This window comes from Carcharodon carcharias, chromosome 16, assembly GCF_017639515.1.
Source record: "Carcharodon carcharias isolate sCarCar2 chromosome 16, sCarCar2.pri, whole genome shotgun sequence".
In the NCBI taxonomy this organism is placed as follows: Eukaryota; Metazoa; Chordata; class Chondrichthyes; order Lamniformes; family Lamnidae; genus Carcharodon; species Carcharodon carcharias.
The window spans coordinates 33,000,267-34,010,546 of record NC_054482.1 but is presented as its reverse complement, the minus strand read 5'-3'; the positions used below and the strand labels follow the sequence as shown (position 1 = coordinate 34,010,546).

Below are 1,010,280 nucleotides of genomic sequence, written 5' to 3'. Positions count from 1 at the left end.
CTGATCCCTAATCACAGGATACGCAGTCAGGCACATGAATACTTGCTCCCTAATAGCTGTCATTGGGTCCTTCACATCAACCAACGGTGCCATTACCTCAAGCATCAAGACTGGTGGCTGTTAGACAACCAAGGCTCCACACTGAATATTGAGCTTATGATTCCTTTGAGAGAGCCTCCAACAAGACCTGAAAGGTCTAAATCAAAAACAGAAATACCTGGAAAAACTCAGCAGGTCTGGCAGCATCAGCGGAGAAGAGCACAGTTGACATTTCAAGTCCTCATGACCCTTCAGCAGAACTAAGTAGAAGTAGGAAAGGGGTGAAATATAAGCTGGTTTAGAGGGGGTGGGGGGTGGGAAAGAAAGATGCAACTTCCCTGGTCTCAGTGGAACGGACTGAAGGGAACACTGAAGCAACACCAATGGACTGCCTGACTAGGCTGTAATAACCTGGGATTATTGCAGCTTTGCCCTGCAAATGAGCATTGGGAAGACGAGCTGAAAGAAGAGACCAATCACAAGCAGTGGCAGGAGGTAACTCATGAAGCCAAGGATCCAAAGCAGGTATGTCTGCAACCAACCAGTATCAGAGCAGGCATCTTAAGGGACCCAGTAAAAGATGGCACATTGAGTTAAATGCCTGAAGACCCAATTCATATGGTTATTATATGTATACTACCCCAGCCAAAAATAGCCATCTCCACACAACCCACAAGCTTATATCAGGAACCATAAACATCTCTCGAATACTTAACTGCCTCACCCCAAGTGAATCCAGATTAAATTAACTCCTCCAGTAAGTGATTTCCCCATCACCCCTGCTCATGAATTCCTAACCATAAACTTCCAAATGTTTGCCCACTTAGATTCAGATCATCTTCTGATGAAATCCTCATCTAAGCCTTTGTTACCCCTAGGCTTGACTATTTCAATACTGCCCTGGTCAGCCTCTTAACTATCACCCTCTGCAACCTTGAGCTCAAGCAAAACTCTGCTGCCCATATCCTAACTCGCACCAAGTCCCATTCTCACTTGACCCACTCTGCACACTGACATTGGTTCCTGGTCTGGCAATGCTTCAATTTTAAAATTTGCATCTTTATTTTCAAAGTCCTCCATTTCTCACCCCTCCCAATTTCTGGAATCCCCTCAGCCCCACAACCCTCTAAGATAGCTGCACTCCTCTAACTCTGGCCTTTTGATCGTTCCAGGTTTTAATTGCTCCACCATTGGCAGCCATGCCTTCAGCTGCCTAGGTCATCAGGCCTAAAATTCCATCCCTAAACCGCAACACCTCTCCTCCTTTAATTATCCTGAAAACCTACTTCTTTGGCCAAGCTTTTGTTCACCAGTCCAAATATCTTTTTATGTGACTTGGTGTCAAATTTTTATTAGGCAAGGCTGTCACGGGATTATAGAGCAAAGGTGGGGAAAGTACAGTTAAGACACAAAGCTGCCATGACTGAACTGGCAAACCAGACATAAGATCACACACCGATACTAAGCTACCAAACTGGCAGACACTGAGATCTAATTCCAAGGGCTGTCTAGTTGAATGGATGCCATAAACTGGCTTGTGCCTGAGGTTCCTCCAATCCCACCTGCATCATTTCCCCTCCTCATCCGTGCTCCATGCCAAGATATTGCCCTCGTCCTGAAGAACTATTCCCTCGTAACAACACTCCTGCAATCTATGGCACGCTTGCAGGTAAATCTCTTGATATCACGGTGCTGGCAGGAGCCTGGCTAAGCCTTCAACGCCAGACTACACCCAAATCATAGTGTTGCTTTCATTGCTAAGCCCTCAGGCCTCTATTTGGAGCATCATAATCTCTTCAGCCACTCCCACCTTTAATTCACTTCCCTCCAAAGTCCCACCATGTCTCCCTCACTGAGATCTCCTCTCGCCATTTTCCTCTAGCCTTTGCACTGGACAGTTACTCATCCTCGATTTTAACTCCCTCCTGAATCCCCTTTCTCCCTCTTTGATTTCTCCTCCCTCATGATGATGCCTCCCTTAACCATAACCCTTTCAAAATCTTCTCCACTTGCAGTCACAACTTCTACCTCACCATCTCACATGACTTCATTGTCGCCGAGGTCTCAATCATAGATACCACAATCTCCGACCATTTCCTCACCTCACTCACCCTACCTATAACCTCACTCCCTTCACTCTTTGCACCTGTCTGCTCTGTCCTCTAACCAGTTCACCATTCCATTTCCTGCAGACTCCAGTCATAATGACACTTCTGCTGATCTTGATCCATTGAACCACTTCTATCATTCATAGAATGATAAAGCACAGAAAGAGTCTATTCAGCCCATCATAACAGTGCTGGTTCTCCCCCTCTTCTCCCATCTCCCTGAAAGTTTCTCCAATTCAAGTATTTAACCAATTCTCTTTTGAAAGGTTCAGCTAAATCTGTTTCCACCTGCCTTTCAGCTAATGCACTCCAGATTATAACCACTCGCTGCATCAAAGAAACATTTTATCTCTCCCTGGCTTTTTATGTGCCCCTCAAGTGGATTTTCCAGTGTTTGCAAGATAAGGGATGGCCGTACAGAGTTATGAAATGAAGGCTGTGTCTGATATTTAGGCCTAGTTGCGTGTAGGAGCTCAGCAGCTGTGAGAATGATGCAGGTCAACAAAGGTCAGATCATTTATGCTGAGATTGGCAGTGCAAGAGTGTCAGTCCAGCTGCCGCAGGCTCTCAGTTACAGAAGTGCAGTAAAATATCTCACCTGTGCAGATAGTTTGACCAAAGCAGTGACAAGAAGATTCAGTCATTTTCAAATTGGAAGTTAATCATTTATAAAATAGCAATCACCCCAGTGACCGACAACAGGATTGATCAAACAGTGAATGAATGACAAACAATGAAAGCTCAGTACTAACAGTACAACTAGTAATTCAGTGACATTCTCAATGTACCTCAATCAGGTTGAGTCAGCTACACCAATCTATGCTTCATTGCTTTGCTTCTCACTTTGTTTCTCACCATTCTCTTGAAATCTCTTTTCACCCCCGCTTGTTCTTTCTTATACTCCTCATTTCTCAGCAGCAATTTATATTTATTTACATTAATTTCTTTTTATTGTAAGTGGTTCTCTCTCTTCAGGTGTTGTGCCTCTCTCCTTTAAATCTGTCGTCACCACCCCCCCCCCTCAAAAAACCTAACCTTTACCGCTCTGTCTGTAAACTACCATCCCATCTCCAACCTCCCTTTCCCCTCCAAACTCCTTGAGTTTGTTGTCACCTCCCAAATCCATTCTCATCTTTCCCGGAACTCAAAGTCACAGGTGACATCCCCTGTGACTGTGACAAAGGTAAACTTTCCCTCCTTATGCTTCTTGTCCTGTCTGCAGCCTACGACTACACCATCCTCCTCCAACACCTCTCCACTCTTGTCCAGCTGGGTGGGACTGCTCTCTCCTGGTTCCATTCTTATCGATCTCATCGTAGTTAGAGAATCATTTTCAATGGCTTCTTTTCCTGTCCCTGCAGCGTTACCTCCAGTGTCCCCTAAAGATCGATCCTTGGCCCCTCCTATTTCTCATCTACATGCTGCCCCTCGGACACATCATCCGAAAGCATAGCGTTAGTTTTCACATGTACGCTGAAGACCCCCAGCTCTACCTCACCATCACCTCTCTCAACTCTTCCACTGTTGCTAAATTATCAGACTGCTTATCCCACATCCTGTCCTGGATGAACAGGAATTTCCTACAATTAAATATTGGGAAGACTGAAGCCATTGTTTTCAGTCCCCACTCCAAATTCTGTTCTCTAACTCCTGACTCCATCCCTGTCCCCGGTAACAGTCAGAGATTAAACCCATCTGTTCACAACCTTGGGGTCACATCTGACCCTGAGATGAGCTTCTGACCTCATATTCGTGACATCATTAAGACCGCCTATTTCCACCTCCATAACATCGCTCGACATCACCCCAGTCTCAGCTCATCAGCTGTTGAAGCCCTCACTCATGCCTTCGTTACCTCTGGATGTGACTATTCCAATACATTCCTGGCTGCTCTCCCACATTCTACCCTCCGCAATCGTGGGGTCATACAAAACTCTGCTGTCCATGTCCTAACTCACAGCAAGTCCTGTTCCCCTGTCACCCCTGTGATCACTGACCTACATTGTCTCCTGATCAAGCCACATCCTGATTTTAAAATTCTCATCCTTGTTTTCAAATCTCTCCATGGCCTCACCTCTCCCTATCTCTGGAATCTCCTTCAACCCCACAACCCTCTGAAATACCTGTGCTCCTCTAATTCTGGCCTCTTGTACATTCCTAATCAGAATCGCTCTACCATTAAGAACATAAGAAATAGGAGCAGCAGAAGGCCATTTGACTCCTCAAGCCTGCCCCACCATTCAATAAGATCATGGTTGATCTGTCCCAGGCCTCAACTCCTCTTTCGTGCCAGCTCCTCAGCCCTCAACTTCCCAATATTTCAAAAATCTATCTTCCTCTTTAAATACTTTCAGTGATCTAGCCTCCACAACTGTCTGGGGTAGAGAATTCCAGATATTCACTACCCTCTGAAAGAAGACATTCCTTCGCATCTCAATTTTAAATGAGTGCTCCCTTATTCTGTAACTATGTCCCCTTGTTCGAGATTCCCCCACTAATGGAAACATCTTCTCAACATCTACCCTGTCAAGCCCCCTCAGCATCTTGTACGTTTCAATAAGATCACCCCTCATTCGTCTAAACTCTAATGAATAAAGGCTTAACCTGATTAGCTGCTCTTGATAAATCAACCCATTCATCGCAGGAATCAGCCTAGTGAATCTCTTTTGAACTGCCTCCAATGCCAGTATATCCTTAATTAAATACAGGGAACAAAACTGTTCACAGTACTCCAGGTGCAGCCTCACCAACACCCTGTACAGTTGTAACAAGACTTCCCTATTTTTATACTCCCGCCCCCCAGCAATACAGGCCAAGATTCTATTTGCCTCCTTAATTACTTGCTGCACCAGCATGCTAACGTTTTGTGTTTCATGCATAAGAACATCCAGATCCCTCTGTGATGCACTTTTTTAGAGTCCCTCTATTTAAATAATAGTTTGTTTTTTGATTCTTCCTACCAAAGTGCATGACTTGTCACTTTCCTACATTAAACTCCATCTGCCAAGTTTTTGACACTCACTCAACTATATCCCCTTGCAGATTCCTTATGTCCTCATCACAACATGCCCTCCCACCTATTTTTGTATCATCAGCAAATCTGGATACATTACACTTTGCCCCCTCCTCCAAGTCATTAATATAGATAGTAAATAGGTGAGACCCTAGGACTGATCCTTGTGGCACTCCACTAGTTATGTCTTTCCATCCTGAAAAAGACCCATTAATCCCAAATCTTCTGTGTTAACAAATCTTCAATCCATGCTAATACATTACCCCCAGTGCTGTGTGCTCCTAGCTTGTGCAATAACCTTTTAGGTGACACCTGAATGTGATTCGGTCAGAGAGAAGAGGAAGTATCAGTGGTGAGGATGCAAAGCTTGTGGCAGGATCTGAAAGAATTTCCAACTCATCCAGGACTTGATGTCCTGCTGGAAATGCTCAGCAGGATTTGCAGGATCTGTGGAGAGAGAAATAGGGTTAACGTTTCAGATCGATGATCTTTCATCATAACTGGAAGAAGTTGGAGCTGTAACAGGCTTTAAGCAAGTATGGAGGTAGGGAAATGGGGGAAGGGGGGAGAACAAAAGGGGAAGTCTGTGACAGGATGGGAGGCAGGAGAGATGAGGGCGCAAGGCAAAAAGAGATGGTAATGGGATAAATCAACAAAAGATGGGCCTCGGGATGAAGGGCTTATGAAGAGAGGTAGAATAGGTTGACCCTATACTCATTGGAGTTTAGAAGAATGAGAGGTGATCTATTGAAGCATATAAGACCCTGAGGGGACTGGATAGAGTGGATACTGGGAGAATGTTTTCTTTTGTGGCGGAGACTAGAACTAGAGGCCAAGTTTAAAAAATAAGACAGAGATGACGTGAAATTTTTTCTCTGAGGTGTCGTTAGAGTGTGGAATTCTCTTCCCCAGAAGGCAGTGGAGGCTGGGTCTTTGACATTATTCATGGCTGAATTGGTTAGATTTTTGATAGACACGGGAGTCAGGAAAGTGGAGCTGAGACCACAATCATGATCTTATTGAATGGTGGAGCAGGCTCAAAGGGCTGAGTGGCCTACTCCTGCTCCTGTGTCCTATGTTCCTAGGTAGAGGAGGTGTGAATGACAAAAGCAGAATAATCACCAACTGCTCTCCAGAAAATGGAGGCAGCGGGTATGACCTGAAATCTTTGAACTCAACATTAATTCTGGAAGACAGTAAAGTGTCTGATCGAAAAACAGGGTGCTGTTTCTCAAGTTCCCTCTGAAGTTCAACAGTCAATACCGATAGGCTGATTGTAGGTCAGCTAGATGAAGGGGCTAATGCATTATGATTACAGAATAGAAGATTTCAGTCGTGACTTTGGTTAGGGTTGTTTCTGTGCTGTAGCAGGGGAACTTGAAACATGACAATCACGAGTGAAAAGGGACTGGGAAAACTATCAAAACTTGGCAACACCTTCGGTCTGTCCGCAAGCATGACCCAGACCTCCCTGTCGCTTGCCATTTCAACACACCACCCTGCTCTCATGTCCACATGTCCGTCCTTGGCCTGCTGCAATGTTCCAGTGAAGCTCAACGCAAACTGGAGGAACAGCACCTCATTTTCCGATTAGGTACTTTACAGCCTTCTGGACTGAATATTGAGTTCAACAGCTTTAGATCATGAACTCTCTCCTCCTTCCCCACCCCCTTTCCAATCCCCCTTTTTCCAATAATTTATATATGTTTTTCTTTACCCAACTATTTCCATTATTTTTAAATGTATTTCCATCCACTGTTTTGTCTCTACCTTTTAGCCTATTTCGATTCCCCCCCACCCCACCCCCACTAGGGCTATCTGTCCCTTGCTCGTCCTGCTTTCCACCCTTAACATCCCCATTAGCACATTTCTTAGATAATATCACCACCTTCAATACCTCTTTGTCCTTTTGTCTATGACATTTTTGGCAATCTCCACCTATCACTGGCCCTCTATCCAGCTCTACCTGTCCCACCCTCCCTTAAACCAGCTTATATTTCACTTCTTTTCTATTTTTCCTTAGTTCTGACGAAGCGTCATTCGGACTCAAAAAGTTAACTGTATTTCTTTCCGCAGATGCTGTCAGACCTGCTGAGTTTTTCCAGGTATTTTTGTTTTTGTTTTAGAACTTGACAAGACCCTGGGACCTGATGGCTTTCATTCAGGGGTCTTAAAAGAAATCACCGCAGAGATGGTTGTGATATTCCAAAATTCCCCAAAAGTTCCCAGCAGATTGGAAAATTATTAATGTAACATCTCTATTCAAGAAATGAAAGAGACAGAAAGTAGGAAACTATAGGCCAATTAACCTAATGTATGTCTTTGGGAAAATGTTCAAATCCATTATTAAGGAGGTAATAGCAGGACATTTAGAAAATGATAATAGTGCCAGGATGATCCAAATACATTCAGTGAAAGAGAAATCATTTTTGACTAATTTATTAGAGTTCATTGAGGAAGTAACAAGCAAGATGGATAAAGGGGAACCTGTGAATGTGGTGTACTTGGATTTCCAAAAAGCATTCAATAAGTTGCCACATCTAAGGTTACTACACAAAGCAGAAGCTCATGGTGTAGCGGGTAATATATTAGCATGGATAGAGGATTAGTTAGCTAACAGGAAGCAGAGAGAGGGATAAATGGGTTATTTTCAAGTTGGCAAGCTGTCACTAGTGGAATGCCACAGATATCAGTGTTAGGGCCTATTTACAATTTATATCAATGACTTGGATTAGGGGATCGAATGTCTGGAGCTAAATTCGCTCTAATTTCTCCCTCTTTTTTTTAATCATTCTTTGCTGGCTTCTAAAATCTCCTGACAAACCATGAATCTTCACAGTATCTTGTAAAAGATAAGTCGGAAAGTAAGTTGTTAAGAGGGCATTAAGAGTCTACAAAAGGATTTAATTAAGTTAATTGAGTGGGCAAAAATTGGCAGATGGAGTATAATGTGGGAAAATGTGAATTATCCATTTTGCTAAGAAGAATAGAAAAGCAGCATATTATTTAAACAGAGAGAGATTGCAGAACTTGATGGTACAGAGGGATCTGGGTGTCCAGGTACATGAATCACAAAAAGCTGGTCTACAGGTACAGCAAGTGATTAGGAAAGCAAATGGGAACATTGCCATTTATTGCAAGGGGATCAAGTATGAAAGTAAGGAGGTGTTGCTGCAGTTGTACAAGACCTTCGTCAGATTGCATTTGGAATATTGTGTATAGTTTTGGACTCCTTATTTAAGAAAGATTATAATTGCATTTGAAGCTTCACTCGATTGATTCCTGGGATGAAGGTGTTATCTTATGAGGAAGCGTTGAGCAGGTTGGGCCTGGACCCTTGGAATTTAGAAAATGAGAAGTGATCTTATTCGAAATGCATAAGATCCTGAGGAGACTTGACAGGGTGGATGCTGACAGGATGTTTCCCCTTGTGGGAGAGTCTAGAACTAGGGGCACAGTTTAAAAATTAGGGACTGAGATAAGGAGAAATGTTTTCTTTGAGAAAGTTAGAGGGTTTTAGTCTTTAGAATTTTCTTCCCCAGAGAGCAGTTGAAGCTGGGTCATTTAACATATGGTTGAGTTAGACAGATTCCCGATCGACAAGTTGATGTAGTCTACATGGACTTCAGTAAGGCTTTTGATAAGGTCATGCATGAGAGACTGGTTGAGAAGGTAAGAGCCCATGGGATCCAGGGCAATTTGGCAAATTGGATCCAAAATTGGCTTAGTGGCAGGAGGCAGAGGGTGATGGTCGAAGATTGTTTTTGCGACTGGCGTACTTTAGGGTTTGGTGCTGGGTGCCTTGCTGTTTTGTAGTGTATATTAATGATCTAGACATGAATGTAGAAGGTATGATCAGTAAGTTCACATCATAGTTGTATGCCATAGCATACAAGGCTATGGGCCAAGTGCTAGAAAATGGAATTAGAGTAGATAGGGGCTTGATGACCGGTGTGGACACGATGGGCTGACAGGCCTCTTTAGGCACAATCAGATCAGCAATCATATCTTATCGAATGGCGGAGCAGGCTCAAGGGGCCAAATGGTCTACTCCTGCTCCTAATTCTTGTCGTATTGTTTTCTTGGCGTTGGGGCAGCAGTTGACAAGGAAAGAAGGGCTAACATGTGTTTGCTGGACAGAGGTTCTTAAAGCCAAGACATTTCCCAGAAAGAAAATCTATTCCACTGACAGGAGGGTCAGTAACCAGAAGACACAGACTCAGATAATTGGGAAAAGAACCAAAGGGAGATGAGGAAAAACATTTTAATGCAGTGAGTTATTCTGATCTAGAACACACTGTCTGAAGGGGCGGTGGAAGCAGATTCAACGGTAACTTACAAAAGGGAATTGAATAAAACTTGAGGAAAGATTTGCAGGAATATGGGCATTGTGCAGAGGAGTGGGAAAAATTGAATAGCTCATGGGCTGAATGATCTGCTTCTGTGCCAAAGACATTGGCTAAAATGAAGAAATTATTCGTCTCCAATGAAATACTCTAGTGCAAAAAAAAAGCAAACATTTTATATACATTTAAAATGGTCATTAAATGTGACCAGGTGACAAATGGCAGTTAATCCAACAGTAAAACTTAGCAGCAGGACAAGGAAATAACTATAATTACAAAAGCAAATTACTGCAGATGCTGAAAATCTGAAACGAACACAAAAAATGCTGGAATAGTTTAGCATAGTCTGTGGAGAGGAGCAGAGTTACCTTTCAGGCCAAGAGGACCTTTCATCAGAACTGAAGAAAGATAGAAAAGTGAGAGTTTTTAAGACAATGGAAGGAGGGAGGGGGCAGGAAGAACAAAGGAAAGGTCTGTGATGGGGCTGGAAGGCAGGAGAGCTTAAATAACAATAGATTTCATGATGCAACAGCAGAGATTGGTAAAGGGTAGAATAAAAAACAAAGGTTTTGTCCCAATGAGGCGTGAATGACTACATAACAACCGTCTGAATGTAACATGAAGGGATTAACATAGAAACATTGAAAATAGGAACAGGAGGAGATTATTCAGCCCTTTGAGCCTGTTCCACCATTCAATATGATCATAACTGACCCTTTATCTCAACACCATACTCCCGCGCTCTCCCCATACCTCTTGATACCTTTAGAGTCCAGAAATCAATCTATTTCCTTCTTAAATATATTCAGCGACTTGGCCCCCACAGCCTCTGTGGTGGAGAATTCCACAGGTTCACCAGCCTCTGAGTGAAGATGTTTCTCCTCATCTCAGTCCTAAATGGTCTACCCCGTATTCTGAGATCGTGACCCTTGTTCCAGACACCCCCCCCCCCCAACCAGAGGAAACATCATCCCTGCGTCCAGTCTGTCCAACCCTGTCAGAATTTTATAAGTTTCAATGAAATCCCATCTCATTCTTCTAAACTCCAGTGAATACAGGCCTAGTCGGCCCAATCTCTCCTCATACAACAATCCTGCCATCCCAGGAATCAGTTGAGTGAACCTTCACTGCACTCCCTTCTTGGCAAGTATATCCTTTCTTAGGTAAGGAGACCACTGCATACAATTCTCTGGGTGTGGCCTCACCAAGGCCCTGTACAGCTGCAGTAAGACATCCTTGCCCCTGTACTCAAGTCCTCTCACAACGAAGAACAACATACCATTTGCCTTCTTAACTGCTTGTTGCACCTGCATGCTTGCTTTCAGTGATTGGTGTACAAGAATACCCAGGTCCCTTTGTACATCAATATTTCCCAATCACCATTTAAATAATACTCTGCCATTCTGTTTTTTCCTACCAAAGTGGATAACTTCAACTTATCCACATTATATTGCATCTGCCATGTAACTCTTTCAAGTACAAACACGTTTCTATCTGTTCCTATTCAGATGAAGTTACATTGTTTCATAGTTTGCCATTGTGAGATTTAAACTCTTGATCTTAGGGTTGCAAGCCCAGTACCATAACCACTTGGCTATTTAGGCCAAGCCTGCATCTGCCATGTATTTGTCCGCTCACTCAATCTGTCCAAATTGCCTTGAAGCCTCTTACCCTCCTCAATGCTCACATTCCCACCAAGTTTCATGTCATCAGCAAACTTAGAAATATTGCATTTGGTTCCCTTATCCAAATCATTGATATATATTGTGAATAGCTGGTGCCCAAACACTGATCCCTGCAGCACCTGACTAGTCACTGACTGCTGCTCCAAAAAAGACCCATTTATTTCTACTCTGTTTCCTTTCTGTTAACCAATTCTCAATCCATGCCAATATATTACCCCCAATCCCATGTGCTTTAATTTTACACACTAACCTCTTATGTGGGACTTCAAAAGCTTTCTGAAAATCCAAATACACCACTTCCACTGGGAGATGCTCTATTCTCCTAGTTACATCCTGCAATAGGTTTGTCAAACATGATTTCCTTTTCATAAACCCATGTTGACTTTGTCTAATCCAGTTGATATTTTCTAAGTGCCCTATTATCACACCCTTTATAATAGACTCTAGCATTTTCCCTACTACTGAGGTTAGGCTAACTGGTCTGTAATTCAATGTTTTCTCCCTCCCCACTTTTTTAAATAGTGGGGTTACATTTGCCACCCTCTAATCTGCCAGGACTGTTCCAGAATCTACAGAATTTAGGAAGATGAAAACCAACGCATCCACTATTTCCATAGCCACCTTCTTTAGTACCCTGGGATGTAGATTATCAAACCCTGGGGATTTATCAACTTTCAGTCCCATTAATTTCTCCAGCACTATTGCTTTAGTAATAATGATTTCCTTCAATTCCTCCTTCTCACCAGACCTTTGGATTCCCTAATATTTCTGGAAGGTTTTTTGTGTCTTCCCCATGAAGACAGAACTAAAATACTTGTTTAATTGCTCTGCCATTTCTTTGTTCTCTGTTAGAAATTCTCCCATTTCGGACTGTAAGGGACTTACATTTATCTTCTCTAAAAAGAAACAAGACAAGATAAACCCAACAAAACAAAAAAAAAGAAAAAACTCATCAAACAAGATAAAGGCAGAAGGCATGATCTAAAATTGTTAAACTTCAATCCAGAAGGCTGTCGAGTGCTGAGACGAAAGATGAGGTGCTGTTCCTCCAGCTTGCATTGAGTTTCTTTGGAACATTGCAGCAGGCCAAGGACAAAGAACGGGAGCAAAGCAGAGAATTAAAATGACAGGTGACAGGAAACTCGGGATTATGTTTGCAAATGGAATGGAGGAGTTCCGCAAAGCAGTCATCCAGTCTGCATTAGGTCTCTGCAATGCAGAGGAGACCACGTTGCAAACAGTGAATACAGAATACTAGATTGAAAGAGGTACAGGCATATCGCTGTTTCATTTAGAAGGAGTGTTTGGGGCCATGGACGGTGAGAAGGGAGGAGGTGAAAGGACAGAAATCGCAACTCCTGTGATTGTACAGAAAGGAGCCATATGGAAGGGAGGGTATGTTAAGGGTGATTGAGGAGTGGACTAGAGTGTCACAGGAGAACAGTCCCTTCGGAATTCTGAAAGGGGAGGGGAAGATATGTTTGGTGGCGGCATCACGCTGGAGCTGGTGAAAACGGCGGAGGATGATCCGTTAAGTATGGAGGTTGGTGGGGTGGAAGGGGAGGACAAGGAGAATCCTATCACAGTTCTGGGAGGGAGGGGAAAGGGTGAGAACAGACCTGTGTGAAATGGATCAGATGTGATTGAGGGGCTTTTCAACAATGCTGGGTGGGAATCCTTGGTTGAGGAAGAAGGAAGTTATGGCGGAAAAGCTGGCGTGGAATGTGATGTGATGGAGATACTGGGAGAATGAAATGGAGTCCTTAGAGGAAGCAGGGTATAAGGATGTGTAGTCGAGGGAGCTGTGGGAGTTGATGAATTTTTAGTGAACATTAGTGAGCAGCCTAATGAGGAAGAGAAGTAACTACTGTTAGCAAGGATAAAGAGGAGAAGAAGGAACATTACAGGTAAATGGCAATCCCAATAATATTCATCATTTAGATTTCAGAAAGTTTTTAGTAGAGTTCTCCATGAAAGACTGCTGATTCAAGTAAATGCCATAGGAGAGTGAGACGGTAACACTGGAGAGTGAGATGGTAACACTGGAGAGTGAGACGGTAACACTGGAGAGTGAGACGGTAACTCTGGAGAGTGAGACGGCAACACTGGCGAGTGAGACGGTAACACTGGCGAGTGAGACGGCAACACTGGCGAGTGAGACGGTAACACTGGTGAGTGAGACAATAACACTGGCGAGTGAGACGGTAACACTGGCGAATGAGACGGTAACACTGGCGAGTGAGACGGCAACACTGGCGAGTGAGACGATAACACTGGGGAATAAGACAGTAACACTGGAGAGTGAGACGGTAACACTGGAGAGTGAGACAGTAACACTGGCGAGTGAGACGGTAACACTGGCGAGTGAGACGGTAACACTGGCGAGTGAGACGGCAGTGATTTAAACAATGCTTCAAAACAATTGGACTTGTGAACAACAAATTCGAATGAATTCTGCTGATTAAAATATTGTACATTGGGTGGAAAAGACTTCCAATGTTTTAATCAGGTAGCTGCAGCAGGTCAAAGGATGTGCCCAGATTCCAACGCAGGCTGAGAGTGCAATTCATCACAAAGGCCAGGATTAAGAATGACCGATGGAGCAATAGGGACAGTTTCTGGTCTGCAAATTCCAATCATCTAACATTGGCAAGAATATAAAAGAGGTAAAATAGAAAGATATGGATTTATATAAAACAGGACATCTCCAAGCACTGAACAGCCAATGAAAAGAGTAGTCACGGTCATAATGTAGGAAACATGGCAGATAGTTTTACACACAAGATCCCTGAAAAAGCAGTGTAATAATGACCAGGTAATTGATTTTAGTGCTGTTGGTTGAGGGATAAGAGATCCCCAGCTCTTCAAAATAGTGCCATGTCAGCTTTTACGTCTACCTGAATGGGCAGATAGGTACTCAGTTTAACATCTCATCTCAAACATGGCACGTCCAATGGTGCAGCATTCCCTCAGTGCTGCATTCAAATATCAGCCTGGACTGTGGGCAGCTGTCAAGAGAATAGTACTAGAACCCATAATCTCTGACGGAGAGGCAAGATTGCTACACAGCACACCACAGCTGATGAAGAGGTCCCAAAGAGCAATGAGAATGAGTTATGTGAAACCTTTTCTCCATTTGGAGACGCTCCAGACTTCAGGAAGCATTACGAGAGGTAAGACAGTAACACTGGGGATTGAGACAGTTACACAGAGAGAGCGACAGTAACATTGGAGAGAGGTAGAGATAGTAACACTGGGGAGTGAGACAGTAACACAGAGAGATAGTAACACTGGAGAGAGATAGAGTGAGACAGTGACACGGAGAGTGAGACAGTGACACGGAGAGTGAGACAGTGACGCGGTGAGTGAGATGGTGACGCGGAGAGAGAGACGGTGATGCGGTGTGAGACGGTGACGTGGACACAGTGAGTGAGACGGTGACATGGAGAGTGAGACGGTGACGCGGAGAGTGAGATGGTGACGCGGAGAGAGAGACGGTGACGGTGACGGTGACGCGGTGAGTGAGACGGTGACGTGGTGAGTGAGACGGTGACGCGGAGAGTGAGACGGTGACGCGGAGTGAGAGACGGTGACATGGTTAGTGAAACGGTGACACGGATAGTGAAACGGTGACGCAGAGAGTGAGACAGTGACACGGTGAGTGAGACGATGACGCGGTGAGTGAGACGGTGACGCGGAGAGTGAGATGGTGACGCGGAGAGTGAGACGGTGACGCGGAGAGTGAGACAGTGACGCAGAGAGTGAGGTGGTGACGCGGTGAGTGAGGCGGTGATGCGGACACAGAGAGCGAGAAGATGATGCGGACGCGGAGAGTGAGACGGTAACGCCGAGAGAGCGACGGTGATGCAGAGAGAGCGACGGGGACACCGAGTGTGAGATGATCACACTGGAGAGAGCAACAGGGAGATGAGTCAGTAACACTGGAGAGAGATAGAAAGAGACGGTAACACTGGGGACTGAGACGGTAACACTGGGGACTGAGACGGTAACACTGGGGACTGAGATGGTAACACTGGGGAAAGAGACATCAACACCAGAAAGAGAGACATGAACACTGGCGAGTGAGACGGCAACACTGGCGATTGAGATGGCAACACTGGCGAGTGAGATGGTAACTCAAAAAAAAGTGCAGCACAGAGGGATTTGAAACAGAAAAAATTAGAATGTAGGTGCAGCAAGTAATTAAGGAGGCAAATGGAATTTTGGCCTGTGTTGCCAGGGGTTTGGAGTTTAAACATAGGGAAGTCTTGTTACAACTCTACAGGATGCTGGTGAGACAGTGACACTGGGGAGTGAGACAGTAAGACTGGAGAGTGAGACAGTAACACTGGAGAGTGAGAAGGTAACACTGGAGAGTGAGACGGTAACACTGGCGAGTGAGACAGTAAGACTGGAGAGTGAGACGGTAACACTGGAGAGTGAGACGGTAACACTGGAGAGTGAGACGGTAACACTGGAGAGTGAGACGGTAACACTGGAGAGTGAGACAATAACACTGGGGAGTAAGACGGCAACACTGGCGAGTGAGACGGCAACACTGGCGAGTGAGACGGCAACACTGGCGAGTGAGACGGCAACACTGGCGAGTGAGACAATAACACTGGGGAGTAAGACGGTAACACTGGAGAGTGAGACGGCAACACTGGTGAGTGAGATAGTAACACTCAAAAAAAAGTGCAGCACAGAGGGATCTGGGTGTTATTATGCATGAAACAGAAAAAATTAGCTTGTAGGTGCAGCAAGTAATTAAGGAGGCAAATGGAATTTTGGCCTGTGCTGCCAGGGGTTTGGAGTTTAAAAATAGGGAAGTCTTGTTACAACTGTACAGGATGCTGGTGAGACAGTGACACTGGGGAGTGAGACAACCAGATTAAAGAGGGAGAGACTGTAACACTGGAGAATGAGACAGTGACACTGGGGGGTGAGACAGTAAGACTGGAGAATGAGACAGAAACACTGGAGAGTGAAACGGTAACACCGGAGAGAGAAAAAGAGACAGTAACACTAGAGATTGAGAGTAATTCTAGAGAGTGAGACAGTGCATGAGAGAGAGAGAGACAGTAACACTAGAGAGTGAGACCTTGACATTGGAGCGTGAGACAGTAACGCTGGAGCATGAGAGACTAATACCGGAGAATGAAACAGTAGCACTGGAGAATGAGACGGTAACACTGGAGAGAGAAAAAGAGACAGCAACACTAGGGAGTGACTAATACTGGAGAGAGAGACAGTAACAGAGAGAGAGACAGTAACACTGGGGAATGAGGCGGTAACATTGGAGAGAAATAGTGAGACAATAACACGGGACTGAAACAATAACACTGGAGAGAGTGAGACGGTAAGGCTGGAGAGAGTGAGACGGTAACGCTGGAGAGTGGCAGTAACACTGGATCAATTGAGAGACAGTAACACTAGAAAGTGAAACAGTAGCACTGGACAGTGAGAGACGAACTGGAGAATGAGACAGCAACACTGGAGAGTGAAACAGTAACTTTGGAGAGAGCTGGAATGAGACAGTAACACTGGAGAGTAAGACGGAAACACTGGCGAGTGGGACAGTAATACTGGAGAATGAGATTGACGGTAACACTGGAGACTGGGACAGTAACACTGGAGAATGAGACAGCGAGCAGAATCATCCCAGATTTGCACTAAGTACAGTAGTGGGCGAGAAATAGGATGTTTTACCCACTGGCCACTATGGGAGCATTTCATGCCATATCGTCCCAACCCCTCCTCATTAATTATGCATTTTGACTGTGGCTGGGCTCTCATTTGCCCGCCATGCCATCATCTCACCGCTTCATCACGCCAGGCGCTACATTTAAAGTTCAGCTGTGCGCACACCTCTCAATGCTTCCAGCCCACGACTGCATGAAAACTGCAGCCCCCAGGTTTAATGACGTGTCCCTCGAATGCCTTTTGGACACAGTGGAGGCTCACTGCAATGTCCTCTACCCCCTCTCTGAGTGAAGGCCAGCAAACAATGTCACCAATCCAGAAGGGAGTCAATAGTAGGCTCCAATGCCCTTTAAAAGAGGACAGCCACCTAGTGCCGCAAGAGGATGAATAATCTCCTCTGTTCCACCAGGAAAAGTCACTCTTCTCATCACCCTCAACTCACACATTCACAAACCCATCGCACACCCACAGGGATCTCACATCTCAAGGGACAACATCACTAACTCTCACACACACCCTCATATCTCCATCAAGCCCATACCCTCTGGAGCTCACATCCTCACCCTGTCCTTGGCTCCGCTCAGCACACAAACATTCCACGCAGTGCCATGGGTCTTGCTCACATTCTCTCCATCTGTTTTCATGCCGGAGAAGCTGGATCACATCAGCAGGGAGAGGTCCCAGACCAGAGGTGAAGGAATGGTCCACGTTAGGCTCCTCACTCACTTTGAGGAGCATGCCATCGCGCTGACTGGTGAGGATCTGGGCCGCGCCTACAGCCGGTGAGGTTGGCAGCGAACACCCACGTGAGGATCCTGCACCACATCGTCCCTCTCTCAATGCAACTGTGAGTGCTCTCTCACCTGCTTTTGACTGTGCTGCCATGCACTAATGATCTCAACTTTGGTTCACAGGGAGCTCTGCCAAGTGACTGACACTCTAGCCAGTCCCTCAGCTCCATCCAGGTCCTCATCTCCAGCCAAAAGGACATCTCCTCCATTGAAGAGCTGGAAATAAGCAGCCTGGAAGACCCGTCACAGCGCTTACCCACACCCTCCACCAGCGCAGAGACACACACCTCGGTGGGACCTAGACCTAGAGCAGGCTCGTGTTCACAACCTGGTGGTCACCGCACAGACACACGTCTGCAGCAGGAGGAGGCAGGTTCAGCCGAGCTCCCCGGCACTCAGAGGACTGGTGGGGAAGAGGCATCTGTGAGGCCCAGGTCAGATGACAAGCCTCTGGATTTGGCCTTCCTACTCATCCTGGAGAGTCAGCAGATGGAAGCCCTCAACAGGGTGGCATGTGAGTCAGAGGAGTGCGTCCTCCTGCTCTCTGATGAAGTCGTCCCCACATGTGCATGTATGGAGGGGAAGATGGTGGGACCTGGGGAGTCCTGGGTCTAGCAGAATGTGGGGATGTGTGCAGACCTGCACTCCATTGCAGCAGACATGGGTGACTTCCTGCAGTGGCAACGCGAGAGGGAAATGAGGAACATCAACGTCCCTCCAGGTGCTCCTTCCCCTCAAGGTGTCAGGCCGGGGCCCTCGGGCACCTGAAGGGAGGAGGATTTGCAGCTGGACACCCCTGGGTCACCCAGTCAGGAATCCCAGAGGCTGCCCTCTCCCTCTGAACCCTGTGTGCCCCCTCAACCTCATCCTCTGTCACTGCACAGAGAGAAGCTGGCCCACAGGGGGACAGCCAAAGCAAGCCAGGACCCTCAAGACCTCGTATCTTCAGAAGATGCAAGCTGAAGTCATCAGGGCAACAGAGCCAAGCATTGAACAGGGTGTCCCCACCCCTGCTGCGGATGTCAGGGCAGCACCTAAAAGAAGTGGTAGGCCTGGAAAAGTTAAGAAATTCTGATCACAGTTGGTTGCACAGGAAAGCATAATGTGTAATGGTGTCTTTCAGCTTCAATGACAGGCTGCGTGAGTCCTCCCCCTATATCCTACCCACCCCACTAGCAGTTCAGCTGCACTCAGTCGGCCCATGAGTGTTTCTGGAAGGAAAAGTGTGTGTGGCAGGGCCTTTTGGAGCCTTATGCAAGCATTCTCCCATGCACATGGATCCTTCCCGAATCACACTCACTTCACCGTCCCGAGCATTTTCAATGCTGCCTGCTGGGGTTCGCTTTCAGTTGTCTATCTGAGCTGACCTACATCTCATCCCACCTACTGATCACACTCCCATGCAGATCCTGTTCTCACCCGCCACTGCTTTCGTTTCATTTTTGATCTGGCCAACATGGAGGTGCTACAGTTTTCTTGCACTCCCCCATCCTTTCCCCTCCCCCAGTCACCCATTTCCTTTCTCCCATCACTGTCGACCCCCCACCGGCATCACTTTCCACCTCCCCACAGTGACCTACCAGCCACAACCCTTTTCTTTCGGGGATGGCCAGGTGAAAGTGTACGTTCCCTTCCTTCCTGAAAATTCTTCCCCCATCCATATTAACCTCCCTGACCTCCTTCCATGCCCAGAGTCCATGTCTGTCTCCGAGTCCCCATCAACCAACCTCACTGTCCCTTCTACCAATACTGTTGCACCCTAACCCTCTCACCCTACCGCCTCATCCTGCCCCCAGTCATTCTCACCATTCCCTCCTAACACACCCACCCTCAGGAGACAGTCGAATAAAAAGAGCAAGAGAATAAACTTTGAGGGGAAACTAGCAAGTAATAGAAAAACGGACAGTAAGAGTTTCTTCAAATATATAAAAAGGAAGAGAGAGGCCAAAATGAACATAGGCCCCTTAGAGAATGAGGCTAGGGAAAAAATGATGGGGAACCAGGAATTGGCAGAGGAGTTGAATAAATACTTCAATTCAATCTTCATGGTAGAAGATACTAATAACATTCCAACAGTACTAAATGATCAAGGGGCAAAAGGGGGGTAGGAAATAAATACAATAACTATCACTAGAGAAAAAGTACCAGAGAAACTAATGGGTCTAAAGGCCAATAAGTCCCCTGGACCTGATGGGTTGCATCCTAGGATATTAAAGGAAGTAGCTACAGAGATATTGGATGCACTGGTAGTAATCTTCCTAGAATCCTTAGATTCTGGAAAAGTCCTAGAGGATTGGAAAACTGCCAATATAACACCCCTATTCAAAAAGGGAGGGAGACAAAAAAACAGGTAGGCCAGTTAGTTTAACATCTGTCATTGAGAAAATTAGTTAGAGTCTATTATAAAGGATGTAATAGCAGAGCATTTAGAAATGCATAATATAATCAAGCAGAGTCAGTATGGCTTCATGAAGGGGAAATCATGCCTGACAAACTTGTTAGAATTCTCTGAGGAGATATCAAGCAGGATAGATAAACGGGAATCAGTAGATGTAATATATTTGGATTTCCAAAAGGCGTTCAATAAGGTACTGCACATAAGGCTACATAATAAGATAAGAGCCATGATGTTGGCGAAGGTATATTAGCATGGATAGAGGACTGGCTAACTAATAGAAGACAGAGAGTTGAAATAAGGGGGGCATTTTCAGGAAGGCAGCCTGTAACTAGTGGTGTGCCACAGGGATCAGTGCTGGGGCCACAATTATTCACAATATATATTAATCGCTTAGTTGAGGGAGGTGAATGTACTATAGCCAAGTTTGCGGATGACACAAAAATAGTTGGAATAGAGGGATATAGACAGGTTAAGTGAGTGGGCAAAAACTTGGCAGATGGAATATAATGTGGGAAAATGTGAGGTTATGCACTTTGGCAGGAAGAATAGAGGAGCTGAATATTATTTAAATGCAGAAAAGGTAGGAAAGTGGAGTTGAGGATTATCAGATCAGCCATGATCTCATTGAATAGCGGAGCAGACTCGATGGGCCGATTAGCCTACTTCTGCTCCTACGTCTTATGGCCATGGACTTAACAGAGCCCTACCTTGCACGTTCACCTAGACATCCCTCCCTCCGGACTCCTTCCCCTCTTGGAACACCTTCCCCCGCCCCCACAGGACACCTTCCCTCTCATAGACTCCCACCTTCCACGACCCCGCAACCCCAGATTCTTCCCCCAAGCCCCCTTGGTCCTTGCCACATCCTGACTCCTTCTTCCACCCTAACTTCTTCCTCCACCCTTACTCCTTACCCTCTCCAGACTCCTTCCACACCCCAGATTCCTTCCTCCCCCTGGACTCCTTCCCCTCTCTGGACTCCTTTCCCCCTCCAAACTCCTTCCCTTCCACCTACTTCCCCAGTTGCCATCTTCTCCCCCGCTACTCCTTCCTCCTCCTGTACTCCCTATCCCCCTTCCAACATCATCACCCCCCACCCTTGCCAGCACACCATCCTCTCCCAGTCTATCCTAGACCTTCCTCTCCCACCCCCCGGTACATCTTCATCTCCCAAACACAGCTGGACATTCATCTCCACCCCCTCGACCATCATCCATCGTGAGCAACCACTCAGCGGTAACTTTCCACCTTCTGTGAGCTGCTTCGTGGTGGACCCAAGTCCATGAGAATCCACCCAGTGTGCGATGAATGTTCCTCCAGGGTCCCGTTCTGTCGGGTTCCAGCATCTTCTGCTCCTCAGATGTCTGCATTGTGAGTAAGTCCCGATTTCTGCATGTCACACTTGTCATGATGTGTTCTGCACTGGCGTGTTTTCCCACCAATGTGGGCAGAATGTCCAGCGAGGTGGGGGGTTGATGATTCCAGCCTTAGATTGATATGCAGATGTGTTACAATGAGGTTTCCGATGTCCAGCACCGGGAAATGTGGCCCGCCAATGACGGGCAGAGCAGATGATTGCAAATCGGTTTCACATTGTGTAACCAATTTTTGGCCTTCTCACCATATGCTGAACATGCCCGAAATCAGCAAACATGGAAAATTCTGCCCTATAACACTGGAGAGTGAGACAGACAGAAACACTGGAGAGCGAGACAGACAGAAACACTGGAGAGCGAGACAGACAGAACCACTGGAGAGCGAGACAGACAGAACCACTGGAGAGCGAGACAGACAGAACCACTGGAGAGCGAGACAGACAGAAACACTGGAGAGCGAGACAGAAACACTGGGGAGTGAGACCAACAGAAACACTGATGAATGAGACAGTCTTTCTAGAGAGTGAGACAGTAACACAGGAGACAGACAATATGTCATGTTAAGGCAAGTGGTATTTGTCAGGCAGACCAAATCCACAAGGGAAACTTGGCGATGTTATCACAATGGTTTTATAATTTGTATTTATTATGAGAAAGTTTGTGCATTGAATTCAGAAGTAATGAGTCCACTAACACCTTTAAAGATTTTAAAAATTAAAGTAAACCATTTATTAACAAAAGAAAAGAATAAACACACACACAAGATTACAGCTACTTAATATTGTAACAATTCCCAAAATCCTAATTAACCAGACTCCCAATTACACACCCCCTTTAAGGCAACAGTACAAAATAGATTTTAAATTTATAGAGACAATCAGGCACGGTTACCACAAACACCCACTCGACAGTGGAATTGCAAAGGCTTTTAACACAACTTTGGTTGCAGGAACAACAGATTTCTGCAAAGTGGCTAGAGGCTTTTATCCAAGTCTGTCTCACAAGGGCACACCTCATACAGCCTTCCATCCTTCTTTAAATGTATTTCCTCCTTTTTCATCTTTAAATCCCATTGTTCCCCCATGACTTTGGAATTTATTTTTCCCCATAAAAATCTTTTATGTTGTCATTATGATCTGCACTTCTGGGAAAAATCAACATAATAACCTGTCCCTATTTATCTTGGCAGTTGTAAAAACCTTATCATAGCTCTTTGAAAATCCAACAACTTTTCCCTTTATCTAAAAATGTAAATTTCATTCACACCCTGCCTGCTGACTTTACTCTAGCTCACTCATTAGCATTTCAAATGCCTTTTTTCACCTAACTCTTTTGATAATTTCAACCTTGCAGTCTACCCATCTCCAATTTTATTAAATCAGCCACACAGACAGAACCATCCACACACACACATAAGCCTACTTTACAATATCCCATAACGCTATTATGAAAAATATGATAGTTTCATGACAAGTACCACTGGATAGTGAGACAGTAACATTAGAGAATGAGACAGTAACGCTGGAGAATGAGACAATAACACTGGGGAGTGAAACAGTAACACTGGGGAGTGAGACAGTAACACTGGAGAATGAGACAATAACACTGGGGAGTGAGACAGTAACACTGGGGAGTGAGACAGTAACACTGGGGAGTGAGACAGTAACACTGGGGAGTGAGACAATAACACTGGGGAATGAGACAGAAACAATGGAGAATGAGACAGTAACACAGGGGAATGAGACAGTAACACTGGAGAATGAGACAATAACACTGGGGAGTGAGACAGTAACACTGGGGAGTGAGACAGTAACACTGGAGAATGAGACAATAATGCTGGGGAGTGAGACAGTAACACTGGGGAGTGAGACAGTAACACTGGAGAATGAGACAATAACACTGGGGAGTGAGACAGTAACACTGGGGAGTGAGACAGTAACACTGGGGAGTGAGACAGTAACACTGGAGAATGAGACAATAACGATGGGGAGTGAGGCAGTAACACTGGGGAGTGAGACAGGAACACTGGAGAGTGAGACAGTAACACTGGAGAATGAGACAATAACACTGGAGAATGAGACAATAACACTGGAGGATGAGACAATAACACTGGGGAGTGAGACAGTAACACTGGAGAATGAGATAATAACACTGGGGAGTGAGACAATAACACTGGGGAGTGAGACAGTAACACTGGGGATTAAGACAGTGACATTGGGGAGTGAGACAGTGACACTGGGGAATGAGGCGATAACATTCTCCTGAGCCTCATCCCCTTCCTTGTTACTGAATCTATGACTCTCTCCATCCTCACACAAACAATTAGGGATGGGTAATAAATGCTGGCCTAGCCATTGATGCCCAAATCCCATGAACAAATCAAAATAATAAAGACTGGTCTGGAATTCACTGATACACTGACATTGGGTGAATGGTGCTCATTGTTATTAAGTGAAAGGTGACCAGCGACTTGTGGCGAAGAGCGGGTGCACTGTGAATCAGGAGGAATCAGAAGATGCTGAACTAATTGCTACTGTTCACTATTCAGTTTGAAAATGTACATCTGAACCCTTGACCTCACCGTGAGTTTCATAAATTTGTTGCATTTGCAGAAGAATATTGCCAATTAAACTCACTGCAGAAAGTTACCTCTTGTAACTAAAGCATCAGTACCCTATTAAGATCATGATGATTTTTAATGACTAGCAATGAACCTCTGTGGCCCAGAAAGTGAACAACTTAAACTATTTATTCTCATTCCTTCATGTTGTGAACTGTTGGAAATTTTAAAAATGTCAATTTTAATGTATAATTTTTTTCCTTAATTTTCCTTTCTATCTCTTTCTCTCTCAATCCAATGCTTCTTTCCTTCTCTCTATTTCTCTTTCAGTATATGATTTGACATTGAGTTCACCACGTTTTCATTCACCCTCCCTCTCATTCATTCTGCTGTTTATTCCCAACTCTTAATTCCCATTCCCTGCTGGAATTGTCCAGTTCCCAGATGTCCTGTTGCCCTCTTGGTGACCTTATCATCTCAATTTCCGGAACTTTATGGACAAATCTTTTCGAGCTGAAGTTTGTAGAGTCAGATCTAACTAATAGTAGACACTATGCAGCAAGTTCTGGCCCGTTTTGATGAATTTGCATTACTATCGCCATGTTTCAGGACCTCTGGACATCCCAGTGTCCTTTACAACCGAGGAAGTACATTTTCAAAGTGTGGTCGCTGACTGAATAAATGACCTGTTTGAGGAATAATTATTGGCCAGTGCTCCAGGGAGATCTCCTCTGCTCTTCATCCAATAGTGTCTTGGGATCTGTTACAATCATCTCAGAGGGAGAAGAAAATCTTAGTTTAACATCCAATCAAAACGACATCTTTAATCTTTCATGGGATGTGGGCGTCACTGGCAAGGCCAGTCCATCCCAATTAGGCCCTTGAACTGAGTGGCTTGCTCAGCCATTTCTGAGGATTAAGAGTCAACCACATTGATGTGGGTCTGGAGTCACATGTAGGCTGGTCTGGGTGAGGATGGCAGATTCCCTTCCCTAAAGAGCATTAGTGAACCAGATGTGTTTTTATTACATTCAATAGTGGATTCATGGTCACCATTACTGAGACTAGCTTTATATTTCCAGATTTTAAAAATATAATATCACAGAATCTTTACAGTGTAGAACGAAGCCATTTGGCCCACAAAGTATGCACTGGCTCTCTGAAAGAGAATTCCACCTAGTCCCATTCCCCTGCCTTAAGTGTAGCACTTCCTCAGCACTGACCCTCCAACCGTGCTACACTCCCTCAGTACTGACCCTCTGACAATGCAGCACTCCCTCAGTACTGACCCTCTGACAATGCAGCACTCCCTCAGGGCTGACTCTCTGACAGAGTAGCACTCCCTCAATACTGACTCTGTGATAGTGCAGTACTCCCTCAATAGTGACTCTTATCCCCATAATCTTGCACATTCTCTCTTTTCAGGTAGCAATCCTGAGTTTATTAACTCAGTTTAAATTATATCAGTTGCTGTGGTGGGATTTGAACCTGTGTTCACAAAACATTTACCTGGGTCTCTGGACTACTAGTCCAGTGTTATTATCACTATGCCACTATCTGCCCCAATACTCCCTCAGTGCTACCCCTCTGACAATGCAGCACTCCCTCAATGCTACTCCTTCGACAGTGCAGCACTCCCTCAGTACTGACCCTCAGACAGTGCACTGCTCCCACAGTACTGACCCTCTGACAGTGCAGCACTATCTCAGTACCGACTCTCAGACAGTGCAACTCTCCTTCAGTACTGATGCTTTGACAATGCTACACTCCCTCAGTACTGACTCTCCAACAGTGCAGCACTCCCTCAGTACTGACCCTCAGACAGTGCAACTCTGTTTCAGTACTGACGCTTTGACAGTGCTGCACTCCCTCAGTACTGACTCTCTGACAGTGCAGCACTCCCTCAGTACTGGCTCTCTAACAGTGCAGCACTCCCTCAGTCCTGCATTGCAGTTTCAGCCTTGTTTATGCACTCAAGTATCAGGACAGAATGCTACCTCGTATGTCAGGATTCCTTTTAGCACATTCTTCTGCAGGCTTTCGAAAGCCTCTCCCTCCCCCTATTTGCTATCATTTGGAGGTTGGAGGGACAGGACAGTTCAAAGGAGCAAGGCACAAGGGTTAAGCACAGTTGTGGCTTGTTTGTTATGGACTTTCTGTGAAGCTGCTATTGGGTATTGCTGTTTGCACTGCTTCTGCAACCTCAGCACCCTCACAACCATTGACCTGTCAGCCCGTGTGCTGTTTTGTGGTTATTTTTATTTCTGAGCCGGTTCACTATTTCGTCTGAAACATTAGCAAAGGAGCGAGATTGGAAAGGGCATTCACAGGTACGTGGTTGAATTTCAATTCCAAGATTAAAACAATATTGTAGAGTAAGAGAGGGAGAAATCTCAGGAAAACTGACAGGATCTGGAGGATCATTTTCCAAACTTCCAACGGGACTGCGATGTGGATTGACCGCTCCATGCCCCAAGCTCAGGTTCAAGCCCTGGACCCTACTGAGGGTGGGGGGGATATCAGAATGAGTCTCAGTGCCATTCTCTCCCCCCAGTACCAGCACCCGACCCCCCCACAACCCCCCCCCCCCCCCCCCCCCCCCCCCCCCCCCCCCCCCCCACCTCCCCCCCCCCCACCACCCCCAACCCCCAACCACTACCCAAGTCCTCATGCAGGGAATAAAATCTATCCTGGATCCAGGTTCCAGTAACTCCACTGGAGAGGACCCGCGTGTGAAAGGGATCACAGAGGATGGGATCAAGTGAGGAATGGATCACAGAGGGGATTGAGTGAGGAAGGGAACAGATTACAGAAGAAAGGATTGAGTGAGGAAGGCCTCATGAAGGAAGGGATTGAGCAAGGTGAGTTCCTGGGAGAAGGAATCTAGTGAGGACGGGATCAAGTGAGGAAGGGACTGAGTGAGGAAGAGATCACAGAGGAAGGGATCGAATGAGGAAAGGATCATGGAGGAAAGGATCACAGAGAAAGGAATTGGGTGAGGAAGGGAACGTAGAGGAGGGTTCAAGTGAGGATGTTTTTGGGTGAGGAAGGGATTGATGTCAATGTGATCGAGTGAGAAAGTGATCAGTAAGCAAAGGCCCAATGTGGAAGGTATCATGGAGGAAGGGTTCAATAAAGACATGATCATTGTGAACTGGATTAGTTCCAGATCAGATCACAAGAAGACAAATTGACTTTGACTGTGATGCACTCTCCAGTCGATCCTCCACCCTATTGAGCCTGACACATGAAGAATGGTCCTCTGCACAAAGTGGTTATAGTGTCTGAGAGAAAATGAAGCAATGATCTTCAGTCTACTCTCAATCATCAGTAAAGTAATGGAAGGGGTCATCAACTGTGCTATCAAGCGGTGCTTGCTTAGCAATAACCTGCTCACTGACTCCAAGTTTGGGTTCCGCTCGCTCCTGACCTCATATTACAGCCTTGGTTCAAACATGAACAAAAGAGCTGAACTGGAGAAGTGAGATGAGAGTGACTGTTCTTGACATCAAGGCAGCATTTGACAGTGTGGTATCAAGGAGCCCTGGCAAAACTGAAGTCAATGGGAATCAGGGGTTCCCTGATCATCAGAATGCACTGGTTGGGGGTCATACTAGCACAAAGGAAGATGGTTGTGGTTGTTTGAGGTCAATCATCTCAGTTCCAGGACATCACTGCAGGAGTTCCTCAGGGTAGTGTCCTAGGCCCAACCATCTTCAGCTGCTTCATCAATGACCTACCTTCCATCATAAGTAGGGCTGTTCGCTGGTGATTGCATAATGTTCAGCACCATTCACGACTCCTCAGATACTGAAGCAGTCCATGTCCAAATGCAAGCAAGACCTGGACAATATCCAGGCTTGGGCTGACAAGTGGCAAGTAACGTCCATGCCACATAAGTGCTGGCAATGATCATCTCCAACAAGAGAGAATCTTGATGTTCAATGGCATTACCATCACTGAATCCCCCACTATTAATATCCTGGGGGTTATCATTGACCAGAAACTGAACTGGACTAGCCATATAAATACTGTGACATATAAGAGCAGGTCAGAGGCTAGGAATCGTGCGATGAGTAACCCACCTCCTGACTCCCTAAAGTCTGTCCACCATCTACAAGGCACCAGTCAGGAGTGTGATGGAATACTCCCCACTTGCCTGGATGAGTGCAGCTCCCACAACACTCAAGAAGCTCAACACCATCCAGGACAAAGCAGCCGCTTGATTGGCACCACATCCACAAACATTCATTCCCTCCACCACCGACTCACAGTAGCAGCAGTGTGTACCATCTACAAGATGCACTACAGGAATTCACCAAGGCTCCTTAGACAGCACCTTCCAAACCCACGACCACTACCATCCAGAAGCACAAGGGCAGCAGATAGGTGGGAACACCACCACCTGGAAGTTCCTCTCCAAGCCACTCACCATCCTGACTTGGAAATGTATTGCTGTTCCTTCACTGTTGATGGGTCAAAATCCTGGAACTCCCTCCCTAACAGCACTGTGGGCGTACCTACACTACATGGACTGCAGCGGTTCAAGATGGCAGCTCATCACCACCTTCTCAAGGGCAACTAGGGATGGGCAATAAATGCAGGCCCAGCCAGCAACACCCACATCCTGTAAATGAATAAAAAAATCTTGTTGATCTGTTTCTTGGCACTTACTGCCTTGGGAATGATCTTCTGGAACCAGGTTTGCTACTCATGCTGATAACTGAAGTGGTTCTGAAGACATTTCATGCATAGAGCCGGGTGACATTTCCTTAAGTTTCTCACCTGATCTGTTTATATTTTGTTTGCACATTCACACTTTGGTTAGTATGGGTTGTATATAAAATACTCTGAAAGACGCAAGTTAGTACTGAATTTAAAAATGTCAACCGTAAGGTCTGTATCCGGAGAGTAATACACTGAGGGTGAGATACCTGTCGATGCAATGTGGTTACTCCACGATTTGTGAAAAGGAGGAATGTGACATACCCCCACCCACCTCCCCATATCGACTCCTTCCAGCCCATGTTGGACTGGCTACAATTACTCAGTAGAGTATTTTTACTGCCCTCATGTGGGGTCCTCACTCACTGCAGGTGGAGTTACTATCTGCAATTCCAGACCACAGGCAGGCTTTAATACTCTCCCCCAAGACGGGTTTGGAGGCAGAGGGGGGCATTTAATCAGGCAGAGAGGGATGTCGGGTGAGGATATCCCCCTTCCCGTCTCTACCCTGATTCATTCTGGGGCAAGAAGGCAATTAGTGCCCACTTAAGTGCCTCAACCCACCACTGTGGTATTCAAGCAGCAGTGGACACTGCGGAGCAGAAAAGAAAGCCCTGCTTGAGGGCTCCCAGGGAGGGGTCCCTCGTTCAAAACTAAGGCTGAAGCATTCGCAACAATCTTCAGCCAGAAGTGCCAAGTGGATGATCCATCTCGGCCTCCTCCAGAAGTCCCCAGCATCACAGATGCCAGTCTTCAGCCAATTCGACTCACTCCATGTGATATCAAGAAATAGCTGAAGACATTGGATACAGCGAAGGCTATGGGCCCTAACAATATTCCGGCAATAGTACTGAAGGCTTGTGCTCCAGAACTAGCTACGCCCCTAGCCAAGCTGTTCCAATACAGCTACAACACTGGCATGTACCTGGCTATGAGGAAAATTGCCCAGGTACGTCCTGTGCACAAAAAGCTGGACAAATCCAACCCGGCCAATTACCGCCCCATCAGTCTGCTCTCCATCATCAGTAAAGTAATGGAAGGGGTCATCACTGTGCTATCAAGCAGCACCTGCTCAGCAATAACCTGTTCACTGGCACTCAGTTTGGGTTCTGCCAGGGCCACTCAGCTCCTGATCCTATTACAGCCTTGGTTCAAACATGGACAAAAGAGCTGAGCTCCCGAGGTGAGGTGAGAGTGACTGCCCTTGACATCAAGGCAGTATTTGACTGAGTGTGGCATCAAGGAGCCCGAGCAAAACTGGAATCAATGGGAATCAGGGGGTAAACTCCTCGCTGCTTTGGGTCATACCTAGCACAAAGGAAGATGGTTGCAGGGTGGGGGTGAGGGTGGTGGGCAACTTCTGCTGGGACTACAGCCAGCCCTGACATAAAGGAGTCCGGACTCAGAGGTTAGTCTGTGGCATTGCCAGGGCCATGTTGCCAGGGCACACCAGGGATTGAGGGGAGTGAGGGGGGACTTGGTTTCAGAGGTCGGGGAGAGGGTAAAGAGGGAAGTATCACCTTGGGCAGGGCAGGGTGCGTCCAATGAGCCCAGGGGACACACAAAAGGATGCCCCCCCCCCCCCGCCCCCCAACTTGCCTGTCACCCACCCACGCAGCTAAAGCTGCCGGGCATTCCACCTGGTGTGGGCCTCCCCTGATGTGGGGAAAATACAGGTGGGATGATGCCTTTAATTGGCCACTTAAAGGCCTCAAAAAGCCCAGGAGCTGGTGGGCTGCTCAACACCTCCCCTGCCACCCCTTCCTGGTAAAATTTCAGACAGGTCGAGTAACAGGGAGGCTGCCTTCTGGATTTGACGAGTCCCACTGCCTTCAAACTCAATGGCGGGGGAGCGTAAAATCCAACCCATGAGTTAGAATGCTCCAGGGCAACTTGAGAATTGGAATTCAGTTTGAAAAGAAGAATCTAGAAATAAAGAGCAAAAGTGACCATGAAGCTGTCAAATTGTCGAAAACCTCAACTGGTTCACTGATGCCCTTTTGGGAATGAAACCTGTCATCGCAACCCAGTCTGGCCTATAAGTGACTCCAGTCCCACACCAACATGTTTTAACTCTTAACTGCCCTCTGTCCTAGCTAGACCTTCAGTGGTATCAAACCCAACAGATCAAGAAGGATCATTACCATTTCTCAAGGAAACAAAGGTTGGAGCTAGACCTGGGCATGGTGCAGATTCTGGACCAGAATTTGGGTCTTGGTGTAGTGTGAGGCCTTGTTCTGGGCCTGGGTGTGCTGTGAGGCCTGGGTCCATGTCTGTGTGTGCTGGGAGTTTAAGTTCTGAGTCTGGCTGTGGTGTGAGGCCTTAGTCTGCTCTGGGTGTGGTGTGAGACCTTGCCTTGGTCTGGGAGTGTTCATTGCCTGCTGTACATTATTGCGTTCCACACAGCCTCACTTGTCACTGCACAAGGTCCTTAACCAGAAGTCACATTTGAGATTGATTTATGGGATCTTCCTGTCTGCAGATTTCCCCATAAAACAATGGTGACTATTTCAATTGATTAAAGCGTCATGGGACACCATGATTTTATAAATGGCTCTACTGTTTGCTTACTTGTGAACAAGACCCTTACAATTCATGAGCTTATTGTAAAGTTTATATCGACATCATGGCCTTGATGGAAACCTGGCTAAGGGGTGGTGACACTTTAATAAAGCCTCCCCTTCTGGCTATAGCTTCCTTCACTCATTCCATCAAGACTGTGGCAGTGGCGGTGTGTCACAGTTCACCACATGACACCTTGGTCTGCCCACCCTGCCCCCACTCCCCTCCCATTCCTCTGGCGCCTCCTTCTCCTCCTCCATTGAGCATCTCACCTCATTTAAAATTCTCATTCACTCTTGTCCAATCACCTCAATGCCAATCTTCTCATTCAATGCTTTCCCCCATCAGCCCCTTGAGCAACCTCTCATTCTCAATGATTTCAATCTCCATCTCAACTCATCATTATTTCTCTCCTTTAAGTCCACTGCCCTCTTAGCCTCCCTAAATATTTCCCTCTATGCCAACTCACCAACTCATATTCACAGTTATGCTCTTGACCTTATCATCGCACATGGCCTTAATACTGCCATCATATGAATCACAGTTATGGGGAGATCTCTGACCCCTTCCTTTTATCACTCTCCACCCACACCTGCCTACCCACTGCCACCACCAACTTCCCCCTCCAAAACCCTCCAAAAAGATATTTCCCCTCTGTATCCATCCCTGGAAAACATTCTCTTCTGTGTAAGTTCAAGTTCCCAACTCTCTAGCCCTTTCTGACCCTCCATTCACTGTGACGTTTCAACTCAATTACACCCCTGCCTACATCTTTTTTGCCCTTATCTCACAGACACTATATTTGTCTGATATCCAGTGCTGGATGAGCAGAAATTTCCTCCAATTTAATACTAGGAAGACTGAAGCCATTGTCCCTGCCCAAACTCCATTCCCTAGCTACCAACAATATCCTTCTTCCTGGGCACTTTCTAGGGATCAACCAGACTGTTTGCAGCATTGGTAGCATATTTGAAAAATAAGAAATAGGAGCAGAATTAGACCATTTGGCCTCTCTAGGTCTACTCCATTATTTACCAAGACCATGGCTGATCTTCGACCTCAACTCCACCGTCCTGCACTAACCCCATATCCCTGAATTGCCCTCGTGTCCATAAACTTATTGATCTCTGTCTTGACTACACTCAATGACTGAGAATCCACAGCTGTCTGCGGTAGAGAATTCCAAAGATTCACAACTGATTGAGTAAAGAAATTTCTTCTCATCTCAGCCCTAAATGGCTGACCCTTTATCCTCTAACTGTGACCTATGTTTTAGATTCCCATTCAGGGCAAAAAAGGACTTTGTATGTTTCAATGAGATCACCTCTCATTTTTCTAAATGCAGGCTATATAGACCCAGTCCAATCAATGTGTGCCAATCCCCTCATCCAATGTACCATTTTAGTGAAACTTCATTGAACTCCCCCCAAGGCTAGTATATCCTTCCTTAGGTAAGGAGACCAAAATTGTACACAGTAAACCAGGTGTGGTCACATCAACATCCAATATAATTGCAGTAAGACTTCTTAACTCTTATATTCCAATCCCCTTGTAAATAAAGCCAACGTACAATTTCCTTTCCCAATTGCTTATTCCACCTGCATATAAAGGTGCTGTGATTCGTGTACTATAAGTGTGGTCCAACCAAGGATTCATACAGATTTAACAAAACTTCCCTACTTTACAATTCAATCTCTCCAGAAATGAAGCTGTCTTCTTGGTTTGATTTTGTAAGCACTTGCTAACCTGTGACACAACATTTAGTGATTGATGAATTTGTATTCCAAGGTCCCTTTGTTCCTCTATCCCATCCAGACTCCAGGTGATTTATGTATTTGTATTTCGAGAAACATTTGATCCTCTATCCTAAGACTCCGGGTGATCGATGTATTTGTATTCTGAGATCAATATGTTCCTCTATCCCAGCCAGACTCCGGGTGATTGATGTATTTGTATTCCAAGTTCACTTTGTCCTTCTTTTTGAGACTCTGTGTGATTGATGTATTCGTATTCCGAGATCCCTTTGTTCCTCTATTCCACGAAGACTCTGGGCGATTTATGTATTTATATTCTGAGAAACCTTTGATCCTCTATCCTGAGAGTCTGGGAGATCAATGCATTTGTATTCTGAGATCCCTTTATTCCTCTAACCCTCCCAGTCTCTGTGTCATTGATATATTTGTATCCCGAGTTCCATTTGATCTTCCATCCCTCCCACTCTGGATGATTCATGTATTTGTATTCCGAGATCACTATGTTCCCCTATCCCACCCAGACTCCACATGATTCTTGTATTTGTATTCCGAGATCCCTTTATTCCTCTATCCCACCCAGATTCTGGGTGTGTGAGGTATTTGTACTCCAAGGTCCCTCTGATCCTCTATCCTGAGACTCTGGGTCATTGATGTATGTGTTTCCAGATCTGTTTGTCCTCTATCCCACCCAGAGACTGGGTGATTGATGTATTTGTATTCCGAGTTACATTTGTTCCCCTATCCCTCCCAGACTGTATGATTGACGTATTTGTATTCAGAGATCCCTCTATTCCTCTATCCCTCCCAGATTCTGGGTGATTGATGTACGTATTCCAAGATCCCTTTGTTCCTTTATCCCAAGTCTTTTTGTGTTTGATGTATTTGTATTCTGAGATTCTTTTGTTCAAATATTCTGAGAATCTGGGTGATTGAAGTATTTTTGTTCCAAGATCCCTTTGTTCCTCTATCCCTGCTGGACTCTGGACCTTGGTTTATTTGTATTCCGATTTCCCTTTGTACCCCTATCACACCCAGACCCTGTGTGTTTGATATATTTGTATTCTGAGATCCCTTTGATCCTCTAGTCCACCAAGACTCTGGGTCATTGATGTACTTGTATTCCGAGACCCATTTGTTCCTCTATCCCACCTTGACTCATGATGATTGATATAGTTTTAATCCTAGATCCCTTTGTTCCTTTATCCCAAAACTCTGGGTGATTGATGTACTTGTATCTCGAGATCCCTTTGTTCCCCATCCCACCCAAATTGTATGGTTGATATATTTGTATTCCAAGATCGTTTTTTCCCTCTTTCCTGAAACTCTGGGTAATTTATGTATTTGTATTCTGAGATCACTTTGTTCCTTGATCCCACCCAGACTCTGGGTGATATATGTATTTGTGTTCCGAGATCATTATGTTCCTCAATCACAGAATCACAGTGCAGAAGAGGCTCTTCGGCCAATCGAGTCTACACCGACACGTGAGAAACACCTGACCTACGTTCCTAATCCCATTTATCAGCACGTGGCCCATAGTCTTGAATGTTATGACGTGCCAAGTGCTCATCCAGGTACTTTTTAAAGGATGTGAGGCAACCTGCCTCCACCACCCTCCCAGGCAGTGCATTCCAGACCGTCACCACCCTCTGGATAAAAAAGTTTTTCCTCACATCCCCCCTGAACCTCCTGCCCCTCACCTTGAACTTATGCCCCCTTGTGACTGACCCTTCAACTAAGGGGAACAGCTGCTCCCTATCCACCCTGTCCATGCCCCTCATAATCTTGTACACCTCAATCATGTCACCACTCAGTCTTCTCTGCTCCAGCGGAAACAACCCAAGTCTATCCAACCTTTCTTCATAACTTAAATGTTTCATCCCAGGCAACATCCTGGTGAATCTCCTCTGCACCCTCTCCAGTGCAAGCACATCCTTCCTATAATGTGGTGTCCAGAACTGCACACAGTACTCCAGTTGTGGCCTCACCAAGCTTCTATACAACTCCAACATGACCTCCCTACTTTTGTAATCTATGCCTCGATTGATAAAGGCAAGTGTCCCATATGCCTTTTTCACCACCCCACTAACGTGCCCCTCTGCCTTCAGAGATCTACAGACACACACGCCAAGGTCCCTTTGTTCCTCAGAACTTCCTAGTGCCATGCCATTCATTGAATACTTCCATGTCAAATTACTCCTTCCAAAGTGCATCACCTCACACTTTTCAGGGTTAAATTCCATCTGCCACTTTTCTGCCCATTTGACCATCCTGTCTATATCTTCCTGTAGTCCAAGACACTCAACCTCACTGTTAACCACCCGGCCAATCTTTATGTCATCCGCTAACTTACTAATCCTACCCCCGACATATTCATCTATCTCGTTTATATAAATGACAAATGATAGGGGACCCAGCACAGATCCCTGTGGTTCGCCACTGGACACTGGCTTCCAGTCACTAAAGTATCCTTCTGTCATCACCCTCTGCTTCCTACAACTAAGCTAATTTTGAATCCACCTTATCAAATTACCCTGTATCCCACGTCCATTTGCCTTCTTTATAATTCTGCCATGTGGGACCTTGTCAAAGGCTTTGCTGAAATCCGTATAAACTACATCAACTACACTACCCTCATCTACACACCTGGTCACCTCCTCAAAAAATTCAATCAATTTGTTAGGCATGACCTCCCTCTGACAAAGCCATGCTGACTATCCCTGATCAAACCTTGCCTCTCCAAGTGGAGATAGATTCTCTCTTTAAGAAATTTCTTCAATAGTTTCCCTACCACTGACGTGAGACTCACTGGCCTGTAGTTCCCTGACTTATCTCTACAACCTTTCTTAAATAGCGGAACCACATTAGCCGTTCTCCAGTCCTTGGCACCTCCCCCGCGGCCAGAGAGAATTAAAAATTCGGGTCATAGCCCCTGTGATCTCCTCCCTTGCCTCCCTCAGCAGTCTGGGACACAAATCATCCAGACCTGGAGATTTGTCCACTTTTAAGCCTGCTAACACCTCCAATAACTTGTCACTCCCTTTATCAATTTGCTTAAGAACCTTGCAGTCTCTCTCCCAGAGTTCGATACCTTTATCCTCATTCTCTTGGTTGAAGACAGACGTGAAGTATTCATTCAACACGCTAACGATGTCCTCTGGCTCCACCCATAGATTGCCCCCTTGGTTCCCTACTCTTTCCCTGGTTATCCTCTTCCCATTGATATACTTATAGAATATCTTGGGATTTTCCCTACTTTTACCAGCCAGAGCTTTCTCATATCTTCTCTTTGCTCTCCTAATTGCTTACTTAAGCTCCACCCTGCACTGTCTGTACTCCACTAATGCCTCTGCTGATTTGCTTCCCTTGTACCTGCTAAAAGCTTCTCTTTTCCTTCTCATCGTATCCTGAATATCTCTGCTCATCCATGATTCTCTGGGCTTGTTACTCCTTCCTATCACCCTAGAGGGAACGTGTTGAGCCTGTACCCTCCCTATTTCCTTTTTGAACACCCCCCACTGTTCCTCTGTAGATTTCCCCACAAGTAACTGTTCCCAGTCTACCTTGGCCAGTTCCTGCCTTATTTTACTAAAATCCACTCTCCCCCAATCCAAAACATTTTTTTGCAACTTGTCTATTTCTTTATCCATAACAAACTTAAACTGTACCATGTTGTGGTCGCTATCACTAAAATGCTCCCCCACCACCACCTCAGTCACCTGTCCGGCTTCATTCCCCAGAATTAGGTCCAGCAATGCATTGTCTCTTGTTGGACCCTCTACGTATTCATCTTAAAAAGTTCTCCTGTACACATTTCAAGAAATCCACTCCATCCAAGCCCTTAACACTATGTCTATTCCAATTAATGTTGAGAAAGTTGAAATCACCTGATATAATTACCCTATTATTGTTTTTACACTCCTCCACAAATTGTACATATATTAATTTAATAATCTCAATTTCCCGCTGACTCTCTGGGAGTCTATAATAAACACCTAATAATGTGATTGCCCCTTTTTTATTCCTAAATTCTACCCACAAAGCTTCATTCGACGCCCCCTCCAAGATATCATCTCTCCTTACTGCAGTAACTGACTTTTTAACTAATAATGCAATGCCTCCTTCTCTTTTAACCCCTCCCCTGTCTCGCCCAAAGATTCTATATCCCGGAATGTTGAGCTGCCAATCCTGCCCTTCCCTCAACCACGTCTCAGTGATGGCTACTATATCACAATTCCACGTGTGAATCCTCACCCTTAACTCATCCGTTTTACCTGTAATGCTCCTGGCCTTAAAGTAGAGGCCTTCCAGCCTTGCCTTACTCCCATGCAGCTTATTGTAGCTGTACTCCCTCTGACTTGAGTGCTTTACTGTATTATGATGTGTCTCTATTCTGCTAACATTCTGCGTCTCCTCTCCCTGCCGAATTAGTTTAAACTCCTCCCAACAGCACTAGCAAACCCACCTGCAAGGATGTTATTCCCGTTCTGGTTCAGATGTAGACCGTCCTGCTTGTACAGGTCCCACCTTCCCCAGAAACGGTCCCAGTGATCCAGGAATCTAAAACCCTCCCTCCTGCAGCAACTCTTAAGCTACGTATTCACATGTACTATTCTCCCATTTCTGAGCTCGCTAGCAGTAATCCAGAGATTACAACACAAGAGGTCTTGCTTTTGCAGCCTAACTCCCTGAATTCTTGATGCAACACCTCATCCCTCTTTCTACCTATGTCATTGGTACCAGCATGTACCATGACATCTGCCTTATCACCCTCCGCCTTCGGGAGAGTCCTCATCCCGGGACTCTCGGTCATTGATCTATGTGTTTTCTGAGATCCCTTTATCCCTCTATCCCACACAAATTTTATGTGATTGATGAATTTGTATTCCAAGTTCCATTTGTTCCTCTATCCCACCCAGGCCCCGAGTGATTGATGTATTTCTATTCCAAATATCCCTTTGTTCCTCTCTCCCGAGACTCTGAATAATTGATATATTTGTATTTTGAGATCCTTTTGCTCCTCTATCCCGAGATTCTGGGTGAGTGTTCTATTTTTATTCCGAGATGCCTTTGTTCCTCCATCCCAACCAGACACGCTGGGTGATTCATGTATCTGTATTCCGAGATCCCTTTGTTCCCCTATCCCACCCAGACACTGGGTGTTTGATATAATTCTATTCCAGGATCCATTTTTTACTCTATCCTGAGACTCTGGGTGATTGATGTATTTGTATTCCGAGATCCATTTGTCCCTCTCTCCCTAGACTCTGGGTCGTTGATGTATTTTTACTCCAATTTCCTATTGTTCCACTATCCCATCCAGGCTTGGTGTGATTGATGGATTAGGTCCCTTTGTCCCTCTATCCCAGACTCTGGGTCATTGATGCATTTCTATTCCGAGATCCCCTTGTTTCCTCATCCCAGGACTCTGTGTGATTGATGTACTTGTATTCCGAGATCCCTTTGTTCCTCTATCCTGAGACTCAGTGTGATTGACGTATTTGTATCCCGAGATCCTTTTTTCCCTCTATCCCGATTCTCTGGGTGATTGATTCATTCCTATTCCGAGATCCCTTTGTTCCTCTATCCTAAGTCTCTGAGTGATTCATGTATTTGTATTCTGAGATCTGTTTGTTCCTCTATCCCGAGACCATGGTTCATGGATGTCTTTGTATTCCGTGATTCCTTTGTTCCTCTATCCCGAGAATCTGGATAATTGAAGTATTTGTATTCCAAGATCACATTGTTCCTCTATCCCAAGACTCTAGGTGATTCATTTTTTGTATTCCTAAATCCCTTTTTCAACTATGCCGAGACTTTGGGTGAGTGATGAACACTATTTCGAGATCCCTTTGTTCCTCTATCCTGGGTCTTAGTTTGATTGAAGTATTTGTATTCCATGATCCGTTTGTTCCTCTCTCCCGAGACTGGGTGATTGATGTGTTTGTATCCCAAGATCCCTTTGTTCATCTATCCTGAGACTCTGGGTGAGAGATATACACTATTTTGAGATTCATTTGTTCCGCAATGCCGAGATTCTGGGTGATTCATGTCTTTGTTTTCCTAGATCCCTTTTTTCAACCATTCCAAGGCTCTGGGTGAGAGATATACAGTATTCCAAGATTCTTTTGTTCCTCTATCCCACCCAGATTCTGTGTAATTGGTGTATTTGACTTCTGAGATCCGTTTGTTTTATTATCCCACCCAGACTTGGTGTGATTGATCAATTTGTATTCCAAGTCCATTTGTTCCTCTATCCCGAGATTCTGGGTGACTGATGTATTTGTATTCCGTGTCTGGGAAGAGGCTCCTCTGCAGTCACTGTCGCCATGAAGCAGTCTGGGAAGAGTGTCCTCTGCAGTCACTGATACCGTGAAGCAGTCTGGGAAGAATGTCCTCTGCATTCACTGTCGCCAAGAAGCAGTCTGGGAAGAGTGTCCTCTGCAGTCACCATCGCCGTGAAGCACTCTGGGAAGAATGTCCTCTGCAGCCACCGTTGCCCTGAAGCATTCTGGGAAGAGTGTCCCCAACAGCCACTGTTGCTGTGAAGCAGTCTGGGAAGAGGGTCCTCTGCAGTCTGGGAAGAGTGTCCTCTGCAGCTGCCATCGCTGTGAAGCAGTCTGGGAAGAGTGTCATCTGCAGCCACTGTCACCATGAAGCAGTCTGGGAAGAGTGTCCTCTGCAGCCACTGTCGCCGTGAAGCAGTCTGGGAAGTGTGTCCTCTGCTTTCACTGTCGCCGTGAAGCAATCTAGGAAGTGTCCTCTGCAGTCACCATCACTGTGAAGCAGTCTGGGAAGAGTGTCCTCTGCAGCCACCGTTTCCGTGAAGCAGTCTGGGAAGAGTGTCCTCTGCAGTCTGGTAAGAGTGTCCTCTGCAGCCACCGTCGCTGTGAAACAGTCTGGGAAGAGGGTCCTCTGCAGTCACCGTCTCCAAGTGAAAAAAAACAGAGTGACATCACAGGAAAACCGTAAGTTAATTGGTTGGTAAGTAGTTTGAACTATCTATTCTAAGTTGATTTCAGGTTAAAGGTGACTACTTAGGCCCAGGATTGGAGATCTAACACTTCAGCTTCAACTCAGCAGAGAGAGTGAGTTCCAGCTGATTTTAGAAAGTGTATTTTGAATTTCTATTCTAACTTGCTTTCAGATTAAAGGTAAATAGGAGAAATATTTTACAGATTGATAAACTGAAGACCAGTAGGAAATTTAAAAACAAATTGAAAAACTAATTAAATAGAGATGCAGGGCCAGGTGATGTGTTGTAGCTGCTTGATGTGGGAGCTGGTGGACCCCATTGTGGTTCCGAGTGACCACATCTGTAGCAAATGTTAGTTGCTCGAGAAACTCCAGCTCAGAGTTGATGAGCTGGAGTCTGAGCTTTGGACACTGCAATACATCAGGGAGGGGGAGAGTTACCTGGATGCTGTGTTTCAGGATATAGTCACACTCCTTAGATTAACTACCTTAAATTCGGCCAGTGGTCAAGAACAGGAGGGTGTGACTATGAGTGAGGCAGGTAGAGGGATTCAGGAAGCAGCACTGCAGGAGCCTCAGCACTTGCCCTTATCCAACAGGTTTGAGATTCTTGCTCTCTGTGTGGAAGAGAGCAGGGACTGTAGGGAAAATGAGCAAACTGACCATAGCACCATGGTACAGAGAGCCATTCAAGTGGGGGGAGAAAAGAGAAATGTAGTTGTAATCGGGGATAGTATAGTTAGGGAAATAGATACTGTTCTCTGTAGCCAGGATCGAGAGTCCCGAAGGCTGTGTTGCCTACCTGGTGCCAGGGTTAAGGATGCAGAGGAACTTGGAGTGGGAGGGGAAAGATCCTGTTGTCGTGGTCCACGTACATACCAATGATATAGGTGGAATGAGAAAAGAGGTTCTGCTGAGGGAATACGAGCAGCTAGGGGCTAAATTAAAAAGCAGAACCAAAAATGTAATAATCTTCAGATTACTATCTGAGCCACGAGCTAATTGGCACAGTGTCAATAATATTAAAGAGGTGGATACATGGCTCAAAGCTTGGTGTAGGAGAAATGGGTTCGAATTCATGGGACATTGGCACCAGTATTGGGGAAAGAGGGATCTATTCCGTTTGGAAGGGCTCCACATGAATCATGCTGGGACCAGTTTCCTGGAGAATCGCACAACTAAGGTTGTAGATAGGGCTTTAAACTAAATAGTTTGGGGCGGGGGCGGGGGGGGGGGGGGGGGGGAGCGGTCGTGTGGGGGGACGGGTTCAATTACATGGAAATATAAAAAATCAAAGTTTAAGGAGAGGGTAAGAGTGCAGGTTAGTGACGAGGCTGATTGTTTCCAAAAAGTGAAAGGAAGGGACAGAGTGTTGAACGCCATATTGCACCAAAGAATCATGTAAGAGTAGGGAAAATTGACAATAGGGCAAACTTAGAGGCTTTGCATCTCAATGCACATAGCATTCGGAATGAAACTAATGAGTTAACAGCGCAAATAGATATAAATAGGTATGATTTGGTGGCGATTACTGAGACGTGGTTGCAGGGAGAATAGATTTGGGAGTTGAATATCCAAGGGTACTCAGTGTTTCAGAAGGATAGGCAGGAAGGAAAAGGAGGTGTTGTAGCTTTGTTAGTAAAGGAAGAGATCAGTGCTATAGTGAGAAATGATATAGGCACTGGAGAGCAAGACGTAGAGTCAGTCTGGGTAGAAATAAGAAATAGCAAGGGAAAGAAGTCCCTGGTGGGAGTAATCTACAGGTCCCCAAACAATAATTCAGCAGTAGAGCACAGTATAAATCAGGAAATACTGGGGGCATGTAAGAAAGGCACGACAATAATCATGGGTGATTTTAATATGCATATAGACTGGACGAATCAAATTGGTAAGGGTAGCCTCGAGGGAGAGTTCATAGAGAATATCAGAGATTGTTTCTTGGAGTAATATGTTGTGGAACCAAACAGGGAGCAGGATATTATGGATTTGGTTTTGTATAATGAGATGGGATTAATTAATGATCTCATGTTAAAAAGAAACCACATTTCGAGATCCATTTGTTCTCCTTTCCCGAAACTGTGGGTGATTGATGTATCTGTATTTCGAGATTTCTTTGTCCGTCTATCCCAGACGCTGGGTAATTGATACATTCCTATTCCGAGAACCATTTGTTTCTCCATTCCGAGACTCTGTGTGATTGATGTATTTGTATTCTGAGATCCCAGTTTTCCTCTATCCTGACAGTCTGGATGTTTGATGTAATTGTATTCCGAGATCCATTTGTTCCTCTATCCCGTGTCTCTGGGTCATTGATAACTTTTTACCCCAATTTCCCTTTGTTCCACTATCACATCCAGATTTGGTGTGATTTATGAATTTCTATTCTGAGATCCCTTTGTTCCTCTATCCCACCCAGACACTGGTTCATTGATGTGTTTGCATTCCTAGATCCCTTTTTTCAACTATTCCGAGACTCTGGGTGAGAGGTATACAGTATCCTGAGATCCATTTTTTCCTCTATCCCAAGACTCTGTGTGATTTGTATTCCCAGATCCCTTTATTCCTCTATCCTGAGACGATGGGTCATGGATGTATTTGTACTCCAAGATCCATTTGCTTCTCTACCTCGAGGCTCTGGGTGATTGATGTATTTGTATTCCGGGTTCCCCTTGTTCCTCTATCCCACCCAAACTTCGGGTGATTGATGTATTTGTATTCCGAGTTCACTTTGTTCCTCTATCCCACCCAAACTTCGGGTGATTCATGTATTTGTTCCTCTATCCCACCCAGGCACTGGGTGATTGATGTTTTTGTATTCTTAGATCCTTTGTTCCTCTATCCCGAGACTCTGGGCGATTCATGGATTTGTATTCTGAGATCCCTTTGTTCCCCAATCCCTCACAGACTCTGTGTCATTTATGTATTTGTATTCCAAAATCCCTTTGTTCCTCTATCCCACCCAGACTCTGGATAATTGATGCATTTGTATTTCGAGATCCCTTTGTTCCTTTATCCCAAGGCTCTGGGAGATTGATGTATTTGTATTCCGAGATCCCATTGTTCCTCTATCCCAAGACCATGGGTCGTGGATGTATTTGTGTTCCGAGATCCCTTTGTTCCTCTGTCCTGAGAGTCTTGGTCATCGATGTATTTTTACTCCAATTTCCCTTTGTTCCCCTATCCCGAGACTCTGGACAATTGATGTGTTTGTATCCTGAGATCCCTTTTGTTCCTCTACCTAATTCAGACCCACGTGGCTGATGTATTTGTATTCCGAGACCTCTTTGTTCCTCTACCCCACCCAGATTCTGGATAATTGATATATTTTTATTCAGAGATTCCCTTCTTCCTCTTCAAACCCAGACTCTGTGTGAGTGATGTGTTTGTATTCCAAGATCCCTTTGTTCCTCTATCCCATGACTCTGGGCGATTCATGGATTTATATTCCGAGATCCCTTTGTTCCTCTATCCCACCCAGACACTGGTTCATTGATGTATTTGCATTCCTAGATCCCTTTTTTCAACTATTCTGAGAATCTGGGTGAGAGATATACAGTATTATGAGATCCATTTTTTCCTCTATCCTGAGACTCTGTGTGATTGATGTATTTGTATTCCCAGATCCCTTTGTTCCTCTATCCCGAGACCATGGATCATGGATGTATTTGTATTCTAAGATCCATTTGCTCCTCTACCTCGAGCCTCTGGGTGATTGATGAATTTGTATTCCGAGTTCCCTTTGTTTCTCTATCCCACCCAAACTTCGGGTGATTCATGTATTTGTATTCCGAGAGCCCTTTGTTACTCTATCCCGAGACTCTGGACAATTGATGTGTTTGTATCCTGAGATCCCTTTTGTTCCTCTACCTAATTCAGACCCACGTGGCTGATGTATTTGTATTCCGAGACCTCTTTGTTCCTCTACCCCACCCAGATTCTGGATAGTTGATATATTTTTATTCGTAGATCCCTTTCTTCCTCTATGAAACCCTGACTCTGTGTGTTTGATGTATTCGTATTCCAAGATCCCATTGTTCCTCTTCCCCACCCAGACACTGTGTGATTGTCGTATTTGCATTCCTAGGTCCCTTGATCCTCTATCCCGAGGCTCTGGATAATTGATGTATTTGTATTCCGAGATCCATTTGTTCCTCTGTTCCGATTCTCTGGGTGATTGATGTATTTGTATTTTGAGATCCCATTGTTCCTCTATCCCGCCCAGATACTGGATAATTGATGTATTTTTATTCTGAGATCCCTTTGTTTCTCTATCCCACCCAGTCTCTGGGTGTTTGATGCAATTGTATTCCGGGATCCATTTTTTACTCTATCCTGAGACTGGGTGATTGATATATTTGTATTTCCAGATCCACTTGTCCCTCTCCCCCTGGACTCTATGTGATTGTGTATTTTTATTCCAATTTCCCTTTGTTCCACTATCCTATCCAGACTTGGTGTGAATTATGAATTTTTATTCCGAGATCCATTTGCTCTTCTATCCTGAGGCTCTGGATAATTGATGTATTTGTATTCCGAGATTCCTTCGTTCTCCTATCCCACCCAGACTCTGTGTGACTGATGTATTTGTATTTCGAGATCCTTTTGTTCCTCTATCCAGAGACCATGGGACATGGATATATTTGTATTCCGAGTTTCGTTTGTTTCTCTATCCCACCCAGTCTCTGGGTGTTTGATGTAATTGTATTCCTAGAGCCATTTTTTACTCTATCCTGAGACTGTGAGTGATTGATATATTTGTATTTCCAGATCCATTTGTCCCTCTCCCCCTGGACTCTGTGTGATTGTGAATTTTTACCCCAATTTCCCTTTTTTCCACTATCCCATCCAGACTTGGTGCAAATAATGAATTTTTATTCCGAGATCCATTTGTTCCTCGACCCAACTCAGACCCAGGTGGCTGATATATTTATATTCCGAGACCTCTTGGTTCCTCTACCCCACCCAGATTCTGGATAATTGATATATTTTTATTCCGAGATCCCTTTCTTTCTCAATCCCGAGACTCTTGGTCAGTGATATATTTGTTTTCCAAGATCCCTTTCTTCCTCAATCCTGAGACTCTGGGTCATTGATGTATTTGTATTCGGAGATCCCTTTGTTCCTCTATTCCACCCAGACACTGGGTAATTGAGGTATTTGGATTCCAAGTTCCCTTTGTTCAGATATCCTTCCCAGACTCTGTGTGATTGATGTATTTGTATTCGGAGATCCCTTTATTACTCTATCCCACCCGAACACTGGTTAATTGATGTATTTGCATTCCGAGATCCCTTTTTTCAACTATTCCGAGACTCTGGGTGAGAGATAAACAGTATTCTGAGATCCATTTTGTCCTCTATCCCGAGACTCTGGATAATTGATGTATTTGTATTCCGAGATCATTTTGTTCCTCTATCCTTAGATTGTGGATAATTGATGTATTTGTATTCCAAGATCCCTTTGTTCCCCTATCCTACCCCTACTCTAGGCGGTTGATGTATTTGTATCCCAAGATCCTTTTGTTCCTCTCTCCCACCCAGACTCTGTGTGATTGATGTATTTGCATTCCGAGATCCCATTGTTCAACTCTTTTGAGACTCTGGGTGATTGATTTACTTGTATTCTGAGATGCATTTGTTCCTCTATCCCACCCAAACTCTGGGTGATTCATGTATTTATATTCCGAGATCTCTTTGTTCCTCTATCCCAAGATTCTGGATGATTGATGTATTTGTATTCCTAGATCCCATTGTTCAACTCTCTCAAGGCTCTGGGTCATTGATGTATTTGGATTCCAAGATCCCTTTGTTCCCCTATCCTATCCCGGCTCTAGGTGATTGATGTGTTTGTATTCCGAGATCCATTTGTTCCTCTATCCTGAGACTATGAGTCATGGATGTATTTGTATTCCAAGATCCCTTTGTTCCTCTATCCTGAGACTCTGGGTGATTGATGTATTTGTATTATGAGATCCATTTTTTCCTCTGTCCTGAGACTCTGGATAACTAATGTATTTGTATTCCAAGATCCCTTTGTTCCTCTAACCCGATCACCGGGTGCTTCATATATTTGCATTCCTACATCCCTTTTTTCAACTATTCCGAGACTCTGGGTGAGCGATAAACAGTATCCCGAGATCCCTTTGTTCCTCTATCCCATCCAGTCTCTGGGTGATTGATGTACTGCATTCTGAGATCCCTTTGTTCTTCTATCCCGAGATTCTGGGTGATTCATGGATTTCAATTCCGAGATCCCTTTGTTCCCCTATCCCTCCCAGACTCTGGATAATTGATATATTTGTATTCCGAGATCCCTTTGTTCCTCTATCCCACCCAGACTCTGGATAATTGATGTATTTGTATTCTGAGATCCCTTTGTTCCTCTATCCTGAGAACCTGGGTGATTGATGTGTTTGTATTTTGAGATCCCTTTCTTCCTCTATCCTGAGATCATGTGTCATGGACGTATCTGTATTCTGAGATACCTTTGTTCCTCTATCCCGAGACTCTGGGCGATTGATGTATTTGTATTTTGAGCACATTTTTTCCCTCTATCCCCCCAAGGTTCTTGCTGATTGATGTATTTGTATTCTGAGATATCGTTGTTCCTCTATCCCGAGCCTCTGGGTCATTGATGCATTTGAATTCCGAGTTCCCTTTTTTCCTCTATCTCGAGACTTTGGGTAATTAATGTATTTGCATTCCGAGATCCCTTTTGTTTCTCTATCCCACCCAGACTCTGAGTGATAGATATATTTGTATTCCGAGATACCTTGGTTCCTCCATCCCACCCAGACTTTATGATTGATGTAGTTGTGTTCCGAGATCCCTTTTTTCCTCTATCCCGAGAGTCTTGGTGATTGATGTATTTGCATTCCAAGATCCCTTTGGTCCTCTATCCCACCCGGACTCAGGGTGATTGATCTATTTGTATTCCGAGACCCTTTTATTCCTCTATCCCACCCAGACTCTGGGTGATTGCTGTATTTGTATTCCAAGATTCCTTATTTCCTCTATCCCGAGACTCTGGGTAATTTGTGTATTTGTATTCCGAGATGCCCTTGTTCATTTATCCCACCCAGACTGTATGATTGATGTATTTGTATTCCAAGATCCCTTTGTTCATCTGTCCCGAGACTCTGGGTGAAAGATGTATTTGTATTCCAAGATCACTATGTTCCTTTATCCCAGGACTTTGGGTCACTGACGTATTTGTATTCTGAGTTCCCTTTTGTCCTCTATCCCACCGAGATTCTGGGTGATCGATATTGTGTGCTCCGAGACCCCATTGTTCCTCTACTCCACCCAGACTCTGGGTGATTTATGTATTTGTATTCCAAAATCCCTTTGCTCCTCCATCCTACCTTCCAAATAATAAGTGACCTCACAATCCTCCTGTCAAATGGACTACCTCACATTTATCTGGAATGAACTTCATTCACCAATTATTTCCCCATATTGCAAAGTCATTAATATCCTCCTGTAATTTGTTGCAGTTCTCCTCAGTATTGACTAAGCCCACCCCTCCGAATTTCACATCATCCTCAAATTTAGAAATTGTATCTTTGATTCCAAACTCCAAGTGGGTAATGTAAATTGTGAACAGCAGTGATCCCAGCACTGATCCTTGTGGAACTCCACTTCGCACCTTCTACCACTCTGAATAACAACCCTCTACTCCCAGTCTCCGCCTTCTGTCTTGAAGCCAGTGACCAAACCATTCTGTCACTTGTCCCTGTCTCCATATTCTCTGACCTTATTCATCAATCTATTCTGCGGCACCTTATTGAAGGCCTTTTGAAACTCCAGATAAATTACATCTATTACATTACCTGTGTCTACTCTCTGTTACCTCTTCAAAATATTCAATTAAGTTGTTCGAGCAAGGTATCTCTTTTGAAATCCATGCTGATTCTTCATTACTATATTTCTCATTTCTAGATTATCTTCTATTCTCTCCTTTAGTAAGGAGTCCATTATTTTTCCTGTCACCCATGTTAAGGTGACTGGTCTATAATTCCCTGGACATGTTCTGTTTCCCCTTCTTAAAGATAGGAATTGCATTAGTGATCCACTAGACCTCTGGCAGTACATATTTTTCTCATGTATTATTAAATATGAGTAGTAATACCTCTGCTATCTCTCCCATTGAAGATTTTATCCTCTTTGAGTTGAGTTAGTTTATCCAATAGATATGTTTTTTTTATTTTAAATTCATATCTCATTGCTTATTTCGTCATTCAATGTCATATCTATCTGTTCTAATTCCCTGGTAAATACTGAAGCAAACTAGTTATTAAATATTTCTCCCAACTCTCTGTCATTGCCTGTGGTGTTATCCTGTCTTTCCTTTAATGGTCCAGTTCCCATCACAGCATTCCTTTTTTTTAATTGACCTGCCTATAAAATATTTTTTTATTTTGATTTATGTTCCTTGATAATGTAATTTCATAGTTGCTGTTTACCTTCCTAATTGTTTTTCACTTCTCTTCTAATCTCTTAGTATTACTTACAAATTAGGAGCAGGAGTAGGCCACTCGGCCCCTCGAACCTGCCCCACCCACTCAATAAGACCATGGCTGATCTAATGTTAACCTCACACCTACCCCCTGATAACCTTTCACGCCCTTGTTAATCAAGAATCTGTCTAGCTCTGCCTTAAAAATATTCAAAGACTCTGCTTCCACCAGAAGAGAGTTCCAAAGACTCTGAGTGAAAAAATTTCTCCTCATCTCTGTCTTAAATGAGCCACCCCTTATCTTTAAACAGAGACCCCTAGTTCTAGATTTTTGACAAGAGGAAACATCCTCTCTACATCCACCCTGTCAAGACCCCTCAGGATCTTAAATGTTTCGATCAAGTCGCCTCTTACTCTTCTAAACTCCAGTGGATACAAGCCTAACCTGTCCAGCCTTTCCTCATAAGACAATTGGATCATGTTGAGATCAAAAAAGAGGAGGTGTTAGGCATCGTGAAGAATATTAAGGTGGATAAGTCCCAGGGCCAGATGGGATCTACCCCAGAGTACTGAGGGAGGCAAGGGAGGAGATTGCTGGGGCCTTGACAGAAATCTTTGTATCCTCACTGGCTATAGGTGAGGTCCCAGAGGACTGGAGAATGGCCAATGTTGTTCCACTGTTTGAGAAGGGTAGCAGGGATAATCCAGGAAATTACAGGCCGGTGAACCTTACATCAATGGTAGGGAAATTATTGGAGAAGATTCTTCATGACAGGGTTTACTACCATTTGGAAGCAAATGGGCATATTAGTGAGAGGCAGCATGGTTCTGTGAAGGGGAGGTCGTGTCTCACTAACTTGATCGAGTTTTTCGAGGAAGTGACAAAGATGATCGACGATGGAAGGGCAGTGGATGTTATCTACATGGATTTCAGTAAGGCCTTTGACAAGGTCCCTCATGGCAGACTGGTACAGAAGGTAAAGTCGCATGGGATCAGAGGTGAGCTGGCAGGATGGATACAGAATTGTCTTGGTCATAGAAGACAGAGGGTAGCAGTGGAAGGGTGCTTTTCTGAATGGAGAGCTGTGACTAGTGGTATTCCGCAGGGATCAGTGCTGGGACCTTTGCTGTTTGTAGTATACATAAATGATTTGGAGGAAAATGTAACTGGGCTAATTTGTAAGTTTGCAGATGACACTAAGGTTGGAGGAGTTGCAGATAGTGAAGAGGATTGTCAAAGGATACAACGGGATATAGATTGGTTGGAGACTTGGGCAGAGAAATGGCAGATGGAGTTTAATCCAGACAAATGCGAGGTAATGCATTTTGGAAGGTCTAATACAGGTAGGAATTATACAGTAAATGGCAGAACCCTTAAGTGAATTGACGGGCAGAGGGTTCTGGGTATACAGGTCCACAGGTCACTGAAAGTGGCAACGCAGGTGGATAAGGTAGTCAGGAAGGCATATGGCATGCTTGCCTTCATCAGCAGGGGTATTGAGTATAAAAGCTGGGAAGTCTTGCTGCAGCTGTATAGAACCTTGGTTAGGACACACTTGGAATATTGCGTGCAATTCTGGTCGCCACATTACCAGAAGGATATGGAGGCATTGGAAAGGGTGCAGAGCAGGTTTACCAGGATGCTGTCTGGTCTGGAGATTATTAGCTATGAAGAGAGGTTGGCGAAACTCAGATTGTTCTCACTAGAGCGATGGAGATTGAGGGGCGACTTGATAGAAGTTTACAAAATTCTGAGTGGCATGGACAGAGTAGATAGTCAGAAGCTTTTTCCCAGGGTGGAAGAGTCAATTACTAGGGGACATAGATTTAAGGTGGGAGGAGAAAACTATAAAGGTGATGTGTGGGGCAAGTTTTTTACGAAGAGGGTAGTGAGTGTCTGGAATTCGCTGTCAGAGGAGGTGGTGGAAGCAGGTACGATAGTGGTGTTTAAGAGGCAGCTGGACAAATACATGAATAGGATGGGAAAAGAGGAATACGGACTCCAGAAGTGCAAAATGTTTTAGTTTGACAGGCAACATGATCAGCCCAGGCTTGGAGGGCCGAAGGGCCTGTTCCTGTGCTGTACTTTTCTTTGTTCTTTAACCCACCCATTCCTGTATCCCGCATTCCTTTGCTGTCTATGTACTTAATATCGACCTCTTTCCTAAACCTTAATTCTTCCCCAGTACCTGTATTCATCCATGAAATCTCTCTAGTGTGTAGTTTATCCTTTTAGCAGAATATATTGTCCTGCACTCTGTTAAAAACCTTTCTGTCTATCTCCCAACATCATTCTTTTAGATTAGAACAATTTTAGATCATGAACTCTCTCCTCCATCCCAACCCCCTTTCTGATTCTCCCCCTCCTTTTTGTTTTTTCCAATAATTTATATAGATTTTTCTTTTCCCACCTCCTTCCATTATTTTTAAGTGTACATTGTTTTATCTCTACCTTTTTGCCTATTTCAATTCCTTCCCCCCCACCCCAACCCCACTAGGGCAATCTGTACCTTGCTCATCCTGCTTTCTACCCTTAATTAGCACATTCCTTTAGATAATATCACCACCTTCAACATCTCTTTGTCCTTTTGTCTGTGACATTTTTTGGATATCTCCACCTATTACTGGCCCTCTATCCAGCTCTACTTGTCCCACCCCCTTAAACCAGATTATGTTTCACCTCCCTTCTATTTTTACTTAGTTCTGTTGAAGAGTCATACGGACTTGAAACGTTAACTGTGTTCCTCTCCACAGATGCTACCAGACCTGCTGAGTTTTTCCAGATATTTTTGTTATCGTTCTTTGCCAATATAGTTGCCCATTTTATCTTTTTCAAGTACTATTCTCAGATTTCGGCTTTCCCTCTCTGTAACCAGATTTTTGTTATACTTAAGTTCTTCTCTACCAATATCATAAAGGGGTTATATAATTGCAAGTCTTTCTGTGACTGTACTTGTTCATGAATTGTTTAACCAACCATCCCTTCTTGCACTAACTCGGGCTGTTAATCCCCTTCCAGGATGAAACTCCTCGCCTTGTTACTCTCCGCAGTGTTCGTGGGGGCGATAGTTCCTCCCCCTTCCTCCGAGAATGATCTGTCCCACTGTAACACCAAACTCAAGGACATCCCGGGGCACCCCATGTGTGTCTATCGTACTCCAGAAAAGAAAGTCCAGCCGACAGAGACAGGAGCGGGAGTGACACAGCCAAAAGCCAAGAGGCTTCCTGAGAACACCAACCCTCGAGTCTGGGAGCTGTCCCGGGCCAACAGCAGATTCGCCTTCAATTTTTACAAATACTTAGCCAATTCGAAGTCTGATGAGGAGAATGTCTTCCTGTCACCCCTGAGCATCTCCACCGCTTTCGCCATGACGAAACTGGGAGCATGTGGCGACACCCTGAAACAGCTAATGGAGGTGTGTGCTCTTCAATATTCTCTGTGGTACAAGGAGTCAAGGATATGAAGTAAAACTCAAGGGCGGTGAGGGTGCAAAATAGGGTTTGAGGTTGTCACAGTTACCCCAAGAAAATCAACAACAGAGAAACGGAACATTCCAACAGTCATCAACTGCCCGAGACAGACTATAAACTCAAAAAGAATGTCGATGCAGTACTGAAGGAGTGCTGCATTGTCAGGGGGTCAGTACTGAAGGAGTGCTGCATTGTTAGAGGGTCAGTACTGAGGGAGTGCTGCACTGTCAGAGGGTCAGTACTGAGGGAGAGCTGCACTGTCAGAGGGTCAGTACTGAGGGAGTGCTGCACTGACAGAGGGTCAGTACTGAGGGAGTGCTGCACTGTCAGAGGGTCACTACGGAGGGAGTGCTGCACTGTCAGATGGTCAGTACTGAGGGACTGTTGCACTGTCAGAGGGTGTTGGATTCAGTGCCCTGGTTTGTTGGGGCTAAAGGATCTAGGTTGCACGTTTGTTTCGGGGGTGACTGACTTGGTACCATGGACAGAGAAGATCAGTAGACCGTCCTTATAAGGAACACATTCTGTTTATTTACAAACAGATCTCAGCAGCTACACTTGTGTGCTTACAACTCAGAACTCTGTCTTTACGCTTCAGACTCTAACTCAAGACTACAGACTACAGAGGTAGCCCGCACTACTCTGCTATTGGGCACCGAGATCACGTGATCTTTTATTACAACATTTATCTGAAAGGTACATTACGCATCAGATTACTACATCCCTCCCCTCTCAGAAATACATTTTACAACTTCTCTCAAAATATCAAATTAATCACACAGATAAATAATTTATGAAGTAAGTCTTTCTGGGGGTTTCCTTATGCGTGTACAATGTCTTAACTCTACAACTTCTGATGTTTGATCCAGATCCTCTCTCCCTGTAGTTGTCTGAGCATCTGCTTCTTCAGCAGGTGCCTGCAAATCTGTTTCTTCGACTCTTTCAGGTACAATCGGCCCTTCAGACACATCTCTACTCAGTTGAGTTCTTTCATCAGGGGACGTTGATTCAGCCACGAACGCTCATGGAATTGTTTCTGGGTAGTCTGTTTCTCCTCTTATACGATCCACATGTCTCCGTGTGATTTACATGGTAGGAAAGACGTCCTGTCACTGCGCTTATTTCACTAAACCACCATGTTGGTCCTTCCCTAAAATTCTTCACAAATACTTTCTCTCCTACATTAAACGTCCTGTCACAGCTGTAACAGTCATGTCCAGCTTAGCTACTTTATTGACTGTTAACTTATAGTCCCCACATATTCTAAGGCTGTGCTCAGGTTTGAGAACAGGTACACTTGAGGCTGCACAATCTGAAAACTGCACAGATTGTATCACTTCCAGCTTTTCTAATCTGTCCAGTTCAGCATCTACCTTATCCCACATTCCATCAGGTACTGGTCTTGCCTTCATGAGTCTTGATGTTGCCGCCGGATCTACATGAATTTTTGCTTATAGCCCCTCAATCTTTCCAAGTTTGTCTTTGAAAACTGAGGTATATTTTTGTAGTGACTCTGATAGCCCATTAGTTGGAGGATTTCCGCCCATTCCAATTTAATTTCTTTCAGCCAGTTTTGTCCAAGGGGACTAGGATAATTTCACTGTTCTCCACTGTTCTTCACTGACCTCCATAGTGTATTGTGGTTTTACATGTGCCCTTGACTTGTATGTCTTCTCCCGTGTAAGTTTTGAATTTGTTATCAGTTTCTTCCAAAGTTAGTTTATGTTCCCCATGATGCAGGTGTTTAAAAGTATGCTGATCTATCACCATAGTGACCACCCCTGTAGCCACCTGCATTCTGATCGGCCTCTCATTCACTCTCATGGCTACATAGGTTCTGTTCTACCTACCTTTAAATTATATAACAAATAAATATCTGAATCTATTTCTTCAGGCTTTCCAACACTGTTAATCTCATTGGGTTTTTGCTTTTGTCTGAAAGTTTGTCTGATTCTATCTTTATGTTGTCTCATGAGGTGTCCATTTTGATGACAGAAAAAACATTCAATCTTTTTAAACTATGATTCATTACAAGGTTATCTGCTTCCACGCTGTTGCCATTATGCCATGTTTTTGCTGCTAAGTTATCCCTTAATTTGTTTGCTACTGGTGGCTGCTTCTGAGTAAAGCTTTGCACTTTCGTGGTCTTTTTGGCTGAGGCTCCTGCCCAATGTGGAGGACGATGCTATTTTGCGCTCTCTGTATGGCTTTCGAGTCTCGCGCTGCACCTTCCATTGCCAGAGCAATTCCAATGCCTTCTGAAAATCTAAATTTGATTCAGCCAGTAATCGCTTCTGAATCTCATCTTTATTTACACCACACACCAAACGATCTCCAAGCATATCATTAATAGATGTACCAAACTCGTAATATTCAGTTAATTGTTTCAGACTTGCCACATAACGAGCAGATGTCTCTCCCGCGGCTCTATTCCTTCAGTTAAATTTGAGCCTTGCATTGTCACAGCTTAGGCTGGTAATGATTCTTTCACTAAGTCATCAAAACTTTTCGAATCTGGGGCACTGGGTGCCAACAAATTTCGAACCAATCCATATGTCTTACTCCCACACATGGATAAGAGGAGAGCAGGCTTCTTCACATTCTCATTGTCATTCGCTTGGAAGAAGAACACGAGGCTTTCAACATAATGAGACCAGTGGTCCAAGGTTGGATCAAAAGGCTCCGCTCTTCCGAATTGCAGCAGGCTCTGAGGGGATTGCTCCGACAATCAGGGAGGAAATTTTTCTTTACTTACAACAACCGTGTGAGGTACAGGCCGATTTCAGTTCTTCTGAGTTCCTTTGTTCTTTCTTGCTTTTTACCTCATCCTTTTGTGTCTTTTCTTGATTTTTACTCTCGTTGGCAGTTTGTTGGATTCAGTGCCCTGTTTTGTTGTGGCTAAAGGATCTGGGTTGCACGTATGTTTCGGGGGTGACCAAGTTGGTACCATGGACAGAGAAGATCAGTAGACCATTCTTAGAAGAAACACATTCTGTTTGTTTACAAACAGATCTCAGCAGCTACACTTGTGTGTTTACAACTCAGAACTCTGTCTTTACGCTTCAGACTCTAACTCATAACCATTGACTACAGAGGTAGCTCGCACTACTCTGCTATTGGGCACCGAGATCATGTGATCTTATCTTACAAACTTTGTCTAAAAGGTACATTACACATCACATTACTACAGAGAGGGTTCTCGGGACTGGAGGAGGTTACAGAGATAGGGAGGGGTATAGGGACTGGAGGAGGACACAGATAGGGAGGGTATAGGGACTGGAGGAGGTTACCAGATAGAGGGAGATGTGTAGGGGCTGGAGGAGGTTACAGAGATAGCAAGAGTTGATGAGCCTAGATAAAGTTACAGACATAGGGAGGATTGTAGGATCTGGACGAGGTAACAGAGAGATGGAGGGGGTAAGGCTGGAGGAAGTTAGAGATATGGATGATTGTAGGGCTGGAGGAGGTTACAGAGACAGTGAGTGTTGTGGGCGCTGGAGGAGGTTACACAGATAGGAAGGATTGGAGGGACTGGAGAAGGTTACAAAGATAGGGAGGATATAGGGCTGGAGGAGGTTACTGAGATAGAGAGGGTGTAGGGACTGGAGGGGTTACAGAGATAGGGAGGATTGTATGGGGTGGGGGAAGTCACAGAGATAGAGAGGGTGCAGGAATGGAGGAGGTTAGAGAGTTCTGGAGGGGTGTAGGCTAGAGGATGTTACAGGGATAGTGAGGGTTCAGGACGCTTGAGGTGGTTACAGAGATAGGGAGAATTGTAGGGACTGGAAGAGGTCACAGAGATAGGAAGGGCTGTAGAGGCTGGTGGAGGTTACAGATAGAGGGAGGGTGTAGAGTTTGGAGGAGGTTACAGAGATAGGTAGGGTGTAGAGGCTGGAGGAGGTTACAGAGATAGTTAGGAGTATAAGGCTGGAGGAGTTTACAGAGATAGGGTGGGTGTAGAGGACGGAGGAGTTTACAGAGATACTATGAGTTGTAGAGGCTGGAGGTGCTGACAGAGATAGGGAGGTTTGTAGGGGCTGCAGGAGGTTACAGATATAGGGAGGGTGTAGAGGCTGGAGGTGGTAACAGAGATAGAGAGTGTCTAGAGGCGAGAAGAGGTTACAGGGATAGGGAGGGTGTGTGGTCTGGAGGTGGTAACAGAGATACGGAGGGTGTAGAACCTGGAGGAGGTTAGAGACATAGTGAGGGTTGTAGAGGTTGGAGGAGGTTACAGAGATACGGAGCGGTGGAGGCTGGAGGAGGTTACAGAGATAGTGAGGGTTATTGAGGCTGGAGGAGGTTACAGAGATACTGAGGGAGCAGAGGCTGGAGGAGGTTACTGAGATAGGGAGGATGTAGAGGCTGGAGAACGTTACAGAGATAGTGAAGGTGTAGAGGCTGGAGGAGGTTACAGAGATAGGCAGGGTGTAGAGGCTGGAGGTGGTAACAGAGATGAAAAGTGTCTTGAGGGTAGAAGAGTTTACAGGGATAGGGAGGGTGTGGAGTCTGGAGGTGGTTACAGAGATACAGAGGGTGTAGAGCCTGGAGGAGGTTACAGAGATAGTGAGGGTTGTAGAGGTGGGAGGAGGTTACAGAGATACGGTGCGTGTGGAGGCTGGAGGAGGTTACAGAGATAGTGAGGGTGCAGAGGCTGGAGGTGGTTACAGAGATAGACAGGGTATAGAGGCTAGAAGAGGTTACAGAGATAGGGAGGGTGTAGAGACTTTAGAAGGTTACAGAAATAGGGAAGGTGTAGAGACTGGAGGAAGTTACAGAGATAGGGAGGGGGGATAGGTTGGAGGAGGTTACAGAGATAATGATTGTTGTAGAGGCTGGAGGAGATCACAGAGATAGGGAGGGTTAAGAGGCTGGAGGAGGTTACAGAGATAGGGTGGGTGTAGAGACTGCAGGAGGTTACAGAGATAGTGAGGAGTATAGAGGCTGGAGGATGTTACAGAGATAGGGAGGGTGTAGAGACTTTAGGAGGTTACAGAAATAGGGAAGGTGTAGAGACTGGAGGAAATTACAGAGATAGGGAGGGTGTACATGCTAGAGGTGGTTACAGAGATAGACGGGGTATAGAGGCTAGAAGAGGTTACAGAGATAGTGAGGGTGTGGAGGCTGGAGGAGCAAACGGAAATACTGAGGGTGTAGAGGCTGCATGAGGTTACAGAGATAGGGATGGTGTAGAGACTGGAGTAGGTTACAGAGATAAGGAGGGTGTAGAGCCTGGAGGAGGTTCCAGAGATAGGGAGGGTTTAGAGAATCGAAGAGGTTACAGAGATAGGGAGGGTGTAGAGGATGGAGGAGTTTACAGAGATACTATGAGTTGTAGAGGCTGGAGGAGCTGACAGAGATAGGGAGGTTTGTAGGGGCTGGAGGAGGTTACAGATATAGGGAGGGTGTAGAGGCTGGAGGAGCTTACAGAGATAGGGAGGTGTTGAGGCTGTAGGAGGAAAGAGACAGTGAGGGTGTAGAGGCAGGAGGAGATTGCAGACATAATGAGGTTTGTAGATGCTGGAGGAGGTTACAGAGATAGTGACGGTGTAGATGCTGGAGAACATTACAGAGATAGAGAGTGTGTAGTGGTTTGAGGTTACAGAGATAGGTTGTAGAGGCTGCAGGAGGCTACAGAGATAGGTAGGGTGTACAGGCTGGAGGAGGTTTCACATATAGGGAGGGTGTAGAGATTTGAGGAGGTTACAGAGATAGGGAGGGTTTTAGAGCCTGGAGGATGTAACAGAGATAGAGAGGGTAGTAGAGGCATCAGAAGGTGACAGAGATAGGGAGGTTCTAGAGGCTGGAGGAGTTTACAGAGATAGGGAGGTTGCAGAGGCTGGAGGTGTTTACAGAGATAGGGAGGTTGTAGAGGCTGGAGGAGGAAACAGAGATAGTGAGTGTTGTAGAGGCTGGAGAAGGTCACAAAGATAGAGAGGGTTTGGAGGCTGGAGGAGGTTACAGAAATAGGGTGGGTGAAGAGACTGCAGGAGATTACAGAGATAGTTAGGAGTATAAGGCTGGAGGAGTTTACAGAGATAGGGAGGGTGTAGAGGATGCAGGAGTTTACAGAGATACTATGAGTTGTAGAGGCTGGAGGTGCTGACAGAGATAGGAAGGTTTGTAGGGGCTGCAGGAGGTTACAGATATAGGGAGGGTGTAGAGGCTGCAGGAGGTTACAGAGATAGGCAGGGTGTAGAGGCTGGAGGTGGTAACAGAGATAGAGAGTGTCTAGAGGCGAGAAGAGGTTACAGGGATAGGGAGTGTGTGTGGTCTGGAGGTGGTAACAGAGATACAGAGGGTGTAGAGCCTGGAGGAGGTTAAAGAGATAGTGAGTGTTGTAGAGGTTGGAGGAGGTTACAGAGATACAGAGCATGTGGAGGCTGGAGGAGGTTACATAGATAGTGAGGGTTGTTGAGGCTGGAGGAGGTTACAGAGATACTGAGGGAGCAGAGGCTGGAGGAGGTTACAGAGATAGGGAGGATGTAGAGGCTGGAGAAAGTTACAGAGATAGTGAAGGTGTAGAGGCTGGAGGAGGTTACAGAGATAGGCAGGGTGTAGAGGCTGGAGGTGGTAACAGAGATGAAAAGTGTCTAGAGGGTAGAAGAGTTTACAGGGATAGGGAGGGTGTGGAGTCTGGAGGTGGTTACAGAGATACGGAGGGTGTAGAGCCTGGAGGAGGTTACAGAGATAGTGAGGTTTGTAGAGGTGGGAGGAGGTTACAGAGATACAGAGCATGTGGGGGCTGGAGGAGGTTACAGAGATAGGGAGGATGTAGAGGCTGGAGAACGTTACAGAGATAGTGAAGGTGTAGAGGCTGGAGGAGGTTACAGAGATAGGCAGGGTGTAGAGGCTGGAGGTGGTAACAGAGATGAAAAGTTTCTAGAGGGTAGAAGAGTTTACAGGGATAGGGAGGGTGTGGAGTCTGGAGGTGGTTACAGAGATACGGAGGGTGTAGAGCCTGGAGGAGGTTACAGAGATAATGATTGTTGTAGAGGCTGGAGGAGATCACAGAGATAGGGAGGGTTAAGAGGCTGGAGGTGGTTACAGAGATAGACAGGGTATAAAGGCTAGAAGAGGTTACAGAGATAGGGAGGGTGTAGAGACTTTAGGAGGTTACAGAAATAGGGAAGGTGTAGAGACTGGAGAAAGTTACAGAGATAGGGAGGGGGCATAGTTTGGAGGAGGTTACAGAGATAATGATTGTTGTAGAGGCTGGAGGAGATCACAGAGATAGGGAGGCTTAAGATGCTGGAGGAGGTTACAGAGATAGGGTGGGTGTAGAGACTGCAAGAGGTTACAGAGATAGTGAGGAGTATAAGCGCTGGAGGAGGCTACAGAGATAGGGAGGTTGTAGAGGACGGAGGAGTTTACAGAGATACTATGAGTTGTAGAGGCTGGAGGTGCTGACAGAGATAGGGAGGTTTGTAGGGGCTGGAGGAGGTTACAGACATAGGGAGGGTGTAGAGGCTGGAGGAGGTTACAGAGATAGTGAGGAGTATAGAGGCTGGAGGAGGCTACAGAGATAGGGAGGGTGCAAAGGATGGAGGAGGTTACAGAGATAGGGAGGTGTAGAGGCTGCAGGAGAAAACAGACAGTGAGGGTGTAGAGGCAGGAGGAGACTGCAGATTGCAGACTTAATGAGGTTTGTAGAGGCTGGAGGAGGTTACAGAGTTAGTGAGGGTTTAGAGGCTGGAGGAGATAACAGAGATAGTGAGGGCTGTACATGCCAGTGGAGGAAACACAGATAGGGAGGGTGCAGAGACTGGAGAAGGAAACAGGTATAGTGAGGGTGTAGAGGCTGGAGGATGTTACACAGATAGTGAGGTTTGTAGAGGCTGCATGTGGTTACAGAGATAGGGATGGTGTAGAGACTGGAGGAGGTTACAGAAATAAGTAGGGTTTGGAGCCTGGAGGAGGTTACAGAGATAGTGAGGGTGTTAGAAGCTCAAAGAGGTTACAGAGATAGGGAGGGAATAGAGGCTGGAGGAGGTTACAGAGATAGGGCGGGTGTAGAGAATGCAGGAGGTTACAGAGATAGTGAGGAGTATAGAGGCTGGAGGAGGCTACAGAGATAGGTAGGGTGTACGGGATGGAGGAGGTTACAGAGATAGGCAGGATGGAGAGGCTGGAGGAGGTTACAGAGATAGTGTTGTAGAGGCTGGAGAAGGTCACAGAGATAGGGAGGGTTTAGAGGCTGGAGGAGGTTACAGAGATAGGGTGGGTGTAGAGACTGCAGGAGGTTACAGAGATAGTGCGGGTGTTAGAAGCTCAAAGAGGTTACAGAGATAGGGACGGTGTAAAGGCTGGAGGAGATGACAGAGATCTGCAGGGTGGAGAGGCTGGAGGAGGTTACAGAGAGGAGTGTTGTAGAGACTGCAGAAGGTCACAGAGATAGGGAGGGTTTAGAGGCTGGAGGAGGTTACAGAGATAAGGTGGGTGTAGAGACTGCAGGAGGTTACAGAGATAGTGAAGGTGTAGAGGCTGAAGGAGGTTACAGAGAAAGTGAAGGTGTAGAAGCTGGAGGAGGTTACAGAGATAGACAGGGTGTAGAGGCTGGAGGAGGTAACAGAGATAGAGAGTGTCTAGAGGCAAGAAGAGGTTACCGGGATAGGGAGGGTGTGGGGTCTGGAGGTGGTTACAGAGATACACGGGGTGTAGAACCTGGAGGAGGTTAAAGAGATAGTGAGGCTTGTAGAGGTTGGAGGAGGTTACAGAGATACAGAGCGTGTGAAGGCTGGAGGAGGTTACAGAGATAGTGAGGGTTGTAGAGGCTGGAGGAGGTTACAGAGATAGTGAGGGTGCAGAGGCTGGTGGAGGAAACACAGATAGGGACGCTGCAGAGGCTGAAGAAGGAAACAGGTATAGTGAGGGTGTAGAGGCTGGAGGAGTTTACAGAGATAGGGAGGTTGTAGAAGCTGGAAGAGGAAACAGAGATAGTGAGGGTGTAGAGCTGGAGGAGGTTCCAGAGATTGGACGGTGTAGAGGCTGGAGGAGATTACAGAGATATTGAGGGATGTAGAGGCTGGAGGATGTTGCAGAGATAGGGAGGGAGTAGAGGCTGGAGGAGGTTACAGAAATAGGGAAGGTGTAGAGACTGGAGGAAGTTACAGAGATAGGGAGGGTGTACATGCTGGAGGTGGTTACAGAGATAGACAGGGTATAGAGGCTAGAGGAGATTACAGAAATAGTGAGGGTGTGAAGGCTGCATGAGGTTACACAGATGGTGAGGATTGTAGAGGCTGCATGAGGTTACAGAGATAGGGATGGTGTGGAGACTGGAGGAGGTTACAGAGATAAGCAGGGTTTAGAGACTGGAGGAGGTTCCAGAGATAGGGAGGGTTTAGAGAATCGAAGAGGTTACAGAGATAGGGAGGGTGTAAAGGCTGGAGGAGGTTACAGAGATAGGGATGGTGTAGAGCCTGGAGGAGGTTCCAGAGATAGGGAGGGTTTAGAGAATCAAAGAGGTTACAGAGATAGGGAGGGTGTAAAGGCTGGAGGAGGTTACAGAGATAGTGAGGATTGTAGAGGCTGCATGAGGTTACAGAGATAGGGATGGTGTAGAGACTGGAGGAGGTTACAGAGATAAGGAGGGTGTAGAGCCTGGAGGAGGTTACAGAGATAGTGAGGGTGTTAGAGGCTTGAAGAGGTTACAGAGATAGGGAGGGTGTAAAGGCTGGAGGAGGTTACAAAGATCGGTAGGGGGGGATAGGTTGGAGGAGGTTACAGAGATAGTGATTGTTGTAGAGGCTGGAGGAGGTCACAAAGATAGGGAGGGTTTAGAGACTGCAGGAGGTTACAGAGATATTGAGGAGTATAAACGCTGGAGGAGGCTACAGAGATAGGGAGGTTGTAGAGGACGGAGGAGTTTACAGAGATACTATGAGTTGTAGAGGCTGGAGGTGCTGACAGAGATAGGGAGGTCTGTAGGAGCTGGAGGAGGTTACAGACATAAGGAGGGTGTAGAGGATGGAGGAGGTTACAGAGATAGAGGGAGGTGTAGAGGCTTTAGGAGGAAACAGACAGTGAGGGTGTAGAGGCAGGAGGAGACTGCAGATTGCAGACTTAATGAGGTTTGTAGAGGCTGGAGGAGTTAGTGAGGGTTTAGAGGCTGGAGGAGATAACAGAGATAGTGAGGGCTGTACATGCTGGTGGAGGAAACACAGATAGGGAGGGTGCAGAAGCTGGAGAAGGAAACAGGTATAGTGGGTGTAGAGGCTGGAGGATGTTACACAGATAGTGAGGTTTGTAGAGGCTGCATGTGGTTACAGAGTTAGGGATGGTGTAGAGACTGGAGGAGGTTACAGAAATAAGTAGGGTTTGGAGCCTGGAGGAGGTTACAGAGATAGTGAGGGTGTTAGAAGCTCAAAGAGGTTACAGAGATAGGGAGGTGTAAAGGCTGGAGGAGGTTACAGAGATCAGCAGGGTGGAGAGGCTGGAGGAGGTTACAGAGATAGTGAGTGTTGTAGAGGCTGGAGAAGGTCACAGAGATAGGGAGGGAATAGAGGCTGGAGGAGGTTACAGAGATAGGGTGGGTGTAGAGAATGCAGGAGGTTACAGAGATAGTGAGGAGTATAGAGGCTGGAGGAGGCTACAGAGATAGGGAGGGTTGTACAGGCTGGAAGAGGTGGCAGAGCTAGGGAGGGTTTAGAGGCTGGAGGAGGCTACAGAGATAGGGTGGGTGTAGAGGACAGAGGAGTTTACAGAGATACTATGAGTTGTAGAGGCTGGCGGTGCTGACAGATAGGGAGGTTTGTAGGGGCTGGAGGAGGTTACAGAGATAGGGAGGTGTAGAGGTTGTAGGAGGAAACAGACAGTGAGGGTGTAGAGGCAGGAGGAGATTGCAGACTTAATGAGGTTTGTAGAGGCTGGAGGAGGTTACAGAGTTAGTGAGGGTTGTACAGGCCGGTGGAGGAAACACAGATAGGGAGGGTGCAGAGGCTGGAGAAGGAAACAGGTATAGTGAGGGTGTAGAGGCTGGAGGAGGTTACACAGATAGTGAGGTTTGTAAAGGCTGCATGCGGTTACAGAGATAGGGATGCTGTAGAGACTGGAGGAGGTTACAGAGATAGTGAAGGTGTTAGATCTCAAAGAGCTTACAGAGATAGGGTGGGTGTAAAGGCTGGAGGAGGTTACAGAGTTGGCAGGGTGGAGAGACTGAAGGAGGTTACAGAGATAGTGAGTGTTGTAGAGGCTGGAGAAGGTCACAGAGATAGGGAGGGAATAGAGGCTGGAGGAGGTTACAGAGATAGGGTGGGTGTAGAGAATGCAGGAGGTTACAGAGATAGTGAGGAGTATAGAGGCTGGAGGAGGCTACAGAGATAGGGAGGGTTGTACAGGCTGGAAGAGGTGGCAGAGCTAGGGAGGGTTTAGAGGCTGGAGGAGGCTACAGAGATAGGGTGGGTGTAGAGGACAGAGGAGTTTACAGAGATACTATGAGTTGTAGAGGCTGGAGGTGCTGACAGATAGGGAGGTTTGTAGGGGCTGGAGGAGGTTACAGAGATAGGGAGGTGTAGAGGTTGTAGGAGGAAACAGACAGTGAGGGTGTAGAGGCAGGAGGAGATTGCAGACTTAATGAGGTTTGTAGAGGCTGGAGGAGGTTACAGAGTTAGTGAGGGTTGTACAGGCCGGTGGAGGAAACACAGATAGGGAGGGTGCAGAGGCTGGAGAAGGAAACAGGTATAGTGAGGGTGTAGAGGCTGGAGGAGGTTACACAGATAGTGAGGTTTGTAAAGGCTGCATGCGGTTACAGAGATAGGGATGCTGTAGAGACTGGAGGAGGTTACAGAGATAGTGAAGGTGTTAGATCTCAAAGAGCTTACAGAGATAGGGTGGGTGTAAAGGCTGGAGGAGGTTACAGAGTTGGCAGGGTGGAGAGACTGAAGGAGGTTACAGAGATAGTGAGTGTTGTAGAGGCTGGAGAAGGTCACAGAGATAGGGAGGGTTTAGAGGCTGCAGGAGGTTACAGAGATAGGGTGGATGTAGAGACTGCAGGAGGTTACAGAGATAGTGAGGAGTATAGAGGTTGGAGGAGGCTACAGAGATAGGGAGGGTGTAGAGAATGGAGTAGTTTACAGAGATACTAATAGTTGGAGAGGCTGGAGGTGCTGACAGAGATAGAGAGGTTTGTAGGGGCTGGAGGAGGTTACAGATATAGGGAGCGTGTAGAGGCTGGAGGAGGTTACAGAGATAGGGAGATGTAGAGGCTGTAGGAGGGAACAGAGACAGTGAGGGTGTAGAGGCAGGAGGAGATTGCAGACATAATGAGGTTTGTAGAGGCTGGAGGAGGTTACAGAGTTAGGGAGGGTGTAGAGGCTGGAAGAGGAAACAGAGATAGTGACGGTGTAGAGGCTGGAGGACGTTAAAGAGATAGGGAGTGTGTAGAGGTTTGAGGTTACAGAGATAGGGTGTAGAGGCTGCAGGAGGCTACAGATATAGGTAGGGTGTACAGGCTGGAGGAGGTTTCAGAGATAGGGAGGGTGTAGAGTCTTGAGGAGGTTACAGAGATAGGGAGGGTTTTAGAGGCTGGAGGATGTAACAGAGATAGGGAGGGTAGTAGAGGCATCAGGAGGTGACAGAGATAGCAAGGTTGTAGAGGTTGGAGGAGTTTACAGAGATAGGGAGGTTGCAGAGGCCAGAGGTGTTTACAGAGATAGGGAGGTTGTAGAGGCTGGAGGAAGAAACAGAGATAGTGAAGGTGTAGAGGTTGGAGGACGTTACAGAGATAGAGAGTGTGTAGAGGCTTGACGTTACAGACATAGTTAGGCTATAGAGGCTGGAGGAAGTTACAGAGATAGTGAAGCTGTAGAGGCTGGAGGAGGTTACAGACATAGGGAGGGTGTAGAGGATGGAGGAGGTTACAGAGATAGAGGGAGGTGTAGAGGCTGTAGGAGGAATCAGACAGTGAGGGTGTAGAGGCAGGAGGAGACTGCAGATTGCAGACTTAATGAGGTTTGTAGAGGCTGGAGGAGTTAGTGAGAGTTTAGAGGCTGGAGGAGATAACAGAGATAGTGAGGGCTGTACATGCTGGTGGAGGAAACACAGATAGGGAGGGTGCAGAGGCTGGAGAAGGAAACAGGTATAGTGGGTGTAGAGGCTGGAGGATGTTACACAGATAGTGAGGATTGTAGAGGCTGCATGAGGTTACAGAGATAGGGATGGTGTAGAGACTGGAGGAGGTTACAGAAATAAGTAGGGTTTGGAGCCTGGAGGAGGTTACAGAGATAGTGAGGGTGTTAGAAGCTCAAAGAGGTTACAGAGATAGGGAGGTGTAAAGGCTGGAGGAGGTTACAGAGATCGGCAGGTTGGAGAGGCTGGAGAAGGTCACAGAGATAGGGAGGGTTTAGAAGCTGGAGGAGGTTACAGAGATAAGGTGGGTGTAGAGCCTGGAGGAGGTTACAGAGATAGTGAGGGTGCAGAGGCTGGTGGAGGAAACACAGATAGGGAGGGTGCAGAGGCTGGAGAAGGAAACAGGTATAGTGAGGATGTAGAGGTTGGAGGAGTTTACAGAGATAGGGAGGTTGCAGAGGCTGGAGGTATTTACAGAGATAGAGAGGTTGTACAGGATGGAAGAGAAAACAGAGATAGTGAGGGTGTAGAGGCTGGAGGAGGTTCCAGAGATTGGGAGGGTGTAGAGGCTGGAGGAGGTTACACAAATATTGAGGCTTGTAGAGGCTGGAGGATGTTACAGAGATAGGGAGGGAGTAGAGGCTGCAGGAGGTTACATAGAGAGGGAGGGTGTAGAGGCCGGAGGAGATTACAGAGATGGGGAGGTTATAAAGGCTGGAGTTAGTTACAGAGATAGGGAGGGTGTAGAGGCTGGAGGAGGTTACAGAGATAGTGAGGGTGCAGAGGCTGGAGGAGGTTACAGAGATAGGGAGGATGTAGAGGATGGAGAACATTACAGAGATAGTGAAGGTGTAGAGGCTGGAGGAGGTTTCAGAGATAGAGAGTGTCTAGAGACTAGAAGAGTTTACAGGGTTAGGGAGGATGTGGGGTCTGGAGGTGGTTACAGAGATACAGAGGGTGTGGAGGCTGGAGGAGGTTGCAGAGATAGTGAGGGTTGTAGAGGCTGAAGAAAGTAACAGAGATAGTGAGGGTGCAGAGGCTGGAGGTGGTTACAGAGATAGACAGGGTATAGAGGCTAGAAGAGGTTACAGAGATAGTGAGGGTGTGGAGGCTGGAGGAGGTTAAACAGATAGTGAGGATTGTAGAGGCTGCATGAGGTTACAGAGATAGGGATGGTGTGGAGACTGGTGGAGGTTACAGAAATAAGTAGGGTTTGGAGCCTGGAGGAGGTTACAGAGATAGTGAGGGTGTTAGAGGCTCGAAGAGGTTAAAGAGATAGGGGGGTGTAAAGGCTGGAGGAGGTTACAGAGATTGGCAGGGGGTAGAGGTTGGAGGAGGTTACAGAGATAGTGAGGGTTGTAGAGGCTGGTGGAGGTTACGGAGATGGGGAGGATGTACATGCTGGAGGTGGTTACAGAGATAGACAGGGTATAGAGGCTAGAAGAGGTTACAGAGATAGTGAGGGTGTGGAGGCTGGAGGAGGTTAAACAGATAGTGAGGATTGTAGAGGCTGCATGAGGTTACAGAGATAGGGAGGGTGTAGAGACTGGAGGAGGTTACAGAGATAGGGAGGGTGTAAAGGCTGGAGGAGGTTACAGAGATAGGGAGGTTGTAGAGGATGGAGTGGTGTACAGAGATACTATGAGTTGTAAAGGCTGGAGGAGCCGACAGAGATAGGGAGGTTTGTAGGGGCTGGAGGAGGTTACAGAAATAGAGATGGTGTAGAGGTTGGAGGAGGTTACAGAGATAGGGAGATGTAGAGGCTGCAGAAAGAAACAGAGACAGTGATGGTGTAGAGGCAGGAGGAGATTGCAGACATAATGAGGTTTGTAGAGGCTAGAGGAGGTTACAGAGATAGTGAGGGTGTAGCGGCTGGAGGTCATAACAGAGATAGTGAGGGTTGTACAGGCTGGTGGAGGAAACACAGATGGGGGGGGGGTGCAGAGGCTAGAGAAGGAAACAGGTATAGTGAGGGTGTAGAGGCTGGAGGAGTTAACAGAGATAGGGAGGTTGCAGAGGCTGGAGGTGTTTACAGAGATAGGGAGCTTGTAGAGGCTGGAAGAGGAAACAGAGATAGTGAGGGTGTAGAGGCTGGAGGAGGTTACGGAAGATAGTGAGGGTTGTAGAGGCTGGAGGATGTAACAGAGCTTTGGAGGGTCGTAGAGGCTTCAGGATGTTACAGTGATAGGGAGGTTGTAGAGGCTGGAGGAGATTACAGAGATGGGGAGGGTGTAGAGCCTAGAGGAGGTTACAGAGATAGGGAGGGTGTAGAGGCTGGAGGAGGTTACAGAGATAGAGAGGTTTGTGGAGATTGGAGGAGGTTACAAAGATACGGAGGGTGTAGAGTCTGGAGGAGGTTTAGAGATAGTGAGGGATGTAGAGGCTGGAGGATGTTACAGAGATGGGGAGGGAGTAGAGTCTGGAGGAGGTTACATAGAGAGGGAGGGTGTAGAGGCTGGAGGAGATTACAGAGCTGGGGAGGGTATAGAGTCTGGAGTTGGTTACAGAGATAGAGAGGGTATAGAGGCTAGAAGCATTTACAGGAATAGGGAGTGTGTGGGGACTGGAGGTGGTTACAGAGATAGAGAGGCTGTAGTCCCTGGAGAAGGTTACAGAGATAGCGGAGATTGAAGAGGCTGGAGGAGGTTACAGAGATACGGAGGGTGTAGAGGCTGGAGGAGGTTACAGAAGATAGTGATGGCTGTAGAGGCTGGAGGAGGTTACAGAGTTAGTGAGGGTGCAGAGGCAGGAGGAGGTTACAGAGATAGGGAGGATGTAGAGGCTGGAGGACGTTACAGAGATAAGGAGGGTGTAGTAGCTTGAGGAGGTTACAGAGAGAGGTAGGGTGTAGAGGCTGGATGAGATTACAGAGATTGGGAGGGTGTAGAGTCTGTAGGAGGTTACAGAGATAGAGAGGGTTGTAGAGGCTGGAGGATGTTACAGAGATAGGGAGGGTGTAGAGGCTGGAGGAGGTTACAGAGATAGAGAGGGTTGTAGAGGTTGGAGGAGGTTACAAAGATACGGAGGGTGTAGAGGCTGGAGGAGGTTAAAGAGATAGGGAGCGTGTAGAAGCTGGAGGAGGAAACTGAGATAGTGATGGTGTAGAGGCTGGAGGAAGTTAATGAGATAGGGAGTCTGTAGAGGCTTGAGGAGGTTACAGAGATGGGGTGGGTGTAGAGGGTGGAGGAGGTTACTGAGATAGAGAGGGTGTGGAGCCTGGAGGAGGTTACAAAGAGAGAGTGGGTGTAGAGCTTGGAGGAGGTTACAGAGATGGGGAGAGTGTAGAGGCTGGAGGTCGTTACAGAGATAGGGAGGGTCTAGAGGCTAGAAGCGGTTACAGGGATAGGGAGGGTGCGGGGGCTGGAATTTGTTACTGAGAGAGGGAGAGTGTAGAGCCTCAAGGAGGTTACAGAGGTAGTGACGGTTGTAGAGGCTGGAGGAGGTCACAGAGATAGGGAGGGTGTAGATCCTGGAGGCGGTTACAGAGATAGGGAGGAGTGTAGAGGCAGGAGGCGGTTACAGAGATAGGGAGGAGTGTAGGCCTGGAGGAGCTTACAGGGATAGTGAGGTTTTAGGACGCTTGAGGTGTTTAAAGAGATACGGAGGATTGTAGGGACTGGAAGAGCTCACAAAGATATGGAGGGTTGTAGAGGGTGGAGGAGGTTACATAGATAGGGAGGGTGTAGTGGTTGGAGGAGGTTACAAAGATAGAGTTGTAGGGGCTGGAGGAGGTTACAGAGATAGGGAGGGAATGCAGGTTAGAGGAGGTTACAGAGATAGAGAGGCTGTAGATTTTGTAGGAGGTTACAGAGCTAGGGATGGTGCAGAGGCTGGAGGAATTTACACAGACAGTGAGGGTTGTAGAGCCTGCATCAGGTTACAGAGATAAGGAGGGTGCAGAGACTGGAGGAGGTTACAGAGATAATGAGGGTGTAGTGCCTGGAGGAGTTTACACAGATAGTAAGGGTTATAGAGGCTGGAGGATGTTACAGAGATAGGGAGGCTGTAGAGGCTGGAGGTGGTTACAGAGATAGAGAGGGTATAAGGCAAGGAGAGGTTACAGGGATAGGGAGGGTGTGGTGACTGGAGGTGGTTACAGAGATAGGGAGGGTGTAGACCCTGTACGAGGTTACAGAGATAGCGAGGGTTGTAGAGGCTGGAGGATGTTACAGAGATAGGTATGGTGTAGAGGCTGGAGGATGTTACAGAGATTCAGAGGGTGTAGAGGCTGGAGGAGGTTACAGAGATAGAGGGTGTAGATGCTGGAGATGGTTACAGAGATCGAGAGGGTACAGAGACTAGAAGATGTTACAGGGATAGGGAGGGTGTGGGGACTGGTGGTGGTTACAGAGATAGGGAGGGTGTAGACCTTGGAGGAGGTTACAGAGATAGTGAGGGTTGTAGAGGCAGGAGGAAGTTACACAGATAGGGAGGGTGTGGAGGCTGGAGGAGATAACAGAGATAGTGAGTTTTGTACAGGCTGGAGGAGGAAACAGAGCTGGGTGGATGTAGAGGCTGGAGAAGGAAACAGAGTTAGAAAGGGTATGAAGGTTGGAGGAGGTTACAGAGATAGGGAGGATGTAGAGGGTGGAGGAAGTTATAGAGATAGGGAGGGTGGAGAGGCTGGAGTTGGTTACAGAGATAGGGAGGGTGTAGGGGCCGGAGGTGGTTACAGAGATAGGGAGGGGTGTAGGCCTGGAGGAGGTTACAGGGATAGTAAGGGTTTAGGGCACTTGAGGTGGTTACAGAGATAGGGAGGATTGTAGGGACTGGAACTGGTCACAGAGATATGGAGGGCTGTAGAGGCTGGAAGATTTTACTGAGATAGGGAAGGTGTAGAGGTTGGAGGAGGTTACAAAAATAGGGAGGGTTGTAGGGGCTGGAGGAGGTTACAAAGATAGGGAAGGTGTGGAGTTTGGAGGAGGTTATAGAGATAGGGAGGGTGTAGAGGTTGTAGGAGGTTACAAAGCTAGGGAGGGTGTAGAGGCTGGAGGAGGTTACAGAGAAAGTGAGGGAGTAGAGGCTGGAGGAGATAACAGAGATAGGCATGGTGGAGAGGCTGGAGGAGGTTACAGAGATAGGTAAAGTGTAGAGGCTGGAGGAGGTTACAGAGATTCGGATTGTGTAGAGGCTGGTGGAGATAACAGAGAGAGTGAGATTTGTACAGGCTGGAGGAGGAAACAGAGATAGGGAGGGTGTAGAGCCTGGAGAAGGAAACAGAGATAGTGAGGGTATAGAGGTTGGAGGATGATACAGAGATAGAGAGGGTGTAGAGGCTGAAGGAGGTTACAGATATAATGAGGGTGTAGAGCCTGGAGGAGGTTACAGAGAAAGGGAGGGTTTAGAGGCAGGAGGAGGGTACAGAGATAGGCATGATGGAGAGGCTGGAGGAGGTTACAGAGATAGGTAAAATGTAGAGGCTGGAGGAGGTTACAGAGATTGGGAGTGTGTTGAGGCTGGTGGAGATAACAGAGAGAGTGAGTTTTGTACAGGCTGGAGGAGGAAACAGAGATGGGGTCGGTATAGAGGCTGGAGAAGGAAACAGAGTTAGAAAGGGTATGGAGGTTCGAGGAGGTCACAGAGATAGGGCGGTTGTAGAGGCTGGAGGAGGTTACAGCGATAGTGAGGGTGTGGAGGCTGGAGGAGCAAAGAGAGATAGTGAGGGTGTAGAGGCTGGAGAAGAAAACAGAGTTAGAAAGGGTATAGAAGCTGTAGGAGGTTACACAGATTGTGAGGGTTGTAGAGGCTGCATGAGGTTACAGAGATCAGCAGGGTGGAGAGGCTGGAGGGGGTTACAGAGATAGTGAGTGTTGTAGAGGATTGAGGAGGTCACAGAGATAGGGAGGGTTTAGAGGCTGGAGGAAGTTACAGAGATAGGGTGCGTGCACAGACTGCAGGAGGTTACAGAGATGGTGAGGAGTATAGAGGCTGGAGGAGGATACAGAGATAGGGAGGGTGTAGAGAATGGAGGAGTTTATGGAGATAGTATGAGTTGTAGAGGCTGGAGGAGCTGACAGAGATAGGGAAGTTTGTAGGGTCTGGAGGAGGTTACAGATAAAGGGAGGGTGTAGAGGCTGGAGGAGGTTACAGAGATAGGGAGGTGTAGAGCTGTAGGAGGAAACAGAGACAGTGAGGGTGTAGTGGCAGGAGGAGATTGCAGACATAATGAGGTTTGTAGAGGCTAGAGGAGGTTAAGGAGATAGTGAGGGTGTAGAGGGTGGAGGAAGTTATAGAGATAGGGAGGGTGGAGAGGCTGGAATTGGTTACAGAGATAGGGAGGGTGTAGAGGCCGGAGGTGGTTACAGAGATAGGGAGGGGTGTAGGCCTGGAGGAGGTTACAGGGATAGTGAGGGTTTAGGGCACTTGAGGTGGTTAAAGAGATAGGGAGGATTGTAGGGACTGGAACTGGTCACAGAAATGTGGAGGGCTGTAGAGGCTGGAGGATTTTACTGAGATAGGGAGGGTGTAGAGGTTGGAGGAGGTTACAAAAATAGGGAGGGTTGTAGGGGCTGGAGGAGGTTACAAATATAGGGAGGGTGTGGAGTTTGGAGGAGGTTATAGAGATAGGGAGGGTGTAGAATTTGGAAGAGGTTACAGAGATAGGGATGGTGTAGAGGTTGTAGGAGGTTACAAAGCTAGGGAGGGTGTAGAGGCTGGAGGAGGTTACAGAGAAAGTGAGGGAGTAGAGGCTGGAGGAGATAACAGAGATAGTGAGCTTTGTACAGGCTGGAGGAGGAAACTGAGATAGTGAGGGTATAGAGGTTGGAGGATGTTACAGAGTTAGAGCGGTTGTAGAGGCTGGAGGAGGTTACAGGTATAATGAGGGTGTAGAGCCTGGAGGAGGTTACAGAGAAAGGGAGGGTTTAGAGTCAGGACGAGGGTACATAGATAGGCATGGTGGAGAGGCTGGAGAAGTTTTCAGAGATAGGTAAAGTGTAGAGGCTGGAGGAGGTTACAGAGATTGGGAGTGTGTAGAGCTGGAGGAGATAACAGAGATAGTGAGTTTTGTACAGGCTGGAGGAGGAAACAGAGTTAGAAAGGGTATAGAGGCTGTAGGAGGTTACACAAATTGTGAGGGATGTAGAGGCTGCATGAGGTTACAGAGATCAGCAGGGTGGAGAGGCTGGAGGAGGTTACAGAGATAGTGAGTGTTGTAGAGGCTTGGCGAGGTCACAGAGATAGGGAGGGTTTAGAGGCTGGAGGAGGTTACAGAGATAGGGTGCGTGTAGAGACTGCAGGAGGTTATAGAGATGGTGAGGAGTATAAAGGCTGGAGGAGGCTACAGAGATAGGGAGAGTTTAGAGAATGGAGGAGTTTATGGAGATAGTATGAGTTGTAGAAGCTGGAGGAGCTGACAGAGATAGGGAGGATTGTAGGGTCTGGAGGAGGTTACAGAAATAATGAGGTTTGTAGAGGCTGGAGGAGGTTACAGAGATAGTGAGGGTGTAGAGGCTGGAGGAGATAACAGAGATAGTGAGGGTTGTACAGGCTGGTGGAGGAAACAGGGATAGGGAGGTTGCAGAGGCTGGAGGAGGCTACAGAGATAGGGAGGTTGTAGAGACTGGAGGAGGTTACAGAGAGAGGGAGGGTGTAGAGGCTGGAGGAGGTTACATAGATAGGGAGGGTGTTGAGGCCGGAGGATGTTACAGAGATAGGTAAGGTATAGACGCTGGAGTTGGTTACAGAGATAGAAAGGGTATAGAGGCTAGAAGAGGTTACAGGGATAGGGAGGGTGTAGACCCTGGAGGAGGTTACAGACATATGGAGGGTATAGAGGCTGGAGGAGGTTACAGAGATAGTGAGGGTTGTGGAGGCTGGAGGCGGTTACAGAGATAGTAGGGTGTAGAATCTGGAGGAGGTTACAGAGGTTGGGTGGGGGTAGAGGCTGGAGGAGGTTACAGAGATAGTGAGGGTTGTACAGACTGGTGGAGGAAACAGAGATAGGGAGGTTGTAGAGACTGGAGGAGGTTACAGAGAGAGGGAGGGTGTAGCGGCTGGAGGAGGTTACAGAGAGAGGGAGGGTTTAGAGGCTGGCGGAGGTTACAGAGATAGGGAGGGAGTAGACGCCGGAGGAGGAAACAGAGATAGTCAGGGTGTAGAGGCTGGAGGACATTACAGAGATAAGGAGGGTTGTAGAGGCTGGAGGATGTTACAGAGATAGGGAGGGAGTAGAGACTGGAGGAGGTTACATAGATAGGGAGGGTGTAGAGCCGGAGGATGTTACAGAGATAGGTAAAGTATAGATGCTGGAGTTGGTTACAGAGATAGAGAGGTTATAGAGGCTAGAAGAGGTTACAGGGATAGGGAGTGTGTTGAGACTGGAGGTGGTTACAGAGATAGGGAGGGTGTAGACCCTGGAGGAGGTTACAGAGATAGCAAGGGTTGTAGAGGCTGGAGGAGGTTACAGAGATATGGAGGGTGTAGAGGCTGGAGGAGGTTACAGAGATTCGGAGGGTGTAGAGACTAGAGGAAGTGACAGAGATAGGGAGGGTGTAGATGCCGAAGGTTGTTACAGAGCTAGAGAGGGTATAGAGGTTAGAGGAGGTTACAGGGATAAGGAGAATGTGGGGACTGGATGTGGCTACAGAGATGGGGTGGGTGTAGAGACTGCAGGAGGTTACAGAGGTAGTGAGGGTGTAGAGGTTGGAGGAATTTACAGAGATAGGGAGGTTGTAGAGGCTGGAGGAGTTTACAGAGATAGGGAGGATGTAGAGGCTGGAGAAGGAAACAGAGATAGTGAGGGTGTAGAGACAGGAAGAGATTGCAGACATAGTGAGGGTTGTAGAGGCTGGAGGAGGTTACAGAGATAGGGAGGGTGTGGAGGCTGGAGGAAGTTATAGAGATAGGGAGGGTGGAGAGTCTGGACGAGGTTACAGAGATAGGGAGGGTTTAGGACGCTTGAGGTGGTTACAGAGATAGGGAGGATTGTAGGGACTGGAACTGGTCACAGAGATATGGAGGGCTTTAGAGGCTGGAGGACTTTACTGAGGTAGGGAGGGTGTAGAGGTTGGAGGAGGTTACAAAAATAGGGAGGGTTGTAGGGGCTGGAGGAGATTACAAAGATATGGAGGGTGTGGAGTTTGGAGGAGGTTATAAAGATAGGGAGGGTGTAGTGAATTGTAGGAGGTTACAAAGCTAGGGATGGTGTAGAGGCTCGAGGAGGTTACAGAGATAGAGGGTGTAGAGTCTGGAGGAGGTTACAAAGATAGGGAGGGTATTGAGCCTGGAGGAGGTTACAGAGATGGGGAGGGTCTAGAGGCTAGAAGCGGTTACAGGGATAGGGAGGGTTTAGAGGCTGGAGGAGTAACAGACATAGGGACGTCTGTAGGGGCTGGAGAATGTTACAGAGATAGTGAAGGTGTAGAGACTGGAGGAGGTTTAGAGATTGTGAGGGCTGTAGAGGCTGAAGGAGGTTAAAGAGATAGGGAGCGTGTAGAAGCTGGAGGAGGAAACAGAGATAGTGAGGGTGTAGAGTCTGGTGGAGGAAACAGTGGTAGTGAGCGTTGTAGAGGCTGGAGGAGGTTAGTGAGATAGGGAGGCTGTAGAGGCTTGAGGAGGTTACAGAGTTGGGGTGGGTGTAGAGGCTGGAGGAGGTTACAGAGATAGAGGGTGTAGAGTCTGGAGGAGGTTACAAAGATAGGGAGGGTATTGAGCCTGGAGGAGGTTACAGAGATGGGGAGGGTCTAGAGGCTAGAAGCGGTTACAGGGATAGGGAGGGTCTAGAGGCTAGAAGCGGTTACAGGGATAGGGAGGGTGTGGGGGCTGGAGTTTGTTACTGAGAGAGGGAGAGTGTAGAGCCTCAAGGAGGTTACAGAGGTAATGAGGGTTGTTGAGGTTGGAGCAGATTACAGACATAGGGAGGGTGTAGATCCTGGAGGCGGTTACAGAGATAGGGAGGAGTGTAGGCCTGGAGGAGCTTACAGGGATAGTGAGGTTTTAGGACGCTTGAGGTGGTTAAAGAGACACGGAGGATTGTAGGGACTGGAGGAGGTCACAAAGATATGGAGGATTGTAGAGGGTGGAGGAGGTTACATAGGGAGGGTGTAGTGGCTGGAGGAGGTTACAAAGATAGGGTTGTAGGGGCTGGAGGAGGTTACAGAGATAGGGAGGGAGTGCAGGTTAGAGGAGGTTACAGAGATAGAGATGTTGTAGATTTTGTAGGAGGTTACAGAGATAGGGATGGTGCAGAGGCTGGAGGAGGTTACATAGACAGTGAGGGTTGTAGAACCTGCATCAGGTTACAGAAACAGGGGAGGTGTAGAGACTGGAGGAGCTTACAGAGATAATGAGGGCGTAGTGCCTGGAGGAGTTTACACAGATAGTAAGGGTTATAGAGGCTGATGGAGGTTACAGAGATAGGGAGGCTGTAGAGGCTGGAGGTGGTTACAGAGATGGAGAGGGTATAGAGGCAAGGAGAGGTTACAGGGATAGGGAGAATGTGGTGACTGGAGGTGGTTACAGAGATAGGGAGGGTGTAGACCATGTACGAGGTTACAGAGATAGCGAGGGTTGTAGAGGCTGGAGGACTTTACTGAGATAGGGAGGTTGTAGAGGTTGGAGGAGGTTACAAAAATAGGGTTGTAGGGGCTGGAGGAGATTACAAAGATAGGGAGGGTGTGGAGTTTGGAGGAGGTTATATAGATAGGGATGGTGTGGTGGTTGTAGGAGGTTACAAAGCTAGGGAGGGTGCAGAGGCTGGAGGAGGTTACAGAGATAGGGAGGGTTTAGAGGCTGGAGGAGGTTACAGAGATAGTGAGGGTGCAGAGGCTGGAGGAGGTTACAAAGATAGTGAGGTTTGTAGAGGCTGCATGAGGTTACAGAGATAGGGATGCTGTAGAGACTGGAGGAGGCTACAGAGGTAAGGAGGGTGTAGAGCCTGGAGGAGGTTACAGAGATAGTGAGGGTGTTAGCGGCTGAAAGTGGTTACAGAGATAGGGAGAGTGTAAAGGCTGGAGAAGGTCACAGAGATAGGGAGGGTTTAGAGGCTGGAGGAGGTTACAGCGATAGGCTGTATGTAGAGACTGCACGAGGTTATAGAGATAGTGAGGAGTATAGAGGCTGGAGGAGGCTACAGAGTTAGGGAGGGTGTAGAGGATGGAGGAGTTAACAGAGATAGTATGAGTTGTAGAGGCTGAAGGAGCTGACAGAGATAGGGAGGTTTGTAGGGGCTGGAGGATGTTACAGAGATAGGGAGGGTGTAGAGGCTGTAGAAGGAAACAGGCATAGTGAGGGTGTAGAGGTTAGAGGAGTTTACTGAGATAGGGAGGTTGTAGAGGCTGGAGGAGTTTACAGAGATAGGGAGGTTGTAGAGGTTGGCGGAGGTTACAGAGATAGGGAGGTGTAGAGGCTGGAGGTTGTCACAGAGATAGGGAGGGTGTAGAGGCTGGAAGAGGTTGCAGAGTTAGGGAGGGTGTAGAGGCTGGAGAAGGAAACAGAGGTAGTGAGGGTGTAGAGACAGGAGGAGATTGCAGACATAATGATGGTTGTAGAGGTTGGCGGAGGTTACAGAGATAGGGAGGGTGGAGAGGCTGGAGGTGGTTACAGAGATAGGGAGGGTGTAGAGGCTGGAAGTGGTTACAGAGATAGGGAGGGGTGTAGGCCTGGAGGAGGTTACAGGGATAGTGAGGGTTTAGGGCGCTTGAGGTGGTTACCGAGATAGGGAGGATTGTAGGGACTGGAACTTGTCACAGAGATTTGGAGGGCTATAGAGGCTGGAGGATTTTACTGAGATAGGGAGGGTGTAGAGGTTGGAGGAGATAACAGAGATAATGAGTTTTGTACAGGCTGGAGGAGGAAACAGAGATAGGGTGTGTGTAGAGGCTGGAGAAAGAAACAGAGGTAGTGAGGGTGTAGAAGTTGGAGGAGTTTACAGAGGAAGTGAGGGTGTAGAGGCTGCATGAGGTTACAGAGATCGGCAGGGTGGAGAGGCTGGAGGAGGTTACAGAGATAGTGAGTGTTGTAGAGGCTTGAGGAGGTCACAGAGATAGGGAGTGTTTAGAGGCTGGAGGCGGTTACAGAGATAGGGTGCGTGTAGAGACTGCAGGTGGTTACAGAGATGGTGAGGAGTATAGAGGCTGGAGGAGGCTACAGAGATAGGGAGGGTGTAGAGAATGGAGGGGTTTATGGAGATAGTATGATTTGTAGAGGCTGGAGGAGCTGGCAGAGATAGGGAGGATTGTAGGGCCTGAAGGAGGTTACAGATATAGGGAGGGTGTAGAGGATGGAGGAGGTTACAGAGATAGGGAGGTGTAGAGGCTGTAGGAGGAAACAGAGACAGTGAGGATGTAGAGGCAGGAGGAGATTACAGAGATCGGGAGGGAGTAGAGGCTGGAGGAGGTTACATAGATAGGGAGGGTGTAGAGGCCGGAGGATGTTACAGAGATAGGTAGGGTATAGATGCTGGAGTTGGTTATAGAGATAGAGAGGGTATAGAGGCTAGAAGAGGTTACAGGGATAGGGAGGGTGTTGTGACTGGAGGAGGCTACAGAGAGAGGGAGGGTGTAGAGAATGGAGGAGTTTATGGAGATAGTATGAGTTGTAGAGGCTGGAGGAGCTGGCAGAGATAGGGAGGATTGTAGGGCCTGAAGGAGGTTACAGATATAGGGACGAGATAGAGGCTGGAGGAGGTTACAGAGATAGGGAGGTGTAGAGGCTGTAGGGGGAAACAGAGACAGTGAAGGTGTAGAGGCAGGAGGAGATTACAGAGATAGGGAGGGAGCAGAGGCTGGAGGAGGTTACATAGATAGGGAGGGTGTAGAGGCCGGAGGATGTTACAGAGATAGGTAGGGTATAGATGCTGGAGTTGGTTATAGAGATAGAGAGGGTATAGAGGCTAGAAGTGGTTACAGGGATAGGGAGGGTGTTGGGACTGGAGGTGGTTACAGAGAGGGGGAGGGTGTAGACCTTGGAGGAGGTTACAGAGATAGCAAGGGTTGTAGAGGCTGGAGGAGGTTACATAGATAGGTAGGGTGTAGAGGCCGGAGGATGTTACAGAGATAGGTAGGGTATAGATGCTGGAGTTGGTTATAGAGATAGAGAGGGTATAGAGGCTAGAAGTGGTTACAGGGATAGGGAGGGTGTTGGGACTGGAGGTGGTTACAGAGAGGGGGAGGGTGTAGACCTTGGAGGAGGTTACAGAGATAGCAAGGGTTGTAGAGGCTGGAGGAGGTTACAGAGATATGGAGGGTGTAGAGGCTGGAGGAGGTTACGGAGATAGTGAGGGTTGTGGAGGCTGGAGGAGGTTACAGAGATAAGGTGTAGAGTCTGGAGGAGGTTACAGAGATTCGGAGGGTGTAGAGGCAGGAGGAGGTAACAGAGATAGGAAGGTTGTAGAGACTGGAGGAGTTTACAGAGATAGGGAGGATGTGGCGACTGGAGGTGGCTACAGAGATAGGGTGGGTGTAGGGACTGCAGGAGGTTACAGAGGTAGTGAGGGTGTAGAGGTTGCAGGACTTTACAGAGATAGGGAGGTTGTAGAGGCTGGAGGAGTCTACAGGGATAGGGAGGTTGTAGAGGCTGGAGGAGGTTACAGAGGTAGGGAGGGAGTAGAGGCTAGAGCAGGTTACAGAGATAGGGACGGTGTAGAGGCAGGAGGAGGTTACAGAGATAGGGAGATGTAGAGGCTGTAGGAGGAAACAGAGACATTGAGGGTGTAGAGGCTGGAGGAGATTGCAGACATAGTGAGGTTTGTACAGGCTGGAGGAGGTTACAGAGATAGGGAGGGTGCAGAGGCTAGCGGAGATAACAGAGATAGTGAGGGTTGTACAGGCTGGAGGAGGAAACAGAGATAGGGATGGTGTCGCGGCTGGAGAAGGAAACAGGTATAGTGAGGACGTAGAGGTTAGAGGAGTTTAAAGAGATAGGGAGGTTGTAGAGGCTGGAGTTGTTTACAGAGATAGGGAGGTTGTAGAGGCTGGAAGAGTTTACAAAGATAGGTTGGGTGTGGATCTTGGTGGAGCTTACAGAGATAGGTAGCTTAAAGAGGTTGGAGGAACTTACAAAGATAGGGTCTGGGGATGGTTAAAGAGATAGGGAAGGTGTAGACACTGGAGGAGGTCACAGAGATAGGGAGGTGTAGAGGCTAGAGGTTGTCACAGAGATAGGTAGGGTGTAGAGGCTGGAGGAGGTTTCAGAGAAAGGGAGGGTGCAGAGGCTGGAGAAGAACAAAGAGATAGTGAAGGTGTAGAGACAGGAGGAGATTGCAGACATAGTGAGGGTTGTAGAGGCTGTAGGAGGATACAGAGATAGGGATGGCGTAGAGGCTGTAGAAATTTATAGAGATAGGGAGTGTGGAGAGACTGAAGGTGGTTACAGAGATAGGGAGGGTGTAGAGGCCGGAGGTGGTTACAGATGTGGGGAGGGGTGTAGGGCTGGAGGAGCTTACAGGGATAGTGAGGGTTTCGGGCGCTTCAGGTGGTTAAAGAGATAGCGAGGGTTGTAGGGACTGGAACTGGTCACGGAGACTTGGAGGCTGTAGAGGCTGGAGGATTTTACTGAGATAGGGAGGGTGTAGAAGTTGGAGGACGTTACAGAGATAGGGATGGTGTTGAGGTTGTAGGAGGTTACAAAGCTAGGGAGGGTGTAGAGGCTGGAGGAGGTTACAGAGAAAGTGAGCGTGTACAGGCTGGAGGAGATAATAGAGAAAGTGAGCTTTGTACAGGCTGGAGGAGGAAACAGATAAGGTGGGTGTAGAGGCTGGAGAAGGAAACAGAAATAGTGAGGGTATAGAGGTTGGAGGAGGTTACAGAGATAGGGAGGTTGCAGAGTCTGGAGGAGGTTACAGAGATACTGGGGGTGTAGATGTTGTAGGAGGTTACAGAGATAGAGAGGTTGTAGAGGCTGGAGGAGGTTACAGATATAATGAGGGTGTAGAGCCTGGAGGAGGTTACAGAGAAAGGGAGGGTTTAGAGACAGGAGGAGGGTACAGAGATAGGCATGGTGGAGAGGCTGGAGGAGGTTACAGAGATAGGTAAAGTGTAGAGGCTGGAGGAAGTTACAGAGATTGGGAGTGTGTAGAGGCTGGAGGAGATAACAGAGATAGTGAGTTTTGTACAGGCTGGAGGAGGAAACAGAGATAGGGTGGGTGTAGAGACTGGAGAAGAAAACAGAGTTAGAAAGGGTATAGAGGCTGGAGGAGGTTACACAGATAGTGAGGGTTGTAGAGGCTGCATGAGGTTACAGAGATAGGCATGATGTATAGACTGGAGGAAGTTACAGAGATAAGGATCGTGGAGAGCCTGGAGGAGGTTAAAGAGATAGTGAGGGTGTTAGAGGCTCGAAGAGGTTACAGAGATAGGGAGAGTGTAAAGGCTGGAGGAGGTTACAGAGATCGACAGGGTGGAGAGGCTGGAGGCGGTTACAGAGATAGGGAGGGGTATAGGGACTGGAACTGGTCACAGGGATAAGGAGGGCGGTAGATTCTGGAGAACTTTACTGAGATAGGGAGGGTGTAGAGGTTGGAGGAGGTTACAAAGATAGGGAGGGTGCGGAGTTAGGAGGAGGTTATAGAGATAGGGAAGGTGTAGAGTTTGAAGGAGGTTACAGAGGTAGGGAGGGTGTAGTGGTTGTAGGAGGTTACAAAGCTAGGGAAGGTGTAGAGGCTGGAGGAGGTTACAGAGATAGTGAGTGTTTAGAGGCTGGAGGAGGTTACAGAGATAAGGAGGGTGTAGAGACTGGAGGAGGTTACAGAGATAGTGAAGGTGTAAAGGCTCAAAGAGGTTACTGAGATAGGGAGGGAGTAAAGGCTGGAGGAGCTTACAGAGACAGTGAGTGTTGTAGAGGCTGGAGGAGTTCACAGAGATAGGTTGGGTGTAGAGACTGCAGGAGGTTTCAGAGATAGTGAGGAGTATAGAGGCTGGAGAAGGTTACAGAGTTAGGGAGGGTGTAGAGGCTGGAGGTGGTTACAGAGATAGGGAGGGGTGTAGGCCTGGAGGAGGTTACAGGGATAGTGAGGGTTTAGGGCGCTTGAGGTGGTTACCGAGATAGGGAGGGTTGTAGGGACTGGAACTTGTCACAGATATTTGGAGGGCTATAGAGGCTGGAGGATTTTACTGAGATAGGGAGGGTGTAGAGGTTGGAGGAGATAACAGAGATAATGAGTTTTGTACAGGCTGGAGGAGGAAACAGAGATAGGGTGGGTGTAGAGGCTGGAGAAAGAAACAGAGGTAGTGAGGGTGTAGAAGTTGGAGGAGTTTACAGAGGAAGTGAGGGTGTAGAGGCTGCATGAGGTTACAGAGATCGGCAGGGTGGAGAGGCTGGAGGAGGTTACAGAGATAGTGAGTGTTGTAGAGGCTTGAGGAGGTCACAGAGATAGGGAGTGCTTAGAGGCTGGAGGCGGTTACAGAGATAGGGTGCATGTAGAGACTGCAGGAGGTTACAGAGATGGTAAGGAGTATAGAGGCTGGAGGAGGCTACAGAGATAGGGAGGGTGTAGAGAATGGAGGAGTTTATGGAGATAGTATGAGTTGTAGAGGCTGGAGGAGCTGGCAGAGATAGGGAGGATTGTAGGGCCTGGAGGAGGTTACAGATATAGGGAGGGTGTAGAGGATGGAGGAGGTTACAGAGATAGGGAGGTGTAGAGGATGTAGGAGGCAACAGAGACAGTGAGGGTGTAGAGGCAGGAGGAAATTGCAAACATAATGAGGTTTGTAGAGGCTGGAGGAGGTTACAGAGATAGTGAGGTTGTCGAGGCTGGAGGAGTTTACAGAGATAGGTTGGGTGTGGAGATTGGCAGAGGTTACAGAGATAGGTAGCGTAAAGAAGTTGGAGGAACTTACAAAGGTAGGGAGGGTCATAGGTTCTGGAGGTGGTTAAAGAGATAGGGAGGGTGTAGAGGCTGGAGAAGGTCACAGAGATAGGGAGGGTGTAGAGGCTGGAGAACGAAACAGAGATAGTAAGGGTGCAGAGGCAGGAGGAGATTGCAGACATAGTGAGGGTTCTAGAGGCTGGAGGAGTTTCCAGAGAAAGGGATGGCATAGATGTTGGAGGAATTTATAGAGATAGGGAGGCTGGAGAGGCTGGAGGTGGTTACAGAGATAGGGAGGGTGTAGAGGCCGGAGGTGGGTACAGATGTAGGGAGGGCTGGTGGCCTGGAGGAGGTTACAGGGATAGTGAGGGTTTAGGACGCTTGAGGTGGTTACAGAGATAGGGAGGATTGTAGGGACTGGAACTGGTCACAGAAATATGGAGCGCTGTAGAGGCTGGAGGATTTTACTGAGATAGGGAGGGTGTAGAGGTTGGAGGAGGTTACAAAAATAGGGAGGGTTGTAGGAGCTGGAGGAGGTTACAAAGATAGGGAGGGTGTGGAGTTTGGAGCAGGTTGTAGAGATAGGGAGGGTGTAGAGGTTGTAGGAGGTTACAAAGCTAGGGAGGGTGTAGAGGCTGGAGGAGGTTACAGAGAATGTGAGGGTGTAGAGGCTGAAGGAGATAACAGAGATAGTGAGTTTTGTACAGGCTGGAGGAGGAAACAGATAAGGTGAGTGTAGCGGCTGAAGAAGGAAACAGAAAAAGTGAGAGTATAGAGGTTGGAGGAGGTTACAGAGATAGGGAGGTGCAGAGTCTGGAGGAGGTTACAGAGATACTGAGGGAATAGATGTTGTAGGAGGTTACAGAGATAGACAAGGTGTAGAGGCTGGAGGAGGTTACAGATATAATGAGGGTGTAGAGCCTGGAGGAGGTTACAGAGAAAGGGAGGGTTTAGAGGCAGGAGGAGGGTACAGAGATAGGCATGGTGGAGAGGCTGGAGGAGGTTACAGAGATAGGTAAAGTGCAGAGGCTGCATGAGGTTACAGAGATAGGGATGGTATAGAGACTGGAGGAGGTTACAGAGATAAGGATCGTGTAGAGCCTGGAGGAGGTTACAGAGATAGTAAGGGTGTTAGAGGCTCAAAGAGGTTACAGAGATAGTGGGTGTTGTAGATGCTGGAGGAGGTCACAGAGATCGGCAGGGTGGAGAGACTGGAGGCAGTTACAGAGATAGGGAGGGGTGTAGGCCTGGAGGAGGTTACAGGGCTAGTGAGGGTTTAGGACGCTTGAGGTGGTTACAGAGAGAGGGAGGATTGTAGGGACTGGAACTGGTCACAGAGATATGGAGGGCGGTAAAGTCTGGAGGTATTTAATGAGATAGGGAGGGTGTAGAGGATGGAGGAGGTTACAAAGATAGGGAGGGTGTAGAGTTTGGAGGAAGTTACAGGGTGTAGTGGTTGTAGGAGGTTACAAAGCTAGGGAGGGTGTAGAGGCTGGAGGAGGTTACAGAGATAGGGAGTGTTTAGAGGTTGGAGGAGGTTACAGAGATAGTGAGATTTGTAGAGGCTGCATGAGGATACAGAGATAGGGATGCTGTAGAGACTGGAGGAGATTACAGAGATAAGGAGGGTGTAGAGCCTGGAGGAGGTTACAGAGATAGGGATGGTGTAAAGGCTGGAGGAAGTTATAGAGACAGGGAGCGTGGAGAGGCTGGAGGAGGTTACAGAGATAGGGAGGGTGTAGAGGCTGGAGGCGGTTACAGAGATAGGGAGGGGCGTAGGCCTGGAGGAGGTTACAGGGATAGTGAGAGTTTAGGACGCTTGAGGTGGTTACAGAGATATGGAGGATTGTAGGGACTGGAACTGGTCACAGAGATATGGAGGGCGGTAGATACTGAGATAGGCAGGGTGTAGAGGTTGGAGGAGGTTACAGAAATAGGGAGGGTTCCAGAGGCTGGAGGAGATTACAACGATAGGGAGGGTGTGGAGTTTGGAGGAGGTAATAGAGATAGTGAGGGTGTAGAGTTTGGAGGAGGTTACAGAGATAGAGAGGGTGTAGTGGTTGTAGGAGGTTACAAAGCTAGGGAGGGTGTAGAGGCTGCATGAGGTTACAGAGATAGGGATGCCGTAGAGACTGGAGGAGGTTACAGAGATAAGGAGGGTGTAGAGCCTGGAGGAGGCTACAGAGATAGTGAGGGTGTTAGAGGCTCAAAGAGGTTACAGAGATAGGGAGGGTGTAAAGGCTGGAGGAGGTTACAGAGACCGGCAGGTTGGAGAGGCTGGAGAAGGTCACAGAGATAGGGAGGGTTTAGAAGCTGGAGGAGGTTACAGAGATAAGGTGGGTGTAGAGCCTGGAGGAGGTTACAGAGATAGACACGGTGGAGAGGCTGGAGGAGGTTACAGAGATTGACAGGGTGGAGAGGCTGGAGGAGGTTAAACAGATAGTGAGTACTGCAGAGGCTGGAGGAGGTTACAGAGATAGGGAGGGTTTAGAGGCTGGAGGAGTTACAGAGATAGGGTGGGTGTAGAGACTGCAGGAGGTTACAGAGATAGTGAGGAGTATAGAGGCTGGAGGAGTCTACAGTGTTAGGGAGGGTGTAGAGCATAGAGGAATTAATAGAGATAGTATGAGTTGTAGAGGCTGAAGGAGCTGACAGAGATAGGGAGGTTTGTAGGGGCTGGAGGAGGTTACAGATATAGGGAGGGTGTAGAGGCTGGAGGAGGTCACAGAGATAGGGAGGTTTGTAGGGGCTGGAGAAGGTTACAGAGATAGGGACGGGTGTAGCCCTGGAGGAGGTTACAGGGATAGTGAGGGTTTAGGACACTTGAGGTGGTTACAGAGATAGGGAGGATTGTAGGGACTGGAACTGGTCGCGGAGATATGGAGGGCGGTAGAGGCTGGAGGATTTTACTGAGATAGGGAGGGTGTAGAGGTTGGAGGAGGTTACAAAAATAGGGAGGGTTGTAGGGGCTGGAGGAGGTTACAAAGATATGGAGGGTGTGGAGTTTGGAGGAGGTTATAGAGATAGGGAGGGTGTAGAGTTTGGAAGAGGTTACAGAGATAGGGATGGTGTAGAGGTTGTAGGAGGTTACAAAGCTAGGGAGGGTGTAGAGGCTGGAGGAGGTTACAGAGAAAGTGAGGATGTAGAGGCTGGAGGAGATAACAGAGATAATGAGCTTTGTACAGGCTGGAGGAGGAAACAGATAAGGTGGGTGTAGAGGCTGGAGAAGGAAACAGAAATAGTGAGGCTATAGAGGTTGGAGCCGGCTAAAGAGATAGGGAGGTTGCAGAGTCTGGAGGAGGTTACAGAGATACTGAGGTTGTAGATGTTGTAGGAGGTTACAGAGATAGAGAGGGTATAGAGGCTGGAGGAGTTTACAGATATAATGAGGGTGTAGAGCCTGGAGGAGGTAACAGAGAAAGGGAGGGTTTAGAAGCAGGATGAGGGTACAGAGATAGGCTTGGTGAAGAGGCTGGAGGAGTTACGGAGATAGTGAGGATGTTAGAGGCTCAAAGAGGTTACAGAGATAGGGAGGGTGTAAAGGCTGGAGGAGGTTACAGAGATAGTGAGTGTTGTAGAGGCTGGAGGAGGTCGCAGAGATAGGGAGGGTTTAGAAGCTGGAGGAGGTTACAGAGATAGGGTGGGTGTAGAGACTGCAGGAGGTTACAGAGGTAGTGAGGAATATAGAGGCTGGAGGAGGCTACAGAGTGAGGGAGAGTGTAGAAGATGGAGGAGTTAACAGAGATAGTATGAGTTGTAGAGGCTGAAGAAGCTGACTGAGATAGGGAGTTTTGTAGGGGCTGGAGAAGGTTACAGATATCGGGAGGGTGTAGAGGCTGGAGGAGGTTACAGAGATAGGAAGTATGTAGAGGCTAGAGGAGATAACAGAGATAGTGAGGGTTGTACAGGCTGGTGGAGGAAACAGAGATAGGGAGGGTGTAGAGTCTGGAGAAGGAAATAGGTATAGTGAGGGTATAGAGGTTAGAGGAGTTTACAGAGAGAGGGAGGGTGTAGAGGCTGGAGGAGTTTACAGCGATAGGTTGGGTGTGGCGGTTGGCGGAGGTTACAGAGATAGGGAGGTGTAGAGGCTGGAGGTGGAAACAGAGATGGGTAGGGTGTAGAGGCTGGAGGAGGTTACAGAGATAGGGAGGTGTAGAGGCTGGAGGTTGTCACAGAGATGGGTAGGGTGTAGAGGCTGGAGGAATTTATAGAGATAGGGAGGGTGTAGAGGCTGGAGAAGAAAACAGAGTTAGAAAGGGTATAGAGGCTAGAGGAGGTTACACAGTTAGTGAGGGTTGTAGAGGCTGCATGAGGTTACAGAGATACGGATGGTGTAGAGCCTGGAGGAAGTTATAGAGACAGGGAGGGTGTAGAGGCTGGAGGAGGTTACAGAGATTGACAGGGTGGAGAGGCTGGAGGAGGTTAAACAGATAGTGAGTACTGCAGAGGCTGGAGGAGGTTACAGAAATAGGGAGGGGTGTATTCCTGGCGGAGGTTGCAGGGATAATGAGAATTAGGACGCTTGAGGTGGTTACAGAGATAGGGAGGATTGTAGGGACTGAACTGGTCACAGAAATATGGAGGGCGGTAGAGGCTGGAGGACTTTACTGAGATAGGGAGGGTGTAGAGGTTGGAGGAGGTTACAAAAATATGGAGGGTTGTAGGGGCTGCATGAGGTTACAGAGATAGGGATACTGTAGAGACTGGAGGAGATTACAGGTATGGGGATGGTGTAGAGACTGGAGGAAGTTACAGATATTGGGAGTGTGTCGAAGCTGGAGGAGATAACAGAGATAGTGAGTTTTGTACAGGCTGGAGGAGGAAACAGAGATAGGGTGGGTGTAGTGGCTGGAAAAGATAACAGAGTTAGAAAGGGTATAGAGGCTGGAGGAGGTTACACAGATAGTGAGGTTTGTAGAGGCTGCATGAGGTTAGAGATAGGGATGCTGTAGAGACTGGAGGAGATTACAGATATGGGGATGGTGTAGAGACTGGAGGAAGTTACAGAGCTAGTGAGGGTGTTAGAGGCTCAAAGAGGTAACAGAGATAGGGGGGTGTAAAGGCTGGAGGAGCTTACAGAGATAGGGTGGGTGTAGAGCCTGGAGGAGGTTACAGAGATAGACACGGTGGAGAGTCTGGAGGAGGTTACAGAGATAGTGAGGGTGTTAGAGGCTCAAAGAGGTAACAGAGATAGGGGTGTGTAAAGGCTGGAGGAGATTATAGAGATTGACAGGGTGGAGAGGCTGGAGGAGGTTAAACAGATAGTGAGTGTTGTAGAGGCTGGAGGAGGTCACAGAGATAGGGAGGGTTTAGAAGCTGGAGGACGTTACAGAGATAGGGAGGGTGTAGAGGCTGGAGGCGGTTACAGAGATAAGGAGGGGTGTAGGCCTGGAGGAGGTTACAGGGATAGTGAGGGTTTAGGACGCTTGAGGTGGTTACAGAGATATGGAGGATTGTAGGGACTGGAACTGGTCACAGAGATATGGAGGGCGGTAGATTCTGGAGGACTTTACTGAGATAGGGAGGGTGTAGAAGTTGGAGGAGGTTACAAAAATAGGGAGGGTTGCAGGGGCTGGAGGAGATTACAACGATAGGGAGGGTGTGGAGTTTGGAGGAGGTAATAGAGATAGTGAGGGTGTAGAGTTTGGAGGAGGTTACAGAGATAGAGAGGGTGTAGTGGTTGTAGGAGGTTACAAAGCTAGGGAGGGTGTAGAGGCTGCATGAGGTTACAGAGATAAGGAGGGTGTAGAGCCTGGAGGAGGCTACAGAGATAGTGAGGGTGTTAGAGGCTCAAAGAGGTTACAGAGATAGGGAGGGTGTAAAGGCTGGAGGAGGTTACAGAGATCGGCAGGTTGGAGAGGCTGGAGAAGGTCACAGAGATAGGGAGGGTTTAGAAGCTGGAGGAGGTTACAGAGATAAGGTGGGTGTAGAGCCTGGAGGAGGTTACAGAGATAGACACGGTGGAGAGGCTGGAGGAGGTTACAGAGATTGACAGGGTGGAGAGGCTGGAGGAGGTTAAACAGATAGTGAGTACTGCAGAGGCTGGAGGAGGTTACAGAGATAGGGAGGGTTTAGAGGCTGGAGGAGTTACAGAGATAGGGTGGGTGTAGAGACTGCAGGAGGTTACAGAGATAGTGAGGAGTATAGAGGCTGGAGGAGTCTACAGTGTTAGGGAGGGTGTAGAGCATAGAGGAATTAATAGAGATAGTATGAGTTGTAGAGGCTGAAGGAGCTGACAGAGATAGGGAGGTTTGTAGGGGCTGGAGGAGGTTACAGATATAGGGAGGGTGTAGAGGCTGGAGGAGGTCACAGAGATAGGGAGGTTTGTAGGGGCTGGAGAAGGTTACAGAGATAGGGACGGGTGTAGCCCTGGAGGAGGTTACAGGGATAGTGAGGGTTTAGGACGCTTGAGGTGGTTACAGAGATAGGGAGGATTGTAGGGACTGGAACTGGTCGCGGAGATATGGAGGGCGGTAGAGGCTGGAGGATTTTACTGAGATAGGGAGGGTGTAGAGGTTGGAGGAGGTTACAAAAATAGGGAGGGTTGTAGGGGCTGGAGGAGGTTACAAAGATATGGAGGGTGTGGAGTTTGGAGGAGGTTATAGAGATAGGGAGGGTGTAGAGTTTGGAAGAGGTTACAGAGATAAGGATGGTGTAGAGGTTGTAGGAGGTTACAAAGCTAGGGTGGGTGTAGAGGCTGGAGGAGGTTACAGAGAAAGTGAGGATGTAGAGGCTGGAGGAGATAACAGAGATAATGAGCTTTGTACAGGCTGGAGGAGGAAACAGATAAGGTGGGTGTAGAGGCTGGAGAAGGAAACAGAAATAGTGAGGCTATAGAGGTTGGAGCCGGCTAAAGAGATAGGGAGGTTGCAGAGTCTGGAGGAGGTTACAGAGATACTGAGGTTGTAGATGTTGTAGGAGGTTACAGAGATAGAGAGGGTATAGAGGCTGGAGGAGTTTACAGATATAATGAGGGTGTAGAGCCTGGAGGAGGTAACAGAGAAAGGGAGGGTTTAGAAGCAGGATGAGGGTACAGAGATAGGCTTGGTGAAGAGGCTGGAGGAGTTACGGAGATAGTGAGGATGTTAGAGGCTCAAAGAGGTTACAGAGATACGGATGGTGTAGAGCCTGGAGGAGATTATAGAGACAGGGAGGGTGTAGAGGCTGGAGGAGGTTACAGAGATCGGCAGGGTGGAGAGGCGGGAGGAGGTTACAGAGATAGTGAGTGTTGTTGAGGCTGGAGAAGGTTACTGAGATAGGGAGGGTGTAGAGGCTGGAGGCGGTTACAGAAATAGGGAGGGGTGTAGTCCTGGCGGAGGTTACAGGGATAATGAGAATTTAGGACTCTTGAGGTGGTTACAGAGATAGGGAGGATTTTAGGGACTGAACTGGTCACAGAAATATAGAGGGCGGTAGAGGCTGGAGGACTTTACTGAGATAGGGAGGGTGTAGAGGTTGGAGGAGATTACAAAAATAGGGAGGGTTGTAGGGGCTGGAGGAGGTTACAAAGATAGGGAGGGTGTGGAGTTTGGAGGAGGTTACAGAGATAGTGAGGTTTGTAGAGGCTGCATGAGGTTACAGAGATAGGGATGCTGTAGAGACTGGAGGAGATTACAGATATGGGGATGGCGTAGAGACTGGAGGAAGTTATAGATATTGGGAGTGTGTCGAAGCTGGAGGAGATAACAGAGATCGTGAGTTTTGTACAGGCTGGAGGAGGAAACAGATAAGGTGGGTGTAGAGGCTGGAGAAGGAAACAGAAATAGTGAGGCTATAGAGGTTGGAGCCGGCTAAAGAGATAGGGAGGTTGCAGAGTCTGGAGGAGGTTACAGAGATACTGAGGTTGTAGATGTTGTAGGAGGTTACAGAGATAGAGAGGGTATAGAGGCTGGAGGAGTTTACAGATATAATGAGGGTGTAGAGCCTGGAGGAGGTAACAGAGAAAGGGAGGGTTTAGAAGCAGGATGAGGGTACAGAGATAGGCTTAGTGAAGAGGCTGGAGGAGTTACGGAGATAGTGAGGATGTTAGAGGCTCAAAGAGGTTACAGAGATAGGGAGGGTGTAAAGGCTGGAGGAGGTTACAGAGATCGACAGGGTGGACAGGCTGGAGGAGGTTGCAGAGATAGTGAGTGTTGTAGAGGCTGGAGAAAGTCACAGAGATAGGGAGGGTTTAGAAGCTGGAGGAGGTTACAGAGATAGGGAGGGTGTAGGGACTGCAGGAGGTTACAGAGATAGTGAGGAATATAGAGGCTTGAGGAGGCTACAGAGTGAGGGAGAGTGTAGAAGATGGAGGAGTTAACAGAGATAGTATGAGTTGTAGAGGCTGAAGAAGCTGACTGAGATAGGGAGTTTTGTAGGGGCTGGAGAAGGTTACAGATATCGGGAGGGTGTAGAGGCTGGAGGAGGTTACAGAGATAGGAAGGGTGTAGAGGCTGGAGGAGGTTACAGAGATAGGAAGTGTGTAGAGGCTAGAGGAGATAACAGAGATAGTGAGGTTTGTACAGGCTGGTGGAGGAAACAGAGATAGGGAGGGTGTAGAGTCTGGAGAAGGAAATAGGTATAGTGAGGGTATAGAGGTTAGAGGAGTTTACAGAGAGAGGGAGGGTGTAGAGGCTGGAGGAGTTTACAGCGATAGGTTGGGTGTGGAGGTTGGCGGAGGTTACAGAGATAGGGAGGTGTAGAGGCTGGAGGTGGAAACAGAGATGGGTAGGGTGTAGAGGCTGGAGGAGGTTACAGAGATAGGGAGGTGTAGAGTCTGGAGGTTGTCACAGAGATGGGTAGGGTGTAGAGGCTGGAGGAATTTATAGAGATAGGGAGGGTGTAGAGGCTGGAGAAGAAAACAGAGTTAGAAAGGGTATAGAGGCTGGAGGAAGTTACACAGTTAGTGAGGGTTGTAGAGGCTGCATGAGGTTACAGAGTGACGGATGGTGTAGAGCCTTGAGGACGTTATAGAGACAGGGAGGATGTAGAGGCTGGAGGAGGTTACAGAGATCGGCAGGGTGGAGAGGCGGGAGGAGGTTACAGAGATAGTGAGTGTTGTTGAGGCTGGAGAAGGTTACTGAGATAGGGAGGGTGTAGAGGCTGGAGGCGGTTACAGAAATAGGGAGGGTTGTAGGGGCTGGAGGAGGTTACAAAAATAGGGAGGGTGTGGAGTTTGGAGGAGGTTTTAGAGATAGTGAGGGTGTAGAGGCTGCATGAGGTTACAGAGATAGGGATGCTGTAGAGACTGGAGGAGATTACAGATATGGGGATGGTGTAGAGACTGGAGGAAGTTACAGATATTGGGAGTGTGTCGAAGCTGGTGGAGATAACAGAGATAGTGAGTTTTGTACAGGCTGGAGGAGGAAACAGAGATAGAGTGGGTGTGGTGGCTGGAAAAGAAAACAGAGTTAGAAAGGGTATAGAGGCTGGAGGAGGTTACACAGATAGTGAGGTTTGTAGAGGCTGCATGAGGTTACAGAGATAGGGATGCTGTAGAGACTGGAGGAGATTACAGATATGGGGATGGTGTAGAGACTGGAGGAAGTTACAGATATTGGGAGTGTGTCGAAGCTGGAGGAGATAACAGAGATAGTGACTTTTGTACAGGCTGGAGGAGGAAACAGAGATAGAGTGGGTGTGGTGGCTGGAAAAGAAAACAGAGTTAGAAAGGGTATAGAGGCTGGAGGAGATTACACAGATAGTGAGGTTTGTAGAGGCTGCATGAGGTTACAGAGATAGGGATGCTGTAGAGACTGGAGGAGATTACAGATATGGGGATGGTGTAGAGACTGGAGGAAGTTACAGATATTGGGAGTGTGTCGAAGCTGGAGGAGATAATAGAGATAGTGAGTTTTGTACAGGCTGGAGGAGGAAACAGAGATAGGGTGGGTGTAGTGGCTGGAAAAGAAAACAGAGTTAGAAAGGGTATAGAGGCTGGAGGAGGTTACACAGATAGTGAGGGTTGTAGAGGCTGCATGAGGTTACAGAGATAAGGAGGGTGTAGAGCCTGGAGGAGGTTACAGAGCTAGTGAGGGTGTAAGAGGCTCAAAGAGGTAACAGAGATAGGGGGGTGTAAAGGCTGGAGGAGGTTACAGAGATAGGGTGGGTGTAGAGCCTGGAGGAGGTTACAGAGATAGACACGGTGGAGAGTCTGGAGGAGGTTACAGAGATAGTGAGGGTGTTAGAGGCTCAAAGAGGTAACAGAGATAGGGGGGTGTAAAGGCTGGAGGAGGTTACAGAGATTGACAGGGTGGAGAGGCTGGAGGAGGTTAAACAGATAGTGAGTACTGCAGAGGCTGGAGGAGGTTACAGAGATAGGGAGGGTTTAGAGGCTGGAGGAGTTACAGAGATAGGGTGGGTGTAGAGACTGCAGGAGGTTACAGAGATAGTGAGGAGTATAGAGGCTGGAGGAGTCTACAGTGTTAGGGAGGGTGTAGAGCATAGAGGAATTAATAGAGATAGTATGAGTTGTAGAGGCTGAAGGAGCTGACAGAGATAGGGAGGTTTGTAGGGGCTGGAGGAGGTTACAGATATAGGGAGGGTGTAGAGGCTGGAGGAGGTCACAGAGATAGGGAGGTTTGTAGGGGCTGGAGAAGGTTACAGAGATAGGGACGGGTGTAGTCCTGGAGGAGGTTACAGGGATAGTGAGGGTTTAGGACGCTTGAGGTGGTTACAGAGATAGGGAGGATTGTAGGGACTGGAACTGGTCGCGGAGATATGGAGGGCGGTAGAGGCTGGAGGATTTTACTGAGATAGGGAGGGTGTAGAGGTTGGAGGAGGTTACAAAAATAGGGAGGGTTGTAGGGGCTGGAGGAGGTTACAAAGATATGGAGGGTGTGGAGTTTGGAGGAGGTTTTAGAGATAGGGAGGGTGTAGAGTTTGGAAGAGGTTACAGAGATAGGGATGGTGTAGAGGTTGTAGGAGGTTACAAAGCTAGGGTGGGTGTAGAGGCTGGAGGAGGTTACAGAGAAAGTGAGGATGTAGAGGCTGGAGGAGATAACAGAGATAATGAGCTTTGTACAGGCTGGAGGAGGAAACAGATAAGGTGGGTGTAGAGGCTGGAGAAGGAAACAAAAATAGTGAGGCTATAGAGGTTGGAGCCGGCTAAAGAGATAGGGAGGTTGCAGAGTCTGGAGGAGGTTACAGAGATACTGAGGTTGTAGATGTTGTAGGAGGTTACAGAGATAGAGAGGGTATAGAGGCTGGAGGAGTTTACAGATATAATGAGGGTGTAGAGCCTGGAGGAGGTAACAGAGAAAGGGAGGGTTTAGAAGCAGGATGAGGGTACAGAGATAGGCTTGGTGAAGAGGCTGGAGGAGTTACGGAGATAGTGAGGATGTTAGAGGCTCAAAGAGGTTACAGAGATAGGGAGGGTGTAAAGGCTGGAGGAGTTTACAGAGATCGACAGGGTGGACAGGCTGGAGGTGGTTGCAGAGATAGTGAGTGTTGTAGAGGCTGGAGGAGGTCACAGAGATAGGGAGGGTTTAGAAGCTGGAGGAGGTTACAGAGATAGGGTGGGTGTAGAGACTGTAGGAGGTTACAGAGATAGTGAGGAATATAGAGGCTGGAGGAGGCTACAGAGTGAGGGAGAGTGTAGAGGATGGAGGAGTTAACAGAGATAGTATGAGTTGTAGAGGCTGAAGGAGCTGACAGAGATAGGGAGTTTTGTAGGGGCTGGAGGAGGTTACAGATATCGGGAGGGTGTAGAGGCTGGAGGAGGTTACAGAGATAGGGAGAATTAGAGGCTCTGGAGGAAACAGAGACAGTGAGGGTGTAGACGCAGGAGGAAATTGCCGACATAATGAGGTTTGTAGAGGCTGGAGAAGGTTACAGAGATAGGGAGTTGTAGAGGCTGGAGGAGGTTACAGAGATAGGAAGTGTGTAAAGGATAGAGGAGATAACAGAGATAGTGAGGGTTGTACAGGCTGGTGGAGGAAACAGAGATAGGGAGGGTGTAGAGGCTGGAGAAGGAAACAGGTATAGTGAGGGTATAGAAGTTAGAGGAGTTTACAGAGAGAGGGAGGGTGTAGAGGCTGGAGGAGTTTACAGCAATAGGTTGGGTGTGGAGGTTGGCGGATGTTACAGAGATAGGGAGGTGTAGATGCTGGAGGTTGTCACAGAGATGGGTAGGGTGTAGAGGCTGGAGGAATTTATAGAGATAGGGAGGGTGTAGAGGCTGGAGAAGAAAACAGCGTTAGAAAGGGTATAGAGGCTGGAGGAGGTTACACAGTTAGTGGGGGTTGTAAAGGCTGCATGAGGTTACAAAGATACGGATGGTGTAGAGCCTTGAGGACGTTATAGAGACAGGGAGGATGTAGAGGCTGGAGGAGGTTACAGAGATCGGCAGGGTGGAGAGGCGGGAGGAGGTTACAGAGATAGTAAGTGTTGTTGAGGCTGGAGAAGGTTACTGAGATAGGGAGGGTGTGGAGGCTGGAGGCGGTTACAGAAATAGGGAGGGGTGTAGTCCTGTAGGAGGTTACAGGGATAATGAGAATTTAGGACGCTTGAGGTGGTTACAGAGATAGGGAGGATTGTAGGGACTGAACTGGTCGTGGAGATATGGCGGGCTGTAGAGGCTGGAGGACTTTACTGAGATAGGGAGGGTGTAGAGGTTGGAGGAGGTTACAAAAATAGGGAGGGTTGTAGGGGCTGGAGGAGGTTACAAAGATAGGGAGGGTGTGGAGTTTGGAGGAGGTTTTAGAGATAGTGAGGGTGTAGAGTTTGGAGGAGGTTACAGAGATAGTGAGGTTTGTAGAGGCTGCATGAGGTTACAGAGATAGGGATGCTGTAGAGACTGGAGGAGGTTACAGAGATAGTGAGGGTGTGGAGGCTGGAGGAGGTCACAGAGATAGTGAGGGTGTAGAGGCTGGAGGTTGTCACAGAGATAGGGAGGATGGAGAGGCTGGAGGAGGTCACAGAGATAGTGAGGGTGTAGAGGCTGGAGGAGGTCACAGAGATAGTGAGGGTGCAGAGGCAGGAGGATGTTCCAGAGATTGGGATGGATTAGAGGCTGGAGGAATTTATAGAGATAGGGAAGGTGGAGAGGCTGGAGGTGGTTACAGAGATAGGGAGGGTGTAGAGGTCGGAGGTGGTTACAGATGTAGGGTGGGGTGTAGGCCTGGAGGAGGTTACAGGGATAGTGAGGGTTTAGGGTGCTTCAGGTGGTTACAGTGATAGGGATGATTGAAGGAATTGGAACTGGTCACAGAGATATGGAGGGCTGTAGAGGCTGGAGGATTTTACTGAGATAGGGAGGGTATAGTGGTTGGAGGAGTTTACAAAAATAGGGAGGGTTGTAGGTGCTGGAGGAGGTTACAAAGATAGAGAGGGTGTGGAGTTTGGAGGAGGTTATAGAGATAGGGAGGGTGTAGAGTTTGGAAGAGGTTACAGAGATAGGGATGGTGTAGAGGTTGTAGGAGGTTACAAAGCTAGGGAGGGTGTAGAGGCTGGAGGAGGTTACAGAGAAAGTGAGGGTGTAGAGGCTGGAGGCGATAAAAGAGATAGTGAGCTTCATACAGGCTGGAGGAGGAAACAGATAAGGTGGGTGTAGAGGCTGGAGAAGGAAACGGAAATAGTGAGGGTATAGAGGTTGGAGGAGGTTACAGAGATACTGAGGGTGTAGATGTTGTAGGAGGTTACAGAGATAGAGAGGGGTTAGAGGCTGGAGGAGTTACAGAGCTAGTGAGGGTGTGGAGGCTGGAGGAGCAAACAGAGATAGTGAGGGTGTAGAGGCTGGAGGAGGTTACACAGATAGTGAGGGTTGTAGAGGCTACATGAGGTTACAGAGATAGGGATGATGTAGAGACTGGAGTAGGTTACAGAGATAAGGAGGGTGTAGAGCCTGGAGGAGGTTACAGAGATAGTGAGGGTGTTAGAGGCTCGAAGAGGTTACAGAGATAGGGAGGGTGTAAAGGCTGGATGAGGTTAAAGAGATCGGCAGGGTGGAGAGGTTTTAGGAGGTCACAGAGATAGTGAGTGTTGTAGAGGCTGGAGGAGGTCACAGAGATGGGGAGGGTTTAGAACCTGGAGGAGGTTACATAGATAGGGTGGGAGTAGCGACTGCAGCAGGTTACAGGGATAGTGAGGAGTATAGAAGCTAGAGGAGTCTACAGAGATAGGGAGGGTGTAGAGGATGGAGGAGTTAACCGAGATAGTATGAGTTGTAGAGGCTGGAGGAGCTGACAGAGATAGGGATGGTTGTAGGGGCTGGAGGAGGTTACAGAGATAGGGAAGTGTAGAGGCTGTAGGAGGAAACAGAGATAGTGAGGGTGTAGAGGCAGGAGGAGATTGCAGGCATAATGAGGTTTGTAGAGGCTGGAGGTGGTTACAGATATAGGGAAGTGTAGAGGCTGTAGGAGGAAACAGAGATAGTGAGGGTGTAGAGGCTGGTGGAGGAAATGGGTATAGTGAGGGTGTAGAGTTTGGAGGAGTTTACAGAGATAGGGAGGTTGTAGAGGCTGGAGGTGTTTACAGAGATAGTGAGGTTGTAGAGACTGGAGGACGTTACCATGATAGGGAGGGTGTAGTGGCTTGAGGGGGTCACAGATATAGGTAGGGTGTAGAGGCTGGAGGAGGTTACAGAGATAGGGAGGGTTGTAGAGGCTGGAGGATGTTACAGAGATAGGGAGGCTGTTGAGACTGGAGGAGGTTATAGAGATAGGGAGGGTGTAGATGCTGGAGGTGGTTACAGAGATAGAGAGGGTATAGCGGCTAGAAGAGGTTACAGGGATAGGGCGGATGTGGGGACTGGAGGTGGTTACAGAGATAGGGAGGGTGTAGACCCTGGAGGAGGTTACAGAGATAGTGAGGATTGTAGAGGCTGGAGGACGTTACAGAGATACGGAGGGTGTAGAGGCTGGGGGAGGTTACAGAGATAGTGTGGGTTGTAGAGGCTGGAGGAAGGTACAGAGATAGGGAGGGTGTAGAGACTGGAGGAAGTTACAGAGATAGGGAGGGTGTAGAACCTGGAGGAGGTTACAGCGATAATGAGGGTTGTAGAGGCTGGAGGACAATACAGAGATACGGAGGGTGTAGAGGCTGGAGGAGGTTACAGTTATAGTGTGGGTTGTAGAGTCTGGAGAAGGTTACAAAGATAGTGAGGGTGCAGAGGCTGGAGGAAGTTACAGAGATAGGGAGGTTGTAGAGGCTTGAGGAGGTTACAGAGATAGGTAGGGTGTAGAGGCTGGAGGAGGTTACAGGGATTGGGAGGGTGTAGAGGCTGGAGGAGGTTACAGAGAAAGGGAGTGTGTGGCTGCTGGAGGAGTTTACAGAGATAGTGATGTTGTAGAGGCTGGAGGACGTTACCATGATGGGGAGGGTGTAGAGGCTGGAGGAGTTTACAGAGATAGTGAGGTTGTAGAGGCTGGAGGACGTTATCGTGATAGGGAGGCTGTCGAGACTGGCGGAGGTTACAGAGATAGGGAGGGTGTAGATGCTGGAGGTGGTTACAGAGATAGAGAGGGTATAGTGGCTAGAAGAGGTTACAGGGATAGGGCAGACGTGGGGACTGGAGGTGGTTACAAAGATAGGGAGGGTGTAGACCCTGGAGGAGGTTACAGAGATAGTGAGGATTGTAGAGGCTGGAGGATGTTACAGAGATAGGGAGGGTGTAGAGGCTGGAGGAGGTTACAGAGATTGGGAGGGTTGTAGAGGCTGGAGGATGTTACAGAGATAAGGAGGGTGTAGAACCTGGAGGAGGTTACAGCGATAATGAGGGTTGTAGAGGCTGGAGGACATTACAGAGATACGGAGGGTGTAGAGGTTGGACGAGGTTACAGAGATAGCGAGGTTTGTAGAGGCTGGAGGAGGTTACAGAGATAGGTATGGTGTAGAGGCTGGAGGAGGTTACAGAGATTGGGAGGATGTAGAGGCTGGAGGAGGTTACAGAGATTGGGAGGATGTAGAGGCTGGAGGAGGTTACAGAAATAGTGAGGGTTGTAGAGGTCGGTGGAGGTTACAGAGATAGGGAGGGTGTAGAGACTGGAGGACGTTACCGTGAGAGGCAGGGTGTAGAGGCTTGAGGAGGTTACAGAGATGGGTAGAGTGTAGAGCCTGGAGGATGTTACAGAGATTGGGAGGGTGTAGAGGTTTGAGGGGGTCACAGATATAGGTAGGGTGTAGAGGCTGGAGGAGGTTACAGAGATTGGGATGGTGTAGAGGCTGGAGGAGGTTACAGAGATGGGGAGGGTTGTAGAGGCTGGAGGATGTTACAGAGATAGGGAGGGTGTCGAGACTGGAGGAGGTTACAGAGATAGGGAAGGTGTAGCGATTAGAGGAAGTTACAGAGATAGGGAGGGTGTAGATGCTGGAGGTCGTTACAGAGATAGAGAGGGTATAGTGGCTAGAAGAGGTTACTGGGATAAGGCGGACGTGGGGATTGGAGGTGGTTACAGAGATAGGAAGGGTGTAGAACCTGGAGGAGGTTACAGCGATAATGAGGGTTGTAGAGGCTGGAGGAGGTTACAGAGATAGTGAGGTTGCAGAGGCTGGAGGTGGTTACAGAGATAGGGAGGGTGTAGAGCCTGGAGGAGACAAAGTAAGATAGTAGGGTGTAGAGGCTGGAGGAGGTTACATAGATAGTGAGGGTGTAGAGGCTGGAGGAGGAAACAGAGATAGGGAGGATGTAGAGGCTGGAGGAGGTTAATGAGATACGGAAGGTGTAGAGGCTGGAGGAGGTTACAGAGATAGAGGGTGTAGAGGCTGGAGGTGGTTACAAAGATAGGGAGAGTTGTAGAGGCTGGAGGAGGTCACAGAGAAAGGGATGGCTGTTGAGGCTGGAGGATGTTACAGAGATGGGGAGGGTCTAGAGGCTAGAAGCGGTTACAGGGCTAGGGAGGGTGTGGGGGCTGGAGTTGGTTACAGAGAGAGGGAGGGTGTAGAGTCTCGAGGAGGTTACAGAGATAGGGAGGGTGTAGAGGCTGGAGGAGGTTACAGTGATAGAGAGGGTGTAGATCCTGGAGGCCGTTACAGAGATAGGGAGGAGTTAGGCCTGGAGGCGGTTACAGGGATAGTGAGGGTTTAGGACGCTTGAGGTGGTTAAAGAGATAGGGAGGATTGTAGGGACTGGAAGAGGTCACAAAGATATGGATCTTTGTAGAGGCTGGAGGAGGTTACATAGATAGGGAGGGTGTAGATGTTGTAGGAGGTTACAGAGATAGGGATGGTGTAGAGACTGGAGGTTACACAGATAATGAGGGTTGTAGAGCCTGCAGGAAGTTACAGAGATAAGGAGAGTGTAGAGACTGGATGAGGTTACAGAGATAATGAGGGTGTAGAGCCTGGAGGAGTTTACTGAGATAGTGAGGGTTATAGAGGCTGGGGAAGGTTACAGAGATAGGGAGGCTGTAGAGGCTGGAAGATATTACAGAGATAGGCACGGTGGAGAGGCTGGAGGTGGTTACTGAGATAGTGAGGGTTGTAGAGGCTGCAGGAGGTCACAGAGATAGGGAGGGTGTAGAGGCTGGAGGCGGTTAGAGATAGAGAGGGCTGTAGAGGCTGGAGGAGCTAATAGGGATAGTGAGTGTTTAGGACACTTGACGTGGTTACAGAGAAAGGGAGGATTGTACGGACTGGAAGAGGTCACAGAGATTTGGAGGACTGTAGAGGCTAGAGGAGGTTACAGAGATAGGGAAGGTGTAGAGTTTGGAGGAGATTACAAAGATAGGAAGGTTTGTAGGATCTGGAGGAGTTTACAGAGATAGGCAGGGTGGAGAGGCTAGAGGAGGTTACAGAGATAGTGAGGCTTGTAGAGGATGGGTGAGGTCACAGAGATTGGAAAGGTTTTGCAGCTGGAGGAGGTTGCAGAGATAGGGTGGGTGTAGAGGCTGGAGGAGGTTACAAAGATAGGGAGGGTTTTAGAGGCTGCAGGATGTTACAGAGATAGGGAGGGTGTAGATGCTGGAGGAGGTTACAGATATAGGGAGTGTGTAGAGGCTGGAGGAGGCTACAGAGATAATGAGGGTTGTAGAGGCTGGAGGAGGTCACAGGGATAGGGAGTGTTTAGAGGCTGGAGGAGCTTACAGAGATAGGGAAGGTGTAGAGGCTGGAGGATGTTACAGAGATTGTGAGGGTGTAGAGACTACAAGAGAATACAGAGATAGGGAGGGTAGACGATTGAGGAGGTTGCAGACATAGCGAGGGTACAGAGGCTGAGGAGGCTGCAGAGAGGTTGCAGGCAGTTACAGAGATAGTGTGGGTTGTAGAGTCTGGAGGAGCTGACAGAGATAGGGAGGTTTGTAGGGCTGGAGGAGGTCACAGAGATAGGTAGGGTGTAGAGGCTGGAGGAGGTCAGAGAGATAGGTAGGGTGTAGAGGCTGGAGGAGGTTACAGAGATAGGGAGGGTGTAGAGGCTGTAGGAGGAAACAGCGACAGTGAGGGTGTAGAGGCAGGAGGAGATTGAAGATGTAGTGATGGTTGTTAAGGCTGGAGGTGGTTACAGAGATAGTGAGGGTTGTAGAGGCTGCAGGAGATAACAGAGATATAGAGGTGTAGTAGCTGGTGGAGGAAACAGAGATAGGGAGGGTGCAGAGGCTGGTAAAGGAAACAGAGATAGCGAGGGTGTAGAGACTGGAGGAGGTTACAGAAATAGAGAGGGTCTAGAGGCTAGAAGAGGTTACAGGGATAGTGAGGGTGTGGGGCCTGGAGGTGGTTACAGAGATAGGGAGGGTCTAGAGGCTAGAAGAGGTTACAGAGATAGGGAGGGTGTGCAGGTTAGAGGAGGTTACAGAGATAGGGAGGGTCTAGAGGCTGGAGGAGTTAAGAGAGTTAGTGAGATTTGTACAGGCTGGTGGAGGAGACAGATATAGTGAGGGTGTAGAGGCTGGAGGGGGAAGCAGAGATCGGGAGGTGTCGAGGCTGGAGGAGGTTACAGAGATAGTGACAATGTAGAGGCTGGATGAGGTTACAGAGATGGGGGGGCAGTTGTAGAGGCTGGAGGATGTTACAGAGATAGGGAGGGTTTTAGAGGCTCGAGGAGAAAACAGAGACAGTGACGGTGGAGATGCTGGAGGGGGTTACAGAGTTAGGGAGGATTTAGAGGCTGGTTAAAGTTAAGAGATAAGGAGGATGTAGGGGCTGGAGTTTGTTACAGAGATAGAGAGGGTCTAGAGGCTAGAAGAGGTTACAGGGATAGTGAGGTTGTGGGGGTTGGAGGTGGTTACGAAGATAGGGAGGGTATAGAACCTGGCGGAGGTTACAGAGATAGTGAGGTTTGTAGAGGCTGCAGGATGTTACAGAGAAAGGAGGGTGTGCAGGTTAGAGGAGGTTACAGAGATAGGGAGGGTGAAGAGGTTGTAGGAGGTTACAGAATAGGGAGGATCCAGTGGCTGGAGGAGGTTACAGAGATAGTGAGGGTTGTAGAGGCTGCATGAGGTTACAGATATAGGGAGAGTGTAGAGATTGGAGGAGGTTACAGAGATAAGGAGGGTGTACAGCCTGGAGGAGGTTACAGAGATTGTGAGGGTTGTAGAGGCTGGAGGAGGTCACAGAGATAGGGAGTGTTTAGAGGCTGGAGGAGATTACAGAGATATGGAGCATGTAGAGGCTTGAGGAGGTCACAGATATAGGGAGGGTACAGAGGCTGGCGGAGGTTACAGAGATAAGGAGGCTATAGAGACTGGAGGATGTAACAGAGATAGGGAGGGTGTAGAAGCTGGAGGATATAACAGAGATAGGGAGTGTTGTAGAGGCTGGAGGATGTAACAGTGATAGGGAGGGTTGTAGACGCATGAGGAAGTTACAGAGATAGGGAGGGTGTAGAGACTGGAGGAGTTTACAGATATAGTGTGGGTTGTAGAGCCTGGAGGAGGTTACAGAGATAGGGAGGGTGGAGAGGCTGGAGGAGGCTACAGAGATAGTGAGGGTTGTAGAGGCTGGAGGAGGTCACAGAGATAGGGAGTGTTTAGAGGCTGGAGGAGATTACAGAGATATGGAGCGTGTAGAGGCTTGAGGAGGTTACAGATATAGGGAGGGTACAGAGGCTGGTGGAGGTTACAGAGATAGGGAGGCTATAGAGGCTGGAGGGTGTAACAGAGATAGGGAGGGTGTAGAAGCTGGAGGATGTAACAGAGATAGGGAGTGTTGTAGAGGCTGGAGGATGTAACAGAGATAGGGAGGGTTGTAGACGCATGAGGAGGTTACAGAGATAGGGAGGGTGTAGAGGCTCGAGGAGTTTACAGATATAGTGTGGGTTGTAGAGCCTGGAGGAGGTTACAGAGATAGGGAGGATGTAGCAGTTGGAGGAGGTTACAAAGATAGGCAGGGTTCTAGGGGCTGGAGAAGGTCAAAGAGTTAGTGAGGGTGTGCAGGTTGGAGGGAGTTAAAGAGATAGGGAGGGTGTGGAGGTTGTAGGAGATTACAGAGTTAGGGAGGGTGTAGAGGCTGGAGGAGGTTACAAAGATAAGGAGGGTGATGAGCCTGGAGGAGGTTACAGAGATTTTGAGGGTTGTAGAGGCTGGAGGAGGTTACAGAGATAGGGAGGGTGGAGAGGCTGGAGGAGGCTACAGAGATAGTGAGGGTTGTAGAGGCTGGAGGAGGTCACAGAGATAGGGAGTGTTTAGAGGCTGGAGGAGATTACAGAGATATGGAGCGTGTAGAGGCTTGAGGAGGTTACAGATATAGGGAGGGTACAGAGGCTGGTGGAGGTTACAGAGATAGGGAGGCTATAGAGGCTGGAGGATGTAACAGAGAAAGGGAGGGTGTAGAAGCTGGAGGATGTAACAGAGATAGGGAGTGTTGTAGAGGCTGGAGGATGTAACAGAGATAGGGAGGGTTGTAGACGCATGAGGAGGTTACAGAGATAGGGAGGATGTAGCGGTTGGAGGAGGTTACAAAGATAGGCAGGGTTCTAGGGGCTGGAGAAGGTCAAAGAGTTAGTGAGGGTGTGCAGGTTGGAGGGAGTTAAAGAGATAGGGAGGGTGTAGAGGTTGTAGGAGATTACAGAGTTAGGGAGGGTGTAGAGGCTGGAGGAGGTTACAGAGATAAGGAGAGTGATGAGCCTGGAGGAGGTTACAGAGATTTTGAGGGTTGTAGAGGCTGGAGGAGGTTACAGAGAAAGGGAGGGCGTAGAGGCTTTAGGAGGAAACAGAGACCGTGAGAGTGGAGAGGCAGGAGGAGATTGCAGACATTGTGAGGGTTGTTAAGGCTGGAGGAGGTTACAGAGATAGTGAGGGTGTAGAGGCTGCAGGAGATAACAGAGATAGTGAGTGTTGTACAGGCTGGAGGAGGAAACAGAGATAGGCAGGGTGCAGAGGCTGGAGAAGGTAACAGAGATTGTGAGGGTGTAGAGGTTGGAGGAGGTTACAGAGATAGAGAGGGTGTGGAGACTGGAGGATGTTACAGAGATAGGGATGATGTAGAGGTTGGAGGAGGTTACAGAGATAAGGAGAGTGTAGAGACTGGAGGAGGTTACAGAGATAATGAGGGTGTAGAGCCTGGAGGAGTTTACAGAGATAGTGAGGGTTATACAGGCTGGGGGAGGTTACAGAGATAGGGAGGCTGTAGAGGCTGGAAGATATTACAGAGATAGGCACGGTGGAGAGGCTGGAGGTGGTTACCGAGATAGTGAGGGTTGTAGAGGCTGCAACAGGTCACAGAGATAGGGAGGGTTTAGAGGCTGGAGGCGGTTACAGAGATAGAGATAGCTGTAGAGGCTGGAGGAGGTAATAGGGACAGTGAGTGTTTAGGACACTTGACATGGTTACAGAGATAGGGAGGATTGTACAGACTGGAAGAGGTCACAGAGATTTGGAGGACTGTAGAGGCTAGAGGAGGTTACAGAGATAGGGAAGGTGTAGAGTTTGGAGGAGATTACAAAGATAGGAAGGTTTGTAGGATCTGGAGGAGTTTACAGAGATAGGCAGGGTGGAGAGGCTCGAGGAGGTTACAGAGATAGTGAGGGTTGTAGAGGATGGGGAGGTAACAGAGATTGGGACAGTTTTGCAGCTGGAGGAGGTTGCAGAGATAGGGTGGGTGTAGAGACTGTAGGAGGTTACAGAGATAGTGAGGGTTTTAGAGGCTGCAGGATGTTACAATGACAGGGAAGGCTGTTGAGGCTGGAGGATGTTACAGAGTAACACAGGGTGAAGAGGCTGGAGGAGGCTACAGGGATAATGAGGGTTGTAGAGGCTGGAGGAGGTCACAGAGATAGGGAGTGTTTAGAGGCTGGAGGAGCTTACAGAGATAGGGAGGGTGTAGAGGCTGGAGGATGTTACAGAGATTGTGAGGGTGTAGAGACTGCAAGAGAATACAGAGATAGGGAGGGTAGATGATTGAGGAGGATGCAGACATAGCGAGGGTACAGAGGCTGAGGAGGCTGCAGAGAGAGTGAGCGTGTAGAGGTTGTAGGCAGTTACAGAGATAGTGTGGGTTGTAGAGTCTGGAGGAGCTGACAGAGATAGGGAGGTTTGTAGGGCTGGAGGAGGTTACAGAGATAGGGAGGGTGTAGAGGCTGGAGGAGGTCACAGAGATAGGGAGGTGTAGAGGCTGGAGGAGGTCACAGAGATAGGTAGGTTGTAGAGGCTGGAGGAGGTCAGAGAGATAGGTAGGGTGTAGAGACTGGAGGAGGTTACAGAGATAGGGAGGGTGTAGAGGCTGTAGGAGGAAACAGCGACAGTGAGGGTGTAGAGGCAGGAGGAGATTGCAGACATAGTGATGGTTGTTAAGGCTGGAGGAGGTTACAGAGATAGTGAGGGTTGTAGAGGCTGCAGGAGATAACAGAGATATAGAGGTGTAGTGGCTGGTGGAGGAAACAGAGATAGGGAGGGTGCAGAGGCTAGAGGAAGTCACAGAGATAGGGAGGTGTAGAGGCTGGAGGTGGTCACAGAGATAAGGTCGAGTGTAGAGGCTGGAGGAGGTTACCGAGAAAGGGAGGGCGTAGAGGCTTTAAGAGGAGACAGAGAACGTGAGAGTGTAGAGGCAGGAGGAGATTGCAGACATTGTGAGGTTTGTTAAGGCTGGAGGAGGTTACAGAGATAGTGAGGGTGTAGAGGCTGCAGGAGATAACAGAGATAGTGAGTGTTGTACAGGCTGGAGGAGGAAACAGAGATAGGCAGGGTGCAGAGGCTGGAGAAGGTAACAGAGATTGTGAGGGTGTAGAGGTTGGAGGAGGTTACAGAGATATGGAGGTTGTACAGGCTGGAGCAGTTTACAGAGATAGGGAGGTTGTAGAGGTTGGAGGAGTTTACAGAGAAATTTAGGGTTGTAGAGGTTGGGGGAGGTCACAGAGATTGGGAGGGTTATGAGGCTTGAGGAGGTTGCAGAGATAGGGCGGGTGTAGTGTAGAGACTGTAGGAGATTACAGAGATAGTGAGAGTTGTAGAGGCTGGAGGAGCTGACAGAGGTTGGGAGGTTTGTTGGGCTGGAGGAGGTCACAGAGATATGGAGGTGTAGATGCTGGAGGAGGTCACAGAGATAGGTAGGCTGTAGAGGCTGGAGGAGGTTACAGAGATATGGAGGGTACAGAGGCTGTAGGAGGAAACAAAGACTGTGAGGGTGTAGACGCAGGAGGAAATCGCAGACATCGTGACGGTTGTAGAGGCTGGAGGAGGTTACAGAGATAGTGAGGGTGTAAAGGCTGCAGGAGCTAAGAGATAGTGATTGTTGTACAGGCTGGAGGAGGAAACAGAGATAGGGAGGGTGTAGAGGCTGGAGAAGGAAACAGAGGTAGTGACACTGTAGAGGTTGGAGGAGGTTACAGAGGCAGTGAGGGGGTAGAGGCTGGAGGATGAAACAGAGATAGGGAGGATTTAGAGGCTGCTGAAGGAAACAGAGATAGTGAGGCTTTAGGGGCTGGAGGAGGTTACAGAGAGAGGTAGCGTGTAGAGCCTTGAGGAGGTTAGAGAGATCGGGATGGTGTAGAGGTTGGAGGAGGTTACAGAGATAGGGAGTGTTAGGGGCTGGAGGAGTTTACAGAGATAGCGACAGTGTAGAGGCTGGACGAGGTTACCGAGATAGGGAGGGTTGTAGAGGCTGGAGGATGTTACAGAGATAGGGAGGGATTAGAGGCTGGAGGAGGAAACAGAGATAGTGAGGGTGTAGAAGCTCAAGGAGGTTACATAGATAGGGAGAGTGTAGAGGCTGGAGGTGGTTACAGAAATAGGGTCTAGAGGCTAGAAGAGGTCACAGGTATAGTGAGGGTGTGGGGGCTGGAGGTGGTTACAGAGATAGGGAGGGTGTAGAGCCTGAAGGAGGTTACAGAGATAGTGAGGGTTGTAGAGGCTGGAGGAGGTTACAGAGATAGGGAGGGTTTGGAGGTTAGAAGAGGTTACAGAGCTAGGGAGGGTGAAGAGGTTGTAGGATGTTACAGAGATAGGCAGGGTGTGGAGGTTAGAGGAGGTTACAGAGATTGGGAGGGTTAAGAGGTTGTAGGAGGTTACAGAGATAGGGAGGGTACAGAGGCTGGAAGTGGCTACAGAGATAGTGAGTGTTGTAGAGGCTCGAGGAGGTTACAGAGATAGGGAGGGTTTAGAGGCTGGCGGAGGTTACAGAGATAGGGAGGGTGTAGAGGCTGGAGGATTTTATTGAGATAGAGAGGGTGTAGGGGCTGAAGGAGGTTATAGAGATAGAGAGGGTTGTAGAGGCTAGAAGAGGTTACAGGGATAGGAAGGGTGTGGGTGCTGGAGGTGGTTAAAGAGAGAGGGAGCGTGTAGGCCTGGACGATGTTACGGGGATACTGAGGGTTTAGGACGCTTGAGGTGGTTACAGAGCTAGGGAGGATTTTAGGGACTGGAAGAGGTCACAGAGCTATGGAGGTCTGTAGAGGCTGGAGGAGGTTACAGAGATAGGGAGGGTGTAGCGGTTGGAGGAGGTTACAAAGATAGGCAGGGTTGTAGGTGCTGGAGGACGTTACACAGATAGGGAGGGTGTGGAGTTTGTAGGAGGTTACAGAGATATGGAGGGTGTAGAGGCTGGAGGAGGTTACAGAGATAGGCAGGGTGGAGAGGCTGGATGAGGTTACAGAGATAGTGAGGGTTGTAGAGGATGGATGGGGTCACAGAGATTGAGAGGGTTTTGAGGCTGGAGGAGGTTGCAGAGATAGGGAGAGTGTAGAGACTGTAGGAGGTTACAGAGATAGTGAGGGTTGTAGAGGCTGGAGGAGGCTACAGAGAGGGAGGGTGTAGAGGCTCAAGGAGTTTACAGACATAGTGTGGGTTGTAGAGTCTGGAGGAGCTGACAGAGATGGAAGGTTTGTATGGCTGGAGGAGGCTACAGAGATAGGGAGGGTGGAGAGGCTGGAGGATGTCACAGAGATAGGTAGGGTGTAGAGGCTGGAGGACATCACAGAGATACGGAGGATGTAGAGGCTGTAGGAGGAAACAGAGACAGTGAGGGTGTAGAGGGTTGGAGAGATTGGAGGAGGTCACAGAGATTGGGAGGGTTTTGATGCTGGCAGAGATTGCAGACATAGGGATGGTTGTTAAGGCAGGAGGAGGTTACAGAGTTAGTGAGGGTGTAGAGGCTGCAGGAGATAACAGAGATAGTGAGTGTTGTACAGGCTGGAGGAGGAAACCGAGATAGGGAGGATGGAGAGGCTGGATGAGTTTACAGAGATAGGGAGGGTGTAGAGGCTGGAGGTGGTTACAGAAATAGAGAGGGTCTAGAGGCTGGATGAGGTTACAGAGATAGGGAGGGTGTAGAGGCGGGAGGAGGTTACAGAAATAGAGAGGGTCTAGAGGCTGGATGAGGTTACAGAGATAGGGAGGGTGTAGAGGCAGGAGGAGGTTACAGAGATAGTGAGGTTTGTAGAGGCTGGAGGAGGTTACAGAGATAGGGAGGGATTAGAGGCTGAAGGAGGAAACGGAGATCGTGAGGATTGTAGAGGCTGGAGGAGGCTACAGAGATAGGGAGGATTTAGTGGTTGGAAGAGTTTACAGAAGTAGTGTTGTTTGTAGAGTCTGGAGGAGCTGACAGAGATAGGGAGGTTTGTAACGCTGGAGGAGTTTACAGAGATAGGGAGGGTGTAGAGGCTGGAGGAGGTGTTTACAGAGATAGGGAGTTGTAGAGGCTGGAGGAGGTCACAGAGATAGGGAGGTGTAGAGGCTGGAGGTGGTCACAGAGTTAGGTAGGGTATAGAGGCTGGAGGAGGTTACAGAGATAGTGAGGATGTAGAGGCTGTAGGAGGAAACTGAGATAGTGAGTGTTGTACAGGCTGGAGGAGGAAACACACACAGTGAGGGTGTAGAGGTTGGAGGAGGTTACAGAGATAGGGAGGGTGTAGAGGCTGGAGGAGGTTACAGATATAGGGAGGGATAAGAGGCTGGAGGAGGAAACGGAAATCATGAGGGTGTAGAGGCAGGAGGAGATTGCAGACATAGTGAGGGTTGTTAAGGCTGGAGGAGGTTACAGAGTTAGTGAGGGTGTAGAGGCTGCAGGAGATAACAGATAGTGAGTGTTGTACAGGCTGGAGGAGGAAATAAAGACAGTCAGGGTGTAGAGGTTGGAGGAGGTTACGGAGATAGGGAGGGTGTAGAGGCGGGAGGAGGTTACAGATATAGGGAGGTTGTAGAGGCACGTGGCCGTTACAGATATAGGGAGGTTATGGGGCCTGGAGGAGGATACGGAGATCATGAGGGTCTAGAGGCTGGAGGAGGTTACAGAGATACAGAGCGTGTATAGGGTGGAGGAGGTTACAGAGATAGTGAGGGTTGTAGAGGCTGGAGGAGGTTATAAAGATAGGGAGGGTGTAGCGGTTGGAGGAGGTTACAAAGATAGGGAGGGTATGGAGTTTGTAGGAGGTTACAGAGGGAGGGAGGTTGTAGAGGCTGGAGGAGGTTACAGAGATAAGGAGGGTGTTGAGCCTGGAGGAGGTTACAAAGATTTTGAGGGTTGTAGAGGCTGGAGGAGCTTACAGAGCCAGGGAGGGTGTAGAGGCTGCAGTCGGATACAGAGATAGGCAGGGTGGAGAGGCTGGATGATGTTACAGAGATAGTGGGGGTTGTAGAGGATGGAGGAGTTCACAGAGTTTGGGAGGGTTTTGAAGCTGGAGGAGGATACTGAGATAGGGTGGGTGTAGAGACTGTAGGAGGTTAGAGACATAGTGACAGTTGTAGAGGCTGGAGGAGGCTACAGAGATAGGGAGGGTGTAGAGGCTGGAGGATTTTACAGAGATAGTGTGGGTTGTAGAGGCTGGAGGAGCTGACAGAGATAGGGAGGGTGTATAGGCTGTAGGAGGTCACAGAGACAGTGAGGGTGTAGAGGCTGCAGGAGATAACAGAGATAATGAGAGTTGTACAGGGTGGAGGAGGAAACAGAAATACGGAGGGTGTAGAGGCTGGAGAAGCAAACAGAGACAGGGTGGGTGTAGAGGTTGGAGGAGGTCACAGAGATAGAGAGGGTGTAGAGACTGGAGGAGGTTACAGAGATAATAAGGGTGTAGGGTCTGGAGGAGGCTACAAAGATGGGGAGGGTGTAGAGGCTGGATGAGGTTACAGAGATAAGGAGGGTGTTGAGCCTGGAGGAGGTTACAGAGATTTTGAGGGTTGTAGAGGATAGAGGAGTTCACAGAGTTTGGGAGGGTTTTGAGGCTGGAGGAGATTGCAGAGATAGGGTGGGTGTAGAGACTGTAGGAGGTTACAGAGATAGTGAGGGTTGTAGAGGCTAGAAGAGGTTACAAGGATAGGAAGGGTCTGGGGACCGGAGGTGGTTAAAGAGATAGGGAGGGTGTAGGCCTGGAGGATGTTACAGGGATAGTGAGGGTTTAGGATGCTTGAGGTGGTTACAGAGATAGGGAGGATTTTAGGGACTGGAAGAGGTCACAGAGATATGGAGGGCTGTAGAGGCTGGAGGAGTTTACAGAGATAGGGGGAATGTTGCGGTTGGAGGAGGTTGCAAAGGTAGGTAGGTTTGTAGGGGCTTGAGGGGGTTACAGAGATAGGGAGGGTGTGCAGGTTATAGGAGGTTACAGAGATAGGGAGGGTGTAGAGGCTGGAGGAGGTTACAGTGATAGGGAGGGTGTAGAGGCTGGAGGAGGTTGCAGAGATAGGCAGGGTGGAGAGGCTGAATGAGTTTACAGAGATAGTGAGGGTTGTAGAGGATGGAGAAGTTCACAGAGATTGGGAGGGTTTTGAGGCTGGAGGAGGTTGCAGAGATAGGATGAGTGTAGAGACTGTCGGAGGTTACAGAGATAGTGAGGGTTGTAGAGGCTGAAGGAAGCTACAGAGATAGGGAGGGTTTAGAGGCTGGAAGAGTTTACAGGGATAGTGTTGTTTGTAGAGTCTGGAGGAGCTGACAGAGATAGGGAGGTTTGTAGGTCTGGAGGAGTTTACAGAGATAGGGAGGGTGTAGAGGCTGGAAAAGGATACAGAGATAGTGAGGTATAGAGACTGGAGGAGGTCACAGAGATAGGTAGGATGTAGAGGCTGGAGGAGTTTACAAAGGTAGGGAGGGTGTAGAGGCTGTATGAGGAAACAGAGACAGTGAGGGTTTAGAGGCTGGAGGAGATTGCAGACATAGTGAGGGTTGTTATGGCTGAAGGAGGTTACAGAGTTAGTGAGTGTGTAGAGGCTGCAGGAGATAACAGAGATAGTGAGTGTTGTACAGGTTGGAGGAGGAAACAGAGATGGGAGGGTGTAGAGGCTGGAGAAGGTTACAGAGATAGGGAGGGTGTAGAGGCTGGAGGAGGTTACCAAGATATGGAGGTTGTAGGGGCTGGAGGAGGTTACAGAGATAGCGAGGGTTGTAGAGGCTGGAGGAGGAAATGGAGATAATGAGGGTGTAGAGGCTGGAGGAGGTTACAGTGATAGGGAGGGTGTAGAGGCTGGATGTGCTTACAGAGATAGGGAGGGTGTAGAGGCTGGAGGTGGTTACAGAGATAGAGAGGTTCTAGAGGCTAGAAGAGGTTACAGGGATAGGGTGGGTGTAGAGGCTGGAGGTGGTTACAGAGATAGAGGAGGTGTAGAGCCTGGAGGAGTTTACAGAGATAGTGAGCATTGTAGAGGCTGGAGGAGGTTACAGAGATAGGGACGTTGTAGAGGCTGGAGGAGGTTACAGAGATAGGGCGGGTGTAGAGGCTGTAGGCGGTTACAGAGATAGGGAGGGGTGTAGAGGCTGGAGGAGGTTACAAGGATAGTGAGGGTTTAGGGCAATTGAGGTGTTTACAGAGATACGGAGGATTGTAGGGACTGAAAGAGTTCACAGAGATATGGAGGGCTGTAGAGGCTGGAGGTGTTTACAGAGATAGGGAGGGTGTATAAGGTGGAGGAGGTTACAGAGATAATGAGGGTCATAGAGGCTGCATGAGGTTACAGAGATAGGGAGGGTGTAGAGACTGGAGGAGGTTAAAGAGATAAGGAGAGTTTACAGCCTGGAGGAGGTTACAGAGATAGTGAGGGTTGTAGAGGCTGGGGGAGGTGACAGAGATAGGGAGGGTGTAGTGGTTGGAGGAGGTTACAAAGATAGGGAGGGTGTGGAGTTTGTAGCAGGTTACTGAGATAGGGAGGTTGTAGAGGCTGGTGGAGCTTACAGAGCAAAGGAGTGTGTTGAGCCTGGAGGAGGTTACAGAGATTTTGAGGGTTGTAGAGGTTGGAGGAGGTTACAGAGCTAGGGAGGGTGTAGAGGCTGCACTCGGTTACAGAGATAGGCAGGGTGGAGAGGCTGGATGAGGTTACAGAGATAGTGGGGGTTGTAGAGGACAGATGAGTTCACAGAGTTTGGGAGGGTTTTGAGGCTGGAGGAGGTTGCCAAGATAGGGTGGGTGTAGAGACTGTAGGAGGTTAGAGAGATAGTGAGGGTTGTAGAGGCTGGAGGGGGCTACAGAGATAGGGAGGGTGTAGAGGTTGGAGGATTTTACAGAGATAGTGTGGGTTGTAGAGGCTGGAGGAGCTGACAGAGGTAGGGAGCTTTGTAGGGCTGGAGGAGGTTACAGAGATAGGGAGGGTGTAGAGGCTGGAGGAGGTTACAAAGATACTGAGCGTTTTGGGCGCTTGAGGTGGTTACAGAGATAGCGATGATTGTAGGGACTGGAAGAGGTCAGAGAGATATGGAGGGCTGTAGAGGCTAGAGGAGTTTACAGAGATATGGAGCGTGTATAGGGTGGAGCAGGTTACAGAGATAGTGAGGGTTGTAGAGGCTGCATGAGGTTACAGAGATAAGGAGGGTTTACAGCCTGGAGGAGGTTACATAGATAGTGAGGGTGTAGCAGTTGGAGGAGGTTACAAAGATAGGGAGGATGTGGAGTTTGTAGGAGGTTACAGAGGTAGGGAGGTTGTAGAGACTGGAGGAGGTTACAGAGATGAGGAGGGTGTTGAGCCTGAAGGAGGTTACAAAAATAGGCAAGGTGGAGAGGCTGGATGAGGTGACAGAGATAGTGGGGGTTGTAGAGGATGGAGGAGTTCACAGAGTTTGGGAGGGTTTTGAGGCTGGAGGAGGTTGCCGAGATAGGGTGGGTTTAGAGGCTGGAGGATTTTACAGAGATAATGTGGGTTGTAGAGGCTGGAGGAGCTGACAGAGATAGGGAGGTTTGTAGGGCTGGAGGAGGTTACAGAGATAGTATAGGCTGTAGAAGGTCACAGAGACAGTGAGGCTGTAGAGGCTGGAGGAGGCTACAAAGCTGGGGAGGGTGTAGAGGCTGGAGTAAGTTACAGAGACAGGGAGGGTTGTAGAGGCTGGTGGACGTCACAGAGATAGGGAAGGTGTATAGGCTGGAGGAGGTTAAAGAGATATGGATGGTATGGAGGCTGGAGGAGAAAACAGAGATAGGGAGGGATTTGGAGGCTGGAGGAGGTTACAGAGATAGGGAGGATGTAGAGCCTGGCGGTGGTCACAGAGGTGTAGAGGCTACAGTTTTAATTGTTATTCCATCCTCTCCCCACCCTTCTCCTCCCTCCCTCTCTGCCCCCCTACCCCATTGCCCTCTGCCCCCTAACCCTTCCCCCTCTGCCCCCCTACCCCTTCCCCCTTCCCCCTCCTCCTCTGCCCCGCCCCCTCCCCCTGTCCCCGCTACCCCCTTTCCCTCCCCTCTCCTACCTTTGTGCCACCCTCCTCTCCTTCTCTCTGCCCTCCCTCCTGCCCCTTTCCCCCTCCCCCTTCCCCTCCCCCTCTGCCCCCCTACCCCCTACCCCCTCTCTGTCTGCCCCCCATACCCCTCCCCCACCCCCCCTCCTCCCCGACTTTCTGCAGGTCTTTAAATTTGACAGCATCACAGAGAAGACGTCAGATCAGGTTCACTACTTTTTCGCCAAACTCAATTGCCGCCTGTACCGGAAGGCCAACAAGTCCTCGGAGCTGGTGTCGGCAAACCGTCTCTTTGGTGACAAGTCGTTGAGGTACAACGAAACGTTCCAGAATATCAGCGAGGCGGTGTACAGAGCCAAACTCATCCCTGTCAACTTCAAGGTGAGGGGTGGGCGGATGGTGGGGAGGGGGAATGGAAGAGAGCTGAGAGCGATGAGTGTGAGGAGAAGAGAGAGAGTGAGAGGGGAAACCGAGGGGACTATGGGGAGGGTGAGAGGAGAGAGGGTTGTGAATTGGAGTAGAGTGGAGGGAGGCTAAGGGGAGGGAGAGGGATTCGAATGGAGGGCAGTAGGGGAAAGGGAGGGTGAGGAAAGGGAGGGTGAAGAAAGGGTGAGGTGAGGGGAGGAGGGGAGAAGGCACGAGGGGAGGGTTGGGGTAGTGGGTAAGAAAGGGGAGTGGAAGATCCTTCATCAGCTGCTGTTGAATCAGAATTCCAGAGGCCGCTCAGGTTCGGAAAACCCAGTTCCCTCTCCAGCCCCTCATTAGAAAGACCAGGCCTTATGGGGAAAAGCCTTTTACCCTGATCACCCGTCCCCACCATAACAAATGGACGGGAGCCGTGGAAACCCCAAGGAATTGCCATTCTCTCCACTAATCTTTCCTCAAGCAATTATGAGAATGCCAGACGAAATGCAGCACCAACTCGAGCCTCTTATCTTCCGAGACAGTTTGATGCCAGGATCTTCAGAGGCTCATGGGAGCCCGCTCACCACTGAGTCACAGCTTCAAGATTCCCTTGTTTAAAACATAGTCCTGACTAACTGTAGTGCAGTACTGAGGGAGAGCCGCATTGTCGGAGGGTCAGTACTGAGGGAGTGCCGCATTGTCGGAGGGTCAGTACTGAGGGAGTGCCGCATTGTCAGAGGGTCAGTACTGAGGGAGTGCCGCATTGTCGGAATGTCAGCACTGAGGGAGTGCCGCATTGTCGGAGTGTCAGTACTGAGGGAGAGCCACATTGTCGGAGGGTCAGTACTGAGGGAGAGCCGCATTGTCGGATGGTCAGTACTGAGGGAGTGCCGCATTGTCGGAATGTCAGTACTGAGGGAGTGCCGCATTGTCGGAGTGTCAGTACTGAGGGAGAGCCGCATTGTCGGAGGGTCAGTACTGAGGGAGAGCCGCATTGTCGGAGGGTCAGTACTGAGGGAGAGCCGCATTGTCAGAGGGTCAGTACTGAGGGAATGCCGCATTGTCAGAGGGTCAGTACTGAGGGAGAGCCGCATTGTCGGAGAGTCAGTACTGAGGGAGAGCCGCATTGTCAGAGGGTCAGTACTGAGAGACTGCTGCACTATTATGGGGGAGGTGATGGTGTTGTGGTATTATCGCTGGCCTAGTGATCCAGTAAAACCAGGTAACCCTCTGGGGACCTGGGTTCAAATCCTGCCATGGCAGATGGTAGAATTTGAATTCAATAAAAATCTGGAATTAAAATTCTAATGCTAACCATGAAACCATTGTTGATTGTTGTAAAAACCCATCTGGTTCACTAATTCCCTTTAGGGAAGGAAATCTGTTCTCCTTACCTGGTCTGGCCTATGTGTGACCCACAACAATGTGGTTGACTCTTAAATGCCCTCTGAACAAGGCCCAGCCAGCAACACCCACATCCCATAAACGAATTAAAAAAAAACTATTGGAGGGTCAGTACCGAGGGACCTGCACTGTTAGAGGGTCAGTACTGAGGAAGCGCAGCACCGTCGGAGGGTCAATACTGAGACAATGCGACAACGTTAGAGTCCCTCAGTCCTGACCCTCCGACAGTGCAGCACTCTCTCAGTACTTCACTGCAGTGTCAATCAGGATTACGTGAGGGAGATACAGTCAAGGAGTGCTGCACTGTCAGTACTGAGGGAGTGCTGCACTGACAGAGGGTTGGTACTGAGGCAGCACTGCACGGTTGGAGGGGGAGTGCGTCACTGTCAGAGGGTCAGTACTGATGGAGTGCTGCACTGTCAGATGGTTAGTATTGATGGAGCGCTGCACTGTTGGAGGGTAAATACTGAGGGAGGGTCGGTTCTGAGGGAGTGTTGCACTGACAGAGGTCAATACTGAGGGAGTGCTGCATTGTCGGTGGGTTGGTACTGAGGCAGTGCCGTGCTGCTGGAGGGTCGGTACTGAGGGAGTGCTGCACTGTTGAGGGTCAGTTCTGAGAGAGTGCTGCACTGACAGAGGGTTGGTACTGAGGCAGCACTGCACAGTTGGAGGGGGAGTGCGTCACTGTCAGAGGGTCAGTACTGATGGAATGCTGCACTGTCAGATGGTTAGCATTGATGGAGCGCTGCACTGTTGGAGGGTCAGTACTGAGGGAGTGCTTCACTGTCAGAAGGTCAGTACTGAGGGAGTGCTGCACTGTCAGAGGAGATGTTTCTGGTTTCTTGAGAGGACTTAAAAGATCCCATGGCACCAATGGAAGAGCAGTAGGGGAGTTCTCCCAGTGTCTTGGCCAACATTGATCCCTCAACCAACGACACTGAAAGATTCTGATGATCTAGTTTTGCTGTTTGTGGGATCTCACCGTGCATACACTGGATGTCATGTTTCTAGCAATCTGGCAGTGACTTTACTCCCATAAGAAAGTCACTTCACTCACTGTGACTCTTCGGAATGTTCTGACGTTGTGAATAGCATGATGAAAATGCAAGTTTTCCTTTAACAGGAAAAGTTTAAGACAGCCAGAAAGATCATCAACTCTTGGGTGGCCAACAAGACTGAGGGGCTCATCAGGGATGTCATCCCTCCAGATGCAATAACATCCTTAACCACCCTGGTCCTTGTTAACGCAATCTACTTTAAGGTAAATCCCCCAATAGCCTTGTTTGTTTGCTGCCAGGTATTTAAGAGTTCACAATAAAGAGTTCCAAGCAGAGATGGTGGTGGAGACCCATTGTGCCAGCTCCCCACGCCCATTATGTTACACCTGGGAATATCATGGGCCTTCTCCATGAATGTAGCTTTGACTCAGACTCAGGCTGAGTGTGTAATCCAGGACAGTGATGGGGCAACACCCCCCCTCCCCCTCAGGACGAGGGCTGATGAGAGGTTGACCCAGGTGCTTACCATGTCCACCCCCATCCCCAGAGACCCTTGCCTCAACGGGGGACGGGCGATGTGGAGCTGGTGGCTCCTAAGGGCAGGTCTGTGAGTTTGTAGACGAGACACTAGGGCCTCAAACCTGGTGGTCTTAAGCACAACCGTGGGCCTAATAGACCAGGAGCCATGCTCAAATTTACCCTCAGCCAAGATGCATGGGAGGCTGTGTATGTGATTTCATCTGCATGGTGAATCAACTCTCCCCTTTCCTCTACACCCCGGAATATCCCAAGTCTGTTTCCTGGTCTTTAGCTGGTCTCAATCAGACTGGCAGAATGAGGGGCACTGTGGTTGGCATTAAGCATCCCTGATTTAGGAAGAGAGATTGAGGGTGAAGGAAAGATTTGGCTGAAGTTTTTCACCGGCTGACTCATTCCCCTATGATCTCCTTCAGCCCAACAACCTGCGTTCCTCTAATTCTGGCCTCTTTCCCTGCCCGGTTTTCCACACTCTACCACTGGCGGCCGTGTCTTCAGCTGCTTAGAGCTATGCTCTGGAGTTTCATCCCTAAACTTCTTTATGTCCCTCCCTCCTCCTTTAAGGCGCTCCTACCTCTTTGACTAAGTTTTCAGTTGCCTTGCCTAATGTCACCCTTTGTGGTTCAGTCTCAGGTTTTGTCTGTTTACAGTCCTGTGAAGCACCTCGGGATGTATTTCTGTACCAAAGGCACAATATAAATACAATGCATTTGTGGTTATAAACTTGCCAGAAGGAATTATTAAACATTTAAACCTGTTTGTGCAGGGACTGTGGAAATCCATGTTTGAGAAGGAGCTGACATCTCAAAGGGAATTTGAGAGGCCAGCTAACAACCGCTGCCAAGTCCCAATGATGCAGCAGCAGGGCTCCTTCCGCTTTGGCAAATTCTCCAAGGACGCGGCAAAGGTGATCGAGCTGCCATACAAGGGGGACGACGTGTCCATGGTGCTGATTCTCCCGACAGCCGAGGGGAGCCTGAGGGAGCTCGAGAAGCAGCTGACGCATGAGAAGGTGTTGGGGTGGCTCAGCCAACTGAGAATGACAGACGTTGACCTCTCATTGCCGCGGTTCCGGGTCGAGGATTCTTTCAGTTTGACCAACAAGCTGAAGGCGATGGGGCTGGTCGACCTCTTCAGTCCCGAGAAAGCCAATTTGCCAGGTTTGATAGGACTGTCCTTTGACTTGTATCCCAGGTTGCTCTCCCTCTCCCTCATTCCCTGTCTTTCTCCCTCCCTGTTTTGGACTGTCCTCCCCTCCACATCCTCTCCCCAGCCCTCACCCAACCATTTAGCCCCTTTGTCTCCTCATTCCACACTGTCAACCTGGGATCATTGCCACATCCACCTGCTACACTCCACCAATTGGTTCCAAGGGCATCGGGTTGGGACCCCGACATCAGGGTCAAATGGGGGTCACGACCCTGTACTGTGTGGGAAATAGTCACCTGACAGTGGCTTTCCCCAAAGTGGCAAATCAGAGGTAGGAGGGTGGGCTCGCCATCCAATGAATGACAGTAAGGGAACTCTCAGAAATAGGAGATAAGGCCTGCAGTTCAGGTAAGAGAGACAGAATGCCACCATTTTGAGGCACCATCTCGCCAAATCCTAAAAGTTTGAAATTTTAATATGGCCACAATAGCCAGGCCACCATTGTGGAGGGGGAAAAACCCCTCCACAGGGCAGCTGGTCGCAACAGGCAGATTCGTAGGCCACCACCAGGCAGCTGACCTGTTCCAGTCGGCCTCTGCAATAGGCCTCAATAGGCCATTAAGTATCCTTTATTGGCTACCTATCGCTCGTGGATGGGTAGCCCTTTTGCTGCTGATCCCACCTCCAGGAAAATGGGTCAGGGTTCGGGGCGGGGGTGGTCCCAGCAAACCAGCACAGTGACATCGGCGTGAATTTCCGCACTTGCCCACCTCCGTAATGGTGGGCAGAAATTCAGGCCCAGTTCTCCACAGTCCACAACTCCATGTTATCCAAGCTTTGTCATGAAGTCGATCCCACAGCACATGCTGGCCTGTACGCTGAGAGACATTAAGGCTTAGCGCTCAATCCGACCAACGCCAAGCAGGCTTTGGGAGGTGTTAGGATGTCAACAGTCTCAAACTGCTGACTGCTTCATTCTCCACTTAGCAGATAACTGAGGTTCACTGTGGTGTAATACTGATTTTCTTCACTGTTACAGGACTAGTTGAAGGATTCCACAATAACTTTTATGTCTCAGATGCTTTCCATAAAGCCTTCCTGGAGGTAAGATATAAGCCAAATCATGTCATCTCTGAGTTGCAGAGGGACAGTTGTTATGTGCCTGTTCTCTTTAGCAGGGGAAGGAACAGAAATAACTTTAGGGGCAAAATATATTGAAACCCAGATATCTGACTGCACCATCTGCCAGGGTTGCTCTAGTTCCTTTTCTTTTCACAATATTCCCCAGTCATTCTCCCAACTATAAATTATTACAGTTAACTACAAAACATCCAGTGCACAGGGATCTCTACCCTTTATCTTACCCCATGCTGTACCTGCCCTGGGAGTGTTTGATGGGGACAGTGTAGAGGGAGCTTTACTCTGTATCTAACCCCGTGCTGTAACTGTCCTGGGAGTGTTTGATGGGGACAGTGTAGAGGGAGCTTTACTCTGTATCTAACCGTGTGCTGTACCTGTCCTTGGAGTGTTTGATGGAGACAGTGTAGAGGGAGCTTTACTCTGTATCTAACCCCATGCTGTACCTGAATGTTTGATTGGGTCAGTGTAGAGAGAGATTTACTCTGCTATTATAGATACAGCATGGGATAAATACAGTGTAGAGGGTACTTTACTGTTTATTTAATCAATGCTGTACCTGTTCTGGGAGTGTTTGATGGGGACAGTGTAGAGGGAGCTTTACTCTGTATCTAACCCCGTGCTGTTCCTGTCCTGGGAGTGTTTGATGGGTGAGTGCAGTGGCTTGATTGCTCTGTACAGGGTCACTTTGACATGTGTTGCTCTGTTTACCAGGTGAATGAGGAAGGTAGTGAAGCAGCAGCAGCCTCAGCAGTGATGGTGATGGGCCGGTCACTGCGGCCCAGCCTCGAGATCTTCAATGCCAACCAGCCATTCCTCCTCCTGATTCGAGAAGTTGCCATCAATGCTATCATCTTCATGGGGAGAATATCTGACCCATGTGTCGAATAACAGTGAGGAGTGGAATGAATCAGATCATCACTACAGCAACAATAAAAACTCAGTCAAGTGTTTCTGCAGCTGTTATCTTATTATGAGAAATAAAGAAAGACAGACCTGTATTTTTATTATGTCTTTTATGACCAGAAGTCATTCTATAGCACTTTATAGCCAATGAAGTGATTTAAAGATACACTCACTGTTGTAATGTAGGAAACATGGCAGCCAACATACACACAGCAAGATCCCGCAAACGGAAACGTGGTGACGTCCAGATAATCTGTTTTAGTGATGTTGATCGAGACACACCCTCAAAAATAGTACTATGGGATCTTTTACATCCTGAGGGGCCAAACGGGGCCAGTTTAATATTTCATCCGAAAGACAGCACCTCTGACAGTGCAGCACTCCATCAGTGCTGCACTAGCTGTGTCAGCCTGGATTTAAGCTCCGCCCTCTTTTGAACCCAAAACTCGGTGACTCAGAGGTGAGAGCGCTAACCCCTGAACCACAGCTGACCCCTCAGCGTTGTCAGATACTCTGGTTAATAGGGAATGAGATGCTGTCAGTCTGGAGTCACAAATAAGCCAGATCAGCAAAGGACGGCTGATTCCCCTCTATGGCGGACATTAGTGAACCAGCTGGGTTTTTACAACAACAGCAGGATCAGCTTGTATTTAAATAGCACCTTTAATGTAACAAACCATCCCAAGGAATTTCACTGGTGCATGGCATGGCCATGACACTGGGCCACATAATAGAAACGAAAGCAGATGACTAAAAACTTGTTTTATTCCTTCTCAGGGCTTGGGTGTCACTAAGCATTTATTACCCATCCCTAGTTGCCCTTGAGAAGGTGGTGGCAAGCTGCCTGCTTGAACCGCTGCAGTCCATGTGGTGTAGGTACACCCACAGTGCTGTTAGGAAGGGAATTCCAGGATTTGAACCCAGCGACAGTGAAGGAACGGTGATATATTTCCAAGTCAGAATGATGAATGGCTTGGAGGGGAACTTCCAGGTGGTGGTGTTCCCATCTATCTGCTACCCTTGTCCTTCTAGAAGGTAGTGGTCATGGGTTTGGAAGGTGCTGTCCAAGCAGCCTTAGTGAATTCCTGCAGTGCATCTTGTCAATGGTACACACTGCTGCGACTGTGTAAAGTGGTGGAGTAAGTGTTAAAGAGATAGGTTTTAAGGAGTGCCATAAAGGAGGAAAGAGGGGTAGAACAGCAGAGAGGTTTATGGAGGGAATTCCAAAGCTTAGGGCCTCAGCAGCTGAAGAAACAGTCACCAGTAATGGAGTGATTAAAATCAGGGATGCTCAAGAGGCCAGAATTAGAGGTGCGCAGGTATCTCAGAGGGTTGTGGGGCTGGAGGAGATTCTAGAGGTAGGGAAGGGTGAGGCCATCGAGGGATTTGAAAACAAGGATGAGAAGTTTAAAATCAATGCATTGCTTGACCAGGAGACAGTGTAGGTCAGCGAGCACAGGGCAAAAGATGAATGTGTCTTAACTTGCACCAAGTTCCAGAGTTTTGGATGAGATCAAGTTTACAGAAGGTAGAAGGTTGGAGAGCAGCCAGGAGTGAATTGGAATAGTCGAGTCTAGAGGTAATGAAGGCATGGGTGAAGGCTTCAGCAGAAGAGGAGCTGATCCACAGCCAAGTTGGACAATGATAAGGGGTGGAAATGTCTGTGTTGGCGCCAATATGTCCTTTCAGGGTCAGATGTGACCCCAAAGTTGTGAACAAACGGGTTTAATCTCAAACTGTTACCGGGGAGAGGGATGGGGTTGGTAGTTGAGTGGGGACTGAAAACAATGGCTTCAGTCTTCCAAAAATTTAATTGTAGGAATTCCTGTCCATCCAGCATGGAATGTGGGATGAGCAGTCTGATAATTTAGCAACAGTGGAGGAGTTGAGAGAGGTGGTGGTGAGGTAGAGCTGGGGGTCTTCAGCATACATGTGAAAACTAACACTATGCTTTCGGATGATGTGTCAGAGGGGCAGCGTGTAGATGAGAAATAGGAGGGGCCAAGGAACGATCCTTGGGGGACACCAGAGGGGACTGTGTGGGAGTGGGAAGAGAAGCCATTGAATGTGATTCCCTGGTGATGATTAGATAGGTAAGAATGGAACCAGGAGAGAGCAGTTCCATCCAGTTGGACAAGAGTGGAGAGGTGTTGGAGGAGGATGGTGTGGTCAAACTGTGTCAAAGGCTGCAGACAGGATGAGAAGGACGAGGAGGGAAAGTTTATCTTTGTCACAGTCACAGGGGATGTCATCTGTGACTTTGATAAGAGCCATTGTGGCAGGGCAGAAACCTGATTGGAGGGATTCAAACATGGAGTTCCAGGAAAGATGGGGATGGATTTGGGAGGTGACAACAAACTCAAGGAGTTTGGAGGGGAAAGGGAGGTTGGAGATGGGATGGTAGTTTACAGACAGAGCGGTAAAGGTTAGGTTTTTTGAGGGGGGGGTGGGTGATGACGACAGATTTAAAGGAGAGAGGCACAACACCTGAAGAGAGAGAACCACTTACAATAAAAAGAAATCAATATAAATAAATATAAATTGCTGCTGAGAAATGAGGAGTTTAAGAAAGAACAAGCGGGGGTGAAAAGAGATTTCAAGAGAATGGTGAGAAACAAAGTGAGAAGCAAAGCAATGAAGCATAGATTGGTGTAGCTGACTCAACCTGATTGAGGTACATTGAGGATGTCACTGAATTACTAGTTGTACTGTTAGTACTGAGCTTTCATTGTCATTCACTGTTTGATCAATCCTGTTGTCGGTCACTGGGGTGATTGCTATTTTATAAATAATTAACTTCCAATTTGAAAATGACTGAATCTTCTTGTCACTGCTTTGGTCAAACTATCTGCACAGGTGAGATATTTTACTGCACTTCTGTAACTGAGAGCCTGCGGCAGCTGGACTGACACTCTTGCACTGCCAATCTCAGCATAAATGATCTGACCTTTGTTGACCTGCATCATTCTCACAGCTGCTGAGCTCCTACACGCAACTAGGCCTAAATATCAGACACAGCCTTCATTTCATAACTCTGGACGGCCATCCCTTATCTCGCAAACACTGGAAAATCCACTTGAGGGGCACATAAAAAGCCAGGGGGAGATGTTTCTTTGATGCAGCGAGTGGTTATAATCTGGAGTGCACTAGCTGAAAGGCAGGTGGAAACAAATTTAGCTGAACCTTTCAAAAGAGAATTGGTTAAATACTTGAATCGGAAAAATTTTCAGGGCTATGGGAAAAGAGGGGGAGAACCAGCACTGTCATGATGGGCTGAATAGACTATTTTCTAAATGGGGAGACAATTCAGAAGTCTGGAGTGAAAAGGGACTTGGGAGTCCTAGTCCAGGATTCTCTGAAGGTTAACTTGTAGGTTGAGTCGGTAGTTAGGAAGGCAAATGCAATGTTGGCATTTATTTCGAGAGGACTAGAATATAAGAGCAGGGATGTCCTGCTGAGGCTTTATAAGGCTCTGGTCAGACCACATTTAGAATATTGTGAGCAATTTTGGGCCCCATATCTCAGGAAGGATGTGCTGGCCCTGTAGAGGGTCCAGAGGAGGTTCATGAGATTGATCCCAGGAATGAAAGGCTTAACATATGAGGAACGTTTGAGGACACTGGGTCTCTACTCGATGGAGTTTGGAAGGATGAGGGGGGATCTGATTGAAACTTACAGAATACTGAAAGGCCTGGATAGAGTGGATGTGGGGAAGATGTTTCCATTAGTAGGAGACACTAGGACCTGAGGGCACAGCCTCAGAGTAAAGGGGAGACCTTTTAGAACAGAGATGAGGAGAAACTTCTTTAGCCAGAGAGTGGTGAATCTATGGAATTCATTGCCACAGAAGTTTGTGGAGGCCAGGTCATTGATTGTATTTGATAGGTTCTTGGTTGGGAAGGGGATCAAAGGTTACGGGGAGAAGGTGGGAAAATGAGGTTGAGAAACTTATCAGCCATGACTGAATGGCGGAGCAGATCTGATGGAAATCAGAGAAGAGGGAGCAAGGGGATTCAGGAGGGAGTTAAAATCGAGGATGAGTAACCGTCCAGTGCAAAGGCTAGAGGAAAATGCTAGGATCGGCCAGTCACCAACAGGGGAGTAGTGGGAAATTTTGAGATGCAGGAGCTCTAAGAAAATGTGCTGGCCATATCATTTCTAAACCTACTATTACATTGCTTTCCTCACTCCCACACACACGCTCGCTCTCTCACTCCCCCACACACACACACGCTCGCTCTCACTCCCCCACACACACACACTCGCTCTCTCACTCCCCCACACACACACATGCTCGCTCTCTCACTCCCCCACACACACACATGCTCGCTCTCTCACTCCCCCACACACACACACGCTCGCTCTCACTCCCCCACACACACACACTCGCTCTCTCACTCCCCCACACACACACATGCTCGCTCTCTCACTCCCCCACACACACACATGCTCGCTCTCTCACTCCCCCACACACACACATGCACGCTCTCTCACTCCCCCACACACACACACGCTCGCTCTCACTCCCCCACACACACACACTCGCTCTCTCACTCCCCCACACACACACATGCTCGCTCTCTCACTCCCCCACACACACACATGCTCGCTCTCTCACTCCCCCACACACACACATGCTCGCTCTCTCACTCCCCCACACACACACATGCTCGCTCGCTCTCACTCCCCCACACACACACTCGCTCTCTCACTCCCCCACACACACACATGCTCGCTCTCTCACTCCCCCACACACACACATGCTCGCTTGCTCTCTCACTCCCCCACACACACACACACACGCTCGCTCTCTCACTCCCCCACACACACACACACACGCTCGCTCTCTCACTCCCCCACACACACACACGCTCACTCTCTCACTCCCCCACACACACACACACGCTCGCTCTCTCACTCCCACACACACACACGCTCGCTCTCTCACTCCCCCACACAGACACGCTCACTCTCTCACTCCCCCACACAGAGATGGTCACTCTCTCACTCCCACACACACTCGCACTCTCACTCCCTCACACACACACTCTCTCACTCCCCCACACACACACTCGCTCTCACTCACCCACACACACACGCTCGCTCTCTCACTACCCCCCACACACGTCCACTCTATCACTCTCCCACACATAAGAACTTGGAGCAGGAGTAGGCAATTCATTACGATCATGGCTGATCTCATTTCAGCCTCAACTCCAATTTCCCGCTCTCTCCCCATAACATTTCAACCCATTACTAATTAAAAATCTGTCTATCTCCACCTTAAATGTATTCAGCGTCCAGGCATCCACTACACTCTGAGGTCGTGAATTCCACAGATACACGACCCTTTGAGAAAAGTAATTCCTCCTCATCCCTGATTTAAATCTACCACCCTTTATCCTAAAACTATGGCCTCTCGTTTTAGAATGCCCCACAAGGGGAAACATCTGCTCCACGTCTACTTTGTCTATCCCTTTTAGCATCTCGTACACCTCAATTAGATCTCCTCTCATCCTTCTAAACTCCAGCGAGTATAGGTCTAGCCTGCTCACCCTTTAAACCCAGTAGTTTGTTCAGTACTTCTCTAATGATGGTGATTGTTCTAAATTCCTTTTTCTCTATACTCTCTGCACTACCTGTTACTATTGAGGTGGTACTAGTGTCCTCCACCACAAAATATTGAGTAAGCGTCTCTGCCATTTCTGCATTCCCCAGTCTCATCCTCCAAGAGACCAACATTCACTTCAGCTACTCTCTTTCCTTTTATATACTTGGAGAAGCTTTTGCTATCACTTTTTACATTTTGTGCTAGTTTCTTTCATAGTTTACCTTTGCTCTTTTTATTATTTTTTAGTAACCTGTTGTTGATCTTCAAAAGTTTCCAAATCTTCCAGCTCTCACACTCCCCCACACGCACTCACACCCCCGACTCGCTCACACTATCACCCCCACACTCACACTACCCTCCCTCCCCTCTCCCTCCTCATCCCCTCCCCTCCCTGCCTCTCCTCCCTCCCTCTCCCCCCCTCCTCTCCCTCCCCTTCCCCTCCCTCCTCTCCCCTCCTCACACTATCCCCCCCACACTCACTCACACTACCCTCCTCTCCCTCTCTCCTTCCCCTCCCCTCCTCTCTCCCTCCCCCATCTCCCCCGCCCCTCTCCCCTTCCCCTCCCTCCTCTCCCCTTCCCCTCCCTCCTCTCCCTCTCTCCTTCCCCTCCCCTCCTCTCTCCCTCCCCCATCTCCCCCGCCCCTCTCCCCTTCCCCTCCCCTTCCTCTCCCCCTCCCTCTCCCCCTCCCCTCCCCTCCCCCTCCCCCCTTCCCCTCCCCCTTCCCCTCCCCTCCCCCTCCCCCCTCTCTCCCTCCCCTCCCCCCTTCCCCTGCCCTCCCCCTCCCCCCTCTCTCCCTCCCCTCCCCCATATCCCCCGCCCCTCCTCCTCTCCTCTTCCCCTCCCCTTCCCCGCCCCTCCCTTCCTCTCCCCCTCCCCCCTCTCCCCCTCCCCTCCCTTTCTCCCCCCTCCCCTCCCTTTCTCCCCCCTCCCCTCCCTTTCTCCCCCTCCCTCCTCTCCTCCCTCCTCCTCCCCTCCCTCCTCTCCTCCCTCCTCCTCCCCTCCCTCCTCTCCTCCCTCCTCCTCCCCTCCCTCCTCTCCTCCCGCCTCCTCCCCTCCCTCCTCTCCTCCCTCCTCCTCCCCTCCCTCCTCTCCTCCCTCCTCTCCTCCCTCCTCCTCCCCTCCCTCCTCTCCTCCCCCTCCCTCCTCTCCTCCCTCCTCCTCCCCTCCCTCCTCCTCCCCTCCCTCCTCTCCTCCCCCCCCTCCTCTCCCCTCCAAACATGGGCATTTGAATATAGATTGTTTGTTCCGTGTCCCTCATCTTGGGTCGATACTACGTCAGGTATAAGTGGTGGTATTTTTTATGAATCTGAACAGACGGCCTGGAAACGTTAAATATAAAATAACAATAATAGCGCTGGAAACGTTAACCCTATTTCTCTCTCTCTTCACAGACTCTGTCAGATCGGCTGGGCTTTTCCAGCATTTGCTGTTCTGATTTGAGATTTCCAGCTGAGCCAGTGGCAATGCCCGGGGTGACCTGCTTGCGGCGCTATCCCTGGAGGGCGGGAGGCTGGGTAATGGCCGCTGTGGGCGTACAGGATTCTGGGGGATGTAGTTTTCCCGCTCCCTCCCAGAGGAGCGATCGGAGCCAAAGGATTCGCCGATGAAAACTACAGCTCCCAGGATGCCTTGCAGACAGCGCGCCTCTCGCCTTAAAATTTCCGGCTCCGTTTGTGAGCCGGCCCTCGCTAGAATTAATAGAAAGGGTTGACCGGTTGCAGTGTCTATGATTCCGCACGAAGCACCCTCACCATAGCCACTGCAAGGTGCACGCTGGGAATTGTAGTCCTGTCGAGGGAATTTCCGGTCCCGGCCGGAAGCTACGTGTCTCTGGCCTCGCTCAAGGGCGCATGCGTGGTGCGGGGCGCCAGGGCGACCAGTGTCCGGTCACAGAGCGGAGCCCAGAGGAGGGTGAGTGGTTCAGGGTGGGCCCTGCAACTGGGCTCCCCCGCTTCAGGACCCCAGGGGATCAGGATAACCATTTCCACCCCGAGCCCGGGGCGACGCTGAGCGCCAGAGGGAGAGCCCTGGGGGCAGAGGGTGGTGGGGGGAGGGGAACGGATAGGATAATGGAGGGTCCCTGAGTGCTGGGGATTTGAACGGGGCGTGGCCGAAGCGAGCCCCTCCCTCGGTGGGGGAGGGGAGTGGCCGAGGGGAGCCCCTCCCTCGTCGGGGGGAGTGGCCCAGGGGAGCCCCTCCTTCATTGGGGGAGCACCCAAGGGGTGCACACTCATTTGGGGGGAGGAACCAAGGGGAACCCTTCCCTCGGGGGCGGGGTGGGGGAGGAATGACCGAGGGGAGCTCCTGCCTCACGTGGGGGGAGTGGCTGAGGGGAGCCCCCCCTTGTGGGGGTGGGGGAGGGGGGTGGCCAACGGGAGCCCCTTCCCAGTGGAGGGGGGGTAGTGGCTGGGGGGAGCCCCCTCATTGGGGGGAGGAGCTGAGGAGAGCCTCTCACTTGGAGGGGGCAGGGGCCAGGGTAGCCCCTTCCCCAGGTGTGGTGGGGTCAGGTGTGGTCGATGAGCAGCTCATCCGCCCCCTCCCCTATCTCCATAGTCATGGGCAGGTCACAGCCCCTCTCCCCCATTGTGGCCGTGGTCAAAGAGGCTGCCCCTCCCAGCCAACCTGGGTGCACTTTGTGGATATGATCAAATCCCCTACTCCCCTTGCCCCAGCATCATTCGGTGCAATTATTTGTGGGGGCACATTCTGTGTTGAATTGACAAGTGAATAGGCGTTCCTGAGGAGAGAGATACCGAGTAGCTCAGCTGAGGAATGTAGGAGTGCGCGAGGGAGCAATATGTCGACCATATGCATCTGTTTTTGAAGAATGACTGAAAGCATCAGCTGTCTGCTTGGCTTTAGTGTAAAAGATAAACAGATTGTTGTTTTACGTTAGAGCATTGAAGTACAATGCTGTCCATCATTCTTTGAAGCATGTATCAGACCCTGTATATTGCCATGGGTGTCCACAATCATGCCTACTGGCCATAACCTGAAGCCGGGGCAAATGACTTATATTCGTTTGTTATCCTCTGTTTTGTTCTTTGACTTTTGCTGCCCTGCAAATTTGGAGAAGGGCTTTTCTATAATTCCTTGGTGGATAACTTCTGAACACTGAGATTTGATAGCATCTGTAATTTGGAGTATATGAAAATTCATAGGAACATTGCTTTAAATTTAATATGTAGCCACAATCATAGAAACGTAGGAAATAGGAGCAGGAGTAGGCCATTCGGCCCTTTGAGCCTGCTCCCCATTCAATATGATCATGGCTAATCATCCAATTCAGTAGCCTGATCCCGCTTTCTCCCCCTACCCTTTGATCCCTTTCAGCCCAAGAGAAAATCTAACTCCTTCAAACATACAATGTTTTGGTCTCAACTACTTTCTGTGGTAACGAATTTCACTGGCTCACCACTCTCTGGGTGAAGAAATTTCTACTCGTCTCAGTCCTAAATGGTCGACCCCATATCTTCAGACTGTGTCCCCTGGTTCTGGACTCCCCCACCATCGGGAACATCCTTCCTGCATCTACCCTGTCTAGTCCTGTTAGAATTTTATAGGTTTATATGAGATGCCCCCCATATTCTTCTGAACTCAAGCGAATATAATCCTAACCGACTCAATCTCTCCTCATATGTCAGTCCCGCCATCCCAGGAATCAGTCGGGTAAACCTTCGCTGCACTCCCTCTATAGCAAGTACATCCTCAGATAAGGAGAACAAAACTGCACACAATATTCCAGGTGTGGTCTCACCAAGGCCCTGTATAATTGCAGCAAGACATCCCTGTTCCTGTACTCGAATCCTCTGGCTATGAAGGCCATTTGCCTTCTTTACCGCCTGCTACACCTGCATGCTTACCTTCAGCGACTGGTGTACAAGGACACCCAGGTCTTGTTGCACATTCCATTCTCTCAATTTATAGCCTTTCAGATAATTTAACTTCCTGTTTTTGCTACCAAAGTGGATAACCTCACCTTTATCCACATTATACTGTATCTGCCATGCACTTGCCCACTCACTCAGCTTGTCCAAATCACACTGAAGCATCTCTGCATCCTCCTGAGCTCACCCTCCCACCCAGCTTTATGTCATCTGCAAACTTGGAGATATTACATTTAATTCCCTCATCTAAATCATTAATATCTATTGTGAATAACTGGGGTCCCAGCAACGATCCCTGCGGTACCCCACTAGTCACTGCCTGCCATTCGGAAAAAGACCCGTTTATTCCTATTCTTTGTTTCCTGTCTCCCAACCAGTTTTCTATCCACCTCAATACACTACCCCCAATCCCATGCACTTTAATTTTACACACCAATCTCTTATGTGGGACTTTGTTGAAAGCCTTCTGAAAGTCCAAATAAACCACATCCACTGGCTCCCCCTCATCAACTCTACTAGTTAAATCCTCGAAAAATTCCAGTAGACTTGTCAAGCATGATTTCCCTTTCATAAATCCATGCTGATTCTGTCCAATTCTGCCACTGTTTTCCACGTACCCAGCTATTAAATCTTTTATAAGAATTTTCCCTACTACCGACGTCAGGCTGACTGGTCTATAATTCCCTGTTTTCTCTCTACCTCCCTTTTTAAATAGTGGGGTTACATTAGCCAGCCTCCAATCTGTAGGAACTGTTCCAGAGTCTAAAGAATCTCGGAAGATGACCACCAACGCATCCACTATTTCTAGGGCCACTTCCTTAAGTACTCTGGGTTGTAGATTATCAGGCCCTGGGGATTTATCGACCTTCAATCCCATCAATTTCCCCAACACCATTTCCCTACTAATACTGATTTCTTTCAGTTCCTCCCTATCACTAAACCCTGTGTTCCCCAACATTTCTGGTATGTTATTTGTGTCCTCCTTTGTGAAGGCAGAACCAAAGTATGTATTTAGTTGGTCAGCCATTTCTTTGTTCCCATTATAAATTCCCCTGTTTCTGACTGTAAGGGACCTACATTTGTCTTCACCAATCTTTTTCTCTTCACATACCGATAGAAACTTTTACAGTCAGTCTTTATGTTCCCTGCAAGCTTACTCTTGTACTCTCTTTTCCCCTTCTTAATCAATCCCCTGGTCCTTCTTTGCTGAATTCTAAACGGCACCCAATCCTCAGGTGTGTTTTTTCTGACCAGTTTGTTTGCCTCTTCCTTGCGTCTAACACTATCTCTAATTTCCCTTGTAAGCCATGGTTTGGCCACCTTTCCTATTTTACTTTTGCACCAGACTTTTACTTTTGCGCCAACCTCCGTGGTTGAAATGCTTGTACACTTGATATTATAGTGAAAATACCAATGACAATGTACAAAATACATGAGGAACAGAGCTTTCACATGGGTGAAAATTCTGGGAAGTGAACAGAAATAGTAGAGTTTGAGGTAGCATTATAACAATTACGGTATGACATTCATCAGAGGCTGTATCTGGATAATAAAGTCGGAGTGACACCCTTATCAGTGTGGAAATTTCCCAACAATACAATTGGTGCTAGTTTTGGTCGCGCAAACACATACTTTCAGGATTGAGCCTGATCAACAAGCCTACCCCTTCACAAATGGATTCCAAATTAAATTGCAGCAACATGAATGTGAGCACAGTGTAGTACTGAACACTGCCACAGAAGATCCGCACAGTGGAGCTCTGGACAAGCACACAGGAGATTGACACAGTGTAGTTCTGGACAGTGGCACAAGAATTTGACCCAGTGTAGTTCTGGATGATCACACAGGAGATCTGCATGGTGTAGTTCTGGACAATCACTCGGGATCGGCGCAGTGTAGTCTTGGACAATCGCGTGGGGGATCGGCGTGATGTAGATTTGGACAACTGCACGGGGGATTGGCACAGGGTCGTTCTGGACAAATGCGCGGGGGGGTTACCTTGGAATTCTATGAATATAGGCACAGGAAATTGGCATGGACCATCAATCTGATATTGTGGAAAATCGCCCACTTATATCCTGTCTACAAAGAGCAGGAAAATTCTAATCTGGCCAATTGCTGCACAATCAATCTACTCTCAATTGTGGAAAGGGTCATCAACAGTGCTATCAAGCGGTGCTTACTCAGCAATCACCTGCTCACTGAGGCTCAATTTGGGTTCTGCCAGGTTATTCGACTCCTGACCTCATTACAGCCTTGGTTCAAACATGGAGCAAAGAGCTGAACTCGAGACGTGAGGTGGAAGTAACTGACCTTGACATCAAAGCAGCACTTGACTAAGTGTGGCATCAAGGAGCCCTGGAGGGGGTGCAGCGGTGGTTAACATTGACTAGAAAGTGAACTCGACCACACATGAATACTGTGGCTACAAGAGCAGGCTTAAGGCTGAGAATTCTGAGGAGAGTATCTCACCATCTGACTCCCCAAAGCCTGTTCACCATCTGCTAGGCACAAGTCAGGAGTGTGATGGAATACTCTTCACTTGTCTGGATGACTGCAGCTGCAAAAGAAGCTTGAAACTATCTAGGGCAAAGCAGCCCGCTTAATTATCACCCGATCCACTACCGACGCACAGTGACAGCTGTGTGTATCATCTACAAGATGCATTGCAGCAACTCATCAAGATACCTTTGACAGCACCTTCGAAACCTACAGCCTCTACCACCTCGAAGGGCAAGGGCAGCAGACTCATAGAACACCACCACCCCAAGTTCCCCTCCAAGCCACACACCATCCTGCCTTGGAATTATGTTGCAGTTCCTTCACTCTCGATGGGTCAAAATGCTGGAAGCCCCAGGTGTTACACCACCACCTCAAGGCAGTTCAGGATGGGAAATAAATGCTACCCTTGCCGTCAATGCCCACATACTTTGAACAACATTTCCAGTCAAGGGATAACAGCACAGTTAGACAATTGGCATGGTATAGTTCTGGTTACTGGCATGAGAGATTGGCACGGACTAGTTCTGAATAAGGATTGGCATGGTGTAGCTCTGGATGCTGGCACGGGAGATCACGGTGTAAAATCTGAGTTTGTTGTGTCTTGAAAATACAGTAATTTTTATAATATTGTGATTTGTTGTAAAGGTAGGTTTGGATTAGTTTCTCTGGAGGACTTAATTGAATTGGGGGACAGCTGGTCTGGAGCAAAAAGGATGCTAGGTTTGAAATGCTAAATATGTAAACATGGCTGAAGTTTCAGAATGTGGTGTGAGGAAAATTTGCATTTTTAGATAAACAAGAATACTTTGAATTTCAGAGTGATGGTAAGATGTTACACCTAGCCATAAGAAGCTAGGACAAACAGTGTGTTTATTTTTCCTAAAGGTTACTGATAAACAAGTACAATGAAAGATTTATACAATGAAAAAAGTAAAGTTGCAAAGACATATTGGAACAATGGAATTTACATTAAAAACGGTGAAACATGTATAAAGGAGATGAGGTTATGTGTAAGGGGGAAGCCATTCTAAGATCTAACACAAGTGTGAAAAGCCTCCAGCCTCTATCCATCAATTTGATATCCACAGGAACCGAAGCTAAGAAAACTCACATTGAATGTCATTGTCCAGGGTATTGTGTGCTTTGCCTGGGGCTGTTGAAATCTATTTTTTACGTAGTGTTGCCTTAATGCGGGTGTAACTGAAAGTCAGGTTAATTAGGGGATTTAGGAGTTATTATAGTAGTAATTTGTAAACCTATGTATGTGCTTAAAATCTTTTATTAATAAATGTCTAATTTAGTTTTGTAAAACTTCTCTAAGTGTTGGTGGACTTATTACAACTGAATTTGAGGCACGCATCTCAAAATAAAATACAAATTGTAAAACAGTTGTGGCAGCTGTTTCAAGTTTCCCTCTGCGATTTGAGCAGTTCAGCATTTACCATCCACTGTGCCATAGCAATTGAGAATTCCCTGTGGTTAGGGCACCAGGTCCCAGTCGGGTATGTTTAGTCTCTGCTGCTATGGGGATTCAGTGATGCACTTGATTGCTGTGAAACAACCAGGTAATCCTGGAACCTGCCATTTCTATATTGCAAAACAAAAACCCTGTGATGAATGCAGAGACTTATGGAAAGATAAAGGAATCAAATCCTAATCCTGGGGTTTGAGGGTCTTACAGAGGGTCAACTCTCTGATACAAAAGCAAAATACTGCGGATGCTGGAAACCTAGAACAAAAACAAAAATGCCTGGAAAAACTCAGCAGGTCTGACAGCATCTGCAGAGAGGAACACAGCTGGCGTTTCGAGTCCGTATGACCCTTCATCAGAACTAAGAAAATAGAGAAATGGGGTGAAATATAAGCTGGTAGAGGGGTGTGGGACAGGTAGAGCTGGATAGAGGGCCAGTGATAGGTGGAGATAACCAAAAGATGTCATAAACAAAAGGGCAAAGGTGTTGATGGTGGTGATATTATCTTAAGGAACGTGTTAATGGGGACATTAAAGGTAGCAAGCAACTCTGGTTTGTGTTCAATAAATCACTGAATTTTCTTGTGTTGTGTACATGATGACTTTACAAGTTCATATCTTTTTTTGTAGATTGAGACAACATAATGGCTGTATTCTACAGGAGCACTGTGCTGGAGGGTTGTTGCGTGTTCTGCGATGCAGGATTGCTGTATTGTGGTGCAATCGCCTGGTAATTGGTGAGTTTGGCATGCTGTGAGAAGGTGGGATGGCTGTGTGCGCTTTGTGGGGCGGCAGGAAACTCTCAAGGTTCCTTACTCAGTTTGGTGATCTGTCCTCCAAACTGTCACACACACTGCCCCCTCATTGTGTGGTATAGCAGTGACATAGAGACCAATTGTAGCACCCCCAACTGCCACCCTAGCAGAGTTCACTAGGCTCACTGCAGGCCATGAATTAAAGTTGATCTGTCCTGCCCTGGGGAATGTGCTCACTGAGTTTGTTATACCAAGGCTTTTGTCCGAATATAACAGTAACCGTTAAGCAGCGATTGTTGTAGCAAAAGTGATTATAATATTATTGTAAAATGGAATGCAAGGGCGAGTGATGGTGTTGCAAGTTTGAAGGTATGGTGGCAAGTGGCATTGAGGTCATGAGGACTCGAAACGTCAACTCTTTTCTTCTCCGCCGATGCTGCCAGACCTGCTGAGTTTTTCCAGGTAATTCTGTTTTTGTATTGGGGAAGTTTTACTGGTTCAGAAGGAAGTGGCATTGGAGGTGGATGAGAGTAATGAGAGATATAAGGAAGGTGTCGATGGTGGAAACCATGGGAATAGAGAGGGCACTTTAAATGCTAAGGCCCAGTGGATGGCCACGGGTGGGAGATTGATGGAGGGGCTTGAGCACAAAGGGAGCAAAAAGATAACGATTGGAATTTTTAAAGGTGCAGAGTGCCAGAAATAAAAAAGGGAAGGAGGATGGATAATTCAGCAGTTGGTCTTCAGGCAGGGTGTGGGCGGCAGGATGGTAAACCACGTGGTAAGAAGAGAGAGAGGATAGAAGAAGGTGGGATGCACAAAGTTGACATAGGAGTGGAGGGAGTGAGCAATGTGCGTCTGGGATCAAGTGCCTCATGCATCGCTGAAGCAGTTTGGGCAGGGTGGGTGGTGAAAAGACAATCTCGCTGAGCAAGTGAGAACAAAATGTCACCAAGACCATGATGCCAATATAAGCAGCCTCAGGAAGACTGGGAATGGCAAAGTCCTTGTTCGTGAGTGATCGAATGTCGTGGAAGGTGGTGGTGATTGATTCCCTGGTAAAACCCAACAGTGATAGGTAGCATGAAGAAAGAGAGGATGTCTGAGAGGTTACCTCACGGCAGGTTTCTGAAATGCGTAGGCAGCAACAGAGGACTAGCACCTTCATCTCTGTTCCCCCTGTTCTGCCTCATAAGCTCCTCCTATAGAAATTCACCCATTCATATTTACCCTGATTGCAGGGAGACTGGGACAAGTGCCTCAATGCGCTCTTGAACAAGTCTCTGCCGCGGATTCGATTCCTCAGTCGGCCTCAGCTTCTGGCTCCCTCGATTGGTCTGTTCCTCTGGCCCAGATCCCTTGGTCGGTTTTTCCCTTTGTTCCCCGTCCCTCGGTGGGCTCACCCTCACTCCTCTGTGGGCCTTGCCCCTGGTTTCCCCCCCCCCCCCCCCCCCCACCAAGTCCCTCGGTGGTCCTCGCGCACGCCCCCTCACCCCCGGTCAGGCTTAGCCCTAACTCCCCGTCCCTCCCATCCTTCAGTCAGCCTCGCCTTCTCCCTTGCCTGGCCTTGCCCTCGCCTCCTCCCCCACCCCCTCCCTCGGCCAACTCGATTGGCTGAAAGATATTACAGGATAGCCAGATGATGTGGAGAACTGTTTGCCCAGGATGTCTGAGCTAGTGTGAGTGAATGGCGTTCTCCTTTGGTAATACTGCGCTTCTGTCACCCTGTAGGTGCGAGTGAGCTGTACCAAGAGCCATGGAGAAGGATGGCAGCATCCAGCTGGAGGTGCCGGATTTCAGCAGCTCCGTCCTGGCACAGCTGAACCAACTGCGGATGCAAGGCCGGCTCTGCGACATCGTGGTTGATGTGCAGGGGAAGTCGTTCCGAGCCCACAAGGCAGTGCTGGCTGCCAGTTCGCCCTACTTCCGGGACCACATGTCCCTGGGCGAGATGAGCGCTGTCTCCATCTCCGTTATCAAGAGCCCCGCGGTGTTCGAGCGCCTCCTGGCCTTCTGCTACACGGGCAAGCTGTGCCTGCAGGTGGCCGACATCATCAGCTACCTGACAGCGGCCAGCTTCCTCCAGATGCAGTACATCATCGACAAGTGCACTCAGATCCTTGACGGCATTCACTTCCGTATTGACGTCTCTGAGGTGGAGGCGGGACTGAACCAGGATGGCCTGAAGCGCCCGGCCCAGTCCCGCGGTGGCAGCGTTGCCACCCCCAATACCCGCCGCAGCCGGGTGCCTTCGGGGTTCAGCCGTAGGAGCCCGCTGCCAGACGAGCTGGGGAGCAGCGGCGGCGATGAGAGGCTGGTGAGAATTGACCGGGTGGGCCAGTGGTACGTGGAGACGGGAGTCGGCGGTGATCGCAGCCCGGAGGCCATCCGGCAGATCGGTGGCATGCGGATCAAGACAGAGACTCCGGACGAATGGATAATGTCAGAGAACCAGCCATCCGGGGAGGATGGCAGCAGTGCTGAGGAGGTGACAGCCATGGTGATCGACAGTGCCGGGCACAGCTCCCTAGTCCAGGAGGCCTTTCCCACCACTGCCTCAAGTGGCAAAATCTCGAGGCCCTCCAGCAGCTTCAGCGAGATGGACAGGTACAGAGAGCATATGAAATAAGAGCAGAAGTAGGCCATTCGGGCCCTCGATTCAATAAGATCATAGCTGATTGTTTGTGTTACAATTTCCACATTTCAAATTAACCCCCCACCCCCGATAACCTTTGACTCCCTTGCCTAACTAGAATCTATCCACCTCTGCCTTAAAAATATTCAATGACCCCGTCTTCACTACCTTCTGAGGTAGAGAGTTCCAAAGTCACACAACCCTCAGAGAAAAAATTTCTCCTCTGTCCTAAAAGGGCGACCCCTAATTTTAAACCAGTGCCCTCTAATTCTGGACTCACCCACAGGAGGAAACATCCTTTCCACGTCCACCTTGTCAAGGCCTTTCAGGATCTTGTATACTTCAATCAAATCACCCCTCACTCTTCCAAACTCCAGTGGAAACAAGCCCAGTCTGTCCAACCTTTCTTGATAAGACAACCCACTCATTCCAGGTTTCAATCTAGTAAACCTCCTTTGAACCGCCTCCAATGCATTTACATCATTCCTTAAATAAGGAGACCAAAACTGCACACAGTATTCGAGGTGCAGTCTCACCAAAGCCAAGCAGGAGAGCTCCCTCATAAATGCTGCTTTAATGTGCTGACAGGTGCCGTAGGAGGTGGGTCCGTGCTGACAGGTGCGGGGGGAGCTGGGTCCGTGCTGACAGGCGCGGGGGGAGCTGGGTCCGTGCTGACAGGCGCGGGGGGAGCTGGGTCCGTGCTGACAGGCGCGGGGGGAGCTGGGTCCGTGCTGACAGGCGCGGGGGGAGCTGGGTCCGTGCTGACAGGCGCTGGGGGAGCTGGGTCCGTGTTGACAGGCGCGAGGGGAGCTGGGTCTGTGCTGACTGGCGCGGGGGGAGCTTGGTCTGTGTTGACAGGCACAGGGGGACCTTGGTCTGTGTTGACAGGTGTGGGGGGGAGGTGGGTCCATGTTGACAGTTGCGGGGGGAGTGGGGTCTGTGCTGACAGGCATGGGGAGAGCTGTGTCTGAGCTGACAGGCGCGTGGGGAGGTGGATCTGTGCTGACGGACGTGGGGGGAGGTGGGTCTGTGCTGACTGGCAATGGGGCAGGTGGGTCTGTGCTGGCAGGTGCTGGGGGAGCTGGGTCTGTGCTGGCAGGTGCGGGGGGAGCTGGGTCCGTGCTGACAGGCGCGGGATGAGCTGGGTCCGTGCTGACAGGTTGGGTCTGTGTTGATGGGTCGGTGTTGACAGGCACAGTGGGAGCTGGGTCTGTGCTGACGGGCATGGAGGGAGCTGGGTCGGTGTTGACATGCGCAGGGGGAGGTGGGTCTGTGCTGACGGGCGTGGAGGGAGCTGGGTCGGTGTTGACATGCGCAGGGGGAGGTGGGTCTGTATTGACAGTTGCCGGGGGAGGGGGTCTGTGCTGACAGGCACGGGGTGAGCTGGGTCTGTGTTGACAGGCATGGGGGGAGGTGAGTCTGTGTTGACAGGCGCGGGGGGAGCTGGGTTCATGCTGACAGGCGCGGGGGGAGGTGGGACGGTGTTGACAGTTGCGGGGGAGGGGTGGGTCTGTGCTGACAGGCGCTGGGGGAGGTGGGTCTGTGTTGACAGGTGCAGGGGGAGTGGGGTCTGTGCTGACAGATGTGGGGGGAGCTGTGTCTGTACTGACAGGCGCGTGAGGAGGTGGATCTGTGCTGACAGGTGCTGGGGGAGGTGGGTCTGTACTGACAGGTGCGGGCGGAGGTGGGTCTGTGCTGACAAGCACAGGGGGGAGGTGGGTCTGTGCTGACAAGCACAGGGGGGAGGTGGGTCTGTACTGACGAGAACGGGGAGAGCTGGGTCTGTTCTGACAGGCAGGGCTGGAGCTGGGTCTGTACTGACGAGCACGGGGGCAGCTGGGTCTGTGCTGACAGGTGCGAGGGGAGCTGGGTCAATGTTGACAGGCACGAGAGGAGATGGGACTGTGATGACAGGCACAGAGGGAGCTGGGTCTCTGCTGACAGGCGCGGGGGGAGGTGGGTCTGTGCTGACAGGCGCGGGGGGAGGTGGGTCTGTGCTGACAGGCGCGGGGGGAGGTGGGTCTGTGTTGACAGGCACGAGAGGAGATGGGACTGTGATGACAGGCGCGGGGGGAGGTGGGTTTGTGTTCACAGGTTCGGGGGGAGTTGGGTCTGTGTTGACAGTTGCGGGGAGAGTGGGGTCTGTGCTGACAGACACGTGGTGAGCTGGGTCTGTGCTGACAGGCGCGGGAGGAGGTGGGTCTGTACTGACAGGCAAGGGGGGAGGTCCGTCTGTGCTGATGGGTGGGGGTAGATGGGTCTGTGCTGACGGGCGCGGGAGGAGGTGGATCTGTGTTGACAGGCGCGGGGGAAGCTGTGTCTGTGTTGACAGGCGTGGTGGTAGGTGGGTCTGTGCGTGGTGGTAGGTAGGTGGGTCTGTGTTGACAGACGCGGGGGCAGGTGGATCTGTGTTGACAGTCGCGGGGAGAGATGGTTCTGTGCTGATGGGCACGGAGGGAGGTGGGTCTATGTTGACTTGCGCAGGGTAGGTGGGTCTGTGCTGCCAGGCACGGGAGGAGGCGGATCTGTGCTGATGGGTGGGGGTAGGTTGGTCTGTGCTGACGGGCGCAGGAGGAGGTGGATCTGTGTTGACAGGCGCGGGGGAAGCTGTGTCTGTGTTGACAGGCGTGGTGGTAGGTGGGTCTGTGTTGACAGGCGTGGTGGTAGGTAGGTGGGTCTGTGTTGACAGGCGCGGGGGCAGGTGGGTCTGTGTTGACAGGCGCGGGGAGAGATGGTTCTGTGCTGATGGGCATGGAGGGAGGTGGGTCTATGTTGACTTGCGCAGGGGAGGTGGGTCTGTGCTGCCAGGCAGGGGAGGAGGTGGATCTGTGCTGATGGGTGGGGGTAGGTGGGTCTGTGCTGACGGGCGCAGGAGGAGGTGGATCTGTGTTGACAGGCGCGGGGGGAAGCTGTGTCTGTGTTGACAGGCGTGGTGGTAGGTGGGTCTGTGTTGACAGGCGTGGTGGCAGGTAGGTGGGTCTGTGTTGACAGGCGCGGGGGCAGGTGGGTCTGTGTTGACAGTCGCAGGGAGAGATGGTTCTGTGCTGATGGGCACGGAGGGAGGTGGGTCTATGTTGACTTGCGCAGGGGAGGTGGGTCTGTGCTGCCAGGCACGCGAGGAGGTGGATCTGTGCTGACGGGTGTGGGTAGGTGGGTCTGTGTTGACAGGCACGAGAGGAGATGGGACTGTGATGACAGGCGCAGGGGGAGGTGGGTTTGTGTTCACAGGTTCGGGGGGAGTTGGGTCTGTGTTGACAGTTGCGGGGAGAGTGGGGTCTGTGCTGACAGACACGTGGTGAGCTGGGTCTGTGCTGACAGGCGCGGGGGGAGGTGGGTCTGTACTGACAGGCAAGGGGGGAGGTCCGTCTGTGCTGATGGGTGGGGGTAGATGGGTCTGTGCTGACGGGCGCGGGAGGAGGTGGATCTGTGTTGACAGGCGTGGGGGAAGCTGTGTCTGTGTTGATAGGCGTGGTGGTAGGTGGGTCTGTGCGTGGTGGTAGGTAGGTGGGTCTGTGTTGACAGACGCGGGGGCAGGTGGATCTGTGTTGACAGTCGCGGGGAGAGATGGTTCTGTGCTGATGGGCACGGAGGGAGGTGGGTCTATGTTGACTTGCGCAGGGGAGGTGGGTCTGTGCTGCCAGGCACGGGAGGAGGTGGATCTGTGCTGATGGGTGGGGGTAGGTGGGTCTGTGCTGACGGGCGCAGGAGGAGGTGGATCTGTGTTGACAGGCGCGGGGGAAGCTGTGTCTGTGTTGACAGGCGTGGTGGTAGGTGGGTCTGTGTTGACAGGCATGGTGGTAGGTAGGTGGGTCTGTGTTGACAGGCGCGGGGGCAGGTGGGTCTGTGTTGACAGTCGCGGGGAGAGATGGTTCTGTGCTGATGGGCACGGAGGGAGGTGGGTCTATGTTGACTTGCGCAGGGGAGGTGGGACTGTGCTGCCAGGCACGGGAGGAGGTGGATCTGTGCTGACGGGTGTGGGTAGGTGGGTCTGTGTTGACAGGCACGGTGGGAGGTGGGTCTGTACTGACGGGTGGGGGCAGGTGGGTCTGTGCTGATGGGCGCAGAGGCAGGTGGGTCTGTACCAAAAGCCATGGGGCGGGGTGGGTCTGTGCTGATGGGCGGGGGGTGTTGGGTGTGTACTGACAGGCGCGGGGTGGAGGTGGGTCTTTGCTGATGGGTGCGGTGATGTGGGTCTGTGCTGACAGGCGCGGGGGAGGTGGGTCTGTGCTGACAGGCGCGGGGGAGGTGGGTCTGTGCTGACAGGCATGGGAGGAGGTGGGTCTGTGTTGGCAGGCATAGGAGGAGGTGGGTCTGTGTTGACAGGCGCGCGGGGAGGTGTGTCTGTGATGACAGGCGCGGGGGGAGGTGGGCCTCTGCTGTTGGGTGGGGGGAGGTGAGTCAGTACTGACGGGCATAGGGGGAGCTGGATCTGTGCTGATGGGTGCGGGATGAGGTAGGTTAGTGTTGACACGTGCGGAAGGAGGTGGGTCTGTGTTGACAGGCACAGGGGGAGGTGGGTCTGTGTTGACAGGCACAGGGGGAGCTGGGTCTCGGTTGACAGGCATGCAGTGAGGTGGGCCTCTGCTGTTGGGTGGGGAGAGGTGGGTCTGTACTGACGGGCATAGGGGGAGCTGGGTCTGTGCTGACGGGCGCAGGATGAGGTGGGTCTGTGTTGACAGGTGCGGGGGGAGGTGGGTCTGTGTTGACAGATGCGGGGGGAGGTGGGTCTGTGCTGGTAGACACAGGGGGAGCTGTGTCCGTGCTGACAGGCGCGGGGGGGAGAGGCTCTGTGCTGATGGGTGGTGGGAGTGGTTCTGTACTGACGGGCGCTTGGGGAGCTGGGTCTGTACTGACGGGTGCTTGGGGAGCTGGGTCTGTGCTGACTGGTGCGGGGGGAGCTTGGTCTGTGTTGACAGGCGCGGGGGAAACCTTGGTCTGTGTTGACAGGTGTGGGGGGAAGTGGGTCCGTGTTGACAGTTGCGGGGGGAGCTGTGTCTGTGCTGACAGGCATGGGGTGAGCTGTGTCTGTGCTGACAGGCACGTGGGGAGGTGGATCTGTGCTGACGGACGTGGGGGGAGGTGGGTCTGTGCTGACTGGCAATGGGGCAGGTGGGTCCGTGCTGGCAGGTGCTGGGGGAGCTGGGTCTGTGCTGACAGGTGCTGGGGGAGCTGGGTCCGTGCTGACAGGTGCTGGGGGAGCTGGGTCCGTGCTGACAGGTGCTGGGGGAGCTGGGTCCGTGCTGACAGGTGCTGGGGGAGCTGGGTCCGTGCTGACAGGTGCTGGGGGAGCTGGGTCCGTGCTGACAGGTGCTGGGGGAGCTGGGTCCGTGCTGACAGGCGCGGGGTGAGCTGGGTCCGTGCTGATAGGTTGGGTCTGTGTTGATATGCGCGGGGGGGAGGTGGGTCTGTGTTGACAGGCACAGTGGGAGCTGGGTCGGTGCTGACGGGCGTGGAGGGAGCTGGGTCGGTGTTGACATGCGCAGAGGGAGGTGGGTCTGTGCCGACGGGCGTGGAGGGAGCTGGGTCGGTGTTGACAGGCACATTTGGAGCTGGGTCTGTGCTGACGGACGTGGAGGGAGCTGGGTCGGTGTTGACATGCGCAGGGGGAGGTGGGTCTGTATTGACAGTTGCGGGGGGAGTGGGTCTGTGCTGACAGGCACGGGGTGAGCTGGGTCTGTGTTGACAGGCATGGGGGAGGTGAGTCTGTGTTGACAGGTGCCGGGGGAGCTGGGTTCATGCTGACAGGCGCGGGGGGAGGTGGGACGGTGTTGACAGTTGCGGGGGAGGGGTGTGTGTGCTGACAGGTGGGGAGAGGTGGGTTTGTGCTGACTGGCGCGGGGGGAGGTGGGTCTGTGTTGACAGGCACAGGGGGAGCTGTGTCTGTACTGACAGGCGCGTGGGGAGGTGGATCTGTGCTGACAGGTGCTGGGGGTGGTGGGTCTGTACTGACAGGTGCAGGCGGAGGAGGGTCTGTGCTGACAAGCACGGGGGGGAGGTGGGTCTGTACTGACGAGAACGGGGGGAGCTGGGTCTGTTCTGAAAGGCAGGGCTTGAGCTGGGTCTGTACTGACGAGCGCGGGGGCAGCTGGGTCTGTGCTGACAGGTGCGAGGGGAGCTGGGTCAGTGCAGACAGGCACAGAGGGAGCTGGGTCTCTGCTGACAGGCGCGGGGGGAGGTGGGTCTGTGCTGACAGGCGCGGGGGGAGGTGGGTCTGTGCTGACAGGCGCGGGGGGAGGTGGGTCTGTGCTGACAGGCGCGGGGGGAGGTGGGTCTGTACTGACAGGCGCGTGGGGAGGTGGATCTGTGCTGACAGGTGCTGGGGGTGGTGGGTCTGTACTGACAGGTGCAGGCGGAGGAGGGTCTGCTGACAAGCACGTGGGGGAGGTGGGTCTGTACTGACGAGAACGGGGGGAGCTGGGTCTGTTCTGAAAGGCAGGGCTTGAGCTGGGTCTGTACTGACGAGCGCGGGGGCAGCTGGGTCTGTGCTGACAGGTGCGAGGGGAGCTGGGTCAGTGCAGACAGGCACAGAGGGAGCTGGGTCTCTGCTGACAGGCGCGGGGGGAATGTGGGTCTGTGCTGACAGGCGCGGGGGGAGGTGGGTCTGTGCTGACAGGCACGGGGGGAGGTGGGTCTGTGCTGACAGGCACGGGGGGAGGTGGGTCTGTGCTGACAGGCACGGGGGGAGGTGGGTCTGTGCTGACAGGCACGGGGGGAGATGGGTCTGTGCTGACAGGCGCGGGGGGAATGTGGGTCTGTGCTGACAGGCATGGGGTGAGGTGGGCCTCTGCTGTTGGGCGGGGGGAGGTGGGTCTGTACTGATGGGCGGTGGGAGTTGGGTCTGTACTGACAGGCGCGGGGTGCAGGTAGGTCTGTGCTGATGGGTGGGGGGAGGTGGGTCTGTGCTGACAGGCGTTGGGGGAGGTGGGTCTGTGCTGATGGGTGGTGGGAGTTGGGTCTGTACTGACAGGCGCGGGGTGGAGGTGGGCCTGTGCTGATGGGTGGGGGGAGGTGGGTCTGTGCTGACAGGCCCGGGGGGAGGTGGATCTGTACTGACGGTTGGGGGGAGCTGGATCTGTGCTGATGGGCGCAAGGGGAGGTTGGTCTATATTAAAAGGCACTGAGGGAGGTTGGTCTGTGCTGACAGGCACCGCGGGAGGTGGGTCTGTACTGACTGGCACGGGGGGAGATGGGTCTCTACTGACAGGCACCGGGGGAGATGCACGTCTACTGACAGGCGCAGGGGGTAGCTGGGTCTGTGCGGACAGCCGCGGGGGGAGGTGGGTCTGTGCTGACAGGCGCGAGGGGAGGTGGGTCTGTACTGACAGGCACGGGGGGAGGTGGGTCTGTGCTGACAGGCGAGGGGGGAGGTGGGTCTGTACCAAAAGCCATGGGGCGGGGTGGGTCTGTGCTGATGGGCATGGGGTGTTGGGTGTGTACTGACAGGCGCAGGGTGGAGATGGGTCTTTGCTGATGGGTGCGGCGAGGTGGGTCTGTGCTGACAGGGGCGGGGGGGTGGGTCTAAGCTGACAGGCGCAGGTGTTGCTGGATCTGTGCTGACTGGCGCGGGAAGAAGTGGGTCTGTGATGACAGGCACGGGGGGAGGTGGGTCCGTGTTGACAGGCCCGCGGGGAGGTGGGTCTGTGTTGACAGGCACGGGGGGAGGTGGGACTGTGTTGACAGGCGCGCGGGGAGGTGGGTCTGTGATGACAGGCGCAGGGGGAGGCGGGCCTCTGGTGTTGGGTGGGGAGAGGTGGGTCTGTACTGATGGGCATAGGAGGAGCTGGTCTGTGCTGACGGGCGCGGGGTGAGGTGGGTCTGTGTTGACAGGTGCGGGGAGAGGCAGGTCTTTGTTGACAGTTGCGGAGGGAGGGGGATCTGTGCTGACAGTCGCGGGAGGAGGTGGATCTGTGCTAACAGGCACAGGGGGAGGTGGGTCTGTATTGACAGATGGGGGCAGGTGGGTCCGTGCTGATGGGCGCGGAGGAGGCTGGGTCTGTACTGAAAGCAACGGGGGGTGGTGGGTCTGTGCTGACCGGTGCCCAGTGGAGGTGGGTCTGTACTGACGGGTGGGGGCAGGTGGGTCTGTACTGACGGGTGGGGGCAGGTGGGTCTGTACTGACGGGTGGGGGCAGGTGGGTCTGTACTGACGGGTGGGGGCAGGTGGGTCTGTGCTGATGGGCACGGGGGCAGGTGGGTCTGTACCAAATGCCACGGGGCGGGGTGGGTCTGTACTGATGGGCATGTGGTGTTGGGTATGTACTGACAGGCGCGGGGTGGATGTGGGTCTTTGCTGATGGGTGCTGCGAGGTGGGTCTGTGCTGATGGGCATGGGGCGTTGGGTGTGTACTGACAGGCGCGGGGTGGAGGTGGGTCTTTACTGATGGGTGCTGCGAGGTGGGTCTGTGCTGATGGGCGCCATAGGAGGGGGATCTGTGCTGACTGGTGCGGGGGAGGTGGGTCTGAGCTGACAGGCGCAGGGGTTGGTGGGTCTGTGATGACAGGCACGGGGGGAGGTGGGTCTGTGTTGACAGGCACAGGGGGAGGTGGGTCTGTGTGGACAGGCGCGCGGGGATGTGGGTCTGTGTTGACAGGCACAGGGGGAGTTGGGTCTGTGTTGACAGGCACAGGGCGAGGTGGGTCTGTGTTGACAGGCGCGCGGGGAGGTGGGTCTGTGATGACAGGCGCAGGGGGTGGCGGGCCTCTTGTGTTGGGTGGGGAGAGGTGGGTCTGTACTGATGGGCATAGGAGGAGCTGGTCTGTGCTGACGGGCGCGGGGTGATGCGGGTCTGTGTTGACAGGTGCGGGGGGAGGCAGGACTTTGCTGACAGTTGCGGCGGGAGGGAGTTCTGTGCTGTCAGTCGTGGGAGGAGGTGGATCTGTGCTAACAGGCACAGGGGGAGGTGGGTCTGTATTGACAGATGGGGGCAGGTGAGTCCGTGCTGATGGGCGCGGAGGAGGCTGGGTGTGTACTGAAAGCAACGGGGGGAGGTGGGTCTGTGCTGACGGGTTGGGGCAGGTGGGTCTGTGCTGATGGGCGCGGGGGGAGGTGGGGCTGTACTGAAAGCCATGGGGGGAGGTGGGTCTGTACTGACAGGCGCAGGGGGGAGGTGGATCTGTGCTGTCGGACAGGGGGGAGCTGGATATGTGCTGACAGGCGCAAGGGGATCTGTGCTGATGGGTGCGGGGGGTGGTGGGTCTGTGTTGACAGGCGCGGGGGGAGGTGGGCCCGTGCTGATGGGTGGGGTTGAGTGGGGTCTGTACTGACAGGCACGGGCGGAAGTGGGTCCGTGTTGACAGGCGCGGTGGGTCTGTGTTGACAGGTGCAGGGGGAGGTGGGTCTGTGTTGACAGGCGCCGTGGGAGATTGGTCTGCGTTGACAGTTGTGGGGGAGGTTGGTCTATGTTGGCAGGCACTTGGGGAGGTGGGTCTGTACTGACCGGCGTCCGGTGGAGGTGGGTCTGTGCTGACAGGCACGGTGGGAGGTGGGTCTCTACTGACGGGTTGGGGCAGGTGGGTCTGTGCTGATGGGTGCGGGGGGAGGTGGGTCTGTACTGAAAGCCATGGGGGGAGGTGGGTCTGTGCTGACAGGCGCAGGGGCAGTGGGTCTGTACTGACAGGCGCGGTGGGGAGGTGGATCTATGCTGACAGGCGGGGGGGGGGAGGTGGACCCATGCTGATGGGTGGGGGTGAGTGGGGTCTGTACTGACTGGTGCGGGGCGGAGTTGGGTCTGTGCTGACGGGTGGGGGTAGGTGGGTCTGTGCTGACAGGTGCGGGAGGAGTTAGGTCTGTACTGACAGACGTGGGGTGGAGGTGGGTCTGTGCTGATGGGCACGGCGAGGTGGGTCTGTGCTGACTGGCGTGAGGGGAGATGGGTCTGTGCTGACAGGCGCGGGTGAGATGGGTCTGAGCTGACAGGCGCGGGGGGAGCTGGATCTGTGCTGACAGGCGCAGGAGGAGGTGGGTCTGTGATGACAGGCACGGTGGCATGTGGGTCTGTACTGACAGGCACGGGGGGAGGTGAGTCCGTGTTGACAGGCGCGATGGGCAATGGGTCTGTTTTGACAGGTGCAGGGGGAGGTGGGTCTGCGTTGACAGTTGTTGGGGGAGGTTGGTCTGCGTTGACAGTTGTGGGGGGAGGTTGTTCTGCGTTGACAGTTGTGGGGGGAGGTTGGTCTGCATTGACTCTTGCGGGGGGTTTGGGTCTGTGCTGCTGGGCGCGGCGGGGAGGTTGGTCTGTGCTGCTGGGCGCGGCGGGGAGGTGGGTCTATGTTGACAGGCACGTGGGGAGGTGGGTCTGTGCTGACGGGCGCGGGGGGAGGTGGGTCTATGTTGACAGGCGCGGGAGGGGGTGGATCTGTGCTGATGGGTGTGTGTAGGTGTGTCTGTGCTGATGGGCGAGGGGTGTTGGGTATGTACTGACAGGCGTGGAGTGGAGGTGGGTCTTTGCTGATGGGTGTGGCGAGGTGGGTCTGTGCTGACGGGCGCGAGAGGAGGTGGGTCTGTGCTGACAGGCACGGGGGAGGTGTCTCTGAGCTGACAGGAGCAGGGGTAGCTGGATCTGTGCTGACAGGCGCGGGAGGAGGTGGGTCTGTGTTGACAGGCGCGTGGGGAGGTGGGTCTGTGATGACAAGAGCTGGGGGAGGTGGGCCTCTGCTGTTGTGCGGGGGGAGGTGGGTCTGTACTGATGGGCATATGGGGAGGTGGGTCTTCGTTGACAGTTGCGGGATGAGGTGGGTCTGTGTTGACAGGTGCGGGTGAAGGTGGGTCTGTGTTGACAGGTGCGGGGGGGCGGTTGGTCTGCGTTGACAGTTGTGGGGGGGAGGTTGGTCTGCGTTGACAGTTGTGGGGGGAGGTTGGTCTGCATTGACTCTTGCGGGGGGTTTGGGTCTGTGCTGCTGGGTGCGGTGGGGAGGTTGGTCTGTGCTGGCAGGCGCGGGGGGGAGGTGGGTCTATGTTGACAGGCGCGTGGGGAGGTGGGTCTGTGCTGACGGGCGCGGGGGGAGGTGGGTCTATGTTGACAGGCGCGTGGGGAGGTGGGTCTGTACTGACCGGCGCCCGGGAGAGGTGGGTCTGTGCTGACGGGTGTGGGTAGGTGGGTCTGTGCTGATGGGCGCGGGGGCAGGTGGGTCTATACCAAAAGCCACGGGGCGGGGTGGGTCTGTGCTGATGGGCGAGGGGTGTTGGGTGTGTACTGACAGGCGTGGAGTGGAGGTGGGTCTTTGCTGATGGGTGTGGCGAGGTGGGTCTGTGCTGACGGGCGCGAGAGGAGGTGGGTCTGTGATGACAGGCGCGGGGGGGGTGGGTCTGTGTTGACAGGCATGGGGGGAGGTGGGTCTGTGTTGACAGGCGCGTGGGGAGGTAGGTCTGTGATGACAAGAGCGGGGGGAGGTGGGCCTCTGCTGTTGTGCGGGGGGGAGGTGGGTCTGTACTGACGGGCATATGGGGAGGTGGGTCTTTGTTGACAGTTACGGGATGAGGTGGGTCTGTGTTGACAGGTGCGGGTGGAGGTGGGTCTGTGTTGACAGGTGCGGGGGGCGGTTGGTCTGCGTTGACAGTTGTGGGGGGAGGTTGGTCTGCTTGGACTGTTGCGGGGGGTTTGGGTCTGTGCTGATGGGCGCGGTGGGGAGGTTGGTCTGTGCTGACAGGCGTGGGAGTGAGGTGGATTTGTGCTGACGAGCGGGGGGAGCTGGATATGTGCTGACAGGCGCAAGGAGAGCTGGGTCTGTGCTGATGGGCGCGGGGGGAGGTGTGTCTGTGTTGACAGGTGCGGGGGGAGGTGGATCTGTGTTCACAGGCGCGGTGGGAAGTGGGTCTGTACTGACGGGTGGGGCCAGGTGGGGCTGTGCTGATGGGCGCGGGGGCAGGTGGGTCTGTACTGACAGGCGCGGGAGTGAGGTGGATTTGTGCTGACGGGCGGGGGTGAGGTGTGTCTGTGTTGACAGGCGCGGGGGCAGGTGGGTCTGTACTGACGGGTGGGGGCAGGTGGGGCTGTGCTGATGGGCGCGGGGGCAGGTGGGTCTGTACCAAAAGCCACGGGGCGAGGTTTGTCTGTGATGATGGGTGCGGCAAGGTGGGCCTCTGCTGTTGGGCGGGGGGAGGTGAGTCAGTACTGACAGGCATAAGGGGAGCTGGATCTGTGCTGATGGGCGTGGGATGAGGTGGGTTTGTGTTGACAGGTGCGGAGGGAGTTGGGTCTGTGACAGGCATGGGGGGAGGTGGGCCTCTGCTGTTGGGTGGGGAGAGGTGGGTTTGTGCTGACTGGCATAGGGGGAGCTGGGTCTGTGCTGACGGGCGCGGGATGAGGTGGGTCTGTGTTGACAGGTGCGGGTGGGAGGTGGGTCTGTATTGACAGGCGCGGGTGGGAGGTGGGTCTGTGTTGTCAGGTGAGGAGGGAGGGGTGTCTGTGCTGACAGTCGTGGGAGGAAGTGGATCTGTGCTGACAGGCACAGGGCGAGGTGGATCTGTACTGACAGATGAGGGTAGGTGGGTCCATGCTGATGGGTGCGGGCGGTGTGGGTCTGTACTGACGGGTTGGGGGAGGTGGGTCTGTACTGACAGGCGCGAGGGGAGCTGGGTCTGTGCTGACAGGCGCGGGGGGAGCTGGGTCTGTGCTGACAGGCGCGGGGGGAGGTGGGTCTGTGCTGACATGCGCGGGGGGAGTTGGGTCTGTACTGACAGGCTCGGCGGGAGGTGGGTCCGGGTTGACAGGCGCGGTGGACGTTGGGTCTGTGTTGGCATGTGCGTGGGGAGCTGGGTCTGTGTTGACAGGCGCGGGGGGAGGTTGGTCTGTGTTGACAGTTGCGGGGGGGTTGAGTCTGTGCTGATGTTCACGGCGGGGAGGTTGGACCGTGCTGTAGGGTGGGGGTGAGTGGGGTCTGTACTGACAGTCGCGGGGTGGAGGTGGGTCTGTGCTGACGGGTGGGGGTAGGTGGGTCTGTTCTGACAGGCGAAGGAGGAGTTGGGTCTGTACTGACAGGCGCGGTGTGGAGATTGGTCTGTACTGACAGGCCCGGGGAGAGGTGGGTCTGTGCTGACGGGCGCGGGGGGAGGTGGATCTGTGCTGACAGGCACGGGGGTGAGGTGGATCTGTGCTGACGGGCGGGGGGAGCTGGATATGTGCTGACAGCTGGGTCTGTGTTGACAGGTGCGGGGGGAGGTGGGTCTGTGTTGAGAGGCGCGGTGGGAGGTTGGTCTGCGTTGACAGTTGTGGGGGGAGGTTGGTCTGCATTGACTGTTGCGGGGGGGTTGGGTCTGTGCTGACGGGCGCGGCGGAGAGGTTGGTCTGTGCTGACAGGCGCGGGGGTGAGGTGGATCTGTGCTGACGGGCGGGGGGAGCTGGATATGTGCTGACAGGCGCAAGGGGAGCTGGGTCTGTGTTGACAGGTGCGGGGGGAGGTGGGTCTGTACGGACCGGCACCCAGTGGAGGTGGGTCTGTGCTGACAGGCGTTGGGGAGGTGGCTCTGTGATGACAGGCATCGGGGGAGGTGGGTCTGTGTTGACAGGCATTGGGGGAGGTGGGACTGTGTTGACAGGCATTGGGGGAGGTGGGTCTGTGTTGACAGGCGCGCGGGGAGGTGGGTCTGTGTTGACAGGCACGGGGGGAGGTGGATCTGTGTTGACACGCGTGGGGAGGTGGGTCTGTGATGACAGGCGCGGGGGTGGTGGGTCTGTGTTGACAGGCATGGGGGGAGGTAGGTCTGTATTGACAGGCACGAGGGGAGGTGGATCTGTGTTGACAGACGCGCGGGGAGGTGGGTCTGTGATGACAGGCGTGGAGGGAGGTGGGCCTCTGCTGTTGGGTGGGGTGAGGTGGGTCTGTACTGGCGGGCATAGGGGGAGCTGGGTCTGTGCTGACGGGCGCGGGATGAGGTGGGTCTGTGTTGACAAGTGCGGGGGGAGGTGGGTCTGTGTTGACAGGCGCAGGTGGGACGTGGGTCTGTGTTGACAGGTGCTGGGTGAGGTAGGTCTTCGTTGACAGTTGCCGAGGGAGGGTGTTCTGTGCTGATGGGCACGGGGGAGGCTGGGTCTGTACTGAAAGCAACGGGGGGAGGTGAGTCTGTGCTGACGGGTTGGGGCAGGTGGGTCCATGCTGATGGGTGCGGGGGGATGTGGGACTGTGCTGAAAGCCACGGGGGGAGGTGGGTCTGTGCTGACAGGCGCAGGTGAGGTTGGTCTGTACTGACAGGCGCGGTGGGGAAGTGGATCTGTGCTGACAGGCGGGGTGACCTGGATATGTGCTGACAGGCGCAAGGGGAGCTGGGTCTGTGCTGATGGGTGCGGGGGCAGGTGGATCTGTGTTGACAGACGCGGGGGAAGGTTGGCCCATGCTGATGCGTGGGGCTGAGTGGGGTCTGTACTGACAGGCGCGGGGTGGAGGTGGGTCTGTGCTGATGGGTGTGACGAGGTGGGTCTGTGCTGACGGGTGGGGGTGGTGGGTCTGTGCTGATGGCACAGGGGTAGGTGGGTCTGTGTTGACAGGCGCGGGGAGAGGTTGGCCCCTGCTGATGAGTGGGGTCTGTACTGACAGGCGCGGGGTGGAGGTGGGTCTGTGCTGACGGGTGGGGGTAGGTGGGTCTGTGCTGACAGGCACGGGGGGAGGTGGATCTGTGTTGACAGACGCGCGGGGAGGTGGGTCTGTGATGACAGGCGTGGGGGGAGGTGGGCCTCTGCTGTTGGGTGGGGAGAGGTGGGTCTGTACTGGCGGGCGCGGGATGAGGTGGGTCTGTGTTGACAGGTGCGGGGGGAGGTGGGTCTGTGTTGACAGGCGCGGGTGGGACGTGGGTCTGTGTTGACAGGTGCGGGGGGAGGTAGGTCTTCGTTGACAGTTGCTGCCGGAGGGTGTTCTGTGCTGACAGTCGCGGGAGGTTGTGGATCTGTGCTAACAGGCACAGGGGGAGGTGGGTCTGTACTGCCGGATGGGGGCAGGTGGGTCTGTGCTGATGGGCACGGGGGAGGTGGGTCAGTGTTGACAGGCGCGGGGAGAGGTTGGCCCCTGCTGATTGGGGGTGAGTGGGGTCTGTACTGACAGGCGCGGGGTGGAGGTGGGTCTGTGCTGACAGGCACGGCGGGGGGTGGATCTGTGCTGACAGGCACGGCGGGGGGTGGATCTGTGTTGACAGACGCGCGGGGAGGTGGGTCTGTGATGACAGGCGTGGGGGGAGGTGGGTCTGTACTGACGGGCACGGGGGGAGGTGGGTCTGTGCTGATGGGCGCAGGGGGAGTTAGGTCTGTGCTGAAAGGCACTGGGGGAGGTTGGTCTTTGCTGACAGGCGCGGGGGGAGGTGGGTCTGTACTGACGAGTGGGGGGAGGTGGGTCTGTGCTGATGGGCGCAGGGGGAGTTAGGTCTGTGCTAAAAGGCACTGGGGGAGGTTGGTCTTTGCTGACAGGCGCAGGGGGAGGTGGGTCTGTACAGACGGGCACGGGGGGCGGTGGGTCTGTGCTGATGGGTGCAGGGGGAGGTGGGTCTGTACTGAAAGGCACTGAGGGAGGTTGGTCTGTGCTGACAGGCGTGGGGGGGAGGTGGGTCTGTACTGACGAGTGGGAAGAGGTTGGTCTATGCTGACTGGCGCATGGGGAGGTGGGTCTGTACTGAAAGCCATGGGGAGAGATGGCTCTCTACTGACAGGCATGAGGGGAGGTGGGTCTATACTGAAAGCCACGGGGGGAGGTTGGTCTGTGTTCATAGGCGCGGGGGGAGGTGGGTCTGTGCTGATGGGCGTGGGGGGAGGTGGGTCTGTGTTGACAGGCGCGGGGTCAAGGTGGGTCTCTACTGATGGGTGGGGGGAGGTGGGTCTGTGCTGACAGTCATGGGGGGAGGTGGTTCTCTACTGACTGGACGGGGTAGGTGGGTCTGTACTGACAGGCGTGGGGGGGGGATGGTCTGTGTTGACAGGCGCGGGGTCAAGGTGGGTCTGTGCTGATGGGTGGGGGGAGGTGGGTCTGTGCTGACAGTCACGGGGGAGGTGGGCCCATGCTGATGGGTGGTGGGGGTTGTGTCTGTACTGACAGGCGCGGGGTGGAGGTGGTTCTGTACTGATGGGTCGGGGGGGAGCTGGGTCTGTGCTGACAGGCACGGGGGGAGGTGGATCTATACTGACGGGCACGGGGGGGAGGTGGGTTGTGCTGATGAGCGCAGGGGGAGGTGGGTCTGTACTGAAAGCCATGGGGAGAGATGGCTCTCTACTGACAGGCATGAGGGGAGGTGGGTCTATACTGAAAGCCACGGGGGGAGGTTGGTCTGTGTTCATAGGCGCGGGGGGAGGTGGGTCTGTGCTGATGGGCGTGGGGGGAGGTGGGTCTGTGTTGACAGGCGCGGGGTCAAGGTGGGTCTCTACTGATGGGTGGGGGGAGGTGGGTCTGTGCTGACAGTCATGGGGGGAGGTGGTTCTCTACTGACTGGACGGGGTAGGTGGGTCTGTACTGACAGGCGTTGGGGGGGGATGGTCTGTGTTGACAGGCGCGGGGTCAAGGTGGGTCTGTGCTGATGGGTGGGGGGAGGTGGGTCTGTGCTGACAGTCACGGGGGAGGTGGGCCCATGCTGATGGGTGGTGGGGGTTGTGTCTGTACTGACAGGCGCGGGGTGGAGGTGGTTCTGTACTGATGGGTCGGGGGGGAGCTGGGTCTGTGCTGACAGGCACGGGGGGAGGTGGATCTATACTGACGGGCACGGGGGGGGAGGTGGGTTGTGCTGATGAGCGCAGGGGGAGGTGGGTCTGTACTGAAAGTCACTGGGGGAGGTTGGTATGTGCTGACAGGCGTGGGGGGAGGTGGGTCTGTGCTGACAGGCACATGGGGAGGTTGGTCTGTGCTGATGGGCGCAGGGGGAGGTGGGTCTATACTAAAAGGCACTGGGGGAGGTGGGTCTGTACAGACGGGCACGGGGGGAGGTGGGTCTGTGCTGATGGGCGCAGGGGGAGGTGGCTCTGTACTGAAAGGCACTGGGGGAGGTTGGTCTTTGCTGACAGGCGCTGGGGGATGTGGGTCTGTACTGACGAGCGGGGGAAGGTGGGTCTGTGCTGATGGGTGCATGGGGAGGTGCGTCTATACTAAAAGGCACTGGGGGAGGTTGGTCTGTGCTGACGGGCGCGGGGGGAGGTGGGTCTGTACAGACCGGCGCGGGGGGAGGTGGGTCTGTACTGAAAGGCACTGGGGGATGTGGGTCTGTACTGACGAGTGGGGGGAGGTGGGTCTGTGCTGATGGGCGCAGGGGGAGGTGGGTCTATACTAAAAGGCACTGGGGGAGGTGGGTCTGTACAGACGGGCATGGGGGGAGGTGGGTCTGTGCTGATGGGCGCAGGGGGAGGTGGGTCTGTACTGAAAGGCACTGGGGGAGGTCGGTCTGTGCTGACAGGCACGGGGGGAGGTGGGTCTGTACTGACGAGTGGGTAGAGGTTGGTCTGTGCTGACAGGCGCATGGGGAGGTGGGTCTGTACTGAAAGCCACGGGGGGAGATGGCTCTCCACTGACAGGCATGGGGGGAGGTGGGTCTGTACTGAAAGTCACTGGGGGAGGTGTGTCTGTGTTCACAGGCACGGGGGAGGTGGGTCTGTGCTGATGGGTGGGGGGAGGTGGGTCTGTGCTGATGGGTGGGAGGAGGTGGGTCTGTGTTGACAGGCGCGGGGGGAGGTGGGCTTGTGCTGATGGGCGGTGTGTGTTGGGTCCGTACTGACAGGCACGGGGGGAGGTGAGTCTGTGCTGATGGGTGGGGGGAGGTGGGTCTGTGCTGACGGGGTTGGGGGGAGATGGGTCTGTGCTGACGGGCGTGGGGGGAGGTGGATCTGTGTTGACAGGCGCGAGGGGAGGTGGGCTCGTGCTGATGGGCGGTGTGTGTTGGGTCTGTACTGACAGGCACGGGGTGGAGGTGGGTCTGTGCTGATGGGTGGGGGGAGGTGGGTCTGTGCTGATGGGTGGGGGGAGGTGGGTCTGTGCTGACGGGGTTGGGGGGACGTGGGTCTGTGCTGACGGGCGTGGGGGTAGGTGGGTCTGTGTTGACAGGCGCGGGGTCAAGGTGGGTCTGTGCTGATGGGCGCAGGGGGAGGTGGGTCTGTACTGAAAGGCACTGGGGGAGGTTGGTATGTGCTGACAAGCGTCGGGGGAGGTGGATCTGTGTTGACAGGCGCGGGGGGAGGTGGGTCTGTGCTGACACTGACGGGGGGAGGTGGGTCTGCGCTGACGGTGGAGGGGGGAGATGGGTCTGTGCTGACGGTGGCCGGGGGAGGTGGGTCTGCGCTGACGGTGGCGGGGGGAGATGGGTCTGCGCTGACGGTGGCCGGGGGAGGTGGGTCTGCGCTGACGGGGGAGGTGGGTCTGCACTGACGATGGTGGGGGAGGTGGGTCTGTGCTGACGCTGACGGGGGGAGGTGGGTCTGCGCTGACGGTGGTGGGGGAGGTGGGTCTGCGCTGACGGTGGTGGGGGAGGTGGGTCTGTGCTGACGCTGACGGGGGGAGGTGGGTCTGCGCTGACGGTGGTGGGGGATGTGGGTCTGTGCTGACGCTGACGGGGGGAGGTGGGTCTGCGCTGACGGTGGTGGGGGAGGTGGGTCTGCGCTGACGGTGGCGGGGGGAGATGGGTCTGTGCTGACGGTGGCCGGGGGAGGTGGGTCTGCGCTGACGGTGGCGGGGGGAGGTGGGTCTGCGCTGACGGTGGCCGGGGGAGGTGGGTCTGCGCTGACGGGGGAGGTGGGTCTGCACTGACGATGGTGGGGGAGGTGGGTCTGTGCTGACGCTGACGGGGGGAGGTGGGTCTGCGCTGACGGTGGTGGGGGAGGTGGGTCTGTGCTGACGCTGACGGGGGGAGGTGGGTCTACGCTGACGCTGACGGGGGGAGGTGGGTCTGCGCTGACGGTGGCGGGGGAGCTGGGTTTGTGCTGACGGGCGCAGCAGGGAGGTTGGTCTGTTGCGACGGGCAGTGGGAGCTGGATATGGGCTGACAGGCACAAGGTGAGCTGGGTCTGTGCTGACAGGCGCGGGAGAAGGTGGGTGTTGGTGGCAGGGAGAGCTGGGACTTTGGCAGACAATGGAAAGCTTGGCCTGTGCTGAATGGAAATAGTAAGTCTTGAAATTTTGTGTGGCTTTCAGGACTTCAGTTTTTCCTGAATGCTTCACATCCATTGAAATATTTTGAACATATAAACAGGAAGCAGCCGTTCTACCCCTCAAACCTGTTCTGCATTCCAATTGGATCATGGCTGAACTGCATCTCAACTCCACCCATACTCTCTTGGTTACATATCTCAAAACTCCATATCAAAACTTTTATTGATTTTGAGTTTGGAAATTTTCAGCTGTCCCTGTCCTCAGGTGCTATTTTGAGGGGGAAAGCTCCAGATTTACATCACCATGTGTGTAAAGAAGTGCTGCTGACATCACCCCTGAACAGTCTCGCTTTAATTTTTAGGTTATGCCCTCTTGTTCTACACCTTCCCGCCAGCCAAAATAGTTTTTCTCTATCTACCTTTTAAATTTCTTAAACACCTCGATTAGATCATCCTAAATCGTGTAAACTCGACAGGCTCCAAGCCTAGTCTTTCCACCATTGTGGCCACTGTTGTAAATGTCTGTGCCTTTGAAGCTGCAGTGAGAACTATGGCTGTCCTGGGAGTCTGATTCCCCAGAGTTAACTGCAAGCCCAACCCCTTTCCTGCATTCAAAAACCAACCTGCCTAATTCCATCACAAGTTATGAGATTTGTGTTGCTATTTAATAACCTTTTCCAAACCTCAAATCCTTCCCTTCTTAAGAGGCGGTGGCGCAGTGGTATTGTCGCTGGACTAGGAATCCAAAGACCCAGGGTAATTAGAATCCTGTCACGGCAGGTGGCGAAATTTGCATCCAACAAAGATCTGGAATTAAAAGTCTGATTGCCTGCAACCATTGTCGATTGTTGTAAAAACCCTATCTGGTTCACTAATGCCCTTTAAGGAAGGAAATCTGCTGGCCTTACCTGGTCTGGTCTCCATGTGACTCCAGACCCACAGCAATGTGGTTGATTTTTAAACACCTTCTGAAATGGCCTAGCAAGCCAAGTTGTATCAAACCGCTAAAGAGTGAAAGGAATGAAACTGGACCAATCACCCGGTATTGACCCTAGGTGGCCCTGTAGACCCTGCAAAGTCCTCCTTACTAACATCTGGAAGCTAGTGCCAAAATTCGGAGAACTGTCTCACAGACTAGTCGTACTCACGGAATCATATCTTAGAGACAGCACCCATCCCTGGATATGTCGTGTCCCACCGGCAGGACAGCCTCAGTAGAGGTGGCAGCACAGTGGTATACAGTTGAGAGGGAGTTGCCCTGGGAGTCCTCAACATCAACTGTGGACCCCATGAAGCCACATGGCATCAGGTCAAACATGGGCAAGGAAACCTCCTGCTGATTACCACATACCACCCTCCCTCAGCTGATGAATCAGTGCTCCTCCATGTTGAACACCACTTAGAGGAAGTACTGAGAGTGGCAAGGGTGCAGAATGTACTCTGGGTGGGGGACTTCAATGTCCATCACCAAGAGTGGCTTGGTAGCACCACTGCTGACCGCGCTGGCCGAGTCCTAAAGGACATAGCTGCTAGTGGGTCTGTGGTAGGTGGTAAGGGAACCAACAAGAGGAAGAAACATACTTGACCTCATCCTCACCAACCAGCCTGCAACAGATGCATCTGTCCATGACAGCATCGGTCAGAGTGACCACCGCACAGTCCTTGTGGAGACGAAGTCCCATCTTCACATAGAAAATACCCTCCATCACATTGTGTGGCACTACCACCGTGCTAAATGGGATAGATTTCGAACGACATCTAGCAACTCAAGACTGGGCATCCATGAGGTGCTGTGGGCCATCAGCAGCGGCAGAATTGTATACAACCACAGTCTGTAACCTCATGGCCCAGCATACCCCCCACTCTACCATTACCAACAAGCCAGGGTATCAACCCTGGTTCAGTGAAGAGTGCAGGAGGGCATGCCAGGAGCAGCACCAGGCATCCCTAAAAATGAGGTGTCAACCTGGTGAAGCTACAACACAGGACTATTTGCGTGCCAAACAACATAAGCAGCGAGTAATAGACAGAGCTAAGCAATTCCACAACTAATGGATCAGATCTAAGCTCTGCAGTCCTGCCACATCCAGTCATGAATGGTGATGGACAACTAAACAACTCACTGAAGGAGGATGCTCCACTAACATCCCCATCCTCAATGTTTGGGGAGCCCAGCATGTCAGTGCAAAAGATAGGACTGCAGCATTCACTACAATCTCCAGCCAGAAGTGCCGAGTGGATGATCCATCTCGGCCTCCTCCAGAAGACCTCAGCATCACAGATGCCAGTCTTCAGCCAATTCAATTCATTCCGCGTGATATCAAGAGAAGGCTGAAGGCACTAGATACTGCAAAGGCTATGGGCCCTGACAATATTCCAGTAATAGTATTGAAGACTTGTGTTCCAGAACTTGCTGCACCCCTAGCCAGCCAGTACATCTACAATACTGGCATCTACCCAGCTATGTGGAAAATTGCCCAGATATGTCCTGTGCACAGAAAGCAGGACAAATCTAACCTGGCCAATTACTGCCCCATCAGTCTACTCTCCATCATCAGTAAAGTGATGGAAGGGGTCATTAACAGTGCAATCCAGTGGTACTTGCTTAGCAATAACCTGCTCACTAATGGCCAGTTTAGGTTCCACCACGGCCACTGAACCCCTGACCCCATTACAGCCTTGGTTCAAACATGGACAAAAGAGCTGAACTCTCAAGGTGAGGTGAGAGTGACTACCCTTGACATCAAGGCCGCATTTGACCGAGTGTGGCATCAAGGAGTCCTTGTGAAATTGGAGTCATTGGGAACCAGGCGGGAAAACTCTCCCCCTGTTGGTGTCATACCTAGCACAACGGAAGAAGGTTGTGGTTGTTGTAGGTCAATCATCTTAGCTACCGGGCACCATTACAGGAGTTCCTCAGGCTAGTGTCCTAGGCACAACCATCTTCAGCTGCTTCACCAGTGACCTTCCTTCCATCATAAGGTCAGAAATGGAGATGTTCGCTGATAATTGCACAATGTTCAGCACCATTTGCGATTCAGATACTAAAGCAGTCCAAGTACAAATGCAGCAATACCTGGACAATATCCAGGCTTGGGCTGACAAGTGGCAAGTAACATACGTGCCACACAAGTGCCAGGCAGTGATCATCTCCAACAAGAGAGAATCTAACCAATGCTCCTTGACATTTAATGGCATTACCATCACTGAATCCCCCACTATCAACATCCTGGGGGACCATTAACTAGAAAGTGAACTGGGCCAGCCGTATAAATACTGTGGCTACAAGAGTAGGTCAGAGGCTAGGAATCCTGTGGCGAGTAACTCACTACCTGACTCCCCAAAGCCTGTCCATAGTATACAAGGCACAAGTCAGGAATGTGATGGAATACTCTCCACTTGTCTGAATGATGCAGCTCCAATAACACTGAAGAAGCTGGACACCGTCCAGGACAAAGCAGCCCACTTGATTGGCATCTTATCCACAAACATTCACTCCCTCCACCACCAACGCACAGTAGCAGCAGTGTGTACCATCTACAAGATGCACTGCAGAAACTCACCAATGCTCCTTCGACAGCACCTTCCAAACCCACGAGTACTACCATCTAGAAGGACAAGACAGCAGATAGACACCACCACCTAGAAGTTCCCTTCCAAGTCACTCATCATTCTGACTTGGAAATATATCACCATTCACTGTCGCTGGATCAAAATCCTGGAATTTCCTCCCTAACAGCACTGTGGGTATACTTACACCACATGGACTGCAGCGGTTCAAGAAGGCAGCTAACCACCACCTTCTCAAGGGCAATTAGGGATGGGCAATAAATGCTGGTCCAGCCAGTGAAGCCCACATCCCATAAATGAATAAAAAAAGGTACCTGTGCTCACCAACCTACAATTGTCTGACAATGTCTTGGTTTTAAAATTGACATCCTTCTGCTCAAATTTCTCCCATGTCCTTGCCCCTCAATATCTCTAACCTCCTCCGACCCTCAGATATTTGAGCACCTCCAGTTCTGACCACTTGAGCACCCTGATTTTAAGCAATCCATCATTGGCTGCTGTGCCTTTAGCAGTCAGGACTCTGGCTTTCACTCCCTGAATCCCCCCTCACCTCCAATTTTTGAGTTGCTCCTTAAAACTCAATTCTTTGACCAAGCTATCCTAACATCTTGTGTTTCTCGGTGTCAGATTTTATTAAATAATGCTCCTCATCTTTGGCTGTTTTTCCTCATTAAAATGGTGCTATATAGATACAAACTGCTGCTGTTGTATCTCCACTTCACCCCCCAGTCTTGTATGGCCTGTAAGCATATTCCATTGATCTTTACAGAAAGTTTCAGGTTGTAAATAAATGAGCCTGATAGAGATACTGCACTATTTGGAAGCCTATGATATTCAATGCAATGCAATGAGCATCGTTTACCAAGTGTTTGCATGAGATCTGTGCAAGCATGGGCCACAGAGACTGGGTTTTAGCACGTGACATGGTCTGTACAGGTGCTGTTGCACGGATTAGTGAGCAGACATATTGAACGTTCAGGGTCACCAGTTCCAGGACCAACAGCAAAGTTGTGCTGCTTGGATCTTTAAGGAATCTTTAGAACTGGACTTGTCCGAAATAACAGCAGGGTAGCTTGGAGGCAAATAAGAAGGCAGGCATTGCCTGGAAGAAAATGGAGTCATCAGGGCAAACCAGCTTGGCTTTATGGAGGAACAGTAGTCTTACCCAGAACACACTCCAGACTCTCTGACCTGTAATTTCTGGGACAACCCTTTTGTCTTTTAAAGTTTGACACTATATTCCCTTTCTTCCAATCCTTTGATACGAGTCTGAGTCGAATGGCTCATCAAAACAGGAGTAGGCCATTCGGTCCCTTAAGCCAGTTCTGCCATTCAGATCGTGACTCATCCATACGGCGACTTCCTTTTGGTGATCTTCAAAGGCATTACTCTTGCCTTCGCTCTCTTGTTTCTTCCTGGTGTTTGTGGAGGAAACAGACATTAAAACCAAGGCTTCTCTGTCTTTTCATGAATGTAAAAGATCCCTCAGTGCCATTTGGAAGAAGAGCAGGCAAGATCTCCCTCATGTTCTGGTCAATATTTATCATCACTGAAAACAGATTATCTGGTCATTGATTTAATTGCTGTTTGTGGGATCTTGCTGTGCATAGATTGCCTGCCGATGTTCCTGCATCATTTCAGTAACTATATACTTCAATGTTTAATTAGTTGGAAAGGGCTCAGGGGAATCCTGAGATTGTGAAAAGTGCTATATAGATCTTTTTAAAAATGGTTCTTCCTTTGAAGTTGTTCAAAGCCTTTCACATTCCCTGCAGTCCTCATTGTCTAACCACTAACAGTCCTTGTAATCCTACAATCGGGTGACCTATAGTGGAGAAGTGCCCTCTGTGTTGCCCTGGTTCCTGCCATGTGCTCCTTTGTTTCACAAATAGGTTTCCTCTTATCCCTGTGGCATTGCTGCACCACTGCTGTGTATTGAATTTGTCTCCCTACATGTGAAAGTCAACAATTTCTCTTGCTAACTTTGTCCCTGTAAATAATCAGACCAGAGTCTGCCTTCCAAAAGCCCAAGTGTCTTTGTTGCACTCTCCTTCCCCACAGTGGGTCTGATGCCAAACTCCATTCAGGCCACTGTTCCCAAGTCATGTAATAAACCAGAGTTTATTCAAAACTCCCCTCACGGTGCACTCCTGAACCAGCTTGTCAAAAAGCAGCTCCACAACTGTGTTCATGCAATAAGTCTTCTCCCATCTGATTCCTGGAAGATTAAAGTCCCCCATGACTATATTGTTTCATCCCTAATCAAATGTTAGGCTCATCCTAGCACAACACGTAAAGCTTCTTCCTTTTACTAGCCCCTATCTTCATTCATAGTGTCCTTTTGCCCTACTTTTCATACCGTTTGCATAACAGGCAACAGCCAACCCCCAGCCTATCCTATATACATCTTTATCAAGGCACTGCCCTATAATGTCATAATTTCAATAACAACACTTGAATCTACATAGCCCCTTTAACGTTATAAAACGTCTCAAGGCACTTCGCAGCAGTGTTATCAAACAAAACTTAACCACATATAAGGAGATGTTAGATCAGATAACCAAAAGCTTGTTCAAAGAGGTAGGTCTGAAGGAGCCTCTTAAAAGAGGAAAGCAAGGTAGAGGGGTTAAAAACAAAAAAACTACGGATGCTGGAAATCCAAAACAAAAAAAAAACAAAAGGAATTTCAGACCTCAGGGTCTAGGCAGCTGAAGGCAAAGCTGATGAAAATCTATAACACGCAAGAAGTGGCCAGAACTGGAGGAGCTCACAGATCTTGGAGGCTTGTCAGGCTGGAGGACAGTGATAGGGAGGGGCAAGGCCATGGAGAGATTTGGAAACGAGGATGAGAATTTTAAAATCAAGGTATTGCTGGATCAGGAGCCTGTGTAGGTCAATGTGAATATGGGTGATGGCTGAACATGACTTGGTGCGAGTTAGGATACGGGCAGCAAAATTTTGGATGAGCTCAAGTTTATGGCAAGTGGAAGTTAGAAGAGCGGCCAGGAAAGCATTGGAATAGTAGAGTACAGCTATGTTTGATGCTAAAAATCACAGATGATGATAATGTGTGACTTTGATCCAATACTTAGGTCACCTGGGTATCATACAGTTCCACCAACATCAATGTTTGTGTCTTCTCAAATATCAGAGCAGCACTTTTCTCAGCGATAGCAGCTTGGAAAGGGGGGAAGAAGGGAACCTTTTAGTAAAAACACTCCACTCGTTAATACATTCGCATTTTTGATTCACTTTAATTATGTACAATAATCAAACTAACCATGTTACTTAAGTTGCCCTATTACTGTAATAATATTTGTGTTGCAGTGTGTGAGCAAGCAACTTAGAAAATTGGCTAGCCCAGGAAAACTGGAAGTTCCCTGCACCCTTCTGAAATCTATGTCGTGTGTGCCTCTCTCACTAATGCAGTAGTGGTCCTAACTAAAGGGACGGTTGCAGTCTGGTGTGTGTCGTTGAATGTGGTATCCATTACAGCTCAGTACGTATTAGTTTTTGCAGCCTCCATTAAAGAGAACATGGACAGGACACTGAGACCAAAGACTGATACTTATGATTTACACCAGTGAAAGCATATTGTTAAATATCCAGTGTTCTCACTGGAAAGAAAAAAATCAGTGTTATTGGTGCAATAATTAACCAGTACTGCCCTTGGCATTGTTTAGAGTGAGTTGAGCTGTTTTACATGCTTGTACCATGTCATGGAGCAGCTGGGTTTGACTTCCCATGTACATTAAATAGAACCCTGAATAATAATGGGTGTAGACTGATATCTGTGTGCCATGTTCATTGTGAAGGCTGGACAGTTCAGCTGGTGGAGGATCCGACTTTTAATCTGAGGGTGCTGTTCTCAAACAAAAACTTCTTAAATAAAGGTGGTTTGTAAAAGAACCAGAGGGTGATGAAAATTATTTTTATGCAGCAAGTTGAAATGATCTGGAAAGCATTGCCTCAAAGGGTGGTGCTAACAGATGCAATAATAAATTTGAAAAGGGAATTGCATATATACTTGGAAAGGAAAAATTTGCAGGGCTGTGGAAGAGAGCTCTTTCAAAGAGTCAGCATGCACAGAATGGGCTGAATGGCCACCTCTTGTGCTGTTCCACTCTGTTTTCTGCTGTACGCTGGGGCTGATGTGATGTGTTCATGACCTGCGAATTTTAAATATATCTGCCACCTTGTTATTCATGCAAATTGAAAAGAGTAGCATATACTCCTGGGAACTTTCTTACAATCTTGAGTTATCTGTAACTCCAATGAATAAACTTCGGGTTAAGAGGAGTGAATCTCTCTCCAATTAAACAAGGTCTACCAATCAATACACAACTGATGTGAGTAAAGCACAGCAATTGCAACTTGCAGCCTTAAAGATGCATGGGAAGTCAAACTCAGCTGTCTGATTTTTCCTTTCCAGTGAGAACACTGGATATTTAACAATATGCTTTCATCAGTGTAAATCACAAGTATCAGTCTTAGGACTCAGTGTTCCGTCCATGTACTGTGCCCCCTAGTATTGGCACTGACTAAACTGTCCATTATTGCTGTGTTTGCTCATCAGGTTTAGCCCATCTGGCAGCGTCGTTTGTACAGTGCCTGAGCGCCACAGAGCGAGGAGTGAGTCACCGGGTAAAAATGAGGAGCGGAAACAGCCCAACTCGCAGGTATTCTCCGTCTGTGATGGTGAAACAATTGTGCCTGTCTCAATGTAATTAACTGCCTCCATCCCACTCTACATCTTTTGCTTGGGTTTCCCAAATTGTAGGACAACCCCACTGAGGCCGGGATGTAGGCAATGGGTATCTGACGGAGATGTGGTCCTTTTTGGTGTCAGTACCATGTTGTGCTGCTAGTGTGTTGGTTGCTGATTGCCTCAATGTTTTGTACCCAGCATGTGCTATGTTTTAGGAACTGTTCAATGAGAAAAGGGTCCAGCTAATTTCCCTTCTGCCATCCAGACACCCGCAGATGTTACAATAATGGAGTTGTTGACTAATCACAATAATCCATCTCTCTCTATCAGTCTACAACAAACTCAGCTATTTGCAGAGCTCGAGAACCATGGGTTCACAGTCACCTGTTCCTGTAACCTGCAGGGCTACGGACCAGATGCTACAAAGTGGGATTAGGCTGGGTGGCTCGTTTTTTGGCCGGCGCAGACACCATGGGCCAACTGGCCTCTTTCTGTTCCATAAACTTTCTATGATTCTGTGTCATGTCCCAAGTTATTCAAGTACTGGAGTCCAGAATTTTTCCTGAAAGAAATCTCATAAATATCTGAACGAATCAGCACTAACCACGTTCGCCAAGGACGGCTGTTCCATAGATTGAACATTTGTTCACTGAAGTAATGTGAGTTTTTACAGAGGGATCCCAGTAGCATGCAGGACACCCGGGAGTCTGGCTCTCTGGGTTTTAAATCCACGGCACGCTGATTGCCCACTGGAAAGTCAGCCTCATTGATGGGCTTGCCTTGGAATCAGGCAAGGGGCACTCAGGAGGAGGCCACAGGACCATGTGGGTCTGAAACCTCACCCCATGGTGAAGAAGGGGTCTGATCCTGAAGCGGGTCCAATCTCTGGAGGTGGGGCAGTCTGACCCCAAAGGGTTGGGTGAGTATTAAGATGGTCTAATGGTAGGATAACCTGGGGGGAAGTGGAAACAGGAGGAAGACCTCAACCTTGCCACAATGAAACCTGCAGCTGCACTATATTTAACAAACCATCCCACCTCCTGGGAGCTGGTTGGCTGCTCACTGGAAGTCAGCGGGTTGGGGGCAGCTTCCTGATGGACTCTTTTCATGTTTAACCCCCACCCACCCATACCCAATCCTGTCCTCAGACCCGTGTGAAAATCCCTCCAATGTCTCCACAGATTTGATTTGAGGTTAGCCCTCTTCAAGTGCAAGCTGTGCCCTTTGATTCTGATGTTTGGACAAGGTGAGAGAACTTGTCATGGTCAACTATATCCAGTCCATTTATCTAGTGATGTGATCTAGCAATCATCTCGCCTTTCGACTTCCTCTTTTCCAGTGAGAAAATGCCCAGTTTACATTACCGTTATTGGCCATCCAATTCCCCCTTCCCCTACATTATTCTGGTTGCTATCTGTATCCTTTCAATACCTGCAAGATCCCTCCCGTCATAAGGTGACCAGGAATGTACACAGTATTGTAAGTGCTGACACACCAATGATTTATAACGTGGTATGATTGCCTTAGTGTTTCAACTCGATATCAAGTCTATAATACATCACAGCATCTGTTTTGCTTTCTTCACTGCTGTCAAAGGACTGCTGCAATAGTTTGCCATTTGAAGAACCCTCCACATCTCTCTCAATTTCCATAGAAATTATTTTCTTTCTATTTAAATAATAGTCTCTTCCTGGATTTTGTTTTCTGTGTGATAGGATGAATGGCCTCCTTCTGTGCTGTAAATTTTTCCATGTTTCATGTGAAGCACTTTGAGTTTCTCCCTCTTGATTTTCATCTGACATCCATCTGCCTGATTCTTGAGTATATTTCCAATCCTGCAGTAGATTATCCTATTCAGCTTGAGTCTACCACCTTCATTATCACTGCGTTTATATTACAGCTATCAATATCATATCTGTGCAATGTTTAGACCAGTTTTCATGACATTGAGCAGCAGAGAAAAGCCTGGTTGGCCTGGTCCAAGCTTTTGTTTGGCACCGACAAGAGGAAATAATGCTGAAATCAGGTGTCATGTGACCACACTGACCAATCAGAGTGGAGTGGTTGGACTTGAGCGTGTTCAAGTTTCTCCATGAAGTGACTTGCAAAGCATGCTGCGAGTACGGTGAAACCTGGGAGAAAGTTAAAAGTGCTGTCAATCAGAGAGAAGATGAAGGTGACGGAGCAAGTGAAAAACCATAGTGCGAGGCCGAAAGTGGACATCGTGAAAGAGTGGGAAATTCTGCCATCAAGTTTGTCCACCATTCTGAAAGCCAAGGAGAACTTCTTGGAATAGGTCAACAAAAAGGAGAACAGTTGCTTATCCCAATGTTGAAGAAGCTGTGCTAACATGGCTCAAGGCAGCCTGATCAGAAAACGTGCTAATCTCCAATCCAATCCTCCAGGAAAGGGGAGTCGTCCTGGCAAAGGAGCTGGGATACATGGAGTTCGTCTGCAATGGATGGCTGGACTGATTCAAAACAAGGTACAGCATCATCTTCCACGTGGTAAGCGGTGGTTATGACAACGATAACAGATGATTGGGTCCAGAACAATCTCGTCCGTGTCTTGGACAAGTATGCACAGAGACCTTTTTAGCACGGATGAAACCGGGCTGTTTTACTGTCATTTGCCAGACCATTTTTTTTTTACATGTGTCCTCCTTAAACATTAATGGTGGAAAGCTGGGCAAGGAACACATCACTGCAATGGTGTGCACCAACGTGGATGGCACCAAAAATCTGCCGCTTCTCATGATAGGAAAGTGCAAGAAGCCACAGTGCTTTGCGAAAGTCACAACACTACTTATGCAAATAAAATCACCTGAAAGACCTCCAGCAATTTTGAGACGCGGATCAGGAAAGTGGATAAAACATGCCAAACGTAAAAGAAAAGGAAGATTGTCAACATTACAGGCAACTGCCTCACACACCCCGACATCATTGGCCTGAAGAACATCAAGCTGATGTTCTTGCCTCCCCAACATCACAGCCAAGTGCCAACTAATCAGTCGTGATTACTGATGGGAGCTGATTTCTCAGCTTAACAAGGCCATCGGTAAGAAGCCGGACTACAGTCCCACTGTAAATGAGGCCATGTTGATGCTGACAAAGGTGTGGAAGATGGTGAAGGAACCCACAATCTCAAACTGCTTCAACCGCGCTAGGTTCAAACAGATCACAGATGAGAAAGAGCAGTGTGATGCCAACCAACCCAATGGCGAGGCATACTTCGCTCACCTCGGGAGACTGTTATGGAGATTCCTGACAGAGACAACTGTGGAAACTTGCGCGGAGGCGGATGATGCAGCATAATGCATGATGGAAGTGACAAATGATGCCATCGTAAATACAGTGAGTTCTTCAGCCGTGGAAGCTGATGACCTTGAATATTCTGAAGACCAACAACACCCCCCCCCCCCCGCCCCCCACTGCTTGCCCACTTGTTTACCTGTTTCCCTGGCTGATGCCATGAAAGCTGTAGAGATGCTCTCAAGATTTTCAAACTGCAGCATGAAAACATGGAAAACAGGTTCAATTGCATTGACAACATGGTGGACTCTATTGCACACATCCAAAAAACAACACGCTAATCAAAAAAAACTAGAGTTTTTGTGGTGCTAAATCCCGGCCTCCTTCAAGGCCAAATCCTGGCCTTTTATGAGGGCCTTTATATTGTAAAGTATGAACAGTAGTTCATATCCCAGTGGTCGGTATTGGGACCCTTGCTTTTCTTGTTATATATTAATGATCTAGATCTTGGTGTGCAGGGTACAGTTTCAAAGTTTGCGGATGATACAAAGCTTGGGATTGTTGTGAACTGTGAGGAGGACAGTGTAGAACTTCAAAAGGACACACAAGTTGGTGGAGTGGACAGATAGGTGGCAGATGAAGTTCAATGTGGAGAAAAGTGAGATGATGCATTTTGGTGGGAAGAACATGGACAGGCAATATAAAATAAGGGGTGACATTTTGAAGGGGATGCAGGAGCAGAAAGGCCTGGGTGTATATGTGCATCAGTCATTGAAGGCAGCAGGACAGGTGGAGAGAGCAGTTAATAAAGCACATAGTATTCTGAGCTTTATTAATGGGAGCATAGGGTACAAGGGCAAGGAGGTTATGTTGAAATTATATAAGACACTCGTTAGACCTCAGCTGGAGTATTGTGTACAGTTCTGGGCGCCACATTATTGGAAGGATGTGAACACATTGGAGAGAGTGCAGAAGAGGTTTACAAGAATGGTTCCAGGGATGGAAACTTCAGCTGAGGAAAGATTAGAGAGGTTGGGACTGTTCTCCTTGGCGAGAAGAAGGCTAAGAGGAGGTTGATAGAGATGTTCAAAATCATGAGGGAACTGGACGGAGTAGATAGGGAGAAGCTGTTCCCACTCGTAAAAAAAAACTTTTTCACACAATGAGTGGTTCGAGTCTGGAATGCGCCGCCTGGAAGTGTGGCGGAGGCAGGTTCAATCGAGGCATTCAAGAGGACATTAGATGATTATTTAAATAAAAACAACGTGCCGGGGTACAGAGAAAAGGCAGGGCAATGGCACTAGGTCATAATGCTCATTTGGAGAGCCAGTGCAGACACAATGGGCCGAATGGCCTCCTTCTGTGCCGTTAAAATTCTGTGAAGTGGAATAAAGATTTTTTTAACTCTTACTGGGTTTTTACTCAGGTTTTGAATCTGAAAAACAGAACCTAAAACAGTGTGCGAAGCATTTTTAGGCATAACGATTAACATGGAGGTGCATTCATGTGGCAAAGTGTTGTCTCCCCAGCTATCACAAAGCTCTGTTTACCCTCAATTTGAAGGCGGTTTCCCTGGGATTTGACTCATCGAGAGTTCATTCTGTTTTAACTGAATGGTATAGGAATAAATAAAAACAATGTGCTGGAAAAACTCAGCAGGTCTGGCAGCATCTGTGGAGGGAGAAACAGAGTTAACATTTTGAGTCCATGATATTTCATCAGAACTGCAAAAAGTTAAAGTACAGAAACAGTGGGAGGGAGGAAAGAGCAAAAGGGGAGGTCTGTGACAGGGTGGGAGACAGGAGAGATTAAATGATAAAAGGGATGATGGTGCAAGGCAAAAGGCGATGGTAATGGGATAAGTAAAGAGATTAAAGATGGGTCTAGAGGCGGTGTAAATGAGAAAGGCAGAAGCATTGCCCACAGATGCCATCCAAAAACAAACCAAAAAATGGGAGCTGTCGTTCTGATCTGGGAAATCAATGTTGAGTCCATAAGGTTGTAAAGTGCCTAATCAATAGATGAGATACTGTCGTTAGAGCAGTGTAAAAGGCCGAAGACAGGAAGGCCAGAGTGGGTGTGGGCTGTGAGTTAAAATGACAGGCTCAGGGATCAAGCTTGTTCCTCAAAGCAGTCACCCAATCTTTGTTTGGTCTCCTCAATTTGGAGGAGACCTCTTTGTGAGTAGTGAATACAGTATACTAAACTGAAAGAAATACATAGGAGTTCACTCTTTCCCCTGAAAGGAATGTTTAGCACCTTAGATGGTTGGAGGTGGGGAGGTATAAGGAGCAGGTGTTGTATCTCCTACACTTGCTTGGGAAGTGGAAGGGGTGTTGGGTCGATTGAGAAGTGGACCAGGGGATCGTGGAGGGAATGGTCTCTTTGGAATGCTGAAAGGGGAGGGGAAGATGTGTTTGGTGGCAGTGTCTTGTAGAAAGTGGCGGGAATGGCATTGAATGTGGAGGTGGGTGGCAAGGGGTACCCTTTTGCAGTTCTGGAGGGAGGGGAGGGTGTCAGAGTAGAACCGGGGTTAAATTAATTAACGAGCATTATGATCGAAAAGTGTGCTAAACTCGCCCCAGTTATGCTGGCCACAACGTTGTGCAGCTTGCACATTGTAATGATTTCTGCATGCAACCAGTGCTCCCAGTACTATTCTTGAGTTGCCTGCATTAGCACAGGGCCAACCTACCAGCTCTTAAAACTAACTTTCACCTCTTAAAAGTGAGGAGCATTGTGGCTAGGGTAGGTAATGGATCTCATTTTCCAATTGAATCTGACCTGGAAAAGAGTGTGGAATGGCTGATTGTGCCAGAGAGCAAGCAACCAGGTTTTTAGAAACTGTATTGGCAATCTTGGTGGGACGAGGTAGAAAGGAGAGCAGAGATGTTCTGGGTTCCCAGGGAGGTAGGAGGCCATCCAGACACATGATGAGAAGACAATAGAAACAGTTAGTCCTGGAGACCAGTAGCAGCAGTCTGGCCCTGAAGCTCTAGATGTGGTGCTGTAGGAAGTTGAATGATCTCACACGAGTGGCCATGGTTAGTGAATGCACCTTCAAATGCAACATCTCTCCAACTGCACCACAAGCTTCGACCACTGCTCGGTTCACCACAACTCTATTCACCTAAAACTAATCTCTATCAATCGGGACTCAAACCTAACATTGATATACCTCACCTCACCCAGTTTACATTGTTGCAAGTTTCATGCCCACATTTCACAGTTTGCATACTGGCAACTATTCAACCATGACAGCCACACCTCCCAAGCAGACTGCACAACACTCATTGACACAATTTCCTCTTTCTTGCAGGAAAGCGTGGTACATAACCAGAGGCAGAAAAAGCTAACTGAAGGGGACAGATATGCCTGCATTATCTTGCCTGCATGGAGGAGTCAGAGCTAACCATTGTGGAAAAGATCATCAAAGAGGACATGGCCACCAATGGGGTTGAAATCATTGAGGATATCCATATAACTAATCCTCCTTGCCACATCCCACTTTCCCTTCATCCCTTAATCCCTTCTGATTTACAAACTGCAAATGGTGTAAACATGCATGCACACCTTTCTCCTCTCCCCTCAACACAATCCACCTCTTGTCCCTTTATCATTTTAAATACCCAAGAGCTGCAACCTTAACCCCTACTGTTTAAAAAAAGGAGGGAGAGAAGAAACAGAGAATTACAGGCCAGTTAGCCTAACATCAGGAGTGGGAAAATGCTAGAGTCTATTATAAAAGACATGGTAACAGAATACTTGGAAAGCATTAACAGGCTTAGACAAAGTCAGCATGCAATTATGAAAGGGAAATCAATTTATCTAATCTATTTTTTGAGGATGTAACTAGTAGAATAGTTAAGGGAGAACCAGTGGATGTGGTGTATTTGGATCTCAAGAAGGCTTTTGATAAGTTCCCACATAAGAGGCTAGTGGGCGAAATTAAAGCACATGGGTATGGGGGTAATATTGGTTGGTAGTAATTGGTTGACAGACCGAAAACAGAGAGTGGGAATAAATGGGTCTTTTTCCAGGTAGCCAGGCGGTGACTAGTGGGGTACCGCAGGGATCAATGCTTGGACCCAGCTATTCACAATATATGTAAATTACTTGGATGAGGGAACCAAATGCAATATTTCCAACAAAAACAGAAAATGCTGGAAAAACTCAGCAGGTCTAACAGCATTTGTGGAGAGAAAGACAGAGTTAACATTTCGAGTCTGTATGACTTCTTCAGAGCTAAAGAGAAGTAAAAATGTGATGAAATTTCATCAGGAAGACAATGAAGAAGTCACATCGTCACTGGATTTCAGTTACAGTCACCAGCTCAGATGTTGATACAGTGTGAAAGTTAGAGAGCTTAAATGCTGCATCTGTATATGGTGAGATACTGCGCACAAGTGCATTGCAGTCAAAAGGATGAGGCCATACACTGTAGAGGACTTAGAAAAATGGTCTTCAATATGCCAGGATACAGAAAAGACTGATGGGTGTACACTGTCAAATGCTTGGTGCAGTGGGAAGTCTGCCAGAGTGAATGCATTCACTATCATGGAGCTGAGAGAAATCCAGCACCAACTCGGCACAGGGTTTTACACAGAGCTTGGAACCGCATGCAAAGAGTGGTCAACTCCTTCAACTCATTCGTGCTGTAGCATCTGATGGTTGATGTCTCAGTTTCCATTGCAGCACAAGCACCAACCACCCAGTGGAATTCCTTTTGGTTCACATACATGGCAGAGTTTACATGAGGTGCATACAAAAAAACATGTGTGCACTCATTGGCACCTTGAACCATGGGGAAGTCTACAATCCTTGCAAGTCTTCGTGCTCGCTCCACCAGCTTCTCTCTGGCAGAGTCTCTCTCTCTCTCTCTATAAAGAGTCTCAGTGACTATAACTGACCTCCGTATGCAGCAGTACCCTACCCACAGCGAAGTGTTCCTAATATCTCCAGCAGAGAAGGAACCAGACACATACATTCAGACCCCAAGTCACCTTGGCAATACAGTCCTTGTCCTCCTCTGAGGGTAGAGTCATGGCTATAGCAGTTGTCCTTGAATCCCAGATATCTCAAATGTTGGTTTCGATGAAGTTCAAGTATGAGAATTGCTTCCTGAAGATCTTGAGCAGATATCACCTCTCACCGAGAACCCTTCTCACCCACCCCGCCCCTTCTCTCAATCTCCAAATCAAGCTCGATGCCAAGAGAAAGGCCTAGTGAACCCATATCTGGCAACTAATTTGTACAGGGCGCCCAACAAACCATTTCCTGTGTATTCATGAAACTCTAACCAACTATAGAAAGTACCCAAAACTCATCAAATAGGAGCAACAACCAGAAGAAATTAACCATCAACTAACTTGTAAATAGTTCATAATCCTTTTAAGTAGTGCTGATGGGAGGCATTCATGTCATTCAACAGCACATTCAGCTGTTCAACATGAAGATAGGGAGCAGGTTGGAGCATGAAGCTCCAAAATGGTAATGTTGGCAGCAAATCAGCTTTGCGCACTGCTTGACATCATGATTTGTCTGCTGCTGGCAGACATTAAGCTGTGAACACACTAACCCCTTTATCAATCTAGGATCTGGCACATTTCACCTCAGAAGTGAGTACGTGCTTGCAGATGTTGCTGAGCCCAATTGTTCCCCATTTGCCTCTTTTCTTGCATTGATGCATGCCTTTCTTTCATGACCTCCCAAGACGTCCCTGAGTGTCCTACTGCCAATTAAGTGCTTATTGAACTGCAGTCTCTTGTAAGAAACATGGCAGCCAAATTGCACGTAGCAAACTCCCACCCGAGCAATGAGATAATGGCAGATAATCTGTTTTAATGAAGTTGGTTGAGGGATAAATATCAAATACTGCAGTGGGACCTTTTACATACGGCTGGAAGGGTAGACAGGCCTCAATTTAACATCTCAACTGAAAGACAGTGGCTGCATCAGTGCAGCATTCCCTCAGTAGTGCACTGGGAAAATATGTGCTCAAGTCACGTATAAGGAACTATAAGTCAGTTTAGAAGAAGTGATCTGTTCATTAAAAACTGATGCAATGGTTTAGTTAGTCGGCAGTACACCTAATTCAAATATATTTTGATGCTGGTGTTTCAGATAACTTTAATAACCTAACAGAAGCAGAGTATGAAATGCTATAGACTTTTGCTTCAATTAGTAGAAACGCAATAAGAGTGAAATGAGTAATTTCACGAAGCTGAGAAGTTGCATAGACCTATGGGGGAAAAAAATTCTTTCACAGGATGTGGGCATCACTGGCCAGGCCACTGTTTCTTCCCCATCCTATTTGCCCTTGAGAAGGTGGTGGTGAGCCCCCACCTTGAGACTGCTGCAGGCCATGTGGTGTAGGTACACCCACAGTGCTGTTAGGGAGGGAGTTCCAGGATTTTTATCTAGCGACAGTGAAGGAACGTGATGTAGTTCCAAGTCAGGATGTTGAGTGGCTTGGAGGGGAATTTGCAAGTGGTGGTGTTCCCATGCATCTGCTGCCCTTGTCCTTCTAGGTGGTGCATGTTTGGAAGGTACTGTCGAAAGAGCCTAGGTGAGTTCCTGCAGTGCCTCTTTTAAATGGTACACATTGCTACCATTGTGCATTGGTGGTGGAGGGAGTGACTGTTTAAGATGGTGAATGGGGTGCCGATCTAGCAGGCTGCTTTGTCCTGGATGGTGTCAAGCTTCTTGCTGGAGCTGCACTCATCCAGGCAAGTGGAGAGTATTCCATCACACTCCTGATTTGTGTCTTTTAGATGGTGGACGGGTGGACAGAGTCAAGAGGTCAGTTACTTGCTGGTGAATTCCCAGCCTCTGACCTGCTCATCTATGGCTGGTCCGGTTCAGTTTCTGGTGAATGGTAAACACCCCCGCCCAGGATGTTGATAGTAGGGGATTCCGCTATGGTAGTATTGAACGTCAAGGGGGGATGGTTAGATTCTTTTTTGTTGGAGATGATCAAGGCACTTGTGTGGCCTGAATCTTTTTTTTGCCATATATCAGTCCAAATCTAAATGTTGTCCAGGTCTTGCTGCATATAGCACAGACTGCATCAATATCTGAGGAGTTGCAAACAGTGATGAACAGTCACTCCCTCCACCACCAATGCACAATGGTAGCAATGCATACCATTTAAAAGAGGCACTGCAGGAACTCACCTAGGCTCTTTCGACAGTACCTTCCAAACACGCACCACCTAGAAGGACAAGGGCAGCAGATGCATGGGAACACCACCACTTGCAAATTCCCCTCCAAGCCACTCAACATCCTGACTTGGAACTACATCATGTTCCTTCACTGTCGCTGTAATTATCAGCAAACATCTCCACTTTTGACCTTATGGTGGAAGAAGTATTGATGAAGTAGCGGAAGATGGTTGGGCCTGGATCACTCCACTGAGGAGCTCCTGCAGTGATGTCATGGAGTTTTGAGATGACTGACCACCAGCAACCACAACCATCTTCCTTTGTGCTAGGTGTAACTCCAACAAGCAGAGAGTTTTTCACCAATTCCCATTGACTCCAGTTTTGTTAGGGCACCTTGATGCCACACTCGGTCAAATGCTGCCTTGATGTCAAGGGTAGTCACTTTCGCCTGACCTCGGGAGTTCAGCTTTTGTCCATGTTGGACCAAGCCTGTAATGAGGACAGGAGCTGAGTGGAAGCTGAATTGAAAGCTTTTGATAAGGGACAGGCTCATGATTTTCCACTTATATGGAGTTGTATTAGATAAAGCAAAAAATGTGTGGATTGTCACACAGAATGTGTTAATAAAAAGGTATAAAAAGTTGATTTTGGAACAGATGCTTGGGGTGTGATTTGGGTCTGATCAATTTGTAATACATACCAAGCTCAAAACTGTAATGCGTTTGAATCCTCTGATTAAGCTTGCAAGATTTGGTTGTAAGTACTTTTAAGCGTATGCTTAATTACTGTGTGAAAACTAAAGTACTGCAGATGCTGGAAATCTGAAATTAAAAACAGAACATGCTGGAAATGCTCAGCAGGCCAGGCAGCACCTGGAGAGAAAAACAGAGTTAATGTTTCAGGTCGATGGCTTTTCATCAGAATGTTACTATTTACTGAACAAATCTGTGATATCTGATATTCAAGTGAACTCCAGTAATTTGAGTAGTAAATTATAAGCAGGAACATATACATTTACTCTCTCCTCTAACAGCAGATGGGGAAGTTCATTTAAAATGTCAACACATTCTGTAATTATTTAAAAGTTTATTTTGTCCCTTATTTATGCTGCCTCTTTGTCAAAGAACATATTTGACCAGTGATTCTGCCAGCTTCTTCCATAGGTACTGAACTGACCTGAAAGGAAATGGAAGATTATCTTCATTCCGGAGCGGACAGGCCCACTTCTGTCTTGCTGTCTGGCCATCCCCTTTCCTCCATTCCTCCCCAAAACAGACATGTGATTGCATCTTTCTTACTGGCATCCAGCAAAATATTTGCATCTTCACCTGAACCAAACTATCCGTGTTTACGCATCATTAATAGCACATTACAGTTCATGCTTTCCTACACAACGTTTCTTCTTGTATTCATTGCTAGACTATAGTTTCTGGAAACTCAATATTTATTCACGAGCCTGTACTTTTTAGTACACCGTGTTTAACAACTTTTGATCAGGTTAAATAACTTATTACAGAATATGAGATGCCTACCATCTTCTCATAACCTTTGAAAGTGGAGGATAACCACCATTAGGCCAATGCCTGCAGGCTAAATTACTTGTTAGGATTTATTTATAAAATCATATACAGAAACTAAGGTACAACAAATGCTTAAAGCCCAAAAGTCTTGAATTTCCTTTCAGTAAGTTCTGAAGTTGGAATCTCTGGTGGTAGGTTTTGTGGGAGGAGTTTGTCTTATGCCTTCTCTCTTCATGGGCAATAGTTTCTCCACCTGGAGTTTCCTATTTCCCAAAAAACCCTGGAATGCCATGTGTACACTGTAGTTATTTATTTAGCGTGTGCATAATTTCAGAGCCTTTTCAGTGGCTGGATGGATTTCTTTAAGCCCGCCTTCAAATTTAATCAGCAGACACTCCTCGACAATTTGAGCCATTGTTTGGATTACACCACAGCTGCAAGTGGTTAGTCTTGGTAACCCCACTGATGTCGTGGGTGCTGCACACCACAGTCTTTGGCCAGTCTGGAAATGGTCGCCATGGGAGACCAGAGCCGGGTAGGCGATCAGTGGGGTGCACTGCAGTAATGAACCAGAACTAAATACTGTACATACAAACCAATTTCTCCAAAAGGAGCAAAAAAAATAGGGCTGGCTGAGCAGGTACATGGTAACAAGAACAATAAACACATCATTGCCCACACCAATCAGGCCATAGGGATTACAATGTACTGCATTAAGAGAAACAATGCCATCAGGTTGCATTGATTGAGCACTGTTGCTTTTTACATTAACAAAGGAGTGAGAGTGCCCTGAGGGACTGCATTGGCTGCAGAGCGCTTTGGAACGACTAGAGGTTGTGAAATGTGTTAGAGAAGTATGAACCTGTCTTTCTTTAAAAAAAAAGCTGAAGGTTAATAGCATAGAGAGAGCTCAATAGAATTCTAACACTGGTAGATTCAGGATAGTCTAATTAACTCTTTCCTTACACAGCTTCTAATCTGACATTATGTTCCATTTCAGACTGACGAGGCTCCCCTATTTGGCGTCAGTGGCTATGAAGAATACTTGCGGGACCAAGAGGTGGCTGAGCGCTGGTACCGCTACAACCCCCGGCTGACGTGCCTGTACTGTGGCAAGTCTTTTAACCAGAAGGGAAGCCTGGACCGCCACATGCGGCTGCACATGGGCATAACACCCTTTGTGTGCCGGATCTGCGGGAAAAAGTACACCCGCAAGGACCAGTTGGAGTATCACATCCGCAAGCACACCGGGAACAAGCCCTTCCACTGCCACGTGTGTGGCAAGAGCTTTCCGTTCCAGGCCATTTTAAACCAGCACTTCAAAAAGAACCACCCAGGCTGCACACTGTTGGAGGGCCTGCACAGTATTTCACCGGAGACCACCTCCAAGGGACAGAATGGGGAAGAGTCACCACCTCAGGATGAGGCGAAAGCCATAGGTGAACTGATTCACGCTTCCGTCTCGACTACTGGGCCAGACTGAATGTGCACCGGAGACAGATATCTGTCTGTGGGACCCCAGGGACTGCTTTTATTTTAGTGTGGACTGTTTTATTTGGATTTAGAACTGTTTATATAAAGGGTTTTTTTTTTGCAGGAATGGAAGATTGAGCCTCCCAGTTGTTGCATTTCTCCAAGTCACGTGCAACTGTTGCTCTTTTAACCTCATAACTTTTCCCTGCCTTAGAAAGCTAACACTGCAGGAAGTGATTGGATCCTTGCTGCAGGCAAAGGGTGGATCCTAGGGTGTATGAAGACCAGAGAGCTAATGTTGAACAATAAGAGCCCACAGAAAGCATTTTCCAGGGGTCCCCCCAGGCACATTGCTGTGCGCCTGTCCCTGGGCTCATTTCTTAATCTGCTCTGGAACAGTGCAGGAAACCTGGTCTGCAAGATTCAGGGTCACTTCCCCAAAGCTGTTGAAGGGATTTGTTTGTACTGTCAGCAGTGAAAAGGAACAGAAAGGAAACCTGCCCATCTCCTCCCTGGGAGGTGTGAGCATTTGAAGGAGTAGGAAATGATGGGGAGAAGAAAGGGGTCTAGAGTAGAATTTCTTAAGCAGATTCCTCAGTGGTGGAGTACCTGCGCTGTGAATGGAAAACCCTGTGGTTCTGTACATTTCTGTAAACGACTGACAAAAAGTGTTTTTAACAATAGATAGTATGTAAAAGAAATAGGGATACTCCAAATGAATGTGCGTGACCAGGTTTGACAGTAGATTTATAGTCGAGTGGATTTGTGTGTGTATTGTTTCTGAGTAGTGTGAGTGTGTCTTACAACCTAGGATATCCCTTTAATGAGGACTGAAGGGCAGTTTTCCTAATATACCTCCTATAAACCGTCCAATGAAGCAGTTCTGCGTGGGTTTGTGAAGCTATTTTTATCATAAATGGATTGGGGAAATGTACAGAACACAGAATATTCCATAATTTATAGCATTCCTGGAATAAACTAATGAAGTCACTGACTCTGATTTTAGTGCAAAAACGCTTCTGAAGAATGGGTTATTTCGGGGGAAATGGGGAGTGGCGGATTGAGCCTGAAGCAATTTAGTGACCTGTGGGGCACAGACCACAACTCTCTGACAATGTGCTTTCCACTGGTGCACTGATAAGTAGGACAGCTTCTCTCTTCTTCTCTCTCTCAAACTTGTGTTTCACTCTCACCTGATGCTTACTGTCTCAGAAATGCTTCAAGCTTAATGCATAACACAAACCTAGTGGTGGTGTGAAACACACAGATGATAGTTAAAGGTGTTGGCAAGATAGATAGAGAGAAACCATTTCTTCGGGTGGAGAACCCTGAAAAAGGGTTTAAAATTAGAGCTAGGCTGTTCAGGTGTGATTTCAGGAAGCATTTCTTCACACAAAGGGTGGAAATCTGGAATTCACCAAAAAAGCTATTAAGCCTGCAAGTCAGTTGAAAATTTTCAAAACCAGGGTTGATGGAATTTTGTTAGGTAAGGGTATTAAGGATTAGATGGTGTTAAGATACAAATCAGTCATGATCTAATTCAATAGCAGAATAGGATCAAGGGGCTGAATGGCCTCCTCTTGTTCCTATGGCTACTGACAACCATTGTCTATTTGGTGAGAGGGGGAGATAAGTGCTTCACATCACAAAAAGACTTAAAGCTGTGTAGGTTACAGCTGCTATCAGTCCCATGGTTTAGATAATTAAATCAGTAACTTGGCTTTTTATACACTGTAACCTCTCCAGTCTAGAAATTTGTTCTTCAGAAATACCAGTTATCTGGAAATTATTTGAGCAGACCCAAGCATTCCCTTGATGTCATCGGCATCAGTTTAGTTTTGTACTTTTGGAACAGAAACATGCAAGATACAGTATTTTGAAAAGTAAAACAAAATGTATTACTGCTTTATATTTTATCACTGTTTTATGTTTGTGGTAAATATTTACTTCTATGGTATTTTCCTGTTCACACACTTATGGTTTGCTATTCTAACATCATTCTATAATCCAGAAAATACCGAAATCTTGAAATGACTTGATCCCAAGTATTCCGGACTGGAGACTTTACAGTGTATTTAGGGTATGTTGAACCCGGTCAGGCGAAGCACAAAGAGAAACCCAGGTGCAGGACACCAGGTTTGGAGGAGGAGTGAGATGGATGAATCCAGCAGTGATTGAACGGCATCATGGTGGGAAGGAATTTTATCTTAAGGTCCTCGGAACAAATAGGTCAGAGTTAGTTTACGGAGTCATACATTCCACACACAAGGGGAATAATAGCCAAAGTAATATATGTGGGGAAGAGGAAGATTGGACACAGTGTTTGAAGACGGTGAAGAGAGGGAAGTTAGACAAAAAAGTTACAACATAAAAAACAGGCATTCTGCCCAATTAGTTCGTTAGCAGATACTTCTAATTACATTTACCCTACCTCCGCCTCTTCAATCTGATCTTGAATATCGACATCATTTCTGTCTCAATAACTAACCCTGGCAATGAATTCCACAATCTCATAACTGAGTGAGTGAACAATTTTATCCTGCCCTCTATCTAAATTCCTTACATTTAATCTTTTATTTGTGGCTCCTTGCTCAACTACTTTAAACAGTCTGATTCTGTCTACCATGTCCCCTCCTTTCATAATTTTTAAATACTTATCACTCCATAATCAAATGGTTTTAACAAAAAAAGATTCAATTTTACAAATTTTTATTTCCTCACATTAGGCAAACACCCTAGTGAATCTGCATCTAAAGCCTCAATATCCTTCTTATAATGTACAGCCCAATACTGCACACATTACTCAAACTGAAGTCTTAATGCTTGACCTTTTGGGTTTTATAATCTTTACATCTTGAGATAAAACCTAAAATTCCGTTAACCTGTTTTTTACAACTTTATCTGCTGAGGTGCTGTTCTTGTTCTGTGAACCTGTTCCCTCAAATCCCTCTGCTCTCTATAGCACTAAGCCCACTGCCACTTGGAGGATAATAACTGCTGTTAATTATAGCAAATGCATCACCTTCTACTTCAGTGACTTACATCTGCCACTTCTTAGCCCATTCCCACAATCTTTGCCTTCAGCTTCCTTTGGTCTTCTAAAGAATTAACTATTCCTCCTATTTTGGTATGATCTGCACATTTCAAAACTACTCCCTCTAGGTTGGTATCCAAATCATTGACAGACACAATAAACACAAGTGGCCCCAGAACAGAACCGTATCAGACACCATTACCCTGGGCACAACCCACTTCCATGTGATACCTTCTATGTGATACCTTTCAGAGACTTCCCTGAAATGTGTGTATCTCCTTATCTGCCATTGCTGTTAGCGCCTCAAAAAAAATTGAGGTTTGGCAAACATGATCGTCCCTTCTGAAATCTGTTCTGACTGCTTCCAACTGCTTTATCTTTAACCAGATAGGTAGCAATTTCATAGCTATTTGAAGAGTCTAAGATTTTTCTACGGCAGATGTTAATTGGCCTGTAATTAGCCAGATTAGCACCCACTCCTTTAAAAGTTATTCACAGGCCTCTGCAGTCTCCTCAGGATTTGAGAATTAGGTCCAGCACTTGAGCTTTAATTTATCTAAAAAATTTCACTCTTATCCATCATAAAATCAACTCTGAGTTCAACTCCTCTCCAGTTATCTGTCTCTTTTGTAAAGCCTGATGAAAAGTGTTTATTGAATACCCTTGGCATTTTATTGATCATCTGTAAATTGTCAACTGAACATTGGATCATAATGGGGAGGTTAGACATGGAGTTCGTGGGGCGGAGGACAATGTGATTGAGGATGGGGGAGATGGTCAGGGAGGGCGTGGTTGAGGTTGGGGGGAAAGGGTGGGGAGGAAGTTGTGGTTGAGGTGCGGGTGCAGGAGAGGGAGGGAGGATGTACACCGAGAGAGAGACAGGGGAGCAAGGAAGGTTGGACTGGCTTTATGTATGTATGTACTTAACAATTACTCTAACATATATACATCTCCCCTTTACCTTTTTTTCCTGTTCTCTGTCCTTCCCTCTAACCTATGAGGATTGACCCACATTACACGTTAAAAATTAATTCTACTTAATGAGATTTCCCATTGCTAGTGTGATGATGATAGAGAACGTTGAAACATAAGTCATGTGCAAACAGGATCAGGTTGAGTTGTGACGATTCAGTAACCTAATACTGAAGGACATCAGCTGAAAACTCTCAAGCATGTGAGCCACCCACTATCCCCCATGGACCAAGGCAGAACCATGGGGAAATAAACAGCTTTCGAGAGAATTTTGTGTGTTTTGAGGTGTCTCATTTATTGGACTGCCTTGTTGGAACATTGAATAGCAAGATCTTTCTTCTGCCAGTTAGAGCTCCCTCAGCACTGTCCCATTGAGCACTGTTTCTTACTCCAATACATTCTTCCACAAGACCACAAAAGCAGAACAACTATCATAAAATTACACGGGAACAGATTGTTCGGCCTATGCAGGTGTTTCTCTTCTACATGAGCAGTGCTGTCAGGAAAGTCAAGCGTCAGAGGATGAGCTGGACATAAGTAAATTCAGGATAAGCTTAGCCAAGAGGAGCAGAGCTAAAGCAGATGGGGATAACAAAGCCTAGTGGCAGAGCAGGCGTCACCGGACGATGCAAGAACAGGGCAAAATAACTTAGCACAGACAGATATTGAAAGGGTAAGACCAGAGTAAAGTCAGAATCAGTAGAGTGAGGAAGGAGCAGCAGACCCCAGGGGAACTAAATTTGTGATTGCGGTTAAGTACTGAGGTAAGGATCTAAATTAAGGAACTAAAATAATTAATTTCCAAAAGTGATGGTTTTTGTTAAATCTTAAGTTTTTTTAAAGTCTTAAATTTTATTTTTGCTAAGTTTTGTTAGTAATCCAATAAAGGTGGCATAGTGGTATTGTCACTGGATTGGTATTCCAGGGAGTAGGGCAATGCTTTGGAGACCTGGGTTCGAATCCCACCACAGCAAATGGTGAAATTTGAATTCAATAAAAATCTGGAATTGAAAGTCTGATGAGGACCGTGAAACCATTGCTGATCGTTGTAAAAACCCATCTGGTTCACTAATTGTCCTTTAGGGAAGGAAATCTGCTGTCCTTACCTGGTCTGGCCTACATGTGACTTCAGACCCACAGCAATGTGGTTGACTCTTAAATGTCCTCTGAACAAGGGCAATTGGGGATGGCCTAGTCAGCGATGCCCACATTCCATGGACAAATAAAAAAAGGAATAAAATAAAGGCACTGCACCTCACTCCTGTGGAATGCACATCCTGCTCCATGTGGACATTAAGATACTTCTCAGGATACTGACCAAGCTTCTCCTTAGCTGGAGGAGCTTGAGCTGCAGCTGGCATTACTGGGATACATCTAGAAGGCTGAGTTTCGTGGATAGCATATTTATAGATGTGGTCACCCTGCAGCTTACAAGTATGCAGGCAGAGAGGAAAAGGAAGTTGGGCAGGACAAAACAGATACAGTAGGAGTCCTCTGAATGTATTGCATTTTTCACCCAGTATTCAGTTCCGAATACTGGTGAGAGTGATGGTTCCTCTGGAGAGTGCAGCCATAGCCAAGTCCACAGCTGGCTCAGCTGTACAGCAGACAGGAGGAAGATTGGGAAATCAATAGTGATAGACTTTTATAGCTATAGAACTGACGAGCATTTCTGCAGCCGCAGATTTGATTCTGGAATGGTATGTTGTCTCTCTGGTGCCAAGGTCAAGGATGTAATTGTGCACTCTGAGGAGGGGGACGGAGAATAGCCATAGGTTGAGGTCCCAATCAGTACCAACATCGTTGTAGAAAGAGGGATGAGGTCCTGCAGACAGATTTTGGGGAGCTAGGAAGGTGACCAGCAAGCAGGACCTTAAAGGTTACTCCTGGTGCCATGTGATAGCGAGTACAGAAATAGGAAAGAACAAATGAATGCGTGGCAGGGAGAGATGATGCAGGAGGGGAGGGTTTAGATTCCTGGGTCACTGGGAGTGGTTTTGGGGAAGTAGGTCCCATACAGGCCAGATGGATTTTATCCCCACTGGACTGGGACCAATTTCCTTGTGGGGCAATTTACTAGAGCTGTTGGGAGGGTTTGAACTAACTTTGGGGGGTGGTGGGGGGGATGCTGTGTGCGGGTGGGAATAAGGAAGTAACATTAGAAAGGAGAAACAAGGTGCACCAAGGATTAGGAGAGACAGATAGCACTAGAGAGGGAGATAGTTAGGTAAGAGGTGGGGTAAGAGGGAACTGCCATAAGGTCTAATTTAGGTTTATAGTGCATGTTTGTGAACTTCCCAAGAACAATTAGGGAAGGATAATAAATGCTGGCCTAGCCAGCATTGCCCACGTCCCATGATGAATAAAAAAAAGCATGATAAGTAAGGTTAGTGAGCTGAGGGTGCAGGTAGCCCATGGAGATATGATGTGGTGCGATAACTGAGGCCTGGCTCAAAAAAGGGCAGGATGGTGGTAACGTCAGTGGACTAGTAATCCAGAATCCCAGGCTAATGATCTGGGGACACGTGTTCAAATCCCAACACAGCAGCTGGTGGAAATTAAATTCAATTAATAAAACCTGGAATTAAAAGCTAGTAACGGTAACCAATAAACCATTGTCAATTGTCATAAAAACCTATCTGGTTCACTAATGCCCTTTAGGGAAGGAAACCTACCATCCTTATCTGATCTAGCCTACGTGTGACTCCAGACCCACAGCAATGTGTTTGATTCTTAACTACCCCCTGAAATGGCCTAGTTAGCCCCTCAGGTCAAGGGCAGCTAGGGATGGCCTTGCCAGCAACGCCCACATCCCACGGAAGAATAAAGAAAAAAAAGGACTAGGTACTTAATATTCCTGGATACAAATAAGGTGTTCAAGAAATTGGGGAAGGAAAGAAAGGAGGAGGGGTGCAGTATTGATGTAGGGAGAAATTGGGGAAGGAAAGAAAGGAGGGGTGTAGTATTGATGTAGGGAGAAATTGGGGAAGGAAAGAAAGGAGGGGTGCAGTATTGATGTAGGGAGAATATTACAGTGCTGGAGAGAGAAAGGATTTCTTAGCCGAGTCAATGACAGCATCTACTTGCTTAGAGTTGAGAAACAGTGGAGGCACCATTACAATACTGGTTGTATTTTATAGGCCACCTACTAATTGGAAAGATACAGAGAAACTAATTTGCAAGGAAATTACAGAGATGCAAAAATTATAGAGTAGTGGTGAGTGACTTACTATTTCCAATCTATATTAAGATAATTAATAGTGTAAAGGGCAGAGTGAGGAATGATTTTCTTAGGTACGTTCAGGAGAATTTTCTTGATCAGTGTGTTTCCAGCCCGGTGGGGAAGCAGGTATTGCTGGATCTGGTACTGGGGAATGAGGTGGGTCAAGTGGATCAAGCAGCAGTCGGGGAATATTTGGGGAATAGTGATTAGGGTATTATAAAGTTTAGGTTATTGCTGAAGAAAGAGACATACTATCTAAGCTTTTTGTCTTGCACTGATCAGGACAGCTCGCAAGAAATTACCAAACTGTAACCAGGGAACAACAATTTATACTGCATGAGAAGAGAGTGCTGACTGGTTTGCAAATGGACTGATTGGTCGAGGCATTGCCATGGAGAATGTAGCATAGAACAGGTAGCCATCCAGCTTTGTTCAGGTACAAACCGGGTAGGTCGACTATGATTGTCAAGGCATTGCCCTGGGGAATGAACCAGGGAATGACTTCGCTAAGCTTTTGTTTGGATGAAGAAGGTGCAAAGTGTGGACATGTTCCTCTGTCTGCAAAGGAGTATGTATGAATGTCTGTGGCTTCTAGCATGTGTAAGTGAGCCACACTGCGAACCCAACTTAAACTAATTTTTGGTGTAATCCTTAGCAAAATTAGGATTGTTTAGCAGGTGCTGTCCAATCGCACAACCAAATCTAATGTTGGACATTATGTTTTGAGTTTTGCAAGCATGGGCTGGATAGGTACTATTAGTATTTAGACTTTTGCGAACAACTGTAGCAATGTGCTGTTTGATATGATCCGCCAATCATTGGGATGTATGGCCTATACACCTGGCATCACACCAGCAGAAAATGCCTAACAGTGATCCACAGCAAAAATACTTAATTGGAGGAGGGCCAATTTCAGTGGGGTGAAAATGGAACTGGCTCAGCTAAACTGGAATCAAAGATTCACAGGAAAAACTAATGGAACAATGGGCTGCCTTTAAAGATGAGATACCGGAAGAAAAGAAAGTAAGATGAGCAGAAAAGGGCTGCGTAAGACAGATTGGTTGCTAATACAAGTGGAATGTCAGCATCACTGGCAAGGCCAGCATTTATTGCCCATCCCTAATTGCCCTTGAGGTGTTAGTGGTGAGCCACTGTCTTGACTACGGCATCCATGTGGGGTAGGTATACATACACTGCTTTTAGGAAGCGAGTTCCAGACTTCTGACCCAGCAACAGTGAAGGAACGGCGATACAGTTCCAAGTCAGGATGATGTGTGACTTGGAGGGGAACTTGCAGGTGTTCCCATATATCCGCTGTCCTTGTCCTTGTCCTGTTAGAGGTCATGAGTTTGGAAGGTGCTGTCAAAGGTGGCTTGGTGAGTTGCTGTAGTGCATCTTAGAAATGGTATACACTGCTGCTACGGTGTGCCAGTGGTGGAGGAAGCGAATGTTTAAGGTATTGGATTGGGTGCTGATCAAGCATGCTGATTAGTCCTGAATGAATATAGAAAGTTCAGAGGGGAAAGTGAAAAAGGAAGAACGAGAGGTTGTGAGAAGAGACTGAGCTAACATAAAAGGGAATCCAAAAGTCATAAGATTAAAAGAATCAGGAGCAGGAGTTGGCATTCAGCCCATAAAGCCAGCTCTTACAGTCAATAAGATCATGGCTAATCTGATTGTGGCCTTAACTGCACTTTCCTGCTGGGTCTCCATAACCCTCGACTCCCTTGCCGATCAATAATCTGTCTATCTCAGCCTTGAATCTGAAGATGGTACACTCTCCGATCCCGCAACAATCACAGAGGCCAGTTGAAGAGGAGAAGATATACTTTCCGATCTCCCACAACGACCACAGAGACTCAGGCTTCCTTTTCACTGGTTTTATTCAGCATATGCAAGGGAGGCGCAATCATTCCTAAGAATGTAGACCCAGCTCACAGATTGATTACATTTCACTACTTTTGTACTTTTTCTTATAACATATTTGAGTACATTTGAATACATCCAATGGGTAACCGACATACCGGTCCCATGTTAACTCTATCCTATTGAGTACATAAACAGGTGATTTTGCTAACCAATTATTCTAAAGGATGCATACATAATTATATTATCCAATCAAAATTAAAACACGTAGACAAAGACCTTGGTTCCACAACCTAAGACTGTTTATGTTTCATCAAAGCCCCCTCTTTGTCCGTTGTTCGTCTTCCCATATCTAAGCTAAAACCATCTGCCCCTTCCCTATGTGAGAGGGGAGTACACTTAATCTAATTTATGTCACACTTTTGTCTCTAGAATGACTCTCAAGGCTGTGCATATCTGCCTGGAGATTTTGAGGGTTTTTCAGTAAATTCTTACTGTATTCTCTTTTAGCATTTTTAATTTCCCCCTAACAAATCTATTCAAGGACCCAGACTACACTCCTCTCTGAGGAAGAAATTGTTCATTTTGGCAGGAAGAATAAAAAAGAAGCATTTTATCTAAATGGTGAGAAATTGCAGACCTCTGATGTTTGGAGGGATCTGGGTGCCCTATTGAATCGTCCTATGAATTGCAAAAACTTAGTTTGCAGATACAGCAAATAATTAGGAAAGCATTAGAATGTTATTGTTTATTGTGAGGTGAATTGATTACAAAAGTAGGGAGACTATACTTCAGTTGCACAGGACACTGGCGAGACCACATCTGGAGTGTTATGTACAATATTGGTCTCCTTATTTAAGGAAGGATGTAAATGTATTAGAAGCAGTTCAGAGAAGGTTTTACTACACCAGTACCAGGAATGGGAAAAGTTAGACAGGTTAGGCTTGTATCCACTGCAGTTTAGAAGAGTAAGAGATGACTTGATTGAAACTTTTAAGATCTTGAAAGAGTGGATGTGGAAAGGATGTTTTCTCTTGTGGGAGAATCTAGAACTAGAGATTACGGTTTAAAAATAAGTGGTTGCCCATTTAAGACAGAGTTGAGAAGAATTTTTTTCTCTCAGAGGTTAGTGAACTTTGGAACTCTCTTCCTCAAAAGGCAGTGTAAGCAGACTCTTTGAATGTTTTCATGGCAGAGATAGACAGATTCTTATAAACTAGTGGGTGAAGGGTTACCAGGGGTAGGCGGGAGGCTACAGTCAGATCAGCCATGATTTTATTGAATTGCAGAGCAGGCTTGAAGGGCCGAATGGCCTACTCCTGCTCCATGTTCATATGTTCGTATGAAGAATTCCAATGTCTTCTATATAAATATATATATATAATATATATATAGTAAATATGCATATTAATAGTAAAAAGATAGTAAGAGATGGAGTGGCACCAAAAAAGGAATCTACACTTGGAGGTAGCGGGAATGGCTCAAATACTAAATAAATACTTTGCATTTGTCTTTACCAAGAAAGAAGATGCTGCCAAATTCATCATAAAAGAAGACATGGGCTAAAATCGATGGTATTTGCCTGTTATCAGGCACTGCATCAAACGCCTTTTGGAAGTCCATGTATACTATATTAACCGCATTACCCTCTCTGTCACCTCATCAAAAAACTCAATCAATTAAGTTAATCAAACATAATTTGCTTTTAGTAAATCTCTTCATACTTGTCCAAGTGACTTAGCTTTGTTCCAGTTGATCATTTCTAAAACCTTTCCCACTACCAAGGTTAAACTGGCCTATAGTTGCTGGGTTTTTCCTTACACCCTTTTCTGAACATGGGAGTTACATTTGCAATTCTCCAGTCTCTGGCACCACATATGTATCTAAGAAAGATTGGAGGAATATGGCAAGTGACTTTGCAATTTCCATTCGTACTTACTTCAGTATCCTTTGATTCATTCCATCTGGTTCCCGTGACATATCAATTATAAGTACAGCCAGCCTTTCTGATACTTCAGCCTGCAGAATTAAGTCAAAGTTGCTCCTGCTGTCTCTTGCCACTCATCCCCAGGACCCTCACTCACAGCCTGTGTTCAGGAGGGAAGCGGGAGAGTTCGGCGATGGCAAGCTTTGGCGAGAGGATGAGTCAGGGAGGGACAGAGGCTGCAAGTTGGAGGGTTGGCTTAGGGAGTGGGAGAGGCCACTCCAAAATGGCACCAATCAGGTCGCGCGGCCCCATGTCAGACTAGTGCTAAAACCTTTAAAATGAAACTTACAACACTAAACAAGAATAAAGACCCCATTAACTGACCTGTGTTAAAGCGAAACATGTAAAACGGGGCAACATTAAACTGGGACCTACAGTACAGCAGAATAATCAAGAAGGGATTGAAATCTGAGTGAAACACCACAGACCATGAAAACAAAACCTTGGGACAACCCAACTCTAAAACTGGACCAGCCATATAAACACTATGGCTACAAGAGCAGGTCAGAGGCTGGGAATTCTGCAGAGAGTAACTCACCTCCTGATTCCCCAAAGCTTGTCCACCATCTACAAGGCATAAGTCAGGAGTGTGAATGAATACCCTCCATTTGCCTGGATGAGTGCAGCTCCAACAACACTCAAGAAGCTCCTCCAAGAAGGGCAAAGCAGCACACTTGATTGACACCCCATCCACCACAATAAATATCCACTCCCTCCATCACCACTGCACAGTGGCAGCAGCGTGTACCATCAACAAGATGGACTGCAGCAACTTACAATAGAGTGCCGGAGTTGAGCACTTCAGGGAGTTTAAGCGGAGGAAGGGAAAGAGGTGTTAGGTTGCTTTTGCCTAAACTTTTTCAACCTCCGGGAATTGATTCTAGCTCTGCTACAGAAGAAAGTGGTTAATTGGTGAGTATCTGGTGAGTGATTAAGGTTTATTCTATTCCTAAGGCTCAAAATAGTATATTTTGGTGAGAGGTGGGCGGGAGAGGATAAAAGGTGTGGATCGAGAGGCCTACCATCTGTGAGGCCAGCAGCAGAGTGACGTCAGAATCCACAATGTGACGCAAGTGTAGGGAAAGCAGCTGATTGGTGAGTAAGATTGATGAGTATTTCTAGTCCTTAAAGTGAAAGCAAGGTCTTTGTGTTTAGGTCTCTAGTCTTTATTTCCCTCTTTTTCTTAAAAATAGCTTGTTCAGTATAAGATCAATACAGGTGTAAAAAAAAATTACAATGAAGCATAAACAGCAGGGGATTCTTCAAGTGTAAAGAGCAGGGATATGAGAGTAATTAATTAATACTACGATAGCGATGGCAGGATGGGTGATGTGTTGCTGCTGCAGCATGTGGGAGCTGCTGGACACCAAGGTGATCCAGAGCGAACACATCTGTACCAAGTGTTTGCAGCTTGAGGAACCTTGGATCCGAGTTGAGGAGCTGGAGTCCGAGCTCCAGACATTGCGTCACATCAGGGAGGGGGAAAGATACCTGGAAACTTTGCTCCAGGAGATGGTCACACCCCCCAGATTAGGTAATTCAAATTTGGTCTGCAATCAGGGACAGGTGGGTATGACTACAGATGAGGTAGAAATGGGGACCCAGGGGTAGGGATCAAGGAGCCTCTGCCCCTGCAATTGTCCAACAGTTACGAGATTTTTGCGAGCTGTGTGGACGAGAGGGGGGACTGCAAGAAAGATGAGCGAACTGACGACGGCACCATGGTACAGGGAGCCATTCAAGCGGGGGGAGGAAATAGGAATGTAGCACTGGTAGGGGACAGTATAATTAGGGGGATAGATACTGTTCTCTGCAGCCATGAGCTTGAATCCCGAAGGCTGTGTTGCCTGCCCGGTGCTAGGGTTAAAGACATCTCCTCAGGGCTGGAAAGGAACTTGGAGTGAAAGGAGAGGGATCCAGTTGTCATCGTCCACGTTGGTACCAACAACTTTGATAGAACTGAAAAGGAGGTTTTGCTGAAAGAATTTAAACAGTTAGCAGCTAAATTAAAAACCAGAACCTCCATGGTAATAATCTCGGGATTACTACCTGAGTCACAGGCAAACTGGCATAGGGTAAATAAAGTCAAGGAGTTAAATGCATGGCTTAAAGATTGGTGTGGGAGGAATGGGTTTCAGTTCATGGGGCACTGGCACCAGTACTGGGTTAGAAGAGAACTGTTCCTGTGGGATGGGCTTCACTTGAACCATGCTGGGTCTAGTGTCCTGGCGAATCGAATAACTAGGGTTGTAGAGGGGGCTTAAACTAAATAGACAGGGGGAGCGTTCTGGAGAGGGGATACAAAGGCTTACGGAACAAAAGGACATGGCAGCTATTTGGGTAATGATATCCAGAGTGTGACAGGAAGGGACAGAATGTACAAAGATTAAAAAAAGCAAATAGGGTCAAAGGGGGAAACTGATAAAAAAAGGCAAAATTAATGGCTCTTTACTTAAATGCAGGTAGTATTTGGAACAAAATAAATGAATTAATGGCACAAGTAGAGGTTAATGGGTATGATCTTATAGCCATGACGGAGACATGATTACAAGGAGATCAAAGCTGGAACTAAATGCTCAGGGGTATGTGAATTTTTGAAAGGACAGGCAAGAAGGAAAGGATGGTGGGGTAGCTTTGTTAGTACGAGTTGGAATAAGTGCGATAGCAAGAAATGATCTTGGATCAGAAGATATAGATCCATATGGGTGGAGGTAAGAAATAACAAGGGGAAGAAGACACAAGTGGGAGTAGTTTATAGGCCCCCTAACATGGCTATACTGTAGGATAGAGAATAAATCAGGAGATAATGAGGGCATCTGAAAAAGGTAGTACATTAATCAGGAGTGAATTTAATCTTCATGAAGATTAGGAAAATCAAATTGGCAGAGGTAGCCACAAGCAAGAATTCAGAGTGTATTCGGAACAGTTTCCTAGAACATTAGGTTGTGGATTCAACCAGGGATAAGGCAATTTTGGATCTGATAATGTGGAACGAGGCAGGTTTAATAAATGATCTCAGAGTAAAAGATCACTGAGGAAACAGTGACCATAACATGGTAGAATTTAGCATTCAGTTTGAAACTTGAGTCGAAAACAACTGTGCTAAACTTATTTTTTTTCATTCATGGGATGTGGGTGTAAAATGCTAGGCCAGCATTTATTGCCCATCCCTAATTGCCCTTGTTCAGAGGGCATTTAAGAGTTAACCACATTACTGTGGATCTGGAGTTGCCTGTAGGCTAGATCAAGTAAGGGCAGCAGATTTCCTTCCTTAAATGACATTAGTGAACCAGATGGGTTTTTACAACAATCAGCAATGGTTTCATGGTCATTAAACCTTTAATTCCAGATTTTTATTGAATTCAAATTCCACAATCTGCCATGATGGGATTTGAACCCAGGACCCCAGACCATTACCCTGTGTATTTGGATTACTAGTCCAGAGACAATATCGCCATTGCCTCCCCCTAATTAAAATGGGTAATTACAAATGAATGAGGGCAGAGTTGGTTGGAGCGGACTGGGAAAGGAATTTAGCAGAAAAGATGGCTGATGAACAATGGCAGACATTTAAGAAAATAGTTCATGACTCACAACAAAGATATATCCCAGTGAGGAAGAAAGATTCTAGGAAGGGGATAAACCAACCATGGTTAACTAAGGAAGTTAAGGATAGTATCAAATTAAAAGAAAAAAAACCATACAATGTGCCAAAGATTAGTGGTAAGCCAGAGGATTGGGTAAGTTTTTTTTAAAAACCAATAAAAGATGACCAAAAAAATAATAGAGGGAGAAAATAATCTTTGAGGGTAAACTAACAAGTAATATAAAAACAGACAGTAAGAGCTTCTTTAAATATATAAAAAGGCAGAGATAGACCAAAGTGAACATGGATCCCTTAGAGAATGAGGCTGGGGAAATAATAATGGGGAACCAGGAAATGGCAGAGGAGTTAAATAAATACTTTGCATCAGTCTTCATTGTAGAAGACACTAAAAGCATTCCAAAAATACTAAAGAATCAAGGGGCAAAAGGGGAGTAGGAAATAAATACAATAACTATCACTAGAGAAAAAGTACTAGGGAAACTAACGGGGCTAAAGGCTAATAAGTCCCCTGGACCTGATGAGTTGCATCCTAGGATATTAAAGAAAGTAGCTACAGAGATAGTGGATGTACTGGTAGTAATCTTCCTAGAATCCTTAGATTCTGGAAAAGTCCTAGAGGATTGAAAAACTGCCAATATAACACCCCTATTCAAAAAGGGAGGGAGACAAAAAATAGATAAGATAGGCCAGTTAGCTTAACATCCATCATTGAGAAAATTAGAGTATTATAAAGGATGTAATAGCAGAGCATTTAGAAATACATAATATAATAAAGCAGGGTCAGCATGGCTTCATGAAGGGGAAATCATGCCTGACAAACTTATTAGAATTCCTTTGAGGGGGTATCAAGCAGGATAGATAAACGGGAATCAGTAGATGTAATATATTTGGATTTCCAAAAGGCGTTCGATAAGATACCACACATAAGGCTACATAATAAGATAAGAGCCCATGGTGTTGGGGGTAGTATATTAGCATGGATAGAGGATTGGCTAACTAACAGAATACAGAGAGTTGGGATAAGAGGGCGCATTTTCAGGATGGCAACTGTAACTAGTGGAGTACCACGGGGATCAATATATATTAATGACTTGGATGAGGGAAGTGAATGTGCTTTCACTAAGTTTGCGGATGACACAAAAATAGGTGGGAAGGCAAGTGGTGAGGATGACACAAAGAGTCTACAGAGGGGTATAAACAGTTTAAGTGAGTGAGCAAAAACTTGTCAGATGGAATATAATGTGGGAAAATGTGAGGTTGTGCACTTTGGCAGGAAGAATAGAGGAGCTGAATATTATTTAAATAGAGAAAGACTGCAGAAAGCTGCAGCACAGAGGGATTTGGGGGTCCTTGTGCGTGAATCATGAAAAGCTAACATATAAGTTCAGCAGGTAATAGGGAAGACAAATGTAATGTTGGCTTTTATTTCAAATAAAAATAGGGAAGTCTTGTTAACACTATACAAGGCACTAGTTAGACCACACCTAGAATACTGTGAACAGTTTTGGTCCCCTTATCTAAGGAAAAATATACTGGCATTGGAGGCAGTCCAGAGAAGATTCACTAGGTTGATCCTGGGTATGGAGGAATTTTCTTATGAGGAGAGGTTGAGTAGGTTGGGCCTGTGCTCACTGGAGTTTAGAAGAATGAGTAACGACCTTATTGAAACATATAAGATTCTTAGGGGGCTTGATAGGGTAGATGCTGAGAGGTTGTTTCCCCTTGTGGGAGAGCCGAGGACCAGAGGGCATGATCACAGAGTAAGGGGTCGCCCATTTAAGACAAATGAGGAGGAATTTCTTTTCTCAGAGGGTAGTGAATCTGTGGAATTCTTCACTGTAGAGGGCTGTAGGGGTTGGGTCTTTAAGTATATTCAAGGCTGAGATAGACAGATTTTTAATCAGTAAGGGAATCAAAGGTTATGGGGAAAAGGCAGGAAAGTAGAATTGAGGATTATCAGATCAGCCATGATCTCATTGAATGGCAAACAGGCTTGATGGGCCAAATGGCCTACTTCTGTCCTATGTCTCGTGATCTTATGGTCACCAAGGCTCCTTCAACAGCACCTTCCAAACCCGCAACATCTACCACCTAGAAGGACAAGGGCAGCATATGCTTGAGAACACCACCACCTGCAGGTTCCCCTCCAAGTCACTCACCATCCTGACTTGGAAATATATCACTGTTCCTTCACTATCGCTAGGTCAAAATCCTGGAACTTCCTCCCTAACAGCACTGTGGTGTTCCTCCAAAATATGGACAGCAGCGGTCCAAGAAGGCAGCTCACCACTAGGACAATTCTGGATGGTCAATAAATGCTGGCCTAGCCCCCATCCCACAAATGAATATTTAAAAAAAATGTTGTACCCTTAATTTCACCAGTTCCACAGATTTCCTGTAGCAAAGCACAAGGACAGGGCTGCAGCATAGTTAGCTGTTCAGAGTGGTGTAATGGATGGCAGGGCAAAGGTCTGCCATTAATCCAACTCAGAACCTACACACACCCACATTTTTCACACTTCCCATCATCCCTGTTGTGATTAACTGTGCTCACTAACAGCAATTACTCTTCTTTTGAGAGGACTATGTAGTGTGCATGTTCTGACAGGGCAGCACTGAGGTGTAACTGCATTGTCAGCCATGCCATTTCACAGAAGTGCTATTAAAGAGTCAAATCTGCTGACCTTGTTGGACATTAGAAACAGCTGTCAGTGGCATGCAGAAGATCAACTATTGGTCTGTCAGGTAAGTTATCTGTGTGCTCATTGGTGACACATGAATGGTTTATATGTATATAGTCTCACTGACATAGGAACATAGGACTTAGGAGCAGGAGTAGGCCATTCAGCCCTTCGAGCCTTCTCCGCCATTCAATAAGATCATGACTGATCTGGTTGTGTCTCAACTCCACTTTGCCGTCTGCTCCCCATAACCCTTGACTCTTTCGTCTATCAAAAATCTGTCTCACTCGACCTTGAATAAATCCAATGACACAGCCTCCATTGCTCTCTGGGCAAGGGAATCCATTTACTAACGACCCTTTGAGAGAAAACACTTCTCATATTCATCTTAAACGGTAGGCGTCTTATTCTTAAACTTTGTTCCCTGGTTCTAGTCTCTCTTGGAAGTGGAAACATTTTCCCTATCAACCCCATCTACCCTGTCAGATCCCTTCAGGATTTTATATGTTTTAATAAGATCCTCTCTCATTCTTCTCAACTGCACTGACTGGAGGTCTAACCTGTCCAACCTTTCTTCATGAAATAAGCCCTCCATCTCAGGAGTGAGTCAAGTGAACCTTCTCTAAACTGTTTCAAACGCAATGATTTTTTTTTCAAATAAGGAGACCAGAAGTGTACACGCTACTCCAGATGTGGTCTCACCAATGCCCTGTACAGTTGCAGTAAAACTTCTCTGCATTTATATTCCATTCCAGTCAGTTTTTCTTAACTTTGAACTTAGCCCAGACATTTATAATCACCAAGGTATTGAATGTTGGCCAGGGTCCCTGTTGACAGGTTACAACAGCAACCAGAGTTAGTGTCTTTCATTTCATTCCAACATGTTTTCCACACAGGCCAACAAGTTGCATTAATGACTGACCTTTGCCCTATCATCTATTTCCCCACTCTGAACAGATAACTAGGCTGCTGCCCCGTAAGTGCACTGGTGTACAGCAGAATGGCCCGAGATCTATGCACCAACCCCATACCAGGCTATCGGTGTTACTCAACAGCTCAACAGCCCTGTGCGCAACTAGATGCCCCCGAATGTGAACAATGTGGGGAGCAGAGATGCCTGTCCAAGGCTATCAGAGACTAGACCATTCCCATTCTGGTTGGGATCAATCGCAAATAAGTGAGCAACTGTTCTGAGCCCAATCAATGTTATTCTGAAGAAGAGTCATACGGACTCGAAACATTAACTCTGTTTTTTCTCTCCACAGATGTTGTTCGACCTGCTGAGTTTTTTCAGCATTTTCTGTTTTTGTTCCAGATTTCCAGCATCCGCAGTATTTTGCTTTTATCTTAATGTTGTTCACCAACTCTGACCTCTGCAGCCCTACAACCCTCCAAGATCTCTGCCCTCTTCCAATACTGGCCTCTTGCATATCAAATGATTTCTGCTCCAGCGATGCGCAGACTGATCGACATCTGCAACCAGTTCGAACTGGCCTCGGGAGCCAAGGTAAATCATGGGAAGAGCGAGACCATTTTCTTTGGGAACTGGGCTGACCGATCCTTTGTCCCCCTCACCATCAGGGCTGACGGCCTGAAGGTGCTAGGGATATGATTCGAAGGGGCCGGGGCATGCATTAGAAACTGGAAGGAGCGAGTGTCTATGGTGCAAAGAAAACTGGGCGTGTGGGAGCGACCCTCCCTCTCCATTGCAGGTAAGAACCTGGCCATCAGGCGTGAGGCACTCTCGCTATTGCTGTATGTGGCGCAGGTCTGGCCCATTCCAGACTCCTGCGCGACGGCGATCACCTGAGCCATATTTCGCTTTATCTGGAGATCGAAAATGGATCGTGTCCGCAGGGACGCGATGTACAAGCTTCTAGATAAAGGGGGAAAAAGCGTGCCCAACATCGCCCTCATACTGATGGCCACCTTTGTGTGCGATTGCATCAAGCCTCCTTGTGGATTGTGCCTTTGCAAAGAAGGTCTGGAGAGAGATGCAGTGGTTTCTGTTGAGGTTAATCCCGAGCAGTTCTGTGACACAGGACTCTGCTCTACGGGCTGTTCCCAGGGACACACACCAAGACAAATATCAACTGCAGCTGGAGGATCATCAATTAGGTGAAAGACGCTCTTTGATCTGCCCGAAACTTGTTGGTCTTCCAGCGCAAAGAGTTGTCCCCAACCGAGTGTTGTAGACTGACACATTCCACAGTCCAGGACTATGTGCTGAGGGACGCACTAAAGCTTGGGGCAGCCGCCGCAAAGGCGCAATGGGGAAAGGTCGCAGTCTAAGACCTTTCTGCCACGGAGCACCGAGGGACTGGGAATTCTTTAGAGCCCCTCAGGCTGTACGACGTAAAATGAATGTATGCACTGAATACTAATTGTATTATAATTGTATTGAAGCACCTCACAGTGCAACATGATGAAGGTTGATAACTCCAATACCATAGTCTGATTGTCTGTAATGACCAGGTTGAAATGATTGTAATATTCATTGATTGTATTGATGCACCTTGTGATCCACGTGTAAAAGTTGAATCTGATTGTACTTTTTGTGATGGTGATTTAGAAATGTTTTGTAATGTTCTTCCAGATATTTTATAAAGTATATTTTTAAATAAAAAAAATGAAATGATTTCTGCTGCACAGTGGTGTCTTTAGCAGCCTAGGTCCTAAGCTCAGGAACTTCCTCCCTAAACCTCTCCAGCTCCTTTAAAAACACTTGCCAAAAGCTACCTCAAACCAAGCTCTTGGTCACCTGTCCTAATGTTCCCTTGGATGCATTATGGTTCTGTCAACTAACTTGGGTCTTATCACTCCATTAAAACATTGCTGTATGGATGCAATTAGTTGTTAATGAGCACTCAACCAAGGCACTGCCTGGGGCCACCTCAAGGAGAAGGCATTTGCTCAACTCTGAATGCTGCATTGAATTAAAGCAAAAACAAAAAGTGCTGGAAAAACTCAGCAGGTCCGACAGCATCTGTGGAGAGAGAAACAGAGCCCTGAAGAAGGGTCATACGGACTCGAAACGTTAACTCTGTCTTTCTCTCCACAGATGCTGAGTTTTTCTGGCATTTTTTGTTTCCGTTTCAGATTTCCAGCATCCACAGTATTTTGCCTTTATCTTGAATTAAAACAACTCCGCACATTGGAAACTTGAAATTAAAGTATTTAATTTCTGATAGAAACAAAAACAGATATGCTGGAGAAACTCAGCAGGTCTGACAGCATCTGCAGAGAGGAAGACAGAGTTAACGTTTCGAGTCCGTATGACTCTCCATCAGAACTAAAGAGAAATAGAAATGTTGTGAAATATAAGCTGTTAAAGGGGGGTGGGTGGGACAGGTGGAGTTGAATAGAAGGCCAGTGATAGGTGGAGGCAAGGGAGGGATTGCCAAAGATGTCATAAACAAAAGGTCAAAGGGGTTCTGACGGTGGTGATATTAGCTAAAGGATGTGCTAATGGTGACATAAAGGGTAGAAAGCAGGATGAGCAAGTGACAGATGACCCTAGTGGGGGTGGGGTGGGGTCGGGGGAAGGGATCAAAATAGGCTAAAAGGTGGAGATAAAACAATGGATGGAAATAAATTTTAAAAATAATAATAGAAATAGGTGGGAAAAGAAAAAAATATATATAAAAAAATAATTATTAGAAAAAAGGTGATTAAAAAGGGGGTGAGGATGGAGGAGAGAGTTCATGATCTGAAGTCGTTGAAGCTCAATGGTAAGTCCGGAAGGCTGTAAAGTGCCTAGTCGGGAGATGAGGTGCTGTTCCTCCAGTTTACGTTGAACTTCACTGGAACAATGCAGCAGGCCAAGGATGGACATGTGGGCATGAGAGCAGGGTGGAGTATTGAAATGGCAAGCGATAGGGAGGTCTGGTTCAAGCTTGCGGACAGACCGAAGGTGTTCCACTAAGCAGTCACCCAGTCTGCGTTTGGTCTCTCCAATGTAGAGGAGACCGCACTGGGAGCAGCGAATGCAGTAGACTAAATTGAGGGAAGTACAAGTGAAATGCAGCTTCACTTGAAAGGAGTGTTTGGGCCCTTGGACAGGGAGGAGGGGGGAAGTAAAGGGGCAGGTGTTGCACCTTCTGCGGTTGCATGGAAAGGTGCCGTGGCAGGGGGTAGATGTGTAGGGGGTGATGGAGGAGTGGACCAGGGTGTCCCGGAGGGAACGGTCCCTATGGACCGTTACGTTAACTCAGTCTTCCTCTCCACACACGCTGTCAGACCGGCTAGTTTATCCAACAATTTTTTTGTTTTTGTCTCAGATTTCCAGCATCCGCAGTATGTTGCTTTTATCTTAGGGTCTGGTAGCCCAAAAATGGCAGTAATGGTGGAAGCTGCGTCAATAGCCCTGTGTACATGCCCAACCATTTCCAGGGAACCAGCCCCAGTGAACAGCAGACAGAATCATGCAACGGTCTTAACAGTCATCAAAGTCCTGTTTCACAGGGCTGGATTTTGCAGGATTGGAGCGGTTGTCCTGGGTTGCTTGAGACATCTTATTTCCCGTATTTGCGATGTTTTGAGCTTGGCCCGTGTGCAGCGCTGAAGAGCTGTGGCAGCAGCTTTACCCCTGTCCCCATTATTAGAGGTTTGCAGCAGTGCCAAACTGGCCCTAACTTTAGAGATAAAAACAAGAAACTGCAGATGCTGGAAATCCAGAACAAAAACAGAATTACCTGGAAAAACTCAGCAGGTCTGGCAGCATCGGCGGAGAAGAAAAGAGTTGACGTTTCGAGTCTTCGTGACCCTTCAGCAGAACTAGGTGAACAGGACTCATGAGGACTCGAAACGTCAACTCTTTTCTTCTCCGCCGATGCTGCCAGACCTGCTGAGTTTTTCCAGGTAATTCTGTTTTTGTTTTGTGCCCCTTAACTTTTCCACCAGGATTTGTTAACCCTGGTCTGCCCTGTCAAGCCCCCTTCAGAATCTAGCATGTTTCAATTAGATCACCTCTCATTCTTCTAAACTCCGAAAAATGCAAACCCAATTTAATCAGCCTCACATCCCAAGGAGCAATCTCGCAAACCCCGTAAAATATTTTTTAAAAACTCCCAACACAGGCTCCAATTTACTCTAGAAATTAGCAGGCCTCACCCCTGCCAAACAGCTCCGGAAACCCCAGGCAACAGCTCGCCACATGATCGAGGAGGCCCGAGCAGGGCGGGGTGTGGGTGACGTCAGCCCGCCGCTTGGTCCCACCACCACCACCACCACCCCCCCCCCCCCCCCCCGGGCCCAGCTACCGACCAATGGGGTTGCGAGCTGCCCGGGTGACGGAGTGATGGACGGCGCAATCAGCCAAGAAACTCCGTGAGTTCCGAACCTGGGGGGCGGGGTTCATCGCAATCCCGTCAGCCCGTGCGCGGGGCTGCCTCTATAAAAGGCGGCGGCGGGAGCCGCTCGGTCTCATTCGGCGGTGAAAAGGACAGCAAGTTGGTGCATTGGATTGCATTTTGGGAGTGTGGATAGGTGTGGTGGGCGGGAGTGATATACGCGCCAGGCTGCACAAAGCGGGGGAGTGGAGGGCAGGCCGGAGTGCGAGCAGCATCAGGCCGCATGGTGGCGGCGGGGGTGGGGGGGGGGAATGGATGTGTGTAAATGTTCGGGGCGGGAGGGGAGGAGCGGGAATGTTTCCAGTCTCTTCCTCTGAGCCTTTCCAGCACCTGTTTTATTTCAGATCTACCGTTCTTTGATTTTCACTTGGATAGGGGGTTAGGCCTGACAAGGGCATCCTGAGACCAGGCCAGACAGGAGGGTGGAGTTGTGCCAGAGCCAGGACCACGCTGTGATGAGTCTTATGTTGGTAGGGACATCCGAGCTGCTGTGATGAGATTCCAACATGCTGAGTGCGGATCCTGCAGTCTCTTGAGCTTTTGGGAGGGTGTGTGGGCAGTTGCATGGTTCCTGGGCCTCTCTGACTCTGTCCCTCCCTTTTTTCCAGGTAGTTTGTGTCCAGCTGTCCAACGCCACTGAGGAGAGAGCGGCAAGTGGCTCAGGTACCAGATGTACCCATGTATGTGCTGCTTCAACATCAGGGTTGTTTTCCCCAATGCCCCAGTCTGAGGGCGATTTGGCCCCTCACCTTTTTAATGCAGATCTAAGGGTACTGCTGAGGAAAGGGAGTACCAGTCTGAGCTGTTGTCCATCCTGTGGCACCAGAGCCAGGTTTACACACTCCCCTTGGGGAAGGTGAGTGTGGCAACTGAGTCTGGGTTTTGGCACTGTTGCTTTGTAATTATTCTTTGTTTCATATATTCACTCTTAACTGCCAATGATTAATGAGTAGTGGTCAGAAATGTTTCTGAAAATCTAATAAATGAGGCTTGTGGCTCAATTGTAAGGTTGCCATGTGGAGTTGCATGTGAGTGATGCTGTCCTCTCATTCCAGGTTTGATTCTACCTGGCTGCTCTTACTCCACCAGAAAAGGTAACTGCTGTTGCTTCGCTCCATGGCTCTAGCAAGGGTGTACCATAGCAAGTTGTATCTGCAGTATTTTAAAACTGAGCTGCAACTAATAATCCTACTGAGCTGCAACTAATAATCCTATCGATCTCAGCCTTGGAAATTTACAATTGGCCCAGCATTATCTGTTATTTGATAGGACTGCTTAAACTTCCACTTGAGTGTCCTGGCGCAACCTTTTGCATGCCCTTGAGTCCCAACCAATGTGAATCAGTTGGGTAAAAACATACTCCATGTTCTGTATCTGAATTTTCTCAAATTACCCTTGTATACTCACAACCCTAGCTTGTATAATTATCCATTGTAATTGGCTGGTATTCTGGCAAGTATACACCTTGAAGGCCACTGTATTCCAGCGGTGTCATACATTGTAATGTTCCTGTGCGAATCCCTGTCTCTTTATTTGGATTCTATTTCTGTTACTAGATTTTAGGATCACCAACCAAATGTTAACTAAAAAACAAAATGGGGAACTCTTCTGAGCCCCTGGGAATTGGAAGGGTTGGGGGTGCTGTGTTTGATTCAGTTTCTGATCTGCTGTGGGAAATTGTCCAAAACCTGGTGTCCATGCCTAGGGTTGGCTAGAAAAGGGTATATAACCAGGTAGGTCTGACAGCTCTTACAAGCTGCATCCTCATCTTTGTGCACAGTGATGATGTTTATTTGCTACTCTTGATTCGGGATGATGAATACACAATCCACCTTGGAATCATCTGAGGCACACAGCTGGGGTTTTAAGGATGTCCAGTCTGCCTGCAGTAGCTCAGCATCTAACCTGTCTCTTTTGCAGGTATGGATCGATGCTGCATGTACAAGAATCTGCTGCTAAGGTGAGCATTTATTGGATAACACTTGGAAGTTCATTTAATGGGAGAGACTCAGCAGACCTGAGCTGAGATCTGCACTCCAAGTAAGCTGGATAGAAAAGATATCTGGCTGGCTCTGCAGGGCTTTGGCAGCTCCATATCAATTCTATCTTCAGTGGTTAATACTGTTGTAACACAAACAAATGCTGGAAAAACTCAGCAGTCTTAGCATCTGTGTAGAAAAAGCTGTTAAGAGTCCATATGACTCTTCAGTTAATACTTTCGGTGTCAATTGACCAGAGTCCTGAATATGTTCTGTTTCAAATCCCATGAGATGGAGTGGTGGTTTATTTGTGCTGTTGATGATGTTACGATTGCAATGGGAATCTCTCTGAAAAAGACTGAAAGAGACTTTGTAATTACTGAACCAGTACAGTATAACTTTCACCTAATGGGATGCCAGTCTTAAAGCCAGTATGCCTCTTTGTTCAGGCCCATAATAAATTACCTTCCATTTGCTGCTGTGCCCTAGTTTACACCCTATTGTAACCTTGTTCCAGTCAACATAAACTTTCTGTGCCTCATTTTGTGCCACCTGAAAATTTGGGTCTGCAATGTTCCTAAATCCCCAAAGGATATTTAGGTGGGGTAACCTGAGCCCCCACCCTGCCATTCAAAAGGCATTCCATCTGTCACTCAGCAGCCATCATACATGGGATAATCAATTCTGCTTTTGTCAATCGGGGGGTGGGGCGGCCAGACAAATTTATTGCAGTCTCTAATGGTGGCTTTATTTTCCAGGTTCTTGAATTGTCCAGGAACAAGATTAATGGAATGTAAGTGAATTGGATTTGTTGAACCCTCTGACAATGTTCACTCCTGTGAGATTGAGTCTCAGATGTGCAGTTACACATCCCTTCATCCCCAAAAGATTTTGATTGCTAATCAGGGAGTGTGGCAGGCAAACAACCATGCCATGGTAACATGGCCCCAGTACTGATCAGGGGGTTCCCAATCATAGAATGAGAGCAAAAGGAGGCAGTTTGGTCCATTGTTACCTGTTTAAAATATGGTTGATTGGTCTACTATGCTGTATTCCAGTTATCTATTTGGAAACTCAGCTTTAAAAACTACTATTGAATCTGCTTCCGCTTTCAGATACTGCATTCTGGATAATAGTTTCGATGTGTTTTAAGCTGAAGCTGATTGTCAAACTTGAGCCACATACCAGTTAGCCTTTAGTGTAACTGCTGTCTGTTTCTCTTGGGACATCGCAGGGAGCTACATTGTTTCAGGGTTTCCAGCTTAACAGAGGATTGAATGATGAGTTCATAGTTCAGCAGATAATTGATGAAGATCTGAGCTTTTAGTCTTTCGCTCCTATCTGACATTTCCTCTTTAAACAAATATTAAGCTGTCTGCCAGTGTTTTTTGCCCTGAGTTAATTTGCTGCTTTTTCAGATTCCTGCTTCAGACTTGAGATGAGAAGTTGGCCTGCAGACAAATCTACAGGTGTTAGATGACAACAGACGTGAATGTCATCTCAGGTGAGGAATATTCCACCTTCCTAGCTATGGCATCACACCTGAGTTTGTAGGGGGACAATGAATTCTACACTGGGATGTTTGTACTGCTTGTGTACTAGGCACCAGAGCTTTAAACCTCAATTGAGTTGTGAATCCTGCTGTAAAAGTGGGTTTAGATTCTGCTCAATAGTACAAGCTCATTTGTAGTGTTGAGGCTGATGGGAATCCAGGTGAAAAACTTCAATATATACTGAGCCAGCAGTTAGCTGGTGATGCCTGAATAATTTTTGGGAGGTGGCCCCTGACCAGAGCAAAGTCTTTGTAAGCAGAGCTGTTCCACCCTTCCCCATAACCTGAGGGAGGACCAAAAAATGGGCTATTGAGCCACATTTAGTTGAACTTCCATATGAATTTTGAGCAGGGGTAGGCCATTCAGCCCCTTGAGCCTGCTCTGCCATTCAAAAGATCATGACTGATCTTTTGTTTTGAAACCCACATTCCCGTCTACCCACAATAACTTTAGATTCTTGGAAAAATTCTGGCCTAACAGCATCTGTGGAGAGAAAATTAAAAGATGTTTCGAGTCTGTATGACTTATGTCATACAGACTTAAGCATTAGCCTTGTTTTTTCTCTCCAAAGATGCTGTTAGACCTGAGTTTTTCCAGCATTTTGCTTTGTTTGATTTCCAGCATCTGCAGTTTTTGCTTTTAACCTTCGATTCTTATTGGGCAAGGGAATCAATTTTCAACATGCCCCAGCTCCACAGCTTTTGAATTTTTCTGATTTGTTAACTTTGGTTTCTGGCTTGGTTCTTGCTCAATGCTCCTGTCTACTCAGTTAAGCATGTAAGTTCAAAGAAACATACCAGGGCAAAGGGAGCTGTAGTCATAAATCTGCATTGCAGGTTTTTGATTAGGGGCAGTGTGGCCCTCAGAGTTGAACCACAGGGACTTGGTATCAGTTTGGTTTCAGTCTCATTCCTGACTTCATTGTACAGAATGAGATGTATGTCATCCACTGCACCCTTCTGGTGTACCAGTGCAGTGAATGAAAGTGGCAGCCATTTGCAATCACAAGAAAAATCATTAGGCTGTTGTACCTGTACTAGCTCAAAGAGCTTATCCAATTATCTCACTTTGCACATAACCTTAGGTGTTTTTGTCCTGTGTACCGTAGGTTTTATTGCAGTGTCTAATGGAGGCTTTATTTTCTAGGTGTTTGGATTGTCCATGGACAGGATTAATGGAAGGTGAGTGGATGGGATTGACAGGGAAATTGAATTAGGGAATCCTGTTGCAATGCTCCCTCTAATGAGGGCTCAATAGCTGTGCAGTTACATATCTGAGCACTCCAGCTGGGCTGACTGAGACTTGACATGTGGGAAAGCACCTGAATGTCTTGCTGGATGTGTTCTATGGATAACTTGGAACACTCAGCTACATATCAGTAGCATGTAATGTAAGTGCAGCCTGGAAGCTGGCCTTTGCTTTTGGGACATTACAGGGAGCTGCATTGTTTCAGGGTTTCTAGTCTGGCAGAGGATTGAATGATGAGTTCATAGTTCAGCAGATAACTGATGAAGATTTGAGCTTTTAGTCTTTCGCTCCTATCTGACATTTCCTCTTTACATAAATATCAAGCTGTCTGGCAGTGTTTCCTGCCCTAATTTAATCTTCTGGTTTTTCAGATTCCTGCTTCTGACTCCAGAAGTGAAGTTGGCCTGCAGACCAATCTTATACAGGTGTGTGGAGCTCAGTCAGTGCTCAAGGTTAGACCTGACCAGCAGTATGATCCTGACTTTCTGTGTGATGCATGAATTAGGTCTCTGAAGACATGAGGAGAATTTGTTACTGACAGAAGTTAACTGATTTGTTTTTGAGATGCTGCTCATGAGCCTGTGTAAGGTCTCCTTTGCTCTCTCCCCAGGTGCTGGAGCTGTTGTGTCTGTTGCACAGTAAGTATCTGCTCCATTCTATTTTTATAAAGAGTGCCTGTGATGAGAACTTGAGACCTGAGCTGCCAGTGAAGATTGTCTGATATTAGCTCTAACTGATTGGCCACAAGTAAATCACTAAGTAAGGAGCAGGATTACCAGTGACAACTTAACATTGCCTTTCATTTACAGAATCCCCAGCTGCCGGGAGTGTGATTGCTGCAGCAATGGAGGTGAGATTTTGCTATTGTAGCAGTATAGATTAGGTGTTCCTCTTCAGACCAGTGGGGAGGGGAACTTGCTAGTTGGGCAGTGTTTTGGCCCTGATTTAATGGCAAATGTCCTGTTCTAAGCATGAAACTTAAAGCACACTTAACTTCATATGAAACCTATGATGAAAGATTCTGCCGTATGAACCCCGCTGATTCAATTTATCAGTTCCCTTTAACCTGAGGTTTCACTGCTCTGCATACAGGCTGTCTGGTGATTTGTCTTATTGGTAACTGCATGGTCTCTCTCTACAGGCAAGCTGCACCAAGCTGAAGGATATGGGGACATGGTGAGATTGCAATTTTGTGTTCACTTCCAGGGGTGTTGATGAAATGGTTTCTGAAGGCACTGTAAAGATATTACACTTCAATAAATAGCAACCCCACTTGTCCTTAAATGTAAGATCGGCCCAAGGAGCTTTATAATGGAAAGGTGGCACAAAGCCACGTGACATGTCAAGGCCAGGTAACAAGTTGGGCTGAAGAGTTAATTATAGGAAGCAAGGTAGAGAGGAAATTGAGTTTTGCCCAGAGAACAAAGTAGTCGCAGGGCTAGAGTATAAAATTAGATGCTCAGGAGGCCAGAATCAGATGAGTGCAGATATTGGTTGGGGGCGGAGGTTGGGAAGAGATTTTTGAAGATGGGGTTATGGTGTAATTTGAATACCAGGATGAGCAATTTTAAAATTTCTGCCAATATGGAACCTGGTTAGAGGTTGATGTTTGAAGAGGTAGATGTTCTAGGTCTTACTGTGTACACACATGGCTGCCATGTTTCTCAAGATTGTGGAACATGCCAGTAATGGAGCCCTTGTGACAAAATGTGAGCAGCACATCTTACTTTGAGCTTGCTGTGCATGGAAATGATGAAATACATTCTTGAACTCTCTCACTGACAAGTGATGAGTGGAATGGTCTGATCCTGTGCCAACAACCTAGTGCAAGTGCTCTGACTTTTTAAGACTGAGCTGCTGTTTACTATTGACAGTGGGAGCTGGTGTATTCAGATTACTTATTTCTAAAAAGCTGTTTCCAATCTTCAATTGCTTAATTTTCATCTATTTCATTTTTCTAGGTAAAAGGAAGTTGGTCTCCACCCACTGGGCCAGTTTTGTTTCTGCCTACAAAGTGGTGTGATTGTGTAACTGAGATAACAAATAAAATCTGAATACAAAGATTGTCATCTGTTTATATGCTAGTATTTTTACTGTACAAATGGGCCTTTCAGCCCAGTAGGTTTCATTTTCCAGCCGCCTTGCATCCTGTTTCTATTCCTTTTTCTATTGTACAGGTCTAGTTTCCCCTTAAATACAGCTGTTTTGTATTCTAACGTTCATTCCCATTCCCTGGGACATGAGCTGTTCTCATTCCCTCAACCAGGTACTTTTATGGTAAATGCATAATTTCCAAAGGGGTCTTCAATAGTTGGGAGTGATGTGCCTGGTTCCGTGTGGTGTTGGCAGTGACCAACACTGGCTAGGATAATTACTGGATGGCATGGAGAGGTTGCTGATTCCTGTACTAAAGTGACTTTTTATAATGCCCAAAATAGCAAATAAAAACATTTCTAAACCAACACTAGCAAATGGCAAAGTCACTGGCAGCATACATCTACATATAATGAACAATTGAGATAAACACAATTACATGGTATAGGTGACTCAGACCCTCAAGCCTGTCATTCAATAACGTCATGACTTATGATTGTAACCTCAACTGTACATTCCTACCTATTTTTTCACCCCTTTGCTAATCAAGAATCTATCTAGCTTTGCCTTAAATATTCAAATACTCTGCTTCCACTGCCTTTTGAGGAAGAGTTCCAAAGAGATTCAACCCTCAATTTCTCCCCATCTTATTTATTGCTTCTTTGACTTGAAGCTAATTCTCAGCCACATTTTAATAGCACACGTCCAATGATGTAGCTGTAACCTCTGTTATTCAGAGCACTGTGCTTGTTAATCATTTGAAGCTGAAGTGAAATATAATTAGCCTTTTCAATCCTCAATAGGAAGTTACTTTCTGACTTTTTAGGCTTTTTGTGATAAACTTTTTTGGAGCTGCATGTATCTGGAGCCCCAGGTTGCAGTGTTCACCTGTCTGGTCAGTAATACTCACCTGGGCTGTGGCCCACTATTTAATCAGTTAAAGGTCATCTTTGCTTCTAGCTATCCTGGATTTGGTGTTTGGGACCTTCCCTACTTAAATGGTGTTTAAAGATCTGGGAATTAAGCTTATTTGCACTTAAATAGCTTGGCATTAAAATTTTTCCCCAATTTTTGCCTGCCTAGTTTGACCACTTGGAGTATCCAATTTAATTTTGGCCTCACATAGTGGAGGAGAGTTGTCAAGTGCAGTGCCTGCTCGTCAGTTGTGTCCAAATGCAGGCAATGCTGCCAAATCTTTAGCCTTGGGGTGGAGAATTGCAGCAAGCAAAACAGATGGACTTCAAGCAGGAGTAGGGCATTCGACCTCTCAAGCCTGCTCTTGCCATTAAAGATCTTATTCTGTTGAAGGGTCATTAGTACTTGTCATTCGGACTCGAAACATTAACTGTGCTCCTCTCAGTGGATGCTGAGTTTTTGTTTTGGATTTCCAGCATCTGCAGTTTTTGCTTTTTGCTAAGATGTGAGTGTAGAACTTGAAATGCAAATAGGTCAGCCTTCATATTGAATGGTGGAGCAGGCTCAAGGAGCTGAATGGCCTATTCTACTGTTTTGAATGTCTGTTTCATGGCTGATCTGATTGGCCTCAACTCTTTTTTTTCTTACCCACCCCCCCCTAACCTTTGACTCCCTTGTTAAGAATCTTATCTACCTCTGCCTTAAACATATTCAATGACCCTGTCTCCACTGCTCTCTGGGGGAGAGATCACCAAAGATTTACAATGCTCTGGGGGGGGGAAAAAATTCTTATCTCCTTAAACTAACCATTGTTCTGTCTTCCCACAAAAGGAAACATCCTCTTAGCATCTACCCTGTCAAACTCCTCAGGATCTAATGGTTTAAAAAGACCACCTCATTGGTCCAATGGATATAGGCTCAAGACTGTCTGAGGTGAAGCATTGGAGATTTGCAGTAGCAGGCAGTAAGTAGATGCCTGTATCAAAACGTGCTGTTAAACAAAGGTACCTGCAGCTGAGTATGAGGTCCCAAGAACCGAAAATCAAACCGGCTCATGCATACTCTAGAAGATAAAGCAAGGGGCTAGATCTTAGACTACATCTGGTGTGCTGAGTAGTTTCTGGGCATGAAACCTTATTAACTTTTTCTTTCTCCTTTTGGGTGGTGCTCAAACTGGTATTTGTAGCATTTTGTTTTTTCTTGCTGAGGGAGGATATCGTCCTTGGAAGGCAGTGCAGGATCACCAGGCTGATAGCTGAGATATTGAGATATAAACAGGCTCTAGTGTATGGAATTTAGATGGTTAAGGGGTGATTTGATTGAAGTTTTAGAGATAAGGAATTCGGTGGGGTTAGATAGAACTATGCTGATTGGGAAGCCTAGGGTGGGGATGGTCTAAAATCAGCCAAACCTTTCATGAGTGAAATTAGGAAGCCACACAAAGGGTGGTAGGAATGTGAAACTTCCCATACAACAGTGTTAGATCAGATTTAAATCTGAGATAAATTGATGGTATTGGGCACAGTGCTTTGATGCTAAAGTGGGAAAGAGCCGCTGTTTTTTAATTTTTCTACCTCCAGTGTCTGGGCAAGTGTTTAGTTTTGTCTCAAAGGTAGGAAACTAGCTTATGATTCCTTTACTAAATAACTAATTGAATAAGGGAGGTTAAACAGGCATGGCAGGGCTGGTGGTGTGATGTGACTGCAGCATATGGGAGTTTGGAGAGCTGCAATCCCATATAGCCCGACCTGCAGTGAGTGGCTGCAGCTCAAGCGGCTTTAGCTCAATTGCTGAACGGGAGTCTGGAGCTTCAGACATTGCAACTTGGGGAGAGTTATCCGGATGCTTTGTTCCAGGAGACAGCCGCACCACCCCCCCTTAAGCAGAATTTCAGAGTTGGTCAATTATCAGGCACTGGAGGGTGTGACTGCAAGTAAGGCAGGTAGTGATGGAGGAATTTTAAACCTTTATCCCAACAAGTACAAGAAACTTGCTACCTGTGAATCAGTATAAGGCATGCAGGTTGGATGGGCCACAGCAGGAAGTCATTCAAATTGGGGAGATTGAAAAGGAAACTGGAAATCTTGAACAGTATAGGTGGGAGTAAATAACATTCTCTACAGCCACAACTGGGAGCTCTAAAGGTTGTGTTTCTTGCCTGGTGCCAGTGTTAAAGGCAAATCCTCAGGCTGGAAATGAACAAGAAAGGGAAGAACCTGGTTGTCCAAGTGGGAACGAAGAAAAGAACGAGGATAGATGTTTCCCTGAGAGGTTGAGGCGTCAGGATCCAAATTAAAAACAAACCTTAGTGGTTTGGTTTGTTACATGAGCCACTTGTCAATTGACAGGGTCAAGTAGATTAAACTTTAATCTTTATGTAGATTGCATAAATAAAGTCAGCAAAGTTCGAATAGAAAGTCTGGCTGCAATTGTATAGGGTTTGGTGAAACCACACCTGGAGTACTGTGTGCAGTGTTTGCCTCCACATTTAAAGGCATATTTGTATTGGAGGTAGGACAATGAAGATTCCAAGAGTTGACCTATGATGAGATTGGGCCTTGGGCCTATATGTACTCTGGAGTCTAGGGGAAAGAGATGACCTTATTGAAACATAAAAGATTCTGAAGCGGATTGACAGGCTATCTGCTTACGTGTTTTCCCTGTCTGGTGATCGAGAACGTGGGCACAGCTTCAGGAAATAGGGTCATCGTGTGGGACTAAGATGAGGAAACATTTCTTCACAAGTGATGTGAATCTTTGGAACTGTCTACCCCTGAGGGTTGTGGACGCTCCATCATCGAGTAGATTTAAGACCAGGATAGACAGATTTTTGATCTCAAGGGTTATGGGGAAGGAAAGTGGATTTTGGACAGAAGATCAGTCATGATGGTATTAAACGGCAGAGCAGGTTCGACGAACTGCATGGTCTATTCTGCTATTTCTTATATTTCTGTGCTCTCCAATAGATTTTTGTTAACCTAAGGTGTTAAGGGAAATAGGGAAAGTTGGTAGCAGATCAGCCATGATCTCATTGGCTGTTATAGAATCTGTGGCCTCCTGTTTCAAAGTTCGTTTTTGTTGACTGTAGCTGCATTGGGTCATCCACCCTTCTGCTGAAGTTAGTCATTGCTGGGACATTATGTAGCTAACTTACCCAACCTGGATACAAAGTGCCCTTGGCAAACCAATGTGGCTCCAGAGTTGCTAGATCTTGGTACTAATAGATTGTTATCTGACCATTCGATAGGTCCCCTGGTGAGAGGTAAACACATTTGAGCAACTAAAGGTCCCAAGGTCCTTCATCTCATTTTCTTTTAATTAAATAGTCTAGAGGATCGAGAAATAACAGTAGTTATCACCACACCAAAAGTGTTTCTTTGGACATAACATTAACTAGGTAAACTGATAATTGCTTACATCCCAGATGATTAAAAAGCAATCACTGTAAATACAAGAACCCAGTGGCCGATTATATGAAGATAGAAGAAAGCTGGTAATAGGTGAACCATCACAAAAAGCAAAAGAGGAACTTGAAACATTTTCTAGAAACAGAACTTTCAAAACCTAACAATAATTCAGGTAGTGATAAATTGGCAGGGTGCATTGAGATAATAGACAATGCAGATCAATAAAAGCAACACATGAGGCAGAGACAAAATGTACAAAGCAAAATGCAACGGGTCCAACTTGCACATCCAGGGAAGAACTGTAGGAAGTGAATCAAAGCAATTACATTTTATTATCTAGATCAAAGTTCCCAAACTTTACTTTCTAATTTTAGACCTTGTCCCCAATCCTGGAGTTCCCACTCAGCATAGTTTCTATCTAACTTCATCTAATTCCCTTGATATAAAAACTTCTACCAAATCACCCCTTAACTCCATGTAAAGTGTACCTACTTCCAGATCTGCCTACTTACCCCTACCACCATACAATTTAATATTATTACCCCTTTAATATGTACAAAATATATTTGACATATGCAACTTAAACAATGGCTTAATAGTACTATTTGTCATGAATGTGTTGGATGAGGTTGTTTATTCGAGTACAGGTACACAATGGTTGGAATGAAAGGTGATGGTTTTGAGTTGCAAGTTATTTTCTATACATCAGTTCTCTGTTCCTTTAAGAGTCTTCTCAAAGCCTAACCTTTTGGCTTGGTTTTGGTCATTGCTTAATCATCTCTCCCTCCATGGCTCGCATCCTTTTCCCTGCCAGCTTCCATTTGTGAAATTTCTTGGAATGTTTTTGTTTATTCATTCACGGGACATGGGCTTCACTGGCTGGGCCAGCATTTATTGCCCAAGCCTATTTGTCCTTGAGAAGGTGGTGGTGAGCTGCCTTCTTGAACCACTGCAGTCCATGTGGTGTAGGTACACCCACAGTGCTGTTAGGAAGGAAGTTCCAGGATTTTGACCCAGTGACAGTGAAGGAATGGCGATATATTTCCAAGTCAGGGTGATGAGTGGCTTAGAACTTCCAGGTGGTGGTGTTCCCATCTGTCTGCTGCCCTTGTTCTCTAGATGGTAGTGCTCTTGGGTTTGGAAGGTGCTTCCTAAGGAGCCTTGGTGAGTTCTTTTTGAAAAAGACACTATATAGGGCAAGGTGGGGGAGGACTGTGGCATAATGGTAATGCTATTGGACTATTAGTCATGTGAACCAGGCTAATGCTCTGTGGACATGGGTTCAAATCCCACCACAGCAGCTGGTGGAATTTAAATCCCATTAATAAAGCTGGAGTTAAAAAAGTTAGTCTCAGTAATTATGACCATGAAACCATTGACAATTTTTGTAAAAATCTATCTGGTTCACTAATGTCCTTTAGGGAAGGAAATTTGCCATCCTTATCTGGTCTGGCCTACATGTGACTCCAACCCACAGCAATGTGGTTAACTCTTAACTGCCCTCTGAAATGGTCTAGCAAGCCACTCAGTTCATGGGCAATTAGGGATGAGCAACAAATGCCCACATCCCATGAAGGAATAAATTTTTAAAAATTAAATAAGCGCAAGCTTTTGTTTGAATTTGCTGTTGTGTTGTATCTGCACACATCAATCCCAGCATTTTTTTTCATTAGGAGAACACTTCGCTAAATGTGGTACACATCATGCATACGTTTATGCAAAATGTAACTTGTATTTCAATAATAGAGTGTTGAATGATATGTAGATTTTCTGACTATGATATCAAGAGTTAGATTCTTTTAGAAAAAAAAGAGATCTTTGAATTTCTCACTTAAATCACTGAAGGCTTCAGCAGAGTTTCCTGCACCACATCTTATGGTATCAGGTACAATGAGAGTGGTTGCCCTTGATTAAGGCAGATAAAAACAATCTACATTGGAATCACTCTGGAAAACAAGGAGATTATAAAGAATACCCTGGGTATTTTAAGAAGATGGCCTTCCTACTTAATCAAGGAAAGAAATAGACCATGAAAGGCAAGGAATTGAAATGCATAACCCCAGTGAATGGAGAAAAGGCTCTGAATTGATCAATGGAGAGTTTCTGAAGATAAATGGACAGTGTGACCTCAGAGCGGATACACAGTCGCAAAGAAACAGAAGTCAAACACACACTAAGGATAACGATTCTAAAAACACATGGTACTGAGAATCTATGAGTATTCAATTCTTCCACAGGTATTAGAAAATCACAGCAACAATCACTTGTGTTTGTAGATACCTTTGAAATTACAAAATGACCTTTCACAGGAGCGTTTGAAAGCAAAATTTGGTACTGAGATACATAAGGAGATATTAGGTCAGATGGCTGAAAGCACAAAGAGGTAGGTTTCAAGGAGTATATTAAAGGATGAAAGCGAGGTGGAGGGATGTGGGCAGGGAATTCCAGGGATGGGGCCAAGGCAGTTGAAAGTGCATCCATCAGTGATGGAGTGATTAAAATTGGGGTTGGGCAGGAGGCCAGGATTAGAGGAGTGCAGATATCTCAGAGGGTTGTGGGACTGGAGGAGATTATGGAGATAGGGAGGGCTGAGGTCATGGAGGGATTTGACCAATTAATTCAGGCAGAGAAACAAAAATCAGTTAAGAAAATTCTGCATCTCCCCCAAAATATTTAAGCACCTTGGGATAACCTGCTACATTAAAGATGTTATATAAATCCAAGTTGTTAATATTTTGAACAAAAAGCGTTACTTAAGAAACAGAGACAAGGGCCTGACCCGAACCAAATTAGAAATTCTGGAATAATAAGAAGCCCCAGTGAAGTCAAATAATGTAATAATAAGAGCACCGTGCAACTATAGAGGAGTCAAGGTACATATGGAAGAAATGAAAAGCCCTTAGAGATTTAATGAAATTAATAAGCATTGCTGAAAAAGAGAGACATGCTATTGAAGCTGTTCATCTTGCAGCCGCCATCAGGACAGATTTGAAAGAATGCCAACAGTAAAGAAACAGAAAATAGGAGTAGGTCATTCGGCCCTTCGAGCCTGCTCCGCCATTCAGTATGATCATGGCTGATCTTCTATCTCAACGCCATACTCCTGCTCTTTCCCCATTACTCTTGATACCTTTAGAGTCCAGAAATCTATCTATTTCCTTAAATAAATTCAGTGACTTGGCCTCCACAGCCTCTGTGCTAGAGAATTCCACAGGTTCACCAGCCTCTGAGTGAAGAGGTTTCTCCTCATCTCAGTCCTAAATGACCTACCCCATATCCTGAGATTGTGATTCCCTTGTCCCAGACCCCCCAGCCAGAGGAAACATCATCCCTGTATCCAGTCTGTCCAGCCCTGTCAGAATTTTATATGTTTCAATGAAATCTCCTCTCATTCATCTAAACTCCAGTGTGGTGTTTGATAGTGAGGCATCTGAGTATAGTGTTGGATAGGCAAGTATGTGAGTGTAGTATTGAATGGAGAGGTGAGTGAGTGTAGTGTTGGATGGACAGGTATGTGAGTGTAGTATTGGAAGGAGAGGTGTGTAAGTGTGGCATTGGATGCACAGGTATGTGAGTGTAGTATTGGAAGGAGAGGTGTGTAAGTGTGGTGTTCGATGTACAGTTATGAGTTTAGTGTTGGATGGACAGGTATGTGAGTACAGTGTTGGATGGATAGTTATGTGAGTACAGTGTTGGATGGACAGGTATGTGAGTACAGTGTTGGATGGACAGGTATGAGATTGTATTGTTGGATGGACAGGTATGGGAGTGTAGATTTGCCTGGGCAGATATGGGAGCGTAGTGTTGGATGAACAGGTTGGTGACTACAGTCTTGGATGGACAGGTAAGCGTGTATATTGTTGGGCTGACAGGTATGTGAGTACAGCGTTGGATGGACAGGTATGTGAGTACAGTATTGGATGGACAGGTATGAGATTGTATTGTTGGATGGACAGGTATGGGAGTGTAGATTTGCCTGGGCAGATATGGGAGCGTAGTGTTGGATGAACAGGTTGGTGACTACAGTCTTGGATGGACAGGTAAGCGTGTATATTGTTGGGCTGACAGGTATGTGAGTACAGCGTTGGATGGACAGGTATGTGAGTACAGTGTTGGATAGACATGTATGTGACTGTAGTTTTGTATGGACAGGTATGTGAGTGTAGTATTGGATGGTCAGCTGAGTACAGTGTTTGATGGACAGGCATGTGAGTACAGAGATGAATGTTAAGGTGTGTGAGTACATTGTAGAATGGGCAGGTATGTGAGTACAGTGTTGGGTGTACAGTTATGTGAGTACAGTGTTGGATGGACAGGCATGTGAGTACAGTGTTGGGTGTACAGTTATGTGAGTACAGTGTTGGGTGTACAGTTATGTGAGTACAGTGTTGGATGGACAGGTATGTGAGTGTAGTGTTGGATGGACAGTTATGTGAGTATAGTGTTGGGTACACAGTTATGTGTACAGTGTTGTATGGACAGTTATGTGAGTACAGTGTTGGGTGCACAGTTATGTGAGTACAGTGTTGGATGGCCAGGTATGTGAGTGTAGTGTTGGATGGACGGGTATGTGAGCACAGAGTTTGATGGGCAGGTCTGTGAGTGCAGTGTTGGATCAACAGGTATGTGCGTACAGTGTAGAATGGACAGGAATATCAGTGTAGTGCTGGATGGTCAGGTATATCAGTACAATGTTGGACGGACAGGTATGCAGTACAGAGTTGAGTGGATAGGTATGTGCGTACAGTGTTGGATGGAGAGTTATGTGAGTAGTGTTGGATAGTTAGGTATGTGAATACAGCATTGGATGGACAGTTATGTGCATTTAGTTCTGGGTGGACTGGTAAGTGAGTTCATTGTTGGATGGACAGGTATGTGAGTACAATGTTGGATGGACATGTATGTGAGTACAATGTTAGATAGATGGGTGTGTGAGTGTCATGTTGGATGGACAGGTATGGGAGTACAATGTTAGATGGACAGGTATGTGAGTACAGTGTTGCAAGAACAGCTATGTGAGGGTAGTGTTGGATGGTCAGGTATTTAAGTACAGTGTTGGATTGACAGGCATGTAAGTACAGAGTTGAATGGACAGGTATGTAAGTGTAATGTTGGATGGACAGTTATATGATGTAGTTTTAGATGGACAGGTATCTGAGTGTAGTTTGGATGGACAGATCTTTCATTATGGTGTTGGATGGACAGATATGTAAGTACAGTGTTGGATGGACAAGCATGTGAGCACAGTGTTGGATGCAGAGGTATGTGAGTGTAGTATTGGATGCACAGGTAGGCGAATGTACTGGTGCATGGATATGTATGATATTACAGTGATGGATGGACATGAATGTGAGCCTAGTGTTGGATGGACAGGAACGTGAGTAATGTGATGGATAGATAGGTATCTGAATGTAGTGATGGATAGACAGTCATTTGACTACACTATTGACAAGACAGGCATGTGTGTGTCATGTTGGATGCACAGGTATATGTGTGTAGAGTTGTATGGAGATGTATGTGAGCGTAGTGTTTGGATGACAGATATTTGAGTGCAGTGTTGGATAGGCAGGTATGTGAGTACAGTGTATGATGGACAGGTATGTGAGTACAGTGTTGGATGGACAGCTATGTGAGTACAGTGTTGCATGGACATCTATGTGTGTACAGTGTTGGATAGACAGGTATGTGAGTGTAGTGTTGGATGGACAGCTATGTGAATGTTGTGTTGGATGGACAGGTATGCGATTACAATGTTAGATGGGCAGTTATTTCAGTGTAGTCTTGGATGGACAGGTAGGTGAGTGTATTTTTGGATGATCAATTATGTAAGTGTATCGTTGGCTGTCAGGTATGTGAGTACAGTGTTGGCTGGACAGACATGGGAGTACAGTGCTGGATGGGCAGGCATGTTTATGTAATATTGGATTGACAAGTATGTGAGTACAGTGTTGGATGGACAGGTTTGTGAGTGTAGTGTTGGATGGACATGTGTGCGATTGCAGTGTTGGTTGGACAGATATTTCAGTGCAGTCTTGGATGGACAGCTATGTGAGTGCAGTGTTGGATGGACGGGCTTGTGAGTGTAGTGTTGGATGGACAGGTATGCGATTACAATATTGGGTGGACAGTTATTTCAGTGTTGTCTTGGATGGACAGGTAGGTGAGTGTATTTTTGAATGGGCAATTATGTGAGTGTATTGTTGGCTGTCAGGTATGTGAGTACAGTGTTGGATGGACAGCTATGTGAGTGCAGTTTTGGTTCGACAGTTATGTGAGTGTAGTAGTCTTGGATGGACAGATATATAAGTGTACTGTTGGATGGACAGGAATTTGAGTAGTGTTGGATTGACAGGTATGTGGGTACAGTGTTGGATGGACAGGTATTTGTGTTTAGTGTTGGATGGACAGGTATGTGAGTACAGTGCTGGATGGACAGGTATGTGATATAGTTTTTGATGGACAAGCATCTGAGTGTAGGTTGGATGGACAGACCTGTCACTACAGTACTGGATGGACAGGCACATGAGTATACCTTTGGATGGACAGTTATGTGAGTACTCTTTTGGATGGTGAGGTATGTGAGTATACTGTTGAATGGACAGGTGTATGACTGTGGTGTTAAATGGACAGGTAAGTGAGTGTAGTGTTGGATGGACAGGTATGCGATTACAATATTGGGTGTATAGTTATTTCAGTGTAGTCTTGGATGGGCATGTATGTGAATGTTGTGTTGGATGGACAGGTATGCGATTACAATGTTGGATGGGCAGTTATTTCAGTGTTGTCTTGGATGGGCATGTATGTGAATGTTGTGTTGGATGGACAGGTATGCGATTACAATGTTGGATGGACAGTTATTTCAGTGTTGTCTTGGATGGACAGACATGTGAGTGTATTTTTGGATGGGCAATTACGTGAGTGTATTGTTGGCTGTCAGGTATGTGAGTACAGTGTTAGATGGACAGGTATGTGATATAGTTTTTGATGGACAAGCATCTGAGTGTAGGTTGGATGGACAGACCTGTCACTACAGTGCTGGATGGACAGGCACATGAGTATACCTTTGGATGGATAGTTACGTGAGTACCCTGTTGGATGGAGAGGTATGCGAGTATACTGTTGAATAGACAGGTGTATGACTGTAGTGTTAGATGGACAGGTAAATGAGTGTAGTGTTAGATGGACAAAAATGCGAGCACACTGTTGGATGGACAGTTATGCGAGTACACAGTTGGATGGATAGGTATATGAATGCAGTGTTGGTTGGCAGGTATGTGAGTACAGTGTTGGATGGAGAGATATGAGAGTCCAGAGTTGGATGGGCAGCTATCTGCGTCAAGTATTGGACGGACATTCATATGAGTACTGTCTTGAATGGACAGGTATTTGAGTGTAAAATTGGATTGACTGGTATTTGAGTGTATTATACATACATACAGGGCCTTGGTGAGACCACACCTGGAATATTGTGTGCAGTTTTGGTTGCCTTATCTGAGGAAGGATATTCTTGCTATAGAGGGAGTACAGCGAAGGTTTACCAGACTGATTCCTGGGATGGCGGGACTGACATATAAGGAGAGATTGAGTCAGTAAGGATTATATTCACTGGAGTTCAGAAGAATGAGGGGGGATCTCATAGAAACCTATAAACTTCTAACAGGACTAGACAGGGTAGATGCAGGAAGGATGTTCCCAATGGTGGGGGAATCCAGAACCAGGGGTCACAGTCTGAGGATATGGGGTAGACCATTTAGGACTGAGATGAGGGGAAATTTCTTCACCCAGATAGTGGTGAACCTATGGAATTTGCTGCCACAGAAAGTTGTTGAGGCTGAAACATTGTATATTTTCAAGAAGGAGTTAGACATAGCTCTTGGGGTGAAAGGGATGGGGAGGAAGTGGGAGCAGGCTATTGAATTGGATGATCAGCCATGATCATAATGAATGGTGGAGCAGGCTCGAAGGGCCGAATGGCCTACTCCTGCTCCTAGTTTCTATGCTTCTATGCTACAGGCATGTGATTATATTATTGCGTGGACAGGTATGGGCATGTAGTGTTGATTGGAGAGCTAAGTGAGTTGGATGGACAGGAATGTGAACACTGCTTGCTTGTCCCTACAACCACACCACCCCCCTCCACTTCTCTCCCCCCACACAACCTCCCCCCAACCTTAAACCAGCTTATATTTCACCCCTCTCCTTGAATTCACCCAGTTCTGTTGAAGGGTCATGAGGACTTGAAACGTCAACTCTTTTCTTCTCTGCCGATGCTGCCACACCTGCTGAGATTTTCCAGATAATTCTGTTTTTGTTATGTGAATACAATGTTGGGGGGACAGGTAAGTGACTGTAGTGTTGGAAGGACAGCGAAATGAGTGTAATTTTGGATGGACAGCTGTGTGCCTTTAGTCTTGGTGGACAGGTATGTGAGTTCAGTGTTGGATGGACAGGAATGTCAGTGTAGTGATAGATGGAGAGGTATGTGAGTGCACTGCTGAATGGACAGCTCAGTGAGTACATTGTTTGATAGACAGTTACGTGAGCACACTTTGGATGGACAAGTACATGAGTGCAGTGTTAGATGGACCGGTATGTGAGTACATTGTTGGATGAGCAGCTATGTGCATGAAGTGTTGAATGGGCAGTCATACCAGTACCATCTTGGATGGACAGGTATGTGAGTGTAGTGTTGAATGGACAGCTATGTGAGTACAATATTGTTTGGCAGGTATGTGAGTACAGTTTTGGACAGATGGGCAAGTAGCATAGTGTTGGATGGACAGGTATGTGAGTGTAGTGTCGGAGGGACAAGAATGTGAGTGTAGTGCTTGATGGACAGGTAAGTGAATGTAGTGTTGAATGGACAGGCATGCAAGGGTGGTGTTGGATGGACAGGTATGTGAGTGTAGTGTTGTTTACAGTTATGTGAGTACTTTCTTGGATGAACAGGTTTGTGAGTACACTGTTCAATAGATAGGTATGTGAACGGAGTTTTGGGTACACATGTATGTGAGTGTAGTGTTGTATACAGTTATGTGAGTACTTTCTTGGATGAACAGGTTTGTGAGTACATTGTTCAATAGACAGGTATGTGAGCGGAGTTTTGGGTGTACATGTATGTGAATATAGTGTTGGATGGACAGGCAAGTGACTACCGACTTAGTTGGGCAGATATTTGTCATGGGTGGACAGGCATGTGAGAACACTATGGGAAGCATGGGTATGTGAGCATTCTGTTAGATGGATAGGCATGTGAATGTAGTGTTTGATGGACAGTTATGTGAGTGTACTGTTGAATGAACAGGAATGTGAGTACAATGTTGGGGGATGGACAGCTAAGTGAGTGTAGTTTTGGAAGGACAGCTCTGGGGCTGCAGTATTGGTGGACAGGTACATGAGTGCAGTTTTGAATGGAGAGGTATGTGAGTACAGTGTTGGATGGATGGCTATGTGAGCGTAGTGTCTGATGGACAGTGATTTGTTGGGCGATTGGCTGGTTGTAGGGTGATTGGTTGGGCGATTGGCTGGGTGCAGGATGATTGGTTGGGTTGTTGGCTCGGTGCAGGGTTTATTGGCTGTGTGCAGGGTAATTGGTTGGGTGATTGGCTGGTTGCAGGGTGGTTCGTTGTGTGATTGGCTGGGTGCATGTTGATTGGTTGGGTGATTGGTTGTGATTTTGGCTGGGTGCAGGGTGATTGGTTCGGTGTTTGCCTGGGTTTGATGAGATTGATTTGGTGATTGGCTGGGTTCAGGTTGATTGGATGGGTTATCGGCTGGGTGCAGGTAGATTGGTTGGGTGATTGGTTGGGTGCAAGCTGATTGGTTGGGTAATCGGCTGGGCACAGGGTGAATGGTTTGGTGATTGGCTGTGTGCAGGGTGATTGGTTGGGTGATTGGTTGGGTGCAGTGTGATCCTCTGGCTCCTTGGCTGCATGCAGGGTGATTGGTTGGGTTCTTGACTGCGACCAGGATGATTGGTTGGGTTACTGGCTGGGTGCTGGGTTTATTGGCTGCATGCAGGGTGATTGTTTGGGTGATTGGTTGGTTGCAGGATGATTCGTTGTGTGATTGGCTGGGTGCGGGGTGATTGTTTGGGTGATCGGCTGTGTGCTGGGTGATTGGCTGGGTGCAGGGTGATTGGTTGGGTGATTGGCTGTGTGCAGGGTGATTGGTTGGGTGATTGGCTGGGTGCAATGTGATCCTCTGGCTCATTGGCTGCATGCAGGGTGATTGGTTGGGTTCTTGACTGCGACCAGGATGATTGGTTGGGTTACTGGCTGGGGGCAGGGTTTATTGGCTGCATGCAGGGCGATTGTTTGGGTGATTGGCTGGTTGCAGGATGATTCGTTGTGTGATTGGCTGGGTGCAGTGTAATTGTTTGGGTGATCGGCTGTGTGCTGGGTGATTGGCTGGGTGCAGGGTGATTGGTTGGGTGATTAGCTGGGTGCAGGGTGATTGGTTGTGTGATTGGCTGGGTGCAGGCTGATTGCTTTGGTGTTTGGCTGGGTGCAAGGTGATTGGTTGGGTGATTGGTCGGATGCAGGGTGATTACCTGGGTGCAGTGTGATTGGCTGGGTGCTGGTTGATTGGTTGGCTGTTTGGCTGGGTGCAGGGTGATTGGCTGGGTGCATGGTGTTTGGCTGGGTGCAGGGTGATTGGTTGGGTGATTGTCTGGGCGCAACGTGATTGGTTGGGCGATTGGCTGGGTGCAGGGTGATTGGTTGGGTGATTGCCTGTGTGCAGGCTGATTGGTTGGGCGATTGGCTGGTTGCAGGGTGATGGGTTGGGTGATTGGCTGGGTGCAGGATGATTGGTTGGGTTATTGGCTGGGTGCAGGGTTTATTGGCTGTGTGCAGGATAATTGGTTGGGTGATTGGCTGGTTGCAGGGTGATTCGTTGTATGATTGGCTGGGTGCATGTTGATTGGTTGGGTGATCGGCTGTATGCTGGGTGATTGGTTGGATGATTGGCTGGGTGCATGTTGATTGGTTGGGTGATCGGCTGTATGCTGGGTGATTGGTTGGATGATTGGCTGGGTGCAAGGTGATTGGTAATCAGCTGGGCGCAGTGTGATTGTTTAGGTGATCGGCTGGGTGCAGGGTGTTTGGTTTGGTGATCGGCTGTGTGCAGCGTGATTGGTTGGATGATCGACAGGGTGCTGGGTGATTGGCTGGGTGCAGGGTGATTGGTTCGGTGTTTGCCTGGGTTTGGTGAGATTGATTTGGTGATTGGCTGGGTTCAGGTTGATTGGATGGGTTATTGGCTGGGTGCAGGTTGATTGGCTGGGTGCAAGCTGATTGGTTGGGTAAATGGCTGAGCGCAGGGTGAATGGTTTGGTGATTGGTTGGGTACAGTGTGATGCTCTGGCTCATTGGCTGCAAGCAGGGTGATTGGTTGGGTGTTTGGCTGGGTGATTGGTTGGGTGATTGGCTGGGTGCAGGGTTTATTGGCTGCGTGCAGGGTGATTGTTTGGGTGATTGGCTGGTTGCAGGGTGATTCGTTGTGAGATTGGCTGGGTGCAGGGTGATTGTTCGGGTGATCGGCTGTGTGCTGGGTGATTGGTTGGGTGATTGGCTGGGTGCAGGGTGATTTGTTGGGTGATTGGCTGGATGCAGGGTGATTGGTTGGGTGATTGGCTAGGTGTTTGGTTGGTTGATTAACTGAGTGCAGGGTGATTGGTTTGGTGATTGGCTGGGTGCAGGCTGATTAGTTTGTTGATCGGCTGTGTGCAGGGTAATACGTTGGGAGCTTGGCCTGAATAGCCAAGTGGTTATGGTACTGGGTTTGTAACCCCAAGATCAAGAGTTCAAATCTCACAATGGCAAACTATGAAACAATGTAACTTCATCTGAAACAGATGGAAACAGGTTTACTCAAAAGAGTATCAAGAGTTCAAATCTCACAATGGCAAGCTATGAAACAACGTAATACGTTGGGTGAGTGGCTGGGTGCAGGGCGATTGATCGGGTGATTTTCTGGGAGCAGTGTGATTGGTTGTGTCATTGGCTGAGTGCAGGGTGATTGATTGGGCGATTGGCTGGGTGCAGGGTGATTTGTTGGGTGATTTTCTGGGAGCAGTGTGATTGGTTATGTTATTGGCTGAGTGCAGGGTGATTGATTGGGCGATTGGCTGGGTGCAGGGTGATGGCTGAGTGTTTGGCTGGATGCAGGGTGATTCGTTGGGTGATTGGCTGGGTGCAGGTTGATTGGTTGGGTGATTGATTGACTGATTAGCTGAGTGAAGGGTGATTGGTTTGGTGATTGGCTGGGTGCAGGCTGATTAGTTTGTTGATCAGCTGTGTGCAGGGTGATTGGTTGGGTGAGTGGCTGGGTGCAGGCTGATTGGTCGGGTGATTTTCTGGGAGCAGTGTGATTGGTTGTGTTATTGGCTGGGTGCAGGGTAATTGATTGGGTGATTGGCTGGGTGCAGGGTGATGGCTGAGTGTTTGGCTGGATGCAGGGTAATTGGTTGGGCGGTTGGCTGGGTGCAGGGTGATTCTTTGGGTGATTGGCTGGGTGCAGGTTGATTGGTTGGGTGATCGGCTGGATGCAGGGTGATTGGCTGGGTGCAGGGGGATTGGCTGGGTGCAGGGTGATTGGATGGGTGATTGGCTGGGTGCAGGGTGATTGGCTGGGTGAGTGGCTGGGTGCAGGGTGATTGGCTGTGAGATTAGTTGGTTGCAGGGTGGTTGGTTGTACATACATCAAGAAATTGTTTCCAGGACTGTCACTGACCTCATCTCCTCTGGAGATCTTCCTCCTAAAGCTTCCAACCTGATAGTCGCCCAACCTCGGACGGCCCGCTTCTACCTCCTACCCAAAATCCACAAACAGAACTGTCCCAGTAGACCGATCGTGTCAGCTTGCTCCTGCCCCATGGAACTGATTTCTCGTTATCTTGATTCCCTTCTCTCTCCCTTGTCCAGTCCTTTCCCACCTACATTCGTGATTCCTCTGACACCTTACGTCACATCAACAATTTCCAATTCCCTGGCCCCAACCGCTTCCACTTCACCATGGATGTCCAATCCCTCTACACCTCCATCCCCCATCAGGATGGTCTGAGGGCCCTTAGCTTCTTCCTCGAACAGAGGCCCGAACAATCCCCGTCCACCACTACTCTCCTCCGTCTGGCTGAACTTGTTCTCACACTGAACAATTTCTCCTTCAACTCCTCTCACTTCCTCCAAATAAAAGGTGTGGCTATGGGTACCCACATGGGCCCCAGCTATGCCAATCTCTTTATGGGGTATGTGGAACATTCCTTGTTCCAGTCCTACTCCGGCCCCCTTCCACAACTCTTTCTCCGCTACATCGATGATTACTTCGGTGCCGCTTCATGCTCTCATCGGGACTTGGAAAAATTTATTAATTTTGCTTCCAATCTCCACCCTCCATCATTTTCATGTGGTCCATCTCTGACACTTCCCTTCCCTTCCTTGACCTCTCTGTCTCAATCTCTGGTGATAGACTGTCCACCAATATCCATTACAAGCCTACCGACTCCTACAGCTATCTCGACTACAGTTCCTCACACCCCGCTTCCTGTAAGGACTCCATCCCATTCTCTCAGTTCCTTCGCCTCCCTCGCATCTGTTCTGATGATGCTACCTTCAAAAACAGTTCCTCTGACATGTCCTCCTTCTTCCTTAACCGAGGTTTTCCATCCACGGTCGTTGACAGGGCCCTCAACTGTGTCCGGCCCATCTCCCGCACATCCGGCCTCACGCCTTCTCCTCCCTCCCAGAAACATGATAGGGTCCCCCTTGTCCTCACTTATCACCCCACCAGCCTCTGCATTCAAAGGATCATCCTCCGCCATTTCTGCCAACTCCAGCATGATGCCACCACCAAACACATCTTCCCTTCACCCCCCCCCCCCCCGGCGACATTCCGTAGGGATCGTTCACTCCAGGACACCCTGGTCCACTCCTCCATCACCCCCTACTCCTCAACCCCCCACCTATGGCACCTCCCCATGCCCACGCAAAAGATGCAACACCTGCCCCTTCACTTCCTCTCTCCTCACCGTCCAAGGACCCAAACACTCCTTTCAAGTGAAGCAGCATTTCACTTGCATTTCCCCCAACTTAGTCTACTGCATTCGTTGCTCCCAATGCATTGGACAGACCAAACGTAAACTGGGCGACCGCTTTGCAGAACACCTGCGGTCTGTCCGCAAGAATGACCTTAACCTCCCTGTTGCTTGCCATTTTAACACTCCACCCTGCTCTCTTGCCCACATGTCTGTCCTTGGCTTGTTGCATTGTTCCAGTGAAGCCCAACGCAAACTGGAGGAACAGCACCTCATCTTCCGACTAGGCTCTTTATAGCCTTCCAGACTGAATATTGAATTCAACAACTTTAGGTCTTGAGCTCCCTCCTCCATCCCAACCCCCTTTCTGTTTCTTCCCCTTCCTTTTGTTTTTTTTCCAATAATTTATATAGATTTTTCTTTTCCCACCTATTTCCATTATTTTAAAATCTTTTATGTCCCCCCACCCCCACTAGAGCTATACCTTGAGTGTCCTACCATCCATTCTTAATTAGCACATTTGTTTAGATAATATCACCAACTTCAACACCTCTGTGTTCTTTTGTTCTTTTGTCTGTGACATCTTTTGATGATCTGCTTCTATCTAGCAGACGCTTCCTCCTACCTCTCCCTGGACCATGACCCCACCACTGAACATCAAGCCGCTGTTTCCAGGACTGTCACTGACCTCATCTCCTCTGGGGATCTCCCTCCCACAGCTTCCAACCTGATAGTCGCCCAACCTCGGACGGCCCGCTTCTATCTCCTACCCAAAATCCACAAACAGAACTGCCCCGGTAGACCGATCGTCTCAGCTTGCTCCTGCCCCACAGAACACATTTCTCGTTATCTTGACTCCCTTCTCTCTCCCCTTGTCCAGTCCCTTCCCACCTACATCCGTGATTCCTCTGACACCTTACGTCACATCAACAATTTCTAGTTCCCTGGCCCCTACCGCTTCCTCTTCACCATGGACGTCCAATCCCTCTACACCTCCATCCCCCACCAGGATGGTCTGAGGGCCCTTAGCTTCTTCCTCGAACAGAGGCCCGAACAATCCCCATCCACCACTACTCTCCTCCGTCTGGCTGAACTTGTTCTCACGCTGAACAATTTCTCCTTCAACTCCTCTCACTTCCTCCAAATAAAAGGTGTGGCTATGGGTACCCGCATGGGCCCCAGCTATGCCAATCTCTTTATGGGGTATGTGGAACATTCCTTGTTGCAGTCCTACTCCGGCCCCCTTCCACAACTCTTTCTCCGCTACATCGATGATTACTTCGGTGCCGCTTCATGCTCTCGTCAGGACTTGGAAAAATTTATTAATTTTGCTTCCAATCTCCACCCCTCCATCATTTTCATGTGGTCCATCTCTGACACTTCCCTTCCCTTCCTTGACCTCTCTGTCTCAATCTCTGGTGATAGACTGTCCACCAATATCCATTACAAACCCACCGACTCCCACAGCTATCTCGACTACAGCTCCTCACACCCCGCTTCCTGTAAGGACTCCATCCCATTCTCTCAGTTCCTTCGCCTCCGTCGCATCTGTTCCGATGATGCTACATTCAAAAACAGTTCCTCTGACATGTCCTCCTTCTTCCTTAACCGAGGTTTTCCACCCACGGTCGTTGACAGGGCCCTCAACCGTGTCCGGCCCATCTCCCGCGCATCCGCCCTCATGCCTTCTCCTCCCTCCCAGAAACATGATAGGGTCCCCCTTGTCCTCACTTATCACCCCACCAGCCTCTGCATTCAAAGGATCATCCTCCACCATTTCCGCCAACTCCAGCATGATGCCACCACCAAACACATCTTCCCTTCACCCCCCTTATCGGCATTCCGTAGGGATCGATCCCTCCGGGACACCCTGGTCCACTCCTCCATCACCCCCTACTCCTCAACCCCCTCCTATGGCACAACCCCATGCCCACGCAAAAGGTGCAACACCTGCCCCTTCACTTCCTCTCTCCTCACCGTCCAAGGACCCAAACACTCCTTTCAAGTGAAGCAGCATTTCACTTGCATTTCCCCCAACTTAGTCTACTGCATTCGTTGCTCCCAGCGTGGTCTCCTCTACATTGGAGAGACCAAACGTAAACTGGGCGACCGCTTTGCAGAACACCTGCGGTCTGTCCACAAGAATGACCCAAACCTCCCTGTCGCTTGCCATTTTAACACTCCACCCTGCTCTCTTGCCCACATGTCAGTCCTTGGCTTGCTGCATTGTTCCAGTGAAGCCCAACGCAAACTGGAGGAACAACACCTCATCTTCCGACTAGGGACTTTACAGCCTTCCGGACTGAATATTGAATTCAACAACTTTAGGTCGTGAGCTCCCTCTCCCATCCCCACCCCCTTTCTGTTTCCCCCTTCCTTTTTTTTTCCAATAAATTATAAAGATTTTCCTTTTCCCACCTATTTCCATTATTAAAAAAAACCCACTAGAGCTATACCTTGAGTGCCCTACTATCCATTCTTAATTAGCACATTCGTTTAGATAATATCACCAACTTTAACTTTAACACCATCGGCGGAGAAAAGAGTTGACGTTTCGAGTCCTCATGACCCTTCGACAGTTCTGTCGAAGGGTCATGAGGACTCGAAACGTCAACTCTTTTCTTCTCCGCCGATGCTGCCAGACCTGCTGAGTTTTTCCACGTAATTCTGTTTTTGTTTTGGATTTCCAGCATCCGCAGTTTTTTTGTTTTTAACTTTAACACCTATGTGTTCTATTGTACTATTGTCGTTGACATCTTTTGATGATCTGCTTCTATCACTGCTTGTTTGTCCCTACAACCACACCCCCCCCTCCACCTCTCTCTCTCTCTATCTCTCCGCCCCCCACACACACACCTTAAACCAGCTTATATTTCAGCTCTTTCCTGGACTCGAACTCAAGTTCTGTCGAAGGGTCATGAGGACTCGAAACGTCAACTCTTTTCTTCTCCGCCGAAGCTGCCAGACCTGCTGAGTTTTTCCAGGTAATTCTGTTTTTGTTTTGGATTTCCAGCATCCGCAGTTTTTTGTTTTTATCTGGTTGTGTTATTCGTTGGGTGCCAGGTGATTGGCTGCTCTGCCCACAAATTGCTCTCTTTTGCAAACTGCAGATAACCAACGGGATAAAAGCAAAATGTTCGAAATTTGAAACAAAAAGAGAAAATACTGGAAAAACTCCGCATGTCTGACAGTCTCTGTGGAGAGAAAGAGTTAACGTTTCAAGTCCGTATGACTGAAGAAGAGTCTCTAAAAGAGTCATATGGACTCGAAACGTTAACTCTGTTTCTCTCGCCACAGATGCAATCAGACCTGCTGAGTTTTTGCAGCATTTTCTCTTTTTGTCAGGGAGCGACTGGCAATGAGCATGCGCAGAGCGACAACTTCAGAGCATGCGCAGAGCGAAATCCGCGGTGAGCATGCGCAGCCCGGGAGTCAGCAGTGAGCATGCGTAGAGCCAGGACCCGGGGACGCGGCAGCGGCGATGCCAGAAACCGAAATTGAACAACAACAACTGCAAATCGGTAAGGACAACATGAGGGAGAGGGGGGACTCGGCTCATACAGCACTGATAGAGAGGGAGAGAGAAAGACCCCGATAGGGGGAGAGAGACCCCGTCAGGGAGAGAGAGAGACCCCGTCAGGGGGAGAGAGAGAGACCCCGTCAGGGGGAGAGAGAGAGAAAGAGAGAGAGAGACCCCGTCAGGGGGAGAGAGAGAGAGAGACCCCGTCAGGGGGAGAGAGAGAGAGAGAGAGACCCCGTCAGGGGGAGAGAGAGAGAGAGACCCCGTCAGGGGGAGAGAGAGAGACCCCGTCAGGGGGAGAGAGAGAGAGAGACCCCGTCAGGGGGAGAGAGAAAGAGAGAGAGAGAGACCCCGTCAGGGGGAGAGAGAGAGAGAGACCCCGTCAGGGGGAGAGAGAGAGACCCCGTCAGGGGGAGAGAGAGAGAGAGACCCCGTCAGGGGGAGAGAGAAAGAGAGAGAGAGAGACCCCGTCAGGGGGAGAGAGAGAGAGAGAGACCCCGTCAGGGGGAGAGAGAGAGAGAGAGACCCCGTCAGGGAGAGAGAGAGAGAGAGAGAGAGAGAGAGAGACCCCGTCAGGGGGAGAGAGAGAGAGAGCGAGACCCCGTCAGGGGGAGAGAGAGAGAGAGAGAGACCCCGTCAGGGGGAGAGAGAGAGAGAGAGAGACCCCGTCAGGGGGGGAGAGAGAGAGAGAGAGACCCCGTCAGGGGGAGAGAGAGAGAGAGAGAGACCCCGTCAGGGGGAGAGAGAGAGAGAGAGAGACCCCGTCAGGGAGAGAGAGAGAGAGAGAGAGACCCCGTCAGGGGGAGAGAGAGAGAGAGACCCCGTCAGGGGGAGAGAGAGAGAGAGAGAGAGAGAGAGAGAGAGACTCTGCACCTTCAAGGGGAGGGAGAGAGAGAGAGAGAGAGAGAGAGACCCCGTCAGGGGGAGAGAGAGAGAGAGAGACAGACCCCGTCAGGGGGAGAGAGAGAGAGAGAGAGAGAGAGAGACCCCGTCAGGGGGAGAGAGAAAGAGAGAGAGAGAGACCCCGTCAGGGGGAGAGAGAAAGAGAGAGAGAGAGACCCCGTCAGGGGGAGAGAGAAAGAGAGAGAGAGAGACCCCGTCAGGGGGAGAGAGAGAGAGAGAGACCCCGTCAGGGGGAGAGAGAGAGAGAGAGACCCCGTCAGGGGGAGAGAGAGAGAGAGACCCCGTCAGGGGGAGAGAGAGAGAGAGAGACCCCGTCAGGGGGAGAGAGAGAGAGAGAGACCCCGTCAGGGAGAGAGAGAGAGAGAGAGAGACCCCGTCAGGGGGAGAGAGAGAGAGAGCGAGACCCCGTCAGGGGGAGAGAGAGAGAGAGAGAGAGACCCCGTCAGGGGGAGAGAGAGAGAGAGAGAGACCCCGTCAGGGGGGAGAGAGAGAGAGAGAGACCCCGTCAGGGGGAGAGAGAGAGAGAGAGAGACCCCGTCAGGGGGGGAGAGAGAGAGAGAGAGACCCCGTCAGGGGGAGAGAGAGAGAGAGAGAGACCCCGTCAGGGGGAGAGAGAGAGAGACCCCGTCAGGGAGAGAGAGAGAGAGAGAGAGACCCCGTCAGGGGGAGAGAGAGAGAGAGACCCCGTCAGGGGGAGAGAGAGACAGAGAGAGAGAGACCCCGTCAGGGGGAGAGAGAGAGAGAGAGAGACCCCGTCAGGGGGAGAGAGAAAGAGAGAGAGAGAGACCCCGTCAGGGGGAGAGAGAGAGAGAGAGACCCCGTCAGGGGGAGAGAGAGAGAGAGAGACCCCGTCAGGGAGAGAGAGAGAGAGAGAGACCCCGTCAGGGGGAGAGAGAGAGAGAGCGAGACCCCGTCAGGGGGAGAGAGAGAGAGAGAGAGAGACCCCGTCAGGGGGAGAGAGAGAGAGAGAGAGAGACCCCGTCAGGGGGGGAGAGAGAGAGAGAGAGACCCCGTCAGGGGGAGAGAGAGAGAGAGAGAGAGACCCCGTCAGGGGGAGAGAGAGAGAGAGAGAGACCCCGTCAGGGAGAGAGAGAGAGAGAGAGAGACCCCGTCAGGGAGAGAGAGAGAGAGAGAGAGAGAGACCCCGTCAGGGGGAGAGAGAGAGAGAGAGAGACCCCGTCAGGGGGAGAGAGAGAGAGAGAGAGACCCCGTCAGGGGGAGAGAGAGAGAGAGAGAGAGACCCCGTCAGGGGGAGAGAGAGAGAGAGAGAGACCCCGTCAGGGGGAGAGAGAGAGAGAGAGAGACCCCATCAGGGGGAGAGAGAGAGAGAGAGAGAGAGACCCCGTCAGGGGGAGAGAGAGAGAGAGAGAGACCCCATCAGGGGGAGAGAGAGAGAGAGAGAGAGAGACCCCGTCAGGGGGAGAGAGAGAGAGAGAGACCCCGTCAGGGGGAGAGAGAGAGAGAGAGAGACCCCGTCAGGGGGAGAGAGAGAGAGAGAGAGAGAGACCCCGTCAGGTGGAGAGAGAGAGAGAGAGAGACCCCGTCAGGGGGGGAGAGAGAGAGAGAGAGAGAGACCCCGTCAGGGGGAGAGAGAGAGAGAGAGAGAGAGACCCCGTCAGGGGGAGAGAGAGAGAGAGAGAGAGAGAGACCCCGTCAGGGGGGGAGAGAGAGAGAGAGAGAGAGAGAGAGACCCCGTCAGGGGGAGAGAGAGAGAGAGAGAGACCCCGTCAGGGGGAGAGAGAGAGAGAGAGAGACCCCGTCAGGGAGAGAGAGAGAGAGAGAGAGACCCCGTCAGGGGGAGAGAGAGAGAGAGACCCCGTCAGGGGGAGAGAGAGAGAGAGAGAGACCCCGTCAGGGGGAGAGAGAGAGAGAGAGAGAGAGACCCCGTCAGGGGGAGAGAGAGAGAGAGAGAGAGAGAGACCCCGTCAGGGGGAGAGAGAGAGAGAGAGAGAGACCCCCGTCAGGGGGGAGAGAGAGAGAGAGAGACCCCGTCAGGGGGAGAGAGAGAGAGAGAGAGACCCCCGTCAGGGGGAGAGAGAGAGAGAGAGAGACCCCGTGAGGGGGAGAGAGAGAGAGAGAGAGACCCCGTCAGGGGGAGAGAGAGAGAGAGAGAGACCCCGTCAGGGGGGGAGAGAGAGAGAGAGAGAACCCGTCAGGGGGAGAGAGAGAGAGAGAGAGAGAGACCCCGTCAGGGGGAGAGAGAGAGAGAGAGAGACCCCGTCAGGGGGAGAGAGAGAGAGAGAGAGAGAGACCCCGTCAGGGGGGGAGAGAGAGAGAGAGGGACCCCGTCAGGGGGGGAGAGAGAGAGAGAGAGACCCCGTCAGGGGGGGAGAGAGAGAGAGAGAGACCCCGTCAGGGGGGGAGAGAGAGAGAGAGAGACCCCGTCAGGGGGAGAGAGAGAGAGAGAGAGAGAGAGACCCCGTCAGGGGGAGAGAGAGAGACCCCGTCAGGGGGAGAGAGAGAGACCCCGTCAGGGGGAGAGAGAGAGAGAGAGACCCCGTCAGGGGGAGAAAGAGAGAGAGAGAGACCCCGTCAGGGGGAGGGAGAGAGAGAGAGAGATAGACCCCGTCAGGGGGAGAGAGAGAGAGAGAGAGAGAGAGAGACCCCGTCAGGGGGAGAGAGAGAGAGAGAGAGAGAGACCCCGTCAGGGGGAGAGAGAGAGAGAGAGAGAGAGAGACCCCGTCAGGGGGAGAGAGAGAGAGAGAGACCCCGTCAGGGGGAGAGAGAGAGAGAGAGAGAGAGAGAGAGACCCCGTCAGGGGGAGAGAGAGAGAGAGAGAGAGAGAGACCCCGTCAGGGGGAGAGAGAGAGAGAGAGAGAGAGAGAGAGACCCCGTCAGGGGGAGAGAGAGAGAGAGAGAGAGAGAGAGAGACCCCGTCAGGGGGAGAGAGAGAGAGAGAGAGACCCCGTCAGGGGGAGAGAGAGAGAGAGAGAGAGAGACCCCGTCAGGGGGAGAGAGTGAGAGAGAGAGACCCCGTCAGGGGGGGAGAGAGAGAGAGAGAGACCCCGTCAGGGGGAGAGAGAGAGAGAGAGAGACCCCGTCAGGGGGGGAGAGAGAGAGAGAGAGACCCCGTCAGGGGGAGAGAGAGAGAGAGAGAGACCCCGTCAGGGGGAGAGAGAGAGAGAGAGAGACCCCGTCAGGGGGAGAGAGAGAGAGAGAGAGAGAGAGAGAGACCCCGTCAGGGGGAGAGAGAGAGAGAGAGAGACCCCGTCAGGGGGAGAGAGAGAGAGAGAGAGAGACCCCGTCAGGGGGAGAGAGAGAGAGAGAGAGAGACCCCGTCAGGGGGAGAGAGAGAGAGAGAGACCCCGTCAGGGGGAGAGAGAGAGAGAGACCCCGTCAGGGGGAGAGAGAGAGACCCCGTCAGGGGGAGAGAGAGAGAGAGAGAGAGAGACCCCGTCAGGGGGAGAGAGAGAGAGAGAGAGAGAGAGACCCCGTCAGGGGGAGAGAGAGAGAGACCCCGTCAGGGGGAGAGAGAGAGAGAGAGAGAGAGAGACCCCGTCAGGGGGAGAGAGAGAGAGAGAGAGACCCCGTCAGGGGGAGAGAGAGAGAGAGAGAGACCCCGTCAGGGGGAGAGAGAGAGAGAGACCCCGTCAGGGGGAGAGAGAGAGAGAGAGAGAGAGACCCCGTCAGGGGGGGAGAGAGAGAGAGAGACCCCGTCAGGGGGAGAGAGAGAGAGAGAGAGACCCCGTCAGGGGGAGAGAGAGAGAGAGAGAGACCCCGTCAGGGGGAGAGAGAGAGAGAGAGAGAGAGAGACCCCATCAGGGGGAGAGAGAGAGAGAGAGAGACCCCGTCAGGGGGAGAGAGAGAGAGAGAGAGAGAGAGACCCCGTCAGGGGGAGAGAGAGAGAGAGAGAGACCCCGTCAGGGGGAGAGAGAGAGAGAGAGAGAGAGAGACCCCGTCAGGGGGAGAGAGAGAGAGAGAGAGACCCCGTCAGGGGGAGAGAGAGAGAGAGAGAGACCCCGTCAGGGGGAGAGAGAGAGAGACCCAGTCAGGGGGAGAGAGAGAGAGAGAGAGAGAGAGAGACCCCGTCAGGGGGAGAGGGAGAGAGAGAGAGACCCCGTCAGGGGGAGAGAGAGAGAGAGAGAGAGACCCCGTCGGGGGAGAGAGAGAGAGAGAGAGAGAGAGACCCCGTCAGGGGGAGAGAGCGAGAGAGAGAGAGAGAGAGACCCCTTTAGGGAGAGGGAGAGAGACCCCTTTAGGGAGAGGGAGAGAGTCCCCTTTAGGGAGAGAGAGAGTCCCCTTTAGGGAGAGAGAGAGTCCCCTTTAGGGAGAGAGAGAGTCCCCTTTAGGGAGAGAGAGAGACCCCTTTAGGGAGAGGAGAGAGAGAGAGACCCTTTTAGGGAGACGAGACAGAGAGAGACCCTTTTAGGGAGTGAGAGAGAGCGACCCCTTTAGGGAGAGAGAGAGAGAGACCCCTTTAGAGAGAGAGACCCCTTTAGGGAGAGGGAGAGAGAGAGAGAATCCCCGTCATGGGGAGGGGGAGAGAGAGAGACCCCGACAGGGCGCGAGAGAGAGTCCCTGTCAGGGGGAGGGGGAGAGAGAGAGACCCCGATAGGGGGAGAGAGAGAGGGAGAGAGTCCCCGTCAGGGGGAGAGAGAGAGAGACCCCGTCAGGGGGAGAGAGAGAGAGAGAGAGAGACCCCGTCAGGGGGAGAGAGAGAGAGAGAGAGACCCCGTCAGGGGGAGAGAGAGAGAGAGACCCCATCAGGGGGAGAGAGAGAGAGAGAGAGACCCCGTCAGGGGGGGAGAGAGAGAGAGAGACCCCGTCAGGGGGAGAGAGAGAGAGAGAGAGAGACCCCATCAGGGGGAGAGAGAGAGAGAGAGAGACCCCGTCAGGGGGAGAGAGAGAGAGAGAGAGAGAGAGACCCCGTCAGGGGGAGAGAGAGAGAGAGAGAGACCCCGTCAGGGGGAGAGAGAGAGAGAGAGAGACCCCGTCAGGGGGAGAGAGAGAGAGAGAGAGAGAGACCCCGTCAGGGGGAGAGAGCGAGAGAGAGAGAGAGAGAGAGACCCCTTTAGGGAGAGGGAGAGAGACCCCTTTAGGGAGAGGGAGACAGACCCCTTTAGGGAGAGGGAGAGAGACCCCTTTAGGGAGAGGGAGAGAGACCCCTTTAGGGAGAGAGAGAGTCCCCTTTAGGGAGAGAGAGAGACCCCTTTAGGGAGAGGAGAGGGAGAGAGACCCCTTTAGGGAGAGGGAGAGAGACCCCTTTAGGGAGAGGGAGAGAGACCCCTTTAGGGAGAGGGAGAGAGACCCCTTTAGGGAGAGGGAGAGAGACCCCTTTAGGGAGAGAGAGAGTCCCCTTTAGGGAGAGAGAGAGACCCCTTTAGGGAGAGGAGAGAGAGAGAGACCCTTTTAGGGAGACGAGACAGAGAGAGACCATTTTAGGGAGTGAGAGAGAGAGCGACCCCTTTAGGGAGAGAGAGAGAGAGACCCCTTTAGAGAGAGAGACCCCTTTAGGGAGAGGGAGAGAGAGAGAGAATCCCCGTCAGGGGGAGGGGGAGAGAGAGAGACCCCGACAGGGCGCGAGAGAGAGTCCCTGTCAGGGGGAGGGGGAGAGAGAGAGACCCCGATAGGGGGAGAGAGAGAGGGAGAGAGTCCCCGTCAGGGGGAGAGAGAGAGGGAGAGAGTCCCCGTCAGGGGGAGAGAGAGAGAGAGAGACCCCGTCAGGGGGAGAGAGAGAGAGAGAGAGAGAGACCCCGATAGGGGGAGAGAGAGAGAGACCCCGTCAGGGGGAGAGAGAGAGAGACCCCGTCAGGGGGAGGGAGAGAGAGAGAGAGACCCCGTCAGGGGGAGAGAGAGAGAGAGACCCCGTCAGGGAGAGAGAGAGAGAGAGACCCCGCCAGGGGGAGAGAGAGAGAGAGAGAGAGAGAGACCCCGTCAGGGGGAGAGAGAGAGAGACCCCGTCAGGGAGAGAGAGAGAGAGAGACCCCGTCAGGGGGAGAGAGAGAGAGAGAGAGATCCCGTCAGGGGGAGAGAGAGAGAGAGACCCCGTCAGGGGGAGAGAGAGAGAGAGAGACCCCGTCAGGGGGAGAGAGAGAGAGAGAGACCCCGTCAGGGGGAGAGAGAGAGAGAGAGAGAGACCCCGTCAGGGGGAGAGAGAGAGAGAGAGAGACCCCGTCAGGGGGAGAGAGAGAGAGAGAGAGAGAGAGACCCCGTCAGGGGGAGAGAGAGAGAGAGAGAGAGAGAGACCCCGTCAGGGGGAGAGAGAGAGTGAGAGAGAGAGAGACCCCGTCAGGGGGAGAGAGAGAGAGAGAGAGAGAGACCCCGTCAGGGGGAGAGAGAGAGAGAGAGAGAGACCCCGTCAGGGGGAGAGAGAGGGAGAGAGAGAGACCCCGTCAGGGGGAGAGAGTGAGAGAGAGAGAGAGACCCCGTCAGGGGGAGAGAGAGAGAGAGAGAGAGAGACCCCGTCAGGGGGAGAGAGAGAGAGAGAGAGAGAGAGAGACCCCGTCAGGGGGAGAGAGAGAGAGAGAGAGAGAGACCCCGTCAGGGGGAGAGAGAGAGAGAGAGAGAGACCCCGTCAGGGGGAGAGAGAGAGAGAGAGAGAGAGACCCCGTCAGGGGGAGAGAGAGAGAGAGAGAGACCCCGTCAGGGGGAGAGAGAGAGAGAGAGAGACCCCGTCAGGGGGAGAGAGAGAGAGAGAGAGACCCCGTCAGGGGGAGAGAGAGAGAGAGAGAGACCCCGTCAGGGGGAGAGAGAGAGAGAGAGAGAGAGACCCCGTCAGGGGGAGAGAGAGAGAGAGAGAGACCCCGTCAGGGGGAGAGAGAGAGAGAGAGAGAGACCCCGTCAGGGGGAGAGAGAGAGAGAGAGACCCCGTCAGGGGGAGAGAGAGAGAGAGAGAGACCCCGTCAGGGGGAGAGAGAGAGAGAGAGAGACCCCGTCAGGGAGAGAGAGAGAGAGAGAGAGAGAGACCCCGTCAGGGGGGGAGAGAGAGAGAGAGAGACCCCGTCAGGGGGAGAGAGTGAGAGAGAGAGAGAGAGAGACCCTGTCAGGGGGAGAGAGAGAGAGAGAGAGACCCCGTCAGGGGGAGAGAGAGAGAGAGAGAGAGAGAGAGACCCCGTCAGGGGGGGAGAGAGAGAGAGAGAGACCCCGTCAGGGGGAGAGAGAGAGAGAGAGAGACCCCGTCAGGGGGGGAGAGAGAGAGAGAGAGACCCCGTCAGGGGGAGAGAGAGAGAGAGACCCCGTCAGGGGGAGAGAGAGAGACCCCGTCAGGGGGAGAGAGAGAGAGAGAGAGACCCCGTCAGGGGGGGAGAGAGAGAGAGAGAGACCCCGTCAGGGGGAGGGAGAGAGAGAGAGAGAGATAGACCCCGTCAGCGGGAGAGAGAGAGAGAGAGAGACCCCGTCAGGGGGAGAGAGAGAGAGAGAGAGAGAGAGCCCGTCAGGGGGAGAGAGAGAGAGAGAGAGACCCCGTCAGGGGGAGAGAGAGAGAGAGAGTGAGGGAGACCCCGTCAGGGGGAGAGAGAGAGAGAGAGACCCCGTCAGGGGGAGAGAGAGAGAGAGAGAGAGACCCCGTCAGGGGGAGAGAGAGAGAGAGAGACCCCGTCAGGGGGAGAGAGAGAGAGAGAGAGAGAGACCCCGTCAGGGGGAGAGAGTGAGAGAGAGAGACCCCGTCAGGGGGGGAGAGAGAGAGAGAGACCCCGTCAGGGGGAGAGAGAGAGAGAGAGAGAGAGCCCGTCAGGGGGAGAAAGAGAGAGAGAGACCCCGTCAGGGGGAGAGAGAGAGAGAGAGAGAGACCCCGTCAGGGGGAGAGAGTGAGAGAGAGAGACCCCGTCAGGGGGGGAGAGAGAGAGAGAGAGACCCCGTCAGGGGGAGAGAGAGAGAGAGAGAGAGACCCCGTCAGGGGGGGAGAGAGAGAGAGAGAGACCCCGTCAGGGGGAGAGAGAGAGAGAGAGAGACCCCGTCGGGGGGAGAGAGAGAGAGAGAGAGAGAGACCCCGTCAGGGGGAGAGAGAGAGAGAGAGAGAGAGACCCCGTCAGGGGGAGAGAGAGAGAGAGCGAGACCCCGTCAGGGGGAGAGAGAGAGAGAGAGAGAGAGAGACCCCGTCAGGGAGAGAGAGAGAGAGAGAGAGAGACCCCGTCAGGGGGAGAGAGAGAGAGAGAGAGACCCCGTCAGGGGGAGAGAGAGAGAGACCCCGTCAGGGGGAGAGAGAGAGAGAGAGAGACCCCGTCAGGGGGAGAGAGAGAGAGAGAGAGAGACCCCGTCAGGGGGAGAGAGAGAGAGAGAGAGACCCCGTCAGGGGGAGAGAGAGAGAGAGACCCCGTCAGGGGGAGAGAGAGAGAGAGAGAGAGACCCTGTCAGGGGGGGAGAGAGAGAGAGAGACCCCGTCAGGGGGAGAGAGAGAGAGAGAGAGACCCCGTCAGGGGGAGAGAGAGAGAGAGAGAGAGACCCCGTCAGGGGGAGAGAGAGAGAGAGAGAGAGACCCCGTCAGGGGGAGAGAGAGGGAGAGAGAGAGACCCCGTCAGGGGGAGAGAGAGAGAGAGAGAGACCCCGTCAGGGGGAGAGAGAGAGACCCCATCAGGGGGAGAGAGAGAGAGAGAGAGAGACCCCGTCAGGGGGAGAGAGAGAGAGAGAGAGAGAGACCCCGTCAGGGGGAGAGAGAGAGAGAGAGAGAGACCCCTTTAGAGAGAGAGACCCCTTTAGGGAGAGGGAGAGAGAGAGAGAATCCCCGTCAGGGGGAGGGGGAGAGAGAGAGACCCCGACAGGGCGCGAGAGAGAGTGCCTGTCAGGGGGAGGGGGAGAGAGAGAGACCCCGATAGGGGGAGAGGGAGAGGGAGAGAGTCCCCGTCAGGGGGAGAGAGAGAGGGAGAGAGTCCCCGTCAGGGGGAGAGAGAGAGAGAGAGACCCCGTCAGGGGGAGAGAGAGAGAGAGAGACCCCGATAGGGGGAGAGAGAGAGAGACCCCGTCAGGGGGAGAGAGAGAGAGAGAGAGACCCCGTCAGGGGGAGAGAGAGAGAGAGAGAGACCCCGTCAGGAGGAGAGAGAGAGAGAGACCCCGTCAGGGGGAGAGAGAGAGAGAGAGAGAGACCCCGTCAGGGGGGGAGAGAGAGAGAGAGACCCCGTCAGGGGGAGAGAGAGAGAGAGAGAGACCCCGTCAGGGGGAGAGAGAGAGAGAGAGAGAGACCCCGTCAGGGGGAGAGAGAGAGAGAGAGAGAGACCCCGTCAGGGGGAGAGAGAGAGAGAGAGAGACCCTATCAGGGGTAGAGAGAGAGAGAGAGAGAGACCCCGTCAGGGGGAAAGAGAGAGAGAGAGAGACCCCGTCAGGGGGAAAGAGAGAGAGAGAGAGAGACCCCGTCAGGGGGAGAGAGAGAGAGAGAGAGAGAGACCCCGTCAGGGGGAGAGAGAGAGAGAGAGAGACCCCGTCAGGGGGAGAGAGAGAGAGAGAGAGACCCCGTCAGGGGGAGAGAGAGAGAGAGAGAGACCCAGTCAGGGGGAGAGAGAGAGAGAGAGACCCAGTCAGGGGGAGAGAGAGAGAGAGAGAGAGAGAGACCCCGTCAGGGGGAGAGAGAGAGAGAGAGAGAGACCCCGTCAGGGGGAGAGAGAGAGAGAGAGAGAGACCCCGTCAGGGGGAGGGAGAGAGAGAGAGAGACCCCGTCAGGGGGAGAGAGAGAGAGAGAGAGACCCCGTCAGGGGGAGAGAGCGAGAAATAGAGAGAGAGAGACCCCTTTAGGGAGAGAGAGAGGGACCCCTTTAGGGAGAGAGAGAGAGACCCCTTTAGGGAGAGGGAGAGAGACCCCTTTAGGGAGAGGGAGAGAGACCCCTTTAGGGAGAGGGAGAGAGACCCCTTTAGGGAGAGAGAGAGTCCCCTTTAGGGAGAGAGAGAGACCCCTTTAGGGAGAGGAGAGAGAGAGAGACCCTTTTAGGGAGACGAGACAGAGAGAGACCCTTTTAGGGAGTGAGAGAGAGAGCGACCCCTTTAGGGAGAGAGAGAGAGAGACCCCTTTAGGGAGAGGGAGAGAGAGAGAGAATCCCCGTCAGGGGGAGGGGGAGAGAGAGAGACCCCGACAGGGCGCGAGAGAGAGTCCCTGTCAGGGGGAGGGGGAGAGAGAGAGACCCCGATAGGGGGAGAGAGAGAGGGAGAGAGTCCCCGTCAGGGGGAGAGAGAGAGGGAGAGAGTCCCCGTCAGGGGGAGAGAGAGAGAGAGAGACCCCGTCAGGGGGAGAGAGAGAGATAGAGACCCCGATAGGGGGAGAGAGAGAGAGACCCCGTCAGGGGGAGAGAGAGAGAGACCCCGTCAGGGGGAGGGAGAGAGAGAGAGAGACCCCGTCAGGGGGAGAGAGAGAGAGAGACCCCGTCAGGGAGAGAGAGAGAGAGAGACCCCGCCAGGGGGAGAGAGAGAGAGAGAGACCCCGTCAGGGGGAGAGAGAGAGAGAGACCCCGTCAGGGAGAGAGAGAGAGAGAGATCCCGTCAGGGGGAGAGAGAGAGAGAGACCCCGTCAGGGGGAGAGAGAGAGAGAGAGACCCCGTCAGGGGGAGAGAGAGAGAGAGAGACCCCGTCAGGTGGAGAGAGAGAGAGACCCCGTCAGGGGGGGAGAGAGAGAGAGAGACCCCGTCAGGGGGAGAGAGAGAGAGAGAGAGACACCGTCAGGGGGAGAGAGAGAGAGAGAGAGACCCCGTCAGGGGGAGAGAGAGAGAGAGAGACCCCGTCAGGGGGAGAGAGAGAGAGAGAGACCCCGTCAGGGGGAGAGAGAGAGAGAGAGACCCCGTCAGGGGGAGAGAGAGAGAGAGAGACCCCGTCAGGGGGGAGAGAGAGAGAGAGAGACTCCGTCAGGGGGAGAGAGAGAGACCCCGTCAGGGGGAGAGGGAGAGACCCCGTCAGGGGGAGAGGGAGAGACCCCGTCAGGGGGAGAGGGAGAGACCCCGTCAGGGGGTGAGGGAGAGACCCCGTCAGGGGGAGAGGGAGAGACCCCGTCAGGGGGAGAGGGAGAGACCCCGTCAGGGGGAGAGGGAGAGACCCCGTCAGGGGGAGAGGGAGAGACCCCGTCAGGGGGAGAGGGAGAGACCCCGTCAGGGGGAGAGGGGGCAACCCCGTCAGGGGGAGAGGGAGAGAGAGAGAGACCCCGTCAGGGGGAGAGGGAGAGAGAGAGAGAGACCCCGTCAGGGGGAGAGGGAGAGAGAGAGAGACCCCGTCAGGGGGAGAGGGAGAGAGAGAGAGACCCCGTCAGGGGGAGAGGGAGAGAGAGAGAGACCCCGTCAGGGGGAGAGGGAGAGAGAGAGAGACCCCGTCAGGGGGAGAGGGAGAGAGAGAGACCCCGTCAGGGGGAGAGGGAGAGAGCGAGACCCCGTCAGGGGGAGAGGGAGAGAGAGAGACCCCGTCAGAGGGAGAGAGAGAGACCCCGTCAGGGGAAGAGAGATAGAGAGAGAGAGAGAGACCCCGTCAGGGGAGAGAGAGAGACCCCGTCAGGGGGGAGAGAGAGAGAGAGAGAGAGAGACAGACTCCGATAGGGGGAGAGAGAGAGAGAGAGACCCCGATAGGGGTAGAGAGAGAGAGACCCCGATAGGTGGGGAGAGAGAGAGAGAGAGACCCCGATAGGGGGGGAGAGAGAGAGACCCCGATAGGGGGGGAGAGAGAGAGAGAGAGACCCCGATAGGGGGGGAGAGAGAGAGAGAGAGACCCCGATAGGGGGGGAGAGAGAGAGAGAGAGAGAGACCCCGATAGGGGGAGAGAGAGAGAGAGAGAGACCCCGATAGGGAGAGAGAGAGAGAGAGAGAGAGACCCCGATAGGGGGAGAGAGAGAGACCCCGATAGGGGGAGAGAGAGAGAGAGAGACGCCGATAGGGAGTGAGAGAGAGAGAGAGAGACCCCGATAAGGGGAGAGAGAGAGAGAGAGAGAGACCCCGATAAGGGGAAGAGAGAGAGAGACCCCGATAAGGGGAAGAGAGAGAGAGACCCCGATAGGGATAGAGAGAGAGAGACCCCGATAGGGATAGAGAGAGAGAGACCCCGATACGGGGAGAGAGAGAGAGACCCTGATAGGGGGAGAGAGAGAGAGAGAGAGAGACCCCGATAGGGGGAGAGAGAGAGAGAGAGAGACCCCGATAGGGGGAGAGAGAGAGAGAGAGAGAGACCCCGATAGGGGTAGAGAGAGAGAGACCCTGATAGGGGGAGAGAGAGAGAGAGAGAGACCCCGATAGGGGGAGAGAGGGAGAGAGAGAGAGACCCCGATAGGTCGAGAGAGAGAGAGAGAGAGAGACCCCGATAGGGGGAGAGAGAGAGAGAGAGACCCCGATAGGGGGAGAGAGAGAGAGAGACCCCGATAGGGGGAGAGAGAGAGAGAGAGAGAGAGACTCCGATAAGGGGAAGAGAGAGAGAGACCCCGATAGGGATAGAGAGAGAGAGACCCCGATAGGGATAGAGAGAGAGAGACCCCGATACGGGGAGAGAGAGAGAGACCCTGATAGGGGGAGAGAGAGAGAGAGAGAGAGAGAGAGACCCCGATAGGGGGAGAGAGAGAGAGAGAGACCCCGATAGGGGGAGAGAGAGAGAGAGAGAGAGACCCCGATAGGGGTAGAGAGAGAGAGACCCTGATAGGGGGAGAGAGAGAGAGAGAGAGACCCCGATAGGGGGAGAGAGGGAGAGAGAGAGACCCCGATAGGTCGAGAGAGAGAGAGAGAGAGACCCCGATAGGGGGAGAGAGAGAGAGAGAGAGAGAGACCCCGATAGGGGGAGAGAGAGAGAGAGAGACCCCGATAGGGGGAGAGAGAGAGAGAGAGACCCCGATAGGGGGAGAGAGAGAGAGAGACCCCGATAGGGGGAGAGAGAGAGAGAGAGAGAGAGACCCTGATAGGGGGAGAGAGAGAGAGAGAGAGACCCCGATAGGGGGAGAGAGAGAGCGAGAGAGAGACCCCGATAGGGGGAGAGAGAGAGAGAGAGAGAGAGAGACCCCTTCAGGCAGAGAGAGAGAAAGAGAGAGAGACCCCGTCAGTGGGGGAGAAAGAAAAAAGAGACCCCGACAGGGGGAGGGGGAGAGAGAGACCCCGATAGGGGGAGAGACAGAGAGACCCCGATAGGGGGAGAGAGAGGGAGAGAGACCCCGATAGGGGGAGAGAGAGGGAGAGAGACCCCGATAGGGGGAGAGAGAGGGAGAGAGACCCCGATAGGGGGAGAGAGAGAGAGAGAGTGACCCCGTCAGGAGGAGAGAGAGAGAGAGAGAAAGAGAGAGACCCCGTCAGGAGGAGAGAGAGAGAGAGAAAGAGAGAGATCCCGATAGGGAGAGAGAGAGAGACCCCAATAGGGGGAGCGAGAGAGAGAGAGAGAGAGAGAGACCCCGATAGGGGGAGAGAGAGAGAGACACCGATAGGGGAGAGAGAGAGACCCCGATAGGGGGGGAGAGAGAGAGAGAGAGACCCTTTTAGGGAGACGAGAGAGAGAGACCCTTTTAGGGAGACGAGAGAGAGAGACCCTTTTAGGGAGACGAGAGAGAGAGAGACCCTTTTAGGGAGACGAGAGAGAGAGAGACCCTTTTAGGGAGACGAGAGAGAGAGAGAGAGACCCCTTTAGGGAGAGAGAGAGAGACCCCTTTAGGGAGAGAGAGAGAGACCCCTTTAGGGAGAGAGAGAGAGACCCCTTTAGGGAGAGAGAGAGAGAGACCCCTTTAGGGAGAGAGAGAGAGAGACCCCTTTAGGGAGAGAGAGAGAGACCCCTTTAGGGAGAGAGAGAGAGACGCCTTTAGGGAGAGGGAGAGAGACCCCTTTAGGGAGAGAGAGAGACCCCTTTAGGGAGAGAGAGAGTCCCCTTTAGGGAGAGAGAGAGACCCCTTTAGGGAGAGGAGAGAGAGACCCCTTTAGGGAGAGAGAGAGAGACCCCTTTAGGGAGAGAGAGAGAGACCCCTTTAGGGAGAGAGAGAGAGACCCCTTTAGGGAGAGAGAGAGAGACCCCTTTAGGGAGAGAGAGAGAGACCCCTTTAGTGAGAGAGAGAGAGACCCCTTTAGGGAGAGGGAGAGAGACCCCTTTAGGGAGAGAGAGAGAGAGACCCCTTTAGGGAGAGAGAGAGACCCCTTTAGGGAGAGAGAGAGTCCCCTTTAGGGAGAGAGAGAGTCCCCTTTAGGGAGAGGAGAGAGAGAGAGACCCTTTTAGGGAGACGAGACAGAGAGAGACCCTTTTAGGGAGTGAGAGAGAGAGCGACCCCTTTAGGGAGAGAGAGAGAGAGACCCCTTTAGAGAGAGAGACCCCTTTAGGGAGAGGGAGAGAGAGAGAGAATCCCCGTCAGGGGGAGGGGGAGAGAGAGAGACCCCGACAGGGCGCGAGAGAGAGTCCCTGTCAGGGGGAGGGGGAGAGAGAGAGACCCCGATAGGGGGAGAGAGAGAGGGAGAGAGTCCCCGTCAGGGGGAGAGAGAGAGAGAGAGAGAGACCTCGTCAGGGGGAGAGAGAGAGAGAGAGACCCCGATAGGGGGAGAGAGAGAGAGACCCCGTCAGGGGGAGAGAGAGAGAGAGAGAGACCCCGTCAGGGGGAGGGAGAGAGAGAGAGAGACCCCGTCAGGGGGAGAGAGAGAGAGAGACCCCGTCAGGGAGAGAGAGAGAGAGAGACCCCCCCAGGGGGAGAGAGAGAGAGAGAGAGAGACCCCGTCAGGGGGAGAGAGAGAGAGAGAGACCCCGTCAGGGGGAGAGAGAGAGAGAGAGACCCCGTCAGGGGGAGAGAGAGAGAGAGACCCCGTCAGGGGGAGAGAGAGAGAGAGAGAGAGAGAGACCCCGTCAGGGGGAGAGAGAGAGAGAGAGAGAGATCCCGTCAGGGGGAGAGAGAGAGAGAGAGACCCCGTCAGGGGGAGAGAGAGAGAGAGAGAGAGAGAGACCCCGTCAGGTGGAGAGAGAGAGAGACCCCGTCAGGGGGAGAGAGAGAGAGAGAGAGAGAGACCCCGTCAGGGGGAGAGAGAGAGAGAGAGACCCCGTCAGGGGGAGAGAGAGAGAGAGAGAGACCCCGTCAGGGGGAGAGAGAGAGAGAGAGACCCCGTCAGGGGGAGAGAGAGAGAGAGAGAGACCCCGTCAGGGGGAGAGAGAGAGAGAGAGACACCGTCAGGGGGAGAGAGAGAGAGAGAGACACCGTCAGGGGGAGAGAGAGAGAGAGAGACCCCGTCAGGGGGAGAGAGAGAGAGAGGGACCCCGTCAGGGGGAGAGAGAGAGAGAGAGAGAGACCCCGTCAGGGGGAGAGAGAGAGACCCCGTCAGGAGGAGAGAGAGAGACCCCGTCAGGGGGAGAGAGAGAGACCCCGTCAGGGGGAGAGAGAGAGACCCCGTCAGGGGGAGAGAGAGAGACCCCGTCAGGGGGAGAGAGAGAGACCCCGTCAGGGGGAGAGGGAGAGACCCCGTCAGGGGGAGAGGGAGAGAGAGAGACCCCGTCAGGGGGAGAGGGAGAGAGCGAGACCCCGTCAGGGGGAGAGGGAGAGAGCGAGACCCCGTCAGGGGGAGAGGGAGAGAGAGAGACCCCGTCAGGGGGAGAGGGAGAGAGAGAGACCCCGTCAGGGGGAGAGAGATAGAGAGAGAGAGAGAGACCCCGTCAGGGGAGAGAGAGAGACCCCGTCAGGGGGGAGAGAGAGAGAGAGAGAGAGAGACAGACTCCGATAGGGGGAGAGAGAGAGACCCCGATAGGGGTAGAGAGAGAGAGACCCCGATAGGGGTAGAGAGAGAGAGACCCCGATAGGGGGGTAGAGAGAGAGAGAGAGACCCCGATAGGGGGGGAGAGAGAGAGAGAGAGACCCCGATAGAGGGGGGGAGAGAGAGAGAGAGAGAGAGAGAGACCCCGATAGGGGTAGAGAGAGAGAGACCCCGATAGGGGTAGAGAGAGAGAGACCCCGATAGGGGGGTAGAGAGAGAGAGAGAGACCCCGATAGGGGGGGAGAGAGAGAGAGAGAGACCCCGATAGAGGGGGGGAGAGAGAGAGAGAGAGAGAGAGAGACCCCGATAGGGGGGGAGAGAGAGAGAGAGAGACCCCGATAGAGGGGGGGAGAGAGAGAGAGAGAGAGAGAGACCCCGATAGAGGGGGGGAGAGAGAGAGAGAGAGAGACCCCGATAGGGGGAGAGAGAGAGAGAGACCCCGATAGGGGGAGAGAGAGAGACCCCGATAGGGGGAGAGAGAGAGACCCCGATAGGGGGAGAGAGAGAGACCCCGATAGGGGGAGAGAGAGAGAGAGAGACGCCGATAGGGAGTGAGAGAGAGAGAGAGAGACCCCGATAAGGGGAGAGAGAGAGAGAGAGAGAGACCCCGATAAGGGGAAGAGAGAGAGAGACCCCGATAGGGATAGAGAGAGAGAGACCCCGATAGGGATAGAGAGAGAGAGATCCCGATACGGGGAGAGAGAGAGAGACCCCGATAGGGATAGAGAGAGAGAGACCCCGATAGGGATAGAGAGAGAGAGATCCCGATACGGGGAGAGAGAGAGAGACCCTGATAGGGGGAGAGAGAGAGAGACCCCGATAGGGGGAGAGAGAGAGAGAGAGACCCCGATAGGGGGAGAGAGAGACCCCGATAGAGAGAGAGAGAGACCCCGATAGGGGGAGAGAGAAAGAGAGAGACCCCGATAGGGGGAGAGAGAGAGAGAGAGACCCCGATAGGGGGAGAGAGAGAGAGAGAGAGAGACCCTGATAGGGGGAGAGAGAGAGCGAGAGAGAGACCCCGATAGGGGGAGAGAGAGAGAGAGAGAGAGACCCCTTCAGGCAGAGAGAGAGAAAGAGAGAGAGACCCCGTCAGTGGGGGAGAAAGAAAAAAGAGACCCCGACAGGGGGAGAGAGAGAGTCCCCGTCAGGGGGAGGGGGAGAGAGAGATACCCCGATAGGGGGAGAGACAGAGAGACCCCGATAGGGGGAGAGACAGAGAGACAGACCCCGATATGGGGAGAGAGAGGGAGAGAGACCCCGATAGAGGGGGAGAGAGAGAGAGAGAGAGAGAGAGAGACCCCGATAGGGGGAGAGAGAGGGAGAGAGACCCCGATAGGGGGAGAGAGAGGGAGAGAGACCCCGATAGGGGGAGAGAGAGGGAGAGAGACCCTGATAGGGGGAGAGAGAGAGAGAGAGAGAGAGTGACCCCGTCAGGAGGAGAGAGAGAGAGAGAGAGAGAGAGAGAGAAAGAGAGAGACCCCGTCAGGAGGAGAGAGAGCGAGAGAAAGAGAGAGACCCCGATAGGGAGAGAGAGAGAGACCCCAATAGGGGGAGCGAGAGAGAGAGAGAGAGAGAGACCCCTTTAGGGATAGAGAGAGAGAGAGACCCCTTTAGGGAGAGAGAGAGAGAGAGAGACCCCTTTAGGGAGAGAGAGAGAGAGAGAGACCCCTTTAGGGAGAGAGAGAGAGAGAGAGAGACCCCGTCAGGAGGAGAGAGAGAGAGAGAAAGAGAGAGACCCCGATAGGGAGAGAGAGAGAGACCCCAATAGGGGGAAAGAGAGAGAGACCCCGATAGGGGGAGAGAGAGAGAGACCCCGATAGGGGGAGAGAGAGAGAGACACCGATAGGGGAGAGAGAGAGAGACCCCGATAGTGGGGGGGAGAGAGAGAGAGAGACCCTTTTAGGGAGACTGGAGAGAGAGAGACCCTTTTAGGGAGACGAGAGAGAGAGAGAGACCCTTTTAGGGAGACGAGAGAGAGAGAGAGACCCCTTTAGGGAGAGAGAGAGAGACCCCTTTAGGGAGAGAGAGACCCCTTTAGGGAGAGAGAGAGAGAGACCCCTTTAGGGAGAGAGAGAGAGAGACCCCTTTAGGGAGAGAGAGAGAGAGACCCCTTTAGGGAGAGAGAGAGAGACCCCTTTAGGGAGAGGAGAGAGAGAGAGACCCTTTTAGGGAGACGAGACAGAGAGAGACCCTTTTAGGGAGTGAGAGAGAGAGCGACCCCTTTAGGGAGAGAGAGAGAGAGACCCCTTTAGAGAGAGAGACCCCTTTAGGGAGAGGGAGAGAGAGAGAGAGAGAGAGACCCCTTTAGGGAGAGGGAGAGAGAGAGAGACCCCTTTAGGGAGAGGGAGAGAGAGAGAGACCCCTTTAGGGAGAGGGGGAGAGAGAGAGACCCCTTTAGGGAGAGGGAGAGAGAGAGAGACCCCTTTAGGGAGAGGGAGAGAGAGAGAGACCCCTTTAGGGAGAGGGAGAGAGAGAGAGACCCCTTTAGGGAGAGGGAGAGAGAGAGAGACCCCTTTAGAGAGAGGGAGAGAGAGAGAGACCCCTTTAGGGAGAGGGAGAGAGAGAGAGACCCCTTTAGGGAGAGGGAGAGAGAGAGAGACCCCTTTAGGGAGAGGGAGAGAGAGAGAGACCCCTTTAGGGAGAGGGAGAGAGAGAGAGACCCCTTTAGGGAGAGGGAGAGAGAGAGAGACCCCTTTAGGGAGAGGGAGAGAGAGAGAGACCCCTTTAGGGAGAGGGAGAGAGAGAGAGACCCCTTTAGGGAGAGGGAGAGAGAGAGAGACCCCTTTAGGGAGAGGGAGAGAGAGAGAGACCCCTTTAGGGAGAGGGAGAGAGAGAGAGACCCCTTTAGGGAGAGGGAGAGAGAGAGAGACCCCTTTAGGGAGAGGGAGAGAGAGAGAGACCCCTTTAGGGAGAGGGAGAGAGAGAGAGACCCCTTTAGGGAGAGGGAGAGAGAGAGAGACCCCTTTAGGGAGAGAGAGAGACCCCTTTAGGGAGAGAGAGAGAGAGAGACCCCTTTAGGGAGAGAGAGAGAGAGACCCCTTTAGGGAGAGAGAGAGAGAGAGACCCCTTTAGGGAGAGAGAGAGAGAGAGACCCCTTTAGGGAGAGAGAGAGAGAGACCCCTTTAGGGAGAGAGAGAGAGAGACCCCTTTAGGGAGAGAGAGAGAGAGAGACCCCTTTAGGGAGAGAGAGAGACCCCTTTAGGGAGAGAGAGAGAGAGAGACCCCTTTAGGGAGAGAGAGAGAGAGAGACCCCTTTAGGGAGAGAGAGAGAGAGAGACCCCTTTAGGGAGAGAGAGAGAGAGAGACCCCTTTAGGGAGAGAGAGAGAGAGAGAGAGACCCCTTTAGGGAGAGAGAGAGAGAGAGAGACCCCTTTAGGGAGAGAGAGAGAGAGAGAGACCCCTTTAGGGAGAGAGAGAGAGAGAGACCCCTTTAGGTAGAGAGAGAGAGAGAGAGACCCCTTTAGGGAGAGAGAGAGAGAGAGAGACCCCTTTAGGGAGAGAGAGAGAGAGAAACCCCTTTCGGGAGAGAGAGAGAGAGAGACCCCTTTAGGGAGAGAGAGAGAGAGACCCCTTTAGGGAGAGAGAGAGAGAGACCCTTTTAGGGAGAGAGAGAGAGAGAGACCCCTTTAGGGAGAGAGAGAGAGAGAGAGACCCCTTTAGGGAGAGAGAGAGAGAGAGAGACCCCTTTAGGGAGAGAGAGAGAGAGAGAGACCCCTTTAGGGAGAGAGAGAGAGACCCCTTTAGGGAGAGAGAGAGAGACCCCTTTAGGGAGAGAGAGAGAGAGACCCCGATAGGGGGAGAGAGAGAGCGAGAGAGAGAGACCCCGATAGGGGGAGAGAGAGAGAGAGAGAGAGACCCCGATAGGGGGAGAGAGAGAGAGAGAGAGAGACCCCGATAGGGGGGGAGAGAGAGAGAGAGAGAGAGAGACCCCGATAGGGGGAGAGAGAGAGAGAGACCCCGATAGGGGGAGAGAGAGAGAGAGAGACTCCGATAGGGGGAGAGAGAGAGAGAGAGACCCCGATAGGGGGAGAGAGAGAGAGAGAGACCCCGATAGGGGGAGAGAGAGCGAGAGAGAGAGACCCCGATAGGGGGAGAGAGAGAGAGAGAGAGACCCCGATAGGGGGAGAGAGAGCGAGAGAGAGAGACCCCGATAGGGGGAGAGAGAGACCCCGATAGGGAGAGAGAGAGAGACCCCGATAGGGAGAGAGAGAGAGAGACCCCGATAGGGGGAGAGAGAGAGAGAGAGAGACCCCGATAGGGGGAGAGAGAGAGAGACCCCTTTAGGGAGAGAGAGAGGGAGAGAGAGACCCCTTTAGGGAGAGAGAGAGAGACCCCTTTAGGGAGAGAGAGAGAGAGACCCCTTTAGGGAGAGAGAGAGAGAGACCCCTTTAGGGAGAGAGAGAGAGAGAGAGACCCCTTTAGGGAGAGAGAGAGAGAGCGAGACCCCTTTAGGGAGAGAGAGAGAGAGAGAAACCCCTTTAGGGACAGAGAGAGAGAGACCCCGTCAGGGAGTGAGAGAGTGAGACCCCGTCAGGGAGTGAGAGAGTGAGACCCCGTCAGGGAGTGGGAGAGTGAGATCCCGTCAGGGAGTGGGAGAGTGAGACCCCGCCAGGGCGTGGGAGAGTGGGACCCCGCCAGGGCGTGGGAGAGTGGGACCCCGCCAGGGCGTGGGAGAGTGGGACCCCGCCAGGGCGTGGGAGAGTGGCACCCCGCCAGGGCGTGGGAGAGTGGCACCCCGCCAGGGCGTGGGAGAGTGGCACCCCGCCAGGGCGTGGGAGAGTGGGACCCCGCCAGGGAGAGGGAGAGAGTGGGACCCCGTCAGGGAGAGGGAGAGAGTGGGACCCCGTCAGGAAGAGGGAGAGAGTGGGACCCCGTCAGGGAGAGGGAGAGAGTGGGACCCCGTCAGGGAGAGGGAGAGAGTGGGACCCCGTCAGGGAGAGGGAGAGAGTGTGACCCCGTCAGGGAGAGGGAGAACGTGGGACCCCGTCAGGGAGAGGGAGAGAGTGGGACCCCGTCAGGGAGAGGGAGAGAGTGGGACCCCGTCAGGGAGAGGGAGAGAGTGGGACCCCGTCAGGGAGAGGGAGAGAGTGGGACCCCGTCAGGGAGAGGGAGAGAGTTGGACCCCGTCAGGGAGAGGGAGAGAGTGGGACCCCGTCAGGGAGAAGGAGAGTGTGAGACCCCGTCAGGGAGAGAGTGAGACCCCGTCAGGGAGAGAGTGAGACCCCGTCAGGGAGAGAGTGAGACCCCGTCAGGGAGAGAGTGGGACCCCGTCAGGGAGAGAGTGGGACCCCGTCAGGGAGAGAGTGGGACCCTGTCAGGGAGAGGGAGAGAGTGAGACCCCGTCAACAGCAGGGAGAGGGAGAGAGTGAGACCCCGTCAACAGCAGGGAGAGAGAGAGACGGAGACCCCGTCAACAGCAGGGAGAGAGAGAGACGGAGACCCCGTCAACAGCAGGGAGAGAGAGAGACGGAGACCCCGTCAACAGCAGGGAGAGAGAGAGACGGAGACCCCGTCAACAGCAGGGAGAGAGAGAGACGGAGACCCCGTCAACAGCAGGGAGAGAGAGAGACGGAGACCCCGTCAACAGCAGGGAGAGAGAGAGAGAGACGGAGACCCCGTCAACAGCAGGGAGAGAGAGAGACGGAGACCCCGTCAACAGCAGGGAGAGAGAGAGACGGAGACCCCGTCAACAGCAGGGAGAGAGAGAGACGGAGACCCCGTCAACAGCAGGGAGAGAGAGAGACGGAGACCCCGTCAACAGCAGGGAGAGAGACAGACGGAGACCCCGTCAACAGCAGGGAGAGAGAGAGACGGAGACCCCGTCAACAGCAGGGAGAGAGAGAGACGGAGACCCCGTCAACAGCAGGGAGAGAGAGAGACGGAGACCCCGTCAACAGCAGGGAGAGAGACGGAGACCCCGTCAACAGCAGGGAGAGAGAGAGACGGAGACCCTGTCAACAGCAGGGAGAGAGAGAGAGACGGAGACTCCGTCAACAGCAGGGAGAGAGAGAGACGGAGACCCCGTCAACAGCTGGGAGAGAGAGAGACGGAGACCCCGTCAACAGCAGGGAGAGAGAGAGACGGAGACCCCGTCAACAGCAGGGAGAGAGAGAGACGGAGACCCCGTCAACAGCAGGGAGAGAGAGAGACGGAGACCCCGTCAACAGCAGGGAGAGAGAGAGACGGAGACCCGGTCAACAGCAGGGAGAGAGAGAGACGGAGACCCCGTCAACAGCAGGGAGAGAGAGAGACGGAGACCCGGTCAACAGCAGGGAGAGAGAGAGACGGAGAGACCCCTTTAGGGAGAGAGGGAGAGAGAGAGAGACCCCTTTAGGGAGACAGAGACAGAGAGAAAGAGAGAGAGACCCCTTTAGGGAGAGAGAGAGAGAGAGAGAGACCCCTTTAGGGAGAGAGAGAGAGAGACCCCTTTGGGGAGAAAGGGAGAGAGAGAGACCCCTTTGGGGAGAAAGGGAGAGAGAGAGACCCCTTTAGGGAGCGAGAGAGAGACCCCGTCAGCAGGGAGAGAGAGAGAGACCCCTTTAGGGAGCGAGAGAGGGAGCGGGACCCCGTCAGCAGGGAGAGGGAGAGGGACCCCATCAGCAGGGAGAGAGAGGGACCCCGTCAGCAGGGAGAGGGAGAGGGACCTCGTCAGGGAGAGAGAGAGAGAGAGAGAGAGAGAGACCCCCTCCTGGAGGTGGGGAGAGAGAGTGAGGCCCCCCTCCGGGAGGGGGGGAGAGAGAGAGGGAGATGCCCCCCTCCGGGAGGGGGGGAGAGAGAGAGGGAGAGGCTCCCCTCCTGGAGGGGGGGAGAGAGAGAGGGAGAGGCTCCCCTCCTGGAGGGGGGGAGAGAGAGAGGGAGAGGCTCCCCTCCTGGAGTGGGGGAGAGAGAGAGGGAGAGGCTCCCCTCACGGTGGGCGGGAGAGCGAAAGTCCCCAGCATGGAGGGAGGGAGAGAGAAAGAGAAAGAAAGAGAATGTGAGACAAAGAGAGAGCTTTTCAGACAGAAAGCAGATTGAGGACTGTGTGGCTGCCTTGATGTGTGATTGGAATTAGCTGCTCTGTCAAGACAGGGTGATGGTTAAGGATCCATATTGTGGATGGTGATACTGATAGAGAAATATTTAGTGTACATATGGTGGGGGGAATAAGTTATAAAGAGACCCCATGTTTTGTCAGTTTGCGAGCTTGTCTGTGGTGACTAGAGAGTGATATTGACCTTTATAGTGTGAGAGAGTGGGGAACGATTGTCACTTGAAGTGGAGGTCTGGGGAAGGAAATTGAGGGACCTTTCTCAGCAAGTGGAAGAGGATGGAGTGGCAGACAGTGAGGACAGCTCTGTTCCCAATTACAGCATAAACCAACCAGAGTGATGCAAATCCTACTGCAAATTCTTGGAAGAGAGATTTTCTGCCATTGCACTCTTGAGTTGGGATGAAGCTTTGACTTTGGATTTTTGCGACTGGCTTTATCCCAACATCTAGAGTGAGATGGGGCAGTTCACTAGAATTAGAACAGGTGCTTACTGCAGTGTTCTAAAGGGGAGTTTTAATACAGGGCTAAAGATGATCATCCCCAACTCTCATCTTATGAGATTTTGGTTTCAATCAGTTCAGAATGCAGAGACTGAAATTGTAAAAGATCAGAAGCCTTGTTGAATTTTCTTATCGCCCCTTAGGTATACAGTCTCCCAAGCCACAGTGATGATTTTCCATGTCTTTTGCGCTGTTACGAGACAGCTATTTATTTCAAATGCTTCGAAACCTACTTTTACAGATAAGTGGGGTAACGGTCTATCATCGGCGATTCCGATTCCAAACTGTGTTAACCTGTAAATGTTGGGGTTGGTTGCTACCGACAATTTCCACTGGAGTATTGAGAATCCTTCGACAGTCTGTAACCAAATAGTTTTATTTTCTAGTAACTTGCTGCTTCCAAAGCTTATTAAGGTTACAGATTGCCTTGTTTCTGTTTGTGTTTCATTGTTTTATTGCTGTTTGTCGACACTGTATCCCCACTGTGCTCAGCTTGACTGCTGAACCCATTATTCGTGGGCGCTTCTTGTGAATCAGTACGTTTTTGAACCATGGAGCACATCATTAGCTGAGACGAACCAACCCTCATGGACCTTCCAATCCTGGACTAAAAATCAACTGTAGTGTTCCTATAGCTGACACAATTGGAACTAATTAACTAGGTGGAAAGAACCTTGGGAGCCCCAGAGCATTCTGCAGCCATTTAAGAACTTTTGAAGCATAGTCATAGTTATTTAGGAAAGGGAATCAAATCTGAGATTTCCTGGTAGATCTCACTGCAGTGATCCAGTGGGCCATTGCAGAAACTACAAATAAACATATGTTTTGTGCAAATGGTTCTTTGATAGAAATGGTCATAATGGTGAATTTTTGGGTGGAAATTTGCACCTAGTGCGACATGGTGGTCACCTAACGGGTAAACTATGTATGGCACTTAACGATTTTCCCAAGTTTCTTTCCCCCATATTATTCTGAAGTGGTGTTTGTCACTTGACCAGTGCTACATGTAAGAGCAGAACCATTCACACCAGTGGTAAGAGATTTAATTAATGTGCAAGTGAGCCACAGAGGTCTTGGAGGTCTCATGTTTGGTAGCTGGTGTTTGCTAACTTCATCAAGTTTGCTGCAGTCACTTCAGTGAATGTGAGTCAAGGAAGGAAAACTAAGCTTGGAATCCCATCCTGTTCGCTAAACAGGTGCTACTAGAATATACACGTTAATGTTGGGTGAGGATTGAAATGGACAGTATCCAGGCTTGGGTTGACAAGTGGCAAGTAACCTCACGTCGCACAAGTACCAGGCAATGACCATCTCCAACAAGAGAGAATCTAACCATCGCCCCTTGACATTCAATGGCGTTACTGTCACTGAATCCCCCACCATCACCATCCTTGGGGTTACCATTGACCAAAAACTCAACTGGACTAGCCTTATAAATACTGTGTCTACAGGTCAGGTCAGAGGCTAGGAATCATGCGACGAGTAACTCACCTCCTGACTCCCCAAAGCCTGTCCACCATCCACAAGGCATAGGTCAGGAGTGTGATGGAATACTCCGCACTTGCCTGGCTGAGTGCAACTCTCACAATACTCAAGAAGCTTAACACCATCCAGAACGAAGCAGCCCATTTGATTGGCACCATGCTTACAAACATTCACTCCCTCCACCATTGACACACATTAGCAGCAGTGTGTACCATCTACTAGATGCACTGCTGGAATTCACCAAGGCTGCTTGGACAGCACTTGCCAAACCCACGACCACTACCTTCTAGAAGGGCAAGGGCAGCAATAGATGGGAACACCACCATCTGGAAATTCCCCTCCAAGTCACTCACCATCCTGACTTGGAAATATATCGCCGTTCCTTCACTGTCGCTGGGTCAAAATCCTGGAACTCCCTCCCTAACAACACTGTGGGTGCACAGCACATGGACTGCAGTGGTTCAAGAAGGCTGCTCACCACCACCTTCTCAAGGGCAACTTGGGATGGGCAATAAATGTTGGCCCAGCCAACAAAGCCCACATCCCATGAACGAATAAAAACAGTGCCCAGGAAATCTGCGGATTGGTGGATATGGTGTGGGGTAATCACCATCTCCCTCCTGTAGATAGAGTTGTTTGGGCCACAGTATACGCTGATATTTTCAGCCTTTTCGTTTTGCTGCTGTGACTCTGGTGTGCTTCAGGCTGAGTAACTGTGGGCAAATATTTAATGAAAGCCCATGTAATATTGTGGCAGTGACACTTTCTGCAAACAATATTAAAATTGGAGCAACCATTTTTCATGGTTTTAAGCAGATTGGGGATGGAAAGAGTAGGCTGTGTTCTATTTAAAGTTCTGCCCTTGAATTTCATGTATATTTTGATCCACCAGATGGTGTTGCTCAGAGCTTCCAGCAGTGAAGCTTATTGTAACCAAAGTGGAGTTTCCATGACAAATTTGTCATTTTGCTTGGGAACATAATGCATGTTGTTGTGGGTGTGTATGTTCCCCTCTCTTTCTCCCTCCCCCAATCCCGAAATTTAATTTCCTCCAACCCCCACCTGCCTACTTTGCTCTCCTCCCCAGAAGTGTCCCATTGCTGGAATATAGCAATAATGCATGAAGATTATATAGTGTTAAGGTTGGATGGACCAAATCCCAAAGAAGTTTTTTATGCCCCATTGACAACTGAAAAGCGATTTCTGCAGTTTTTTGTTTTACTCATTCATGGGATGTGGGCTTTGCTGGCTAGGCCAACATTTATTGCCCTTGAGAAGGTGGTGATGAGCTGCCCTCTTGAGCTGTTGCAGTCCCTGTAGTGTAGGTACACCCACGGTGCAATTAGGGAGAGAGTTCCAGGATTTTGACCCAGCGACAGTGAAGGAACGGCGATATATTTCCAAGTCAGGATGGTGAGTGGTTTGGAAGGGAAATTGCAGGCTGTGGCGTTCCCATGTATCTCTGCCCTTGCCCTTCTACATGGTAGTGGTTGTGGGTTTGGAAGGTGCTGTCTAAGGAGCCTTGGTGAGTTCCTGTGGTGCATCTTGTAGATGGTACACACTGTTGCTACTGTGTGTCAGTGGTGGAGGGAGTGAATGTTTGTGGATGTGGTGCCAATCAAGTGGGCTGCTTTGTCCTGGATGGTGTCGAGCTTCTTGAGTGTTGTTGGAGCTGCACTCATCCAGGCAAGTGGAGAGTATTCCACCACACTCCTGACTTGTGTCTTGTAGACTGTGGACAGACTTTGGGGAGTCAGGAGGTGAGTTACTCACCGCAAGATTCCTAGTCCCTGACCTGTTCTTGTAGCCACAATATTTATATGGCTAGCCCAGTTCAGTTTCCGGTCAATGGTAACCTCCAGGATGAGTATACTGGGGGATTGAGCAATGGTATTGAATGTCAAGGGGTGATGGTTAGATTCTTTCTTGTTGGAGATGTTCATTGCCTGGCACTTGTAACTGTTGCAGATTTGGAAAGTGCTGCAGTACGTAATGTAGGTAATCATACTGCTGCCACTGTGTATCGGTGTTGAGGGAGTGAATGTTTAAGGTGCTCATTGAACCAGGGTTGATCCCTTGGCTTGTTGGTAATGGTAGAGTGGGGGATATGCCGGGCCATGAGGTTACAGTTTGTGATTGTATAAAACTCTGCTGCTGCAAACTGGAGCAACAGCACCTCAACTTCTGTTTAGGCACTTTACAGCCTTCCAGACTGAATATTTAGTTCAACAATTTTAGATCATGAACTCTCTCCTCCATCCCCACCCCCTTTCCGATCCCCCTTTTTTCCAATAATTTATGTAAATTTTTCTTTTCCCACCTATTTCCATTATTTTTAAATGTATTTCCATCCATTGTTTTATCTCTACCTTTTAGCCTATTTCGATCCCTTCGCCCCACCCCACCCCCACTAGGGCTATCTGTACCTTGCTCGTCCTGCTTTCTACCCTTAATGTCACCTATTAGCACATTCCTTAGATAATATCACCACCTTCAACACCTTTGTCCTTTTGTCTATGACATCTTTTGGTTATCTCCAACTATCACTGGCCCTCTACCCAGCTCTACTTGTCCCACCCTCTCCCCCCTTTAAACCAGCTTATATTCACCTCTCTTCTATTTTTCCTTAGTTCTGTTGAAGAGTCATACGGACTCGAAAGGTTAACTGTGTTCCTCTCCGCAGATGCTGTCAGACCTCCTGAGTTTTTCCAGGTATTTTTATTTTTGTTTCGGATTTCCAGCATCCGCAGATTTTTGCTTTTATCTGCTGCTGCTGATGGCCCACTATGCCTCATGAATTCCCAGTTTTGAAGTGTTAGGTTTGTTCTGCATCTGTCCCAGTTAGCACGGTAGTAATGTTTCATAATGTACTGGAGGGTATCCTTAGTGTGAAGGTGGGGCTTTGTCTTCACAAGAGCTGTGGGGTGACTCCTACCAATACTGTCAACAACAGATGCATATGCGAAAGGTAGATTAGTGAAGGTGAGATTAAACAGGTTTTTTCCTCTTGTTGGTTCTCTGCCTACTTGCTGCAGGCCTAGTCTGGCAAATTTTTCCTTCAGGTTCAACCAGCTTGGTCAAAATGGTACTATCGAGCCACTCTTGGTGATTAACATTAAGGTCACCCATCCAGAGTACACGCTGCGGCCTTGCTACTCTGTGCTTCTTCCAAGTGGTGTTCAACGTGGAGGGGTACGGATTCATCAGCTGAGGGGTGGTAGGGTTGGGGGCAGTAGGTGATAATTAGCAGAGGTTTCCTTGCCCATATTTGACCTGATGCCATGAGACTTCATGAGGTCTGGAGTCAATGTTGAGAACTCCCAGTGCTACTCCCTCCTGACTACACCATTCTGTCGCTACCTGGTGATGGAGGAGTTTTGTTTTGACTTTTAAAAAAAAACTTAACATAGATTTTTCAGAACCGCAGGACATCCCATAGTACTTCATACTACAAAACACGACAAAGCCGTCACTGTTGCAAAGCAGGAGTGATTAACAACTTGGGGAAAGTGTTGCAAAAGTAATTGTGACACAGGAAGCACGTACTAACCTCAGAACTTTGAATAAGATACTAGTTGATATCATGTGCCATTGCACAAGGTATGAATGACAGAGGCAATGCCACTTTTGCCTGTCTTTAATCTTGCTGATTATCTGTCCTCAACTCTCTTTACCTTTGTTTCTCATGACTTAACTTATGTTCGCTTGCTCTCACTCTCACTCATGCACTCTCTCATATTTTTCCTTCGAGATGTGAGGTGGGTGGTGTGTTGTTGTGTGGTAGGGAAAGGAGCCATCAGCATTTGCATGTGACCTTCAGCGGCTTCCAGTTCATCCCCTGCTCCAGCCTCATGCCCCTTTCCCCAGTGACTGGTGCATGTTATGCAGTTTGACATAGCTAGCAGTGAAAATATAGATCACATTGGTAGGAGTAACTTGTAATTTTATTGAGTGCCAATTACCCAAATTTAATATATGATAGACATGTCTGGGTTTATATTTCTGTATATTTGCTGATTGGTTGTGATATTGCTAGCATATAGTCAGGTCTGGAGTGTGGTTGTGATCTGGGTTACTGCGCAGGTGCACCTTCTGAGGAATTGGGTTGAAAAGTTTTGAGGTCGCCCATAGTTTAGTTGCTGCCTGGTGACCAAAGTTATCAGACTGCCAGATGTTTGAAGACATCCCAATCTGAAAATAAAACTGAATGCCTTTCATTTTCTTTTATTTAATATTTCTGACACTTTGGAAAGCGATGTCTGACGTGATGGTAGCTCTTAAAAGAGAAACTGTCTGTCAATGTTGGCCTTCAGCCCTGGATGCTGTTCCAAATATCTGAACACTTTTCTTTTTCTGGTTGGTCATAATGTCTTCTGTGTTTACCAGAAATTACACTCGTCCAGTTTGATTCTGAAGACTCTTTGCAACACTGAAGCATGATCTAAAAACAAGAAGTGCTGGAAATACTCAGGTCTGTTAGCATCTATGGAGAGAGAAACAGAGTTAATGTTTCGATTGAATACATTTACAATATCTCAAATCCGGCTTCCAAAGATCTGAAGTGTCTGAAAACCAGACTTTGTTTTCGTGGACCATGCAAGAATTTTAAATGCATGATAAAACTTACTGGCTTGTTTGGGGAGTTGTTGCATCAGTGCGGTGGCCTGCCAATAGTTATCTAACTCCCACGCCTGATGTTTTGAATGGCTTAGGGACCCTTGATCCCACCTGAGTCAACTCGGAAAAGTTTGGGGCGTTGCTGCATCAGCATAGATTCTCGCTCCCGTCATTTCCCGCTTGCTGAGTGGTCAGAGCAACGCTTGGCTCCAAACTGCTCTGCAATCGCATCCTTTGGTTTTCATGAGTCGCCTCTTCACTTAATTAAGGGGTTCTGATTTTTTTTTGAAAACTGATAAGGTCTGAAATCTGGCGTGGACTTGGTCCTGAGGTTGCTGGTTTTGAGACACTACCTGCATGATCTTCAGAGCTCAACTAAAACTTTTCAGCCCTGAAGAATGAAAATGATCTTCTGATACCATAATGGGGATCAGATCAGCCGAGAGGGTCATGAAATGACTTGAAAAAGTTACCAGTCAAATTGATTTATCATGCTGTCAATGGCTTTCCCCTTTCAGTTGGATCGACAGGACCTTAGATCAAAGTGGTAGTGTTGATTTATTCAAATGCAAAAGAGATTTCTTTCTGAAAATAATATTTAGGATACACTATAAGTAAATTGAGACACAAGTGAAGTGTTAGGGAAGAACAGGTGACTTTGGACCCATGGTTTCTGTCATATATTGTAATAGCTGAGCATTTTGTTATACTGCCCTCTCTGTTGGGGAGGTGTAAATAAAGTTGTTCAATAATGATTGCCTTGCAGTTGTACATGATAGTTTTACTCAGTGCAATATAAAACTGAAAGATGATGCGAGGCTAGGGTGGAATTCTTATTTACATTTCATTTGAGAAATGAAGGACTGAAGAACATTGTGACACTCCTGGAAACTTCAGAAGTTGGTTTTGAGGAAGTTTATGCGATCTGAAAGATTGCTGCATGTATGCACATCATGTTCAGTCAAATAGTGAGTCAGCACGGCATGTAATTGGAAAAAGATGGCACTGAGGACTTATTTGGGGACACTGTGGGAATTAACTTCTAACAAAAAGAACTGGTGTAATTATGAACAAAGGCTGCATGTTTGGCTGCAGTGACTAGATGCTGAGGATAAATTAAATGTTTTCCAGCAGCATGGTGGGGCCAGATGCTTTTGAGGTGGCATCCAACCAATGTTGACTTTGAAACTCCAGTACTATGGTCTATTCTGAAATTAATGAGGTTCTGGACTCCTGTTATGGCCTGATATTGAGATTGCACTGAGAGTTTCATTCCATGAAAGGACCAGTTGCCAAGTGCAGATTACATTCTCAAACTAAAGAAACTCTTGTGGGTCTGGTGTGAACTTAGTATTCGAACTTAGAGTCACATTCATACGAGGCCTGAAGAACAATAAAATCCAGGCCAAGCTTTTGAGCGAAGACAATAAGCTGACATGGAAGGAGGCCTGCAGTGAGGCCACAACCATGGAAATGGCAGCAAGGGATATTTGCAGATTGCAAGGGAGTTCTTTTCCTGAATGGGCAGGGGAGGTCCACTGGATTTCAATGTGATGCAGGCCAAGTGGTTAAATATACTCCTTGGACAAGCTTAGTTTTTTCCAGGTAATTCTGTTTTTGTCTTAGTTTGCGTAAGCCTGACATCAGTAGCAAAGTGAGAGAAAAGAAAGACAAAGTGAAGATGAGTCATGATACATGAAGCATAAAACTTAGTGCTGGTCAGGAGGCTGTGTTGTAAAACCACTGAGGTGAAGAGAAGTCGTATGTGATCAAAGTTGTTGTAAAGTGACTTGGTGCATTCACATATCTCGTGAAGATTGGAGAGAGACTCCATCAGTGTCATGCAGATCATTTGCTTGAAAGAGATTACCTGACAGAGGGAAAGCATGAGAAACCTCCTATAGACCAAATTCCTTCTACAGCTTAAAGTGCAGGTCAGAAAGAAAATGATAGTCACAAAAAAACTGAAAGTTTGCCAGTATTACTGAATCCACTGGTAGAGCAAAGTTAGCCAGGATCTTTAATTAAGATAAATCAACCAATGTCACAGTCCCAACCATTAAGTTGAGTTAATAGTCAAAGTTCAGATCAGAGATTTTGAGAAAGCAGAGACAAGCTAATGTAGAGGGAGAAACCCAGACAGAAAGAGAAAGATGCCAAATAGGTTCATTGAAATTTTGTAGGAAAGAAGAGTAAGTTTCTTTCATTATTTATTGTCAAATTATATTTTGGCTAAACACATTGGTGTTAAGGAAAAATATCTTTTATATGTAATTACTCTGACACTATGGATCATATGTTTTGGTTGTGATTACAGTTTATCTTACATTTTAACATATAAGTTATTGTTTAAAAGTGGGGAGGGAGTATGATATATTGTCATAGTTGAGCATTTTGTTAGTGTCCTCTCTGCTGCCCTCTCTGTTGGGGAGGTGTACATAAAATTGTTTAATATTGGCTGCCTGCAGTTGAGCAAGTGTTAGTCCCACTCAGTGCAATACACAACAGTTCCCAAAGCTCTCCATTACTGGGGTTTTCCTTGCCTCATATCTGGACCTGTTGTAGACAAAATGAATAGAGGCTGATTATTGTTATATCATGGACATTTATTGTATAACAATTCCGATCTGCCTGAATGCCACAGTTTTTAGGCTCAGCAGATCTTGGAGGGATAAGCTGATTTGGTTTGTACGGAATGTAGACATGGTGCTGTGCCTGCAGCTGCTAGGTATGGTACTAGTAATGGGGCTAGATGTAGTATTACTAATGGGGCAAAATCATTAACTCTTTGGTAACATTAAAGAATTCCTCATCGGTGACAGGCATTGTTTAAAACCTATTGTGTGGGAGGAAATGGGGGATTAGTGGCCACTTTGTACACAGTAGTCTGTAAGCTTTTCCAATAATGGATGACCGACTGACCTATCTCTTTTGGTAATCCAGTTTCAAAGCATTTCAAACTATATAGGGAAGTACTTGCTTTGCAATATGTTTAAGGTTAAAAAAAAATAGTGTAGCAGTCTCTTGAGTGCTGTCAGGCAGATTAACACTGATTATTGTGATAAGGAATGAATGGATATTGAGGAATGAGTTGCAGGATACTATGTGAAAATTAACCGACATTTTAAAGTAGGAAATGTTAACTAAAGTTTCATGTTTCTGAGGCTGTGATTTACACACCATTCATTCTGAGACAGTTGATTCACCTGGTCAAAACCATGTATGCAGCAGTAAATTCAAACAGCCTGTATCTTCATAGACACGGCGGCAACTGTTAAAGTTTAAAACTTGCATACAGTTACCAGATCACATTCAGTCTTGATATGTGAGGAATGGTGTGGTGGGATAGTGATCAGAAAAATCCATACAGATTCCTCCATTCAGGGCATTGCTTTCCATTGTGATGGATGGTGCTGTGCAAAAAAAGAACCTTGTAAGGCAGAGACTGTTGTGAGTTTAATGTAATTTTATGGGAACCCATTTAGGTGTGAATGTTTTAAAAGATGACAGACTATATGGAAGTTCACCTAATTGAGGAGGCTGGGTGACGTGGCAAAACTTGAGCAGTCCTCTGACCTTGAATTTGAGAAAACTCTGAAATCATCCCCTTTGGATCTTCTCACGTCCCAGTGTGGGTCTTTCCTCTTGCTGTGGTGCTGCATTGTGAATTTTTGCTCATTGCTGGGATTGCTATGGCACCAGCTGTCAGTGCATTCCAAATTGAATTTTTTGTGATGTACTTTTACAAATTTTATGAATGAAGTATATTTTTGGGAAAAAATTCCCTGCCTGTGATCTGCCTTAACTTTGAGGCAAGACCTTTGTACCATAATTAATTCCAGGATTATGAAACAATATTGGCACTCATCTAAGCTAGTGGTACAGACTTTTCCTGGTTTTATGAGTATTACGTGCCCGTAAAACAGTAATCTCATTGAGGCATACAGGGTGTGCCTTTATTCCATTTTTTTTAACCAGTGAGGTATGTGGCACAGCTTGTGTTGAAGGGAGTGATGTGCTTACTGTGAATTGGTGAAGGTAGGAAGTAGTTGCTGGAATTGTGTGTATTACCCAGGCATTACTACCATCACATGAATGCTTATTTACAGTTGATCGTACCCAGTCCACTAAGAGCTCTTTGAAGCAGGAGCTGCATGATTCTTGTTAAACAATTAGCTGCCGTTTTAGAAACAATGGCATGCTATAGCAGAGTACTGGATTATGCATCAGCGTGCAACACCAGTCTTGAGTATAAATACTTAACTGGAGGAGGGCCAATTTCAGTGAGTTGAGAACGGACCTGTTCCAGGTAAATTAGAATCAAAGATTGGCAGGCAAAACTGTAATGGAGCAATTTACTGTCTTTAAAGAGGAGATGGTTTGGGTATAGTCGAGGCACATTCCCACGAGGGGGAAGGATAGGACAATCAAAGCTAGAGGTCCATGCATGACAAAAGAGAGTAAGATGAAGCAAAAAAAAAAGGGTCCGTATGACAAGTTGATATTACAAGTGAGAACCAGGCTTAATATGGAAGTGAAAAAGGAAATGAGACACAAAGAGGGAACGTGAGAAGAGTCTGGAAACCGATATGAGGGAATCCAAAAGTCTTCTATAGATATATAAGTATTAAATGAGAAGTAAGGGAGCAGATGGGGTCAATTAGGGACCAAAAGGAGATCTATATGTGGTAAAGTAGAGCATGTTGAGGCACTGAATGAGTACTTTGCATCTGTCTTAACCTAGGAAGAAGATGCTGCCAAAGTCATTGAGTCATTAAGGCACAGGAGGAGACCATTTGGCTCATTGCATCCATTTCGGCTCTTTGCAGAGCAATCCCTTTAACCCTACAAGTTTATTTTCCAAGTCATATTGAAGGAGGCAATTGAGATATTGGATGGGCTAAACATTGATAAAGAAGAGGTAATAGAATGGCTTGTTGTACATAAAGTTGATAAGTCACATGAGGATGCTGAGGAAATGAAGGGTGAAAGCAGCCGAGTGACGGGCTATAATCTTCCAGCTCTCCTCAGATTATGGGGGTGGTGCTTGAGGACTGGTGAATTGCAATGTCACACTCTTGTTCAAAACAGGGTGTAAAGATAAACGCAGCAATTACAGGCCAGGCAGTCTAACCTTGGTGGTGGGAAAACTCTTAAAAACGAGAATCCTGGACAAAATTAATAATCACTTGGACGAGGGTAGATTAATTAGAGAAAGCCAGCATAGATTTGTTAAAGGCAAATCAAGTTTAGCTAACTTGATTGAGTTTTTTGATGAGTTAACAGAGAGGGATGATGAGGGTCATGTGGTTGATGTGGTGTACATGGACTTCCGAGAGGGGTTTGATAAAGTGTCACATAATAGGCTTGTCAGCAAAGTAGAAGCCCATGGAATAGAAGGGACAGTGGCAGCATGGTACAAAGTTGTCTGAGTGATAAGAAACAGAGTGTAGTGGTTAACAATTATTTTCCAGACTGGAGGAAGGTATATAGTGATGTTCCCCAGGGGTTGGTATTAGGACCAATGCTTTTCTTGATAAATATTAATGGCTTAGATTTGCATATGGAGGGCACTATTTCAAAATTTGCATATGATGTAGAACTTGGACATATTGTGAACTGTGAGGAGGATAGTGACAGACTTCAAGAGGATGTAGACTGGCTGGTGGAATTGGCAAACAAGTGGCAGATTAAATTTAATGCAGAGAAGTGTGAAATTATGTATTTTGACAAGAACAGGGAGAGACAATATAAACTAAAGGGTGCAGTTCTAAGGGGGTTGCAGGAACAGAGACACCTGAGTGACACATGCACAAATCATTGAAGATGGCAGAGCAGGTCGAGAAAGTGGTTGAAAGGCGTACAAGATCCTGGGTTGCAAATAGGGACATAGAGTACAAAGCCAAGGTAGTTATGATGAACCTGTATAAAACATTGATTCGGCCTGGAGTATTGAGTCTAACTCTGAACACTGCCCTTCAGGAAGGATGTGAAGGCTTTAGAGAGAGTCCAGAAAAGATTTATGAGAATGGCTTTCAGTTACGAAGATACAGATAACTTTGGACTATGTTGAGCACTTCCCATATCTTGACAGCCACCTCTCTCATTGACAAGGAGATCCAACACCAGATCAGCTGCACCAGCTCAGCCTTCTACAAACTACACCAGCGAGTGTTTGACATCTGCAAGCCATCAGAAGTCCTAGTGTTCAGAGCAGTTGTCGTCACCATATTCCTGTACTGCAGTAAGACCGAGACTCTGTTTCAGTGACATGTAACAGCACTAGAGAAATTCCAGCAATGCCTCTGCCACATCCTCCGGATTTAATGAGAGGACCGTTGGACAAACACTAGTGTTCTTCTTGAAGTCAACTACACAAGCATTAAAGCAAAACTCCTGCAAAATTAACTTCAATGGACTGGACACTGTGCCTGGATGGCCGAAAAGCATCTCCCCAGCCAAGTCCTGTTTCCTCAACTCTCAAATGGCTAGTGTTCCAGGGGAGGATAAAGAAAGCACTTCAAAGTCATTGAAGCTCTCCTTGAAGCACAGCAGCATTGATGTTAATGGCATGAGCTTGTTATCAGCCATTCAAAATGGTGACAACCTGCCCATCAAGCTGCACTCACTCATCTTAATGATGGGGCAGAGAAGGAAAGAAAAGGAAGGAAATCCTGCTCTCTGGATCCCTCCACCTCATAGGACGTCCTGCCCCATGTACTCAAAGACCTATGAATCGAGAATCAGCCTGTTCAGTCATATCAAGACCCATGACAGGAACCCATGATGCTGAGTAGATGTCATCTTCAAATCGAGGGTCAGCTAACGATGGGATCTGAAAAGCTGTGGTTGCTCTTAGAGGAGAGAAGTTTGAGAGGAGATTTGATTGAGGTGTTCAAAATCATGAGTGAAGATAGAGAGAAGCTGTTTGTTTTGGCCAAGAGCTCAAGAATCATTGGACATAGATTTAAGGTGATTGGTAAAAGAACCAAAGACGACATGGAATTCTTTCTATGCATTGAGTGGTTAGGACTGGATTGCACTGCCTGAGAATGTGGTAGAGGCAGATTCAATTGTGGCTTTCAAAAAGGAATTGGATAAGCAGATGAAGGTAAGAAATTTGCTGGGTTACAGGGAAAGGACATGGACTGGGACTAGCCCATGTGGACACGATGGGCCGCACTGTAACCATTCTGTGATTCTATGAATTTACTCTTCGGTAAACGAACTGGTAAATTAATACTGACATCCTTTTTAAAAGTTGGTTTTGAACGATCTTGTGTGTGTGCTGTGCTCAGTTTGGCTTTGGTTTTTATTTTGCAGAAAAACAAACAATTGTTTTGAGCTGTATTGAAAGGATATTTTGAAAGATTTAATTTTTGTTCAGAGAATTACTGTAAAATGTCACCCTTACCCATTATGGCTGGCTGCAGGGTTGATGTTTTCACTCCCTCAGTTCTATTTGCTTTTACAAAGTCAAACTCAAGGACTGTGCCACTTGCAGTTTTGACCCAAAGAGGAGAGTATACTGCAATCTGAGAACAGTACCACGTTTGGTAAAGCTAACCACTTAGTCCCATTCTCCTCTTTCTTCATGGACCTTTTAATATTTTTCCCTTCAAGCATTCGACAAGCATTCAAGCATTTAAAAAAAAAAGCGAAAAGTTGATTAGACCAATGACGACTTAGAACAGAAGTCTTGCTGTAGTCCAGGAAGCATAGTAACTTTTGGAATAGAATTTGGGTAATCAGGAGTCTGGCTTTGGTGCCTCTTGATGTGGAAGTATTTGTTACTAACGTTTAAGCAGCGTTGGAATTCAAGTCCCAGTTCACCTACTGCCCTGTCCAGTGTTTAAACTTGTAAAAGGTGGCAAAGTTGATTCAAAATACGAATGGCATTTTGGCATGTTTGGCTGTGCCATTTGCTGTCCGGTGGTATGCAGAGTGAGTTGGCCCTTGGATGTGAACTTGAGAGTGGGAAAGACACTTGCACAACCCAACTGCACAAGCCAAGTCAACCAAAACAGTGCTTGTGGTGGTATTGGAGGGGAAGTTAGACAAAACCGTTCCGGTATCAAGCTGAGGTGTTATCGGTCAAGGCCACTAATGTGTGATTATTACGCAAATTGAAATAGAAGTTGATTTTATATATGTACTTTGTCACATTCATTTTTGTTGTACTGGAAATCTTCCTCTATTCATTTGCCAAATTAATCAGATCAAATTCTGAGAATTTTCGCTCCACAGGTTTCGGGCATGACCATTGTCACCAGAGCTCCTTGTAGCACTGGTTTGCACTTTATACAGTAAGCATCAACTTGCATGAGCAATACTGAATACAAATATAATCATACACTTCCCATTCAACCCTTACAATATGGGAAAGTATTTGAATCAGCTTTTAAAACCGGTTTAGGATGAACCAGGCTACCCTGGGGGTCAAAACATAGAGATAAAAACAAAAAAACTGTAGATGCTGGAAATCCAAAACAAAAACAGAATTACGTGGAAAAACTCAGCAGGTCTGGCAGTATCGGCGGAGAACCTGAGGGTCCTCCACTTTGCTCCATTGGGCTCGATGGGGGCCTAAGAGATGATAAGCGTTCCTTCCAGGACTGAGTGTAGGCCACATGAGTTACTAGGGTAATGGGTATTGATCTCAGTGGGGGTTGATTATCAAAATGCCTTTTGGTCCCTTAGGAGCTGAACAAACAGAAATAACTGTTCAGCTATTTTGGCCTGGGAAGAGCCCTTTACTAAGAGTTTTCATACTGCTCCTACTTAGAGCAGTGGAATGGATTAACTACGTCCAAAATGCTGTTAGCAAGACTGCGTCACTCTCTTCTTGCTCGTAATTTGGGTTGAGATTCATGACAGGCCCCAAGTGCAGGAGGGAGCTGAGGGCTGCCAAACCTCCAACAGCAGAGCTAGAATCCTGTCATTTCAGGGCCAGGATTTCTATGCTTCGTCCACAGGTTTAGTATGTAGATGTGTATTACTAAGCAATGTAGATGAGGAAGGTTAAATTCCTATTCTAGTTTCGGGGTAGTTTCCACAGTGTGTGTGTTATAGTTGACTTCAGTATCCTGGAATAGGTTGGGGTAAAATAAAAAGCAGTTGTGTTAGGAACAGAGGAACAGGAGAAGGCCATTCAGCCCGTCGAATGCTCTGCCATTCAATACGATCATGGCTGATTGAACGCTTCAATGCCTTTTACCCACACAATCCCCATAACCCTTTACATTATTGTTATTCAGAAATTTATCAATCTCTACCTTAAACATACTCGATGACTGAGCTTCCACAGCCCTCTGGGGTAGAGAATTCTAAAGATTCACAACCCTCTGAGTAAAATAAAATTCTCTTCATCTTGGTCCTAAGTGGCTTCCCCCTTATTTTGAAATTGTGTCCCCTAGTTCTAGAATCCCCAACCAGGGGAAGCATCTTACCTGCATCTACCCTGTCTAATCCTTTAAGTATTTTGTTAGTTTCAATGCAATCACCTCTCATTCTTCAAAACTCTAGAGAATACAGGCCCAGTTTCCCCAATATCTCTTCATAAGACAGTGCCGCCATCCCAGGAACAAGTCTGGTGAACCGCTGCTCCCAATGCGGTCTCCTCTACATTGGAGAGACCAAACGCAGACTGGATGACCGTTTTGCAGAACACCTTTGGTCTGTCAGCAAGCATGACCCACACCTCCTTGTCGCATGCCATTTCAATACACCACGCTGCTCTCATGCCCACATGTCTGTCCTTTGTCTGCTGCAATGTTCCAGTGAAGCTCAACGCAAACTGGAGGAACAGAACTTCATCTTCCGATTAGACGCTTTGCAGCATGCCGGACTTAACATTAAGTTCAACAACTTTAGATCATGAACTCTCTCCTCCATCCCCAACCCCTTTCTGATCCCCCTTTTTCCAATAATTTATATTTTTAAATATATTTTTCTTTTCCCACCTATTTCCATTATTTTTAAATGCATTTCCATCCATTGTTTCATCTCCGCTTTTTAGCCTATTTCGACCCCTTCCCCCTACCCCACCCCCACTAGGGCTATCTGCCCCTTGCTTGTCCTGCTTTCTACCCTTAACGTCACCGCTAGCATATTCCTCAGCTAATATCACCACCGTCAACACCCCTTTGTCTTTTTGTCTATGACAACTTTGGCAATCTCTCCTTTGCCTCCACCCATCAATGGCCCCATATCCAGCTCTACCTGTCCCACCCCCCTCAACCAGCTAATATTTCATCTCATTTCTATATTTCCTCAGTTCTGATGAAGAGTCAAACGGACTTGAAACGTTATCTGTATTCCTCTCCGCAGATGCTGTCAGACCTGCTGAGTTTTTCCAGCTATTTTTATTGTTTCTGGTGAACCTTTGTTGTACTTCCTCTATGGTAATAATATCCTTTCTGAGGTAAGGGGACCAAAACTGCACACAGTACTCCAGGTGTGGTCTAACCAAGCTTCTGGACAATTGAAGCAAGATTTCACTACTCCTGCACTCAAATCCTATTCCGATAAAGGTTAACACTTCATTAGCCTTCCTAATTGCTTGCTGCATCTGCATGTTAGCTTTCAGTGACTTATGGACAAGGACACCCAGGTCCCTTTGTACATCTACACTTTCTAATCTCTTACCATTTAGGAAATACTCCACACATCTGTTCCTCCAGCAAAGTGGATACCCTCACGTTTTCCTCATTACATTGCACCTGCCATGTTCTTGTCCACTCACTAAGTCTGTCCAATTCCTCCTTTACATCGTCCTCACAACTCACATCCTCGCTTAGCTTTGTTTCATTCGTGAACTTGAAAATATTACATTTGATCCCTACAAACACATCATTGATATATATTGTGAACATCTGGGGCCCAAGTACTGACCCTTGAGGTGCCCCACTAGTCACAGCCTGCCAGTGTGAGAATGACCTGTTTATTCCTACTCTCTGTTTTCTGTCTGTTAACCAATCCTTAATCCATGCCAGTATATTGCCTCCTATCCCATTTGCTTTTATTTTGCTAATCAGCCTCCTGTGGGGGACTTTATCAAAATCCTTCTGAAAATCCAAGTATACTACGTCCATCGACTCTCCTTTCTCAATCTTATTAGTAACATCATCAAAAACTCTGACAAGTTCATCAGACATGATTTCCCATTTGCAAATCCATGCTGACTTTGCCCAATGAGATCATGATTATCCAAATATACATTTATCACATCCTTTATAATAGATTCTAGCATTTTCTCTACTACTGATGTAATAATGTAATGTAGTTCCCTGTTTTTTCTCTCTCCCTCACTTCTTAAATAGTGGGGTGACATTTGCTACCTTCCAATCTTCAGCAACCATCCCAGAATCTATAGAATTTTGAAAGATGATCACCAATGCATCCACTATCTCTATAACAAGCTCTTTAAACACTCTGGGATGCAGAATATCAAGTCCCAGGGACTTTGTGACTTCCAGTCCCATTAATTTCTCCAATACAACCTTCTTATACTAATTTCCTTCAACTCCTCATTCTCCATAGTCCCTTGGATCTCTAAATCTGGGAGATTTCCTGTATCTTCCTCAGTGATATAAAGTAATCAGCTTTTCTGCCATTTCTCTATTCCCCATTATGAGTTCTCCTGACTCTGCCTGTAATGGACCCACATTTGTCTTAGCTAAATGTTTCCTTTTTACATACCTAGAGAAGCTTTTATGATCCATTTTTATGTGTTTTGCTAGGTTGCATTCATATTCTCTTCTCCCTTTCTTGACCAGTTTCTTGGTCTTCCTTTGCTGTATTCTAAAAACCTCCCAATCCCCAGGTTTACTACTACTTTGGGCAACTTTATAAGTTTTTTCTTTTAATCTTATGCAATCCTCAACTTGCTTTGTCAGCCACGGTTGACTGACTTTTTTGGGATTTTGCACCTTGAAGGAATGTATAGGTTCTGTAAGCTATGTAATAGTTCTTTGAAGGCTATCCATTGCCTATGTACAGTCATACTTTTTAATGTATTTTCCCAATCCGCCTCAGCCAATTTGTCCCTCATGCCTTCATAATTTCCTTTATTCAACTGAAACACCCTTGCTTCAGAGTGAACCACCTCATTTTCAAACATAATGTAAAATTCTATCATATTATGGTCACTCATCCCTAAAGGTTCTTTTACAACAAAATTATTCATTAGCCCTTTTTCAATACATAATACTAGATCTAAAATAGCCTGTTCTCTAGCTGGCTCCTCAACATACTGCTCTAGAAAACCATCCTTAACATACTCGAGAAGCTTGTCTTCCTCAGCATTAGTGCTCAATTGGTTTTCCCAGTATATATGCAGATTGAAGTCACTCATTACCTGGAAAAACTCAGCAGGTCTGGCAGCATCGGCGGAGAAGAAAAGAGTTGACGTTTCGAGTCCTCATGACCCTTCGACAAGTTCTGTCGAAGGGTCATGAGGACTCAAAAAGTCAACTCTTTTCTTCTCCGCCGATGCTGCCAGACCTGCTGAGTTTTTCCAGGTAATTCTGTTTTTGTTTCGGATTTCCAGCATCCGCAGCTTTTTTGTTTTTATTTTTGTTTTTATTATTATTGAAGTCACTCATGATTACCCATGCTGCACGCTTCTCTCATCTCCTGATTAATAACTTGCCCCACACTACCACTACTGTTTGGTGGCCGATAAACAACTCTGACCAATATCTGCTGCCCTTTGTTGTTTCTTAGCTCCACCCAAACTGATTCCACACATTGTTCTTCCAACCTGAGATCCTCCCTTACTAATGTCTGATCCTATCCCTTATTATCAGTGCAATTCAACCTCCTTTCCCTTCTTGTCTGTCCTTCCTAAACATCAAGTATCCTCGAATATTCAGTTCCCAGTTTTGGTCACCATGTAGCCATGTTTCTGTAATGGCAATTATATCAAATCCATTTACCTCTGTTTATGCCTTTAGATCATCTACCTTATTGCAAATGCTGTGCGCGTTCAGGTAGAGTGCCCTTAACTTTGTCTTTTGACATCATTCTGCATTCGAAGCATACTTGATGCTCTGCTTTGTTTCTCCCGCCTTCTGGTCTCACTACTACTCCCTGTTACCAACTTTATTTTCTTCCAATTTGGGCCACCCCTCAGGTTCCCACCCCCCGACAATCTAGTTTAAACTCACCCCAACAGCAATAGCAAATCTCCCTGCAAGTATATCAGTCCCAGTCCTGTTAATATGTAACCCGTCCAGCTTGTACAGGTCCCATCTGCCCCAGAACCAGTCCCAATACTTCAGAAATTTGATGCCTTCTCTCCTATACCAGTTCTTCAGCCACGTATTTAGTCAATCAATCCTTCTTTTCCTATGCTCACTAGCACGCAGCACTGGGAGTAATCCTGAGATTACTGCTCTTGAGGTCCTGCTTTTTAATTTCCTTCCTAACTCCCTGAAATCTGCTTTCAGGACCTCATCCCTCTTCCTACCTGTGTTGTTGGTACTAATGTGGACCGCGACTTCTGGCTGATCCCCCTCCCACAAAAGGATGTCCTACAGCTGCTCCATGACATCCTTGACACTGGCACCAGGGAGGCAACACACCATCCTGGAGTTACATTTACTGCTGCAGAAATGCCTATCTGACCCCCTGTCTATGGAATCCACTTTCACTATTGCCCTTGCATTCTTCACCCCCCACACACACTCAGCTGAGCCTACCATGGTGCCACAGGCTTGGCTCTGGCTGCACTCCCCAGAGGAACCATCATCCTCATCAGTACCCAAAATGAAAAACCGATTATAAAGCGGGATAGACTCGGGACTCCTGCACTACCTGCCTGGTTCTCTTAGATTGCCTGGTGGTCACGCATTCCCTCTCTGGCTGTATGCTTCCGACCCGCAGTGTGATCACCTCCCTAAACGTGCTATCCACATAGTCCTCTGCCTCGTGGATGCGCAACAACGACTCCAGCCACCGCTCAAGTTCTGAAACCCAGAGTTCAAGCTTATGCAGCTGGTGACACTTCCTGCAGCTGTGTTTGTCAGGGACACATGGTGCGCCCACGCCTTCACACGTACTGCAGGATGTACACTTCACTTGGCCAAGCTGACCTGCCATCCTGAAACTCTAAAATCTATTTATTACACTTAGAGTAAGTAGAATGAGTAGAATAAATTACTAGTAATTTAACTTAACTACAATTACACTAACTATCTTACTTTGGTTTATTTTGTTACTTTATTTCACTTTGACTTGATTTAACTTTACTTCCATAATGCTAGTGTTCCTTACTGAAATCCAAGAAGCTACTTCTTTATAAATGATATGTTTTTCTGTTTTAAGCTATTTAAAAACACTCCCTGACAGCAGCTTCTCACCAACCAATGAGCAGAGTTTTCCTGTGATGTCACTCCTGGATGTTTTTTCAAACTCATCCCATTGCGCGAGGAGAGTTGTCCCACGCAGGTCCGGCTACCTCCACTCCCGGAAGGTGGGTGGAGGCACCGAGCCTCGCCCTCTATTTATCTGCTGTCCAAGTGGAGGTGTACTTCGCAGGTTTGGCCGTCTCTGCTCCTGGAAGGAAAACGTTTCCTTTCTCAGCTGAAATCCTGCTGTATAGTGAGAATATAGTGACATAAAGTGAGGACAGGCTTGGCGTGTTGCACTGCTGATCCCCTCCAGTTGGCACCACATAACAATGCTGCCATGGGCAAATACAAGAGGTCCAGCACCTATGAGTCTCTGCTCCTGTAAGAATTAAGGTCATAAGAAGAGTTAGATGAAAAGAGAAGAGACACCTTCAATTCTTAACCCCCCCCCGCCCCCTGAACCAGTCTGAGGAACAGTGTACCGTGGCCTCATCTCTCCCTTACCCCTGACCCAGTCTGAGTACAGTGTACAGCAGTCTCACTCCTCTGACACAATCTGAGGACTGTGTACAGCAGTCTCACTTCTCCCTTACCCAGTCTTAGGAACAGTGTACAGCAGTGTCGCCTCTTCCTGATCCAGCCTGCGGACAGTGTACAGGGGTGTTGCTCCCCTAACCCAGTCCAAGGACAGTGTTCGGCAGTCCCATCTCTCCCTGACCGAGCCTGAGAACAGTGTACAGTAGCCTCACCTCTTTCTTACCCCCCTGACCCAGCCTGAGAACAGTGTACAGCATCTTGCCTCCTCCTTACCCAATCAGAGGACAGTGTACTGCAGTGTACGTCACCTTGTGGATCCAGTCTGAGAGTAACGCATACAATATCTGCACTGACCCAGACAGGAAGTGTCTGATAGTCCCATTTTTGCTTTACTGAGTAATCTTAAGTGCCATCAAAATCTCTGTTATGACTTTTTAAAAGTGAATCTGTGAGTTGAATGTAATGTTTAAGATAGAATTAATGCAACTGAAATCACCCGATGAATCACATATCTATAGTAGGTTTTAGAGATTTACATATATATTTGGTGAGTTTTTTTCTTGTATATGGACAAGCCTAATTTATTACTGTCCTGCCTTACTCTTATTTTACAGTGATTTAGGCAATCTGCTATGACGCTAAACTGATTTCTCAGCTGTGCTCAGTAGGTGGAGGATAGGCGAAACTTTGCTGGGCGATGCTGACCTGCCTGCAGAGACAGCCTTTCAATGTGAAACCAGAGTAGCATTTTACTGAGATAAAAACTAAAAACTGCAGATGCTGGAAATCCAAAACAAAATCAGAATTACCTGGAAAAACCTAAGGGTCATGAGGACTCAAAGCGTCAACTTTGCTCTTCTCCGCCGATGCTGCCAGACCTGCTGAGTTTTTCCAGGTAATTCTGTTTTTGTTTAGCTTTTACTGAGTAACCTGTAAAGACGTCTAGCTCTCTAGGCCCAGCTCCACATCCAGCTGCAATTTCTTTTCTCCATCCAGCTTGGGCGGTAGAATAACAGCTTACAAGCACTATCGACCGAACACAATACATGGACCTCATTTGGAATATTGTGTTGGAACTCTCGGTGCCCTCTGATATATTCCAGAGAGGTGGGAAGTTGATCTGAATACCCTTTAAAACTAAGGTGGCAAATTGGCAGGGTAAGTAGGGAATGTAGTCGGATGATTAAGAACAAAGGCGCAGAATCTCAACATTAGAACTAAGCTGGTTAAAATATAGTAAAAACATCTCCAAAGTTTCAAGGGAGTGGAAAATGAACTGTCAATGAAAATAGTTTCTCTTTTTTTTCAAAACTCTTGAATTTGAAACTATATTAAATACCTTCTTAACCTTATTTGCTGTTAGAGAGCAACCCCTAGCTTCCCTAGTCTCTCCACATAACTGAAGTCCTTTATACTGGTGTCATTATGTCATGCTGTTATTATTCTGGGAATCTTCTAGAGTATATGGGAATGTAAAAGCAGTGAATTATTCCCAATTCACCTGAGTTTATTTAGACATAACATGAGCATCTTCCAATAGTTGGGAGAGATTGAACACTTTCATATTGTGCACTGGGTTCATGTCATAGACACGGTGCAACTTTTTCTGGGGAAGTTTTCATTATACACTGCGTGTTCTACCACAGGCTGGTATATGCCCGGACACTGTTTCCAAATTTTGTAAGAGTCTGCCCCTTCAACCCACAAAATAAAAAGCATGAAGCTTCTCCCAGTGTTAAACAAGGGAAAGAACATTAAGGTGCTGCATTTTTTTTCTTTATTCCATCTAACCCCATCTATATAATCACTTCCTCCGTTTCCCATGATATAGGTGAAAGTCTGACTCTGAAGAAACAGACCTTCCCTTGGTCTTCCCAAGTGCCAGGAAGACTCTTTGGTTGAGCTCTTCAATGACTGAAATACACAAGTAAAGTGGAGCTTGAAATGCAATCCCCAGGTGATTCTCACCCTTTTATTAAGCCTTTGCTGCAGATTTTCCAGCCTTTAAGGTTCTTTTCTTTCCTTAGCCAACAAGCATTTTCAAGAATGAAAGCAAAATACTGCAGATGCTGGAAATCTGAAACAAAAACAAAAATAGCTGGAAAAACTCAGCTGGTCTGACAGTATCTGTGGAGACGATAATAGTTAATGTTTCGAGTCTGTATGACTCTTCATCAGAACTAAGGAAAAATAGAAATGAGGTGAAATATAAGTTGGTTGAGGGGGGTGGTGGAGTGGGGACAGGTAGAGTTGGATAGAGTGCCTAGGTGGAGGCAAAGAAGAGATTGCCAAAGATGTCATAAACAAAAGGTCAAAGGGGTGTTGACGGTGGTGATATTTGCTAAGAAATGTACCAATGGTGACATTAAGGGCAGAAAGCAGGATGAGCAAGTGACAGATAGCCTTAGTGGGGGTTGGGTGGGGGGAAGGGATTGAAATAGGCTGAAAGATGGAGATAAAACAATGTATGGAATTAAGTTTAAAAATAATAGAAATAGGTGGGAAAAGAAAAATATATTAAAAAAGTATATTGAAAAAAAATTATAAATTATTGGGAAAAGGGGATCGGAAAGGGGATGGGGATGGAGGAGAGAGTTCATGATCTGAAGTTGTTGAACTCAATATTCAGCCCGGAAGGCTGTAAGGTACCTAGTCGGAAGATGAGGTGCTGTTCCTCCAGTTTGCATTGAGTTTCACTGGAACATTGCAGCAGGCCAAGGATGGACATGTGGGCATGAGAGCAGGGTGGTGTGTTGAAATGGCAAGTGACAGGGAGGTCTGGGTCATGCTTGTGGACAGACTGAAGGTGTTCCTTTCAAGAAGCCTTGGTTGGACTGTGCCTGATGGTCAAATTAGTTGAGATTATAATTCTTTTGACTCTGCTGCCTTTCTGTCAAGTATAGGGTCAACAGAAAAGTAACAGAGCAGCTCTCTTGAGAACCCAGCGCAAAGAAAATGAGTCCAAATACTAGATTACTGGAAATAACAGAGGATTTGTGCAAGGAACCTTGCAGACAAGGGATGCCGAAATATACAGGCATTTCACAATCAAAGGCTTTGTATCTGTAACCCATGGATCGATTATTTCAACTTTTTAGAGGGAACTGCTCCACCCTTGTTTAAAGCAGGTCCTCAAGATTTAGGTGACTGGACTGTTGCTTGATTGTAATCTGTTATCATGCATGGCTGTGGATTTAAGCTTTCTCTGTCAACTTCATGTCCAAGATATTGAAGATGACCATTGAGGTCTGTTTTGGGATGAGTGGCAAATCCCTTGGTGATCGGCTTAAAACACCCACCCACAGAACCTCAAAGGTAACCCTGGTTTAAGTTTGAAAGGGCTTCTTGAATTCTTGGCAATGGCCTTAAGTGGCACCATTCAAACAGTGTATCCCAAAATAATTTCCTGGGTTGGTGAATTTGTATATAAAAAGATAATTTCTGTCAATTTATGACCCTCAGAAAGAGGACTTCTGCCTTATCTTTGTGAATTTCAAGATGCATGTCTGTCATGTAGTTCTGTTATCATGTTGCCTGATGAATTTATTACGTAAGTTACATTCTATTTACAGCATAGAAACAGACTCTTTGGCCCATCAAATCCATGTTGGTGATTATGTTCCACGCAAACCTCTTTTCATCCTTTTCCATCTAACCCCGTCTGTTGTAAGGTTGTTTGGTGTTTCACTAAGAATTCTGGGGGCTTGTATGGTTGAACGTAAACTGTTTATTGGTAACCTATAGCTATGTACGTATCCAAGGTACTGCCATGCACGGGTGCTGGCTCCTTCCAGACTGTGTACACAGTTTACCATCATGTGATTCTCTACATCATACTGTGGGTAGTACTGTTTTTCCGTCCATTGCTCTGCTGAACGTCCTTATACTACACCGTCAACATATCCTCTATTCCTTTCTCCCTCATGCGTAACTTCCCCTATAAGTGTATCCATGCTGTTCACCTCAACCACGCCTTGTGGGGAAGATTATGGCTGATCTGATTATAACCTCCACTCCACCTACCTGCATAACCCCAGTAACTTTTCCACATTCTGACTTCTGTCTGGTTAAAGGAGTTTTTCCCAAATTCCTTTTTAGTGACTATCTTGTATTTGTGGCCTCTCAGTCTTGCCCATGAGGGAACATCTCTTCTCTACCCTATCAAACTTTTCATAACTTAACCTCTATCAGGCCACCCATCAGTTTTCTCTTTTCTAGAGAAAAGATCCCCAATCTGTTCAAACTTTGGGTAGGCTTAACCCCTCACTTCTAGTTGGTGTTGTTGGTTTCCCTCCATTATCGAAGATGACTGTTTCTTGCATGTGTGGAGCCAACTGTTGTGCATTCTGTGGCGGCTGATTGCAGTTATGGCTTTCCACAATGTGGGCAAGGATGAATTGTTTGATTTTGTTGGGACTGCCTAGCCTTTCTAGCTTGCCTTTTGTCCTTTGCTGTTGGAAGGAAACAACATCACTACTTGAGATTGCTCCCCAAGGCTGTCTTTATTGCTCGCTTTTCTCCCAGTCTGTGTTGGACATGCCACATTTCTTGAGGCTCACCTTCAAAGAGCCCTTGAGCCTTAACTCCAACCTACCTCGCAGGCAGTGTCCAATTTTGAGTTGTGAATACATGACCACCTTGGGGATTTGATTGTCTGACATACGTACTATATGTTCCAGCCATCTGAACTGGATGATGCTATGAACATGTGAATTTGGAGCAAGAGCAGGCCACTCAGCCCCTCGAGCCTGTTCTGCCATTCAATAAGATTTACAGCTGATCTGATTGTAACCTCCACTCCACATACCTGCCTACCCCGATAACCTTTCATCCTCTTGTTAATCAAGAATCTATCCAGCTCTGCCTTAAAAAAATATTCAAAGGCTCTGCTTCCACTACCTTTTAAGGATGAGAGTTCCAAAGACTTTTGACCCTCTGACAGAAAAAAATTCTCTTCATCTCTAAATGAGCGACCCCTTATTTTTAAATCTTGACCCCTAGTTCTAAATTCTCCCATCAGAGGAAACATCCTCTCCACATCCACCCTGTCAAGACCCCTCAGGATTTTAAATGTTTCAATCAAGTCGCCTCTTACTTTTCGAACCTCCAGTTGTTACAAGCCTAACCTGTCCAGCCTTTCCTCATAAAACAACCTGCCCATTCCTGATATTAGTCTAGTAAGCCTTCTTTGAACTGCTAACGCGTTTACATCCTTCCTTAAAAAAGGAGACTAATACAGGACACAATACTTCAGATGTGGTCTCACCAGCGCCCTGTACAACTGAGGCATAATCTCCTCACTTCTATAATCAATTCCCCTCGCAATAAATGGTAACATTCTATTAGCTTTCCGAATTACCTGCTGTACCTGCACACTGACCTTTTTGAGGTTCATGCACTAGGACACGCTGACCCCTCTGCATCTCAGAGCTCTGCAATCTCTCATCATTTAGATAATATGCTTCTTTTTTATTCTTCCGGTCAAAATGGACAATTTCATATCTGTCCACATTACACTTGCTTTGCCAGATTTCTGCCTACTCACTCAACCTACCTATGTCCCTTTGTAGCCTCCTTACATCCTCTTCACAACTTACTTTCCTACCTATCTTCAATTCTGGACTTTTCTGCTCTTTGAAGTACCAGAGCATTGGGTGCTTGTCCTTTTTGATGCCTCCGATGTTCTGACTGCATCTCATGTGGAACCTGACCAATTGCATAATGAATCTGCAGTAGGTAGTCCGTGCCTCATATATGGGAGAGTAGGTATTACCACACTTTTGAACACAGCTGGTTTTGTTGTAAGTTTGATACCTTGTTTCCTCCACCGTCTCTTGTGCAAATGGGCAAATGCTGAGCTTGCTCTGGCAATTCTATTTGGCACCTCGCTGTCAATGCAGACATTTCAAATTGTCCTTCTGAGATCGGTGAAGTTACTGACAGTCTTCAGGGTTATGTAATTGATAGTTATTGTAGATGGGGTACAGTCAGACTTTGGAGGTGGTTGGTAGAGTATTCCTGTCTTCCTTAAGATGGTTAGCCCATAGTCATCAGTCCCTGGTCCTTTGAAGGCCATGCTTACAGTGAAGGCATAGTCATCGGCAAACAGCAATTCCCATGTCATCTCTGATACTTTGGTTAAGGATTTCAGTCGTCACAGACGATAGAGAGCACTGCCTGTTTTGAATTTGATCAGTTCTGGTATCATTCTAGTAAATCTTTTTTACACCACCTCAGTGCCTCTATATTTTGATAATATGGAAACCAGAACTGTTCGCAGTATTAAGTGTGGTCTAAGCAAGGCTCTATCTATACAAGTTCAATGTAATGTCTCTGTTTCTCAATCCGGTCCTTCCATTCCAGTGCTTTGTTTGCTCTCTTTTAAAGTGGCCTTATTAAACTGTGCTACTAATTTTAATGATCTGTGTCTCCATACTCCCAGATCCTTTTGTTCCTCTACTCCATTTAGACACTTATTTTCAAGAAGTACCCTGTGATCTCCTTAACCTTCCAACCAAAATGTTCTACTTCACACTTAACCTATATTGCACTTCATTTGCCAATTGCACATCTCTTCAAATTTATAAATGTTTTACTGTATTTTGTCACTATTCCCCTCTATTTAATACACACTTCCCCAATTTGTTTTCAAGCAACATGTGACACAATGCACAGTTCTACGGCCTAGTTTGCAGTACCACACAAGGAAGCAACTTGAGAAGTTCTTTGGATCATATTATTTGTAGCTTTTTTACATGAGCTCCTACTTGCTGTATTCACACTGGAGTTAAGCAACTGACATCAAAAGTGAAGTGTGAGAAATATATTAATTTGAGGGCATCAACAGCCAAAGTACTATTGGAAAAATGGGATCTGTGCTCTGTTCATTAAATGCAAAGGAGTTTTGGGGTGGGAGAGTTAATACAGAGGGCAGACTGATGGGCCTTTTCCCAATAGTCATGTAAGACAGTGTATTGACTTTCTAACTATGCTGTAGACTGATAGTACATTGTTTCCTTGACATTCATGGTGCATTCTTAATTCTAGGTAAGATGTCCAGGGGAGGCAAAGTGACTCCTCAAGGAAATTGCTCAGATAGTAAATAAACCTGCAGTGTTTTTGTAGGCCAACTGAAGAGTAATATTTTCAGATGCACAGGGCGTAGACCTATTTAGATGTATTCAGTGATGTGATGTTGGCACAGTTGCATTGAACCTGCCTACATTTCGAAATTCAGTATAATTAGCATATTATGCATGAGTAATGTGTGAGTAATACAGCCTATTGGGTGCTCAACCCCAAGTGGATAAGAAATGATGTAAAACCCAATACTTAGCGTAACTGCTGGGAGCATATACTTCTCAGAACTTTAAGGCTCATCTAAGTGGTGTCTGTGAACTGTGCAAATGATTCAGATATATCATTTAGCTTAATTGTCTCTTCTAATTTTATTTCTTAAACTTCAGTGATGTTGAAAACATAAGCAGGATTTTTCTCTTTTTTTTTCTGTTTTGTTTTTTAGCCAGAAGGAATTTTTTTGAAAATCAGCAATAAACATTGACTTTAAAGGCCCATATGCATATTGTAATCTCTCATTTGCAGGTTGTTGCTGTGCGTTGTACTGATTGAGAAATGGATGATCAAGCTTCTTTGCGCAAGGTGAGTGGTTCATCGGACTCTGTTTCCACATTGAACAGTGAGGAGTTTGTCCTTGTGCCTCAGCAAGCAGAAGATTCTTCCTCAACCAATGGAGAGGAAAAGCCAGCACTAAAGGTAATCAGGAGTTTATTTTTTTGCATATAGTTCTAAGGATGAAGTTTTGGTGCATGCTTAAAACAAGCATGTTTGTTCACCCTCTCTGTAAGCCTCGCCTCTGCTGCTTAATCTGTCATCCATGTCTCTGCCATCTCTGGAATTAATTATTCCAGTTCTTTCTTGACCAGCCACATGCCGTCTAGTCTCCATAAGCTGCATCTTGTCCAAACTTTTGTCCCTTCTATCCTAATTCTCAACAAGCTCTGCAAACCTTTCATTCCCGCCTTCACTGATGGTTCCACAACATCTTAGACTTAAAAGTTCTCATCTTTGCGTTTAACTCCTTCCATAGCTGTGCACATTCCTATTTCTGTATCCTCTTGTAGTGCTAAAACTTCCTGCAACTCTTCTTTCTTCTGACTCGTCCTTGCGTGTGGCCCCCCCCCCCCCCGCCCCCCCAATATGCATCATCGTTGGTGGCCGAGCCTTCCACCACTTTGATTCCAGTCTCTGAAATTTTACCTGTAACATTCAGTAGTGGCTTTTGAAAGAAAATTGGGCAGTTATATGAAGAGGAAAAATTTGCAGTGCTGTGGAGAAAAGACTTAGGAGTGGAACTGGGTGAATTGCTCTTGCGGAGAACTGCCACAGACATGACGGGCCGAATAGTCTCCTCCTGTGCTGTAACCATTCTATGATTCTAATACCCTTCACCTCGCTACCTCCCTTTTCTCCTCTGCAATCTACCTTTATAGTAATGCCAAAGAAAAAAATTCAGTTTGTTTTGAAGTATCTATTTTGGCTCATACCGCCCCTCGATGATGTATGTTCTAAAAATGTACTAAGTGCAATCTGGATTGTACGTGATGCAAATGACATATATGGGCAGTGCTATACTTTTGTATGCAGCTGACTGTCACATATGGCATTCAAATGATTTGTGACCCTAATTATCTCCACCGCTGAAGGTGGGTGGGGATAATGTCTTAATCCCTGTTAGTTGGTTTGTCTGTAAACAATATATCTCTCAAATTAATGGACGGATTCCAATGAAACTTGGTACACAGGTAGAGAATTGCCCAAGGAAGAACTGATTAGTTTTTGGTGAAAATGCAGATCCGGATCCTGGAATTTTTTAAAGCATCCCATTAACTTTGGGAGATAGGGCGAATTGACTCTTTTTAAAAGGACCTTTGGGTCATTTGATTGAGAATGTTGTTTGTTTTAGAATGTTGTGGATTGTCACAGATGTCAAAATGTGTGCAGAGTTTTCAGAGCAGGCTGTTGGACATGGATTAGCCTGAAATATTTATTTTTTTCAGCTTTATAGTTACAGAGCATCAACCAGCAGAGAAAAGCCTCAAGAAAGAGCTGCATAATTGTAATAATGTTGAGTTAATGCAGCATGATGGAGGTATGCACTCTACTTGAGTGCCCTCTTCACTTGTTAATTTGTGTAATCACTCTTGTTTTCCACGCCTGTTAAATGTACCAGGTTTGCTTTAGGCCCTCTGGCAAAAAACTCCAAGTAATTAGATTTTTTCTTCAGTGAATGTCAGGATTCTAAGAAGGAATGAGTGCAATCTGGATTGCAGATTGCAGCTAAGAAGGGATGAGGAAAAGATCAGTTGAAGAAAAAAATCCTCAGATGAACTTTCATTTGAAAGTTTCTTTAATACTTCAAAAAATCAACGCGCTTGAGATTGCAAAATTAATAGGGTCCGCATAAATTGTCTTGTCTTCAGATGCAGTGAGTGAGCTTCTTAGTATGCATCAGTCGTGATCCTAAGGGAATCTTTATTAACCTGAAGTGACTGTGCCAGCTCCTGGAAGATCAAATTCAGCTCCAGGTGTGGGAGTGATCATTGCTTTTATCAGTCCTGCTGACCTTGCACTGGGTGAGGATTTTATGGAATCACAGAAAGATGATGCCCACTGTGCCTGTGCCAGCTCTTTGAAGAGTTAGTCCTACTCTACTTCTCTTTCTCCATATTCGTGCACATATTTCCACTTCAGGAATTAATTCAGTTCCCTTTTGAGAGTTAATAACGAATCTGCTTCCATCACTCTCTTTCAGGCAGTGCACTCCTAATCATTGTAACTTGCTGTAACATTTGCACCATTTCCTCCAATGCTCTGGCATCACACTTATAACCAAGGAGGATGGCCAGAGCCTCCCCAGCTTAGCAACCTAGGATACATCCCATCTGGACTGAGTAACTTTCTACTTTGAGCACTGCTAACATTTTGTGTCTTTTTTTACCTTGGCAAGTTTCTCTATTGCCACTGTTTTTTTCTGTTCCATTAGTGGTCTCCTTGTCTTCATGAAGACAGATGCAAAGTACCCGATTAGTACCTTAGCAGTGCCCTCTCCCGCCTCAAGATGATCTCTTTTTTGTGTTTAATTGGACCTATTCTTCCTTTGGCTACCATTTTTATATTTGTGTGTTTATCAAAGACATTTGTGTTCTCCTTGATGTGGCTGCTGATATATTCTTATACCCCTGCACCGTCTCTGCCATACTTATTTCCTTTTTCAATTCACTGGGTATTTTTTTTGCTCAGCCTAATTATGAATTATGAGCCTGACATTTACCATACATATCCTTTTTCTGTTTCATTTTAATCTCCTTCAGTTTTATTCATCGAGGGAACTCCAATTCCTTTGCTCCTCATGGGAATGTCTCTCTATTTGAACTATCTCCCCATTGCTCAATAACTATTTTACCTGCCAGTCTTTGATTCCACTCCAACACAGTGTCATAATTCAGCCTGAGTTCTTTGTGCGTGCAGGGGAAATAGTGTACGCCTGAAATGCTAGGTTCGCTTGAGTATCTTTGTGCTTGAGGGAAAGTACAAATTGATGTTTTATGGATGTTCAAAAGCATTCCTTATGGAGTTCCCTCTGCTCAAAGTGCTTCATGTCTTTCTTTTACGCTCACTATTGCATAGTGATTGCATGGCTTTCCTTTCCTTCCTGAGTCAAGCCCAACACTAGTGTGATTTCTCTCTAGAACTAAGCTCCTTTTGAAACTATTTTCTTTCCATTGTAAATTACTGTACTGAATTATAACACTTACTAAAAAAAGCCTTTGTATTTTGATCTTGTTGTGAAATGAGTGAGCCTTTCAAGCTGTTTGTAGTAAATTGGAGGAAATGGGCAGTTTTGTTTTATATAGATTGTGTTTGTTCTCGACAAAAATGCTGGGTTGACCTGGGCCACTAGAACTTGGAAGACTGAATTATAGTGTTATCCATGAATAGTAGTTGACGCAGATGTGACTGTTATACTTCAGAAGCCTTAAAGAAATGCTTCTAAACATGACAGTCATGAAGTCTCAAGAATTTAATATACAATCCCCACATGTTAATTCATAGTTATTTGATTTAAATAATTAGCTAGTACAATAGTTTTTAGCAATGAAAAGCCTCCTATATTTTGTTATCTCAGTTGCTTAATTTGAATTGAAAAGCAGAATACTGAGGATGCTGGAAGTCTGAAATAAAAACTGGAAATGCTGGGTCTGAGTGGCCTACTCCTGTTCCTAATTCGTATGTTCGAAATACTCAGCGAGTTATGGCAGCATCTGTGGAGAGAGAAAAACGGTTAACATTTCAGGTCTGCAACCTTTCATCAGAACAAGGAAAAGTTGGAGATATAATGGGTTTTGAGCAAGAGGTGGATGGGACAAGGACAAAAAGGTCTGTGATAGGGTGGAAGACAGGAGAGTTTGACTGACAGAAGAGTTGGTCTTCCGAGACCAAAGGGAATGGAGATGGGGCAAGAAAAGAAACAAAGAAGCTTAAGGTATGGCTAGAGCAAGTGTGCTGCTGACTGAAAGCAAAAAAAATGAAAGAACCAAAACAAACAAAAGGAAACAAAATTGGGCAGAGATTATGGTCTGAAGTTGAACTCAGAGAGTCTGGAAGACTGTGAAGTGCCTCATCAGAGGGGCTGTTCCTCAAGCTTACGTTGAGCTTCTCTAGAACAGTGCAGCACGCCTAGGACAGAGCTTAACTTGAATTACTTGATTCAAAAAAAATTAGCACAAGAAAATGGCTTTGAATTATCAGGACTGGACACCAGAAAATTATCGTAAACTATATCCCATGCATTCAATTAGTTTTTGTTATAGAGTTGATCATCAGACAACTTTTCTTAGTAGAAACCTTTGACTTTATTTACAAGACAGCAATAGCAACTACACCTGTACATCCAACTCCATAACTAATGAAGTACTCTCTTGTAGAGGTTCCCCATGCTGCTAACACATTGGTTTACCAGATTACGTGATCGTACAGCATAGAAACTTTCCTGTGCATTTTTTATTTGCAAGGATATTTATCTCATGACATTATAATATTTACACAGGTCATGAAATTACAAGTTCAGTCTTTCAGGTGGTTTCCTGATCCGTATGGAACAGCTCAGCTCCACGCCTTCGGATTCTTTTGTAGGAAACATTCTCTGGAACCACTTTGATGTCAGGTGCCTCATTACCAGTGTCTTCCACTCTGATAGAGGTACCGGGCATGTCTGCCCTTGGTTGTGCATCTTCAACAGGAACCAGTGGTTACAGCTGGAACAATATCTTGCCGTTGTATCTCTCTTTTTCTTTAATGATCCACATGCTTATGGGTGATCCGGCCCTCCACTTTCACATGGTATGACAATGGTCCGGTTACTGAATTTACTTTACCAGGTAACCACTTTGGTCTCCACTAAACTTCTTTACATATACTGCTTCTCCAACAGTAAATTGTCTCACATGGCTAATCAAGTCATGAGTTGCTTTTTGGTTCATTTGACTTTTCTTCACTTTCCCCTCCAAATTGGAAAGTATTAGGCTCAGTTTTGTCCAAAGATGGCGTCTCATCAATAATTCTGCAGGTGCCGCTCCTGTCATGGGGTTGGTGGGGGGGGGGGACCAACCAAACAAGTTTGGTCTCCAGCGAGTCACCTGTCAACCTTTCACTGTGGAGAGGAACACAGTTAACGTTTCGACTCTGTATGACTCTTCAACAGAACAGTTCTGTTGAAGAGTCATACAGACTTGAAACGTTAACTGTGTTCCTCTCCGCAGATGCTGCCAGACCTGCTGAGTTTTTCCAGGTATTTTTATTTTTCTTTTGGATTTCCAGCATCTGCAGTTTTTTGCGTTAATGTTAACCTTTCACTCCTGCCTTAAAAGTTTGTACTGCCCTTTCAGCCAGTCCATTTGATGACGGATGATATGGTGCAACCTTCATTTCTTAAGGTTGTTGAATCCTTACACACTCATTTTTCACCTTGTTGTGATCCTTGGACTCTCCAGGCTCTTTCTAAATTACCTTGCCTTGTTCCTTTTTCAAGACAGAAACCTTTCCAGCTTCCTTTTGAAATCTCACCGGCCAATAAAGGTTAATTTCCCTTAGCGAATTTCACCCTAGAAGGCTTGGTCCTCTGCCTTTCAGCACCACCACTGGTAGATATCGGCATATCTATAATTAACAATTGCTCTGGTGATACCTTTTACTTGGATTTCTTTGCCTGTGTACGTTTTCGACTGGGCAGATGTTTGTCCCAAATTTAATTGTTGATCATCTTTATTTAAATATCTGAAAGTGTGTTCTCCTGTTACAGTGGTAGAAGCACCCGTGTCTACTTCCATTTTTAATGGTTTACCATTCACTTGCACTGGAACAAATATTGGTTCTGTTGTCCCAAATTTCATGTTGAATAATGAGCAGATGTCAGAATTTGTTGTTTCAGGCCCTTCTACACTACAGACATCATTGTTAGGGATAGTGTCACATTGAAAGAAAAAATATAATGTGGCAAAGATTAGTAGTAAGCCAGAGGATTGGGAAGGTTTTAAAAACCAATGAAAGATGACCAAAAAAATAATGAAAAGCGAGAAAATAAACTTTGAGGTAAACTAGCAAGTAATATAAAAACAACAGTAAGAGCTTCTTTAAATATATAAAAAGCAAGAGAGAGGCCAAAGCGAACATAGGCCCCTTAGAGAATGAGGCTGGGGAAATAATAATGTGGAACCAGGAAATAGTAGAGGAGTTGAATAAATACTTTGCATCAGTCTTCACAGTAGAAGACACTAATAGCATTCCAAAAATAATAAATAATCAAGGGGCAAAGGGGGAGGAAATAAATACAATAACTAACTCTAGAGAAAAAGTATCAGAGAAACTAATGGGGCTAAAGGTCGATAAGTCCCCTTTACCTAATGCATTGCACCCTAGGATATTAAAGGAAATAGCTACAGAGATATTGGATGCACTGGTAGTAATCTTCCAAGAACCCTTAGATTCTGGAAAAGTCCCAGAGGATTGGAAAACTGTCAATGTAACATCCTTATTCAAAAAAGGACAAAGAACAGGTAACTATAGGCCAGTTAGCTTAATATCCGTCATTGGGAAAATGTTAGTCTGTTATAAAGGATTTAATAGAAATATAACCAAACACAGTCTGCATGGCTTCATGAAGGGGAAGTCCTGCCTACAAATTTATTAGAATTCTTTGAGAAGGCAACAAGCAGGATAGATAAAGGGGAACCAGTAGATGTAATATATTTGGATTTTCAAAAGGCATTCACATAAGGCTACTCAATAGATAAGAGCCCATGGTGTTGGGGGTAGTATATCAGCATGGATAGAGGATTGGCTAGCTCATAGAAGACAGAGACTTGGGATAAGGGGGACATTTTTGGAATGGCAACCTGTAACTAGTGGAGTATTTTTTATTCATTCATGGGACGTGGCTTCGCTGGCTGGGCCAACATTTATTGCCCATCCCTAGTTGCCCTTGAGAAGGTGGTGGTGAGCTGTCTTCTTGAGCTGCTGCAGACTACGTTGTATGGGTACACCCACAGTGCTGTTAGGAAGGGAGTTCCAGGATTTTGACCCAGCGACAGTGAAGGAATGGCGATATATTTCCAAGCCAGGATGGTAAGTGACTTGGAGGGGAACTTCTACATGGTAGTTTTCCCATCTGTCTGCTGCCTTGTCCTCCTATATGGTAGTGGTCGTGGGTTTGGAAGGTGCTGTCGAAGGAGCCTTGGTGAATTCCTGCAATACACCTTGTAGATGGTACACACTGCTGCTACTGTGCATCAGTGGTGGAGGGAGTGAATGTTTGTGGATGTGGTGCCAATCAAGCGGGCTGCTTTGTCCTGGATGGTGCCAAGCTTCTTGAGTGCTGTGGGAGCTGCATTCTATCATTCACAATAAGAGATTGTGATGGAAGAATTAATCCCAGGCTGGTCTTTTGGTTCAAGCTGGTTTATTTTCAAGACAACTTGTCAGTGCAACTGGCTTCCACACAAAGTGTCCCAGCTGTATCTTTTTATTCTACTTAGATGGCATAATCAATGCACATCACCTGTTTAACTAGCAATTGTTTTTAACAAGGTGATGGCCACTTTAACACACTCATCCAAGCAAGTGGGGGAGTATTCCATCACACTTCTGACTTGTTCCCTTGTTCCTTGTTGATGGTGGACATGCTTTTGGAGAGTCGGGAAGTGAGTTACTCGTCGCACTAGCCTCTGATCTGCTTTTGTAGCCACAGTATTTATATGGCTAGTCAGGTTCAGTTTCTGGTCAATGGTAACCCCCAGGATGTTGATAGTGGGGGTTTCAGTGATGGTAATGCCATTGAACATCAAGAGGCGATGATTGGATTCTCTCTTGTAGGAGATGGTCATTGCCTGACCCTTGTGTAGTGCAAATGTTACTTGCCACTTGTCAGCCCAAGCCTGGATATTGTCCAGGTCTTGCTGCATTTGGACATGGACTGTTTCAATATCTGAGGAGTCATGAATGATGCTGAACATTGTGCAATCATCAGAGAACATCCCCACTTTTGACTTTATGATGGAAGGAAGGTTATTGATGAAGCAGCTAAAGATGGTTGTGCCAGGGACATGACCCTTTGGAACTCCTGCAGTGATGTCCTGGAGCTGAGGTAACTGACCTCCAACAACCGCAACCGTCTTACTTTGTGCTAGTTATGACTCCAATCATTGGATGCCCAGTCTCGAGTTGCTAGATCTGTTCAAAATCTATCCCACTTAGCATGGTGGTAGTGCCACACAACACGATGGAGGGTACCCTCAATGTGAACCAAGGACTTCATCTCCACAACGACTGTGCGGTATCCACTCCTACCCATACCATCATGGACAGATGCATCTGTGGCAGGTAGTTTGGTGAGGATGAGGTCAAGTATGTTTTTCCCTCTCATTGGTTCCTTGAACACCTGCCGCAAACCCAGTCCTAGCAGCTATGTCCTTTGGGACGCTGCCAGCTTGTTCAGTAGTGGTGCTACCGAGCCACTCTTGGCGGTGGACGTTGAAGTCCCACACCCAGAGTACATCCTGTGCCCTTGCTATGGAGGAGCACTGATTTATAAGTTGAGGGAGGGCGGTACGTGATAATCAGTAGGAGATTCCCTTGCCCATCTTTTATCTGATGCCATGAGAACTCATGGGGTCTGGAGTCGATGTTGAGGGCTCCCAAGGCAACTCCCTCCTGACTGTATGCCACTCTGCCGCCACCTTTGCTAGGTCTGTCCTGCCGGTGGGACGGGACATACCCAGGGATGGTGATGGTGGTGTCTGGGACATTGTCTGTAAGATATGATTCCGTGAGGATGACATTTTCAGGCTGTTGCTTGACGAGTCTGTGAGATAGCTCTCCCAATTTTGGCACTAACTCCCAGATGTTAGTAAGGAGGACTTTGCAGGGTTGACAGGGCTGAGTGTGCCACAGGGATCAATGCTGGGGCCACAATTATTTACAATATATATGGATGAGGGAAGTGAATGTACTATCATCAAGTTTGCGGATGACACAAAAAGGTGGGAAGGCAAGTAGTGAGGATGACACAAAGAGTCTGCAGAGCGATATAAGTTAAATGAGTGGGCAGAAACTAGGCATACGGAATAAAATGTGGGAAAATATGAGGTTATGCACTTTGGCAGGAAGAATAGATGAGCTGAATATTATTTAAATGGAGAAAGCTGCAGCACAGAGGGATTTGGGAGTCCTTGTGCCTGAATCCCAAAAAGCTAACGTACAAATTCAACAGGTAATAGGGAAGGCAAATGGAATATTGACCTTTATTTCAAAGGGAATGGAGTATGAAAATAAGGAAGCCTTGCTTAAACTATTCAAGGCATAGTTAGACCACACCTGGGATACTGTGAGCAGTTTTGGGCCTCTTATCTAAGGATAAATATACTGGCATTGGAGACAGTCCAGAGAAGGTTCACTAGGTTGATCCCGGATATGGGATCATCTTATCTTGTGAGGAGAGGTTGAATAGGTTGGGCCTGTACTCATTGGAGTTTAGAAGATTGAGAGGCGACCTTATTGAAACATATAAGATTCTACTTGACAGAGTTAATGCTGAGAGGTTGTTTCCCCTTGTGGGAGAGTCTAGGACCAGAGGGCATAATCTCAGAGTAAGGGATCGCCCATTTAAGACAGAGATGTGGAGGAATTTCTTCTCTCAGAAGGTAGTGAATCTGTGGAATTCCTTACCACAGAGGGCTGTAGAGGCTGGGTCATTAAGTATATTCAAGGCTTGGATTGACATATTTTTAATCAGAAAGGGAATCGAGGGTTATGGATGAAAAGGCAGGAGAGTGGAATTGAGGATTATCAGATCAACCATGATGTCATTGAATGGTGGAGCAGACTTGATGGGCTGAATGGCCTACTTCTCCTATGTCTTATGGACTTCGTTGGTTGTTTGGAAGCCTGTTTAATCCTTGCTTTTCACTGTCGCATTATGTGTCCACTTCTGTGACAAAAATAACATCCTACTTTTTTATATTACCAGTCGCTAGAAGACTGAATGTTCCCACACCGCTGAAAGTTACTTTTCAGTTCAGTTTCCTCTCATTTTTCGTTTAGCAGTGGCTGTTTCCCGCTTCGCAGTGGAGCCCCGGCCTTTTGCGCCACTTTTGGCTGACTGTTCCTGCCCGATTTGGAGTACGGCACCATTTTGCACCCTTTGAATTGCTTGTGAATTCTTTACAGCGCCTTCCATCACCAGCACTATTTCTAACGTTTTCTTAAAATCAAGCCAGCCAGTTTCAGACAGCAATCTTTGCTGAATGGTGTCTTACTGCATGCCACATATTGAACGATCTCTGAGGATGCCATTCAGGGTTTCACCGAAATCACAATATTCCGTTAATTGCTTTAATTTTGCCACGTAGGTAGCAATTATCTCACATGGGGCTCTACTTCTTGAATTGAGCCTGAACCTCTGCATTGTGACTCAGGGCTTGGGTTGAAGATGTCCCTTAACGAGGTCTACAAATTCACTGAAAGCTTTTGAATCTGGGGCACTGGGGACTGTCAAGCTTCAAATCCAACTGTAGGTTTTGCTCTTATAAGTACTCAGGAGGATTGATCTCCTCTTTTCTTCCCCCATGATTTTGTTTGCTTGAAAGAAGGATGCAAGACGTTTTATATATTGAGACCAATCATCTGTGGCTGGCTCAAAGGGATCGATTCTGCCAAACTCTGGAATTTCGGATGAGTATATCTTCTGTTGTTTTTAACGAACTTAGATACTCTCAATCACTGGTCGAGGTACAGCACCGATTCTGATTTATCCTTGTCGCCTGTTTGGTTTTGAGTTGATCTTCAGACCACTTTTCTTAGTGGAAACATTTGACTTTATTTACAAGACAGCAAATACACGTGTGCATCAAACCTCATAAGTAAAGAAGTACTCCCTTGTAGAGGTTCCCCGTGCTGCTAACACATTGGTTTACCAGATCACATGATCTTATAGCATAGGATTATTCTTCAAGCTATAGTCCAACATTTCCCAAAACTATAATTACTACAGTTTTTTAATCAGTGTGCAGAATTCACAGAATGTTGATTTTAGCACATAGCACTAAAATTTACTTAAGAAGTTCCCTGGAATTTTATCTAGTAAGAGTACTTAAAGCACTACAGTACCAGTAATGATAATTGCCAAATACTGCCAGGTTCACCATTACTTTCGAGATGCAGAGTAATTGTGAAATGAAGCAGCTTGTTGTAAATGTAAATTACGAGATCATGATTTATGCAGGCAAGTGCCAATTTTATTTAAATTTCTAGTCTACAGATCTTTTAATTAAAAGCAAAATCTCAAACTCGAGACTTTCACTGACTGAATAATTGCTTTGAATTGCAATTTGCCAGTGTGTGTCCATGCGTTGAGTATTTTATGGCAGCGTGTAATTTTGTCTTCACTGCCCACAGATAGCTTGCAATGGGAATGAGCAGCAGCTAAAGAAGGCGCTGGAGGAGGGCCAGAAAGATGATATGATGGCTGGAGCAGAAGGTGAGGTGGGATATAAAAGCCTGACGACATGTGAAGCATCGATGAAACAGAAGCCTCTGCATTTAATCTTGGTTTCTTCCACAGTGGAAGGTAATGAAATAGTCATTGACATGCACCTAAAGCAATTATAGCTACACACTTCTGATGCATGGGAACAATTGTACAAACATGCTGATAATACATTAGAAAAAATTTGCTCTGTGCTATTGTCTTTACTGTTCATGTTATCACAGGATATTAGCCTCTGGCACTCATGAGGGCAAGTATGGTATTGTGAAATCAATAAGATATCTAGCACATACTTGATCACTATGAATATTTCTTAATCCTATATCACTCTGGTAAATGGGACTCAGGTGAACATTTAATGTTGCAGCTCCTACTGCCTTTGATTGCGACAGTGGAAATTTTAATTAATTGCTTAATTCATTTTATTTTACTGTCCCTACTCTTTCATGTCTTTAACTGCTGCAAACCATTTCCAGCTTCTTCATTTTGTACATGATATTAGGCATAAACCAGTGTTCAACCCATTTATGACAAAGCACACTACTAAATTAATACGCTAAAGAGGAAATCTATGCCACCCTGACAAGGCTTTGTATCTAACCAGTTAAATCTACTCTAAGCATTTTTACTGCTTTTCTATTTACTCTATGCAACCAAAAGGCCCTTGGATCACATTTTTTGCCATCACGCATGTTCTCAGTGCCTCGCCTGACCTCTTCAGATTTTGCCCCTCAGAAAGATGTCTGCTTATATAATATCACAGATGTGGCTATAAATCTATCTTTTAATTGCATATGATTTGAATAATGAGCATATTTGGCAAATATTTTGACAAATTGTTATTCCATTTTTGGATCAGGTCAGTGACAACATGGTGTCCTTTTATTTATTGTTCGGACATTAGTTTTCACTACAAGATACTGGTTTAGGTGGCTCTGGTCAAAGTTTTTGGCTTTAAGTGAATCTGTTCAGTAGCTGTTGCACAGTTTATTGTGAAACAATCCTGGCTAATGATTCGTACTTTTAAAAAAAAATTGTTTTGGGGATGTGGATAACGCTGATGAGGCTGCATTTATTGTCTGTCCAGTTACCATGAGCTGGTTGTGGTGAACCTTTTTCCTTGAACCTTTGTACTAGTTGTTTTGCTCCTACTTCCACAGTGGCGTTGAATACAGAACCTAGCAACAATGAAGGAACATCAATATATGTTCAAATCAGGATCTTGTGTGACCTGAAAGGGAACTTCAATATGATGGTGTTCCTGCACCATTTCTATTCTTATCCTTCTTGTTGATAGAGGTCGCATGGGTCCAATGAAGGTTGATATGTTACTGCTGTCCCCAAATAGTGAATGTTGAGTCCAGTGTTGGAGCCTCGACTATTCACTCTATTTGTTAACAACTTGGATGACAAAATAGAGAGCCACATATTCAAGCTTGACAATGATACAAAAGTTGGTGGGATTGTAAGCAGTGTAGACAAGCATAAAATGTGAAGAGATAGGCAAAGATTATATGAATGGACAAAACTGTTGCAAGTGCCTTTCAGTATAGACAAGTGTGAGGTCACCACTTTGGACCTGAAAAGGATAGAACAGGTTACTTTTGAAATCAGAATGGTTACAACAATGGTTCAGCCTGTTGGAACTGTGTTGACTGTCTGCAAGAGCATCTCAGTTAGTCCCACTCTCCAGCCCTTTCCCTGTAACATTGAAAATTCTTTCCCTTTAGGTCCTTATCCAATCCCCTTTTGAGGCCATGATTGAACCTGCCTTCACCAAAGTCTCAGGCAGTGCATTCCAGATCCTAATCACTTGCTGTGCAAAAGAAATTTTCCTCATGTCGCCTTGGTCTTTTTTTTTGCCAGTCGCCTTAAATCTGCATTCTCTGGTCCTCGATCCTTCCCTCAAAGGGGACAGTTTTTCTCTCTCCTTACTTTTTCTAGACCCCTCATGATTTGGTGAAGAGTTAAAAACCATGAAAGTACAAAGAGACTTTAGGGGTCTATCTACATAATCATTAAAATGTTTTGAACAGGTACAAAAAATAATCAAGAAGGCTAATGGAAAACTGGACTTCATATCTAGAGTACTGGAATACAAAGTATTAGAAATCATGTTTCAGCTATGCAAAGACCTGGTTAGACCATACCTGGGACAGGATTTTGCCCTTGTCGGGCTGGCTCGACGGCGAGCGGGAATGGTTGGGCCCCGACTGTGATTTCACGCTGGGTGGGCCGCGACTGCAGTTTCATGCTGGGTGGGTGAGTTAAGGCCCGTCCAGTGTGAAATGCATGCTGCAACGCTCAGCACTGCCGGGGTGGGAAGGGCGAGTGGGGAACTTCACAGGAATGCGCAGAAAAAGCTCACTGAGGCACAAAGCTGCCTCGGAGATGAAGATTTAAAAAACTTAAAATAAAAGAAATTTAAAATGTTAAAAAATATACACAGGGACATGTTGTGAATTAAATTTAAACATTTTTATTTAATTTTGATTTGCTGTTGGAAACCTCATCCCGCCCGTAGATGAGGTTTCCTAAAAAACCCGAAGGCTGCTTGGCCTTTTCACTGATTCAATGTAATTATTACTTTAATGGCCTTTTAATTGTTGGCAGGCGCGCTGCTGACTCCTGTGCACGCCCACCGACTGAAATATTGCACGTCCCGATGTCATTGTGTCATTTAACGCTCATTCGGGTCTGGCGCCAGCCCACCTGGTGAGCAAAGATTTCTGGCCCTGGAGTTACTGTGAGCAGTTCAGGCCACAACACCTTAGAGGCAATATAATGACTTTGGAGGGAGTGCAGTATAGATACCTGGACTCCAAGTGTTACATTATGAGGAGAGATTACGCAGACTAGTGTTGTATTCCCTGGAATTTAGAAGTTTGGGTGATTTGTTAAAAGCTTGAAGGGGAATTGATAGGGTAGTTAGAGAGAAACTATTTCCACTAGTTGGGGAGTCTAGGGCTGAGGACATGGTCTAAAAACTAGATGCCAGCCTTTCAGAGACAAGTTAGGTAACACTTCTATGTGCAAAGGATGATGGAAGTTTGGCACGCTCTCTGAAAACTAAGGTTCATTCTGGACCAGTTAATTTTCAATCAGAGATTGATTTCTTTTAACCAAAGATATTAAGGGATATGGGGCAAAGGCAGGTATATAGGGTTAGGTCACAGACCAGTCATGATCTTATTGAATGGTGGAGCATGATTTAGGGGCTAAATGGGCAACAACTGTTCCCATGCACCAATCACTTGTGAGATCTGACTATTACCTGGCACTTGTCAGCCCAGGTCCTCTGTAGGTTATCAGTAGAGTGGTGATTGGAGCCAGGACATCCCTAACAGGGGAGACAGGCTTTGTCTTTACCAGTACTGAATGGGGGTTCCTTCTACCAGTGTTATTGTAGAGAATATGCCTGCTATAGGTAAGTTGGTTAGGACGTGGTCTGTTGAGTAATTGATGAAGGGTCATTTAAGCAACAGTGATTTTATGGACTCAGCTAGCTCAATCAGTGATGGCACTACTGAGTTGCTGTTGGTGGTGCACATTGAGGTCCCCAACCTACACCCCGCTTATTTCCCTTGGAATTTCCTCCAGATGATGTTCAACATAGGGGAGTAGATGGGGTGGTGAGAGCTTGTAGGTAGTGCTCAGCAGGAAATTACCTTGACCTTATTTGACTGATACAGGAGGCTTCTAGCAATGTGGAAAACTCCCAGGGTTGCTTCCACCAAATTTCCATCCGTTTAGAGCTGATTTGAGTTGGCCCAAGTCGAGTGGAGTGCCTGAGGTGGTAGCTGCAGCTAAGGGCGGTGTGTCCCACAAGGCATTGAAGCAGTCACTGACTAAGGTCACCAAGAACCGGAGGAAATCTCGCAAGCAGAGCTTACGTGTACAGGGTGCTGACCCAGGTCCACCCTTCCACTAGGACCTCATCCAAGACCATGATTGTTATGAATTCCTTCATTGTCGACATTTTCGAGCGCATTGCCTGCGAAGCCTTGCACCTCATTCACTACAACAAGTGCCACAACATCTCAGCCAGGGAGATCCAGAGGGCCGTCCGCCTCATGTTGCCAGGGGAATTGCCCAAACATGCCGTCTCCAAAGGCACAAAAGTGGTCACCAAATACACCAACTCCGTTTAGGTTGATCGTTTTAAAGATTATAAGATCACTTCTCAGGCTTTCTTTCCAAGCTGAAAATTCCAAGCTTGTCCAATCTTTTCTCATAATTCAGACTCCTTGTCATAATTTGAAAGCCTATGACCTAGATTACAGTTGGGATGTGGAGAAAGAACTTGCTAGTTCTGGTTAGCTACTGCTCTCTGAAGTGCTGGGGTGACTACATTTCAGATAAGATAAATTGAGCTGAGGAGCATGTGACAATACCTCGGGAAGGAAAGGAATTTACCCAGAAGCAACATGGAAATAGCAGAATGCATTAAACTTACGCGTTTATTTCTTGAGCAGAAAGTAAAGTTTTAGGAGTTTTTGCTGAACCTTTGAAGTGATCTGAAATTTGGACAGAGCAAATTCCTACACCGATTGTTCAATCCCCCTGCACTGATCAAAAAATACCATCGAATAGGGGAAGATGAAGCAACATCTATTGCATGTCAGATTGGAGTGGCTGAAAAAAATCCCCATTTGTTTTCCAACAGATAAGCGATGACCTCCAATACCCAACTATGATGGACATGGATCGCAGCCCTCCTCCCTGATTGGGTTGTTTACAAACTCTGCTTCGAGACCAAGCCTTTTGGAATTTTATATCCTATTATGAAATGTCAAGGCTCTACAAGTTATTGCATGACTCCAGTATTTCACAACTAAGAAAGAGATCATTTCTCTGTAGTTAACAAGGAATGCATTGAGGCAATGCTGTGTATTTTGCCCTGCCTCCCCCCCCCCAGAAAAGATTCCTTATAAAAGACAGCTAACTGAATTTAAAGTTAATTTCACAGTAGTTGAAGGTTATATGAAAAGATTTAATTTGATAATCTTACAATATGTTTCATGACAGAGCCTTGATTCTACCACAGGCCCTTCCTTGCAAAAGAAAAATACTCTGTTTCAGCATAAACACGTGCTGGTCTCTATTGGATTCACATGCCATTTTGTGAGTTATCAAGCACCTTACAGGCTTGAGTTTGTTACATATAGCTCTTAAACATTTGTTGAATTTGATGCAGGACAAGTCAGCGAGTCCCTGGGCAGACAATTTGACAGCCCTCTGCTGTGTCAACAACAGAAGCGGAACTTGTTTTTTGAACCTCTGTCACAGTGCAATGCTGCTAGCTTGAGTATGCCTGAGCCATGGCATGAAATGACCTTTGTAATGGTTACCTGGAAATAGGTACTAGCGCATGCATTGAACTGCATTGTGATCCACCCACACCTGCCTTGTGGTATTTCTCATTGATAGATTTCCTCATACCATTGGACAATCACCAGCTCCCAGCTTTTGTGTAAACCACCTTGAAATCTGAGGTGGTCTTTGTAAGTAAACAATGCGTAAGCATTTCATTCATTTATCCTAGTGCGCAAATTATAGAAAAGCAAATTGTGAAGTTGATTTTGGTAACTCCTCACAGGCTTTGAAAACTTTGGTACTTGGACATCCTGAGCTGTTCCTGTCCAATCTCAGTCTCCCATGGGATAGAGGATTTTCGACTGTTGGTTGAATTACATATTTAGATCTAGACTTCCAGTTAAAGGTCTGATTTTTGAGAAGGGATAATTATTGGAAAGAATTCCACACTCTTAGTTAATATTATCTTGTCTTCCTGAGAATCATCTATTAATTAGACTGTAGTTTCAAGTGGAAGAAACTTCTTGTTAGAGCTTCTCCAAGAGCAATAGCCCTTTCTTCTATGCATAATATCTATCCTCAGATATATGGAAGACCTTGATTTGTGACCAAATCCTAGCTTTCTCTGCTCTTTTTTAATATGCCATCTCAGTCTTTTTTGAATCTTTCATGGGATGCGAGCGTCAGTGGCAAGGCCAACGTTTGTTGCCGATCCCTAATTGCCCTTGTGGTGGCAGTAATGAGCTGCCTTTTTGAACCACAGCAGTTCATCTGATGTAGGTACACCCACAGTGCTTTTAGGAAGGGAGTTCCAGGAAGTTGATCCAGCGACAATGAAGGAACAGTGATATCGTTCCAAGTCAGGGTGGTGTGAGGCTTGGGGGGAGCTTTCATGAGGTGGTGTTCCCATGTGTCTGTTGCACATAACCTTCTAGGTGGAACCTAGGTGAGTTGCTGCAATGCATCTTGTAGATAGTACATACTGCTGCCACTCTGTGGTGGTGGTAGAGGGAGTGAATGTTGGTAGTGGATGGTGTGCCAATCACATGAGCTTCTTAAGTATTGTTGGAGCTGCACTCATCCAGGAAAGTGGAGAGTGTTCCATCACACACTCTGACTTATTCTTTTTAAATGGTGGACTAGCTTTGGGGAGTCAGGAGATGAGTTACTCTCTGCAGAATTCCCAGCGTCTGACCTGCTCTTGTAGCCACAGTATTTATATGGCTAGTCCAGTTCAGTTTCTGGTCAATGGTAGCCCTCAGTATGTTGATAGTGGGGGATTCAGCGATTGGTAATGCTATTGGATGTCAAGATGGTCATAGCTTGGCATTTGTATCATGCGAATGTTACTTGCGACTTATCTGCCCAAGCCTGAATGTTGTCCAGGTCCTGCTGCAAATGGGCATCGACTGCCTCAGTACCTGAGGAGTTATGAATGGTGTTTTTTTTCCAATAAATTATATAGATTTTTCTTTTCCCACCCATTTCCATTATTTTTAAATATCTTAAAATCTTTTATGCTCTCCCCATCCCCACTAGAGCTATACCTTGAGTGCCCTACCATCCATTCTTAATTAGCACATTCGTTTAGATAATATCACCAACTTTAACACCTATGTGTTCTTTTGTTCTATTGTTGTTGACATCTTTTGATGATCTTCTATCACTGCTTGTTTGTCCTGACAACCACACCCCCCCTCCACTTCTCTCTCTCTCCGCCCCCCCCGCCACACACCTTAAACCAGCTTATATTTCAACTCTTTCTTGGACTCGAACTCAAGTTCTGTCGAAGGGTCATGAGGACTCGAAGCGTCAACTCTTTTCTTCTCCGCCGATGCTGCCAGACCTGCTGAGTTTTTCCAGGTAATTCTGTTTTTGTTTTGGATTTCCAGCATCTGCAGTTTTTTTGTTTTTATCTCTGTAAATTGTGCATTCATCAGCGAACATTCCCACTTTTGACCTTATGATGAAGGGAAGGTCATTGATGAGGATGCTGAAGCTGATCGAGCCTAGGACACTAACCTGAGGAACTCCTGCAGTGATACCCTGGAACTGACATGATCGACCTCCAACAACCACACCCATTGTCCTTTGTGTTAGGTATGACTCCACCCAGCAGAGAGTTTTCCCCTGATTCCATTGACTTCAATTTTTTCAGGTCTCCTTGATGCCAAACTTGGTCAAATTCTGCCCTTATGTCAAGGGCAGTTACTCACACCCCACCTCTGGAGTTCAGCTCTTTTGTCCATGTTTGGCCCATGGTTATAATTTCAGGAGCTGAGTGGTCCTGGCGGAACCCAAACTGAGCATCGGTGAGCAAGTTATTGCTATGCAAGTGCTGCTTGATAGCACTGTTGATGATCCCTTCCATCACTACTGATGATTGAGAGTAGACTGATGGGGTGGTAATGGGTCGAGTTGGATTTGTCCTGCTTTTTGTGTACAGGACATACCTGGGCAATTTTCCACATAGCCAGGTAGATGTCAGTGTTGTAGCTGCACTGGGTAGATGCCAATATTGTAGCTGCACTGGATCAGCTTGGCTAGGGACGCGGCAAGTTCTGGAGCATAAGCCTTCCGTAATATAGCTGGGATGTTGCACTATCCAATACCTTCAGCTGAAGACTGGCATCTGTGATGCTGGGAACCTCAGGAGGAGGCCGAGATGGATCATCCAATTGACACTTCTCGCTGAAGATCGTTGCGAATCCTTCAGTGTTGTCTTTTACACTGCTGTGCTGTGTTCCCCCAGCATTGAGGATATTTGTGGGCCCTCCTCCTCCGGTTAGTTGTTTGATTGTCCATCACCATTCACAGTCATACAAGTGGATATAGCAAGACTGCAAAGCTTTGATCTGATCTGTTGGTTGTTGGGGCACCTAGCTCTGCCTGTTGCATGCTGCTTCTGCTGTTTGACATGCAAGCAGTAGTGTGTTATAGCGTCACCAGGTGCAACTCCTGGTATGCCCTTCTGCACTCTTTATTGAACCAGGGTTGATCCATTGGCTTGGTGGTAGAACCATAGAGCCATAGAACACTACAGCACAGAAAACAGGCCATTCGGCCCTTCTAGTCTGCCGAAATACTATTCCGCTAGTCCCACTGACCTGTACCTAGTCCATAACCCTCCAGACCTCTTCCATCCGTGTATCTATCCAATTTATTCTTAAAACTTAAGAGTGAGCCCGTATTTACCATGTCAGATGGTAGCTCGTTCCACACTCTCACCACTCTCTGAATGAAGAAGTTCCCTCTAATGTTCCCCCTAAACCTTTCCCCTTTCACCCTAAAGCCATGTCCTCTCGTGTTTATCTCTCCTAATCTAAGTGGAAAGAGCCTACTTGCATTTACTCTCTCTATAGCCCTCATAATTTTGTAAACTTCTATCAAATCTCCCCTTATTGTTCTACGCTCCAAGGAATAAAGTCCTAACCTGTTTAATCTTTCCCTGTAACTCAACTCCTTAAGACCCGGCAACATCCTAGTAAATCTTCTCTACACTCTCTCAGTCTTACTGATATCCTTCCTGTAGTTACTCCAAAGTTGGCCTCACCAATGTCCTATACAACCTCACCATAACATCCCAACTCCTATACTCAATACTTTGATTTATGAAGGCCAGTATGCCAAAAGCTTTCTTTACAACCTTGTCTACTGTGATGCCACTTTCAGGGAACTATGTATCTGAACTCCCAGATCCCTTTGTTCCTCCGCACTCCTCAGTGCCCTACCATTGACTTTGTATGTCCTACCTTGGTTTGTCCTTCCAAAATGCAACACCTCACACTTTTCCGCATTAAGTTGGTAGATTGAAAGATATGCTGGGCCATGAGTTTACAGATTGTGGTTGAGTACAATTTTGCTGCTGCTGATGGCCCACAGTGCCTCATGGGTGCCCATTTTTGAGCTGCTGGACCTATTCTAAATCTATCCCATTTAGCACAGTGTTAGTGCCAGACATAGCATAAGAAAATGGAATAGGAGAAGGCCATTCGGCCTGCACTGCCATTCCATAAGTTATTGGCTGATCTGATTGTGACCTTAACTCCACGTTCCTGCCTGCAATCCATAAACCTTGACTCCCTTGACGATCAAAAATCTGTCTAACTCAATCTTGAATATATTCAATGACCTAGCCTCCACTGCTCTCTGGAAGAGAGAATTCCAAACACAAATGGCCCTCTGAGGAGAAATACCTCCTCCTCTCTGTCCCTTATTTTAAAACTGTGCCCACTAGATGTAGATTTCTCCAAGAGAGGAAACATCCTCTACCCTGTCAAGCCCCCTCAGGATCTTATATGTTTCAATAAGATCATCTCTCATTCTTCTAAACTCCAGTGAGTTTCGGACCAACCTTCTCAACTTTCCCTCATCCTCGGAATCAGCCTAGTGAAACTCCTCTAAATTGCTTTCAATGCAAATAAGATCCTCCTTAAGTAAGGTAACCAAAACTGTAAATAGTACTCTAGGTGCGGTCTCACCAATGCCATGTACAGCTCTAGCAAGAATTCCCTACTTTTAAACTCCATCCCCCTTGCAACAAAGGCTAATATTTGTTTGTCTTCCTAATTACTTGCTGTACCTGCGTGCTAGCTTTTTGTGATTCATGCACAAGGGCACCCAAATCCCTCTCTACTGCAGCATTTTGCAGTCTCTCTCCATTTAAATAATAATCTGCTTTACTGTCCTTTCTGCCAAAGTGGACAACTTCACATTTACCCATATTGTGTTCTATCAGCCAAATTTTCTCCCACTCACTTAACCTGTTTATATTCCTATGCAGACTCTTCGTATTCTCCTCACTACATACATTCTGTCTGTGACAGGAGGAAAGTATTTGCTTTCTTTCTGCTTGCAATTACGGTTTGTTCGGAAAGAGGTGTGTCTTTTCGTACCCTTGGAGTGTGTATTCCAATTAAATAATTTGGCAGCAAGCTTTCATGAGTTTAAAATATAGAAAGTAATTTATTCTCACACATGCCTCAAATTAATGCAACATTACATGTTCAGGCACACACACACCCACCCACCCCCACACGTGCCCACACACCCATAAACACCCACCCAGACAGACACACACACACAGACACACACAGCCCCCATCCCCCCGACACACACGTATAGTGCACTTTTACAGATCACAGTTAATTCCGTCTCTCATTTACGATTCCAGGTCTCCCATGTGGCAGGCTTGTGTTTTCTTGAATGGGTTTGATTTAAAGTTGAAGTGAGGCCTTGTAAAGCGAAGTGTTTACAGTAGGTTTTGAGGTTTCTTGCAGATGAGTATCTCGGAGGTTGATTTTCAGGTGAACTTTGTAACTGGAAAAGGTTGCACTAATTTGAGTTTGGTTCTCAGACTGGCTGACGACTGGTTCTTAAAAGGCAAAGATGGTACAACATTTCTCTGCAGCTGCTGTCTTGTTGTTGTTCTTCTCCAGTCTTCCCTCGTCTCTTTTGGGGTAATAAAGAGTATCCATATCAGAAGCCAGTTTCAATCATATGGTCAATGGTCACTGTTCATCGAGAATGGTTTAAAGCTAAAAGGCCATTGACATATGATAGGAGGTCGATGGTGGCCTTTCACTTGTGGGAAACATCATTTCACTTGTAGGTAACTTGTCCTGTCTGCTTTCTTTTGTTGAATTGCAAACCTGGAGACATAATGTCTAGGAGTTCATTGACTCTATGTTTTGAGTAAGCTTTGAACAATGGCAAGTGTGAATTCCACAGATAACATTCATCTTGATATGTCCATTCATGGGATAGGCCTCCATCCATGGTTTTTCAAGTTGGAACTTCTGGAAGCTTGATAGTCTGTGTTGAATAAGCAAAGGTCACCTGACCCCCCCCCCCAAGTTTATCAGTGCCATTTTAAACAAATAAAAGTTCCAGAAGCTTTCATTTGAGATACGTCCACGTGTAAAGTTATGGATGTGATATACCTTTATAGGGCATGACATTACCTATCTTCATATCATCAGCAAATTTGGCTACAATACAGTCGGACCCTTCACCCAAGTCATTAAGCTAGATCGAAAATAATTGAAGCCCCAGCACTGATCCCTATGGCACTGTACTAGTTACAGTTTGCTATCCTGAAAATGACCCATTTATCCTGACTTTGTTTCCTGTTAGTTATCCAGTCTAGTTAGCCAGTTCTTCATCCACGTTAATATATCACCCCCAACACCACAACCACTTATCTAGTGTATTAACCTTTTACATGGCACCTTATTGTATGCCTTTTGGAAATCAAGATACACTACATCGTCTGGTTCCCCTTTATCCATCCTGCTAGTTCCATCTTCAAATAACTCTAATAAATTTGTCAAACATGATTGCCCATGCACAAAATCATGTTGGGTCTGCCTGATTACATTATGATTTTCTAAATGTTCTGCTGCTACCTCTTTAATATTGGGTTCGGGTATTTTCCCAAAGACAGACATTACGCTAACTGGCTTATAGTTTGCTGCTTTCTGTCTCCCTCCTTTCTTGACCAGAAGTGTGACACTTGTGTGTTCAACACATGATGGGTATCTCAGTGTGAAGGTGGGACTTTGTCTTCACAAAGACTGTGTGGTGGTCACCCCTATATTGTCATGGACAATTGCATCCGTGACAGGTAAATTGTTGAAGACAAAGCCTCTTCCTTTCTTGTTGGTTCCTTGACTACCTGCTGCAGACCCAATCTGGCAGATATTTCCTTTGGGACTCTGCTGGCTAGGTCAGTAGTAGCACTACCGAGCCATTCTTGGTGATGAACATTGAAGTCCCCCACCCAGGGTGCATTCTACAGCATCGGTGCTTCCTCCAAGTGGTGTTCAATATGGAGGAGGACTGATTTATCAGCTGAGAGGCAATAGGTGGTAATCAGCAGGAGGCTCCCTTACCATGTTTGACCTGATGCCATGAGACTGCATGGGATCCAGAGTCAATGTTGGGGACTCCCGGGGGGCTTCTTCCCGACTGTATGTCACTGTGCCGCCATCCCTGGTGTGTCTGTCCTGATGGTGAGGCAGGATATACCCAGGGATGGGGATGGTGGCCCTGGGACATTGTCTGCAAGGTATGATTTGGTGAGTATCACTCTATAATCACTCTGCTTGACTAGTCTGAGACAGCTCTCCCAATTTTGACACAAGCCTCCGGGTGTTAGTAAGGAAGACTTTGTAGGGTCAACAGGGCTAGGTTTGCTGTTGTTGTTTCTGGTGCTTAAGTTGATGTTGGGTGGTCCGTCTGGTTTTATTCCTTTTTGACTTTACTGTAATAGTTTGGTACAACTGAGTGGCTTGCTAGGCAATTTCAGAGTGCAGTTAAGAGTCAGCCACATTGCTGAGAGTCTAGAGTCACAAGTAGATTAGACCAGATCAGTACAGCAGATATCCTTCCCAGATGTCAATGGTGGACTTTGATCCCCTCCTTCAGATTGATTAGGGGAATATTGTCTGGTGTCTTGATACATGAGGACAGTCTGGAAGTTGAATCCAGATAAACCACCTTTTACATATGAAATCGGAGCACAAGTAGACCATTCGGCCCAGTTCCACGTTCCCATCTACCCCTGATAACATTAGATCCTTGCTAGGCAAGGGAATCAATCTACCCCTGCCTTTAAAATATTAGTGACCCCGCTTCCACTGCCTTCTAAGGCAGAGAGTTCCAAAGTCTCTCAACCCTCTGAGAGAAAAAAATTCTCCTCATCTCTATCCTATAAGCGCAATGCCTAATTTTAAAACAGTGCCCCCTAGTTCTGGACTCACCCACAAGAGGAAACACCTTGCCAAGACTGTTCAGGATCTTATATACTTCAATTAAGTCGCCCCTCACTTTTCTAAACTCTAGTGGACGCAAGCCCAACCTGTCCAACTGAAACTTAATCTGGTTTTGCACTGTTTAATATTCCTGATCTTTATTTAGAAACATTTAGTACCTGTGATCAGAACCATCTCTTGGGAATCATGATTGTTGGCTCTGATATCAAGAGAGAAGTTATATTCAACTTCTGTAGAATGTTGAGTGGACCACACTTAAGAGTACTGTTCCCTTCCCCATATTACAAATAAAATAAACGGAACTGTGCAAAATGCAAAAAATTTACGAGAATGATACTAGAACTCAGGTTATAACTATCATGCTGGGTTCCTTTCTCTAGAAAAGTGAATGTTAATCGTTCTTTAAAATTATAGAGATCTTTAAAATCATGAACAGATTTGATAGGGTAGAGGTAGAGAAGATGTTTTTATTTGTGGGGGAATCCAAAGCAAGGAGTCAAAAACAATGTTCCCTCTAAGATGTGTGTGGCTGCTCAGCGATTTGGAATGTACTACGCATTGAAACAAATAGGCTGCTTACAACTTTCTGTTCATCAGGAGAAACTTCAGCATTATGTAATGCATAACTTAAATGTAAACTGTCCATTTATATCAAAAAAAGTACTGCTCAGTGCAGTTTGAAGCTCGACTAGTACAAAAAAAATTTAGAAGGAACATTGATCATCAAATAAGATGGTCACGAATAAATCCAAGAAGGAATTCAGGGGAAGCTTCTTTACCCGGAATGCTCTTGAGAATGTGGAACCTGCTATGACATGGAATGTTTCAGGTGAATAGCATTGATGCATTTAAGGAGAAGCTAGATATGTCCATTTGGCAGAAAGGAATAGTAATAGGATTTGAGAAAGTAAGTGGGAGAAGGTGCATTTTTATTTGCTGAGCTTTTTTATTTTACAATACACATGCATGTTTTGTAAAGTCACTGTTCAGTTTGTCACATTTCATCTATGAGAATATCTGCATAGTTAAGTTGAGTACTTGTTGGAACCACTTGTTTGGAAGTCGGGATAAAGTGTTGAGTTTTTAATCTATGGGCCATTGGACATCCAGCGCCCTGTCTAGATTTAAAGTATGGCCAAAGCTCTTTATGTGGTGTTGGGAGGGGCTGTTAGGTTGTAGTTCCATGCAGACCTTGGGAGGTGGCCTGAGCCACATGGGTTGCCAGGCAAGAGTTCCAGACATTACCAACTCTGGCCATTATCTCAAATGTTTCAGCTGTATATGGTAGTGAGTGCTGTGCTTCGCTGCAGCGGAGGAATACACCATCTTGCATCTAGCAGTGACAGTTGTGCTAGCCTATACCTATTATTTTGTTATCTTCTCATGAGCAGAAAACCCCCAAAACCAGTGAAAGATCATTCCACTGTTATGCCTTGGGCATCCCTGTTTGTGACCAGCATAGAGTAATTCACATTCTTGAACCAAGCATGTGGCAGCTGTGCCCTGTTAGCTAGAGTTTCTTCCCTTATAAAGACTGCCTGTTACCAGCAGTATGCAATTTGTAGTGTTATGGACATTTGTTTGTTTTAAAGAGTAGCATATTTTTTAAACCCCTCAGTTTTGCTTGGTCCAACTTTACTAATAACCCCACAGCAAGCTTGAGTTAGGATTAACTCAGGTTAATTTATTTTGCATATTCAAAAACTCGCGATAAGGAGTGTTTGCAGCTTCCCACTCCGCATTTACACCATTAAGGGAGGGATAGAGGTTTACAATACAAGCACCACAGTAAAACTGAATATTCATTCTCGTGAGTCCCAGAGTCCAGAATTAGAGTCCATTGAGGAAGTCTTGAACACAGGCCTTCGATGGGTCGGTTGGCTGGAGACCATTGTTGTAAGATTCACTTTTTCAGGTGGCATTGATGCCACAAGATAAAGTAGGCATCAGAGATGGCATCAGTTTTGTAGACGATGATATAAAATCTTCCAGTAGAGTCAGGTTAGATGGGCTGGTGGCCCAATCTGGACAGCGCTTGCTTCTGTGCAGCCTGCCAGTTGGATGTTAAACAGCAGACTGGCTGCACAGCTCAGAAAGGCCAGAGTCTTTGGTCATGTGACCTTCCTTCCCAGCAAAGGATGTTTATCCAGTGTCTGGAATTTGGCTTTGTTTTCAGGACTGATGATGTCTTGGCCATCATGGGTTGAAAAGGGGCACCATTCGTGTTGAGGTCCTGGTGTTTGGGAAGCCACTGTCTCAACAGACCCATGGACTCCACTAGCAAGGTTGGCTTATCAAATACAAGTGGCATTCTGTAGCTCCTTTTGAAATTGGCCTGTACAGCCCCAGGTGATCTGTTAGAAATTCCTTAGACATAATGAGGTGTGACGTTCCCAAAACTGAGCAGAGAATTCTTTTCTGTCTCTCTCTCTCTCTCCGCCCCCCACACACACACCTTAAACCAGCTTGTTTTCAACTCTTTCCTGGACTCGAACTCAAGTTCTGTCGAAGGGTCATGAGGACTCGAAAAGTCAACTCTTTTCTTCTCCGCCGATGCTGCCAGATCTGCTGAGTTTTTCCAGGTAGTACTGTTTTTGTTGTAGAGAATTCTTTTGTTCTGGAGGTCGCTGGGGGATAATTTCCAGATGGAGGGTCAACCATCTTAATTGTCTTTGTTCAGCAGCAAAGTCCAGTTAAAAATAAGCAATAGTAATAAGAATAACATTTTAAATATATACAGTATTGGGTTTCTGTTCTGTGTCGGAGGAACCCAACAATAGGATAAAGAAAGGTTACTTTATATTTAAGGTCTTTGTCCATTTACCGCTAAGCATGTTGCATACACTGTGTTCCCACCCAGCTATCCACTCAGGCCTTGCAGGACGTGGAATTCATTTACATTAGGGATGTATTGATGCTTCAGAGTAAGATGTGCCCTTGTGTATTGCTCAGGGCCAAATTTGACCACATGAAAGATGCCTCTAATATTGTGGCATCATGATGTCACAAAATATCTGAGGGGTCATTGCTCAATGCATATTTTCCCAGAACATGTGTCTCAAGTCCCAGTCCACTCAAACTGTCCTCCTTCAAAGCAAGGCAAACTTATTAGTTAGCTAAGTCCTTTGCAAATATCCACAGTCTAAAGAAGGGTACGCTCCCAAAATGTAATAATCCCTCTGTTCCTGATAGAGATACTGACTGACGTGGGTTGGTGTGTAATTCCAGTGTTTTCCGTTCTTATTTCTGGAAAACACATGCAGGCCAGGAACTTGTGTTGTCTGTATGATGCCATTTGTCCCTATTGCAAGCAGTATTAATCCAGATGTATTTTCAACAGAGCTCCCTGTACCAAAAGCTGCATCACCCAGTGCCGCAGAAGAGGAGAGTGTGCTGTTCAACAAGTTAACCTACCTGGGCTGCACTAAGGTGACCTCTCCACGCAATGAAGCAGAGGCTCTTCGTGCCATGGCCAACCTTCGTGCCAACTGCCAAGTTCCAATTCACGTTACCCTGTATGTGCCTAATGTAGCAGATGGATCTGTAAGGTAGGCTGGCCATTTAGTTCAGTTAAAATTACACAACTGCACTTCAGTGAGATGGTGTTAACGTAAACAATGGGGATAGTTATCATTAGTTTAACAAAAAAAAAATCCCAGGATGCCGTACAAACCTTCATCTTGTACTGAAGCTGAGTGATGTCTACCTTGGGAGATGGCATGTTTTTTGATTTTTGACAGAGTATCAGCATCAATTGTTCCCAGTTAACCACAGCCACATTTCCTTCTGCATACCAGTGACATTTTTCCATTTGATATATCGAAGTATGAGTGTCAGTTATATTGAATTGTGGTCCAGTTTACTGCAGATTCTCGGTGACCAGGCTCAATGGCCTGCTTGTGATCATCTTGGTTTGGATACAGAGCTGGATTTCAGAAATGAATCAAACGCTAAGGTAAAAGCAAAATAGTGCAGATGCTGGAAATCTGAAATAAAACCAGAAAATGCTGGAAAACCTCAGCAGGTCTGACAGCATCTGTGGAGAGAGAAACAGAGTCAATGTTTCGAGTCCATGTGACCCTTCCTCAGAGCTGAAGCAGGGTCATATGGACTTGAAACATTAACTCTGTTCCTCTCTCCACAGATGCTGTCAGACTTGCTGAGTTTTTCCAGCATTTTCTGGTTTTATTTCAGAAGTGAATCTCTAGTTCCAGCACAGCCATAGCCCTGCATCCACCTGATAATGTGGAATATTGCCCAGGTACGTTTAAGCCACACAATAAAGAATAAATCTGATTGCTGCCTTAACAGGTTCAGTTAATCCCAGTCAACAATAAAATGATGGAAAGAGTACTCTCTGAAATGATGGAATCAGTACTCTCACTGCTCCGGCTCACCATCAATATGTTTGTTGATGCTCTGTTTGAATAACACTAGAAACACTCACCCCTGTCTTGATCCAAACATCCATGCAAGAGTTCAATGACAGAGGAGACATGAGAGTTGCTGCCTTTGATATCAAGGTAGCTTTTAACTGAGGATGGCTCCAAGGAACCTACACAAATCTGAGGTCACTGGAGATTAAAGTGAACACACTTCATTGGCTGGAGTCTAACTGATACAAAGGAAGTAATTGTGGCTGTGAATTATAGCAGCCTTTGAACATCACTGTGGGAGTTCCTTAGGGAATCATCTTCAGCTCACCCATCATTAGCTACTTCATCAATGATTCTCCCTCCTTCTTCATAACATCAGAAACAGGGATGTTCACAGATGATTCAACGATCCATCAAAAGGTGAAAGCCCAGCCACCATCTTCTCCCCACATTCATTGCCACCAATACTGCTGAATCCCTCAACCTTGCAGGTAAGCGGTGACCAGAAGCTGAGTTGGACCAACCATAACAAGTGCATGGTGAAAGCTGGTTAATCTGCGTAAATGTCCCACTTCAAACCCATCTCTCAATGTCTGCCATGCCGAGATAAAGAATTTGCTGAGATACTCTTCACTCACCTGGATTGGTCAAGAAGCTCAACATCTAGAACAGGGGAGTTAACTTGCTTTGCTCCTTCCATTAGAAGTATCTAACTCCATCAGCGGTGCGCTGTGACTGCAATATGTATTTTCTATGAATCACTGCAACAACTTGCCAAGCTTACTACCAACCACATCTCTTTCCCTTGTCCTCAGTGGTAGAGGACACAAGATGTCATGGGAACACCATCACCTCCAAGCTCCCCTTGAAGCCACATGCCATCCTGACTTGAACACACATATTGTTCTTTTGTCATTGTTGGGTTAATATCCTAGGATTTTCTACCTTCAGGACAAGGACTAGACTGGTTCAAGAAGAAGGATCACCACCAATTTCTCAGAATAACTGTAGATAGGTAATTAATGTGATCCTGCAAGGATAATTCACCATTTGAGCACAATTGAAAGAAACAGCATGTTAGCCCATTGTGTCAGTGAGTTTCCTAAGTTGATCAGTTTTATTTGTTCACCCAGTGTTCTTCCTTTGGATTCTTTATTTTATAACATTTTAAATTATATTTTGATAAAATCTTGATTTTACATATGATTCCATCTGATTTTCTGTTTTCTTAGTTGCTGTCTTTCTTCTGGTTCTGTTAATAGCTGAGTTAATGATTTTATAGCCCATAGCAACAGGCAACCGCATTACAGAAAACCACCTAAATATGTTTTGGTAGGTGCTGGGTTAGGCTGTTTGAGGATTGCTGAAGAATATCCTGTTTTCTTTTTTGTTGACTGCCCCTTTCTCTCTTCTGTGGTATTTTACTCCCTATTGTTGTGTGCCCAATTTCTTATTGTTGTGAAAAAGTGAACCTTTCAAGGCAACCTTCTTTCAGGATTTTGCAAATACCACTTCATTAACCAGATAAGTGAGAATGTCATGTCCTTGATTTTTATTGTTCCCATTTCCTCACTGCTATCTGGAAGCAGCTAACCATCACTTGTTATTCTTCCCATCGTTACACCTGCGGTTAGAAATGCACCTTATCACTGTTCACTTCAAGTTTGTAGTTTCTCCAGTGCTATCTTGCGTAGAATTACATAGAATTTGCAGCACAGAAGCATTTGGCCCAGCTGGTCTATGCCAGAGTTACTGCTTCATAGGAATCAATTCCCACCTCTCTTCATCCTACCCTATTAGCATATCCTCCTCTTATTCCTTTCTCCCTCATGTACTTACCCTTATAGCATCTATGCTATTTGCCTCAATTACTCTATGTATTAGCAAGTTCCACATTCTAACCACTCTCTTTAGGTAATTCTGTGGTGGATTTATTGGTGGCTATCTTATGGTCCCTAGTTTTGGTCTCCTTAAGAGATTCTTTGAATTACAAATCACCCTATATTAAAATGGTGCTGTTGGAGAAGTTACTACCAGTTACTACCTCTAGTTAAAGACCAGTTTAGTCTATGGAGAACATAAGGTAGTATCATTTGTGATTTCTTCACATAAATTGGTCAGTTTTTCAGACTTTGAAAAAGTGAGCTTTCTATTAAATTGGTCTGTGAAATTATTTGCCCTTCTATTTACTTTTATGATCTCCGTAGGGACCATTAACTGTAAAAAGAAATCTGAGTTCCATGTGGTCAATAAAAAGGAATTGCATGACAAAATTTCATGTTTTAAGACTTTTACTGTAACAAGAAAACTAAAAACAACAATGACTAGTCATTATAACATTATTTTGTAAGAAACTTATACTTTAAACTACAGAAAAGAATTTTCCCCTTTAACTTTTACTGCAACGGAAAATCCTGCACTACAGTTATACTTTATACTGTCCCCTAAGTAGACATTCAGTTCACTCAGAACCAGTCCATAATGATTCTTAACCACCAAGGTTTTGCCTCCATTATTTTCCTTTCCCAGCCTGGTTAACTCTTAACCTCAGAACTAATTTTCACAATGAGGCATGTCTTGGAGATTCCTTCCATTAGCTGAAGTTAGGCAAATCTTCCAGCCTTGTTTAAATCCTCACAAACTTGGTCTTTTCAATCTGAGCGTGAGCTCCCATCTGCGGAGAATCGTAGAGACTACCTCTATTTACCTGCTCTCTCTCTCTCTCCCGGATACTGGCAGGGTGACCTGGCTGGGGAATTCAAGGATATCTTTTGGGTGAGGCTTGTAATTTGATCCTACAACAGTGGCTTCCTATGCACCTTTTTCCCCCCTCAAAGCCCTTACCCATGGCAATATGAGAGTAGGAAAGCTGATCGGTATCCTTTTGATCCCAACTTCATTCTAAGTTGAAATTAAGTTGACGGTTAAAGTATAGCTGTTTACAAATCCTGATGTTCTTAACATCTTCCTGGGACTTTGGAGACCAGCAGTCTATCCACCACTGTCCGCACAGATGCTTCTGCCATTGTCTACAAATACACTTTTGCACACCTTCCTAGAAAAACAACCTTGGTCACCCTTTACTCTTTAACAACCAAGCCACCCAGGCTTGCTGTCAGCAGAAATCAGAACAGGACACATTACCCCTTTCGCTCCTCTATTTTCCCCTAAATTAAAGACCGTTCCAAAACATAACAATCTTACAAAACTTTGCATTTCTAACATCGCTAAAGGTCCATTAGTGAATACACATCCATGCATATTGCTGAAATATCTAAAAGTGTTGCTGATAATTTATATTGAGGCTTCCTTGTGCATTTCTGCTTTTATTTCCAAAATTGCTTCAAAAAAAGAGATGTGGGTATTACAGTGCATTATTCCAGGTAAACCAGGCCTTGTGACCATCAGCTGCACATGCATAAGTGTAAAAATTAGAGCTGAATCCACTAATGGGTGCTCCCTATGATAGCTACTCCTTGCTGGGTGTGCCAAATTGTGCAATCAGTCCTATGTTTCTGCAGCTCCTAAGTGTAGAATATTATCGGTGAGCTGTGCAGTTAGGTGTACTGTGTGAAATGAGACTGGAATAGAAACATTAACAACTCCACTATCAGAAGCGTATATACATTTAGTGAGACTTCCAAGACAGAAGCAGAATTAAATGCTGTGTTAGGTATTTTAGACTTGTATTAATAATACACCTCATGTTGTAACCTCAGTTTGTGCCCTGTCACATCTTTGCTAACTGCTGATTGTACATTTGTGCAGGAAAACATAACTAATATGCTAGAGCTGGCTTGCTCATGGAAATAGAAGTTTGCACCTCCTTCCTGGTCCCATCTGAGATTTAACTTCATGAATACTTGGGATCAGAACAGTTGATTTGTGCACCTGAGTCTGAGCAACTTACACTTTTTGAGTGTTGACATTAGGATAGGACCCTCTGCGTGGTGAGACACCTTACCGTGGTGCAGGGGTTAAGGATTTCTTTTGGAATCTTTCGAAGAGCTCACCTTATTGTTTCTATATTGAGTGGAGATATTATCCTGTGGTGACTAACGCTTGTAGTGTGCACTTAAAATGCACGAGCTTTAGAAATCGATCACATTCTAATCTTGCCAGCACCTCTCCACAGTGAACTCTCAATCCTGTTCTTTACACCGTAGTAGTTCTGCAGAATGTGTCTACATTTCAAATATGTCTAGCTAAATATCCCCTGGTTGCACAAACTGATCAGAGTGTTGTCTTTTTTTTAAAAAAAAGTCGTGTCCTTTGACCATATCAAGAACATTTCTGAGTTCAAAAGGTGGCAGATTTGTTTTAAGTTCCCTGGCACCCAATCTCAAATGTGCCTATCTCTGTTTAAAATAACCACATATGTTTAACTGGTTAAGACTGGATCTGTGACCATAGCATCTGTAACATTGACCCACCTTCAGCAAATGTTTATTTCAGCTGCCTTAGCCTTTTGTCACACTCTCAATAACGTTCATTATGAAAGCCTAAAGTCATTCTACTTACTCTCTCAGCATTGCTGCCTTAAGTCAGCAGCACTGTGCGAATGTTCTGTATGCAGTCTCTTGTTTGGATCTCTGTGAACAGCCCCATTCCAGTATCTGCACTAAAATCTCAAAATCTCTCAGCACAGAAAGAGGCCATTGGCCTCAGCATGCCTCTGCCAGCTTTTGAAAGAGCTATCCAGTCCAGTTCCATCATAATGCAAATTATACTTCTACAAACCCATGTCCAGTTGCCTTTTTCAAAATTTGTATGAGATCTGATTCTACAAAAATTTGAGGTTGTGTTTTCTAGTTTTTAACCCGCTGTGAAAAGATGTTTCCTCATTTCCCCTTTGGCACTTTTGACAATTATTTCAAATCTATGGCCTCTGGTTACTGAATCACTTGCCAGACAAATGAATTTCTCCTGATTTGATCCATCAAAATACTTCTGTTAGGACTCCTGAAAACCTCCTCTGCTCTTAGAGCAATCCCAGCTTCTCCAATCTCTCCACCTAACCAAACTCGCACATCCTGGCTAACCTCCTTTGTACTGTCTTCAGGACCTTGTTATCCTCAGCCATGGCATCCTAATTCCTTGCCCATCTTATTCTGTCACTTTTCTGTGCTGCAGCCAGCCTGAGCTTTGAAAATCTGCATCTTTAGCCACTTTTACATTTATATTGGAATCACACACGGCCTCTGAATGAAATTCCTACATGTTGCTATTCACAAAATGTGTTTACAAGTTTGGCGAACGTTGGCCAATGGGACTGGTTTCTTTGTACTTGACATTTTTAATGTCTAGCAGAAAAGTTTTGTTTCAACCCTCAGATCTCTGTGATCGTCCAACTCCGCTCTCCAATTCCTTCACTTTGCAGCTGTGCCCTCAGCTACCCAGGGGACAATCTCTGGAATTTGCTCCCAAACCTCTCTGCTATCTCTTTCCCTTTCAGTCACAGACTCCCTATCTCTATTGCTCCCCCATTTCCTCCCTCGGCCCCCCTTCTCACCTCCCCCCTTTCTCACAACCCTCCCTCGCCCCCCACCCCCTCCCCCCTCTCTCTCTCTCGCCCCCTCTCTCTCTCTTGCTCTCTCCCCCTCTCTCTCTTGCCCCCCCTCTGTGTGTGTCTCTCTCGCGCTCTCTCTCTCTCTCTCTCTCTTTCTCTCTCTCTCTCTCCCCTCTTTTGATTACCTGTCCTAATAATCAGCTCGAAAGGCGTGGGTTGTCAGATCTTGCCTGATAATGTTCCTGTGAAATGCCTTGTAATGCTTTAAGAGGTTGTGAAAGTGCTACATAAATGCAAGTTGTTGTTGGGGATAATAGACTGCAGGATGGCAGTAGCCCGTGACTAGATTTGGGATCCAATAGTCCAGCATGCTGTATTTCTTTTGCTGTCACACTGTATATCTTATGTAGCCACATTAGTGAGAAATTAGAGGTGTGGGGAGTGAACGTGGGCAGCACAATATAAGCATTCAAAGCTCAAGTTCCCCAGTTTTAAGTTAATAGGAAAGTTTGGTTATTCTTTGAAGCAGTTAAGGAAAGAACTTGCAGTCACAAGACACTTGTAGACATCCTGAAGATACAATATAAGTGATCCACAACCAGGAAGTTTCTTTTGAGATGCAGTCACTGGTAGCCAAATATGGCAGCCAGTGTGCACAGCAAATGGGATAAATGAACAGTCAGCCAGTTAATGTTTGTTGAGGAAGAAGTGTTTCCTAGGACGTTGGGAAAAGTTTCTGTTTCTTTTTGAGTAATTCTAAGAGCTTTAATGTTTACCTGAACCGGTGTAACTTCTCATCTGAAAGACAATGTAACACTCCCTCAGTAGTGTACGCTGAAGTGTTGGCTTTGATTCCGAGCCAAGAGTGTTACTAACATAGCCAAACTGGCATTTAAGGATACAGTCAACATTTACCCAACAAAGAGTAAAACAAATACTGTAACCTGCATTGGTTGGATAATGGCTGCTATCAGGAAAAGTTGTGTGTGAAAGGTTCCACTTACTGACTTAGGTGAATAACTAATTACATTCAGCGATTGGTGCTTCGAATTGTACAGGAATGTTCTGAGAGTTTCAGGAATGTTAGACTATGATTGTTAGCTCAGAATATTTTGTGCATTATTCTGTAAAACTGTGTACAGAAATTTGGCGAGAGACATTGTTTTTACTTGTTGGTGGGTAAATTAGTTGGAAGAATGCTGAGGTGTACCTGCTGCATATTTCCAGTTGTCTTTGTTTCTTATCTTAAAAAATGCAGTTAAAGGGCTAATATTCTGTGCTCCTCTGAATTAAGTATTTGTGATGCTGAGAATTTTTAAGCTCATCATCTGTCACTTCCCTCTCAACTTAAAAGCAGTAACACTGATTGCAAATCCGTCATCCAGGCAGTGTTGTTATTCAAGTAATGGTCAGTAGACTTTGAACAGCCCTTGGCCATAAATGAGCGTTGTTTAGTTTTCTGCACATTAGCCAGCTTGCTCAGTTCTAGAAGTGGCTTTGACTGTCACTAGTTGTGTGGTGTCCCGTTCTCAAGCTCTGGCAGCGTAGTCCAAATCCACGCACTTGCACGTTTCTTTATTTTCATACCCCTATCTGCAAAATAGCATGCCTGAATTCCTTGGAATTGTCTGGCAATGCTAGCTATACAAGTTCGATGAGCAGTTGTGTTTCTTTGTATTGATGAATGGTTATAGAGCCGTTTTGCTTAAGCTTATGGGAGTATGGGTGTAGTGTTATTTTTTTGCAAATGAGATTGCAACCAACAATTTAGTCTGCGACCCCTGTCCACAGAAGCAGAGGGGAAGCCACTTGTCCCAGTGCTTTTTTTAGATTGATGTGTATTTATTAAAACAGCAAAACATATTTAACTGTTGAGGTTGGTTTTTGGAGCTCTTTCCATCTTGAATTGTTTTTAACCATTCCAAGCTCAAGTACTCCCTCACAGTCGGTGCACCACACCTAGCTAAGCTCTGATTAAGTTGACAGTTGAGAGTACATTGCCCATCATCTTTGGTCGTATGCAACATCACTATAGGAAACTTTCCACAATTTGGGTTTTTGGTAAGTAAGAAAGACTCAGCTCTTTGATCTTTGTTACCTTTGATGCTTACTGGTTGATTCTTCTATACCATCTCTCCTCTGCTGTCCATCTTTTGGCTACAGTGCTCACTTGGTTCCATTTCCATCTCTCCCAGTACAGCAACTTTATCTCCTTGAGGGAATTCACAGCTCATGCGTAAATGGATAACTGCCTCAGAAGTCACCTTGTCCCCCTCCTATTTTTCAACTACACCCTACCTCCCTGTCATATTATTCATGTATGTGGGCCAATATTCACATTTCATGGATACAAACCAACTCTGTCTCTCTGCCTCCACATTGACTCCCAGGCCGTAACTATCTTTTTATCCAGCATCAAGGCTTAGGATGAGTCAGTTTCTTCCAGCTCACCCATTATTTTTGGGGCAGCACCAACTTCCCTCAATTGGTCTGCAACATTGCACTATGTCGCGAACCCAAGCTAGTATTTACAGCCTGAGATCTGGTCAGAGCTAAGAATGCATTTTCCCAGTTCAACAATGTTACCTTCATGCACATATGCTTTTCTCCTTCAACTGTCATGTTTTCTTCATGCTGAGAATTGAATTCTTGAACACCTTAACTTCCTTCACAATTTCTAATGAATCCAGAAACTGCAGCTCATGCCCTCTTGTGCAGTAGATTGTACATTCCCATTGTTTCCATTCATTCCTAAGTTCACTGGTTCTCTGTATCCCAGCGTATTGACCTAGAGTTCCTCACTTCATTCTCAAGTCCCTCCTTTGCTTTCTATTTGAGCGATTTCCTGTAACAATGTGTTTTAGTGTGCACCTCTGCAACATGACTGCTTGTCCCTTGCATCTTTTCTTGTACTGTTGTTGGCTAATCCTTCACTCACAACACACCTGCCCTCTCCCTAAACTATATCCTGTTTCTGTCTCTCTTCCTTTAAAGATTGATCTCTTCAGCTGGTAGAAAGACTTGGGCTCATATGGAGCCATTCACATCCTCAGGATGTCCCAAGACACTTATTTTGAATTAAGTACGTTTGACGTCTATTTACTGTTATAATGTAGGAAACCTAGCAGCCAATTTGTGCACAGCAAGCTCCCGCAAACTGAAGTGAGATGAAAAATCAGTTAACTATATCTGTTAGTGATTGTGGGGGATAAGTGGTGACCACCAAACCTGGAGAAATCTCCTGCTGCTCTTCAAATAGCACTATGGGGTCTTTTTTGTACTGAGAAGTTAGATGGGGCCATAAGTCTTATACAACATTGGCAAGTGTCAGTCTAGATAATGTAATCATGTTCTGCAGTGGAGCTTGAATCATCTGGCAGGATTGTTGTCACAAAGCTAAGCCTGGCGCATTGCACCTTCCCCATCTTATTTAACAAATTTCTCTTCCCAATGTTTCATGACCTCTTTTCTGTTCATTGCTAAGTGTCTTGGGAAGGGTTGATGAAATGTCATCAACACGAAGCAATAATTCTCTCTCTACAGATGCTGCCTGCCATGATGAGTATTTCCAGAATTTTCTGTTTTTATTAAAGGCTTGGGTGTGTCTGGGTTGGTGTTTTGGATGGAAAGAGAAGGTCCATCAATTTCTGATTTGCTTGTTGGACTATATGTGTGGATTGCTTTTTTTTTGGGAATGAAGCAAGTAGTAAAACTAGTTCAACTTTCCTCCTTAATTCTGTTTTGGGAGTTATAAGTAGTCATACAACAAAAGCCATTTTTTTTTCAGTTTAGTAAGTTCACCGTTGTATATTTTAGCTCTTGGGGGTTCAAGTCCCTGAAAAACCTAACTAATGCTTCTATTCTGGAAATAATAACATTCAGAGAATCTAAAAGGAATCCATTGGGAATTTGTATTATGAAGGAACAGTTATATAGTTCCAAGTCAGAATGGTGTGTGGCTTAGAGGGGAACTCGCAGGTGGTGGTGTTCCCATGCGCCTGCTGCCCTTGTCCTTCGAGGTGATGGAGGTTGTGGATTTGGAAGGTGCTGTTGAAGGAGTCTTGGTGAGTTACTCAGTGTACCTTGTATGTAGTACACCTCGTATATGGTTAGCTTGCAGTAGATTTTCATAGAATCATACAGCACAGAAGGAGGCATTCAGCCCATTGTACCTGTGTTGAATCTTTGAAAGAGCTGTTCAGTTAGTTCTCAGTTAGCTGCCCTTTCACCATAGCCCTGAAAAATGTTTCCTTTTAGTGTTTATATATTTATACTGATATGTGAACATGTTTGGACAAATGCAGTAATGAGATCTGCAACTGAATGGTCTTGGTGGAACCTAAATTGTGAGCATATTGTTGGTGAGTAAATACCTCTTGGCAACACTTTCCAATACTTTGCTGTTGATTGAGAGTAGACTGAGGTAATTGGCCAGATTGGATTTGTCCTTTTTCTAAGCAGGACATCACCTGGGCAATTTTCCACAATGTTGAGTAAATGTCAGTGTTATAGTCAGAGGCACAACTAGTTCTGTAGCATGTGACTTCACTACAGTTGCGGTGTTGTCAGGGGCTCATAGCCTTTGTTGTATCAAGTGTGCCTATTTCTTAATAACACAAGAGTGAACCAAATTGGCTGAAGTCTCAGATCTGTGATGGTGGAATCCTCAGGAGGAGGTCGAGATAGATTAGACACTAGGTACTTCTGGCTGAAATTAGTCGTGAATGTTTCAGCCTTGTCATTTTACACTTGTGCTGATCTTTGCCAATGTTGAGCATGGGGATCGTGGAATCTCCTCTTCCATTTAGTTTAATTGTTTGTTTTTCAGGCATGAGGGGAAAGAACGCAGGAGTGGCGGCTAACTGGATAACTCTTTTGGAGAGCTGTCAAAGGGAAGATGGGCCAAATGGCCTCCCCCGTGCTCTTTGAAAACCTGCTGCCACAAGTTAACTATTCCTGAATAGGGTGGGGCAGGACTGCAGAGCTATAACCTGATCAGCTGGTTGTGGGATTGCTCAGCTCTGGCTGTAGTATGCTGCTTTCTAAGTTTAGTGTTTATGTTGACCTGTGTTGTAGTGTCATCAGATTGGCACTTCATTTTTAGGTAAGCCAGGTTCTGGTTCTGCTCCTGGCATGCTCTCCTGCATCCTTCATTGAGCCAGGTCACCTGGTTTGATGGTAATGTATCTGAGGACTATGCTGGGCCATGAGGTTACAGGTTATATGGAATATAATTCTGTTTCTGCTGGTACTCATAGCATCCCACAGATGCCCAGTTTTGAGCTGCTGAATCTACCTCATTTAGCACAGTGGTAGTGCCACCTAATACGATGGTGGGCGTCCTCATTGAGACTTGATCTTCACAAGGAGTGCCTGGTGGTCACCCCAACCGATACTTTGTGGGTTGATGCATCCATGCCAAGTAAATTGGTGAGGCCAAAGTGAAGTAAGTCTCGACCTCATGTTGGTTCTCCTACAATTTGCAGCATGCCTGGTGTAAAAGTGATGTCCTTCAGTCTATCCGTGATCATACTACTGAGCCACTCTTGTTGATAGAAATTGAGGACCTCACTCAGAGTACATTCTGTGCCTTTGCTATTCTCAGTGCTTCTTCCAAATAGTGCTCTACATGGAGGAATCATCCCTAGGAGGCCAGTAGATGGTAACCTGGAGTTTTCCTTGTCCATGTTTGACCTGATGTCATGAGACTTCATGGGGTCTGGAGTCAATGTTGAGGACTTCCAGGGTCACTTTCCTACCCCACTCCCTCCCGTCTGTATACCACCGTTCGAGTAAAGGCAGCCCAGAGAGAAGTTTTTGTTTTGGGAGTTAGAGCTAAATTAGTTTAAATGCATTTTGTAAGACCTGAGGGATTGTAAAATCCATTTCTTTCATCAGATCAGTGAAGGAATTTTAAATGTAAAATACTTAACTTAAAGGTCTGTTTGAGGACATCCCACAGCAGGCTATGTCGTCATGAAGATCGATGAAGCTTAGGGGCGTTTTCTTATTTCAGTTTATCTGGATGTTTGCTGAGTGTTATTTGCAGCTCACCAAGAGACAGCTAAAGTAAATGATAGTCAGCTAGGCCTGCTCTGTAAGCAGAGCAAAAACTAACTTCATCATTCATGGAATATGGGTGAGGCTTAAATTTTGTGTCGTAGTTCAGTTGGTTAAAAGTAGTTTGAATTTTGTGGCGTAGTTCAGTTGATTAAAAATAGGTGTTTGAACTTCTCTGTTAATGGTTCCTAACTGGATAGTAACAGAAAGCAAATGGTATGTTGGCCATTTATTATAAGGGGGATGAAGTATGGAAGCAGCAAATTCTTGCTACAGCTGTGCAGGGCATTGGTGAGACCTCATCTAGAGTGCTGTGTGCAGTTTTGGTCAGCTTACTTAAGGACAGAGATACTTACATTGGAGGCATTTCAGAGAGGGTTTACTCAACTGAGTTATAGGATGAAGAGGTTGCCTTATGAGAAAAGGTTGAACAGGTTGGGCCTATACTCATTGGGGTATGGAAGAAAGAGAGGTGATCTCACTGAAACTATAAATTCTTGGGAGGCGGTGCTTGACAGGGCAGATGCTGAGAATTTGTTTCATCCTAGGAGGGAACCCAGAACTAGGGGGCACAATTTCAAATTAAGGGATCTCCCATATAAGGCAGAGGAGAGGAGGAATTTCTTCTCTCAGAGGGTCATTTGTCTGTGGAATTCTCTTCCACAGAGAGCAGTGGAGGCTGGGGCTTTGAATATCTTCATGGCTGAGTTACAGATTTTTTTTTATCTACAAGGGAGTTGTGGGTTGTGGAGAACAGGCAGGAAAGTGGAGTTAAGGCCACAGTCAGATCAGACCTGATCTTATTGAGTGGTACAGCAGGCCTGAGGGGCTGAATGGCCTACTCCTGTTTCTTATGTCAACCATTTAGTTATGGGCCCAGAGGCAAAAATATGCCAGATCAGATAAGGAGGACAGATTTCCTTCCCTAAATGACAGTAGTGAACCGGTTGGGTTTTTGTGACACTCCAATAACTTTGTGGTCACCATTACCGATTCTAGCTTTTCATTCCTGTTCTCTTTATGTACCCAGTTCACTTTTGGAAATTATATTGAATTTGCTTGTGACTCATGCATTATGGTATCATAGTGGTTATGTTACTGGACTAGTAAGCTAGTGACATGAGTTCAAATCACATCATGGCCAAGGGGAATTTTAATTAAATTAATTAAATTAAGCCTGTAATAAAGCAGCTGGTACCAGCTATTATCAGTACAAACAGAGTGTTGTAAAAACTCAGCAGGCCTGGCAGCCTCTGTGGAGAGAGAGCTGCTAAGATTTTCAAGCACTTTGTTTTTATTTCAGATTTCCAGCATCTACAGTATCCTGCTTTTATAAGAGTAATAGCGACAGTGAAACTACAGGTTGTCGTTTAAAAAAAAACTCAAAAATCCTTCAGACAGTGCATTCCAGATCATGGTAACTTGCTGTGTAAAATAAATTCTCATCACCCCTCTGATTCTTTTGCCAATGATCTTTTATCTGTGTCCTCTGGTTGCTTTTCTTATTCATTCATGATATGTGAGCACTGCTGACAAGGCCAGCGTTTTATGCCCATTCCTAATTGCCCTTGTGAAGGTATGTGGTGGTGAACAGCCTGTGTGAAATGCTGCATCCACAGTTCTGTTAGGGAGAGGGTTTCAGGATTTTGGCCCAGCTGCAATCTAGCGACCGGAAACAATTTCTCCTTATTTGTATATATGAAACCTTTCATCATTTTGAACCCCGATTAAATCTCTGTAATGAACAACCCAAGCTACTCTGGTCTCTATGCAACTGAAATCTCTCATCCCTGATATTGTTTGAGTTAGTCTTTTCTAATGTCTCTCCATCCTTCCTAAAGTGTGATGCCCAAAAGCTTTTGTACTCCATCCTCTATTTAGAAGAAGTTTTTTTTTAACGGTCAGATTAACTTGTCAGATAGGAATTGGGTATGTACTGGAAAGGATAAATTTAAGGGCTCTGAGGAAAGAGATGGGGAGTGGGACTAATTTGATAGCTCTTTCAAAGAACTGGCACAGGCATGTTGGGCTGCCTGGTCTTCTCCCATGCTGTAAGATTCTGTGATTCTACAGAGTATGGCGTTTAATTGGGGAGAGTTTGAATGTTTGTAGATCACAAGGATAAATTATTCTTTCTGTAAAGTAGCAAAGTCGATCTTCCTCAATCAGGGCTAATTAATCTCGAGTGTGAAATCTTCACACTTTAAATTTGTTCTGCATAAAAAAAAGGTCTTATGAATTGCTGTTTTCACTGTCTTCAAACTGAGTTCTGCATTCCTGTCTTTTGTTCCCCTCTTCAGGATAATAGACCAGGCTACGACCACAGAGATAGCTGCGTTTCCAATATATACGGTGTTGTTCTGCGTCCGAGGTGTTGATGGGACTTCGGAGAGTAATTGCTTTGCATTTACCGAAAGTTACTGCAGTACAGATGAGTTCCAGCTTCATGTGTTCTGCTGTGAGATCAAAGAAGCTGTAAGTACTATATTTTAATCCTGCGAGTGCTAAAATTATTTTAGCTTTCAAAATAAGCATGCTAATACTTGTTCAAATGCAGTATCAAAAGTAGAAACCATAAATTGTTTTCTTTTACCTAAATCTGCCAGACCTTTTTGTGCAAAAATAATTTAACAACAATTAAAGGAATAGAGGCTTGAATTTATTTAGCTCCCTGTCACTTCTCTGAGTGGTGACAAAGCACAGTCACATACAGTGAATTAATTCAGAGTGTTATGTAGGTCAGTACACCTGAATAAATTCTCTGTCAGACTATGGATTAGGCTATTAACTACTAAACAGATCTATTAACACCAAGTTGATAAGAAGGAAAGATGACAACAGGATTGCAGTATTATATAGAATTTGATTGTTCTTCCCCACATGTTGGAAATATTGGATATAGCCCATGATAAAGATTTCAGTATAATTAACCTGATAAGGTCCCTCGACAAGAACTTTTTGTTGATTTGACGCATGTCTTCCTGATCCACCCGAGCCCCTACCTTCCTCGCCCCACTTTTCAATATACGCAGGAGGATGGAAGAATAGGGAGCAAACCGATGCTGTAAATAAGGCGAAGAGAAAATACTGGTTATGACGGTTCAGGTGCATGGACCATTCATCAGAATTGAACCTGCATCAGGCAACGACTGGTGCAAATCTTCCCTTCTTGAACAAAAGGGAATCAAAGCAGTGTTTGTCAAAACAATAAAAGCTGTCCCTCGCACTAAGATTTTTGACTGACCACTTGGCTAATCTGTGTTTGCTCAACTGGGGTGTCAAGTAGTCAAGCTGCTAGTTCCTGAGGCTGAGATTTAAGAACGTGTACAGATGAATATCGGAGAAGCTGTTTGGACAGAGCAAGGCTTCACAGTTAACAAGCATTAGGATGCTAAAGTAACCATTTATTTAATTACAGTAACCTGCAGACGTATTAACCGTGGATTGTAATTTCTACGGTCCTTGGGGAATTCTTGTAGTAACCAACGTTTAAAGTGACTACCCGTTTCCCGTCTCTGGATATTTATTAAAATATATAGACCAGTGATTAGAATTGTGACTGAGAAACCTCATTTGTTACACTCCCTTGTTGCCGCATCTCTATAAATACCACATCCTTTCAACTACTTCCAGTTCCTTGCTCATATATACTAGCCATGCCTTGCCTTCGATCTCCCACAGGGAAATATTCTCTTTTTTTCCCTGCTACTCTTCAGCTTTGCTATTTTGAAAAGTTTTGTGATTTTGAATTTGTTGTTTTTCTATTGACATCACTTTGGTCTGATGGTAAGCCTTTTGAACATGAATCTTTTAGCAGTGAACTTCATCTGTAGTTAACTTGAAACCTGTTGATTTTGTTATCAGCTTTGAGCAACAGTTGTGGTTATTTTATGCCTTTAAATTTGACATAATTTTGAGGAATGTGAAGACCTGTGTCCATTCAGAAAGGTGTAGTGGATACTTCTCAAATGCTGGAAGACCATGTTTGAGAGAACAGGATGGTTTATTTTAAAATGTTTGGAATTGAGCTTGTGTAGTTGACATCTTAAATGTATTTTTAGAAGGACTCAAGGCCAGTGGGATTTGTTCAGCAAGCTAAGCATTTGCTCTTGCCTACAGAAATGCAAAAGAACACTGGAAAAGCAGAAATAAAAAGTGCTGGAAAAACTCAGCATCTGTGGAGAGAGCTGACATTTCAAGCCAGATGACTTTGGAATTTCTTCGGGGTTCTGAGGAAGAGAGTAATTTGACTCGAAACGTTAACTCTGTTTTTCTCTCTCCAAAGATGCTGCCAGACCTGCTGAGTTTTTTCAGCACTTAGTGTTTTATTTCACAATTCTAGCATTTGCAGAATTTTGCTTTTATTTTAGTGGAAAACCAGAAGACAGAGAGAGATATTAAAAAAGAACTAAAGAATACAAAGTGTTAAGAGCTGCAAAGAGGAATATAAAAACAACTTGCAAGTGATATCTAACAATAATAGTTTTACTGCTGAAAAAGAGACATATCCAAGGTTTTTGCCTTGCACTCATTCATCAGGACATCTTACAAGGATATCAATATAAGGAGAAAACAACAATTTATATTTTGCCCTTATATTGGTATTCTTGCCAGGTGTCCTGATGAGTGCAAGACAAAAAGCTTAGACATGTCTCTTTTTTCAGCAATACACAAATTCTGTACTTCCAAATGGCTAGTTTTTTTAAATATAAGAGAACAAGTAGCAAAGGGAAATGTGGGCCCATTAAAGATAGAGGCTGTAATCGACTGTAAGGAAATAACAGACATGTTAAATGGGTGCTTTGCATCTATTCACATTGAAGGAAGAGAACATAATATCAGTGGTACAAGGGAATCTAAACATAAGTCAAGGAGTGGAACTTATTGTGTTTTAATATAAATGAAAAATGCCACTGAGCAAATGAGACTGAAGATAGACAAATCTCCAGGATCTGGGGGTTTATTCCTCAGGGTGTGAAAACTAGTTGAGAAAATTATTGGTGTGTTTGTATTCTACCAAAACTCTCTTTCAGGAATTAAACCATTGGATCAGAATATTGCAAGTGTCTCCCCAGTGTTTAAGAAGGATGAGAAAGAGAAACCTCTAACTACACAGCTGTCAGTCTAATTGTTAGTTGTGGGTAAATTATTAGAATTTGTCAGGAAAAAGAGTGTGATTTGAGTTCTTTAGAAAAATTTGTGCTGTTCATGCAGAGTTAGGGATTTGTGGCCAACTTAGATGAAATATTTTTTGAGGAGGTCGCTATAATGTTGGATATTATAATGCCCATAGATGTTGTGTATTTGGACCTCGAAAAGGCATTTGAGAAGGTTCGTGAGAAAATATGAGCAAAAATGAAAGTCCACTGAATTTGAAGCAAACTTGTGACATGGGTTAGAAATTGGTCAGAAGGTAGGAGACAATAGGGATATACTCAGATCAGACAAGTGGTTTCCCCTTGGGGTACCTCGGGCTTCAACTTTTCATTATGTTGATTAATGTCTTTCAAAGATTGTAGATGATGCTAGGGATGGGAGGCAGAGTAAGTAGTGCAGCTCGGTACAGGAAGTTGCAGTTGGACACAGTTAAATTAAGAGAGTTGTGCCAAATGATGTTTAATGTAAGGAAAGTGTGTGGTCATCTGCTTTGGATCCAATAAAGATTAATGATTATTTTCGAAATGGTGACAAACTAGAATCTGTGGATGAGCAGAGATTTGTTCAAAGCTAATTGTATAAATTAGAATTAAGCCTTGTTAAGGTAAAGAATACTGATTGGATGATTACTTAAGCACATATAAAGAAACATATTGACACTGGGGTGGGATTAGAGTTAGGAGCTATACACTTGTAATGTTTCACTCTGAATAAATTGAAAACTGGGTAAAGATTTGCTTCTGCGCCCCCCCCCCCCCCCCAGCCCCCACTTCAACTGGCTGTCAGGAGTTTAACGGTCCATGTTCAGAAATCACTGAAGTGGCCAGGTTCAACAATATCAATCAACTCCTGTGTTGTAAAATAAGAGTGTTGAAATTCTGGCTGCTTACTATGAATATTACCCTTATCTTTAATAAAAGTTTCTTCGTGGGATAGATTGGGAGGGCTCATCAGCAGTGTGCCAAACTAATGGCTACTTCATAAAATGGCACTGTAAATCCAGGCAGCCCATTCACTTTCTAGAAAATCAGACTGGAATAGTGGTGGTGTTGCAAAGTTAAGTGCAGTCAGCCATTTTCTCTACCTGATCTTCACCTGAAGCTTCGTTGTGCCAAACATCATGGGTGGATGAAGATGACCTGATTTGAGTGAGAAAAATGTGTGGAGTTGACAGTTGTTCAGGGGATAGACAGGTAAACGATCCTCCCCACTAGCCACTAGTCACTGTCCTTGGTGACAAATATATTAAACATGTCTGCATCCATTTGCTGCCTATAAAAGCTTACTTCTTTCACGTTTTTCTCACCATCACCATCTCGAGCAATTGAGGATGGGCAGTAAATACTGGCCTTTATCAGCGACACTCTCATTCCATGAACAAATTGAAGAAAAACTTGTGTCAAGTTTTCCTTAAATTTTTATATCCATAGTAATGGAAATTACCTATGTAAACATATTGTGTTAGAATCACACCCACCTGCAGTGGAGGTACTGTTAAGACTTCCAGCTCCTCAGTTTATATTGCAGAGCAGAGTTTCCTAAACTTCACTTATTGTGTAATCCTTTCCAGATATACCAGCTACGTGTACCCCTACCAGCATGTAGGTTTAACATTTTAACCACCTTAATGCCCAAGTATTCTACAACGTGTACAAATTATTATACCTGTATTGATCTTAAACAAGTATCGCTCTTGCCATACAAGTTTTAACCATTTCCCCTTGATGTTCAATGGCATTAGTATCGCCATTGATCAGAAACTGAACTGGACCAGCCATATATATATATATATATTGTGGCTACAAGAGCAAGTCAGAGGCTGGGAATTCTGCAGCGAGTAAATCACCTCCTGACTCTCCAAAGCCTGTCCACCATCTACAAGGCACAGGTCAGGAATGTGATGGAATAGTCTCCACTTACCTGGGTGAGTGCAGTTCCATCGACGCTCAAGAAGCCTGATTCGAACTAGGACAAAGCAGTTTGCTTGATTGGCACCCCATCTAATACCTTAAACATTAATTTCTTCCACCATTGTTGCACAGTAGCAGCAGTGTATACCATCTATAAGATGCATTGAAGCAACTTGTCAAGGCTCCTTCGCCACCACCTTCCAAACCCACGACCTCTACATCTAGAAGGACGAGGGCAGCAGTCAATTGGGAACAGTATCACCTGTGAGTTTCCATCCAAGTCACTCATTATCCTGACTTGTAACTATATTCAACAAAAACAAAAATACGTGGAAAAACTCAGGTCTGACAGCATCTGCGGAGAGGAATATAGTTAACGTTTCGAGTCCGAATGACTCTTCATCAGAATTAAGCAAAAATAGAAAAGAAGTGAAATATAAACTGGTTTAAAAGGGGGTGGGACAGGTAGAGCTGGATAGAGGGTCAGTGATAGGTGGAGGTTGCCAAAAGATGTCATAGACAAAAGGACAAAGAGGTGTTGACGGTGGTGATTTTAGCTAAGAAATATGCTAATGGGGACATTAAGGGTGGAAAGCAGGACCCGCAAGGTACAGATAGCCCTAGTGGGGATGGGGTGGGGGGAATCGAAATAGGCTGAAGGGTAGGGATGAAACAATGGATGGAAATATATTTAAAAATAATGAAAATAGATGGGAAAAGAAAAATATATATAACTTATTGGAAAAAGGGGGATCAGAAAGAGCGTGGGGAAGGAGGAGAGAGTTCATGATCTAAAGTTGTTGAACTCAATATTCAGTCCGGAAGGCTGTAAAATACCTAGTCGGAAGATGAGTTGCTGTTCCTCCAATTTGTGTTGAGCTTCACTGGAACATTGCAGCAGGCCAAGGCAGACATGTGGGCATGAGAGCAGGGTGGTATGTTGAAATGGCAAGCGACAGGGAGGTCTGGGTCATGCTTGCGGACAGACCCAAGGTGTTTTAGCCTATTTCGATTCCCACCCCCCACTAGGGCTATCTGTCCCTTGCTGGTCCTGCTTTCCACCCTTAATGTCCCCATTAGCACATTTCTTAGCTAATATTACCACCGTCAACACCTCTTTGTCCTTTTGTCTATGACATCTTTTGGTAATCTCCAACTATCACTGGCCCTCTATCCAGCTCTACCTGTCCCACCTCTCTTAAACCAGCTTATATTTCACATCTTTTCAATTTTTCCTTAGTTCTGACGAAGAGTCATTCAGACTTGAAACATTAACTGTATTCCTCTCCGCAGATGCTGTCAGACCTGCTGAGGTTTTCCAGGTATTTTTGATTTTGTTTTAGATTTCCAGCATCTGCAGTATTTTGCTTTTACCCTGTAACTATATTCCTGTTCATTCACTGTCAATGGGTTAAAATCCTGAAACTCATCCTGCCCTCTCCCTGTGAACAGCACTATTGGTGCACCTACACCACATGGACTGCAGTGGTTCAAGAAGGTGGCTCACCACCACCTTCTCAAGGGCAATTAGGGATGGGCAATAAATGCTGGCATTGCCTGTGATATTCACATTCCTATTGTGCTACTTGCCATTACTGTGCTGGATGAGGTTGCTTGTTCAAGCACAGGTGCATGCTTTCTGGAGGTGATGGTTTGAGTCATAAGTTGTTTTCTACACCAAAGGTGATGACAGCACTTAAATTTCATTCCAGTAAGTGATGAAGATCCACTTACATGTAGTTAAGTTGCAAATGGCAGCAAAGCTCTGCCATCCTTGTCTGACAATTTGGACCTATATCTCAGCCAATTGCTTTCGTTGGAACTCAATCCTGAGTCTCCCAAAGTCGAGATGTCTAGTAGGTTGTCTTGTTGTATTATTGACCAGCCTTGCAGCATGTTTACTTCAAAAACGTTATACATGGTTACTGGATCTAGCTGTTTTCATTTCATTGGGTAGAGAATGGTCAGCTTAACCTAAATCAAGGATGGCAGACCCATCAGTTTATCCTGAGTTTGTTATTAATTAATTGGGATACCACTTTAATTTTGATCACTCCTTTCTGTTTAACATTTCGCAGAAATACTTTCAGTTGTTGCAAAGTTCAAGAATGTGGGGGTTCTTCCCTGCCCCACCAACCCCCCAGAAGCAAACTTAGCCCACACTAAGTAAATGCAATTCTCGGCACTGTGCCACTTGATCTTGTAATCATGGTACCTGCAAAATGCAACACACTCACCCCTTAAACTTTTCTTCGATGCTTTATTTAGATGCATTCTGTTTGATGGATTCTCCAGTCTCCTTAAAGGCACTGGCTTTGCGGCATGCTCGCTTGTCCTTGTCCTTTATGGATCTGACTCTATTTTACTTGAATGTTGAGATTGCTTGATAGCATTTGGATCTGTCCAGGGCTGGTTTTTCCATATAGGGATGACCAATTTACAGGCTCTGAGTTTGGCTTTCAGAATGTCTTTGTACTGGAGTTTGAGACGTCCTATGGTGTGGGTTTCCATACTCAGCTGGTTGTAGAATATTGTCTTTGGTATGTAGGAATATTCCATGCAAACCACATGGTTGACTGAGTGAAACTGATTCTGATGAGCATGCCCTTGATACTAGGTAGACGGCACCTTACAAGAGCTTCAGTGTTAGGAATTTTATCCTGCCATTTGATGTTGTACGTAGATCTTAAGCAGCGAAGGTACAAAAGGAAATGGTTAATAGAATGCTGGCATTTATCTCAGGAGGGTTGGAATGCCTAGGGGTGGAAATTATACTTCACTTATATAAAGTTCGAGTCAGACCACATCTGGAGTACTGTATCCTCTCCAACACCACTACATTAGATTATGAAATCGCCCATCACCTGGTAAAAGCAAGTTTAGCAGCTCTCACTGTCCCAAATTGAACTTCATCAGCAGTTTTGTCCACTCACTTAATCTATCATTGCCCCTTTACAGAAATACTTCCTGTACTCATCGGCACTACAAACTTAGATATGCAGCTCTCTATTCTTTCATCCAAGCCATTAAATATTGCAAAAGCCTGAGACCAGGTTTCTGCAATAGTCTGTCGGTTTGATTAAATAACCATTGTTCATATTATCTCCTATCTCTTAACCAATTCCTTTTCCATCCAAAAGGTTGTCTCCAATTCCATGTGCTCTAATTTTTGCTAATGGTCCCTTCTGTGGAACCTTGTACAATACCTTCTGAAAGTTCATGTAAATAAGATCCTTGATACTCACTTATCTACCACATTAGTGACTTCTCAAAATATTCAATTAACTTTGTTAGACATGATCTACTCTTTACAAATGCATGCTTTCTCTGACCAGTTCATATTTGTCTATGTGGTCATTTACTCCGTAGCTAATAACCTTCTAGTAACCTGACTTTACATGCCTAGAGAGAGGTTTCAGGAAGACATAGGCATGGTCTGTATAAATTGTCTTTCTAATGGCCTTCACAACCACTACTGGAGGGTGTGTAGAATAGCTCGGGCTTGTGACAAAATGATACACTGCAACCTCTTCCATCCAGAAAGCTGTTGTTCAGAAATACCAGATGTCCGGAAATGTTTTGAGCAGTCGCAGGCAACTCATGGCATCATTTTAGTGCAGTATTCTGGGAATAGAAACATGGAAGCTACAGTATTTGGATAAGTAAAACAATTTTTATGATTGCTTTATAATGTTTTATCAATGCTTTATGCTTCAGGTAACTATTTAGATCTATGGTACTTTCTGCTCATACTTGTGGTTAGGCCAGTTGTTTTCAACCTTTGTTTTGGTTAAAGAACTCACTAATACATCTTGAAATCCTATGGAACTCAATCCTCTTCCTTCTCGCCTCCCACTATATAAAGCACAGGTGAAAACAAAGTATAAGACCACTGAGCAAATGAATGGAAATGCAAAAAAATTATTTTTCATTAAATGCATTTTGATCCCTGTAAGTTTTGGGTTTTGTTTGTTGTGCTAGTGCCTTTAATGGGATCTTGTCTCGGCTGACAGCAGCTCCCTTTAATGGACTCGATGGAAGTTGCAGATACGTCACTGAGACTTGGCTGAGCTGGAGCTGGAAAGTTGGTGTGGTGATTTTGGGAAGTTTAAAAACTGGTGCTGTGTTTGGGAAGTTTGAAAGTTGAGTTACAATTGTTGGCCAGATCCCAAGATGTGGAGAGAGATACGGTTAGGGACCAACAATGTTTTGTTTATAGTAGATAAAGGTTGAGATTTAAAGCCCCTGCTTTTGGAATAAAGCCACGAGAGCCCACGGGCTTTGAATAAACAAAAACAAACTTTACAATAGAAGCTCAGAAAGGTAAAGCAGTTTCTGATATGTAACTTATAATCTAACATTCAAGGTAAGTATATGGTACATGTGAATTAACAGAAACTGGTTGGGCACACCACTCTACAGAGAAAATGCAACCAAAACCAGATTCCATGGATTTCTGAGTGAATCACCCAGACATTAGTCCCACTGTGAGTCAACCAATTTCACTGAAACTTCATCTTTCTCATGAGGCTTTCCAATTTCCACCTTTGAAGATCTCTCTTTGGAATTCTCTCCAAACGTCACTCCTACTTTCTTAGCTTTAACAATGGCCCACAGCACAGGGTTTCAATCTTAGGTTCTGAGATTCCTTCTCCCTGGATTCCTCCTTGGGGTCTGTGCTTAAGCCTCTACTTACTGGCATAATTTCAGCTCTTTGCTATATAGCTAGCTTCACAGCTGGCACCACAACTAAGTTCCTCTGAACTCCTGTCTTCTGGCTGTATCCAGCTATATATGACCCCCCGGACTTCTCCTAAATCCTCTTCAATTAACAGAGCTTCTCCGATACCTTTGATTACCAGGGCTTCCCATGAGTCCCTTCCAGTTAGCTCTCTTCGATTACCAGGGCTTCCCATGAGCCTCCTTTGATTACCAGGGCTTCCCCTGAACCCCCTTCGATTATCATAACACCATAAGACTTAGGAGCAGAAGTAGGCCATTTGACGCGTCAAGTCTGCTCCGCAATTCAATGAGATCATGGCTGATCTGATAATCCTCAACTCCACTTTCCTGCCTTTTCTCCACAACTCTAGATTCCCTTACTGATTAAAAATCTGTCTACCTTAGCCTTGAATATATTTAACAGCCCAGCCCCTGCAGCCCTCTGCGGTAAAGAATTCCACAGACTCACTACCCTCTGAGAGAAGAAATTCCTCCTCATCTGTGCTTTAAATGGGCGACCCCTTAATCTGAGATTATGTCCTCTGGTCCTAGACTCTCCCACAGGGGGAAACAACTTCTCAGCATCTATCCCATCAAGCCCCCTAAGAATCTTACATGTTTCCATAAGGTCGTCTCTCGTTCTTCTCAACTCCAATGTGTACAGGCCCAATCGACTCAACCTCTCTGCATAAGAAAATCCCTGCATTCCTGGGATCAACCTAGTGAACATTCTCTGGACTGCCTTTGATGTCTGTATATCATTCCTTAGATAAAGGGACCAAAACTGTTTCTAGTATTCCAGGTGTGGTCTAACTAGTGCCTTGTATTGTTTTGGCGAGACTTCCCTATTTTTATACTCCATTCCCTTTGAAATAAAAGCCAACATTCCATTGCCTTCTCTATTGCCTGATGAACTTATATGCTAGCTTTTTTTAATCCATGCACGAGGACCCCCAAATCCCTCTGTGCTGCCGCTTTCTGCAGTGCTTCTCCATTTAAATAATATTCAGCCCCTCAATTCTTCCTGCCAAAGTGCATAACTCTCATATTTTCCCACATTATATTCCATCTGCCACATTTTTACCCACTCACTTAACCTGTCTATATCCCTCTCTAAACTCGTTGTGTCATCCTCACCACGTGCCCTCCCACCTATTTTTGTGTCATCTGCAAACTTGGCAATAGTACATTCACTTCCCTCATCCAAGTCATTAATATATATTGTAAATAATTGTGGCCCCAACACTGATCTCTGTGGGACACTCCACTAGTTACAGGTTGCTATCCTGAAAATGCCCTCCTTATCCCAACTCTCTGCCTTCTAATTAGTTAGCTAATCATCTATTGATGCTAATGTACTACCCCCAACACCATGGGCTCTTACCATATTAAGTAGCCTTATGTGCGGTACCTTATTGAATGCTTTCTGGAAATCCAAATATATTACATCTACTGGTTCCCCTTTATCTATCATGCTTGTTACCTCCTCCTCAGGCATGATTTCCCCTTCATGAAGCCATGCTGACTTTGCTTGATTTTATTATGCATTCCCAAGTGCTCTGCTATTACATCCTTTATAACAGACTCTAACATTTTCCCAATGATGGATGTTAAACTAAATGGCTTATAGTAGCCTGTTTTTTGTCATCTCCTCTTTTTGGATAAGGATGTACATTTTCAGTTTCCCAATCCTCTGGCACTGTACCAGAATCTAAGAATTCTCGGGAGATTACTACCAGTGCATCCACTATCTCTGTAGCTACTTCCTTTAATATCCTAGGATGCAACCTATCAGGTCCAGGGGACTTATCAGCCTTTAGCCCCATTAGTACTTTTCCCTAATACTTTTTCTCTAGTGATAGTTATTGTATTTATTTCCTCCACCCCTTTTGCCCCTTGATTATTTCGTATTTTTAGAATGCTATTAGTTTCTTCTACCGTGATGCAAAGTATTTATTCAACTCCTCTACCATTTCCTTCCCATTATTTCCCGAGTCTCATTCTCTAAGGGGCCTATGTTCACTTTGGCCTCTCTCTTCCTTTTTATATATTTAAAGAAACTCTTACTGCCTGTTTTTATATTACTTGCTAGCTTACCCTCAAAGTTTATTTTCTCACTCTTTATTTTTTGTCATCTTTTGTTAGTTTTTAAAAGTTTCCTAATCCTCTGGTTTACCACTAATCTTTGCCACGTTGTATGTTTTTTCCTTCAATTTGATACTATCCTTAACTTCCTTGCTTAACCATGGTTAATTTATCCCCTTCCTACAATCCTTCCTCACTGGGATATTTCTTTGTTGTGAGTCATGAACTATTTTCTTAAACATCTGCCATTGTTCATCAACCGTCCTTTCTGCTAAACTCCTTTCCCAGTCCACTCCAGCCAATTCTGCCCTCATTCCTTCATAATTATCCTTATTTAAGTTTAGTACAATTGTTTCTGACTCAAGTTTCTTACCCTCAAACTGAATACTAAATTCTACCAGGTCATGGTCACTGTTTCCTAGGAGATCTTTTACTCTGAGATTGTTTATTAAACCTGACTCATTACACATTACCAGATACAAAATAGTCTAACCCCTGGTTGGATTCACAACATGTTGTTCTAGGAAACTGTCTCGAATACACTTTCTATGGATTCTTGCTCATGGCTACCTCTGCCAATTTGATTTTCCCAATCTCCATGAAGACTAAAGTCTCCCATGATTAATGGTAGGTCTTTTTTACATGCCCTCGTTATCTCCTGATTTATTCTGTATCCTACAGCAGAGCTACAGTTCGGGGACCTATAGACTACTCCCACCAGTGGCTCTTCCCCTTATTTTTTACTTTCACCCATATGGATTCCACATCTTCCGATCCAAGATTATTTCTTGCTATCGTATTAATTCCATCTCTTACTAACAAAGCTACCCCGTCACCCTTTCGAAACCCCTGAATATTTAGTTCCCCGCTTTGATCTCCTTGTAACCATGTCTCTGTAATGGCTATAAGATCAAACTCATTAACCTCTATTTGTGCGGTTAATTCATTTATTTTGTTCTAAATACTACGTGCATTTAAGTAAAGAGCCATTAATTTTGCCTTTTTACCATTTTTTTCCCTCTTTGACTCTATTTGCTGGTGTTTTTTCATGTTTGTCCCTTCCTGTCACACTCTGGGTATCATTACCTAATTGGCTGCCCTGCAATGCTGCCAAATCCTTTTGCTTTGTTAGCCCACGTATCCTCTCTCCAGAACCCTCACCCCACCCCTGTCCCCTATTTAGTTTAAAGCCCCCTCCACAGCCCTAGTTATTCGATTCACCAGGACACTGGTCCCAGCATGATTAAAGTGAGGCCCATCCCACAGGAACAGTTCCCTTCTACCCCAGTACTGGTGCCAGTGCCCCATGAACTGAAACCCATTCCTCCCACACCAATCTTTGAGCCACGCATTTAACTCCTTAACTTTATTTATCCTATGCCAGTTTGCCCGTGGCTCAGGTAGTAATCCCGAGATTATTACCTTCGAGGTTCTGCTTTTTAATTTAGCTCCTAACTGTTCAAATTCTTTCAGCAGAACCTCCTTTTTAGCCCAATCAATGTCATTGTTACCAATGTGGATGACGACTACTGGATCCCTCTCCTCCCGCTCCAAGTTCTTCTCCAGCCCTGAGGAGATGCCCTTAATCCTAGCACCATGCAGGCAACACAGCCTTAAGGACTCACGCTCATGGCTTAAGAGAACAGTGTCTCCCCCTCTAATTATACTTTCTCCTCCACTACTACAATCCCATTTCCTCCCCCCACTTGAACGTCTCTCTGTACCACGGTGCCGTGGTCAGTTGGCTCATCCTCCTTGCAGTCCTGCTCTCATCCACACAGCTTGCAAGAACCTCATAGCTGTTGGACAATTGCAGGGGCTGAGGATCCTCAAACTCTACCCCCTGGGTCCCCATACCTGCCTCACCTGCAGTCACACCTGCCTGTTCCTGATCAGAGACCAAATTAGAATTACCTAATCTGAGGGGTGTGACTGCCTCCTGGAACACAGTGTCCAGGTAACTTTCCCCCTCCCTGATGTGGCGCAATGTCTGCAGCTCAAACTCCAGCTCCTTAACTTGGATCCAGAGTTCCTCGAGCTGCAACATATGTGTTTGCTCTGGATCACCTTGGTGTCCAGCATATCCCACATGCTGCAGCAGCAATACTTCTCCCTTCCTGCTATCGCTATCTTATTTTATTGAATTTATTAATTAATTGCTCTAGCACCCCTGCTGTTGCACTTTATTTTAATTAATTTACTTTACACCGGTATCGATCTTATACTTAACAAGCTATTTTTAAGAAAAAGAGAGAAAAAAAAGACCAGAAACCTAAGCACGAACTAAAAACCTTACCTTTACTTTCAAGAGTAGAAATACTCATCAATCCTACTCACCAATCAGCTGCTTTCCCTGCACTTGCGTCACGTTGTGGTTCGTGACGTCACTCTGCTGCTGGTCTTACTGAAGCCTCCCCCTCTCTTTAAATGAACTCCACCCGCTCTCCCTGCTCTTTTTTAAATGAACTCACCCTGTTCTCCCTGCTCTTTTTAAAATGAACTCGCCCTGCTCTCCCTGCTCTTTTTTAAATGAACTCACCCCGCTCTCCCTGCTCTTTTTTAAATGAACTCACCCCGCTCTCCCTGCTCTTTTTTAAACGAACTCACCCCGCTCTCCCTGCTCTTTTTTAAATGAACTGGCCCTGCTCTCCCTGCTTTTTTCTTAAATGAACTTGCCCCGTTCTACCTGCTTTTTTTTTTAACTGATCTCTCCCCGCTCGCCGCGCTCTTTTTAAATTGAAGTCTCCCTGCTCGCCACCTCTTTTTTTTCAAATGAGGTCTGATCGCTCTGGGCTTCCCCGGAGCACCCGTCCGATTGCCAGGGCTGCCCTGGAGCCCCCGTCCGATTGCCAGGGCTGCCCTGGAGCCCCCGTCCGATTGCCAGGGCTGCCCCGGAGCCCCCGTCCGATTGCCAGGGCTGCCCCGGAGCCCCCGTCCGATTGCCAGGGCTGCCCCGGAGCCCCCGTCCGATTGCCAGGGCTGCCCCGGAGCCCCCATCCGATTGCCAGGGCTGCCCCGGAGCCCCCGTCCGATTGCCAGGGCTGCCCCAGAACCCTCTTCTCAGCTCCTCAGAGCTAACAGCAGCACTTTGGCTGCATGGATTTTCTTCCCCCTGCTCCTGAGTCTCCTGAAACCGACTGATCTGGTGACCTTTCAGAACACTCCCAAACGATGGCAGCCTTGTTACTAGGCAGGAACTAATGTAGCAGCAATTGGAACATCTTGTACCTTAAAAGTTACAATCGCCACAGGGAGATTACAATCGCACTCAGGGACACAATGATCAATGGATTTCATGACAGTTGCTGCAGAGCTTAGGAAGTTTGAAATTTGGTGCAGAGTTTGGGAAGTTTGAAAGTTGGTGCAATAGTGAAGGACGAATGTGTTCAGACTGTCCCATTCACTGGTGATTCTTATCTTATTGGGGAAAATGTGGAAAGCTAAATCGTGCGCTGGTGAGCGAGAGACCTGAAAATTATATGTGGAACCCCTTAGGGATGCTCAGGTAACTCTTGGGTTCTGGGAACGCTGTTTGCAAAACACTGGGTTAGACATTCTAATGCCATTCTATTATCCAAAAAATTCAGAAATCCAGGATTGACTTGGTCCCAAGCATTCCGGACTGGGGAAGTTAGTGCAGTTCAACTGAAAAGTACAATCCAAATTGAACAATTCCCCAGTCACCAGGGTTGTGCTGTTCTCACTGGAACATTAGGAACAGGAGTTAGTCTTTGAACCATTCAATCAAATCATGGCTGATCTGAACTCCACATAGCTGGCTTGGCTCCATATCTCCTAATATCCTCCCCAACGAAAACCTATGGATCTGGGTTCAAAGCTCCAATTGACCCCCAGCACCTGTAGCTTTTTTGGGGGAGAGATTTCTCGATTTCCAATACTGTGTGCATGATATCAGCCTTGACCTGCTGACATTGCATTTTAAGGTTACGCCCCCTTGTTCCAGACTGCCCCACCAGAGAAAATAGTTGCTTTCGATCCATCGCAGCAACACCAAATACCTCAATAGAACATAAGCCTAGGTTTGCAGCCTGACCTCATAATATTACCCTTTTGGCCCTGTAATCATTCTGGTGAATCTGTGCTGTGCTTCCTCGAAGACCAATTCCAGAGGTGCGGCGCCCAGTTCTAAACACTGAATTCCAGGTGGGGTCTAACCATAACTTTATAAAAAGTCAAAATAAAAGCAAAAAACTGTGGATGCTGGAAACCCAAAACAAAAACAAAAATAAAATTACCTGGAAAAACTTAGCAGGTCTGACAGCAACTGCAGAGAGGAACACAGTTAACGTATCGAGTCCGTATGACTCTTCAACAGAACTAAGGAAAATTAGAAGAGAGGTGAAATATAAGTTGGTTTAAGGGGGTGGGGGGAGGGAGAGGGTGGGACAGGTAGAGCTGGATAGAGGGCCAGTGATAGGTGGAGATAACCAAAAGATGTCATAGACAAAAGGGCAAAGAGGTGTTGACGGTGGTGATATTAGCTAAGAAATCTGCTAATAGGTGACATTAAGGGTAGAAAGCAGGATGAGCAAGGTACAGATAGCCTATTTGGGTGGGGTGGGGGGAAGGGATCAAAATAGGCTAAAAGGTAGAGATGAAACAATGGATGGAAATACATTTAAAAATAATGGGAATAGGTGGGAAAAGAAAAATCTATATAAATTATTGGAAAAAAGGGGGATCAGAAAGGGGGTGGGGATGGAGGAGAGAGTTCATGATCTAAAGTTGTTGAACTCAATATTCAGTCCGGAAGGCTATAAACTGCCTAGTGGGAAGATGAGGTGCTGTTCCTCCATTTTCTGTTGAGCTTCACTGGAACAATGCAGCAGGCCAAGGACTGACATGTGGGCATGAGAGCAGGGTGGTGTGTTGAAATGGCAAGCAACAGGGAGGTCTGGGTCATGCTTGTGGACAGACCAAAGGTGTTCTGCAAAGCGGTCACCCAGTCTGCGTTTGGTCTCTCCAATGTAGAGGAAACCACATTGGGAGCAACGAATGCAGTAGACTAAATTGAGGGAAGTGCAAGTGAAATGCTGCTTCACTTGAAAGGAGTGTTTGGGCCCTTGGATGGTGAGGAGGGGGGAAGTAAAGGGGCAGGTGTTGCATGGGAAGGTGCCATGGGAGGGGGTTGAGGTGTAGGGAGTGATGGAGGAGTGGACCAGGGTGTCCCGGAGGGAACGATCCTTGCAGAATGCTGCTGGGGTGGGGTTTCTTTTCCCACCTTTTTCCATTATTTTTAAATGTATTTCCATGCATTGTTTTATCTCTACCTGTTAGCCTATTTCGATACCTTCCCCCCACTCCACCCCACCCCCACTAGGGCTATCTGTACTTTGCTCATCCTGTTTTCTACCCTTAATATCACCTATTAGCACATTTCTTAGCTAATATCACCACCGTCAACATCTCTTTGTCCTTTTGTCTATGACATCTTTTGGCAATCTCCACCTATCACTGGCCCCCTATCCAGCTCTCCCTGTCCCAACCCTCCTTAAACTAGCTTATATTTCACCTCTCTTCTATTTTTCCTTAGTTCTGTTGAAGAGTCATACGGACTCGAAACGTTAACTGTATTCCTCTCCGCAGATGCTGTCAGACCTGCTGAGTTTTTCCAGGTATTTTTATTTGTATTTTCGTTCATAAAATGTCATGTAGGAGACAGCATTGCAATCTAAGCCGAGGGTCTGAACCTGCATGTTTCTGATTCTCTCCAGGTTAGTCGAATCCTGTACAGTTTTTCCACTGCTTTTCGCCGATCTTCCAAACAAACAACAGAAATAAAAGACATGGGCGATGCAAGTCCTGAGAGTGACAGCTACAACTTCACTGTCTCTCTTGAAGTGAAGGAGGATGATGGAAAAGGCAATTTCAGGTGACATGATGAAGTGTATGTGATTTCAAAGTGGGCACCGGAATGATGGTATTTTGGGGATTGGTGCCGAGCCTCTGCCTCTGCCCTTAAAAGTGTGGCACACTGCAGGTTAATGGTAACGTTACACAGCCCCTCTGTCATTAGTCAGTCTTAAAGTAAGAAAAAGACTTGAAATTAGCATTTCTCATGATCTTTATTCAGCACATTTTACCGCCTCTCAAAATGATTTACAGTATAGTCAGTGAAGATTACTGGCAGATCAGAAGATTGGGCAGAATATTAAAAACCAGCAAAGAATGAGAAATTAGAGAATGAGCAAAAGCTAGTTAAAAATATAAAAACAGATAGTAAGAGTTTCTACAGGCATCCAAAAAGGAAAAGATTGACTAAAGGGAGCATTGGCCCTCCAGAGTGTGCACCTGGGGAATTAAGGAAATGCATTGAACAGATATTTTGTGTCTGTCTTCACTGTGGAGGACACAGCTAAGATCCCTAAAATGATTGTAAATCAAGAGGTGAAAGAGATGGAGCAAATTAAAACAATTACAATTACCAAGGAAAGAGTACTGAGAATATTACTGGAGCTAAAGGCAAATGGACATTAACTGCCCAGGTCCTGATGGACTTCATCCTAGGGTCTTAAAAGAAGTGGCCATTGAGGCGTTAGATGCATTGGATTTGATTTTCCTAAATTCCCTAGATTCTGGAAAGGTCCCATCAAGTTGAAAAATGGTGAATGTAACTCCTCTGTTCAAGAAAGGAGGGAGATGGGAAGCAGGAAACTGTAGGCCAGTTAGCTGAACATCTGTCATGGGGACAATATTAGAATGTATTATTAAGGAAATTGTAGCAGGGCACTTAGAAAATCTCAGTGCAATCAGGCAGAGTCAACATGGTTTTGTGAAAGGGAAATAGTGTTTGACTAATTTGTTAGAGTTCATTGAAGAAGTAACAAGCAACATGAATAAACGAGCGCCTATAGATGTGGTGCACTTAGAAAAATCAGGATTTTAAATCCGGTTTTTCCTCCCAGCAACAACAGTTATTCCCTATTTATTCTATCAAAACCCTCATAATTTTGAATGGCTTGATTAAATTTTCTCATAGCCATCCCTGCTCTTAGAACAACTTACATTTATATAGTGCTTTTAATGTAAAAAAATCAAAGTCCAAAGGCATTAAATTAGACACTGAGCTACACAAGGCTATATTAGGGCAGATGGCATAGCGCATGCTCAAAGAGTTAGGTTTTAAGAAATGTTTAAAAAGAAGTTTGAGAGGCAGGGAAGATTAGGGATGAAATTCCAGAGTTTAGGCTAAGGCAGCTGAAGGTACAGCCACCAATGATGGAACAATTAAAACGGGGGATGCACAAGAGGTCAGAAGTAGATGGATGCAGATATCTCAGAGGATTGCAGTGCTGGAGGATATTATACAGAAAGAGAGGGGTGAAGCCATGGAGGAATTTGAAAACAAGGATTGGAATTTTAAAATCAAGATGTTGCCTGGCCAGGAGCCAATGTAGGCTAGCTGGCATGGGTTTATAGGTGAATGGGATTTGGTGCGAGTAAGGACAAGGGTAGCAGAGTTTTGACAGACCTCAAGTTTATGAAGTGTAGAATATGGGAGGCTAGGCTTTAGCTAGAGGCTTTAGAAACATCAGGCCTGGAAGTAACAAAGGCACGTGTAATGGTTTCAGCAGCAAATGGTAGGGTCGAAGTCAGGCAATGTAACGGAGGTGGAAATAAGTGGTCCGAGTGATGGCAGGATACATGTTTGGAAGCTCACCGTGAGGTGAAATATGACAACAATGTTGGAAACTGGTTCAGCCTTAGACAGTTATCAGGGAGAGGGATGGAGCCAGTGCTAAGTGAATGAGGTTTCAAGCGAGGAACCAAATCCAATGGCTTCCCAATATTAAATTGGAAGAAATTTTTCCTCATCCAGTACTGGATGGCGGACAAGCAGCTGATAAATTGCAACAGTGGAGGTGTCAAGAGTGGCGAGTCGAGGGAGAAAATAATCACAGCACCTCCACTCTCTCCATATAAATAAATACCCTTGTTCCTGGTGCCATTCAGTAAATCTGCTGTGCACCCTCTCTTAGACCTTAACATTGTTTCTAAATTATGATGCCTGGAATTGGACACAGTACCTCTGGCTGAGGCCAACCAGTGATTTGGAAAGATTACTTTAACTTCCTGATGTTGCTATAATTCTTTGCAACTTTGGATGTTTTGAGTTCTTTGCTTCGAAATGCACTGAGTAGCATTTTTACATTGTAAAGTATTTATTGACCTTTTATAGTGTTTTCTCTCTGCGGCAATTCTTTATCTGATGGTTGTTATCAGTATTCTTGGTGTTCACATGCGAACCAACATTCACGGCATGTGCACACCTCATATTCCTTGCTTTATATTAAATTTCCCTTTACTCTTGTGTTGTGACAGCCGATGCTGGAAATTGCAATAACTTCTATTGTCTTCACAGTGCTGTGCCGAAGGACAGAGAGAAACTGTATTTTAAGTTGCGACAGGGAATAGAGAAGAAACTGATCATCAACGTGCAGCAAACATCAAACTGTGAACTGGCGGTTGAGCGGTAAGCTTATTCTCATCACCTTTTAAAATAAACTGTGAAATGGTTTCAAATAAGGACTGCAGTGGATTAACAGCTGCAGTTTAGCCTTTTGTCGGTTTCACAATTTCGAGCAGTCTTCTACATGATGTCTTTGTATAAAATCTCATCTCGCACCCCAGTTTCTGACTCATTTTGGGAGTTAACTCTGTGATGCTTGACAGGTTTTCATGCTTCATGGGTGTGTCCACACAGTCAGAGTCAGTCAGTAGGCTATTTGACTGATTTGTCCTTCCTGATATCCACAAACATGCATCAATAGTATAGGTTGCTGGTTAGCTAATGGGTGAGAACTGTGATTTTGTTTCTCTCTCCCACCCCAACAACCCCTTATAAAAACAGAATTACCTGGAAAAACTCAGCAGGTCTGGCAGCATCGGTGGAGAAGAAAAGAATTGACGTTTCAAGTCCTCATGACCCTTCAACAGGACTTCCAGCATCCGCAGTTTTTTGTTTTTATCCCAACAACCCCTTCTCAGCTCTTTGATTCTCAAGGGGTGGCACCTCCACTGGTGGCCTGGCTGTGATCAGACAATTCAATAGCTTCTGGGATTGAACTTGAGATATGCGTTGTTTGTGTGGCGTGACTACTGGCTCTAACTAGGAGAGCCATAAGTATACTGTGTTCAAAATTTTCCAGGTGTGTTTTCCCAATGGCTTAGCTTGCTGAGACTTGCACACCAGGAAGGGTCTTAGATTCAGTTTGCGCTTATTGAATGGATCTCGATCAGGATATCGCAGCTGCCCTCTGTATCCCTGTAGTAGGGAGGGAAACTTTAACTAGTGTACTTGCTCTTGATTGCTATCTAAGTGTCTACTGACGTTGCCTGATATATGTGTGTGTGTGTCTCTCTCCACGTCAGCTGTTACTTGTTAAGTTCTCTGTGGTATAGATGACTTTCATGGCTGGTGATGCATAGATTTGTAATTCTCCAGATGCCATCTTAACAATTAGTGGGACTGTCCTATTTATAATACACACAGCAGCATTGTTCCAATAATGTGGAGCCCAGATAAAGAGTTTTCTATAATCAATTTGATTTACTTTCTGAATTAGTGCAACTATAATCTCAAAATATTTAAAAGCACTCTGTCAAAATGAGATGCAGATAGAAAACCCTTTGAAGCTGATTTTTCCTCCCCTCTGGATTGGAAATTAAATTTATTCAGAATTTCATTATTCACTAACCTAGTTAAATGTTGCCTCCCAAATGGAGCTTAGGAAATGTTAAAAATATATTTTAGATGATGCAGAATGACTACTTATTGTCACAATGCAGTGAACAAATGTGATACAGAAGTGGCATTTATAACTTTACATTTTGTTTTCAGAGGTTTATGTAAAAGCTCTATAGAAAAATATTGGGCCGAAATATGTCTTGAAAATACTGAAGCACCTCAACAGTGAAACACAGAGATATTCCCAGTTAACACTTTTTGACTAGCTTCATAGTTCAAATAATTTTAAATCCAATTGCAACCATTAGCTTTTGTGAGTGTTTACTCTCTTGAGATAGCTTTCATTGCACTGAACATAGTTAAGGCCGCAGTTATTGGGGCTCAGAGACCAGTAGGCAAAGATTGTACCAAATGTATGTGTACTGGAGGAGAGACAGATAAGGTACTTTGAATTATTTATAGCGCCACACCATATTCTCAGGATGACTGAAAGTGCTACGTATCCAATGGAACACTTTTTTGTTAAGTGTAATTACGTCTTTTATGCAAATATGCCAGACAATTGTACAAAGGCCTTAAAAATTAGATAAAAGTTGATCTGTTTTAGTAGTGGTATACAAGAAAGGAATGTTTGCCATGCTGCTTTTCAAATGCCATTAAGATTACGTAGGATATACAGTACTGGAACAAGCAATTCAGCCCAACCAGTCCATGCTGGCATTGATGCTCCACTTGAGCCTCGTCCCATCTTTCCTCAGCTCTGTGTTAAGCCTGTCTCCTGTATTGTGTTAATGCTCTGCAGTGAAACTGGAGTGTCCTGTCCAGGGCACAAAGCTGGATAAAACTTATGGAGACCCCGGGCTGCCCTAAAGCCAAGTTCCCCTCTCGACCTTCCCAGTTGCGTCCATGTTTGGTACCCGCTTGGTTGCAGGAGGTAGCTGGAAAGATGACAAGTTTAGACATCAGGCAGCCTTTGGGCTCTACTCCAGACTTTTTGTCAGGCCTTAGCCTTCAACTCTCCAGAGATACCCACAAGGCAATGGAGCTATTCCCCCTTTAGCTGGGAGTTAGGTTCATGAGTGCAAGGGCGTGCACACTGCGTGTCTGGGGCCTCTGAAGCTTGCAGGTGGGGCCGCGAGGGGTTTCTGTCTGTCACCACGAAGAGGTACAGCTGAGCACTTGCCGATGGAGAGGCCGTGTACTGACAGGGAGAGATTTACACATTTCGCTCTCTTTGCATTACTTCTAGCCAGTGGTGTAGGCTGAAAATGAGAAGCAAATTAGCGCACAAAAAAATCAGAAAGCATGCTAACTCTCTTCACTCACACATTCGGTCTATTGGAAACACATGCTAGCCAATGGTTTTAAAATATATGGAGTCAAGGGATTTGGATGGAGTTAGGATATAGATCAGCAATGATCTCATTGAATGGCAAAACAGCTTCAAATGAGTGCCATGGCTTCACGTGTAACCTGTGTGAAGGAACATTTTGGCAAGGTGGAATTATTTTGGTCATTGTTACCTCTGCTCAGAGAATACATAAAAATATAGAAAAATAGAGTAGGCCATTCAGCCCTTCGAGTCTGCTCCACCATTCAATATGGCCATGGCTGACCCTGTGGTGCGATTTGAACCCATGACCCAGGAGCATTAGTCTGTGTCTCTGGATTACTAACCCAGTGACATTACCACTATGTCACCGTATGTTATTTGATTTGAACTGTGTGGGAAGGATGTGAGACCCAGGGAACCCACTGTAGTTGTCTGAATATGGACTAAAGATGGAGAATTTCTACCCTGTATTTTCAGCTGACTCTGTACTTGGCTGCCTATCATTAGACACCTGCAGTTCTTTCAGACATGACAGTGCTAGTTCCATGGTGTGTTCAAATACCAATCCAGTAATTTGGCAGGTCAGATTGCACCCCCCTGTCACTTATTCAACCTACGTGATTTTCAGTGCATCGAGTGGAAAATAAATCAGGAAGGTTGATTAATACCTAGGCAGTGAAAAGAAAAATCAACCCCTGATTTATCACCTCAACAACTATTAACTGTCAGTATTTGAAATAAGTAGATATTTCCCTCCTAAATGGTCTAGCTCTAATTGTTAGATTGGGATCCCCTTGTCCTGGACTCCCCCTCGAGAGGAAATTGGTTCTTTCTTTCAACTCGATGAAATCTGCTTATCATTTTAAACACCTCAACCAAAATACTTGCGGAAAAACCAGCCTACTTTAGACATCCCTTCAGAATTTAACCCTCAAATCGTGGGCATCTTTTTGAAGAATCTTCATAGCAAACCTGCAAGGCCAGTATATCATTCCTGAGGGGCAGTGCTCAAAACTGAATGCAGTATTCCAGATGTTGTCTGACCATCTGAAGTATAATTGCACCTGCATTTGTGATCTTGGGTAATGCAGAATTCCTAATTATAGGAGTAATATACTCAACTGCTCCTCTCAGGACTTAGAAAGGGAATTGCCTTTATTCCTTGAACTGTCAATAACATGACTTAATTCATCTGAACACAAGGAACTTCCCGTCATCGGACTCTTAAGCTCCCTTCTTAAAATATACTTGACTGGCAGTGTTTGTTCATTAGCGACTTAATAAGCTCCCGACAGGGAAACACAAGGTCAGACCCGGATCACAAGATCTCAGTGCATGTTTCCTCTAAAGCACTGTGGAGTGCCTTGTACTTTAAATACAAGTTGTCTCTGTCACGGAAAATTAAATTGTTGGTTATTGTCTCTGGGTTCAATTGTCAGAGGAGAATAATCCACTGCCTGTAAGTAAGCCTTGAATTCTACGGACAAAAATTGTTCCTCCGTGTCCCATGAACAGAAAATTGGACTGTTTAATATTAATGATGGGACGAGGCGCATTCAGTAGAAGATGGTTCTGTCTGGACTCACTGTATTACTTAATTTCTACCACTAGATGACATCCTGGTCAGAGGTAGTCACAGCAATAAATGTAGCAAGCTTTATTATAAAGCAAAAATAAAAATACCTGGAAAAACTCAGCAGGTCTGGCAGCATCTGCGGAGAGGAACACAGTTAACATTTTGAGTGTGTATGACTCTTTAACAGAACTAAGTAAAAATAGAAAAGAGGTGAAATATAAGTTGGTTGGGGGGGCAGCTTATATTTCACCACTTTTATTTTTACTTAGTTCTGTTAAAGAGTCATACGGACTTGAAACGTTAACTGTGTTCCTCTCTGCAGATGCTGCCAGACCTGCTGAGTTTTTCCAGGTATATTTATTTTTGTTTTGTTTCCCAGCATCCGCAGTTTTTTGCTTTTATTATAAAGCTGTTTCTGATTTGTCAGCTTCACAATATTTTGCTGATAATGTAAGCCACAGTTTGAACTTGTGGATGAAAGTATTAGCTGATATTAAAGTAGGATGTGGTTGTGATTTAATCATTGGAGTGATAGGCAAAGTCGCATTTTATGATCCATAGGTAAGGGATATTCTTCACTATTTTGACATAAATGCAGATTATTTTTGGTCTAATTTGATAGTGCAGAACATTTAAACTTTGAATTTCCTTCTGTGTTTGCAGTGTGTGACATTTGCAGTGTTTTTCCTTTATAGGTGTTTTGGCATGCTCCTGAGTCCAGGGAGAAATGTGCGGAATAGTGACATGCACTTGCTTGATATGGTGAGTTTGGTGGAGTGAGCAAACTTTTTATCTTTAAAATGTGATTAACAGGTGTAAGTGTAAAAAAATGTCACGGAAGTAACCTGCAGCTGGTAGGCAAGGTTTACGCATTGACTGAATGAGCTCCCTATTTCCTCAACATATTGTGAGATATGGTGATATGAACGTCACAGTTGTGGCTTAGCTGGTAGCACCTCTGAGTTAGAAAGTTGTGGGCTCATGTCCCACTCCAGAGACTTGAGCACATAATGTAATCTACTATAGTACAGCACTGAGGGAATTACATATTTGTATTTTACTTGTATACCAAATTGGGGGGCAGATGGCAAAGTGGAGTTGAGACCACAGCCAGATCAGCCATGATCTGATTGAGTGGCAGAGCAGGCTCAAAGGGCTGAATGGCCTACTTCTGCTCCTAAGCCCTATATTCCAATTCTTTCCTATGACCACACCTGGAATACTGTGTGCACTTTTGGTCTCCATATTCAAGAAAGGATATATTTGATAGGAGACAGTACAGTAAAGGTTCAGTAGATTGTTTCCTGGGAAGAGAGGGTTGTCCTATGATAGGCTGAGTTATATTGGTATCAGGAAGATATAATAATTCTCATAATGTTATTGGAGTATATTGTAAAATAGTGGTAAATGTGTGTGTGTGTGTGTGTGTGTGTGTGTGTGTGTGTGAGAGAGAGAGACTTAATTGGATTAAAGGCAACTGGTCTGAAAGCTTTGATATAAACATGGGGGAAGTTTAGAATGTAAGGTGTAAAAGGACATTTGCATTTTGAAATAAGCCAGACTAGATTGTTTTCAAAGGAGGGGTTGAAATGTGTCACCTAGCCAGGTGAAGTTTAGGAACAGTGTTTTTCCGAAAGATTACTGGTAAAACTTAGTGCTATGAGAGATTTTTATTATTAGGAAGGTGGAGTCCAAAGACACAATGAAACAATGAGTATTTGCATTCAAAGGGGAAAACATGTGTAAAGGAGAGAAGGCTGTGTGTAAGGAGTCTAAGATTCAACAAGTGTGAAACACCTTCAGCCTGTATGTACCAAACTGCTGCCTCCAGGGACTGAGATTAAGAGAACTCACTTTGAATTTGACTGTTCAGGGCATCGTTTACTTTGCCTGGGTCTTTTAAAATCTGTGAGCCTTAGTGTTGCCTTAATGTTGCCTTAATGAAAGTGTAACTGGGAGTCAGATTAAGTAGGGGATTTAGAAGTTATAGTAGTAGTAACTTGCAGATCTATGCATGTCTTTAAAGTCATTTCTCTTAATAGATGTTTAATCTAGTTTTGTAAAAGCCTATCAGACTTGGTGGACATATTACTACTGAATTCAAGGCATGCATATCTAAATTTATACAAATTGCAAAACAGATTGTTGCAGTTGTTTCAAGTTTCCCTTTAGAATTTGAACAACTCAACATATACCATCAGCTGTGCCACAAGATAGTTGGGGGCCCTTTGCGGGATATGTTTGAAATTCCTTGATTGGTTTGGAGTTGGTGAATCTTAAGGTTATGAGTACGAGAAGCACTTTGAATTCAGGAGTTGGTGTGAGGTTTTTTTTTAAGTGGTGAAACTGCTATATGGCTTTGGAAATTGCTCAGACTTGTCTGGGAGTTGAATTATAACTTTGGCTGGTTTAAAAAAGGTAACTAAAGTTAAGTTGATGGAATTGGTGGATAATTTACTATTGGGGTTACCTGCAGGGGAAAAGAAAACAGATATAATTGAAGGTATAGCGCAGCATTTAAACTTGGAAGTGATACCCGACACTAGCGACTCACAGCCGGAGGTAGTGAGACTTCGGTTAGAAATGAAGAGTTTGAATTTGAACAAGCAAAGGAACTGAGGCAAATGAAAAGGAAACAGAATTGGAAATGAAAAAGCTGGAACTAAAGAGCAGCAGAAAACGAAGGGATAACGAGATTATTTCAAAAAGAAATGGAAGAGCGAGAACTTGATCTCCATGGAAAAGTTAGCAATGGAAGAGAGAATTAAGGAAAGAGACAGAGTTTCAGCTTAAAAGCTGGATTTTAAAAAGGAGACATCAGATTTGAGGAAAGTTCTGATGAGGAAAAAACTTTTAACCTTAAACCTAGTGGGGAGATGTTTAAATTTCTACAAGCTGTTCCAAAATTTGAGGGAAGGGAAGTGGAAGCATTCTCTATTTTATTTGAGAAGATAGCTAAACAAATGAAATGGCCACAAGAAAACTGGACAGTGTTTTTACAATCCAGGTTGGTGGGTAGAGCATGAGGTTTATGCTTCACTGTCAGAAGAAATGTCAGTGAACTATGATGTGGTTAAAAAAAGACTATTTTGAATGCACAGGACTTGGTTCCTGAGGCATACAGGCAGAAACTTAGGAATATGAGAAAACAGCCTAGGAAACTTTTATGGAGTTTGAAAGAGTAAAAGAAAGTAATTTTGACCGGTGGAGATGGGCATTAAAGATAGACGACATATGCAGCTCTTAGAGAAGTAATTCTTTTGGAAGAATTTGAAGATTCAATTCCTTCAGTAGTGAGAACTCATGTGGAGGAACAAAGGGTTCAAACATTAAGACAAGCAACAGAGATAGCTGGTGATTATGAATTATTTCATAGAGATAAAACTATTCTGACATTGATTTTCCTTTAATCAAATTGGATAATGACGGGGTATTGCGTCAAAGTGATTTGGAAAAGCTATTGCAGCCACACAAAGATATTTGTGGAAATAAACTGGGAAGGCCAAATTTAGCTATACACGATGTACGTGTAGAAGTTTCACCTTTGCTAAGACAGCATCCTTATAATTAAATTGGGCAAAGTTATCACAAGTACAGAAACAAATCAAACTCATACATAAAAATGATATATTTGAGCGTAGTTGCAGGAACTGGAGTTCGCCAGTTGTGCTGGTACTGAAACCAGATGGAACACAAAGACTGTGTGGACTATCGAAAGGTGAATGCAGTGACAAAAGCAGATTCATATCCTATACCATTGTTGGAAGTCAGCATGGTTTCATCAAGGGGAGGTCATGCCTGACAAATCTGTTAGAATTCTTTGAGGAGGTAACGAGTAGGTTAGACAAAGGAGAGCCAATGGATGTTATCTACTTGGACTTCCAGAAGGCCTTTGACAAGGTGCCGCACAGGAGGCTGCTCAGTAAGATAAGAGCCCATGGTGTTAGATGCAAGGTACTAGCATGGATAGAAGATTGGTTGTCTGGCAGGAGACAGAGAGTAGGGATAAGGGGGTCCTTCTCAGGATGGCAGCCTGTGACTAGTGGAGTTCCGCAGGGGTCAGTGTTGGGACCACAACTTTTCACTTTATACATTAATGATCTAGATGAAGGAACTGAGGGCATCCTGGCTAAGTTTGCAGATGATACAAAGATAGGTGGAGGGACAGGTAGTATTGAGGAGGCGGGGGGGGGGGGGGGGGGGTGCTGCAGAAGGATTTGGACAGGTTAGGAGAATGGGCAAAGAAGTGGCAGATGGAATACAACGTGGGGAAGTGTGAGGTCATGCACTTTGGTAGGAAGAATAGAGGCATAGACTATTTTCTAAATGGGGAGAGAATTGAGAAATCTGGAGTGCAAAGGGACTTGGGAGTCCTAGTCCAGGATTCTCTTAAGGTTAACTTGCAGGTTGAGTCGGTAGTTAGGAAGGCAAATGCAATGTTGGTATTTATTTTGAGAGCTTTATATGCTGCTGAGGCTTTATATGGCTCTGTTCAGACCACATTTAGAATATTGTGAGCAATTTTGGGCCCCGTATCTCAGGAAGGATGTGCTGGCCCTGGAGAGGGTTCACGAGAATGATCCCAGGAATGAAAGACTTAACATGTGAGGAATGTTTGAGGATTCTGGGTCTATACTCGATAGAGTTCAGAAGGGTGAGGGGGGATCTGATTGAAACGTACAGAATACTGAAAGGCCTGGATAGAGTAGACGTGGGGAAGATGTTTCCATTAGTAGGAGAGACTAGGACCCGAGGGCACAGCCTCAGAGTAAAGAGAAGACATTTTAGAACAGAGATGAGGAGAAACTTCTTTAGCCAGAGAGTGGTGAAACTATGGAATTCATTGCCACAGAAGGCTGTGGAGGCCAGCTCATTGAGTGTATTTAAGACTGAGATAGATAGGTTCTTGATTGGTAAGGGGATCAAAGGTTACGGGGAGAAGGCAGGAGAATGGGGTTGAGAAACTCATCAGCCATGATTGAATGGTGGAGCAGACCCGACGGGCCGATTGGCCTAATTTCTGCTCCTATGTCTTATGGTCTTATGGGATTTAGAAGTTATCATAGTAGTAACTTGTAGATCTATGTATGTGTTTATTATCATTTCTCCTCTTAATAAGTGTTTAACCTAGTTTTGTAAAAAGCCTATAAGATTTGGTGGACATATTACTACTGAATTCAAGGCACGCATGTCGAAATTTATGCAAATTATAAAACAGATTGTTGCAGTTGTTTCATGTTTCCCTTTGGACAACTCGGCATTTACCATCGGCTGTGCCATAATTATTGGACTTATACTTTCTGGAGTTTAGAAGAATGATAGGTGATCTCATTGAAACGCACAAGATTCTGAAGGGACTTGACGGGATAGACACTGACAGATTGTTTTCCCTGGCTGGGGAGTCAAAAACACAGGGGCACAGTCTCGGCCTAAGGGCCCAATCATTTAAGACTGTGATGAGGAGAAATTTCTTCACTCAAAGGGTTGTGAACCTCTGGAATTCTCTACCCAGATGCGCCGTGGTTGAACATGTTTATGGTTGGGATCGACAAATTTTTGGTGTCTCAAGGAATCAAGGGGAGAAATGGGGGTAGAAATGGAGTTGAGGCAGTAGATTGGAGCAGGCTGGAGTATGAGTATGGTCTACTCGTATTCTTATGTGTGGATGTTCTTAATTCGACAGACAATTTGTCTGCAGCAAAATCTGCTGCAGATCAGCTAACCTGTTTCTGGTGGTGGCAGTGGAGGAATGACTGTTGGATAGGAAAACACCCTTCTTTCTAAAAATGCCATGGGATCTTTTACATCCGTTTCGGAAGACTGGGATCTCAATTTAACATTTCACCTGAAAGGTGGCAACCCTGACAATGTCGCACTAACTCAGTTTATCGTACTGTTGCTCTAACTCAGGTTATGTACTAAGTTCCTGAAATGGGACCTCCTGAGATGAGGATGCCCAGCACTTGAAACCTGGGTGGTTGTCACCTGGCTAATTGAATTATTGGTGTTTTTATCTAAAACTTTGAAGGACTCTTTCAATTGAGAATATTTTCAGGGATTTGGCAAGGTATTTCTTTCCATGCTGTGAGTATTTACCCTCTTATTGTCTGCTCGTTTTGTTTATTCTCTCTCTGTTTTCATTCAGGAATCCATGGGAAAGAGTGCTGACGGCAAGTCCTATGTAATCACAGGAACGTGGAACCCTAATGGTCCTGCCTTTCAGGCGCTGAATGAGGAAACTCCTAAAGGTGTTTCACTGTTTAAAAAGCTGCTTGTTGTAATCCTTTGTCGTTCGCTTTATCTGCTTTATCGTTCGGGGTACTGCATGGGGAATTAATTCTGCTCCATTCATAACCAGATCTTTATATGCGGGGGTGGTGGGGGGGGTGCCTTTGCAAATATTGTCACAGTTCTGGGGGCCCACTGCTCTACTAAAAACCATTCTCAGCAATGCAAAGTGAAAACTCTGCAAGAGCAGACCTTATACTGAGTAACTGAAATCATCATTTTGTAAATCTGCAAGATGTTATATGCAAGTCTAAGCCCAAGTTGGGCAGCTTGATCACAGCAGTGTGGAATAAAAACAAAGTGCTGGGAAAATCTCAGCAGGGTTGACAGCATCTGTGGAGAGAGAAACAGGGTTAATGTTTTGAGTCCAATATGGCTCTTCGGTTCCGAAGAAGACATGTTGAACTCAAAACGTTAACCTTGTTTCTCTCTCCACAGATGCTGCCAGACCTGCTGTGTTTTTCCAGCATTTTCAGTTTTTATTTCGGATCACCAACATCCGCAATATTTTGCTTTTATTTATTGCAGCACTGTGTTGTTAGGTGGTTTGCTTTGAATACTGCAGCAAATTTTCATCAGCCCACAATGTGGTGAACAGTCTGGGTGTGAAAGTGGAGTTGAAGCAGTAGATTGGAGCAGGCTTGAGCATGGTCTACATACCATGTGGCCACAGTCACATTCTGGCCTGTCCCTGAAAAATTCTACTTGTGGAGGAGGTGTAACTCTTTCGAGTACAAACACGCTTCTATCTGTTTCAGATGAAGTTACATTGTTTCATAGTTTGCCATTGTGAGATTTGAACTCTTGATACTCTTTTTGAGTAAACCTGTTTCCATCTGTTTCAGATGAAGTTACATTGTTTCATAGTTTTTTGCCATTGTGAGATTTGAACTCTTGATCTTGGGGTTACAAACCCAGTACCATAACCACTTGGCTATTTAGGCCAAGCTGTGGAGGAGGTGTAATGTCCTTGCATGAAGAGTGTGGATCCTGTTTTGACTCTAGACTGAAATAACTAACACGAAATGTATGCATTTGAGGATTGCCTGTGGATCCACTAGATCTGAGGATTGTAGATTGGAAACATGTGTTCCAGGTTTAAAAATTAATTGAGCAGTCATTGTTTTAACTGAAAACTGCCTCAGGGCAGGGAGCACATCACTGGTACAGTCTCATGTTGGGGGCTCAGAAGATGCTGTTGAATTTTTAAAATTTGTTTCCATATACCAGAGAGCTAATGTAAAACTTGAGCCTCATAATGATCCTGGCTTACTGTTCATACCCCCAAAAACAGTTTTTTTTTGTTTAGTCACATTTACGTTAAGGCTTTTGGTAACATAACAAAAATTAACCTTAAGTAAGGCACAGATAAGGCAACATGTAACCAACAGAAACTGCAGGAAGTAGATGAGGTAGGACAACAATAAAAGATTGAGAAGGCAGCACACTGTATGCTGATGTACTAGGGTAGGTCCACTTCAAACCATCAACACTGCCATTGTTGGGTGGAGGTGAGGTATATATCCTGATGGAGGAAGGATGCAAGCAGAGCAGAGGTGTATCTAGTGACAGGAAGTTGTGATCAAACAAAGATGAATGAGTACTCTGATTGAGGAAGGGGTTGTGTTTGGGTGAGGCTTTTTTAATGGTGAGGAAAAGGCAAAGTGGAGGTGAGGGTGGAGTGAGGTGGATATGGGTGACAGAGCAAGAGGCCCAGTGGACCTGTGGTATTCTCAGGGACCTAAGAAAGGAGGCAAACCGGATTGTGGGAAGTCTGGAAACAGATAGAGAGTGGAGATGAAGAAAGACAGTGATGGAGAAAACAGTGTAAATTGAACTGTTTTCCCACACTGGCATGTTGCAGTGACTTGTTACAGGAGTGTGAGCTTTGGTTGGCCCTTGGTGGCGATCTCTGTCTTGAATGGATAGGTAGCTGAATCAGTTCACGGATGATAAATGCAAAACTTGCAACTTAATAAAGCTGGGTAGTGTAATGACAACTTGACAATAGCCTGCAGAGGAGCAGAGAGATTTGGGATTCATAAAAATGCCTGGAGACTGGTGGACAAATACAAAAGACGATTAAAGGGAGTAATGCAATGTTGCTGCATCTTGATGGAGTTGAAATGCAAAGATGGAACTTATGCTACAGTTACATAAAGCTTGGTTAAATTCTATTTAGAATACTACATTCAGTCCTGGGCACTGTACCTCAGGAAGGATGTTCTGACCTTGGAGGGGTTGCAATGCAGATTCATGGGAATAATACTGGGGTTAAAAGGGTTAAATTATGCAGACAGGCTGTATAGACAGGCTTGGCTTGTATTTCTTAGAGTTTAAAGATTAAGGGTTGATCTAGCTAAGGTGCTTAAGGGATTCGATTGGCTAGATAACAAGATACTATTTCTTATTGTGCAGGAGTATAGAACAATGGGGAATAACTTTAAAATTAACTGCTAGGCTGTTCAGGGATGATTTCAGATAGCACATGTCCATCAGAGGCTAGTGGAAACCTGTAACATTTTCCCCGAGAAAACAGCTGATATTGGGGTCAATTAAAAATTTCAAACTGAGATTGATAGATTTATACAGAAGAAAAATATTGCAGATTAAAAACAGAAAATGCTGTGTTAAAGACAGGGGAGAGATGGTAGGATGGTTCCCCCTTTTCTCCATCTCATCACTAACTGCAGCAAGGTGTGTTTTAATGAAGAAGTATTTTATTCCCTTGAGTGTTGTGACTCACAAGAACACACAAGACAGGTTTTCTCGTAAATTTTAAAAAAGAAAGAATAAATGTTTATTTCTCAACACCTGAATGTAATCGCACTCATGCACATGCTCAAAATATACATACACAAGAAAAGGTCATTACAGAAAAGGTAGCTTGCACTGAGGTTTTTAGAAAAGTCAAAAAAAATCACCATTACTCGATGGAAGCTGGAAGTGTCTGCAGGCCTAATAATTCTCTTCTGTACACTAAAGAAAATGGAGGTTGAACATTTGTGGCGATGAATTCACAGTGACTTACTATTTGCTGCAGTAGGTTTCTCGCTTTGTCCCAGCCAAAGTTGTAGTCGAACTCCTGTAGTAAAGATTTGGCTTGGTTATGCAAATTGGTAGGTAAAGCAATAACCCCACTTCTCTGCCTGTTGGTGGATTCTGGGCAGGATTCTTCCTTTGTTGGGTGGGATTTCTTCCCTCTGCAGTTTTTTTGACTCCCAGACTGACTGACATGAGGCTGCTCTCAAAAATGTTTTAATAAATGTTGCTTATCACAAGCTGGTTTCTGTCAGGTAACCATAGTATCAGCATTCCCATTGTCCACGCACTTGGGTCCCTGGTGATGCGTGCATTGACACACAATGGTGTTTGAAATTCGGCCATTTGCATCTCCTTGTGATAGAATGGGTTTTCTTCACTCATCCTGTGGAACTTCATTCTGCAGCCACTAAGCCTGTGAGGTCATTGTGCATCAGTTTCTGTAGGGGTTGACAAGAGTAGTTGTTTAAATCTACAAAAGAGATCTGTTGCATTTTTAATGTTTTCTACATGGAATGTTCCAATAGGTTGTTTACATTTTAATATCCTGACCAGACAAGCAAGCTAACTTCCAGCCTTAGGCAGTTTCATGTCTATTGACAGACAAGGACAGAGGTCACTTGACCCCTCGACTCCATCTTGTTACAACAAAGATTGTCCATTCTCCATGTGGTTTTAAAAAAAGCGTTTATTTTTCTTGTATGTCCACGGATACCCCTGCGTGGATGTGACAGCTGGAAATACTCAGCAGGTCTGGCAGCATCTGTGGAGAGAGAAGCAGAGTTACCGTTACAGTTCGATGACATTTTGTTAGAACTCTTGACGAAAGATCATTGACCTGAAACATTATCTCTGTTTTTCTTTCTATTGGTAGATTTTTGTTCACAAGGAGGTATTAACACTTATGGAACCATGGTGAGTGGATGGAGTTAAAAGGTACAGATCAGCCATGATCCAGTTGAATTCTAGATGACGTGTCTGTCTTGAATGGAAATGCAAAGAGAAATATCTGTGGAACTTAGTAAAGCTGCAAGCTGCATTGACAGCCTGTCGTATTTAAAGCAAAGGCAGTACCAATTAACTAATTACAGTTTGATTTTTTTTTACTCACAGATAAAAGGGTTTACATGACTGTAGCAGTGGACTTGGTAATTACTGAGGTGGTGGAGCCAGTCCGGTTTCAGTTGGAAACAGTGGTCCGTGTGTACCCTACCAATGAGCGGTTCTGGTACTTCAGCAGAAAAACCTTCTCAGAAGGGTTTTACATGAAGTTGAAACAGGTACGGGTTTTAAGAAGTAAACAAAATGCACCTGACTGTTGTGTGGCTGTTAAAAGGGTGGTGCTTTCTGAAAGGCAACTATATTGATATATAACCACCTCAAGTGTGATTTCAGAGTTATAATTCTGCACAGACTATCGCTGACAATAGAATTTCTAAGCCATAAATTTTCTACCCTGGCACAGAGTAGTACATCCTCTGACTCTGGTGCTGAGGGGTATGCCCCCCCAACCCTGGCGCTGAGGGGTATGCCCCCTGACCCTGGCGCTGAGGAGTATGCCCCCCGACCCTGGCGCTGAGGGGTATGCCTCTCGAACCTGGCGCTGAGGAGTATGCCCCCCCGACCCTGGCGCTGAGGGGTATGCCTCCCGAACCTGGCGCTGAGGAGTATGCCCCCCCAACCCTGGCGCTGAGGGGTATGCCTCCCGAACCTGGCGCTGAGGAGTATGCCCCCCTGACCCTGGCGCTGAGGGGTATGGCTCCCACCCACCCCCCGCCCCCCCCCACGCTGGCGCTGAGGGGTATGCCCTCCCCGACCCTGGCACTGAGGGCTATGTCTCCCACCCACCCCCCGCCCCCCCCACGCTGGCGCTGAGGGGTATGCCCTCCCCGACCCTGGCACTGAGGGCTATGTCTCCCACCCACCCCCCGCCCCCCCCCACGCTGGCGCTGAGGGGTATGCCCTCCCTGACCCTGGCGCTGAAGGCTATGTCTCTCTCCCCCCGCCCCCCATGCTGGCACTGAAGGGTATGTCGCCCCCCCAAGCTGGCACTGAGGGGTATGTCGCCGCCCCCCCCCCCCCCCAAGTTGGCGCTGAGGGGTATGTTGCCTGCCCCTGGCCCTGAGGGGCCCTCCCCCAAGCCCTGGGCCTGAGGACCCTGCCCCCACCCCCAGCCCCAGCCCCGGAGGGGCCCAACCCCTAACCCTAGCCCTGGATCTTTTATGATCAATCCAATTCACTTGGACAGAGATTGAAGCTGCCATGAAAAGATCCAGGTAATTGGGCCATTGTAAGAGCTGAAAGTGTAGAATATAAGACTGTTAGGGGAAGGCAGAGTGGGACTGAGAAATGAGCCTGATAGCTGTTTAATATTTGCTAATCGGTTCTTCTGTAATTGGCTTGTCTTGATTTCCGTAGTGACAATTCAAGTATGAAATGAAGATATTTGTGTTGATGTTATCAGTGTTGCATTCAATTGCAATTAGCAATTTTCAGTTGAATCCCAAGTGTACCGTTACTTGCTTCCATACTCTTGATACTCTCTCTCTTGTCTGATACCTTTCACTCATTAGATGAGATACGAGGCTCTTGGAGCACCAGCATCAAGTCATGAGGGAGGGTGTTAAATAATTTCGGTATGATATAGCTGTGTTGCATTTGTGATTAAATTAGTTCTGTGGCAGAATATTTATTGTGTGTGTCCTAACCCAGGCATTGTGAACAAAGAACAAAGACTGAACCATAACAGCCATACGCTGTAAATAGGGAATTTTCTAGCTTAGTGAAATACAGCACTATGTATGTTACTGGAAGTTTTGAGGCTATTGTTCTACTATTAAGTCATTGGGGATTTCCTACATAACCTCCCCACATATTACAATAAATAAAAAAGATCCAGTCTTCCGCCTCCCACCACCAGCCCTTGATGGGGTACAGTTCCATCTACCTGTGAAACCCCCTGATGAGTCTAATGCCATCCAAACTAATGTTCACACATGCAGACTTTTCTGCAGGGACCATTGGATAGCTATCAGGAGTATAATACTCTCCTCTGTGATGGAGGGGAACTGAAGCCAGTTTTACTTGTTTAGCTGCACCTCAAAGAGTGTTGAACAGTTTGCTTTGATTCCAGTGTTCTCATCCATTCAAATCTCCTCCGACAATGAAGTAATGCATGCCAGCCGACAGCAGAACCAGGATAACATCCAGGTTTGGACTGACAAGGGATGGGTATCATTCCCACCATGATCAAGAGCAGCAATCTTGTGAGAACTTCCAAGTTCCCCTTGAACTTGCACACCATCCTAAATTGGACATTGACTGTTTCTGTTTCATCCATGTTGGGGTTAGTATCCCAAAATTCCCTACTCTGTGCCACCATAGGAGCACCACTGCCACTAGCATTGCAGCTGTTCAAGGAGAAGACCAGCAACTGGAGGTGAGCCGCAAATGTGGTTTGGCCAGCATTGCTTGCATTCTGGGAATAAAAAAAAAACTGCTGTCCCAGTTAGGATCAACTTTTCCAGCAGAGATCTTCCCATATCTGGACTTGCAGAAAGTCCCATTCATCCATCACCCCTTTGTTCGCTGACATCCATAGGCTTCCTGGTTCACTGTGCCTTAAATTTAAAATTCACATCCTTGTTTTCGAATCCCCTCCGTGGCCTTGCCCCTCCCTATCTCTGTAACCTCCTCTAACTCCAAAGCTGTCCAATTCTGCCGCCTTGCGTGTCTGCACTTTTAATCGCTGAACCATTTGCAGTCGTACCTTCAGCTCCCTCAGCCCTAAGCTCTGGTATTCCCTCTGTTTATCTCTCAACCTCTCTTTCGTCTTTTAAGACACCCTATAAAGCCTTCCTCTTTGACCAAGCTTTTGGTAATCTGCTTATGTGCCTCCTTACTTGGCTCAGTGTCAAATTTTGCCTGATAATACTCCTGTGAAGCATTAACATTAATAGGTGCTATAAATCCTTGTGTTACCCTATGGTGTATTTATCCACTATTAGACATATGACCATCTTATTTATATTTTCCCAGCAATGTGATGGAACAGTGTTTTGTGTATTTCTGGCCTCACAAAAAATGAAAATTGCTCTTCTGAAACCATGGAACCATTTTTGTTGGATGAGCTCTCTATATGAGTTCTGATAATTACAGTATGTGAAAGGCATTGGCAAGCTGAGTGCTTTCATTTCTTGATGATTTTTACTACATAATGTATGAATTTGTGATGAATTGTTGAAATTATCAGCCTTGAGAGTTTAGCCATGTATTTTTAGCACATCGTAGCTGAGTTTATTTTAATATTTTTTTTTTAATTTTGTGAGAGTATAATTTATGTTCCTGCTCGATATAAAGCTGTATACAGCAATCATCATAATCCATAATCAGGCAGACAGTACAGTAAACTCTCAAGGCAATCCTCAAATTCATTTATATCTCAAAGCTTTCTACTTTCATTTAGAGACAAGTTCACGCACAATTACAATCTCTATCAAAAACTTGCAATACCTAAAGTATGCATGTTTTGCTGTTAATTTTGAGCTTGTCACAGCGATGGTGAATTAAACCCTTGAGTACCTGAAGTTAAAATGGTACTCTACCCTGACCCTATCAAACATTCCCAGGGCAGATGCAACACGGGGTTAGATACAGAGTAAAACTCTCTTTACACTGTCCCCATCAAACGCTCTGAGGGCAGGTACAGCATAGTTAAATACAGAGTACGTACCTCAGTGGGTAGATTGGAGATGTTAGGACTGTTCTGTTTGGAGAAGAGAAGAGATTTGATAGAGATGTTCAAAATCATGAAGGGCCTGGGCACAGTAGATAGAGAGAAATTGTTCCGATTGGTGGAAGCATCAACAACAAGAGGGCACAGATTTAAGGTAATTGGCAACATGAGGGAAATCTTTTTCACACAGCGAGTTGTTAAGATCCAGAAAGCACCGCCTAAGAGTATGGTGAAGGCAGGTTCAATCAAGACATTCAAGAGGGAATTGGATTATTAACGGAAAGGGAAGAATATGCAGGGCTATGGGGAGAAGGCGTAGGAATATCAATAGTGGGGGCAAGGAATCAAATTTTGGAAAATGTGGTAAACCAAAAAGTAGAGACAAGGCAAGAGAGACAAGTATTAATATGGGAATAAACAGAACATGACAGGAAGGGATAGAGAGTATAAACCTAAGAGTAAAGCAGCAGTCAAAGCTGGTGGTTACAAAAATAATAAAAGGTCAAAATTAAAGGCTCTGTATCTGATTGCACGTAACGTTTGAAATGAAACAGATGAATTGATACAGCAAATCGAAATAAACAAGTACGATCTGATAGCCCTTACAGACATGGCTGGAGGGTGACATAGTTTGGGCCCTGAATATTGAAGGGTATGTGACTTTAAGAAAGGAGAGGAGCATAAGAAAAGGTGGAGGGGTGGCTCTGCTAAGTATTGATGGTATTAGCGCAGTAGAGAGGGATGACCTAAATTCAGGAAACCAGGATGTAGAAGCTGTGTGGTTCGAGATTCGAAATGATAAGGGTAAGAAGACACTTGTGGGTGTGGTGTATAGGCCCCCTAATTATAACTACATGGTTGGACAGAATATAAAGGAAGAGATAATGGGAGCTTGTCAGAAAGGTACGGCGATAATCTTGGGGGATTTTAATCTACATATAGATGGAAAAAATCAGATGGGCAGAGGTAACCTAGATGTGTTCATTGTTTTCAGGATAGTTTCTTAGAACAGCATGTTCTGGAGGCAACTAGAGAGCAGGTTATACCAGAGCTGGTATTGTGCAATGATCTGGATTAATTAATAACCTCTTAGTGAAAGCACCCCTGAGTGGCAGTGATCATAATATGACTGAATTTTACATTCAGTTTGAGGGAGAGAAGAATGGGTCCAAATCTATTATTTTAAACTTATATAAGGACAATTATGTGGGAATGAAACCAGAGGTAGCTAAAGCGAACTGGGAAATGAGGTTAAGGGATAGTAGAGCTGTAGTGGCAGACATTTAAAGGGATATTCAGAATACAAAGAATAGATACATTCTAACGAGAGAGAAAATTTTCAAGAGGAGGACCCACCATCCCTGGTTAACTAAAAAATTAAAGATAGCATCACGTTTAAAGAGCAAACATATAATTGTACAAAGATGGGTGGTAGCTCAGAAGATTGGACAGAATATAAAGAACAGCAAAGAATGACAAAAATATTAATAAACAGGGAAAATTTTGAGTATAAGCGAAAGCTAGCTAGAAATATAAAGACGGATAGTAAGAGTTTCTATGGATACTTAAATAAGAAAAGAGTTAACAAAGTGAGCGTTGGTCTTTTAGAAAGTGAGTCTGGGGAATTAATAATTGAAATTAAGGAGATGGCAAATGAATTGTACAGGTATTTTGCATCGGTCTTCACCAAAGAGTATATAAGTAACATCCCAGAAATAGCTGTAAATCAGGAACTGGAAGGGAGGGAGGAACTCAGGAAAATTACAATCACCAGGGAAGTGGTACTTAGCAAATTGTTGGAGCTGCGGGCTGACAAATCCCTGGGTCCTGATGGACTTCATCCTAGGGTCTTAAAAGAAGTGGTTAGTGAGATAGTTGAATCATTGGATTCAGGGATGGTGCCATTAGATTGGAAAATAGCAAATGTAACTCAAATGTAACATCAAAAAGGGAGGGAGACAGAAAGCAGGAAACCACAGGCCAGTTAGCTTAACATGTGTCATGGGAAAATTGTTGGTAAATGTAGCAGGGCACTTAGAAAATGCCAGGCAATCAGGCCTGGTTTTGTGAAGGGGAAATCATGTTTAACCAATTTATTAGGCTTCTTTGAAGGAGCCAAATGTGCTGTTGGTAAAGGGGAACCAGTGAGATGTACTGTACTTAGACTTCCAGAAGGTTGTGAAGAGGACATAAAGAGGCTACAAGGGGACATAGATGGGCTAAGTGAATGGGCAAAGATCTGGCAAATGGGGTATAATGTGGGAAAATGTGAAATTGTCCATTTTGGCAGGAAGAATGAAAAATGAAACATATCTAAATGGTGAGAGATTGCAGAGCTCAGGTTCAGAGATCTGGGAGTTCTAGTGCATGAATTACAAAAGGTTAGTATGCAGGTACAACAATTAATTAAGAAAACTAATAGAAAGTTACTGTTTATTGTGAGGGGAATTGATTATAAAAGTAGGGATGTTATCCTTCAGTTGGTGAGATCACATCTGGAGCACTGTATACAGTTTTGGGCTCCTTTATTTGAGGAAGGATGTAAATGCATTAGAAGCAGTTCAGAGAAGGTTTACTAAACTAATACCAGGAATGGGCAGATTATCTCATGAGGAAAGATTAGACAGGCTAGGCTTGTATCCACTGGAGTTTAGAAGAGTAAGAGGCGAAACATACAAGATCCTGAGGAATCTTGACACGGTGGATGTGAAGAGGATGTTTCCTCTTGTGGGAGAATCTAGAACAAGGGATCATGGTTTAAAAAGAAGGGGTCCCTCATTTAAGACAGACGAGAAGAATTTTTTTCTCCCAGAGGGCCGTGAGTCTTTGGAACTCCCTTCCTCAAAAGGCAGTGGAAGTAGAATTTGTGAATGTTTTCAAGGCAGAGATAGATAGATAGATTCTTGACAAACAACGAGGTGAATGGTTACTGGGCTAGGCTGGAGGTTATAGTCAAATCAGCCATGATCATATTGAATGGCGGAGCAGGTTTGAAGGGCCCAGTGGCCTACTCCTCCTCGTTTGTACATTCGTATGAATGGAACTAGATAAATTGTTCCTGTGATGACCCAGTGTAGGCTGAATGGCCACCTTCTGTGCTGTAACAATTCTATGATTCTGTCGATCTCCTTATGCAATGCCCCACTGAATGCTGCTCTGGCTGCAAGCGCTGTGTGTTGGGTGGTTGATGAAGTTGGCTTCATGGATGAAGTGCTGAGAAAATCCACTGTTCTTTTACATTCATTCTTGGGATATTGATGTTGCTAGTGTTATGATCCCACCTGAGGTTACCCCTGTAAAAACCTGATCCCAGAATGGAACCCAGCTTGATAGATCCTAACTTTTAATTTGTTTGTTTAGATTATGTGGAAAGGGCCACTGAACAGAGTCACGGGTGTCAGCTAATGAACTTCTAACAAAATATTAAAACATTTATTAAACAAGAAAAGATGAATTATATTACAATACTCCTTCATCCACAACTATACCTTTTACAGATGTATGCAGATTTGTAATGATAACACGAATTACAAATGCTATCTGATACTTTAATGTCCACAATAAGTACACAGTCCATTTAAGTAAATAGGCACCATGTGGTCAGACATGCCACACTCTAAGTGGCAGAAGCCTCCTCAACTCCCTCCAGACACTTGTCACACCGTGAGCCAACCGGTCTCACTTTACTCCGTCTTTCACACGAGGGTTTCTAATTACCACTCTCCAAGAACTCGCCTTGGAATCTTCTCCCAAAGCGATGCTTTCTCTCAGATCCCTTCCACAAGAGCCCACCTCTAGGATTTTGAACTCTCCTTCTGATGTTCCCGTTTCCTGGATCACCACATGCATTCAAGCTGTCTTCTACACACACTCTTCCTCTGACTCAGCTGTCAGTACACAACTGCTTCACATACCCATAGCAAAGAGTTACAGATCTTCAGTTGTGTCTTTGGATTTTCTTGCTGCTTGCAAGCTGTTCTTGCTTTAAATCTGCTTTTTGCAGCTTGAAGCTTTAAACTTGAAGCTTGGAGCCTTTCTCTGCCCCTCACTATTAACATCACTTAACGGGACCTTTTCCAGGTTACTGTCCTTCCTTTGACTGGAAGGTCTGCTTGGGACTTTCTCTTGTTCCATTCCCCTGGATTTTGGGGTCCTTTTAGCTTGGAACTGGTTATCTGTCTCCTTTGCTCTAGTCTCCCCTGGCAGCTACTTTCAAAACCAACTGCAGTCAAACAGCTTGAAAAACAAAACTGCTGTTTCTAGCTTTTCTGTGTATGTCTGTGCGAGGGACCTGCCTCTTTGGAGCCTTGTTGCTGGGCAACAGCCCAATTCTTCCACCCTTGTTTATTTACCTTAGCTTACAGTTGTAAAAAACCTCTTTAGAAATGCAGGCACCTTTTTAAAATGAAACTAAAACTCAATTTGACCTTTCTTAACACATAGGTACAGAAATACAAATCAAATTTAAATTTTAAAGCTAAAACCCATTCCTAACACCCATAAAGCAGGTGGTGGTGGTGAGCCGCCTACAGCTGAATAGCTTGCTCAGCCATTCAGCCATCAGGCAGTTGAGAATCAACCACATTGCTGTGGGCTTGGAGTCATGTAGGGCAGGCCAGATAAGGACAGCAGATTTCCTTCTCTAAAGGACATTAGTGAATCAAATTTTAGGACCACCTGGTAGTATCATAATCATTGTTAATGAGACTAAGATTTTATTTGAGATTTATTAATTAATTGAACTTAAAGTCCCCTAGCTAGGATTTGAACTTGTGTCCATGGAGCATTTGTCCCAGGCTCTGCGTTACCTGTCCAGTAACATTACCACTATGCTACCCTCCCCTGCATAATGTTTCACCTAAACCTTTGAACAACAAATTGTATGATGCACCTATCTCCGTGCACTAGCCACAGTGAGAGGTACAGTTCCATTCTAAAATATTACCCAGCAATGTTCCCTTTAAAAGTTATTTGTCATGTTCAGCCTTTTCCGTTTCAGAGCTTGCTCCCATGAAATTCTTTTTTGCTGCCGTGCACACACATTAGTTCTCACAGAACAGAGGCTGCATGGTACTTTTTAGGCTACTGCACTGCTGCACACCCCTGCGGCTTAGTGGCACATTGCCACCTAGTAATTAGGACATACAGGCTGTCGAGGGTTTTCCATTTTGAGGGTTAGTGAATACTCAACCTGTTTTGGTAATTTGCTAACTGGATTAACAGCCTTTTCAAGGAAAGTACTTAATTTGCAAGGTGCCTTTCACGGCCTCAGGATGTCTCAAAGTGCTTCACAGTCAATGATACGCTTTTGAAGTGTGGTAACTGTTGGAATATAGGAGACGCACCAGCCAATTCGTGCACAGCAAGCTCCCACAAACAGTAATGTTGCAATGACCAGGTAACCTGTTTTAGTGATGTTTGTTGAGAGAAAAATATTGCTGAGGACCTGGGGAGCGCTGCCCTACTCTTTGAAATAGTGGCAGGAAATATTTTATGTCTGACGCCCCTCTTTCAGTGTTATAAAAATTTCACAGATCCCCCCCACTCCCGTAACACACCACAAGTACTTTTCCCGGGTTTCCTTGGTTTTGCAATTAAACATATCGATATTATTCTTATTTTATTTAATGTGATGAGAAGGTTGGTTTTATAATCTCCAGTGCAGTACTGTGGGAACGCTGCATTGAGAAGCTTGGAAACTTGAGATAAGAAGTGAATGATCTGCTTTTATCCTGCCAGCAGGGTGATGATGAAGGTCTCAAAATGCCTTCCTTAGCAAGCATTGTTGGACACGTTGCAGAATTAAGAGATGCTCAGTTTGTTGGATTTCAAAGCACTGTTTCCAATCTGATTAACGTAAGGTAACAGACCATTCTGGAAACCATCTTGCAATAACGCTTCGAGTTCTTTTCGTGAGTGCGGAAGAACTCCACAATGTTTGTGATGCTTAGTATTGTATATTTGAATAAACAAAACTACCTCTCTCACAAAACAAAAACAGAAAATGCTGGAAAAACTTAGGTCTAACAGCATCTGTAGAGGGAAAAACGAGTTAACATTTCAAGTTCGTATGACTCTCCTTCAGAGCGCTCTGAAGAGCAGTCATACGGACTCGAAACGTTAACTCTGTTTTTCCCTCCACAGATGCTGTTAGACCTGCTGAGTTTTTCTAGCATTTTCTGCTTTTGTTTCAGATTTCCGGCATCCGCAGCATTTTGCTCTCGCATATACACTGTAGTAAAGTCTGTTTATTTCACAGGTAATTCATTACACAGTTAACTGTTCCCTGCTGCATTCTCCATGGCAATGCCTCTACCAATCTGTGTCCAGATGTAGAATCAGCCTGGGTGGAGCCTATGAAGCAACAAGCGTTGGAAAACATTAAAGGGAGTTGTACATAGACCTCCAAACAGTAGTGGTAAGGTAGCGGACAGTATTAACCAGGAAATTAAAGATGAATGTAGCAAAGGTGCTACAATAATCATGGGTGACTTTAATCGACATATAGACTGGGCAAACCAAATTAGCAATGATACTGTGGCAAATGATTTCCTGGAGTGTGTATGAAATGATTTTTTAGAACAGTACATCGAGGAACCGACTAGGAAACAGGGTATCCTAGATTTGGTTTTGTGCAATGAGAAGGGGTTAATTAATAATCTTGTTGTGCGGGGTTCTTTAGGGAACAGTGCCCCTAACATGATAGAATTCTTCCTTAGGTTAGAAAGTGAAGTAGTCCAATCTGAAACTAGGGTCCTAAATCTAAACAAAGGAAGCTACAAAGGTATGAGGTGTGAGTTGGCTAAGATAGATTGGGGAAATCATTAAAAAGCATATGGATATACCATGACTAATATTTAAGGAACAAATGTAATTGCAGTCTGCAACTGTTGCGTTGCAAGTGTTATATATTCTTTGGCGCAAAATCACAAAAACACAAAAGCGGCCCAACCACGGCCAACAAAAGAAATTAAGGAAAGTATTAGATCCAAAGAGGAGTCACATAAAGTTGCTGGAAAAAGTAACAAGCCTGAGGATTGGGAGCAATTTAGAATTCAGCAAAGGAGGACCAAGAAATTGATTAAGAGGAGAAAAATAGAGTATGAGTAAACTTGCAAGGAACATAAAAGAGGACTGTAAAAGCTTCTGTAAGTATGTCAGCAGAAAAAGATTAGTGAAGACAAATGTAGGGCTCTTACAGTCACAAACAGGAGGATTTATAATAGAGAACAAGGAAATGGCAGAGCAATTAAACAATGACTTTAGTTCTGCCTTCACAGAGGAAGACCACAAATAACTTCCCAGAAATACTAGGGAACCAAGGGTCTAGAGAGAAGAAGGAATTGAAGGAAATTAGTATTACTGAAAATAAGTGCTGGAGAAATTAACGGGACTGAAAGCTGATAAATCCCCAGGGCTTGATAATTTACATCCCAGAGCATTAAAGGAGATGGTCTTGGAAATAATGGATGCGTTGGTTGTCATCTTCCAAAATTCTGTAGATTCTGGAACAGTCCCAGCAGATTGGAAGGTGGCAAATGTAACCCCACTATAAAAAAGGAGGGACAAAATGGAAATAGACTGGTTAGCCTAACATCAGTGGTAGGGAAAATCCTTATTATAAAGGATGTGATAACAGGCCACTTAGAAAATATCAACCGGATTGGACAAAGTCAACATGAATTTAAGAAAAGGAAATCATGTTTGACAAACCTACTGCAGTTTTTTGAGGATATAACTAGCAGAATAGATAAGGGAGAATCAGTGGTATATTTGGATTTTCAGAAAGTTTTTGATAAAGTCTCTCATAAGAGGCTAGTGTGCAAAATTAAAGCACGTGCGATTTAGGGGTATTGTATTGACTGGATTGAGTGTCGGTTAGCAGACAGGAAACAGAGTAGGAATAAATGGATCTTTTTCAGAATGGCAGGCGGTGACGGCAAGAATCAGTGCTTGGGCCCTAGCTATTCACAATATATATCAATGATTTTGATGAGGGAACCAAATGTAATATTTCCAAGGTTGCTGATGAGACAAAACTAGGTGGGAATGTGAGTGTTAAGGATGTTAAGAGGCTTCCAGGCGATTTAGACAAGTTGAGTGAGTGGGCAAGTACATGGCAGATGCAGCATAAAGTTGATAAACGTGAAGTTATCCACTTTGGTAGGGAAAATAGATTGGCAGAATATTATTTAAATGGTGATAGATTGGGAAATGTTGATGTACAAAGGGACCTGGGTGTCCTTGTGCACCAATCACTGAAAGCAAGTAGTTAAGAAGGCAAATGGTATGTTGGCCTTCATTGCAAGATGACTTGAGTACTGGATTAAGGATGTCTTACTGCAGCAATACAAGGTCTTGGTGAGACCACACCTGGAGTATTGTGTGCAGTTTTGCTCTCCTTACCTAAGAAAATATATATTTGCCATAGAGGGAGTGCAGTGAAGGTTCACCAGACTGATTCCTGGAATGGCAGGATTGTTGCATGAGGAGAGATTGGGCTGACTAGGTCTGTATTCATTGGAGTTTAAAAGAATGAGTGCGGATCTCATTGAAACATAAACAATTCTGACAGGGCTGGACAGACTGGATGCAGGGATGATGTTTCCTGTGGCTGGGGGGGTCTAGAACAAGGGGTCACAATCTCAGGATACGGGGTAGACCATTTAGGACTGAGATGAGGAGAAAATTCTTCACCCAGAGGGTGGTGAACCGTGTAATTTTCTACCATAGATTATATATTTCCTTAAGTACAGATTTCTAGACTCAAAAGGCTTCAAGGGGTATGGGGAGAGAGCGGGAGTGTGTCGTTGAGATAGAGGATCAGCCATGATCAGATTGAATAGCGGAGCAGGCTCAAAGGGCTGAATGACCTACTCCTACTTTTCTATGTTCTATATTTCTATGCTACTAGCCAACCAATCAGCACACTCTTCTCATACAGTATAAATTGTTGTTCCCTTTGCTGTTGCCAATCTTGTGATCTGTCCTGATGAGTGCAAGACGAAAAGCTTAGAATACATGTCTCTTTTTCAACTGGAAATTAGATGCAGTTTTACTTTTCTGCTGCATCAAGTCAAAGACAAACTCACACAAGATCTGACCTGAAGGATGCTTTAAACCCCAGTATTACAGGCGCCAACCAGAGTGAGTGGGTGACTCTATTGCTACATTACTTATTATTCACTGGCTGCTGCTCCTTACTGAATAAATTGAGGAAACCCACTATGTTTTGGATGCTGCTGGTGATAATCTCAGTGTAATCTTGTTGTAGTCCTGGTGTATCTTTCTCTGCACTGGATCATCCTGCACAGCCATGTCGGCAGCATGACCCAACCCTACCTGCCATTGCTGCGCTGATGGGATTCGCATTGCCTGTTAAAAGCGTTAAACGAACAACCAGACCGGCAAGATCTAATGCAGATGTGAGAGTTAGGCAAATATTATTGGTCAGGAGGACGGTGGATTGCAAGATGGATGAAGCGAGAGTTCCATGGGTTATCTTTGGTGCACCTCTTGAAACCTCCTCATGGCTTCTGGATGGAGAACTGCTGGTTTCATGTCTGATCTGAAAGATGTCACATCCGACAGTGAAGTACCCTCAGTAGTGTGCCGGGAGTTCATCTTGGATTATGTGCTCGAGTGAAGCTTCTGATCTTCTGACTCAGAGTGAAAAGTGCTACTAACTGACCCATGACTGATGTTATAAAGAAAGGCCAAAGGAATGCATGCAATGGTGTATAATACAGCAGGCTGATGGCATGATGGAGTGAGAACAGGATTCAAAAGTGCATCAATACCTCTGAGATGTTAATGATCATGAGTGGGCCTGATCGGGCAAAGGTGAAATCCTCAAGGGAAGTGACATTGGATTTATGACATATACACTGCAGTAAAATAAGCAGGAAGAGAGTGAAGGGAGACAAATAAAGATCACAATGAAGAGAAGCAGAACTTCAAGGCTGACATACTGATTAATCATCTTCCCCTTTGTGGGTCCTTGCTGTGTGCAAATTGGTTGCTATTTCTGCCTACAAAAGTAACTCGCTTGATGTGCAACTTTTGGGACGTGCTGAGCGTGTGAATGGCATTTTATAAAAATGTGGTCTTTGACTAGAAGATTTGGGCGTTGAGGCCAGCGGTGAAGATGGAAAGAAAAACTGCAATCTTTGGATGCTACAGCTAAAAGCAAAAGACACTGGAAATACATAGCAGGTCTATCAACATCAGGCAATGAGATGGGGGAAGGTCTTTGTTGAGTCAAGGCACTTAGAGCTAGGTTCTTAATCAAAAATGTTTTTTTCCAGATGCTGACAGACCTGTGGTTTAATAACACAGCTTGCATTTTTTATGGTTGTTTTTGAAGCTAACTTTTACTCTCCCCAATTCAGTAATTTAGAACTGTTTCAACCAACCTGCAATCATAAGCAGCAGCAGATTTGCTGGGAGTTTGATTTGCCATGGGGCTTAGTTCCCCCTGGCACAGATTCATATCCTTAGTTGCACACTTGGTCTAATTGCAATGCTACTCAGTATCGATTCCCTCCATGAAACACACAGTACAGCAGAGAGACCTATGTGTAGATTTGATGATGAAGGACTGTGTGGAATAAGCTGCCAATGTCCCTAAGCCTCTCAAAGTGAAAACTGGGTTACTAATTAAGTTGTTTGTTATCTTTCACTACTGCACACTACAATCGTTGGGATAACTCACTGGAATCCACACACTGCAGTCATAGAATGGTGCAGCACTGAAGAAGGCCATTCAGCCCCTCATGTCTGTGTCGGCTCTCTGCAAGATGACTTAACCTAGTTCCACTCCCCCTCTTCCCCATAGCCCTGCAGGTTTTTTCTCTCCAGATAATTATTCAATTCTCTTTTGAAACCTCGATTGAACCTGCTTCTACCAGACACTCAGTCAGTGCATTCCAGAACATAACATAACCATAGGCTGCCTAAAAAAAGCTTTTCCACATGGTCGCTGTTGTTTCTTTTGCCAATCACCTTAAATCCCTGCCATCTAGCCTTCAACCCTCCTGACAATGGAAACAGCTTCTTCCTATCTACTGTAACCAAGTCCCTCATGAATATCTCTATCAAATCTCCTCTCAACCATCTCTTCTCTAAGGAGAACACTCTTAGTTTCTCCAATTTACCCTCATAACTAAGCCCCTCATCCCTGGATTCATTCCCATAAATCTTTTCTCTAACGCTTTCCTATCCTTCCTAAAGTGTGATACCCAGATCTGGATGCAGTATTCCAGTTGAAGGCAAACCAGTATTTTAGAAAGGTTTAACATAACTTAAATGCTTTTGTACTCTATAGCCCATTTATAAAGCCCAGGTTACTGTATGTTTTCTTAACAGCTCTTTCAACCTACACTGCAACCTGCAATGATTTATGCATATATAATCCCAGGATGGTCTGCTTCTGCATCCTCCTTTAAATTGTAACCTTTATTTTATATTGTCTCTCCACATTCTTCCTACCCAAATGTATCGCTTCACACTTCTCTGCATTAAATTTCATCTGCCATTTTCCTCCCGTTCCACCAGCCTATGTTCTTTTGAAGTTCATAATGATCATCCTCACAGTTCACAATACTTTGAAGTTTTATGTCATCTGCAAATTTTGAAATGGTGCCCTGTACACCCAGGTCTAGATCATTAGATCAGCAGCCCTAACACCAACCTCTGAGGAACCGAAAAATGACAGCTTAGATTTATATAATAAAACGTCCCGAGATGCTTTACATGAGCATTATAAAGTATGACACTGAGCCACAAAATATTAGGTCAACTGATCAACAACTTGGCCAAAGAGGTAGGTTTTAAGCAGGGCCTTAAAGGAGGAAAGTGAGATGGGGAGGCATAGGGAGGGGTTTCCCAAGTTTAGGGCCCAGGCAACTAATGGTGAGACCACCAATAGTGGAGTAATTATGATTAGGAATGCACAAGAGGCCAGAATTACAGAAGCGCAGATATTTCAGAGGGTTGTGGGGCTGGAGGATATTAGAGTTAGGGAGGAGCGAGGCCATGGAAGGATTTGAAAACAGGGATGTGAATTTTAAAATCAAGATGCTGATTAACTAGGTCATTGAGCACAGGGGTGATAGGGTGTGAGTTAAGATGCAGGCAGCAGAGTTTGGATGACCTGAAGACCTCAGGAGTGTATTGGAATAGTTATGTCTAGAGGTAACAAAGGCATGGATGAGGGCTTCAGTAGCAGATGAGCTGAGACAGGGGCGAAGTCAAGCGCTATTATGGAGGTGAAAGTAAGTGGTCTTAGTGATGTCACAAATATGAGGTCAGAAGGTCATCTCAGGGTCAAGTGTGACCCCAAGGTTGTGAACAGATGGGTTTAATCTCAAACTGTTACCGGGGAGAGGGATGGGGTCAGTAGTTAAGAGAACAGAGTTTGGAGTGGGGACTGAAACCAATGGCTTCAGCCTTCCCAATATGTAATTGGAGGATATTTCTGCTCATTCAGTAAAGGATGTGGGATAAGCAGTCGGATAATTTAGCAACAGTAGAGGAGTCGAGAGAGGCGGTGGTGAGGTAGATCTGGTGGTCTTCAGCGTACATGTGAAAACTAACACTATGCTTTTGGATGATGTTGCCGAAGGGCAGCACGTAGATGAGAAATAGGAGGGGCCAAGGATCGATCCTTGGGGGACACCAGAGGCAACGGTGCAGGGACAGGAAATGAAGCCATTGAATGTGATTCCTTGGTGATGATTAGATAGACAAGAGTGGAACCAGGTGAGAGCATCCTGCTGAGCTGGACACTGGAGAGTTGTTGGAGGAGGATGGTGTGGTCGACTGTGTCAAAGGCTGCAGATAGCTCGAGGGGGGAATCTATCCTGTGTAACTGTGTCAAAGGTGGTAATTTGTGACTGTAATAAGAGGCGTTTTGGTAATGTGGCAGGGTAGACACCTCTTTGGAGGGATTCAAACATGGAATACTGGGAAAGATAAGAATGAATTTGGGATATTCAGGTACTTGACGAGGCAAGGGAAGTTGGAGATGGGGCAATTGTTTGCAGGAATGGAAAGGTCAAGGGGGTTTTGAGGAGAGGGACAGATTTAAAGGAGAGAGGAACAACCCCTGAAGAGAGAGAAGCGTTTACAATATGGGCTAACATGGGGACCTGGAGGGGAAGTTGTGGGATCAGCAGTTTGGTGGGAATAGGACCGAAGGAACAGGAGGTGGATCTCATGGACAAGATTAGCTCAGAGAGGACATGAGGGAAGATAGGAGAAAAACTGGAGAAAGATGTGAGTTCAGGGCTCAGGCAGGAGGGAATATTATTGGGAGTTTGGCTAAAGGAAGGGAGGGATGTGGCAGAGGCAGCTGATTGGATTATCTCAATCTTAGTGACAAAGAGGTCCGTGAGCCCCTCACACTTGTTATTGGAGGTGAGGGTAGAGGGGACAGGGAGAGGGGTTTAAGAAGACGATCTGCAGTCGAGATAAGAAGCCGGGGGTTATCTTTACATTCCAGGATGACCCTGGAATAGTCAGCAGTTTTAGCAGATGAGGGGAGGAGCCGGGAGTGTTTGGAACGCTCCAGCCAGATCTGGCAGTGGATGGATGGATAAACCAGTTGTCCACTATATCCTTTCACGGCTGAGTCCCTTGGATTAAGTGAGTGGAGATGAGGGTTGTAGCAGAGGGAAGGGCCAGGGTGAGGGAGAGGAATGGTTTTATTGGGATATGAAAGGTGGAGGTGAGGGTGAGGTTGAGTAAATCAGTAGCTGCAGAAATGTTGTGGTGATCGGAGGGCCAGAGGCGAGATCGTTGGGATTTTGAAAGTGCAGTTGTAAGTGAATTGGGGAATAGGTTTTTCCAGCGATGGATACGAAAGGGTTGGGTTGTAGGTGGGGGGGTGATACAAGGAAGTGATGAGAGATGGTCTTATCTGTGATTGAAACTGTGGAAATGGCGAGACCACGTGAGATGGTAAGGTCAAGGCAGTGACCATGAATATGGGTTGGGCTGTTTAGATGGAGGGAGAGATTTAGGGAGGATAAGAGGGCAGTGAACTCAGAGGCGAGAAAACATGAATTGAGATGGAAGTTAAAATCACCGAGGATGAGAAGTCATTCGGTGCAGAGGCTGAGAGGAAAGCAGTGAAGAAATCTTGGTGCTAAAATTTTTATTGTGCCTTAAGCAATACAAAGTGATTTTAAAAGAGAGGGTGGGAAGATGGAGCAAGTGAGAAGCTCAAAGGAGGAGAAATTGCCAGAGGAGCAGGGGTTCAGGTGAAGGGGAGCTCCAGTGATCAGCGTCAAATCGCCATCACCACAGTCTTGATGGGACAAGTGGCAGAAGATATAGCCAGGTGAGGGTTTTATGATCGTCTGGTAGTTTCATGGTCGCCATTACTGAGACTATTTTTATTTCAGATTTACGACATAATTGAAATTAAATTTGCATCTCTAGAACATTGGTCTCAGCCTCTGGTTACTAGCCCAGTAACATTACCACTACATCACCAACTATCTTTGTGACATTGGCTAATTTGGATGTGGCTTTCTATCCCATCAGCTCAGTCATTCATAAATATGGTGAATACATGAGGTCCCAACACATCCTTGCAGGGCACCACTAGCTACATTCTGTTAATTAGAGGATGCACCCATTATTTCTATACTCTGTTTCCTGCTTGCTCTGCCAATTTCCTAATCAAGTTATTAATTTACTTTTAATTCTATGACTTTCAAGTTTAGCTTACAGTCTCGTTTGAGGGACTTTATCAAATCTCCTCTGGAAGTCCACATAAATAACACCTATAGACAGTTTCTTGACCAGTACTTTTAGTCACCTCTTCAAAATATTCCCTCAGGTTCCTGAGGCCTTTACAAATCCATGTTGGCTCTCCTTGATCCACTGAGATCTCTGCATGTCACTCTATCCTTAGTTTAGACTCTAGTAATTCCCCAACAGATGTTAGCCTAACTGTCGATAATTCCCTAGTTTCTCCTTCTCACTTTTCTTAAATAGTGGATTGACATGCACAATTTTCTAATCTCTTGGATGTGACCTCTTTTGAGAGTTTTGATGAGGGTTGAGAGGTCAGCCAGGATACCAAGGAGAATAGTGTCATAGAATCTTTTACATCCGCCTGAGCGGACCGTTGGGCTTCCATTTAATGTCTCATTTGAAGGACAGCACCTCTGACAGTGCAGCTGTACTATAATGTCACCCTGGGTTGTTTAGTTTCTGGAGTGTTTGAACCCATGACCTTCGGACTCAGACGCGAGCATGCTACCAACTGAGCCAAGGCTGAAATCTGTATATGTTGGCTTTGCATCCTAATGGTTTTCCCTGTTAGTGCAAACATGGGCACTCAGCAGAAGTATGAGATTACATTGTGCTTTTCTTTTGCAGTGAATCTTTGTTTGGTGCTTCAAATTACGCTACAATCGGAGTAGCAAGCAGGCACAGCTTATAAAATAGCCAAGTAAACAGAGTTTTAAATAGCTTGTAAGAAAACAACTCAGTAAAACAGCAGAGTTACAATGGAAATCAAAAAAATTTAGAAAGAAGAATCACTATCTTACCTCTAACTGAATGTCTTTGTGTCTTAATGGTGATTGTTTTTTTCAAAAACTGTGTCTGATAAGTTGCATCTAAATATTGCGGGTGTGTGTCTTGAACTTACCTTGGTCACTCATCATTCCAAATAAATGCATTTACTGTGGCTCCTTAAAAAGGGGCTTAGCAAGTGATTTGTAAAAAAAACCCACCTCAGGAGGGCAGTGCTGCCCAAATTTAATGGGATTTGCAACTCAGCTACAGATTCCTGAATCCAATCGAGGTAAATGTACTTGCATCTTGAGGCACAACCCTGTCCCCACATCCCAGAAAAGACTTGGAGGGACATCAGGGAATAAAAACTACTCATGGTTTTGGCTTTTATAAATGTAGTAACTGGTTTGTGTCTCATTATTCAGTAAAATGTGAATTTTGTGTCTCTTCCTGAAACCATGCCCGTGTTTCCCTTGTACTCTTTTTCTTTCTTTGTGTGTTTCTGATTTTCTCCCCCAACCCCCATCCTTCCGCCCTCTTGCTCACGCACAATTTCAAAGTTGACCCCAGCTGACCTGTTTGTGTCCGCGTCTCTTTCTCTTTTTTCCATTTTTCTGCAAGGCTGTGCCTCAGTCTTCCTGCTCATTCCTTTTTTTTTCCTGCACTGAACCATAAGTTTTTTGTTTTCTATTGTTTGCATAAATCTTTCTGTAAGCTTCTTATTGTCTGTATGCATTTGGATCTGAACATTTTGCACTCTGCTTGCGTTGCTGTATAACTCACACTGTGCATGCAGCACTGTTTTGCACTGCATGCATTTCTGAGTTTCGCACCGTGCGTGCGGTGTGTTTCGCACTGTGTATGCGCAACTGTGGATTTCACAATGTGCTTGTGTTACTGTACCTTTTGCACTGTAAATGTGATGCTGTGCGTTTCATACTGCATGAGTTACTGCGTTGTGTAAATGTTACTGTGCATTTTGCGCTGTGCCTGTGTATCTGTCTCTCACTGCATGTGTTAATGTATGTTTCTCAGCCTCCATGTGTTTCACACTGTAGGTCTGTTCTGTGCGTTGTGTTAGTGTTTTTCACACTGCATGCTTTACTGTGCAATTTTCACTGTGTGTGTGGACTAAACCGTATGTTTAAACAGTGCATGTATTGCGTGCGTTACTGTACGTTCCGCGCTGGGCGCGCGTTACTGTACGTTCCGCGCTGGGCGCGCGTTACTGTACGTTCCGCGCTGGGCGCGCGTTACTGTACGTTCCGCGCTGGGCGCGCGTTACTGTACGTTCCGCGCTGGGCGCGCGTTACTGTACGTTCCGCGCTGGGCGCGCGTTACTGTACGTTCCGCGCTGGGCGCGCGTTACTGTACGTTCCGCGCTGGGCGCGCGTTACTGTACGTTCCGCGCTGGGCGCGCGTTACTGTACGTTCCGCGCTGGGCGCGCGTTACTGTACGTTCCGCGCTGGGCGCGCGTTACTGTACGTTCCGCGCTGGGCGCGCGTTACTGTACGTTTCGCGCTGGGCGCGCGTTACTACGTTTCGTGCTGTGCGTGCGTTACTACGTTTCGTGCTGTGCGTGCTTTACTACGTTTCGTGCTGTTACTGTATGTTTCGCGCTGTTACTGTACGTTTTGTGCTGTGTGTTACTGTACGTTTCGCGCTGGGCGCGCGTTCCTGTACGTTTCGCGCTGGGGGCGCGTTCCTGTACGTTCCGCGCTGGGCGCGCGTTCCTGTACGTTCCGCGCTGGGCGCGCGTTCCTGTACGTTCCGCGCTGGGCGCGCGTTCCTGTACGTTCCGCGCTGGGCGCGCGTTCCTGTACGTTCCGCGCTGGGCGTGCTTTACTACGTTTCGCGCTGTTACTGTATGTTTCGCGCTGTGTTACTGTATGTTTCGCGCTGGGCGCGCGTTCCTGTATGTTTCGCGCTGGGCGCGCGTTCCTGTACGTTTCGCGCTGGGCGCGCGTTCCTGTACGTTTCGCGCTGGGCGCGCGTTCCTGTACGTTCCGCGCTGGGCGCGCGTTCCTGTACGTTCCGCGCTGGGCGCGCGTTACTGTACGTTCCGCGCTGGGCGCGCGTTACTGTTTGTTTTGTGCTGGGCGCGGGTTACTGTTTGTTTCGCGCTGTGCGCGCGTTATTGTTTGTTTTGCGCTGTGCGCATGTTACTGTTTGTTTCGCACTGCACGCGTTACTGTTTGTTTCGCACTGTGCGCGCGTTACTCTACGCTTTGCACTGTAATTATGCAAAAGTTTGTGTATTTGAGTTACTGAATTTGTATCTTTTATGTTGTTTTATATACTAGAGTAAACAGCAAGATGCGAGTCAAATTGATCTAATGGGCAATTCAAAACCCATTCAATTACAACAAAAACATGTACATAAAGATAGAGTTTTTGGCATGCCTTAAGATATTGCTAGTTATTTCTATATAGTTATTTCATAAACATTGAACAAGTCTCCAAAATATCTCAGAGTACAAAAATATTGAAAGATTTCCTTACTGATTGTTTTACTGACTCACTGTTTCTAACTTGTACAAACTGAGGTGAAATAATGAAAGTTGTTAATTGCACAAGACCAGTAATTCTGCTGGTCATGACGAGTAAGCAATAATCTATTGAAAAAAGTTATTGTTGATCCTCTTACTCATGTGGATAATCTTTCATTGTCATCTTGCATTTTTCCATCATTTGTGAAAACCTCAAACATTATCCCAATTCATAAAAAAGACATGTCCTTTCTCAGTAACAATCACCAAATTTCCATACTGTAGAGCTTTTCAAAAATATTAGAATGCATTGTTTACAATAGATTGTATTCCTTTTTGTCATGTCAAAATCAGCTAAACCCAAATCAGTATGGTTTCAGTCAGCATCATTCCACTGGCTTAACACTCGCTGATAGGTTTGACAGGATATCAAACTTGTTAGTGCAAAAAGAACTTGGAGTCTGGGTTTTCATGGATCTTAGTAAGGCCTTTGATACTCTGTATAATTCTATTCTACTTCGACTTACATTACTATGGAGTTAGAGGAATTGCTCTTTCATGGTTCCACCATAACCTTCCAGAAGAAAGCAGTTTACATGTTTTGATTCAACATATTCTTTTATATTGACTATTAAGTGTAGAGTACCACAGGGCTCCAGTCTTGGTCTGCTACTATTTCTTAGCTACATTACTGACATAGTAAATGCTTCTCCTGACCAATGCTAGTTCTCTTCACTGATGACACCAAGATATTCTATTTACATTCCAGTATGGAGGACCTGTTCTTCATTTTAAATTGTGATCTACCAAAATTACCCACATGGTTTCGTAGTTGCAGCTATCCCTAAATTTACAAAAAACAAATTTTATTTGCTTCAAATCAAAAAAAAGCACAATTGAATGAATCTCAAGAAGGAATTAAGATGGATAGAGTTGATATTGAAGAAGAGCACAATGTCCCTAGGTGTTGTGATTGACGAGTTGTTAAATTGGAATGAACAGATAGCAAAAGTGTTACAGAGTGTTTCTTGTTGCATAAGAATAATGAGTAAATTGAGATATCATTTGTCAGTTCAAACATTTACTGTATACAGTTCTACTCTTTTGCCATATATGACCTTCTATAATGATGTCTGGTCATATCGCAAATCAAAAACCCATACTATTCTCCTGTTACAGAAGAAAACTATGAATTTGTGCAGGTGCAGGCTGTTTTGACAACACTAACCCATCATTTATTCACTTAGGACTTTGGAAATTGAAAATGTACATTTTTTTATAAAATGCCCTCCTCATGTTTCAATTTCATTCCAACCAATTGCCATCTTTGTTTGACAAAATGTTTCAATTGAATTCTACTGCCCTACCAGAAATTCCTCCAATGTACATCCAGTCAATCGAAAAACTGCTTTAGAGCATAAAGCAAGAAGTCACACTGGTCCAGCTGTGTAGAATATCCCTGGACACACACACAGACACAGACACAGACACACACACACACACCAGCTCAACAAAACTTTGTCCAATTTTATGGAAGATCTCTACTCAGCCTGCAAGCATAACCCCAAGCTTCTGGTAGCCTGTTATTTTAATTCTCCACCTTGCACTCATGCAGACTTCTTTGTTCTCAGCCTACTGCTCTGTTCCAGTGAGACTGAATGAAAGCTCAGGGAACAGTATATCTTTCCATTAGGTATTTACTCAACAATTTCAGACTACAATCCCTGCTCAAACCCACCCCGCACCACAACCCCACCCCTCACCCATTTTGACTCATTTTCTTTGCAGGTTTCAGTCTTAATTTTGCTTTTCTCACTTCTGATTTTGGATGGCAGCTGTTTAATATTCTGTCATTTATACCTCCTTTAGACCAATCTTTTGCTTCTTTGCTTAATCTATTAACATACCCTTTGACTATTCCCATTAATTTTTTAGTCTTTTAATGTCTCCCGTCTTCTGTCCTATCACAGACCTCCCCTTTGTTTTGGACAGGGACGAGAGAGCACTGAAATCCTTGTATCCTCTCCTTACTGTCCATAATCAGTTTGTTTTTGGAAAGGAAGGTGTATGTTTCTCAACCCCGCAGTGGATGTTCATTTCTTTAATAACCAACAGCAGGCTTTCACGGGTTTAAATTCTGAGGTGAAAAATTTTCTCCTTGCTGGATGCTGTTAGTGATAATATAGCAGCAAATATTTGACCATTGTTCTTTTATCATTCATTTTTTTTATGTTCTAAGGTAATCTCAAGTACTGCTCTTAATACTCTTGTTTTCCTTTTTGAACCAACATTCTCCCATTGTAAACGTGTAAACTCATGAATGGTAATTAACTCATTGTGTAACATGAGGACTCGGCTTTCTGGCTTTTATTCCTATTGATACGTCATGACTTGAGTATCTAAGAACATAAGAAATAGGAGCAGGGATTGGCCCCTCGATCCGGCTCCGCCATTCAATAAGATCATGACTGATCTCCATGTGTTTTGAATTCCACCATGCCCATCTACGCTTGATAACCTTTGATTCCCTTGTCTTAACAATAATCTATTCACCTTTGCCTTAAAAATATTAATTGACCCCGCCTCCACCACCTTCTGAGACAGAGTTCCAAAGTGTCACAACACCCAGAGAAAAAAATTCTTCTCACCTCTGTTCTAAATGGGTGACCCCTAATTTTAAAACAGTGCCCCCTAGTTCTGGACTCATCCACAAGAGGAAACATCTTTTCTATGCCAAGTTTGTCAAGGCCATTCAGGACCTTATGTACTTCAATCAAATCACCCCTCACTCTTCTTAACTTCAATGGAAACAAGCCCAGTCTGTCCAACCTTTCCTCATAAAACAACCCACTCATTCCAGGTATCAATCTAGTAAATGTCCTCTGAAACGCCTCCAACTTATTTCCACCCTTCCTTAAATAAGGAGACCAAAACTGTACACAGTATTCGAGATGCGGTCTCACCAATACCCTGTATAACTGAAGCATAACATCCTTGCTTTTATGTTCATTTCCTCTCATACTAAAGGATAGCATTCCGTTAGCCTCTTTAACTACTTGCTATCCCTGCATACTAACTTTTTAATGACTCATACTAGAACACCTAGATCACTCTGCACCTCACAATTCTGTAGTCATTCTCCATTTAAGTGATGCTCTGCTTTTTTTTTTCATGCCAAAGCAAACTTCACATTTTCTCACATTAAACTCTATTTGCCAGATTTTTTCCCACTCACTCAACCTATCTATATCCACCTGCAATCTTCTTATGTCCTCTTCACAACATACTTTCCTACCTATCTTTGTGTCATCTACAAATTTAGCTACCATGTCTTCACTCCCCTCATCTAATCACTGATGTAAATTGTAGAAGGTTGAGGCCCTAGTACAGACCCCTGTGGGATTCCGCTCATCACATCCTGCCAATCAGAAAAACACCCATTTATGCACACTCTTTGTTTTCTGTCAGCCAGCTAATCTTCTGTTCATGCTAATATGTTACCCCCTACACCATGAGCTTTTATTTTTTGCAATAACCTTTTATGTGACACCTTATAAACTGCCTTCTGGAAATCTAAGTATAGTATGTCTGCAGGCTCCCCTTTATCCACAGCGTATGTTACTCCTTCAAAGCACTCCAATAAATTGGTTAAACATGATTTCCCTTTCACAAAACTGTGCTGATTCTTCCCGATTAGCTTGAGTTTCTCCAAGTGCCCAGCTGTAACCTCCTTAATGATCCCTTGAATGGAGGGGTTATATTTGCTACTTTATAGTTTGATGGAACCTTTCCAGAATTTCTCTTTCGTGAGTTCAACCTTCAAGCAAATGCATATGACCATCTCCCTCCATACAAACATATAACAACAATCAATATGTACTGATGTATTTGAATCTTGTAATTGTCATAATTGCTGTGATTACAATCATTTGTGCTATATTAATGTGTTGGCAATACTCAGCAGGTCTGGCAGCATCTGTGGAGAGAGGGAAACAGAGTTACCGTTTCAGGTCCTGACCTTTCATCAGAATTGGGAAGAGTTAGAGTAATAGGACTTTAGAAGGTGAAATTGAGGAAGGTGGGAAAAAACAGAGATGTCATTGCCCACATTGTGAGCAGTAAATACAGTATATTAAATTGAAAGAAGTACATTTAAATCGCTACTTCGCCTGGAAGGCTTTGGATGCTAAGAAGAGAGGAGGTGAAAGGACATGCATGACATCTGCACTTACATGGAAAGGTGCTGTAGGAAGGGAGTGATAGAGAAGTGGACCAGAGTATTGCGGAGGGAATGGTCTCTTCATAATGCTGGGGAGGGGAGGATGTGTTTGGCGGTGACATCACATGAACTGGCTATTTCCATTATAAATGGATACACAGCCTTTGATTGTATAGTCAGGTGGGCAGTAATGTAAAGCAAATGCCTCCGGATGAGCAAATTGTGCATCTGTTTATAATAGAGTATATATCTTTAACATGAATATTATAATGAGGCTGTGATGTGTCAGATCTGTGGCATCATATGATTAATATGGATTAATTAAATCCTATTTGTCCCTGCTTTCAAGTGTTTAATGCAAATCATAGATTCCCATATGGGTCCAAATCAAAAATCAAATATGTTTGAGGTGTAATCACTGTTGCTATAGAGAGAATATGGCAGTCAAATTACCCATAGTAAGTTCCCACAAATGTGTTAATGACCAGATAATGTTTTCGTGATATTGGTTCTATTGTGATTTAATGGAATATGTCTTTGCTATGAGGATACCTTCCAAACTCACAACTGCTAAAGGACAGCAGATACGTGGGAACACCATCACCTGCAAGTCCCCCTCCAAGCCACTCACCATCCTGACTTGGAAATATATCGCTGTTCCTTCACAGTCGCTGGAACTGGTCAAGATCCTGGAACCTCTTCCCTAACACCATGTGGGTGTACCTACTCCACAGAGACTGCAGCAGTTCGAGAAGGCAGCTCACCACCACCTTCTCAAGGGCAATTAGGGGTGGGCAACAAAAGTGATGCCCACATCCCACGAAAGAGTTTTTAAAAATCATGGCAGCTTGAGTTCTGGTATTTTCAGCATCAAAATATGCTTCCTGCCTTGAATTACTATAATTATTGCATCATTTTCCTGGCCTCAAAAGAGGTTAATTTTGTTCCAAGGGCTGAAGAGTTTTTTTTTTCTTTTGCAGTCGGAAAGCAAAGACCATGCGGGTGTTGGTGATACAATGTATGAAGTGGTGTCTCTGCAGAAGCAGTCTGAGAGAGATGGAACTGCTCCTGCTGCAACTGGCTTTATGCTGTACCATGGGAGGCAGGCCAGCGTAACTCTTTCCCCTCAGGATGATAAGGAAGAAGAAGGTATGTAACAAGGTTTAACAGAATACACTGTTCTTGAATAGAGCTGTGGGTAAAAACAGCATTGTTATACAAGACTTTGAACGTATGCATGTTTGCCATGTATACTTTCATGTGGCTGCCTCCAGAGACTATTGAAAGGAAAGACCCATGCCCTCTTACCCAGAATAAAACTAGCTGAAAAAAAAATCTGAATAGTTTCATTCTGGACATCATCATTTACTGAGAGTAGTGTTGTCCAATATTTTAGCCATTAGTCATGTGGATAATTCCTTTTCTAATCAGTAAATATAAAAATAAGTAATAGACGCTATTGATGCTTGTATGATCTCAATACTTGTATTAGCATGGTATGTGCATGCAAACTTTCACCTTTTTATGCGTTTGTTGGTAAATTGGTGAGATGAAAAGTGGAGCAGTTTTTTTTTGGCTGTTGGGTGCTTTACATCCTTGGTTACTGACTTGTTTCAAATGTTTGTTAAGTAAATATACATGTGTGATGTGCACAGCCTGCATTGTGTGTCAGGCAGTTTCTACTGAAATTGCAAGTGGCTAAAATGCTGCCACCCTAGCCACACCTGTGACTAGTCAGCAATTTCTATTGGATGATAATTTAAAGTTAATGGACATATTCCTTCTCTCACTGGTTAAGCTGTAGGCAAGCGTGACCAAATGTTTGGCAATCCAAACATTTCCATAAATAAGTGCATAAAAATGCACCAAAACACATTTGCACTTGTTTATGATAACTAACTAGTATGACCAAATATATTTGATTACTACATTTGCTTGTATATCGGGTTAAACAATGACTTTGGCTCAATATGGTCAAAGTAGGATGTGTGTGCTGACCACCATTGGTACAAATTCACAGTGCCTCTTTCCCAGCTTTTTCTGTAGCCCTGTTGATTCTAGGGGAACAGTGTGAAGTGCTGCTTGTCTGAATAGGTGATACATTAATATATATTTATGTTGTGTAAAAGCAAAATACTGCGGATGCTGGAAATCTGGAACAAAAACAAAAATAGCTGGAAAAGCTCAGCAGGTCTGACAGCATCTATGGAGAGGAAGACAGAGTTAACGTTTCCAGTCTGTATGACTCTTCATCAGAACTTTTTATATTTTTTTCTTTTCCCACCTATTTCTATTATTTTAAAAATTTATTTCCGTCTATTGTTTTATCTCCACCTTTTAGCCTATTTCGATCCCCTCGCCCTACCCCACCCCTACTGGGGTCATCTGTACCTTGCTCATCCTGCTTTCTACCCTTAATGTCACTATTGGCACATCCTTTAGCTAATATCACCACCGTCAGCACCCCTTTGACCTTTTGTTTATGACATCTTTGGCAATCTCTCCTTTGCCTGCACCTATCACTGGCCCTCTGTCCAGCTCCATCTGTCCCAACCCCCTTAAACAGCTTGTATTTCACCTCATTTGTATTTCTCTTTAGTTCTGATGAAGAGTCATACGAACTCGAAATGTTAACTCTGTCTTCCTCTCTGCAGATGCTGTCGGACCTGCTGAGTTTTTCCAGCAATTATTGTTTTTATTTATCTTGTGTGCTTGATGATTCTAAAAAACGTATGGATGAAATATATATTTCCGCTATTCTTGATCTTTCACATGTATGGTGATCTTAACATGAATGTTCAGAGAATCGTATAGCAAAAGAGGAGGCAGTTTAGCCCTTTGCCGCAGAACCATTTAAAGACCTGGTGCCCAAGATGTAATTAAGTTAAGATGATGTATTTTGATTAGTCTAATTGTTCAGCTTTGTCAATAACCTCATCACACGAGTAAACAATTTAATGTGAACGTGCGCACCCGAATCTTTTTCTTTCTCCACACCTGCTAAGGAGCGCCCTTTGATTGTTTGCAGTGTTGTGAACTCTACTTTGTGTCTAACTGATTTGCCATTTGCCAAACCCACGGGCTGCCTTGTCTAACTTGATGGTCAGCACATGACAATTTTATTTGATTTCTCTCTTGCTTTTATCTTTCGGGCTTGATTTCTGTTGTTTAGTTTGTTCGCAAACCATTTGAATTTTTTTAAATTCATTCATGGGATGTGGGCATCACTGGCTAGGCAAGCATTTATTGCCTTGTTCAGAGGGCATTTAAGAGTCAACCAGAGTCACCAGACCAGGTAAGGGCATTAGTGAACCAGATGGATTTTTACAACAATCGACAACGCTTTCATTTTTTTAATTCCAGATTTTTATTGAATTCAGATCCCATCATCTACCATGGCAGGATTCGAACCTCTGTCCCCAGACCGTTACCCTGGGTCTCTGGATTGCTAGTCCAGCAACAATACCACTATGCCATTGCCTCCCCCTGAATTGGCCAACTCATCCCTGACTTTTAATAGTGTGACCTGCCTACAATAAGAGGCACCAAATGGAGTTGCTTTGGGATTTGGCGGAAGTAACTGGTTCATCTTAATTTAGCATAAGACAGGTGACTGCTAAATCCATCACAATTTGTAAGAAACACTGGGGGCTTAGCCTGTCACACAAACCAGTGCACGAATTGTGATGTGACTGACTTATACTGTACCGTTATGTGCACCATTCCGTTACTTAGTGAGACTTTTGCAATTTGCCAGAACAGTTGAGTAGCTAATTATTGTAGCACTGCGCACCACCACCCCCCACCCCGTTAAATTCAGTGACGATTGAATTTGTGGAATTAACATAATTGTAATCATCACAGTCATTCAGACCATTACAGAGTGGTGCCAGAGGGCTTGGCATCAACAAAGTGTTCAATTGCTCAGCATGTTTTCAGAGGGTAGGACTTCCTCTTGACAAAGTTCAAACCATAATGATGTGTTTTGACAGGCAGGTAGGTTCTGATTTCCTCCGACTGATATTTTTACATTAGTAATTTTTGACTTTGTATGCTAAGCTTGGATTGCAGCTGGTAAAGAAACATAGGTTCATTCGCAGTTCAGGTGACAGCTCTATGCATTCAGGTTCCTTAACACTAATTTATACTTTCTCAGTTTCAACTCATTGTGTGGTGAGGCTTAATTCGATCATTCTTTCAATGCACACATGTGGCTTATCCCCACATTATATGATTGGAACTATTGCTCCTAAGCATGTTCCTGATATTCCCTCCCATTACCTTGGATGGATATCAAATATTGGCTGCGCAGCTCCTGATCCAATGCGTTACTCATTGTGGCATATTCCACTTCTCTTTCCAACAAATTATGGTGTGTATTCACCACTGAAGGATTGGGGAGTAACATTGGTCTAACTTCATCAGCAGTATGGCCAGCGCAGCAGATCCTGGATCTATATTACAAACCATTCCAATCTGTGCGAAACTGGGTAAATGTACTTGTTCCTAATTGCCAAAGTAATCAAAAATGAAAGTAGACACAGAGTTGCCTTGCATTACTTCATATTTGACAGTATCTGTGATAATCACATGATTCAGCTTTGAGGATTACAAGTAGTTCTTGGTATTACTAACAACTTGAAGGCTGTAAGCAGGTACAAAAAGCAATCCAAAAGACAATGGAATATTGGCCTTTATCTCAGGGTGAAATGCAAGGGGAAAAAAATTGTGGTTAGTTCTATAGAACCTTGGTCAGACTATATCTGGAGTGCAATGTTCTGTTTTGGCTTTCTCACCTCAGAATATACTGAATTGGTTTTGGAGCAGGCACAATGCAGATTCACCAGAGTTTAAGGGGTTCAATTTTGAGGACAGATTACTTAAACTTGGCTTGTATTCCCTTGAGTTTAGGGCGATATGACCTAGGAGATTAAAACGATAATAGGATTTGATAGGGTCCAAAAGCTGTTTTCTCTGATGCAGGAATCCAGAATGAGGACCAGAGCCAAGCCATTCAGGGGTGAAATCAGGAGGCACTTTTTCACACACACTTACTAATGAATCTGGAACTCTCCAGCCCAACCCAATTGGATTTGGATGGTGGGGTCAGTCAAGTTTTGAAAACTGACATGGATGAATCTTTTTATTAGCTATGTATATCAATGGATATGGAGCAAAGACTGGTAAATGGCATTGAGGATCCTGTTCCTATAGGAATAGAGTCGAATTGTAAGTCCAAGGTTAACTTTACAATTTGTACTTGCCCTATTATGAGCAGTGTCCAGTATTTGGGCCAAAGCCTGTGATATGAGCATAAACTATACAACCTCTGCCTTTGCAGTAGGTTGGTTGTGGTAATGTCCTACCTTCCTGCAGGATGTTTGGGGATGTCTGTAGTTTGTCACTGTCATCTCCCATCTAGCTTGAATAACTTTCTGTACAGAAGTTATTTCTGTGTATGGTTACATTTGCTACCTTCAGCTGGTGTCATGTAGTTTATAAGCTATACTTTAAATTTTCCAAACCTCCCAACTTCCACTCTCAATAGTTTCATGTTTTTTGAGTCTTTTAAAGAATAAAATCTTTATTACCTTTCGAGGATTATTGATACTATTTGAGAAGGGAACATGGGCGTTCTCCTGGTTTCTTGATCGTTATTTATTCTTCAACCGGTATCACTGAAACAGATTATCAAGTCTTTGTCACATTGGTATTGTGGGCCCTCACTGTGCTAAAATTGGCTGCTGAATTTCCTTATAACAGTGACTACTTTTCTAAAGTGCATCATTGGCTGCAAATTTCTTGGGGTGTCTTGAGATTGTAAAAGGCGTTCTAGAAATATAAGATCCTTCCTTCCTAAACCTTTTCAAAATCTTTTCAGTTGCTGTGGGCACCTTAGTTATTTCAAAATATCACCAAGGAAAAGCCGTTTGAACAGACACATCCATTATTGACCAAGACCAATTTCCTCATGCAGATCATTCTTTAAAATGTCTTTCAGCTAGACAGGCATATTTAAGAAAGTAATATTGTTTAATTTTAATCGGTTTGACATTTCTATTTGCTATTCTGCACTTGAATCACAATGACAGAGACAATCTTCCTTATCTTGGGGCTTCTCGAGGTTCTTTCTAGCCTGTTATTTTTAACGCGTTAATTAAATAGTCATTCTGGTATGAGGCAGTAGTTGGAATCATCCGGTGTTATGATGAGACCTCAGTGCAACAAGGATATCCCAGCATACAAGGATTTCATTGTGCATGCTCTTGTCCCCTGTTCAATTATGCATTGCCTTCGGTTTATCTTGATTAAAATCTGTCTGCCATTCCTTCGCCCATCTGTTGAATTAGTCCACATGTTTTTGAATGCTGATTTAGATTCCTTACCTGGCCAGATTACTTGGTATCATCAGCTCATTATAAAAAAAAAGCATTCCCCTGTGGAATTGTGCTGTATCCTATTCCCTGGGCAGAGCTATTTTTATCTAACATCATGAATCAGCATCGGAATATCTCAATGTAAATAGCTCAACAAGCGGACCTTGCTGGTCAATGTCCTCTTGTTGAGCTATTTACATTAATTTGGAGAAGTGAAGAAAACCCAAGCATTTGGGTGGCAGCCATTTCTAAGGGTGTGACAGGGAAAGCTAATGACAAGTTTAAGGTTAGGTACTGAATCATATATAGTATTAAATGGGTCAGGTAGGTTAAAACCAGAATATTCCTTGAAGGCAAGCCAAGTTAACAGGACAAGAGGAAATAAATTAATAAGTAAATTGAAAAGTTTCTTCATGCGCGCAAATACGTGCTTGGAATAGTCACAAAAGGAGTGGAATCAGGTATACTAGAGCAGTTCCATAGGTATTTGGAAGATGGGTTGATTGAAATAGAGTTACAGAGGAGTGAAATTCAATATTTTTTTTTCTTAGCCTTTTAAGTGTTTTTATAAAGTCTAAGGATTTTGTATGCCCCTCTGATTTTTTGGTTTCTCAAAGGGGTCTAAACCATGCTGAAAATTAAACAATACAATGGCCTTCCTTAGCCGTACCACATTCTGCGACTTCTTAAAAGTTACAACCTGCTGCCTTACTCGTTGTGAGGATCAAATTCATTCTGTTCAGAGATTCCTTGCTAGTGTTGGTCTTGTGATTGCAAAAAGCCTTATTCTTAATCTCGAGAGCATAGTTGTTCGGCAAAGCAATTTACAAACGATTGTAATTTTTCTTGCCATTACTCATCCTCCTTGAAATGCAGTGCACAATCAGTTACATGGAAATTCAAGCAGCAAGAACACGCTGCCTCTGCTGCAGGCTGGAGCGGTTGGAATGTAATCAGTATGCTGTAACCACTGGTGTATAACTACAGCTTCACCTGCAATTCTTCAAAAAGGCAATTGTGTTCAAAACTAGTTTTTCCCACTCTCCACAGCCTTGCACCCTATTCCCCTGCTAATTTGCAGTGCTGTCTTCTCATTATTGTTGATGGGGCAGTTGAATTTTCTTCCTGCAAACCAAGAGCATTGAGAATTCCAGTGACATCAGGCAACACATCTCCAAGTACTATTGTAATCCAGTTTGCTGAAACTTCAACTCCAACCTTTTCTTTAGATATCAACTTTCTTTTAAGGGCTCCACGTGTTCAAGGAGGTTATTTCAATGTTCTTCAGGGCGGCTTCTCACCTTGCACCCACCCTAAATATTGAAGTCATCCGAACACCTCCCTCATCCTAACTCGCACCAACTCCCGTCGCCTCTGTGTTCGCTGACCTACATTAAGGCTCCTGGTCTGGCAGCACCTAATTTAAAAATTCTCTTTGTGTTTAAACCCCTTTATAGCCTTTCCTCTTCCTGTTATCTCCTCTAGACCTCCAACCCTCCCAGATCTCTGCACTCTTCCAATTCTGACCCCCTGCTCTTGTCCGATTTTAATCATTTCACTATTGGTGGTTGTGCCTTCAGCTGCCTAATCTGAAGACGACCCTAAGCTTTGGAATTCCCTCCCTAACCCTCATTGCGTTCATACTCTTTTCTCCTTCAAGATGTTCCTTGAAGCCCACCTTTTTGTGGCTCGTTATCAAATTCTATTTACTTTTCCGTGGAGCACCTTGGGACGTTCTGCTATGTTAAAGCTGCAATAGAAGTCCAACGTTGTTGTTGTTGAAATTGTTATTGTGTTTTCCTTTCAAAGGAAAAAAATACTATCCAAGGTAGAAATTCTCTTTATCTTAAAATATGACGGCCTCTGTTGATTCCCTGCTACGTCCCCAATCTTACAAGTGCAACAGGATTCCCTGCATTTGATCTTTGTCTTTTGTGTTTTACAAAAGTAGCTTTCTCCACCCCCTCTAAATTTTTTCCTTCTCCTCTTCTGAAAACTTTGATTCCTGCTGTTTACAGTCTTGTGGCTTCTAGCAGCATCTTTCAGTTCCTCATGTAAATGGATGCTCTTCATGCATGAACCTAGCCGCAGAATGTCAGGCAACTTGACTGTGTTGGTAGTCCAATTTCAACCTGATCCTGTGGCACGCTATGTAGGCTGTGGTCAGGAGATGGTGATCAGGAAAGGGACTTGAACAAAACTGTCATGCTTAGCTAACAATATCCCAGTAACTATTAACCTCCTACACACAATAAGTTGTGGCAGGAAACTTAGGGCATGCAGAAATGTGATCGAGTGATTCTGTGAGTTACTTATGATTTTGTTGCTGAGGATGCTATATCTTGAAGAGCTGAATTATGTTTTTAGAGTTTTTGTGTCTACCCTATCTGTTGAACTGGAGATGTCAGAAGCCACTCAGAAATAGTGCTGCAGTCTCCAGTCAACTACACTACTGAAACAATTAATGGTTTTATAAGGAAGAGAGAAGTTTGTTTGTTTGAGTTATGGTGCAGCCTGGCCAAACTAGTCAAGTCAGTGAGCTATTCTACAAAAGGGCATTGTATGTCAGAAGTCCAGTCTGAGGTGCACAAAAGCAGCTCCTTGAACTTTAGCAAGTTAACATCTTCCATGAATTGATGAATTCTGAGGAAGTCTCTGTGACCCTGCCCCCAGTGGAAGTGACAGCAGGATAAACCACAGTGACCCAGCCATTGTAGTCCCTTTTACCTTCTACAACTGAACTGAGGATGGGCAAAGTATAGCAGTAGAATTGGTGAAGGCTTGTGCTGCATGTCTGTTGCTGCACTTTTGCTGAAGGTGTTAAATACTGTCTTTTAAAAAAGGTTAGGCAGGTTGGGGGGTGGTAGTGTCGAGTGTTAAAGTTAACACTGTGTGGATTGAGAAATTCTACCAATTACATTGGAAGCTGATAAACGTGAAACCCAGATCCAGTTCTTCTCTCTTGAGCCCATGCTATTTTTTCGCTGGCATTGTTGGAAATGCAGTCTACAGCTCTTCAATGCTCAAAAACCTTTTAAGTTCATTTCAACAGGCATTCAAGTATGCAAGGGAGCTAAAGTGCATGAACTTGACTTTTTTGCCATGCAGTCATCGTGAATTCCAGTGATCACTGGCAGTGACTGAAGTAGCTGGTGCTCATTAACCGCAGCTAATGAATACCCATTGGGGTTTGACGTTCCTTAACCATATTTTCAGCTCAGTCGTGAAGCTACAGGAACAAATGTAAATACTTTGAGGCTCACGTCAACACTGAAGTAAAGAACGTACTTTTTCTTTTGCAGTGGAAGCTTGTGATGGAAAACATGACCCCTGTAATTGATACCATTTTCCATTGGGATCCTGAACATGCTTGCACACATCAGTTTTCCTATACATTTGGGACTGATCCCTGGAGTTCTTGAGCACGTCGTGGAAGGCAGTTTCCAAAGCCTTTGTGCAAAGGCAGTGGACAGGTGGCAACCCCAAGTGATATGGAGCATCCCATCTGTTGACTCTACAAACAGACAAAGTATCCCTATGACGTGCACAGCGCAGGCGATCCATCCCTTCCTGAAAAGCAAATTCTCATCCGTGTGAATTCCTTTTGGATTGCTACTGTTGATGCTGGCACAAGCTGGCAATTTTCTGTGAGGATGGCCTCTGTTTTGTCGTGCAATGTTGGAAGTCTTGGGTTTACTTATTTCCTTGTGACTGGAAGAAAGGAAAGCACATCACTGACTGGAGTTGGCACAATGCAAACTTGCTGATGAGGACTATTGCACTGAAGGTGGACACAATGAACTGCACGAGGTTCTGTCAGTCTATAGCAGCACCTTTGCATTACTATCATATGTCCTTGTGTCATGGAAATGTATGTCATACCTTTAGTGTTCATCTTCTTATCCAGGTGAAAAGTGGGGAAGCAGAAACACAGAAGCATCATTGTATTAAAAATAAATTTATTATTTAGCAAGTTAACGAGTGATTCATTTATAATATTAAAAGTTCTCAGTGGTTCAATGATTTAATTTTGCACAGGCCAATATAATTTTTGTATTTTACACAAAGCTAACAGTGAAAACTATATAATTCCAAATCTCATTATCAGCTTGTAGTTCAGCAGAGAGAAGCAACTTTTAAAACCCTGAAATGATCATTTTTAAACCCAACAAACATAGTCAAAATTGGCCTGAATTTTGCAAATGTGAACACAGAAATGGGCCAATTGGAAATGGAAAATCCTACCCAAAATTTTCATCAAGTAAATGTATCAAGATATACAGCAAAGAAAATACAAAATTGACAGGCAATGAAAGGCCAGCTGACTCATGAAGGCTGCCAGCCCATGATAGCCAGATCATCGTGACAAAATACTTCTTCCGCCTCCCCCCCCTTCTCCCTCACTGTCCCCCTCCTCCCTCACATCCCACTTCTTCAATACGGTACCTCTGCTCCTCCACTCTTGTCATCCCCTCCCCTCACACCCCCTCACTCTGGGAAACCCCACAGCCAAAGAGAGATGTGAAGGGCTGAACCCATTAGGTAAGTGCCTTTGCAGCACTGCTTGTGGGCCAGGAGGAGCATCTCCATCCAGCATCTCAAGTTAATCTTTAAACTGCACTGCCATCTTTTATACTCCCTCCTCCCGTGCGTGTGTATGATTTGTCCATTTGACCCCCCCACCCCTGTGCCAGCTGCCTCAATGACCATCTCCCATTCTCAATGACTGAGTGCTGTCTGTAGCTTGGAGTTGCAAGCCTTGCGATCTGGCAACCTAAATTCTGGCTGGCTGTAACTAGTGGATTAAAAAAAAATTGTGTTTGTCAGCTGTCAAATCCCACTCCTGGTACCTCCCCACCTCCCTATTATTATCAGGGTCATTGTTGATTGAATCTTTGACATTGAGCTCTAACATTGACTGCTGCGGGAAGCTGGAGAAAGATAGATGAAAAACAGATGCACCCAAAAAGACAATTAAGAAAAGGACAGGTGAGACTAGAGTTAGAAGCCATAGACAAATAACATTTAGACATTTTCCTTCCATTAATAAGACAAATGTGGCCCAGTATAAGCATGAGATTGGTCGATAATGCAGCTTTGAAAATTTGAATAAAACTGAACCAAGGCAACACTAAAAGTTGTTGTGTTAAGTTGGAAAGCTGAGATGAAAGCTGATCAGGATAGTGATTTTCACTGGAAGATGAATTGGTTAACAACTGATTTCCTCGCATATTAATGTTAAAAATGGTATTTCCATTGATTTCTTACCAAAAGTCAGTCTTGGACATTTACATTGTATTACATAAGACATACGGCGCAGAAACAGGTCATTCAGCCCAACCAGTCCATGTCGGTGTTTATGCTGCACTTGAGATTCCTCCCCTCCTTCCTTATCTAAACCTATCATCGTAACCCTCTATTCCTTTCTCCCTCATATGCTTGTCAAGCTTTCCCCTAAATACATCTATATTATTCAACCACTCCCTATGGTCACGAGTTCCACATTCTCCCCACTCTCTGAGTAAAGAAGTTTTTTTCTGAATTCTCTTTTGCATTTCTTGACAACTGTCTTATATTGATGGCCTCTAGTTCTGCTCTTCCCCACAAGAAAAAACATTCTCTCTGTATCCACTTGATCAAAACCTTTCATCAGCCTCCTTTTTTCAAAATCAAAAAAGACCCAATCTATCAATACTTTCCTGCTATGTATACCCATGCATTTCTGGGATCATCCTTGTAAATCTTCTCTGCGCCCTCTCAAGTCTCTCTCTATCCTTTTGTTGACTCGTATTGTGGTCTAACGAGGTTTAGCATAATTCCCTACTTTGCAACCTGTCCCTCTAGAAATAGAAAAAAACACTTCATGGTGCAACTTTTAATGATTGGTGTATGTACTCAGAAATCCCCTTGCTCCTCTACCCCACCTAGACTTGCACCTTCCAAATAGTAAGTGACCTCCCTATTCTTCCTATCAAAATGGACTACGACACATTTATCTGGACTGAACTTGATTCACCAATTATTTGCCCATTCTGCAAGTTTATTAATGTTCTCCTATAATTTGTTGTAATCTTCCTCAGTATTGACTAGCCCAGCACCCCCCCCCCCCATTTGGTGTCACCCTCAAATTTAGCAATTGTATTTTTGATTCCAAAGTCCAAATTGTTAATGTAAATTGTGAACAGCAGTGATCCCAGCACTGATTCTTGTGGAACTCCACTTCCCACCTTCTGCCACTCTGAATAACAACCCTTTACTCCCACTCTCTGCTTTCTTGAAGCCAACCAGCAATCTATGCTGTCACTTGTCCCTGACTCCACATTCTCTGACCTTATTTATTAGTCTATTCTGGGGCACCCAATCAAAGGTCTTTTGAAAATCCAGATAAATTACATCTTCTGCATTACCAGTGTCTACTTTCTCTGTTACCTCCTATAAGAAAGTTCAATAAGGTTGTTGAATTTCCCTTTTGAAATATTACTCTGTTCGCCCTGATTTTCTCTGAATTTACTCAGGCTTTTGAGTCTATTTTTTACCCATTGACTTTCTCCCCTTTTTTTTGAAAACTCTAAATTTAAAACCTGAGAAAATACACAAAAGGCCTGGCTGTTTGAATTGCTAATAAAAAACGGTGAATGATTTTTCTATAAGTATTATCTGTACTGCCTTTGAATTGAGAAGCCTCCCTTTCATACATTGAAAACAGGTTTTTGCTGCACTTCGTATTCTTTATCATGATTTCTCCACCAATGGCTGAACAAACAAACGTGTACCTTTCGCACCAAGATGAAAGTGAAATACTGCGAATGCTGGAAATCTGAAATAAAAACAGAAAATGCTGGAAAAATTCAGGTCTGGCAGCATCTGGGGAGAGAGAAGCAGCTTTGTTCAGAAACTCTTCTTTAACATCTGCAGGTTGTCTCAAAGCCAGTAAATTACTTTTGTGTTGATATCACACAGCAGTCAATTTTGCATGCAGCAAGGCCTCACAAACAGCAATGAGCTGAATGGCCAGTTCGCTTGCTTTTAGTGATGTTGGCTGTGAATGAATGTTGGTATTTAGAGAGAACTCATCACCTTCAGATAATGCCTTGGAACATATGCCTACCTGAGAGGCCAGAAGGGACTTGGGTTTAATGTTTCATCTCTGAAGATGGCACCTCTGACAGTGCAGCAGTCCCTCAGTACAGGGAGAGTTAGCCTGGCTTATGTGCTGAACCCCGAAATGGGGCATGAATTTAGGACCTTTTGATTCAGGGCCACTAAGTCAACATTTGCTCCAGATTCCCATTGTTCATTCCTCAGCTGTTATTCTGGAGAAAAGAGCTCCATCCAGTCTGTTCAATCTTTCCTGATAGTTATAACCTTTCAGTTACAAGTAAATAATTTATTGTTGCAGAAATAGATACATTGGCCCAGCTTTTGCCGTCAGTGATGAAGAACTGGCGTTTTCTGTTTACCTTAAAGAAAAAAGCTGCCCACAAAGTTTTAGTGGGCTGCAGAATGCAGACTTCCTTTTCTCCAATGGCAGCTTTAATTCAACACCTTCTGTGGGGGATGTGTGGCATTTGTAAACAAGGCATGCAGCATGGAAGCTGATCAACCGCACATGTTGACGAATCCTCACAGATGGCAAAGAAGGATATATAAGTTATATTTAAATCATTATGCCGAGAGCAAAATGAAGATTGGGGCATGAGCCTGGGGTTAAGGGAGAAACTTTAAACCGAAATGCAAAATTCCTTTTAAATGTGCAACTTTAAAATTTTCTTCTGAGGGAATGAGATTCCATACTTGTAAAATTATTTATTCAGGGCCATGGAGATTATTCTATAATTACGACTCACTATTCTGTTAAAACTCAGTTACTCCTGATTGAATATGTTTTTCATTGGCCTTTAGTGCAATAATAGCAGTTTACGTTTATGCCTTAAGAGTGATTTCTGTGCAGATTCCATTGGTGAAGAAGGCAAGAAAACACCCTGTGAAGGAGCATGGTATCTCTGACAGCAACCTCCAGATTTCCGTGTTGAACTGTGCGCGTCAGAAATGTTTTCAGTTTTACAAATAATGCGAGTATTGACAGCTTTGTCGTTATTTCTCCAGGAAATTCTGGCCCATACTGTACAGCACAAATAGGTTGCAACACATGCATATGAATATATATATTATGAAAGTTTAATGACTCCCAGCTCCTTCTAGCAAATCTTTGACACAGCCCTTGTCATTTCTAAACCCATAGTTTAAAGACACCAATCTATTTGCAAATTATTAAACCAGATTCTGTGCCCACATGAACCAATACCTGGACAACATTGAGGCATGGGCTAATAAGTGGCAAGTAATATTCACACAATGCAAGTGTCAGGCAATGACCACTTCCAACAAGAGAATCTAACCATCTTTCCTTGACATTCCACGGCATTACCATTGTTGAATTTCCACTATCAGCATCTTGGGGGTTACCATTTATCAGAAACTGAACTGGACCATCCATATAAATACAGTAACTACAAGAGTAGGTCAGAGGCTGGGAATTCTGCGGCAAGTAATTAATCTCTTGACTCCCCAAAGCCTGTCCATCATCTATAAGGTGCAAGTCAAGAGTGTGATTAAATACTTTTCACTTGCCTGCATGAGTGCATCCCCAACAACACTGAAGAAGCCAGGCACCATCCAAGACAAAGCAGCCCACTTGATTGGTACCCGATCCACCAACCTAAACATTCACTCCCTTCACCACCAGTGCACAGTGGCAGCAGTGTGTACCATCTACAAGATGCACTGCAGGAATTCACCAAGGCTCCTTTGACAGTACCTTCAAAATCCACGCCCTCTACTATCTAGAACATCAAGGGCAGCAGACACATGGGAACACCACAAGCTAGAAGTTCCCCTCCAAGCCACACAACATTCTGACTTGGAACTATATTGCTATTCCTTCATTGTTACTGGGTCAAAATCCTGGAACTCCCTTCCTAACAGCACTGTGGGTGTAACTATGCCACATGGACTGTGGTGGTTCAAGAAGGCGTCTCACCACCACCTTCTCAAGGGCAATTAGAGATGGGCAGCAAATGCTGGCCCAGCCAGCAATGCCCATGCCCTGTGAAAGAAAGGAAAAATTTGAGATCTGCTGGCTTTTACAGGATCCAAGAATCTGGGTTTTCCAACTGACATTTTAAAGCTAATTTGGCAATGGAGGTTTTCATTTCACACCCCTGATGTATTTATCTGACAAAGTGCATGAACTAATTATGTTAATCAGAAGTATTATTCATAAACTGGATCATCTGGAATAGAGTGCTCAAATCTAATTAACCCTTAAAAGAAAGAAGGATTTGCATTTTACAGCACCTCCAGGATGCTCTAAAGTGCTTTTTTACAGCTATTGAGCTTTTAAAAAAAAATGAGCCAGCATGTATTTTGCAAACTCCTCATCCTGCTATCATACCTTAGGGATGGCTCACTGACTTTTGAATGGCATGATCCTTGCTCCAATGATTTCACTGCTGCAACATTCCCTGAAATTGTGTTGCTCCTGCCTACCCCTTTGGGCAAACTGCCATATGTAGCTTTGCCTGATGGAAATTAGCTGATAGCATTGGGCTAGCTCATTAGCCTGCTGTTTCTGTTCCACCTGCCTGCATGCTGCTCCACAGTCTTTCATGTTGGACCAGTTTATTGAACCTCTACCAGTTCGACTTGGCTCACACTTCCCGATTCCCTTCAACAGCTATCTTCAGGGTGACTTTTTGCAATGAACTTGCTATCTTTCCATATGCTTTTTTTATGTTTGGAGTTACTGCCAGGGTGTTCTGCCTGTGGACATTCTGGCACCTGGACATGATTTAAGTTGGGGAAACCCCTGCGCCAGAAGAACACTCACCAAGGCCCACAGCAGTGGCCAGGTTAGTTGTGTCTTGGCTTGGCTTTACTTTCTATCCCAACCTTTACTCACTTTGTTCTGTATGATTCTATACAGTCAGAGGAGACCAATTGGCCCACCATGCCTGTGCCAGCTCTTTATAAAATTAGTCTCACTCTCTTGCTCTTACACCATAGCACTGCATATATTAATTTTCAAGCTCATTCATCATGCGTCAGACTTAGGTCTGAATTTGTACCTCTTGCTTCTTGTAAAATGAATAATCTATATTTATTTTTCCAATGACACATAATTTGTCACAAAATACCATGAGTCCGAGCATTTTTACCATTTATAAATGAAGACCATGCTCACCTTTTGTAGTATTAACAGACTGCAGTTCATACCATGTAAGCCTTTTACTGGCTACTAGATATAAATGTTGTGCTATAGCTATCATAGCATAAAGTCCAAAATGCTTAAATCTGAGAGACCAAAAATCTGTTTATCCTAGCCTTAAATGTATTTAACAATAGAGTAGCCACAGCCCTCCGGGGTAGAGAATTCCAAAGATACACATCCCTTTAAGTGAAGTAATTTAGGGGGAGATGATGGCAATAGTGGTATTGTTGCTGGACCAGTTATCCAGAGACCCAAAGTAATGCTCTGGGGACCTGGATTGGAATCCTGTAGAGCAGATGGTGCAATTTGAATTCAATAAAAATCTGGAATTAAAAGTTTAATGATGACCAAGAAACCGTTGTCGATTGTCCTAAAAACCCAAGTGTCCTTTAGGGAAGGGAACCTGCCGTCCTTACCTGGTCTGGCCTATAAGTGACTCCTGAAATGGCCTAGCAAGCCACTCAGTTGTATCAAAATTATGCAAAGTCTCAAAATAGGAATGAAACCAGACAGACCACCTGCCGTCGACCTAAGCACCGGAAATGACAACAGCAAACTGCTGACCCTGCAAAGTTCTCCTTACTAAAAGCTGGGGGCAAGTGCCAAAAGTGGGAGAGCTGTCTCACAGACTAGTCAAGCAACAGCCTGACATTGTCATCCTCACTGAATCATACCTTACAGACAATGTCGCAGATACCACCATCACCATCCTGGGCATGTCCTCTGTTCCACTGGCAGGACAGACCCAGCAGAGGTAGCGGCACAGTGGTATACAGTCAAGAGGGAATTGCTGTTGGGAGTCCTCAACATCAATCCCGGACCCTATGAAGTCTCATCAGGTCAAACATGGGCAAAGAAACCTCCTGATTACCACATACCGCCCTCCTTCAGCTGATGAATCAGTGCTCCTCCATGTTGAACACCACTTGAGGAAGCACTGAAGGTGGCAAGGGTGCAGATTGTACTGTGGGTGGGGGACTTCAATGTCCATCACCAAGAGTGGCTCGGTAGAACCATAGAACGCTACAGCACAGAAAACAGGTCATTCGACCCTTCTAGTCTGTACCGAAATATTATTCCACTAGTCCCATTGACCTGCACCTAGTCCATAACCCTCCAGACCTCTCCCATCCATGTATCTATCTAATTTATTCTTAAAACTTAAGAGTGAGCCCGCATTTACCACATCAGATGATAGTTTGTTCCACACTCTCACCACTCTCTGAATGAAGAAGTTCCCCCTAATGTTCCTGCTAAACCTTTCCCCTTTCACCCTAAAGCCATGTCCTCTCGTGTTTATTTCTCCTAATCTAAGTGGAAAGAGCCTACTCATGTTTACTCTCTCTATATCCCTCATAATTTTGTAAACTTCTATCATATCTCCCCTCATTCTTCTACGCTCCAAGGAATAAAGTCCTAACCTGTTTAATCTTTCCCTGTAACTCAACTCCTTAAGACCCGGCAACATCCTAGTAAAACTTCTCTGCACCCTCTCAATTTTACTGATATCCTTCCTGTAGTTAGGCGACCAGAACTGCACACAATACTCCAAAGTTGGCCTCACCAATGTCTTATACAACCTCACCATAACATCCCAACTCCTATACTCAATACTTTGATTTATGAAGGCCAGTATGCCAAAAGCTTTCTTTACAACCTTGTCTACCTGTGACGCCACTTTCAGGGAATTATGTATCTGAACTCCCAAATGCCTTTGTTCCTCTGCACTCCTCAGTGCCTTAACATTTACTGTGTATGTCCTACCTTGGTTTGACCTTCCAAAATGTAACACCTCTCACTTTTCCACATTAAATTCCATCTGCCATTTTCTGGCCCATTTTTCCAGTTGGTCCAGATCTCTCTGCAAGCTTTGAAAGCCTTCCTCGCTGTCCACAACACCTCCAATCTTAGTGTCATCAGCCAACTTGCTGATCCAATTCACCACATTATCATCCAAATCATTGATATAGACAACAAACAACAATGGTCCCAGCACAGATCCCTGAGGTACACCACTAGTCACAGACCTCCAGTCTGAGAAGCAATCATCCACTAGCACTCTGTCTTCTCCCACACAGCCAATTTCGAAACCAGTTTACGCCACTGCTGACTGAACTGGCTGAGTCCTAAAGGACATAGTTGCTAGATTGGGTCTGTGGCAGGTGGTGAGGGAACCAGCAAGAGGGAAAAAAATTACTTGACCTTATCCTCGTCAACCTGCCTGCCGCAGATGCATCTCTCCATGACAGTGTCGGCAGGAGTGACCATTGCACAGTCATTGTGGAGACAAAGTTGTGTTGTTTAGCACTACCACTGTGCTAAGTGGGATAGATTTTGAACAGATCTAGCAACTCTAAGACTGTGCATCCATGAGGCGTTGTGAGCCATCAGCAGCAGCAGAATTGTACTCAAACACAATCTGTAAACTCAAGGCCTGGCATTTCTCCCACTGTACCATCAAGCCATGGGATTAACCCAAGTTCCATGAAGAGTGCAGGAGGGCATGCCAGGAGCAGCACCAGGCATACCTAAAAATGAGATGTCAGCCTGGTGAAGCTTTAACATAGGACTACTTGCGTGCCAAACAGCATAAGCAGCAAGTGATAGAGCTAAGAGATCCCACAGCCAATGGATCAGATCTAAGCTCTGCAGTCCTGCCACATCCAGTTGTGAATGGTGGTGGACAATTAAACAACTCACTGGAGGAGGAGGCTCCACCAATATCCCCATCCTCAGTCTTGGAGGAGCCCAGCACATAAGTGCAAAAGATAAGGCTGAAGCATTTGCTATAACCTTCAGCCACAAATGCCGAGTGGATGATCCATTTTGGCCTCCTCCGGAGGTCTCCAGCATCACAGATGCCAGTCTTCAGCCAATTTGATTCACTTCACATGATATCAAGAAATCGCTTAAGGCACTGGATACTGCAAAGGCTATGGGCCCTTACAATATTCCAGCAATAGTACTGAAGACTTGCGCTCCAGAACTTGCCGCGCCCCTAGCCAAGCTATTCCAGTACAGCTACAACACTGGCATCTACCCGGCTATGTGGAAAATTGACCAGGGTGTCCTGTACGCAAATCCAACCCAGCCAATTACTGCCCCATCAGTCTACCCTCGATCATCTGTAAAGTAATGGAAGGGGCAAGCAACAGTGCTATCAAGCAGCACTTGCTTAACAATAACCTGCTCACTGATGCCCAGTTTGAGTTCCACCAGAGTCACTTAGCTCCTGACATCCTCACTGCCTTCGTTCAAACATGGACAAAAGAGCTGAACTCCCAAGGTGAGTTGAGAGTGACTGCCCTTGCGTTTGACTGAGTGTGGCATCAAGGAGCCCTAGCAAAACAGGAGTAAATGGGGATTGCAGGAAAACTCTGCACTGTTTAAATTCATACCTAGCACAAAGGAAGATAGCTGTGATTGTTGGAGGTCAGTTACCTCAGCTCCAGGACATCACTGCAGGAGTTACTCAGGATAATGTCCTTAGCACAACCATTTTCAGCTGCTTCATCAATGATCTTTCTTCCAAGATAAAGTCAGGAGTGTGGATGTTCACTGATGATTGCACCATTTGCGACTCCTCAGATACTGAAGCAGTCCATGTCCAAATGCAACAAGATCTGGACAGTATCCAGGCTTGAGCTGACAAGTGGCAAGTAACATTCGCACCACACAAGTGTCAGGCAATAACCATCTCCTACAAGAGAGAATCCAACCATCGCCCCTTGATGTTCAATGGCATTACCATCACTGAATCTCCCACTATCAACATCCTGGGGCTTCACATTGACCAGAGACTGAACTGGACTGGCCGTCTAAATACTGTGGCTACAAGAGCAGGTCAGAGGCTAGGAATCGTGTGACGACTAACTCACCACCTGATTCCCCAAAGCCTGTCCACCATCTACAAGGCACAAGTTAGAAGTGTGATGAAATACTCTCCACTTGCCTGGATCAGTGCAGCTCCCACAACACTTGAGAAGCTTGACACTGTCCAGGACAAAACAGCCCGCTTGATTGGCACCACATCCACAAACATTGACGCACAGTAGCAGCAGTGTGTACTATCTACAAAATGCACTGCGGGAATTCACCAAGGCTTCTTCGACAGCACCTTCCAAACCCATGACCACTACCATCTAGGAGGACAAGGGCAGCAGATAAATGGGAACACCACCTCCTGGAAGTTCCTGGCACCTCCTAGTCACTCACCATCCTAACTTGGAAAAATCTAGCCATTCCTTCACTGTTGCTGGGTCCAAGTCCTGGAACTCCCTTCCCAACAGCACCGTATGTGTACCTACACCACATAGACTGCAGCGATTCAAGAAGGCAACTCATCACTACCTTCCCATGGTGGGCAATAAATGCTGGCCCAGGCTGGTCCACATCCTGTGAATGAATAAAAAAATTTCTCCTCATCTCAGTCCTAAATGATTGGTCCTTTATCATGTGCCCCCATGTTTTAGATTCCCAGGCCAGTGGAAACCCTATCAAGCCCCTTTGGAATTTCGTATGTTTGTGAGATCGCCTCTCATTCTTCTAAAATCCTGAGAGTATTCAGCGCCCCATCATCCCAGGGACCAATCTAGTGAATCCTTGCTGTATCGCCTCCAATGCAAGTATATCCTTTCTTAAATGAAGAGACCAGAACTGCACACACTATTCCAGGTGTGGTGTCACCAAAACTCTGTACAACTGTATTCTTGTTTACTGTATATTGCTTGTATACTGCTCAGGGGTGGAATTCAAAATCCTTCTGCAAGTCTGAAATCCCCAAAGGCAGCGAATTTCATGGGTAAATCAAATTTAACTGCTTCACAGAGAAAAACCTTGCAGCCCAAAGCTGTCTTTGATGGTTAGTGTCTTATGCAAGTTTGTGGCAGAGGAAGAACGTTGTTGGTAGATAGACACACTTGCATTTATATAGCACCTTTTACAACCTCAGGTTGTCTCAAAGTGCTTTACTGTCATTGAAGTATGTTTGAAGTGCAGTCAGTAACCGTTGCAATACCGGAAACGTGCCAGCCAATTTGTGCAAAGCAAGATCCCACAAACAACAGTTTGATAATGACCAGTTAAACTCATTTTTAGCGATGTTGGTTGAGAGAATAAATATTGGATGAGCTGCCTTGCTCTTTTTTTGAACAGTACCAGGGAATCTTTTATGCCCACCTGAGATGGCAGAGGGGCTTCACTTTAATGTCTCATCTGAGGACTGCTCTCCTGACAGTGTAGAGCTCCTTCGGTACTGTACTGAAGTGTTGGCCTAAATTATGTGCTGTATTCACCAGATTGGGATTTGGAGCCACAGCATTTGAACTTGGAGGTGAGAGCACTATTCATTGAGCCAAGCCTGGTACCCCTAAACAAGACGAAGCTCCTAAATCATGCACAAAACGCACACAAAGAGCACCAATTTTCCAGTCTGATTCCGAAGCCTGGGGGCAACACTCGGGCTACAGTTTAAACAGGCCGCTAGATGCACTTTAATAAACAGTGCATGTCACTGTGATTTAGAAAGGGTTGAAATTAGTACAGCAACAGAAGATAGCACATCTGATAAGCTGAAAACTGGTTATTCTGGCACCATATGGCAAGCTTGGACAGCTAACTTTTTAACTGGCTGGCTTAATTCTCACTAGTAGCATCCAAACTGTACCCAGTTATACAAACACATCCGGCAGGCAATTGAGCCAACGATTCAGTCTGCACTTAGATGATGTATCATGAAGAAATTCAGATCTTGTGTAATAAACAGATTACTCGGCATTCCTCCAAGTGCTTATTTTATGAGATTTTCATTTTCTGTATCAGACATGGCTCTGAGTCAATTCATTTCGCATACTGTCAAATTCAATCTCAGATGAAAGAATTGCATGATCAGTGGGCTCGTTTCCCAAATACTGATAGCAATCTGCAAAGCAATCACAACTTTGTGCTTGCAAACGAAATCATTTAATAGCATCTTTTCTTCTGCGGGCTGAGAGGGTGCTTGAGATTACAAGGGGGCTCCATTTCCAGCTCTTTAACAAAGGCAGAGGCAGTCAAGCAAGGTCGAACAATGAGTAGCTGGGTAATGTTATCTAACATCTGGACACATTTCAGAGCAGCATCCTGTAAGTAAAATGTAAATATTTCCTTTTATTATTGAGTCTTCAAGAGAAAAAAGGAGATGGCGCTTTGTGAAGAGATGGATTGTGTTGAGGATTATAAACATCAGTCTTTTATTACAAGCTCAATCGGCGAGCATTAACTCCTTATTTTCCTTTCTAAATCATTTTGTCTTTCTCTCTTCCCATGCCACACACCTCCCCCAGCCCTCCACCTACAATACTCTACAACTGGACTCCGGACAATACATAAGAACATAAAGAATAGGAGCAGCACGAGCCATTGGGCTTCTTGCTCTGCTGTTCAGTATTACGGCTGATCTTCTACCTTAGCTAAAGCTTCCTGCACTATCTCCATATCTCTTGGTTACCTGAATATTACAGATCTTGAACAAAAAGAAAGAAGTTCAGTAACCAGTGCAAGTCTTCGCAGATTGATCCGAGATAGGTTGCAGGAAGCATAAATGACAGACATTGTGCTGGCCGCAGTATATGCAAAACTCTTCTTAAGAACAAGAGGAGGCCAGTCAGCCCCTTGAGTCTGCTCTATTATGCACTTAGATAATGGCTGATCTGCACCTCACCTCGATTTACCTGCATGAATTCCATATTCCATGATGCACTTACCTAAAAATATCAAAATTATTTTGACTACTAACCATTGTAGTTGGGCAACAAGGCAAGGAATGCAACTGCACTTCCATTCACCACTGCCTCCCAAGCTCCTGTAACAATCACATTTGACCTCTGGGAATATGACCAGTGTGGATAAGGCAGCCTTAACCAGAGACCGGCTAGGTTTACCAGCGTGTAGATGTTTTTCACCTGCTGAGAGATTTTCATTTCTATAGAACCTTTCCAACTCAGGCCCTCCTATGAAAGTGCTTGAAAGACAATGTAGGAAACGCAGAAGCTAATTTTGCATACAGCAAGCTCCCACAAACAGCAATGTGGTAACGACCAGATAACCTGTTTTGGGTTACCGAAACAGAAAATGCTGAAAATACGCAGCAGATCTGGCAGCAACAGGGGAAAGAGATAGAGTTTCTCTGGTCTGCTGACTTGGTTACAAAGTCTTCTCACTGAAATACTGTATGCTCCTTTCATGTTTCATTGAACCAAAATGGCAATAAGTGAGCACATCCCCCCTGATTACATTAGATCCACAGGCTTCCACAGATAACTCTCTCAGCAATATTGAATGGATCTCCGATGGCAAGGATGATTGCATACAATAGCTGTGACAATTTTAAACAGTTTGGCCTTGACTTACCTGTTGTGCCTGCCTCAGAAATTTGCACCATATCTGGCTTCTAAGATAATGAGAGAATTTTGAGAAAAGCTGCCTGAACTTAGCTGTTCTTCCAGTATTACAAAATAGTTAAAAATTTAACACCGGCAAAAATAGATTTTTTCAATAACTCAGTAGGATACAATATAAAAATGTTGAGTCAGATTTATTTAGTTTGGATTAAATGCAGCTGGGTATTATTCTAAGCACTGTTTTGACTGTGGGCATAGTTAAAACTTGTGCACAGTGTTGGAATTGTCGGAATCTTTTTTGTTTCCCTCAATGATTTTCAAATTTGCTTTTCAGAGTCATATAGCAGAGAGGAGGCCATTTAGCCCATCCAGCCTGTGCCGGCTCTTTGGTGGAGCTATGGAATTAATTCCGTTCTCCTGCCATTTCCTCATACTCTGCAAATTTTCCTTTTCAAGTATTTATCCAATCCAAGTTTCAACTAAGTAAAAGCTTGGGGGACAGCCATTTCATTTCCCATGGTTCATTTTCCATGGCAATGCCTTGACCAATCAGAGTTGACCTGTCTGGTTTGAATTTGAACATTAGCTTTGCAGTTAACTGTTCCCTTCTGCATTCTCCATGGCAATGCCTCTACCAATCAGAGTCCACTTGCCAATCAATCAGCATTCTCTCCTCATGTAATATAAATTGTTGTTTTCTTTACTGTTGGTATTCTCGCAAGCTGTCCTGATGAGCTTTTAATAAAACAATTTCTTTTTTCTGCTTTGTAGTTACAGAACAACAACCAGGCAAGGATAAGCCTCAAGGCTGCGTAATTGTAGTAATTTTGAGTTAACACAGCATGGTGGAGATATGAGCTTTACTAAATGCTCTCTTCACTTCTTCTGAAACTGTGCCTTCTAGTTCTAGATCCCTATGAGGGGAAAACATCCTCTCAGCATCTACCCTGTCAAACCACCTCAGAATCTGATATCTTTCAATAAGATAACCTCTCATTCTTCTCAAGTCCAATGAGTGTAGGTCCAACCTGCTCAACATTTCCTCATATGACAATCCTTTCATTCCAGGAGTCAACCGAGTGAATCTTCTTTGAAATGCCTTAAATGCAAGTATATCCCTCCTTAAATAAGGAGACCAAAATTGTTTGCAGTACTCTAGGTGTGGTCTTACCAACACCATATACAGTTGTAACAAGACTTCCCTTTTATAATCCATCCCCCTTGCAATAAAGGCCAATATTCTGTTTGCCTTCCTAGTTACTTATAGTACTCTTATGCTAACTTTTTGTGATTTATGTACAGCATTATGTAGCCTTTCTCCATTTAAATAATACTTTGATTCTCTATTCTTCCCACCAAAGTGGACAACCTCACATTTTCCTACATTCTACCCCATCTGCCAAATTTTTGCCCACTGACTTAAGCTATCCATATCCCTTTGCAGATTATTTTTGTCCTCCTCACAACTTGCTTTCCTACCTATCATTGTATCGTCAGCAAATTTGGGCAGAATAAACTCTGTTCCAAGTCATTAATGAAGATCCTAAGTAATTGAGGCCCTAGCACTGATCCCTGTTGCGCTCCACTAGTTATAGTTTGCCAACCTGAAAATGACCCATTCAGACCGATTCTCTGTTCCCATTTAGTTAGCCAATCTTTTGCCCACGCTAATATGTCAGCCCCAACACCATGAGCTTTTATCTTGTGCAGGAACTTTTTACATGGCACTTTATCGAATGGCTTTTGGAACTCTAAATACATTGCATCTATTGGTTCTCCTTTATCCACCCTGCCTGTTACATCCTTAAAGAACTCTAATAAATTTGTCAGACATGATTTCCCATTCATAAATCTGGCTGATTGTATTATGAATTTCTAAATGTCCTGCTACTACTTTAATAATGGACTCCAGCATTTTCCTAATGACAGATGTTAGGTTAAAATAACAACAGAAAATATTGGAAAAACTCAGCTCCATCAGCATCTGTGGAGAGAGAAATAGAGTTAATGTTTCGAGTCCTTATGCAGAAGAATCATATGGACTCGAAAAATTAACTGTTTCTCTCTCCACAGTTGCTGCCAGACTTGCTGAGCTCTTCCAGCATTTTCTGTTTTTATTGCAGATTTCCAGTATCTGCTAAATTTTGATTTGATACAGATGTTAGGCTAACTAGCCTATAGTTTCCTGTGTTCAGTCTCCCTCCTTTCTTCAATAGGGGCGTTACGTTTGTGGTTTTCCAGAATCGAGGGCATTTTGGAAGATTACAGTCAGTTTATATTGCCCCTCCAATATTCTCTTACCAAAATTAAGGCTGGTGGCAGGAGGCCACGGTGGCAGTGGAAGCAACAGTCCCCAACACCTGGGTAAGATCTGGAAAGGGAGGGGTGGGGAGCGGTGGTTGGCGCTGCGTAGGCTCAAGCTTATGTTACCTACTCCAAGCATTTCTCCACCTCCTCCTGGACCCATGGGGAAGTTAAAAGCAAAATGTTGAAATTACTCATTTGTGCCTCTGAGGTCTTGACTGGGAAAACTACCTCAGTTTCCTCCCCTCGCCCCACCCCCCTCATCTCTGCTTTATTGCCACCAGTTAAAATAGTGACTAGGCCCTGATTACCTCATCTTGTTGAAAGAAGGAACCTGCTGAATTCAGGCAGGTGTGCTTTCTGTTTGCACAGCTGGTTAGAATTGAACTGGGTGGAGGGCGTGTGAGTTGGACTCTTGGCTGATTTGTGCCAGGCCGGCAGGGTTAAAATTGCCCTGACTGTGCCAGCCAAATCAAGGAAAAGTTTGATGAAAGAAAGTTTGTGTAAATAATTATTGTGTACAGCAACAGCACAAAACAAATGCAGAAGCCATTGAATCTGGTGCTCTCAGCATCCCCCTGTGATCCATAGCCTCCTTGGTTTCAAAATCTAGATCTGCCTATTGATACAGAGCTGAGCATGGCCTCTCTTTTTCTTACAGATAGTGATAACGAACTGTCCAGTGGCACAGGGGATGTTTCCAAGGAGTGCCCTGAGAAAATCCTGGAATCGTGGGGGGAGTTGCTGCACAGATGGTGAGTACCATTCTAAAAGGAAGTGAATCTGCATTCTACTGCAGGACACATTCATTGTATGTTGACAACTCAAGATGTTTCTTTTTGCTGATCTACCATTGCTGGTAAAGCTAATGGTCGGGGGAATAAAATGATGTATTGATTTCCAGTGATGTCACCATCTGGCGTGGCTGCTCCTTGATGAACGCCTGAGTCTCAGCTCTTTTCTCTCTTGTTTGCCCTCTTGTCTCTATAACTCTCTCTCTCTCTCGCGTACACATGCTCCTTCTCTCTTGCTTGTTCTCTTTCTCACACTCTTGCACTTAATAGCGCTCTCTTTCTCACACAACTCTTTGCCCCCTTGTTTATCCTGTCTCACCCACAGCCTCACCCTTGTGATCTTTGTCCCACGCTCTCCTCTGCACACTCCACCCTGTGCACATCCTCTGCAGTTGACCCCTGCAGTAACACTCTATTTCTCCATCTCCTGTGCTCTCTGTGTAATACCATTCTCTCTTCTCTACCCTCCCTTGCGTGCCCTTCCACCCCACCCTCATCCCGTCCCCTCTCTCACCCACCCCCTTTGCTCTCCCCTTCGCTCTGCTGGCCTCCTTGCGCTTTCTGCCTTGCCCTCCTTCACCCGCTTCCTTGCTCTCTCAGCCTCCCTCCCTCCCCTCATGCACCCTTTCTCTCATCCTCTCTCTTCTCCCCTCACATGCTCGCTCTCTCAGCCCCTTTCTCCTGTCCCTTTGCATGCCCTCTCTCGCACCCTCGTTCTCCTTTGCATTTCTTTCTTTCTCTTGTGCGCTATCTTTCTCCTTCATGTTTCATTCACTCTCTCCCTTGTTCTCTGCCTCTCCCTTGCCCGTGCTCCCAGTGCTTTCACTCCCCTTCTCCTCTTCATGCTGTCTCTCTCTCTCTGCTCATCATTTGTGCTCTCTCTCTCTCTCTCTTTTTCTGTCTTTCTCTCTCCTTTGCTCTCACTCCACAGCTGCTTTAAAACCATAGAATGTGAGGTATATCTTTTTCCAAATATAGAATTTGTTTGTTTTCAGAAATGCAGAGCAGTTTTTTTTAAAAAAAGACAATGTCTGCTTTTAGCAAATAGCTCAGCTGCTGCCTGTGACATTCTGTCATTGATCACAGTGCAACAATACCCATTTGGACTGAGATCTTGAGATACCACACGTCGCAGTAATCCTCAAGGAGGTTTACCAAGCAGGAGGAAAATTATTCTCAGCAATATTGGTGATTTCTGGAGGTATCCCGTGACTTGTGTTTCCGGTATGTTGTTTGAAGGGTCATCCAGAAGCTCTTGTGATTTTCTGGGTTGTTCCCTGTGAATTCATCCTGAAGCTAGTTGATAAAGTAGGAAACCAGACATCAACCTTTTACTTAATACTATATTTATTATAGAATGCAACATTACAAATGTTTGCCTCTTCCCTAACCAACACGCAGTGTCCCAAAAGTCTTTCTTTAAACCCTTGAAAACAAACAAATGATCAACCCTTCAGAAAGGGGCACTGTAATATAAGTCTGTCTTTAAATTTGCTCAAGGTACTTAATACCTTAATCTCAATAATACAATTAACTTATCATTAACATTCTCTATGTTGAAAAATGCTGGGTTTTGACCTGTAAAGATACTAAATCAATGTCAGTGATTGTGCTTCACCTCGTCTCCAGATGCTCATTTGAAAACAGATTTGTGGCAGCGCAGCATGCCACTCAGCCCTTCTGACCTCTGCACAATGAGGACTCCTGACAGGAGTTGATTTTACACCATTCCTTCTTTCTGTTTTCTCCCCAAACTAATCTCATCTTGCTGAATACCCCCCTGCTCCCCTCCCTACCTCCCTCCAAATCCAGCTCCGGTAGTGCTCTTGCCTATGGTCAGATAGCCCTGGATTGAAGACCCATTGCAGAAACTTAAGCTGCACTTCAGTGCAGTAGAGAGGGAGTGCTGCACTGTTGGGGATTTTGTTTTATGGAATAGTTGTTAAACTGAGGCCCACCCTGCCCCCTCAGCTGGATGTAAAAAAATCCCACAGTAATATTTGAAGACGGGCAAGAGAGCGCACCCCCCCGCCCCCCCGCCCCCAGTGCCCTGGCCGATGTTTATCCTTTGACCTTGAATGGTGCCAGAGAATTTTTTATGTCCGCATAAAAGAACCTCATTTCTTTGCCTCGGCGGAAGGGTGGCACCTTTAATCACGGCACTCCTTCAGTCCTGCACTGCGATGTGTCAGCTGTATTGGAGTGTGCCTCAAGCTCCCATCTTTACAACATGAAGGCAAGACTGCAACCCATGTAGCCACTGCTAACATCATGTAGCAGAATGTGGTAACAATGTGACATCAGACAGACAGAGGAATGGGGTGGGGAGACATGAATACTCAGGAGTGGCAATTAAAACAGGAAGTATAGGAAGGGGGGCAGAACTTTAATTTAATTTTTCATCTGTGAGCAAGGTCAGTGCCAGATCGATTCATGTATTGATGCTTTATTAGGACTGAGCGATAAAGCAAAGTTTTGTCTAAACGAGTGCCCCTGTTAACAGAGTCTCTTCCCTCAGGCACAGCAATTTGACTGCCAGGCCCAAAGGGCTGCCTATCCTCGTCAGAAATGGTGTTCCAGAAGCACTCCGAGCAGAGGTTTGGCAACTGTTGTCGGGTTGCCACGACAATCAAGCGATGCTGGAAAAGTACAGAAACCTGATCACTAAGGTAGGGCAAAGCTGAGCTTGATGTTGTTGCTGTTGGAGATAACAGACGGCTGTCTCTAGTGATTGAGGTTCCAGAGATCATGGCGCCTTTGCATTGTGTTCACGTGTGCGAAGTCGGTTGTTTTGTGTTGACGTGTGCGAAGTCGGTTGTTTTGTGTTGACGTGTGCGAAGTCGGTTGTTTTGTGTTGACGTGTGCGAAGCCGGTCGTACTGTGTTGACGCATGCGAAGCCGGTCATTCTGTGTTGACGTGTGCAAAGCCAGTCGTACTGTTTTCACGCGTACGAAGCCAGTCATACTGTGTTCACGTGTGCGAAGCCGGTCGTACTGTGTTGACGCGTGCGAAGCCGGTCGTTCTGTGTTGATGTGTGCGAAGCCGGTCGTACTGTGTTCACGCGTGCTAAGCCGGTCGTACTGTGTTGACGTGTGCGAAGCCGGTCGTACTGTGTTGACGTGTGCGAAGCCGGTCGTACTGTGTTGACGTGTGCGAAGCCGGTCGTACTGTGTTGACGTGTGCGAAGCCGGTCGTACTGTGTTGACGTGTGCGAAGCCGGTCGTACTGTGTTGACGTGTGCGAAGCCGGTCGTACTGTGTTGACGTGTGCGAAGCCGGTCGTACTGTGTTGACGTGTGCGAAGCCGGTCGTACTGTGTTGACGTGTACGAAACCGGTCGTACTGTGATCACGTGTGCGAAGCCGGTCGTACTGTGTTCACGTGTGCAAAGCCGGTCGTTCTGTGTTCACGCGTGCGAAGCCGGTCGTTCTGTGTTCACGTGTGCGAAACCGGTTGTTCTGTGTTCATGTGTGCGAAGCCGGTTGTTCTGTGTTGACGCATGTAGGCAGATTTGCTCTGAACTTGATTTGTGATGAAAACAACTTGTATTGGATACCTTTTTCATTTCTGTGCTCTCCAACTTGCCATCTTCCTCTAGTTTACCTTGACAATGGAAAGTGCTGGGTCCAAGAGTTGAAGACCCCAGCCAGACACAGCAGTGCCGAGCAGACAGGGCAGCTGTGGGTTCTATCTTGGGCAGGAAGCAGGCATGAGTGGTTTCGTTGAGAGGTGTGAATTTAGTGTGGAATAGGAGGCTTTTCTCCTCCTTGATTTGGTATGAATGATTCTAAATGTGGAGCTCTTGTCACTGCAGCTGATTACAAGTCTCAATGATTGAATTTGCAGCAATAATAAGAAACATTGCTCTCATCGAGCTGCTGTCCTGCTCTTTGTTGTGTTAATGATCAGTACTGAACCTGCGCAGACTACAAATGTGCACATCGAGACATTTCCCATGTGTGTTGTAATTTTTATACACTGAAGAGAGAAGAATTATTTAAAATGAGTGTCCTTAAAAACAAAGGAGCAGATGATGAGCTGTGCTGACACTTGACTTGTTTAACAGGACAATGTTTGTTCAGAAAAGGGTGACCCTGTTCAAGGGTGGCCACAAACAAGTTTAAACATGCACATTGTTGCAGACACCATTTGACATCATTTGTGTTTAATTAGTAAAGTAGGATCCAAGTGTGAAGAATCGAGTGTGGGACAGCCATTTCTGTAATTGATGGTGTGGTGTACACGCAGGTGGGTTTGTCAGCCATGTTCGGTTTGCTTGCACTGAGGTTGCAACACCAGTGGTATGTGTACGCTCAGGCTGTGTGGCATGCTTTTGTTCTTTGAGGCTGTTTTAGCATTGGCTGGGAGGCTCTGCCCCCTGGCTTGTTGGCACTACTCCTCCCCAGGGGGCAGGTTTGCTCCGCTGTAGTGGTGATATTGAGAGCCCTGCCTCTCTCCCTTTTGCCCTGTTCCTCCCATGTCTGTCATATATCTTGGTTGTAGCACTTCCCAATCTCCTCTCTCTCTGTGTTTTTCTGGCCATTGTTTTGCCATGGCACTGATTATGGGGCACAGCGCGGGAAGGTGGATCTCTGGTGCAGAGTGTAGCAAGAAGTCTTCAGTGTTGCTGGAATGTGGAGGTGATGCAGTTCTTTGTGTTGGGAATCAGTGTGTTTGCTAACTGCTGCAGGGAATAACCTGGCCCGTGTAGATGCACAGTCTTGATTTGCAACCCTTTCCCTTGACAGTTTGATGTGACAGGCTGCAGGTCATTCATATAGTGACTGTGTCCATCCTAATGATTAGCTTGAATGAATTTTAGTTTTTGCTTCCAGTTCATTGCCTGTAATACGTGAGGCGAGTAATGCTTAACATGTTTACAGGGAGAGTGTTCCTGTGTGTATTGGGTTGAACTCACCCTTTGTTAACCCTTGAACTCTTTTCCCCAGAGCTGCTTTTGTTTCATTGCTGCACTCACTGACCGTGAAACTGAAACTAGCAGCAGCCTTCCTGGAATAAAACAGCAGCTTATTTCACTCTGTCAGCAAACACCTTTGCAAACTCCATTATGCACTTACTGTGTCTCTGCCATTCAGAAAATTATTTTTGGAATCATTCATTTATCATTTGTCACTTGGAGCCTCTTCTGATAATTGTCATTGTTATCAGATCTCTTCCCCATTAATTTGCCCTTGGTAAATGCGTATCGTCCACACTGAGCATCTCTTTATTGACCAGCATATCCGTTTTGATAAAGATTGAATTCTTGAACCTATATTCCTGGATGGTCATTTTCACTGTATAACATACACTTTCCATCAATCAGTACTTAAGTGGTGTGGGGACTGATATTGTAATGAGTTTGGATGTTAGTCTGTGTTCATGAGATCTGTTCCAGCTTGCCTTTCTTTCTGTATCTGTGCTTGGCTTTGGGGACTGAGTTGGGTGAGGGTTGCCTTTTGTGTGGTTGCATCAGGTCCAAATGTGCAATGTGTTAACTTCCATAACACGATGGTATTCCAGTTTGAGACTATCATCTCTTCTCAGGCTTGGGGATTTACTCTCAGCTTTTGATGCTGGCCTAGTTATTGAGTTTGAGTATTCTGTTTTGCATTAAAGATCTAAGAATGTAGCTTCTGCAAGTATACAACTGAGCATTAAGCTCCATTGTCTAACGATCTCTGGTTAATTGGAGTTTTAAGTCTTAAATCCGTTTTTGTGAAGATCCCATTGAAGGGTAAGTATCATTAAAATGAACACTGTTCTGTTGCAGTTTTGGAAGGGAGTTAGATTTGCATCAGATTATCTGGTCATTATTACATTGCTGTTTGTGGGACCTTGCTGTGTGCAAAATAGCCACCATGTTTCCTAGATTATACCAGTGATTACACTTCAAAAAGTACTTGATTGGCTGTAAAACGCTTTGAGATGACCTGAGGTTGTGAAAGGTGCTTTCGAAATGCAAGTTATTGTTCTTGAGGGGTAAATATGATTTTTCTTTGCTCAAACCAAGATATTTGCATAACAACTTTGTAGCTGATGTTTCACAGACCGAGAGGACATCAACCCAACGCCAAATGTAACGCAAAAAAGCCATTATTTTGAGAGATATTGTTTGACTGCTGTTCTAAAGTATTTGATGGGTTTCTGTTCAGTATATTCATTCCCTCATCTTCTCAATATCCCTTCGCAGCTTCCTTTGGTCTTCCAAAGAATTAACTATTCCTCATATTTTGATATGACTGCCTTCTCTCGGTTCATATCCAAATCATTAACACACATTGAACAGAAGAGACCCCACAACAGAACCATGTCAGACTATCCACATCCAACTACTCTGTAAAACTGCCCTTAACTCCTCCTCTCTCTTTTCTTCCTTCTAACCAAGTTTTAATTCAGTTTGCTATCATTCTCCTAATTCCATACCCCTTGGTCTCCTTTGGTTGATCTCATGTGTGATATCTTGTCGAATGTTTCCCTGAAGTCTATCTCAATAATTACCTGTATATTAAATGATCACTGCACCTTTTTAAAAAAATGCTAACAACATTTTTTTGTGCAAAATACCTCATACACTACAACTGCCTACCTCTGTTATAAAAATAAAAACAAAAAAACTGCGGATGCTGCCTACCTCTGTTACCTCATCAAAGAATTCAATGATGTTCGTTGAGCATGATCGTCCTTCTTAGAATTTGTGCCGGCGTCTCATGTTGGATAAAAAGAAATAAATGTAATAAACCTGCAGCATGCAGATGTTTTTTTTGTGAACACTTAAATTAGCCTGTAGATTGCAGGTGGTGAATTCTGAGCTGTGCCATTAGGAGGGATAGAGTCCACATATTCACACTGCTTATCTCCCAATTATCTTAATGGATGTGCTGGGCTTAATTTAATTTTCTTTTAATAATCTGACATGTTAAATCAAGTAGTGTACACATCAGTACTTATTTAGGGAAGGTACTTAACCTGAGGGCCAGTGTTGGCACCAGTCCATCACTCTCCACACTGTAGAGAAACTACAGTGCAGCACCTATTGAAACGGTCAGACTTCTTTCCCAATTGACGTTCAAGAGCAGGCATGGACCAACGGTCATACTTCTGTCTCTTCAGTCAAGGTGTTCAGCTGTCCTCTGATGAAATATTAATTAAGATGCCTGTTCTACAGATGGTGAACATTGTTCATTGCTAGCAGGCAGCGTTGCTGGCCTTAGTTGACTTTGACAAGCACTGAAGGTGCAAGCACTGATAAAAACAGACACCTTGTAATCAAATAATTTGGTGCAAGGCCCTTCCTTCGTGTTAAGTTGACTAAATAGCGTTTCTATAAATAGTGTTATCGTTGCCGATGTCTGCACGTAATTTGCTGCTAATAATGTAATGGAGTAAATAACAATAACTAACACTGGTGTAATAATTATTACAAAGGCAACTCTTTAACTGGACTGTAACTAGGACAAGGTGGGTAATTAAACTCTGTGACTGGCAGCGAGCGAGTGTGGCCCTGTGACTCATAATGAGCAGCAGTGCCCTGCTTAATTTTGACATTCACTGGGCTCACAATTAAAGAATGACTTAGGCAAGACCCTGGAAAGTTGTTCAGTGTCCATGGGACTGTGCGAAAGGGGTTTCATGTAATAGAGAAGAATGAAAGTACTTTCATTTCTATAGTGCCTTTCACAACCTCAGTTTGCCCCAAAGCGCTTTACAGTCAATTGAGTATTCTTTGAAATGTAGCCACTGTTGTAATATAGGACTTGTGCACAGTAAGCTCCCACGCACAGCAACCTGATAATCATTGGTGGTGGCTCTTGAGAGATAAATATTGGCCAGGACATCAGAAAGAACTCTCAGGCTCTGCTATAAAATAATAGCACGGGATCTTTTTATATCCATACAAGAGAGCAGATGGGGCCCCTGTTTTTAACATTTTGTCCAAAAGATGTTAATAATTCTTTACTCTGGGGTCTTTGCCCTGTAAATCTATCTTTTTCTATTCCTCTTTTACTGTATGAATGCACAGGGGGCTGTGTAGCTAACCCCTCCCCTCTCCCCCCGTTTGAGTGTGTGCAAGTAAACTAACCGTTTGAGTTCCTTGGAATTTGCTGTGGGGTTATTAATAGAAAATTGGATGGCACCAAAACTGAGGGGCTGGGGAATACGTTGCCCCTTATAAAGGGGGAAGCAAATCAAAACACCTTTCTGTTTACGGACGGGTGGTGAGACCAGAGATCAGAGCTGTTTAAATTAATCCCCCTCTTGTCCGTAACACATCGCAGAGAATTTATTTGTTTGCGTACCATTTCAGGCAGTTCAAACTTTTAATCTATCTGTGATGAAGTTTGAATTTGGAAAGAGAATTAAGATTGCAGGGTGCAAGTATAAAAGGAGTTATATTGTTGGAAGTTTACATGTAGACAGGCTCCAAGTGCCACAGTTCTTTGAGCCGGTGCTTGATTATTATCACTCAGCAAGGCTGCGTTTATGTTACTTTGACAGTTTTATTGTCTGCATTCATCTCTTCCAGGAGGTAAAGGATTGCACCATTCTGTCAGAGGCACTGCTGCATCCTTGATGTGTGAGTTATGAAGGCAGATGGGAATAATAATGAGCATGATATAAACACTGTGATTAATATACTCACAAGTTATGTTTATTAGATTTTACGGCAGCTTTCTGCGGTATATCTTATTAACTTGTATAGCACAGGTGTATCGTAATGCTCAATTCGTCTTTCAACTGTGGATACTGTTTGACAAGAACCTTATCTCTTTCTGTTAGTCAGGTAGACTGAACTTAAGAATTGAATTAAAAAAAAATAAACTATCCTTTAAATTGAGGTTTTGATCATATAAAAAAATAGAGGTTTTTGTTATTTTAAGTAGCCAGTGGCTCTCCCAGTGATGTAGCTCTCAGAGGGTTGGAGGTTATCTGTTATAAACAATGCTGTGATGTGAGAGGCTCAGGCTGGGACACGCACACACACACACGCACTTGTCTGATAGGACTTAGAAGGAAGCTTGTTAGAGGTGCCCCCTCAGTGAAAAGAAACACTCCCATTAAATAGCACATTTCACAATCCCAGGGCATCCGAAAGTGCTTTACAGGCTTTGAAGCACTTTTGTAATTTTTTAATTACTTGTGTAATTTAGGAATGGCAACAACCAATTTCCTTTTGTGATGTTGCTTGAGGGATAAATACCGGCTAGGAGACTGAATAGCTCTCCTGCCATCTAGTGCCATAGGAACTTTTACGTCCACCTGAGGGGGCAAATGGGCCTCAGTTTAACTTCTCCTCTGAGAGGACAGCACCTCTGACAGTGCAACATTCCTTCAGTACTGCAGTCGTAGTGTCAATCTGGATTATGTGCTCAGATCTCTAGAATAGGATTTGAACTTACAAACTTTTGAATCAGAGGCAAGATGGCAGTGTTCTAGTTTATAAAATGATTGTTTGCATCATGACGGTCAGCTCAATGTTAAGCATCGCTTGGTGTGGCTCAGGAATCCCATTCTGGCATGGCAGTTTCTGCTGCATTTGCTTCAGCGGAAGATAGTGGCTGAGAAGGTGCATGATTGCTGGCCTCTGTTTTTTCTGGATCCTCTTCTTGACCAGCTGAGCTTTTTGTGCCTGCACATTTCTTCTAAACAGTCTCCACTATAGTGACTGTCTCCCAATGTCAATGTCTGGCATCTTCGTATCTCGCTTGTAGGTGTTCTTGTAGTGGATAAATGGACACCCAAGAGGTCGTGACCCAGTGGCCGATTTACTGTACAGAAGGCCTTGGGGTACATGGCCGTCATCCATCCATTAAATGTGGCTGAGTCAGCGCAGATGCCTTTGGCTTAGCAATGAGTGTATGCTGATAGAATTAGCATGCTCCAGGACCTCTGATTTGGTGACCTTGTCCTGCCAGTAGATGCCAAGATCATGTCTGAGACAACGAAGGTAGAAACTGTTCTGCCCGTTCTCCTGCCTAGCATATGTTGTCCATGTCTCAGCACTGTAGAGGAGTGTGCTGAGGACGAAGGCTTGGTAGGCTTGGAGTTCTGTGTTCTCAGGTTGCTGTTGTTCCACAGCAACAACAGCAATACTATTTAATAAACTCATCATGTATGCAGGGAACAAGATTTTCACATCGTGTCATCACATTGTTCATGGCTTTATAAAATATATTTCCCTCCTAATTTATAGATAAAATGGCAAATTTGTCCCTTCAATACCACGCCATAAAATAAATCAGAAATGAATGCACGTGACACATGGTAGATTACAAAATAAACAACCCATTGAGCCTATTTAGATTGCTTCTCCAATTACCTCAGATAAAAGTTTAAAAATTCATATTTTCACAAAACCAAACCAGACCAAATCAAAATTCTACAAATAGTTTCCCCTTTGTTGCCGGCATTCCTCACTTCTAATTGTTAGTTAATGGGGCTGGGGTGAGGTTTAAAAAATTCCCAGCACACTTTGGCAATGACCAGTCTCGTCCATTGTCAGTGTTCTGTCGCCCCTCAACATGTGAGTGCAGTGGCAGCCTCCAGACTGGAATCAAGACTTACACTGTTAGACTCAGAATGGAGGCAGGCCTGAGGCTGCATTCTGGGTATTCACACATCCTGGTGCATTGTAGTTTGCTACCTGGTTTAATCTTCTGCATTCAGCTGATCTGAAAGCACAAGCTTTGAGGCTGTCGAAGGATTAAGTCGAGACGTTTAACCTGGTGTTTTTCTGCCTATCATTTTTGTACGTTCGTATGTTAAATAGCCTGCTGGTGCTTTTATCTGTGCCTCCCAGCCTTTTACTGACCTGGGGTCATATTCCCTTCTATCTTTTCACTGATAAAACCAGATATTCCCTGTGAGTCATTCCTGGTTGCTAGGATAGTGGAGTCGGAGAGTTAAAAGAGCATGAGAAGGGGCGAAACTGAGATAAACAAAGTAAATTGTAGTGTAGATAGGAATTATCCTAAATTAGGATAATAATTAAAATAAATTAGTAAATACTGTGGTAAATGCATGAAGTATAAGGTATGTCAGTGCAGCTCAGCCATGTGGAATGTGCACCTTGCAGGATGTGGGAAGTCATGCAGGCACAAAGTGCCCTCAGTGACTATATCTGCAGGAAGTGTCACCAGCTGCAGAAACTTGAGCCCTGAGTTGCGGAGCTTGAGCGGTGGCTATAATGCATCCACAAAGTGGAGGATTATTTGGATAATATGTTTAGAGAGGTGGTCACACTGCAGAGAGGGAATGGGTGACTGCCAGAGTATCTAAGAGAAACAGGCAGGTAGTACAGGAATCCCCTGAGGTTATCTTGCTCTCTAACTGCTTTTCCATTTTGGATACTGCTGAGCGAGATGGCCCCTCAGAGGACTGTAGCAAGAGCCAAGCCTGTGGCACCGCAGGTAGCTCAGCTGCACAGGAGGGGAGGAGGAAGAGTGGAAGTGCTATAGTAGTAGGGAATTCCATAGTTCGGGGAGCAGACAGCGTTTCTGCGACCATAGACATGACTCCAGGATGTTATGTTGCCTCACTGGTGCTGGGGTCAAGGATGTCACAGGCCGACACCAGGACATTCTTTTATAGCTGGCCGAACAACCAGGGGTCATGGTTCACATTGGGACCAATGACATAGGTAGGAAAAGGGATGAGGTCCTGAAAGCAGATTTTAAGGAGCTAGGAAGGGAATTAAAAAGCAGGACCTCAAGAGCAGCAATCTCAGGATTACTCCCAGTGCCATGTGCTAATGAACATAAGAATTGGAAGATTGAGCAATTCAACACGTGGCTGGAGAAATGGAGTAAGAGGGGAGGGCTTTAGATTTCAGAGGCATTGGGATTGGTTCTGGGGCAGATGGGACCTGTACAAGAAGGTCGGGTTACACCTTAACTAGACTGGGACTAATGTCCTGGTGGGGAGGTTTGCTAGTGCTGTTGGGGAGGGTTTAACCTAGTTCAGCAGGGCGATGGGAACCTGGGGGGATATCCAGAGTGCAGTGGAGAAAAATTGGCAGTGGAAACTAGTGAAGTATGAACTGATAATGAGGATATATCAGAAAGTTGCATCAAGGTCGATAGAATACTTGGAGAGTTTGATAGAATTAGAGTGGGCAACAGTAAGTCATTAGAAGGGGTTAGAATAAGCAGGAGAGTAAAAAAGCCTAAATCCGAGCTAATGTGCATGTATGTGAATGCACGGATTGTGATTAATAAGATTGATGAACTGCAGGCACAGGTTGAAAATGGAATTATGATATTATTGCTATAATAGAGACCTGGCTCAAAGAAGGGCAGGACTGGATGTTAAATATTCCTTGGTACAAGGTGTTTAGGAGAGACAGGGAAGGAAGAAAAGAGGGGAAGTGGCAACATTGGCTAAAGGTAGCATTACAGTATTGGAGAGAGAGAATGTTCCAGAGGGGTCAAGGACAGAATCTCTTTGGCCAGAGGCAAGGAGTGAGAAAGGTGCAATAACATTGAATGGTGTAGTATATAGACCACCAACTAGTGGAAGGGATGTGGAAAAACAAATTTGCAAAGAAATTACAGAGCGGTGCAAGAGTTATGGAGTAATCATAATGGGGGACTTAACTTTCTACAGCAGTATATGAAGGCATGCACTTTTGGACCTGGTCCTGAGGAATGACTTGGCCCTAGTGGATCAAATATCAGTGGGGGAACGTCTAGGGGATAGTGACTATCGTATCATAAGGCTTAGGTTATTCATGGAAAAGGGCAGAGAACAATCCAGAACAGGGATCATTAATTGGCTGAAAGCTAACTTCAATGGGATGAGAATGCACCTGAGTCAAGTGAGTTGGAATCAAATGTTGGTAGAAATGACGGCAGCTAAACAACGGGCCACCTCCAAAGATAAAGTATTGCAGGCACTGTCAAGGTACATCCCCTTGAAGGGGGAAGGTCGGACAAATAAATCCAGAATGCCCTGGATGACGAGAGATAGAGATAAAGATGAAAAGGAAGAAGTGTGCATATGACAGATGTCAGGTAGAAAATACAATGGAGAATCAGGCTGAATATAAAAGGACTAGAGGGGAAGTGAAGAAACTAATGAGATAAACGAGGAGAGAGCATGAAAAGAGGCTGGCAGTGAACATAAAAAGGAATCCCAAGGTCTTCTATAAGCATGTAAATAACAAAAGGGCAGTAAAAGAAAGAGTAGGGCCGATTAGGGACAAAAAAGGGGACTTGCATGTTATGGCTGGAGAAATAATGGTGGTGTTGAATGAGTACTTTGCATCTGTCTTTACAAAGGTAGAACTTGCTACCCAGGCCGAGGTGAGAGAGGAGGTAACTGGTACACTAGAAGAACTTACGAGAGGAAGGAGGTATTGGAAAGGCTATCTTTACTTAAAATAGATAAGGCACTAGGAACAGATGAGAAACATCTAAGGGTACTGAGGGAAGTGAGAGTGGAAATTACAGAAGCACTAATGATAATCTTCTAGTCTTCTTTAGACACAGGGGAGGTGCCAGAGGACTGGAGAACTGTGAATGTTATACCCTTGTTCGAAAAGGGGTGCTGGATAAAGCTGGCAACTACAGTTTGATCTCAGTGGTAGTGAAACTTGTGGAAACTATAGTACGGGATAAAATCAGTAATCACTTAGACAGTGCAGGGTAATTAAGGAAAGCCTGCGTAGAGCCATCAAGGGAAAATCATGTTTAACCACCTTGCTGGAGTTTTTTGAGGAGGTAACAGAGAAGGTTGTTAAAGGAAATACTGTTGATGTGTATATGGATTTTCAAAAGGCATTTGATACAGTGTCACACAATAGACTTGTGAGCAAAACTCTAGGTCATGGAATAAAAGAGAAAATAGGCAGTTGGATAAGAAATTGGCTGCATTACAGGACACAGTGAGTAGTGATAATTGGTTGTTTTTCAGATTGCAGGAAGGTTTATAGTGGAGTTCCTCAGAGCCGTGTTGGGACCCTTGCTGCTCCTGATATATATTAATGACCTAGACTGTGGTGTGCAGGGCATGATTTCAAAATTTGCAGATGATATGAAAATTGGAAATGTTGCCAACTGTGATGGGGATAGTCTTGAACTTTAAAAGGTTGGTGGATCAGGCAGACAAATAGCAGATGAAGTTCAATGAAGAGGTGATTTGTTTTGGGCAGGAGAGATATGATAAGACAGTATAAAGTAAAGATTTTTCACCCAGAAGGTGGTTTGATTCTGGAACAAACTTCCTGAAAGGGTGGTGGAGGCAGGTTCGATCGAATTATTCAAAAGGGAGTTGGATTGCTACCTGAAAAGAGAGAATGTGCAAGGTTACAGGTATAAGGCAGGGGAGTGGGACTAGGTGGGATGCTCTTTCAGAGAGCCAGTGCAGACTCGATGGGCTGAATGGCCTCTTTCTGCACTGTAAAGATACTGCGAATGGTCAACTTTTCACCTCATCCCCTCAACAGTCTACATACAAGCTTGGAGTGACAGGTTTTGAGTGACAGCCTACAACCTCCAGGAGTATCCCAATTCTTGATTGGCCTAAATGATAATAGTTTCACACTGAGTGTAAATCCGTAACCAATCTTTCCTGTCCTTTGCAAACCAACGCTCGATTGTGTTTCATGCTTTCTGATCTATTGGCCAGGCAAAGTGCTATATTATTCACATTATTTATGAATAATGTGAATATCTGGGCAGTGAGAAAATATTCACTGGGCTCAACCAGAGCTGTCCCTATATTACCTTGAATTCAATTTTCAAATAATTTACCATTAATTCCATAAATTTTAATCCCTTTCTTAACAAAAGCTTTCCATATGGAACATTATCAAACACCTGAAGGTCCTAATAAATTAATATATGTTAAATTTCCCTTCCTCCCCTAGTTTTGACCCTCCACAGTTGAATGCAATGGATAACCGTCATTAACTTGATTAATTATTCACCCAACTCCCCTTACTAAATTCTCCCAAGCCAGTGAGACATAAGTTGTCTCCTCTTAAATCATGCTCCTTATGGGCTCCATGCTATTTTGACAGCATTCTGTAAAATGTTCTTCGGACTTTTTCCTCATCTCTTCTACAGACAAAATATTGAATATATTTCATCAGGACTCATCCTTTTACTGCGGAAGACAACAGATTTTTAGCAGAATTTTAAAAATAAAATTGAAGTTTGTCTTTAAGAGAGTGAGAGACATTGTTTCTGTATACGTGTATAACCTTGTGAGTTGTTGTGTATCTGTAGATATGCACACGTAACCTTGTGAGGGATTGTGTATCTGTAGATATACCTGCACAACCTTGTGAGGGATTGTGTATCTGTAGATATACCTGCACAACCTAGTGAGGGATTGTGTATCTGTAGATATACCTGCACAACCTTGTGAGGGATTGTGTATCTGTGTGCCAACACACACAAACTGAGGTATTGTGTATCTGTAGATATACCTGCACAACCTTGTGAGGGATTGTGTATCTGTATGCCAGAACACACAACCTTTGAGGGACTGTGTACCTGTAGACCTAAAAAGGTCACCTTGTGAGGGATTGTATATCTGTACAACAAACACAACCTTGTGATAGATTGCATTTTTAAAAATTCATTCACGGTATGTGGGCTTTGTTAGCTAGGCCAGCATTTATTGCCCATCCCCAGTTGCCCTTGAGAAGGTGGTGGTGAGCTGCCTTCTTGAACTGCTGCAGTCCATGTGGTGTAGGTACACCCACAGTGCTGTTAGGAGGGGAGTTCCAGGATTTTGACCCAGTGAAGGAATGGCGATATATTTCCAAGTCAGGATGGTGAGTGGCTTGGAGGTGAACTTCCAGGCGATGGTGTTCCCATGTGTCTGCTGCCCTTATTCTTCTAGATGGCAGTGGTCGTGGGTTTGGAAGACGCTTTCGAAGGAACTTGGTGAATTCCTGCAGTGCACCTTCTAGATGGTACACACTGCTGCTACTCTACGTTGGCGGAGGGAGACAATATTTGTGAGTGTGGTGCCAATCAAACGGGCTGCTTTGTCCTGGATTTTATTAAGCTTCTTGAGTGTTGTGGGAGCTGCACACATCCAGGCAAGTGGGGAGTATTCCATCATACTCCTGAATTGTGCCTTGTAGATGGCGGACAGGCTTTGGGAATCAGGAGGTGGGTTACTTGTCACAGGATTCCCAGCCTCTGACCTGCTTTTGTAGCCACAGTACTTATATGACTAATCCAGTTCAATTTCTGGACAATGGTAACCCCAGGATGTTGATAGTGGGAGATTCAGTGATGGTAATGCCATTGAACATCAAGGGACGATGGTTGGATTCTCTCTTGTTGGAGATGGTCATTGCCTGACACTTGTGTGGCGCAAATGTTACTTGCCACTTGTCAGCCCAAGCTTGGATATTGTCCAGGTCTTGGTGCATATGGGCATGAACTGCTTCAGTATCTGAGGAGTCATGAATGGTGCTGAACATTGTGCAATAATCAGTGAACATCCCCACTTCTGACCTTATGATGGAAGGAAGGTCATTGATGAAGCAGCAGAAGATGGTTGGGCCGAGTACATTACCTTGAGGCACTTCTACAGTGATGTCCTGGAGCTGAGCTGACTGACCTCCAACAATCACAATCTTTGTGCTAGGCATGACTCCAACCAGCAGAGAGTTTCCCCCCCTCCTGCCCGATTTCCATTGACTCCAGTTTTGCTAGGGCTCCTTGATACCACACTCGGTCAAATGTGGCCTTGGTGTCAAGGGCAGTCACTCTCACCTCATCTTGGGAGTTCAGCTCTTTTGCCCATGTTTGAACCAAGGCTGTAATGAGATCAGGAGCTGAGTGTCACTGGTGGAACCCAAACTGGGCATTAGTGAGCACTGTTGATGACCTATTTCATTACTTTACTGATGATGGAGAGTAGACTGATGGGGCAGTAATTGGCCAGGCTGGATTTGTCCTGCTTTTTATGTACAGGACATACTTGGGCAATTTCCCACATAGCTGGGTAGATGCCAGTGTTGTAGCCATATTGGAACAACTTGGCTAGGGTTGCGGCAAGCTCTGGAGTACAAGTCTTCAGTACTATTGCCGGAATATTGTCAGGGCCCATAGTCTGCTGTACCCAATGCCTTCAGTCGTTTCTTGATATCACGTGGGGTGAAGCGAATTGGCTGAAGGCTGGCATCTGTGATGCTGGGGACCTCTGGAGGAGGCCGAGATAGATCATCCACTCGGCACTTCTGGCTGAAGATTGTTGAAAATGCTTCAGTCTTATCGTTTTTACTGCTGTGCTGGACTTCCCGTCCTTGAGGATGGGGATATTTGTGGAACCGCTGCCTCCACAAATATCCACCACCAAGGTGTGGCAGGACTGCAGAGCTTAGATCTGATTCGTTGGCTGTGGAATTGCTTATTTCTGTCTATCACTTGCTGCTTATGCTGTTTGGCACCCAAGTAATCCTGTGTTATAGCTTCACTAGGCTGACACCTCATTTTTAGGTATGCTCCTGGCATGCCCTCATGCACTCTTCATTGAACCAGGGTTGATCCCCTGGCTTGAGGGTAATGGTAGAGTGGGACTTATGCCAGGCCATGAGGTTACAGTTTGTGTTTGAGTACAATTCGGCTGCTGCTGATGGCCCACAGTGCCTCATGGAAGCCCAGTCTTGAGTTGCTAGATCTATTTGAAATCTACCCCATTTAGCATGGTGGTAGTACCACTCAACACGATGGAGGGTATCCTCAATGTGAAGGCAGGACATCATTTTCATATCGACTGTGCGGTGGTCACTCATACTGATACTGTCATGGACAGGTGCATCTGCGGCAGGCAGGTTGGTGAGTCACAGAGTCATAGAGGCCTACAGAACGGAAAAAGGCCCTTCGGCCCATCAAGTCTACGCCGGTCAAATAAAGACCTAACTATTCTAATCCCATCCCAGCACTACGCCCATAGCCTTGTATGCCATGGTATTACAAGTGCACATCCAAATACTTCTTAAATGTTATGAAGGTTTCTGCCTCTACCACCCTTTCAGGCAGTGAGTTCCAGATTCCCACTATCCTCTGGTTGAAAAAATTCTCCCTCACATCACCTCTAAGCCTCCTGCCCCTTACCGTAAGTCTGTGGCCCCTGGTTATTGATCCCTCCACCAAGGGGAAAAGTTCCTTCCTGTTTACCCTATCTATGCCCCACATAATTTTATACACCTCAATCATGTCCCCCCTCAATCTCCTCTGCTCCAGGGAAAATAACCCCAGTCTATTCAATCTCTCCTCATTACTAAAACTCTCCAGCCCAGGCAACATCCTGGTAAATCTCCTCTGCACTCTCTCTAGAGCAATCACATACTTCCTATAATACAAATTCCAGAACTGCATGCAATACTCCAGCTGTGGCTTAACCAGCATTTTATACGAAGGATGAGGATGAGGTCAAGTATGCTTTTCCCTCTTGTTGGTTCCCTGTCGCAGGCTCAGTCTAGCAGCTATGTCCTTTAGGACTCGGCCAGCTCGGTCTGTAGGGGTGCTACCGAGCTGCTCTTGGTGATGGACATTGAATTTCCCTACCCAGAGTATGTTCTGTGTCCTTTCCATCCTTAGTGCTTCCTCCTAGTGATGTTCAACATGGAGGAGCACTGATTCATCAGCTGAGGGAGGGCGGTACCTGGTTAGCAGCAGGAGGTCTCCTTGCCCATGTTTGACCTGACGCCATGAGACTTCATGGGGTCCAGAGTCGATGTTGAGGATTCCCAGGGCAACTCCCTCCTGACTGTATACCACTGTGCCGCCACCTCTGCTGGGTCTGTCCTGCTGTTGGGACAGGACGTACCCAGGGATGGTGATGGTGGAGTCTGGGACAGTATCTGTACGGTATGATTCCGTGAGGATGACTACGTCAGGCTGTTGCTTGACTAGTCTGTGAGACAGCTCTCCCAATTTTGGCACTAGCCCCCAGATGTTAGTAAGGAGGACTTCGCAGGGTTGACAGGGCTGAGATTGCTGTTGTCATTTCCAGTGCCTAGGTCGATGCCGGGTGGTCTGTCCGGTTTCATTCCTCTTTTGTGACTTTGTAGCAGTTTGATACAACTGAGTGGTGGCTGGGCCATTTCAGAGGCATTTAACAGCCAACCACATTGCTGTGGGTCTGGAGTCACATGTAGGCCAGACCAGGTAAGGACGGCAGATTTCCTTCTCTAAAGGACATTAGTGAACCAGATGGGTTTTTACAACAATCGACAAAGGTTTCCTGGTCATCGTTAGACTTTTAATTACAGATTTTTTATTGAATTTAAATTGTGCCATCTGCCGTGGCGGGATTCACACCTAGGTCCCCAGATCATTACCCTGGGTCCCTGGATTACTCATCCTAAACACATAACCTTGTCAGGGATTTTGTATATGTATACCCACACACACAACCTTGTGAGGGATTATGTATCTGTAGATATACATGCATAACCTTGTGAGCGATTGTGTGTCTGTAAACCTGAACACATAACCTTGAGGTATTGTGTATCTAGATCTACACATACAACCTTGTGAGGCATTATGTTGTGTACCTGTAGATATAAATGCTTAACCTTATGAGGGATTGTGTATCTGTAAGCCAACACACATAACCTTGTGAAGGATTGTGCATCTGTATACCCACACACAACCTTGTGAGGGATTGTGCATCTGTATACCCACACACAACCTTGTGAGGGATTGTGCATCTGTATACCCACACACAACCTTGTGAGGGATTGTGCATCTGTGTACCCACACACAACCTTGTGAGGGATTGTGCATCTGTATACCCACACACAACATTGTGAGGGATTGTGTATTTGTATATCAACACACACAACCTTGTGATGGATTGTGTATCTGCAGACCTACACACACAACCTTGCGAGGTATTGTGCGTCTGTAGACCAACACACAATTTTGAGGGATTGTGTATCTGTAGACCTACACACTCAACCTTGTGAGCGATTGTGTCTGTAGACCTACACACATCACTTTGCGAGGTATTGTGCGCCTGTAGACCTACACACACAATCCTGAGGATTGTGTATCTATGGACCTACACACATTTACGCAAATTTTCAGTCTTTGTTCATCCCGTTATCATTCTTTAGATGACCAAAAACAGAGTAGGTTTCCTCAGTCAATAAGACTCCCTCTTTATCTAGAGTTGTGCAATCACATTTAATTGTTTAATAGCTTTAGTGAAATGCTAGGCTGGCTATATATCTCAGCCCCCTTTTAACATGCTGTTCACTAGATAAAATTACTGAAATTATCAAAGAATATCTGTTCTTCTAATTGTAATTAAGCTGAGTTTGTTCTGTTCTTTCTGGATCTCTCTCAAAAGAGATCGACTGGAAGATCACCAATATGTGCACAGAAGGAAGTAATGATTAAAGCTCTTAATAATTTTAACTAGCATTGTCTCGCTGAGTAGCTGTTCTCCTGGGTTAGCAATAATTACGTGTTTAAGCCTCCAAGCTGTCTGCTTCATGCAACTAGGTTGGCCCAATAGGGTCTTAGTTAATTGATGCTAATGAAAAGTAGGTGTTCTGCTCTGCCACCAATGAGGATGTACAAGTTAAATTAATTAAGCTCAAACCCCCCAGACAGCCAATGTTTGATCTGTTCCTTGCTTTCCTTTTGTGCTGTATTAGAAGCTACTTTCCTTCTAGCTCTTACCTAAAGTTACTTTGGGCCATGAAAATGTTATGTGAAGGAAAACAAGGTTGAATATTGTTAGGTTAAGATCAGATGGCTATCCTGGAATCAGGGGAGATTGTGGTGTAGTGGTATTGTCACTGGACTAATAATCCAGAGACCCATGGCTTCAAATCCTACCATGGCAGCTGGTGGAATTTAAATTCAATTATGTAAAAAATAATCTGGAATGTAAAGCTAGCTAGCCTCAGTAATGGTGACCAAGAAACTATCATCGATTGTTGTAAAAACTTATCTGGTTCACTAATGTGCTTCAGGAAAGGAAACCTGCCTTCCTTACCCGGTCTGGCAAACACGTGACTCCAGTTCCACAGCAATGTGGTTGACTCTTAATTATCCTCTGAAATAGTCTAACAACACTCAGTTCAAGGGCAACTAAGGATGGGCAACAAATGCTGGCCTTGCCAGCAATAACCATATCCCATGAAAGAATAAAGGGAAAAAAAATGCTTGATTTCTCTGGTTAAGGCTTTTCTAAGGAGATTGCTTTTCATTCAGAAACATTGCCCAAGGCCAAAAGCAGGAGACTAACAAAGGGATAAGAAAATGATATTTGATGACTCTGAGATATGAACGATTGAAGATTGTCAAATGGAGGCAGTGAGTCTGTTGTTTTGTTGTCCTAGGAGATGAACAAGTTAAAATGGGAGACAGCGCAATGTAATTGGCACAATGAAAATCGGACAAAGGAAGGGTGTGGGAGATAGACTGTTAGCAACTATGAAGGAACAACGATGAAAGTTTAGAGAAACTCTAGCAGCATTGATTGATTAAGAACAAAGCTTGTACCAGATGGACGGTGAAGGTTAAAAATGGGAGAAGGATTACATATTAAGCAGAACATATCTTGTTATCCAATCTGGGAGCGTTAAAAGTCTTCAAATCTTTCATTTGTGTCAGCAGTATTGGAAAGTTGGGGAGAGTTGAAAGTTGAGGGGAAAGAAGCATTGGGATGAAAGAGGAATTAGATGGCAGCTTTAGTAATGGAGGAGTTGTGAGAATTCAATTTAAGATCAGGGAGATAATGAGATTCAGAATGTCAATAGGTGATGAGGAGCTAAATACATTTATTCTCTATTTTGTTAATGCTACAATCATTGCTCCTTTGAACTTCCTTCAAAGGCGAGGAGCAGTATGTTGGTCAGAGTTACAAGAGACATGTACTGACTGTTCTTTGAAGAACTGAAAGAAAGGCTTTCAGTGTCCCATTGAAAGGACTGGAGGGGATTACAATGTACTTATTGTATTGCTAGAGGAATGGAAGTTGTGTGCACTGATGATGTGAGATTTGAAAGAAGCTCTGAACGTAGAACAGAATAATTTGCAAGAGTGGATGTATACAGTTGGATAATGAGTGGAGAAGGTTAATGAAGTGGATGAGGGAGCAGAGAGAGAGAGAGGGCAAGCAATGAAGAGTCAGGATCAGCTGGATGTTGGAGAGCTATGACCATATTGGAGAGCAATGGCCATAGTTGTTTATGATGATTAAAGGATTTGAAAGGGTAGATAGAAAAACGATTTCCACTTGTGAGGGTCCAGAACAATCAGGCATGACCTTAAGATTAGAGTTAGACCATTCAGCGATAATTTTTAAAAATTCATTCACGGGATGTGGGCTTCGTTGGCTGGCCCAGCATTTATTGCCCATCCCTAGTTGCCCTTGAGAAGGTGGTGGTGAGCTGCCTTTTTGAACCGCTGCAGTCCATTGGTATAGGTACGTCCACAGTGCTGTTAGGAAGGGATTTCCAGGATTTTGACCCAGCGACAGCGAATGATCGGCGATATATTTCCAAGTCAGGATGGTGAGTGACTTGGAGGGGAACTTGCAGGTGGTGGTGTTCCCATCTATCTGCTGCCCTTGTCCTTCTAGATGGTAGTGATCGTGGGTTTGGAAGGTGCTGTTTAAGGAGCTTTAGTGAATTCCTGCAGTGTCATGAAACACACCTTTACATGAAGGATAGTGGAAATCTGGTATCCCTAAGATGTTGGACCTGGGGCTTAATTGAAAATTTCAAAACTGTGGTTGATAGATTGATGTTAGACAAGGGTATTTTGGGCTATGGAACCGAAGGAGTTAAGATATAGATCAATGATAATCTGATTGAATGAAGGTATAGGCTTGATGGACTGAATGGCCTCCTCCTGTTCCTATCTTCTTATGTTCCTCTGGTGCTTTATCATATTAAGGCCACTTGCTTCGAAGGCCTGCCAAAGTTTTGGAGATATACAATATAAAAGTGAATCCAAAATTCTATAATTAGTAACAGGTTAGGGCGAGGAGAGAAGGGGACGACTAGAGACCAAAAAGGGAATCTTTGCAAGGGGAAAGAGGGCATAAGCTACTAAATGAGTACTTTGCATCTGTCTTTACCAAGGGAAACGATGCTGCCAAAGTCAGAGTAAAAGAAGAAACTCGATGGGCTAAAAATTGATAAGGGGCAGGTATTAGGCTGGTGTAAAAACAAAAAACTGCGGATGCTGGAAATCCAAAACAAAAACAGAATTACCTGGAAAAACTCAGCAGGTCTGGCAGCATCGGCGGAGAAGAAAAGAGTTGACGTTTCGAGTCCTCATGACCCTGTCGAAGGGTCATGAGGACTCGAAACGTCAACTCTTTTCTTCTCCGCCGATGCTGCCAGACCTGCTGAGTTTTTCCAGGTAATTCTGTTTTTGTTTTAGGCTGGTGTTATGGACGGGGAGAGAGGCAAACTGAACTCCTTTATTTTTCTCGCCATCTGCCTGTAAGCAGAGGTGTTTTAATTTTTGAAATAGACTGTGGCATGTTTCCCTGAACACTCTTTGTGAAGTCAATTTTAAAATGATTTGCAGCAAACTCTCTTTACGTTTAAATCAGAAGTATTGTTTATTCATACATTCAAACCCAGGGGATGGTTGTTGCAACTACATATACACACAACTACATACACAAGCACACAAGAAGGAAATAGAAATAAAAGAGTTTTACAACTAGGAATAACTTTAAACAAAAAAAAAGATAAGGATATTAATTCACACGAATGTTAGAATCCAGAATGCCAGATTCCAGTGAGGGTTCCTTCATGTAGGAGTTAAAGTTCTGGTGGGTTCAGCTAGCTGAAAGCAGGAGTTGCCAAATTCTTTGAAGTTGGCGATGATGCAGCAAGATGACTATACAGAGACTAGGTCCACTCTGCAGGTGATGGGAGGAATCACCTCGAGAACTATGCTGAGAGGAGATTTAGAGTTGAGGCAGACTTTGTGGTCAGCTTGGAATCCTGCTTTGCTGTTGACAGGCTGGATGTTAACAGCTGACTGCCCTTGGAGTCTAGGGATGTAACATTAAACCTTTCTAGAGGCCAAAGGAGCTTAGGTCATGTGTTATTGCCCATTGATAAGTCAGTTTCAGGTTAACAATCAGCTCCTACGTCTCTAGTCAAAATCCATCGTTCACCTTAGGTGAGAGATGGTGCTTATTAGCGGCTCCACAGGTATAATGAGTGTCGGTAGCTCTCCCTGTTATAAGTCCAGGCTGTGGAGATAACCGTCTGCTGTCCCCTTGTTTCATTGATTGTAACTCTTTCGAGTACAAACACTTTCCATCTGTTTATTCAGATGAAGTTACATTGTTTCATAGTTTTCCATTGTGAGATTTGAACCCTTGATCTTGGGGTTACAAACCCAGTACCATAACCACTTGGCTATTTAGGGTGCCCAGAATGAGATTCCACAAGGATGAAGGTTGAGCTTTGTCCTGTAGTTACTGTTGGAAGTTTCCAGAACTGTAGCCAATTTGCAAATCCTGTGATCTATAGCAGCTATGTTTTTGGTCCAGCAAAGTCAATTTTTAAACAAGCAGAAGGTAGGGTTTGAATTACACAGTTTATGATCTCTTTCATGTCTTATGGACATAACATTGGTTGTACTTAAACTTGATAAGTCTCCAGGACCAGATGGAATGCATCTGAGAATGCTGAGGGAGGTAAGGGTGGAAATCGCAGAGATTCTGGTCATAATCTTCTAATCCTCCTTTAATATAGGGGGAGGTGTCAGAAGACTGGAGAATTGCAAATTTCATACCCGAGTTCAAAAAAGGCTGAAACCCAGATACTGCAGGCCTGTTGGTTCCACCTCAATGGTGGAAAAGCTTTGAGAATCAATACTCTGGAACATAATGGACAGTGGCTTGGACAAGTGTGGATCAATCAAGGAAAGGCAGCATGGATTTATGAAAATCAAATTGTTTAACCTATTGGATTGAGTGTTTTGATGAGATAACAAAGAGTTTAATGATGTTGATGTGGTGTACATGGACTTCCAAAGGGCATTTGATAAAGTGCCATATAAGAGACTTGCCAGTAAAGTTGAAGCCCTTGGTATATAAGGGAAAGTGTCAGCCTGGACCATAATTGGCTGAGTGGCAGGAAGAAGGAAGCAGTGGTGCGCGGCTATTTTTTGTCCTGGAGGAAGGTGGGGTTTCCCAGGGGTCAGTACTAGGGCCTGGACTTGGGTGTACAGGGTACAATTTCAAAATTTGCAGATGAGACAACTTGGAAGGATTGTGAACTGTGAGAAGGGTAGTGAAAGACTTCGAGGTCATAGGCTGGTGGAATGGACGGACATGTGGCAGAGGAAATTTAATGCAGAGAAGTGTGAAGCAATATATACTGTATTGAAAAATGGAGAGGAAATAGAACATAAAGGACACAGTTTTAAAGGGTGTGATGGAACAGAGAGACCTGGGGGTATAAATGCACAAATCGTTGAAGGTGGCAGGGCAGGTTGAGAAAAAGGCATAAAGCTTAAGCTTTATAAATAAAAAGCGTAGAGTTAAAAAAGCAAGGAAGTTATGATGAACCTTAACAAAATACTGGTTTAGTATTGTGTCCAATTTTGGGTAAAGCACTTTAGGGTGGATGTGAAGGATATAGAGAGGGTGCAGAAAAGATTTACAGGAATCTTTCCATGGTTAAGGGACTTCAGTGTTTGACTCTTAACTGCCCTCTGAAATGGTCTAGCAAGCCACTGAAACCACTACTGAATAGTTGAATAAATATAAAACTGTACGGACCACCTGGCATTGACCTAGGCACCAGAAATGACAAAGGCACATCCTGCCCAGTCCATCCTGCAAAGTTGTCCTCTCTAACATCTGGGGACTTGTGCCTCAAATTGATTGGCCTTGAGAGTCCCCAACATTGACTCTGGCCCCCATGAAGTCTCATGGCATCAGGTCAAACAGGGGCAAGGAAGCCACCTGCTGATTACCATGTACCGCCCTCCCTCAGCTGATGAATCTCGCTCCTCCATGTTCAACACCATCTGGAAGAAGGACAGAATGTACTCTGGGTGGCGACTTCAATATCCATCACCAAGGGTGGTTCAGTAGCACCTTCGCTGACTAAGCTGGCGGAGTCCTAAAGGGCATATCTGCCAGATGGGACCTGTGGCAGGTGGTGAGAGAACCCACAACATGGAAAACCTACTTGACCTCCATAACAATACAATTAAGAATGACAAGTGCATAGTTTTTGTGGACACACAGTTCCATCTTATATTGAGGAAATTCTCCATCATGTAGTGTAGCATTGCCACCCTGCTAAACGGATGGACTTTTAACAGATCTAGCTACCCAAAACTGGGTATCTATGTGGCGTTCTGGGCCATCAGCAGCAATAGAAATTTGTACAACCACTATCTGTAACCTCATGGCCCGGCATATCTCCCACTCTCCCATTACGACCAAGCCAGGGGATCAACCCTGATTCAATGAAGAGTGCAGGAGCACATGCCAGGAACAACACCTAAAAATGAGGTGTCAACCTGGTGAAACTACATTAGCACAGGTTTACATGTATGCCAAACAGCGGAAGCAGCATGCAATAGACAGGGCTACATAACCTCACAATCTGTGGATAGAATCAAAGTGCTGTAATCCTGCCGTATTCATCAAATGGATTGCAGCAGTTCAAGGAGGCAGCTCAGTGGCAATTAGTGATAGGCAATGAATGCTGGCCTAGCTGGCGATGCTCACACCCCAAGGATTAATAAAAAAAGTTACGTGGATAGATTGGAGAAGTTGGGGCTGTTCTCATTAGAGAAGAGAATGTTGAGCGGACATTTGAAAGAGGTGTTCAAAATCGTGAGGAGCCTGGATAGAGTAGATAGGGAGAAACTGTTCTCATTGGAGGAAGGTCCAAGAACCAGAGGACATCGATTTAAGGTGAATGGCAAAAGAACCAACGGTGGTTATGAAGAAACCTTTTAGGCATCGAGTGATTAGGATCTGGAATGCATTGCCTGAGAGGCAGGTTCAATTGAAGCTTTCAATAGGGAATCGGATAGGCAGATGAAGAGAGATTTTCTCGACCATGGGGAAAGGACAGGGGAGTGGGACTAGCTGAGTTGCTCTTACAGAGAGCTGGCATGGACATGATGGACCAAATGGCCTCCTTCTGTGCTGTAAACATTCTATGATTCTTTGATGTTATAATCTGCTGTCACATGAATCACCAATGTTTCCTGGTGTGGCATTCCAGAGGCCCACCAAGATCAGAAGTGGAAGAGTCCTGGCAAAAATTTCCAAAGATCTTTAGGTTCAAAGATGAATTTTTTGAGGACTGGCAGAATCACAAAGGACCACTGTCAGGGTAGCTTTTGGAAGGGTACGAGGGGACATCACTTGTAAGGCTTAGCATGCAAAGGTCGAGAGAGAAGGAAAGCTGCATCAGTTGTGTAGTAGTTCTGAAGTGCACAGTCACGTGATGCTCTGATGTCATTAATTTATTGGTTTTTTTATGTATATATATGATAGATATATATATATATATATAATGTATATATAAATAAAATCTGTTTGGGATATCCTGAATTTTGCTAATTGCAACCAAGATTGAATTTCTCCTTCTCCTCGAGCATGATACACTAGTATCCATGTCCAAAATGCCCTTTCAGAATTGCACTAACATACTGAGGCTCTGTGATGCACACACGACTGTATGTAAGGCTCATTAGAAAAAAGGCATGCATTGATAGCAGTGCCACTCTTGATCTCAGGATGTCCCAAAGCACTTCACAACCAGTTAAGTACATTTGAAGTGTCGTCAATGTTGAACGAAGGAAACATGTCAGCCAGTTTGTTCACAGCAAGCTCCCACAACAACCCTATCATCTGTAATGCTTGGTACATTAGAATGGTGTGAGCACCCACTTCTCCTGACAATTTCTGACCTTAGCATGTCTTTTACCTGTGAAGGTTTTGCTGTTCTGGGTTAGATTAAGGCTTGTATGACTAACCCCTGCACAGGCATGTGACACGCAGCATTTTGTTTTTGTTTCAGATTTCCAACATCTGCGGCATTTTGTTTTTAATTTAGAATTTATAGTGTGAATAAAAATAATTGGAGTTGCCCGCCTCCCCAGTAATAAGCTAAACATGAAATATTCAAAGTGGTATTGAACTCATTCGTGATACAGCAGAGATGGTTTTATAGATTGGACTGGGGGCCGGGGTTTCCCGTGGCTGGAGTTGTGGCGGGCAGTTCGGAAAATTGGGCTGACCAGTCAGAGGTACGGTAACTTGGGGCGGGAATTCCTGGCCCTGCGGCGGGCGAAACTGGGAAATCCTGGCCAGTGTTTTCTGCATGGTGGTCGACGGATGTAAAACTTACTGACGGAACATTTCATTCCCCCACCCCTCCAGATATTCTCAAGTTTTATGCTGTGTTGTGCTGAGTGATTTCATGTCTGTCAATGTCGACCATGGTGACGGATTTAATCTTTGATTAGCTCTGAGCTGCAATTCCTCTATAAATAGCCAAGGGTTGACAAGAGCACAGCTTAATATTAGTGACAGGTTGGAGAAGGCACAAAGCTCCTGGGGAGCTCTAGTGTGTTTACTGTAAAGCCGGTGAAGCAAACTGAACACCCGGGGTGGGGGGGGGGGGGAACAGCTTTATTCAACAGTCTACCCTTCACTCTAAAATGTGACTCAACTCTGCAGCAGGCCAGAATAGTAGCTAAAAACAATCAACCAGTCTGTCAAAACACACTTGCTCCAGCAGAAAGTTTATTAAAATACTCAATAGGTAATAACCCACATAAATCAATTAGCAGATGCAGTGCTCTTTCAGGTAAATCTCTCAGTAGTTAAGAGCAGTTCAGGACATTTCCTACATGTCTAGAATCTACAATAATGCAGGTGCTGTCATGTTCCTTTTCCTGTGCGCAGTGGCCTGGGATAGTTACTGTAATGTTCTGTCCCATTCGTTACTTGTTGCCTTAAAAGATGCATTTTAAATGGAAAGACCCCCCCGACCCAACCTCGCGCATATCCTGATGCCCGTGGAATTGATCCGAACATGATCTAGAGCAGGGGAGAAACTCTCAATGAATAACATGCCAAAAAAACTTGTGTCTGCTTTAAAAGTATGAAACAAACCATGCAGATTTAATTGGTGAAAGAACCAGTGAGATGATGAGAATTTTTGTAATACAGGGATTTGTTGTGATTTGGAATGAACTGCTTTGAACGGCAGTGGAAGCAGATTCAATCATAACTTACAAAAAGGGAATTGGATAAATAATTGAAGAGAAACTTGCAGGGCTACGAGGAAAGAAGGGGGGATTGGATGAATTGGATAGCTCTTTCAAAGAGCTGACACAGGTATGATGGGCCGAATGGCGAACTCCTATGCCACTGAAACTGCTGAAATTAAAACCCCCATTAATGCTTTTTATTTTGTCAGTTTTTCCTCCTGTAACTCTTGCTTGGGTACAGTTCCAAAGCTGCTCAACAGAGTCACCATTCATCATGCGTGAGACAAAGTAGTGACTGTTGGTTGACTATTCGAACATGAAGGGCATCACCTCTAACCCTCAACCCAAGGATATTGAAGCTAATTGTAGCAGCCCAATTTTTTCCCCATTTGAGATCATCGAACCCAAGCACCGACTGGATTGGAACCTGGGATATTCCTTGCATGCTTATTCCTGTCTTTATCCTCTGAATAATGGTGGGAGGCATGATTAATGCTTCCTGACCATCTTGATTAATGCTATACAGAACATCCATCCCGCATTTAGTGTGATTCAAATACAGTGACACAAACAATCAGAATTTTTTTAACTTCCCTTCCAGTCTGTTCTGATCAATCTCCCACTGTTTGCTTGTCTCTGTGTGAACTGATTGAATGCAAGCCCATTGGAGCAGATAGGAAGGTTTTGGAGCATTTGAAACAAAAACCAGCTGTTTAAACAACATGGGTATGAGGGTCTGCTGTGGATACCACACTCCAAAGCCCATTCATTTACTGACGGAAAGGTCAATAGAGCTGTGATCAGCAGGGACTCCTGGTGCTGATGACTGGCTTGCTACATTACATAAGGCCACGTAGCAACAATCGCTAGATGTTCTCTGTGTTTACTACTGGCCAGAACTGACGCACAGAGAGAGCGATTTCATCTCTTCTGCTTGTTCGAGCCGGTCTAGCCTCTCACCTTGCACCCTCCATAAACCTGAGCTCATCCAAAGTTCTGCTCCTCTTATTCTAACTCATCCGCACGTCACTGCTATACCCACTGAGTTAAATTGGTTCCCGGTCCAGCAACACCTCGATTTTAAAGTTCAAATCCTTGTGTTCACATCCCTCTGTGGCCTGCCACTCCCTATCTCTATAATCTCCTACAATCCTCCAAGATATCCCAACTCCTCCAGTTCTTATTGGACATCTCTGTTTTCTATCACTCCACCTTTGGTGACGGTGCTTTCAGCTGATAAGGCCCTACACCCTGGCATTCCCTTCTTAAACTTCTCTGCCTTTCAATCTCTGTCATTTCGATCCCAAGTCAGTTGGTGAAGTATGAAGCTAATACTTTCTGGATAATGGGTTTGTTTGCTAGATGCAGCATTATATATGTCTGCTAACACAGTATCCCAACAGTCTCTCTTTAAAGGTGCTCCAGGTACTCAATTAAACAAAAACAAAAATACCTGGAAAAACTCAGTAGGTCTGGCAGCATCTGCGGAAAGGAACACAGTTAAGTTTTCGAGTCCGTATGACTTTTCAACAATGCCCTTCACTCATGTATCTTAACAATATAATTAGCATACCATTAACAAGCTCTCCTTCCTTCTTTAATCCATTCCTTTGAAAACTAACTCTTGCTTTTGGTCATCTCCTGATATTTTTTTATGTGGCTCAGTGACAAATATTGTCTGATAATGCTTCTGTGAAGTTTTATTACATAAAGGCACTATATAAATGCTGCTTGTTTTGCATTCTAAGACTGTCTTTATGAGCCATACACACATGTATTATAACCGTATTGCTATGCGTGAATAGGGAGAATCTGGAGCATGTGACTTCTTTACATTCAATGTTAGCTGTTGCTTCAGTCCACTTTCCCTGGTGAATCTTAATGTTTTCTTATCACATTTATCTATGTTAATTTGATAATATATCTAAAGAGTGGTTTATAAGAAACTGGTGCATGAATCAAGCTGAAAGGATTAAAAGACTGTTTCTTACCCTCTTAGTCAGAGAGTCACGGGTTCAAGCCCATGACACATGAGCACGTAATGTTGGCAGATAGTCGTGTATTGAGGGAGTGCTGCACTGTTGGATGAGACTTTAAACTAAGGGTCCCTCTATCTCTCTAAGTGAATGCAAAAGATGCCAAAGCACTATTTTGAAAGAGAACAGAGGAGTTCTTCCAGCCAAAGTTTTCTCCAACCTATATCACCAATAAAATGATTAAGTTATTTGGTTTTGTTGCTGTTTGAGATCTTGCTGTGTGCAAATTGGTCGCCACATTTCCCAACATTACAACAGTGACCACATTTCGAAAAGCACTTAGTTGAATCCAAAGTCCTTTGGGACTTCTTGATACCATGAAAGGCACGATAGAAATGCAAGTTCCTTCTTTCTTAAGAGCCCTGCTTCAGAAACTGAGCCTGTAACCTCAGAGGTGCTTTCCTTTAGATGAGATGTTAAGCCGAGTTCCCTTGTCTGGTGGACATAAAAGATCCCATGATATTATTGAAAGAAGAGCAGGGGCTGTTCTCCCAAGTCTGGATCTACAACCCCCTCTCTGTCTCTGTCAGACACACAGCACCAAAAAAAAGCAATGGCTTAACCACTAAAACAAAAGCAAAGTGCTGCGCTTGCTGGAAATCTGAAATAAAAGCAGAAAATGCTGGAAAAACTCATCGGATCTGATAGCATCTGTGTAGAGAGAAATAGAGTTAACGTTTCGATGATGAGGAGTCATATTAGTCTTGAAATGTTAACTCTGTTTCTCTCTCCACAATGGCTCCACCACTGGGTTATCAGCTTATGTGAAAAATGGCTGCTGCTTTTAGTCCTATTAAATTGATCACTTGTGAAGGCACGGTATAACAGTCTTTTATATATCTGAAAACACTTGTTTCTAAGGATAACTTAGAAGGAAGTATTCTCAGATAAAATAATGTCTAACCTGGGCTGATTTAAGGGCAGTGAGTTGCTTGTATTGGGTTTGAGCTGATGCATTGTGAGAAGCTGACTGTTGTTGACAGAATGTGGCTGATGGGTTACTGTTTCTCACACCTTAGCTCTTCCAATACAGGACTTATTGCACTAAAATAAAACAGTGCAGAACAGTAACTGAACTGCAGATCTCCAGCTGGCTGTAAATCCTGCCAGCGGGAGCAGGTGGAGTCGGGAAGCAGTAATTGGTTTCTATCAAAGGGTCGTGCAGCAAGTGAGTCTGACTATCCATGGGTAACTTGTTGAAGTTATCTTTATTAGATTGTGAAATGAAAGCCTGGTGTTGCTGATTGAGGGTAAAATCTCTGGTGATGGATGGCCTCTGGGACAGAAGATCTTTTTTCATTAGTTAATGCATCTTGGAGGTGAAACTGTTTATCTTTTATTCTAATAACTTTGCCAGGGCTTGTTTTAATGTCAACCTGTTCTCCTTTCTTTCGCTCTTTGCTTGAAGGCACTGATTCTTGCTGGGAAATGATTTCATGGGTGCTGGCAGCTCTCTCCCTTATCTCATTCCAGGGTATGAGCCCAACAGGAGAATTCTACCACTCAGTGCATCCAAGCTGAGCCTGATTTCTCCCTTCACACACATTCTTGCATCTTGCAATTCCGAGCAGCAATTCAGGAGCAGCAACCGTTCTCTGCTCTCGTTCTAATCCAGAAAGCCAGTTGGTGAAAGATAGGACTGAATCTGATAATTACACACTTTAATATTTATTTACATGGTAATACATTATAAGCGTACACCTCCTAACGCAACAACTACAGCGTTAGTCTGTCTCCCTGCATAGGCGCTCACACAAATCTCCAGTTAATGCCTTCCACCTGCATTCAGTTCAACACAATTAATGAATAATCAACTGATTCAAAGAAAGAGAAAGGAATCTAAGTTAAAGTTAATGCGCAAAACCAAAATTTCAGATTTTAAAACAAAAAGCTGTATATTTTATATAAAGCATTACATTGAGAGATGCCCCCCCTTCCCCAGGACACTGAACAATTTTTTTTTATTCTTTCATTGGATGAGGGCATCGCTGGCAATTGCAGCATTTGTTGCCCATCCCTAATTTTCCTTGAGAAGGTGGTGGGTAAGCTGCCTTCTTGAACCACTGCAGTCCATGTGGTGTAGGTACACCCACGGTGCTGTCTGGGAGGGAATTCCAGAATTTTGATCCAGTGACAATGAACGAAAGGTGATATAGTTCCCAGTCAGGGTGGCTTGGGGGGTGGATCTTACAGATGGTTGTGTTGCCATGCATCTGCTGCTCTTGTCCTCTTAGGTGGTAGAGGTCATGGGTTTAGAAGGTGCTGTGGAAATACCCTTGGTGTATTTCTGCAGTGCATCTTGTAGATGGTATACACTGCTGCCACTGTGCGTCAGTGGTAGATAGAGTGTTAGTTGGGGGTAGTGGATGGGGATTTGTCCTGGATGGTGTTGAGCTTCTTCAGTGTTGTTAGAGCCTCACTTATCCAGGCAAGTGAAGAGAAAAATGATTAGAATGTTGATGACCTACATCCACTTGTTTAATTTGAGGTTTCCTTTCTCTCCAGCACTTTTTTCCCCAAGTCAGAAAGGTCAATCCATAATTTTTCTCATTGCACTTTTCATAGAGTGTACATTATCCAGATTAACTACATAACATTCAATGGATATATGATCTTCATTCTGCCCCTTCTACAGAATCATATTTAAAATAGTTGACATATAGAATCCCATATCCAATGCTTCCACTAGAGCAAGTGTTTCAGTGGCTAAAGTGCTTTTATAACAACCAGTTTTATTTTCTTAGTTTCCCAAACTAAAGACCAATATGTCCCATTTGTACCTGTGAGAAATATTATGAAACCAACTGCACTCAAATACTCATCAGGAGATTAGCGTAAGAAGCTTGCAATGTTCATTGCGTCACCAAAGGAGGACGGGAACTAATAAATATGCATTTCTCCATTAAAAAATTGTTTTATTTGCCTTGAAAACATTCTCTGTTTTTGGGAGTTTCATTGTAGTACCTAACTCTAATACATCAAAACTAGCACCTTACCTATTCTGAGTGCACAGCCAGTTCAACTTTGTACTGTTTTGCCTCTTCTTTTGAGATAACATCGTCTGTCTGTGATGACCTATCACAGTTAACTGGGATGGGAGTAACACTTTCTAAATAGGATTGTTGATTTAAAGTTATTCAAGACTTAATATCTAAACTAAAAATTTGAAAGCCCTACAAGCCTGATTCCCAATTTTAAATTCTACCATATGTTTCAAAGTCTACCATACCATTTCATAAGAAATCACCAACATGTATCATGAAGATGCCTGAAAGTTGTCCTGTATGATACCAATAAAACATTGTGGGTTCTGCTTTTACTTGAGTACAATCTCTCTTGACCACTCCCTGAAAAATGCCATCATTCAGGCTATAGATGTATTTGTTCAATGTCTATAGTTTCCAACCTGTACTTGCTGCCTCATTGGCAGGGTGACAAACTCTCAGGGAAAAAGGTTAAGTGACATTTTGGCATTGGGGAACCATATGAGTAGGGGAGGGAGGGCAGGGGGAGCGGGTGCTGCTGAGACTGTGGGAGCTGGAGGGCTGGCAAGCCTGTGGGATTGGGGAGGTGGTGGGGGTTGGTAATATTGTGGGAGCTGGGTGGGGGGGGATTGGCGGTTTGGCTGTTCATATTATAGGAATGGTGGCAGGGGGGATTTGTCCAGACTGTGGGAATGGGATGTCAGTAGCAGAACGCAATTCACATACTCAAGTGCACATCACAGATCTGAAATACGAGACAAAGGCTGTCCAATCAGGAAATGACAAGGGACAACAGCCTTAAATACAGGATGGTCCTGTAAAATCTGGACGGTTGATCATCCTGCTCATTGGACAGTTTCAGAAACACTTTTCTGAAAAACATTGCCCTGCAGATAGGCAGCTTTTATATTGATTCAACTGCACTCCTATGAATTTGTGGCCAAAAGAACTAAAAAGATTGTGTCACAGTGGAATGTCTCATTCCTTCCAAACAGGCTGAAGGAAATTACTTTCCTGAGGATTTTTTTCAAGGGAGCAAGCATCTAATGTAACAGGGCCTCCCTCTCTGAGAACCAAACACCAGTTAGGACCAAGAGTCTGTCCATACTTTGGCACAATCCATCAATTTCAGTGCCACTAACTGATTCAAGGATCCCAAAATTGATTTTCATCAATCTTCGTACAATTTGTTAAAGCCCATGATATGTTCCTTCGTTGAACACCCATCGTTTTACGATGTCAGAGCCTGCAGAGTTTTGATGAGCTCTGGTTTACAGAGGGTGCAAGTGAGAGGGCCAGTGAGGAGAGGGTGTTGAACTACAATAGCCAAAACAGGAGATGACAAATGAGAGGAAGTTATGGCTAAACTGCACCTTGCTCTGGTCATGCTGCAGTTTGAGTAATCTGACTAGAGTTTGTTAGCATGAAAGGAAAATGTTTGAGAGATGACCTTCTCTAGCTATTTAAGATGGTTAAGGGAATGTAAAAAATAAATTGGGAAAATACTTTAAATAAATAGCAAGAGTAGGGCAATGTGTTCATGTTTAATGAAGGGTACATGTTAGCAAAGTTTTCACAAAGAACGATTGAGAAATGGAATAAACTTACAGGAAAGGTAGTGCAATATATTTTAAAGAGGAAATGGGTTGCAGAAATCTCTGGATGTATTGCTGAAAAAAGAGCCTTGTCAAAGCTTTTCATCTTGCCCTTAGGACACTTCGCAAGAATACCAATAAAGAGTAAAACAACAATTTATACTTTGAGAAGAGAGTGCTGATTGGTTGGCAAGTGGACTCTGGTAGAGGCATTGCCATGGAGAATGCATCAGTGATGGTGACTGACAGTTAATTGCCAAGCCTTGTTTGAAATTTAAATAGGTAGTTTGATCTTGATTGGCCAAGGCATTGCCCTGAGGAATGAGTCAGCAAATGGCTGTCATTTATTTTGTTTAGCTGAAACAGGTGCAATGTGTGTACATGACCTTTCTGCCTGCGAAGAATAGGATCCTGTGTATTAATATATGTAGCTTCCAGTACAAGAAATGCATTGCACTGCAAGCCGACTGACCATCTTAAATTGGTTGTCAGAGTAATTCTTAGAATACTGAGGATTATTTAGCAAATGGTAAAAGAAAAATACTACGGATACTGGAAATCTGAAATAAAAACAGGAAATGTTGGAAAAACTCAGCGGGTCTGATAGCGTCTTTGGAGAGAGCAATGTTGACTCTGTTTCTCTCACCAAAGATGCTGTCAGACCCACTGAGTTTTTCCAGCATTTTCTGTTTTTATTTTTATTATTATTATTTAGCAAATGTTGTTCAATCGCAGAATCACATCTAATGTTGGACACTATGCTTTGAGTTTTGCAAGCACGGGCTGGTTGGGTACAATCTGTACCTTGCCTGTTGTGGACAGCTGCTGGGACATGCTGTTTGATACGATCTGTCAGTCTTCAGGAGGTATGGCCTACCTAGCATCACACTGGCACTGAAATTCATACACCACATTACTCATTAGTGTGATAGGCAGAACATCTTTTTGGCTTGACAGCAGCATCCTGTTAGTGGCAAATACCACTCATGTTGCTACTGCATAGTAGAAGTGTGAAACAGCCAGCTTCACCTGTTGCTCATATTTTTGAGATACCTTGATTTTCCAGGGCAATCTGAGGTAGACTGTGCACTTCTCAGGGACAAAAGTGATGGCCTTGGGCCCATTTATGAGTTTGCGTGATATACAGCGCAAATAATCTGATTACCTCGCAGGATTTCTTTGATACGCCCTATTTCAGCATCAAGCTTGCATCGTGAGCACATGGCCTGGGCCCTATTTACAAGGATGCTGATAAGACCAAACTTATATAGTGTGGAACTATAAGAATCCCCATGTGTATATTGACCAGTAAAGGTGGGCTTGCACACATTGCATTCGCCATGGCAACACCTCTACCAATCAGAGTCCACTTGCCAATCAATCAACACTCTCTTCTCATAGAGTATAAGTTGTTGTTTTCCCCTTTACTGGTGTTTTGTGAAGTGTCCTGATGAGAACAAGACAAAAAGCTTCAATGTGTCTTTTTTTCCAGCAATACCCTCTGGATGGATGGATTAAGATGAGCCGAATGCACCTCCTCTTCCGTGTTTATTTTGTTGTATTAATCAAAGGGAGAAAAAAATGTGTGGAATAATTTGCCTGACGGCAGTGGAAGCATATTGACAATGCAGCTAGCCATGCCTCTGACCTGCAGGAAGCAGCAGCCCGGCCAAACAAGGGACAGCTAGATCAGGCACGTGTGGTTGTGACCTAGGTGGGTCAGGCTCGTGAGGTGGTCAGTGAGGAAAAGTGTAGATATGAATAGAGAATTAACTCGCAGCAAACTTGCATTATCTGAACGCAGGCAGTAGAGAGTTGAGAATAAAGAGCAAGCTGAGAAATGAGAGGAGCAACAAAGGAAACAGCTAAAGATAAAGAAAAGGACCAACTCAAAGAGGAGGAATCCTGAGGAAAGAGAAGAAAGTAGAAGCAAAGGCCCAAAAAGAATCAGTGGGAAAGTAAATAGTGAGGCTTTTGTTCTATATTGTTACAATCCCAGCTGATGTTAATACTGGACAAGTCAGATCCCAGAGTGAAACCTGGCTTGATATATCCTAAACTTTTTTTTGGAAACCGCGGAGTAAAGTTACTGAACAAATTCACAGGAGTCTGCTGATGAACTTTTAGCACATAGACTAAAATATTTATTAAACAAAAAAAATTAACCAAATTGCTGCCGACAAGAAGGTTGGAAAGATCTCAAAACAAACATACAAAAAAATTCAAATATTCACTATTCCTTCACCCCAGCTATTTCTTTACAGATACATGCAAATTTGGAAAGATAAAATCATTTACCATATATATAAATATACTCTATATAGGGTAAGCATGCAGTATATGTGAACCAACTGGGGAACTAGGGTCAGACACACCACACTCCAAAGTAAATGACAGATGAAACCAAAGCAGATTCTATGGGTTTCTCAACAACCCACCCAGACGTTTGTTACACTGTGAGCCAATCGGTCTCACTGAAATACTCTTTCTCATGAGGGTTTCCAATCTCCATGTTCAGAGAACTCGCTTTAGAATTCTCTCTAAATGTCGCTCCCACTTTGGTAGTTTCAACAAAGAATCCACCTCTCAGGTTTCAGGCTTGTCCTCTGAGATTCCTTTCCCCGGGATACCCACGCTTCACCTTCCAAGCACACTTTCAGATCTTTGGCTGTGCCACGCAGAACACCACTGCTCCAGAAGGAGCCCTTGTGGCCTGCAGCATGGAGTCCTGCCACCTGGGACACCTTCTCTCGAAAGGCTCTCTGGTTCTAGGTCACCTGACCTGTTTTTCCACGTTGTTTCACTTCTTCCTTCTGCACATGTGCGCAGAGCCGGTTTCTGGCCTAAAGAATCTAAGAAGACTAACTGCGCATGTGCAACCATTTCCTGGCCGGGGCATGTGCAGAATTCCCAAGACCTGCTGGGAATTGGAGTTTCCAGCCTCCAACTTCTGATCTAAAACTAAGTTAAGCTTTTTTATTCCCCTTGAGTTTCATCACAATATTATAGTATTTTTTAAAAAGCTACAAGCATGAATGAAAGCCCAGAGAAGTGATAATAGATTCAGTAATTCCGTGCTGCTTTCCCCAATCCTTGTGTTCATGTTTGTTTTAGTGAGGAAAGAAAATCAGATAAAAACAAAAAACTGCGGATGCTGGAAATCCAAAACAAAAACAGAATTACCTGGAAAAACTCTGCATGTCTGGCAGCATCGGTGGAGAAGAAAAGAGTTGACGTTTCGAGTCTTTGCTCTTTTGTCTGTGACATCTTTTGATTATCTGCTCCTATCACTGCTTGCTTGTCCCTACAACCACACCACCCCCCTCCACTTCTCTCCCCCCCCACCCAACCCAAATCTCTTCCCCCCCCCCCACCTTAAACCAGCTTATATTTCACCCCTCTCCTTGGATTCACCCTATTCTGTTGAAGGGTCATGAGGACTCGAAACATCAACTCTTTTCTTCTCCGCCGATGCTGCCAGACCTGCTGAGTTTTTCCAGGTAATTCTGTTTTTGTTTAGGAAAGAAATCAGACCTGTGAACCAGCATTGTGAACATGGCATTTACATGTTGTAAGAACCTGCAGTTTTAGGTAGTACATTGGCAGTCCCCTAGGTGCAGAGTGAAGTGTCACATAGATGTTTACAGGAAACCGTGAAATGACCCACAAGAGCTGTATATTTAAAATGCATAACTTTGTGCATGTCTTTCTTTACAGATAATGATCTACATTATTTAACAGTACATTGTAGCAGAACAATTTATGTGACACAGAGGAAAAATTCTTTAATTATTACAATTCTCCTCAGTTTTCATGGCTCCATCATTATCAGAGCTTTCTAGGCCCTAAGCACTGGAATTTCCTCCCTAAACCTCTCTGCCTCCCTACTTCTCTCTCCTCTTTTAAAATGCTCCTTAAAACCTGCCTTTGACCAAGCTTTTGATAACCGGCCCTAGTATCTCTTTATCTAATTTGGTGTCAAATTTTGTTAATGACCCTGTGAAGCACCTTAGGACGTTACTGTAAAGGAGCAGTGTAAACGGAAGTTTTTGTTGCTCATTTAATGAGAAACTTGCTTGTTATCCGATTCCAGGTGTCAGAAGTATTTAAAAAAGCAGAGAGAAAGAAAAGCAGACATTTCACTCTGATCCCCCCCAACCTGGAGTTGGAAATTGCCAGGTTACTTCCAAACCCTGTGAAGAAGCAATCAATAGAGCAGAGATTTCTGCATCGTACAACCAAAAGGGGAGACAGTGCCGCAGTGATAATGTCACTGGACTAGTAATCCAGAGACCCAGGCTAATGCTCTGTTGACATGGGTTCAAATCCCACCACAGCAATTGCTGGAGTTTAAATTCCATGAATAAATCTGGAATATAAAGCTAACCTCAGTAATGGTGACCCATAAAAAACAAGAATTGTTGTATCTGGTTCACTAATGTATGGAAGGAAACCTGCCGTCCTTATCTGGTCTGGCCTACATGTGATTCCAGACCCAATGTGGTTGACTTGTGAAATGTCCTAGCAAACCACTCAGCTCAAGGGCAATTAGAGATGCCCACATCCCTGCGAATAAGGGAAAAAATGATCTGCGTGGCAAATAGGTGAAGTTTATGGGTTCCATGGCCTGACTGTATACAGGCATGTCTCATCTCACTGAGACACAGTGGAAGCAGATAAACCCAATTCAAAGGAAAGAATGATTTGCATTTATATAACCATCTCAGGATATACTAAATTGCTTTAGGGCCAATGAAGTTTTTTGTTGTGTGCTGTAATGTTGTATTGCAAGAAACACAGCAAATGCCACAAGGTAATAATGATCAGATAATCTTGTTTAATGAGTGGTTTGATGGATAAATATTGTCCAGGATACCAGGAGAACTCTCCTGCTCGTTGACTTGTGCCTTGGGTTATTTTACACCCATCTGAGAGGGCAGACGGGACCTGGTTTAAAGTCTCATCTCAAAGGCACCCACCTCTGAGAGTGCAGCAGTCCTCAGTACTGCACTTGAGGTGTCAGCTGGTATTTTGTTCTTAATTCTGTGGTGTGAGATTTGAACCCGCGAGCTTTGGATTCAATGACCATGAGTGCTACTGCGTGCGAGATTCACGGCCAAGATATTAGTAAAGGCTGGAGGAACTTAGGACCTACCAGGAGATATTCATATTGATGTGCACAGAGGCATAATATAGTGATAAAGATGTAATACAGTAATTGGTGTAGGAAAATGTGGATCCAAATTAAACTGACAGCAGGAGGAAGGAGGCATCTTCAAATTACCGCAAGTGCAAATTTAGGCCTGACCTTTGTCCAGGAGTCAGCAACCTTTTGTTTCACCTTAAGAGCCTTTTAAAAAAAATGCCTAAAATGGAAAAGTATTGGGAGCTGCAAGATGAAAATTCAGCATTTCTGAAGGCAATACTTGTCAAATTGCCAAGAGTCTCTGGTCGAATGCATAATTTGCTTACCTAATAAATAAAATACATGCACTGAGTTTAGGTTAAAAAAATCACTATCAAGATAGATCCTTTGTTAAATTATTTCATGGGATCTTGGCATTGTTCGCAAGACCAGCATTTGTTGCCCATCCCCTAAATGCCCGTGGGAAAAAAAGTCTATTTTAATTTCATTTTTCAATTGTCTAACTTAATTATTGTGCTTTTTGACATTTTTACTATAATTTTGCCAAGGTCATCATTAAAACAAGCTCTAACTGAAGATGCATCGAATTAAGACAATTTTTTTTGGCTATTCGTTCATGTGATTAAGAACTAGCTTAAATAGAAAAATTTATCATCTCAGCTATATTCCAAACAATAATGGTCGCAACCATAAAACCTGCCCCTCGAACCAAAGACGTTACCTATAACCAAAGTGTAGCTATGCCACTTGAACAGGTTTATTTGGAGCATGATCGGATTTTTTGTTAAAATAATCGTTTGCAACTGTAAAGTGCTGCATAATGATTAACCTTTTATCCCTGCAGTAAAAACACCCTCTTACTGTTTTTTTTGAGTGAATTTTTTTGAGGCTCTTGTTAATGTGATCTGATTGGAAAAGACTGAGCGCTGCAAATGAGATATTAGAGAGCTGCATGTGTCTCCAGAACCACAGGCTGCCGACCCCTATGTTAGGAAATGCTTTGCACAGCACATTGTGATCAACCCACGGATGGATTCTAGATGAGGTTATGGAAGCAAATGGCCCTGGAATCATTTAACAGATCATTGGATTCTGTGATCAGAGTGGAAGGGGGTGGTTCCAGTTAGATCTTCTAGAATGTTGAGCTAGGACGTGTGACTGGCCTTCGGGAACCAGATCTATCTACCTTGTGATCCGCAAACTCCCCTAACAAAGAGCAATTAAACATTTGATAGGATATGTTTACTTAGAATAGCTATACTCGATGGCCTTAAAAGGACAGGCCAAGTTAATGCACTTCCTCTTAGCAGCAAATTAGAATGTTCTGAGTTAGGGGTGCAATACTTTTCTGGCTATAAAGCAGTGTACAAGTTCACTTATTCTGGAGGAACATAACAGGGAATGCATTATTAGATGCAAAATTCTTTGTATTGGAGCAGGGAGGTAAGAGAGGAAGTATATGTGAAATGAGACAATGGTACAGTGTACTGTTCAGGAAGGAAGTGGAGGGTTATTGTGGATAGATCTGTACACACTCAGCACAATGCTTAGTTGCATTAAAAAGGGCATTAGCCAAGGGACAGTGTAAACTGAAAGAGATTGTATTGTTGCTGCTGCATAAGGCACTGGCCAGATTCTATTTGTGGTATTGTGTATAATCTGATTATGTAATCATTGATCATTGAAAGGTTGTTATCGCTATTAATCATTTTGATGCTGCACATTGCTACATCCCTATCCCTCACTGCTGTGTTGTCAGGGTGCAGGGGCACAGCATGTGTTTGACCAGACAGTATTTTATACAACTGCCCTGTGATTGAGTCATTTAATTATGAATGCTAGCATATTCTTGGCCTGTGGAAGCAAAGTCTAAATTGCTAGAATGAGGCCTGATGTGAAAAAATGCATTTGTATAGGAGGCAGTACATCTTGCACTAATATATGAAGTGACAGTTCAGTCCAGTGGTATGTTGGGATAATGTGGGCATGTTAATCTAATGTGGCATTATGCTGTGCTACATTGGGAAAGGGAATGAGCAGTTACAGTTCACATTGTCACCTTATAGTAGCAGCTGGGCTGTCCGAACAACAAATTAAATTTATATAGTGCTTTTAACAGAACGAAAAGGCACTTTACAGGAGCATTATAAAACAAAGTCTGAGGGCCACAACTATAGACAGGAGATAGAGGAAAAATGGTGAACTCGAACGCTGTAATGCTCAGGCCAATGTCCCTCAACCAACATCACTCTCACATTAGCCAGGGCATTGGTCATTCTCACACTGCTGTTTAGGGGAGCTTGCTGTGTGCAAATTGGTTGTCGGGTTTCTTACATCACAATGGTTGTTACACTTCAAAAGTTCTTCATTGCTAAAAAGCACTTAGAGACATTCTGCGTTTGTGAAAGGCACTATATAAATGCAATTCTTTCTTTAGTCTGTAGCAGGGGCAAGTTTTTTAATGCAAAACTAGGTGCTTCTAAGAAAAGAACATAAACCTCAGGGAAGGCAGTCTAAGCTTTTAGAAAAGGGGACTCTGCATGGGTGCACAGCAAAAGATGGGGTCTGCATGGAGAGTGGTGATGTTTTGGATGGTGGGGCAGATACAAAGAGATAAATTTGTAAAATGCTTTGGGGTGCCCTGAGGTCATCAAAGGTGCTATGTACCTACAAGTCTTTCTTTCATAATGTCTAATTTAAGAAACCTTTAAATGTCATAACCTCTCCTTCCTCCCCATCTGAACAGTTAGATTTGTGAACCAAAATCATTTCGAGTGAAGTCTCTCTCCCCCACACCCCCTCCCCCCCCAAGAATGTCCAGGCTGTCAACATCAGGGAACTGTTTTAAAAATAAAATTACCCAGAAGAATGAGTTTGATTGCAAACCCTTTAAACTGTAGGGAGCTGAGCTTATTTTTCCTGACCAACTGTTAGACATTAAAAACCAGTACTGCCTTTAAACCAAAGAGAGTGACTCTCACTCCAAGTGACTGGGACTTGACAGTTCTGAGTCATGATTTGTGATACTGGGGGGGTGGGTAGATGCATGACGAAAAGGTAAAGAGGAGCAAGTTCTTGCTGATTGCGAGTGTTTCAGGGTCTCTGCCCCTGCTGTTTGCTCTGTACTAGCAGCCGCTTTCTGTGAGGATGCTTCCCATGGATTAGTCACACATCAGGAACTTTGTACAATTCAAAGATCAGGGTGATTAGAAATGATGACAACTGTAGGGCAGCACCTTTTGTTGAAAGTACTCGCTCTTTTTTTGTATGCAGGGAAATGATGGCTTTATCTGAAACCGCTTTGTTGCAGTTTTTCTTTAAAAAATGCCAATGTTACCACTGCTACAAGGAGCCTAGACTGAAATCTCACTCCCTGCCTGACTGCTGCAGAGAGGCCAAGCCGAGAGTGTATTCAAGAGCAGCTTCTTCGGTTGGGGAGGTGAGGGGCAGGGGGGTGCGTTACCAATTCAGACCTGCCCAGAAATGGGAATTATTCCAGCCTGCAGCCCCAACTTTGGGCTCTTGTTCCCTCCTTTACTCCCACCATCACTTACTTCCTCATCTCCCTCCCTTCTGTCACTCCCTCCTTCCCTTCGTTTGATCTCTTTCTCCTCTCGTCACTGACTCATCCATTCACCCTCTCTTACTTCCTTCACTCACCCTCCACTCAATCACTCACCCCTCATCCCTCCTTATCCCTCTTGCAGCTGGTAGGTGGCCCTTTACCTGACCTATCTGGAGCCTTCTGTCAGTTCAGCTTTGTGCTCGCCTTATCATTTGGGCAGTACTTGGCGCAGGATACACTTCCTCTACATTTCACCTCACCTAAAAACAATCTCCTTGTATAACACTAGGGGAGAAGCTTGTGCTTTGTGATGGTTATTGCTGACTTCTGTACAACCTTTCTATCAGACCTCCAGAATGTATCATTCTTGTATTTGAGAGCAGCCAGTCTGTAAGACACTTTATGTATGCAGTTATCTTGCCTTGTTGATATAAATGCGAATGTTATTAAGCAGGTTGGAAGCTAAATTTATAATGAGAGGTTTTCTTGGATTCCTTTTTGTGTGATTAATAATGAATGGAGCTTTCCTTTTACTGATTGTATTACAGCTGACATTAGGGTTAGTGCAGTGAAAGTGTGGCTTTGTGTTGCGATTTTCCTTTGTGCAGACTACCTCTCCAAACTCTTTCCTCCTTCACTATTTGTTGTGCTCTGTTTGTACCTGTTTTATGAACCTGTATTAAGGGGGCAGTACGGCTGTAAACTGGTGGGCCCCGTCACGTTATCTCCATTTGTCACGGTCTAGGGCAGCATTACTGTGAGTGGCTGTGAGCCGACATGTACTTGGCAACTGTTACCAAGCGACAAAAAAAAATGAAAAAAAAATCAGCTCCGATGGCCATTGGTGCTGCTGCTGCTGCTTGTTCAGCGGCAGGAAACCAAGGTAGCTGGAATTCTTCCACATCAGTTGTGATGGAGCAAAGGCGAGGGGCTCAGGTGCAGCTGCTGAGAGATGAAGAACGAGTAGTAGCAGCACAGATGTGGCATTGACAGGATTGTTTCTTTAGCACAATGGACGTGCTTGACTCTTCCCGAATTCAGGAGATTGCTGCATTATACAGTTAGCCTCCCTCTTGCAAGACCGAAACATTGATTAATGTTCTTGGCAAGCTGGGGATTTGGAATTATCCGCGAATGCTGCCTACATTGTCTTTTGTCTACTACCTTTTTACTTATTGGTCGATTTTGCGGTGTTTGAAGAGCTCACTGGATTTTTTTGCATAGAAGGCTAAAAGTGTTTCAAGAGACTTTTTGAGAGGAAAGGAATTATACCTTAGTATTGGCATCCAGCGAGGTTTGTGCATTTCTCCCTGGGCTCTTTCTCGCTCACTCTCTCCCTCTCTCTCTCTCTCTCTCCCACTCTGCACACAATGGCTCGCGAAAAACAGCTGGAAGCAGTGCACTGGAGGGAGCTAGTCAGCAGCCTTGCAGTGTCGAGGTGTGTCAGCAGTCCTCTGATGCTGAGGAGGCATGTGCAGCTCTAAAGTGCTGGCTGCGGAGACCAACTGGAGCAGCAGAGTGAGCCGGAGGAGCAGAAAGGAGAAGTGTGCAGGGGGAGGAGGAGGGTGAACCGGAGGAGTGGAGTGAACCAGAGGAGGAGAGTGAACCAAAGCGTGCTGAGGAGTGGAGTGAATCAGCGGAGCAGCAGAGTGAGCTGGAGGAGCTGCAGCAGGAACAGATGCCGTGCTGGCTGCTTCCAGTCACCGTGGTCTCTAGCCCACTCTCGTCTCTGCCATGAACCACTCCACGGCTGAATGGAGAGCCGTGAGTGTGAACAACACCTCGGTCAACCTGTCCAGTCACCACGCTTGTCCACTGGGCTTTGGCTACTACGACGCAGTTGATGTTTGTGTTTTGGAGACCGTGATCATCGCGTTGCTGACAGTTCTGATCATAGTGGGAAATCTGACAGTCATCTTTGTGTTTCACTGTGCCCCACTCCTTCACCATTACACCACCAGCTACTTCATCCAGACTATGGCCTATGCAGACCTGCTTGTTGGGGTAAGCTGCTTGGTTCCTGCACTGTCTCTTCTTCACTATCCCACAGGCATGCAGGAATCTCTGACTTGTCAGGTGTTCGGGTATGTCATTTCAGTCCTGAAGAGTGTGTCCATGGCCTGCCTGGCTTGTATCAGTATCGACCGCTACCTTGCCATAACAAAGCCGCTCTCCTATAGCCAGCTGGTTACCCCGTGCCGTCTTAGGATCTGTATCATTCTCATATGGATATACTCATGTATAGTGTTCTTGCCCTCATTCTTTGGATGGGAGAAGCCGGGCTATCATGGAGACATCTTTGAATGGTGTGCTACCTCCTGGGAAACCAATGCTTACTTCACGGGTTTCATTGTCTGTTTGCTGTATGCTCCAGCTGCCTTCATTGTCTGCTTCACCTATTTCCATATATTTAAAATCTGCCGGCAGCACACCAAAGAAATTAACGAGCGGCGTGCCCGTTTCCCCAGCCAGGATATGGAAGCGGCTGAGGGTGGGCCCAGTCCTGACCGGCGCTACGCAATGGTCCTGTTTCGGATTACAAGCGTCTTCTATGTGCTGTGGCTCCCCTACATTCTTTACTTCCTGCTCGAGAGCTCCCGTGTGCTGGAAAGCCCCTCGCTGTCCTTCGTGACGACGTGGCTGGCCATCAGCAACAGCTTCTGCAACTGTGTCATTTACAACCTCTCCAACAGCGTCTTCAGGCTGGGTCTGAGAAGGCTGTCGCAAACGGCCTGCTCGCTGTGCATGCGCTCGGGAGACAAGGCTACGAGAGACCCCAAACCCAGGAAACGGGCCAATTCCTGTTCCATCTGACAGCCCAAGTGTTTTGAGGACACAAAGCAGGTTGTGGCTATAGCAATCCATACTCTCTCGCACTTTTGTGCAAAGATGTTTAGGAGAACAGAGGAATTGATGACCAAAGGGCTCATTGGAATGGTCTGTTGTGCGGCTAGAGGAAGCCATTCAGCCCCTTGAGTCTGTTCTGCCGTTCAGTTAGATCGTGGCTGATCTGTACCTTAACCCCATCTACCTGCCTTGGGTCTGTAACCCTTATTAACCGCATTTAACACAAATCTTTCAATTTGTTTCAAAACTCTCAATTACCCCCAGCCTCAACAACTGTTTGGGGGAGAGTGTTCCAGATTTCTACTCCCTGGTTTGAGACACCTTAGCATGAAAGCTGGTCTGCGGTGTTCTTATCGTTTGGAACAAGGTGGAACACGTAATGTAATCAGCGTATTAACTACCTAAAACCCTCGGCTCTATTCAAAGAGGAACAAGCTGGTTGGGGCATTCCGTTCACTGCTTTGGAATAATGCACAGAAAGGCTGAGCAGTGGAGAGGCTTTTGTCAAGAGTGCACATTGGGATACTGTGTCGAAACACCATTCTTGTCACTGAGAGCGTGAGGCTGATGTGTGTAGAGCTTTCTACAGGAACATTAACACTTTCATTAGGTGTGCCATCTTCTATTGTAGGCTGCAGCCCTTTACTGCATTTCAGTGTAAGCTTGCACATATTGTACAAAATATTTGGTGGAGTTTATTCCCTGTGTCTGTGCCTGATGTACTAATGCACATTTACCGTTTCCAGCAGTACAGTTAAAGTGGGCAGGAGTTGAATTTATCTTTTCAAAATAATAATTGAAAGCAAAAAAAAAGTTACAGTGCAGTTAATTGATACTTAACCCGAAAGATGCTTCTGGTCATTGCATTTACTGTGACAGTGATTTGTCCTATCTGTGGTTCTGGTACTGATGGGATGAGGTTTGGGATGTAAACTTAATGAAAGCAAGTGCCAACCGGGCTTGACTATTCCAATGGCACCGGGATTATTGATGTATGAGAGTGAAAATAAGTCAAGAGGGGGGAATCTTCAGTATCTGTTCACGCTGTCATGCTACTCAGGAATATGTTGCAAAAAAGGGAAACAGCAGTGAGTATTTGTATTGCCCTCATTGTGAATGCTGCTGATTAACCCTTCGAGCTCTCCAGTTTCTTTGCAGTTGGCATTTTCAGTCGACCAGCACTGACCGGAGTGCAATTTGTGGAACGTTTTTTCCACTTCCAGCAACACATCATGAAACTAGCTCCTCGATTTATCTGCCGAGTGCAAAGATATTGCTGCAGTACTTGAAGGGTTATGTACTGAGAGATATGAAAGAGTTAAGCTGTAAGAATGTAATGTTAAATTATTTTAAAAAATTGATTTATTGTTAACCGTTTTACATTAAAAAAAATTGACTTTTTATATATATATACATATACACATATATCTATATAATACATATTTGAACAGCCTGTATTGATGAGGTTTAATAAATGGATAGCCCTGAATCGAACGAGTGTGATTGTCTCCCAGTGCACTGCAATCCAGCACAGACTTCCATAGCTTTTTGTGAAGATTTGGTCTGGTTTCACCCACTATAATTATTCAGGTTATTGGAGCAGGCTTTTTAAAATAGTCTACTTTCTCTCAATTTTCAACATTGGCACAAGGTGCATTGCGTTCCTTTTTGCATCAGCCACATTGGAGTGCATATTGTTCTGCAGTGTCCTTTTCCCTCTTGCAGCATAGCCCCTCCTTCTGTGCAGCCTCCCTGCGATGTAGCTGCCCTCTAGAATCAACCCCATGCAGCGCTGCCTACTCCCTAAGTTGCCTCCCTACTAGAGGTCAGCTAATCACTGCTCCTTAATTTATCTTGCCTTCTCCCCTATTTTCATTGTTGACGATGCCCTGTCCTCAGTTTCTCAAAGAAAATGTGTGGTCCCTGTACAATGTAGCTCTGATATGTGCAGCTCCTGGTTAGCGCTGACCCCTCCACCTGCCATGTAGCTCTTGTGCAATACAGGCCTTGTATAATGCAACCCTCTGTAATGAAACCCTCATGCAATGTAGTTTCCTCAACAAAAACAACATCCTGTATTTGCATAGTGCTTTAATGTAATAAAACACCCCAAAGTGCTTCCCTGGAGTGTATTTGACACTAAGCCTTGTAAGGAAATATTATGACACAAGCTTGGTCAAAGGCTGGTTTTAAGGAACATCTTAACGGAGGACAGTGAGGTAGAGAGGGTTAGGGAGAGCATTGCAGAGCTTAGGGCATAGGCAGCTGTCAATGTTGGAGCAATTAAAATTTGGACTGCTTAAGAGGCCAAAATTATAGGAGAGCACATATCTCAGAGGGTTACATGCCTGGAAGAGGTTGCAGAGAAAGGGAGGGACGAGGCCATGGACGGATTTGAAAACGAGGATGGGAATTTGAAAATCAAGGTTTTACTTAATTCGAGCATGTGATGGGGTGAGGGGTGAATGGGATTTGGTGTGAGTAGGACATGGGCAGCAGTCTTGGATGTCAGACAAGCAATCTGATGATTGGATGGGCCAAAATGGGTGGTGTCACGGTAGCGTTGGATGTTGTCAGTGTACATGTTGAAGTAACCACTTGCAATGTAACACCATTCTAAATAGGTTGCAGTAAAGCCTTTTGTTTCTATGAGTTCATGTTCTCAACTCGAAGAGATAGGTTTTAGGAAACATATTCAGATTCCTTTCTTTTCCACTCCTGAGGTTGGTTATAAAAGAATTTCAATTTTTAAAATGTTGTGATTTTTCAATGTAAAACTATACGAATAAATAAGCCTGTCAGATCTCTTGAGTTAACAAGTAACCGTTAGTTTAATTGTTAAAAACTCACTCAGGTAAAAGTATAAAATTTACTAAAAATGTAAAAACATGCCCTGAATCCCGCAACGTGTACACAACCGCTAGCATGCGGAACTGAAGAAGTTACAGGGTAGAGGAGATGGAATTGATAAGAGTTAAAGTCAGTAAGAAAAATTGAAATGTACATGCCAAAGTTTCTTCAGTGCTCTTGAAATTCCAGTTGTGTTGCGGCTGATGTAAACTGGTTATTTTTCTGGGGACAGTCTCTTTTAAACTGTAACCAGTCTTCTTTCAAAGTGGATGCTATGACACGTGAAGTTCCTTTTGATTAAAATCCTCTCTCTCTCTGATGTATTCCAAAAATGTAACAGGGTCTTGAACTTGAGAATAGCAGGGGTAGAAAGAGATGATATTACATTCTGCGGTCATCTTCTGGATATAAGTAGTGCCTTCTGTAGACTCCTCTTTCACTGTAACCAACAGACAAGCTTTTCACAAGTGGGGTTCTGTTCATGTGACAGCTGGTTACTGGCACATAATGGAGGGCAATCCATATTAATGAAGGAGCTTCGATCTCCCATTGTCAAAGCTCTCAAGATGCCATCAAAACAGATAGGTCCTTAGCACCCTTCTTGCATAATGAGTTTTGTTAGCACTTCTTTAAATAGTCGTTGGGTAGTACAGAACTTTGGTTTGCTGAAAAAATACATTTTGTCAAAGCTTTTTTTTCATCAGGACAATTTGCAAGAATACAAGTGTCAAGTGTATTAATATATGTAACTTGCAGTACACACAAATGCACCACACTGTGAACCCGACTGACAATCTTAAATTGGTTGTCAGTGTAATTCTTAGCACACTGAGGATTATTTAGCAAATGTTGTCTAATCGTGGAACCACATCTAATGTTGGGCACTGTGTTTGAGTTTTGCAAGCACGGGCTGGTTGGGTACAGTCTGTACTTTGCCCGTTGTGAACAGCGGCTGGGACGTGGTGTTTGATACGATCCACCGGTCTTTGGGTCGCACGGCCTACATACCCAGCATCACACTGGCTCTGAAATTCATGTACCGCATTATTCATTTGTGTGAGAGGCAGAACATCTTTTTGACTTGACAGCAGCAAGACAGCATCCTGTTAGTGGTGAATACCACTTGTGTTGCGACTGTGTAGCAGCAGCGTGAAACAGCTAGATCACGAAACCATTGCCGTTGCTGATTATTGTAAAAACTCATCTGGTTCACTAATGTCCTTTACGGAAGGAAATCTGCCGCCCTTACTTGGTCTGGCCCACACGTGACTCCAGACCCACAGAATATGGTTGACTCTTAAATGCCCTCTGAACAAGGGCAATTAGGGATGGCCTAGCCAGCGATGCCCACATCCCATGAACGAATAAAAAAAGATTCATCCGTTGCTCAGATTTTTCAGATACCTTGCCCTTTCAGGGATTCTTACACTTCCATGCACTATAAAATTGGCCTTATCGGCAACCTTGTAAATAGGGCCGAAGCCATTTGCTCACCATGCAAGTTTGATTCTGGAATAGGGCGCCTCAAAGACATCCTACAGGTTAATGGCTACCCTAATCAGATCATTTCACGCTGTATATCGTGCAAACTCATGAATGGGCCTAAGGCTGTCACTTTTGGCCCTGAGAAGTGCCCAGTCTACCTCAGATTACCCTGGAAGAGCAAGGTATCTCAAAAAATTGAGCAACAGGTGAAGCCAGCTGTTTCACACTGCTACTACGCAATAGCAGCATGAGTTGTATTCACAACTAACAGGATGCTGCTGTCAAGCCAAAAAGACGTTCTGCCTATCACACAAATAAGTAATGTGGTATCTGAATTTTAGTGCCAATGTGATGCTAGGTGTGTAGGCTGTATGACACAATGATTAGCGGATCATATCAAACAGCATGTCCCTTTCGCTGTTCGTAACAGTCAAGGTATAAACCATACTCAACCATTCCGTGCTTGCAAAACTCAAAACACAGTGTTCAACATTAGATGTGATTCTATGATTGGACAACATTTGCTAAATAATCCTTGGGTGTGCTAAAAAATTATGTTGACAACCAATTTAAGATTGTCAGCCAGGCTCGCAATGTGGTGCATTTGCGTATACTGGAAGCAACGTATATAAGTACACAGGCCCCCATTCTTTGCAGACAGAAAGAACATGTACACACATTGTGCCTGTTTCAGCTAAACAAATTAAGTGATAAAAACAAAAAACTGCGGATGCTGGAAATCCAAAACAAAAACAGAATTACCTGGACAAACTCAGCAGGTCTGGCAGCATCGGCGGAGAAGAAAAGAGTTGACGTTTGGAGTCCTCATGACCTTTCAACAGAACAGCCATTCGCTGGTTCATTCCTCAGGGCAATGCCTTGACCAATCAGAGTCAAGCTGCCTGGTTTAAATTTCAAACATTGCCTGGCAGTTAACTGTCAGTCACCATTAACTGGTGCATTCTCTATGGCAACGCCACTACCAATTGGAGCCCACTTGCCAACCAATCAGCACTCTCTTCTCATACAGTATAAGGTCGTCATTTCCCTTGATGCTGGTATTCTTTCAATTGTCCTGATGAGTGCAAGACTAAAAGCTTTGAAAAAAATGTCTCTTTTCAGCAATACTAAAGTTCTGTACTGCCAAACAACTATTTCTATGCTTTTTATTTAAGTTTGATACTATCTCGAACTTTCTTAGTAAACCACGGATGGTGGGTTCTCCCCATGGAATTTTTCTTTCTTGTTGGACTGTATCTGTTCTGTGTATTCTGAAATATCCCCATAAATTAAAAACAAAATGTATTCATTCACGGGGTGTGGGCTTCTCTGGCAAGGCCAGCATTTATTGCCCATCCCTGTTTGCCCTTGGTAGTGAGCTGCCTTCTTGAAATGCTGCGGCCCATGTGGTGTAGGTACACCCACAGTGTTGTTAGGAAGTGAGTTACAGGATTTTGACCCAGCGACAGTGAAGGAACAGTGATATATTTCCAAGTCAGGATGGTGAGTGATTTGGAGGGGAACTTACAGGTGGTGGTGTTCCCATGTATCACCTGTCCTTGTCCTTCTAGATGCTAGCGGTCACGGGTTTGGAAGGTGTTGTCTTACGAGCCTTGCTGAATTCCTACAGTTCATCTCGTAGATGGTACACACGGCTACTACTGTGCATCGGTGGTGGAGGGAGTGAATATTTGTGGATGCGGTACCAATCAAGCAGGCTGCTTTGCCCTGGATGGTGTCAAGCTTCTTGAGTGTTGTGGGAGCTGCACTGGATCTCTATTGACCTATCCCTTAACCTAAATTGTCAGTTCACTTTTGCTAGCTCTGCTTTCATGCCCTCATAATTGCCCATATTTAAGTTTAAAATACTAGTGTTAGACCCACTCTTGTCTCCCTCAAACTGATAGTAAAATTTAATCTTATTACGATCACTGCTACCTAGGGGTGCCTTCACTATGAGGTCATTAATTAATCCTATCTCATTGCACAATACCAGGTCTAGTGTAGCCTGCTCCCAGGTTGGCTCCAGAATGTGCTGTTTTATGAAATTATCCCAAAAACATTCTGTGAATTCATCATATATGCTACCTTTGCCCAACTGATTGTTCCAGTCTTTAGGTAGATTAAATTCCCCCATGATAATCATTGTACCTTTTTGACAGGCTTCCACCATTTATTCTTAGATACCATGTCCTACTGTGTAATTAGAGCTAGGGGGCCTGTACATCACTCCCACAAGCGATTTCTTGCTTTTATCATTCCTCATCTCTACCCAAACTGCTATATCCTGCTTTCCTGAACTTAGGCCATTCCTCTCTACTGTGTTAATGTTGTCTTTAATTAACAGAGCCATCCCTCCACCTTTTCCTAACTTCCTATCCTTCCTAAAAGTCACATACCCTTCAAAGTTCAGGTCCCAATTAATCCCATCCTGTAGTCATGTCTCTGTACTGGCTATTTGATCGTACTTATTTATCTCTATTTGCACTATCGGTTTATCTGTTTTGTTTTGAATGCTATGTTCATTCAGTTACAGAGCCTTAAATTTTGTCCTATTATTATTTTTGTTACCTCTAGTTTTATCTGTTACTGTTAGACTTGTACTGTCTGTCCCTTCCTTTCATGGTCTGTTTATCATTTCCCAAATTAATACCCTCCTTTCTTAAATTGTCTCTATTCTTTGACATACCATATATTCTCTCACGATCCCCTGCCCACATGATTTAATTTAAAATCCTTTTTACTTTCCTAGTTATGCAATTCGTAAGAACACTGGTCCCAGCAGGGTTCAGGTGTAGACCGTCCCAGTGGTACAGCCCTCACTTTCCCCAGTACTGGTGCCAGTGCCCCATGAACCGAAACCCATTCTCCTACACCAATCTTTGAGCCATGCATTCATTTCTCTAATCTGACTTGCCCTATGCCAATGTGCACATGGCTCAGGTAATAATCCAGAGATTATTTACTTTCAGATTCTGCTTCTTAATTTGGCACCCAGCTCCTCATATTGACTATGCAGAACGTCCTTCCTTGTCCTGCCTATGTCATTTGTATCTACATGGACCACAATGACTGGATCCTCCCTTCCCCACTGCAAATTGTTCTCCAGCCCTGAGCAGAAATCCAAATGAGAAAAACTCTGGGTATTTGATTAGGAGGTTTGCTGCAGAGAACAGTGTCAATTCCCCTCATTATACTGTCCCGTACCACCACTACATTCCTGTTTTCTTCCTGTTCAATGGCTTTCTGTACCATGGTGCTATGGCCAGCCTGCTCATCCACCTTGCGGAGCTCACTTTCGTCCATGCAGGTTGTGAGCACTTCAAATCTGTTCGACAATTGCAAAGTCTGAGGTTCCCCCCACTTAGTGTTGGCTCAGTTCCTCTACCTGCCCCACTCATGGTCACATCCTCTTGTCCTTCACTGCTGGCCAAAACAGATGACCATATTCTAAGAGTTGTGACTGTCTTCTGGAACAGTGTCCAGGTATTTCTTCTCCTCTCTTATGTTGCGCAGTGTCTGCAATTCAGCTTCCAGATCAATAATGATAATCCAGAATTCTTCTAGCTGTTTACACTTCCTGCAGATGTGTTTGTCCTGGATCACCTTGTCATCCACAAACTTCCATATTCCACAGCTGCTACACAATACCCGTCCTGCCATTGTTACTTGAGCTATTTAATTAATTTAATTACTTCCTTAATTAACTTAGGGTAATCCCCATGTATACTACAATTTACTGTGCCTATTAAATGCTAGTACCACTGACAAATAAAAGTTATATGTTTCTTTGCTACACAGGTTTGTGTTTTAGGTGTTTATTTTAATTATTTTATTTTGTTTTAATTTTGAAGTTTTAGCTCCATTTTGTTTATAGATCGACCTTAGATCCCATGTCCGAAGCTGGCTATTAACGCACTGTCCCTAAAACAAAGCACTTACGGGCCAGTCAACTTACGATCAACTTATAAAAGTACAGTGCCTATTCTATTGTAAACCTGCGGAATAAACTAAACCTAAATCACTTACTAGGTCTCACCAGATATTCACCAAACAGTTAGCTTCTCCTATCAATCAAATTGCTTCTTTGCTGTGATGTCACTATTTGTTTTCTCGCGCTGTTTTCAATCTCTCGACTGACTCTCCACTCGCGCTGTTTTCAATCATCCGACTGACTCTCCTCTAGCGACGTTTTCAATCTTCTGACTGACTCTACTCTCGCGCTATTTTCAATCTCCCAACTGACTCTCCTCTCGTGCTGTTTTCAATCTCCTGACTGTTTCTCCTCTCGCGCTATTTTCAATCTCCCAACTGACTCTCCTCTCGTGCTGTTTTCAATCTCCTGACTTACTCTCCTCTCACGCTGTTTTCATTATCCAGACTGACTCTCCATTCGCACTGTTTTCAATTTCCCCACTGTCTCTCCTCTTGCACTCTTTTCAATCTCCCGACTGCCTGTCCACTTATGCTGTTTTCAATCTCCCGATCGTCTCACCTCTCGCGCTATTTTCAATCTCCCGACTGTCTCTCCACTTGCACTGTTTTAAATCACCTGACTGACTCTCCTCTAGAGCTGTTTTCATCTCCCGAGTGCCTCTTCTGTCGTGCTATTTTCCATCACCCAACTGACTCTCCTCTCGCGCTGCTCTCAATCTTCCGACTGCCTATCCTCTCGCGCTGTTTTCAATCTCCTGACTGTCTCTCATCTCGCGCTATTTTCAAACACCCGACTGCCTCTCCTCTCTCGCTGTTTTCAATCTCCCAACTGTGTTTCCACTCACGCTGTTTTTAATCTCCTGACCACGTCTCCTCTTGTGTTGTTTTCAATCACCCAACTGACTCTCCTCTCGCGCTGTTTTCAATCACCCAACTGACTCTCCTCTCGCGCTGTTTTTAATCTCTCGACTGACTCTCCTCTCGCGCTGTTTTCAATCACCCAACTGACTCTCCTCTCGCGCTGTTTTCAATCTCCCAACTGACTCTCCTCTCACGCTGTTTTCAATTTCCCGAATGTCTCTCCTCTCGCGCTGTTTTCAATCTCACGACTGACTCTCCTCTCGCGATGTTTTCAATCACCCAGCTGACTCTCCTCTCGCGCTGTTTTCAATCTCCCAACTGACTCTCCTCTCGCGCTGTTTTCAATCTCCCAACTGACTCTCCTCTCGCGCTGTTTTCAATCTCCCAACTGACTCTCCTCTCGCGCTGTTTTCAATCTCCCAACTGACTCTCCTTTCGCGCTGTTTTCAATTTCCCGAATGTCTCTCCTCTCGCGCTGTTTTCAATCTCTCGACTGACTCTCCTCTCGCGCTGTTTTCAATCTCCCCACTGACTCTCCTCTCGCGCTGTTTTCAATCTCCCAACTGACTCTCCTCTCGCGCTGTTTTCAATCACCCAGCTGACGCTCCTCTCGCGCTGTTTTCAATCTCCCAACTGACTCTCCTCTCGCGCTGTTTTCAATCTCCCCACTGACTCTCCTCTCGCGCTGTTTTCAATCTCCCCACTGACTCTCCTCTCGCGCTGTTTTCAATTTCCCGAATGTCTCTCCTCTCGCGCTGTTTTCAATCTCTCGACTGACTCTCCTCTCGCGCTGTTTTCAATCTCTCGACTGACTCTTCTCTCGCGCTGTTTTCAATCACCCAACTGACTCTCCTCTCACGCTGTTTTCAATCACCCAGCTGACTCTCCTCTCGCGCTGTTTTCAATCTCCCCACTGAATCTCCTCTCGCGCTGTTTTCAATCTCCCCACTGACTCTCCTCTCGCGCTGTTTTCAATCACCCAACTGACTCTCCTCTCGCGCTGTTTTCAATCACCCAACTGACTCTCCTCTCACGCTGTTTTCAATCACCCAACTGACTCTCCTCTCGCGCTGTTTTCAATCTCTCGACTGACTCTCCTCTCGCGCTGTTTTCAATCTCTCGACTGACTCTCCTCTCGCACTGTTTTCAATCACCCAGCTGACTCTCCTCGCGCTGTTTTCAATCACCCAACTGACTCTCCTCTCGCGCTGTTTTCAATCACCCAGCTGACTCTCCTCTCGCGCTGTTTTCAATCACCCAACTGACTCTCCTCTCGCGCTGTTTTCAATCACCCAACTGACTCTCCTCTCGCGCTGTTTTCAATCACCCAGCTGACTCTCCTCTCGCGCTGTTTTCAATCACCCAGCTGACTCTCCTCTCGCGCTGTTTTCAATCACCCAACTGACTCTCCTCTCGCGCTGTTTTCAATCCCTCGACTGACTCTCCTCTTGCGCTGTTTTCAATCCCTCGACTGACTCTCCTCTCGCGCTGTTTTCAATCCCTCGACTGACTCTCCTCTCGCGCTGTTTTCAATCCCTCGACTGACTCTCCTCTCGCGCTGTTTTCAATCTCCCCACTGACTCTCCTCTCGCGCTGTTTTCAATCTCCCCACTGACTCTCCTCTCGCGCTGTTTTCAATTTCCCGAATGTCTCTCCTCTCGCGCTGTTTTCAATCTCTCGACTGACTCTCCTCTCGCGCTGTTTTCAATCTCTCGACTGACTCTCCTCTCGCGCTGTTTTCAATCACCCAACTGACTCTCCTCTCACGCTGTTTTCAATCACCCAGCTGACTCTCCTCTCGCGCTGTTTTCAATCTCCCCACTGAATCTCCTCTCGCGCTGTTTTCAATCTCCCCACTGACTCTCCTCTCGCGCTGTTTTCAATCACCCAACTGACTCTCCTCTTGCACTGTTTTCAATCTCTCGACTGACTCTCCTCTCGCGCTGTTTTCAATCACCCAACTGACTCTCCTCTCGCGCTGTTTTCAATCACCCAACTGACTCTCCTCTCGCGCTGTTTTCAATCTCTCGACTGACTCTCCTCTCGCGCTGTTTTCAATCTCTCGACTGACTCTCCTCTCGCACTGTTTTCAATCACCCAACTGACTCTCCTCTCGCGCTGTTTTCAATCTCTCGACTGACTCTCCTCTCGCGCTGTTTTCAATCACCCAACTGACTCTCCTCTCGCGCTGTTTTCATTTCCCAACTGACTCTCCTCTCGCGCTGTTTTCATTTCCCAACTGACTCTCCTCTCGCGCTGTTTTCAATCACCCAACTGACTCTCCTCTCGCGCTGTTTTCAATCTCCCCACTGACTCTCCTCTCGCGCTGTTTTCAATCTCCCAACTGACTCTCCTCTCGCGCTGTTTTCAATCTCTCGACTGACTCTCCTCTCACGCTGTTTTCAATCACCCAACTGACTCTCCTCTCGCGCTGTTTTCAATCACCCAACTGATTCTCCTCTCGCGCTGTTTTCAATCACCCAGCTGACTCTCCTCTCGCGCTGTTTTCATTTCCCAACTGACTCTCCTCTCACACTGATATCAATCTCCCGACTGACTCTCCTCTCGCGCTGTTTTCAATCACCCAACTGACTCTCCTCTCGCGCTGTTTTCAATCACCCAGCTGACTCTCCTCTCGCTCTGTTTTCATTTCCCAACTGACTCTCCTCTCACACTGATATCAATCTCCCGACTGTCTCTCCTCTCGCGCTGTTTTCAATCACCCAACTGACTCTCCTCTCGCGCTGTTTTCAATCTCTCGACTGACTCTCCTCTCGCGCTGTTTTCAATCTCTCGACTGACTCTCCTCTCGCACTGTTTTCAATCACCCAACTGACTCTCCTCTCGCGCTGTTTTCAATCACCCAACTGACTCTCCTCTCGCGCTGTTTTCAATCTCTCGACTGACTCTCCTCTCGCGCTGTTTTCAATCTCTCCACTGACTCTCCTCTCGCACTGTTTTCAATCACCCAACTGACTCTCCTCTCACGCTGTTTTCAATCTCTCGACTGACTCTCTTCTCGTGCTGTTTTCAATCACCCAACTGACTCTCCTCTCGCGCTGTTTTCAATCACCCAACTGACTCTCCTCTCGCGCTGTTTTCAATCACCCAACTGACTCTCCTCTCGCGCTGTTTTCAATCTCTCGACTGACTCTCCTCTCGCGCTGTTTTCAGTCTCTCGACTGACTCTCCTCTCGCGCTGTTTTCAATCACCCAACTGACTCTCCTCTCACGCTATTTTCAATCACCCAGCTGACTCTCCTCTCGCGCTGTTTTCATTTCCCAACTGACTCTCCTCTCGCGCTGTTTTCAATCTCCCCACTGACTCTCCTCTCGCGCTGTTTTCAATCTCCCAACTGACTCTCCTCTCGCGCTGTTTTCAATCTCTCGACTGACTCTCCTCTCGCGCTGTTTTCATTTCCCAACTGACTCTCCTCTCACACTGATATCAATCTCCCGACTGTCTCTCCTCTCGCGCTGTTTTCAATCTCCCGACCTCCTCTTGTCTCGCACTATTTTCAACCTCCCGACTGCCTCTCCTGTCGCGCAATATTCAATCTCCTCACTGCCTTCCCTGTCGCAAGATAAAAGCAAAAAACTGCAGATGCTGGAAATCCAAAACAGGTAGAGCTGGTACTTAATCTTCCAGCTCTACCTGTACCAACCCCCTTAAACCAGCTTATATTTCACCTCTTTTCTATTTTTACTTAGTTCAGTTGAAGAGTCATACGGACTCGAAACGTGAACTGTGCTCCTCTCCGCAGATGCTGCCAGACCTGCGGAGTTTTTACAGGCATTTTTATTTTTGTTTTGTCTGTCCTCTCGCACTGTTTTCAACCTTCCAACTCTTCTCCTCTCGCACTGTTTTCAATCTCCCAGCTGCCTCTCCACTCGTGCTGTTTTCAGTCTCCCGATTGCCTCTCCTCTCACGCTTTCAATCTCCCGACTGCCTCTCCACATATGGAGGCACCGGACAAGGTGAAGAAAAGATTCACCAGGATGGTAACAGAGCTGAGATGTTATAAGGAAAGGCTGAACTGATTGTGGCGATTTTTCTCTGGAAAAGATAAGACTGAGAGACTTTTGAGTCTTGAAAATTTGAAGCGTTTCGATAGCAGAGGTGTAGAGGGGGAAACTTGTGGACAAACCCAAAAGCAAGGGCAATAAATATAAGACTATTAAATCCAATGAACAATTCAGGCAAAACTTCTTCACCCGAAGAGTTATTAAAATGTGGAATTTGCTACGACATAGAGTAGTTGAGTTGAATAGCATAGATGTATTTAAGAAGAAGCTGGATAAATATGTGGGGGAAATAAATAGAAAAATATGTTCATGGATGGAATGAAGAAGATTGGGAAAATGCCCATATGGAGCATAAACTGATATAGACCTAAGATAAAAGTAAAATATTGCAGATGCTGGAAATCTGAAACAAAAACAGAAAAAGATATAGACCCGTTGTGCCAGATAGCTGTGCTCTAAATTCTGCATATGGACCCCGGATTAAAAGTAACATATTTTCCACTCCCTTCTGTTGAAAACTCGTCGAAAACCTTTAGATGTCTTGCATTTTTTCAATAAGGGGAATCTGCCTTTATGGTGACTGAGCTGGACTGATCACCTAAACCATTGCACTAATTGAGTACCAGATGGGTTATGGTTTCAGGCAGGAGATTTTGATCATTCTGAGTGACTGGTCACGACAGTGATCAGTATAACAGGATTCTTCTGTGTCGCCTTAATTGAATCTGTGGTGACTGCTGCATGAAGCTATTAGGGCAGAATATCTGCAATCATCAGTACCACACAAGCGAAGGGAGAAATCTGTCTGAAAGCATTAAATCACTTCAAAGAAAAATGTCAGAAGAAATACCACCTTAATATGGGTGATGCCACTTTCCATACGATCACAGGCCACTTCTCCCAGTTTTTACTCTGTATCCATCTGTTCTTAGCGTTATCTTCATGGCTGTGTGACCATATACAAACATGGAGCAGGAATAGGCTACTTGGCCCATCAAGCCTGCTTCGCCATTCAATAAGATCATGGCTGATCTGATTGTAACCTCCCACCTACCCCCAATAACCTTTCGTCCCTTTGTTAATCAAGAATCTGTCTAGCTCTGCCTTAAAAATATTCAAAGACTCTCTTCCTCAAAAGGCAGTGGAAGTAAAGTTCCAAAGACTCATGACCCCCCTGAGAGAAAAAAATTCACCGCATCTCTATCTTAAATAAGCGAGCCCTTAGTTTTAAACCATGATCCCTAGTTCTAGATTCTCCCACAAGGGGAACCATCCTCTCCACATCCACCCTGTCAAGACCCCTCAGGATCTAATATGTTTTAATCAAGTCACCCCTTACTCTTCTAAACTCCAGTGGATACAAGCCTTTCCTCATAAGAGAACCTTCCCATTCCTGGTATTATTTTTCCCAGTGTTATTCAGTAAACTGTCTCTGAACTGCTCCTAATGCACTTACATCCTCCCTCAAATGAGGTGGCCAAGACTGTACACAGTACTTCAGTTGGACAGGGCACTGGTGAGACCACATTTGGAGCACTGTGACCTCCATACATTTGTATTCAATTTCCCTCGCAATAAACGATAACATTCTATTAGTTTTCCTAATTATTTGCTGTACCTTTATACTAGCCCTTTGTGATTCATATACTAGGATACCCTCATCCCCCTGCATCTCAGAACTCTGCAATCTCTCACCATTTAGATAAACTTATTTTTTTTCTTCCCATCAAAATAGAAAATTTCACATTTTCCCACATTATTCTCCATTTGCCAGATCTTTGCACACTTGCTTAACCTATCTATGTCACTTTGTAGCCTCCTTATGTTTTCTTTACAACCAACTATCCTACCTATCTTTGTATCATCAGCAAATTTAGCAATCATTTTATCTATCCCTTCATCCAAATTATTTATATAAATTGTGAAAGATTGAGGGCCCAGCACTGATCCCTGTGGCACATCGCTCATTACATCCCGCCAACCAGAAAAAGACCCATCTATGGCTATCCTCCATCTCCTGTTAGCTGGCCAACCTTCAATCCAATGCAATATGTTACCCCCTACACCATGAGCTTTTATTTTCTGCAATAACCTTTCATGTGGCACCTTATCAAATGCCTTCAGGAGATCTAAGTACAGTACATCCGCCAGTTCCCCTTTATCCACAGCACATGTGACTCCTTCAAAGAACTCCAATAAATTGGTTAAGTATGATTTCCATTTCACAAAACCATGTTGACTCTGCCAGATTGCCTTAAACTTTTCTAAGTGCCCTGCTATAACATCTTAAATAATAGCTTCTAACATTTCCCTGTGACAGATGTTAAGCTAACTGGCCTGTAGTTTCCTGCTTTCTGTCTCCCTCCCTTTTTGAATAAAGGAGTTACATTTGCTACTTTCCAAGCTACTGGAATCTTTCCCAAGTCTAGGGAATTTTGGAAAAATAAAAACAACACACCAACTAAACCACTAGCCAATTCTTTCAAGACCCTAGGATGAAGTCCATCATGACCTGGGGGCTTGTCAGCCCGCAGCTCCAACAATTTGCTCAATACCACTTCTCTGTGATCACTGTGAGTTTCCTGAGTTCTTCCCTTCCTTCCATTTCCTGATTTACAGCTATTTCCGGGATGTTACTTGTGTCTTCTATTGTGAAACCAAAACAAAATACCTGTTTAATTCATCCGCCATCTCCCTACTTTCCATTAACAATTCCCCAGATGCACTCTCTATGGGACCAAGGCTCACTTTAACTTTTTTCTGTAGAAACTCTTACTATCTGCCTTTATGTTACCAGCTAGCTTTCCCTCGTACTCTAATTTTTCCCTCCTTATTCATCTTTTAGTCATTCTTTGCTGATCTTTATCTTCTGTCCAATCTTCTGATCTGCCACTGATCTTTGCACAATTGTATGCTTTTTCTTTAAGTTTATTACTGGATTTAACTTTTTTAGTTAACCACCAATAGTGGGTTCTCCTCTGGGAGGAAGTTTCTTTCTCATTGGAATGTATATATTCTGCGTATTCTGAAATATTCCCTTAAAAATCTGCCACTACACCTCTATGGACCTATCCCTTAACCTCATTTTCCAGTTCACTCTAGCTAGCCCTGCTTTCATGCCCTCATAATTGTCCTTATTTAAGATTAGATACTTGGCTTGGACCCAGTTTTCTCTCCCTCAAACTAAATGTTCAATTCAAACATATTACAATTGCCTTCACTAGGAGGTTATCAGTTAATTCCATCTTGTTGCACAGTATCAGGTCTAGTATAGCCTGCTCTCCAGGTTTGCTCCAGAACGACCTGTACAAGAAACTATCCCAAAAACATTCCATGCGCTCCTCATCTAGGCTACCTTTGCCCACCTGATTTTTCCAGTCTATCTGTAGATTAAAATTCCCCCATGATTATTGCTGTACCTTTCTGATAGGCTCCCACTATCTCTTCCTATATGTTCTGTCCTACCGTGTAGTTACAATCAGGGGGCCTGTACACCACTCCCACAAGTTACTTTTTGCCTTTATTGTTTCTCATTTCAATCCAAACTAGTTCTACATTCTGGTTTTCTGAACTTAGGCCGTCCCTCTCTAATGTGCTAATACCATCATTACTTAACAGAGCCACCCCTCCATCTTTTCCTAGCTTCCTGTCCTTCCTAAATGTCACGTATCCTTCAATATTCAGGTCCCAATCTATGTCATCCCGTAGCCACGTATCTGTAATGGCTTGTTCTTATTTATTTATATTTGCACTATCAGTTCAGCTGTTTTGTTTGGAATGTTACGTGCATTTAGATACGGAGCCTTTAATTTTGTCCTTTTATTATTTTTGTAATGCCTGGCCTTATCTGCTGAGTTACTCTTGGATTTGTACTCTCAGTCCCTTCCTGTTGCGTTCTGTTTTTCATTTTCCATATTCGCATCTTTCTCTCTTGCCTTGGCTGTACTCTTTGGTTTACCGCATCTTCCCAGATTTGATCCCCGACTATTTAGTTTAAAGCCCTTTTCACTAGCCTAATTATATGGCTTGCTGGAACATCAGTCCCAGCAAAGTTCAGGAGAGATTATCCCAATGGTACAGCCCCCACTTTCCCCAGTACTGGTGCCAGTGCCCCACAAATTGGAATATGCTACCCATTTCACAGTTGAATGAGTGACGTGGTGTTCTAGTATTGAAAGGTAGCTGGTGGATGTCTGTTTTTTAGAAATGGCAGCACGTTGTGCAATATGATATGGATGTTCCGCACATAACTCCCGAAAGATGAGCCCTATGTTTGTGGTGTATCTTTTCTGTTTGAAATTTGAAGGGAGCGATACAGAGCCTCGAGGAAACCCGACCACAGCACCTCTGTTAATTGTAGGTACAGATGTGCCACTTATAGGAATAGCTTTTGCAAATGCAGTTTGCCCACTATAACATGAAAAACAAGGTCCGTCTCTTCAACTGTCTCTCACTTTGTCTCTCCTGACCATCCTCAATGCAATCCAAAACTCAGTTGCCTGCCTTTCTTGCAGCAGTCCAGTGCAGAACTGAGCTTCTGCTGATTCATTCTCCTGCCCTCAAAGTTGAGATCATGAAAAGGCCTTCAGTTCTCTGTTACCTATAATTCGACTAAAATTCTGCCCACTTGCTCAATTTCATGGAAGTATTGATATTCCGGCACAAGAAGTGGGTTATGGATCCCCACCAATGTCTGTGCCAGCTGGGACTCACTCCACAACAGAGCGACCCACTCTGATCCAATTACCCACTTGTGTATATAACACAGGTTTAAAGCAGGATTGTTCTCAGCTCTATAACCCCATCTACCCTCAGCACATCCCCCTTTAATTGAAATAAGATTCCACAATGATCCGAATGAAAAGATATAGTAATTCATTAAATTGCCAGAGACTGATACAACGGTTTCTTCCAAAGTAATCAGGGAATTTAAGATGCTGTAGCCAGTAATTTTGAAATGTACATTAACAGAAGTGGACACTGGTTATTGTATTTTGGTCGATACAGTATAAGTTAGTGCCTGTTACAAATGTGGATGTTTTGACAATGAAGACTGTATTCGCTGATTGATAAAGCAAGTGACTGCGCTGAATGGCTAGGATCTGTCTCCCTCACTCTCTCTGCCCCCATTCTTTTTCATCAGTCCATCTCTCCTCTAGGCTTCTCTCCTCCAGGCTTCTCACCTCTCCTCATCACTCTTCCTCTCTCCCCTCATTGCTCTTCCTCTCTCCCCTCATCGCTCTTCCTCTCTACCCTCACACTCTTCCTGCGTCCCTTCATTGTTCCTGCCTTCCCTTGCTCTCCCTGCCTTCCCTTGTTCTCCCTGCCCCCCCCTCACTCCCCCTGTCCGTCCCCTCACTCCCCCTGTCCGTCCCCTCGCTCCCCCTGTCCGTCCCCTCGCTCCCCCTGTCCGTCCCCTCGCTCTCCCTGCCCCCCCTCGCTCTCCCTGCCCCCCCCAGCTTTCCCTGCGTCCCCTCTCTCTCCCTGCGTCCCCATCTCTCTCCCTCCTTCCCTTTTCTCTTTCCTTCCCCACCTTTCTCTCTCCCTCCCCCAACTCCATCCGATTGGCATATTTCATATGAAAGTGCACCTTGCTTTATTCATGATGTTTCCTTATGTAACCTGTCACCTTTGCACTGAATTAGTATTAATATAACCATGTTCTGTTCTCCTGTTGATCAACAGGGTTTCAGCTATTCTCTAGCAGGGTAGCAGTCCAGCCTCAATTGAACTCTGCCCAGGTTGGATAGCAGTTTTGGATATAGGATGCAGTTCTGTTGACTTAAAGGCCCCACGGCAGAATCCAGAACCCAAAATGGACTGCGAGTGTGTTGTATTGACAGGAGCAAGGAAGGACTGTCAAGGAATACACTTGCATACGTTGTGTGGTTTGCAGGGAGCTCCTGTTTAGTATCTCTATCTCAGAAATGAATTTGTGCAGTGCTCCTGAAAATAGCTCATCCCATGGCTTCAGGAACATCCATAACAAGGTGCAGAGCAATTATACAGAGCTGATGTGCGTGAGGTTGATGGCTCCACAGGTTATCATAAGGCAGGAGCCATTCAAAGGCCAGTTGGGAGAAAATGAGATCTGTGCTAGAGTGCAATTAATTAATTCAGCTTAATTATTTAACAGTGCATGTCGTCCTGCAGGCGATTCTTATAAGCATTGGGTTTAAAAAATTCTCCCAAGAAAAGTATCAGCAACAAAAACAGAATTACCTGGAAAAACTCAGCAGGTCTGGCAGCATCGGCGGAGAAGAAAAGAGTTGACGTTTCGAGTCCTCATGACCCTTCGACAGAACTTGCGTTCGAGTCCAAGAAAGAGTTGAAATATAAGCTGGTTTAAGGTGTGTGTGTGGGGGGCGGAGAGATAGAGAGACAAAGAGGTGGAGGGGGGGGTGGGGGTGTGTGGTTGTAGGGACAAACAAGCAGTGATAGAAGCAGATCATCAAAAGATGTCAACGACAATAGTACAATAGAACACATAGGTGTTAAAATTAAAGTTGGTGATATTATCTAAACGAATGTGCTAATTAAGAATGGATGGTAGGGCACTCAAGGTATAGCTCTAGTGGGTTTTTTTTTATATATAATGGAAATAGGTGGGAAAAGGAAAATCTTTATAATTTATTGGAAAAAAAAAGGGAAGGGGGAAACAGAAAGGGGTGGGGATGGGGGAGGGAGCTTACGACCTAAAGTTGTTGAATTCAATATTCAGTCCAGAAGGCTGTAAAGTCCCTAGTCGGAAGATGAAGTGTTGTTCCTCCAGTTTGCGTTGGGCTTCACTGGAACAATGCAGCAAGCCAAGGACGGACATGTGGGCAAGAGAGCAGGGTGGAGTGTTGAAATGGCAAGCGACAGGGAGGTTTGGGTCATTCTTGCGGACAGACCGCAGGTGTTCTGCAAAGCGGTCGCCCAGTTTACGTTTGGTCTCTCCAATGTAGAGGAGACCACATTGGGAGCAACGGATGCAGTAGACTAAGTTGGGGGAAATGCAAGTGAAATGCTGCTTCACTTGAAAGGAATGTTTGGGTCCTTGGACGGTGAGGAGAGAGGAAGTGAAGGGGCAGGTGTTGCATTTTTTGCGTGGGCATGGGGTGGTGCCATAGGAGGGGGTTGAGGAGTAGGGGGTGATGGAGGAGTGGACCAGGGTGTCCCGGAGGGAGCGATCCCTACGGAATGCCGATAAGGGGGGTGAAGGGAAGATGTGTTTGGTGGTGGCATCATGCTGGAGTTGGCGGAAATGGCAATTCTGTTTTTGTTTTGGATTTCCAGCATCCGCAGTTTTTTTGTTTTTATCAAAAGTATCAGCAGCCTGTTTCAGTACATTATTCTCGGTGATTTTTGAGCAATCTTCTTCAATTCTATTGTACAAAGGTCACTCTAGTACCACAGTTTGTAAATACTGGAACTCTACAGGCTGCATCATAAAGTGAATAACCCTGCCTGTGGCCCTTGAGAAATCTGTCCTGCATCTCTGCCTGCCATCAGTGGTGCTCCTATTGTTCCACTCTAATCCCTGTCAAACAGCAGGGCCAGCTCTGAACACCAGTAATTGTTACAGTTTTACTTGTCACCTTGTCCAAACACCTCTGGACGGAAAGGTTTTCTGTCACCAGTTCAGTCAGCCATCCCATTGGACAGTCACCTGGCCCATGGGTCTAGCTGCAGATATAGTGGTGATGATCTTCCAGAATTCTCTATATTTTTGAAAGGCCCCTGTGGTTTGGAAGGTAGAATGTGTAACTCCGCTGTTCAAGAAAGGAGGGAAAGAGAAAGCAATGAGCTTTAGACCAGTTACAAAAACAGAATTACCTGGAAAAACTCAGCAGGTCTGGCAGCATCGGCGGAGAAGAAAAGAGTTGACGTTTCGAGTCCTCACGACCCTTCGACAGGTAATTCTGTTTTTGTTTTTATAGACCAGTTAGTCTGATTTCGTCTAACATCAGTAAGGAAAATGCTCAAATCTATTATTAAGGATGTAGTAACAGGGCACTTGGAAAATCACAATGTGATTGGGCAGAGTCAACACAGATTTATTTATTTATCGTTTGACAATCTATTAGAGTTTTTGGGGTGTAACCAGCTGGGTAGATAAGGAAGTATGTATTCAATAAGGTACCACTCGAAAGCTTAATACAGAAGATAATGGAGTTGGGAGAATGTATTACATGGGATAGAGCATTGGTTAAGGGACAGAAAACAGTGAAGAGAAATAAACAAAGCATTGACAGATCAGCAGGTAACCAGTGGGGCACACAAAGATCAGTACTTGGGCCTCAGTTATTTGCAATCAATATTAATGAGATAAGGGGGCCAAGTGTAAGATCTCCAAGTTTGCTGGTGATACATAATTAGGTGGGAAAGAAAGCTGCAAGGAGGAAGTACAGACTGCAAAGGGATATAAAGTGATTGGGAGATGTGAAATCATTCACTTTGGTAGGAAGAATGGAAAAGCAAAATATTTTTTCAAAGATAAGAGACTAGTAAAAGTTGATATTCAGTGATTTTTGGGGGCCCTTGTACACTAATCACAGCATGTTAACATGCAAACAATTAGAAAAGTAAATAGTATGTTAGCCTTCATTGCAAGTGATTGGAATGTAAGAGTTCTTAGTCTTACTATAATTATATAGGTCTTTTGTGAGACCATACCTGGAATACTAGGCATAGTTTTAGTTTCCTTACTTGCTTTAGAGGGAGTGCAGCAAAGATTTACCAGATTGATTCCTGAGATGAGAGAGAATGCTGTCCTATCATTAGAGATTGCGTAAAATGGAGTTTAGAAGAATGAGGGGCGATCTCATTGAAACCTCTAATATTCTTCAGGGGCTTGACAGGGTAGATGCTAAGAGGCTGTTTCCCTGGTTGGAAAGTCTGTCAATAATGAATTGTATCCAGTTGTTCCAAGCTGGTTTAAGGTACATGAAGAAATTTACTGAGAACTGTGTTAAAGAAAAAAATGATATGTTGGCTGGTCCATGGGTGTTAGTGACAAGAACATAAGGAACAGGGGTAGGTTATACATCCCTTGAGCCTGCTCAGCCTTGGCTGATCTTCTACCTCAATGACACTTTCCAACCCTATTCCCATGTCCCTCGATTCCCTTGGTGCCCAAAAATCTATCGATCCTAGCCTTGAATATACTGAGTGACATCCAAAGCTCCCTCGGATAGAGAATTCCAAAGATTCATAGCCTTCTGAATGAAGAGATTTCCTCTCATTTGAGTCCTAAGTGGCCGACCCCTTATTCAGAGAATTAGATGGGGCCTTGGTTTAATATCGTATTTGAAAGAAGACACCTCCGACAGTGCCGCACTCCCTCAGTATTACACTAATATGTTAACTCAGTTTTGAGCTCCAGTTTTGAAGTGAGATTTGAATGCACAATTTTCAGACTCAGATGAGAGTACTACGAACTGAACTCTGAATAACACCTTTAAGAGGTGTCACCAAAAATAGGCCCTTGTTGGTTACACCTAGCTTATCCCATTCCCCTCACTCTCAAAGCTCCTTAGACATGTTATTTAGCCATAACAGGGAGTTGAAGCATAAGCTAGTGACTGTTGAACTGTGTATCAGTCACCTGGTTTCACCTCATGCTGTCCTTTCCCTTGCTAAGCCTCCTTCACAACTAGCATACAATGAGGGCTGGTTTCACAGAACAGCCCCTCAGTTGTTTCTTGCATCTGCTCCGTGACAGATGTGGTTTCTGATCTCTCAGTCCGTTGTTATCAGTAATGACTCATTTGTATTCCACACACAGCCCACCCGGTTATAAAAGATGCCATAAATCAGATGTTAAAATTACAGGTTCAAACCAGGTCAGCTGTCGCCTTTTCCGCTAATTTTGAAGATGGCTGCAGCTTTGGGACAGGATGCTCTCAAGTGACCTGTTAATATATATTCATTAAAACCAGATACAAATAAATAAGATGCATTACATAAAAATAAAAAGCAGATCGTATAAGTGGGGAATACTCAGTAAGAAGCTGCAGCTCAGCTAATTCTGTGCTCTGAGCACCTCATTGAGTTCTTTTTGCATGTTTCAGTGCCTTTCACAGCTGGACACCAGCACCTAATGAAAATAGTTTGGGATTCAGTTAGAGACAGGGATTAAATAATGTAACAAAAGCTTAACTATTTTTAGGCTAGGAAAAGGGATGCAGACTCAACGAGGAAAAATATCAAACCTGGCCAACTAACCTCCTTTGTCCATCCATTTAGAATCATAGAGCAGCACAGGAGGAGGCCCAATAGGCCCATCATACCTTTGCTGGCTCTCTGAAAGAGCTGTCCAGTTAGTCCCACTCCCCCTGTGCTTTCTCCATGGCGCTACAAGTGTTTCCCTTTCCAAGTATTTATCCAATTACTTTTATAAAATTACTACTGAATCTGCTTCCACCATCCTTTCATTCTTTGCATTCCATATTGTAATAACTCACTGCATAAAAAAATTCTCATCTCCCCTCTGGGTTTTTTAATTACTTTATAACTATGCCTTCTAGTTATCATCCCTTCTGTCTGGAGAAACAGTTTCTTTATAATTACTTGATCAAAATTCATCATAATTTTGAACAGCTCTATTAAATCTCACCTTACCTTATTCAGCTCTGAGGAGAACAATCCCAGCTTCTCCAGTCTCTCCACATCACTGGAGTCCCTCACTCCTGTTACTGCCCTCGTAAATCTCGTCTGCAAAGAATAGCAAATCCATAAACTGCTCTTGAAATGGTTATAATGGCAATTTGGTCACAATGCATGTTTTGGCACTGTTACTTATCATAGAATCATTTAATGTTACAGCACAGAAACAGATCATTTGTCCCATCAGGTCTGTGCTGATGTTTTTCTCTACATCATCTACCTGGTCTAATGTCTCGTTTATTCTGCAAACCATTTTAATATTGTTCTTTCTGTACTCCCTCGAGCCTAGTTAAACGCTGCTTTATTAAGACATATTCAGGAATTGAGGTACAGACCAGTGAACCTAGCAACTTATTCATCAGAATCAGGGCATTTCATTTCATCATGCGCTCTTCTTCCTCCCTCCACCCCGAGAGTCGTCTTCAGAAGTAGGACAAAGCGAGGATGACATCAAAGAGACTGGATGAATCATTTGTACTGCACTGCAACAGAATGAAGCAGATTGAACAGAGACACTTCAAAGAATGCTCATGTAGGCCATCCAGTCCCAGTAGAGAACGAGAAGACCCCTGAGCAGTCACTTTGCCAGAGATTAAAGATCAGAGCGTTCAGAACTTCTGCCTGTTTTCATCAGCAACAACACACCAGGATTAATATTAGTTGATATTCAGGCATTGCTACTCTTCTAAATTCAGCTGTTTCCCTGAGTGCTGCCTGGATTTCTATCTCTGACTCAGTCATATTTATAAGCTCCTTCGTTTCAAATAATCCCTGCTTTAAGTGTCCTTTCAGTTAACATACTGGTGTGATGCCCATGCCACAACTATCCAGTCCTTCCTTAGTTTTATTTTTATTCTTTCCAGTTGGCTCCCTCTCCCTTTCACTTCTTCACTGATGGTGCTGACTGAGTGGCTAGAGTTCTATGGGACCTCACCCAAATGAGCATTCTTTATGTGTCAGTTTAGTTTGTGGGCGTGTTAGTGCGTTTGTTGGAAGCTTATTCAGCAGTTATCATCACACCTGAAACTGCTCCTGTTCCACCCAAACTTGTCCATTCACACACATACCCTCTATTCAGGGTAATTGGACAATAATCTGGATGAAATAATCTGCTTTATTTTTTCCTGGCCAAGGACTCTGAAGCCATGTCTCCCAATCATCCACAGTAAGGTTGTCGATAGCAAAGGCCTTGTTTGTATGTGAACGGACATTATGGGGGGAATTGGGAGAGAAGGTGTAATTGTTTTTCTGCTGGAGGAGTTCAAAGGTCAGTGGCTGAGCGGGATGGGAAGCTGGAAACTTCAGCCCTTCAACTCTGCTGATGATCTCTTTGACTCCTTGTCCCTCAACACCTCAATTATTGAATCCTCATCTTTGTGTTCAAACTCCTTCGTGGCCTCAGCCCTTCCTATTTAGATAACCACCTGCAGCTCTACAACCCTCCCCTTTGATTTCTCTGTTCCAACAACTCTGGCCTCTTGTGCATCCCCTCCCTCCTTTAACCCTGCCATTGGTGGTTGAAGCTGCAGTCACTTATCCCCAGTCTTCTGGAATCCCCCTCCTGAATCCCTTTGTCTCTCCAGCTCTCTCTCCTCCTTTAGGACCCCCATTAAAGCCCAGCTCTTTAATGGAGTCCTTAATCACTTCTTGTAATATCTCCTTTTCATTAGCGTCCATCTACATATGAACGTGCAAATTAGGGGCAGGAATAGGCCACTTGCCCCCTCGAGCCTCCTCCGCAATTCAATAAGATCATGGCTGATCTGATTGTAACCTCAATGCCACATTCCTGCCTACCCCCGATAACCACCCCCTTGTGAATCAAGAATCTATCGAGCTCTGCCTTAAAAATATTCAAAGACTTGGCTTCCGCTGCCTTTTGAGGAAGAGAGTTCCAAAGACACTCAACCCTTTGGGAGAAGAAAATCCTCCTCATCTCTGTCTTAAATGGGCCACCCCTTATTTTTAAACTGCATCCCCTAGTTCTAGACTCTGCCACAAGTGGAAACATCTTCTCTACATCTACCATGTCAAGATCCTGCGTGATCTTGTAGGTTTCAACGAAGTGCATTCAGACATGTGAGAACTTGAGAATATACAAAATAGGAGCAGGAGTAGACCATACCGCTCCTTGAGCCTGTTGTGCCATTCAGTAAGATCATGGCTGATCTTTGCCTCAACTCTACTTTCCGCCTGCTCCCCATATTTACTGATTCCCTGAGAGACCAAAAATCTGTCTATCTCCGGCTTAAATATATTTGATGATGGCGCATCCACAACCCTGAGGGATAGAGAATTCCACAGTCCTTTTGAGTGAAGAAGTTTCTCCTCATCCCAGCCCCATATCCTTGGACTGTACCCTCATGTTCTAGATTCCCCTGCCAGTTGTCCACGTTGAAAGCAATGTATAAATGGTAGTTGTTCCTGCCATTTTTTGTTCCAAATGTGTCAAGTCTTTGGACAGACATTTCCATACTATTTAGTTGTGTTGATGGAACCTGTGTGCAAGGGGAACATTTAACTGTTTTGTCATGTCAGCTGTGGCTCAGTTAATGCCATTCTCATTTCTGAGTCAAAAGCATGTGCACTCAAGCCCCACTCCTGAAACTTGAGCACATTATACAGGCTGAGACTTCGGAGCAATGCTGGGGGAGTACTGTATTGTAAGAGGTGCCATCTTTTGGATGAAACGTTAAATCAAGCTCCCTCTGCCCTTTGTTTGAATATAAAGGATTGCATAGCTCTATTGGAAGAAGAACAGGGAGGATCTCCCTCGTGTTTTGGCCAATATTCATCCCTAAACCAACACCTAAAATAGATTACCTAGCCATTATCTTATTCCCATATATAGTATACATATTGGTTGCTTGGTTTCCTACATTACAACAGCAATGACACTTCAAAAAAAGAAGTAATCAGTTAGCTGTCTAATTCTTTGGGACATTCACAAAAGGTGCTAAATACATTCAATTTTGTTTTTCTTCCTTCCCCCATAATAGAAGTGCAGAAAAAAGAATCCTTTCTCAGTGATGATTTGCTGCTCAGTTTGCATTTCTGGCGATGCTCTTGTGCCTTGCAGAAGGACAGAGATCATATGGTTCTGTCCAAGGTGCCACTAGATAGGCTGGGTGCTACAGGAAAATTATTATAGCCTTTCTGTCTAATGAGACAAATACCGAGCCTCCCTAGCATGCAGAATACACCTTGAATCATAGAAATGGTAGCTGCTTCGCTGGGACATTGAACATTTACAATTCTGATGGTTTTGGCAGGTTTTGGTTTTAGAAAAAAAAGGTTACAGTGTCCTTAACAACTTCGGGGCCTCTCAAAACATTTTGCATACAAAAGTGCTCCTGAAATGCAGTCACCGTTGTGTTGTAGGAAATTAAGCAGCCAATTTGTGCACAGCAAGATTCCACAAAGAGCAGTGAAATAATTGACCAGATAACCTGTTTTTGTTGTTGGTTGAGGAATAAATATTGGCCAGGACATTGGGAAAAACTCTACTGCTCTTTCTGGAATCAGTGCTGTGGGATCTTTTACACCTAACAAGAGGAAAGAGGGGCTTTGGTTTAATGTCTCAAACAGGTGAAATAAAAAGACAGAAAGGCAATTTCAGCTGCCTAAAGCATTTATGTGAAGAATGCTGACTAATTAGACCTATCATCTTAGAGTTATACATCAATACTTCAGCAATGTTATAATACCTTGTGCCTTAAACAATGTAATCTTTATAAAACTGTGAATCCTTTGACTTCTATGAGCAGTGACATGAGGAAACACTGTTGTATACAACAGTTGCTATGTGGAGTATATTTTGTCCATCACACTTGTCTTTATACACAAATTTCAGCCTCTCACATCAACAGTGTACTACTAAATTCCTCAGAAACAGGAATTATCTTTTTGATGCAGGAGTAAGAATATGCGTAATGTCTGACTGACCTTAGCAATCACTGTTGAAAGAAAGACACAGATAAAGAATGCCAGGCGTTTCATGCTGAATTGTCACCTGCAGGGTGACATTTGTAATCTGTAAACTTCTACCACCAGAGATTCAACTCTAAATTTAACATTTTCTGTTTTGCTTAATAATTAGACTTTGTAGGCTTAAAAGGACGCAGCTTAACCTTAGTAGCAGAACATATGGTATAATATTCCTGTCTTTTATAAAACAGCATATCATTCATAACAATTTAATTTGAGAAATGCCCTAGCAGATGTGCTAATATTTTAAATGTAAGTGACACATGAGTTTCTGGAACTTTGTGATTATACAAAATGAACACAGGGGAAGTTATTTATAGCTTTTCCATGTCATTTATTTCCCTGCATTAATCAAACTGTCAGCCCTTTTGAATGTGGTAACCTCATTCACAAAAGCAATCCCTGAAGGGCTTTTTCTTCCATTAAATTGCACTCTGCCCTGAATTATAGTTTTCCTGTGATGTCTGAGAGCGACTGTCATTCATTCTTGTAAGAAATTAAGATCTGATCTCTCGACCATACAAGGCGTATTCTCACAGGAATTATTTATTTATACATTGCTTTCTCTTCTGTTCTGAACATACTCAATGGATGCTGCAGTCTTTGTCAGGTAATTAGACCAGTGCCACTTGTGCTTCACTCCTTCCTGTCTCTGTAACAACCAGTGGCTGCCGTGTCATACGCTGTCCAGACATCTTAGGAATTCCCTCCTTAAACCCTTTGGCCTCTCCACCTCCTTGCAACCTTCCTTAGAACTCACCTTGTTGACCAAACCTTTGATCATCCCTCCCAATAATTTCTCCTGTGGCTCAGTACCTGCTTTTCCCCCCTTAGAATCATATGTCATAGAAGGAGGCCATTCAGCCCCTGTGATATATTTGTATAGCACATATGTGTTATCCTCTATCAATATTAGTTCTGCTATCTAGTATATACATGACTGCATTTACTACTGCATGATTCCAGCAGTGTTGAGAGGTATTACACTATGGTGCTTTCCCACCATTAAGCATTAAATTGTCACCTCAAGCCTGCACAGGAAAATTGTCAATGTTTCTTAAACATGATCCTGTTGGGAACCTCGATATGAGCAATGCTAGTAATAAGGTGTAGGGGTCTGGAACTCATGGCCTGAAAAGGTCACAGAGACAGGAACCCTCAACCCATTTAAAAGGTGTCTGGATATGAACCTCAAGAGCCTTAACCTGGAGGACTACAGACCAAATGCTGGAAAGTGGGATTCAGCTGGATGGCTCATTCTTCAGCCACATAGGCATGATGGGCCAAGTGACCTCTTTCCGTGTCTTAAATTTTTAATGATTCTTCCTATTCGTCCCTACACCTCTCCATCTCACTTTTCTTCCTTTAAGACACTTCTTAAAACCTACATCTTTACCAAACTTTGGTCAACTGTCCTCATATTTCTTTCTGTAACTCTGTGTCCAATTCTGTAATCGTCTTGTTTCCTTAAAGGAAATCAGTTGCACCCTGTGTCGGGCATCTGTGGTAATGTTCCATTTTGACATTGCACATTCATTCTCTTTATTACCAACAACCTACTGAGCTATCACACTGGACACATGAATTAAGGCAAGTAAAGACAGGAATGAGTGTGTGTGTGTTTGTGAATTGCATGCAAGAGCAACAGTTTGTATCTCAATGGCGCCTTTAATGTAATAAAACACCTCGAGACGCTTTGCAGAGGCATTATAAAACAGAACTGGACACAGTCACAGAAAGAAATACGAGGGCAGTTGACCAAAGTTTGGTAAAGAGGTAGGTTCTAAGAAGTGTCTTAAAGGAAGAAAGTAAGGTGGAGAGGTGTAGGGAGGAATAGAAAGAATCATGAAAAATTTACGACATGGAAAGAGGTCACTCGGCCCATCATGTCTATGCGGCTAAAGAATGAGCCATCCAGCTGAATCCCACTTTCCAGCATTTGGTCTGTAGTCCTCCAGGTTAAGGCTCTTGAGGTTCATATCCAGACACCTTTTAAATGGGTTGAGGGTTTCTGCCTCTCCTACTCTTTCAGGCAGTGAGTTCCAGACCCCCACAACTGTCTGGGTGAAAACATTTTTCCTCATCTCCCCTCTAATCTTTCTACCAATCACTTTAAATTTATGCCCCCTAGTCACTGTCCTCTTTGCTAAAGTAAGGAGACCCGTCCCATCCACTCTATCCAGACCCCTCTCAATTTTGTACATCTCAATCAAATCTCCCCTCAGCCTCCTCTGTTCCAAGGAGAACAACCCCAGCCAATCCAATCTCTCTTCATAGCTGCAATTTTCCTGTCCTGACAACATCCTGGTTAAATTTCCTCTGTACCCTCTCTAATGCAATCACATCCTTCCTGTAATGAGGTGACCAGAACTGTACACAGTACTCAAGCTGTTGGTCTGTCTAATATTTTATCTAATTCCAGCATTACTTCCCTGCTTATGTATCCTATATCTCGGCTAATAAATGAAAGGATTCCGTATGCCTCCATTAACCACCTTATTGACCTGTCCTGCTACCTTCAGGGATCTGTGGACATTCACTCTAAGTCCCTCACTTCCTCTACACTTTTCAGCATCCTCCTATTAATTGTGTATTTCCTTGCCTTGTTTGACCTCCTCAAATGCATCATCTCACACTTCTCTGGGTTGAATTCCATTTGCCACTTTCCTGCCCACCTGACCAGTCCATTGATATCTTCCTGCAGTCTATAGCTATCCTCCTCACTATCTACTGTGCGGGCCATTTCTGTGTCGTCTGCAAACTGCTTGATCATTCCCCCTACATTAATATCCAATGAAAGTTCCAGAACCTAGGGCCCAAGCAGCTGAAGGCATGGCCGTCAATGATGGAGCGATTAAAATCAGGGTGCATGAGGCCAAGATTAGAGGAGTGCAGACATCTTGGAAGTTTGTGCAGCTGGAAACAATTACAGACATATGAAGGGTTACTTCAGTAGATACATGATTTATGTCCTATAAACTGGGGGCGAGTTGGTAATGAGGAAGTTGAGCCAATGCCAAGAAGGGCTATAAATTGTATCCCATAGTACTAATATGGGTCAAGAATAATGGTGTCTCTTTTGCCATCACCATCTGCCTGGGTTGGAGGGTCTGAGCTATGTGGAAAGATTGGATAGGCTGGGGTTGTTTTCCTTGGAACAGTGAAGGTTGAGAAGGGACCTGATAGAGGTGCATAAGATTATGAGGGGCATAGATATGGTGGATAGGAAGGCACTTTTTCCATTATTAGAGGTATCAATAACCAGGGGCATAGATTAAAGTTAAGAGGTAGAAGGATAAGAGGAGAGTTGAGAATTTTTTCCCCTTTTCTTCCATTCTCTGTCTTTGTTTGACTACCATTTTTTCATCTCTCTCTGCATGGCACTCATAGGCCTTTCTCTCCACAATCCTTTACTGCAAGACCTTACAATCGCTATTAAAATAAAACTTGTCAGGAATCTATTTTTTGTAACCCATCTCTTCTTCTTGAGCTCTCTGCCATTTCTTCTGTCACCTCGTCAATCTGTATAACTCATACACATGGCCTCCTTCTGAGTTGTATCATTCTATATTCCTCTATTGGTGTAGTCAATTCCTGTAAAGGCCAAGATATGCACTAAGATAGCAGCCAACATTAACTGGGTCAGAGGTTATTCATCGGGATCAAAGGAGTAAAGGACTCATAGACGTTTACAGCACAAAAGGAGGCCATTCATCCCACCGTGTCTGCGACAGTCAACAAAGATCTGACAACACTAATCCCATTTTCCAGTGCTTGGCTCATAGCCCTGGAGGCCAAAGCAACGCAAGTGAATATCTAAATACTTATTAAATGTTATGAAAGTTTCTGACTCAACCACCCTTTCAAGCAGAGAGTTCCAGACTTCCACCACTCTCTGGATGAAAAAAATTCTCCTAATAATGGGACAACATTAACAGTCCTCCAGTCCTCTGGCACCTCACCTGTGGCCAGAGAGGATTTGAAAATTACTTCCAGGGCCCCTGATATCTCTTAAGAGATAAAAACAAAAAAACTGCGGATGCTGGAAATCCAAAACAAAAACAGAATTACCTGGAAAAACTCAGCAGGTCTGGCAGCATCGGCGGAGAAGAAAAGAGTTGACGTTTCGAGTCCTCATGACCCTTCGACAGAACTTGCGTTCGAGTCCAAGAAAGAGTTGAAATATAAGCTGGTTTAAGGTGTGTGTGTGGGGGGCGGAGAGATAGAGAGACAAAGAGGTGGAGGGGGGGGGTTGGGGGGGTGTGGTTGTAGGGACAAACAAGCAGTGATAGAAGCAGATCATCAAAAGATGTCAACGACAATAGTACAATAGAACACATAGGTGTTAAAATTAAAGTTGGTGATATTATCTAAACGAATGTGCTAATTAAGAATGGATGGTAGGGCACTCAAGGTATAGCTCTAGTGGGTTTTTTTTTATATAATGGAAATAGGTGAAATAGGTGGGAAAAGGAAAATCTTTATAATTTATTGGAAAAAAAAGGGGAAGGGGGAAACAGAAAGGGGGTGGGGATGGGGGAGGGAGCTTACGACCTAAAGTTGTTGAATTCAATATTCAGTCCAGAAGGCTGTAAAGTCCCTAGTCGGAAGATGAAGTGTTGTTCCTCCAGTTTGCGTTGGGCTTCACTGGAACAATGCAGCAAGCCAAGGACAGACATGTGGGCAAGAGAGCAGGGTGGAGTGTTAAAATGGCAAGCGACAGGGAGGTTTGGGTCATTCTTGCGGACAGACCGCAGGTGTTCTGCAAAGCGGTCGCCCAGTTTACGTTTGGTCTCTCCAATGTAGAGGAGACCACATTGGGAGCAACGGATGCAGTAGACTAAGTTGGGGGAAATGCAAGTGAAATGCTGCTTCACTTGAAAGGAATGTTTGGGTCCTTGGACGGTGAGGAGAGAGGAAGTGAAGGGGCAGGTATTGCATTTTTTGCGTGGGCATGGGGTGGTGCCATAGGAGGAGGTTGAGGAGTAGGGGGTGATGGAGGAGTGGACCAGGGTGTCCCGGAGGGAGCGATCCCTACGGAATGCCGATAAGGGGGGTGAAGGGAAGATGTGTTTGGTGGTGGCATCATGCTGGAGTTGGCGGAAATGGCGGAGGATGATCCTTTGAATGCGGAGGCTGGTGGGGTGATAAGTGAGGACAAGGGGGACCCTATCATGTTTCTGGGAGGGAGGAGAAGGCGTGAGGGCGGATGCGCGGGAGATGGGCCGGACACGGTCGAGGGCCCTGTCAACGACCGTGGGTGGAAAACCTCGGTTAAGGAAGAAGGAGGACATGTCAGAGGAACTGTTTTTGAATGTAGCATCATCGGAACAGATGCGACGGAGGCGAAGGAACTGAGAGAATGGGATGGAGTCCTTACAGGAAGCAGGGTGTGAGGAGCTGTAGTCGAGATAGCTGTGGGAGTCGGTGGGTTTGTAATGGATATTGGTGGACAGTCTATCACCAGAGATTGAGACAGAGAGGTCAAGGAAGGGAAGGGAAGTGTCAGAGATGGACCACGTGAAAATGATGGAGGGGTGGAGATTGGAAGCAAAATTAATAAATTTTTCCAAGTCCTGACGAGAGCATGAAGCGGCACCGAAGTAATCATCGATGTACCGGAGAAAGAGTTGTGGAAGGGGGCCGGAGTAGGACTGCAACAAGGAATGTTCCACATACCCCATAAAGAGACAGGCATAGCTGGGGCCCATGCGGGTACCCATAGCCACACCTTTTATTTGGAGGAAGTGAGAGGAGTTGAAGGAGAAATTGTTCAGTGTGAGAACAAGTTCAGCCAGAGGGAGGAGAGTAGTGGTGGATGGGGATTGTTCGGGCCTCTGTTCGAGGAAGAAGCTAAGGGCCCTCAGACCATCCTGGTGGGGGATGGAGGTGTAGAGGGATTGGACGTCCATGGTGAAGAGTAAGCGGTTGGGGCCAGGGAACTGGAAATTGTTGATGTGACGTAAGGACTGCTGTTCCCGTCACATTCTGAAATCCACACTCAGTGCCATGCGCCGCCATATGAACACACTCGACCTCTCCCTCCAGCAGCACCGCCGTACCCTTTTTCAAAGCTGCGCGTGCCCCCAGTTTCATTTTATCCTTCAGCTCATCCGACGCCTCAACAAGAAACTTTTTCTCTTTCTCTCAAGTGCTAAGGAACGCAAGCTACAACAACTCATCGACACCAACACCCATCTAGGACCCCCCACCCCTGCCTGTTCCTCCGTCCCCACCCTTTCTTCCAATCCCAACCCCAGCCGTGTATTCACTATACCCCCTGACCTTCCCCTCTCCGATGCTGAACGTTCAGTGCTCAGCAAAGGACTTAGTTTCATACCCTTACGCCCTCACCTCAATGAATTTTGGGCTCGGCATGATACTGAACTCTTCTTCCGCCGTCTTCGTCTCCGGGCTCACTTCTTTGGGCAGGAGTCCTCTCCCAGTTCAACAGATCCTTTTACCCATCTCCAATATTCTCCCTCCACCTGGACCCCTCCCTCTGGATTCTTACCTTCTCTCGATCTTTTCATTGAGAACTGTCGGCGCGACATTAGTCGTCTCAATTTCTCTGCTCCTCTCACCCATTCTAACCTGTCTCTCTCTGAACTTACTGCACTCCATTCTCTCAGGTCCAACCCTGACATTGTCATCAAACCCGCTGACAAGGGTGGTGCTGTTGTTGTCTGGCGCACTGACCTCTACCTCGCGGAGGCTGAGCGTCAACTCGCAGACACTTCCTCCTACCTCTTCCTGGACCATGACCCCACCGCTGAACATCAAGCAATTGTTTCCAGGACTGTCAGTGACCTCACCTCCTCTGGGGATCTCCCTCCCACAGCTTCCAACCTGATAGTCGCCCAACCTCGGACGGCCCGCTTCTATCTCCTACCCAAAATCCACAAACAGAACTGCCCCGGTAGACCGATCGTCTCAGCTTGCTCCTGCCCCACAGAACTCATTTCTCGTTATCTTGACTCCCTTCTCTCTCCCCTTGTCCAGTCCCTTCCCACCTACATCCGTGATTCCTCTGACACCTTACGTCACATCAACAATTTCCAGTTCCCTGGCCCCAACCGCTTACTCTTCACCATGGACGTCCAATCCCTCTACACCTCCATCCCCCACCAGGATGGTCTGAGGGCCCTTAGCTTCTTCCTCGAACAGAGGCCCGAACAATCCCCATCCACCACTACTCTCCTCCCTCTGGCTGAACTTGTTCTCACACTGAACAATTTCTCCTTCAACTCCTCTCACTTCCTCCAAATAAAAGGTGTGGCTATGGGTACCCGCATGGGCCCCAGCTATGCCTGTCTCTTTATGGGGTATGTGGAACATTCCTTGTTGCAGTCCTACTCCGGCCCCCTTCCACAACTCTTTCTCCGGTACATCGATGATTACTTCGGTGCCGCTTCATGCTCTCGTCAGGACTTGGAAAAATTTATTAATTTTGCTTCCAATCTCCACCCCTCCATCATTTTCACGTGGTCCATCTCTGACACTTCCCTTCCCTTCCTTGACCTCTCTGTCTCAATCTCTGGTGATAGACTGTCCACCAATATCCATTACAAACCCACCGACTCCCACAGCTATCTCGACTACAGCTCCTCACACCCTGCTTCCTGTAAGGACTCCATCCCATTCTCTCAGTTCCTTCGCCTCCGTCGCATCTGTTCCGATGATGCTACATTCAAAAACAGTTCCTCTGACATGTCCTCCTTCTTCCTTAACCGAGGTTTCCCACCCACGGTCGTTGACAGGGCCCTCGACCGTGTCCGGCCCATCTCCCGCGCATCCGCCCTCACGCCTTCTCCTCCCTCCCAGAAACATGATAGGGTCCCCCTTGTCCTCACTTATCACCCCACCAGCCTCCGCATTCAAAGGATCATCCTCCGCCATTTCCGCCAACTCCAGCATGATGCCACCACCAAACACATCTTCCCTTCACCCCCCTTATCGGCATTCCGTAGGGATCGCTCCCTTCGGGACACCCTGGTCCACTCCTCCATCACCCCCTACTCCTCAACCTCCTCCTATGGCACCACCCCATGTCCACGCAAAAAATGCAATACCTGCCCCTTCACTTCCTCTCTCCTCACCGTCCAAGGACCCAAACATTCCTTTCAAGTGAAGCAGCATTTCACTTGCATTTCCCCCAACTTAGTCTACTGCATCCGTTGCTCCCAATGTGGTCTCCTCTACATTGGAGAGACCAAACGTAAACTGGGCGACCGCTTTGCAGAACACCTGCGGTCTGTCCGCAAGAATGACCCAAACCTCCCTGTCGCTTGCCATTTTAACACTCCACCCTGCTCTCTTGCCCACATGTCTGTCCTTGGCTTGCTGCATTGTTCCAGTGAAGCCCAACGCAAACTGGAGGAACAACACTTCATCTTCCGACTAGGGACTTTACAGCCTTCTGGACTGAATATTGAATTCAACAACTTTAGGTCGTAAGCTCCCTCCCCCATCCCCACCCCCTTTCTGTTTCCCCCTTCCCCTTTTTTTTCCAATAAATTATAAAGATTTTCCTTTTCCCACCTATTTCACCTATTTCCATTATATAAAAAAAAAACCCACTAGAGCTATACCTTGAGTGCCCTACCATCCATTCTTAATTAGCACATTCGTTTAGATAATATCACCAACTCTTTAATTTTAACACCTATGTGTTCTATTGTACTATTGACGTTGACATCTTTTGATGATCTGCTTCTATCACTGCTTGTTTGTCCCTACAACCACACCCCCCCAACCCCCCCCCTCCACCTCTTTGTCTCTCTATCTCTCCGCCCCCTACACACACACCTTAAACCAGCTTATATTTCAACTCTTTCTTGGACTCGAACGCAAGTTCTGTCGAAGGGTCATGAGGACTCGAAACGTCAACTCTTTTCTTCTCCGCCGATGCTGCCAGACCTGCTGAGTTTTTCCAGGTAATTCTGTTTTTGTCCCTGATATCTCTTCCCTTGCCTCTTTCAGCAGTCTGGGATACATCTCATCTGGGCATGTGGATTTATCCACTTTTAAGGCCACTTATCCCGTTAGTACCACTTCTCTCTCTATGTCAATTTACTCTAATATTTCACACTCCTCCACCCTGATGTCTATACCTGCGTCGTCCTTTTCCACTGTGAAGACCGACGCAAAATATCCATTGAGGACAATACCCATGTCTTCCGGGCCCACACACACATTACCTCTATGGTCCCTAATTGGCCCTACTCTTTCCCTAGTTACTCTTTTGCTCTTTATATATGTGAAAAACCCCTTTGAGTTTTCCATTATTCTACCCACCAATGCTTCCTCGTGCACCTTAGCTTTCCTAAATTCCTCATTAAGCTCCCCACTTCCATCCCTTTATCTTTATGGGAACATATTTGCCCTGTACTCTTGCTATTTCCTCCTTGAATGCCTCCCATTGTTCTGATTGTTTTATCTTCAAGTAGCTGCTCCTAGTCCACTTCGGCCAAATCATATCTCATCTTAGTAAAATTAGCCTTTCCTCAGTTTATAATTTGTATTCCCGACCCAACTTTACCCTTTTCCATTACTATTCTAAATCTAACTGAGTTATGGTCACTATCTCCAAAATGCTCCCTCATTGATACACCTTCCACCTGCCCAGGCTCATTTCTGAATATTAGGTCCAGAACTGCCCCCTCTCTTGTTGGGCTTTCTACATACTGGCTAAAAAAATTCTCCTGGATGCAACATAAGAATTTTTCTCACTCCCTACCTTGCACACTAAAACTGTCCCAGTTAATATTTGGGTAGTTAAAATCCCCTACTATTACTGCCTTATTATTCTTACACTTCCCTGAAATTTGATTATATCTTTGGTTCTCTATCTCTCCCTGCCTATTGTCCACACCCATCAGTGTGTTTGCCCCTTTTGTATTTTTTACTTCTACCCATATAGCATCATTTGATGATCCTGCCAAGATATCATCCCACCTCACTGCTATAATTGATTCCTTGATCAATATTGCGAACCCCCTCGTCTTCTACCTCCATCTCTATCTCATCTGTATACCCTATAACCAGGAATGTTGAGATGCCAATCCTGCCCTACTTTTAGCCAAGCTTCGGTCATAACTTGGATGCCTGATAATTGGTAAAATGTGTGTGGAGGTTCAGGATGGGAGGGAAATGTGGAACTGGGGTTAGAGCTTAGCTTTATGAATGAGCAGCCTAGAAACATTTGAGAGGATGGGGACAACTTGAGCTGGAGTCTAACAGCCCCATAAAGCTATATTTGGGAGCACCGAGGTTGAAAATCCTATTAGTGGCGAGTGACAGTGATAATGGAAGATGAACTCTGGGTTCTGGGAGCACCTCAGGAGAATAATATGGTAAGCTTGGGATCTTGGAAGATTACAGGAACTATGGGACCATCACACCACCTAGAACTGTTGGTCTGGAGGCAGTGGGCATGCAGGGTCTAGGATATGGATTGTGATTCTGAGCACATTACAAAGGGTCTGTGGGCTGTCAACAATATGGATGGAAGAGTCCTGCAAACATTCTGGGATGGGGCTTTAACTAAGGAAATGGTCACGAGGAGTTTGGGAATACCGTGGCAATTCTGGGACTATTGGGGTATTTTCCCACATCCCATAGACACACCAGACAATGCTAAACATCTAGTTATATCGTGTATACTCACGTAAAAGTCAAGCCTCTAGGACTAAATTTTTAGGTAAAAGTAGGGGGTCGACTTTTTTACCGGTGATAATTTCTAGGGGTTGAAATCTACCCTTTCCCATCATTTCACTATGGCAGAATTGCCAATTTGGAGACTGTCCCCACCAATCCCACCCCCAATAGTAGTGCAAAAGGAGCCAGAAATATTATTATTATTTTAATTTGAATGAGCTATGTATCTGCTGTTCCTTCTTGATACCCTGTTGATGTATTAGAGGGCAGGATTGGCAAGATTGCAGTGCACAGCATTGAGGTGGTAGCCTTGAGATGTCAAGGGAATGATGTGCGCAGACACAAGGAGCTGAACGGCCGTCTTCGATGGTGTGTTATTCTATGACTGTATTGAGTAGGTTTGCACCAGGGTGAGTTTGACTTCAGTGGTGAGTTGATGATAACATTGGAATAAGAGTAGGTCTTTGAGTCTGCTTTGCCATTCAAAAAGGTCATGGCTGATCTGATTGTGGTCTCAACCCCACTTTTCCCACCCCCTTGACTCCTTTGTCTATCAAAAATCTATCTAACTCTGTCTTGAATAATTCAATGACCCAGCCTCTACTGCTTTCTTGGGAAGAGAATTCCACATACTAATGAGCCTCTGAAAGAAAAAAATTCTCTCACCTCCATCTTAAAAGGGAGACCTCCTATTCAACTGTGACCCCTTGTTCTAGTTTCCCCCACAAAATGAATCATCTTCCAGGTATCCATCTTGTCAAGCCCCCTCAGGATCTTATATGTTTCAGTAAATCACCTCTCATTCTTCTCAAAGCCAATGGGTATAGGCCCAACCTGTTCAACCTTTCTTCATTAGATAAACCCCAGAAATGAGTTGACTAAACTTTCTCTGAACTGCTAACACAGTTATATTTTTTTCAAAGAAGGAGACCAAAACTGTACAAAGTATTCCAGATGTGGTCTCACCAATGCCCTGTGCAACTGCAGTAAAGCTTCCCTACTTTTATATTCCATTCCCCTTGCAATAAACAACAACATTTCATTTACCTTCCTAATCACTTGATGTACCTGCAGAGTAATTTTGTCATCCAGTTTTTCTGTATCTCAGAGTTCTATAGTCTCTCTCCATTTAAATAGCTAAGTTCACATTCTCCCATGTTATACCCCATTTGCCAAGTTTTTGCCCAGTCACCTAACCTGTCTATATCCCTTTGCAGACTCTCTATCCCCTCTTCATAAATTGCTTTCTTACCTACCTTGGTGTCATTGGCAAATTTAGCTACCATACATTTGCTCCCTTCGTCCAAGCCATTAATGTGGATTGTAAAGAGTCGAGGCCCCAGCACTGATCCCTGTGGCACTCCACAAGTTGCAACTTGTCAATCTGAAACTGACCCATTTATCCCTACTTTCTGCTTCCTATTAGCTAAGGAAGTCTTTATCCATGCTAATATGTTACCCCTACAGTACAGAGAGTGCAGATAAGAACAGAGAGTTTGGATTTTTTGGTTAAAAGTTGGGGGTCGACTTTTACACGAGATCGACCATTAGTAGTGTATATACAGTATGTCGGGGGAGGTGATGGCGTAGTGGTTTTGTCACTGGACTAGTAACCCAGAGAACCAGGGGACCCGGGTTCAAATCCTGCCACGGCAGATGGTGGAATTTGAATTCAATAAAAATCTGGAATTAAAAGTCTAATGACAACCAATTGTCAGTTATTGTAAAAACCCATCTGGTTCACTAATGTCCTTGGTAGGGAATGAAATCTGTCGTCCTTACCTGGTCTGTCCTACACGTAACTCCAGACCCACAGCAATGTGGTTGACTCTGAAGTAGCCTAGCAAGCCACTCAGTTGTAACAAACCGCAAAAGTCACAAAAAAGGAATGAAACCGGACTGGCCACCTGGCATCAACCGAGGCACCGGAAATGACAGCAGCAATCTCAGCCCTGTCGACCCTGCAAAGTCCTCCTCACATCTGGGGGCTAGTGCCAAAATCGTGAGAGACATCTCACAGACTAGCCAAGCAACTGCCCAACATAGTCATCCTCACAGAATCATGCCTTACAGATAATATCCCAGACTCCACCATCACCATCCCTGGATATGTCCTGTCCCACTGGCAGGACAGACCCTGCAGAGGTGGCGGCATGGTGGTATACAGTTGGGAGGGAGTTATCGACCCTGGACCCCATGAAGTCTCATGGCATCAACTCAATCATGGACAAGGAAACCTCCTGCTGATTACCACGTACAGCCCTCCCACAGTTGATGAACCAGTGCTCCTCCACGTTGAACATCACTTGGAGGAAGCACTGAGGGTGGCAAGAGCTCAGAATGTACTCTGTCCATCACCAAGAGTGCCTCGATAGGTGCTAGGTTGGGCTTGTGGCAGGTGGCGAGGGAACCAACAAGAGGGAAAAACATACTTGACCTCTCACTCACCAGTGTGCCTGCCGCAGATGCATCTGTCCACGACAGTATCGGTAGAGTGACCACCACACAGTCATTGTGGAGATGAAGGCTGCCTTCATATTGAGGATACCCTCGGTTGTGTTGTGTGGTACCATCACCGTGCTAAATGGGATAGATTTCGAATAGATCTAGCAACTCAACACTGGGCATCCATGAGGTGCTGTGGGCCATCACCAGGAGCAGAACAGTACTCGAACACAATCTGTTACCACATGGCCTGGCATATTCCCCACTCTACCATCAAGTCAGGGGATCAACTGTGGTTCCATGAAAAGTGCAGGAGGGCATGCTAGGAACAGCACCAGGCATCCCTAAAATTGAACTGTCAACCTGGTGCAGCTATAACACAGGACCACTTGCATGCCAAACAACATAAGCAGCAAGTGATAGACAGAGCTAAGTGATCCCAAAACCAATGAACCAGATCTAAGTTCTGCAGTCCTGCCACATCCAGTCGTGAATAGTGGTGGACAATTAAAATGGTGGTGGACAATTAAACAATTCACTGGAGGAGGAATCTCCACAAATATCCCCATCCTCAGTGATGGAGGAGTCCAGCATAGCAGGCTGAAGCATTTGCTACAATCTTCAGCCAAAAATGTAGAGTGGATGATCCATCTCGGCCTCCTCTGGAGGTCCTCAGCATCACAGATGCCAGTCTTCAGCCAGCTCAATTCACTCAACGTGATATCCAGAAAAGGCTGAAGTCACTGGATACTGCAAAAGCTGTGGGCTTTGACAATATTGTGACGATAGTACTGAAGACTTGTGTTCCAGAGCTTGCTGTGCCCCTAGCCAAGCTGTTCCAGTACAGTTACAACACTGGCATCTACCGGCTATGTGGAAAATTGCCCAGGTATTTCCTGTACACAAAAAGCAGGACAAATCCAACCTGGCCCATTACCGTCCCATCAGTCTACTCTTGATTATCAGTAAAGGGATGGAAGGGGTCATCAACAGTGCTATCAAGCGTCAGTTGCTTAGCAATAAATTGCTCACTGATGCCAAGTTTGGGTTCTGCCAGGGCCACTCCGCTCCTGACCTCATTACATGGACAAAAGAGCTGAACTCCCGAGGTGCGGTGAAAGTGACTGCCCTTGACATCACGGCCGCATTTGACTGAGCTTGACATCAAGGAGCTCTTGAAAAACTGGAGTCAGTGGCAATCAGGGAGAAAACTCTCCGCTGATTGGAGACATACCTAGCACAAAGGAAAATGGTTGTGGTTGTTGGAGGTCAGTCATCTCAGCTCCAAGATGCCACTGCAGGAGTTCCTCAGGGTAGTGTCCTAGGCCCAACCATCTACAGCTGCTTCATCAATGATCTTCCTTCCATCATAAGTCAGAAGTGGAGATGTTCACTGATGATTGCACAATGTTCAGCACCATTCGCGACTCCTCAGATACTGAAGCAGTCCATGTCCAAATGCAGCAAGACCTGGACAATATCCAGGCTTGGGCTGACAAGTGGCAAGTAACATTTATGCCACACCAGTGTCAGACAATGACCATCTCCTACAAGAGAGAATCCAACCATCGCCCCTTGATGTTCAATGTCATTACCCATCACTGGATCCCCCACTATCACCACCCTGGGGGTTACCATTGACCAGAAACTGAACTGGACAAACCATATAAATACTGTGTCTACAAGAGCAAGTCAGAGGCTAGGAATCGTGCGACGAGTAACCACATCTCCTGACTCCCCAAAGCCTGTCCACCATCTACGAGGCACACGTCAGGAGTGTGATGGAATACTCCTCACTTGCCAGGATGGGTGCAGCTCTCACAGCACTGAAGAAGCTGGACACCGTCCAGGACAAAACAGCCCGCTTGATTGGCACCACATCCACAAACATTCACTTCCCCCACCACCGACGCACAGTAGCAGCATCAGCATCTACAAGATGCACTGCAGAAATTCACCAAGGCTCCTCAGACAGCACCTTCCAAACCCATGACCACCACCACCTAGAAGGACAAGGGCAGCAGATACATGGGAACATCACCACCTGGAAGTTCCCCTCCAAGCCACTCACCACCCTGACTTGGAAATATATTGCCGTACCTTCACTCGCTGAGTCAAAATCCTGGCACTCCCTCCCTAACAGCACTGTGGGTGTACCTACACCACATGGACTGCAGCGGTTCAGGAAGGCAGCTCACCACCACCTTCTCAAGGGCAACTAAGGAAGGGCAACAAACGCTGGCCCAGCCAGCGAAGCCCACATCCCGTGACTGAATAAAAATAATGTTTTTTATTATAATGACACATATTAATACATGGTCCAGTGAATTCTGTGAAGAATGAAAAATACTGAAAGGAAAATACATCAAGTGCTCTGAAATGGAATTAAGTTCTGGAATTACATTGAACATACAGCACAGCGGTAGGCCATTTGGCCCAACAAGTCTATGCTGGTGTTTATGCTCCATGCAAGCCTTACCTCACCCTATCGGCATATTCTTCTAATCCTTTTTCCCTCATGTACTTATCTAGCTCTCTTGAATGCATTTATGCTATTTGTCTCAACTTCTCCCTGTGGTCGTCAGTTCCATCTTCTCACCACTCTGAGTAAAGCTGTTTCTCCTGAATTCCCTGGGTTATTGAATATTAATTATAGTTTTTAATCAGAGACCTTTCTATTGTCCCCTCTCCTGTCTGCCTGGTGACTTTTGCTCTGTTACTTTGCCATGATTCCATATTCAATTCCAGCAATCTCTGCTTGTTTGATGTTTTAAAATAAAATGTTGCCCACAAACGACCAGAAATCAGACAAGGAGCCTTGGGGAAAAAGCAAACCCTCGAACCCCTGTAAAGATAAGAGCCGGTGCCAGCAGCACTGTTATATCCCAGCTCACTCTGCCTTCTCACAGTCATGCCCGTTTGCTGAATCACTTGTGCATCCTTCACAAATATCTGCTGTTGGCTGACTTTCACCATTTTACACCACGACTGAATCTCACATTGGAACTTTACCTCCGGACAGAGGGAAAATACAGACAGAGTTCGAGGGCTCCTTGTCCCATTGTTTGTGAATCAGACTGTATTTGATCAGTAGTGCTTGTGAAGTGTGAATGAGATGGCAGAGTGCTGCTTGGCACAGCAGTGCAAAGGCAGTTTACAGGCTGTGCTATTTTTAGTCAGAGTTAATCTGCTCAGGTTTATTCCATTGTAGTGCTTTTTATCAGGAATGTTTAAAATGATTTAGAACCGTGCAAATTAAAAGTGCTTTGTGAACCTGAGGCCTGAGGGGGAGTGGAAAAAATAGCTGAAGTGCTGAGTATTGTTCAGCTCATGGTAATCTGAGCCCTCACAGCCTTCGCTTCTCTCCAGGACACACTCTCATTGCCTGATCAGCTGCATCTTTATTAAAGTGAACTATTTCCTTTGTTGGCATAATTGAATTTGCGTGTTATATTACTGACAATCTTGAGACATTATGGATATTGACAACTTGTGTTGATTTGACTGGCACCTTCAATACCTCAAGGCACATAAGATCATTAGAAATAGAAGCAGGAGTAGGCCATTTGGTCCTTTGAGCCTTTTTTACCGTTCAATATGATCATGCCTGGTCTGAACGTGGCCCCAACCCCACCTTCCTGCCTGTCTCACATAACCCTTGCCCACCAAAACTCTGTCCAACTCAGCCTTGAATATATTCAATGACCCAGCCTCCACTGCTCTCCGGGGAAGAGAATCCGAAGACTAACAACCCTCTGAGACAAGAAATTCCTCCTTATCTCCGTCATAATGGGAGACCCTTTTTTTGAAACTGTGGCCCCCGTTCTAGATCCCCCCCCCAACAAGAGAAAACATCATCTCAGCATCCACCCTGTCAAGGCCCTTCAGAATCTTGTATGTTTTAATAAGATCACCTCTCATTCTTCTAAATGCTGGTGATAGGCCCAACGAACTGATCTTTTCCTCAGAAGACAACACCTTCACCCTTGGAATCAGCCTTGTGAACTGCGCCCATGCAAGTGTATCTCTCCTTGAGATCAAAACTATACACAGTACTCTAGGTGCAGTCTCACCAATGTGAAGTATAGCTGGAGCAAGACTTCTCTACTTTTATACTCCATCCCCCTTGCAATAAAGGCCAACATTCCATTTTCATTCCTAATTACCTGCTGTTCCTGCATGCTGACTTTTTGTGATTTCTGTGCACTTCATAGAAATGTGAGTTTGTAAAAAAAAAAAATTGTTGTTGAACCAAAGAAAGGCATTAGGAAGACAGATCTCTGCACTGCTCTAATTCTGGCCCGTTGCACAGCACCGATTTTCCTTGCTCTTTCATTGGTGGCCATGCTTCAGCAGCCAAAACCCTAAACTCTGAAATTTCTTCTCCTCCACCTCTTTAATTCTCTCTCCTCCCTTAACACACTCCTTAAAATCTACTCCTTTGACCAAGCCTTTGTCTCCCATCCTAATTAATCCTATGTGGCTCAGTGTCAAATTTTATCTGATAACACCCTGTGAAGTGCCTTGGAGCATTTCACTACAACGTTTTTTTCATATTCGTTCATGGGATGTGGGCGTTGCTGGCTAGGCCAGCATTTATTGCCCATCCCTAATTGCTGTGGGTCTGGAGTCACAAGTAGGCCAGACCAGGTAAGGATGGCAGGTTTCCTTCACTAAAGAATACGAGAATCGGCAATGATTTTGTGGTCATCATCAGACTTTTAATTCCAGATTTTTATTGAATTCAGATATCACCATCTGCATTGGCGGGATTCGAACCCAGGAACCCTGAGTCTCTGGATTGCTAATCCAGTGACAATACGCCACCACCTCCTCTATAGGTACTATCGAAACATAAATTGTTGTTGTATGACCAGAGAGCATGTAAAGAGGTCAGGCATGAATCCAGAGAGAGGAAACTGGGTGACTGAAGACGTGGTTGCCATGACGGAGGGGAGGGAGCAATATCTGAGTGCTGGAGTTTGGTAAAAGATGTGGGTCATGCTCAAGTCACCAAATGCAACTGAATTCAGACTAGGCTCAGTCCCAGGGTTTAAAGAGATCCCTCAGATGGAGATTTGTTTCCATGTGTGGACAGCAAGAGGAAAGTTTATGTTGGGCATGGGGAAAGGATCCTTTGTGTAAGAGGCACGATTTGTCTTGTTTTCACTGAAGCTATTTGGGGAAACACTTGCTCTTTCTCTCTCCTCTTCCTTTCTTTTCACGCTTTCACTCTCTTTCTCCCTCCATTTCTGTCTCTTTCTCTCTCAATTTCTTTCCTTTTCCTTTACCTCTTTCTCTATCTCGCCTCTCTTTCTTTCTCTCTGACCCCCTTACCACTCTTTCTCTCTCCGCTCCCACACTCTCACAGTATCTCCCACTCTCTGTCAGGAGACTCTCACTTTCTTTCTCTTCCTACCTCTATTTCTCTCCCCATCTCTCACTACCCCTATTGCTCACGCTTTTGTTCGGCACCGCTCCCGCTCACTCCCTTCTGTCTGTCTCTCTCTCCCTGTCTGTCTGACTGTCTGTCTCCCTCTTTTTCTCTCTTTCTGTCTCTTACTTCACACTCACTCCCAATCTCTCTGTCTCTCAGCCTCACTATTTCTCTCCACCGTCTATCACTCCCTCACTCTTTCTTTCCCCTTCCTGCTTTCTCTCTGTCCCTTTATGTGTCTCCCTCCCTCTCCTTCCCAGTCTCTTGCTTTCCCTCCCAGTCTCTTGCTTTCCCTCCCAGTCTCATGCTCTTCCTCCCAGTCTCTTGCTCTCCCTCCCAGTCTCTCGTTCTTCCTCCCTGTCTCTCCCTCCCAGTTTCTCTCTCTCCCTCCCTCCAAGTTTCTCTCCCTCCCAGTTTCCCTCTCTCTCCCTCCCAGTTTCTCTCGCTCTCCCTCCCTGTCCCTTGCACTCCCTCCCAGCCCCCCTCCCCTCTCCTCCTCCCTACCCCTCTTTCTCTCTCCCACCCTCCCTGTCTCTCTCTCTCTCTCCCTCCTTGTCTCTCTCTCTCCACCCCTGTTGCACATTCTCCCTCCCTGTCGCGCACACTCCCTCCCTGTCACTCACTCTCCCTCTCTGTTGCACACACTCCCTCCCTGTCATGCACTTTCCCTGTCACACAATCAATAAATTGGCCACTGTCCGTGGGTACACCTGGACATTAGTATTGGCAGTTTATCTGCGGGAGGCATCACAGCCACGATATATTTTGCATGCAACCAATACAATATGTACATTTTCTGGCAGGTGTCAGTGGCTGTTTTACAGCACACACCCTCTCCCGTGCCCCAAACCCTATATTTCATCCCTAGCTTAGAGGCATCCGAAGCTAGTTGTAACACTCTAACTGCTGCCGCAGCTAGTTCAGCACAGATCAGGATGGGACCTGATAACCTTCTGCCTGTTTAAACATCACTTCTAAAGGAGTGTCAGAAGTGCTATCGCTGAGATGAATGAGATGTTAAACTGAGGTTCTGCCTGCCCTCTCAGGTGAATGTAAAAGATCCCGCAGCACTATTTTGAAAAAGAGCAAGGTGGGTCTCTCTGTTGCCCTGGTCAATAATTATCCCTGGATTAACATCACTAAAGCAGATTATCACATTGCTGTTTTTGGGATCTTGCTGTGTACAAATTAGTGGCTGTGTTTCTGACATTACAACCGTGACTTCACCTTAAAGCGTCCCTACTTTTCATTGGCTATGAAGCGCTTTGGGACATCCTGAGGTCAAGAAAGGTGCTAAATTACTGCAAGTCTACCTTTCTTTCCATTGGGTGGCATTTTTCCTACTAAACCATCGAGGGAGCTGAGCCAAATTTCATGAGTGACTTCACCTAATCACACACTGTGCGTGTTCCTAGCACAGTAGATATGATGAGATTCATACATGCAAGCAACTTAACTCTGCCTGTTCTTCACTATATTTTAAACCCAGCTTTGCACTAACGCAGTGCATCAAGCTCCAGATCACCACTGGTTATATACGTTGGGATCTGTCAAACTACTGTACCGGCAGTGGTTTGATTTAGTTTATTTTAGACCAACATATTTCCAGTAGGAGCTTTCTGTGCAGTCATTCTTTTGTGAGGCGCATTGTTCTATCACAGGTTTGTCTGAACTGGTCGTTTGATGAAATATTGATGAGCACTGTGCGAGGGCCATTGTTGGAAATGAATACTTCTAAAGATAGAAGGAAGACTGTGCTGGTAGTGTCACCAGCTCATGTGACCTCTGTAGCCTCCATCCTCTTCAGTTGAGCTGCTGAGCGAAGTGGCAATTAAGGTTTACCAGCTTGGACTGAAAAAAGAAAGCACTGCTACAGACTTTGGATTTTCTAAATTCAGCAATGACACAAAAAACTTTGGATTGAGTCCATTTAACCCATCAAAACGAACTCCTTCCACACCCCATGTACACTCTACCCTATCATAGACTCTACCCACCCATTTAATCCCCTTCCACACCCCATGTACACTCTACCCTATCATAGACTCTACCCACCCATTTAATCCCCTTCCACACCCCATGTACACTCTACCCTATCATAGACTCTACCCACCCATTTAATCCCCTTCCACACCCATTTAATCTCCTTCCACACCCCATGTACACTCTACCCTATCATAGACTCTACCCACCCATTTAATCCTCTTCCACACCCATTTAATCTACTTCCACAATCCATGTACACTTTACCCTATCACAGACTCTACTCACCCATTTAATCCCCTCCTACACTCCACGTACAGTTTAACATGGTTTCTACCCAGTTCTTGTTTTTGACTAGTTTTGACCGAGATTTCTGTGCCACGTATCTACCACCGACTAGTGCGTGGGGAAGATGAAAATGCTTCTACATTTTATCGCACACCATGCACCATCAGAGTAAACCCTAGCTTGATTGATTCTAGCGGGGCACTATGTGCTATGAACCATGTAAATATGTGGCCTGGGGATGGGCAGCATTGAATGACCTTGTGCTACTGTGTCCCATAAAACCAGAGGCAAGTTTGAAATTTTGACTTGTCCACTGCTTCCCTGTGCTTGTCAGGCTGTATAAACCCAGCTTACATAGCGATCTGACTGAGCCTCTGGGTTTCCCCAAGAATCTCCTCAGAATTTCCAGAAAACTGGGTCTTTACCATGAACTCACTTAAATTACAATCACAGCTTCTTTTGCTAATTCTCTTTAGCTAGGGGGTCATGAGTTTTGAATAACATTTTTATTTTATATTTCTATGCCTCAGGCATGGAATCAGGAGCAATTTACCAAATCAGAGTCTCTACTGTATATCAGGCCTCTGTGTGAAAATTCACCAAGTCTCTTGCCAGTAAGTGATACTATACCCAGGCAGTGGTGGCACGCTATCAATTTAAATTACTGTGATGTATTTTTAACAATTCTGAATTTCCCCTAATTAATGCCATGTACTGATTCTGACATTAAATTCAGATTTGCTGTGTAAAGATCCTGAAGAAAAATAACGTGGATTAATATTCATCATAGAATCCTGGAAATGGATAATGATTAAAACACACAAGGAGGCCATTTGGCCCATCATGTCAGTGAAAGACATGAAAGTCAGTGAAAGCAATTCAGCTAACTTCATTTCCCTGCCTATACCCTGTGGCCCTGCATGTCTTTTCTCTTCAGACAATCCAATTCCCTCTTGAATATCTCAATTGAGTGTACTCCCACCACACTCTCAGGCAGTGCATTTCAGATCTTAACCACTCGCTGTGTGAAAAAGTTTTTCCTCATGTCGTCTCTGGTTCATAAAAGAAGTTCATTCCCTTCCCTAAAATCAATCAAAGAAAGACTTGCATTTATTTGCTAACTTTCATTCCCAAAGCACTTTATAGCCAGTGAAATGCTTCTGAAGTGTAATCACTGTTGTACTGCAGGAAGTAGGCAGCCAATTTGTGCACAGCAAGCTCCCACAAACAGCATTATGATAATGGCCAGGTAATCTGATTTTTAGTTATGTTGTTTGAGAGATAAGTATTGGCCAGGACTTGGGGAGAATTCCCCTGCTTTCTTTGAATAGCACATTTGGAGTTTTTAGACTGACCAGAGAGGACAGTTTAGTGTCTCACCTGAAATGTGGCACCTCCAACAGTGGTGCACTTGCTCAGTAGAGCACCGGAATGTCAGCTTAGATTTTATGTCAAGTCCCTGAATGGGGACTTGAACTCACAAGCTTCTGACTCGGAATCAACTCATCGAATAATGAATTATGGGGATTATTTTAGGCCTTCACTATTGTTGTTGCTTCACTTCTAGTGCCCCCTATTCCTGTTTCCCCCCCCCAGCATGGGCCACCTATTCATGCTCCCCCCTTGAATACTTTGCACTTGCCACGTGGCATCAGACATTTGCCTGCTCTAGTGGGAAGCTGCACTATTCTGCCTGCTGCAGAAACTCTTCTCTTGAATTGACACGAGGTACCTCTTTTATCCAGTATCTCCATCTCATGTAGGATTTTTTTTTATCTCTGTTTTTGTTTTTCTTTGGAGATTGTGCTGTCGGGTGACTGGAAAATAAGAAATTTTCTCCAGTTAAATATTGGGAAGACTGAAGCCATTGTTTTTGGCCCCCACAACGAACTCCATTCCTTACCGATCCCATCCCTCTCCCTGGCAATTGTCTGAGATTAAAGCAGTCTGTTCGCAATCGTGGTGTCATATTTGACCCTGAGATGAGCTTTCAATCGTGTATCCGTCGCATCACTATGACTGCCTATTTCCATCTCTGTAACATCACCCAACCTTGTTCTTGTCTCATTCTATCTGGTGCTGAAACCCTCATTCATGCCTTTTGTTATCTCTAGACTCGACTATTCCAATGTAATCCTGGCCGGTCCCCCCATGTTCTACCCTCTGTAAACTTGTCATCCAAAACTCTGCTGCCCATGTCCTAACTCTATGGCCCTATTTTCACTAATCTGCATTGGTCCCGGGTTAAGCAACGCCTCAGTTTTAAAATTCTCAGCCTTGTTTTCAAATCACTCCATAGCCTCGCCCCTCCCTTTCTCTGTAATCTTCTCCATCCCCATAATCATCTGATATACCTGCATTCATCTAATCCTGGCCTCCTGAGCTTCCCTGATTTTAATCACTCCACCATGCTATCAGCTGCCTAGGCCCCAAGCTCTGGAATTCCCTCCTTACTTTTCTCCACCTCTCTACCTCTCTTTCCTCCTTTAAGATGTTACAGAAAACCTCCTCTTGACCAAGCTTTTGGTCACCTGCCCAAATACCTCCTCGGTGTCTTGTTTTTGTTTTATCCTGTTCCTGTGAAGCGCTGTGGGATGTTTTATTAGGTTAAAGGTGCTAGATAAATATAAGTTGTTGTTGTATTGATGAAAAGCTGGGCTTTGATGCCACATTCCTGATTCTGTACCTTAATTGTATCTGAGCAGTAACCTTGAACATGAGGAGATAAAGTACACTTAGTGCTGGAGTTGTGTAGCTGGGTGAGAATTCCAGCTGCCTCTCTGCCATTGCCAGGAGTTGTAGCTTTCCAGCCTGTGTTTTAACCTTGACTCTGAAAATCTGCCTCGCCTTGTGTTGATTGCCACATGTTCTAAAGCAGCTGTGTTTTTATACATTCAGTGGTGGGTCGCACCGGAGGAGCAAGAGCAGTTTCCATGCTTTGGCCAGATGACTGAGTCATTGTGAAGATGCTTCCCCCCCCGGCATCAGGCCAAGACAGCTGGTGGGACTGCTCTGCATCTGAAACTGCGAAACTGGCACTCGCCAGAGGGGAAGGGAGACTTTGCGTCTTGGAGTTCGCTGTATTTGTAGTGACAGGGTCAAGGTAAGCTGGATGTGCAAGTTAGAGTAGATCTGATAAAAACAAAAAACTGTGGATGCTGGAAATCCAAAACAAAAACAGAATTACCTGGAAAAACTCAGCAGGTCTGGCAGCATCGGCGGAGAAGAAAAGAGTTGACGTTTCGAGTCCTCATCACAGGTCTGGCAGCATCGGGTCCTCATGAGGACTCGAAACGTCAAATCTTTTCTTCTCTGCCGATGCTGCCAGACCTGCTGAGTTTTTCCAGGTAATTCTGTTTTTGTTTTAGAGTAGATCTGTCCTGACTGTGAGCCTTCTTTTAACTGTATGCTTTACAATGACTCTGTGGTGAATGCTGCCGATTGCTGCCATGATGGACCATATTGCCGGAATGAATTAGTGTAACTAACTGGTTGATAAAGAATAATGGGGCACAAAATCATTTTCCAATCAGAACTGGCTTTTTTACTATTACATAAGAGAAGCGAAGCCCTTGAGAGCCTTTGAATGTAATGGATAAATGCCAACTTGAGGAAACTAGCAAAGTTGACAACTTCAAAATCACTCTGCATATGAAGTCTGATGTGTGGTTACATGAAAGGAGCAATTTGACATTGGCTTTGCTTCAAGCTGTTGAGTGACAGAATGGTAACAAGCGAAGGGACGGAACAGGGACAGAACGGGGATTGAGGGACAGAATGAGGAGTAATGGATGCAATGGGGAACGGAGGATGGAATGGGGAATGGAGGATGGAATGGGGACTGAGGGACAGCAAGGGGAGTAAGTGATGAAATGGAGAGTGAGCGAAAGGAAGAGAGCGACGAGTGAAGCAGGGTCAGAAAAGGGAGTGGGGACAGAATGGGTACAGAACGTTGAATGAGACAAGGGATAAAACGAGGAGCCAGTGCTGGACGAAGCAGGAACAGAAAAGGGAGTGCAGGGCAGAATAGGGATGGAACTGAGAGGGAGGTATGGAAGGCACATTACTGGATGGAATAGGGAGGAACCAGGGACAGAATATGGACTGTAGAACAGAATGGGGAGTGAGCAAAGGGCCAGATCAAGGATTGAGTGGTGGGATGGAATGGGGAGAAAGCAATGGATTGGAGCAGCGAGTCAGTGGTGAGATGGAACAGTCACAAAACGGGAATTCAGCGACAGGATGGAATGGAGACAGAATTGAGAGTGAACGAGAAGATGGAATGGGGTCAGAATTGAGAGTGAGCGACAGGATGGAATGGGGTCAGAATTGAGAGTGAGCGACAGGATGGAATGGGATAGAATTGAGAGTGAGTGACAGGATGGAATGGGGACAGAATTGCAAGTGAGTGACAGGATGTAATGGGGACAGAATTGATAGTGAGAGACAGGATGGAATGGGGACAGAATTGAGAGTGCAAGACAGAATGGAATGGGGTCAGAATAGAGAGTGAGACACAGGATGGAATGTGGACAGAATTGAGAGTGAGAGACAGGATGGAATGGGGACAGAATTGAGAGTGAATGAGAGGATGCAATGGGGACAGAATTGAGATTGAGAGACAGGATGGAATGGGGACAGAATTGAGAGTGAACGAGAGGATGCAACGAGGACAGAATTGAGAGTGAGCGAGAGGATGGAATGGGGTCAGAATTCAGAGTGAGCGACGGGATGGAATGGAGACAGAATTCAGAGTGAACGATCGGATTGAATGGGATCAGAATTGAAAAGGGACAGAATTGAGAGTGAGTGAAATGATGGAATTGGGACAGAATTGACAGTGAACGCGAGGATGAAATGGGGACAGAATTGAATAGGGACAGAATTGAGAGTGAGTAAAACGATGGAACAGGGACAGAATTGAGAGTGAGCGAGTGGATGGAATGGGGATAGAATTGAGAGTGAGTGACAGGATGGAATGGGGACAGAATTGCAAGTGAGTGACAGGATGTAATGGGGACAGAATTGATAGTGAGAGACAGGATGGAATGGGGACAGAATTGAGAGTGCGAGACAGAATGGAATGGGGTCAGAATAGAGAGTGAGACACAGGATGGAATGTGGACAGAATTGAGAGTGAGTGACCGGATGGAATGGGGACAGAATTGCGAGTGAGAGGATGAAATAGGGACAGGATTGAAAGTGAGAGACAGGATGGAATGGGTTCGGAATTGAGAGTGAGAGACAGGATGGAATGGGGACAGAATTGAGAGTGAACGAGAGGAATAAATGGGGACAGAATTGAGATTGAGCGAGGGGATGGAATGGAGATAGAATTGCGAGTGAGAGATAGGATGGAATGGGGTCAGAATTGAGAGTGAGAGGATGGAATGGGGATGGAATTGAGAGTGAGAGACAGGATGGAATGGGGTCAGAATTGAGAGTGTGACACAGGATGGAATGGGGACAGAATTGCGAATGAGAGGATGGAATGGGGACGGAATTGAGAGTGAGAGACAGGATGGAATGGGGACAGAATTGAGAGTGAGAGACAGGATGGAATGGGGACAGAATTGAGAGTGAGACACAGGATGGAATGGGGACAGAATTGAGAGTGAGAGACAGGATGGAATGGGGACAGAATTGAGAGTGAGAGACAGGATGGAATGGGGACAGAATTGAGAGTGCGAGACAGGATGGAATGGGGATAGAATTGAGAGAGGGAGAAAGGATGGAATGGGAACAGAATTGCGAGTGAGAGGATGGAATGGGGACAGGATTGAGAGTGAGGGACAGGCTAGAATGTGGACAGAATTGGAAGTGAGAGGATGGAATGGGGACAGAATTGAGGGGGAGACAGAAGATGAAATGGGGACAGAATTGAGGGTGAGAGACTGGTTCGAATGGGGACAGAATTGAGAATGAACGAGAGAATCGAATGTGGACAGAATTGAGAGTGTGAGACAGGATCCAATGGGGATAGAATTGCGAGTTAGAGGATGGAATGGGGACAGAATTGCGAGTCAGTGGTTGGAATTGGGACAGAATTGCGAGTGAGAGGTTGGAATGAGGACAGAATTGCGAGTGATAGGATGGACTGGGGAAAGAAGTGCGAGTGAGAGGTTGGAATGAGGACAGAATTGCGAGTGATAGGATGGACTGGGGAAAGAAGTGCGAGTGAGAGGTTGGAATGGGGACAGCATTGCGAGTAAAAGGATTGAATGGGGACAGAATTGAGTGAGAGATACGATGGAATGAGACAGAATTGAGAGTGAGAGACAGGATGGAATGGGGACAGAATTGTGAGTGAGAGACAGGATGGAATGAGGACAGAATTGAGATTGAGAGACAGGATGGAATGGGGTCAGAATTGAGAGTGAGAGACAGGATGGAATGGGGACAGAATTGAGAGTGAGAGGATGGAATGGGGACAGAATTGAAAGTGAGATACAGGATGGAATGGGGACAGAATTGAGAGTGAGCGACAGGATGAAATGGGGACAGAATTGAGTGTGAGAGACAGGATGGAATTGGGACAGAATTGAGAGTAAACGAGAGGAATAAATGGGGACAGAATTGATAGTGAGCGAGAGGATGGAATGGGGATAGAATTGAGAGTGAGCAACAGGATGGAATGGGGACAGAATTGAGAGCAACAGAATGAAATGGGGTCAGAATTGAGAGTCAGAGACCGGATGGAATGGGGACAGATTTGAGAGTGAGAGACAGGATGGAATGGGGTCATTATTGAGAGTGAGTGACCGGATGGAATGGGGACAGAATTGTGAGTGAGAGGATGAAATAGGGACAGGATTGAGAGTGAGGGACAGGCTGGAATGGGGACAGGTTTGAGAGTGAGAGACAGGATGGAATGGGTTCGGAATTGAGAGTGAGAGACAGGATGGAATGGGGACAGAATTGAGAGTTAACGAGAGGAATAAATGGGGACAGAATTGAGAGTGAGCGAGGGGATGGAATGGAGATAGAATTGAGAGTGAGAGATAGGATGGAATGGGGACAGAATTGAGAGTGAGAGGATGGAATGGGGACAGAATTGCGAGTGAGAGACAGGATGGAATGGGGATAGAATTGAGAGAGGGAGAAAGGATGGAATGGGAACAGAATTGCGAGTGAGAGGATGGAATGGGGACAGGATTGAGAGTGAGGGACAGGCTAGAATGGGGACAGAATTGGAAGTGAGAGGATGGAATGGGGACAGAATTGAGGGGGAGACAGAAGATGAAATGGGGACAGAATTGAGGGTGAGAGACAGGATGGAATGGGGACAGAATTGAGAATGAACGAGAGAATCGAATGTGGACAGAATTGAGAGTGTGAGACAGGATCCAATGGGGATAGAATTGCGAGTTAGAGGATGGAATGGGGACAGAATTGCGAGTCAGTGGTTGGAATTGGGACAGAATTGCGAGTGAGAGGTTGGAATGAGGACAGAATTGCGAGTGATAGGATGGACTGGGGAAAGAAGTGCGAGTGAGAGGTTGGAATGGGGACAGCATTGCGAGTAAAAGGATTGAATGGGGACATAATTGTGAGTGAGAGATACGATGGAATGAGACAGAATTGAGAGTGAGAGACAGGATGGAATGGGGACAGAATTGCGAATGAGAGACAGGATGGAATGGGGACAGAATTGAGAGTGAGAGACAGGATGGAATGGGGACAGAATTGTGAGTGAGAGACAGGATGGAATGAGGACAGAATTGAGATTGAGAGACAGGATGGAATGAGGACAGAATTGAGATTGAGAGACAGGATGGAATGGGGTCAGAATTGAGAGTGACAGACAGGATGGAATGGGGACAGAATTGAGAGTGAGAGAGGATGGAATGGGGTCAGAATTGAGAATGAACGAGAGAATCGAATGTGGACAGAATTGAGAGTGTGAGACAGGATCCAATGGGGATAGAATTGCGAGTTAGAGGATGGAATGGGGACAGAATTGCGAGTCAGTGGTTGGAATTGGGACAGAATTGCGAGTGAGAGGTTGGAATGAGGACAGAATTGCGAGTGATAGGATGGACTGGGGAAAGAAGTGCGAGTGAGAGGTTGGAATGGGGACAGCATTGCGAGTAAAAGGATTGAATGGGGACATAATTGTGAGTGAGAGATACGATGGAATGAGACAGAATTGAGAGTGAGAGACAGGATGGAATGGGGACAGAATTGCGAATGAGAGACAGGATGGAATGGGGACAGAATTGAGAGTGAGAGACAGGATGGAATGGGGACAGAATTGTGAGTGAGAGACAGGATGGAATGAGGACAGAATTGAGATTGAGAGACAGGATGGAATGGGGTCAGAATTGAGAGTGAGAGAGGATGGAATGGGGACGGAATTGAGAGTGAGAGACAGGATGGAATGGGGACAGAATTGAAAGTGAGATACAGGATGGAATGGGGACAGAATTGAGAGTGAGCGACAGGATGAAATGGGGACAGAATTGAGTGTGAGAGACAGGATGGAATTGGGACAGAATTGAGAGTAAACGAGAGGAATAAATGGGGACAGAATTGATAGTGAGCGAGAGGATGGAATGGGGATAGAATTGAGAGTGAGCAACAGGATGGAATGGGGACAGAATTGAGAGTCAGAGACCGGATGGAATGGGGACAGATTTGAGAGTGAGAGACAGGATGGAATGGGGTCATTATTGAGAGTGAGTGACCGGATGGAATGGGGACAGAATTGTGAGTGAGAGGATGAAATAGGGACAGGATTGAGAGTGAGGGACAGGCTGGAATGGGGACAGGATTGAGAGTGAGAGACAGGATGGAATGGGTTCGGAATTGAGAGTGAGAGACAGGATGGAATGGGTTCGGAATTGAGAGTGAGAGACAGGATGGAATGGGGACAGAATTGAGAGTTAACGAGAGGAATAAATGGGGACAGAATTGAGAGTGAGCGAGGGGATGGAATGGAGATAGAATTGAGAGTGAGAGATAGGATGGAATGGGGTCAGAATTGAGAGTGAGAGACAGGATGGAATGGGCACAGAATTGAGAGTGAGAGACAGGATGGAATGGAGATAGAATTGAGAGTGAGAGATAGAATGGAATGGGGTCACAATTGAGAGTGAGAGAATGGAATGGGGTCACAATTGAGAGTGAGAGAATGGAATGGGGTCACAATTGAGAGTGAGAGAATGGAATGGGGTCACAATTGAGAGTGAGAGAATGGAATGGGGTCACAATTGAGAGTGAGAGGATGGAATGGGGTCACAATTGAGAGTGAGAGACAGGATGGAATGGGGACAGAATTGAGAGTGAGAGACAGGATGGAATGGGGACAGAATTGAGAGTGAGAGACAGGATGGAATGGGGACAGAATTGAGAGTGAGAGGATGGAATGGGGACAGAATTGAGAGTGAGAGACAGGATGGAATGGGGACAGAATTGAGAGTGAACGAGAGGAATAAATGGGGACAGAATTGAGAGTGAGCGAGGGGATGGAATGGAGATAGAATTGAGAGTGAGAGATAGGATGAAATGGGGTCAGAATTGAGAGTGAACGAGAGGAATAAATGGGGACAGAATTGAGAGTGAGCGAGGGGATGGAATGGAGATAGAATTGAGAGTGAGAGACAGGATGGAACGGGGTCAGAATTGAAAATGAGATACAGGATGGAATGTGGACTGAGTTGAGAGTGAGAGACAGGATGGAATGGGGACAGAACTGAGAGTGAGTGACAGGATGGAATGTGGACAGAATTGAGAGTGTGAGGATGGAATGGGGTCAGAATTAAGAGTGAGAGACAGGATGGAATGAGTTCAGAATTGAGAGTGAGAGGATGGAATGGGGACTGAATTGAGAGTGAGAGACCGGATGGAATGTGGACAGAATTGAGAGTGTGAGGATGGAATGGGGTCAGAATTAAGAGTGAGACACGGGATGGAATGTGGACAGAACTGAGAGTGAGTGACAGGATGGAATGTGGACAGAATTGAGAGTGAGAGACAGGATGGAATGGGGTCAGAATTGAGAATGAACGAGAGAATCGAATGTGGACAGAATTGAGAGTGAGTGGATGGAATGGGGAAAGAATTGCGAGTGAGATGATGGAATGTGGACAGAATTGCGAGTGAGAGACGGGATGGAAGGGGGATAGAATTGAGATTGAGAGACAGAATGGAATGCGGTCAGAATTGAAAGTGAGAGACAGTTTGGAATGAGGACAGAATAGAGTGAGAGGATGGAATGGGGACAGAATTGAGAGTGAGAGACAGGATGGAATGAGGACAGAATTGAGAGTAAGAGACAGGATGGAATGGGGACAGAATTGAGAGTGAGAGACAGGATGGAATGGTTTCAGAATTGAGAGTGAGAGGATGGAATGGGGTCAGAATTGAGTGTGAGAGGATGGAATCGGGACAGAATTGAGAGTGAGAGACAGGATGGAATGAGGATAGAATTGAGAGTGAGATGATGGAATGTGGACAGAATTGCAAGTGAGAGACAAGTTGGATTGGGGACAGAATTGAGAGTGAGTGACAGGATCCAATGGGGTCAGAATTGAAAATGAGAGACAGGATGGAATGTGGACAGAATTGAGAGTGACAGACAGGATGGAATCTGGACAGAATTGAGAGTGAGAGACAGGATGGAATGGGGACAGAATTGAGAGTGAGAGACAGGATGGAATGAGGACAGAATTGAGACTGCGAGGATGGATTGGGGACTGAGTTGAGAGTGAGAGACAGGATGGAATGTGGACAGAATTGAGAGTGAGAGACAGGATGGAATGGGTACAGAATTGAGAGTGAGTGGATGGAATGAGGACAGAATTGAGAGTGAGAGACAGGATGGAATGGGGACAGACTTGCGAGTGAGATGATGCTTTTTGGACAGAATTGCAACTGAGAGACAGGATGGAATGAGGATAGAATTGAGAGTGAGAGACAGGATGGAATGCGGTCAGAATTGAGAATGAACGAAAGAATCGAATGTGGACAGAATTAAGAGTGAGTGGATGGAATGGGGAAAGAATTGAGAGTGAGAGGATGGAGTGGGGACAGAATTGCGAGTTAGAGACAGGATGGAATCAGGACAGAATTGAGAGTGGGCGACAGGATGGAATGAGGACAGAATTGAGAGTAAGAGACAGGATGGAATGCGGACTGAATTGAGAGTGAGAGACAGGATGGAGTGTGGACAGAATTGAGAGTGAGAGACAGGATGGAATGGGGACAGAATTGAGAGTGAGAGGATGGAATGGGGTCAGAATTGAGAGTGACAGACAGAATGGAATGCGGACAGAATTGATAGTGAGAGACAGGATGGAATGGGGACAGAATTGAGAGTGAGTGGATGGAATGAGGACAGAATTGAGAGTGAGATGATGCAATTTGGACAGAATTGCAAGTGAGAGACAGGATGGAATGGGGACAGAATTGAGAGCGAGAGGATGGAATGCGGTCAGAATTCAGAGTGAGATGATGGAATGGGGACAGAATTGAGAGTGAGAGACAGGATGGAATGAGGATAGAATTGAGAGTGAGATGTTGGAATGGGGACAGAATTGCAAGTGAGAGACAGGATGGAATGGGGTCAGAATTGAGTGAGAGGATGGAATGGGGACAGAATTGAGAGTGAGAGACAGGATGGAATGAGGATAGAATTGAGAGTGAGTGACAGGATCCAATGGGGTCAGAATTGAAAATGAGAGACAGGATGGAATGTGGACAGAGTTGAGAGTGACAGACAGGATGGAATCTGGACAGAATTGAGAGTGAGAGACAGGATGGAATGGGGCCAGAATTGAGAGTGAGAGACAGGATGGAATGAGGACAGAATTGAGAGTGAGATGATGGAATGGGGACTGAGTTGAGAGTGAGAGACAGGATGGAATGTGGACAGAATTGAGAGTGAGAGGCAGGATGGAATGGGTACAGAATTGAGAGTGAGTGGATGGAATGAGGACAGAATTGAGAGTGAGAGACAGGATGGAATGGGGACAGACTTGCGAGTGAGATGAAGCTTTTTGGACAGAATTGCAACTGAGAGACACGATGGAATGAGGATAGAATTGAGAGTGAGATGTTGGAATGGGGACAGAATTGCAAGTGAGAGACAGGATGGAATGGGGACGGAATTAAGAGTGAGTGACAGGATCCAATGGGGTCAGAATTGAAAATGAGATACAGGATGGAATGTGGACAGAATTGAGAGTGACAGACAGGATGGAATCTGGACAGAATTGGGAGTGAGAGACAGGATGGAATGGGGACAGAATTGAGAGTGAGAGACAGGATGGAATGAGGAGAGAATTGAGAGTGAGAGGATGGAATGTGGACTGAATTGAGAGAGAGAGACCGGATGGAATGTGGACTGAATTGAGAGTGAGAGGATGGAATGGGGTCAGAATTGAGAGTGAGACACAGGATGGAATCTGGACAGAATTGAGAGTGAGTGACAGGATGGAATGTGGACAGAATTGAGAATGAACGAGAGAATCGAATGTGGACAGAATTGAGAGTGAGTGGATGGAATGAGGAAAGAATTGCAAGTGAGATGATGGGATGGAAGGGGGATAGAATTGAGATTGAGAGACAGAATGGAATGCGGACAGAATTGAAAGTGATGAGAGATGAGAGACAGGATGGAATCAGGACAGAATTGAGAGTGGGAGACAGGATGGAATGTGGTCAGAATTGCGAGTGAGAGACGGGATGGAAGGGGGATAGAATTGAGATTGAGAGACAGAATGGAATGCGGACAGAATTGAAAGTGAGAGACAGGATGGAATGGGGACGGAATTGAGAGTGAGAGACAGGATGGAATGGGGACAGAATAGAGAGTGAGAGACAGGATGGAATAGGGACAGAATTGAGAGTGAGAGACAGGATGGAATGAGGACAGAATTGAGAGTAAGAGACAGGATGGAATGGGGACAGAATTGAGAGTGAGAGACAGGATGGAATGGGTACAGAATTGAGAGTGAGAGGATGGAATGAGGACAGAATTGAGAGTGACAGACAGAATGGAATGCTGACAGAATTGATAGTGAGAGACAGGATAGAATGGGGACAGTATTGAGAGTGAGAGACAGGATGGAATGGGGTCAGAATTGAGAATGAACGAGAGAATCGAATGTGGACAGAATTGAGAGTGAGTGGATGGAATGGGGTCAGAATTGAGAGTGAGACACAGGATGGTTTCTGGACAGAATTGAGAGTGACAGACAGGATGGAATGGGGACAGAATTGAGAGTGAGAGACCGGATGGAATGGGGACAGAAGTGAGAGTGAGAGACAGGATGGAATGGGGTCAGAATTGAGAATGAACGAGAGAATCGAATGTGGACAGAATTGAGAGTGAGAGACAGGATGGAATGGGGACAGATTTCAGAGTGATAGACAGGATGGAATGGGGACAGAATTGAAAGTGAGAGACAGGATGGAATGGGGACAGAATTGAGAGTGAGAGACAGGATGGAATGAGGACAAAATTGAGAGTGAGAGACAAGCTGGAATGGGGACTGAATTGAGAGTGATAGACAGGATGGAATGGGGACAGAATTGAGAGTGAGAGACAGGATGGCATGGGGTCAGAATTGAGACTGAGAGGATGGAATGGGGACTGAGTTGAGAGTGAGAGACAGGATGGAATGTGGACAGAATTGAGAGTGAGAGACATGATGGAATGGGTACAGAATTGAGAGTGAGTGGATGGAATGAGGACAGAATTGAGAGTGAGAGACAGGATGGAATGGGGACAGACTTGCGAGTGAGATGATGCTTTTTGGACAGAATTGCAACTGAGAGACAGGATGGAATGGGGTCAGAACTGAGAGTGAGAGGATGGAATGGGGTCAGAATTGAGTGTGAGAGGATGGAATGGGGACAGAATTGAGAGTGAGAGACAGGATGGAATGAGGATAGAATTGAGAGTGAGATGATGGAATGGGGACAGAATTGCAACTGAGAGACAGGATGGAATGGGGACAGAATTGAGAGTGAGTGACAGGATCCAATTGGGTCAGAATTTAAAATGAGAGACAGCTTGGAATGTGGACAGAATTGAGAGTGACAGACAGTTTGGAATGTGGACAGAACTGAGAGTGAGAGACAGGATGGAATGGGGCCAGAATTTAGAGTGAGAGACAGGATGGAATGAGGACAGAATTGAGAGTGAGATGATGGAATGGGGACTGAGTTGAGAGTGAGAGACAGGATGGAATGTGGACAGAATTGAGAGTGAGTGACAGGATGGAATGAGGACAGCATTGAGAGTGAGAGACAGGATGGAATGAGGACAGAATTGAGAGTGAGAGACAGGATGGAATGTGGACAGAATTGAGAGTGAGAGACAGGATGGAATGGGGTCAGAATTGAGAGTGAGACACAGGATGGAATCAGCAGAATTGAGAGTGAGAGACAGGATGGAATGTGGACAGAATTGAGGGTGAGAGACAGGATGGAATGGGGACAGAATTGCGAGTGAGAGGATGGAATGGGGACAGAATTGCGAATGAGAGGATGGAATGGGGACAGAATTGCGAGTGAGAGACGGGATGGACGGGGGACAGAATTGAGAGTTAGAGATAGGATGGAATGGGGTCAGAATTGAGAGTGAGAGCCAGGATCGAATGTGGACAGAACTGAGAGTGAGAGACAGGATGGAATGGGGACAGAATTGAGAGTGAGAGACAGGATGGAATGGGGTCAGAATTGAGACTGAGAGGATGGAATGGGGACTGAGTTGAGAGTGAGAGACAGGATGGAATGTGGACAGAATTGAGAGTGAGAGACATGATGGAATGGGTACAGAATTGAGAGTGAGTGGATGGAATGAGGACAGAATTGAGAGTGAGAGACAGGATGGAATGGGGACCGACTTGCGAGTGAGATGATGCTTTTTGGACAGAATTGCAACTGAGAGACAGGATGGAATGGGGTCAGAATTGAGAGTGAGAGGATGGAATGGGGTCAGAATTGAGAGTGAGAGGATGGAATGGGGACAGAATTGAGAGTGAGAGACAGGATGGAATGAGGATAGAATTGAGAGTGAGATGATGGAATGGGGACAGAATTGCAAGTGAGAGACAGGATGGAATGGGGACAGAATTGAGAGTGAGTGACAGGATCCAATTGGGTCAGAATTTAAAATGAGAGACAGCTTGGAATGTGGACAGAATTGAGAGTGACAGACAGGTTGGAATCTGGACAGAATTGAGAGTGAGAGACAGGATGGAATGGGGCCAGAATTGAGAGTAAGATGATGGAATGGGGACTGAGTTGAGAGTGAGAGACAGGATGGAATGTGGACAGAATTGAGAGTGAGAGACAGGATGGAATGTGGACAGAATTGAGAGTGAGAGGATCGAATGGGGTCAGAATTGAGAGTGAGACACAGGGTGGAATCAGCAGAATTGAGAGTGAGAGACAGGATGGAATGTGGACAGAATTGAGGGTGAGAGACAGGATGGAATGGGGTCAGAATTGAGACTGAACGAGAGAATCGAATGTGGACAGAAGTGAGAGTGAGTGGATGGAATGGGGACAGAATTGCGAGTGAGAGACGGAATGGAAGGGGGACAGAATTGAGAGTGAGAGGATGGAATGGGTTGAGAATTGAGAGTGAGAGGATGGAATGGGGACAGAATTGCGAGTGAGAGGATGGAATGGGGACAGAATTGCGAATGAGAGGATGGAATGGGGACAGAATTGCGAGTGAGAGACGGGATGGACGGGGGACAGAATTGAGAGTTAGAGATAGGATGGAATGGGGTCAGAATTGAGAGTGAGAGCCAGGATGGAATGTGGACAGAATTGAGAGTGAGAGACAGGATGGAATGGGGACAGAATTGAGAATGAACCAGAGAATTGAATTTTGACAGAATTGAGAGTGAGTGGATGGAATGGGGTCAGAATTAAGAGTGAGACACAGGATGGATTCTGGACAGAATTGAGAGTGACAGACAGGATGGAATGGGGACAGAATTGAGAGTGAGAGAGGATGGAATGGGGTCAGAATTGAGAATGAACGAGAGAATCGAATGTGGACAGAATTGAGAGTGAGAGACAGGATGGAATGGGGACAGAATTGAGAGTGAGAGACAGGATGGAATGGGTACAGAATTGAGAGTGAGAGACAGGATGGAATGAGGACAGAATTGAGTGTGAGAGACAGGATGGAATGGGGACAGAATTGAGAATGAACGAGAGAATCGAATGTGGACAGAATTGAGAGTGAGGGACAGGATGGAATGGGGTCAGAATTGAGAGTGAGAGACAGGATGGAATGGGGACAGAATTGAGAGTGAGAGACAGGATGGAATGGGGACAGATTTGAGAGTGAGAGACAGGATGGAATGGGGACAGAATTGAAAGTGAGAGACAGGATGGAATGGGGACAGAATTGAGAGTGAGAGACAGGATGGAATGAGGACAGAATTGAGAGTGAGAGACAGGCTGGAATGGGCACTGAATTGAGAGTGAGAGACAGGTTGGGATGTGGACAGAATTGAGAGTGAGAGACAGGATGGAATGAGGACATAATTGAGAGTGAGAGGATGGAATGGTAACTGAATTGAGAGTGAGAGACAGGATATAATGAGGACAGAATTGAGAGTGAGAGGCAGGATGGAATGAGGACAGAATTGAGAGTGGGAGGATGGAATGGGGACAGAATTGAGAGTGAGGGGATGGAATGGGGACAGAATTGTGAGTGTGAGGATGGAATGGGGACTGAATTGCGTGTGAGAGGATGGACTGGGGATTGAATTGGGAGTGTGAGACAGGATGGAGTGAGAGACTCGATGGAATGGGGTCAGAATTGAGGGTTAGCAAGAGGATGGAGTCTGGTTAGAATTGAGAGTGAGATATAGAATCGAACCGGGACAGAACTGAGAGTAAGCGAGAGAATGGAATGGGGACAGTCTTGAGAAATATCGGAATCGGGTATGCCATTCAGCCCATCAAGCCTGCTCCGCCATTCAGTCAGAGCATGTCTCACCATCTAACTAAATGCCACTTTCCTGTGCTATCCTCATTTCTCTTGATGTCATTTTTGTACAGAAATCTATCGATTTCAGTCTTGGGCCTGCTCAGTCATTTAGCTTCCACAGACTTCTGGGGTAGAGTTCCAAAGATTCTCCACGCTCTGATTGTACAAACTCCCCTTCATCTCAGTGTCATATGGCCTATCTCTTATTCCGGGACTGTGTACCCTGATTGTCTTTACACCAGCCAGGGAAAACATCTCATCTACATCTACTCTGTCACGACATGTAAGCGTTTTGTAAGTTTCACTGTGATCACCTCTAACCCTTGAGAAACTCTAGAGAACACCAATTCCATCATTCCTTTATTTATCTGATGAACCTCCTTTGCTTTGTTGGAAGTATATACTTCCTTAGATAAGGAGACCAAAACTGCACACAATACTCCAGTTGTGGTCTCACTAAAGCTCTCGAAAATTTTAGCAAGACATCTTTATTCTGTGCTCAAATCTTCTTGCGATGAAGGCCAATGTATATTTACCTTCTTTATTGATTGTTGCACCTGCATGCGAGCTTTTAGTGACTCATGAACGGATATAGCCATGTCCCTTTGTACACCAAAGTTCCCAACCTCTCACCATTTAAGAAGGGGAGCAGATAGTGAATAAGCAGAGAGTGAGCGACAAAACGGAACAATGAACAGGGTAGCTAACGTGGACCAGGGGATAGTATGGAGTGCAACTTGTTCATTCATGTGCTTACACGGACGAATATCTGACTTTTGCCCACAGAAATATTGGATTGTCAACCCTTCAGGTTTGGCCTGGAGTTTCAGGAATTGCTGATTTATCTTCAGGATCCTGCTGCAGGGAACCAGCTGAAATATCATAGGGACAGGAAAGAGATTGGTGTGTGGTTTTCCTTTTCTTTAAACACTTCAGTTGATTAGTTAGAATCATAGATGGTTGCAGCACAGTCAACTCTTTTCTTCTCCGCCAATGCTGCCAGACCTGCTGAGTTTTTCCAGGTAATTCTCTTTTTGTTTTTTTTTCTTTTGTGTCTGTGTTGGCTTCTGAAGGAGCAATTCACCAAGAGCCACTCCCCCACCTTCTCCCTGTAGCCCTGCACATTCTTTTCAGATAAGAATCCAATTCCCTCTAGAATGCCTTGATTGGATCTTCCTTCCATACTCTCAGGCAGTGCGTTCCAGATCCTAAGCGCTCTGCATAACAGAGTTTTCCTCATATTGCCATTGTTTCTTTGACCTTAAATTAGTGCCCTCATCCTTCCACCAATGGGTGGATCTACTCTGTCCAGGACCCTCATGGTTTTGAACACCTTGTTCAAATCTCCTCGCAACAATTAAAAATATTGGAGATGGAATAAAGGCTTTGTTTGATTGACAGTCAATAGTTATCTAATGGCGTAATGTACTATTTCGCTTTCTATTTGGCCGTGATTAGGAGGAGTCACCATAGGGATGGACGTGATGAGTGGCAAGAATGTTGGGGGGTGGGGCAGTTGCAGGCAGCTAGCCACGTGATGAAGCCTCTAGGAGTACATTCAACCAATGCGATTGACTTTTTCCTTCGCTCAAACAGCCCAAGCCATTGAGGAGGAGGTGACTTTCTCAGCACAACTAGGACTGGGCAGTAATTGCCAGTTTTGCCAGCTACACTTATTTCTCAAGTATGAATGAAAAACAATATAAAATTCTATGAGGAAACTAGGGTCTCAATCAGTCATTCAGTTGGGAACTGAGGGTTGCAGATATGTGTCCTACTGCTCTGAGGTGTGGAGTGTTGAAGCATTCCATCGAGCAACCTTTACATATTAAGCCTGTGAGTGAAGAAACATGGATGTACCTTCTGCTGTGCCTGAATTGGGTAGAGCCTGAAACCAAATGTTCAGACTAGAAAAAGCTTTCCTCTTAGATCCCTCTTATAAAATTATTTTTTACAGGATGTGGGTTTTGTTGGCTAGGCCAGCATTTGTTGCCCATGCCTTATTGCCCTTGAGAAGGTGGTAGTGAGGGGAGATGGTGGAATAGTGGTAATGTCACTGGGCTAGTGATCCAGAGGTCCAGGCTAATGCTCTGGGGACACAGGTTCAAATCTCACTGCGACAGCTGGTGGAATTTAAATTCCATTAACAAATCTGGAATTGGTGACCATGAAACCTTCGTCGATTGTCGTGGAAACCCATCTGGTTCACTAATGCCCTTTAGCGAAGGAAATCTGCCATCCTTACATGTGACTCCAGACCTACAGCAATGTGGTTGACTCTTAAATTCCCTCTGAAATGGCCTAGCAAACCACTTAGTTGTATCCCTTACACTGATGGACACAAAAATGCAGCAAAAAAGATTAAACAATATAATCAAAGTATGAAAAAGAACTATGAGTGAGACCTCAGAAGGTCAGGACTCAGGTTGAGATAGCTTTGTTGAGCTGCGTAATTCCCTTGTCTTGTTTTAGTGTTGCTGCGAGCAAGACTCCTTCTGCACAATTTAATTAATTCTTCTTTCGAATTGCCTGAGGCTGCTTGAAGATAATCTCAGGAAGCCATTTCACATGGTGCCCATTGCTGTTCAAAAATAGATGCTGCTATTTGACTGCACTTCTGTGAGGCTTGAACGCAAATCCCTTACCGCCGGACTCCACACAAAAAGGTGGTCTGCAGCATTAAACAGAACTCTGTTGTTGGTGGTGACATTATAGAACTGGATTTGTGCCTAATTAAGTGTCTGGGCATTTAACCTGTTTTCAGGGAGGATGTGACTCCCACATTACAACAGTGACTACACTTCTAAAGTCCTTCATTGGCTGGAGAGCACTTTGGGACATGTTGAAGTCGTGAAAGGCATGATAGAATTTTTTTTTCCCATTTTCCTTACCTTAAAACCTGATGTGAAAGGCTGCATTAAATAAGCTTTGAGGGCACTGGTATTTTCTTTACCGCTTTGGGCTGCTTTTATTGACCTATGTCATCAAGGAGCGTGTAAATCAGCTAATGAAGCAGACACTTGACCATGATCAGAATATGCAAGAGGTGGGCTAGGGTCCAATGTAAGTTAATAACTTGTCCAACTGTTCAGAGGACAGTTGGCTATAGGGACAAGATAAAAGTTATTGACTTTCTCTGCCAGGCTGGGTGAAGGGTGTGTGTGGCCATAGAAGGAATGGGAGGCCCATCTTTTTGTGTTAGATTATGATCTGGATCTATACAAGAACACAGGAGTGGGCCATTTGGCCCTTTCAGCCTGCTCCACCATTCAGTATGATCATGGCTGATCTGGTAGTGATCTCAACTCCACTTTTCTGTCTGCCCCCCCCCATAACCCCCGATTCCCTAGTCTACCAAAAATCTCTCTAACTCAGCCTTCAATATATTCAATGACCCAGCCTCCACTACTTTCTGGGGAAGAGATTTCCACACACCAACGACCATTTGGGAGAAAAAGTTTCTCGTCATCTCTGTTTTAAAAGGAAGACCTCTTATTTTTAACCTGTGTGCCCTAGTTATAGTCTCTCCCACGAAAAGAAACATCTTCTGGCATCCACTCTATTAAGTCCCCTCAGGATCTTCTATGTTTCAATATATTTTTATGCTCAAGGAAAGCATGTGTTTAATAGGATTATAATATGCAAGAAGAGAATATGTGATGATGTTGTATATGGTTATGTGTGATATTGTCATTTACATTGGAAGAGGGTGTGAAATTGTCATATATCAGTTTCAGGGCATCATTGCAGGAGTTCCTCAGAGTAGTGTCCTAGGTCCAACCATCTTCAGCTGCTTCATCAATGACCTTCCTTCCATCGTAAGGTCAGAAGTGGGGACGTTCACTGATGATTTCACAATGTTGAGCACCATTTGCGACCCCTCAGATACTGAAGCATTCCATGTCCAAATGCAGCCAGACCTGGACAATATCTAGGCCTACACTGACAACTGGCAAATAACATTTGCGTCACACAAGTGCCAAGCAATGACCATCTCCAACAAGAGAGAATCTAACCATCATGCCTTGACAATCAATGGTATTACTGTCACTGAATCCCCCACTATCAACATCCTGGGGGTTACCATTGACCAGAAACTGAACTGGACTAGCCATATAAAGACTATGGCTATAAGAGCAGGTCAGAGGCTAGGAATCCTGCAGCGAGTAACTCATCTCCTGATAAAAACAAAAAAACTGCGGATGCTGGAAATCCAAAACAAAAACAGAATTACCTGGAAAAACTCAGCAGGTCTGGCAGCATCGGCGGAGAAGTAAAGAGTTGACGTTTCGAGTCCTCATGACCTGATTCCCTGCCAACCATCTACAAAGCGCAAGTCAGGAGTGTGATGGAATACTCTTCACTTGCCTGGATGAGTGCAGCTCCCACAGCACTCAAGAAGCTCAACACCATTCAGGACAAAGCAGCCCCGCTTGATTGGCACCCCATCCACAAACATTCACTCCCTCCACCGCCAATGTACTGTAGCAGCAGGGTGTATCATCTATAAGATGCACTGCAGGAACTCACCAAGGCTCTTTAGACCTTCCAAACCCACGACCACTACCATTTAGAAGGACAAGGACAGAAGATAGATGGGAACACCACCAACTGGAAGTTCCCCTCCAACTCACTCACCATCCTGACTTGGAAATATATTGCCATTCCTTCACTGTCGCTGGGTCAAAATCCTGGAACTCCCTCCCTAACAGCACATGGACTGCAGCGGTTCAAGAAGGCAGCTCACCCACCGCCTTCTCAAGGGCAACTGGGGATGGGTAATAAATTCTGGCCTCGCCAATGACGCCCACATGCTATGAATTAATTTTTAAAAAATTAGATGGGTATGGTGTAAGGTTTTGCTCTGAACTCAGCGAGAGTATTGACACACATTTAAAGTGTTTGTGTCAGGGAGCTCTGGAACATGAACCTTTCCCTTGCACGAGTGCCCATCAGGCGAGTTCCGTGGCAGGGAAGCACTATCCTGGAGCCAAAAACAACTTAATGAAATGAATTGTCATCAATCTGAAACATTAACTGTTTTTGCCTCCATGCATGCTGCCTGAACTGAGTATTTTCAACGTTTGGAAAAACTCAGCAGGTTTGTATTCTGATGAAGAGTCATAAGGACTCGAAATGTTAACTCTGTCTTCCTCTCCATAGATGCTGTCAGACCTGTTAAGTTTTTCCAGCTATTTTTGTTTTTGTTTCAGATTTCCAGCATCCGCAGTATTTTGCTTTTATATTTTCAACATTTTCTGTTTTAAAAATGAACAGCTAATCTGTTTTGTGTGCTGCGTCTTGGGCAGAATAGTAGGAGTACCTCCCTTGTTCTTGTAGTGTTGTGGCATCATTTACAGCCCCTGAAGAAGCAGATGGGTCCTCTGTTTAATGTCTTAATCTAGCCAACACACCAGCTCCTCCCTCCTGGCCCATTATGGGACTGCTGCAGTGTACTCCTTTACTACTGCAGTGGATTATTTGTCTGGAGTTTGTGTTCCGACGCTGGAATGGGAATAAGATCCTCATCATCTGACTCAGGCAAGAATGCTACCCACTGTGCTAAGCTGACACTGCTGTAGAGGTGAAGAGTCTTATCAGCCTTGTTCAACCACAACAAATAGCGATTTTAACAACACCATTCAATAGGTGGCTTCACTTCCCAAAACAAAAACAGAATTACCTGGAAAAACTCAGCAGGTCTGGCAGCATCGGCGGAGAAGAAAAGAGTTGACGTTTCGAGTCCTCATGACCCTTCGACAGAACTTGAGTGAATCCAAGAAAGTGGTGAAATATAAGCTGGTTTAAGGGGGGGTGTGGGGGTGGGGGGGAACTGGGAGAGAAGTGGAGGGGGTTGGTGTGGTTGTAGGGACAAACAAGCAGTGATAGAAGCAGATCTTCAAAAGATGTCACAGACAACAGAACAAAAGAACACAGAGGTGTTAAAGTTGGTGATATTATCTAAACAAATGTGCTAATTAAGAATGGATGGTAGGGCACTCAAGTTATAGCTGTAGTGGGGGTGGGGGGAGCATAAAAGATTTAAAAATATTTAAAAATAATGGAAATAGGTGGGAAAAGAAAAATCTATATAATTTATTGGAAAAAACAAAAGGAAGGGGGAAGAAACAGAAAGGGGGTGGGGATGGAGGAGGGAGCTCAAGACCTAGAGTTGTTGAATTCAATATTCAGTCTCCGGAAGGCTGTAAAGTGCCTAGTCGGAAGATGAGGTGTTGTTCCTCCAGTTTGCGTTGGGCTTCACTGGAACAATGCAGTGTCCGCAAGAATGACCCAAACCTCCCTGTCGCTTGCCATTTTAACACTCCACCCTGCTCTCTTGCCCACATGTCTGTCCATGGCTTGCTGCATTGTTCCAGTGAAGCCCAACGCAAACTGGAGGAACAACACCTCATCTTCCGACTAGGCACTTTACAGCCTTCTGGACTGAATATTGAATTCAACAACTTTAGGTCTTGAGCTCCCTCCTCCATCCCCACCCCCTTTCTGTTTCTTCCCCCTTCCTTTTGTTTTTTCCAATAAATTATATAAATTTTTCTTTTCCCACCTATTTCCATTATTTTTAAATATTTTTAAATCTTTTATGCTCCCCCCACCCCCACCAGAGCTATACCTTCAGTGCCCTACCATCCATTCTTAATTAGCACATTCGTTTAGATAATATCACCAACTTTAACACCTATGTGTTCTTTTGTTCTGTTGTCTGTGACATCTTTTGATGATCTGCTTCTATCACTGCTTGTTTGTCCGTACAACCACACCAACCCCCTCCACTTCTTCCCCACCACCGCCCCCCCCCCCCCAAACCAGCTTATATTTCACCCCTTTCTTGGATTCACTCAAGTTCTGTCAAAGGGTCATGAGGACTCGAAACGTCAACTCTTTTCTTCTCTGCCGATGCTGCCAGACCTGCTGAGTTTTTCCAGGTAATTCTGTTTTTGTTTTGGATTTCCAGCATCCGCAGTTTTTTTGTTTTGATCTCTAGCTTCACTTCCCATACCCAGTCAGTTACATCTCAGTAAGTGGAGTGCCAAAGCTTGCTTATGAATGTAACTAGCTGTGACAACAAACTTTGTGCTTTTGGACCCACAGTCTGAAAATGGGGACCATCGCACTTGGTATCAACACTTGCATTTGTTATAACATCTGAGGAGTGTCAGACAGGTATGATACTGCCTGCAGCAATTCCATAATGGGCCAGGAGGGAGGAGCTGGTGTGTTGGCTGTTAAAGGGAGGTCAGAATGTCATTACTTGATGGATGGCATGTGTTCTTCGAATGCTGGTGTGGTGATGGATTGCTCAGAGTTAGATTGTTGGCCAGGCTCCACACTCCTGAAGTCACAGTGATCACTCAATGGCCACTCAGCTTGCTGGTTCTCTTACTCTTTATCAGTTTTTGAAAAACTAAACTATCTAATTCTCTTAACCACCCATCTGTCCACATTCCTTCTTCTTATATGTGCTGTTAGCCTCCTCTGTTAACTGCCCACATACTCCTATCTTTCATGTGAAATAGTTTTGCCTGATTTTCCTCAATTCCAATTCTCAGTCAAAATGTGCCCTTGTTATTGAAATCTTCGGCAATGCGAATGATTTATTGATCATTATTAGAATTTTAGAATGATCTTACCACTAAGTCCCCTTTCATCCAGAATCTAACCTGATATCTTTGACTCCTGATAGCTGATATCATACTGTGCCTGATGCTGCACTTTTTAAATTCCAATGCACAGTGGTATTTGGACCGATATTTTCAAGCACAATTTAACCAATACTTTACTCATTCGATTGCCTCTTTTAATTTATCTTTTACCCTTTGCTAATATGACCTGGTGCATTGTCGATGGACTGATGCTTGGGATGTAGTTTACAAATGGTGTGACCTTATCCAGTCGTTATCACATTGCTGTTTATGGAAGCTTGTTGTGTGCAAATTGGCTACTGCATTTCCTATAACATTGATTGAAACACTTGTCTGCAAAGCACTTTGAAATGTTGAGGCCACAAAACGCACTTTCTAAATGTATTATTTATTTCAAAGTTTATGTTAAATCAGAAATTTAGAAGCTAAGTGAAAATTGCTGTATTAAAATAATGCATTGACCTGAGGTTAACCCGTGTTATTTAGAACTACAGAACTAAGTCATTCAATTCTATCCTCAGTTTCTGAAGTGAAGATCCTGAGTTAATTTATTGTGTTATGGAACAACTGTATTTAAGCGAATACATTTTACTGTTGTCCTATACTCTTAGTTCATCATCTCAAAACGTCCTTCTCCTGCTTCATACAGCTGAAAGTGTTCCTTCCAAGCTCAATCCAACATTGCAAAAACAAAATCCATGTGCTTCTTACAATTCTAATAAGCAGGACAAAAAGAAAAATCTCTCACACACATTACCGGTGACAATCCTGCCTTGCAATCGGGACAATATGATTCTGCTCATTCTTGAACAAATTGAACTGTAAATTTCAGTTATAAATTAATTATATTTCACTGCTCTTGTTAAGTTCATGAACCATGAGGGTAATACACATGACGTGGCCTTTGCCCAAACTAGCTGCTGCTGCCTGACCCAGTCACCTCTAATATACTGTCTCTATAACTGCAGAAGGGAAGTCGTTGCTATAAGAAACGAAACACACATTGTCACCCAACACCACCAGCCAATGAAGGTGGTCACCCAATGAGCATTTCAATTACCAGACTTGTTCATACAATCCAGGTTGACATTGCCAGTGCAACGCAGAGGGCGTGTGGCACCATGGAAGGTGCCGTCTTTTGCATGAGATGTGAAACCTAGGCCCCATTTTCCCCTTCAGGTGGGAAAAGACCCCATGAAACTGTTTGAAGAAGAGCAGCGTTGACTCCACATCGATATTTATCCCTCAACCAACATCACTAAGAAGAGCAAGGAAAGTGTTGAATGGAATTATCTTGCCTTTCATGACCTCAGGGTGCCCAAAATCCCTTAACAGCTAACGAAGTGTAGTCACTGTTGTAACTTAGAGAAATGCAGCAGCCAATTTGCTTCCACAAAAGCAATGAGGTAATGAATGGATCATCTGTTGAGTGAGACTGGTTGAGGGTTAAATATTGGCCTGGACATGGGTGAGATCTCTGCTCTTCTTTGAAATAGCGCTGTGGGGTTTTTTACACCCACTTGAGAGAGCTAATGGGGCCTCAGTTAGCATCTCATCCAAAAAATGGCACCTCTGACATGGCAGAACTCCCTCAATACTGAAATAAAAACATAAAGTTCCCGAAAAACTCAGCAGGTCTGGCAGCGTCTGTGGGAAGAGAAACAGAGTTAGTGTTTCAATTCAGATAAGACTCTTCTTTGGAAGACCCTTGGTACAGCACTGGGATTGTCAACCTAGATTCATATCATTAAAGTGTGCCTTGAACCCATGATTTTCTGACTCAGAACAAGAGTGGTACCTGCAAGCAACAGCTGACAGTATGTCAATGAAAAGTATTTCCTTGAACTTCCAACAATTAATTAGATTAAACATTGCATTTTGCACCTCAGTCAGTCCGCTACTTATTGATATTAGTGAATGACTAAGTGCTATTGATTAAACATTAGATTAAACCAGGTTAAGTCTGTAGATGGGACAGAATTTGAGCCATTAAGTCAAAGAATGACAAAAGATCGATTCCTGGAGTGAGAAATTGGGGGTGTTTGTGCCCTTTATTGGGTGCTATTAATGTGCTTAGAGATCTAAAATGTTGTCTGCATTGCAAGTGCGCATCTTTGGGGCAAACCATATTGATGAGGGTGTTAGAGCACCCAGTGAATGACCGCTGGAAGTATGCAGAACTGTCAGGTCATGAGGCTAATCAGCAAGCAACACTAATTTGATCTGGTGCTATTTTGGATCTCAGCACTTCAGCTCATGTCCTCTCTCAATGTTGCAAAACTTAGCTTAAGTTCAGCAACAGGAAAGACCCGCTGTCCTCACCGCCAGTCCCCTGTCCACCACGCCACCAATGCCATTTAGAGGGGTCAGCAACTACTTGCAGATTTGTTGCTGGTTGATTTCTCTGGCTGTCGCTTCAAGTCTGAAAATGTTTGCTGCTTTCTGTAGTAGTTTAAAGTTGAAAATGTTTACTGGGAATGATGTAGTGGGAGCTGGAGGAGTTTTTGCGACTTTGGAACTTCTTTCTGCACAGACGGTTGCTGCCAGACATGGCTGCACTGGTAGCATTCCATAATGAAATACAGCATGACTTTGAGAATCAGAAAAGGTCACACAGAGCAGGACAAGCTGCTGAAAGAGGGAGGAGGAGGGGCAGAAAAGCAGGAGGCTATTCTGCCTAGAATGTTCAGGAAGCAATTCTCGTACCTGAATCTCAGCGAAGAACAATTTGTGAGATGCCTGCGCTTTAGTAAGGATGTTTCCACTGAAACCTGCCACCTGCTGTAGTCACACATGGAGTTGTAGATCTGGACAAGGATGGCATTGTCAGCGGCTGAGAAGATGACAGTAGCAATGAATTTTTATACATCTGTCCCCGTCCAGACTGGAGCTGGGAATATTTGCAACATCCAGTAGCTTGCTGTCCATTGTTCCCTAAGGGAGGTCACTTAGGCTTTCTACTCAATGAGAGCTAACAAAATTTCATCTACTCTTGCCAGAAAGAAGCAGGCAGAGTGAGCACACAGCTTTGCTAGGATGCAAGCTCCATGGTGCAGGGTGCAATGAACTGCATACATTTCGCTTTTCAGGTGCCAGGTGCTAACTCTGCCTGATACTGGAATGAAAAGGGATTCCACTCCCTCATTGTCCAGCTGTTGCTGGCCATAGACAGTGAAACATGTAGGTCAATGCACAGTATTCTGGAAGCAATTATAAAAACTTCATTCTGCAACAGTCCTCAGTGCCAACTACACTTGAGGCACAATGGCAAACCAAAGGGTGGCTGCTGGGTTCAAGAGCTAGCTGCTGACCACAAAACTGGTGACGAAAGTCCGTAACCCATGCACACATATGCGGTGTGCATAGCCTGAAATCACTGCTGCCGCACAAGATGCAATAGAGCAGACGATTAGTGTTCTGAAACAAAGCTTTTGATGTCTGGACCTCTCTGAAGGAGCCCTGCTGAGTACACTCAGCAGGTCTGGCAACATCTGTGGAGAGAGAAACAGATCTTGAAGAAGGGTTCCGAAGAAATGATACAGACTCGAGAAAGTAACTCTATTTCTCTCTCCCCATACTTGCTGAGTCTTTCCAGCATTTTCTGCTTTTGTTTCATATTTCCAGCATCCACATAATTCTGCTTTTACTTTAAATCTAAGCTTCCTGGTTATTGACATTTCTGCTACTGGAAATTGGCCTTTCCTATCCACACTCTCTAGGCCTGTCATAGTTTTATACACCTTAATTCAACCTTCTCTCAGCCTCCTTTGTTCCAAAAGAAAACAACCCCAGCCTATCTATTCTTTCCTCATTGCTAAAATTCTCTATTCCTTGCAACACCCTTGTAAATCTCCTCTGTAGCTTGTCTAGTGTAATTATATCCTTCCTGTAATGTGATGACCAGAACTGTACACAGTACTCTATCTGTGGTCTAACTAGTGTTTTATACAGTTCTAGCAAAAATTCGTTGTTCTTATGCTCTAGCACTCTGCTAATAAAGGTAAGTATCCCATCTGCCTTCTTGACCACCTTATGTACCTCTCCCATTCCCTTCAGGGATCTGTGGACATTTACTCCAAGGTCCCTCACTTTCCCTTCATTTCTCAGAATCCTAGCCTTTATTGTGTATGCCCCTGCTTTGTTTGCCCTCCCCAAATATATTACCTCACACATCTCTGGGTTGAATTTGATTTGCCACTTTTCTGCCCACCTGACAAGTCCATTGATATCTCCCTGCAGTTGACAACTTTTTTCCTCGCTATCAACCACATGCTAACTTTTGTATCATCTGTAAGCTTCTTAATCATGACCCCCACAATTAACTCTAAGTCATTGAAATGTGCCATGGACAGCAAGGGACCCAGTACTAAGCTATATAGAACCCCATGGGAGATCCTTCCAGTCACAGAAACATTCTTCGACTAAAACCCTTTGCTTCCTGCTACTGAGCTAATTTTGGATCCAACTTGCCACTTTCCCTTGGGTCTCATGAGCTTTTAAATTGCTGATCATGTGGGACCTTGTCAACAGTCTTGCTAAAATCCACATAGATTACATTAACCGCACTATCCTTGTCAATCCTTCTTGTTATCTCCTCAAAAAATTCAATCAAGTTAGTCAAATTTGATCTTCCTTTTACAAATCCATGCTTACTGTCCTTGATTAATAAGTGCCTTTCTAATTTATGATTTATACTGTGTCTCAGTACTTTTTCCAATAATTTGTCCACCACTGAGGTTAGACCGACTGGCCTGTAATCACTCAGTCTGTCCCTTCCCTTTTTAAACAACGGAACAACATTTTCCTCCAGTTCTCCAACACCACACCTGTAGCCAGAAAGGATTGGCAAATAATGGTCAAAGCTGCCGCTATTTCTTCCCTTAGCAGCCTGGGATATATTTCATCTAGTCCTGGGGATTTATCCACTTTCAAAGATGCTAAACACTTTAATATCTCCTCTCTCACTGTTTATCCCATCCAACATTTCACACTCCTCCGTCTTAACTACAATATTTGCTTTGTGTCTCTCTTTTCTGAATTCAGACCCAAAGTGTGCAGTAAGAACTATGCCCACATCATCCTCCCCCAAGAATGTTACCTTTTTGATCTTGATCCTACTCTGTACCTAGTTATCCACTTGCTGTTTATGTAATTATAAAACATCTTTAGATTTTTCTTAATTTTAATTTGCTTTGCTTTCCTATTTTCCTTTTTCTAATTTCGTGTCTGTACTTTCTATCTCCTCGAGGCTTTCTGCAGTATCTTGACATAAACTTCCCTGTTTTGCCTTATCCTAGTCTATCTGCTTTTTGACATCTACGGGGTTTAGATTTGGGAGTCCTATCATTTTTCTTTGTGAGAACATATTTGTTCTGAATCCTCTCTATCTTGTTCTTTAATATCCCCCAGTACTCTGACTCTGATTTACTTTTAAATGGCTGTTTCCAATTCACTTTTACCAAATCGCATCTTAGTTGAGCTAGTCTTTCCTCAATTTAAAACTTTTGATCTACCTTTATCCGCTACCCTACATCTGACTGAATTATGATCACCATGAGCTTTTAAATTACTGAAATGTTCTCCCACTGCCCTTCCACCTGCCCAAATTCATTTCCAAAACTAAATCCAGAACTGCTCCTTGTCTTGTTGGGCTTTATACGCACTGGCTAAAAAATTATCCTGAATAAGATCACATTACGATTGGTATAAGATAAATATTAACAAATCTTTGGCTGTTAACTAAATCTGGCTCATTGTTCATTACTAAATCTAATATGACATGCCCCCTTGTTTGTTTCAGGACATTTTGGTGCAGATAACCATCCTGAACACACTCAAGAAATTCACTCCCTTTCTGACATGAACTTGTCTGCTGATCCCAATCTATATAAATATTAAAATGCACATTAAAACTGCACTGCCTTTGCTCTATGCTTGTCAATCTCTGCATTTATATAATCTACCACTTTACAGCTACAATCAGGGGGCTTATATTCAGCTCCCACCACAGTTCTCTATTTATCAATTCTACCCATAAAGTCTCCACGGCTCCCTCACTTCTCGCTATATCGTCTCTTAGCATTGATTTCATCCTTAACCACTGAGGAGGCCCATGTGATGCATAAACAGTGGCATAGATCAGTTGGGCTGAATGGCCAGTTTCTGCTTTGTAAAATTCTGTATAATGTATCTTAAAGGGGCAAGTTTATCAGATAATATTTGTAAAAATCAGATGATTAAAGATCTATATTTTGTATAAACATGTCCATGTTGGGCAGGATGAGGAGGTTGTCCCATGTTCTGGGTAGTTTGTTGCTGGGACAGCCTTTGTCCTGTTTTTTTGATTTTTAATTCTTGAGCATGTGCAGTACGCAGCTCACTAGCCCCCCACCCCCGATCCCACAGTCAGGAATAGCACCCCATCCCTCTGTTCATCCGATTGCCCATGGTAAAGTGTCCGTTTTTCCCCCCGAAAGTTAAGTCACCCTTATGTTGGATGGGTTGTGTTTTGTTTTCATTGGTTGATATCATTTATTTGCTTAGCTGGTCAAATTAAAACAGATCTAAACACATTCAGTGCGAAAAAGGGGACGAGGTTTTCTATTTCTGTACATGGTACTAACATCAGCCAACCAAATGTGAGTATCTCTTAACTCAAATGTGCAGTCTCATCTGCAATGTGTGGGTTTCTCCAAATTATTCAGTGAAAGGGATGTGGGAGGGAGGATGAGTGGCGTTCAGTCTGGGTCTACCTTTCTGCTAATTGCCCATTCCAGCCTCCTTGCTCAGATCTTGTTCATTTAAAGCCCAGGGGGAATTTGAAGTGCAATTTGTGCTAATTCAGCAGAGACGCCTCTCTCGAGTGTGTTTGAAACAGATGAATGGGATTGTGGTTTGAATAACGTGACAGCGATAATCTATCACTTCAACTCATTAATTTGGTAACACATAAAACTGTCACTTGCGTGTAGGTTAATCTCAGTGTGATTGAAGGTAGCTGAGGCCTCTTGCCCATTCCCTGTTTCACTGCAAAGCCTCTTTTTGCAGGTTTTCCCTGCAACTCCTTCGGCTGTACAGGAGCCAAATACTCTCAGGTACCTCATCCAAATAAAGAAAATGGAATTCCTCTTTAGTCCTGATGAAGAGTCATATGGACTCGAAACGTTAACTCTGTCTTCCTCTCCACAGATGCTGTCGGACCTGCTGAGCTTTTCTGGCCATTTTTGTTTTTGTTAAAGAGAAAGGAGGTCTTGTATTTGTATCTCACCTGACATCCCAAATGCCTTACAGTCAATCAAGCACTTTTGTATTTAGTCACTGCTGTAATGTAGGAAACGTGACAGCAAATAGCACACATGAACAGCAATGTAATAATGACCTGATAATCTCTTGTTAGTGCAGGGATCAATACTGGCTAGGACATGTGGGAGAACTCCCCTGTTTAACTTTGAATAGTGTTGTGTGATATTTGAAATCTACCTGGGAGGGCAGGTAGATTTAACGTCCAATCAGAAAGGTGAGCAGTGCTGCACTGAAAAGACAGGCGAGGTTGGAGTGGAGATCAACCCCATGACCCACTGTCTCAGAGGTAAGAATGTTACCCACTGAGCCAGAGCTAATAGGCGTTCTTTAGCTTTGAGCTTGGAGAGTATTATTGAATAGTGTAACTGAGCCTTGGTCTGCCCTCACCCAGCTTTCACGTTTGTGCTCTCCCAGTTTGGATCAGTGGGCAGAGACCAGGAATGAGAACTCTACTTTGTATTGTTTGTTCTTTACCTCTGAGCTGTTTTGACAAATTGAAATGCTTCGTCAATGAGATCAGCTGACTAAACCACAGAAATTCTTGTCTGTGGGATGGTCTACACCTCTGGGGTCTGTCCATTTTTCTGTGCCACATTCCTGGGCCATGGAACCTTCTCCTCTTTGCCACAATTCACATGCTTCCCTCCTCTTTCCTCCACCCCACCCCACCCCAACTCCAACTTTTCTGTTCTGCCATAGCCATTCACGCTCCCCAGAAGACCTATACAAAAGCAAAATACTGCAGATGCTCAATATCTGAAATAGAAAGTGAGAATGCTGGAGTTACTCAGCAGATCAGGCTGCTGCATTGGCATGAAGCAAACTCTGACATCCTGACATCAGACTTCACCAGAATCGCTGTGGGCATCGAGTTTTCAGCAAAAGGATTCCAGTGCCTCTTTTGCAAGATTTGCTGCCAATACCAGTGCCTTCTGATAGCCCTGTGCTGCTCCAGGCCTGTTCTGTTGGACAGCGTATCATCATGAAAACCCAGTAATATGTGTCAGCACCTGACAGCACTCTAAATTTCTTTGCCATCTCTGAGTCAAATGGTTGTGGCTCAAGTTGCACTCCAGAGCACAAAATCTAGACTGACACACCACTCTCCTGAAATGACATTCTAGTAAATTACTCTGCCTAGTCCTTCTTGAAGCATCAGCAGCCTTTGATACGGTTGATCATGTCCTCCTCTGGCAGCTCTCCTCTGTCAGCCGGCTGGGTGGGATGTTGTCAGCTGCATTTGTTCGTATTATCGTGTTGTAGCCAGAGAATCACCTGCAAATTTATCTTTGGCTCTCCTGCTATTTCTCATCAGCAAGCTGACCCTTGGAGACATGATTGGAAAGCAAAGCATCACTTGATTATGTGTATGCTGATGACTCCATTACTATTGTGTTTTGTGCCTTGGAATTATGCAGAGATGACTTTTACTGGGTTCTGCGTGTGAACAGGACTTTCTTACAAGAGCTTTTTAAAAATATCTGCAGCCACACACTTCTTTTTAATTTCTCTTTCTCTGTAACCACACACACAGGTTTGACTAAGAGCACAGAGACCAGCCAACAGAGACACATAATCAATCGCTGAACAATTGAACACATCACTTACCATCAGCTCTCCTGACCACTGCACTCTCTCTGAGTTGTTTGCCAACATGCAATACTGGGTACGCAGGAATTTCCTCCAACAAAATATTGAGCGAGCAGGGCGAAAGCCTTCAGTCTCCATCACAAAGTCCATTCCCTACCACCAACTTCAGGGCACTCCCTAGCAGCTTTCTGAGTCGGAATCAGACTGTTCACATCCTTGGTGTTATATCTGACCCCAAGGTGAGCTTCTGACCAAATAATCACACCATTACTAACTCTGCCTAGTTCAAGCCCCGTAACATCATCTGACTTTGTCCCTGCTTCTGCTGATCCGCTGCTGAAACCCTCATCCTTGCCTTTGCTACCCCTAGACATGTCTATTTCAAATGTTCTTCTGAGATGAACCTCCCATCTTCCATAAATAAGCTCATCCAAAACTCTTGTCTCCATACCTTAACTCACAGAGAGTCCTGTTCCCCTGCGTTCACTGACCTACACTGGCTCTTGGTAAGGAGCACCTCGATTTTATAATTCCTATCCTGCTTTTCAAATCCCTCCATGGCCTCGCCCCGTCCCTATCTCTGTAACCTTCTCCAACCCCACTACTCTCCAGGTAACTGTGCTCCTCCAATTGTGGCCTTTTGAGCATCTCCGCCATTGGTGGTCAAGCCTAAAGATGCCTGGGACCCAAGCTCTGGAACTCCCTACCTACACCTTTCTGCCTCAATGTAGCCGTAGATGTTGAGTTTGCTGTTTCACAGTAAGCTGCCTTACCAATCCACTTAGAATGCTGATTGCAGATTCATTAAATGAGCTTGCCAGAAGCTTTCCCTTCGAGATCCCTGTAGGCTCGACAGGACTGCACAAACATTATGGTAGCTCCATGTAAGTAATCAGTAAATTAATGCACTAATAACATAGAGTTCTCTGCTTGTGCTCATTAAGTGGGATTAAGCTGGACACTCTGAGATTTACAGGATTTTATCCGTACTTTTTGTTCTGGCCTGAAGTTGGCCAAGTTCTCTTGCCTGCCATGGAAGAGGGACAGAATCTTCCTCAAGAGCAGGTGTTGCTCTGATAGAAGATCACAGATCCTGTCTCTCAGACACTACTGACCACTGATCCTTCTTACAGAAGCTGGGACTGCTCACCTCTAACCCTCTTATGGATGCTGCGATCATTAACCCCTCTAATGGACACCACTGAACCCTGACCCCTCTTACAGATACCACTCACCCCTCTTATATACATAACTGACCTCAGACCCCTCTCACAGATACCACTCACCCCTCTTATAGACATAACTGACCTCTGACCCCTCATACAGATACCACTCACCCCTCTTAGAGACATAACTGACCTCTGACCCCTCTTACAGATATGACTGATCATTGACCCCTCGTACAGACACAATTGAATTCCATAACCATGTTCCATTGACCCAGTGAACTTTTCATAGGGAAATGGCTCTCCCTGCCTCACTCTTATCATCACCCTCTTGAAATTTACCTTTCCTGCCGCTTTTGTGCTTCTCAGCCTCTCCTTCTATCCTGATGATTCTTCTGTTGAAAGCAAAATCCATCACAATGCCTGGTTCAATTGTATTAAATGGTGGAGCAAGCTCCTCTTTCTTAGATTGAAGGGCCTAGGACACGACCCTGAGGAACTCTTGCAGTGATGTCCTGGACCTGAGATGACTGACCTCCAACAACCACAACCATCTTCCTTTGTGCTAGGTATGAATCCAACCAGTGGAGAGTACCCCCCCTGATTCCCATTGACTTCAGTTTTGCTCGGGCTCCTTGATGCCACACGGTCAAATACTGCCTTGATGTCAGGGGCAGTAACTCTCACCTTACCTTGGAAGTTCAGCTCTTTTGTCCATATTTGAACCAAGGCTGCAATGGGATCAGGAGCTGAGTGGTCCTGGCGGAACCCAAACTGGGCATCATTGAGCAGGTTATTGTTAAGCAAGCGCCGCTTGATAGCATTGTTGATGACGCCTTCCATTACTTTACTGATGATGGAGAGTAGATGATGGGGCGGTAATTGGCTGGGTTGGATTTGTCTTGCTTTTTGTGTACAGGACGTACCTGGGCAATTTTCCAGGTAGATGCCAGTGTTGTAGCTGTACTGGAACAGCTTGGCTAGGGGCGCAGTAAGTTCTGGAGCACAAGTCTTCAGTACTATTGCTGGAATGTTTGATGGTAATGGTAAAGTGGGGGTTACGCTGGGCCATGAGTTTACAGATTGTGGTTGAGTACAATTCTGCTGCTGCTGATGGCCCACAGTGCCTCATGGATGCCCAGTTTTGAGCTGCCAGGCTTGTTCTTATCTATCCCATTTAGCACGGTGGTGGTGCCACACAACATGATGGATGGTATCCTCAATGTGAAGACGGGACTTTGTCTGCACAAGGACTGTGCGGTGGTCACTCCTAACCAATACTGTTGTGGAAAGATGGATCTGCAACAGGTTGATTAGTAAGGATGAAGTTAGGTAGGTTTTTTCCTCTTGTTGGTTTCCTCCCCACCTGCTACAGACCCAGTCTGGCAGCTATGTCCTTCATGACTCAGCCAACTCAGTCAGTAGTGGTGCTACCGAGCCACACTTTGGTGATGGACATTGAAGTCCCCCACCCAGAGTATATTCTGTGTCCTTGCCACTCTCAGTGCTTCTTCCAAGTGATGTTCAACATGGAGGAGCACGGATTCATCAGCTGAGGGAGGGTGGTATGTGGTATTCAGCATGTTTGACCCAATGCCATGAGACCTCATGGGATCTGGTGTCAGTGTTCAGGGCAACTCCCTCCCGACTGTATACCACTGTGCTGCCACCTCTGCTGGGCCTGTCCTGCTGGTGGGACAGGACATACCCAGGGCTGGTGATGGTGGTGTCTGGGACATTGTCTGTAAGCTATCATTCCGTGAGGATGACTATGTCAGGTTGTTGCTTGCCTAGCCTGTGAGGCAGCTCTCCCGATTTTGTCTCTAGCCCCCAGCTGATGGTAAGAAGGACTTTGCAGGGTTGACTGGGTATGTTGTGCAGTTGTCATTTCCGGTGCCCAGGTCCATCAGATTTCATTCCATTTTGGCTTTTCTGCAGCAGATTGGTCCAACTGAGTGGTGGCTGGGCCATTTCAGAGGCAGTGAAGAGTCAACCACATTGCCGTGGGTCTGGAGTCACATGTAGACCAGACCAGGTAAGGACAGCAGATTTCCTTCCCTAAAGGACATTAGTGAACCAGATGGGTTTTTATGACAATCGATTGGTTCATGGTCATTAATATTGTCAGTGATCTTCCAATTCTAGATTTAGTAAATCTTATTTAATTGATCATCTGCTCTTCTGTTGGTGTTGCCAGTCTTGGATGCTTTTCAATTGTGCTTTGAGATTTGGTGCTACACCATTTCATGTTATTTTATCTTCACTGGGCTGGGTTGTATTAATGTGGGGGCAGAGGGATGACAGTGGGGTTCAAGGGCAGGATGCCAGGCTTGGGATGAGTTTATGATGGTACCAGCATGGGGCAAGGGCCATTGTGACTCCTGGGCCTCTTTTAAATCTCATTGCCCCCCCCCACGTAAAGCTGACAAGGATGATATATATATGAGCTGATCAGACCGGTGTAGGAGTAAGGTTGCTTGTGACGAGGGTTGGTGACAATGGTATCTTGGTACGCGGTGGTTCCAAGGTTTCCTCGAGAGACCGTGGGAATTGCTGCAGCCTCTTCTGGGCTAAAAGCAAATGCTAAACGTGTTAATGTGGATCCTTAGCTGGGCCATTCAGTCCCCAGTCAGGCCAGGCTTTGCTGAGTATCTCTCGTTGAAATGGAACCAGGGTCTGAATGACGTTGGCAGAACCAACATTTCAATATTAAAACAAAAACAGAATTACCTGGAAAAACTCAGCAGGTCTGGCAGCATCGGCGGAGAAGAAAAGAGTTGACGTTTCGAGTCCTCATGACCCTTCGACAGAACTTGAGTTCGAGTCCAGGAAAGAGCTGAAATATAAGCTGGTTTAAGGTGTGTGTGTGGGGGGCGGAGAGATAGAGAGACAGAGAGGTGGAGGGGGTTGGTGTGGTTGTAGCAACAAACAAGCAGTGATAGAAGCAGAATATCAAAAGATGTCAACAACAATAGTACAATAGAACACATAGGTGTTAAAGATAAAGTTGGTGATATTATCTAAACGAATGTGCTAATTAAGAATGGATGGTAGGGCACTCAAGGTATAGCTCTAGTGGGTTTTTTTTTTTTATTTTATATAATGGAAATAGGTGGGAAAAGGAAAATCTTTATAATTTATTGGGAAAAAAAAAAAAGAGAAGGGGGAAACAGAAAGGGGGTGGGGATGGGGGAGGGGACTCACGACCTAAAGTTGTTGAATTCAATATTCAGTCCGGAAGGCTGTAAAGTCCCTAGTCGGAAGATGAGGTGTTGTTCCTCCAGTTTGCGTTGGGCTTCACTGGAACAATGCAGCAAGCCAAGGACAGACATGTGGGCAAGAGAGCAGGGTGGAGTGTTAAAATGGCAAGCGACAGGGAGGTTTGGGTCATTCTTGCGGACAGACCGCAGGTGTTCTGCAAAGCGGTCGCCCAGTTTACGTTTGGTCTCTCCAATGTAGAGGAGACCACATTGGGAGCAACGAATGCAGTAGACTAAGTTGAGGGAAATGCAAGTGAAATGCTGCTTCACTTGAAAGGAGTGTTTGGGTCCTTGGACGGTGAGGAGAGAGGAAGTGAAGGGGCAGGTGTTGCATCTTTTGCGTGGGCAAGGGGTTGTGCCATAGGAGGGGGTTGAGGAGTAGGGGGTGATGGAGGAGTGGACCAGGGTGTCCCGGAGGGAGCGATCCCTACGGAATGCCGATAAGGGGGGTGAAGGGAAGATGTGTTTGGTAGTGGCATCATGCTGGAGTTGGCGGAAATGGCGGAATATTAATTCTGCCCTCGCCACAATCTTACCAGAAGGGCAGCAATTAAAAGAAGCAATGGGCTCAAACGTGTTGGAAATGCAACATATTTCCCTACCCCGAAAATAGGAGCGTTTTAAAAAAAAATAAAGATGGCAAATAAATCCAATCAGGAATTCGAGAACCCCCTTCATCCAGTAGTTAGAATGTGGAATGTGCTGCCACCTAGTGGCTATAGAATGGCATAGACCTGTTGGGTTCAATGGTTTGTTTCTGTTCTGAAAAATTCGATGGAATGCAGGAAGAGTTAAAGTTAGGGCTGAGGTTTTCACTCTGAGTCCTGCAAACCATGCATAATATTTGCTCAGTGTATTGCCCTGTTTACTTTTATTATTTCATTTAAATTCTTGTATTAAATGTGGTAATCTGTATCGATGCAAATATTTAAATTTGAGCTCGGTTTGACCTGCTGTGTAACTATTTACGGTGGGGAACACCGTGTTTAAAACATCCACACCAATCCGTGTTATTTTTCTGGGATGCCAGTTAGCGCTGCAGGAACAGCATGAATATTAGCTGAATTACCTGGAAAAACTCAGCAGGTCTGGCAGCATCGGTGGAGAAGAAAAGAGTTGACGTTTCGAGTCCTCATGACCCTTCAACAGAACTTGAGTTCGAGTCCAAGAAAGAGTTGAAATATAAGCTGGTTTAAGGTGTGTGGGGGCGGGGAGGTGGGTGGGGGGGAGAGAGAGAAAGAGAGAGAGAGAGAAGTGGAGGGGGTTGGTGTGGTTGTAGGGACAAACAAGCAGTGATAGAAGCAGATCATCAAAAGATGTCACAGACAACAGAACAAAAGAACACAGAGGTGTTAAAGTTGGTGATATTATCTAAATGAATGTGCTAATTAAGAATGGATGGTAGGGCACTCAAGGTATAGCTCTAGTGGGGGTGGGGAGAGCATAAAAGATTTAAAAATATTTAAAAATAATGGAAATAGGTGGGAAAAGAAAAATCTATATAAATTTATTGGAAAAAACAAAAGGAAGGGGGAAACAGAAAGGGGGTGGGGATGGAGGAGGGAGCTCAAGACCTAGAGTTGTTGAATTCAATATTCAGTCCGGAAGGCTGTAAAGTGCCTAGTCGGAAGATAGGTGTTGTTCCTCCAGTTTGCATTGGGCTTTACTGGAACAGTGCAGCAAGCCAAGGACAGACATGTGGGCAAGAGTCTCGTCGGGACTTGGAAAAATTTATTAATTTCGCTTCCAATCTCCACCCCTCCATCATTTTCACGTGGCCCATCTCTGACACTTCCCTTCCTTGACCACTCTGTCTCAATCTCTGGTGATAGACTGTCCACCAATATCCATTACAAACTCACCGACTCCCACAGCTACCTCAACTACAGCTCCTCACACCCCGCTTCCTGTAAGGACTCCATCCCATTCTCTCAGTTCCTTCGCCTCCGTCGCATCTGTTCCGATGATGCTACCTTCAAAAACAGTTCCTCTGACATGTCCTCCTTCTTCCTTAACCGAGGTTTTCCACCCACGGTCGTTGACAGGGCCCTCAACCATGTCTGGCCCATCTCCCGCGCATCCGCCCTCATGCCTTCTCCTCCCTCCCAGAAACATGAAAGGGTCCCCCTTGTCCTCACTTATCACCCCACCAGCCTCCGCATTCAAAGGATCATCCTCCGCCATTTCCGCCAACTCCAGCATGAAGCCACCACGAAACACATCTTCCCTTCATCCCCCCTATCGGCATTCCGTAGGGATCGCTCCCTCTGGGACACCCTGGTCCACTCCTCCTCAACCCCCTCCTATGGCACCACCCCATGCCCACGCAAAAGATGTAACACCTGCCCCTTCACTTACTCTCTCCTCACCGTCCAAGGGCCCAAACACTCCTTTCAAGTGAAGCAGCATTTCACTTGCATTTCCCCCAACTTAGTCTACTGCATTCATTGCTCCCAATGTGGTCTCCTCTACATTGGAGAGACCAAACGTAAACTGGGCGACCGCTTTGCAGAACACCTGTGGTCTGTCCGCAAGAATGAGCCAAACCTCCCTGTCGCTTGCCATTTTAACACTCCACACTGCTCTCTTGCCCACATGACTATCCTTGGCTTGTTGCATTGTTCCAGTGAAGCCCAACGCAAACTGGAGGAACAACACCTCATCTTCCGACTGGGCACTTTACAGCCTTCCAGACTGAATATTGAATTCAACAACTTTAGGTCTTGAGCTCCCTCCTCCATCCCCACCCCCTTTCTGTTTCCCCCTTCCTTTTGTTTTTTCCAATAAATTATATAGATTTTTCTTTTCCCACCTATTTCCATTATTTTTAAATATTTTTAAATCTTTTATGCTCTCCCCACCCCCACCAGAGCTATACCTTGAGTGCCCTACCATCCATTCTTAATTAGCACATTCGTTTAGATAATATCACCAACTTTAACACCTCTGTGTTCTTTTGTTCTGTTGTTGTTGACATCTTTTGATGATCTGCTTCTATCACTGCTTGTTTGTCCCTCTGACCAAACCAACGCCCTCCACCTCTCTCTCAGTCTCTCTCTCTCCCTCCCCCCCCAAACACACACCTTAAACCAGCTTATATTTCAACTCTTTCTTGGACTCGAACTCAAGTTCTGTCGAAGGGTCATGAGGACTCGAAATGTCAACTCTTTTCTTCTCCGCCGATGCTGCCAGACCTGCTGAGTTTTTCCAGGTAATTCTGTTTTTGTTTTGGATTTCCAGCATCCGCAGCTTTTTTGTTTTTATGAATATTAGCTGAATGTTAAGTCATTGCCCATGTCAGACCAGCTGCTAATTCATGGAGGCTTCTCATGTGTGGAGCTTTGTCCACTTGTGAGAGAGAATATTCTCATGGTTTAAAGTTTAAATTCAGAAATTATTATCTATTGTTATTTATTTAGATTTTTGTATAAAATGTTTATAAATTCTAAACTAATCAGGCCATGCTACCCCTGTCGGTTTGCAGCCCAAGTTCTCCACCTCTGCTGCTTTCCTCAGTGATTTTAGGCCTGTTCACCTTTCCACAGTGATTGATAAAACTGGAGAGACTGGGGGCAGAGAGAATGATGGGCAGAGAGTGGGAGAGATTGGGGACAGAGCAAATGAGGAATTACGAGCTGGAGATATTAGGGAAGGAGAAGAGGAGGAACAGAGTGGGAGGGATTGGCGACAGGGATTGAGGAACAAGGAGTGGGAGAGATTAGGGACAGAGAACGAGGGATAGAGAGTGGGAGAGATCGGGAAAAGAGGGAATGAGGGACAGAACATGGCGGAGACTGGGGACAGAAAGAATGAGGGACAGAGAGTGGGAGAGTTTGGGGACAGAGAGAATGAGGGAGGGAGAGTGGGAGAGTTTGGGGACAAAGAGAATGAGGGACAGAGAGTGGGAGAGTTTGGAGACAAAGAGAATGAGGGACAGAGAGTGGGAGAGTTTGGGCACAGAGAGAGAGGGACGGAGAGTGGGAGAGTTTGGGGACAGAGAGAAGGAGGGATGGAGAGTGGGAGAATTTGGGGACAGAGAGAATGTGGGACGGAGAGTGGGAGAGTTTGGGGACAGAGAATGAGGGACGGAGAGTGGGAGAGTTTGGGGACAAAGAGAATGAGGGACGGAGAGTGGGAGAGTTTGGGGACAGAGAGAATGAGGGACGGAGAGTGGGAGAGTTTGGGGACAGAGAGAATGAGGGACAGGGAGTGGGAGAGTTTGGGGACAGAGAATGAGGGATGGAGAGTGGGAGAGTTTGGGGACAGAGAGAATGAGGGACGGAGAGTGGGAGAGTTTGGGGACAGAGAGAATGAGGGACGGAGAGTGGGAGAGATTGTGGACAGAGAGAATGAGGGACGGAGAGTGGGAGAGTTTGGAGACAGAGAGAATGAGGGACGGAGAGTGAGAGAGTTTGGGGACAGAGAGAATGAGGGACGGGGAGTGGGAGAGTTTGGGGACAGGGAGAATGAGGGACGGAGAGTGGGAGAGTTTGGGGACAGAGAGAATGAGGGACGGAGAGTGGGAGAGTTTGGAGACAAAGAGAATGAGGGACAGAGAGTGGGAGAGTTTGGGCACAGAGAGAATGAGGGACAGAGAGTGGGAGAGTTTGGGGACAGAGAGAAGGAGGGATGGAGAGTGGGAGAGATTGTGGACAAAGAGAATGAGGGAAGGAGAGTGGGAGAGTTTGGGGACAGAGAGAATGAGGGACGGGGAGTGGGAGGGTTTGGGGACAGAGAGAATGAGGGATGGAGAGTGGGAGAGTTTGAGAATGAGGGACGGAGAGTGGGAGAGTTTTGGGACAGAGAGAATGAGGGAAGGAGAGTGGGAGAGATTGGGGACAGAGAGAATGAGGGACGGAGAGTGGGAGAGATTGGGGACAGAGAGAATGAGGGACAGAGAGTGGGAGAGTTTGGGGACAGAGAGAATGAGGGACAGAGAGTGGGAGAGTTTGGGGACAGAGAGAATGAGGGACGGAGAGTGGGAGAGATTGGGGACAGAGAGAATGAGGGACGGAGAGTGGGAGAGATTGTGGACAGAGAGAATGAGGGACAGAGAGTGGGAGAGTTTGGGGACAGAGAGAATGAGGGACAGAGAGTGGGAGAGTTTGGGGACAGAGAGAATGAGGGACGGAGAGTGGGAGAGTTTGGGGACAGAGAGAATGAGGGACGGAGAGTGGGAGAGATTGGGGAGATTGTTGTAAAGCAGTGCATTCCCCGATTCTCCTTGAACTATGGGTGATGTGCCAGTTTGATGTGTGTTGTGGAAAAGTGTATCAAGGGGGAATACAGATCAACTATAGCTTCTGTGATGACTAATTTATTTATATTCTTCTTGCAGGATTCTGTTCAGGAAAATGTTATTACCCGTGATATTAATCGCACTTTCCCAGCCCACGACTACTTCAAGGACTCTGATGGAGACGGGCAGGATTCATTGTACAAGATCTGTAAGGTAGGATATTCCAGCCTGCTGCTGGTGGAGATCTTCATCTGGAGATATAGCTGCAGGATGGGATTTGTGCTGTCACCCACTTCATATTGTGCTGAACTTCTCGCTGGAATATTGACTTTAATGCTAAATCTAGGTCTAAGTGTTGAGATATTGCTCAGTTAACCATGTGTGCTTTTTTCAACCACCGTTCAGTAGCTCTAATTACTTGGTGCTAAATATGTTTCATCATCTTGTGAAAATATATAATGACAGACTGAAAACCTTTTACCTGCAGTTGGTGAAGTTTTGCTGCTGCTAAAGCATTTGTCAAAACTGTGATGGATATAGCAAAATTCAACTGAGAGATGTGTTTCACTGTGTGTGTTCTGTGTATGGAATCACATTGTTTCTGTGAGTTAAAAACAAAAAAACTGCGGATGCTGGAAATCCAAAACAAAAACAGAATTACCTGGAAAAACTCAGCAGGTCTGGCAGCATCGGCGGAGAAGAAAAGAGTTGACGTTTCGAGTCCTCATGACCCTTCGACAGAACTTGAGTTCGAGTCCAAGAAAGAGTTGAAATATAAGCTGGTTTAAGGTGTGTGTGTGGGGAGCGGAGAGATAGAGAGAGAGAGAGAGGTGGGGGGGTTGGTGTGGTTGTAGGGACAAACAAGCAGTGATAGAAGCAGATCATCAAAAGATGTCAACGACAATAGTACAATAGAACACATAGGTGTTAAAGTTGGTGATATTATCTAAACGAATGTGCTAATTAAGAATGGATGGTAGGGCACTTAAGGTATAGCTCTAGTGGGGTTTTTTTTTTAAATAATGGAAATAGGTGGGAAAAGGAAAATCTTTATAATTTATTGGAAAAAAAAGGAAGGGGGAAACAGAAAGGGGGTGGGGATGGGGGAGGGAGCTCACGACCTAAAGTTGTTGAATTCAATATTCAGTCCGGAAGGCTGTAAAGTGCCTAGTCGGAAAATGAGGTGTTGTTCCTCCAGTTTGCGTTGGGCTTCACTGGAACAATGCAGCGAGCTTGCTGCATTGTTCCAGTGAAGCCCAACGCAAACTGGAGGAACAACACCTCATTTTCCGACTAGGGACTTTACAGCCTTCCGGACTGAATATTGAATTCAACAACTTTAGGTCGTGAGCTCCCACCCCCATCCCCACCCCCTTTCTGTTTCCCCCTTCCCTTATTTTTTTCTTCCAATAAATTATAAAGATTTTCCTTTTCCCACCTATTTCCATTATATAAAATAAAATTTAAAAAAATAAAAAAAACCCCCCACTAGAGCTATACCTTGAGTGCCTTACCATCCATTCTTAATTAGCACATTCGTTTAGATAATATCACCAACTTTAACTTTAACACCTATGTGTTCTATTGTACTATTGTCGTTGACATCTTTTGATGATCTGCTTCTATCACTGCTTGTTTGTCCCTACAACCACACCACCCCTCCCTCCACCTCTCTGTCTCTCTATCTCTCCGGCCCCCACACACACATCTTAAACCAGCTTATATTTCAACTCTTTCTTGGCTCAAACTCAAGTTCTGTCGAAGGGCCATGAGGACTCGAAACGTCAACTCTTTTCTTCTCCGCCGATGCTGCCAAACCTGCTGAGTATTTCCAGGTAATTCTGTTTTTGTTTTGTTTCTGTGAGTGTTTGTTGGTGTGTGTGTGTGTGTGTGTGTGTATACAATCACATTGTTCCTATGAGTGTATGTTGGTGTGTATGTACTGTGTATAGAATCACACTGTGCCTGTGTGTTGTGGGCTAAATTTAGAATCACACTGTTCCTGTGTGTTGTGGGCTATATTTAGAATCACACTGTTCCTGTGTGTTGTGGGCTATATTTAGTATCACACTGTTCCTGTGTGTTGTGGGCTATATTTAGAATCACACTGTTCCTGTGTGTTGTGGGCTGTATTTAGAATCACGCTGTTCCTGTGTGTTGGGGGCTACATTTAGAATCACACTGTTCCTGTGTGTTGGGGGATACATTTAGAATCACACTGTTCCTGTGTGTTGTGGGCTACATTTAGAATCACACTGTCCCTGTGTGTTGTGGGCTACATTTAGAATCACACTGTTCCTGTGTGTTGTGGGCTATATTTAGAATCACACTGTTCCTGTGTGTTGCGGACTATATTTCGAATCACACTGTTCCTGTGTGTTGTGGGCTATATTTAGAATCACACTGTTCCTGTGTGTTGTGGGCTATATTTAGAATCACACTGTTCCTGTGTGTTGTGGGCTATATTTAGAATCACACTATTCCTGTGTGTTGTGGGCTATATTTAGAATCACACTGTTCCTGTGTGTTGTGGGCTATATTTAGAATCACACTGTTCCTGTGTGTTGTGGGCTATCTTTAGAATCACACTATTCCTGTGTGTTGTGGGCTATATTTAGAATCACACTGTTCCTGTGTGTTGTGGGCTATATTTAGAATCACGCTGTTCCTGTGTGTTGGGGGCTACATTTAGAATCACACTGTTCCTGTGTGTTGTGGGCTACATTTAGAATCACACTGTTCCTGTGTGTTGTGGGCTATATTTAGAATCACACTGTTCCTGTGTGTTGTGGGCTACATTTAGAATCACACTGTTCCTGTGTGTTGTGGGCTATATTTAGTATAATGCTGTTCCTGTGTGTTGTGGGCTATATTTAGAATCACGCTGTTCCTGTGTGTTTTGGGCTGTATTTAGAATCACATTGTTCCTGTGTGTTGTGGGTTATATTTAGTATCACACTGTGCCTGTGTGGTTTTGGCTATATTTAGAATCACACTGTTCCTATGTGTTGTGGGCTATATTTAGAATCACACTGTTCCTGTGTGTTGTGGGCTATATTTAGAATCACACTATTCCTGTGTGTTGTGGGCAATATTTAGAATCACACTGTTCCTGTGTGTTGTGGGCTATATTTAGAATCACACTGTTCCTGTGTGTTGTGGGTTATATTTAGTATCACACTGTTCCTGTGTGTTGTTGGCTATATTTAGTATCTCACTGTTCCTGTGTGTTGTGGGCTATATTTAGTATCACACTGTTCCTGTGTGTTGTGGGCTATATTTAGTATCACACTGTTTCTGTGTGTTGTGGGCCATATTTAGAATCAAAATGTGCCTGTGTGTTGTGGGCTATATTTAGTATCATGCTGTTCCTGTGTGTTGTGGGCTATATTTAGAATCACACTGTTCCTATGTGTTGTGGGTATATTTAGTATTACTGTGTTCATGTGTGTTGTGGGCTATATTTAGAAGCACACTGTTCCTGTGTGTTGTGGGCTATATTTAGTATCACACTGTTCCTGTGTGTTGTGGGCTATATTTAGTATCACACTGTTTCTGTGTGTTGTGGGCCATATTTAGAATCAAAATGTGCCTGTGTGTTGTGGGCTATATTTAGTATCATGCTGTTCCTGTGTGTTGTGGGCTATATTTAGAATCACACTGTTCCTGTGTTTTGTGGGTTTTATTTAGAATCACACTGTTCCTGTGTGTTGTGGGCTATATTTAGTATCACACTGTTCCTGTGTGTTGTGGGCTATATTTAGTATCACACTGTTCCTGTGTGTTGTGGGCTATATTTAGAATCACACTGTTCCTGTGTGTTTTGGGCTATATTTAGAATCACACTGTTCCTGTGTGTTGTAGGCTACGTTTAGAATCACACTGTTCCTGTGTGTTGTGGGCTACATTTAGTATCACACTGTTCCTGTGTGTTGTGGGCTATATTTAGAATCACACTGTTCCTGTGTGTTGTGGGCTATATTTAGAATCACACTGTTCCTGTGTGTTGTGGGTTATATTTAGTATCACACTGTGTCTGTGTGTTGTTGGCTATCTTTAGAATCACACTGTTCCTGTGTGTTGTGGGCTATATTTAGAATCACACTGTTCCTGTGTGTTGTGGGCTATATTTAGAATCACACTATTCCTGTGTGTTGTGGGCAATATTTAGAATCACACTGTTCCTGTGCGTTGTGGGCTATATTTACAATCACGCTGTTCCTGTGTGTTGTGGGCTACATTTAGAATCACACTGTTCCTGTGTGTTGTGGGCAATATTTAGAATCACACTGTGCCTATGTGTTGTGGGCAATATTTAGTATTATAGTGTTCCTGTGTGTTGTGGGCTATATTTAGTATCACACTGTGCCTGTTTGTTGTGTCTATATTTAGAATCACATTGTTTCTGTGTGTTGAGGGCTATATTTAGAATCACACTGTTCCTGTGTGTTGTAGGCTACATTTAGAATCACACTGTTCCTGTGTGTTGTGGGCTACATTTAGTATCACACTTTTCCTGTGTGTTGTGGGCTATATTTAGAATCACACTGTTCCTGTGTGTTGTGGGCTACATTTAGAATCACACTGTTCCTGTGTGTTGTGGGCTGCTTTTAGAATCACACTGTTCCTGTGTGTTGTGGGCTATATTTAGAATCACACTGTTCCTGTGTGTTGTGGGCTATATTTAGAATCATGCTGTTCCTGTGTGTTGTTGGCTATATTTAGAATCATGCTGTTCCTGTGTGTTGTGGGCTATATTTAGTATCACACTGTTCCTGTGTTTTGTGGGCTATATTTAGAATCACACTGTTCCTATGTGTTGTGGGCTATATTTAGTATTGCAGTGTTCCTGTGTGTTGTTGGCTATATTTAGAATCGCGCTGTTCCTATGTGTTGTGGGCAATATTTAGTATTACATTGTTCCTGTGTGTTGTGGGCTATATTTAGTATCACACTGTTCCTGTGTGTTGTGGGCTATATTTAGAATCACACTGTTGCTGTGTGTTTTGGGCTGTATTTAGAATCACACTGTTCCTGTGTGTTGTAGGCTACTTTTAGAATCACACTGTTCCTGTGTGTTGTGGGCTACATTTAGTATCACACTGTTCCTGTGTGTTGTGGGCTATATTTAGAATCACACTGTTCCTGTGTGTTGTGGGCTATATTTAGAATCACACTGTTCCTGTGTGTTGTGGGTTATATTTAGTATCACACTGTGCCTGTGTGTTGTTGGCTATATTTAGAATCCCACTGTTCCTATGCGTTGTGGGCTATATTTAGAATCACGCTGTTCCTGTGTGTTGTAGGCTACATTTAGGATCACACTGTTCCTGTGTGTTGTGGGCTACATTTAGTATCACACTGTTCCTGTGTGTTGTTGGCTATATTTAGAATCACACTGTTCCTGTGTGTTGTGGGCTATATTTAGAATCACGCTGTTCCTGTGTGTTGTGGGCTACATTTAGAATCACACTGTTCCTGTGTGTTGTGGGCTGCATTTAGAATCACACTGTTCCTGTGTGTTGTGGGCTATATTTAGAATCACACTGTCCCTGTGTGTTGTGGGCTATATTTAGAATCATGCTGTTCCTGTGTGTTGTGGGCTATATTTAGAATCACACTGTTCCTGTGTGTTGTGGGTTTTATTTAGAATCACACTGTTCCTGTGTGTTGTGGACTATATTTAGTATCACACTGTTCCTGTGTGTTGTGGGCTATATTTAGTATCACACTATTCCTGTGTGTTGTGGGCTATATATAGAATCACACTGTTCCTGTGTGTTTTGGGCTGTATTTAGAATCACACTGTTCCTATGTGTTGTAGGCTACTTTTAGAATCACACTGTTCCTGTGTGTTGTGGGCTACATTTAGTATCACACTGTTCCTGTGTGTTGTGGGTTATATTTAGAATCACACTGTGCCTGTGTGTTGTTGGCTATATTTAGAATCACACTGTTCCTGTGTGTTGTGGGCTATATTTAGAATCACACTGTTCCCGTGTGTTGTGGGCTATATTTAAAATCCCACTGTTCCTGTGTGTTGTGGGCTATATTTAGTATCACGCTGTTCCTGTGTGTTAGCTATATTTAGTATCACACTGTTCCTGTGTGTTGTGCGCTATATTTAGAATCACACTGTTCCTGTGTGTTGTGGGCTATATTTAGTATCATGCTGTTTCTGTGTGTTGTGGGCTATATTTAGAATCACATTGTTCCTGTGTGTTGTGGGCTATATTTAGTACCACACTGTTCCTGTGTGTTGTGGGCTATATTTAGTATCACACTGTTCCTGTGTGTTGTGGACCATATTTAGAATCAAAGTGTTCCTGTGTGTTGTGGGCTATATTTAGTATCATGCTGTTCCTGTGTGTTGTGGGCTATATTTAGAATCACAATTTTCCTGTCTGTTGTGGGTTTTATTAGAATCACACTGTTCCTGTGTGTTGTGGGCTATATTTAGTATCACACTGTTCCTGTGTGTTGTGGGCTATATTTAGTATCACACTGTTCCTGTGTGTTGTAGGCTACATTGAGAATCACACTGTTCCTGTGTGTTGTGGGCTACATTGAGAATCACACTGTTCCTGTGTGTTGTGGGCTTCATTTAGAATCACACTGTTTCTCTGTGTTGTGGGCTATATTTAGTATCACACTGTTCCTGTATGTTGTGGGCTATATTTAGAATCACACTGTCCCTGTGTGTTGTGGGCTATATTTAGAATCATGCTGTTCCAGTGTGTTGTGGGCTATATTTAGAATCACACTGTTCCTGTGTGTTGTGGGCTATATTTAGAATCACACTGTTCCTATGTGTTGTGGGCAATATTTAGTATTATAGTGTTCCTATGTGTTGTGGGCTATATTTAGTATCACACTGTGCCTGTTTGTTGTTGGCTATATTTAGAATCACACTGTTTCTGTGTGTTGAGGGCTATATTTAGAATCACACTGTTCCTGTTTTTTTGTAGGCTACATTTAGAATCACACTGTTCCTGTGTGTTGTGGGCTACATTTAGTATCACACTGTTCCTGTGTGTTGTGGGCTATGTTTAGAATCACACTTTTCCTGTATGTTGTGGGCTATATTTAGAATCACTCTGTTCCTGTGTGTTGTGGGCTACATTTAGAATCACACTGTTCCTGTGTGTTGTGGGCTGCATTTAGAATCACACTGTTCCTGTGTGTTGTGGGCTATATTTAGAATCACACTGTTCCTGTGTGTTGTGGGCTATATTTAGTATCACACTGTGCATGTGTGTTGTGGGCTATATTTAGAATCACACTGTTCCTGTTTGTTGTGGGCTACATTTAGAATCACACTGTTCCTTTGTGTTGTGTGCTACATTTAGAATCACGCTGTTCCAGTGTGTTGTGGGCTATCTTGAGAATCACACTGTTCCTGTGTGTTGTGGGCTTCATTTAGAATCCCACTGTTCCTGTGTGTTGTGGGCTATATTTAGAATCACACTGTTCCTGTGTGTTGTGGGCTATCTTGAGAATCACCCTGTTCCTGTGTGTTGTGGGCTTCATTTAGAATCCCACTGTTCCTGTGTGTTGTGGGCTATATTTAGAATCACACTGTTCCTGTGTGTTGTGGGCTATCTTGAGAATCACACTGTTCCTGTGTGTTGTGGGCTTCATTTAGAATCCCACTGTTCCTGTGTGTTGTGGGCTATATTTAGAATCACACTGTTCCTGTGTGTTGTGGGCTATCTTGAGAATCACACTGTTCCTGTGTGTTGTGGGCTACATTTAGTATCACACTGTTGCTGTGTGTTTTGGGCTGTATTTAGAATCACACTGTTCCTGTGTGTTGTAGGCTACTTTTAGAATCACACTGTTCCTGTGTGTTGTGAGCTACATTTAGTATCACACTGTTCCTGTGTGTTGTGGGCTATATTTAGAATCACACTGTTCCTGTGTGTTGTGGGCTATATTTAGAATCACACTGTTCCTGTGTGTTGTGGGTTATATTTAGTATCACACTGTGCCTGTGTGTTGTTGGCTATATTTAGAATCCCACTGTTCCTGTGTGTTGTGGGCTACATTTAGAATCACATTGTTCCTGTGTGTTGTGGGCTATATTTAGAATCACACTGTTCCTATGTGTTGTGGGCAATATTTAGTATTACAGTGTTCCTGTGTGTTGTGGGCTATATTTAGAATCACACTGTTCCTGTGTGTTGTGGGCTATATTTAGTATCACACTGTGCCTGTTTGTTGTGCGCTATATTTAGAATCACACTGTTTCTGTGTGTTGAGGGCTACATTTAGAATCACACTGTTCCTGTGTGTTGTAGGCTACATTTAGAATCACACTGTTGCTGTGTGTTGTGGGCTACATTTAGTATCATACTGTTCCTGTGTGTTGTGGGCTATGTTTAGAATCACACTGTTCCTGTGTGTTGTGGGCTATATTTAGAATCACACTGTTCCTGTGTGTTGTGGGCTACATTTAGTATCACACTGTTCCTGTGTGTTGTGGGCTATATTTAGAATCACACTGTTCCTGCGTGTTGTGGGCTATATTTAGTATCACGCTGTTCCTGTGTGTTGGCTATATTTAGTATCACACTGTTCCTGTGTGTTGTGCGCTATACTTAGAATCACACTGTTCCTGTGTGTTGTGGGCTATATTTAGTATCATGCTGTTTCTGTGTGTTGTGGGCTATATTTAGAATCACATTGTTCCTGTGTGTTGTGGGCTATATTTAGAATCAGATTGTTCCTGTGTGTTGTGGGCTATATTTAGTATCACACTGTTCCTGTGTGTTGTGGGCCATTTTTAGAATCAAAGTGTTCCTGTGTGTTGTGGGCTATATTTAGTATCATGCTGTTCCTGTGTGTTGTGGGCTACATTGAGAATCACACTGTTCCTGTGTGTTGTGGGCTTCATTTAGAATCACACTGTTTCTCTGTGTTGTGGGCTATATTTAGTATCACACTGTTCCTGTATGTTGTGGGCTATATTTAGAATCACACTGTCCCTGTGTGTTGTGGGCTATATTTAGAATCATGCTGTTCCAGTGTGTTGTGGGCTATATTTAGAATCACACTGTTCCTGTGTGTTGTGGGCTATATTTAGAATCACACTGTTCCTATGTGTTGTGGGCAATATTTAGTATTATAGTGTTCTTGTGTGTTGTGGGCTATATTTAGTATCACACTGTGCCTGTTTGTTGTTGGCTATATTTAGAATCACACTGTTTCTGTGTGTTGAGGGCTATATTTAGAATCACACTGTTCCTGTTTTTTTGTAGGCTACATTTAGAATCACACTGTTCCTGTGTGTTGTGGGCTACATTTAGTATCACACTGTTCCTGTGTGTTGTGGGCTATGTTTAGAATCACACTTTTCCTGTATGTTGTGGGCTATATTTAGAATCACTCTGTTCCTGTGTGTTGTGGGCTACATTTAGAATCACACTGTTCCTGTGTGTTGTGGGCTGCATTTAGAATCACACTGTTCCTGTGTGTTGTGGGCTATATTTAGAATCACACTGTTCCTGTGTGTTGTGGGCTATATTTAGTATCACACTGTGCATGTGTGTTGTGGGCTATATTTAGAATCACACTGTTCCTGTTTGTTGTGGGCTATATTTAGAATCCCACTGTTCCTGTGTGTTGTGGGCTACATTTAGAATCACACTGTTCCTTTGTGTTGTGGGCTGCATTTAGAATCACACTGTTCCTGTGTGTTGTGGGCTATATTTAGTATCACGCTGTTCCTGTGTGTTGGCTATATTTAGTATCACACTGTTCCTGTGTGTTGTGCGCTATACTTAGAATCACACTGTTCCTGTGTGTTGTGGGCTATATTTAGTATCATGCTGTTTCTGTGTGTTGTGGGCTATATTTAGAATCCCACTGTTCCTGTGTGTTGTGGGCTATCTTGAGAATCACACTGTTCCTGTGTGTTGTGGGCTTCATTTAGAATCCCACTGTTCCTGTGTGTTGTGGGCTATATTTAGAATCACACTGTTCCTGTGTGTTGTGGGCTATCTTGAGAATCACACTGTTCCTGTGTGTTGTGGGCTACATTTAGTATCACACTGTTGCTGTGTGTTTTGGGCTGTATTTAGAATCACACTGTTCCTGTGTGTTGTAGGCTACTTTTAGAATCACACTGTTCCTGTGTGTTGTGAGCTACATTTAGTATCACACTGTTCCTGTGTGTTGTGGGCTATATTTAGAATCACACTGTTCCTGTGTGTTGTGGGCTATATTTAGAATCACACTGTTCCTGTGTGTTGTGGGTTATATTTAGTATCACACTGTGCCTGTGTGTTGTTGGCTATATTTAGAATCCCACTGTTCCTGTGTGTTGTGGGCTACATTTAGAATCACATTGTTCCTGTGTGTTGTGGGCTATATTTAGAATCACACTGTTCCTATGTGTTGTGGGCAATATTTAGTATTACAGTGTTCCTGTGTGTTGTGGCTATATTTAGAATCACACTGTTCCTGTGTGTTGTGGGCTATATTTAGTATCACACTGTGCCTGTTTGTTGTGCGCTATATTTAGAATCACACTGTTTCTGTGTGTTGAGGGCTACATTTAGAATCACACTGTTCCTGTGTGTTGTAGGCTACATTTAGAATCACACTGTTGCTGTGTGTTGTGGGCTACATTTAGTATCATACTGTTCCTGTGTGTTGTGGGCTATGTTTAGAATCACACTGTTCCTGTGTGTTGTGGGCTATATTTAGAGTCACACAGTTCCTGTGTGTTGTGGTCTACATTTAGAATCACACTGTTCCTGTGTGTTGTGGGCTACATTTAGTATCACACTGTTCCTGTGTGTTGTGGGCTATATTTAGAATCACACTGTTCCTGCGTGTTGTGGGCTATATTTAGTATCACGCTGTTCCTGTGTGTTGGCTATATTTAGTATCACACTGTTCCTGTGTGTTGTGCGCTATACTTAGAATCACACTGTTCCTGTGTGTTGTGGGCTATATTTAGTATCATGCTGTTTCTGTGTGTTGTGGGCTATATTTAGAATCACATTGTTCCTGTGTGTTGTGGGCTATATTTAGAATCAGATTGTTCCTGTGTGTTGTGGGCTATATTTAGTATCACACTGTTCCTGTGTGTTGTGGGCCATTTTTAGAATCAAAGTGTTCCTGTGTGTTGTGGGCTATATTTAGTATCATGCTGTTCCTGTGTGTTGTGGGCTACATTGAGAATCACACTGTTCCTGTGTGTTGTGGGCTTCATTTAGAATCACACTGTTTCTCTGTGTTGTGGGCTATATTTAGTATCACACTGTTCCTGTATGTTGTGGGCTATATTTAGAATCACACTGTCCCTGTGTGTTGTGGGCTATATTTAGAATCATGCTGTTCCAGTGTGTTGTGGGCTATATTTAGAATCACACTGTTCCTGTGTGTTGTGGGCTATATTTAGAATCACACTGTTCCTATGTGTTGTGGGCAATATTTAGTATTATAGTGTTCTTGTGTGTTGTGGGCTATATTTAGTATCACACTGTGCCTGTTTGTTGTTGGCTATATTTAGAATCACACTGTTTCTGTGTGTTGAGGGCTATATTTAGAATCACACTGTTCCTGTTTTTTTGTAGGCTACATTTAGAATCACACTGTTCCTGTGTGTTGTGGGCTACATTTAGTATCACACTGTTCCTGTGTGTTGTGGGCTATGTTTAGAATCACACTTTTCCTGTATGTTGTGGGCTATATTTAGAATCACTCTGTTCCTGTGTGTTGTGGGCTACATTTAGAATCACACTGTTCCTGTGTGTTGTGGGCTGCATTTAGAATCACACTGTTCCTGTGTGTTGTGGGCTATATTTAGAATCACACTGTTCCTGTGTGTTGTGGGCTATATTTAGTATCACACTGTGCATGTGTGTTGTGGGCTATATTTAGAATCACACTGTTCCTGTGTGTTGTGGGCTATATTTAGAATCCCACTGTTCCTGTGTGTTGTGGGCTACATTTAGAATCACACTGTTCCTTTGTGTTGTGGGCTGCATTTAGAATCACACTGTTCCTGTGTGTTGTGGGCTATATTTAGTATCACGCTGTTCCTGTGTGTTGGCTATATTTAGTATCACACTGTTCCTGTGTGTTGTGCGCTATACTTAGAATCACACTGTTCCTGTGTGTTGTGGGCTATATTTAGTATCATGCTGTTTCTGTGTGTTGTGGGCTATATTTAGAATCACATTGTTCCTGTGTGTTGTGGGCTATATTTAGAATCAGATTGTTCCTGTGTGTTGTGGGCTATATTTAGTATCACACTGTTCCTGTGTGTTGTGGGCCATTTTTAGAATCAAAGTGTTCCTGTGTGTTGTGGGCTATATTTAGTATCATGCTGTTCCTGTGTGTTGTGGGCTACATTGAGAATCACACTGTTCCTGTGTGTTGTGGGCTTCATTTAGAATCACACTGTTTCTCTGTGTTGTGGGCTATATTTAGTATCACACTGTTCCTGTATGTTGTGGGCTATATTTAGAATCACACTGTCCCTGTGTGTTGTGGGCTATATTTAGAATCATGCTGTTCCAGTGTGTTGTGGGCTATATTTAGAATCACACTGTTCCTGTGTGTTGTGGGCTATATTTAGAATCACACTGTTCCTATGTGTTGTGGGCAATATTTAGTATTATAGTGTTCTTGTGTGTTGAGGGCTATATTTAGTATCACACTGTGCCTGTTTGTTGTTGGCTATATTTAGAATCACACTGTTTCTGTGTGTTGAGGGCTATATTTAGAATCACACTGTTCCTGTTTTTTTGTAGGCTACATTTAGAATCACACTGTTCCTGTGTGTTGTGGGCTACATTTAGTATCACACTGTTCCTGTGTGTTGTGGGCTATGTTTAGAATCACACTTTTCCTGTATGTTGTGGGCTATATTTAGAATCACTCTGTTCCTGTGTGTTGTGGGCTACATTTAGAATCACACTGTTCCTGTGTGTTGTGGGCTGCATTTAGAATCACACTGTTCCTGTGTGTTGTGGGCTATATTTAGAATCACACTGTTCCTGTGTGTTGTGGGCTATATTTAGTATCACACTGTGCATGTGTGTTGTGGGCTATATTTAGAATCACACTGTTCCTGTGTGTTGTGGGCTATATTTAGAATCCCACTGTTCCTGTGTGTTGTGGGCTACATTTAGAATCACACTGTTCCTTTGTGTTGTGGGCTGCATTTAGAATCACACTGTTCCTGTGTGTTGTGGGCTATATTTAGAATCACACTGTTCCTGTGTGTTGTGGGCTATATTTAGAATCATGCTGTTCCTGTGTGTTGTTGGCTATATTTAGAATCATGCTGTTCCTGTGTGTTGTGGGCTATATTTAGTATCACACTGTTCCTGTGTTTTGTGGGCTATATTTAGAATCACACTGTTCCTATGTGTTGTGGGCTATATTTAGTATTGCAGTGTTCCTGTGTGTTGTTGGCTATATTTAGAATCGCACTGTTCCTATGTGTTGTGGGCAATATTTAGTATTACATTGTTCCTGTGTGTTGTGGGCTATATTTAGTATCACACTGTTCCTGTGTGTTGTGGGCTATATTTAGAATCACACTGTTGCTGTGTGTTTTGGGCTGTATTTAGAATCACACTGTTCCTGTGTGTTGTAGGCTACTTTTAGAATCACACTGTTCCTGTGTGTTGTGGGCTACATTTAGTATCACACTGTTCCTGTGTGTTGTGGGCTATATTTAGAATCACACTGTTCCTGTGTGTTGTGGGCTATATTTAGAATCACACTGTTCCTGTGTGTTGTGGGTTATATTTAGTATCACACTGTGCCTGTGTGTTGTTGGCTATATTTAGAATCCCACTGTTCCTGTGTGTTGTGGGCTACATTTAGAATCACATTGTTCCTGTGTGTTTTGGGCTATATTTAGAATCACACTGTTCCTATGTGTTGTGGGCAATATTTAGTATTACAGTGTTCCTGTGTGTTGTGGGCTATATTTAGAATCACACTGTTCCTGTGTGTTGTGGGCTATATTTAGTATCACACTGTGCCTGTTTGTTGTGCGCTATATTTAGAATCACACTGTTTCTGTGTGTTGAGGGCTACATTTAGAATCACACTGTTCCTGTGTGTTGTAGGCTACATTTAGAATCACACTGTTGCTGTGTGTTGTGGGCTACATTTAGTATCATACTGTTCCTGTGTGTTGTGGGCTATGTTTAGAATCACACTGTTCCTGTGTGTTGTGGGCTATATTTAGAGTCACACAGTTCCTGTGTGTTGTGGGCTACATTTAGAATCACACTGTTCCTGTGTGTTGTGGGCTATATTTAGTATCACGCTGTTCCTGTGTGTTGGCTATATTTAGTATCACACTGTTCCTGTGTGTTGTGCGCTATACTTAGAATCACACTGTTCCTGTGTGTTGTGGGCTATATTTAGTATCATGCTGTTTTTGTGTGTTGTGGGCTATATTTAGAATCACATTGTTCCTGTGTGTTGTGGGCTATATTTAGAATCAGATTGTTCCTGTGTGTTGTGGGCTATATTTAGTATCACACTGTTCCTGTGTGTTGTGGGCCATTTTTAGAATCAAAGTGTTCCTGTGTGTTGTGGGCTATATTTAGTATCATGCTGTTCCTGTGTGTTGTGGGCTACATTGAGAATCACACTGTTCCTGTGTGTTGTGGGCTACATTGAGAATCACACTGTTCCTGTGTGTTGTGGGCTTCATTTAGAATCACACTGTTTCTCTGTGTTGTGGGCTATATTTAGTATCACACTGTTCCTGTATGTTGTGGGCTATATTTAGAATCACACTGTCCCTGTGTGTTGTGGGCTATATTTAGAATCATGCTGTTCCAGTGTGTTGTGGGCTATATTTAGAATCACACTGTTCCTGTGTGTTGTGGGCTATATTTAGAATCACACTGTTCCTATGTGTTGTGGGCAATATTTAGTATTATAGTGTTCTTGTGTGTTGTGGGCTATATTTAGTATCACACTGTGCCTGTTTGTTGTTGGCTATATTTAGAATCACACTGTTTCTGTGTGTTGAGGGCTATATTTAGAATCACACTGTTCCTGTTTTTTTGTAGGCTACATTTAGAATCACACTGTTCCTGTGTGTTGTGGGCTACATTTAGTATCACACTGTTCCTGTGTGTTGTGGGCTATGTTTAGAATCACACTTTTCCTGTATGTTGTGGGCTATATTTAGAATCACTCTGTTCCTGTGTGTTGTGGGCTACATTTAGAATCACACTGTTCCTGTGTGTTGTGGGCTGCATTTAGAATCACACTGTTCCTGTGTGTTGTGGGCTATATTTAGAATCACACTGTTCCTGTGTGTTGTGGGCTATATTTAGTATCACACTGTGCATGTGTGTTGTGGGCTATATTTAGAATCACACTGTTCCTGTGTGTTGTGGGCTATATTTAGAATCCCACTGTTCCTGTTTGTTGTGGGCTACATTTAGAATCACACTGTTCCTTTGTGTTGTGTGCTACATTTAGAATCATGCTGTTCCAGTGTGTTGTGGGCTATCTTGAGAATCACACTGTTCCTGTGTGTTGTGGGCTTCATTTAGAATCCCACTGTTCCTGTGTGTTGTGGGCTATATTTAGAATCACACTGTTCCTGTGTGTTGTGGGCTATCTTGAGAATCACACTGTTCCTGTGTGTTGTGGGCTTCATTTAGAATCCCACTGTTCCTGTGTGTTGTGGGCTATATTTAGAATCACACTGTTCCTGTGTGTTGTGGGCTATCTTGAGAATCACACTGTTCCTGTGTGTTGTGGGCTTCATTTAGAATCCCACTGTTCCTGTGTGTTGTGGGCTATATTTAGAATCACACTGTTCCTGTGTGTTGTGGGCTATCTTGAGAATCACACTGTTCCTGTGTGTTGTGGGCTACATTTAGTATCACACTGTTCCTGTGTGTTGTGGGCTATATTTATAATCACACTTTTCCTGTGTGTTGTGGGCTATATTTAGAATCACGCTGTTCCTGTGTGTTGTGGGCTACATTTAGAATCACACTGTTCCTGTGTGTTGTGGGCTGCATTTAGAATCACACTGTTCCTGTGTGTTGTGGGCTATATTTAGAATCACACTGTTCCTGTGTGTTGTGGGCTATATTTAGAATCATGCTGTTCCTGTGTGTTGTTGGCTATATTTAGAATCATGCTGTTCCTGTGTGTTGTGGGCTATATTTAGTATCACACTGTTCCTGTGTTTTGTGGGCTATATTTAGAATCACACTGTTCCTATGTGTTGTGGGCTATATTTAGTATTGCCGTGTTCCTGTGTGTTGTTGGCTATATTTAGAATCGCACTGTTCCTATGTGTTGTGGGCAATATTTAGTATTACATTGTTCCTGTGTGTTGTGGGCTATATTTAGTATCACACTGTTCCTGTGTGTTGTGGGCTATATTTAGAATCACACTGTTGCTGTGTGTTTTGGGCTGTATTTAGAATCACACTGTTCCTGTGTGTTGTAGGCTACTTTTAGAATCACACTGTTCCTGTGTGTTGTGAGCTACATTTAGTATCACACTGTTCCTGTGTGTTGTGGGCTATATTTAGAATCACACTGTTCCTGTGTGTTGTGGGCTATATTTAGAATCACACTGTTCCTGTGTGTTGTGGGTTATATTTAGTATCACACTGTGCCTGTGTGTTGTTGGCTATATTTAGAATCCCACTGTTCCTGTGTGTTGTGGGCTACATTTAGAATCACATTGTTCCTGTGTGTTGTGGGCTATATTTAGAATCACACTGTTCCTATGTGTTGTGGGCAATATTTAGTATTACAGTGTTCCTGTGTGTTGTGGGCTATATTTAGAATCACACTGTTCCTGTGTGTTGTGGGCTATATTTAGTATCACACTGTGCCTGTTTGTTGTGCGCTATATTTAGAATCACACTGTTTCTGTGTGTTGAGGGCTACATTTAGAATCACACTGTTCCTGTGTGTTGTAGGCTACATTTAGAATCACACTGTTGCTGTGTGTTGTGGGCTACATTTAGTATCATACTGTTCCTGTGTGTTGTGGGCTATGTTTAGAATCACACTGTTCCTGTGTGTTGTGGGCTATATTTAGAGTCACACAGTTCCTGTGTGTTGTGGGCTACATTTAGAATCACACTGTTCCTGTGTGTTGTGGGCTACATTTAGTATCACACTGTTCCTGTGTGTTGTGGGCTATACTTAGAATCACACTGTTCCTGCGTGTTGTGGGCTATATTTAGAATCACACTGTTCCTGTGTGTTGTGGGCTATATTTAGTATCACGCTGTTCCTGTGTGTTGGCTATATTTAGTATCACACTGTTCCTGTGTGTTGTGCGCTATACTTAGAATCACACTGTTCCTGTGTGTTGTGGGCTATATTTAGTATCATGCTGTTTCTGTGTGTTGTGGGCTATATTTAGAATCACATTGTTCCTGTGTGTTGTGGGCTATATTTAGAATCAGATTGTTCCTGTGTGTTGTGGGCTATATTTAGTATCACACTGTTCCTGTGTGTTGTGGGCCATTTTTAGAATCAAAGTGTTCCTGTGTGTTGTGGGCTATATTTAGTATCATGCTGTTCCTGTGTGTTGTGGGCTACATTGAGAATCACACTGTTCCTGTGTGTTGTGGGCTACATTGAGAATCACACTGTTCCTGTGTGTTGTGGGCTTCATTTAGAATCACACTGTTTCTCTGTGTTGTGGGCTATATTTAGTATCACACTGTTCCTGTATGTTGTGGGCTATATTTAGAATCACACTGTCCCTGTGTGTTGTGGGCTATATTTAGAATCATGCTGTTCCAGTGTGTTGTGGGCTATATTTAGAATCACACTGTTCCTGTGTGTTGTGGGCTATATTTAGAATCACACTGTTCCTATGTGTTGTGGGCAATATTTAGTATTATAGTGTTCTTGTGTGTTGTGGGCTATATTTAGTATCACACTGTGCCTGTTTGTTGTTGGCTATATTTAGAATCACACTGTTTCTGTGTGTTGAGGGCTATATTTAGAATCACACTGTTCCTGTTTTTTTGTAGGCTACATTTAGAATCACACTGTTCCTGTGTGTTGTGGGCTACATTTAGTATCACACTGTTCCTGTGTGTTGTGGGCTATGTTTAGAATCACACTTTTCCTGTATGTTGTGGGCTATATTTAGAATCACTCTGTTCCTGTGTGTTGTGGGCTACATTTAGAATCACACTGTTCCTGTGTGTTGTGGGCTGCATTTAGAATCACACTGTTCCTGTGTGTTGTGGGCTATATTTAGAATCACACTGTTCCTGTGTGTTGTGGGCTATATTTAGTATCACACTGTGCATGTGTGTTGTGGGCTATATTTAGAATCACACTGTTCCTGTGTGTTGTGGGCTATATTTAGAATCCCACTGTTCCTGTTTGTTGTGGGCTACATTTAGAATCACACTGTTCCTTTGTGTTGTGGGCTACATTTAGAATCATGCTGTTCCAGTGTGTTGTGGGCTATCTTGAGAATCACACTGTTCCTGTGTGTTGTGGGCTTCATTTAGAATCCCACTGTTCCTGTGTGTTGAGGGCTATATTTAGAATCACACTGTTCCTGTGTGTTGTGGGCTATCTTGAGAATCACACTGTTCCTGTGTGTTGTGGGCTTCATTTAGAATCCCACTGTTCCTGTGTGTTGTGGGCTATATTTAGAATCACACTGTTCCTGTGTGTTGTGGGCTATCTTGAGAATCACACTGTTCCTGTGTGTTGTGGGCTTCATTTAGAATCCCACTGTTCCTGTGTGTTGTGGGCTATATTTAGAATCACACTGTTCCTGTGTGTTGTGGGCTATCTTGAGAATCACACTGTTCCTGTGTGTTGTGGGCTTCATTTAGAATCCCACTGTTCCTGTGTGTTGTGGGCTATATTTAGAATCCCACTGTTCCTGTGTGTTGTGGGCTATATTTAGAATCCCACTGTTCCTGTGTGTTGTGGGCTCTATTTTGAATCCCACTGTTCATGTGTATTGTGGGCTACATTTAGAATCACACTGTTCCTGTGTGTTGTGGGCTATATTTAGAATCCCACTGTTCCTGTGTGTTGTGGGCTCTATTTTGAATCCCACTGTTCATGTGTATTGTGGGCCACATTTAGAATCACACTGTTCCTGTGTGTTCTGCGCTTTATTTGGAATCCAACTGTTCCTGTGTGTTGTGGGCTATGTTTAGTATCACACTGTTCCTGTGTGTTGTGGGTTATATTTAGAATCACACTGTTGCTATGTGTTGTGGGCAATATTTAGTATTACAGTGTTCCTGTGTGTTGTGGGCTATATTTAGAATCACACTGTTCCTGTGTGTTGTGGGCTATATTTAGTATCACACTGTGCCTGTGTGTTGTGGGCTATATTTAGAATCACACTGCTCCTGTGTGTTGTGGGCTATATTTAGAATCACACTGTTCCTGTGTGTTGTAGGGTACATTTAGAATCACACTGTTCCTGTGTGTTGTGGGCTATATTTAATATCACACTGTGCCTGTGTGTTGTGGGCTATATTTAGAATCACACTGCTCCTGTGTGTTGTGGGCTATATTTAGAATCACACTGTTCCTGTGTGTTGTAGGGTACATTTAGAATCACACTGTTCCTGTGTGTTGTGGGCTACATTTAGTATCACACTGTTCCTGTGTGTTGTGGGCTATATTTAGAATCACAGTGTTCCTGTGTGTTGTGGGCTATATTTAGAATCACACTATTCCTGTGTGTTGTTGGCTATATTTAGAATCACACTGTTCCTGTGTGTTGTGGGCTATATTTAGAATCACGCTGTTCCTGTGTGTTGGGGGCTACATTTAGAATCACACTGTTCCTGTGTGTTGTGGGCTACATTGAGAATCACACTGTCCCTGTGTGTTGTGGGCTACATTTAGAATCACACTGTTCCTGTGTGTTGCGGTCTATATTTAGTATAATGCTGTTCTTGTGTGTTGTGGGCTATATTTAGAATCACGCTGTTCCTGTGTGTTGTGGTCTATATTTAGAATCCCACTGTTCCTGTGTGTTGTGGGCTACATTTAGTATCACACTGTTCCTGTGTGTTGTGGGCTATACTTTGAATCACACTGTTCCCGTGTGTTGTTGGCTATATGTAGAATCATGCTGTTCCTGTGTGTTGTGGGCTATATTTTGAATCACGCAGTTCCTGTGTGTTGTGGGCAATATTTACAATCCCACTGTTCCTTTGTGTTGTGGGCTATATTTAGTATCACGCTGTTTCTGTGTGTTTGCTATATTTAGTATCACACTGTTCCTGTGTGTTGTGGGCTATATTTAGAATCACACTGTTCCTGTGTGTTGTTGGCTATATTTAGTATCACGCTGTTCCTGTGTGTTGTGGGCTATATTTAGAATCACATTGTTCCTGTGTGTTGTGGGCTATATTTAGTATCACACTGTTCCTGTGTGTTGTGGGCTATCTTGAGAATCACACTGTTCCTGTGTGTTGTGGGCTTCATTTAGAATCCCACTGTTCCTGTGTGTTGTGGGCTATATTTAGAATCACACTGTTCCTGTGTGTTGTGGGCTATCTTGAGAATCACACTGTTCCTGTGTGTTGTGGGCTACATTTAGTATCACACTGTTCCTGTGTGTTGTGGGCTATATTTATAATCACACTTTTCCTGTGTGTTGTGGGCTATATTTAGAATCACGCTGTTCCTGTGTGTTGTGGGCTACATTTAGAATCACACTGTTCCTGTGTGTTGTGGGCTGCATTTAGAATCACACTGTTCCTGTGTGTTGTGGGCTATATTTAGAATCACACTGTTCCTGTGTGTTGTGGGCTATATTTAGAATCATGCTGTTCCTGTGTGTTGTTGGCTATATTTAGAATCATGCTGTTCCTGTGTGTTGTGGGCTATATTTAGTATCACACTGTTCCTGTGTTTTGTGGGCTATATTTAGAATCACACTGTTCCTATGTGTTGTGGGCTATATTTAGTATTGCCGTGTTCCTGTGTGTTGTTGGCTATATTTAGAATCGCACTGTTCCTATGTGTTGTGGGCAATATTTAGTATTACATTGTTCCTGTGTGTTGTGGGCTATATTTAGTATCACACTGTTCCTGTGTGTTGTGGGCTATATTTAGAATCACACTGTTGCTGTGTGTTTTGGGCTGTATTTAGAATCACACTGTTCCTGTGTGTTGTAGGCTACTTTTAGAATCACACTGTTCCTGTGTGTTGTGAGCTACATTTAGTATCACACTGTTCCTGTGTGTTGTGGGCTATATTTAGAATCACACTGTTCCTGTGTGTTGTGGGCTATATTTAGAATCACACTGTTCCTGTGTGTTGTGGGTTATATTTAGTATCACACTGTGCCTGTGTGTTGTTGGCTATATTTAGAATCCCACTGTTCCTGTGTGTTGTGGGCTACATTTAGAATCACATTGTTCCTGTGTGTTGTGGGCTATATTTAGAATCACACTGTTCCTATGTGTTGTGGGCAATATTTAGTATTACAGTGTTCCTGTGTGTTGTGGGCTATATTTAGAATCACACTGTTCCTGTGTGTTGTGGGCTATATTTAGTATCACACTGTGCCTGTTTGTTGTGCGCTATATTTAGAATCACACTGTTTCTGTGTGTTGAGGGCTACATTTAGAATCACACTGTTCCTGTGTGTTGTAGGCTACATTTAGAATCACACTGTTGCTGTGTGTTGTGGGCTACATTTAGTATCATACTGTTCCTGTGTGTTGTGGGCTATGTTTAGAATCACACTGTTCCTGTGTGTTGTGGGCTATATTTAGAGTCACACAGTTCCTGTGTGTTGTGGGCTACATTTAGAATCACACTGTTCCTGTGTGTTGTGGGCTACATTTAGTATCACACTGTTCCTGTGTGTTGTGGGCTATATTTAGAATCACACTGTTCCTGCGTGTTGTGGGCTATATTTAGAATCACACTGTTCCTGTGTGTTGTGGGCTATATTTAGTATCACGCTGTTCCTGTGTGTTGGCTATATTTAGTATCACACTGTTCCTGTGTGTTGTGCGCTATACTTAGAATCACACTGTTCCTGTGTGTTGTGGGCTATATTTAGTATCATGCTGTTTCTGTGTGTTGTGGGCTATATTTAGAATCACATTGTTCCTGTGTGTTGTGGGCTATATTTAGAATCAGATTGTTCCTGTGTGTTGTGGGCTATATTTAGTATCACACTGTTCCTGTGTGTTGTGGGCCATTTTTAGAATCAAAGTGTTCCTGTGTGTTGTGGGCTATATTTAGTATCATGCTGTTCCTGTGTGTTGTGGGCTACATTGAGAATCACACTGTTCCTGTGTGTTGTGGGCTACATTGAGAATCACACTGTTCCTGTGTGTTGTGGGCTTCATTTAGAATCACACTGTTTCTCTGTGTTGTGGGCTATATTTAGTATCACACTGTTCCTGTATGTTGTGGGCTATATTTAGAATCACACTGTCCCTGTGTGTTGTGGGCTATATTTAGAATCATGCTGTTCCAGTGTGTTGTGGGCTATATTTAGAATCACACTGTTCCTGTGTGTTGTGGGCTATATTTAGAATCACACTGTTCCTATGTGTTGTGGGCAATATTTAGTATTATAGTGTTCTTGTGTGTTGTGGGCTATATTTAGTATCACACTGTGCCTGTTTGTTGTTGGCTATATTTAGAATCACACTGTTTCTGTGTGTTGAGGGCTATATTTAGAATCACACTGTTCCTGTTTTTTTGTAGGCTACATTTAGAATCACACTGTTCCTGTGTGTTGTGGGCTACATTTAGTATCACACTGTTCCTGTGTGTTGTGGGCTATGTTTAGAATCACACTTTTCCTGTATGTTGTGGGCTATATTTAGAATCACTCTGTTCCTGTGTGTTGTGGGCTACATTTAGAATCACACTGTTCCTGTGTGTTGTGGGCTGCATTTAGAATCACACTGTTCCTGTGTGTTGTGGGCTATATTTAGAATCACACTGTTCCTGTGTGTTGTGGGCTATATTTAGTATCACACTGTGCATGTGTGTTGTGGGCTATATTTAGAATCACACTGTTCCTGTGTGTTGTGGGCTATATTTAGAATCCCACTGTTCCTGTTTGTTGTGGGCTACATTTAGAATCACACTGTTCCTTTGTGTTGTGGGCTACATTTAGAATCATGCTGTTCCAGTGTGTTGTGGGCTATCTTGAGAATCACACTGTTCCTGTGTGTTGTGGGCTTCATTTAGAATCCCACTGTTCCTGTGTGTTGAGGGCTATATTTAGAATCACACTGTTCCTGTGTGTTGTGGGCTATCTTGAGAATCACACTGTTCCTGTGTGTTGTGGGCTTCATTTAGAATCCCACTGTTCCTGTGTGTTGTGGGCTATATTTAGAATCACACTGTTCCTGTGTGTTGTGGGCTATCTTGAGAATCACACTGTTCCTGTGTGTTGTGGGCTTCATTTAGAATCCCACTGTTCCTGTGTGTTGTGGGCTATATTTAGAATCACACTGTTCCTGTGTGTTGTGGGCTATCTTGAGAATCACACTGTTCCTGTGTGTTGTGGGCTTCATTTAGAATCCCACTGTTCCTTTGTGTTGTGGGCTATATTTAGAATCCCACTGTTCCTGTGTGTTGTGGGCTATATTTAGAATCCCACTGTTCCTGTGTGTTGTGGGCTATATTTAGAATCCCACTGTTCCTGTGTGTTGTGGGCTATATTTAGAATCCCACTGTTCCTGTGTGTTGTGGGCTTCATTTAGAATCCCACTGTTCCTTTGTGTTGTGGGCTATATTTAGAATCCCACTGTTCCTGTGTGTTGTGGGCTATATTTAGAATCCCACTGTTCCTGTGTGTTGTGGGCTATATTTAGAATCCCACTGTTCCTTTGTGTTGTGGGCTATATTTAGAATCCCACTGTTCCTGTGTGTTGTGGGCTATATTTAGAATCCCACTGTTCCTGTGTGTTGTGGGCTATATTTAGAATCCCACTGTTCCTGTGTGTTGTGGGCTATATTTAGAATCCCACTGTTCCTGTGTGTTGTGGGCTCTATTTTGAATCCCACTGTTCATGTGTATTGTGGGCTACATTTAGAATCACACTGTTCCTGTGTGTTGTGGGCTATATTTAGAATCCCACTGTTCCTGTGTGTTGTGGGCTCTATTTTGAATCCCACTGTTCATGTGTATTGTGGGCCACATTTAGAATCACACTGTTCCTGTGTGTTCTGCGCTTTATTTGGAATCCAACTGTTCCTGTGTGTTGTGGGCTATGTTTAGTATCACACTGTTCCTGTGTGTTGTGGGTTATATTTAGAATCACACTGTTGCTATGTGTTGTGGGCAATATTTAGTATTACAGTGTTCCTGTGTGTTGTGGGCTATATTTAGAATCACACTGTTCCTGTGTGTTGTGGGCTATATTTAGTATCACACTGTGCCTGTGTGTTGTTGGCTATATTTAGAATCACACTGCTCCTGTGTGTTGTGGGCTATATTTAGAATCACACTGTTCCTGTGTGTTGTAGGGTACATTTAGAATCACACTGTTCCTGTGTGTTGTGGGCTATATTTAATATCACACTGTGCCTGTGTGTTGTGGGCTATATTTAGAATCACACTGCTCCTGTGTGTTGTGGGCTATATTTAGAATCACACTGTTCCTGTGTGTTGTAGGGTACATTTAGAATCACACTGTTCCTGTGTGTTGTGGGCTACATTTAGTATCACACTGTTCCTGTGTGTTGTGGGCTATATTTAGAATCACAGTGTTCCTGTGTGTTGTGGGCTATATTTAGAATCACACTATTCCTGTGTGTTGTTGGCTATATTTAGAATCACACTGTTCCTGTGTGTTGTGGGCTATATTTAGAATCACGCTGTTCCTGTGTGTTGGGGGCTACATTTAGAATCACACTGTTCCTGTGTGTTGTGGGCTACATTGAGAATCACACTGTCCCTGTGTGTTGTGGGCTACATTTAGAATCACACTGTTCCTGTGTGTTGTGGTCTATATTTAGTATAATGCTGTTCTTGTGTGTTGTGGGCTATATTTAGAATCACGCTGTTCCTGTGTGTTGTGGTCTATATTTAGAATCCCACTGTTCCTGTGTGTTGTGGGCTACATTTAGTATCACACTGTTCCTGTGTGTTGTGGGCTATACTTTGAATCACACTGTTCCCGTGTGTTGTTGGCTATATGTAGAATCATGCTGTTCCTGTGTGTTGTGGGCTATATTTTGAATCACGCAGTTCCTGTGTGTTGTGGGCAATATTTACAATCCCACTGTTCCTTTGTGTTGTGGGCTATATTTAGTATCACGCTGTTTCTGTGTGTTTGCTATATTTAGTATCACACTGTTCCTGTGTGTTGTGGGCTATATTTAGAATCACACTGTTCCTGTGTGTTGTTGGCTATATTTAGTATCACGCTGTTCCTGTGTGTTGTGGGCTATATTTAGAATCACATTGTTCCTGTGTGTTGTGGGCTATATTTAGTATCACACTGTTCCTGTGTGTTGTGGGCCATATTTAGAATCAAAGTGTTCCTGTGTGTTGTGGGCTATATTGAGAATCACACTGTTCCTGTGTGTTGTGGGCTACATTGAGAATCACACTGTTCCTGTGTGTTGTGGGCTTCATTTAGAATCACACTGTTCCTGTGTGTTATGGGCTATATTGAGAATCACACTGTTCCTGTGTGTTGTGGGCTATATTGAGAATCACACAGTTCCTGTGTGTTGTGGGCTATATTGAGAATCACACTGTTCCTGTGTGTTGTGGGCTTCTTTTAGAATCACACTGTTCCTGTGTGTTGTGGGCTATATTGAGAATCACACTGTTCCTGTGTGTTGTGGGCTACATTTAGAATCACGCTGTTCCTGTGTGTTGTGGGCTATATTTAGTATCACGCTCTTCCTGTGTGTTGTGGGCTACATTTAGAATCACTCTGTTCCTGTGTGTTGTGGGCTATGTTTAGTATCACACTGTTCCTGTGTGTTGTGGGCTATATTGAGAATCACACTGTTCCTGTGTGTTGTGGGCTTCATTTAGAATCCCACTGTTCCTGTGTGTTGTGGGCTATATTTAGAATCCCACTGTTCCTGTGTGTTGTGGGCTATATTTAGCATCACACTGTTCCTGTGTGTTGTGGGCTTCATTTAGAATCCCACTGTTCCTGTGTGTTGTGGGCTATATTTAGAATCACACTGTTCCTGTGTGTTGTGGGCTATATTTAGAATCCCACTGTTCCTGTGTGTTGTGGGCTATATTTAGAATCACGCTGTTCCTGTGTGTTGTGGGCTACATTTAGAATCACACTTTTCCTGTGTGTTGTGGGCTACATTTAGATTCACACTGTTCCTGTGTGTTGTGGGCTACATTTAGAATCACACTGTTCCTGTGTGTTGTGGGCTACATTTAGAATCACACTGTTCCTGTGTGTTGTGGGCTACATTTAGAATCATGCTGTTCCTGTGTGTTGTGTGTTTTTTGGCTGTTTTTAGAGTTACATTGTTCCTGTTTGTATGCGTATTGCGTGAGTATGTATGAGATGTGTGGCTGTGTATTGAATCACACTGGTTTGTGGGTGTGTTAGTGGCTGTGTATAGAATCATACTGTCCCTCTGTTCCAGTGTGTCTGTCTGAGTGATTATATTATTACCCAGCAGAAGGAGATTGCTGAAAGTGTGTATACGTGTGAGTTGTGTATAGAGTCACTCGGTAAACAAAGTTGTGGTATTGGGAACAGACTGGGAAAGTATCTGGCGATACTGGAGCCATGCAGAGAGAGATGAGGACTGGAAATGGAAAGTAATTATGTAAGATTCCCTGTGAATCTAAAATTTTCTCAACCTGGTAATTTTGCACGCTTTATCTTTCCTGGATGCAAGCTGAGTCTTTTTCTCTTTATCAGTCCATCGAATAGCTGAGTTTGAATAGTGGGTTTGAACAGTCCGTTTGCTGCAGTGGATGTCCTGCAGAACTGGCTGACATTAACACACTTCCTGACACTGTAAGGACTCTATTCCGCTCTCCCAAATCCTCGTCTCCGTCACATCTGTTTCGACGAGACAACCTTCCACACCAGCCTTTCTGAGATGTTTTCCATTTTTTCTCGAGGAACTCTCCTCCTCACCCCCCCCCCCACCCCACACTCCCTCCACTGAGGTTGACAGCGCCCTGTATCATGTCCGTCCCATTTCCCACATCTCTGCTGTCACCCCTCCCCCTCCCTCTCAGAACCGCGATCGGGCTCCCTTTGTCCTCACCTTCCCCCACCAGCCTCTGTATTCAACAGATCATTTTCCACCATTTCTGCCACCTCCAGCATGATGCCACCACCAAACACCTCTCTGTGTCCCTTTCAGCAATCTGAAGGGACCATTCCTCCAGTGATGCCCTGGTCCACTCCTCAATCACCCCTAACCACTTTTCCTTGCAAGCACAGGAGATGTAACACCTGCCGTTTTCCCCCTTCCGTCCTTACTGTCCAAGGCCCCAAGCACTCCTTCCAGGTGAAACAGCGATTTACATGTACTTCTTTCAGTTGAGTATACTCTGCGTTACTCACAATCTCTACATTGGGGAGACCAAAAACAGATTGGGTGATCGCTTTGCAGAACACCTCCGTTCAGTCCACAAACCTAACCCCAAACTTCCGGTAGTCTGTCATTTTAATTCTCCATTCTGCTACAGCACTGACATCTCTGTCCTTGCCCTGCTGCACTGTTCCAGTCCCCACTTGTCTGGATGAGTGCAGCTCCCACAACACTCAAGAAGCTTGACACCGTCCAGGACAAAGCAACCCCTCGATCGGTACCACATCCACAAACATTCACTCCTTCCACCACCGACACACAGTGACAGCAGTGCGTACCATCTACAAGATGCACTGCAGGAACTCACCAAGACTCCTTCGACAGCACCTTCCAAACCTATGACCATTACCATCTAGAAGGACAAGGGCAGCAGATAGATGGGAATACCACCACCTGGAAGTTCCCGTCCAAGTCACTCACCATCCTGACTTGGAAATATATCGCCGTTCCTTCACTATCACTTGGTCAAAATCCTGGAACTCTCTCCCTAACAGCACTGTGGGTGTAACTACACCACATGGACTGCAGCAGTTCAAGAAGGCAGCTCACCACCACCTTCTCAAGGGCAACTGGGGATGGGCAATAAATGTTGGCCGAGCCAGCAAAGCCCACATCCCGTGAATGGGTAAAAAAAAACTCAACGTATGCTTCAGGAACAGCATCTCATCTTTCAATTAGGCACTTGCAGCCTTTCAGACTCAATATTGAGTTCAACAATTTCAGACTGTAAACTCTGCCCCTCCATTTTATTCTGTTTTCTTTGCATGTTTGCGCTTTTCTCTTATTTTCACTTTCAGCCACTGGCACACATTCCCCAGCATATCTCATTTCTTTGGTGTTTTTCTTGCCTCATTGCCATTACTTTCGGCCCTGGAAGACTAACTGTTTTGTTATTTGCTGTAGCGTGAGTGCAGCGAAGGTTTACCCGACTGATTCCTGGGATAGCGGGACTGACATATGAGGAGAGATTGAGTTGATTAGGATTATGTTTGCTGGAGTTCAGAAGAATGAGGGGGGATCTCATAGAAACTTATAAAATTCTAACAGGACTAGACAGGGTAGATGCAGGAAGGATGTTCCCGATGGTGGGGGAGTCCAGAACCAGGGGACATAGTCTGAGGATACGGGGTAGACCATTTAGGACTGAGATGAGGAGAAATTTCTTCACCCAGAGAGTGGTGAGCCTGTGTAATTCATTACCACAGAAAGTAGTTGAGGCCAAAACATTGTATGTTTTCAAGGAGGAGTTAGATATAGCTCTTGGGGTGAAAGGGATCACAGGTTATGGGGAGAAAGCGGGAGCAGGCTATTGAGTTGGATGATCAGCCATGATCATAATGAATGGCGGAGCAGGCTCAAAGGGCCAAAAGGCCTACTTCTGCTCCTAGTTTCTATGTTTCTATGTCACTCAATCCCTCCTGTCTTCCATACTTATCACAGACCGTCCTTTAGACCAAGCCCCACTCACCCCTTGCTCAAAACCTATCATATCTCTAATTTTTCCCAGTTCTGATGAAAGGTCATTGACCTGAAACATTAATTTTGTTTCTCTCTCCACAAATGCTGCCTAATCTGCTGAGTACTTCCAGCATTTTGTGTTTTTATTTCTGATTGTTGCGTTTTATCCTCCCTGCGTTAAGGAACATCACTCGTTGTTCCAGAAGCAGCCAGCCGACTGGGCAGGAGACATCTGTTGGCCTATCACCTTCATATTAACCTGCGTAGTGACATTAGTTGGGAAGAAAAGGAGTGCAAAAATGTGGGAATAGAGGAGCCTGGAAGATTCCTATAACCTTTCAATGAGACTGTTCATCTTCCGAATCACTTCAGGTTGCAACTGAATAAGGCTCCAAGCCACTGAACCCCAATCGGATGCAGCCTGGAAATATGTCATTTCTTGAAGTTTGTGCATCCATGCAACATTTAGAGATTCACTTTTAGTAAGAAAGTATTATGGGATCTGTGATTTCCTGTCTTAAAATCATCAACATGCTTTTGGTGACTAGGTAGCTTATTTAGAATATTAAAATACTGAGATAGGTGGGAATACTTTCTGCTCTCATAAACCAAACTATTAATCTTACCATGAGATTTTATTTATTTTAATGACGAGGAAAGATTTGTCTGTCACTTCAGTTTTCCACTGGGTGAGTTTGTTCAAATATATTTGTTGTTATTAATATTGTCAGTGATTCCCTCTCAGACACTATCCCTCTCCTTGCTGTTACCACTCCCTACCTAAACCCTCCTGTCCTCCCCCCAGTTATGAGCCATCTGCAACTTCCCTTTCCTCGTATTGACTCCTCACATTCTGCCCAAAGCTCCCTAATTGGATCCCTCAAGTGCAACTTCAACCCCTCACTTTGCATTAAATTAACTCTAACCAGAGTTATGAAGGACATCATCTCTGACTATGGGACTTACCCTTCCTTGGACTTACAGACCTTTCTGCAGTGTTCAACAAGATCAATTGTACCATCCTTCACCAATGTCTCTCCTCCATCAATCAGCTCTTAGCAACAGCACTTGCTTGTTTCCACACCTAACCATCTGAACATAGCCAGAGCATCTCCAGCAATGGCTTCTCTTAACTGCACCATCACATCTGGAGTCCCCCAAGGACCCCCTCTTAACCTTATATCTACCTCGCTTTGACAGCATCATCAGCAGACAGTGAGTCCATATGTATGTCAAACACAGCCAGCTCTGCCTCTACGCCAGCCATCAGTCCCTCAACTACTTCTGTGCTTTTCAAAAAAATCATTAGAAGGATGTGGCATCTTTTACCCCCCCATCTTTAGTCACCCTTAAAAAGGTGGTGGTGGCGGGCTACCTTGAACCACTGCAGACTTTATGCTGAAGGCGCTGCCAGAATGCTATTTTGTAGGGAGTTGCAGGATTTTGACCCATTAATGCTACAACTTGCAAGCCATGATAGTATATAACTTGGAGGGGAACTTGAAGATAGTAGTTGTGTTCCAATGTGCTTGTTCCCCTTATTCTTCTGGGCGGTGGAGGTTGTGGGTTTGGGAGGTGCTGCCAAAGAAGCCTTGGTGAATTGCTTCAGTGCATTTTGTAGACGCTGCACACTGCAACCACAATACTAGTGATGGGTGAAGTGTATATCAATCGGATTGCTTTGTCCTGCTTCTAGACTGTTGTTGGAGTTGCATTCATCCAGGCATAAGAACATAAATTAGGAGCAGGAGCAGGCCATTAGGTGCCTCGAGCCACTCTGCCATTCGATAAGATCATGGCTGATCTGACTGTGGTCTCAACTCCACTTTCCTGCCTAACCTCTGATAACCCTCGACTCCCTTGTTAGTCAAGACCTGTCTAATTCAAAAATATTCAATAACCCAGCCTCTACTGCTTCCTGGGGAAGAGAATTCCACAGACTAACTCCTTCTCATCTCCATCTTAAATGGGAAACCCCTTATTTTTAAACCATGTTCCCTTGTTCTAGTCTTTCCCACAAGACAAAGCATTCTTTCAACATCCACCCTGTCAACCCCCCTCTCAGGATCTTATATGTTTCAATAAAATCACCCCTCATTCTTCTAAACTACAATGGATACAGGCCTAACCTGTCCAACCTTTCCTCATAAGACAATCTCTTCATCCCAGCAATCAGCCTAGTGAACCTTCTCTGAACTGTTTTTATGCCCTTTCTTAAATAAGGAAACCAAAACTGTACACAGTATTCCAGCTGTGTTCTCACCAACACCCTGTACAACTGTAGCAAAACTTTCCTACTTTTATATTCCATTCCCCTTGCAATAAATAACATTCCATTTGCCTTCCTAATCACTTGCTGTACCTGGATACTTGGCTTTTGTGATTTGTGTACCAGGACACCTAGATCCCTCTGTACTGCAATCTTTCTCCATATAAATGATATGCTGCTTTTCTATCCTTGCTGCCAAGGACAAGTTCACATTTTCCCACATTATACTCCATCTGCCAGATTTTTGCCCAGTAACTTAACCTATCTGTGCCCCTTTGCAGATTCCTTATGTCCCCTTCAAACGTACTGTCCTACCTAACTTTGTGTTCTCAGCAAATTTAGCAATCATACATTCGATTCTGTCATCCAAGTCATTGATATATATATATTGTAAATAGGCAAATGGAGAGTATTCCATCACCTGACTTTTGCCTTGTAGGTGCTAGAGGGCCTTTGTGGAGTCAGAAGGTGAACGCTCACCAGGGAATATCCAGGCTCTCACTCTACCTGAGCAGTGATGGTATCTATGTGGCTGAACCAGTTCAGTTTCTGGTCAATGGCAACCTCTAGGATGTTGATGGTGGGGCATTCAATGATGGTAATGCTGTTGAATTTCAAAGGAGGTGGTAAGGTTGTCTCTTGTTGGTGTTCGACATTGCCTGGCACATATGTGGTGCAAATGTTACTTGGCACTTACCAGCCCAAGCCTGGGTGTTCAGGTCTTGCTGCATAGGCTACTTCATGAACTGAGAAACTGCAAATGGAGCAATACACTGTGCAATCATCAGTGACCAGCCCCAATTCCAAAATTCTGATGAAGCAGTTGAAGATGTTGGGGCCTCAGGCACTTCTCTGAAGAACTTCTGTAGCAATGTCTTAGCTGAGGTGATTGACTTCCAATAACTACAACCATCTTCCTTTGTGCTAGGTATAACTCCAACCAGTGGACAATGTTCCCCAAATTCCCATTAACTCCAGTTTTACTAGGGTTCCTTGATACCACATTCAGTCAAATGCTGTCTTGATGTCAAGGATAGTCACTCTCACCTCACTTTTGAAATTCATCCTTGGCATAGAGGTACTGTAAGCTTTTGTCAGTATTACAAAATTCACATTCCTAACACTGGCTGTGGTCAGGAAGCTGTGAGATGGCTCCCCAGGATATTTCCTGTACTATCAACTAGAAACTACCCCAGTCGATGAATTTTAAGGGAAAGTTAAAGAAGCATATGGCTGACAAAGGAATAGAAGGATATAGAAATTTATGTTGATGGGATTAGATGAAGGAGGGGCTCATGTGGAGCATTAACATTGGCATGTACCTATTGGGCCGAAAGGTCTATTTCTGTGCTGTGAATACGTTATAATTCTTTATGAAAAGGGCATATGGATCTCAGAAAATCCAGGTTATTGGAACCAAGGTATTTGCCTTTCTGTGTATATTATCAGTCTCAGGGGTTTTTAAATCACAGAACCATAGAACCATAGAAAAGTTACAGCACAGAAGGAGGCCATTCGGCCTATCTTGTGCATGCCAGCCTGAGGACACCAAGGTGCCCTTTCTAATCCCACCTTCCTGCACCCGGTCCATAGCCCTGCAGCTTACAGCATTTAAGGTGCAGATCCAGGTACTTAACTTAGAACTTAAACTACAATTTATATTAGTAATTATGTGCCATGTTGTGCAGTTTGTGGTGGTTAATTCTGTCACTTCTATTCTGAGCATTGAGAATTTTGATTTTTAACGAGGCAGAATGAAGTATACAGCTGAGCAATGTATGGGGGTGGTTTTCATTAGTTTCTTGTGCAGAGTGCCTTTTTAGCTTGAAGGCAGCATCCTGTTAGTGGTGAACACTACTTGTGTTGCTCCTGCATAATAGCAACGTGAAATGACTAGCTTCACCTGGTGCTTAAAATTTTGAGATACCTTAACCTTCCAGGGTAATCTGAGGTAGACTGGGTGCTTTTTGGGACCGAAAGTGGCAGCCTTATGAGTGATGCCTCTACCAATCAGAGTTTACTTGCCAATCAATTGGCGCATTCTTCTCATGCAGTATAAATTGTTGTTCCCTTTACAATTTTTTTTTGTGAACTGTCCTGTTGAGTACAAGATGAAAACCTCCAATAGCATGTCTCTTTTTTTAAGCAAAACTCAAGTTCTGTACTACCAAACGACTATTTTAATGTCTTAAAATTGAAATAAGGCCTAGTTTCACTGCTGAGCTTCTCCAAAAGTCTTGTGCTATTAAACCTTTACCAACTTGTTCTGTGGTGTAGGTAAAAGTTTAAAGACAGCACTCTTTCTGTGCTATCCCCACTGTGAGTCAATGTTGCAGTAGCCTCCTGTTACAGTAATTGGGAGGTTGTAATTTAAAATGCTCAAATAATAACTTACTAGAATCCAGTATTTTAATAAGTGTGGCCACTGGCTTCTCAGTTGCCAGCCTGTTTTTCCTTTAGTATCACTTCTCCAACTTGGCCTTAATTTTATATCTTAGTTTTCTGCTGTGGTTCAGTGGATAGCACTTTCGCTTCTGCATTTAGGCTGTTGGTTTGAGCCCTACTCCAGGGACATGAGCGCATAATCTTAATTTTACCTTACACATTCACTCCCTCCACCACTGATGCACAGTAGCAGCAGTGTGTACCATCTACCGGAGACACTGCAGCAACTCACCAAGGCTGCTTTGACAGTACCTTCCAAGCCCATGACCTCTACCACCTAGAAGGACAAGGACAGCAGACACACGGGAACACCACCACCTGGAAGTTCCCCTCTCAGCCACTCACCATCCCGATTTGGAAATATATCGCCATTCCTTCACTGTCGCTGAGTCAAAATCCTGGAACTCCCTCCCTAACAGTACCTACACCACATGGACTGCAGCGATTCAAGAAGGGATCTCACCACCACCTTCTCAAGGGCAACTAGGGATGGGCAATAAATGCTGGCCTTGCCAGTAAAGTCCACATCCCATGAAAGAATTAAAAAAACTAGGCTGACATTCCAGTGCAGTACTGAGTGAGTGGTGCACTGCCAAAGGTGCAGTTTTTTTAGATGAAATGTTAACCTGAATCCCATCTACCATCTCGGGTCAGACCTCACGTGTTAAGTGAGCTCCTGCTCCATATCAGTGACCCTTCAGTCTTGGCTCTGTGCTCTCCTGTCAAGTTGTTTGCTGACATTGAACATCCATGTTTGCACATAGAGAACAACAGCTGGCACAATGTACCAGAGGACTGCCAGTGTCTGTGGAAATGTGTTCTATATTGCCATTGAGAGAGGAGATAAAGAGAATAAAGAGAACTACCTGGTAGTTAGTATGTTGCATCAGTCTGAGGGAGTGCTGCACTGTCAGAAGTTTCCTGTATTACAACAGTAACGACTAGAGTTACTGAAATGAAGAGAAATTTCTTTACTCAAAGTGTGGCAGAGCTTTGGAATTCTCTGCTACAGAGGACTGTGGATGCCGCTCCATTGAGTATATTCAAGACAAAGATCGATAGTGCACGAGGGTGGAGTTGAGGTAGATGATCAGCCATGATCTTGTTCAATGGCAGAATAGGCTCGAAGGGCCAAATGGCCTACTCTTGCTCCTATTTCTTATGTTCTTACATAAAACAACAGTGGGCTTGTGAGGAAAGCCTCACCTAATATGTGTTCTTAAATATCGTTCACAAGGGAGCTTATCATGCTCATGGCCTTAGAGGAAATGGCCGTGTGCGGGGATAACCCTGTTTTATCACTTTATGAATCTGCATTGAGTAACTCTCCTTCCTCCAGCTTTGCTGCGGCTTCATACTGATGACAGGCCACATCCTCATGACAGGCCATATCCTCCATTGAATTCCGTCTAATTTGCTCCATTTGTTGCCTCAGCTCCTCCTCTCTGCGATGTAACTGGTTTGTCTCTTTCTATCAGCTTTGCTTGAGCCAGAATGTGTATGGTTACATAAGAATTTGCCATGGAAACAGGCCATTCTATTGCACAGAGACCTCCACCCATCCCTCTTCATTAACACCCATCAACATATACTCTATACCTTTCTTCCTTCTATACTTACCCAGCTGCCCTGAAGTGCATTTATATTCTTCACCTCAACTATTCCATGTGGTCATGAGTTCCACATTCTCACCACTTTCAGACTAAAGACATTTCTCCTGAATTCCCTATTGGATTTATTAATGACCATCTTATGTTTATGGCCCCTAGTTCCGGGCTCCCTCACATCTTCTGTCCATCTATCCTATTGAACCCCTTCATATTAAAGCCCTCCATTACATCACCCCTCAGTCCAGGAGAACTAGGCAGGCAGTGCAGGGGTCCCCTGGGGTCCCGCTCACAAATTAGTTTTCCAGTTCGGAAGCCTGGAGGGTGCTGATTCCTTCGAGGCATGCAGTCAGAGCCAAGTTTGTGGCTCCATGACTGGTTTGGCTGTACAGGTGAGGAAGAAGAAAGGAAGAGCAATAGCAATAGGGGTTTCAATATTAGGGGAACAAACAGGTGTTTCGGTGGCTGTAGATGTGACTGCTGGATGGTATGTTGCCTCCCTGGTGCCAGGGTCAAGGACCGAGCGGCTGCGGGACACTCTTCGCGGGGGGTGATCAGCCAGAGGTTGTGGTCCGCATTGGTATCAATGACTTAAGTAGGAAGGGGGATGTGGTGCTGCAATCAGAATTTGGGGAGCTAGGTTGAAAAATAGCAAGCGGGACCTCAAACGTAGTGACCTCCAGATTGCTCCCATTGCCACATGCCAGTGAGGACAGAAATAGGAGGATAAGGCAGATGAATGCATGGTTGGAAAGATGGTGCAGGAAAGAGGGCTTTAGATTCCTGGGACACTGGGACTGGCTCTGGGGGAGGTGGCACCCCTACTAGCCAGATGGGTTGCATCTGTGCAGAGCTGGGACTGAGCTCCTTGCAGGGCCTTTTGCTAGTGCTGTTGGGAGGGCTTTAAACTCACTTGGCAGGGATGTGGGAACCAGGAGAGAATATTAAAGAGGAATACCAGGGTGCACAAATTACTGGGAGAGACATATAGCACTAGTGTAGAGAATAGTAAGTTAATAGGTGGAACAAGAATAAAAATACCTGGAAAAACTCAGCAGGTCTGACAGCATCTGCGGAGAGGAACACAGTTAATGTTTCAAGTCCGTATGACTCTTCGCCAGAACTAAGGAAAAATAGAAAAGAGGTGAAATATAAGCTGGTTTGGGGTGGGGGGGAGGACAGGTAGTGCTGGATAGAGGGCCAGTGATAGGTGGAGATTGCCAAAAGATGTCACAGACAAAAGGACAAAGAAGTGTTGACAGTGGTGATATTAGCTAAGAAATGTGCTAATGGTGACATTAAAGGTAGAAAGCAGGACGAGCAAGGTACAGATAGCCCTAGTGAAGTGTTCTCAAAATTCCCACATTTTTCATATCATCAACAAGGATACGACTTTTGAACTTTTATGGCAGAGGACCCAACTGCTGAGTTAAGTGTAGAACCCTGCAGACAGGAGGCTAAGCCCATGAAGGCCTGGGACTGAACATGCCTGGACTTGTTGAGTGCAGTGTGGGTTATTGCCTGAAACCAGACAACGAGAAGAGACAGAATACGCATTCTTCACTTTAAAACATTCAACCCAGAGAAAGGCTTCATCTTACACGAAACTAAAGCCCATCAAAATCTTGCACAAATAATCGCTACTAACTACTAAGGCAGGAAGGCAGCAATCAATGTAATTATGCGAACCCATCAATACTCCACATATACAATGGCTTTCAGTTCAAGACTAGTTACGGGGATAGGAAGACAACGATAAACATCATGCGAGCCCATTAAAAACGAGACAACAATCACCTGAAGAAGCCCACCATAATCAGACAAAGAACTAACCTTGATTTGGATCCACATAAGAAATTCGAAAAACAGTATAAATAGGCCACCAGTTACGAAGAGGGGGAGCAGTTTTGGAGCGGTTGAAGCAGAGTTTAAGCAGGGAGAGGTAGCTGAGCCTAGCGGAGGAAGGAGACCTGGAGGTTTGCAGGCCCGCAGGCAACATCATGGCGAGGGGCACGGGGTGGCAGGCTCAACTGAAGACAACAAGGCCGCAACCGCAGTCCTCCACGAAGACCGACCACCCACAACCGCACCCTCCACCCAACTGAAGAACCTTCGCAGATTCCACAGACCAGGACCATGTGGGCTCGGCAGGCCCCAGAGGACACAAAGAGCGTACCCCAAAACTGCAGCCTGGTTACCTGGCTGGATTTCGAACTGTCAAGGAACCCTGGTTGGTGAGCATGATCCCTGACCTCTCCTAGTTCAATTTAGTTAGGTTTTGGGGGTGGGACAAGGGTAAGGGGATTATCAGCGTGATTTTCTCTCGTTATGCTGTGTTCCCCATTCTTAACTAAGTGTACTTTGTAGGCCTGTATAATCTCAGTGTAATCCTAATGTTATAAGTTCATTTGTTACTTCAATGAACATAGTTTTTTTTTTCTTGCACCAAAACCAGTTGTCTGCCGCACTTTGTCTCAACCCCCAAATAATTCCAAGGTCTAGAACCCAGGGAGTGGGAGCGATTCGGACCGCTCAGAAGTCAGAGGTGAAGCTGACACACCACCACCACCTCCTACACTAGTGGGGGTGGGGTGGGGGGAAGGGATCAAAATAGGCTAAAAGGTAGAGATAAAACAATAGATGGAAATACCTTTAAAAATAATGGAAAAAGGTGGGAAAAGAAAAATATATATAAATTATTGGAAGAGGGGGCATCGGAAAGGGGTGGGGATTGGGGAGAGAGTTCATGATCTAAAGTTGTTGAACTCAATATTAAGTCTGGAAGGCCGTAAAGTGCCTAGTCGGAAGATGAGGTGCTGTTCCTCCAGTTTGCGTTGGGCTTCACTGGAACAATGCAGCAAGCCAAGGACAGACATGTGGGCATGAGAGCAGGGTGGAGTGTTGAAATGGCAAGCGACAGGGAGGTCTGGGTCATGCTTGCGGACAGACTGAAGGTGTTCTGCAAAGCGGTCACCCAGTCTGCGTTTGGTCTCTCCAATGTAGAGGAAACCGCATTGGGAGCAACGAATGCAGTAGACTAAATTGAGGGAAGTGCAAGTGAAATGCTGCTTCACTTGAAAGGAGTGTTTGGGCCCTTGAATGGTGAGGAGGGGGGATGTAAAGGGGCCGGTGATACACGTTCTGTGGCATGGGAAGGTGCCGTGTGAGGGGGTTGAGGTGTAGGGGGTGATGGAGGAGTGGATCAGGGTGTCCCAGAGGGAACGATCCCTGCAGAATGCCGCTGGGGGGGTGAAAGGAAGATGTGTTTGGCGGTGGCATCATGCTAGAGTTGGCGGAAATGGTGGAGGATGATCCTTTGAATGCGGAGGCTGGTGGGGTGATAAGTGAGGACAAGGGGGATCCTATCATGGTTCTGGGAGGGAGAGGAATGTGTGAGGGTGGATGCGCGGGAGATGGGCCAGACACGGTTGAGGGCCCTGTCAACGACCGAGGATGGAAAACCTCGGTTAAGGAAGAAGGAAGACTTGTCAGAGGAACTGTTTTTGAAAGTGGCATCATCAGAACAGATGCGACGGAGATGAAGGAACTGAGAGAATGGGATGGAATCCTTCCAGGAAGCTGTGTGTGAGGAGCTGTAGTCAAGGTAGCTGTGGGAGTCGATAGGCTTGTAATGAATCTATCACCAGAAATTGAGACTGAGAGGTCAAGGAAGGGAAGGGAAATGTCAGAGGTGAACCATGTGAAAATGATGGAGGGGTGGAAATTGGAAGCAAAATTAATAAATTTCTCCAGGTCCAGATGAGAGCTTGAAGCAGCACCGAAGCAGTCATCAATGTACCGGAGAAAGAGTTGTGGGAGGGGGCCAGAGTAGGACTGGAACAAGGAATGTTCCACATACCCGATAAAGAGACAGGCATAACTGGGGCCCATGCAGGTACCCATAGCCACACTTTTTACTTGGAGGAAGTGAGACAAGTTTAAGGAGAAATTGTTCAGTGAGAGAACAAGTTCAGCCAGACGGTGGAGAGTAGTGGTGGATGGGGATTGTTCTGGCCTCTGTTCGAGGAAGAAGCAGAGAGCCCTCAGACTATCCTGGTGGGGGATGGAGGTGTAGAGGGATTGGGCGTCCATGGTGAAGAGGAGGCAGTTGGGGCCAGGTAACTGGAAATTGTTGATATGATGCGGGGTGTGAGAGCAATCGCGGATGTAGGTGGGAAGAGACTGGACAAGGGGAGAGAGAATGGAGTCAAGATAGCAAGAAATGAGTTCTGTGGGGCAGGAACAGGCTGACACGATCGGTCTGCCGGGACAGTCCTGTTTGTGGATTTTGCTCTCATGCCCACATGTCAGTCCTTGGATTGCTGCAATGTTCCAGTGAAGCTCAACGCAAACTGGAGGAACAGCATCTCATCTTCCGACTAGGCACTTTATAGCCTTCCGGACTGAATATTGAGTTCAACAACTTCAGATCATGAACTCTCTCCTCCATCCTCACCCCCTTTCTGATCCCCCTTTTTCCAATAATTTATATATATTTTTCTTTTCCCACCTATTTCCATTATTTTTAAATGTATTCCCATCCATTGTTTTATTTCTACCTTTTAGCCCATTTTGATCCAGTCCCCCCACCCCACCCCCACTAGGGCTATCTGTACCTTGCTTGTCCTGCATTCTACCCTTAATGTCACCTATTAGCACATTCCTTAGATAATATCACTACCGTTGATACCTCTTTGTCCTTTTGTCTATGACATCTTTTGGTTATCTCCACTTATCACTGGCCCTCTATCCAGCTCCACCTGTTCCCCCCCCACCCCCAAACCAGCTCATATTTCACCTCTCTTCTATTTTTCCTTCGTTCTGCTGAAGAGTCATACGGACTCGAAATGTTAACTGTGCTCCTCTCCGCAGATGCTGCCAGACCTGCTGAGTTTTTCCAGGTATTTTTGTTTTTGTTTCGGATTTCCAGCATCTGCAGTTTTTTGCTTTTAAGTTAATAGGTGGAGTTGGAATAAGGGAGAAAGTCATGTAGTCTAAATCAGGGTTACTGTACATGTATGTGAATGCACAGAGTATAGTAAATAATGTTGGGGAGTTACAAGCGCAGGTTGCCATGTGGAAATATGATGATGTGACGATAACAGAAACCTGGCTCAAGGAAGGGCAGGGCTGAATGTTTAATATTCCTGGGTACAAGGTGTTCAGAAAAGATAGGAAAGGAAGAAAAGGAAGAGTGGAGGTGGTATTGGTTAAGGAGAGCATTGCAGTGCTGGAGAAGGAGGATGTCCCAGAGAAGTCAAGGATAGAATTGATTTGGCTCGAGCTAAGGAACACAAAGGGTAAATTACATTGCTCGGTGTAATCTATAAACCGCCAACTAGTGGGAAGGATATAGAGGACAAAATCTGCAGGGAAATTACAGAGAGATACATTGTTATAGAATAGTTATAATGGGGGACTTTAATTACCCAAATGTAGACCAGGACAGTGATAGTGTAAAGGGTGGAGAGGGGCAAGAATTCCTAAATTGTGTTCAGGAGAATTTTCCACAGCAGTATGTGTCCAATCCAACAAGAAAAGATGCACTGTTGGACCTGGTCCATGGAAACGAGGTGGGTCAAGTAGATCAGGTGTCAGTGGGGGAACATCTAGGAGACAGTGATCATTGTATCATAAGGTTTAGAATAATGGTAGAAAAGGACAATGTGCAATCCAGAGTGAGAATAATTAACTGAGAAAGCCACTTCAATGGGGCAAGAATGGAGCTGGGCCGGATAGACTGGAACCAAAGGTTGGCAGCAAAACCTGTGGCTGAACAATGGGCTACCTTCAAAGGAGAAATGGTTCAGGCACAGTCAAGGTATATTCCATGGAAAGGGAAAAGTAGGGTAAACAAATCTACAGCTCCCTGGATGAAAAAGGAAATAGAAAGTAAGATAAAGAAGAAAAAGTGTGCTAATGACAGGTGTCAGGTAGAAAATACAATTGAGAGCCAAGTGGAATACAGAAGGTTCAGAGGGGAGGTGAAAAAGCATATTAAGTAAGCAAAGAGGGATCATGAGAAAAGATTGGCAGCCAACTTAAAGAGGAATCCCAAAGTCTTCTATCGGCACCCAAATAGTAGAGGGTGGTAAAAGAAGGAGTATGGCTGATTAGGGGGCCAAAAAGGGGATTTTCACATGGAGACAGGGACAAGGCTGAGGTGTTAAATGAATATTTTGCATCCATCTTTACCAAGGAAGCAGATGCTACTGAGGCCACGGTGACAGAAGAGGAAACTCTGTCACTAGAAGGGCTCAAAATTGATAAGGAGGAAGTGTTGGATAAACTGTCGGTACTTAAAGTTAATGAGGCAGCAGAATTGGATGAGATGCATCCAAGGACATTGAAGAAAATGAGAGTGGAAATTGTGGGGGCACTGGCCATAATCTTTCAGCCTTCCCTAGACTCAGGGGAGGTGCCAGAGGACTGGAGAATCGCAAACATTACGCCCTTGTTCAAAGAAGGTTGTAAGGATAAGCCCAGCAATTACAGACCAGTCAGTTTAACTTCAGTGAAGGGGAAGCTTCTTGAAACAATTATTCAGAATAGAATTAATAGTCACATAGAAAAATGTGGGTTGATTAGGAAGAGCCAGCATGGATTTCTAAAGGGGAAGTTGTGTTTAGCTAACTTGCTAGAGTTTTTTGAAGAGGTAACAGAGAGGGTTGATGAGGGTAATGCTGTTGATGTGGTGTACATGGATTTTCAAAAGGCATTCCATACAATGCCACACAACAGACTTGTGAGATAAGTTATAGGTCATGGAATAAAAGGGACAGTAGCAAAGTGGATACAAAATTGGCTGTGTAATAGGAAACGGAGGATGGATATTTTTCGACTGGAGGAACATTTGTAGTGGAGCTCCCCAGGGGTTGATATTGGGACCCTTGCTTTTCCTGCTATATATTAATGATCTAGATCTTGGTGTGCAGAGGACAATTTCAAAGTTTGCGGATGATGCAAAATTTGGAAGCTTTGTAAACTGTGAGGAGGACAGTGTAGAACTTCAAAAGGACATAGACAAGTTGGTGGAGTGGACAGATAGGTGGCAGATGAAGTTCAATACAGAAAAGTGTGAGGTGATGCATTTTGGTAAGAAGCACATGGAGAGACAATGTAAAATAAGGGGCATAATTCTTAAGGGGGTGCAGGAGCAGAGGGACCTGGGTGTATATGCGCATAGATCATTGAAGGTGGCAGGACAGGTGGAGAGAGCAGTTAATAAAGCATGCAGTATCCTGGGCTTTATTAATAGGGGCACAGAGTACAAGAGCAAGGAGATTATGCTGAGGTTATAGTTGGATCTTGGCTGGAGTATTGTGTACAGTTCTGGGCGCCACACTATAGGAAGGCTGTGAACACATTGGAGAGAGTGCAGAAGAGATTTACAAGAATGGTTGCAGGGGATGAGAAACTTCAATTATGAAGATAAATTGGAGAGGTTGGGACTGTTCTCCTTGGCGAGGAGAAGGCTAAGAGGAGATTTGATCGAGATGTTCAAAATCATGAGGGAGCTGGGCCGGGTAAATCAGGAGAAATTGTTCCAGCTTGTAAAAGGACTGAGAATGAGAGGGCACAGATTTAAAGTGATTTGCAAAAGAAGCAAATGTGATGTGAGAAAAAAACTTTTTCACATAGCGAGTAGTTCGAGTCTGGAGTGCGCTGCCTGGAAGTGTGGCGGAGGCAGGTTCAATCGAGGCATTCAGGAGGGCATTGGATGATTATTTGAATAGAAACAATGTGCAGGGGTACGGGGAAAAGGCAGCACAATGGCACCAAGTCATAATGCTCATTCAGAAAGCCGGTGCAGACACAATGGGCCAAATGGCCTCCTTCTGCGCCAGAACATTCTGTGATTCTGTGATTCAGTCTTTTCTAGAGAAAAGACCCCAGTCTGTTCAATCTTTCCTGATATTCAGAACCTCTCAGTTCTGGTATCATCCTTGTAAATATCTTGTAGTACCTTTTATATCCTTATTGTAAATGTGCCCAGATACTCTCTGCATCTCCTTCAAACATTCCCTCCAATATATATTGAATTGGCAAATATTTCTCTGGCAATTTACATCCTGTAATGAAGTGTCAAAAAGAGAAATCACAGCCTTTCTCTGAGGCCATGCTTTCAAGGCAGGGTAGTCCTTCTGCTGTTCTTATTGTTTTATTTGCAATGTCAAGAGTGTGGTGCTCTAGTTCAGAGAAGGGCAATAATCCTCTGACAAACCACTAGACAATAACAAGGTGAGTTTAGTGATCTTGGCAGAGTACCCGTGGTATGAAGCAAACCTTTGGATCTCCAAGTTCTCCCCCTCCTCCAACACCGTCCACATTGACCACTGGGTGACCCCCACTGTCCCCTTTACCACATAATTAACTACAACGCTTGGACTTGGAGCCCCTTCTCCAGCCTCCTTACACCCATGGCATTTGCAGATACTAATTCTGTCTTGGCTCTCACTCTAATTTAAGACGCTTGTCAACTCAATCGATCTCAAAGAGCAGTTACTATTGTGAAGTTTAGCTGTGAGATCCTTTAGACTCGCCCAATTTATCTACTGAGTTATTACACTCCCATTCCTTTCCTCCTAGGACCCTCCTTGAGGAATAGAGCTTTCGTGGTGTACAGTTTCCCTGATGCTAGTGACCCTCTTGTACCTCCCTCCAACTGGGAGTTTAGACATGGAGTGTTGGCAGGTTATCCGAACATGGACGACCTTACAGACCATCATTGCCCTAAATCTACGCTCTACAGCTGAAATTGTTCTTTCTTCCTAGTCTGGAGGCACTGAGGCTAATTGCAGAGCACAAACCACTGCCTCAGTTAAGATCAGCTAACTCAACACAGACTGGGGTTTGAACCCAGGACCTTCTGGACCCCTGTACGAGGATGTGGATACCCTCCAGATGGAATTTTATGGATTGTGAAGAATATTGGAGTATAAATACTGCCATGGTGACTGTGTTTGACACACATGCTGCTTTCCTTCCCCCTCGAATGCCTCTCTTCCATCATTCAGATCTATGGGGATTGCTGCAGCATAATTCCACGCCAAATTCCAAAATAGCCAGTGCGCCTCCAGTAATGGCTTCTCTTCTCTCTCTTATATCATCACATCTGGAGTCCCCCAAGGGTCCTAAGTCTTAGACGCACTTTCATTGCAGACATTAGATCAGCTTCCACATGCTAAGCTTCGCTGCTGTTGGCCTCCCATTTAAATGGATCTATGATCAAAGAGGCTTTTTGAAAACCTCCTCACAAGAATGTGCCATTCTGATGAGAGCTGCATGGGCATAGTGTTGTGGGGTCTGCAAGGAGTAAATGTGGCAAAGTGCTGATACCAGCTAGTAGTCTGATTGACAACAGGTGTAGCTAGCCAGGCCTGAGCTGTAGAAACCAGCAGCAGATCAACAAGACCCAACTAAAACTCTCCCTCCATTGCCGTCACAATTATGAGACTAGCTGATGCCTTTCATGGGCTGTAAAACAGAAAGGAACAAGCATCTTTCACATTCTCAGTGGAGTTACAGAATCATACAATACAGAAAGAGGCCAGTTACCCCCCTATGGCTGTTTCAGCTCTTTGAAAGAATCGTCTAATTAGGCCCACTCTTCTGCTCCTACCCAATAACTCCCCAATTTTTCCCTTTCAAGTATTTACCCAATTCATGTTTGAAATTTACAATTGAAATTGCTTCCACCAGCCTTTCAGGCAGTGTGTTTTTTGAGCAATTATTAGCTTTCACTAGGAAGTTCCAGACAGTTTGAAACTGGCATGCATGCGCTGACTGCTGGTGTTGTCTTACAGCATTATTTAGTATTATTGGGTGCTGGCCTTACCCCGATTCCTTCTTTCCACTCTGGACATCTTTCTGGGCTGTAGATCCACCAGTTATCCTCTGGTGCTTTGCCCAACGATGCAGTCAGGCATACGTACGAATGTATGGAGTAGGAGTAGGACATTCAGTCCACCCCAGCCTACTCTGCCATTTGATAAGATCATGGCTGATCTGATTGTGGCCTCAACCCCACTTCCCTGTCTACCCACTATACCCTTTGACTCCTTTTTTAATCAAGAATCTCTGCAGCTCAGTCTTAAAAATATTCAATTGTTGAGCCTCCACTGCGCTCTGGAAAGAGAATTCCACAGACTAATGACCCTCTGAGATAAAAAAAATCCTCCTCATCTCTGACTTAAATGGGAGCCCCCTTATTTTTAAATTGTGTCCCCTAGTTCTAGTCTCCCTCATAAGGGGAAATATCGTCTCAGTATCCACCCGGTCAAGTTCTCCCAGTATCTTAGATGTTTCAATATGAGCACCTCTCATTCTTCTAAACTCCAGTGGGTACAGACCCAACCTGTCCAACCTTTTCTCAAAATGTAACCCCTTCATCCTAGACATCAGCCGAGTGAACCTTCTCTGAGCTGTTTCTAGCGCATTGATATCCTTTCTCAAGTATGGAGACCAAAACTGTACACAGTGCTCTAGATATGGTCTCACCAACGCCCTGTATAGCTGCAGCAAATATTCAGTACTTTTATATTCTGTTCCCCTTCCAATAAACAACAACATTCCATTTGCCTTTCTAATCACTTGCTGTACCTGCGTACTAACTTTCTGTACCAGGACACCCCAGATCCCTCTGTACCTGAAGAGTTCACCAATGCTTTTTTAATCTTCTTGCTAAAGTGCACAAGTTCACATTTTCCCACATCATACTCTACATGTGCCAAATTTTTACCCATCCACTTAACCTATCTAAATGCCTTTGCAGCCTCCTTATGTGCCTTTCACAACTTTCTCTCTTATTTATCTTTCTGTTATCAGCAAATTTAGCAATCATACATTTGACCCCATTATCCAAGCCATTGATATAGATTGTAAATAATTGAGGCCCCTGCATTGATCCCTGTGGCACCCTACTTGTTATAACCTAAAAATGAGTAATTTATCTCTACTGTCTGCATCCTGTTAGCTAACCAATCCTTTATCCATGCTAATATTTTGCCACCTTCACCATAAGCTCTTATTTTGTGAAGTAATCTTCAATGTGGCTCCTTGTCAAATGATCACATGCCTTTTGGAAACCCAATACATCACACCTGTAGGTTCCCCTTTATCCACGTTGATTGTTACTTCCTCATAGGACTCTAATAAATTAGTCAGATGTAATTTTCCTTTCCCAAAACCATGTTGACTCTGCCTGATCACATTAAGAGTTTCTAAGTGCCCTGCCAAAACCTCGTTAATAATAGCTTCTGGCATTTTTCCTATGACAGACATAAGGCTAACTGCCTTGTACTTCTTGCTTTCTGTCTCCCTCCTTTCTCGAATAGAGTTAAATACACTATTTTCCAATCTGATGGGACATTTTCAGAATCTGGGGAATTTTGAAAAATTACAACAATGCATCTACTATCTCAGCAGCCACAAGACCCTGGGATGAAGTCCATCAGGACCTGGGACTTGTCAGCGTTTAGTTCTGATTGTTTTAAGTTCCTCCCTTCCTTTCACCTCTTGATTTACAATTATTTCTGATCTTAATTGTGTCTTCTACAAGATATCTGTCCTCTCTTTCCACCATTTCCTTTTTTCCCATTATTAATTCCTGGGACTCACTCTCTCTAGAGGGCCACCACTCACTTTATTCACTCTTCCTTTTTAAATACCTATAGAAATTCTTACTATCTGTTTTTATATTTCTAGCTAGCTTTCTCTCATACTCTAATTTCTCCTTCATTTTATTTTTGTCATTCTCTGCTCCTACCACTAAACTTTGCAGAATTGTATACTTTATCTTGCAATTTGATACTATCTTTAGCTTCTTAGTTAGCCATGGATAGTGAGTGCATCCTTACCCTAGAGTCTTTCTCACTGGAGTGTTATCAAATACCTCCTTAAATGTCTGCCATTGTATCTCTGCTGACCTATCCTTAACCTCATTTCCCAGTTCACTTTAGCCAGTTCTGTCTTCATACCCTTGTACTTGCCCTTATTTAAATCCAAAACACTCAGCTTCTCTCTTTAATTTCTCTTTTACACTCTTCTTGAAACTGAATGCACAACCCAATCATGTTATGATCACTGCTACCTAGAGGCACCTTTATTATGAGGGAATCATTAATCTTGTCTCATTGCACATTACCAGGTTGAAAATAGCCAGCTCTCTGATTGGCCCTAGAACACGATGCTTTAAGAAACTGTCCCAGAAATACTCAATTAATTCATCTTCCAGGCTATCTATGCCAATTTAATTTATCCAATCTGTATGTGGATTAAAATCACCCATTGTTATTGCTGCAGCTTTCTTACAAGGGCTCATTATTTCTTCCTATATACCCCATTCTATAGTGTAGCTACTGTTAGGTGGGGGGTCTGTAATCTACTCCCACAAATGACTTCTTATCTTTGTCATTTCTTAGCTCTACCCAAATTCATTCAAATCCTTGATATTTAGAAGTAAGTGCCATCTCTCACTATTGTATTTCATCCTTAACTAACAGAGCTACCCCACCACCTTTTCTTAACTTCCTGTCCTTCCAACATTCCTAAGATCTAAGTTGAGACACTGAGTACTGGCAGCTTGTTTGACCACAGTGGCCATCACAGCTGAGGCCAGACTTGTCACTCAGCCAACATGCTGAGTTTGAAGCTTCAAACTGCTTTCTATGTAATGAATGTTAACACAATGTGCTTTAAAATGGCTGAAGATGTTTTGTCATTCTGTGTATAGCTACTGTATCATTGCATTCCTGACAGTCAGGTACTGAACGTCTCATTGAACTGAAGGGGTGAAACGGTTTTGGCGGGAGGGGGAGGCTCGACGGTCGTGGGGGTGGGGGGTGAGGCTGGGGATTGGAGGCCGGGGAGGATAGAGGGATTCCCATGGGGTTGGCCTGGGTGTTTACAATAGTTACCTAGAAGTTAGAAGAGCTTTTAATTCCTCTAACTTTTTCTGGGTAACCATTTTGCGATTTAAGTCACATTTTTGGATGGTTCCCAGAGTAGGGAAATTACCCAGAGGAAGTTTGCACTTCTGGGCAATTGCCATGCAAACCCTTACCTGGGAACTTCCAAGTGGGATTCCCCATCGCATCTTTGGGGTACCCCCCAGATCCGATGCTGGGAAGCTCAGAAGTTATGGCCCAATGCCTGATTACTTTGGTTTGTCCTTTGTATTCTTGAAGTGGATTTGGGGAGAGGGCATTTTCTGACTGCTCAGATCTGGCTTCTTTAATGCATTGTGGTTTCAAACAGCTGGTGCAGATTACCCTATTTGGGAATTTTTAATTCAGTTGTGCCTGATGGTATAGTAACAAACAATGCATCAGGGAAGGGATGGAGAGCCCATGGAGATGGGGTGGTGGAAAGACAGCTAGTGCTAAATGGAAGATGTGACTGCAGCCTTGGAGTGCAGAGCACGGTGTCAGCGATTGATTGTGAATGCGGCAGCTAATGGAGAACAGTCCTTTACTGTGCAGTCTGGGATCGGAATAGTAGAACTGAAGGCAATTGGATTTATTTTTACACAGAGTATGTTATATCGATACAACTCTTGGAATTGCCCCTTCAGAATAAATCTTTACTGGTATCAATAGAACTACGAGAATTGCAGCATGATGTGATGTATAAAATGGTTTCCAAGCTTACTCAGTAAGGGTGCTGTTTAATTAATAGATTATTGCATAAGTCTGAACACTATTTTACATATCCCATCACTCCGGAGAAATATGCTTAACCTCAGTGAAAGCTGGGAATTCAGTTTAACTGATGTCATCAAGAGTATGCTACGCTTTCTCTGTAACATGACACTTTTACAGCACTCATAATTTTCTTTTTACCTGATGTGTTTCACATCCTATTATTTAACAGAAAATTGACTTCTTAGAAATGGATTACTTGTATTTAGTTTGCGAGCTATACTGGCATTACCAAGGAACTGCCTGGATTGATGTCTGTGAACCTGACAGTGGGAGGTGAGGAAGTGCATTGAATCACTCAGTCACCAGGGCTTAAAGGACATTATTTGAAAATGTCAATCACTTCCATTGTACTTCTTTCACTTTCCAATAATCTGACATCATCTAGTGAAGGCAAAATTAAAAGAAAGAGCAGTGGAAAGGAAATAACCTGATTATTCTTTGAAAGAGCTGGTCTAGACATGATGAACCAGAAGGCCACCTCCTGTGCCGTTCATTCTATTCTAATCTAATTTAATCCAAATACCAAGATAAGTGGAAAATGCTTTATAATCATATTGAACAATACTGACATGGGGATTTCAATTATCCCAATTTAGGCTGGGATAGTAACGGTATAAAGGACAGAGTGAAGGCAAAATTTGTGAAATGTATGAAGAGAACTTCCTTGACCAGTATGTTTTCCAGCCCAATGAAGATGGAAGCACTTTTGGATCTGGATCTGGATCTGGAGAATAAAGTGGAGCATGTTTCAATTGGGGGAGCATTTGGGGAGCAGTGATCATATCAGATTTAGAATACTTATGGGAAAAGGCAAGGAACAATCAAGAGTTAAAATACTTACTGGAGAAGGTTTACCTCCAGTGAGTTGAAAAGGGATCTGCACAGGGGGAATTAGAATCAAAATTTAGTAGGCAAAACCATAATTGAACATTGGAAGGTTTTTAAAGAGGATATGGTTTGTGTACCAGGTCAATATATTTCTATGAGGGAAATGGAAGGGCATCCAAGTTAGAGCTCCCTGGATAACTAAGATACAGAGGTTACAATGAGACCGAGAAAGGAGGTTTATGACAAATATAAGTGCATAATACTGTATAGAATTAGATGTACATTGAAAATACAGAGGAGATCTAAAAAAGAGAATAAGAGGGGCAAAGAGAGAATATGAGAACAGATTAGTAGCTGACGTGAAAGCTAACTTAAAAATCTTTAAAACGCAAATAATAAAAGGGTTTCAAAAATAAAGATAAGGTAAATAAAGAACCAAAAAGGAGATCTTTTCAAGGCAGAGGACATGCCTGGGGTACTAAATGAATACTTTACATCTGTCATCTCTAGAGAAGAGGGTGCTGCCAAAGTAGCAGTTAAGGAGGAGGCAGTAGCAATATTGAATAGGAAAAATAGATAAAAGATAATGTACAGTACTTAAAAGTTTGGCAGTCCTCAAAATAAAAAGGTCGCTCTGTCTAGATGGGATATATCCCAGGTTAATAGGGTGGATATTATGGAGGCTCTGGCTATAATCTTCCAACTCTCCCTGCTTATAGGGGTAGTTTCAGAGGACTGGAGAACTGTAAATGTTACAGAGATAAAAACAAAAAACTGCGGATGCTAGAAATCCAAAACAAAAACAGAATTACCTGGAAAAACTCAGCAGGTCCTCAACCCCCACCTATGGCACCACCCCATGCCCATGCAAAAGATGTAACACCTGCCCCTTCACTTCCTCTCTCCTCACTGTCCAAGGGCCCAAACACTCCTTTCAAGTGAAGCAGCATTTCACTTGCATTTCCCCCAACTTAGTCTATTGTATTCATTGCTCCCAATGCGGTCTCCTCTACATTGGAGAGACCAAACGTAAACTGGGCGACGGCTTTGCAGAACACCTGCAGTCTGTCCGCAAGAATGAGCCAAACCTCCCTGTTGCTTGCCATTTTAACACTCCACCCTGCTCTCTTGCCCACATGTCTGTCCTTGGCTTGCTGCATTGTTCCAGTGAAGCCCAACGCAAACTGGAGGAACAACACCTCATCTTCTGATTAGGCACTTTACAGCCTTCTGGACTGAATATTGAATTCAACAACTTTAGGTCTGGAACTCCCTCCTCCATCCCCACCCCCTTTCTGTTTCTTCCCCCTTCCTTTTGTTTTTTCCAATAATTTATATAGATTTTTCTTTTCCCACCTATTTCCATTATTTTAAAATCTTTTATGCCCCCCCACCCTCACTAGAGCTATACCTTGAGTGACCTACCATCCATTCTTAATTAGCTCATTCATTTAGATAATATCACCAACTTCAACACCTTTGTGTTCTTTTGTTCTTTTGTCTGTGACATCTTTTGATGATCTTATTCTACCACTGCTTGTTTGTCCCTTTGTCCCTACAACCACACCACCCCCCACCACTTCTCTCCACGCTCCCCAGCACCCCCCCCCCCCACTCCCCCCACCCCACCACCACCAACTTAAACCAGCTTATATTTCACCCCTCTCCTTGGATTCACCTAGTTCTATTGAAGGGTCATGAGGACTCGAAACGTCAACTCTTTTCTTCTCCGCCGATGCTGCCAGACCTGCTGAGTTTTTCCAGGTAATTCTGTTTTTGTTTTGTAAATGTTACACCCTCGTTCAAAAAAAGGGCGTAAAGTTAAACACAACAACTGTAGGCCAGTCAGTTTAATCTCAATGGTGAGGTAACCTTTAGAAATGATTATGTTGGGCAAAATTAACACTTGGACAAGAGTGAATTAATTAGTAAAAGCCAGCATGGATTTGTGAAAGGTGAATCGTGTTTAACTTAAAATCACAGAACAGTTACAGCCCAGGAGGTGGCCAATTAGCCCACCGAGTCTGTGTTGGCTCTATGACAGCAGTTCATCGAGTCCCCCTGCCTCACCTTTCCCCTGTAGCCCTGCAATTTTTTTTCCTTCAGGTGCTTATTCAATTCCCTTTTGAAAGCCACGACTGAATCTGCCTCCACCCCACTCTTATGCAATGCATTCCACATCCTAGCCGCTTGCTGCATACAAAACTTGATTGAGTTTTTTTGACGAGGTAACAGAAAGGTTGCTGAGGAAATGTGGCTGATGTGGTGTATGTGGACTTCCAAAAGGTGCTGGTTAAAGTACCACATAACAGACTTGCCAGCAACCTTTAAGCACATGGAATTAAAGGGACAGGAGCAACATGGATACAAAGTTGGCTGAGTGGCAGGAAATAGAGTAACAGTGAACCATTGTTTTTCAGACTGGGGGCTTTGGTGTACAGGACAGAATTTCAAAATTGTGGAATACGCAAAACGTGAAAACATTGTGAAGTGTGAGAAGGATAGTGATAGACCTCAATAGGACGTAGCCAGGCCAGTGGAATGGGTTGACACGTGGCAAGTGGAATTTAATGCAGAGAAATGTGAAGTGAATTATTTTGGTAGGAAGAACGAGGAGAGGCGATATAAAATAAGGGGCGCAATTCCAAAGTGGGTGCATGGGCAGGGGGTCTTGGTGGTATATGTGCACAAATCATTGGCGTTATCGGGATAGTTTGAGGTTAATGAAGCATACGGGATCCTGAGCTTTATAATCCGAGATGTAGGGTAGAAAAGTAAAGAAGTTATGATGAGCCTTTATAAAGCACTGGTTCAGCCTCAGCTGGAGGATTGTGTCCGATTCTGGGCACCATCCTTTAGGAAGAATGTGAAGGGTGCAGAAAAGATTTACGAGAATGGTAACAGGGATGAGGGACTTCCATTAAGTGGATAAACTGGAGAAGCTGGACTTGTTTTCTTTGGAGAAGAGAAGGTTGAGAGGAAATTTGATGGTGGCATTCAAGAGGTGTCCAGCAGAGTAGATAAAAACTGTTCCCATTGATGAAAGGGTCAAGGACCAGAGAGCACTGATTTCAAATGATTGGCAAAAAAAACAATGGCGACATGAGAAAAATCTTTTTTACACAGTGAGTGGTCAGAATCTGGAATGCACTGCCTGAGAGTGTGGTGGAGGCAGGTTCAATCAGGGCTTTCAGAAGGGAATTAATAAATAGTTGTGAAAAGAACATTTGCAGGGTCATGGGGAAGGGACACAGGAATGCGACCAGCTAAATTGCTCTTGAAATGGGCCAGCACAGACACCATGGGCCAGCACAGACACCATGGGCAAAATGACCACCTCCTGTGCTGCAATTGTTCTGTGATTCTTTGATAAAATGTGGTGCCCAGCATCGGACACAGTATTCCAGCCTGTGATTTATAAAGGTTTAACATAACTTTTAACACAAGGGGTTTCTTGCATAAGATGTCTGGCCATTATAATTGAATAGTGGACCGAAGATTTGCTAAATGACAGCTTGATGCGACTGATTGGAATATGCATTCTGGCTCAATTGATGAGGGGCCCCTGTAATTCAGAAGTTGCTATGACAGCGCAGTCATGATATATAACCCGGATCAGCTTTTAATGATGCTTGGTCTTTGGAAAGTGCCTCTACATTACTTACTGATTGTTCTCCGTTCACACGGGCACAAACCAAGCAGTTCTGTTCAATAGTTTCACTGAAGGGAAGGCCCTCCATTCAAAAGATTCTGAACATTGTTTTATTATTTAATTTTTCATGGGATGTGGCCAGTGCTAGCAAGGGCAGCATTTATTGCCCATCTCTAATTGCCTTTGAACTAGGTGGCTGGCTAGGACATTTCAGAGGACATTTAAGAGTCAAGTACATTGCTGTGGGTCTGGAGTCACTGGTAGACCAGACCAGGTAAGGACAGCAGATTTCCTTCCCTAAATGGCATTAGCGAACCAGATGGGTTTTTACAACAATCGACAATGGTTTCATGGTCACCATGACTGAGACTAACTTTACATTCCAGATTTATTAATTAAATTTATAATTCCACCAGTTGCCATGGTGGGATTTGAACCCTGGTGATTTTCATTCGTAATCTGGTTAAACAAAGTATCCTAACAGAGGGTGACTCTGTTCCCCAACTCCCCACCACATCTACCCATTAAAAACCAAAAGAATCCATTTCGCTTACCTGTAAACTCTTGGGCTGAACCTGGTGGGGATACAACCTCAGCTAATCATGGGAGCTGTGACTGAATCTCAATTTTCATTGTGGTTTTTTGCTTCTCCACAGGCATACTCAGTGTACGATGAAGACATTGGCTACTGCCAAGGCCAGTCTTTCCTCGCTGCTGTTCTTCTGCTACATGTGAGTACACAGCCCTGCATATGACAGATAATCTTGCTACAATATGTGATACTTCTGGCTAGATGGTAAGCCAATCAACGAGGAAAAGCCAGGTTGGGTATTGCAATGGTCGTACGGCTAGGCTGAAACTCACCTGCTGTATGTCTTGTGTGATAAGGTGCTCACATTTATCACATTACCTTCCAAGCTGAAATGTACAGGCTGGGGATGCTGAGGGACTACAGAGGTAAAAGTAAAGGAAGACTTGCACTTACACAGCAAACAAAGTACTTTTGCAGCTACTGGAGTTAAGGAGGAAACGCAACAGTCAATTTACTCATACTCAGATTCCATAAACCGCAAACATCATAAAAACAGATTATCGGGTCATTATCACATTGTTGTTTGTGGGAGCTTGCTTATTGACTGTTAACGTTTCCTACAATACGACCATAACTACATTTCAAAAGTACCCCATTGGCTGTAAAGCGCACTGGGACGCCCTGAGGTTGTAAAAATCGTTCAAGAAATGCAAGTCTGTCTTTCTTTGACTGAATCAGATAAGATCCTGAGGGGACAGGGTGGATGTGGAGAGGATGTTTCCTCTTGTGGGAGAATCTAGAGCGAGGTGTCATTGTTTAAAAAAAGGGGTTGGCCATTTAAGACAGAGATGAGAAATTTTTTCTCTCTGAGGGTTGTGAATCTTGGGAACACTCTTCCTCAAAAGACAGTAGAAGCAGAATCTTTGAATATTTTTAAGGCAGAGGTAGATAGTTTCTTGATAAGCAAGGGGATGAAGGGGTTAGGCAGGAATGTGGGGTTGAAGTTGCAATCAGATCAGCCATGATCTTATTGAATGGCGGAGCAGGCTCGAGGGGCCGAGTGGCCTACTCCTCCTAATTTGAAAGTTTGTATGTTTACCGTCAAGCAGTGTTAAGGTGACAGGAGTGCAGGGACTGACTGCTGCACAGCTCACAGATGGGGGATGCCCCAAGCTGCCATTCTGAGTTGTATTAACCTGGCTCTCAAACCCAAGATGGCTCTTTGCTTGCTGGTTTGCCCTGTTTGAATCTCCTGAGCCATGAGGTTTGTACAGGGCTGTGGCTCCATTGGTAGGTCAAACTTTTACAAGAATAATTAAGACCTGTTGGTATCGGCAGTGGTTAATTGTATTTTCACTAGTTTGGGTGCTGAACTGATGGAGCAGATTCCTGCTTGGTATAGAAGCTGCTTGAATTTCAGCTCATTCGCAGTTTACCTCCTAAGCTACAAAGGTGAAATTAACCCCCAACATCATTGTAAATGAGTAGAGACCTGGAATTAAACATAATGTGTCACCCCAAAGCTCTCGTGCGTGAGTCTATGTTGCCTATAAGAGGGATTGAGCAGCCCCGTGTACAGCAGGAGCAGCATTGCTGGTGTTTGTACGTAGGCAAAGGTCTGAGAGACTGTACAGGACCCTCCCAGGACATGGCGTCATGTACTGTGGGAATAGACCCACTGCCTCAGGAACTAAGTGTATATTACTACAGTCACCTGGAGAGATGGCCATGAAGTTGTCCCATGTTGCATGACACTCAAAACAACAGGAGCAATCCACCTAGAGTGCAACTCTGCCTGTGGCTACAGCTCTGAGCTTCCTATGCTCCAAGCTCCTTCCAAGATGCCCCTGGGGGTTTGATTCACACTGTTCTTCACAACTGCCTCCAGGAGCTTACTGAATCTGTTCCAGGGTGCCTGTCAGCACTTCCTCGATTAGAGCAGACAGAAGCGCAGTTTTTTTTTGTGAGGATTGCAAAGAGAAAGAAAGAACTGGCATTTCTATAGCCCCTTTCACAACCTCGGGATGCCTCAAAATGCTTTACAGTCAGTGAAGTACTTGTAAAGTTCAATCACTGTTGTAATATAGGCAACGTGGCAGTCAGTTTGTATACAGCAAGCTCCCACAAATAGCAATAGGATGACCAGGTCATCTGATTTAGTGATGTTGCTTTAGGGTTAAATATTTTCGGGAACAAAACTCCCATTGGGATCTTACACTTCCGCCTGAGAGGACAGACAGTATCTCGGCTTAGTGTCTTGTCCAATGGTCCTGACAGTGTAGCACTCCCTTAGTACTGCACTGTGTGTTTCAGCCTAGGTTATGTGTTCAAGATTCTGGACTGGACTTGAACTCATGACACTGACTCACATGCGAGTGTGATCCACTGAGCCACACCTGACATAGCACCTCATGTACTGCAATCAACAGCCTTAGAGGGATTACATACCTGTGTGCAGCAACCTCTTGTACATCAACCATGGGGAGGCAGTGGCGTGGTGGTATTGTCACTGGACTGGTATTCCAGAGACACAGGGTAATGCTCTGGGGACCCGAGTTCAAATAGTGTGGTTTGAATCCAATAAAAATCTGGAATTAAAAGACTATGAAACCATTGCCGATTGTTGTAAAAACTCATCTGGTTCACTCATGTTGTTTAGAGAAGGAAATTTGCTGTCCTCACCTGGTCTTGTCTACATGTGACTCCAGACCCGTAGAATTGTGGTTCTGAACAAGGGCAATTAAGGATGGGCGATAAATGCTGGCTTAGCTAGTGACGCCCACATCCCAGGAACGAATAAACAAGTCACTGCAAGTGGATCGAGTGTGTCTCTCTCCACATCCTTTAGATGCAGGAGAACTCTTCTCCTGAAGGTAGGAGGCTGATATCCATTTCTTTCTTGCCCAGTGTCTTCCAACTTCACCTCTAAGCATGAAAGATAACGAGCTGGCACTGATACTGTAATGTGTAAAGGTGGGAATGCTGTGAATTGAGGCAACAACAGGTATCTCTGTCTTAGTGCTGTTAACAGTGATAGATGTGCTGATGCCTGAGGAATTTCCAATGGCAGTCCCTGACCTGGAGAACTAGCAACTGAATTGGATAATCACAATCGGTTTTTTTTAAACCAGCGTTTCAGTTTGAATCTTGTATTTGGAACCCTAGTGTGTTTAGAGTGTAGGTAAACTGTCCAGTGTGTACGTGCACTGCCTGACCTCTGCATGCGCTGCCCGATGTATGTACATGCACTGTCCGATCATTGCATGTGCTGCCCGATCATTGCATGTGCTGCCCGATGTGTGTACGTGCACTGCCCAATCATTGCATGTGCTGCCCGATGTGCCTGCGCTGCCCAGCATGTGTACGTGTACTGCCCAATCACTGCATGCGCTGCCTGGTGTGTGTGCACTGCCCGGTGTTTGTGCGTGCCCTGCCCAATCTTTGCATGTGCTGTCTGGTGTGTGCTGCCCAGCGTATGCGTGTATGGCCCAGTGTGTCTGTGCACTGCCCTGTGTGTACGAGGACCGTCCTGTGTGCGCGAGGACTGCCTGTGTGTGGGTGCACTGCCTGCTCTGTTAGTGCGTTGTCCGATGTGTGCAAGTACTGCCTGGTACGCGTGTGCATTGTCCGGCTTATGTTTGCACTGTCCAGTTTGTGCGTGCACTGTCTTGCTTCTGCTTGCACAGTCCGGTGTGTGCTTGCACTACCCAATGTGCGCATGTACTGCCCATTGTGTGCGAGTACTACCTGCTGTGTCCATGCACTGTCCGGTGTATATGAATGCTGCCCAATCTGTCTAGCGTATGTGTGCACTGCCCGGTATGTATGAACTGCCCAGTGTGCACGTGCACTGCCCATTATATCCATACACTGTCTGGTGTGTGCGAGTGCTGTCTGGTGTGTGCTGTTATGGCACAGTGGGTGGTAAATGCTAAGCTGCTCAAATCCCAGAGGGAAACTTGAAACAAATGCCACAACTGTTTTGCAATTTGTAATTTTACTTCAAGATGCGTGCCTTGAATTCAACAGTGATAAGTCCACTGAGTTTTTTTTTTCACATAACAACTTAAAAACATTTATTAATAAAATAAATAATTTTAAGCACATACATAGGTCTACAAATTACAATATGATAATTCCTAGATCCTCTAATAAATGACTCCCAGTTACACCATCGTTAAGGCAGCAGTAAAAACAAAATGGATTTTTACAGACCCAGGCAAAGCACATGATACCCTGGACAGGGATACTCACAGTGAATTCCCTTAGCTTCGGTTCCTATAGGCAGCAGCTTGGTACACAGAGGCTGGAAGCTTTTCAGACTTGTAAGATCTTAGAATACCTATATGTTACACATAACCTCATTTCCTTTCTACATGTTTCTTCTCTATACATGTTTCCCCTTTGAATGCAAATGTCATTGTTTCAATAAGTCTTTGGACTTTACCTTTCTAACAATAAAAATCTTTCATAGCACCAATTTTATCAGTAAGCTTGGGGAACAATAAACACACTGTTTGGCTTCTTCTGGCTAAGTGTAACATTTCACCCAGTCCTTTGAAATTCAAACTATTCTGGCATATCTAAAAATGCAAATTTTCCTTTATACCTCACATTCTAAAACTTAAGCTATGTTTACTTATCTAGCATTTCAAACCTAGCTTCTCTTCTGATACATCAACACCTTCGGACCAGCTGTCTTTAATTCAATTAACAGTGCCCCCACCCTCACACACGCACACTCCAGACTCCACTATTCCTACTTTACAATAAATCTCAATAACATTATGAAAATTATTATATGTCCATGACAGTGCGAGCACCGTCCAGTGTGTGTGAGCACTGCCCTGTGTGTGCATGCACTGTCTGCTTGTGTTAACACCGTCCGCTTGTGCGTGCGCTGCCAATTGTGTGCTAGCATGGCCCGCTGTGTGTTAGCACCGTCTGGTGTGCACATGCACTGCTTGCTGTGTGTGTGCAATGCCTGGTCACTGTAGCAACTCCTAGATTACAACAGTGACTCCATTTCAACAATTCTTCAATGACTGTAAAGCATTTCGAGACATCCTGAAGGATGCAAAAGGAACCAAGAGCTTCATTATAATAGGTTTTACACAGATGCTCTTTCAGATCCACATGAGTTTGAACATACAACAGATGCTCATTTTTGAGTGAGTATCCGTTTGATTGGGGCCTCCCGCTATGTTAAGTGAAATACAGCGATGAGAGGATTGAGGGTCACCCTGACTCTGTGTGATAGAAAACTACATTTGTGTAAATTAATTGGGTTTATTATTGACATCTGCCCCGTCCTGGTCGGGTAGCAGAGTGCTACCATTCAGTTCAGTTACTTTTCTTATCTCCATATCCCTCACTTGATAACATCCAGGGGGCTCCATGGCTAATGCATAAGTTACATGTGGAATGAATATCTTTCCTCAGATGCCAGAGGAGCAGGCGTTCTGTGTCTTGGTGAAGATCATGTACGACTATGGTCTCCGGGAACTCTACAAGAACAATTTTGAGGATCTGCATTGCAAATTTTACCAACTGGAGAGGCTGCTCCAGGTAGGCAGCAGGAATATTTCTAACTATAATGTACCACCACAAACTTATCTATATGGCCCATTTTCCATTCCGCCAGTTTATTAAATGTCATCTTGTATTCTGTGACAGTCTCCCCGAGTATCAAATAACGCATTTCAATGCAGGTTTTTTCATTTGAATCCAGGATGAGTTGGATTTCTCTGCAGTGACACGTGATTTTCAAACTTGCCTCCTGAGTGTAGAGCTGGTGCTGCAGATCTTTTTGAATGCGCTTTACACCGATTAAATACTTTTGAAGTGCAGTGAATGTGGCAATGTGTTTCCCAATGTCGGTTGAGGGGTAAACATTGACCAGGACACCGAGGAGGGATCCCCCAGTCGTCTTCGAAACATCGGCTGTGGGACTTTTAACGGCCGCCTGTGGGTTGATGGAGCCTTGGTTGAATGTTTCTGCTGAAAGACGGCACCTGCAATAGTGCAGCACTCTCTCGGTGCCATGCCTAAATCATGACACAAGTCTTTGGAGTAGGGCTTGAACTCATGACCTTTTGACTCAGAGGCCAGACTGACGACAGGCACCATTTCTAGAAAGCTTCACTAAGAACCAGAGCGCAGGGGTGGAGATACAAATTATTAACTTCCAAAAGGAGTCTGACTGCAGCTGTTGATATGAAATTAAATCTCTGCCTGAATTTGAATTTACATAAATCAATGTGGACCTAGTGAAACAAGTAAAGAGAGCGTTGGAGGGTTACTCACAGGACTGGGAAGGGTACAATTTCCTTTCTTTCTCTATTGATAGACAGCTGTGGAATTTATTGCAATTATTTGAGCTAATAAGGTTTAAAAAACGTCTTCAAATAGAATTAAATTTGGGCCTTTAAACTTTTTATTTCCTTAATTTATTGAAACAGTGATTGCTCCTGGATAAATGGCCCACTCTATTGCTAAAACCATCCAGGTGAGAAGGCCTGGTAAATGAAGCCTTGAAATTATGAAATTGTAAATTAGATAGAGTATCATTCATCCAACTGAAAGCTTCAGCCCATGCCTGTCACACGATCATAGTTACAGATTCTGTCACAACCCTGCAGATTTCTGTGTCATTCTTTTCAGAAGAAAGTGTAAAGAGAGACAGTTGACAAAACCCTTGTGTAGCCATATTTTTAAAACAAATAAATAACGATTAATTTATGGAAGTTAGTTTTGTACAAACGCAGAAGCCAATGTAGTTCCTGCAGATGGAGTAAAATCTCTTCATTGCAGACTAGTGATGGTTAAATTTCCAATGATGAAGCCTCCTGTGTTAATGTTTAATGGGATGGTACTGCATTCCCTTTATCTGTGCTAATTTGATCCATTTACAATAAATGGGTTAATACTTGTGTAACAAAACACAGACAGGAATGTAGTGAAGTGTCCAGCAGCGATCTTCCAGTTCTCTCCCCAGTGTTCCCCACTTCTGTACCCATACAATCATATAATGGTTACAGCACAGAAGGAGGTCATTTAGCCTGTCCAGCCTGTGTCAGCTCTCTGCAAGCGCAACTTAGCTTATCCCACTCCCTCGCCTTTTCCCTGTAGCCCTGCAATTTTTTTTCCCTTTCAGGGGAATTTATTTCCCTCATCCGATTCACTTTAGAAAGCTGTAATTGAATCTACCTCCACCACACTCTCACCACATTCCAGATCCTAACCACTTGCTGTGTGAAAATGTTTTCCCTCATATTTCCTTTGGTTTTTTTGCAAATCACTTGAAATTTGTTTCTTGACCCTTCCACCAATGGGAATAGTTTCTCTCCTTCTGCCCTGCATAAGTCCCTCATGCTTTTAAACGCCCCTATCACACCTCCTCTTAATCTTCTGTTCTCCAAATCCCGGCTTCTCACTTGGATGATCGGCTGATATTTTTCTTTTCACAGTATACCCTTACATACATGCTTGGGGCAGCTGCTGTAGAGGCTCAGTGGGGAAAGGCCACAGTCTAAGGCCTTTCAGCCATAGTGTACCTAGAGGCTGGAAACTGTGTCGAACCCCTCGGACTGTATGCCAGACATTGAATGTGTATTGTAAAACTCAAGAGTATTGCAATTGTATTGAGGCACCTAAGAGACAAATCAAATTTTATTGTACTTTTTGAAATTTTCAAGTTGAAATGTTTTGTACTGCACTTTAACAGATGAAATGTACTTTTCGAAAAATAAACTACCCCTAGCGCCACTTAGTCTGAATGGGAGCTAGGCAAACTCCAATGATGGTGTACCAATGACTGTTTAAAGATTCCCCCCTTTCTCCATTGCAAAAAGCAGGTTCTTTGCTTTGTGCCATAGTAAGTGGTAAAATTGGAAGTCCTGCTTTGTTTGTGTTAAAAGCAGTCAGTGTGGGCTGTTCTGTGCTGTACAATGACTGCCTGTTACTTTGAGAGGTGTGTGTTGGAGTAAAGCCCCTGTTTGTTGGTTTAATGTTTGCAGGAACAGCTGCCCGAACTGTACAATCACTTCTTAGATCTGAACTTGGAGGCGCACATGTATGCTTCACAGTGGTTCCTCACACTCTTCACCGTCAAATTCCCACTCTGCATGGTCTTCCACATCATCGATCTGCTGCTCTCTGAGGTAAGAATATGCGCTCATTCACACACACGCTCACATATGCGCTCACCTCACACACTCACCTCACCTCACTCACACTCACCTCACTCACACACACTCAACTCACACACACTCATCCCACTCACTCACACACACACTCATTCAGATGCACATTATACCCACGCACACAATCATGCACACAAACACACACTGACACTGACTCACTCACTCATACTCATATTCACCCACTCTCACATGCGCACATACCCACCCACACACACACTCATACATAGACACAATCACATGCAAATACTCACACACACAGTCTCACAGACTTATATGCACAGTCTTGCAAAGACACACCCACTTTTACTTATATGTACAAAAAGATACTTATGCTTACACACATATGTGCACACACACACACGACACACTTATACACAGTCACACTCAAACTCCCATACACACCCACACTCACACTTACATACACTTATACACGCAGTGCCACACTCAATTTCACACACACCCTCATACATACACACACTCATGCACAAACACACTCATGCAGCATCAAATACAGACACAGAATCACAGAATTCTTAAAGGGTAGAAGGAGGCCATTCAGCTCATCACGTCTGCACCAGCTCTTCAAATGAGCAACTCACATAATTCCATTCTCCCCCACCCCCCCCACTTCTCCCTGTATCCCTTTTCAGATAACAGTCTGATTCCCTTTTGAATGTTTCAGTTGAACCAGCCTCTACCATGTTGTCAGGCAGTACATTCCAAATCATAACCACTCCCTGCATAAAACAGTTTTTTTCATCTTGCTTTTGCTTCTTTTGCCAATCTGTGCTCTCTCATTCTTGATCCTTTCATGAGTGAGAACAGTTTCTGCCTATCTACTCTGACCAGACCCTCATGATTTTGAATACCTCTATCAAATCTCCACTGAGCCTTCTTGTCTCCAAGGGAAATAGTCCCAACTTCTCCAATTTATCTCATATACACACACACACACACACACACACATACAGACACGTGCGTACACACACATGCGTCCACACACACACGTACACACATGTCCTCAACTGGGGCAGTTGTGGTGCTGCATGTCGCCAGGCCTGAGAAGACTAAAATGAATCTAAGCCTGTGAACCTGACTAGTGGTGGTCCACTGGTATGTGAGGGCATTGGGTAAGAATTGGATGCAGACCAGCATGCCAGCATTCATTATTTAACCTCACGCTTGAAGAGCACTCTTGAAGAAGTCTTGGCTGAAGCACTAAACGTTGCTCACATGCATGAAATTATATCCAAGTGAGAGACAGCATTGTTGAACCTGTATGCTAGTGAGAGTCAGCACCCATGGAATTGTACCCCAGTGAGAGACAGCGATGTGGAACCCATTACTCTAGTGAGAGACAACAACAGAACTCACATTTATAGAATGCCCTTAGTGTACTAAAACGTCTCAAAGCATTTCACAGGATTGTTTTCAGACAAAATTTGACACAGCCACGTAAAGTGACCAAAGAGGAAGGCTTTAAGGAGCATCATAAGGAGGAATGAGAGATAGAGAGGGATAACGATTTAGGGACCCCAGAGTGTAGGGCCCTGGCAGCTGAAGGTACAGCTATCAGTGGTGAAAAGTTTAAAATTGGGCATGCTCAAGAGGCCAGAATCGGAGAAATGAAGATATCTTGGAGGTAATAAAGGCAAGATCCTGCAGATGCTGGAAACCTGAAATAAAAACAAAAAAGTGCTGGAAACACTCAGCAGGTCTGGCAGCATTGATGGAGCGAAAGAGTAACTGTTTCGAGTCAAATTTGACTCTTCTTCAGAAGTGAAGAAAAGTCAAAATGTGATGGGTTTTATGCCGTTGAGAGGGACAAGAGGAAGAAGAACAAAAGGGAAGGTCTAGGATAGAGTAAAGGGTGGGAGAGATTAAATGACAAAGATGTCATGGAACAAAAGGCAAAGGGAGTGGGTAATGGTTGTAATAACGAAACAAAGTATTGGTCCAGAGTGTGTGTGAATAGCAGAATATTGGACAGCTCTGCTTGAAAGTGAAAACATGAAAAACAAGATTCAGACCAGCACATAGCGCAAAAAAGATCAAAATGGGGGCACAGAGTTCATGGTCTGAAGTTGTTGAGCTCAATGTTGAGTCCAGAAGGCTGCAAAATGCCTAATTGGAAGATGAGGTGCTGTTCCTCCAACTTGCGTTGGGCTTCACTGGAGCATTGTGGCAGGCCAAGGACAGAAATGTGGGCATGAGAGCAAGAGTTTGGGGTGTTGGACGATGGGAAGAGAGGAAGTAAAGTGGCAGATATTACATCTCCTGCATGGGAAGGTGCTGTGGGAAGGGGTTGAGGTGTTGAAGGTGATAGAGAAGTGTACCAGGGTGTCACGGAGGGAATGGTCTGTATGGAATGCTGACTGGGGAGGTGAGGGGAAGATGTGTTTGGTGGTGGTATCATACTAAAATAGTAATGTTGGAGGATGAAAAGTTAAATGTGGAGGCTGGTGGGATGGACAGTGAGTACAAGGGGAACTCTATTGTGTCTCTGAGAGGGAGGGGAAAGGGTGAGGGCAGGAAATGGGTTAGACACGGTTGAGGGCCCTGTCAACCACAGTGATGGGGAGTCTTCGGTTGAGAAAAAAGGAAGACTAGTCAGAAGTGCTGTTGTGGAAGGTAGCGTTGTCAGAACAGGAGTGACGGAGAAACTGGGAGAATGGAAGAAGCAGGCTGTGAGATAACTGTGGGGAATCGGTGGGCTTATAATAAATAATAGTAGACAGCCAAACCTCAGAAATAGAGACAGAGATGCTGAGGAAGGGAGGGGAAGTGTTGGAGGTGGACATGTGAAGGTTAGAGAAAGGTGGAAATTAGAAACAAAGTTGAAGAAGTTTTCCACTTTCAAGAAATTGTTGAAATGACCTAGGGTGTCAGAAGAGTCACGGAGGAGACTGGACAATGAGAGAGAAAATTGAGTGAAGATAGGAAGAATCAGTTTAGGAGGGCAAGAATAGGGTGAAACAATGGGTTTACTGGGACAGTCCTGTTTGTGGATTTTGGAAAGGAGAATTTCAGCAGCAGATAAGCTGAGACATAGATGGAGTCAGCACACATGTGATTGTATTCTAGTGAGAGAGACAGGGTCTGGCAGGAAATATTGGACAAATCATTGTATATTAGTCTCTTGCAAAACATTGACTGAGTAGCTGTGAGGCTAGTAGAACATTTTTCTGCAGTTTAAGCAGTTCTCATGGATTTAGAAATCAGCTACAAGAATCAGCTTTTCAATTAGAGACCAACTATTACTCCACCCACCCCCCGAATCCCCTCCCAGCTCCAACATAGGCAGTGATTTGGGAGTCAATAGAAGGAAGATGAGGCAAGTCTCTTCAGTGCAATTTTCTAATCTAAAGAGGTTAGGGAGTTCAATACAGGTAGAAAATAAGGATGGAGTAAGAATACAGAAAAGAGTATGAACTAACCTGTTTCAGAAGTACCCTGTAGCTTATAGCACACACAGTAACCATGCGGCTGGTGTTTGTGTGACCCATGACTAAAGCTATGGTTTGTCTCAGTGTAGCATTGGATAACTAAATGATGAGGACAGTTTACATGAACAAGACTTGCATTCCCTTGGTATAGAAGATTAGGGATGCTTTAACGAGGAGTTTAAGATGATCAAGGATTTTATAGAACAGAGAGAAAATACTTTGTCAGCTTTGTAGAGCCCAGGCTAAGGGTGTAGAGCCTTCAAGTCAGGAAGCACTTCCTCACAAAAAGGGCAGTGGAAATCTGGAACTCTGAGCAAAATGCTGCTGATGCTTATCAATTGAAATGTTAAAAATTAACATAAATAATTTTTTGGGGGTAAGGGTACTAAGAGATATGGAGCTAAATTGGGTTAGTGGTGTTGAGGTACCGATTAGCCAGAATCTAATGGAATGGTGGAGTGGATTTGAGGGACTGAATGGCCTCTTCCTTTTACTGATACGCGATAGACGTAGGAGACCTCACAATATATTCTTCCAAGTGCCTAAGGGTGGAGCGGAGCTCACCCTCCTGCCCACCTGAAAGAAGCTTGGTGTATAAAGCATCAAAAGGTCAGGGAAGAGAGGAAAAAACTAAGAATTTGACCAATCCCACCTCAAGAGGATCAGTTCCTTGAAGAGGTTTTTCAGTAGGAATGGGAACTCAGAGTTTGAACCAGAAATTTTTTAACCAACAGAGAAAGTATCTCGCTTTCTTTCATTGGACTGGGATTGTGTGACCTGTATAGTTGGCCAGTGCTTGAAGATGCAGTAGGGCCTTGAGATTGTTACTAGGTCTGTTCCCTGGTAGGGTGGGTACCTGCTGGAGCCAGCCACTACAAACAGCAGCTAAGATGAGTGGGACTGAAGCTAATCACATAGTTCTGAGACTCTGGCACTGACCAACTTCAAATCGCAAGTTGGATTTGTATTCATTGTCACAGTTCAGTTCATGGGTCTTTGTAAGAAAATCATTAATATTACATTTACCAATCCTGGTATTGCCATTGCCATGCCCTTCATCTCTTGTAACTTGGGCTGTCATTACAGTACAATACTGGGTGAGTCATTTGAGACATTAAGCCAAGACCCCATCTGTGCTCTCAGATGGGTATGGAAGATCTCATGGCACTGTTAGGAAGAAGAGCAGGGGAGCTATTCGTTGTGTATTAACCCATCTTTATCTCTCAATTTTTAATTTTTCTTTATTCTTTCATGGGACATGAGCATCATTGGCAAGGTCAGCGTTTATTGCCCAATACTTAGATGAGGGGAGTGAAGGTATGGTATCTAAATTTGCAGATTGACACAAACACCAGTAGGAAAGTATGTTGTGAAGAGGACATAAGGAGGTTGCAGACAGATATAGATAGGTTGAGTGAGTGGGCAAAAATCAGGCAGATGGAGTATAATGTAGGAAACTGTAAAGTTGTTCACTTTGGCAGGAAGAATAAAAAAGCAGATTATTACTTAAATGGAGAATGGCTGCAGAATTCCGAGGTGCAGAGGGATCTAGGTGTTCTAGTGCATGAGTCACAAAAAGTTAGTATGCAGGTACAGCAAGTAATTAAGGCTAATGGAATGCTGTCCTTTATTACGAGAAGAATTGAACACAAAAGTAAGGATGTTATGCTTTAGTTATACAAGGTATTGGCAACACCAAGTCTCGAATATTGTGTGCAGCTTTGGTCTCTTGATTTAAGGAAGGATGTAAATGCATTGGAGGTGGTTCAAAGGAGGTTTACTAGCTTGATACCTGGAATAAGTGGGTTGTCTTATGAGGAAAGGTTGGACAGATTGGGCTTGTTTCCACTGGAGTTTAGAATAGCGAGGGGTGACTTGACTGAAGTATGTAAGATCCTGAATGGTCTTGATAAGGTGGACATGGAAAGGATGTTTCCTCTTGTAGGTGAGTCCAGAACTAGGGGGCATTGTTTTAAAATTAAGGGTCGCCCTTTTAGGACAGAGATGAGGAGAAATTATTTTCTCTCAGAGGGTTGTGCGGCTTCGGAACTCTCTGCCTCAGAAGGCAGGTTCATTGAATAGGGAATCAGTGGTTTCCAGGGTTAGATGGGAATGTGGAATTCAAACCACAAACAGATCAGCCATGGTCTTATTGAATGGCGGAGCAGGCTTGAGGGGCCAAATGGCCTACTTCTTCTGCTATATCGTATGTACATACTGTCTTTCCATGTGGCTTGGTGTCAAATTTAGCCTGCTGATGTTCCTATGAAGTGTTTTGGTTTACTCTATATTAAAGGTGCTATATAAATATGAGGTCCTTTTTCTCTTTCATGCAAAGTTGAAGCATCATGGCTAAAATTTGTATTAATATGGATAATAATATTTGTAATAATAACAAAGCTGCTGTTAGACTTGCCCTGGCCCATTTAATATCCTTGATATTTTGCACCGCAAGTTGCTATAAGTAGGAGATGGACATGGCACCATACATTCCACAGGGCATCTTGGACTTGTGAAGAGGGAATGCAACTATATGTGCTTAACCAATCAGATTGAAGGATTGGGAAATGAATAGCTCAAGGACTGAAGAGATGTAAGTTAGTAGCAGTGAGTTCAGTGTCAGATCACGTACAGAAAGGAAAGAAAGATCGGATTAAGAGACAGAGAAAAAGAGACAAAAGCAGATGTTTAGTTTACTTTTTTTTAAAGAATCTCCAACAACAATTAACACATGAAAGAAAGAGACTGTACATTTGCAATAGTTAATTTTCAGGGCCTGAGAGGTTGGCTGGTTATAATTAAGAAACATCACATCATTAAGAGGGAACTTGGACATGAAATGGCTTGGCTTAACTTTACATGGTGAGTTTAATTTGTATCTAACATGCAAATGAAAAAACTTCATGCCTTTCAGTGGTTAGGCAGGCAGCAAGATGCTGTTTTTGTGAGGCAAATGGTGGAATGGGCCTCTGCAACATTTAGCTCTCTGATTCCCGTATTTAATCGCACATTTGCCCTCACCTGAATTTGCTGTAGCATTTTTGCATAACTGATGGTAGGATCTATTAGCTTCACCATAATTTTGATGGCAAATTGTGGGCCATCGTGTGTCAGCTGTGACTCAGTTGGTAGTACTCTTGCATCTGAGTCAAAAGGTTGTGGGTTCAAGTCCCACTTCAGGACTTGAGCAGAAAATCACTCTAGTTCGATACTGAAGGAGAGCTACACCGCAAGAGATGCCCTCTTTTAGATGAGCCATTAAACCACGGCCCCATTTGCCACTTCAAGTGGATTTAATAGATCCCATTGCATTACAGAATCACAGTCACAGAATGGTTACAGCACAGAAATCGTGTTTGTGCTGGCTCACCAAACCAGCAATGCACCTAGTGCCACTCCCCCACATTCTCTCTCTGGTTCTGCACTCTCTTCCTTTTCAAACAATAATCTTGAAAGCCTTGATTGAATCTGCCTCCACCACACTCTCAGGAAGCACATTCCAGATCCTAACTACTCGCTGTGTGAAAAAGTTTCTCCCCATGTCGCCATTCTATCTTTTGTCAATTACCTTTGGTCCTTTCCCTCTTGTTCTTGATCCTTCCACCAATGGGAACAGTTTCTCCCTATCTACTCTGTCCAGAACCCACACTATTTTGAATACCACAATGAAATCTCCTCTGAACTTTCTCTTCTCCGTGTCCCAACTTCTCCAGCTATCTGTGTGACTCAGGAACCATTCCTGTGAATCTTTTCTGCACTTTCTCCAATGCCTCCACATATTTCCTAAAGTGTGGTGCCCAGAACGGGACGGAATACTCCAGTTGAGCTTGAACTGGTGTTTTATTTAAGTTTAACATAACCACCTTGCTTTTGTACCCTATGCCTCCATTAATAAAGCCTAGGATACTGTATGCTCTCTCAACCTGTCCTGCCACCTTCAATTATTTTTGTATATATAAACGTAGGTCCCTCTGATTCTGCAACACCTTTAGAATGTACTCTTTATTTTATATTGTCACTCCATGTTTTTCCTACCAAGATTAATCACTTCACACTTTTCTGCATTGAACTGTATCTGCCACGTGTCCACCTATTCCACCAATTTGTCATGTCCTTTTGAAGTTCTACATCAGGCTTGTCCAACCTTTTTACTTTGGGGGGGGGGGCACATTTCCATTTTCTTCTCAGTCAAGGGGCCAGTGAGCAAATTTCAGAGAGATAAGGTTTGGCGCGACATTAAACATGAATTTCAAAATAAGGCTGAGATATAAACAAAAGAAGCAACCTGCTTAGCAAATATGAAGCAATGTCAAAGCAATAAATTGATAATCAAAGAGTAATTAACAAAGGTCATCATTACAGTGTGAGTGGGACAGGGTCTGTTTGTCTGGCTCACTCCCAATCTCTTGATGCTCACTCACACTCACCCACCATGTATGCAGTGCAGTTGTGTGTTGGTGTCTGCAGGTGCGGGTGAAAGTGAGTGATAATCCTGAAACTGTGAGTGAGCCAGACACACACACATATTTCCCATGCTCCCTTAGTCACTTCCCCACAATCACCCCTTTACTCCCTCATACTCCTTCACTCACTCCCCCACACTCCCCCAGTCACTTCCCCACACTCCCTCACTCCCCTTCACACTCCCCCAATTCCCTCACTCACTCCTCAACACTCCCTCACTCTCTACTCCACACTCACTCACTCACGTCCCCATACTCTCTCACTCTCTCCTCCACAATCACTCACTCACTCCCACCAATCACTCATTTCCCCCTCATACACCACCTCACTCACTCCCCTACACTCCCTCACTCGCTCCCCCACACTCCTTCACTCACTCCCCCACACACTCAATCACGTTCTCTCTTCCCCACACCACTGGGCAGTGAGTCTTTTCATCGTCGGAACAGATGCGAAGGATATATTTTTTAATCCTTTTTCCACAAACCCACCCCCATTCAGGGCCATCTGTCACTTGTCTTTATGTTTTGATTTCATAGAGCGCTGACCCTTGTTCTGCTGTTAACACATTCTGCTGTTTTGCCTTTATACCACTATCAGCACCTTCTTTAGTCTTTAACACTGCTGTTAACACTCCCTTTGTCTTGTGTCCATGACATCTTTATCATGTTTCTCCTGAGCTCCCACCCACCCCTGACCTTCTATTTCACTCCACCTGCTCCACCCCCTCTTAAACAGTGTAAAATCCATCACATTTCTGCATTTCTTTAGGTCTGTAGAAGAATCCTATGGACTTGAAACGTTAACTCTGTTTCTCTCTCCACAGATGCTTCCAGACCTGCTGAGTTTTTCCAGCATGTTCTGTTTTTATGTCATAAAATCTGACGATAGTTTCAGATGACGAACCTGTTAGATCTCAACCTTCCAGGGTCCCAATCCTCCCTTATTCCCATGAAAGCCATTTCTTAGATTAGTCCAGTGTCCTGATCTCCATCATCCTTCCTGGTCACCTATCCCAGTTGTGGAGCACCCTCTGCTCAAAATTTCCTGGGGTCTGTCCGGAACTTCCTCTCGCAACCTTGAACCTTATGCTGCCACTTTGATCAAACTGAAAGAATCGGCCTTGGTTTACTTCTTGTATCCTGTAGAGATTAAATTTTGTATAGCTCTGTTAGATCTCCTGTCAAATATTGTTTTTAACTCTGAAAAGCCATATCTATATGGTTCATCAACTGTCTCTGTTAACTCATCAAAAAACTCAAGAAAGTTAGTTAAACATGATTTGCCTTTCGCTATCTTCACAATTAATCCACGTTTGTTTAAGTGACTGTTAATTTTGTCTTGAATTATTGTTTCTAAAAACTCCTCATCACTCTTGTTAAACTGACTGGCCTGTAGTTGCTGGGTTTATCCTTACACCGTTTTTTGAGGTCGTTACATTTGCAATTCTCCAGTTCTCTGGCACCACCCATGTATTGAAGGAGGATTAGAAGATTATGGCCAGTGCCTCCATCCTTACTTTTCTCAGCATCTTTGGGCGCATCTATTTTTCTTTTCTTAAGGGCATTGCTGGCAAGGCTCAGCATTTGTTGTCCATTGCTAATTGCCCCTGAGTGTTTGCTAGGCTATTTCAGAGGGCAGTTAAGAGTCAACCACATTGCTTTAGGTCTGGACTCAAATGTAGGCCACACCAGGTAAGGATGGCAGATTTCCTTCCTTAAATGAGCATTAGTGAACCAGACAGGTTTTTGCAACAATCAATGAAGGTTTCGTGGTCACTGTTAGTGAGACTAGCTTTATAATTCCAGATTTATAATTGAATTTAAATTCCATCAGCTGCCATGGTGAATTTTAACCCTTTCCCCCAAGGCATTTTAGCCTGGGCCTCTGGATTTCTAGCCCAGTGACATTACCACTACATCACCATCTCTTACGATCCTGGTGACTTATCAACTTTAAATACAACCAGCCTTTGTAAACTCCTCATCTTGCAATATAAAGTTCGATTCTACTGTACTGATCAAGGCTCACTGTCACCTCTGATTTAGAGGTTTTTAGTCCAAGTCCCACTCTTGAAGAAATTTGAGCATATAACTTTGGCTGATGCTTCAGTGCAGTACTGAGGAGTGCTGGTTATTGGAGGTTTCTGTTTTTTGGATGAGACATTGGAGTTGAGGTGCCTTCTACCCACTCACATGGATGTAAAAATTCCCACGGCATGATTCAAAAAAAGGGCAGAGGACTCCTCCCTGATGTCCTGAACAATATTTATCTCAACCAACACCTATAACATTGATGTTTGTGGTTTTAAAAAAAATCCATTCATAGGATGTGGGCGTCACTGGCTGGGCCAGCATTTATTGCCCATCCATAGTTGCTTTTGAGAAGGTGGTGGTAAGCTGCCTTCTTGAACTGCTGCAGTCCATGTGGTGTACGTACACCCACACTGCTGTTAGGAAGGGAGTTCCAGGATTTTGACCCAGTGATAGTGAAGGAACGGTGATATATTTCCAAGTCAGGATGGTGAGTGACTTAGAGGGGAACTTCCAGATGGTGGTGTTCCCATGTATCTGCTGCTCTTGTCCTTCTGGATGGTAGTGGTCGTGGGTTGGAAGGTGCAGTCGAAGGAGTCTTTGTGAGTTCCTGCAGTGCATCTTGTAGATAGTACATACTGCTGCTACTGTGTGTCGATGGTGGAGGGAGTGAATGTTTGTGGATGGGTTGCCAACAGGGCTGCTTTGTCCTAGAGGTGCCGAGCTTCTTGAGTGTTGTAGGAGTTACACTCATCCAGGCAAGTGAGGAGTATTCCACCACACTCCTGACTTGTGCCTTGTAGATAGTGGACAGGCTTTGGGGAGTCAGGAGGTGGGTTACTCGTCATACAATTCCTAGCCTCTGACTTGCTCTTGTAGATGCAGTATTTATATGGCTAGCCCAGTTCAGTTTCTGGCCAATAGTAATCCCCAGGATGTTGATAGTGATGGATTTAGTGATGGTAATGCCATTGAATTTCAAGGAGTAATGGTTAGATTCTCTCTTGTTAGAGATGGCCATTGCCTGGCACTTTTGTGGTGCGAATGTTACTTGCCACTTGTCAGCCCAAGCCTGGATATTGTCCATGTCTTGCTGCATATGGACATGGACTGCTTCAGTATTTGAGGATTTGCAAATGGTGCTGAACATTATGCAATCACCAGCGAACATCCCTACTTCTGACCTTATGATGGAAGGAAGGTCATTGATGAAGCAGCTGAAGATGGTTGGGCTGAGGGCACTACCCTGAGGAACTCCTGCAGTGATGTCCTGGAGCTGAGATGACTGACCTCCAACAACCACAACCATCTTCCTTAGTGCTACGTATGACTTCAACCAGCAGAGAGTTTTCCCCTTGATTCACATTGACTCCAGTTTTGCTAGGGCTCCTTGATGCCACACACGGTTAAAAGCTGCCTTGATGTCAGGGGCAGTCACTCTCACCTCACCTCAAGAGTTCAGCACTATTGTCCATGTTTGAACCAAGGCTGTAATGAGGTCAGGAGCTGAGTGTCACTGGTGGAACCCAAACTGGGTGTCAGTGAGCAGGTTATTGCTAAGCAAGTGCTGCTTGATAGCACTGTTGATGACCCCTCCCATTACTTTACTGATGATCGAGAGTAGACTGATGGGGTGGTAAATGGCTGGGTTGGATTTGTCCTGAATTTTGTGTACAGTACATACCTGGGCAATTTTCCACATAGCTGAGTAGATACCAGTGCTGTAGCTGTACTGGAACAGCTTGGCTAGGGCAAGTTCTGGAGCATAAGTCTTCAGTACTATTGCCGGAATATTGTCAGACCCTTTGCAGTATCCAGTGCCTTCAGCTGTTTCTTGATATCAAGTGGAATGAATCGAGTTGGCTGAAGACTGGCACCTGTGATGCTGGAGACCTCCGGAGGAGGCTGCGATGGATCATCCACTTGGCACTTCTGGCTGAGCATTGCCCTGATGTGCTGGGCTCCCCCATCATTGAGGATGGGGATATTTGTGGAGCCTCCTTCTCCAGTGAGTTGTTTAATTTTCCACCACCATTCACGACTGGATGTGGCAGGACTGCAGGGCTTAGATCTGATCCATTGGTTGTGGGATCGCTTAGCTCTGTCTATCACTTGCTGCTTATGCTGTTTGGCATGCAAGTAGTCCTGTGTTATAGCTGCACCAGGTTGGCACCTCATTTTTAGGTATGCCTGGTGCTGCTCCTAGCATGCCCTCCTGCACTCTTCATTGAACCAGGGTTAATCCTCTGGCTTGATGGCAATGATAGAGTGGGTGATATGCCAGGTCATGAGGTTACAGATTGTGTTCGAGTACAATTCTGCTGCTGCTGATGGCCCACAGCACCTCATGGATGTCCAGTCTTGAGTAACTAGATGTGTTCGAAATCTATCCCATTTAGCACAGTGGTAGTGCCACACAACATAATGGAGGGTTTCCTCAATGTGAAGACGGGACTTTGTCTACACAAGGACTGTGCAGTGGTCACTCTTACTGATAATGTCATGGACAGATGCATCTGTGGCAGGCAGATTGGTGAGGATGAGGTCAAGTATGTTTTTCCCTCTTGTTGGTTCCCTCATCACCTGCCACAGACCCAGTCTAGCAGCTATGTCCTTTAGGACTCGGCCAGCTCGGTCAGTAGTGGTGCTACCGAGCCACTCTGGGTGATGGACATTGAAGTCCCCCCATCCAGAGTACATTCTGTGCCCTTGCCACCCTCAATGCTTTCTCCAAGTGGTGTTCAACATGAAGGAGCACTGATTCATCAGCTGAGGGATGGCGGTACATGATAATCAGCAGGAAGTTTACTTGCCCATGTTCGACCTGATGCCATGAGACTTCATGGGGTCCAGAGTCGATGTTGAGGACTCCCAGGGCAACTCCCTCCCGACTGTATACCACTGTGTTACCACCTCTGCTGGGACTGTCCTGCCGGTGGGACAGGACATACACAGGGTGTACGTCTGGCACATTGTCTGTAAGACATGATTCTGTGGGGATAACTATGTCAGGCAGTTGCTTGATTAGTCTGTGAGACAGCTCTCCCACTTTTGGCACTAGCCCCCAAATGTCTTCGCAAGGTCGATGGGGCTGAGTTTGCCTAGGTTGATGCTGGGTGGCCCGTCCAGTTTCATTCCTTATTTGAGATTTTGTAGCAGTTTGATACAACTGAGTGGCTTGCTAGGCCATTTCAGAAGTCATTTAAGAGTCAACCACTTTGCTTCTGGTCTGGATTCACATGTAGGCCAGACCAAGTAAGGACAGCAGATATCTTTCCCTAAAGGACAATGGTGTGAGCTTTCTGTACACAAATTGGCTGTTATGTTTTCTACATTATGACAGTGGCTGTACTTCAGAAGTATTTCATTGGCTGTGAAGTGCTTTAAACTGTACCTGAGGTCATGAAAGATGCTATATAAATGTGTGTCTTTTAGCTATGGGTGAATGATGAGACAATCTTTCGATTTCCCTCTCAGCCAGTTGTATCTCATCCACGAGGGGCTTGTTACTTACAACATCCTTGTATTGAAATAAAAACAAAAAATGCTGGAAAAACTCAGCAAGCCTGGCAGCATCTGTGGAGAGAGAAACAGAGTAAATGGTTTGAGTCCGTATGACTCTTCTTCAGAGCTGCCGAGTTTTTCCAGCATTTTCTGTTTTTCTTTCAGATTTCCAGCATCCGCAATATTCTGCTTTTATCCCTGTATTGAACATCATTTTACTTTGATTATCTCAGGTGCCATCTCGTGACGTTCTTTCCCCCATCAACTCCTTCCAATTCAGGGTATCTTGTGAATATAGCTACCTTGCACAGAGAATGCAAATCCAAATCTTTGAATATCAGAGACAGGAAGAGCTCCAGCACAGAGCCCTGAAACAGCTTGCTCAACACCTCACCAATTGTGATCTAACTCCCTGTTATGCTTCCATTCCTGTGGTTCGTTCGTAATCCATGTCTATGCCCTACCCATTTTATCTTCTGCCCTTAGTTTGTGAAGCAGTTGTTCATGTACTGTGTAAGTAGCCTTCTGAAAGGCTGGGCCTGGTACATCATACAGCTTTATCCCACAAGTTCTGATTGTCACCTCCTCTTAAAGCCCTACACAAATGGCTAGACAAAATCTACCCATTCTGAAACTGCGTTTTTTGTTGAGGATATATTAATTTGAAATTGGGGATGTTTTGTTTCTGAAAATCAATTCCATTTATTTTATGATTCCTGTGATCAGGCAGTTAGATCTAGCAGGTGTGACTCTGCTCATGGACCTGTCGTCCATAGGTTTATTTTGGTTGCAAAGCCTCAACCTTGTCTTTTAGACTGACATGCTGGGCTCCCTCATCGTTGAAGATGGGGGATTTTCATTGTTTAATTCTCTATTCACAGCTGGATTTGGCAGCATTACAGAGCTTTGATTTGATCCTTTGCTTGTTGGTTTGCTTAGTTCTGTCTGTTGCATGCCACTTCCATCGTTTAGTATGTATGTGGTCCAGTATTGTAGCTCCACCAGGTTGGCACCTTGTTCTTAGGTATACCTGCTACATCCATTTGGTGCATCCTACACTCTTCAATTTAATTCTTTCCCAAATGATTGCTAGGTCTAGGACTATATCAGGAAGCCCATTCCATGTAGTTAATCACTCTTCAAGGAAGCAGCATCCAGATATGAGCCTTGAGCTGTGAGAGGCTAGTGCAGTGGGTTATATGACAAATATATACGACACAAAAACTTGAAGAATTGTGAACTATCAGGAGGATAGTGGTAGACTTTGAGGGGTCATCGACTGGTTGGTGGAATGGGCGGACCTGTGGCAGTTGAAATTTAATGCAGAGAATTGTTAAGTGATCCATTTTGGTAGGAGGGGCAAGCAGAGACAATATAAGATAAGGGGTACAAGTTTAAATGGGGTGCAGGAGCCGAAGGACCTGGAGCTATTTGTGCGGAAATTATTGAAGGTGGCAGGGCAGGTTGCGATAGCAGTTAATAACGAGTAGGGGATTCTGGGCGTTATAATTGGAGACATAGAGTACAAATGCATTCGGTGAAACTTTATAAAACACTGGTTCGGCCTCAACTAGAGTATTGTGTCCAATTCTGGGCGTCGTACTTTAGGAAAGGTGTGATGGTTTTCGAGAAGGTACAGAAGTTTTGGGGATGAGAGACTTTAGTTATGAGGGTGGATTGGAGGAGCTGGGGTTGTTCTCCTTGGAGAAGAGAAGGTTGAGGGGAGCTTTGTTAGAGGTGTTCAAAATCCTGAGGATTCTGGACAGATTAGATAGAGAGGAAAGTGTTCCCATTGGTGGAAAGGCCAAGAACCAGAGGACACAGATTTAATGTGATTGACAAAAGAATGAGAGGTGACATGTTTTGACGCAACATGTGTTTAGGATCTGGAATGCACTGCCTGAGAGAGTGGTGATGGCAGATTCAATTGTGGCTTTCAAAAGGTAATTGGATCATTTGGTTCATTTGTCTGGAGATGAAAATATGCAGGGCTATGGGGAAAAGGCAGGGGAGTGGCACTAGCTGAATTGTTCTGACAGAGAGCTGGCTCAGACATGAAAGTCCGAATGTCGTCCTCCTATTTTGTAACCATTGTATGATTCTGCTATGAATTGTATGGAGTTTAGTCTCAGGGGAATAATTAGAACAGAAGCAATGACATTTTCATTTTGCTCCACCTTGTGTTTAAATTCTAGCTGTTCAGTATTAAGAGGTGTTTAAGCTTGTTTAATTGATTCCTTTAACTAAATGCTAGTTTAAACTGGCATTAGGTTAATTGGATAAATAAATGGTGTATGTGGCTTTGCCATAAATAGGAGGTGTGAGTAGCTGCTCTCTGATTGGCAGTGTGTTTCACCCCTCTGACAAACCAACTATTGTGTAAATGAATAAGTATCATTGAGAGCTGAGCAGTGAAGTCCTTGGAGTGTGAAAAGCGAGAAGTGGAATTTACACTCAATGAGAGTTGCAATTGGACATTTTTCTGTAATACCTGTGTGAAGTAAGTAACCTGGGTTTGGTTCTAGTTGGAGTTCAGGGAATCAATGGACTACATTTTGAATTGCAGGGCAGGGAATTCTCATGAAGTGTTAGGTTTTTCTATCTAACTCTGTCATGAATCATTAGTGCATCCACTGTTACACTAAGTATCAGTAAATGGAGTCTCTGGAGGTAAGGATCACTGTTCATCTTCAGAGAAGATGAGAATTTTCTGCAACATGTTCAGAATGTGGTCAGTCAAAGCTACAGTTCAGGGCACAGAATGAAAGTAGGTGATTATTCCTGGGGTGGAGTCAGTACTCTCAGGTGCAAGATACCCAAGTTACTGGAGCTGTCCATTAGACAATTACCATTGGGCAGGAATGACTCGGAAGAGGCTTGTTCTGAAAAACATTGTGGCACTGTGGAGCAAAGATTTGGGAGGCAGGTAGGTTTCAAGAATGGGGAGGGTGATAACAGGGGGAGATTTTATATTCAGGTATGGATCCTGATCTACAAGACTCCGAGAGTGGGAATCATGTGGGACGACAAGGTCAGGGGCATGGATTGTTTCTGACAGTCATGATGTGTAGTGCTGAATTGTATATTGCCTATTTGCTGTTAGGATGAATGGCATCATGGAATAGCTGGAAAAAATTCTGCAATGTGGAAAGCAGAACATCCAAAAGATAGTCATCATTGGGTTTGATAAAGTGGGGAGATGGTGTTTGACAAATGCGTCAGAACCTCAGGCATGAATGGGATAGTGATAACTGTTTAAAAAAATTCCAATGTATGAGAGGAATATATGAATATAAAGTTGGTTAAAACCATTAACAAATATTTGATGTGCCTTGGTGTTGCTTGTAGCCGAAAAGGGTTGGAAATGGTTTATCCCAGAGATCAGTGCTCAGTTCACTTTTGATTCTGCTACATTGAACCTGGAGTACAAGAGCAAATAAATAACACATTGGTACTAACTATTGTATAAGATACCACGGAGTGGTTGAACCAGAGGCCATTGCATCTTTAATGGATACAGAGGTAAATATCTGCAGTAGATGATGATACAGGACTTTGGTGTAGGGGAGGATTAATTTTGGATTTATCCAACAAAGAGCTAGCAGGCATAGTATTCTGTGGATCTCTGACCATTTCCCAGGTGCCTCCATTCCAAGCTGAATTGCTCCCGGTCTTTGCTTGTAACTCAGACTTTTGACACGACCCGTCAGCCTCACAGCTCCCCTATGACTGCACTGCATCTGGTGCCTCAACACAGAGGGCAAGGTGCACTGTGACCACAGCTCTGTACAGTTTGATCAACTCCCTCTTGGCTGTGTGGTTCAATATTCCATTATTGTTGTTTGCTGTCAGTGTTGTTTGGACATGTTCAGCATCAAGCCTAATCAGCCTCGTAGTCTCCCAACTTCATTCTTCAGTGCTATTTGTGGAGGTGGCATGTTACATTCTTTCCCCCCTACTGTTTACGCTACTTTACATTCCTTGTTATGCAAAGGAGGATGATGAAATTTAAGATCTTGCCCAACTCTGCAATTTCTTTGATTCCATTGTCTGCTCTAGTTTGATTTTATCTACCAATTTCTCTAGTTTGCACTGAGCTTTTCAATATTAGGCACGCATGTAAATTAGAGATAGTAATGGTCCCATCTCAATGTTCCTGAGGCGCACTGTCCTGTTCCTCCTCCATTTAATTCATATCAGATTGGTTTGTAATCTTAAACCAATTTCTCATCATTCTCACAATTTACCCTGAAGCTTTGACTTTAATTGCCTTTCAAAAGTTGATTTTTAAAAATTCATTTATGGGATGTGGGCATCGCTGGCTAGGCCGGCATTTATTGCCCATCCCTAATTGCCCTTGAGAAGGTGGTGGTGAGCTGCCTTCTTGAACTGCTGCAGTCCCTATGGTGTAGGTACAGCCACAGTGCTGTTAGGGAAGGGAGTTCCAGGATTTTGACCCAGCAGCAGTGAAGGCGATATATTTCCAAGTCAGGTTGGTGAATGGCTTCCCATGTGTCTGCTGCCCTTGCCTCCAAAATGGTAGCGGTCATGGGTTTGGAAGGTGCTGTCCAAGGAGACTTGGTGAGTTTCTGCAGTGCATCTTGTAGATGGTATACACTGCTGCCACTGTATGTCGATGATGGCGGGAGTGATCGTTTGTGGATGGGGTGCCAATCAAGCGGGCTGCTTTATCCTGGATGGTGTCAAGCCTCTTGAGTGTTGTTGGAGCTGCACTCATCTAGGCAAGTGGGGAGTGTTCCATCACACTCCTGACTTGAGCCTTGTAGGTGGTGGACAGGCTTTGGGGAGTCAGAAGGTGAGTTACTTACTGCAGGATTCCTAGCCTCTGACCTGCTCCTATTACCACAGTATTTATATGGCTGGTCTGGTTCAGTTTCTGGTCAATGGTAACCCCCAGGATGTTGTTACGGGGGGTTTCCACAACCCATTTGTGGGCCACTTCCTGAAAGAAAGGTGTTGACCAGACAGGACTCTTTTCGTCCTGAATTCATGTTGAAGGCTGCTGAACCAGGGACAGATAATCTGTTTTACCCCTGATAAATAATCCCATTACTTTATTTGAATTTGTAGGAGGACTAATGAGCCTTCCTATGCCTGTTGAGTCACCACTTCTTTTTAAACATGGCCACTATGCTAACTTGTTCCCTGCATTTATAGATTACCCCTCAAGTCTTCAACTCAATGCTCCTCCAGTTCTGTCCCCTTGTCCATTCCACAGTCCCTTCACCCCACCATTGGTGACTGTGTCTTCAAGGCCCTAAGTACTGGAGTATCCTTCTGAAGCCTCCTCACCTCTAACTTCTTCTGAAATGTATCTTAAAACCTAACTCTTTGACCAAGCTTTTGATAACCTGTCCTAGTGCCACCTTAGAGCCAGAGTCATTGTAGCATAGAAGGAGGCCGTTCAGCCCATTGAGTGCATGTTGGCACTCTGTAGAGCACTCCGGACAGCCCCATTCCCCTTCTCTATTCCCATAGTCTTGGTTAAGCTCATTTGTATCATTTTAAGGATCTTCACATCTTCCTAAAGCACTGTGACCATAACTGGATGCAATACTATAACGCTCTAGTTAGCTATAAAGATATGTGACTCAGTGCCACATATGTCTGTTAGTGTTCCTGTAAGGAACGGAGTGAGGTCCATGGAACTGTACCCCAGTGGGAGTCAGCACCTTCAGGAGGGGAGGGGAGTGGGGTCCATGGAACTGTACCCTAGTGAGAGTCAGCACTTTCAGGAGGGGAGTGGGGTCCATGGAACTGTACCCCAGTGAGAGTCAGCACCTTCAGGAGGGGAGTGGGGTCCATGGAAATGTACCCCAGTGAGAGTCAGCACCTTCAGGAGGGGAGTGGGGTCCATGGAACTGTACCCCAGTGAGAGTCAGCACCTTCAGGAGCGGAGTGGGGTCCATGGAACTGTACCCCAGTGAGAGTCAGCACCTTCAGGAGGGGAGGGGAGTGGGGTCCATGGAACTGTACCCCAGTGAGAGTCAGCACCTTCACGAGGGGAGTGGGGTCCATGGAACTGTACCCCAGTGAGAGTCAGTGCCTTCAGGAGGGGAGTGGGGTCCATGGAACTGTACCCCAGTGAGAGTCAGCACCTTCAGGAGGGGAGTGGGGTCCATGGAACTGTGTCCCAGTGAGAGTCAGCACCTTCAGGAGGGGAGTGGGGTCCATGGAACTGTACCCCAGTGAGAGTCAGCACCTTCAGGAGGGGAGTGGGGTCCATGGAACTGTGTCCCAGTGAGAGTCAGCACCTTCAGGAGAGGATGGGATTGGGGGTCCATGGAACTGTACCCCAGTGAGAGTCAGCACCTTCAGGAGGGGAGTGGGGTCCATGGAACTGTGTCCCAGTGAGAGTCAGCACCTTCAGGAGAGGATGGGATTGGGGGTCCATGGAACTGTACCCCAGTGAGACTCAGCACCTTCAGGAGGGGAGGGGAGTGAGGTCCATGGAACTGTGTCCCAGTGAGAGTCAGCACCTTCAGGAGAAGAGGGAAGAACACTGTATGTGAAGCTTAGAGAACCTGGTCCTGTACTGCTGACAGTAATAAAATCAATAATGTACCTGATTGTACCAAGCAATATAGTTCTTTTCAGTCTCTTCTTGGATTGTTTGAAAACAGTATGTTAGGTCTGCTACCCCCATCTTGAATCTGGTAATTCTATTCCTGGAAGCAAATTAATCACTGATAGAAGGCACAGGACCTGAAAGACCACTTGCAATACTTCATGGAATTGGGATCGATTGTTTGAAACTATATTCCCTTATACAGCAGTTTCGGAAGGCAGGATTTAGTGAGAATGTTCAATCTATTTACTGGTTATGCAGCAGGTGCATGTCTCCCTCTAGTGGATCTCTTCAAACATCAGGAATTAGATAATCCAAGTACTGACCGGTCCAAAACGTTCTTTTCACCAGTGTTGCTAACGTCTCTCGAACGGGACTTGAACGCTTCTAGTTCTGATTCAGAGGTGGTGGTGCTACCCACTGAGCCACGGCTGACACCTAATAAACCAACCCCATTGCTGCAATCTACCCTGGGCTTCAAATATTCACTGCAGTTCCCAACAGCGGCTTATTGCACTGGACAGAAACCATCTCCATCTGAACAACTGAAATTCAACGTCAGGGTCAGCTGGTGCCACTGCATGACTCAACAAAACCCACTTCTTTTGATTTTTGGAAGTGGAAGGGTGTGTGATCTGTTGGTCATGCTGTTTTAATTTACTGTATTCTAACAGCGATACTGTGTTCCAAAAAAAAATGCCATGAAGTTATCGCCTCCTCAACATCTTTTGAATTTATCAGTTATCTGATCAGTTATCAGAACCAGGAACAAAACTAGCCTTTCACATCATCCTGCATCACCACCTCGGACATAGATGGCAGCCTTAGTGCCAACAGCCTTGGAGCTAAAGCTCAACTGGGGAGCGATGGTGTTTCCATTTGAGAAGTGATGTAACTTTTCAGCTCCCTTTAGTCGCATTTTTGACACACTTTCTTCTACTACCCCTCCCTCCGTCGACGCACCAGCTCTGTAAAAACACTGTCACACATCTCATGGTGCTTAATGGGTATGAAAGGAATAGTTAAACTGGACAAAGCAGAGGCAGATCCAACAATCTTGTTGCACCACCATCCCTAACAGGGACTGGTGTTCCAGTCACTTCCCCTGGAGACCCCACTAGGAGTAAAAGCTGGAGAACAGGAGAACTGTGGCCTGGTGGATATGGTAATGCCTTGGTAATGTTACTGCATGAGCAATCCAGTGGCTGGTCTAATGCTCTGGAGATATGCATATAAATCCAACCATGGCAACTGGAGGAATTTAAATTCAATTATTTAAATAAATGAGGAATTAAATGCTAGTCTTAGTAATGGTGATCATGAAGCTACAGGATTGTCATTAAAAACCCATCTGATTCACTAATGTCCTTTCGGGAAGGACATTACCTGGTCTAGCTTTGTGATTGTGATTCTTAACTGCCCTCTGAAACAACCTAGCAAGCCACTCAGTTGTCATTGACTCTTAACTGCCCTCTGAAACAGCCTAGCAAGCCACTCAGTTGTCTCTGCCCTCTGAAACAGCCTAGCAAGCCACTCAGTTGTCCCAAGCTGCCACAGAAAAACCGAATAAGAATAAAACCGGACACACCATCCAACATCGACCAAAGTACCAGACACAACAAAGGCACCACCCTGCTCAGTTGACCCTGAACAGTTCTCTTCACTAACACATGGGTGCCAAAATTGGGAGAGCTGTTCCACAGAAAGTCAAGCAACAACCTGACATAGGCGATGGTGTAGTGGTATTGTCGCTAGACTAATAATCTAGAGACCCAGTGTTCGAATCCTGCCATGGCAGATCGTAGAATTTGAATTCAATAAAAATCTGGAAATAAAATGTCTAATGGTGACCATGAAACCATTGACGATTGTTGTAAAAACTCATCTGGTTCACTAATGTCCTTTAGGGACAGAAATCCCAACAACATGTTTGACTTTTAACTGCCCTCTGAACAAGGGCAATTAGGGATGGGTAATAAATGCATAGCCAATGACGCCCACATCCCAAGAATAAAAAAAAATACCCCAGACTCCTCCATCACCATCCCTGGGTATTGCTATGCCTGAAACAGTTGGTAAAGCTGAGTTATTTAAAAATCCCAGAGGGAAACTTTAAACAACTGCCATAAGCTATTTTTTATTTTTGTATGTTTGAGATGCAGCTCTAAATTCAGGAATCAGACCACCAGTTCTCGAGATGTTTTATGTCAAAATACTTGAGGCACTTATTAATTTACACAAGTTAAATATATACACATGGCTACGAATTACTACTATCATAACTTTTAACAAATTCTCAAACAAACCTGCATTAAGGCAACAGCAGCCCTTAGACTTTCAGCAAACACCAGACAAAGCATTTTCACCTTACAAATTCAAAAAAGGGGTTACTTTCACTTTGGTTCCTGTGGAGACAGTTGTAGGCTTACAGCTGCTTTGATCTTACATTGCCTCTGCCCTGCACACACACAAAATTGCTGTCTGTTATACCTAGCTCATTGAATGTAAATTCTCATTGTATCACCAGCCTCTTTGAACTCCTTCTAACAATAAAACCTCTTTCATAGTACCAATTTTATTAGTAATATAAACATATTCCTTGGTCTTTGCTAGCCAGGTGCCAGTTTTCACACCCGTTCTTGAATGCTCAATTCAAAAAAATGCAAATGCACTCTACTTCTCTTACATCTCAAAACTAGTACACATCAAAGCACCCAGACTAACTGGCTTTAATCCAATTAAGACACACCCATAGACTAAACCTCTATTTTAAAAGAAGAATATTTTCCAATAATATTATATACAATAGTAGCTTCATGACAGTATGTCCTGTCCCACTGGCAGGATGGCACGTCATTGGTGGTGGTACAGGAGGGAGCTGCCCTGGGAGTCCTCAACATTGACTATGAGCCCCATGAAGTCTCATGGCATCAGGTCAAACTTGGACAAGGAAACCTGCTGATTATTACTAATCATCCAGCTGATGAATCAGTACTCCTCCATGTTGAACACCATTTGAAGAAGCACTGAGTGTAGCAAGGCCACAGAATGTACTCTGGGTAGGGGACTTGATTGTCCTTCATCAAGAGTGACTTGATAGTGCCAATCTGGTGAAGCTACAAAATATGCAGGCTAAACAGTGGAAGCAACATGTGATAGAGCTAAGTGATCCCACAACCAACGGATCAGATCAAAGCTGTGCACTCCTACCACATCCAGTTGTAATGGTGGTACGGTAGACTAACCGTAGGAGGAGACTCCATGAATATCCCCCTTCCAAATGATCCCAACACGTCAGTGCAAAAGATAGTGCTAAAGCATTTGCAATCACTTACTCATCAATACGTGCTCACTGATGCTCAGGTTGCATTTTGCCAGGATCACTGCTCCAGAAAAAGTGTTCGGAAAAGAGAGGGAAAGAAAAAAGGAAGGTAAGGTGGCGGTACTGATTAGGGAAGACATTGTTGGAAAAAGAGGATGCATTTGAGGGGGCATGATGAAATCGATTTAGTTAGAATTGAGAAGCACAAAGTATACCTTGCTACTGAGCGTATTCTATAGGCCTCCAAATAGTGAGAGAGAGAAAAAGCAGCAAATTTGCAGGGAATCACATGTGCAAAAGCTAAATGGTGATGTTAGGAACTTGAGTTACCCAAATGTTGATTGGAATAATGTTAGAGTAAAGGTAGTGAGGGTGTGGAATTTCTGAAATGTGTTCAGGAGAACTTCCTTGTTCAGTATGTTCGCAGTCTAACTAGAAAGGAGGCATTGCTGGATCTGGAACTGGGACTGAGGTAGACCAAATGTCAGCAGGGGAGCATTTGGGTAAGAGTGATCACTGTATCATAAGGTTTAGATTAGTAATGGTGATAAGCAAGGAGCAATCTAAAGTGGTTGGCATTCTTTCATCTGTGGAAGATGATGGGAATGCAGACTCAGAACTTTGAGGTCAGCTGAGATCATCTGCACTTCTGATGGCTAAACAAATTGATTCTGGAACCACAAAGTCTGTCACAGATGTCATACGTGAAGCTGTCCCTAGCCAGTAGTGCGGGATGATCTCTGCTGACACCTTGTTTGCAGGGCTGGCATCTGTTTAGGAGCTTCTGAAACCATGTGGTAGTGGTGACCTCTTGCCCATAACTGGCGTTACCAATTGCAAAGATCATCAGCTAAAGCTTCCCACTTATTGTGGTTGATGCTGAGGGCTTTCATGTCACTTTTGACAGCATTCTTTTTTCGGAGCTTTGGCAACTCAGCTGGTCTTTTGGCATAGGCTACCTCTCCATATATCATATCCTTGGGGATGTGGCCATCTCCCATCCTATGCACATGCCCAAGCCAGCAAAGCCTTCTTTGCTTGATTAGTGCTAGCCTGCATGACACATTTGCCCTAGAAAGGACTGCTTCACTAATGACTTTGTTTCTTCGTGTGACACCAAGCATGCTTCACAGACACCAGAGCTGAAAATTATCGAGCCTTTGTTCTTGGTAGGTGTAAGTTGTCCAGGCTTCACTGCCATCCAGCAACATGCTGTGGATACTGACCTTGTAGATAAGCATCTTGGCCCTACAGATCAGTTTGTTAGTCAGCCAAAGTTGGTGCTGCCTTTCCAATGCATGTACCGACCTCTTTATTAAGAAACAGGTTGTCTGTCACCGTAAATCCAATTTGCTGACTATGTCCAGTGGTCTGTTATTGAGTCTGATCGCAAGTGGAAACACAACACCCTGCCCCATAACTACAGTTTTATTAACACTGATGGTGAGGGAGAACATGACACAAGCATGGGACAGATGATCCATGATTCTCTAGAGCTGGTTGTCTATATGGGCAACTAGTGCAAGGAACAATCTAAGTGGAACGCTAAGTTGGAAGAAGGTTACTTTCATTGGAATGAGAGGGGATTTAGCCAGGATAAAATGTAACTGGAGACTGACAGGAAAAACTGTAATGGAACAATGGGTGATCTTTAAGGAAGAGAGATTTCACTTAAAGGCTGGGGACATTCCATCAAGGGTGAAAGATAGGGGAACCAAAGCCAGGGCTTTTTGGATGACAGTGGAGATGGAGAATATGATGAAACATGAAAGACTGTATGATACATGTCAGATGAATTATTCAGTTGAGAACCAGGTCAAATACAATAGGTAGAAAATAAGACTGGCAAAGAGAGTCTGAGAATAGAATGGCAGTCAGCATAAAAGGGAATCCACAAAGCTTCTACCAGCATGTAAATAGTACACAGGTAGTAAGAATTGGAATGGTCCTATAAGGGGCAAAGAATGTGATTTTGGCTTAGAGGTGCAAGGCAAGGCTAGAATATTTGAGTACTTTGTATTGGTGTTTACTAAGGAAGAGAATGCTGACAAAATATTAGTAGAAGCGAGATGGTAGAGCTAATGGATGAAGATAAAATTGAGAGGCAGGACGTACTGGAAAGGCTGGTTATGTTTAGAGTGGATAAGTCGCCTGGTCTAGATGACTTGCATTTCACGTTGATAAAAGAAATGGGGGTGGAGATAGCGGAAGTGCTTGCCATAATCTTCCAATCTTCCCCTAGATACAGGGAAGGTGCTAGAGGATTGAAGAGTGGCAAATGTGACACCTGTATTCAAGAAGGTTCTTGCAACTGCAGGCCAGAGGAAAAATCAACAGACAATTGGGAAAACCTGAGTTAATTAAGGAGTGCCAGCATGGATTTGTAAAAGACACATTGTATTTGACTAATTTAATTTTTTTGATAAAGTTACAGAGCAGGTTGATGATGGGAATGTGGTGGATGTTGTCTATATGGGTTTTTAAGAAAATGTTTGACAAAGTACCACATAAAAGGCTGTTTAACAAAATTGCGACTTGTGGAGTAGGATGGTCAGTATGGATAAAATTTACTTAAGAACAGAAAAAAATTGGCTTAAGGACAGAAAACATTAAGTTGTGGTGAATGGTAATTTTTCACCACACAAGAAATAGGAGCAGGAGTAGACCACATGGCCATCGAGCCTGCTCTGCCAGTCAATACAATCATGGCTGATCTTGGGCTTCAACTCCATTTTTCCCATCCTTTCCCCATATCACTTAAATTCCTAAGAGACCAAAAATCTGTCTATCCCAGCCTTAAATGTATTCAACGATGGAGCTCTCTAGGGTAGAGAATTCCAAATATTCACAACCCTTTGAGTGAAGTAATTTCTCCTCATCTCTGTCCTAAGTGATCAGCCCCTTATCCTGAGACTGTGCCCCTGTGTTTTAGATTCCCCAACTAGCCGAAACAATCTCTCGACGTCTAGCCTATCAAGCCCCTTCAGAATTTTGTAGGTTTCAATGAGATTGCCTCGCATTCTTCAAAACTCCAGAGAATATAAACCTAATTTATTTAGCCCCTCATCATAGCACAATCCCCCATTCCAGGGACTAATTTAGTGAGCCTTTGCTGGACCGCCTCCAGTGCTAGTATATCATTTCTTAAATTTGGAGACCAAAATTGCGCACACTATTCCAGACGTGGTTTCACCAAAACCCTGTACAATTGCAGCAAGATCCTTATTCCTGTACTCCAACAACACCCCCCACCAACCCCCGCAATAAAGGCCAACATACCATTTGCCTTCCCAATTGGTTGTTGTATCTGCATGCTAACTTTGTGTTCCTTGAACAAGCACACCCAAGTCTCTTTGAACATCAACACTTACAAGTTTCACACCTTTTAAAAAATATTTGCTTTTCCATTCTCATGGCCAAAGTGAATAACTTCACACTTCCCTACGTTATACTCCATCTGCCATCTTGTTGCCCACTAGTGACCTGACTATATCTCTTTGCAGCCTGTGTACTCCCCACAGCTTATCTTTCCACCTATCATCAGCAAACTTTGCTACATATCTCTCTGTCTCTGCCGTTAATATACATTGTAAGTAGCTGAGGCCCCAGCGCTGATCCTTGCGGCACTCCACTATTCGCTACCTGCCAACTTGAAAAAGCCCAGTCTATACCCACCCTCTGCTTTCTACTGTTAACCAATCCTCTATCCATGCTAAGATATTACCTGCAACTCCATGAGTCCTTATCTTGCCTATTAGCCTTTTCTGTGCACCTTATTGAATGCCTTTTGAAAATCCAGGTGTACTACATCATCTGGTTCCCTTTATCTACCTACTAGTTACATCCTTGAACACTAATAAATTTGTCAAAAAGGATTTCCCTTTAGTAAAACAATGTTGGACTTATTCCAATCATAATATGCTTTTCTAAGTGCATTGTTAAGACTGCCTTAATAATAGATTCCAGCATTTTCCCCAACAACTGATATTAGGCTGACTGGTCTGTAGTTCTATATTTTCTCTCCCCCACTTTTTTTGAAAGATGGTGTAATATTTGCCAACTTCCAGTCTAATGGGACCATTCCCAAAATGAAGGAATTTTGGAAAATCATAGCAAGCACATCCAGTGCCTGTGCAGCTATCTCTTTTAGAACCCTAGGGTGTAGGCCATCATGTCCTGGGGATTTGTCAGATTTTAGTCTCTTAAGTTTTGCCAGCACTTTTTCTCTGCTAATGTTAATGTTCCTTAATTTCTTTACTCTTTTTAGCCCCTAGATTACCATCTATTTCTGGTATGAAACTTGTGTCTTCTATCGTGAAGTCAGACACAAAATACTTGTGCAATGCATCTGCTATTTCCTCATTCCCCATGATAATTTCTCCTGCCTTTGTTTCTAAGGGGCTAATGTTTACTTCAGCTACTCTCTTCTTCTTGATATAAAAGCTCTTCCAATCTGTTTTTATGTTCCCGGCTAGTTAACTCTCATATTCAATTTTTTTCCCCTTTTTATGAACTTTTTGGTGGCCCTCTGTTGTTTTCTAAAACACTCCCGATTCTCAGACTTGCCATTTTTTTTTTACAACATTGTAAGCCTTTTCTTTTAATCTAATACTAACCTTAACTTCCACGGATGGGTCTTTCTTGCTGAGTCTTGTTTTTCAATGGAATGCATTTTGGTTGAAGATTTTGAATTGTTTCTTTAAATGTTTCCCACTGTCCATTTACCTCCATACCTTTTAGTCTATTTACCCAATTAGCCAAAGCCAGTTTTCCCCTCATACCAATGTAATTGGATTTGTTTAAGTTTAAGATTCATGTTGCGATTGGAATATGTCAATTTCAATCTTAACATGGAATTCAATGGTATTATGATCACTATTTCCCAATAGATCTTTTGCATTATTAATTAACCCTGCTTCATTACATGACACTAGATCTAAGCTTTATCCCTAGTTGGTTCCACAACATATTGCTCCAAGAAACTGTCACAAACATTCTACAAACTCACCTTCTAGACCACTCTTGCCAATTTGATTGTCTCAGTCTGTATGAAGATTAAAGTCTGCCACAGTTATTACATTGCCTTTATTACAAGCTCCAATAATTTCTTGTTTAATGTTCTGGCCAATGGTATAACTACTATTAGGGGGGGTCTATAAACTACTCACACCAGCATTTTCTGGCTCTAAATTCCATCCATATTGATTCTACTTCATGATCTTTTCAGACTGGAGGATGGTAGACAGTGGTATACCCCAAGGTTCTGTGCTAGGACCATGTTTATTTTGATAATTGGGCATTAGAATGCAGAATAAAATTTCAAAATTTGCCGATGTTACCAAACTTGGAGGTACAGCAAATAGTGAGGATGGTGCCAATCAGCTGCAATCAACTGTAGGCAAGCAGAATGGGGAAACAAGTGGCTGATGGAATGCAATACAGAGAAGTGCGAGGTGATGCATTTTGGCAGAAGGGATAAGAAGAAGTAATATAGACTGAATGGCACAGTTCTAAATAACATGCAGGAACAGAGGGGCCTGGGGGTTCACGTGTATCAATCTTTGAAGGTGATAAGACATAGAGGGTAACTAGCAAAGTATGTGGTTTCTTGAGCTTCATATGTAGCAGTATTGAGTACAAAAGCATGGAAGTAATGCTGAACCATTATAAAGCTCTGGTTAGGCTACATCCAGTTCTGGTTAACACACTTTAGGAAGGATGTAAAAGTTTTGAGAGTGTAGAGGAGAGTGACCAGAATGGTTCCACTATGCGGGAATTTAGCTACAAGGTTGGGTTAGAGAAGCTGGGATCGTTCTCCATGAAGCAAAGGAGATCAAGGGGAGATTTATTAGAGGTGTACAAGATTATGACAGGTTTAGATTGGGTAGAAAAAGAAAAGTGTTCCTATTAGCCGAGGACGTTTAAGGTTTGGAGGAAGTGATGGGGGGGTATAGTGAGTAAATGGTGATGTGGTAATGACCAGGAATTTACTGCTTATAAAGGTGATGGAAGTGGCGATGATCAATTATTTGAAATGTAAATTGGATGGGCACTTCAGGGGAATAAACTTGCAGGACTACAGGGATAGAGCAAGGAATGGAACTGACTGGATTGCTCTACAGAGAGCTGACATGGACTTGATAGGCTGAATGCTGTTCCATCCTGACTTGGAAATATATCACTGTTCTTTCACTGTCGCTGGGTCAAAATCCTGGAACTTCCTTCCTAACAGCACTGTGGGTGTACCTACATCAGGTAGACTGCAGCAGTTCAAGAAGGTGGATCACCACTACCTTTTCAAGGATATGAGGGATGGGCAACAGATACTGGCCTAGCCAGCGATGCCCACATCCCATGAAAGATTAAAAAAAATTAAAGTGTGATCAATCGGAGGAAATCAAAGGATTGCGGATGTTGAGAGCAGGAATCAGCCGATTTCAGAGCTACACAGAGGCTAATATTAGCCATAGCAGAGTTTTAACACTGGGCATCTACCTCCATTTATACAGCACCTCTCATACAGTAGAATCACACAGTGCAGAAGAGGCCCTTCAGCCCATCGAGTCTGCAATGACACATGAGAAACACTTGACCTACCTACCTACCTAATCCCATTTACCAGCCCTTGCCCATAGCCTTGAATGTTATGACGTGCCAAGTGCTCATCCAGGTACTTTTTAAAGGATGTGAGGCAACCCGCCTCCACCACCTTCCCAGGCAGTGCATTCCAGACTGTCACCACCCTCTGGATCAAAAAGTTTTTCCTCATGTCCCCCCTAAACCTCCTGCCCCTCACCTTGAACTTGCGTCCCCTCGTGACTGACCCTTCAACTAAGGGGAACAGCTGCTCCCTATCCACCCTGTCCATGCCCCTCATAATCTTGTACACCTTGATCAGGTCACCCCTCAGTCTTCTCTGCTCCAAGTTATCCAAAGCAAAAATAAAAATACCTGGAAAACTCAGCAGATCTGACAGCATCTGTGGAGAGGAACACATTTAATGTTTCGAGCCCGTATGACTCTTCAACAGAACTATCCAACCTCTCTTCATAATTTAAATGTTTCATCCCAGGCAACATCCTGGTGAATCTCCTCTGCACCCCCTCCAGTGCAATCACATCCTTCCTATAATGCGGCGACCAGAACTGCACACAGTACTCTAGCTGTGGCCTCACCAAGGTTCTATACAACTCCAACATGACCTCCTTACTTTTGTAATCTATGCCTCGATTGACAAAGGCAAGTGTCCCAAATGCCTTTTTCACCACCCCACTAACATGCCCCTCCGCCTTCAGAGATCTATAGACACACACGCCAAGGTCCCTTTGTTCCTCAGAACTTCCTAATGTCATGCCGTTCATTGAGTACTTCCTTGTCAAATTACTCCTTCCAACATGTATCACCTCACACTTTTCAGGGTTAAATTCCATGTTCCATAACACTTCAGAGGAACATGATCATCTAAAACTGGATGCTGAGCCAAGGAAGGAGATATTAGGAGAGGTAACTAAAACTTTTAAGGAATGTTTTAAAGGAAGAGAGAGAGGTGGACAGAAAATTACAGAGTATAGGGTCTAGAGGGTTGCAGGCATAGGAGGGGAGGGTGGTGAAAGAAGTTGGGAATGCACAAGAAACCAGAATTAGAGTAATAGAGAGTTTGTCAGGGTGGAGGAGGTTACAGAGGTAAGGAAGAGTGAGACCACAGTGTTATAAATGCAAGATTAATAGTTATAAGTTGGTGTGTGGGGGAGTTGAAATTTGAAGAAGGAACCATGAAAATAGATGTTGTAACAGGGTGGCCAGACCACAGCTCACGAGCCACAAGCAGTTGTTTTAGACATAGTGTGGGGCTCATTCCTTCTGCTCTTTGGAGGGAGGTAAATAGCCCGGTGCAGCTTGTTCAAATTTGCAAATTGGCTTTTGTACAATGATCCAAACAATGATTAAAAACCCAACTAAGCTATCCACAGTAATGAAATCCGTTCAGCTCTTCAGCCCTGTTTAGAGAAAGTTCCTGGTATTATACTGATCAGTCAACTGTAGCATGAATTGTGCCATTCTAACAATTTAATGAATTACACTATGTGTGTAATTTAAATGACAACAAAGGATGCATTTTTCAGATAGCACATTGAGAGGCAAAATCTCACCTGCTGGAAACACAGATTCTATGTTTGTGCGGCCAGAAATGGACAGGAAATTAGCACGTTTTATTCCTAGCTGCTCAGATCACCCACCACAGTGGTGACCAGAAGGGATTGAGGTAGAACTCCAGCACAAGTTATTCTTGAAATCGCAGAATCACAGAGTGCAGAAGAGGCCCATCAAGTCTGCACCGACACATGAGAAACACCTGACCTACCTACCTAATCCCATTTACCAGCACTTGGCCCATAGCCCGTAAACTTGTAAATTTTTATTCTAGTTGCACGCAATATGAATTGCCCCTCGAGTCCAATCAATTTGACATTGACCAGTTCTGCAGAGATCTTTTTCACATGGTGACAAAATACTTGTTGATGATGGGGTGAAATGAAGAAATGTGGGAGGAGGTTTGTGTGGAATTTTATAAGGTGGAATTTAATTTAAGCAAATTAATTGAAAACAGGTAAAATATAATAATTCTGACTTTGAAGCTGTGCTCCATGTGCTTAATGGTTATTGAAGTTAAGAGATAAATACATTTACTTTTTATACTATTTGCACTTAGATTTTGTTAACTATATTTCCTCGCAAAAGTTTGTGCTATAGTAATAATGATGTGTCTGTAAATGTTATCCGTGTCCTGTGACTCCCGAATGTCTGAAGATTATCGTATGTGGCTCTAAGGCTGAAAAAGTTTGTGCTATAGGAATAGAGATAGTGGAAGAAATGTGTCCTTAGCTGGCTTTGTACAAAAAAAAGGGCTAGGGCTGGAGCTCTCTGTAATTTTTAGAGAATGCAGAGTGATCTCGGAATATTAACACTGGCTCCTCTTTGTTTCCTCAGGGACTCGGCATCATTTTCAATGTGGCATTGGCGCTATTGAAGGTAAGGTGGAGCAATGGAATGAAAGCACCAACTTTGCTTGAAATTATGTTGGATTTCTGATTCTTCATCCAAGCCAACTCTGTAACCTATTCACTTGAAATATCTCCTGTTAGCTGTGATGTGAAGTCTATAACCCGCCTGTTATAAATAGGGATTGTCACACCCTCAGACTACACAAAAGAAATTCCGAGAAGAGAACCTTGTTATTGATACTATTAACATTGTCGGGGTGAAGGCTGATGATTTACCCCAGTTTGATGTTCCTTGACCAAACCTGCTATTTGTGGGCTCAGCGCGATTTTGTTTTTCAACATTTTACCTTTTAATGGGAAATTTTCTTTGTGGCGGTCAACAAATTTAGCTGTTAATCTGTGCCATTTATGACAGAAGAAACATAAGTAACAGGGCTGTCTGTATCTCGGGAGAAGACTCTTCATTTCCCACATTATTGACTGGTTTCATCCAGCAGCTGCATCATTCTTCATTGGTGCTGTCCCTGAGAACACTTGCCATGGCTTTCTTCCTCTCCAGTCTACCAATCCTGGGCTACCAATTGGTTATTCCCTCCCATCTGTATCAGTAATTATCATGAGGTTATTCATCATTGTCACATTACACTCTAATTTCACAAATCAGTTGAATACTTTGTTGCCCAGAGATACTGCTAATAAGTTCTGTCCATTCTGCTTTGCTGCATCACTTTCAGCTTTTTGATTAACTTCTATATTTATTTATTACATACATACTGCTACTTATTGGCACCTTGGTAACAAGGCATCCACATAATTTCCCCATCCAGGCTATTGCAACATGACTATCATAGCCCTTAATGCAACAAAGCTTGTTGGAGACATCAAGCCAAGTGTACTCTGCTGTTTGTCTAAAAGTTTCTAGAACAAAGCAGTCCGCTTGATCAGCACTCCACCTTAATCATTCACTCCCTCCATTACCACCACACAGTAGCAGCAGTGTGTACCATCTACAAGATGCACTGTAGCAACTTGCCAGTGCTCCTTCAACAGCACCTGCCAAACCCTCCACCACCTAGAAGGACAGGGGCAGCAGATACATGGGAACACCACCACCTAGACGTTCCCCTCCCAGCCACTCACCATCCTGGCTTGGAAATATATCGCTGTTCCTTCACTTTCACTGGGTCAAAATTCTGGGACTCCCTTCCTAACAGCACTTTGGGTGTACCTACGCCAGACAGACTGCAGTGGTTCAAGTAGGTTCACCACCACCTTCCTGAGGGCAATTACAGATGGGCCATTGACAAGTCAGCGGGTGCACAGCTGATTTTGCTGCGCCCACGCCAACCGGAAAATTTAAGTGGGGCACGGTGACGTTGGGAGTTCCGCCTGATGTCACCGCGCGTCATTTTATGCGTTGGCGAGCAGGCCCCACCCCCCTTCCACCAACTCGCCGACAGGAAAATCCTGCCCCATGTGTATTCACTTTATACATGCAACATCAAATCTATCTAGTATGGACAAAAAAAAATCATGTCACACTTTTCTCACTGACTCAAATAAGCAACTTATGTTCAGTGTTTGATGGGAGAAATTGGGGTTGCTGTTCTTCGAGCAGATTAGATAGAGCTGTTTAAAATCATGAAGGATTTAGATCATCAAAATAAAGAGAAACTGTTTCCAGTGACTGAAGGGTTGACAATTCGAGGGCCCAGGTTAGGATGATTGGCAAAAGAACTTGAGGCAACATGAGGGAAAACAGGAATGCACTTGCCTGATGGTGTGGTGGATACTGAGTCATTCATAACCTTCAAAAGGGAATTAATAATTGAAGGAGGACGAAATTGCAGGGCTACAGAGAAAGAATTGACAAGGACTTAATGGGTTGGATGGCCTCTTCCTGTGCTGTACAATTTTACCATTCTGTGATCAGAAGAATGGAATTACACTAAGTGGAATGTTAAAGAGAATGGGGAGAGATCAGTAGAGTGGGATTAGACTAAGGTACTACAGGGTTGGGATGGAAGCCAGAGAGTGGAATTAGACTTGATGGGTTAATAAAGGGTCTGGGATGAGCAGGGAAATGGGATTAGACTGGTTGAGCTATTTAAAGGGTATGGGGAATGATTCAGAAAGTGGGATTGGCTAGTTAGGATATTGAAAGTTATTGTGGGTGAGCACGAGAATGGGATTTGAAAGAGCAGCAGTAGAAAAATGGGACAAAACTGAGTGGAATATTAAAAAGCTAGGGAGTGTGCATAAGATTTGAATTAGGTTATGTAGGATATTGAAAGTTATGGGGTAGCAAGAGAATGGGATTGGACTTGGGACGGAGGGAGCATGAGAGTGAGTAATTAAATGTTATGTTCTCACTAGAGCGATGGAGGGGCGACTTGATAAAAGTTTACAAAATTCTGAGTGGCATGGACAGGGTAGATAGCCAGAAGCTTTTTCCCAGGGTAAAAGAGTCAATTACTAGGGGACATAGATTTAAGGTGAGAGGTGAAAACTTTAGAGGAGATGTGCGGGGCAAGTTTTTTACGCAGAGGGTAGTGAGTGTCTGGAATTCACTGCCAGAGGAGGTGGTGGAAGCAGGTACGATACTGGTGTTTAAGAGGCAGCTTGACAAATACATGAATAGGATGGGAATAGAGGGATACGGACCCCGGAAGTGCAAAATGTTTTAGTTTGACATGCAATATGATTGGCGCAGGCTTGGAGGGCCAAAGGGCCTGTTCCTGTGCTGTACTTTTCTTTGTTTGTTATGTTCTTATGTTCTTATGAGGAGTGAGCACGGGAGTGGGATATTAAAGGGAGTGAATGTGAGGATGGGTTTGGGCTTGTGGGATGTTAAAGGGTTATGGAGACTGAACAGGAGTGTGAGATTAGACTAAGTGGGATATTAAAAAATGAGGATAGAGCAGGAGATTATTAGACTGGGTAGGATATTATGTGGAATTGGGCATAAGCAGGGCAAGGGATTAACATGGACAGGGTATTGAGCTTGCTGCATCATTCAATATGATCACGGCTGATCTTCTCCCTCAAACCTACTTGCATTATCCCTGTACCCCTTAATTACCTTAAAGTTCAAAAATATATTGACCTCTGTCTTGAATATCCTCCTGGGCAGAGTATCTACAAGTCTCTGGGGTAGAGAATTTAGAAGTCCACAACCTTTTGAGTGGAAAAAAAAATTCTCCTCATCTCAGTCCTAAGTGGCTGACCCCTTCTACTGAGACATTGCTGCCCTGTTCTAGATTCCCCAGCCAGGGAAACACCTTCCCAGCGTGTACCCGGTCAAGCCCTTTAATGTTATGTTTCAATGAGTCACCTCTCATTTTTCTAAACTCCAGGGAACATGAGCCCATTTATTCGATCTCTTCTCATCGGACAATCCCTTCATCCCAGGAATCAGTCTAATGAACATTAAATGCACTCCCTATAGGGCTGGCATATCCTTCCTTAACTAAGGATACTAAAACAGTGGACATAGACCAGGTGTAGTCTCAGCAAGCCTCTGTGCAATTACAGTTAGACTTCTTTACTCTTAGTCCAATGGCTTTGTAGTAACAGCAAACATACATTTGCTTTCCGAATTGCTTGCTGTGCTTGCATATGAACTTTCTGTGATTCATGTACAAGGACACCCAGGTCCCTCTGAATATTAACATTTCCCAGTCATTCACCATTTAAAAATTGTGCTTTTCTATTTTTCACCCCAGAATGGATAATTTCCCATGTACCCATATGACACTCCATCTGCCCACTCACTCAACCTGTCGATATCCCTTTTCAGCCTCTTTGTATCCTCCTCACAACTTCCTTCCCCGCTTAACTTTTTATATTATCAGCAAACTCAGAGGAGGGGATTGAGTGTAATGTACTAAGTCATTAGTATAAATTATCAGTAGCTGAGGCCCAAGCACTAATCCTTGCATTACCCAGCTAATTACAGCCTGCCATCCTGAAAGTGACCAGTTTAATCCATTAGCTAATTCTCAATCCATGCTAATACGTTATCCCTAATCACCTGAATTTCTTGTGTGGTACCTTTTATCAAATGCTTTATGGAAATCCAAATAAACTACATTCACTGGTTCCCCACTATCTCCCCTACTAATTATAACCTCAAAAAGCTCGTTTGTCAAGCATGATTACACTCTCATAAATTTGTTGACTCTGCCTAGTCACCTTGTGTTTCTCTAAGTGCTCTGTTACCATGTCCCTTAGAGATTCCAGCATTTCCCCTGCTATTGATGTCAGGCTAACTGGCCTCCAGATCCCTATTTACTCTGCCTCTCCTTTCTTGAACAGTGGTTAGTGAACAGGAGAATGGGTTTAGAGTGTTTGGGATATCACAGGGTATAGGGAGTGAGTAGGAGAGTGGGATTAGACTAGGTGGGATATTAAAGGGCATGGGAGGGAGTAGGAGGGAGCGGTGTTGGACTGAATAGAATATTAAAGGGAATGGGGAGAGATCAGGAGAGTGAGGTTGAATTGGGTGGGATAATGCCGGGTATGAGAAGCGATATTTAAAGATATGACAAGTGAGCAGGGAACTGGGTTTAGATTAGATAGGACAAGAAAGGGTATGGAGAGAAATCAAATTACATAGGATATTAAAGGGAATGAGGAGAGATCACAGAAGTGGGAGTAGTTTAAGCGAGATATTAAAAAGAATGGAGAGCGAGCAACAGAGTGGGATTAGACTGGGTCATATATTGAAAGGTTTGGAGTGAGCAGGTAAATGGGATTAGACTGGGTCGAATATTGAAAGTTCTGTCGAAGGGTCATGAGGACTCGAAACGTCAACTCTTTTCTTCTCCGCCGATGCTGCCAGACCTGCTGAGTTTTTCCAGGTAATTCTGTTTTTGTTTCGAATATTGAAAGGTTTGGTGTGAGCAGGTAAATGGGATTAGACTGGATTATTAAAAAATTGAGGTTTGCTAGGTGGGATATTAAAGGGTATGGGGAGTAAGCAGGATTGTGGCATTAGACTAAAGGATATTAAAAGGCTAGGGAGCTAGCAGAAGAGTGGTAATGGACTAGATGGAAAATTAAAGGGAGTGAGCAAGAGAGGCATTGGGCAGTGTGCAGGAGAGAGGGATTAGACTGGGCAGGATATTGAAGGGTCTGTAGTGCACAGGAAAGTAGTGTTAGACCCAGTGGGATATTCAAGGTTATTATAAGAAAGCTGGGCTTTGGTATCATGCCAACATATGCCAAGAACCCAAACAAATCCTTAATTCAATCCTTCTTTCATCAAGGAATTGCTTGAGTTTTTACCTGACAATGTGGGTATAGGGAAGAATGATGTCTGACTTAGTTCCAGAAGCTGCTTTATATTTAATCCAGCTGGAATCAAAGGTAAATTAATTTTATTAACGCTTGGTTAGGTTACCCTCAAGCTCAAAGCTCTTCGAAAATCATCCAGGTAGACGCCAAGCCACAGGTCATACACTAGGTCACGTCTACAAGTTAATGTTGAGTTCATGAGCACCTAGTATTTCTATCTGCATCAGTGTAACCAGAATTATCTAGTGGTTGAGTAACGCATTACTTCAAAAAACGTCTAGCTAAGGTTACACAGACGGTCAGTGCTGAATATTAACTACAGCAGTGACCAGATTTTAAGGCTGCATATTGGGTATCCTAAAAGAAATTTCCTTCATAGCTGACACGTTTACAGTTTTGTATAGCCAGTCTACAAAATAGTTCAAGTCTACATGTGACTGATAATGTTCAAATCTTACATGACCTTGATCCTTACAAGTGGCCTGGTTGAACCCATACCTTCTCCAAGACAGCGGGTGTTATCATCTGGAGTGTTGAATTGATGAGCCATTTTTGCTGCAGAATTATCCATGACTATTTTGGCTTCCAACTGAGTCCACCATACGCACACGCACACACCTGAACTGGCTTCACTCTCACTCACTTCAGATACTTATAAAGTTAAGCAACAGTTTTCAGTGCCAACACTTGACTGGCAAATGTTGTGAGATGGTCCTTCTGCCTTGGACTCTAAGCGTGGGACTTGGTTAGTAGAGAGACTATAGACAGCCTCTGATATCTGCTTACCACTTGTTATTAGTATCACATCTAAATAGGTTACAGAGTAGACACATTGCTCCTAGGCATGGTTCCAATCCCTCTCAAGGGAGAGTCTAACACATGACTGATGTCAGTGTTACTACATCATCTTTGTCATACATCAGCATATCCCATGTGTTAAACCTTTATACTACACTACAGACTGACAAGCTAACTCGGTATTTTATTCATCCAAATACATTGTACCCATAAAGGTTCCTTTCTGCATCTACTAGGTAAAAATTGTTGCAGAAGAAAGATACTAAGTGAACTAACAGAGCCTGCTACTTCCATAAAAACTGAGAGGCACAGCTTATTCTCTTCTGAAAAATATTATTACTGACGATTGATTGTCTGACCAACCTGAGGAGCGTGGAGCCCTCTATTTTTATACCTTAATTTTCAGTGGAGCACTCCCTACATTCACTTAACCGATTATGATGGTATTGGTGCCAGAAGATCTCATTCTCCAATGCCCCATCTTCTGTCAATCCGCCTGATAAGTGTGGGGCCCTATGGCTCTCATTGAATCACTGGGGCATGGCTTTCCCCCTAGTGACCACCTCCATATCCACCTTGAGTTTCTTCCACATAAGTGGAGAAATGTTACATCATGATGTTTCATTAGGAGTGACCAAAGTGGTTGGTGGTAATAGCTTCGCAAGCTAGTAAGGGATGCATGTGATCTACACAGATCTTCCTGATGCAATTAACATAGCAGTTCTATATTTCCTTCAGAAACATAGTAAATGATGTTATGATGCATTAAATCAGGGCAGGATCAGAACACTTGAGGATTTCACTAAAGGGTGGATGTAGAGAGAATATTTCTACTTGTAGCTAAATCCAGAACAAGAGGTTATAATAGGGACAAACAAATGAAATAAATAAAAAGGTAATTACTGTACAGAGTGGTGAGAATCCAGAACTCATTGACATATGAAGTGATTGAAGCAAGTAGCCTTAAGACTGTTGCAATCTCGGCATCATGAACCAAAATAACTAAATTTGCCAAATGACCTCCCCAAATTAAGAAATTTCCTTTTTTATTCATTCACAGGATGTGGGCTTCACTGGCTGGACCAGCATTTATTGCCCATCCCTAGTTGCCCTTGAGAAGGTGCTGGTGAGCTGCCTTCTTGAACCGCTGCAGTCCATGTGGTGTAGGTACATCCACAGTGCTGTTGGGGAGGGAGTGCCAGGATTTTGACCCAATGACAGTGAAGGAATGGCGATATATTTCCAAGTCAGGATTTCACTTTTTGTAACTTCAGCACAAATCAGAACCTACGTGAATTAAACATGAATTAACAGACAAATGACACTTCAAATAAAAAAGTTGATTTCACTTTAAAAGGTCAATATAACAAAGATAGGTCTTACACTACTACGAGCACCTGCATCACCCTTCGCACACGTGGCACCACATGTCGTTCCAAAATTTGACCTCTGATATGTAGGATCTCTCACTTTCCAGCTCAATCGATTCAGTCTCGAGTCGCGTTCACCTGCAGCTGTATTCCATCTGAGGTCCCCGTAAATGACTTACTCCAACGAGGCACACATCTGTGAACCCTCTCTCACTTGGGTCACATCAGTTCTGATGGTTTAGCTTTCCAGAGTTCCTTTTCAACCGACCAACCAAAAACACCCGATTCATGATCAGCTCCTCTGATACAAACTCTCAGCTCTCTCGCATGCCTGAGTTATTCGCACTGCTTTTAGGATTTGGTCTCTTTCAGCTGTTATATCCAGGGTCGCCAGGTCATATAGACCAGTATTTCCTATTATACAAGAAAATTACAATTGATCCCTTTATGATTGATGGAAACTTTTTTCAAACGTTTTTCAAAACAATTGCAGATTCCCTAAATACTTTAAAGTAACTACAAATTTTCCTTACTTTTACTGCTTCTGGGTCAAAGGTCATCACAACTTTCATAGACCAGTTCAGCTGAATGTTCACCAAAATGATACCAGAGCTAAAAGGATTAAATTAAGGACAAGTTACATAAATTCGATTCATATTCCTTGAATATACAAGATTAAAGATGATCTGATTGAGGTGTTTAAGATGATTAAATGATTTAATAGAGTAGATGGAGAGAAACTATTTCCTATGGTGGCAGAGCCCAAAAGAAGGGAGCATAAGCTTAAAATTAGAGCTAGGCTGTTAGCAGGAAGCATTTCTTCACACAAAAGGCAGTGGAAATCTGGTACATGCTCTCCCAATAAACTGTTGAGACTGGGGATCAAATTAAAATTTCAAAACTAAGTGACAGATTTTTGTTGGATAAGGGTAATAAGGGCTACAGAACCAAGATGGAGTTAAGATATAAAACAGCCATGATCTGATAGAATGCTGGAATAGGCTTCGGGGCTGAATGGCCTCTTCCTCTTGTTGTGAATGGCTTGTTTCTGTGCCATAGATTTTGTAATCTCCTTTGCCTTTGAGTATCTCCTTTCTAAAGACTGGAATTTTCACCAAAGCTTTTTTTTTCAGTGTGATTGATCTGTGATTTCTTATTTTTTTTAATTTATTCATGGGATGTGGGCATCTCTGGCTAGGCCAGCATTTATTTCCCATCCTGAATTGCCCTTGTTCAGAGGCAATTAAGATTCAACCACATTGTTGTGAGTCTGGAGTCACATGTAGGCCAGACCAGGAAAGGATGGCGGATTTCCCTCTCTAAAGGGCATTAGTGAACCAGATGGGTTTTTACAACAAACATTTCATGGTCATCATTAGACTTTTAATTCCAGCTTTTTATTGAATTCAAATTCCACCCAAGAATTTGGCAGGATTTGAACCCAGATTCCCAGAACATTACCCTGGGTCTCTGAATTACTAGTCCAGCGACAATACCACTACGCCATCGCCTCCCCAATTATTTGGATAAATGCATCGAGGCTACAGGTTTGAGACGGGCCTGCAACATCTGATCTATTTTCATTCCACTAGGAGATTGGAACCAGTAAATTTACCCAATAAGTTGCGTGGAGAACTGGACAAACACCTTTAAACTACAAAATTCATGGCATGAATGGGTCTTTTTCTGGTTAGCAGGATATGACAAGAGGTGTGCACAGGAATCAGTGCTGGGGACTCAACATTTTTCAGTTTATATAAATGACTTGGATGAAGGGACTGAAGGTATGGTTGCTAAATTTGCTGACGACACAGAGATAGGTGGGAAAGTAAATTGTGAAGAGGACGTAAGGCGGCTAAAATGACATAGATGGGTTAAGTGAGTGGGCAAAGACCTGGCAAATGTGAAATTGTCCATTTTGGCGGGAAGAACAGAAGAGAAGCATATTATCTAAATGGAGAGGGATTGCAGAGCTCTGAGATCCAGAGGGATTTGGGTGTCCTAGTGCATGAATCACAAAAGACTAGTATGTAGTACAGCAAGTAATTATGAAAGCTAATGGAATGTTGTCAATTATTGTGAGGGGAATTGATTACAAAAATAGGGAGGTTATGCTTCTGTTGTACAGGACATTGGTGAGACCACAGCTGGAGTACCGTGTACAGTACTGGCCTCCTTATTTAAGGAAAGATGTAAATGCATTAGAAGCAGTTCAGAGAAGGTTTACTAGACTAATACCAGGAATGGGCATCCAAAACAAAAACAGAATGACCTGGAAAAACTCAGCAGGTCTGGCAGCATCGATGGAGAAGAAAAGAGTTGACGTTTCGAGTCCTCGTGACCCTTCAACAGAACTGATTTTTCTTTACAAGGAGAGGGTTGAAATATAAACTGGTTCAAGGTGGTGGGGTGGGGGGGGGGGGGTGGGGGGGAGAGAAGTGGAGGGGGGGGTGTTGTTGTAAGGACAAGCAAGCAGTGATAGGAGCAGATCATCAAAAGATGTCACAGACAAAAGAACAAAAGAGCACAGAAGTGTTAAAGTTGGTGATATTATCTAAACAAATGTGCTAATTAAGAATGGATGGTAGGGCACTCAAGGTATAGCTCTAGTGGGGGTGGGGGGGCATAAAAGATTTTAAAATAATGGAAATAGGTGGGAAAAGAAAAATCTATATAAATTATTGGAAAAAAAAAACAAAAGGAAGGGGGAAGAAACAGAAAGGGGGTGGGGATGGAGGAGGGTGCTCAGACCTAAAGTTGTTGAATTCAATATTCAGTCCGGAAGGCTGTAAAGTGCCTAGTTGGAAGATGAGGTGCTGTTCCTCCAGTTTGCGTTGGGCTTCACTGGAACAATGCAGCAAGGCCAAGGATAGACATGTGGGCAAGAGAGCAGGGTGGAGTGTTAAACTGGCAAGCGACAGGGAGGTTTGGGTCATTCTTGCGGACAGACCGCAGGTGTTCTGCAAAGCGGTCGCCCAGTTTACGTTTGGTCTCTCCAATGTAGAGGAGACCGCATTGGGAGCAAAGAATACAGTAGACTAAGTTGGGGGAAATGCAAGTGAAATGCTGCTTCACTTGAAAGGAGTGTTTGGGCCCTTGGACGGTGAAGAGAGAGGAAGTGAAGGGGCAGGTGTTACATCTTTTGCGCGGGCATGGGAAGGTGCCATAGGTGGGGGTTGAGGAGTAGGGGGTGATGGAGGAGTAGACCAAGGTGTCCCGGAGGGAACGATCCCTATGGAATGCCGACAGGGGGGGTGAAGGGAAGATGTGTTTGGTGGTGGCATCATGCTGGAGTTGGCGGAAATGGCGGAGGATGACCCTTTGAATGCGGAGGCTGGTGTGGTGATAAGTGAGGACAAGGGGGACCCTATCATGTTTCTGGGAGGGAGGAGAAGGCATGAGGGCAGATGCACAGATGATAGGCCGGACACGGTTGAGGGCCCTGTCAACGACCGTGGGTGGAAAACCTCGGTTAAGGAAGAAGGAGGACATGTCAGAGGAACTGTTTTTGAAGGTAGCATCATTGGAACAGATGCGACGGTGGCGAAGGAACTGAGAGAATGGGATGGAGTCTTTACAGGAAGCGGGGTGTGAGGTGCTGTAGCCGAGGTAGCTGTGGGAGTCGGTGAGTTTGTAATAGATATTGGTGGACAGGCTATCACCAGAGTTTGAGACAGAGGTCAAGGAAGGGAAGGGAAGTGTCAGAGATGGACGACGTGAAAATGATGGAGGGGTGGAGATTGGAAGCAAAATTAATAAATTTTTCCATGTCCCAACGAGAGCACGAAGCAGCACCGAAGTAATCTTCGATGTACCGGAGAAAGAGTTGTGGAAGGGGGCTGGAGTAGGACTGGAACAAGGAATGTTCCACATACCCCATAAAGAGACAGGCATAGCTGGGGCCCATAGCTACCTCGACTACAACTCCTCACACGCCGCTTCCTGTAAGGACTCCGTCCCATTCTCTCAGTTCCTTCGCCTCCGTCGCATCTGTTCTGATGATGCCACCTTCAAAAACAGTTCCTCTGACATGTTCTCCTTCTTCCTTAACCGTGGTTTTCCACCCACAGTTGTTGACAGGGCCGTCAACCGTGTCCGGCCCATCTCCCATGCATCTGCCCTCACGCTTTCTCCTCCTTCCCAGAAACATGATAGGTTCCCCCTTGTCCTCACTTATCACCCCATCAGCCTCCGCATTTAAAGCATCATCCTCCGCCATTTCCGCCAACTCCACCATGATGCCACCACCAAACACATCTTCCCTCCACCCCCCCGTCGGCATTCCGTAGGGATCGTTCCCTCTGGGACACCCTGGTCCAATCCTCCATCACCCCCTACTCCTCAACCCCCACCTATGGCACCTTCCCATGCCCACGCAAAAGATGTAACACCTGCCCCTTCACTTCCTCTCTCCTCACCGTCCAAGGGCCCAAACACTCCTTTCAAGTGAAGCAGCATTTCACTTGCATTTCCCCCAACTTAGTCTACTGTATTCTTTGCTCCCAATGCGGTCTCCTCTACATTGGAGAGACCAAACGTAAACTGGGCGACCGCTTTGCAGAACACCTGCGGACTGTCCGCAAGAATGACCCAAACCTCCCCTTCGCTTGCCATTTTAACACTCCACCCTGCTCTCTTGCCCATATGTCTGTCCTTGGCTTGCTGCATTGTTCCAGTGAAGCCCAACGCAAACTGGAGGAACAACACCTCATCTTCCGACTAGGCTCTTTACAGCCTTCCGGACTGAATATTGAATTCAACAACTTTAGGTCTTGAGCTCCCTCCTCCATCCCCACCCCCTTTCTGTTTCTTCCCCTTCCTTTTGTTTTTTTTTCCAATAATTTATATAGATTTTTCTTTTCCCACCTATTTCCATTATTTTAAAATCTTTTATGCTCCCCCACCCCCACTAGAGCTATACCTTGAGTGTCCTACCATCCATTCTTAATTAGCACATTTGTTTAGATAATATCACCAACTTCAACACCTCTGTGTTCTTTTGTCTGTGACATCTTTTGATGATCTGCTCCTATCACTGCTTGCTTGTGCCTACAACAACACCCCCCCCTCCACTTCTCTCCCCCCCGACCTTAAACCAGCTTATATTTCAACTCTGTCCTTGTAAAGAAAAATCAGTTCTGTTGAAGGGTCATGAGGACTCGAAACGTCAACTCTTTTCTTCTCTGCCGATGCTGCCAGACCTGCTGAGTTTTTCCAGGTAATTCTGTTTTTGTTTTGGATTTCCAGCATCCGCAGTTTTTTGTTTTTATCCCCAGGAATGGGCATGTTACCTTATGAGAAAAGATTGGACAGGTTAGGTTTGTATCCGCTGGAGTTTAGAATAGTAAGAGGCGACTTGATCGAAACCTTAAAGATCTTGAGGGGCCTTGACAGGGTGGATGTGGAGAGGATGTTTCCTCTTGTAGGAGAATCTAGAACTAGGGGTCACTGTTTAAAAACAAGGGGTTGCTCATATAAGACAGATGAGGAGAATTTTTTCTCTGAGGGTCGTGAGTCTTTGGGAACTCTTTTCCTCAAAAGGCGGTGGAAGCAGAGTCTTTGAATCTTTTTAAGGCAGAATTAGACAGATTCTTGATTAATAAGGGGGTGAAAGGTTATCGGGGGTAGGCAGGAATGTGGGGATGAGATTACAATCAGATCAGCCATGATCTTATTGAATGGCGGAGCAGGCTCGAGGGGCCGAGTGGCCTACTCCTGCTTCTCATTTGTATGTTTGTGTAGGAACAGCATTCTCCATACTCTTATCCTTCCACCAGCCTTTCTGCATTTTAGGAGCCTGAGATTTCCTGTTTCTTGTTTCCTGTCACTCCTTAACTTGTGCTGTCTTTAATTGTCTCTTGCCCTTTCAGTGACACGCAATCATAGATGCAGGGTATTGGGTCCATGCTCGGGTGCATAAGGTGGAACTCTTTACATAAACTTGTTTCTTCCCTACCTACCTAATTGACTCCTGATGCATAGCTCCTTTATTCAGTTCCCTGCACCTCTGGTTCCTTGGCCAGTCCCTGCTGCTCCGAATTTACCCTGTCCCTCATTTGGATAGAATGTGCAATCCAGCAGACCCTTAGGTGTCTTAACCTCTGCAACTCTACCTCGTGATATGTCCTTTTATACAGTTCTAGTCAAGCATATCCTTTCATACAAAGAGTTTTTTTTACAAATTTCCAGATGGTTGTCAAGCAAAGTCATTGTATTTTTTCTTGACTCTCTTATCTGTCTCACCATTGTTCCTAAAGTTAGTGGTTTTACTGCTGTTTTCTTGGGACCATTGTTCTGCTATCTTTCTGGAGTCTGACAGACAGATTGTAACTGTCTTGTGGTTTGAGGTGTCTAAGTTCAGTGATTGTGTTAAGCGAGTAATATTCCATTTTAAGTAAAAGCATTCAAGAATGATTCTTGATGTAGGATGGTTAATATGACCAAGCAAGATATCAATTGTATGATCAGCCCCAGTATTCTTACAGGCTCGCCACCTTGAGGGTGAAGAACAATTCCTGATCTCTCCCCTGCGTAATCAATTATGGTAATTTATGTTCATACATTTGGCATTGCCGTGAAATGGCTGTCCCACATGCTTAAGCCAACATATCAAGAAAGTAAAAACAATTCACTCACTGGCACTGTTACAAAGCACCTGGAGGCTATTTGATATAATGGGCGCATTCCCACATTATAGATTATTTCCCACCACTTGATCCCTTAATCTTTCTTGTTGCTAAACTGCCTTGTTGTCCTGCTTCATTTCTGCCAGGCACTGTGTGGATACCTGCATTTGGTTCAGCTTTAGGGACAGTGAAAGAATTGAGTGCCAGCCCACATGGCCTCTGACTGCAGTGAAATGTTGATCTGTTTCTCAGTTACATTGTGGATTTGGACCGGTATAGGATGTGGTCTCGCACCCATGTAATTTTGGTAGGGATCAGGCAGAAGGAAGGACTAATTATTTGGAACAGGTCACACCTCCATGTGCAAAGTTAGGAGCACAGGTGGTAACGTGATATCTACTCTTATTCTGATAAGCCGACTTTGTCCTTCTCCAATGACTGGTCACTCGAAAGGTGCATTCTGGACACTCTTCACCTATCCTGGACCCACACAGTGATACATTCTTTTGAAGCATAGCACAACACCAAATGATTCAATCATCATCCAAAGGATAAATTTAATCCCTTACAGGCACCTTCTCCTATTGCTCTCATTGACTCTGGACTGTAAACACTTCCATAGCTTTTCCATTATTATGTGGTATGGTCAATAGTAGGAGCAGAGCCATCGTTCCCTAGGTGTTATTACAAAATTTCCTAACCATATCCTACATGCTTAAGCTTGTTGTAATTCACTTCAGTCTAGCTATTAGCAGTAAGGGGCACTCAAAGAGACAGGCGACTATGTCGGAATGAGACAGAGACTGAATGAGTAGTGAATTAGGTTCACGTGGTAAGTTCTGGTAAGGGCTTTTCACGTTTTAACTGTAGATTAAGAATAAAGATCTGACATAGTAGTAACCTTCAAGTAAGTTAGCTTAGCTTGGTAAACAGAGAACTGCCTGGAGTGGCAGTTATCTTTGAATCACCTGAAAGCAATTGGTTCAAGTGGTGTTAGTTACCGTAGCAGGAAGCTAAACTAGCTAGAGGGTTTGGCAGGCTTTTCAAACCGCACGATCAGTAAGGGGTGCACGAGGAGACAGGCAGCTATGCGGCAGTGAGACGGAGACAGAGTGAATAGTGAATTAGGTTCACGTGGGAATTTGGTGCACAGGGAAGGAGGTGTTGTATACATAGGAATTATTTTAAGTTAATTAAGTGAGTAATTAAATTAAGTTAGCTAAATAACATAAGTAACAATGGGAGGACAGGTCTTCTGCTGCAGCTGTGGAATATGGGAACTTTTGGCTGCCAAGGCGATCCAGGACAAACATGTCTACAGAAAATGTATGGAGCTGGAGGAATTTCAGATCAGGATTGTTGATCTGGAAGCCGAACTGTAGACACTGTGCAACATAAGGGAGGAGGAGAAATACCTGGACACCTTGCTCCATAAGAGGGTCATGCCTGTTAAAACAGGGTGGCCTGTTTTGGTCAGCAGTGAGGGACAGGAGGATGTGACCATGAGTGAGGCAGGTAAAGGAACTGAGCAGACAGTCATGGAGGCTCCTCAGACTTTGCAATTGTCGAACAGGTTCGAGGCGCTCACAACCTGTGTGGATGAAGATGAGGTCTGCAAGGTGGATGAGCTAGCTGGCCATGGCACCTTGGTACAGGAAGCCATTCATGCAAGGTGAGCAAACAGGAATGTAGTAGTATTAGGGGTTAGTATATTGAACTGGATTGACACTGTTCTCTGCAGCGAAGAGTGAGAGTCCAGGAATAAGTGTTGCCTGCCCGGTGCCAGGATTTGGGACATCTGCTCAGGGCTGGAGAGGAACTTGCAGTGGGAGGGGAAGGATCCAGTTGTCATGGCCCATGTGGGTACCAAGGACATAGGCAGGTCCTGGAAGGAGGTTCTGCATAGCCAATATGAGAAGCTAGGTACCAAATTAAGAAGCAGAACCTGAAAGGTAATTTTCTCTGGATTATTACCTGAGCCACATGCAAATTGGCATAGAGTAAATAAGATTCGAGAGATGATTTGTGTGCCTCAAAGACTGGTGTGGGAGAAGTGAGTTCCAGTTCATGGGGCACTGGCACCAGTAGTGGAGATAGTGGGGTCTGTACCATTGGGCTGGTTTACACCTGAATCGTGCTGGGATGAATGTTCTTGCAAATCGCATAACTAGGGAAGTAGAGAGGACTTTAAACTAAACAAAGAGGTGAGGGATCAAGCTTGGGTAGATATGGCAAATCAAGGGGTAGATTCAATGTGGGAGACCCTAATAGTTATATCTCTGTCCCTTCCTGCTAAACTATAAAACCTAAGAATACACCAATAGTCAATACTAGATGTTACAAAGGTAACAAGACAAAACTAAAGGCTCTGTACCTGAATGCACGTAACATTCATAATAAAGCTAATTAATTGATAGCGCACATTGAATTAAGTAAATACGATCTGATAGCCATTACGGAGATGTGGCTGCAGGGTGACCAGGATTGGGTCCTGATTATTGAGCGGTATATGATATTTGAGAAGAATAGGAAGCTAGGTAAAGGTGGAGGGGTAGAACTGTTGATCAAGGATGGCATTGGTGCAATAGCTAGAGGTGATCTTGATTCAGGAGATCAGTGTGTAGAATCGGTTTGGGTGGAGATGAGGAATAGTAGGGGAAAGAAGTCACTAGTGAGAGTGGTCCACAGGCCCCCTAACAGTAACTACAATGTAGGACAAAGTATACAAGAAGAAATATTGGGTGCTTGTGATAAAGGGACAGCAATAATCATGGGTGATTTTAATCTACATATAAACTAGAAAAATCAAATTGGCAGAAGTAGCCTGGATGATTTTTGAATATCTCTATCAAATCTCGTCTCAGCCTTCTTTTTTGTAAAGAATACAGTCCTAACTTCTCCAATCTGTCTTCATAACTGAAGCTCTTCATCCCTGGAACTGTTCTTGTAAATCTTTTCTGCACTCTCTCCAATGCCTTCACATCCTTCTTAAAGTGTGACACCCAGAACTGGACACACTGCTCCAGCTGAGGCCGAACTAGTGACTTGTAAAGTTCAACACAATTCCCTTGCTCTTGTATTCTATGCCCCTTTATAGCTGTACCCCCTATTTTATACTCTCTGTATATATTCTTTCTACCAAAATGAACCATTTCACATTTCTCTGCATTGAACTTCATCTGCTACCTGTCCGCTCATTCCACCACCTTGTATATTTCCTTCTTGAAGTCCTGCACTGTCTTCCTCAGTTCACAATGCTTCAGAGTTTTGTATCATCTGCAAACTTTGAAATTGTGCCCTGTACACCAAGATCTAGGTCATTAATATATGTCAGATGCATATCAAATCATTTGGTTCTGAGATTTCAGAGTAAATGCCACGTTAGTGAAAGAAGAAAAGAATAATAGGAGCAATCCTGACACTGCAGAATATACTGATGTGCAAGGAAAACCCTGCTAGGTGCAGACACCTATTGCACAGCATAAACTGGTTACCAGATGTTGGGAGATGGCTATATCCCCCGGGATAATCACAATACATGGGGGTTTAAAAAGAAAGTTCTCGTGATAGTGATGAACAAACTTCAAACAGCAGCCACAAAACCAGGAGCTTTGATCATCAGGTTTAGTTCTATGTGCCACATTTACCTAGGGATTGAGAATAAAGGAGAGCACTGAGTGTTGGAGAGGCTGGAACACTGAACAATGGGTGCCTGACTGTTAGCTGTGCTGTGTAGCTTCAGCAGAGATAACAGTCTGCAGGGGTTGGTCAGCATGTCAAAGGAGTGAGCCAGCTGGGAGTTGAGGTGGCTCAGTACAACCCTCTCCATTCCCAGACAGTTCCCGTGAGGCATGGGCTTGCATGCTCATTCACTGGCTTCCTCATTACACATTCACAGCAACGCTGAGAACAGCAGCCGTCACGTTTCCAGCCAGAGGCGATGAGCTCACCGACTACATTAGCAGGAGCAGCTCTGCCTCGGCTCCTCGGCGTGGATCTCAAACGCGCTGTCATTTTTTTCACCAGCGACACAATGCCGATAAGCCTGTGCTCGGTGCTAACTCGGTGGTAGGGGCAAGGCTGCTGAATTAACAAACCCCCCACCCCCCCCTCCCATTGCCCGCACTTTCTCCTGTTCGCTCTGACTCCTGAACCAGCAAACTGGATCCGTCCTGCTTCCTCCTGACAGAAGAGGGGCTTCCCTGTTCCGCCCCTTCCCTCTCGGCCGTGCAGAACCCTCGCTCCAAAGCCCAAGAAACACAGGATGATGGCCACAAGATGGTGAACGAGTATGCCTGCCGGCTGCTGGAGCTGCTAGGGATGGGTCATCGCTTGTTTGTACCTCGGCTGCTGCCGGTGAGCATCTTTTCTCTGAGAGGTTGAGGCTGGGGGTGGGGTGGGGGGAGGTGGGTGGACTGACAGGAAGGCAGAGGCCTGCAGCCTGGAATTAATGACGTTTGCTGAGAGTTATTGAGCTATTGATGGCTGCCTGTGGGTGGCCCTCAATCATTAAAAACAGTCAGGTCCTTAAGGCTGCAAGCACCAGTTTGTGTGCAGTCAAAAGCATTCAGAAATCTTTGCATCTTTCCTTGTCGTGCACATTATGCTGCCTTAATTATTGAGCTGCTGTTTTATTTTAAAAATTGGCACAACTTGTATAACGGTACACTTGTCTCTGCCTGAGCAGGTGCTGGCTCCTTAGCTGATATTCCTGAAGGCTGTGTTGATTCCCTGCTCTCCCATGCAATTCTTAAAGCACAGAAGTTTATCTTTGTACCTTTGTGTTTGCGAGGGTTTTGACAGTGCATGCACTGAGCAAGTAGCCTCGTGCACATATGAGCAACCATATCATTTTGGATTTGCCTTTGCTTTCATTCAGTGTGTTAATTAATGAGGCAATTGCTGTATTGTGGAGTCGTGCGAGGGCACATTGCTCCTGTTTGTGAATGGGGTGTGGTACTGCCACTGGCATTAAAGCTGGCAGGTTGGGGATTCACCTTGTGCTGGACGTGGGTTGTACTTCTAACCTCAGGTGGCACTGGTGGGATACTCGACCCTCCCTGATCTCCATCTTTCTTCTTCAGTAATTTGAGTTATCACTGTTTTTAAAAACTAAAACCTGATTGAAATAGCAGCTAAGCACTCTGCTCTCTGGACCTCCCTCGACCTGCAGTTTGCAGTCCTTTTAGTGCAACAGGCATTGTTAACTCTAAAGCTAATGACATACCTGTCAGAGGCGGGGACATAGAACCACCGAGCACTGACCTGACTCATCCACAGCAAGATATTGGCTATGTGCAGCCCTCCACCCATGTTTTTATAATCTTGATTTCCCAAATCCATGACTAATTACTTTCTGTCAATTGATGCAAATGGGTACTTTACTGCACAATTATTAGACTGGGGTTTAATCCCATCGGCTCAGGGGAGGGGTGGTTAATTGTGAGATCCAGTTGGCTCAGGTAGTGGAGCAATTGTGAAATGTCCTTGGCCCGGGGTGGGGGGGGGGGGGTGGTAATTGTGGAATGTCCATGGCCCAGGGAGGGGAGGTAATTGTGCAATGTCCATGGCCCAGGGAGGGGAGGTAATTGTGGAATGTCCATGGCCCAGGGAGGGGGTAATTGTGGAATGTCCATGGCCCAGGGAGGGAGGGTAATTGTGGAATGTCCGTAGTCCAGGGAGGGGATAATTGTGGAATGTCCATGGCCCAGGAAGGGAGGTTAATTGTGGAATGTCCATGGCCCAGGAAGGGAGGTTAATTGTGGAATGTCCATGGCCCAGGGAGGGAGGGTAATTGTGGAATGTCCGTTGTCCAGGGAGGGGATAATTGTGGACTGTCCGTTGTCCAGGGAGGGGATAATTGTGGACTGTCCATTGTCCAGGGAGGGGATAATTGTGGAATGTCCATGGCCTAGGAAGGGAGGTTAATTGTGGAATGTCCATGGCCCATGTAGGGTGTAATTGTGAAATGTCCATGGCCCAGAGGTGTGGGGGGGGGGTGGTAATTGTGGAATCCTGTCAGCTCAGGGAGGGGTTGTAATTGTGGAATCCTGTCAGCTCAGGGAGGGGTTGTAATTGTGGAATCCTGTCAGCTCAGGGAGGGGCTGTAATTGTGTAACCCTGTCAGCTCAGGGAGTGGGGTAATTGTGGAATCCTGTCAACTCAGGTAGGGGGGTAATTGTGGAATCCTGTCAGCTCAAGGAGGGGTGTAATTGTGTAACCCTGTCAGCTCAGTAGGGGGGTAATTGTGTAACCCTGTCAGCTCAGTAGGGGGGTAATTGTGTAACCCTGTCAGCTCAGGGAGGTGGGTAATTGTGGAATCCTGTCAGCTCAGGGAGGGGGGGTAATTGTGGAATCCTGTCAGCTCAGGGAGGGGGGGTAATTGTGGAATCCTGTCAGCTCAGGGAGGGGGGTAATTGTGGAATCCTGTCAGCTCAAGGAGGGGGGTAATTGTGGAATCCTGTCAGCTCAGGGAGGGGGATAATTGTGGAATCCTGTCAGCTCGGAGGGGGGTAATTGTGGAATCCTGTCAGCTCAGGGAGGGGAGGGGTTAATTGTGGAATCCTGTCAGCTCAGGGAGGGGGATAATTGTGGAATCCTGTCAGCTCAGGGAAGGGGGTAATTGTGTAACCCTGTCAGCTCAGGGAGTGGGGTAATTGTGGAATCCTGTCAGCTCAAGGAGGGGGGTAATTGTGGAATCCTGTCAGCTCAGGGAGGGGAGGGTGTAATTGTGGAATCCTGTCAGCTCAGGGAGGGGAGGGGGTAATTGTGGAATCCTGTCAGCTCAGGGAGGGGGATAATTGTGGAATCCTGTCAGCTCAGGGAGGGGGGTAATTGTGGAATCCTGTCAGCTCGGAGGGGGGTAATTGTGGAATCCTGTCAGCTCAGGGATGGGGGGTAATTGTGGAATCCTGTCAGCTCAGGGATGGGGGGTAATTGTGGAATCCTGTCAGCTCAGGGAGGGGGGGTAATTGTGGAATCCTGTCAGCTCCGGGAGGGGGGTAATTGTGGAATCCTGTCAGCTCAGGGAGGGAGGGTAATTGTGGAATCCTGTCAGCTCAAGGAGGGGAGTAATTGTGGAGCATCCTTGGCTCAGGTATTGGGGTAGTTGTGTGGGCTCAGGGTGGTAGGGGATAGATGTGGGATTCCGTCGGCTTGGGGGGGAGGGTAATTGTGGGGTCCATCTGCCTGGGAAGGGGGTTGGTGGTAATTGTGGGATCCTGTTTGATGAGGGGTTGCTCTGTAGTGGAGCTCTGCCAACTTGTGGATTCAAGTCCCACTTCAGGGACTTGAGCACATAATCCAGACTGAAACTCAACTTTAGCAATGAGGGAGTGTAGCACTATTGAAGGTAACTTGTTATAAGACCATAAGAAATAGGAGCGTGGGGCAAGCTGTTCGGTCCATCAAGCCTGCTCCGCCATTCAATAAGATCATAGCCAATCTGATTGTGGCCTAAATTCCACTTTCCTGCCTCCACAATGCATCCCCCCACCCCCCTTCAAAAAAAACCTTTTTAAAAGCTTCTACATGTCACTTTATTATGCTTTTCAAGAGAGGAGTGAGAGAGAAAACAGTGAACTCCAAGCCAGATGGTCTAAAATTAGTTGTTGGAAAAATGCTGGAATCTATCATTAGGGAAGTCTTTACAATGCACTTAGAGCAATTTATATGATTAGAACATGTCAACATGGTTTTACGAAAATTGACATTTATCAAAGTTTCTTGAGGATGGTATTGGCAGGGTAGATAAAGGGGAACCAGTAGTTGTGGCATACCAGGATTTCCAAAAGGCATAAGGTACCACACAAAAGTCTAATAGGCAAGATAAGGGCTCATGGAGTTGGGGGTAATATATTAGCATGGATAGAGGATTAGTTAATGGATAAGAAGCAGAGGTAGGCATAAACGGGTCTTTGTGAAGTTGGCAGGCAGTGAATAGTGGAGTGCCATAAGCATTAGTGCTGGGGCCTCAACTATTTACAATCTATATGATTGACTTAAATGATAAGACAGAGAGTAATGTATCTAAGTTTGCTAATGATACCAAGCTAGGTGGAAAGGTCAGCTGTGGAAAGGACACAGAGAGGCTGCAAAGAGATATAGATTGGTTAGGTGAGTGAGCAACCCGATGGTAGATAGGGTACAATATAGGCAAGTGTGAATTTATTGACTTTGGCCTTAAGAATAGAAAAGCAGAATATGCTTTAAAAAGTGAGAAACTTGTAAGTGTTGATGTTCAAAGAGACCTGGCTGTGCTTGTACAAGGAACGCAGAAAGTTAGCGTTCAGATGCAGCAAGCAATTAAGAAGGCAAATGACATGTTGGCATTGGGGTACAAGAATAAAGAAGTCTTGTTACAGTTGTACAGGGTTTTGGTGAGACTGCATCTGTGTGCAGTTTTGGTCTCCACATTTAAGAAAGGATATATTGGCATTGGAGGCGGTACAGCAAAGGCTCACTAGATTGGGCCCTGGGATGAGGGGGTTGTCCTATGATGAGAGACTGAGTAAGTTGGGCATTTATTATCTGGAGTTTTGAAGAATGAGAGATGACCTCATGGAAACGTGCAAGATTCTGAAGGGGCTTGATAGGATGAATGCTGAGAGATTATTTCCCCTGATCGGGGAATCTAAAATACAGGGACACAGTCTCAGGGTAAGGGACCAATCATTTAACACTGAAGTAAGGAGAAATGATTTCACTCAAAGGGTTGTGAATATTGGATGTTCTCTACCCAGAGGGTTGTGGATGCTCAACCGTTGAATACTTAAATGTACCTTAAATGGCTGGGATAGACAGATTTTTGGTATCTCAGGTAATTAAGGGATTTGGGGAGCGGGCGGGAAAAATAGAGTTGAAGCCCAAGATCAGCCATGATCGTATTGACTAGCGAAGTATGCTCAATGGGCCATGTGCTCTACCCCTGCTCCTATTTCTTATGTTCTAATGTTCTTGTTCCGTGGCACTATTTTGAAGAAGAGCATGGGAGTTCTCTCAACATCACTAAAACAGATTATCCGGTCATTATCACTACGGTTGTAGGATCTTGCTGTGCACAAATTGGCTGCTGCATTTCCTATGTTAGAACAGTGACTACATTTCAAAAGCACTTCATTGGCTATAAGGCACTTTGGGATATCCTGATGTGGTGAGCAACGCTGTAGAAATGCAACTCTTTTTAAATGGTGGAAAACAGGCTGAGCTGGGGGTCAAATTATCTCAATCCAAACTGTAATTGTGGTATCATTGTATCTGAGCTATCATTGTGAATTCATATTGGATCAGAGCTGGAATTGTGGGATTATGTCAAACCACAGACTTGAGTGCGCCTGGCACACAACTGGTTTAATCACCCATTATTCCAGCACTGTTCGACCGTGCTGTCCTCTTCCAAAATTGCTCAATACTCCTGGATCAGCTTGGTATTCAAAGAAAATAATCAGCTTTTCTATTCTACCAGTCACCTCCTTAACCCTTTCATGTTTGTCTGATTCACCCTCACTTCCAACAAGTGTACTGAACTCCTGAACTTGCCTTTGTACTGCACCACACCATCCCCCTCCAACACCATTTCTCCATTATCAGGTTTATAGGTACTATCCTTGCTTGGTTCCACTCTTGCCAGTCAAATCATAGCCAGAACCATAGCATATCCACTGCTGAAACCCTTATCCACACCCTTGTCTTCAGACTTGGCTATTCCAATGGTCTCCTGGTCAGTCTCCCACTTTCTCTCCTCCATTAACTTCAGCCCCTCTAAAACTTTGCTGCGTGTATCTTACTTTACACCAAGTTCCACTCACCCATCACTCCTGCCCTTGCTTACCTACACGGATTCGCATCTGTCATTTAAGATTCCCATCCTCATGATTAAATGCTTTTGTGGTCTTTCCACTCCTTATCTCTGTAACCTCCTCCAGCCCCTACAACCCTCCCTATATCTGTATCCTCCTCCAGCCCCGACAACCCTCCTCTATATCCTCCCCCAGCCCCTGCAAATATCCCTATCTCTGTAACCTCTTCCAGCCCCTACAATCTTCCCTATCTCTGTATCCTCCCCCAGCCCCTACACTATTGTATTCTTTCTTCACCACTCACTCACCAAACTCTCCATTTCTTTGACTCGTCTGCATTGCTTAACTATTGGTAGCCTTGTCTTCAGCCACCTATGTCCCACATTCTGCAATTCCCTTGCTCCATATCTTCACCACCCTCCTCTCCATTAAGACCCTACATAAAATCTTTGAAGCTTATTTTTAGACCCTCTTTGTACCTCCACCTTTCACTGAGATTTCTTTCTCTTTCTGATTACACTTGTGAAGTACTTTTACATGCTACATTGAATTTTGCAGCACAGAAACAGACCAGTTGGCCCGTGTGGTTGATGCCAGTTTTTATTCTCCATGTGAGCCTCCTCCTACTCCTCTTCATCTCACCTCTATCACCATATCCTTTCTCCATCATGTAATTATCTAGTTTACCCCTAAATCTAGCTGTGCTAGCCCTCTCAATACTCCAGGCATGGGGTCCTCTTCTACATTCGACCCATGCTGAGTAAAGTAGTTCCTACTGAATTCCTAATTGGATTTATTAATTACTATCTTGTATTTATGGCAAAAGCAAAATACTGCAAATGCTGGAAATCTAAAACAAAAATAGAAAATGTTGGAAAAACTCAGACAGTCTAGTAGTATCTTTAGAAAGAGAAACAGAGTTAACGTTTTGAGTCCAGAAGCTCTGAAGAAGGGTCACACGGACTCGAAACGTTAACCTTATATCTATGGCTCCTAGTGTTGGACTGTCACAAGTGGAAACAATATCTGTTTACCCTATCAAATCTCTGCATTATTTTAAAGACCTCTATCAGGTCTCCGTCTTCTCATTTCAATAAAAAAGAGCCTAGCCTGTTCACTCCTTCCTGATAGTTACAACCAGTCAGTTCAGGTCAGGCCCTTGTAAATCTTTTAGCCCTTTCTCCAGTCATTGTTATTGAGATTACTATGGTAAAAGTGCTGTGTAAAGTTGTTCTTGTTGCTAAGATTGCGCATTCTGTCAAAATTAAGGTGAGATTGTGGGATCATGACAGATTTGAGCTGCAATAGTAGAATCTTTTTCCGTCTGAGTTTGTGGAATCCCATCAGTTCTTAGCTATGAATGTGGGATTAAAGCGGATCAAATTTATGAACATGAATGGAGGCGATGCTGTGTTACCAGCAGTCAGCACTGTTCAAGGAATGAAAACTCGCTGGCAAGATCTGAGATCTGCTTTCTAGAACCTAGGCCACCCAGGCTTATTGAACCAAAGGGCCCTACAGCCCACACAGTGCCCACCCTGGTCCCCCAACCCCAGCTTTTCTGGGAGGAAAGAAGCATTGCTTGATTTAGGAAATTTAGTGGGCAAACCGTTAGGCAAAAATGACCACACCATGGTTAGGTTCAAGTTAAGAATACAGGAAGATAATAAAGACTCAAGAGTGATAGGTCAGGCAAAAAAGGCAACTGCATAGAAACAGTAAACAAGATGGAACTGTAACAGGAAACCTTCAAATGCAAGACGGATCGAGGAAAAATAAATGCATTCTTAATGGGAAAAAATGAGTGCAAAGGATAGAGTGACATGGGTTTCAAACTAAACTGATTTAAAAGGGAGGTGTATGATAAAGTTAAAGCTAACAATCCTAAAAATCATGAATAACCTAGAGAGCGTAGCAGCAAAGTGGAAAGGGGTATTGGATGGGTTTGAAGGGAATATGAGAAAAGGCTGGCGGATATTATAAAATGAAACAGTACTGGATCTGACAATATATTTTTATAATAGTCTTACAGCCAGAGAGCTTGTGTAAAGCAGCGGGGCCATTTACAGAGAAAGCGCTTGTGTAAAGCAGCGGGACCATTTACAGAGAAAGCGCTTGTGTAAAGCAGCGGGGCCAATTACAGAGAGAGCGCTTGTGTAAAGCAGTGGGGCCATTTACAGAGAGAGCTCTTGTGTAAAGCAGTGGGGCCATTTACAGAGAGAGAGCTTGTGTAAAGCAGCGGGGCCATTTACAGAGAGAGAGCTTGTGTAAAGCAGCGGGGCCATTTACAGAGAAAGCGCTTGTGTAAAGCAGCGGGGCCATTTACAGAGAGAGAGCTTGTGTAAAGCAGCGGGGCCATTTACAGAGAGAGAGCTTGTGTAAAGCAGCGGGGCCATTTACAGAGAGAGAGCTTGTGTAAAGCAGCGGGACCATTTACAGAGAGAGAGCTTGTGTAAAGCAGCGGGGCCATTTACAGAGAGAGCGCTTGTGTAAAGCAGTGGGGCCACTTATAGTCAGTGTGTGAGAGTAACAGTGGGGTCTTTAATTGTGAGAGAGTGAATGGAGAGTGGCGTTCAACTGAGAGTGAGAGAGGAGTGTGGCCTTTCTTAGTGAGAGAGTGTGAGAGGAGAGTGGTTTTTAACAGTGAGAGGAGCAGCGGGGCCATTAACAGTGAGAGGAGCAGCGGGGCCATTAACAGTGAGAGGAGCAGCGGGGCCATTAACAGTGAGAGGAGCAACGGGGCCATTAACAGTGAGAGGAGCAGCGGGGCCATTAACAGTGAGAGGAGCAGCGGGGCCATTAACAGTGAGAGGAGCAGCGGGGCCATTAACAGTGAGAGGAGCAGCGGGGCCATTAACAGTGAGAGGAGCAGCGGGGCCATTAACAGTGAGAGGAGCAGCGGGGCCATTAACAGTGAGAGGAGCAACGGGGCCATTAACAGTGAGAGGAGCAGCGGGGCCATTAACAGTGAGAGGAGCAGCGGGGCCATTAACAGTGAGAGGAGCAGCGGGGCCATTAACAGTGAGAGGAGCAGCGGGGCCATTAACAGTGAGAGGAGCAGCGGGGCCAATAACAGTGAGAGGAGCAGCGGGGCCATTAACAGCGAGAGGAGCAGCGGGGCCATTAACAGCGAGAGGAGCAGCGGGGCCATTAACAGCGAGAGGAGCAGCGGGGCCATTAACAGTGAGAGGAGCAGCGGGGCGATTAACAGTGAGAGGAGCAGCGGGGCGATTAACAGTGAGAGGAGCAGCGGGGCGATTAACAGTGAGAGGAGCAGCGGGGCGATTAACAGTGAGAGGAGCAGCGGGGCGATTAACAGTGAGAGGAGCAGCGGGGCCATTAACAGTGAGAGGAGCAGCGGGGCCATTAACAGTGAGAGGAGCAGCCGGGCCATTAAGAGTGAGAGGAGCAGCGGGGCCATTAACAGTGAGAGGAGCAGCGGGGCCACTAACAGTGAGAGGAGCAGCGGGGCCACTAACAGTGAGAGGAGTGTTGCCTTTAATAGGGAGAGAGTGAGAAGAGTGTGGCCATTAACAGTGAGACAAGTGTGGCCTTTGACAGTGAGAGAGGATTGTGACCTTTACCAGTGAGAGAGTGCGAGAAGAGTGACATTAAGGAGCGCGAGAGGGTAAAAAAACAGAACAGCTGTTTGGTGAATAGGATTGATGAGTATTTCTGGTCTTTAAAGTAAAACTAATGTCTTTAGTTTGTGTTTAGGCCTCTAGTCTTTTTTCCTCTTTTTCTTATAGTTAGCTTGTTAAGTATAAGATTGATACTGGTGTGTATAAAAAATAATTGCGGATAGAGAATAAATCGGGAGATACTGAGGGCATGAAAAAAGGCAGTACATTAATTATGGGTGACTTTAATCTTCATGTAGATTGTGAAAATCAAGTTGACAGAGGTAGCCACAAGCAAGAATTCATAGATGTCTTGGGGACAGTTTCCTAGAGCAATATGTTGTGGATCCAACCAGGGATAAGGCTAGTTTAGATCTGGTAACGTGTAATGAGGCAGGTTTAATAAATGATCTGAGTGAAGGGTACCCTAGGAAACAATGACCATAACATGGTAGAATTTAGCATTCAGCTTGAGAGTGAGAAACTTGGGTCAGAAACAACTGTACTAAACTTAAATAAGGGTAATTACAAAGGAATGAGGGCAGAGTTGGCTAGAGTGGGCTGGAATAGGATTTTAGCAGCAAAAACGGTTGATGAACAATGGCAAACGTTTAAGAAAATAGTTCGTATCTCACAGCAAAGATGTACCCCAGTGAGGAAGAAGGATTGAAGTGAGGGGATAAACCAACCATGGTTCACCAAGGAAGTTAAGGATGGTATCAGATTAAAAGAAAAGACATACAATGTAGCAAAGATTAGTGCTAAGCCAAAGGATTGGTAAAATTTTAAAAACCAACAAAAGATGACCAAAAAAATAACAAAAAGGAGAAACTAAACTTTGAGGGTAAACTAGCAAGTAATATAAAAACGGACAGTAAGAGCTTCTTTAAATATATAAAAAGGAAGAGAGAGACCAAAGTGAACATGGATCCCTTAGAGAATGAGGCTGGGAAAATAATAATGGGGAACCAGGAAACGGTAGAGGAATTGATTAAATACTTCGATTCAGTCTTCCAATACTTCCAATAGCATTCCAATACTAAATAGTCAAGGGGCAAAAGAGGGGGAGGAAATAATTACAATAACTATCATGAGAGAAAAAGCACTAGGGAAACTAATGGGGCTAAAGGTCGAAATGTTCCCTGGATCTGATGGATTGCATCCTGGGATATTAAAGGAAGTAGATACAAAGATAGTGGATGCACTGGTAGTAATCTTCCAAGAATTCTTAGATTCTGGAAAAGTCTCAGAGGATTGGAAAACTGCCACCCTTATTCAGAAAAGGAGGAAGAGAAGAAACAGGTAAGATAGGCCAGTTAGCTTAACATCTGTCATTGGGAAAATGTTAGAGTCTATTATAAAGGATGTAATGGCAGAACATTTAGAATTCATAATATAATCAAGCAGAGTCAGTATGTCTTCATGAAGGGGAAATCATGCCTGGCAAACGTATTAGAATTCTTTGAGGAGGTAACTAGCAGGATAGATAAAGAGGAAGCAGCAGATGTAATATATTTGGATTTCCAAAAGGCATTCAATAAGGTACCGTACATAAGGCTACTTAATAAGATAAGAGCCCATAGTGCTGAGGGTATTATGTTAGCATGGATAGAGGATTGGCTAACTAATAGAAGACAGAGAGTTGAGATAAGGGGGGCATTTTCAGGATGGCAACTTGTAACTAGGGGAGTGCCACAGGGATCAGTGCTGGGACCTCAATTATTTGCAATATATATTAATGACTTAGATAAGGGAAGTGAATGTACTATTGCCACGTTTGCGGATGATACAAAAATAGGTGGGAAGGCAAGTGATGAGGCTGACACAAGGAGTCTACAGAGAGATATAGACAGGTTAAGTGAGTGGGCAAAAAAGTGGCCGATGGAATATAATGTGGGAAAATGTGAGGTTATGCACTTTGGAAGGAAGAATAGAGGAGCTGAATATTATTTAAATGGAGAAAGTTGCAGCACAGAGGGATTTGGGAGTCCTTGTGCATGAATACCAAAAAGCTAACATACAAGAGATGGCAAATGGAATGTTGGCTTTTATTTCAAAGGGAATGAAGTATAAAAATAGGGAAGTCTTGCTGAAACTATACACGGAACTACTTAGACCACACCTGTTTACAGTTTTGGCCCCTTATCTAAGGAAAGGTATACTAGGATTGGAGGAAGTCCAGAGAATGTTCACTAGGTTGATCCTGGGTATGGAGAGATTTTCTTATGAGGAGAGGTTGAGTAGGTTGGGCCTGTACTCATTGGAGTTTAAAACAATGAGAGGTGACCTTATTGAAACATAAGATTCTTAGGGGGTTTGACAGGGTAGATGCTGAGAGGTTGTTTTCCCTTGTGGGAGAGTCTAGGACCAAAGGGCATAATCTCAGAGTAAGGGGTCGCCCATTTAAAACAGTGATGAAGAGGAATTTTTTCTCAGAGGATACTTAATCTGTAAAATTTTTTATTGAAGAGGGCTGTAGGGGCTGGGTCATTAAGTATATTTAAGGCGAAGATAGACAGATTTTTAATCAGTAAGGGAATCAAGGGCTATAGGGAAAAGGCAGGAAAGTGGAGTTGAGGATTATCACAATCATTATTCATTGAATGGTGGAGCAGACCCGATGGGCTGAATGCTCCTACACCTTATGGTCTTATAAATTAAAGAGCCGTTAAAGGGAAGGCAGGGCTCTCTGGAATGTAAGAGAGTCTTACTGTAGAATGTGATAAATGTTTTGCATTTCTTTGAAAATAAGTGGTGAGACGGTGTAGGTGTTTTGGGGGATAACATGGAACAATTGTTGGAGACCATGGTAGAAATGGAATTGATTCTGAACAAAAAGCAGAATTCAAGGTGGATAAGACATTGAGCCGTGATACCAGGCACCCTGAGCTGTTTGAAAGAAGTTGGAGAGAAGATATCAGAGGCTCTGGCCACAATTTTTCTATCAGTCCTAACTATGCCAATTGTGATATTGGAGTGGAGAGTGGTTGGTGGAATGCTTTAAATCTCAAAGGATAAACCAAACTCTTCTAGTGTCAGATGTGGGCAAACATTTAGAACCTATAATTTAAAATACAATGAATTAGCATTCAGAAATGGAAAGGTTAATCAAGAATATCCAATATGGATTTGTTAAAAACATATTTAAGTGTTTTGAAGAAGTGACCAATGAGTTCATAAATAGAATACAACTGGTGTGGTCTATATGGACTTTCAGAAGGTGTTCACCATAATGTCTCTAAATTCTCTCAGTCATATAAGAAAAAATGTAGCAGCACTGAAGGAAGGTTGGTTGTTGAACAGGAAACCGTTTAGGGTGAAAGGCGTGTGGTGTTCAGATTAGAGTGGGGTTGGCAGGGGCCAATGTTGTCTGCACATTTTTTTCTCAATACAACCACATGGTTTGATTAAAGGTATAAGAAACCGTCTTGGAATTTGCATATTACACAAATGCAAGGAGTTGGCAAACACTGAGGGCTACAGGAAGAAATAGACATGAATGGGGAAAGAGTGAGCACTTCAAAAAGGTGCAAACAAGTTAACAGAATGGCCAAACATGGTCATGATGCAATATAATGTGGATAAGTTGAGCATTAATGCATTTCAGAGGAAAAACCCAGGAATGGGAGTATACAGTGATTGGAATTGGCAATTGACTTTCAATATAGATAAATGTGAGATGTTCCATTTTGATAGGAAAAAGTAGGAGACCACATAACCCTTGGAAAACATGAGTAAATAGGATAGAAGAGCAGAGGGATCTTGGGATACGGCGACACAAATCACTAAAAATAGGGACAGAGTAATAGGACCATTTAAAAAAACAATCAAAGCACTGGGGTTCATTTCTAGAAGGATAGAATTGATAATCAGAGAAATTGTCAAAATTGTATAGACGGTACTTGGAGTACTGCTTAGAATTGTGGCCAGTATATTAACAAAAGGATATAAAAGCACTGGAGAAGGTTCAAAAAGATTTACACCAACTATGAGGTTCTAGTTATTTGGCACAACTAGGCAGGCTGGAACTTTTTTTTTGAAGGATGGAAGGTCACCTAAAAAGGTCTTTTAAGATTATGAAAGGCTTTGATTATGTTGACGTGACGAAAATGTTTCCACTTGTAGGCAGGGAGTCCAAAACCAAGGGTCACCAATATATATGGTAGTCACTAATAAATCCAAAAGAGAATTCAGGGAAAACCTTGTTACCTCGAGAGTGGTGAGAATGGAGTAGTTGAGTGAATAGCATGGACGCATTTAAGGAGAAGCTAATGAACACCATGAGAAAGGAATGGAAGGATATGTTGATGGTGTGAGATGAAGCAGGATGGGAGGAAATTCATTTGGAGCATAAACACAGGCACAGACCACTTGGCCGAATGGCCTGTTTCGGTGCTGTGGCATCTGTATCATATGACAGATATTGAAAAATGCAGATGAACATTGGTACCTGGAGGTTCAAATCATTTCCTGAAAATGTGACTATAGGTAGAGAAAGCTATAAAAAAGCTCAAAAGCTTTTCTGGGTTTTCTAAAAAGTGTCATAGAGCACAAGAGTAAATAAATAATAATGAATCTGCCCAAACCATTGGCTAGGCCACAGCTGAAGTCGTGTGTGTAGGTTTCAGCTCCCCTTTATAGAAAGGGTTTTAAAGCCAGGCCAGGGATTATTGTTATGTGGACAGAATTGAGATATAATGACTGTTTCTATTGGCAGCGAAGACCAAGAGTATAGAATGAATAGAGGTTTGCAAAACTCTGATGCGTATTTATAGAATAAATAGGAAACACTATTTGCTTTGTTTGGGGAGTCGGTGTTAGGGGCCGTCAATTTAAAAATCATCGGGAGGAAATGTTAGACTTTTCTCTACATTCGAGGTTGTTAGAAAATGCATTGCCACTGCGCGTGTTTGAGACAGAGACACTATATCGTACAAGGGGAAAATGATAATGAGACTTTTTTCATAAAATACAGTCAAATTTCTGTTATCCGGCACTCTATCAACCAGAATTCCCTATTAACCAGAATTCAGAGGTCGGGCCTGTCAGGTCTGTTTTTGACAGGAGATGTCGAACTCATGGGTAGTTGCGATTGGCAGCCTACCTTCGCTCTGGTCTCAGCCTCCCATTGTTCCCTCGCCGCCATTCACTAGATTCATCCCACACCTCTTGCGAGACCTCAACACCCACATGATCACCCTGGAGCTTTTTGGTTAGATGAAACTGCGGAACTCACCTTACTTCTTAGTTGACCAATATATTTGATTAACTGGCGCCTCCCATTCAGAGCGTGCTGATTAACAGAAATTTTCCTGTAATATTTTGGAATACAGTGTATGACTAATTTGAGACATGACATGATGAATTTGCAGATGACATAAGGATAGGCAGAAAAATATGTTGTGAGGAGGACATGTGGAGACTGCAGATGGATGTAGATAGGTTGAGTGAGTGGGCAAAGATCTGGCAAATGGAGTTAATGTGGGAAAATGTGAAGTTGGTCACTTTGGCAGGAAGAACAAAAAAGCAGAGTATAACTTAAATGGAGAACGGCTGCATAATTCTGAGGTGCAGAGGGATCTGGGTGTTCTGGTACGAGTCACAGAAAGTTAGTATGCAGGTACAGCAAATAATTAAGAAGACTAATGGAATGCTATCCTTTATTATGAGAGGGATTGAATGTAAAAGTAAGGACGTCATGCTTCGGTTATACAGGGCATTGGTGAGACCACACCTTGAATACTGTGGGCAGTTTTGGTCTCTTTATTTAAGGAAGGATGTAAATGCATTGCAGGCAGTTCAGAGGAAGTTTACTAGCTTGATACCTGGAATGAGTGGGTTGTCTTATGAGGGAAGGTTGGACAGACTGGGCTTGTTTCCACTGGAGTTTAGAAAAGTGAGGGGTGATTTGATTGAAGTATACAAGATCCTGAATGGCCTTGACAAGGTGGACGTTTCCTCTAGTGTGTGAGTACAGAACTAGGGGGCATTGGTTTAAAATTAGGGGTCACCCTTTTAGGACAGCGATGAGGAGAAATTTTTTTCTCAGAGTTTTGCGACTTTGGAACTCTGCCTCAGAAGGTGGTGGAAGTGGTGCAATTAAATATTTTTAAGGCAGAGATAGGTAGATTCTTGTTAGGCAAGGGAATCAAGGCTTATTGGGGTTAGATGGGAATGTGGAAATCAAAACACAAGAAGATCAGCCATGATCTTATTGAATGACAAAGCTGGCTCAAGAGGCTAAATGGCCTACTCCTGACGCTATTTCTTATGCTGTCCCTATTTCTTATGTCCTCTTGTTGTTATGATGCATTTATCATGTTTGGGAGAAACGGGTGACTTTAGAACTATGGTTCCCAAAGCTTTTCCACACTGAGGTTTTCTTGCCTCATGTCTGGTCTATTGTCAACAAATTAGTTGAGATTGATCGCAATAAAAGTCAATAATCCCATTATCATTGTAACTTGTAACTACCAGAACAATAAACAGAGAACTCACTGAGCATTGGTCTTTTCTGACTAGCATTTCTTATGTACCATTGAATCTAGTAAGGGGAAAATGAATATTTATTTGAAGTTTAAATATGTGAATACAGGGCTTCAGGTAGCGAATGAGATATTGGGATTAGTTTTGCATTGATCTAGCTTGGAGCTTGGCTATCTGTGCTGTAAACTGAGATGGCTCTATCATAGCAACAACTGCTGTTGCTCTGTCCAGAAGTTCACTTGAATCCAGAGACTTGCATTTAATCTAGGCTGACACTCCCAATGCAGTACTGAAGTAGTGCTGAGCTGTGGGAACTGCCATCTTTCAGATGAGACGTTAAACTAAGGCCCCCGTCTGCAAGAGACTCCACACTGACATTTTGAAGAGCTGTTGAGTTCTCCCTGTGCCTTAACCAATATGTATCCCTTGACCATACATATGATTTAGGAGCAGGAGTAGCCCCTCACACCTGCTTTGCCATTTGATAAGATTATCTGATTGTGGCCTCAATTCTACTTTCTTGTCCATCTCCTATATCCCTGGACTCCTTTGTTAATCAAGAATCTGTCTAGCTCAGCCTTAACAATGTTCAATGACCTTGCCTCCACTGCTCCCTGGGGAAGAGAGTTTCACAGACAAACGATCCTCTGAGAGAAAAAGTTTCTCCTCATCTCCATCTTAAAGGGGAGACCACTTATTCTTAAACTGTGTCCCCTCGTTCTAGTCTCTCCATAAAAGGAAACATCCTCCCAGTATTCACCCAATCAAGTCACTTCAGGATTTTATATATTTCATTAAATCACCCCTCATTCTTCTAAATTCCAATGGATACAATTAGAATTAATCCATTAAGAAATGTGAGCTTGCCATTTATCTTATTGCTATTTGTGGGAGATTGCTGTGTGTAGATGAGCTGCCTCATTTCTTACATTACAACAGTGACTGTACTTCAAAAATACTTTGGCTGTTAAGCACTTTTGAGTGCCCTGAGGCCATGAAAGAACTATGTAAACTTGCCATTTTAGTATTTTGTACCTCGGTCCTTTGTCCTATCCTTGTGCTTTAATTTATGGTGGTGTTGCAGATCCAACTTTTTTACTCTGTTGTTTATCTTCCACATATCTACAGGGTGTCCTCCCTGTTCCCCTTTTGAAGGGCCATATAATTCTCCAATGCAAGATCAGCGTTGTGGCTTCTATAAACAACCTTTAGGACTAGTGATCCGAACTGGCTGCAGTTTGAGGTGTGGTAACACTACATAATTTAAGCATGACTACCTCTGGTTTATATTTGACTTATTGTTCAGCATTCCACAAGCCTGGTTGATTCCTGCTCCACCGCAATCACTGAAAAATGTTGAGCACTGAGTCTATAGAAACCCTGCAAACCCTTTCAGATTCATCCTTAAGATGTTTCAACAATATTCACTGCGGTTGCCAAATCTTGAACACATTGCTGGAAGTTTTATTATATGGCTCTTCAGGAGATGAGGAACAGGCTGGATCTCTTTATTTCCCTTGGAGGGGCAGTGGGGGAGGGGAAGGAAGGCTGAGGCGTAGCTGTGGAAAACCTTTCATAATTTTAGAGAGTAAACATGGGGAGAATGTTTCCACTTGTGGGGAAGGGCAAAACAAGAGGCCATTATTATAAGATAACCACCAAGAATCCAATAGGGGATTCAGAAGTAACTTTTTCATCCAGAGAGTGGGGAGAATGTGGAACTCGCTACCACAGGAAGTGGTTGAAGTGGATAGTATAGATGTATTCAAGGGGAGGCTAAATAAGCAAGTGAGGGAGAAGGGAATAGAGGGTTACAATAGATTTAGGAGAAAGATAAGAGGAATCTCATATGGATTTGTTTGGATAGAATTGCCTGTTTCTGTGCCATATTTCCCATGTATGTAATCCTACATCTGAATTCCTGCCCTGAACCACTCTATTGGTTCTGACACCCTGTTGGTCCTCATGGAGCATTGCTTCCTTCACCAATCAGATAACGAATAGACTCGTCTGCCCCTCTCACTGCCCCCAGTTGGATGATTCTTGACTTTCAGTCAAATAGCATTTTGCCCCATATCTGATATTTTTAGAACTAAAAAGTGCACAAAGAAATTATTTTAAAAACACAGTTATTCATTGCCCCTGCCATTTTCATCCTGGCTTGCTCACAGCTGTATCCTGGACATTATGTTTTCATTCCTGGAAATTCCAGGGGCAGTCCTGGAGGATTGATAAACCTAACATTAGTAGATTATCTAAGTTGCTGATTTTTTTTGCTTCCTTTATGCAACTTCACACTTATTGTTTCTCAGCCCTCTTTGGCTATAGTCGTCATACTGGAGGACTGCTGTTATTGTACTGTTGTTTAATAAGGGAGAAAGAGGTAGAGACCAAGTAGTGACAGGAGGCAAATCATCATTTAGAAAGACACATTCATCAATCACAGTCAGCATGGATTTGATAAAGGAAGTTTGGGTTTGACAAACTTGATTAAATGTTTTTGAGTTCACAGCGAAAAACTGATGAGGGTAGTGCATTTGATGTAGTCCACGTGGGATTTTAGCAAGGTTTTTGACAAGGCCCCACATGGCAGACTGGCTAGAAATGTAAAATCCCATGGGATCCAAGAGAAAGTAAAATTAAAAATTGTCTTGGTGGCAGGAAGCAGACAGTATGGTTGACGGGCTTTATCAGTGGGAGTTTCACAGTGTTCAGTACTGGTTCTGTTGTTGTTTATGGTATATCTCAGTGACTTAGGCCTGAATTTTACCTTTGGCAGGTTCGCTCGCGCTTGATCGACAGGCCCGGGAGCAGTCGGGAAACGGGCTCCTGACCGCGATCAATTAATGGCCAGATAGCGTGAAACACGCGCTGTAAAGCTCAGCGCTGCCGGGGGAGGGATGGGAAGAAGGCTGTTTCCTTGGGCGTGGGTGAGCGCTGCAAGAAAGCTCCCTGAAGGCAGACAGCTGCTTCGGAGCTGCAAACCTGAAAATGATCTAATAAAGCTGCAGAAAAAATGTCCATGCATCACAATCAAGCACCTGAAAATAAAGCTGATAAAAATGCTGTCCACAGATATATCTTTAAATTTTATTTCATAACGGAAATGTCATCCTGCCCTTGGATGAGGTCTGATGGAAAATGCAAAGGCCGTCTGGCTGATTGGCTTGTCCGCCAATCGTAAGGTTGGATGGGCCACAAAAAATTGGAGAGAAGTGCACCGTTAATGGGCTTAATTGCACTCTTAATTGTCAGTGGGCATGCTTCCAACTTTTGCATGCACCATCGAGTGCACAATGACATTGGGATGCTTGCCCAACATCTTCTCGCGCGATTTTACGCCCGAACAGGTCAGGCGCGGGTTGTAAAATTCTCCCCTTAGAATTAAATGTCGGGCGTAATTAAGAAGTTTGCAGATGAAAGAAAAATTGGCCATGTGGTTGACAGTGAGAAAGAAATCTGTAAACCACAGGAAGATATCAATGGACTGGTCAGGTGGACAGAAAAGTCGCAAGTGGCATTCAAAATCACTACAGGTCTGGATAGAGTTAATGCAGGGTTTTTGTTTGAAAGGATATTTGCAGAATCAATGATTACTTAACTGTCACATGCTGTGATCATAAAATAACCAATTGGACAGGTTTTCGAGTTTAACAAAGCAAGAGGTTAGCTTTATTATACTTCAACCGATCTAAATAAAATACGTACCAACTTTCACAGCCATGCACACACTTGAAGTCCACGCACAAACACAGAAATACAGATTACAGAGTGGTTAAGGATAGGTTGGCCAAATTTGAGTTAATAAAAAATGCTAAGAGTATACGTCTATAATTTGGCTGAATTCGATGATCTCAGTGTTTGCAATTTAAAGATGTAGATGACTGAGTTGGTTGTTCTTCTGGAGATAAAGCTATGGAGTTGAGTTCTTTCTTTAAAATCTCTGTCTGCTACATGTGGAGAGTCATCAATAGCAGACAGGGGCCAAAGCTTGCATGTTTTGTGGAGAGGGAAGAGGGACTTAGCTTCTTGGTTGCTTGTACAATTCTGCTTAAAACACGAAGGTGTCTTGTAATGTGATCTCGCCTCCAACTGCCAATAATATCATGTAACTCGGTTAGCTCATGGTCTGGAAGTTAACTTGTACCAGGGTTCAACTGCCCAAGCAATTAGCCTTTAATGTCTGTTTCCAAAAGTTGAATACCTCAGGTGATTGCCATAGGTACTTTATTAATGAGGCAGGAGATGTGGGGTCTTGTGTTTGTTGGGTTTTACAGACTCGCTATCTTCATTCTAATGGGGTTGGAATGTGGTATCTTTAATAATGCAGATAGGTGGCCATCTTGACTGTGCTTGTCACTTTAGTCTGTGTTTTTAAAAGTCTGATTTTTAAAAATAATTTTTTGGCCCATTCATAACAAAACAAACTTGTTAACAAAATTAAAGGGGCAGTGGCAGTATGCATATGAAATTGACTAGGGGGCAGAATGCAAAAAGTAATGATGAATGTTGTTTTGTAGATTGAAATATACGCTGGTACCAACCCCCACCCCGCCTCCCCTGCTTCCCCAGAGGTTAGAATTAGAGGCCCTGCTCCTTTTGAAATATATTAATGACCTGGACTTGGTATAGAAGGTGAAATTTCCAAGTTTGCAGATGAAACAAATCTTGGAACACTGCTTCCTAGCTGTCAGTCCCATCCTGCTCCCTGACAACTGTTTGAGACTAAACCAGACTGTTTGCAACCTTGAGTGCCTTATTTGACCCTGAGGTGAGTTTCTGACCATGCTTCCACTCCATTACTAAGGCTGCCTATTTCCACCCCTGTAATATCCCTCAACTCTCCCCTGTCTCAGCTCATCTGCTGCTGAAACCCTCATTCATGCCGTTGTTATCGCCAGACCAAGTATTCCAATGCACTCCTGGCTGGCCTCTCACGTTCTACACTTGGTAAACTTGAGATCATCTAAAACTCTGCCCAGGATCCTTGACCCATCACTGCTGAGCTTTATTGGCTCCTGGCTAAGCAATGTTTTAAAATTCTCAAACTTGTTTTCAAAGTCCTCACTATCTGTGTAATCTCCACAACCCTTTGATACCTCTTGAGCATCACCAATTTTAATTGCTCCACCATTGATGGCTGTGCCTTCGGTGCCAGGACCCTAAGCTGTAGTATTTCCTCCCTACATCTCTCCACCTCTCCACTTCTCTTTCCTTCTCTAAGGCACTCCGTAAAATCTACCTCTTTGAGCAAGTTTTTGGGCACCTGCTTTGATATGTCCTTGGGTGGCTCGTGGCACATTTTAAGGAGTGTTTTAAATAAGAAGAGAGGGAGAAAGAGGTGGGGGAGGTGTCGGGAGGAAATCCCAGAACTTCGGGCCTATAGGTAGCTGAAGTCATGGCCAACAATGGTCATGCAATGAAAATTGGGGATTTGGAAGAGACAGAGGTGTTGAAGAGTTGTAGGACTGGAGGAGCTTGCAGATCAGAGGGGTGAGGCACTGGAGGAATGTGAAAACCAGGATGAGAACAGCTTCAACAGGTTGTGCATTCATGAATTGTGAAAGGTCCTTCAGCTTTTGTGGTTATGGCTCACCTAGACTTGCTTGATAGTATTGTTGGTGGTATTTGTGAAGTGAAGAGCTTCGGTGCCCAGTAGTGGTCACTTCTCTCTTTTCAATGAGCGCTGCTAAAGGGAAGCTAAGTTATTGATGAGTTTTGTGATAAGTAAATTGAATAGAAACCCAATGGATTGTATGTTCAAGCTACAGCTCATTTTCAGTTTTCCCTTCCTAGACATCTAAGGAGGATCTGCTGCAGGCTGACTTTGAGGGGGCATTGAAGTTCTTCCGCGTTCAACTGCCAAAACGTTACAGAGCTGAGGAAAATGCCAGGAGATTAATGGAGCAAGCCTGTAATATAAAGGTAAGCAAATGGGTAGATGAGAGTCATGGAGAATACAAAGCGATTTGGATAATATTTGCACTTTGATACAGCCAAGTAAATGACCTAATTCAGTGTGATAACAAATAAAGATTCTGCTTTGACTGGTTTAGTCAGCCAAGTGCAGACGCTATTAATCGGGGAGGAGCTTCAGGTTTATATCCAGAAAATGTCAGAGCTGTTCTAGTATGGTGTAAACACTCAGGAAACAGCCGTGTGTCTGCCTCAGACATCAGTCATCCAGGTCATGCTATATAGGGTAAATGAGGAAGGCCATTTGACCCACCTTGATTTATCTATTTTCAAAAAAAAAAAGCCCGACACACCCTTCTTGTAGCATCCATTTGCCTCTTAAATAGTAAAACAAAAAAGAATTTCTGTGACTGCTGGAAATTGGAAATTATTACAGACACACTCTAAACATACATCTATTTATCGCTGAAGAACAGATGAGTTTGGACCCATGTTTCTCAGAGCTCTTCAGCACTGGGGGCTTTCCTCATCTCTTGTCTAGTTCTACTGGCGATTCATTGATAGAGGCTGATTAGTCACGACTTCGGTAATGTGCCATGGCACTACCCGAGTGCTAGAAGGAGAACCAGGTGCACTTGACCTTTTTTTTGGTCAAGTATTCCTGATTGACTTGTGTACTTTGCAGAATTTTCTATTTTTGTATTTTAAATGACTCCAGTTTCTCTACCAGGAATTCAGCCATAATATCAGTAACTTCCTAGCGTGGGTTGGAAACTTACCCAGTGTCACTGTGAGTCTCTATCCCTTGTCTCAAGACATGCCTAAAGGTAATAATTTGTCCATGCTGCTTAGCAGCACTGACCCCTGTGAGGTGCCCTCTCACTCGACACCTTCCTGAACTGTAGAGCACCTGTTCACTCTTGCCTTCTTACTCCAATGTCCAGGATCAATCCCTTGGTATTTCACTGCACTATCCCTAGGTTCTGAATGGTTTCCTTCTGTCTAAATCACCAAAAACATGACTGAAGGTGCGCCCTGACTGGAGCACCGCACAGTTCAAACATGACCTGTTCTGACCTATAGAAAGACAAAAAAGAAAGAGATTTCCATTTACTTCATGCCTCGCATGACCTAACCAGTTGAAATATCTTTTAAAGCTTAGTTACTGTAGTAATGCAGAAAATGCAACAGCAAATGTACACGCAGTTCACAGATCCCACAAACAGCAATGCAATATTAATCAGATAAATTGGTGCTTTTGTTTAGTGATACTTGTTAACAAAATTGAAGCCCATGGGATTAAAGGGGCAGTGACTGCATGGGATACAAAATTGACAAAGAGACCAAGCAAAGGAGTAGCGGTGAATGGTTTATCAGACTGGAAGGAAGTATACAGATGGGGATCCAGCAACCCTGTAGCCCCATCTACTCTGACTCCTTGCTTAAGCTGCGGTCCCTGGTTATATTCCTCATCCTTAGTGATTTCAATCTCCATCTCAGTTCATCTTGCCGCCTCTTCTTTTGAGTTCACTGCCTTCTTGTCCTCCTTACAGCTCTTGCTTCACATTGACAGCCACCTGTGGACCTTACCATCTGACATGGCCTCAGTAATCTGTGATCTCGATTTGCATTTACAGCTCCAACCACTGCCATGTATCTGGTAGCATGCACACCCTGTAACTCCTTCCTGCATAAAACTCCAATTCCTGTACCTCCTGCCCCTTTGCAAAGCACTCCTTCAACCAATTAGAACAACACATTCACGTCCACTTGTCCCAGTGCCTTAGCAGCCATTGAATTTTGTCCAACCACTCCCTCTCCACTCCCTTTTGAGGCCTTTGTTATCAGAAACACCTTTAATCCCTTCCATCCTGATCATTCCCCTGGTGTAGTCCCCATCTTCATTCACGGAACTCACTGGGTGCAAAGTGAGTGTATTCCCATGCAGCAGGAGCAGACCTGACTTGGATATTGGTTGTCAGCATTGCTAATCCCCACATCCTATTAAAGATCACTATGTTTCGGTAGATATTGGGGCAGAGGAGAGGAGAGGGCAAACGTCCATTCTCTCTGTGCCCTGTCAAGCCTCTTGTGGCCTTGCTGACATGACATATCGAGTCATGAAGCAGTCACACATTCTGCTTAAACTATATGTGCCTTCCCAGTTGATAGTGGTTGTAATCTCCTTCCTGTTCTCCTACACTCCCCTTACCTCTCAATTGACCTCCCTGTTCTGAGTGGGCATTCGTTAACAAGCAGGTGCAGCTACCTTTGCTTCTCATCCTCAAAGCATCCAGCCACCTTAATTTCTTAAATCCTTCCAAATATTACAGGATCTATCTACTTAATCTCTCAGGTGTCCCTAGCATTTAGAAGCTGCACCCACCTCTGTTCCTGCCTATCCTAATTTGCCTGAATACCCCTGGAAACTGAATTTATCTCTCTCCCTAGCAGATCACCCTCATTTTGATATTTCTATTGCTTCCTACTTCACAAGGTTTAAACTGTGCTGACTTATTGAGTGTGTTTCGCATTCACGTAAGTGCACTTTATTATAGAATTACCCTCTCATTTTTGCCTTCAGTGTTTCTGATGGACGGAACCAGTATTTCGGAGATACTCTCTCTTCTTGTCCACTTTCTGGTTTAACATCCACACTCCAGTCGGTCACTTGGGGACCCAATTTCTTTTCACTCACCTCCCCCATTTAGTTCACTGCCTGAGCCCCTCTACTTGCCTGTACACTCTCAAGATGCTCTTTTAAAACCTGCTCTTAAGCCTTTGTTCACCTCCGTATAATATCACCTTATGACGCTCAGTGTCAAACATTGTTTGATAACACTCCTGTAAAAGTGCCATGTGATGTTTCACTAATTTAAAGATGCTAATTAATGCAAGGTGGTCTTCACATAATTTTTAGTACCAGAATCTGGATTACTATAAGTCTCAGCAGCATTCCTGCAGTGTTCAGTTCAAGAGTCTCAGTTCTGCTCTGGGTACCTTAACCTGCATTCACTGATGTGTGATTCCGTTTCTTTCTAGAGTGCGGATTTATATGTTAGGGAGAGGGACAGATTGCAGATCACACTGAATTGTTGTGTTTTATTCCTGGCTTGCTCCTACCCCCGGGAGGTGTGATGGAAATCTTTTGACCTGTTTTGTAAAAGCAATTCTGCCTTTAGGTGTTTTATAGATTGACACCCAAATGTAAAAGACTGGTTGTGTTATAACGCTGCTAAAAGGAAGAGATTTTATATTGCAGAGCAATAGACTGAGTAATAATATACGTGAAAAATGTACTAACACAACTCGAATTTAATCCTCTGGGCAGCTTTGTCTTGTTTTCACTGTTCCTAAGACACCTTCTTGTATCCTGGCAACCAGTAATTGGTCCCTCGTGAAAACCCAATCTGAAGACAGAAGGAACTGAGCACCGAGGAAGTGTAATCACTGTAAATGGAATATCCAAGATTTTAAACATTAAGCTCTTCAACTTGATGCCCTCTGATTTATTTAATAGGCCAAACAATATAGAGAATAATGGCAAAATAAAAGCAAAATACTGCGGATTCTGGAAATCTGAAATAAAAACAGAAAATGCTGGAAAAACTCAGTGGGTCAGGTTAATGTTTTGAGTCTGTATGACTCTTAAGAGCTCTGAAGAAGAGTTATATGGACTCGATATATTAACTCTGTTTCTCTCTCCACAGATGAGGCCAGACCTGCTGAGTTTTTACAGCATTTCCTGTTTTTATTAGAGAATAATGGCACTTGAAGTGCTCCTTGTTTCAAACCTGTCCACATGTCACCAGTTGCAGTTATTTATAATCTGCATCCTCAGGCATTCTGTATTTTCAAGTGTCTACTTGAACAGTTTATGTGGTTCGAGGTTGAGAACATGTTGTTGCAGCAGCATACGTGCTTCACACGTTGAGATTCTGCAGGTGTCACTGTGGTGAAGGTATTTGGTGCCATGTTATATGCATCTACTTTTTGAGTACAAGTCCAGTTGATTATAATAGTGATGTAAACAATGGAGCATGTTAGCAGCAGTCTGTGTTTCCAAGCTTGCCATGTGATACTGTATGAATCCTTAAGGGCCTGTTTTACCTCAGGGAGGGACACGCGGTATGATGCCTGACAGATTTTAACCCACATGCAGCAAGACCTGGACAATATTAAGGCTTGGACTGTAACATTCGAGCCATACATATTGCTATGCAATGACTATCTCCAACAAGAGAGAATCTAACCATCATCTCTTAACATTCAATGGCATTACCATCGCTGAATGCCCCACTATTAACATTCTGGGGGTTACCATTGACTAGAAACTGAACTGGGCTAGCCATATGAATACTGTGATTACAAGAGCAGGTCAGAGGCTGGGAATTTTGCGGTGAGTAACTCACCTCCTGACTCCCCAAAGCCTGTCCACCATCTACAAGGCACAAATCAGGAGTGTGATGGAATACTCTCTACTTGCCTGGATGAGAACAGCTCCAACAACACTGGAGAAGTTTGAGACCATCCAAGACAAAGCAGCCACCTTAATTGATACCCCATTCACCACCTTCAACATTCACACCTCCACCATCACAAGGCAGCAGTCAGTACCACTGATGCACTGCAGCAACACACCAAGGCAACAGCATCTTCCAAACCTGTGACCTCTACCATCTGGAAGGACAAATGCAGCAGATAGATGGGAATGCCACCACCTGCAAGTTCTTTTCCAAGTCACTCACCATCCTGACTTGAAACTATATTGCCATTCCTTCACTGTCACTGGGTCAAAACCCTGGAACTCCCTTCCTAGCATCACTGTGGGTGCTATGCCAGATAGAGTGCAGTAGTTCAAAAAGGCAGTTCACCACCATCTTCTCAAGGGCAGTAAATGCAGACCTTGCCAGTGACACATCCTAAGAACAAATTAAAAGGTCCCCTGAGGGAAGCACTGGGTGCTGGTGCATTTTCAGGAAGCAAGAGGCTGTTGCTGAGGAAATGAAGGAATGGTCCCAGCATGTGAGTAAGCAGTTGAGTGATAATTCTGGAGCTAGAGAGGGTTGCAAGTTCAGGCAGGATGAGGCCCAAGTTTCCTTGTGGAATAGGAGCTATACTGCTAATCCTCCTGGATGAACTGCTCCTATCTGGCCTTTAAGCCCCAGCTGCTCCTGTCCCCAGATTAGTGAAATCAGTTTGACTGCCAGCACTTTACACAGCTTCAGGATGTCCCAAAGCGCTCGACAGGCAATGAAGTGTTTTTGAAGTGCAGTAACTGTTATAATGTAGGAAATACAGCAGCCAATTTACGCATAGCAACTTTCATTTTACAGCACCTTTAATGTAGTAAGATATTCCCAGATGCTGTACAGGAGCATTACAGGGCTTGGAGGGATTTGGAAACAACAGTGAGAATTTTAAAATTGAAGTGTTGCTTGACCGGGAGACAAATGCAGGTCAGCGAGCACAGGAGTGATGGATGAACGGGATTTGGTGTGAGTTAGGACACGGGCCGCAGTGTTTAGGTTGACTTCAAGTTTAGAGGGTAGAATGTGGGACGCCAGCCAGCAGCGGGTTGGAATAGTCAAGAATAGAGGTAACAAAGCATGAATGAGGCAGATGTACTGAGGCAGAGGGTGGAATAGAGTGATGTTACAGAGATGGAGCTATAAGTGATCTTAGTGATAGCTTGGATATGTGGTCAGAATTCACCTTGGTCAAACATGATGACAAGATTGTGAGCATTTTATTCAGCCTTAGACTCTCCCTTGCCAGGGAGAGGGATGGCGTTGGTGGCTAGGACCAAAGACATAGACAATGGCCTTGGCTTTGGTTTTCCCAGTATTTAGTTGGAGAAAATTTCTGCTTATCCACTACTGAATCTCAAACGAACAGTCTGATAATTTAAAGATGTTTGAGGGGTCTGAGGGTTTGATGGTGAGGTAGAGCTGGGTGCCAGCAGCATACGTGAGGAAACTGATGCTTCGTTTTTCAGTGCTGAACCAAAGGGCAGTATGCATATGTGAAATAGGAGGGGGCCAAGCATAGATCTTTGGAGGGCACCAGGGGTAACAGGATTGGGATGAGCAGCCATTCAGTCGATTCACTGGCTATGATTGAATAGATAAGTCTGGAACCAGGTAAGTGTAGCCCCAACTAGCAGGATGGCAGAGGGAAAGGTGCTGGAGGAGGACAATGTGATGAACTGTGTCAAAGGCAGTATACAGATTGAGAAGGGTTGGTTTACCATGGTCAAAGTCACATAAGATGTCTATAATTTTTCTTAAGAACTGTTTTAACAGTGACAGGGCAGAAACCTGAGAGATTCAAACATGGAGATCAAGGAAGGATGGGCACAGACTGAGGATGTGGCAACATGTTCAAAGACTTTGGAGAACTGAAGATTCAAGGGATTTTTTTTGAGACAGTGCTGGCAGCAGATTTGAAAGCGAGTGGACAGTACCTGAAAAGATAGTACGATTAATAAACTAACATGGGGGCAAGGAAGGGAAAGTCAGTGGGCAGTGGTTTAGTGGAAATAGGGCCTGGCACAAGAGGTGGTTCTTGTGGAAAAGACCAGCTTAATGAGGGCATGAGGGAAAACTAGAGAAAGGCTTGAGTTTAGGGCTTGGGCAGGGGAACCTTAGAAGACTTTTAAAGAGTAGGAGCCAATAACAACTGGGCAGGTAAGAAACTGTGGCCTTGAAGTAAGCAATATAAGATTGATTGGCAACAATACTCCAAGTACAAAATCAAAAATTACTGGAAAAACTCAGCAGGTCTGACAGCATCTGTGGAGAGGAAGACAGACCAGTTCTGATGAAGAGTCATACGGACTCGAAACGTTAACTCTGTCTTCCTCTCCACAGATGCTGTCAGACCTGCTGAGTTTTTCCAGCAATTTTTGTTTTTGTTTCAGATTTCTAGCATCCGCAATATTTTGCTTTTATCCTCCAAGTACAGTTTGTACTGAGCGATTGCAGGAAAAATATTTCTTGCTAATAGTCTGTAATTACTGTTGCGGTGGGTTTATCTATTTACTGCCTAAAAAACCTAGTAGTCCAGAGCCTAAGCCATGGTCTGATGAGCATTACATTGAATTATACAGCACAAACAGGCCATTTGACCCAATTGGCCCACGCAAGTGTTTATGCCTCACAGGTGTTCCTCAGGGTAGTATCCTAGCCCAACCATCTTCAGCTGCTTCATCAGTGACCTTCCTTCCATCATAACAATAGTGTAAATGTTTAATTCACCCACAAAACTGGGCAACTGTTACCCTTTGATACTGTTATTTCTAGCATAAAAAGACTCTTACCAGCTTCTTTCAATAGACACAAAAAAATGATGGATTATAAAACAAACTACCTTTTAACAAAAACAAGGGTAATGTATAAGTTGTACTTTAGAAGTGTAACAATTTTCCCCTTTAAAAAAAAAGACAGATGCACTCACGCACAAACACAGAACAAAACAAACACAGTCTCCTGTTGAGGCTGGGAGTCTGGGAACGTTTCTTTTAAAAGGATAAAATCCAGATAAAATTGGCTGGGGGATGTTCGCTGATGATTGCACAATGTTCAGCACCATTTGCGACTCCTCAGATACTGAAGCGGTCCATGTCCAAATGCAGCAAGACCTGGACAATATCCAGACTTGGGCTGACAAGTGGCAAGTTACATTCGTGCCATGCAAGTGCCAGCCAATGACCACCTCCAGCTAGAGACTGGATAGGCTAGGGTTGTTTTCCTTAGCGCAGCCAATTTTATCTGGATTTTATCCTTTTAAAAGAAACGTTCCCAGACTCCCAGCCTCAACAGGAGACTGTGTTTGTTTTGTTCTGTGTTTGTGCGTGAGTGCATCTGTCTTTTTTTTTAAAGGGGAAAATTGTTACACTTCTAAAGTACAACTTATACATTACCCTTGTTTTTGTTAAAAGGTAGTTTGTTTTATAATCCATCATTTTTTTGTGTCTATTGAAAGAAGCTGGTAAGAGTCTTTTTATGCTAGAAATAACAGTATCAAAGGGTAACAGTTGCCCAGTTTTGTGGGTGAATTAAACATTTACACTATTGTTATGATCTGTGGAGAATTGGAGCTAGAATTAACTGCGTACTCTTCCCATCACGGTCTGTAGCAATATCACCTTCCATCTCCGTTTCTCCCCCATGCCCCTCCTCTCTTATTCCCCCTTGTGTTCTCTTCCCCCACACGCGCTTATGGAGTTACGAGTGGAACCTGTTTCCTATTGGAATGATTCTGCAGGAATTATGCGTTACTTGGATTTCTGCATAGAATACAGTGAGAGTAACAAAAAACCTGCAGCTTGCTAGACAATGTTATACACTGCAACACACTCCCTCCCACCCTTCCAACCATAGGCTGGCCTGGAAATGTTGGAACTACAACAGCAACTATGCTGTTGCCTCTCCTCTGTTAAGTGCATACATCATGGTTGAGAGTTGCCTTCTCTTGGAAACTCACACAAGATGCCCAGATGTCAGGCGCAGCCAGAAACCTAGCCAGCTGCCTCTGCAGCCTTGTGGGAGTGTATTGCATTGCAGTCCTGGTGCCATTTTTAAAAAACTTCATTCTTAAGATTGTTGTCATTTACTGCCCAGTCCTAAATGCCCTTCAAGTGGTTATAGATCATTGCGACAGACTGTCTGATGAAGATAAATATATATTTTCCATTTGGAATGGTGTGAGACAGTGATGTGATGGTGTTCAGATGCACCTGCTTATCTTGTCCTTCTGGGTAGTGGAAGTGGTGGATTCAGGAGTTGCTGCCAAAGAAACCTTTGCTGCTGTAGCTGCACTTTGTCCTATGCTGGAAGATTATGGTGCTAGTGCTGCTCCTTCCAATGAGACATTAAACCCAAGGACTCAACTACCATTGTTGTTTTGATCGGCACCTTTCCCTATTGCAACTCTCCTGTTTGTACCGAGTATTGTTCATTTAGCTGTTCTGAGTCTTGGTCCAGTAGAATCCATCATTCACCTGCATGGTAGCACATGATCTATCGTAGTAATCTGTGTGCATTGGCCAGGGTTCACTGTTAACCCTGTGTCTCATTATATAAATACTCATTTCTGGTCTAATCTGAGAAAATTAACTATGAGCCTGCTGTGGAACACTGACTGATGACTAACTAGAATCCCAACTTGTTGACTTCAGGCTGGTGTGGAATACTGTCTCAGGATCTTGTGTGGAATCTTTTTCTGTGGTCCGCTCTGAAACACTGAAGATAGAGAAGAAACTTGCATTTATAATCTTTATCTTAGGCAGCCCCTGGGGATCAAGGGTACTTGCTTCCACTCCGGTTCATTGGGTTCTGAGATGGCTGATAAGTCCATTGTGTGATCTGCAGGCTTTGCCACAGGGAGGGTGGTGCTTGAAGGATCAGATAGATGAATTGTTTGGAGGTTTGTGCACTCCCTCCGATGCCTCAACTTCACCTCCACACATTCCTGATGAAGCCTTTTGATGTGTTCAGTGTCTTCCCGAATGAACCTCCTCCATTTTGGTCAGCCACAAGCCAGGGGGTGTCTCATGAGTTGGCAGGGGTGTCTAACCTCTTCAGGGATGCTTTGAGAACATCCCTAAAATGTTTCCTTTGTTCTCCTGGGAGCCTCCTGCCATGACCGAGTTCCGAGTAGAGAAATTGATTCAGGAGTTTGGTGTCAGGCACACGAACGATGTGTCCTGTCCAGCGGAACTGGTTTTGAGCGATTAGCACCTTGATGCTGGGCAAGTTGGCTTGGGAGAAGGCACTGCTGTCGGGCTGCCTTTCTTGTCACTGGATTTGGAGGATCATGCGAAGGCACTGCTGGTGGTACTTCTCCAGGACTCTGAGGTACTTGCTATAGGTTGTCCAAGTGTCTGAAGCATAAAGGAGTACAGGGGTAACCAATGACCTTAGTCTTGGGTTTGAGATCCTGGTCCTCAAACACTCTTTGGCTCAGTTGGCTGAAGGCTGAGCTGGCACATTGAAGGTGATGATGAATTTTACCATCTATGTCTGTCTTCGTCAAGAGAAGGTCCTCAAAGTATGGAAAATGATCCATATTTTCTAGGATCTCACTGTTGATCTTAATTGACGGGGTGGAGATGTTTTGCTGTGGGAGCTGGTTGGAAGAGGACCTTAGTTTCCTGGATATTGGGAACGGCCCATATTCTTATATGCTTCAGAGAAGGAGTCAACAACCTGGAACTCAATTTCTGAGTGAGCTCGCATACAAGCGACTTTTGCATATGGGAGCTCAATGACTGAAGTTGGAGTGATTTTAGTTTGGATTGAAGGTAGTGTAGGTTGAACATTTACAATAGGGTCTTTTATGGCCACAGAATGTGCCAAAATAACCAATGAAGTACTTTTGAAGTCTAGCATCTGTTGGAATATTTGGAATATTGCCCCTGATCTGATGTGGAATGCTCAAACCATCAGCTTGCCTGGAATACTGACTTGTGAGCTGCCCTTGAGGTTATCATGTACAAGAACAACACGCACTGTGGGGTGACTCAAGTTTCTGCTTGAATGCCTGGATCGGTTTGTAGCCGGGGAAATCCCCCAGCTGCCAAAATTCAGAACCTCATTGTGTAGAGCTTCAGGGGCCAGCCACTCTTGCAATGCAGCTTAGCGCACTGCAGTAACATGCCTCCCACTACATTCACCATCCTGTCATCTCGCATGTGATCAATATTAGAACAGATCACAATGCATTAAATTTTGAGCTACCTGTTTCTCTTAACTCTGATCACATCAGATCCAATCATCAAACTTAATCCACCCTGGCTCAAAGCATATGGGTTGGAATTTCTGAAGGGATTATGAGACAGTATTCCAAGTTGCTTGTTTTACCATTGTTCCTTTATCCTGGATCCAACTTGTTCTACGTCAGGCTTGTGAGTACTTGAGCTAAACATAGAGAGAGCTTTATTCTGTATCTAACCACATGATATATGCTTAATGTCAGCCTCGGTTCAGTGGGTAGCATGCTGCCTCTGAGTCAGAAGGTCATGGGTTCACGCATCACTCGTAAAGATTTGACTGCATGATCCAGGCTGACGCTTCTTTGCAGTACTGAGGAAGTGCTGCATTGTCTGTGTCATCTTCAGGTGGGATGTTAAACCAAGGCCCTGTCTTGCCAGGGTAAACGTGTAAAGTCTAAGCTTTACGTGAAGAGCAGGAGAGATTCTTAGAAAATCTAAAATCCTGATCCTGAATAGAAAGTGAGAAATAGAATCTTCCATTGCAGAAAGAAGCCTTTCAGCCCATCGTATGCAGGTCATGACTACAGTAGATGCAGAAAGTGTGCTGAGGTGGAGATGCTGTTATATATCATAACTCAGGTCCTTTGAGTTACTGACTTTTCCTCTTGGCTCCGTCCCATGATTTCTGTACAATGATACATGGGGGAATGATACATGGCAGAGGAAAAATTTTCATGCGAACATTTTAACACTCATCACGTTTCTCTCTGTTGTATCCTAACAAAGCTGTTGGGTTGAGGATCTGTTAGAAAGAGCAGTCGTGTAGAATACCTGCCGTAGGAGAGGCTGCTGTGCCTTTCTCTCATTCTTTGCCTTTGCTGAGCACATAGCGCTTTCACCTCTGATTCATGTCCCATTCCAGAGACTTTAGCACATAATCTGGGCTGACACTCCTGTGCTGCACTGGCACAGGTGTTGTCCTTCAAAGGAAATTTTAAACCAAACCAAAGAACCAAGTGTGTCTTCTCGGGTGGATGTGGAAGATCCCATAGCACTATGTGAAGAAGAGTGGGAGAGTTATCCCCAGTGTACTGGCTAATACCTATCCCTCAACCAGCATGACTAAAATGTACCATCTGGTAGTTTATCACATTGCTGTTTGTGGGATCTTGCTGTGCACAAACTGAGATGCATTTCCTATATTGCAACAGTGACTACACTTCAAAAGTACTTCACTGGCTGCAGAGCACTTTGGAGTGTCCTGAGGTCGTGAAAGGCACTAAATAAATGCAAGCCTTTCTTTTCTTTCAGCACTTTGAGAATTACTGAACTGTTAAAGAACTGCAGATTATCGAACAAAATTATTTCTTCCCCTGCCTCTCAGATGATCTGTAAAGTGGACTAATCCTCATACAATAATAAGTGTTACCTAATGAATGTCGGTTGCATTTCCCTCTGAGTTTCACTGTATCTAAGTTACATTGACGAGCAGGATTTCTCTTGACCCTGACTGCTCTGGCACTGAGCCATGTAGGGCCACTCCTCTCTTTCTGCAGCTCATTAACCTGCCCTCAGGAGCTGATGGACTGAAAAAAGCCGCTCCTTTAAAAAAAGCACGTGAATTGGTGAGGAATGCAGAGCATCTGAAAGCTGGCTTTTGATTGCTGCTGCTTCCTGGTATCCACATTGGCTGTAAAAACTGCAACCAGCTTCAAGAGAGAGAGAACGAGTAGGAGGAGAGCTGGCTCTTGTTTCCTTTCTTGTCGAACAGGTGGCTCACGTTATGAGCAAATGTTCCAGAACCTCCCAACGCCTTACTTCACCTGAAGAACCTGTTAATCCTCTCCTGCTACAGGACTTGAGAGAGATTGCAAGACCTGGTCAGGTGGATCTGAATGTGAAACCCTCAAGGCTGGAGTGTATAAGACACCTGCGAAGGGAGAGATCGGCACCAGGAAATAGTTAAATCTGCTTCGAGATAGCCCTGGGTAGATTGTCTTGTGGTTGTGCTGCTGTTTTTGTTTTAAAAGTAAAAAGACTGAAGAGCCTCGGAGAGTTTGTGTGTAAGAGTGCGTGTGAATGCATGCTTACTGAAACCTTAGTCTCCACAACTGCTGCCCTCGAAGTCTATTCATATGCAAATTTGCAGGGTGTCCTCTTCGACCGTCTAAGTGCTCTACAAGCCTTGCCCTTCAAGGAAAGGTGCACTGAAAGGAACCATGAGCTAGAACAGGCAAACGGGCAGTGCTTACAAAACCGCTCCCAACCCCGCTTTAAACTCTGGCAGAAAGTGAGCAGGAAGTGGTCAGCAAGCTGCAGTCGAGGATCTCCCTTTCAGCGGGCGGGCGTGCTGAGCTCGAGCGATGAAGCGGTGTTCCATCAACTTCTGTGCCCCATCTCTCAACCTTTTCACTTTCTGAATCCTGAAATGCAACTGGAGAATTGGGCTTCAGCACAAATGTGGAGAGAGAGAAGATAATTATATCAAACTGCGGCTCTTTGACAGTTTGGTTTCTGTTGATGGGGAGACGGTGTGCATTCGGCAGATGATGGAGTCTTTCTGGCGCGTAACCCAAGATTCAAGTTGAAAGGAGGGCAGATCTTAATCAGCTCTTTCGCCGCAACTAGTTTCTGTGCCCAGGGTGGATGCAGTGCAGTCTCTGGACACTTTTCCCTACATTTAGGGAGGATTTCATTATTTATTTAATTTATTTTTATTCAACACTTTTCTGTCAAAATGATGGAAGAAGTTTCAATAACAGTAGCCTACGACGCTCATGTCTTCAGTCAAATGGATGAAGAGGACACTTTGGCCAATATGGTCGCAACCTCGAAGCCCAAGTCAATGGTAGGTCATTGCAAATGCAGTGTTGGTTGATGATGCAGGGTGAGATCCAGATAAAATAGGGGTTACAAGTGCAGTTTTCTAGTGCCATCTTTCAGATGAATTGTTGAACCAAGGTTCTGCCTGCTTCCTCGGGTGGTTGTAAAAGATCCCACGTCACTATTTTGAGGAAAAGCAGGGGAGTTCGCACCAGTGTCCTGACCAATATTTATCTCTCACCTACATCTCTTAACAGATTATCAGGCCGTAATATATCATATTGCTGTGTGTGGGATCTTGCTGTGCCAAAATTGGCTGCTGTGATTCCTACATTCCAACAGTGGCTACACTCGCAAATGACTTCACTGGGAAGGCGATTTGGACTATCCTCTGTTCCCTCCCTAAACCCCTTGGCTCTCTACCTCCCTCTCCAATACCTTTTTTTTTCATATATTATTGGACCTGTGATCCAAAGAATGAGAGTTCAAATCCCCACCCTTGGCAATTTGAGAATTTAAATTCAGCAATAAAAAGCTGATCTTGGTAAAAATGACCGTGAGGTTATCAGATTCTGTCGGAAATCTGCGTTCATTATCCAGTCTGGCCTATATGTCACTCCAGTCCCACACCTATGTGGTCAACTCCTAATTGCCCTCTGAATGGGCCGAGGAAGTCCCTTAAGTCAATTAATTTAGAGACGGGCAGCAAATGCCAACTTGCAAGTGATGCCCACACCCCAAAGCTGAATTTTTAAAACATTCCCGCATTGTTTCTGTCACAAATAGGATCTCCCTAAAATATTGTAAAGTTCCCCTTTAACTGAGATGAAGGAGTCATAGCCTGGGTTTCTGAGGTTACCGGCAAGCCCTTGGGAAAGAGCTGGTGGTTACTTTCTCCGATACACTGCACAGTACACAGTCTAATTATAACAGTTAAAACTTCAGTCAGATTAATTAGTCAGGTAGTAAACAGGTGACTTAATTTTTGTTACACTCTCCTCCCTTGCTTCAAACAGCCCCACCTGCCAGTGTCTGATTGTACTTTGCAAAGAAAAACAACTGAATACATTGGGGGATTTATTTTTATTAACTTTCCTGCTCCTTCTTCGCTTGAAGATGCTGGCAGACTCCAAGGCACAGTTCCATGGACCCCACTCCCCTCCTCTCCTGAAGGTGCTGACTCTCACTGGGGTACAGTTCCATGGACCCCACTCCCCTCCCCTCCTGAAGGTGCTGACTCTCACTGGGACACAGTTCCATGGACCCCACTCCCCTCCTGAAGGTGCTGACTCTCACTGGGGTACAGTTCCATGGACCCCACTCCCCTCCTCTCCTGAAGGTGCTGACTCTCACTGGGGTACAGTTCCATGGACCCCACTCCCCTCCCCTCCTGAAGGTGCTGACTCTCACTGGGACACAGTTCCATGGACCCCACTCCCCTCCCCTCCTGAAGGTGCTGACTCTCACTGGGGTACAGTTCCATGGATCCCACTCCCCTCCTCTCCTGAAGGTGCTGACTCTCACTGGGGTCCAGTTCCATGGATCCCACTCCCCTCCTCTCCTGAAGGTGCTGACTCTCACTGGGGTCCAGTTCCATGGACCCCGCTCCCCTCCTCTCCTGAAGGTGCTGACTCTCACTGGGGAATAGTACTATGGACCCCACTCCTCTCCCCTCCTGAAGGTGCTGACTCTCACTGGGGTACAGTTCCATGGATCCCACTCCCCTCCTTTCCTGAAGGTGCTGACTCTCACTGGGGAATAGTACTATGGACCCCACTCCTCTCCCCTCCTGAAGGTGCTGACTCTCACTGGGACACAGTTCCATGGACCCCACTCCCCTCCTGAAGGTGCTGACTCTCACTGGGACACAGTTCCATGGACCCCACTCCCCTCCCCTCCTGAAGGTGCTGACTCTCACTGGGACACAGTTCCATGGACCCCACTCCCCTCCTGAAGGTGCTGACTCTCACTGGGACGCAGTTCCATGGACCCCACTCCCCTCCCCTCCTGAAGGTGCTGACTCTCATTGGGGTACAGTTCCCTGAACCCCACTCCCCTCCTGAAGGTGCTGACTCTCACTGGGGTACAGTTCCATGGATCCCACTCCCCTCCTCTCCTGAAGGTGCTGACTCTCACTGGGGTCCAGTTCCATGGACCCCCACTCCCCTCCTCACCTGAAGATGCTGACTCTCACTGGGGTCCAGTTCCATGGACCCCACTCCCCTCCTCTCCTGAAGGTGCTGACTCTCACTGGGGTCCAGTTCCATGGATCCCACTCCCCTCCTCTCCTGAAGGTGCTGACTCTCACTGGGACACAGTTCCATGGACCCCACTCCCCTCCTGAAGGTGCTGACTCTCACTGGGACACAGTTCCATGGACCCCACTCCCCTCCCCTCCTGAAGGTGCTGACTCTCACTGGGGTACAGTTCCCTGGATCCCAATCCCCTCCTCTCCTGAAAGTGCTGACTCTCATTGGGGTACAGTTCCCTGAACCCCACTCCCCTCCTGAAGGTGCTGAGTCTCACTGGGGTACAGTTCCATGGATCCCACTCCCCTCCTTTCCTGAAGGTGCTGACTCTCACTGGGGTACAGTTCCACGGACCCCAGTCTTCTCCTTTCACCAAGCTTTTCATCACTTCTCATAGTATCTCCTTATGCGGTTCAGTGCCAAGTTTTGTTGGAAGACATTCCTATGAATCACCTTGGGATGTTTTACGATGTTATTGGTTCTATGTAGATGCAATTTGTTATTGTCCTGATGGTGCTGACTCTATGGAAGTTGGCTGGCCTTCAATGGCGGAGTAAAACCATCATTCTGCATTGACTGTGAGGATTTTCTCCTGCAAGTCTGGGTACCACATGCCATGGTGCACTGGATTGACAACTCCTTGCATAGTTTCAGGTAATGTTCATAACTGACTTACGTTTCACTCTCAATATTTTGTGGAGCAGCATTTTCAATCTTCCCAAATCTGTTGCAAATCATTGGAGCAGCCATGAAGAAATTGAAGAGCCTAGAGTCTCAGTGATTAAAAACACCAAGGACGGAGCAGAGAAAGGGACACATGAGTGGGTGGCATTGGAGGAATGGGGAATACGGTGGGAGGTAGTTAGAGAAATAATGGTTGAGGCCATGGAGGGTTTCAAACACAGGGACAACAATCTTAAATTGGAGGCTTAAATTGGAAACCAGTGTAGGTCAATGAGGACAGGGGTAATGGCCAAGAAAGACCAGCTGCAGAGTAAGGTACTGCAGCAGAGTTTTGGATGAGCTGTTGTTTGTAGAGAGTGGACAGTGGCCAAGAAAGCATTGTGTAATTCAGCCTACAACAACAATAAGTTGTATTTTAATAGTGTCTTTAATGTATTAAAACATTCAAGGCACTTCATGGGGCTGTTATAAAGCAAAATTCGACACATCCACATAAGGAGATATTAGGGCAGATGTCTTGATCAGAGAGGTTGATTTTAATGAGGGTCTTAAGGAGGAAAGAGAGATGCATTAGTTTAGCAGGGTTATTGCAGAGCTTTAGGGCTCAAGCAGCTGAATGTGTGGCCACCAGTGGTGGATCAGTTGAAATCAGGCAAGATCAAGAAGGCAGAATTAGAGGAACACAGAAATCTGGGAGGCTTGTGGGCCTGGAGAAGATGAGAAATGGGGAGGGGCAGGACCATGGAAGCACCTGAAAACAAGAACGAGAATTTTAAAATAACAACACTGCTTAACCGAGAACTAATGTAGGTTGGCAGAGACAGGGATGATGGTGAATGGTCCAGGCAGCGGTTTTGGATAATCTAAAGTTTACGCATAATAGAACCTGGAGGCCAACTGTGAGTGGTCAGGAACGTAGAGCTGGTATAGGTGTGGATGAGGGTTTCAATCTCAGAAATGGCTGAGGGAGGGAGGGAGGAGGGAGTGTGTGTTATTAGTGAGCTGCACCTCTTTATGATGGAGAGGGTATGGAATCTAAAGCTCAGGATCAAATAATAAACTGACGTGTGAACAACCTGTGGCCAAGGAGCATGACAGAATCGGTAGAGCAGAACATTTGTGATGGGTTTGAAGATAGTTTTGGCGGTCTTAATGCTTAACTGTGTCGTCAAAGCAGTCTGATAGTACAGCAGTGGGAAGATTTGAGGGTGGTGGTGGAGAGATAGAGTTAGGTTAGCATACGTTTCTGCAGATAATGTCAATGTCACAAGTTTGCAGCTGCCTCCTTAATCTCATGAGTGTAGTGGTGCTAGCAGCTTCTAAAAGATCATGCATTGAGGAGTGTGCTCACACCTTGCAATGTCTAGTCAAAAAGTAGAGCAACGTAGTCTAGGGGTGTAACAAACTGCTGATCCAAACTGGATATTATGTCATTCACATATTGCCATCTCCAGTCTTTGTGAAAGTGGACTGAAATGCTTAAGCACTTTAAAAGCTTTGGCAATGTGTCTCCTTTTAGCAATATTTAAGATTTATACTACCAAGTGCCTGTATGTCAAAGGTGCTAGATAAATGCGAATTGTTGTTGAGATGAAACACAATATAGATTGTCAACAGAAAATGCTGGAAAAGCTCAGCAGGCCTGACAGCATCTGTGGAGTGAGAAACAGAGTTAATGTTTTGAGTCCGTATGACTCTTCTTCAAAACAGACTCATACAGACTCAAAGCATTAACTGTTTCTCTCTCCGCAGATGCTGCTGAGCTTTTCCAGTATTTTGTTTTTATTTCATATTTCCAGCATCTGCAGTATTTTGCTTTTATATAAATTGTCAAGCTGCTTTATTTTATAAACAGGACACTGAGCAGAGTAACAGGTTATAATTAAATCGTGCCTACTTAATCTAACTTCACTCCTCCTAATATGAAATGTTTGCAGCCCCTTTTGTGGGTTGACTGACTTGATTTTGGCATTATCCTCCTTTCTCCATAGCTTCAAACTGCAAAAACACTGACTTCCTATATTATAACTCCAGGCCCAGGGGCTGTCCCTCACAGGTCATCATTCCAAACCTGGCAGTGTGTCATTGTCCTTTTTATTCCTGCGTTAGTGAGCAGCGGGATAGTTTGGGACTCGAGACTTTCCTCCCCATTCGATGATTCTGCTGTAATCCTTGCCTTCTTAGAGTGTGTGTTTGAAGTGATTATCTGCTGGTCTCATTGCTTGCATCAGAGGGTCCTCGAAGTTGATTCCTGGGATGACAGGACTGTCCTGTGGTGAGAGATTGAGTAGAATGGGCCAATACTCCCGAGTTCAGAAGAATGAGAGGTGATCTTATTGAAACCTATAAGATTGTCAGAGGGCTTGAGAGGGTAGATGCTGTGAGGCCATTTCCCCTAGCTGGAGAATAGAACTAGGATTCATAATCTCAGAATTAGAGGACTAAGGACTCAAGGTCAGAGGTCAGCCATTTAGGACTGAGATGAGGAGAAATTTCTTCACTCAAAGTTGCGAATTCTCTGCACCAGTTGTGGAATATATTAAAGGCTGATATTGTTCGATCCCCGTAGACTTTAAAAATCTAAGGATAGTCCGGAGAATACAGTTGATCAAAGATCAGCCCTAATTGTATTGAATGGCGGAGCAGGCTCGAGTATACCCTACTGCTATTTCCTATTTTCTTATAATGGATGGGCCCAGAGCCATTCTCCAACAGCTGGGATGAGACAATGACTCCTTCTATCAGTTTGCGATAGATAGTGAATTGTGAAATTCCACATAATGGTTCATTCAGATTTAATGCACATCTTCTATCACCCTGACTTTTTTTTTAAAGAACCTTTGCAAATTGAAAACATTTAAATATGATTGGTGGAAAGTTCAAGGATCTGGAAAGGTTTACCAAGGAGTAGGATGTAATTGAGGAAAAAAAGAAGGCTCAAGGATGGATCGTTGGGTAACTGTGGAGATGAGGGGAAGAGGAGCCGTTACTGGAGATACTCTGGTCTTGATGGGTTAAGTGAGAACAGAACCCAGTGAGGGCAGTCTCGAGGAGCTGAGCAGTGAGAGGATTGTGTAGCCAACTGCATCGATGTCTGCAAAGAGAAAGAGGAGGAATCATGCACCACAGTCACATACTGCTGTTCAGTATTGATTAAGGCTGTCTCGTTGCTGTGAAAATCTAATTGAAAGGGATACAAACCACAGACACTGGCCTAGATCAAAGGCTTTGGATAGCCTTAATATTCCTGCCGCCTCATCAATCTATTGTTTCTACCTACAAACTGTGCTTTTGGCAGAGCGATGTCAGCTGTGCCTCTGCCCCCTGTCCACTTGCCTCTGAGACGGAAGGTCGTGGGTCCACTGCTGAAACCTAAGTGCATAATTCAGGCTGAGACTCTAGTGTGGGCAGGGCTGCAGCGTCAGATGTGATGTCTTTCAAATGAGAGACACAGCCTGCCCCCTCAAGTGGGTGTAAAAGATCTCACTGCACTACTCAAAGAAGAGCTGGGGTGTTCTCCCAGGAGTCTTGGTCAATATTTATCCCTCAACAACATTTCTAAAAAAGATTATTTCCTAAAATAAAATATCACCTAAAATAGTTCATTGTCGTATTGCTGCTTGTGGGAGCTTGCTGTGTGCAAATCGGTTGCTACATTCCCCATATTATAACAGTGACTACACTTCAAAAGTACTTCATTAACTCTGAAGTACTTTGGGACATCATAAGAATGTGAAGCATACTATATAAATGCAAGTTTATTTGTTCTTGTGTGTTGAGATGAGAGAGGGAACAGATGCAGCATCTGAGCATAGATATATTCTTTATACTTGCGCCCATTCCTCTATATGACTGAGATGGAATATACTGTGGTGAAGTGTAGTGATGAATTTAAGTTGACGAGTTATTCAAGTTTTGTAACCGACTCCCTGTGATGAGTTGCTGAGTCATGCAGACCAGGATCTGTGTTAAATGAATCCTAGTCAGTAAGATTGCTACGATAAGCTTCAGTGCTCTTGGGTTAAAGAGCAGAAAATCCGCTCAATGTTTGTGACTCTAACGTACCTCATGCAGCCCCTTCTTAGACAGGTTCTGTGTGTGCATGTGTACGTGCCTTGGTGGAGGGGTGGGTTCTGGGCGGTTTGAAGCAAGGCCAGGCCAGGCATTCTCTGAAGGGATACATTTAGGGAGGTCAAACAGTTACAGGGATTACACAATAAATGGGAATATACTAAGAGGGGTAGATGAAGTGAGAGATCTTGGCGTACAAGTACACAGGTTCCTGCAGGCAGCAGTTCAAGTAGACAAGGTTGTAAAGAAGGCATATGGAATGCTCTCCTTCAATGGCAGAGGTGTAGATTATAAAAGTAATGATATAATGTTGGAATTGTATAAAACACTGGTGAGGCCACAACTGGAGTATTGTGTGCAGTTCTGGTCACCACATTACAGGAAGGACGTAATAGCTCTGGAGAGAGTGCAGAGGATGTTTACAAGAATGTTGCCAGGGTTAGAAAAGTGTAGCTACGAGGAGAGATTGAATAGGTTGGGGTTATTTTCCTTAGAACAAAGAAGGCTGAGAGGTGACTTGATTGAGGTGTACAAAATTATGAGGGGAATAGATAGAGTGGACAGGATAAAATTGTTTCCCTTGGTGGAGAATTCTAGAACCAGGGGAAATAGATTCAAGATAAGTGGCAGAAGGTGTAGAAAGATAGTGGGTGTCTGGAATTCGCTGCCCAAGTTGGTGGTAGAGGCAGAAACTTTAAACTCTTTTAAAAAGTACCTGGATCTGCACCTTAAGTGCTGTAAGCTGCAGGGCTATGGGCTGGGTGCAGGAAGGTGGGATTAGAAAGGGTACCTGGGTGTCCTCGGGCTGGCATGGACAAGATGGGCCAAATGGCCTCCTTCTGCGCTGTGGCTTTTCTATGGTTCACAAATTATTGATGGCTTGGGCAAAGTGGTGGAGGGTAGCAGTGCCTGAGGCAGACATGCCAGGGGTTGGGGGGTGCGTCTGAGGCAGTGCCAGACTAAGATACGGAGGGGTGTCTGGAGCAATGGTAGAAGGAAGTGGGGAGAGGTATGTGGAGCAGTGGCAGAGAGAGATGGGATGGCTAGGGCAGGGGGATGGGTCCCAGGGCAGTGGGGAGCAGCTGGGATAGTGGGGAAGGGGTGCCCCAGCCAGTGGGGGTGTGGTGCCCAGGGAGAGGCGAAGGTGGGGTCAGCACCTGGACAATGGCAGGAGTGGCAGCATCTTGGACAGTGGCAGAAGGGGGGAGGGGAAAGGCGCCTGGGCAGTGGCAGTTAAAAAGCACTATACAGATGCAAATTGGTGTTGAGTTCCACCTAAAAGACTATCTATGAGTCTAACTGGAGAAGATAGACTGGCCATTTCACCATGGTAGGTGTTGCAGCTCTGTATGTTCCTTTTCTCCCTGAAGTGCTCTTGCTGACACATTGCATCGAGGCTCACTTGGTAACGGACAGGAACCTGCTGATTTATTCGTCCCTCGTGTCCACAGCTGACATTAGTTCATTTAACACCAAGGAGGGATAGAAGCAAGAAGGTGAGCCTGAAAGTCTGAAACCTAGTTATTCAATGCTGCAAATACCCAGCCAGAACGGCATCCAAAGTCGATGTATTGTTGAGATGGAGTATCACAGCTTCTGCTCTGAATAGCTCAGTGCTGAGCCTTTAATCAGTGATTTAACTTCCCTCGGTTAGTACGTTTCTTTGTCTCTGCATCTGAATATGTGAAGTGACTTACATTGAGCAGCTTCTTGAATCATCTTAATTGGTGCTCTGTTTCAGGCCAGGTCTGGGAAAGAGAATATTGTGGTCAGCTCTGTGGCTTTGGGTTTGACATTTAGAGTATTACAAACACAGAGGGAAACATGATCCATCTCGAAGAACTAATTCCCTAAATCCCTGTTGATTTGAATGTGAGTGCCGGTGTTTATGTGTTTGCAGTGTCCAACTTTTGGGTTCAACTGTGTGTACATGCAAGCTCCTGTGTTTTTCAGTTAGGGGCTTGGTGAAAAGCAGACACCATGTTAAATCAATAAGATTAGGTGAGACATTAGTGATAATGGCACTGAGCAACAGGCTGAATATTCCCTGTCAGTTATCTGGGAGAAAAGAGATATTGAAAGAAAGACAGACATTTATATTGTGCATTTCAGGATGACCCAAAGGGATCTACAGCCAATGAAAAGTGTCATCACTTTATTTTCTAAGCAAACACGAGAGCCAGCTTGCACAAAGTAAGGTCCCACAAACAGCAATGCGATGATGATCAGATAAAGCTTTATCCCAGTGCTAGCTCCCGACTAAGAACTCTGCGTGAAGCTGCAATGGGGCAGGAATGACCACATTTTCCAAGACAAAGTGATATCTTCACTGATTTCCTCCCTCAACTGCCTGTACTAACCAGCTTCTCAACCCTGGTGATTTCAATCTTCAACTCTGGGGGTAAAAAAGAGAGACATTTTGCTGGAGGAGCCAGTGGGATGGGGGTTGATGGGCCCAGGTAAAGGACTGTGCCCATCACATCATTCTACATGTAAAGTTCTTGAATTACAGCCTGCCTCCTTGGCCCTTTCAACACAAGTCCCTCAGAGCCCACACTGCCCCCGGCCACTCCTTGCTGCTCCCCAACACGTGCAGGCTTACAAACATGCACACACACGTGCACACCCACACGCACTCCACCCTTCCCTGAACAGACTCTCTCCCCAGTGCTGGGGGTCGTGGAGCTTGCAGGCAATGAGAATGGGCAGACCTTGAGGGGCCATCGCTGTCCTACTCCATCATGGAGCTTGCAGCAGAGAGCAACTCTTTTCACACAGGAGCCCCGGCTCAAAAGCCAATTGTAATATCTAGCCCGTCCTCCACAGTTAATATCTCCCATGCCCCACCTGCCCCAAGTGAGCTCCGTTGTGTGTCCCCTCCATCCGAGGTGTGCTCCACTGTCCACCCTTCTGCCCCCAGGTGAGCTTCATTGTACCCACCCTCCCCGGGTGTGTCCCACTGTCACCCTTCCCTCAGTTGGGCGCCACTGTTTCCCGCCCTCCCCAGTTGGGCTCCACTGTTTCCCCCTCCTCCGGTGGACTCTGCTAAAGCTGCACCTTCAGTCTTGCACATTCAAGGAGGTGGAGGTACATTCTTCCTGTTTCATACAGCATCGGGTTTGAAACTAACCCCAGTGACCTGGTTGCCGTGATTGACTGATTAATCTCCTTCTGTGGTTAAGGACTTTTTCCCCACAAGCATTTCAGGGCGGAGCCAATTTAAAGATAAGGAAACAAGCAGCTCATGTTGGGTCATTCACAATCAAGGTTTCATGTCTACCATATTCCTGTTGTGTTGATCAGAAGCAATTCCAGTTCATTAGCTGTTTTCTTTCTAGGAATTATCCATAGCCCACTCATTAATTGAAAGATAAAGCTGCTGACTTTAAATATTCTTGTAAACGCAGCTGTTGTTACGGCTGAATATTACAGACTAAAACTCCAAGGTACAAAGGTCACAGAATGGGTTTTTTTTTCCAGAAACAAGTTACTTGTGTGTGGTTTGTTTTCAATAGTTAGGTAACAAAGCTAAGCACTGCCAGAAACTAGAGCAATGACTGGAACTACCTAATATGTTTGAATGCATGGCCATTGGGTGCAAACAAGCTCACCCATTTAATCAGCGATCAGCCCTATTTGCCTAGCTCCTTACTATATCCCTCAATCTTATCTCTGTCAATGTTAACCATGACTTAGTTGGCAGCACTCTGTGTCAGAAGGCTGCGGGTTTGAGTCCCACAGTTAGGAACATTTGCATGAAATCTAGGTTGACACACCCAGTGCAGTTCTGAGGGAGTACTGCAATTTTGGAGGGTCTGGCTTTCAGATGAGCCACTGAATCAGCTTTCTCCAACCTTTTTCAGATGAACCACTGAATCAGCTTTCTCCAACCTTTTTCAGATGAGCCACTGAATCAGCTTTCTCCAACCTTTTTCAGATGAGCCACTGAATCAGCTTTCTCCAACCTTTCTGCATGAGGGGCCACGTTTCAATTTTTCTTCCTTACTCGGGCTAATGAGCAAATTTCAGAAATTCGAGGTTTGGTACAACATTAAACAGAGTTTCAAAAAAAAAGTTAGGTATGAAGAAAAGAAACAACTTGCTAAGTTTAAAAAAAAAGCAGATACAATAAATGGATAATTTTTTAAAAAGAGTAATTAATAAAGATGATCATTAGAGTGAGAATGTGTGCATGTGTCTGGCTCACTACCAGTCTGAGTGCCCAGACACCCTCACCCCAACATACCAGCTCCTCACCTCACTCACACACACACACATACATACACACACACACACACACACACACACACACACACACACACACACACACACACACACACACACACACACACACAAACACTCACTCATTCCCTCGCTCACACATACACACTTACTCACACATTCACTCTCTCACACACCATACTCACGCCAATCTCACTCACTCTCCCTCTCTCTCACATACACACACACACACACACACACACACACACACACACACACACACAATGCTTTGTAGATTAAAACATTAAAGAGAGGTTTGGGACAGCTGTGAAGGTACCAAGACGTTTTCACCCGGCCTGTCTAACACTCCAGCTATCCCAGTTATAGTCATTTGGAGTTGAAAGTGTACGGGTAGTGCTGCTGAGTATATTGTAAATAAACTTAATTTTTCCACCCAAGAAGTGTCTGCAGGTCAACTCAATCACTAATATTGCAACCTGGCCACCCTGCAACAAACTGGCGATGAGGATAAAACAGGATTGAACAGAAGAAATCAAGTTAAGAAGAAATCAAGTTAAGAAGAAAGCGGCACTGTACCTCGCCCAGTGATTGTAAGCAGCCAGCTCCATTAGAATTGAAGAAGTTATCCTCTCTCAAAATGCCACAATTTGGGAGAATTGACCGTTTTGAACCAGCCACAGACGATTGGTGTCAATATATAGAATGCCTCACGTTTTTTCAAGCGAAAAAGATTATGGAGGAAGAGAGAAGCGACCGATCCTCTTGAGTACTTGTGGCAGCAAAACCTACAGCTTGATTCAAACTTTGACACCGAGTGCCTCAGATTTGAAAAATATTAATGAATTGGTGGACCCCGTGAAGGGTCACATTCAACCCAAGCCCTCAGTCACGATGCAGAGGTTCAGGTTTAATTCATGAAATAGAGCCCCAGGTGAGGCAATTGCATGCTACGTGGCAAATTTGAAGCATCTAACGGAGTGTTGTGAGTTCGGTATGACTCTGAACGGCATGCTCAGAGATCGCTTAGCGTGTGGTGTAAAAGAGAACTCAATTCAGAAAAGATTATTGTCCGAAGTGAATCTGGATTTCAACACGGCGCTCAAGATAGCACTGGCCATGGAAAGCGCAGGAAGAGATTCAAAAGTAATGTAGGGTGCACAAAATAGTGCCATCCTCCACATTGGGCAGGAAACCTCAGCCGAAAGAGACGTGAAAGAGCAAGACTCTGCCGAGAAGCGGGAAACAGCCCCTGCTAGCCGAAGGATAAAGAAAAATAACTTAGCAACGAAATTGAAGAATAATTCTAATAGAGGTGGAAACAAGCACCAGTTTTAGCAATTGGCAGTTTAAAAAAATCAAATGCTACTATTGTCACAAAAATGGACACATGTGCAAGGAAAGATTCAAGCAGGCTTGTAAACAAAAGAAGAAGCCCAATGAAATCTACAATGTAGAAGAGACTGAAACAACAAATCAGATATTTACTCATTGTTTAATCTGAAAGTTGGAAAGACAGAACCAATATTTGTCACAGTGAAAGTAACTGGCAGACCTGTCAAAATGGAAGTGGACACGGGAGCTTCCACCACAGTAATTGGGGAACAGACCTTCAGATATCTGAATAATGGCGAACATCAATTAAAGTTTAGAAGAAACTGCTGCCAAACTAAAAACACACACGGGTGAAGACATCCAAGTAAAAGGCATAAGCAGAGTAACTATCCATTATTATGGAAGCCAATCGGCAAAGCTGCCCTTGATGGTGGTAGCAAGTGAAGGGCCAAGCCTCCTTGGGCGAAATTGATTAAAGGAGATTAAGTTAGAATGGGCTGAAATTTTCCAGTTGAGAGCATGTGGGCTACAAGAGCTGCTTAGAAAGTATGCCACCATCTTCAAGGATGAACTGGGGAAATTTCACAGCCTGCAGACCAAGATTCATGTGGATCCAGAAGCAACCCCTCGCTTCATGAAGGTGAGACCTATGCCACATGCCCTTCAAGAAAAAGTCGACAATGAACTGAACAGACTAGAGAAACTGGGCATTAAAAAACCTATTCAGTTCTCAGAATAGGCAGCACCCATAGCCCTCGTCCTTAAACCCGACAAAGGGTCTGAATTTGTGGAGACTACAAACTGATGGCTAATAAAGTAGCTAAGCTAGACAGGCAACCCATTCCAAAAATCAAAAACCTGTATGCCAAGCTAGTAGGAGGACACCATACACAAAGCTTGACATGAGTCATGCTTATCAACAACTAGAGTTGGATAATGTCTCCCGGGAATTTGCTACAATTAATACCCACAGAGGGTTGTACCAATATACACGATTGCCTTTTGGTGTCTCCTCAGCTTGTGCCATCTTTCAGAGAACAATGGAAAGCTTACTGCAGGGACTGCCCCAGATTGTAGTCTATTAGACGATGTATTAGTGACAGGATTCACTGAAAATGAGAATTTGACAAACTTAGAAGTCTTAAAGCGTTTCTTGCAAGCTGGAGTGTGTTTAAAAAATAGTGCACGTTCCAAGTGAGGGAGGTGATCTATTTGGGTCACAAGACCTCCACCCGGTTGAGGAGAAAGTGAGAGCCATAAGAGAGACACCTGCGCAAAAGAACGCCTCAGAATTCAAATCATTCCTAGGAACGATCAACTATTATGGGCGGTTCTTACCCAATTTGTCAACAGTGCTGGCCCCCCTGCATTCTCCACTCAAAAAGAACCAACGATGGTGTTGGGAGGCGCCCCAGAAAGAAGCTTTCATAAAGGTGAAGCAATTGTTGCTCTTGTCCAATCTATTAGTGCATTATGACCAGATGAAAGAATTGGTGTTGACATGTGACACATCTCCCTACGAGTGGGAGTAATGCTCTCTCATCGGATGGACAATGGCACAGAATGGCCAATAAGTTGCGCATCAAGAACACTCATGACAGCGGAAAGGGGATACTCACAGATAGAAAAAGAGGGCCTGTCCATCATCTTTGGTGTCAAGAAATTTCACCAGCACATACACGGCTGCCATTTTACAATCATTTCAGACCATAAACCATTGCTAGGTTTGTTTAGTGAGGACAAGACTATACCACCCATAGCCTCAGCAAAAATACAATGAAGGGCCTTAATTCTGGCAGCATACAAATGCACTTTTGTACATAGGCCTGGCAATCAAATTGCAAATGCTGATGCCCTTAATCTTTTGCCTTAACAAAAACATAATGAACACGTCCCAGTTCCACAGGAACATGTTTTACTATTAAATTTCTTAGATTCCTCATCAGTATGTGCTTGACAGATCAGAGACTGGACAATCCTATCTCGGGTATGAGAACCAGTGCTACATGGTTGGTCACAGGAGCCTGTATCTAATGAAATGAAACCGTATTTCAACAGAAGACATGAAATAACCAGCCGGATGGCATCTTATTGTGGGGAGCACGAGTGATAGTCCCTCCAAAGGGGAAGCAGCCACTTTTAATTGAACTACGCAGTGCCCATCCAGGAATTTCCCGAATGAAGACCATAGCACGCAGCTATCTATGGTGGCCTGAGACGGATGGCGAAATAGCAAGTTTAGTAAAGCACTGTGTGCAATGTCAGCAACTGCAAACGTTGCCTGTGACAGCTCCATTACACCCATGGGAGTGACCAGGTAGACCCTGGATGCAGTTACACGTTGACTATGTGGGACATTTCCTATTTCCTGGGAACAATGTTTCTGCTCATTGTTGTCGCCCATTCAAAATGGTTGGGCGTATATGAAGTAAAGTTACCGATGTTGGCCGCTACAATTGAGAAATGACGTCAGAGTTCTGCCACTCATGGACTACCAGAAGTAGTCATTTCTGATAACGGCATGGCATTTACGAGTGCTGGTTTCAACGGTTTATCAGACTCAACAGTATCGCTCGTGAAAACTGCACCGTACCACCCTTCCTCAAACGAACTGGCCGAAAGGGCAGTTCAAACGTTCAAGACAGGCATGAAAATATTGACTGCGGATTCCTTGGCAACCAAGCTAGCACGCTTTCTTTTTCATTATAGGACCATCCCTCATACAACAATCTGCAAAGTTGATGTTGAAGCACTGTCTCAGGACGAGATTGAGTTTAATAATGCTGAATTTAGAGGAGAATTTGGAAAGGAGTCAGGGAAGCCAGAAAACCAGACACGACTGGCATAGTCGTGAGGGGAAATTTACCATGGGAGAGCCAGTGTACATGAAAACCTTCGGGGATGGACCAAAGTTGTTCCCGGGTGAAATAAGTGACTGGACATCTATCTTACCAGGTGGAGATGGAAGACAGGATCATCCGTAAACATGTGGACCATTTAAGGAAGAGAGAGGCAAATCACCAAGATTTGGTTTCACCAGTGACCATGACTGGGTCAGAGTTTCCTGTTGAGGATACTCAACCCAGGACTGACATGTCTGATGTTCCTGTAAGAGTTGAGGATACAGAACTGCAAGTGCCCACCGAAGCACCTGATGTTCAGGCAACTATGGAAAAGGAGGTTCCTGACAAAGAATCTGAAGTTGTGGAGCTGCAACATTCCACATGTACCAGGAAACCACCTGAAAGACTGGACTTGTAAATTCCTTACCCAGTGTAAATATTATGTTGTGTTTAAAATATGTACTAGAAATATAATATGTAAAGCCGAGTTAAATGCAGAGGAATGTAGTGATAAAGGTGTTATTTAGTATGCAATGTACCTTTTAAGAATAATACTTGTTCGGCAAGATCACATGATCTGTAATAACCAGTAGGAGAGTATTGAGGGCTACCTCAGCGGTCAGTGTAGTGATAAAGTTGGAGTTGAAAGCAGATGGGTAGTTGCTGCTGAGTATATTGTTAATAAACTTAATGCTTCCACTTAAGAAGTGCCTGCAGATCAACTCTATCACTAATAGTACAACTTGGCCACCCTACAACACCAGGCCTCATTGCTGTAACTATCACTCTGCCATTTTGACTCCTGTAGCCCATTAGAGGACTTTCCCTTCTCCACCACACCCCCCCCCCCCCCCCCCCCCCCCCCCCCCCCCCCCCCCCCCTTGCCACCAACCCCCACCTCCAGCAGGCAGTTTCTCTTTCCCTCCTCTCCCTGGAGCCTCTTTCTCCCCACCTACTCCTAGCCGCCAGTGTTCTGGCCTTGGGCTGAATGAAGCTACTGACCTTCACATGGCTCGCTGCTCTTCCAATCAGATTGTTTCCCTCCCTTATCAGTGAGCCTCTAGCAGCAGCAAACACAGGAGAGAAACACCCTGTGACAGGAGGGGCAGCTCCTTGCAGTATTCTTCACTTCACCTTGCTGCATTTTGAATGCTGGCTGCACGGGCAGGATAGAGAAGCATGGCAGGCAGGATTGCGGCCCGCAAAAGATCCAACATTGGAAAGGGCAGGGGAGTTCTCCTCAGTGTCCTGACTTTTTATCTCTCAATCAGTATCATTAAAATCAGATTGTTTGGCCATTACCACATTGCAGTTTGTGGGATCTTGCTGTGCACAATTTACCTCTTGTGCTTCCTGCATTATAACAGTGAGTACATTTCAAAAAGTACTTCATTGTTGCAAAGTGCTTTAAAGCCATCCAGTGGCCATAAAAAGCACCGTCTTCCCATTCACAGTCTGTGTATTAGACTTACAATGACAGCTTCCCAGGTAATTTACCCCACTGTTCTATCATATTACAGAAAGTTTCCAGTTGATGTATCCCTCGTGCCATAATTTTTAAATCAAAAACGGAAAGCACCAGAAACGCTCAGCAACTCAGTCTGCCTGTTACAAGGAGCTGATAGTTAACATATCAAGAGCCCAACCCAAAGGAGTGAATTACACTCTGGAGTTGAATGGCTTGTGGAGTGCTTAAGCAAAAAGCAGGAGATGGTTAAAAGGCTGAAGTGATATTTCTCATGAGACAATAGGAAGCTCAATAAAAGGAATTCAAGGCATTTACAATACACAAGGGAGCATGTGAATGGCTGAGGGTGTGAGGTAGGAGCCCTGGGAGGGAAAGAAAAGCAGGTGAGGACCACCCACTAACCGTTTTGGGAGGAGGGTGTAGAGGAATGTTGGTCAAAAGGTTGGGGTCCTCTGTTGGAATGCTTGAAGTGCTAGCTAACCTCTTCTTTCCACAGATAGACTGATCTGCTGAGTGCTTCCAAAGCTTTGTTTGTCTTCTAGATTTCCTGCATCTGCCATTTCATGCTTTTTGTTTTTCATTTTTATCTAGCATTCTCTGGTGTTTGGACCGCTTACCTCCATCACTTTTATCAGTTTTCTTAATGTTCTTCAAAATTTCTATGAGACCAAACAAAATCTTTTCTCAGCTAAAGAGAACAATCCCAACTTCCTAAACCGTTCCTCGCAATCTAAATCCGCAGGTCCTGATGGATTTCATCCTAGGGTCTTGAAAGAAGTGGCTGGTGAAATAATTGATGTGTTGGTTTTAATTTTCTAAAATCCTCAAGAGTCAGGGAAGGTTCCCATTAGATTGGAAATAGTAATTCCTTCATTCAAAAAGGGAAGGCAAAAAAAAAAGCAGGAATCTCCAGGCTAGTTAGCTTAATATCTGTTGTAGGGAAAATGTTAAAAGCTGCTATTAAAGATGTTATAGCAGGGCACTTAGAAAAGTTTAAGGCAATCAGACAGAGTCAACATGGTTTTGTAAAAGGGAAATCATGCTTAACCAATTGATTGGAGTTCTTTGAAGGAGTCACATTTGCTGTGGATAAAGGGAAACCGGTGGATGTATTGTACTTAGATTTCCAGAAGGCATTTGATAATGTGCCACATCAAAGGCAATTGCAGAAAATAAAAGCTCTTGGTGTAGGGGGTAACATATTTGCATGGATAGAAGATTGGCCGGCTAACAGGAAGGAGACAGGACAGCCATAAATGGGCCTTTTTCTGCTTAGCAGGATGTGATGAATGGTGTGCCACAGGGATCAGTTCTGCGGCCTCAACTTTCTACACTTTATATAAATGATTTGGATGAAGGGATAGGTGGTATGGTTCACAAATTTGCTGACGACACAAAGATAGGTAAAGAAGTAAGTTGTAAAGAGGACATGAGGCTACAAAATGACATAGATAGGTTTAAGTGAGTGGGTAAAGATCTGGCAAATGCAGTATAATGTGAGCAAGTGTGAAATTGTCCATTTTGGCAGGAAGAGTAAAAGAGAAGCATATTATCTAAATGGTGAGAGATTGCAGATCTCGGGGGTTCAGAGAGATCTGGGTGTCCTGAATCACAAAAGGCAGGTATGCAGGTATAGCGAGAAATTAAGAAAGCTAATAGAGTGTTATCATTTATTGCAAGGGGAATCGAATACAAAAGAAGGGAGGTTATGCTTCAGATAGACGGGGCACTGGTGAAACCACATCTGGGATACTGTGTACAGTATTTGTCTCCTTATTTATGGAAGAATGTCAATGCATTAGAAGCAGTTCAGAGAAGGTTTACCAGACTAATACCAGGAATGGGTGGGTTGTCTTATGAGGAAAGGCTGGACAGGTTAGGCTTGTATTCACTGGAATTTAGAAGAGCAAGAGGCGACTTAATTGAAACCTTTAAGATCCTGAGGGGTCTTCACAGAAAGGATGTAGCGAGGATGTTTCCTGTTGTGGGAGAATCTAGAACTGGGGGTCATGGTTTAAAAATAAGGGGTTACTCATTTAACAGAGAAAAATTTTTTCTCTGACGGTTGTGAGCCTTTGGAACTCCCTTCTTCAAAAGGCAGTGGGCAGTGGAAACTAGGTCTTTGAATATTCTTAAGGCAGGTGAAAGGTTAACAGGGCTAGGCAGGAATGTGGGGTTGAGGTTACAATCAGAGCAGCCATGATCTTATTGAATGGCGGAGCAGGCTCGAGGGGCCGAATGGTCAACTCCTGTTCCATGTTCATAAGTTCACTTGACTATGGAAGATTAAAGGACAAACTATTTGAGATGTTTAAGATTATTGAAAGAGTTGCTAAGGTAGATAGAAACTATTTTCTTTAGTAGGGGAAGGTTCAGAACAACCTCAAATTAAAGCTAGGCCGTTCAGGGCTGTGCTGCCAGTGGAGTAGTAAGGGTTACAGAACCAAGGTTGGTAGATGGAGTTAAGGTATGGAGCAGCATGATCTAATTGAACATTGGAACATGTTTGAGGGGTTGAATGGCCTGTACCTGTTCCAATTTTTGTTTTACTGCTAATAACACAGCTGTCTCCCCTCACTGTGAGTAAGAGAGCTTCCTCACCCTGTCTCTCTATTTTCGTCACCGATGGCCTGCCTAACTATACGTAAAGCTTTGATGGGTGGGACTGACTGATTTGGGCTATCAGCATCCTGCAGCAACAGTGACTCCTGCAGGCTGAGCTTGGCATAGACATTCTCCAGACGTAGACATCGAGAGTTGTACAGTTTTCACTAACACCCATTTCTCCTTCAATCTCTCTAGGTGCCAACAAAAAAGCTGAAAAAATATGAGAAGGAGTACCAGACAATGAGAGAGCAGCAAGCACAGCAGGAAGATCCAATCGACAGATATAAGGTAGGAGAAGAATCCTGTCAGAGTGAGGCTTTACAAAGCTGTCTAGTAAAGATAATGATGCTGCCAGCGTACTGGTGTGAGGGGGTTGGTGACTGTGATGACCAAGTTTATGTGCCTAGAGTCTGTATTACAGATCATACTCTGCTCTCAGTCCAATGTCTGTGAGGTTGTGGGAAAGGAGCTGTATGGGACATACTGAAGGGCATAGTGCTGATCTGTCATATCTCATGCTACCCTCTGAGCTAGGCAGAACCTGCAGCCCAAAAACAAGCAGAGGGAAAAAAAATAGCTCAGGACTAGTTTCAGTCACCTGAAAGGGATCGGAGAGGAATTCCCCACATTTTTTTTACCCCCTCAAATTGAGTTTTTCACCTTTTCGAGGAGATCAGATGGCCGGTCTATATATTGTGATCCACAAGGTATTTCACAATATCAGATGCTGTGATGCACAAGGCATTTTTCATGGCCACCCCATCAACACCCTGTACCAGACCCCTTTTGATGTCCAGACGGTGAGCAAGAGGAGTTTTGGATGGTTGTTCCAGTCTGGGGTATTCACTTCCCAACACCATGACAACAGGCTGTGCAGAACTCCCAGGGACCAGATCATATCAACCATGACAGTCTGTTTCCCCTGGAGCAGAACAATAGAACCCAAGGATTGGGCATAAATTCAAACCAAATCTGAAGGAGTATTATTTCAATGAGCGAATGACGAGCCATTGGAACAGGCTTCCTGAGGAAGGCAATCAGTATTGATTCATTCGGATACAGGGAGTTTTCTTTCAGAAGATGATATTTTGAGATATGGTGTCGGAGTAACTTGAGACTTGACGCGGTAAGTGCTGGGGCTAAGAAGTGGCTTTGGGCCTGTGGTTCTCAAATCTCACTTAGGTTTTCCTCACCTCATGTCTGGGTCTGTTGCAGACCAATTGATTAGAGACTGATGGCTTGGTTAGTCAACAACTCCACCATTGTTGTATCGTGCAACCACCAGGGTGGCAGGAGGCAAACTGGACGGAACTTGGTCTTTGCTCACCAATAATTCCTCAGGTACTGCCTGTTCTCAGGATAACAGAAGCTTGTTAAGAGTTGAGGGTGTGCTATTCTCAGCGCCATCCTTTAGATACTACAAGGAAAAGGTCTTTCCATGTAATAGGAGTGAAGCTTTCAGTTAATCTAGGCCTGCACCAGCTATCTCCTGACCAACCTCTCTAACTTCACTGGAGGATGAATAGAAGCCCTCAGCCTTTTACTCTGATTTTCCATGTTACTGAGGCTGGTTAGGAGGAAATTCGACCCCTGGAAGCAGTCGGGTTCAGAACTCAGTTTGAGTTTGAAAAAAATGAATAGTTGCATTCCCTAACCTACTCAATAGTCACTAGGCGCTTGCAATTATAGACTGATAGACACTTACAGCACAGAAGGAAGCCATTCAGCCCATCATGTCCGCACCAGTCAACAAAGATCTGACAACACTAATCCCATTTTCCAGCGCTTGGCCCATAGCCCTGGAGACTATGTCAATGCAAATAAACATCTAAATACTTCTTAAATGTTACGTGAGTTTTTAAATCAACCACCCTTTCAGGCAGTGAGTTCCAGACTCCCACCACCCTCTGGGTGAAAAAATTCCTCCTCAACTCCCCTCTTAGCCTTCTTTCCCTTACCTTAAATCTATGCCCCCTGGTTATTGACCCCTTCGCTAATGGAAAAAGTGCCTTCCTATCCACCCTATCTATGCCCCTCATAATCTTATACACCTCTTATCAGATCCCCTCTTGACCTTTGCCGCACCAAGGCAAACAACCACATCTCATCCAATCTTTCTTCATAGCTCAGACCCCCGCCCCTCAGTCCAGCTAGCACCCTGATAAATCTCCTCTGCACCCTCTTCAGTGCAATCACATCCTTCCTATAATGTGATGACCAGAACTGCATGCAGTACTCCAGTTGTGGCCCAACCCAGCGTTTTATACAGTTCCAGCATAACCTCCCTGCTCTTGTATTCTATGCCTCAGCTAATAAAGGCAAGTATCCCATATGCCTCCTTTAACCACCTTATCTACCAGCCCTGCTACCTTCAGGGATCTGTGGATATGCACACCAATGTCCCTCTGATCTTCAGTACTTTCCAGGGACCTACCATTGATAGTGTAACCCCTTGCCTTGTTAGCCCTCCCTAAGTGCATTACCTCACAATTTTTTCCGGGTTGAATTTCATTTGTCACTGCTCTGCCCAGCTAACCAGTTCATTGATATCCTCCTGCAGTTTACGGCTATCCTCCTCACTATTTACCACCCTACTAACTTTTGTGCCATCCATGAATTTCTTGATCATACCCCCTACATTTAGGTCCAGATCATTTTTGTACACCACAAACAGCAAGGGCCTCAGCACAGAGCCCTGCGGAACCCCACTGGAAACAGACTTCCAGTCACAGAAGCATCCCTCTAATATTACCTTCTTCTTCCTGCCACTCAGCCAATTTTGGATCCAATGTGCCACTTTGTCTTGGATCCCAAAGGCTCTTACTTTCTTGACCAGTCTGTCATGAGGGACCTTATCAAAAACCTTGCTAAAGTCCATGTAGACCACATCAAGTGCATTACCCTCATCAACACTCTTCGTTACAGCCTCAAAAAATTTGTTCAAATTTGTCAAACACATCCTTCCCTTAACAAATCCATGCTGACTATTCCTGATTAATCCAGGTCTCTCCAAGTGCAGGTATACCCTGTCCCTCAGAATTCTTTCTAGTAACTTCCCCACCACTGAGGTTAGACTGACTGGTCTGTAATTTCCTGGTCTATCCCTTCCTCCCTTTTTAAATAATGGGACAACATTAGTAGTCCTCCAGTCCTCTGGCACCTCACCTGTGGTCAGAGAGGATTTGAAAATTACTGACTGGGCCCCTGATATCCCTCCCCTTGCCTTTCTCAACAGCCTGGGATACATCTCATCTGGGCCTGCGGATTTATCTACTTTTAAGGCCACTTATCCCGCTTGTACCTCCTCTCTCTCTATGTTAATTTTTAATTTCCTCTAATATTTCACACTCCTCCACCCTGATGTCTATATCTGCTTCGTCCTTTTCCATTGTGAAGACCGATCCAAAGTATTCATTGAGGACTGTACCCACGTCTTCCGGGTCCACACACAGATTACCTCTATGGTCCCTAACTGGCCCTACTCTTTCCCTAGTTATTCTCTTGCTTATATATATATACCCAATACAATTGTCTCATAAGCATGTGATGAGCCTACTTAGCGTCACTTGCATAAATTAAAAAAGAGAGGACTCTAATTTTATAACACCTTCTGTCATCTCAGGATGTCCTGGAACACTTTGCAACCAATTAAGTATTTTCTGAGATGTTGTAGCTGTAATTTGGGAAATAGCAGCTAATTTATCAGATGATAATCTATTTTAGTGAATTAAGAATCAGCAGGTCTGCAGCATCTGTGGAGAGAGAGAGAGAGACAGAGTTAACATTTCAAGGCATTGATTTTTTTGTTAAAATGTCATTGGCCTAAAATGTTGACTCTGTTTCTGTCTCTACAGATGCTGCCAGGCCTGATGAATACTTGCAGCATTTTCTGTTTTTAATTTCAGATCTGCATTATTTTGCTTTTGGATCTGTTTTAATGACATTGGTTATAAAAGAAGTATTGGCCAGGGCACAGGGGAGAACTCCCCTTATTTTTAAAAGATCCCAGAGCATTTTTTTTTGTTTGCCTGAGAAGGCAGATGGTTTAAAGTTTCTCGATCTAGTGCTCAAGTCTCTGGAGTGGGCTTTGAAGCCTTCTGACTCAGGTGAATGTCTTACCTGCTGAGCCAAGGCGCAGGAGCCGGATCTCACTGTATGGTTAGAAATAGGAGGAAATGAATGTGTCACTGGCAAGATCAACACTTATTGTCCTTGTGAAGGTGATCATTCCAAACACAGCAATAACAGAAGTATTTATTGCCTCGAATGTATCCAATCATCTCGAGTGCAATTCTATTTGTGATTTATAAAGTTACTGTGTAAGTAATGAGTGCAGCCTGTTATATCCTGGTAATTAATTTAGCTTTTCTTGTGAAACCCAGTTGGAATTTTTTAATGACACTGATTCTTCCACATTCTCCCACCTCTCAGCCTCGTCTGGTTAATTCTTCCCATTTCCTTCTCTTCTTCCAGTTCATTTCATTTCAGTAAAGTCTCTGATACTTCACCGACGTGTACTTGAAACCGCCTTCCACTCAAAGAAATAGAGAAGCTCCCATCAGTTATATAGGAGGAAGCCCAATATTTGCAGCAAGCCTGGACCGTGACCATCTGTTTCTTGTTCGAAGAGAACCTTGTAATCTATCAGCATACACATCCCAGCTTGGGACATTGGAAGGAAGTGCCCAGGGTGCGGGTGAACATGGAGCAAAAGGCCTCACATTTGAAGCTTCAGCGTTTGTGTTGAATGTACATTTCCACCTGCTCATTGCCCTCCTTTAACCTGATAATGAAGAAAGATCCTTGTTTGTACAGTCTTTATCGCTTTACGATATTCAAAAGTATTTTGTTGGAGCCACCAGGACAAGTTTGTGAGGTCCCTCAAACAGCAGATGAGCGACTAGACAAATCTTTTTTTTAAGGCATTGGCTGAATGTTGGCCAGGACACAGGGGAGAACTCCCCTGCTCTAACTTGAATGGGACCTTTCATATCCACCTGAGAAGGCAGGTGGAGCCTCAGTATAACATCTCTTGAGGGAGATGGTGCCTGAAACACTGCAGCTTTCAGCATCAGACTAAAGTGTCAGACTGTATTATGTGCTCAGTCTCTGAAGTGGGGCGTATTCCCACGAACATCTGACTTTGAGGCAAGAGTGCTACCCGCTGAGCCACGGCTGGCAATAGTAAACCGATCCACCCTTCTGCCTGGAAGATTTCTGTTTGAAGGCTCCCATCCCCTTCACACGCTGACAGGCCTGTGGTGCATTTCTATCACTCCCAAATTTTCCCTTTGCCTCTAATCATTCACTCTATGGGGTAGCTTCATTCTGATGTTGAACATTTTACTGCCATTTATCGATCCTTCCTATGTCAAATCCTGTTGGGGAAACTGGGACATGGAGTGAATAATTTGAGGTTAAATTTCACCTGATAGTTCCTGTTGTTAACAGCAAACCAAACACTCAGGAGGGAGCTGTTCTTGTCTCTACTCAATTTAGACTCCAGTTCATGGCTAATTGTTTTAATTGATTTTTTTCATGGGAGATGGGTGACGTTAATCCTTAATTGCCTTGAATCCCTTGAACTGAGTGGCTTGCTAGGCCAGTCCAGTGACATTACCACTATGCCGCTGTCTCCCCTAATTTTACACACTCCAATTCTCCTGCTTTCTCTCCAAACTGATCCCAATATCCTCTTCCTCTTCAGACCCTTTTAAATTCCTCAAATTATAATTCAGTCCCCTTTTTTAAATGCAGTACTCAGTACACCATCAATCACTAAATTCCAATAACTGCATCGAAATGTCTTTCCTGATATTCTTTATGTACCTAATGCTTGACTTGAGATTACGGTCTCTTCTCTATCTGTTTGCCTGCAAAGGGAGTAAATCTATTTCTTGAATCGTTTAGAATATCAAATTCTCCCTCTCAAGACCCTATTCAAGAGAGTACAACCTCCTTGATGCCGCACTCGGTCAAATGTTGCCTTGATGTCAAGGACAGTCACTCTCACCTCACTGTTACTGGACTAGTCACCCAGGCTGCTGGAATACTCATCCAGTCATCTAAAGAAATGAGATCTCAGACTGCGACCCCGCCATGACAGTTTGAGAATTTGAGTTTAATTTAACTTTTTTTATTCTTTCATGGGATGTGAGCATCATAGTAAGGCCAGCATTTATTGCCCATCCTTAATTGCCCTCGAAGGTGATGCTGAGCCATAAGATATCTGGAGAGAAAGGCACTGGGATCAGTGCAAATAACCATGAAACTGCCACGTTGTCTTAAAAACTGGTACTGATGTCTTTTTGGGGAAGGGAATCTACCATCCTCATCAGGTCTGGGATTGTATGTGACTCCAGTCCCTCAGCAACATGGCTGATTTGGCTAAGCAAGATGCAAGACACTTGGTCAGGGCAACTAGAGATGAGCAATAAACCCAAGGGTTGCCAGTGACATCCGCATCCCGAGAAGGAATAAAAATGAGTCGCTTATTTGGTGCGGCCCTTTGGTGCCTTCCAGTATGTCACAGGGCACTAATTCTCACAATCTAATTTATTACACTATGGCAATATGTGAAATAATTTTATTTTTGAATGAGAATGTCTCTTTTACCTGTGCCACCCCCCCACTACCCTACCCCACCCCTGCAAGCCTTTCACCAGATGTTTCTTGTGACCTTGCTTTACAGAGTGAAAGGCTTGAGTGTTCTCTGAAGATTGGGTCTGTCCTGCTGTCTGTCCTCTCTCCAGCATAAAACAAAATGCATACTTCTAAAATGCTACAAAGATGAAAAGGGGGCTGAAAAAAAATCACTAAAACTAAAATTGAGATGGTTATTTTAAAAAAAGTGTTTGTTTTAAAACTTCCCTCTCCAGTAAATAAGGGAAAGATGGGAGCCCAGAACTGCAATTTCCATCAGGGCCAGAAAAGGCTAGTGCTTAAGAATGGGTTGTGTAAGCTAGGCTTGTATTCCCTTGGGAGGAGATTAAGGGGGTTGATAGAAACTATTATCTCTGCTGCGTGAGTGCAGAACTAGGAGGGGTGTGATAAAATTAGAGGTGGGATGATGTCAGGAAGAACTTCTTCAGCCAAAGGGTAGTGGAAATCTGCAACTCTCACCCCCAAAAAAGCTGCTGAGGCTGGGCTTCAATTGCTGTTAGCTCAGGGTAAGTAAGGGTTACAGAACCAATGTGGGTAGATGGAGGTCTGTTCCAGATCAGCCATGCCTGGATTGATGGGAGGACCAGGCTGAAGAGACTGAATATCAGGAGGATTCACTGAAATGGCTGCAGATTGTTCTGGCACCTGGGATGGGGCTCTGGTCCCTTAAAGACAAGTGGATCAATTTTTATATAAAGAATGTTTTAAAGTTGCCTCTAATGCAGGGCACAAGATCAACACCCTCAAGACCTTTTTTTCAGTGGCAGATAGTGCTTAGTCCCTCCTCTCACTCTTCCCTCCACACTCCCCTCCCTCCACCAGCTTCTCCTAGTGTTTCCAGCATTTTAGAATGGGGCAGGGGTGGGTCCCTGCAGGTGCACCCTTAGCCACCAAAGATGTGTTCCCCATGACCCCTGCCATGGCCCATGAATTTCTGCAGAGTCCCAGCGTGACTGCCCACTGAGTAATTTCCAGGGTGAGATACTTTCCCTGTCTCTGTCAGGGTTTGTTTCTCCTTCCCCGACTTTCACTCACTTGCAGAACGGTGCTAATGGAATCAAACATTACCCATGAAAACTCTCTATAATCGCTATAGGGCAGCTATTTCACCCTCCCTGAACAGTATGGGTATACTCTTGCTTCAACAAGAATCAAACTGACTCACTCTGTGTGTGAGAGAGAGAGAGAGGGCACCCATAGAACCAGAATACCAATCATATATGTTCCTGACCACAGAATGAAAATGTCTCCTGCATTTAGATTTAAAATAAAAGTTTCAGCTTTACTTTGGATTGTCTTTGCAAACTGCGATATTGTTCATTGTGACACCGCAGTCCAATATGATTCGCACAGACTAAGTCAGTGCCTAGACTTTCCTCTTGTGAATCCTTTTCAGAATGCCCTGCTCCCTTTTTCTTTACCTCTCATTTTCCTCTTCTATATTTGCCCCTGTTCCTTTACTCCATCCCACCCCCCCAGGAATCGACAGCCTGGCCAAAGAGCTAGACTTAACGCCCCACAGTGTATGACGTGAGGGTACTGTGTTGTAGCGCAGGTTCCTATCTCTGGACCAGACCTGACATGATCAACATGGTGGATGCATCTTTATCTAATCAGAACGTCAACTTTTTGAATAATTAATATTGCAGCTTGAGAACTCGTGATTAGCTGCCGACAGACCAATAACAAACTGCCTGTTTTGAAATAACCCCAGCCTGTGGCAGAACACTGCTGTTGAATTTGATTCTCAGGAACCACACCCTGTATTATGTACCTGTTATAATTATTTTGTTAAGAGTTCATGTGTTAGCTACTTCTTCCTTGCAGTTGTACTGAAGAATTTATCAATGCGGAAAGCACCTTGATATTTAAAAGGCATAGTCTTCATCAAAGTGTCTGACAGACTTTTCAATGTTGGTTAACAACACCTGTTGCAATGATGTAAATGCATCAATGTCTTTCTTGGCTGGGATCATTTACCATTGTGTTGCTAGTCCCTAATGAAGCCATGGCATGTTCCTTGCTGCTGATACTTCGATAATACACAGCTCTTCAACGTTTTTTTCCACATGCATGTTGAAATTAAGAAGTTTTTTAAACATGTTTTGACGAGGACTGTGCATCTTGACCAGTTTGACGGAATGGTGGGTGTTTGAGTTCTCAGGCAGCTGTCGCCCAGCTTTAAGAAAACAATGCTGTCTTTTTGTAGCAATGTTGAAATTGGACTGGACCCGGGTTCTTCCAAATGCTGTATTTGAAAGTGTTTTTTTATGGAATGTTAATTTGTAATAAAATTAATCTGTTACGCTTTGTAGCTCATTAGTTTTGTGTATCAGTGAGCTACACCCAAGATATCAATAGTTAACACAGCCATTCACGTATGGTCCATTTGTTAAGTTAGCCTTCAGGTTGTTAGGGTGGATCAAAGCCATTGTAATGCTCTGCATTTATACAATGGTCCTGATTTCCCACTGTAAGTCCAATGCTGTTAGGTTGCTTTACTCACATTGTACAAGCAGAGGGAGCTGTCGAGGCTAAATCCATTGTAAAGATTAAAACATCACCCTCAATCAGAATCATCTCCATTCATTAATCACTTGGAACATTGTTTCACGAAAAGCAAATCTCAGCCTTCCCCAGCACAAGGAGAAATTCCACACCAGATTGCCCTAATGTGTGACCGACCGTTCAACAGCACCAGGAAATCACAAACCAGCCCTTCCACCTACCCAACTAGCAACCTGGGCTAACTCGAAATGAAATGATAATCTGCACAGGATGTCAGTCCACATGAGAAGTGACACTGCATCAGCGAGAAATAGGGCATCTGAAACACAATTACAGGAACATTTCAGCCAAGCAAAATAGAACTGAGAAACAAATAAAACCAATCTCCACACCCAATTAAATCATAAAACAACAAAAAGAATTAAAATAGAAAACATTTCAACCAACCAAGTTTATTCCCCACATAGCCACCCATTTAAACTCCTTAAACACCTAGGTAGACTCTCCATTCTACCATGGACCTTACTGCGAGGAGTGTTCCTCCTTCTCTCAAAAGGGCAACACTGTTACTGTGCTCCTCACTCTCTGAGGCGGTCACTGTTAATGCCCTCACTGTCTGAGGGGGTCACTGCTGTTAATGCCCCTCACTGTCTGAGGGGGGTCACTGCTGTTAATGCCCCTCACTGTCTGAGGGGGGTCACTGCTGTTAATGCCCCTCATTCTCTGAGGGGGTCACTGCTGTTAATGCCCCTCACTCTCTGAGGGGTTCACTGTTAATGCCCCTCACTCTCTGAGGGGGTCACTGTTAATGCCATTCACTCTCTGAGGGGGTCACTGTTAATGCCGCTCACTCTCTGAGAGAGTCACTGCTGTTAATGCCCCTCACTCTCTGAGGGGTTCACTGTTAATGCCCCTCACTCTCTGAGGGGGTCACTGCTGTTAATACCCCTCACTGTCTGAGGGGGTTGCTGCTGTTAGTGCCCCTCACTCTCTGAGGGGGTCACTGCTGTTAATGCCCCTCACTTTCTGAGGGGGTCACTGCTGTTAATACCCCTCACTGTCTGAGGAGGTTGCTGCTGTTAATGCCCCTCACTCTCTGAGGGGGTCACTGCTGTTAATCCCCCTCACTCTCTGAGGGGGTCACTGCTGTTAATGCCCCTCACTGTCTGAGGGGGTCACTGCTGTTATTGCCCCTCACTCTGTGAGGGGGTCACTGTTAATGCCCCTCACTCTCTGAGGTGTTCACTGATGTTAATGCCCCTCAATCTCTGAGAGGGTCACTGCAGTTAATATCCCTCACTGTCTGAGGGGGTCACTGATGTTAATGCCCCTCACTCTCTGAGGGGGTCACTGATGTTAATGCCCCTCACTCTCTGAGGGGTTCATTGCTGTTAATGCCCCTCACTCTCTGAGGGGTTCACTGTTAATGCCCCTCACTCTCTGAGGGGGGTCACTGTTAATGCTCCTCACTGTCTGAGGGGTTCACTGATGTTAATGCCCCTCACTGTCTGAGGGGGTCACAGCTGTTAATGCCCCTCACTGTCTGAGGGGGTCACTGATGTTAATGCCCCTCACTCTCTGAGGGGGTCACTGCTGTTAATGCCCCTCACTCTCTGAGGGGGTCACTATTAATGCCCCTCACTGAGGGGGTCACTGCTGTTAATACCCCTCACTCTCTGAGGGGGTCACTGTTAATGCCCCTCACTCTCTGAGGGGGTCACTGCTGTTAATGCCCCTCACTCTCTGAGGGGGGTCACTGTTAGTGCTCCTCACTGTCTGAGGGGTTCACTGTTGTTAATGCTCCTCACTCTCTGAGAGGGTCGCTGCAGTTAATGCCCCTCACTCTCTGAGGGGTTCACTGATGTTAATGCCCCTCACTCTCTGAGAGGGTCACTGATGTTAATGCCCCTCACTGTCTGAGGGGGTCACTGCTGTTATTGCCCCTCACTCTGTGAGGGGGTCACTGTTAATGCCCCTCACTCTCTGAGGTGTTCACTGATGTTAATGCCCCTCAATCTCTGAGAGGGTCACTGCAGTTAATATCCCTCACTGTCTGAGGGGTTCACTGATGTTAATGCCCCTCACTCTCTGAGAGGGTCGCTGATGTTAATGCCCCTCACTGTCTGAGGGGGTCACAGCTGTTAATGCCCCTCACTGTCTGAGGGGGTCGCTGCAGTTAATGCCCCTCACTGTCTGAGGGGGTCACTGATGTTAATGCCCCTCACTCTCTGAGGGGGTCACTATTAATGCCCCTCACTGAGGGGGTCACTGCTGTTAATACCCCTCACTCTCTGAGGCGGTCACTGTTAATGCCCCTCACTCTCTGAGGGGGTCACTGCTGTTAATGCCCCTCACTCTCTGAGGGGTTCATTGCTGTTAATGCCCCTCACTCTCTGAGGGGTTCACTGTTAATGCCCCTCACTCTCTGAGGGGGGTCACTGTTAGTGCTCCTCACTGTCTGAGGGGTTCACTGTTGTTAATGCTCCTCACTCTCTGAGAGGGTCGCTGCAGTTAATGCCCCTCACTCTCTGAGGGGTTCACTGATGTTAATGCCCCTCACTCTCTGAGAGGGTCGCTGATGTTAATGCCCCTCACTGTCTGAGGGGGTCACAGCTGTTAATGCCCCTCACTGTCTGAGGGGGTCGCTGCAGTTAATGCCCCTCACTGTCTGAAGGGGTCACTGATGTTAATGCCCCTCACTCTCTGAGCGGGTCACTGCTGTTAATACACCTCACACTCTGAGGGGGTCACTGTTAATGCCCCTCACTGTCTGAGGGGGTCACTGGTAATGCCCCTCTCTCTGAAGGGGTCACTGTTAATGCCCCTCACCATCTGAGGGGGTCACTGCTGCTAATACCCCTCACTCTCTGAGGGGGTCACTGTTGTTAATGCCCCTCACTCTCTGAGGGGGTCACTGCTGTTAATGCCCCTCACTCTCTGAGAGGGTCACTGTTAATGCCCCCCACTGTCTGAGGGGATCACTGCTGTTAATACCATTCACTCTCTGAGGGGGTCACTGTTGTTAATGCCCCTTACTCTCTGAGGGGGTCGCTGCTGTTTTTGCCCCTCACTCTCTGAGGGGGTCACTGCTGTTAATGCCCCTCACTCTCTGAGGGGGTCACTATTAATGCCCCTCACTCTCTGAGGGGGTCACTGCTGTTAATGCCCCTCACTCTCTGAGGGGGTCACTATTAATGCCCCTCACTCTGTGAGGGGGTCACTGCTGTTAATGCCCCTCACTCTCTGAGGGGGTCACTGATGTTAATGCCCGTCACTCTCTGAGGGGGTCACTGATGTTAATGCCCCTCACTCTCTGAGAGGGTCACTGCAGTTAATGCTCCTCACTCTCTGAGGGGGTCGCTGATGTTAATGCCGCTCACTCTCTGAGGGGGTCACTGATGTTAATGCCCCTCACTGTCTGAGGGGGTCACTGCTGTTAATGCCCCTCACTGTCTGAGGGGGTCGCTGCAGTTGATGCCCCTCACTGTCTGAGGGGGTCACTGCTGTTATTGCCCCTCACTCTCTGAGGGGTTCACTGATGTTAATGCCCCTTACTCTCTGAGGGGGTCACTGATGTTAATGCCCATCACTCTCTGAGGGGGTCACATGTTAATGCCCCTCCCTGTCTGAGGCTTTCACTGCTGTTAATGTCCCCTCCCTGTCTGAGGGGGGTCACTGCTGTTAATGTCCCCTCACTCTCTGAGGGGGTCACTGCTGTTAATGCCCCTCACTCTCTGAGAGAGTCATTACTGTTATTGAACCCTAGTGTCTGAGGGGGTTGCTGCTGTTAATGCCCCTCACTCTCTGAGGGGGTCACAGCTAATGCCCCCTCTATGTCTGAGGGAGTCACTGTTAATGCCCCCTCAATTGGGTCAAGGGCTGTAAGGTCTTAATAACCTAAGAGACCCAGTACAATGACCCTGACTGATGACAGCCTGCATGAGGTAACTCAGGTTGCAGTGATTGAATAGTGAAGTATTATAGACCTCTGCACTCATAGACTAGGGAAGAATTCAACAATCTGCAGTGTTGTCATAGAGTGACTTCCCAAGAAGTGCTTTGTTCATTCTAGATTTTTAACAAGAGAGGGATGTTGGGAGAGGACAGGCACAGGACATGAATGGAGGGGGCGTGGGGAAGACAAAGCAAATAAAAGAGAGATTAGAATTTCTATACCACCTTTCATGACTTCAACTTACTGCTGAGCCAGAGTACTGGAGGACCAGGATCTCAAACCCAAGACTAAGGTCATTGGTTACCCCTGTGCTCCTTTATGCTTCAGACACTTGGACAACCTACAGCAAGTACCTCAGAGCCCTGGAGAAGTACCACCAGCAGTACCTTCGCATGATCCTCCAAATCTGGTGACAAGAAAGGCAGCCCGACAGCAGTGCCTTCTCCCAAGCTAACTTGCCCAGCATCAAGGTGCTAATCGCTCAAAACCAGTTCCGCTGGACAGGACACATCGTTCGTGTGCCTGACACCAAACTCCTGAATCAATTTCTCTACTCGGAACTCGGTCATGGCAGGAGGCTCCCAGGAGAACAAAGGAAACATTTTAGGGATGTTCTCAAAGCATCCCTGAAGAGGTTAGACACCCCTGCCAACTCATGAGACACCCCCTGGCTTGTGGCTGACCAAAATGGAGGAGGTTCATTCGGGAAGACACTGAACACATCAAGAAACTTCATCAGGAATGTGCGGAGGTGAAGTTGAGGCATCGGGAGAGAGCGCAGAAACATCCTATCTACCCAATCCTTCATGCACCACCAGTGTCACCTGTGGCAGAGCCTGCAGATCGTGCGTTGGATTTATCAGCCATCTCAGAACCATTGAACCGGAGTCATTTTCTTTCCTTTTAAGGATGAACCCTGTAAATAAATAACTTACTATAGTAAATACTATTAATCAACAACAACTTGTATTTTTAAAGCACCTTTAATGTAGTAAAGCATTCCAAGGTGCTTCACGGGAGTGTAATCTGACAACCTATCTCCTCGTGTGGCTCGGTGTCTTATTAAATTAAGAGATGGTTTTAAGTGGTGCCTTAAAGGTGGCTAGGGAGGTTTATAAGAGGAATCCCAGAGCTCAGGGTTGAGGCAGCTGAAGACACAGCTGCTGATGTGAAGAAAATCAGGGATACGGAAAAGTCCAGAATTGGAGGAGCAGAGGATATAGAGATAGGAAGGGATTTGAAAATAACCGAATGATCCATTATCTTCCTGTCTGCTGCAGCAGAGATTCTGCCTTGTCAATGAGCTAGGGGTTAAACGTCACTTGGCAGCACCACCCAGAGACCATAGAGTCATAGAGGTCTATAGCACAGAAAAAGGCCTGTCAGCCCATCGAGTCTGCACCGGTCAAACAAGTACTATTCTAATCTCATTTTCCAGCACTGGCCCCATACCCTTGTCTGCCATGGCATTGCAAGTGCACATTCAAATACTTCTTAAATGTTATGAGGGTTTCTGCCTCTACCACCCTTTCAGGGAGTGAGTTCCAGATTCCCACTACCCTCTGGGTGAAAAAATTCTTCCTCACATCCCCTCTAAACCTCCTGCCCCTTACTTCAAATCCATGCCCCCTGGTTATTGATCCTTCCGCCAAGGGGAAAAGTTCCTTCCTGTCTACCCTATCTATGCCCCTCATAATTTTATACACCTCAACCATGCCCCCCCTCAACCTCCTCTGCTCCAGGGAAAATAACCCCAGTCTATCCAATCTCTCCTAATAACTAAAACTCTCCAGCCCAGGCAACATCCTGGTAAATCTCCTCTGCACTCTCTCTCATGCAATCACATCCTTCCTATAATGCAGATTCCAGAACTGCACGCAATACTCCAGCTGTGGCCTAACCAGTGTTTTATAAGGTTCCAGCATAACCTCCCTGCTCCTGGCCAGAGGCTGTTACTGCTTACAGGCTTCAAAGCAGATTCTGTAACGGGGGAACTGCACAGGATCAAAGAGCAGCAACAGCTTTTGATCAAGTGCACCCACCTGGGAAAGCCCAGTTACAGCACCATTTATACCCATCACAGGTCATTACAACAGGTTAAATAGTTAACCACAACTTGTAACTATGCAGCCGATTTAACTTAGTTTATTTGATAATTCTCATTTGGGACATTTTACTATGACACAGAGACATGTAGGTTGATATTAGGTCAGCTGACCAAAATCTTGATCAGCGAAGAAGGTTTTCAGGAGCATCTTACAGGAGGAAAGTGAGGGAGAGATGGGGAGAGGTGTAGGGAGGGAATTCCAGAGCTTGGGGCCCAGGCAGCTGAAGGCAGGGCCACCAATGGTGGAGCGATTCTGATTAGGAATCCACCAGAGGCCAGGATTAGAGGAGTGCAGATATCTCGGAGGGCTGTAGGGCTGGAGGAGATTCCAGAGATAGGAAGGGGCGAGGTAATGGAGGGAATTGAAAACAAGGATGGGAATTGTAAAATCAGGATGTTGCTTGACCAGGAGGTCAAGGACCAATGTCGGTCAGTGAGCACAGGGATGACAGGGGAACCGGACTCACTGTGAGTTAGGACACAGACAGCAGAGTTTTGGATGACCCCACGATTGCGGAGGGTAGAATGTGGGAGAGCAGCCAGGAGTGTATTGGAATAGTCACATCCAGAGATAACGAAGGCATGGGTGAGGACTTCAACAGCTGATGAGCTGAGACTGGAGTGAAATTGAGCAATATTTTAAAGATGGAAAGAGGTGGTGTTAAAGCATATGTATGGTCAGAAGCTCAACTTAGGGTCAAATGAAGCCAATGGTTACAGGGAATAGAGTTTGTGACAGGAACCAAAGTAAATGGCTTCAGTCTTCCCAATATCTAATTAGAGGAAATTTCTACTCATCCAGTACTGGATGTTGGTTAGATAAGCAGTCTAGTAATTTAGCAACAGTGTCAAGTGATGTGATGCTGAGGTAGAGCTCACTGGGGAGGCAGTGACATAGTGATATTGTCACTGGACTGGTATTCCAGAGACCCAGAGTAATGTTCTGGGGACCCAGGCTCAAATCCCACCACGGCAGGTGGAATTAAAACTCTAATAATAACCAGGAAAACCATTGCCGATTGTCGTAAAAACCCATCTGGTTCACTAATGTCCTTTAGAGAAAGAAATCTGCCGTCCTTACCTGGTCTGGCCTACATGTAACTCCAGACCAACAGCAATGTGGTTGACTCTTAAATGCTCTCTGAACAAGGGCAGTCAGGGATGGGCAATAAATGTTGGCCTAGCCCACATCCAAGGAACGAATTTAAAAGAAAAGCTGGGTGTCAGATGTAAAACAGGGCACTGTGTTTTTGGATGAAGTCAGAAAGAAATGAGAAATGGGAAGGGGCCAAAGGATAGATCCTTGGGGCGACAGCAGAGTGGGTGTGAGATTGGGAAGATTGAGGTGATTCTCTGGCAATGATTGGTTAATATCAAAAGCCCCATAGAAATTGTTCAGAAAAACTGGCATTTAAATAGCTTCTTTCATGATCTCAGAATGGCCTGAAGCGTTTTACAATCAGTGACGACCTTTTGAATTTGTACACTGTAGGAAATGCAGAAAGCAATTTGTGTACCATAATGAATTCATGCACACCAAGATCCCATAAGAGCAATGAGACTATGACCAGATAACTTGTTTTATTGATGGGTGAGGGAATAAATATTGATCAGGCACTGGGGAGAACTCGCTTGCTCCTCTTCAAAATAGTGTCGTGGGACCTTTCACCACCAAGAGGGTTAGACATTACTTTGGATTAGCCTCTCTTCAAATAGACAGCACCTCTGACAATACAACACACCCATCAATTGCCAATGTACAGTGGAGGCAAAAGCCTCAGGATTGGTTTAATTTGACAACTTCTTTTTATATTCCAGTGGCCCAATCTTCAAAATCTCTTGGTCACACTTTTCTGGAATATTAAGGAAAAGCCTCTGGATTTGAGAGACCCCAGAAGAAAGGAGAATAAACATTTGAAAAGATTAGCAGAAATTGGTTATAATCTAGAAAGGTTAAGAAATATTAACGGCGAAGTTATTTGTAGAAGTTTAGATCAAGCTCCTGCGGTGCAATCTTTTCATTTTCTGTACTTAGGGTTAGAGATTGACCTTGTCACTGTGAATACATAACTGTTAATCAGATAAAATTATTCAGTGGTTTATTAAATTTAAAGATGAGATTTGGTGTGAAATCTTAAACAATCAAATACCTGGTAGCTTCCAATCAGCAAGTGCCAAACAGGGTACAGTGCTCCTTCAACATGGTGAGGTATTGCTGGCTCTTATTGAGGGCTCTTACCGAGGGCCGATACAAGGCCCGGGGACTTGGGATTCACCTGGTTAGATGGGCTGGTCTACATCTAAAATAATCAAGGGTCAAGAGGTTAGAAGGACACATCAAGGTTTCATGGAAGTTCAAAGTGGTATTTTAGATATTCATGACAGAGGAGAAACAAGCTGAATCACATTGGGGGAACAATGAAGGAATAGATTGAAGATGCTTTATCTCTCTTACTCACTCTCCTTTTCCTCTAGGTTGTAGCCTCTGGTTGGCTCCTATCAACCTGTGTGTCCCACAGTCTCACCCCTTTCCGCCATCGCTCCCTCACCCACCATCACTCCCTCACCCACCATCACTCCCTCTCCCACCATCACTCCCTCTCCCACCATCGCTCCCTCTCCCACCATCGCTCCCTCTCCCACCATCGCTCCCTCTCCCACCATCACTCCCTCACCCACCATCACTCCCTCACCCACCATCACTCCCTCTCCCACCATCGCTCCCTCTCCCTTCATCACTCCCTCACCCACCATCGCTCCCTCTCCCACCATCACTCCCTCACCCACCATCACTCCCTCTCCCACCATCGCTCCCTCACCCACCATCGCTCCCTCTCCCACCATCGCTCCCTCTCCCACCATCGCTCCCTCTCCCACCATCACTCCCTCACCCACCATCACTCCCTCACCCACCATCACTCCCTCACCCACCATCGCTCCCTCTCCCACCATCGCTCCCTCTCCCACCATCGCTCCCTCACCCACCATCACTCCCTCTCCCACCATCACTCCCTCACCCACCATCGCTCCCTCACCCACCATCGCTCCCTCACCCACCATCACTCCCTCTCCCACCATCGCTCCCTCACCCACCATCGCTCCCTCACCCACCATCGCTCCCTCACCCACCATCGCTCCCTCACCCACCATTGCTCCCTCACCCTTCATCACTCCCTCTCCCTTCATCACTCCCTCTCCCACCATCGCTCCCTCTCCCTTCATCACTCCCTCTCCCACCATCACTCCCTCTCCCTTCATCGCTCCCTCACCCACCATCACTCCCTCATCCACCATCGCTCCCTCACCCACCATCACTCCCTCATCCACCATCACTCCCTCATCCACCATCGCTCCCTCACCCACCATCGCTCCCTCTCCCACCATCGCTCCCTCTCCCACCATCACTCCCTCACCCACCATCGCTCCCTCTCCCACCATCACTCCCTCATCCACCATCGCTCCCTCACCCACCATCGCTCCCTCACCCACCATCGCTCCCTCTCCCACCATCACTCCCTCTCCCACCATCACTCCCTCTCCCTTCATCGCTCCCTCACCCACCATCACTCCCTCTCCCACCATCGCTCCCTCACCCACCATCACTCCCTCACCCACCATCGCTCCCTCTCCCACCATCGCTCCCTCTCCCACCATCGCTCCCTCTCCCACCATCACTCCCTCACCCACCATCGCTCCCTCTCCCACCATCACTCCCTCTCCCTTCATCACTCCCTCTCCCACCATCGCTCCCTCACCCACCATCACTCCCTCTCCCACCATCGCTCCCTCTCCCACCATCGCTCCCTCACCCACCATCGCTCCCTCACCCACCATCACTCCCTCTCCCACCATCGCTCCCTCTCCCACCATCACTCCCTCTCCCACCATCACTCCCTCACCCACCATCACTCCCTCTCCCACCATCACTCCCTCACCCACCATCACTCCCTCACCCACCATCACTCCCTCTCCCACCATCACTCCCTCACCCACCATCACTCCCTCACCCACCATCACTCCCTCACCCACCATCACTCCCTCTCCCACCATCACTCCCTCTCCCTTCATCACTCCCTCACCCACCATCACTCCCTCTCCCACCATCGCTCCCTCACCCACCATCGCTCCCTCTCCCACCATCGCTCCCTCTCCCACCATCGCTCCCTCTCCCACCATCACTCCCTCTCCCTTCATCACTCCCTCACCCACCATCACTCCCTCACCCACCATCACTCCCTCTCCCACCATCACTCCCTCACCCACCATCGCTCCCTCTCCCACCATCGCTCCCTCACCCACCATCACTCCCTCTCCCACCATCGCTCCCTCACCCACCATCACTCCCTCACCCACCATCACTCCCTCTCCCACCATCACTCCCTCACCCACCATCACTCCCTCTCCCACCATCGCTCCCTCTCCCACCATCACTCCCTCACCCACCATCGCTCCCTCACCCACCATCGCTCCCTCATCCACCATCGCTCCCTCTCCCACCATCACTCCCTCACCCACCATCACTCCCTCACCCACCATCGCTCCCTCTCCCACCATCGCTCCCTCACCCACCATCACTCCCTCACCCACCATCGCTCCCTCACCCACCATCACTCCCTCACCCACCATCACTCCCTCTCCCTTCATCACTCCCTCACCCACCATCACTCCCTCTCCCACCATCACTCCCTCTCCCACCATCGCTCCCTCACCCACCATCGCTCCCTCATCCACCATCGCTCCCTCTCCCACCATCACTCCCTCACCCACCATCACTCCCTCACCCACCATCGCTCCCTCTCCCACCATCGCTCCCTCACCCACCATCACTCCCTCACCCACCATCGCTCCCTCACCCACCATCACTCCCTCACCCACCATCGCTCCCTCTCCCTTCATCACTCCCTCACCCACCATCACTCCCTCTCCCTTCATCACTCCCTCACCCACCATCACTCCCTCTCCCACCATCACTCCCTCACCCACCATCGCTCCCTCACCCACCATCACTCCCTCACCCACCATCACTCCCTCACCCACCATCGCTCCCTCTCCCTTCATCACTCCCTCTCCCACCATCGCTCCCTCATCCACCATCACTCCCTCTCCCTTCATCACTCCCTCACCCACCATCACTCCCTCTCCCACCATCACTCCCTCACCCACCATCGCTCCCTCACCCACCATCACTCCCTCACCCACCATCGCTCCCTCACCCACCATCACTCCCTCACCCACCATCACTCCCTCTCCCTTCATCACTCCCTCACCCACCATCACTCCCTCTCCCACCATCGCTCCCTCTCCCACCATCGCTCCCTCACCCTCCCTCTATCTCCCCCTCCCTGCCTCCCTCTATCCTGCCCAATCTTCCCCTCCCTCCCTCTATCCTGCCCTACATCCCCCTCCCTCCCCTATCGCTCTGCCTAACTCCCTCCCTCTATCCTGCCCTCTCTCCTCCTCCTTTGCCCCCTCCCTCCACCTCACCCTCCCTCACCCCCTCACTCCCTCTATCCCACCCTCTCTGCCCTCCTCCCTCCCCCTCTCTCCCTCTATTTCGCACACTCGCCTCCTCCCTCCCTCTCCCTCCCTCCGTCCCTCCGCCTACCTCCCTCCCTCTATCCTGCCCTCCCTCCCTCTCCCTCCCCCTCCCTCACCCCATCCCTCCCTCTATCCCGCCCTCTCCTTCTCCCTCCTTCTATCCTGTCCTGTCTCCCCCTCCCTCCCACCCTCTATCCCACCCTCTCTGCCCCCCCGCCCTACCTCTATCCCGCCTTCTCTCCCCATCCATCCCTCCCTCCCTCTCACCTCCCCGCCCTCCCCCTCTCTCTCACCCTCCCTCCCCTCCCTCTCTCTCACCCTCCCTCCCCCCCCTCTCTCTCACCCTCCCTCCCCTCCCTCTCTCTCACCCTCCCTCCCCCCCCCTCTCTCTCGCCCTCCCTCCCCCTCCCTCTCTCTCTCGCCCTCCCTCCCCCCCCTCTCTCTCACCCTCCCTCCCCTCCCTCTCTCCCGCCCTCCCTCCCCCCCCTCTCTCTCGCCCTCCCTCCCCCTCCCTCTCTCTCTCGCCCTCCCTCCCCCCCCTCTCTCTCACCCTCCCTCCCCTCCCTCTCTCCCGCCCTCCCTCCCCCCCCTCTCTCCCGCCCTCCCTCCCCCCCCTCTCTCGCCCTCCCTCCCCCCCCTCTCTCTCGCCCTCCCTCCCCCCCTCCCTCTCCCTCACACCCTCTCTCACCCTCCCTCCCCCCCCTCTCTCTCGCCCTCCCTCCCCCTCCCTCTCTCTCCCGCCCTCCCTCCCCCCCTCTCTCTCGCCCTCCCTCCCCCCCTCTCTCTCACCCTCCCTCCCCTCCACTCTCCCTCTCTCCCTCTCTCCTGCCCTCCCACCCCCGCCCTCTCTCCCGCCCTCCCACCCCCTCCCTCTCTCCCTCTCTCCCTCTCTCCTGCCCTCCCTCCCACCCGCTCCCTCCCCATCTCCCTCCCTCCCCTCCCTCTCTCCCGCCCTCCCACCCCCTCCCGCCCTCCCACCCCCTCCCTCTCTCCCACTCTCCCTCTCTCCCTCTCTCCTGCCCTCCCACCCCCGCCCTCTCTCCTGCCCTCCCACCCCCTCCCTCTCTCCCTCTCTCCCTCTCTCCTGCCCTCCCTCCCACCCGCTCCCTCCCCATCTCCCTCCCTCCCCCTCCCTCTCTCCCGCCCTCCCTACCCCTCACTCTCCCTCCCCCTCCCTCTTTCCCGCCCTCCCTCTCCCTCTCTTGCTCCCCCTTCCCCCTCCCACCCTCCCCTCCCTCTCTCCCGCCCTCCCCCCTCCCCCCACCCTCCCCCCAGTTGCTACTCCTCTCCCCACCCTCCCTCCCCTCCCTCACCCCCTCACCCTCCTCACCCTCTCTCTCCTCCTCCCTCTCTCCCACCTCCCTCCCTCCCTCCCTGTCCCTCCCTCTATCTCACCCTCCCCCCTCCCCCTCCCTCACTCTCCCCCTCACTCCCCCTCCCTTCCTCTCCTTCCCTCACTCTCCCTCCCTCAATCTATCCTGCCCTCTCTCCCGCCTCCCCCTCCTTACCTCTATCCTGCCCCCTCTCCCCCTCCTCCCCTCCCTCAACCCATCCTATCTCCCCCTCCCTCCCGCCCTCCCTGTGTCCTGGCCTCTCACTATACCGCACTCTCTCCCCCTCCCTCCCTCTATCCCGCCATCCCTCTCCCTCCCTCCCTCCCTCCCACTCTCTATCCCACCGTCCCTCTCCCTCCCTCCCTCTATCCCGCCGTCCCTCTCCCTCCCTCCCTCCCTCTATCCCGCCGTCCCTCTCCCTCCCTCTATCCTGCCGCCTCTCTCCGTCCCTCCCTTCTGCAGTCTCCCTCCCGCCATCTCCCTCCCTTCCTCCCTCTGTCTGGCCATATATCTCACTCCCTCCCTCTACCCTGCCATCTCTCCCCATCCCTCCCTCCCTTTATCCCGCCGGTCTCCACTTCCCTCCCTCTTTCTCTCCCTCTAACCTGCTGTCCCTCCCTCCCTCTACCCCGCTGTCTCACCCCCTCCCTCCCTCTCTCACACTATCCTGCTATCTCTTCTCCTTCTTCTCTCCCTCTACCCTGCCATCTCTCCCTCTACCCCGCCATCTCTCCCTCTACCCCGCCATCTCTCCCTCTACCCCGCCATCTCTCCCTCACACTCTCTCTATCCCGCATTCTCTCCATTCTGTAGTATCTCTTATCCCTGTGCCCCTTTCTTTTCTTTCACGTCTTGCTATTTGTCTCAGTGCTATTTTCTCTCTCCTCGCAGCTCTCCGCCTGTGCTTTACTCTGATTTGATAACTCATTTTCTCACTTGTTGCTCATTTCTCTTCTTGCTGTCTGTTCCCCTCCATTTCCCTCACTTTATGAGTTTTTGCCCATTACCCCCTGTGCTACTGGAGGTGCTGACTCCTGTGTGCAGATCCACCAGTAGAGATTTGTCTCAGGCTTTGCGTGTTGTCCAGTGATTGCATCGCCTGATCACAGTTTCTCTGTTGTTGTCCATGTATTTGTGTCTCTGTTCTTGGCTTTGTCTTCTCTTTGTGATTGCCTGTCTCCATACACCTACCTGTACCATGTCCCATTATCGTTTCCTTGTATTGCACAATATTTACTTTGTCCTCTGTTGCTGTGCTTCCTCATCATCCGGTTCTACTACCTCTTTGTTCCGCTTCTTTGCTGCTGATGCTATTCTGCATCAAACAGCTTCCTTGAGACCACATAACCCGTGGTGCTAAGACCTCCAGTGCCCTCAAAGACAGCGTCCCTCCTCCATGGCCTGCGATGAGGCATTAGAGGCTGGTTTATTTCAAGAAACAGTTGCTTCTGTACCAGGCCCTGTGGCTGGCAGTGAGTGAGAGTGAGGCCCATGATGGTTTGGGAGGATGAGGCCCAGTGAGGGGAGTGAAGGTGAAGCCCAGCGGCTGGGAGGGAGGGTGAGGCCCAGTGACTGGGAGGGAGGGTGAGGCCCAGTGACTGGGAGGGAGGGTGAGGCCCAGTGACTGGGAGTGAAGGTGAGACCCAGTGACTGGGAGGGAGGGTGAGGCCCAGTGACTGGGAGGGAGGGTGAGGCCCAGTGACTGGGAGGGAGGGTGAGGCCCAGTGACTGGGAGTGAAGGTGAGGCCCAGTGACTGGGAGGGAGGGTGAGGCCCAGTGACTGGGAGTGAAGGTGAGGCCCAGTGACTGGGAGGGAGGGTGAGGCCCAGTGACTGGGAGGGAGGGTGAGGCCCAGTGACTGGGAGGGAGGGTGAGGCCCAGTGACTGGGAGTGAAGGTGAGGCCCAGTGACTGGGAGGGAGGGTGAGGCCCAGTGACTGGGAGTGAAGGTGAGGCCCAGTGACTGGGAGGGAGGGTGAGGCCCAGTGACTGGGAGTGAAGGTGAGGCCCAGTGACTGGGAGGGAGGGTGAGGCCCAGTGACTGGGAGGGAGGGTGAGGCCCAGTGACTGGGAGGGAGGGTGAGGCCCAGTGACTGGGAGGGAGGGTGAGGCCCAGTGACTGGGAGGGAGGGTGAGGGTGATACAGGCCCCATGACTGAGGGTGAGGAGGCCCAGGTTCCATGACTGGGTTTGTTTAGGTAACCTGCAGATGAATCCTTTGCTGTTGGCTGAGTGACTGCATCTATCAATTTATTCTGTACAGCGGGAGAATCGGAGGCTGCAAGAGGCCAGCTTGCGCTTGGAACAAGAGAACGATGACTTGGCACATGAACTTGTCACCAGCAAGATCGCCCTGAGGAGTGACCTGGATCAGGTGAGGGAAGTAGCTGATTTAAACTGTGTAGAATATCTGTGTGTACAAAGGTTAGAAATATAAAGAAAATGTTGCATTTCTATAGCACCTTTCACAACCTCAGGACATCCCAAGCTGACTTTCAGTCAGTTAAAATACTTCCGAAATGTAATGTTAGAATGTGGGAAACATGGTGGCCAAATAGCACACAGCAAGCTCCCATTTGTCAGTGTGAAAATGACCAGATCCTGATGTTGTTTGAGACCTCGACACGGGGCAATATCTCCCCTGCTCTTGGAAATAATGCCGAGGAAACGTTTACACCTGCCAGAGGGCAGAGGGAGCTACTGAGTAATGAAAGACAGCACCTCTGACAGTGCAGCATTGCCTCAGTACTGCACCTCAGTGTCAGACTTAATGATGCGCTCAAATCTCTGATGCGGGATTTGAGCCTCCAACGTTCTGGCTGAAAGGTGACTGTTAGCCACGGAAGGGGGGCCAACAGTGCTGCAGCTTCAGCAGGAAGTCACATGTTTTAGAAGCTAGAATGCCTGTCGTGGTGAGTGATGACTGTGTAAGAACTCCGCATATGGATGAACTTCTATCCCTATAGTGAGGAGATTGAGTAGAGGATCAGAATGTCCAGTGAGGTCTACACTCAGTCCACTGACACTGTGCCTATGTTACCCACACAGATTGAAGACAAGGCAGATGTCCTCAACAAGGAACTCCTGCAAACCAAACAGAGGCTGGTGGAGACCGAAGATGAAAAGAGGAGACAGGAGGAGGAGTCAGCACAGGTATGGAAAGGAGTGGAGTGTGGGAGCGAGAGGGAGGGAGGGACCGGACTATGGGAACGGAGAAAGGAGGAACCCCTGGGCTCCAGGAGGAGGGGGAGGCGGTGAAGGGAGAGGGAGTGAGGCCCAGGGGCATGAGGGAGGCCTGGGCTCTGGGAGAGGGGGTGGGAGTGAGGCTCAGGGGCATGAGGGAGGCCTGGGCTCTGGGAGAGGGGGTGGGAGTGAGGCTCAGGGGCATGAGGGAGGCCTGGGCTCTGGGAGAGGGGGTGGGAGTGAGGCTCAGGGGCATGAGGGAGGCCTGGGCTCTGGGAGAGGGGGTGGGAGTGAGGCTCAGGGGCATGAGGGAGGCCTGGGCTCTGGGAGAGGGGGTGGGAGTGAGGCTCAGGGGCATGAGGGAGGCCTGGGCTCTGGGAGAGGGGGTGGGAGTGAGGCTCAGGGGCATGAGGGAGGCCTGGGCTCTGGGAGAGGGGGTGGGAGTGAGGCTCAGGGGCATGAGGGAGGCCTGGGCTCTGGGAGAGGGGGTGGGAGTGAGGCTCAGGGGCATGAGGGAGCGGGAGCAATGCCCCATCCTTGTTTACATTGTTTGATACCTATTGAACCTGCCAGTCTGACATTTAACTTCCTGCTTATCTCTGTCCATCACAGATTAAGGAAGTTTTCCGCAGGGAGTTAGAGAAAGCTGAATGTGAAGTCAGGAAAACAAGTGCCATCATTACCGAATACAAACAGGTATTTACACAGGGGCTGAGAGTTTAAATATTCTGCATCTGCTGTGAGCAGCTTGTGTTTAAAGTGTCAGTGTACTGGGTGGGCCAGAGCATGGGGTTTGCCTGTAATTTAGTTCCTGTTCAATGGGATGACAATTCTCTGGAGCCGCTCCTAACTCTGCTGCTTGTTGGTGTCCTGTGGCCCAGCTCCCAGGTTTAGGCCAACAAACAAACTTGGATAACAAGTAGTGGAGCCTATCTACCAACAGCTCCTCCCAGCCAGTGTCACTCCCGACCAGACAGCCCCCTCCTCCCAGCCAGTGTCTCCCCAGTCCAGACAGCCCCCTCCTCCCAGCCAGTGTCACTCCGGACCAGACAGCCCCCTCCTCCCAGCCGGTGTCTCCCCAGTCCAGACAGCCCCTTCCTCCCAGCCAGTGTTTTCCCGGACCAGACAGCCCCCTCCTCTCAGACAGTGTCACTCCGGACCTGACAGCCCCCTCCTCCCAGCCGGTATCTTCCCGGACCAGACAGCCCCCTCCTCCCAGCCGGTATCTTCCCGGACCAGACAGCCCCTTCCTCCCAGCCGGTGTCTTCCCGGACCAGACAGCCCCCTCCTCCCAGCCAGTCTCTTCCCGGACCAGACAGCCCCCTCCTCCCAGCCAGTGTCTTCCCGGACCAGACAGTCCCCTCCTCCCAGCTGGTATCTCCCCAATCCAGAGAGCCCCCTTCTCCCAGCCGGTGTCTCCATGGACCTGATGGCCCCTCCTCTTAGATGGTATGCCCCCCCCACTCCCTGATCCAGACAGCCCCCGACCACCACCACGCCCCTCCAACACCAGCCGGTGCCCCCCACCCCCCCCCCCGAGTGGATTGGCTGGACAGTAAATATTGTGGTTCTGATTTGGGAATGAGACTGAGGATTCCCCCTGTCTCCATCCCCTCTCCTTTTATCCCCCTGTGGAATACTCATTCCCCATGTTGACTAACAGGAACAACAGTAACTCTGTCTCTCTTGTTCTGTTCAGATTTGTTCACAGTTGAGTACACGGTTGGAGAAGCAGCAGGCGGCGAGTAAGGAGGAACTGGAGATAGTGAAGGTAGGAAGCAGCTGGCTTTTGTTGGGTAGCTTCTGAATGTCACCCTCCTGCACTCACCTTAGGGTCAGCTTCCCATTGTAGCACCTGTTGTAATTTGCGTGATCTCTTGGGGAAAGCCCGTTAACAATTAACTAAATTGGCAGTGATAGGTCCCAGCCTCATGCTCAGTGACACCAGGACAGAATCACACCAGTTAAATTGGCTGTGCTGACTAACGCAGAGCTCTGTTAGAGCACCCACTTGGAACAGGGTGAAAAGAATCCTGGCCTGCAGGGAGGAGACTTCCTCCGGCTTCAAGTCAGTCTCGTTAATGTAAAATAAAAATCACAAATGCTGGAAAAGCTCGTCTGGTCTGGCAGCATCTGTGGAAAGAGAGAAACGGAACTCCCTAGTCTTCCATCGAAACAGTGTCGTCTTAAGAGTCACCTCAACCCCAGGTGACCCTTGCTCCAAGCTGGACCCTCGCGAATTGTCGGATGAAGCCCTCAGCAGATGAACAGCAGCTCAGGTTGAGGCGCGTGAGTGCCTTGATAGCCTCCCCTTCACCGCTCCTCATGGCTCTGGTAGCTACAGCTTTCAGCTTTTCGAGAAACTCTACAAGACCCCATTCTGATGAAAGGTCATTGACCTGAAACACTGATTCTACTTCTCTCTCCACAGATGCTGCCAGACTTGTTGAGTGTTTCCATCATTTTCTGTTTTTATCCTTTAAAAGCTAATGGAATATCAGCCTGTACCTTGGGTGCTGGAATATAAACAAGAGAAAGCTGGGGCTATAGTTTTATAAAGCTCTGACTGGATTCCATCTGTGCTCAGTTTCAGTGTCAGCCTTGTTTCAGTAACAAGCAGTCTCACCCCAACAACCACCACCCCCCACCCACTGAGTCAAAAGGTTGAGGGTTCAAATCCCACTCTGGAAATTTGGGCACAAAATTACCATCTCAACACTCCAGTGCGGTACTGAGGGGGTGATGCACTGTTGAAGGGCGATGTACTCTCGACTTTAGGACCTTACACTGAACCAAGGCCTCACCTGCCTGCTCACAGGGATGTAAAAAACCCCAATGGCAATATTTCGAAGGAGAGCAGGGGAGTTCTTCCTGGTGTCCTGGCCAATATTTATCCCCTCCATTAACATCACTGAAACAGATGATCACGTTGCTGTTTGTGGGAGCATGCTGTGCTCAAATTGGCTGCCTACATTCCAACAGTGACTACCCTTCAAAAGTACTTCACTGGCTGTAAAATGCCTTGGGACATCCTGAGGTAGTGAAAGGCGCTATTAAAATTCAAGACGCCTTTAGGTCTTGGCACCACATCTCAGGAAGGGTATGTATTTGGCTTTGGACAGGGTAAAGCCAGCAGAATGATACATTATGGGGACCAGGTCGGTTTATATACACCAGAGTTCACTAAATTGTGGGGAAAAACTGGCCAATGGTCAATGGATTTGATAGAATAGAGAGAGAGAAATTATTTCCCCCTCTTCACACAAAGGAGAGTGGAAATCTGGAATTCAACCCCCACCCCACCAGAAAAGATGCCAAGATTGAGGCTCGATTGGAACTTTCAAGACGGAGATTTAGACTTATTTCAGGTAAAGATATCAGGAGATGTGGAACGATGGCAGCTGGATGGAAATCAGTTACAGATCAGCAATGATATAATTGAATGGTGGGCAGAACAGGCTGTGTTGAGCAACAGTTTTTTTTTATTCATTTGCTCGTGTTGCTGGCTAGGCCAGCATTTGTTACACCTCCTGTCCTCATCACTCTGCAACCTCTTACCTCAGTCACACCTCGGCCTTACCCAAGTCGCTGGTGTTCCCAGGTCAATGTAGTAGTGACTGATGGCCTGAGTCAAAGTGACTGAAAACTCAGGGACTGGAAAGGTTAGCCCAATTGCAGCAACAAGCCGATGGTGTAGACCATTTGAAAAGTCAGAGGATTCAACTATTTCCCTTCTTGTTTTCCTCTCTGCTAATAAATGGATCAGTTTGTGCTTGAACGCTCCCTCAGGTACATCTATATTGGGACATTTGAAGCCAGCCTGATACCCCTGCTTTCAACGCTCGAACCAGCTTTTGTTTTTCTTTATTCTTCTGTGGAATGTGGGTGTCGTTGGCAGGGCCAGTATTTGTTGCCCGTCCTTAATTGCCCTTGAACTGAATGGCTTGCTAGGTCATTTCAGAGGGCAGTTAAGAGTCAGCCACACAGCTGTGGGTCTGGAGTCAGATCTAGGCCAGACCAGCTAAGCACAACAGATTTCCTTCCCTAAATTCAGACTTGAATGTACGAGGGTTGATCAGTAAGTTTGCAGATGACACAAAAACTGGTGGGGTGGTAAATAGTGAGGAGAATAGTCTTAGATTACAGGAGGATATAGATGGGCTGGTCAGATGGTCTGATCAGTGGCAAATGGAATTTAATCCGGATAAGTGTGAGGTGATGCGCTTGGGCAGGACAAACAAGGCACAGGAGTACACGATGAATGGTAGGACCCTGGGAAGTACTGAGGATCTGAGGGACCTTGGTGTGCATGCCCACTGGTCCCTTAAGGTAGCGGGACAGGTAGATAAGGTGGGTAAGAAGGTATATGGGATACTTGCCTTTATTAACCAAGGCATAGAATATAAGAACAGAGAGGTTAAGCTGGAACTGTATAAAACGCTGGTTAGGCCACAGCTAGAGTATTGCGTGCAGTTCTGGAATCTGCATTATAGGAAGGATGTGATTGCACTAGAGAGAGTGCAGAGGAGATTTACCAGGATGTTGCCTGGGCTGGAGAATTTTAGTTATGAGGAGAGATTAGATAGACTAGGATTATTTTCCTTGGAGCAGGGGAGACTGAGAAGAGACATGATTGAGGTGTATAAAATTATGAGGGACATAGATAGGATAGACAGGAAGGAACTTTTCCCCTTGGTGGAGGGATCAGTAACCGGGGGCATGGATTTAAGGTAAGGGGCAGAAGGTTTAGAGGGGATGTGAGGAAGAATTTTTTTCATCCAGAGGGTGGTGGGAATCTGGAACTTTCTGCCTGAAGGGGTGGTAGAGGCATAAACCCTCATGACATTTAAGAAGTATTTGAATGTACACTTGCGATGCCATGGCAGACAAGCCTATGGGCCTAGTGCTGGAAAATGGGATTAGAATAGTTAGGTACTTGTTTGACTGGCGCAGACTCGATGGGCCGCAGGGCCTTTTTCTGTGGCTGTAGACCTCTACGAGTCTATGACTATGACTAAAGGACATTCGTGAATCATATGGGTTTTTACAACAATCGATAATTTCATCATTACTGAGAGTAGCTTTCAATTTCAGATTTATTAATTGAATTTAAATTACACCAGCTGCCGTGGTGGGATTTGAACCCGTGTCCCCAGTGCATTAGCCTGGGTCTCTGGACTCAGCAAGAGTTCTCCTTAATCATAGAATCCTACAGCACAGAGGAAGCTGTTCATTCAACAGACTGATGCTCTTTAAAAGAACTGTCTGATTAGTCCCACTCCCCGACTCTTTCTCCAATGTCCTGCAACCTTTTCCATTTCAACCATTTATTCCATTCCCTGTTGAAAGTTACTATTGAATCAGTTCAGGCGGTGCGCTCCAGAGCAGAGAAACTTGCCAAGTCGGAAAAAAATTCTCCTCACCTACCTCTCTGATTCTTTTGCCAATTATCTTTCCCAACTACAACAACAATTTGCACTTGTGTAGCACCCTTAACATAGCAAAACATCCCAAGGTGCTTCACAGGAGCATTATCAAACAAAGTTTGACACCAAGCTGCATATGGAAATATCATGGCAGATATTAAGCTTGGTTAAAGAGGTTGATTTTAAGGAGGGAATTCCAGAGCATGGGTCCTCTGAAGGCACAGCCACCAGAGGTGGAGCAACTGAAATCAGGGATAAGCTGGAAGCCAACACTGGAGGAGGGCAGGTACCTCAGAGTATTATAGGTTGCAGGAGATTACAAAGATAGGGAGGTGAGATACACATCTCCCCTTCAAACTGAAAATGAAATTCTATTATGTTAAGCTCACTGTCACTTAAAGGTTCCTTTACCATGAGGTTATTGATTGATCCTGTCTCATTGCTCATTACTAGGTCCAGAATAGCCTGCTTGTTGGTTGGCTCCAGAACATATTGCTGTAAGAAATTGTCCCACATATATTCTATAAACTCATTTTCCAGGCTACCTTTGCCCAATCTGATTTGCCCAATCTACGTGTAGATTGTCACCCATTGTAAAGTCACCCATGATTTTCCTGGTGCCTTTCTTACACGCCCCATTTATTTTTTCCTGTACATGCTGTCCTACAGTGTAACTACTGTTAGGGAGCCTATAAACTACTCCCACAGGTGACCTCTTACCTTTCCTATTTCTTAACTCTATCCAAACTGATTCAACATCTTGCTCTTTCAAGCTAAGGTAATCTCTTACTACTGTACTAATGACATCCTTAATTAACAGAGCTGCCCCACCACCTTTTCCTAGCTTCCTGTCTTTTTGAAATGTGAAATACATGCTGCCAGACCTGTTCAGTTTTTCCAGGTATTTCTGTTTTTGTTTATGTTCAGGTCCCAGCCTTGGTCAACCTGCAGCCATGTCTCTGTGATGGCTGTCAGGTCATACATGTTTATTTCTACCTGTGCTAATAATTCATCCATTTTTTTACAATGCTGCATGCATTCAGATACAGAGCCTTTGACTTGGGTTTGTTACCATTTTGCAATGGCCTAGCAAGTCACTCAGTTCCAGGGCAATTTGGGGTGAGCAATAAATGCTGGTGGTCAGTGACGCCCGTATCCTATAAAAGAATAAAAGAAAGACCATTCAGCCCCTGAGCCTATGCTGCCACTTAATTAGATCATGGCTGATCTCCATCATAATTCCATGTCCTTTAGGGAAGGAAATCTGTTGTCCTTACCTGGTCTGGCCTACATGTGACTTCAGATCCACAGCAATGTGGTTGAATCTTAGATGCCCTCTGAAATGGCCCAGCCACCACTCAGTTGTATCAAACCGCTACAAAGTCACAAAAAAGGAATGAAACCGGACAGACCACCCGGCATCGACCTCGGCACCAGAAATGACAACAGCAATCTCAGCCATGTTGACCCTGGAAAGTCCTCCTTACTAACATCTGGGGGCTAGTGCCAAAATTGGGAGAGCTGTCTCAGACTAGTCAAGCAACAGCCTGACAGAGTCATCCTCACGGAATCATACCGTACAGATACTGTCCCAGACTCCACCATCACCATCCCCGGGTATGTCCTGTCCCACCGGCAGGACAGACCCAACAGAGGTGGTGACACAGTGGTATACAGTCAGGAGGGAGTTGCCCTGGGAGCCCTCACCATCACCTCTATACACCGTGAAGTCTCATGGCATCAGGTCAAACGTGGGCAAGGAAACTTCCTGCTGATTATCACGTACCGCCCTCCCTCAGCTGATGAATCAGTGTCCCTCCATGTTGAACACCACTTGGAGGAAGGACAGAGGGTGTTAAGCATGCTGAATGTACTCTGGGTGGGGGACTTCAATGTCCATCATCAAGACTGGCTTGGTAACACCACTACTGACCCAGCTGGCCAAGCCCCAAATGACATAGCTGCTAAACTGGGTCTGTAGCGGGTGGTGAGGGAACCAACAAATGGGAAAAACATACTTGACCTCATCTTCACCAACCTGCCTGCTACAGATGCACCTGTCAGTATCAGTAGGAGTGACCACAGCACAGTCATTGTGGAGACGAAGTCCCACCTTCACATTGAGGAAACCCTCCATTGTGTTGTGTGGCACTACCGCCATGCTAAATGGGATAGATTTCAAACAGGTCTAGCAACTCAAGACTGGGTAGCTATGAGGCGCTGTGGGCCATGAGCAGCAGCAGAATTACACTCGAACACAATCTGTAACCTCATGGCCCGGCATATCCCCCACTGTACCATTACCATCAAGCCAGGGGATCAACACTGGTTCAATGAAGAGTGCAGGAGGGCATGTCAGGAGCAGCACCAGGTATACCTAAAAATGAGGTTAAAACCTGGTGCAGCTATAACACAGGACTACTTGTGTGCCAAACAACATAAGTAGCAAGTGATAGACAGAGCTAAAGCGATCCCACAACCAACAGATCAGATCTAAGCTCTGCAGTCCTGCCACATCCAGTCGTGAATGACAATTAAACAACTCACTGGAGGAGGAGGCTCCACAAATATCCTCATCCTCAATGATGGGGGAGCCAGCACATCATTGTGAAAGATAAGGCTGAAGCATTTGCTACAATCTTCAGCCAGGACTGCCGAGTGGATGATCCATCTCGGCCTCCTCCGGGGGTCCTCAGCATCACAGATGCCAGTCTTCAGCCAATTCGATTCACTCCGCGTGATATCAAGAAATGGCTGAAGGCACTAGATACTGCAAAGGCTATGGGCCCTGACAACATTCCGGCAAAAGTACTGAAGTCTTGTGCTCCAGAACTTGCTGCACCCCTAGCCAAGCTGTTCCAGTACAGCTACAGCTACAGTACTGGTATCATCTACCCAGCTATGTGGAAAATTGCCCAGGTATGTCCCGTACACAAAAAGCAGGACAAATCCAACCCGGCCAATTACCGCCCCATCAGTCTGCTCTCAATCATTAGTAAAGTAGTGGAAGGGGTCATCAACGATGCTATCAAGCGGCACTTGCTTAGCAATAACCTGCTCACTGACAACCAGTTTGGGTTCCACCAGGGGCACTCAGCTCCTGACCTCAATACAGCCTTGGTTCAAACATGGACAAAAGACCAGAAGTCCCGAGGTGAGGTGAGAGTGACTGCCCCTGACATCAAGGCTGCATTTGACCAAGTGTGGCATCAAGGAGCCCTAGCAAAACTGGAGTCAATGGGAATCAGGGGGAAAACTCTCTGCTGGTTGGAGTCACTCTGAGCACAAAGGAAGATGGTTGTGGTTGTTGGAGGTCAGTCATCTCAGTTCCAGGACATCACTGCAGGAGTTCCTCAGGATAGTGTCCTCGGCCCAACAATTTTCAGCTGCTTCATCAATGACCTTCCTTCAATCATAAGGTCAGAAGTGGGGATGTTTGTTGATGATTGAACAATGTTCAGCACCATTCGCAACTCCTCAGATACTGAAACAGTCCATGTCCAAATGCAGCAAGACCTGAACAATATCCAGGCTTGGACTGACAAGTGGCAAGTAACATTCGCGCCACACAGTGTCAGGCAATGACCATCTCCAACAAGAGAGAATCCACCCATCGCCCCTTGATGTTCAATGTCATTATCATCACTGGATCCCCCACTGTCAACATCCTGGGGGGTTACCATTGACCAGAAACTGAACTGGATTAGCCATATAAATACTGCTCAGAGGCTAGGAATCGTGTGATGAGTAACCCACCTCCTGACTCCCCAAAGCCTGACCACCATCTACAAGGCACAAGTCAGGTGTGTGATGGAATACTCCCCACTTGCCTGAATGAGTGCACCTCCCACAACACTCAAGAAGCTGGATACCATCCAGGACAAAACAGCCCACTTGATTGGCACCACATCCACAAACATTCACTCTCCCCACCACTGACGCACAGTAGCAGCAGTGTGTACCATCTACAAGATGCAGGAATTCACCAAGGCCCCTTAGACAGAACCTTCCAAACCCACGACCACTACCATCCAGAAGGACAAGGGCAGTGGACACAAGGAAACACCACCACCTGGATGTTTCCCTCCAAGTCACTCACCATCCTGATTTGGAAATATATCGCTGTTCCATCACTGTCACTGGGTCAAAATCTTGGAACTCCCTCCCTAACAGCACTGTGGGTGTACCTACACCACATGGGCTGCAGCGGTTCAAGAAGGCAGCTCACCACCACCTTCTCAAGGGCAAATAGGGACGGGCAATAAGTGCTGGTCCAGCCAGCGAAGCCCACATCCCGTGAACGAATGTTTAAAAAAAACTGCCTTGCTTCCACAATACACATTACCTCTGTCTAAGAAAAACCTGTCAACATCATTTTTGAAATTATACCCAGCCACAGCAGTGTTTTGCGTTCCACTTTCCACACCCTACCTATGACAAAATGCTTCCTAATCTCACCTTCTGACCAACCTGTCTCTAATTTTAAAGTGATGTCTTGATCTGAGCCTCATCTGCATCCCTGACAGAACGGTGGTGTGAAAAGATTTCTGCTGGGTTTAAGGGGGCGTCACTGAGCACCGTTGGCCAATGTCCTTACTGAGTGATCTCTCTCCAATGGCCAGGGGAAAGTGCTGGCGTGTGGTCGGTGCTGCGAGCTCTTCAGGAAGGACGGTGAGTTCCAGCTCCCAGACCCCGGTCAGGATCACTCCAACCAGGACGTGGACGAGGAGAAGGAGCTTCTCAAGAAGCAGCTGAGGGAGATGGAGCTGGAGCTGGCACAGACTAAACTGCAGCTGGTGGAGGCCAAGTGTAAAATACAGGTACCCTCCCAAGATGGAAGCTCCATCTGCACCCATGAGGGAGAGGGGCTGGGGGAGGGAGGACTAGGTGGGTAATAAGTGTGTGTGTGTGTGTGTACAGGGTGGCGTCTGGCTCTGTGGGTATGTACAGCGTGGTCACTGGCTGTGTGTGTACACAGGATGGTCTCGAGGCCTGAGTGTGTGTGTATATGGGGGTCACTGGGCCTAAGTGTGTGTATTTGGGGATCCCTGGGTCTGAGTGTGTGTACACGGGTGTCTCTGGGTTTGTGTACAAAGTGCTCCTTGGTGGTGATGACTCTGTCTCTGGGTTGTAGTGATGAATTATTTTGAGTTGGAATCACAGTTTCGTGTCTGTCCCTTTCACAGGAGCTGGAACATCATCGAGGGGCTCTCCTCAATGAGATCCAAGCTGCCAAAAACTCCTGGCTCAGCAAGACTCTCAACTCGATCAAAACTGCCACCGGCACACAACCCCCTCCCCCTCCGCCTCCCCCTCCCAAAGAAAGCACATAGTCCCCTCCAGCTCCTGATGGTGAGGGGACAGCAGCCTGAATATTAACTCCTGAACTCGACGGCAAACACTCACTACAGACACACAACCCTCAAGGCCAGCAGCTGCCCGCTGAACTTTCACCTTTCCGTACATTCAAGTACATCCTCATTATTTAATCCAATCTTACTCATTGTTGGTTTGTATAACAAGAAATGTTATTGTATTTTAGGAACAATATCTTGTCATTTTCATTGGCATCAGTTGTTGATTGGTAACGTCATTGAGATATTTAGTGAATGGATCAATTCTACAGGCAGCTTCAGGGATGAGGGCCTGTCAGCAAATCCTGTTTGTTGTTTAGTTATCCTGTCCGGACTGGCTGAGAATGTTCCTCACTCTCACTCTCTCTCTCTCACTAGTGCTCTTTCTCTCACTTGCTCTCTCTCACCCCCGCGCTCTCTCTCACCCCCGCGCTCTCTCTCACCCCCGCGCTCTCTCTCACTCCCGCGCTCTCTCACCCCCGCGCTCTCTCTCACTCCCGCGCTCTCTCTCACTCCCGCGCTCTCTCTCACCCCCGCGCGCTCTCTCACTCCCGCGCTCTCTCTCACCCCCGCGCTCTCTCTCACCCCCGCGCTCTCTCACCCCAGCGCTCTCTCTCACCCCAGCGCTCTCTCTCACCCCCGCGCGCTCTCTCACCCCCGCGCTCTCTCTCACCCCCGCGCTCTCTCTCACCCCCGCGCTCTCTCTCACCCCCGCGCACTCTCTCACCCCCGCGCTCTCTCTCACCCCCGTGCTCTCTCTCACTCCCGCGCGCTCTCTCACCCCCGCGCTCTCTCTCACTCCCGCGCTCTCTCTCACCCCCGTGCTCTCTCTCACCCCCGCGCTCTCTCTCACCCCCGCGCGCTCTCTCACTCCCGCGCTCCCTCTCACTCCCGTACTAGTTCTCACTCCCGCGCTCTCTCACTCCCGCGCTCTCTCTCACTCCCGCGCTCTCTCTCACTCCCGCGCTCTGTCTTACCCCCGCGCTCTCTCTCACCCCCGCGCTCTCTCTCACCCCCGCGCTCTCTCTCACCCCCGCGCTCTCTCTCACCCCCGCGCTTGTTCTCACTCCCGCGCTCTCTCTCACTCTCGCGCTCTCTCTCACTTCCGCGCTTGTTCTCACTCCCGCGCGCTCCCTCACTCCCGCGCTCTCCCTCACTCCCGCGCTCTCCCTCACTCTCGCGCTCTCTCTCACTTCCGCGCTTGTTCTCACTTCCGCGCGCTCCCTCACTCCTGCGCTCTCCCTCACTCCCGCGCTCTCCCTCACTCCCGCGCTCTCCCTCACTCCCGCGCTCTCCCTCACTCCCGCGCTCTCCCTCACTCCCGCGCTCTCCCTCACTCCCGCACTCTCCCTCACTCCCCCGCGCTTGTTCTCACTCCCCCGCGCACTCTCACCCTCACGCTCGCTCTCACTCCCGCGGTCTTTTTCACTCCCACGCTCTCCCTCACTCCCCCACTCTCCCTCACTCCCACAGTCTCTCTCACTCGTGCGCACTCCCTCACTCCCGCGCTCTCCCTCACTCCCACGCTCTCACTCGCACGCTCTCCCTCACTCTCGCTCTCACTCTCACTCCCCCGCGCACTGTCACCCCCGTGCTTGCTCTCACTCCCACGCTTGTTCTCACTCCCGCGCTCTCTCACTCTCACTCTCATGCTCGCTCACTCTCGCTCTCTCCCGACTCTCGCTCTCTCCCGCCCTCTCTCACTCTCGCTCTCACTCCCCCGCGCACTGTCACCCCTGCGCTCGCTCTCACTCCCACGGTCCCTCTCACTCCCACGCTCTCACTCCCGCGCGCTCTCTCACTCCCGCGCGCTCTCTCACTCCCGCGCTCTCTCTCACTCCCGCGCGCTCTCTCACTCCCGCGCGCTCTCTCACTCCCGCGCGCGCTCTCACTCCCGCGCGCGCTCTCACTCCCGCGCGCGCTCTCACTCCCGCGCGCTCTCTCACTCCCGCGCGCTCTTTCACTCGCGCTCTCACTCTCGCTCTTACTTGTCCACCCTCTCTCACTCTCGCTGTCACTCGCACGCTCTCTCTCGCTTGCTCTCTCTCACTCGCGCACGCGCTCTCACTTGCACTTGCACGCTCTCTCACTTGCGCGCTCTCTCACCCGCGCACGCTCTCACTCACTCTCGCTCTCACTCCCGTGCTTGCTCTCACTCCCGTGCTCTCTCTCACTCGCATGCCCTCTCTCACTCGCATGCCGTCTCTCACTTGCACGTGCTGTCTCTCACGTGCTCTCTCTCACGTGCTCTCTCTCACGTGCTCTCTCACTCGCGCACTCTCTCTCACTCGCGCGCTCTCTCACTCGCGCGCTCTCTCACTCGCGCGCTCTCTCTCACTCGCGCGCTCTCTCTCACTCGCACGCTCTCTCACTCGCGCGCTCTCTCACTTGCGCACGCTCTCACTCACTCTCGCTCTCACTCCCATGCTCTCTCTCACCCCCACTCTCTCTCACTCGCATGCTCACTCTCACTCTCGCTCTCATTCGCGCGCTATCTCTCACTCACGCGCTGTCTCTCACTCACGTCAGTCGCGCGCTCTTTCTCATTCACGCGCCCTCTCTCACTCTCGCTCTCACCCGGGTGCCCTCTCTTACTTGCACTCGCTCTCTCTCACTCGCTCTGTCACTCACGCACACTCTCACTCGCGCACGCTCTCTCACTCACTCTCGCTCTCACTCCCGTGCTTGCTCTCACTCCAGTGCTCTCTGTCTCTCCCACGCTCTCACTCCCGCCCTCTCTCAATCTCGCTCTCACTCACGTGCCCTCTCTCACTCGCGCGCCCTCTCTCACGCGCTCTCTCACTCGCGCACACTCTCTCACTCGTGCTCCTTCTCTCACTCGCGTGCTCTCTCCCACTCGCGCATCCTCTCTCACTCTCGCTCTCACTCGCGCGCTCTCTCTCGCTCGCTCTCTCTCATGCGCTCTCTCACTCGTGCACACTCTCTCACTCGCGCACACTCACTCGCGCGCACACTCACTCCCGCACTCTCACTCACTCGTGTGCTCACTTGCTCTCTTTCTCCCTCATTCAATCTCTCCCCCAACTCTCTCTCCCCTACCCGCGCACCCTCACTCCCGCTCTCTTACTTGCGCTTTCTCTCGCTCGCGCTCTCGCTCGCACTCTCATGCTCTCTCTCTCTCTTGCTCACGCTCTCTCTCTTGCTCCCTCTCTCGCTTGCACTCGCGCTCTCTCTCGCTCGCGCTCTCTCTCACTCGCGCGTTCTTTCTCACTCGCGCGCTCTCTCTCACTCACGCGCTCTCTCTCACTCGCACGCTCTCTCTCACTCGCACGCTCTCTCTCACTCGCACGCTCTCTCTCACTCGCACACTCTCTCACTCGCGCGCTCTCTCACTTGCGCACGCTCTCACTCACTCTCGCTCTCACTCCCATGCTCTCTCTCACCCCCACTCTCTCTCACTCGCATGCTCACTCTCACTCTCGCTCTCATTCGCGCGCTATCTCTCACTCACGCGCTGTCTCTCACTCACGTCAGTCGCGCGCTTTTTCTCATTCACGCGCCCTCTCTCACTCTCGCTCTCACTCACGTGCCCTCTCTCACTCGCGTGCCCTCTCTCACGCGCTCTCTCACTCGCGCTCTCACTCGCGCACACTCTCTCACTCGTGCACCTTCTCTCACTCGTGCACCTTCTCTCACTCGCGTGCTCTCTCTCACTCGCGCATCCTCTCTCACTCTCGCTCTCACTCGCGCGCTCTCTCTCGCTTGCTCTCTCTCATGCGCTCTCTCACTCGTGCACACTCTCACTCGCGCGCACACTCACTCCCGCGCTCTCACTCACTCGTGCGCTCACTTGCTCTATTTCTCCCTCATTCAATCTCTCCCCCAACTCTCTCTCTCCCCTACCCGCGCACCCTCACTCCCGCTCTCTTACTTGCGCTTTCTGTCGCTCGCGCTCTCGCTCGCACTCTCATGCTCTCTCTCTCTCTTGCTCACGATCTCTCTCTCGCTCTCGCTCGCGCTCTCTCTCGCTCGCGTTCTCTCTCGCTCGCGTTCTCTCTCTCGCTCGCGTTCTCTCGCTCGTGTTCTCTCGCTCGCGTTCTCTCTCTCGCTCGTGCTCTCTCTCTTGCTCGCGCTCTCTCACTCGCGCTGTCTCTCGCGCTCTCTCTCGCTCGCGCTCTCTCTCTCGTTCGCTGTCTCTTGCTTGCGCTGTGTCTCGCTTGCGCTCTGTCTCGCTTGCGCTCTGTCTCGCTTGCGCTCTGTCTCGCTTGCACTCTCTCTCGCTTGCGCTCGCTCTCTCGCTCGCGCTCTGTCTCGCTCGCGCTCTCTTGCTCGCGCTCTCTCTCTCGCTCGCGCTCTGTCGCTCGCGCTCTTGCTCGCGCTCTCGCTCGCGCTCTCTCTCTCTCTTGCGCTCTCTCTCTCGCGCTCTCTCTCTTACACTCTCTCTCGCTTGTGCTCTCCCTCGCTTGCGCTCTCACTCTCCATCTCTCACTTACACCCGTGCTCAGTCTCTCCCCCTCTCTCTCTCTCTCTCCAGACGGAGTACCCAGCTGCTCCCATCCATTAACCCCCAAAAATTGAGGTGTTTTGCTCAGGTTGGTTCCCAAGCCTCACTGTCACTCTCTGGATGTACTGTCTTACACTCTAACTGTTCTGCTTGGTTCTTTCTGCAGGACGCTCCAACATTCTTCCCTTTCAGCCTTTACAAACTGATGTGTGTGGACAATGCAGAGGAACAGCTAATGGACACCATTTGCACAATGTATAAAGAACAAATAAATGATCTATCTTGTTTCTTTAATTTTCAAACAGGTTCGATATTAAAATAGTTAAAAATAGGGGAAAATTTATGCTTAACTTGCAGCCTGTTGAGCCAGTCAACAGGTGCCTTTAGTTTGTGTGTTTATCTGTAATGCCAGACTCCCCCTGGTTGCTGCAGCCATCTCTGGGGACGGCTTGTATTTGTAACAATTGTATTTTCAACAATAAACTAACTCACTGTCACTTGTGTCTGTCTGTGTTCTGTGATCACTCCAACTGCAGACCCTTCAGATAGCTGTATAGTAAGATCCAGATTGCTTCCCATTTGGTTCAATAGATCATTCAATTGGTATCAGTTGTAGGACTCCACACACATATTTAAACCCAAAAGACTTCAGCCCATTGGCCTGGAGAACTAGACCCTGGACAGATGTGCAAGCATGGGACTGAAGTACCGATCGGCCTCAGAGTTCAGTCCCTTACTGACTGATCAATGCCCCACATATGCAGCATCTCAGTTTATAGACACATCATCATCGCAGCATTCCACTGAGCTGAGTTCAACTGAAATACAGGGAAAGAGGCCTTTGAACATGATAACAACCATTCCTGACACACACCTTCCCCAGTGAAATCACCCAGTGGCAGAATCAAACACCAAGGAAGGAGTTCAAGCTGGAGAAATGAGACTGAAGGGAAACACAGGGAGGGAACTACAGACAGTACTGGATAACACTCCCACACTGAGACACACACCTACAGACAGCACTGGGTGACGTTCCCACACTGAGAGACACATACCTACAGACAGTACTGGGAGACATACCCACACTCAGAGATGCACACTTACAGGCAGGACTGGGTAACACACCCACACTCAGAGACAACACACCTACAGACAGTACTGGGTGACATACCCACACTCAGAGACAACACACCTACAGACAGCACTGGGTATCACTCCTACACTCAAGAGACACACACCTACAGACAGTCCTGGGTCACAGTCACACGCACACTCCGAGATACACACCTACAGACAGTACTGGGTCACAGTCACACGCACACTCAAGAGACACACACCTACAGACAGTCCTGGGTCACAGTCACACCCACACTCAGAGATACACACCTACAGACAGTACTGGGTCACAGTCATACGCACACTCAAGAGACACACACCTACAGACAGTCCTGGGTCACAGTCACACCCACACTCAGAGATACACACCTTCAGACAGTACTGGGTCACAGTCACACGCACACTCAAGAGACACACACACCTACAGACAGTCCTGGGTCACAGTCACACCCACACTCAGAGATACGCACCTACAGACAGTACTGGGTCACAGTCACACGCACACTCAGGGTCATGTACACTGTGATATCCTGACTCCTCCCCTGTAAACTGAGTTCTCACGAGGGTCAGTTTTGTGCTGTTACCCTGAGCCCCGGATTAAGGAGTGAGAAATAACATTGTGACTGTGCCCTCGAGCCCCGAAATTTCCCCGAGCTCATTTCAGGCGTTACCCAGCAGTCAGCACAGAGTGCACAGCATGATCCCACCAGCTGGAACAGCAACTCCAGTGTGAAGAGTGAATAATTGGATTGTGATGATTTAATCCCAGCAACTTTCCATTTCTGTTTTTAATCTTGTAAATTCAAGAGATTCGGGATAAAACTGATCATTTTAAAATGATTGATAATTGCCTTTGAATCAAATCTTGTGCTGATGTGACATTGATTGACAGGCCAACCAGCCAATCAGGATAATCACTTGCAGAAATGCAGCCAATCAGCTGATGGGGAGGTGGGACATTTCCAAAGCACTCACCAGACAGAGACTGAATATTCTTAATGTTTATTACCTTTTACACATTGACATTTACAGAAAAAAGACTTGAATAAACAGCCCAGCCAGAGGAAGCTGGAGAAATTCACAGGGAGAATGAACGTTTATTAAAAAGCTTGTGGAGATTTTCTCAAGAACATGAGAATCCTGTCCCTTTAAACAGTGGCTAAACCTTAAATTGTAACTGCAGGGTGAGCAGGAAGGGGTCTGGTTTACTGAAGCAGACACTTCGGAGGATCACATTATTTTTGTACAGCTGACAGTCTTCAGCATCTTAGAGAGGTTTAACTTAGCATCACGAGTCTAAACTGACCCAACAAACACTCCCAGGGCAGGTACAACACGGGGTTAGATACAGAGTAAAGCTCGCTCTACACTGTCCCCATCAAACACTCCCAGGACAGGTACAGCACGGGGTTAGATACAGAGTAAAGCTCCCTCTACACTGTCCCCATCCAACACTCCCAGGGCAGGTACAACACGGGATTAGGTACAGAGTAAAGCTCCCTCTACACTGTCCCCATCAAACACTCCCAGGGCAGGTACAACACGGGGTTAGATACAGAGTAAAGCTCCCTCTACAATGTCAAAATAACGTGCCTTAACCCCTGACCCTCAGAAGTGTCTCAGAGCCGGTCCGGAGAAGGAAGAGAGTTGTAATTTGGTGCTGACAATGACCTTTGTCCTCCCAGCTCACCCCTGTTCTATTTAAAGTTGTATCTCCTCTGTGGACTGTCTCTAACACTCTACGCACATTCTGATCTCCTGATGCTCTTGCTGAGGGGAGAGGAAAGACTCTCGTGGGTGACGACACAGGAGAAGCTGGCGTTGGACTCCCAGCCGGAGCCAGAGAGGGTCAGCAGGCTGCTGACGCTGTAGGTGCTGTCCGAAGCTCGCAGGTATTTGCTGGTCTGAACCCCGTCCGAAATGGCTGCACCATCCTTCTTCCACTCCACCTTCACCTCATCGGGATAGAAGTGATTGGCAAGGCACACCAGGGTGGCAGTGCCCTTGGTCTTGACCTCCTCCGGGGAGTGGGACAGCAGGGTCAGTGTGGGTGGTGACTTCTCTCTGCTGAAAGGGAAGAGAAGGAAGTTTATTTCCTGTGCATTTATCCTTTGCGTGAATATATTTGCGTATTCTGTGTATACTTCTGGGTTTTTTATGTATATTAGAATGAAGAGAGAGCATGGATTTTGAAGGGGAAAATCTTACTGACCAACCTTATTGAATATTTTGAGGAAGTAACAGAGAGAGTAGACGCTGGTAATGTAGTAAATGTAATTTATCTGGCATTTCAAAAGGCCTTCAATAAGGTCCCCCAGAATTGACTAACGAATAAGGTCAGAAAATGTGGAGTCAGGGACAAGGGACAGAATGGATTGCGCGCTGGCTTCAAGAAAGCAGAGAGCGGGAATAAAGTGTCATTATTCAGAGTGGCAGAAGGTGGGAAGTGGAATTCCACAAGGATCAGCACTGGGATCACTGCTGTTCACAATTTACATTAAACATTTGATGTCTGGAATCAAAGATACAATTTCTAAATTTGAGGATGACATGAAATTGGGAGAGTGGGAATGGTCAATACTGAGGAGAACTGCAACAAATTACAGGAGGACATTAATAACCTTGCAAAATGGGGAAATATTTGGCGAATGAAGTTCAATCCAGATAAATATGAGGTAGTCCATTTTGATCGAAGGAACAGTGAGGTCACTTATTATTTTGAAGGTGCCAACCTGAGGGGGTAGAGGAACAAAGGGATATTGGAATACAAATACATCAATCACGAAAAGTTGTGTCACAGGTTAGCAAGGACATAAACATTAAACCCAGCACAAGGGTTTATTTCTAGAGGGATATAGTTGAAAAGGAGGAAGTTTTGTTAACCTGTATTGAACCTTGTTTAGGCCACACTTAGATACTGCCTGCAGTTCTGGTCACCTTGTTATAAAAAGGATATAGATGCACTGGAGAAGGTGCAGAGAAGATCGAAAAGGATGATCCCAGAAATGTGTGGGTATAAAATCAGGAAAGGATTGACAGGCTGGGTTTCTTTTCTCTTGATTAAAAAGATGGCTGAGGGGTTGATCTAATAGAGGTCTTTAAAATTCTAAAAAGTTTTGATTGATTAGATACAGAGAGAATGTTTCCTCTTATGGGGAAGAGCAGAACTAGAGGCTATCAATATAAGATAATCATCAAGAAATCCAATAACCAGAGAGTGGTGAGAATGTGGAACTCGCTGCCACAGTGAGTGGTTGAAGTGAATAGTATGGATGTGTTTAAGGGGAAGCTGGACAAGCAAAAGAGGAAGAAGGGATTGTAGGGTTGCAATAATAGATTTAAATGAGGGAAGATGGGAGTCGGCTCAAGTGAAGCATAAACACTGGCATAGACTGGGGAGGTGGGACCTCGGTGTCTCACTGTGCTGGTGCTGTGATCAGAGACTGTGAGAGGGAGCCGGAGCTCATATCAAACTCTGCCCATGTCTGTCACACTGAGACTGACAGGAGTCTAGTGAGTGATTTCAGTCCATGGTGCAGCAATGTCAGCACAGTCTGCAAACGTCCAGATCTCCTCTAGACTGTGGGTAAAAGTTGGTTATTTCTATCTTGCTGCTTAAAGGGGGGAATGCAAGGAAAGAAATACAGCTGGGCACCCTGTTATACACAGTGTTGTTCACTGAACCATTTCATTCACTGCAGCTCCTCACTAACACCTTCAACTATTCAGCATTAGTGTTTGAGAAAGTTTCAGTATTGAAGGGGTTAATAAGGGAGGATTGGGGTTTACTTACTCAGTCTGAGCTTGGTTCCTTTACCGAACGTAACCCACACTGAGAGATTCCAGTGCAGGGGCTGTACAAAAACCTCTGCTCTCTGCTTCACTCAGTCACTCTCACCCTCTCTCTGTCTCTCACTCACACTCACCTTTAACCCACTCTCACCCTCTCTCTGTCTCTCACTCACACTCACCTTTAACTCACTCTCACCCTCTCTCTGTCTCTCACTCACATTCACCTTTAACTCTCACTCTCACCCTCTGTCTCTCACTCACACTCACCTTTAACTCACTCTCACCCTCTCTCTGTCCCTCACTCACACTCAACTTTAACTCACTCTTACCCTCTGTCTCTCACTCACACTCACCTTTAACTCATTCTCACCCTCTGTCTCTCACTCACACTCACCTTTAAATCTTCTCACCCTCTCCCTGTCTCCCACTCACACTCACCTTTAACCCACTCTTACCCTCTCCCTGTCTCTCACTCACACTCACCTTTAACTCACTCTCACCCTCTCTCTGTCTCTCACTCACACTCACCTTTAACTCACTCTCACCCTCTGTCTCTCACTCACACTCACCTTTAACTCACTCTCACCCTCTGTCTCTCACTCACACTCACCTTTAACTCACTCTCACCCTCTCTCTGTCTCTCACTCACACTCACCTTTAACTCACTCTCACCCTCTCTCTGTCTCTCACTCACACTCACCTTTAACTCACTCTCACCCTCTCTCTGTCTCTCACTCACACTCACCTTTAACTCACTCTCACCCTCTGTCTCTCACTCACACTCACCTTTAACTCACTCTTACCCTCTGTCTCTCACTCACACTCACCTTTAACTCACTCTCACCCTCTGTCTCTCACTCACACACCTTTAACTCACTCTCACCCTCTCTCTGTCTCTCACTCACACTCACCTTTAACTCACTCTCACCCTCTCTCTGTCTCTAACTCACACTCACCTTTAACTCACTCTTACCCTCTGTCTCTCACTCACACTCACCATGAACTCTTTCTCTCTATCTCTCTTTCTCTCATTGTCTCTCTCTCTGAATTATGTGCAGCAGTGCTCGAGAGAGCTGGGGACTTGATTTTCAAATGGTAAATCTTCCAGCTGCTCTTCATATGTGGACACGGAGAGTAAGAGATAAACTTGAGGATTTAAGTGAGTGGTGAACACCGCAGGGACTGGAGTGTGTAGTGGACAGTGAAAATAATTTGTTCAATTTCTTTTCTTGTGTTTATTATATCTTCTGTTTCACTGTGTCAGCACAGGAGGTGGGACTGTGTGTCCATTATTATATATTCTATATAACTGTGGGATGTGTCAGTACAGGAGGTGGGACTGTGTGTCCATTATTATATATTCTATATAACTGTGGGATGTGTCAGTACAGGAGGTGGGACTGTGTGTCCATTATTATTTATTCTATATAACTGTGGGATGTGTCAGTACAGGAGGTGGGACTGTGTGTCCATTATTATATATTCTATATAACTGTGGGATGTGTCAATACAGGAGGTGGGACTGTGTGTCCATTATTATTTATTCTATATAACTGTGGGATGTGTCAGTACAGGAGGTGGGACTGTGTGTCCATTATTATATATTCTATATAACTGTGGGATGTGTCAGTACAGGAGGTGGGACTGTGTGTCCATTATTATTTATTCTATATAACTGTGGGATGTGTCAGCACAGGAGGTGGGACTGTGTGTTCATTATTATATATTCTATATAACTGTGGGATGTGTCAGTACAGGAGGTGGGACTGTGTGTATTGAGGTTTTTGTCAGGCTCTGTGTCACTGTGTAGGGGAAGCTATTATATTGCTGACAGTAATAATCAGCGACATCCTCATTCTGTACATTGCTGATTGTCAGGGTGAATTGAGTGCCAGATCCACTGCCGGTGAATCGCTCGGATGTTCCTGTGAATCGGTTTGTTGCCCCATAGATCAGGAGAGTGGGTTTCTGTCCTTCTCGCTGCTGGTACCAATTCACATAGCTGCTAACAGACTGACTGGCTGTACAGGTGATGGTGGCGGTCTGGCCAAGGCTCACTGACACCAGGGGAGACTGGGTCATGGTGATGTCCCCACTGATACCTGAGGGGTAATGGAGAAACAGAGTAAAGTAAGAACTGTCACACAAAGAGCCTGTAAAATGAGATATTGTTAGAGACAGTGACCGTTCCTCTGCTTTCAGCATTTTCCCTTCAATCACAAGTCAGCCGAATTGGCTGGAAATGGAGAGCAGGCAAATATTCACGGTGGAAGGAGAGAGATTTGTACCTGCGATGCAGAATGCCAGAGGCCAGATCAGCTGGATGGCTGAAATCATGGTGTCTGCTCCTGTCCCTGTGCCTGGTCACTGATAAACTCTCCCTTCACTGGGCTCAGCTTTATAAAGCAGCAGCCTGTCAGAGTCTCACTGGCTGTTCCTCAGTATGTAAATGGTATCACCCAGAGAAAACCACGTCAGCACCTCTCACTTCCTCTTCAACTCTCTCGCTCTGCCTCTCTATCCCTCCCTCTGTCTGTCTCTTTCTCCAACTTTCTCCCTCCCTCTCACTCTCTGACTTTCAGTCTCTCTCTCCCTCCATCTCTCTGTCTCTGACCTTCAGTCTCTCTCTCTTCCACCCTCCATCGTTCTGGAATTCTCTTACTGACTCTATAACAGGCGTTATCACTGGAGGGTGGAACACTTTGAGTCCTGGTGTAGCAGTTAAATGCTTCCCTCTCTCTCTCACTCAGTCTCACATTCTCCACCTCGCGCTCTCTTTCCCACAGTCTCCCAGGGGGAACACAGTGAAATGAAGGGTAAAACTCCCTCTGCACTGCCCCACCAATGGATGTTACCCTTGACCCCAGAAGCATGTCTTCTCCTGGAGTAAGGCCCCATTTCCCACATTGACCATGCTTTGGCCTCTCTCAGTCAGACTGACAGATTATTGTCAAATTAAGGGCAGTTCTGTGCTGTTGGCCAATTCTCACTGGGGACTGGTTTGTAAACAAACCTCATTTCATGAAGGCCCAGCAGAGAGAGGAGACCCTCACCCCATCAGTGTGAGCTGGAGGGACAGGGCAGAGTCTGACCCACTGAGCCATTCTGTCCATTCAGAACATGTTCGAATCCCTTCCCCTCTCCCTCCCTTTCCATGGTCATGCTCCGGGTCAGGGTGTTTTACTGGGATGAGGGGTACACGATCACACATTTACAACAGAAAGAAACTGTCCTCCACATCGACCATGGTGTCCCTGTCCCACTGGACCCTCCAATAGGGACCAGTAAACATGGGCCTCCTTCCCACTGGATCCTCCAATGGAAACCAGTAAACATGGGCCTCCTTCCCACTGGAGCCTCCAATAGGGACCAGTAAACATGGGCCTCCTTCCCACTGGACCCTCCAGTAGGGACCAGTAAACATGGGCCTCCTTCCCACTGGAGCCTCCAATATGGACCAGTAAACATGGGCCTCCTTCCCACTGGACCCTCCAATAGGGACCAGTAAACATGAGCCTCCTTCCCACTGGAGCCTCCAATAGGGACCAGTAAACGTGGGCCTCCTTCCCACTGGAGCCTCCAATAGGGACCAGTAAACATGGGCCTCCTTCCCACTGGAGCCTCCAATAGGGACCAGTAAACATGGGCCTCCTTCCCACTGGACCCTCCAATAGAGACCAGTAAACATGGGCCTCCTTCCCACTGGAGCCTCCAATAGGGACCAGTAAACATGGGCCTCCTTCCCACTGGAGCCTCCAGTAGGGACCAGTAAACATGAGCCTCCTTCCCACTGGAGCCTCCAATAGGGACCAGTAAACATGGGCCTCCTTCCCACTGGACCCTCCAATAGGGACCAGTAAACATGAGCTTCCTTCCCACTGGAGCATCCAATAGGGACCAGTAAACATGGGCCTCCTTCCCACTGGAGCCTCCAATAGGGACCAGTAAACATGGGCCTCCTTCCCACTGGAGCCTCCTATAGGGACCAGTAAACATGGGCCTCCTTCCCACTGGACCCTCCAAAAGGGACCAGTAAACATGGGCCTCCTTCCCACTGGAGCCTCCAGTAGGGACCAGTAAACATGGGCCTCCTTCCCATTGGGCCTCCAATACCTGAGCTTCAAACTCCACATCTCTCCATCCCGTAAGCCTCTCATTTCCATCTCCACAACATTGTCCTTCTCTACACTACATCAGCCCCTTGACCACAGAAACCCTTATCCCTGTTTGCCCCGCCTACTGACTCCATTATTCTGATGTCCTTTGCCAGCTTCTTTCATCCACGCTCTATAGATGCCAACTTGTCCGAGATGCAGAGTTCCATACTCTGTCCCACACCAAGTGTCGTTTCGACCCCTGACATCACTGACCTACTACCCCAGACGTCACTGACCTGTTACTACCTGACTTCACTGACCTGTTACCCCTGACCTCAATGATTTGTAATCCCTGACCTCACTGCACTCCAATTCCCTCCATAGCCTCACACCTCCCTACATCGGTGTCCTGCTAAAGACTCACTTTCCCTACCTCACCCTTCCACCTTCTGACCCTGGTTTCCTTCCCATTGCTGCTTCCTTCATCCCAACATTGACAGCAGAGCCTTCAGGCACCTAGGCCCTGTTCTCTGAACTCCCGCTCTTTATCCCTTCCCCTCTCCAGGTCTCTATCTCCTGCATCAAACTCCATCCTTTCACGCAAGCCTTTGATCACTTTCCTAAAGTTCCTCCACCCCCCCACCCCCATTCATCTCACTGCTGCTCCATGTTACATCTGGGGGATGTTTGTATGTCAAGGTGCTATATAAATTCAAATTTTGTGTGGATTTCGGCTAGGGACAGAATTGGACACAGTGGTGATGACCACTGCATTTCGGACAATGTGGAGTTTATATCAGGAGGGGAGAGGGAATGTTTGGAGTTCTGATCTCCATTTCCCACCCCGGGCATTTTGTCTTCCAATGAATGAAGGAGATGCCAATTTCGAGCCCAGGTTCGGGACAGTCTCGAGCTGTGGACCCAGGTCTACAAGAGGGAATTGGAGATCTCCCTGAAAAGGAAAGATTTGCTGGGTTATGGGGACAGAGAGGGGGAAGTGGGACTCACTGGGTAACTCACAGGCAGGATGGGCTGAATGGCCTCCTTCTGTGCTGTAAGATTCTAGGTAGTGGACACGGTTCACAGTTTTCTCCCGTGTCAGTAACAAACATCCAGCTGCTCTGAGCTCCTTCTTTCACTTCCTCTCTTGGTTACGTTTCAATCTTGCGATCGGACAATCTTTGCAGTTATTTTTTACACTGGGGGTTTCTGCTGTGGTCTGAATCTGTAATAATAACTGTCCAATCAGTGAAAAGAACAGCAGCTAAGAGCAGTCAGGACTGAGGAGGCAGGCTCACTGGGAAACACATTGGGAAGATCAAAGCCATCGTCTTCAGCTCCCGATACAAACTCCATCCCTCTCCCTGAGCACTGTCTGCTGCTGAACCAGACTCTTTACAACCTTGGCCTCATCTTTCACCCCGATCTGACCCCCCAAATCCTCCACATCACAAAGATCAGCCACTTGCCCCGATAACTGGAATGTGCTGACTACACAGAAGGAGAGGTTTAACAAACAGGGAGGAGAAGAGTCAAAGACTTGGGGAGAGTAGAGATGGATGAGGGAAGGGACAGGTAGGTGACTGACACAATTCAATGCAGAGGAGTTTGAGATGATGGGTTTGAGGGGGAAAAGTAGTGAAAAGATGGTAAAGGATGTGTAGAAGCAGAGAGAGCTCGGCTTCAATTCCATCATTCCTTGAAAGTGGAAGTGCAGATTGATAAAGCCTTGAATTAAAATGAACAACAGCGTTAGGAATGGACAAACTACAGAGAGTAGAAATGGGAAATCCAAACAGAGGATTCACTAAACATTCAGCAGCCTGTGGGGAATGAAAGCTGTGGGTTTTAGTTCAAACTGCAGTTAATAAACAGGTGAATCTGTGGAGAATACAGGACGATGGGGAGAGAGCAGGGGAGTGGGATTAGGAATATAGGAACAGGAGGAGGCCATTCAGCCCCTCGAACCTGTCCCACCATTCAATTAGATCATGGCTGATCCGTATCTTAACTCCATTTCTCCAGCTTGCCCCATAACCCTCAATCCCCTTGTGTAAGAAAAACCTAACAAGCTCAGTTTTAACATTTTCATGTGACCCCCCCTCTCCCAGCCCCAACAGCATTTTTTCTCAGGGGGAGAGAGTTCCAGATTTCCACTCCCCTTCCAGTGAAGAATTGCTTCCTGACATCACCCCTGAACCGCCGAGCTCGAATTTGAAGATTCTGCCCCCTCGTTTTCGACTCCCCCACCAGAGGACATGGTTTCTCTCCGTCTACACTAATCAGATTAAGGCATTATTCATCTTAAACACCTCAATTAGATCACCACTAACTGTTCTCAATTCAAGACAATACAAGCTGAGTTTATACAATCTGTCCTGATAATTTAACCCTTTTAACCCCGGGATCATTCAGGTGAATCTGAGCTGTGCCCTCTCCATGGTCAATAAATCCTTCCTGAGTTGCGGTGCCCAGAGCTGATAAATATTGTGAAAAGCTGAGGCTCCAGCACAGATCCCTGGGGGCATCACTATTCACATCTTGCTAACAGGAGCACATACACATTATCCCTACTCTCTGTCTCCTGCCTCCTAACCAGTTCCTCATCCATGGAAAAAGGTTCCCTCAATTTCCAGATGCTTCCATTATTATTCACAGTCTCTCATGGGGAATCTTCTCAAATGTCTCCTGGAAATCAATATCAATAACAATCCATAGATTCTCTCTAACCTACCATCTTAGTGACCACTTCAAAAATGTAACCAGGTTAGATAAAGATATCTGACCCTTTTTAAATCCATGCTGACTCTCTCTGATCAGTTCATATTTGTCACTCATTCTGTCTCTAATAACAGGTTCCAGTCACTTCCCCATAACAGACATTAAACTGAGAGGTTAGTTCAAAGCTAGCACAAGGGGCTGAATGGCCTCCTCCTGTGCTGTGGACTTATCAGGCTCCTTGACTGAAACATATGGATGGGAACAGGAGGTGGGCTGGAGCCTAAACAATGAGTTAACTGTAGACAGAGTGTCATTAGTGGGTAATGTACAGTGTGTATTGTGTCCATGAGCCTCTCGAAAAGATGTCTTTCTCTTTTTCCCTTTTCAGCTCCAGGCCTCTCATTAAGGAGCTGAAAGAATATTTAGTGAAGAAGTTTGCGGAGTGTGCGGGCTGTGTGAAGGATTTCGGCAGTGACTGATGATTGCAGCTCCTTGTTCAGTCTGCTCCTCCCTCACCACTGATCAAGACATGTAACCTCGTGTCACACTGAGTGAGATTACAATCGATATCATAGCGTCAGTCACAGAAAACAACAGCATCACAGTCTGAGACACTGGGACAGATATCACTGTGTCACGTCAAAGAACAGAGCCCTGATCCCCTCCCACCATGCTCAGAAACCATAGAGCATCGAAAATATACTGACAAACACCACCTTATATTAAACACTCAAACCCAGAGAACATCCACAGAGGGATAAGGCAAGATAGAGATTGAGAGAGTGAGAGAGAGAGAGTGAGAGAGTGAGAGAGAGAGAGAGAGAGAGAAAGAGTGTGTGTGAGAGAGAGTGAGATGGGTTATAGAGAGAGAGAGACAGAGAGAGACCAGCAGTGAGATCGAGAGAGAGAAAGAGAGAGAGACAGGGAGATGGAGAGAGAGAGAGAGAGAAAGAGAGTGTGTGGGAGAGACAGAGAGTGAGATGGGTTACAGAGAGAGAGACAGAGAGAGAGCAGCAGTGAGATGGAAAGAAATAGAGAAAGTGAGAGAGAGAGTGAGAGAGAAAGAGAGTGTGTGGGAGAGAGAGAGAGTGAGATGGGTTACAGAGAGAGAGAGACAGAGAGAGACCAGCAGTGAGATCGAGAGAGAGAAAGAGAGAGAGACAGGGAGATGGAGAGAGAGAGAGAGAGAGAAAGAGAGTGTGTGGGAGAGAGAGAGAGTGAGATGGGTTACAGAGAGAGAGAGACAGAGAGAAAGCAGCAGTGAGATCGAGAGAGAGAAAGAGAGAGAGAGAGACAGGGAGATGGAGAGAGAGAGAGAGAGAAAGAGAGTGTGTGGGAGAGAGAGAGACAGAGAGAGAGCAGCAGTGAGATTGAGAGAGAGAAAGAGAGAGAGAGAGACAGGGAGATGGAGAGAGAGAGAGAGAGAGAAAGAGATTGTGTGGGAGAGAGAGAGAGTGAGATGGGTTACAGAGAGAGAGAGACAGAGAGAAAACAGCAGTGAGATGGAAAGAAATAGAGAGAGTGAGAGAGAGAGTGAGAGAAAGGGATGGGTTAGTGTGAGAGAGAGAGACTCTGTGTCAGCTCCTGTACCTGTCAGAGTGAAGAAGTCTTATTATAGTTCTATCGGACCTCGGTGAGACCACGCCTGGATTACTGTGTACAGATTCCGTCTCCTTACCTAAGGAAGGATATACCAGCCTTGGAAGGAGTGCAGCAGAGATTCCCCAGAGTGATTCCTGGGATGAGGGGATTGTCTGATGAGGAGAGATTGAGTAGACTGGGACATTATTCCCTGGAGTTTAGAAGAATGAGAGGTGATCTCATTGAAACATATAAAATTCTTAAAGTGATTGACAGGGTAGAGAGTGACAGGGTGAGACCGGCAGCTTCCCTCACTGAGTCCCTTGTGTTTTAGAGCAATCCAGCAGGATTTATGGACAATTTCTGCAGCCAGAACGCAAATGATCAGATTTATCCAATTCCATTTCACTATTTCCCATCCTGGGATTTGAACTCATCTCCTCTGGGTTACTGGCTCAATCCCATTCCCTACAGGGAAGAAGTGGTGGTGTGGATTGAGAGAGGCTGAAAGGCAGGGAGCAAGGGGATTGCATTAACCGGGGATCCACAGAGCAACAGATTAGTCTGCACCAAACTGCAGCACAGGTAGAGAGAATGGACAGTAACCTCGTTCCACCTGATCTCCATCCCTCCCTCTGAGTGTCTGACCTTCCTCTCAGATACACACCTCCCTGATCTCCATCCCTCCCTCTGAGTGTCCGACCTTCCTCTCAGATACACACCTCCCTGATCTCCATCCCTCCCTCTGAGTGTCCGACCCTCCTCTCAGATACACACCTCCCTGATCTCCATCCCTCCCTCTGAGTGTCCGACCTTCCTCTCAGATACACACCTCCCTGATCTCCATCCCTCCCTCTGAGTGTCCGACCTTCCTCTCAGATACACACCTCCCTGATCTCCATCCCTCCCTCTGAGTGTCCCACCTTCCTCTCTGATACACACCTTCCTGATCTCCATCCCTCCCTCTGAGTGTCCGACCTTCCTCTCAGATACACACCTCCCTGATCTCCATCCCTCCCTCTGCGTGTCCGACCTTCCTCTCAGAAACACACATCCGTGATCTCCATCCCTCCCCCTTTGTGTCCGACCTTCCTCTCAGATACACACCTCCCTGATCTCCATCCCTCCCTCTGAGTGTCCGACCTTCCTCTCAGATACACACCTCCCTGATCTCCATCCCTCCCTCTGAGTGTCCGAACTTCCTCACAGATACACACCTCCCTGATCTCCATCCCTCCGTCTGAGTGTCTGACGCTCCTCTCAGATACACACCTCCCTGATCTCCATCCCTCCCTCTGAGTGTCCGACCTTCCTCTCAGTTACACACCTCCCTGATCTCCATCCCTCGCTCTGAGTGTCTGACATTCCTCTCAGATACACACCTCCCTGATCTCCATCCCTCCCTCTGAGTGTCCGACCTTCCTCTCAGATACACACCTCCCTGATCTCCATCCCTCCCTCTGAGTGTCCGACCTTCCTCTCAGGTACACACCTCCCTGATCCCCATCCCTCCCTCTGAGTGTCCGACCCTCCTCTCAGGTACACACCTCCCTGATCTCCATCCCTCCCTCTGAGTGTCCGACCTTCCTCTCAGGTACACACCTCCCTGATCTCCATCCCTCCCTCTGAGTGTCCGACCTTCCTCTCAGATACACACCTCCCTGAGCTTCATCCCTTTCTCTACCTGACCTCCATCTCTCTGTATATCTGACCTCCACCCTTCTCTATTTGACGTCCACCCCTCCCTCTAACTGACCTCCATCCCTCTCTCTATTTTAGCTGCGGACGCTCAGATCTGAGCCAATTAAAGTTAATCTCATTATGAACAATGTCAGCCTATTTATAATGTCAGTTTGATGAAGTCAGTTTGAGCCATTACTCCAAGGACATCACAGATGGCTTGTACAAAGGGTAACCCACAAGCCAGAGAATTGTGTCAGTAAACACAGAGAGAATGAAAGATACAATTAAAACATGATTAATATGGTCATCAGAGCTGTGTCACTACATAGTTAAAACGTTAGTGACAATATATATTGCTGAGTAATATATAGAGAAGCCTGAGTAATGAATAATATATATCATTTAATGTCGCATTATATATTACAATAATACAATACAAATACATATTGTCTATATACAGTAATATATGCAGACCAGATAATTGTGACAATGTATAAAGATCTAAAAAAACTGCAATAAAAGTTTTATTAATATGATGCTCACCAAAATGTCATTATTATAGTTTAACAATGGTTACTTATTGGTGAAGATACAGTTCACAATCCAGTCTGTACACAGGTATGTCACAATTCACAATCCAGTCTGTGTACTCAGGTACGTGACACTTCACAATCCAGTCTGCGTACTCAGGTACGTCAAAATTCACAATCTAGTCAGTGTACTCAGGTACGTCAAACTTCAAAATCCAAACTGTGCACTCAGGTACAACACACTTCACAATCCAGTCTGTGTACTCAGGTAAGTCACAATTCACAATCCAGTCTGTGTAAACACGTACATCACACTTCACAATCCAGTCTGGGGACTCAGGTACATCACACTTCACAATACAGTCTGAGTACTCAGGTAAATCAAACTTCACAATCGAGTCTGTGGACTCAGGTACATCACACTTCACAATCAGGTCTGTGTACTCACGTACATCACACTTCACAATCCAGTCTGTGTACTCAGGTACATCACACTTCACAATCCAGTCTGTGTACTCAGGTGTGTCACAATTCACAATCCAGTCTGTGTAATCACGTACATCACACTTCACAATCCAGTATGGGTACTCAGGTACATCACACTTCACAATACAGTCTGAGTACCCAGGTAAATCAAACTTCACAATCGAGTCTGTGGACTCACGTACATCACACTTCACAATTCAGTCTGTGTACTCAGGTACATCACACTTCACAATTATGTCTCTGTACTCAGGAACATCACACTTCACAATGCAGTCTGTGTACTCACGTACGTCACCCTTAACAATCCAGTCTGTGTAATCAGGTACATCAAATTTCACAATCCAGTCTGTGTAATCACATACATCACACTTCACAATACAGTCTGTGTACTCAGGTACATAACACATCAGAAACCAGTCTGTGTACTCAGGTATGCCACACTACACAATACAGACGGTGTACTTAGGTACTCCACACTTCACAATACAGTCTGTGTAGTCAGGTAGATCACATGTCACAATCCAGTCTCTGCACTCACGTAAAACACACTGCACAATTCTTTCTGTGTACTCAGATACATCACACTTCACTATCCAGTCTGTGCACTCAGGTACGTCACACTTCACAATCCAGTGTGTGTACTCAGGTACATCAAACTTCACAATCCAGTCTGTGTACTCAGGTACATCACACTTCACAATCCAGTCTGACTACTCAGGTATGGCACATTTCACAATCCAGACTGTGTACTCAGGTACTCCACACTAAACAATCCAGTCTGTGTACTCAGGTACATCATCCTTCACAATCCAGTCTGTGTATTCAGGTACAACACACTTCACAATCCAGTCTGTGTACTCAGGTACATGAGACTTCACAATCCAGTCTGTGTGCTCACGTATATCAGACTTCACAATCCAGTCTGTGTACTCAGGTACATCACACTTCACAATCCAGTCCGTGTACTCAGGTACATCACACTTCACAATCCAGTCTGTATACTCAGGTGTAATACACTTCACAAGCCAGTCTGTGTACTCAGGTACATCACACTTCACAAACCATGCTGTGTACTCAGGTACATTACACTTAACAATACAGTCTGTGTACTCAGGTACATCACACATCACAATCCAGTCTGTGTACTCACTTATAACACACTTCACAATCCAGTCTGAGTACTCAGGTACATCAGACTTCACAATCCAGTCTGTGTACTCAGGTACATCACACTTCACAATCCACTCTGTGTACTCAGGTACGTCACACGTCACAATCGAGTCTGTGTAGTCAGGTACATCAAACTTCACAATCCAGTCTGTGTACTCAGGTACATCACACATCAGAAAGCAGTCTGTGTACTCAGGTTCATCACACTTCACAATCCAGTCTGTGTAGTCAGGTACATCACACTTCACAATACAGTCTCTGCACTCACGTACAACACATTTCACAATTCCTTCTGTGTACTCAGGTACGGCACATTTCTCAATCCAGTCTGTGTACTCTGGTACATCACACTTCACAATACAGTCTCTGCACTCACGTACAAAACACTTCACAATTCCTTCTGTGTACTCAGGTACGTCACATTTCTCAATCCAGTCTGTGTACACAGGAACACCACATTTGGCAATCCCGTCTGCGTAGTCACGTACATCACACTTCAAAATCTAGTCTGTGTACTCAGGTACATCACACTTCTCAATCCAGTCTGTGTATTCAGGTACATCACACTTCACAATCCAGTCCGTGTACTCAGGTACATCAAACTTCACAATCCAGTCTGTGTAATCATGTTTAACACACTTCAAAATCCAGTATGGTTACTCAGGTGCAATACACTTCACAATCCAGTCTGTGTACTCAGGTACATCACACTTCACAATCCAGTCTGTGTACTCAGGTACATCATCCTTCACAATCCAGTCTGTGTATTCAGGTACAACACACTTCACAATCCAGTCTGTGTACTCAGGTACATGAGACTTCACAATCCAGTCTGTGTGCACACGTATATCAGACTTCACAATCCAGTCTGTGTACTCAGGTACATCACACTTCACAATCCAGTCCGTGTACTCAGGTACATCACACTTCACAATCCAGTCTGTATACTCAGGTGTAATACACTTCACAAGCCAGTCTGTGTACTCAGGTACATCACACTTCACAAACCATGCTGTGTACTCAGGTACATTACACTTAACAATACAGTCTGTGTACTCAGGTACATCACACATCACAATCCAGTCTGTGTACTCACTTATAACACACTTCACAATCCAGTCTGAGTACTCAGGTACATCAGACTTCACAATCCAGTCTGTGTACTCAGGTACATCACACTTCACAATCCACTCTGTGTACTCAGGTACGTCACACGTCACAATCGAGTCTGTGTAGTCAGGTACATCAAACTTCACAATCCAGTCTGTGTACTCAGGTACATCACACATCAGAAAGCAGTCTGTGTACTCAGGTTCATCACACTTCACAATCCAGTCTGTGTAGTCAGGTACATCACACTTCACAATACAGTCTCTGCACTCACGTACAACACATTTCACAATTCCTTCTGTGTACTCAGGTACGGCACATTTCTCAATCCAGTCTGTGTACTCTGGTACATCACACTTCACAATACAGTCTCTGCACTCACGTACAAAACACTTCACAATTCCTTCTGTGTACTCAGGTACGTCACATTTCTCAATCCAGTCTGTGTACACAGGAACACCACATTTGGCAATCCCGTCTGCGTAGTCACGTACATCACACTTCAAAATCTAGTCTGTGTACTCAGGTACATCACACTTCTCAATCCAGTCTGTGTATTCAGGTACATCACACTTCACAATCCAGTCCGTGTACTCAGGTACATCAAACTTCACAATCCAGTCTGTGTAATCATGTTTAACACACTTCAAAATCCAGTATGGTTACTCAGGTGCAATACACTTCACAATCCAGTCTGTGTACTCAGGTACATCACACTTCACAATCCAGTCTGTGTACTCAGGTACATCAGACTTCACAATCAATCTGTGTACTCAGGTACATCACAATTCACAATACAGTCTGTGTACTCAGGTACACCACACTTCACAATCGAGTCTGTGGACTCAGGTACATCAGACTTCACAATCCAGTCTGTGTACTCACGTACATCACACTTCACAATTCAGTCTGTGTACTCAGGTACATCACACTTCACAATCCAGTCTGTGTAATCACATACCTCACACTTCACAATACAGTCTGTGTACTCAGGTACATAACACATCAGAAACCAGTCTGTGTACTCAGGTATGCCACACTACACAATACAGACTGTGTACTCAGGTACTCCACACTTCACTTCACAATCCAGTCTGTGTATTCAGGTACAACACACTTCACAATCCAGTCTGTGTACTCAGGTACATGAGACTCACAATCCAGTCTGTGTGCTCACGTATATCAGACTTCACAATCCAGTCTGTGTACTCAGGTACATCACACTTCACAATCCAGTCCGTGTACTCAGGTACATCACACTTCACAATCCAGTCTGTATACTCAGGTCTAATACACTTCACAAGCCAGTCTGTGTACTAAGGTAAATCACACTTCACAAACCATGCTGTGTACTCAGGTACATCACACATCACAATCCAATCTGTGTACTCACTTATAACACACTTCACAATCCAGTCTGAGTACTCAGGTACATCAGACTTCACAATCCAGTGTGTGTACTCACGTACATCACACTTCACAATCCAGTCTGTGCACTCAGGTACGTCACAATTCACAATCCAAACTGTGTACTCAGGTACATCACACTTCACAATCGAGTCTGTGTACTCAGGTACATCACACTTTACAATCCAGTCTGTGCACTCAGGTAAATCAAACTTCACAATCGAGTCTGTGTACTCAGGTACATCACACTTCACAATCCAGTCTGTGTACTCAGGTACGTCACACGTCACAATCCAGTCTGTGTAGTCAGGTACATCACACTTCACAATCCAGTCTGTGTACTCAGGTACAACACACATCAGAAACCAGTCTGTGTACTCAGGTACATCACACTTCACAATCCAGTCTGTGTACTCAGGTTCAACACACTTCAATATCCAGCCTTTGTACTCAGTTACATCACGCTTCAAAATCCAGTCTGTGTACACAGGTACATCACACTTCACAATTTTTTCTCTGTACTCACGTATATCACATTTCACAATCCAGTCTGTGTACTCAGGTACATCTCATTTCAAAATCCACACTGCGTACTCAGGTACATCACATTTCACAATCCAGTCCCTGTACGCTGGTACATCAAACCTCACATTCCAGTCTTTGTGCTCACGTACATCAGACTTCACAATCCAGTCTGTGTTTCAGGTACATCACACTTCACAATCCATTCCGTGTACTCTGGTACATCACACTTCACAATCCATTCTGTGTAATCATTTTTAACACACTTCACAATCCAGTCTGTGTTCTCAGGTCCAATACACTTCAAATTCCAGTCCGTGTACTCAGGTACATCAAACTTCACAATCCAGTCTGTGTAATCATGTTTAACACACTTCAAAATCCAGTATGGTTACTCAGGTGCAATACACTTCACAATCCAGTCTGTGTACTCAGGTACATCACACTTCACCATCAATCTGTGTACTCAGGTACATCACAATTCACAATCCAGTCTGTGTACTCAGGTACTCCACACTAAACAATCCAGTCTGTGTACACAGGAACACCACATTTGGCAATCCCGTCTGCGTACTCACGTACATCACGCTTCAAAATCCAGTCTGTGTACACTGGTACATCACAATTCACAATACAGTCTGTGTACTCAGCTACATCACAATTCACAATCCAGTCTGTGTGCTCACGTACATCAGACTTCACAATCCAGTCTGTGTACTCAGGTACATCACACTTTACAATCCAGTCTGTATACTCAGGTGTAATATCCTTCACAAGCCAGTCTGTGTACTAAGGTAAATCATACTTCACAAAGCATGCTGTGTACTCAGGTACATTACACTTCACAATACAGTCTGTGTACTCAGGTACATCACACTTCACAATACAGTCTGTGTACTCACTTATAACACACTTCACAATCCAGTCTGAGTACTCAGGTACATTAGACTTCACAATCCAGTCTGTGTACTCAGGTACATCACACTTCACAATCCAGTCTGTGTACTCAGGTACATCACACTTCACAATCCAGTCTGTGCACTCAGGTAAATCAAACTTCACAATCGAGTCTCTGTACTCAGGTACATCACACTTCACAATCCACTCTGTGTACTCAGGTACATCACACTTCACAATCCAGTCTGTGTACTCAGGTACATCACACTTCACAATCGAGTCTGTGTACTCAGGTACATCACACTTCACAATTCAGTCTGTGTACTCAGGTACATCACACTTCACAATCAAGTCTGTGTACTCAGGTACATCACACTTCACAATCCAGTCTGTGTACTCAGGCACATCACACTTCACAATCCAGTCTGTGTACTCAGGTACATCACACTTCACAATCCAGTCTGTGTACTCAGGTACTCCACACTTCACAATCCAGTCTGTGTACTCAGGTACACCACACTTCACAATCCCGTCTGCGTACTCAGGTACATCTAACTTCACAATCCAGTCTGTGTACTCAGGTACATCACACTTCACATCCAGTCTGTGTACTCAGGTACATCACACTTCACAATCCAGTCTGTGTACTCAGGTACATCACACTTCACAATACCGTCTCTGCACTCACGTACAAAACACTTCACAATTCCTTCTGTGTTCTCTGGTACATCACAATTCACAGTGCAGTCTGAGTACTCAGGTATGCCACATTTCACAATCCAGACTGTGTACTCAGGTACTCCACACTAAACAATCCAGTCTGTGTACACAGGAACACCACATTTGGCAATCCCGTCTGCGTACTCACGTACATCACGTTTCAAAATCCAGTCTGTGTACACTGGTACATCACAATTCACAATCCAGTCTGTGTACTCAGGTAATCAGACTTCACAATCCAGTCTGTGTACTCAGGTACATCACACTTCACAATCCAGTCTGTATACTCAGGTGTAATACACTTCACAAGCCAGTCTGTGTACTAAGGTAAATCACACTTCACAAACCATGCTGTGTACTCAGGTATATCAGACTTCACAATCAATCTGTGTACTCAGGTAAATCACACTTCACAATCCAGTCTGTGTACACAGGTACATCACACTTCACAATCCAATCTCTGTACTCACGTACATCACACTTCACTATCCAGTCTGTCTACTCAGGTACATCACACTTCAAAATCCACTCTGTGTACTAAGGTAAATCACATTTCAGAATCAAGTCTGTGTACTCACGTACAATACACTTCACAATCCACTTTGTGTACTCACGTAGAACACACATCACAATCCACTCTGTGTACTCAGGTATAAGACACTTCACAATCAAGTCTGTGTACTCAGGTACATCACTCTTCACAATCCAGTCCGTTTACTCACGTACATCACACTTCACAATCCAGTCTGTGTACACTGGTACATCACAATTCAAAATGCAGTCTCTGTACTCACGTACATCACACATCACAATCCATTCTGTGTACTCATGTATAACCAACTTCACAATACAGTCTAATACTCTCGTACAAAACACTTCACAATCTAGTCTATATCCTCAGATACATCACATTTCACATTCCAGTCTTTGTCCTCAGGTGCAACACACTTCACAATTCAGTCTGTGTACTCAGGTACATCACACATCACAATCCATTCTGTGTACTCAGGTACAACACACTTCACAATCCAGTCTGCGTACTCAGGTACATCAACCTTCACAATCCAGTCTGTGTATTCAGGTACAACACACTTCAATATCCAGACTTTGTACTCAGGTACATCACTCTTCACAATCCAGTCTGTGTACACACGTACATCACACCTCACAATCCATTCTCTGTACTCAGGTGCAGCACACATCACAATCCCGTCTGTGTACTCAGGTACACCACAATTCACAATCCAATCTGTGTACTCGGACACATCACACTTCACAATCCAGTCTGTGAAATCATGTATAACACAGTTCACAATCCAGTCTATGTCTTCAGGTATAGCAAACTTCACAATCCAGTCTGTGTACTCAGGTACATCACACTTCACAATCCAGTCTGTGTACTCAGGTATATCACACTTCACAATCCAGTCCCTGTACTCAAGTACATCACACTTCACAATCCAGTCTCTGTACACACGTATAAAGCACTTCACAATCCAGTCTGAGCACTCAGGTACATTAGACTTCACAATCCAGTCTGTGTACTCAGGTACATCACACTTCACAATCCAGTCTGTGTACTCAGGTACATCACACTTCACAATCCAGTCTGTGCACTCAGGTAAATCAAACTTCACAATCGAGTCTCTGTACTCAGGTACATCACACTTCACAATCCACTCTGTGTACTCAGGTACATCACACTTCACAATCCAGTCTGTGTACTCAGGTACATCACACTTCACAATCGAGTCTGTGTACTCAGGTACATCACACTTCACAATCCAGTCTGTGTACTCAGGTACATCACACTTCACAATCAAGTCTGTGTACTCAGGTACATCACACTTCACAATCCAATCTGTGTACTCACTTATAACACACTTCACAATCCAGTCTGGGTACTCAGGTACATTAGACATCACAATCCAGTCTGAGTACTCAGGTACATCACACTTCACAATCCAGTCTGTGCACTCAGGTACATCACACTTCACAATCCAGTCTGAGTACTCAGGTACATCACACTTCACAATCCAGACTGTGTACTCAGGTACTCCACACTAAACAATCCAGTCTGTGTACACAGGAACACCACATTTGGCAATCCCGTCTGCGTACTCACGTACATCACACTTCACAATCCAGTCTGTGTACTCAGGTACATCACACTTCTCAATCCAGTCTGTGTACTCAGGTACATCACACTTCACTATCGAGTCTGTGTACTCAGGTACATCAGACTTCACAATCCAGTCTGTGAACTCAGGTAAATCAAACTTCACAATCGAGTCTGTGTGCTCAGGTACATTACACTTCACAATCTAGTCTGTGTACTCAGGTACATCACACTTCACAATCCAGTCTGTGTACTCAGGTACATCACACTTCACAATCGAGTCTGTGTACTCAGGTACATCACACTTCACAATCCAGTCTGTGCACTCAGGTAAATCAAACTTCACAATCCAGTCTGTGTACTCAGGTACGTCACACGTCACAATCCAGTCTGTGTAGTCAGGTACATCACACTTAACAATCCAGTCTGTGTACTCAGGTACATCACACATCAGAAACCAGTCTGTGTACTCAGGTACATCACACTTCACAATCCCGTCTGCGTACTCAGGTACGTCAAACTTCACAATCCAGTCTGTGTACTCAGGTACATCACACTTCACATCCGGTCTGTGTACTCAGGTACATCACACTTCACAATCGAGTCTGCGTACTCAGGTACATCAAAATTCACAATCCAGTCTGTGTACTCAGGTACATCACACTTCACATCCAGTCTGTGTACTCAGGTACATCACGCTTCACAATCCAGTCTGTGTAGTCAGGTACATCACACTTCACAATACCGTCTCTGCACTCACGTACAAAACACTTCACAATTCCTTCTGTGTACTCAGGTACGTCACACTTCACAATCCAGTCTGTGTACTCAGGTACTCCACACTAAACAATCCAGTCTGTGTACACAGGAAAACCACATTTGGCAATCCCGTCTGCGTACTCACGTACATCACACTTCTAAATCCAGTCTGTGTACTCAAGTACATCACACTTCTCAATCCAGTCTGTGTACTTAGGTACATCAACCTTCACAATCCAGTCTGTGTGCTCACGTAAATGAGAGTTCACAATTCAGTCTGTATACTCAGGTACATCACACTTCACAATCCAGTCCGTGTACTCAGGTACATCAAGCTTCACAATCCAGTCTGTGTAATCATGTTTAACACACTTCAAAATCCAGTATGGTTACTCAGGTGCAATATACTTCACAATACAGTCTGTGTACTCAGGTACATCACACTTCACAATCCCGTCTGTGTACTCAGGTACACACAATTCACAATCCAGTCTGTGTACTCAGGTACATCACACTTCACAATCCAGTCTGTGTACTCAGTTATAACACACTTCACAATCAATCTGTGTACTCAGGTACATCACAATTCACAATACAGTCTGTGTACTCAGGTACATCACACTTCACAATCCAGTCTGTGTGCTCAGTTACATCAGACTTCACAATCCAATCTCTGTACTCACGTACATCACACTTCACTATCCAGTCTGTCTACTCAGGTACATCACACTTCAAAATCCACTCTGTGTACTAAGGTAAATCACATTTCAGAATCAAGTCTGTGTACTCACGTACAATACACTTCACAATCCACTTTGTGTACTCACGTAGAACACACATCACAATCCACTCTGTGTACTCAGGTATAAGACACTTCACAATCAAGTCTGTGTACTCAGGTACATCACACTTCACAATCCAGTCCATTCACTCACTTACATCACACTTCACAATCCAGTCTGTGTACACTGGTACATCACAATTCAAAATGCAGTCTCTGTACTCACGTACATCACACATCACAATCCATTCTGTGTACTCACGTATAACAAACTTCACAATACAGTCCAATATTCTCGTACAACACACTTCACAATCTAGTCTTTATCCTCAGATACATCACATTTCACATTCCAGTCTTTGTCCTCAGGTACAACACACTTCACAATCCAGTCTGTGTACTCAGGTACATCACACTTCACAATCCAGTGTGTATACTCAGGTACATCACACTTCACAATCCAGTCTGTGTACTCAGGTACAACACACTTCACAATCCAGTCTGCGTACTCAGGTACATCAACCTTCACAATCCAGTCTGTGTATTCAGGTACAACACACTTCAATATCCAGAATTTGTACTCAGGTACATCACGCTTCACAATCCAGTCTGTGTTCACAGGTACATCACACCTCACAATCCATTCTCTGTACTCAGGTGCAGCACACATCACAATCCCGTCTGTGTACTCAGGTACACCACAATTCACAATCCAATCTGTGTGCTCGGACACATCACACTTCACAATCCAGTCTGTGAAATCATGTATAACACAGTTCACAATCCAGTCTATGTCTTCAGGTACAGCAAACTTCACAATCCAGTCTGTGTACTCAGGTACATCACACTTCACAATCCAGTCTCTGTACTCACGTACATCACACTTCACAATCCAGTCTGTGTACTCAGGTATATCACACTTCACAATCCAATATGTGTATACAGGTACATCACACTTCGTAATCCAGTCTGTGTACACAGGTACATCAAGCTTCACAATCTAGTCTCTGTACTCACGTACACCACACATCACAATCGAGTCCGTATACTCACGTACAACACACTTCACAATACAGTCTGTGTCCTCAGATACATCACACTTCACAATCCAGACTCTGTACTAAGGTACGTCACTCTTCACAATCCAGTCTGAGTACTCAGGTACATCACACTTCATAATCCAGTCTGTGTACTCAGGTGCAATACACTTCAAAATCCAGTCTGTGTACTGTGGTACATCACACAACACAATCTAGGCTGTGTGCTCAGGTACATCACACTTCACCATCCAGTCTGTGTACTCAGGTACATTACACTTCACAATCCAGTTTGTGTATTCAGGTTCAACACACTTCAATATCCATTCTTTGTACTCAGGTACATCACGCTTCACAATCCAGTCTGTGTACACAGGTACATCACACTTCACAATTTTTTCTCCGTACTCACGTATATCACATTTCACTATCCAGTCTGTGTACTCAGGTACATCTCATTTCAAAATCAACTCTGCGTACTCAGGTACATCACACTTCACAATCCAGTCTGTGTACTCAGGTACATCACACTTAACAATCCAGTCGCTGGACTCTGGTACATGAAACCTCACAATCCAGTCTTTGTGCTCACGTACATCAGACTTCACAATCCAGTCTGTGTACACAGGTACATCTCACTTCACAAACCAGTCTCTGTGCCCAGATACATCACAATTCACTATCCAGTCTGTGTAACTCAGGTACATCACACTTCACAATCCACTCTGTGTATTCAGGTACATCAGACTTCACAATCCAGTCCGTGTACTCAGGTACATCAAACTTCACAATCCAGTCTGTGAAATCATGTTTAACACACTTCACAATCCAGTCTTTGTACCCAGGTGCAATACAATTCACAATCCAGTCTGTGTACACAGGTACATCTCACTTCACAAACCAGTCTCTGTGCCCAGATACATCACAATTCACTATCCAGTCTGTCTACTCAGGTACGTCACACTTCAAAATCCACTCTGTGTCCTCAGGTACATCACATTTCACAATCAAGTCTGTGTACTCATGTAGAACACACTTCACAATCGACTCTGTGTACTCAGGTATAAGACACATCACAATCCAGTCTGTGTACTCAGATACATCACACTTCACTATCCAGTCTTTGTACTCAGGTACGTCACACTTCACAATCCAGTCTGTGTACTCAGGTACTCCGCATTACAAAATCCAATCTGTGTACTCAGGTACATTACACTTCACAATTCAGTCTGTATACTCAGGTACATCACACTTCACAATCCAGTCTGTGTAACTCAGGTACATCACACTTCACAATCCACTCTGTGTATTCAGGTACATCAGACTTCACAATCCAGTCCGTGTACTCAGGTACATCAAACTTCACAATCCAGTCTGTGAAATCATGTTTAACACACTTCACAATCCAGTCTTTGTACCCAGGTGCAATACAATTCACAATCCAGTCTGTGTACCCAGGTGCAATACAATTCACAATCCAGTCTGTGTACTCAGGTACATCACACTTCAAAATCCACTCTGTGTACTCAGGTACATCACATTTCTCAATCAAGTCTGTGTACTGACGTACAGTACAATTCACAATCCACTCTGTGTACTCACGTAGAACACACTTCACAATCCACTCTGTGTACCTAGGTATAAGACACTTCACAATCCAGTCTGTGTACTCAGGTACATCACACTTCACAATCGAGTCTGTGTACACAGGTACATCTCAATTCACAATCCATTCTCTGTACTCAGGTTCATCACAATTCACTCTCCAGTCTGTCTACTCAGGTACGTCACAATTCACAATCCAAGCTGTGTACTCAGGTTCAACACACTTCAATATCCAGACTTTGTACTCAGGTACATCACGCTTCACAATCCAGTCTGTGTACACACGTACATCACACCTCACAATCCATTCTCTGTACTCAGGTGCAGCACACATCACAATCCCGTCTGTGTACTCAGGTACACCACAATTCACAATCCAATCTGTGTACTCGGACACATCACACTTCACAATCCAGTCTGTGAAATCATGTATAACACAGTTCACAATCCAGTCTATGTCTTCAGGTACAGCAAACTTCACAATCCAGTCTGTGTACTCAGGTACATCACACTTCACAATCCAGTCTCTGTACTCACGTACATCACACTTCACAATCCAGTCTGTGTACTCAAGTATATCACACTTCACAATCCAGTCCCTGTACTCAAGTACATCACACTTCACAATCCAGTCTCTGTACTCACGTATAAAGCACTTCACAATCCAGTCTGTGCACTCAGGTACATCACACCTCACAATGCAGTCTGTGTACACAGGTACATCACACTTCACAATCCAGTTTAGGTACTCAGGTGCAACGCACTTCACAATCCAGTCCGTGTACTCACGTAAATCACACTTCACAATCCAATATGTGTATACAGGTACATCACACTTCATAATCCAGTCTGTGTACACAGGTACATCAAGCTTCACAATCTAGTCTCTGTACTCACTTACACCACACATCACAATCGAGTCTGTATACTCACGTACAACACACTTCACAATACAGTCTGTGTCCTCAGATACATCACACTTCACAATCCAGACTCTGTACTAAGGTACGTCACTCTTCACAATCCAGTCTGAGTACTCAGGTACATCACACTTCATAATCCAGTCTGTGTACTCAGGTGCAATACACTTCAAAATCCAGTCTGTGTACTGTGGTACATCACACAACATAATCTAGGCTGTGTACTCAGGTACATTACACTTCACAATCCAGTTTGTGTATTCATGTTCAACACACTTCAATATCCGTTCTTTGTACTCAGGTACATCACGCTTCCCAATCCAGTCTGTGTACACAGGTACATCACACTTCACAATTTTTTCTCTGTACTCACGTATTTCAAATTTCACTATCCAGTCTGTGTACTCAGGTACATCACACTTAACAATCCAGTCGCTGGACTCTGGTACATGAAACCTCACCATCCAGTCTTTGTGCTCACGTACATCAGACTTCACAATCCAGTCTGTGTACACAGGTACATCTCACTTCACAATACAGTCTCTGTGCTCAGATACATCACACTTCACAATCCAGACTCTGTACTAAGGTACGTCACTCTTCACAAACCAGTCTGAGTACTCAGGTACATCACACTTCATAATCCAGTCTGTGTACTCAGGTGCAATACACTTCAAAATCCAGTCTGTGTACTGTGGTACATCACACAACATAATCTAGGCTGTGTACTCAGGTACATTACACTTCACAATCCAGTTTGTGTATTCATGTTCAACACACTTCAATATCCGTTCTTTGTACTCAGGTACATCACGCTTCCCAATCCAGTCTGTGTACACAGGTACATCACACTTCACAATTTTTTCTCTGTACTCACGTATTTCAAATTTCACTATCCAGTCTGTGTACTCAGGTACATCACACTTAACAATCCAGTCGCTGGACTCTGGTACATGAAACCTCACCATCCAGTCTTTGTGCTCACGTACATCAGACTTCACAATCCAGTCTGTGTACACAGGTACATCTCACTTCACAATACAGTCTCTGTGCTCAGATACATCACACTTCACAATCCAGACTCTGTACTAAGGTACGTCACTCTTCACAAACCAGTCTGAGTACTCAGGTACATCACACTTCATAATCCAGTCTGTGTACTCAGGTGCAATACACTTCAAAATCCAGTCTGTGTACTGTGGTACATCACACAACATAATCTAGGCTGTGTACTCAGGTACATTACACTTCACAATCCAGTTTGTGTATTCAGGTTCAACACACTTCAATATCCATTCTTTGTACTCAGGTACATCACGCTTCCCAATCCAGTCTGTGTACACAGGTACATCACACTTCACAATTTTTTCTCTGTACTCACGTATTTCAAATTTCACTATCCAGTCTGTGTACTCAGGTACATCACACTTAACAATCCAGTCGCTGGACTCTGGTACATGAAACCTCACAATCCAGTCTTTGTGCTCACGTACATCAGACTTCACAATCCAGTCTGTGTACACAGGTACATCTCACTTCACAAACCAGTCTCTGTGCTCAGATACATCACAATTCACTATCCAGTCTGTCTACTCAGGTACGTCACACTTCAAAATCCACTCTGTGTACTCAGGTACATCACATTTCACAATCAAGTCTGTGTACTCACATAGAACACACTTCACAATCGACTCTGTGAACTCAGGTATAAGACACATCACAATCCAGTCTGTGCACTCAGATACATCACACTTCACAATCCAGTCTGTCTACTCAGCTAAATCACACTTCACAATCCAGTCTTTGTACTCAGGTACGTCACACTTCACAATCCAGTCTGTGTACTCAGGTACATCACACTTCACAATCCAGTCTGAGTACTCAGGTAGTCCACATTGCACAATCCAGACTGTGTACTCAGGTACTCCACATTACAAAATCCAATCTGTGTAATCAGGTACATTACACTTCACAATTCAGTCTGTGTAACTCAGGTACATCACACTTCACAATCCAGTCTGTGTATTCAGGTACATCAGACTTCACAATCCAGTCAGTGCACTCAGGTACATCAAACTTCACAATCCAGTCCGTGAAATCATGTTTAACGCACTTCTCAATCCAGTCTGTGTACTCAGGTGCAATACACTTCACAATCCAGTCTGTGTACTCAGGTACATCACACTTCACAATCCATTCTGTGTACTCAGGTACATTACACTTCACAATACAATCTGTGTACTCAGGTACATCACACTTCAAAATCCAGTCTGTGTTCTCAGGTACATCACACTTCATAATCCAGTCTGACTACTCAGGTACATCACACTTCACAATCCAGTCTGTGTACTCAGGTACATCACACTTCACAATCCAGTCTGTGTACTCAGGTAAATCACACTTCCCAATCGAGTCTGTATACTCATGTATATCACACTTCACAATCCAGTCTGTGTACTCAGGCAAATGAAACTTCACAATCGAGTCTGTGTACTCTAGTACATCACACTTAACAATGCATTCTGTGTACTCAGGTACATCACACTTCACAATCCAGTCTGTGTACTCATTTACGTCACAATTCACAATCCAGTCACTGTACTCTGGTACATCAAACCTCACAATCCAGTCTTCGTGCTCACGTACATCAGACTTCACAATCTAGTCTGTGTTTCAGGTACATCACACTTCACAATCCATTTCGTGTACTCTGGTATATGACACTTCACAATCCCTCTGTGTAATCATGTTTAACACACTTCACAATCCAGTCTGTGTACTCAGGTGCAATATACTTCAAATTCCAGTCTGGGTACTGTGGTACATCAAAATTCACAATCCAGTCTGTGTACTCAGGTACATCACACTTCACAATCCAGTCTGTGTACTCTGCTACGTCACACTTCACCATCCAGTCTGTATTCTCTGGTACATCACAATTCACAATGCAGTCTGAGTACTCAGGTATTCCACATTTCACAATCCAGACTGTGTACTCAGGTACTCCACACTAAACAATCCAGTCTGCGCACTCAGGTACGTCACAATTCACAATCCTGTCTTTGTACTCAGGTACATCACACTTCACAATCCATTCTCTGTACTCAGGTACGTCACACTTCACAATCCAGTCTGTGTACTCTGGTAGATCACACTTCACAATCCAGTCGCTGCACTCACGTACAACACACTTCACAATTCTTTCTGTGTACTCAGGTACATCACAATTCACAATCCAGTCTGTGCAATCAGGTACATCACACTTCACAATCCAGTCTGTGTACTCAGGTACATCACACTTCACAATCCAGTCTGTGTACTCTGCTACGTCACACTTCACCATCCAGTCTGTGTTCTCTGGTACATCACAATTCACAATGCAGTCTGAGTACTCAGGTATTCCACATTTCACAATCCAGACTGTGTACTCAGGTACTCCACACTAAACAATCCAGTCTGCGCACTCAGGTACGTCACAATTCACAATCCTGTCTTTGTACTCAGGTACATCACACTTCACAATCCATTCTCTGTACTCAGGTATGTCACACTTCACAATTCAGTCTGTGTACTCTGGTAGATCACACTTCACAATCCAGTCTCTGCACTCACGTACAACACACTTCACAATTCTTTCTGTGTACTCAGGTACATCACAATTCACAATCCAGTCTGTGCACTCAGGTACGTCACACTTCACAATCCAGTCTGTGTACTCAGGTACATCACACTTCACAATCCCGTCTCTATACTCAGGTACGTCACACTTCACAATCCAGTCTGTGTACTCTAGTACATCACACTTAACAATGCATTCTGTGTACTCAGGTACATCACACTTCACAATCCAGTCTGTGTACTCATTTACGTCACAATTCACAATCCAGTCACTGTACTCTGGTACATCAAACCTCACAATCCAGTCTTCGTGCTCACGTACATCAGACTTCACAATCCAGTCTGTGTTTCAGGTACATCACACTTCACAATCCATTTCGTGTACTCTGGTACATGACACTTCACAATCCCTCTGTGTAATCATGTTTAACACACTTCACAATCCAGTCTGTGTACTCAGGTACATCACACTTTACAATCCAGTCTCTGCACTCACGTACATCACACTTCACAATTCTTTCTGTGTACTCAGGTACATCACAATTCACAATCCAGTCTGTGTACTCAGGTACGTCACACTTTACAATCCAGTCTCTGCACTCACGTACAACACACTTCACAATTCTTTCTGTGTACTCAGGAACATCACACTTCACAATCCGTTCTGTGTACTCAGGTACTCCACACTAAACAATCCAGTCTGTGCACTCATGTGCGTCACACTTCACAATCCTGCATGTGTACTCAGGTACGTCACACTTCACAATCCAGTCTGTATACTCAGGTACATCACACTTCACAATCCAGTCTGTGTACTCAGGTACATCACACTTCACAATCCAGTCTGTGTACTCAGGTACATCAGACTTCACAATCCAATCCGTGTGCTCAGGTACATCAAACTTCACAATCCAGTCTGTGAAATCATGTTTAACACACTTCACAATACAGTCTGTGTACCCAGGTGCAATACAATTCACAATCCAGTCTGAGTACTCAGGTATGGCACATTTCACAATCCAGTCTGTGTACTCAGGTACATCACACTTCACAATCCAGTCTGTTTACTCAGGTACATCACACTTCACAATCCAGTCTGTGTACTCTGGTACATCACACTTCACAATCCAATCTGAGTACTCAGGTATGGCACATTTCACAATCCTGACTGTGTACTCAGGTACTCCACACTAAACAATCCAGTCTGTGTACTCAGGTACAAAACACTTCACAATCCAGTCTGTCTACTCAGCTAAATCACACTTCACAATCCAGTCTTTGTACTCAGGTACGTCACACTTCACAATCCAGTCTGTGTACTCAGGTACATCACACTTCACAATCCAGTCTGAGTACTCAGGTAGTCCACATTGCACAATCCAGACTGTGTACTCAGGTACTCCACATTACAAAATCCAATCTGTGTAATCAGGTACATTACACTTCACAATTCAGTCTGTGTAACTCAGGTACATCACACTTCACAATCCAGTCTGTGTATTCAGGTACATCAGACTTCACAATCCAGTCAGTGCACTCAGGTACATCAAACTTCACAATCCAGTCCGTGAAATCATGTTTAACGCACTTCTCAATCCAGTCTGTGTACTCAGGTGCAATACACTTCACAATCCAGTCTGTGTACTCAGGTACATCACACTTCACAATCCATTCTGTGTACTCAGGTACATTACACTTCACAATACAATCTGTGTACTCAGGTACATCACACTTCAAAATCCAGTCTGTGTTCTCAGGTACATCACACTTCATAATCCAGTCTGACTACTCAGGTACATCACACTTCACAATCCAGTCTGTGTACTCAGGTACATCACACTTCACAATCCAGTCTGTGTACTCAGGTAAATCACACTTCCCAATCGAGTCTGTATACTCATGTATATCACACTTCACAATCCAGTCTGTGTACTCAGGCAAATGAAACTTCACAATCGAGTCTGTGTACTCTAGTACATCACACTTAACAATGCATTCTGTGTACTCAGGTACATCACACTTCACAATCCAGTCTGTGTACTCATTTACGTCACAATTCACAATCCAGTCACTGTACTCTGGTACATCAAACCTCACAATCCAGTCTTCGTGCTCACGTACATCAGACTTCACAATCTAGTCTGTGTTTCAGGTACATCACACTTCACAATCCATTTCGTGTACTCTGGTATATGACACTTCACAATCCCTCTGTGTAATCATGTTTAACACACTTCACAATCCAGTCTGTGTACTCAGGTGCAATATACTTCAAATTCCAGTCTGGGTACTGAGGTACATCAAAATTCACAATCCAGTCTGTGTACTCAGGTACATCACACTTCACAATCCAGTCTGTGTACTCTGCTACGTCACACTTCACCATCCAGTCTGTGTTCTCTGGTACATCACAATTCACAATGCAGTCTGAGTACTCAGGTATTCCACATTTCACAATCCAGACTGTGTACTCAGGTACTCCACACTAAACAATCCAGTCTGCGCACTCAGGTACGTCACAATTCACAATCCTGTCTTTGTACTCAGGTACATCACACTTCACAATCCATTCTCTGTACTCAGGTACGTCACACTTCACAATCCAGTCTGTGTACTCTGGTAGATCACACTTCACAATCCAGTCTCTGCACTCACGTACAACACACTTCACAATTCTTTCTGTGTACTCAGGTACATCACAATTCACAATCCAGTCTGTGCAATCAGGTACATCACACTTCACAATCCAGTCTGTGTACTCAGGTACATCACACTTCACAATCCAGTCTGTGTACTCTGCTACGTCACACTTCACCATCCAGAATCCAGTCTCTGCACTCACGTACAACACACTTCACAATTCTTTCTGTGTACTCAGGTACATCACAATTCACAATCCAGTCTGTGCACTCAGGTACGTCACACTTCACAATCCAGTCTGTGTACTCAGGTACATCACACTTCACAATCCCGTCTCTATACTCAGGTACGTCACACTTCACAATCCAGTCTGTGTACTCTAGTACATCACACTTAACAATGCATTCTGTGTACTCAGGTACATCACACTTCACAATCCAGTCTGTGTACTCATTTACGTCACAATTCACAATCCAGTCACTGTACTCTGGTACATCAAACCTCACAATCCAGTCTTCGTGCTCACGTACATCAGACTTCACAATCCAGTCTGTGTTTCAGGTACATCACACTTCACAATCCATTTCGTGTACTCTGGTACATGACACTTCACAATCCCTCTGTGTAATCATGTTTAACACACTTCACAATCCAGTCTGTGTACTCAGGTACATCACACTTTACAATCCAGTCTCTGCACTCACGTACAACACACTTCACAATTCTTTCTGTGTACTCAGGTACATCACAATTCACAATCCAGTCTGTGTACTCAGGTACGTCACACTTTACAATCCAGTCTCTGCACTCACGTACAACACACTTCACAATTCTTTCTGTGTACTCAGGAACATCACACTTCACAATCCGTTCTGTGTACTCAGGTACTCCACACTAAACAATCCAGTCTGTGCACTCATGTGCGTCACACTTCACAATCCTGCATGTGTACTCAGGTACGTCACACTTCACAATCCAGTCTGTATACTCAGGTACATCACACTTCACAATCCAGTCTGTGTACTCAGGTACATCACACTTCACAATCCAGTCTGTGTACTCAGGTACATCAGACTTCACAATCCAATCCGTGTGCTCAGGTACATCAAACTTCACAATCCAGTCTGTGAAATCATGTTTAACACACTTCACAATACAGTCTGTGTACCCAGGTGCAATACAATTCACAATCCAGTCTGAGTACTCAGGTATGGCACATTTCACAATCCAGTCTGTGTACTCAGGTACATCACACTTCACAATCCAGTCTGTTTACTCAGGTACATCACACTTCACAATCCAGTCTGTGTACTCTGGTACATCACACTTCACAATCCAATCTGAGTACTCAGGTATGGCACATTTCACAATCCTGACTGTGTACTCAGGTACTCCACACTAAACAATCCAGTCTGTGTACTCAGGTACAAAACACTTCACAATCCAGTCTGTATACTCAGGTACATCACACTTCACAATTCGGTCTGTGTACTCAGGTACATCACACTTCACAATCCAGTCTGTGTACTCAAGTACATCACACTTCACAACCCAGTGTGTGTACTCAGGTACATCAGACTTCACAATCCAGTCCGTGTGCTCAGGTACATCAAACTTCACAATCCAGTCTGTGAAATCATGTTTAACACAATTCACAATCCAGTCTGTGTACCCAGGTGCAATACAATTCACAATCCAGTCTGAGTACTCATGTACATCACACTTCACAATCCATGCTGTGTACTCAGGTACATTACACTTCACAATACAGTCCGTGTACTCAGGGACATCACACTTCACAATCCAGTCTGTGTACTCACTTATAACACACTTCACAATCCAGTCTGTGTACTCAGGTGCAATTCACTTCAAAATCCGTTCTGTGTACTGTGGTACATCACACAACACAACCTAGTCTGTGTACTCAGGTACATTACACTTCACAATCCAGTTTGTGTACTCAGGTTCAACACACTTCAATATCCAGCCTTTGTACTCAGTTACATCACGCTTCAAAATCCAGTCTGTGTACACAGGTACATCACACTTCACAATTTTTTCTCTGTACTCACGTATATCACATTTCACAATCCAGTCTGTGTACTCAGGTACATCTCATTTCAAAATCCACACTGCGTACTCAGGTACATCACATTTCACAATCCAGTCCCTGTACGCTGGTACATCAAACCTCACATTCCAGTCTTTGTGCTCACGTACATCAGACTTCACAATCCAGTCTGTGTTTCAGGTACATCACACTTCACAATCCATTCCGTGTACTCTGGTACATCACACTTCACAATCCATTCTGTGTAATCATTTTTAACACACTTCACAATCCAGTCTGTGTTCTCAGGTCCAATACACTTCAAATTCCCGTCTGTGTACTGAGGTACATCACACAACACAATCCAGTCTGTGTACTCAGGAATAGCACACTTCCCAATCCAGTCTCTGCACTCACGTACAACACACTTCACAATTCTTTCTGTGTACTCAGGTACATCACACTTCACAATCCAGTCTGTGTACTCAGGTACATCACACTTCACAATCCAGTCTGTGTACTCAGCTACAACACACTTCACAATCCAGTCTGTGTACTCTGGTACGTCACACTTCACAATCCAGTCTGTGTACTCAGCTACAACACACTTCACAATCCAGTCTGTGTACTCTGGTACGTCACACTTCACAATCCAGTCTGTGTACTCTGGTACATCAAACTTCACAATCCAGTCTGTGTACTCAGGTACGTCACACTTCACAATCCAGTCTGTGTACTCTGGTACATCAAACTTCACAATCCAGACTGTGTACTCAGGTACTCCTCACTAAACAATCCAGTCTGTGTACTCAGGTACATCACACTTCACAATCCAGTCTGTGAAATCATGTTTAACACACTTCACAATCCAGTCTGTGTACTCAGGTACATCAGACTTCACAATCCAGTCTGTGAAATCATGTTTAACACACTTCACAATCCAGTCTGTGTACTCAGGTACATCACACTTCACAATCCATGCTGTGTACTCAGGTACATTACACTTCACAATATAGTCTTTGTGCTCAGGGACATCACACTTCACAATCCAGTCTGTGTACTCAGGTAAATCACAGTTCACAATCCAGTCTGTGTACTCAGGTACATCACACTTCACAATCCACTCCGTGCACTCATGTACATCACACTTCACAATCCAGTCTGTGTACTCAGGTACATCACACTTCACTCTCCCGTCTCTGTACTCACGTACATCACATTTCACAAACCAGTCAGTGTACTCAGGTACAACACACTTCACAATCCTGTCTCTGTATTAACGTACAACACACTTCACAATGCAGTAAGTGTACTCAGGTACATCACTCTTCACAATCCAGTCTGTGTACTCAGGTGTATCACACGTCACAATCCAGTCTGTGTACTTAGGTGCATTACACTTCACAATCCATTCTGTACACTCAGGTACATCAGACTTCACAATCCAGTCTGTGTACTCAGGTGCAACACACTTCACAATCCAATCAATGTATTCAGGTACAACACACTTCACAATCCATTCTGCGTACTCAGGTACATCAGACTTCTCAATCCAGTCTGTGTATTCAGGTGCAACACACTTCACAATACAGTCTATGTCCTCAGGCACAATACACTTCACAATCCAGTCTGTGTACTCAGGTACAACACACTTCACAATCCAGTCTGTGTACTCAGGTACATCACATTTCACAATCTAGTCTCGACACTCAGGTTTATCACAATTCACAATCCATTCTGTTTACTCACATACATCACACTTCGCAATCCCGTCTTGTACTCATGTATAACACACTTCACAATCAATCTGTGCACTCAGGTAAATCACACTTCATAATCCAGTCTGTATACTCATGTACATCAAACTTCACAATCCAGTCTGTGTCTCAGGTACATCACACTTCACAATCCATTCTGTGTACTCAGGTACATCATACTTCACAATCCTGTCTGTGCTCTCAGGTACATCACCCTTCACAATCCAGTCTCCGAACTCACGTACATCACCCTTCACAATCCAGTCAGTGTACTCAGATATATCAAACTTCACAATCCAGTCTGTGTACTCAGGTACATCACACTTCACTATCCAGTCTCTGTACTCACGTACATCACATTTCACAATCCAGTCAGTGTACTCAGGTTCAACACACTTCACAATCCTGTCTCTGTACTAACGTACAACACACTTCACAATGCAGTAAGTGTCCTCAGGTACATCACACTTCACAATCCATTCTGTATACTCAGGTACATCACACTTCACGGTCCATTCAGTATACTCAGGTGCATCAGACTTTGCAATCCACTCTGTGTTCTCAGGTGCAACACACTTCACAATCCATTCTACGTACTGAGGTACAACACACTTCACAATCCAGTCTGTATACTCAGGTACAACACACATCACAATACAGTCTGTGTACTCAGGTACATCACACTTCACAATCTAGTCTCTGTACTCAGGTATATCCCACTTCACAATTCATTCTGTATACACACGTACATCACACTTCGCAATCCAGTCTATGTACTCAGGTGCTACACACTTCACAATCCAGTCTGTGCACTAAGGTAAACCACACTTCCAAATCCAGTCTCTGGACTCATGTACATCACACTTCACAATCCTGTCTATGCACTCAGGTACATCACCCTTGACAATCCAGTCTCCGAACTCAAGTACATCACCCTTCACAATCCAGTCAGTGTGCTCAAATATATCAAACTTCGCAATCCAGTCAGTGTACTCAGGTACAACACACTTCACAATCCTGTCTCTGTACTAAAGTACAACACACTTCACAATGCAGTAAGTGTACTCAGGGACGTCACACTTCACAATCCATTCTGTGTACTCACCTATAACGCACTTCACAATCCAGTCTGTGTACTGAGGTACATCAAACTTCACAATCCAGTCTCCGTTCTCACATACATCACCCTTCACAATCCAGTCAGAGTACACAGATACATCAAACTTCACAATTCATTCTGTGTACTCAGGTACATCACACTTCACTATCCAGTCTCTGTACTCACGTACATCACATTTCACAATCCAGTCAGTGTACTCAGGTACAACACACTTCACAATCATGTCTCTCTACTCACGTACAACACACTTCACAATGCAGTAAGTGTACTCAGGTACAACACACTTCACAATCCAGTCTGCGCACTCAGGTACATCACAATTCACAATCCAGTGTCCGAACTCATGTACATCACACTTCACAATCCAGTCTGTGTGCACAGGTACATCACAAATCACAATCCTCTCAGTGTACTCACGTATATCACACTTAACAATCCAGACTGTGTACTCACGTTTAACACACTTCACAAGCTAGTCTGTGTAATCAGGTACATTACACTTCACAATCCAGTCTGTGTACTCAGGTACATCACACCTCACAATCCAATCTAAGTACTCAGGTGCAACACAATTCATAATCCAGTCTGTGTACTCAGGTACATCACACTTCACAATCCTTTCTGTGTACTCAGGTACATCAAACTTCATAACCCAGTCTGTACACTCAGTTACATCACACTTCACAATCCAGTCTCCTAACTCATGTACATCACACTTCACAATCCGTCTGTGTACACAGGCACATCACAATTCACGATCCTCTCTGTGTACTCACGTACATCACACTTAACAATCCAGTCTGTGTACTCACATATAACAGACTTCACAAGCTAGTCTGTGTACTCAGGTACAACACAGTTCACAATCCATTCTGTGTACTCAGGTACATCACACTTCAAAATCCAGTCTGTGTACTCACGCAAAACACACTTCACAATCCAGTAAATGTACTCATGTACATCACAATTTACAATCCATTCTGAGCACTCAGGTACATCACACATCAAAATCCAGTCTGTGTACTAAGAAACAACACACTTCCCCATCCAGTCTGTGTACTCTGGGTCATCAAACTTCACAATCAATTCTGTGTACTCAGGTACATCACACTTCAAAATCCGGTCTGTGTACTCATGTATAACACACTTCACAATCCAGTCTGTGTACTCACGTACAACACACTTCACAATCCAGTCTGTGTACTCAGGTACATCACACTTCATAATCCAGTCTCTGTGCTCAGGTACATCACACTTCACCATCTATTCTGTGTACTCATGTACACCACACATTACAATCCAGTCTGTGTACTCAGGTACATCACACTTCACAATCCAGTCTGTGTACTCACGTATAACAGACTTCACCATTCAGTCTGTGTACTCAGGTACATCACACTTCAAAATCCATTCTGTGTACTCAGGTACATCACAATTCACATTCCATTCTCTGTACTCACGTACAACACACTTCACAATCCACTCTGTGTACTCCGGTAATTAACACTTCTCAATCCAGTCTGTGTACTCACATATAACACACTTCACAATCCAGTCTGTGTACTCAGGTAGAACACACTTCATAATCCAGTCGGTGTACTCAGGTACATCACACTTCAAAATCCAGTCTGTGTACTCATGTATAAAACACTTTACAATCCAGTCTGTGTACTCACGTACAACACACTTCACAATCCAGTCTGTGTACTCAGGTACATCACACTTCAAAATCCAGTCTCTGTGCTCAGGTACATCACACTTCACCATCTAGTCTGTGTACTCATGTACACCACACATTACAATCCAGTCTGTGTACTCAGGTACATCACACTTCACAATCCAGTCTGTGTACTCACGTATAACACACTTCACCATTCAGTCTGCGTACACAGGTACATCACACTGCACAATCCAGTCTATGTAATCAGGTACATCACACTTCACCATCCATTTTGTGGAATCAGGTACATCACGCTTCACAATCCAGTCTGTGTACTCAGATACATCACACTTGACAATCCATTCTGTGTACTCAGATAGAACACACTTCCCAATCCATTCTGTGAACTCACGTATAACACACTTCACAATCCAATCTGTGTACTCAGGTACATCAGGTACATCAATTCAGTCTTTTTACTCAGATACAGCACACTTCACAATCCAGTCTGTTTACTCACGAACAACACAATTCACCATCCAATCTCTTTACTCACGTACATCTCACTTCAGAATCCAATCTGTTTTCTCAGGTGCATCACACTTCACAACCCACTCTGTGTACTCAGGTACATCACACTTCACAATCCAGTCTGTGTACTCAGGTACACCACACTTCACAACACATTCTGTGTACTCAGGTACAATTCACTTCACAATCCAGTCTGTGTACTCAGGTACATCACAATTCACAATCCAGTCTGTGCACTCAGGTAGAACACACTACCCAATTCATTCAGTGTATTCACGTATAACACACTTCACAATCCAGTTTGTGTACTCAGGTACACCACACTTCACAATCCAGTCTTTGTACTCAGGTACCTCACACTTCACAATCCCTTCTGTTTACTCAGGTGCATCACACATCACAATCCATTTTGTGTACTCAGGTACATGACGCTTCACAATCCAATCTGTGTACTCAGGTACATCACACTTCAAAATCCAGTCTGTGTACTCACGTACAACACACTTCACAATCCAGTAAATGTACTCATGTACATCACACTTGACAATCCATCCTGAGCTCTCAGGTACATCACACTTCAAAATCCAGTCTGAGTACTAAGAAACAACACACTTCCCAATCCAGTCTGTGTACTCAGGGTCATCACACATCACAATCCAGTCTGTGTACTCAGATACATCACATTTCACAATCCTGACTCTGTACTCACGTACATCACACTTCACAATGCAGTCTCTTTACTGAGGTACATCACGCTTCACAAACCATTCCGTGTACTCAGGTATATCACACTTCACAATCCAGTCAGTGTACTCAGGTACATCACACTTCAAAATCCATTCCGTGTACTCAGGTACATCACAATTCACAATCCAGTCTCTGTACTCACGTACAACACACTTCGCAATCCAGTCTGTTTATTCAGGTACATCAAACTTCTCCATCCAGTCTGTATACTCACGTATAACACACTTCACAATCCAGTCTGTGTACTCAGGTACATCACACTTCATAATCCAGTCTCTGTGCTCAGGTACATCACACTTCACCATCTAGTCTGTGTACTCATGTACACCACACATTACAATCCAGTCTGTGTACTCAGGTACATCACACTTCACAATCCAGTCTGTGTACTCACGTATAACACACTTCACCATTCAGTCTGTGTACACAGGTACATCACACTGCACAATCCAGTCTATGTACTCATGTACATCTCACTTCAAAATTCAGTCTTTTTACTCAGATACAGCACACTTCACAATCCAGTCTGTTTACTCACGTACAACACAATTCACCATCCAATCTCTTTACTCACGTACATCTCACTTCAGAATCCAATCTGTTTTCTCAGGTGCATCACACTTCACAACCCACTCTGTGTACTCAGGTACATCACGCTTCACAATCCAGTCTGTGTACTCAGGTACACCACACTTCACAACACACTCTGTGTACTCAGGTACAATTCACTTCACAATCCAGTCTGTGTACTCAGGTACATCACAATTCACAATCCAGTCTGTGCACTCAGGTAGAACACACTTCACAATTCATTCAGTGTATTCACGTATAACACACTTCACAATCCAGTTTGTGTACTCAGGTACACCACACTTCACAATCCAGTCTGTGTACTCAGGTACCTCACACTTCACAATCCCTTCTGTGTACTCAGGTGCATCACACATCACAATCCATTTTGTGTACTCAGGTACATGACGCTTCACAATCCAATCTGTGTACTCAGGTACATCACACTTCAAAATCCAGTCTGTGTACTCACGTACAACACACTTCAAAATCCAGTAAATGTACTCATGTACATCACACTTGACAATCCATCCTGAGCTCTCAGGTACATCACACTTCAAAATCCAGTCTGTGTACTAAGAAACAACACACTTCCCAATCCAGTCTGTGTACTCAGGGTCACCACACATCACAATCCAGTCTGTGTACTCAGATACATCACATTTCACAACCCTGACTCTGTACTCACGTACATCACACTTCACAATCCAGTCTCTTTACTGAGTTACATCACGATTCACAAACCATTCCGTGTACTCAGGTATATCACACTTCACAATCCAGTCAGTGTACTCAGGTACATCACACTTCAAAATCCATTCCGTGTACTCAGGTACATCACAATTCACAATCCAGTCTCTGTACTCACGTACAACACACTTCGCAATCCAGTCTGTTTATTCAGGTACATCAAACTTCTCCATCCAGTCTGTATACTCACGTATAACACACTTCACAATCCAGTCTGTGTACTCAGGTACATCACACTTCATAATCCAGTCTCTGTGCTCAGGTACATCACACTTCACCATCTAGTCTGTGTACTCATGTACACCATACATTACAATCCAGTCTGTGTACTCAGGTACATCACACTTCACAATCCAGTCTGTGTACTCACGTATAACACACTTCACCATTCAGTCTGTGTACTCAGGTACATCACACTTCACTATCCAGTCTCTGTACTCACGTACATCACATTTCACAATCCAGTCAGTGTACTCAGGTTCAACACACTTCACAATCCTGTCTCTGTACTAACGTACAACACACTTCACAATGCAGTAAGTGTCCTCAGGTACATCACACTTCACAATCCATTCTGTATACTCAGGTACATCACACTTCACGGTCCATTCAGTATACTCAGGTGCATCAGACTTTGCAATCCACTCTGTGTTCTCAGGTGCAACACACTTCACAATCCATTCTACGTACTGAGGTACAACACACTTCACAATCCAGTCTGTATACTCAGGTACAACACACATCACAATACAGTCTGTGTACTCAGGTACATCACACTTCACAATCTAGTCTCTGTACTCAGGTATATCCCACTTCACAATTCATTCTGTATACACACGTACATCACACTTCGCAATCCAGTCTATGTACTCAGGTGCTACACACTTCACAATCCAGTCTGTGCACTAAGGTAAACCACACTTCCAAATCCAGTCTCTGGACTCATGTACATCACACTTCACAATCCTGTCTATGCACTCAGGTACATCACCCTTGACAATCCAGTCTCCGAACTCAAGTACATCACCCTTCACAATCCAGTCAGTGTACTCAAATATATCAAACTTCGCAATCCAGTCAGTGTACTCAGGTACAACACACTTCACAATCCTGTCTCTGTACTAAAGTACAACACACTTCACAATGCATTAAGTGTACTCAGGGACGTCACACTTCACAATCCATTCTGTGTACTCACCTATAACGCACTTCACAATCCAGTCTGTGTACTGAGGTACATCAAACTTCACAATCCAGTCTCCGTTCTCACATACATCACCCTTCACAATCCAGTCAGAGTACACAGATACATCAAACTTCACAATTCATTCTGTGTACTCAGGTACATCACACTTCACTATCCAGTCTCTGTACTCACGTACATCACATTTCACAATCCAGTCAGTGTACTCAGGTACAACACACTTCACAATCATGTCTCTCTACTCACGTACAACACACTTCACAATGCAGTAAGTGTACTCAGGTACAACACACTTCACAATCCAGTCTGCGCACTCAGGTACATCACAATTCACAATCCAGTGTCCGAACTCATGTACATCACACTTCACAATCCAGTCTGTGTGCACAGGTACATCACAAATCACAATCCTCTCAGTGTACTCACGTATATCACACTTAACAATCCAGACTGTGTACTCACGTTTAACACACTTCACAAGCTAGTCTGTGTAATCAGGTACATCACACTTCACAATCCAGTCTGTGTACTCAGGTACATCACACCTCACAATCCAATCTAAGTACTCAGGTGCAACACAATTCATAATCCAGTCTGTGTACTCAGGTACATCACACTTCACAATCCTTTCTGTGTACTCAGGTACATCAAACTTCATAATCCAGTCTGTACACTCAGTTACATCACACTTCACAATCCAGTATCCTAACTCATGTACATCACACTTCACAATCCGTCTGTGTACACAGGCACATCACAATTCACGATCCTCTCTGTGTACTCACGTACATCACACTTAACAATCCAGTCTGTGTACTCACATATAACAGACTTCACAAGCTAGTCTGTGTACTCAGGTACAACACAGTTCACAATCCATTCTGTGTACTCAGGTACATCACACTTCAAAATCCAGTCTGTGTACTCACGCAAAACACACTTCACAATCCAGTCAATGTACTCATGTACATCACAATTTACAATCCATTCTGAGCACTCAGGTACATCACACATCAAAATCCAGTCTGTGTACTAAGAAACAACACACTTCCCCATCCAGTCTGTGTACTCTGGGTCATCAAACTTCACAATCAATTCTGTGTACTCAGGTACATCACACTTCAAAATCCGGTCTGTGTACTCATGTATAACACACTTCACAATCCAGTCTGTGTACTCACGTACAACACACTTCACAATCCAGTCTGTGTACTCAGGTACATCACACTTCATAATCCAGTCTCTGTGCTCAGGTACATCACACTTCACCATCTATTCTGTGTACTCATGTACACCACACATTACAATCCAGTCTGTGTACTCAGGTACATCACACTTCACAATCCAGTCTGTGTACTCACGTATAACAGACTTCACCATTCAGTCTGCGTACACAGGTACATCACACTGCACAATCGAGTCTATGTACTCAGGTACATCACACTTCATAATCCAGTCTCTGTGCTCAGGTACATCACACTTCACCATCTAGTCTGTGTACTCATGTACACCATACATTACAATCCAGTCTGTGTACTCAGGTACATCACACTTCACAATCCAGTCTGTGTACTCACGTATAACACACTTCACCATTCAGTCTGTGTACTCAGGTACATCACACTTCACTATCCAGTCTCTGTACTCACGTACATCACATTTCACAATCCAGTCAGTGTACTCAGGTTCAACACACTTCACAATCCTGTCTCTGTACTAACGTACAACACACTTCACAATGCAGTAAGTGTCCTCAGGTACATCACACTTCACAATCCATTCTGTATACTCAGGTACATCACACTTCACGGTCCATTCAGTATACTCAGGTGCATCAGACTTTGCAATCCACTCTGTGTTCTCAGGTGCAACACACTTCACAATCCATTCTACGTACTGAGGTACAACACACTTCACAATCCAGTCTGTATACTCAGGTACAACACACATCACAATACAGTCTGTGTACTCAGGTACATCACACTTCACAATCTAGTCTCTGTACTCAGGTATATCCCACTTCACAATTCATTCTGTATACACACGTACATCACACTTCGCAATCCAGTCTATGTACTCAGGTGCTACACACTTCACAATCCAGTCTGTGCACTAAGGTAAACCACACTTCCAAATCCAGTCTCTGGACTCATGTACATCACACTTCACAATCCTGTCTATGCACTCAGGTACATCACCCTTGACAATCCAGTCTCCGAACTCAAGTACATCACCCTTCACAATCCAGTCAGTGTACTCAAATATATCAAACTTCGCAATCCAGTCAGTGTACTCAGGTACAACACACTTCACAATCCTGTCTCTGTACTAAAGTACAACACACTTCACAATGCATTAAGTGTACTCAGGGACGTCACACTTCACAATCCATTCTGTGTACTCACCTATAACGCACTTCACAATCCAGTCTGTGTACTGAGGTACATCAAACTTCACAATCCAGTCTCCGTTCTCACATACATCACCCTTCACAATCCAGTCAGAGTACACAGATACATCAAACTTCACAATTCATTCTGTGTACTCAGGTACATCACACTTCACTATCCAGTCTCTGTACTCACGTACATCACATTTCACAATCCAGTCAGTGTACTCAGGTACAACACACTTCACAATCATGTCTCTCTACTCACGTACAACACACTTCACAATGCAGTAAGTGTACTCAGGTACAACACACTTCACAATCCAGTCTGCGCACTCAGGTACATCACAATTCACAATCCAGTGTCCGAACTCATGTACATCACACTTCACAATCCAGTCTGTGTGCACAGGTACATCACAAATCACAATCCTCTCAGTGTACTCACGTATATCACACTTAACAATCCAGACTGTGTACTCACGTTTAACACACTTCACAAGCTAGTCTGTGTAATCAGGTACATCACACTTCACAATCCAGTCTGTGTACTCAGGTACATCACACCTCACAATCCAATCTAAGTACTCAGGTGCAACACAATTCATAATCCAGTCTGTGTACTCAGGTACATCACACTTCACAATCCTTTCTGTGTACTCAGGTACATCAAACTTCATAATCCAGTCTGTACACTCAGTTACATCACACTTCACAATCCAGTATCCTAACTCATGTACATCACACTTCACAATCCGTCTGTGTACACAGGCACATCACAATTCACGATCCTCTCTGTGTACTCACGTACATCACACTTAACAATCCAGTCTGTGTACTCACATATAACAGACTTCACAAGCTAGTCTGTGTACTCAGGTACAACACAGTTCACAATCCATTCTGTGTACTCAGGTACATCACACTTCAAAATCCAGTCTGTGTACTCACGCAAAACACACTTCACAATCCAGTAAATGTACTCATGTACATCACAATTTACAATCCATTCTGAGCACTCAGGTACATCACACATCAAAATCCAGTCTGTGTACTAAGAAACAACACACTTCCCCATCCAGTCTGTGTACTCTGGGTCATCAAACTTCACAATCAATTCTGTGTACTCAGGTACATCACACTTCAAAATCCGGTCTGTGTACTCATGTATAACACACTTCACAATCCAGTCTGTGTACTCACGTACAACACACTTCACGATCCAGTCTGTGTACTCAGGTACATCACACTTCATAATCCAGTCTCTGTGCTCAGGTACATCACACTTCACCATCTATTCTGTGTACTCATGTACACCACACATTACAATCCAGTCTGTGTACTCAGGTACATCACACTTCACAATCCAGTCTGTGTACTCACGTATAACAGACTTCACCATTCAGTCTGCGTACACAGGTACATCACACTGCACAATCGAGTCTATGTACTCAGGTACATCACACTTCAAAATCCATTCTGTGTACTCAGGTACATCACAATTCACATTCCATTCTCTGTACTCACGTACAACACACTTCACAATCCACTCTGTGTACTCCGGTAATTAACACTTCTCAATCCAGTCTGTGTACTCACATATAACACACTTCACAATCCAGTCTGTGTACTCAGGTAGAACACACTTCATAATCCAGTCGGTGTACTCAGGTACATCACACTTCAAAATCCAGTCTGTGTACTCATGTATAAAACACTTTACAATCCAGTCTGTGTACTCACGTACAACACACTTCACAATCCAGTCTGTGTACTCAGGTACATCACACTTCAAAATCCAGTCTCTGTGCTCAGGTACATCACACTTCACCATCTAGTCTGTGTACTCATGTACACCACACATTACAATCCAGTCTGTGTACTCAGGTACATCACACTTCACAATCCAGTCTGTGTACTCACGTATAACACACTTCACCATTCAGTCTGCGTACACAGGTACATCACACTGCACAATCCAGTCTATGTAATCAGGTACATCACACTTCACCATCCATTTTGTGGAATCAGGTACATCACGCTTCACAATCCAGTCTGTGTACTCAGATACATCACACTTGACAATCCATTCTGTGTACTCAGATAGAACACACTTCCCAATCCATTCTGTGAACTCACGTATAACACACTTCACAATCCAATCTGTGTACTCAGGTACATCAGGTACATCAATTCAGTCTTTTTACTCAGATACAGCACACTTCACAATCCAGTCTGTTTACTCACGAACAACACAATTCACCATCCAATCTCTTTACTCACGTACATCGCACTTCAGAATCCAATCTGTTTTCTCAGGTGCATCACACTTCACAACCCACTCTGTGTACTCAGGTACATCACACTTCACAATCCAGTCTGTGTACTCAGGTACACCACACTTCACAACACACTCTGTGTACTCAGGTACAATTCACTTCACAATCCAGTCTGTGTACTCAGGTACATCACAATTCACAATCCAGTCTGTGCACTCAGGTAGAACACACTACCCAATTCATTCAGTGTATTCACGTATAACACACTTCACAATCCAGTTTGTGTACTCAGGTACACCACACTTCACAATCCAGTCTTTGTACTCAGGTACCTCACACTTCACAATCCCTTCTGTTTACTCAGGTGCATCACACATCACAATCCATTTTGTGTACTCAGGTACATGACGCTTCACAATCCAATCTGTGTACTCAGGTACATCACACTTCAAAATCCAGTCTGTGTACTCACGTACAACACACTTCACAATCCAGTAAATGTACTCATGTACATCACACTTGACAATCCATCCTGAGCTCTCAGGTACATCACACTTCAAAATCCAGTCTGAGTACTAAGAAACAACACACTTCCCAATCCAGTCTGTGTACTCAGGGTCATCACACATCACAATCCAGTCTGTGTACTCAGATACATCACATTTCACAATCCTGACTCTGTACTCACGTACATCACACTTCACAATGCAGTCTCTTTACTGAGGTACATCACGCTTCACAAACCATTCCGTGTACTCAGGTATATCACACTTCACAATCCAGTCAGTGTACTCAGGTACATCACACTTCAAAATCCATTCCGTGTACTCAGGTACATCACAATTCACAATCCAGTCTCTGTACTCACGTACAACACACTTCGCAATCCAGTCTGTTTATTCAGGTACATCAAACTTCTCCATCCAGTCTGTATACTCACGTATAACACACTTCACAATCCAGTCTGTGTACTCAGGTACATCACACTTCATAATCCAGTCTCTGTGCTCAGGTACATCACACTTCACCATCTAGTCTGTGTACTCATGTACACCACACATTACAATCCAGTCTGTGTACTCAGGTACATCACACTTCACAATCCAGTCTGTGTACTCACGTATAACACACTTCACCATTCAGTCTGTGTACACAGGTACATCACACTGCACAATCCAGTCTATGTACTCATGTACATCTCACTTCAAAATTCAGTCTTTTTACTCAGATACAGCACACTTCACAATCCAGTCTGTTTACTCACGTACAACACAATTCACCATCCAATCTCTTTACTCACGTACATCTCACTTCAGAATCCAATCTGTTTTCTCAGGTGCATCACACTTCACAACCCACTCTGTGTACTCAGGTACATCACGCTTCACAATCCAGTCTGTGTACTCAGGTACACCACACTTCACAACACACTCTGTGTACTCAGGTACAATTCACTTCACAATCCAGTCTGTGTACTCAGGTACATCACAATTCACAATCCAGTCTGTGCACTCAGGTAGAACACACTTCACAATTCATTCAGTGTATTCACGTATAACACACTTCACAATCCAGTTTGTGTACTCAGGTACACCACACTTCACAATCCAGTCTGTGTACTCAGGTACCTCACACTTCACAATCCCTTCTGTGTACTCAGGTGCATCACACATCACAATCCATTTTGTGTACTCAGGTACATGACGCTTCACAATCCAATCTGTGTACTCAGGTACATCACACTTCAAAATCCAGTCTGTGTACTCACGTACAACACACTTCAAAATCCAGTAAATGTACTCATGTACATCACACTTGACAATCCATCCTGAGCTCTCAGGTACATCACACTTCAAAATCCAGTCTGTGTACTAAGAAACAACACACTTCCCAATCCAGTCTGTGTACTCAGGGTCATCACACATCACAATCCAGTCTGTGTACTCAGATACATCACATTTCACAACCCTGACTCTGTACTCACGTACATCACACTTCACAATCCAGTCTCTTTACTGAGTTACATCACGATTCACAAACCATTCCGTGTACTCAGGTATATCACACTTCACAATCCAGTCAGTGTACTCAGGTACATCACACTTCAAAATCCATTCCGTGTACTCAGGTACATCACAATTCACAATCCAGTCTCTGTACTCACGTACAACATACTTCGCAATCCCGTCTGTGTATTCAGGTACATCACACTTCTCCATCCAGTCTGTATACTCACGTATAACACACTTCACAATCCAGTCTGTGTACTCAGGTACATCACACTTCATAATCCAGTCTCTGTGCTCAGGTACATCACACTTCACCATCTAGTCTGTGTACTCATGTACACCACACTTCACAATCCAGTCTGTGTACTCAGGTACACCACACTTCACAACACGCTCTGTGTACTCAGGTACAATTCACTTCACAATCCAGTCTGTGCACTCAGGTACATCACAATTCACAATCCAGTCTGTGCACTCAGGTAGAACACACTTCACAATTCATTCAGTGTATTCACGTATAACACACTTCACAATCCAGTTTGTGTACTCAGGTACACCACACTTCACAATCCAGTCTGTGTACTCAGGTACCTCACACTTCACAATCCCTTCTGTTTACTCAGGTGCATCACACATCACAATCCATTTTGTGTACTCAGGTACATGACGCTTCACAATCCAATCTGTGTACTCAGGTACATCACACTTCAAAATCCAGTCTGTGTACTCACGTACAACACACTTCACAATCCAGTAAATGTACTCATGTACATCACACTTGACAATCCATCCTGAGCTCTCAGGTACATCACACTTCAAAATCCAGTCTGTGTACTATGAAACAACACATTTCCCAATCCAGTCTGTGTACTCTGGGTCATCACACATCACAATCCAGTCTGTGTACTCAGATACATCACATTTCACAATCCTGACTCTGTACTCACGTACATCACACTTCACAATCCAGTCTCTTTACTGAGGTACATCACGCTTCACAAACCATTCCGTGTACTCAGGTATATCACACTTCACTATCCAGTCAGTGTACTCAGGTACATCACATTTCAAAATCCATTCCGTGTACTCAGGTACATCACAATTCACAATCCAGTCTCTGTACTCACGTACAACGCACTTCGCAATCCAGTCTGTTTACTCAGGTACATCACACTTCTCCATCCAGTCTGTGTACTCACGTATAACACACTTCACAATCCAGTCTGTGTACTCAGGTACAACACACTTCACAATCAAGTCTGCGTACTCAGCTGCATCACACGTCACATTCCAGTCTCTTTACTCACGTACATACAACTTCACAATCCATTCTGTGTATTCAGGTATATCATACTTCAAAATTCAGTCTGTATACTCGTGTATAACACACTTCACAATCCAGTCTGTGTACTCACGTAAAACACACTTCACAATCCGGTCTGTGTACTCAGGTACATCACACTTCATAATCCAGTCTCTGTACTCAGGTACATCACACTGCACCATCCAGTCTGTGTACTCTGGTACACCACACATTAGAATCCAGTCTTTGTACTCAGGTACATCACACTTCACAATCCAGTCTGTGTACTCACGTATAACACTAATTACCATCCAGTCTGTGTTCTCAGCTACATCACATTTCACAATTCAGTCTTTTTATCAGGTACAACACACTTCACAATCCAGTCCGTGTACTCACGTACAACACAATTCACCATCCAGTCTGTGTATTCAGGTACATCACACTTCACAATCCATTCTGTGTACTCTGGGACATCACATTTCACAATCCATTCTGTGTACTCAGGTACATCACACTTCATAATCCAGTCTCTGTATTCAAATACATCACACTTCACAATCCAGTCAGTGTACTCAGGTACATCACACTTCAAAGTCCAGTCTGTGTACTCACGTACAATACATTTCACAATCCAGTAAATGTAATAATGTACATCACACTTTACAATCCATGCTGAGCACTCAGGTACATCACACTTCACAATCCAGTCTGTGTACTAAGAAACAACACACTTCCCAATCCTGTCTGTGTACTCAGGGTCATCACACTTCACAATCCATTCTGTTTACTCAGGTACATCACACTTCACAATCCAATCTGTGTACTCACCTTTAACACACTTCACAATCTAGTCCGTGAACTCAGGTACATCACAATTCACAATCCAGTCTGTGTACTCATGTACACTACACATTACAATCCAGTCTGTGTACTCAGGTACATCACACTTCTCAGTCCAGTCTGTGTACTCACGTACAACACACTTCACAATCCAGTAAATGTACTCATGTACATCACACTTGACAATCCATCCTGAGCTCTCAGGTACATCACACTTCAAAATCCAGTCTGAGTACTAAGAAACAACACACTTCCCAATCCAGTCTGTGTACTCAGGGTCATCACACATCACAATCCAGTCTGTGTACTCAGATACATCACATTTCACAATCCTGACTCTGTACTCACGTACATCACACTTCACAATGCAGTCTCTTTACTGAGGTACATCACGCTTCACAAACCATTCCGTGTACTCAGGTATATCACACTTCACAATCCAGTCAGTGTACTCAGGTACATCACACTTCAAAATCCATTCCGTGTACTCAGGTACATCACAATTCACAATCCAGTCTCTGTACTCACGTACAACACACTTCGCAATCCAGTCTGTTTATTCAGGTACATCAAACTTCTCCATCCAGTCTGTATACTCACGTATAACACACTTCACAATCCAGTCTGTGTACTCAGGTACATCACACTTCATAATCCAGTCTCTGTGCTCAGGTACATCACACTTCACCATCTAGTCTGTGTACTCATGTACACCACACATTACAATCCAGTCTGTGTACTCAGGTACATCACACTTCACAATCCAGTCTGTGTACTCACGTATAACACACTTCACCATTCAGTCTGTGTACACAGGTACATCACACTGCACAATCCAGTCTATGTACTCATGTACATCTCACTTCAAAATTCAGTCTTTTTACTCAGATACAGCACACTTCACAATCCAGTCTGTTTACTCACGTACAACACAATTCACCATCCAATCTCTTTACTCACGTACATCTCACTTCAGAATCCAATCTGTTTTCTCAGGTGCATCACACTTCACAACCCACTCTGTGTACTCAGGTACATCACGCTTCACAATCCAGTCTGTGTACTCAGGTACACCACACTTCACAACACACTCTGTGTACTCAGGTACAATTCACTTCACAATCCAGTCTGTGTACTCAGGTACATCACAATTCACAATCCAGTCTGTGCACTCAGGTAGAACACACTTCACAATTCATTCAGTGTATTCACGTATAACACACTTCACAATCCAGTTTGTGTACTCAGGTACACCACACTTCACAATCCAGTCTGTGTACTCAGGTACCTCACACTTCACAATCCCTTCTGTGTACTCAGGTGCATCACACATCACAATCCATTTTGTGTACTCAGGTACATGACGCTTCACAATCCAATCTGTGTACTCAGGTACATCACACTTCAAAATCCAGTCTGTGTACTCACGTACAACACACTTCAAAATCCAGTAAATGTACTCATGTACATCACACTTGACAATCCATCCTGAGCTCTCAGGTACATCACACTTCAAAATCCAGTCTGTGTACTAAGAAACAACACACTTCCCAATCCAGTCTGTGTACTCAGGGTCATCACACATCACAATCCAGTCTGTGTACTCAGATACATCACATTTCACAACCCTGACTCTGTACTCACGTACATCACACTTCACAATCCAGTCTCTTTACTGAGTTACATCACGATTCACAAACCATTCCGTGTACTCAGGTATATCACACTTCACAATCCAGTCAGTGTACTCAGGTACATCACACTTCAAAATCCATTCCGTGTACTCAGGTACATCACAATTCACAATCCAGTCTCTGTACTCACGTACAACATACTTCGCAATCCCGTCTGTGTATTCAGGTACATCACACTTCTCCATCCAGTCTGTATACTCACGTATAACACACTTCACAATCCAGTCTGTGTACTCAGGTACATCACACTTCATAATCCAGTCTCTGTGCTCAGGTACATCACACTTCACCATCTAGTCTGTGTACTCATGTACACCACACTTCACAATCCAGTCTGTGTACTCAGGTACACCACACTTCACAACACGCTCTGTGTACTCAGGTACAATTCACTTCACAATCCAGTCTGTGCACTCAGGTACATCACAATTCACAATCCAGTCTGTGCACTCAGGTAGAACACACTTCACAATTCATTCAGTGTATTCACGTATAACACACTTCACAATCCAGTTTGTGTACTCAGGTACACCACACTTCACAATCCAGTCTGTGTACTCAGGTACCTCACACTTCACAATCCCTTCTGTTTACTCAGGTGCATCACACATCACAATCCATTTTGTGTACTCAGGTACATGACGCTTCACAATCCAATCTGTGTACTCAGGTACATCACACTTCAAAATCCAGTCTGTGTACTCACGTACAACACACTTCACAATCCAGTAAATGTACTCATGTACATCACACTTGACAATCCATCCTGAGCTCTCAGGTACATCACACTTCAAAATCCAGTCTGTGTACTATGAAACAACACATTTCCCAATCCAGTCTGTGTACTCTGGGTCATCACACATCACAATCCAGTCTGTGTACTCAGATACATCACATTTCACAATCCTGACTCTGTACTCACTTACATCACACTTCACAATCCAGTCTCTTTACTGAGGTACATCACGCTTCACAAACCATTCCGTGTACTCAGGTATATCACACTTCACTATCCAGTCAGTGTACTCAGGTACATCACATTTCAAAATCCATTCCGTGTACTCAGGTACATCACAATTCACAATCCAGTCTCTGTACTCACGTACAACGCACTTCGCAATCCAGTCTGTTTACTCAGGTACATCACACTTCTCCATCCAGTCTGTGTACTCACGTATAACACACTTCACAATCCAGTCTGTGTACTCAGGTACAACACACTTCACAATCAAGTCTGCGTACTCAGCTGCATCACACGTCACATTCCAGTCTCTTTACTCACGTACATACAACTTCACAATCCATTCTGTGTATTCAGGTATATCATACTTCAAAATTCAGTCTGTATACTCGTGTATAACACACTTCACAATCCAGTCTGTGTACTCACGTAAAACACACTTCACAATCCGGTCTGTGTACTCAGGTACATCACACTTCATAATCCAGTCTCTGTACTCAGGTACATCACACTGCACCATCCAGTCTGTGTACTCTGGTACACCACACATTAGAATCCAGTCTTTGTACTCAGGTACATCACACTTCACAATCCAGTCTGTGTACTCACGTATAACACTAATTACCATCCAGTCTGTGTTCTCAGCTACATCACATTTCACAATTCAGTCTTTTTATCAGGTACAACACACTTCACAATCCAGTCCGTGTACTCACGTACAACACAATTCACCATCCAGTCTGTGTATTCAGGTACATCACACTTCACAATCCATTCTGTGTACTCTGGGACATCACATTTCACAATCCATTCTGTGTACTCAGGTACATCACACTTCATAATCCAGTCTCTGTATTCAAATACATCACACTTCACAATCCAGTCAGTGTACTCAGGTACATCACACTTCAAAGTCCAGTCTGTGTACTCACGTACAATACATTTCACAATCCAGTAAATGTAATAATGTACATCACACTTTACAATCCATGCTGAGCACTCAGGTACATCACACTTCACAATCCAGTCTGTGTACTAAGAAACAACACACTTCCCAATCCTGTCTGTGTACTCAGGGTCATCACACTTCACAATCCATTCTGTTTACTCAGGTACATCACACTTCACAATCCAATCTGTGTACTCACCTTTAACACACTTCACAATCTAGTCCGTGAACTCAGGTACATCACAATTCACAATCCAGTCTGTGTACTCATGTACACTACACATTACAATCCAGTCTGTGTACTCAGGTACATCACACTTCTCAGTCCAGTCTGTGTACTCACGGATAACACACTTCACCATTCAGTCTGTGTACTCAGGTGCATCACACTGCACAATCCAGTCAATGTACTCAGGTACATCACACAACACAATTCAGTCTTTTTACTCATGTACAACCCACTTCACAATCCAGTCAGTGTGCTCAGGTTCACCACAGTACACAATCCCGTCTGTGTTCTCACGTATAACACTTGTCACAATCCAGTTTGTGTATTCAGGTACATCACAATTCACAATCCAGTCTGTGCACTCAGATACATCACACTTCACAATCCAGTCTCTGTACTCACGTACGTCACACTTCACCATCCAGTCTGTGCAGTCAGGGTCATCACACTTCACAATCCATTCTATGTACTCAGGTACATCACACTTCACAATCCAGTCTGTGTACTCAGGTGCATCACACTTCACCATCCATTTTGTGGAATCAGGTACATCACGCTTCACAATCCAGTCTGTGTACTCAGATACATCACACTTGACAATCCATTCTGTGTACTCAGATAGAACACACTTCCCAATCCATTCTGTGAACTCACGTATAACACACTTCACAATCCAATCTGTGTACTCAGGTACATCACACTTCACAATCCGGTCTGTGTACGCAGGTACATCACACTTCACAACCCACTCTGTGTACTCTGGAACATCACACTTCACAATCCAGTCTGAGTACTCAGGTACACCACACTTCACAATCCACTCTGTGTACTCAGGTACAAATCACATCACAATCCATTCTGTGTACTCAGGTACATCACACTTCACAATCCAGTTTGATAACTCAGGGACAACACACTTCACAATGAAGTCTGTGTACTCATGTACATCACACTTCGCAATCCAGTCTGTGTATTCAGTTACATCACACTTCGCACTCCAGTATATGTATTCATGTACTACACACTTCACAATCCACTCTGTGTACTCAGGTACATCATACTTCACAATCCAGTCTGTGTACAAAGGTACATCACACTTCACAATCCAGTCTGTGCACTCAGATGCAACACACTTCACAATGCATTCTGTCTATTCAAGTATAACACACTTCACAATCCAGTTTGTGTAATCAGGTACACTAGACTTCAAAATCCAGTCTGTGTACTCAGGTACCTCACACTTCACAATCCGTTCTGTGTACTCAGTTGCATCACACTTCACCATCCATTTTGTGTAATCAGGTACATCACGCTTCACAATCCAGTCTGTGTACTCAGATACATCACACTTGACAATCCATTCTGAGCACTCAGGTACATCACACTTCACAATCCAGTCTGTGTACTCAGATACAACACACTTCCCAATCCATTCTGTGAACTCACGTATAACACACTTCACAATCCAATCTGTATACTCAGGTACATCACACTTCACAATCCGGTCTGTGTACGCAGGTACATCACACTTCACAACCCACTCTGTGTACTCAGGAACATCACACTTCACAATCCTGTCTGTGTACTCAGGTACACCACACTTCACAATCCGCTCTGTGTACTCAGGTACAAATCACATCACAATCCAGTCTGTGTACTCAGGTACATCACACTTCACGATCCAGTCTGATAACTCAGGTACAACACACTTCACAATCCATTCAGTGTATTCACGTATAACACAATTCACAATCCAGTTTGTGTACTCAGGTACACCACACTTCACTATCCAGTCTGTGTGCTCAGGTACCTCAGACTTCACAATTCCTTCTGTTTACTCAGGTGCATCACACATCACAATCCATTTTGTGTACTCAAGTACATGATGCTTCACAATCCAGTCTGTGTACTCAGGTAAATCACACTTCAAAATCCAGTCTGTGTACTCACGCACAACACACTTCACAATCCAGTAAATGTACTCATGCACATCACACTTTACAATCCATTCTGAGCACTCAGGTACATCACACTTCACAATCCAGTCTGTGTACTAAGAAACAACACACTTCCCCATCCAGTCTGTGTACTCTGGGTCATCACACTTCACAATCCATTCTGTGCACTCAGGTACATCACACTTCACAATCCAGACTCTGTACTCTCGTATATCACATTTCACAATCCAGTCTCTTTACTCAGGTACATCACACTTCTCAATCCAGTCTGTGTACTCACATATAACACACTTCACAATCCAGTCTGTGCACTCAGATACAACACACTTCACAATCCAGTCGGTTTACTCAGGTACATCACACTTCACAATCCAGTCTGTGTACTCAGGTACACCACAGTTCACAATCCAGTCTATGTTCTCACGTATAATACTTGTCACAATCCAGTCTGTGTATTCAGTTGCATCACACTTCACAACCCACTCTGTGTACTCAGGTACATCACACTTTACAGTCCATTATGTGTACTCAGGTACACCACATTTCACAATCCAGTCTGTGTACTCAGGTACAAGTCACTTCACAATCCAGTCTGCGTACTCAGGTACCTCACACTTCACAATCCAGCCTGTGCACTCAGGTACAACACACTTCACAATCCATTCACTGTATTCACGTATAACACAATTCACAATCCAGTTTGTGTACTCAGGTACACCACACTTCACAATCCAGTCTGTGTACTCAAGTACCTCACACTTCACCAACCCTTCTGTTTACTCAGGTGCATCACACTTCACAATCCATTTTGTGTACTCAGGTACATGATGCTTCACAATCCAGTCTGTGTACTCAGGTACATCACTCTTCAAAATCCAGTCTGTGTACTCACGTACAACACACTTCACAATCCAGTAAATGTATTCATGTACATCACACTTGACAATCCATCCTGAACTCTCAGGTACATCACACTTCAAAATCCAGTCTGTGTACTAAGAAACATCACACTTCCCAATCCAGTCTGTGTACTCAGGGTCATCACATTTCACAATCCATTCTGTGTACTCAGGTATATCACACTTCACAATCTAGTCTGTGTACTCATGTTTAACACACTTCACAATCTAGTCTGTGTTCTCAGGTAAATCACATATCACAATTCAGTCTGTGTACTCAGGTACATCAAACTTCACAATCCAGACTTTGCACTCAGGCACATCAAACTTCACAATCCAGTCCGTGCACTCAGGTGCATCACACTTCACAATCCAGTCTGTGTATTCAGTTACATCACACTTCGCACTCCAGTATGTGTATTCATGTACAACACACTTCACAGTCCAGTTTGTGTAATCAGGTACACCACACTTCACAATCCAGTCTGTGTACTCAGGTACCTCACACTTCACAATCCGTTCTGTGTACTCAGGTGCATCACACTTCGCAATCCATTTTGTGTTCTCAGGTACATCACGCTTCACAATCCAGTCTCTGTACTCAGGTACAACACACTTCACTATCCAGTCTGTGTACTCTCGTACAACACACTTCGCAATCCAGTCTGTGTACTCATGTACATCACTCTTGACAATCCATTCTGAGCACTCAGGTACATCACACTTCACAATCCAGTCTGTGTACTCCCGTATAACACTCTTCACAATCCAATCTGTGTGCTCAGGTACATTAAAATTCACAATCCTGTCTGTGTAGTCAGTTACATCACACTTCACAACCTTCTCTGTGTACTCATGTACATCACACTTCACATTCCAGTCTGTGTACTCAGGTACACCACACTTCACAATCCACTCTGTGTACTTAGGTACAACTCACTTCACAATCCAGTCTGTGTACTCAGGTACATTTCACTTCACAATCCTGTCTGTGTACTCAGGTACATCTAACTTCACAATCCATTCTCTCTTCTCAGGTGCAACACACTTCACAATCCAGTCTGTGTACTCAGTTGCATCACTCTTCACAATCCAGTCTTTGTACTCTGGTACATCACACTTCGCAATCCACTCTGTGTGCTCAGGTACAACACACTTCACAATCTAGTCTTTGTACTCAGGTACATCATACTTCTTGCCCATTCTGTGTACTCAGGTACATCACACTTCACAATCCAGTCTCTGTGCTCAGGTGCAACTCACTTCACAGTCTAGTCTGTGTACTCAGGTACATCACACTTCACAATCCAGTCTGTGTACTCAGGTACAACCCACTTCACAATCCAGTCTGTGTACTCATCTCTGTCACACTTCACAATCCAGTCTCTGTACTCAGGTACATCACACTTCACAATCCAGTCTGTGCAGTTTTTCCTGTTGATCACACAAAAGTCTTACACTTATATAACATTAAGCTGTGTCTTTACATTCCATAAGCACCATCGCTAAATAATTCTATGTTAAAATTACATGAAAGCAACATCAGTATCACCAGATGGAGACAGCAAAATGCGCTTAACACTTCTGAATCCCTTCTCGTCATTCTGTTACCATGGTTATATTCCCCCCTTCAGCTCCATGGTAACATTTCCTCGCAAACACTTCTGATCATGTTATAAATAAGGAGGTGCTTACGGGTATCTGGAACATTAACATCGCAAATCCGACATCCCTTCCTCCTCCTCCTCCTGAGGTGATTGCTGAATCCATGTTTGGAAGTGTTGAACCCTCATGGTCTCCGGGTTCTGGAGAATACAGCACCCCTCCATGAATTCGGACATCCACTCTGGTCAACACTGGAGGCCCCTCCAGAGTGGACAATGCAACAGAACCCTGATTGCCTGTTCGATAATGTTTATCTTGGCAGCATGGCTGTCATTGACCATGTGCTATCCACTTGTGGCTGGGTAACGGAGGTAGACATGAACCAGGGTTTAGAGTGGATAGACCTCATCCACCAGTGGCCACACTCTGCGGTCACACACCATCTGCAAGATTGCTGGCAACGTAGACAGGCACAGGATCAACACATCATGACTGCCAAACAAAAACAGAATTACCTGGAAAAACTCAGCAGGTCTGGCAGCATCGGCGGGGAAGAAAAGAGTTGACGTTTCGAGTCCTCATGACCCTTCAACAGAACTGGGTGAATCCAAGGAGAGGGGTGAAATATAAGCTGGTTTAAGGTGGGTGGGGGGTTGGGTTTGGGTGGGGGGAGAGAAGTTGGGGGGGGGTGTGGTTGTAGGGACAAGCAAGCAGTGATAGGAGCAGATAATCAAAAGATGTCACAGACAAAAGAACAAAAGAACACAGAGGTGTTGAAGTTGGTGATATTATCTAAACAAATCTGCTAATTAAGATTGGATGGCAGGACACACAAGGGGGTGGGGTGGAAAAACTAGCAGGGCATACAAGATTTAAAAATAATGGAAATAGGTGGGAAATGAAAAATCTATATAAATTATTGGAAAAAACAAAAGGCAGGGGGAAGAAACGGAAAGGGGGTGGGGATGGAGGAGGGAGTTCATGATCTAAAGTTGTTGAATTCAATATTCAGTCCGGAAGGCTGTAAAGTACCTAGTCGGAAGATGAGGTGCTGTTCCTCCAGTTTGCGTTGGGCTTCACTGGAACAATGCAGCAAGCCAAGGACAGACATGTGGGCAAGAGAGCAGGGTGGAGTGTTAAAATGGCAAGCGACAGGGAGGTTTGGGTCATTCTTGCGGACAGACCGCAGGTGTTCTGCAAAGCGGTCGCCCAGTTTATGTTTGGTCTCTCCAATGTAGAGGAGACCACATTGAGGGCAACGAATACAGTAGACTAAGTTGGGGGAAATGCAAGTGAAATGCTGCTTAACTTGAAAGGAGTGTTTGGGCCCTTGGATGGTGAGGAGGGGGGATGTAGTCACTGGGACCCTGCTCCATGGGGTGATCACCATCCTAGTAACACCACGTGTGTGTGTAGTCACTGGGACCCTGCATCATGGAGGTGATCACCATCCTGGTAACGCCATGTGTGTGTGTGTAGTCACTGGCACCCTGCACCATGGGGGGATCACTATCCTGGTAATGCCACGTGTGTGTGTATTCACTGGCACCCTGGACCATGGGGGTGATCACTATCTTGGTAACGCCATGTGTGTATTTAGTGTCTGGAACCCTGCACCATGTGTGTGATCATTATCTCGGTAACACCACTTGTGTGTGTGGTCACTGGCACCCTGCACCATGGGGGTGATCACTCTCCTGGTAATGCCACATGTGTGTGTGTCACTTGCACACTGCACCTTGGGGGTGATCACTATCCTGGTAACGCCAAGTGTGTGTGTGTCACTTGCACACTGCACCTGGGGGTGATCACTATCCTGGTAATGCCATGTGTGTGTGTAGTCATTGGCACCCTGCACCATGGGGGTGATCACTATCTTAGTAACACCACGTGTGTGTTCAGTCACTGGCATCCTGCACCATGGGGGTGATCACTATCCTGGTAACACCACGTGTGTGTTCAGTCACTGGCACCCTGCACCATGAGGGTGCCACTATCTTGGTAACACTACTTGTGTGTGCCGTCACTGGTACCCTTCGCCATAGGGATGCCCACTATCCTGGTAACACCACGTGTGTGTGTGTGGTCACTGGCACCCTTCAACATGGGGGTGATCACTATCCTGGTAATGCCACGTGTGTGTGTGTGTGTGTGTGTGTGTGTGTGTGTGTGTGTGTGTGTGTGTGTGTTTGTGTGTGTGTGTGTGTGTGTGTGTAGACACTGGCTCCCTGCACCATGAGGGTGATATATATCCTGGCAATGCCACATGTGTGTGTTAGTGACTGGCATCCTGCACCATGTGTGTGATCACTTTCCTGGTAATGCCACGTGTGTGTGTGTGTGTGTGTGTGTGTGCGTGTAGTCATTCGCACCCTGCACCATGGGGGTGATCCCTATCCTAGTAACCCCACGTGTGTGTGTGGTCACTGGCACCTTGTACCATGGGGATAAGCATTATCCTGTTAACACCACATGTGTGTGTAGTCACTGGCAACCTGCAACATAGGGATGATCACTATCTTGTTCATGCCATGTGTGTCTGTAGACACTGGCTCCCTGCAGCATGGGGATGGTCACTATCCTGGTAGCACCACGTGTATGTGCAGTTACTGGCACACTGCTCTATGAGGCTGATCACTATCCTGGTAATGTCACGTGTGTGTGTAGTCTCTGGCACCCTGCATCGTGGGTGTGATCATCCTGGTAACACCTCGTGTGTGTGTGTGGTCGCTGGCACCATGCACAATGGGGATACCTACTATCTTGGTAACACAACGTTTGTGTGTAGCCACTGGCACCCTGCACCGTGGGGATACCCACTATCCTGCTAATGCCACGTGTGCGTAGTCACTGGAAAGCTGCAACATGGGTGTGATAACTATCCTGGTAACATCATGTGTGTATGTAGTAACTGGTACCCTGCACAATGGGGGTGATCACTATCCTGGTAACATCACATGTGTATAGTCACTGGCACACTGCACCTGTTGGATACCCACTAACCTGGTATCACCACATGTGTGTAGTCACTGGCACCCTGCACCAGGGGGTTGTTCACTATCATGGTAATGCCACGTGTGTGTATAGTGACTGGAATCTGGCACCATGGGGGTGATCACTATCCTTCTAACGCCACGTATGTTTGTAGTGACTGGAACACTGCACAATGAGGGTGCCACTATCCTGGTTACACCACATATGTATGTCATCACTGGTACCCTGCACCATGGTGATACTGACTACCCTTGTAACACCACCTGTGTGTGTAGTCACTGGCACCCTGCACCATGGGGGAGATCACTATCCTGGTAACACCATGTGTGTGTGTATTCACTGGCACCCTTCACCATGGTGGTGATCACTCTCATGGTAATGCCACATGTGTGTGTGGTCACTGGCACCTGCACCATGGCGATACCCACTATCTTGTTAGTGCCACATATGTGAGTTGCCACTATGACCCTGCACCATGGGGGTTATCACTATCCTGCTAATGCCACATGTGTGTAGTCACTGGCAACCTGCACCATGGGGGTGCCACTATCCTGGTAACGCCATATATGTGTGTATTCATTGGCACCCTGCACCATGGCGATAACAATATCTTGGTAGTGTCACATGTGTGAGTGGTTATTGGCACCCTCCACCAGGGGGTGATCACTATCCTGGTAACCCAATGTGTGTTTGTAGTCACTGGCACCCCGCACCATGGGGATGATCAGTCTCCTGGTAACACCTCATGTGTGTAGTGACTGGCTCCCTGCACCATGGGGGAGATCACTATCCTGGTAACGCCACGTGAGTGTGTAGTCACTGGCACACTGCACCATGTGGATACCCACTATCCTGGTATCACCACACGTATGTAGTCACTGGCACCCTGCACCAGAGGGCTGTTCACTATCCTGGTAATGCCACATGTGTGTGTAGTGACTGGAATCCGGCACCATGGGGGTGCCACTATCCTGGTTACACCATGTATGTTTGTAGTGACTGGAACACTGCACAATGGGGGAGCCACTATCCTGGTTACACCACGTATGTATGTCGTCACTGGTACCCTGCACCATGGTGATACCGACTACCCTTGTAACACCACGTGTGTGTTTAGTCAATGGCACCCTTCACCATAGGGCTGACCACTCTCCTGTTAACACAATGTGTGTGTAGTCTCTGGCACCCTGTACCATGGGGGTGATCACTATCCTGGTAACACCATCTGTGTGTGTATTCACTGTCACCCTTCACCATGGTGGTGATCACTCTCAAGGTAATGCCACATGTGTGTGTGGTCACTGGCACCTGCACCATGGTGATACCCACTTTCTTGTCTGTGCCACATATGTGAGTTGCCACTATGACCCTGCACCATGGGGGTTATCACTATCCTGCTAATGCCACATGTGTGTATTCATTGGCACCCTGCACCATGGCGATAACAACATCTTGGTAGTGCCACATGTGTGAGTGGTTACTGGCACCCTCCACCATGGGGGTGATCAGTATCCTGGTACCCAATGCGTGTGTAGTCACTGGCACCCCGCACCATGGGGATACCCACTATGCTTGTAATGTCACATGTGCGTAGTCACTGGAACCCTGCACCGTGGGTGTGATAACTAACCTGTTATTGCCTCGTTTGTGTGTAGTCACTGACACCCTACACCATGAGAGTGATCACTATCCTGGTAACGCTACGTGTGTGTCTAATGAATGGAACCCTGCACCAAAGTGGTTTTCACTGTCCTGGTAATGCCACATGTTTGTGTAGTCACTGGCACCCTGCACCATGTGGATACCCACTCTCCTGGTAACGTCACGTGTTTGTGTAGTCACTGGCACCATGCACCATGTGGATACCCACTCTCCTGGTAACGCCACGTGTTTGTGTAGTCACTGGCACCATGCACCACGGGCGTTATCACTATCCTGGTAATGCCACATGTGTGTGTGGTCACTGGCACCCTGCTCCATGGGGATATCCACTATCGTGTTAATGCCATGTGTGTGTAGTCACTAGCACCCTGCACCATGAGGTTATCACTATCCTGGTAATGCCACGTGTATGTCTAGTGAATGGAACCCTGCAACATGGGGTTGATCACTATCCTGGTAATGCCACGTGTTTGTGTAGTTACTAGCACTCTGCACCATGGACGTAATCAGTATCCTGGTAACACCACTTCTGTGTGTTATCACTGGCACCCTGCACAATGCGGGTGATCACTATCCTGGTAATGCCGCATGTTTGTGTAGTCACTGGCACCCTGCACCATGGGTGTGATCACTATCCTGGTATCACCCCATGTGTGTGTGCGGTTGCTGGCAGCCTGCACCATGGGGATATCTACTATCCTGGTAACACAACTTGTGTGTAGTCTCTGGCGCCCTGCTCTGTGGGTGTGATCACTATCCTGGTAACACCATCTGTGTGTGTATTCACTGGCACCCTTCACCATGGTGGTGATCACTCTCACGGTAATGCCACGTGTGTGTGTGGTCACTGGCATCCTGCACCATGGCGATACACACTATCTTGTTAGTGCCACATATGTGAGTTGCCACTATGACCCTGCACCATGGGGGTTATCACTATCCTGCTAATGCCACATGTGTGTAGTCACTGGCAAACTGCACCATGGGGGTGCCACTATCCTGGTAACGCCATGTATGTGTGTATTCATTGGCAACATGGCGATAAAAATATCTTGGTAGTGTGAGTGTTCATTGTCACCCTCCACCAGGGGGTGATCACTATCCTGGTAACCCAATGTGTGTTTGTAGTCACTGGCACCCTGCACCATGGGGGTGATCAGTATCCTGGTAACGCCACATGTGTGTGTCTAGTGAATGGAACCCTGAACAATGGGGGTGATCACTCTCCTGTTAACGCCACATGTGTGTGTCTGGTGAATGGAACCTTGAACAATGGGGGTAATCACTCTCCTGTTAACGCCACATGTGTGTGTCTGGTGAATGGAACCTTGAACAATGGGGGTGATCACTCTCCTGGTAACGCCACATGTGTGTGTCTAGTGAATGGAACCCTGAACAATGGGGGTGATCACTCTCCTGTTAACGCCACATGTGTGTGTCTGGTGAATGGAACCTTGAACAATGGGGGTAATCACTCTCCTGGTAATGCCACATGTGTGTAGTTACTGGAACCCATCACCATGGGGGTGATCATTATTCTGGTAATGCCACGTCTGTGTTTAGTGCTGGAATCCTGTTACATGGGGGTGGTTACTATCCTGCTAACACCACGTGTGTGTGTAGTCTCTGGCACCCTGCACATGGGGGTGATTACTATTCTGGTAATGCCACGTGTTTGTCTAGTGAATGGAACCCTGCACCAAGGGGGTGATCACTATCCTGGTAATGCCACGTGTTTGTGTAGTCACTGGCACCCTGCACCATGTGGATACCCACTCTCCTGGTAACGCCACATGTGTGTAGTCACCGGCACCCTGCACAATGGGGATGATAACTCTCCTGCTAACACCACATGTGTGTAGACACTGGCACCCTGCAGCAGGAGGGTGATCATTATCCTGGTAACGCCACATGTGTGTGGTAACTGGCACCTTGCATAATGGAGATATCCACTATTCTGTTAATGCCACTTGTGCGTAGTCACTAGCACCCTGCGCCATGGGGGTGATCACTATCCTGGTAATCCCACATGTGCATAGTCATTGGAATCCTGCACCATGGGTGATCATTATCCTGGTAACACCACTTCTGTGTGATATCACTGGCACCCTGCACCATGGGGGTGATCACTCTCTTGGTAACACCACGTGTGTGTGCAGTCACAGGCATCTTGCACCATAGGGGTGATCACGATTCTGGTAATGCCACGTGTGTGTTTTGTGCTGGAACCCTGCACCATGGGGGTGATTACTATCCTGGTAACACCATCTGTGTGTGTGTAGTCTCTGGCACCCTGCACCATGGGGGTGATCACTATCCTGGTGATGCCACGAGTGCGTAGTCACTGGCACCCTGCACCATGTGGATGATAACTATCATGGTAACACCACATGTGTGTAGTCTCTGGCACCCTGCACCATGGGGGTGATCACTATCCTGGTAACACCAGGTGTGTGTAGTGACTGGCACCCTGCACCATGGGGGTACCCACTATCCTGGTAACACCACTTGTGTGTGTATTCATTGGCACCCTGCACCATAGCGATAACAATATCTTGGTAGTGTCACATGTGTGAGTGGTTACTGGCACCCTGCACCATGGGGGTGATCACTCTCCTGGTAACACCATGTGTGTGTAGTCACTGGCACCCTGCACCATGGGGTGATCAGTATCCTGGTAATGCCATGTGTGTGTCTAGTGAATGGAACCCTGAACCATGCGGTTGATCACTATCCTGGCAATGCCGCGTGTTTGTGTAGTCACTAGCACCCTGCACCAAGGGTGTGATCACTATCCTGGTAACACCACGTGTGTGTGTAGTCACTAGCATCCTGCACCATGGGGATATTCACTATCCTGTTAATGCCATGTGTGTGTAGTCACTGGAACCCTGCACATGAGGGTGATCACTATCCTGGTAACAACACTTCTGTGTGTTTTCACTGGCACCCTGCACCATGTGAATACCCACTATCCTCGTATCACCACATGTGTGTAGTCACTGGCTCCCAGGACCAGGGGGCTGTTCATTATCCTGGTAATGCCACGTGTGTGTGTAGTGACTGGAATCTGGCACCATGGGGGTGATCACTATCCTGGTTACACCATGTATGTTTGTAGTGACTGGAACAATGCACAATAGGGGAGCTACTATCCTGGTTACACCACGTATGTATGTCGTCACTGGTACCCTGCACCATGGTGATACCGACTACCCTTGTAACACCACCTGTGTGTTTAGTCAATGGCACCCTTCACCATAGGGCTGACCACTCTCCTGGTAACCCAATGTGTGTGTAATCTCTGGCACCCTGCACCATGGGATACCCACCATCCTTGTAATGTCACAGGTGCTTAGTCACTGGATCCCTGCACCATGAGTGTGATAACTAACCTATTATTGCCTCGTTTGTGTGTAGTCACTGACACGCTGCACCATGAGGGTGATCACTATCCTGGTAACAACATGTGTGTGTGTTTGTAGTGACTGGCACCCTGCACCAGAGGTGAGATCAATATCCTGGTAATGCCACGTGTGTGTTGACGCTGGCATCCTGCACCATGGGGGTGCCACTATCCTGGTTAAGCCACATGTGTGTGTGGTCACTAGCACCCTGCACCACGGGGATATACACTATCCTGGTTACACCACGTATGTGTGGCGTCACTGGTACCCTGCATCATGGTTATACCCACTACACTTGTAATATCACGTGTTTGTTTAGTCCACAGCACCCTTCACCATGGGGCTGCACACTCTCCTGGTAACACAACATGTGTGTGTACTCTCTGGCACCCTGCACCATGGGGGAGATCACTATCCCGGTATCGCCACGTTTGTGTGTATTCACTGGCACCCTGCACCATGTGGGTGATCGCTATCCTTGTAACACCACGTGATTGTGTAGTCGCTGGCACCCTGCACCATGGGGATGCCCACTATCCTGATAATGCCACGTGTGCGTAGCCACTGGAACTCTGCTACACCGTGATAACTATCCTGGTAACACCACATGTGTGTGTTCACTGGCACACTGCACCATGTGGAGACCCACTATCCTGGTAACACCACATGTGTATAGTCACTGGCAACCTGCACCATGGACGTGATCACTATTCTGGTAACACCACGTGTGTGTGTAGCCTCTGGCACCCTTCTCCATGGGGATACCCACTATCCTGCTCACGCCACATGTGCATAGTCACTGGAAACCTGCAACATGGGTGTGATCACTATCCTGGTAACATCACGTGTGTGTGTAGTAACTGGCACCCTGCACAAAGGGGGTGATCAGGTGATAACTATCCTGGTAACACCACATGTGTATAGTCACTGGCACACTGCACCATTTGGATACCCACTAACCTGGTATCACCACTTGTGTGTAGTCACTGGCACCCTGCACCAGGGGGTTGTTCACTATCCTGGTAATGCCACGTGTGTGTATAGTGACTGGAATCCGGCACCATGGGGGTGATCACTATCCCTGTAACGCCACGTATGTTTGTAGTGACTGGAACACTGCACAATGGGGGAGCCACTATCCTGGTTACACCATGTATGTAATTCGTCACTGGTAACCTGCACCATGGTGATACCCACTACACATGTAACACCACGTGTGTATTTACTCAATGACACCCTTCACCAAGAGGGTGCCCACTCTCCTGGTAACACAACGTGTGTGTAGTCTCTGGCACCCTGCACCATGGGGGTGATCACTATCCTGGTAATAGCATCTGTGTGTGTATTCACTGGCGCCCTTCACCATGGTGGTGATCACTCTCATGGTAATGCCACATGTGTGTGTGTGGTCACTGCCACCCTGCACCATGGCGATACCCACTATCTTGTTAGTGCCACATATGTGAGTTGCCACTATGACCCTGCACCATGGGGGTTATCACTATCCTGCTATTGCAACATGTGTGTAGTCACTGGCAACCTGCGCCATGGGGGTGCCACTATCCTGGTAACGCCACATATGTGTGTAGTCATTGGCACCATGGTGATAACAATATCTTGGTAGTGCCACATATATGAGTGGATACTGGCACCCTCCACCATGGGGGTGGTCACTATCCTGGTAACCCAATGGGTATTTGTAGTCACTGGCACCCTGCACCATGGGGATGATCAGTCTCCTGGTAACACCACGTGTGTGTAGTCACTGGCTCTCTGCATCATGGGGGTGATCACTATCCTGGTAATGCCATGTGTGTGTGTCTAGTGAATGGAACCATGAACCATGCGGTTGATCACTATCCTGGCAATGCCGGGTGTTTTTGCAGTCACTGGCACCCTGCACCAAGGGGGTGATCACTATCTTGGTAACACCATGTGTGTGTGTAGTCACTGGCACCCTTCTTTATGGTGGTGATCACTCTCATGGTAATGCCACGTGTGTGTGTGGTCACTAGCACTATCCTGGTAATGCCACATATGTGTGTAGTCACGGGCACCCTGTACCATGGGGGTGAGCACTATCCTGATAACACCACGTGTGTGTAGTCACTGGCACCATGCACCAGGGGTGAGATCAATATCCTGGTAACGCCACGTGTGTGTTTAATCACTGGCACCTTGGAGATGCCACTATCCTGGTAACGCCACATGAGTGTGTCGTCACTGGCACACTGCACCGTAGGGGAGATCATTAACCTGGTAATGCCACTTGTGTGTGTTGTCACTGACACCCTGCACAATGAGGGTGATCACTATCCTGGTAACACCACATGTGCGTAGTCACTGGCACTCTGCACCATTTGGATTCCCATTATCCTGGTTTCACCACATGTGTGTAGTCACTGGCTCCCTGCACCAGGGGGCTGTTCACTATCCTGGTAATACCACGTGTGTGTGTAGTGACTGGAATCTGGCACCATGGTAGTGATCACTATCCATGTAACGCCATGTATGTCTGTAGTGACTGGAACACTGCACAATGGTGGTGCCACTAACCTGGTTACACTACATATGTGCGTCATCACTGGTACCCTGCACCATGGTGATACCCACTACACTTGTAACACCACGTGTTTGTTTAGTCCACGGCACCCTTCACCATGTGGCTGCCCACTCTCCTAGTAACACAACATGTGTGTGTAGTCTCTGGTACCCTGCACCATGGTGGCGATCACTATCCTGGTTACACCATGTGTGTGTGTAGTCACTGGCACCCTGCACCATGGGGGAGATCACTATCCCGGTAACGCTACGTTTGTGTGTAGTCACTGGCACTCTGCACCAGAGGGTTGATCACAATCCTGGTATTGCCACGTGATTGTTTAGTCACTGGCACCCTGCACCATGGGGTTGCCCACTATCCTGATAATGTCACATGTGCGTAGCCACTGGAACCCTGCTACACCGTGATAACTATCCTGGTAAAATCACATGTGTGTGTAGTAACTGGCACCCTGCTCCATGGGCGTGATCACTATCCTGGTAACACCACGTGTGTGTGTAGCCTCTGGCACCCTGCACCATGGGGATACCCACTATCCTGCTCACGCCACATGTGCATGGTCACTGGAAACCTGCAACATGGGTGTGATTACTATCCTGGGAACACCACGTGTGTGTGTAGTAACTGGCATCCTGCACAATGGGGGTAATCACTATCCTGGTAACACCACATGTGTATTGTCACTGACACCCTGCACCATGTGGATACCCACCATCCTTGTAATGTCACATGTGCGTAGTCGCTGGAACCCTGCACCATGGGTGTGATAACTAACCTGTTATTGTCTCGTTTGTGTGTAGTCACTGACACCCTACACCATGAGAGTGATCACTATCCTGGTAACGCCAGGTGTGTGTGTAGTCACTGGCACCCTGCACCATGGGGTTGCCACTATCCTGGTAACGCCACCTGTGTGTTTAGTCAACGACACCCTTCACCATAGGGCTGCCCACCCTCCTGTTAACACAACGTGTGTGTAATCCATGGCACCCTGCTCCGTGGGTGTGATCACTATCCTGGTAACACCATCTGTGTGTGTAATCACTGGCACCCTTCACCATGGTGGTAATCACTCTCATGGTAATGCCACGTGTGTGTGTGGTCACTGCCACCCTGCACCATGGGGGAGTTCACTATCCTGGTAACACCACGTGTGTGTGTAATCACTGGCACCCTTCACCATGGTGGTAATCACTCTCATGGTAATGCCACGTGTGTGTGTGGTCACTGCCACCCTGCACCATGGGTGTGATAACTATCCTGGTAACACCACGTGTGTGTGTAATCACTGGCATCCTTCACCATGGCGATACCCACTATCTTGTTAGTGCCACATATGTGAGTTGCCACTATGACCCCGCACCATGGGGGTTATCACTATCCTGCTAATGCCACATGTGTGTATTCATTGGCACCCTGCACCATGGTGATAACAATATCTTGGTAGTGTCACATGTGTGAGTGGTTATTGGCACCTTCCACCATGGGGGTGATCACTATGCTGGTAACCCACTGTGTGTTTGTAGTCACTGGCACCCTGCACCATGGGGGTGATCAGTATCCTGGTAATGCCATGTGTGTGTCTAGTGAATGGAACCCTGAACCATGCGGTTGATCACTATCCTGGCTATGCCGCGTGTTTGTGCAGTCACTGGCACCCTGCACCATGGGGGTGAACACTATCCTGGTAATGCCACGTTTGCGGGTAGTCACTGTCAGCCTGCACCATGCGGATACCCACTATCCTGGTAACACCACGTGTGTGTGGTCACTAGCACCCCGCACCATCGGGATACCCACCATCCTGGTAACATCATGTGTGTGTGTGTGTGGACACTGGCTCCCTGCACCATGGGGATACTCACTAATTTCGTAATGTCACATTTGCGTAGTCACTGGACCCCTGCACCGTGGGTGTGATAACTAACCTGTTATTGCCTCGTTTGTGTGTAGTCACTGACACCCTACACCATGAGGGTGATCACTATCCTCGTAACGCCAGGTGTGTGTGTAGTGACTGGAACCCTGCACGATGGGGGTGATCACTATCCTGGTAATGCCACATGTGTGTTTACTCACTAACACCCTGCACCATGGGGGTGATCACTATCCTGGTAACAGCACGTGTGTGTGTTGTCACTGGCACCCTGCATCATGGGGGTGATCACTCTCCTGGTAACACCAAGTGTGTGTGCAGTCACTACCACCCTGCATAATGTGGATACTTACTATCCTGGTAATGCCACGTGTTTGTGTAGTCACTAGCATCCTGCACCATGGGGTTATCACTATCCTGGTAATGCCATGTGTATGTCTAGTGAATGGAACCCTGCACCATGGGGTTGATCACTATCCTGGTAATGCCACGTGTTTGTGTAGTTACTGGCACCCTGCACCATGGGTGTGATCGGTATCCTGGTAATGCCACCTGGGCGTTGTCATTAGAACCCTGCACCATGGGCAATCACTATCCTGGTAACACCAATTCTGTGTGTTATCACTGGCACCCTGCTCCATGGGGGAGACACTATCCTGGTAACACCATTGCTGTGTGATATCACTGACACCTTGCACCATGGGGGTGATCACTATCCTGGTAACACCAGGTGTGTGTGTAGTCACTGGCTCCCTGCACCATGGGGGTGATCATTATCCTGGTAACACCACATGTGTGTAGTCACTGGCACACTGCACCAGGAGGCTGTTCACTATCCTGGTAATGCCACGTGTGTGTGTAGTGACTGGAATCCGGCACCATGGGGGTGCCACTATCCTGGTTACACCATGTATGTTTGTAGTGACTGGAACAATGCACAATGGGGGAGCCACTATCCTGGTTACACCACGTATGTATGTCGTCACTGGTACCCTGCACCATGGTGATACCGACTACCCTTGTAAAACCACGTGTGTGTTTAGTCAATGGCACCCTTCACCATGGGGCTGTCCACTCTCCTGGTAACACAACGTGTGTGTAGTCTCTGGCACCCTGCTCCGTGGGTGTGATCACTATCCTGGTAACACCATCTGTGTGTGTATTCACTGTCACCCGTCACCATGGTGGTGATCACTCTCATGGTAATGCCACGTGTGTGTGTGGTCACTGGCACCCTGCACCATGGGTGTGATAACTATCCTGGTAACACCATGTGTGTGTGGTCACTGGCACCTGCACCATGTCGATAACAATATCTTGGTAGTGCCAAATGTGTGAGTGGTTACTGGCATCCTCCACCATGGGGGTGATCACTATCCTGGTAACCCTCTGTGTGTTTGTAGTCACTGGCACCCTCCACCATGGGGATGATCACTCTCCTGGTAACACCATGTGTGTGTAGTCACTGGCACCCTGCACCATGGGGTGATCAGTATCCTGGTAATGCCATGTGTGTGTCTAGTGAATGGAACCCTGAACCATGCGGTTGATCACTATCCTGGCAATGCCGCGTGTTTGTGCAGTCACTGGCACCCTGCACCATGTGGGTTATCACTATCCTGGTAACACCACATGTGTGTAGTGACTGGCACACTGCACCATGGGGGTGATCACTATCCTGGTAACACCATGTGTGTGTAGTCACTGGCACGCTGCACCAGGGGGTTGATCACTATCCTCGTAACACCATGTGATTGTGTAGTCGCTGGCACCCTGCACCATGGGGATGCCCACTATCCTGATAATGCCATGTGTGAGTAGTCACTGGAACCCTGCTGCACAGTGATAACTGTCCTGGTAACACCACATGTGTGTGGTCACTGGCACACTGCACCATGTGGATACCCACTATCCTGGTAACACCACGTGTGTATAGTCACTGGCACCCTGCACCATGTGGGTGATCACTATCCTGGTATCACCTGTGTAGTCACAGGCACCCTGCACCAGGGGGCTGTTCACTATCCTGGTAATGCCACGTGTGTGTATAGTGACTGGAATCCGGCACCATGGGGGTGATCACTATCCCTGTAACGCCACGTATGTTTGTAGTGACTGGAACACTGCACAATGGGGGAGCCACTATCCTGGTTACACCACGTATGTATGTCGTCACTGGTACCCTGCACCATGGTGATACCGACTATCCTTGTAACACCACCTGTGTGTTTAGTCAACGACATCCTTCACCATAGGGCTGCCCACTTTCCTGGTAACACAACGTGTGTGTAGTCTCTGGCACCTGCACCATGGCGATATCCACTATCTTGTTAGTGCCACATATGTGAGTTGCCACTATGACCCCGCACCATGGGGGTTATCACTATCCTGCTAATGCCACATGTGTGTATTCATTGGCACCCTGCACCATGGCGATAACAATATCTTGGTAGTGTCACAAGTGTGAGTGGTTACTGGCACCCTCCACCATGGGGGTGATCACTATCCTGGTACCCAATGCGTGTGTGTGTTGTGGCTGGCGCCCTGCACCATGGGGGTGATCAGTATCCTGGTAATGCCATGTGTGTGTCTAGTGAATGGAATCCTGCACCATGCGGTTGATCACTATCCTGGCTATGCCGCGTGTTTGTGCAGTCACTGGCACCCTGCACCAAGGGGGTGATCACTATCCTGGTAACGCCATGTATGCGTGTGGTCACTGGCACCTTGCATAATGGGGGTGATCACTCTTCTGGTAACGCCACATGTGTGTGTAGTCACTGCCTCACTGCATAATGTGGACACCCACTATCCTGGTAATGCCACGTGTTTGTGTAGTCACTGGCACCCTGCTCCATTAGGATATCCACTATCCTGTTAATGCCACATGTGCGTAATCATTGGAACCCTGCACCATGGGTGATCACTATCCTGGTAACACCACTTCTGTGTGATATCACTGGCACCCTGCACCATGGGGGTGATCACGATTCTGGTAACACCACGTGTGTGTGTGTAGTCACAGGTACCCTGCACCATGGGGGCGATCACTATCCTGGTAACACCACATGTGTGTAGTCACTGGCACCCTGCACCAGGGGGTTGATCACTATTCTGGTAATGCCACATGTGTGTATGGTCACTGGCACCCTGCACCAGGGGGTTGATCACTATTCTGGTAATGCCACATGTGTGTATGGTCACTGGCACCCTGCACCAGGGGGATGATCACTATTCTGGTAATGCCACATGTGTGTATGGTCACTGGCACCCTGCACCAGGGGGATGATCACTATTCTGGTAATGCCACATGTGTGTATGGTCACTGGCACCCTGCACCAGGGGGTTGATCACTATTCTGGTAATGCCACATGTGTGTATGGTCACTGGCACCCTGCACCAGGGGGATGATCACTATCCTGTTAATGCCACGTGTGTGTCTAATGAATGGATCCCTGCACTGTTTGCGCGATCACTATCCTGGTAATGCCACATGTTTGTGTTCTCGCTGGCACACTGCACCATGTGGATACCTACTATCCTGGTAACACCACGTGTGTGTAGTGACTGGCACCCTGCACCATGGGAGTGATCACTATCCTGGTAAAACCACGTGTGTGTGTAGCCACAGGCACCCTGCACCATGGGGATACCCACCATCCTGCTAATGCCACGTGTGCGTAATCACTGGAACCCTGCAACACAGTGTTAACTATCCTGGTAACACCACATGTGTGTGTAGTAACTGGCACCCTGCTCCATGGGAGTGATCACTATCCTGGTAACACCACATGTGTGTGTAGTAACTGGCACCATGCTCCATGGGAGTGATCACTATCCTGGTAACGCCACATTTGTGTGTAGTGACTGGCACCCTGCACCATGGGGATGATAACTCTCCTGGTAACACCATGTGCGTGTAGTCACCGGCACCCTGCAGCAGGAGGGTGATCACTATCCTGGTAACGCCACGTGTGTGTGTGGTCACTGGCACCCTGCATTATGGGGGTGATCACTATCCTGGTAACGCCACGTGTGTGTGTGGTCACTGGCACCCTGCATTATGGGGGTGATCACTATCCTGGTAAAGCCATGTGTGTGTGTAGTGAATGGAACCCTGAACCATGCGGTTGATCACTATCCTGGTAATGCCACGTGTGTGTGTAATCTCTGGCACCCTGCTCCATGGGGATATTCACTATCCTGCTAATGCCACGTGTGCGTAGTCACTGGAACCCTGCTACACAGTGATAACTATCCTGGTAACACCACATGTGTGTGTAGCCACTGGCACCCTGCACCATGGACGTGATCACTATCCTGGTAAAACCACTTGTGTGTGTAGCCTCTGGCACCCTGCTCCATGGGGATACCCACTATCTTGCTAATGCCACGTGTGCGCAGTCACTGGAACCCTGCAACATGTGTGTGATAACTCTCCTGGTAACACCACGTGTTTGTGTTTTCACTGGCACCCAGGACCAGGGGGCTGTTCACTATCCTGGTAATGCCACGTGTGTGTGTAGTGACTGGAATCCAGCACCATGGGGGTGCCACTATCCTGGTTACACCATGTATGTTTGTAGTGACTGGAACACTGCACAATGGGGGAGCCACTATCCTAGTTACACCACCTATGTGTGTCATCACTGGTACCCTGCACCATGGTGATAACCACTACCCTTGTAACACCACCTGTGTGTTTAATCAATGGCACCCTTCACCATGGGGCTGCCCACTCTCCTGGTAACACAACATGTGTGTAGTCTCTGGCACCCTGCACCATGGGGGTGATCACTATCCTGTAATGCCACGTGTGTGTCTAGTGAATGGAACCCTGCACCAAAAGGGGTGTTTACTATCCTGGTAATGCCACGTGTTTGTGTAGTCACTGGCACCCTGCACCATGTGGATACCCACTCTCCTGGTAACGCCACATGTGTGTAGTCACCGGCATCCTGCAACATGGGTGTGATAACTATCCTGGTAACACCACGTGTGTGTGTAGTGAATGGAATTCTGAACCATGCAGTTGATCACTATTCTGGCACTGCCGCGTGTTTGTGCAGTCTCTGGCACCCTGCTCCATGTGGATACCCACTATCCCGGTAACACCACGTGTGTGTGTGTGGTCACTTGCAGCCTGCACCATGGGGGTGATCACTATCCTGGTACCACCACTTTTGTGTGTAGTCACCGGCACCCTGCACCATGGGGATGATAGCTCTCCTTGTAATGTCACATGTGCGTAGTCACTGGAACCCTGCACCATGGGGGTTATCACTATCCTGGTAACATCACATCTGTGTGTAGTCACTGGCACCCTGCACCATGGGGGTTATCACTATCCTGGTAACATCACATCTGTGTGTAGTCACTGGCACCCTGCACCATGGGGGAGATCAGTATCCTGGTAACCCAATGTGTGTGTGTGGTCACTAGCACCCTGCACCATGGGGATACCCACTATCCTTGTAATGTCACATGTGCGTAGTCACTGGAACCCTGCACCATGGGTGTGATAACTAACCTGGTAACAGCAAGTGTGTGTGTAGTCACTGGCACCCTGCACCATGGCGATACCCACTATCTTGTTAGTGCCACATATGTCAGTTGTCACTGGCACCTAGCCCCATGGGGGTTATCACTATCCTGCTAACGTCACGTGCGTGTAGTCACTGGCGCCCTGCACCATTGGGTCATCACTATCCTGGTAACAACACGTGTGTGTGTAGTCACTGGCACCCTGTACCATGGGGATACCCACCATCCTTTTAATGTCACATGTGCGTAGTCGCTGGAACCCCGCACCATGAGTGTGATAACTAACCTGTTATTGCCTCGTTTGTGTGTAGTCACTGACACCCTACACCATGGGGGTGATCACTATCCTGGTAACGCCACGTGTGCGTGTAGTAACTGGAACCCTGCACGATTGGGGTGATCACTATCCTGGTAACAGCACGTGTGTGTGTAGTCACTAGCTCCATGCACCATGGGGATACCCACTAACCTTGTAATGTCACATGCGCCATGTGTGTGTGTAGTGAATGGAACCCTACACGATGGGGATGATAACTCTCCTGGTAACACCACATGTGTGTAGTCACTTGCACCCTGCAGCAGGAGGGTGATCACTATCCTGGTAATGCCACGTATGTGTTTGTGTGGTCACTGGCACCTTGCATAATTGAGATACCCATTATCCTGGTAACACTACATGTGTTTGTAATCACTGGCACCCTGTACCATGGGGATATCCACTATCCCGTTAATGTCACGTGTGCGTAGTCACTGGAACCCTGCACCATGGGTGTGATCACTACCCTGGTAATGCCACGTGTGTCTAGTGAATGGAACCCTGCACCAAGGGGGTGTTCACTATCCTGGTAATGCCACGTGTTTGTGTAGTCACTGGCACCCTGCACCATGTGGATACCCACTCTCCTGCTAACACCACATGTGTGTAGTCACTGGCACCCTGCAGCAGGAGGGTGATCACTATCCTGGTAACGCCACGTGTGTGTGTGGTCACTGGCACCTTACATAATGGAGATACCCACTATCCTAGTAACGCCACGTGTGTGTGTGGTCACTGGCACCCTTCACCATGGGGTGCCACTATCCTAGTAACATCACGTGTGAGTGTATCACACCCTGCACCATGGCGGTGATCACTATCCTGGTAACACCATGTGTGTGTGTAGTCACTGACACCCTGCACCATGGGGATACCCACTCTCCTGGTACTGCCACGTTGTGTATAATCACTGGCACTCTGCGCCATGGGGATTTTCACTGTCCTGATAATGCCACATGTGAGCCCTGCCTGCTTCTCTCTGTTCAGTGAGAACACAATGAATTTTCTCTCTCCTGTTGACAGAGTCTGTCACCTCTCTGACCCAGTTACAGATGGTGAACTGCTAGTTGTTGGATATGTGGCCTATTCCTGTCTGGAAGGATCTCATTGTTTAGGAGTTGAGGGTCACAGTCACCTTCACCATGACTGGCAGTGTCCTGCTCACACAGCACTGAAGCTGCAGCCCTGGTCTGAAACAGAACCAGGAGAAAGTCATCAGGAACTCAGCTGCAGGTTGTTGATGGTCCCTTTAAATCTCACTGGTCTCTGGATCCCTCACACTGCTGAACCTGTACCAAATCTGCTTTACAATCTGACTGAGCTCACCATCTGCTGACTCTGTATCTTTCCGGAACACGCCTGTAACACCCGTGTTAATGCCCGTTCACCACGATGGTGTCCACTGTGGCCCAGACTGGAAGTGGGAAGAAACCTGCAGCCGCCATTTTGTTTCCAATCGGGTTCCTGTCGTGTCGAAATTCCCGGGGTTGTGGGGGCAAAATTTGTGGTCATCGTATTCACTGAACTTATAATCTTGTTTTATAGATTTTAAAGTCATTACTTGATCGGGTTTAGCTGATAGGAGGATTCACTGAGATGTTTCTGGGTAAACTTACCCCTGCCACTTCTCCTTGTGCGGTGATCGTCTCTTTGTGATTTTTTTCTCCTGTTCCAGTCGCCTCTTTCAGCAGCTGCTCTGTCACGTTTCAGGTTAAACCCTGAGGGTGTCTCCCAGACTCTCCTCTCTCTCTCTCTCTCTCTCTCTAATATCTGAACCTGTTTATATCCCTTTGCAGTCTCTTCGTATCCTCCTCACAGCTTACTTTCCCAATGAGCTTTTTATTGTCATTAACCCTGACTGTGTTACACTCAGACCCTTCGTCTAAATCATTGATCTCGATTGTAAATAGCCGAGACCCAATGATCCTGTCCTGTTAGTTCCAGTTCTCCATCCTGATAACAGGGACACAGGAACATCGGAACAGGAGTAGGCCATTCAGCCCTTCGAGCCTGCTCCATCATTCAATACGATAATGGCTGATCCAGTTCTAGTCTCAGCTCCACTTTCCTGCCCCCCTTAAGCTTTGACTTTGTTGCCAAACAAAAATCTAACTCTGCCCTGAATCAATTCAAAGACCCTGTCTCCACTACTTTCTGGGGAAGAGAATTCCACACACCAACTACACTTTAGGATAAAACTTTTCTTCACATCTCTTGCTGAAAAGGGAGACCCCTTATTTTTAAACTATGACCCCTAGTTCTAGTCTCCCCCAGATGAGGAAACATCCTCAGGGGATCCACTCTATCAAGTCCCCGCAGGATCTTATATGTTTCAATAAGATCCCCTCTCGCTCTTTGAAACTCCAGTGGATATAGGCCTGACCTGTTGAAGCTTCCTTCATAAAACAACACATTCATCCCAGGAATGAGTTCAGTGAACCTTCTCTGAACTGCTCCTAAAGCAATTCTATCTTTATTTCAAACCTATCTAATATGATTGAATAGTGACCAGTTCATTCCCACCGTGTTCTGTCCGTTAGCTTGTCCGGAATCCATGTTCATACATTCTCCCCAATCCCATGAGCCCTAATCTTGTGTCACAACCTCCCGTGTGGAATCTTATCCAGTGTCTCCTGAAAATCCAAATATACTGAATCGATGGTTCCTCCGTATCAACCCTGCCAGTTACACACTGAAAAATCTACAATCCTTCAGTCAGACATGATTCCCTTTCATAAATCCCTGTTGACCGAGTCTAATCAAGGCCGGGATTTTCCAAGTGTCCTGTTACCACATCCCCCATAAAAGATTCCAGTATTTTCCCTAGTACTGATGTCAGATTAACTGGTCTATAATTCCCTGTTTTCACTCTCCCTCCTTTCTGGAACACTGGGGTTACATTCACTACCTTCCAATCCATGGGGAATGGTCTAGAATCTGGGGAATTCGGGAAGATGAAACCCATGCATCCACTCTCTCCGCAGCCACATCTATTAGACCCCGAGGATGTTGGGCACCAGGTCCAGGGGATTTATCGCCTTTTACCCCATTAATCTTTCCAGAACTTATCATTACTAATGAAAAGTACTAGAGGGTGGGGAGGGAGGTGAGGTGGATCTTCCTATTCCTCTATGGGGGAGGGAGGTGAGGTGGATCTTCCTATTCTTCTATGGGGGAGGGGGTGAGGTGGACCTTCCTATTCCTCTATGGGGGAGGGAGGTGAGGTGATCTTCCTGTTCCTCTATGGGGGAGGGGGTGAGGTGGATCTTCCTATTCCTCTATGGGGGTGGGGGTGAGGTTGATCTTCCTATTCCTCTATGGGGAGGGGGGAGGTGGATTTTCCTATTCCTCTATGGTGGAAAGGGGGATTTGGATCTTCCTATTCCTCTATGGGGGATGGGGTGAGATGGATCTTCCTATTCCTCTATGGGGGAGGGGGTGAGGTGGATATTCCTATTCCTCTATGGGGGAGGGGGGTGAGGTGGATCTTCCTGTTCCCCTATGGGGGAGGAGGTGAGGTGGATCTTCCTATTCCTCTATGGGGGAGGGGGGTGAGATGGATCTTCCTATTCCTCTATGGGGGAGGGGGGTGAGGTGGATGTTGTTCCTGGAACCTGCAATGATAACGTTGGGAGGGTTTGGGTACAGTCTGTGTGACCTCTACAGGAGGGTGTGTGTGATGAGTCCATATGGAGTTGGGAGTGAGGATGGGTTTGGGGGTTTCGGGATTGGGAATATCTGTGTCTCTGTGAGGAAGCTGGAATGCTCACATACCTCCCGGTGAGATGCCCCCTAGCTGCTCTCCCTGCATTCACTGTGTCTCCCACTGCCCTCCCGCTCACCAGCAGCACTGCCTCCTCAAGGGGAGTGACCTCATACTGACGTGCCCCTCCTCCCCATGGTCAGGTCCTGCTCGAGCCTGTTCTGTGCTATCTCGTCCTGGCAGAGACAGAGTGCTGACTGGGAATTCCATTCTTATCGATCTAATCACAGACAGAGAATTACCTGCAATGGCTTCTCTTCCAGCACCTGGTCTGTTCCCTCTGGTGTCTCTCAAGGATCTAATTGTGGCCCCCTCCGATTTCTCATCTACTAACTGCCCCACATCTGAAAACACAGCAACAGGTTCCACGTGTACACTGACAGCACCCAGCTCCATCTCACCACCATCTCTCTCAACCCCTCCACAGTCTCAAAATGATCAGACTCGTATCCGATATTCACTCCTGGATGACCAGAAATATTCACCAACTGAATACCGGGAATTCCAAAACCAATGCCTTCAGTCCACGCCACAATCTCCATTTCCTAGCCACCAGTTCCATCCCTCTCCCTGTCTGCTCTGCGGCTGTTCACAAACTTGGTGGTATATTTGCCTCTGAGATGGGCTTCTAACCATGTAACTGTGTCATCACTAAGACCGTCTATTTCCACCTCCATAACAACACCTGACTCAGCCCCAGCTCAGCTCATCTTCTGTGGAAACCCTCATCAATGTCTGTGTAACCTCCAGACATGACTATTCTAACACACTCCTGACCCACCCACATCCAACATCCTATCCTCCATACTCTCGATATCACCCAAACTCTGCTGCCAGTGTCTCCTTCATCTATCACCCCTGTGCTCACTGACTCACAATGGCTCTCGGTCAAGCACAGCCTTGAGTTTAAAATTCACACCCTTGTTTACAAATCCCTCCATGGCCTGTACCCACCCCTATCTCTGTAACATCCTCCAGCCCCACAACTCTCTGGGATATCTGTGTTCCTCTAATTCTGGCCCCTTGAATTTCCCCCATTCTATTTTCTCCACAATGAGCGACTGTGTCTCTAACTCCCAGAATGTTGAGCTCTGGAATTCTCAACTGACTCCTTCTCCAATTCATGACCTCTCTTGTCTTCTTTAAAACATTCCTGAAAAGTTGCCTCTTTCGAAGCTTTTGGTTGCCTGTCTTAATATCTCCTCATTTACATAGGCATCAAATTTTCCAAAACTCCCTAGTTTCGAGGAAGGTTCCATTAGATTGGAAAATGGTAAATATATCCCCTTTATTCAAAAAGAGGGGGAGACAGAAAGCAGGAAACCACAGGCCAGTTAGGCTAACATCTGTCACAGGGGAATGTTGGAAGCTATTATTAAAAATGTCCTACAGGGCACTCAGAAAAATTCAAGGCAATCAGGCAGAGTCAACATGTTTTTGTGAAAGGGAAATCATGTTTAACCAATTTATCGTAGGTCTCTGAAGGAGCCAAATGTGCAGTGGATAAAGGGGAACCGGTGGATGTACTTAGATTTCCAGAAGGTATTTGATGAGGTGCCACATCAAAGGCTATTGCAGAAAATAAAAGCTCATGGTGTAGGGGGTAACATATTGGCATGGATAGAAGATCATCTAGCTAACAGGAAGCAGAGAGTTGGCATAAATGGGTCTTTTTCTGGTTGGCAGGATGTGACGAATGGTGTGCCACAGGGATCAGTGCTGGGGCCTCAACTTTTTACACTTTATATAAATGACCTGGATGAAGGGGCTGAAGGAATGTTGGGTAAATTTGCTGGTGACACAAAGATGGGTAGGAAAGTAAATTGTGAAGAGGACATAAGGAGGTGACAAAGTGACATAGGTAGGTCAAGTGAGTGGACAAAGATCAGGGAATTTGAGTATAACGTGGGCAAATGTAAAATTGTTCATTTTGGCAGAAAGAATAAAAAAAAAGCATATTATGTAAATGGTGAGAGACTGCAGAGCTGTGAGATTTCAGAGGAATCGGGGTGTTCTAGTGCATGAATCACAAAAGGTCAGTATGCAGGTACAGCAGGTAATTTGGAAAGCGAATAGAATGCTTCCATTTATTGTGAGGGGAATTGAATACAAAAGCAGGGAGGTTATGCTTGAGTTGCACAGGGCACTGGTGAGACCACGTCTGGGGTATTGCATACAGTATTGGTCTCCTTATTTAAAGAAAGCATTAGAAACAGTTCAGAGAAGGTTACTAGGCTAATACCAGGAATGGGCGGGTTGTCTTATGAAGAAAGGCTGGACAAGTTAGGCTTGTATCCACTGGAGTTTAGAAGAGTAAGAGATGACTTAACTGAAACGTCTAAGGTCCAGAGGGGCCTTGATAGGGTGGATGTGGAGAGAAATGTTTCCTTTTGTGGGAGAATCTAGAACTAGAGGTCAACGATTAAAAATAAGGGGTCACTGATTTAAGGAAGAGATGAGAAGAATATTTTTTGAATTCTCTTCCTGAAAAGGTGGTGGGAGCAGAGCCTCTGAATATTTTTAAGGCAGAGCTGGATAGATTGTTAATTAACAAGAGGCTGAAAGGTTATCGGGGGTTAGGCAGGAAAGAGGGATTGAGGTTACATTCAGATCGGTTATGATCTTATTGAATGAAGGAACTGGCTCGAGGGGCTGAGTGGCCTACTCCTGCTCCTAGTCGTCTGTTCCTGTGTAGTTTATAACACTGCTGGAAAGTGCGTTCGGACCTTATATTCAGTTTAAGTCACTAGATAAATACAAGATATTCTTGTTGTACTTTATTGACACTGGATCGATGTCCTGGGGACAGTGCTCCTAGCTGTCGCCGCCTGAGTGATCTCCCTCCATATTCACTGCATGAGCTGCCTCTGTAACCTCCTTCCCCACTCCCTGTGGCTGAGGGACATCCCTCCTCCTCTGGACCTCCCCCACCAGGGCCTCCAGAGTCACATCTGAGAAGCTGTGGACCCTCTCGCTGGGTCACTGAGACATCCTGTAACTCTCACTTCCCTCCCAGTCAGCTCACTCCACACCTTCAGTGGAAGTGGGTTAGTGCCGGTTACATAACCATCTCCAGAAACATCGCTTCCAATCAGTGTTTGAGTGTTAAAGGTGCAGGTATCCCTTTTAGCAGCCAGAGGCAGGTTTACATCACGGGAATCCTCAGTAAGTTCCACAACAGGAGTTTCTGACTAACGCAGCCCCCCTGACTGTCTGTTTTCACCCTGTCCCTAAAATAACCCCCTGGGGGTCACGAGCCACCAGATCTGCCCCGTGAAGCCAGTGACATTTTCCCAGTGCCAGATAGTGTGGCGATGATTCAACTTCCCTCCCTCCGCCTTCCAGAGACATTGTTCACTCCCAGGAACTATCAATGGTGTTGTGCCCATGTGGGGAGGGATGAAATAACTCCCTAATCTCCCACCCCAGCTCTGACCGGAACAGTTTATTGTGAATTTTGAGAGGATGAGCTTTCTCAATACTGCAGGAGTTGCACTTTCAGATTGTAAAGAATTGGTCAGGTGGGTTTTCTTTGGATAAACAAAGAACAAGATAAGTTTATTGAAACTATACCCCAAACTCAAATAAAATGGGGTAAATCGTAACCACCGTTCATTCTGGAACAGATTGGCTAGATTTTGCCACACCCCTAGCCAAGCTGTTCCAGTACAGCTACAACACTGGCATCTACCCGGCTATGTGGAAAATTGCCCAGGTATGTCCAAAAAGCAGGACAAATCCAACCCAGCCATTTACTGCCCCATCAGTCTATTCTCAATCATCAGTAAAGTGATGTAAGGGGTCATCAACTGTGCTATCAAGTGGCACTTGCTCAGCAATAACCTGCTCACTGATACCCAATTTGGGTTCCACCAGGGCCACTCAGCTCCTGACCTCATTACAGCCTTGGTTCAAACATGAACAAAAGAGCTGAACTCTTGAGGTGAGGTGAGAGTGACTGCCCTTGACATCAAGGATGCATTTGACTGAGTGTGGCATCAAGGAGCCCTAGCAAAACTGGAGTCAATGGGAATCAAGGGAAAACCCTCTGCTGGTTGTAGCCATACCTAGGACAAAGAAAGATGGTTGTGGTTGTTGGGGGTCAATCATCTCAGTTGCAGGACATCACTGCAGGAGTTTCTCAGGGTAGTGTCCTCGGCCCAACCATCTTCAGCTGCTTCATCAATGACCTTCCCACCATCATAAGGTCAGAAGTGGGGATGTTCGCTGGTGATTGCACAATGTTCAGCACCATTCACAACTCCTCAGATACTGAAGCAGTCCATGTCCAAATGCAGCAAGACCTGGACAATATCCAGGCTTGGGCTGACAATGAGCAAGTAACATTCGTTCCACACAAGTGCCAGGCAATGACCATCTCTAACAAGAGAGAATCTAACCATCACGCCTTGACATTCAAGGGCATTACCATCACTGAGTCCCCCACTAGCAACATCCTGGGGGTCACCATTGACAAGAAACTGAACCGGACTAGCCATATAAATACTGTGTTTACAAGAGCAGGCCAAAGGCTAGGAATCGTGCGATGAGTCACTCCCCTCCTGACTCCCCAAAGCCTGTCCACCAACTACAAAGCACAAGTCGCTTGCCTGGATGAGTGCAGCTCCCACAACACTCGAGAAGCTTGACACCGCCAAGGACAAAGCAGCCACTTGATTGGCACCACCTCTACAAACATTGACCCCTTCCACCAATGAAGTGCAGTAGAATCAGTGTGTACCATCTATAAGATGCCCTGCAGGAACTCACCAAGGCTCATTCAACAGCACCTTCCAAACCCACGACCACTACCAGCTAGATCAAAATTCTGGAACTCCCTCCCTAACAGCACTGTGGGTGTACCTATACCACAGGGACTGCAGCGGTTCAAGAAGGCAGCTCACCACCACCTTCTCAAGGGAATTTAGGGATGGCCAATAAATGCTGGCCTAGCCAGCGAAGCCTACATCCCATAAATGAATGAAAAAAATTCATCATGCACAATCCCTGGGCCTGCACACACACACACACACACACACACACACACACACTCACTCACACTCATACACACACACTCAAATACACACACACACACACCCATACACACACTCAAACACACACACACACACTCACTCACACACACACACACACACTCACTCACACACATACTCACATACACACATTTACACACACACACGCACACACACTCACGCACACACATTCACACACACACACACACACACACACGAACGCACACACACACACACACACATACATGTGCACACACACACACACACACACATACACGCGCACACACACACACTGTTAGGCGGAGGAAAGTAAATGAGAATTTATGGTAAGGGAGAATTTGTTATAAGGGAATGAATTACTATAGAATCTATAGGCAGGCCAGCACAAACCAGTAAATCAACAATTAAACAGTTAAACCAGATGAACCTGAGACACTCTTAAACTTTGTACACCCTCAGGGTTTGCAATCATCAGCAAAGTCCTGGGAGTTAGACTAGAGACTTAGGTTGGAAATCAACTAAGATTAAGTGTGATCTTCAACAGCTAGGGGAAGAACAAATGGTCCTAGTTTAGGTAGGAGGGAAGGTCTCTGCCTGGGTGAAAACAAATAGGGACATACGGTGCACGTATCTGTTACCAGTGATGTCTGTTTAATATAAACCTATATGTTGACGAGATCGGAATCTGGGAACTGTTCTTGTACATGACCAATAATGTATCAATATGTTGAACACTTCTAATTTAGCAGAGTGCTATCTCAATCTGCATTGAGATGGTTCATCCCTTGCAATTGCTCGAATAAATGATCGTGACCTGTACCTGAGTCTCCTGTGGTCCGTTTGTCAAAGTGACCACAACAGTTTGGCGTAGTCGGCAGGATAACTGGATCGGATCCTCGGTACAGCTCTGCAAAGTGGGTGAGTATATTTGTTTACCACCCGTAGTTAGTGCAGTAAGCCTACCTGAGAATGGTCCCGTCAAGTATCAAAGAATCAGGAGCAGGACTCAGGACAGGAGATAAGAGGCACCAGGGGTAAGAGGCAGAGCCGTGCAGGTGGGCTAGTGGTTCCAAAGCAGCGCAGGGAGGGCCAGACCATTACCACAGAGAGGAGGTAGAGCCGTGCTGGCGGGTTACGGTTTGAAATATAACCATAACTGAAGTCGCTCAGGAAGGCCAGGTTCCAGTGACACTGCACATACCTCAGATAATTAAGTTGTTCGGACCGTGCAAATGTACTGCGCAGAGATAGATGGAAAATGGGAACAGAATGTCGTCAGGGAAACAAAATAGAGCGATGGAACTCAACTGGGGAACCGTGGACTCCATTACGAGGCTCATAGTGGAACAACAGTCAAAACTAATCACTAAAATTGCAGAAGGAGGGGTGGAAGCCACAGGGAATCCCCCGGAGAACACAAACAGTGGTGGATAGAGCAAAAAAAGGATAAGGAAAAGAAAGGGATGATGGTTATTATTATCTTGTACTTGCAGTTGTACAGACGGTTAATACTAAGTTCCAGTCGATTAGAGAGAGAGAGAGAGACAAAGTCAGGTCCAGGACAGATCAAAGCAGTGGTGGGAGCAGCTTGTAGTGATACTGATCAAGAGGAGGAGAGTTCCGAAGGAGAAACCTATGATGGAGTTGGAACAAAACCACCCTCGTACAAACCAACTGCCCCACTCTGCCCATTGAATCCCATGGCCCCTATGGCAGTAACTGTTAGGAAAGTAAAGTCAGGAAAGCTAAATTAAAAACTAAAGGGAAAAGGGGGGCTGAGGAATAGGGGGAGGATGAGGAGATTGAGACGGTTGCGGAGAAAGTTAAACAGTTAACATTCAGCCCGGGAAAGAAGCAGGTTTTGCTTAAAGAACTGCTGAGACTTAAAACTCAGCATAACAACCCGGATTTTTGGACCAAACTGCGGGAAATGCAAGATTTCTGCAATGTACCTCCTCTGATACCCACGTACTGGTGAAGGCTAAATGCCCAGGGGATATCTGGGGAGGATTACCCCTGTGGTCTAGAAGTGGAGACTGGGTGAAACCTGGGGACGTCCCAGATTGGGAGAAGGTGACAGCCCTGCATGGGGACTTTGAGGAGGCAGTTCAGGAAGCCTTGGGGGAGGGAGAGACGAATTGGGGGTGTAAAATGTCCTATGCAGGATGACGAGATTTTCCTGAAAATGTGGAAGGATGATTGGGACACAAAAGATCTGCTGCTGAATTTTCTGTAACTTAAAAAAATGAATTGATCTAAGTTACAAGAGCTGCTTGTGCTGAAGAGAGAGAGAGAGAGAGAGAGGAAAGGCGGGGTATCCCTCAGGAATTAATAAGCACTGACAGGCTGGAGCTGGGGAAATGTGAGCTCTCGTCAGTTTGATTGTCCCTATAGGTGGAGCCTTCAAGATCCCTTTATTTCCCCCATTGCTATTTGAAGTTTTGTTTCGAATATGAGAGTTTTAAGTCATTAAACAAGGTGAGATGGGCCAATATTTGTACCACCCCCTTGCAGACTAGTATCAGCAGCTTCCAAGCTGATTGAGATTGATATATACGAGTTACACTAGCTCATACAAGTTAGTATTCTAAAACCCTGAGGGGAAAAAAAGACTACCTGAAATTCAAAGGGATTCTAGGAAAACCAAAAGGCATAAACACACGGTCTAGGTGGTTCCAATGGATAAAAAGGGGTTTCTTTTGATGAGATGAAGTAAAAATGAAAGGAAATCTGCATCCCAACAGCACTGTAATTTGAAATTGGGACAATCTTGAGATCTAAAGTGCAGAGTAATTTAACAGGTTACTATTGAATCACTAGGATGCTATCTAAGATAAAGAATGTGTCGATTAACATACGGGAATTATAACTTGGATACAAATCAATACAAATAAAGATTTTGATAGCATAAATTACAGTTCTTACAAAGTTTAAAATTTGAGGTTTGGTTCCTGGTAATTTCTCAAAAGGGAATTTTCATTTTAAAAGGTTTGACAACAATTGGCACTAATTCAAATGCTGCAAGCTTTTGTATTTGTAAAGTCTGTTCCCAAAATATGAAGCTAAGCTCAAGACCTTGACAAAGTTTGGCAGAAATCCAATTTTTAGCTGAGTTCATGAATCTGGGATAATTCTAAAAAAAATGGGTCAGACACAATTTAGTGGGTTACTTTTGAGACGATAACGTGTTGTTTGAAAAGATAAGGAAGCAAAACATGTCAATGTCTGATTTCTGTTTTTAAAACTGTTCTGAGAATATTTTATTTATTTTAAAGTCTCTCCAGGCAACCTGAACAAGATAAGATGGTAGCTGTTGCATGTGTAAAATGGTATGAGGCAAGTAGGAGAAAGAATTTGGGAAAGAGGACATAATGTACAAACTGTTTTAAGGAAAATGAATTTGATAATCTGGCCATCAACTGAGACATTGGAAATGCCTAAACAATAAGGAAACATTATTAACAATCAAGACAATAGAGAAACTGACTTCAACAGAAACAAGATGATCGTGGTCAACAAAAATAATGTGGGGGTAGGTTGGCAGGTAAGTGGTGAGGGTGCAGAGTAGCTGGCAAGTGGGTGGGCTTTGGGTGGCAGATAAGTGGGTGAGGGGGTAGAGTGTCAGGTAAGTGGGTGCGGGAATAGAGTGGCAGGCAAGTTGATGAGGGGATAGGTTGGCAGGCAAGTGAGTGAGGGGGTAGGGTCGCAGGTAAGTGGGTGAGTGGGGAGAGTAGCAGGTAAGTGGGCGAGGAGGTAGAGTGTCAGGTAAGTAGGTGAGGTGCTAGAGTGTCAGGCAAGTGGGTGAGGGGTTAGTGTGGCAGGTACGTGGGTGAGGGTGTAGAGTGTCAGGTAAGTGGGAGAGGGGGTAGAGTGTCAGGTAAGTGGGAGAGGGGATAGAGTGTTACGTAAGTGGCTGAGGATGGTGGAGTATCAGGTAAGAGGGCGAGGGTGTAGTGTGTCAGGTAAGTGGGTGAGGTGGTAGAGTGTCAGGCAAGTGGACAAGGTGGTCGAGTGTCAGGTAAGTGGGTGAGGGAGTTTGGTGTCAGGAAAGTGTGTGAGGGGATACAGAAGGCAGGCAAGTGGATGAGGGTGTAGGGTGGCAGATAAATGGGTGAGTGTGTAGAGTAGCAGGCAAGTGGTTGGGGAGGTAGTGTGGTAGATAAGTGGGCAAGGGGGTAGAGTGTCAGGCAAATGGGCGAGGGGGTAGAGTGTCAGGTGATTGGGTGAGAGGGTAGAGTGTCAGGTAAGTGGGCGAGGTGGTAAAGTGTCAGGTAAGTGGGTGAGGGGGTAAAGTGTCAGGTAAGTGGGTGAGGGTGTAGAGTGTCAGATAAGTGGGTGAGAGGGTAGAGTGTCAGGTAAGTGGGCGAGGTGGTATGGTGTCAGGTAAGTAGGTGAGGGGGGTAGAGTGTCAGGTAAGAGGGTGAGGCGTTGGGTGTCAGGAAAGTGTGTGAGGGGGTATGGAAGGCAGGCAGGTGGATGAGGGGATAGGGTGGCAGGTAAGTGGGTGAGTGGGTAGAGTTTCAGGCAAGTGGGCGAGGGGGTAGAGTGTCAGGTAAGTGGGTGAGGGTGTAAAGTGTCAGGCAAGTGGGCAGAGTGTCCAGTAAGTGGGTGAGGGGATACAGTGTCAGGTAAGTGGGTGAGGGGGTAGAGTGTCAGGTAGGTGGGTGGGGGGTTGGGTGTCAGGAAAGTGTGTGATGGGTTAGAGTAGCAGGTAAATGGGTGAGGGGTAAGGTGGTAGGTAAGTGTGCAAGGGGTTAGGGTCCCAGGTAAGTGGGCGAAGGGGAAGAGCGTCAGGAAGTGACCGAGGGGGTAGAGTAGCAGGTATCTTTGTAAGGGGTTAGGGTGGCAGGTAAGTGGGTGGGGGGGTAGAGTGTCAGGCAAGTAAGTGAGGGCGCAGTGTAGCATGCAAGTGGGCGTGGGGGTAGGGTGGCAGGCAAGTGGGTGAGGGGGTAGGGTGGGAGGTGGGGTGTGAGTGGATAGGGTGGGTCAGGGGTAGTTGGCTGCTTGGGGGTGCTATTGGGAAGGTCGGGGTAATCTGGAGGGGCATTCGGGGTGGTGTTCGGGTCAGGTGTCATTGGGGTCCAGGGTTGTTCATTGGGTCAGGTGAGTTGCGGAAGGGGGTTGTCCCGGTATATTTGGGGGTTGGGGATTTTAGTCATCTAGTTACCCAGGAGTTAGAACCGGTTTTAATCCTCCTAACGTTTCCCGGGTAACATTTCCAATCAGTAAGTCGGAATGATCGGAAATCTCCGGGCTTTAAATCAGAGTTTCAGAGGGTTCCAGGCACAGGGTAATTTCCCATCGGAAGTTCAGACTTCCTGTATAATTCCCTTGTAGTCAATGTGTAGGGAATTCCAAGGGGTTCCCCAGTGCATCTTGGCCTGTGCCTCCGGGCTACCGGAGATCGGAATTTCTGGGCCAATGGGTCAGACGACCAAAAGCTTGGCCAAAGATGTTGACTTTAAGGAGTGTCTTAAAGGAGGAAAGTGAGGGAGAGACGGGGAGAGGTGTAGGGAGGGAATTCCAGAGCTTGGGGCCCAGGCAGCTGAAGGCAGGGTCACCAATGGTGGAGCGATTCTGATTAGGAATCCACCAGAGGCCAGGATTAGAGGAGTGCAGATATCTCGGAGGGTTGTAGGGCTGGAGGAGATTCCAGAGAGAGGGAGGGGTGAGGCAATGGAGGGAATTGAAAACAAGGATGGGAATTGTAAAATCAGGATGTTGCTTGACCAGGAAACAATGTCGGTCAGTGAGCACAGGGGTGACAGGGGAACAGGACTCGCTGTGAGTTAGGACACGGGCAGCAGAGTTTTGGATGACCCCACGATTGCGGAGGGTAGAATGTGGGAGAGCAGCCAGGAGTGTATTGGAATAGTCACATCCAGAGGTAACCAAGGCATGGGTGAGGGCTTCAACAGCTGATGAGCTGAGACTGGGGTGAAGTCGAGCGATGTTATGGAGGTGGAAATAGGCGGTCTTAGTGATGTCACGAGTATGAGGTCGGAAGCTCATCTCAGGGTCAGATGTGACCCCAAGGTTGTGAACAGACGGGTTTAATCTCAGACTGTTACCGGGGAGAGGAATGGAGTCAGGAGTTAGAGAACAGAGTTTGGAGTGGGGACTGAAAACAATGGCTTCAGCCTTCCCAATATTTAATTGGAGGAATTCGTGTTCACTCAGTACAGGATGTGGGATAAGCAGTCTGATAATTTAGCAACAGTGGAGGAGTTGAGAGAGGTGGTGGTGAGGTAGAGCTGGGGGTCTTCAGCGTACATGTGAAAACTAATGCAATGCTTTCAGATGATGTGTCTGAGGGGCAGCATGTAGATGAGAAATAGGAGGGGCCAAGGATCGATCCTTGGGGGACACCAGAGGTAACGGTGCAGGGACAGTTTTAGCAGATGGGAGGAGGAGCCGGGAGTGTTTGGAGCGTCCAGCCAGATCTGGCGGTGATGGATAAACCGGTTTCAAGTCTGCCTCCCTTGGATTGAGTGAGTGGAGATGAGGGTGGTAGCAGGGGGAAGGGCCAGGGTGAGGGAGAGGAATGGTTTTATTGGGGACTAGGATATGAGGTGAGGGTGAGGTTGTGTAAATCAGTAGCTGCAGAAATGTTGTGGTGACCGGAGGGCCAGAGACGAGATCGTTGGGATTTTGAAAGTGCAGTTGTAAGTGAATTGGGGAATAGGTTTTTCCAGGGATGGATACAGAAGGGGGTAGGGTTGGGCTGTGAAAGGGGGATGTGGGTGGGGAATGATACAAGGAAGTGATCAGAGACGGTCTTATCTGTGATTGAAACTATGGGAGTAGCGAGACCACGTGAGATGGGAAGGTCACGGGGAGGTCGTGAATATGGTTTGGGGAATTGTGGTTATGATGATTTAATCCCAGCAATTACCAGTTTCTTTTCTGTTTTTAATCTTGTAAATTCAAGAGATTCGGGATAAAACTGATTATTTTAAAATGATTGATAATTGGCTTTGAAACAAATCTGCTGCATGTGTAATTGATTGACAGGCCAACCAGCCAATCAGGACAATCACTTGCTGAAATGTAGCCAATCAGCTGATGGGGAGGTGGGACATTTCCAAAGCACTCACCAGACAGAGACTGAATATTCTTAATGTTTATTACCTTTTACACATTGACATTTACAGAAAAAAGACTTGAATAAACAGCCCAGCCAGAGGAAGATGGAGAAATTCATAGGGAGAATGGAGGTTTATTAAAACGCTTGTGGAGATTTTCTCCAGAACATGAGAATCCTGTCCCTTCAAACAGTGACTAAACCTTAAATTGTAACTGCAGGGTGAGCAGGAAGGGTCTGGTTTACTGAAGCAGACACTGCGGAGGGTCACATTATTTTTGTACAGCTGACAGTCTTCAGCATTTAGAGAGGTTTTACTTAGCATCACGAGATTAAACTGTCCCAACAAACACTCCCAGGGCAGGTACAGCACGGGGTTAGATACAGAGTAAAGCTCCCTCTACACTGTCCCCATCAAACACTCCCAGGACAGGTACAGCACGGGGTTAGATACAGAGTAAAGCTCCCTCTACACTGTCCCCATCAAACACTCCCAGGGCAGGTACGACACGGGGTTAGATACAGAGTAAAGCTCCCTCTACAATGTCACAATAACGTGCCTTAACCCCTGACCCTCAGAAGTGTCTCAGAGCCTGTCCTGAGAAGGAAGAGACTTGTAATTTGGTGCTGACAACGACCTTTGTCCTCCCAGCTCACCCCTGTTCTATTTAAAGTTGTATCTCCTCTCTGGACTGTCTCTAACACTCTATGCACATTCTGATCTCCTGATACTCTTTCTGAGGGGAGAGGAAAGACTCTCGTGGGTGACGACACAGGAGAAGCTGGCGTTGGACTCCCAGCCGGAGCCAGAGAGGGTCAGTAGGCTGCTGACGCTGTAGGTGCTGTCCGAAGCTCGCAGGTAGTTGCTGGTCTGAACCCCGTCCGAAATGGCTGCACCGTCCTTCTTCCACTCCACCTTCACCTCATCGGGATAGAAGTGATTGGCAAGGCACACCAGGGTGGCAGTGCCCTTGGTCTTGACCTCCTCTGGGGAGGGGGGCAGCAGGGTCACTGTGGGTGGTGACTTCTCTCTGCCTGAAAGGGAAGAGAAGGAAGTTTAATCACTGTCATTATAATGAATTTCAACTTCCCGAATATTAACTGGGACCAAATCTGTGTAAATGTGTAGATGATGCAAAATTCTTATAATCCATCCAGGTGAACTTTTTTAGCCAGAAGTTAACAAACCCAACAAGGGGCAGTTTTTTTTACAGTTTTAGGGAATAAATCTGTGCAGGTAGAAGGTGTATCAGTGGGAGAGTATTTGGGTAATAGTGATCATAATTCAGTTAGATTTAGAGCAGTTATGGAAAAGGGTAAAGATAGACCAAAAGTAAATGTTTCAAATTCAGGAAATGTTACTGAGCTTGGATTTGTCAAAATGGACAGGAAACAGCAACTTGATGGTAAATCAGTGTTAGAGCAATGCGAGGTATTCAAAGAGGAGGTAGAGTTCAGAACAAATATGTTCACACAAAGAAATAACATGAGAAATTGCAAGAGGATAACTAAGCAATGAGTAGGTTCGATTAGAGACCAAAAAGTTAAATCTTTCTCCCTCACTCTCTGCCACTCTATCGCCCTTTCTCTGTCTCTCCCCCCACCCTTCTCTCTCTCTCTCCCCTTCTCTCTCTCTCCCCCTATCTCTGCCTCTCTACCTCACCCTTCCCTTTCTCCCTCTTTCTCTCACTCTCACTCTCACTCTCTCTTTCCCTCTCTCTCTCTCACTCTCCCTCTCTCTCTCCCTCTCTGTCTCTCTCTTCCCCACTCATCTCTCTCTCTCCCTCTCACTCTCTCTTCCTCTCTCTGACTCTCTCTTTCTCTCTCACTCTCTGTCTTTCCCTCTCTCTCTCTCACTCGCTCTCTGTATGGGGGGCGGTGGAAGCACATAGATGGTTCCAAATGAATAATTTACATCTGTTTTCACAAAAGAGAGGGACAAAGCAGATATTCTAGTTGAGGAGGAGCAGAATTGTGAAATATAATAAACATAGTGAGAGAGGAGATATTAATATGTTTAGCATCTTTGAGAGTGGATTAAACCTCAGGCCCGAATGAATTATATCCCAGGCAAGAAGGGAAACAAGGGAAGAAATAGCAGAGGCTCTGACCATTGTTTCCCAATCCTCTCTGGATAGGGGTGTGGTGTCAGAGGGCTGGAGGACTGATAATGTTGTTTAAAAAGGGAGGAAGGGATAGACTGAGAAATTATAGACCAGTCACTCTAACCTCGGTGATGGGCAAATTGTAAAAATTTCTGAGAGGAATTCCAATCATCATTGAGAAAGTCACAGTTCAATCAAGGGCAGTCAACATGGATTTCTGAAGGGAAGGTCGTGCCTTTAACTGGATTGAAATTTTTGAAGAGGTAACAAGGAGGGCTGATGAGGGTAATGAATTTGATGACGTCCATGCAGATTTTAGCAAGACTTCTGACAAGGTTCCACATGACAGACTGGTCAGAAAATTACAAACTCATGGGATCCCAGGGAAAGGGGCAAGTTGTGTTTCAAATTGGTTGAGTGACAGGAGGTAAAGGTTTGATGTTAAGCTGGTTAAATCATACTGGTCTGTTACTTAGACATTTGTAAAGAGGGTTACCATAAATTCAGCACTGAAATGGTTAATAGTAAAAGTGTTTAAAGACTCAGTGTCCCTCTAAGACACTGTTAAGCTGTCAGGAAGCTCTGACTATTGATCAGCCTGTCCGGGGGAAACAGGTTCAGCATTAACAATCCTCAGATCACACACACATCGAGAGAACTTTATCCCAGAATGTTGGAGCACACTTGGATCAACCCACTTCAGAAAGGATTCAGATTGGGTCTCAGCATAGAAGGTTCTAGATTTCATTTCAAACCTTGACTCCCAGCACTGGAGAGAGGTCAAGGGTGAGGCTACAATAAGTCTCAGAGTCTGGGGGTCAGACAGGATCACTGCTCCTAATGACCCCATGACCCTTGGAAGGTGAGAGTGTGAGGGTCAGGATCAGGAGCGCCAAACCTGAAGGAAGACTTGCATTTCTATAGCACCGATCATCACCTCAGGATGCTTACAGAGAATTGTGCACAGCAAGATCCAAGGTTTCCCTCAAACAGTGCCATGGGGTCTTTGACATCCTCCTTAGAGGGCAGACCTCAGTTTGTCTCATCAGAAAGATGGTTCCTCTGACAGTTCTGTCCTCCCTCAATACCGCACTGGAGTCTCAGCCTGGATTATGTGCTCAAGTCTCTGGAGTGGGATTTGAACCCACAACATTGTGACTCTGAGGGGAGGGTGCTACCCATTGAGGCACGGCCGACACCTCACAGTCCAATAGCCTGTCATGTTCACCCTCCCGCCTCACACTTGGAGGAATGAGCCCACTTGGGGAGGGTGGAGCTGTTCCCCAGTCAGAGACAGTGTCTTCAGGAGAGAGATGGAGAGCAGATTCCGGGAGGTCTGGAGTCTAGAGGGTGACATTTAAACATTCGGGGGAAACGGAGAGTTTCCCCGAAACCCTGGAACACTGAAGCCACTGGATTGTGGGCCCTGTTCTACCTGTTTGTCATCAGAAATTTGCCAAGAGATAACCAGGGAGTGGAGAGAGCAGAGTTCAAGCTGGGGGAGGTGGGACCTCAGTGTCTCACTGTGCTGGTGCTGTGATCAGTTATATCAGAGACTGTGAGAGGGAGCCGGAGCTCATATCAAACTCTGCCCGTGTCTGTCACACTGAGACTGACAGGAGTCTAGTGAATGATTTCACTCCATGGTGCAGCAATGTCAGCACAGTCTGCAAACGTCCAGATCTCCTCTAGACGGTGGGTAAAAGTTGGTTATTTCTATCTTGCTGCTTAAAGGGGGGAATGTAATGAAAGAAATACAGCTGGGCACCCTGTTATACACAGTGTTGTTCACTGAACCTTTTCATTCACTGTAGCTCCTCACTAACACCTTCAACTATTCAGCATTAGTGTTTGAGAAAGTTTCAGTATTGAAAGGGTTAATAAGGGAGGATTGGGGTTTACTTACTCAGTCTGAGCTTGGTTCCTTTACCGAACGTAACCCACACTGAGAGCTTCCAGTGCAGGGGCTGTACAAAAACCTCTGCTCTCTGCTTCACTCAGTCACTCTCACCCTCTCTCTGTCTCTCACTCACACTCACCTTTAACTCACTCTCACCCTCTCTCTGTTTCTCACTCACACTCACCTTTAACTCACTCACTCTCTCTCTGTCTCTCACTCAAACTCACCTTTAACTCTCACTCTTTCACTCAATCTTTCTTTCAGTCATTGCCTCTCTCTCTCTGGTTTTCTCTCTCCCTCTCTTTCTGAGTTTTGTGCAGTAGTGCTTGAGAAAATTGAGCAGTTAAACATTTTAAGATAAATCTTCCAGCAGGACTTTAATGGTGGGCATGGAGAAAAGGTAAACTTGAGGCCTTCAGTGGGTGGTGGACACCACAGAGACTGGAGTGTGCAGTGGATAGTGAAAATAATTTGTTCAGTTTCCTTTCTTGTGTTTCTAATTTCTTCTGTTTAACTGTGTCAGCACAGGAGGTGGTGCTGTGTGTCCATTATTATATATGCTATATAACTGTGGGATGTGTCAGTACAGGAGGTGGGACTGTGTGTCCATTATTATATATTCTATATAACTGTGGGATGTGTCAGTACAGGAGGTGGGACTGTGTGTCCATTATTATATATTCTATATAACTGTGGGATGTGTCAGTACAGGAGGTGGGACTGTGTGTCCATTATTATATATTCTATATAACTGTGGGATGTGTCAGTACAGGAGGTGGGACTGTGTGTCCATTATTATATATTCTATATAACTGTGGGATGTGTCAGTACAGGAGGTGGGACTGCGTGTCCATTATTATATATTCTATATAACTGTGGGATGTGTCAGTACAGGAGGTGGGACTGCGTGTCCATTATTATATATTCTATATAACTGTGGGATGTGTCAGTACAGGAGATGGGACTGTGTGTCCATTATTATATATTCTATATAACTGTGGGATGTGTCAGTACAGGAGGTGGGACTGTGTGTCCATTATTATTTATTCTATATAACTGTGGGATGTGTCAGTACAGGAGGTGGTGCTGTGTGTCCATTATTATATATTCTATATAACTGTGGGATTTGTCAGTACAGGAGGTGGGACTGTGTGTCCATTATTATATATTCTATATAATTGTGGGATGTGTCAGTACAGGAGGTGGGACTGAGTGTCCATTATTATATATTCTATATAACTGTGGGATGTGTCAGTACAGGAGGTGGGACTGTGTGTCCATTATTATTTATTCTATATAATTGTGGGATGTGTCAGTACAGGAGGTGGGACTGTGTGTCCATTATTATATATTCTATATAACTGTGGGATGTGTCAGTACAGGAGGTGGTGCTGTGTGTCCATTATTATATATTCTATATAACTGTGGGATGTGTCAGTACAGGAGGTGGTGCTGTGTTTATTGAGGTTTTTGTCAGGCTCTGTATCACTGTGTAGGGCCAGCTGTTATATTGCTGACAATAATAATCAGCGACATCCTCATTCTGTACATTGCTGATTGTCAGGGTGAATTGAGTGCCAGATCCACTGCCGGTGAATCGCTCGGATGTTCCTGTGAATCGAGTTGTTGCATCATAGATCAGGAGAGTGGGTTTCTGTCCTTCTCGCTGCTGGTACCAAGCAACATAGCTGCTAACAGACTGACTGGCTGTACAGGTGATGGTGGCGGTCTGGCCCAGGCTCACTGACACCAGGGGAGACTGGGTCATGGTGATGTCCCCGCTGATACCTGAGGGGTAATAGAGAAACAGAGTGAAGTAAGAGCTGTCACACAAAAAGCCTGTAAAATGAGATATTGTTAGAGACAGTGACCGTTCCTCTGCTTTGAGCATTTTCCCTTCAATCATAAGTCAGTCGAATTGGATGGAAATGGAGAGCAGGCAAATATTCACAGTGGAAGGAGAGAGATTTGTACCTGCGATGCAGAATGCCAGAGGCCAGATCAGCTGGATGGCTGAAATCATGGTGTCTGCTCCTGTCCCTGTGCCTGGTCACTGATAAACTCTCCCTTCACTGGGCTCAGCTTTATAAAGCAGCAGCCTGTCAGAGTCTCACTGGCTGTTCCTCAGTATGTAAATGGTATCACCCAGAGTAAACCACGTCAGCACCTTTCACTTCCTCTTCAACTCTCTCCCTCACTCTCTCAGTATTTGTCCATCACTCTCTGTCTCTCTCTCCCTCTCTCTGTACGTCACTCTCTGTCTCTCTCTCCCTCTCACAATCTGCTGTCATTCTCTGTCTCTCTCTCCCTCTCTCTGTCCGTCACTCTCTGTCTTTCTCTCCCTCTCTCTCTGCCTGTCTCCTTGTGTTGTTCTTCTTGTCTCACTCTCCTTGTTTGCTCTCTCTCCCTCCCCTTCTCTTCCTTTCCCTCTCCCTCCCTCTCACTCTTTCGCCCTCACTTTCTGTCTCTCTTTCTTTGTCCCTCCACCTACTCATTTTTCTCTCTCCTGAGAAGTGGGGTCAACCTCCTGGAATCCATTCTATCAAATCCTTCAGGATTTTATATCTTTTAATAAGATCCCCTCTCATTCTTCTCAATTGCACTGACTGGAGGCCCAACCTGTCTAACCTTCCTTCATGAAATAAGCCCCTCATCCCAGGAGTGAGTCGAATGAACCTTCTCTAAACTGCTTCAAACGCAATTATATCCTTTTTCAAATAAGGAGACCAAAACTGTACACACTGCTCCAGATGTGGTCTCACCAATGTCCCTGTACAGCTGCAGTAAAACTTCCTTATTTTTATATTCCATTCCCCTTGCAACAAACTCCAACATTCCATGTACCTTCCGAATCACTTGCTGCATCTGCAAACCAACTTTTTGTGATTCATGCACCAGGACACCCAGATCCCTCTGGATCTCAGAGTTCTGCAGAATCTCTCTCCATTTAAATAATATCCTGCTTTTGTATTCTTCCTGCCAAGTTCACATTTTCACACATTACGCTCCATCTGCCAAATTGTTGTCCTCTCACTTAACCTGTCCATATCCCTTTGCAGACTCCCTAGCTCCTCTTAACAAATTACATTCCTACCCATCTTGATGAGATCGACACATTTAGCGACCTTACAGACAGCTCCGTGCCTCAGGGAGCTTTTCCTGTGCACACTCGCACTCACGCACAAAGCTCTCAGCTTGCCCCCCTCCCTCCCGCCCCCGACACAGGCAGCGCTGAGCGCTGTAGCACGTGGTTCACGCTGGGAGGGCTTTGATTGGCTCGCCAGTGTGAAATCCCGCTCAGGCTCCAATCACCGGCGGTGGTCGGCTTCCTGAACGCCCACTCTCACCCCCACCGAGTTCACCCGACGAGAGCAAAATCCTGGCCCATGAGCTCTCATCTTATGCAGCAATGTTTGATGTGTCACCTTATCAAATGCATTTAAAAATTCCGTGTTCACCACATCTACAGTTTCCCCTTTATCCACCTTGCTTGTGACTTCCTCAAAGGTGGACAATCACACATTGACAACAAGGAACTGTCCCACACATCAACCATGGTGTCCATGTCCCACTGGACCCTCCAATAGGGACCAGTAAACATGGGCCTCCTTCCCACTGGACCCTCCAATAGGGACCAGTAAACATGGGCCTCCTTCCCACTGGAGCCTCCAATAGGGACCAGTAAACATGGGCCTCCTTCCCACTGGAGCCTCCAATAGAGACCAGTAAACATGGGCCTCCTTCCCACTGGTCCCTCCAATAGGGACCAGTAAACATGGGCCTCCTTCCCATTGGACCCTCCAATAGGGACCAGTAAACATGGGCCTCCTTCCCACTGGAGCCTCCAATAGGGACCAGTAAACATGGGCCTCCTTCCCACTGGTCCCTCCAATAGGGACCAGTAAACATGGGCCTCCTTCCCACTGGAGCCTCCAATAGGGACCAGTAAACATGGGCCTCCTTCCCACTGGACCCTCCAATAGGGACCAGTAAACATGGGCCTCCTTCCCACTGGGACCTCCAATAGGGACCAGTAAACATGGGCCTCCTTCCCACTGGATCCTCCAATAGGGACCAGTAAACATGGGCCTCCTTCCCACTGGAGCCTCCAATAGGGACCAGTAAACATGGGCCTCCTTCCCATTGGGCCTCCAGTATCTGAGCTTCAAACTCCACATCTCTCCATCCCGTAAGCCTCTCATTTCCATCTCCACAACATTGTCCGTCTCTACACTACATCAGCCCCTTGACCACGGAAACCCTTATCCCTGTTTGTCTCGCCTCCTGACTCCATTATTCCGATGTCCTCTCCCGGCTTCCTTCATCCACGATCCATAAATCCCAACTGTCCGAAATGCAGCGTTCCATACCCTGTGCCACATGAAGTGTTGTTCCTAGATTATCCCTGACCTCACTGACCTGTAACCCCTGACCTCACTGCCCTCCAATTCCCTCCATGGCCTCACTCCTCCCTACCTCTGTGTTCTGCTGCAGACTCACATTCCCTCCCTCACCCTTCCACCTTCTGATCTGCTCTCCTGCCCATCGCTGCTTCCTTCATCCCACCATTGACAGCAGAGCCTTCAGACGCCAAGGCCCAGCTCCCTGAATTCCTGCCTTAATCCCTACCCCTCTCCAGGCCTCTCTCTCCTCCATCAAACTCCATTCTTTCCCCAAGTCTTCAACCACTCTTCCTAAAGTCCCCCCATCCCCTCCGCCGTTCCTCTTACTGCAGCTCTCTGAAACCTCTTGGGATGTTTTTTATGTTAAGGCGCTACAAAAATTCATGTTGTCGATGACAGAATTATTCTCATTGGAGATGGCTCCTGCAGTCAAATACCCTGCTATCAGGTCGAGGCTTCAACACACCGAGCAGCTCTTAGTGATGCACATTGAAGTCCTCCACACTGAGTACATTCTGTGCCTTTGCCACTCTCAGTGCTCCCTCCAAGTGATGTTCAACATGGAGGGGCACTGATTCACCAGCTGAGGGAGGGCGGTACGTGGTAATCAGCAGGAGGTTTCCTTGCCCATGTTTGACCTGATGCCATGTGACGTCATGGGGTTGGGAGTCGATGTTGATAACTCCCAGGGCAACACCCTCCTGACTGTATACCACTGTGTCACCACCTGTGCTGGGTCTGTCCTGCTGGTGGGATGGTGATGGTGGTGTCTGGGACATTATCTGTAAGGTATGATTCCGTGAGGATGACTCTGTCAGGCTGTTGCTTGACTAGTCTGTGAGACAGCTCTCCCAATTTTGGCACTAGCCCCTAGATGTCAGTCAGGAGGACTTTGCAGGGTTGGACAGGGCTGAGTTTGCTGTTGTCGTTTCCAGTGTCTAGATCGATGGCGGGTGGTCCGTCTGCTTTCATTCCTTTTATACTTCATAGCGGTTTGGTACAAATGGGAGGACATTTCAGAGGCAGTGAAGAGTCAACCACATTGCTGTGGGTCTGGATTCACATGTAGGCCAGACCAGGTAAGGACAGCAGATTTCCTTCCCTAAAGGACATTAGTGAACCAGATGGGTTTTTACAATAATCGACAATGGTTTCATGGTCACCATGACTGGGACTAACTTTTAATTCTGGATTTATTAATTGAATTTAAATTCCACCAGCTGCCGGGGTGGGATTTGAAGGTGTGACCCCAGAGCATTACCCTGGGCCTCTGGATTACTGGTCCAGTAACATTGCCGCTACCCCACAGCCTCCCCTGTGTTGTGCTCCCGGGTTCCATCGAAATGTATCCCAGCATGAAGTGTCCCTCAGGAGGGGAGAGGGAACGTTTGGAGTTCTGAGATCCATTTCCCACCCCGGGAATTTTGTCTTCCAATGAATGAATGAGATGCCAATTTCGAGCCCAGGTTCGGGACAGTCTCGAGCTGTGGACCCAGATCTACAAGAGGGAATTGGAGATCTACCTGAAAAGGAAAGATTTGCTGGGTTATGGGGATAGAGAGGGGGAATGGGACTCACTGGGTAACTCACAGGCAGGATGGGCTGAATGGCCTCCTTCTGTGCTGTAAGATTCTAGGTAGTGGACACGGTTCACAGTTTTCTCCCGTGTCAGTAACAAACATCCAGCTGCTCTGAGCTCCTTCTTTCACTTCCTCTCTTGGTTACGTTTCAATCTTGCGATCGGACAATCTTTGCAGTTATTTTTTACACTGGGGGTTTCTGCTGTGGTCTGAATCTGTAATAATAACTGTCCAATCAGTGAAAAGAACAGCAGCTAAGAGCAGTCAGGACTGAGGAGGCAGGCTCACTGGGTAACACATTGGGAAGATCAAAGCCATCGTCTTCAGCTCCCGATACAAACTCCATCCCTCTCCGTGAGCACTGTCTGCTGCTGAACCAGACTCTTTACAACCTTGGCCTCATCCTTCTGCTCCTCCACAGCTGCCAGCATCTCACCATTTACAAATTACTCTGATCCATCTTTCTACAGTCCAAAGTGGATGATTTCACACTCCCCACGTTGAGCTCCATCTGCCATTGTCTTCAGTCCCCATCACAAACTCTGTTCCCTCATCACCGATTCCATCCCTCTCCCTGGGTCTGTCTGACACTGAACCACACAGTTCACAGCCATGGTGTCCAGTTTGACCCTGAGATGAGCTTCCGACCACATCATCCGCTCCATCGCTAAGAGAGCCTATTTCCACCTCGGTAACATCGCCCGAGTCCAGCCTGCCTCAGACCATCTGCTGCTGAGAATCTCCTCCATGTCTTTGTTCCCTGAAAGGTGACGATTCCAATGCTGCCCTGGCCGGAGTCACACCTTCCACACTCCGTAAACATGAGCTCATCCCAAACTCTGCTGCCCGGATCTGAACTCACACCAAGTCCCGTTCACCCATCACCCCCTGTGCTCACTGACCTCCCAGCCCAGCAATGTCTCGATTTTAAAATTCTCATCCTTGTTCTCAAATCCCTCTCAGTCCTCGACACTCCCCATCTCTGTAACCTCCTCCAAGCCGCCTAACTTAGTGTCGTCAGCAATCTTGGATATATGGCTCTCTATTTCTTCATCCAAATCATTGATAAATATTGTGAAAAGCTGAGGCTCCAGCACAGATCCCTGGGGACATCACTATTCACATCTTGTTCATTGGAGCACATACACATTATCCCTTCTCTCTGTCTCCTGCCTCCTAACCAGTTCCTCATCCATGGCAACAAGTTTCCTCAAATTCCATCTGCTTCTATTTTTATTAACAATCTCTCATGTTGAATTTTCTCAAATGTCTTCTGGAAATCCATATCAATAGAATAGACTCTCCCTGATCTACCACATTAGTGACCTCTTTAAAAAATGTAACCAGGTTAGTTAAAGATGCCTGACCCTTTTTAAATCCATGCTGACTCTCTCTGATCAGTTCATATTTGTTACTCAATCTGTCTCTAATAACAGGTTCCAGTCACTTCCCCATAACAGACATTAAACTGAGAGGTTAGTTCTGAATGATTCCAGCAAACAGCTAACACAGACACAAGGGGCTGAATGGCCTCCTCCTGTGCTAAAGGCTTATCAGGCTCCTTGACTGAAGCATATGGATAGAACAGGAGGTGGGCTGGAGCTTAAACAATGAGTTAAATGTAGACAGAGTGTCATTAGTGGATAATGTACAGTGCATATTGTGTCCATGAGCCTCTCGAAAAGATGTCTTTCTCTTTTTCCCTATTCAGCTCCAGACCTCTCATTAAGGAGCTGAAAGAATATTTAGTGAAGAAGTTTGCGGAGTGTGCGGGCTGTGTGAAGGATTTCGGCAGTGACTGATGATTGCAGCTCCTTGTTCAGTCTGCTCCTCCCTCACCACTGATCAAGACATGTAACCTCGTGTCTCACTGAGTGAGATTACAATCGATATCATAGCGTCAGTCACAGAAAACAACAGCATCACAGTCTGAGACACTGGGACAGATATCACTGCGTCACGTCAAAGAACAGAGCCCTGATCCCCTCCCACCATGCTCAGAAACCATAGAGCATCGATAATATACTGACAAACACCCCCTTATATTAAAGACTCACACGCAGCTCGCTGGTATTATTGGAGGGAGCAGGGAGCTGGCAATATTAGAGGGAGCAGGGATCTGACAGTATTGGAGAGAGCAGGGAGCTGACAGTATTGGAGCGAGCAGGGAGCTGGCAGGATTGGAGCGAGCACGGAGCTGGCAGTATTGCAGGGAGCAGGGAACTGGCAGTATTGGAGGGAGAAGGGAGGTGGCAGTATTGGAAGGAGAAGGGAGGTTGTTGTATTTTATTGAGCAGGGAGCTGGCAGTTTTGGAGCATGCAGGGTGCTGGCATTAATGGAGGGAACAAGGATCTGGCCTAATTGGAGAGAGCAGTGGGATGGCAGTATTGTAGGGAGCAGGGTGCTGGAATTATTGTAGAGAGCAGGAAGCTGGCATTATTGGAGGGAGATGTGAGTTGGAAGAATTGGAGTAGCAGGGATCTGGCAGTATTCGAGGGAGAAGAGATGTGGTAATAATTTATTGAGCTGGTCGCTGGCTGTATTGGATGGAGCAGGGAGCTGGCAGAAGTGCACGGAGCAGGGAGCTGGCAGTATTGGAGGGAGCAGAGAACTGTCAGTATTGGACGTAGCAGGGAGCTGGCAATATTGGAGGGAGCTGGTTGTTTGGAGGTTTTCAGGGAGATGGCAATATTGGAGAGAGCAGGGAGCTGGCATCTTTAGAGAGAGTAGCAATCTGGCGGCATTGGGGACTCCAACGAGCTGGCAGTATTGCAGGAACAGGGCACTGCCAGTAGAGGAGGGAGCAGTGTGCTGGCAGTATTGGGGGGAGCAGGGAGCTGGCAGTATTGGAGAGAGCAAGGAGCTGACAGTATTGGAGAGAGCAGGGAGCTGGCAGTATTGGAGGGAGCAGGGAGCAGATAGTCGTTGAGCGAGCAGGGATCCGGCAGTATTGGAGTGAGCATGGAGCTGGCAGTATTTGAGGGAGCAGGGAGCTTGTCAGGAACGGAGGGAACACCGGTTTGGCATTACTGAATGGAGATGGGCATGGCATTTATGGAGGATTCAGGCAGCTGGCAGCATTTGGGGCAGTAGGAATCTATCCATATTGCAGGGAGCAGGGAGCTGGCAGTATTGGAGGGAGCAGGAAGCTGGCAGTATTGGAAAGAGCAGGGGGCTGGAATTATTAGATAGAGCAGGAAGAGTGCAGTATTGAAGAGAGCAGGAACTTGATTTATTGAAGGGGCCATGGAGCTGGCAATATTGCAGAGACCAGGGAGTTGGCAGTATTGGAGTCGGCAACGAGCTGGCATTATTGGAAGGAGCAGGGAGCTGGCAATATTAGAGGGAGCAGGGATCTGACAGTAATGGAGAGAGCACGGAGCTGGCAGTATTGGAGGGAGCAGGGAGATGGTAGTATTGGAGGGTGCAGGGAGCTGGCAGTATTGGAGAGTGCAGTGAGCTGGCAGTATTGGAGGGAGCAGGGAGCTGGCAGTATTGCAGGGAGCAGGGAGCTGGCAGTATTGGAGAGTGCAGAGAGCTTGCAGTATTGCAGGGAGCAGGGAGCTGGCAGTATTGGAGGGAGCAGAGAGCTTGCAGTATTGCAGGGAGCAGGGAGCTGGCAGTATTGCAGGGAGCAGAGAGCTTGCAGTATTGCAGGGAGCAGGGAGCTGGCAGTATTGCAGGGAGCAGAGAGCTTGCAGTATTGGAGAGAGCAGAGAGCTGGCAGTATTGGAGGTAGCAGGGAGCTGGCAATATTGGAGAGAGCTGGTCGTTCGGAGGTTTTCAGGGAGCTGGCAGTATTGGAAGGAGCAGAGAGCTGGGAATATTGGAGAGAGCAGGGAGCTGGCATCTTTAGCGAGAGTAGCAATCTGGCGGCATTGGGGACTCTAGAGAGCTGGCAGTATTGCAGGAACAGGGCACTGCCAGTAGAGGAAGGAGCAGTGTGCTGGCAGTATTGGGGGGAGCAGGGAGTTGGCAGTATTGGAGCAAGCATGGATCTGGCAGTATTTGAGGGAGCAGGGAACTTGTCAGGAACGAAGGGAACATAGGTCTGGCATTACTGAATGGAGATGGGCATGGCATTTATGGAGGATGCAGGCAGCTGGCAGTATTTGGGGCAGTAGGAATCTATCCATATTGCAGGGAGCAGGGAGCTGGCAGTATTGGAGGGAGCAGGGAGCTGGCAGTATTGGATGGAACATGGAGCTGGCAGTATTGGAGGGAGCAGAGATCTTGCAGTATTTGAGGGAGCAGGGAGCTGGCAGTATTGGAGGGAGCAGAGATCTTGCAGTATTTGAGGGAGCAGGGAGCTGGCAGTATTTGAGGGAGCAGGGAGCTGGCAGTATTTGAGGGAGCAGGGAGCTGGCAGTATTGGACGGAGCAGGGAGCTGGCAGTATTGGAGGGAGCAGCGAGCTGGCAGTATTGGAGGGAGCAGGGAGCTGACAGTATTGGAGGGAGCAGGGAGCTGGCAGTATTGGAGGGAGCAGGGAGCTGGCAGTATTGGAGTGAGCAGGGAGCTGGCAGTATTGGAGGGAGCAGAGAGCTGGCAGTACTGGAGGGAGCAGAGAGCTGGCAGTATTGGAGGGAGCCAGGAGCTGGCAGTATTGGAGGGAGCAGAGAGCTGGCAGTATTGGAGGGAGCAGAGAGCTGGCAGTACTGGAGGGAGCAGAGAGCTGGCAGTATTGGAGGGAGCCAGGAGCTGGCAGTATTGGAGGGAGCAGAGAGCTGGCGGTATTGGAGGGAGCAGAGAGCTGGCGGTATTGGAGGGAGCAGAGAGCTGGCAGTATTGGAGGGAGCAGAGAGCTGGCAGTATTGGAGAGAGCAAGGAGCTGGCAGTATTGGAGGGAGCAGGAGACTGGTATTATTGGAGGGAGCAGAGAGCTGGCAGTATTGGAGGGAGCAGAGAGCTGGCAGTATTGGAGGGAGCAGGGAGCTGGCAGTATTGGAGGGAGCAGAGAGCTGGCAGTATTGGAGGGAGCAGGGAGCTGGCAGTATTGGAGAGAGCAAGGAGCTGGCAGTATTGGAGGGAGCAGGAGACTGGTATTATTGGAGGGAGCAGAGAGCTGGCAGTATTGGAGGGAGCAGAGAGCTGGCAGTATTGGAGAGAGCAAGGAGCTGGCAGTATTGGAGGGAGCAGGAGACTGGTATTATTGGAGGGAGCAGAGAGCTGGCAGTATTGGAGGGAGCAGGGAGCTGGCAGTATTGGAGGGAGCAGGAGACTGGTATTATTGGAGGGAGCAGGAAACTGGTATTATTGGATGGAGCAGGGAGCTGGCAGTATTGGAGAGAGCAAGGAGCTGGCAGTATAGGAAGGAGCAGGTAGTTGGCAGTATTGGAGGAAGCAGGGAGCTGGCAGTATAGGAAGGAGCAGGTAGTTGGCAGTATTGGAGGAAGCAGGGAGCTGGCAGTATTGGAGGGAGCAGGTAGTTGGCAGTATTTGAGGCACCTGTGAACTGGCAGTATTGGAGGGAACAGGGGGCTGGCAATATTGGAGCGAGCCAGCAGCTGGCAGTATTGGACGGTGCAGGGAGTTGGCAGCATTAGAGGGAGCAGGGAATTGGCTGTATTGGAGGGAACAGGGGGCAGGCATTATTGGAGTGAGCGGGGAGCAGGAATTTTTGGAGTGAGCAGGGAGCTGGCATTATTGGAGGGAGCAGGGGGCTGGCACTTTTTGAGTAAACAGGGAGCTGGCATGATTGGAGCGATCAGGGAGCTGGCAATATTGGAGAAAACAGGGAAGAAGCATTATTGGAGGGAGCAGGGAGCTGGCAATATTGGAGAAAACAGGGAAGAAGCATTATTGGAGGGAGCAGGGAGCTGGCAATATTGGAGGGTGCAGAGAGCTTACAGTGTTGAAGGGGAGTATAGCGGAGAGCAGGGAGGTGGTAGTATTGGAGAGAGCAGTAACTTGCTTTATTGGAGGGAGCAGGAAGCTGGCATTATAAGAGGGAACCGGGAGCTGGCAGTATTGGAGGGTGCAGGGATGTAGCAGGGAGCTGGAATTTTTAGATGGAGCAGGGAGAATGGAGTATTGGAGAGAGCAGGAACTTGATTTATTAGAGGGGCCATGGAGCTGGCAATATTACAGAGACTAGGGATTTGGCAGTATTGGAGTGTGCAATGAGCAGCCAGTAGTGGAGGGAGCAGGGAGCTGGCAATGTTGGAGGCATCTGTGTCCTGGTAGTATTGGAGAGAGCAGCGATGTGTCATTATTGGAGAGAGCAAGGAGCTGGCAATTTTGGAGGGTGCAGGGAGCAGGGAGGTGGCAGTATTGGAGGGAGAAGGGAGGTGGCAGTATTGGAGGGAGAAGGGAGGTGGTAGTATTTTATTGAGCAGTGAGCTGGCAGTATTGGATGGTGCAGGGAGCTGGCAGTATTGGAGAATGCAGGGAGCTGGTATTAATGGAGGGAACAAGGATCTGGCATAATTGGATGGAGCAGGGGGATGGCAGTATTGTAGGCAGCAGGGTGCTGGAAGTATTGTAGGGAGTAGGAAGCTGGCATTATTGGAGGGAGATGGGAGTTGGCAGAATTGGAGGAGCAGGGATCTGGCAATATTTGAGGGAGAAGAGAGGTGGCAGTATTTTATTCAGCAGGTCGATGGCTTTATTGGATGGAGCAAGGAGCTAGCAGAAGTGTAGTGAGCCGGGAGCTGGCAGCATTGGGGGTAGCAGGGAAGTGTCGGTATTCGAGAGACGAGGGAGCTGGCAGTATTGGAGTGAGCTGGTTGTTTGGAGGTTTTCAGGGAGCTGGCAGTATTTGAAGGAGCAGGGAGGTGGGAATTTTGGAGAGAGCAGGGAGCTGGCATCTTTGGAGAGAGTAGCAATCTGGCAGCATTGGGGAGAGCAGTGAGCTGGCAGTATTGGAGGGAGCAGGGAGCAGGCAGTATTTGAGGGAGCAGGGAGCTTGTCAGGAACGGAGGGAACATAGGTCTGGCATTATTGAACAGAGATGGGGATGGCAGTTATGGAGAAGGCAGGCAGCTGGCAGTATTTGGGGGAGTAGGGATCTATCCATATTGCAGGGTGCAGGGAGCTGGCAGGGTTGGATGGAGCAGGGAGCTGGAAGCATTGCAGTGAGCAGGGAGCTGGCATTATTGGAGGGAAATGGGAGCTGGCAGTATTTGAGAGAGAAGGGAGTTGATAGTATTTTATTGAGCAGGTTGCTGGCTGTATTCGAGGTAGCAGGGAGCTGGCAGCATTCGAGAGAGCAGGGAGCTGGCAGTATTGAAGGAAGCTGGTTGTTTGGAGGTTTTCAGGGAGTTGGCAGTATTGCAGGGAGCAGGGAGGTGGCAGTTTTGGAGAGAGCAGTAATTTTCATTATTGGAATTGGCAGTATTGCAGGGAGCAGGGAGGTGGCAGTATTGGAGAGAGCAGTAATTTTCATTATTGGAGGGAGCAGGAAACTGGTATTATTGGAGGGAGCATGAAGCTGGCAGTATTTGAGGGTGCAGGGAAGTGGCAGTACTGGAGGGAGCAGGTAGCTGGCAATATTGGAGCCACCTGTAAGCTGGCAGCATTGGAGGGAATAGGGGGCTGGCACTATTGGAGTGAGCAGTGAGCTGGCATTTTTGGAGGGATCAGGGTCAGGAATTATTGGAGAGAGCAGGGAGCTGGCAGTATTGGAGGGATCAGGGTCATGAATTATTTGAGAATGCAGAGAGCTGGCAGTATTGGAGGGTGCAGGGATCTGGCAGCATTGGAGGGAGCAGGGAGTTGGCTGTTTTGGAGGGAACAGGGGGCAGGTATTTTTGGAGTGAGCAGGGAGCAGGAATTTTTGGAGAGAGCATGGAGCCGGCATTATTGGAGGGAACAGGGGCCTGGCACTTTTTGAATAAATAGATAGCTGGCATTATTGGAGCAAGCAGGGAGCAGTATTGGAGAGAACAGGGAAGTAGCATTATTGGAGGGAGCTTCCAATATTGGATGTAGCAGGGAGCTGGAATTTTTAGATGGAGCAGGGAGAGTGCAGTATTGGAGAGAGCAGGAACTTGATTTATTAGAGGGGCCATGGAGCTGGCAACATAGCAGAGACTAGGGAGTTGGCAGTATTGGAGAGAGCAGTGAGCTGGCAGTATAGGAGGGAGCAGGTAGTTGGCAGTATTGGAGGGAGCAGGGAGCTGGCAGTATTGGAGAGAGCAGTGAGCTGGCAGTATTGGAGGGAGCAGGGAGCTGGCAGTATTGGAGGGAGCAGGCAGCTGGCAGTATTGGAGGGAGCAGTGAGCTGGCAGTATTGGAGTGAGCAGGTAGTTGGCAGTATTGGAGGGAGCAGGGAGTTGGCAGTATTGGAGGGTGCAGGGAGTTGGCAGTATTGGAGGGTGCAGAGAGCTTACAGTGTTGAAGGGGAGTATAGCGGAGAGCAGGGAGGTGGTAGTATTGGAGAGAGCAGTAACTTGCTTTATTGGAGGGAGCAGGAAGCTGGCATTATAAGAGGGAACCGGGAGCTGGCAGTATTGGAGGGTGCAGGGATGTAGCAGGGAGCTGGAATTTTTAGATGGAGCAGGGAGAGTGCAGTATTGGAGAGAGCAGGAACTTGATTTATTAGAGGGGCCATGGAGCTGGCAACATAGCAGAGACTAGGGAGTTGGCAGTATTGGAGAGAGCAGTGAGCTGGCAGTATAGGAGGGAGCAGGGAGCTGGCAGTATTGGAGAGAGCAAGGAGCTGGCAGTATAGGAGGGAGCAGGTAGTTGGCAGTATTGGAGAGAGCAGGGAGCTGGCAGTATAGGAGGGAGCAGGGAGTTGGCAGTATTGGAGAGAGCAAGGAGCTGGCAGTATTGGAGTGAGCAGGTAGTTGGCAGTATTGGAGAGAGCAGGGAGCTGGCAGTATAGGAGGGAGCAGGTAGTTGGCAGTATTGGAGGGAGCAGGGAGCTGGCAGTATTGGAGGGAGCAGGGAGCTGGCAGTAGTGGAGGGAGCAGGGAGCAGGCAGTACCGGAGGGAGCACGGAGCTGGCAGTATTAGAGGGAGCTTGGTGGTGACAGCATTGGAGGGAGCAGGGAGCTGGCAGTTATGGAGGGAGAAGTCAACTGGCAATATCGGAGCGAGCAGGGAGCTGGCAATTGTGGATGGAGCAAGGGGCTGGCATTATTGGAGACAGCAGGTATCTGGCAGTATTGGAGAGGGCAGTGAGCTGGAGTATTGGAGGGAGCAGGGAGCTGGCAGTATTGGAGAGGGCAGTGAGCTGGAGTATTGGAGGGAGCAGGGAGCTGGCAGTATTGGAGAGGGCAGTGAGCTGGAGTATTGGAGGGAGCAGGGAGCTGGCCGTATTGGAGGGTGCAGGGAGCTGGCACTTTTGGAGGGAGCAGTGAGCTGGCAGTATCAGAGGAAGTAGGAAGCTGGCAGTTTTTGAGGGAGCAGGGTGCTGGCAATATTGGAGGGAGCAGGGAAGTGGCTATATTGAAGGGAACAGGGAGCTGACATTACTAGAGGGGCTAGGGAGTCGGGTGTATTAGAGGGAGCAGCAAGCAGGCAGTAATGGAGGGAGCAGGGAGCTGGCAATGTTGGACAGAACAGGGAGCTGACATTTTTGGAGGCACCTGAGTCCAGGCATTATTGGACAGTGCGGTGATGTGGCATTATTGGATGGAGCAGGGAGCTGGCAGTAATGGAGGGACAAGGGAGGTGGCAGTAATGGAGGGAGCAGGGAGGTGGCAGTATTGGATGGAGCAGGGAGCTGGCAGTAATGGAGGGACAAGGGAGGTGGCAGTAATGGAGGGAGCAGGGAGGTGGCAGTATTGGATGGAGCAGGGAGCTGGCAGTAATGGAGGGACAAGGGAGGTGGCAGTAATGGAGGGAGCAGGGAGGTGGCAGTATTGGAGGGAGCAGGGAGCTGGCAGTATTGGAGTGAGCAGAGAGCTGGCAGTATTGGAGGGAGCAGGGAGCTGGCAGTATTGGAGGGAGCAGGGAGGTGGCAGTATTGGAGGGAGCAGGGAGATGGCAGTATTGGAGAGAGCAGGGAGCAGGCGGTATTGGAGGGAGCGAGGAACTGGCAGTATTGGAGGGAGCTGGTTGTTTGCAGGTTTTCAGGGAGCTGGCAGTATTGGAGGGGGCAGGGAGCTAGCAATTTTGGAGAGAGCAGGGAGCTGGCAGTATTGCAAGGAGCATGACACTGCCAGAAGGGAAGGGTGTAGTGTGCTGGCAATATTGGTGGGAGCAGGGAGGTGGCAGTATTGGAGAGAGCAGTAACTTGTTTTATTGGAGGGAGCAGGAAACCAGTATTATTGGAGGAAGCAGGAAGCTGGCATCATAAGAGGGAATAGGGAGCTTGCATTTTTGGAGGGAGCAGGGAGCTGGCAGTATTTGAGGGAGCAGTGGGCGGATAGTTTTGGAGGGAGCAGTGTGCTGGCAGTATTGGAGTGAGCAGGGAGCTGGCATTATTGGAGAGAGCAGGGTGCTGGCAATATTGGCGGGAGCAAGGAGGTGGCAGTATTGGAGAGAGCAAGGAGGTGGCAGTATAGGAGGGAGCAGAGAGCTGGCAGTGTTGGAGGGAGCAGGGAGCTGGCAGTATTGGAGAGAGCAAGGAGCTGGCAGGATAGGAGGGAGCAGAGAGCTGGCAGTGTTGGAGTGAGCAGGGAGCTGGCATGATTGGAGCGATCAGGGAGCTGGCAATATTGGAGGGAGCAGGGGGCTGGCATTTTTTGAGTAAACAGGGAGCTGGCATTATTGGAGCGATCAGGGAGCTGGCAATATTGGAGAAAACAGGAAAGAAGCATTATTGGAGGGAGCAGGGGGCTGGCAATATTGGAGGATGCAGAGAGCTTACAGTGTTGAAGGGGAGTATAGCGGAGAGCAGGGAGGTGGTAGTATTGGAGAGAGCAGTAACTTGCTTTATTGGAGGGAGCAGGAAGCTGGCATTATAAGAGGGAACCGGGAGCTGGCAGTATTGGAGGGTGCAGGGATGTAGCAGGGAGCTGGAATTTTTAGATGGAGCAGGGAGAATGGAGTATTGGAGAGAGCAGGAACTTGATTTATTAGAGGGGCCATGGAGCTGGCAATATTACAGAGACTAGGGATTTGGCAGTATTGGAGTGTGCAATGAGCAGCCAGTAGTGGAGGGAGCAGGGAGCTGGCAATGTTGGAGGCACCTGTGTCCTGGTAGTATTGGAGAGAGCAGCGATGTGTCATTATTGGAGAGAGCAAGGAGCTGGCAATTTTGGAGGGTGCAGGGAGCAGGGAGGTGGCAGTATTGGAGGGAGAAGGGAGGTGGTAGTATTTTATTGAGCAGTGAGCTGGCAGTATTGGATGGTGCAGGGAGCTGGCAGTATTGGAGAATGCAGGGAGCTGGTATTAACGGAAGGAACAAGGATCTGGCATAATTGGACAGAGCAGGGGGGTGGCAGTATTGTAGGCAGCAGGGTGCTGGAAGTATTGGAGGGAGCAGGGAGCTGGCAGTATTGGAGGGAAGGGAAGCTGGCAGTATTAGAGGGAGCTTGGTGGTGACAACATTGGAGGGAGCAGGGAGCTGGCAGTATTGGAGGGAAGGGAAGCTGGCAGTATTAGAGGGAGCTTGGTGGTGACAACATTGGAGGGAGCAGGGAGCTGGCAGTATTGGAGGGAAGGGAAGCTGGCAGTATTAGAGGGAGCTTGGTGGTGACAACATTGGAGGGAGCAGGGAGCTGGCAGTTCTGGAGGGAGAGGTCATCCGGCAATATCGGAGCGAGCAGGGAGCTGGCAATTGTGGATGGAGCAAGGGGCTGGCATTATTGGAGACAGCAGGTATCTGGCAGTATTGGAGAGAGCAGTGAGCTGGCAGCATTGGAGGGAGCAGGGAGCTGGCAGTATTGGAGAGAGCAGTGAGCTGGCAGTATTGGAGGGAGCAGGGAGCTGGCCGTATTGGAGGGTGCAGGGAGCTGGCACTTTTGGAGGGAGCAGTGAGCTGGCAGTATCAGAGGGAGTAGGAAGCTGGCAGTGTTTGAGGGAGCAGTGAGCTGGCAATATTGGAGGGAGCAGGGAAGTGGCTGTATTGAAGGGAACAGGGAGCTGACATTACTAGAGGGGATAGGGAGTCGGCAGTATTAGAGGGAGCAGCAAGCAGGCAGTAATGGAGGGAGCAGGGAGCTGGCGGTATTGGGGAGAGATGGAGCTGTCATTATTGGAGACTGCATTGGGTTGTTAGTTTTCGAGGGAACAGGGAGTTGGGATTATTGGAGAGTGCAGGGAGTTGGCAGAGTTGGAGAAAGTAGCAATCTGGCAGTGTTGGAGAGAGTAGCGATCTGGCAGTATTGGAGGGTGCAGGGAGCAGTATTTTTGTGTTCAGCACCTAACAATATCGTGAGATCATGCCCCTCTGAATTAAAGCTGCCGAGTTTCTCTCTCGAACCACTCGTTCTGAATTTCCTTTGTTTCCCTCCCATAACATTGGGCTCCAGGAGGGGCTCAGTATTTACATGAGCTCCCCAGGGAGTGAGTTGTTCTTGAATACTGTACAATTAAAAACAGACGGGATTGACTAAACAATAATTAAATTTGTTTTGCATTTTTTTTCCATCCAAATAAACAGTAATAAAAGCTGTGAATTTACACTCATGCTTTGGTGATGATAAATTTGGTGATTGTTGGACTGCAGCTATAAGAATAATCCCATGCTATAATATCACCTGATCTCTCTAAACCAGTGTGCTAGCAGCATGGGAACCTGTACAGAGAGAGTACTTCTTTAGTCATGCTGTTGGATGCTCACAGGCATTTGCTACTGCTCTGTCCTGTAAACAAAGTCAAATGTTTCCACGAAGCAAAGTTGCCTGAAGATCAACTCTATAACAAACTGGCGATGAGGATACATCAGAATTGGTTCTGTACCTCACCCACTGATTGTGAATCTCTATGTTTGTTTGAAATAACAGCAGGTATACGCATTTAAAATGCCAGTTTTTCAGAATCGATCCCTTTGAAGCAGCCACTGATGATTGGTCTCACTATATAGAATGTCTTGAGTTCTTCTTTCAAGCAAACAAAATCACAGAGGAAGAGAAGAGGAGAGCGATCCTCCTGAATACTTGTAGGAGAAAAAACCTGCAATTTACCACTGTAATAGGTGAAATAAAATGATAGGACGTTGTTCCACCGATAGTCATTGCCGAACCACTGGATCCTTTGAATTTGCTCAACCAAGGGCAGACATGCCCGATGTCTCTGTCGGAGTGGAAGACACTGAACTGCATGTGCCTAATGAGGTACCTGATATTAATGCGGTTCCAGAGGATGTGGTTCCTGCAAAAGAATCTGAAGGCATGGAGCTGTGATGTTCCAGATCAGAAAACCACCTGAAAGGCTGAACTTGTAATTTTATGACCTGTGTAAATATTGTAATGTCATGAGATAAATGTCCTTGTAAATACAAAATGTACAGAAAAGTTAAAGGGGGAGGAATGTCGTGGTTATAGTTTTGGGAAATGTTGGACTGCATCTTTAAGAATAACCGTGTACTGTAAGATCACATGAAGTGTGTAAACCAATGTGTGAGCAGTGCAGGCAACCTCCACACAGAGAGAGAGAGTACTTCTATAGTAATGGAGCTTGATGCAGATGTGTAGTTGCTGCTGTCCTCTTGTAAATAAAGTCAAATGTTTCCACCAAGAAAAGTTGCCTGTTGATCAACTCTAGTACACATGCTATCTCTTGTTTATCAGTGACAGTGAGTTCCACATTCTAACCACTCTCTGAGTGACAATGTTTCTCCTGAATTCCCAATTAGATTTTTGGTGTTTATCTTTTATTCACGCCTGGTAGTTTAGGTCCCACCCACAATTGGAAGCATCTTCTCTACTTCACCCTATCAAATCCCTTCATCACCTTAAAGATATCTGTCAGCTCCCCTCTCAGTCATTTCATTGCCAGAGAAGAGGACCCCAGACTGATGACTCTATCCTCATTGTGTCACTCTCTTTTCTACCTTCTCCAGTGTCTCTGTATCCTTTTCTTAATATGTAGACCAGAAACAGTACGTCAAGTGTGGTCTAACCAAGATTCTATACCTGTTTCACATAAACCCTCTGTGTTTCAATTCTATCCCTTTAGAAATAGACCCGAGTGCTTGATAAGATTCTTTTGTGACTTTATTAACCTGTCTCACAGCTCTTAGGGATTTATGTGTCTGTACTCTCAGATCCCTCTGTTCCTCGACCACATTTAGAGACTTATTTTCAAGGAGTTGGTCTCCTCCCTAATCTTCCGAGCAAAACGTAAAGCTTCTGTCTTCTCAATGTTGAAATTTATTCCCCAATTCAGTGCCCATTCTGCAAGTTTATTAATGTCTTCCTGTGTTTTTCTCCCAGACTCCCTCACTTTACTGTACCTCACTTCCCATCCCAGGATACAAATTGTCTAAATTATGAGGAATTTTAATAAAGTAAATTGGGAGAAACTGTTTCCAGTGACAGGAGAGGTCACAGATTGAATGTCATTAATATTGTCCTGATCTGGAACTCACTGTCTGAAAGGGCGGTGGAAGCTGATTCAAGAATCACTCGCAAAAGGCAATTGGAGAAAAACTCAAAGGGAGAAATTACAGGTCAATGGGGAAAGAGCAGGGCAGTGGATCTAATTGGATCGCTCTTTCAAAGAGCTAGAACAGACACGAGGGGCTGAATGGCCTCCTTCAGTGCTGTGTGATTCTCTGATTGTGTGGGAAAAGCTGATGACCTTAATGGAAAGTAGTGAGAGTAAAATTACAACATTGATCAGGTAAATATTATTTACTCAGAGGGTAATCTGTTTGGAATAATCTGTAAAACAAGGGAACACAGGGAAATCCATTGGAATTATTCAGATTCCAACTGGGCGCCATGACGAGAGAGATAAAGTAACAGAGGGAAAGCTTCACTGGGAGAGTTCAGGTACCAGAGGGTCAGTCCCTCCACACGTACTGACCCCCTCGCTCTCAAAATCACCATCATCACCATCTCCTCAAAAAACCCACACTCAACCAATCAGTCCTTGTAAACTCCCACCCCATCACTAACCTCCCTTTCCTCTCCAAAGTCTTTGGCCGGGATTTCCTGCTCCCAATGGTGGCGGGTGTCATGGTGGGAGCGAGGACTCAATCTGACCAGAAGGCCCAAAACCACCTTTACCACCATGTAAAACGAGGAAGTGATTGTTCGCTTCAGCCCTCAATGGCGGGACACGTTTCTCACCGCTGAGGATTGTGAATGTCATTAGCATAAATCAGCATCTCATTATGACTCCTGCTCGCCGGAATCATCCCTCCACCCTGGATGAGAGCCCACATCAGCGTGCGGTTAGAACCACGTGTTTCACAACAGGATTGAAACCGGGTGGAGCTGGAAAGCTGCATTTCATTCCTGACCCCGAGGTGAGCTCACCAGGGTCAGTGCCAGACTTCACAGGCTGCACCACATCAGCTTCAGGAGGGTCTCTTCTGGGTCTTTTTCGGAGTGGCAGGCGGTGACTAGTGGGGTTTGGCAGGGATCAGTGCTTGGGCCCCAGCTATTCACTATATATATCAATGCTTTGGGTGAGGGAACCCAAATGTAATATTCCCAAGTTTGCTGACAACATGAAACTTGGTGGGATTGTGAGCGATGAGGAGGGTGTTAAGAGGCTTCAAGGTGATTTGGACGGGTTGAGTGAGTGGACAAATACATGGCAGGTGCAGTGTAACGTGGGTAAGTGTGAAGTTATCCACTTCAATAGGAAAAACAGAATGGCAGAGTATTATTTAAATGTGATAGATTGGGAAATGTTGATGTACAAAGGGACCTGGGTGTCCTTGTACACCAATCACTGAAAGCAAGCATGCAGGTGCAGCAAGCAGGTAAAAAGGCAAATAGTGTGTTGGCCTTCCTTGCGAGAGGACAAGAGTACAGGAGCAAGGATGTCTTACTGCAGCTGTACAGGGCCTTGGTGAGACCACACCTGGAGTATTGTGTGCAGCTTTGGTCTCCTTACCTAAGAAAGGATATACTTGCCACAAAGGGAGTGCAGCAAAGGTTCACCAGACTGATTCCTGGGATGGCAGGATTGTTGTATGAGGAGAGATTGGGCTGACTAGGCCTGTATTCACTGGAGTTTAGAAGAATGAGAGGAGATTTCATTGAAACGTATAAAATTCTGACAGGGCTAGACAGACTGGACGCAGGGATGATGCTTCCTCTGGCTGGGGAGGGGAGTCTAGAACAAGGAGACACAATCTCAGGATACAGGGTAGACCATTTAGGACTGAGATGAGGAGAAACTGCTTCACTCAGAGGCTGGTGAACCTGTGGAATTCTCCACCACAGAGGCTGTGGGGGCCAAGTCACCGAATATATTTAAGAAGGAAATAGATAGATTTCTGGACTCTAAAGGTGTCAAGGGGTAAGGATAGAGAGCGGGAGAATGGTGTTGAGATAAAGGGTCAGTTATGGTCATATTGAATGGTGGAGCAGGGTGGAAGACTGAATGACCTGCTCCTGCTCCTATTTTCTATGTTTCTCTGTCTCAAAGCAGGTACGACAACAGGGTTAAGGGGGGAGGGAGGGGGGCACTGTTACTGTGCTGCAGGACAAGGGATCCATTGGGGGAGGGGCCAGACAGGACTGAGGGAAGGGAAGGGGCTGCAGGGTAAAGGCTCCATTGGGGACAATGACTGGGGAAGGTTGCACTGAGACACATGACTGAGGGGGTGGGGGTAGGGAGGGCACTAAAGGGCCAGCCAACTGAATTGATGGTTCCAAACTGAGGACAGAGTCACAGCAGAGACAGGTTAGCAGCTGTTCAATTGTCATGTGGGGAGTCCGGAAAGTGAAGCAATGATGCCCATTCATGTAACACTGACCCCTCAAAGTGGCAATGATTGTTCCCCTAATTTTAACCTCTCGCTCGCAGCCTTCAAATTCACCAGAGAATTATGGAGCTGCAGAACTATTGGGCGGCTGGACAAGCTTGGGAACCCCCTTTGGAAATGTGGCCATTCACCACGCACAGGGGAGAAGCCACTGGGCCGCCTGAATGAATCTCATGTACTCACTGAACATTAACCCTCGTGTTTAGCCCAGACAGCGCAGACTTGGGCTGCAGGGAATGATGGTGCCAGTGCCAGGGCTGAAAGTGGGACATCCAGTCACCAGGCCGAAGCTGCTGCCAGTCGGTCATGTGGGCTAGGACTGGAGGGGCCGGGATGGGGTGAAGGTTCATGCCCACCCTACACTGGGCATCATTTCAGGGGCCAGTGCTCTCTGGCATGTGTGATAAAGCCTGGAGCCCACAGTCAGAGACAGAAAGTGGGTCTTTGGGAACAGATGCTGCCTCTCGTGTGTTCCTCAGTGATACTGCAGTGAGGAGAACATCAGAAAGATGGAGCCTGGTGTTATCGCTGCTGCTGTATTGCTTATAGGCGGGAGGGAAGAATGAGAAGGTGGGGACAGAGGCAGCTGGCTCGCCAAAGGGAGAGGCAGAGCCCTCAAGGCCAAGGGGCAGCAGGTCCCCCTGCGGATGTAGAGGATGATCCTCAGGGAGCTGTAGTTTGTAGGCATCTCGCTGGACCCAGGGCGTATAGACATCACATGTGTTATCTGCAGATGAGTGAGACCCTGTGTCACAGACGCCTCCACATGTCCTGGCATCTGGTGACTCACATTTGCCCCGTTCTGCAGGATTTGGTGCCACGGGGACTGGAAGGGCATCCATTGCCAGTGGCTGTGAAAGTAAAACTTCTATGGCAGTGGCTCCTTCCAGGGCTCCACTGAGGATCCCAGTGGCACCTCCCAAGAGTCTGCCCACAAATGTATCCAGGAGTCACAGACGCCATTTTTGCAAAGGCCAGAATTTTGTCAACGTCGACAGAAACCAAGTGTTGGCCAGGGGCTGTAGCTGAACTGCTGACACAGGCAAAAGCCTTTTGAACGGAAGTAACCTGAGTTCAGTCGCAGGCCTGAGCTGGCTGGAACTGGTTTGAATTAGCTGAGTTTTGTGAAAAACAAGGGAAATGTGATAAGACACAAGTCCTTATTTAGAAAAGGGGTAATGAGGTAATGCTACCTAAGTCCTAGGGATAGAGCCAATAAGGAGAAGCACAGACTAGACGAGCAAGCCTAAAGCAATGGGAGAGAGAGACAGCACAGCTTGGAGAGATAAGATTCAGAATAAGAATGGAGAATCTGGAGCCTGGAGCCAGCAAAGACTCTGGAGACCAACCATCGCGGAAGTGGAAGAACCTACGTCAGCAACGTAGAGACGATGTCGAAAGAGAGAGAGAATGGAAAGCCTGGCCAGCGTCAGCTCTCCTTTTCGGGTATTAGCTTTTATATTCTGTGACCACTCAGGGAGTGGCAGAGAAACCTAGTGGGTGGGCGTTTAGATCCTAGTTTGGGTATAAAAATGTATAACCTGCTGCAAACTGCATGTCTATATTTAACCAGACATATAAGCTATATGTATATGATCTAATGATGTGAATAAAGTGAATTGAGAGTTAAGAGAGAATTGACTCTTCTCCTCTTTGTACTAAGCCTATAACCATTACCGGTGACCCCCGGTTAACACCAAGCGAGCCAGGACGCCAGAGCACTGGGCTTTACAGAGCTTTCCGGGTTCCCACAGGTGCAGGGTGCCATCAGCTGCACTCATGTGGCTGTAAAATCTGCCTGGCAACAGGCAGTCCAGTCCATCCAATGGAGAGGCTGCCACTCGCTCAATGTGCAGCTGGTGTGTAACCATAACAAACTGACCGTGCGGGTGTGCACCAAGTTCCCAGTTGGTGTCCACACTCGTACATCCTGAGTAGGCCTCAGGTCCCTGGCATCTTTGAGGGACCACACACGATGCAGAGCTGGTACCTCGGGGTTAAGGATTACCCACAAAGGACGTGACTGATGATGCCCGTGTTGCAGCCTCGGACTCCTGCAGAGAGAAGGTACAACAAGGTCCAGGCTGCATCCCGGGCATTGCTGGAACACACCATAGGGATCCTGAAAATGTGATCCCGATGCCTGGGCAGATCTGACGGAGCGCTCCAGTAAACCCCCCCAGAGGGTCTCACACATCATTGTGGCTTTTTTTCCCAGTACACAATCTGGCGCTACTAAGTGGGGAGGACTTGGCAGATGACAAGATGGAGGAACTGCTCGTCTCCTCCGATGAGGAGGACCTCGAAGGAGATGAGGATGATGAGGTCTTGGAAGCCGAGGATACAGGCGGAGAGGCCATTGTAGGGGCCAGATGAGGCAGGCGTGCTCGTGAGGCTCTCACTGCCAGCAGATTTCAGGAGGAGGATGACGAGATGCCCCGAGGGTCCTCATGGACAACTATCCTCCATCATGGGCCAGCGTGGCCACCAGCTCCTCCTCTAATTCACCCATGAACTTCCAGGTGACAGCGCATCACCACACAGAATGGTCACGTAACCCTGATGCTGTGAAGGATGGGAAAGCCTCGAGGGCATGTGCCTGTGCTGAGATGAGGTGCCACCTGGAGGAGGGCGTCTCGGAATCAGACACCAGAAAGTGCTGCCTCTTCACACGTCCACCCAGCACCCCAGTCACACCAGCACCCGACAAGACGAAGGGGCACTTGCACCACCCTCAGTGGCCTAGTGCCTACAGGCCTTCGATCTGGTGATGCCCCTCGAGGTGGCAGCGAGTGAGATCCTTGCGAGTGTGTGATGGGCTGGAGTGTGTGAGATTTGAGAGTGATGAGGTAGTTGACTTACCCTGGCGGAACGCGTTAGATCGTTCATCCTCTTCCTGCACTGAGTAGCTGACCTCTTCTGCAGGGCGTTTGCACTGACCACTGCTGCAAACGCCCCCCCAAGCCGGATTGGTCACCTTGGTGGAAGGCCTGCGGCCAGAGTAGGGGTTAAGGAGATTGTGGTGGGCCTCGGCTGTGCTCTAGTGAGGCGACACTGAGTGCCTTCTCCCTTTGGGAGCCATGTCTTCACTGGAGCTGCTGCAGAGAGTGCGAGCGCTGTGAGGGGGCACCGGTTAAATATGGCGCCTGGAGTTAGGGAGCGCTGAGGTCACGGCGGGATGGGCGAATCAGATGCTGCGCACCAGCGGAACGGCCAGTTCCTTGTGCATGAATAATTAATCAGCTGCGATGCGGACAATTCATTCCAAGATGATGTCATTGCGGCCAGCATGTGGGATGCAATTTTTCCTGCCCATGAACCGACTTTGCACATTTCAGGGAGAATCCCGGCCTTGATTAGACTCGGTCAACAGGGATTTATGAAAGGGAATCATGTCTGACTGAAGGATTGTAGATTTTTCAGTGTGTAACTGGCAGGGTCGATACGGGGGAACCATCGATTCGGTATATTTGGATTTTCAGGAGACGCTGGATAAGATTCCACACGGGAGATTGTGACACAAGATTAGGGCTCATTGCTCACGGGCACCATAATTAAAGAGCAGCTGTGCGCAGACCTCTCAACGCTTCCAGCCCAGGGCTGCTGCATGGAAGACATGGCCCCGAAAGGCAAGAAGTTGGCAGCCCCCAGGTTTAATGAGGCCTCCCTCGAGTGCCTTTTGGATGCCATGGAGGTTCGCCATGATGTCCTCTATCCTCGCTCTGACCACAGGAGGGGCAGTGACATCACCAATCTGGCTTGGGAGGTGGCGGCAGTGTTGGTCAGTGCCAATGCCCTGCAAAAGAGAACAGTCACCCAGTGCCGAAAGAGGATGAATAATCTCCTCCGTTCCGCCAGGGTAAGTCACTCTTCTCATCACTCTCAACTCACACACTCACAAACCCATCACACACCCACAGGGCCCTCACTCACTGCCAGTTCAGGGGACATCACCATTCATTCTCTCACACTCACCATCATTGTCCTCATCCTGTCCATGGCACCACTCACCACCCACACAGACCAGGCACACTTATCTGGCCTGGCAGGCATCCTGCTTACACTCTCTCTATCTCTATCCATGCAGGACAAACTGGGATACAACAACAGGGAGAGGACACAGACCGGTGGAGGAATGTCTGAAATCAAGGTCCTCACGGACCATGAAAACAGAGCCACCCAGCTGGCCGGTGATGACCGGGACCATTCCTGTGCTGACAGTGAGGTCAGTGCTGCTCTAACAAGTGAGGATCCAGCAGTGAAACATCCATCAGACAGCCATGCTGTGAGTGATGTGTCCTCTTTCACAGGTCACTGCCACACACTAATTATCTCTCCTTGCTTCCACAGGCACATCTGGAAAGCAGCCGACAGAGTCCATGACCCAGGGCCTCCAAACAAGCTCTGAAGAAACCTCTGAAGAGGAATCTGAAGGCACCTTCATTGAAGACATGTCACAGCCTCACCCACTCCCTCCACCAGCGCAGAGACACAGGCCTCGGTGGGACATAGATTTTGAGTAGCCACAGGATCACAATCTGGGGAACACATCCCACTGTCTGATCCACAGCAGGCGGAGACAGGGACTTCCCAGGTCCCCGGCACTCGGAGGGCAGCTGGAGACCAGAAATCTGCTGAGTCTGAGTCAGATGAGGAGACTCTGGACTCGGTCATGTCACAGTTGCTGGAGCTGCAAAGGCAAACTCGGGAACATCAGGAAGGGATGTCCGCTGCACTCCTCAGATTGCAAGGCACGATGGAGGAGTCCGTCCGTCTTCAGGCTGAGGTGATAGCGCCAGCATTGCAACGCTCCGAGATCAACACTGGTAGGATGGCGGCTGCCATGGAGACCTTGGTCCAGGAAGTTGGTCCTGGACTGCTGCGCGGGCTCAACTCCATCACTGACACCATAGTTGGCCTCCAACTGTGTCAATGCGAGAGAGATGCGGGGCAGCTGAAGGTGGACAATGCATTTAAAATAATCTACTTGGATTTCAGCAAGGCTTTTGATAAGGTCCCGCATGGGAAACTGATAACAAAGGTAAGAGCCCTCAGGATCCAAGGCAGTTTGGCAATTTGGATCTAGAATTGGCTGAGTGGCAGGAAGCAGAGGGTGATGGTCGAGGGGTGTTTTAGTGACTGGATGCCTGTGTCTAATGGAGTTCCACAGGGATCGGTGTTGGGTCCCTTGCTGTTTGTGATATATATAAATGATTTAGACTTCAATGTAGGATGTTGATCATTAATTTGCAGATGACATGAAAATTGGTGGGGTGGTAAATAGTGAAGAGGATAGCCTTAGATTGCAGGAGGATATAGATTAGCTGGTCAGATGGGCTGATCAGTGACAAATGGAATTTAATCCTGATAAGTGTGAGGTTATGCACTTGGGCAGGACAAACAAGGCACAGGAATACACGATGAATGGTAGGACCCTGGGAAGTACCGAGGATCAGAGGGACCTTGGTGTGCATGTCCACTGGCCCCTTAAAGTAGCAGGACAGGTAAATAACGTGGGTAAGAAGGCATATGGGATACCTGACTTTATTAGCCGAGACATAGAATATAAGAGCAGGGAGGTTATGCTGGAACTGTATAAAACATTGGTTAGGCCACAGCTAGATTACTGCGTGCAGTTCTGGAATCTGCATTACAGGAGGGATGTGATTGCACTAGAGAGAGTGCAGAGGAGATTTACCAGGATGTTGCCTGGGCTGGAGAGTTTTAATTATGAGGAGAGATTGGAAAGACTGGGGTTTTTTTCCCTGGAGCAGAGGAGATTGAGGGGGGGCATGAATGATGTGTATAACATTATGAGGGGCATACATAGGGTAGACAGGAAGGAACTTTTCCCCTTGGTGGAGGGATCAATAACCAGGGGGCATAGATTTAAGGTAGGGGGCAGGAGGTTTAGAGGGGATGTGAGGAATAATTTTTTCACCCAGAGGGTGGTGGGAATGTGGAACTCACTGCCTGAAAGGGTGGTAGAAGCAGAAACCCTCATAACATTTAAGAAGTATTTGAATGTGCACTTGCGATGCCATGACAGACAAGGTTATGGGCCTAGTGCTGGAAAATGGGATTAGAATAGTTAGGTACTTGTTTGACTGGCGCAGACTCGATGGGCCAAAGGGCCTTTTTCTGTGCTGTAAACCTCTATAACTCTATGACTCTATGACCAGCTACATTTAAAGTTTCATGGCTGCATCTCTATGAGATGACCCTGATCACGGAGCGCAAGCAAGCTGCCCTTGGCCAGACAGGAGTCAGACATTCACAGGGGCTGTGTGAAAATCCATGGAGTCTCCTCACTGCATGTTGTCATCATCCTCCTGAGATCGAGCGACTATTAGGGGCCTCCACTGCTTCTCCAAACAGGAGAATTCTCACAGTGGTTATTGGCAATGCCTTTAGCCAGACAGGAGTCAGACATTCACAGATGTGATATGAGGACCTGTGGAGCCTCCTCACCGCATGTCATCATCATTCTCCTGGAATGTCGGGAATATTGGCATCCACTATGTCTCCATGAAAAGACCCTTATCACAGAGGGTATGTGCACTGCCATCAGCCAGACAGGAATCAAACATTCACAGATGTGATATGAGGATCTGTGGAGTCTCCTTACTACATGTCGTCATCACCCTCCGCAAATCGAGCAGCTATGAGGGCCTCCTGAGCGTGCCTGCCTCGTCTGGCCAGAGCGAGGGCCTCATCCCCATCATTCTCACCTTCAAGGACCTCCTCACCCTCATCCCCGTCCACATCCTCCTCATCGGAGGAGACCTCCAGCTCCTCCATCTCCTCCTCAGCCAGCTCCTCTCCCTGTTGGAGCGCCAGGTTGTAAAGGGTGCAGCAGACGACGATGATGTGTGACACCCTCTGTGGGCTGTATTGCAGGGCTCGACCAGACCGGTCCAGGCACCGGAACCTCATCTTCAGCATCCCGATGGTCTGCTGCACCAGGTTGTGAGTTGCAGCATGAGCCTCATTATAGCGTCGCTCTGCTGCAGTCTGAGGCCACTGCACGGGTGTCATCAGCCATGGCCTCTGTGGGTAGCCCTTGTCCCCGAGGAGCCAACCCTGCAGCCACTGTGGATCCTGGAAGACGTCAGGGATCTGTGAGCGACTCAGGATGTAGGCGTTGTGGACACTCCCTGGAAACCGTGCGCAGACATGCAGGATGTGTTTGTGGTGGTCACACCACAGCTGCACATTCAGCGAGTGGAAATCCTTGCGGTTGAAGTAGTTGACCCTGTGTTGTGAGGGAGATCTGAGCACCACATGCGTGAAGTCGATCGCACCCGGCACGTATGGGAAACCTGAGACCTGGGAGAATCCAATGGCCTTTGTATCCTGGCTGTCCTGGTTCCGGGTGATATGCACAAAAAAAATCACCCGCCTCCCTGGACCAGCCACCATCTGCAGCCTCAGATTGTAAAGTGTGATGTACCTGAGAACACAGACTGGAGTGTGAAGTGTGATGTACCTGAGTACACAGACTGAATTGTGAAGTGTGATGTACCTGAGTACACAGACTGGAGTGTGAAGTGTGATGTACCTGAGTACACAGACTGGATTGTGAAGTGTGATGTACCTGAGTACACAGACTGGATTGTGAAGTGTGATGTACCTGAGTACACAGACTGGATTGTGAAGTGTGATGTACCTGAGTACACAGACTGGATTGTGGAGTGTGAGGTACCTGAGTACACAGACTGGATTGTGAAGTGTGATGTACCTGAGTACACAGACTGGATTGTGAAGTGTGATGTACCTGAGTACACAGACTGGATTGTGAAGTGTAATGTACCTGAGTACACAGACTGGATTGTGAAGTGTGATGTACCTGAGTACACAGACTGGATTGTGAAGTGTGATGTACCTGAGTACACAGACTGGATTGTGAAGTGTGATGTACCTGAGTACACAGACTGGATTGTGAAGTGTGATGTACCTGAGTACACAGACTGGATTGTGAAGTGTGATGTACCTGAGTACACAGACTGGATTGTGAAGTGTAATGTACCTGAGTACACAGACTGGATTGTGAAGTGTGATGTACCTGAGTACACAGACTGAATTGAGAAGTGTGATCTACCTGAGTACACAGACTGGATTGTGAAGTGTGATGTACCTGAGTACACAGACTGGATTGTGAAGTGTGATGTACCTGAGTACACAGACTGGATTGTGAAGTGTGATGTACCTGAGTACACAGACTGGATTGTGAAGTGTGATGTACCTGAGTACACAGACTGGATTGTGAAGTGTGATGTACCTGAGTACACAGACTGGATTGTGAAGTGTGATGTACCTGAGTACACAGACTGGATTCTGAAGTGTGATGTACCTGAGTACACAGACTGGATTGTGAAGTGTGATGTACCTGAGTACACAGACTGGATTCTGAAGTGTGATGTACCTGAGTACACAGACTGGATTGTGAAGTGTGATGTACCTGAGTACACAGACTGGATTGTGAAGTGTGATGTACCTGAGTACAATGACTGGATTGTGAATTGTGATGTAACTGAGTACACAGACTGGATTGTGAATTGTGATGTACCTGAGTACACAGACTGGATTGTGAAGTGTGATGTACCTGAGTACAATGACTGGATTGTGAATTGTGATGTAACTGAGTACATAGACTGGATTGGGAAGTGTGATGTACCTGAGTACACAGACTGGATTGAGAAGTGTGATGTACCTGAGTATACAGACTGGATTGTGAAGTGTGATGTACCTGAGTACACAGACTGGATTGTGAAGTGTGATGTACCTGAGTACACAGACTGGATTGTGAAATGTGATGTACCTGAGTACATAGACTGGATTGTGAAGTGTTATCTGCCTGAGTACACAGACTGGATTGTGAAGTGTGATGTACCTGAGTACACAGACTGGATTGTGAAGTGTGATGTACCTGAGTACACAGACTGGATTGTGAAGTGTGATGTACCTGAGTACACAGACAGGATTGTGAAGTGTGATGTACCTGAGTACTCTGACTGGATTGTGAAATATGATGCACCTGAGTACACAGACTGGATTGTGAAGTGTGATGTACCTGAGTACACAGACTGGATTGTGAAATATGATGTACCTGAGTACACAGACTGGATTGTGAAGTGTGATGTACCTGAGAACACAGACTGGATTGTGAAGTGTGATGTACCTGAGTGCAAAGACAGGATTGTGATGTGTGATGTACCTGAGTACTCAGACTGGATTGTGAAGTGTGATGTACCTGAGTACTCAGACTGGATTGTGAAGTGTGATGTACCTGAGTACTCAGACTGGATTGTGAAATATGATGTACCCGAGTACACAGACTGGATTGTGAAGTGTGATGTACCTGAGAACACAGACTGGATTGTGAAGTGTGATGTACCTGAGTACTCAGACTGGATTGTGAAATATGATGTACCTGAGTACATAGACTGGATTGTGAAGTGTGATGTACCTGAGAACACAGACTGGATTGTGAATTGTGACGTACCTGAGTACACAGACTGGATTGTGAAGTGTGTTGTATCTGAGTACACAGACTGGATTGTGAAATGTGATGTACCTGAGTACTCAGACTGGATTGTGAAGTGTAATTGCACCAATAAGGAGCCATTATTAAACGATAATAATGTCATTTTGCAGAACATCATATTAATAAAATTTTTATTGTAGCTTTTCATAGAACTTTATACATTGGCACAATAATCTTGTCTGCATATATTACTATCTCTAGACAATGTATATTTGTAATATAATGTATTATTGTAATGTGTAATGTAATATAATATGGTATCTATTACTTATCACTCAGGCATCTCTATATATTACTTGGCAGGTTATATCTTCACTAACATTTTAACTATGTAGTGACACAGCTCTAATAACCATATTAATAAAGTTTTAATTGCATCTTTCATTCTCTCTGTGTTTACTGACACAATTCTCTGGCTCGTGGGTTACCCTATGTACAAACCTTCTGTGATGTCCTTGGAATAATGGCTCAAATTGACTCCATCAAACTGACCTTCCAAATAGGCCAACATTGCTCATAATGGGATTAACTCTAATTGAGTCAGATCTGAGCGTCAGCAGCTAAAACAGAGAGAGGGATGGAGGTCAAATAGAGGGAGGGGTAGAGGTCAAATAGAGAAGGCGTGGAGGTCAAATAGAGAAAGGGATGGTGGTCAGGTAGAGAGAGAGAGAGATGTAGGTCAGGTAGAGAGAGGGATAGAGGTCAGTTAGAGAGAGGGATGGAGATCAGGTAGAGTGAGGGATAGAGGTCAGTTAGAGAGAGGGATGGAGGTCAGATAGAGAGAAGGATGGAATTCAGATACAGAGAGAAATGGGGGTCAAGGAAGCGTGTATCTGAGAGGAAGGTCGGACACTCAGAGGGAGGGATGGAGATCAGGGAGGTGTGTATCTGAGAGGAAGGTCAGACACTCAGAGGGAGGGATGGAGATCAGGGAGGTGTGTATCTGAGACATGGTCAGACACTCAGAGGGAGGGATGGAGATCAGGGAGGTGTGTATCTGAGAGGAAGGTCGGACACTCAGAGGGAGGGATGGAGATCAGGGAGGTGTGTATCTGAGAGGAAGGTCGGACACTCAGAGGGAGGGATGGAGATCAGGTGGAACGAGGTTACTGTGCATTCTCTCCACCTGTGCTGCAGTTTGGTGCAGACTAACCTGTTGCTCTGTGGATCCCCGGTTAATGCAATCCCCTTGCTCCCTGCCTTTCAGCCTCTCTCAATCCACACCACCACTTCTTCCCTGTAGGGAATGGGATTGAGCCAGTAACCCAGAGGGGATGAGTTCAAATCCCAGGATGAGAAATAGTGAAATGGAATTGGATAAATCTGATCATTTGTGTTCTGGCTGCAGAAATTGTCCATAAATCCTGCTGGATTGCTCTAAAACACAAGGGACTCAGTGAGGGAAGCTGTCGGTCTCACCCTGTCACTCTCTACCCTGTCAATCACTTTAAGAATTTTATATGTTTCAATGGGATCACCTCTCATTCTTCTAAACTCCAGGGAATAATGTCCCAGTCTACTCAATCTCTCCTCATCGGACAATCCCCTCATCCCAGGAATCACTCTGGGGAATCTCTGCTGCACTCCTTCCAAGGCTGGTATATCCTTCCTTAGGTAAGGAGGCCGAATCTGTACACAGTAATCCAGGTGTGGTCTCACCGAGGTCCGATAGAATTATAGTAAGACTTCTTCACTCTGACAGGTACAGGAGCTGACACAGAGTCTCTCTCACTCACACTAACCCATCCCTCTCTCTCACTTTCTCTCACTTTATCTCTCTCTTTCTCACACTCTCTGTCGCTCTCCCTCTATACCTATCTATCCATCTCACTGTCCCTCTCTCTCGCTGTCTCTCTTTCCATCTCCCTGTCTCTCCCTCACTCTGTCTCTCTGTTTCTATCTCTCTCTCACACTCTCTGTCGCTCTCCCTTGCCCTATCTCTCCATGTCACTCTCCATCTCTCTCTCCCTCTCTTTCTCTCTCGCTCTCTCTCTCTCCCTCTCTCTCTCTCTTCCTCTCTCTCTCTCACTCTCTCAATCTCTACGCTGCCTTCTCTCTCTGAAGATGTTCTCTGGGAGTGAGTCTTTAATATAAGGGGGTGTTTGTCAGTATATTTTCGATGCTCTATGGTTTCTGAGCATGCTGAGAGGGGATCAGGGCTCTGTTCTTTGATGTGACGCAGTGATATCTGTCCCAGTGTCACAGACTGTGATGCTGTTGTTTTCTGTGACTGACGCTATGATATCGATTGTAATCTCACTCAGTGTGACACGAGGTTACATGTCTTGATCAGTGGTGAGGGAGGAGCAGACTGAACAAGGAGCTGCAATCATCAGTCACTGCCGAAATCCTTCACACAGCCCGCACACTCCGCAAACTTCTTCACTAAATATTCTTTCAGCTCCTTAATGAGAGGCCTGGGGCTGAAAAGGGAAAAAGAGAAAGACATCTTTTCGAGAGGCTCATGGACACAATGTACACTGTACATTACCCACTAATGACACTCTGTCTACATTTAACTCATTGTTTAAGCTCCAGCCCACCTCCTGTTTCCATCCATATGTTTCAGTCAAGGAGCCTGATAAGTGTATAGCACAGGAGGAGGCCATTCAGCCCCTTGTGTCTGTGTTAGCTGTTTGCTAGAGTAATTCAGAACTAACCTCTCAGTTTAATGTCTGTTATGGGGATTTGACTGCAATCTTTTGTTAGAGACAGAATGAATGATAAATATGAACTGATCAGAGAGAGTCAGCATGGATTTAAAAAGGGTCAGACATCTTTAACTAACCTGGTTACATTTTTTAAGGAGGTCACTAATGTGGTAGATTCGGGAATGTATATGGAAATGATTGATATGGATTTCCAGAAGACATTTGAGAAAATTCAACATGAGAGATTGTTAATAAAAATGGAAGCAGATGGAATTTGAGGAAACTTGTTGCCATGGATAAGGAACTGGTTAGGAGGCAGGAGACAGAGAGTAGGGATAATGTGTATGTGCTCCAATGAACAAGATGTGTATAGTGATGTCCCCAGGGATCTGTGCTGGAGCCTCAGCTTTTCACAATATTTATCAATGATTTGGATGAAGAAATAGAGAGCCATATATCCAAGATTGCTGACGACACTAAGTTAGGCGGCTTGGAGGAGGTTACAGAGATGGGGAGTGTCGAGGACTGAGAGGGATTTGAGAACAAGGATGAGAATTTTAAAATCGAGACATTGCTGGGCTGGGAGGTCAGTGAGCACAGGGGGTGATGGGTGAACGGGACTTGGTGTGAGTTCAGATCCGGGCAGCAGAGTTTGGGATGAGCTCATGTTTACGGAGTGTGGAAGGTGTGACTCCGGCCAGGGCAGCATTGGAATCGTCACCTTTCAGGGAACAGACATGGAGGAGATTCTCAGCAGCAGATGGTCTGAGGCAGGCCGGACTCGGGCGATGTTACCGAGGTGGAAATAGGCTCTCTTAGCGATGGAGCGGATGATGTGGTCGGAAGCTCATCTCAGGGTCAAACTGGACACCATGGCTGTGAACTGTGTGGTTCAGTGTCAGACAGACCCAGGGAGAGGGATGGAATCGGTGATGAGGGAACAGAGTTTGTGATGGGGACTGAAGACAATGGCAGATGGAGCTCAACGTGGGGAGTGTGAAATCATCCACTTTGGACCGAAGAAAGATGGATCAGAGTAATTGGTAAATGGTAAGATGCTGGCAGCTGTGGAGGAGCAGAAGGATGAGGCCAAGGTTGTAAAGAGTCTGGTTCAGCAGCAGATAGTGCTCAGGGAGGGGGAAGATAAGAACATAAGAAGTAGGAGCAGAAGTAGGCCATTCGGCCCCTCAAGCCTGCCCCGCCATTCAATAAGATCATGGCTGATCCGCCCCAGGTTTCAGCCCCTCTTTTGTGCCAGTTCCTTCTATTCCACAACTCCCTAATATTTCAAAAATCTATATTTTCAGTGATCTAGCCTCCAGTACTCTCTGGGGTAGAGAATTCCAGACATTCACTACCCTCTGAGAGAAGAAAGTACTTCGCAGCGCTGGTTTAAATTAGTGTCCCCTTATTCTGTAACTATGCCCCCAGTACATGATTCCCCCTCTAGTGGAGACATCATCTCAACACCTACTCTGCCAAGCCCCCTCAGCATCTTGCACTTTTCAATAAGATCACCCCTCATTGGTCTAAACTCTAATGAATAAAGTCCTAACTCGATTAGCCATTCTTGATAAGTCAACCCATTCATCCCAGGAATCAGCCTAGTGAATCTCTGTTGAACTGCCTCCAATGCCAGTATATCCTTTATTAAATACAGGGACCAAAACTGTACACAGTACTCCAGGTGCAGCCTCACCAACACCCTGTACAGTTGTAACAAGACTTCCCTATTTTTATACTCCCGCCCCCCAGCAATACAGGCCAAAATCCCATTTGCCTCCTTAATTACTTGCTACACCAGCATGCTAACGTTTTGTGTTTCATGCACAAGAACACCCAGATCCCTCAGTACTGCACTTTTTTGGAGACTCTCTGCATTTAAATAATAATCTGCCTTTTGATTCTTCCCAGCAAAGTGCATGACCTCACACTTTCCTATGTTAAACTCCATCTCCCAAATTTTTGCCCACTCACTCAACTTACGTAGACTCAGACTCCTTGGGCTGAATTTTCCCAGAATTGCACTAAGTGCAGCAGCGGGCGGGTAAAATGGAGACCTACCCGCCGATGGGAATGGCCCCTTTTCACGCTATATCTTCCTAAGCCTGCCTCATTATATATTCACTCCCGCAAAAAATCCCGTTTCCTCTCATTCACCCTCATTATTTATGTATTCCTGGGAAACACGCCATTTCCATGGCGGGCGGGCTGTCATTCACCCACCTGCCATCACCCCGCTGTTACATCATGCCGGCCACCATCTTCAAAAGGCAGTCACCAGCACAGCGCTCATCACCACCAGCTCACCACCGCTGCCCGGGAGACATGATCAGCAAAGGAAAAAAGATTGCAGCCCCTCCCCCACTTCAACGATGGGTCCCTCGAGCGAGGCCCACCGGGAAACCCTGTACCCCTGCTCTGACCACAGGTTAGGCAGCAACATCACCAACCCGGCTTGGGAAACAGTGGCAGCGGTGGTCGGTGCCAATGCCCTGCAGAGGAGGGCAGCCACAGAGGATGAATAATCTCCTCCGTTCCGCCAGGGTAAGTCACTCTTCTCATCACTCTCAACTCACACACTCACAAAGCCATCACACACCCACAGGGCCCTCACTCATTGCCAGTTCAAGTGACATCACCATTCACTCTCTCACACTCACCATCATTGTCCTCATCCTGTCCATGGCACCACTCACCACCCACACAGACCAGGCACACTTATCATCTGGCCTGGCAGGCATCCTGCTTACACTCTCTCTATCTCTATCCATGCAGGACAAACTGGGATACAACAGCAGGGAGAGGACACAGACCGGTGGAGGAATGTCTGAAATCAAGGTCCTCATGGACCATGAAAACAGAGCCATCCAGCTGGCTGGTGATGACCGGGACCATTCCTGTGCTGACAGTGAGGTCAGTGCTGCTCTAACAAGTGAGGATCCAGCAGTGAAACATCCATCAGACAGCCATGCTGTGCGTGATGTGTCCTCTTTCACAGGTCACTGCCACACACTAATTATCTCTCCTTGCTTCCACAGGCACATCTGGAAAGCAGCCGACAGAGTCCATGACCCAGGGCCTCCAAACAAGCTCTGAAGAAACCTCTGAAGAGGAATCTGAAGGCACCTTCATTGAAGACCTGTCACAGCCTCACCCACTCCCTCCACCAGCGCAGAGACACAGGCCTCGGTGGGACATAGATTTTGAGTAGCCACAGGATCACAATCTGGGGAGCACATCCCACTGTCTGATCCACAGCAGGCGGAGACAGGGACTTCCCAGGTCCCCGGCACTCGGAGGGCAGCTGGAGACCAGAAATCTGCTGAGTCCGAGTCAGATGAGGAGACTCTGGACTCGGTCATGTCACAGTTGCTGGGCTGCAAAGGCAAACTCGGGAACATCAGGAAGGGATATCCGCTGCACCCCTCAGATTGCACGGCACGATGGAGGAGTCCGTCCGTCTTCAGGCTGAGGTGATAGCGCCAGCATTGCAACGCTCTGAGATCAACACTGGTAGGATGGCGGCTGCCATGGAGACCTTGGTCCAGGACGTTGGTCCTGCACTGCTGCACAGGCTCAACTCCATCACTGAAGCGATGGTTGGCCTCCAACAGTGGGTACGTGAGAGGGGTGCTGGACAGTTTGATCTTAGCACTTTCCTGGCCCTGTGTGACTGCCCCTGAATGCTTCCCAGGGAACTCTGGCCCCCTTCGGATGGCCAGAGATGAGTGTGCTGCGTGGCCGCCCTGTCAGCCTGCGACATGGGGGACACTGGTCCAAATCAGGATGCTGAGATTCCAAGGGGCTGTGAGCACCTCCAGCAGTGACTGCTACATGGCCAGCATTGGTGAGTGTGTAACACAACTGCTCCGCAGTGCAATAAAGTGGTGGGGACTCAAAGGCTATGCTGGGGGAGGGTGGGTGGGGAGGTTGCCGGGGTGGGGTAAGGTATGGAGTGCTTGGTGGCCCTTTGGCCGTTGTTTGCATGGGTGGGAACGTTAGGAGCCTGACGCCAATGATAACACTGTGGCTGTGCCTGATCTGTCTTAGTTGCAGAGGCAAGGTCAGTTTATACATGTCCCTAATGTATGGCTATTTCCCTCGCTTGCCCTGCCCCCCATCTCAATTGCCTGTGTGTGGGATGCAGTACCAGGGCAGCACTAGACCACCCCCCTCAGCAGTTGCCTCTGAGGCTGGGCATCAGTTGCCCCTTGCCCCCCTGGCACCCCTGAGGCCTGTAAACTACAGGCGAGCTGTGTGAACGCTGCTGTTCACTCACGTCAGTTCCCCTAAAGTGAAGGCCGCCTGTGTGCCGTTGTGAAACACGTCAGCGTGCTTTCCCAACAATGTGGACGGACGATATGACGGGTTCCAAGAGCCTGGAGGGATGGCCTTTTAATTATATGCTAATATATTACAATTAGCTCCCCACTGACCGATGGTGGGAAACATGGCCCACTGTTGGCAGGCTGAGCGGACGATGGCGACCTGACTTCACACCGTCATGAAGTGGGTCCCACCATATTCTCTGCCCACACCGCCTATTACGCCCACCACCGGTGGGCTCGGAACATTCCACCCCTCATGTCCTCATCACAACATGCCCTCCCATCTATTTTTATATCATCAGCAAATTGTGGATACACTGCACTCTGCCTACAAACTGAATTTGAAATTCCGTCATGTTGTGATCGCTGCCCCCTAGAGGATCCTTAACTAAGAGATCTCTTATTAATCCCACTTCATTACACATTACTGGGTTGAAAATAAAAACAAAAAAACTGCGGATGCTGGAAATCCAAAACAAAAACAGAATTACCTGGAAACTGCTGAGTTTTTCCAGGTAATTCTGTTTTTGTTTTGGGTTGAAAATAGCCTGTTCCCAGATAGGCTCTGCAACGTATTGCTCTAAGAAACAATCCCTGATGCGCTCTACAAATCAGTCTTCCATGTTACCCCTGCCAATCTGATTACAACGCTCCATTATTTCCTGATTTACACTTTGTCCTACAGTGAGGCAACTCTTCGGGGCCTATAGACGACTCCCACCCAGTGACCTCTTCCCCTTGCTATTTCTTAATTCCACCCAAACTGATTCCACATCTTATTCTATTGCACCTGTCTCACCACTCACCATCGCACTGATACCTTCCTTGATTAACAAAGCTACCTCACCTCCTTTCCTTTTTTTCCTATTTTTCTGGAATGTTGAATACCATTGAATATTGAGTTCCCAATCTTGGTCACCCTGCAACAACGTCTCTGTAGGGATGGAGTTTGTGTCGGGATCTGAAGACGATGGCTTTGATCTTCCCAATGTGTTTCCCAGTGAGCCTGCCTCCTCAGTCCTGACTGCTCTTAGCTGCTGTTCTTTTCACTGATTGGACAGTTATTATTACAGATTCAGACCACAGCAGAAACCCCCAGTGTAAAAAATAACTGCAAAGATTGTCCGATCGCAAGATTGAAACGTAACCAAGAGAGGAAGTGAAAGAAGGAGCTCAGAGCAGCTGGATGTTTGTTACTGACACGGGAGAAAACTGTGAACCGTGTCCACTATCTAGAAATTTACAGCACAGAAGGAGGCCATTCAGCCCATCCTGCCTGTGAGTTACCCAGTGAGATCTACTCCCCCTCTCTGTCCCCATAACCCAACAAATCTTTCCTTTTCAGGTAGATCTCCAATTCCCTCTTGTAGACCTGGGTCCCCACAGCTCGAGACTGTCCCTAACCTGGGCTCGAAATTGGCATCTCCTTCATTCATTGGAAGACAAAATGCCCGGGGTGGGAAATGGATCTCAGAACTCCAAACATTCCCCCTCCCCTCCTGAGGGACACTTCAGGCTGGGAAACATTTCCATGGACCCTGTCAGCACATTCCCGCCTCAATCACTTCCCCATTCACTGTGTGGAAGCCTGGACCCTGTCAGCAGGATATTTGACTGCAGGAGCCATCACCACTGTGTCTAATTCTATCCCCACCTGAAAAACATATAGCTTGAATTTATATAGTGCCTTAACATTCAAACATCCCAAGATGTTTCACAGAGCAGCAATAATAGGAATGGGGGAGGGGGTGGAGGAACTTAAGGAAAGCGATTGAAGATTTGAGTGAAAGGATGGAGTTTTCAGGAGGGAGATACCCAGAGAATAGGAGTTCAGGGAGCTGGACCTAGGCGCCTGAAGGCTCTGCTGTCAATGTTGGGATGAAGGAAGCAGCGATGGGCAGGAGAGCAGAGTCAGAAGGTGGAAGGGTGAGGGAGGGAATGTGAGTCTGCAGCAGAATGCAGAGGTAAGGAAGAGTGAGGCCATGGAGGGAATTGGAGGTCAGTGAGGTCAGGGGTAACAGGTCAGTGAGGTCAGGGGTAGTGTAGGAACAACACTTTGTGTAGGACAGGGTTTGGAACACTGTATTTCGGATCATTTGGGGTTTATGGAGTTTGGAGAGGATATCGGAATAATGGAGTCAGGAGGCGAGACAAACAGGGATAAGGGTTTCTGTGGTCAAGGGTCTGATGTAGTGTAGAGACGGACAATGTTGTCGAGTCTGTGAGACTGAGTGAGAGAGAGAGGGAAGCATTTAACTGCTGCACCAGGACTCAAAGTGTTCCAATATTTATTTTTTATTATTCATTCATGGGATGTGGGCTTCGCTGGCTGAGCCAGCATTTATTGCCCATCCCTAGTTGCACTTGAGAAGATGGTGGTGAGCTACCTTCTTGAACTGCTGTAGTTCATGTGGTGTAGGTACACCCACAGTGCTGTTAGGGAGGGAGTTCCAGGATTTCGACCAAGTGGCAGTGAAGGAACAGTGATATATTTCCAAGTCAGGACATTGTGTGTGGCTTGTAGGAGAACTTCCAGGTGGTGGTGTTCCCATCTATCTGCTCCCCTTGTCCTTCTAGATGGTAGGGATCGTTGGTTTGGAAGGTTCTGTCTAAGGAGCCGAGGTGAATTCCTGCAGTACATCTTGTAGATGGTACACACTGCTGCTATTGTGCATCGGTGGTGGAGGGAGTGAATGTTTGTGGATGTGGTGCCAATCAAGCTGGCTACTTTGTCCTGGTGTTGAGCTTCTTGAGTGCTGTGGGAGTTGCACTCATCCAGGCAAGTGGAAAGTATTCCACCACACTCCTGACTTGTGTCTTGTAGGAGGTGGGTTACTCGTCGCACAATTCCTATCCCCCGACCTGCTATTGTAGCCAGGATATTTGTATGGCTAGTCCAGTTCAGTTTCTGGTTAATGGTAACCCCCAGGATGTTGATAGTGGGGGATTCAGTGATGATAATGCCATTGAACATCAAGGGGCAATGGTTAGGTTTCCTCTTGTTAGAGATGGCCATTGCCTAGCACTTTTGTGGCACAAATGTTACTTGTCACTTGTCAGCCCAAGCCTGGATATTGTCCATGTCTTGCTGCATATGGACATGGACTGCTTCAGTATCTCAGGAGTTGTGAATGGTGCTGAACATTGTGCAATCACCAGCAAACAGCCCCACTTCTGACCTTATGATGGAAGGAAGGTCATTGAGGAAGTAGCTGAAGATGGTTGGACTGAGGACACTACCCTGAGGAACTCCTGCAGTGATGTCCTGGAGCTGAGATGACTGACCCCCAACAACCACAACCATCTTCCTTTGTGCTCGGTATGACTCCAACCAGCAGAGAGTTTTCCCCCTGATTCCCATTGACTCCAGTTTTGCTAGGGCTCCTTGATGCCGCACTCAGTCAAATGCTGCCTTGATGTCTACGACAGTCACTCTCTCCTCACCTCTGGAGCTCAGCTCCACTGTCCATGTTTGAACCAAGGCTGCATTAAGGTCAGGAGCTGAATGGCCTTGGTGGAACCCAAACTGGTTATCTATGAGCAGGTTATTGCTGAGCAAGTGCTGCTTGATAGCATCGTTGATGACCCCTTCCATTGCTTTACTGATGATGGAGAGCAGACTGATGGGGCGGTAATTGGCTGGGTTGGATTTGTCCTGCTTTTTGTGTACAGGACAGACCTGGGCAATTTTCCTCATAGCCAGGTAGATGCCAGTGTTGTAGCTGTACTGGAACAGCTTGGCTAGGTGCACAGCAAGTTCTGGAACACAAGTCTTCAGTACTGTTGCTGGAATATTATCAGGGCCCATAGCCTGTGCAGTATCCAGTGCCTTCAGCCGCTTCTTGATATCACGTGGAGTGAATCGAATTGGCTGAAGACTGGCATCTGTGATGCTCGGGACCTCCAGAGGAGGCCGAATTGGATCATCCACTCGTTCCTTCTGGCTGAAGATTAATGTGAATGCTTCAGCCTTATCTTTTGCACTGATGTGCTGGGCTCCCCCATCATTGAGGATGAGGGTATTTGTGGAGCCTCCTCCTCCAGTGAGTTGTTTAATTGTCCACCTCCATTCACGACTGGATGTGGCAGGACTGCAGAGCTTAGATCTGATCTGTTGGTTGTGGGATCGCTTTAGCTCTGTCTATCACTTGCTGCTTATGCTGTTTGGCATGCAAGTGGTCCTGTGTTATAGCTGCACCAGGTTGGCACCTCATTTTTAGGTATGTCTGGTGCTGCTCCTGGCATGCCCTCCTGCACTCTTCATGGAACCAGGGTTGATCCCATGGCTTGATGGTAATGGTAGAGTGGGGGATATGCTGGGCTATGAGGTTACAGATTGTGTTCGAGTGCAAATCTGCTGCTGCTGATGGCCCACAGTGACTCATGGATCCTCATTGAGTTGCTAGGCCTGTTCAAAATCTATTCCATTTAGCACAATGGTAGCGCCACACATCATGATGGAGGGTATCCTCAACATGAAGGCGGGACTTCACCTCCACAAGGACTGTGCGGTGGTGACTCCTTCCCATAAGGTGATGGACAGATGCATCTGTAGCAGGCAGGTTGGTGAGGATAAATATGTTTTTCCCTCTTGTTGGTTCCCTCACCACCTGCCACAGACCCAGTCTAGCAGCTATGTCCTTTAGGACCCGGCCAGCGCGGTCAGCAGTGGTGCTACCAAGCCACTCTCGGTGATGGACATTGAAGTCCCCCCACCCAGAGTACATTCTCTGCCCTTGCCACCCTTAGTGCTTCCTTCAATTGATGTTCAACATGGAGGGGCACTGATTCATCAGCTGAGGGAGGGCGGTATGTGGTAATCAGCAGGAGGTTTCCTTGCCCATGTTTGACCTGATGCCATGTGGCTTCATGGAGTCTGGAGTCAATGTTGAGGACTCCCAGGGCAATTCCCTCCTGACTTTATACCACTGTGCTGCCACCTCTGCTGGGACTGTCCTGCTGGTGGGACAGGATTTCCCAGGGATGGTGATGGTGGAGTCTGGGACATTTTATGTAAGGTATGATTCTGTGAGGATGATTATGTGCTTGACTAATCTGTGAGATGTCTCTCCCACTTTTGGCACTAGTCCCCAGATGTTAACGAGGAGGAATTAGCAGGGTTGAGATTGCCATTGTCGTTTCCGGTGCCCAGGCTGATGCCGAACAGTCCGTCCAGTTTCATTCCGTTTTTGTGGCTTGAAGGGGTTCATTACAACTGAGTGGATTGCTGGGCCATTTCAGAGTGAACCACATTGCTGTAGGTCTGGACTCACATGTAGGCCAGACCAGCAGATTTCCTTCCATGAAGGACATTAGTGAACCGGATGGGTTTTTACAACAATCGACAATGGTTTCCTGGTCATCAAAAGAGTTTTAATTCCAGGTTCTTAATGAATTCAAATTGCACCATCTGGCAGGATTCAAACCTGGGCCCCCAGAACATTACCCTGGGTCCCCAGAACATCACCCTGGGTCCCCAGAACATTACTCTGGGTCTCTGGATTACGACTCCAGCAACACTATTACTACACCATCACCTCCATATCCAGGAATTACGCCTCTTATAGAGATCAGTTAGAAAATCCCATAACGATGGAGCATGGGGGGCAGAGACAGAGATTGAGAGAGAGAGAAAGGGAGGGAGAGAGAGATAAGCAGGCATACAGAGAGAGGGAGAAAGGAGAGAGAGAGAGAGACTGTGAAACAGAGGCAAATAGAGGGAGAGAGAAAGATGGAGAGGAAGTGAAAGGTGCTGACGTGGTTTACTCTGGGTGATACCATTTACATACTGAGGAACAGCCAGTGAGACTCTGACAGGCTGCTGCTTTATAAAGCTGAGCCCAGTGAAGGGAGAGTTTATCAGTGACCAGGCACAGGGACAGGAGCAGACACCATGATTTCAGCCATCCAGCTGATCTGGCCTCTGGCATTCTGCATCGCAGGTACAAATCTCTCTCTTTCCACCGTGAATATTTTCCTGCTCTCTATTTCCAGCCAATTCGACTGACTTATGATTGAAGGGAAAATGCTCAAAGCTGAGGAACGGTCACTGTCTCTAACAATATCTCATTTTACAGGCTCTTTGTGTGACAGTTCTTACTTCACTCTGTTTCTCTATTACCCCTCAGGTATCAGTGGGGACATCACCATGACCCAGACTCCCCCGGTGCTGTCAGTGAGCCTGGGCCAGACCGCCACCATCACCTGTACAGCCAGTCAGTCTGTTAGCAGCTATGTGAGTTGGTACCAGCAGCGAGAAGGACAGAAACCCAATCTCCTGATCTATGGGGCAACAACTCGATTCACAGGAACATCCGAGCGATTCACCGGCAGTGGATCTGGCACTCAGTTCACCCTGACAATCAGCAATGTACAGAATGAGGATGTCGCTGATTATTACTGTCAGCAAGATTACAGCTACCCCTACACAGTGATACAGAGCCTGACAAAAACCTCAATACACACAGCACCACCTCCTGTACTGACACATCCCACAGTTATATAGAATATATAATAATGGACACACAGCACCACCTCCTGTACTGACACATCCCACAGTTATATAGAATATATAATAATGGACACACAGTCCCACCTCCTGTACTGACACATCCCACAGTTATATAGAATAAATAATAATGGACACACAGTCCCACCTCCTGTACTGACAAATCCCACAGTTATATAGAATAAATAATAATGGACACACAGTCCGACCTCCTGTACTGACACATCCCACAGTTATATAGAATATATAATAATGGACACAAAGTCCCACCTCCGGTACTGACACATCCCAAAGTTATATAGAATATATAATAATGGACACACAGTCCCACCTCCTGTACTGACAAATCCCACAGTTATATAGAATATATAATAATGGACACACAGCACCACCTCCTGTACTGACACATCCCACAGTTATATAGAATATATAATAATGGACACACAGCACCACCTCCTGTACTGACACATCCCACAGTTATATAGAATATATAATAATGGACACACAGTCCCACCTCCTATACTGACACATCCCACAGTTATATAGAATATAAAATAATGGACACACAGTCCCACCGCCTGTACTGACACATCCCACAGTTATATAGAATATATAATAATGGACACATAGTCCCATCTGCTGTATTGACATGGTTAGACAGAATATATAATAAACACATGAGAGGAAACTGAACAAATTATTTTCACTGTCCACTACACACTCCAGTCCCTGTGGTGTCCACCACTCACTGAAGGCCTCAAGTTTACTTGTGCACATTTGAAGTACAGCTGGAAGATCTAGCATGTAAAATTGGAAATCTCAACTCTCCCAACAAAACACAGGGACTTTGAGAGAGAGAGAGAGAGAAAAAGAAAGATTTGAGTGAGTGAGAGAGACACGGAGACAGAGACAGGGTGAGAGTGAGTTAAAGGTGAGTGTGAGTGAGAGACAGAGGGTGAGAGTGAGTTAAAGCTGAGTGTGAGTGAGAGACAGAGAGAAGGTGAGAGTGACTGAGTGAAGCAGAGAGCAGAGGTTTTTGTACAGCCCCTGCACTGGATGCTCTCAGTGTGGGTTACGTTCGGTAAAGGAACCAAGCTCAGACTGAGTAAGTAAACCCCAATCCTCCTTTATTAACCCTTTCAATACTGAAACTTTCTCAAACACTAATGCTGAATAGTTGAAGGTGTTAGTGAGGAGCTGCAGTGAATGAAATAGTTCAGTGAACAACACTGTGTATAACAGGGTGCCCAGCTGTATTTCTTTCATTACATTCCCCCCTTTAAGCAGCAAGATAGAAATAACCAACTTTTACCCACAGTCTAGAGGAGATCTGGACGTTTGCAGACTGTGCTGACATTGCTGCACCATGGAGTGAAATCACTCACTAGACTCCTGTCAGTCCCAGTGTGACAGACATGGGCAGAGTTTGATATGAGCTCCGGCTCCCTCTCACAGTCTCTGATATAACTGATCACAGCACCAGCACAGTAAGATACCGAGGTCCCACCTCCACCAGCTTGAACTCTGCTCTCTCCACTCCCTGGTTATTTGTCAGAGGAGCCGTCTTTCAGATGAGACAAACTGAGGTCTGCCATCTCAGGGGGATGTAAAAGGTCTCATGATACTCTTGGAAGACGAGCAGGGGATTTCTCCCCAGTGTCCTGGTCAATATTTATCCCTCAATCAACATCACTGTACATCTGATTATCTCATTATCATTCTTCTGCCTGGGATCTTGCTGTGTACAATTGGCTATCATGCAGTTAGGGACACTCTGAAGTGATGACAAGGGCTATAGCAATGTAATTCTTGCACTGAGATTGGAGATTCCTGACTCTGACCCTCACCCATTGTTCACATCCCAAACTGCCCCTGTCCTAACTCCCACCCAATCCCGTTCTCCAATCGCCTGTGTACATTTGTGTATTTGTGTGCTCTGTTTATATTTGTGTGTTCTGTCTGTGTATTTTTGTACTCCGTGTGTATTTGAGTGCTCTGTGTTTATTTGTGTACCAGTGTATATTTTTGTGACTGTCTATATTTGTTTGCTCTATGTATATCTGACTGTATATATTTGAGTGCACTGTATATATTTGAGTGCACTGTATATATTTGTGTATCTGTGTATCTTTGTGTGTTCTGTGTATATTTGTGTGCTGTGTGTATATTTGTGCATTCTGTGTATATTTGTGTGCTCAGTGTATATTTGTGTGTGTATTTGTATTTGTATTTGTGCACCTACACAAGGTAAAAATCCTGCCCTTACTGATTGATGTATTTATATCCCGGGACTCTGGGTGGTTGAAGTATTTGTATTCCCAGATCACTATTCCACCCAGGGTCTGGGTTATTGATGTACTTGTATTCCAAAATCCTTTTGTTCCTCTTTCCCAACCAGACTCCGGGTGATATATATTTGTTTTCCGAGATGCCTTTTTTCCTCTATCCCCCCCAGACTCTGGGTGATGAGATGTCCCGGATTTTATGGGACAGTCCCACAAGTGAGGCAGACGTTCCGTATCCAGGATTGGAGTTGCCGGCCTGGCCTTTCTCCCATTTTTCTGAACTAACGTTTTTGTGCATGTGCAGTATTCACATCCTACCCACTGCTTGTTTTCACAGTCTTCCCAGTGTCCCACCTCCCCCCCAGTCATACAGACCCCCATGCCAATGTGTTCCATACTTATTCCCCAAGAGTTGATCATCTTGTCTGGACTTGAACTTTCCAAATGATGAGGAACCTCACAATTCCTCCTATCAACTGGACTACCTCACATTTATCTGGATTGAACTTCATTCACCAATTATTTCCCCATTCTGCAAATTTATTAATATCCTCCAGCTATTTGATACAGCTCTCCTCGGTATTGACTGACCCCCACACACCCAATTTCATGTCATCCTCAAATTTAGACATTGTATTTTTGATTCCAAACTCCAAATGTTTAATGTAAATTGTGAACAGCAATGACCCCACCGCTGATCCTTGTGGAACTCCACTTCCCACCTTCTGCCACTCTGAATAATGACCCTTTACTCCCGCTCTCTGCTTTCTGTCTTGGAACAATCCATTCTGTCACTTGTCCCCTGACTCCACATTCTCCGACCTTATTCATTAGTGTATTCCGGGGCACCTTATCAAAGGCCTTTTGCAAATCCAGATAAATGACATCTATGACATTACCAGTGTCTACTCTCTCTGTTACCTCCTCAAAAATTCAATAAGATCATTCAAGTAAAATTTTCCCTTTTAAAATCCATGCTGACTCTTCATTCTGAAAGACACAAAACCATAGGAATATACACAGAACACACAAATACACACACACACAAGATAAATATACAGTGTTGTAAGGGTGGCGGAGTGGCTGCTATTATTGATAGAGTTGATATACAGACACTTACTGGGTGGGAACATGAAGTTTAATCACAATATGCTCAGCAGCAACTAGCTGTCTGCTTTCAACTCCAACTCTATCTCTGCACTGACTGCTGAGGGAGCCCATGCTGCTCTCCTATTGGTTACTACAGGTCATGTGATCTCACCTAACAGGTATTAATCTTAAAGATACAACGACCACTAAATAAAACCATAATGGCTGCACACGGGAAATAAACTTCCTTCTCTTCTCTTTCAGGTAGGGAGAAGTCACCACCTACAGTGACTCTGCTGCCCCCCTCCCCAGAGGAGGTTAAGACCAAGGGCACTGCCACCCTGGTGTGCCTTGCCAATCACTTCTATCCCGATGAGGTGAAGGTGGAGTGGAAGAAGGACGGTGCAGCCATTTCGGACGAGGTTCAGACCAGCAACTACCTGCGAGCTTCGGACAGCACCTACAGCGTCAGCAGCCTGCTGACCCTCTCTGGCTCCGGCTGGGAGTCCAACGCCAGCTTCTCCTGTGTCGTCACCCACGAGAGTCTTTCCTCTCCCGTCAGAAAGAGCATCAGGAGATCAGAATGTGCGTAGAGTGTTAGAGTCAGTCCACAGAGGAGATACAACTTTAAATAGAACAGGGGTGAGCTGGAAGGAAAAAGGTCATTGTCAGCACAGAATTACAATTCTCTTCCTTCTCAGGACCGGCTCTGAGACACTTCTGAGGGTCAGGGGTTAAGGCACGTTATTGGGGTAGTGTAAAGGGAGCTTTACTCTGCATCTAACCCCGTGTTGTACCTGTCCTGGGAGTGTTTGATGGGTCAGTTTATACTCGTGATGCTAAGTTAAACCTCTCTAAGATGCTGAAGACTGTCAGCTGTACAAAAATAATGTGACCCTCCGAAGTGTCTGCTTCAGTAAACCAGACCCCTTCCTGCTCACCCTGCAGTTACAATTTAAGGTTTAGTCACTGTTTAAAGGGACAGGATTCTCATGTTCTGGAGAAAATCTCCACAAGCGTTTTAATAAACCTCCATTATCCCTGTGAATTTCTCCAGCTTCCTCTGGCTGGGCTGTTTATTCAAGTCTTTTTTCTGTAAATGTCAATGTGTAAAAGGTAATAAACATTAAGAATATTCAGTCTCTGTCTGGTGAGTGCTTTGGAAATGTCCCACCTCCCCATCAGCTGATTGGCTACATTTCAACAAGTGATTGTCCTGATTGGCTGGTTGGCTTGTCAATCAATTACACATCAACAGAAGATTTGATTCAAAGACAATTATCAATCATTTTAAAATGATCAGTTTTATCCTGAATCTCTTGAAGTTACAAGATTAAAAACAGAAAAGAAACTGGAAGTTGCTGGGATTAAATCATCACAAACACAATTCCCCAAACCATAGTCATGACCTCCCCGTGACCTTCCCATCTCACTTGGTCTCGCTACTCCCATAGTTTCAATCACAGATAAGACCGTCTCTGATCACTTCCTTGTATCACTCCCCACCCACATCCCCCTTCCACAGCCCAACCCTACCCCCTTCTGTATCCATCCCTGGAAAAACCTATTCCCCAATTCACTTACAACTGCACTTTCAAAATCCCAACGATCTCGTCTCTGGCCCTCCAACCACCACAACATTTCTGCAGCTACTGATTTACACAACCTCACCCTCACCTCCACCTTTCATTTCCTAGTCCCCAATAAAACCATTCCTCTCCCTCACCCTGGCCCTTCCCCCTGCTACCACCCTCATCTCCACTCACTCAATCCAAGGGAGACAGACTTGAAACCGGTTTATCCATCACCGCCAGATCTGGCTGGACGCTCCAAACACTCCTGGCTCCTCCTCTCATCTGCTAAAACTGTCCCTGCTCCGTTACCTCTGGTGTCCCCCAAGGATCGATCCTTGGCCCCTCCTATTTCTCATCTACATGCTGCCCCTCGGACACATCATCTGAAAGCATAGCGTTAGTTTTCACATGTACGCTGCAGACCCCCAGCTCTACCTCACCACCACCTCTCTCAACTCCTCCACTGTTGCTAAATTATCAGACTGCTTATCCCACATCCTGTACTGAGTGAACAGGAATTCCTCCAATTAAATATTAGGAAGACTGAAGCCATTGTTTTCAGTCCCCACTCCAAACTCTGTTCTCTAACTCCTGACTCCATCCCTCTCCCCGGTAACAGTCTGAGATTAAACCCGTCTGTTCACAACCTTGGGGTCACATCTGACCCTGAGATGAGCTTCTGACCTCATATTCGTGACATCACTAAGACCGCCTATTTCCACCTCCATAACATCGCTCGACTTCACCCCAGTCTCAGCTCATCAGCTGCTGAAGCCCTCACCCATGCCTTCATTACCTCTGGATGTGACTATTCCAATACACTCCTGGCTGTTCTCCCACATTCTACCCTCCGCAATCGTGGGGTCATCCAAAACTCTGCTGCCCGTGTCCTAGCTCACAGCGAGTCCCATTCCCCTGTCACCCCTGTGCTCACTGACCGACATTGTTTCCTGGTCAAGCAACATCCTGATTTTAAATTTCACATTCATATTTTCCAATCCCTCCATTGCCTCGCCCCTCCCTCTCTCTGTAATCTCCTCCAGCCCTACAACCCTCCGAGATATCTGTGCATCTCTAATTCTGCTCTCTTGTACATTCCTAATCATCGTCCATCCCCTATTCATGGCCGAACTTCAGTTCCCTTGGCCCCTCACTCTGGAATTCTCTCCCTCAAACTCTCCCCTTCTCCACATCATTTCCATCCTTTAAGGGACAACTGAAAGTCTGCGGCTGGAAATTCCCGTTCCCGTTGGTGTTTGGCATCATGGCGGCTGTTAGAGGACAATATGGTGAGGAGGCATCAAATTGTTTTTTGGCCATGGTGAAGCCAGTTTGCGATTGTCCACCCTGCCCGTCAATGGCGGGCTGCCTTTCCCACCACCCAGTGTTGGGAACCTCATTTTAATGTATTTACACCTCATCATCTTGCCTGCCCGCCGGAATCATCCGCCCGCGCTGGATCATTCAGAGAGATGGGCGGGATTGCACATTTTAAAGTATTTCTTATTAACATTATTAAAATATGACTTCTCCTCTGAAGTCTGTTAATAAATGTTACTGTTTCTTACCACAATCCTGCCCTGCACTCTCCAAGTTTATTATAATTGGCAACGAGGATATAGAAGCCCCAGTGCAGGTCCCTGCCTCGTGACTGTGAGTGTTCCGATACTTTAAGGGGAGACTCACCAGCAATGCCTCTCTTTGGTGGAATTGCCCTGTACGACTCATCCATCGACTGGAGTCAGTACATTGAGCGATTAGCGTTCTCCTTTGTAACTAACCAAATAACAGCGCAGGAGATACAGAAGGCAATTCTCCTGAGTGTCTACGGAAGTAAAACCTATAACCTAATCTGTAGCTTAACATCTCCGATCGCACTAAATTCCAGATCCTTCACCAAACTCGTCGACCTCGTGAAAGGACAGTGTCAGCTTAAACCCTCAGTGACCGTGCAAAGATTCAAGGCACAGGAATACACGATGAATGGTGGGGCCCTGGGAGTATCAGAGGGACCTTGGTGTGCATGTCCACTAGTTCCTTAAGGCAGCAGCACAGGTCGATAAGGTGGGTAAGAAGGCATATGGGATACTTGCCTTTATTAGCCAAGGCATAGAATATAAGAGCAGGGAGGTTATACTGGAACTGTATAAAACGCTGGTTAGGCCACAGCTAGAGTATTGCGTGCAGTTCTGGAATCTGCATTATAGGAAGGATGTGATTGCACTAGAGAGAGTGCAGAGGAGATTTACCGGGTTGTTTCCTGGACTGGAGAGTTTTAGTTATGAAGAGAGATTGGAATGACTGGGGTTTTTTTCCCTGCAGCAAAGGAGATTGAGGGGGGATATGATTGAGGTGTATAACATTATGAGGGTCATAGATAGGATAGACAGGAAGGAACTTTTCCCCTTGGTGGAGGGATCAATAACAAGGGGCCATAGATTTAAGGTAAGGGGCAGGAGGTTTAGAAGGGAGGTGAGGAAGAATTTTTTCACCCAGCGGGTGGTGGGAATGTGGAACTCACTGCCTGAAAGGGTGGTAGAGGCAGGAACCTTCATAACAGTTAAGAAGTATTTGGATGTAAACTTGTGATGCCATGACAGACAAGGGTATGGGCCTAGTGCTGGAAAATGGGATTAGAATAGTTAGGTACTTGTTTGATTGGCGCAGACTCGATGGGCCAAAGGGCCTTTTTCTGGGCTCTAAACCTCTATGACTCTATGACACTAAGACACTATGTGTTTGTGGTGGTCACACACCAGCTGCACATTCAGCGAGTGGAAGCCCTTGCGGTTGATGTAGTTGACCCTGTGTTATGAGGGAGATCTGAGCACCACATGCGTGAAGTCGATCACACCCAGCACGTATGGGAAACCTGAGATCTGGGAGAATCCAATGGCCTTTGCATCCTGGCTGTCCTGGTCCCGGGCGAAATGCACAAAGTTATTGTCCTCGAGAAGATGGCGTCTGTGACCTCATGGATGTATTTGTGGGTGGTGGATTGTGAGATCCCTCAGAGGTCACCTGTGGAGCCCTGAATGGAGCCACTAGTGTAAAAACTGAGCACCGCTGTCACTTTCACAGCCACTGGCAGTGGATGCCCTCCATGTCCCCGAGGCACCAAAACCTGCAGCAGCTGGCAGATGTGAGCCACCAATTCCCTGGACACGCGCTGTCTTCAGTGACCCTGGTTCTCGGTCATCTACAGGAATGACAGGCGGTGTCTATAGACCCTGGGTGTCACTAGGCACTGACCAGCAATGGCTGTGGCTCTTCAGCACCTTGTGTAGGAGCTCCAGCCGCCCCTTCTTCCTGAGGATGCTGCTCCACCCTCTGCAATTCCAGGAGCCTCCGTCTCTCTCTTCCCCTTTGTCTCCGCTCCCTGTCCGCCATGAATCATACAGCTAGGTCACCAAGGTCCATGCTCCTGATGTACTCCTCCTGCAGGATGAGAGAGAGAGAGACGTGGTTAACATGGGTGCACCAAGAACCTGTCCTGGTTAAATCTGAAGGCCCCTTACCACATCCCGGAGAGTGCTGTCCACCACTTGGATGGCCAGAGATTAGTGTCCTGATTGGTTGCCCGAAACCCCACCCTCCTCTGCCCCACTCCACCTGACCGACTGGCAGCAGCTTTGCCCATTGGACTGCAGGCTGTGCTCTCAGCTCAGGCACAGACATTCTCCTAACCCGCACTGCAAGGCTGCTCTGTTAGCTTGGACCATGGGAGAGACTGGTCCAAACATTGCAAGAGGCTGCCCCTCACAACCGGCCCCGCCCCCAGGCCCCGCCCCCACCCCACTTCAGGTACCGCACCCCCCGTCCGCAGGCCCCGCCCCCTTTTGCCACTCCCCTCCCCACTGCCTCCCCGCCCCCACCCCTGGCCTTGACACAGGTCACGCCCCCACTCCAGGCCCCACCTCCATCAGCAGGTCCACCACAAGCCCGCCCCCTCTGGCCCCTCCCCTTGGGCCCCCAGGCCTTGCCCCCGCCAAGACCCACCCCAAACTCCGGTCCTTCACCCCCAGGACCTGCGCTGCCCATCCAAGCACCACCCTTCCTGCCCCAGGCTCTGGACCCTCCCCTCTGCATCCCAGCCCCGCCCCTCTGGTCCCTTCCCCTCTGGCCCCTCCCCTCTGGCCCCTGGCCCCACCCCCTCTGGCCACAGCCCCGCCCCCTCTGGAACCAGCCCCGCCCCACAGCCCCGCCCCACAGCCCCGCCCTCTCCAGCCACACAAACTGCCTCAGCCACGAGGCAAACCTTTGTCTCCAGCAAAGTCGCCTCAGCTTCAGGGCCGCCCTTGACCCCCCATCAACCTGCCTCACCCTTGAAGCCCAACAGGCCCCCCTGGCGAGTGCTGCACAATGTTACTGGGAACTCCCCTCCCCGTCCGCCTCAGAGAGCAGCCCGCCAAGCACAAGCTGCTGTGAAAGACGGCAGCTCACAATCACGCCAAGGGGGGTGGACGATCCAGCCCCGGGGGAGGGGGGGGGATGATTCCGGAGGGCTGGCCTTATTCTGATAGGCAGATGTGTTACAATGAGGCTCCCAAGGTCCGATGGCGGGAGACGCAGCCCGCCACTGACCAGCTGAGCGGACGATCGCAAATTGGTTTCAAGGTGTGGTGAAGCCTATTTCTGGCCTTCTCGCCATATTGTTCACTCACGGCACAGAAAATTCCACCCACAGTCAGGGTTACTGACAATAAAAAGCTGGTTGGGAAAGTAAGCTGTGAGGAGGATACAAAGAGACTGCAAAGGGATATACACAGGTTCAGATATTAGAGAGAGAGAGAGAGAGAGAGGAGAGTCTGGGAGACACCCTCAGGGGTTAAACTGAAACGTGACAGAGCAGCTGCTGAGAGAGGCGACTGGAACAGGAGAAAAAAATCACAAAGAGACGATCACCGCACAAGGAGAAGTGGCAGGGGTAAGTTTACCCAGAAACATCTCAGTGAATCCTCCTATCAGCTAAACCCGATCAAGTAATGACTTTAAAATCTATAAAACAAGATTATAAGTTCAGTGAATACGATGACCACAAATTTTGCCCCCATAACCCCGGGAATTTCGACAAGACGGGAACCCGATTGGAAACAAAATGGTGGCTGCAGGTTTCTTCCCACTTCCAGTCTGGGCCACAGTGGACACCATCGTGGTGAAGGGGCATTAACACGGGTGTTACAGGCATGTTCCGGAAGGATACAGAGTCAGCAGATGGTGAGCTCAGTCAGATTGTAAAGCAAATTTGGTACAGGTTCAGCAGTGTGAGGGATCCAGAGACCAGTGAGATTTAAAGGGACCATCAACAACCTGCAGTTGAGTTCCTGATGACTTTCTCCTGGTTCTGTTTGAGTTTGTGGAAGGACTGGGTGTTTGGAGGAGTTGTTTCAAGTTGGTGAAGATACAGGAAGAGATGCTGCATGCGGGGAAGACATTGTTTTTAGCTGCAAGTTCTCAGTGTACACCACATGTTCCCAGTCCATTGTACCGAGGAGGGAGAGACGGGAACTCAGCAGGAGGCTGGATCCACACAGAACGTACCGGTAGCAATTTTCACCAACGCCTAAGATGGGAGCAGTGCATTTGGGGCTGTGATTCACGAATGAGGTGGTCGCAAAAGTCTGGTCCCTCGAGCAACCGGAACTGGAGCTTCAGATCAGCGTGAGGATAGCTGTGGTGTACCTGAGTACACAGACTGGATTGTGAAGTGTGATGTACCTGAGTACACAGGCTGGATTGTGAAGTGTGATGTACCTGAGTACACAGGCTGGATTGTGAAGTGTGATGTACCTGAGTACACAGGCTGGATTGTGATCTGTGATGTACCTGAGTACACAGACCGGATTGTGAAGTGTGATGTAACTGAGTACACAGACTGGATTGTGAAGTGTGATGTACCTGAGTACACAGACCGGATTGTGAAGTGTGTTGCACCTGAGTACACAGACTGGATTGTGAATTGTGAAGTAACTGAGTACACAGACTGGATGGTGAAGTGTGATGTACCAGAGTACACATACTGGATTGTGAATTTTGATGTACCTGCGTACACAGACTGGATTGTGAAGTGTGATGTACTGAGTACACAGACTGGCTTGTGAAGTGTGTTATACCTGAGTACACAGATAGGATTGTGAAGTGTGATGTACCTGAGTACACAGACTGGATTGTGAAGTGTGAAGTACCTGAGTACACAGACTGGATTGTGAAGTGTGATGTACATGAGTACACAGAATGGATTGTGAAGTGTGATGTAGCTGAGTACACAGACTGGATTGTGAAGTGTGATGTAGCTGAGTACACAGAGTGGATTGTGAAGTGTGATGTATCTGAATATGCAGACTGGATTGTGAAGTGTGATGTACCTGAGTACACAGACTGGATTGTGAAGTGTGAAGTACCTGAGTACACAGACTGGATTGTGAAGTGTGATGTACCTGAGTACACAGAATGGATTGTGAAGTGTGATGTAGCTGAGTACACAGACTGGATTGTGAAGTGTGATGTACCTGAGTGCACAGACTGGATTGTGAATTGTGTTGGATCAAAGTACACAGACTGGATTGTGAAGTGTGATGTACCAGAGTACACAGACTGCATTGTGAAGTGTGGTGTACCTGAGTACAGAGACGGGATTGTGAAGTGTGGTGTACATAAGTACACAGACTGGATTGTGAAGTGTGTTGGATCTGAGTACACAGACTGGATTGTGAAATGTGATGTACCTGAGTGCACAGACTGGATTGTGAAGTGTGATGTAACTGAGTGCACAGACTGGATTGTGAAGCGCGATGTACCTGAGTGCACAGACTGGATTGTGAAGTGTGATGTAACTGAGTACTCCGACCGGATTGTGAAGTGCGATGTGCCAGACTACAGTGAATGGATTGTGAAGTGTGATGTACCTGAGTAGAGAGAATGGATTGTGAATTGTGACGTACCTGAGTGCACAGACTGGATTGTGAACTGTGATGTACCTGAGTACACAGACTGTATTGTGAAGTGAGAGGTAGCTGAGTACACAGACTGAATTGTGAAGTGTGATGTACCTGGGTACACAGATTGGATTGAGAAGTGTGATGTAACCGAGTACACAGAATGGATTGTGAAATATGATGTACCTGAGCATGCAGACTGGATTGTGAAGTGTGATGTACCTGAGTGCGCAGACTGGATTGTGAAGTGTGATGTATCTGAGTACTCCGACCGGATTGTGAAGTGTGATGTACCTGAGTACAGAGAATGAATTGTGAAGTGTGACGTAGCAGAGTACACAGACTGGATTGTGAAGTTTGATCAACCTGAGCACACAGACTGGATTGTGAAGTGTGATGTACCTGAGTACACAGACTGTATTGTGAAGTGTGACGTAGCTGAGTACACATACTGAATTGTGAGGTATAACGTAGTAGAGTACACTGATTGGATTGTGAAGTGTGATGTATCTGGGTACTCAGACGGGATTGTGAAGTCTGATCAACCTGAGTACAAAGACTGGATTGTGAAATATGATGTACCTGAGTAAAGAGACTGGATTGTGAAGTGCATTCAACCTGAGTACACAGACTGGATTGTGAAGTGTGATGTACCTGAGTACACAGACTGGATTGTGAAGTGTGACGTATTCTTTTCTTAGGATCCACTACCAGGTACATCACACTTCACAATCCAGTCTGTGTTCTCAGGTACACCACATTTCACAATCCATTTACCTGAATACACAAACTGGATCGTGAAGGTTGGTGTACCTGAGTACACAAACAATATTGTGAAGTGTGGTATACCTGAGTACACAGACTGGATTGTTAAGTTTGGTGTACCTCAGTACACAGACTGGATTGTGAAGTGTGATGTACCTGAGTACACAGACTGGATTGTGAAATTTGATGTACCAGATTAAACAGACAGGATTGTGAAGTGTGATGTACCTGAGTATACAGACTGGATTGTGAAGTGTGATCTACCTGACAACACAGACTGGATTGTGAATTGTGATTTACCTGAGTACACAGACTGGATTGTGAATTGCGATTTACCTGAGTACACAGACTGGATTGTGAATTGTGATTTACCTGAGTACAAGACAGGATTGTGAAGTGTGATGTACCAGAGTACACAGACTGATTGTGAAGTGTGATGCACCTGAGTACGCAGACAGGATTGTGAATAATGATATACCTGAGTACAGAGAATGAATTGTAAATTGTGATGTACCTGAGTACACAGACTGGATTGTGAAGTGTGACGTAGCAGAGTACACAGACTGGATTGTGAACTGTGATCAACCATAGCACGCAGACTGGATTGTGAAGAGTGATGTACCGGAGTACACAGACTGTATTTTGAAGTGAGAGGTAGCTGAGTACACAGACTGAATTGTGAAGTGTGACGTAGCAGAGTACACAGATTAGATTGTGAAGTGTGATGTACCTGGGTACACAGATTGGATTGAGAAGTGTGATGTAACCGAATACACAGAATGGATTGTGAAATATGATGTACCTGAGCATGCAGACTGGATTGTGAAGTGTGATGTACCTGAGTACACAGACTGTATTGTGAAGTGAGAGGTAACTGAGTACACAGACTGAATTGTGAAGTGTGACGTAGCAGAGTACAAAGACTGGATTGTGAAATGTGATGTACCTGAGAAAAGAAACTGGATTGTGAAGTGCAATAAACCTGAGTATACAGACTGGAATGTGAAGTGTGACGTATTCTTTTCTTGGGATCCATTACCAGGTACATCACACTTCACAATCCAGTCTGTGTACTCAGGTACACCACATTTCACAATCCATTTACCTGAATACACAAACTGGATCGTGAAGGCTGGTGTACCTGAGTACACAAACAAGATTGTGAAGTGTGGTATACCTGAGTACACAGACTGGATTGTGAAGTGTGATGTACCTGAGTGCGCAGACTGGATTGTGAAGTGTGATGTAACTGAGTACTCCGACCGGATTGTGAAGTGCGATGTACCAGAGTACAGTGAATGGATTGTGAAGTGTGATATACCTGAGTACAGAGAATGGATTGTGAAGTGTGATGTACCTGAGTACTCAGACTGGATTGTGAAGTCTGATCAACCTGAGTACAAAGACTGGATTGTGAAATATGATGTACCTGAGTAAAGAGACTGGATTGTGAAGTGCATTCAACCTGAGTACACAGACTGGATTGTGAAGTGTGATGTACCTGAGTACACAGACTGGATTGTGAAGTGTGATGTACCTGAGTACACAGACTGGATTGTGAAGTGTGACGTATTCTTTTCTTAGGATCCACTACCAGGTACATCACACTTCACAATCCAGTCTGTGTACTCAGGTACACCACATTTCACAATCCATTTACCTGAATACACAAACTGGATCGTGAAGGTTGGTGCACCTGAGTACACAAACAATATTGTGAAGTGTGGTATACATGAGTACACAGACTGGATTGTTAAGTTTGGTGTACCTCAGTACACAGACTGGACTGTGAAGTGTGATGTACCTGAGTACACAGACTGGATTGTGAAATTTGATGTACCAGATTAAACAGACAGGATTGTGAAGTGTGATGTACCTGAGTATACAGACTGGATTGTGAAGTGTGATCTACCTGACAACACAGACTGGATTGTGAATTGTGATTTACCTGAGTACACAGACTGGATTGTGAAGTGTGGAGTACCTGAGTACAAGACAGGATTGTGAAGTGTGATGTATCAGAGTACACAGACTGATTGTGAAGTGTGATGCACCTGAGTACGCAGACAGGATTGTGACGTGTGATGTACCTGAGTACACAGACTGGATTGTGAAGTGTGACGTAGCAGAGTACACAGACTGGATTGTGAAGTGTGATCAACCATAGCACGCAGACTGGATTGTGAAGTGTGATGTACCTGAGTACACAGACTGTATTGTGAAGTGAGAGGTTGCTGATTACAGAGACTGAATTGTGAAGAGTGAAGTAGCAGAGTACACAGATTAGATTGTGAAGTGTGATGTACCTGGGTACACAGATTGGATTGAGAAGTGTGATGTAACCGAGTACACAGAATGGATTGTGAAATATGATGTACCTGAGCATGCAGACTGGATTGTGAAGTGTGATGTACCTGAGTGCGCAGACTGGATTGTGAAGTGTGATGTACCGGAGTACACAGACTGTATTGTGAAGTGAGAGGTAGCTGAGTACACAGACTGAATTGCGAAGTGTGACGTAGCAGAGTACAAAGACTGGATTGTGAAATGTGATGTACCTGAGAAAAGAGACTGGATTGTGAAGTGCAATAAACCTGAGTATACAGACTGGAATGTGAAGTGTGACGTATTCTTTTCTTGGGATCCACTACCAGGTACATCACACTTCACAATCCAGTCTGTGTACTCAGGTACACCACATTTCACAATCCATTTACCTGAATACACAAACTGGATCGTGAAGGCTGGTGTACCTGAGTACACAAATAAGATTGTGAAGTGTGGTATACCTGAGTACACAGACTGGATTGTGAAGTGTGATGTAACTGAGTACACAGACTGGATTGTGAAGTGTGATGTACCAGAGTACACAGACTGGATTGTGAAGTGTGATGTAACTGCGTACAGGGATTGGATTGGGAAGTTTGATGTAGCTGAGTGCACAGACTGGATTGTGAAGTGTGATGTACCTCAGTACACAGACTGGATTATGATGTGTGATGTACCTGAGTACACAAACTGGATTGTGAAGTGCTATGTACCTGAGTACACAGATTGCATTGTGAAGTGTGATCTATCTGATTACTCAAACTGGATTGTAAAGTGTGATGTACCTGGATAAGCAGTCTGGATTGTGAAGTGTGGTGTAACTGAGTACACAGACTGGATTGGGAAGTGTTGTGCACCTGAGTACACAGACTGCATTGTGAAGTGTGGTGTACCTGAGTACACAGACGGGATTGTGAAGTGTGTTGGATCTGAGCACACAGACTGGATTGTGAAGTGTGATTTTCCTGAGTGCACAGACTGGATTGTGAAGCGCGATGTACCAGAGTACACAAACTGTATTGTGCAGTGTGATGTACCTGAGTGCACAGACTGGATTGTGAAGTGTGATGTAACTGAGTACTCCGACCGGATTGTGAAGTGCGATGTACCAGAGTACACAGAATGGATTGTGAAGTGTGATGTACCTGAATACAGTGAATGGATTGTGAAGTGTGATGTACCTGAGTACACAGACTGAATTGTGAAGTGTGATGTAGCAGAGCACAAAGACTGGATTGTGAAGTTTGATCAACCTGAGCACACAGACTGGATTGTGAAGTGTGATGTACCTGAGTACACAGACTGTATCATGAAGTGTGATGTACCTGAGTGCACAGACTGGATTGTGAAGCGCGATGTACCAGAGTATACAAACTGGATTGTGCAGTGTGATGTACCTGAGTGCATAGACTTTATTGTGAAGTGTGATGTAGCTGAGCACACAGACTGGATTGTGAAGTGTGATGTACCTGAGTACACAGACTTTATTGTGAAGTGTGACGTAGCTGAGTACACAGACTGGATTATGATGTGTGATTTACCTGAGTACACAAACTGGATTGTGAAATGCTATGTACCTGAGTACACAGATTGCATTGTGAAGTGTGATGTACCTGATCACTCAAACTGGTTTGTAATGTGTGATAAGCAGTCTGGATTGTGAAGTGTGATTTAACTGAGTACACAGACTGGATTGTGAATTGTGGTGTACCTGAGTACACAGACTGGATTGTGATGTGTAATGTACCTGAGTGCACAGACTGGATTGTGAAACGCGATGTACCTGAGTACACAGACTAGATTGTGAAGTGTGATGTAACTGCGTACGCAAACTGGATTGTGTAGTATGATTTACCTGACTACAGGGATTTGATTGTTAAGAGTGATGTAGCTGAGTGCACAGACTGGATTGTGGAGTGTGAGGTACCTCAGTACACAGACTGGATTATGATGTGTGATGTTCCTGAGTACACAAACTGGATTGTGAAATGCTATGTACCTGAGTACACAGATTGCATTGTGAATTGTGATCTATCTGATTACTCAAACTGGATTGTAAAGTGTGATGAACCTGGAAAAGCAGTCTGGATTGTGAAGTGTGGTGTAACTGAGTACACAGACTGGATTGGGAAGTGTTGTGCACCTGACTACACAGACTGCATTGTGAAGTGTGGTGTACCTGAGTACACAGACTGGATTGTGAAGTGTGTTGGATCTGAGTACACAGACTGGATTGTGAAGTGGGATTTTCCTGAGTGCACAGACTGGATTGTGAAGCGCGATGTACCTGAGTGCACAGACTGGATTGTGAAGTGTAATGTACGAGAGTACAGTGAATGGATTGTGAAGTGTGATGTACCTGAGTACAGAGAATGGATTGTGAATTGTGATGTACCTGAGTACACAGACTGGATTGTGAAGTGTGACGTAGCAGAGTACGCAGACTGGATTGTGAAGTTTGATCAACCTGAGTACACAGACTGTATAGTGAAGTGTGACGTAGCTGAGTACACATACTGAATTGTGAGGTGTGACGTAGCAGAGTACACAGATTGGATTGTGAAGTGTGATGTATCTGGGTACTCAGACTGGATTGTGAAGTCTGATCAACCTGAGTACAAAGACTGGATTGCGAAATATGATGTACCTGAGTAAAGAGACTGGATTGTGAAGTGCATTCAACCTGAGTACACAGACTGGATTGTGAAGTGTGATGTACCTGAGTACACAGACTGGATTGTGAAGTGTGATGTACCTGAGTACACAGACTGGATTGTGAAGTGTGACGTATTCTTTTCTTGGGATCCACTACCAGGTACATCACACATCACAATCCAGTCTGTGTACTCAGGTACACCACATTTCACAATCCATTTACCTGAATACACAAACTGGATCGTGAAGGTTGGTGTACCTGAGTACACAAACAATATTGTGAAGTATGGTATACCTGAGTAAACAGACTGGATTGTTAAGTTTGGTGTACCTCAGTACGCAGACTGGATTGTGAAGTGTGATGTACCTGAGTACACAGACTGGATTGTGAAATGTGATGTACCAGATTAAACAGACAGGATTGTGAAGTGTGATGTACCTGAGTACACAGACTGGATTGTGAAGTGTGACGTATTCTTTTCTTGGGATCCACTACCAGGTACATCACACATCACAATCCAGTCTGTGTACTCAGGTACACCACATTTCACAATCCATTTACCTGAATACACAAACTGGATCGTGAAGGTTGGTGTACCTGAGTACACAAACAATATTGTGAAGTATGGTATACCTGAGTACACAGACTGGATTGTTAAGTTTGGTGTACCTCAGTACGCAGACTGGATTGTGAAGTGTGATGTACCTGAGTACACAGACTGGATTGTGAAATGTGATGTACCAGATTAAACAGACTGGATTGTGAAGTGTGATCTACCTGACAACACAGACTGGATTGTGAATTGTGTTTTACCTGAGTACAAGACAGGATTGTGAAGTGTGATGTATCAGAGTACACAGACTGATTGTGAAGTGTGATGCACCTGAGTACGCAGACAGGATTGTGACGTGTGATGTATCAGAGTACACAGACTGATTGTGAAGTGTGATGCACCTGAGTACGCAGACAGGATTGTGACGTGTGATGTACCTGAGTACAGAGAATGAATTGTAAATTGTGATGTACCTGAGTACACAGACTGGATTGTGAAGTGTGATGTACCTGAGTACGCAGACTGTATTGTGAAGTGTGACGTAGCAGAGTACACAGACTGGATTCTGAAGTTTGATCAACCTGAGCACACAGACGGGATTGTGAAGTGTGATGTACCTGAGTACACAGACTGTATTGTGAAGTGAGAGGTAGCTGAGTACAAAGACTGAATTGTGAAGTGTGACATAGCAGAGTACACAGATTAGATTGTGAAGTGTGATGTACCTGGGTACACAGATTGGATTGAGAAGTGTGATGTAACCGAGTACACAGAATGGATTGTGAAATATGATGTACCTGAGAATGCAGACTGGATTGTGAAATGTGATGTACCTGAGTGCGCAGACTGGATTGTGAAGTGCGATGTAACTGAGTACTCCGACCGGATTGTGAAGTGCGATGTACGAGAGTACAGTGAATGGATTGTGAAGTGTGATGTACCTGAGTACAGAGAATGGATTGTGAAGTGTGATGTACCTGAGTAAACATACTGAATTGTGAGGTGTGACGTAGCAGAGTACACAGATTGGATTGTGAAGTGTGATGTACCTGGGTACTCAGACTGGATTGTGAAGTCTGATCAGCCTGAATACAAAGACTGGATTGTGAAATATGATGTACCTGAGTAAAGAGACTGGATTGTGAAGTGCATTCAACCTGAGTACACAGACTGGATTGTGAAGTGTGATGTACCTGAGTATACAGACTGGATTGTGAAGTGTGATGTACCTGAGTACACAGACTGGATTGTGAAGTGTGACGTATTCTTTTCTTGGGATCCACTACCAGGTACATCACACTTCACAATCCAGTCTGTGTACTCAGGTACACCACATTTCACAATCCATTTACCTGAATGCACAAACTGGATCGTGAAGGTTGATGTACCTGAGTACACAAACAATATTGTGATGTATGATATACCTGAGTACACAGACTGGATTGTTAAGTTTGGTGTATCTCAGTACACAGACTGGATTGTGAAGTGTGATGTACCTGAGTACACAGACTGGATTGTGAAATGTGATGTACCAGATTAAACAGACAGGATTGTGAAGTGTGATGTACCTGAGTATACAGACTGGATTGTGAAGTGTGAACTACCTGACAACACAGACTGGATTGTGAATTGTGATTTACCTGAGTACACAGACTGGATTGTGAAGTGTGGAATACCTGAGTACAAGACAGGATTGTGAAGTGTGATGCACCTGAGTACGCAGACAGGATTGTGACGTGTGATGTACCTGAGTACAGAGAATGAATTGTAAATTGTGATGTACCTGAGTACACAGACTGGATTGTGAAGTGTGACGTAGCAGAGTACACAGACTGGATTGTGAAGTGTGATCAACCATAGCACGCAGACTGGATTGTGAAGTGTGATGTACCTGAGTACACAGACTGGATTGTGAAGTGAGAGGTAGCTGAGTACACCGACTGAATTGAGAAGTGTGATGTAGCAGAGTCCACAGATTAGTTTGTGAAGTGTGATGTACCTGGGTACACAGATTGGATTGAGAAGTGTGATGTAACCGAGTACACAGAATGGATTGTGAAATATGATGTACCTGAGCACGCAGACTGGATTGTGAAGTGTGATGTACCTGAGTACACAGACTGAATTGTGAAGTGTGATGTACCTGAGTACACAGACTGGATTGTGAAGTGTGACGTATTCTTTTCTTGGGATCCCCTACCAGGTACATCACACTTCACAATCCAGTCTGTGTTCTCAGGTACATCACACTTCACAATCCAGTCTGTGTACTCAGGTACACCACATTTCACAATCCATTTACCTGAATACACAAACTGGATCGTGAAGGTTGGTGTACCTGAGTACACAAACAAGATTGTGAAGTGTGGTATACCTGAGTACACAGACTGGATTGTGAAGTTTGGTGTACCTCAGTACACAGACTGGATTGTGAAGTGTGATGTACCTGAGTACACAGACTGGATTGTGAAGTGTGATGTACCAGATTAAACAGACAGGATTGTGAAGTGTGCTGTACCTGAGTATACAGACTGGATTGTGAAGTGTGATCTACCTGACAACACAGACTGGATTGTGAATTGTGATTTACCTGAGTACACAGACTGGATTGTGAATTGTGATGTACCTGAGTACACAGACTGGATTGTGAAGTGTGGAGTACCTGAGTACAAGACAGGATTGTGAAGTGTGATGTACCAGAGTACACAGACTGATTGTGAAGTGTGATGCACCTGAGTGCGCAGACTGGATTGCGAAGTGTGATGTACCTGAGTACAGAGAATGAATTGTAAATTGTGACGTACCTGAGTACACAGACTGGATTATGAAGTGTGATGTACATGAGTACACAGACTGGATTGTGAAGTGTGATGTTCCTGAGTACACAGATTGTATTGTGAAGTGAGAGGTAGCTGAGTACACAGACTGAATTGTGAAGTGTGACGTAGCAGAGTACACAGATTAGATTGTGAAGTGTGATGTACCTGGGTACACAGATTGCATTGAGAAGTGTGATGTAACCGAATACACAGAATGGATTGTGAAATATTATGTACCTGAGCATGCAGACTGGATTGTGAAGTGTGATGTACCTGAGTACACAGACTGTATTGTGAAGTGAGAGGTAACTGAGTACACAGACTGAATTGTGAAGTGTGACGTAGCAGTGTACAAAGACTGGATTGTGAAATGTGATGTACCTGAGAAAAGAGACTGGATTGTGAAGTGCAATAAACCTGAGTATACAGACTGGAATGTGAAGTGTGACGTATTCTTTTCTTGGGATCCACTACCAGGTACATCACACTTCACAATCCAGTCTGTGTACTCAGGTACACCACATTTCACAATCCATTTACCTGAATACACAAACTGGATCGTGAAGGCTGGTGTACCTGAGTACACAAACAATATTGTGAAGTGTGGTTTACCTGAGTACACAGACTGGATTGTGAAGTTTGGTGTACCTCAGTACGCAGACTGGATTGTGAAGTGTGATGTACCAGATTAAACAGACAGGATTGTGAAGTGTGATGTATCTGAGTACACAGACTGGATTGTGAAGTGTGATGTACCTGACAACACAGACTGGATTGTGAAGTGTGATTTACCTGAGTACACAGACTGGATTGTGAAGTGTGGAGTACCTGAGTACACAGACTGGATTGTGAAGTGTGATTTACCTGAGTACACAGATTGGATTGTGAAGAGTGGAGTACCTGAGTACACAGACTGGATTGTGAACTGTGATGTACCTGAGTACACAGACTGGATTGTGAAGTGTGATGTACCTGAGTACAAAACAGGATTGTGAAGTGTGATGTACCAGAGTACACAGATTGGATTGTGAAATGTGATGCACCTGAGTACGCAGACTGGATTGTGATGTGTGATGTAGCTGAGTACACAGACTAGATTGTGAAGTGTGATGTAACTGCGTACACAAACTGGATTGTGAAGTATGATGTACCTGAGTACAGGGTTTGGATTTGGAAGTGTGATGTAGCTGATTGCACAGACTGGATTGTGAAGTGTGATGTACCTCGGTACACAGACTGGATTATGATGTGTGGTGTACCTGAGTACACAAACTGGATTGTGAAGTGCTATGTACCTGAGTACACAGATTGCATTGTGAAGTTTGATTTATCTGATTACTCAAACTGGATTGTAAAGTGTGATGTACCTGGATAAGCAGTCTGGATTGTGAAGTGTGGTGTAACTGAGTACACAGACTGGATTGGGAAGTGTTGTGCACCTGACTACACAGACTGCATTGTGAAGTGTGGTGTACCTGAGTACACAGACTGGATTGTGAAGTGTGATTTTCCTGAGTGCACAGACTGGATTGTGAAGTGCGATGTACCAGAGTACACAAACTGTATTGTGCAGTGTGATGTACCTGAGTGCACAGACTGGATTGTGAAGTGTGATGTAACTGAGTACTCCGACCGGATTGTGAAGTGCGATGTACCAGAGTACACAGACTGGATTGTGAAGTGTGACGTAGCAGAGTACACAGACTGGATTGTGAAGTGTGATGTACCTGAGTACACAGACTGTATCGTGAAGTGTGATGTACCTGAGTGCACAGACTGGATTGTGAAGCGCGATGTACCAGAGTACACTGACTGGATTGTGAAGTGTGACGTAGCAGAGTACACAGACTGGATTGTGAAGTGTGGAGTACCTGAGTACACCGACTGGATTGTGAAGTGTGATGTACCTGAGTACACCGACTGGATTGTGAAGTGTGATGTACCTCAGTACACAGACTGGATTATGATGCGTGATTTACCTGAGTACACAAACTGGATTGTGAAGTGCTATGTTCCTGAGTACACAGATTGCATTGTGAAGTGTGATGTACCTGATCACTCAAACTGGTTTGTAATGTGTGATAAGCAGTCTGGATTGTGAAGTGTGATTTAACTGAGTACCCAGACTGGATTGTTAAGTGTGATGTACCTGAGTACAAGACAGGATTGTGAAGTGTGATGTACCAGAGTGCACAGACTGGATTGTGAAGCGCGATGTACCTGAGTACACAGACTAGATTGTGAAGTGTGATGTAACTGCGTACGCAAACTGGATTGTGTAGTATGATTTACCTGACTACAGGGATTGGATTGGGAAGTGTGATGTAGCTGAGTACACTGACTGGATTGTGAAGTGTGATGTACCTCAGTACACAGACTGGATTATGATGTGTGATTTACCTGAGTACACAAACTGGATTGTGAAGTGCTATGTACCTGAGTACACAGATTGCATTGTGAAGTGTGATGTACCTGATTACTCAAACTGGATTGTAATGTATGATGTACCTGGATAAGCAGTCTGGATTGTGAAGTGTGGTGTAACTGAGTACACAGACTGGATTGTGAAGTGTGGTGTACCTGAGTACACAGACGGGATTGTGAAGTGTGGTGTACATAAGTACACAGACTGGATTGTGAAGTGTTTTGGATCTGAGTACACAGACTGGATTGTGAAGTGTGATGTACCAGAGAACAGAGACTGGATTGTGAAGTGTGATTTTCCTGAGGCACTGAATGGATTGTGAAGCGTGATGTACCAGTGTACACAAACTGGATTGTGCATTGTGATGTACCTGAGTGCACAGACTGGATTGTGAAGTTTGACATAACTGAGCACTCCGACCGGATTGTGAAGTGTGATATACCTGAGTACACAGACTGGATTGTGAAGTGCGATGTACCAGAGTACACAGAATGGATTGCGATTTGTGGTGTACCTGAGTACAGAGAATGGATTGTGAAGTTTGATGTACCTGAGTACACAGACTGCATTGTGAAGTGTGACGTAGCAGAGTACACAGACTGGATTGTGATGTGTGGTGTAACTGAGTACACAGACTGGATTGTGAAGTGTGGTGTTCCTGAGTACACAGACTGAATTGTGAGGTGTGGTATACCTGAGTACACAGACAGGATTATGAAGTGTGGTGTACCTGAGTACACAAACTGGATTGTGAAGTGTGATGTACCTGAGTACACAGACTGGATTGTGAAGTGTGACGTACCTGAGTACACAGACTGGATTGTGAAGTGTGATGTACCAGAGTACACAGACTGGATTGTGAAGTGTGATGTACCTGAGTACAGAGACTGGATTGTGAAGTGTGATGTACCTGAGTACACAGACTGGATTGTGAAGTGTAACTTCAGCAATAAGTAACCATTGTTAAACTATAAAAATGACATTTTGCTGAACATCATATTCCAAAACTTTTATTGTTGCTTTTTTTAGATCTTTATACATTGTCACAATAATCTGATCTGCATATATTACTGTATATAGACAATATATATTTGTAATATATTAGTGTGATATATTATGTAACATTAAATGATATATATTATTTGTTACTCAGGCTTCTTCATATATTACTCAGCAGGATATATCATCACTAAGATTTTAACTATGTAGTGACACAGCTCTGATAACCATATCAATCAAGTTTTAATTGTATCTTTCATTCTCTCTGTGTTTACTGACACAATTCTCTGGTTCGTGGGTTACTCTATGTACAAACCATCTGTGATGCCCTTGGAGTAATGGCTCAAACTGACTTCATCAAACTGGCATTGCAAATAGGCCGACATTGTTCATAATGGGATTAACTGTAATTGGCTCAGATCTGAGTGTCAGCTGCTAAACTAGAGAGAGGGATGGAGGTCAATTAGAGGGAGGGGTGGAGGTCAAATAGAGAAGGGGTGGAAGTGAGATAGACAGAGAGATGGAGGTCAGGTAGAGAGATGAATGGAATTCAGAGAGGTGTGTACCTGACTGGAAGGTCAGACACTCAGAGGGAGGGATGAAGATCAGGGAGGTCTGTATCTGAGAGGAAGGTCAAACACTTAGAGGGAGGAATGGAGATCAGGGAGGTGTGTATCTGAGAGGAAGGTCAGACACTCAGAGGGAGGGATGGAGATCAGGGAGGTGTGTATCTGAGAGGAAGGTCGGACACTCCGAGGGAGGGATGGAGATCAGGGAGGTGTGTATCTGAGGGGAAGGTGGGACAGTCAGAGGGAGGGATGGAGATCAGGGAGGTGTGTATCTGAGAGGAAGGTCGGACACTCAGAGGGAGGGATGGAGATCAGGTGGAACGAGGTTACTGTCTATTCTCTCCACCTGTGCTGCAGTTTGGTGCAGACTAACCTGTTGCTCTGTGGATCCCCGGTTAATGCAATCCCCTTGCTCCCTGCCTTTCAGCCTCTCTCACTCCACACAACCACTTCTTCCCTGTAGGGAATGGGATTGAGCCAGTAACCCAGAGGGGATGAGTTCAAATCCCAGGATGGGAAATAGTGAAATGGAATTGGACAAATCTGATCATTTGTGTTCTGGCTGCAGAAATTGTCCATAAATCCTGCTGGATTGCTATAAAACACAAGGGACTCAGTGAGGGAAGCTGTCGGTCTCACCCTGTCACTCTCTACCCTGTCAATCACTTTAAGAATTTTATATGTTTCAATGGAATCACCTCTCATTCTTCTAAACTCCAGGGAATAATGTCCCAGTCTACTCAATCTCTCCTCATCGGACAATCCCCTCATCTCAGGAATCACTCTGGGGAATCTCTGCTGCACTCCTTCCAAGGCTGGTATATCCTTCCTTAGGTAAGGAAACCGAATCTGTACACAGTAATCCAGGTGTGGTCTCACCGAGGTCCGATAGAATTATAATAAGACTTCTTCACTCTGAGAGGTACAGGAGCTGACACAGAGTCTCTCTCTCTCACACTAACCCATCCCTCTCTCTCTCACTCTGTCTCTCTCACTCTCACAAACACTTTATGTCGCTCTCCCTCTATACCTAACTCTCCATCTCACCCTCCCTCTCTTTCTCTGCCTCTTTCTCCATCTCCCTGTCTCTCTCTCTCACTCTCTCCCACTCTCTCTCTCTCACTCTCTCTATCAATCTCTATCCTGCCTTCTCCCTCTGTAGATGTTCTCTGTTTGTGAGTGTTTAATATAAGGGGGTGTTTGTCAGTATATTTTCGATGCTCTATGGTTTCTGAGCATGGTGGGAGGGGATCAGGGCTCTGTTCTTTGACGTGACGCAGTGATATCTGTCCCAGTGTCTCAGACTGTGATGCTGTTGTTTTCTGTGACTGACGCTATGATATCGATTGTAATCTCACTCAGTGTGACACGAGGTTACATGTCTTGATCAGTGGTGAGGGAGGAGCAGACTGAACAAGGAGCTGCAATCATCAGTCACTGCCGAAATCCTTCACACAGCCCGCACACTCCGCAAACTTCTTCACTAAATATTCTTTCAGCTCCTTAATGAGAGGCCTGGAGCTGAAAAGGGAAAAAGAGAAAGACATCTTTTCGAGAGGCTCATGGACACAATGTACACTGTACATTACCCACTAATGACACTCTGTCTACATTTAACTCATTGTTTAAGCTCCAGCCCACCTCCTGTTCCCATCCATATGTTTCAGTCAAGGAGCCTGATAAGCCTATAGCACAGGAGGAGGCCATTCAGCCCCTTGTGTCTGTGCTAGCTGTTTGCTGGAATCATTCAGAACTAACCTCTCAGTTTAATGTCTGTTATGGGGAAGTGACTGGAACCTGTTATTAGAGACAGAATGAGTGACAAATATGAACTGATCAGAGAGAGTCAGCATGGATATAAAAAGGATCAGATATCTTTATCTAACCTGGTTACATTTTTGAAGTGGTCACTAAGCTGGTAGATTAGAGAGAGTCTATGGATTGTTATTGATATTGATTTCCAGGAGACATTAGGGAAGATTCCCCATGAGAGACTGTGAATAATAATGGAAGCATCTGGAATTTGAGGGAACCTTTTGCCATGGATAAGGAACTGGTTAGGAGGCAGGAGACAGAGAGTAGGGATAATGTGTATGTGCTCCTGTTAGCAAGATGTGAATAGTGATGTCCCCAGGGATCTGTGCTGGAGCCTCAGCTTTTCACAATATTTATCAGTTCTGGGCACCGCACCTCAGGAAGGATTTATTGACCATGGAGAGGGCACAGCTCAGATTCACCTGAATGATCCCGGGGTTAAAAGGGTTAAATTATCGGGGTAGATTGTATAAACTCAGCTTGTATTGTCTTGAATTGAGAACAGTTAGTGGTGATCTAACTGAGGTGTTTAAGATGAATAAAGACTTAATCTGATTAGTGTAGACGGAGAGAAACCATGTCCTCTGGTGGGGGAGTCGAGAACGAGGGGGCAGAATCTTCAAATTCGAGCTCGGCCGTTCAGGGGTGATGTCAGGAAGCAATTCTTCACTGGAAGGGGAGTGGAAATCTGGAACTCTCTCCCCCTGAGAAAAAATGCTGTTGGGGCTGGGAGAGGGGGGGTCACATGAAAATGTTAAAACTGAGCTTGTTAGGTTTTTCTTACACAAGGGGATTGAGGGTTTTGGGGCAAGCTGGAGAAATGGAGTTAAGATACGGATCAGCCATGATCTAATTGAATGGTGGGACAGGTTCGAGGGGCTGAATGGCCTCCTCCTGTTCCTATATTCCTAATCCCACTCCCCTGCTCTCTCCCCATCGTCCTGTATTCTCCACAGATTCACCTGTTTATTAACTGCAGTTTGAACTAAAACCCACAGCTTTCATTCCCCACAGGCTGCTGAATGTTTAGTGAATTCTCTGTTTGGATTTCCCATTTCTACTCTCTGTAGTTTGTCCATTCCTAACGCTGTTGATCATTTTAATTCAAGGCTTTATCAATCTGCACTTCCACTTTCAAGGAATGATGGAATTGAAGCCGAGCTCTCTCTGCTTCTACACATCCTTCACCATCTTTTCACTACTTTTCCCCCTCAAACCCATCATCTCAAACTCCTCTGCATTGAATTGTGTCAGTCACCTATCTGTCCCTTCCCTCATCCGTCTCTACTCTCCCCAAGTCTTTGACTCTTCTCCTCCCTGTTTGTTAAACCTCTCCTTCTGTGTAGTCAGCACATTCCAGTTATCGGGGCAAGTGGCTGATCTTTGTGATGTGGAGGATTTGGGGGGTCAGATCGGGGTGAAAGATGAGGCCAAGGTTGTAAAGAGTCTGGTTCAGCAGCAGACAGTGCTCAGGGAGAGGGATGGAGTTTGTATCGGGAGCTGAAGACGATGGCTTTGATCTTCCCAATGTGTTTCCCAGTGAGCCTGCCTCCTCAGTCCTGACTGCTCTTAGCTGCTGTTCTTTTCACTGATTGGACAGTTATTATTACAGATTCAGACCACAGCAGAAACCCCCAGTGTAAAAAATAACTGCAAAGATTGTCCGATCGCAAGATTGAAACGTAACCAAGAGAGGAAGTGAAAGAAGGAGCTCAGAGCAGCTGGATGTTTGTTACTGACACGGGAGAAAACTGTGAACCGTGTCCACTACCTAGAATCTTACAGCACAGAAGGAGGCCATTCAGCCCATCCTGCCTGTGAGTTACCCAGTGAGACCCACTCCCCCTCTCTATCCCCATAGTGGAGCAGGTCAATAAGGTGAGGGGTAACAGGTCAGTGAGTTCATGGGTAACAGGTCAGTGAGGCCAGGCAGGTCAGTGATGTCAGTGCTAGTGCTGGAACGACACTTGGTGTGGGACAGTGTATGGAACTCTGCACTTTGGGCAATTTGGGGTTTATGGAGCGTGGATGAAGGAAGCCAGGAGAGGACATTAGAATAATGGAGTCAGGAGGCAAGACAAGCAGGGAAAAGGGTTTCTGTGGTCTAGGGGCTGATGTAGTGTAGAGACGGACAATATTGTGGGGATGGAAATGAGAGGCCCACATAAAATGATAGAAAGTTTCTGGCACAGAAAGAGACCACTCGGCCCATCATGTCTGTGCCACTGAAATACGAGCCGTCCGGCCGAATCCCACTTTCCAGCATTTGGTCTGTAGTCCTCCAGGTTAAGGCTCTTGAGGTTCATATCCAGACACCTTTTAAATGGGTTGAGGGTTCCTGCTTCTGTGACCCTTTCAGACCGTGAGTTCCAGAGCCTCATCTCCATCTAATCTTTCTCCCAATCACTATAAATTTAACTAATGATTTATACAGTTCCAGAATAAGCCCCATGCTCTTATATTTCAACAACCTTGCTTAAATCCATGTAGACCACAGCGACTACTCTACCCTCATCAATCCTCCTTGTTGCTTCCTCAAAAAATTCAACAAATTATTCAGGCATGACCTTCCCATATCAAATCCATGCTGATGTCCTTGGTTAATCACTGCCTTTCTAAGTGCCAGTTTATCCTGTCTACAGAATTTATTCCAATTATTTGCCTACGACTGAGCTCAGGCTGTTTACAGACTTGATTTTCCAGACAGGTTTCTCATAAGAAAGAGTGAACTTTATTTGCAGGGCTTCAGCAGCAGTTACACTTTTCCATCACATCCACAACTAAACACAAAAAATTACCACCTCCCCACCCCCTGCCCCACTAAGGTTCCCCGCGCTTAGACTGATTCATTCACACTGTCACATGATACTACACAGCACAATAAGTCTTAAAGCTACAGTCACTACATTCCTTAAGACTACAGTCACTATGGACTGACTGGTCTGTAATTATTCGGTCTATCCCTCGCTCCCTTTTTAAACAAAGGTACAACATTATCAGACCTCCAATCCTCCGGCCCCTCACCTGTATCCAGTGAGGATTGGAAAATGAGTATCAGACCCTCCGCAATTTCCTCCCTGGTTTCTGTTAACAGCCTGGGGCACATTTCACCCGGCCCTGGTGGTTTATCCAATCTCAAGGATGCGAATCCCCCTCATACTTCCTCTCTCCCTATGGTCATCACATCCACTATTGCACACTCTTCCTCCATAACGACAATGTCTACACTGTTCTCTTTCTTTTGTGAAGACAAAGTATTCATTCAGAACCATACCTGCATCCTCCCCTTCCTCAGATAGGTTACCTTTTTGGTCTTTTATGGGCCCAACTCTTCCCTTAGTTATCCTCTTACTCTGAATGTGTTGAGAAAGCATCTCTGAGTTCTCCTTGATTCTGCTGCCAATATTCTTTTGTGCTCTCTCTTTTCTTTCCTAATTTCCTTTTTGATTTCACTCCTACTCTTTCTACACTCAGCTTTCTGCAGTATTGAACTCCTGGTGTCAGACATAACCTTTCCTTTTCTGTCATTTCTTACCCTGTAAGCTCCTTGAAATCCAAGGGGCTCTAGATTTGGCCATCCCCCCATTTTCTTTGTGTGAACATGTTTACTCTGAGCACCTCAAATCTCCCCTTTGATTCTCTCCCACTGCTCCGTCACTGATTCACCTTCAAGTAACTGTTTCCTGTCCACTTTTGCTAAATCACTCCTCAGCTGTAAAATTGACCTTGCCTCCATTTAGAAATTTAACTACTGGTTTTATCTTTGTCCTTTTCCATATTTATGTTAAAACTATCTGAATTATGATCACTATCATCAAAATGCTCCCTCACTGTCATTCCTTCCACTTGCCCAGCTTCATTGCCTGAAACTGAGTCCAGAACTGTACCCTGTCCTGTTGGACTTGCTCCACACTGGCTAAAAAAAGCTCTCCTGAATTCACATTAAGAATTCGGGTGCCTCCATTCCTTTCACACTAAAACTATCCCAGTTAATATTGGGATAGATTAAATCCCCTAATATTACTGCCCAATTGTTTTTGCACTTCTCAGAGATTTGCCTACATATTTGCTCTTCTATCTGCCTCTGACTGTTTGGGGGTCTATAGTTCACTCCCAGTTCTGTGTCTGCCCCTTTTTGTTCCTAAGCTCAATCCACATGGCCTCAAATGATGATCCTTCTAACATATCTTTGCTCCTTGCAGCTGCACTTGCCAAAATTGCCACCCCGCCTCGGTTTTTATCCCCCCCTCTATCTCACCTGAAAACCCTGTAACCAGGAATGTTGAGCTGCTATTCCTGTCCCTCTTTCAGTCATGTTTCTGTAATCGCTATAATATCACACTGCTATCTGTGCCCTCAGCTCCTCTGTATGTCGTATGTAGCAAGTCCAACTCTCTTTGTTATTTTCTATCTTTTGTTTCCTCTGTCTTCCAGACTCACTCTGATTTTCTGCCCTCCATTACAGCTCTGATGTTGCCCCATCTGAGTCGACCCTCAGGTTCCCATCCCCCTGCCAAACGAGTTTAAACCCCCCCAACAGCACGAGCAAACCTCCCAGCAAGGATATTGGACCCAGGCCCATTGAGGTGCAAACCATCCGGCTTGTACAGGTCCCACCTCCTGTAGAACCAGTCCCAATGTCCCAGGAAACTGAACCCCTCCCTCCTACACTATCTCTCCAGCCACGTACTCATCAGCTCCAGCCTCCTTTCTCTATGCTCACTAGCTCATGGCACTGGCACTAACCGGGAGATTACTCCCTCTGAACTCCTGCTTTTTAATGACTCACTTAGCTCCGTGAAATTTGCTTTCAGTGCCTCATCCCTCTTTCGAACAATGTCATTGGAAACAATGTGAACCACAAACTCTGGCAATTCACCCTCTCCGATTAAGAATGTCCAGCAGCCGTGATGGAGACGATGTGGTGTTTGAAACTCAGCCACTGGAGGTCCAGCAGTCAGGAGGCCCATGTTTACTGGTACCTACTAGAGGGCCCAATGGGAAGGAGGCCCATGTTTACTGGTACCTACTAGAGGGCCCAGTGGGAAGGAGGCGCATGTTTCTTGTTCTCTATTGGAGGGTCCAGTGGGAAGGAGGCCCATGTTTACTGGTCCCTATTGGAGGGTCCAGTGGGAAGGAGGCCCATGTTTACTGGTCCCTATTGGAGGGTCCAGTGGGACAGGGACACCATGGTCGATGTGGAGGACAGTTTCTTTCTGTTGTAAATGTGTGATCGTCCACCCCTCATCCCAGTAAAACACCCTGACGCGGAGCATGACCATGGAAAGGGAGGGAGAGGGGAAGGGATTCGAACATGTTCTGAATGGACAGGATGGCTCAGTGGGTCAGACTCTGCCCTGTCCCTCCAGCTCACACTGATGGGGTGAGGGTCTCCTCTCTCTGCTGGGCCTTCATGAAATGAGGTTTGTGTCCAACCCAGTCCCCAGTGAGAATTGGCCAACAGCACAGAACTGCCCTTAATTTGACAATAATCTGTCAGTCTGACTGAGAGAGGCCAAAGCATGGTCAATGTGGGAAATGGGGCCTTACTCCAGGAGAAGACATGCTTCTGGGGTCAAGGGTTCACATCCATTGGTGGGGCAGAGCAGAGGGAGTTTTACCCTTCATTTCACTGTGTTCCCCCTGGGAGACTGTGGGAAAGAGAGAGCGAGGTGGAGACTGTGAGACTGAGTGAGAGAGAGAGGGAAGCATTTAACTGCTGCACCAGGACTCAAAGTGTTCCAACCTCCAGTAATAACACCTGTTATAGAGTCAGTTAGAGAATTCCAGAACAATGGAGGGTGGGAGAGAGAGATGGGGAGGCAGAGAGAGATGGAAAAGGTGGTGAGGGGGGGTGGGGGGTGGAAAGAGAGAGAGGGAGAGAGAAAGGGAGGAAGAGAGAGGGTGGGAGAGATAGAGAGAGAGAGAGACAGAGAGATAGAGATAGATAGTGAGATGGGGGAGAGAGAGAAAACGGGACCAGACAGTGACAAAGCAGAGAGGGAGAACAACAGAAATACAGAGATAGAGTTGGGGGTGTTGGGAGAGAGAGGGAAAGAAAGAGGAGAGAGAGAAAGAGGGAGAGCGAAAGAGATCAAATAAGGAGAGGGAAACAAGAAGAACAAGACAAGGAGACAAGCAAAGAGAGAGGGGGAGAGAGAGAGACAGAGAGTGACGGACAGAGACAGACAGAGGTAGGGAGTGAGAGACAGAGAGTGACGGACAGAGACAGACAGAGGTAGGGAGTGAGAGACAGAGAGTGACGGACAGAGACAGACAGAGGTAGGGAGAGAGAGGCAGACAGTGACGGACAGAGACTAAGAGAGGCAGGGAGAGATAGAGTGTGATGGACAGAGAATGAGAGAGGTCGAGAGAGACAGAGATTGATAGATAGAGACTGACAGAGGTAGAGAGAAACAGAGTGACTGAAGAGACAGAGAGAGAGAGAGACAGAGAGTGATGGACAGAGAATGAGAGAGGTAGAGAGTGACTGAATGACTGGCAGAAACAGAGAGAGACAGAGAGAGAGAAACAGACAGAGAGTGATGGACAGTGACAGAGAGAGACAGAGATGGCAGAGAGTGAAGGACAGAGACAGGGAGATGCAGAGAGAGACAGAGTGACAGACAAAGTCAAGGGGACACAGGGAGAAGCAGAGAGTGATGGACAAAGATAGAGGGAGACAGGGAGAGACAGAAAGTGATGGACAGAGACAGGGAGACACAGAAAGAGACAGAGAGTGACGGACAGAGACAGGGAGATGCAGAGAGAGACTGAGAGTGACGGCCAAAGACAGAGGGAGACAGGGAGACACAGAGAGTGATGGACAGAGACAGAGAGAGGCAGAGAAAGAGAGAGAGTGACTGACAGAGACAGAGAGAGGTAGAGAGAGAGACAGAGTGACAGGCAGAGACAGAGAGAGGTAGAGAGAGAAAGAGAGTGACGGACAGAGACAGAGAGAGGTAGAGAGAGGTAGAGAGAGACAAAGAGAGTGACAGACAGAGAAAGAGAGAGGTAGAGAGAGGTAGAGAGAGAGACAGAGAGTGATGGACAGGTACTGAGAGAGGGAGAGAGAGAGGTAGAGAGAGAAAGAGAATAATGGACAAAGACAGAGAGAGAGAGAGAGAGAGAGGGAGACTGCGAAACAGAGACAAATAGAGAGAGAAAGATGGAGAGGAAGTGAAAGGTGCTGACGTGGTTTTCTCTGGGTGATACCATTTACATACTGAGGAACAGCCAGTGAGACTATGACAGGCTGCAGCTTTATAAAGCTGAGCCCAGTGAAGGGAGAGTTTATCAGTGACCAGGCACAGGGACAGGAGCAGACACCATGATTTCAGCCATCCAGCTGATCTGGCCTCTGGCATTCTGCATCGCAGGTACAAATCTCTCTCCTTCCACTGTGAATATTTTCCTGCTCTCCATTTCCAGCCAATTCGACTGACTTGTGATTGAAGGGAAAATGCTGAAAGCAGAGGAACGGTCACTGTCTCTAACAATATCTCATTTTACAGGCTCTTTGTGTGACAGTTCTTACTTCACTCTGTTTCTCTATTACCCCTCAGGTATCAGTGGGGACATCACCATGACCCAGTCTCCCCTGGTGTCAGTGAGCCTGGGCCAGACCGCCACCATCACCTGTACAGCCAGTCAGTCTGTTAGCAGCTATGTTGCTTGGTACCAGCAGCGAGAAGGACAGAAACCCACTCTCCTGATCTATGATGCAACAACTCGATTCACAGGAACATCCGAGCGATTCACCGGCAGTGGATCTGGCACTCAATTCACCCTGACAATCAGCAATGTACAGAATGAGGATGTCGCTGATTATTACTGTCAGCAAGGTTCCAGCTTCCCCTACACAGTGATACAGAGCCTGACAAAAACCTCAATACACACAGCACCACCTCCTGTACTGACACATCCCACAGTTATATAGAATATATAATAATGGACACACAGTCCCACCTCCTGTACTGACACATCCCACAGTTATATAGAATATATAATAATGGACACACAGCACCACCTCCTGTACTGACACATCCCACAGTTATATAGAATATATAATAATGGACACACAGTCCCACCTCCTGTACTGACACATCCCAAAGTTGTATAGAATATATAATAATGGACACACAGTCCCACATCCTGTACTGACACATCCCACAGTTATATAGAATATATAATAATGGACACACAGTGCCACCTCCTGTGCTGACACATCCCACAGTTATATAGAATATATAATAATGGACACACAGTCCCACCTCCTGTACTGACACATCCCAAAGTTATATAGAATATATAATAATGGACACACAGTCCCACCTCCTGTACTGACACATCCCACAGTTATATAGAATATATAATAATGGACACACAGTCGCACCTCCTGTACTGACACATCCCACAGTTATATAGAATATATAATAATGGACACACAGTCCCACCTCCTGTACTGACACATCCCACAGTTATATAGAATATATAATAATGGACACACAGTCCCACCTCCTGTACTGACACATCCCACAGTTATATAGAATATATAATAATGGACACACAGTCCCACCTCCTGTACTGACACATCCCACAGTTATATAGAATATATAATAATGGACACACAGTCCCACCTCCTGTACTGACACATCCCACAGTTATATAGAATATATAATAATGGACACACAGTCCCACCTCCTGTACTGACACATCCCACAGTTATATAGAATATATAATAATGGACACACAGCACCACCTCCTGTAATGACACATCCCACAGTTATATAGAATATATAATAATGGACACACAGTCCCACCTCCTGTACTGACAAATCCCACAGTTATATAGAATATATAATAATGGACACACAGTCCCACCTCCTGTACTGACACATCCCACAGTTATATAGAATATATAATAATGGTCACTTTACCTCTTACCCTCCATGTCCACATATGAAGAGCAGCTGAAAGATTTATCAAATAAAATCAGGATTCTCAACTCTTGGAACAAAAAAAAGACATTGAGAGGAAGAGAGAGGAAAAGAGCGAGAGTTAAAGGTGAGTGTGAGTGAGAGACAGAGAGAGGGTGAGAGTGAGTAAAAGGTGTGTGTGAGTGAGAGACAGAGGGTGAGAGTGAGTTAAAGGTGAGTGTGAGTGAGAGACAGAGAGAGGGTGAGAGTGGGTTAAAGTTGAGCGTGAGTGAGAGACAGAGAGAGGGTGAGAGTGAGTTAAAGGTGAGTGTGAGTGAGAGACAGAGAGAGGGTGAGAGTGAGTTAAAGGTGAGTGTGAGTGAGAGACAGAGAGAGGGTGAGAGTGAGTTAAAGGTGAGTGTGAGTGAGAGACAGAGAGAGGGTGAGAGTGACTGAGTGAAGCAGAGAGCAGAGGTTTTTGTACAGCCCCTGTACTGGAAGCTCTCAGTGTGGGTTACGTTCGGTAAAGGAACCAAGCTCAGACTGAGTAAGTAAACCCCAATCCTCCCTTATTAACCCTTTCAATACTGAAACTTTCTCAAACACTAATGCTGAATAGTTGAAGGTGTTAGTGAGGAGCTGCAGTGAATGAAATGGTTCAGTGAACAACACTGTGTATAACAGGGTGCCCAGCTGTATTTCTTTCATTACATTCTCCCCTTTAAGCAGCAAGATAGAAATAACCAACTTTTACCCACCGTCTAGAAGAGATCTGGACGTTTGCAGACTGTGCTGACATTGCTGCACCATGGAGTGAAATCACTCACTAGACTCCTGTCAGTCTCAGTGTGACAGACACGGGCAGAGTTTGATATGAGCTCCGGCTCCCTCTCACAGTCTCTGATATAACTGATCACAGCACCAGCACAGTGAGACACCGAGGGTCCCACCTCCCCCAGCTTGAACTCTGCTCTCTCCACTCCCTGGTTATCTCTTGGCAAATTTCTGATGACAAACAGGTAGAGCAGGGCCCACAATCCAGTGGCTTCAGTGTTCCAGGGTTTCGGGGAGACTCTCCGTTTCCCCCGAATGTTTAAATGTCACCCTCTAGACTCCAGGCCTCCCGGAATCTGCTCTCCATCTCTCTCCTGAAGACACTGTCTCTGACTGGGGAACAGCTCCACCCTCCCCAAGTGGGCTCATTCCTCCAAGTGTGAGGCGGGAGGGTGAACATGACAGGCTATTGGACCGTAAGGTGTCGGCCGTGCCTCAATGGGTAGCACTCTCCCCTCAGAGTCACAATGTTGTGGGTTCAAATCCCACTCCAGAGACTTGAGCACATAATCCAGGCTGAGACTCCAGTGCGCTATTGAGGGAGGGCAGCACTGTCAGAGGAGCCGTCTTTCAGATGAGACAAACTGAGGTCTGCCCTCTCAGGGGGTTGTCAAATATCCGATGGCGCTGTGAGAAGAAGAGCAGGGGAGTTCCCCCGGATTTCCTGGACAATATTTATCCCTCAATCTGCATCACTACACATCTGATTATCTGGTCATTGTCAATCCGCTATCTGGGATCTTGCTGTGCACAGTTGGCTGTGGAACAATCTGGGACATCCTGAGGTGGTTATAGGCGCCATTGAAATGCAAGCCTTTCTTTGAAGTTGGAGATTCCTGATGCTGACCCTGTGAGATGCCATTGACCTCGCACTGACCCTGTCTGACCCCCAGACTCTGAGACTAACTGAAGCCTCACCCTTGACGACACCCCAGTGCTGGCCGGCAAGGTTTGAAATGAAATCTAGAACCTTCAACACCCAAAGCTGTTTTCTCAATACATTAAGAGTAAGAGGATAACTAAGGGATGAGTAGGGACCATAAAAGACCAAAAAGGTAACCTATGTGTGGAGGGGAAGGATGTGGATATGGTTCTGAATGAATACTTTGCGTCTGTCTTCACAAAAGAAAGGGAACAATTAGACATTGTTGTTATGGAGGAGGAGTATGAAATATTGGATGTGATAAACATAGGGAAAGAGGAAGTATGAGGGGGATTAGCATCCTGGAGAGTGAAATGTGCCCCAGGCTGTTATCAGAAACCAGGGAGGAAATTGCGAAGGGTCTGACCCTTATTTTCCAATCCTCACTAGATACAGGTGAGGTGCTGGAGGATTGGAGGTCTGATAATGTTGCACCTTTGTTTAAGCCAAATAATTACAGGCCAGTCATTGTGTCCTCGTTGGTGGTCAAATAATTGGAATCAATTCTGATGGGCAGGATAAACTGTCGCTTAGAAAGGCACAGATTAATCCAGGACAGTCAGCATGGATTTGATAAGGGAAGGTCATGTCTGACTAATTTGTTGATCTTTTTTGAGGAAGTAACAAGGAGGATTGATGAGGGTAGTGTAGTTGATGTTATCTACATGGATTTTAGCAAGGTTTTTGAGAAGGTTCCACATGGCAGACTGGTTAATAAAATAAAAGCCAATGGGGTCCAGGGGAATGGGGCCTGTTGGATACAAAATTAGCTCAGTGGCTGGGAACAAAGGGTAATTATTGATGGTGTTTTTGTGGCTGGAAGGCTGTTTCCAGTGTGTTTCTGCAGGGCTCAGGCCTAGGTCCCCTGCTTTTTGTGTGTATATTAATGATTTGGACATAAATGTAGGGGATTGATCAAGGAGTTTACAGGCGACACAAAAATTGGCTGCATGGTAGATAACAAGGAGGATTGTTGTAGGCTGCAGGAAGATATCAATGGACTGGTCAGGTGGACAGAAAAGTGGCAAATGGAATTCTCCCCAGAGAAGTGTGAGGTGATGCATTTGAGGAGGTCAAACAAAGCAAAGGAATAAACAATAAATGGGAAGATACTGAGAGGTGTAGAGGAAGTGAGGGACCTTGGGGTGAATGTCCAGACTCCTGAAGGTAGCAGAACAGGTCGATAAGGTGGTTAAGAAGGAACATGGAATCCTTTCAATCATTAGCCGAGGTATAGAGCAAGGAGGTTATGCTGGAACTGTATAAATCATTAGTTAGGCCACAATTTGTGTACAGTGCGCAGTTGTGGTCACCTCATTACAGGAAGGATGTGATTGCATTAGAGAGGGTACAGAGGAGATTTAACCAGGATGTTGCCAGGACAGGAAAATTGCAGCTATGAGGAGAGATTGGATTGGCTGGGGTTGTTCTCCTTGGAACAGAGGAGGCTGAGGGGAGATTTGATTGAGGGGCTTGGATAGAGTGGATGGGACGGGCCTATTTACTTTAGCAGAGAGGTCAGTGACGAGGGGGCATAGATTTAAAATGATTGGGAGAAAGATTAGATGGGAGATGAGGCTCTGGAACTCACGGCCTGAAAGGGTCACAGAGGCAGGAACCATCAACCCATTTAAAAGGTGTCTGGATATGAACCTCAAGAGCCTTAACCTGGAGGACTACAGACCAAATGCTGGAAAGTGGGATTCGGCCGGACGACTCGTATTTCAGTGGCACAGACATGATGGGCCGAGTGGTCTCTTTCTGTGCCAGAAACTTTCTATCATTTTATTCTATGACACCCAATCTGAATCCTTTCTGAAGTGGGTTGATCCAAGTGTGCTCCAACATTCTGGGATAAAGTTCTCTCGATGTGTGTGTGATCTGAGGATTGTTAATGCTGAACCTGTTTCCCCCGGACAGGCTGATCAATAGTCAGAGCTTCCTGACAGCTTAACAGTGTCTTAGAGGGACACTGAGTCTTTAAACACTCTTACTATTAACCATTTCAGTGCTGAATTTGTGGTAACCCTCTTTACAAATGTGATTTAACCAGCTTAACATCAAACCTTTACCTCCTCCCGCTCAATTAATTTGAAACACAACTTGCCCCTTTCCCTGGGATCCCATGAATTTTTAATTTTCTGACCAGTCTGTCATGTGGAACCTTGTAAGAAGTCTTGCTAAAATCCAAATAGACCACATCAAACTCGCTCCCCTCATCAACCCTCCTTGTTACCTCCTCAAAAAATTCAAGCAAGTTAGTCAGACACGGCCTTCCCTTAACAAGTCCATGTTGACTGTCCTTGGTCGTATCTTTCTCAAAGATGTTTAAAATTTCCCTCAGAATATTTTCCAACAATTAATATTTCCTCTCTCACTATGGCCAGAATTTTCCGGCCCCATTGGTGTCAGGTGTCATGGTGAGCAGTGGGAATAATATGGTGAGACAGCCAAAAATCTGAAACTAATGGCCCTCCTGTGGCCAGAGCGGGGTTAGAGGACATCAGGATGGGCCTCCACAGTGTCCAGAAGGCATCACAGGAATGCGTCACTGAATCGGGGGCTGCAATCTGCTTGGTTTTTGGGGCCAAGTCTTCACCGGAGCAGCCCCAGGCTGCAAGCATTGAGAAGTGTGCGCACGGCTGCATTTTAAATACAGTGTCCAGCTTCTTCAGTGTTGTTGGAGATGCACTCATCCAGGCAAGTGGAGAGTACTCCAACACATTCCTGACTTGTGCTTTGTAGATGGTGGACAGGCTTTGGAGAGTCAGGAGGTGAGTTACTCGTCACATGATTCCTAGCCTCTGACCTGCTCTTGTAGCCACAGTATTTATATGGCTAGTCCACTTCAGTTTCTGCTCAATGGTAACCCCCAGGACATTGATAGTGGGGGATTCAGTGATGGTAATGCCATTGAACATCAAGGGGCGATGGTTGGGTTCTCTCTTGTTGAAGATGGTCATTGCCTGGCACTTGTGTGGCATGTATGTTACTTGCCACTTGTCAGCCCAAGCCTGGATATTGTCCAGGTCTTGCTGCATTTGTACAGGGACTGCTACAGTATCTGAGGTGCTGAACATTGTGCAATCTTCAGCGAACACACCGACTTCTGACCTTATGATGGAAGGAAGGTCATTGATGAAGCAGCTGAAGGTGGTTGGGCTGTGGACACTACCCTGAGGAACTCCTGCAGTGATGTCCTGGAGCTGAGATGACTGACCTCCAACAACCACAACCATCTTCCTTTGTGCTCGGTATCACTCCAACCCACAGAGAGTTTTCCCCCTGATTCCCTTTGACTCCAGTTTTGCTCGGGCTCCTTGATGCCGCACTCAGTCAAATGCGGCCTTGATGTCTACGACAGTCACTCTCTCCTCACCTCGGGAGTTCAGCTCCACTGTCCATGTCTGAACTGAGGCTGTGATGAGGTCAGGAGCTGAGTGGTCCTGGCAGAACCCAAACTGGGCGTTAGTGAGCAGGTTATTGCTGAGCAAGTGCCACTTGATAGCACAGTTGATGACCCCTTACATCACTTTACTGATGATGGAGAGTAGTCTGATGGGGCGGTAATCAGCCAGGTTGGATTTGTCCTGCTTTTTGTGTACAGGACATACCTGGGCAATTTTCCAGGTGTTGCTGTGTGCCACACAGCAATGTGGTTGGCTCTTAACTGCCCTCTGAAGTGGCCCAGCTGCCACTCAGTTGTAAGAAACTTCTACAAAGTCACAAAAAAGGAATGAAACTGGATGGACCACCCGGCATCTACCTAGGCACCGGAAACAACAACGGCAATCTCAGCCCCGTTGACCCTGCAAAGTCCCTCTTACTAACATCTGGGGGCTAGTGCCAAACGTGGGAGAACTGTCTCACAGACCAGTCAAGCAACAGCCTGACAGAGTCATCCTCACAGAATCATACCTTACAGATAATGACCCAGACACCACCATCACCATCCCCGGGTATGTCCTGTCCCACCGGCAGGACAGACCCAGCACACGTGGGAACACAGTGGCATACAGTCAGTGGGGAGTTGCTCTGGGAATCCTCAAAATCCACTCCGGACCCCATGAAGTCTCATGGCATCAGGTCAAACACAGGGAAGGAAACCTCCTCCTGATTACCACGTACCACCCTCCCTCAGTTGATGAATCAGTGCCCCTCCATGTTGAACACTGCTTGGAGGAAAGACTGAGAATGGCAAGGGCACTGGGGATGTAAAACGATCTTTCTCCCACCCACCATTGCACTTTGTGCAAAGCTGGGAGAATTCCGCACTATTTTTATCCCATCCAATATTTCACAATTCTCCTCCATGAAAACCTCCCACTGCTCTGACACTGATTTACCTTCAAGTTGCTGTTTCCTGTCCATTTCGGCAAATCGCAGCTTAGTTAAATTGGCCTTTCCCTAATTTATAACTTTTACACTTGGTCTATCTTTATCCTTTTCCATAACTGCTCTAAATCTAACTGAATTATGATCACTATTAGCCAAATACTCTCCCACTGATACACCTTCCACCTGCCCAGATTCATTCCCTGAAATTGTCTACAACTGCCCCTTCTCTGTTGGGTTTGTTACATTCGGGCTAAAAGAATTCACCTGGATGGATTATAAGAATTTTACATCATCTATACATTTACACAGATCTGATCCCAGTTAATATTCGGGAAGTTGAAATTCATTATAATGACACTGATTAAACTTCCTTCTCTTCCATTTCAGGCAGAGAGAAGTCACCACCCACAGTGACCCTGCTGCCCCCCTCCCCAGAGGAGGTCAAGACCAAGGGCACTGCCACCCTGGTGTGCCTTGCCAATCACTTCTATCCCGATGAGGTGAAGGTGGAGTGGAAGAAGGACGGTGTAGCCATTTCGGACGGGGTTCAGACCAGCAACTACCTGCGAGCTTCGGACAGCACCTACAGCGTCAGCAGCCTGCTGACCCTCTCTGGCTCCGGCTGGGAGTCCAACGCCAGCTTCTCCTGTGTCGTCACCCACGAGAGTCTTTCCTCTCCCCTCAGCAAGAGCATCAGGAGATCAGAATGTGTGTAGAGTGTTAGAGTCAGTCCACAGAGGAGATACAACTTTAAATAGAACAGGGGTGAGCTGGGAGGGCAAAGGTCATTGTCAGCACCAAATTACAAATCTCTTCCTTCTCAGGACCGGCTCTGAGACACTTCTGAGGGTAAGGGGTTAAGGCACGTTATTGGTGGAGTGTACAGGGATCTTTACTCTGTATCTAACCCTGTGCTGTACCTGCCCTGGGAGTGTTTGATGGGGACAGTGTACAGGGAGCTTCACTCTGTTTCTAACCCCGTGTTGTACTTGCCCTGGGAGTGTTTGATGGGGACAGTGTACAGGGAGCTTCACTCTGTTTCTAACCCCGTGTTGTACCTGTCCTGGGAGTGTTTGGCGGGGACAGTGTAGAGGGAGATTTTTTCTCTGTATCCAACCCCATGCTGTACCTGTCCTGGGAGTGTTTGATGGGGACAGTGTAGATGGAGCTTAATTCTGTATCTAACCCTGTGTTGTACCTGCCCTGGGAGTGTTTGATGGGGACAGTGTAGAGGGAGCTTTACTCTGTATCTAACACTGTGCTGTACCTGCCCTGGGAGTGTTTGATGGGGACAGTGTAGAGGGAGCTTTACTCTGTATCTAACCCCGTGCAGTACCTGCGCTGGGAGTGTTTGATGGGGACAGTGTAGAGGGAGTTTACTCCGTATATAACACTGTGCTATACATGCCCTGGGAGTGTTTGTTGGGACAGTTTAATCTCGTGATGCTGTGTAAAACCTCTCTAAGATGCTGAAGACTGTCAGCTGTACAAAAATAATGTGACCCTCCGAAGTGTCTGCTTCAGTAAACCAGACCCTTCCTGCTCACCCTGCAGTTACAATTTAAGGTTTAGTCACTGTTTAAAGGGACAGGATTCTCATGTTCTGGAGAAAATCTCCACAAGCGTTTTAATAAACCTCCATTCTCCCTGTGAATTTCTCCAGCTTGCTCTGGCTGGGCTGTTTATTCAAGTCTTTTTTCTGTAAATGTCAATGTGTAAAAGGTAATAAACATTAAGAATATTCAGTCTCTGTCTGGTGAGTGCTTTGGAAATGTCCCACCTCCCCATCAGCTGATTGGCTGTATTTCAGCAAGTGATTGTCCTGATTGGCTGGTTGGCCTGTCAATCAATGACACCAACTGCAGATTTGTTTCAAAGCCAATTATCAATCATTTTAAAATGATCAGTTTTATCCTGAATCTCTTGAATTTACAAGATTAAAAACAGAAAAGAAACTGGAAATTGCTGGGATTAAATCATCACAAACACAATTCCCCAAACCATAGTCACGACCTCCCCGTGACCTTCCCATTTCAAGTGGTCTCGCTACTCCCATAGTTTCAATCACAGATAAGACCATCTCTGATCACTTCCTTGTATCACTCCCCACCCACATCCCCCTTCCACAGCCCAACCCTACCCCCTTCTGTATCCATCCCTGGAAAAAACTATTCCCCAATTCACTTACAACTGTACTTTCACAATCCTAATGATCTCGTCTCTGGCCCTCCGATCACCACAACATTTCTGCAGCTACTGATTTACACAACCTCACCCTCACCTCCACCTTTCATATCCTAGTCCCCAATAAAACCATTCCTCTCCCTCACCCTGGCCCTTCCCCCTGCTACCACCCTCATCTCCACTCACTCAATCCAAGGGAGGCAGACTTGAAACCGGTTTATCCATCACCGCCAGATCTGGCTGGACGCTCCAAATACTCCCGGCTCCTCCTCTCATCTGCTAAAACTGTCCCTGCTCCGTTACCTCTGGTGTCCCCCAAGGATCGATCCTTGGCCCCTCCTATTTCTCATCTACATGCTGCCCCTCAGACACATCATCTGAAAGCAGAGCGTTAGTTTTCACATGTACGCTGAAGACCCCCAGCTCTACCTCACCACCACCTCTCTCAACTCCTCCACTGTTGCTAAATTATCAGACTGCTTATCCCACATCCCGGAATGGATGAACAGGAATTCCTACAATTAAATATTGGGAAGACTCTAGCCATTGTTTTCAGTCCACACTCCAAATCTGTTCTCTAACTCCTGACTCCATCCCTCTCCCCGGTGACAATCTGAGATTAAACCCGTCTGTTCACAACCTTGGGGTCACATCTAACCCTGAGATGAGCTTCCGACCTCATATTCGTGACATCACTAAGACCGCCTATTTCCACCTCCATAACTCGACTTCACCCCAGTCTCAGCTCATCAGCTGCTGAAGCCCTCACCCATGCCTTGGTTACCTCTGGATGTGACTATTCCAATACACTCCTGGCTGTTCTCCCACATTCTACCCTCCGCAATCGTGGGGTCATCCAAAACTCTGCTGCCCGTGTCCTAGCTCACAGCGAGTCCCATTCCCCTGTCACCCCTGTGCTCACTGACCGACATTGTTTCCTGGTCAAGCAACATCCTGATTTTACAATTCCCATCCTTGTTTTCAATTCCCTCCATTGCCTCGCCCCTCCCTATCTCTGGAGTCTCCTCCAGCCCTACAACCCTCCGAGATATCTGCACTCCTCTAATCCTGGCCTCTGGTGGATTCCTAATCAGAATCGCTCCACCATTGGTGGCCCTGCCTTCAGCTGCCTGGGCCCCAAGCTCTGGAATTCCCTCCCTACACCTCTCCCCGTCTCTCCATCACTTTCCTCCTTTAAGACACTCCTTAAAGTCAACATCTTTGGCTAAGCTTTTGGACGTCTGATCCATTGGCCCAGAAATTCCGATCTCCGGTAGCCCGGAGGCACAGGCCAAGATGCACTGGGGAACCCCTCGGAATTCCCTACACACTGATTACAAGGGAATTATACAGGAAGTCTGAACTTCCGATGGGAAATTACCCTGTGCCTGGAACCGTCTGAAACTCTGACTTAAAGCCTGGAGATTTCCGATCATTCCGACTTACTGATTGGAAATGTTACCCGGGAGGATTAAAACCCGTTCTAACTCCTGGGTAACTAGACGACTAAAACCCCCAACCCCCAAATATACCGGGACAACCCCCTCCGCTACCCACCTGGCCCGAGGAACACCCCTTGTCCCCAATGACACCCGACCTGAGCACCACCCTGAATGCCCCTCCACATTACCCCCGACCTCCCCAATAGCCACCCGAGCAGCCAAAAACCATCCAAATACAAGAACAACACCCCAGCCCCAACCCACCCTATCCACTCACCCCCCACATGCCACCCTAACCACTTGCCCACTTACTTGATGCTCTACCCCCTAGCGCACCTGCCTGACACCCTATCCACTCACCCATGTACCTGCCACTCTAACCTCTCGCCCACATACCTACCACCCTACACCGTCACCCACTTGCCTAACACACTACCCCTCGCTCACCTGCCTGCCACCCAACCCCCTCAACCAATTACCTGACAATCTACCCCCTCGCCCAAATGCCTGACACTCTAACCACTCACCCACTTACCTGCCAACATACACCCTGGCCAACATACCTGCTACCATACGCTCTCATCCACTTACCTGCCACAATACTACCTCACCCACTTCCCTGGCTCTCTACCCCCTCACCCACTTACCTGCCACTCTATCCCCTCACCCACTTGCCTGCCGCACTATCTCCTCATCCTAATGACTGACACCATTCCCCCATCACCCACCTGGCTGCCATTCTACCCCCTCACCCACTTGGCTGCCACTCTACCCCCTCACCCACTTGGCTGACAGTCTATCCCCTGACCCAATCAAATGACACCTTAACTCCTCACCCATTTGTCTGCCACCCTACACCCTCACCCTGTCACTCCACCCCCTCACCAACCTACCTGAAACCCTACCCCCTCGCCAACTTGACTGACACATTATCCACTCACCCACTTACCTGACATCCTACCCCCTTCACCTGACAATCTGCCCGCTCGCACAATTGTCTAACTCCCTGCCCACTCATCCACATATTTGCCACCCTACCCCCTCACCCACTTACCAGCCACTATATCACCTCGCCCACTTGCTTGACACTCTACCCCCTCAACCTATTGCCTGACACCCTACCCGCTCACCCACTTGCCTGCCACTCTACCCCCTCACCCAATTGACTGACACTCAACCCCCACACCCACTTACCTGCCACACTAATCCCTCAACCTATTGCCTGACACTCTACCCACTCACTCACTTGCCTGCCAATCTACCACCACACACACTTGCCTGCTACTCTATCCCCTCACCCAATTGATTGACACCCTAACTCAAGAACCAAATGCCTGACACCATACCCCCTCACCCACTTATCTGACATAGTACCCCCTCAACTTAGTTCCTGACAATCAACCCCCTCGCCAATTGCCTGACACCCTACCCACTCACCCAATTACCTGACACACTACCCACTCACCCACTTGCCTGCCACCCCACCCCCTCACCAACTTGCCTGCCATGCTAACCCTGACCCATTTACCTGACCCTCTGCCCCCTCACACAATTACCTGACACTATATCCCCTCACCCACTTGCCTGATACCCTAATCCCTCAACCACTTCCTGACTCCACAACAAAATGCCTGACACTCGACCCCCTCACCTTAGTTCCTGACAATCTACCCCCACGCCCACTTGCCTGACACTCTGCCCACTCACACAATTACCTGACACTCTATCCCCTCGCCCACTTGCCTGACACCCTACCCCCTCAGGCACTTCCTGACCCACTACCCCCTCAACCACTTACCTGCCATCCTACTCACTCAACCACTTAGCTGACACTCTACCACCTCACACACTTACCTGACACATGACTCCCTACCCCACTTGCCTGCCACAATAACCCCTCACCCACTTGCCTGCCACCAAATCTGCCTCACCCATTTGCCCGACACCCAACCCCCTCATCCACTTGCCTGCCACCTTACCCCCTCACTCACTTACCTGACAGTCTAACCTCTATCCCACTTGTCTGGCATTGTAACCACCTCACGCACTTACCTGCCACCATACCCCCTCACCCACTTACCTGCCACACTACTACCTCACCCATTTACCTGGCACACTACCCCCTCACCCACTTACCTGGCACTCTACCTCCTCACCCACTTGCCTGCCACACTACCCCCCCATCCTTTTGCCTGACACCATACCCCCTCACCCACTTGGTTGCCACTCTACCACCTCACCCACTTGCCTGACAGTCTATCCCTTCACCGAATCAAATGACACCCTAACTCCTCACCCATTTGCCTGCCGCCCTACACCCTCACCCTTACACTCTACCCCCTCACCAACCTACCTGACACCCTACCCCCTCACTCACTTGACTGACACATTATCCCCTCACCCAGCTACCTGACACCCTACCTCCTTCACCTGACAATCTACTCGCTCGCACACTTGGCTGCCCACTCACCCACATATTTGCCACTCAACCCACTCACCCACTCGCCTCTCGTCCTACCCCCTGGCCAAATTACCTGCCACCCTCACCCAATTACCAGGCACTCTACCCCCTCACCCACTTACCAGCCACTCTATCACCTCGCCCACTTGCTTGACACTCTACCCCCTCAACCTATTGCCTGATACACTACCCGCTAACCCACTTGCCTGCCACTCTACAAACTCACCCACTTGCCTGCCACTCTATCCCTTCACCCAATCGACTGACACCCTAACTCAAGAACCAAATGCCTGACACCATACCCCCTCACCCACTTATCTGACATAGTACCCCCTCAACTTAGTTCCTGACAATCAACCCCTTTGCCAATTGCCTGCCACCAAAACCCCCTCACTCACTTACCTGACACCCAACCCCCTGGCCAACATACATGCCACATTACCACCTCACCCATTTACCTGGCACACTACCCACTCACCCACTTGCCTGCCACCCCACCCCCTCACCAACTTGTCTGCCACCCTAACCCTGACCCATTTACCTGACACTCAGACCCCTCACACAATTACCTGGCACTCTATCCCCACACCCACTTGCCTGACACCCTACCGCCTCACCCACTTCCTGACCCACTACCCCCTTAACCACTTGCCTGTCATCCTACCACCTCACACAAATACCTGACACACTACCACCTACCCCACTTGCCTGCAGCAATAACCCCTCACCCACTTGCCTACCACCAAAAACCCCTCACTCACTTACCTGACACCCAACCCCCTGGCCAACATACATGACACCTTACCATCTCACACACTGACCTGGCACTCTACCCCCTCACCCACTTACCTGCCACTCACCTCTCATCCTATTGCCTGACACCTACCCCCTCGTCCACTTACCTGACACTCTACCCCCTCGCCCACTTGCCTGACACTCAACCACCTCACCCACTAGCTTGACACTCTACCCTTTCACCCGATTGTTTTACACTCTAACCCCACACCCACTTGCCTGCCACTCTATCCCCCCACGTAATCAAATGACACCCTAACTACTCACCCATTTTCCTGCGCCATACGCCCTCACCCTGACACTCTACGCCCTCCCCAATTGCCTGTCACCCTATCCCCTCACCCACTTTCCTGACAATCTACTCCCTCATGCTGTTACCTGACACCTTGGCCCCTCACCCACTTACCTTCCACTCAACCCCCTCGCCCATTTACCTTCCACCCAAAACCCCTCACGCACTTACCTGCCATCCTATCCCCTCACCAACTTATCTGCCACCCTACACCCTCACCCAATTACCTGCCACTCTACCCCCTCACCCACTTACCTGACACTCTATCACCTCGCCCACTTGCTTTACACTCAACCCCTTCACCCACTTGCCTGCCACAATACCCCCTCACCCTATTGCCTGACACCCTACCCACTCACTCACTTGCCTGCCAATCTACCAACACACACACTTGCCTGCCACTCTACCCCCTCACCCAGTCGACTGACACCCAAACTCCACAACCAAATGCCTGACACTCTACCCCCTCAACTTATTTCCTGACAATCTAACCCCTCACCCACTTGCCCGTTACTCTGCCCCCTCACACACTTAGCTGACACACTACCCCCTACCCCACTTGCCTGCCACAATAACCCCTCACCCACATGCCTGCCACCAAAACCACCCTCACCCACTTACCTGCCACCCAACCCCCTCACCCAATTGCCTACGACCCTACGTCCTCACTAACTTACCTGACAGTCTAACCCTTATCCCAAATGTCAGGCACTGTATCCCCCTCATGCACTTACCTGTCACCCTACCCCCTCAAAGACTTACCTGACACACTACCCTCTCACCCACTTACCTGACACACTACCCGCTCAACCACTTGACAGCTGCCCTACATCCTCACACACATTCATGACATCCTACCCCCTCACCAAATTCCTGACCCACTACCCCATCAACCACTTGCCTGCCATCCTACCCACTTAACCACTTACCTGACAATCTACTTCCTCACCCACTTACCCGCCACTCTATGACCACACCCACTTCCCTGACACCCAACCCCCTCACGCACTTACATGACACCCTAACCCCTCAACCACTTGCCAGCCACCCTACGCCCTCACCCACTATCCTGACACTCCACCACCTCACCCACTTCCTTGCCACCCTACCCCCAATGCCCACTTGCCTGCATTCTAACCCCTCACCCAATTGTCTGCCACCCTACCCACTCACCCACTTACCTGACACTCTACCCCCTCATCCAATTGCCTGCCATTCTAACCCTGCACCCAATTGCCTGACACTCTGCCCCCTCACCCACTTACCTGACACTCTACACCCTCAAGCTCTTACCTGACACCCTACACCCTCACCCACTTACCTTCCACTCAACCCCCTGGCCCACTTACCTTCCACTCAACCCCGTTACCCACTTACCTGCCACCCTAGCCCCTCGCCAACTTACCTGCCGCCCTATATCCTAACCCACTTACCTTCCACTCTATCCCCTCACCCACTTACCCTCCACTCTAACCCATCACCCAATTACCTGACATTCTAACACCTCGCCCACTTGCTTTACACTCAACCCCTTCACCCACTTGCTTGGCACAGAACCCTCTCAACTTTTTGCCTGACACCCTACCCACTCAACCACTTGCCTGCCACTCTACAATCTCACCCACTTGCATGACACTCTACCCCCTCACCCTATTGCCTGACACCTTACCCCCACACCCACATACCTGCCACACTACCCCCTCACCCTCTTGCCTGACACCCTACCCACTCCCTCACTTGCCTGCGAATCTACCACATACACTTGCCTGCCACTCTACCCCCTCACCCAATCGACTGGCACCCTAATTCCACAACCAAATGCCTGACACTCTACCCCTCAACTTAGTTCCTGACAATCTACCCCCTCGCCCACTTGCCTGACACTCTGCCCCCTCACACAACTACCTGACACTCTATCCCCTCATCCACTTGCCTGACTCCCTACCCCCTCAGACACTTCCTGACCCACTACCCCCTCAACCACTTGCCTGCCATCCTACTCACTCAACCACTTACCTGACACTCTACCACTTCACACACTTACCCCACTTGCCTGCCACAATAACCCCTCAACCACTTGCCTGCCACCTTACCCCCTCACTCACTTACCTGACACACTACCCCCTCACTCACTTACCTGACACACTACCCCCTCACTCACTTACCTGACACTCTGCCCCCTCAGCCACTTACCTGCCGTCCTACCCCCTCGCCTACTTATCGAGACAATCTCCCATTCACCAACTTACCTGACAGTCTAGTCTCTCACCCAACTAAATGACACTCTGCCCCCTCACATAAATACCTGACACTGTATCTCCTCACCCATTTGCCTGACACCCTACACCTCACCCACTTCCTGACCCTCTACCCCCTCAACCACTTGCCTGCCACCCTACCCCTCACTCACTTACCTGAATATCTAACCCCTATCCCACTTGTCTGGCACTGTACCCCCCCTCAACAAAAACAGAATTACCTGGAAAAACTCAGCAGGTCTGGCAGCATCGGCGGAGAAGAAAAGAGTTGACGTTTCGAGTCCTCATGACCCTTCGACAGAACTGTACCCCCCCTCACCCACTTACCTGACACACTACCCCCTCACCCACTTACCTGACACACTACCCACTCACCCACTTGCCTGCCACCCTACCCGCTCAACCACTTGACAGCCATGCTACACCCTCACCCACTTTCCTGACGTGCTACCCCCTCACCCACTTACCTGACACTCTACCCCCTCACCCAATTGACTGACACTCAACCCCCACACCCACTTACCTGCCACACTAATCCCTCAACCTATTGCCTGACACTCTACCCACTCAGTCAGTTGCCTGCCAATCTACCACCACACACACTTGCCTGCTACTCTATCCCCTCACTCACTTACCTGACACTCTACCCCCTCGCCTACTTATCAAGGCAATCTACTCATTCACCAACTTACCAGACACACTATCCCCACACCCACTTGCCTGCCACTCTACCCTCCAACCCAATCGACTGAAACCCTACTTCATCACCCATTTACCTGAACATTCTTCCCCCTCACCTAAATGCTTGACAATCTACCCACTAACCCACCTATCTGACAATCTACCCCCTCACCCACTTGCCTGCCACACTATCCCCTGGCCAACTTACCAGCCACCCTACCCTCTCACCCACTTACCCACCATTCTATCACCTCACCCACTTGCCTAACACTCTACTCCCACACCCACTTACCTGCCACTTACCACTCACCCACTTACCTGCCACTCTACCCCCTCACCCACTTGCCTACCACCCTACTCCCAGGCCAACTAACCAGCCACCCTACCCTCTCATGCACATGCCTGACACTCTGACCCCTCGCCCACTTACCTGCCACAATACCCCCTCAACCACTTCCCTGACAATCTACTCCTTCACCCATTTGCCTACTACCCTACCCCCTCCCCCATTTACCTGACACTCTACCCCCTCACCTAAATGCTACTCACTCTACTCACTAACCCACCTATCTGACAATCTACCCCCTCACCCACTTGCCTGCCACACTATCCCCGGGCCAACTTACCAGCCACCCTACCCTCTCACACATTTACCAGGCACCCTACCCCCTCACCCACTTACCCGCCATTCTATCACCTCGCCCACTTGCCTGTCACATTACCCGCCCACACACTTCCCTGCCAATCTACAACCGCACCCACTTACCTGCAACTCTGACCCCTCATCCACTTACCTGCCACTCTACCCACTCACCCACTTGCCTGCCACCCCACCCCCTGGCCAACTTACCAGCCACCCTACCCTCTCAGGCACTTAACTGGCACCTTACACCCTCACCCACTTGCCTGCCACTCTACCCCCTCACAAACTTGCCTGCCACCGTACCACCTCACCCACTTGCCTGACACTCAACACTCTCGCCTGCCACCCTCACCCACTTACATGACACAGTACCCATCACCTTCGTTCCTGACAATCTACCCCTTCTCCCACTTGCCTGACACCATACCCCCTCACCTTTCTGCCTGACACCATACCCCCTCACCTTACTGCCTGACACCGTACCCCCTCAAGCACTTACATGACACAATACCCCAACACTCACTTGCCTGCCACTCTACCCCCTCACCCAATCGACTGACACACTACTTCATCACAAATTTACCTGCCACCCCACCCCCTCACCAACCTGCCTGTGACCCTAACGCTAACCCAATTACCTGACTCTCTATCACCTCACTAACTTGCCTGACACCCTCCCCCCTCACCCACGTAGTGACCCACTATCTCCTCACCCACTTGCCTGACAATCTACCCACTTACCCACTTACCTGACACAGTACCCCCTCACCCTCTTGACTGCCACCCTACTCCATCACCCACTTGCCTGCCACCCTAACCACTCACCTGCTTTCCCGACACTCTAACCTCTATCCCACTTGCCTGACGCTGTACCCCCTCAAGCACTTACCTGACACAATACCCCCACACCCACTTGCATTCTACCCTACCCCTCAAACACTTGCCATTCTCCCTACATCGTCACCCACTTTCGTGACACTCTACCCCCTCACCCACTTGCCTGCCTCCCTACCCCCTCACCGACTTGCCTTCCACACTACCCCCACACCCACCTGCCTGCCATTCTATTCCCTCACCCACTTAGCTGACTCACTACCCCCTCACCCACCTACCTGCCATGCTACCCATGAACCCACATGCGTGCCATCCTACCCTCTGGCCACCTTACCTGCCACCCTAACCCCTCACCCACTTACCTGGCACTCTACCCCCTCACCCACTTACCTGCCACTATGCCCCCTCACCCACTTACTTGCCACTCTACCCATGAACCCACATGCCAGCCATCCTACCCTCTGGCCAACTTACCTGCCACCCTAACCCCTCACCCACTTACCTGGCACTCTACACCCTCACCCACTTACCCACCATTCTATCACCTTGTCCACTTGCCTGACACTCTACCCCCTCACCCACTTCCCTGCCACAATACCCCCACAACCAATTCCCTGACACCCAACCCGCTCACCTATTTGCCTGCTGCCCCACCTCCTCGTCCACTTACCTAACACTCTACCCCCTCATCCACTTGCCTTGTACACTACCCCCTTGCCCACTTACCTCACACTCTACCCCCTCATCCACTTGCCTTGTACACCACCCCCTCGCCAACATACCTCACACTCTACCCCCTCGCCCACTAACCTGACACACTGCCCCATCACCCACTTGACTGACACTCTGACCTCCTCGCCCACAGACCAGATACTCTAATCTCTCTACCAGTTACCTGACACTCTAATCCCTCGCAGACTTACCTGACACTCTACCCCTTCACCCACTTGATGCCCCATCCCCTCACCCACTTACCAGATACTCTACTCTCTCTACCACTTAGCTGACACTCCACCCCCTCGCCCACTTACCTGCCACACAACACCCTCCCCCATTTACCTGACAATCTAACCCTTCACCCACTTGCCTGCCACCCTACACCCTCCCTCATTTACCTGACACTCTACCCCCTCACCTAAATGCTTGACATTCTACCCACTAACACACTTTCTGACAATCTACCTCCTCACCCACTTACCTGACACTTTACCCCCTCACCCACTTGCCTGACACTCTACCCCCTCACCTACTTACCTGACACTCTACCCCCTCACCTACTTACCCGTCATTCTATCCCCTCGCCCACTTGCCTGTCACATTACCCCCTCACCCACTTACCTGCCACTCTGACCCCTCATCCACTTACCTGCCACTCTACCCATTCACCCTCTTGCCTGCCACCCTACACGCTGGCCAACTTACCAGCCACCCTACCCTCTCACACACTTAACTGGCACCCTACTTGCTCACACACTTGCCAGCCAAACAACTACTTCACCCACTAGCCTGACACTCAACCCCCTCGCCTGCCACCCTCACCCACTTACATGACCCAGTACCCTTCACATTAGTTCTTGACAATCTATCCCTTCGCCCACTTGCCTGACACCCGACCCTTTCGCCTGCCACCCTAACCCTGACCCATTTACGTGACACACTACCCCCTCACCCATTTGCCTGCCACCCTACCCCCTCACCTACTTTCCTGCCACCCTAACCTCTCACTCACTTACCTGATACTGTAAACCCTCAACAACTTACTTGACAATCTGACCCCTCACCCCCTTGCCTGCCACACTACCCCCTCACCCATTAACCTGACACATTACCCCTTTGCCCAATTGCCTGCCATGATACCCCCTCACCCACCTGCCTGACAACCAACCCCCTCACGCATTTGCCTTCCACCCTACCCCCTTATCCACATACCTGCCACCCTACCCCCTCACTCACTTACCTGCCACCCCACCCCCTCACTCACTTACCTGCCACCCTACCCCCTCACTCACTTACCTGATACTGTAAACCCTCAACAACTTACCTGACAATCTAACCCCTCACCCCCTTGCCTGCCAGACTACCCCCTCACCCACTTACCTGACATGCTACGCCCTCACCATGTGTCTGATACCCTACCCCCTCACCCACTTGTCTGACACCCTATGACCTCACCAACTTGCCTGACACCCTACCCCACTCATCCACCTACCTGACACTCTACCCCTCATCCACTTGCCTTACACACTCCCCCCTGACCCACTTACCTCACACTCTACTCCCTCGTCCACTAACCTGACACATTACCTCCTCGCCCACTTACCTCAAACTACACCCTCGCCCACTAACCTGACACACTGCCCCCTCGTCCACTTGACTGACACTCTGAAGCCCTCACCCACATGCCAGATACTCTACTCTCTCCACCACTTACCTGACACTCTACCCCCTCACCCACTTACTTACCACCCTACCCCCTCACCCACTTACCTGACACTCTATCCCCTATCCCACTTGCCTTACACTGAACCCTCTCACGCACTTACCTGACACCATGCCCCTCACCCAAGTACCTGGCACCCTATCCCCTTGCCAACTTGCCTGCCACCCTTTCGCCTCACCCACTTACCAGATACTCTATTCCCTCACATACTTGCCTGACACTCTACGCCCTCACCAATTTTCCTGTTGCCCTACCCCCTCACCCACCTACCTGACACTCTACCCCCTCAACCACCCACCTGGCACTCTACCCACTCGCCCAATTGCCTGACTCTTAACCCCTCATCCACTTGCATGCCACCCTACACCCTCACCCACTTACCTAATAATCTATCCCCTGACGGACTACTGACACCCTGCCCCTCACCCATTACCTGACCCACCAGCACATCAACCAATTGCCTGACACCGTTCCCTCTCAACCACTTGCCACACACCCTACAGCCTCACATAATTTCCTAACACTCTACCCCCTCATCCACTTGCCTGCAACCCTACCCCCTTACCCACTTGACTGCCACCTTACCCTCTCACTCACTTGCCTGCTACACTAAACGCTCACCCATTTGCCTGCCATTCTAACCCCTCACCCACTTGCCTGTCATGCTATGCCCTCAACCACTTGTCTGACACCCTATGACCTCACCCATTTGCCTGACACCCTACCCCACTCATCCACCTACCTGACACTCTACCCCTCATCCACTTGCCCTACACACTACCCCCTCGCCCACTTACCTCACACTCTACACCCTCACCCACTAACCTGACACACTGCCCCCTCACCCACTTGCCTGACACTCTATCACCTCACCCACTCACCTGAAACTCTACCACCTTACCCACTTGACTGCCACCCTACCCCCTTACCCACTTGACTGCCACCCTACCCCCTCACTCACTTGCCTGCTACACTAACCCCTCACCCATTTGCCCGCCATTCTAACCCCTCACCCACTTGTCTGCCACCCTATCACCTCACCCACTTACCTGTCACACTACCCCCTCACCCACTTGCCTGCCATCCTACCCCCTCACCCACTTGCCTGTCATGCTACGCCATCACCCACTTGCCAGACACTCTACCAACTCACCCATTTTCGTGCCACCCTACACTTTCACCCACTTGCCTGTCATGCCATGGCCTCACCCACCTAACTGACACTCTACTCTACCCCTTCGCCCAATTGCCTGCCACCCACCCCCGCACCAACCTGCCAGCCAACCTAACCCTGACTCATTTACTGACACTCTACCCACTCACCCAATTACCTGACACAGTACCCCCTCCCCCACTTGCCTGACACTCAATCCCCTATCCCACTTGCATTACACCCTACTCCCTCATGCACTTACCTGACACCCTCCCCCTCACCCAATTGCCTGACCCATTACCCCCTTACCCATTTCCTGTCACCATACACCCTCACCCGCCTACCTGACAATCTACCCCCTCAACCACCCACCTGGCATTCTACCCACTTACCCATTTACCTGACACTTAATCCCTCAGCCACTTACTTTACACTCTACCCCCTCACCCACATTCATGCCACCCTAACTCCTCACCTACTTATCAAGACACTCTACCCCCTCACCCACTTACCTGACACTCTACACCCTCACCAACATTCATGCCACCCTAAACCCTCACCTACTTATCGAGACTCTCTAACCCCTCACCCACTTGCCTGACACTCTACCCCCTCACCCACTTACCTGACACGCTACCCCCTCACCCACTTACCTGACACGCTACCCCCTCACCCATTTGCCTGCCATGCTACGCCCTCACCCAATTGCCTGCCGCCCTGCCCCCTCACACACTTACCTGATACTTTAAACTCTCTACCATTTGCCTGACACTCTGCCTTCTCGACCAATTGCCTGACACTCTACCCTCTTACTCACTTGCCTGACACTCTAACACCTCATCCACATAGCAGATACTCTAACCCCTCACTGACATACCTACCGCCCTACCCCCTCACCTACTTATCGAGACACTCTACCCCTTCACCCATTTACCTGGCACACTATTCCTTCACCCCCTTGCCTGCCACCCTACCCCCTCGCCCACTTGCCTGCCATACTATGCCCTCACCGAACTTGTCTGACACCCTATGCCCTCACCCATTTGCCTGACACCCTACCCCACTCACCCACCTACCTGACACTCTACACCTTCACCCACTTCCTTGCGATGCTACAATCCTCACCCACTTGCCTGGCACCCTATCCTCTCACCCACTTATCTGATAGACCATCCCCTCACCCACTAACCTGATACTCTATCCCCTCACCCATTTACGTGCCATCCTACCCCCTCTCCCACTTTCCTGCCATCGTACCCCCTCACCCACTTTCCTGACACCTTATCTCCTCACCCACTTGTCTGCCACAAAAACCCCCTCACCCACTTACCCGCCACTCTAACCTCTTGCACACTTGGCTGACACTCTACCCCCTTACCCCCATGCAAGCCAGAATACCTCCTCAGCCATATGCCTCCTACCCTACTTCCTCACCCACTTGCCTGACACTCCACCCCCTCACACATTTCCCTGCTGCCCTACCCCCTCACCCCACTCCCTGAAACTCTACCTCCTCACCCCCCTCCCTGACACTCTACCCCCTCACCCCCCTCCCTGACACTACCTCCTCGCCCCCCTCCCTGACACTCTACCCCCTCACCCCACTCCCTGAAACTCTACCTCCTCACCCCCCTCCCTGACACTCTACCCCCTCACCCCCCTCCCTGAAACTCTACCTCCTCATCCACTTACAATGAAACCCTAACCCATCACCAACTTACCTGATACTCTACCCATTCTACCACTTGCCTGACACTCTACCCCCTCAACCACTTACCTGACACTTTAGACCCACACCCACATGACTGATATTCTACCCCCTCACCCACTTACCTGACACACTACCCCCTCACCCAATTGGCTGCCCCCCTAACCCTTCAACCACTTGCCAGACAATCTACACCCTCATCACTTTCTTGACACTCTACACCCTCACCCATTTGCCTGCCACCCTACACCCTCACCCACTTGCCTACCAACCTACACCCTCATCCACTTACCTGCCATTCTACCCCCTCACCCACTTGCCTGCCACCCTAACCCCTCACCCAAGTGCCTGACACCCTACCCCCTCACGTATTTGCCTGCCACCCTGCTCTCTCACACAATTACCTGATACTCTACTCCCTCACACACTTAACTGATACTCTACTCCCTCACACACTTAACTGATACTCTACCCCCTCACCCACTTACCTGACACTCTACACCGTCACCAACATTCATGCCACCCTAAACCCTCACCTACTTATCGAGACTCTCTAACCCCTCACCCACTTACCTGACACTCTACCCCCTCACCCACTTACCTGACAATCTATCCCCTCACCCACATGCCTGATACCCTACTTCCTCACACACCTACTTGACATCCACCAACTCACCCACTTACCTGCCACCCTACCCCCTCGCCCACTTGCCTGACACTCTACCCATTCAGCCACTTACCTGCCACCCTACACACTCGCCAACTTGCCTGGCACTCTATCCATTCACCCATGTGCCTGCCAACCGAACCCATCGCCAACTTACCTGCCAACATACCCACTCACACACATTCCTGACACACGACCCCCTCACCCACTTGGCTGCCACCCTACAGCCTAACACAATTTCCTGACACTCTACCCCTTATTCCACTTGCCTGCCACCCTACGCCCCCCCCATCCACTTGCCTGACATTCTAACCCCTCACTCAATGGCCTGCCACCCTACCGCTCACCCACCTACCTTACACCCTACCCCCTCACCCACTTACCTGACACTCTACCCCCTCACCCACTTACCTGACATGCTAACACCTCACTCACTTAACTGACACTCTACCCCATCGCCAACTGATGCTGCTTCGTCACAAATTTACTTTACGTCTACCCCCTCACCAACTTAACTGTCGCCCAACCCTCTCATCCACTCACATGCCACTCAACCCCCACATCTACTTAACCATCACTCTATCCCCTTGACCACTTGCCTGCCACACTACCCACTCACCATATTGCCTGTCACCCTACTCCTCACCAACTTGCCTGCCTCTCTACCACCTCACCCACTTGCCTCTTATGCTATGCACTCACCCAATTGCCTGACACTCTACCCCCTCACCCATTTTCCTGCCACCCTACCCCCTCACCCACTTGCCTGTCATGCTACGCCCTCACCCACCTATCTAACACTCTACCCCTCACCATCTTACATGCCAACCCACCCCCTCAGCAACCTGCCTGCGAACCTAACCCTGACCCATGTGCCTGACACAGTACCCCCTCACCAACTTGCCTGTCACCCTCCCCTCTCATCCAATTACCTGACATATGACCCCCTCACCAACTTGCCTGTCACCCTCTCCCCTCATCCAATTACCTGACCCATTAACCCCTCATGCACTTACCTGACAATCTACCAACTCACACACTTACCTGACACCCTATCCCCTCTCCCACTTGCCTGCCATGCTACGCCCTCACACAATTGCCTGCCGCCCTGCCCCCTCACACACTTACCTGATACTTTAAACTCTCTACCATTTGCCTGACACTCTGCCTTCTCGACCAATTGTCTGACACTCTACCCCCTTACTCACTTGCCTGACACTCTAACACCTCATCCACATAGCAGATACTCTAACCCCTCACTGACATACCTGCCGCCCTACCCCCTCACCTACTTATCGAGACACTCTACCCCCTCAACCACTTACCTGACACTTTAGACCCACACCCACATGACTGATATTCTACCCCCTCACCCACTTACCTGACACACTACCCCCTCACCCAATTAGCTGCACCCTTAACCCTTCAACCACTTGCCAGACAATCTACACCCTCATCACTTTCTTGACACTCTACCCTCTCACCCACTTGCCTGCCACCCTACCCCCTAAAACTCTTGCCAGTCACCCTACACCCTCACCCACTTGCCTACCAACGTACACCCTCACCCATATTCCTGCCATTCTACCCCCTCACCCACTTGCCTGCCACCCTAACCCCTCACCCAAGTGCCTGGCACCCTACCCCCTCACGTATTTGCCTGCCGCCCTACACCCTCACACACGTAACTGATACTCTACCCCCTCACCCACTTAACTGATACTCTACCCCCTCACCCACTTAACTGATACTCTACCCCCTCACCTACATACCTGCGGCGCTAACCTCTCGCCTACTTATCGAGACACTCTACCCCCTCACCCACTTACCTGACACTATACCCCCTCATCCACTTACCTGACACTATACCCCCTCACCCACTTACCTGACACACTATTCCCTCACCCCCTTGCATGCCACTCTACCCCCTCGCCCACTCGCCTGCCATGCTACGCCCTCACTCACTTGTCTGATACCCTACACCACTCACCCACCAACTTGACACTCTACCCCGTCACCCACTTACCTGACACCCTTCCCCCTCATCCACTTTCCTGACACACTAACCTCTCACCCACTTGCCTGCCAACCTAACCCCTCACCCAATTAAATGACACACTACTCCTTTCCCCACATGCCTGCCACCCAACTCCCTCACCCACTTACCTGACACTCAACCCTCTCAACCACTCACCTGGCACTCTACCCACTCGCCCAGTTGCCTGACTCTTAACAATACCCCCTCAACCACTTCCCTGACACTCAACCCCCTCATCCACTAGCATGCCACCCTACCCCCTCATCCACTTACCTGACACAGTACCCCATCAACCACTTTCCTGATACACTACCCTCTCAACCACTTGCCACCCACCCTACAGCCGCACCCACTTTCCTGACACTCTACCCCCTCATCCACTTGACTGCCACCGTACCCCCTCATTCACTTGCCTGCTACACTACCCCATCACCCATTTGCCTGCCATTCTAACCCCTCACCCACTTGTCTGCCACCTGATCGCCTCACCCACTTACCTGATGCACTACCACCTCACCCAGTTACCAGCCACCCTACACCCTCACCCACTTGCCTTTCACCCTACCCCCTCACCCACTTGCCTGCCACCCTACCCCCCTCACCCACATGCCTGGCACTCTACCCACTCACCCATTTTCCTGCCACCCTACCCCTTCACCCACTTGCCTGTCAAGCTACGGCCTCACCCACCTATCTGACACTCTACTCTACACACTCACCCACTTGCGTGCCAACCCACCCCCTCACCAACCTGCCTGCCAACCTAACCCTGACCCATTTACCTGACACTCTACCATCTCACCCACGTGCCCGACACACTACCCCCTGCCCCACTTGCCTGCCACCCCACCCCCTCACGCACTTAACTGACACTCAACCCCCTCACCCACTTTACTAACACCCTCACCCCTCACCCACGTAGTGACCCACTACCCCCTCACCCACTTGCCTGACAACCTACCCACTTACCCACTTACCTGACACTGTACCACCTCACCCACTTACCTGCCACAATACCCCCTCAACCACTTTCCTGCCACCTTACCCCATTACCCACTAACCTGCCACCCTAACCACTCACCCGTTTACCTGACACTCTAACCTCAATCCCACTTGCCTGATACTGTACCCCCTCAAGCACTTACCTGACACAATACCCCCTCACCCACTTACCTTCCACCCTACCCCTCAAAAACTTGCCAGCCACCCTACACCCTCACCCACTTTCGTGACACTCTACACCCTCACCCACTTAACTGCCATTCTATTCCCTCACTCATTTAGCTGACTCACTACCCCCTCACCCACTAAACTGACACTCTAAACCTCACCCACTTACCTGCCACTATGCCACCTCACCCAATTACCTGCCACTCTACCCATGAACCCACATGCGTGCCATCCTACCCTCTGGCCAACTTACCTGCCACCCTAATGCCTCACCACTTACCTGGCACTCTACCCCCTCACCCACTTAACCACCATTCTATCACCTTGTCCACTTGCCTGACACTTTACCTCCTCACCCACTTGCCTACCACAATACCCCCTCAACCAATTGCCTGACACCCTACCCGCTCACCCCTTTGCCTGCTGCCCCAGCCCCTTTTCCACCTACCTGACACTCTACCCCCTCATCCACTAACCTGACACACTGCCCCCTCACCCACTTGAATGACACTTTGAACCCCTCACCCACATGCCAGATGCTCTACTCTCTCTACCACTTACCTGACACTCTTCCCTCTCACCCACTTGATGCCCCATTCCCTCACCCACTTACCAGATAGTCTACTCTTTCCACCACTTACCTGATACTCTACCCCCTCGCCCACTAACCTGACACACTGCCCCCTTAACCACTTGAATGACACTTTGAACCCCTCACCTACATACCAGATACTCTACTCTCTCTACCACTTACCTGACACTCTTCCCTCTCACCCACTTGATGCCCCATTCCCTCACCCACTTACCAGATAGTCTACTCTTTCCACCACTTACCTGATACTCTACCCCCTCGCCCACTAACCTGACACACTGCCCCCTTAACCACTTGAATGACACTTTGAACCCCTCACCTACATACCAGATACTCTACTCTCTCTACCACTTACCTGACACTCTTCCCTCTCACCCACTTGATGCCCCATTCCCTCACCCACTTACCAGATACTCTACTCTTTCCACCACCTACCTGACACTCTACCCCCTCATCCACTTGCCTTACACTCTACACCCTCACCCACTAACCTGACATACTGCCCCCTTTCCCACTTGAATGACACTTTGAACCCCTCACCCACATACCAGATACTCTACTCTCTCTACCACTTACCTGACACTCTTCCCTCTCACCCACTTGATGCCCCATTCCCTCACCCACTTACCAGATAGTCTACTCTTTCCACCACTTACCTGATACTCTACCCCCTCACCCACTTACCTGCCACCCTACCCCCTCACCCACTTCCCTGACAATCTACCCCCTCACCCATCTGCCTGCCACCCTACTGCCTCCCTCATTTACCTGACACTCTACCCCCTCACCTAAATACTTGACACTCTACCCACTAACCCACCTATCTGACAATCTAACCCCTCACCCACTTGACTGCCACTCTGACCCCTCATCCACTTACCTGCCACTCTACCCACTCACTGACTTGCCTGCCACCCTACTCCCTGGACAACTTACCAACCACCCGACCCCCTCACCCACTTACCCGCTATTCTATACCCTCGCCCACTTGCCTGTCACATTACTCCCTCACCCACCTAACTGCCACTCAGACCCCTCACCCACCTAACTGCCACTCTATCCACTCAGCCACTTGCCTGCCACCCTACCCCCGGGCCAACTTAACAGCCACCCTAACCTCTCACACACTTACCTGGCACCCTACCACCTCACACACTTGCCTGAAACTCAACTCCCTCGCCTGCCACCATCACCCACTTACATGACCCAGTACCCATCACATTAGTTCCTGACAATCTACCCCTTTGCCCACCAGCCTGACACCCGACCCTTTCACCTGCCGCCCTAACCCTGACCCATTTACCTGACACTCTACCCCCTCACCAAGTTACCTGACACTCTACCCCCTCACCAAGTTACCTGACACTCTACCCCCTCCCCTACTTGCCTGGCACCCTAGACCCTCACCGATTTCCTGACCCACTACCCCCTCACCCATTTTCTGCCACCCTACCCCCTCACCTACTATCCCCTCACCTACTTTCCTGCCACCCTAACCTCTCATCCACTAACCTGACACACTACCCCCTCTCCCAATTGTCTGCCATGATACGCCCTCACCTACTTGCCTGACAACCTACCCCCTCACGCATTTGCCTTCCGCCCTACCCCCTCACCCACTTACTTGATACTCTACCCCCTCACCCACATACCTGCCACCCTACCCCCTCACCCACTTAACTGACAATCTACCCTCTCACTCACTTACCTGATACTGTAAACTTTCAACAATTTACTTGACAATCTAACCCCTCACCCCCTTGCCTGCCACCCTATCCCCTCACCCACTTGCCTGCCATGCTACGCCCTCACCCAAGTGCCTGACACCCTACCCCCTCACGCAATTACTTGATACTTTACCCTCTCTACCACTTGCCTACCACAATACCCCCTCACCCACATACCTGCCACCCTACCCCCTCGCCTACTTATCGAGACACTCTGCCCCCTTATCCACTTACCTGTCATACTATCCCTTCACCCACTTCCCTGCGACCCTACCCCCTCAACGACTTGCCAGCCACCCTATCACCTCACCCACTTACCTGTCACGCTACCCCCTCACACACTTGTCTGCCATCCTACCCCCTCACCCACTTGCCTCTCACGCTATGGCCTCACCTACCTATCTGACACTCCACTCTACCCATTCACCCACTTGCCTGCCACCCACCCCCTCACCAACCTGCCCGCCAACCTAAACCTGACCCATTTACCTGACACTCCAGCCCCTCACCCAATTACCTGACACACTACCCCCTCACCAATTTTCCTGTCGCCCTACCCCCTCATCCACCTACCTGACACTCTACCCCCTCAACCACCCACCTGGCACTCTAACCACTGGCCCAATTGCCTGACTCTTAACCCCTCACCCACTTGCATGCCACCCTAACCCCTCACTCACTTACCTAATAATCTATCCCCTCACGGACTACTGACACCCTGCCCCTCACCCATTACCTGACGCAAAAGCACATCAACCAATCGCCTGACACCCTACCCTCTCAACCACTTGCCACCCACCCTACACTCTCACATAATTTCCTAATACTCTACCCCCTCGTCCACTTGCCTGCCACCTTACCCTCTCACTCACTTGCCTGCTACACTAACCACTCACCCATTTGCCCGCCACCCCACCCCTCACCAACCTGCCTGCCAACCTAACCCTGACCCATTTACCTGAAACTCTACCCCCTCACCCAATTACCTGACATTCTACCCCCTCACCAAGCTGTCTGTCACCCTCCCCTCTTATCCACTTACCTAACCCACTAACCCCTCATGCACTTACCTGACACTATACCAACTCACCCAATTACCTGACACACTACCCCCTCTCCCACTTGCCTGCCATAATACCCCCATGACCCACTTGCCTGCCACCCTAACCCCTCATCCACTTACCTGACATTTTATTCTCTATCCATTTGCCTTAAACTGAACCCTTTCACGCACTTACCTGACACCATGCCCCTCACCCAACTACATGACACTCTACCCCCTCACCCACTTACCTGATACTCTATCCCCTCACCCATTTTCCTGTCGCCCTACCCCCACATCCACCTACCTGACACTCTACCCCCTCAACCACCCACCTGGCACTCTACCCACGCCCAATTGCCTGACTCTTAACCCCTCACCCACTTACCTGACACTCAAACCCCTCACCCACTTGCATGCCACCCTAACCCCTCATCCACTTAGCTGACAATCTATCCCCTCACAGACTTACCTGTTACTCTGCCCCTCACCCATTACCTGACACACTACCCAGTAAACCAGTTGCCTGACTCCCTACCCTCTCAACCACTTGCCACCCACTCTATACCCTCACATAATTTCCTGACACACTACACCCTCATCTGCTTGCCTGCCAACCTACCCACTTACCCACTTGACTGCCACCCTACCCCCTCACTCACTTGCCTGCTACACTAACCCCTCAACCATTTGCCAGCTATTCTAACCCCTCACCCACTTGTCTGCCATCCTACCCTCTCACCCACTTGCCTGTCATGCTACACCCTAAACAACCTGCTTGCCAACCTAACCCTGACCCATTTACCTGACACACTACCCACTCACCAACTTGCCTGTCACCCTCCCCTCTCACCCACCTACCTGACACACTAGCCCCTCCCCCACTTGCCTGCCATAATTCCCTCTGACCCACTTGCCTGCCACCCTACCCCCTCACCCACTTACCTGACACTCTATCCCCTATCCCACTTGCCTTACACTGAACCCTCTCACTCACTTACCTGACACCATGCCCCTCACCCAAGTACCTGGTACCCTACCCACTTGCCCACTTGCCTGCCACCCTTTCGCCTCACCCACTTACCAGATACTCTATCCCCTCACATAATTGCCTGACACTCTACCCCCTCACCAATTTTCCTGTCGCCCTACACCCTCATCCACCTACCTGACACTCTACCCCCTCAACCACCCACCTGGCACTCTACCCACTCACCCAATTGCCTGACTCTTAACCTCTCAACCACTTACCTGACATTCAACCCCCTCACCCCTTTGAATGCCACACTACCCCCTCAACCACTTGCCAGCCACCGTACAACCTAACACAATTTCCTGACACTCTACCCCTCTCCCACTTGCCTGTCACCCTAAGCCCCCCATCCACTTGCCTGCCACCCAACCCCCTCACCCACTTTCCTGCCCCCCTACTGCCTCATCCACTTGCCTGACATTCTACCCCCTCCCCCAACAGCCTGCCACCCTACCTATCACCCACCTACCTGACACTCTACACCCTCACTCACTTATCTGACAATTTGCCCCCTCGCCCACTTACCTGACACTCTACCCCCTCACCCATGTACCTGATACTCTACACCCTCATTCTCTTAGCTGACACTCTACCACCTCAACCACTTACCTGACAATTTAACCCCTCGTCCACTTGCTTTACATGCTGCTTTTCACAAATTTACTTGATGTCTACACCCTCACCAACATAACTGCCACTCTGCCCCCTCACCCACTTGCCTGGCACTCTACCCAATCACCAACTTACATGCCACCCTAACCCCTGGCCAACTTACCTGACACTCTAACCCCTGGACCATTTTCCTGACTCTCTACCCCCTCACCCACTTGCCTGATAATCTACCTATTCACCCACTTGCCTGCCACACTACCCCCTGGCCAAATTACCTGCTCCCATACCCCCTCACCCAATTACCTGCAACCCAAACCCCTCACCCACTTACATGGCACTCTACCCCCTCTCCACTTAACTGCCACTCTATCCCCTTACCCACTTGACTGACACCCTACCAACTCACCAACTTGCCTGCCACCCTAACCCTGACGCATTTACCTGACACTCTACCCCTCACCCACTTGCCTGACAACATCCCTCCTCGTCCATTTACCTGACCCACTACCCCCTCACCCACTTAACTGACACTCTACCATCTCACTGACTTACCTGACCCACTGCACCTTCTCCCACTTAACTGACGCTCTACCCCCGCCTCCACTTGCCTGCCACAATACCCCCAACCCACCTGCCTGCCACCCTACACCCTCACCCACTTAATTGACACTCTACCCCCTCAGCCGCTTACCTGACACTCTCCCCCCACGCCCACTTACCTGACACTCTGCCCCCTCACCCACTTGACTGACACCCTACCCCATCACCCACTTCAAAAACAGAATTACCTGGAAAAACTCAGCAGGTCTGGCAGCATCGGCGGAGAAGAAAAGAGTTGACGTTTAGAGTCCTCATGACCCTTCGACAGAACTTGCGTTTGAGTCCAAGAAAGAGTTGAAATATAGATCTGCCACCCTACCCCCTCACCCACTTGCTTGACACCCTGCTTCCTCACCCTATCTACCCCCTCACCAATTTAACTGCCACTCTGCCTCTCACCCAAATACCTGCCTCTCTATCCCTCACCCACTTGCCTGACACTCTACCCAATCACCTACTTGCCTACCGCCCTACCCCATCGTCAACTTACCTGCCACCGTACACCCTCACCTACTTACCTGTCGCCCTACACCCTCACCCACTTACCTGATGGCCTACATCCTCGCCCACTTACCTGACACTCTATCCATTCACCTACAACACTGCCATCCGACTCCATCGCCAACAGACCAGCCAATATACCCCCTCACACACTTACCTGGCACACGACCCCCTCACCCACCTGGATGCCACCCTACCCCCTCAACCACTTGCCAACCACCCTACAACCTAAGCCAATTTCCTGACATCTATCCCCTCTCCCACTTGCCTGCCAACCTACGCCCCCCATCCACTTGGCTGCCACCCTACCCCCTCACACACTTTCCTGCCACCCTACTGCCTTATCCACTTGCCTGACATTCTACCCCCTCCCCCAACGGCCTGCCACCCTACCCATCACCCACCTACCTCACACTCTACCCCCTCATCCACTTATCTGACACTCTACCCCCGCGCCCACTTGCCTGACACTCTACCCCCTCACCCACATACCTGATACTCTACCCCATCACCCACGTACCTGATACTCTACCCCCTCATCCTCTTATCTGACATGCTAACACCTCACTCACTTAAATGACATTCTACCCCCTCACCCACTTACTTGACACTCTACACCCTCACCCACATTCATGCCGCCCTAACCCCTCAACTACTTATTGAGACACTCTAACCCCTCAATCACTTGCCTTACACTCTACCCCCTCACCCACTTATCTGACACTCTACCCCCTCACCCACTTATCAGACACTCTACCATCTTTTATATCTTCTATATCTATATCTTTTATGCCTTGTTAGCCTTTCCATCCCACCCCCACTAGAGCTGTACCTTGTGTGTCCTGCCATCCATTCTTAATTAGCACATTCATTTAGATAATATCACCTCCTTCAACACCTCTTTGTTCTTTTGTCTGTGACATCTTTTGATTATCTGCTCCTATCACTGCTTGCTTGTCCCTACAACCACACCCCACCCCCCGACTCCTCTCCCCCCACCGCCGCACCCCACCAGCTTAAACCAGTTTATATTTCACCCCTCTCCTAATATTCACTCAGTTCTGTTGAAGGGTCATGAGGACTCGAAACGTCAACTCTTTTCTTCTCCACCGATGCTGCCAGACCTGCTGAGTTTTTCCAGGGAATTCTGTTTTTACTCTACCATCTCATCCACGTTCCTGACCAACTAACTCCTCATCCACTTACCTGACACTCCACCAGCTCACCCACATACCTGACACTCTACCTCGTCACCCACTTACAATGAAACTCTAACCCCTCACCAACTTACCTGATACTCTACCCAATCTACCACTTGCCAGACACTCTGCCCCCTTGCCCAATTGCCTGACACTCTACCCCTTCACCCACCTACCTGACACTCTACCCCTTCACCCACCTACCTGACACTCTACCACCTTAACCACTTACCTGACACGCTACCCCCTCACTCACTTGCCTGACAACCTCCCCCCTCACCGCCTTGCCTGATGCCTGACACCCCTCACCCACTTACCTGGCACTTTAGACCCACACCCACTTGACTGACACTCTAATCCCTCACCCATTTTCCTGTCGCCCTACGCCCTCACCCACCTACCTGACACTCTACCCCTCAACCACCCACCTGACCCTCTACCCCTCGCCCAACTGCCTGACGCTTAACCCCTCAACCACTTACCTGACACTCTACTCCCTCACTCACATTCATGCCACCCTAAACCCTCGCCCACTTGAGACACTCTACCCCCGCCCCCACTTGCCTCCCACAATACCCCCAACTTGCCTGCCACCCTACCCCCTCACCCACTTACCTGCCACACTACCCCCTCACCCACTTACCTGACACTCTGCCCCCTCACCCACTTGCCTACTACCCTACCCCATCGTCACCTTACCTGCCACCATACCCCCTTGCCCACTTACCTGACACCCTACACCCTCACCCACTTACCTGACACCATACCCCCTCACTCACTTACCTGACACCCTACACCCTCGCCCACTTACCTGACACCCTACCCCCTCACCCACTTACATGACACCCTACACCCTCGCCCACTTACCTGACACCCCACCCCCTCACCCACTTACCTGCCATCCTACCACATCACCCATTTACCTGACACCTTATCCCCTCACCCACTTGCCTGCCACAAAAAACCCCTCACCCACTTACCCGCCACTCTACCCCATGCAGACTTGACTGACCCTCTACCCCTTACCCAAATGCTTTCTACCCTACCTCCTCAGCCATTTCCTGACACCCTACCCGCTCACACATTTCCCTGCTGCCCTACCCCCCTCACCCACCTACCTGACACTCTACCCCTCACTCACTTGCCTGACACTCTACCCGCTCACCCACTTACCTGACACTCTACCCCCTCACCCACTTACCTGATACTCTACCCGCTCACCCACTTACCTGACACTCTACCTGCTCACCCACTTACCTGACACTCTACCCGCTCACCCACTTACCTGACACTCTACCCCCTCACCCACTTACCTGACACTCTACCCGCTCACCCACTTACCTGACACTCTACGCCCTCACACACTTGTCTGAAACCCACCCCCCTCACCCACTTGCCTGGCGCCCAACCCCCTCACCCACCTACCTGACACTTTAGACCCACACCCACTTGTCTGACATTTTACCCCCTCACCAACTTAGCTGACACTCTACCCCCTCACCCATTTACTTGACAGTCTACCCCCTCACCCACCTACCTGACTCTACCCTCTCAATCACCACCTGGCACTCTACCCACTCACCCAATTGCCTGACACTTAACCCCTCACCCACTTACTTGACAATCTACCCCCTCACCCACATTCATGCTGCCCTATCCCCTCACGTACATATCGAGACACTCTACCCCCTCACACACTTGCCTGACAATCTACCCCCTCACCCACATTCATGCTGCCCCTATCCCCTCACGTACATATCGAGACACTCTAACCCCTCAACCACTTGCCAGACAATCTACTCCCTCACCCACGTCCTTGACACTCTACCCCCTCACCCACTTCCCTGCCACCCTACCCCCTCACCCATTTACCTGCCACACTACCCTCTCACCCACCTATCTGACACTCTACTCCCTCACCCACATGCCTTACACTGATCCCCCTCACCCACTTACCTGACACCGTACCCCCTCACCCACCTACCTGACACTCTATCCCCTCACCCACATAACTGATACTCTACCCCCTCATCCTCTTACCTGACACTCTACCACTTCAACCACTTACCTGACACACTAACACCTCACTCACTAAACTTAAGCTTTACCCCCTCACCCACTCACCTGACACACTAACACCTCACTCACTAAACTTACGCTTTACCCCCTCACCCACTTACCTGACAACCTAACCCCTCGTCCACTTGCTTTACACGCTGCTTCTTCACAAATTTACTTGACGTCTACCCCCTCACCAACTTAACTGCCACTCTGTCCCCTCACCCACTTGCCTGACAATCTACCCGCTCGCCCACTTGCCTAACACTCTACGTACTCAGCCACTTGCCTGCCACCCCACCCCCTGGATAACTCACCTGACACCCTCCCCCCTCATCCACTTACTTAACTCACTACCCCCTCACCCAATTACCTGACGCCCTCCCCCCTCATCCACTCACCTAACTCACTACCCCCTCACCCACTTACCTGAAACTCTAACCCCTCCACCACTTGCCTGACACTCTACCCCCTCCCCCTTTTGCCTGACACCCTACCCCCTCAACCACTTGTCACCCACCCTACACCCTCACCCACTTTCCTGAAACTTTAACCCCTCACCCACTTGCCTGCCATCCTATCGCCTCACCCACTTACCAGACACACTAGCTCGTCACTCCCTAACCTGACGCGCTACTCCTTCACCCACTTCCCTGACACATTACCCCCTCACCCACTTGCCTGAAACTCTACCCCCTTGCCCACTTGCCTGACACTCTTCCCTCCCTCCCACTTGCCTGACACTCTACCCCCTTCCCCTCTTGCTTGACATTGTACACCCTCACCCACCCACCTAACAGTCTACCCCCTTGCTCACTTGCCTGACACTCTAATCCCTCACCACTTACTTGACACTCTACCCCCTCACCCACATTCATGCCTCCCTACACCCTCGCATACTCATCGAGACACACTACCCCGTCACACACTTTCCTGTCACCCTACCCAGTCACCCACTTACCTGAAAATCTACCCCCTCACCTATCTGCCTGACACTCTATCCATTCACCCACTTGCCTGCTACACTACCCCATCACAAACTTACCTGTCAACATATCCCCTCACACACTTACCTGACACACGACCCCCTCTCCCACTTGCCTGCCACCGTACACCCCCCATCCACTTGCCTGCCACCCCACCACCTGATCCATATTCCTGCCACCCTACCGCCTCATCCACTTGCCTGACATACTACCCCCCCACCCAGTTGCCTGTCCTGCAACGCCGTCACCCACTTGCTTGACACACTACCCCCTCACCCACCCACCTTACATTCTACCCCCTCCCCCACCCACCTGACACTCTAACCCCTTGCCCACTTAGCTGGCAATCTACCCCCTCACCCAATTACCTGACACTCTGCCCCTTCACCCACTTGCCTGACACTTCACCCCCTCACCCACTTATCTGACACTCTGTCCCCTCACCCACTTACCTGAAACTCTACACCCTCGCCCACGTGCCTGATACCCTAACCCCTCACCCACTTACCTGACACTCTAACACCTCACCCACTTACCTGACACTCTATCCCCTCACCCACTTACCTGACACTTTACCCCCTCACCCACTTATCTGACACTTTACCCCCTCACCCACTTACCTGACAATCTACCCACTCACCCACTTACTTGACACTCTAAACCCTCACCCACTCACTTGACACTCTACAGCGCTGGTGAGTATAGAAATAGGAGGTTAGTCCAGATGAACATGTGGATGGAGAGGTGGAGCAGGAGGGAGGGCTTTAGATTTATGGGACATTGGGACGGTTTCTGGGGGCGATGGGACCTGTAACAAGGTGGACGGGTTGCACCTGAACCGAAATGGGACCAACATCCTTGCGGGCGTTTTGCTAGTGCTGTTGGGGAGGGTTTAAACCAACTTGGCAGGGGGATGGGATCCTGAGAGGAGATTCAGCAGGGGGAGGTGCACAGCCAAATTTCGAAGAGAGAGCAAGTGAGTCATGAAGGCATAGAAATGATAGGCCAGTAAAGACACAAGGGACAAAAACATAAATACCTGGAAAAACTCAGCAGGTCTGACAGCATCTGCAGAGAGGAATACAGTTAACGTTTCAAGTCCAAATGACTCTTCATCAGAGCTAACGAAATAGAGAAATGAGGTGAAATATAAGCTGGTGGAGGGGGGTGGGGGTGCACAGGTCGAGCTGGATAGGGGGCCAGTGATAGGCTGAGGCAAAGAAGAGATTGCCAAAGATGTCATAGACAAAAGGACAAAGGGGGGTTGATGTTGGTGTTATTACCTAAGGAATGTGCTAATGGGGACATTAAGAGTAGCAAGCAGGACAAGCTCGTGGCAGATGGCCCTGTGGGGGTGGGGTGGGGGGAAGGGATGGAAATGGGCTCAAAGGTGGAGATAAAACAATAGATTGAAATAAATTTAAAAATAGGTGGGAAAAGAAAAATATAAACTTTTTTAAATGATAAATTATTGGAAAAAGGGGGATAGGAAAGGGGGTGGGGATGGAGGAGAGAGTTCATGATCTGAAATTGTTGAACTCAATATTCAGTCCGAAAGGCTGTAAAGTGCCTAGTCAGAAGATGAGGTGCTGTTCCTCCAGTTTGTGTTGAGCTTCACTGGAACATTGCAGCAGGCCAAGGATGGACATGTGGACATGAGAGCAGGGTGGTGTGTTGAAATGGCAAGCGACAGGGAGGTCTGGGTCATGTCTACGGATAGACCGAAGGTGTTCTGCAAAGCGGTCACCCAGTCTGCGTTTGGTCTCTCCAATGTAGAGGAAACCGCATTGGGAGCAACGAATGCAGTAGACTAAATTGAGGGAAGTGCAAGTGAAATGCTGCTTCACTTGAAAGGAGTGTTTGGGCCCTTGGACAGTGAGGAGAGGGGAAATAAAGGGGCAGGTGTTGCACCTTCTGCGGTTACATGGGACGGTGCCGTGTGAGGGGATTGAGGTGTTGGGGGTGATGGAGGAGTGGACCAGGGTGTCCCGGAGGGAATGATCCCTACGGAATGCCGCCGGGGTGGGGGGGTGAAGGGAATATGTGTTAGGTGATGGCATCATGCTGGAGTTGGCGGAAATGGCGGAGAATGATCCTTTGAATGCGGAGGCTGGTGGGGTGATAAGTGTGGACAAGGGGGACCCTATCATGTTTCTTGGAGGGACAGGAAGGCGTGAGGGCAGATGTGCGGGAGATGGGCCGGACACGGTTGAGGCCCCTGTCAACCACTGTGTGTGGAAAACCTTGGTTAAGGAAGAAGGAAGACATGTCAGAGGCTTGTGCACCAGTAGGTCCTGCATGGATTGAGATAGAGAGAGTGTTAGCAGAATACCTGCCAGGTCAGATGATAAGGTCTGTGTGGGTGGTGAGTGGTGCCAGGGACAGGATGAGGACAATGACGGTGAGTGTGAGAGAGTGAATGGTGATGTCCCTTGAACAGGCAGTGAGTGAGGGCCCTGTGGGTGTGTGATGGGTTTGTGAGTGTGTGAGTTGAGAGTGATGAGAAGAGGGACTTACCCTGGCGGAACGGAGGAGATTATTCATCCTCTTGTGGCACTGGGTGGCTGTCCTCTTTTGCAGGGCATTGGCACTGACCACCGCTGCCACCACCTCCCATGCTGGATTGGTGAGCTTTCTCACTGGTCTTCGCCAGAGGAGGGGTAGAGTGCATCATGTTGGGCCTCCACTGTGTCCAGTAGGTTCTGAAGGGAGGTGTCAGTAAATTTGGGGGCAGCATGTTTCCTCCCTTTGGCAGCCATCAGTTCCCAGCAGCTTCCTATCCCGTGAAGAGTGCGAGCTCTGTGCAGGGGCAGCCTTTAAATATGGCGGCCGGATTACTGAAGGCCTGAGGTGATGGTAGATCAGGCGAATCAGAGGCCGCTCCACCAGAGGCCCGATGTTTCCCGAGAATACGCTTTCCCTGAGTTGGGATGTGCCGGGAAGGGGACGATACAGTGTGAAAATCCGCCAATGCAGCCAGAGGGTAAAACGTCCTTTTTCCCACCCGCTCCAGCACTTAGTGAAAATCTGGGCCCGATCCACCCTCTTTGACCAATCTTTTAGTCATCAGGACCAACATCTCCTTATTTGTCTCGGTGACATATTTTGTTTTCTAAAGCTCCTGTGTGACATTTCATGTTAAAGGAACTTTATAATGGAAGATTTAAGGGTTTTGAGGAATAAAATCCTTCTCATTAAAATTCCTAAGTTCCGAATGCTTAATTTCTAACACGTGTGTCCTCAGTTGTGCCAGGCCTAAGGAGGGATGAATAATTAGTATTTATGTATCACTTCAAATTTATTAAGCAAGATTTATGTAAACTTTACAAAAACACAGTGAAGACAACATGGAAATCTCTTCTCCCTCCAGTTCCTAGGAGTCCTTGAGCGTTGCCAGGACAGGCGATGTCTTTCCCTTCTCTGTCTTTGAAGTGATGTTGGATTGTGTCATACCCCAGAAACCATGGAAACACTGGGCTAACAACAATTTCAATTTTCCAACTTTTATCCCCACTCCTCATTATTCCGCATTCCCTTATTTGGAAATATTCCAAATATTTCTTCATTCTTTTATGAGATGTGGGTGTCCCTGATGAGGTGAACATTTATTGCCCATCCCTAATTGCCCCTTGAGAAGGTGGTGGTAAGCTGCCTTCTTGAACTGCTTCAGTCCCTGTGGTGTAGGTACACCCACAGTGCTGTTAGGGAGGGAGTTCCAGGAATGTGACCCAGCGACAGTGAAGGAACGGTGATATATTCCCAAGTCAGGATGGCGAGCGACTTGTAGGGGAACTTCCAGATGGTGATGTTCCCATCTATCTGCTGCTCATGTCCTTCTAGATGGTCATGGGTTTGGAAGGTGCTGCTCACGGAGCCTTGGTGAGTATCTGCAGTGCATCTTGTAGATGGTACACACTGCTGCTACTGTGCGTCGGTGTTGGAGGGAGTGAATGTTTGTGGAAGGGGTGCCAATCAGGTGGCTGCTTTGTCCGGGATGGAGTCCAGCTTCTTGAGTGTTGTTGGAGTTCCAATCATCCAGGCAAGTGGAGAGTCTTCCATCAAACTCCTGACTCTGCCTTGTAGATTATAAATTCACCGTTTCCATTGGTTGAGGCTGTGAATCACATCGTGTGACCCCACCTCTGGAAGGAGAGCCTTGTGGGCTAAAGACAAATGTCCATCCCTTGTTTCCTGGGAGACCAGAGTTTACATTTCACTGTGAACTTTTTAACCATTCCTTCAAACCTGGGGCTGCTGAATCCAGACTCTGAGGCAATGGAAAGTCAGAAAACAATGAAATGTATTTTCCCACCAGTAACTGTCTCCCTGTAACATACCCCAACAGCCTTGACTGCCGAGTGTCTCACTAGCAGAAATTCACACTGAACCATTCAATTTAAAATGTGCTCAACAATAAAATCCATTGATGTTACAGACCAACAACAAACCCTAAACATTAGGAGAATTATCAAAATTTACCATAAATAGAATTTGTAGTGGGGCATTCACTCTTCACTCGGAATACTGGAGTTGTTCCAGCTGGTGGGATCATGCTGTGCACTCTGTGCTGACTGCTGGGTAATGCCTGAAATGAGCTCGGGGAAATCTCAGGTCTCAAGGACACAGTCACAATGTTCATTTCTCTCTCCTTAACCCGGCGTTCATGATAACAGCACAAGACTGCCCCAAGTGAGGACTCAGATGACAGAGAGGAGCAGTCAGAATATCACAGTGTACATGACCCTGAGTGTGCGTGTGACTGTGACCCAGTACTGTCTGTAGGTGTGTGTCTCTGTGTGTGGGTGTGTTACCCAGTACTGTCTGTAGGCGTGTGTCTCTGAGTGTGGGTATATTACCCAGTACTGTCTGTAGGTGTGTGTCTCTGTGTGTGGGTGTGTTACACAGTACTGTCTATAGGTGTATATCTCTGCGTGTGGGTGTGTTAGCCAGTACTGTCTATAGAGTGTGTCTCTGAGTGTGGGAGTGTTACCGAGCACTGTCTATAGGTGTGTGTCTCTGTATGTGGGTGTGTTACCCAGTACTGTCTGTAGGTGTGTGTCTCTGTGTGTGGGTGTGTTACCCAGTACTGTCTGTAGGTGTGTGTCTCTGTGTGTGGGTGTGTTACCCCGTACTGTCTGTAGGTGTGTATCTATGTGTGTGGGTGTGTCAACCAGTACTGTCTGTAGGTGCGTGTCTCTGTGTGTGGGTGTGTTACCCAGTAATGTCTGTAGGTGTGTGTCTCTGTGTGTGGGTGTGTTACCCAGTACTGTCTGAAGGTGTGTATCTCTGAGTGTGCGTGTGTTACCCAGTACTGTCTATAGGTGTGTGTCTCTGTGTGTCGGTGTGTTACCGAGTACTGTCTGGAGGTGTGTGTCTCTGAGTGTGGGTATATTACCCAGTACTGTCTGTAGGTGTGTGTCTCTGTGTGTGGGTGTGTTACCCAGTACTGTCTGAAGGTGTGTATCTCTGAGTGTGCGTGTGTTACCCAGTACTGTCTATAGGTGTGTGTCTCTGAGTGTGGGTGTGTTACCCAGTACTGTCTGTAGGTGTGTGTCTCTGAGTGTGGGTGTGTTACCCAGTACTGTCTGTAGGTGTGTGTCTCTGTGTGTGGGTGTGTTACCAAGTACTGTCTGGAGGTGTGTGTCTCTGTGTGTGGGTGTGTTACCCAAAACTGTCTGTAGGTGTGTGTCTCTGTGTGTGGGTGTGTTACCCAGTACTGTCTGTAGGTGTGTGTCTCTGAGTGTGGGTGTGTTACCCAGTACTGTCTGTAGGTGTGTGTCTCTGTGTGTGGGTGTGTTACCCAGTACTGTCTGTAGGTGTGTGTCTCTGTGTGTGGGTGTGTTACCCAGTACTGTCTGTAGGTGTGTGTCTCTGTGTGTGGGTGTGTTACCCAGTACTGTCTGTAGGTGTGTGTCTCTGAGTGTGGGTGTGACTGTGACCCTGTACTGTCTGTAGGTGTGTGTCTCTGAGTGTGCGTGTGACTGTGACCCAGTACTGTCTGGAGGTGTGTGTCTCTGAGTGTGGGTGTGTTACCCAGTACTATCTGTAGTTGTGTGTCTCTGAGTGTGGGTGTGTTACCCAGTACTGTCTGGAGGTGTGTGTCTCTGAGTGTGGGTGTGTTACCCAGTACTGTCTGTAGGTGTGTGTCTCTGAGTGTGGGTGTGTTACCCAGTACTATCTGTAGGTGTGTGTCTCTGAGTGTGGGTGTGTTACCCAGTACTGTCTGTAGGTGTGTGTCTCTGAGTGTGGGTGTGTTACCCAGTACTGTCTGGAGGTGTGTGTCTCTGAGTGTGGGTGTGTTACCCAGTACTGTCTGTAGGTGTGTGTCTCTGAGTGTGGGTGTGTTACCCAGTACTGTCTGTAGGTGTGTGTCTCTGAGTGTGGGTGTGTTACCCAGTACTGTCTGTAGATGTGTGTCTCTGAGTGTGGGTGTGTTACCCAGTACTGTCTGGAGGTGTGTGTCTCTGAGTGTGGGTGTGTTACCCAGTACTGTCTGTAGATGTGTGTCTCTGAGTGTGGGTGTGTTACCCAGTACTGTCTGTAGGTGTGTGTCTCTGAGTGTGGGTGTGTTACCCAGTACTGTCTGTAGGTGTGTGTCTCTGAGTGTGGGTGTGTTTCCCAGTACTGTCTGTAGGTGTGTGTCTCTGAGTGTGGGTGTGTTACCCAGTACTGTCTGTAGATGTGTGTCTCTGAGTGTGGGTGTGTTACCCAGTACTGTCTGTAGGTGTGTGTCTCTGAGTGTGGGTGTGTTACCCAGTACTATCTGTAGTTGTGTGTCTCTGAGTGTGGGTGTGTTACCCAGTACTGTCTGGAGGTGTGTGTCTCTGAGTGTGGGTGTGTTACCCAGTACTGTCTGTAGGTGTGTGTCTCTGAGTGTGGGTGTGTTACCCAGTACTGTCTGTAGTTGTGTGTCTCTGAGTGTGGGTGTGTTACCCAGTACTGTCTGTAGGTGTGTGTCTCTGAGTGTGGGTGTGTTACCCAGTACTGTCTGGAGGTGTGTGTCTCTGAGTGTGGGTGTGTTACCCAGTACTGTCTGTAGATGTGTGTCTCTGAGTGTGGGTGTTTTACCCAGTACTGTCTGTAGGTGTGTGTCTCTGAGTGTGGGTGTGTTACCCAGTAGTGTCTGTAGTTGTGTGTCTCTGAGTGTCGGTGTGTTACCCAGTACTGTCTGTAGGTGTGTGTCTCTGTGTGTGGGTGTGTTATCCAGTACTGTCGGTAGGTGTGTGTCTCTGAGTGTGGGTGTGTTACCCAGTACTGTCTGGAGGTGTGTGTCTCTGAGTGTGGGTGTGTTACCCAGTACTGTCTGTAGATGTGTGCCTCTGAGTGTGGGTGTGTTACCCAGTACTGTCTGGAGGTGTGTGTCTCTGAGTGTGGGTGTGTTACCCAGTACTGTCTGCAGATGTGTGTCTCTGAGTGTGGGTGTGTTACCCAGTACTGTCTGTAGGTGTGTTACTCTGAGTGTGGGTGTGTTACCCAGTACTGTCTGTAGGTGTGTGTCTCTGTGTGTGGGTGTGTTATCCAGTACTGTCTGTAGGTGTGTGTCTCTGAGTGTGGGTGTGTTACCCAGTACTGTCTGCAGATGTGTGTCTCTGAGTGTGGGTGTGTTACCCAGTACTGTCTGTAGATGTGTGTCTCTGAGTGTGGGTGTGTTACCCAGTACTGTCTGTAGGTGTGTGTCTCTGTGTGTGGGTGTGTTATCCAGTACTGTCTGTAGGTGTGTGTCTCTGAGTGTGGGTGTGGTACCCAGTACTGTCTGTAGATGTGTGTCTCTGAGTGTAGGTGTGTTACCCAGTACTGTCTGTAGATGTGTGTCTCTGAGTGTGGGTGTGTTACCCAGTACTGTCTGTAGGTATGTTTCTCTGTGTGTGGGTGTGTTACCCAATACTGTCTGTAGATGTGTGTCTCTGCGTGAGGGTGTGTTATCCAGTACTGTTTGGAGGTGTGTGTCTCTGAGTGTGGGTGGGATACCCAGTACTGTTTGCAGATGTGTGTCTCTGAGTGTGGGTGTGTTACCCAGTACTGTCTGTAGGTGTGTGTCTCTGAGTGTCGGTGTGTTACCCAGTACTGTCTGCAGATGTGTGTCTCTGAGTGTGGGTGTGTTACCCAGTACTGTCTGTAGGTGTGTGTCTCTGAGTGTCGGTGTGTTACCCAGTACTGTCTGTAGATGTGTGTCTCTGAGTGTGGGTGTGTTACCCAGTACTGTCTGTAGGTGTGTGTCTCTGTGTGTGGGTGTGTTATCCAGTACTGTCTGTAGGTGTGTGTCTCTGAGTGTGGGTGTGTTACCCAGTACTGTCTGTAGGTGTGTGTCTCTGAGTGTGGGTGTGTTACCCAGTACTGTCTGTAGGTGTGTGTCTCTGAGTGTGGGTGTGTTACCCAGTACTGTCTGTAGGTGTGTGTCTCTGTGTGTGGGTGTGTTACCCAGTACTGTCTGTAGTTGTGTGTCTCTGAGTGTGGGTGTGTTACCCAGTACTGTCTGCAGATGTGTGTCTCTGAGTGTGTGTTTGTTACCCAGTACTGTCTGTAGATGTGTGTCTCTGAGTTTGGGTGTGTTACCCAGTACTGTCTGTAGGTGTGTGTCTCTGTGTGTGGGTGTGTTATCCAGTACTGTCTGCAGGTGTGTGTCTCTGAGTGTGGGTGTGGTACACAGTACTGTCTGTAGATGTGTGTCTCTGAGTGTAGGTGTGTTACCCAGTACTGTCTGTAGATGTGTGTCTCTGAGTGTGGGTGTGTTACCCAGTACTGTCTGTAGGTGTGTGTCTCTGAGTGTGGGTGTGTTACCCAGTACTGTCTGTAGATGTGTGTCTCTGAGTTTAGGTCTGTTACCCAGTACTGTCTGTAGGTGTGTGTCTCTGAGTGTGGGTGTGTTACCCAGTACTGTCTGTTGGAAAGTGTGTCTCTGAGTGTGGGTGTGTTACCCAGTACTGTCTGTAGGTGTGTGTCTCTGAGTGTGGGTGTGTTATCCAGTACTGTCTGTAGGTGTGTGTCTCTGAGTGTGGGTGTGTTACCCAGTACTGTCTGTAGGTGTGTGTCTCTGAGTGTGGGTGTGTTATCCAGTACTGTCTGTAGGTGTGTGTCTCTGAGTGTGGGTGTGTTAACCAGTACTGTCTGGAGGTGTGTGTCTCTGAGTGTGGGTGTGTTACCCAGTACTGTCTGTAGTTGTGTGTCTCTGAGTGTGGGTGTGTTACCCAGTACTGTCTGGAGGTGTGTGTCTCTGAGTGTGGGTGTGTTACCCAGTACTGTCTGTAGGTGTGTGTCTCTGAGTGTGGGTGTGTTACCCAGTACTGTCTGTAGGTGTGTGTCTCTGAGTGTGGGTGTGTTACCCAGTACTGTCTGTAGGTGTGTGTCTCTGAGTGTGGGTGTGTTACCCAGTACTGTCTGTAGGTGTGTGTCTCTGTGTGTGGGTGTGTTACCCAGTACTGTCTGTAGGTGTGTGTCTCTGTGTGTGGGTGTGTTACCCAGTACTGTCTGTAGGTGTGTGTCTCTGAGTGTGGGTGTGTTACCCAGTACTGTCTGTAGGTGTGTGTCTCTGAGTGTGGGTGTGTTATCCAGTACTGTCTGTAGGTGTGTGTCTCTGAGTGTGGGTGTGTTACCCAGTACTGTCTGGAGGTGTGTGTCTCTGAGTGTGGGTGTGTTACCCAGTACTATCTGTAGTTGTGTGTCTCTGAGTGTGGGTGTGTTACCCAGTACTGTCTGGAGGTGTGTGTCTCTGAGTGTGGGTGTGTTACCCAGTACTGTCTGTAGACGTGTGTCTCTGAGTGTGGGTGTGTTACCCAGTAGTGTCTGTAGTTGTGTGTCTCTGAGTGTCGGTGTGTTACCCAGTACTGTCTGTAGGTGTGTGTCTCTGTGTGTGGGTGTGTTACCCAGTACTGTCTGTAGGTGTGTGTCTCTGAGTCTGGGTGTGTTACCCAGTACTGTCTGGAGGTGTGTGTCTCTGAGTGTCGGTGAGTTACCCAGTACTGTCTGTAGATGTGTGCCTCTGTGTCTGGGTGTGTTACCCAGTACTGTCTGGAGGTGTGTGTCTCTGAGTGTGGGTGTGTTACCCAGTACTGTCTATAGGTGTGTGTCTGTGTGTGGGTGTCTTACCCAGTACTGTATGTAGGTGTGTGTCTCTTGTGTGGGTGTGTTACCCAGTACTGTCTGTAGATGTGTGTCTCTGAGTGTGGGTGTGTTACCCAGTACTGTCTGTAGATGTGTGTCTCTGAGTTTAGGTCTGTTACACGGTATTGTCTGTAGGTGTGTGTCTCTGAGTGTGGGTGTGTTACCCAGTACTGTCTGTTGGAAAGTGTGTCTCTGAGTGTGGGTGTGTTACCCAGTACTGTCTGTAGGTGTGTGTCTCTGTGTGTGGGAGTGTTATCCAGTACTGTCTGTACGTGTGTGTGTCTGAGTGTGGGTGTGTTACCCAGTACTGTCTGTTGGTGTGTGTCTCTGAGTGTGGGTGTGTTATCCAGTACTGTCTGTAGGTGTGTGTCTCTGAGTGTGGGTGTGTTAACCAGTACTGTCTGGAGGTGTGTGTCTCTGAGTGTGGGTGTGTTACCCAGTACAATCTGTAGTTGTGTGTCTCTGAGTGTGGGTGTGTTACCCAGTACTGTCTGTAGACGTGTGTCTCTGAGTGTGGGTGTTTTACCCAGTACTGTCTGTAGGTGTGTGTCTCTGTGTGTGGGTGTGTTACCCAGTACTGTCTGTAGGTGTGTGTCTCTGAGTGTGGGTGTGTTACCCAGTACTGTCTGTAGGTGTGTGTCTCTGTGTGTGGGTGTGTTACCCAGTACTGTCTGTAGGTGTGTGTCTCTGTGTGTGGGTGTGTTATCCAGTACTGTCTGTACGTGTGTGTGTCTGAGTGTGGGTGTGTTACCCAGTACTGTCTGTTGGTGTGTGTCTCTGAGTGTGGGTGTGTTATCCAGTACTGTCTGTAGGTGTGTGTCTCTGAGTGTGGGTGTGTTAACCAGTACTGTCTGGAGGTGTGTGTCTCTGAGTGTGGGTGTGTTACCCAGTACAGTCTGTAGTTGTGTGTCTCTGAGTGTGGGTGTGTTACCCAGTACTGTCTGGAGGTGTGTGTCTCTGAGTGTGGGTGTGTTACCCAGTACTGTCTGTAGACGTGTGTCTCTGAGTGTGGGTGTGTTACCCAGTACTGTCTGTAGTTGTGTGTCTCTGAGTGTCGGTGTGTTACCCAGTACTGTCTGTAGGTGTGTGTCTCTGTGTGTGGGTGTGTTACCCAGTACTGTCTGTAGGTGTGTGTCTCTGAGTGTGGGTGTGTTACCCAGTACTGTCTGGAGGTGTGTGTCTCTGAGTGTGGGTGTGTTACCCAGTACTGTCTGTAGATGTGTGTCTCTGAGTGTGGGTGTGTTACCCAGTACTGTCTGTAGGTGTGTGTCTCTGAGTGTGGGTGTGTTACCCAGTACTGTCTGTAGGTGTGTGTCTCTGAGTGTGGGTGTGTTACCCAGTACTGTCTGTAGGTGTGTGTCTCTGAGTGTGGGTGTGTTACCCAGTACTGTCTGTAGGTGTGTGTCTCTGAGTGTGGGTGTGTTACCCAGTACTGTCTGTAGGTGTGTGTCTCTGAGTGTGGGTGTGTTACCCAGTACTGTCTGGAGGTGTGTGTCTCTGAGTGTGGGTGTGTTACCCAGTACTGTCTGTAGTTGTGTGTCTCTGAGTGTGGGTGTGTTACCCAGTACTGTCTGGAGGTGTGTGTCTCTGAGTGTGGGTGTGTTACCCAGTACTGTCTGTAGGTGTGTGTCTCTGAGTGTGGGTGTGTTACCCAGTACTATCTGTAGTTGTGTGTCTCTGAGTGTGGGTGTGTTACCCAGTACTGTCTGTAGGTGTGTGTCTCTGAGTGTGGGTGTGTTACCCAGTACTGTCTGGAGGTGTGTGTCTCTGAGTGTGGGTGTGTTACCCAGTACTGTCTGTAGATGTGTGTCTCTGAGTGTGGGTGTGTTACCCAGTACTGTCTGTAGGTGTGTGTCTCTGAGTGTGGGTGTGTTACCCAGTAGTGTCTGTAGTTGTGTGTCTCTGAGTGTCGGTGTGTTACCCAGTACTGTCTGGAGGTGTGTGTCTCTGAGTGTGGGTGTGTTACCCAGTACTGTCTGTAGAAGTGTGTCTCTGAGTGTGGGTGTGTTACCCAGTACTGTCTGGAGGTGTGTGTCTCTGAGTGTGGGTGTGTTACCCAGTACTGTCTGCAGATGTGTGTCTCTGAGTGTGGGTGTGTTACCCAGTACTGTCTGTAGGTGTGTTACTCTGAGTGTGGGTGTGTTACCCAGTACTGTCTGTAGGTGTGTGTCTCTGTGTGTGGGTGTGTTATCCAGTACTGTCTGTAGGTGTGTGTCTCTGAGTGTGGGTGTGTTACCCAGTACTGTCTGCAGATGTGTGTCTCTGAGTGTGGGTGTGTTACCCAGTACTGTCTGTAGATGTGTGTCTCTGAGTGTGGGTGTGTTACCCAGTACTGTCTGTAGGTGTGTGTCTCTGTGTGTGGGTGTGTTATCCAGTACTGTCTGTAGGTGTGTGTCTCTGAGTGTGGGTGTGGTACCCAGTACTGTCTGTAGATGTGTGTCTCTGAGTGTAGGTGTGTTACCCAGTACTGTCTGTAGATGTGTGTCTCTGAGTGTGGGTGTGTTACCCAGTACTGTCTGTAGGTATGTGTCTCTGTGTGTGGGTGTGTTACCCAGTACTGTCTGTAGATGTGTGTCTCTGAGTGTGGGTGTGTTATCCAGTACTGTCTGGAGGTGTGTGTCTCTGAGTGTGGGTGTGTTACCCAGTACTGTCTGCAGATGTGTGTCTCTGAGTGTGGGTGTGTTACCCAGTACTGTCTGTAGGTGTGTGTCTCTGAGTGTCGGTGTGTTACCCAGTACTGTCTGCAGATGTGTGTCTCTGAGTGTGGGTGTGTTACCCAGTACTGTCTGTAGGTGTGTGTCTCTGAGTGTGGGTGTGTTACCCAGTACTGTCTGTAGATGTGTGTCTCTGAGTGTGGGTGTGTTACCCAGTACTGTCTGTAGGTGTGTGTCTCTGAGTGTGGGTGTGTTATCCAGTACTGTCTGTAGGTGTGTGTCTCTGAGTGTGGGTGTGTTAACCAGTACTGTCTGTAGGTGTGTGTCTCTGAGTGTGGGTGTGTTATCCAGTACTGTCTGTAGTTGTGTGTCTCTGAGTGTGGGTGTGTTACCCAGTACTGTCTGGAGGTGTGTGTCTCTGAGTGTGGGTGTGTTACCCAGTACTATCTGTAGTTGTGTGTCTCTGAGTGTGGGTGTGTTACCCAGTACTGTCTGTAGGTGTGTGTCTCTGAGTGTGGGTGTGTTACCCAGTACTGTCTGTAGGTGTGTGTCTCTGAGTGTGGGTGTGTTACCCAGTACTGTCTGTAGTTGTGTGTCTCTGAGTGTGGTGTGTTACCCAGTACTGTCTGTAGGTGTGTGTCTCTGTGTGTGGGTGTGTTACCCAGTACTGTCTGTAGGTGTGTGTCTCTGAGTGTGGGTGTGTTACCCAGTACTGTCTGGAGGTGTGTGTCTCTGAGTGTGGGTGTGTTACCCAGTACTGTCTGTAGATGTGTGTCTCTGAGTGTGGGTGTGTTACCCAGTACTGTCTGGAGGTGTGTGTCTCTGAGTGTGGGTGTGTTACCCAGTACTGTCTGTAGATGTGTGTCTCTGAGTGTGGGTGTGTTACCCAGTACTGTCTGTAGGTGTGTGTCTCTGAGTGTGGGTGTGTTACCCAGTACTGTCTGTAGGTGTGTGTCTCTGTGTGTGGGTGTGTTATCCAGTACTGTCTGTAGGTGTGTGTCTCTGAGTGTGGGTGTGTTACCCAGTACTGTCTGTAGGTGTGTGTCTCTGAGTGTGGGTGTGTTACCCAGTACTGTCTGTAGATGTGTGTCTCTGAGTGTGGGTGTGTTACCCAGTACTGTCTGTAGGTGTGTGTCTCTGAGTGTGGGTGTGTTATCCAGTACTGTCTGTAGGTGAGTGTCTCTGAGTGTGGGTGTGTTACCCAGTACTGTCTGTAGATGTGTGTCTCTGAGTGTGGGTGTGTTACCCAGTACTGTCTGTAGGTGTGTGTCTCTGTGTGTGGGTGTGTTACCCAGTACTGTCTGTAGGTGTGTGTCTCTGAGTGTGGGTGTGTTATCCAGTACTGTCTGTAGATGTGTGTCTCTGAGTGTGGGTGTGTTACCCAGTACTGTCTGTAGGTGTGTGTCTCTGAGTGTGGGTGTGTTACCCAGTACTGTCTGTAGGTGTGTGTCTCTGAGTGTGGGTTTGTTACCCAGTACTCTCTATAGGTGTGTGTCTCTGTGTGTGGGTGTGTTACCCAGTACTCTCTGTAGGTGTGTGTCTTTGAGTGTGGGTGTGTTACCCAGTACTGTCTATAGGTGTGTGGCTCTGAGTGTGGGTGTGTTAACCAGCACTCTCTGTAGGTGTGTGTCTTTGAGTGTGGGTGTGACTGTGACCCTGTACTGTCAGTAGGTGTGTGTCTCTAAGAGTGCGTGTGACTGTGACCCAGTACTGTCTGGAGGTGTGTGTCTCTGAGTGTGGGTGTGTTACCCAGTACTATCTGTAGTTGTGTGTCTCTGAGTGTGGGTGTGTTACCCAGTACTGTCTGGAGGTGTGTGTCTCTGAGTGTGGGTGTGTTACCCAGTACTGTCTGTAGGTGTGTGTCCCTGAGTGTGGGTGTGTTACCCAGTAATATCTGTAGAGTGTGTCTCTGAGTGTGGGTGTGTTACCCAGTACTGTCTGTAGGTGTGTGTCTCTGTGTGTGGGTGTGTTACCCAGTACTGTCTGTAGGTGTGTGTCTCTGAGTGTGGGTGTGTTACCCAGTACTGTCTGTAGGTGTGTGTCTCTGAGTGTGGGTGTGTTACCCAGTACTGTCTGTAGGTGTGTGTCTCTGAGTGTGGGTGTGTTACCCAGTACTGTCTGGAGGTGTGTGTCTCTGAGTGTGGGTGTGTTACCCAGTACTGTCTGTAGATGTGTGTCTCTGTGTGTGGGTGTGTTATCCAGTACTGTCTGTAGGTGTGTGTCTCTGAGTGTGGGTGTGTTACCCAGTACTGTCTGGAGGTGTGTGTCTCTGAGTGTGGGTGTGTTACCCAGTACTGTCTGTAGGTGTGTGTCTCTGAGTGTGGGTGTGTTACCCAGTACTGTCTGTAGGTGTGTGTCTCTGAGTGTGGGTGTGTTACCCAGTACTGTCTGTAGTTGTGTGTCTCTGAGTGTGGGTGTGTTACCCAGTACTGTCTGGAGGTGTGTGTCTCTGAGTGTGGGTGTGTTACCCAGTACTGTCTGTAGGTGTGTGTCTCTGAGTGTGGGTGTGTTACCCAGTACTGTCTGTAGTTGTGTGTCTCTGAGTGTGGGTGTGTTACCCAGTACTGTCTGTAGGTGTGTGTCTCTGAGTGTGGGTGTGTTACCCAGTACTGTCTGGAGGTGTGTGTCTCTGAGTGTGGGTGTGTTACCCAGTACTGTCTGTAGATGTGTGTCTCTGAGTGTGGGTGTGTTATCCAGTACTGTCTGGAGATGTGTGTCTCTGAGTGTGGGTGAGTTACCCAGTACTGTCTGCAGATGTGTGTCTCTGAGTGTGGGTGTGTTACCCAGTACTGTCTGTAGGTGTGTGTCTCTGAGTGTGGGTGTGTTACCCAGTACTGTCTGTAGATGTGTGTCTCTGAGTGTGGGTGTGTTACCCAGTACTGTCTGTAGGTGTGTGTCTCTGAGTGTGGGTGTGTTACCCAGTACTCTCTATAGGTGTGTGTCTCTGTGTGTGGGTGTGTTACCCAGTACTCTCTGTAGGTGTGTGTCTTTGAGTGTGGGTGTGTTACCCAGTACTGTCTATAGGTGTGTGGCTCTGAGTGTGGGTGTGTTAACCAGCACTGTCTGTAGGTGTGTGTCTTTGAGTGTGGGTGTGACTGTGACCCTGTACTGTCAGTAGGTGTGTGTCTCTAAGAGTGCGTGTGACTGTGACCCAGTACTGTCTGGAGGTGTGTGTCTCTGAGTGTGGGTGTGTTACCCAGTACTATCTGTAGTTGTGTGTCTCTGAGTGTGGGTGTGTTACCCAGTACTGTCTGGAGGTGTGTGTCTCTGAGTGTGGGTGTGTTACCCAGTACTGTCTGTAGGTGTGTGTCCCTGAGTGTGGGTGTGTTACCCAGTAATATCTGTAGAGTGTGTCCCTGAGTGTTGGTGTGTTACCCAGTACTGTCTGTAGGTGTGTGTCTCTGTGTGTGGGTGTGTTACCCAGTACTGTCTGTAGGTGTGTGTCTCTGAGTGTGGGTGTGTTACCCAGTACTGTCTGGAGTTGTGTGTCTCTGAGTGTGGGTGTGTTACCCAGTACTGTCTGTAGGTGTGTGTCTCTGAGTGTGGGTGTGTTACCCAGTACTGTCTGGAGGTGTGTGTCTCTGAGTGTGGGTGTGTTACCCAGTACTGTCTGTAGATGTGTGTCTCTGTGTTTGGGTGTGTTATCCAGTACTGTCTGTAGGTGTGTGTCTCTGAATGTGGGTTTGTTACCCAGTACTGTCTGTTGGTGTGTGTCTCTGAGTGTGGGTGTGCTATCCAGTACTGTCTGTAGGTGTGTGTCTCTGAGTGTGGGTGTGTTAACCAGTACTGTCTGGAGGTGTGTGTCTCTGAGTGTGGGTGTGTTACCCAGTACTATCTGAAGTTGTGTGTCTCTGAGTGTGGGTGTGTTACCCAGTACTGTCTGGAGGTGTGTGTCTCTGAGTGTGGGTGTGTTACCCAGTACTGTCTGTAGGTGTGTGTCTCTGAGTGTGGGTGTGTTACCCAGTACTATCTGTAGTTGTGTGTCTCTGAGTGTCGGTGTGTTACCCAGTACTGTCTGTAGGTGTGTGTCTCTGTGTGTGGGTGTGTTACCCAGTACTGTCTGTAGGTGTGTGTCTCTGTGTGTGGGAGTGTTATCCAGTACTGTCTGTACGTGTGTGTGTCTGAGTGTGGGTGTGTTACCCAGTACTGTCTGTTGGTGTGTGTCTCTGAGTGTGGGTGTGTTATCCAGTACTGTCAGTAGGTGTGTGTCTCTGAGTGTGGGTGTGTTAACCAGTAATGTCTGGAGGTGTGTGTCTCTGAGTGTGGGTGTGTTACCCAGTACAATCTGTAGTTGTGTGTCTCTGAGTGTGGGTGTGTTACCCAGTACTGTCTGGAGGTGTGTGTCTCTGAGTGTGGGTGTGTTACCCAGTACTGTCTGTAGATGTGTGTCTCTGAGTGTGGGTGTTTTACCCAGTACTGTCTGTAGGTGTGTGTCTCTGAGTGTAGGTGTGTTACCCAGTAGTGTCTGTAGTTGTGTGTCTCTGAGTGTCGGTGTGTTACCCAGTACTGTCTGTAGGTGTGTGTCTCTGTGTGTGGGTGTGTTACCCAGTACTGTCGGTAGGTGTGTGTCTCTGAGTCTGGGTGTGTTACCCAGTACTGTCTGGAGGTGTCTGTCTCTGAGTGTCGGTGTGTTACCCAGTACTGTCTGTAGATGTGTGCCTCTGAGTCTGGGTGTGTTACCCAGTACTGTCTGGAGGTGTGTGTCTCTGAGTGTGGGTGTGTTACCCAGTACTGTCTGCAGATGTGTGTCTCTGAGTGTGGGTGTGTTACCCAGTACTGACTGTAGGTGTGTTACTCTGAGTGTGGGTGTGTTACCCAGTACTGTCTGTAGGTGTGTGTCTCTGTGTGTGGGTGTGTTATCCAGTACTGTCTGTAGGTGTGTGTCTCTGAGTGTGGTTGTGTTACCCAGTACTGTCTGTAGGTGTGTGTCTCTGAGTGTGGGTGTGTTACCCAGTACTGTCTGTAGGTGTGTGTCTCTGAGTGTGGGTGTGTTACCCAGTACTGTCTGTAGGTGTGTGTCTCTGAGTGTGGGTGTGTTACCCAGTACTGTCTGTAGGTGTGTGTCTCTGAGTGTGGGTGTGTTACCCAGTACTGTCTGTAGGTGTGTGTCTCTGAGTGTGGGTGTGTTACCCAGTACTGTCTGTAGGAGTGTGTCTCTGAGTGTGGGTGTGTTACCCAGTACTGTCTGTAGGTGTGTGTCTCTGAGTGTGGGTGTGTTACCCAGTACTGTCTGTAGGTGTGTGTCTCTGAGTGTGGGTGTGTTACCCAGTACTGTCTGTAGGTGTGTGTCTCTGTGTGTGGATGTGTTACCCAGTACTGTCTGTAGGTGTGTGTCTCTGTGTGTGGGTGTGTTACCCAGTACTGTCTGTAGGTGTGTGTCTCTGTGTGTGGGGTGTTACCCAGTACTGTCTGTAGGTGTGTGTCTCTGAGTGTGGGTGTGTTATCCAGTACTGTCTGTAGATGTGTGTCTCTGAGTGTGGGTGTGTTACCCAGTACTGTCTGTAGATGTGTGTCTCTGAGTGTGGGTGTGTTACCCAGTACTGTCTGTAGGTGTGTGTCTCTGAGTGTGGGTGTGTTACCCAGTACTCTCTATAGGTGTGTGTCTCTGTGTGTGGGTGTGTTACCCAGTACTCTCTGTAGGTGTGTGTCTTTGAGTGTGGGTGTGTTACCCAGTACTGTCTATAGGTGTGTGGCTCTGAGTGTGGGTGTGTTAACCAGCACTGTCTGTAGGTGTGTGTCTCTGAGTGTGGGTGTGACTGTGACCCAGTGCTGTCTGGAGGTGTGTGTCTCAGAGTCTGGGTGTGTTACCCAGTACTATCTGTAGTTGTGTGTCTCTGAGTGTGGGTGTGTTACCCAGTACTGTCTGGAGGTGTGTGTCTCTGAGTGTGGGTGTGTTACCCAGTACTGTCTGTAGGTGTGTGTCCTTGAGTGTGGGTGTGTTACCCAGTAATATCTGTAGTTGTGTGTCTCTGAGTGTTGGTGTGTTACCCAGTACTGTCTGTAGGTGTGTGTCTCTGTGTGTGTGTGTGTTACCCAGTACTGTCTGTAGGTGTGTGTCTCTGAGTGTGGGTGTGTTACCCAGTACTGTCTGTAGGTGTGTGTCTCTGAGTGTGGGTGTGTTACCCAGTACTGTCTGTAGATGTGTGTCTCTGAGTTTGGGTGTGTTACCCAGTACTGTCTGTAGGTGTGTGTCTCTGAGTGTGGGTGTGTTACCCAGTACTGTCTGGAGGTGTGTGTCTCTGAGTGTGGGTGTGTTACCCAGTACTGTCTGTAGATGTGTGTCTCTGAGTGTGGGTGTGTTATCCAGTACTGTCTGGAGGTGTGAGTCTCTGAGTGTGGGTGTGTTACCCAGTACTGTCTGCAGATGTGTGTCTCTGAGTGTGGGTGTGTTACCCAGTACTGTCTGTAGGTGTGTGTCTCTGAGTGTGGGTGTGTTACCCAGTACTGTCTGTAGATGTGTGTCTCTGAGTGTGAATGTGTTACCCAGTACTCTCTGTAGGTGTGTGTCTCTGAGTTTGGGTGTGTTATCCAGTACTGTCTGTAGGAGAGTGTCTCTGAGTGTGGGTGTGTTACCCAGTACTGTCTGTTGGTGTGTGTCTCTGAGTGTGGGTGTGTTATCCAGTACTGTCTGTAGGTGTGTGTTTCTGAGTGTGGGTGCGTTAACCAGTACTGTCTGGAGGTGTGTGTCTCTGAGTGTGGGTGTGTTACCCAGTACTATCTGTAGTTGTGTGTCTCTGAGTGTGGGTGTGTTACCCAGTACTGTCTGTAGGTGTGTGTCTCTGAGTGTGGGTGTGTTACCCAGTACTCTCTGTAGGTGTGTGTCTCTGAGTGTCGGTGTGTTACCCAGTACTGTCTGAAGGTGTGTGTCTCTGTGTGTGGGTGTGTTACCCAGTACTGTCTGTAGGTGTGTGTCTCTGAGTGTGGGTATGTTACCCAGCACTGTCTGGAGGTGTGTGTCTCTGAGTGTGGGTGTGTTACCCAGTACTGTCTGCAGATGTGTGTCTCTGAGTGTGGGTGTTTTACCCAGTACTGTCTGTAGGTGTGTGTCTCTGAGTGTAGGTGTGTTACCCAGTAGTGTCTGTAGTTGTGTGTCTCTGAGTGTGGGTGTGTTACCCAGTACTGTCTGTAAGTGTGTGTCTCTGTGTGTGGGTGTGTTACCCAGTACTGTCGGTAGGTGTGTGTCTCTGAGTCTGGGTGTGTTACCCAGTACTGTCTGGAGGTGTGTGTCTCTGAGTGTCGGTGTGTTACCAAGTACTGTCTGTAGATGTGTGCCTCTGAGTCTGGGTGTCTTACCCAGTACTGTCTGGAGGTGTGTGTCTCTGAGTGTGGGTGTGTTTCCAAGTACTGTCTGCAGATGTGTGTCTCTGAGTGTGGGTGTGTTACCCAGTACTGTCTGTAGGTGTGTTACTCTGAGTGTGGGTGTGTTACCCAGTACTGTCTGTAGGTGTGTGCCTCTGTGTGTGGGTGTGTTATCCAGTACTGTCTGTAGGTGTGTGTCTCTGAGTGTGGGTGTGTTACCCAGTACTGTCTGCAGATGCGTGTCTCTGAGTGAGGGTGTGTTACCCAGTACTGTCTGTAGGTGTGTGTCTCTGAGTGTGGGTGTGTTACCCAGTACTGTCTGTAGGTGTGTGTCTCTGAGTGTGGGTGTGTTACCCAGTACTGTCTGTAGTTGTGTGTCTCTGAGTGTGGGTGTGTTACCCAGTACTGTCTGTAGGTGTGTGTCTCTGAGTGTGGGTGTGTTACCCAGTACTGTCTGTAGGTGTGTGTCTCTGAGTGTGGGTGTGTTACCCAGTACTGTCTGTAGGTGTGTGTCTCTGAGTGTGGGTGTGTTACCCAGTACTGTCTGTAGATGTGTGTCTCTGAGTGTGGGTGTGTTACCCAGTACTGTCTGTAGGTGTGTGTCTCTGAGTGTGGGTGTGTTACCCAGTACTGTCTGTAGGTGTGTGTCTCTGAGTGTGGGTGTGTTACCCAGTACTGTCTGTAGGTGTGTGTCTCTGAGTGTGGGTGTGTTACCCAGTACTGTCTGTAGGTGTGTGTCTCTGAGTGTGGGTGTGTTACCCAGTACTGTCTGTAGGTGTGTGTCTCTGAGTGTGGGTGTGTTACCCAGTACTGTCTGTAGGTGTGTGTCTCTGAGTGTGGGTGTGTTACCCAGTACTGTCTGTAGGTGTGTGTCTCTGAGTGTGGGTGTGTTACCCAGTACTGTCTGTAGGTGTGTGTCTCTGAGTGTGGGTGTGTTACCCAGTACTGTCTGTAGGTGTGTGTCTCTGAGTGTGGGTGTGTTACCCAGTACTGTCTGTAGGTGTGTGTCTCTGAGTGTGGGTGTGTTACCCAGTACTGTCTGTAGTTGTGTGTCTCTGAGTGTGGGTGTGTTACCCAGTACTGTCTATATGTGTGTGTCTCTGAGTGTGGGTGTGTTAACCAGTACTGTCTGTTGGTGTGTGTCTCTGAGTGTGGGTGTGTTATCCAGTACTGTCTGTAGAGTGTGTCTCTGAGTGTTGGTGTGTTACCCAGTACTGTCTGTAGGTGTGTGTCTCTGTGTGTGGGTGTGTTACCCAGTACTGTCTGTAGGTGTGTGTCTCTGAGTGTGGGTGTGTTACCCAGTACTGTCTGTAGATGTGTGTCTCTGAGTGTGGGTGTGTTACCCAGTACTGTCTGTAGGTGTGTGTCTCTGAGTGTGGGTGTGTTACCCAGTACTGTCTGTAGGTGTGTGTCTCTGAGTGTGGGTGTGTTACCCAGTACTGTCTGTAGGTGTGTGTCTCTGAGTGTGGGTGTGTTACCCAGTACTGTCTGTAGGTGTGTGTCTCTGAGTGTGGGTGTGTTACCCAGTACTGTCTGTAGGTGTGTGTCTCTGAGTGTGGGTGTGTTACCCAGTACTGTCTGTAGGTGTGTGTCTCTGAGTGTGGGTGTGTTACCCAGTACTGTCTGTAGGTGTGTGTCTCTGAGTGTGGGTGTGTTACCCAGTACTGTCTGTAGGTGTGTGTCTCTGAGTGTGGGTGTGTTACCCAGTACTGTCTGTAGGTGTGTGTCTCTGAGTGTGGGTGTGTTACCCAGTACTGTCTGTAGGTGTGTGTCTCTGAGTGTGGGTGTGTTACCCAGTACTGTCTGTAGGTGTGTGTCTCTGAGTGTGGGTGTGTTACCCAGTACTGTCTGTAGGTGTGTGTCTCTGAGTGTGGGTGTGTTACCCAGTACTGTCTGTAGGTGTGTGTCTCTGAGTGTGGGTGTGTTACCCAGTACTGTCTGTAGGTGTGTGTCTCTGAGTGTGGGTGTGTTACCCAGTACTGTCTGTAGGTGTGTGTCTCTGTGTGTGGGTGTGTTACCCAGTACTGTCGCTAGGTGTGTGTCTCTGAGTCTTGGTGTGTTACCCAGTACTGTCTGGAGGTGTGTGTCTCTGAGTGTGGGTGTGTTACCCAGTACTGTCTGTAGATGTGTGTCTCTGAGTGTGGGTGTGTTACCCAGTACTGTCTGTAGATGTGTGTCTCTGAGTGTGAATGTGTTACCCAGTACTGTCTGTAGGTGTGTGTCTCTGAGTGTGGGTGTGTTACCCAGTACTGTCTGTAGGTGTGTGTCTCTGAGTGTGGGTGTGTTACCCAGTACTGTCTGTAGGTGTGTGTCTCTGAGTGTGGGTGTGTTACCCAGTACTGTCTGTAGGTGTGTGTCTCTGAGTGTGGGTGTGTTACCCAGTACTGTCTGTAGGTGTGTGTCTCTGAGTGTGGGTGTGTTACCCAGTACTGTCTGTAGGTGTGTGTCTCTGAGTGTGGGTGTGTTACCCAGTACTGTCTGTAGGTGTGTGTCTCTGAGTGTGGGTGTGTTACCCAGTACTGTCTGTAGGTGTGTGTCTCTGAGTGTGGGTGTGTTACCCAGTACTGTCTGTAGGTGTGTGTCTCTGAGTGTGGGTGTGTTACCCAGTACTGTCTGTAGGTGTGTGTCTCTGAGTGTGGGTGTGTTACCCAGTACTGTCTGTAGGTGTGTGTCTCTGAGTGTGGGTGTGTTACCCAGTACTGTCTGTAGGTGTGTGTCTCTGAGTGTGGGTGTGTTACCCAGTACTGTCTGTAGGTGTGTGTCTCTGAGTGTGGGTGTGTTACCCAGTACTGTCTGTAGGTGTGTGTCTCTGAGTGTGGGTGTGTTACCCAGTACTGTCTGTAGGTGTGTGTCTCTGAGTGTGGGTGTGTTACCCAGTACTGTCTGTAGGTGTGTGTCTCTGAGTGTGGGTGTGTTACCCAGTACTGTCTGTAGGTGTGTGTCTCTGAGTGTGGGTGTGTTACCCAGTACTGTCTGTAGGTGTGTGTCTCTGAGTGTGGGTGTGTTACCCAGTACTGTCTGTAGGTGTGTGTCTCTGAGTGTGGGTGTGTTACCCAGTACTGTCTGTAGGTGTGTGTCTCTGAGTGTGGGTGTGTTACCCAGTACTGTCTGTAGGTGTGTGTCTCTGAGTGTGGGTGTGTTACCCAGTACTGTCTGTAGGTGTGTGTCTCTGAGTGTGGGTGTGTTACCCAGTACTGTCTGTAGGTGTGTGTCTCTGAGTGTGGGTGTGTTACCCAGTACTGTCTGTAGGTGTGTGTCTCTGAGTGTGGGTGTGTTACCCAGTACTGTCTGTAGGTGTGTGTCTCTGAGTGTGGGTGTGTTACCCAGTACTGTCTGTAGGTGTGTGTCTCTGAGTGTGGGTGTGTTACCCAGTACTGTCTGTAGGTGTGTGTCTCTGAGTGTGGGTGTGTTACCCAGTACTGTCTGTAGGTGTGTGTCTCTGAGTGTGGGTGTGTTACCCAGTACTGTCTGTAGGTGTGTGTCTCTGAGTGTGGGTGTGTTACCCAGTACTGTCTGTAGGTGTGTGTCTCTGAGTGTGGGTGTGTTACCCAGTACTGTCTGTAGGTGTGTGTCTCTGAGTGTGGGTGTGTTACCCAGTACTGTCTGTAGGTGTGTGTCTCTGAGTGTGGGTGTGTTACCCAGTACTGTCTGTAGGTGTGTGTCTCTGAGTGTGGGTGTGTTACCCAGTACTGTCTGTAGGTGTGTGTCTCTGAGTGTGGGTGTGTTACCCAGTACTGTCTGTAGGTGTGTGTCTCTGAGTGTGGGTGTGTTACCCAGTACTGTCTGTAGGTGTGTGTCTCTGAGTGTGGGTGTGTTACCCAGTACTGTCTGTAGGTGTGTGTCTCTGAGTGTGGGTGTGTTACCCAGTACTGTCTGTAGGTGTGTGTCTCTGAGTGTGGGTGTGTTACCCAGTACTGTCTGTAGGTGTGTGTCTCTGAGTGTGGGTGTGTTACCCAGTACTGTCTGTAGGTGTGTGTCTCTGAGTGTGGGTGTGTTACCCAGTACTGTCTGTAGGTGTGTGTCTCTGAGTGTGGGTGTGTTACCCAGTACTGTCTGTAGGTGTGTGTCTCTGAGTGTGGGTGTGTTACCCAGTACTGTCTGTAGGTGTGTGTCTCTGAGTGTGGGTGTGTTACCCAGTACTGTCTGTAGGTGTGTGTCTCTGAGTGTGGGTGTGTTACCCAGTACTGTCTGTAGGTGTGTGTCTCTGAGTGTGGGTGTGTTACCCAGTACTGTCTGTAGGTGTGTGTCTCTGAGTGTGGGTGTGTTACCCAGTACTGTCTGTAGGTGTGTGTCTCTGAGTGTGGGTGTGTTACCCAGTACTGTCTGTAGGTGTGTGTCTCTGAGTGTGGGTGTGTTACCCAGTACTGTCTGTAGGTGTGTGTCTCTGAGTGTGGGTGTGTTACCCAGTACTGTCTGTAGGTGTGTGTCTCTGAGTGTGGGTGTGTTACCCAGTACTGTCTGTAGGTGTGTGTCTCTGAGTGTGGGTGTGTTACCCAGTACTGTCTGTAGGTGTGTGTCTCTGAGTGTGGGTGTGTTACCCAGTACTGTCTGTAGGTGTGTGTCTCTGAGTGTGGGTGTGTTACCCAGTACTGTCTGTAGGTGTGTGTCTCTGAGTGTGGGTGTGTTACCCAGTACTGTCTGTAGGTGTGTGTCTCTGAGTGTGGGTGTGTTACCCAGTACTGTCTGTAGGTGTGTGTCTCTGAGTGTGGGTGTGTTACCCAGTACTGTCTGTAGGTGTGTGTCTCTGAGTGTGGGTGTGTTACCCAGTACTGTCTGTAGGTGTGTGTCTCTGAGTGTGGGTGTGTTACCCAGTACTGTCTGTAGGTGTGTGTCTCTGAGTGTGGGTGTGTTACCCAGTACTGTCTGTAGGTGTGTGTCTCTGAGTGTGGGTGTGTTACCCAGTACTGTCTGTAGGTGTGTGTCTCTGAGTGTGGGTGTGTTACCCAGTACTGTCTGTAGGTGTGTGTCTCTGAGTGTGGGTGTGTTACCCAGTACTGTCTGTAGGTGTGTGTCTCTGAGTGTGGGTGTGTTACCCAGTACTGTCTGTAGGTGTGTGTCTCTGAGTGTGGGTGTGTTACCCAGTACTGTCTGTAGGTGTGTGTCTCTGAGTGTGGGTGTGTTACCCAGTACTGTCTGTAGGTGTGTGTCTCTGAGTGTGGGTGTGTTACCCAGTACTGTCTGTAGGTGTGTGTCTCTGAGTGTGGGTGTGTTACCCAGTACTGTCTGTAGGTGTGTGTCTCTGAGTGTGGGTGTGTTACCCAGTACTGTCTGTAGGTGTGTGTCTCTGAGTGTGGGTGTGTTACCCAGTACTGTCTGTAGGTGTGTGTCTCTGAGTGTGGGTGTGTTACCCAGTACTGTCTGTAGGTGTGTGTCTCTGAGTGTGGGTGTGTTACCCAGTACTGTCTGTAGGTGTGTGTCTCTGAGTGTGGGTGTGTTACCCAGTACTGTCTGTAGGTGTGTGTCTCTGAGTGTGGGTGTGTTACCCAGTACTGTCTGTAGGTGTGTGTCTCTGAGTGTGGGTGTGTTACCCAGTACTGTCTGTAGGTGTGTGTCTCTGAGTGTGGGTGTGTTACCCAGTACTGTCTGTAGGTGTGTGTCTCTGAGTGTGGGTGTGTTACCCAGTACTGTCTGTAGGTGTGTGTCTCTGAGTGTGGGTGTGTTACCCAGTACTGTCTGTAGGTGTGTGTCTCTGAGTGTGGGTGTGTTACCCAGTACTGTCTGTAGGTGTGTGTCTCTGAGTGTGGGTGTGTTACCCAGTACTGTCTGTAGGTGTGTGTCTCTGAGTGTGGGTGTGTTACCCAGTACTGTCTGTAGGTGTGTGTCTCTGAGTGTGGGTGTGTTACCCAGTACTGTCTGTAGGTGTGTGTCTCTGAGTGTGGGTGTGTTACCCAGTACTGTCTGTAGGTGTGTGTCTCTGAGTGTGGGTGTGTTACCCAGTACTGTCTGTAGGTGTGTGTCTCTGAGTGTGGGTGTGTTACCCAGTACTGTCTGTAGGTGTGTGTCTCTGAGTGTGGGTGTGTTACCCAGTACTGTCTGTAGGTGTGTGTCTCTGAGTGTGGGTGTGTTACCCAGTACTGTCTGTAGGTGTGTGTCTCTGAGTGTGGGTGTGTTACCCAGTACTGTCTGTAGGTGTGTGTCTCTGAGTGTGGGTGTGTTACCCAGTACTGTCTGTAGGTGTGTGTCTCTGAGTGTGGGTGTGTTACCCAGTACTGTCTGTAGGTGTGTGTCTCTGAGTGTGGGTGTGTTACCCAGTACTGTCTGTAGGTGTGTGTCTCTGAGTGTGGGTGTGTTACCCAGTACTGTCTGTAGGTGTGTGTCTCTGAGTGTGGGTGTGTTACCCAGTACTGTCTGTAGGTGTGTGTCTCTGAGTGTGGGTGTGTTACCCAGTACTGTCTGTAGGTGTGTGTCTCTGAGTGTGGGTGTGTTACCCAGTACTGTCTGTAGGTGTGTGTCTCTGAGTGTGGGTGTGTTACCCAGTACTGTCTGTAGGTGTGTGTCTCTGAGTGTGGGTGTGTTACCCAGTACTGTCTGTAGGTGTGTGTCTCTGAGTGTGGGTGTGTTACCCAGTACTGTCTGTAGGTGTGTGTCTCTGAGTGTGGGTGTGTTACCCAGTACTGTCTGTAGGTGTGTGTCTCTGAGTGTGGGTGTGTTACCCAGTACTGTCTGTAGGTGTGTGTCTCTGAGTGTGGGTGTGTTACCCAGTACTGTCTGTAGGTGTGTGTCTCTGAGTGTGGGTGTGTTACCCAGTACTGTCTGTAGGTGTGTGTCTCTGAGTGTGGGTGTGTTACCCAGTACTGTCTGTAGGTGTGTGTCTCTGAGTGTGGGTGTGTTACCCAGTACTGTCTGTAGGTGTGTGTCTCTGAGTGTGGGTGTGTTACCCAGTACTGTCTGTAGGTGTGTGTCTCTGAGTGTGGGTGTGTTACCCAGTACTGTCTGTAGGTGTGTGTCTCTGAGTGTGGGTGTGTTACCCAGTACTGTCTGTAGGTGTGTGTCTCTGAGTGTGGGTGTGTTACCCAGTACTGTCTGTAGGTGTGTGTCTCTGAGTGTGGGTGTGTTACCCAGTACTGTCTGGAGGTGTGTGTCTCTGAGTGTGGGTGTGTTACCCAGTACTGTCTGTAGGTGTGGGTTTCTGAGTGTGGGTGTGTTACCCAGTACTGTCTGGAGGTGTGTGTCTCTGAGTGTGGGTGTGTTACCCAGTACTGTCTGTAGGTGTGTGTCTCTGAGTGTGGGTGTGTTACCCAGTACTGTCTGTAGATGTGTGTCTCTGAGTGTGGGTGTGTTACCCAGTACTGTCTGTAGGTGTGTGTCTCTGAGTGTGGGTGTGTTACCCAGTACTGTCTGTAGGTGTGTGTCTCTGAGTGTGGGTGTGTTACCCAGTACTGTCTGTAGGTGTGTGTCTCTGAGTGTGGGTGTGTTACCCAGTACTGTCTGTAGGTGTGTGTCTCTGAGTGTGGGTGTGTTACCCAGTACTGTCTGTAGGTGTGTGTCTCTGAGTGTGGGTGTGTTACCCAGTACTGTCTGTAGGTGTGTGTCTCTGAGTGTGGGTGTGTTACCCAGTACTGTCTGTAGGTGTGTGTCTCTGAGTGTGGGTGTGTTACCCAGTACTGTCTGTAGGTGTGTGTCTCTGAGTGTGGGTGTGTTACCCAGTACTGTCTGTAGGTGTGTGTCTCTGAGTGTGGGTGTGTTACCCAGTACTGTCTGTAGGTGTGTGTCTCTGAGTGTGGGTGTGTTACCCAGTACTGTCTGTAGGTGTGTGTCTCTGAGTGTGGGTGTGTTACCCAGTACTGTCTGTAGGTGTGTGTCTCTGAGTGTGGGTGTGTTACCCAGTACTGTCTGTAGGTGTGTGTCTCTGAGTGTGGGTGTGTTACCCAGTACTGTCTGTAGGTGTGTGTCTCTGAGTGTGGGTGTGTTACCCAGTACTGTCTGTAGGTGTGTGTCTCTGAGTGTGGGTGTGTTACCCAGTACTGTCTGTAGGTGTGTGTCTCTGAGTGTGGGTGTGTTACCCAGTACTGTCTGTAGGTGTGTGTCTCTGAGTGTGGGTGTGTTACCCAGTACTGTCTGTAGGTGTGTGTCTCTGAGTGTGGGTGTGTTACCCAGTACTGTCTGTAGGTGTGTGTCTCTGAGTGTGGGTGTGTTACCCAGTACTGTCTGTAGGTGTGTGTCTCTGAGTGTGGGTGTGTTACCCAGTACTGTCTGTAGGTGTGTGTCTCTGAGTGTGGGTGTGTTACCCAGTACTGTCTGTAGGTGTGTGTCTCTGAGTGTGGGTGTGTTACCCAGTACTGTCTGTAGGTGTGTGTCTCTGAGTGTGGGTGTGTTACCCAGTACTGTCTGTAGGTGTGTGTCTCTGAGTGTGGGTGTGTTACCCAGTACTGTCTGTAGGTGTGTGTCTCTGAGTGTGGGTGTGTTACCCAGTACTGTCTGTAGGTGTGTGTCTCTGAGTGTGGGTGTGTTACCCAGTACTGTCTGTAGGTGTGTGTCTCTGAGTGTGGGTGTGTTACCCAGTACTGTCTGTAGGTGTGTGTCTCTGAGTGTGGGTGTGTTACCCAGTACTGTCTGTAGGTGTGTGTCTCTGAGTGTGGGTGTGTTACCCAGTACTGTCTGTAGGTGTGTGTCTCTGAGTGTGGGTGTGTTACCCAGTACTGTCTGTAGGTGTGTGTCTCTGAGTGTGGGTGTGTTACCCAGTACTGTCTGTAGGTGTGTGTCTCTGAGTGTGGGTGTGTTACCCAGTACTGTCTGTAGGTGTGTGTCTCTGAGTGTGGGTGTGTTACCCAGTACTGTCTGTAGGTGTGTGTCTCTGAGTGTGGGTGTGTTACCCAGTACTGTCTGTAGGTGTGTGTCTCTGAGTGTGGGTGTGTTACCCAGTACTGTCTGTAGGTGTGTGTCTCTGAGTGTGGGTGTGTTACCCAGTACTGTCTGTAGGTGTGTGTCTCTGAGTGTGGGTGTGTTACCCAGTACTGTCTGTAGGTGTGTGTCTCTGAGTGTGGGTGTGTTACCCAGTACTGTCTGTAGGTGTGTGTCTCTGAGTGTGGGTGTGTTACCCAGTACTGTCTGTAGGTGTGTGTCTCTGAGTGTGGGTGTGTTACCCAGTACTGTCTGTAGGTGTGTGTCTCTGAGTGTGGGTGTGTTACCCAGTACTGTCTGTAGGTGTGTGTCTCTGAGTGTGGGTGTGTTACCCAGTACTGTCTGTAGGTGTGTGTCTCTGAGTGTGGGTGTGTTACCCAGTACTGTCTGTAGGTGTGTGTCTCTGAGTGTGGGTGTGTTACCCAGTACTGTCTGTAGGTGTGTGTCTCTGAGTGTGGGTGTGTTACCCAGTACTGTCTGTAGGTGTGTGTCTCTGAGTGTGGGTGTGTTACCCAGTACTGTCTGTAGGTGTGTGTCTCTGAGTGTGGGTGTGTTACCCAGTACTGTCTGTAGGTGTGTGTCTCTGAGTGTGGGTGTGTTACCCAGTACTGTCTGTAGGTGTGTGTCTCTGAGTGTGGGTGTGTTACCCAGTACTGTCTGTAGGTGTGTGTCTCTGAGTGTGGGTGTGTTACCCAGTACTGTCTGTAGGTGTGTGTCTCTGAGTGTGGGTGTGTTACCCAGTACTGTCTGTAGGTGTGTGTCTCTGAGTGTGGGTGTGTTACCCAGTACTGTCTGTAGGTGTGTGTCTCTGAGTGTGGGTGTGTTACCCAGTACTGTCTGTAGGTGTGTGTCTCTGAGTGTGGGTGTGTTACCCAGTACTGTCTGTAGGTGTGTGTCTCTGAGTGTGGGTGTGTTACCCAGTACTGTCTGTAGGTGTGTGTCTCTGAGTGTGGGTGTGTTACCCAGTACTGTCTGTAGGTGTGTGTCTCTGAGTGTGGGTGTGTTACCCAGTACTGTCTGTAGGTGTGTGTCTCTGAGTGTGGGTGTGTTACCCAGTACTGTCTGTAGGTGTGTGTCTCTGAGTGTGGGTGTGTTACCCAGTACTGTCTGTAGGTGTGTGTCTCTGAGTGTGGGTGTGTTACCCAGTACTGTCTGTAGGTGTGTGTCTCTGAGTGTGGGTGTGTTACCCAGTACTGTCTGTAGGTGTGTGTCTCTGAGTGTGGGTGTGTTACCCAGTACTGTCTGTAGGTGTGTGTCTCTGAGTGTGGGTGTGTTACCCAGTACTGTCTGTAGGTGTGTGTCTCTGAGTGTGGGTGTGTTACCCAGTACTGTCTGTAGGTGTGTGTCTCTGAGTGTGGGTGTGTTACCCAGTACTGTCTGTAGGTGTGTGTCTCTGAGTGTGGGTGTGTTACCAGTACTGTCTGTAGGTGTGTGTCTCTGAGTGTGGGTGTGTTACCCAGTACTGTCTGTAGGTGTGTGTCTCTGAGTGTGGGTGTGTTACCCAGTACTGTCTGTAGGTGTGTGTCTCTGAGTGTGGGTGTGTTACCCAGTACTGTCTGTAGGTGTGTGTCTCTGAGTGTGGGTGTGTTACCCAGTACTGTCTGTAGGTGTGTGTCTCTGAGTGTGGGTGTGTTACCCAGTACTGTCTGTAGGTGTGTGTCTCTGAGTGTGGGTGTGTTACCCAGTACTGTCTGTAGGTGTGTGTCTCTGAGTGTGGGTGTGTTACCCAGTACTGTCTGTAGGTGTGTGTCTCTGAGTGTGGGTGTGTTACCCAGTACTGTCTGTAGGTGTGTGTCTCTGAGTGTGGGTGTGTTACCCAGTACTGTCTGTAGGTGTGTGTCTCTGAGTGTGGGTGTGTTACCCAGTACTGTCTGTAGGTGTGTGTCTCTGAGTGTGGGTGTGTTACCCAGTACTGTCTGTAGGTGTGTGTCTCTGAGTGTGGGTGTGTTACCCAGTACTGTCTGTAGGTGTGTGTCTCTGAGTGTGGGTGTGTTACCCAGTACTGTCTGTAGGTGTGTGTCTCTGAGTGTGGGTGTGTTACCCAGTACTGTCTGTAGGTGTGTGTCTCTGAGTGTGGGTGTGTTACCCAGTACTGTCTGTAGGTGTGTGTCTCTGAGTGTGGGTGTGTTACCCAGTACTGTCTGTAGGTGTGTGTCTCTGAGTGTGGGTGTGTTACCCAGTACTGTCTGTAGGTGTGTGTCTCTGAGTGTGGGTGTGTTACCCAGTACTGTCTGTAGGTGTGTGTCTCTGAGTGTGGGTGTGTTACCCAGTACTGTCTGTAGGTGTGTGTCTCTGAGTGTGGGTGTGTTACCCAGTACTGTCTGTAGGTGTGTGTCTCTGAGTGTGGGTGTGTTACCCAGTACTGTCTGTAGGTGTGTGTCTCTGAGTGTGGGTGTGTTACCCAGTACTGTCTGTAGGTGTGTGTCTCTGAGTGTGTGTGTGTTACCCAGTACTGTCTGTAGGTGTGTGTCTCTGAGTGTGGGTGTGTTACCCAGTACTGTCTGTAGGTGTGTGTCTCTGAGTGTGGGTGTGTTACCGAGTACTGTCTGTAGATGTGTGTCTCTGAGTGTGGGTGTGTTACCCAGTACTGTCTGTAGGTGTGTGTCTCTGAGTGTGGGTGTGTTACCCAGTACTGTCTGGAGGTGTGTGTCTCTGAGTGTGGGTGTGTTACCCAGTACTGTCTGTAGTGTGTGTCTCTGAGTGTGGGTGTGTTACCCAGTACTGTCTGTAGTGTGTGTCTCTGAGTGTGGTGTGTTACCCAGTACTGTCTGTAGGTGTGTGTCTCTGAGTGTGGGTGTGTTACCCAGTACTGTCTGTAGGTGTGTGTCTCTGAGTGTGGGTGTGTTACCCAGTACTGTCTGTAGGTGTGTGTCTCTGAGTGTGGGTGTGTTACCCAGTACTGTCTGTAGGTGTGTGTCTCTGAGTGTGGGT

The 1,010,280-nt window shown here is 46.4% G+C and overlaps 4 protein-coding genes, 1 long non-coding RNA gene, 4 other non-coding genes and 4 gene segments (V, D, J or C); 11 read left to right on the top strand and 2 right to left on the bottom strand.

Annotated features, from left to right (window-relative positions):
• Positions 1-51,512: 51,512 nt before the first annotated feature.
• On the top strand, positions 51,513-119,220 carry serpinc1 (serpin peptidase inhibitor, clade C (antithrombin), member 1). The gene is made up of 6 exons (XM_041208529.1): positions 51,513-51,908; positions 112,865-113,080; positions 115,632-115,769; positions 116,810-117,203; positions 118,232-118,296; positions 119,044-119,220. The coding sequence occupies exons 1-6, from the start codon at positions 51,513-51,515 to the stop codon at positions 119,218-119,220; spliced, it is 1,386 nt and encodes a 461-aa protein (XP_041064463.1).
• Positions 119,221-126,108: 6,888 nt separating this feature from the next.
• Positions 126,109-180,457, top strand: zbtb37 (zinc finger and BTB domain containing 37). Of its 2 annotated transcripts, none has more exons than XM_041208634.1 (5): positions 126,109-126,127; positions 133,339-133,445; positions 135,195-136,070; positions 163,282-163,384; positions 176,348-180,457. In XM_041208634.1, the coding sequence occupies exons 3-5, from the start codon at positions 135,220-135,222 to the stop codon at positions 176,828-176,830; spliced, it is 1,437 nt and encodes a 478-aa protein (XP_041064568.1). In that variant the 5' UTR covers positions 126,109-126,127; positions 133,339-133,445; positions 135,195-135,219; the 3' UTR covers positions 176,831-180,457. The 2 variants fall into 2 exon arrangements, with proteins under 2 accessions (XP_041064568.1, XP_041064567.1); XM_041208633.1 differs by lacking the exon at positions 126,109-126,127 and adding an exon at positions 126,631-126,759.
• A 19,107-nt stretch (positions 180,458-199,564) lies between these two features.
• On the top strand, positions 199,565-206,390 carry LOC121289358. 6 transcript variants are annotated; one of them, XR_005945548.1, is made up of 12 exons: positions 199,565-199,640; positions 200,150-200,204; positions 200,597-200,635; positions 201,462-201,501; positions 202,279-202,313; positions 202,939-203,024; positions 204,220-204,254; positions 204,693-204,746; positions 204,932-204,959; positions 205,131-205,171; positions 205,463-205,497; positions 206,283-206,390. It is a non-coding gene; the product is annotated as an uncharacterized LOC121289358 (long non-coding RNA). The 6 variants fall into 6 exon arrangements; XR_005945550.1 differs by having other exon boundaries at positions 199,618-199,640; positions 200,150-200,221; XR_005945549.1 differs by lacking the exon at positions 200,150-200,204 and having other exon boundaries at positions 199,600-199,640.
• Positions 199,984-200,063, top strand: LOC121289498. The gene has a single exon (XR_005945591.1). It is a non-coding gene; the product is annotated as a small nucleolar RNA SNORD74 (small nucleolar RNA).
• On the top strand, positions 201,832-201,910 carry LOC121289496. The gene has a single exon (XR_005945589.1). It is a non-coding gene; the product is annotated as a small nucleolar RNA SNORD79 (small nucleolar RNA).
• LOC121289499 lies at positions 202,789-202,873 on the top strand. Its single transcript, XR_005945592.1, has one exon. It is a non-coding gene; the product is annotated as a small nucleolar RNA snR60/Z15/Z230/Z193/J17 (small nucleolar RNA).
• Positions 204,543-204,627, top strand: LOC121289500. The gene has a single exon (XR_005945593.1). It is a non-coding gene; the product is annotated as a small nucleolar RNA snR60/Z15/Z230/Z193/J17 (small nucleolar RNA).
• A 21,819-nt stretch (positions 206,391-228,209) lies between the features above and the next one.
• Positions 228,210-759,146, top strand: rabgap1l (RAB GTPase activating protein 1-like). 5 transcript variants are annotated; one of them, XM_041207937.1, is made up of 26 exons: positions 228,210-228,293; positions 280,899-280,955; positions 292,323-292,494; positions 308,845-309,052; positions 323,750-323,924; positions 341,059-341,216; positions 343,707-343,817; positions 348,637-348,703; positions 354,087-354,189; positions 358,385-358,551; positions 385,230-385,398; positions 411,241-411,334; positions 413,892-414,042; positions 550,653-550,766; positions 604,731-604,805; positions 610,049-610,174; positions 612,625-612,768; positions 645,157-645,198; positions 684,962-685,090; positions 718,313-718,405; positions 742,485-742,595; positions 743,270-743,374; positions 744,017-744,100; positions 745,104-745,175; positions 753,453-753,650; positions 758,816-759,146. In XM_041207937.1, the coding sequence occupies exons 2-26, from the start codon at positions 280,929-280,931 to the stop codon at positions 758,969-758,971; spliced, it is 3,051 nt and encodes a 1,016-aa protein (XP_041063871.1). In that variant the 5' UTR covers positions 228,210-228,293; positions 280,899-280,928; the 3' UTR covers positions 758,972-759,146. The 5 variants fall into 5 exon arrangements, with proteins under 5 accessions (XP_041063871.1, XP_041063869.1, XP_041063870.1 ...); XM_041207935.1 differs by having other exon boundaries at positions 280,899-281,069; XM_041207936.1 differs by lacking the exon at positions 758,816-759,146 and adding an exon at positions 754,017-754,657 and having other exon boundaries at positions 280,899-281,069.
• On the top strand, positions 457,650-458,729 carry gpr52 (G protein-coupled receptor 52). The gene has a single exon (XM_041207941.1). It carries the CDS (start codon positions 457,650-457,652, stop codon positions 458,727-458,729), a length of 1,080 nt encoding a protein of 359 aa, XP_041063875.1.
• A 2,146-nt stretch (positions 759,147-761,292) lies between the features above and the next one.
• LOC121289244 lies at positions 761,293-765,967 on the bottom strand. The segment is given in 4 exon segments: positions 761,293-761,834; positions 763,560-763,591; positions 765,366-765,659; positions 765,846-765,967. Coding segments are annotated over 4 exon segments (705 nt in total).
• Positions 765,968-855,730: 89,763 nt separating this feature from the next.
• LOC121289074 lies at positions 855,731-861,809 on the bottom strand. The segment is given in 4 exon segments: positions 855,731-856,741; positions 859,718-859,752; positions 861,208-861,499; positions 861,686-861,809. Coding segments are annotated over 4 exon segments (705 nt in total).
• A 43,020-nt stretch (positions 861,810-904,829) lies between these two features.
• LOC121289076 lies at positions 904,830-910,030 on the top strand. The segment is given in 3 exon segments: positions 904,830-904,951; positions 905,138-905,410; positions 909,156-910,030. Coding segments are annotated over 3 exon segments (651 nt in total).
• Positions 910,031-939,588: 29,558 nt separating this feature from the next.
• Positions 939,589-948,203, top strand: LOC121289075. The segment is given in 4 exon segments: positions 939,589-939,708; positions 939,895-940,189; positions 941,763-941,794; positions 947,729-948,203. Coding segments are annotated over 4 exon segments (705 nt in total).
• Positions 948,204-1,010,280: the final 62,077 nt, after the last annotated feature.

Excerpts from the sequence above, each read along its gene's own strand:
- serpinc1 (XM_041208529.1), top strand. The coding sequence starts at position 51,513 with ATGAAACTCCTCGCCTTGTTACTCTCCGCAGTGTTCGTGGGGGCGATA. Across the intron at positions 115,770-116,809 it reads TTAACGCAATCTACTTTAAG|GGACTGTGGAAATCCATGTT; the intron begins GTAAATCCCCCA and ends CTGTTTGTGCAG. Across the intron at positions 117,204-118,231 it reads CGAGAAAGCCAATTTGCCAG|GACTAGTTGAAGGATTCCAC; the intron begins GTTTGATAGGAC and ends TCACTGTTACAG.
- zbtb37 (XM_041208634.1), top strand. The coding sequence starts at position 135,220 with ATGGAGAAGGATGGCAGCATCCAGCTGGAGGTGCCGGATTTCAGCAGC. Across the intron at positions 136,071-163,281 it reads AGCTTCAGCGAGATGGACAG|GTTTAGCCCATCTGGCAGCG; the intron begins GTACAGAGAGCA and ends TTTGCTCATCAG. Across the intron at positions 163,385-176,347 it reads GGAAACAGCCCAACTCGCAG|ACTGACGAGGCTCCCCTATT; the intron begins GTATTCTCCGTC and ends GTTCCATTTCAG.
- rabgap1l (XM_041207935.1), top strand. The coding sequence starts at position 280,929 with ATGGATGATCAAGCTTCTTTGCGCAAGGTGAGTGGTTCATCGGACTCT. Across the intron at positions 604,806-610,048 it reads CTGCTGTTCTTCTGCTACAT|ATGCCAGAGGAGCAGGCGTT; the intron begins GTGAGTACACAG and ends ATCTTTCCTCAG. Across the intron at positions 745,176-753,452 it reads AGGAACTGGAGATAGTGAAG|GGGAAAGTGCTGGCGTGTGG; the intron begins GTAGGAAGCAGC and ends TCCAATGGCCAG.
- gpr52 (XM_041207941.1), top strand. The coding sequence starts at position 457,650 with ATGAACCACTCCACGGCTGAATGGAGAGCCGTGAGTGTGAACAACACC.